Source organism: Eumetopias jubatus, unplaced genomic scaffold (genome assembly GCF_037043125.1).
Source record: "Eumetopias jubatus isolate StellerSeaLion01/CBP00866 unplaced genomic scaffold, mEumJub1_p1.0 scaffold_15, whole genome shotgun sequence".
Classification (NCBI taxonomy): domain Eukaryota; kingdom Metazoa; phylum Chordata; class Mammalia; order Carnivora; family Otariidae; genus Eumetopias; species Eumetopias jubatus.
This window is the reverse complement of record NW_028274821.1, coordinates 43,860,120-44,961,120: the sequence shown is the minus strand read 5'-3', so window position 1 is coordinate 44,961,120 and position 1,101,001 is coordinate 43,860,120. Positions and strand designations below refer to the sequence as shown.

Sequence of the window (1,101,001 nt, the reverse complement as noted above, 5' to 3'; positions counted from 1 at the left end):
TTGATCTTAAATTTGTTAAGACTTGTTTGTGATCTAACATGTGATCTATCCCAGAGAATATTCTCTGTGTGCTTGTGAAGAATGTGTATTCTTCTGCTGTTGGGTGAAAAGTTTTATATATGTCTATTATGTTCATAGTGTATATGTCTCTTTGGTATATAGTGTTGTTCAAGTCCACTGTTTATTGATTTTCTGTCTGGATGTTCTATTATTGCAAGTGGGGTATGAAGCCTACTATTATTGTATTGGTGTCAATCTCTCCTTTCAGGTCCATTAATATATATATTTTTTACATATTTAGGTGCTTTGATGTTGGATATGTATTTGTAATTGTTCCTTTTGAGTTGACCCTTTTAGCATTATGTAATGACCTTTGTCTCTAGAAACAGGTTTTTTCTTCTTTTTTTTAAGTGGGGGGGCAGAGGGAGAGAGAGAATTTCAAGCAGGCTCCACACACAGCATGGAGTCCGATGCAGGGCTCAATCTCATGACCCTGAGATCATGACCTGAGCTGAAACCAAGAGTCCCAGGCTTAACTGACTGAGCCACCCAGGTGCTCCTCTACAAACAGTTTTTAAATTTTTTAAAATTTTAAAAAATATTTTTATTTATTTATTTGAGAGAGAGAAAGAGCGAGTGAGAGAGCACAAGCAGGGGGAGTGGGAGAGGGAGAGAGAGAAGCAGACTCCTCGCTGAGCAGGGAGCCCGATGTGGGGCTGGATCCCAGGACCTGGACCATGACCAAATGAAAGGCAGACGCTTAAGTGACTGAGCCACCCAGGTACCCTACAAACAGATTTTGACTTAAAATATACTTTGTCTAAGTATAACCATTCCTACTTTCTTTTGATTACCATTTGCATAGAATAACTTTTTCTATCCCTTCACTTTCTTATTTGTGTTTTTGAATTTAAAGTGGGTTTCTTATAGATAGCATACCATTAGATATTGATTTTTTTAAAGATTTTTTAATCTCTTTTTTAACAGAGAGAGAGACAGCAAGAGAGGGAACACAAGCAGGGGGAGTAGGAGAGGGAGAAGCAGGCTTCCCGCCGAGCAGGGACCCCGATGCAGGGCTCGATTCCAGGACTGAAGATCATGACCTGAGCCAAAGGCAGACCTTAACTGACTGAGCCACCCAGGCGCCCCTATTTTTTTTTAACTTCAAAAAGCTTTATTGAGGTATAATTTACATATTATAAAATTCATCCATTGTATATAAGTATATAATTCCATCACCACAACTCAATTTTAGAATATTTGTCAGAAGACTGACAAAGTTCCATTGTGTCTGTTTGTAGTCAATTTCTGCTCCTACCCTGAGACCCAGGCAACTACTCTTTTGCCTTCTGTCTCTATAAATTTCCCTTCTCTAGGAATCTCATGTAAATGGAATCACGTAATACATAGTTTTGAAAATATCTGGTTTCTTTCTCCTAGCATAGTTTTTGAGGTTCATCCATATTGTAGCATGTATTAGTATATTTTTATTGGCGAATAATATCCATTGTATGAATATGCATGACTACATTTTGTTTGTTCATTCTCTAGGTGATGGAAATTGGGGTTTCCCGTTTTTATGTCACTGTTATGAAAAATGCTACATGAATGTTCATATCAAAGTTTTTGTGTAGATATGTATTTTCATTTCTTTTTTTTAAAGATTTTATTTATTTATTTATGAGAGAGAGAGAGAGAGAGAGAGAGAGCATGAGCATGGGGCAAGGGCAGAGGGAGAGGGAGAAGCTGACTCCCAACTGAGCAGGGAGCCCAACACAGGACTTGATCCCAGGACCCTGAGATCATGACCGAAGCCGAAGGCAAGTCACTTAACCAACTGAGCCACCCAGGCTCCTCTCATTTCTCTTGAGGAAATACTGTTAAAAAACAAAATTCAACCAAATAAATTTGAAGCTCTAACTGGTTTTATTAAACAACTCATGAATTATGCAGCATCCCATCTAGCAAGTTTATTGGAACTTGGAACTTTATATGGAACTAACTTGTTGCCCAGAATGGAAGGTTTTTATAGATGGAAGGCAGGGGCAAGAAAATTATTAGCAAAAGAAAAGGATCGTTCCAGATGATGCTGTTTGAGAGGGGCAGGGAGCTAGAGGTCTTATCTCGCAGATTACCTTATCTTTCTTTGGGGGTTGGAGAGGACCCAGGGGACAGACTTATGGGCACTGATGGAAAGAAAAAATTTCCTCACTGACCAGTTGAGGCCACATTTCTGGGGGAGGTTGAAACTGCAGTTAGATTGGGTAGTAAGCCCCGGTTTGGGACCTTGGTTTAAGTGACACCCTGTTGGGCTTGTAATTTTCTTTTTAAAACAATACTTAAAAGTGGAATTGCTGGATCATATGGTTAAGTATATGTTTAACATTTTAAGAAACAGCCAGACTTTTCTCATATCAAGCAGCCGTACTATTTAACAGTCCTGCCAGCAATATATGAGGGCTCCACTTTTTTCATATCCTCAGCAACAGTGTTGAACTATAGCCATTTTAATGGTTGGGAAGTGGAATCTCATTATGGCTCTAATTTGCATATTTCTCTTTTTTTTCTTTTTTTTTTTCCAAGCAAAAATTTGAGTGTATTTTCCTGGGAAAAGGGTCCTTCCCTTCTCACAGACCCAAGAGTAAGTTAAGATCTCGAGCTAAAGAAAAAGATTAAGCCAATCGCAGGCTACACTAAGGAAGCCACCAGATACACATCAGCGCCAGCCAAGTCTGAGAACTTGCAAAGCTGTCACTGAAGAGTGAGAACATGGACTCACAGCAGAGACAATTGAGCACTGTTTTTGTACTCTTCTTTGTAATTATATTTCAAGTTCCTTCCAAAACAAGGCCCCAGGAACCCCCAGGTTCAAGTACGTCCCTGAGCTTGGTCCACTGCTGTCTTGTATTCACGCTTGGGTATTCGTTCACCAACTTTAAATCCCAAGATAGACGATGTGACACAGCAGGACTCCCTCTTCTGTGGCAGGAGTCCCCCGCTGACTTCAGAGGTGGTAGGGGCAGCCAATGTGGAAAACACACTGGAACTTTCCCTTGGAACTGGGCTGTGATGGCAAGTGCTTGCCAGGAGCATCATCCTCTTTTCCTTGACCCTCTCTCTAGTTTCTGGGTTTAATTCAGCTGCCGAATGAGCTGATTGATGCGTTCACCTCGATAGCCAGGTAAGTCCACCTCCTTGAGGAAACCCACTCTATTCTTGGTAGCATGACGGGCCACTGAGAGATGGAAAGGACGTAAGAACGCAGAGATCTCCTGGAAATTCTTCCCCGGAAAGGCGATTTCATGAATGAGGTCTTCCAAGCAAATAACACCATACTTCCCCAGGTGCTCCTCAATCACTGTGTTGTCCGTCAAAGGGATGGTTTTATTCTTGACCTTGGCTTGTCCACGTTTCAAGATGAGTTCCCGGACAGACTTCAGATTTGGAAATCCCCAGGTCACATAAGGTTCCACTACACGCAGCGTTTTTATGGTCTTGGGGGTCACTCTGAAAAAGACACCACTGAAAATCTTCTTCAGGCGAAGCCGTGCAATGGTCCTCTGCACCAGTGAACTCACCCCATTAATCTTTTGGATGCGGACAACAAAGGCCAAGGAATGTTTATCTGGCACTTCCAGGCCACGAGGTTTCACTTCTAGTCGTCTGAGGCGCACCCTGTCACGTTGCTGCCGCCAGGAGTCATGTAGAAACCACTCCAGTCGCTTAAACTTGAGCTGTTTTCCTTTCTTCTGCTCCCTCTTGTCCAAAAGTGCCTGCTTTGCTTGAGTGTCTTTAAGGGCCTGATAAACCTTCCTCTTTTTCAGGAGATTTTCTGGAACCAATGGGATCTTTTTTCTTTGCTCTTCCTCCGCCATGTTGCTGAAGCTGCCTAATTTGCATATTTCTAATGATTGACATCATGCCTTGTGTTTGGGGTCCTTTTTTTAAATTTTATTTTATTTTTTTAAAGGTTTTATTTATTTGACAGAGAGACACAGCAAGAGAGGACACAAGCAGGAGGAGAGGGAGCTTTTTTTTTTTTAAGATTTTGTTTATTTGACAGAGAGAGGCACAGCAAGAGAGGGAACACAAGCAGGGGGAGGGGGAGAGGGAGAGGGAGGAGCAGGCTTCCCGCGGAGTGGGGAGCCCGATGCGGGGCTTGATCCCAGAACCCTGGGATCATGACCTGAGCTGAAGGCAGACGCTTAACGACTGAGCCACCCAGGCGCCCCGCAGAGCCTTTTTTTTTTTTTTTTAAAGATTTTATTTATTTATTCATGAGAGACAGAGGGAGAGAGAGAGAGAAGCAGAGGGAGAAGCAGGCTCCCAAGGAGCAGGGAGCCCGATGTGGGACTCGATCCCAGGACTCTGGGATCATGACCTGAGCCGAAGGCAGACGCTTAACCATCTGAGCCACCCAGGCGCCCGCCTTTTTTTTTTTTTTTTTTTTTAAAGATTGCATTTATTTGAGAGAGAGACAGTGCACAAGTGGGGGGGGCAGGGCAGGAGGAGAAGCAGACTCCACACTGAGCAGGGAGCTCATCACAGGGCTCGATCCCAGGACCCTAAGATCATGACCTGAGCTGAAGGCAGACACTTAATCACCCAGGTGCCCCTTGTGTTTGGGGTCTTGATGGCTACCTCCAGGTTCCATAATTTGCTAGAAGGACCCACAGAACTGAGCTTGAAGTCATACTCACGGTTATGATTTATTACAGTTAAAGGACTCACAGCAAAGTTAGCAAAGAGAAAAGGAGCAAGGGGTGCAATCTGGAGGAAGCTGGGTGTAGATTTCCAAAAGTCCTCTCTCAGTGAAGTCAGACAGTTGTACTTAATTCCCCCGTGAGTTGGGACAACAGATGTGAAATGTTGTCTACCAGGAAATCTCATTAGGGAGTCAAGGCCCAGGGTTTTTACTGGAGGGCTCACACTGTAGGAACCACCTACCTCACATGTACCAAAATTCCATGTTCCCAGAAGAGCAGGTGTTCCGCATAAACCACATTGTTCGCACACAGTGAGCCGTTATTATTAGGGAATGGTGGGAATGCTCCTGAATTCCAAGTTCTTAGCCAATCAATGGTAATCCTCACAACAAGGACTTTTCTAAGGATAGCAGTTCCAGGCTTTCTGTATTAACTCCTTGCGCACAAGCATCTTTTCATGTGCTTATTAGGCATTCATGTGTTTCTTTTGGTGAAATATCTCTTGCAATCCTTTTTTTTTTTTTGATTGGGCTGTGTTGGGCTGCCTGGGTGGCTCAGTAGGTTAAGCATCTGCCTTCGGCTCAGGTCATGATCCCAGGTTCCTGGGATCAAGCCCTGCATCGGGCTCCCTGCTTAGCATGGGAGCCTGCTTCTCCCTCTCCCACTCCCCCTGCTTGTGTGCTCACACACTCTCTCTCAAAAGAGAGAGAGAGAGAGAGAGAGGAGCAGAGAGGGACAAGCAGACTCCCTACTGAGTGCCGAGCCTGACATGGGGCTGAGCCAAACCAAGAGTCAGATGCTTAACCAACTGAGACACAAAGGCACCCCAAAAAATAAAATAAAAAAAAATTTGGGCTGTGTTATCATGAGTTGTGAGTTGTGTATTCTGGATGCATTTCTTTATTAGATAATCGAGATGCAAGTTTTTCTCCCAATCTGGTACTTGTCTTTTCATTTTCCTAACAGTGTCTTTGGAAGTGTAAATTCTAAGTGTGATGGCATTTGTAGCTTTTTTGTAAATACCCCCCCTTTTTTTTAAAGATTTTATTTATTTATTTGACAGAGAGACACAGTGAGAGAGGGAACACAAGCAGGGGGAGTGGGAGAGGGAGAAGCAGGTTCCCCTCTGAGCAGGGAGCCTGATGTGGGGCTCGATCCGATCCCAGGACCCCGGGATCATGACCTGAGCTGAAGGCAGACGCTTAACGACTGAGCCACCCAGGCGCCCCTTGTAAATACCCTTTATTAGGTTGAGGAAATTCCCTTCTCTTCCTGATTTGTTGAGGATTTTTGTCAAGAATGAGTATTAATTTTATAAAATGCTTTTTCTGAATTTATTGAGACGATCAGGTAGTTTTAGTCCTTTATTCAATCGAAGTGGTGCGGGACATTGATTTTTCCCCTGTTGAAACAGCTTTGTATTCCTGGGATAGATTGCTCTTGGACATGTTATATAAACCTTTTTAAAAAAATTTTCTTAAAAAGATTTTAGTTATTTGAGAGAGAGAGTGCGCATGTGCACTCCTGGGGTCGGGAGGGACAGAGGGAGAGGGAGAATCTTAAGCAGACTCCACGCTGAGCATGGAGCCCCACACGGGGCTGGATCCCAGGACCCTGAGATCATGACCTGAGCCAAAACCAAGAGTCAGATGCTCAATCGACTGTCCCACCCCGGCGCCCCTATAATCCTTTTTATATTTTGCCAATTTCGGTTTGCTAATGTAAAAGATTTTTACGTTTATATCCATGAGAGGGAATGGTCTGCAGCTCTGGAGTTTTGAGTGACAGTTTCGTCTGGCTCTAGAGTCAGAGTCATACTGGCCTCCCAGAATGATTCTGGAAGTGTTCCTCTCTCTCTCTCTTTCTCTCTCTCTTTTTTTTGTGTGTGTGTGTCCATCAACAGATGAATGGATAAAGAAGATGTGGTATATACATACAATGGAATATTATGCAGCCATCAAAAAAATGAAATCTTGCCACTTGCAATGACGTGGATGGAACTAGAGGGTATTAGGCTAAGTGAAATAAGTCAATCAGAGAAAGACATGTATCATATGATCTCCTCTGTTTTTTAAGAGTATGCCTAGAACTGGTATTATTTCTTCCTCAAATATTTGACAGAATTCACCAGGCCCTTCTATTTTTGCTTCTTCACCTTTCCATAGTTTATGGTGATACACTTGGGCAATATTTTGGTTGTCTGTTCCTCCGTCTAGATTAAGCACCATGAGAGTACTGCCCCTGTCTCCAGTATTCAACCCAGTGCCTGGCTTGATGACCCAGGGGACCAGCACATGTTTGTGATGTTTCCTGTCAATGGCAATGTGGAGTGATTCAGTTGTAGAGTGGTGAAAAGTGCTGAAAAGACAATGTTTTACTAAAGCGCTGGACTAACCATAGAATATTTTTTAGAGAGAGAGAGTGAGTGAGCATGGGGTTAGAGAGCAGAGGGAGAGGGAGAGAGAGAATCCCGAGCTGGAGCCCTGACTTGGGGTTCAATCTCACAACCCTGAGATCATGACCTGAGCTGAAATTAAGAGTTGGACCCTTAACTAATGGAACCACCCTGATGCCCCCTAACCATACATTTTTTTTTTAAAGATTTTATTTATTTGACAGAGAGCACAAGGAGGGGGAGCAGCATGAAGAATGAGAGGGAGAAGCAGGCTCCCCCACAGGGCAGGGAGCCCGACGTGGGGTTCGATCCCAGGACCCTGGGATCATGACCCAAACCGAAGGCAGTCGCTTAACCAGCTGAGTCACCCAGGCGCCCCAACCAGACATTTTTAAACAGTGTTCTACAAAGAGTAGATTGTCAGATGATACACAGCAATGAGTTTGGGGTTGGGTGAGTTAGTTATAAGGCTGCAGAATAAAAATTGTGTAGCTTCCCTGAGTGTCAATTTTACAAAAAGATTGTGGGGAAATAGTAAATAAAAATGGTCCTATTAAGAAGCAAATGTAAAATTTCAAGATAAAATATTGTCTGTAGTGGTCTTTAAGATCTCCAGGTTCCCCATTCCTTCTCTTACTTTGTCCTTTTCTCGGGTAGAAAAGTTTGAAAAGAAAGGCCTAGGTGAGTCTGAATCCCAGTTCCAGTACTTATCAGCTGTGTGATCTTGAGTTTACCCACTCGATTCAGTGTTTTGATTCATAATATGAGTATGATAGATTTTGTCAGTTTTGAGAGAGATGAGAGAACTTGTGGGAAGGTATGCAGAAGTGTTTAGTGGATAGCAAGTGGCAGTAAATTCTTCACAAGCAAGGGCATTTTGGAACAGGGCTAGGGAGGTGTTGAGATGGTGCGAGAACTAACACAACATGGGCAGTAAGTGTAGAATTCCCAGGTGGGGGTTGGCAATCCAGCTTTTATTAAACCAGGTGATTCTGATGCCTAAACTTGATCTCTAAAATTGAGAACCACTGTGTCACTACTAGCACCCGGAGAAGCGATTAAGCACCCACCTGAGCGCTAACGGCCTAGGCACCACGAAACTGCTTTGTTCTCAAGAGTGCAAGGTCGGTCCTGGGATCGAGTCCCGCATGGGGCTCCTTGGTCAGAGGGGAGCCTGCTTCTCCCTCTGCCTGCCACTCTCCCTGCTTGTGCTCTCTTTCTCTTTCGATCTCTCTCTGACAAATAAATAAAATCTTAAAAAAAGTGCAAGGTCTATGGGTGGGTGGAGCCAAAGGTATGGATTTCTACAAGCAAGATCTGGAAACGGTATTTAAGGTCGGCCATCGGGAAGTCAAAGGAAGCCTTTCTGTAGGAAGGGGGGCGTCATGGGTCCTAGAGCTAGAAAATGACACCCAATGGCATGACCGTGGTGGTTCGGCCCATTTGCCCAAGTGATAATGGCATTTGCTGATTTGCGCACCCGCAGGTTTTCCAAAGGCATCATGACCTTCACCCTTTGGTTCCTCTACGGTCCAAGGGGGGACCTTTGTCCTGGGCCCGCCAGGTGAGGCTCTGGGAGCTTCCTGCCCTCACAAGTGGCCCTTGTGACATCACCGCCACCTCGAGGTGCGGGTCCTGGCCCCGGCGACGTCACAGAGGCCCTGCGGATCCCCGGGCGGCTGGGCTCCCCGGGCGCAGGCAGCTGCTCCAGGCGCGTGGGTCGGGCGTGCGGAGGCCCGGGTGGCGCGTGCAGGGGGGAGGTCACTCCGGCTGGCTCGCAGTCCACGCTCACCGCTGCTCTGCTGCAACGCCAGCTCCAGGAGGGGGGCAGACGACCGGCCTTTGCAAAAGGGCCACTTCAGTTTGCTTTGGAGTAAATATTCGGAACAGTTGCCAAGGGCCTCGAGACTCGGCGCGCCCCCAGACAGGAGGCTGGGGCCCAGGAGGCGGCGGCAGCCGCAGGGGATGCTCTGCGCCGACATCCAGGCCTCGGGATGGCCCCGCTGAAGAGGAAATGCATCTGTGACCTGTGCACCTGCGGGTAAGGGGGCCGTGCCCTGGCCAAGGACCCAGGAGCCTGGCTTTTCAGACCCCGAAAGTTAGGCTGAGACCTCCGCCTGGGGTGCGTGAGTCGTCCTCTTGCCAAAACTTTCTCGGCTGCAATTTTGTCAGCTAGCGTTCGGTGCCGCCGCGTTAACTCAGTCTGGGTGAACGTGCCTATCCTCAGGCCTTTACATGTGTTCCTTCCCTCAAAGCTGCGCAGAGCTTGAAAACCGGCCCAACGCCCAGTCTGTGCTCCTCTCCCAGCGGCTCCGAAAGGGTCCAGGATAGAAAACCTTGGCCAGGTTGGGGTGCATCCTGCTGCGGTCATTGGACTTGTTTTGGAAGGGGTTGGGTTGGGCAACAGGAGGCCTTCTGTAACAGACTTGCTCTGAGTGAGAGTGTATTGCTCCTTTGTCAGAGAAGTGTAAGGTGTTTGTACAACCTGTTTAAACCACTGGTGCAGAGTGGAGCAAGAAGGAAAGGAAATTATTTTGCACACTTGTGTGGGTCGGTTTCTTTTAAGGACCAGTCCTAGGTGAATCTCCCCAAAGGCAGGTGGTCCCAGGGAGAAATTGTGGGCTTTCCTTTAAGTTCTGTGGCTGACTCCTTTCTCCTGTGCCTCACGAGGTCTGACCTGCTCCTTCCACTTCCCAGGACATTGGGGGAGCTGCTAGGCTTGGGGACCGCGGAAAGGCATCCGATGGAAGGGTGGGCCCTAGGGCTGGTTCTCCTGGGCCATGGCTAATGGTGGGATCTTGGGCAGGTAACTGAACTTCTCCAGGATTCTCTAGGATTACATGAGCTACTATGGGTGAGTCTCCTGCTACTGGATTGTGCTTGATCTAGCTTAACATCTTGAAATTGCAGAAAATGCTCGCCCACTGCAGTGCGCTACATGAATGTAGGCGATGGCACTGGTGGTGGGGAAAAGTAAAGGGAACTCCAAACACTGGGTTAGAAACCCTATGCATCTCTGTGATCAAGGGATGGTCCTCGATCTTGGCTGCTCATGAGCGTCACCTGGGGAGCTTTAAAACTCTATCAGCTGCCCAGGCTGTTAAGCCATCCTTGGTGAGGGTGGGCCCCACGGGCAGTCTGCAGGTGATTCTGATCATTTGCCCGGACTGGGAACCCCTGATCTAGATCACATCCCAGCAGGGGTCTTGCTTTGAAGCATCATTAGGTGGGACTAGAGCAGTAATTTAGCGTAGGGCTGCTACTTTTGCACAGGACTGGGGCAAAATCTCCATGGCTCCCCCTCCTCTGGGTCCCCTTCACAACCCCTCCTGCTGCCACCACCTCCAGAGGTACTAGGATCTTCAGGTAGGATTGTTATTAGGATTTAATCTGCACTGTTGGGGGCAATGGGATGGAAAGTGTATTTATCCATTAGTTAGGAAGGCAGAAATCCTCCCCTAAGAGGTGCGAAGTATATGCAGTGACCTGGCCCCCTTACCGTCCCTGTTGTAGAACTGCTTCTCCGGGTGTTCCTGATGACTCTGTGCCCCCTTCATCCTGCAAGGGGGCTGTTCGCCATCAGAGGCCAAGTCTGTCCCTGGTTCTCTTTGCTTCCTCCTCATCCTGTATCTGCCCCTCCACTCTATGGTTTCTGGCTGTGGTCTCTGGTTTGACTCCTACCTGTCAGCCCCTCCGCTCTTCTCTGTCTTATTTCACTTCTCAAAGTGCTTGTTGACCCACCTGGCTATCTCATTAACCTTAAGAGCCTCCGAACATTCTCCATTGCCCCTTTGTCCCAGTATCTGCCCCAGATACTGGGGTGTCCGTAATCTTCCATTTACCCTGGATTAAAACATTTGAGTCTTCTCTTATTCTCCCTCATCCCCAACATCTCATCATTTCCAAAGTGTGGTTTCCTTCTCCTTTAATGGGTCCCTTCCTTTTTCTTGCCATTGTTCCCTCCTTGGGTCTCTCATTTTTATATTTGGAAATTGGTTCTCTAACTTGGTCTCCCATGATTGTCTTATATAAAACCACTCCTCGAATTGGGTAGAGCTTCCTGGCATTTCCTGAATGGACTTCATGACCTCCAATCTCTGTTCCTTGCTCTAGCCTGTCCCTCCTCTAAATGCCTATGTCCCCGCCTCTCACTCTGTGGCCTTTTAAAGCCTTGTTTGGGTTGCAAGTCTCCCTTAACCCAGCCCTGTAGCTCCTGATCTTGGTTCTAGTTATGTGTCTGCATGCTTTATCCCCACCCATTTGATTTGTATATACCTGGAAAGCAGAGACCCTGTTTTCTATTTTTCTGTGCTATATAATATTAACTAGTCTCCATTTGATAATCAAAACATAGCTTTTTGAATAACAAGATTTTGTTTGTTAAGGTGATATGCTGGAATGGATTAGGAAGGTAAAATTTACAGCTCTGTTGTCCAGTAGGGGAGCCACCAGTCATGTGAATAACTTCATCAAAATTAAATAAAATGAAAACTTCAGCATCTCAAGGTGTTCAGTAACTACCTGTATGTCGTGGCTACTCGACATCTGCAGTGCAGATGGGGGTCCTTTTCATCCTTGCAGAAAGTTCTAGGACATCATTGATCTGGAGCCTCCTTATCTGGAAGTCTTCATCCTCCTCACTGCCAACTGAATCTGGAATGAAAGGAGAGGAATTTTCTAGGTGTCCTCTAAGCTCTAGATGTCAATAATTTTTGATCTCCCCCCCTCCCGAGGTTATGGGGAAAAAGTGATGAGCGATCAGGAGGAAAAGTATGTGTGAAGAAGAACTCCTCAGAGGAGAGAGCCCTTCAGTGGCAGAGGGGAGATGGGGTTTCTGCCTGAGTCCTTTGGTCTTTCTGGGCTTCTGTTCCTCCAATTCTTTAAACCAGGCTTACGGAGGTTCTTGTATGGCTGGGGAAGCCCACACCCCTCCTTCCTCTCTCCCACTTCATCTTCCTCCTAAGGCTAGGTTTATGCAAAGAAGTTATTTGTCCTCTCAACTGTAATTTCGGAAGACTTGGTTCTTGTTAGTGGGGAGGCTTGGGATGCACAAGGAACTGGAGAGGAAAGCTTCCTTCCTGCAGGAGCCTCTGTCAGGCTCTGGGCATGGGCAGCACTCTTGGAACAAGTTCTTATTCTTGGCCACAAGATGGCAGCCTCCTCCCAATCAACTCTGCCCGTTAAACCGGAGACCAGCCTAAAGGGGAAACAAAACCTTGGAGTTTTGGGTTTTCCTTTAACTTTTTTTTTAAATATAGATTTACCATATTGTTTTATGAAATGAGCAATTAGTCAGATTTTAGGGCCCAGCGGAGCTCAGGAAGTGGTATAACTTGAGAAGTAGGTCACCGAAGATACCCAAATGTAAGGATTCTAAGCACTCAACAAAACTTTTAGTGAGCCCTGATGGTTTTAACAAAGCAGACCTATTTTACTGTATCAAGCTCAAGGCCCTCCACAACAGTCCGCTTGACCATCAAAATCTGGCAATTGGAATTATTACCATGAAATGCTCTCTTTTCAATACAATCCGTCCCAAATAAGCCAAACTGTTCACGAGCTGAAGAAATACAATAAAGTGAGCAGTTAAACATTTTTTCACCATCCTACAGCTTATCTGGACAACAAAACTATTTTGGGGATTTGAGTGTCGTGACCCTATTTTGTATATGAGAGAATAGGATTTCCAATTATATCTGAAGATCACCAGCATTTCATGATATGGGAAAAAAAGCTATTCTTCAGTATACCACCTTACATTTATATAGTGTTAAAAAATTGTAAAAGCGCTTTCTCATAAATTATTATCTTTCTGGGGCTCCCTCTACATGGGAAGCATTGCTGAGTTTGAAAGTTTGACTCCTGATCTGTTCTCCCTGTGGCTGTTTTTGGTTTACTGAGCTATTCTTATCCCAAATTATTAAATTTGAAACGGGTTGGGGGAGGGCTGTGGATGAAATATAATGTCAGCTTTTTAAGGCTGAAAGGGATCTTAATAGTCACTAGCTCTTTTAGTCTACAGATAATGCAATTGAAGTATTGAAATTAATTTTAATGTACAAGGACATATTTTGTTAAGCTTTGGACACAATTTAGGTCAATTAAATTTTATTCATCTAAGTGTGTATCAGACACTGTACTAGATAATGCAGTTCACAGTCCATGGTCTGTTTTCAAGTCACACTGGGCTTTTTTTCTTTTTCTTTTTCTTCTTTTTTTTTTTTTAGATAGAGAGTGCGTGAGGGTAGGGGTGGGGAGGAGGGGCAGAGAGAGAGGGAGAGAGAGAATCTCAAGCAGGCTCCACACCCAGCGCAGAGCCTGACTCGGGGCTCGATCTCATGACCCTGAGATCATGACCCGAGTCGAAACCAAGAGCTGGACACCTAACCGAGTGAGCCACCCAGGCGCCCCTGATACTGGGCTATTTTTGATTAGAGATTGTAATATGAAGGCTCCAGTACAGTTGAGAAATGTTATCTGATAGTAAAAAAAGGTGTAATTCTTAAAGCCTTTTAGTCAAGTAATATAAATAGCAGATGTCTCTCCTGAGATTAAAATGTAATAGCACTACTTTTTCTGAAATTCATGTTAAAAAAAAGTTAATCAAGGGGTTGATATGGCTTGCTTTTATATCTGATTATTTTATGGTTTGCAGTGTGCTATTTTAAAGACTTTGTGCAATCTTGCAGAAAATTCCAGGACTGGGTAATGTATCAGGAAATATTTATGTAGCGTTGGTAGTATGTGCAGCATTTCATAAAAAAGGTAGTCCCATAGAGGACTTGTGAGTTGTTGAAAAGGATGTGGATTTGGCCCTTTCACAGAGCTTGGGGAGGAAGGTGATCTCAGGGGCAGTCATGTATCTGCAACTTAAATCAGTTATGTTAACCAGGGAGGAACTTGTTATTTTAATTTTGGAAAATATTTTCTTCACATTGATGGAAATTTCCTTAACCTTAGATTTTATTTTCTTAGAGTCTCTGTTACAGATTAAGAGGAAGGAAAAAAAATCAAGGAATTGGTTTGATATTACATGTTTCAAGAAGAATTCTTGTTTTTAATTTAAATAAAATTGACTTCATAAATTCTGATTAAGAAAAAAGGACAAAGAGCAGCTTTTAATAGATGCTTGCTGGTGACTTTTTATCTTTGGCAGAATCCAGATAGAGGAGCCAAGGGGGGGGGAAAACCCCTTTTACTCTAACATTGAATTATTTTTATTATAGAATTTATGCGCTTTTTATGTTATATGCTCTTTAAAAATTATGGCATCTTTGTGATACAAGAGTTAATGTTTAATTGTCCATATACACCTTTCATCATATAAAATGAGTATAGTTATACATAATGAGTCAAAATTTCAGATAGGAAATTAGAGCACAACTTCATAGTAATTCAAATTCCAGCAATGAAAATGATCTATTGTTTTACAATCTACAAATGGATCCGTTTAGAGTTTTGAGTACCCCTGCTCTAATTCCATTTGCTGTGGACAGTTTTAGACCCCCTTCCCTTTATCGATATTTTGGGCTGAACTTCTGATTTATAGTTTATTCAGGAAGAAGACCTGTCTCCTGTGGGGAAAAGTAGCAAACTTCCAATGAATAAGACCAATAAAATAAGTGATGTAGGATTTCGGAGGTGGGAGAGCTCCCTTTGAGACGGGGTAGCAGAGAAGGGTGTAGGAAGGAGAAACGACTTGCTTGGGACATTGGGAAAGAGTTGCTTCATTTCAAAACCTGGCTCTGCCTCTTAGAGCTTGTGCATGTGGTTGAATCTGTAGAATAGGGACGATGACGATGCCTTCTTAGGGTAGGCGTGAGGACTAGCAAGGAGGGGAGCACCTTCTAGCACTTAGTGATGAGCTCTGAAGGAAAACTTTGGGGGCAGGACTGTCTATACCAGCTGCAGGGGCGTGGTGGCATAGAGATGTGGATAGATCACATCCACGTCGAACACTTGAGCCTTTGAGAGGGAGGTCCTGCCAGAAGCTCCCTGGAGGTAATTGCACAGGGCTCTTAAATGTCAAAGAATGTGATCTTGGGCAGCAAAGACAGCCACTGATGGATTTGAGCAGGTGAATAACACAGATGATGCCATTTTCTCAAAAGAGCAACATCCCTCCTCTCTCTTCCCCCGCCCCCTTCCTGTTAAAATAAATGCCCAATATCTGAAAGTCTGCTGTTGGGTTAAAACTCCCAAATGGATTTATAGTTTGCTAATAGTTCCTTCAAGGTAGCTTCATTCCATTCTTGGCGTTTTTCTTTATTTGACAAGGTACTGCTGTTTTGCCATGAGCATCCGCCGAGTGCAGGAGTTAGAAGCACAGGTCCTGAGCCAGACCACCTGGGTTCAAATCCCAGACTTTGCACCCACAGTGGTGTCACGTGGGACCATTTTATAGCAGCGTCTTTACCTCTGCATCCTCCTCTGCAGATCATAGAGCCTCTCATAGGGTTGTTGTGAGGACTGAGTCAGTACTAAATATGCAAAGAGAACCATGCCTGGCATGAACAGTAAGGCATAGATAAGTGTTACTAAATCAATATCAAGATGCTAGTCTGTGTTCTGGGTAATGAGGTCCTGGGAGGAGGGGTATTCATTCTGTTTATTACCTAGCAGGTCATGAAAAATGCTCTGCAGAGAATTCAAACAAGGTGATGTGCTCAAGTGCTTGGGGAATTTGATTAAATTTGGAGGATAGAGATTTGGTCAGGACAGATTTAATCCATTCTTCATGCAAGTGGGAAGGCCCTCTGCCTTCCCAGGGATGTCTACGTTTCAGTCAAGCAATGATTATACTTCTCAAGTTCAGACCTTCACATTAAGGTAAAGTTCTAATTCCGTTTAGAGCTTCCAAGTCTTAAAAGTAGTGATTTAGGGATTAAAGACATCCTCACTGCCTAGCATATGCTACCATTCCATTATATCATCTTCCTTGCTGGCTCCTTCAAAATAACTTTGTGGGACGCCTGTGTGGCTCAGTTTGTTGTGCATCTGCCTTTGGCTCAGGTCATGATCCCAGGGTCTTAGGATCCAGTGCAGCATCGGGCTCCCTGCTCAGCTGGGAGCCTGCTTCTCCCTCTGCCTGCAGCTCCCTCTGCTTGTGCTCTCTCTCTGACAAATCTTAAAAAAAACAAAAACAAAAACAAAAAAACCCAAACAAAATAACTTTGAAACATCTGTGATGGTCCTTCCCTCTTAAAAGCTGTCAAGTTAGCCACTTACCAAATAGATCCATATATTTTGGATATGCAGAATATCCCAAAGCCCCTCATTCTAATGTTAACAAATTGAGTTTGTAATATAAGGAAAAAGTTAAATATCTGCCTGTGCCAGTCGGTTATTTTAGAAACACTGTCCTGTACATGATTGTTTTTATTTATTTTTTAAAAAAATTTTAAAGATTTTATTTATTTGACAGAGGGAGACACAGTGAGAGAGGAAACACAAGCAGGAGGAGTGGGAGAGGGAGAAGCAGGCTTCCCGCTGAGCAGGGAGCCTGATGCGGGGCTTGATTCCAGGACCCTGGGGTCGTGACCCGAGCCCAAGGCAGACACTTCACCGACTGAGCAACCCAGGCATCCCTGTACATGATTATTTTTAAAACATCAAAACATTTCCTCTTCACAATCCATTTTTTTTTCAAGCAGGATGTATTTCAACTCTGTTCTTCAAATACAGAAAATCTACAGAACGTCTGAATTCTTATTCAGACGTTCAGCTCAAAATGAAAAGCATAAGATTAATTGAACACCTTGTTCTTCTATCCTGCTTCAAATGAATAATGTCTGGGAAAGAACACGGGACAATGAGTTAGAATATTTGAAATCTAGTCCTGGTTTTGATTATTAGGTTTGTGATTTCATTCATGTTCTTTATTTTTTTATTTTTAAAGATTTTATTTATCGATTTGACAGAGGTCACAAGCAGGCAGGCAGAAGGGGAGGGAGAAGCAGGCTTCCCGCTGAGCAAGGAGCCTGATGCGGGGCTCAATCCCAGGACCCTGGGATCATGACCCGAGCCGAAGGCAGCCACTCAACTGATTGAACCACCCTGGCGCCCTCAGCTTCTTTATTTTTTAACTTTTTTAAGATTTTTATCCATTTATTTGACAGGGGGGTAGAGAGAGAACAAGCAGGGGGAGCGGGAGAGGGAGAAGCAGGTTCCCCACTGAGCAGAGAGCGCCACGTGGGGCTTGATTCCAGAACTCTGGGATCATGACCCAAGCTGAAGGCAGATGCCTACTGACCGAGCCACTCAGGCGCCCCTCATTCAGGTGCTTTAACCTCTCTGGACTTTTAGAAATTAGTAATCATCACTTGCCTTTTTTTTTTTTTTTTTTTGAATAGCTATCGTGACTGGTATAAGGTGGTATCTTGTGGTTTTAGCTGATGTTTCCCTGATGATTAGTGACATTGAGCATTTTTTCTTGTACCTATTGTCTAAGTTCTTAGCTCATTTTAAACTAGAATTTTTTTAAAGTGGATGGGGCAGTAAAGGGTTTGTTTTTTGTTTTTGTTTTTTTAAAGATTTTATTTATTTGTTTGAGAGAGCGAGAGAGAGAGAGAGAGAGAGAGAGCACATGAGAGGGGGAGGGTCAGAGGGAGAAGCAGACTCCCCGCTGAGCAGGGAGCCCGATGCGGGACTCGATCCCGGGACTCCAGGATCATGACCCGAGCCGAAGGCAGTCGCCCAACCAACTGAGCCACCCAGGCGCCCTTAAACTAGAATTTTTTGAGTTATAGGAATTCCTTATATTTTAGAGATTAACACCTTATCACATACATGGCTTGCAAATATTTTCTACCATTCTGTAAGTTGCCTTGGGAATTGGGAATGCAAAATGGTGCAGCCACTATGGAAAACCAAAAAATGGGGATTCCTCAAAAAAATGAAAATAGAGCTACCATATGATCAAGCAATTCTGGCTCTGGGTATTTATCGAAAAGAATTGATACCAGGATCCTAAAGAGATATTAACACTCCCTTTGTTTATTGCAGCACTACTCCCAATAGCCAAGACTAGGAAGAAAGTGAAATGTCCATTGATGGATGAATGGATAATGGATCTACATACAATGGAAAATTATTCAGTTTTTATTTATTTTTTATTATGTTCAGTTAGCCACCATATAGTACAGTTTTTAAAAAGAACGAAATTCTGCATTATGTGACCTCGTGGATAAACCTTAAGGACATTGTGCTAAAGAAAATAAGCCAGTCACAGAAAGACATATGCATGATTCTACTTACCTGAATTATCCAAAAAACTTATAAAATCAATGAATAGAATGGTAGCTGCCAGGTACTGAGGGGAGAGGCTAAATGGGGAATGACTAATGAATAGGCATAAAATTTCAGTTATGCAAGATGAGTAAGTTCTAGAGCTCTTCCGTATGACATTGTACCTATCATCAATGCTGTATTCCACACTGAATTTTAAGAGGGTAGATCTCATTTTAAGTGTTATTACCACAAGACCTAGAGAATGGAGTCAATGGTACTGTAATAGGTGTTGTGTGGTGAGCACAGCATAATGTATAGACTTCTTGAGTCACTGTTGTGTCCCTGACATTACTATAATGTTGTGTGCCAACTGTCCTTTAAAAAAAAATCCCACAGGCTCTAAATTTTGAAAAAGGACTCTGCTATTTTTAAGACCTACGTTACAGGGAGAAATAGAGGAATGGTTGTCGGCTAGGGTCCAGGCACTAGCCTATCAGCTTCCTAACAGATTAATTTACATGCAAGCCTTGTTATGTATCCAGGTATACCTAAGTCCTGCCCTTACACAACATTCCAGGAATTTCTTTGTGGTCCATAGGGGACAGAGGCCCAGCACTGGTGAAAAACAAATGCAAGAGAGAAAACTGATACCTTAAATTTGTAAACAGGTAATTACACGTTTGAAAACAAGGGGAGTCAAGGTGTTCCAAAGAAGGGAAGGGAGGAGGGTGTGGAAGATATGTAAAGTGGTCATGGTATGCTGGGTCAGAGGAATGAAATATTAAGGATCAAAAACAAGTTCTTACTACAATCAAATTAAAATTAAGAAAATTGATATTTGTCAGACAATGAGATAGCCCCTATTCTCTATAATGGTGTTTTCTGAGCTCAGTCAGTTCTCATCTCTGGGTTCTGAGGGGGTCTGAAGAGACCTTCTAGAGCCTCTGTTGGTGAGCCTAGAGAAGTGAGGGAAAAGTGGAGATATGTCACAGTGAGGAGGGACAGGTGTTCTCTTGACTTTTCCAAAATATATTTTTTAAAGATTTTATTTATTTGTTAGAGCGTGAGCGACAGAGAGCGGGCGAGAGAGAGTGAGCAAGGGTACAAGCAGGGGGAGCTGCAGGCAGAGGGAGAAGCAGGCTCCCTGCTGAGCAAGGAGCCTGATGCGGGACTCGATCCCAGAGCACTGGGATCATGACCTGAGCCGAAGGCAGATGCTTAACTGACTGAGCCACCCAGGTGTCCCTCCAAAATATTACTGAATGGCTAGTTAGAATGAGTGTCTTTCTCAGGCCTCATGGATTCTTGGGGACTGATCCAGTTTTCTCCTGGTACGCTGGATTCCTCTGCACATCAGCTGTGTGTGGCTATCCCAGTTTTAACTTTATGCCACTATTTCAGATAACCAAAGAGACCAGTGTACTATTTCCAAATTTTGAGAGGAAGAGGGGCGCTTTTGATGTGGTTCCTTTGGCATCTAAGGTCCTTCCTCTTGGTCCAGTCAGCTGAGCTCTGGGGCCATGGGGTTACGTAGTACAGACTGGGCATCTGGGGAGGGGGTTATTCTGATTAATAGGGGCATGGGTAGAAAAAGAATGATTAGAAAAAGAAAGGATTGGCCCCGTGAAGACACTTGCCAAGATATTCTTGTAGATAAAGTTCGTGTAAGATGGATGGGATGATAGTGTAATTAGGTAGATTCACAGCTCCTTGAACACGCTTGCCCATAGAGCCATCAGTTGATTGGCTTTTTGCCTACTTGGAACAACATCACCAGCACCACACCACCGTTAACTTTGTCTTGTTCAACATTTTTATCAAAACTTGGATGAAGTCCTAGGAGTCCTCCTTATCAAATATACTGAAGATATAAAATGGGAAGAATATAGCAAGTGTGATAAGTGACAGGATCAAGATTCAAAATTATCTTGACAGGCTGGAACGCTGGCCCCAAACCAAGCTGAAATTTAACAAGAGTAAACACGAGTTTCTACATTTGGGATGAAAAATCAATTATACATATTCATAAGGAGAGAGGTTTGTCTTGGCCACAGCTCATGAAAAGGTCTTTGGGTTTTACTTAACCACAAACTTGTTGTGATCTGATGGTAGGATGTGGCTGCTAAGAAGCATTAACTTGATTTCAGGCTGAATGGAAGTAGGGTGTCCAGGTTAGACAAAATAATTACTTCATTGGACTTTGGCTTGGTCACAATACAACTGAAGGATGCTTTTCCATTTGGACACTTCGTGTGTGTGTGTGTGTGTGTGTGTGTGTGTGTGTTTAAGATTTTATTTAGAGAGAGTGTGTAAGCTGGGGGAGGGGGAAAGGGAGAGGTGACAATCTCTAGCAGATTCTGCTGAGTGCAGAGCCCGATGCGGGGTTCAGTCTCATGACCCTGAGATCATGACCTGAGCCGAAATCAAAAGTTGGATGCTTAGCCAATCAAGCCACCCAGGCTCCCTGGACACTTCATTTTTAAAAGGATAACAAATGACCAGGAGGGCCAGGTTATGGGGAATGCATTCTGGAAGTGAGAAAACTTGAACTTGACAAGAGCAGGGGCTGGATAGACCATCAACTAGTAACTGAAAGGCTGAATTCTGCAGAGGAGGACCTGGACTTGTTCTGGGTGGGTAGAACTAAGATCATGGGTTGGTCACTTCATTAAAACTGGTGTGGGGTCCATACAAATTGAGAATTTTGTAGCAGGACCATGGAGACTTGAAGTGGACTGCCTCAGGTCCTTGAGCCATGCGTGTGCCTGGTGGGATGCTATGGAAAGCATTCCTGCATTGGACAGGAAGGTTTGACAAAATGATCTCCAGGGTCCCTTTCAACACAGAAAACCCAGATTTCTGGAAAGGGAGAAGAGCATTTATTTTAATATGATGATTGAACTTGAAAGACTATTGCAAAGCAAAGAACTATGGGTGCATGTGATATGAAGGATAAGCTGAGATCCATATGTGCCTGAAAAACCCAGGAAGTGCAGAGGATTCTTAAGACATTTATATGTAATGCATTAAGCACGTGTGCACGCTCCAGCCTCCTGTCCCCATCCACTGCTCCTACTGAACCTGTCTTTTCACTTGGTGCCCCTGCTGTTCTGAGAGCCCTTTACTTTTTTATATGTATATTTATTTTTAAAAGGATTTTATTTATTTGACAGAGCACAAGCAGGGAGAGCGGCAGGCAGAGGGAGAGGGAGAAGCCGGCTCCCTGCTGAGCAGGGAGCCCGATGCGGGGCCCTATCCCAGGACCCTGAGATCATGACCTGAGCTGAAGGCAGATGCTTAACCAACTGAGCCACCCAGGCGCCCCTCTGAGAGCTCTTTAATAGCCTTTGGGTAATGTATAAGAATGCTTCATCTGTTGCTTCCACGACTTTCCCCGATAATGTCTACATGTAGCAGTTCATGTTTAGGAGGCTTTTGTGGGCTAGCCTGGGATACTAGCCACCCTGTGAAGCAGTGGTTTTCTGGGACATGGATTTCAAGCTTCTAGCAACCAGTGTGTGGACTTTTGAAACATGTTCCACTCTAATATGGGGGTGACCCATGATTTGCTTTCTTTACGACATTCTACTTCACACCACCTTGGAGCCTTTCTAAACAGGGCTCTGGGCTCGGAAGCCCTCCTTGCTCCATGCTGCCAACATCATAGCTCCTGAAATTCTGATACTTCCATGAATCAAGCCTTCCTATTGCTCTTCCCTTGCTCTATCTACAAATGAATTTCAGTTTTTAAAAATATTTTATTTATTTGACAGAGAAAGAGAGCACAAGCAGGTGGAGGGGCAGAAGGAGAGGGAGAAGTAGGCTCCCCACCAAGCAGGGAGTCTGATGTGGGGCTTGGTCCCAGGACCCTGGGATCATGACCTGAGCCAAAGGCAGACGCTTAATGACTGAGCCACCCAGGCACCCCTAGAAATGACTTTTATTAAGGTGCTTTCTTCTCTAAAAGGAATTTGAAGAATCTTAACGATACAATAAGGAAGAAACACATGGGTGAATAGTTCCATGTTTTCTGTCCCAATGGTGCACTCGAGTGCCTGCCCTGAGTCCCCACCACGTGTGGATTGAGGGTTGCTGTTTTGCTCTCCCTAGCTTCTCAAGCTTCTAGTTTCCATATGAGAAGGTGCAGGAACCAGCTGTGGATATTTTTAGATGATGATGCTGGTCCTTAGCAAAGCTCCTAGAATGGGTCTACTATTCAAAATTCTTGGTTCAAGCAACTGAAATGGCCCCTAGCTGACTTGAGCAGGTTTAAACAAATGAAGAGCTACAGGACAGTTCACAGAATTAGTAGGAAGGCTGGAGGAAAAGCAAGAAAGGAGGATAGGGTAGAAGAGAGGCCATCGCCATAGCCCAGACCATTGTCTGGAGACCATCTGGGGTGAGGTTGCAGCTGATGGCCCCTTGGGACTGAGCAGGCTACCCCAGAGCTGCTCCCACTGGCCGTAGCCCTGCCATGCTCCCTGCCCCTGGAATGACTTCTTCCCCGTTGTCCTAGTTAGCTTATTTTTTGCATCATTTGTTCTACATTAAAATTTCTAGATGGGAGTTTCACATTTGCCAGGAGTTTGTCACATGCTGAGCCTCACCGTGGAACTGGAGGTTGGCAGGGGTGTCTTACTTTTTGGTTTCTCTAGTGGGAGATGGGCAGTGCCTCTCACAAGGATGACATGGTTGGGAATTTTCTGAACAAAGGAAGGGCTTGAGATGTTAAGCAGCTTAAAAAAAAAGGCTTAAAATGAGTATGTTTAAATTTCTGTATTCATTTATGAAAATAAAACACTGACCTCAGGTTAGAGCACTTTCTCAGTTGTGGCACAAATTGGTGTTTTTGCCTGAGGAGTCTGTCCTGTGCGGTGTAAGATGTTCAGCCGCATTCCTGGCCTCTGGTCACTAGATGTCCACGGCACCCATCCAGTTACCTGGAAACGTTTTGTATTGTCATATTGCCAAATGTCAAATTGTCATATTGCCAAATAGCCCGAGTTTGAGAATCGCTGGGGCTAGTGGCTTTCTCAAACCACGGATTATAATTTGATAGCCTTGCAAGAATGGCTTTATCACAGGAACGGATCTTATACTCTTGTCCTTGGAGAGAGACCATGCTTTCCCCGTGACTGTGCCCTTTCCCTTAATGCAAAGGTCTGAAATTCTAGTATGCTTAAGAATCACCTGGAGAGCTATTTCGAAGGTGAAAATTCCTGGGCCCTGCCCCCATATAGTTTGACTCTGGGGTTCTGAGGTCCAGGAGTCTGCAAGTGTTAACAATTAACCCTGGTGATTCCGATGCAGGTGGGCCATAGACCACACTTTGGAAAAACAGGAAGCTACTTCATTGAGTATCGACCCCAGAGACTAAAGGCGTGTGTTTCCTCAAGGAGAAGAGGTGCAATTTTAAGGCTTTCAAATCTTTCCAGTTGTTGATGAAAAAGAAGCCATATAAAGATGCAGTCTGTTTTGCAGGAATATTTTGGCCAGGGTTGTTGGGAACCAGCCTTGACATTGGATGGTGGCACTCACCACCCTCCAGAGCCGTCAGCGAGAAGTGTCTTCTGTTTTGAGCTCCGACTTGCCTCTCAGTCCCCCTTTGGGAAGGACTTTTCCCTTCACCCCCCCCCCCCCATAAGTATTAGTCAAACCTCTCAGGGAGGTTTTAATGCTTTCCAGGTCTATTTTGTGGTCCCGTTCATGGACTCTCTAACCCCCACAGGTGCAGAGAACACGGTTTCTCCTGCAGAGCCTCCGTGGGGGTAGGTCCCACATTCTAAATGTGCATGGGGCAGAGGAGGCATCTGGCAACATCTGCGGCCAAACCGTGGCCCTCCAGGTCTCTCCACCCCTCTCTCAGGAAGCCTGAAATCTAATCAAGAAGGTTCTGTCCACTGATGAAGCATCTTGGAGTTTTGGACCATGTTTGAGGGGTTCACTTGAGCCACTAGGTCCTGTTTTCATTTCTGCTCTAGCAGGGACTAGGCACAGTGCTATTTCTGACCGCAGTCATTCTAAAGAGCAGATCATGCAGCCTTAATTCAAAGCCTTTGGTAGTCATCTACTGATTGAAGAACAAACTACACTTATTCAAGCCCCACCCTACCCTAGATGTCAGGCTCCCCAAACTGTGCTGACACCATGTATGCTAATTCTACTTGGTATGCTAAGTATACTAATGCCCTGTATTCCAGACCCACCAGAAGATTCCATAGACAAATCTACAGTGCCCCATTCACAAACTGAGTGCCTGCCAACTGTTTTTTCTGAAAGCTGGAAATGCTTGCTCACATTCTGTGAACTCTCCTAATATTAAAAAGCCTGGACTTTATTTCTCTTGAAAAACGAAATGATGTGCCCCTCCTGTGCCCATGATCCTAAATGGTATGCTCTGTGCCTAGTGACCTTGGATAAAGGTTAAAGGGAAACACACCATGAAACTTTACCTTCCTGGTTCCCACAAGAGGGCAATATAATCTCTACAAAAGGAAATGGGACTGAAATAGCCAAAGCTGCTTGCTTGACTTTGTGGCCCAAGCAGCTAAGCTCTTACTCGGGAGCCTACCTGCGTGTTGTACGCCGAATGGGCATGGAGCTTGCCGTGAGCTACTGTTATGCACACTTTCACAAACACCTTTCCTTTGGCCTGGCTCCTCTCCAGCATCTGGATTCAGTTCACCTGGAAGCCAGTTGGAGCGAAATGTGCGCAAGTGAGCCTCTGGAGGCTAAGGAAATGTGGAGGCCCAGGAGGTGAGGTTGTTGCCAGGAAGATGCCTCATCCATGGAGACAGCCTTACAACCTGCCAGTCCTTGGTTGTGCGTCTCTTTGGCACAGGATTGTGCTTTTGGTCGGCACCCTTGGGTGTGCCATCCCACTAGCCAGGCCCCGGAGACTCGTGTGTTAATCCACATGCCTACTTAGTCATTGAGAAGGTGACCTATTTGCGGAGGGGGCCCAGAAACTTATTTGGGCTGGCTGGTGTGTACTTTTCTTTTAGAAAAATGAACAGTGGAAGCCAAAACAGAATCCCCCGGTTGCTTGTCTGAGTTTGGAGAAAAGGGAGTGTTAGGATTTGCACATTTGGATGTCCCGCTAGACCTTTTGGCGCCTCCTCACACGTGGAATTCTTTTTTCAGATCCTGTTGACGCAGCCACTATTTTGGTTTTAATAATTTAGGCCAGAGTATTTGGGGAGGGTTAGGGGTAAGTTACCTTAGCACTTATACTCCTCCCACCGGAAGAGCTCTCAGACATTTAAGAAAACACCCCCAGCTCTTAACCCCCATGTGGTAACTAAGTACAGATGAGTGAAAACAAAGTTGCCAAGTCTTCCTTTCTCTATTGGGTTTCTTCTCTTTGCTGGCCTTGGGTTAAGACAACAGAGGGACTCATCCTTGCCTTGCCTCTTCTCCCTAATTTTTTCTTTATCCCTCCGTAATGCTGCTAAGATTTGAAATGGTTCAGTAGGCATGTGGAAATATGGAAAATGAGGAAGAGAAAGAGCAGAAATGGTATAATTGGGTCTTGGAGTTTTTGAAAAGTTGGCTTTGGTTGTTACACATGTAAAATTTTTGTTTGGTATCAGTTTGCGTTGAATAACCTATCCATATTCCATTACGGAAGGCTGAAATATATATACACATATATTTATATATGTGTGTGTGTGTGTGTGTGTGTGTGTATATGTAGTTGATCCTTGAAGATGGGTCCACTGACAGATATTTTATTTCAATAAATACAGTACGTTACTATAAATGTATTTTCTCTGATTTTCTTTTTTTTTTTGAAGATTTTATTTATTTATTTGACAGAGCGAGAGAGGGAACACAAGCAGGGGGAGTGGCAGAGGGAGAAACAGGCTTCCTGCTGAGCAGGGAGCCCGATGCGGGACTCGATCCCAGGACACCGAGATCATGACCGGAGCCGAAGGCAGACGCTTAATGACTGAGCCACCCAGGCGCCCCTTTCTCTGATTTTCTTAACACTTTCTTTACTCTGGCTGACTTTATTGTAAGAATACAGTATACGATACATGTAACATACAAAATGTGTTATTTGACTTACATATAAGGCTTCTGGTCAACAGTAAGCTATTGAGTTTTTGGGTAGTCAAAGTTCCATGTGGATTTTTGATAGCATGAGTGTTGGCACCCCAACCCTTGTCTTGTTCAAGAGTCACTGTATACTTAAAAGAATCCTATTTTGGATAGGATTTAGGTTCCACTAGTTTGTTTACAGTAATGGATATTGACTCAGCCTTGGGTCTTAAAACCTGTCTTAACTCTGGGCACACGAGAAATTTAAGGCTTGTTAGGCAAAATTTTTGGTAACTTCTTTTTTTTTTTAAATCTACTCTGTGGGGGCACCTGGGTGGCTCAGATGGTTGAGTGTCTGCCTTCGGCTCAGGTCATGATCCCGGGGTCCTGGGATCGAGCCCCGCATCGGGCTCCCTGCTAGGCAGGGAGCCTGTTTCTCCCTCTGCCTCTGCCTCTCTCTCTAGCTCTCTGACTCTCATGAATAAATAAATAAAACATTAAAAAAAAAATCTACTCTGTGTATTCGAGCGGGCCTCTCTATGTGCTCCGAGGTGTGTCTCCTTCAGTTATACTTTGTTGCTAACATCACCCATGGCCCTGGGGTTCCTAGCTGAGGGAAGGAAGTGACCCTGGGGTTGAACCCGTTTCTGCCTCTCCCACCAGAGAGGGTGGCAATGGGCCCAAATGCCTCATTAGGTAGTTTTATAGGGTTTGGAGAAATAGGATAGTTAAAAAGACGTTATTTGGTACTGCTGTCTAGTCAGCATGTATTTCAATGGCTTTTTAATGCTCTGAACTTCACTTAGATTTCCTGGTGTTATTGTAAGTAGAAAACTTAATCCCTACTTTTAAGGAGTTTAAAATCCATGCAGTTGGAACATGGAATAACACAATTAGAAAGCAATGCAGGACACCATAATGTAGTGACTAGGTTAGAGATTCTGGGGTTAGACCTGATTTTTTTTTTTAACCTTTTGTGTCTTAGTTCCTTTATGTTAAAATGGGGATAGTATAAAGATTATATGAGATAAAGTAGGTAAAGTATTTAGCTTAGAGCCTTGGTATGTGGTTGAAAGTTCAGTAGTTGGTAGATAATCATAATTTTAAGTCTCCTTTATGTAGTTTTACTGAGAAAGGATTTCCCATCTCACTGCTCAGGTAAATCACTTTGAAAGAAAATTTCCTAAAAAGTTACTATATACCATCTTGATTTCTTTAATAAACTATTTTTTTCTGATAGCAGTAATACGGACCTCTCTTAAGTGTTTTTTTTTATTTTTTAATTTTATTTTTTTAGTATCTAACCTTATGTTTATTTTTATTTTTTATTAACATATAATGTGTTTTTTTTAAGATTTATTTATTTTAGAGAGCAAGAGAGAGGGAGAGAGAGGGAGAGGCTCTGTGCTTAGCTGGAGCCCTGACGCGGGGCTCCATCTCAGGACCCTGAGATCAGGACCTGAGCCGAAACCTAGAGTGGGACACTTAACCAACTGCACCACCCAGGTGTCCCTGAACTGTTTTTCCCACGGTCAGTGTGCCTGCCTGGAACTGCTTTTTTTTTTGACCCCTATTATTTATCAGCTGCTCTATTCTGGAGTGTCAGCTAACCAGATATACTTAAAGGAATAAAGAAAAGGGTCTGCACTAGGGCTAATAACAAGTAAGTGACAACTTCAGTGTTTTGGGTGCTCAAAATCAGTTTGCTCCCATCTTCCTGGCCACGTTCTCAAAGATTGGGGTGTCCAGGAGTTTTTGTAAAACCTGGCTAAAGGCAGTGTTTGTTTAGTAGAACCAGAGGTGTAAAAACAAAAACAAAAACCACAAACCAGTGAGTAGTGCCTGGATGATCTTTATTTCCATCAGAAGAGAGCTTGATGGAAAAACTGATTCACAGGTGGCGGGGAATGTGGGTTCCAGCCCTGATAGTGTCCAGCATCACTGAAGCCCTTTAGACCCTCCCGGGAAGAATAAGGTGCATAACGAGTACCCATGAACTTCAACTTCACCTAAGAATTTTTTTTTTTATGGTGAATAATGTTTATTTAAAACAAAAACAAAACCTTTAATGGACTTTGCCTCTTTGGAGAGTATTCTTTTTTGAGGTGATGGAAATTGCATGAGTAAAGGAAAATCTGACTGGCTTTGGTAATGAAAGAGTGTAAGCGTGTCGGGATTTCTCACAGCTGTTTTAGTAGGCAGAGAGCTTCCACTTGGGGAATAACACCACGAGAAATCTCCATTTTCCCTGATGTTTGTTCCATTTCATTCTGTGTACTCCTCTCCTCGCAGATTTAAATACCAAATTGCTTCTATTACTTCACAGTTTCCACCTGGGGTCTCAGGAGTTTGCACAGAGCCAAAACAGCATCTGCAGTCCCACCCCCCCACCTTTGCCACATCTTATAACTGGGGGCTGCTTTTTTAGACTGTTTAGGTCATCATTGCTGTATCTCTGGGTATTCCTAGTTGAGTTTTTAGTTTCAGCTGAAGCCGTAATCTCAGAAGTGGCATGTCTCCCCATGCTGAAAAACCAACGGCATCTTGGAGGGTTTTCTGCTGGGACGGTTTGGGGTGACTGAATTCTGAAAATCCTTTTGGACCTTACTCCTCTCTGCTGGGATGATTTTTTCTTTTAATTTTAAAATGTGGTAGAATTAAAAAATATCTTTAAAGATGATTGTTTTTTGCCCATAGATACGGAAAATAACTTCACGACCATCTTGTCAGCATCGGGCTATTATTCTGTAACATAGAAGGAAAGTTAGAGGCAATAGAAAGTCAATTCTGTCTGCCAGTGCCGGCGTGGTACTGATTAAAATGAGGCATCATCGTTCATTTGAAGGCAAAATATGGATTTTTGTTTGGAAATAACAGTTTGCTGCATGCATGAATGAATTTGGTCATTTTGACTAAATTGATCCATCAATTAGCTGGATGATGAATTGCTTTCAGTTTGGGGATTAATAAATTTTGGGTGCTGTGGTCGGCATTCACTTAACTGAGTTGCTAAGTTGCATGAATGCTTTAAAGTGCTCCCAGGGAATGTGCCTGTCCTTGAAAAAGTCCCCAGCAGTGGCTGGAGCAACCCCCCCCTTTTTTTCCACCATGTCTGGGAAAGTCCCCCCCCCCCCCAGTTTTATTGAAGTATAACTGACAAAACTGTAGGATATTTAAGAGTACATCACGATGGTTTGATAAACATTGTGAATGGATTCTTCCCCTTAGTTAATACATCCATCACCTCACATTTGTGTGTGTGTGTGTGTGTGTGTGTGTGTGTGTGGCATTTAAGTTCTACTCTGAGCAAATTTCAATTCTTCAATATAGTGTTATCAACTATTAGTCACCATGTTCTACATTAGATCCCAGACCTTATTCATCTTGTAGCTGAACGTTTGTGCCCTTTTACCAACCTGTCCCTCTTTTTCCCATCCTCAGTCCCTGGAAACCACTTTTCTAACTGTTTTTATGAGTTAGACTTTTAGACTTTTTTTCTTTGTTTCACATATAAGTGATACTGTGGAGTATTTGTCTTTGTCTGGCTTATTTCACTAAGCATAACACCTTCAAGTTTCATCCATGTTGAAAATGGTGTGGTTTCCTTTCTTGTGGCTGCATAATATTTCATTGTGTGTGTGTATGTATATACACACCATATATACACCATATTTTCTTTATTGATTCATCTGTTGACGGGCACTTAGGTAGTTTTTATATCTTGGTTATTATGAATAATGCTGTAGTGAACTTGGGTGTATAGATATATCTCTTTAAGATCCTGTTTTCGTTCCCTTTGGGTATGTACCTTGAAGTGGGGTTGCTGGGTCGTAGGGTAGTTCTATTTTTAATTTTTTGAGGAACCTCCATACTGTTTTCTATAGTGGTTGTCCCAGTTTTCTACCCCCCCTTCGTGATTTGTCCTGTTCTTCCCCCTGTGACGTCACAGATGGGCTGCGTGGGGCTGGAGTGACAGCCTGACAGGAGGTGAAAGGTCAGGTTGCTGGCATCTGAAGTTGGATGTGAGACTTGGGAACATTTCTCCCAGCTCCCTTTTGGTACTCGTGTCTCTTCCACTTCTTGGCTTTCTGCTTCTCCAGTTCTCAAGAGTTCAGCATCCTATAGCTGGTAAAAGACCACCGTCAAGACCACTGGCCCTGTGTCCCACACTTCATGATTGCTTCTCCTTTCTTCCCTGACTTCAATACTCCCTGTTTGCAGTTTGGATTTTAGTTGTTTGATTTTTGTATTCCAATCCATTAGGACAGTGGCACGTGGTAGGGTCTTAATAAATATTTGAATGAATAAATGAATAGTTTTTCTACTGATGGAAAACAATCTGTCTAGATTAATCCACATTAAAATACAAATGACTGTCCCAAACCTCTCATCAGCACTATTTCAAGCATTATGCGGAATTTAGGCTTGAGTTTGAAGCATTTGTACTATTACTTTATTATCTTTATTTCAGCAATAATTTTTAAAAAGTATTTAATTGAAAGAAAGCCCACGAGCTGGGGGAGGGGCAGAGACAGAGCAGATACCACGCCAAGCCCCATGTCGGGCCCCAGTGAGATCATGACCTGAGCTGAAACCATGAGTCAGATGCCTAACTTAGCTGCTCAGGTGCCTGCACCCCGACCCCCTTTTTTAAATGGAGGCTCCATGCCCAGTGTGGAGCCCATAGCAGAGCTTGAACTCACAAGCGACTCTGAGATCAGGACCTGAACTGAGATCAAGGGTTGTAAGCTTAACCAACTGAGCCACCCAGGCGCCCCAGGAAGAAACAACTTTTAAAGGAAATACAAGTTCATGGTTAAAAGGTTCAAATAGTCCCCCAGCTTACTTTACCAAAGGCAGCCACTGTTCTTGATTTCTTACGTATCTTCTCTGAGAGTTTTCATAAGTATGTAAGCATATGTTTACACATTGCAGCCCACTAACAATATGAGACATGCCTCTTTTTTTTTTTTTTTTTTTTACTTTTTGTTAATGTAAGGCCCTGACCAAATGGACCACCTGCCTCTCTCCTTTAGCTATTCCCAAATAGGCCATATATTTGTCTTAAAAAAAAAAAAATTCATTCCGAATTGTGTGTTTTATATTATTTTTTTACACCGCTTTGGTATTTAGGATACGGTTTGACTTCATGTGTCAGAAAACCTAAAATAACAGTGGCTTACACAGGATAAAAGTTTTTCTTTTACCTAAGACAAGTCCAGGGCTGATAGGGCAGCTCACAATGTCAGGGACTCTGGCTCTTTCTCTCTTGTTGAGTTGCCCTCTCTAGTGCCTTGCCTCATGATCCAAGATGTTGGATCCTCCAGTCATTATATCTGTATTCTAGGCAGCAGGAAAGAATGGTCTCTCCTAACCCCCAAATCACGTACACTTTTTTTTTTTTTCACGTACCTTCTTTGTGGAGAACTCACAGTAGTATCATACAAGACTTCCTACAAGGCCCAGCTAAAAATTGGGGATTCTGTTACCACTGGAGAAGGGGAATATAGATATTGGGGTAGGTAGCTAGCGTTTTCTGCCACTATCACTCACCTCTTCAAATATGACAACCTCCCCCTCCCCAGTTTCTTACCCCCATCAACTTTGAAATAACTTTCTGCTTCTCTGAGGAATCTTCAACGACCCCCAACTTGATTCATGAAAATAAAGGTCAGTCCAGTGTGAAAATGGCCATGTTATTCAGAACTTTAAAGAAGTGAGTGTTGTTTTTAGCTCAGAGGCAAGTTGGGTGTGGTTTGACACTCAAGTTTGGCCTTTTCTGAGCTGATCAGATTGGCAAAGCTTTTCTGGAAACGACCAGGGAGTAAATGTTTTAGACTTTGCAGGCCACAACTTCTGTGTTACAGTTACTATAGTCTGCTTTGTAGTGCGGGAGCGGCGGCCGACAACATTCGGACACCTGAGCGTGGCCATGTTCCAATGACATTTTATTATCACTCTGCAATTAAAATTACAGATGCTCTTATGTATCCTGAATTATTTATCTTAGTTTTTTCAACTATTTAAAAATGTAAACCCTATTCTTATGAGCTATACAGAAACATAGGGCCGTGGTTGGCTGACTCCTAGTTTAGATGATGATTGTAGCAATGATAAACTCTAAGAAAAGAAATGTACTGCTCAAAGTAGAAGTTGGTCAACTAGGCTGAGACTCTGGTTGGGCAGAGGGAAGGAGGATCGAAACCTGTTTTGAAGAGTTGACTATGTTTTGAGGTCACATACTCTAAAATGCTTAAGAATACATCACTAGAATAAGAAAATATGCATGCTTTTCTTTAGAGATACGTTTTTAGTTTTTTAATGTGATAGAAATTTTACCACTTGAACTAATCTTTAAATGTACAATTCAGTGCCATTAAGTTCATTCACAATATGTGCAGCCATTACCATGATCCAGTCTCTAAACTTTTCCATCCTCTCAAACAGAAGCTCTTCCTGTTAAACAGTAGCTCCCCACGACCCCTTCCCTGCTCAGGGTAACCTCTATTGTCTTTTCTGTGAATTTGCCTATTCTAGGTACCATGTACATGGAACCATACAGTATTTTTCCTTCTTGGTCTGACTTATTCACTTTGCATAATGTCTTCCAGGTTCATCCATGTTGTAGCATGTGTCAGAATTTCTTTCCTTTTTAAGGCTGAATAGTATTCTATTGTATACCCATTTTGTTTATCCATTCATTTGTTGGCAGACATCTGGGTTGTTTGCTCCTGTTGGCTATTGTGAATAATGCTGCTTGAGTCCTTGCTTTTAATTTCTTTGTGTGTATACGTGGAAGTAGAATTAGAGTGTATGGTAATTCTAACTTTTTATGGAAGCTCCATACTATTTTCTGCAGAGGCTGTACCATTTTACGTTCCCACAAGCAATGCCCAGAGGTTCCACTTTGAAGATGGAGTATTAGAGAATGTGGACTGAAAAATGTACCCAGTTCTTCTAAGCATTTTTAGATTCTCCTTCCCTTGTCCCTTTCCAGAGTTTCACTCTACTTCACCAATTTCTTCTTCTTTTTTAAAAGATTTTATTTATTTATTTAAGAGAGCACTCGTGTGCAGGGGGAGGGGCCGAGGGAGAGAGTCTCAAGCTGGCTCTGTGCTGAGTGTGGAGTCCATTGTGGGGCTCCATCTCAAGACCCCGAGATCATGACCTGAGCCAAAAGCAAGAGTCAGCTGCTCAACCAGTTGAATCACCCAGGTGCCCCACTACTTGACCAACTTCTATTTAGAACAGTAAATCGTTCCTTTCCTCACCAATACTTACTTAAAAAAAACTTTTTAAAATAATAACCATCCTAATGGGTATGAAGTGATATCTCACTGTGGTTTAGATTTTCACTTACCTAGTGATGTTGAACATCTTTTCGTATGTTTAGTGGCCATTTTTGTATCTCCTTTGTGGAAACATCTTTTCAAGTCCTTTGCCCATTTCTTAATTGGCCATTTTGTTGAGTTGTAGGAATTTTTTTTATATATTCTGGATATTAGTTCTGTATCAGAAGAAAATAATTTACAAATATTTTCTATTTTGTGGGTATTCTCGTTCTGTTGATAGTATATCTTGATGCACAAAAGTTTCTAAATTTAAGTCTAATTTACCTATTTGTGTTTTGTTGCTCTGTTTGTGGTGTTATAACCAAGAAATCATTGCCAAATCCCTTGTCACAAAGCTTTCTCCCTATGCTTTCTTCAAAGGGTTTTATGGTTTTTTTTTTTTAACATTTAAGTATTCCATTTTGAGTTACTTTTAATGCATGATGTAAGGCGAGGGTCCAACCTCATATTTTTGCATGTGGATATCCAGTCTTCCCAGCAATATTTTTCCCCTGTTTTTTGATTTTAAGTTTTTTTTTTAAAGTTTATTTATTTAAGTAATCTCTATACCTAAAGTGGGACTCGAACTCATGACCCCAAGACCAGGAGTCACATGCTCTCTCAACTGAGCCAGACAAGCACCCTGATTTTATTAAGTTTTTAAATTTTAATTCTGGTGTAGTTAACATACAGTGTTATATTTGTTTCAGGTGCAATATAGTGATTCAGTAATACTGTACATTACTCATCATGATAAGTGTCCTCTTTAATACCCATCACCCATTTCACCCCCCACTCCCACCTCCCCTCAGATAACCAACAGTTTGTTCTCTATAGGTAAGAATCTGTTTCTTGGTTTGTCTCTCTTTTTTTGAATTTGTTCACTTGTTTTGTTTCTTAAATTCCACCTAGGAGTGAAATCATATGGTATTTGTCTTTCTCTGACTGATTTCACTTAGCCATTATACTCTCTAACTCCAGCCATGTTATTGCAAATGGCAAGATTTCATTCTTTTTTATGGCTGAATAATCTGTTGTGTATATGTACATCATCTCCTCTTTATCCATTCATCTGTTGATGGACACTTGGGTTGCTTCCATATTTTGGCTATTGTAAATAATGCTGCAATAAACATAGGGGTGCATATATCCTTTCAAATTAGTGTTTTTGTATTTGGGTAAATACCCAGTAGTGGGCTTATTGGATTATAGGGTAGTTCTATTTATAACTTTTTGAGGAAATGCCATACAGTTTTCTAGTGGCTGCACTAGTTTGTGTCCACCAACCATGCGCAATGTTCCTTTTTCTCCACATCCTTCCCCAACATTTCTTGTTTCTTGTGTTTTTGATTTTAGTCATTCTGACAAGTGTGATGTGATATCTCCTTGTAGTCTTGATTTGCATTTTCCTGATGATGAGTGATGTTGAACATCTTTTCATGTGTCTGTTGGCCATCTGTATGTCTTCTTTGGAGAAATGTCTGCTCATGCCTTCTGCCCATTTTTTAATTGGATTATTTGTTTTTTATTGGTGTTGAGTTGTATCAGATCTTTATATATTTTGGATACTAACCCTGTATCGGAAATGTCATTTGCAAATACCTTCTCCCATTCAGTAGGTTGTCTTTTAGTTTTGTTGATGGTTTCCTTTTTTGTGCAGAAGCTTTTTCTTTTGATGTAGCCCTAATAGCTTATTTTTGCTTTTGTTTTCCTTGCCTCAGGAAACATATCTAGAAAAATGTTGCTATGGCCAATGTCAGAGAAATTACTGCCTGTATTGTCTTCTAGGATTTTTATGGTTTCAGAGCTCACATCTTTAATCTGTATTGAGTTTATTTTTGTGTATGGTGTAAGAAAGTGGTCCAGAGTCATTCTTTTGCATATTGCTGTCTAGTTTTCTCAGCACCATTTGTTGAAGAGACTTTTTCCCATTGCATATTCTTGCCTCTTTTGTTGAAGAATAATTGACCACATAATTGTGGGTTTGTTTCTGGGCTTAATTTCTGGATTATTTCTGGATTTTGTCTTCTGTCTATTGATCTATGTGTCAGTTTTTGTGTCAATATCATACTGTCTTGATCACTATAGCTTTGTAGTATAACTTGAGGACCAGAATTATGATGCCTCCAGCTTTGCTTTTCAAGATTGCTTTGACTATTTGGGGTCTTTTGTGGCTCCAAACAGGTTTGAGGATTGATTTTTTCTAGTTCTGTGAAAAATGCTGTTGGTATTTTGGTAGGCATTGCATTGAATGTGTAGAGTGGTTTGGGTAGTATAGACATTTTAACAATGTTTGCTCTGCCAATCCATGAGCATGGAATGTCTTCCGTTTCTTCATATCCTCTTCAATTTCTTTCATCAGTATTTTTGTAGTTTTCAGAGTACAAGTCTTTTACCTCTTTAGTTAGGTGTATTCCCAGATATCTTATTATTTTTGGTGCAATTGTAAATTGGATTGTTTTCTTAATTTCTCTTTCTTCTTCATTATTGGTGTATAAAAATGCAACAGATTCCTGTACATTGATTTTTGTATCCTGCAACTTTACTGAATTTGTTTATCAGTTCTAGCAGTTCTTGATGGAATCTTTTAGGTTTTCTACAGAGTAGCATGTCATCTACAAATAGTGAAAGTTTGATTTCTTCAGATGCCTTTTATCTCTTTCTGTTTGATTGCTGTGACTAGGACTTCCAGTACTATGTTGAATAAAAGTGGTGAAAGTGGACATCCTTGTCTTGTTCCTGACCTTTGGGAAAAGGCCCTCAGTTTTTCCCCATTGAGGATGATGTTAGCTGTGGGTTTTTCATAGATGGCCTTTATTATGTTGAGGTATGTTCCCTCTAAACCTACTTTGTTGAGGGTTTTTATCATAAATGATGTGCTTCAACATCAATGTCAAATGCTTTTTCTGTGTCTATTGAAATTGCTCATATGGTTCTTTTCTCTTACTGATGTGATGTATCATGTTGATTAATTTGTGAATATTAAACCACTATTAGAACCCAGGAATAAATCCCACTTGATTGCAGTGAATGATTTTTTTTAAATGTATTGTTGTATTTGGTTTGTTAGCATTTTGTTGAGGAATTTTGCATTTGTATGCATTGGAGATATTGACTATAGTTCTGTTTTTTTGTGGTGTCTTTATCTGGCTTTGGTGTCTGGGTAATGCTGGCTTCATAGAATGAATTTGGAAAGTTTCCTTCCTTTTCTATTTTTTGTAACAGTTTGAGAAGAATAGATATTAACTCTTCTTTAAATGTTTGGTAGAATTTACCTGTGAAGTCCTCTGGTCTTGGACTTTTGTTTATTGGGAGTTTGATTACTGATTCAACTTCATTGCTGGTAATTGGTCTATTCAAATTTTTGATTTTTTCTTGTTTCAGTTTTGGTAGTTTATGTTTCTAGGAATATATTCATTTCTTCTAGGTTGTCTACTTTGTTGGCAGATAGTTTTTCATAATATTCTCTTATAATTTTTTGTATTACAATTGTTTGTATTTTCTGTGGTGTTGGTTTTTATTTCTCCTCTCTCACTTGTGATTTTATTTATTTGGGTCCTTTCTCTTTTTTTCTTGATAGGTTTTGCTAGATGTTTATCGATTTTATTGATTTTTTTTGAAAGAACCAGCTCCTGGTTTCATTGATCTGTTCTATTTTTTTTTTTTTTTTGGTTTCTATATCATTTATTTCTGCTCTAATTTTTATTATTTCCTTGTTTCTGCTGGTTTTAGGTCTTGTTTGTTCTTTTTCTAGCTCCTTTACGTCTAAGGTTAGGTTGTTTATTTGAGATTGTTCTTGCTTCTTGAGGGGCCTGTATTGCTATAAACTTCCCTCTTAGAACCGCTTTTGCTGCATCCCAAAGGTTTTGAACTGTTGTGTTTTCATTTTCATTTGTTTCCATGTACTTTTAAATTTTATTTCCTGGTGACCCACCCATTGTTTAGTAGCATGTTATTTAACCTCTATGTATTTGTGCTCTTTCCAGATTTTTTCCTGTGGTTGACTTTTAGTTTCATAACTTTGTGGTCAGAAAAGATGCATGGTGTGACTTTGATCTTTATGAATTTGTTAAGGATTGTTTTGTGGCCTAATACATGATCTATTCTGGAGAATGTTCCATGTGTACTTGAAAAGAATGTGTGTTCTGCTGTTTTAGGATGGAATGTTCTGTTCCAGTGTATCATTCACAGCCAGTGTTTCCTTGCTGAATTTCTGTTTAGATGATCTGTCCGTTGATGTAAGTGGAGTGTTAAAGTCCCCACTATTATTGTATTATTATCGATGAATTCCTTTATTTTTGTCATTAACTATTTTACATATCTGGGTGCTCCTGTGTTGGGTGCATAAATATTTGCAATTGTTATATCTTCTTTTTTTTTTTATAATTGTTATATCTTCTTATTGGATTGTCCCCTTTAATGTTATTTAATGTTCTTTGTCTTTTGTTATAGTCTTTGTTTTAAAGTCTATTTTGTCCAGTGTAAGTATTGCTACCCCAGCTTTCTTTATACATCCATTTGCATGATAAATGCTTCTCCATTTCCTCACTTTCAATCTGTAGTTGTCTTTAGGTCTAAAATGAGTCTCTTGTAGGCAGCATAACAATGGTTCTTGTTTTTTTTTTTTTTTTTTTTTTATCCATTCTGTCACCATATGTCTTTTGACTGGAGTGTTTAGTCTATTAACATTCAAAGTAATTATTGATATGTATCTATTGCTATTTTATTACTTGTTTTGTGATTGTTTCTGAAGATTTTCTCTGATTCTTTGTTTTTCTCTCTTTCATGGTTTGCTGGTTTTCTTTAGTGATATATTTGGATTTCTTTTTCTTTATTCTTAGCATATTTATTAGTGGTTTTTGATTTGTGGTTAGGTTTGTATATAACATTTTCTGCATATAGCAGGCTATATTAAGTTGATGGTTGTTTAAGTAAGAACACATTTTTTTTTAAAGATTTTATTTATTTATTTGACATAGAGAGACAGTGAGAGAGGGAACATGAACAGAGGGAGTGGGAGAGGGAGAAGCAGGCTTTCTGCTGAACAGGGAGCATGATGTGGGGCTCGATCACAGGACCCTGGGATCGTGACCTGAGCTGAAGGCAGACGCTTAATGACTGAGCCACCCAGGCACCTCTAGAACCCATTCTTTACTCCTCTCCTCTCCATGTTTTAGGTGTATGATGTCATATTTTTATTTTTATTTTATTTTTAATCTTTATTTTATTGGAGAGAGAGAGGGCACGTGCAAAGGTGGGGGGAGGGGCAGAGGGAGAAGCCGACTCCCTGCTGAACAGGGAGCCCAATGTGGGGCTCAGTCTCGGGACCCTGAGATCATGACCTGAGCAGAAGGCAGACGCTTAACTGACTGGGCCACCCAGGTACCTCTATGGTGTCATATTTTATAGCCTTTTATTCTGTGAATTCTCTGATTTTTTTTTTTTTTCACAGAAATATTAATTTTTACTTCTTTTGTGTTTCTTACCTTTATACTGTCATTTTTGGTCTTTCCACTCAAAGAGTCCCCTTTAATATCTCTTGCAGGGCTGGTTTAGTGGTCATGAACTCCTTTAGGTTTGTTTGTCTGGGAAACTCTTTATGTCTCCTGTTCTGAATGATAGCCTGGCTGGATAGAGTATTCTTGGCTGTGGATCTTTCCCATTCAGCACGTTGAATATATCATGCCACTTCTTTCTGGTTTGGAAAGTTTCTGCTGAAAAAAATCACTGATAACTTTATAGGGTTTCCTTTGTATGTAACTGTCTTTTGTCTTGCTGCTTTTAATATTTTTTATCACTGTATTTTGCCACTTTAATTACAATATGTCTTGGTGTGGATCGGCTTTTGTCGATTTTGTTGGGGGTTTTCTTTGCCTCCTGGACCTGGATATCTGCTTGTTTCCCCAGGTTAGGGAAGTTTTCAGCTATTATTTCTTCAAATAAATTCTCTCCCTTCTTTTCACTCTCTTTTTTTCTGGGACTCCTATAATATGAATGTTATTACGTTTGATGGAGTCACTGAGTTCCCTAAGTCTATTCTCATGTTGCAGAATTGTTTCTCTTTTTTTGTGCATCTTGATTATTTTCCAGTACTCTGTCTTCTAGGTCATTAATACATTCCTCTGATTCTTCCAGGCTGCTGTTTGTTCCATCAAGTGTGTTTCTTACTTTGTTTATTGAGTCCTTTATCGTTGCCATGTTATTTTTTTATCTCTGTGTTATGGGTCTCACTGATCTTCCACTCTCTTCTCAAGTCCAGTGAGTAGCCTTATGATCATTGCTTTAAATTCTCCATCAGACATGTGACTTACATCTGTTTTACTTATATCTCTGGCCATGGCCTTGTCCTGTCTTTCATTTGGGACAAATTCCTCTGTCTTCTCATTTTGTCTAAGTCTCTGCCTGTTTCTCTGGGTTAGCGAAGTCAGATATGTCTCCTGTTCTGGAGGGCAATGACTTTATGAAGAAGAGGTCCTGTAGTGCCTTGCAGCATGGTGTCCCCTGGTCCCCAGGGCGTGCTACTTCCGGGAGTGTGTCCAGTGTGTGCAGCGTGCGCTCTGCTATTGTGTCCTGGCTGCTTTAGCCTTCGGGCCAGTCATCTGCAGGGGATCTCTTCACCTGTTGTGGGCAGTGTTTGGTCTCTGGCCTGGATATGGCACATTTTAACTAGGCGTGCGCTGGTCTCTCTGTGAATGAGACCTGTTGCCGTTGCCACCGGAGCTGAGGCCTTGGAAAACTCCTGGGTGGTTAGACGTCGTGTTGGCAGGGATTTGGGCCATTCTTCGGTGGGAGAGGGCCCACTGTGCTGGCACTGAGGCCAGCATGACTGGGAGGGTTGGTTCCACCAGAGCATGAGGGAGTGGGGCTTGGTGTGAGCAAGTTTGTGAGTGTCGGTTCTGCACAGGTTTCTGCAGGTGGTCCTCTGCTTCTGCTGAGGGGCAGGGCAGGGAAATCGTGTGGCCAGTTCCTTTGTTCCTGGAAGAAAATCTCTGGGAATGCTGCCTCTCTGGGATGCGCTCTGAGTGAGCAGTTAATCTCCCCACTGTGTGCCCCAGGTGCTCTACAGATTGCTGTTTCTATGCAGTATGTCTGTGGCTTGTTTGCCTGCCTTCTCTCCAAGAGCAGCCCCGATGCCTCGAGGCTCTCCCCAAGCCAAGCATGCTGACCTTTAAAACTCCAGGCTTTAAGCCCCACTGGTTGCAAGAACTCAGGAAGTTGGGGCCCTCTTGCTTTCCAAGCCAGTAGCTATGGGGATTCATTTATCCATGTGCTCCCTTGCGTGCTAGTCTTCTTTCTCCCGTGGTCTCTGTGATCACGACTGCCTCCCCACCATGGCGGCCACCATCTGTGTCTCTTCCAAACCACATCTCTGCACCTCCTATCTTCTTTGATGTGGCCTCTTCTCTACCTTCAGTTATGGAGTTTGTTCTGCTAGTCTTCAGGTCAATTTCTGGGGTATTTAGGATGATTTGATAGTTATCTGGTTGTATTTGTGGGACTAGGTTTCTACTTTGCCATCATCTTTCATCTTTATTCTTAATTTGAGAGTTTTGTTTTTGTTTTTAAATCAAGAAAGGAGGTTGAATTTTGTCAAGTGCTTCTTCTGTAGAGATGCATATTAAGAATATACAATGTGATTTCTGAGTTTTACTTTACTTCAGCAAAGAAAAAAGAGGTTTAACGAAGCAAGTATGGCAAGATCTAGGTGATTGTGGAGAACGGATAATGCTTTGGGGATTTATTAAACTGTTATCTCTACCTTTGGTATGTTTGGAAATTTGCATGATAAAACCTTCAAAGAAAAGCTGTCATTAAAGTATGAATTTTATTTTAAATTGTTCAAATGTTCTTATTTTAAAATATCTGATTTAAGTGATTATTATTTTGATTACTGTCACTTATTTTCTCTTTGTTTTAGGGAATATTGTGGTTATTTGCAACATCCAACTATATTATGCTTTTGCTTTTTCCTAAGATAGAAAAAGAATGTGTTTATGTTCTTTGTTTTTAATGGTCTCACTCTTGCCTCCAGTGCTCTTCTTGCCTCTAGAAGTTGGTAAAGTTGATTCTTTTGAATTTTTGAGTGTTTAGTATAAATGTGCAGTAATTTTTTGAAAAGATGTTATTTATTTGATAGAATGAGCAGGGGGAGCAGCAGAGGGAGAGGGAGAATGAGACTCCCCACTGAGCAAGGAGCCCAATGCGGGGCTTGATCTCAGGACTCTGGGATCATGACCTGAGCCACCCAGATGCCCCAAATGTGCATTACAGTAATTTCTAAACCTGATTTACTTAAAGGAGCTTTGAAAAAAGTACAGAAATGTAGACAGATTCACTAGGGCTAGGGTAGGACTTGCTCCCCAGTAGTGATTGGGATGCGGTTAGATTTGGGAATCACTAAGTAGAAGCAGTGCTTCCAGAGGGGCATGGAAGCCCCATCCCTTTGTGCACCCTCCTACCAGCCTGGAGAACATCCTGCCTTAGTGGGAGGAGAGCAGGACTTGGAATCAGGAGTTCCAGGCCAGTTAGTAGACTTAGAGGACCGTGGTTGAACAGGTGACTTCACTCTCACAAAAATGAGACTGAGCTGGGCTACCAGGGAGCTCCCTGAATGAGTTAATTATTCCATGATGAGATTTTGGCTGATGTCAGCATAGTCTGGGAGAGAGACGTTGACCACTAGAATGAGGGGATTAATGTGGAATCATCCTATGTACTGAAGGAGAAGATATTTATGTATCTGTATTAGGTTGATTACATTTTTAGACAAATCACCCAAGGAAAATAACCACAATATCCTGGAGAGAGAGAGAGAGAGAGAGAGAGAGAGACAGAGAGAGAGAGAGACAGAGAGAGAGAGGAGAGTGTATGTGTGTGTGTGTGTGTGTGTGTTGGGGAGGGGGTAGAGGGGAGATATTTGCTTTATTTTTCTGCTTATTTAAAATAGCCTAAGGCATATTATAGTTACTTTCTATATTTCTAAAAGAAAAACTCAATCTCTTCTTGGATGGTGTAGTGGAACAGCAACCTTGATGTATTTAATAAAATTAAGCGTTGTATAATGAGCTTTTCTTTGGAGGCCTTTAAGAGTGTTCAAATATGTCTCGTTAGCTTACTCAAGCCAAAATTGGAGGGTCGAAAAGATGTTGGCAGCCTGAGGTTCCAGGCACTGAGATTAGCCCCAGGTCACGTCCAGGGGTTAGTGGGCAACTGCTAACAGATCCCAGTCTTCTAAAAAAAAAAAAAAAAAAAAAAAATCCAGGATCCTGAAGGGATTTGAGAGACTTTTGGTGCTGTCTGCCCTTTTACAGATGACAGAACAGAGCCCAGTCGTGCTGAGCCCAGGCGTTTGCCATTTGCTCGGTCTCTCTAAGGATGGCAGCACCTTCAAAACAGAGAACATACTTCCCCGCCGGAAGCCACATCTTTCAGTGCTGACACCCAAAGGCAACCCCTGTGGTCTTTTGCTTGTTTTGGAGAGATGCGGCCTGACCGCTTCTGTTGTTACAGCGCTGGGTGGTCTGCCAGTAAGCACGTAGTATAAATAACAACTAATAAATAATTTTACAGCAGAGGTCCTAAATCTTTCCAGATAGAGCACTGGTGCGTGGCTGTCAAATGCCAGACAGATCCTAAGAAAACATAACTTTAACCCATCCATTTTTTACAGACGTGGCACATTGTTGTTATAAAATGTTCCTTAGGTTTTAATGGCGTAAGGGCCAAAATGAGCACGTAAAAACACATGTACACAAACAACCCACATGTGCATAGCCACCCTCCCTGGCTACACGATGACTTCTGTTTGTAGAAATTGCCAATTTTTATACATCGCCGAGTTGCTCTTCGAGTTTGGCTAGAGCACGTTATTTTAGACTGTGGTGAATTTGAGCAGACTTGATTTTTTTTGGAATCAGATCTCTGTGATTTTTGCAGGCTGGACCACACTCTTGGAATCGTGTTAGTGTCCAAAATGATGAGAAGATGAATTGGTTTCACTCCTTTTATAGTTTCCTACCTCTTGAGAGCCAGCTACCTGAGTCCTGTGCCGTCTAGAACATTTGGGGTTAGGATTCTGATAATCTTTTCAGCTTTATTTCCTTATCTATGGGATGATGTGGCCAATCATGGTTAGTTAGGTTAGTTGGGGGTTAGGATTTGGGGCTCATCCCTCCCCATGAAATTTCCCTGGCTTCTGCGTCTTCACCTGTGTATTGGGGATGATAATACCCGTGGGTGGGGCTGTTTTAAGGATTGAGTGTGGTGGCTTCCCTGAGAGCCCCGAGCATAGGCTTTTAGTAGGTGCTGGTTCACTTCATCTCTGTATTTATGTCTTACACCCTCTTCTGTTGAAATTCTGTCCACAGCAAAGCCTGTGATCCCATGAAGTCCTCTTGGAAGGAAAGTCATGCTGCTCTGTATTTCCATAGCGACTCTGAAAGCTCTCTCCTATGGTCTTCTGGTGTGATGTCTTTCACTGTGGTGATGACAGGAATCTGTGTGTGTGCCGCCTCACCCCCCACTTTGGCCAAGACACTGGGCAGAAGGCAGACAACAAAGGCTGAGGCTGACGGAGTGTGTGACATTTCCTGCGGGACGTTAGCAAACGCTGCACCCACAGCAGGTGTGGTCACAGAGAGGCTCTCCGCAGATGTGTGGGGCGGTTCTTAGAATAAATCTCTAGAATGGTACATGCTCCCGAGGTGCTTGTCTCCCTCTTCCTCCTGCTTCCAGCTGTCTGTGCCTCTCTCCAGCCCCCTCTTTGGAGACTCTGCTCTGTCACCGGAGCAGACTTGGCCTCCCTGGGAGGTCAGGTTTATCAAGTAGTGGTTAATTGGAGCTGGCCTGTCTATTTAAGAACTGTGTGTTATGGGTGCAATTGTGCCCCCCAAAAGACGTTGGAGTCCTAACCCAGTACCTCAGCATGTGACCGTATTTGGAAGTGTAGGATCTTTACAGAGGTGTTCAAGTTTGCATGAGGTCATTAGAGCGAGTCTTAATCTCATATGACTGGTGTCCTTATCAGAAGAGACAGACATACAGGCGGGAGACAATGTGGAGGTAGAGAGAGAGAGCAGTGTTTACAAGCCAGGGGACACTTGAGACTTCCCAAAACTAGGAGAGAAGCATGGAACAGATTCTGCCTTGTATCCCCTCAGAAGGAACCTTCCCTGCTGATGCCTTGATTTTGGACATCTAGCCTCTAAAACTTCAGACAATAGGTTATTTCCAGTATGTGCTGCTTTGTTACGCCAGCCCCAGGAAGCTAGTACGTTGGGTGAAGCAGGCAAGTCTGTTAGTCTTTTCAGCTTTATTTCCTTATCTACGGGATGATGTGACCAATCATAACTATCTGATAGGGTTCTTCCGAGGTTTAAATAGTGCCTGGCATTTTGGGAAGACTTTTATTAATGGCGTCCCTTTCTGCTTGTTCCATAGACTCCTGGCCTTCGTCAACCCTGAACCACTTTTAAATTTAGCAGTCCCTTGTGGTGTGTGTCCAGAAGCCGTTCAGCCATGTTCTGGCTTCTGTGAGCATGAGATCTAGAAGCCTTAGCCTAAAGCAAATCCTCTTTTCTGGCAGGAATCCAGGTCACTTAGAGCTTTCATTTCTTGGCGAAGCGCTGAGCCAGTCAAGTGACCTGCAAAACCGTCCCATCCTGTTAGTTAGTATGCGTTAACAGGCTGAGGCCTCGTGCCTTTCAGGTAACCGTTTTAACTGAGAGCCTTTGTTAAATATGATAAACTTTAAGTACCTATTGATTTTCTTACTTTTGTTTATTTCAGTTGAAGTATAGTTGACATCTGGTATTAGTTTCAGGTGTGCAACATAGCGATTAGACCCTTATATATATTACTACTCACCATGGTAAGTGCAGTGTCATCTGTCACCTTGCAAAGTTATTATAATACTACTGACATATTCCTGATACTGTAATTTACATCCCCTTGCCATATTCCTGGAATTTCATACCTCTTAATCCCCTTCACCCATTTTACCCATCTGCCAGCCCCTTCCCCTCTGGTAACCACCAGTTTGTTCTCTTCATTTCTGAGCCTGTTTTTGTTCTGTTCTTTAGATTTCACGTGTAAGTGAAATCATACCGTATTTGTCTTCCTCTGTCTGACTTATTTCACGTGGCACAGTCACATCTGGGTCAGTCCGTGTTGTTACTCACGGCGACATTTCATTACTTTTTATGGCCAAGTAATATTCCATGGTATATTTATACCACATCCTTATTCACTTATCTATTGAGGGACACTTACATTGCTTCCATCTCTTGGCCTTATAAGTAATGCTGAAGCGAACAGAGGGGTGTGTATATCTTTCCAAATTAGTGTTTTTTTGTTTTCTTGGGTAAATACTGAGAATTAGAATTGCTGGGTCATATGGTATTTTCTATTTTTAGTTTTTTGAGAAACCTCCAAACTGTTTTCCCTGGTGACTGCACCCGTTTGCATTCCCGCCATCTATGCACAAGGGCTCCCTTTTATCCACATCCTTGCCAGCACTTGTTATTTCTTGTCTTTTTTATTTTGGCCATTCTGATGGGCATGAGGTGATAGTTCATTGTGGTTTTGACGTGCATTGCCCTGAACATGAGTGATGTTGAGCATCTTTGCATGTGACTGTTGGCCATCTGCATGTCTTTGGAAAAGTGACTGTTCAGGTCTTCTGCCTATTTTTAAATGGAATTTGTGTGTGTGTGTGTGTGTGTGTGTGTGTGTGTGTGTGTGTGTGGGTGTGTTGAGTTGTATGAGGTTTTCAAAAATATATTTTGGATAGGCGTATGGGTGGCTCAGTCAGTTGGGCGGCTGCCTTCGGCTCAGGTCATGATCCCAGGGGCCCCGCATTGGGCTCCCTGCTCTGCGGGAGGCCTGCTTCTCCCTCTCCCACCCCCCCTGCTTGTGTTCCCTCTCTCGCTGTCTCTTTCTGTCAAATAAATAAATAAAATCTTTAAAATAAATAAATACATCTTTAAGAAAAGAGGTCACTGCTTATGTTTTCTTTCAGGATTTTTATGGTTTCAGGTCTTATATTTAGATCTTTACCCCATTTTAGGTTGCTGGTGTAAGAAAGTGATCCAGTTTCATTCTTTTGTATGTAGCACTCCAGTTTTTCCAGAACTATTTATTGAAGAGACTGTCTTTTACTCATTGTATATTCTTGCCTCTTTTGTCATTGATCAGTTAACCATATAATCGTGGATTTATTTCTGGACTCTTGTTTCTGTTCCCTTGATCTATGTGTCTATTTTTGTGCCAGTACCATACTGTTTCAATTACTATAGCTTTGTAGTGTATTTTGAAATCAGCTTTGTTCTTCTTAAGATTGCTTTGGCTATTCGGGGTCTTTTATGGTTCCCCATAATTTGTAGGTTTGTTTATTCTAGTTCTGTGAAAAATGCTATTGGTATTTTGATAGGGGTAGCATTGAGTTCCTAGATTGCTTTGGAGAGCACAGACATTTTAATAATATTAATTTTTCCCATCTCTAAACATAGAATATCTTCCCATTTATTTGTGTCCTCTCCAGTATCTTTGATCAATGTCTTACAGTTTTCAGAGTACACTCTCCTTGATTAAATTTCACCTCCTTGATTAAATTTATTCCTAGGTATTTTATTCTTCTTGATGCAGTTATAAATGGGATTATTGTTTAAATTTCTTTCGGCTAGTTTGTTATTAGTGGTTATTAGCTTTTTCTTTTAATTCCTGTTATTGAAGGCTATAGGAGGTTGGGCCTTGGTTATTGGGTGGTTGTTAGAAGAAAAATTAAAATCTTTGAATTTAAATCTATGAATCCTTGTTTGTGGATGACCCCCAGATTCAGCTGTGGGCCTCAGTCTGACACTGTACCTGTGTGGTCTCGGGCCAGTTCCTTAATCTTTCAGAGCCATCGGCTATCATCCCCTCTGTATAGCAAAGATGATACCTCCCCAAATGGCTTTTTAAGATTTAAATGACATAAATTTAGGTAAAGAAATGTCTTTTCTATGTGTTAATATACTAAAAAAAAAACAACGTTCCTTTCCTCCATTTTTCCATCCCCCAACTGTTGGCGGTCAGTGGTTTAAGTGTTGGCTACTTTAGGCATGATGTGGAGGTTGCTTTAGGACAGGTAAGAGCTTATTGTGCCCCTTACATTGTGCTCCATACAAAGCTGCACACCACCTGAATGCTGAGAACCTTTGAGGGACATAGTTCAGATTCATGACTTTTTCTCAGTGTGGCCCAAAGTGAATTTGATATTCTACTTAAGGTTCTTTTGGTGGTAGTGTAGCTTCTGAGTTGTTTAGTACTTTCAGACTTTTTTTTTTTTTAAATAAACATTTGAAGAATGAGATGGGTGTGTGTGTGCGCACATGGTGGCTAAAAAAGTAAATTTTCCTCTAGCTAGTGTTCTTTAATTATGAGTTGGTCATCTCTATAAGTTAAATGTATATTTTTGAAGGTCTTGAATATAAATCTGCATTAATAACTATGGCTATTTGAGCACTTAAGGTTCAGATAACATCAATAACCTAAAAATCTCTAAGCTTTTTATAAACATCAGTGTAGACTGTATTAATATATAGAGCAGGACTTCAGTTTGGGCTAAATTGAATTAGTCAGTTGGTATCAGATGAGGAGTTGGTTCTCTAGTTTCACTTGAAAAGAACAGGGTAGCAAAGGAAAGAGGCATAGAATGTTCTGTTTCTGTATCATTTTACTTGTTTTATTAATTTTCTTGTCTCAAAGCCATTCTCAGATGATTCCATTAAAAGGAGGACGGTGGGATATTTGCCATTTTCCATGAAAGTAATGATAGATGTTGGGAGAGATGATTCATGCCTTATTATAATCACTATAACTTCATTCTATAACTTCTTGGGCACTTAAAGTCAAACGATCTTACTCCCTTTTAAAAAGAAAAAACTTAGGAATTCCATGGGGGAAGAGTTCAAAATACCAAAGGTTTTTATACCTTCCTTTAATAATTATTTTCATAAACTATGCTCAGGTTGGACCCTAGTCGGAGGAGCTATATGATCTGGAAACCAGTGTAAAGTGAATCATCCTAAAGAAAATCCTATTTTCCCATAGGAGTCGAGTTTTAATTAGGGGTTTTATTCCTGACAAAGTGCTCACTATCATATAAATCATAAATATGGCCATGGATATGTTATAAAAGTAAAGATACAGTAATATACATCGTGTAATAATTGAAATAATATCATACTCCTAGTTATATATAATGAGCATGCATATAGTGTATACATTATTATCCAAAGCCCAAGTGCTTTATAAAATATACATTCAGCATATAAAAATGCATAGCTCTGCCATGGTTTAATGTAAATGGAAGAACTTAATAAAGTATAGATTGCTATACAGATGTAAGCTGAAATTTTATTAGTTTTGTGCATATAGCCTAACATAGTACATGTGCAATAAGACATTCCTACATGTCTAGTTAGGAATATTTTTGCTGTCCGTAGAATTTGGAAGGACATTTGGGGGTCTGGGTGAATCATGAGGGTAGGATATGTAGACAAGTTTGAATGGATGCTTTTCTTTTGTTAATCTTTCTTTGTGCTTCTATACTTTGTTTCAAAATGTTTTTACTGCATTTTGTAACCTCATAACCACCTTTTACACTTGATCTTAGCCAAAAGGCTGAGAAGCGATTCATAACCACCTTTTAAGAGAAGATACTATCATTCACATTTTGAGGAAAAGGACACTGATGAGCACAGGAGATAAATGACACTGTCTCTTTGTCACTAGGAAGTTGCAACATGAAACTAAAACCCATTCCTTCTGACTGCTCATTCTGTGTTCCTTCAAATACACCACAAGGACCTGACCGTGGTCTCTGTAGTAACCAGATGCTATCAGAATTTCAGGGCTCTTAGAGCAAATTACCTAGAACAAATTTAAATTTGAGGTCATTCTCAAATCAGGTCAGTTGGAGCATCTGCAGTGAGGAGAGGGAGAAACAAGCTCCCCGCTGAGCAGGGAGCCCAATATGGTGCTCGATCCCAGGACCCTGGGATCATGACCTGAGCCAAAGGCAGACGCTTAACTGACTGAGCCCCTGAGGAAGAGACAGTTGAATGCTTGTTCTTCCTTCATCCCCTACCGCACCCCCAGCATTACTGAATGCAGGCGGTCATGGCAGGTTGGGCAGGTGGGCGACCTGAGGAGAGTGCATGGAACAGGGTCGCGGGTCACTTGGCTTTGCCTTAGTGTATCTGTCAGATAATTCTAGTTGGTGCTACGGTGGCAAAACTTTGAAAGCTCACTAGTTTTTTAAAGATTTTATTTATTTATTTGACAGAAAGCGATAGAGGGAACACAAGCAGGGGGAGCGGGAGAGGGAGAGGGAGAAGCAGGCTCCCTGCTCAGCAGGGAGCCTGATGTGGGGCTTGATCCCAGGACCCTGGGATCATGACCTGAGCTGAAGGCAGACGCTTAACAACTGAACCACCCAGGTGCCCCGTAAAGTTCACTAGTTATAATGAAGGTTTATCAGTCATACCAAGTCAGGGGCTCTTGGTGCTGCTGCTGTCCTGCAACTTTGCCATCCTGAAGTTCATTTTTTTTCCTGGGGTGAGGAGGAGGGGGAGAGTGGTGTGTGGTCTCATGGTCCCGTTTCTTCTCCGTGCTGAGATTGTCAGCTTCTATAGTGATGGAATCATGACACTGTCTTCAGTAACATCCTGGTTAGTCACCTGAGCTGACCACCCCTAGCAATCATCTTGGTGACTTTTTGCTTATTGAGTAAACGTTTTTGGAGTGCTTGTGTGCAAAGCATTGGTTTGGAAATTTGATTCAAAGTAGTAATTCATCCCAAAGAATCACTTGAATTGTGTTTCACCCAGTAATCATAAGTTCCACATCACAGCCACTGTTAGCCCATACGAATCCTTTGTGCAAATTGGAAACAGGCACCCCTTCCTCAAAGTGTTTTACTTCCATCTGTCAGAAAACTGTCATGCTGAGCTTATTAGAACAATACCTTCACTACTGTCTCCTGAGAAATTGTCAAAATATACAAATTGACAATGTCTCTGAAATGAACCGTGCCCCCATAGATGTGTCAGCCTGTCATCCTTGTGCAGTACACAACTTGCACAACTGTATGTGGCAAATTTATTCCCCTTGCTTCCTGCTATCGAATTTTACTGAAATTTTGCAGGTATTCCCAGGTAAAATTTTTTCCAATCTTTATAAACAAGGTTGAGAATTCTTTTTTGAAGATGATATCAATTCTGTTAAGCCACAAGAAAAAAAAAGTCACTTCTTTTCATAAGGTCAGGTTTCTATGCCACTTTTTTTGTGAGGCAGATAACATCCATCTTTAGTCTGATTTGTTTTAAAATTTTATCTACCTTCTTTTGTTGCTTCTCTGTTCTTTGACCATTTGCTACATTTTGAAAATATGGAGTCACCCTGATAATAATAGTTCTTACTTAAAAATCTTTCACTCAAACAGGATCTTGATCGAATACCCTCAGAGTGGTAACTTCCTGCCCAGGGGCTAAAAATTATTGCCATTATTAGGCAAATAGATTTTCTGTTTGCCAGCATTTCAAATAGACCAAACCAACAGGCAATGCTATTATTTGTTAAATGAACAAATGAATGGGTACATTGTGAGGGACCTTTAGTCTTAACTGTAAACCAGTTGCCTTAAAAAAAAAAAAAAAGAACCCAAACCTGTTTTATGCACAGAAGGACCCAAACCTAGAAAAGCCTGTTACTATTTCTTTGAGTTAAGGACCCTTGCTAAAAGTGCAGGAGCAATCATGTGTGAAGAAAGGATAGTATGTTTAAAAAAAATTCCAGGACCGGTCTAATTACACTTTGATTACTCTCTTTGGGGAGTAATTCTTATTCCTTGGTAGGAAACCATGAGCAAGTCTGACCATTTGGTTTTGTGAAAATAAACTTAGTTTAATTTATCGACGCGTTATACATACCTGCCAAATTTTCTCATTCTTTTAAGCTGACATGTGTCTTGCCTGATGGAGTCACTGTAATGCAGTCTATGTGTTTTTGAAGAAATTATGTTTTGCTAAGGAATGTATCAAAATTGTTAAACCATGTTGCACCTTGTTCTCATTAGTCTTTGGAATGTAGCTGCCGGAACCTAAAGGGCAGGGGAGACTGAGACAGAGTGTGATGGCTGCTCACAGGAGGCCCTCTGGGCCGCATTTTTGAGCTGCGCGGTCTCAGCCTTTCCTTGGGCAGCTGTGTCAAGAGGTGCAGTCCGGGAGCCCTTGACCCAAGCCCACTGCAGCTCTGTTAGCCGACAAACCAACAGACAAAATGAATCTCACCTCTTATACGCGATCTAGCTGTAATCACTCCATTGTAGGTAATTAAATTTCCAACATCCGGGTTTCCATTGGAAATACTTGCTAAAGGGAGGCTTGCCTTGGTTCATTAACAGCAGTGAACACTGAAGGGTGTGCAAATGTTTCAAGTCTGGGCAGTTCTACCTGCAAACATCTCTCTCGTCAGTCCCTGTTTTCCACTCCTGACATCCCAGCCTGCTTTAGGATCCCATGAATCCTGATGGAACTGGTACAATACTAACAGGCACCCCCCACCCCCGGCCCCCACTTTCTCTTGTCTACCCTTCACATTGTGGCCAGAGCGATCTTTTTAAAGATGCTTGGTCTTCTCTTCCCCGCTGGGAGCTCATCTGGGGTTCCCTGTCACCTACAGCATCAAATGAAAACTCCTTTGTGTGTTGTTGAAGGCTTTTCCAGGCCTGGCCTCTGCCACCTCATCTAGCCTAATCTGCAACACTTCTCACCGGTCGGCGTTCCTATGCCCCAGGAATACAGGACTACTGTAATTTTGGAAGTATACCTTGATCCCTCATACTTCTGTACCTTTGCTCTTGTTGTTTTTTTCCTTGGATGTCTTCTCTGCTAATGGTCCCTCCCTGACTTCCACCTGATTTAAGTGCTCAGCTTTCTGCGCTCCCACTGAACTTCTATGTAAATACAGCCCTCAAAGCAGTTACCGAGGAGCATAAATACTTGTTGGTCTTGACTGGACTCTGAGTGCCTTGAGGTTGAGGATCATAGCTTTTAATTTGTATCTCCATAAACTATCACGGAGTTGGCATATAGAAATTCAATAAATGAATTAAGGAAAGATTGCTAAGGTACTGCTTAGTGAGTCTTCAAAGGCAGTTTTTGTTTTCATTATTTATTTATTTTTTTGAAAGGTAGACCTTTCTAAATCCAGCAGAATGGCATGGCTTTGGTGAAAAAAATTACCTCAGTAGAAAATCAGCCTTGTCCACCTCTGTGCTTATTGCTTTCTCTCCTATGTTGATGTTATATACTCTTAACCTTAAAAATAAAGCTGCCAGTTATTTTACCAGCAAAATGGGTTTATTTGGGTATAGCAGGGAATTGCAATTCAGGACACATGGGCTATGGTAAAACCATGGGTGAGTCCAGAGAACAAAGGAGAGGAAGGCTTGCTTTATTTACTTATTTACTTATGTATGTATTTATTATTTATTTGAGAGAGAGCACACATGAGTGGGGGGAGAGGGAGAGGAAAAGAGAGAATCTCAAGCAGACAACACGCTCAGCTCGGAGCCCTGATGCAGCACTCGATCCCAGGACCCTGAGACCACAACTTGAGCCAAAATCAAGAGTTGGCCATTTAACCAACTGAGCCACGCCCAAGCCGGAGGGAGCCTCTTTTACAGAGGAAAGGGGGACATTGGGTAGGCTGTTAGAAATGAAAAGTTCAATCAAGTAAACTGGGAGTTTGAAGTGTAGTGGCTTTTCATTGGCTGATTTGTGTTAGTCTCTCATTGGCTGGGCTGTTGCTGGGCAAGGAGAAAATCTCTGGCTGGGGTAGTAAAGATTAGGCTTCTCTCTGTTGGGAACGCAAGGGACCTCTCTTCCTGCTGGTTCTGCAAAGGGTTACAAGGAGTGGGGTGGCTCCAGAGCTCCCCCTTCTGATTTCTCAACTCTACATTATTTTAAGTAAGTAAGTAAGTAAACTCTACACCCACCGTGGGGCTCAAATTCATGGCCCTGAGATCAAGACCCGCATGCTCTACCGACTGAGCCAGCCAGGTGCCCCTCAACTCCATTTTAAATGAGGTTTCCTTTAATTCATTTTCTTGTCTTGGTCTATCACGTTACAAGGTTTGTATTTTCCCCAAATTTGGGGGCAGGTTGTATCTTTGTTGCTTGGACGTGTTCATTTTGTGGCCTGTGGCCAGTTTGGGCTGAGCTGAGTGGACAGGGCTCTGCATCTCCACTCTGCAGGCTGCCCTTGGGAACCAGAATCTTGAATTCTCGGAATGCAGCTCTACCTGCCTCAGTGAAGGTGCAGGGTGAGAAGCATGAGAGGGGTCTGCCATGTGTACTCATCCCCTGGTGGCTTCTCAGAACCCCCTGGAGCAGGGAGTCTGATGGGATAGGGTTTCCTTCTCCCCTGGTGAGGACAGTCCTGCTCACTCAGCCTTCAGGAGCCAATGGCCTCTCAACTTCGAGTGTAGCAAAATGTAGAGGAAAGGGTTTGAGAGTCGGGCAAGGCCATATGAGAGTCCCAACTCTGGCACTTAATATGGTAGCTGGGGCCAGCTGCTGGGTTCCTCTTTTTAAAACAATACTTATAAAATAGGGGCTATGCTCTTTGCTGCAAGGTTGCCGTGAGGATTAGCTGTGATGGCATTTTGGTAGAGCTCCTGATACGTACCAGGTGCTCAATTGTGAATATCAATTCTGACAATACATTTGAGAAATGTAGGGGGCAGGAAAGGGAGAGTGGATTTTGTTTTTGTTTGTCGAGTGAAATGGCTAAAATGACTGGCCTCACACTGACTCAGAGGGTTCCAGACTCTGTGTGAGGAGCTTGAGTCTGGCCCCTTCTTCGGAGGGTCCGCTCCCTTGGGAAAGGGAGGGGGCCAGGAGACCTGAGTTCCAGTCTTGGCTTTGCCAGCAATTCCCCGTATGACCTTAGATGTGTCATTTGTCTTGTATGTGCCTCAGTTTCCAGACTTGCTCAGAAATTGGGGTGCACTAGCCTTGCTTACCTGCTAAAAGTGGTTGTAGAAACACAATCATAATGTAGCTGTGGAAGTGTTGTTTGGAAAATGGTCCAGGGTATTTGATGGCTGCAAATGGGGGTGGGGAGGCTGGTGTCTTCTTTGCTCCTTCCCTTTTTTCCATTTGTGAGCTATTTAATTATCACAGTCATAAGGAACCAAAAGCATGGAGGAGAAGTGTTTCTGTTAAAGTGATTTCTGGTAGATGCCACCATATCCATTTCCCGAGGTTCTTAGGAAAGACTTTGAAGTTGGTTTTACACTTGACACCTGCTCGGCTGTCAGGTGTCGGCCTAGGGGCTGGTCAGATTTGAATTTCACAAGTCCGTAAGTCTACTTATTCCTTGGCTCTTAGATAATGCTCTACTGGGATAACCACATTTTAAAGGTGAAAATCTCTCAACTATGTTAAAAATGCAGGTGGCAAAATGTTAACTGGTGGATGTGTCCTAGAGTCCTGACTGATTTTTTTCCTCCCTCTTTATACTTCTGTACTTTCCAACCTTTCAAAAATGGGTTTGGCTTTTGGCATAAAAACTATATATACGCCTCCTCCCACAAATCAAATGTAGTGCTATTACTATTAGAAAAATATGGATTTTAAAAGTGAGTGACTTGCCAGTAAGCTGAGGAGCACTAGTGTATCTGGAAAATCTTAAAAGGCAAGCTTGGGCCAGCCAGAGTGGGAGCTTTCTTTGAGCCCTAGCACGGTGCACCCTCCCCTCTCCCTCTGTGGCTCGGAGCTGGGGAGCTGGGACCAGACTGGCCTTCGGGCCAGGCCTTCCTTGAGAGCTGGGTGTTTAGTGAGCCACACACACCAGTTTCAGTGGGTCTGGAGGATTAATGAGCTGCTAAAACTCGACTCCTTCATCTCCTGAAGCTTCCTTTCAAACTCCAGATTCCAAATGTGACCTACCACAGCCGTGTGCCGAGTTGCCCTGTACTCATAATCATTTGTGTGCTCGCACAAACTCCCAAGCAAAGCCTCAGTTCCTCCTGTTTATTCCAAGAATTTAAGCCAAAAGATGCCAGAACACAGCTTTCTGAAGGAGCTCAGCAACCTCAGAGCATGAAGAGGACCCTAGAAAAACCCAGGTTCAGGCCTCCCTGAAAATTCAACTTGATGATTATTCTACTTTGTTAATCCTAAAGTGTCAACACTTGGGCTGATCAGAATCCATCGGTTGAAAATACTGACATCCTTTCCTTTCTCAAACAAATTCTGAACCCTCGCCTCGCCCCAGCCCCCGCCTTTGCTGGTAAAGGATTTGCTTGCTTTTGTTCCTCTGAGCTAGTGTATCACTGAGTCTTGGGGGAAATGGCTCTTGAGTGAACCCTTGATAGTCCCCACACCTTGTGTGGGCCTTCAGCATTTCATAACCAGAGAACTGTAATTGCTCTCCCTACCTCTAGACTCTATTTTCTCCAGTCCATACACTATTGCCAGATTAATCTTTGTGGAAAATAGAGTGGGTCAGGTCATTCTTTCAATCCAAAGTCCTTCTCTGAGCTCCCCATTGCCTTCACTGAACTAAGCAGTTCGGTCAGCCCTTCCGAGCACAATCCCCAGGCTAAGCGCTTCAGCCTGTGGAGCAGGAGACCTTCCCATCAGGTGCCCTGTGCCCGTTCCTCCCTGAGCCTGTGCTTGGATTCCTCTGTTTGCTGTAGACACCCCTCTTCACTTTGCCCACTTACCCCTGACGTGCACAAGCCTCCCCGTTCTCCGCTCAGATTGTCTTCTTATGAAGTTGGAATTGGTCACATACCTTCCTATCCTCCCCTGCTTCATGAAAACAAGTGTGTTGTCTCCTTTCTTCGTGATCCATTGGTGTGCTAAGGCATTCTCCTTGTCTTGTTTTAGTAGTAGATTGAACGGTTTGTGTATTAACCTGCTCCATTGATTGGAGTATCGTGGGGGAAGGGTGAGGAACTACATCTTTTGGATCTCTCCATACTCTCTAGCTGAGGGCCTTGAATCTGTATTTTTGAATGTAATTGAAGAATAGACATCCAAAAAATGGCTTTTCATGAGGCATCCAGAATAGATTTAAGAAATATACTAATTTTCCCAACTTCATTTGGGACGGGTAAAAGGCAAAAATTCTGTGCTATCCCATTTTAGTAGAGTGCTATGAAGTGATGTTAAAGATGTCTTAAGAAGTCTTTCCTATTTTCCAACTCAAGGTGACTTTTAAAAAATGAGTAATTTTGGTTCCATGAGAAAGTAGAAGCGTGGAGAGAGGGACGTGTAAAGATTGATACTGTTGGCCCAACACGAGGTTAAATCTCAGCTCTTGAGCAAATTATTTAACCTGTAATAGGACCTCGGGCTCCCCATCTGCAAAATGTCGATCACATCTGCCTAAGCTATTGTGCAGGCTGTAGGATGATGGGTAGAAGCACCTAGAACAGTGACCGGCACCCAGCAGACGTGCCCAGAGTGGAATAATGATTATTTTCATAGCCCCTGCACATGGTGCTGTTGGAAAGTGGAGCATCTGTAAGTGCAGCTGCCTACAGAAAACCAGCCCATGTATTTCAAAAGCTCCCCTTGCCCAGTCGCTTTTATTACAATGTGAGGTTGTTTGTACAGTGGAGGGTTACTTGTCGGCTGACCCTGAAAATGGAGCTTGTGCTCAGGCAGGAAGGGTCAGGTGTGCTCTGCCAGATGGTGCATCTCCGTCCTCCTTGGCTGGCTGGCTCTTCAAGCCAGGACAAGCACATGTCTGGTTTTCTAGGATGAGAGGACAGGAGGGGGTCCCGTTTGCTCTTTCATCATGTGTGGCTGTGACATGCAACAGTGGGAAGGGCTGTGTGCCTTGAGAAAACCATGTGAATGGAGCTCTCGTATGTTTCTTGCTGATGAACAGAGCTTCAAAAACTTCATCACTCTCATTGCATCCCTACGGGAGGAAGTGACCAATGAAGGAGCAGAGAGAATTGGGCCACTTGGATAACTGGTAGTTGAGTACCTATCATGTGCTAGACATGGCTTTTTGGTGCCAGAGATAAGAATGCTAGCGGTGGTACAGAATCTAAAGATGAATCTGTTTGTTTTTTAAATAAGTCCTGAATGGGACATATTCTCAAGTCTCTTGAGAATACGGCAAAAGTTTTGGACTTTTCCCAAGGAAAATGTGTACATGCACACACCATATTCCATACAATTCCTGGGGGGGGGCTCAAGTATCCCCTAATGTTCATTTAAGGACCCTAACGTTAAGAACCCTTTAGTAATTATAATTGAGTGGAAAATGTTGACATGGACATTGGCTACAGAAACACCTGCTTCAAGTTTGCGTTCCATCCCTTACCAGCTATGTATCTCCTGAAATGAATGAATGACCTTGGATAGCTCACCCTCACGAAGCCTCAGACACCTCACGCAGATGATGAGGTGGGAGGAACAGCAGGGACATCTCAGGGGGCTGCAGAGAAGATGAAGTAAGTTCATAAGCAGAAACACTATTAGCGCTCTGCCTGGCATGTGGTAAATGATCAATAAATGATAACACATTTTTATTAGCCTGCTCTAAGGGAGCTGTGAAAGTACTGCAGGAGATTAATTCCTATTAGCAGCTGGGAAGAAAGTATGAACCACAGTTTCCAGTTGAGGTCTAAGAATTGTCAAAAACAATGCGGTGGCGTTTTCCATCTATACAGACAACAAATTTATGCTGTCTGTCTCGTGCCTGTTTATTTGTTTTAAGGATTTTATTTATTTGTCAGAGAGAGTGCATGAGCAGGAGGAGTGGCAGACAGAGGGAGAGCAGGTTCCCTGTTGAGCAAGGAGCAAGGAGCCCGATATGGGACTCCACCCTTGTTACCACATGCCTGGGAACATGACAGGAGCTGAAGGCAGACTCTTAAGACGCCACCCAGGTGTCTCCATCTCATGCCTGTTTTTAAAAAGAAGGCGACCACAATGGCATTCCGTAGCGGTGCTTCACTTACTCCGTTGGAGGGAATAAATCTCTATCACTGAGTGATAAATACCAGCAAGAGTTATAATTCATTAGCAATAATAAAAATTTGTTTTTTTTTTAAGATTTTATTTATTAGAGAGAACACAAGCAGGGAAAGTGGCAGGCAGAGGGAGAAGCAGGCTCCCCGCTGAGCAGGGAGCCCGACATGGGGCTCGATACCAAGACCCTGGGATCATGACCTGAGTCGAAGGCAGATGCTTAACCGACTGAGCCACCCAGGCACTCAAAAATTTGTTCCTTTAATAATAAAGAAAAAGAAGGATAAGATGATGGTGATAACAGTTAAACGATCTTGAGGAATTACTGTGTGCTGGGCTTTGTGCTAAGTGCTTCACATTAGCGTGGGTGTGTGGTATTCTTTCTGGTGAATCACGATCACTTAGAAGAGCAGAAGTCCAGAAGATCAAGGACTTTTGCTGCGTGTAGTTGGAGGTCAGCAGGCTGAGTGCGTGTGTGTGTGTGTATGCGTGTGCGTGTGTATGTGCGCATGCACATGCATGCACGTGGGCTAGCAGAAAGAGAGCTTCTTATCACCTTGTGCTCATTTGACCACTTTCTGAGCCATAAGCTTTAATGTTTTGGAATGTGTCTGTTGAAAAACGAAGGTTTATCATGCAGAGTGTAAGATTACAACCACAAGCTTCAGAAAAGGGTTTCTGAGCTTGGGGGAGAGTTAGAATTAACCTCATAAAGAGTGCAGATGAAAGTCTTTCCCACAGTTACAATCAAAGACACTTTAGGCCACTCTTTTCCCTGAGGAATAGTTGCTTTTTATGACACGTTTTAAAGTTTTATTTCAAAAACAGTCTGCATCTTAAAGCAGAATGTTGTCCACTCCCCAGGCCGCCACTTACAATGTGTTTTCAGTTTTCTCAATCATATTACCAAGTGTCTGGATACGATGTGAATTGCTACCCTCAGCAGATCCACTCCAGGAAGGATCTAGCTTCACTTTCTTGTGCTCATTGCAAGATCTCTGGCCCACATCTCCTGGTAATTTTCTTCTGGGGGGCAAGTTTGGAGTCCTCACTGCTTTGTTGGAAGGGATTGTCTTGTTCAGGCCTCTCATTTTCATCAAGAAAACAGGCCTGGCAAAGAGATGGAAACCCATTCTGTCCAGTGCTCCTTACTATGCCCAACGCTCAATGGCTCCTCAAACCAGATTCTTGCCCACGTCCTTGGTTGGAATGCTTCCTAATTGTGTCTTATGTTCCTGTGCACACATGGGTCTATCTGTGTGTGTGTGTGTTTTAATTTCTTAAATGTCACGTATCTTTTCCTAAGATGTGGAAACTTAGACTAATCACCCTTCAATAATCTTTCATTGAGCACCAAATGTTGCAGGGAATGACTAGTAGTTGGAGGGCATCTAGGTATTATGGTGCGGAGATCAGTTTGCAACTTCTCATGGAATTTCAAGCTGAATGAAATTCACATCTCTCTCCATTTTAGTATATGTACTGCTGAAGCAAGCACAGCTCCCATCTCTCTCCGTTTGCTTGCTTCACCCCTGTTCCAGACCTTTCTTCCAGGTCTCACTGGCCCCTCGGCCCAACTTTCAGTTGGGCCTGGCCCCTGGATTTTATTGTTTGAAGAATGCTTATTTATTTTTTAGAGCACAAGCAGGGGAGAGGGAGAAGCAGGCTCCACACCGAGCACGGAGCCCAAGGCTGGACTAGATCCCAGGACCCTGGGATCATGACCTGCGCCGAAGGCAGACGCTTAACCAACTGAGCCACCCAGGCGCCCCTGAAGAATACTTTAAATGCTCTCTCCACCATCCTATGCCTTCTGACAGTGACTAGACCAAAGCTTGGAGTTTGACCCAATTCTGACTTCATTGGGATGTGCGCCTCACATTTACACGTCGCTCAGGACTACTGCAGTGGTCTTAACTCTGTCACAGTGCCCGCAGGCTCTTTCTTGATCAGCACTCACTGCTCTCCTGGTTGAGCTTGGTTCAGCACACAGCCACTCTTAGCAGCCACCTGTTGCCAATCTTATGAGCTTCTCATTGCCTGGGGCAAGGAAGGCAAATGATTCTTTTTTAGGTGCCACTTCCAGGTGGTTGGCAGTGAATGTCTGAGGTGCATGCACTAAAGTGCTGTGATTAGTGATGTTGGACATGCGTGGGGAGAGGTGGGATGGGGTGGGGGAGATGTGCCGCATCATCCTTAGCCAAGAGGACAAGGTGTAAACTTCTAAACATGGCACACCAGACTCTTCATGATGTGGTTTCTGCCCAGAATCACTGACCACTCCCAGCCCACATCCGCCCTCCATGCATTGTTCCTGCAGCACCCCTGTCATCATGCCAACATGGGTTTGTATCTGCCCAACGCCCACCTGAAATCCCTTGCCCCTTGCTTCCCCATTGCCTCCTCACCCTTCAACACTGACCCAAGTATTCCTGCTTTGGAAGCCTCCTCACCTTTTTGCCCCCAAGCCAAACTGCCCCAAATCACCTCTTTCTCCAGGTTCTCATGGCATTCTGTATACACCAGATATTATTAACACGTTATAATTATTTAATCGTATGTCTGCTCTCTTGCTAGACTACTTGGTGGGAAAATCAACATTGATTGAGCTCCTTCCCAGTGTCCCAGGCCCACTGGGAAGCACGGCCCTTCCTGGGAGTCCAGTGCAGTAGAAAGAGGGTGGCGTTCTGAAGCCTTTCTTTCTGGTTTGACTTTCTGGTTTGAGCCCTGCTCTTCTGAGAGGAGTTGTCCTTTCTTCGAGGCTCAGGATACTTATATTGTAAATTGGGAATCATGATACTTATGCCAGGTTATTGAGTGGTTTAGAAGTAGTATTTCTTAAATGTTAGCACATAATAGTAAGTCCTCACTAAATGGTAACTATTATTATTGGTTATCTATAGACTGGTTCTGTGAGGTGCAAGGTGCCTGGGTGGCTCAGTCGGTTAAGCGTCAGCCTTTGGCTCAGGTCATGATCCCAGGATCCTGGGATCTAGTCCTGCATCGGGTTTCCTGCTCAGCAGGAAGTCTGCTTCTCCCTCTCCCTCTGCCCCTCCCCACTGCTTGTCCTTGCCCTCTCTTAAATAAATAAATAAAATCTTAAAAAAAAATTCTGTGAAGTGCAGTTGGAATTAACTTTTTTTTTTTTTAAATGCTGCAACTGAGACTCAAATTATTTCCTTAGGGTCAGAGATCAAATAAATTACTGAGTTAAAAGTTTTTTTTTAAGGTCTTATTTATTTATTTATTTGACAGAGAGAGGGAGAGAGCACAAGCAGGGAGAGCAGTAGGCAGGGGGAGAAGCAGACTCCCCACTGAATAGGGAGCCCGACTCAGGACTCAATCCCAGGACCCTGGGATCATGACCTGAGCCGAAGGCAGATGTCCAACCGACTGAGCCACCCGGGTGCCCCTGAGTTAAAAGTTTAAGCTCAGGTCAGTATGACTTCAGGGCCGGTGGCCTCTTAAATGCATTATTACAAAATATAGAAATGATGTGAAACCTACAAAAAAGTTGCCAAAACAGTGCAAAGAAATCTGTATCCCCTTCACCTCACCAAGGTTTTCCAGTTGTTAATATTTCACCTCAATGTCTGGATCCCCCCCTTTCCCTCTGTATAAGCAGGTGGACATCATACACCACATACCTTTGTCTGACATGATGACTTATCACCCCTAATACTGTCCCAAACGGGGGCCTCTCCTCCCACATTAAGGTGCAGCCATCTCAGTCAGGAGGTTGTGATTGATAAAATAAACACCCTGCAACCTACAGGCCCCATTCTGGTTCCTCAAGTGTTGGAACAATTCCTCTTCTTCCTTTCTGGCCCAGGATCCCATCTAGGAACACATACTGCGTTCAGTAACCACATCTCATTAGTATCCTTTAACCTGGAATCATTCCTCCTCTTTTCCCTGTGTCTCATCCCCTTGATGGGACTTTCATCCTGTAGGCTGTCCTTCTGCCTGAGTCTGTCCAATATTTTCCCATGAGTTGACTCTGGGCACTTCTGGGAGGAAACCACAGAAATGCTGCTGAGCTCGTCCTGATGCATCTCATCAAGAGACACATGACAACCTATCTTACCACCGCTGGGGATAACCTTGATCATCTGGGATCAGCTGGATATCTCCACTGAAGTCACCATTCTTCCTTTGTATGTGATGACTATGGGAAGATATTCTGGTATTATACCACTATCCTGTTCCCCATCGAAACATCACCCATCAGCTTCAGTATCCGTGGTTAACCCCCACCTGCATCCACCAGCACCATGGTTACCAACTAAGGATGATCCGTTTCCTTCATTTCTATTGTATATACTGTTTTCTACTGTAAAAAAGAGCACCCCCTTCCCCATTTATATGTATATTTCAGTATGGACCCATGGTTCTACTTAATCCAATGGATTCTATCATTAACTGTCATATTAATCCTCAAATTGTTCTCAAGTTGAGCTCCCTCAAGCTGGCCTTTATGTACTCTTGACATATGCCCATCATTTATTAAGCATTTCCTTCCTGACACAAGCTGTTCCAGGCTCATCTTGTATTTTTTTCTGCCCGAATCCTGAAATCAACATCGCTTCAAACAGCTCTGATTCCTTTTAGTGGAGAATGATCTTGAGAAATTGATTGCTGACTGTGCTCATTGCTTCTGTATACACACACACACGGGCCTACCTGTAAATACGTGTATCTATATTATACACATACACAGAAATAGAAAAAATAAGTATATCTATATCTATTAAAAACCTATCAGTTCATGCCAATACTACCAATTCCAATCTAACACCTCCCATGTTTCTATAGCTTTCTTTACAAATCCCTACTCAGAGTGAGAAAACCGGCTCTTTTTATTCTCATATATTTACTTACTGGTTCACTGTGACCAATCTTCCTAACTATTCTGGCTGCCTTTTCTATCTGCCACCTCCATACCTCCAACCCCTTACTACCTACTTTCTTGCCTATGGGTGCACACTGCCACCAGTGTCTTCATGAGGCATGACAGCCCCCTTTTCCTGTGCACTAATGTTAAGAAGTAGAGATAGGAAGTAATACATGTGTTCTGGGGCGCCTGGGTGGCTCAGTCGGTTAAGCATCTGCCTTCGGCTCAGGTCATGATCCCAGGGTCCTGGGATTGAGACCCTCATCGGGGTCTCCACTCAGCAGGGAGTCTGCTTCCCCTTCTGTGTGCTCTCTCTCAAATAAATAAAATCTTAAAAGGAAGTAATATATGTGTACTTCTATCAGAGAACGTGTACTTTTTATTTCTAACCTGAACAACAACACGGTACATGGCATGGAGCAGGAGGTTTGTGAAGGCTGTATGAATGAATCAGTATGTGGGCAAATGAGCAAACAAAGGAGTAAAGATACATACCGTTGTGCAGTGTTTAATTTGTGAATGGTAGGTCAGGATTATCAGAGGATCAAGATGGGATAGTAAGACCCAATGATCTACTCTATCCAGGGAGATTTCTGTCTTTTGCATCCTTGGAAGCAGTTTTGGAAGGCTGCACAGGAAAGGGACCAGCGTGGGGAATCCACTCAAGCAGCTGGAGGAACTGAATAAAACTCTGGTTTGAAGTTAGTTGGCAGGATGGGGCTTGTCTCTGTATCCAGCACACCAGGCACATGAGGACCCTTCAATCAGCAGGTGAAATGATGAGGACAAGTGCAAGGCACAGTCTGAGTCTGGCTGCTTCATTTTGTTTGCGATGTGCGTGTGCATGTGTGTGTGAGCTGATACAATGCAAGAATCCAGACTAATTAGTTCCCATGCACCTGTGTGTCTTCTGAAATTCCATTTGGCTTGCAGTTTTCCGTGACATCCTGTCCAACTCTACTGGAATGTGTGACTACATAGCATCTATGCTGATTGCTGGTCTAAAGGTGCCAGTGCTTTAGAATCAATGATTCCCCTCTAACAGTGTAACTGAACACGCATGATTTTAGTTTGGTGGATCCTTAAAACCTGTTGTTCCCCCCCATTGGAGTTTTCACTAACCCTTCACATGGTAACTACCTGTACTCTGCGGACAATACAGAAATCTACCTTATTTTGTTAGAATCATCTTGAGAACAGATTCTATTGGGTGGCCCTTTGGATTACTCTCCGAACCCCATCTCTCTCACCTGGTGCCCACTATGGTGACCAAGAAGCCAGATGCTTAACTTGGCAGCTCCCCTTGCGGTGGCCTTATGGCCTGGTTCCAGTCAGTGAGAAGGCTCTGGGCAGGAGTTTTCACCTTTCCCGTGGTTGCAGAGGGCAAAATTGCCAGTACCTGGGGGCTGCTGATACTGTGTCTCTCAGCGAACTTTGCCTCCTAGAGTGTTCTGGGTTGGAAACAGTCTCTGACTTAGATCCTGAAGGATTTGAGGGGAAGACAAAGGGGCTGGAGAATATGAGGAAGGATGGAATTTGATAGAAGCTGGGGGGAGGCCTAGCCTTGCCCCCCCCCCCCCGCTTTGGATGATTAGAGGGTCAGAGAGGGAGACCCAGGTCCTCTCCCTTGTGAATGCCCTGTGCGGCTCTTGTGGCTGGACTTTTGTGGCCTCTGGGGTCTTTGTGCAGCATGACTCACAACCTCAGGTCTGAAGTGTTTTCTATGCCTTTTGTCGTTGTGAAGATTAAGTGAGATACTACACATAAAGAGTTAAGATCTGTGCCCAACACATAATGTGTAATAAATGATAGCACTTTCTAAATGTTAACAACTCGCTACCTTTGAAAACTGTACAAGTCTAGTACACATTTTATACCTTTATGAATAAAAAGGCAAAGGCCCCATTTGTCAGCTGGTCTGATAGAACTGTATGGTGTTTGTTTCTTCTGTGATGGGAGATGAAAAAAATCATCGAGAGCCAAGAATTTTATTTTTGTGAATTTTCTTTTTCTGTAAAGAAAGGTTATCTTCTACCAGAGATCAAGAATGGACTTAACACCCATCATGTGTGTATATCTGCCTGGTCTCTCTTAACACCTCCTCATTCCCTAGACCTTTGCCAGCATCTGGGAGGTCCAGTAAGAAATGCTCTTTAAATCCTCTGCATTCTTCCAGAAGCCCAAGGGGTTTAATGAGTTCTGATTTTAGCTAAAACATATAAACCAAAAAAAAGTACAATTTCTGCAACTTGGTTTCTTTATGCCAGAAATCTTTGTGTGTCTGTCAAGTAACAAAGCATAACCTGAATTTTCTGTTATTGTTTATTGGGCAATCGATATAAAGCAGGATATTTCTTCAGAGGTAAGCAAGCGGGTTGCTGTTAACACATCTGATAACATCGTATTTTATTGAATGAGTATGTTTCACATGATCCATATAAAGTTCCTAGCAGTAAACTTTAATTGCTGGAGAGAAGAATATATTGAAAGAGTACAGTTGGAAAGAGGTGATTTAAAAATTTTCCCTTTAAGCTAAACATCTGAGAAATAGAGAAAAATCATTAAGGAATTCAGAGACGACTTTGACATATTGAATTATGAATACACAGCACAGTGAAATAATTTTGTTGGAGTGGCCCAGCTGTGGTAATAATTAAACTCAAAATTCAGCCTCCTGCTTCTTTGCGGGGGGGGAGGGGGTGTCTTGAAGTGACTTCAGTTTCTAAGAATCAAATGCTTGTTTAAAAATATTTATGGTACATAGAGGAATAAATTTAGTGCAATAAGGCAATTTTTCTACAGTCATTCCACTCATTGTTTAAATTACCTTTCTTTCACTTTAATGACATTAGAGGAGATTTGGCTCAAATTTTGAAAAGCTCCTTAGAGGTAGAGAGAAAAAAATGTAGATTAGCAATAGTAAATCTTTTTGATGGGGAGGATATAACAGCTGTTGAAATTTTGGTATCAGTTGAAATTCCAAAGGTTTCGAGAATTCAAGCAAGTAGCAGTGGGGCATGGCGAATGTTAATGATCAAGTTGGTAGCTAATCGAGTGGTGGAGAAAATCCTCACTGTCCGAATGAGGCATTGACTACTAGATTCAGATCTGTCTGCATGTCTTGCTTGGCCACTTGCTGCTTTGAAGGACAAAATGTTCCTTTCTGTGGCTACTCAGGTGGAAAATGGAATCGGGTGGGAAGTCTGGGGCAGGAGAGAATGGATGGAAGCCATTTCTCCATCATCCGTGGCATGAGACAGGTTCGTGTTTAGAGAAAGAAGAGCCCCCAGAGACTTTGACAGAGCCCTTGGCATTGAAAATCTGATGTGGAGCCTCAAGATACCTCAGCTCCAAGTTTTGGGGCTCAAGGCTGTGGGATGTCTATAAACCCTGTGAAGTACCTGGTAATTCACAGTAATTCATAGGGCACTTGACAGCTCCCAGGCCTTTTGGTAACTTCGTGTAGGACATAAAAACAGGATTGTACTCCAGAGATACGATGTCAGGATGCTGTTCTGAAGGAGATGGAAGGCAGCTGTGCCTGGAGTCCTGCTCTGTGGACCTTTGGCCCCACTCAAGCCATTGCCAGTTCACCTGCTGAAACTCAAAGCTGCAAGAGGGCTGGGGTGGATGCCCACATACGTAGGCTTAGGAAGAGAGTAGTGACAGTACACCTGAGCTGATGGCTAGTGTTTTATTTATAGACTCATGCAGAACTTCCAGTTCTTTCCCCACACTTGAAGCTGAGAGAGAAGCAGGAGTCTTTTAGGAACTACTGTAGTTTGGGGTAATCTGACCTCAAAGATGACAGCTCACGGTACTCCTCTCCAGTCCCTGATCATCTCCAAGAAAGGGGCTGTGAAGCCACAGCCCTTCATGGCTATTTATGCAAAATGAAGACAAGGGCATGTGTGGAGGGAGAGAGTATGAAACAAATTAATGCATGTGCAGTGGTTGATGTCAGCTGGCTGGTGGAAACTGACAGGGTGTATAGTAGTAGAACTGTTGTCTTTCTACCTTAATTAATTATATGAGACATTTAACATGTTGAAACATCAAGCCAAACATCTGGGGTTTTATGGGCGGTGGCCTTTATCCAACTTTAGACTCTCCCTGCTTTCTAAGTAAGATCCATGCTCATTGGGTACCGTTCACTCTTCAACATTGTAAATCAGAGGCTTACTGACTTACTGTGAATTACCAGGTACTTCACGGGGTTTATAGACATCCCACAGCCCCATCTCAACCCTTCCTCCTCTTACTGCTATGACCCCCTATCTTCCCCAAAGCCCCTCTTTTCTAGCCCTGCTCAAGCTCTGTGATTGTGGGAGGAAAAGGGTCTCAGATTCTGAGTGATTAATTTGAATTTTCCTCAGGAACTGGATGTGATGACAAGAGCAACTCTTGAGAAGTCAGCAAAACCGGCCCTCGTCCTGGTTTTTACCACTGATTGTGCTATGATGTTGACCAAGTCTTGAGCCCCCTGGCTTTGCTCCCGCATCTGGGATATGGGAAGGGGTTTAGTAATTTCTGTCCTACTTAGCTTGTAAGGTCGCAGGAAGAGTGAGACCACATGGAAAAGTTCTGTAAACTCTACATGTTCTACAAATTGGTCATCCAGTCATCCAAAAACATTTTCGTCAGCATGTAGGTGTTGCAGACCTTATACTTAGCTGGTTATAATAGTGAACAAGATACCCTTCTCATCACCCACCCCTTCCCCCCCAGAAAGGGGAGCCTAGTCTGGGCAGCAAATAAGCAATAAGCAGTTTTTAACGTTGTGGGACAAATGATAGGATAGGAGTGACCACAGAGTGCTATGCAAGCAAAGCCATCTTGGGTAAGGGTGAGGTGGTGGTGGATCGAGGTCAGTTATTGTTCTAAGATCGAGATTAAAGAGGCTTTGGTTGTTTTTGCAATACCTGAAAGCCTTGGGAAGATTTGTTTAGCACAGCTGTCGGGTTTCATCCAAAATTCACAGGGTACTTAATAGATTTCTTGAGAAGACAGTGAAACTCCAGTTAAGTATGTGAGCTTGCTGCTTTTTGGCTGGAGGACATGGAAAGGCCATGTGGGAACAAGCCCAGTGCAGCTGACACAAACTTGAGAGTGTGAGAAGGAAAGCTTCCTTTGCTTGTTGGCTCTGCACTTACCATCAGCTTAAATCAAAATCCTGTTTTGTCCCAGGTGGTTGGACTGAAGCCCTATTAGCCTCAAGGGAACTCTTGCTTAAGCAGTTACACATTCATTTCATGTAGGCCCTACCTCTTAGGGATTTGTTTTAATATTTCTTTAATTAGAAGAATTTAAATCTTTGGGGGAAGAAAAAAGAAATGTATACATTTCCCAGCATCAATAATTATCAAGATTTTGCCACACTTGGTTCATCCAGTTACAGATGTCATTTCTCCCCTATATACTTTATTACGCATCTCTAAAGATATGGATGTTTTCTTGTATAACCACAATATCATGATCGCATCTAAAGATGAGAGAATTTTAGGGACACCTGGATGGCTCAGTCCGTTGACCATCTGACTCTTGATTTTGGCTCAGGTTGGAATCTCAGGGTCATGAGATTGAGCCCCGAGATGGCTCTGTGCTCAGCCCGGAGTCTGCTTGACATTCTCTCCTTCTCTCTCTGCCCCTCCCCCTGCTCACACACACTCTCTCAAACAATTAAATAAAATCTTTAAAAAAAAAAAATCGGGGAATTTTGGAAACTTTTCTTGCTCTCTTTCTTCCCCAACATTTCATTATGAAAAAAATTCAAACATTCAACAAAGTATTTATTCATTCATTTATTTATTTTTAAAGATTTTATTTATTTGACAGATAGCGAGAGCAGGAACACAAGCAGGGGGAGTGGGAGAGGGAGAAGCAGGGCTGCCGAGCAGGGAGCGTGTTGCAGGGCTCCATCCCAGGACCCTGGGATCACGACCTGAGCCGAAGGCAGACGCTTAACGACTGAGCCACCCAGATGTCCCAAAGTTAAAAAGATTTTAAAGTGAATGGCTGTGTATCCACTGCCTGGATTCTATCATTAACATCAACATATCTTTCCATCTCTTCATCTTATTATCCATCCATCCATCCATCAATCCATCTTTTTAAAATGTATTTCAGAGTGAATTGCAGAAATCAGCAAAGTTCTCCCCTAAATAGTTCACCATTCATATCATTAACAGTAGCATTAACATTTTTGTCCCTTTTCTTCTGAGGTAAACTTACAATGGAATTCACAAATCTTGAGGTATTTGCTGAGTTTTGACAAATTCCAGTGTCTGTGTAACTCAAATCCATATCATATATGGAACATAAGCAGCACCTCAGAAAATTCTTGCATTCCCCTTCCCAGTCAGTCCCTTCTCTACCTCCCAGTGGTAACCAACAATCTGATTTTTTTTCCCCACTAAAGGTGAGTTCCTCCTGTTCTAGAATTTCACATAAATGGAATCGTAAAGCATGGACTCTTTTGATTTGTTCTTCTTTCACTGAAAATGTTGTTGAGATTCACCTTTGCTGTTGTGTGACTGCAAGTAGTTTGTTCCTTTTATTGCTGAATTCTATTCTGTCGAATGATTATACCACAGTTTACCTGTGCTCCCATTGATGGATGTCTGGCCTGTTTCTAGTTTTGGCTAAATTAGTATGCTTCTATAAACATTCTTGACTAACTCTTTTTTTGTGAATGAAAGGTTTTTATTTCTTGTGGATAAATGCCTAGGAATGGAATTGCTGGGCTAGGAGGTAGCCCAGGATGTAGAAACCATAAAAAAAAAAAAAAGACTTATCTATTTATTTGAGGGAGAGAGAGAGCATGAGTGAGCATGAGCTGGGGGAAGGGCAGAGGGAGAGGGGGAGGGAGAGAATCCCAAGCCAACTCCATGCTGAGCGTGGAGCCTGATACAGGGATTGATCTCATGACCCTGAAATCATGACCTGAGCAGAAACCAGGAGTTGGTGGCTCAACCAACTGAGCCACCCGGGTGCCCTGAAATGGCTATGCATTTTGCCAAATAGGCTTGGACTGTTTTGCATTCCTGCCAACAATGGATGACAATTCATGTTGTTCTACTTTACTAGCAGTGGCTTTTGTCAGTCTTTATAATTCTGGCAATTCTGGTATGTATGTAGTGGTATCTTATTGTGGTTTAAACTTGTGTTTGCCTGATGATGCATAATGTTAAGCATTTTTATGTATGTTTATTATCCATTTGCATATCTTTTTGGCATGTGTCTGTTCAAATCTTTGGTTGTTATTTTTTGTCTTATTGAGTTACAGTTAATCTTTATATATTGTGGATCCCAGTCTTTTGCTGGATATCTGTTTTGCAAATATTGTTTCCAAGTGTGTGGCTTGCTTATTTATTTTCTTAATGGTATCTTGGAGCAGGTTTTGACCTGGACAATGTCTAACTAATTCCTTCTTTTATAATTACTATTTTCTTTGCCTTCCCTTAAGTTACAAAGGTATTCTCTTGTGTGTTCCTCTGAAACCTTTATAATTCTAAATTTCACATCTGGGTTTGTAATTCAGCTCAAATTGCCTCTGTGTGTGTGTGTGTGTGTAAGTATGTGTGTGTGACTTGAGACAGGGTTCAAAGATTTGTTTTTTAAAAACGAATTTCTAGGCTTTGTTTACATGGGAAACACCATACAACAAGGGTAAACAAATATGGTTATAGCTTCTGGGTTTCCTTTTTAGCAGTTTGTAATTGTTCTCCTGTGCGAGGCCACAACGGACAGAACTTAGCCACATATGACACCTGCCCCTGTTCTTGTATGCTTACAGCAGTCATGTATTGAGTGCCCATCATGAGCCATGCACCAAGGTAATAGTACCCAAGACCCCCCTGGCAGGAAGTTAGACTTGAGCAGGAGACTACCAGCATGGGTGTGAATGTGGGGAAGAGCAGGGTGAACATGACCTGATCTGGGGGTCTGGGAAGTCCTCCCAGAAGGAGGGGTTTTTGAACTAAAACCTGAAGGAAGTGAAGCGGGATGGGTAGGAATAGAGTTCTGGGTTGAGTGTTGCCAGGGTGGTGCCTGCCTCCCCAGAACCCAGAGAGTTGATTCTTGAAGAGTTAGAAAGAGCCTTGGTGACTGGCATGTTTCTTTCTCCCCTTCCGTGTGTCTCTCCCCGAAGCTCTGTGGGGCCACTGCCAGAATCCCTGCCCTATATCTCCTAGGGTTGCCTTGACCAATTGCACTTTCTTGAAGTAGTTTCTCCAATTAATGTAAGTACTTCTTTGCAGAAGAAACTCGTCTTCCTTTTGACCAACAAGAGGAAGGGTAGCCCCACACATACTCTGTGTTGCTCTCTCCACGCCCTCATCCTCCCAAGGACCACTGGCTCTTGCTGACTTCCCTTCTGTCCACTCAGCCTGAGTGCTCATGGCCTGCCAGGACTCCTCTCCTGCTGTAGTCCCTCAGCTTCCTGTCTGCCAAGCCAGAATTCTCCCCAGAGATGCTGAGCACTGCTTCAGAGAGTCCTGATGCTGACCTGGGCCAGCTGGGCCTACTACTCCTGGAAGCAAGTCTGCCTTCTTCTCTAGTTGTCCCTCAGCGCACTCCCCCGCGTGCCCTGCACACACTTGGAACATCTCTTCTGGCTGCCGTCTCACCTCATCTGCTTTCCCTCTCCAGGTGCCCTTGTACTCTGGGTCGAGGCTGTTGGACGGGTGCTGCTGATCCCCTTCTCATCTTGTCTCTTGAACCTCGCCCACCTTCCTTCCTCAGTCACATTCGCTTTGCAGCCCAGGCTCTGGCTCCATCAATTATGTTTTCTCATCAGAGAATCCGTATCTGCTAATCAGTTTCCCTACCTGCAGAGATGATCGGACTTTTATCCACTGCCTTCTGATGACGATCACATAGTAAACAATCCTTAGGTACTTCCCGGGTAGTTTCTTGAGCTCCTGTTCAACTTTTCTTGCCACTTTTGCTACAGAATTTTCAGCATGGTGGCCTCTCTCCTTCCACTTCAGCAGCCTCAATTCATGGCTCCATCCCAGCCACTCTACTAAAGCCGCTTTCCGGTCAACAGAGGAGATGTCTTTTTTCTCTGCCCTCAGGCCTTTTGATTTTTCTGTGGCATTTAACTGTTGAACACTTGAATCTTTTCTTCATTTGACCTTTATGTCACTGAATTTTCTTTTTATTGTCAGTTTTTTTTCCCACCCTGCAGCTTCTTTGTCCTGTTTCGTAAACCTAGTGTTCTTCAAGATTTTGTCCTTGTTTTTATTACTTTGCCTTCTCGGGAACTTCATTTATACTTTTATGGCTTTGTTGTCATTCCAGATGTTTTCCAAATGTATCATTCCTGCTAGTCACCATTTTTAGTGGTGTATGGTTGTTTCCACCAGAATTCCCTTCCTCCCTTTCCTTCCCTTTTGTTGATTGATTGATTGATCCACTCATCCCCACTTCCCTAGTCTGGCATCCTTGACAGACATGGCTAATCAATCAAGATGATCTTTCTTCCTAAACTTGGTTGTGACCTCAGGATCTCTTCACTGTGGACCCCCAGCCACTGCTGGTTGGTTCATCATGTGCAGCTTTTGTTATATTTGTCATATTTGTACCGAATGGTCTTCAGGTTGCTTATTCTCCCTCATATATTTAAGGTTTTGGCCCTGCTTTCTGTCCCTCAGAATCTGATCTGCTGAAAGATGAGTTGCCACCAGAGTTCTAGTTTATAATCCCTGCTCACTTTCCTAGTACCGTGGGCAGAATATAAGCTGGAGTTACTCAGGTTTCTCATAGTGTTCTGATTCTTTTTTTTTTTTTTTAAAGATTTTATTTATTTCTTTTATTTCTTTTAGAGAGAGTGTGCTTGTGTGTGAGCAGGGGGAGGGCGAGAGGGAGAGAGAGAGAGCATCTCAAGCAGACTCGGCACTGAGCATGGAGCCTGACGCGGGGCTTGATCTCACGACCCTGAGATCATGACCTGAGCTGGAATCATGAGTCAGAGACTTAACTGACTGAGCCACCCAGGCGCCCCAGTTCTGAATCTTTTTTTTTTTTAAGATTTTATTTATTTATTTGACAGAGACACAGCGAGAGAGGGAACGCAAGCAGGGGTAGAGGGAGAAGCAGACTTCCTGCCGAGCAGGGAGCCCGATGTGGGGCTGGATCCCAGGACCCTGGGACCATGACCTGAGCCGAAGGCAGATGCCTAGCGACTGAGCCACCCAGGCGCCCCCCCAGGTCTGATCCTTCAAAGACCTATATAGAAGAGATAGGTAGGGAGTATGGTCCTTCTGTCTCAAGATTGGCATGAAATATATATCTATGTATGTTCAAAATGGTCCTATGTATCAGTGAATAAAAGCATTCTCACTTGTCCTTTGGCTCTCTGGGTATATTATAAATATGAAAGAAGAAATTTTAGTAAAAATTTTGAAAGTTTATAAACCACTGCAGGTAGATAACATGCATTTCAGGAAAAACACTGGCTTTACTCATCCACAGAGGCTACTTGGGTTGGCTTTGTGAACTGCTCATGTTCAGGGAGACCATTCTAGAGACATGGGTTTTCCTCTGAGAAGACCCTACGTCTGGGAACTTAAAGTTTTTGTTATTCTAGACACCCTGGATTCTTTCTGAACTATCAGCATGGAATCTGACTTTTATGACTGGAGGTTTGGTGATCCTTGGCAGCTTTTCCTCTTCTAGACCAAGAATGCATTTTCTGCTCTGATTTCTTCCCTCACACAGCAGCTGTGATAGGTCACGGGCTCCTAAGTACTGGGAAAAAGGAAAAATGGGCTGCAAATCCTTTAAGAGTGTGAACTTTGGGTTTTAAATTGGATTGTAACTGGAAGTCAATTATGTGGGAGGTGATGTGGTACCCGGGGTGAACGCTGCTGCTGACCAGCTGTGTGACCTTAGGCAGCAGCTCAGCGTCTCTTGGTCTCTGTCCACATCTGTGTGATGAAGCTGTAGGGCTGGCTGATCTCGTGGGTCCTTTTGGATCCAGTGCTACATGTTCGTTGTTTTCCTGGTTGTTACTGTTATTACTTTAATGATTTGCTCTTCTTGAGACAACATCAGAGTTCTGTGGAAAGGTCAGAGTTTCACACTTGATCTTAGCCAAAAGGCCGAGAAGCAATGGGAAGGTCAGAATTTTATTTATTTATTTTAAGATTTTATTTATTTACTTGACAGAGAGAGAGAGAGAGCATGCACAAGTAGGCAGGCAGGCAGAGGGAGAGGGAGAAGCAGGCTCCCCGCCGAGCAGGGAGCATGATGCGGGGCTCAATCCCGGGACCCTATCCCGGGACCCTGGGATCATGACCTCAGTTGGTTAAGCAGATGCTTAACTGACTGAGCCACCCATGCGCCCCGAGGTCAGAATTTTTTTTTATTATGTTATGTTAATCACCATACATTACATCATTAGTTTTTGATGTATTGTTCCATTACTCATTGTGTATAACACCCAGTGCTCCAGGCAGAACATGCCCTCCTTAATACCCATCATCAGGCTAATGCATCCCTCCACCCCCCTCCCCTCTAGAAACCTCAGTTTGTTTTTCAGAGTCCATAGTCTCTCATGGTTTGTCTCTCCCTCCAATTTCCCCCCCCCCGTCATTCTTCCCCTCCTGCTTTTTCCTTTTTTAAAAAAAATTTTTATTGTTATGTTAATCACCATACATTACATCATTAGTTTTTGATGTAGTGTTCCATGATTCATTGTTTGTGTATAACACCCAGTGCTCCATGCAGAACATGCCCTTTTTAATACCCATCACCAGGCTAACCCATCCCCCTACTCCCCTCCCCTCTAGAACCCTCAGTTTGTTTTTCAGAGTCCCTAAGTCTCTCATGCTTCATCTCCCCCTCCAATTTCCCCCCCTTCATTCTTCCCCTCCTGCTATCTTCTTCTTTTTTTTTTTATATTGTATTATTTGTTTCAGAGGTACAGAACTGTGATTCAACAGTCTTGCACAATTCACAGCACTCACCATAGCACATACCCTCCCCAATGTCTATCACCCAGCCACCCCATCCCTCCCACCCCTCACCACTCCAGCAACCCTCAGTTTGTTTCCTGAGATTAAGAATTCCTCATATCAGTGAGGTCATATGATACATGTCTTTCTCTGATTGACTTATTTCACTCAGCATAACGCCCTCCAGTTCCATCCATGTCGTTGCAAATGGCAAGATCTCATTCCTTTCGATGGCTGCATAATATTCCATTGTAGATATATACCACCTCTTTTTATCCATTCATCTGTCGATGGACATCTTGGCTCTTTCCACAGTTTGGCTATTGTGGACATTGCTGATGTAAACATCAGGGTGCACGTACCCCTTCGGATCCCTACATTTGTATCTTTGGGGTAAATACCCAGTAGTGCAATTGCTGGATCGTATGGTAGCTCTATTTTCAACTTTTTGAGGAACCCCCATACTGTTTTCCAGAGTGGTTGCACCAGCTTGCATTCCTGCCAACAGTGTAGGAGGGTTCCCCTATCTCCGCATCCCGCCAACATCTGTCATTTCCTGACTTGTTAATTTTACCCATTCTGACTGGTGTGAGGTGATATCTCATTGAGGTTTTGATTTGGATTTCCCTGATGCTGAGTGATGTTGAACACTTTTTCATGTGTCTGTTGGCCATTTGGATGTGTTCTTTGGAAAAATGTCTGTTCCTGTCTTCTGCCCATTTCCTGATTGGATCATTTGTTCTTTGGGTGTTGAGTTTGGTAAGTTCTTTATGGATTTTGGATACTAGGCCTTTATCTGATAGGTCATTTGCAAATATCTTCTCCCATTCTGTCGGTTGTCTTTTGGTTTTGTTGACTGTTTCTTTTGCTGTGCAAAAGCTATTTATCTTGATGAAGTCCCAATAGTTCATTTTTGCCCTTGCTTCCCTTGCCTTTGGCAATGTTTCTAGGAAGAAGTTGCTGCGGCTGAGGTCGAAGAGGTTGCTGCCTGTGTTCTCCTTTAGGATTTTGATGGACTCCTGTCTCACATTTAGGTCTTTCAACCATTTGAAGTCTCTTTTTGTGTGTGGTGTAAGGAAATGGCCAGTTTCATTCTTCTACATGTGGCTGTTCAATTTTCCCAACACCATTTGTTGAAGAGACTGTCTTTTTTCCACTGGACATTCTTTCCTGCTTTGTTGAAGATTAGTTGACCATAGAGTTGAGGGTCCATTTCTAGGCTCTCTATTCTGTTCCATGGATCTATGTGTCTGTTTTTGTGCCAGTACCATACTGTCTTGATGATGACAGATTTGTAATGGAGCTTTAAGTCCAGGATTGTGATGCTGCCAGCTTTGCTTTTCTTTTTCAACATTCCTCTGGCTATTCGGGGTCTTTTCTGGTTCCATACAAATTTTAGTATTATTTGTTCCATTTCTTTGAAAAACGTGGATGGTATTTTGATGGGGATTGCATTGAATGTGTAGATTGCTCTAGGTAGCATTGACATCTTCATAATATTTGTTCTTCCAATCCATGAGCATGGAATGTTTTCCATTTCTTTGTGTCTTCCTCAATTTCTTTCATGAGTATTTATAGTTTTCTGAGTACAGATTCTTTGCCTCTTTGGTTAGATTTATTCCTAGGTAGCTTATGGTTTTGGGTGCAATTGTAAGTGGGTTCGACTCCTTAATTTCTCTCTCTTCTGTCTTGTTGTTGGTGTATAGGAATGCCACTGATTTCTGTGCATTGATTTTATATCCTGCCACTTTACTGAATTCCTGTATGAGTTCTAGCAGTTTTGGGGTGGGGTCTTTTGGGTTTTCCACATAAAGTATCCTATCATCTGCAAAGAGTGAGAGTTTGACTTCTTCTTTGCCGATTTGGATGCCTTTTATTTCTTTTTGTTGTCTGATTGCTGTGGCTAGGACTTCTAATACTATGTTGAATAGCAGTGGTGAGAGTAGACATCCCTGCCATGTTCCTGACCTTAGGGGGAAAGCTCTCAGTTTTTCCCCAGTGAGAATGATATTCGCTGTGGGTTTTTCATAGATGGCTTTTATGATATTGAGGTATGTACCCTCTATCCCTATGCTCTGAAGGGTTTTGATCAAGAAAGGATGCTGTACTTTGTCAAATGCTTTTTCTGCATCTGTTGAGAGGATCCTATGGTTCTTGTGCTTTCTTTTATTAATGTATCGTATCACATTGACTGATTTGCGGATGTTGAACCAACCTTGCAGCCCAGGGATAAATCCCACTTGGTCGTGGTGAATAATCCTTTTAATGTACTGTTGGATCCTATTGGCTAGTTGTTTGGGGAGAATTTTTGCATCCATTTTCATCAAGGATATCGGTCTGTAATTTACCTTTTTGATGGGGTCTTTGTCTGGTTGGGGATCAAGGTAATGATGGCCTCATAAAACGAGTTTGGAAGTTTTCCTTCCATTTCTATTTTTTGGAACAGTTTCAGAAGAATAGGTATTAATTTTTCTTGAAATATTTGATAGAATTCCCCTGGGAAGCCATCTGGCCCTGGGCTTTTGTTCGGAGATTTTTGATGACTGCTTCAATTTCCTTAGTGGTTATCGGTCTGTTCAGGTTTTCTATTTCTTCCTGGTTCAGTTTTGGTGGTTGATACATCTCTAGGAATGCATCCATTTCTTCCAGATTATCTAATTTGCTGGCATAGAGTTGCTCATAATATGTTTGTATAATTGTTTGTATTTCTTTGGTGTTGGTTGTGATCTCTCCTCTTTCATTCATGATTTTGTTGATTTGGGTCATTTCTCTTTTCTTTTTGAGAAGTCTGGCCAGGGGTTTATCAGTCTTGTTAATTCTTTCAAAGAACCACCTCCTAGTTTTGTTGATCTGTTCTACTGTTCTTTTGGTTTCGATTTCATTGATTTCTGCTCTGATCTTTACTATGTCTCTTCTCTTGCTGGGTTTAGGCTTTATTTGCTATTCTTTCTCCAGCTCCTTTAGGTGTAGGGTTAGGTTGCGTATTTGAGACCTTTCTTGTTTCTTGAGAAAAGTCTTGTGTTGCTCTATACTTTCCTCTTAGGACTGCCTTTGCTGCATCCCCAAATTTTGAACAGTTGTGTTTTCATTTTCATTGGTTTCTATGAATTTTTTTAATTCTTCTTTAATATCCCGGTTGACCCATTCATTTTTTAGTAGGCTGCTCTTTAGCCTCCATGTATTTGAGTTCTTTCCAACTTTCCTCTTGTGATTGAGTTCTGGTTTCAAAGCACTGTGGTCTGAAAATATGCAGGGAATAATCCCAATCTTTTGGTACCTGTTGAGACCTGATTGGTGACCTTGGATGTGATCTATTCTGGAGAATGTTCCATGGGCACTCGAGAAGAATGTGTATTCCGTTGCTTTGGGATGGAATGTTCTGAATATATCTGTGAAGTCCTTTTGGTCCCGTGTGTCATTTAAAGTCTTTATTTCCTTATTGATCTTTTGCTTAGGTGATCTGTCGATTTCAGTGAGGGGGGTGTTAAAGTCCCCCACTATTATTGTATTGTTGTCAATGTGTTTCTTTGCTTTTGTTATTAATTGCCTTATATAACTGGCTGCTCCCATGTTAGGGGCATAGATATTTACAATTGTTAGATCTTCTTGTCCGATAGACCCTTTAAGTAGGATATAGTGTCCTTCCTCCTCTCTTATTACAGTCTTTGGTTTAAAATCTAATTTTTCTGATAGAAGGATTGCCACCCCAGCTTTCTTTTGGTGTCCATTAGCATGGTAAATGGTTTTCCACCCCCTCACTTTCAATCTGGGGGTGTCTTTGGGTCTAAAATGAGTCTCTTGCAGATAGCATATCGATGGGTCTTGTTTTTTAATCCAATGTGATAGCCTGTGTCTTTTGATTGGGGCATTTAGCCCATTTACATTCAGGGTAACTATTGAAAGATATGAATTTAGTGCCACTGTATTGCCTGTAAGGTGACTGTTACTCTATATTGTCTGTGTTCCTTTCTGGTCTATGTTGCTTTTAGGCTCTCTCTTTGCTTAGAGGACCCCTTTCAATATTTCTTATAGGACTGGCTTCGTGTTTGCAAATTCCTTTAGTTTTTGTGTGTCCTGGAAGCTTTTTATCTCTCCTCCTATTTTCAGTGACAGGCTAGCTGGATATAGTATTCTTGGCTGCATATTTTTCTTGTTTAGTGCTCTGAATATATCATGCTCATCCTTTCTGGCCTGCCAGGTCTCTGTGGATAGGTCTGTTGCCAATCTAATGTTTCTACCATTGTAGGTGACAGATCTCTTGTCCTGAACCACTTTCAGGATTTTCTCTTTGTCTCTGAGACTCGTAGTTTTACTATTAGGTGTCAGTGTGTTGACCTATTTTTATTGATTTTGAGAGGGTTTCTCTGTGCCTGCTGGATTTTGATGCCTGTTTCCTTCCTCAAATTAGGGAAGTTCTCTGCTATAATTTGCTCCAGTAAACCTTCGGCCCCCCCTCCCCCATTCTTCTTCTTCTGGGATCCCAATTATTCTAATGTTGTTTTGTCTTATGGTATCACTTATCTCTCGAATTCCGCCTTCATGATCCAATAGTTGTTTCTCTCTTTTTCTCAGCTTCTTTATTTTCCTTCTATATCACTAATTCTCTCTTCTGCCTCATTTATCCTAGCAGTTAGTGCCTCCATTTTTTATTGCCCCTCATTAATAGCCTTTTTGATTTTGACTTGGTTAGATTTAGTTCTTTCATTTCTCCAGGAAGGGTTTCTCTAATATCTTCCATGCTTTTTTTCAAGCCCAGCTGGTATCTTTAAAATCATCATTCTGAACTCTAGTTCTGACATCTTACTAATGTCCATATTGATTAGGTCCCTGGCAGTCAGTACTGCCTCTTGTTCTTTTTTGAGGGGATTTTTTTCCATCTTGTCATTTTGTCCAGAGGAGAACAGATGAATGAGGGAACAAAATGCTAACCGGGTAACAACGTCCCCAGAAAATATACACTAAACAAATCAGAAGAGACCTGAAACCAGGGGGAAAGATAGGGAAAGGGAAAAGAAAAAGAAAAAGAATAAGGTAAAAACAAACAAAAACAAAACAAAACAAAAAACAGAATATGATCAGATGTGATCAGGCTGGTGCATAGATCAATGACACACACTAGATTTTGTGCCTATTTTGGTCTGTTAGAAGAAAGTGCCTCCCAAAATTTTAAAGCGAGAACAACTTATATATATATATATACATATATATGTATGTGTATATATATATACACATATATATGTGTGTGTGTGTATACACATATATATACCAAAAATAAGGGTAACTTGTATGAAGGGATAGAATATGACTCAAAAATGAAAAAATAAAAAGGATTTTTAAAAAAAGGGATTGATAAGATGTTGGTTGAAAAGGGAAAAAGAAAAATTAAAAAAAAAAGAAAATTAAAAAAATTAGCTTTGAAAGACTAAAGAATCATGGGAAAAAAGCCCTGAATTCTACGTGCAGTATTCCCCTAGTGCTGGAGTTCTGCTGTTCTCATTGATCGGTAAACTTGGTCTTGGCTGGCTGTTCTTGCTGATCTTCTGGGGAAGGGGCCTGTTGCCGTGGTTCCCACATGTCTTTGCGGCAGGCAGAATTGCCCCGCCCTTGTGGGTACTGGCTAAGCAATCTGCTTGGGTTTGCTCTCGGGAGCTTTTGTTCCCTTCAAGCTCTCCGTACAGCTTTGTAGGACGAGAGTGAAAATGGTGGCCTCCCAATCTCCATCCGGAGGAGCCGAGATCTCGGGCCCCGCTCCTCAGTGCGCCCCCAGAGAAAAGCAGTCATTCCCGTCTCCCCGGTCTCCGGCCGCAGTCCGTGCTCACCCGGCCTGTGACCGAGCGTTTCTCTCTTTGGCTCATGACCCGGTGTGGAGTCTCCAAACCCAGCAGATCCCTGCGGTGCGCTCCCGCGCCGCTCCTCCCGGGGGAGGAAGGGGAGTCTCCACGGATCTGCTGCTTGTTGGGTCCCTGCTGGAGGAGCAGTGGCCCGACTGGGCCGCAGATCACGGTTTATGGCAACCCCTAGCTGAGAGCCCGTGCCTCGGCTCCGTCTCTGCAGCTGGCTTCTCTGCTGTGATACCTGGGAGCTCTGCCGCACTCGGGCACCCCCAGTCTTTCTGTGACCCCGAGGGTCCTGGGACCACAGTGTCCTGCGAGGGTTCCACCCCCCGCTTAGCCACTGGAGCGACGTCCCTCAGCGGAGCCGACTTCTAAAATTTCCGATTTTGTGCTCCGCGGCTCTATCACTTGCCAGAAGCGGCTGACGGAGGCCCCCTCCCCCGCCGTCTATCCTCCCGAATATCGCCTCGGATTCACTTCTCCGCACGTCCTACCTTCCAGAAAGTGGTCGCTTCTCTGTTCAGAGAGTTGTTGCTATTCTTTTCTTCGATCTCCTGTTGAGTTCGTAGGTGTTCAGAATGGTTTGATCCCTATCCAGCTGAATTCCTGAGACCAGACGAAATCCAGGTCTCCTACTCCTTCACCATCTTGCTCCCCAAGGTCAGAATTTTAAAGAGTATTTAGAATTGTTTGTATTTGTTGGTTTGTTTCAGAATAGTTTCAGGGCCCTTGGGAAAGAGGAGCGTATCCTGCTTTGGAAGATTCTGAGTGAAGTGAAGAGGAAGGGCAGGTCTAGGAACTGCCTAATACCTGCCTAGCAGCCAGGGAACAGGTATTTAGTACAGGTTAGCACCCCCTGAAACCACAAAGTATATGGCCATGATTAAGGGCACAGGCTTTGGAATCAGGCAGAAGATCTGGGGTTTTCGTCCTGATTTCACTGCAGTCTGGCTATGTGGCCTTGAGCAAAATAGCACCTCCTATGTCTCAGTTTCATGTTTATAAAATGGGGTTAATAGTGTCTTGCTTGTAGCATTGCTGTGAGGATTAGACGGAATAACATATAAAACTCTTAGCCCATGTGGTGGATAGTAATTGCTCAATAAACAGCCTATTAATTTCAGACTGCCTGCCTTGGACTGTCTAGGCATTTTATCTCTAGTATTTGATTTAATCCACACAATCCTACTAAGTAGAAGTTATCTACAGATCTGGAAGAAATTAAAGCTCAGAAGAGTTAAGTTAACTAAGGAAAAAAAACCCCTGAACATTACACAAGCAGTCAGTGACAGAGCTTAAATTGGAAACCAGATCTTCCTGCCTCCAGAGTCCCTTTCTGCCACGTGCACTGTCTTCCAGAGTGAAAGAGAGCCTTCTTCACTGTCCACACCAGGCTAAGCTTGGGGGTGGGGGGAGTCTGGAACACCATGATAGAGGCAAGAGAAGTCATTGATATCCACAGATGCTATATTGTTTAGAAGCAGGTTATTGTCTAAGAGAGGATTAGAAGTTTCTTGGCTTGAGAAGTCCTAAGTTAGAGTACACTGGCCATTATCCATGCTGCTTGTTGGTGGCAGAAAGAATTTCCATGCTTTTCATCAGCTTTTTGCCATGATGAACATCTGTGTTTGCAGCCATGAGAACTCTTGACCTGAAAGTTTATGAGTAGATGCCCGTGCAAGGCAGTACAGAAAGTGTCCCGAAAGAGGTAGGGACACAGAGCCATGCACCCATGCACACTCAGAGAAGAGAGTGAGTCAAAGCCTGTGACAGTGCAGTGGTATTTTTAGTAGCTTCTTGGGGGGGGGGTGGTGGTGGTGGTAGGGATGGCTTTCAAGATGGGCCTTGAAGAAGGAGGAGCATTTTAGGAATGTGGAAGTGGCAGGAAAGAGAGCAGCTCCAGAGAGCATCACAGGTGCGTGGAACTGAAGCTTGGCTCTGTGGAGTGAGAAGTAGGGAAAATTCAATTTTTTCATGTCTCTTAAGACCTCTGTTTATGTCCCATGAAGGCAGGTCAGAGAGTCTAAGGAGGAGATAAATACTATAATAGTCAAGAAAAATATTTCTAGGTATCTTTTTCTTTCTTCCACCCGCAGGGAAAACCAGCATCCAAGTGCCACCACTGCATGTGGCTACTGAGCCCTTGAAATGTGGTATTCCTTTTTTTTTTTTAAAGAGCTTATTTATTTATTTAGAGTGTGCGTGTGAGGGGTGGGAGGGGAGGAGGCGGAGGGAGAGGCAGAATCTCAAGCAGACTCTGCGCTGAGTGTGGAGCTTAATGTGGGGCTTGATCTCACGACCCTGAGATGGTGACCTGAACTGAAATGAGGAGCTGGACGCTTAACTGACTGAGTCACCCAGGTGCCCCGAAATGTGGTATTCCTAATTGAGATGTGCTGTCAATGTAAAACACCTATTGGATTTTGAAGATGTAGTATGAAAGTAAGATATCTTAATTTTTTTATATTGATTATATGTTGAAATGGAATATATTGGATTTTAAAATCCAATATTAAAAATAATTTTACCTATCTCTTTTTACAATTTTAATGTGGCTCCTAGAACATTTAAAATGATGTGTGTGGCTCTCCTACCTGGCTTGCTTTCTGTCTCTATCAGGTGGTGCTATGTTAGAGGTACTTGTCATATCTTTAAAGTTCTTTCATCCATTCTACAGTTCCTTGAGACCTAAATGTCAGGAAATGAATCTGGTCATTCAGATGCAAAAGAGAACTAGATGCTGTCCATCGCTGGGTCATGTATATTGTTCTCTGAGCTTCTGATTTTTTTTGTCAGCATTGTAAGGACATTGGATCAGATTTTCTTCAGGGCTCCTTTTAAAATTTAATTTTTAAAATTCCTTGGTTCTAGCTTGGAGTCAGTGCTCAGAGTCAACTATTATTAACCTTTTCTGTGTTCTGTTGAAAGGTTTCCACTATTCCCTTTACCAAATATCAGAAAAAGTCAGGATTATTTCCTTTTTCCTGTGGTTCTTTAGTAAATTCTGGAGTGGAAAGACTTTAGAGAGTTCTGGTAAGGAAGCCTCTCTCCCCTTTGCCTTCTCTGCCTAGTGGCCCCATCTAGGCTGGTTGGAGTATGCGCTCCCAACAGGGTGGCCACGGCAGCTCCTCAGAGGATGCAAGTATCAGAGAGTTTGAAGAAGTCTCCTTTCTTTGGCTCATGACTTTCAGGCTTACTTTATTTTTTATTTTTTAAAGATTTTATTTATTTATTTGACAGAGAGAGACACAGTGAGAGAGGGAACACAAGCAGGGGGAGTGGGGGAGGGAGAAGCAGGGTTCCCGCCGAGCAGGGAGCCGGATGCGGGGCTCGATCCCAGGACCCTGGGATCATGACCTGAGCCCAAGGCAGGCACTTAAAGATTAAGCCACCCAGGCGCCCCCAGGCTTACTTTAAAATACCCCAAACATGGTGATTCCACACGTGTTCTTCAATCACTGACTAGGTCCGCTAAAAATTAAGAACTGAAGTGATTTCCCTTTTAGGAAAGGGATGGGCAGACCGAGAAGGAGGAGATAGGGCGCTTGGTGACTTGAGAGGGATACTCAGGGTTTGGGGTTACAGGTAAGGCAAAGGAGGTGGCCCTAGGAGCAGACAGGTAGTGAAACGTTTACTTCCGAGTAAGAGTCTTTGATACTTCAAAGTGAGAGTTTAGTTAACTAGCAACGAGTCAAATAAAACCTGCCCTCCCCCCGCACAGAGATAGATAACATTCGTCTTAAAGGAACACTGGTGTCTGGGTGGAAGCTTGTTGCAATATTGAAATCCCCTCTCATGATACCAATCCCAATGTAGTATTTTGCCATGGAATTTATTTTTCTTTAGGAATAAGTCTTTATACTGTAAAGTCAAAAAAAGTAACATGGAAAGGGGGGCTATATAAAAACAAAGTTTTACTGGTTTGCTAAAGAAGGGCACTGGAGAGGGAAAACATTGCTATGCCTGGGGGTTGATTTTATTGCAAGTGCCTGAATCAGTTATTCTTAATAAAATCTTGACTTTTTTCTCAGAGAGTGGGTAAACAAAATAGATTGGTGGAGGTATTTTTGGTAGCCGGCAGTTGTTGGCTTTTGATTTGTGGTTTGTAGGAATCCTAAAATGATAGGTTGCTAATTGGTTCAGAGTGAAAACTCAGATAATTGGGTGGATTGTGAACACAGAAATGGTAATAATATCTAATGTTTACATAGCATGGGGTATGGTTATTTTGTTTACTGTGCAAACACAACAATTACCTCTTGAGTGGACAGAAGATTAAAGCACTCATCAACTTATGTACCTGTGATTAGGGCATAATATTATTAAATATATAAAATATTAAATACACAATCATCTTTGTCCATGAAATGCCAATAATGTACATTTTGAAAAAGGACAACTAAACTTTTATTAAATTACTTAACATTGAAACTCAATACCCTAAGGACAGCATATTTATGGACGATTTCCTTGTAAATAATTAGGAGAATCTAAAATATTTACCATGAATGAGTAGTACTTTAGTAATAACAAAAATAAAAAGTAGGGGTGCCTGGCTGCCTCAGTTGGTAGAGCCTACGACTCTTGATCCTGGGGGTTGTGAGTTCGAGCCCCACATTGGGTGTAGAGATTACTTAAAAATCTTTAAAAAAATGTGGCAAGTTTATGCCATCTTAAGGCTTTTCTGATACACAAACTTACAAATGAGAAAAAAATCATACAGGGATCTCTCTCTTTTTTTTAAAGATTTATTTAGAGAGTGAGTATGGGGAGCGGGGAGTGAGAGAGAGGGAGAGAGAGAGTCTCAAACAGACTCCCCACTAAGTGTGGATGCTTAACCGACTGAGCCACCCAGGTGCCCTGCAAATAGGGATCTCTTTAAAGGTACTTGTTAATATGCAGTGCTAGCCATATGAACCGTACAGGTGTTGATCATTTTCTCTAGGGCCTGGGAGGTTGAAGAGAAGTATGTAAGTAAGAACGGTGGTGGCAGCAACATTTATATAGAGGGTTGAACTTACAACAGGAATAGATAGCATGCTAATTGTTGCCTGGAAAATAGCTCTAGATGAACAGTGATGACTTCTCTCTCTGTTTCTCTCTTTCTCTCCCCCCATGTGGTGCCCCAGAATACTGTGTATTTTCATTTCTCTAATTAAAATCAGTGTAAAAAATGTTTAAAAATATGCCATTCTGTGCTGTTCCTTGATAGAAGGAAGTGGGAACTCACGAACATGCAGGTTTGTAGATGTGCTGGCGCCTGAAGACAAGGGGTGCCCCAGCTGGGTTAGAAGAATTGTATGCGGGCATATGAATAACTGACATACTGTTTAGGTTTTGAAAGCTCCAACAGCTCTGTTTTGTCCAGCAATAAGTAGAATCATAAGATTCATTTATTACCATGCGTGTAAAATGGGAAAACTCACCATAAATTATAACTTCAAATTCTTTTTTAAAAATTTTTTTCCTTTTTTCTTTTTCTTTCAAATTATTTTCTATCATCTATTTGTATAATGAGGCATCACATTTATTTAATAATTTATTAATGTATTTCATCATTTGTTCAGTAATTGTTATTGACAGCCTACTACGTACCTGACAGGATAAGGGGCTCCAGCAGTGAGCATGATAGAAAAGGTCCTGAGCTTGATAGATGAGATGGACCATGAAGAAACTCACCAGCAAACCTGCCAATGACAGCAGTAAGCAATGGGAAAGGCATGCACTGGGATGAGAGATCCTGTGTGCCAGGGCAGGGCTGATGGGTGTATCTTAGGCAGAAGATAACCAGTGGAAGTCTTTCTATGGAGGCAGTAGCTGAGGCGAGACCGGAAACATGAGCCAGACTTTCAATGTGAAACAGGTTCCCATAGTCAGTAGTGTGTAGCGTACTCAGAACTGATGTGGTTTTGCTCTGCGTGATGCCACTTGTATGGAAAGGTGACATTCTGAGTTGACCCAGGAACCAGCCAACTAGGAAAGGCTTAGTGCACAGCCCTGCAGCACACTGTCAGTTCAGGTGTTGAATCCTAACTGCTGAGTGATCTGGAGACCAGCTGGGAGCATCACTCGAAGGGCTCAGGACCCCAGCGATTTACCCACTATGGTACCGGAAGTATTTCGTATTTAAACAGGCAGTATGGCATCTGTAATGGTTGAATATTGGTCATGCTTGTGTGTAATTTTGTGATTTAAAGAATTTTGATGATTAGCCAATTGCAATTATACATCATTAAAAAAATCCTGTCCACGTCATAGTTTAGTAGAGAAAAGGAAAGTTAAGTTCCTGTTTTCAGTGCTGGCAGTCTTGATTTTAAAACCTGGGGTCTCATTTTGAGGAGGTGGCATTGTCAGACTGGATATGTTCTTTCCAAGAAGGTAACAGACCTAACTTCATGTCTTTTTTATAGGCGGCATCACTGTCCACATCTCCCTACCAAGATTTACGATAAAATAGAGAAACCATGTCTTCTCTCCGAATACACCGAGAACTACCCTGTCTATCACTCTTACTTGCCCAGAGAATCCTTTAAGCCCAAGCTGGAGTACCAGAAAGGGTCCATACCCATGGAAGGCCTGACCACATCAAGGTGAGTGCAAGAAGAATAAATATATGAATGCATACGAATAATGTCCAGGGCTAATGTACACAACATGAATATAATGTGCAGTCTTAGTGCATCAATGTACAGAGTCAATGTATAGTATCAAAGTCTTTAATGTTAATATACTGTATCTCGGAAAGGAAATCCTACATTTGTTAGCCTGCTCAGTTTTCCCCAACCTCTTCTTACAGAGAAAGAATTGTTGCAGCCGGTCTAGGGGTGAGGAAGGGTAGAATGATCTACATAGCAAAGGGTTGGAGGTTAAGGAACATATAAAGGGATGACACAGTTGCGGGGGAGGGGGGCTGCTGCTAGAAAGTGAGTTTTGGACTTTGGCACCTAAGCTCCAGGTCAGCTTGGGCCTCGTAGTGATGGTGATAGTGGTGAAAGGAAACTTATGATACAGAGGGAGCCGTCTGGGAATTATGCCGTGGACTTTGAATTGGGATCCCCTTGGATGTTCTTCAAGAATGAACAAAGACTACAGCTGACCCTTAAACAACATGGGTTTGAACTGCATGGGTCCATTTACGTGTGGATTTTGTTTTTTTCAATATATATAGTACTGTTAATATTTTCTCTTATTATTTTCTTCCTAACTTTTTTCTAGCTTATTTTATTGTAAGAATACAATATATATAATACATATCACATATAAAATATATTAAATGACTGTTACTGGTAAGACTTCTAGTTAACAGTAGGCTATTAGGAATTGTTTTGGGGGAGTCAAAAGTTATATGTGGATTTGTGACTGCATTGGAGGTCAGCATCCCTTACCTCTACATTGTTCAAAGGTCAATGGCATTTCCTTTTAAATTGCTCTTGACCTCCAAACACAGATTCTTTAGAGAATCGAGTTTTAGAGACTGAGCCGTTGGCTCAGTGTGGTAGGGTTGCAGAGGTATCTATATTGAGAGGGTGGGGAGACTGATCAATTTCAGGTCTGCTCTGCATGTTGCAAGAATCTGCCACTGACAACTTGGTTAGTGACCTCTGGGTGGTGACCTGTGATTGGTGACCCAGTGGAGTAGAAACATCTGTGAGTGCAGTTGAGCAGTGTCCCAGATTGTATACTTAGAACCCAGATGAGACCTGAGAGAGGGATGCCTTCTCTGCCTCCGACATTTCTCATCCCTATAGGGCGAGATTGCTGGGAGGAGGAGATCACAGAACATGTAAATTAATGCAGCACAGAGCTTGCTCATTACAGAACTCAAGACTTGGTAAATTTTCTTCCTATTGCTCCCCCTTTGCTCATAATTTTGTGCTTTCCTAGTAAAGGTCCCAGATGATTCAGGTGAAGCAGAATGGCTCTAACTCATTCTGCCTCCAGGTTTTCCCCACGATGGGCCTGGATATATCCTCTTTTGAGATTATGACTCGAATCAGATCATCTCTTTTTTTTTTTTTCCCCTTGGTGCCCCCCCGCGCCCCCACCCCGAATCAGATCATCTTTATGCTCGACAGATCTCTAAATGATTTGGTTTAAGCACAATGTTTCTGAGTACTAAAATATATATTTTATGCAACCTTTTTTTCAACCTATGGCTTATAAAACATTATGAGTTTAGGCTTCATTTTACCAAGAAAACAGCACTCTTAGATTCTAAGAGTCTGAAGACCACTAGAGATATGTACCGTTCTAGAGCATTGCTTTTCCTTGTAAGAAACTATGGTCAGTGCTGATGAAGAGTCCTAGGCGTATGTATCAGAGACATGTAATGGGTAGGGAAAGATGAGAGCAGCATTGAGGAATAGCTTGTAAATATCACACTCAGCCTCTAGGTGCTGGTCTTCTCTTCATACCCCACATGCCGGAAATTGAGACAGGACAACTTCAGATGTTGTTATATTAGGGGTAGGTTTTCTGTCCCAGGAAGGATGCTTTGAGGGTTGGATGTTGGAGGTTGCTCTTTATTTGTTGTCCACAAGCTTAGGGGGATGAGGACAAATCCTCTCTCTGCAGCAGGAGCCCTGCCGCATCACCTAGCTCTGAGGTCCCCAGATGGAGCCCCGCATGCCTTCCTTCCTCCTGATGGTGCTTTTCGAAAACAAAAACTTCCCCTCTGACCCATCCTCAGTTATCTTTGTCTCATGTCACTAAGAGCCATAAACCTATCACCCAGAAGTTCCCTCTGTCCCTGCCAGAGCCAGACTGACAATATCATTCATGTCAAAATGTGGCCAAAGTGGAGGGCTGCAGACACTAAAAGAATTTCCAAAACAAGTTGTTCGTGACCATAAGGGCCTTAAAAGAAAAGGTGGCGGGAGCAAGGTTACCCATGGGAAGGAAGAAGAGCAGAAATGCTTCTTTATGTCCTTCCCCAGAGACAGAACCCAGGGGGAAAATGAGCAGAGGGAATCTGTTCCCTCACCTGTACCTCAAGTTTATCATACCTCAGCCCTATGCCTGCCATGCTGGGCACTAGTTTTCATAGACTGAGAATAAAACTATGTCCCTCTCAGGATTAATTTTTTTAAGTGAGCTTTTATTGAGATAAATGAACAAAACCCAAGATTTTACCAACCATATTTCCTGAACTGTTTAAACTTAGCAGAGACTCTGATCAGTGTACTTGTATATATAGCAGACTATTCCGTCTGAAGAAATGTAGAGAAATCATCATCTGAGTGCTCCACCAGAGGCTTCTGGGGGAAGGGATGGGTCACCCCTGTGTCTGCAAACCCCTCTATCTGCATGGATTGTCACTTCTCTGCCCTTAGAATTCTTACTACCTGAACATCCCACCCACTTCTCTATGTAAAGGGACCCAACTTAGTTTCTGAGATTGGACATGGGGCTGCCACCTGCTGGATGAAAAGTCACGTGGCTCAGGGCTTGGCTGAGTTTGGTGATTAAGCCCAGACACAAAAAAACACCTGGTTTCTGGAAAGGTTATCATCCCAGCATGAGGCATGATTACAGCTGCACACAACTCTTACTGACTGTAAATCTTAGGGATTTACAGCAGGTGCCATGAGGGGAATGCTTGTGATTTTTAGCCCTTCTTACTATTATAAGCAGTTTCTTGCAGCCCATGGTGATTTTCTTCCATAGGATCTGCCTTTAGTTCAGATAGACGGGAGATCAGTTTATGAATAAGAGGTTTGCACTTCAAGCCTCATTTCCCCTTAGGCATGTCACCATGTAAAACACTTGGGCCCCATTCTGGGACATTATTTTGTTAGTTAAGGCAGATTTCTAAGGATGGTGGAATGGATAACCTGAGAGGAAAGAAGTAAGTCTTCAAGAGGGTGTTACATCTTTATCCTAAGGGGAGTGGGACCATGGGGAGAGTAAACTGAAGGCGTAGGAGGGAAGATGGAATAGGGTTCTGACTTGATGGGTTTGGCTCAAGGGCAGGGGGTTGCAAGTTGGTAGTGAAAAGAGCTAAAAGGCATTTGGAATCCTCTTCAAATGCTAGGAAAAAAGCAGGAAAATGGGTAGTGGGCCTAAGTCTTTCCCTACTCATTGAATTTCACCCATTTTCTGTTTAAATACATACTTCTCTACCCAGAGCTATACCCTTGGGGATATACCTACTCCCCTGCCCTGTAGATTGGTCCCAAGAATTAAGAAGAAATGCAGAAAGACGTCTCAGCATTAGACTTGCCTGGGCAATTTCGGAGCCTTTGATGTTGTGTGTCTTTGATTAAATTTGGGAAGATCTTGACCATTATTTCTTCAAGTACTTTTTCTGTCTCTGAGACTCTGTTCATTTCTTTCTGTCAGTCCTTTTTTTCTGTTTTTCAAATCGATAGTTTCTATTCATCTGTCCTCAAGTTCACAGAGTCTCTCTTCCAGCTCTATTTTGATATTAAGCCCATCTAGTGACTGTCTTATTTCAGATACTATATATTTCAGTTTTAGAAGTTACCTTTGATTATTTTTAGATGATTTCTATTTCTCTTATGAATATCCTACGTTTTAATTTATTATGACCTTATTTTGCTTTTTATAACTTAGCATAGTTAGAATAGCTGCTTTAAAAATCTTTGCTAATTGTAATATCTGGGTCTGCTTGAAGTTGATCTTCAGGATTATCTTTTTTTTTTCTTGAGAATGGGTCACGTTTTTCTGTATGTATGTCTGTGATTTTAGATTGATCCTGTACATTGTTAAAGTTACGTTGTAAAGACTCTGGATATTTTTTTACATTCCTCCGAAGAGTTTATTAATATTACTGTTTTTTAAGGCAGATAGGAGGTAATTTGATTTGATTCAAAACGTAAACTCTCTGTCTTGAGTGGCAGCTCCAATCTAGTTCAGGTTTTTGTTTTTGTTTTTGTTTTTGTTTTTTTTTTGAGAGAGAGCATGTGAGCAGGGAGGAACAGGAGGAGAATCTTCTTTTTTTAAAAATTTTATTATGTTATGTTAATCACCATACATTACATCATTAGTTTTTGATGTAGTGTTCCATGATTCATTGTTTGCGTATATCACCCAGTGCTCCACGCAGAACGTGCCCTCTTTAATACCCATCACCAGGCTAACCCATCCCCCCACCCCCTCCCCTCTAGAACCCTCAGTTTGTTTCTCAGAGTCCATAGTCTCTCATGGTTCCTCTCCCCCTCCGATTTCCCCCCCTTCATTTTTCCCTTCCTGTTATCTTTTTTTTTTTAACATATATTATTTGTTTCAGAGGTACAGGACTGTGATTCAACAGTCTTACACAATTCACAGCACTCACCATAGCACATACCCTCCCCAATGTCCATCACCCAGCCACCCCATCCCTCCCACACCCACCACTCCAGCAACCCTCAGTTTGTTTCTTGAGATTAAGAATTCCTCATATCAGTGAGATCATGATACATGTCTTTCTCTGATTGACTTATTTTGCTCAGCATAATACCCTCCAGTTCCATCCACGTCGTTGCATATGGCAAGATTTCATTCCTTTCGATGGCTGCATAATATTCCATTGTAGATATATACCACCTCTTTTTATCCATTCACCTGTCGATGGACATCTTGGCTCTTTCCACAGTTTGGCTATTGTGGACATTGCTGATGTAAACATCAGGGTGCACGTACCCCTTCGGATCCCTACATTTGTATCTTTGGGGTAAATACCCAGTGGTGCAATTGCTGGATCGTATGGTAGCTCTATTTTCAACTTATTGAGGAACCTCCATCCTGTTTTCTAGAGTGCCTGCACCAGCTTGCATTCCCACCAGCAGTGTAGGAGGGTTCCCCTTTCTCCGCATCCCTCCAACATCTGTCGTTTCCTGACTTGTTAATTTTACCCATTCTGACTGGTGTGAGGTGATATCTCATTGAGGTTTTGATTTGGATTTCCCTGATGCCGAGTGATGTTGAGCACTTTTTCATGTGTCTGTTGGCCATTTGGATGTCTTCTTTGGAAAAATTTCTATTCATGTCTTCTGCCCATTTCTTGATTGGATCATTTGTTCTTTGGGTGTTGAGTTTGATATGTTCTTCTTTATAGATTTTGGATACTAGGCCTTTATCTGATAGGTCATTTGCAAATATCTTCTCCCATTCTGTCGGTTGTCTTTTGGTTTTGTTGACTGTTTCCTTTGCTGTGCAAAAGCTTTTTATCTTGATGAGCTCCCAATAGTTGATTTTTGCCCTTGCTTCCCTTGCCTTTGGCGATGTTTCTAGGAAGAAGTTGCTGCGGCTGAGGTCGAAGAGGTTGCTGCCTGTGTTCTCCTTTAGGATTTTGATGGACTCCTGTCTCACATTTAGGTCTTTCAACCATTTGGAGTCTCTCTTTATGTGTGGTGTAAGGAAATGGTCCAGTTTCATTCTGCATGTGGCTGTCCAATTTTCCCAACACCATTTGTTGAAGAGACTGTCTTTTTTCCACTGGACATTCTTTCCTGCTTTGTTGAAGATTAGTTGACCATAGAGTTGAGGGTCCATTTCTAGGCTCTCTATTCTGTTCCATGGATCTATGTGTCTGTTTTTGTGCCAGTACCATACTGTCTTGATGATGACAGCTTTGTAATAGAGCTGGAAGTCTGGAATTGTGATGACGCCAGCTTTGCTTTTCTTTTCTTTTTTTTTTTTTTTTTTTTACGAACGAGGCAATTTATTGACCCAGCATTTGCTCTAATGCTTCTTGTTGGCAGCTGCAGCTTTGCTTTTCTTTTTCAACATTCCTCTGGCTATTCGGGGTCTTTTCTGGTTCCATACAAATTTTAGGATTATTTGTTCCATTTCTTTGAAAAAAATTGAAAAAAATGTGTAGATTGCTCTAGATAGCATTGATATCTTCACAATATTTTTTCTTCTAATCCATGAGCATGGAATGTTTTTCCATTTCTTTGTGTCTTCCTCAATTTCTTTCATGAGTATTTTATAGTTTTCTGAGTACAGATTCTTTGCCTCTTTGGTTAGATTTATTCCTAGGTTGCTTATGGTTTTGGGTGTAATTTAAATGGGTTCGACTCCTTAATTTCTCTCTCTTCTGTCTTGTTGGTGTTTAGGAATGCCACTGATTTCTGTGCATTGATTTTATATCCTGCCACTTTACTGAATTCCTGTCTGAGTTCTAGCAGTTTGGGAGTGGAGTCTTTTGGGTTTTCCACGTAAAGTATCCTATCATCTGCAAAGAGTGAGAGTTTGACTTCTTCTTTGCTGATTCAGATGCCTTTTATTTCTTTTTGTTGTCTGATTGCTGTGGCTAGGACTTCTAATACTATGTTGAATAGCATTTGTGAGAGTAGACATCCCTGCCATGTTCCTGACCTTAGGGGGAAAGCTCTCAGTTTTTCCCCAGTGAGAATGATATTTGCTGTGGGTTTTTCATAAGTGGCTTTTATGATATTGAGGTATGTATGCTCTATTCCTATACTCTGAAGGGTTTTGATCAAGAAAGGATGCTGTACTTTGTCAAATGCTTTTTCTGCATCTATTGATTGGATCATATGGTTGTTGTTCTTTCTTTTATTAATGTATTGTATCACATTGATTGCTTTGTGGATGTTGAACCAACCTTGCACCCCAGGGATAAATCCCACTTGGTCGTGATGAATAATCCTTTTAATGTACTGTTGGATCTTATTGGCTAGTATTTTGGTGAGAATTTTTGCATCCGTGTTCTTCAGGGATATTGGTTTGTAATTCTCCTTTTTGATGGGGTCTTTGTCTGGTTTGGGGAGCGAGGTAATGGTGGCCTCATAAAAGGAGTTTGGAAGTTTTCCTTCCATTTCCATTTTTGTAACAGTTTCAGAAGAATAGGTATTAATTCTTCTTGAAATGTTTGGTAGAATTCCCCTGGGAAGCCATCGGGCCCTGGGCTTTTGTTTGTTGGGAGATTTTTGATGACTGCTTCAATTTCCTTAGTGGTTATCGGTCTGTTCAGGTTTTCTATTTCTTCCTGGTTCAGTTTTGGTGGTTGATACATCTCTAGGAGTGCATCCATTTCTTCCAGATTATCTAATTTGCTGGCATAGAGATGCTCATAATATGTTTGTATAATTGTTTGTATTTCTTTGGTGTTGGTTGTGATCGCTCCTCTTTCATTCCTGATTTTGTTGATTTGGGTCATTTCTCTATTCTTTTTGAGAAGTCTGGCCAGGGTTTTATCAGTCTTGTTAATTCTTTCAAAGAACCAGCTCCTAGTTTTGTTGATCTGTTCTACTGTTCTTTTGGTTTCGATTTCATTGATTTCTGCTCTGATCTTTACTATGTCTCTTCTCTTGCTGGGTTTAGGCTTTATTTGCTATTCTTTCTCCAGCTCCTTTAGGTGTAGGGTTAGGTTGTATATTTGAGACCTTTCTTGTTTCTTGAGAAAGGCTTGTATTGCTCTGTACTTTCCTCTTAGGACTGCCTTTGCTGCATCCCAAAGGTTTTGAACAGTTGTGTTTCCATTTTTATTGGTTTCCAAGAATTTTTTAAATTCTTCTTTAATATCCTGGTTGACCCATTCATTCTTTAGTGGGCTGCTCTTTGGCCTCCATGTATTTGAGTTCTTTCTGACTTTCCTCTTGTGATTGAGTTCTGGTTTCAAAGCACTGTGGTCTGAAAATATGCAGGGAATAATCCCAATCTTTTGGTACCTGTTGAGACCTGATTGGTGACCTCGGATGTGATCTACTGGAGAATGTTCCATGGACACTCGAGAAGAATGTGTATTCCGTTGCTTTGGGATGGAATGTTCTGAATATGTCCGTGTAGTTCATTTGGTCCAGTGTGTCATTTAAAGTCTTTATTTCCTCTTTGATCTTTTGTTTAGATGATCTGTCGATTTCAGTGAGGGGGGTGTTAAAGTCCCCCACTATTATTGTATTGTTGTCAATGTGTTTCTTTGCTTTTGTTATTAATTGCCTTATATAATTGGCTGCTCCCACGTTAGGGGCATAGATATTTACAATTGTTGGATCTTCTTGTTGGCTAGACCCTTTAAATATGATAGTGTCCTTCCTCATCTCTTATTATAGTCTTTGTTTTAAAATCTAATTTGTCTGATATAAAGATTGCCACCCCAGCTTTCTTTTGGTGTCCATTAGCATGGTAAATGGTTTTCCACCCCCTCACTTTCAATCTGGAGTGTCTTTGGGTCTAAAATGAGTCTCTTGTAGACAGCATATCGATGGGTCTTGTTTTTTAATCCAATCTGATAGCCTGGGTCTTTTGATTGGGGCGTTTAGCCCATTTACATTCAGAGTAGCTATTGAAAGATATGAATTTAGTGCCATTGTATTGCCTGTAAGGTGACTGTTACTCTATATTGTCTGTGTTCCTCTCTGGTCTATGCTGTTTTTAGGCTCTCTCTTTGCTTAGAGAACCCCTTTCAATATTTCTTGTAGGGCTGGTTTCATGTTTGCGAATTCCTTTAGTTTTTGTGTGTCCTGGAAGCTTTTTATCTCTCCTTCTATTTTCAATGACAGCCTAGCTGGATATAGTATTCTTGGCTGCATATTTTTCTCATTTAGTGCTCTGCATATATCATGCCCATCCTTTCTGGCCTGCCAGGTCTCTGTGGATAGGTCTGTTGCCAATCTGATATTTCTACCATTGTAGGTTACAGATCTCTTGTCCTGAGCTGCTTTCAGGATTTTCTCTTTGTCTCTGAGCCTCGTAGTTTTACTATTAGATGTCGGGGTGTTGACCAATTTTTAATGATTTTGAGAGGGTTTCTCTGTGCCTGCTGGATTTTGATGCCTGTTTCCCTCCCCAAATTAGGGACGTTCTCTGCTATCTATAATTTGCTCCAATATACCTTCTGCCCCCCTCTTTCTTCTTCTTCTGGGATCCCAATTATTCTAATATTGTTTCATCTTATGGTATCACTTATCTCTCGAATTCTGCCCTCATGATCCAGTAGTTGTTTATCTCTCTTTTTCTCAGCGTCTTTATTTTCCATCATTTGGTCTTCTAAATCACTAATTCTCTCTTCTTCATCATTTGTTCTAGCAGTTAGAGCCTCCATTTTTTATTGCACCTCATTAATAGCCTTTTTGATTTTGACTTGGTTAGATTTTAGTTCTTTTATTTCTCCAGGAATGGTTTCTCTAATATCTTCCATGCTTTTTTCAAGCCCAGCTGGTATCTTTAAAATCATCGTTCTGAACTCTAATTTTGACATCTTACTAATGTCTGTATTGATTAGGTCCCTGGCAATCGGTACTCCTCTTGTTCTTTTTTCTGAGGTGATTCTTTCCATCTTGTCATTTTGTCCAGAGGAGAACAGATGAATGAGAGAAGAAAATGGTAACAGGGTAAAAATGACCCCAGAAAAATATACACTAAACAAATCAGAAGAGACCTGAAACTGGGGGAAAAGAAAGGGAAAGAAAGAAGAAAGAAAGAGAAAAAGATGAAAAGAAAAACCCAGAATATGATCAAATATGATCAGGCTGTTGCATAGATCAATGCCACACAGTAGATTTTGGGCATATTTTGGTCTGTTAGAAGAAAGTGCCTCCCAAAAATTAAAAGGAAGAAAAACATATATATGTTCAAAAATAAGGGTTAATATGATGAAGGGATGGAATATGATTGCAAAGATGAAAATTATAAAAGATTTTATAAAAGGTATTGATAAGATAAGAAGTTGGTTGAAAAAAAGAAGAGGATTTAAAAAAAAAAAAGAATGTGATCAGGCAGGCGACTAGAACAAAGCCATACACTAGAGATTTAGGGTATATTTTGATCTGTTAGAAGAAACTGTATCCCAAAATTTTAAAGAGAGAACAACTTATATATATATATATATAATATATATATACCAAAAATAAGGTTAACTACTATGAAGGGATAGAATATGACTCTAAAAATGAAAAAAAAGATTTTTTAAAAAAGGGATTGATAAGATGTTGGTTGAAAAAGGGAAAAAGAAAAATTCAAAAAAAAGAAAAAAGAAAAAAAAGAATTAAAGAATTAAAAAATTTAGCTTTGAAAGACTAAACAATCATGGTAAAAAAGCCATGAATTCTATGTGCAGTATTCCCCTAGCGCTGGAGTTCTCCCATTCTCACTGATCGGTAAACTTGGTCTTGGCCTGCTGGCTGTTCTTGCTGATCTTCTGGGGCAGGGGCCTGTTGCCATGGTTCCCAAATGTCTTTGCCGGAGGCGGAATTGCCCCGCCCTTGTCAGTCCGGGCTAAGTAATCTGCTCGGGTTTGCTCTCCGGAGCTTTTGTTCCCTTCAAGCTCTCGGTACAGCTTTGGAGGATGAGAGTGAAAATGGTGGCCTCCCAATCTCCACCCGGAGGAGCTGAGAACTCGGGGCCCACTCCTCAGTGCGCCCCCAGAGAAAAGCGGTCAATCACTTCCATCCCCTGGGTCTCTGGCCGCACTCCGTGCTCACCCGGCCTGTGACCGAGCATTTCTATCTCTGGCACCTGACCCCGTGTGGAGTCTCCAAACCCAGCAGATCCCTGCGGTGTGCTCCCGCGCCGCTCCTCCTGGGGGAGGAAGGGGAGTCTCCCCGCATCTGCCGCTTGTTGGATCCCTGCTGGAGGAGCAGTGGCCCAACTATGCCGAGTAGTGGGAGAGTCTTAAGCAGGCGGGGCTCGATCTCTTGATCCTGAGATCATGACCTGAGTTGAAATCAAGAGTCGGACACTTAACTGACTGAGCCACCCAGGTGCCCCATCAGTTCAGTTCTTTATCTTTAGTGTGGTTGCTTGTGAAGTCAGCGGGAGACCTGGGTCCAGCTTATGTACAGAAGCCAGAGCTTCCTGTCTTGGGTTTTCTCCTTTCCAGGATTTCTTCCTTACTTTCCAGCACCTTTGGTTGCCTCAGACTTGGTTCTCTGGTTCTTCAGTCAAATATGGGAGGGTTTCTGTTTACTTATGGCTTCTTGGCTTGGTGCAGACTGGAGCCTGCCTTCAGACTGGAAGCTTTGGGAAAAACAAAGATCTCACCACAAAATGGAAACTTACACAGAGACTCATGCAGTACCATTCCCTTCTTCTACATATTCGTTTTGCTCCAGAATATGCCTATCTTGGTTGCTCTTTAGTGCTCACAGCTAGTTCTTCATATTTTTGTGCAGAGCTTATGTGAAGTGGTGACAGATATTAGCTTCAGCTCTCGTGGGCATTGAGGAGATGAGAGAGTAGGGCAGGAGACAGATACTTTGTAGCTTGAATCCTGGAGGCAGGTCCTTAGAATCCTGTCTGTCATAGCAATAGACAAGGAGGGCTCAGTGTGTCCTTATCAGGATCAGGGGCATGAATCAAGCCCTGTGAATCTGCCTCAAGATCTATCTCAGTGTGCGGGGCTGGGCTCCCAGCCTGCCTGTGATGACATGATGGTTTTCTTAGAGGTTGCCTTTTAACCCTGGGAAATGTTAGAATTATGTGTGGAAGGCGTGAAATCAAATCAACTGACAAAGAGCCAAACCCTGTAGTGGATATTGAGAGAGAGGACATATCATGAGGAGGAGAATCACAGAAATCAAGGGGAGAGTGTTCAAAAGATGAGTCAGAGTATGGATGCTTACAGGTTGTTCAGGAGGATAACAGTCTGAAGAGCAACGACTGGATTTGGAAACCCAATGGGACTTGGGGGTCCTGGGTTAGAGTGAAGGGTTAGCAGAACCAGATTGGATGGGGGGAGTGTGAGTGGGAGGCAAGGGAGGCAAGTCTCTGTGTAGTCAATGCTTCCCGGAAGAGAGAGGGGAGGGGAGTGGACGCCAGTGAGGGTTGTGTCACTTTATTTTTTCCTTTAAAGTTGGGAAAAACGGAAGAATGTTTACTGAGAGAAAGGAGCCGGTAGGAGAAAAAGGTTAACGCACATACTAGTATATGGACTGGTTCCTGAGAAACCGGGGATTTACGATAAGGGTCACGAGATTGGCTTTGGGCAAGAGGAGCAACTCTTTTTTTTTTTTTTTTTTTTAAGATTTTATTTATTTATTTGAGAGAGAGAGAATGAGAGATAGAGAGCACGAGAGGGAAGAGGGTCAGAGGGAGAAGCAGACTCCCTGCTGAGCAGGGAGCCCGATGTGGGACTCGATCCAGGGACTCCAGGATCATGACCTGAGCCGTAGGCAGTCGCTTAACCAACTGAGCCACCCAGGCACCCGAGGAGCAACTCTTTTTAAAATGGGTTCCATGTATAATGAAGTACAGTATGGTGACTAATATAACATAATAAAAAAATGAAAAAAATGGGTTCCATTTAATTAATTGGACACACTAACAAGTACTGAAATTTTTTGGGAAAAACATCAATAGGTTAAAAAAAAAGTATTATGTGGTTTCTTTATCACAATGAAAATCTCCATTTCCCACTTCCAGGCTCAGGACCCTTGTTGGCCCTTAAGGTATTTCTTCCTTTGTCAGACTCTGGTCAAACATCTTTCTTTAGCTTTGCCTAACGATTGGAAGTCAAGTTGTTATGACTTTCCCAGCAGGGCCACTTTAACCTTTGCTTAACTTGGAGTTTAACTCTTGGCCTTCCATACTCTATAATTTTTTATGGCTATGCACCTAAAAAAGATTTAACATCTTTGACCAATTTTTTTCTTGGTTCATAGTCACAAGGGGCACAGGCACTTGGTAGGGAATGTAACACAGGAAGAAAGGTATGTGTTCTTAAAAAAAACCAAAAACTAAATTTGAGCAATTTCTGGGAAGAAGAAAATACTTTTCTCTTACATGACCTTAAAAGCTGTTAGATTATGTGAGATTGGGGACATGTAGTTATGTTGTGGTTAATGGTAAATTTCAGTGAATGTCCTCAGCATAAAAACATAATGAGGAAACACATATATTCTGACCTAATTCACTTTTTTTAATTTAAATTCAATTAGCCATCATATAGTAAATCATTAGTTTCAGATGTAGTGTTCAATTATTCATCAGTTGCATATAACCCCCAGTCTTGATCAAATTCACTCTTCAGCCACAGTAAATACTTTTGGGTGGGGTATAAGTGAATTACACTTTAAACTTAAAACTTTGCCACTTTTCAGAAGTAGATCACTCCCCCACCCCCAACTCCTGCAAAGATCCTTTGCTTAGTTATAGCTGATCAGTAAATACAACCCTAGGTGTACTTTCGCAAAGGAACTTGAATTTTGTACCAGAGAAGGAGATTCAGCTAACATTTTCATTCCCTAAATACAGTGAGCAAGGATTTTGCTGTATCAGTTTTTGTGTTTGAGTAACTGACTTCAGGATAGCTCATGAGCTGGTGAGTTTGCTTGGCATTTATCTGTTCTTTTCCTGTGGAAACAGCAGGAAATAAAGGCATTAAGCATGTTTTCATTGTCATTGAGCTTGGCAGCCCTTGAAGGAAGGTTCTGACAGCCTCTCTGAGGGAGGAGTTGGTTCCCTAACTAAAATAATGGCAGAAGAGGATGTCTCTGTGCGAAGGGTCCCAAAACATGGTGGGCCTGTGACTGGAAATCACTCCTGGCTGCTTTGGGGTTGGGAGTGCTCCATGGGGCAGCTTGGACATTCAGCTCTGTTCTTTGCTTGCCCTAGATATCTCTTGCCACTCCTTCTTGCAAGTGAAGAGGGCTGACCCCTTGGGTTGCCATCAACGAACTTGGGTTTATGTGGGGATGTGTGGTCTCAGGCTGTTACACCTCTTTTTGGAGTGAGGAGAGTTCACCTCCCCTTTGGAAGCACACTTTCTGACAAAGGCCATTTTGCAGCTCTGCAGCCTAGGGCTGCCACTTCTCATTCCCTGCTGCAGTTGGCTAAGTATTAAACAGACACCAGCATGAGGTACTTGTACACTAAAAAGAGTAGAAATATGGAACTGACCCTTGGCTTCTTGTTTAGCCTCTTCCCTCCATAAGCCCCATTTTATACAGAGTCAGCTTCCAGATGCATCAGGTCACTCTGCTTCCTCTTACTATTTGCCAACATGGGGCCCTTGGGAAGGGAGCCCAGGCTGAAGACTCTATAACTGCTGCTGAGAGATATTTTTAAATCTACACAGAGGGAGGTACTGGGAGTTCAACTGAAGCATCTCCCATTTCCCCCTTAGAGCCCTAGAGAGACCAATTCTCCTGCTTCCTACCTCCCTCCTCCCATCCCACCAAGCACTTTCAGGTCCTAGCTTGGGTTTATTCACAATCGTGTATAATTCATGCAAGACAGGTTACAGTGGAGCGTGTTACCTTTGTTATTCAAGCATGGCTCAGTAATGCTGCTCCAGATTTTGGCCGGGAAGTAGGTTTTATTGGTGTTTGGGCCTGATGTTTTCCTGTCCGGAAACCTCCCCCTTCCCTTGGCAAGGTTGTTTTGGCAAGCACCGTCAGGGAAAATCTCCCTTCCACTTGTCCAGTTGGATAAATGGGTTCCAAGCAAAAACAGGCTGTTGTGTAAATCAGAAACCCTTGGGGGGAAATGTTTGCTTAAAAGAGTTTGCATTGAGTAGTGGGGAGTCAAGACTGCCCTGGCAGACAGTGCGAGCCCAAGCTGAGCCCTGGTTTTGCCAGGATCATTCCTGGTGATGGTGCACTTAGCATCTTGGCATCTCTGGAGCTGTAGGATGTTCTGGGAAGGGAGTGCTTCCTATCTAGTTGAAGACCATCATGCTTTTTCTGACCTTTTGGTTTCATACTCCCTGAAATAATGGAAACCCTGATGCCAGAGAGCTGAGAAATGAAAGACTCTGCGACTCCATTTATTGTGCTTTTCTGCCCTCTAGGTTTTCTCTAGGGTCAAGTAGAGGAAGGAGCTCAGTATCTGCAGGAGAAGCTACTGAGAGCACGGAAGAGGAGGTGGTGGGTGGTACCTGAAAAATAAAAGTTAGCTCACCAGTCAAGTGACTGGAGGGAGAGAAGGTGGAAAGGGCAGGCACAGAAGCGAGACCTTCTGAGTGGTTCAGTGTGGTTGGAGTGGAGCGTGGGCCAGGGGTGGAGGTGGGATTTGAGGCTGGGGAGGAAGGCAGAGGCAGGTCCGGGAAAGCTTGTATGCCATGCTAGAAAGTCTGGTTTTATCTGGGAGAGTTTTCAGGTGGGGAGTGAAATGATCCCATTTTGTGACCTCATTTCAGAGAGTTTACTCTGGCCACACTATGGGGATTGACGTAGAAGTGGGAAATGCAGCAGGATGTCCAGGTGGTAAATTGTCCCATGAGCCAAGTGAGAAATGGTCCGGGTCTGAACCAAGGGGGAAAGACAAACCAATGAGATGGGGGCGGGGGCTGCCCTTGGTAAGTGATTATCTGAAGCCGTGATGGGGTGGGTCCACGCAGGCCTCTGGGGGTCTGACTTGGGTGAGAGAGAGGGGAATGGTGGTGCCTTTTGGAAAAATGGGCAACAGAGGTTGGAAGAGCAGTTGGGGGGGAGAGTAGAAGATGACTTCACAGCAAACATTTGTAGAATTGGGTTTAATGGAAACCCTTAGGAGACTTCTCCTGGGTCAATGGTGTATGCTTATTTTCCTCTCAGGAGAGATTTTGGGCCCCACAAAGTGTTACCAGTGAAGCTCTATCAGCCCGACCAGTTCGTCCCAAGTGAAGAGAACATGGATCTGCTCACAACGTATAAACAAGATTATAACCCCTACTCTGTCTGTCGAATGGACCCCATCAAGCCTCGGGACAGTAAATACCCATGTGGTGACAAGATGGAGTGTCTGCCTACTTACAAAGGTGGGAGAGTGCTTGAGGGGCAGGTTGGGGAAGGATAGGCTGAGCCTGTATGTCGGCCAAGAAATGGGTTTTGCATGTACACCCTCGGAGTGCAGGGGTCGGGGGTACTACATCCTGCGGGCCAAATCTGGTCTGCAGCCTATTATTGTAGGGCTGGAGAGCTAAGAATGGTTTTTAAATTTTCAAATGATTAAAAAAATCAGACTATTATTTTAGGAAATGTGAAAATTACTTGATGTTCAAACTTTGGCATTCATAAGTACATTTTGTTGGAGCATGGCCACACTCATTTGTTTGCACACTATCCAAACTACTTTGGCTGCTTCGGTGCTAGAGCAGTGAATCCAAGTGGTTGTGATGGAGACTCTATGGCCTGGAAGGCCCAAGACATTTAATATCTGGTCTTTTATAGAAAAGATGTGCCAACCCTTGCCTTAACTTGCTGTTAGAATTTTACATTGGGGAAGTGTTTCAGGTTTAAGTCAAGTTTAAGTTAGTTTCCATTGCTGATTGAGTAATTGATTCATTCATCCATTTAAAAAATTATGGAAACCTAATGTACATACAGAAAAACGTACAAATCTTAATTATACAGGCCAATGAATTTTGAGTGAACACATTCCTGTAAACAGTGCTCTGATCAAGAAATAGGACATTGATCCCATCTAGGATAGAACCATTATGCTGACTTTTAACACCATACATTAGTTTTACTAGTTTTGTACTTCATATAAAAGGGATTGATTCATTCTTTTTAAAAAAGATTTATTTATGTATTTATTTGAGAGAGGGGCATGGGGAGGGGCAGAGGGAGAGAATCTCAAGAGACTCCATGCTGTATGGGGAATCTGACATAGAGCTCCATCTCACAACCCACGAGATCATGGCCTGAGCCGAAACCAAGAATGAGATGCTTAACCAACTGAGCCACCCAGGCGCCCTGGTTCATTCTTTATTGAGCATCTGTTACATCCCAGGCATGGTACTAGGAGCTGTGAAGGAAGCATAATGATCTGCAGTGACTTAATAGTCCTGTGGGAGGGATGGGATATGGGGTGCTGGGACAGTGAAAGCAGCGTGGCGGTCAGTCTGTGGGGCACAAACCATGGGGTTGGAGGCCAGTTTGTAATCTCTAACTCTTCTGCTTCTGTTGCACATGGGCACATGGTTGCCCTAGGAATATATGTTCAACTGTTCGTGTCACATGTTTGTGGATCCCTAAATGTGCTAATAGTTGCTTTTATTTAGTCAGGCCAGACGTTTAGGCAAGTGGAGGTAGGGAGGCTTGCGGGAATGTAGGAATCCTCCCGAAGCCCTTCTAGGGGCTCTAAATCTATCATTCCAAAGACAACACACATGGCCGAGCTTCTCTGCTTCTTCTAAGACCCTGGACCCTTGTCATTTTGCCACCTCATCTTTAGTATCTTTCTCTTCCATAGTCACCTTCTGCCAGGCTGCATTTTGGACACTGTCATACCCTGAAATGGCTACTCCTTTATGCACCCCAATATCCAGTGCTCCCAGCTTGCTCTCTTAACTATTTCCACCAAGACAGTTTTTGGCCTCATTGGGATCCCTTGTCCACTGGGGCCTTAACCTTCCATCTCCACATCAATCCCTCCTGTGTCTGTGCCCCATGTAGCCTATTCTCTGGTATATCATGGCAGCCCATCTTTTATTCCCTCTCTCTTCTGTCCTTTTGTGCTACCTGCCAGCAAAACCCAAATCCTGCCTTCTCCATGTCTACACCTGAGTGTATACCTGAGCATGTCTCCAGTCTTGTCTGCTTTTATCCATTTTCCACAGAAAGGAACCAGGGAGATCTTTTAAAAATGGCAGTGTGATCTGACCCCTTCTCTGTTTAAACTCCTCAAATACTGTGGTTCTTAGGATAAAATCCCAAATCTTTACCATCTCCTCAGGTACCTTGCAGATTCTGGTGCCTCCTCCTGGTGCCCCTCTGCTCTGGCCACAAGACCTTTCAGTTCCTTTCCTGCATTTCTTTTCTGTCTCAGGGCATGTTGCACATGCTGCTGCTACTTTATAGAGCCCTCCACCCTTCCTTTGTCTAGCACTCCTCCTTCAATGAGCAGCAGAAATATCACACCCTTTGAAGCCTTTCTAGACCTTCCCCTATACCAGACTATATACATCCTATTAGATGCCCTAAGAGTGCCTTGTAATCCTGTTTTGTAATTCAATGGGTAATTTTTTTTTTTTTTTTTTTTTTTTTTTTTGCTTAACATTTGTCTCCTCGGCCAGGCTATAATCTCTAAGATGGCAGGGATCTGTCTTTTTCTTTGCCAGCCATAAGGCAGGCACTGTAGTAGATGCTTTACAAAGGAGTCATTACAACCAGGTGCATTCTGGCCTCTACAGGACTCCTTCATCTGCCTTTCCATCTAGTGTTTACAGAAGGCAAGAAAAGGGGTGCCATGGACCCTAAAAAGGTAGGAAGGAGGCACAAAAGTAGAGGGAGCCCTTATCGCTGATGGGAGAAGGAGCAGGGACTCTGGTAGGGTATGTCCAGCTACAAACTCTCCTTTCCTTCACATGCTCCTTATGGTCCCCTTGATTTATGAATCTTCGTGGAGTTAGAGGCTCTTCAGTACAACTGCCTGCTCAGCTCAATTCCCCCTTCCCACTTTGCCCTAGATACAGAGAGAGGTCTGGGAGTGAGAAATGGTTTATTTGTTGCATTACTTCCCTATGAGATAGTGGCTTACAAAAGTGGGCCTTGATAGCCCAACATATGTATTCCCATCATTTAGCACAGGGGATGGCACAACAAAGGTATGTTTAGAGAGGAAATAAATGAGTAGTCTGGACCATTGTTTACAAGGCTCCAGGTGACACAGTTTGACATTAGATTTATGCAAACCCCCACCCAGCCTATTATTCTGTGGGTCCTGGCTAAAAGCAGGAGTGAAGCTCAGGGAAGACCCAGGACATTTACTCTCCCCTTGGGTCGGTCCTGCAAAACCTCATGCATTGTGTGAGGGGACCACACCCTTGCCTTATCACTTGGTGTATCACCTTTCCATGACTTGTCTGTCTCTTGTGGACATTTGCTTCCTTAGGAAGGCCTTTCCATAGCAACCTTCATGGTTTTATGGACATACATTGATTCTCCTCCCAAAGGAGAAGAAAAACCAAAGTCCAAGGTCATTAAATGTGTGTATTTCAACAGGTGCCAGCTGTGTCTCTATGTTCCTCTTACTGTAGTTCTACAGGAAAAATATGCAAACTTTTTTCTTCTATTATGGTCAGCACCTTTAGTGGGGTCCAGAAAACCATTAAATATGCTCCAGCAGCATTTGGTTGTAATTTTGACATTTTTAAAACACTGTGCAATTGGAAAGATTGAAAGTGTAATTACTTGATGCTCAGCTTTAGGTTTAGCTAAGTTTTTTTTAAAGACATATTATTGAATGCAATCCCTTCTAAAGAGATTCTTGCCAATTACCCACATGACACCCTGGCCCTGAGGGGCTTTACTGACGGCTTTTCAGGCATGTACATAGTTTGTCATGTGGAATTCTGAGGTTTTTAGGGTCCAATGCAGGTTTTTTTTTAATACATGTTGGGTGAAGGAAGTTAGGAGGTTGGATAATAACATGGTTTTGACTGTATTGTTGGGTATCAGAAATCACATGAGGCAACTTTCAGCCTAGGAACCTGTTTTTTTTTTTTTTTTTTAAAGATTTTATTTATTTGACAGAGACATAGCAAGAGCAGGAACACAACAGGGGGAGTAGGAGACGGAGAAGCAGGCTTCCCGCAGAGCAGGGAGCCCGATGTGGGACTCGATCCCAGGACCCTGGGACCATGACCTGAGCCGAAGGCAGATGCTTAATGACTGAGCCACCCAGGCGCCCGGAACCTGTTTTCTTAACACTTGATCCATCACAGAAGAGGGCCAGAAGAGTCCTGTCCTCCCCCAGCCCCAGGCACCTTGAGGCAGTGTGTAGGCATCTACAGGTAGATGCCCCCATTGTAGTGAGGGCTGAAGTCTGAGAGGGAAACATGTGGTTTATATTCAGCTAGATGGTTCCCTCTAAGGCCCCGTAATGCTTTCAAGATGCTGATAGAGCCATTAATGGCTCTCAGAGAAAGATTAGATTTTCAATTAAAATGAGGCCAATTTAAAATAAATGGTTGGTAGTATTATTGGCCTAAAATAAACTTAAAAGTGTGCCCTGGGGGGTGGGGATGTCAGGACTTCTGGAGGGGTTGAGTGAGGAGCTCACTAAATCCTCTTCCTAAAAAGCAACAATAAAAGTGGACAAGACAATAAAAACCAACCATTTTAGGGCTCTGGAAATCAACTAAAGGCACACAACAAATTGAGAAGCATTTATTCAAGAAAAACTGCTAAGCCATCATTATAAAAAGTCAGAGTTTGTGGCGTTTTATCTTGGGACTCACTCCATCACCCCTCCTCCCAAGTTTGATCTGTGTGGTGGTTCTGCCTGGGTAGGCTGGGCTGTGAAAACCAGCAGCTCTGCTGCTAGTCTGAGCTAACTTGATTTGGAGTAGGGTACATACCCAGAGGTTTCAATAAAAGCAATAGTGATCCCAGTAGCAAAAATCACAGTGAGGACAACTGCAGAATTAGTTGGGGGTAGGCAGCAGACCAGCCAGAAATCCAACAAGCAGATCCAGAGAATAGGAAAGGCCTTGATAAACTCATACATGGTCCTTATGGCCTAGAAGACTGCATATGGGCAAGGTAGTATACAGGCTCAAGAGAGATAAGAGACAGGGCTAGTGATCTACTCATCATCCTGGTTGAAGATGATGCCTGGTCCAGGTACAGAGGAGACGTGAGAAATCCTGGAAGAAACTAAAAGCCAAGGCAGAGTTGTAAACGGTCTGATCTTTGACTCTGTTCCCTAACCCACACACACATTCATTAGCAAAGGGATGGAAGCCTTACTGGTTTTAGGTGTTTAAGCATAACTTTTGATAATCATTGGCTAAATGATGCTAACACAGGGTGACTTTCAGGAATCTTGGCTTAAAAACAATTAAAAGAAGAAACTAAACAAAACATCAATTGTCACACACTGCTGGGGAGAAAAGACTCCATAGAATTACTGCAGGCAAGTCACTAAACAGCAAAAACAGCTTGCAGTGGGGGTGGGAACTAGTATATTATCTGAAATGGTGAGTTCGTAGCAAAAACTTATAAGGTATAAAAAGAAACAGGGAAATGTAATCCATGAATAGGGAAACAAAGCAGTAAATAAAAACTACCTCCGAAGAGGCCCAGATATTAGACCTAGCAGACTATTTCTAAGTACTTATTATAAATATGCTCAAAGAAAAACAAAACAATGTTTATTTCTTATTTATTAATTTTTTTAGAGAGAGACCATGTGCACGAATGTGTGAGACTGAGGGGAGGGGTGGGGGGTAGGATTGGGGGGCAGAAGAGAGGGAAAGAGAATCTTAAGCAGACTCCACACACAGCACAGAGCCTAATGTGGGGCTTGATCTTATGACCCTGAGATCATGACCTGAGCTGAAATCAAGAGTTAGATGCTTAGGGGTGCCTGGGTGGCTCAGTCGGTTAAGCAAGCATCTGCCTTTGGCTCAGGTCATGATCCTGGAGTCCCGGGATCAAGCCTTGCATTTGGCTCCCTGCTCAGTGGGGAGTCTGCTTCTCCATCCTCCTTTGCTCCTCCCCCTGCTCATGCTTTCTCTGTCTCTCTCGCTCAAATAAATAAAATCTTAAAAAAAAAAAAAAGTTGGATGCTTAACCGACTGAGCCACCGAGGCACTCCAGGAAACCATGTTCAAAGAAATAAAAATATTACAACAGTTTCCTATCAGAGAATACCAATAAAAGGAAGCCATAAAAATTAAATGAAAACACTGTAATTGAAAGAACAATAACAAAATAGTTATAGGGACTTAACACTAGATTTGAACTGGCAGAAGAAAGAATCAGTGAAAATGGGGATAAATCAATAAATATTACCCAATCTGAAGAACAGGAAAAAATTAAGAAAGAAACTCAGACTTGTGGGATATCATCAACTGTACGACATACTCATGATGGGAACCCCAGAAGAAGAAAAAGGCAGAAGAAATATTAATCTATATATCCAAGAAGCGTTGTCCAAATAGAATAAACAGAGATCCATACTTAGTCACATAATAGTTAAACTGTTGGAAGCCAAAGCCAAAGATTTGGAAAGAAGCAAAAGAGAAAAAAATACTTGTACAGGGAAATGACAATAACAACTAAATTTTCGTCAGAAACAGTGGAGGACTGAAGGCAGCGAGATGGCCTAGTCAAAGTACAGAAAGGAACAAACTGTCAACCAAGGATTCTATAACTAGTAAAAGATTATGTTTCAAAAATTAAGAGAAAATAAGGACATTCCAAGATAGACTAGCTGACTTGCCTTACAGGAAATAAAAAGGAAGTCCTTTGGGCTGGATTAATACTAAATGGTAACACAAATCCACATAAGGAAATAAAGAGCACTGGTAAAGGTAGTTATGTAGGTAAATGTCTACTTTTTTCTATTTTAAAAAACAACCAATAATTATAAAACTGCAAGGATTGTATCAAGGTTGTTTTAACATCAGAAAATAAATTAATATACCACATTTATAAAGTAAAAGACAAAGCCACATGATTAGTAGACACAGAGAAAACATTTGACAATATCTGATAACCATAAAAGCTCTCAACAAGCTACCATTAGAAGGAAACTTCCTCAGCCTGCTAAAGGGTATCCACAGAAAACCCTATAGCTCATATCATACTTAATGCAGAAAGACTGAGCACTTTCCTCCCTAAGACTGGGAACCAGTCTAGCTGTCTGCTCCTTCCCCTTCCATTGAACATTGTATGGGAGGTTATAGCCAGTACACAGTGCAAGAAGAATAAAAAAAAGCATCTAAGTTAGGAAGACACAAAACTGTCTTTATTCTCAGACAACATAATCCTGTATGCAGATAATCCTAAGGAATTCACAGAGAACTACTAGAATGAATACATAAGTTCAGCCAAGTATGTATAATATATATTTCTATATATTAAAATTGACAATCTGAAAATGAAATTAAGAAAAAGTTCTCTTTAATAGCTTCAAAATTAATAAAATATTTGGGATAATTTTTGAAAAAGAAGTGTAAGACTTGTACACTGAACTTCGAAAACAGTGCAGAGAGAAATATCTAAATAGATGGTGAGACAATCCATGTACATGGGTTAGAAGATACAATACTATTAACATAACATAATAAAAAAATTAAAAAAAATAAGACCATGAAAAAAAAAACCCAATACTATTAAGATAGAGTCGCTCCCAAACTGATCTAAAGATTCAATGCTGTTTCTATCAAAGTCCCAAAAGACTGTTTTTTACCCCCAGAAATTGGAAAGCTGATCCCAAATTTTATATATTAAATTGAAATAAACCAGAATAGCTAAAATTTTGTCATTTTGTCAAATGATGCTGGAAAAATTGAAGATCCACATACAAAAAGATGAACTTAGATCTTTACCTCACATCATACTCAAAAATCAGAAAGGATCAGAGACCTAGATAGAAGAGCTAAAACTATAAACCTTTTAGACTAAGACATAGGAAAAAAAATTCATCTTAAAAAAAAATAAAACTGTGTGCTTCAAAAGACACCATTAAGAAAATGAGACTATAAGTAATAAATAGGAAAAAATACTTACAAATCACTTATCTGGTATAGGACTTTTATCCAGAATATGCAAATAACTCATAACTCAATAGTAAGATGACAATTAAAAAAAATGGGCAAATGACTTGAGAAGACATTTTACCAAAGAAGGACATATGAATGGCTAATAAGCACATGCAGAGATATTCAACATTGTTTGTTACTTTTAAAATTTTAAAAATGTCAGTTGAAATATATAGTTGGCATATAATAAATTGGTTTCAGGTGTATAACATAGTGATTCAACAATTACATACATTATAAAATGCTCATCATGGTAAGTATATTACACATTATAGACTCTCTTCCCTATGCTATACTTTTCATCCCTGTGACTCATAAGTGCAAGTTTGTATTTCTTAGTCTCCTTCACCCATTTTGCCCAGCCTCCATTACCCTTTTGGCAACCACCAGTTCTTTGTATTTAAGAGTCTGATTGTTGTTGTTGTTCGTTTTGTTTTTTAGATTCCACATACATGTGAAATCATATGGTATCGGTCTTTCTCTGTCTGACTTATTTCACTTAGTGTAATATCCTCTAGGTCGATGCATGTTGTTATGCATGGCAAGATTTCATTCTTTTTACGGGTAATATTCCATTGTGTACATATAACACATCTTTATTCATTCATCTATAAGTAAACACTTGGGTTGCTTCCATATCTTGGCTATTGTAAGTAATGCTGCAGTAAACAGAGGGATTCATATATCTTTTCAAATTAGTGTTTTTGTTTTTATTTTTTGAAAGATTTTATTTATTCATTTGACAGAGCACAAGCAGGGGGAGCAGGGAGGGAGAGGGAGAAGTAGGCTCCCCACTGAGCAGAGGGCCCGATGTGGGGCTTGATCCTAGGATCCTGGGATCACAACCCAAGCTGAAGGCAGATGCTTAACCAACTGAGCCGCCCAGGTGCCCCAATGTTTTTATTTTCTTTGGGTAAATACCTAGTAGTGGAATTATTGGATCATATGATATTTCTATTTAAAAAATTTTGAGGAACTTCCATACTGTCTTCCAGAGTGGCTGCACCAATTTATTTAACTTGGTTAAGTTCCCACCAACAGTGTATGAGGGCTCCCTTTTCTCTATATCCTCACCAACATTTGGTTTTTCTTGTATTTTTGATACTAGCCATTCTGACTGGTCTGAGGTAATACCTTATTATGGTTTTAATTTGCATTTCCCTAATGATTAGTGATGTTGAGCAACTTTTCATGTGTCTGCTGGCCATCTATATGTCTTGTTTGGAAAATGTCTATTAAGATCCTCTCCCCATTTTAAAATTGAGTTGTGTTTTTTAGCTATTGAGTTGTAGGAGTTCTTTATATATTTTGGATAGTAGTCCCTTATCAGATATATGATTTGCAAATATCTTCTCCCATTCAGTATGTCACCTTTTCCTCTTACTGATGGTTTCCTTTGCTGTACAAAAGCTTTTTAGTTTGATGTAGTCCCAATAGTTTTTTTGATTTTGTTTCCCTTGCAGAAGGAGACAGATCCAGAAAAATCATCCTAAATTTGTCCGAGAGGTTACTGCCTATATTTTAGAAGTTTTATGGTTTGAGATGTCACATTTTGGTTTTTAAACTATTTTGATTTATTTGTATATGGTTTAAGAAAGTGGTCTAGTTTCATTGTTTTGCATGTAGTTACCCAGGTTTTCCAGCACCATTTATTGAAGAGAATGTCTTTTTCCCATTGCATATTCTTCCTTTGTCATAGATTAATTGATCATATATGTATATGTCTATTTCTAGGCTCTGAATTCTGCCCATTGATCTGTGAGTCTATTTTTGTGCCAGTACCGTACTGTTTTGACTACTATAGATTTGTAGTATGTCTTGAAATCTGGGATTGTGATACCTCTATTCCTTCTCAATGTTGCTTTGGCTGTTTGGGTTTGTATTGTGGTTGCCTACAGATTGTAGGATTATTTGTTCTAGTTCTGTGAAAAATGCTATTGGTATTTTGATAGGGATTGCACTGAATCTGTAGATTGCTTTGGGTAATATAGAGATCTTAACAATATTAATTCTTCCAGTCCATGGAATATCTTTCCACTTGTGTCATTAATTTCTTTCATCAGTATTTTATGGTTTTCAGAGTACGGGTCTTTTGTCTCCTTAGTTAAGTTTATTTTTAGGTATTTTATTATTTTTGGCACACTTGTAAATAAAATTGTTTTAATTTTTCTTTTTGCTACTTTTTAAAAAAGATTTTATTTATTTGAGAGAGAGAGAGAATAAGTGGTGGGGAGGGGCAGAGGGAGAGAGAGAGAAGCAGCCTCCCAGCTGAGCAGAGAGCCTGATGCAGGGCTCGAGCCCAGGACCCTGGGATCATGACCTGAGCCAAAGGCAGACGCTTAACCTACTGAGTCACTCAGATGCCCCTTTTTGCTACTTTCTTACTACTGTACAGAAACACAACTGATTTCTGTGTATTAATTTTGTATTCTATAACTACTGAATTCATTTATTCTAGTAGTCTTTTGGTGGAATCTTTAGGGTTTTCTCTATAGTATTATGTCACCTGGAAATAGTGGCAACTTCTTCCTTGCTAATTTGATTTGGATGTCTGATTGCTGGGGCTAGGGCTTGCAGTACTATGTTGAATAAAAGTGGAAAGAATGGACATCCTTGTCTTGTTCCTGATCTTGGAGGTAAAGCTCTGAGTTTTTCATCCTTGAGGATGTTGTTAACCGTGGGTTTTTCATATATAGCCTTTATTATGTTGAAGAGTGTTCCCTCTAAACCCACTTTGTTGTTTTTTTAATCATGAATGGATATTGAATTTTGTCAAATGCTTTTTTTTTTTACATCTATTGAGATGATTATATGGTTTTTATTCTATTTGTTGATGTGCTTATGTTGACTGATTTATGAATATTGAATCTTCCTTGCATCCTTGGAATAAATCCCAGTTGATCATGGTGAATGATCCTTTTATGTATTTTTTTCCCAATGTTGAAAGCACCACTTTATGATTTTGTATTTTATTTTTAATTTTTTATTAACATATTATTATTTTTTAAAGATTTTATTTATTTATTAGAGAGAGAGAGAGAGAAACAGCATGAGAGGGGAGAAGGTCAGAGGGAGAAGCAGGCTCCCCGCTGAGCCGGGAGCCCGATGCGGGACTCGATCCCAGGACTCCAGGATCATGACCTGAGCCGAAGGCAGTCGCCTAACCAACTGAGCCACCCAGGCACCCCTAACAGATTATTATTTGTTTCAGGGGTACATGTCTGTGATTCATTAGTCTCCTTTTATGTATTTTTGAATGTGGTTTGCTAATATTTTGTTGAGGATATTTGTACTTATGTTCATCAGGGATATTGGCCTGTAGTTCTCTTTTTTCATAGTGTCTTCGTCTGGTTTTGGTATCAGGGTAATGCCTCATAGAATGTATTTGGAAGCTTTCCTTCCTCTTCTATTTTTTTGGAGTAGTTTGAGGAGAATAGGTATTAACTCTTCTTTAACTGTTTGGTGGAATTCACCTGTGAATCCGTGTGGTGGTCCTGGACTCTACTTAGTGCCATTTTGTTAATTATTTTCTGGTTGTTTTTTTAGTTTATCTCTGTTCCTTTCTTCTTTTCTTGTGGTTTGTTCTCTTCCCTTGTGGTTTGTTGGCTTTCTTTCTTTAATACTATGCTTGGATTCCTTTCTCTTTATTTTTTGTGTATTATAAGTTTTTGGTTTATGGTTACCATTGGGTTCATATACAACCTCCTATGTGTATGGCAGTCTATAGGTCTATTTTAAGTTGGTGATTGCTTAAGGTTAAATACATTCTAAAGGCACTAATTTTTCCTCCCCATCTACATTTTGTGTACCTGATGTCATATTTTACATCTTTTTGTGTGTCCCTTGACTAATTTTTGTAGATATAACTGGTCTTACTACTTTTGTGTTTTAACCTCCATACTGGCATCATAAGTGATTAATCTACTACCTTTACTATATGTTTCCTTTCACTTGTGAAATTTTTTCCTTTCACAATTTTCTTCTAGTTGTGGGACTTTCTTTCCACTTAAAGAAGTCACTTTAGGGGCGCCTGGGTGGCTCAGCCATTAAGCATCTACCTTCGGCTCAGGTAGTCCTGGGATCGAGCCCTGCATCGGGCTCCCTGCTCGGCGGGGAGCCTGCTGCTCCGTCTCCCACTCCCCCTGCTTGTGTTCCCTCTCTTGCTATGTCTCTCTCTGTCAAAGAAATAAGTTAAATCTTAAAAAAAAAAAAAGTCACTTTAACATTTCTTGTAAGTCTAGTTTAGCGGTGATGAATTCTTAACTTTTGTTTGTTTGGGAAATTCTTTCTCTCCTCCAATTCTGAATGATAGCCTTGCTGGGTAGAATGTTCTTGGTTGTAGGTTTTTCCTTTCAGCACCTTGAATATCATGCCAGTCTGGCCTGCAAAGTTTCTGCTGAAAAGTCAGCTCACAACCTTATGGGGATTCCCTTGTATGTAACTGTTTTCTCCGTCTGCTCTTAAGATTCTCTCTTTATCTTAACCTTTGCGACTTTAATTATTATATGTCTAGGTGTGGATCTCCTTGGTTCATCTTGTTAGGTGCTCTCTGTGCCTCCTGGATCTTGGCTGTCTGTTTCATTCCATACACTAGGAAAACTTTCAGCTATTATTTCTTCAAAGAGGTTTTCTGCCCCCCTTACGTCTCTTTCTTCTGGGGCCTCTATAGTGTGAATGTTATTATGCTTGATGATGTTGCAGATATCCCTTAACCTATTCTCATTTTTATTTATTTATTATTTATTTATTTATTTATTTATTTATTTAAAGATTATTTATTTATTTGAGAAAGCGAGAATGAGAGAGAGAGAGAGCACATGAGAGGGGGGAGGGTCAGAGGGAGAAGCAGACTCCCCGCCGAGCAGGGAGCCCGATGCGGGACTTGATCCCGGGACTCCAGGATCATGACCTGAGCTGAAGGCAGTTGCTCGACCAACTGAGCCACCCAGGCGCCCCAATCTTTTCTCATTTTTAAATATTCTTTTTTCTCTTTGCCTTGGTTGCTTTCATTATCCTGTCTTCCAGATTATTGACCCATTTTTCTGCATCCTTGAATCTGCTGTTGATTCCCTTGTGGTGTATTTTTAATTTCAGTTATGTATTCCGTTGTGACTGGTTCTTTTTTATATTTCCTGTCTCTTTTTTAAGTTCTCACTGAAAACTCTTCTCTCGGGTCCATTGAGTATCTAGCATATTGCTTATCTCTGTTTTGTTTAGCTCTTTTTTTGTGTGTGTGGCTTTGTCTAGTTCTTTCATTTGGGACATATTCCTGTGTCTGCTCCTTTTGTTTAACTCGATGTTTCTTTTTATTGCCATCATGAGTTATTGGGGAAATGTAAAGTAAACTGTAATGGGATGCCACTAAACACCTACTACAGTGTCTATAATTAAAAAAAAAGTGTTGGTGAAGGTATGGAGGAATTAGAACTTTCACAAATTGCTGGTGAGAATGTAAAATGGTACGTCTACTTTGGAAAGTTTGTACTATCTTAAAAAGTTAAACATATATTTGCCATATAACCTAGCCATTCTGCTCTTGGTATCTACCTAAAAGACATGAAATATATATCCATACAAAGACTTGACCACGAATGTTCATAGGAGAAATTTTCCTAATAGTCAACAAATAGAAACAACCCAAATATTCATCAGTCGATGAATGGGTAAGCAGAATTTGGTATATCCATATAATGTAATACTATTCAGCAATAAAAGGAGTGAACTGATACATGCTACAACAGGGATGAATCTCAATTATGTTCCATGAAAAAAAGCCAAATGCAAAACACTATATATTGTGTAATTCTATTTATATAAAATGTCCAGAAAAGAGAGCTATAGAGACCAAGAGCAGATAGAATGGTTGTCTGGTAATGGGAGTAAAGATTAATTGCAGATGGGCTTGATCAATATTTTTGGGGCAGAAATGTTCTATAACTGGATTTTGGTGATGGTTGCCCAGTTCTGTAAAAGTTATTGCATAATTAAAAAATGTAAGATGGTGCACCCATTTTGTGTTATACAGATTATATTTCAGTAAAAGTGTTTTTAAAAAGTGTTTTTAAAAAGTGTGCCTGTGGACTCCACTGGTATTGGCTATATATAACCAAGTCTCCTGAGAAGCTGCTTTTGTTCTTAACTCTTTGTAAAGCTGTAAGCAGGAGAATTCCCTGTGGATTCAGAGGGTTCACTAGGATTTCATATTGGTTACTTTAGATCTGGTAATTGACGGACACAGTGGGGGCAATGTAGGACTTGGGTGTGAGCCCAGTATTATGAAAAGAATGGAAGCATTATCAAGGTGTTTGAATGGTATGGTTTGCTATCCTATTCTTCTCACCTAGATTTTTTTTTTAAAAAGATTTCATTTATGTATTTATTTATTTGAGAGAGAGAGAGAATGAGAGAGAGAGAGCATGAGAAGGGGGAGAGTCAGAGGGAGAAGCAGACTCCCTGCTGAGCAGAGAGCCCGATGTGGGACTCGACCCCGGGACTCCAGGATCATGACCTGAGCCACAGGCAGTTGCTTAACCAACTGAGCCACCCAGGTGCTCCTCTCACCTAGATTTTTAGTTTCAAAGCTGCCCCTAGGATTTGTGTGGGGAAGTTACTTTAAAAGCATCCTATAGTGCAATTTGAGGACAAAACTTGCTCCTCAGGATGCATGGAGGCCATCTTTAGGGCAGATTTCCTTTGGGTGCAGGCCTCTTATTATCATGGCCCTGCCAGTCCCCAAGCAAAGGTTCCTCTTAAGACAGATATCCCCTACATATGGTTGGCCTATTCTTTTCATTCTTCAAGCATTCTGAAATTCTTCTTCGGCAAATATTCTCTGATTATATTTCATTAGTCTTTCCTTTAACCTTCATTCTCTCTAGATATATTGTGCTCCTAGCTGTAATAGAGGCTGTGGGAAGAGCATGACTTTGGAGTCAACTGTATGGTTTAGATTCCAACTCTTAATTCCCTAGCCATATGACTTTTAGAAAAGTTTCTTAGGCTCTCTGAGACCTGATCTTGGAAATTGGTAAAATAGAGATAATTACACCATACAAAGAATTATTGTAAGATGAAACAAGGTCATGTATGGAAATCCCTGAGGACAGTTAGCTGGTACATAGTCAGTGTTCCTTGATTGTCAGAACCAGGTAATGGATTAGGTCCAGTGCATGGATTCTGGACCTGGATTTGCAGCCATGCTTTTTCACTTCTAGCCAAGCGACCTTGGGCAAGTTCCCTAAGTTCTCTGTGCCTCTCTTTCTGCATCTATAAAATGGGCATATTGAAAGCACCCACCTGATTAGGCCTGTCTGAAGATTAAATAAGTTAATATAGAAAGTTTTAGAATATTGCCTATCACATGATAAACTCTATGCACGTGGCAGCTGCTATTCTCTCTCCACCCAATACAATGCCTTCATTCCCTTGGGGCAGCATATTTGATTTATGTGGATTAAATGTGTGGGTTATAGAGATATAATCATGGTCACCCCACGGATGAGAAGGGAGATCTGCTTGGTCTGGCTGGTGGCCCACCAGCAGTGGGTTGTGAATCGCCTGTCTCACCATGCTCATCTTCCCACTCTGTGCTGATTCAGAGAGGGCCCCTTCCCCATAGAGGAACAGAACTGTTCTTGGATCAAGGTACACCAGTGGTTGCACTCCTCAGCTGGAATCAAATTCCTAGATCCTTCCACAGCTGTGGACCCTCTAAAATCCCTGCATGTAGCATTGTGGGTTATGATGAGACTCCTGTAAATTTATCTGTTCTGCATAGTAACTTGCAAATACCATAAAGTTGAAATATTAAGCCCTTGGTTGAGGTAGTGGAAGAGATCTACTCTATTCTTCCTTTGTCTCAAGGATGACCTCATTGGAGACTGGTTTAAGGTTTTTGGGCCCCTTAGAATACATGTAGGTTAAGTGGACTTGATTTAAAGTAATTACCACTATCGTTTTATTTTCAGCTGATTACTTACCCTGGAACCAACCAAGACGAGAGCTCCTTCGTCCAGAACACCACTGCCAGCCAGCATTGACCAAGTTTGATAGTAGAACTACACACCAGGATGACTATTCTGTAAAGGGCCGAGTGAACACCATGAGCTATAAGCCTCTGGCCATGCCCAAGCTCTGTAACATACCCCTGGAGGATCTGACTAACTACAAGATGAGCTACGTGGCCCACCCTATGGAGAAGCGCTTTGTGTATGAAGCAGAGAAGTTCAGACCCTGTGAAATCCCCTTTGAAAGTCTTACTACCCACAAAGAATCCTACCGGGGCCTGATGGGAGAGCCAGCCAAGAGCTTGAAACCTGTAGCCAGGCCCTGTGGTTTAGACACACCTTTCTCTAACGCCACTGAATTTCGAGATAAGTACCAAGCTTGGCCAACACCCCAGATGTTCTCCAAAATTCCTGTCACTTATGTCCCTCCTGAAGAAAAGATGGACCTTCTGACAACAGTGCAGGCCCATTACACAAAGCCTAATGGTGCCCCAGCTCAGTCCTGCCGACCAGTGCTCTCAGTCAAGAAGGGTGGCCGCTTTGAAGGCTCCACTACCACCAAGGACGACTATAAACAGTGGCCTGGCATGCGCCTGGAACTAGTCAAGCCTGTTCCCCAGCTGAACATTCCCACCGAGCCCTTGGATTGTCTGACCACAACTCGGGCCCACTATGTGCCCCACCCACCCATCAATACCAAAAGTTGTAAGCGTCCCTGGGCCAGCTCCCAAGGAAATATCCCTGTGGAGGGCCAGACCACATACAATATCAGCTATACTCCCAAGGATATGGGCAGGTGCCTGGCTTCCTACGCTGAGCCCCCTGGCTACATCTTTGAGGAAACGGATGCTTTGGGGCACAGGATATACAGGCCAGTTTCCCAGACAGGTTCTCTGCAGGGCAGCCGTCTTTCTGTAGGTGATTCGGAAAACCCCAACCAGCAGGAGTTGGCGGTGTCAGCCTGATTTTGAAAAGTCGTTACTTAGAAATTGCACAATACTTTTAAAAGTGGATGATTGAGAGTTATTCATTGGCAAAAAAGAATTCCCCAAAATGGAAAAAAAAAAGTCTTCATCATCATTTCCAGGACACTTGAATAAAATGAGAATCGCTTGACTCAAGGAAAATGACATTTAATCACTGGCTAAGTATTCCCCTTAACCCTCCCTCTGCTGCCTCCACCACTTGGGTCCCTTACCTTGTGCTGATGGAATCAAAGCTGGTCTCAAGGGTTCTTCTTTGAACCAGAACTATTTTATTAATTTAATCATTGTATGAATTGACATTGTAATTAACCCTTGCCAAGTATGAAGTGCTAAAGAATAAACTTTATTTTGGGGGGAATGAATCTGTAGGTCTATGTGTTCACCCCCATGTGCTGTCTATGCAGAGAATGGATTGTGTTCCTTGGGACCTTTGGGGAGGTTTCAGACTACAGCCCCCATTGCACTCCAGTACTCATGGGAGTGCTTTGAACTCAGTCTGGAATTTTGTGTTCGCTCTGCCCAGGGCTGCTTTACGGGGCATCTTTCTACCTTTTCACACCATGACATACTGGCAAGAATAGTGCTGTCTGAATGGGGCTTGGGTCTTTTTAGGCACAGGAAGGGGAGAGGGGAGAAAGAGATCCTATGGCAGTCCCAGGGGAACATGGACTTGCCAGGTCTCTCTTACCCCCAAACCAGTGCTGGCTCTGATTCCAGGGCGAGGGGGAGGCAAAGGGACCCTTGGCAACCGGGTAGTTGGCAGGCTCCCCCTGGGCTGTGAGCAGAAACTGTGGGCTCTCTAAGTACTTGAAGCCTGAAAAAATTGCTGTATGCTGGGCTGGTTCTTAGAAGGCTAGATCTGCTTTTCCTGAAATAACAGCTGTTACCAGACTTGTGACAAAGCTTGACATAGTGATGATTTGGACCCTGCCCTGGAGAAAGGGCTGGAGGTTTCTCTTTTGGGTCAAAGGCTTGATTCTAAGGCTAAGTAATTCGGTGATTTAAAAAAAATTTTTAATTGGAAAGAATTGAGGAAAGATTTTGTCCAAGAGGACCTATGCCAGGTCAGATGGGTTCACGATGTGGGTGAACCTCACTCAGAGCGATGCGGGCTGACACCAGGGACACTCACCTCCCTTCTGAGTCCACAGAACCCCAAATCTACTCCATGGTCTTAAAAAACTTAGGAATGGTGTGTGAAGGAGGAAATTTCAGCTCAAGTTTGTAGAGCTGGGTTTAGGTTCAGTGCCTGGCTCATGGGTGAGAAACCCGTGTCTTTTATCTGGGGTCCTGTCTTTCCAAGGCTCTTCCTTACCTGGCCCAGACCTCTCAGGTCCCCGTGCCTTGCAGCCTCCCTATGAGGTTGGTTTGTATCACTGGGTTGGGATCAAAATCATTTAATACTCTTGTTGCTTATATGGGGTCTGGATACCTGCCTCTGTGGGGTAGAGAGGCTGAGGGAAGTTATGCAGGTTGTGCCCAAGGCCACACATCATGGAGAGCACCAAGGTCAAGATTGGAAGCCAGGCGTCAGATTCAAGATCCAGTGCTCTTCCCATGGGGCCAGGTACCTCCTATCTGCTGTGTCCCAGATCGCATGGCTCCACCAGCACATCAAACCACATTTTCTCTGTCTGAGCTCCTTCCTGGAGTGCGTTAAGCTAACGAAGACCACTAAGGAGGGTAGGTTTTATTACTTTTATTTCATAAGTTTTATAAATCAGAGAAATACTGGCAGTTGACTTGAAAAGCCACATAGTGCTAAATGCTTATAAGATTGCAACAATCTCTTAGGCTCCAGCACCTTGGCCTCCCCTGTTATGGCTTCCCCATAGAAGAATTTAAAATTATTTTTATCTGTTTCTGCTAATATTTTCCTTTATATTCCTAAGTCCTATGCATTTACTATTGTTGGTTAACTTATGGATTTTAGACATGGTCTGTTTTGGTAGATTGGGAATTTTAATTTGCTTATACTTCCTGCTTCTCTCTCCCCCTTCTCAGTGTAGTTATAGGGTGGTGCTCAGTATATCAAGACCGATAAGCTTTTCTAATGTTTCTGATGAGTACAAAGAAACTGAAGAAGGATGGATGGACCTGGCTGATTAAAGAGTGCTAGCCCTCTTGGGGTGAGGGATTTCCTTTGAGTCCTTCCTTTGTGCCATGTAGGGGTGGCCTCCAGGGTGACCCCAGGCCAGATGAGCCACTTAGGGCATCCCTACCTTGCCAACTTCTCCCAGAATTAAGGAATCTGCTCTCTCCTACTACCTGTCCTTTTTTGGTCTCAAAATATCCTTCTTATTATGAAAGTGGTTAATACAGTGAAAAATACAGGAAACACAAACTACATAAAGGGGATACAGGTAGCTATTACAGGGGCTAGTGGAACCCAGTGGTTAGCAACATATGTGTAAGGAGAAAGTCCAGCAGACCTGGGCTTGCTTTCTGGCCCTTGTCACCCATTGGCTAGGAGACCTTGGTCAACTTCTTTAAAATGTGAATAATAGCAGTAGTGGCCCCATGGCTTCATTGTTGGTGTCAACGATAGAATATATGTCAATCACTTAGCCCTGGCTAATGGTGAGCTCTCATTTAGGTATAGGTGAGGATGATGAGGATGATGAAGAGGGCTGCTGACTTCTGCCTTGCTGAATCTACTCATGATTTTATTGGCCACTGTTTACAAGTGTGAAGGTAAGCAGGACTGCTCATGTGTTCTATTTGGCCTAATTTACCAAGGAAAATACTCACTTTTTTTCCCCATATAGTTTTTAGTTTTTCTGAGTTGGGGTTGCTCCCTGTGCTCTCTGGAAATGGCATTTTCAGATGTAACTGGGGCCAGGAGGAGGGAAACAGGGGCTTCTTGTTAATCACTTCTGTGTATCCGGCTTCCATGTAAGAGTTTGTGGGAAACAGCTCTATTAAGTCACCTGCACACACGTGAGCGCACTGCTCTAGCACCTGATAGGATTGTGTTTGACAAACCCTGGCGATGCAGGACTTCAAACACGTGGTCTTCTCCAGAAAATATGGACAAATTTATAATTTATATTGTATAATTTTTCACTTGTGAGAATGAAGTGGGAGCTTCATCACCTACCACAGTCCAGCGTCTCAAAGCTTTATGCACATTAAGAAAGAAAAATTATTAGAGAGCAAAGAGAGAACACGTCTTATGGCCAAGCAGGGAACCTGCTCCAGGGGAGAACTCGGTATGCTCTGGGGATGAGGTTCTGGGGAAGAAAACAGGCATAGGACTTTTGAAGCCAAAGATGGCCAACTCTTTTTTTTTTTTTTTTTTAAAGATTTTATTTATTTGAGAGAGAGCACACAAGCAGGGGGGAAGGGGCAGAGGGAGAGGGAGAAGCAGACTCCCTGCTGAGCAAGGAGCCTGATGGGGGACTCGATCCCAGGACCCTGAGATCATGACTTGAGCCAAAGGCAGACCCTTAACCGACTGAGCCACCCAGGCACCTCCAAACTCTGTGTTATCAGAGGAAAGCAGAGTCTCCCAGTGTGGCCGATGGGCCAATGGGCTGCAGCTAGTGAGATTTGTTGGTGTGGAAGCCCTGCGCTGGTTGGACATGGTTTGCTGGTTTGAGGTATGGTGCCCAAACCATATGGTGCCATGGATATGGGATGAGATCCCACTCCCTGTCTGTGCCGTGCACAGGGCAGCCCCTATGTGGCCAGGGCAGGTCCTATCCCCTGGGGCGCTGGACAGTGGGCCACCTGCATGAGTCAAGGCCCTAGCACATCACTCTCATTTTTTGGTGATCAGGAACCTCCTCTCTACTTTGCCTCCCAGTTAGGGTATAAACACAGCACTAAGAACAGGTTAAAGGACCCTGCATTCTGTTACTTGTTGCATGTTCACAAGGGTCAATGTCTTGAAGGAAGAACCTCCCTTTCTTGGCTTGGCTCTAAGATCTTAGGCCTGGCCAGGGCTGGAGGGTGGAGCTGCCATCCCCATTGTTAGCCCCATTTGTCCCCCTGCTTTCTACGGTAGCTGGTGTTTCCAACCCCAAACCCCGGCCGGGCTCTGTCTTGCACACCTGCTCCCTATCAGCTCTAGCTCTCTCGGGACAGTTTTGTTTGAAGCTGCGGCTTCTCCTTCTGCACTTGTCAGTCTTCATTCTCCCATCTGTCTCTTGTCTCCTTCACCTTTCCTGAAACCCCTTGTCCACTGACGACCCTCCTCCCATCTTCTTCACCTACAGCATTTGATAATTTCATTATTGCTTTATTATAGCTTACTATGCTGTGTGTGAGCGGGGCAGGAAGGAGACCAGCGCAAACAGGTAGGCTGCCCCTTGTCCTCGCATAGGCGGAGCTAGGTGAAAGTGATAAAGCACACATGGGATTTGTTGGCGTTTTCTTAACTGGACAGCATACCTAGAGGGTGACTTTCCCCCCTGATTGGACAGAAGGGCAAGTGTGGGCAGTGTGGAATAAGTACCAGGCCAACTGGCGTGTACGGGTGATGGGGGCCCTGGTGTGGGCCATTCGCTTCTGGACCACAGGCTCTTTCTAAGCCTGTGCACACGGCATCAGACAGTGCTCCCCCACCAGCGTCTTTGGCCTCAACCATCCTCCCTCTGACCCTTCTTAGCTATCACCAACAGTTTCACACAGGGAGGGTCTGGGGGGCTCGGAGACAGCCCGCAACCGAGCAGAGACCCCGCAGCCTGGTTGCAACATGAGGGGGAGCAGCCCTGGCCTGGGCCAGGCTCCGCGCTGGGGGTGCAAGCACTCTGTTTCATGGTTTGCTTTCACGTTGTGCCCTCCGAACACCTTTCATTGCAGTCTCAATGCCATAAACGTATGGGAAATAACCTACATAGTTAGAATCACTGTCCTCCCCACCGCACTCCAAGCTTCTGCCTCTAAAGCAGGAGTGAAACCGACAACTCCAAAGCAATGCGACTGGCACGCCCATACCTTTCCACAGTGATGCACCTTTTTGGGATCTGGTCACTCAGGGCATAAAGATGAACTGAGGATTGTTTTCCTCTCAAAGTGCTTTTCAGTTGTGCGGTTGCCAAGAGGAAGTAGGCAGGCCAGGTGCGGGTGTGCACAGGTTCTAGCCGCAGATTAAATGGCGCCCTGGCTCCTCAGGCCTGCCCTGCCCTCCCAGCCCACATCTGGTCAGCAGCCGGGAAGCAGGAAGACAGAGGCCCTTCTGAGCATAAATACTGGGGGTGGCAGGCAGGCAGGGGTGTTTTCTTTGGCAGAGCAGGCTTGGAATTTCCACACGGCTGGCCTAGCAGGTGCTTGGCTCCTCCCCACTTTGGGGGTGCACCACGAGCCCTGGAACCTGTAAACCTTCCAGAACATAAGCTCTGGATTCTGGAAAAGGCATCAGGGTAATGCTAGGCTGGGGCTGTGCTTTACGTCCTCCTTCTGCATCACAGGTGCCCCTGGTCCTTGTTTCTGGATCTTTGGACACTGACATGAGAAGACCTGATGGCTTTTTCTTGTCAAGACCTGGCGTGTGGCAGCAAACCCAGGTTGATGTTAACCAAAAGGATTCAGGAACTTTCCATGCCTGTGATGGAATCTAACACTGATTTTCTTGGGATTTTGGTGTCCAGACCAGCCTGCCTGCCCACCTGCACCCTGCCCACCTCCCCAGGGCCAAGGCTATTCTTTCACTGGCAAGGGGGCAGTGGGGTTACTCCCTCACTGTCCCAATCTCCTTCCATTTCATGTCATAGGATCATAAAACGGGGGAGCCCACAAATACCCTTGAAGCAGGCAAGTAGTGACTTGAGAAACATAAGCAGATGGAATGCTTGAAAAATGACTAAAATTTGGCATCTCTGCCAATGAATGACTTATAAACTAAGAAATGGAATTTTGAGGATGATAGGCTCTCCCGGACTCAAAAAACCCCCCACAAACCTCACTTTTCGTTTTAAAGTTCCTAGGCAGAGTTCAGTGCTTACTATCAATTTGGAGCAGCTCTTTGTTTGGCTAGGTATTGTAACACCTCCCATAATCAAAGGCCAGTTATTTGGAAACTTCCATGTCCAAAACTGAGGCCAGAGCCTGGACACACGCTGCCTTTAAGTTGCCAAAATCCCTGGCATGCGTTTCATGTATGGAAACTCAGGTACTTTATGCAGTGTGCACCCCCAATCCTGGCGCTCACTCTGCTCATATTGGCTCCTCTCCCTCATTTTTCCTTTCTTTCCTTGCTTTTTTTTTTTAAATACAGTTCCAATGAATTTCTCTTATCTAGTTTACTGGCCCTCAGAAGAGCAGCAGGGGTTTCTGCTGGAGCCAAAGACCTAACCAGAAAAGACAGCTTGGCAGTGGGGTTTGAGACCAAAATATGGTTTAAAGTGTAGAACTCAACAGTATGGCCCCTCAGGAATTGTGACCCCAATGTAGCAATTAAAAAAGTGTATGTACACACACAGTTGCACATACATTTTATGAAGTCTGGAAAAATATACCATAGTTTATGCTTATGATCCCAATTTAATACAAATGATTAATTATACACCTACATTTTTAAAGTCTGGGCAAATGCATCAACAGTGCTGGACAAATGAGTTCCCATTTGTCTCATTTGTCCAGAATTATAAAGGAATGGAGCTTTGGAGTGTTTGAATATGAGGTTAACCTACAGGTAATTATCTATTAGCTTTTCTGAAGGTATTTTCTGTGGAAGAGAAACTGATATGATCTTCAAAAAAACTGCATTGGACACCTAAGTTTGGGAGAGGCTGCAAATTATATCACCCGGTTTGAGATTCATACTGCATGATAATATTTTGAAGGCTCTGTGAAACCCTATAGTAAAGGAACCTTGTTTCACTTTGTATCATCCAGTGCATGAGTCCGTATTCTTGCCGTTACAAGTGCTCAAGCAAAAAAGGGAATTTTTTGGTTCAGGTATTCGAACAGCCTAAGGCTTTGGGATTCAGGCACAGCTGAATCCAGGGGCTTGAAGGAGATGCGACTGGTGCTTGGGCTTCATCTTTTGACTCTATTTTCTTCTGTACTGCCTTCTTAGGCCCTTTCCATGGAGTGGTTTCTAGTGATCCTTTCAGCTAAAGGGCTTTTCCTTCCCAGTGATTCTAGTAAAAAGCCTGAAGTGAGTTTCTCTTGCCTGGCTCGAGTCTCATGCTGCTCCCTGAACTGATAGCTATGGCCGGGGAGGGAGAAAATCCTCCTTGTCCAGGACTGAATCAGGGTCCCCCCACCCCTGGACTGAGTCATGTGTATGGGTGGGGTCAACCCCGTGCAGACTACAGGAACCGTGGGAGGGCTTGGGAGCAGGGTGGGTCCCCAAAGGAAGCTGAGGGATAGTTTCCAGGCAAGGGGAGGGATGAATGCTGAGCAGGCAGAAACAACAGTTTCCAACTCTGACAATAGAGCCCTTTTATTGTGTAAAACCTGTTGGAACACACATGGAGAAACCCTGCCAAGTGCTCATCATACATTTTTTTCGAATATGTTTAGAATACAGAAAAATATGCCGGCATGCGTACATGTGGTCGAGAGTTTCTGTGATGATTTAGAAACCCCAGTGGATCCTGCTGTGCCTCAAGGTCAGCTCTTGAGTGTTGAAACATCCTGGTCACTGACCGTTGAAATTGTTTGGCTTCTTGAGAAATGGGAGGTTCTGGCCTCGCCGGAGTGCGGGGCATAGGGAGCCTGGGAAAGTTCATTTACCGGACAGCGGACATGGGTGTGTTCTCTCCGGTGTGGAGCTCGCTCGTGCTCTCTCTCTCTCTCTCGCTCTCGCTCTCGCTCTGACAGCAGCAGCACAGGACCTCTCACTGCATCCACACCTGCCTCCTGTTCTTGTTATCCCTCTGTTTGGGTGGGGACTGGAGTCTCAGGCAGGTTAAGTAACTTGGGGCAGTGGAGGAAATGATGTTTGTAGAACAAGTAGGGTGAACGGTGAAATGACGCTGTGGATTTGAAAGAAGGGGAAGGCTGGAGGGATGCAGGAGGCTGTTGATGTTGAGAGAAAAGGATGAATTGTCAAATGCCTTTCTGGGACCATGTGGTGTACAGGTGTCTGAGCTCGGGGAATGGGAACTCTGTGTGTGTGAGTGATTCTCTGCTGCACCTTGTGCTCGGCACTCAGACTTACTAATTGCTTCTGGATGCACACAAATAGCTACAAAATATTGATTAGGTTGCAACGGGACTTCTTTACACAATGCTAGGCTAATACATGGGAACAGATGATGATATCCAGGAGCTGAAGGTTATTCGAAGGGATCTTTAATTTTTTTTTTTTTTTTTTTTTACGAGAGCAAGATTGTAGGCCCGAGGGGTGGGGGGAAGGGCAGAGGGAGAGAGAATCTTAAGCAGTCTTCATACCCAGCATGAGCCTGACCTGGGGCTTGATCTCACAACCCTGAAATCGTGACCTGAGCCAAAATCAAGAGTCGGATGCTCAAATGACTGAGCCACCCGGAAGGGATCTTTAAATTTTTCAGTTCTTCCTTAGAAATAGTTACTCACATTAAGACTAGCTTCTCTTCATTGTAGAAAAAGATCCCTTGGGCTTTTTCAAGGGAAAAGGTATTTTCATCTCGTGATTTGGTAACGTGCAGTCACATCTGTTGTGTTTGTTTTACTATAATCTCTCAAATGGTGGTATTTAGGGAGACTTTGCCTCTCGGTTACCAAGCTCTTGAGGATTCCGCAGCATCTGACTCGAGGCTAGCATGGGGCCCTTTTCCAGACTCCTGGGCCTGCTGCCGTTCTCACTAAGGTCTTGCTCTGGGGGCACCTCCTGGGGACCTGCCCAGATGGCCCTCAGTTGCTTTCTAGCATCTCCCTGGCTTTTATTTTCCATTACTCCATCCAAGCAGATCCTCTCCTGAGCGGTAGGGACTTCAAAGCCCTGCCCTGTTCTTCCACACGTCCCGTCTTACATGTCTCCTCCTGTACCCCACACGCCCTTTGGACGACATCAGCAAACAGCGCACATACAAGTCTTGCCCTTGTGGGGCTTACAGTCCTAGTGGAGTAGACAAACACTCCTTGATAATAAACAATGAATAATGATACATAATAATGTATGATGTATACCAGAAGTGAGATAACCAACACGTAATAAGTGAAAAGCATAGTAAGTAACTTGTGTGGTAGGTGACAAGGTGACAGGCACCATGGGAAAAGGAGAACGGGTCGAGGTGGAGAGACCCAGGAGTTCCGGGAGGCCCAGGTGTATGTAATGGGATGGTCGGGGTGGGCCTCATGGAGAAGGTGAGATTTGAGAGTCTCGAAGGAGGAGATGACGGCAGGGAACACCCAGAGCGAAGGCCCTGAGGTGGCCATGTTTCTGTGAGGGCTGTAGAGACCATGGCCCGGAATTTGGCTTTTACTCTGGGGGGGGTTGCCTACATGAAGCTTGCAACTGAGAAGTGCCCAGATCTGGTATATGCTACGACCATCCCTGTGGTCACCCAGGCCGCTGTGAGGGGGCTGTGGGGGGCCTGGCAGGAGACTTACCGCCTAGAATGTGAGGCAGCTCACACTTGGCTGTAGAAGGGGGAGGATGGGAAAAGCGTCACATCCTGGGTGTGTCCTGAAGGCGGGCTGCAGGGAGTTGTTGACTGGAGGTGGGGTGAGAAGAAGTGGGAGTCGAGTGTGACTCCAGAAGCTTGGGTGGCAGAGACGAGGAGGACTGAGTTTGAGGCGGCCTGGGGGGACATCTGAAGGCTGGATGGCCAGCAGGCTGCTGCTGAGAGGCGGCGTGTAGCAGGGTCTCTGAGGAGACTCTGCACTGAGGCCGGCCTGGCCATCCCACGTACTGCCCTGTCCCCGAGTGGTCCCTGGGAAGGGGTGCCCAGAGCATCCTGGGATTTCTAGAAACTTTTCCTCTTTCTCTTTCCCCTTTCTGCGCTGGGACCCATAGGGAGAAAAGGGTCTTCTCTGAAGTACATGAAGATGGATTTCCTGAAGTCAGGGTTACCAGGCGCCAGGGTTAGATAAGTCACTGTCATTGTGCTGAGTGCCTTGAGGCAGGAGGAGGAGGAGGGCAGGGGTCCGCCTGGAGGGCAAGCATGGCTTCCTTGAGACTGACCTGCTTCTCCTTCCTTCCCTCCCTCCCCTGTCCGCTCTTCCCCAGTCTTTCCAGCCACAGTCATCCAGGTCTTGTCCCTCAGGATCTCTCTGTCGTTTTGTCACATCATGCAGTTTTTTTCCTGGTCACTTTCTTGTTTATTCCTATCCGCCATCATCATTTCAGCAGAACAAAAGATGAGTGGATATTGTATATATCTTTTCAAATAAGTGTTTTTGTTTTCTTTGGGTAAATGCCCAGTAGTGGAATTACTGAATCATATGGTAGTTATTTCTTTAATTTTTTGAGGAGCCTCCATACTGTTTCCACAGTGGTTGCACTAATTTGCAATGCATGAGGGTTCTCTTTTCTCCACATCCTCGCCAACACTTGTTATTTCTTGTCTTTTTTTTTTTTTTTTTTTTTGGAAAGATTTTATTTGAGAGGGAGAGTGCACAAGCAGGGAGGAGGGGCAGAGGGAGAGGGAGAAGCAGACTCCCCGCTGAGCAGGGAGCCTGACGTGGGGCTCAATCCCCAGACCCTGAGATCATGACCTGAGCCAGAGGTAGATGCTTAACCGACTAAGCCACCCAGGTGCCCCTATTTCTTGTCTTTTTAATACTGGCCAGTGTGACAGGTATGAGGTGATCTCTCATTGTGGTTTTTGATGTGCATTTCCCCAATGACTAGTAATGTTGAGCATCTTCTCATGTGTCTGTTGGCCATTGGGAGGTCTTCTTTGGAAAAATGTCTATTCAGGGCCTCTGCCCATTTTTTAATCAGATTTTTTTTGTGGGTGTTACAAATTTTTTTTTTATTTAGGAAGTTAACCTCTTATTGGATATAATTTGCAAATATCTTCTCTCATTCACTACATTGCCTTTTTGTTTTGTTGATGGGTTCCTTTTGCTGTGCAAAAGCTTTTTATTTTGGCCCCAAGAGTTTGATTTTGTTTTTGTTTCCTTTGCCTGAGGAGACATGTCCATAAATATGTTGCTAAACCCAAGAGATTACCGCTTATGTTTTCTTTTAGGAGTTTTATGGTTTCAGGTCTCAAATTTAGGTCTTTAATCCATTTTGATTTATTTGTGGGTGGTACAAGAAAGTGGCTCAGTTTCATTTTGCTTGTAGCTATTCAGTTGTTCCAGCACCATTTACTGAAAAGACCATCTTTTCTCCATTGTATATTCTTGCCTCCTTTGTCATACATTAATTGACCATATATGCACCCCTATGTTTATTGTAGCGTTATTTACAGTAATCAAGATATGGAAGCAACCCAAGTGTCCATTGATGAATGAATAAAGATGTGGTGTATATATGTGTGTGTGTACACACACACACACACACACACACACACACACACACTGGGTGAATATTATTCAGCCATAAAAAAGAATGAGATCTTGTCATTTGTGACAACATGGATGGACCTAGAAGATATTATGCTAAGAGAAATAAGTCAGAGAAAACCAAATACCATATGATTTCACTCATATGTGGAGTCTAAAAAACAAAATAACCCAACAGACAGACTCTTAAATGCAGAGAAAAACTGGTGGTTGCCAGAGGGGAGGTGGGTGGAGGGATGGGCAAAATAAAGGCAATTAAGAGGTACAAATTACAATGCTCACAGAGATGTGAACAGCCTATAGTCAGTGATATTGTGATAACATTGTACGGTGACAGATGGTGACTGCATGTATCATGGTGAGCGTTGAGTAATATATAGAATTGTTGAATCGCTATGTTGTACCTTTGAAACTAATAAAACATTACGTGTCAATTATACCTTAGTAATAAAAAAGCAGAGGGGATATTGTAAATAATTGTAATTTTATTCTATTTTTCCACCACAAGTCCAAACCTGGCCCTGCAATAAGTAGATATGTGTCATGAGGGAAGAAAAGAGGGCTAGAGGTGGGGAAGAGAGCTTTGTGAACCCAGGATTCCCTGCCTTTGACATTGACTTGGGTCTCAGGCTGTATCCATGTCTGTGGGCTGTCAAAGGGCTGAGAGGCCCAGCTGTCCAGCTTTGCTGCAGGGCAGCGGGGGAAAAAGTTGTAAAATGCAGCAATCTTGAGGACGCGTTATGGAACAAACATTTTATAGCCTCCATATTTGTCTGTTCTGGGTCCCAAGAAAGACCTCACAAGGGGAGAGTACATGGTGGTGGGTATGGTGCTTGGCATTCCATGGCTTCTGGGAAGGTAAGAAGGGGAAAGGGAACGGATCATGGAGCTTTCAAGGAACTGAGGCCAGTAGCCCAGAGACAGTGCCCAGAGATGAGGTCGCAGGGCACCTCAGGACATTTTAAGGAGTCCATTCCTTATCCTGACAACCGTGGGAAGGTGTGGAACGTTTTAAAACAGAGGACTGGTATAACCCAAACCATCTTTTGAGATCTCTTTGTGAATGGATTTAAGCCATTTTGGCTTATCACCGATTTCTGGGTCCTCTTGGTAATACGGGTAGCTCCATGGAGGGAGGCTGGAGCTCTGTGTCTCCACCTATGCAACCTTGCCCCCTAAGGTGGTGTGTTTCACTGAACATAATCCCAGCCCAAATTGTGGCACAGGCATAAATACTAGAAAACTGGCCCAACACAGTCCTATAACCTGCCCTTTGAACTCAAATAAGTCCTATTGTCCAATCCTAGGCACTGTGACAGTTACTCCAGGGGGAGTGCTCCTACAGTAAGATCAACCAAAAACGTCTCTAGTCAAATCAAGCAAACTAAGCAGGGTTGTGATGGGGGTGGGGGGGGCACAGAACCAAAGGCAACTCTAGACTTGGGGCTCCAGGCTGTTGGATTCGCTGGATTCTTAGACTGTTTGTACAGGGGCACTGGTGCTGGGTACCCTTTCCAGACCTTTAGAACTGCTCATTTCACTGGTATGTAATTAATGAACTTTGTTGTAATGAACAAACCCTCTGTTGCAGACTTAGATAACAGTATTTGAAGGCTTGCAATGGTCACTTTTGGAGGGTGGATTTATTTTTAAAAATATTTTTTATTGTTATGTTAATCACCATACATTACATCATTAGTTCTTGATGTAGTGTTCCATGATTCATTGTTTGTGCATAACACCCAGTGCTCCACGCAGAACGTGCCCTCTTTAACACCCATCACCAGGCTAACCCATCCCCCACCCCCCTCCCCTCTAGAACCCTCAGTTTGTTTCTCAGAGTCCATCATCTCTCATGGTTCGTCTCCCCCTCCGACTTACTCCCCTTCGTTCTTCCCCTCCTGCTATCTTCTTCTTCTTCTTTTTTTTCTTAACATATGTTGCATTATTTGTTTCAGAGGTACAGGTCTGTGATTCAACAGTCTTACACAATTCACAGCGCTCACCATAGCACATACCCTCCCCAGTGTCTATCACCCAGCCACCCCATCCCTCCCACCCCCCACCACTCCAGCAACCCTCAGTTTGTTTCCTGAGATTAAGAATTCCTCATATCAGTGAGGTCATGTGATACATGTCTTTCTCTGATTGACTTATTTCGCTCAGCATAACATACTTTTGGAGGGTGGACTTATGATTGGGTAATTAAATGTGAGCTAGCCCCCCTGAGGTAAGGGGGGCTAAATTAGATTTAGGCTAATTTTACACATCTGCATCAGTTTACACGATGTATTTGCAGGCAATATAACACTAGTTCTAGCTGCCGTGCGGGGAGTTGGATTGGAGGAGAGAGTAGGAGAGAGTAGATTTATTCAGTCAGGATACCTTTGCAAAGTCCCACTGAGAGAGGATGAGGAATAAAAGGAGTGATCCCTGGGTGTTGAGTGTGGAAAGAACCAAATGCGGAAGAAGACGGCGCTGGAGATGTCCCCCAGACTTGGGACTGCACCGAGTAGGGCATGTTGGCATTTGGGGTGAGATATGTCTGCTTTCCTGGCTGGACCCTGAGCTCCCTGAAAGCAGGGACTTGGCTTTCTCCCCCATGTCCCCAGGGCCCAGCCTGGGCCTGGCACAGAGTTGGTGCTTGGCAAGAGTTTGTCAGACTCTGAAGGAAGGAGAAGGTAAGTGATAGGAAGAGAAGTCAGGGAGGAGATGAGGTGAGAGTGGATAAAGCCTTATCTGGCCGTGGGGGGGTGGCGGTGAGGAGGGCGGGAGGTAGAGTGAGGTCCGCTAGGACCAGATGAGGACTTGCTTGTTTTCCATCTCAGCAAGACCTTGGTGCAGAGGCTAGACCTTCACACTGCAGACGGAGTGGAGGATTCACATCATGGGGGGGGCTTGCTCTCAAGTGGTTACCGTGAGTATCTCCATTCTAATAGGAAGGGCCTGTGCAGGTGAAGAAACTCAGCTCAGGAGTGACTGGCCCACCGATCCGGCGCCTGCTCCGGCCCTGGCCCTGTGACATGCTGAGCTCCAGCTCTAGGACAGAACTGCCTAGATGACTAACCAAACAACTTTGTCATCCTTCAGCGACCTCAGCTAAGTCATTTCCTGGCCCCTTCAGTGTTATTTAAAGAAATGATGGTGCGGACTGGGGAGCAGAAAATCAAGCCCATGACACATTTCATCACCATGCTCCTCGCCTTGACCATTAAATATTTCCTAGAGTTGCTCACCTGGTAACCAAGTTGTTCACAGCTTGTCTTCTTTCCTTTATGGGATTTGTAACAAGGTCAACCCTGGCCGCCATCCCAAAGACCCCGAGGAGGGCTGTTTATGTCATCTTGGAAAAGGAGGCAGGTTTCCCAGGCATGCTTTCTGGTCTGGATGCTGACCGTGCAATCTCTCAGGCCCTCCTAAGCATTCTGCTTAAACAAACATTATTTATGTTCAGCAGGAGAATCATTCCCCACTGTCTGCTTTCTCTTCACTCACATAAAACTGCACATTTAATTTCTGTTTACACATATATAAACCATATCTTTAGGAGCAGCCTGGGAAATCCTTGGTCGAAGATGGATTTTTGCCTTTGGAAAACACAGAGGTGAGTGACATCTGTGTATTGTGTTATCACAAGCGTGACACATGGGGTTGATTGGGACCAGGTGCTTCACAGAACCCATCTGAGTGAAGCTGTAAACCTCTAGTTGACAGGCAAGGTGACAGCCCAGTCTGGCGACCAAAAGCTTGAGTACCGTCTCTGCCTCCCTGGTTAGAGGTAGCAACCACGAGTGGAAAACCTTGGGGTGCTATGAATAAGAAGCTGAGGTTCAACCAAAGATAATAATCTCTGATCAGCTCATCCAAATTTGACTTCTAAAAGCATCTCCCAGTGGACAGCACGGGTGCGCAGGGACAGACGATAATTTGGTTTATCTTAGTCTTACAGAATGGGTAGATTCATTGGGCATTCAACTCTGTACTGATGAAAGCTTGTGTCCACACCAGTACTTTCCTCCTTGGCAGTATGTGACACGGGTAGATAACCTTCCCTTATTTAACTCACAGTCAAGTGTATTCTGAGTCTGAATCCTGAAATCTTTTAAGTCATGGCTGGCTCACTGAACAAAATGAGGGACAGAGAGACAAAACCAAGGGGATATCACCTTATTTTGTTTCCTAATTTATCCTTCCTTGGGGAATTCACCCAACAGGTCAGCTTTCGTTGGGTTATTTCCAAGAGCTTCACCCTTCTCTTCACCCCACAATTCCCTTACCCTTTGTGGATGAATTTACCTGTTTTGGGGAGGCCCACAAATAGATTATTGAGCTCTAACTTGTGTCACTTTACCTGAGAACCATTAATAAAATCGGATTGTTTTCTTTGGATTTATTGGCAGGAGGAGGTGAGGTGAGGAAGTCTGCCGCTCGGTAAGTGAGATATACTTACTTTTAGCTCCTACATTACATGTATGTTTGCTCTTGAATGAACATTTCTCTGTTATTTTTAGTAAATCAAAGGAAACGGCAGCTACTTGTACATCTGGGTATTTTGAATTGAAACCAGACTGTACCTTGCGAATACAGGACAACATCTGTTCTGGGAAGTGTTTCTGAAAGCGTGTGAATATTTTGATGAGTCTTTGAGTTGGTTACCTGGGCTGTTCTGTTATTTTCCAAAATATAGATTTCGGTTCACTAAGGCCACTCTTATGGATGCTATTGTGTAGTATTGAACTGTGCTGGAATGACTGATGTCCTTCCTAGTAAAAAATGGAAACATGGGGATAGTCTTTCAAAGCTGACGATGGGAATATGAAAGAGCACAAATGTCGTCAAGCTCTGCCCCTCATCCCCCTTCTTCAAGGTAGCTTGGATGGTAGGAATGGTTAACATCCATGGATACTTCAGTGATGTGCCAGGCAATCACAGATTTCCTTACTGTGAATTAACTAGTGTTCTTACAAAAACCCTATCCTGTGAGGTAGCCTCTTTTTAAAGGTGAGGAAACCGAGGCATAGATGAGCTTTGGTGATTATTGATCATTCTGGTCTGGATGAGCCCCAGATTTCCTGGGCTCACCTTGTCAAAGGCCTGGAAACTCCAGAGGCCAAGCAGGGGACTCTGGTATGAGGAGTTCCAATGCTGGGACTGGCCTATGGTTAAGAGTCCAAACTTTTACACTGTGGTTGGTGGCATCCTTCTAGGAATCTCTCTTTTCTCCCTGCTGAGCTCTGTGATTTTGGCTGGAAAATTTTCCATATGCCCTGTTTGAGCCCTTCCCACCATTTGAAACTTCCTGGGTTTTTGCTCTGGCATCTCTGACTCATTCTGGCCCCCGCCCCCTCATCCTCCCCTGGGGTCTCTGTAGGATATTATTTGGTTGCTGGTATGTGAGTATTTATAGTTCTAGCATTGGCTTTTTCTTTAAAGCAAAACCTAAAACTCCTTAGGAAATAATTGGAACTTCAGGAAGAGCTTTCTGGTTTATTTTTACACTGCTTAATAGACTGTGATGTGCTCACGAGTTGCTGGAAGACAGACTGGAGTTGGGCTTTGAGGCTGGGGGTCCTCTCAGGCGCCTCCTACCAAGGTCTTTGTGTGGACATCCTCTAGGGCTGGGGACCTGCCGCCCTTCCACTGGAGCCAGTTGATTAAACAAACAAACAAACAAACAAAAACTCCACAATACGCTTTTTTTCTGCACTTCTTACCGTAGCCTTATTTCTATTAAAATGCTTTAAAAAACCAGGAACTTGGGGCCCTGGAATGCCATCAGAATTGATTGCAGGGGATGAGAAAGTGACAACTCCAGTAAAATGTCCCATTGTCCTCAAGCAGTAGGGAAGAATGGTGCCCATGAAGGTGGCCAGGCGTGGTCCGCTCCTACTCATGGGAGCTGGAGCCAGCAGAGTGGGTGAAAAAAAGGCTCTGGCTAAAAAGCCGGGCTTCTAGGAGTTTGATCCCTGTTCCACAGGCTGGTTGACCCTGGGCTTCTCTGGGCCTCTGTCTACCCATATCCAAATGGCGATAATCCTAGGGCTCATGTGAGGATGACATGTAGTAATGATCTATAAATATGAGCTCCTACTAATGGTGTTCATCCAAAATTTCAGCTCACAGCTACTTTATATTGTGCATGCCCCTGTTGGCAGGGAGCCCGGCCTGGAGGGAGGGTACCTCTGCACCCAAGTCTGCATCTGCCCCCAGAGATGCTGAGTCTTCTTTCTGAAGGTCCTGTGGCTCCCATCTTCCCACCATGCAGGGCTGTAAATGAGATGATTGTCAAGGGCAGTCCTAAGCCTGAGTATGTGCACGTCCACAGACAGAGCTCCTTTGGGTCGATTTACAGAGCTGGCCCTTCAGGCACGGGTCCCCAGCTTCCCAGGCAGAGCAGAAAAGTGCAATTCTTCCATGTCAGCTGAGCACATGTGAGTGGCTGGGAACCACCCTCACCCCCTTGCGCAGAACAAGACGGGAAGGCTGGGCTTCACAGAGACTCGGACGACCAGTTTTAAAATAAATAAGCTGTATTATCTGTACAAAAAATATAAATACAGTTTTGTGTTTTAGAGGAGGAAGTGCCTCCTTCCACATTATTCAGCCGCTCTAATCATCTTGTGCTGCTGTTGAGTCACGATTCACAGAACAAACAGTAAATGTACATTCATTTCATGCAAGGAGCATGCTACCTCTTACCCCAAACCTAGGTCCTCCAGGCTCGCTCTGAAACCCACTCCAACTGCTGCAGCCTGACACGAGGCAGAGCGGGAGGACACCTGCTATTTAGGAAACATAAATATTGGCCACTGGTTTTCCATAGCTATTGAACTAGAAATAACCAACCACGTTAGTTCGTAGTACGGAATCGGTCTTCTTCATTCCATGCATAACTATTGCTTCTTACTGCCCTGTCATCCCATGTTAGCTTTACAACGTATTCTGTACACAGTGAATGGATCTGGAGTTAAACATCAGGTTCTATTAAAAATAGGAACAATACAATAATTACCACTGAGTAGTTACAGGAACACAACCGCAGGAAGTTAATCAAAAGTCCCCCAAATATTTTGTTTTCCGATGACAATGTACAATTATTAATATTGCACTTTTTTATTATACAAGAAATCCTAATAAATATTCACAAAAGATATACAGACATAGAAAACATTCTCTTTTATTTTAAATAAACATGACACTGATTTTTAGTAACGTGATTTCTTAGAGCCTATTGTGCTGAGGAAGAAAGAGACCCACCTTAATTGTTCATAGCTCCCCGGGGGAGACACAGCTTAATAGTGTCTTCCCCGCCCCCCGCCCCATCTCTGAGTTCCAGGTGCCCGGGTATCAGGGGTGGCCCTGGGGCTGAGTGGCATTTTGTGAGTCCGTGTGTGGGAGGTGGGGGGGGCGGGCAGTTGATCCAAGGGGTGAGTGACGGTGGCCAACAGGGGGGAGGTGGCCAAAACCACTCACCCAAAGCCCCTCTGTTGAAAGAGCAATTTGCCAGATAGTCCCAGAGTTTCAGGTTTGCCACTAGACAGGGCCCCGGCCATTTTACTGTAGCTGACGGGCACTTCTGGAAGGGCGTGTGCTGCCTTGCTCACCGAATTCCTAAAACGGGTGGTATTCATTCTCGTAAGGTTCGTAGTATTTCATTGTGTGGGGGGAACGGGTTGAAAAGCCTTTGAGGACCCTCCTGCAAGCTGTCGTTACGCTACAGCTTTGCCACTGCACCCCGCCACCCTGCCCTAAGTTGCTGTGCGAACAGGAGGGCAGCTCTTGTGCCCCTGGAATGGCCCGCACAAGCCGGTGTCGGGCCCCTTGTCCCTTTGTCTGGCCAGCTCCGGAAGTGGCTCCTGTGACCTGATGGATCCTCTCTGGCACACTGACCCCAATCCCTGGCCCTTAAGTGGAGCAGCATCGGCCATCGAGGCAGAAAGCCCACGCTATTCACGCTCCAAATGCCCCTGGTCCCCATCAGCAGTTAATCCTGGGTTGGGGTGGGGGTGGTGCAGAGCTCGTGACTTAGGGAGAGATGCCAGGGGTGGCCGATGTCTCACTAGCTTTGCTAGGGGTGTACAGGCAGAATGTTCACCGAGACGGCATGGGGAATGCAGACTCCCCCCACCCCCAACCCCAAGGGGAGGGTATGTCTTCTACCCCGCAGCATGGGCCCCCAGGGCCTGTGCCCTCTAGGAGGGCAGCAGAATTTGGAGTGTCCCTTCCCGGAGCCTCGGGCCTGCTCGCTCCTCTTCATCTACCTGCGCTTCCCTGCTGAGGGCTGTGCACAGGCTTCTTTTTGCTTCCGTACCCTTCCCCCCGACTTTGTAGAAGTTCTGCCTCAAGTGTGCTGTAGGCCCACCTGGATGGTCTCCTCCTGACTGCTTTGTATGGGTGCTTTGAGTTCTCACAGCTCTGCACCGGAAGCACAGAGTTGTGGCCTGGGTTCTGCTCACGATGGTGTCCTCCCCTCAGGCGGAGGTGGGGGGGGGGAGGGGGGAGGACACAAAGCAGCAGTACACTCCTGGGTCGACAGCGTGCTGCCAGGGAAGACACAGTTGGTTGTCCGAAGTCTGCATCAAGGCTTTCCAAACGCTGTCACCCTACCTGCCTGTCTCTCGTCCGCTCTTGGCCCTGACTCCCTGCTGTCCCCAGGAGCTGTGCTGGCCTCTTGCTTGGTCTGTCTGGGACCCGGGTTGGGGAAGGCATCTGCTCTGCAACCTCCTTTAGACCCCTTTCCTTGTCTTTCCCTGACATTCCTGTCCTCCAGCTAACTGAGAGAGGACATGCTGAGGTCCTCACGTCTGGGGTGGGGGGAGGAGGTCGGACGAGGGCGTGTGTGGTGGGGGGGCAGGGAGAGGGCAATAAATAAATAAACCAAGAAAGCTTAAGTTCTGTCCAAGGTGGGGGCGTGAGTCCTCTGTGTGGCCAGGGTGCAGTTCCTCCCTGGGCCCCGCCTTCACGCTTTGCCACAAGTCCCACAGCAGCGAGATTTGAACTGGCTGAGTTGGCAGAGTTTCAGCTGTTTCACCTTCTCGCAGTACCTGGTGGTATCTCTGCACTCCACTGGGAAAGGGGACAGAAGAAAGATGTGAAACAGAGCCCAAGGGCTGTGGCCACGGGGTGCTTGCTGGGGTCTGCCTTGGGCATTGGGCTCCGGGGCCGGAGGGGCCACTGCTGTCCACTCTGGTGGAACTGTGCCCCGTGCCTCCCAGGCTGCCCCTGGGGTTCCCGTGGCTGGCTGGATGACGGGACCCACTCTGTTTTCTTACCCTGTCCACCTCAGCCTCTCTCCTCCTTCCCCTGACCGGGCCTGACCTGAGCACTGTGGCATGCTAGCTCAGCACTGGCACAAACGAGACGGTCCTTAAATACTGGTGCTGATTTGGGTGGTGGACATCTGTGATTAACACTGTAAGTCTGAACTACTTTGATCGAATATTAGTACGGATGGTGGTGAGCTCTTGACACACAGATGGGCCGGCATCACCCACAGAACAAAGATCCCCTCTCCCCGGTGTATAAGCAAGGGGACAGTGTGCCCACAGGCATCTGTCTCAGCCTTAGCAATCCGATGCTTAGAGAGGCCCCGTTTGGGGGGAAACCGCATGGCAATGTTTTAACATTTCTTATCCTTTGCCTCAGACTTTGTCTTCGTCCCCCCTCCAATTTGTTTTGGGTCCAGAGGGAGAAAAAATACCCAACCGGGATACAATGCCAGTGTCAGGTGGAGGAGGATCTAGACTCGAGGGAGGGGAGAGTGAAGGAGGATCAGATCTCGAGGGCATGGGCTCCTGCACAATTTCGGTGGGCGCCCCTGGGGCGGCAGCTCCTTGTTCTGTGAGAGGCAGAGCCATGATGGGTGCAGGGCCAGCTGGGCAGGAGGCGCTCGGCATGCTCGTCTCGTGTGGGCAGTACTTTCTGTCTAGTGGCCTGGCCCCTGGGAGGCATTGTCTGGTTGTCCTCTCTGGGTCCCAGCCAAGCTACTGCAGGTGAGCTGGAGGCTGATTTCATTTAGCACTGGGCCAACAGCACCTGGCTTTGCTCAGTGCCTCAGGGCACACTCAGCCATCCTTGGGGGTCTGGACATGAGTATACACCTCCTTGCACACGTCTTGGCTTGCTTGCAGGTGCCCCTCTGAAAACACCCAACTCTGACCCGCGCTCACCATTCTTGGGAAACCTGATCCAGTGCCCTAGGCTCAGGTTTGGGCCCAGGGCCTGCCCTGGCCTGCCCCTGGTGGCCTATGGGGACCTGGCAGAAGGCTCTTTGGGGTTGGAACGTACTGTTTTCACATGGGGTGATGTTGCAGCGCTGCCAGTTGGCGGGCCGGGGCCCCCAGGAGCACAGGTGTTCGGGCACGGCCTTGTTGGTGCGGGCGTGCACACACTCCACGCGCCGGGCCTGGAAGCCGTAGTTGCCGCATGTTGCCGTGCACAGGCTCCACAGGCTGACCCTCCAGTGTACACCGCAGGCTTCTGACCAGCAGTTCTGGGTGCTCACGGGCCTGCAGGAGGAGGGGGACGGGGTTAGGGTCTGCCGCCACGGGGCTGGGATCAGGGATCAGATGTGAAAACCGCGTTGCAAGCCCAAGAAGGCTAGGCAACTCTTCAAGTCTCTTGTGCTACCAGAGGTGGGTTCTGATCTCTGTTCAGTTAGCGAGGGGCTGTAGGATCTCAGAAGGCTCTCACTGGGCCCCTGGGTGCTCAGCTCTACAAAGTCTGTATCACTGCATGAGCCAAGAATGCGGTCTCTGCAGGATGGGGGCTGGTAGAGGCAGGGCCTGGGGCGGATGGTAAGCTCTCACCCCAAGGAGACATCCACAGGCCAGTAGGACCAGGAATGGGGACTGGATAGGAATGATAGGTTTAGACCCAGGGATCAGCGCCCTTATTTTAGTGTAACTTCTATCGGAGGGCCAACAAAGGTGAGGGGCTACTGGAGTCCTTGAGGTCTGGTGGCCGCCGCGTGGACCTCACGTCCCGCCCACCTTGGTGCGAGTGCAGATCCCCTGCGGTATCAGGCCACCCTCAGAACAGCACCCTCTGTAATCTTTATCTCCAAAAGAGGAAAGCCCAGCCTGGCCCATGTAGTAAGTGCAAGGCCACCACGGGGCCATCTATGTCTGGGGAGAACGAGGTGAAAGGGAAGGGCATCTGACCACAAGGATTGTGGGATGTTGGAAGATAAACATCCGCTCAACACTCTCTTTCCGTGCTATTGACATAGAGCCTGGGGAAAGGAGGTCCACGGCTTTCTCTTACCTGGGAAGGGCGCTGCACTGCTCTGATGGTAAAGTGATGCCGTCCCGTGTTTGGCAGAACACTTGTCTGTGTTGCACGGCTAGGTGAGGCCCGATGCAGGGCCCGTTGCACTGGGAAGCAGATAAAAGTGACATGTATAATGTTAGCCAAGTTAAGGGGGTGGGGGCGCTGCAATGCTCAGGCTGCACGGGACACAGAATTCTTCTGAGCATTTTGTCTGATGCCTTCCGATCATTCATCTTGCCCCTCCTTGCATCCACTAAAGGACATTCACTGGCACATTTTCTTTTCTTTGTGCCATGGCGGAATGGTTAGCTTTCCTGTGGTCTATCAGCATTCTGTTAGCAAACGGCTAATGGTCGTGTAGAGCCAGTCAGAGAAATGTGCACTCCCTCCCCAGATGAACCGTATCAAAGGGTTCGTGGCAGAATGCACTAAGAATGTGGTGTGGTAAGCTTTAGAGCAGAAGACCTCTAAGTGCCCCTTCAGTCCACAGGGCAATTGGGTTTGTTGTTTTCTTGCTAAATTCATTCAAGTTAACAAGTCCATCATTTCTTTCCTTTCTTTGGCTTCAGTGTTTCCAGGTTAGACCCAGCGCGGCTGAACAGAAGTAGACTTAGGTATGTATAGTTAGTCTCTGCTCAGATTCTCCTGCTAGGTGCTCATAGAGATGGTTAAGCCTCTCCCTGAGTTGCCAGAGCCAGACTATCACAGCAAATACCTCATCCCAACAACAGTGTCCCTGAGCCAGCCAGCCCTTAGCCAGCATTTGCTACGTGAGTAGAGTAAGCGGACAGACATCCCTTAGAGGTCACTTTCGAAAAAAAGCTCTTGGGGATCTTTGGACTCCAAAGGTCCACAGGGGAGCTATTTTTTAAATTTATTTTTAAGATTTTTTATTAATATGTTAAAATACATTACATCATTAGTTTTTGATGTAGTGTTCCATGATTCATTGTTTGTGCATAACACCCAGTGCTCCACGCAGAATGTGCCCTCCTTTCTTTAATACCCATCACCAGGCTAACCCATCCCCCCACCCCCCTCCCCTCTAGAACCCTCAGTTTGTTTTTCAGAGTCCATCGTCTCTCATGGTTCATCTCCCCCTCCGACTTACTCCCCTTCCAGAATGTGTGCATATCTTGTTTATTATAAATAATACAATGAATATGGGGGTACATATGTCTTTTTGAGTTAGTGTTTTTGTTTTCTTTGGATAAATTCTACCCCAAAGTGGAATTGCTTGTTCATATTATGGTTCTATTTTCCATTTTTTGAGGAACATCCCTCCTGTTTTCCATAGTGGCTGGATCAATTCATATTTCCACCAATAGTGTACAAGGGTTCTCTTTTCTCCATATCCTTGCCAACAGTTGTTATTTGTCTTTTTGATAATCATTTTAACAGGTGTGAAGTAAAATCTCATTGTGGTTTTGATTTGCATTTCCCTGATAATTAGTAATTATGTACTAAGATACATTTTCATGTACCTGTTGGCCATCTATATCTTTTGGGAGGAAGGTCTATTCAGATCTTCTGTATGTTTTAAAAATTAGATTTTTTTTTGGTTACTGAGTTGCATGAGTTCTTTATATATATATATCTTAAAGATTTTATTTGAGAGAGAGCATGAGAGGGGAGAGGGTCAGAGGGAAAAGCAGACTCCCTGCTGAACTGGGAGCCTGATGCAGGACTGGATCCTGCAACTCCTGGATCATGACCTGAGCCGAAGGTAGTTGCTTAACCAACAGAGCCACCCAGGCTCCCCTCTTTATATATTTTGGAAAGTAGCCCCTTATGAGATTTATGGTTAGCAAATATTTTCTCCCATTTAGTAGCTTGTCTTTTCATGTTGTTGATGATTTCCTTTGCTGTATAGAAGCTTTTTAGTATGATGTTGTATTGCTTATTTTTGCTTTTGTAGCCTTTGCTTTTGGTGTCAGATTAAAAAAAAAACAACTGGCAATGCCTGTATCAAAGGACTTGCTACCTACTTTTTTTTTTTTTTGAGAGAGAAAGAGCATGAATGGGGGGAGGGGCAGCGGGAGAGAGAGAGTCTCAAGTAGGCGCCATGCTCAGTGTGGAGCCCAGCATAGGGTTTGATCTCATGATATTGAAGTCATGACCTGAGCCGAAATCAAGAGTCGGATGCTTAACCGACTGCGCCACCCAGGTGCACCTGCCTATGTTTTATAAGAGTTTTATGGTTTCAGATTTTTCAAGTCTTTAATGCATTTGAGTTCATTTTTGTGTATGGTGTAAGATCGTGGTTAATTTTCATTCTTTTGTATGTGGCTGTCTAGTATTCCCAACCTCATTTATTAAACAGACTGTCCTTTCCTCACCATATATTCTTGGCTTCTTTGTAGTAAACTAATTGACCATATATACATGAGTTTAATTCTGGGTTTCTATTTTCAATTGATCAATGTCTGTTTTTATGCCAATACCTTACTGTTTTGATTACTGTACCTTTCTATTCATTTATTTGAGAGAGAGAGAGAGAGAGTATAAGGGGGGGGGTCAGAAGGAGAAGCAGACTCCCCACTGAGCAGGGAGCCCAATGTGGGGCTTGATCCCGGGACTCTGGGATCATGACTTGAGCAGAAGTCAGCCAGGTGCTTAACCGACTGAGCCACCCAGGCTCCCCGTTGATTACTGTAGCTTTTTAATAGAGTTTGGAATTAGGGAGCATGAGGCCTCCCGCTTTGTTCTTCTTTCTCAAGATTGCTTTGGCTATTTGTTTTGTTTTGTAGTTCCATATAAATTTTAGGATTATTTGTTCTAGTTCTGTGAAAAATGCCATTTGAATTTTGATCGGGATTGCATTTAATCTGTATATTGCTTTGGGCAACATGGACCTTCTATCAATATTCATCCTTCCAATCCATAAGCACAGAATATCTTTCCATATATTTGTGTCATCTTCAGTTCTTTCATAAATATCTTCTGGTTTTCAATAATCACCTCCTTGGTTAAATTTATTCCTAGGTATATTTTTCATTTTGATGCAATTGTAAATGGGATTGTTTTCTTCATTTCTCTTTCTGATTGGTGATTTTTGTATATTGATGTTGTATCCTGCAACTTACTGAATTTGCTTATTATAGTTTTTTGATAGAGTCCTTAGGGCTTTCCATACATAATAGCATATCAATCATTTTTGTTTTTACCTTGTAAATTTGGATGCCTTTTATTTCTTATCTAATTGCTCTAGCTAGGACTTCTTATACTATGTAAAATAAAGATGGGGAGAGTGGGCATCCTTCTCTCATTTCTGATCTTAGAAGAAAGGCTTTCAGCTTTGTACCGCTGAGGATGATGTTAGCTGTGGACTTGTCATATATGGCCTTTATTATGCTGAGGTACAGCCCCCTTTATACCCACTTTGTTAAGAGTTTTTATCATGAATGGGTATTGAATTTTGTCAGATGCTTTTTCTGGATCTATTGAGATATGATTTTTAGCCTTCATTTTGTTGATGTGGTGTACCACATTGATTTGTGGATGTTGAACTATCCTTGCATCTGAGGTAAACTTCATTTGCTCATGGTGTATGATTCTTTTAATATATTTTTGAATTTGGCTAGTGAAAATTTTGTTGATCTTTGTATCTATGTTCAGCAGGGACACTGGCCTGTAATTTTCTTGTGCCTGACTTCTTTCAGTTAATGTTTTCAAGGTTCATTTATATTGTAGCATGTATAGAATTTCATTCCTTCTGAAGGCTGGATAATACTCTATTGTAAGTATATACTACATTCTGTTTATCCATCTGTTAATGGACATTTGGTTGTTTGCACCTTTAGGCCATTGTGATGCTACTGTGAACATTAGTGTACATATATTTGTTCAAATCCTTGCTTTCTGTTGTTTTGACTGTGCATCCAGAAGTGGAATTGCTGGATCATATGGTAATACTATGTTCAGTATTTTGAAAAACTGCTATACTGGTTTCCACAGTAGCTGTACCATTTTACGTCACCATCAACGGTGCACAATGGTTCCAGTTTTTCCACATTTCCACCGATGTTTAATTTTATTTTTAAAAATAATGAAGTGGTATCTCATAGTAGTTTTAATTTGCATTTCCTTAATTGCTAGTGATGTTGAACATCTTTTCATGTGTGTCTTGTCCATTTGTATGTCTTTGGAGAAATTTTTATTCTAGGCTTTGTGTTTTGTTGAGTTGTATTGATATTTTGGATATCAATCCTTTATCAGATTTATGATTTGCAAGTATTTCCTCACATTCTGTGGGTTGTCTCCTCACTTTGGTGTCCTTTGATGAAGAAAAGCTTTCAATTTTGATGACATCCAGTTTATTTAATTTTTCTTTAACTGTCCTTTTAGTGTCCTATCCAAAAAATCATTGCCAGTCCAGTATGATGAAGCTGCTTCCCTATGTTTCTTCTAAGAGCTTATACTTTTAACCCTTACATTTAAGTCTTTGATCCATTTTGAGTTAATTTTTGTATATAGTTAAAATAAGGATCCAGCTTCATTCTCTAGCATGTGGCTATCCACTTTTCCCAGCACCATTTGTTGAAAGGCTATTCTTTTCTCATTGAATGATCCCGGCACACTTTATATGATCCTATGTACAAAAGTTTATTTCTGGGCTCTCTATTCCATTCCCTTGGATTATATGCCAGAACTACACTGTTTTGGTTATTGTAGCTTTTATATATAAATATCTAATAAATAATAAATTTTGTTATTAAATAAACTACGACTCAACAACAGAACACAAAGCCTAGCATAAAAATTTCTCCAAAGAAGACATACAAATGGACAATACACACATGAAAAGATGTTCAACATCACTAGCAATTAAGGAAATACAGACTAAAACTGCTATGAGATATCACTTCATTATTTTTAAAAATTAAATAAGCATTGGTGGAAATGTGGAAAAATTGGAACCATTGTGCACTGTTGATGGTGATGTAAATGTGAGGAAATGTGAAGCCTCCAACTTTGTCCTTTTTCAAGGTTTTTTTGGATATTCAGGATCTCTTGATATTCCATCTGAATTTTAGGTTGGATTTTTCTTATTGCTGCAAAAAGTTCTTGGGATTTTGAATCTCTAGATCAATTTGAGCTGTACTGACATTTTTAAAAAAATTTTTTATTGTTATGTTAATCACCATACATTACATCATTAGTTCTTGATGTAGTGTTCCATGATTCATTGTTTGCATATAACACCCAGTGCTCCACGCAGAACGTGCCCTCCTTAATACCCATCACCAGGCTGACCCATCCCCCCACCCCCCTCCCCTCTAGAACCCTCAGTTTGTTTCTCAGCGTCCATCGTCTCTCATGGTTCGTCTCCCCCTCTGACTTACTCCCCTTTATTCTTCCCCTCCTGCTATCTTCTTTTTCTTTTTTCTTAACATGTTGCATTATTTGTTTCAGAAGGAGCTGTACTGACATCTTAATAAGTTTTCTAATCCATGAACACAGGATGTCTTGTCTTTTTTTTTGGTCTTCTTTAATTTCTCTTAGTAATGTTTTGTAGTTTTCAGTGTACAAGTCTTTCACCTCCTTGGTCCAGTTTATAAGTAGAATGATATTCTTTTTTGTTTCTGGCACTTTAGAGCCAAATTTATTTTTTAAAATTTAAATTCTACCTAGTTGACATACAGTTCAGTATTGGTTTCAGGAGTAGAGTTCAGTGGTTCATCACTGACATATAACCTCCCAGTGCTCATCCTAACAAGTGCCCTCCTTAATACCCATCACCCATCTATCCCTCTCCCCCACCCACCTCCCTCCATCAACCCTGTTTGTTTTCTATAGTTGAGTCTCTCATGATTTGTTTCCCTCTCTCTCTTTTGTTCCCCCTCTTGAATGTTCACCTGTTTTGTTTCTTAAATCCCATATACAAGTGAAATCGTATGGTATTTGTCTTTCTCTTATTATTTTGCTTAGCGTAATATGCTGTAGCTCCATCCACGTTGCTGTAAGTGGCAACATTTCATTCTTTTTGATGGGTGAATAGTATGATTTTTTTCCATGTAATTTTATTTTTATTATGTTAATCACCATACATCAGTAGTTTTTGATGTAGTGTTCCATGAGTCATTGTTTGCATATAACACCCAGTGCTCCGTGCAGTACGTGCCCTCTTTAATACCCATCACTAGGAATAGTATGATTTTCTTAATTTCCTTTTCAGATTGTTCATAATTCATATATAGATATGCAACTGATTTCTAATGATTTTTGTATCTTGCAACTTTGTTGAATTTATTAGCTCCAAGAGATTTATTCTGGTGTTGGTATTGGGATTTTTAAGTTTTTACATATGAGATTGTGTCATCTCTAACAGAGATAATTTTCACTTCTTTTCTAATTTGGGTGGCTTTTCTTTTTCTTGCCTAATTGCTCTGAACTTCCAAGTGTATGTTGAATGGAAGTGGTAAACATTGCATTCTTGTCGTCTTCCTCATCTTAGGGGAAAGTGTTCAGTCTTCACTACTGACTATGATAGCTATGGGGTTTTTTTAGCTGTGGATTTTTCATCAATGGTGTTTATTATTTTGAAGTAGTTTCTTTTTATTACTAGTTTGTTGAATTTTTATCACAAAAGGATTTTGAATTTCATCAAAGACTTTTTCTGCATCAGTTGAGATAATGTGTTTTTTTTCCTTTTATTCTGCTAATATGGTATATTATCATGGTTAATTATCATACGTTGAACCATCCTTATATTACAAGAATAAACCCTACCTGAATGTAATCCTTTTAATGTGCCACTATATTTCATTTGCTAGTATTTTGTTGAGGAGTCTGCAGTAATGGAGAGAATGAAGTGGGGAAGGAAGCCATAAGACATTCCAAAGTGGAAAAAAACTCCCCACTTAAAAGGCAGATATTAGCTTAAAGGCTTAGATTTTGATTTTTTTTTAACCTCTCCACAAGAGACATTGAAAGTAAAAGGATGGAAAAAGATATTCCATGCAAAATAGTAACCAAAAGAGAGCTGTGGTGGCTATCCTAATAAGAAAATATATTGATAAAAGGCCAAGATATAACAACTATTAACATATATGCATAAGCACCAAACCTCCAAAACGCATGAATCAAAAACTGACATCTGAAGACAGAAATAGACAGTTCTACAGTAATAATCGGACACTAAAATACCCCACTTTCAATAATGGATAGGACAAACAAAAGATCAATAAATAATATTATAGTCCAGTTGGACCTAAAGAGGCCTATACACAAAACTCTACCCAACCAGAGCAGAATACATTTTTTTTAATCCTAGGCCACAAATCTTAATAAATTAAAAAAAAAAATCATCTTTTTACCACATGAATTTCTGCATCAATAATTAAAAGGGATATTGGTCTTTAGTTTTCTTGTACTGTCTTCCTCTGGCTTTGGTATCAGAGTAATCCTGCCCTCGCAGAATGAGTTAGGGAGTGTTAGTATTCCCTCCTTTTCAATTTTTAGGAGGAATAAATTTAGGCATAAATTCTTCTTTAAATATTAGGTAGAATTCACCAGTGAGGACATTTGGGCCAGGGCTTTTCCTACTGATTGAAACTCCCTATTAGTTATAGGTCTATGCGTATTTTTACTTCCTTACAATCTGGTCTTGATGGGTTGTGTGTTTCTAGGAAATAGTCTATTACATCTCGGTTATTCAATTTGTTGTACGATTGTTCATGGTATTGATGTATTACCACTTTTATTTCAGATTTTAATAATTTGAGTTTTCTGTTTTTTTTTTCTTAGTGTAGCTAAAAGTTGGCCATTTTGTAGATCGCCTGGAAGAACCAACTTCTGGTTTCATTGATTTTTCTGTTTATTTATAGATATTATTGACTTTATTATTTCCTTTCTTTTACCAGCTTTAGTTTGCTCTTAACGCTGGAAGTTAGGTTGTTTTTTGAAGTCTTTGTTTTAATGTAAGCATTTATAGTTTTTTCCTCTGCGCACTGTGTTCTCTGCATCCCGTATTTTCCAATTTCCCAATATTTGTGAATTTTCCCTAAATAACAGTTGAAAAACACATCTCTCCCAGTTTTTGTATATACTCTCTGTGCCTGGGCACTCCTTCACTGATTAGCTGGGTGTGCTCTGAGCCTAGGCATCAGTCTGCAATGAAAGCTTAGGATATGCTCAGGTCTTTTCTGTGAGCATATGTCTTGCCTGGGCCTTGCATGTAGTTTTCTCAATTTCCCCGTACATATGTCTGCTTTCTAACGTCTTAATTTCCTAGGGCATCTCACCCCAAGTTCTCAGGGCCTTCGGGGGTCTATTTTATGTCTTTATCTGGAATCTCTTGCTCCAGGTGTCTGCCGGTCTGTAGCCCCCTCCCCCCCGCTTCAGCTTTCACAAGCAGTGGCTGCTTCCCCCATTTGAGATCTTAGTTGAGACAGAGACCATTCTTTTAGGTGATTTCCTGATAGGTTAGAACATTGCAGATAGGGTTTTCTGTGCTCCCTGTGGACTGAGGGAGGGAAATGGACTGCTGCTGCCTCTAGGCTGAGACTGTGCCATGCTGGGGAGAGGGTGGGGAAGGATGAATGAAAATGCCCCCAAATTTCCTACTTTCTTAAAGGGTGTTTGCTTCGTTGTTGTTGTAGGCTTTTACCTCTATAGGGTTAGTTCAGCCAATTTCTGGTTGTTTTTTGATGTTTCCATGGGGGAAAGGGAACTCAGGGCCACCTAGTTTGTCTGTCATTTTGCTGATGTTCTTTGACCACAACTGGAAATTACTCGCTGCTGATTTGACTTAATTGCCCACTGACATACTGAAACTGCCCTTCACAAGTTGCCAGTAACTGCCTGTCACTCAAGTTCCCCTGGGTACCAGATAATGTTTACCTTATCTTGGTTGTTGGTACCCCGATCCTTCCTTCCTTTCTGGAAACTCCTTTGTTACTCTCCGTGAATATACTTTCTTTTTCTACTCATTAGATTATCTTTTTTCCCCTCCTGTTTCTGCCAATTAGTGTTCCCGAAGGTTCTATCCTGTGCATCTCATGCTTTCCCTCCTCTTAGGTTACACTACCCTTTTACGTGCCAGATCTTCATCCAACTGCTGAATGAAAATATCTAATGGCATATTTCACAAATAATACTAAACATGTTTGAAACAATTTCTTACCCAATTCACCTTATGTCTGTTTTCCTACCTAGTTGTTCAGTCCATTTATAAATGTGTCCTCTTAGCTTCTTCCTCATCTGTGATATCCAAGCACTACTGAAGCCATGTGAATCAAATTTTCATAGAATCTATGAGGTCTCTCCATTGCCTTCATTTCTATCAGCACCATTTCTCCAGTAGATTGTTTCTCTTTGTCCACTCTTGTCACTTCAATACTATGCTGCTAAATATATACTCTTTTAAAAGTCAAACAAGGTGGCATTCATAATAAAATCCAAACTCCTCATAGAGCATACTAGATTACTCATGATCTGGCACCTGTTTTCCAGCCACATTTGTATTTCTAACATTCTGGGGCTGCTTTCAGTTTCATTCCTTCACACATGCTTGAATGGAACATGTTCCTCACCCAAGACAGGTGAAAAAGAAAGTTGAATTATTACTACATGAAGCCAGATTGTTAGAGCTGAGAAAGTGGTCTTAGTTCTGCTTAGACTAACATCAGCATGGTTTCCATAGACTTCAAAGAAGTAGGCACATGAAAGAACATATATTTGCATGACACTATTCCAAAAGGATTTTCTTGTCAGAAACCATTACCATTTTCATTCTCACAAGAGTGGAATGTGGAGGTTTGGAGTGCATCCATAACTTGAAGCACATCCCAACACTATCACCAATAGGAAAATACCAACAGGATTGTGAGATCAAGCAGTACCCTCTAACTTGTAATACTTCAAATCTTGCAACTCTTTAAAAAAGCTTTTAGAAATCTAGTATGGATGAATAAAGATAGATCAACACTATGAGAAACTTCAAAAAGAGATAGAAAATACCAAATAGAAGTGAAAGAGCTGAAGAACACAGTAACTAAAGCTGATAAATATAATAGAGGGGTTCTGAAGCAGAAGGACCAGTCATCTCAAAAATAGGCAGTGGAACTCATCCAATCATAGCAAAAAGAATGAAATAACTGCCCGAAGATGGTTTACAGGACAACAGCAAATGGACCAATATTTGCCTCAAAGAGGATGCAGAAGGAGCAGAGAGAAAAGGACCAATATTTGCCTCAAAGAGGATGCAGAAGGAGCAGAGAGAAAAAGGAGAAGAAAACTTATTTTAAGAAATCTAACCTGGGGAAGGAACCAGATGATCAGATCCAGAACCCCAAGAATTCCAAAGAAGATGAATCTATAAGAGACCCATTATAAATAACGTGTCAAAATTTAAAGATAAGGACACTATTAAAAGTAGTAAGAAAAAAAACCCCAACCTGTTACCTACAAGGGAACCCTGATAAGACTATCAGATTTTTTTTTTTTTAGCAAAAACATTGAATTTACTGTGTCATTGTCTCCTCACCTGCAACCTGCTGAAAGAAAAAAACTTCCAACTAAGAATACTCTACCTGGCAAAGTTATTATTTAGAATTGAGGGAGAGAGAAAGATTTTCAGACAGGCAAAGGCTAAAGGAGTTCACCATCAATTAACCAGCCTTAAAACAAATGTTAGAAGAGGATATCATACGTCAATTATATTTCAATTAAAAAAATAAAAACATCTTCAGTAGCAAAAGAAATCTCACAAGAAGATGTTCAATTTTAAAAACATTTACATAAGAATGCATAATATAAACAAAAAATGTCAAAGGGTCAGCTTCACACTAACACCAAAGGGCACTAATTAGTAACTAGAAAACATGAAAGTAAAAACTCGCTGGTACAGATAAATATATAGAAAAGGTAGTGGATTAATACTTATAAACCTAGTATGAAGTGTAAAAGACAAAAGTGGTAAAAATAACTCTAACTGCAATAATTAGTTAAGGGATCACAAGATAAAAAGATGTAAAATATCACATCAGAAACAAAATGGGGAGAGAGTAAAAAGGTAGAGCTTTAGAATGGAATCAGACAAGTTGATATCAACTTAGAATAGATTGTTATAGATATGTTGTTGTACGTACACCTCATGGTAACCACAAAGCAAAAGCCTATGGTGGATACACAAAAGATAAAGAAATCTAAGCATATCAATAACGTCATCAAACCACAAAGGAAGAAAGGAAGAGATAGGAACTATAAAAAAGCAGTAAGTACACACATACCAATTATGTTAAGTGTAAATCAATTATAAATGCTCTAATTAAAAGACGTAGGGTGACTTAATGGATAAAAAAACCAAGACCTATCTAAATGCTGCCCATAAGAGCCTCACTTCAGAAGTAAAGACACACACTGAAGGTGAAGGGATGTTTCGAAAAGATAATTCCTGTAAATGTAAACCAAAAGAAAGCAGGGGTAGCTATACTTAGAGCAGACAAAATACACTTTAGAACAAAGATTGGCATTACATAATGATAAAGAGGTCAATCCAGCAAGAGGATATATCATTTGTAAATATTTATATACCCAACATAGGAGTACCTAAATATATAAAGCAAATATTAACAGATCTAAAGGGAGAAACTGACAGTAATACAATAATAGTAGGGGACTTTAACACCCCACTTACATGAGTAATATGCCCTAAATGAAAGAACAAGTTGATTCTTTGAAAAAAAAAAAACGACAAAACCACAGATGAAAAGCTAAATGAGTTCAAAGTAATGGTGGTACAGATACTAGACTTGAGAAAAGAGATGAGCTCAGTGAGAATTTCAACAACAACAACAAAACAAAACAAAAACCCAAGCACTGAAATGAAAAATACACTAAAGAGAATCAACAGATTAGAAGATGCAGAAGAATGGTTCAGAGATCTGGAAGATGGGGTAATAGAAGCAACCAAGCTGAAGAGCAATTTTGAGTCAGGATCCCAGAAGGAGGAGGGGACAGAAAACTTCACAGACATCTAAGCCTAGGAAGCAGATCACCAAATAAGATGAATCTAAGGAGGTTCACACCAAGACATGCAATAGTTAAAATGGCAAAGATTAAAGATAAAGAATCTTAAAAAAATCAAGAGAAAAGTAAATTGTTATATACAAGGGAAATCTCATAAGGCTGTCACCGGTTTTTTTTTAGCAGAAACTTTGCAGGCCTAGAGCATGGCATGATATATTCAAAGTGCTGAAAGGAAAAAAAAATCCACAACAAAGACTACTTGGCAAGGTGGTTGTTGAGAATTGAAGGCGAGAAAGAGAGTTTTTCAGGCAAAATTTAAAAGCATTCATCACCACTAAATCAGCCTTACAAGAAACATTAAAGGGAATTTTTTAAGTGGGAAGAAGGGGCCATACTAGAAAAAAACTTCACTGGCAAAAATGAACATATAGTAAAGGTAGTAGATAATTACTTACAAAGCCAGCGTGGAGGTTAAAACATAAAAGTAGTAAAATCATAATTATCTACAAAAATTAGTCAAGGGATACACAAAATAAAAAGATGTAAAATATGATATAAAATGTGGAGGGGGAATAAAAATGTAGTGGCTTTAGGATGTGTTTGAATTTAAGCGACAGCAAATTAATATAGACTGCTATACACCTAGGATGTTATATATGAATTCAATGGTAACTACAAATTAAAAACCTATCATGTATACACAAAAAACAAAGAGGAAGGAATCCAAGCATAACACTGAAGAATGCCATCAAACTATAAGGAAAGACAGCAGGAGAAGATGAAAGGAACAGAAAAGAACTAGAAAACCAAAATGGCAATAAGTACATACCTATCAGTTATTAAGTGTAAGGGGACTAAATGTTCCAATAGAAAGACATAGTGTGATTGAATGGATTAAAAAAAACCTATCTATATGCTGCCTACATGAGACTCACTTCAGACCAAAAAACATGGGCTGAAAGTGAAGGAATGGAAAAAGATCAGACAAAATAGACTTTAAAACAAAAAGTATAGCAAGAGACAGAGAAGGGCATTATGTAATGATAAAAGGATCAATCCAACAAGATGTGACAATTGTAAATATGTATTCACCCAACATAGGTGCATAAAAGTATATAAAACAAATATTAAAAGACAAAGGGAGAAATCGACAGTAATACAATAATAGTAGGGGACTTTAATACTCCACTTACCTCAATGGATAGATCATCCAGACTGAAAATCAACAAGGAAACAATGGCTTTGAATGACACATTAGGCCAGGTGGCCTTAACAGATATACAGAACATTCCATTCAAAAACGGGGGGGGGGGAAGCGGAACAAGAATGGCAGGGGAGTAGGAGACCTGGATTTCATCTGGTCTCAGGAATTCAGCTGGATAGGGATCAAACCATTCTGAACACCTACGAACTCAACAGGAGATCAAAGAAAAGAATAGCAACAACTCTCTGAACAGAAAAGCGACCACTTTCTGGAAGGTAGGATGTGGGAAGAAGTGAATCCGAGGCAATATTCGGGAGGATAGATGGCGGGGGAGGGGGCCTCTGTCGGCCGCTTCCGGCAAGTCCTAGAGCCGCGGAGCACAACATCGGAACTTTCAGAAGTCGGCTCCGCTGAGGGACGTCGCTGCAGTGGCTAAGCGGGGGGTGGAACATTCCTGGGACAGTGTGGTCTCAGGACCCTCGGGGGTCACAGAAAGACCGGGGGTGCCTGAGTGCGGCAGAGCTCCCAGGGATCGGAGCGGGGAAGCTGGCTGCAGAGACGGAGCTGAGGCGCGGGCTCTCAGCTCGGGGTTGCCATAAACTGTGATCTGTGGCAGTCGGGCCACTGCTCCTCCAGCAGGGACCCAACAGGCGGCAGATCCGGGGAGACTCCCCTTCCTTCCCGGGGGGAGCGGCGCGGGAGCGCACCGCAGGGATCTGCTGGGTTTGGAGACTCCACACGGGGTCGGGTGCCAGACATAGAAATGCTCGGTTACAGGCCGGGTGAGCACGGAGTGCTGCCGGAGACCGGGGACATGGGAGTGACTGACTGCTTTTCTCTGGAGGCACACTGAGGAGCGGGGCCCCGAGTTCTCGCCTCCTCCAGGCAAGATTGGGAGGCCGCCATTTTCACTCTCATCCTCCAAAGCTGTACGGAAAGCTTGAAGGGAACAAAAGCTCCCAAGAGCAGATTACTTAGACCAGACCGGCAATGGCAGGGCAATTCCGCCTCCGGCAAAGACATTTGGGAACCACAGCAACAGGCCCCTCCCCCAGAAGATCAGCACGAACAGCCAGCAAGCCAAGACCAAGTTTACCAATCAATGAGAACAGCGGAACTCCAGGGCTAGGGGAATACTGCACATAGAATTCATGGCTTTTTTACCATGATTCATTAGTCTTTCAAAGTTAATTTTTTTTTACTTTTGAATTTTTCTTTTTCCCTTTTTCAACCAATATCAATCCCTTTTTTAAAAAAACATTTTTCATTTTTAGAATATTCTATCCCTTCATAGTAGTTGCCCTTATTTTTGGCATATATACATATATATATATATATATATATAGTTCTCTCTTTTAAAATTTTGAGATACAGTTTCTTCTAACAGATCAAAATATACCCTAAATCTCTAGTGTATGGCTTTGTTCTAGTCTCCTGCCTGATCACATTCTCTCCCCCCCTTTTTTTAAAATCCCCTTCTTTCTTTTTTCAAACAACTTATCAATTCCTTTTATAAAATTTTTTATAAATTTCATCTTTACAGTCATATTCCAATCCCTTCATCGTATCAACCCTTATTTTTGTATATATATAAGTTTTTCTTTCTTTAAAACTTTGGGAGGCACTTTCTTCTAACAGACCAAAATACTCCCAAAATCTAGTGTGTGGCACTGATCTATGTACCAGCCTGATCATATTTGATCATGTTCTGTTTTTGTTTGTTTTTATCTTTTTCTTTTTTTTTTCTCTTTCTTTTTTCCTTCTTTCCTTTATTTTCCCCTGGTTTCAGGTCTTTTCTGATTTGTTTAGAATATATTTTCTGGGGACGTTGTTACCCTGTTAGCATTTTGTTCTCTCATTCATCTATTCTCCTTTGGACAAAATGAAAAGATGGAAAAAATCACCTCAACAAAAAGAACAAGAGGTAGTACTGATTGCCATGGACCTACTCAATATAGACATTAGTACCATTTCAGACCTAGAGTTCAGAATCATGATTTTAAAGATACTAGCTGGGCTTGAAAAAAGCATGGAAGTTATTAGAGAAACGCTTTCTGGAGAAATAAAAGAACTAAAATCTAACCAAGTCAAAATAAAAAAGGCTATTCATGAGGTGCAGTAACAAATGGGGGCACTAACTGCTAGGATAAATGAGGCAGAAGAGAGAATCAGCGATATAGAAGACCAAAGGATGGAAAATGAAGCTGAGAAAAAGAGAGAGAAACAACTACTGGATCACGAGGGCAGAATTCGAGAGATAAGTGATACTATAAGATATAACAACATTAGAATAATTCGGATCCCAGAAGAAGAAGAAAGAGAGAGAGGGGCAGAAGGTATACTGGAGCAAATAATGACAGAGAACTTCCCTAATGTGGGGAAGGAAACAGGCATCAAAATCCAGCAGGCACAAAGAACCCCTCTCAAATCAATAATAGGTCAACACCCTGACATCTACTAATAAAACTTACAAGTCTCAGAGACAGAGAAAATCCTGAAAGCAGCTCGGGAGAAGAGATCTGTAACCTACAATGGTAGAAACATTAGATTGGCAACAGACCTATCCACAGAGACCTGGCAGGCTAGAAAGGACAGGCATGATATATTCACAGCACTAAATGAGAAAAATAGGCAGCCAAGAATACTATATCCAGCTAGGCTGTCACTGAAAATAGAAGGAGAGATAAAAAGCTTCCAGGACACACAAAAACTAAAGGAATTTGCAAACACAAAACCAGCCCTACAAGGAATATTGAAAGGGGTCCTCTAAGCAAAGAGAGAGCCTAAAAGCAACATAGACCAGAAAGGAACACAGACAATATAGAGTAACAGTCACCTTACAGGCAATACAATGACACTAAATTCATATCTTTCAATAGTTACCCTGAACGTAAATGGGCTAAATGCCCCAATCAAAAGACACAGGCTATCAGATTGGATTAAAAAACAAGACCCATCAATATGCTGTCTGCAAGAGATTCATTTTAGACCCAAAGACACCCCCAGATTGAAAGAGAGGGGGTGGAAAACCATTTACCATGCTAATGGACACCAAAAGAAAGCTGGGGTGGCAATCCTTATATCAGACAAATTAGATTTTAAACCAAAGACTGTAGTAAGAGATGAGGAACGACACTATATCCTGCTTAAAGGGTCTATCCAACAAGAAGATCTAACAATTGTAAATATCTATGCCCCTAACATGGGAGCAGCCAGTTATATAAGGCAATTAATAACAAAAGTAAAGAAACACATCAAGAAGAATACAATAATAGTGGGGGACTTTAACACCCCCCCTCACTGAAATGGACAGATCATCTAAGCAAAAGATCAACAAGGATATAAAGACTTTAAATGACACACTGGACCAAATGGACTTCACAGACATATTCAGAATATTCCATCCCAAAGCAACAGAATACACATTCTTCTCTAGTGCCCATGGAACATTCTCTAGAATAGATCACATCCTAGGTCACAAGTCAGGTCTCAACCAGTACCAAAAGATTGGGATCATTCCCTGCATATTTTCAGACCACAGTGCTTTGAAACTAGAACTCAGTCACAAGAGGAAAGTCGGAAAGAACTCAAATACATGGAGGCTAAAAAGCATCCTACTAAAGAATGAATGGGTCAACCAGGAAATTAAAGAAGAAATAAAAAAATTCATGGAAACCAATGAAAATGAAAACACAACTGTTCAAAATCTTTGGGATGCAGCAAAGGCTGTCCTGAGAGGAAAGTATAGAGCAATACAAGCCTTTATCAAGAAACAAGAAAGGTCTCAAATACAAAACCTAACCCTACACCTAAAGGAGCTAGAGAAAAAACAGCAAATAAAGCCTAAACCCAGCAGGAGAAGAGAAATAATAAAGATCAGAGCAGAAATCAATGAAATAGAAACCAAAAGAACAGTAGAACAGATCAATGAAACTAGGAGCTGGTTCTTTGAAAGAATTAACAAGATTGATAAACCCCTGGCCAGACTTATCAAAAAGAAAAGAGAAATGACTCAAATCAACAAAATCATGAATGAAAGAGGAGAGATCACAACCAACACAAAAGAAATACAATTAGAAGAACATATTATGAGCAACTCTATGCCAGCATATTAGATAATCTGGAAGAAATGGATGCATTCCTAGAGATGTATAAACTGCCAAAACTGAACCAGGAAGAAATAGAAAACCTGATCAGACCGATAACCACTAAGGCAATTGAAGCAGTCATCAAAAATCTCCCAACAAACAAAAGCCCAGGGCCAGATGGCTTCCCAGGGGAATTCTACCGAACATTTCAAGAAGAATTAATACCTATTCTTCTGAAACTGTTCCAGAAAATATTAGTATATGTGCTGCCGAAGAGAGCACACTGTTCCAGAAAATAGAAATGGAAGGAAAAGTTCCAAACTCGTTTTATGAGGCCACCATTACCTTGATCCCCAAACCAAAGACCCCATCAAAAAGGAGAATTACAGACCAATATCCTTGATGAACCTGGATGCAAAATTCTCACCAAAATACCAGCCAATAGGATCCAACAGTACATTAAAAGGATTATTCACCACGACCAAGTGGGATTTATCCCTGGGCTGCAAGGTTGGTTCAACATCCACAAATCAATCAATGTGATATAATATATTAACAAAAGAAAGAACAAGAATCATATGATCCTCTCCACAGACGCAGAAAAAGCATTTGACAAAGTACAGCATCCTTTCTTGACCAAAACTCTTCAGACTATAGGGAGAGAGGGTACATACCTCAATATCATAAAAGCCATCTATAAAAAAGCTACAGCTAATATCATTTTCAATGGGGAAAAGCTGAGAGCTTTCCCCACCAAGGTCAGGAACGCAGTAGGGATGTCCACTCTCACCACTGCTATTCAACATAGTATTAGAAGTTCTAGCCACAGCAATCAGACAACAAAAAGAAATCAAAGGCATCCAAATCGGGAAAGAAGAAGTCAAACTCTCACTCTCTGCAGATGATATGATACTTTATGTGGAAAACCCCAAAGACTCCACCCCAAAACTGCTAGAACTCATACAGGAATTCAGTAAAGTGGCAGGATATAAAGTCAATGCACAGAAATCAGTGGCATTCCTATACACCAACAACAAGACAGAAGAAAGAGAAATTAAGGAGTCGATCCCATTTACAATTGCAACCAAAACCATAAGATACCTAGGAATAAATCTAACCAAAGAGGCAAGGGATCTGTACTCAGAAAACTATAAAATACTCATGAAAGAAATTGAGGAAGACACAAAGAAATGGAAAAACGTTCCATGCTCATGGATTGGAAGAACAAATATTGTGAAGATGTCAATGCTACCTAGAGCAATCTACACATTCAGTGCAATCCCCATCAAAATACCATCCACTTTTTTCAACGAAATGGAACAAATAATCCTAAAATTTGTATGGAACCAGAAAAGACCCCGAATAGCCAGAGGAATGTTGAAAAAGAAAAGCAAAGCTGGCGGCATCACAATTCCGGACTTCCAGCTCTATTACAAAGCTGTCATCATCAAGACAGTATGGTACTGGCACAAAAACAGACACCTAGATCAACAGAACAGAATCGAGAGCCCAGAAATGGACCCTCAACTCTATGGTCAACTCATCTTCGACAAAGCAGGAAGGAATGTCCAATAGAAAAAAGACAGTCTCTTCAACAAATGGTGTTGGGAAAATTGGACAGCCACATGCAGAAGAATGAAACTGGACCATTTCCTTACACCACACACAAAAAGAGACTCCAAATGGTTGAAAGACCTAAATGAGAGACAGGAGTCCATCAACATCATAAAGGAGAACACAGGCAGCAACCTCTTCGACCTCAGCTGCAGCAACTTCTTCCTAGAAACATCGCCAAAGGCAAGGGAAGCCAGGGCAAAAATGAACTATTGGGATTTCATCAAGATAAAAAGCTTTTGCACAGCAAAAGAAACAGTCCACAAAACCAAAGGACAAGCGACAGAATGGGAGAAGATATTTGCAAATGACCTATCAGATAAAGGGCTAGTATCCAAAATCTATAAAGAACTTATCCAACTCAACACCCAAAGAACTAATAATCCAATCAAGAAATGGGCAGAAGACAGGAACAGACATTTTTCCAAAGAAGACATCCAAATGGCCAACAGACACATGAAAAAGTGGTCAACATCGCTCGGCATCAGGGAAATCCAAATCAAAACCTCAATGAGATACCACCTCACACCAGTCAGAATGGCTAAAATTAACAAGTCAGGAAAGGACAGATGTTGGTGGGGATGCGGAGAAATCCCTCCTACACTGCTGGTGGGAATGCAAGCTGGTACAACCACTCTGGAAAACAGTATGGAGGTTCCTCAAACAGTTGAAAATAAAGCTACCATACGATCCAGCAATTGCACTACTGGGTATTTACCTCAAAGATACAAATGTAGGGATCCGAAGGGGTATGTGCACCCCAATGTTTATAGCAGCAATGTCCACAATAGCCTAACTGTGGAAAGAGCCAAGATGTCCATCAACAGATGAATGGTTAAAGAAGAAGTGGTATATATACACAATGGAATATTATGCAGCCATCAAAAGGAATGAGATCTTGCCATTTGCAACGACGTGGATGGAACTGGAGGGTGTTATGCTGAGTGAAATAAGTCAATCAGAGAAAGACATGTATCATATGACCTCAAAGATATGAGGAATTCTTAATCTCAGGAAACAAACTGAGGGTTGCTGGAGTGGTGGGGGGTGGGAGGGATGGGGTGGCTGAGTGATAGAAATTGGGGAGGGTATGTGCCATGGTGAGGTCTGTGAATTGTGCAGGACTGTTGAATCACAGATCTGTACCTCTGAAACAATGCAATATATGTTAAGAAAAAAAAAAGAAGATAGCAGGAGGGTAAGAATGAAGGGGGGGAAATTGGAGGGTGAGATGAAGCATGAGAGACTTAGGGACTCTGAAAAACAAACTGAGGGTTCTAGAGGGGAGGAGGGTGGGGGGATGGGTTAGCCTGGTGATGGATAGTAAAGAGGGCACGTTCTGCATGGAGCACTGGGTGTTATGAATAAACAATGAATCATGGAACACTATATCAAAAACTGATGTAATATATGGTGATTAACATAACAATAAAAAATTTAAAGTAAAAAACAAAAACAGAAAAGAATACATTGTTTTCAAGTGCCCATGGAACATTCTCTAGGACAGATCATATGTTAGGGCACAAAACAAGTCTCTGTAGGTTTAATAAAATTCAAATCCTATCAAGCATCTTTTCCAATCACAATGGCATGAAATTAGAATTCAATTACAATAAAAAAATGGAAAAACAAAGACATGAAGGCTAAACAACATGCTACTAAACATCCACTAGGTCAATGAATAAAGAGGAAAATCAAACAAAAATAAAACAACAATCAAGGAGGTGAATGAAAATGGAAACACAATAGTCCAAAATCTCTGGGACACAGAATATGTAGTTCTAAGAGAAAGTTTATAGTAATATAGGCCTATCATAAGAAACAAGAAAAATCTCAATCTAACCTTATACCTAAGGAAACTGGGCTTTGTTCTTTTTCCAAAGTTAGTAGAAATAAGGATATAATAAGGATTAGAGTGGAAATAAGTGGAAATTTTTTAAAAAAAGAAGAAAAGATCAACAAAAGCAAGAGCTGGTTCTTTGAAAAGATAAATGATAAACTTTTACTCAGAGTCATCAAGAAATAAAAGGACTAAAAATTAGAAAAAATGGAGAAACTGACACTACAGAAATACAAAGAATTATAAAGAGAATACTATGAAAAATTAGATGCCAACAAACCTAGAAGAAATGGGTAAATTCCCAAAAATATAGTCTTCCAAAACCATATCAGGAAGAAATATAAAATCTTAACAGACCAATTACTAGTAATGAAATTGAATCTGGTAATCAAAAATTCTCAACAAAAAAAATTCTACCCAACTTCAAAGAATACCTAGTCTTTTCAAATTATTTAAAAACATACTAGAAGAAAAAGGAAAGCTTTCACACTTATTCTACAAGGCCAACATTACTCTGACACCAAAACCAGACAAAAGACAGTACAAAAAAAGAAAACTACAGGCCAACATTCCTGGGGAACATAGATGAAAAAAACGCTCAAAATATTAGGAAACCAAATTTAAAACTGTATTAAAAAAAAGATCATTCACCACAGTCGAGAGGGATTTATTCCAGAGAAGCAAGGGCCGTTCAATATTTGCAAATCACCAATGTGATACATCACAAAACCTTATGATAATCTCAATAGATGCAGGAAAAACATTTCACAAAATACAATATCCATGCATAATAAAAACTCTCAACAAAGTGGGTTTAGAAGGAACATACGGAATGTACTTCAACATAATAAAGGGCATGTATGGAAAACCCACAGTTAACGTCATCCTCGATGGTGAAAAACTGAAAGCTTTCCCTCTAAGATAAGGAACAAGACAAAGATGTCCACTCTCATCACTTTTATTCAACCTAGCACTGGAAGGCTTAGCTGCAGCAATCAGAGAAGAAAAAGAAATAAAAGGAATCTAAATTGGTAAAGAAGAAAGAAAACTCTTCACAGATGACATATAATACCATCTATAGAAAATCCTGAAGATGCTACCAAAAACTATTAGAATAAATTCATAAAGTTTCAGGATACAAAATTAATACACAGAAATTGGTTGCTTTTCTATACACTGATAAAGTAGCAGAAAGAAAAATTAAGAAAACAATACCATTTACAATTTCACCAAAAAAAAAAAAATCTAGGAATAAATTTAACCAATGAAGTTAAGACCTGTACTCTAAAAACTATGACTTTGATGAAAGAAACTGAAGATAACATAACAACTGGAAAGGTATACTATGCTCACAGATTGAGAGAATATTGTTGAAATATCCATAGTACCCAAAGCAATCTACCTATTAAATATAATCCCCATAAAAATATCAATAGCATTTTCCAAAAAAATAGAATATTCCTAAAATTTGTATGGAACCGAAAAAGACATTGGATATCCAAAGCAATCTTGAGAGAGAAGAACAAAGCTGGAGGTATCACAATTCCTGATTTTAAGATATGCTACAAAGCTATAATAATCAAAGCAGTATGGCACTGGCACAAAAGTAGACATAAAGATCAATGGAACAGATAGAAAGGCTAGGAATAAACCCACACCTATATGGTCAATTTTCAACAAAGGATACAACAATATACAATGGGGGAAAAGATGTTTTTTTCAATGAAGGCTGCTGGAAAAAGTGGACAGCTTTTCCACTTTTGGAATGAAATTGCAAAAGAATGAAACTGGGCCACTTTCTTATATCATACACAAAAATTAACTCAAAATGGATTAAAGGCCTACATTTGAGACTGGAAACTATAAAACTCCTTAAAGAAAACAGGCATAAATCTCTTGGACATCAACCTTAGGAAGATATTTATAAATATGTATCCTTAGTCAAGAGAAAGGAAAGCAAAAATAAATGATTGAGGTTACACCAAAATAAAAAGCTTTTGCACAGTCAAGGAAACCATCAACAAAAAGGCAACCTAGTGAATGGGAGAAGACATTTGCAAATAATATATCCAATAAGGGGTTAATATAAAAAATAACAGAGGATATTACGCTATGTGAAACAAGTGAGACAGAGAAAGACAGATAGCATATGATTTGACTTAAATGTGGAATCTGAAAAACAAACCAAACCAAACAAAAGCCAGACATTTAAATACAGAGAACTGTTGATAGCCAAAGGGGAGGTGAGTGGGGTGATGGGCAAAATAGATGAAAGGGATTAAGAAGTACAAACTTTCAGTTATAAAACACAAATCATGGAGATGAAAAGTACATCATAAAGGAATACAATCAATAATATTGTAATGTATGGTGACAACTGGTGACTGCACTTATTGTGGTGAACATTGAGTAGTGTATAGAATTGTGGGATCACTATGTTGTACACCTGAAACTAATATAACATTGTATGTCACTATACTTGAATAATAAAAAATAAAATAGCAAAAAAAGTAGGCATAGAGGGAATGTACCTCAACAAAATAATTCCTATGACAAGCCCATAGGTAACATATTCAAAGGTGAAAAGCTGAATGCCTTTCCTCCAAGATCAGAAACGAGACAAGGATGCCCACTTTTGTTACTTTTACTCAATATAGTATAGGCAGTCCTAGTCAGAGCAATTAGTCAAGAGAAAGAAATAAAAGGCATCCAAATTAGAAAGGAAGAAGTAAAACTGTCACTATACGTGCAGATGACATTTTATATAGAAAACCTTAAAGAGCCCCCAAAACCATTTAGAACAAACCAATCAGTGAAATTGTAGGATATGCAATCAATAAAAAAAGTCTATTGTATTTCTAGACTAATAACAAATTCAGAGAAATTAAAATAATCCCATTTATAATTGTATCAAAAAGAAATATCTGGAATAAATTTAGTCAAGGAGGTAAAAGACCTGTAAACTGAAAACTATGACATGAGTGAAAGAAACTGAAGAAGATGCAAGTAGACATTCTGTGTTCATGGACTGGATGAATCAATACTGTTAAAATGTTCATACTACTCAAAACAATCTACACATTAAATGCAATTCCTGTCAAAATTCCAATGACATTTTTCACAGAAATAGAAAAATTAATCTTAAAATGTTTATGTAACCACAAAAGACCCCGAATAGCCAAAGCAATCTTGAGAGAGAACACAAAAGCTGGAGGCATCATGCTCCCTGCTTACAAACTATTAAAAAGTTATAGTAATCAAAACAGTATGGTTTGGCATAAAACCAGACACACAGGTCAATGGAACAGAATAGAGAGCCCAGAATTAGACCCACACATATATAGTTAATTAATTTATGACAAAGGAGCCACGAATATACAAGGGAGGAAGGACAGTCTCTTCAATAAATGGTGCTGGGAAAACTAGATAGCCAGATACAAAACAATGAAATTGGACTGCTCTTACAGCATACGGAAAATTCCACTCAAAATGGATTAAAGACTTGAACATAATTTTTGAAATCAGAAATCCAAGAACACATAGGCAGTAAGCTCTTTGACATCATTCTTGGCAATTATATTTTGAATCTGACAGGAAAAGCAAAGGCATCATAAGCAAAAGTAAACAAGTGGGACTACACCGGCAAAGGAAACCATCAACAAAATGAGAAGGCAACCTACTGAATGGGAGAAGCTATTTGCAAATCATATAAGGGGTTAATATCCAAAATACATAAAGAACTTTTACAACTCAATAGCAGAAAACCAAACAATGCAATTTTAAAAAGGCAGAGGATCTGAAGAGACGTTTTCCCCAAGAAGACATACAGATGGTCAACAGGTGCATGAAAATGTGCTCAAGGTTACCAAGCATCGGTGAAATACAAATCAAAACCACAATGGGATATCACCTCATTCCTGTTAGAATAGCCACTACCAAAAAGACAAGAAATAAATGTTGGTGAGGATGTGGAGAAAAGGGAACCATTATGCACTGCTGGTGAGAATGTAAATTGGTGCAGCCACTATAAAAACCAGTATGTAGGTTCCTCAAAAATTTAAAATAGCACTACCATATCAACCAGCAATTCTATTTCTGGGTATTGATTAAAAAAAAATGAAAACACTAACTTGAAAGGATATATGACCCTCATGTTCATTGCAGCATTATTTACAACAGTCAAGATATGGAACAACCTAAGTATCCATCAGTGGATGAATGGATAAAGGAAATGTGGTGTGTACACACACACACAGGAATATTATTTAGCCATAAAAAAGAATGACATCTTTCCATTAGTGATGACATGTATAGACCTTGAGGGCACAAAAGTCAAATAAGGCAGACAGACAAATACTGTGTAATTTCATATATGAAATTTAAACAACAACAACAACCCCTCCCTGCAAACCATAATAAATGCAGAGAATAGACTTGGTTGCCAGAGGTGGGGGGTGGGGGTAGGTGAAATATGTGGAAAGGGTCAAAACGTGCAAACTTCCAGTTATGAAATAAACATGTCCTGGAGATGCAAGGTACAGCATGGTGACTATAGTCAATACTGTATTGTATATCTTAAAGTTGCTGAGAATCGATCTTAAAATCACAAGAAAAAGTTTTTTTCTAAGTATGTATGGTGATGGATGTTAGATTTATTGTGATCATTTTGCAATGTATACAAATATCAAATCATGTTATACCCCTGAAATTAATATAATGGGTATATGTCAATTATACCTCAATAAAAAAATTCATTACTAAGGCTCTGCTCCAGACCTGCCATATCAGAATTTGCATTTTTAACAAGATCCACAAGTGATTCACATTAAAGCTTGAGACATACTTGCCTAGAGGGTTTTAGAAGAAAGAAGGGGATGAGAGTGTTGTTTGAAGGCAAGAAAGGGGGGAAGGACCTTTTTTCTCTCTTTTAGAAAAAGTAATCACTGAGAATGATCAACGTGCACAATGTATGTCCCCTTTAGTGACCTCAATGATACAATGCAGAAACATCTCCCGTGTGAAGCTAGGTCTGTTCCTAATTGTAATTTCACAAACTGCCAGTAAGCCTTGAGGGCCTAGAAGCAGAGCTGCCTTGGGCAGAATGAAAGCTAGCAGAAGTGGGCTTTTCCAGGTAAGAGCAAGATGATATCCCCCAGGCATCAGAGCAAAAGGGAGCTCATGCCTCTTTGATTATGAAGCACATACATTAGGTCACTGGAAATGAGGGGGCTTGGTAAAGGTGCCAAAAAGGAGCCTCAGGCCGAGTGTGTTGATTGGCTGGTGTTGAGCATTATCCCTGGACTCACCTGGGACACAAATGGCTTATGGATTGCAAGTGAATTCTGTGGCCAGATTTCCTCCAAATAACATTTGATCTTCATTAGAGATGGCCACAGTATATTAACTTAATGGGAAATTCCAAGTGACTGTTTTTCAAAGAACACACCTCGGGGTGGGGACGGAGGAACATGAATGCAGTAATATGTAGACAGCCAGTTCCAACATGTTTCGAGTTGCCTGCTGCCCAAGACATTCCGTCATATTAGTTTGTACAGTTACAAAGAATTAAGAGCCTTGTGGTAGTTTTGGGCTGTCCCAGCAGGCCAAGCTTAATGGCATGTTTCAGAAACCAACCAATCACAAACTATGCCTGACCAATCAGAATGGTTAGCCTAGCAATTAGTGCCAGCCTCTGACAAACAACAGATGTCACCACACCGTTGGTGGGGTGGGTACTAGCTGATTATCAGCCCTGGCAGACAGCTCTTAGATGCTAAGTAGGTCCCCAGTAGGTTCTGAACACAGACTTTGAAGGGAACCGTGCATATGCCATTACATCACTTCCCCCAAGCACCACACTGGATTGTTTTTTTAGTGCCAACAACATTCTAAAACAGAGAAGGGGTCAGATGAGTAGGAAAACTCTCTCTCTCTCTAAACAGCCTATGTACCTGCAGTGGGGAAAGCCTAGGCCTCTAGTTACAATGCAAATTCCTGACTGGTGCTCAGTCCCACCGGCCCAGAAATAAAGTGAGATCAATGGTATGGTGACTATTGGCACCTCCCATCCTTCTGAGGCTGCTTCCGTCATGGCATAGTGTCCATCATTGCTCAGGTTTGTTCTTCCCATAGAGAATCTTCAGTCTGTGTAAATTTTTTTAAGTCATAAGTAACCATAAAATTTCCTTTTCAAATGGACAGAGTCCTGTGGTTCCTTCCTATATCCAAAAGAGGCCCCATCCCTACTGGGGTCCTATGTGCCCCCATTTCTGCTGTGTGTTGAGCGAACCTGGGACTTTTTTGGCCATCCTCTGGCTGAGAATTGAGAAAGGAGTTGGTGGTTTCAAAGTGATCCAGCTAGGCTTCAACTCTTCTTGGCTCCGAAGAGTGGTTCTCTACGCTGGCTGCATACCAGAATCTCCCGTGTAGTTTCGAAAATTGCCCATGCTCCGATCCCACCCCTGAGCAACTGACTTAGGATCTCAGGGAGATGCAGCCTGGACATTGGTCTTTTAAAGAAGTTTCTCCAATTTCTAGCCCATTTGAGAACCCCTGGCCCAAAACAACCCTGCACCCCACAGATGGATCTCATCAGAGCTTTAAATCATCAGCCATAGGATAGCCTGTGGAAAGAGGTGGCCTTACAGAAAATGAGTCTGAAGAAGGGGTTGCTGAAGATTCGCTAATAATCTCAGAAAGGGATGAGCTTGGTCGGGAGGGAAATCAATAGGGAAAGTGTAATGGCTGCGGGAATGTATGTTCGTGTTAGAGAAGAAGCATCAGAAACTCTAAGCTTTTGGAAGGACACTGGGCAGGTGAGTTGATTGACAGACAGGATGTGAAAGGTCTGACATCACAGAAGATGTGGCAGTGGTGGACTTTTACTTTCTACTGTAGCAGGGTCGGCACCTTTAGATTTATCTTTCAGATAAAATCCTCTCACCTGGCCCCAGCTGGAGAAGGCCCACTCCACGCAGAGCTGTTGGTTACAGGCCTGGGTGTCTACTGGCCGTTTGGCGAGCTGTGTACACAGATCATTGGACACAGGGGTGGAGATCCCAGAGGCTTTCAGCTTCTGGCAGGTCACCCGGCGGGTCTGGACGCCTCCCCCACAGCTCCGGGTACAGGCCGACCAGGAGGTCACCATCCACCTGGGGAGAGGAAGAGCAAAGGGTCAGGCTTGGGCAGAGGAATGATGTCATATATTCTCAGAAAAAGAGCCTGGACATCCCCTTATTCTCACCACACAGCTACTAATCTCAGGGCATGGTAGACATGGAGTGGAAGGCTGAAAATGGTCCCCCAAAAGATATCTACATCAGATCCCCAGAAGCTGGGAACGTTACCATATTTGGACAAAGGGGCTTTGCAGATATAATTAAGGACTTTGAGATGTGATTATCCTACATTATCTGCCTTCACAAATGTCCTTAGAAGAGAAAGAGAGATTATCAGGAGGAGACAGTGTTACCACCGAGGCAGAGGCTGGAGTGATGTGGCCACGAGCTGAGGGATGCCTGGAGCCAACAGAAGGTGGCAAGGCTTGAGAAAGTTGCAAGGGGTGCAGCCCTGCTGACATCTTGATTGTGGATTTCTGGCCTTCCAAACTGTGAGAAAATAAATGTCTATTCTTTTCAGCCACCATGTTTGTGGTAATTTGCAGCCACAGAAAACAAATACCCTTTGGAAACTGACTGCAAAGGTGCATCTTGAAAGAGTGGTCTGAACATCACTTGTCTCACTCGTGACACTGGCCCCCAAAGCCGCGAGCCTGCGGAGGGAACACTCTGGGAAGACAGTCCTTTAGCTAGTTATGCTGCACTGTGGTTCTGGGACTTCCTGAACCGTCCAAGTGCATGGCAGAAGGGGGACAGTCTCCTAGGGAAGTCAGATCCAAACTGTGTCTCTGGCTCTCCCTTGAGTCAGTGTTTTGTCTGCTAGTACTCATTCTCTCTTCTACCTTCCTTAACCCATGTCTCACTGGATTTTGTTGAATCCCTGAGAAATGGGATTCATTTAATGAATTCTGCCTTTGTGGAGTAGTTTCCCATGAGTCACAGCGCATAGGCCTTACACCTCCTCGAGGGCTGCATATGTGGAGAATGTCCTTTCTCAGAATGTTAGGTTCTGGCTACAATTTGGATCGTCAGAAGTGAGACTGAGCAGGACTGCACAAATGTCTTCTCTCATAAAGCCAAGCTGGAATTTGGGGAACACGCTGGAATCCTTGGTCCAGATACAAACCCATAGGGGCTCTGTGTGAATGTTTGCACTGTGGGCTAGTTCTCAAAGAGAAGGGGAAAGGGGGACAGTTTGGGGGAAACAGAAAAGCCTTGGGGTGTTCCAGCCATCTTATTCAATCTAGGGAAAAAGACCATTCTTGGGTTTTAATGCCTGAGACAAAGTTTATCTAAATGAAATGGCGGGAACGGTCACTTGGGTCAAAGGAGGACTCCCCAGCCCTGTTCAGAGACAACCAGGACGATCCTTGTTTGTGTTCAGAGAAGGCTGCTGAGGTGCCCGAGAAGCCTGGCAGGGAAACCAGTCAAAGGAGAGGCAAGTAGCAGAGACAGGGAGCAAATTCCTTTTGAATCTGGATCTGTGACTTATTTAGTTTGATGGAACCCCCCCTGATCCATTGGCCCTGGAGAGAGATGACTGTGTGCAGATCTCCAACCCCCAGGAGCAGAGCCACTTAGGAAGCAGGCACGAGGTGGTGTAAAGCTCCTGGGGGCACTGAAACCCAAGCCGACATGGCCATTATTTCATCTGCAGAAGTAAATGAGCCTGATTGACTCTGACCATCACCGCAGCAAATCAAAAAGTCCTTGGCACGTCCGAAACTTGGTCTTCATTTCAAATAGCTTGGTGAGGGCAGTCTTCCAGCCCCTTATATCCCCGGTGAATGTCAGGCCTGCATTTCAATCAACTTTTATTTCCAAATATACATTTCAGCAATTTTTCAGGAGCTGGGGTGGGGGGTTTGAGAAAGGCGAGGTATGGCTATGTTACAGTTCAGGAAGGGTATAAAAGGACATTAATCATTCCCATGGAAACCTTCCCGTCAGCAAGTCAAACTGCTGATATTAATGAGCATGTTTCATATTTCATTGAGTCTCTCCTGGTTTCAGCTGCTCCTTGTGACTCAGCTGGCAAAACACAAAGCGGGTGCCTGAGCAGTGCATGAAAGTCCCACAGACAGGTAGGAAGGGGGCATCGTGAGGCCCAGCCAAGTCCCCCCAGGCTCAGGATGCCATGCTGGTGCCACCTCTGAGCCCATCCATTATCCCTTTAGCGACTGCCTACAAACTGAGGGAAGGGTGCTCTGTGGGCTTCTCAAAGCTGTAAGGAGCAGAGACGGTGGGTGTCATTCTGGGGCCAGAGGCAGAGAACGTATATCCAACATGGAGGCAACTATAGAAAATGAAGATTTGTTTTGACTTCCTCAGGATGCAACCCCCTTCGAAGAAAAGAAGAGGGTAAGATTTCCTCACCTAAACTAGAGTACCCATTAGCATGGTTTCTGAAGTTAGAAGAAAGGGAGGAGCTGCGGTCGAGGCCAGTAACCCCTATCCCCTCAACACCTTAACTGCAAACACAGTTACCCTTTTACTAGCAAACTAGAGAGTTTCCTTCCTTCCTTCCTTCCTTCCTCTCTCTCTCTCTTCTTCCTTCCTTCCCTTTCCTTTCTTTTTTCTTTTTCTTAAAGATTTATTTATTTGACACAGAGAGAGAGAGAGAGAGCACAAGTAGGGAGAGCAGCAGGGAGAGGGAGAGGGAGAAGCAGGCTCCCCACTGAGCGGGGAGCCCGATGCAGGACTCGATCCCAGGATCCTGGGATCATGATTGAAGCTGAAGGCAGACACCCAATGACTGAGTCACCCAGGCACCCCTAGGGAGCAAATTTCTTATTGCAGGATGTCAGTGAGCTCTGGCTAGGGCCTGGGATGTTCCTGCTCCCTGAACAGACCTTCTCAGGCACTTGGGATGCCCCAGGCAGTCCCCAGCCCGCTGAGTGGTGAGGGAACAAACTGCCGAGGGAGGAGGCCCATTCTGAGGGATATTTTCTGCAGGGTGGAGAGGCCTGGCAAGTCGGGGCCTATAGAAAAGAACAGTGCCTTGGATGGCAGGCCCCCTTGCCCGCATTCCCTGTCTCTCCCTACGCAGTACTGGACAGAGGCTAGCCACCGACTTGACTAAAAGTCAGGGCCCAGCGTGGGGGTCGGGAGGCCTGAGCCAGTGCCTGCCACACTCACCGAGAAGGACAGTCTCTCCGGTTGCAGGCGACGGGCTGCACAGCAGGGCGCACCTTCCCTGCACAGTGAGTGGGGTTGACCTCTGTGCTGTTCAAGAGACACCTCAGGCGGGGCTGCTGAATGCCCCTGTTACCACAGGAGGCTGAGCAGGCTGCCAGTCTGTCCACAGACCACCAGTAATCTGTCACAGGAAGAGAATCAGAGGTGAAAAGAGGCTTGCATGCATTAGTGCCCATGCTCTGTGGGCACGAAGAGCTCTAGAGAATAACACTCTGTCCTTCAGTGGGCTCCCTTCCCAACTTAGGTAGCCAAGTGGCATGGTGTCTAGGAGCCTCAGTTGGCTTATCCATGAAGTGAGTACAAGACCCCTACCTTGCAAAGTTACTGTGAGGACTGGATATCATGAAAGCAAAGGGCAGAGCCTGGTGACTGGCACATACAGCGTACTTAACCAGTGGCTGTAGTCCTTATTTCTAAATGCACTTCCAAAGTACTTTTTCTTCCTAGTGGGTCACCAGAAAGTGACTTTCTTTTTCAACAAAGAGATACAAAAATATTGGAGATACTTAACAGTCACATTTGTACGTGCACATTTGAGCTGAACTTTGGAAATGTCACCGAAAAAACAGCCTACCCAGAGAGCACTCATTTACATGTGACAATGACGTCAGGAAGAAATTCAATTTCTGTGGATTTTCTGTTTGGGGGTCTGGGACTCACTGGGAGGAAAGCTGTTAAAAATAACTGTGGGCTGGTAAACTGTGAGTGCTCATTTGCAAGGTTGTATATTACAAATCTTGCAGATAGGCACTGGCTTCTGGTTTTCAGCAGAGAATGGCGGGTTGGCAAGAAAATGGAACATTTACTTTCCTGTCCAGAAAGCCAAATGGCAGGGGAGGATGTTTAAGGGGGAAAACCCATTTGCTCCCCCCTCGTGTGCTACAGTGGCACAAAATTCTCTCCCTTCCCGCAGAATCCCCCATTTTAGAATGCATGAAATAGAATTTTGTTTTCCCTAAAAATAGTCACCCATGGGCCACAGGTAGAAATAGCCTAAGGAAAACTTGAAAGCCTCACTCAGTTTCTATAACAAGGCCCAGTTTGGGTTTGTTTCCCACTGTTTTGGGTTCATTCACGATCTTTTCTTGGTGTAGCTAAAGCCAGGCCTCTCCCAAGGGCTTTCTGTCCTGCCTGTGTTCCCGGAAGGTTAATGCACAAACCACAGAGAATGCCGGCAAAACGCTTAGCACATGACTGCAGCTGAAGACTCTTTAGCACGATAAGTAGGTACTGGCACCAGCCTGACTCTCCAGGAGAGAAGGCAATTGCCAAGCAGTTCGGATCAAGAGGTATTTTTTTTTTTTTTTTTAACCAAACCAACAGAGAAAACTTGCATTAGTTTAACAGGCTACTTTGCACGCATGCATGCGTGTGCTTGCATGCATGTAGGTGTGTGTGTGTGTGTGTGTATGTGAATGTGTGATTCTTATTAGTTAAGCAAGCATAAATTCTTGGCTTTGCTATATCATCATGTTTCCTCGGTCCTTAGCGGCAGCAACATGATGAAGCAGAAGGGCCCACTGACTTTTCCAGATTCTGCTGGGATGGAGCCTGGCGGCTCTTCTGAAGGGCCTCATTGTATGGAGACATGGTTCCGCTTTGATTTTCATGCTCTATGAGCCACTGAGATCAGAAATCACTTTGTTTTACTAGAGAATTAGATTCTCAGGTGGACTTTCTTATTCAAGAACTAAGCCTGGCTCCAAAGCCTGAAGGGTTTCTTACCTTGGATCACTAAAGAGGCCTTCTGCACAAGCATTCCTGCCTCATTCTGAGCAAGGCAGCTGAATTCCCCTTGAGACCCGCCACTAAGATTTGCAACCTGAAGAATCTGTCCAGCTGCCAAGATATGATGTGTCAGTCCTGGGACAGTGGTGACTGGCTTATCACCATGGAACCAGGTGATATTGGGGGTAGGGTGACCTTTGATGGGACAGCCTAGAAGGAGAGGAAGAGAGAGAGAGAGAAGCCATTAATAAAGTGAAATGGGGATATATATCTGACGAGTTGTTTTAGTGTCTCTGTGGCTTAGAAGCCACACATACGGTGTAGTCTCCCTACCGATGGCATTTTTCTTATTCGTGCCATTTCCAGGCCAATAGATGTTTCTACTCAGGAATTCTGGGAAGGTGACCAATATTCATTCAATTAAGGAAAAATTCTTGGAGTACACAAAGTGCCTGTTTCTATGTCCTTGTACGAACTTTTAAAGAAATGAAGCAATTAATATTCACTCATTGAACATTTTCCAAGTTAATTAGTTCCTATACTTATTTTATACTAAAGAAATCACTTCAAATGCAGTGAGTTGGAAAAAAATGCTATATAGTAATAGTTAAGAATCAAATTTTAAGTGGTCAAAGTCTAATCTTTGCCACTGTTTTACTGTGTATGTGGTTTTCAAGCCAAAATTTTTCAACAGAATCTAGGAAAACAATGGTAAACACTGATTTCATTTTTCTGTCAGTCAAGAACCTTGGCCTTCTAACAACTCTTACCAAGCCTGCATTGGACATGTACCTATCTATGTAGTCACGGAACATACTTTGATACATTAAAATTCTAAAATATTAAACTTAGGTATTGTGTCTACCCAAGGTTTGTAGCAGAGAATTATTAAAGTAAACTGATTGCAGTTGTAAGAAAAAACTAATTTTCTTTAAATTCAGAGTACTTGCTGAATTTGCTGTTGTATCCTCAACAACTTAGCTTTCACAGATAATTTATTTGGAAGTTTACTTTTTATTTTTTACTTTTTTTTAATTTAAATTTTAGGTAGTTAACATACAGTGCAATATTGGTTTCAGGAGTAGAATTCAGTCATTCATCACTTACATACAACACTCGGTGCTCATCATCACAACTGCCCTCCTTAATGTCCATCACCCATCTAGCCCATGGACCACCCACCTCCCTCCATCAACCCTGTTTGTTCTCTATCATTAGGAATGCCTTTTAGCTTGTTTCCCTCTCTCCTTTTCTTTTCTCCCTTCCCATATGTTCATCTGTTTTCTTTATTAAATTCCACATCTGAGTGAGATCCTATAGTATCTTTCTCTGACTGATTTCACTTAGCATAATACACTCTAGCTCATCCATGTCGTTGTAAATGGCATGATTTCATTCTTTTTAATGGCTGAGTAATATTCCATTGTGTGTGTGTGTGTGTGTGTGTGTGTGTGTGTGTGTGTGTACCACCTCTTCTTTACCCATTCATCAGTGGATGGACATTTGGACTCTCTCCGTAGTTTGGCTATTGTTGATAATGCTGCTGTGAACACTGGGGTGCATGTATCCCTTCGAATCTGTATTTTTGTATCCTTTGGGTAAATACCTAGTAAGTAGTGCAATTGATGGATCATAGGGTAGTTCTATTTTTAACATTTTGAGGAAATTCTCTACAGTGGCTGCACCAGTTTGCATTCCCACCAACAGTGCAAGAGGGCTCCCCTTTCTCTGCATCCTTGTCAACATCTGTTGTTTCTTGTGTTGTAATTTTAGCCATCCTGACAGGTGTAAGATGATATCTCAGAGTGGTTTTGATTTGTATTTCCCTGATGATGAGTGTTGTATCTGGTAGCTATGTGGATGTCTTTTTGGAAAAGTGTCTATTCATGTCTTCTGCCCATTTCTTAACTGTGTTATTTATTTTTTGGGTGTTGAGTTTGAGAAGTTCTTTGTAGATTTTGGATACTAACCCTTTATCAGATATGTTGTTTGCAAATATTTTCTCCCATTCTGTAGGTTGTCTTTTAGTTTTGTTGTTTCCTTTGCTGTGCAGATGCTTATTATCTTGAGGAAGTCCCAATAGCTCATTTTGCTTTTGTTTCCCTTACCTGTGGTGACTTGTCTAGTAAGAAATTGCTATGGATAAGGTCAAAGAAGTTTCTGTCTTTGTTCTCCTTTAGGATTTTGATGGTTTCCTGTCTCACATTAAGGTCTTTCATCCATTTTGAATTTATTTTTGTGTATGGTATAAGAAAGTGGTCTAGCTTCATTCTTCTGCATGTTGCTGTCCAGTTTTCCCGACACCATTTGTTGAAGAGACTCTTTTTTTCTATTGGATATTCTTTCCTGCTTTGTAGAAGATTAGTTGAACATATAGTTGTGGGCCCATTTCTGGGTTCTCTATTCTGTTCCATTGATCTGTGTGTCTGTTTTTGTGTCAGTACCATGCTGTCTTGATGACTACAGCTTTGTAATATATTTGAAATCCAGAATCATGAGGCCTCCAGTTTTGTTTTCGTTTTTCAGAATTGCTTTGGCTATTTGGGATCTTTTGTGGTTCCATACAAATTTTAGGACTGTTTGTTCTAGCTCTGTGAAAAATGCTGGTGGTATTTTGATGGGGATTGCATTAAATGTGTAGATTGCTTTGGGTAGTATAGCCATTTTAACAATGTTCTTCTGATCCATGAGCATGGACTGCTTTCCCTTTCTTTGTGTCCTTTTCAATTTCTTTCCTATGTGTTCTATAGTTTTCAGTGTATAGATCTTTTACTTTTTTTTCTTAGAATGCATCTTTCTTTTTATTAGTTAAATTCAATTAGCCAACATATAGTACATCATTAGATCTTTTACTCCTTTAGTTAGATTACTCTTAGGTATATTATTATTTTTGGTGCAATTGCAAATGGGATCAATTCCTTGATTTCTTTTTCTGCTTTGTTATTGGTATATAAAAATGGAACAGATTTCTGCACACTGATTTTTTTTATTATGTTATGTTAATCACCATACATTACATCATTAGTTTTTGATGTACTGTTCCATGATTCATTGTTTGTGTATAACATCCAGTGCTTCATGCAGAATGTGCCATCTTTAATACCCATCACCGGGCTAACCCATTCCCCCACCCCCTCCCCTCTAGAACCCTCAGTTTGTTTCTCAGAGTCCATAGTCTCTCATGATTCATCTCCCCCTCCGATTTCCCCCCCTTATTTTATATCCTATGACTTTGCTGAATTTATGTATGAGCTCCAACAATTTTTTGGTGGAGTCTTTTGGGTTTTCTACATAGAGTGTCATGTCATCTTTAGACAGTGAAAGTTTGACTTCTTCTTTGCCAATTTGGATGATTTTTATTTCTTTTTGTTGTCTGATTGCTGAGGTTAAGTGTTCCCTTACTCTGTGAAATAGTAATGGTAGGAGTGGACATTCTTGTCTTGTTCCTGACCATAGGGGAAAGGCTCTCAGGAGGATGATACTAGCTGGGTCTTTCATATATGGTCTTTATGATGTTGAGGTATGTTCTATCTATCCCTACTTTGTTGAGGGTTTTTATCAGGAAAGGTTGCTGTATTCTATGAAGACAGCATTACCTTGATTACAAAACCAGACAAAGATTCCACTAAAAAGGAGAATTACAGGTCAATATCCTTGATGAACACGGATGCAAAAATTCTCAACAAAATACTAGCAGATTGAATTCAACAGTACATTAAAAGAATTATTCACCACGATCAAGTAGGATTTATTTCTGGGATGCAAGGGTGGTTCAATATTTGCTAATCAATCAATGTGATACACCATATTAGTAAAAGGAAGAATAAGAACCATATGATCCTGTCAATATATAGAAGTTTAAAACACATGATAAATCATTCAAAATTAAAGACAGTGGTGGCTTTCCCTCAATTCAGTTAAAAAATATTGACTTTGTGCCTACTGTTCTGGGCTAGATAAGATAGGACTATCTTCCCTCTCGCACGGAGATTCTAGCTGGTATTGGATAAAAAACAAAGCACACTAATAAAACTGAGATGTAAGGCAGAAAATGATGAGATCTGTGAGACAAAAGAATGGCTATCTGCATGGATGTGTGTGCCTATGGATCTGTAAGAGAAGGAATTTTCCAATGTTGGCTTGTTTTCTATTCTGGGGGAAACACTGTTAGAATTTGTATAGGATGCGGGGTTAACACAGATAAGGTCCTTAGAGATTGTCTAGCCTAATGCCAGAGGAGGAAACTGAGGCCCAGAGATGTTAAGATGCTTTCCTAAGATCAAGTGACAGGCCTTCTGATTCCTTGCCTTGTGTTCTTTCTTCCATACCTGCTACTTGTTCAGCTGGGCACCAGCAGTTTACCCAGGCATCTTGTTATCCCCTTCCTTTGCTCATTCCTTTTGTCCCCCCTCCCCCCCTTTTATTTAACATTTTCACAGTAATTGTTTGGTTGAAGTGCTTGGAGCAGACTATTTTGAAGGGCCCTGGAAAAATAATGCTAAAATTGACTGTAAGAAGTTCTTTATGGGATATCATTGGTACAGAACCCCGTTCTTCATTCCTCCCTGCATTGACTCATTTTGCCATGTAACTTTGCAGTGGCCTTTGATGATGGGTGGGCTCTAATTTCCTACCTCCTGATTTGGGGTTTGGCCATGTAACTACTTTGGCCAATGAAATGAGTCAGATGTTACACTAATAATCTGAAAGAGAAATTAAGAAAACAATTCCATTTATAACAGTATCAAAAAAATACTTAAGAATAAATTTAACCAAGGAGATGAAAAAACATGTACACTGGAAACTACAAAATGTTGCTAAAAAAATTAAAACATAAATGGAAAGCTATATCGGGGGACGGCAGAGCAAGATGGCGGAGGAGTAGGAGACCTGGATTTCGTTTGGTCTCAGGAATTCAGCTGAATAGGGATCAAACCATTCTGAACACCTACGAACTCAACAGGAGGTCAAAGAGAAGAATAGCAACAACTCTCTGAACAGAAAAGCGACCACTTACTGGAAGGTAGGACGTGCAGAGAAGTGAATCCGAGGTGATATTCGGGAGGATAGACGGCGGGGGAGGGGGCCCCCGTCGGCCGCTTCTGGCAAGTGATAGAGCCGCGGAGCACAAAATCGGAACTTTTAGAAGTTGGCTCCGCTGAGGGACGTCGCTGCAGTGGCTAAGCGGGGGGTGGAACCCTCACGGGACAGTGTGGTCTCAGGACCCTCGGGGTCACAGAAAGATCGGGAATGCCTGAGTGCAGCAGAGCTCCTGGGTATCAGAGCGGGGAAGCTGGCTGCAGAGACGGAGCCGAGGCCCAGGCTCTCAGCTCGGGGTTGACATAAACTGTGATCCGCGGCCCAGTTGGGCCACTGCTCCTCCCGCAGGGACCCAACAAGTGGCAGGTCTGGGGAGACTCCCCTTCCTTCCCTGGAGGAGGGGCGCGGGAGCACACCACAGGGATCTGCTAGGTTTGGAGACTCCACACGGGGTCGGGTGCCAGAGATAGAAATGCTCGGTCACAGGCCGGGTGAGCACGGAGTGCGACTGAAGACCGGGGACACGGGAGTGACTGACTGCTTTTCTCTGGGGGCACACTGAGGAGTGGGGCCCCGAGTTCTTGTCTCCTCCGCGGCGCAGATTGGGAGGCCACCATTTTCACTCTCATCCTCCAAAGCTGTACGGAAAGCTTGCAGGGAACAAAAGCTCCCGAGAGCAAACCTGAGCAGATTGCTTAGCCCGGACCTGGCCAAGGGCGGGGCAGTTCCTCCTCCAGCAAAGATATCTGGGAACTACGGCAACAGACCCTTCCTCCAGAAGATCAGCAAGAACAGCCAGCCAAGACCAAGTTTACCGATCAATGAGAATGGCGGAACGCCAGTGCTCGGGGAATACTGCATAAAGAATTCATGGCTTTTTTACCATGATTCATTAGTCTTTCAAAGTTAATTTTTTTAAACTTTTTTTTTGAATATTTCTTTTTCCCTTTTTCAGTCAACATCTTATCAATCCCTTTTTAAAAAATTTTTTTTATTCTTCATTTTTAGAGTCATATCCTATCCCTTCATAGTAGTTACCCTTATTTTTGGCAAATATATATAAGATGTTCTTTCTTTAAAATTTTGAGATACAGTTTCTTCTAACATATCAAAATATACCCTAAATCTCTAGTATATGGCTTTGTTCTAGTCTCCTGCCTGGTCAAATTCTCTCCCCATTTTTTTTCTTTCTTTTTTTTAATCCTCTTCTTTCTTTTTTCAAGCACATTACCAATTCCTCTTTTAAAATTTTTTATAATTTTCATCTTTACAGTCATATTCCATCCCTTCATTGTATCAACCCTTATTTTGTACATATATAAGTCTTTCTTTCTTTAAAATTTTAGGAGACACTTTCTTCTAACAGACCAAAATACACCCAAAATCTAGTGTGTGGCACTGATCTATGCACTAGTCTGATCATATTTGATCATATGCTGTTTTATTTGTTTTGTTCTGTTTTTGTTTGATCTTTTTCTTTTTTTTCTCTTTCTTTTTTCTTTCTTTCCCTCTCCTTTCACCTGGTTTCAGGTCTTTTCTGATTTGTTTAGAGTATATTTTCTGGGGACGTTGTTATCCTGTTAGCATTTTGTTCTCTCATTCATCTGTTCTCCTCTGGACAAAATGACAAGATGGAAAAATCACCTCAACAAAAAGAACAAGAGGTAGTACCATCTGCCAGGGACCTACTCAAAACGGACATTAGTAAAATGTCGGACCTAGAGTTCAGAATCATGATTTTAAAGATACTAGCTGGGCTTGAAAAAAGCATGGAATTATCAGAGAAACCCTTTCTGGAGAAATAAAAGAACTAAAATCCAACCAAGTCGAAATCAAAAAGGCTATTCATGAGGTGCAATAAAAAATGGGGGCACTAACTGCTAGGATAAATGGGCAGAAGAGAGAATTAGTGATATAGAAGACCAAATGATGGAAAATAAAGAAGCTGAGAAAAAGAGAAACAACTACTGGATCACGAGGGCAGAATTCGAGAGATAAGCGATACGATAAGATGAAACAACATTAGAATAATTCGGATCCCAAAGAAGAAGAAGAAAGAGAGAGAGGGGCAGAAGGTATATTGGAGCAAATTATAGCAGAGAACTTCCCTAATGTGGGGAAGGAAACAGGCATCAAAATCCAGAAGGCACAGAGAACCCCTCTCAAAATCAATAAGAATAGGTCAACACCCCGACATCTAATAGTAAAACTTACGAGCCTCAGAGACAAAGAGAAAATCCTGAAAGCAGCTCAGGACAAGAGATATGTAACCTATTATGGTAGAAACATTAGATTGGCAATAGAACTATCCACAGAGACCTGGCAGGCCAGAAAGGACTGGCATGATATCTTCAGAACACTAAACGAGAAAAATATGCAGCCAAGAATACTATATCCAACTAGGCTGTCACTGAAAATAGAAGGAGAGATAAAAAGCTTCCAGGACAAACAAACACTAAAGGAATTTGCAAACAGGAAACCAGCCCTACAAAAAATATTGAAAGGGTCCTCTAAGCAAAGAGAGAGCCTAAAAGCAACATAGACCAGAAAGGAACACAGACAATATACAGTAACAGTCACCTTACAGGTAATACAATGGCACTAAATTCATATCTTTTCAATAGTTACTCTGAATGTAAATGGGCTAAATGCCCCAATCAAAAGACACAGGCTACCAGATTGGATTAAAAAATAAGACCCATCGATATGCTGTCTGCAAGAGACTCATTTTAGACCCAAAGACACCCTCAGATTGAAAGTGAAGGGGTGGAAAACCATTTACCATGCTAATGGACACCAAAAGAAAGCTGTGGTGGCAATCCTTATATCAGACAAATTAGATTTTAAACCAAAGACTGTAATAAGAGATGAGGAACAACACTATATCCTATGTAAAGGGTCTATCCAACAAGAACATCTAACAATTGTAAATATCTATGCCCCTAACGTGGGAGCAGCCAATTATATAAGGCGATTAATAACAAAAGCAAAGAAACACATCAACAACCATACAGTAATAGTGGGGGACAGATCATCTAAGCAAAAGATGAACAAGGAAATAAAGACTTTAAATGACACACTGGACCAAATGGACTTCACGGACATATTCAGAACATTCCATCCCAAAGCAACGGAATACACATTCTTCTCAAGTGCCCATGGAACATTCTCCAGAATTGATCACATCCTAGGTCACAAGTCAGGTCTCAACCAGTACCAAAAGATTGGGATCATTCCCTGCATATTTTCAGAGCACAATGCTTTGAAACTAGAACTCAATCACAAGAGGAAAGTCGGAAAGAACTCAAATACATGGAGGCTAAAGAGCATCCTACTAAAGAATGAATGGGTTAACCAGGAAATTAAAGAAGAATTAAAAAAATTCTTGGAAACCAATGAAAATGAAAACACAACTGTTCAAAATCTTTGGGATGCAGCAAAGGCAGTCCTGAGAGGAAAGTATATAGCAATACAAGCCTTTCTCAAGAAACAAGAAAGGTCTCAAATACACAACCTAACCCTGCACCTAAAGGAGCTAGAGAAAAAGCAGCAAATAAAGCCTAAACTCAGCAGGAGAAGAGAAATAATAAAGATCAGAGCAGAAATCAATGAAAGAGAAACCAAAAGAAGAGTAGAACAGATCAACGAAACTAGGAGCTGGTTCTTTGAAAGAATTAACAAGATTGATAAACCCCTGGCCAGACTTATCAAAAAGAAAAGAGAAAGGACCCAAATCAACAAAATCATGAATGAAAGAGGAGAGATCACAACCAACACCAAAGAAATACAAACAACTGTAAGAACATATTATGAGCAACTCTATGCCAGTAAGTTAGATAACCTGGAAGAAATGGATGCATTCCTAGAGAGTATCAACTACCAAAATTGAACCAGGAAGAAAATAGAAAACATGACAGACCTATAACCACTAAGGAAATTGAAGCAGTCATCAAAAATCTCCCAACAAACAAAAGCCCAGGGCCAGATGGCTTCCCAGGGGAATTCTACCAAACATTTCAAGAAGAATTAATACCTATTCTCCTGAAACTGTTCCAAAAAATAGAAATGGAAGGAAAACTTCCAAACTCATTTTATGAGGCCACCATTACCTTGATCCCCAAACCAGACAAAGACCCCATCAAAAAGGAGAATTACAGACCAATATCCTTGATGAACCTGGATGCAAAAATTCTCACCAAAATACTAGCCAATAGGATCCAACAGTACATTAAAAGGATTATTCACCACAACCAAGTGGGATTTATCCCTGGGCTGCAAGGTTGGTTCAACATCCGCAAATCAATCAACGTGATACAATATATTAACAAAAGAAAGAACACGAATCATATGATCCTCTCCATAGACGCAGAAAAAGCATTTGACAAAGTACAGCATCCTTTCTTGACCAAAACTCTTCAGACTATAGGGAGAGAGGGTACATACCTCAATATCATAAAAGCCATCTATGAAAAACCTACAGCTAATATCATTCTCAATGGGGAAAAGCTGAGAGCTTTCCACCTAAGGTCAGGAACGTGGCAGGGATGTCCACTCTCACCACTGCTATTCAACATAGTATTAGAAGTCCTAGCCACAGCAATCAGACAACAAAAAGAAATCAAAGGCATCCAAATCGGCAAAGAAGAAGTCAAACTCTCACTCTCTGCAGATGATATGATACTTTATGTGGAAAACCCCAAAGACTCCACCCCAAAACTGCTAGAACTCATACAGGAATTCAGTAAAGTGCCAGGATATAAAATCAATGTGCAGAAATCAGTGGCATTCCTATACACCAACAAGACAGAAGAGAGAAATTAAGGAGTCGATCCCATTTACAATTGCACCCCAAACCACAAGATACCTAGGAATAAATCTAACGAAATAGGCAAAGGATCTGTACTCAGAAAACTATAAATTACTCATGGAAGAAATTGAGGAAGACACAAAGAAATGGAAAAACGTTCCATGCTCATGGATTGGAAGAACAAATATTGTGAAGATGTCAATGCTACCTAGAGCAATCTACACATTCAATGCAATCCTTATCAGAATACCTTCCACTTATTTCAAAGAAATGGAACAAATAATCCTAAAATTTGTATGGAACCAGAAAAGACCCCGAATAGCCAGAGGAATGTTGAAAAAGAAAAGCAAAGCTGGCGGCATCACAATTCCGGACTTCCAGCTCTATTACAAAGCTGTCATCATCAAGACAGTATGGTACTGGCACAAAAACAGACACCTAGATCAACAGAACAGAATCGAGAGCCCAGAAATGGACCCTCAACTCTATGGTCAACTCTCCTTTGACAAAGCAGGAAAGAATGTCCAAAGGAAAAAAGACAGTCTCTTCAACAAATGGTGTTGGGAAAATTGGACAGCCACGTGCAGAAGAATGAAACTGGACCATTTCCTTACACCACACACAAAAAGGGACTCCAAATGGTTGAAAGACCTAAATGTGAGACAGGATTGCATCAAAATCCTAAAGGAGAACACAGGCAGCAACTTCTTCGACCTCAGCCGCAGCAACTTCTTCCTAGAAACATTGCCAAAGGGAACGGAAGCAAGGGCAAAAATGAACTCTTGGGACCTCATCAAGATAAAAAGCTTTTGCACAGCAAAAGAAAGTCAACAAAACCAAAAGGCAACCGAAAGAATGGGAGAAAATATTTGCAAATGACATATCAGATAAAGGGCTAGTATCCAAATCTATAAAGAACTTATCAAACTCAACACCCAAAGAACTAATAATCCAATCAAGAAATGGGCAGAAGACAGGAACAGACATTTTTCCAAAGAAGACATCCAAATGGCCAACAGACACATGAAAAAGTGCTCAACATCGCTCGGCATCAGGGAAATCCAAATCAAAACCTCAATGAGATACCACCTCACACCAGTCAGAATGGCTAAAATTAACAAGTCAGGAAAGGACAGACGTTGGCGGGGATGCGGAGAAAGGGGAACCATCCTATACTGTTGGTGGGAATGCAAGCTGGTACAACCACTCTGGAAAACAGTACGGAGGTTCCTCAAACAGTTGAAAACAGAGCTACCATATGATCCAGCAATTGCACTACTGGGTATTTACCACAAAGATACAAAAGAAGGGATCTGAAGGGGTACGTGCATCCCGATGTTTATAGCAGCAATGTCCACAATAGCCAAACTGTGGAAAGAGCCAAGATGTCCATCAACAGATGAATGGTTAAAGAAGAAGTGGTATATATACACAATGGAATATTATGCAGCCATCAAAAGGAATGAGATCTTGCCATTTGCAACGATGTGGATGGAACTGGAGGGCGTTATGCTGAGTGAAATAAGTCAATCAGAGAAAGACATGTATCATATGACCACGCTGATATGAGGAATTCTTAATCTCAGGAAACAAACTGAAGGTTGCTGGAGTTGTGGCGGGGTGGGAGGGATGGGGTGGCTGGGTGATAGACAGTGGGGAGGGTATGCGCTATGGTGAGTGCTGTGAATTGTGCAAGACTGTTAAATCACAGATCTGTACCTCTGAAACAAATAATGCAATATATGTTAAGAAAAAAAAAAGAAGAAGAAGATAGCAGGAGGGGAAGAATGAAGGGAAGTAAATCAGAGGGGGAGACGAACGATGAGAGACGATGGACTTTGAAAAACAAACTGAGCGTTCTGGAGGGGAGGGTGGTGGGGGATGGGTTTGCCTAGTGATGGGTATTAAAGAGGGCACATTCTGCGTGGAGCACTGGGTGTTAATGCACAAACAATGAATCATGGAACACTACATCAAAAACTAATAATGTAATGTTTGGTGATTAATATAAGAATAAAAAAATTTAAAGAAAATGGAAAGCTATGTCATGTTCATGGATTAGAAAACTTAGTATTGTGAAGATGTTAATACCCCCAAGTGAACTATAGATTCATTACAATCCCTATTAAAATCTCAGTGACTTTTTCTTCTTTTATTTTTTTGTAGAAATAGAAAACTCCATCCCTAACCCTCAAGGATACTGAATAGCCAAAACAATTTTGAAAAAGAACAACAAACTTGGGCGTTTCACACTTCCTGATTTCAAAACTTAGTAGAAATCTATAGTAATTGAAACATTATAGTACTGGTATAAAGACAAATATATAGACCAATAGAATAAAATAGAGAGCCCCCAAATAAACGCTTGCTTATATGGTCAAATGATTTCCAACATGGATACCAGGACCATTTAATTTTGCTGGGAAAACAAGATAGCCACATGCAAGAAAATGAAGTTAATAGCTTTACCTTACACCATATACAAAAATTAATTCAAAGTGATCAAAAACTTAAACCTTAGAGTTAAATTTATAAAACTCTTAAAAGGAAACATAAGCAGAAGCTTCATGATATTGGATTTGGCGAGTTCTTGGATATGATCCTAAAAACACAGGGCAACAAAGAATAAACTGACATCATCAAAATTGAAAGCTTTTGTGCATCAAAGGACACCATCACCAGAGTGAAAAGGCAACCCACAGAATGGGAGAAAATATTTCCAAATCACAGATTTGATAATGGATTAATGTCCAGTATATATAAAGAATTCCTACAACTCAACAACAAATATAAACAGCCAAACTAAAAAATGGGCAAAAGACTTCAATAGACATTTCTCTGAAGGTATAAAAATGGCCAATAAGCAAATGAATAAATGCTTAACATCACTAATTGTTATAGAAACAAAATCAAAACCACAATGAGATACACATCACATCCGGTAGGATGGTTATTAAAAACAAACAAACAAACAAACAGAAGATAACCAGTGTTGGTGAAGATGTGGGGAAATTAGAATCCTTGTGCTTTGCTGGCGGGAATGTAAAATGGTGCAGCCAAGGTGGGAAATAGTATGGAGATTCCTCAAAAAATTAAATGTAGAATTACCATCATGATCCACTAATTCTATTTCTGTGTATATACCCAAAGGGTCAAAAGCAGGAACATGAATAGCTATTTGTCCACTAATGTTCACAGCAGCAGTATTCATAATAGCCAAAAGGTGAAAATGACCTGAATGTCCATCAATAGATGGGTAGATGAACAAATGTGATATATATATATATATATATATATATATATATATATGTATGATGGAATATTATTCAGCCTTAAAAAGGAATGAAATTCTGATAAGTATGACATATGAACCCTGAACACATTCAGTGAAAGAAGCCAGATGTAAAAGGATGAATACTGTATGATTCCACTTATAGGAAGCATCTAGTATAGTCCAATTCATAGAAACAGAAACCAGAATAGTGATTACCAGGGGCTGGAGGAAGGGGAGCACAGGCAGTTACTTTTTAATGGGTACAGAGTTTCAGTTTGAGATAAAAAGTTCTGGAGATGGAAAGCATGATGGTTGCACAATGATGTGAATGTAATTAATGCCACTAAACACTTAAAAATGTTTAAAATAGTACATTTTATGTTATAAGTATTTTAGCACAATAAAAGAAACGAGACAGATGTTCTGGTATACCAGTTCCAAACCTAAACCTCAAGAGACTGTGTGTTTTTGCTTGTGTTCATGTGCCTTTGCTATCACCAGCAGAACATGCTTGGACTGGCCTCATGATCCCAAAAGGAGGGTGAGAGAACTGTGGAGAATGGCCGAGTTCACCCTAGGCAAACTCGGTTTAGATCAGCTGAACTGAAGATCAGTAAGAATAAATGATTGTTATTTTAAGCCACTGAGTTTTATTATTTTTTAATGTGGTGATAGATAACTGATAACACTTAGGGAGAAGGGATTTCCACAATTCCCCTAGGCCTATGGATCCAAGGCTTGGGGTAGGGCAGAGTTTCTACCTGTGTGCTGATCACCTACATCTTCTTATTCAGATACATAGGAGGAAGCAGTTTCCCTGCATGCTCCTGGTGGCACCTAGGCATCTATATGGTATGAATTTCATGGTGGTATCATTATACTCCTGTCTGAAATGGGGCTAAGAATGGCCTTAGGGAGAAGTGTATAGAAATCAGTCAGCTGAGGATCTCCTGGGAAGAGCAGTATTTGACCCCCTCCAGTACCAAATGTAGTCCGGGGTCAGATGCTGACTTCATTTTCTAATAAGAGGCAGGAAAACTGTATATTGATTTAGGCAAATAGCATGATTTAAAAAGTAGAGCTTTTCAGACTTACTTAAACAGGCCAATATATGTCTCAATCACATCTGCTTTGGGGAAAAAAAAAAGGTGTCATAGACTGTTAAGATGTTGGTTCCAGGAATTATTCGGTTTGGTCAGTGGGGACAGAGCCCCGTGAGGCTGACTATATTCTAAATTGATAAATAACAATCTGGCTATTCCCAAGGAAACATGAGATATTTGGCAAGGAAATCGCTTATATTTAGCCCTAATCTTCAATTTTCCAACTCCATTAGGATTGGTTTTCTGAGAGAGTTTTTAAGCAGAAAAAGGAGCAGAAGCAGCCTCAGGCTGTTTTCTATGGCTGATGAAGTTACTTATCTGGGAGCCAGGAATCCTAGTCAGCTAAATAAGAGGTTCATTTGCATAATAATTTACATTTATAATCCTCCCTCCTTCTTGGAATCAGAGGCCATGGTGAGCAGCCAGGACATCTCTCTTGGTCTATCTGAGTCTTGGGTCTTGGACATGTTCCCAGGGTCTTCCAGTCTGGTGCCCCCAGTGTGAATGAGATGGGGCAGAGTTCCTTCCAAGGGCAGGCTTGAGGACTGACATGATGTGAAGTTCTCAAAACTCAACTTGAGAAAGACCCAGAAGGAGCAGGAACTCAGACGGACGTCTGAGCAGCAACCTTCCTAGTAATCATGCCCCTCATTCTGAAACCTATCAGGGTCAAGATCAGTTTTGTAGAAAGTTTGAAAAAGAAAAGCAATTTGGTTACTTTCAAATGCATTGACACAGATTCATGACTCTCCAAGAGGAACTCTAGATTTTCATAGGGTTCTCTGGTTTCAGTTTTCTAATCTGTAAGTGAGAGTATTGAGTTAGTCAATGGTTTTGTAATTGATAGTTCCCTGCGGCCCTAAGGGTCTATAGAGGTACTTGGGGAGGGGCCTTTGAGAGGAAATCTGCATAAGGTAGGGGCTTTGGGGCCTCTATTACCATTTTAATCACAAAAGAATCTGTTGGGCTTCTGGTAAGGGGATTCCACTATGGATAACCACTGAATTAGATGATTTTTAACATGCTTTTAAGATTCCTAGATTTCTCAACATCATCTCAAACTCATCATCCGCATCTCTCTTCTCCCTGCCCAGAGATAGCTAAATGCCAAGGGTAAAAGAGAATGATTCAATCTATACTGCTTAGATCAATGTGTAGTGAAACTGAACTATGCCAATGAAAAATTCATGGAAGAGATGTTAGGTTATTTAGGATTAAGGTAAGCTGAGACCAGGGATAGAGAGTAGGAAGGGGAAGACAGCCTAGAAGAAGCCGTGTGAGCAAAGATACAAAGATGAGAAAATTTGTGGTGTGGCTAGAAGGAAAGACTAGTTGACCTGGCTAGAACACAGAAAACATAATGAGGTTGGCATGGTGTGTGGGGAGTTGCAATGGGGAGGATCTTGACGGCTAGAATCTAGTCTCCTGTAGGTTTCTGAAGAAGGAAGTGATCTGATCTAGGTTGGATTTGGAAAGATTATTAAGGTAGTTCTTTGTAAGGTGCACTGGCTTGAAAGAAAGAATCTATGATATCAGTTCAGATGTGGTAAGAAATGAAATATATTTGCAAAGGTAGCTCTGACAGGATGTGAGGAGGAGAGGAATGGAGGCAATGAGGGAAAGCTAATAAGATTGGAACACTAGTGAGACTATTAACAGAAATAGGTAAGTCAGGAAGAGAAGCTATTGCTTATCTCCACCCCTGGAGACAGATTTTAGTTTTAAGCATACTGATGTTAAAGGTTGTGATGGAACCACAGTATAGAAAAATCCATCAAGATGGCAGAGATAAAAATGGAAGTTAAGTCAGAGATTTACTAGAAACAAATTTTGGGAACCAATTTCATAGATTTATATGGATGAAGTCTTCAACGAAAGGAGATCAAGTAAGTCTTAGGACACAACAGTGGGGGAACTCTAGTATTTAGTGATTGAAGGAGGAAGAAGAGATATTAAAGAAGTCTGAGAAGAAATGGTCTGAGAGATAGGAGGAAGACTGAGATTATGTGATATCACGGAAATCCAGAAAGGAGAGAGATTAAAGAAACTAGTTGTTAGGAAATAACTGATTAGTAAGAATTTGTGTAATGAATGAATAGCTTCATTTGTTTATGAAAATAACTGAATAAACAAACATTTCCCCCACAGTCCTCCCACTCCCTGCTCAGGCAATGGGTAAACTCATTCTAACTAATTAGTTCTAATTAATAGAATTAGAAATAAAGGTGTCTATATGATCGATACATCCCATTCAATGCTATGCACACCCATTTATGGGATTTAAGAGAAAATTTACCTCTGGGTGTTGAATCTTTGGAAGTGGACCAACATCCACAACCCAATAACCATGGGTTATTAAGAAGATAAAAAAAAAATCAGAGATGCATAGGAATGCTTCAAATGTTGCAAGACAGGAACAGAGTAGATCTTGACCAGGAAACTCATTAAAACAACTTGACTGGGGATTCTAGCTTCCAGTAATGGTGAATAACTTGGTTGGACTAACCTTCCTGCAAATAACAATCATAAAATCTAAACAACAACAACCCCCATTAAACAACTTTTTGAAAGCACTGAAGAGTGACCAAAAGTAGTGACAGAAATAGGAGGGGAGTATATCCTAGAAACTCAGCAACTGCAACAAGTGTGATTTGTCAGCTTGTAGCTTTCTACCTGGGGAAATTCCTCAAAGCCCATGTGGCTCAGGGAGGTGGCTTGAGATGTCAGAAGACAGAGCCTGGGGGCTGTCAGAACAGCTGAAAAGTTAAGGGGGAAACTCCTGGAAGAGTCACAGGGAGGGATAAACCTCAAAATCTGCATAAATCCTGCCCAAATTGTTAGAAGACAAAACCTAGGGGACCCTGTAAAAGAACAGCAGCTAGAAGCTGAAAGAAAAGGGTAGAAAATTCACTTAGTGCTCACTGCAGGGAAGACAGAGGTTGGACTTTGAGTCCAGCTAGGTTACCTGTCCACTAGAACAAGAATAAAACACTCTTTTAGGGAACATAACAATTCAGAGTCTCTACAATATCTCACGACCTCGAGATCATGACTTGAGCCAAAATCAAGAGTCAGACGCTTAACTGACTGAGCCACCCAGGCGCCTCTCTATGCTTTTCTATGAGGGTTTAACAAATTTAAAAAATTTGCTGTTCCAGCCTTTTACTTTCAGATATTTCCTCAAATGCTTTGTAACCTGCCCAACTTATAAATCCTTACTGGTAGGTTCACCTTCATTCATTTAGCCCTGTTGAAGTCAGAGATCACTTTCATTTGTATTTCTGTCACCCTTGATTCCAACAACTTTAAAGATTTTTTTTTTTTTTTTTAATTTGACAGAGAGAGAGAGACACAGCAAGAGAGGGAACACAAGCAGAGGGAGTGGGAGAGGGAGAAGCAGGCTTCCCACAGAGCAGGGAGCCTGATGCGGGGCTTGATTCCAGGATCCTGGGATCATGACCTGGGCTAAAGGCAGACACTTAACGACTGAACCACCCAGGCGCCCTGATTCCAACAACTTTAGTTCAGTTGCTCTGTATGACAGAAACTGCTAGTGATCCCATCATAATGGTCCTCTCCTTCTTGGAGTAAAAGAACCCCTGAATTTTAGTTAGGTATATAGCTGCCTGGAATAGAGACATTTCCCCTCACCCCTTGCAATAAGGTGTAGGACACATGATTGCATTCCATGAAACAAGAGGGAAAATGATGTGTATACTGTCTGGGACATGCTTTTAAAGGAAAGAACTTGCTCTTGTTCCCCCTTCCTCCATCCTGTTATTGAGGACATGTATGTAGAAAAAACCATCTTGGCCTAGGTGGATAAGGGCAACACTCCAGGATGTCAGAGTGATAGGAGTTTCAAAATTTTCTTGCCTGGGTCCCTAGACGACAGGGTAGGTTGTCAGACCATGCTTGGAATGCCTTCCTCTGGACTGCTATGTGAGACAGAAATATGATCTTATCCAGTTGACTGCGATTTTGGGTCTCTGTTGTAGGTTGTTGAATGTCTGTCCTAACTATGACACTCCTAAATATTCTTTCCTTGCTGAGACAGTGTCCTGCTATATAGGTTATTGCATTTTCCTTCCCATCTGTATAGCGACCAGAGAGAATGTACTTCTAGGAAGTGCTGACTACTCATTTTGAAAATGCTATTAGGCAAGTCTGCTTTCAAGAGTAAAATCAAAGTAAAGACCGGAATAAACTAATTATAACTAAAGCAAATGAACAAAATTACTGGCCATCTGCCTTTTCTATCACTAAACCGTCTTTCAATGCTTTTAACTGAATACATAGCTCATTCTCCTAAAAACCTTACTTTGTATCCAGTCATACCCTCCTCTGCACACATGTAGTGCAGCCCTCTGTGCTTTTATGTACATATTTATGTGCATGTCTTTATGTGTACACAGTGGTCTCTGAGGTTTGCCCACCGCAATAGTCAAAATAGGAACTTTAACATGAATTCCCACAGTGTATGTTCCCAGTGAATAATTATCCATGTTTCACTGCTAATGAGAAAACCTGGCTTGTAACAGGGGTTCCTTTCTGTCACGGACATTTCTCATTTGTTAAAGTAAAAGAAGTATCAATCATTTCTTGAAGGTGAGCAGTCTCTCTGTGTGCCATTTACAAGGACACCAAAACCATGGGCTAACATGTTCCACACCTCTGGAGAGACCAAATGATGAACCACTCCCCTGCTCCCTCTGCTTTAGTGAGGATGTTAACCATGTCTCATGCAGGGGCTAGCATCTCCTTTTCTGTTTCCCTTCCAGCTACATGAATGTTGGCCATTTCCATCCTCCCAACTTCAATGCCTACTCCAGGAAGCAGTCAATCAGCAGGGAATGACAGTGCTCTTTCCTCAGACCTCAGTTATGACAGGTCTTGAGTTGGTTAGGTGTCTGAGGAGGAGGCAGGGCTTGGGAAGGTTGCCCAGCTAATGAGAGTTCTGGCAGCAGAAAGCCTCTCTCTATCAATCCTTTGTAACCAGTGAAAGAAAATATTGCCTGTAGGCCTTCATTCCTAGGTCTACCGTGGCTCTAAATTGAGCCAAAGCCAGGTGTGATTCATACATGTGTGAGGGTTGTTTTTCTCCTAGTTTTACCACCTGTTTTTAAAATACATTAACTGGAGAGTGATAAAAGTTTAGAATGAGGGAGATGTGCACAACAAGAAAATCAAATTAAATATGAAATTGCATCCACTGGGACTTGGTTAGCCGGAACCTGCCACTAGTTGACATCCCCGATTAACTCAAATTGACCTCACTGACATTCTTCGTCTCTGTTTCACACTGGTTTCTGTAACGAGAGTAGCCTCACTCAGGAAAATAGGCTGATTCAACAGATGAGGGAACCATGGTGGGGGGCGGGGGCAGAAAACTGGGAGGCCTGGTGGTCCTGGCTTCCACTTCCTTGCACCCTTTGGAAGATGCTGGTGAGATAGGGCTGCCTTGAGGCACCTCTCTAGAAAGAAGCTCTGAACTAATGATGGTCATTCCTTAGTGGGTGTTTTTGTTGAACTGAAGGGCTGAAAATCAGCAGGGTCTCTGGTCTGTTGAACGAGAGGCAAGCAGCTTGATTTATGGGCTTCTTTGGAGGTTAGATAAAGCCAACTCAGGCATTCGTTAGCGGCCCATTGCCTGAGGGAGCCACACATCCAGAGGGGAATTCCATGAGCTCTTAGCTTTCATCAGAAGAAGACAAGAGTTCAGGGTGTATCTTCTCCCGTCTCTCCTCCCTTTCCAGCCAAATAGCTCAGGAAAAGGCACTTGAGCTTGATGACCCAATTGTACAGAGCAAAAAAACATAAATAGACTGAAAGAGATCCATAAGGAAGAATGGTTTGAAAATGGGGGTCCACAATCTAAAAGGGGGGGAGAAAAAAGTAGTGCTCTGGAGAGTTTCACTTATTTAACTGCTATCTCCAGGAAAGAAAGCAGTGGCAGATTAGGACGTGCTGTGTAAAAATGTTAAAGACGTGGCATTATTACTTCATGAGCTGGCGCCAGGCCTGTCAGCATTTCCATTATAATCCTGTATTTTTCACAGAGTTACTTACTATAAAAATGATGTGTGCTGGGATGAAACTTGGCACTTGGTGTAGTCAGTCTGGGAGTCCTTTCCTTAATTTAATTTTACAAAACTGGAAAACACTCAGCCATTTACATTTATGGAGGGACCTCCATGCTGTGGGCGGTATATATGGCGTGACTGGCCTCACTCTAAGGTCGTGGGGTGATGGACGAGAGCAGGGAGGCTGCCCCCACTGCAGTTTCTGGCTGCTTCCCCTTTCAGGTTTGGTGTCCCCTTGACTTTGAGAGATGGTCTCTAAAGCAGCACCGAATGGGTGGGCACTGGCACTAGGCAGCAGGCTGACAGACATGATTAATTCATATCGGAAAAAACTCAGTTCCTTACTCCCCATTTGTCAGCTGGACCCCAGAAGGCTGTGGGAGAAGACACACAACTTTAATTTTCACTCCGATTTTTGGGACCTCCCAATAAGCTGGTCAAATAACCAGGCCAAGACTATTCCCATGTACATTTGCCCAAAGAAAACTAACTTTAAAACATTCCTGGAAAAAAGGAACTATACAAGCCCATTTTCCATTCCCCAAATGTCTTTTTACCCCTAGGGCAAGCTTTGGGTTTCCACTGGCAGGGGGTATGCTAATGTCTCCGTGCTCCTGGGCATCTGGTAGAAGAACGTGATATATTTCTCAGCATGAAAAGTAGCTCCATCCAGATTTATGACTTGATTAAAGCCTTGCCTTCTCCAAAGTGGTCTGGTTATTGCTTGGCTACTGCTCTCATCCATAACCTTCAAATCTGATTATTCTTTTACAGGTAGGGAAGGTGAATGCCACTTAGGATGTCCATACATACAGAGTCTCGGCTATGAACACAGAGTTGCATTGTCTGACTTAGAATTTGGCAGAGGTGAACAACATGCTTATCCAGGGTCGACTCAGCTACCTGGGGCCCTGGGGGGGTGGTGGTGGGGGCTCTCAGACTGGTCCAATTTCTTTAAATTCACGTTAGTGTTGATGGGGATTGAAAGTATCTCAAGTGGATAATACACAGAGTTCCCATGTGTCTTTCTCTGCCAGCAGGCTCTTGGCATAAAACGCACCTTTAAAAACACATCAGCATTTTTTTGAAGTTTCAAATTTCTGGGTTTATAAGTCCCTGGTTGACTCTACCCTCAGGCTACTGGCAGGTGCAACCCGGCCTGCAGGAGGAGAGACTGGGGTGACCCCAGAGGAGGCCTGGCTGGAGGCTGTCTGGAGCAGAGGAAGGGAGTTTCAGTCCACTGATGAGATGGCCTTTTAATGAACCCCAGAATGTGGATCATGCTTGGGCCATACCATCCTCTAGAACAGGGGCCCAAGTCAGAACTCCCCTCTCTGTGTCTGTTTAAAGGTTACACCCACCAAGTCTAGATTCTGTAAGGAATGAGACTGATGTTGCACATTTGGCCCAAAAGGGGACAGTATTTCAGGGTTTTCAAGAAGCGCTCTGTAATAAGGTGCTACCTGCTGTGAGATAGAAAAGGTGGTTTCAGCCTCTCTGAATATTCTCTTCCCTTGAGGAATACAGCGGTCCTCACCCCCTCACTCCAGCCAGTGGAGAGGCCAGCTAGAAAACATCCAGATTGGGGAAAAAAACAAAAGCCAGCAGCAGCTCAGAGCCAACATGCCTTCATGAACTCAGCCTAGGTTTGGCTCGTCTATAGGCCCGAGCCTTTGCAAAATAAATAAAAACCCACACACGCACAAGAAAAAAGAAAGAGCCTTTGCTCACAGCCCCGTACGCACCCCATTTCGGTTCTCCTCTGCTGCACCAAAGCCACAGAACAGCAGTGGATGTGAAGAATGGCTAATATTCATAGCAGGTATCCTCAGAGGCCTGACTGGGGCACGCCACAGGGTTCACCGGCAAGTCACAGGAAGGAGCAACTGCTGATGAGGAATTCCAGGGTGACCACTAGGGGTGGAGCTGCTAGGGGAGCGTGAGGACCTTGCCTGAATTTATTATTCCCATATAAGCCTCCCGGGTCTTGAGACTCCAGAAACTCCTCAACAAAGCAAAGAAAATAATAAACAACGTGGGTGAGGTGAATAAGGGGAGGGTTAAGCAGGCGAGCTGAAGCGGAGCTGTGAGCCGAGGAGAGGGGGTCAGTGGTGAGCGTTTGCAAGGACACCGCTGGCTCACTCTGCTGGTGTCATAATACGTTCTGGCAGGTGAGCTCTGGCCTTTGGCAGCCAGGCTGGAAGAATGTGTAGTTTGTGAAGGGCCCATAAATAGAGATGTCCTATGCAGAGGCCGTCAGACACCTACAACCCTGACTGGAAAGGCCATCACGGCAATGGGACATGGATCTGGAGAGCAGAGAGGGGCTATCCAAATAGCCCTTCTTTGTCTTGCAACATACATTTCTGGTACTGATTTGTTTTGGATTCTAATCCTTATTGCATTTGGTTCTCAGATCTAGCTATATAATCCAGAGGCTCCCTTGGAACCCTTAGTGGGCTCCCTGATGGCTTAAGGGAGAGGTGACAGGTTCAGATCCTCGGGGCCAATTCTGACCTTGGAAAGAATCACCTGGACTTAGAGTCCCTAAAACCAATGCACTCTTAGGAAACTGGGGATTCCAGGCAAACTAGCCCTGGGTGAGGCAGAGTACATGGTGCTTTTCTGGAAACAGATAACTTCTTGATCAAATTGGTTCTTTATGGGCTTTCCCATTCTCCAAGCACTCACATCAGGTGAAGGTAGAGAGTCTAGAATGGAAGATGCATTTTGAGACAGGGCTGTTTACTTAATCTCTGTACAACTGATGGATGTGAGAACTAATGTTCCCACTGTGCTTCTCAAAGGCATTCCAAGGACAGCAGAGATATGAAAGGCTAAAGGTCCAGGCTTGGGCAGAGCAGAAACATGCAGTGTGGGGACAGGTTATGCCTGTTATTCAATAACATCATGGGGCACCTAACTCCACATTAAAATGTACAATTAGCATTCCGTTAGAGTTTTGTTCGTAGAGCTTTCTAAAAGACTAACGCTGGGAAGTTCCAGGAAATGGGGAAGGAATTAACTTTTCCTATAGTAATGAGACTTTTTTTTCCTCCTAAAATACATTTTTGGATTATGATTTTGCAGAGATGGGATGAAAGAAAAGTGTTTCCAATAAGGTGCTCCTATATTGCTATCTCTTTGTCAAAATAATTTCTTAAAAACTAAGCAAAGAAAAAGAAAAAGAAGAAGATAACAGGAGTTGAAGAAAAGGGGAGTATGTCAGAGGGGGAGACGAACCATGAGAGATGATGGACTCTGAAAAACAAACTGAGGGTTCTAGAGGGGAGGGGGGTAGGGGGATGGATTAGCCTGGTGATGGGTATTGAGGAGGGCACGTTCTGCATGGAGCACTGGGTGTTATGCACAAACAATGAATCATGGAACACTGCACCAAAAACTAATGATGTAATATATGGTGATTAACATAACAATAAAAAAATAAAAAGAAAACTAAGCAGTAGAAAGCTTTCTTGTCATTGTTGATAAGAAAGTCCAGAGTTGGCAAACTTTTTTTTTTTTTTTTTTTTGGTAAAAGGCCATGTAATAAATATTTTGGACTTTGTGGGTCATATGGTCTCTGTCACAACTACTCAAGTCTGCCATTATAACTTGAAAGCAGCCATAGACAATATATAAATGAAAAGGGAATGAAATGAGTGTGGCTGTGCCCAGCTAAAACCTTATTTACAAATAGGTGGTAGTCTAGACTTGGCCCAAGGGCCAACCCGGCTCTAGGGTATGAGATCATTAGAGTTTCTGAACACTAAGAACACACAATGTAGTAAAACCACTAAACAAATGCCCATGCAAGATGTATTTTTACCTTGAAAGACAATGACCATTTGCACAAGAGAAGACGGTGAATTCAATACCTTCTTTGCTAAGTAATAGGCTCAATTTGTTGTTTTAAAAAAAATCCAGTGATAATTCATGATAGATTAGAAATTCGGAAAAATGTAAGAATAAAACAATCCTAATCACTATGAACGTTGTTCCTTCTAATCATACATGTGCACATGTATCACTGGATAGGTTGATAAATCTTAGATAGTCTCACCATATACAGTCTCATCACCTATAGAATATATAGGTCTACATCATTCTTTTAAATTGGTGCTTAAGAATCTGTATGTGAAGTTCTGTAGCAGAACTTTTATTTAATCAAATTTCTATTTATAGGTAATTATGTTGTCTCTAATTTTTCACTAATATAAACTACATTATTGTAACTTTCTCAGTATATATAATCTTTGTATCCAAATATCTCCTTAGGTTACATTACCGAGGTGGCATTGCTGGATCAATAAGCATCATTTAAAAATATTGGTATGTATTGCCCAATTGCCCCCCCCCGAAATGTTATACTAATTTATGTTTTAGGCAACAATGCATGACAGTACATGTCAACTGATTCTTGGATATTGTGGTTGGTAGGCAGAATAATGGTCTCCCCAAAGACAAACACATACTAATCCCTGAGACCTACAAATATGTTACTTTGCATGGCAAAAGAGACTTTAGAGATGTGATTAAGAAAGGATCTTGAGATGCAAGATTATCCTGGATTATCCAGGTGGGCACAATGTAATCATACGAGTCCTTATAATGGGAAAGGCAGAGGGTCAAAGTCAGAGAGAGATATGATGAAGTTGCTAGATGTTGGCCTTGCAGATAGAAGAAAGGCTAAAAGATGTAGGTAGCTTCTAGGTGCTGGAATAGGCAAGGAAATGGATTTCCCCCCATAGAGACTCCAGAAGGAACAGTCTGGCTGAACTTGATTTTAGCCAATAAGACCCATTTCAGAGTTCAGACTTCTATAATCATAAGAGAATAAATTTGTGCTGTTTTAAGTCACTAAATTTGTGGAAATTTGTTATAGCAAATACAGATTTTGTAAATGTTTTTCATCTTTATCAGTCTCATCATATTCAATAAATATTATCTAATTCTTATTTGCATTCCTTTATTAGTAGGATCGAATCTGTTTTTGAGTTTTCAATGTATAGCAAATTGTTAAAGTCCTGGCTCATGGATCTCTTTGGGAATCTGAAGAAAATTGTGGGTTCTTGCACCTTGCACCCGAGAAATTTGCACATATGCTAGGGAGCTTACAGCTGCAAAGCTCAAGAGCCCTTGGTTAAGAGCTAGAAAGAAAGAAGAAAAAGAAAGAAAGAAAAAGAAAGAAAGAAAGAAAGAAAGAAAGAAAGAAAGAAAGAAAGAAAAGAAAGAAAGAAAAAGAAAGAAAGAAAGAAAGAAAGAAAGAAAGGAAAGAAAGAAAGAAAGAAAGAAAGAGAAAGAGAAAGAGAAAGCAAGCAAGCAAGCGAGCTCCTGTGTTAGACAGCAGGGCTGGAAAGGGTACCAATGATAGATAGCACTGTCTTATTCAAAGTCAGAAACATAAAACATGCTAGCACTCCCTGGCCACATAAGACTTGATGTAAAAAGTACCTGGCTTAGAGGGCAGTAATCAGTGATCTGGCCAAGCAGATCTTTCCTGCAACACAGAACACAAAGACCGGATACTGTCCAGAGCCCACTTTTGTTCTCTACCTGTTTCACCGTCTAGCTTCTAAACCTGGAAGCAATTTGGTTTCTGTTCAGAAATTCTTACACCAGCCATTTCTTTTCCTTTTCCCTTCTTTTCATAAACAATTCAGTCTAAAAGCCAACAGGTGAAGCCAAAGGCAGCAGCATTCATGGGGGCAGGGCGAGAAGGGGTTTGGGGAGGGTAGTCATGGTAGACCAGAGTGGGGCACTGGGCCTGAGCAGGGTGAAGAGGGTGGTGATAGCTTGCTGAGGGGTATCAGAACCTGAGTGGGGTAAGGACCACAACTGTGGCGGGGGGGGGGGGGTAAGACAGTAGTGATAAGAGCTTAGTTATATTGAAAGGGTTTGATTAAATAAGTAAATCTATTAAGGACAGTGGGAGCCAGGTTTGCAATAATTGCAAATACTGAAAGGGTAAACAATAGAATAAATCCTGTGGTGTTGAATAACTGGAGATGCACGGGAGGATTCATGGATCCCAATGTGTAGATATAGAAATACACGAAGTGTGTTGCCCGTGTGTGTATGTATATATGTATAGATAGATAGAAAGTCTTTATTTCTCTCCATTGAGAGGGATCGAGAGCAGTGATACTCCGATAGCAACAAACAGACCTGGTACAGAGATCTTGGTTTCTCAATACTATTCGTCAAGACAAAGTTCAAGGTGAGCCAGAGAGTAATGAAGTTATCAAAGATTCATATGGATATATCAAGCGGTACAGGAGCTACCTTAAAGGAGCTCTAATGGGGGGGGGCGGAGCAAGATGACGGAGGAGTAGGAGACGTGGATTTCGTCTGGTCCCAGGAATTCAGCTGAATAGGGATCAAACCATTCTGAACACCTACGAACTCAACAGGAGACCAAAGAAAAGAATAGCAACAACTCTCTGAACAGAGAAGCGACCACTTTCTGGAAGGTAGGACGTGTGGAGAAGTGAATCCAAGGTGATATTCGGGAGGACAGACGGGGGGCGGGGGGCTTCATCGGCTGCTTCTGGCAAGTGATAGAGCGGTGGAGCATAAAATCGGAACTTTTAGAAGTTGGCTCCACTGAGGGACGTCGCTCCAGTGGCTAAGCAGGGGGTGGAACCCTCGAGGGGACAGTGTGGTCTCAGGACCCTCGGGGTCACAGAAAGACCGGAGGTGCCCGAGTGCAGCAGAGCTCCCAGGTATCGGAGCGGGGAAGCCGGCTGCAGAGACGGAGCCCAGGCACGGGCTCTCGGCTCGGGGTGCCATAAACTGTGATCCGCGGCCCAGTCGGGCCAATGCTCCTCCAGCAGGGACCCAGCAAGCTGCAGATCCAGGGAGACTCCCCTTCCTCCCCCGGGGAGGAGCGGCGTGGGAGCGCACCACAGGGATCTGCTGGTTTGGAGACTCCACACGGAGTCGGGTGCCAGAGATAGAAACGCTCGGTCACAGGCCAGGTGAGCACAGAGTGCGGCCGGAGACCTGGGAGACGGGAGTGACCGACTGCTTTTCTCTGGGGGTGCACTGAGGAGCCAGGCCCCGAGTTCTCAGCTCCTCTGGGCGGAGATTGGGAGGCCACCATTTTCACTCTCCTCCTCCAAAGCTGTACCGAGAGCTTGCAGGGAACAAAAGCTCCGGAGAGCAAACCCAAGCAGGTTGCTTAGCCCGGACTGAAAAGGGTGGGGCAATTCAGCCTCCGGTAAAGACATTTGGGAACCATGGCAACAGGCCCCTCCCCCAGAAGATCAGCAAGAGCAGCCAGCCAAGACCAAGTTTACCGATCAATGAGAACGGCAAAACTCCAGCGCTATGGATATACAGCACATTGAAACCATGGCTTTTTTTTTTTTTACCATGATTCCTTAGTTTTCAAAGTTAATTTTTTTGTCTTTTTTTTGAATTTCTCTTTTTCCCTTTTTCAACCAACATCAATCCCTTTTTTTTAAAAAACATTTTTATTTTTCATTTTTAGAGTCATATTCTATCCCTTCATAGCAGTTACCCTTATTTTTGGCATATATATATATATATATATATACAAGTTGTTTTCTCTTTAAAATTTTGAGATACAGTTTCTTCTAACATATCAAAATATACCCTAAATCTCTAGTGTATGGCTTTGTTCTAGTCTCCTGCCTGATCACATTCTCTTCCTTTTTTTTTTTAATCCCCTTCTTTCTTTTTTCAACCAACTTCTTATATTATCAATTCCTTTTACAAAATCTTTTATAATTTTCATCTTTACAGTCATATTCCATCCCTTCATCATATTAACCCTTATTTTTGTACATATATAAGTTTTTCTTTCTTTAAAATTTTGGGAGGCACTTTCTTCTAGCAGAACAAAACACGCCCAAAATCTAGTGTGTGGCAGTGATCTATGCACCAGCCTGATCATATTTGATCATATTCTGTTTTGTTTTGTTTTTGTTTTTATCTTTTTCTTTCTTTCCCCTCGGTTTCAAGTCTTTTCTGATTTGTTTAGTGTATATTTTCTGGGGACATTGTTACCCTGTTAGCATTTTGTTCTCTCATTCATCTATTCTCCTCTGGACAAAATGACAAGATGGAAAAAAATCACCTCAACAAAAGAACAAGAGGCAGTACCGACTGCCAGGGACCTAATCAGTATGGACATTAGTATGATGTCAGAACTAGAGTTCAGAATGATGATTTTAAAGATACTAGCTGGGCTTGAAAAAAGCACAGAAGTTATTAGAGAAACGCTTTCTGGAGAAATTAAAGAACTAAATTCAAACCAAGTCGAAATCAAAAAGGCTACTAATGAGGTGCAATAAAAAATGGAGGCTCTAACTGCTAGGATAAATGAGGCAGAAGAGAGAATTAGTGATATAGAAGACCAAATGCTGGAAAATAAAGAAGCTAAGAAAAAGAGAGATAAACAACTACTGGATCATGAGGGCAGAATTTGAGAGATAAGCAATACTATAAGACAAAACAATATTAGAAATATTGGGATCCCAGAAGAGAAGAGAGAGGGGAGAGGGGCAGAAGGTATATTGGAGCAAATTATAGCAGAGAACTTCCCTAATGTGGGGAAGGAAATCCAAGAGGCACAGAGAAACCCTCTCAAAATCAATAAAAATAGGTCAACACCCCGACATCTAATAGTAAAACTTATGAGTCTCAGAGACAAAGAGAAAATCCTGAAAGCAGCTCGGGAGAAGAGATCTGTAACCTACAATGGTAGAAACATTAGATTGGCAACAGACCTATCCACAGAGACCTGGCAGGCCAGAAAGGACTGGCATGATATATGCAGGGCACTGAATGAGAAAAATATGCAGCCAAGAATACTATATCCAGCTAGGCTGTCACTGAAAATAGAAGGAGAGATAAAAAGCTTCCAGGACACACAAACACTAAAGGAATTTGCAAACACAAAACCAGCCCTCCAAGAAATATTGAAAGGGGTCCTCTAAGCAAAGAGAGAGCCTAAAAGCAACATAGACCAGAAAGGAACACAGACAATATACAGTAACAGTCACCTTACAGGCAATACAATGGCACTAAATTCATATCTTTCAATAGTTACCCTGAATATAAATGGGCTAAATGCCCCAATCAAAAGACACAGGCTATCACATTGGATTAAAAAACAAGACCCATCTATATGCTGTCTGCAAGAGACTCATTTTAGACCCAAAGACATGCCCAGATTGAAAGTGAAGAGGTGGAAAAAGATTCACCATGCTAATGGACACCAAAAGAAAGCTGGGGTGGCAATCCTTATATCAGAAAAATTAGATTTTAAACCAAAGACTGTAATAAGAGATGAGGAATGACACTATACCCACTTAAAGGGTCTATCCGACAAGAAGATCTAACAATTGTAAATATCTATGCCCCTAACATGGGAGCAGCCAATTATATAAGGCAGTTAATAACAAAAGCAAAGAAACACATTGACAACAATACAATAATAGTGGGGGACTTTAACACCCCCCTCACTGAAATAGATCATCTAAGCAAAAGATCAACAAGGAAATAAAGACTTTAAATGACACACTGGACCAACTGAACTTCACAGACATATTCAGAACATTCCATCCCAAAGCAATAGAATACACATTCTTCTCTAGTGCCCATGGAACATTCTCCAGAATAGATCACATCCTAGGTCACAAATCAGGTCTCAACTGGTACCAAAAGATTGGGATTATTCCCTGCATATTTTCAAACCACAATGCTTTGAAACTAGAACTCAATCACAAGAGGAAAGTCAGAAAGAACTCAAATACGTGGAGGCTAAAGAGCAGCCTACTAAAGAATGAATGGGTCAACCACAAATTAAAGAAGAATTAAAAAAATTCATGGAAACAATGAAAATGAAAACACAACTGTTCAAAATCTTTGGGATGCAGCAAAGGCAGTCCTAAGAGGAAAGTATAGAGCAATACAAGCCTTTCTCAAGAAACAAGAAAGGTCTCAAATACACAACCTAACCCTACACCTAAAGGAGCTGGAGAAAGAACAGCAAATAAAGCCTAAACCCAGCAGGAGAAGAGAAATAATAAAGATCAGAGCGGAAATCAATGAAATAGAAACCAAAAGAACAGTAGAACAGATTAATGAAACCAGGAGCTGGTTCTTTGAAAGAATTAACAAGATTGATAAACCCCTGGCCAGACTTATCAAAAAGAGAAATGACCCAAATCAACAAAATCATGACTGAAAGAGGAGAGATCACAACCAACACCAAAGAAATACAAATAATTATAAGAACATATTACGAGCAACTCTATGCCAGCAAATTAGATAATCTGGAGAAATGGATGCATTCCTAGAGATGTATCAACTACCATAACTGAACCAGGAAGAAACAGAGAACTGGGAAGAGACCTATAACCACTAAGGAAATTGAAGCAGTCATCAAAAATCTCCCAACAAACAAAAGCCCAAGGCTAGATGGCTTCCCAGCGGAATTCTACCAAACATTTAAAGAACAATTAATACCTATCCTTCTGAAACTGTCCCAAAAAATAGAAATGGAAGGAAAACCTTCAAACTCGTTTTATGAAACCACCATTACCTTGATCCCCAAACCAAAGACCCCATCAAAAAGGAGAATTACAGACCAATATCCTTGATGAACACGGATGCAAAAATTCTCCCCAAAATACTAGCCAATAGGATCCAACAGTACATTAAAAGGATCATTCACCACGACCAAGTGGAATTCATCCCTGGGCTGCAGGTTTGGTTCAACATGTGCAAATCAATCAATGTGATACAATACATTAATAAAAGAAAGAACAAGAACCATATGATCCTCTCCATAGATGCAGAAAAAGCATTTGACAAAGTACAGCATCCTTTCTTGATCAAAAGTTTTAAGAGTATAGGGATAGAGGGTACATATCTCAATATTATAAAAGCCGTGTATAAAAACCCACAGCGAATATCATTCTCACTGGGGAAAAGCTGAGAGCTTTCCCCCTAGGGTCAGGAACATGGCAGGGATGTCCACTCTCACCACTGCTATTCAACATAGTATTAGAAGTCCTAGCCACAGCAATCAGACAACAAAAAGAAATCAAAGGCATCCAAATCGGCAAAGAAGAAGTCAAACTCTCACTCTTTGCAGATGATAGGATACTTTATGTGGAAAACCCAAAAGACTCCACCCCAAAATTGCTAGAACTCATACAGAAATTCAGTAAAGTGTCAGGATATAAAATCAATGCACAGAGCCACTCTGGAAAACAGTATGGAGGTTCCTGAAAAAGTTGAAAATAGAGCTACCACATGATCCAGCAATTGCAGTACTGGGTATTTACCCCAAAGATACAAACGTAGGGATCTGAAGGGGTACATGCACGCCGATGTTTATAGCAGCAATGTCCACAACAGCCAAACTGTGGAAAGAGCCAAGATTTCCATCGATAGATGAATGGATAAAGTAGAGGTGTTATATATATACAATGGAATATTATGCAGCCATCAAAGGAATGAAATCTTGCCATTTGCAATGACGTGGATAGAAATGGAGAGTGTTATGCTGAGTGAAATAAGTCAATCAGAGAAAGACATGTATCATATGTCCTCACTGATATGAGGAATTCTTAATCTCAGGAATAAACTGAGGGTTGCTGGAGTGGTGGGGGTGGGAGGGATGGGGTGGCTGGGTGATAGACATTGGGGAGGGTATGTGCTATGGTGAGTGCTGTGAACTGTGCAGGACTGTTGAATCACAGATCTATACCTCTGAAACAAATAATACATTATATGTTAAAAAAAAAAAAAAGAAGATAGCAGAAGGGGAAGAATGAAGGGGGGGGAATCGGAGGTGGAGATGAACCATGACAGACAATGGCCTCTGAAAAACAAACTGAGATTTCTAGAGGGGAGGGGAATGGGGGTTGGGTTAGCCTGATGATTGGTATTAAAGAGGGCATGTTCGGCATGGAGCACCGGGTGTTACACGGAAACAATGAATCATGGAACACTACATCAAAAACTAATGATGTGATTTATGATGGTTAACGTAACATAATAATAAAAAAAAATCAATGCACAGAAATCAGTGGCATTCCTATACACCACCAACAAGACTGAAGAAAGAGAAATTAAGGAATCAATCCCATTTATAATTGCACCCAAAACCATAAGATACCTAGGAATAAATCTAACCAAAGAGGCAAAGAATCTGTACTCAGAAAACTATAAAATACTCATGAAAGAAACTGAAGAAGACACAAAGAAATGGAAAAACATTCCATGCTCATGGATTGGAAGAACAAATATTGTGAAGATGTCAATCGTACCCAGAGCAATCTACACATTCAAAGCAATCCCCATCAAAATACCATCCACTTTTTTCAAAGAAATGGAACAAATAATCCTAAAATTTGTATGGAACCAGAAAAGACCCCGAATAACCAGAGGAATGTTGAAAAAGAAAAGCAAAGCTGATGGCATCACAATTCCGGACTTCCAGCTCTATTACAAAGCTGTCATCATCAAGACAGTATGGTACTGGCACAAAAACAGACACCTAGATCAATGGAACAGAATAGAGAGCCCAGAAATGGACCCTCAACTCTATGGTCCACTCATCTTCGATAAAGCAGGAAAGAATGTCCAATGGAAAAAAGACAGTCTCTTCAACAAATGGTGTTGGGAAAATTGGACAGTCACATGCAGAAGAATGAAACCGGACCATTTCCTTATACCGCACACAAAAATAGACTCCAAATGGTTGAAAGACCTAAATGTGAGACAGGAGTCCATCAAATTCCTAAAGGAGAACACAGGCAGCTACCTCTTCGACCTCAGCCACAGCAACTTCTTCCTAGAAACATCGCCAAAGGCAAGGGAAGCAAGGGCAAAAATGAACTCTTGGGACCTCATCAAGATAAAAAGCTTTTGCACAGCAAAAGAAACAATCAACAAAACCAAAAGACAAGCGACAGAATGGGAGAAGATATTTGCAAATGACCTATCAGATAAAGGGCTAGTATCCAAAATCTATAAAGAACTTCTTAAACTCAACACCCAAAAACAAATGATCCAATCAAGAAATGGGCAGAAGACAGAAACAGACATTTTTCCAAAGAAGACATCCAAATGGCCAACAGACACATGAAAAAGTGTTCAACATCGCTTGGCATCAGGGAAATCCAAATCAAAACCTCAATGAGATACCACCTCACAGCCGTCAGAATGGCTAAAATTAACAAGTCAGGAAATGACAGATGTTGGCGGGGATGCGGAGAAAGGGGAACCCTCCTACACCGTTGGTGGGAATGCAAGCTGGTGCAACCACTCTGGAAAACAGTGTGGAGGTTATTCAAAAAGTTGAAAATAGAGCTACCATACGATCCAGCAATTGCACTACTGGGTATTTACCCCAAAGATACCAATGTAGGGATCTGAAGGGGTACGTGCACCCCGGTGTTTATAGCAGCAATGTCCACAATAGCCAAACTGTGGATAGAACCAAGATGTCCATTGACAGATGAATGCATAAAAAAGAGGTGGTATATATATATATATACAATGGAATATTATGCAGCCATCAAAAGGAATGAAATCTTGCCATTTGCAATGATGTGGATATAACTGGAGAGTGTTATGCTGAGCGAAATAAGTCAGTCAGAGAAAGACATGTATCATATGACCTCAATGATATGAGGAATTCTTAATCTCAGGAAACAAACTGAGGGTTGTTGGAGTGGTGGGGGGTGGGAGGGATGGGGTGACTGGGTGATAGACATTGGGGAGGGTATGTACTATAGTGAGCACTGTGAATTGTGTAAGACTGTTGAATCACAGATCTATACCTCTGAAACAAATAATACATTATATGTTCAAAAAAAAAAGAGAAGAGAAGATAGCAGGAGGGGAAGAATGAAAGGGGGGAAATCGGAGTGGGAGATGAACCATGAGAGATGATGGACTCTGAAAAGCAAACTGAGGGTTCTAGAGGGGAGGGGGGTGGGGGGATGGGTTAGCCTGGTGATGGGTATTAAAGAGGGCACGTTCTGCACGAGCACTGGGTGTTAGATGCAAATAATGAATCATGGAACACTACATCAAAAACTAATGATGTAATGTATATGATTAACATAATAAAAAAAGGAGCTCTAATGGATGAATTTGGGAAATTTCTTACATCAGAACAAAAGAGGATAGCAATGGATTATAGCCCATTGAACAAGATATGAATCTCTGAGTCCACGCAGATATATAAATAAGTCATTGAATAAATTCAAAGTTAAGTGAGGAGTGGAATATTTACCATAATCTCAAAGCGTCTCTTCTCAAAAGACATTCTACAAGGGCAAAAAAGGGAAACTTTAGAATGAAAAAGCCTGGCAGATAGAACTTTAATCAAGTGATTGGAATTAACATCAACTGTAATGGTATGATGGCAATCGTGATCACGTGATTGGGTATAACGAGAGGAGTCCAGCATCATTTCTGTGATGTTTTGGCCAGAGATGCATAACTTGAATCTAATCATGAGGAGGCCTGAGACAAATCCAAATTGAGGAACATATTTTAAAATAACAGGCCCATAATCTTCAAAACAGTTAAGGTCATGAAAGTCAAGGAAGCCGGAGGAGTGGTTCCAGATTGAAGAAGAGTGAACAGACATGAAAGCTAAATGCAGTGTGGGATTCAGGATGGATTCTTTTGCTATTAAGGACATTCTCGGGACAACTGGCACAACTTGAAGGGAATACACACTGGGTGATGGGCTATTGTGCTGTCAACTCATTCGGATCAGGTAGAAAAAGTTCTTTGTATTATACTTCCAACTTTTTTGTGAACTTGAGATTATGTCAAAATAACAGTATGGTAATGAAAAAAGCAATTCTTATACCAAATCAAGAAGTAAAACATGTGTGAGAGAAAACCCTTCTCCTTCTGCCAAGACCTCAGGATTTGGAGGATTGGGGGTTTGATAAACATGAACACCCAAAGCAGTAAAATTGCTGATGGCTCAGAACATGGGGTCGCTGGAGCTTCATTTCACGTATGTTTAATCATATTTTAAGTATTTTTAAACATCTGAGAAAAAAAAATCATCAGCAGCATTTGAATAAAACAAAGTTATGTTCCAGGCTTTGATTTGTCTACAGTGTTTAACAGGCAGAATAGACATTTTCAAAGGGGAATATGCGTGGAGAAGGGAGGGAAAATCCTTCAAAAGTCACAGGACCGGATGCGTTTTTTGGTTTATTAAATATTAAAAGCTTAATGAATCATGGAACACGACATCAAAAACTAATGATGGTGATTAACATTAACATAATAAAATCAAATAAAAGCTCTCTAAAGACTTCTTAACAAAAGTTTTGTTTTATTTTACCTCCAATTTAACTTTTTATAATATTTTTTCTTTTGTAACTACACCATCTCGCGAATGATTTCAGTGTGCCTCAAAGAAATATCTTTGCCCAAATCTTGAGGCCCTCTCTATGTCCCTGACATGCATTCAGAGCTAACTGTGATGAGTCACTCCCTGAATTACAGCTTTGAGCAAGGATCCGAGATGCCGCGAAAGTTCATTAAAGTCGAGAACAGCAGGATTACAAGGCAAAGAATTAAGAGGCAGTCTTTATTGTTCATAGAAGAACACTGTGGTCATTTTCTGCAGGGCCTAAATTCTTTTTCTGGGCTCAGGAAGCTGGCAGGACAACAGACAGGCATGTGCTAGCTTATCTCTCTTGATACCATTTCAAAGAGTCACACATTAGATACAACGGTCCCTGCCACGTTCCAGAAAGGGCCCTGAATGAGTTTTGGGGCTTATCTCCTGGCAACAAAAGTTACAGGGAGCTCATTATTTCTGAGCAGGCACTGCCAACAGAGAAATGGAGAATTCCATAATCATAATGGATTTTCACATAAAAAGGTTCTTGACAGAATGATTTTTGGAATGAAACTTGTCTTTCTACATACCTTTCAGAGATAAAGTATTAAAGGTGAATGATGAAAGAGAGTTTGAACTTTTAAATAGATACAGACATATTACTAGGTTATGTTTCTAGAACTATTATCATCATTTTTTCCCTTTGGAATACACTTTCTAAGATTTGCTTTGACAGGCTCTAGTGGCTAGGGAATAGCAGATGGTCAACAAAATCCTTTTTAAGCTGGATAGGTTTTCAGGGATGGTGCAAATCTTCTTCTGTTTTTAGGAATGTTACTTGCGACCTTAGCATGGGGATATCCTGGCAAAACATCCTTCCCAGAATGATCATGAAAATGCTGTAACAAAATCAAAACCCAACTTTACCAATGTGTACCTCACTGGGATTTTAAGGGTGCTGAAATGTGATTCCAGCTCCCTACCCTGCTCCCCTTTCTACCAGCAAATGGGAGGGTGTTTTCCCAAGTTGTTTGTCCTATGTATGCATAGAATGGGAGACCCAGACCATAAGCTGAGTCAAGATGTGTAATTCTTGGCAGATAGTAGAGTTGTAAGAAATATCTGTGGAATCAAGCTAGGTTTCCAGTCCAGATTTCATTCATTTATTCTTGAATAGTTAATATATACATGTGATTCAAAATTTAAAGTGTAACTAAATGGAATGCTGTGAAATTCTCCCTCTCTTCCCCCTCCCGCCTCTTCTCCAGCTACCTGGCTACTCTCCTCACAGGAAACGAGCATTCCCAGGTTCTTGTGTACTTGGAAAGTCTTTTTTTGACATAAAAAAGGATATTAAAACTGATGCCCTGAAGAAAACTGTACCTTCTTGTTTGTTTTCTTTTCAAGAGCAAAGGACAATTAAATGGACTGTCTTTTTTTTTTTTTTAAACTCTAAGAGCCTTAAGGTCTAAGGAAGCCCTCAAATTATAATGTCAAGGCCAATACCCGTGGGCAACAAGGAGAAGTTAAGGAGTGTAGGAGACACACACACAGAGAGACAGAGAGAGACAGAGAGAGAGAGAGAGAGAGAGAGTGTTGGGTTACTCTTTATCCAGGAGACAAAAAGGTATTATGAAGCAGAAGCTGGGTGGTAGTTCTGCCTCACAAAAGAGAGAAAAAACTGAAGCAAATTCTGGTAAGAGGTTAAACAAACTTGATTTCCATAATATTTGCCAAACTCAGCTTTTCCAAACTTTTCCCGAACACAGCAGGCATAACACATGAAAAGATACAAGACTGCAAACCTCTACGTGTGGCAATAGGTGACTGATTTGAGACAAGATCCTGACTGAGTTTTGATTCCATTCCATTTCATTTGGTTTGCACAAAAAAACAAAAAACAAAAAACAAAAAAACGAGTCCAGACATCTGGACTCCATGGGCCAAGGCTGGCTGTGGAACAGCACCTTGTCCTCTGCTCTTACGAGGGATGCCTAACTCACACCTGTGTTCCTTTCTTGGCCTGTCTAATCCCATATATCCTCCATGGTGCTGCTCAGGTCCCACTGCCCCATGAAGTCAACCCAGGCGCTGTGAGTCCTCTGTAGTTTATGAGCAACACTCTCCAGGACAGTCAGCATCCTCTCCCCAGGTCCCTTAAAAAAACAACAATGCAATCTACATTCCAGTATGCAGCGAAGAGGAACAATAAGGAAACTACTCTTGGGTGGAAGCAAGGGGCTTCACAAGTGGTCCAGAATCTCCCCAGAGACTTTGCCTTCTCCTTGGGATCGTAGAAATCCTACCTTTACTACCATCCTCACCTCTAGCCCCAGGATCAGGGCAACAACTAAGTTTTATAGAGTACTTTAGAGTTTACAAAATGTTTTTACATATTTAATTGCGTTTGACTCTCAAACCAGTCCTGAGAGATGGGTTAGCAACCCCTTTTACTCAGGAGAAAGGAAGACTCATAAAGGTTATATGACTTGACCATTGTTCAAGTCCTATTCCCAAGTTCATGCCCTTTTCATCTTTTTGGTTCAGTAGTGGGCAAAAACCTTTTCCTTTTTCTTGCTTAATTTATCTGAGAGAAGTTGAAATGGTCAAAGGGAACTTGACTAAAAAGAACTTTACAAAAATATATATGTAAATATATACTGGTATATATAAGTATATTGGTAAATATATAAAGGAAATATGGATAGCATAAAATGGGTAAGTTAGTGAAAAGGTAGGTTATCTCTGCCTTCAGGACCTGGCCTCCAAGGGGCATTCCCCCCTTTTCCAACTTTATTGAGATATAATTGACCTACCCATTGTGTAAGCTTAAGGTGTACAATGTATTGATTTGACACCCTTACAGCAAAATGATTACCACCATTGCTAACACTTCCATCTCCTCACATAATTACCATTTCTATTTTGTGGAAGACCTGTTAAGATTTATTCTCTTAGCACCTCGCAAGTATATAATATGGTATCCCCAGGGCATCCTTAAGTTTCCTGGTTCCTCCACTTTGAGAAGGGGAGGGCTCGGGCAAGAACATGTATTGCCAAGATAGTAATGACTAGCATTAGCTGAGCATTTACTGTGTGCCAAAGTGCCATTCTAAGCACTTTATATGTATTACCTCATTTACTCCTTCCAAAAGCCCTGGAGGTATATGTAGTTATTACCTCCATTTTACAGTCAAAGGCAAAGAGAACTTCCAGAACTTGTTCAGGGTAGTAAGGCTGTTACCACGCGGCTGAGCCAGGCTTTCTGACTCCAGAGGCTGCACTCCGAACCACTCTAATGTGCCTGGGAAGGGTCCCAACAGAGAGCATGGGCCTTAGATGGAGAAATGGGAACAGAACTTTCAGGAGAGAACTGAAACCTTGGTCTTTTATTATAAATGCACAGAGCTGCCATTCAGTACTGTTTATTCTTCCTCCTCAACTTACATTGCTTTCTTACTCTCCCTTCTGTGCTATGGTTTCTAACTAGATAAGTTCCTTGGTGTCAGGGGGCACATACATCATGCTTCTCAGTTCCTACCTAGCACCTGGCATAGAATGAACCCTTCAGTAAGGCACCTGTCTCCTGAATGATTTTTTAGCCGGTAACTTACACTCAAAATGGCAACAAGTTCTGGTCCTATAAGGAAGAACTTGTGCCAGACACCACAGTGAAGAAGAGAATAGACTTCTTGGTTCATAGATTCAACAGGGAAGTAAGGGATGGAGGCAGGAAATTAACATCTATTAGCAACCACTTTGTACCAAGCACTAAACTGGGCAGGTTGCTTATGACATCTCACTTAGTATAATTAATTCTGCAAGATGGGTATTATTGTTATGGTCTGAATGTTAGTGTCTCCCCCCCGCCCCCCCCCCCCCAGATTCATATGCTGAAATCCTAATGCTTGGTGTGATGGTATTAGGACATAGGACCCTTGGGAGGTGTATAGATCATAAGGTGGCACCTTCATGGCAAGGTTAGTGTTCTTATAAGAGAGACCCCATGAAGATCCTTAGCCCTTTCCACATTGTGAGGACACAGCAAGAAGGTGCTGGCTTTGAAACAGGAAGAGGGCCTTCATCAGAATATGACTGTGCAGGCACCACAAACCTGGCCTTCCAGTTCCATAACTATGAGAAATACATTTCTGTTGTTGATAAGTCACGCACTCCATAGTGTTTGTTATAGCAGCCCAAATGGGCTAAGATAAATTATTTATAATAGACGAAGCAGATACGGAGGATTTGGAAATAGGTCTTCTAGATGAGGTACCAGCACTGTCCCCTCCATTGTGCAACTGAGGCAGGGACCTTAGGTCATGATCCCGTCTTCCCTTCCACCATCTGCTTCCAGGCCCTGGGACTGCCGTAAAACTGCCTCTAGCACCACACAGACACAAGAAGGCACGGAACCAGAGTGGGTACTTTCAAAAGCCAGTGCAGGGCTGAGAAAGGATTTATTAGGTAAAGTGTAGAGTTCCTCACTTTCCCACTGATGGACTTTCAATACCTGTCATTTCTGGGACATCCGACTCATTCACGTCATTCCCGTTAAACATGGTGGTGAGGGCAGGCGGGCCTGGGAATTGTGTCCTTGTGCCAGGAAAGGGCAGGGGCAAGTGTAAGTTTCTCAAGGTCCCCATTTCCTGACTTCTTGGAGTCTTAAAATAAGCTTGTGCCTGGATGCTTGCTGTGGCTTGGGACGGTGGCTAGGCAGGGAGATTTACTGCCTTGCTTTCTGTGTCCAACTATTTTAAGTGTCACTTATGTTCTGGTGTCTTTTTAAATTTATGGATGTTCACTCGAATCTAAAGAACCACAGCCCTCCTTCCTGTGGCTTCCTCATAAATGCCTGCTGCAATCCTGATTTAGTTTTATAGTATATGTGCTATAGAGCTTCCTGCAGTCCCCATGGGGTCTCTCTTCTCTCCTTTGGATTTTATTAAAAAGAAAAGACAAATGTGCATAAGCAGATGCCATAAACAATGACCAAATGCTGACCTTTCTTCTTAATAGCAAAGCATATTCTTTTTGTGGGCAAAGCTATAGGAAATCAAAAGCATTTTCCTTGTGACATAAAACCTCAGGTTTTCAATATAAATGAGAAAACAGATGCCAACTCATGTCTCTTCAAAAAAGGTCAGGATAAATTTCTCTTCTTTCCCTCTCCCTCATCAAGTATGCTAGCCCTCTCCTTTTTTTTTTTTTTTGCCTTTTCTCCGCAGCACTTTTCTGGCCATGTCTGCAATTTCTGATGGGATGGGTCCCCATGGTGGATTAATTTTTATCTAACTGTTGGCCATCAGAACTTGCCGTTCCCACGTAATCTTTAGAGAGGAAGCAGTAATGATCTTAGTCTTCCGAACAATCATGAAAAAGTGGCTTCCCAACAGGTGTGGCTTCGTGTACTGACTGACCTTTACTGTGTGAATTGCCTCCTAATGGGGTGCAGGAAGTGCTCGATCCGATCTGTATCAGAATAATCAGGAAGTGTACAGGGTGGGGTGAGAGTGGAAGTATGTGGAACAGATGATAAAGTTTTAATTATAGGAGAAATGAGATGGAAATGACTCAAGAGACTTTCTAAGCCAAGGTCCTGCTACCTAATCCTGTTTTAAATCACCTGAGAGTATTTTTTTTAGAGAGAGACAGTACGTGTGAGGGGCAGGGAATCTTAAGCAGGCCCATGCTCAGTGCAGAGCCTGATGCGGGGCTCAGTCTCACCACCCTGAGATCATGACCTGAGCCGAAATCAAGAGTTGGATGCTTAACTGACTGAGCCACCCAGGTACCCCTCACCTGAGAATATTTATGCAGCCTCTTTTCTCCCCAGGACCTAGAATCTAATTGGGAGACATGACATAGATGGGAGATACCTTTAATAATACAAACGGTGGGGCGCCTGGGTGGCTCAGTCATTAAGCGTCTGCATTCAGCTCAGGTCATGATCCCAGGATCCTGGGATCGAGCCCCACATTGGGCTCCGCGGGAAGCCTGCTTCTCCCGCTCCCACTCCCCCTGCTTGTGTTCCCTCTCTCTCTCTGTCAAATAAATAAATAAATAAATAAATAAATAAATAAATAAATAAATAAAATCTTAAAAAAAAAATAATACAAACGGTGGTCTGCTTGGTGTCCTATCAGTGGTCTAGAGCATGAGTTGACTAGCGATGGCCTGAGCGCCAAACCTTGTTCCTGTAAATTAAGTGTTACTGGACCACAGCTCCATCCATTTGTTTCTTATTGTCCATGGCTGTTCCACTCGGCAACTGCAGAGTTGAGTCCTTGCAACAGGAACCTTGTGGCCCTCAACGTGTAAAGTGTTTCCTTCCTATCTGGTCCTTTATGGAAAAGGTTTGCCCATCCCTGGTCTGGAGTAGGTGCCTCAGGAGGTCAGCAAGGTGGGATCAGCTCAGGCTGAAGCACTACAAGAGGGCCTCATAGAATGGCTGAACTGTGTCTTGAAGGCTTCTAGGATTTAGCTAGAAAGGAAGGGACAGGAGGGTATTCCAGGCAAGAAAGGGTCAAAGCCATGGCAATTACTAGGGAACAGTTTGATTGGAATGGAGGAATCATTTGAGATAGGAATAAGATAGAAAGATCCATGTAGAGGCTATGTCTGAATAGCAAGGAGTCTTGAAAGCCAGGCTAAATTTTTTTTAAATGATAAAGCCTACCATTTCCCCAGCCCAGCCTCTATATGAATAGAAAGGGATGTGGAAGTGACTTTTTAAGTCCATTCAATCTCTGAGAATCAGTTTTTGAAAGTACGGATGCGTACCCCCACCCCCAGAGAGTCTGTCTTAATTGGTCTCAGGGGGGACTTTTCTTTTTTAAACTTCTCAGGGGACTCTAGTGCAATTGGGAACCTCTTCCTGGACGAAGGAAATGGCCAGGCACGTGCCTGCAGAAGCCCAGCTCAGGGCCAGGTAGAGGTAGCAGGTGCCCAACACATGTGAGTCAAATTAAGTCAGCAATATTGCTTGTACCAGAGCCAGCCTGATAAACCTCTCTTTTACTAGAGTCAGCTATATAATATTCAGTTGGCCACATGGTTTCCAATAAAAGAAATCACTTCTGCCTGCCCCTGCCTAATCCTGGAAAAGCCCATGATGCTCAATGCGATATTGAGTCTGTTTATAAATTTGGCCATTTATAGTTCTCTCACTGCTATTTTAACATGACCATTTACAAGGCCTTACACAATTTGCCCTCAGCCTTTTTACGTCTCTGATCTTCTCTCTCCCACACACAACCCCAATGACTCCATTCCTGCCCCACTACACTAGCTTCTTTGTTGTTCCTTGAATACACTAGGCATGTCCCTGCCTCAAGGACTCCACACTGGCTCTTCCACTGCCTCCCCTCCCCTCCCCTCCTCTTCTCTCATTTCCCTTCTTCTCTTCCTCCAGACACATGCAAGGCTCAACAGCTCAGGTCCAAGTCTTTGCTCAAAGATAACTTTCTCGATGAGCCCTGTCTTGCCAATCTAATTTAAAATTGCATCCTCGTTCCCATATAGGCACTATCCATCCTTTCTTCCCTGCTTTATTTTCCATAGCACTTATCTAATATACTATGCCTTCCATACCTTCTAATATACTATGTCATTTACTTCATTGTGTTTGCTTTCTATTTCCCATAGCACAATGAAAGCTGTATGAGAGAAGGGATTTTTATTTTGTTCTCTGTTGCATCCCCAGTGCCTTCAAGGGTGCCCAGAACATAGAAGTTGCTCAGTAATCAGTGTCTATGCCATCAGTACTTGGAATGCTTTTACTCATCATTTAAGACTGAGTTTGAACAGTTCCTCTCTGAAGCCCACTCTGATTTTCCCTTCGCCAAAGAAAGGGGTCCTTCCTTCCCTGTTCCCTTTGGCTTTTTCTGCGACTTTTTAGAGCTTTTTCTCACACGTGACTGACTTTTCTCTCTCTCCTACTGCTTCTGAGCTCCAATGCTGGGGGAGGGCACAGGACCCTGCATCTAAGGGAGACTGGACAGGTGTGTGTAAAGGAAATGAACCAGAATTTAATAAGAACAGCTTTGACTATCTTTTAACAACACTTTCTACAGTTGTATACCTAGACAGTTCTCCATTTTATTCCAATATGTTGACCTCAGTGGTCTGAAATGTGTCATGAGCACATAGCAGGTACATGAGCTTTCCAGAGAATCGTATGGATGACCATTGCCCCCTGACGTTAACCTATTTACCAAGCCCTGTCGGTGTTACATCTTACAAATCCCTGAATTTGTTCACTTCTTTCCGTTCTCTCCAGCTCTCTACTCTCACCCATGGTTATCTCTTACCTGAAATACTTCCTAAATGGTGGACTCTATCTAGTCTCTTCCCTGGGACCCATCCCCTGCCCAGTAGCCAGAACAGGCTTTTAATACACAAATCAGATGATGTCTCTCTCCTGCTTTTAAACCATTCAGAGACTTCCCATTGCAACTAGTGCAAAGTGTGAAAGTCTTACCAGGGCTCACAGAGTGCCAGCAACTTGCTCCTGCTTCTCTCTTTACCTTCATCTTAGGCCAATCTCCCCTTAGTTACTGCCATGATGCTTCCTTAAATGCTCTAGGCTTTCTTGCTTCAGAACCTCTGCTGGTTCCTCTGCCTTGGAATGCTCTGGATCTCCTCTGTCTGGGATGCTCGCTCTTCACTTGGATAGCTTCCAGCCTCTCTTCTAATCTCAGTTCAAATATCTCCTCAAGAAAACTTGCCTAAACCTCAGGCCAGGAGTGCTGTTTTGTCATACGCCCCCAGGGCTCCAATAGTTACTATTTTGATCACAGTCTTCTTACTTGAATAACTCTCCCCATCAGACTGGAAGTGTCTACCAGAGTTCAAGCCAAACAAGGGCAGGTATGTTAATCTGTTTGTGTGTTACTGTATCTTCATATCTAGGTCAGTGCCTAATGCCTAGTAAATGCTCAATAAATTTTTCTGGAATGAATGAATGAGACCTAGGTTTTTCTATCGTATTTACTGTGTATCCCCACCCCTAGCATAGTGTCTGGGACATATTAGGCACTCAACAAATATTTATTCAATGAGCAAACTGATCTATCTTTCAGATATTGCCTTCTTAGGCCCTTCACCAAGGCTTTCAATTTTGAACATTAATATTTATTCAACTGTTTTCTGAAATATCCTCTTACTTTGAGGGGTTTACATGAAAACAATGACTATAAACTGCACCCTAAACTCCAGATCTGGGTCTCATACATTCCAGCCATAGTTCCCTCATTGGTGTGGTATGATTTGTAGGAACTGCATCTAGGCCAACCATGCTCTGCAATTTTTAGCTCTTCAAATGAATAGAGAAGAAAATGTGCAGGCTGCTGGTCTCAGGTGGTCAGAAGGAAAACACTACCGCCTGGCTGTTGTGGGTGGGCCTTGGCCTCACTGCCTGGCTTCTCCAGGACTGGAAGGGCTCTGAGAAGTGGAACTGTTACCATGCAGGGCCCTGGGGAGCCTGCTGATGCTGCTGAGAGGCTGCTGCGTGTGCTGACTGTGACCCTTGAGCCCCCGGCTGGGGAGAGGGGCCAGGCACAATGGCTTCTTTCACGGGAAAACTTTACTCTGCAAACCCAGGTTTGAATGCCTGAATCTCTCTCCTCTTGATAAATCACAAGGGACGAGAAAAGGTTTGTGCTGTTTGGCTCTCTGTGAGACTAGCATGGCATGAGGTTCCAGCAGAGAAGTCAGGAGTCCCTCTGCCTGGGCATCCCAGCTTGCTTGCTCATGGAGAGTTTGGGACTAAATATAGGGGGGCGGACCAAACCCTATGGATATATTCTGTGAGACAGCCTAACAGGTTCTGGACCTAAATCAGATAGGCTGAGAAAAGAGATTGAACTGCTTTTCTTAAGCCACATATAATCATATGTTTTCTTATTGGAAGCACCCAAGGTTATCTAATTTTGACAGAAATCTAGGGCCTCTCTTTCCCGACCTTCTGAGAAAGACTTCTACTACTATAAGTCAGGTTTGTTGGCTTGCTTTTTCCTTTCAGGCTATTTTACTTCATGGAGAAAACTTAATCTAGTGACAGGATAAAAGAGTGGTACAGTGCAAAGACTGATCCTCCTCAGAAACAAGAGATGTGTGATCACCACCATAGACCTTGGTGTTCTTTCTACATAATGAGGTGGATGGACTAGATCAGCGATTGGCAAACATTTTCTGCAAAGGACTAGGAAGGAAATACTTTAGGCTTCTGGGCTGTATGGCTTCTGTCACAAGTAGTTGACTCTGCCATCATGGCATGAAAGAAGTCATAGACAATATATAGGTAAATAAATGGGCATGGCTGCATGCCAATAAAACTTTATTTACAAAAACAAGCAGTGACCTAGATTTGGCCCAGGGACTATAGTTTGCCAACCCTGTAAGACATTATCTCTTAAAAGTGTTTATGTAATAATTCTAGAATGTGATTGCCAAATTTGCGTATCAGCTGAGTCTAGGCAAATATTTAAAACATTCACATCATAAATATGTGTGTATGTGTATATATATATACATATATATACACACACACACACCTATTTGCACATATCTGTATGCCTATTTCTGATCAAAATGGAGTAAGAGACTGAATTTACCTTCCTGCCTAAAATAATAAACAATGAACAGAATGTAAGAGACAATGGTTTTCAAGACACTGGACATTAGGCAATGAAGGACACCAATCCATGAGAAATGGGAAACAAAACAATGTTGCCCCAGCTCAGCGCTTTGAAACAGGCTGCAATACAGGGAAACCCAGAGGGCACCTGGGTGGCTCAGTTGGTTAAGTGTCTGCCTTCAGCTCAGGTCATGATCCCAGGGTCCTGGGATCAAGACCCACATTGGGCTCCCTGCCCAGCGGGGAGCCTGCTTCTCCCTCTCACTCTGCCTGCAGCTCACCCTGCTTGAGCCCTCTCTCTCTGTCAAATAAATAAAATCTTAAAAAAAAAAAATACAGGGAAACCCAGGTGGAGCCCTGGGGACTCACGAGTTCAGGAGAGGGAGCTGAAAGCACAGGGAGATCAAGGTGGCTCAAGTTCACAGAATGGAGTATCAGAGAAGAGAGAACTGCGAGATGGGATGAATAAATGAATTTCTGAAATCTGAAGAAGATCCCCCTTGAGTATTCAGTAGGATGCACATTAGTGCATGCATGTAAAGAACTACCAGAGGCAGGGGAAAAAGGAAAGAATTAGAGGTAGCAGTTTCTGGTGTTCACACAGGGTACAGAATAGTACCTGTTCCTATCAGCCAGGCTGGAAAACCTCCTGATTCATAGGGTGTTCGGCAGAATGTGGTATTGGGGTAAAGAGACAAATGTATCACTGAAACAGAACGGTCTGGAAATATACCCAAACATATAATGACAACTGATTTTCCACAAAGGTGCCAAGGCAATTCAGTGGAGAAAGAATAAGCTTTTCAACAAATGGTAGTGGAACAAGTTGGGTAACCATATGCATAAGAATGAACTTCAATATATACCTCAGGCCTTAGGTAAAAACAAACTCAAAAGAAATGATAGACCTAACTGTAAAACTTAAATCCCTACAATATGGATATAAAGCTTCTGGAAGAAAATATGGGAGAAGATCTTTGGTACCTTGGAGTAGGCAAAATTTCCTAAATACAATAGCAAAAGAACCATCTCAAAAAGAAAAAAATGAATAGATTGAATTTCATCAAAATTAAAATATTCTGCTTTTTGAAAGACACTAAAAGAGTAAAAAGACTGTCATTGACTGGGACAAAATATTTGGAAATTTATGTATCTGATAAAAGACTTGCATTTGAAGTATATAGAGAACTCCCAAAACTCAGTAAGTAAACCAACAACCCAATTAAAAAACAAAAACAAAAACAGGGAAAAATTGAATAGACACTTCACCCAAGAAGAAATCAGGATGGCAAATAGCACACTAAAAGATGCTCAACATTAACAACTACCAGGAAATTGCAAATTAAAATCACAAGAAACGACTGCAGACCTAGAAGAATGTTTAAAATTAAAAGACTGACTACAGCAAGTGCTGGGGAGGACGTGGAGAAACCAGAACTGTCAGACACTGGTGGTAGGAATGTAGAGTAGTCCCGCTACTTTGGAAAAAAGTCTGGAATACTGGAAAACAGTCTGGCTGTTTCTTAACATGTTAAACAAACACCTACTATGTGATCCAGCCATTTCACTTTTAGGTGTTTAATCAAGAGAAATGAAAGTGTGTGTCCGTACAAAGAGGAGTAGACGAATACCTATAGCAACTTCATTTGTAACAACCAGAAACCGGAAATGACCATTCTGTCCCTCAGCAAGTGGGTGACAGAACAAACAACAGTCTAGCTGTACAATGGAACACTAGTTGACAAAAACATGCACTGTTGATGCATGTTACAATATGGATGAATGCCGAAATAATTAACCTGAGTGAAAGAAGACATTCCCCCCAAAGTATGAGTTCTTTTATAAAACATCCTAGAAATCTAATCTAATCTATCTATACTGGGAGTAGATCAGTTGTTGCTGGGGGTGGACATGGGGTGGGGCAAGGGTGTGAAGGCATGATTTTATAAAAGGGCATGAGGTAACTTTTGGGGGTGATGAATATGTTCATTATGTTGACTGTAGTGATGGTTTCACAGGTGTATCCATGTATCAGAACATCAAATTTTAGACTTTAAATATATATTATTTATTTATGCCACTGCCAATTATCTCTCAATTAAAGCTGTTAAAAAACTTTTATGTCAAACATATATAAATATCTAATGTATCTTACAAATCATTAAAATAAGATAAATACCTATCAATAAATGAACAAAGGACCTGACAGGCAACTCATAAATGAATGTAAATGACTAATAAATATTAAAAACCAGAATTCTTAAAGATCATAAAGAAATAAAAATTTAAAATGATATAGTTTTCAGACTGTATTTTGTGTATTCACCAATTAAAATGGTAAGTGTAAAAACTCTTGGTCATAGCTACTGTTGGTAATATTTTAGGGAAGTGAGAATTCTCAAATAGTGCTGTGCACATATAAATAAGTAGAACTTTTTTGGAGGACCATTTGAAAACGGCACAAATTAAAATATACAAAACTTTTGACGCAATAATTACACTTCTAGAAATTTATCCTAAGAGAGATGCACACAAAAACTTTAGGAATAAGAATATTCACCTTATCTATGTTTTTATACTAGCAAAAGATTGCAAAGAATCTAAAAGTTCAATATTAGAGAGTTGGTTGAATTTGATACCTCCTACCAATGCAGCCACCAGAATTAAAACTGTAGAAGAATATTTAGAGACATGGAAACATAATTGTTATATACCAGTTAGTGAAAAAAGTTGTAAGCAGTATATGGAATATGATTTTGTTTTAGACAAAATATTGCATATTAATGGCTAGGAAAAAGATATTTGCACTGGTTTTATCTGGGCTAGGCAATTATAATTTTCAGTTTTTTATTTTTGCTTCTATTTTTAATTGTTCTACAATGAAGTTGTATTGCTCTCATAATAAAAACCCCAATAAAAGTTATTTTTTTGCATACTGCCAGTGTTAATGCCCTATAAATGATACTGTGAGAAATATTAATTTTGAGTCTTAGTGACCGCCCCCAAATTGAACAGAAGCCTGCAAAAAGGTGTAGGTGTGTGGGGAGGCGTGAGATGCTGCTACTCTAAAATTGGAGCCTGGAGGGACCTGGACCCAGACCACTAAAGGGGGGTGGCATGGGCCTTGCCCTCTGTAGCAGTTGACACAGCTCAGGCCTCCCAGCAGAAAGGACAGCTGTTAAATAAGGACAAAGAAAATTAGTACCCGTCTTGCCTAGGACAATGGATCTGGTTAGGTTGGGTCCACTTTGCATGGCCAAGCCTCCACTGGCAATTTTCCATGTCTGTGTCATACAGCAAAGAGTAGGAGAGCAACAAGGGATTTATTGGTCCCAAGTCTTCACTTGCAGTCATGGAAAGTGAGGCCCATATGGGCCCATGCATGTGTTGCTCAATCAACATTCCTTCTTGGAAGTTCCGGCAGTGGCTTGAAGTAAAATCAATGCCAGAATGTCTGTCAACTAAAACAGTAATTTCTGGAATAGAATCACCTACTGAGAATCTCAAGGCTTGATTTCTAAGGGAGAAGAGTTAGCTCTGATATATGGCTTTAAAAAACCCCCAATCTCCCTTCTTTCCTTCTTCCCATGAAAACATGAGAATCAAGGTCCATGACTTATTATCTCTATGCCACAAAACCACAAAGTTCTCTGAATCTGGTGCAGCCAACTAATCTCATCGATGGGAGAAATACATACACAGGAATGTCACCATTTACTGGCCACAACAGGGTTGGCAAATGGCTTTCATCCTATATATCAACTGCCACTGTGCTTGGTGGAAATGTTAGAATGAATTCCAAGGCAGTGCCTGGGCTGAATGAAAAAGAATGAAGTGATTGATTGGAGATGTGTTGGTTGTGGAAGGGGCGATTAACAGTATCTTCGCCACATATTTCCATCTTGGTCTAGAACATCTGTTACCCTCAAAATAGGGTTTCTTCCTTAAATTGCTCTCGCTATTGATTACTCTTACAGGATACCAGATTCTTTCAAATATTACTTTTAGTACATCATTCTCCTATTTAAAAACCCTCTAAAGATCTGTCCCACATAGTAAATCTATTTCCTTGTCTAATAATCAAGGTCCTCTACATTTGACACTGTTTACCATTCTAAGTGCTTAGCAATCCTACACAGACTTAACTCCCTGACCTAATTTTCTACCCGGAGCAGGCGCTCTGGTCTAAAAGGGCCACCAACAGGAGCCAGGGATGGGAATCAAATAAGAGCAACTAGGCTAACAGATTAGGATGAGTCAATAGCTGGGGAGGCTCAAGATGGAGGAGGCATATTAGAATTCTTGGGGTAAGGGGTCAAAGCCAAAGCTGAGTGGACAAGCTCCGGCTGAGGCTTGTTCCTTTAAATGGTCTAGTTTCTATCCCAGTTAAGCTGCCCATCATCACTTTTAAAGTAGCGGTATTTTATAGCTGTTTCTTTACAGATACCTGATATATCTGCTACACATTATCATCACCAGGCTAATAGTATCTTCTTCACCCTCAATGTCTGTTTCCCTTCCTTGCTGCCTATTTGAATCCCACCCATCCTTCTGTGCTCAGCTCCAAAGCATCAGTTAGGCCCTGGTCTGTTTCAAATGACTTACTTCCCAGAGTCTTGAAACTTGACATCATTTCTTACTTCATCTCCACAATTCTGTGCAGATCCCTCCTTCTACAATGCTGGCGGGGCATCAACATTCACCGCCAGAGTCCATGTTGCCTAAGCAGTTACGTTCAGGGAACTTATGGTTACTGACTTGCTGTCCCATTCAAATGGAACAGTCTGGATCTGAACTAGGGTATTATGGTGTCTCTCAACTGTTAGATTTAAATACCAGTCTAAGGTAACAAAGCACTATAAACTAGCGATGGAACGCAGCAGCATAAAGCACAATAAATTCTTATTGCTTATGACTAGAATGAGACAAAATATTATTCCAGAATACGGAGAAAGAAAGTAAAACTATCACGGAAAAACATGAGCAGGTTAATTTTTCCAGCATGCTGAATGGCACCTGAGTGACCCAAGAGTTATTTGAACTTGAAAATAAACTATTCCTGCACACTCTGCTAGTGATTGGGCTATGATTAATAGTTATGACAATTTCTCATAGTGATGAGTCTAAAATAAAAAAAAAGCTTACAATGCTCACATTTAATTTGGAATACATTTACCATTTATAAGCCAAAAGAAAGCAGTTTGGAACTTCCATGAATTCTGATTAACATGATGTGGAAAAACTCAATGCCAAGCTTGTGTAAGTTATAGGAAACAGAATAGGGCTACTTGTCATTATATGTGTCTTATTTTTAGGATCAGATCAGAAACAGAGAAATTATAGGCTTTTTCCATATGCTCATACACTATGAGTATTCTTCGTTAATTTCAGATCATAATGAAACCTGAAGGCAATCTCTCTGTTTGTAATCCTATACCGGCCATGTTGATAAGTCTGACTTAGCAACATGGCCAGTATGACTAGGCACCCTTTGGCCTCCCGCTCTTTGCTAGGTGGTGGGGAGGAGAAAAGAGAAACTTGCAACTTTGAGCCAAAGGAATAATTTTGGTTACCATTAGCAACATTTGGGGCCACAAAGAGTTAGCATGGTGATTTCCCCCATTTTGTAGACCTGTTTTTTTTTTTTCCCCCCAGGCCTTTGAAGGCAGATAATTCTTCTCTTCCACCTTGACTTGACCCTCTCCAGAAGTCATGACAGGAGTACAGAGGTTCCTGTGGCATCTCCATGATTCTGGTGTGAAGGGTCCAGGGCATGGATGCCCTCATATACCTCTCTGCTACCAGAGGGCACCAGCCATGTGGGCAATAACCTGGTGAAGGTTCCCATTGACAGATGCCAGAGAAGCTGTACTGGTAAAGTTATAAACACTCTGTTTGAGGAGTCCATCTGGGTTGGTTTCAGGCCCTACCTATAGAAGGCTAGCCTAAATAGAATTACCTAGCTTTTTCTTCTTGAAAGCTGATGATAGCTCTAGTTTACTTATGAGGAGGTCATGGCGGCACACTGGGGTATGGTTGGCAAGGGGAGAGGAGATATAGGAGCTATTCTTACTACTCTGCTTTTTACTTACTTACTGTTCAGTGAGTCAATCTGATTGAGAGGATCTGGACTGTGGTATTAGCCCAAGAGGATTCAGAAAGGAGCCATGTTGGAATCTAGACAAGCTAGAGTCCAGACTAAGATCTGCACTCACCTCACATGGAAAGTCAGCCAAGTTTCCACTGGTGAGTCTGGATTCTGTAGGCAATTTAGTGATTTCCTGTTGGCCACCCCCTCCTGCTGCCTCCCTCCCACCTGCAAGCAGTCACCCATCCATAAATCCTGTCCAGCCCTGGATTTCAGCCCAATGTTCCAGAGATTTGGACTCACCAAGGAGAGCAGAATTCCCAGGATCCAGGACCAGCTGTGCTCCCAGAGGAGACGTCAGCACTGAAGGAAGGTTCGGTCCAGTGGCTGAAAGCAAGGCTCTGATGTCTTCCAACCGTGTGGGGACTTGGGGGGGATCTGTGGGAAGGCAGATGGGGAGTCAGGCAGGGTAAAGCATGAAGGCTGTAGTAAGGGGGGAAGGAAAGATGGGCATGCATTGAAGGCAGGCATTAGGGTTGCCTTTTAGCATCATTTTTTTCCCACAGAGAAAGTGTACCTATCAAGGTGAGTCAGAATTTCAAGCTTAGTATTTGGTGCCCAAAACAGTAAGGTCAGTAATAAGAATCAGGCATGTTGACTTTAGGAGTTCCTTACTGTATACCACTTTATACCACAGTACCACTGGGTCTCTATAAATGTGTAGGCAAATTAAACTATATTATAAAAATACTCTTAAAAAGCCAACACTTCTTCAGCATTTATTATATGCCAAGTCCTGTGTTAAATAGTTTTCATTCCTTTTTTCATTTAACTCTTACGGTATCCTTTAGAACACTCTGTTACTGTCCCCACAGATATGGATACATCACCACAGGAATTTTTTATCTTAGAGAGCGAGAGAGCGCACACACATGGCGGGGGGGAGTAGAGGGGGAGGGAGAGAGAGAATCTTAAGCAGGCTCCATGCCCAGCACCGAGCCTGACACGGGGCTCAGTCTCACGACCCTGAGATCATGACCTGAGCCGAAACTGCATCAGATGCTTAACTGACTGCACTATCCAGGGGACCCAGGAATTCCTTATATAAAAGAAGCCTACCAGTGACGTTTTCTATGAAGAAAAAGGTTTATTTATGAAGTTGATAAAGTGAATTTGCTTTGTGGTCTGGATTTTTACGCCCACGTAGGACCAGATAAGCAGAACAGGGATGATTTGTTCTTTAAAATCTTAGAAGGAGTTAGGGCTGAAGTCATCAGGGGTCTAGTTAACCAGAGCCCAAAGTGACACAAATGGGAAATAGAGTGGCTTATCATTTCCACTGGACAAATAAAGAGGAGAGCACCTATTGAAGCTGGTGGTGAGAGGACTCAAGATTCTCTGAGAAAAGAAGCAGAATCCTGTTTCCCCACTTCCTACATCTCCCAAGGGGGACTCCCATCTTTTTCTCTAGAGCACTTGTTGGAGTCTGAAGAGAAGCAGGAGTATTTCTTTTGTAACTGATGGTCATTTCATCAGTGTTCAGTGAGGGCCTATTATGTGCCTGTCACCTTGTCAGATACTTGTTAAGGGTGGCAAGTAAGTCATGATGGCTTCAGAGTCCGCTTCAGAAATATGCCTTCTGTCTACTCTGCCTTGACTGCAAAAAACCATTGCATACAGAGAACAATGATGAGCTTGAGATTTTTACATCTGTTTCTATATCTATACATAAATTATAAAGACATTATATATGTTATATATAATTTAAAAATATTCTTTGGGTATAGGTGAAAACATCATGTTTGGGTTCAGGAATGCTCTATTTGAGCTGTGGCTCTGTCACTCACTAACTTGGGCAAGTCACTTAATTCCTCTGAGCCTTAGTTTCCTTGTCTACAAAATGGTGAGGAAACTCATCATTTCCTAGATCTCTTTTTACTCTGAAATACCAGGATTTTAGGAACTGATGGTAGTAGTTTACTCCAACCTAGAGTCCCTTCCCATTTTTTTTTATTTTTTTAAACTTAAGTAATTATTTTTTAAAATTTAAATTCACGTTAGTTAACATATAGTGCCTCCCTGGTTTCAGGAGCAGAATCCAGTGATTTATCACCCACACACAAGACCCAGTGGTCATCCCAACATGTGCCTTCCTTAATGTCCATCACCCATTTTTTAATATTCCCTTGAGGATACTGAAATTGAATACTGAATATTCCCTCAAGAATATTAAACTCAAGGGATGCTTGGGTGCTGTAGTCAGTTAATAGTCAGCTCTTGGTCTTGGCTCAGGTCATGATCTTGGGGTTGTGGGATCCAGCCCTGTGTTGGGCTCCCTGCTCAGTGGGGAGTCTGCTTGAGTTTCTCTCCCTCCCTCTGCCCTTCCTGCTAGTGCTTTCTCTCTCTTAAATCAATCAATCAATCAATCTTAAAAAAAAAGAATATTAAACTCAAGAAACCTTTGCTTATTTCCTAAAAGTCAAAAAGGGAGGTTATGTCCCATCTTCAAAACCATCAGGTCTTCTTGGGCCAAATGTCAGCCCCTCCTAATGCCCTTAGAACTTTTATCATATTGTTCTTCTTTGGTGCATGTCCATTTGATCTTCCGAGGGAAACCGTAAATTCTCCAAAGACAGAGGTCACCTCTTAAATTGATCCCAACACTCAAGATGGAACTTAGAGGCAATACGTCATGAATATTCATTCAACAGCCACAGGAATAAATGAATGAAAGTCGCATTACACATCAAGTCTCCATGCTACAGGTTAAGTCACAGAGCTTGGCCTGAAAGCTCAGTTTTATACACAAAATCCCTTGTTTAAAAATTAAGCCTCATTTTTGGCTAATTAAAATAAAAAGAGAGACATTATTTCTATGTTCATAGCCACCTGTACAAATAAAAATACTTGGATTAATAAACCAAGGCGTCTGATCAAGAAAAGCCCACTGCTTAAGAGTCTAACCAGTGATTTTTTTTTTTCCCATCATGTCTGGTTAAATGGGAAGATGTCCTCCTCATCCAGCTCCATGTTCACGGTCACACTAGTCTTCAGTCGCAACGCTGCAAGAGCTGCCTGGCAGAACGCATGCCCTTCGTTGGTAAAGCTACTGTAGCAACCACGCATCCTAGGCTCTTGTCTCTGTCAGTGCAGGCGACAATCAAGGCTTATTTTGGGAGGAAAAGCCCACAGGAAGCCCCGTAACTCAGTGTGGGGCAACCGTGCCTGGGCCCCGGGCTCCAGACTCGTACGCAGCTCAGCCGGATGAAACCCAACACAGAACAAATGACATCTGTCACAGAGCTGCCTTCCTGTGGCTTTCTAAGATGACTGGAGGTTTATGCAGCCACTGGTGAGATGAAAACCCACCGGGGCCTCTCTGAAACCTGAGCGGGCAAGGGCTAGAGACCCTAGGCTTTGGTCTATGAGCAATTGCAGGTATGGAAATATGAGTATAAAGTTTAATTATTTTTCCCCAAGGAGGTCTCTAATATATGAATGTGTGTGTATGTATGTATGGTGTGTGATTCTTCATATTTCTCATAGATTCCTTTTTTTCTTAGAATGATAGCTTTCTCTTAGTGAGAAAACTAGCATGAGGGCTCTAATCATTGCTTTTTTTTTTAAACTTTCTTTTTTTTTATTATTATGTTATGTTAATCACCATACATTACATCATCAGTTTTTGATGTAGTGTTCCATGATTCATTGTTTGCGTATAACACCCAGTGCTCCACGCAGAATGTGTCCTCTTTAATACCCATCACCAGGCTAACCAAGTGGGATTTACCCCTGGGCTGCAAGGTTGGTTCAACATCCGCAAATCAATCAATGTGATACAATACATTAATAAAAGAAAGAACAAGAACCATATGATCCTCTCCATAGATGCAGAAAAAGCATTTGACAAAGTACAGCATCCTTTCTTGATCAAAACTCTTCAGAGTATAGGGATAGAGGGTACATACCTCAATATCATAAAAGCCATCTATGAAAAACCCACAGTGAATATCATTCTCAATGGGGAAAAGCTGAGAGCTTTCCACCTAAGGTCAGGAACGCGACAGGGATGTCCACTCTCACCACTGCTATTCAACATAGTATTAGAAGTCCTAGCCACAGCAATCAGACAACAAAAAGAAATCAAAGGCATCCAAATCGGCAAAGAAGAAGTCAAACTCTCACTCTTTGCAGATGATATGATACCTTATGTGGAAAACCCAAAGGACCCCACCCCAAAACTGCTAGAACTCATAGGGGAATTCAGTAAAGTGGCAGGATATAAAATCAATGCACAGAAATCAGTGGCATTCCTATACACCAACAACAAGACAGAAGAAAGAGAAATTAAGGAGTCGATCCCATTTACAATTGCACCCAAAACCATAAGCTACCTAGGAATAAATCTAACCAAAGAGGCAAAGAATCTGTACTCAGAAAACTATAAAATACTCATGAAAGAAATTGAGGAAGACACAAAGAAATGGAAAACGTTCCACGCTCATGGATTGGAAGAACAAATATTGTGAAGATGTCAATGTTACCTAGAGCAATCTACACATTCAATGCAATCCCTATCAAAATACCATCCACGTTTTTCAAAGAAATGGAACAAATAATCCTAAAATTTGTATGGAACCAGAAAAGACCCCGAATAGCCAGAGGAATGTTGAAAAAGAAAAGCAAAGCTGGCGGCATCACAATTCCGGACTTCCAGCTCTATTACAAAGCTGTCATCATCAAGACAGTATGGTACTGGCACAAAAACAGACACATAGATCAATGGAACAGAATAGAGAGTTTTTTTTCTTTTCTTTCTTTTTTTTTTTTTAAGGTAAGACAAAAACAAGCTTTTTTACTGCATCCCACCAAGTTCCAGACTCCCTGGGGAAGATAAGCCCAGGGTCCCTAGTCCAGGGGATAGAAGGGTTATTGTTCCCAACATGGCAGAGTCCAGCACTGGGCAACAGTGAATATTAGATGGTATCCCAGTGGTTGTTATTTCTAATATCTGTGTTATGCCAAGAACTGTGTTAGACTCTAGTCAGGGGTTCTTATATTTGGGGGTACTATAGTCTGAATGCCTGTGTCCCTTCAAATTCATAGGTGAAGTCCTAACCCCCCAAGGTGATGGTATTAGGTGACGGGGCCTTTGGGAGGTGAGGCAGAGCCCTCATGAGGGCCATTTGCGCCCTTATACATGAGACCCTGGAGAGCTGGCTTGTCCCTTCTGCCATGGGCAGAGACAGCAAGAAGCCAGTGGTCTGTAACCCAGAGAAGGGGCTTTAGCAGAACCTGACCATGTTGGCATCCTGATCCTGGACTTCTAGCCTCTAGAGGTGTGAGACATAAACTTCTGTTGTTATAAGCTGCCCAGTTTGTGTTTTGTTTTAGCAGCCTGAAAGGACTAAGACAGGGGGCTACCCGTGTGGACTTTAGGTAGGCTGGACTATGAACTTCTTGAAATTCTATGAAAAATTTTATAGGTACGAATTTTTCTGGAGGGGGTCATCAATAGTTTTCATTTGATGCTCAAAGAAGTCCTTAATGCAGAAGAAATTCACAATAACTTCTTTACTTCTTGAGCCCTTGCTGACAGCCGCCTCCCCCTACATGGACAATCCCCATCGTGCATTCACATCAAGACCAGCATCTAAGGCTTAGTAAGGTAACTGAGTTGCCCAAAGTCACACAAGGTCACACACTGAATAAACAGTAGAGCCAGCATTCAAAATGATTTCTGCCTGGCCCCCGAGTCTGTGTTCTTTCTACTGGAAGGCCCTAAGGTGGGAGGAAGAGAAGGCATATTGCTTTTATGTAATTAAATGGATCAGGGATAAAGGGAGGGGGAGGGTGGGCTAGACGGTCAGCCTCGAGGTGTTTACCTAGGATCAGCAGCTGCGTGTTCTCGGTCAGCTCTCCATGGACATTGGCTGCTCTGCAGGAGTACAGGCCCTGATCTGAGGGGGACACGTCTGTGAGCAGCAAGGAGCCCTCGTGCCCATGCGGAGGGGAGCCCAGTTTGCTTTTATTCCTGAACCAAGTGACTTCAGCTTCAGGCACACCTAGGAAGAAAAAAAATAAACACATCAGCAAAACACACTCAGGTGACCCTGGAGGCAGTTACCACCGCTTGGCGGACCCTCTCAGGGGTTACTCTGCAGGAAGCATCTGCGTGGGCGTCTTCTACCATCCTCTGGCCAAACTAAATAATACCTGTGACCTCTCCGTGGTCTCGAGAGCTTTAGCTTTTTAAAGCTCACACTGAAGAGGCAGGAAGAGAGAGTCCAGTTAACAGAACAGGAAGTGGGCAGCTGGTAAAAGGCACTTGTCAAGATGGAAGGAAAGTACCCAAACTCTGTGGGGAAAGTAGGGATGGACATAAGCCCCAAATCTATACAGCGGTGAAAAGGAATGATTGACAAGTACATGAAACAAACATTTAGTAAGAAAAGCTGGACGCAAAAGAGTACACCCTGGATGATCTCATTTCTGTAAGTGACAGACAAAACCTGATAACATCAGTCTGTGCTGTTAGTAGTCAGGGTGGTGGCTCCTGTGAGAGGGAGGGACAAACAGGGAGGCGTTGGGACTAAGTGGGGACAAAGGTTGGTCAAGGGTAATTCTCTGGTTCCTGACCCGAGGGCTGGTTTGGTGGGCTTGGTACCTTTATGATATGTCTCCTTTTCGGTACAGATACTACCCTTCAGTAAAAAGTTAAAAGCTATAAAATATTAGTATTTTGTCTAGTATGAACCAGACAAAAGAAAGCTGCTGGAACCTGACCAGAACTGACACTATACATGGAAAACACGCTTGTAATTTTTGGATCCTACGTATTTTCTTAGAACAAGAGAACACAGAGCTATGGCCATAACACCACAGAGAAAGAGACAAAAGAAAGAGACAAAAAGAAAGTACTCTGTTCTTTCTTCAGTCCAAGATTTGTGTTTGAGGGAGAGAGTGGGGAGGGTGTATGAGTTAGGATGGAGTACCTGCCTTTGGAAGTTGGGCTCTGTCCTTTAGGGTCGTCACTGATTGAATGTGTTCATTCACAATTCATACGTTGTTACGTTCTAACCACCTCCAATGTGATAGTATTTGGAGGTAATTAGGTTTAGGTGGGTGGGGTTGTCATGATGGGATTAGTGCCCCTATGAGAAGAGACCGGAGAGCGAGCCCTCTCTCTCTCTCCATCGTGTCAGGACGTGGTAAGATGGTGGTCTGCAATCCAGGAAAAGAGCTCTCCACAGACCTGCTGGGGCTGGCGCCTTGAGCTTGGACTTCTCAGCTTCCAGTACTATGAGAAATATATTTCAGACATTTAAGCCACCTCGTCTATGGATATTTTGTAATAGCAGCCTGAGTAGGCTAAGACAAGGGGGCAACCGTCGTTCTTTAGGAAGTTTCCCTGTGGTTGCCATGCTGGCAAGCAGGCCCCGGGCCAGGACAAGCCTTCTGAGATAGTCTGCACAGGAGGCCCCGCAGGAGGCTGAGCTCAGAGTAAGTTGGGAGACAGAAAATCTGTGGCATCAATTCACAGGTCTCTGGGGAGCAGAAAGCTCCATTCCCCACTGCTCAGCCTGCTGGCCCAGTTCAAAAAGTTTACTCAGAACTCTTGGGTGTATGTCCAGGGTACGTTAAAAATGTCAAATCCTGGTCAATGGGGGTCAAAGCCAGGAAGAGTCAAAAGACTTGATCTTTTGTCCTGTGCTTTTCTGAGTTGGGGCTACATGCTGCATTTGGGGCAAGGACAGTGTTGCCCTTAATGGGCAGCCTACTGGTGAGGACACAGACGTCTTCAAGGGATTGCCTATGTACCTGTTACTTGTCCTTGAATCTGCTGAACAGAACTTGCCAGCAGTCTACTCTGTAACACCCAGCTCAGTGGCTCCCCTAATTATGCCCCCCTCGGCACTTGCTGCTCCTGAGCTCCCAGAAGGAGGAAGTGGGATGGAGGCGGGAAGGTGGTCTCACACTCCCTCAACAATGATGAACTGCCTTGTGGGAATTCACCGGTATCCTGCCTGCTCGGCTGCCTCAGGTGGGCCTGGAGCGGTGGCCCAAGGTGGTGGTCAAAGTGTCTGGCCAATCTGTAGAGACTTCCTCCCTATTACAAGGACCAGAGGAGTGATTCTCTGGTTTTCTCTTTTCTTCCAATTACCAATAATTTAATGAAAACCACTAAGGATCACCGAACTGGCTGGAAGGAGGAGGCAGGGCTGCTGAAATGGGATAAAGACTCAGATACTGCAGGCTTGTCACATCGGGAGAGGCGTACCTCATGGTGCCTGATGCTCAAATGCAGGAGACGGACCAGGCTGGCCTGGCCTCCAAATATACCTGGACAGAAGAGGCAGGTAAGAGGCAGAAAAGCTGATTTTTCATTGCAGCACCACTAGGGAGAGCAAGAGCATCATGATGTCTAGCCATGCTAGCTTGGACTTTGGACCTTGAGCTTAGTTTTTACGTGTAAAAAAAAAAAAAAAAAAAAAATCCACAGCATTCAAAGGAAAGCCTCCGAAAGGTAAGCTGAAGAAAACATTCCCTGCCATTTCTGTCCTGAAAACACAAGGAGAATCTAGGTCCTACAAATCATTTCCTGTCAGTATTTCCCTTGTTATGAAGCGCTCACATGCAGCGGGTAGGTTGGCACGTTCTTTTGAAGAGTGCTGTGGGTAGCAAGCACACAATCCCCGCTAGGACCTAAGACTGTTCTAGAGCAAGGCAGGTACAGTAAAGGAGCTGGACTAAATGGGCCCTCGGTTCCACGAAGTGAATGGGGGAGCGAACACTCTCTCCACCACTGTGCTGATGGGAATGGTGTGTGTGTGTCTCCAGCGCCAACACTCCTGAGGATCTCTGCAACATGGACAATCCTGCAGTAAGTCTCCCTGCTACTCCCAGTGCATCCTTCTCTGGAAGGGCCCGTGCTCCTGCCGGACAGTCAGAGGCAGAGACACGGAGGAGAAGAGAGGAAATTGGGGGGTGGGGGTGGGGGTGAGAAACAAGAGGCGGAGGGAGAGAACCCAGGCTCTGAGAGAGACCTGGAGCCATTTCTCACTTCCCCAGGAAGTGGGTCCAAGCCTCTTCCATTCCCTTAATCACTCTGCCTCATGCCCCCCCGCCCCCATGAAATCAGAGTGTTTGCCAGCATAAGACAGGTGCTTATCAAAAGGACTGAATTCTTCAGGTAGGGTGGGGGGTGGGGGGCTCATGGGAGACATGCAAACATTCAGGATAGCAAGGGGTCGAAGGAATTTGCTGATGGAGGAGTTGTGTCTGGTGGCACATGTTGGGGGCTTCCTGCCTGGGACTGTGGGCCTCAGGCAGAGGGTGACACAAAAAAAGATACCTTAGAATCTCTTTAGTCTCTTTCACAACTGATTTTGACATCCTTCAAACATAGAAGAAAGGAAGAGGAAACATTAACAAGGCCTGAGAGAGCTTTTTTCTGTTTTTTTTTTTTCCTCAAGAGATCATAATGAGCCTTAAGAGAACATCACCAGCCATTGTTTAAACCAGAATCCCTTGAAAAGGTACCAGATACACATGCCCAAGACCGACGTTCAGAATAGCTGAACATAGGGAGTACATGAAGGTCAGGGACCGTGCAAAATATCCTGAACATGTGAGAGGAGAAACAACACTTGGTGAACATTTGCTATAAGCCAAACATTTTATAAAGATAATCACATTGTTCAAAGAGATGAAAAAATCTGCCTAAAGTGATGTTAGTTTGAATCCCTGACTGATTATGTGGGGACAGAGCCTCTGTCTCTCCCCACCCCTCACCCCGTGGTCAATCAGTGACCTACAAATGGCAGAGTGGAGATCCACACTCATCCATTTGATGCCACAGATTCCCACCTTACCCTGTGCGCACCATGCTGCCTGCCCCTGGACCCAACTGCCTCTTCAGAGAAGATCAGAAATGCTACGCTACTGTTTCTGAACCATCAAATTCTTATTTTCTACTCTAGAATGAACCTTTCTGCTGTAGCTGTAACACCAAGATTATTGTGAGGAGGGGTTTCTAGAACCCATGTGTGCTGGCTTTGTTAGCTCTCTTCTTGTTGAGAAGCTGGTCAGGTTGTGGGAGACTTCTTTTTTTCCTGGGCTGTTGTGATGTGACCACACATTTTACCAAAAGAAATGTCTAAAAAATGACAGAAAAGATACTCTACCACAGAACACAGTCCAATGCTATGTTGTTGACAAGTTACTTGGATAGGCTCCACACTCTGGCCTCCCTGCTATGATCTGTGTATAAAACAGAGGAGGAAAAAAACCCTGCTTTGCCTTTTTCCCTTTGGTGGCATATCTTATCAACAACACAATGCTCTCCCTGTTGCTTGAAAGAACCAATAAATGAGTCTGGTCATAATGGGTTGTAACTTGAGATGATTATAAGGATTAGTGCCTTTCATCTTCACAGGGCCACCAGGTAGGGTGATGCTGTAATATTCTTTTTTCAATTCCAGACAGGATAGTCTTGCTAAGCAGACCACTTGTTGTTATATTTGGAAGGCTGCTTGCACCACACAGCCTGTCAGCATCTCGAGCTGGGGTGTCCACTGAAAGGTGCACCTTGACACGATGCCCTTGAGCAGCTTCTTCCATGGCTTGGTGCAAGAAAAGGAAAGGATACAGTAACTAAAATGTCAGCCATGCCAATTATTCTAAAGAACCACGGAAGTCTGGAAAGGAGGTTTTCAGCCTTCCACATTTCTCTGTACTGACTGGGGCAGACATTCACAGTGGTTCACCAAACCGGTTTCCCTCTTTTGCCTGGGTGCCCATCTAGGCCATGTTGCTCAATATCCCTTGTGGTGGGGAGTGGCCAGGTGACAAGAGGGACTGTGAGAAGTGGTAATATGTGTTGCTTCCAGGTGTGGCCCTTCAAAACCTTCCCAACCACCCTCCATGCTTTTTCTTTTTCCCCCTCTTCTGGTTGACAGGTTAGAGATAACCCCTGGGAGACCTTGAAGGGCATGTGTTAGAGCCACAAGCATTCTGTGACCCTGACTGTGTGGGGCAGCCAGCTCTCTGGACTCTTCTGTAAATAATAATAAACTTCTATTGTGTTTGATCCATGATATATTTGGGGGTCTACTTATTAGCATAATCTAGCCTACCTTAATGAATATACTACCTGTCACTGATTCCTCAACTATTTATTTCTGCATCACCAGTCCTAACAATTTTATCTCATAAGTCCTTCAAAAACTTCCTTTGTTCTTAGAAGAAAATCCCAAATTGTACCATAATCTATGAGAGCATGTAAGATCTAGCCCCTGTCTGCTCTCCCCCACCCTTCAGCCACAGGTCATGCTACTTTCTTCTCTGTTGTCTGAACTACAGCCACCCCAGCCATATTCTACTGCTTTAGAGGCAGCCTGCTCTTTCTACCTCAGGCCCTTTGCACATTCTGGTCCCAATGACTGAAATGCTCCCTCCTCCCCCAACCCTTTATCTCCTACTAGGTCTCCTGAACTTTTCTCAAGTAGAGAAAAAGTATGGGAGTGATACACTGGATTGGATCACTTTTCAAAAAGAATGCTTGCTCATCATACTCATTGCTTAATATTTGTTATGTTTAAGGGTTGGGAAGAATTTGTGAGGCTGCATCTTACAAGGTGAAAGCATATATGTACAAAAAGTTATTTAATGAGAAACTGCTAACAACTCATACATAGAGGACATGAGTTACTCTACATAAATTATGTAATATTCTTAATATGGAGTATAAAATAGCCATTAAAATTACACCATAAGAGAGCCATAAAGCCACTTCTATTAGTAAAGTAAAAGTCATTCCTACCGCTATTGCGCATTACAACACTCAGTATTTTGACGGGAGACTCAGCTCAAGGACGATTTTTTTTCCAGCAAATTCACAGACTGACTGTGTCATCAAAAGCAGGCTCTTGCCCACCACTTTGAATAAATACCTTATTTAACAAAAGGTATAATGACAAAGATACACAGATTTATTTTAGTCAACCATGATTAACACAAATAGTTCTACACATAAAAATCAAAATAAAGACTGTCATGTGCAGGGCCAGGCAAAAAGTGGGCATGACAACCTGAGATCTCATGATGAGGTCACCAAGAGCGGGTCTCTGGATGAAGTCAGGGAGACAGGGCACCAAGTGGCCAGAAAGAATTGGCCAAAGCTGATTTTAGTGTCCCCGGTTCCCCATGGTAAATGCTTCCTCACCTGAATTCTGGTTCTCTCAATCTCCTTTAAGCGCCCACTTCCTTGTTGCATGCCCCCTTGCTCTCCATTGTCTTACTCCTACCTGTCTCATCTCTCAAGAAGAGATCTAGCATGGTCCATTGTATCTCCAGTTAGTGTTGTGTCTCTGAGGCACATGTTCACAGTGGTCCGGTGGGGGATGATGGTTCTGCACAGAAGGCCCCACATGCACCATCAGTCCCTGCATGAAGTCCAGCTCCTTCATGGGAAGCCCTCTTGGAGGGTTTGTCTGACTCCTTATCTGGGAGGGCCGGGCAGGAAGGGATATGACTGAGGAAGGTTTCACTGACGAGGCTGGACACACAGGCCAAGGGAAGTTTTTTTTTTTTTTTTAAAGATTTTATTTATTTATTTGAGAGAGAGAGAGAGAGAGAGCATGAGAGCGGGGGAGGGTCAGAGGGAGAAGCAAACTCCCCGTTGAGCAGGGAGCCCGACGTGGGACTCGATCCCGGGACTCCAGGATCATGACCTGAGCCGAAGGCAGTCGCTTAACCAACTGAGCCACCCAGGCGCCCCAGGCCAAGGGAAGTTTTACAAAGAGAAGCTAATGTATGATGACAGAGATAGATTTATAGTTCTGATTTCCTGGAGGTACCAGAATATTTCAGAGAAAACCAGACTGGGCGCCTGGGTGGCTCAGTTGGTTAAGCGACTGCCTTCAGCTCAGGTCATGATCCTGGAGTCCCGGGATCGAGTCCCACGTCGGGCTCCCTACTCAACGGGGAGTCTGCTTCTCCCTCTGACCCTCTTCCCTCTCGTGCTCTCTCTCATTCTTTCTCTCTCAAATAAATAAATTAAAAAAAAATCTTTAAAAAAAAAAAAGAGAAAACCAAACTGTTCTTTGGAAACAACATGCTTTAGATTAAGATCTTCCTCCTACTTATTCTAAACTGGGTTATGTGGCCTATAAATCACAGGCAGAGGTAAAACCTCTGATTTTGGGGTGGAGATTTAGGATCCAAGAAAGCCCCAGAGAAGGGGTGCCACTGTCTGTCCACTCTGTCCACTGAGTATGGCCAGGGAACCCGGCTTTGGATTTGCCACAGAAGGGGATATGTGATGAGGATGGCAATCAGGCGACTGGAGCTGGGCCCTAGAACAGCAGCTGTTCGTTTCTGGGTGCTGTGGGTGTGAAGACCCTTAGGGTAGATATCACCCACTAGTGGTCCAGAGGAAGGGAGAATCAGCAGCTGGGCTTTGTTTGGCGGCTCTGTGTTGGTGTTTTTGCCTTTTTAATGGAAGGTAAATACCTTTATAAAGAACATACTACTACCCCCTATTGTCTACTCCTTCTCTGCTTCTTTCTGACTTTCTGTTCCTTATAGGCCTCTGAGTTTGCAAGGCCAACTAGAGGGCAATTCCTATATATCACAGCTCCTAATAGCACTGTTTTCGTTCATGACTCCTACCCACTTCTGATGAGAGTAAGCTCCAGATTCCTGTTGGTCTTACCTCTGCAGCCTCTCTGATGTTCCTCCACCCTTTATCTTTCCATCACCACTGCCCTGAGTTTGGGCCCCCATTACCTCTTCTCTAAACTACCAAGACAGCTTTTTTTTTTTTTTTTTAATGATTTAAGTTTTAAGTCATCTCTACACCCAACATGGGGCTTGACCTCACAAACCTGAGATCAAGGGTCACATGCTCTGCCCCCTGAGCCAGCCAGGCACCCTGACTACTAAAACAGCTTCTTAACTGGCCTTTCTGTCCCAGTATTTCCTATCTTCAATCCATTTTATGAACTGCTGTTGGCTTACTCTTCTGGAAGTCTGGCTCCTTAATGCCACTCTCTGTCTGCCTTTTTCTGAACTCCTTGGCCAAGCATTTAAGGTCTTCCGTGGTGCAACTGCAACCCAGCATACTAAAGCCTAAGCCCCTCCACGCCATTTCTCTACTCTGGGCCCCAGCCAGACCAAAGCACACACTGTTTGCTTACAGTCTTGGGCTTTCCTACTTCCATGAATTTTTCACGCTCATTTGTTCACTTGGAAGACTCTTTGCTTCCATCTTGGCACATGCAGTGTGCAAGGCTGAAGTAAGAAACCACCTCCATCCCAGCCAGAATTCATCTTTCCTCCTCTAAACTTCTGTAGCATTGTCCATTTTCAGGGTGACTGAGGTTCTTGCCTTAGCTTTCCTACTAGCCCTAAGTCCCTGAGAGTAGAATCTGTATTTATCTTTGTATCCCTCAACCTAGCACAGGGTTCCATTAATATATGAACAGATGAATTAACACATGAATGCATTTCTCACCTGCAACTTGGCAGTTAATTGTTACATTCACTCCTTGTACTGTTTTGATGGTGCTTCCCACATCAACTGTGACGGCAGGCTCCTCAGTGTTGATCACAGTCCCTCGTGATGTCTTCACTAGTGGTTTTCCTGAAGGTGGGAAGGAATGTGAGATTTTACTAGATGGTGGCTGTGGGCTTGGGGTGTTCCCTTGAAACATGGGCTGACCCACAATGAACAACTGGTATACCCAGGCTTTTCCCACTAACCATGTTTTCCTTTGAAAAAAACTGTAACTGCATGATATAGAAACCATCCACCCACCCAACTCATCTACCATAGAACTGTCAGGAAAAGAACACAGATTGAAGAATCTGAGGATGGAGCATAGTATCTAACAAGCTGGGATGATTTGTGCATTTTGTCCTTAAATTTATAAATGATATTTCTCTTATTTTTAAAGGTTTTTTTTAAAAAATATTTTATTTTTCTTTTTAATTTTATTACGTTATGTTAGTCACAATACATTTCATCATTAGTTTTTGATGTAATGTTCCATGATTCACTGTTTGCATATAACACCCAGTGCTCCATTCAATACGTGCCCTCCTTAATACCCATCACCAGGCTAACCCATCCCCCCACCCCCCTCCCCTCTAAACCCCTCACTTTGTTTTTCAGAGGCCATAATTTCTCATGGTTCGTCTCCCCCTCCGATCCCCCCCCTTCATTTTTCCCTTTCTACTATCTTTTTTTTTTTTTTTTAACATGTAATGTATTATTTGTTTCAGAGGTACAGGTCTGTGATTCAACAGTCTTACACAATTCACAGCGCTCACCATAGCACATACCCTCCCCAATGTCTTTCACCCAGCCACCCCACCCCTCCCACCCTACTCCCACTCCAGCAACCCTCAGTTTGTTTCCTGAGATTAAGAATTCCTCATATCAGTGAGGTCATATGATACATGTCTTTCTCTGGTTGACTTATTTCACTCAGCATAACACCCTCCAGTTTCATCCATGTCATTGCAAATGGCAAGATCTCATTCCCTTTGATGGCTGCATAATATTCCATTGTATATATACACCACCTCTTCTTTATCCATTCATCTGTTGATGGACATCTTGGCTCTTTCCACAGTTTGGCTATTGTGGACATTGCTGCTATAGACACTGGGGTGCATGTACCTCTTCGGATCCCTACGTTTGTATTGTTGGGGTAAATGCCCAGTAGTGCAATTCCTGGGTCGTATGGTATGAAATCGTTTTTATATACCCTATGCTTAATTCTTTGTAAGCCAAATGGAGTTTTGTTTTAGTTTCGTTTAGTTTTAACCATTTTATAGGCAGGACACGCTACGATGGTATTCACTCTGCTGTGCCTTCATTAACTGTGAAGAAAACCATAATTCAATTCAACACTTTAACCTGTTTTTTATACTTTTTGTTTTCTCCCTCATCTATTTATCATTATTCCTGCTTGCCCTGTCACACAGCCTCCTGTGCCCCTCTTTCTTCTCTTCTTCCCTCTTCCCTTGTAACTGTGCTCTAGGTTATTAAGCTCATTAAAACTATGTTCAAAGGCAGAAACTTGAGTAAGATCTGAAGATGTACATAGGCTCTCCATATCTGTTGTGACTGTTTAGGGGTCTTTTCCCTTATTTCACCTATATTCCATATATTTGAGACTATGTATGAGCTGATGTGAAGATGAGTGACTTGGTACTACAGTTTCTAAGAATAATGCAGGGTGAGAATAGGGGAATGCAGCTGGAATGACCCTGAGTACACCTTGGCTTATCTACCTTGCCTCCCTACCCACAGGAAGCTCTCCAGCGTGAACTCTAATTATACCCTAAATCTAAGCCTCGGGCCCCCCTCTGTCACTATGATCTGACGCTGCCACCTTCTCTGGATGGACTGCTGCAGAGCCTAACTGGTCTCACTTCCACGTGTCTTTCACTACAGTCTCTTCTTATGTCAGCTTGAGTGATCTTTCTCAAACACGAATCAGATCATGTAACTCTTCGGATTAAATTATCCAGTGCTTTATCGGTGCGATTAGAACAAAATTTCAATCTCTTTTTTATGACCAGCCATGTCCCCTATGTGTTCCTCTCCTCCCTGACTGAGGCCACACTCCCCAGCTATCACTGCTCCCACACTGGCCTTCTTTCCCTTTCTCCGAAAGATCAGCTCATTTACCACAGCTCTTCCCTTTCCCTGCCATCCTCCAGTTACAGATTTCTGCATGGCTGTCTTCTTCAGTCGTTTCTCAGGGGCAAGTAGCACCTTCTAGTGGGACCTTTCCTAACCACTCCATCTAAAGCATGTACCCCTTTTATCCCTGGCCAGTCACTATGTATCTCACCACCACCTTTATTTTCTTCATAAGCAAAGAACCATCAGAATATATAATTTATTTGTGTATTCTCTGTCCCCCACCACTCACCACGTAGCCTCCATAAAAGCAGGGATCACATCTCTCTTGTTCTTTTTCATTCCTACCACTGAGTCCTGACAGATGGTAGGTCCTCAATAAACATCTAGTAAGTGAATATATGTGTGAATGCGGTGTGCTATGTGCGTTATCTGAATTTGTTTTTGCTTTCATAACAAGGCAGGTGAAGTATTTCTTTTATGTAATCAAGGAACATAGCTTCAGAGAGGCTCCATGGATTGTCCAAGGCCAGAGAACAGCAAGGAATAGGGCTAAACTTGACGCTAGATTTTGACCTGAAGTCCAGTGCTTCTTATAGGGGATCTCAAATCCTTGTCTATGGATTGGCTGCCTCAGAACTCCCCGGGTACCTATTAAAAACATAATCTGTCCTGCTATACTACAAGTCGCCTCACTGTGTAATAAAAAAATACTGTGCCAATGGAGAAAAGTAGGTTAGGGACCAGAGAGTTTCAGACTCACAACTACTAAGTTATTTTTCCTATAGGAATTTTAATAATAAAGGTGGTTTTTATAGCTGCAAGTGTATAGCTATAAAATTCAAATGTCACTGAATTAAATCCAGCCCTTAATTAATTATATTGAGCTTTTGCTCAAAAGTAATGGCCTTTTGTCCTGTCACCAGAGGGCTGTCATTAGCACAAGCTACTTGTATGTTTCTTATTACCTTCGTGATCCACTGTTAAGACAAATCACAAAGTAACCCAAGTATTTATGATCAGTGGAAATATACAATGAAAATAACGTTTCTTAAACCACTCAACCTCTTACATCTATTAGAAAAAGCTTGTATATATTACTGAGTCCCATTCTAGATCCACTACATTTGAATCTCAGGTGGTTTAAAACCAGCACACAGGGCCACGACTTTGACTTGGGACACGAAGGTTCTTCCTACCCCAAGAACAAGGCAACTATGAGATGGTTTCGGGTGCCTTCTGATTTACTCCATCATGGTTGCCAAGGAGACAGTTTCATCCAGTGTGTATAACCATCCCATTCCAGTATGCACAAGCAGAGGCTTCTCCAGGACAGAGCTCAGACTGCTGATAAAGTTGTCTGTTCTGGGACAGAAGCTGTAATCTCTATTTTCAACAAGTTCATAGGTAATTCTGATACACAGCCAAGTTCGAGAATCAACAGATTACACTCTTCTGGTTTTTCTGTAACTGATTTCTCTGATTTCCTGGTGAGTTGGGGAGATTTCTTTTGAGGAAAGAACTGCTAGTTCCCTGTTCGAAATTTTCAAGTTGGAGCTCTGATTTTCATGGTCAACTAACAACAATAACCAGCACAACAACAAAAAATACGAGTCTATTTTAGGTCACCTGGACGATCACCTGGTAAGTTAATACTGCTATATGACGCCATGCCTAGGTTTGTGTCTGCTTCTAGTCACATGAACGAGTCTGACTTTAATTACAGAGGTCAACTAAGAAGAAAAAAAACAGAGATGCAGAGAGAGTGAAATGAGAAATTATATGTTTGTTTGAAGACAGTGCTAAGAAACAAAAAGTCAGGGCATGCTGTACTAAAAAAGGCTTTCATAATTGGCAAAACAGGAAAGTGCCCTGAGCGTGGGCCGTAACCACTGGACCTGCGCAGTGTGAGCCGTGCCTGGGCTGGCAGGCCTGTGCGCATGCGCCGCCGGCGGCTACGCCCTCCTGCGAGTGCGCTCAGCCCGCAGATCCCATGTGTGCTGCTTCCTGGTGTGAACTGATAGGGCTTCTAGATGACACTTTAGTTTAACCTATGAATTTGTGTTACAGTCGAGTAAGAGCTATACAGAAGGAAATTATGCCTCGTTTTATATGCCCAAGAAAAACAAGGAAATGGGAACAGAGGCAAGTGTTTCCACTTATTGGGTCTAATGTGAGGAATCAAGCTTGTCCGAGAGAGTCGTACTCAGAGACAGAAGCATTGAGAGAATCGTCTTTGCTCAGTTCAGACCTCATACCCCTTAGCTTTTGGATTATGGTTCGGGTTAGAAGTAACGCGGAACAGGGGAAATAGAGCCTCACTCGTGGTCAGGGAGGGCAAACCCCTGTCCAAAGCGTGAACGCGAGGCGCGGCTACACCTTGTGTGTGGGTACCCATCCGTGTGCCTCCTCGTGATGCCTTTACAGCAGAGGGGCTCGGCCCCCCCAGGCACTGTTCTCATCCCGAAGCACGAGCATGGAGAGACAGGCATGGACAAATGAGCAGCCCCAGGAGCAAATGCTCAGAAATACATTCCTGTGTAGAGTCTGGGCTCTGGCTCGTGCCTCTTTCCTGCATGTGTGACTGGGTAAAATCAAAACCCAATGGGAAAAAATCTGAACATATGTGCCTGAAAAATATCTTTGGCCCAGTATAAAGGTGATTGAGAGAGGAGCCAGAGGAGATGGAAGGTTTGTTTTTTGAGCGCAGCCAAGAATAGAGAGCATTGTAAGTAACTTTTTCTCAGGGCCCAAGGCCAGGCCTCTGCTAATAGGAACTTTGTTTTTAACGGCAGGATGCCTTCCACTCTAGAAGCCACTGCTGACACGGATTTGCTACGAACCAAACTCTTTTCTTCTTTCTGGTCACACAGCTAGGTCACTTTCCAGACTCTGCAATTAGGTGTGAGTTCTAGCAGATGGAATGTGCGAAGAATGCCACTTCTTGACCCCAATCTACAAAAACCCTTTTGAGCAATAATTTTAGACTTTATGTGAACAGGAATAATCTATCATATTTTAGCCATCATATATTTATGGTTTTGTTTGTTACAGTAGTTAGCAAATGCTAATCCAGGCTTAGTGAATATTGGTTGACTCATTAAATGAATCAAATGGGTCTTCTTTTGATTCTAACATGAGTCACAAACATCATTTGATGGCTATTATTAGCCATCAAAAATGAATTGTACTTCAAAGGCTTGCAATTCTGCCTGTGGAGCTGGGGGTAATCTATGCTAGGAAGTGCGCATGTGCATGCATTTCCAGGCAGGGCGAGACATGTTGAGGATGGCTGGGATACGGGGCAGTGACAAGAGAAGGGACTGCAGGCGGCGGGTTTGAAGACTACTAAATGGCCAGGTTTGAGATTCTGAAGTGTAAACTAGCAACTGGCAGAGTGTTTCTAGAGTGCCACTCAGGTACGGATTCTGGGTTACACGCGTGAGGACTGAGCAAGTTATTCCTGCTTTGGTTTTCTACTTCTATAGCTGTAGGGCTGAGGAATAAGTACGTTAATGCATGTAAAGCTGTTAGAGCGATTCCATAGCACAGTGTGAGGTTGGAACAAATGTTTGTGATCATCGGCATCAGCTCTGCTAAACTGGAGAGGAAATGTTATGATGGGTGTCGATGAACTAAGAAAACAGACAGAAAGGGAAAGTTTAAAGAAAAGAAAAAGGAAAAGGACCGGAAAGAGGAGAAGAATCAAATCTGTGGCTGAGAAGGAGCTCAACTGCCTCCATTTTGAAGAGCTATGAAGGTTTCGGAATAATTAGAAGTAATTTAAATACAAGGGATTCTCCTGAAACTGCCATCAGCATCTGGACAGACACAGAGAGCTTAAACGTCACCCCAGAGAGCTTAAACATCGTTGGAGACCCCAGAAAATAGCTACTTGCAGAGAAGTTGTGAGACCTGTATGCCAGGCTGACTTGCGGGGGACCCCCGGGTCACTGTTCAGGAAACCAGCTGTGGTATCCACAGCGGCCCCAAATCTCAATCCAAGAGAAAGGTGAATAGGTCAGTGACACCCACTAATGAAAATATTAGAGTATACAGTGATGCACTGTTAAAATTTCACATACTTTCAACATCTGAAACTAAACAAATTGCATTAGATCCAGATTTCATCAGTGGATAATGCCTTGTAATAAGTGAGAATATTAAAACAATGCCATAAGAAATGCTTGCTTCTACAATTTATCACAGGCTTCTCACAAGGGCCACTGGAATTAAATCTGCAAAAACTCCGTGAAGTGAGAATTCCCAGTTGAAGAATTTGAGACTCATGTGTTAAATAAAGTTTAAGGGGCCACGATCAGTGTGATCCCATGAAAGCCCTTATAAAGACCAACATCATCTTATACATCTGAAATGAGTAATGACAGATACGGATACTGACTATTACTAGTTACCATCCCATGCTGGCCAGAAACTTCTCAGGATCTGGCTACCTGGCCATTTCAACAAGAGTCACTTTGTTACAGATAATAGTTATTATTGAGATGCATGATTTTTTTTTTCTTGGTCTGGTTCTCCTTCCATATGCCTTTCGCATTTTATAGCGCAGGGATTTTTTAACTCCTTCCTGTCCTGCTGTCTCTCATGAGGTCTCCTTCACTTAATTTTTACCTCCTGCCTTGAGAGTTGACATCTGACCTTTCAGTCCACTCTGCTTAACCTGGTACCCTTTCTCATCACCAGTCCTCTGGGAACCTTTCCTCTCACCTGTTACTTTTCCAAGACATCACTGGCAAAAGCTATACTTCTTTGCTATCTAGTCTTCTAGTCTCCCAAAGATAAAGGAAGTAAATTTGTAAATGTTAGAATTTCAGGTAAGGGGAGTTTATAGCTCGTAGTTGTGGTGGCGGAGGGACTGACTGTTGTTCTTGATTTGTATGTAAGAAATTCATAGAACTCTTAGGTCTTCAAGAGACCCAAGTGTGTATCTATTTAAAACCCCTCTGTTTATAATAAGGACACAGATTTATAGTTCTAAATCTGCTTCTAAATTTTGTAATGAGGCAAATACTTTCCTTAGACTCTTACTTATTCCATTATTACAATAAGCTTCCTTTCTTGTAATAGTAAAAAATAAATGTTTCTCTTTCATCCAAATCATTACATGGTTTTAGTTAGTATAATCTAATAAAATAAATTATTACCCTTTGCGTAATACTCTGACTACACAGGGAAATGTGGTGTAATATCTGATCAGAGAATACAGGATATGGAAGATTTGACTGGAGGGTACTGGTAACCTCCAGGCTATGTTCACAGCACAGACATGTTTAGCCTGAAAATAATTTTTTACAAGTTTGAATTAGTTGGGCTCAGTTAAAAATGGAGAGATTAAAAGTGTGTGTGTGTGTGTGTGTGTGTGTGTGTGTGTGTGTGTGTGTGTTTTGGTTTGGCTTATCTGGGAAAATTAGAAAGTCTATCTACATTAAATTTGCATTTTTCTATGGCAACCGTTTGATGAAAATGAGCTGTGCTCTTCAGAAAGGGTATGGTAGGCAGAATAATGTTCCCCCTCAACCCAAGGTGCCTACATTCAATCCTTGGAATCAGTGTCTATGTTATGCTATATGGCAAAAGGAAACTAAGGTTGCTAATCAGCTGACCTTAAATAGGGAGATTATTCTAGGTTATTTAGGTGGGCCCAGTCTGTCACACGAGCTCTTAAAATCAGAAGAGGGAGACACAGGAAGTTTGTCAGAGAGAAGTAACATGAGAAGGGCTCAGCCTGCCATTTCTAGCTTTGAAGATGGAGAAGAAGGCCAGATGCCAAGGAATGCAGTAGCTTCTAGAATCTGGGAATGGCACTCCGTTCAGTCAGTAACAAAATAGGGACCACAGTCCTCAGTCACAAGGAACTAAATATTGCCAACAATCCAAATGAGCAAAAAAAGCATTCTCCCCTAGAGCTTTCAGATAGGAATGCAGCCTGTTGACATCTTGATTTTATCCTGTGAGACTATACTAGAGTTTTGACCTACAGAACCTTAAGATTGTATATTTGTGTTGTTTTAACAAAGTTATCACTACAACAAAAAAGATATATAAATGACTAATAAGCACAAAAAAGAAACTTGACATCATTAATCATTAGAGAAATAGAAATTAAAATCACAGTGAAATATGACTTCTCATTCATGAGCATGGTTATAATAAAAAAAGGAGAAACTGGAACCCTCATGCACTGCTGGTGGAAATGTAAAATGGTGCAGCCACTTTGGAACACAGTTGGTAATTTCTTAAAAAGTTAAATCCAGTGCAGAATCCTTGACAAGGGACCGCATACCTAGTACAAACATGTGATGCTGCAGCCTCTCCTAGAAACGACTAACCCAGGATATGCTATATCCCACTATCTGTCTGACCACGCACCCTCTTCCCTCATTCCTTTGGATAGACGTGAAAATTGCCTTTTCAGAATTTGAGATGGGCTAGCTTGGATCATTGGTACTTCTTTCTTTCCTTTAGTCTACTGAGGAGCAGAGCAAGTTGGCCGGATTCTCCTGCTATGTTCTTATCCATTTTATCTAAGTTCTATAAAAGCTAGGGCTCTTTAGTGGGCATGCTCCACATATGTACATATTAAACAAAACTTAAGGATGTTGATTACTCAGTATTATATCAGATAATAAAATCCCTTGATGGCAACTTGGATTAGTCAATGGCCATTACACTGTTGTTCACAGCACCATCTGAAATATAGCCAAACATGTCCACCTTTGCCTCTCATCTAATGCCCAGGAGAAAACCTTCCTTTGTCCATCTTTGTCATTGGTGACAGGACCCTCTCTGAGTCTAACTGTCTGTGAAGCAAAGTTCTCCTTTGGTTAACAGAAATGCTGGATAAAAATTTCAGAAATGTCAATCTTAAATGACTTATGTTATAAAAGCCTTACAAAACTGCTTGTCTTTTATTGCAGCTACTACATCATGATGGGGAAGGGGTAGAGAAAGAAGAATTTCAAGGAAAATGGCCTTTTTAAATTTTCCTTTTATTTTATTTTCTGTGATCTCTTTATTAGACATAGTATGTGTCAGCTATTCAACTCATAAAAAAGCAGAAAAGCATGCCAGGAAAGGAGAAGTATTTTCTGTCTCTCTCTTCCTGTGAAAACTTCAGATGAGCTCATCTGTATTCTCCCCTTTCAATGAAAGATATGCTCAATCCCTCATCTTCTTCTCATTTTCCAGTGATGATGTCAGGCAGGCCTTACAATATCTCTTTTGTGATCTTATAATATCAGTGACAACCAAAAACGCTTCCCTTATGGCTATGACCTCATCCATGGTCTACACCTGGACAGGACTCATCTGCGTTGGTAAGTAGAGCTAAACTCCACTGATCCAGACTGAAGCAGTTTACCAGCAAACTACTGCTTTCCTTCAAAACTGTGCCTTTGCCATTCAGATTGGAAGGTTCCTGAGCAACCTGGCTGAGTGTTGAATCTGACTAGTCGAGATGGCTCTCCCATCTTTGCGCCCATATGTATACACACCAGAAACTCTCCTTTATCCAGAACTGTCTATACCTGATGTAAAGTAATCAGTACTTCAAAATGTGGGTATGTGACATTATGGGGACATTCTTATACTCCTCCCTACCTCCTATTATCCTCCCATCCATGGTATACCACTGTCATCTACATTCTGAGCGGTGAAATAGGTATCCAATTAAGTCAGTTTAGGACAGAAAGGAATTTTGTGGCCCTGTGTTGACCTGGCTGTGAGCTTCTGTTCTGAACCAGGGAGGGGGACAGGGAGATGCTGGTTATCTCCATGCTGACACGCACTTGCAAAGTTCCCTCAAATCTCTGAGACTTACAGATAAATCAACACATAATGGATGAGTTTGGAGAAAAGCAAAAAGGATACCAAAGACAATATTTTAGAGGCCCAAAGAAGGCAGACCAAGAAAGGGTTTGGCTGTAAGAGCATGTCTGAAGCTGAATGGTGTTTACATGTTTAAAGAAAAATTGTGTACAGAGTAGCAATGGACCTAAAATGAATCTGAGAGGCAGAATTGTCAACACAGCCAATCCAGAGGATGGGGTAACTCAGTGGAAGAGGTCTGGCTGTGGAGAGTTCATCAGGCCCATGTGAAATATTCCTTACCACAATCTATCTCCCTTGCTCTGAATCTAGGAAGTCCAGCCCTTTCCAGATGGCTAATCCAACTTCCGGGGCTGGCATGGAGACATTGAGGGTGAGGTGCCCTCCAAAGGCCTTGCGAGCGTTCTACTCTCTGAAAAGGAGTCTCCTCTACTGTAAAAATAACTTGGCTTTTGTTTTATGCATTATCCTCACAATAATAATAGCTAACAAATATTGAGTGCACAATTATAAGCATTTTATATGAATGTATTTAATCTTCACAGGAACCATCTGAATCGAGTATTATTTTTATCTATTTTTATCACCATTTACAAATGAAGAAGCCAAGGCAGAGAGAGCAAAGAAGTTGCTCGAGGTTATATAGCCAGGAAGTGACGGAACCAGGATTTCATTCCAGACTAGGAGGCTGCAGAGCCCTCAGGCTTAACTGTCATACTCTACCTGCTCTTGTGAATTACTGTGAACAAGTTTCCCTACCTCTGGTCAACTCGGGCACACTGGCAAGACCAAAGTTCATACCTTCCTTACAAAATCATGGGCACACCTGAGTATGTTGACCCTCAAAAAGATTTTTTTTTTCCCTTTTTGGTCTAACATCCATACAGAAGTCAAGACAAAAAGTCTGCAATGTTTTTGGAAGTACAGAAGCACAGAGATTTACCATGAAGATTAGACTGCACTTGAGCTGAATCAGTTCCTAAGGCCATACTTGAAAAATTTCAGTGTGAAGACTTATAATGAAAAATACATGGAAGCCAAGTTGGACTAATGTTTTACACATTTTAGAATTGCTTTCAGGATGTGTTTCATTTTAGAAAAGCTAGAGAAAGAAAACGAAACATTTACTGAGTGTGAACTATGTGCCTGGCATGGGGCTAAGCGCCATCTTATTTAACTCACAACGATCCTATAAGATATTATTGATTTCATTTTTATAGAAGAGAACGAAAACTCGGTGAGATTATAGACTTTGTTCAAGGTAAGCAGCATAATTGGTAAACAAATTTAGAAATGCTCGACACTCATTTTCCCCTTAAATGTAGTGTATATATTAGGGCGGTATTTTATATACCACTACACAGGATCCTGATGCATACATTTGAAGGAAATTGTAACTCTCTCTCCATTCTAGGTAGTATGTAAGCATTATGGAGCACAAAACTCAGGCCTTATTTATTGCTGAATGTCCCATGATACTTGGCGGAAGGTGTGCTTAGAATAGTAGCGGGTATGCCACAGGTGTAGATGATAATCCCAGGTAAAGACACAAATCCAATCTCAAGCCATCATATTAAAACACATTTTGAGCCTTAATGTTTAGTGGGACTATCAGACTCATCAGCAGATCTGAACAAACCCCAGTACTGAAGTATAACGACCCAGTCCCCTAGGTCCTAGGTGTGGTGTTTGTGACCTACTTCATCGGTTAGCCCCTTTCCTCCCATTCCTCAGTACCTCTTAGGCTGCTCTCTCTTTTATGGCTTTGAACACTTTGGCAGCCTCCACTAGCTTTCCTTCAAAGAGCTGAAGACAAGTCTGATGTTACAATTGCCTTACTTAATTCCAGACAGGTTTCCATTCATCGTATTAAATTCAGGTGAACAAAGGGTATTTAGTCTGTGATGGAGCTGAACCATATCTGGATAAATATAAACAAGAGACTTAATCCTGTAAGAGCCACCATTTGCCAGCAATTGGAAGGATGTCAGCAGTGCCCTTGCTAAAGGCAGGTTGGAGTATGGAAAGCAGAAGAGCTTTTACGAGATTGGTGCTGAGCATCTGGACTCTGTATAAAGAGGGGAATAACGATTGTAACTGGAATACATTAGGAGGAAAGCAAATGTTCTGCTCACTCAAAAAAAAATAGGCATTAATAATATCAGTCTTTAATCCACTCCAGGGCAATCTTCGCTTGCCTTATTCACTGCTGACTTTCATCTTCTCTGGAAAGCCTCCTGCTAAAGGTCCCTTTCCAGATCGGCCTCAGGTCATGGGCAGAAATGCTGTTGCTAAACAGATATGCAAGGGAGTAGCATGTGTGACTAGAGAATAGTGTGACAACATAATCCCAGCATGGACCGATGAGGTTAGTGTGGGGTGATGTTGGCTTTTCTAGCATCTACTGAATCATCTGACGGGAGCAGCAATTGAAAAAAATAAATACAAACACATGCCACATACCACCAAAAAGACTGCATGGCCCAGATCTGCGAAAAAGGACCCCACTTTGGTAGGATCACTGGGGAAATGGAAGGAACAATGAGCTGGGAGTCAGGAGGCCTCAGTTCCCTTCTTATCTCCACAACTAGTTGGGTGGTTACATGACCTCAGGTTACAGGACCCGGCCTCTAAGAAATGAGGGCACTGGTACAGTTGGTACCTAAGGTCTTTTTTAGTTTCAAAGGCAAGGATTTGTGTCCTATATTAAGAGAAGTTTTTATAAAGTCCATGACGACAAGACCACAACCTTGGGAGATGCTGTACTCTGCACTGCAGTTTTTCTTAAATCACCATGTGCAGAATGTTTTGCCTAACTTTATAGATAAAGGGAAAGTGTTGGCAGGTGCATTAGAGCAAGAGGTTGAAATAAAACAGAATTGGAGAGAACAACACTCCTGCTCCAAACCATGACTGTGGAATTCCAACTGCCCGTGAGTCTTCAAGTCTTCTTTGCAACAGGGGTAACAAGGAGAAATGACGGGATCCCAAGCGAGCATTCAAGGTCTCAGGTCACGACTCATGTTCCTGAACATGTTACTTACTTGTACACAGCTCCTTTGCTCATGTTGTTCTGTCTTCCTGGAATATTCCCCCCATCTCTGCTTATCGAAATCCACCCATTCTGACTCTACAAATCTCCCAGATGGAATGAATGTCCTGGCACACTCTTAGGTTATCATTTATACCACGTATTTCATTCTACCTCCTATTGTATCCTTCATCTCCATTTAATTGGAATTATACGTTATAATCTCTCTGAAGGCAGGGTTTGAATCTCATTTATCTACGTGTTCCCGGGCCTGCTCGCCACATCATAGGCACCCACTCAAAACAGGGTCATTCCGAATGGAACCACACAGGATTTTCACATTACCTGCTAACGTGACGGCAATGGAGACAGAGTCATATCCCAAGGCATTTGTGGCGTTACAAGTGTAGAAACCCACGTCAGCTTCCACTGGTGCCAGGATCTGTAAGGAATCATCTGGCTGCAGAAGAATCCTGGAGGAAAAAATGGAGACCGGATGAGGTCAGTTGACTCCTTTTTGGCATTCAATACTGGTAAGGCAGGAAGGAACCCTGTTTTATTTCTATTTCTATTTATTTCTTTAAGGTAGGCTCTATGCCCAGCATGGGGCTTCAACTCATGACCCTGAGATCAAGACCTGAGCTGAGATCAAGAGTTGGACGCTTAACCAACTGAGCCACCTCTGTGCCCCTGGAACCCTGTTTTAAAATAGAGACAAATCGGGCGCCTGGGTGGCTCAGTTGGTTAAGCGACTGCCTTCGGCTCGGGTCATGATCCTGGAGTCCCGGGATCGAGTCCCATATCGGGCTCCCTGCTCAGCGGGAAGTCTGCTTCTCCCTCTGACCCTCTTCCCTCTCGTGCTCTCTCTCTCTCATTCTCTCTCAAAGAAATAAATAAAATCTTAAAAAAATAAAATAAAATAAAACAGAGACAAACCAGCCACAGTGACATTCAGGAACCCAGGCTCTCTTGCCACTTTGATTGATGTGATTCTGAGAGCCACCCCAAATGAGATTTTTGATTGCCTATGCCGCTTGTTGATTACTTGTTGATTACTTGATCTAAAAATACCAGTTGGAGTAGACAGTGTATGTTTGCTGAATACATATTAACACCCACATCACGGATGAGAGGGGAGGCTGGAATGAATGGTGCAGATGGGTTTGGGAAAGGCCTATTAAGGAGAAGGAAAAATCATAAAGGAGGAATAGAGCTTTGTTGGATGGTGGAAAGAAGGCAGAGCTTCCAGACATGGAGAAAGGCATCTGGAGTAAAGGCTTGGAGGTGCATGAGAGGAAGCCAAGAATCCAATAGTGATGAGAGGATCCTGATGCATACATTTGAAGGAAATTGTATGTCTAACTACATCTCAATTCTAGGTAGTCATACTTAAATCTATTACCTTCATTAGTCTGTAAACATTATGAGGTATAAAACTCAGATCTTGTGGTTTCCCATAATACTTAATAAAGGACCCTTTGTAGAGAAGGTGCCCAGTAAAATGAAGGCAAAACCTGCCCTTCAGGACAATGGTAGAAATTCCAGAATAATCACCATCTAGTTCCAACACTTTGCTTTCCCTGAAAAGAATTACAAGCATCACATTGGGAGTGCCTAGCAAGAGCTTCAAGACCCACTCCAATCTTAGTCTACCCTTTGTTCTTTTTTGGATTTATGCCATTTCTAAGAACCACTTGCTACATCACGGCAGTTAAGTAGGTTAGTGACTAATGATGACTTGAAGTTTATGTCTCAGTGACTTGATGAGGCTGATGACAACTGGATTGTATAGGTGGAGGTGGGAATGTAGAGGGGGCAGGGAGGAGGAGAGGACTGGAAGCTCAGAGATCCAGTGCCTGGACCTGCCTGGGCCTTAGGTCAGCAAACCACAATGGCCCAGCAATGCCTTACAGGTGGCTTATGGGCTTCTAGAGTCAGTCATTTCCATCTTTGTGATAATTTCCACCTCCTTAGTTTCAAAAGGCCCAAAGATCTATTCACCTAATATCATGTTAACATCCACCCTCAGAACGTAAGCTAGAAACAGGGGTCATTTTTCAGGAAAGGTGGGGAGAGGGAAAGCATGAAAATGTCAGAAGAACTCATGAGACTTGGTGGTGAAATTAAGACTAGGAGTCCAACCTCCTGCCCCAGCAGTATGTTCTCCCCACTATAAAACTCTTTCCTTTCTTCACTATCTCTCTTGCTGGGTCCTCTCCAGACTCTATGTTATTGACACGTTGGCACTGCCTCTCATCAGCTTTTAGTTATTCTGCGGTGGGCAACCAATCTGGCAACGTCACGCTTCCTCAACTCCATTTTTGGCCTTGAGCCAATTGCATTGCTTACTCTTACCTCTTGGCAGAGGGAAGGCAGGAAAGAGGAAAAGCAAGGCTTACATGTATCAGTCTTCAATCTACTTATGCAGTTCTGATAAAAATGGGGAAGGAAACAGAAAACCTCAGCTGAAGGGAAGTTTCTGGATGGTCTGTGTTTGAGTCAGTGCCATTCCACACCATCACCACAATTGCTGAGGAGAGTCAAGTTTTTGGGGCACTGAAATGGAACTGAAGTTTTGTGAGGGGTGGGAGAGAAGCCATGAGAGATTGTGGTAGAACTCATCCACTCACTCATTCACACATCCATTAAATGCTAAGTGAGTTTTCTTTTTTAAGATTTTATTTATGTATTTGACAGTGAGAGACACAGCGAGAGAGGGAACACAAGCAGGGGGGTGGGGTGGGAGAGGGAGAAGCAGGCTTCCCGCTGTGCGGGGAGCCCGATGTGGGGCTCGATCCCAGGACCCTGGGATCATCACCTGAGCCGAAGGCAGACGCTTAACGGCTGAGCCACCCAGGCGCCCCCTAAGTGAATTTTCTCAAACAATTACATGTTAGTCTATTTCAAAGGAGCTAATAAGAGAAAGATGACGATACACACTTATCTTTGGTAAACTAAATATTATGTAATAATGTCACTATCTTAAAAAAGAATCATAACAGAAACAACTATATTATCATTGCTAAATCTCTTCAGGTATTCAGGCTGTTTGATATTAAAAAAATTAAAAATTGACTTTATGATTTAAGTCATGATGATGTCCCAGGAACATGTATGCGTCCATAATGACTTCCAAACGCAATAATAAAAGTAGGCTTAACCAAATTTCAGTAGAACTGACTACTCATCATGACTGCGTTTAGTCCATTGTTACTCAGTTTTATTGCACTCAAAAGGCAGGGATTAGAATTTGCTAAATTCCCAAGTCCATTGGGATGGCTGTCTCCCTAAAACTGGCACCGTCTCTCTCTTCCCTACAGAAAGCTTTCTTGAATTGAACATTCAGAGCAGGAGGCTAGAATACCGGTCTTCTGAACTTTATTTTGGTCCTGCTATTGTTTAAGTAGTCACCCCTGGCAAATCCCTTCACCTTCCTACATCTCAGCTTATCCACTTCTCAAACCCAGTTGAAGTAGGTTTTCCCTACTCAGCAGAGGAAGCTGTGAAAAAAGGTATATAAGGAATTTCCAGACCATTTTTTGGCATTTCCAGTGATCCTTTTTTTGGTAATGTTGGACGCTCTGAATGAAGAATTAAATGTGAGGAAGGATGGGAGTGGTAAAGATTGTCAGAAAGGAAGAGAGGGGCACAGGCTATTGGCTAATTCTCTGTAGCTCCCAATTTATTAGATCTCCATATTCAGGTCATTTCCCCCTCCCCCCCCCATAGAACTACTATATCAGACTGATCTCATGCAGGAGGTATAAAACCCACTCCCAACAGTGGGCCTGAGCCACCCATTTTTTAAGGTGGGGGGGTTAGCTTTTGTAGCTGCACCACTTATGGGCACGGGTGCTACTGAGTGAGCCATAATGCTTTCTGAGCAGGTCTGAAGCTTGGAAAATATTCTCACAGAGGTGATGAAGAGAAGGAGAACTTACGGGGCTGAACTAGGATGGGAATAGTGGGAGTGAAAAGGAACGAACCCAGACCTTGAGATTTACCACTTGCATGTTCTTTTATTCCATAAAATGTATATACAAAGACAGAAGATAAAGTATTCGCCTTCATTAAAACGTCTTAAATATTAACTTAGGACAAAACCTACAGGGGACAAAAGCTGAATTTGTCACTTATTGCATATGCTTACAAATTATTTAACTCATAAAACTGAACTTGTAGAGTCGGAATTTGAAATAGAGATTCTTGGTCTAGCACCCCTCTTTTTCAATTTATCATGTCTTTTAGTATGTCCTCAACTTTGGTAGATGGGGGTTTGGAGGCTGCCACCAGGGGGAGCAGTAGTTCTGAAGAGGGTTCCCATGCAGGGCTCTCTAGGAAACATGACAAAGCAAAGGGCTTTGCTGTGAAGCCTGAGGTCGGCTGTAGTCTCTCTATCTAGCCTGGCATCTAGGGAGAGAGATTCCTGGGGGAAAAAAGTTTTCTTTGTATTGCAGGCATCTACTCTATGAATTTAACTTAATTTGTTAGTAGCTGATTTCTTTTAGCTTGTATTTTGTTTTTGGATTTGACAGGCCTATTTTAGAATGCACAGACACAGAAAACACAGAAACATAGTGCTGCTTTCCGAGCAAAACCAGAAAGATTTCTCTGGGGTTGTTTTGGAATTTAAGGAATCAGAGAATGAGAGGACATGGAATGGAGCATAATTAAGGCCTACATAGAAAATGGTCCTGTGGTCACATTAGGGATATTAATACTAGCTGCTTTACTCCCATACCCACACCCCACTTCCCTTTTGGTTTACTGAGCTAAAACTTACTGCTTTATTTCCCTGGTCATACAGTTAGCCAGAAAAGAAAGGAGTTTTGCTTTTCTGATGGCCTTTACTTGTGATCTTCTTTGTGACAGCATGTCTTCTCAAGCATTCTAGCAAAGGAGTGGCCGAGAGTAAAAATAATTGTTTTAGTTATGTAAGTATGGCCCTTGTCCACCTTGTGAGTAGGATTTGGACAAAGTGCCCGTGGGCCAATCCTACCAAGTATATGCTCCTTGAGGTGAAGTTGTTGCCTCTGCATTTGTAATGTCCTATGAGAAAGTACTCTTAGTTGGAAAGGAGGCAGCTCTGGGTGTCTAAGAGAAAGTCTCTAGCAATTCTGTGAGTGGGGTGGCATCATGATGCCCTCTGAATCCTTGGCTCAACCATGACCACCACTGTCTTGTGTGGGCCCGTCTCTCAAAGTGATCTCCATGAGCAACCATGTCAAGCTGCTGCAGAGAGGAAGGCTTCTGACTTCAGTCAAGAGAGACGGAGGCATGTGGATGTCTTGGGTGAGTTTTTCAACTCTGGGCCTCTACGTTCTTTTGGCAAATGGAGGATAATACTGACCTCAGACAGCTCTTATGAGGACCAAATAAAGGAGTATATAGACCCATTCCTACTGTTTTCTAAGTAAAAAAAAAAAAAAAAAAAAAAAGAGCTTCCACATCAAATGCAGCTAACAAATTAGTATTTTTTAAAATGATGCAGGTGGTGGACACCTATGTTACCATCTTGGAACTCTTCAAGAGGAAATCTTCAAGCTCTGGACACAGAAATACCCATCTGCTACACGGGTCATGATGTTGCACCATCTCAGGCCTATCGACCTGACAAGCATGCATTCTTAAACCCACTTTAAGTCCCAACACAGGACTGGATGCTGGAAATCATAGGTACATCTTTTCTCTTTAGAACAGTATCTTCCTCTCCTATTTGCAAAATTACCTATCCCACATCCCAGCACTAACTTGTTTCTCTCATCAAGGTGGCCCCTTTGACTCTCCTTTTCATAAGCTTGGGGATGAAGTCATGCTCTTTCTCCTCCCATCTATCCTTCATGATCGCAGGGTTGTTAAGATCGAGCCCTGTGTTGGACCCCACGTTAGCCATTCCATTAAGAATGAGTCCCATTCTACCTCCCGTGTTACTATGGTCCACGAGAATTTCTCCCTTTCCTGATCTTCCAGAGTTGTTCTGAGCTGTACTACAAAACCCTTTCTACTCTACAATGTCTTACTTCTTTAGTTAGATTGGAAACTAATACTGCAAGGGCTGAGACTCTTGCTTCTTTCATAGTTCCCTCCTCAGTATTCAGCACAGGGCTGGCATGCTGAATAGATACTTGTTTAGTTACCTTCAGAGCAGTGGAGCTCAAAATGATCCTACTGACAATACAGCAGAGTGGTTAAGAGCCCAGATGCTGGAGACAAACTGCTTGGGTCCCAAACCCAGCTTTACCACTCAGTCACTTTGTAACCTTGGGCAAGTCATTTGCCTCTTAGTGTCACAGTTTCCTTATCTATAGAATGAGGAGAATTATAGTATCTATCTAGGATTTTTGTGAGTATTCTACCTGAGCTCAGGTATTTAAAGGATATAGATGATGGGTACCTGGGTGGCTCAGTCAGTTAAGCTTCTGACTCTTGGTTTCAGCTCAGGTCATGATCTCAGGGTCGTGAGATCGAGCCCTGTGTTGGACTCCACGTTGGGTATGGAGTCTACTTATGATTCTCTCTCTCATCTCCGCCCCCATCCCCACTAGCACGTGTGCTCTCTCTCTCTCCCTCAAAATAAATAAATAAAGAATGTAGACAGAGTGCCTGATGTGGTAAGACCTATGGAAGCACAGGTTGTTGCTGCTGAGATTGACATGACCATCGCCATCACCATTCACTCTTCATGTCCGAGCATATGTATTCTGGATGTTGGGATGAACGGTTCTGACAAGGGTAAAGGACTGAGAAATGTAGAGCTTTCAAGGAATAACACATCAATCAGGCACATGGGGAGGGACGGGGTCTGCTGTGTGAGTGAGCTGCAGAGCCTTTACTTTAGTGGTAGCGCTGGGGACAGAAGAGGCGCAGAGACAGACCGCATGGCACACAGGGTTGGCAAGCAGCTCAGTTCTACTCTTGACTCAGAAATCTCTGAGTAAGTACAAGTACATATTTTCCTAACTGCTTTAACACTATGAACCAGATACTGAAATCTTAGAACACTTAAAAAAAAAGCCAGAATCCTGCTATTGCAAAAAAAAAAAAGTATATAAATAGAGAATAAAGGAATGAAATTTGGAAAAAAAAGTGAGCTTACAAGCAAATACGTGAAGTGAAAGGCAGCTGTGCAAAGAACATCAGCTCCAAATTCCTAGGAGGAGATGCTGAGGACTTTTACTTACCCTGAAATGCAGATTTTGTTTTTTTTCCTGCCTAGGAATTTTTTAGATTAGGATCATCCAATCTACCACAAAGGGACAGTGGGGGCCGTTACTTATTAGACAAGTATATAAGTTTTCCATAATTTTATTCTCACTGTCATGTGATTAGACTGATATTTTTATCGCTTTTGAGAGAGGAAGCAAAAGCTCAGAGAAGTAACTTGCTCAGCTAGTGCGTGGTAGAATCAGGAATGGGGAGTGACTTTTGACCTTTAAAAAAACTGACCATGTGCAGGCACCCGCTGGGACCTAATAGTAAGGCATGTGGTTTGGCTTCATTTTTGGTGGGGGGTAATTTGTGCCAAGGTTTGTAGTTACTCAGGGAAATGGACAATCACTAACAAGAATATTCTGGATTTTAAATAACTGGAAGGCATGTGGTTTGGCCTCATTTTTGGTGGAGGGTAATTTATGCCAAAGTTTGTAGTTACTCAGGGAAATGGGTAATCACTAACAAGAATATTCTAGATTTTAAATAGCTTGAAGCTGGAGGGGGAAAAAAAAAAGAATGCTGTGAGAAGACCTCCTCTGTGAGCAAGAATTTTTTTTTCCAAAACCAAAAATTATCGTAGCCCAGAGACTTGCAAGAGAGAGTTTTGTTTTGCACAGATATTTTGGGGAAGAGATTTGAGGTTCATGAAGAGTTTCATATCACCATTTGGCTAGGGCAACTTTTTATAACCTTAGCTGTTTTTAATGTAATTGCCAACTCAAAGTTATTTGATGCTGGAAGCTTCACGATTGCTCCAGGTGGAAGTATAGAAAATATTCTTGGAATGGGAGAGGCCACCTGACCACACATTCTTAACCCTGTCCTAATACTTTCTGCCAAACGCTTCAACTTCTTTCTCTGCAGCAACTCATGAAACCTTGAATTTGCTAATACGTGTAGTTTTATTTGCTAGCTGGGTAATTCATTTCGAACTATCAACCTCTGTATGAAATGACTCTGACTTGATTTCCTATTTACCTGGGAGGGGGATCAAACTCTGGTCAGCCACCACCTGCTTTTGTCACTAGAGTTTTATTGGAGCACCACCATGCCCAGAGAAAGTAAATGCTTTCTATGATCGCCTTTGGGCTACAATGGTGGAAATGAATGGTGGACATGGCCTGCAATGCATAAAATATTTATTATTTGGCCCTTTAAAAGAAAAGTTTGCTGACCCGGACAAAGAACATGGAAGAATTTTCCCTTCTGGTTTGTTTTGGTGCCTCACTTATGTAACAATGTTAACCCCTTTTTTCAGAACTCTGCCTTTTCCTAGGATCACTTTTCTAAGAAGAATAAATGAACCACGGAGGGGATCTTTGGAGAACCCCTAAACTTTCAGGGAATAGTCAGTGCCTCACTTGTGCCACCTGCTTGTCACTGTCTTGTGTCCTCTGATGCTACTGTGACCTTTATATTGACCTTCAATACTTTTTTTCCCCTCGAGGCCTACACATTTACTGGGATGGCCCCTGTTCCTCCGACTTGCTGTTCTTCCAGTTTTCAACTGGGAAAAACACTGGTCATCTCCACTGCCATTAGTTCTACAAAGGAAATAAGCCAAACCAAACTGAAACCGGTTTCTTCTCTCCCTATCTGCCTTGCTTCCAGTTTTTATGCAAACTTGGAAACTGTATTTCATGTGCTTATGACTTTTACATATAGTGTTATTCACAGCTGTGGTTCTGATCTTGACCCTGGAGGCATTTCCCATTTGATTCTCTCTTCCATTCTGAGAAATTTCCATCTGTAAATACTCTGTGTTGCCCAGGCCAAAGCCTTCCAAGTACTCCTTAATTCATCTCCTATTCAACACCACTTTGGAAAGTTGTCCAAAACTGGGAAGTATAAGCATGGAGAGCATACAGAGTTCTCTCTTCTACCAGACCAGAAACAATAGCAACAGAGAAAATGTCAGAAGAATATAAGCATCCTCTCCTATTGCCTGGATTTAGGCTAATTCTCCATCACACTATGTTTTCTTACCTACCCTTCTATCTCAACTCTTTCAACAACTGCCTAGGTTGTTCCTAGGTTCCTCAAAATGAGAATAAAGCTCCTTATTTGGTGATGTCCTGGAAGGTGGCGTGACATAATGACCTCATATCTATATGCCAGTAATTATAGATACTGATGTACAAGTATCCATTGTGTGCCAGGCACTTTACAGATATTACCTGTTTTTCACACCGTTGCTCTTCTGCAGAGCAGGTGTAATTATTTTTAACTTAACTAATGAGCAAACCAAGGTTCAGAGGGATTAAAGTAGGCTCACTTCATAGGAAATGGCAGAACTAGAATTCCAGCCCAAGTTGCTCTGACTCTAGCCCTATTGTCCTTCTACCACCGTGGGCTGCCCTCTATGTTAACTGACGCACCATCGGATTGCTTTTCCTAACCAAGGGCGTAGTCAGACATGACCAGCACAAATCAGGCAGACCTAGAATAGAAGGAAAATAGGGACAGGCTTAGGGGCTAAAAGGCAGAAATTCCTTGGCATTAGCCCTTTCCCTAGGGCTCCACATAGATAGACTATTACCTGCCACTTTTCACCCCTAAGAAGGAATCAGTATTTTCTTCAAAGCATCTAGTTTCATATGATTCTTCATGTTCACCTGCATTCCTTTGAAAAATCCCTTAACCTTCAGGAAAGTCTTGTTTAAATGCTTTAAGCCTTTTATTAGCTGAGCTAATGCATATTATGTCGGCTGGCAGCCCAGTCTTGGGCCAAAGTGTTGAACAGCGAGCCGGGACTTCTCTGTCAGCGCGGGGCTATCAGCAGGATTTAAGTTTTCTCAGGGAAACGATCCCTCTTCAGCCAGCTTTTCTTCCCGATTTGGTAGTCTGACTTCCAGTGCCAATTTTAGAGAATCTGGATTTTCTTTTCTGTAAGAAAGTCAGCAGTGTCCTTACAGGTATTGTTTCTGGATTTGGGTTCAGACGTAGGAATACGGAATGTACATCTGTCCATATTACATGAGCCTCCTGATATTAGATGTGGGGAAGTGTTACTTGTGAGACTCTCTGGCCAGCGTTACACTGTAAACAAAGGTAAACTGGAGTTAGCTTCTGCCTGAATCTCAGCTCAGTGTGGTGAAGTATAGGAGGGCCCAGTAAGTGTTCAGTATTTATGAAGAGTAACTGAAAAGCAAGGAACAGTTTAGCTTCACCTTGCTTGTGGTCTAGGTCTCTAGATGCACACGTGGACAGGCCATCAACGCTGTAAACACACACAGAGATGCAAATATATATGTCACCATTACAGTATTTACTGAGTAGCTATTATGTGCCTAGTCCTATGCATGTTTATAGCTGGAAATGTCCATGTAAAGGTAGAGTGATAGGAAATAGAAGAAAGGCTTTCCCTAACACACATGAGCCAAATAAAAATGGAGGTCTCACAGATTGCAAGCCAGCTGGCTAGAAGATGGAATGTTAATTTATGCTAGATCTAAATGACCCCAGTGGCTTCTTTTTGAAACAATGGCCAGATCCATAGATTCAACTAAGGTTAAAATCAGCACAAAGAAATAGTTCCTGGAGCCAGACTTCCTTGGGTTCAAATCCCAGCTCCTCTACGTATTAAGTGTGAGACTTTGGGCAAGTTAATCTAACATCCCTGTGCCTCAATTTCAATGTCTGGAAAATTGGGACAGTAACCTCAAAACATTATTGTAAGAATAAACGAACACCTGTAAAACACTGAGAACAGCACCTAACTCAAAGCGATGGTCAGTACATGTTAACAATAATGATGATGATGATGATATCTTCAGTGGTCTGGATGTGATAGGAGGTAGGATGCTACAAGGTGTTTATTCTTGCTACTTATTCATTCTCCAGTAGGGTTTTTCAAACTGTAGTTGTGTGCCACAGGACCTCAGGGTTTCCTGACACTTCTGTAATGGAGAACATGTGGGCAGGGCAGAAATGTTTCATTGGGACCAGGTACCACTCTGGAACTCTGCCATAATTGCATATTAAATACTGTTCAGATTATGCACAACCATGTAAACTACAGTCTCCAGTAATTAGGAAACTTCCTTGCTAATCACTAGTGTTCATTCTTTTATTCATTCATCCATTAGTTTATCATCCATTGAGTGTCTATTGTATTCCTGGAATTGTGGAGAAATTGACATATATTCTTAAACATCTGCCCTTGAGGAAGATTAATATAATTTAGAAGGTAATGCAGAAAAACAAATAGCTAATTCTAACATGTAGTGGGAGGGTGGGCTGAGATAGAGTACAACGTATAGGGTACTATGTGGGTTGTGGAGGGGGTCATCTTGAGTTCAAATTCCAGCTCTACTATGCCAGCTCAACCGAGCCTTGGAGATACGCTTCTGGGAAGGAAGGATAGGATTAGGCAAATCTAACGCCCCAGGCAAACTGTGTACTGCTGAAAGGCATAGCTCAGGGGGGTGAGATGGGGGGGTATGGTAAGAGATCAAGCGAGGGAGAGAGACAAATGTCAGATGATAAAAGGTGTTGCAAATCATGCGAAGGCACTTGGAACTTATCCTCAAGTGACGGCAAGCCATTAAAAGAATTTTAAGCATGGGGGGGGCGGCGCCTGGGTGGCTCAGTTGGTTAAGCGTCTGCCTTCGGCTCAGGTCATGATCCTGGAGTCCCAGGATCGAGTCCCGCGTCGGGCTCCCTGCTCAGCGGGGAGTCTGCTTCTCCCTCGGACCTTCCTCCTTCTCATGCTCTCTCTCTACCATTCTCTCTCTCTCTCAATAAATAAATAAAAATCTTTAAAAAAAAGATGTTTTAAAAGAATTTTAAGCATGGGAATAGCACGACAGGTTTGCTAGAAACATACTCTGGCAGTAGCATGTCAAATGATCTAGAGCAGGAGTCAAAATTTTTTTTCTATAACAGGACATATAGTAAATATTTTAGTCTTTAGAGGGCCACCTAGAGTATCTGTTGTATATTCTATTTCTTGTTTTCAATAACCCTTTAAAAATGTAAAAGCCGTTCTTTTAATAACCCTTCAAATAACCTGGGTTCAAATCCCAGCTCTGCCACTTACCAAGTATGAGATCTTGAGCAAGTTGACTCAACAGTTCTCCCAATAACCAACCCTTTAAAAAATGTAAAAGCTACTGGGTGTAATTTGCCAACCCCTGGTCTAGAGAAGGCAAGTACAGAGTTACGGGGCTGTTGAAATCAGCTAGAGTAGACAAAGGTAAACCAAAGTAGAGGCAGTGAGAACAAAGAAAGGTGGAGGAATGAAAGCAGCTGAGGAGCAAGAACAGTCTAGAAATATTTTGGCTTGGGCAAGTGGATAGATGGAAGTACTCCTTCCTGAGTGGGGATTGAAGAGTTTAATTTTTGATATACAGTGTTGACCTCTTTGTGACGCATCTGGTAGGGATGTCCAGTAGGCAGCTGTGCATAGGAGTCAGAAGAGAGACTAGGGCTGGTGTTGGACACATGACAATCGTTAGCATCCAGGGGAAGTCTGGAACCTTGCGGGTCATTTGTGTATATAAAGTAAGACTCTCAAGAGGGTAGACAAGAGGTAGGTAGGGGAAGAGAAACGCACAAAGACTGAGAAAGAACACCAGACATGTAGGAAGCAAACCAAGTGTGTGTGGTTTCTAAAGAAGCCAGCATGTGTTTTTAGGAAGATGTGCTTAGCTTGTACAGAATCCTGCTCAGAGCTCAGATTAGATAAGAAATATTTTCAGAGACCACTTCCTTCTTTTTGAACAAACAACTTTTTGGGTGGGGGGAAGAAGTTCTTTCCGAGAAGTGTATGTTGCATGCAGCCTTATAATATGAGGTAGATAGGAAACCATCAAAATCCTAGAGGAGAACACAGGCAGTAACCTCTTTGACATGGGTTATAGCAACTTCTTACTAGATAGGTCTCCTGAGGCAAGAGAAACAAAAGCAAAAATAAACTATTGGGACTTCATCAAAATAAAAAGCTTTTGCACAGTGAAGGAAACAATCAATAGAACCAAAAGGCAACCTATGGAATGGGAGAAGATATTTGCAAGTGACATATCAAATAAAGGATTAATATTCAAAATACATAAAGAACTTATAAAACTCAATACCCAAAGGCTCAGTCAGTTAAGCGTCTGACTTCAGCTCGGGTCATGATCTCGGGGTCAGGATCTCAGCCCTGAGTGGGGCTCCGTGCTCAGTGCAGGGTCTGCTTGTCCCTCTGCCCCTTCCCCCACTCATGCTCTCTGTCTCTCTCAAATAAATAAATCTTAAAAAAAAAACACCCAAAAACCAAATAATCCAATTAAAAAACAGACAGAAGACATGAATAGACATTTTTCAAAGCGGACAAATGGATGGCTAATAGACACATGAAAAGATACTCAACATCACTCATCTTAGGGAAATACTAATCAAAACCAAAATGAGATATCATCTCATACCAGTCAGAATGGCTAAAATTAACAATACGGGAAACAACAAGTGTTGGCAAGGATGGAGAGAAAGGGGAACCTTCTTACATTGTTGATGGGAATGCTAATTGGTGCAGCCACTCTGGAGAACAGTATGGAGGTTCCTCAAGAAGATAAAAATAGAACTACCCTGAGATCCAGCAACTAGGTATTTACCCAAAGGATACCAAAATACTGATTTGAAGGGATACATACACCCTGATACAGCACTATCAATAATAGCCCAGTTATGGAAAGAGCCTAAACGTCCATCGACTGATGAATGGATAAAGAAGATGTGGTATGTATATATAATGGAATATTACTCAGCTGTAAAAAAGAATGAAATCTTGCCATTGTGGATGGAGCTAGGGAATATTATGCTAAATGAAATGAGTCAGAGAAAGACAATACCATATGATTTCTCTCATATGTAGACTATAAGAAACAAAACAAATGAACATGGGAAAAAAAGAGAGGCAAGCAAAAAATAGACTCAACTATAGAGAACAAACTTATGGTTGCTGTAAGGCAGGTGGGTTAGGTAGGTGATGGGGATTAAAGGAGGGCACTCGTGATGAGCACTGGGTGATGTATGTACGTGATGAATCAATCACTCATTTTACACCTGAAACTAATAATTACACTGTATGTTAACTAACTGGACTTTGAATAAAAATTTGGAGAAAAAAATAAAGAAGGCACCATATACTTAACTCTTTGAACTACAAAAAAAAAAGAAAAAGAAAAAGAATATGAGGTAGACAGACAGAAGCCAAATCCATAATAAACTGAGAGGGAATACTAGGTGGGACTTAAAAAAATTCATAATTAGCAACCCCGGAGGGCACCTAAAATAGCCTGCTATATGTGGAATATTTCCAGGATATAGGCTGGCTACTCTAGGGCTATCATATTAATGTTTTCACACCATTCAGGTACCACTAGTGCACGAGACCCATGAGATGAGACTTTAATACTTCTTTCCTGATGGACCTTGCAATATGGTGAAACCGGTCAATTACAGGTGCACAGAGCTAAGGGTTTAGCAGTGAAAGCAAAGAGAGAAGGAGGCAGAGTTCTCTTGTTTTCTAAATCAAGTGGCATCACAGCCTGTGAAAATCAGTTTCTAACCCACCCCCACGACTGTGCTGGAAAGTCCAGTTCTTTGTTCTCAGGCTGAACCAGGTGGTCATACTTGGTTATTTTAACCAGTGTGGTTAAACTAGCCAGTCCAGAATGTTCCCCGAATACTGACAGATTTGGAGTCTGTTAACTTCCACCGTGTCTGCTCCCTTCACACACAGGCACTTTGTGGTTGGCTTCAACTCCAAGGCCCGGTATAAACTCCATCTAACCCATGTGCAAGTGTGTGGGTTGATGGGAGACTGTGAGGGAAGGCGGGGGGGCAGGGAAGGTGCCTGGAATTCCTAAGTGTCACTTCAGTGCGGAGTTGTGTCTCCTGCCACCAGATCTTTAACAGAACTAATAGCAAGGGCATCATTCTACTCTGAGGTTCACCTTCCTCCCCTTTGCTCTCTCAACGTGTTTCTTAACGGAGATCCTCGAACCTCCAGCCTCAGAGTCACCTGTGGTGCTTGTAAAGTGTGAATTACGGGGCTCTGCTACACAGAGAGTTTCTGGGGTAGGAGAGGATGTGGGAATCTTCATTTCTAATAAGTTCCTGGTAATCATTGTGCACACTGAGCTTGGGAACTCCTCCTCGACTCACTTTTAAATGCTTAGAAGTTTTAAGAGAAGTATTCTTTCCCCTGGAGTTGAAAACAAACTCAGGGCCCAAGTTATTTTATTCCACGCCAGCCCTTCAGTGTTTCCTAGCTTCTGGAGAGCAGTGACTTTTATTTATCATCTCATGGTCTGGTGCCATGTATCTGGTGCCTCTGTATCTAAAGCCAAGCACATATTTGTGGAGTTGAAGGGATGACTGCGAAGGACACCTTACTAGATCACCTCCTCCCCTGCTTCCACTCATGTTCCTCTATGATCCACTGGCCACAAAGTAGCCAGTGTGAGTCCATAAAAATGGAAATCAGATCATTTTACTCTCCTAATATCCTCCAAAATCTCCCTGTGATACTCAGATTAAAAGCTAGATTCCTTCTCTTGTCTCTGATTAACCTCATGCCTCATGCCACATACCCTCTACCTTTTGCCAACCACAGTCCAACCAAATGAACTTCCTTTGGAGTTCGTTCAACACACCAAACTCATTTCACTTTGGGGGTTTTACACTGCTTTTCCCTTGTGCAGGGGTGCTCTTCCTCCTGATGTCAATTGCTGGACACTGGTCATCATTCACATCTTGGCTTATAGGTAACCTCCTCAGAATATCCATCTAGAGTGGTCATCAAATCACTCCCTATCACCCCTGTTTCAGTGTTTTGTTCAACACTTATCACCACCTGATACTTGTGCACTTTTCTGTGTTTATTGTCTCCATTCATTCATTCATTCATTCATTTGTATCTGTTTGGTGCCAGACACTATTTCAGCACTGGGGATATAGCAGTAAATAAAGTCTCTGCCCTTATGGACAGGCAATCAAAAAATATCTATCAGATGGTGGTAAAATTCTGTGAATAAAATAGCAGAGTTAAAGGGATAAAGAGGACTGCTCTTGGGGCGCCTGGGGGGCTCAGTCGTTAAGCGTCTGCCTTCAGCTCAGGTCATGATCCTGGGATCCTGGGATTAAGCCCCACATCGGGCTCCCTGCTCAGCGGGAAGCCTGCTTCTCCCTCTCCCACTCCCCCTGCCTGTGTTCCCTCTCTCGCTGTGTCTCTGTCAAATAAATAAATAAAATCTTTAAAAAAAAAAAAAAAAGGACTGCTCTTTTAGATAGTGACCAAGGAAAGCCTTTCTGATGCAGAAATTTGAGCAGAAATCTAAATGTATCTAAACTGCAAGGAAACGCAGACTTCTTTTTCATTTACAATATTCCCAGTGACTAGTGGTGTGTGTGTGTGTGTGGGGGGCATATAATAGATAGGCTAATAAATTCTTACGGGATGAATAAATATCCATACTGATCTTTTAGCACTTCTACACTGCATTTACTTCTCTGGCTTCCAAACGAGACTTTGGGTTTCACTGACAGGGAATGAACCTTCCTTTCCTCCCCCACCTCCGTATCTAACGCAGGATCTGGCTCCGAGGATGCATGGGAATGTTTGTGAAATAAAGGAGAAGCAGCGATTATGATGAACCAGTCTGTCCTAGTACATTAAAGAAACGTCCCGTAAACTATTGCTTGAGAAGTTGGCATGTGCTTCTAAGAATCATGTGAATTCAACTAGTAAATTATGTGTATGAGGAGATACAGTAGTAACTGACTTGATAGTGATTCTTTCATATAAACAATTTCTTTCAGATAAAACTTTGGCATATTTAAAAGCCAAAGAAGTAGTAGACCTTTCCTTAGTTACTTTCTTCCTCTCTTGACCTATCTTTCTGGCACAGGCTACAAAGGGTATACTTGAATACACTGCAACGTCCTACAGACCAATAGCCAGCTGAATCTTGCAGATCCTTTCAGAAAGATGGATTTGGTACTAAGCAAAAACAGACTAACTGAACTATAACACTGGGCATTTCAGCACGTCTCTGTGTGAAAATAAATGAGCATTTCTGAACTGCTACCGGACACAGGAATGATGACAAGCAATGAAACCCAACACAGAGAGGTCACCAACAGCCCATAGCAAAGCAGTCCCAATGGCAGCTCTGTGAAGATATATTCACTTTCTTTTCTCAAACAGGACTTGGAAAACCCTATTGAAAATGAAGCTCCAGTCATATTTCTTTTTGGCCAGCTACGTTAAATGGAGAAATTATGCTGTCGGAGATCAGTACCCAAAAGCTCTTACTTTTCCTGACTGTGTGCCATTGACTTGCATCGGAAAGCTGTGTCAAGGCTAGATCTAGAAAAATCTCGAGAGTGGCAAAAACTGTAAAGCTGTTTGCCCGTGCTCTTCATGTGCTCTTTCCCTCTTAATGCTACTCCTCACCCACACTCCCACCAATGTCCTGGTGACTGAAGAGCCAGGATTGGCCCTCTGCTGTCCTAGTCTAGCACCTTTAGTATCTTTATCACCTGGCTGCCATGTGTCTTTTTCTAGCAAGATTCCATGGAACCCTCTTTATCTTAAAGACATTAGGGCTAGACTCTCAGTACCCAAGGAGGTAAAAATTAAAAGGTGAAAGTAGTATTTCCTAAGTGGTATTTCAAGAACTCTTGGTATCCCTGAGATGACAAAGGCAAAAAATTGTTCATTGATCAAAGAACTACTTGGAAAACAACGCATCCTATGTTGTTCACTTGGAAAGCCACAACACATGTTGGAATGCTTAAAGGAGTTTAAAAAAATGGAAAAACCAAAATAATTTTCAATTGGGGGATAGTTAAATGTGCTTAGGAACAGTAATCAGCCATTAAAAATGGCGATGCAGATCTCTACATATTATAATGAAATGTCTCCTGGACATGTTGTTGAGTAGAAACCACGTGAAATTTCTAAACGTGAGTAATATACCATTAAAAAACCAAATCATATGTGTGCATATGTTTTATATATAATACAATAAAATATATAAAAATTCCAAAGGGATGTACACCAAATTATTAAGAGAGACAGACTCTGGGGAATAGATGTGGGAGGATGAGGGAGACTTGCATTTGTACTTTATAGATTTAGGTATTATTTGCATTGTTTTATAGTCCCTTTATTGCTTTTATAATAAAAATGAGACAAAATATCAAGCACTATATTAAAGAAAGTAGAAGTAAAATCCAGCAGTAAATACATATGTTCAGCTTTAAGTGAACATGTCCCAAACTCATGCGCTCAGTGAACCCCGTTTTGTGGAGCACTCAGAAACAGCTCATGCAACAGGGTTTGACGTGGCTGGGCTCAAGGCTCTCCCCACTCCCCACCAGCATACGGGTTTTTATCTTCTGAGGCCTTTTGTAAAGGAATGAAGGAGGTAGACGGGACCTCCGAGATGAACTGGTACAACTTCCCCTACCCCCTCTGCTTTTATGATGAAGGGACTAAGGCCATACAGAGTGAAGGGCCCTGACAAGATCAGCCTGAAGCCCTCAGTCCTCATCTGACTCCTTCTGCATCCTGTCTTTAGTCATCAGGTGACCCAGATGGGCTGTGACCCTTGGACTTCATACAAAATATCTCCAGCACTCAAGGAAATGGTCAGGACCTCTGAGTAAGCCATGGGCTCAAATGTTCTCCCTGAAGTTCCAGGCACAGCAGAGTCCTGGTGACCCCTTTCCCCCTTCCCAACAACCTGCCTTAGCAAGGGTCTTGAGGCAAGTTGGCATCCCTAGTGAAGTACAGATGCATGGAAGCATGAACTTAACTCATTCACCCAAAACAGCATGGGTTTGAGTTGGGCAGAACTGGGCTCGAATCTGCCCACTTGATTCTGCCTTTTGCTAGCTAGCTAACATCATCAAGCTCCTAAACTACTTTGGGCCACGGTTTTCTCATCTCTGAAATAGGGCTAACAGCTCCCATGTTGCACCCTGTTGTGGTCATTAACCAAGATGATGGCTACGAAAAAGTTGCTAGCATGGAGCACTAGGTCTATAGTTAGTCAAGAAATGTTAATTCCCATCTTTTCCTGTGCATAGCCAACTGTTACTCCCTCAATCCCAGTACTGCAATCCCGGGCACGAGGCAAAGGAAATATGAGTAAATGGTCCCTACACTTGAGACGCTGACTGACTGGTGGGGAAGATGACATGATTTGGTCACAGTAGGTATGAAAGGTGCACTAATAGAGTTCCAGTGCACACCCCACCCAAGCACAAGGGCACCACTCTTAGCCTGCACCCAACATTCTGGGGGGCCCTCTGGGGCTACCTCTCATTGACTCAGTGACCTCAATGGGATTCAGTCCAACTTTAGCTTAACCCCAAAATGTGTTGTAAAGATTTCTAGAAAGACCTGCAGGAATCATAGCAATTATGCTGATCAAGGAAAGTACGAGCTGGGGAGGACCAAGGAGCACACAAGAGGAGAGGTTCTCAAGGCGTGCACTCAAAATGCCTGGCACATGAATCCTGCATTCAAAACTTGTCTCCAGTGCTTCTGTGTGGGTCCCACATCTGTGTCTCAGCCTTCTCATCGTTGATGTGGTAACAGTCATAGTATTTACCCCCTAAGGTTATTTTTGAAGATTAAATAAGATAATGCCTTTAAAGCAGTGATCACAGTGTCTGGCATATAGTAAGAGGACACAGGAAAAACACTTAGTATTGTTGTTATTAAAGTTATTTGGTCTATAAGTATTAAGGCTGAGTGGCAATATTATTGATATTTCAAAAGGCACAAAAGATGTGGGCAGGCTGGACAAAGTCACATTTGTTCACCAAGTCTCAGGAGAGTCGACAGAACTGTGTTCTCTTTGGGCTCAAATAAACTTGATATTGAATCCTTGGTCTGGCTCTTACTAAAGTGTGATCTTCTTGGGTGAGCTGCTAAACCTTGATTTTCTATGTGAACCTGGAGGATAAGGTCAATCTTGGGGACTGACTGTTAGAATAACAAGTGCAGTTACATATAAATAAACCTGGCAAACTGCCTGGCACAATACACCCTGGGCTGCTTTCTTTCCTTACCCAGAACTAGCAAGCTAGGGACGAGGATTGCCGAATAATAGTATTTAGGATTCTATTCAATGAAAAGAGCACTCTACGTGGATTCCGAGCAGATAAAAATTTAAAACGAGGACCCTGGACTGGAGGACCTTAAAGAGCCCTCTGTCATCCAGAGTATAGGATTCTTCCATTGACTGCCCATCCTATTTCTGTCACCTACCTTGGCTCTGCGACCTAGTGAATAAGATCTTTAGCAAGTTCTTAGGCTTTGTTTCCTCTTCCGTAAAGTGTGGATAAAAACTGTACCCACCTCTCAGGGCTACTGTTAGAATTTGGTGAAATAAACCCAGAAAGACCATATTTGCCTGGCAGATGGTCACTCCTCGATCAAGGCTAGCTATCATTGTTGTTGTCAGGGCCACCATACTGATGGATGGTGAGAAAGAGAGTGGATGGCAGGAATTATGGCACAGTTCTTGGCACACAGTGTTCAAAAATATTATCATTATAACTTCTACCACCGCTATTGATTTTACATTACGAATGGCTGTGGCCCAAGGAAGCAAGTAATACATGCTGTCATCCTGGTAACGACACATCAAAACAGAGACACCAGGAGATATTAGGATAATTAATCACAGGTCTGCCTGGGAATAAAAGCTTTCTGGAACAGCATTTTTGGGCCCAGAGGATGGGCTCACCCACAGGGAGCAGCAGGTGCTGCCTGTCCTCTCTCCCCAGCCCTGGGGGACCACACACATGCGGACAATATCCTGATGTATAAGCTTTTCAGTGGTCCAGCTCACAGAGTGGTAATGTGATAATGCCTTGGTCTGGAATGATCGCTTTCTGCCAAAAGTTCAAAGCTATCTGGAGAGTATCTCATTAATCTTTGGGACCCTATGGGGATTGGGGTGGATAGGCATTGTTGCTATTACCTTATAAAGAGGACAGCATACGTTTAGAGAAATTAAATACCTTGTCTCTACTCCAGCAGTCCTATTGGTACCAAAAGGGGACTTGAAACCCAGGATGCCTTCCCGGAGGCCCAGGGCTCTAAGCCCTACCCTTGGAACCACCTTGAAGGAAGAGGGAATCAAGCGCCCCGGGCCAGATGTGGCCCCTTGCCCCCCCCCCCCCCCTTCCCAGACCCGGGAGCAGCAAGGCTCACCTGTCACTGAACTGCACCTCTTCTCCGTTCCTGGCCCAGCTGATGGTCGGCCTTGGGTTGCCTATGGCCTCACAGTGCAGAAGCACACTCAGCGTCCCACTGGCCAGGGCCACAGTCTGCCCGAGGTGGGTGACCACCTCGGAGGCGGAGAGCTGCTGGGCAGCTGAGATCTTCCGCAAGATGGTGGGCTTGCGGTGGGGCCGGCGAGAGCCACCCCCCGCCTCCCCGGCGGCCGAGGTCCGGAGCGAGCTGCTGAAGCCAGACACGTGCTTATGAGAGGGGATGGCCACGGGGGGTCCCCGCCGCTCAGACGGCTTGAGCAGCATGTCCTGGTGCTCCAGGTGGCTGCGGAAGATCTCCTGGGCCAGCTGGGCCACCAGGTGCTTGCTGTAGACGTCTCGAAGCTCCTCGGGCTGCTGGGAGAGGTTCCGGAGGATGTCGTCCAGGCGCCTCTGCTCGGTCACCATGGTGAAAGGCAGGTGCCAGAGGGCCTGCTCGGCGTTCTGCTCCTCCTCGGAGGACGTGTTCCTCTCCGTGGAGTCCTGCACCTCCCACGAGGCGAGGAGCTCCCCGGGCCAGCCCCCCTGCTCCAGCAGCCGGGAGACAAGGTCATCGTAGCGGCTGCCCGGGTCAGCGGCGGGGCCCCGCTTCTCAGCCTTGCTGCCGTTAGAGAAGATGCCGTTCTGGTGTTTGTGCGGCTGCAGGGCCTCCTTCGGGCTGGCCTTCCGCACCGTGAGGGCCTCCTCCTCGCTCCTCAGGCTCAGGGGCCGGGCCACCAGCTTCCGGTTGCCTCCAATGAGCTTAATGACAAACTGCTCCCGGGCGGGTCCCGCGGAGCAGGTGTAGATGCCCGCGTCGGAGGGCTTGAGGCGGTGGATCTTCAGGTAGCCAAAAGGGGCCACGGTGACGTGCGCCGAGCTGATGAGGTGTTGGCCGTCCTTCTCCCAGGTGATCAGGGGCTTGCGGAAGCGCCGCGTGGGGCAGCGCAGCACCACTGCCGTCTTGGGGAGCAGGTAGGCGAACCCCCCCACGACGAAGTGCAGCTTCCTCTGCCGCCGGGTCTGGATGTAGATCTTCCTGGCGGCCTCGATGTGAGGGCTGTGCTTGGTGGATGGCCGCCCGGGCCCTGGAAGGAAGGGAATGCAAGGGAAGCCAGACAGATGGAGAAAGAGAAGGGACGGCAGAGGAAAAGGAGAGTGAACACAGGGACAAGAGAGAGGGAACGGAGAGGACGAAGAGAGAGAGGAGGGACATGAAAGGGAAGAGGGAATGCAAACGGCTTGAGTTTATTTCGGCCAAAGCTTTCATTTACCCTCTCAGGCTTTCCCGGGAGGAAGTGGCTACCAGCTGTGGACCATCAAGCCGCTGCAAAGCAAGGCTCCAACTAATGCCCTGCACTGGGGTAGCTTGCTATCGCCCTGCTGGGGCTTTCTACCCCTAGAAGCTGAGGTGCAGGTTCTAGATTGGGGCGGCAGGATGCCAGGGGAAAGGCAGTTCCTCTCATTAGAAGGATTAAAAAAAAGAAAAAGAAAAAGAAAGCAAGCATCATAAAAAGAGGCAGAGGACAAAGGGAAGGAGAATCTCTCCCTTTCCACCTTTCCCCTTTGGGTTCTGCAGAGCACCAGGGCCCAAGTGTACTGGGGGAGGAGAGCCCAGAGCTGTTATACCTCTAGGGATTAATATTAAACAGAACAAATCTGTTTGGAGCATTTTAAAACCCCAGACTGGACAACATTAGACTTCATTAGTAATATGCTGACTCCAGCTTCCAGATCTCTCTATGCCAGAGAGTGAACTTTGCTCTACCCCCTGCAAACTGTTTTTCCAGCAGAGAAGAGAATTCCGCTTGGCCACGTGTAATTAAGATTCCTTTGCCATCTCCAGCTGAGCTCACCAGCCCGCTGCCCTCCTCGGGCTTTCCTGCCTGACGATCTCCCACCGGTCTTGGGTTTAGGGAAGGCTACTGCGTGGCCGCAGCTGCTTCTGGGTGGGTCCGGTCTCCCCATCCCCAGAGCTCCGACATACTCACGTGCACAGGTTGCCAGCATGCAGGGCCTGATGGATGAAGAGAAGGGCAGGGGAGGGCACAGGGAGGAATTGACGATAGCCGAGACCCCGGTTTTCAGCACCTTCCGGCAAATGGCACTTCGAGTCTGTGTGCCTTCTCCACAGCTTGTGGAACACTGGTGAGGAGAAAAGGCCCACGTGCATGTAAATGCAGGGAACTAGAGGCTACTGGGTTTTTTTTGTATGGACTCTCAAACTCACCAGAATGTGAGAAAAGTTGCTTGGAAAAGCAACGGTCACTAACAGAGAGAGAGAGAAAAAACTATTCGTTATGTAACACGGTGGGAAGACACGTCCATATTGTAACCACATTCTAAGATTTTTCTACTCGAAAGTTTCCTGTAGACAGTCTACCTGTTTTTTACTTATATGGCCTGGGCTTTAGAGTTACAGAGTCATAGAGTCCATTCCAATCCCAGCTTAGTATTTTACCAGTTGGCAACTCAGAGTCTATTTCCACTGCTTACACTTAGTTTGCAAGGTTGGGAATTAAGTGAGATAATATATTTGAAACTTCACACACAGCAATGACACTTGGTGTGAATTTTTCCCTCCTTCCTTCACAAATATAATACTTTAATGTCAAGCATCAGATAATTATCATACATCTACTTTATCTGAGGCAGGGTGCTAGATACTATGGAAAAATATTTGTGCAAGGTGGTTTGTAACCTCAAGGAGCTGTCATCTCATAATGAGTGGGGGAAATCCAAATGCATTGTTAAAAGGAAATACCATATGAGGGAGACAGAAATCAAAACCACAATGAGATACCACTTTTTATCCCTTGGAATATGGCCATAATAAAAAAAGACAGCAACAAATGTTATTATAAATGTAGATGTGAAAAATTAGAACCTTCCTATATCGCTGGGGGCAACATAAAATGGCATAGCCCTCTTGGTGACAGCTTGATGGTTTCTTACAAAGATAAACATAAATTTGCCTTATAACCCAGCAATTTCACTTGTAGGTATCTACCTGAGAGAAGTGCAAACATCCATCCACACAAAGACTTATATGCAAATGTTCAACAGAGACAAAAAAGTGGAAACAACTCAAATGTCCACTGACTGGATGGATAAACAAAAATATGGTCTATATACAACAGAATATTATTCTACCATAAAAGTAATGTTGTTCTTTTTGGATAGGTGGTAAACAGATAAACTTCGAAAACATAATGCAAAGTTGAGTTTTATAGTATGTAAATTATACCTCAATAAAGCTGTTCAAAGAATTAGATAGTAATATAAGAATTTAGTAGAAATATAAAACTACAAGGCAAGTGAAGTATTATAAGATTAATGCTAATGATGGTTGAATGCTGATGGTACGCTAGTGATTTCCTGGCCTAGGTTTTGAAGATGGGTAGAGTCTGAATGGGTGGAGAAACCGGGGATAAGCATGGGAGGCAGGGGAATATCCAGAAGGAAGGTCAAAGAGTTCAGTGCAAAAATCTAAGTCAGGCCTGGGGGGCAGAGCTAAATCAGTTTGACTGAACAGCGGGAACAAGTCGAGAGTGTCAGGAGCTCAAGAGGTAGTTTGGGGCCAGACGTTGGAGACTTTTAATTTTCAGACAGGAGGCTTGGAATTGGTCCACAAAGCAATGAGGAGCCATTGGAGGGAGGAGTGAAATGATGAAAGAGGTGTTTTGAGAGGGTTAATCTGGCAACAGTGTCCGGGAGGGAAGGGAGTAGGGAGACGTATGGCAGGCGGGGATGTCAGTTAAGGAGGCTGCCACAGTAGTCCAGGCTCGAGATGATAAAGACCTGAACTGAGGTCATGGCAGTGTGCCACGTTAACTTGAAAAATGACACTAAGACCAAAAAATATTATCTTATATTTTCAAGTTTTATATGCTAACCCACTGAAATGAACTATTCTATGCAAGCTCTGATATACGCCACCCTAAAAGACATTTTGGATGCAAAAAATGGAGGTAAGTAACCCATTGCTTTTGTTTCCTGATAATCATGGATTCCAGATCCCCACCCATCCCTTGTTTTATTGTAAATGACAGCACCAAGTCCCGGGATCAGGTGGGATGGAGGCAAAGAGCCTGGAAAATTTAAAAGCATGGTCCGTTTAGGGCTGCCAAGCAGAAAAATAGACTGTGTGTCCGAAGATTGGTTTATGGTTTTGGTCAAGTCTAGTTCTTTCTGGAGGCTTAATTTCCATATCTCTAAAATAACACTAAGCAGGAGTAGGGATTTTTAAACCCTGTTCGATGTTGAGAAAGTGATTCAGGGGCTTTTCAGGTGATCTGGAGATCCAGCCTATGGAGATCTGGGACCCTAACCCATTCTTCAACCAAAACAGCTCTGATTTTATCTATTTCAGATTCTTGGCTTCATGTAACATTTCATTTGAAAAAAAGGGTTCTGTGGCTTTAATTTTTAAAAGAACAACCAGGCTATAGGATCTTCTAAGTTCCTTCTAGCTTTAAAACTGACTACTCTGACCTTCATTTCTTTTATATTTTTTAGGGGAAATGACTTTCATAAAAATATTATTTAAAAATACATAATAGCCAACTCTTTCAAAAGATGCAAGGAGTTCTTTTAAAGAAGTAAGAACTTTTAAGGGGTCTTATTCTCAGAATAGAATCTGAAAGTAATTTTATTTGAAGTGTCTAAAATTTTGGCTTAATTCTGTCTCTGAGGGATTCTGTGCAGTAACCGTAAGATTGAGCCCAGATAGTTGAGGATGAAAAACACCCATAGATCATTCAGGTCTTCCTTTCTCCAAGGGGAGTCTTGGGGGTGGGGGATGTGGAATGTGTGTTTCATCTCAGTCAGAGGGCCAAGGAAAGGGCTGTTGGGATGACAGGGCCGACTAGAGCCTCCACGAACACCCTCCAGAGCTCATTTGTATGGCACCAGCTTGAGTTGAATCCTAGTGAAAAGGTGATTACTTCCTACCATTCCCAGGCTCTCCCCAATGTTTGGAATTTCCATTCATTAACCGAGATAACCCAGAACCTAAGAACATTCCATGGATAAGGGCTAAGTTGTCCTATTTCCCAAAGTGTAATTTCCTCTTCCTGGGAAGACTGGTAAAGCCTGCGGGAAGCCTAGGCCATGACCCTGAGTCCAGCCAGTCAAGGTAAGCACTTTCTTTTATTTCCTCTCCTCCTGACAATGAGCAGGGGTGGAGGAGCATCATAACAATAAGAGGGCTAACTTTTACTAGGCACAAAGTAGTTTATATGCATCGTTTAACTGAAGCCTCCCAAGAACCACATGAGTGGACATTATTATCTCCAGTATTCAGATACAAAAACTGAGGCCTAGAAAGTTTAAGTAATGAGCCCAAGGTTATAGAGCCAGTGGGTGGCAGAGTCAGGATTAGAACCTAAGTTTGCCTATCTGTGAGTCTAACTACTTTTGTAATTGTTTTTTTTTTTTTTTTAGAGAGAGAGCGTGTGTGCAAGCAATGGGGGAGGGGCAGAGGGAGAAAGAGAATCTTAAGCAAATTCCATGCCCAGTGCAGAGCTCAATGCGGGGCTCCATCTCACAACCCTGAGGTCATGATCTGAGTCAAAATCAAAATCAGATGCTTAACCAACTGAGCCACCCAGGCGCCCCTGTGAGTCTAACTCCTAAGCACACATGACACTGTTCTAAAGGTCTGTGATACTTAATGGGCCCCAGAGGACCTCAGTTCAGCAGTCTCCTTTTCTTAGTGCCTAATCACAAGGGTCCCTGCTTCAAATCTACAGGCCTAAAAGGATTTTTTCTGATTTCTCTGTGTCCCATGTGCTCAGAGGCCACAAACCCCAGGAACATGGGAGGACCATTATAATACACAAGCCCCTTCCTCAGCATCTCACTCATGGCAACCATCACTGATAGACTTAGTGGAAGGACACCTTTTACAATATGGCCCTAGGAGGAAGTCTTCATCCAGAGCCACTCACTTGGCAACTACATTAGTGCACTCTCCTGCACTGTTAGTTTTGTTATGATTTTTCCCATATAATACCATACCCCAAATCAACATTCCATGGAAAAACTGGCACTAACATGTTCATGTGCGCACGTGCGCATGCGCGTGCACACACACACTGATTTTACATGCTTTAATCTTTTATCCTGCTGAAAGAAAATTGTTTCCAAAATTTGAGAAAAATAATCATACCTACTTCTGTTCTGAGACACTTGGGGTGAGACACCACCAGAAGGCAATTTTCTTGCCAAATTATCAAACCTATGATGATGTAGGTTAACTCACCCCTGCAATGCCTTAGTAGACACCATGTGAGGGAACTCTACATGAGTTGATAAGGGGCAAGAATTCTAAGAACTGAGGTTGAAAGAGGTGGCATCTTAATTTGCAGGGGCAGCTTTTCCCTCTGTGGAAGCAAGTGTCCCTGGGCTGGGTTTCAACCCATAGCAGCCTCATCCTGTTGTGTATATACAACATACACATATACTCACAACCATACCAAGAAGGCAATGGGTTTGGCAAGGTCCGTTCTAATGGTTCAGTGCAAGAGAGGGCAGGGTCTTGAATCTGTTTCTGACACAAAGATTTTTACTCCAAGCCTGGCGATTCTGTTCTTGGCTAAATCTGCTTAGGAGGCAATACTTTTGGGGGGGACTTCTTTATGGGAGACACACATGCCTATGAAGCTGGGGGAGTTGTAGGCAATTCACAGCAGGAGTATAGGGGCTGAAAACCAGTGAAAGCTGGGTGTAAATGACTTAATTTATGCTAGTGCTCGAGTAGGATTATTTAGAAAAGTAGGTTAGTTGGGGGTATATCCCTAACTTATGAGGCAAGTCAGGAATGGTGGATGCTGATGTAATCATCCCCCCAAATGCAAGCAACAGGGGAAATCAAGTTCTCTTGCTGGGAAGTTGTTAACGTCTTGGAGCCAGGAAACTGACAGTAAAGAGGCAGGATTTCCCTGGCCTTCTTTTCTTAATAAATCATGTTCCTTACTGTCCAGTAACTTGGAAGGGAATAACCAGAGAGGCTTTGCCCTTCCTGAGTAGAGACTAAAAACATCTGGGAGGAGGAGGTGCCGGGAGGTTGGGAAGGTGGCTGTGGGGATAAAGGTAGAACAACAGGGTCTTCTGAGAAGAATTCGGGGCCAGACAAAGCCTGATTTTGTTTCATGAGGAGCCCTGTTTACAATTCCATGCTTCTGATTGTTGAGTAAGGGCTGGCTGCTTACCTCAGGTCCCTGCAGCCTAGTTAACAGCAAGTCACGCATTGTGGTATAACTGGTTACAAAAATACTGTTCCATAACACTAGGAGGATTATTTCGTTCTGTTCTCATCTTCTGTTTGTGTAAGTTTGGGGTGCCTTCTTTTCTTCCTTAGGTCTCTTTCAGGATCTCCTTCTGAGGAACATACATACCTCTGTCCAGTCAGAGAGGAGCCACTCACTGGGACAGTCATCCTTCTTGCAGGCTTGCTGGGAGGCCAGTTTCGAGGCTGAACAGAAGGTCTCAGGAAGCTCCAGGAAGCTGCCGTCAGCCATGCGCTGTTTGCAAAGAACTTCACGCTTCTGGATGCCCCCTCCGCAGGTCCTGGAACACTGGCGAAAGAAGAGAAAGTCATTTTAACCTAGGACAGTGGTATGTTTGCCTGTCAATCCTTATCTTAGTCTTCGCTGAGTAAAGAGTGGAAAAAACAGAAGGAGAAGAAAAACCAAGAACCGGCCCCAAGGATTTTGCTCCCTTTCCCTGAAATGAATTTTGCAGCAAGATTTACACCCTCCAATCTTAATTTCAAGCATTTAACTAGAGCATCCAGGAATTTCAAGGGCCTTTAAATCATAGAAAGTTATTCCTCAACTATGATTTGCAGCCCCCCAAGACAAGTGGTTTAAAAGGTTAGTATAATAGGGTGTTAAACATATTTACGACCCAGTGAAAGTAATCTGTGCAGCTTCCAGAAGGAACAGGAGAGGGCTCCTGCCATCAGTGTAAATCTGCAAGAATTAATCTGCATAGAAGGCAGGCCTTTCTCTCTAAGTGTAAACATCCATTCTACCCTATTGGAGGGACATTAGATGGAAGGCCTGGTTTCCTGGAAGAACTCCCCTGGAACACTTTTCTTGTAGGACTGGTGATTTCTCAGGGCAGTGGGAGGGAACTAGAGCCATTGGAATTTGGGATATAGGAAAATAGTCTTATGTCCGTGGTTTTCAGTGGGAACCCAGTCAAGCACATTGTTGACATGTAACTTAATAGTTACAGCCCCGTCGCACGAGGGGGAAGGGGGGGATGCTCTCAGGCCCAGACTGTTGGCTGTTGTCCCATAGCCCCCTCCCTTGCAATAGCAAAGGAACCCTCAATTTCTAGTTGGGCACACGACTTCCCAGCATACAGACTATATTTGTCGATCTTTCCTGAAGGTGCACCTGGCCCTGTGACTCAGTGCTGGCCAATGAGATATACATGGCAGGGTGGTGTGTAATTTCAGGGAGATGACCCTAAAATGAGGGTGACATTCTCCCCTTCCCTTTCTCCTTGCTGGCTTGAATGTGAACACGAGGCCTAAAATTTAACAGCCCATTCCCCGCACCCCCCCCCCCCGCCCCCGCCGTCTTGGACAGTGATAGGCAAAGAGAAGGAAGCAGCCTATCTTCCTGACTGTGAAGCCATCACACGGACCCTGGACGGTCTGGGCTTATATAAGCGAGAAATACTTTTTTCTCTTATTTAAGCCATTGTGGCTTTGGGTTTTCTGTCATCTTTAGTCGGATCTAACCTTCCGTCATTTTTAGATCAGCAACAGATGACTACTCTGTGCTGGGAATACTTTACTGGCAACATTCTAGGGAGTGCTCTGCTTTCTTCCAGAATAGTCCTTTCGCTTCCACCTGCTGCCCTTGGGCTCGCTGGAGGTTAAGCCTGGGTGTACAAACCTGAGTTTTTGCTGAAGGAGCGGCACCTGCTGCAGTAGCAGCCTCTCAGAACTTGTGTATGTGTGTTTGGGGGCCGGGGGGAGGTCTGTGCTTAGTGGGCTGTACTTGGAACTGCAAGGGGGATTTGTGCTCACGGTCAAGGTTAGGATGGTGATACACTGATTATAGTCAGAATGCTGCTGTGGCCCGACACTCTCTTAGTGGTCCCAACCCTGGATGCACTTTAAAATCATTTGGGAGCTTTTCAAAAGTACTGAAGCCTAGATGGATCCCATCTCAGATCCATTAAATCAGAAACTCTGGGAGGGGGTCGCCTGGGTGGCTCAGTCAGTTAAACGTCTGCCTTCGGCTCAGGTCATGATCTTGGGGTCCTGGGATCGAGTCTGCATTGGGCTCCTTGCTCAGTGGGGAGCCTGCTTCTCCCTCTGCCTCTGCTCCTTCTCCCTTCTCGTGCCCTCAATCTCTCTCTCAAATGGATAAATAAAATCTTAAAAAAAAAAAAAAAGAAACTCTGGAAGGTGGGTCCCAGGCGTCAGATTTTTAAATTAAAAAATAATAACAAATCTCCCAAGTAATTCTGTGCAACCAGGATTGAGAACCATCTCTCCAAATGACCCATCTCTCTACCCCTCCACCATTTCCAATGGGAATAAAATAAACATGGAGGGGCACGTACAACCCAGGGAAGCCTTTGTTAGAACCAGTGATTCTTCGGATCCTGCCCATGCAAACCTACCCTTTGTTTGTAGTTGTGAGTGGCTGGAGGTCACAGAACTACTGGATAATGAAGTTAAAAAAGCTATGAACTTTGTCTAGTTAGGGCTTTTAACCCTAGAGCCTTCTGACCAAACCAGTGGCGAGCAACCTTTATTTGGACTGAAAATTTTAAAAGTTTGGTTTGAAAATAACCTTACTGAATCCCAAAGGAAAAAAAAAATGTCTTATGACTAGGTTCAACTACCTAATCACTGAATGAAAAGAAGGCTAATGGTAAAGGCGAAACCATCCAATGAGGTAGATCTTATCCCCACTTTACAGATAAAGAAGCTGAGGCTGGAGAGGAGAAGTGACTCAATGAAGGCCACACAGGGTTTGGAACTGGTTTACTTCCATTCTGTGCAACATTCACCCAGCTCCTACTGAGCACCTGCTCCGGGCTGGCAGTGGCCGACCCAGCTGGAGAACGAGCCCAAGCTCAGCTGCTTTTCCCTGTGGCTGTAGGAGCTGCTCTCCATTTGCCACGGGAGGGTATTCTGGGGCTGCTTTCTGCTGAGGGTCCCAGGCCTCCTAAGCACCAAGCCAGCCAGAGCCTGGTCTCACCCTCCCCTCCCCACCCCCAGGCTGGAGGGGCGGTGCTTTGCAATTAAATCCTCTGCCTCCACTCCCTGACTATCCCTGATGGGCAGGAGCGGGTTGATGATCCAGGTTGGGGACCAGCGTTCTCAAAAGTTCATCTACACTGGGGTGGCCCTGGAAATGTGTTCTCCCTAGACCCTTTGATCTCAGAGCCAAAAGGCTACATTTGAACCCGGCTTCTAGGCTGTGCCACCAAGCTGAGTGTGGAGGTAGACCGTAGGAGGTAGTCTGCGGCCAGTTGTTACCCATTACAGATCTAAACAGTTCCTTCCAAGGGCTTGTCTAGCATGTTGTTGAGCCTTAATTGAGGAAAAATCTAGAGCCTCAGAGCTAATGATTCAAGCTGTGAGTGTGCCAGGCCTTTGGCTTCTCTGGCTCATTTCAATGGCTCCCTGGCCTTTTCATTGATTGCAGAAGCAAACCTTATAAAATTAAGGTTCTCGTTTAGTAGCAGTTCAATAAAGTCTCAAAGGATTTTACTTCTGCAATGCATTTTGTACCCATACTGCCTAGCACAGTGCCTTTTGCGAATGTAAATCCTCAATAAATATTTGTGGAATTGAAGTTGGTGGTTGGGGGAGATTTAAATTAGTGGCGAAGAGTTCCATTTACTTTAAATATGCCTTCTTGTTATACAGACAGCTAAGGTTTTAAATTTGGTTTTATAGTCTTTTGTATGACTTCTTAGGTTCAGCCTTCCCTTATTTTTGTTGAATCCTCCCTTCCAACCACCCAGTTATTCTATCATCAGATCAGTTTTAACCTTTACCATTCAGCCCTTCTTTGGGACTCCTTTATAAATTACACAACTAACCATGTGGATTGCTGATTCCTAAAATTTGCCAAACTTGGGGACTGTGTTCTCCACAATTCTTTTCATTCTATGAATTATTAAAAATTTTCCATGAACTTAATGTGATTTTGTTCAAATTGTAACTGTCTGGAAAAAACAACGCTTATGCCGGTGAGTCAAAAATTTCAATCTTAAGCTCTGACCTCTCCCCTCTGCTTATTCAACACGACCACTTAAACGCAAACAGGCATCTTGACCTAAATATGTCCAAAATGGAACTTTTGATCTTGCCTTTCTATCCTTGCCCCAAATCTGCTCTCCTCTTAGTCTTCCCCATCTATTTGATGGTGCCATATCCAAGCCAGAAACATAGGAAATGTCTTGAGAGTTTCCTTTTTCCCACCACCTCTTCCCTGACACTCAATCCATGAGCAAATACTTTCAGATGTCCCTCCAAAATAAATAAGCTTTACCTCTGCAACAAATAAGAAATTAGGATATCAACATCTCTTGCTCAGACTACTACAGAGCTTCCTAACCAGTCTCTAGTTTTCTTAGTTCGGTCCTAGCAGGATATAGATGGGGTACTCAATTTGAAGACAGCCTCTCTCCTGATAGCCTGCTGAAAATTCAACTGGCTGAACACAGCTAGAAGCCAGAGGGTAGAGTCTATATAGGTCAGCCTCCTGAGACACAGGTGGAGAAGGTAGAGCAAATCTACAAGAGCAATGGAAGATATTCAGCATATCTATAGTATATTCTCCACACAGTAGCAAGAATGATGTTTTCAAAGCATACATTGGATCATATAATTCCCATGCTTAACAGCCTTCAGTGACTTTCCCTGGTGATTAGAATAAAATCCAAACTCCCAGAACCCTGGCGTGCAAAGCCCTCCATGTTCCGGTCCCTGCCCTGAAGGAACTTTTGAGACTGTCTGACTCAAATTTTAACTTCATTCATTCATTCAACAAATTTATTCAATACCAAGCATGGTTCTAGGTTCTTGGTTCTAGCAGTGAACAAGCAGAACCTGATACACCTCTGTAATCTTATACAATTCTCCCCTTGCCCTGCTTATTTCAGCCACATTGGTTGTGTGTGTGTGTGTGTGTGTGTGTGTGTGTGTTTCTCCCACATGCCCAGCTTGTTTCTCCCACAGGATCTTTGCACTTGCTCTTCTCTCCACCTGGCCCACTCTCCTCGTACATCTTCTCATGGCTGAGTGTTTCTAATTACTCAGGTTTAATTCCATTCTTACCGCTTGGAGAACCCATCCTTAAACTCCTAGGCTAGGGTAGCCAAAGTAGTCTCTATTCTATTACCCTCCTTTTGTTTATTTATTATTTTTTATCTTTAAATAGCTCTTTTAAATAGCTCTCGTCCCTTTGGAAATTATCATCCATTATCCTGTTAACTCTATGAAGAAAGGGATTTTGGTTCTTTCATTGCTCATATTAGTGTTTGAGAATTGCATTCAAAACTTTCCCCCAGTGTGACAGTGTTACATCTCAAATGAGAGACCTTAGGATTGGATGTCTCCATCTCTAGTTTTCTTCCACACCTTCTCTAATTTTTTTCTTTTAAAATTAATGATTTTTTTTCCCTAGTGAAAACGTGATCAGGGTATGAACTAAATAAACAGTAGCTCATTTTATAATTGATGCTGGAGGAATATGACATTTAGGTATGGTGTATAGTACATCTACACTGTAGTGGAAGTGCAGTGTATTTTTCTTTGAGGGAAATACTAGCTGATTCATAAAATCATTATCCCCCTAAACCTCAAAATTACATCAAACCACTTTTTTTCTAATCCTTTGATTATAACTCACAATCAAATTCCCCATGGATCCTGTTGAGTCTGTGAGGCATAAAGAACATGCTCTTAAAGTTTCTGTTACCCGGTGACTGACGTTTTAGGCACTTCACTAGTGATGTTGGATTTGTAGGACTACAGATCTCTTCAATGCTTGATGGCCAAAGTTTTCTTTTTCTAAATATCTAAGAAGGCACATGGGCTTCCATTCAATTTGAGTAAATGCTCCCCAAACAAACAAGGAGATGCATAAGAAGAGCTCTCTAATCTACGCTGCCCAGGTAGCACTTCTTAGTGAATGTGGCAATAAGGAAAAATGCAGATTAATTTTTATTAATAAAAATTTTAATTATATAAATAAATTAACATTAATTAATAAAAATGCAAATTAATCCTCTCTCTTTCAAACTGAGGAAACAGATGAAGAAAATCATCGGTTTTTTTAAAGGGTGGCAATGTAATAAAATTGTGCTATAGAGGGTGACCATTCATGAAACATAACCTGGTCAGGTTATCCCTTGGCAGATAGAACCTGATTTAAGGGACAGACCCTCAGGGGATTCCCCTCAGTGCCGTGCGCAAGTCTGTGACCTTATGGTGACAAAGCAGCTACAACAGAATGTAAAGAAAATCAGCTTATTGTTTGGGAATTTGATCTACAGAGAAAACTTGTGGGAAATTCTTAGCACCCAGGGGGTAAGGTTCAGACTCGTGAGAATGCCCTGGAGAGTGCTCACACTGGAACCCATGCTGAGCTGCCAAGCCACTGTCTTGCTGGCTTGCCATGGGGACAATGTGCCCTTCTCTAGGCACACAGATGCCTTCTCTGCTCAGAACTTTGATCATCTTGTTCACTCTGTGAGCAGTGCCCTTCGCCTCTTTGCCTATCCAGAAACCTTTAAGATGACTTTGAAGGCCCCATTCAAAGGCTCAAAGAATGAGTCACCACCCACCCTGCCTTAACCTGGAAGGGTACTGCGTGTTTCCTATAAGAGCTAGTTGTTTATGTGCCTGCAAACCAACACCCCCCCACCCCCCCGCCGCCCTGCATGCACACAGGATTATGCATCTTTTGACGAAAGGGAATGCACTCCTCTTTCTATTCCCCAGTGTCTAGTGTAGCATCTGGCAAAGAGCATGCACTTCATAAATGTTTGTTGAATTGATGATTGGATGAACAAAAGATCCCCAAACCCAGATGTTTAAAAGACGTGACACAAACAACCAGCTGATGGGCTGAACGTCCGCCTTTTATCGAGCTGTTTTACCATTAACCAGAAGCGGCTTCTACGGAAGTCAGCAATGGGTTTTAGCCAGACACTGCATGTGCTCTGTTGGGTGCTGTGACCCTCCAGGCATGGTAGACAACCCTCTAGCTAAGCTAATACTGTCAGGGAGTTGGCTCTTAAACACTTGTCTCAGCTTTGCTCAAAAAGTTTCCTTGGTGTGTTTACATTGCTGAAACGGTGTTTTCAGAAATTTTTAAAAACCATAGATAAACTTTCAAATTAATAAAGCTTCCAAAGTCTGTGACCACTTTGTGAACATGTTGAGATTACCTGATGAGGCTGATAGTTCTGAAGTGAGAAGCAGCATGCAAAGAAGAAAATTTTAAGAGAACAGCAAGAGAAATTTAATAAAACTAAATGAAAAACGTTTGCCTTTATGAACCATTTAAAATGATATTGTGGTATGAAGAGGCAGATCTCTAGTAAGGGGTATTATTTTTAAATATGTGCCATAAATAGAATAAATCACAAAAATATTATTTATGTTGCTTATCTTCACTGCCATACATGTTTCATGATATAAGGTCATAGATTCATTAGTTTTATAAGAAAGTAAAACATATACAATAAGGGGAGCACCTAAAAGTTATGTTTCTTTTTTTATGATTCATTTATCTTGAGGGGAGAGGGGCAAAGGGAGAGGGAATCCCAAGCAGATTCCGTGCTGAGTGTGGGGCCCCACTCGGGGGCTTGATCTCATGACCCTGAGATCATGACCTGAGCCGAACCATGAGTTGGATGCTTAACCAAATGAGCCACCTAGGTGCCCCTAAAAATTATGTTTCTATACAAAATACGGTGGCCTAAGTGTCTTGTATTTTTAAAGATTTTCCCATGATCAGCATACTAATAAATTCTGCCTGTATCGACACCTTTGGTTTCATCTTGGTAGCTTCATTTACTGAGGGCTGAGTGCATATCTTTCGTCCCTCAAGTCACATTATTGAGCCCAATACAAAGTGATGTTTATGTACTTTCCAAGGTCAACTTTCTAGTTTCAACATAAGATGCTCTGCTTGCAGTTTCTAACTCATTACATTCCTTTCTTCTTTCACGCATTCATTCTTTCATCAAAGACTTACTGAGTACTTGCTGAGTGTCAGGCACCCTATGAGGTGCTGGGAGTTTAAGATGACTAAAAACTGGTTACTAATCCTCAGGTAATTGCAGTCCAGTGAGGGGTTAAAATTATTATCAAACGTGATCAGCTTTACAAAAAAAGGAATACAGAGGAAAGGCAACTAAGTCTTTATGGAAAATCAGGGAAGACTCTACGGAGGAGGGTTGGCCAGGGAGATGAGGAGTGCTGGCGGAGTCATAATATGTGTGCACAGGGTGTGAAGGAACATGGCATCTCCTAGGAGACCTGAGAAGGTAGAGCACAGAGTTCATGGGGAAGTTGCATTCTGAAAATGAGATTAAGAAGCAGGGTGAGGGGCAAACTGAAGGTCCTTGGGCATATCTGGACAAAATCTCAAGACCATATGGTGTCATTAAGGATTTTTAAAGTAGGGGGTAACATGATCCAGTTTGCAGAAAATGATTCAGGCAACGAAGGCTGATGGGTTCTACTACCCTGTGAGATATTAATAGGTATACCATGGAGAAAAGGTTTCCTGGTCCAGTGAGTCTAAATAACACTCCATACCATCTATTTGGGGGCCCTCAGCACACGTTAATATTTTAAAGGCTCAACAGAGGCATGTAGTAAATAACCAGTGATCCCAAGCTGGGGCACAATGGATGAGAAATATGACAACGCAGGGAAACCAAGTAAAAGGCTGTTTGTAATGGTTTAGCTCATTGTGAGGACTGGAACCAAGGCAATGGGCTAGAGAATACGCTAGAAGGTGGTGTGACCCAGGAGGGAAGACTGGGTCTGCTGGCAAAGGTGGTGGGTAGCTGTGTTTTTGAGCTTGGTGTTAGGCCTTTGGAATTCAAGGTGACTTGGTGATATGCAAGACTAGGAGGATCAAAAGATAATTCGAGAGACGGTGGCTGGTCTACAACAGAGGTCAAACTGAGCCACAGTGAATTAGGGCTCAGAGAAATAAAGAAAATGAGGACTGGAATCTTGCTCAAAATGATTAAATGAGGACAAAATTTCTACCCCAACCATTTTGTGGATTAGCATTGCCTGGAAATACAGTGTATCTTCTGGGTTTAATATTCCTGTTACCATATGAAGCATGGGACTGCACACCCACTAAAATCCAGGGCAATTATTACAAAGAACGTTCTACTGATAAATAAATAAAAGTGAAAACACTGCGCATGTGAAATTTTACTTCTAATCTCTGTTTTGCTTACATTGATTGTTAGTTCTAAAGGATCAAATGTCCATTTTCTTTAAAAAACAACTACTAAAAATGAGATAAAAACATCCTAACAGGCTTTTTTTTTTTTTCCTCCCTGGATACAACATGTTAAATAAGCATGGTTTCTAAATTATGAGGATTTATATTTTAGTCACTGGACTATAACAAAACTGATGACTCAATTGATTCTTTCTGCCAGTCTTCAGCCCTCAAATCCGGACCAAATCATTCTTTTCTGTGTGTTTTAATCTAAAAAATGAAAAAAATGAATTCTCATGCATTTGTAGTTGTCATTAAAATTCCTCTTTTTTCTTCCTATCACCGGCAGGGACTCTTCTTGCATATACCTTTTTATACAGCTACACTATAGACATTTTGTATTGTAACCCTGATTTAAAAAAATTTTTTATACGGAAATGGCCACATAATCACAGTTTTAAGCAAGGGAGAAAACAGGGGCCATGGTGATTGTTTCAGTCTCTGCACAGATGTGTGCAATATGTGTGTACAGTTGGGTGGACACAATCCTAATCATAAAACATGTGTAATACAGAGAAATATAAATGGCGCTTCAGAGTGGCCTCCCTAATTCATTTCAGTTAACCCTTTGAGCATCTATCTCTTTTCCTCTCATTTCTCTTTTCAATTTATTTTTTAGAATAAAAATTAATAAAGGTTGACTGCATACGAAGCTCACAGAGAGTGGTGAGCAGAGTGATAGTAGAAGGCAGATTTTAATCTCAAGGATCTCGCGCCAATAGAGATTAATGCTTAGTCAGCCCATAATCTAAGTACAGACTATAGTAGGCTGAGCAGTGATATCTGTGTCCTAATCTCTGGAACCTGTGAAAATGTTATTTTACATGGTAAAAGCGACTTAGCAGATGTGATTAAGCATCTTGAGATGGGGAGATTGCCTGGATTATCCAGGTGGGCTCAGTGTCATCATAATGACAGAAGGAGGAAGAAGGAGGGCAGAGTCAGAGAGAAAGGACAGAATCAGAGGTTGGAGTGAAGCGCTTTGGAGTTGGAAGAAGGGGCCATGAGCCAAGGAAGCAAGCAGCCTCTAGCAGCTGGAAGGTAATGGATTCTCCCCTAGAGCCTCCCGAAGGAACGTGGGCCTGCCAACCCCTTGATTTTAGCCAAGTAAAACTGATTTCAGACTTCTGACCTCCAGAGCTATAAGATAGTAAATTCACATTGTTGTAAGCCACCAAATGTGTGGTAATTTGTTATAGCAGCAACAGGAAACATGCAGAGATTAACTGCCCTGGATAAGGCAACAAATAGTGACTTTTATGTAAACTGCTGACTTTTGGGCTGGTGTCAGATTTCCTCACAATTTCATACTTTGGAGTAAATGGTAAAGAGGTCTTGGGAAAGCCGAATTGCAGAGTGGAAAAGAGAATGGGTTTTGAAGCCTCCAAGCCCCCTTTGCTTTGATTGGCTATGTGAGCCGGGACAAGGACAACCTCTCTGAGCCTCCTTTCCTTGCAGGGTTGCTGTGGGGATTAGAAGAGAAAATGTGAGAACAGTAGAAAGAGTTCTGCTACATGAAGTTGGAATTCATGCTAACTTCACAGTGCTCTACGTCCCTCATCCGTGGAATGGGGAGGACAGTAGTAATGGTCATATAGGATAGTGAGGATTGAATGAGTTAAATCTGTAAAGTGCCTAGAACTGTGCTTGAAACATAGTAAGTGCTGCTCTTATTAAAAAGAAGGTCCTGAAATGGGGCAAGTGCTCAACAAATAGACTGGCAGATTTGCCATGCAACTTTCCAGCACTAAGCCCTATGCTTTACATACCTGCTCTGAGGGTTATGGTGTCTCACTGAGACTTGGTCTCTGTCTCATTGACCTTATGGTTTAACTCAGAAGTTACAGGAACGTGCCCATCCAGGTAAGGTAGTATGTGACTGGTCAATGAGCAGCACTGACCATGAACATCATGTGGCTTCAGTGCAGGAGGATAGTGGAGGAGTCCTGGTAGAGGAGATGGGACTCCCGCCCAATTGGACAAGCAGAGGGGAGGCGAACTGCCTGTGGGCAGGGACAAGCATGGGCAGGCAGGAATGTACATGCAGGGGTGGGAGAAGCATGGCGGGAGATGGGTAAGAGCTGATGGGCAGAGGGATGAAGGCCTGACTAAGCCATCTGGCTTTACTATATGGCAATGGAATGTCCCTGAAAAATTTCCTAGCAGAATACCATCATGATCAAAGTGTCTTCGATGGACTTATGACATATATCACAGTGGTTCTCAGTCATGGTACTGTACCACACCAGTGGGATATGATCCCTAGTGAGATGTATATAAAGTAACACAAGCCAGCACCAAAGATGATGATGATGATCATGTTTAATAAATTAGAGAAGATTCAGGATACCCATGCACTAAATATGTGTTTCAAAAGCCAACTAAACACAAACCAACAAGGTATTTAAGCTACACCGATAAAGATAAATGAGTCATTCACACAAGACCAGAGATAAAAACCAAGGGATGCAGTATTAAGTTGTTGAACTGAAATAAAGAAGGCCCCCTAAGCCAAAGCTAGAATTTGATTTTTGTTTCATTTTTACTGGTTTCTAAAATAAAATTTTAACATATGTACCTGGACTGCATGCTAGTCCTCTCCAGACCTGCAGAATGGGTAACTGTTGGCTACTTGCCAGTTGTCAGGCAAATGCTCTATAAAAGACAAGGGAGGTTGCATTTCTACCCGGCAAATGACAATTCATGTGGTTATGCTTTTTTTTCTTCCAGGAAAAACGTGTAACCATGAAGTCAGTGGTAGCCCAGTGTTCAAAGGGCAAGGAGAAGGAGTCAGTCCCCTCAAAAGCCAAAGTTCATCACGTTACTATGTCGTCTTTGAATGAAGCATTTGCCACCGCATCTGCTTTTCTTTCATCTGAAGAAAGACTTAAGGTGGGTGTTGAAGGATTAGAGACCTCAGCACTATCCTCTAGTAGATCCAGATAGAAAAGAGCATATGAGTGCACAGCAGGTTCCCTTCTTCTAAGAAGGACTACCAAGGAACCAGGGGGCTAATCGGGCAAATGGACAGTCAATAGCTGGTGTCTTTTACTAAGGGGGGTCCTAAGACAAGAGCCAATTAGCTTGGAGCCCCCCAAGTTACTCCTGATTTATTTCACCATATGGCATAAACAATGACTTCCTTTCCTTTAACAAGTGTTTGATATTAGCTGATTTTATCGAACAAAGCTTAACTAAAAATGTATTATAGGAAATCATGTAAGAAGAATAGTCTGTTGTTTCCTCTAGGTTTAGAGAGATTCTTAAAAATGACCAAGGATTCTTAAAACAGACCCTACACACCACATGCCTAATGGGTTTTCTCTAGAGGATAGAATCACTTTCTATGTTCTTTATTTTTTGTTATGTTTGAATACATTTCACAATTACTATGTATTACATATAAAGAAGACACTTTAAAAAAAAAGATCTTAATAAGGTGTAGTTAGTAGCTCATTGGATGAACTTCAAAGGGCTGTTTACTATTAGTTTCCTGATCTGAAAAATGAACTTAAATCTGACTCAACCTCAAAGGCCTCTCCTTAATGGAAGGAAGGAGAAAAAGTTTTCAAAATAAATTTGTGTCTTAACATGCCTAGGAGATGGAAAATGGAAGAATAACTGACTTTCTGGAAATCTGTATTAAATGGGGACAATGGGCATCGGGGTGGGGGTGGGGGTGGTGGTGGTGGTGGTGGTGGTGGTGTGGTGGCAAAAGACCAAAAAAGGTCATGTATATGGATGTGCTCTAAAAAGTGAGGAAAAAAAGTCATAGGTCACTGCCATTATTCAGCAACATAAGTGGCTATTAAAAAGAGGCTGGGGGCGGGGCGCCCTGGGTGGCTCAGTTGGTTGAGCATCCCACTCTTGGTTTCAGCTCAGGTCATGATCTTGAGATTGTGAGATCGAGCCCTGCAACTGTCTCTGTGCTCAGCAGAGAGTCTGCTTCAGATTCTCTCTCGCTGTCCCTCCTCCTCTGCCCCCTCCCCGCTCTCGCATGCTCTCTCTCTCTCTCTCTCAAATGAATGAATGAATGAAAGAAATCTTAAAAAAAAAAGGTTGGTGTTTCATTGAGTTTCACTGCTAGGTCAATATGAGAACCCATAACCATAAGACATTATATAATATATAAAGTCAGAATTTTCAGGGCATGTGGGGCAGTATTCTTGATCTAGTCATTCATTTTGTCATTCAATAAACATTTTATCCAGAACTTACTATGTACCTAATAGAGTCATGCATTAATAATCTGATGACTTAATACAGCAATGGAGGTTGATTTGGGTTGATTCCCGGTCTTGTCTTAGGGTTGGCATTAGTTAGTGGTGCAGTTTGAGGTAATGGATTCATTTTAGTTAAAGCTAACAGTATAAATATACTAGAACCAGGAGACCTGGGGTCTCAACCAGGCTTTATGATCTTGGCAAGGCCATATCTAGGCGATAGTTACATCATGTGTAAAACAAGGGGACTCATATATAATCCCTGATGGCTCTTTTGGCCATAGTAGTCTGCAACAATGAGGTATAGGGGAAAGGATCACATAAAACTGGGTTGATGGCCAACCCTAAATTTGCTACCTGTATGAGCCTCAGGTCTCTTAAACCTAAAATGAAGATAATACAACTGACTTTTCACTGATTGTTGTGAGGATTAACTTCAGTTAGGTGTGTAATAATATTTCTTTTTTTTTTTTTTAACAGAATGCTGGTACATAGGCATTCAAAATATATAATATCCTCTTGACTTCCACAAACCATCACATAGGAGCATGGTATTTATGAGCTTAGCCACATATATATTTAAGCTCTAAAAGGAAATAGTCAATATCTTTTTCCAGATGCTTTATATTTTAGAGTTTTGCTCACTGATTACTCTTTGATTCATTGAGTGCTTTACTAAATCCTAGTCCCAAGATGAGCAGAGAGAAGGAAGGGGCTCTGCCAAGTGATAGTGGAAAAGCATCCTTTGGTGCATGGCAGTCTAGAAATGGCAGCCCCCCCCGGCACTAAGGCAAGGGTGTGTAAGCTGCTATGCCCGCTCAATTGGATAACCATATAATTTATCATTTTAGTTGGGACACTGAAAATTTTTTTAAGATTTATTTATTTTTAGAGAAAGAGAGAGCAAGGGTGAGTGGGGGCAGGGGCAGAGGGAGAGAATATTTAAGCAAACTCTCCAATGAGTGTGGAGCCTGACGTGGGGCTTGACAGGGGGCTCAATCCCATGACCCATGAGATCATGACCTGAGCTGAAACCAAGAGTTGGACACCTAAATGACTGAGCTACCCAGGTGCCCCAACTGGGGTAATTTTGAGAGTGAAAAACTGTTTTAGTAAAACTGGGATAAACTGGGGTGCATGTCCCTCTCACCTTTCAGGCTTACTTTTTGTGACCATTGTTGTCACTTTATAGGTACCTCTGATAGCCTCATGGAGAAGAAATGAAAAATAAGGTTCTATCCAAATAATCTAAAATTTCTCTGTTTTTTGAAGGCATGGAAAAAATTACTTAACTGAAGTTTGATAAATACATATTAATTTTAGATAGAATATTATGATAAAATAGTTGTGTTTGTATTATTACTATGTATGCTCTTGAGGGGGGTCAGTGAAGTTTCTCTGTAAAAGGACAGAGTAAATATCTTAGGTATTGTAGGCTAAATGGTTTATGTCATAACCATGTAGTTCTGCCCCTCCAGGGCAAAAGCAGCCATGGACAATACATAAAAGAATGGGCATGGCTGTGTTCAAATAAAATTTCATTTATAATAACTGCTTGTGAGAGGGATCTGGCTTTGGGCTGCAGTTTGTCAACCCCTGCTTTAAAACAATAGTTCCTAGATTTTGGAATTCACAGGACCAGGAAAATTTTTAAAATGCTGGAATTGATTTGACTTCTAATCTGTTATTTTGGTAAGTAATTATATTTAAAAGAAAAAAAAGAAAAGTCATTGCCTATCACCTTGGCCTCTTAGGATTTTAAAACAGCAAAAAACTTTTAGAAAGGGCACAAATTCAGAGCAAATTTAGCTTTGTGGAAAACCAACCACATTGTCCTTATTTTTAAAAAATGTTTTCTTAGTTTGGTAAAAACTTTGTTGTGAATATACTTGGTTTAACAGATGGGTCTTGAATTGCTTTGGGAAGACACTGGTGTGGAACCATAGACAGAGCACAGTATTTATAATGAAAATATCTGGATTTGAATAAGGTTGAGAGAGTACTAAGAAGGGAGGGAGGAACAGACCTTGGACGTTCCTTTCACGGGACAAAACTCCTTGAAGAGAGCGTCCCTTGCCCTGAATCAGAGTTGTGTACACAAACTCTAGTATTGAGTAACTTCAGAACTCACCGGTTGCCACTGTGCAGGGTACCAGGCAGGGGGGCAGTTGAAGCGGTTACAAGCTTGCACCGTGCTGGGCTTGGGCTGACGGCACAGTTCATCGGCCAGGATTACGGTTTCATTCATCTCTCTGGAAAGGAGGTGGGAGCAGAAGACATCTCTGGTCTGCAGGCCAACCCCACAGGTGAGACTGCAGGGACTCCACTTGCCAATTTCCCACCTGGGAAGAAATCAGAGAGGCCGAGGACATCCTTAGTACCTGTGCAGAGAACATCATGACATCAAGTGTTGCCAAGAGAGTAAAAACACGTACCTGGGAATGTGGGAATTTCCAGCACAAGACTGGCTAGGAATTCTACCCCAAGCCTAGAACGCATCCTCTCCTACATGCTCTAGAATGCATTTTGAATAAACAAAGAGGGTGATAAAATGGAATGTCCATTTTTACCCACAAAATCACCAAGAACGGTTGCAACCATGTCTATTTGGATGAAATATACAAACTTCATCAAAATAAGGCTACCGGTATGCTAGATATAACACAGGTTTGAGTGCAGAAAGGCTTTGGGCACTAGGTATTGAACAGCCTTTCTGCTAATCTGTCTAGTCCCCATTCTTAGCAAGACTGAAGAATCTGTGCTTGTTTTTCTTTGGCTTCAAAGTGAAAGGTAATTGGCTCCAACTTCCTTCAAACTTCCAACATAGCATAGAAATGTCTCTGTCTTATGTATAAATATCATCACTGCCTGGGACTGGAGAATGTAACAAAAGTAAAGGTTGCTAAATAGATCAGTCTTCTTGAGGGGAAATAAGTGGAGAGAATGGCTCATTATCTGGAAGTAGAAGTCAAATACACACAGAGGAGTTGAGTACATAATTGGCCATTCCAAATGGCCAAGTCTTGAGAAGTACATTTACAGTGAGCTGAGGGCCTATAAAAACAATCCCACTCCATTTCCCTGTTGATGCAGCCATCAGAATGGGAACGATAAGGAAAAAGCTCAGTTGCCTGGGCTTGGAGTAAGAAGTGTTATTTAATCATCAGTTTTGGAAAGTTCTATTTACAATATGAGGCACAGAAATTCTACAAACAGAAGTTAGCCAAGGAAAGCATGGCAAGTAGATCCTTCAGTAGCTAGGCCCTCCTAGCTTTTGTAGCTAGCCTTGAAAATTGGCTTAAAAATCTTTGGCCTTCACATTTTTTATCAGACTGCAAAACAGAGTACATACTCTCTCATTTTCTTTCTGTTACTCTGATATGTAACTACCTTACTAACCCCTATTGCCACTGCCTCCTTTCATCTATCCTGTGTTTAAGTCATATGTGTAGCAGACAATTTCATTATTCTCAACTCACGCCCCCTGGTTCTCCAGCTCTGTCTTTACTCAAGCTCTTACTCTGAATTTGGAATACGTTTTGTCATTTCCTTGCCCATCCTTCAAAATGTCTTTATTTCTGGGTATCCCAATTTGGTCCATGTTCAAAGGATGTGTGCCTGCTTCTAGATGGTTAATGTACATGGTTAATAATTTCTTGATAAATGAGCAAATGGAAGGGACCTACCAGCAGAGTGGGTGCTTTACACCCATTTAATTACCTCCAGAACAACATGAGATAGACTCTACTGATTTCCCTCATTTTATAATTGAGGAAATCTGAAAATCTAAGAGGTTGACTTGCCCCAAACCCATAATTTGTAAGTTGTGAATTCAGGATTCAGACTTGGGTGTGTTTGGCTCCAAAGCCTTAGTCTATTCTATTGTACCACGCTGTCTCCAGGAAAGCTGTCCTATAAACATTCACAAAATTTTAAATCAATAGAAGAGGAGAGGCTGAATTGAATATATATTTCTTTTAGATCGATCTTTGTGCGAATTTCTATAAACTTATTTTTAGATCCCTAGTTTGGGTAAATTCCTAGCTTTTAAAATGTTGTGTTTTAAAATATATCCACACATTCTTTGCCACCTCTTCCTTCTAAAGATGAAGCCTTGAGTCTGGGCTGAACTTAGTGGCTCACTTGTAATGAATAGGATGAGGCAGAAGTGAGGGTATGTGACCTCTAAGGCTAAATCATAAAAAGGATATATTTCCATTTGGCTCTTTGCTCACTCTGGGGGAAGCCAGCTGTCATGTCATGAGCACACTCACTCAGTCTTCAGGAAAGTCCACATGCAAAGGAACTGAAGCTGTTCACCAAGAGTTGGCACCAACTCGCCAGTCATGTGACTGAGCTACCTTGCAAGCCGATCCGCTGGACCCAGTCTAGCCTTCAGATGATTGCACCCTCATGAGAGACTTTGAGGCAGAATTGCCTTTCCAAGGCGTTCCCAGATTCCTCACTCATTAAATGGTGAGAGGTAAAAAACATTTATTTCTGTTGTAAGCTACTAGGATTTGGGAAAATTTGTTGTGCAATAATAGACAACTAATACAGCATAACCCCCACTCAAAACATGCATATGTTCATCAAAAGACATATATAAGAATATTAAAAGCAGCACTACTGATAATAGCCCAGATGGGGAACAATCCAATGTCCATCAATAGTTGAGTGGATAAAAAATTATGATATAGTCATACAAGAACACTGAACAGTGAGAATAAACTATAACAACAAGCAACACAGATGACTCTCACAAACATAGAATTGAGGAAAGAAAGCTACAAGAGCAAAAATCATACTGTGCTCCCATTTATATAAAGTCAAAACTCAAAACTAATCTATGATGTTAGAAATCAGGTTGGGGGTTACCCTTGGTGGGCAGTAACTAGAAAAGGGGGACTGGGGGAGGAATTCTGGGATGTTATCTTGATCTGGATCCACTTTGTGAAAAATCATCAAGACATACAATGTAGGATTTGTGCACTTTTCTCTATGTTTGTTATGCTTCAAAAAGGGGTGTTCCCCCCCACACTTTTAAGTGAAATGTTAAAATGTTGTGGCTGTGAAACAAAATCCAACAACCATGCTCAATGCCAGTGACCACAACGTGTGTGTCTCATAAAGGAGCTGCCTATACAGTGAACGTTGTCCAAGGTTGAAACCTGTCATAGCACAGGCTCTCCACTTCCACTGCCCCCGTTCCTGCCTCCACCTCTGGCAGAAATTCAGTCACTGGGACTTTGAAGCAGAGGCATTTTGGCAGCCATGAGGTCACTTCAACACTGTTCGTCAAACTCACAAAATAGACATATCTGCTTACCCATGATAAAACCACATTGCATTCCCAAGGGAGGAGGTCAGCAGAAGCTATCTGTATATTAAGTACTTTGCTGATTGAAAGTATCTGAATCAACTTAGGCCAAACAAAAAAAAAAAAAAAAAAAGGGAAAGCAGACTCCCCTCTTCCCCCCCACCCCCTATTTCTCTGCAGAGGGGCTACATTTGTGAGCCTTGGGTCTGGCTGGCTGCTGATAGAACCTTCCTGCATTCTGTGTATTTGGCTGTTTCTTGAGGGAGTGCAACAGGCCAGGAGGGAGGAGAAAGCCTGGAGGCAGGATTGGCTGGCTTGCAGCCTGTGAGGCACTTACAGGCCTTCCCTGAGATTCTGGGGCCTGGCTTTCCCACAAGCCTGGTGATGGGAGGGGACAGGAGCTCAGAGGATGAGGGCATTAGTGCTTTTCCCTCTACTTTGCCTGGTTCACTTTTACTCATCTTTATGTCTTCATTGACAGTGGTACTTCCTCAGGGATGAAGTCCTCAACTTGGTAAAATTTGCCTGTTATATAGTCTCACTAATACCTCCCCCTTTGGAAATTTTCAACACGTAATAAAATTACTGTGGTAAGCCCACAACATAAGATACCCTCTTAACAAAATTTTAAGTGTACAATATAGTATTGTTGACTATAGGTACAAAGAGCTCTAGAACTTACTCATCTTGCTTAACTGGAACTTTGTGCCTATTGATGAGTAACTCCTCATTTCCCCCTCCCTCTAGCCCCTGGCAACCACCATCTATTCTTTGATTCTATGAATTTGATTGTTTTAGATATCTCATATAAGTGGAATCATGCAGTATTTGTTCTTGTGTAACTGGCTTAATTCTCTTAGCATAATGTTCCTGAGGTTCATCCATATTGTCACACATTGCAGACTTCTTTTTTAAGGCTCGATAGTATTTTACTCTATGTATACACATTTTCTTTATCCATTCATCTGCTGGAGGACATTTAGCTTATTTCCACATACTGGCTATTGTGAATAGTGCTGAGTGAACATGGGAGTGCTAATATCTCTTTGAGATCCTGACTTCAGTTCTTTTAGATAAATGCCCAGAAGTGAGATTACTGGATTATATGGCAGTTCTATTTTTAATTTTTTGAGGAACCTCCATGCTGCTTTCTACAGTGGCTGCACTAGTTTGCCTTCCCACCAACAGCGCACAAGGGTTCCAGTTTCTCCACATCCTTGCCAACACTGTGGTCTTTTGCTTTATTGGTGATAGCCATCCAGACCAGTGTGAGGGGATTATCTCACTGTGGTTTTGATTTGCATTTTCTTTTATTATTTTTTCTTTTTAAATTTTATTTATTTATTTATTTAGAGAGAAAGAGAGAGAGAGCAGGTGGGGAGGGGCAGAGGGAGAAAATCTCAAGCAGGCTTTGCCCAGCACGGAGTCTGACGTGGGGCTCAATCTCATGACCCTAAGATCATGACCTGAGCCAAAATCAAGAGGCGGATGCCTCAATCAACTAAGCCACCCAGACACCCCTGATTTGCATTTTCTGATGATTAGTGATGTGGAGAATTTTCTATATACAGCTGGTCATTGGTAGTCTTTTTTGGAGAAATGTCTTGCAAGTCTTTAGCCCATTTTTAAATTGGGTTATTAGACTTTTTGTTGTTGTTGTTATTGAGTTGTAGAAGTTCCTCCTATGTTATGCAGATAAGGTCTTTATCAGAAATATGGTTTGCAATTTTTTTCTACCTGTTACTCTGTTGAGTGTTTTCTTTGCTGTGCTCAGTGAACCTGTAATCTGACCACCCTGCTCCACTGCTACCTTGATGAAGGCATGGGTCAATGTTTATTTTGGTTTAGCACTTGTTATGGGTTCAAGTGTATCCCCCTGAAAGGTATGTTGGAGTCCTAACCCCCAATAACTCAGAATGTGACTTTATTTGGAATGGGGTTATTACAGATATAATCACTTAAGGTGAAATCATACTAGAGTAGGGTGGGCTTTTAATCCAGTACGAATGGTGTTCTCATAAGAAAGGAGAGAAACACTCAGGGAGAATGTCATGTAATGACAGGGACAGAGATTGCAGTGATGCATCTACAAGCCAAGGGATGTCAAGGATTGCCGGCAGACACCAGAAGCTAGAAGAGGCAAGGAAGGATTTGCCCTCATAGGTTTCAGAAGGAGCATGGCCCTGCTGACATCTTCATGTCTGCCTCCAGAACTGTGAGAGAATGCATTTCTATTGTTCTGTGTCACCCTGTTTGTGGTACTGTGTTATGGCACCCCTGGGAAACCAGTACATCACTGTAACCTCCATATCTAGAGTGGTGCCTAGGACATAGATGCTTGGTAAGTACGAGGTAATGCAAACTGAGTAGAACTCCAGTGAACTGGGTGTGCACCTTTGGTTTAGACACTTGGCTGGTCAACCATTTCAGCTATGATCACTGAGCAACCGCCAGCAGCAATTTCAAAGTCCCCCAAAGCCCTGAACACCACAGAGTTTCCTTTAGTGTGGTGCAAACTATTTGGTGACAGCACTGGACCTGAATTGACATAATGTTTTTATAGGTTGCATCCCACTTAGTGTAAATATTTACACATTTTACTGCAGCAATGTTAGACTGTTGGATTATGGCATTTTCTCCTAGAATTTATTAGGGGTAATACATAATTTATGTTACAGTAATCCTAACATACTTCTAAAGTACAAAAAATTCTGAATTCCAAAACACATCTGCCCTGATGGTTTTGGCTAAAGGATTCTGGCTCTATATAAGGATGGCAAACATGATCACTATGTTTTCTTTCAGCTTCGAGGCTTCAGGTGTTTAGCTTCATGGTTAGGCCCTTGGCCAAAATGTTATGGAGACTGGTTCCTCCAGCATTCCCTTGCTATATTGCTTTTTTTTCCTCTCTGACCTTCTTCTCCATATTCCTGTCCTTTTTGTCAAAACCTGCTTGCAGGGAAAGCTCTGGGAGCTGACAGATCACAGCTGATGCCCTGTGGCGTCAGGCTGGACCCTGTCCAACTCCTGAGCAACTGACTCCTGACCAAGGGTAGACAGGAGACAGAGGGTTACCTCCCACCCCTCAAGGCTGGGATTAGTCTTCCTGTCCTCTGTCCAACATCAGATGTACTTGGGTAGGCCTGTGTTTATAATTGGATTTTAAATTTTAGCCTTGGTTTCCGAATTCCACTTTGTTTCACTGATGGTGCTGGAGTTCTGCTCAACGTTTAGCCTACTGCACACTGAGCCTGTAACTCTGCCTGCATCTGGTGAACCCCTTGCCTTGGCCTGGGCAGAGACCCCTGGCCACAAGCCATAAGCCATGATGTGACAGCAGTCTAGCTGACATCACACATTACTGCTAATAACAATAGTAATTCTAACATTTATACAGCACTTACAACGAGTCAGGTACTGTGCTAGTTGTAAATGCGTTCTCTCTTACAATCCTCTCCCCAGCCTGTGAGGTAGGTACTATTATTTTCTTCATTTTAATAACAAGATGCTGAAACTGGAAGTTACATGATTAATTAGTCGTGGCCTAGAATGCATGGTCTTACACAGATGTCAATGCCGCATGCATTACTTAGTGTCCATGACTTGGACACATGGGTGCTGAGAATGGGGTTGCTCCCTATCACAGAGGCCGGCACATGCATTTTTAAGCCCCAGCTCTGCATCATCTCAGCTTCTTTCGCAGAGGTCCTAGCAAGGCTCAGGGATAAGCTCATCCAAGATGTGGGATACATATATGAACTCACTTCTTACTTGCATCAACCCTATGAATAAGGTACTATAAATTTCCCCATTTTACAGGGTGACATAACAGAGGCTTTGAAAGGTCAAGTAACTTGTCCAAAGTCACACAGCTAGTAAACAGGAAAATCGGGATTCAAACCCAAGTAGCTTGGCTCCTGCATGCCTAAATATTACATTATACTGCCTTTTTGGGTGAGGATGATGAATAGAACAGTACAGGGTAGATCCGAGATGCAAATTCTAGGATCCTTGGTGCTTATAACTTCAGAAATGACAAATGGCAAAATGACAGATCTATTCTTAAATAACAGAAGCCAACACAATGATGCCAGCCAAGGTTACAAATACACTCGGAGTTGTTATTTCAGTAAAGTGGCAATGATACTTGGCAGCAAATGGGCAAAGGCTGAGTGTGGTCCCCTCAAGGATATGTTTACTTTTTGTAAAGGTGGCCATCAGAGATAATGTGGGCAATCAAGGACCCATGGTGGTTGGCACTTCTTAACAGCTTGTGTTTGTATTAGCTATATAAAAGGAGGAATTTTGGCCTTCTTTTGGACAAGGGCTCATTATGTGAGTTGCCAAGGTTTTTCTCCTCTACCCTTTCAGAGAAGGCATTGTCCGTTGCCTCCAGCAACTCATTGTTGGTTGCTGGTATAAATGCACATAATTTCTAATGGTAGACTCTCCCCATCCCAACCTATGCCCTAAGAACCTTCTCTTACCCTGGTTTTTGCAGCAAAGAAGACTTGTTTCTTTATTCAAAATTTAAAGATGCAGTTATTGAGAGGTGAAACACCGCGTAAATTTCAATTATTTGTTAGAGGCATTCTTTAAACTTGTGCGTAATCCTTCAACTTGACGTTTCTACCTAACATTGCTATCCCGTGATTTTTTAAAGTCCCCCAAAGATATCTGTTTCCTTTAGACTGTCTCTGAGGTCAGGAGGTAGAAAGCAATCAAGCAATAATAAATCAGATACCATGGAGCATGGCCAGCTCTAGAAAGCCTAAGGTAGGACAAAGAAAACTCTCTTTCCAACTGGGACACTGTTTAGGACCAGGTGTCCCTTTAAGGTTTTATACTATTACTGGTGGCTCCCAATTTATCGCTGTATCTTCCAGTTTCCAATTTATCCACAGCCCAATGCTTCCAAAAATGTGAATCTGGTCACTTACTTCCTCCAATTAAAGACCTCCATTGAAGTCTGAGCTGAGCTTTCAGTGGGGTGGAGACCAGTATATCCAGTGCTCAGCTTTGGTCCAGATCACTCACTGGGGGCGAGGGGACACTATGGTGGCTGGACCTGAACTTTCTAACTGGCTCCCTACCCCAACTTCTTTTTTTCTTCCTCTTCATAGGAACTCAATTTTAGCCTGAGGCTTAGTGTGGAGTGGTTCACTGGCATGTGACAGGGTTTAGCACTGGGCCAGGGTACCTGGAGATCAAACATACAGGGAAGATTGAACAAATACATAAACACACGAAGGAGAATGGGAGGCAGATTTCCTCCTGCTGGAGAAAGGAGTTGCAAATATGGAAAGGGGTAAGACTAGAATAAACCTTGTGGAACTGGACTGCTATGGGAAACAGTGTGAACTCATGGTTTCTAACAGATGGACAGGTATCTAGATAGATATAGTCATATCAATGGATATAAATGAATGTATGTAAATATGCATATATGCATCCAATATTTCCTAGATCTCTCTGCTGAAAGGCCTAAAAGCAATGATATTTCAGGAAAAGCAAGTACATTAAGGGCCCACATTTTGTATTCTAAATAGCATTCTCTACTAAGGAATCAGTTCCCGTAGAGATGGCTTCAGGGCAGGGGAATTGAAAATAAAAAAAAAAAAAAATGAGCCTGGAACATCTTGTGCCAGAAAACTGGGAAGTGCTCAAAGAATAATGGGGTACATGTCAAAAGGACACAGAAGCCAGTTTTAAGGGACTTCCACGGCCATGTCTGGGATGATTTGATAGTAATGGATTTTAACCCTTTGAGTAAAGTAGAAATTTATAAATAAATAAACAAGATGAGAAAGCTCTAACTTGAAGAATGCCTATTAATAATCTAGAAGATAATTAATAATAAAATTAATAAAATTAGATTAATAATCTAGAAGAGAATTTAGAAAGTTGCCATTTATCAACCCTAATAATAACTGATTCAGGCAAGAGCCATCAATGAATATTAACACTGGTCAGTAAAAGGTTGATAAGGAATAGAGTATTTACTTGGTTTCAGATTATCTCCCCATAAAGATACTTTTTTGTTACTTACTAATAATAAGTGCAATGTCCTTATTATTTTTACAGTGAAAACCTGGCTGAGATCATCTTAACCAAATAATGAATTAATATCATCAGAAATGAATGGGACATAACATCATGCATTGTCTCTTGATACCGTGCACTAAGAAGAATGCAGCATACTTCTGTCAAAAATTAAAAAATCATGAAGAAACATCAAGGAAACTCAAAATGAGTGACATTTTACAAAGTAATTGCCCTATAGTCTTCAAAAATATCTAGAATATGAAAGACAAGGAAAGACTGTCCCAGATATAAGGAGTCTAAAAAGAAATGCCAACCAAATGTAACATGTAACCCTGGATTGGATCTTGGACCTATAAAGGACATTGTTGGGACAATTGGTGGATGGTGATACTGAATTAATGCCATTTCTTAGTTTTGATAGTTACACTGTGGTTATTTAGGAGAGCATCCTTGTACTTAGGTAGTACCACTGAAGGATTAAAATGCAATGGTATGTCACCTGAACTTACTCTTAAATGGTCCCAAAATGTTAATGACCATGGAAGCAAGAGAATTGGTAAAAAGAGAGCTCTGTCTACTATTTTTGTAATTTTTTTAAACTAAAATTATTTCAAAATAAAAGTTATAAAAAACATCCATTGGCTCCTGGTTACCCACAAGCCAGGGTTCAATTCCTTGGCTGGCCTGTAGTGTGCTTCACAAAGGAGTCTGAATATACCTTTCTGATTTAATCTCAGGTCCCCCCTGCACTCAGCCTTGCTGAGTACCCAGCAGACAAGTACCCATCTTCTCTGGCCAGCAAACTCTTCTGACTCTCAGGTTAGATTCTAAACATCACCCTCCTCCCAGTACTTTTCTGATATCCTTCCCATGAGGCAGAGCCAGACCTTTCCCCTCTGCAGCCTGCTACTGTCATGTATATAAGGCATTCATTCTTCCCTCAGATTCACCTTCATTATACTGTAGGTATTTGTCTACATGTCTGTCTCTCACTAGACTCTGCACTCCACAAAGGCAGCAATGGCTGTGACCTATTCATCTTCATATTTCCAGCACCTTCTGCAGTGCCGAATTCATCGTAGATGCTCAAGGTGGCATTGTGGAATAATGTAGACGATTTTGGGCTCTGGAATTGTATTATCCATGAATGAACTGTACTCTGCCACTCTCTAATTGCACAGCCATGGGTGAGTTACTTGACAATGTACTCATATTTAAAATGAGAATAATAGCAATACCGACTTCAAAGGGTTTTTATGAGGTTTAAATGAGAACATCTATGAAAAGGGCTTAAGCACAGTGATACAGATTAAGGGCTCTCTAAATATTAGTCAATATGAACTGTTATTACTGTGTGCTCAGTAAATATTTGCTAAATGCATGGGTGATTATTGTGAGGATAGAGATTAAGTAGAGTGAGACTTCTTCCTGGAGTGAATCAGGTAAAGTAGCCATATGTTATTGAGACTGAGGGAAAGGATGTTTGTGACCTGCCCGCATTAACTTATCATTTAAACCTTCACTGCTCAGCACTACGACAGATCCAGGAGTGGGAAATGTGCTCATGACCTTCAAGATGCTTTCAGCAAAGATGGAGAGAACTAACAAATGGAGACAGAGCAAACACTGTTGGGTGATAGCAATGAGCTAATTGCTAAGCCATTTGGCTGAACTACCGAATTTCAGAAGACAGGCAGCACGGAGCTCATAACCACTTACGTTTATATTGTTTATTGCAATCCACAAGGTCTGTTCATCTATGTGATCTTGCTTGATCCTCCTACCTCAGAAGTACCCAAAGCAGGCATTACTATCTCCATTTCATAGATAAGCAAGCTGAGGCTCAAAGAGACAAGTGATCTCCCCAAAGTTGGGAAGGGAACTCAGCTTAATCCTACCCTGATAAGGACAAGAAGAGGGAATTGTGAAGGTCACAGACAGGAAGATAGGCAGGATTAGAAAGAATTACATGATGTAACAGATGGATTTACTACCTTCACATACAACCTCTGAATTTTAGAAAACTCCTTAAAATGGCCTAGGAAAAGAGAAATGAAAAGATCAAAGGAGGAATTAGATAATAGAGAGTAAAAATATGTTTGAAGACCAAAAATCAACCAAAAACATATATGAAAAATAGCACTGTGAGAATCAGGGCTCTTTGTGAAAGAGTAGCTTGCACAGCTCAGGAAACAGGAGATACAGCCATTCTTCTCTTGGAAGTCAGCTGGTTTAGCATGAGGTTTTGGCTCCATAAAAGTATTTATAGTCAGGATTACCAAACACCTGAGATGACAAAGCACTAATTTCCACTGGAAAATAGTGTGGTCAAAGTGACTATTTTAACCAGGACAGTTTGCCTTACCTTCCAAATCATTTCTTTAAAAAAAAAAAAAAAAAAAAAGTTATCAACATTGCAAGTAACTCTTGACAAATCTTCGTTTTTGTTTTTTTTTTAAATTAATGAATAGTTAAAAAGTGGCATTTGCAGCAACATATAGATTTACTATCTCATTACTAGCATGCCATTTGCTTTAAAACTACCCCCTTCATGGAGCATATCAAATGGCAAATGGCACCCAAATTAGGCCCGGTTGTACAGAGTATCTTCAGCCTATCCTCCCGTACCCCCAACACCTCTATTAGGTGCCACTGTCCAAGAAATGCCCATGTGCCTATTTACCTAAAGGCATCTTGATTTAGTTAACATCTAAATTCTGCTTCCCATTTTTTTTTTAAGGACTTTATTTATTTGAGAGGGAGAATGAGAGAGAGAGATTGAGAGAATGAGTGGGAGGAGGGGTAGAGGGAGAAGCAGACTCCCTGTGGAGCAGGGAGCCCCACACGGGTCTCGATGCCAGTACTCTTGGATCATGACCTGAGCTGAAGGCAGACAGAGGCTTAACCGATTGAGCCACTCAGGCGCCCTACTTCCCATTTTCTGATCACCCTGTCTTCTAGGTGATTGTACATTACAATGAGATAGTATTTCTGCAGGCTGTTAGAGCTCAGATATGAGTTTCCTGAGAAACAAGTTGGAAGGGTAGATGATCCACAAAATCACTTCCACCCTTGGGAGTTCGAGGTTTTAGTTGGCTTGCGTAGAATTCTAGGTGGAAATTTCCTACTAAAAATAATTGCAAGGTTGTTCTCCTTGTGATCACATCAGAGGAGGATTTACTTAGATCATAAACACAAATGTCATTGTGTTGGTTTTCTTTTTCTTCCTCTAACCATCTTTTGGTTTTTAGTCCTATTTTTCTCTACTTTATCTTAATTGATTAGCATCCTTACCCTGAAGGTCTTCCACTAAATGAACTCCCTTCCTTTTCCATAGTACTTCCTTCAAATAGATTGAGCTTCTGCCAAGCTTAACCATGTATTGGCTTCCCAACACACCATTTTCCCTTTTTATATCTGTGAATTTGCTTCCAACTTCTGCCGAGAATGCTGTTCATGTTCCTATCTCAAGGTCTGATTCAAGTCCTTCTTCAGGGAAAGTTTCTGTCACCATTCCAAACCTATATTGACTGTACCCTGTTTGCAACTCTATCGAATTTACTGTCATTTGGTGCTTGTTTATATTTTACAACACTGACTACATAGTGTTGTAAGAACACTAAGGAGGTGGAGCATTTTATTTGATGGAATTCTATTGGTTTAACTGTTTTTCTCTAGTTATCATCCCAAGTAGAATATAAGACTTTTAAGAATTGGGATCAGTATTTTGGAGTTAAGGGAATTGTTTGGCATCCATCAAATCAGGCCATAAAGATCTCATCTATTCGTTGATTTGAAGGTGGTATTCCTCACTAAAACTCCTCAGTTATGGATTTTCTCCCTATTATGGGTCAGTAATGTCCTCCCAAAAAGGTATGTTGAAATCCTAACTCCCAGTACCTCAGAATGTGACTTTATTTAGAAATAGAGTATTTACAGAGGTAATCAAGTTAAAATGAGGTCATTAGGGTGGGTGCTAATCCAATATGACTGGTGTCATAAAAAGGGGTAATCTGATCACAGAGAAAGGGAAAATGATGGTATGAAGACAGAGTTAGAGATGCATCTACTAGCCAATGAACACCAAAGGCTGCTGACAAAGCACCCAAAGCTAGAAAGAGGCAAGGAAGGATCCTTCCCCTACAGGATTCAGAGAGACAGAGAGGGAGCTTGGCCCTGCCAACACCTTGATTTCAGACTTCTAGCCTCCAGAACTGTGAGAAAATAAATTTCTGCTCTTCTAAGACATCCAGCTTGTGGTACATTGTTAGCCCAGCAAACCAACACACTCCCTCTAGTCAGTTCTTTTGAGCAGTTTTAATCCATTTATTTATGATGTCAACAGAAACCTTTCTGGACATTTATATTCATGGGATTTATCAGCAAGTGAAATGCTTGGGAAGGTCAGTCCTTTACATCAGGACAGACCTGATTCTGTTATCTCCAGCAAGATTCTGCCTGTTCTTTCCTTTCATTATACTTGTTTTGTCAGTTTTGTACACTGAATTTTTTTCTTCCACCCATGTATTCTGCTATTCATATATGTATGTGTGCCTACAGCCATGTACCCATTTGTTGAAAATGTACCGTGTACTAAATATTATGCTGAATGATGGGGACACAGAGTTAAACAAATTTCTTGATCTTAATGGCTTTCTGAGACAACTACAAGACACTGTAATATGTGCTATTCATTTATTTATTCATTCTACTAGTGTTTATTAAGCACTTTTTGTGGCCAGGTTCTATGTGAAGGAGTAGAGCAATAAATGAGATAGACACAGCCTGTATTTCTGTGGGGTCCATGGGAATGAAACAGATAAACATGAGGTATTAGGGAAGTATAATAATATAGACTGGGAGTCAAGAGGGAAGAGATAGAGTCATGGAAGCTTCCTGAAGGCGGTGATAATCTGAGCTGAGGCTTGAAGAGTAAAAGGTGGCCAGGCCAAGGCAGAAGTAAAAAGAAGGTATACCAGGCAGAATGAGGTGTGGGAAAGCACGATGCAAACTTGGGGAACTCTAATTTATCTATTTCCATGCTTGGGACTGGAAAGAATATAGAGTAGAAAGTCCAGGAAGTCCTTGGAAAACTCTGGTTCTCACTCTTGTTTTCCTTGATATAAGTATGGGGTGCATAACAGAGCCTGGGAAACAGAGGCACTGTGGGCAGCCAAAGCCCCAGTGACAAAGGTGACTTAAGCTCATAACGGTTCAAACTCACAGCTCCTAGGACCTGCTGAATGGCATGTGCCTTTTTGTGAGGACACCAGGATGCTCCCTTCCCATCCATCCTAAGGGTTGCCAGGCTTTGGAGAATTCCAATAGGCCTCTGGCACAGGGTGACACAGACAGTGCTTCAAGCAGGCTCTCCACTGTGTTTAATCAGATCACAAATTCAATTCAAACCTAGCTTGGCAGAAGAGAACAAAAGATAGAGCCATTTTCCCCGGAGAGATCTCTCTGTCTCAGTCTCCAGAGTTTGATATGTGAGGAATCAGGAGAGGAAGCAGCTAGCTATTGATGCAGGGTGTGATTCATTCCATCAGTGCTGGGACCGGGACACAAACACACATCCACTCACACACACACATACACACACACCCAGACACACACAGATGTTCCATCGATAGGACACAGAGAACAACAGCTCATGCACTTTCCAGCCCTGAAGGCTGTTTACTTGAGGAGTAAGAGTGAGGTCTTTCACAAATGTTTTCATGAGAGACCACACAAAAATGACCTGAAATTATTTTTTAAGTTAGGTTCAAAGATCTCTTCAAGTAGAATGTATGTTTCATTCTTTGATGTTTTGTTATCTCAGGGTGAGTTAAGGGATTATTATCAGGCTAAAGTCTGAATAAATTTAAATCCGCATATTAGGATTTATATTGGCTTATTAAACCCCTCATTTGTTTTTGATTATCCACAATGCTCATTTATTCCTGGCACTTTCATCCCTGGAACACTATTTTTAAACATACTTGGATCCAAATAGTAGTGACGAATTGTCCTAAATCCCCGAGTTACGTTCATCAAGTAGGAGGCACATGAGCACGATGCCAAAGAATCAGACTGATCCAGACTTTGGATTCTAGCAGACTAGGGTTGGAATATATTTCTACCTGTGTTTTATAACCTTTTGTGAGTTACCAATTTTGAATGCCAACTTCTTCGTCTGTAAAATGGGACAGCAATGACAACAATAGCTTCCAATAGTTCTGCGATGCTTGTTATGCACTAGGTACTGTTATAAGAACTTCGTATGCTCTAATTCATTTAATCCTCATGGCAACCTAAGACACAGGTACTATTAGTACACATATATATACGCCAGGATTCAATTCTAAGTGTTCTGCCTCTAGGATTCTTAACTGTATTCTTACCTGTTAGTCTGTAGTTTGTACAGGTGGTGGGAGCAAAATACCACCTAGCAGCTGCCATCAATATTATTGTTGTCATTATTGTTATGGTATTATTCCTCATACCCAACAGAGGCCAACAGAAAGAATGGGCCTTGTGGTTCCTTGGAATTACTGCTATTCCTGTATCCAAATTAGAGGAACTATTTTGCCATTTGGTTGTGCTTGCTTTATCCCACACTTAGAATAATTAAGGGTTTAGCTTCATGCAGCCCAACATTTCCCAGGCCACAGAGAACTTTCTAGCTGCCCTGAGATCCTCAGAGCCTGCCACCCTATTTTCCAAGTTGGGAAAAGAGAAATAGTGGGGCAACCCAGTAACTAAATTCTGAGTAGGAACACTGGAATCCATGACTTCCAAAAGACCATGCCACATGGAGGTCAACTGAATTCCTAATTCTTATTATTTACTCATACTAAATTACTAGAAAAATCCTTGTGCTCTGTAAATGCAGCTATGTTTTTCCTTCCCCATTCATATCCCTCCTGACCCCTTAACCTCTGCTTTTTACTCTCAAAGAGGAAGGAATGGCCTTCTTATTGATTGATAAGTCTATCTTTGGAAAGGATAAAAGATTTTTACCTGAGGTAACTAGTATCTTCTTAGCCATATATAAGATACTCAATTCACTTCTATAGTGTTAGTGAGATATAGAGAAAAAAAATTCTTTCTTAGTCTAGTTAAGAGTATATTATGTCCATCTGGGTCCCCTATTCTCTCACCTGATTCCATCTCATAGTGTATCTTTAGCACTGGAAAACTCTTATACAGTTGAATCTACGCTTCAATAACGAGGCACTCACATAAGTGCCTCAAATATATTAACCCATCAAGGCTGCACAGAATCCCTGAGGTAGGTATTATTTCATCCTCATCTTACAGATAAGGAAATGAGGATAGAGAGGGGGGTAAAGTGACTTGCTCAAGGACACAGTTAAGTAGCAGAGCCAGGATTTGAACTCAGGAAGTCTGGCTCTAGATCTAAATTCTGGACTCCACCTGTTTATGATAAACACTGAGTTCTAAGTTGGGGAACATTATTATTCAGGCTTTTAGTTTGAGCTCTGCTAGGCATGGCTACTTGGGCAAGTCACTTAATACCTTTGGCCTCACTTTCTTCACAGGTAAAATAATGGGAATTGGGCCAGGTTACATTCTGGGATTCTGTAACCCCAGTTACTGAGGGAGACTCATTTATCAAATTCTTAGATTCTAGACAAGTCTGTCAGCCCAACTCCCTGCCACTCTGGGCTTTTTAGAGTGTAAAGAATAAAGCCCTATGGCCTTTTGGTACAAACAGTGCTAACAGAACAGACTGGGAAGTGATGAGAATTTGATGTCCATCAAGTTCCTCATGTGACCGTGATCTTTCAGTCACCAAAAGTGAAAGAACCCAGCTTCCAATAACTGGTTGGCAAAATTTTTGGCCACAACTAACATGGATTCCCAATGCTACTTGAGGACTTTGGACTCATGGTGAAGTCTCTTGACCCATCAGTATTATCTGCCATGGGCATGGTGATTTGGAGTGGAAACCCAATCCATGCTTCATCTTTTCAACTGATTTTTCAGGTAGAGAGAGTTCTTTGTGAACAAATGGATACATTTGATGCTCAGAAGACCCACCCATTTCAGACACTGGTTTGTCTATTTGGAGGTCTGAGGCTCTCAAATGTGATAGGTGGCAAACAATTAAACAATTATGGAACTGGCTGTTGGGATAGGCTTACATTTAGTGTTTACTTATGTTCAGAGAGACAATGGAAAGGCAATTTTACACACTTAAGTATGAAAAGATGCAGCAATATATCATATATCATAGCCAAGTATATAAGATTTTGACACACTACCTTTCTATATGTCAGGAGAAAGGAATACAATCCATGGGCCTACTTTTTAGACCTAGATGGATATACAGCAGCAGCAAGACCATGTGTGGTGAAAAGTAGTCTACCTCTTGCCAACGTTGTTCTGCAGAACTACCCTCTTGGAGGAGTTAAGTATGCAAGGGTGAGCTGGAAAACAGCACTTTTCTTTTCTAGATCAAGGGAGGGTTAATCCAGCCCACATGTGGTTTTACTTCATTCTACCATGGGTCAGTTATATTGTCAACCTCCATTAAATTAGGGATAAAGTACATGATAGTGCCCATTTTCACGTAAGGTGTTTCTAGGTATGCCTGGGATGTGCCTTCAGAAGGCCCATGGACGTGCCTAATTGGTAACCTAGGATAAAGAGGAGAGAAATGGAAGGTTTCCTAGCCCCCCAACTGTCATCTTCCTGTCTCCCCCCAGTTGCAAACAAATTGCCTACCATTGGTGCAAAAAAAATACCACAAAACTGAGCTTGACAGTGGGGTGCATCTTGTGAGGAAGATCTGGCTCCACTGTCAGCTTCTCCCCCACATTATAATTCTGGCATCATTTTCCTCACAAAAAGAGCATTGATAAATGGTCTCTGTCTAGTTGTGGTGAATTTTACATCAATAAATACCTTGCTTATAACAGTTTCCGTCTGTGATTTTTCCACGGCTTAAAAAAGCTTAAAATTGTACACGCTGTGGGCATTGCAACCTTTGATTTTGCTGGGTTGCTAGTCTGAGGAAGGAGGTGAGGTAGGAAAAGTATGGTGGGGTGGGGGGGTGGGGGGGCAAGAGACCACCCACAGAGATTTTTTTTTTTGATTCCAGGAACTTTCCCCAGTAAATGCATCAGTGATGCGTAAGGTTCGTTTTCTATCATTAAGAACTGTAATTCAGCTTCTCAAAGAGCACCTGGGCATATTCAGCAATGGTCTACAGAGTCCTCCCACGTGCACTTTTGACTCTAATAAAGGAGAAACCCATGTTTGGCATGTGAGCTTTCACCAAGTCCAGAGTATAAATTTCCGTTGTGTTTACTCCTTAAATTGCAAAACAATTTGAGGGTCAGTTCCCAAACTGACGTCTCTCCGTCATGCTCTTGTCTCTGTGTGCTAAGCAAATATTCTGATGGCATCTACACAATAAGCAAGTGTTTGGAGGACCGATTGGATAGCGGGGCCCTGAAAACCAACCCTCAGAAATATCTCACATGGCAAGAGATGAAGCGGTGGCTTAAAAGAGGAACTAACAGAGAGTAATAATTCAGTATCTTGTATTTACACAACACCAAGTTGCGCAGAACTCAGAGAACTTTGCAAAACTGTCTAACCCAAGAGTTTTTAACCCTGAATTTACAACTTAGGGAAATGGTAGGGACTGTATGAGCCAAGTGGTCCTTCTGTTTTCCATAGTTCTCCACCACTGCCTGAGGATCCAACACAAATACAATGCCTTATGCCCTAGGTCCTCTCTCAAAAATCCTGAGCCATTGGGGCTGTCTGAGGGGAGCATGGTACCTTCGAGAGGACATGGAACTTACGGATAAATAATCAGGCTTCACGTTCCAGTATTACCCCCAGGACAGAGATTCACTGAAGCTGGTAGGAAGTTAATCTGGCCTATTTTAAACAGTTGGCATCATTGCCATTGTGTTATGTGGTTATGGGACATGAATGTATCAGCTCCCTGGTAATTGAGAGCAACCAGAGATACTCTTATAATACAGAGGAATCAAGCACTTTTAGGCTTATCTGGAAGACTGAAAGGGGACAGAAAGGCAGGACACAAAACTGCCCCAAAAGCCTTTGAAATACCTGCACTGGGACCTTAGAAGGAATACCCAAGTAGTATATCAATTGCACGTTTAATTGGAATTTTAGGGAAAAATACTTGAACATTTACAAGAACAAGAGACTCAGCTCAGTGGTCACCTTTTCTGGGTCCTTTCCCTGATCTGAATTAAGTAGCTCCTATCAGTGTTCCCAGACAATAGCCATTCAGTCTCTACCATGGCCATTATGCCTGCATTGTGATGATCTGTTTGGGTACTAGCCACCAACCAATGTCAGTGCGTAGCCCCAGGGTCCACGTCTTAGATGTGTTTGTTTTTTCAGACCAGACAACACAGCAAGAATTTAATAGATATCTGCTGAACTGAGTTGGCTTTTCCCCTAACCAGCAGAAAGTGCCCACTCCCCAGGGGCTGGAGCTTATAGAATAAGATATAATCAGGTATTCGTGGCTTACACTAGGCAGCTTGTCTCCGCTTCCTTCAGGAAAAAAAAAGGTGAGAGCCCTAGTTCCCTAAAGTGCACACACATCACCGGCATCCTCCAACCCAAGCACAACTTCTTGCAGAGGAAAAAAAAACCCACAAAAAACACACCTAATACCTGTCACTAATTACTGAGTACCTAGGATGTGCTGAGTACTATGCTAAGCACTTAATATACACATCCTCACAACAATTACCTAAGAGTTAAAGATAAAGAAAAGGAAGTTCTGAAAAGTTAAACCATCTGCCAAGGCCAAGGAGCGAGTAAATTGTATGAACTGATATCTCAGATTTTACACTCCCATGCCCATGCTTTTAAGGCTGGGATGAATGACTGGGATCAGCCACTTACACTTTAGGGTGAATTAGCTTAGGTAGCTTTGCTTTCCTAATTCTCAGTTGAGTTGAACTGAATAAATGGGAGGTGGGTGGGAGAAAAAGGGTTAAAAGACTTGGGGCCCTGCACAAGTGGTAGAGAAGGGTCATCTGGAATTTGGGTAGATAATTAGAATTAAGTCTGGTGGGAAAGAAAAGAGGTACTAGGAAAGAGAGGGGACAGTGCCATAGAAAAGGGCTGCACTGGGGAAAGAGACACGCATATAAGAGACATATGTATAAGAGAGGAATGGTGTTGGTCGTTTACAACATGAACAGGCCATGAGCTAAGTAGAAACTAAGCTAGTGGTTGTTGGTAGTGGCAGAAGAAAGATGCAAGGCTCCAAGATAGCCACTTGGCTTCCAGATTCATAAGCCCAGGCTGCATCTCTCTGGACGACTTAGTATTTCTTTATATATATATATATAATTTTTTTTTTTTTTTTTTTTTTAAGGAACTGAGTGCTTTGCCTAATGACACAGTCTGGATTTTAAGATATTCACTTTAGGTCTACTCTTTTAGCATGTTCCATTTCCTGTATATTAGCTTTGCCCTGAGAAGTGTGTGCTGTAATAAATTTTTCACTGTCCCTTAAGCACTAGCCAGTCTACTTCTATCCTTGGCAGCTGAGAGTGTGAGATGTAGGTTCTCTGCTGGAGATAAAGAAGAGGCTGTTAACTTGTTTGTGATCTTCACTTGGTTATAACCTCCTATGGAACTAGAGGACTGGTTCTTTTCACTGTGGTAATTCCATGCCTAGAATAGGATAGGGGATGGATGGAGGGAGGGAGGCATGGTTAAAGGGATGGAGGGAGGCATGGAAGGTCAGAATGGATGATGTATAGACATCATTAATAGAGGCAAGGACTGAACCACAAACTCTTTAGCAATGACTTTGGGAATAAGCATAGCTTGTTCCAAATCTGAACTTGCCACCAGCTAGTTACATGATCTCTCTAAAGACTCAGTTTCCTCAGGTGTAAAGTTAGGATAGGAATAGTAAGTCCTCATAAAACCATGGGGAAAATTAAACAAAATAATGTACGTAAAGTGATGAACACAGTGCCTGGTATATCGTAAGCTCACCCACATGGAAGCTGTTAGGGAAAGCCTACCTTTCTCAAAGATGGCCTGTGAAAGTTAGCAAGGATGTGGGGACAAGATGCCCTGTACCTTATCTGTACCCTGAGTTGGAATTTACTTCTTTCCTTCATTTTTTAAAAATTTTCTACCTTCTTCTCTTTCCTTCCTCTCCCACAAGTATTTGAGGAGACAACTGGTTAGGAATAACATTATTTATACAAGCTTCCTGACTCAAAGTCTTTTCTGACCATAAGGACACAGCTGCTCATTTCCAAGACTCACACCTCCCTTGCCCATGGGCTTGACTTTCTTTAATCATATCATATAGGATATTAACTTTTTAGGAATATTTGGACCCTATTTTTCCTGCTCCCACTTCATCATCCCATTACCGTTCTTAGAAAAAACACACCTTATCGGATTGGAATGTTCCAACATCTGCTACCTTTGGTAGGTGTGGTGGAATCCACGAGAACCAGCTTCTCTGCTTCTTGTTCCAGAGCCACCTAAGAAACCCGGCTTGAAGCTAGGTTCTACCTATACCCTCCCCTTTGCTCTGCTCCTACGCAAGCTGGTTAAGTTTAGGAATAAACTGTAACGACTATAAAATAGGAAAGCTTCTTATATTGTATGGTTTCTTGCACAGGGATCTAAGAGGGATGGAAGACTCCTATTTTTTTTTTTTTTTTTTTTTTTGAGTGTCTATTACATGAGGTAGGACCTGGCTGAGTGTTTTAAACATGTGATCATCTTTACAACCCCTGTTTGTGGTTTGGACAATGATCTTGGCTTTACAGTTAAGGACAAGCCATACTTAGAGAGGTTAAAGTAGCCAGCCTAATGCCACAAAGCAAATGAGGAGGCCAACATCTGCCTGATCTCAAAACCTATGATTTCTCCCTTATTCCAGGCAGTCTTCCTCTTCCTGGTGGGGAATACTGAGTTTTGGCATCACCAAGTTTCCTTTTGGTTCTTATCCAGAAGTCAAGTTCCCTTGTTACCAAGACTCCTATTAGGAAAAATGTGGTGTCTGATTTAAAAAAAATCATGCTAAGAAGATCATGAGCTACCTCTTCCAGAGGTATGTATGCCACCAAAGCAAACCATGGCTTTGGTGTGTAATACCATTACTGATAGTTGGATAAGTGTCAGATTTGATGCAACCAGGGTAGAAGGCCCTTTTTGGCTCTTCGAATCACCTGAGGATCTATCTCTGGCCAGCCCGGAAGGCAGTTATGTCCACCCACTCAGGACCCAGGGTCAACAGCAAGGAGTTACAGAGAATACACCACATTCAGCTGTTCTAGAATGGAGCCTGTGGCCTGTGTCCATGTCTGTCTAGGCCTCAAGGATAGTCACTCTACCAGTGAAATAAAAAGCTCCATGAGAAAGCAATGAGCATCTGGTGGGTCTGGGAGCTCTGTTAATCCAATGACAATCATTCTAAGCTTCAATGTGTCACTAACACAAATACAGAAATTCCTTGAAACCCCAGTAAAGACAATTAGACAAAATGATGAAGAAAAAGACAGGTTTGAGGGAAGAACAATTATTCACCACAGGAAAGTTGGCTGGGCTCTGCTCTGTGACAGATTTTTCTGTGACCATGGCAGATAACCTAACTGACTGACCTTGGGCTGGTGCCATGACAAGAATAATGTTTTCAGAAGGATGAACTGTTTCTCAACTGTATCCCCCAAGTTATTGGGCACAATTTAGGGCATTCTCTTTTTCAGTCCTTCATTTTTATGTTGCTTAAATATCTCTTTTTCTCTATCTCTTTCTTAAGTCTTATTCCCACTTCTTTTTTTCCAAGTTTAAGGAACCTAGTAACATAGCAGATTTCTAACACTAAAGTCACAGAAAGGCTCTCCATCTCAAATTGCACATGAGGTCTTTGTTCAGTTTCCAAAGAAGGCATCGGGTACACTTAGGTAGCAATAATTCTCATTTCAAGTGTTGGCCAAACTATTGCTTGCCCTTAAATTATTACTTCAGACTTTAGAAACACTGGTTTATAAGAAAAGGCAAAAAAAAAAAAAAAAAAGTGAAAAAGATTTACTTTGGGAGTTTCCACTCTACTGCTGTTGGTTGATTTGTAAGCTGGAAGGGTTGTGAACTGTAAAACTCCAAAGTTTCATCACCATATCTACGACAAGGAGCTATCAGGTGGTGATATTTCCATCCTCATGGACTAACATGCAGAGGGATTGATGACTGGTTCAGATACATCGGCTCTTGGAGCAGAGAAGAATGTGGGAGGATGTTTAGTTTAATGACTATCTTTAGAAGGGCAACACTTAAAAGTAGCCATGATAAGAAATATGCAATGGCTTCTTCAGGACCATTCCCCAAACTCTGCTTCAGGGAACAAAGTGGGTGTTTTCGTCACTGTATCCTCAGCACAATGCCCAGTGCAAAATAGGCATTCAATAAATTTGTTTAATGGAGGTTGAATGAAGAGAAATTCTAGTTATCTTAAAGGGCACTATAAAATTCTAAACCGAAGGATGCAGAATATTTTCTTTTCTTTTACACATGGACAAGCACCACTGAAATATTTTTAAAATGTTCCTCATTTCAGTGTTCCACCATCCTTGCTGCCTGAGTGTGCTTGCCTACATTTTTCTTACAGAAATCTAAGTCTTGTTCCCTATAGACTTTTCATGGCTCCTTAATTTATAGTTAAGGCCAGTTCCTTTTTTTTTTGACTAACAGAGATGCTTTATTTTCAAACTTAAATTTGACTCAAGGTATTTTCCTAATAGAATTAACTTTTTGTTCTTGGGAAGCTTCAGTTCTGTGGATAATTATCATTACCTTCAAAGGATCACACAATGGGAGAGCTGAAAGGACCTTCCCCTCATTTCCTTCTTCATGATACCCTTGCCTGGGGCTCTATCCTCCTGCCAGGTGGACAGGCTGAGTCCACACCACACTGGGCTGATTGTGGGAGCACAGAAAATGCTAACATACCCCAGGCAAGAGGACATTATTACTCTCAGGGAAAATGTGACGGTGTGGATCACATAGAGCACACTATTTGTGACTCTATAGGAGACAAAGGGCAGGTGCCGATCATAAAATACAAGCTAGCCACCGTTAGCACTTCCGTTCTGTTGGGTGAGCAGCCAGTGATCTTTCTCCAAGCACATCGGACTATTCTGCTCTCCCTGTGTAACTCCCTTCAATGGCTCTCCTCTACCTCTAGGACATAAAGTCCAAACAATTTAACCTAGCCTATCGGGCTATCCTGGATCTGGCCCCTGTCTACCCTCCAATACCAGCTTCCACTCTTGCCTCTCCTTCCTGTTCACGCCTTCCTTCAGCCTGCAACATCTCTCTTCTCTCTTCTTCATCTTAGGCAACTCCTACTTATACCTCACCATTCAACACAGGCATCACCTCCTCCAGGAAGCCTTCCCTTGGCCTCATCCTCCCACAGAATCCTGTGCTTGCCTCATTCACAGCCGTTACTGTTTTGCAATCTTCCTCCTCCACTAACCGGTCACAGATTTTGTCTTCTAGTCATCTCTGAGGGCCAAATACAAGCAGAATGTTGGACCTGGAGATGCCTAGTGCACTTGCATTTTTTACTAAATTGAGATAAAAACATTTTCTGTCCCCCCCCCCTTTTTTTGGTGAAGTTTAACTTCAATCAATGGTCTGTATAAGGACTTTCCCAGAGTCCAGGCAGAACTATGTGGTCTGAGGGGCCGACCAATTAGAGAGATGTTAAGAAACCAGGAAAGCTTCCTTTTCAGGACTTAATTGAAAGGATTTTCCTAAAGCTGATGTTTCTATCTTTTTAGAATGAGTCATTTGTGCTTTCAGGTGACATGACGGGATGGTAGATGCGATCCCAGATTCATGCAATGACTAAATCTATGCACGCAAAACAATTTCTAATACCATCAAACTCATTTCACGGAAGTTGGAGGTTGATATAACAGGTGATGTGTAACCATGGAAAGGGCTCTCTTCATAAATGGAGACTGAAGCCCTGAGGCGAATATCCATGTGACGTTTATCCTTGTTGATGTCAAAATGCTGCTGGGAATGATTCTGATCAGTGGGCCAACACATTCCTGGGAAGAGAAATAACCGAGGCTGCCATTGGGCCAATCGGGTCCAATAGTTAAGAAACAGGTCTTGGCAGGTTCCTCTGCTGTAACTTGTCCATCAGTGGAAGAAAAGAGAGAGACGGTGTAATTATGCATCTGGAGTTATCAAGGAGGATGACGACAGTAATAGCATTAACTCTCCAAAGGCGCCTGAATATGGCCTCCAAATCTGGACTCAATTTCTATGGACGCCAGTGAGCTTTGGTGTGCTTTTGCTTTAAGTGCTTACAAGTTGGTATGGACAGAGCCAAAAGGCAGCATATGGAAACTTTGGGAACACAGCAGAAGATAAACCAATATTTGGAGAGCATGTTGAAACAGTAACCCTTAAAACAAGCTGTCAAAGGGGAAGGTGCCTGCAAAACTTTGAAAGCTCCATCAAATAAATTAAAGCATGGTTGTGTAAAAAGGCAACACCTTCTGCTCTAGCCATTTTTGGCCAATATAAAAGAAAATTAGAAATTGGAAATCATTTGCTGCTAGTACGCATGGATTTTGTTAGTGTATAATAAAATAGGCATTCTGAAGTTTGCTTTTAAAGAGGAGACTCTGTGACCTTTAAGACGTTTTTCTTAACTCTCTCGTCTCAAACAGGGATTCTCAAACTTCTTTTACAGTTCTTGTTGGTTTGAGGAGCCATGCTAGGTCTGAGAAGAGAGACTGGGGTTGGGGCGAGGGGCAAAACCCAAGTCCTGTTCCTGGAATTATGGCCTTTCTTCCCCCTCCCCTTAACTGTTTATCTATTCTGCACCACTCAGCTGTTCTCTGTTGCACAGAAATAAAAGTTTAGTTTAAAAAGTATGTTAGAACAAAGCTGCAGAAATTGCCTGGAATTTCCTTCATTTTCAGCCATCTGGCTTTCATTGCTTACTTCTTTCCCCTCCTCCACATACGTTTACCAAATCTTTTCAACACACACTGGCCAAGCTATCAAATGCTTATAATTAATAACAGTCATGCTCTTTTTTTTTTTTTAAAGGTAGTGCTTTTTGGCTTTCCTTGGGCTGTTCGTGTCATTGCTAATATAAACCAGGGAGATGGTCAGTAAAACTTAATTATTAAGACTTAGTTGAATAAGTGAGAAAATCTAATCAAATTTAAGTCCTGAATACAAAAAATGATGTTTTATTTCAAACTAAAAGTATTTCTTGCCAAGAAACGAAAGAGAAGAAAAAGAATTTTTCTGAGTTCCCACTATGATCCTATCTTAGAGATGAAGAATCTGAGGATCCAAAAAGGTACATAAGCTCTTAAAGGTCATGTAGCTAAACCTAACACAGCAGTATCTGAATACAGGTTGGAATCTATCCGCTGGGTTTTATTTTGGTGGTCTCAGGGATGGGAAAGATTTTTAGGACATATTATTAAGTGAAAAATCAAATTGCCAAGTCATATGTATATTTATAATATGATCTGAAGGGAAGAAAATCGCATGTATTTGTTCATGTTCATATATGTATATATATTCATAGAAAAGGGTCTGGAAAGGTATGTACCAAATCACTAACATGGTTATCTCTGGGAAGAAGAAGGTTCTGGAACTGTAGAGCATGGTGGTGAAAAGGCAACATATGTCTTTCTTCCTTGATTACTTCTGCTATGCTTGACTTTTAAAGAATGAGAATATTCATGTATAACAACTTGCATCATTATAATACTCAGAAAGCTTTCTTATTGGGAAAGGGAGGCCAACCTGTCTCCTAATGACTGATTTTAGTTCCTTTTTGGACATTTTCCCCTTAAACTGGTCTAACCCACCCAGGAAGGTGAGCAGGGTAGAGGGGCTTCTAGACACAAATTACGCAGACGGTGGTAAAGGTAACTAAAATAATTTTTCTTCCCTGTAATTATAGCCTCTTGCTATCAACGTTGATGCAATATTCTCATTGTCGGCTCACGAATAAAAATGGTCCTAATTTCTTCTCACCAACTTTAGGCAAGATTGTTAAGGGAGATATACTACTTTCCATCTCTCCCGACAAACTCCTCCCTGGGTAGTGCTAACAAGTCACTCAACCTCCATTACAGCTTGCCCTCTTACTCTTATTTTGGGGAGACTTTGCTATCCGTGGCTGCTAACATAAAGGATTACTTTTCCTAAGTCTATTTATGTTTTGAATTGGTATTTAAAGCCTCACAGTTACAGAAGGGACTCTAATAACGGCTCTTTCAGCATCGTCAGGTGGGTGGAAGAGAGGGGACAGATGGATGGACAGCAGAGAGCACTGGCATCGTCCCAGCTATCATTAATACTCGGATCTAAATATTACGCCTTATAAGTTTGGTCCTGTCCGTTATGCCCATGTATTCAATAAACACTTAATAAGCCCCTGCCTTGTGTCAAACATTATGCCAGGTGCTAGCTCTACAGAGAGGAGGATTTGGACATAGAGCTGATAGTGAGGACTTTAAAAGATAGTCCTCAGCAATAGGTAACTACTATTTTTTGCAAAACGCCCTAGAAATGGAGGCAGACCATGCTCATGCGCGCACGCGCACGCGCACACACATTGAAACAATCAGAATACCTCCAGCTTGAAAATACCCTTGTTGCTGTGGATAGCTGGGTGGGAGACTGTACCTGTCTAAACCCGGAGAAAGTTGGACACGTGCTTCTCATACCAGCCCTGCCATCCACACAGAGTAAATCAGGAGAAGGTACATTTAATCTCAGAAAGACAGCCCAGATGGGACATGCCCTCTGGGCCTATAGCATTCTTCGTGTGATCGGACAACCCTGACCACACATGAGAGAAAACATGGCTCCCTGACAACTGCCTGGGAAAGCTACTGCTCTTAACCAGCGGCCACCTCTCAGAGACGTATACCCAGTTACCAAGACTAGAAACATCATTTCTGTTTGTTCCGAGAAAATGCTCTGGTGTTTCGAACACGTGGACATCAGCACAGACCAAAAGCCCATCAGAGGACTCCCTAAAATGTGCAGGGAACAGTCATCCATGCACAATAAGAATTGTGAATTTGAGGCACCTGGGTGGCGCAGTCAAGTGTCTGCCTTCGGCTCAGGACATGATCTCAGGGTCCTGGGATCGAGCCCCGCATCGGGCTCCCTGCTCGGCGGGAAGCCTGCTTCTCCCTCTCCCACCCCACCCCCCTGCTTGTGTTCCCTCTCTCGCTCTCTCTCTCTCTCTCTCTGTCAAATAAATAAATAAAATCTTAAAAAAAAAAGAATTGTGAATTAAAGATTTAAATTACTCGCCACCTTCTAGAAGGTGCTTGGGAAAACCACCGTCTCTTATGTCCCTACCAAACCCATTTTCTCTTCCGTGTACATCTTACACCTACTTTCCGAATGAGTGATGGTTGTCCCCCGACATCATACTGAAATATCTCACAGGAGATGCACCTCCATATGTCTCTCGCTTTTAAGAAGAAAATGTGACTTTGGCTCTTTAACACCAGATGAAGAGAATGAGTCATCCCAGGCCACTGTATGTTGGCCCTCTCTGTTGTTTTAATTAGCATCCGTCTACCAGCACTCAGCTGTGGATGGTTGGCTCAAGAAACCCCGGCTGTGCCCTGTAAGAGAGGTCTTGCCTGTCAGTCTGGCGCTTGGCTGGTGGGAGATCAAAGCACCGAGTTTATCTGGAGCAAATGCAGTAAGTTAAGCCTAACAAGAGTCCTTGTCTGGGAGTCAATATAAAGGTGGTAGAGTAAATTAAGCTCATCTAATTTAACTGCGCTGAGTACTTTGAGGATGGGAAGTAACACCTTGTGTCCTATTCCTTCTGCTGCCCGGGAAGGATTGGATTTAGTGGCTGCAAATCCGACAAGATCTTCAGCTGGTCCCGGGTGCTGACTCCTCAGCCCATCACAGCATTTGGATGTCATTACAACCCCGGGATGTGGTTAGACACTTAGGCTTGGTTTTAAAATCACGGTAAACAAGCGGAACAGAAATGACATCAATTATCAGCCCACAGCAGTAGCTGTCCAGTGCATCTGCCTATAGACTAACAAAGAGTCATGAGATATTTGAGCAGGATGTGGTGACCTCAGATACGGCCTGGTCGTTTTGCAGATGTGGAAACAGAAAGGGCAGCCATCTTGCCCAATGCCACACAACTGGTGGGTAACAAAGCTCGGAGGAGAACCGCTGGACCTCCTAGCCAAGGCCCTTACAGGCTGTCCGTGCCAAAACTACTCCGCTTTTTCTGATTCGGGGAGAAAGAATGTAGTCAAACCGAAGGGGTTAGTATCCCTTGCCTGGGCAGTTAGGGTTGCCCAACTGGAGAACGGTGAGGTTAGGTTGGAGATGTGGGACCAGGTCAAACAGGGATAGGAAAGAGGCTTCTTGGGATTCTATGCACTGGATCTAGTTTTTTCTGGGTCTAGCCCTTGACTCTATTCTACTGGCCGCTGTTCTCCGGGTGGAGTGCTTCTCCAAGCAGTGGCTGGCTGCTTTTCTGGATGTTATGGAGATGGCCCCAGTGGTTCTCCTCCCTTCTGCATCAGAAAGGGGATGCCAGGCCCACCATTCAGATCAATCTATGGGACATCTCTGTGACCAGCAGAAATGCCCTGATCTGGCCCATAGTCTGTACCCTTTAAGTTCCAAAAAAAAGGGTATTTTGCTGACTGAGAAATAAGACACGCCGCATCTGCAAATTATTGTCAGTTCCAGAGGCAACACATTGCTTCTTCCATGTTACTTTGCAGAAAGAGAAGAACTATCGTTCAAAAACAGCATTCCTTTTCGTATCTAGGATATGACCTTATCTTATAACAGTCTTCATCCCATCCGCAGACTTGAAAGTCTGGCTCTGGTTCTTGAAGCATCTCCCTTTGAAACCAGAATCATCGATAAGATGGTTTAGCTTCCATAGAGATTTGTTCCAAAGAAGTCTCTGCAGGCAAGTCTCTCAAGACACCATAAAATCGTGTGGACTAAAGCAGTGATTGGACTGATTACCTAAGACTCAAGGTTGGGTAAAAATGAGACCTAGGCAGGACTGAACAATGAAATGCTCTAATTGATTTTATGCATGTGGAATGACACATACACTGCAGAGCATGCTATAATGAATCTGCATGCTGTGTGCATACAGATTTCACACTGGATCCATTATACCACCCAGTCACTCCAGTTTCTTATGCCCTGCAACCCATGAGCCAATCCATTACTATGGTGTGAGGGCTTGGGACCCTGGCTAAAAGTGGCAGAGACCCTGAAGCCTGTGGTTACTTCCCTTCAGGAGGCAGCAGCAGTGAGGCACGTGCACATTCCGGTCATGCCACGGGGCTCATTTCAGTGCACAGAGCCTTCTGGACCCTGAGCATGACCATTGGGCTGGAATTCCAAAGCCCTGGTTTCAATTAAATTTAAGTGGATTTGACTAAAAGTTTGAACTGATGCTAATTGGTTTTCAAAACACTGGGTTTTGAACAATAAGCATTCTGGTCTTGCCCACAGACAGAGGCACCCCACTCTGAACATACTCCTGGGTAGAAGGGCAGGCACGGCGCCCCTTACCTGGCCGGGCAGGGATCCAAACTGCAGGACTTGAGGAGCCGTGGCGGCCGGCGGCTGGTCACACACAGGTTCTCATCAGCAGGCTCCCGTGTCTGTTTGTTCAGGCAGCTCACCACAGCCTCCTGGACACCTGCGTACAAATCACACTGTCAGGCCAGAGTGGGCGTGTGTGGGGTGATGAAGTGTAGACAAGGCAGCTGGTGGGAGGCCTCTGTGATTGGTAGGGCTCTTGCTGCATGTCAGAGATTGCAGCGTGAAGCCCGGGGCTGCCCATCTTGTCAGGCATCGCTCCATCAGGGAGAAAGTACTCGTGAGCTAGTGCCTCTGTAAAGGTGCCCCTGGAGAAGGGCAACTTCCCTCATGGGAGAGCTTGCACCAGTACTGATGAAACGCTTTAAGAAAATGCCACCAAAGTTACAGAGCTGCCAAAGCTGAGATGTGATAATTTAATGCAGGAGGAGAGCAGGGTGACCAAAAAAAAAAAAAAAAAAAAGAAGAAAAATGTCCCCGAGATCTTTACATGTTATGTTTTAATCAACAGGTGATTGTTGTATTTGGAAGGGAGGCCAAGAGCTATGTTTTAATACCCAATATCTTGTAAACTGCTGTTCTATTGGGGCCTCGCAATGGGGACGCCAATCTTTGTTGGTTTCCTTTTGATTCTAGTTCATTTCTTTAGTGACCTGGGCAGCTTTGGAAGTCGGAACAAAGGAAGAGAACAAGGTGTACAATGACTGTATCCATGAAACATAATGGTTTCTACATCCATGGGAAACAATTCTCCCCCTGACACTTGGCATGTCTCCGATACAGAGCTAGGAAAACAGGAGTTTGAGCAGTGACAGGATTACTGGCAAGTCTTTCCGGGTGGTGTGCAGGACCCCTTATGGAAACTTTAATGGAGCAAGGAAACATTTAGCTGGGTATAGTAATGACCGGACATTTCATTCTGGTGCCCACAGTCATAGGGAGAGTCAAAATCCATGGGTACGTTATGAGCCAGGCGCCAATGCTGAGAGCATGACACGCACCATGCAATTCTCTCAACAGCTCCATGAGGTAAGCACTATTTTTATACCATTTTACAGAGAAGGAAACTGAGGCTTAGAAAGGTGGAGGTCATGTAGTTGATACATGGTGAGGCAGTGCCTCAGCACTGAAGCTTTTAATGGCGGCACTCACATTTAAAAATACTAAGAGGCTGCTTATATTTGCTGGAGATCTTTGGGAATAACCTAGAAATTTGTCTGGGATCATTTCAGCAAAGTCAGTATAAGGAAGAGGCGAGACAGGACATTCTTGATATTCTGCTTTCAGTCACACATAGCTGTGTATATAAAGATATGTGCATCTAAATATATCTATCTGGAACTAAATATTTGTATGTGGTTTTGGCAAAGTATGTGACAACACACATAATTAGTTCAAAAATAAATATACATTCTCTTGTTCTTATTTCTGTCTTGGTTTAACAATTAGTACCTAATATAGTACAACTGCCCCACTCTGAGCCCTGCTGCTTCCCTACTCCCATCTACTCCATGTTTGTCCAAGGAGTTATCACTTTGTAAAGTGATGTGACACTGACTGAGGTCACTAAGCAAGACCACCATTTCAAAAGTGACATTTTAAAGATTTATTCATGAGAGACAGAGAGAGAGGCAGAGGCAGAGAGAGAAGCAGGCTCCCTGTGGAGCAGGGAGCCCAAGTGGGGACTCGATCCCAGGACCCTAAGATCATGACCTCAGCCGAAGGCAGACGCTTCACCGACTGAGCCACCCAGGCAACCTAAAAAGTGACATTTTAAAGCCAGGATCTCAATCACCTTTATTTCTTCCCAGAAGTCTGATGAATCAAACATTTAAAAAAAAAAATCAGTCACAGTATTTACCTTGAGGCCATGGATGTAAATTTTCTTTTTTCTAACCTTTTTATGAGCTTCGAAATTTAAATATATCATGGCCAGTTCAAGGTGGAACATTTGCGATTTATACTAGACATTCAAGCTACCCCGCTGTATTCTGTAATGCTGGCGACAGGGTGTTTCTCTCTTGGTTGCAGCTGGGATGAGCCATTTGAAATTTATGGTATGATGATATAGGAAAACATTTCACAAGAAATTGTTGAAATCATCATTGACACTTCCCTCTGGAATAGTCTGGCATTATTAAGGTAATGACGACAAAGTGCTGGATGAAGCGAACTCTTCCATACAGAATCTAGAGCTGTGGTTATATTAGAAATTAAGTTTTCGATTCATTTGCCTACCTGGTAATATTCAAGAGATTGTAAATGTCGCTCTAAAATAAAGTATATATCTATATTTTTTTTTTCAGCTACTGAACACTTTATGAAATTGAGTTGACGACGTCAGCAGGAAGTGATCATAGGTCTTGTTACCTGCCCTACTTGAAAGTGCTTCAGGTGTGGGCATGTGTGAAGGAGGTGCTCTGTTTCTACTTTGTGAATCCCTTGTTCATAGAACTTAGGTCCTTCTAAGACTGCAAGGAACAAGTGTTGCAAGGGCTAAAGTTTCTAGAAGGATGTCAGTATAGTCCTCTCTTAGATACGTGGGACACAAATTTATATTACCCCAAACCAATAAATCCTAGCTCAAGAGAAAAATCACCTCCGAGGTGGTTAAGTGCCAAGATTAAGCAGCATTCCAGAGTTACTAAATTCGACTCTAAGATATTAATACTAGGCCTCTGACATCGTGTTAAATGGCCATTGCCATAGGGGCCAGTTGCCTAGGCATTCTTAGGTGGGGTCTGGGATGCTGAGGAAAACTCAGGACAGAGCTCTGTCATAATTAAGGAGTATCTGGGACCAGCCCTGTGGTCAACACACAATACATTTTTGGGGCATGATGAACAAAATGCCTCAAGGGCAGGGCATTCTAAGCATAGTGCTGTTTAGGCCAGGGGAGGTGGAAGAGGGATGCCTGGGGGAAGGCGCGTGGAGGGAGGGAGCTGGGGAGTGTGGGAGTATGGGAAGTTGCAGGAATTTCACAGGCATGTGAGGCCCTCACCTGTGAGGTCACAGCATACTTGGCCCAGCAGAGTGGGGCCAGGATGTGAGAAGTTAGCTCATCCAGTGTGTGCCCTTTCCAAGAAGGCTAGTATATGCACTGAGAAGGACATTTTAAAACAACACAGAACACGTTTAAGTACAGTACTTCACAATTTTGAGTTTTCCTTTCTTTTTTTTAATGATTTTTTTTAATTTATTTATTTGACAGAGCACAAGCAGGGGGAGCAGCAGAAGGAGAGGGAGAAGCAAGCTCTCCACTGAGCAGGGAGCCCGGTGTGGGGCTCGATCCCAGGACCCTGGGATCATGATCTGAGCTGAAGGCAGATGCTTAACCGAATGAGCCACCCAGGTGCCCCAAGTTTTCCTTTCTTGACAGAAGCAAAGGAGAGAGGACTCATAAGGAAGGGGAGTGGCAGGTAAAGACTTCCCCTTTCATTCTTGCCAAAGTAAATTTCAAGTTTTCCCTCAGGTCTATTTTAATGTTGATTTTACCATCTAGGAGTTCAACATAACAAAGCTGTTCAGGTTCAAAGCCACTCTCCTTGACCACACCTATTTGCTCACATACGGGAAATTCAAATATAACAAGGAGATGATAGTGGGATGTGGGACACATATCTGAGCAGGTTAGGCTCAATCTTCGAGAAAATGGGATTTTCAGTGTTTATATCTGCCAGAATAGCATAATTGTTACATGATATTTGATGACAGCTTGGGGAAACATAGCCACCAACTGTAGCCTAAATTACTAACTAGTTCCTTCTGGTTGCTACCTCTGCTAGGTGAAAGGTTACTTCTGTGTCTATCCAGTTTCTGCTCTTGAGATAGGGAAGACAATGAAATTAGCCCGACCAGCCTTACGACCCAAAATTGATTTAAAATCTGTTAATCCTACATGTTTTTGGTTGATTTCAGCAAGAATGATTAAAAATATATATAACAGTGTGGGTTATATTTTGGTGAAAAGATCAAAGTTGATAATACAATGTTACTGCCAAACACTGACTTCAAACGTACATGTCCCATAGAGCAAAATGATTTTTTTAGTGCATATGGGCATCATATGGACCATATAACCCAAGCATATTTTCACCACTTTGGAATTTTCAACTCTAACATTTTAGGTGTAAATATATTACCTTGGCACAGTTACCTAAGTGTAGGTAAGTGTGCACAGTTGTTGACAGTTAAAGACATAAGACATTTCAATAACTTTACCCTGCCTTGGATGTAAAGGATGTACAATTTATGTTATACAAAGACAGTCAGTTCCTACAGGCAGAGATCAATTGTATATCAAACATCCAAATCTTATTTCCCAATCAGTTATCTTCTAAAAACATTTGAAATTAAAAACATTCCACAGGCTCTCTACACTTTGAGTTTTATACCCCTGGTTGATCAGCAGAATGGTTAGACTCTTTAAAGATAAAGGTATCTGGTTATTGATTATTCCATGACTGTGTCCAGTTTTTCCATCTGCTCAGTTCCAGGCTTGACTTGTAACTGAGAATCATAAGTGAGAGACCACAAGCTTCCCCCCCACCCCCGCAAAGCACATGCATTTTAGACTAGAGATAATGATCATTCCATTCAGGTGATCATGGAAATTGGGGATAAACCCACACCACCTGAACTCTTGAGTCACTCGTTATATTGGAAAAGAGGCCACTGTCGCAATTGGCTGTGGTCTTTCCACTGGATTTCTCAGCTCCTGCCTAGGCTCAGAGATCACCGAAGCTTATTTAACACTTCTTCCCTCGTCAGTATGGAAGAAAAGATCTCCTCAGTGTGTGTGGAGCACCCCTTTAGAACAGAGATTAGCCGAGTTCCAGGAAACTCTTCCAGAATCAGACGGAAAATTTTCAGTTTTAAAAAAAATAACAGGGCTCTCCATTAAAACACTTAAGAATGTCACGGTTTGAAACTGGAAGATGCAGAAACAAACAAGAACCTCAAGGTCAAAACTATTAAATGCTCGCTAAAAGATCTGATGGAGAAAATGGATTCTTTGCTCCTATGTACTTGTTCCCCTTTTCATTCCTTTTCCCAGCTGCATGTGAACATTTTGGGCACATGTACTCGTACATTCTCAATAATGACCAAAGACGCCTTTTTAATAGAGTTTCCAAAATGTCATGGTTTAGAAAAGAGTTTTGGAAAATAATTTTAATACTGGCTGAGAAACTTTGCTGGCAATGCAGAACCTTAATGTGCCAAAAGGGGTTTACTGATAGCCAGGGAGAGGGGGCTGGCAGGAAATTAGCCAGCATTTCCTCACCTATCAGAATCTCTCTTGGGAGCAGACGTGGGAGGCTGTGGCATTATGAATCGATGTATTTTCTATAGTGTGAGAGAGATCGTAATCTTGAAGAATTCATTGTTGACTCAAATGCCTTCCTCTCCCCCCCCTCCACAATCCCATTATAACACCTGAAGTAATGGCTGAATCTGTTGTTATCACTGTGGAATATCCCTAAAGAACCAGGTTAATACACATGGACACATTTAACATTAAGTAATATCCGTAAGGGGGGCAGGCGTCAGGAATTCTCTAATGCTTAGAGAAGTGTGATGTGCTGGAAAGACTCTAGATAGAGAAATAGATCAATAGCAAGCCTAATCCCAGCTGTCACGCACTAGCTGTGTGATTTCAAGTCACTCAGCTTCTCTGCATCTTCGTTTTCTCATCTGTAAAATGGCGGTGGGGTCAGACTTTAAAGTCCTTTCCGGTTCCAGGTAACCACGGTGTTAATTGCCCTTTCTATAGCCTTTGCCCTTTATGAAGAGCTATTGCTTCAGGAAATCAGCTGAGTAAATCAGGGGGACTCTAACCTATTCTGGGGAGGAGCAGAATGTTTTGTCCTCTTGGGCCTTGGTCCATACCACACGCGCCGAAGCAAGGACAGAGATCAACAAAACTGAATGTTGAGAGCCTTGCCAGGTCAGCGTCAACCGTGTTTCTCAGTCAGATACACTAGGATATATTGCAAAACATCAGGATGACAACTGAAAGTCCAAGTGTGAGCTGTGTTGGCCACTTGCAGCTGACAGTCTGAACGCTCCTCAAGCCCAGGGAGGGATACATCTGTGTTTCATTCAGTATGCTTTACATTTAGAAGGGCTTCCTCCTGCCCTCCCCCTGCTTATCATTCCTGGACTAGAAGGCTGTCACGTGACATAGTCTCCTGCAGGGAGAGAGGATAAAGCAAAAGGACAAGAAGATGGTGGGGCTCTGGGCCAGAGTCCCCCTTCTTACCTCCTCCACATGACTCGGAGCACTTGGTGAAGCCCTCATATTCCCAGTCATACAGCTCGTCAAAATCCTGCAGGCCACCGAAGAGGCCATCTGTCTCTTCTGGGTTCAACGCAGGTACTTCCCCGTGGCATGGTCCTGCATAACAGGCACGCTGGGATGCTGGCTTGGGCCCTTCACACTCGTCGACAGGCAGGTCAGCCACGGACTGAGAGAAAGACAGGAGCACCTGGCACCTCACCATTCGCACCTGGGTCCCCACACCGCAGGTAACCGTGCAGGCCGACCAGGCTTCGGGGATGAACCTGCAGTCGGCAAGCAAACAAGAGGACAAGATGAGGAGCCCCAGGCACGAGACCGTGGGGGCTGCGGAGGGCAGCATCCCACCTGTTGCCACGGCCCCGCGCTGTCCCGGGATGTGCTCCGGGCTCTGCCACCCTGTCCTGCGATGGGTGCTTCAGTTTAGTTCATGAGCTCATTTGCCGTGGTTTCTGGGTTGGTTTTTGGTGTCATATGAACTCCCAGCTGGAAGCCACATTCCAGCTACAGACCACCTGCTTTCTCCCTGCCTTGCACCCACAGTGCTAGCTCTTCAGAGCAGGGAATCAGTGGTTTCTTCTTTCTCTCTCTCTCTCTCTCTCTCAATCCCAGCACTTGTGCCTTCTGCAAGACGCTGGTTATTCTTATAGCAGACTAATACTGATACTAAAAACTATCACAAAATAAGCCCTTGGAGATATTTAAGGAGGGTTTCTTTTTGGGGGGGGTCTGGCTCTCATATTCTGTAACTTTCTTTTGCTTTTCGGCTCAATGTGCTTCCCAAGATTTATTTATATGTAGAAAGGGGTTCTTTTTTGTAAGGTTCCAAGAATGGAGTGAAGTCTTGTTCCTCACACATTCTTTGAATTAGTCTGGACTACAATTCTTTTTATATCATAGAGAAAAGCCATGCTACAAATTTAAATCCACAGACGTGTCATAGGAAACGAGAGATTCTGCATTCGTACAAATTTGTTCGACAGCCCCCTCTCCCCCACCCCCTGAGACAGGCCGCACTAGTGAGAATTTGGTTTTTCTCTGAGTTTCTCTAGAATGTAGGACAATATCCAAATTCCAAAAAAAGACTTTCCCGCCCACTAATCAACAACGGCCTTGACTGCAATGACCTTGAGAGGGACCTAGGGAAAAAAGCCCAGAGGGAACCACTAACATTTTCAAAAAGTTAGTATAATAATCTGGAAAAAGAACTTTGGAATAAGAAGTTTTTATTTTTCCATGATCCTACGGCTTTCTCATTTCTCAGAGAGAAGTGCTGTGGAGGCATGCAAACCTGGTCCCCTAACCTTGACTTTGGCAGAAAACGAAAGAACTGATAAGAAGATTATAGCATTAAATCCTAGCAAGTGCAAATGGTTCAGATCTAGTTTAGGGAAATAGAAATCCTAGCAGGAAACCAATCCAAGTTTTCAAATCGGAAGGATCATAACAAAGATGTTTCCTGGGCCTGAGCTGGGGCTGTGCATGGAGCTGGCCAGGAGAGCCAGACTCCCCAGACCCCCAACAGCTCATGCTGTCTGAGGCATGAAGAGCCATCCCCTAGGAGAGAATGAAGGTCACATACAACCCTGTCAGGAAGGTGGATAAGGGAGGAAGAGCCATCCAGAATTATTCCCAAGAAATTCTCATCACAATGTTACTTCCCTCTCTTGTCTTTAATGCTTGACCTATCTTCCAGCACCCAGAGAACATGCGGGGAGAACAGTACCCTAAAAAATTAAAACGTCTCCTTCTCATTAAATAATGCTACCTGTAGGAGCTTTTTATAAATATAAAACCCAACTCTGCAATCAAACTAATTGTAACCTTATTTACACATTCACACAGATATATCTGTCTGGCTCCTGGAACAAGAATTTTGACAAATACACAAACACCAAGTGTTACAACCCAGGTGTAGACATTAAGGAAAATGCAAACTAAACAAATTTGTATGTAAGAAAAACCCAAAAGCAAATGAAAGGTCCGCCAACCTTGACAATAGTGTGTGAATAACGTTTCTTATTTAATAATGTGGTGAATTTTATTTTCAAATAAAAAAATGACAAGATCTCAAAAAGCACCGCACCCTATTAGCTTTTCCTATGCTGGAAGAATTATTGTTCTGTCACTTCTAACAGCCATCTTCAGAGACCATTACAAGACAACAAGGATCAGCTAGCTTTTTCTGTAAAGGGCCAGGTAGAAAATATTTTAGAGTTTGTGGGCCCTGTTTGTGGGTCTTTGTTGTTGCAACAATTCAACTCTGCCAACATGCTGTGAACACAGTCATAGACAATATGTAAGCAAATGGGTGTGGCTGTGTGCCAATAAACTTTATTTATAAAAACTAGAGGGAGGGTGGTAGTAGAAAGGTCTGAATTTGGCCTGTCGGCTGTAGTTTCCCAACTCCTGCTATAGGACCTTGAGTGGAGATACCAAACACACCAAGATTCATAAATGATCTTCAAACTCATTTCAAGCCTTAGTTCCCATCTTTTCCATATATATGTTTCTAAGAGTGGCAAGCAGTTAAATTGATGTATGTTTTATCTTCCAAAGTGAGGCCCAGATGAAATCTAGAATATAAATGATCCACAAACCAAACCCTCAGCTCTCCTTGCCTAGCATGTCAATCACTTTGCATTTGGTCTCATTCCAGGACCAGGAAGATATATCAAAAGCACCCAAAGTAGAAAGGGCACATTACTGGAGCCTCATGAACTCATTGCAGTGCTTGATCCTTGTTTATTTTGAAGCAGCATTTCAATGAAAAGAAATGTGTGTGTGTGGGCACACACGCGTGCATTTGTCTATTTTTTATTATCTGGACCTTTAGGGTTAATAGCAAAAACAATAAACATCAATTTTAGGTCTCCCAAGTGAGAGTCTTATCAAATGTCAAATAGCCTTTCTGGCTTATCTCCCAATCCACTATCCTTAGGTCTTCATCAAGTTCACACCAATTAAAAATGATTTGGCTTTTAAGTGGTGCTGTCTTTTGGCAGTCATCTTAATTTCTCTAGTGCATACACTGTATGATATAATATATTCTCTCTTGTTGAAGGCAGGAGATCATATTTCAAAAGAAAAATATCTATTAGAGCAAATGGCCAAGTGAATAATAACTGTTTTTCATACAAAACTTTCCCCCACATCCCTAGATCTCCCAACTCTGTGTTTACTATCTTGAGCTTTCTGGCCACAAGTGGGAAGAAGCAAGGTCAGTTAGAGGGCAGGCAACTGAGCTAGGACGTCTCAGTGTAAGGCTTAGGAGTCTCGGTTTGACTAGTACTTGCTGAGCTAGAATCCTTAAAGTGGGACCTTTAAAATGGAGTCAGTAGGGTGTTTTTTTTTTTTTTTTTTTAGTCATTTTGATGTACAAATGTTTCAGTGAAAAGCTCTTACTATTGAAGTTTAATTTGGGTACTTTTAAAGTTCTTTTTGTTAGCAGCATTGTTGGGGGATGAATGCAGAATGACTGGATAAGTGAGTTCTTTCAGAGAAGGGCTCAAACTTCAGAGAAGACCGATAGCATTTCTGCATGTAGTCTTCCCATCCCCAGGAAATTAAAAAAGAAACCTGGCAAATAGATGACTTATGCTTCTGTCTGGTCTTCAATTTGCAAGCTTAATTGTTCATTTCATGAACAAAAAGCTTATCCTTTCATTGGAGTTATTACCATAGTCCCTTTTATGAAACAGAAAACAGTGATAATCAAATTCACTTGTAAAATCCCAACGTGGTTTAGTTTATATGTGGCTATTATGAAGTCAGAAGCACGGACCAAAATAATAAGAAGAATCGCTTTATTAATATAGTGCTAAACAGAAACCATTCACCCTTGGTTAATTAATCTCGTGTCACTGCAGATCTTAGCCAGAGTTTGGCTCCAGTTTTATGCACACATGGTCTATAACTAAGTTGTTTTTTGTTTTCTTTTAAGCAGGCTCCATGCCCAATGTGGGGCTTGAACTCACAACCCCGAGATCAAGAGTCACGTGCTCTCCCAACTGAGCCAGCCAGCCTCCCCTAAGATTTTTAGCTTTATCTTTTCTCCTCTTATTTTCCTCTCCTTTCTCATATACATGTTTGTTCATTTAAAAAATCATTGGGATTATTCAAAATAAGAATAACTTTATAGGGGTCTTATTGTAATGCTCTTACCAGCCTCACCTCAGTCTCTAGTTTTAAAACACAAACTAAAACTTGCAGGTAATCACATGACAAATACTTAGGGGCACCTGGGTGGCTCAGTCAGTTAAGCGTCAGCCTTCGGCTCAGGTCACGATCCCAGAATCCCAGAATCCCAGGATGGAGCTCCATATTGGGCTCTCCACTCAGTGGGGAGTCTCCTTCTCCCTCTGAACCTCCTCCCTCTTGTGCTCGCTCTCTCTCTCAAATAAATAAATAAAATCTTTAAAAAAATTTTATTTTATTTTGTTATGTTAGTCACCATACATCAGTTTTTGATGTAGTGATCCACGATTCATTGTTTTCGTATAACACCCAGTGCTCCAAATTCTTAATTTTGATTTAGTTTTCGACCTTAATAAATTTCAGCTAGATGTCAGATAGGTTTTGTGGATTTCTTTACGCTCTTTGTTTTGGTGTATGCTTGGGTATGAGAGTGGTGGCAGGATCTCAGGGTGAGGAGAGAGGAGGGAATGAACTGAATAGTGGAGGGGAAATGATAAAAGGCTTTTAACACGCACCTAGGAGGTTAGTGGGTGCCCTGTCAAGTGCCTCCTTCCTAGTTACTGCAATCTCGCATTGACTGTGAGCTATTTTACCACTCTACAAATTACAGAAAATGGATAATGCACGTGATTCTTGCCCACAGAAATGCAGATTAATTATCTAGTGGAATGCAATTGCTGTCCTGTGGACAGACCCATTTTGCATCTACTTGTAAATCCATTCCAACATCTTATTTGCCTAAATATGTATGGTTCTTTGAAATTTCCTTTGAATTGGTCGGAACATCTTCCTGATACCCTCATTAATTAATGAGGTAGACAAAATCTTGGACAGATGTTCATTTTATAGATGCAGGAGAATCATGGCTTTTCCCCTTCTAAAATTTTATCATTTAACTAGTGGCCACAGAAGGATCTGGAAAATAGTGTATTAGAAAAATAAAATACTATATAAGTAATTCTACCCCACATTAACCAGAGAGTCTTTTACATAAATATATCATTTGGGGGCAAAAAAAAAAAGTCACCATACTTTATTGGTAATGATGCTGTTTTCTACATTGCCTCATTTATTTTGAATGCAATCTTCTTTTCTCTATTCTTTTTCTTTTGAAAAGTTGGTTCTCCTCCTGGTTCTGAGCAACCCTTGAAACATTAATGGAGTAAAATCTTTAGGAGAGGGTGGCTTCCTAAACCAAAGCTAGGCATTTTGGCATCTGAACTGAAGAGGCATTTAGAAACCTGAGCAAAAGAAATTGCTGTTGGGTGGGACAGAAACTTGGAAAATGGAACAGGAGACACTTTCTTTCATCTGTCTCAATTTTACACGCGATCAAAGACCTCATGTAAACTTCTTTAGTTATTTAGTGTCTCACAATAAAGTAAAAGATTTTTTCAAAACCCTCCAAAATAAGTCAACAAACAAAAACCTTTGGAAAGCTACAAAGGAAAGGCGACTCTTTAATTGAATCACTAGGGATTTTAGAATTAATTGTAAAACCCTTAACACCAAGACAACCTTTAAATGATTCTTTAAAAATACAGCTAGGGCACTAAAGTTTTGGGAGAACACTTACCCAAAACGGGCCTCTCCATTCACTTAGAACCACACCTAAATCATTCCAAATAAATAACAATCTAACTTATTGTGAAAGATCTTTAGTCAAGGATACTTGACCTGAATATGGAATTATGAAAATATTTCTCAACCGCTGTTGTTCGCTTACAACTCTCTGGAACTGCAAGTAATTCATGCTATGCAACTCATATTAAAGTCTCCAAGCACAATTTTTCAAAGGTGTCCGGGACATCACCCCACAAAACATCTGATAGCACCACTCTTTTTTTTCATAGGTTCCTCCAATCCTTAAGTATCACACGTGGGTTGTGAGAGTCTTTCATCAATGTAAAGTGATTCAGTAGTATAACCGATTCATAGCATAGACCGATTCCAGAAATTAAAATAACAGAACGCAATGAGGATTTTGAATCAACCACCAATATATCTATTTGAGAAAAAAATTCAGTCACCGCCCTGTCTGATGCTGACCAGTAACAAAGAAAGAAAGAAAGAAATACGAAGGAAGGACACAGTTCCAAACAGACTAAGGCAGTACTGGGAGAGCTATATATAGTGGCCTTTTCCAAGAAGCAGACTTCATTTTCTCATGATAATGATGCCCTTTTGAGTTCTTTGAGAAGCAGCTGGCCTCTGCAAAAATGCCTCTATGACTTTCTTGCAGAAACGCTCAGTGCTAGAAGGGGGAGAAGAAAGTCTGGCCGCATTAAAGGGCACATTCTCCTTTCAAAGAGACTTTATACTAGAAGGAAATGCTGTGGGGTATCAGAGTTCTTTGAGTTCCAATGAATCAGAGATTAAGGGGCTCTGTCAAGGCCCACAGCCTCATACTTGAGGACTCTGTTACACTCATCTTGCAGTGCTGACCTATCTTTCTCGATATGGTTCCCAACAAGGCATGAGAAAGAGTCTTACTAAAAGGAAGGATCTTGTGGACTGTCCAGGAGTTTGTTCTTCTTTAATCATAAGAGAAAAGCCAGCAGGAAGACAGGTAATCATCAGATTCTGAGGATCCTGGCCCCTATAGTCTCTGCTCTTCCCAACAAATAACACCCTCAACTATTTTGTTCCCAGCGGCATCCAACACAGCTGACCATGCCTTTTTTCTTGAATTATTTTATCCTTTTGACTTACACAACAATAAACTCTTGGCTTTCTTTTCCTTTCTGGTCAATTCCTTCTCCGTCTCCTTTTCTAGGTCTTTCTTCTTTCCTTGAACTCTAAATGTTGCAGCGCCTTGGAGCTCTGTTTGGTGCTATCTCTGATGTGTTCAGTGATTCTTGGTTTCATACACCACAAAGGTGTGGGCAACTTCGAAGTATGTAATCTCTAGTCTGGATGTTTTTGTCCCCTGAGCTTTATACCCAAACTTTTTTCTTTTTTTTGTAAGTTTTGGGCTTGGGAGGCATTTTACTCTTTGAAAGGAGTAAACACTAATTTAACATAATTATTTTATTTATCAAAAACTTATCCAGTGCTTCTTATGTGCCAGGCACTACTCTAAGTGCTTTATAAATAAAAGCTGTTAAATCCTAACGACAACCAGATAAGAACTATTATTACCCCCATTTAATAATTACTGTTCGGATGAGGAAATTGAAGTCATTCACACAGCTAGTAGGTTTCATGCTCTTAACCACCGTACATCGCTCTCTCTCCTGACTGACCACTTTTACTTTGATATTTCAAAGACATCTCTAGGGGCGCCTGGGTGGCTCAGTCGGTTAAGCGTCTGCCTTCGGCTCAGGTCATGATCCCAGGGTCCTGGGATCGAGTCCCGTATTGGGCTCCTTGCGCAGCGGGGAGCCTGCTTCTCCCTCTGCCCGCCACTCCCCCTGCTTGTGCTTTCTCTTTCTCTCTCTAATAAATAAATAAATACAATCTTTAAAAAAACAAAAAACAAAACAAAAAAACCCCCAAAAAACAAAGGCATCTTCACCAAAAATGCCCAAAATGGAACTCTTGATTTCCCTCCTCAGTGTCTCATTCCTCTTCCAGTCTTCTCCATCACAACAAATGATTCCACTGGCCATCCAATTGCTCGAGTACATATTTAGGAGTTATTCTTGACCCCTCATTTTTCCCAACTCCTTGCTTCCAAATGGTTCCCCAATTCTATCAATTCTCCCTCAAAAATGTATCTGAAATTTATTTACTTTTCTCCATCTCCACTACCACCACCTTGATATAACAACAACAACAATAGCTAATGTTTACTGATGTGCCTTAAGCCCTTTCTACGTATTAACTCATTACATAACTCCTAACATTGTTAGGAGATGGATGCTGTCAGAAATGTTGTGAAATGTGTAAAAGAGATCCTTTCAATGGAATGCTGACATTGCCTAGTAGACTTTTGGGGTGGGAGGTTGCCTAATTCTACGGCGGTGTGAGTCTTTGTTTGTATTTGGCTAGACAGAAGTTTTCTTGTAGAGGGCTGTGATGACACAAATGTTTCCAGTCCATAGTGATGGAAAATTTTTTTCTGTTCATGTCAATGCAAAGGATTTTGTCTGGTAGAAAATACATACTTTTCTAAATCCAATTCTGATTTGAACAAGTTTTAACATCTCACTGGTTCCCTTAATGATTTAGGAGTTAAATAAAAATGTTGACATGTGCTCATTTTATATTTACATGGATCACAATTTTACCTTTTTGAAAATTATGTTTTAACAGTACTATTTTCATCCCAATTTTTAGATGATAAAATTGGGGCACAGAGATTTCTAATGCCATACTGTTAAAAAAAAAAAAAAAAAGGCAGAATCAGGATTCAAACCATGGCAGTGAACTCCAGAATCCATGCTCTTTACCACGTCACCATACTGGCTGTCAGGCAGCCACAGAAGCCACAATCACTGAAGCTACTACCTCTCTGCACGACCACCCCAACAGCCATTGGTCTGTTTTCTTTCTCTCTTAGACCTTACCAAGCCATTCTTCTTGCTGTAGCCAGGGGGATCTTAAAATGTAAAGCTTTTAACTGTTTCTCAGTATACCCAGAAGCAAAGCCAAACTACTTACAAAGGTTACATTATACCCTTCTCCTTCTTCATTTCCTGCTCTTCTCCCCCTGGTCACTAGCCTCCAGGCACACTAGTCTTCCTCCTCTTACTTAAATGTGTGTAATTCTTTCCTGCCTCAAGAGTTTGGCAGGTGGGCCACTCCCTGGATGACTCTCCTTCTTTCTCTCAGCTTGGAATAACTCCCACTCATCTTCCAGGCCTCAGTTGACAAGTTTCTTCTCAGAGCAGACTTCCTGAAACCCCCCAGGCTTGCTGGGGCTCCTGTTAAGACTCTCTTAGAGCCCCTCTTCATTTACTCAGAGCAGTTGTCAGCCTCTAAAAATCAAGTGTGAATCTTTATGTAATAACTATCTCCCTTACTATACCAAACCTCTATGAAGGCAGAACTTCACATAATAGATAATAAATATACACTTTTTAAATGAGTAGATACATAGAAGGGTAAAAGTTGGTACTGGGTTTGTTCTTGGGTCCAAAGACTGAAAGCAAGCTAAAGAGGCAATAGTCTTGAAACTCAAAGAAATTAAATCATACCTCTCTGTTCTAGGTATTGGCCTGAGCAAACAAAAAATTTTCCTCTTGTAGAAGTTTCTTTTGGTCTTTTAATAAAAGTTATTGTGCCCCCAAATTCAGTAGTGGGCTTCTCCATTTTATTTTTCTTATAGCTGTTCTCAGGTAGTATGTGCTGGTCTCATTTTGTCTTGATGGGATATTAGGTTATCATGTAGCTTGAGGCAAGTGTAAATTCTGTGTCTATCACACTTCAATTTAATCTCAATAAAAATGATCTTTTCTAGAAGAAAAGGACTTGGGGCAGCTGTGAGCCGGAGGCTGCCTTCAGTGATTTATACATAACGCTGATCTCACATTGTCTTATCATATAAGCAGCTACCCCAGTGAAGGCTCTGCGGCATTTTGGAGTTGTTCCTATGTTAGGGGAACCCACGGAGAGCTCCTCTTTTTCGTCTACTATTTAAAACTCAAGAAAAGATAGGCCACTAACTGTATGTAGCAGATACAAATGGAGCCAAATTAACTCTCTTCGCAAATAAAAAATGAGTCCATGAGTTGTTTTAGACCGTCTTCCTCTCCGACTGCTTTTCAGACCTATGCACACAGAGCATAATTTAAAAGTTGGATTTTTCCTTGAGGATAGGCTGATTATTTAAAAAGCCACATCCCAGGGACTCACATGCCATTATAGCTTACAATGCTATTAGTGCATCTGTAGTTCTCAACTTAATACCAGAATGGAGTTTTTAATGTATATCATTTCCCTGATTTTGATAAAAATCTAAAATATTGTAAACTCAGAATACTTTCCATGAACCGTTTTTTTTTTTTCTTTCCATGGAGTGAAATTGATTTATTTTGCAATTTTGTAAAGGTTTCTTTCCTTTAATTCAACAAGTTTGGCAAAGCTTTCCAATGAAAAGTTCAGTTCATTAAAAATGACCTTAATGGACTTAACATATATTGGTGGTGACAGGGTCCATACTTTATTTTGGCACACACGGATCCCATTAATTTGTCTTTGTCACTCTCTGGGGCTCAGCTGAGCAATAGTTCAGATTTAGCTTTCTCAAAGTAGCTACAGAATGAGCAATAAGTGGAGACGTTGGGAGGGGCTGACAAATTTAGAATTTCTTGGTTTGCAATAAAGGCTTTTCTAATGACTACATAAAAATGGCTCCATCTGCTCTGTTGAGTTTGTTACTGATTTTTCTGTCTCGGTGCGCGTTGGGAGCAATCTATGGGGATCAACTCTATTTAACCCAGAGTTGAGAGCGGATGCTTTTCCACCCAAGCATTTTCTAAACTTTCCTTATTAATTTTTGCAATTCCCTAGAGGTCCCTTTTTATTCACATAAAGGTAACTAAGCTTTGTCCTTTAGAATAAACTCCATTCAAAGTGTGATGCTTACAAGTGAATCTGGAAAAAGGCTCTGAAGTACAGCAGAGAGGCAAGATGGTGGTGTTAGTTCGGGCACCACTGGCTGAATTTTGGGTTGAATTGTACTTTTCTCTCACATACCAGTAGATACAACATCTGCCTCAATTTCTCCATATGTAAATAAGCGAGTATTATACATTTTTATTCCCTTAAAGTTTCTCTAGGAAGATGCATGATGCTGGAAAAGGTCCAATCATCACCCCAGTTAACATGTATAGAGAGCTTCCTGCATACCAGGTACTTTATAGGTACTAACTTATATCTTTGTAATAACCCTATGTTTTAGGTACTGTTATTATGCTCCTTTAGCAAATGAGGAAACTGCAGCCAAAAGGTTAAGTGACTTGCCCAGGGTCTCCTGTTGCTAGTGGTGGATCCAAGATGAACACCGGGCTAATCTCTCACTAGAGCCCACACTTCACCACAGCTGGTGCAAGTTGCTGCCCTGCGTGGAGGTCTGATCAATAATTAAACTGCTTTTTACTTTGATCCCAGCAGGGCTGTGTCCTTGTTTGAGCACACAAACACACAGACTTACCCCTCACCAGCTCACATAGTTGGCAGCATGGTGTATCGAAAAAAATTTATATTTTAGGAAATTACCTATGGTTTCTGCAGCCTGTTCTCAACGTATAGGTAAGGATCGATGAAGTACATATACCGATACAAAAGACCTGGTCATTGGCTATGTGAAACATCCAATAATCCTTCCTCAAGTCCTGGTTTTGGAGTGAAAGATTCAAATAAGTTCTATCACAATCTGCCGAACATCAGTTCGTATCAACATCCCCCAAATTCTTTCCATGCAAATTGCATTCTTCTCTCATTTATGCTCAAATTTGTGAATTACCACGTCCTAGCTTAACTATGCTAATATTTTAATTCAGAGGAATGTATGGTGGTGGAGAGGATTTGGGAATTCAGTAAATAATTCTCCTACACTTCTTTTTAAATCCATAACACTATCACGCTGTGCATACCGAAACACCAAATTGTACTTTTAAAATACAGCTAGCTCCTTTGTTCAATCTATGGATAAATGACCAATATTCAGCACTTTGGACACAATTCTATCATTCCCGTGATAATGCACTCAAGGTTCCTTGAAGGCAAGGACTACTGGGTTTATTTTTATGGTATTTGCAACTGGCACAAAGCTTGGCACAGAGCAGGTGACTTATGAGCAAATTTAGCTTCTTTCATTAGGAAATGTGAACACTTTAGCAGATCTATGGACTTTCCACAGTCATCTAACATACATAATCAGTCAGAGAACTTTTATTAAGCGTGCTGTTGCAGAGGATATGATGGAAGAGAATGATTTGGGTAGATGGGAAGGAAGACAGAAAGGAAGGAGTTGAAAGGGAGCGAGGTCATGACTATTGTGGGGGAAGGGCTGACTCAGTCTGGCCAGTATAGGGCTTTAGCTCTGCGATGTGCCAATTCTCAAAACTGAATGCTTTTGTGTTTTTTTCATCCTGTAATTCTAACGCTCAACCCTATTCTGCTTGAACATTCCTTATGTCGGTTTAATGATCTATAGATAGTATTTAAACTGCTTGATCTTAGATGAGATGAGTTTTGATTCTTAAGAAATAGATGTATATATGAGATATTCCTTTTATTTTCTGTGGCCTGAGATTCACGAAGAGAAAATAATTCAGGCACCTTGCATTGAGGATATAAACAGCAAAAGTATCTGGATCCATTACTAATGTTTGATTCCTTGAATATTCTTTGGGGGAAAATATAAAAACACGTGTCACACAATTAACATTTCGAGCCACTTTTTAAAAAAAAAATATGAATTCACATTCTTAACCACGGAGTTAAGCCATCCACATTCTCAGACAACTTTACTGGATATAAATATGGACTAATGTAAACATGTGCTTAAATATTATATATTTAAATACTATTTCCAACAAGGTAAACAAGGCATTTAATGACTCCAGGATCACCATGGCTACTCTTATTGCCTCTTCTTTCTGTATCTAATTCCTTGTGGGTTCTGTTCACCCAGATGCATGACAGGAATTTCCCTTTGCTTCTCATTGAATCGGCCCCATCACTAAGCTGATGCCATCTGGCATCCAGATATTACCGCTGCCTTTGGCCTCCTTGTGTTCCTTTTGCTTCTTCCTTTTTTTTTAAAAAAATGGTTTACACCGAGGTCATTTATGGCAATACACTTAAGGCCTGACTATTGCGTTGAAGCACAAAAATGTTTTCTTAACCATGCAATAAAGTTGTTAACTGAAAATCTGATGAGATACCCCAAGATGTTTTAAGGGCAAGATCAAGGCATACAGGACCACCCAATCCTGCTTTTGAGAGGATGGCAGCATGAAGGCTCTGCACCCGGTACGTGCCAATGTCTGCAGGAGGGTTGGCTGGTTGAAATGGTGGTGTTGGTTACCTAGTGTCCAAAGTAATCACCTGCTTCCTGTTGCTTCCTCGGAGCCATCCAAGCAGAACTCCTGGCAGCTGAAATAAATCCGGGAGGAAATTGGCTTCCTTAGGTACCCAAGTAGTCCTCCCTCCCTCTTTCTGGAATGACTTGATTCAGAGGGCAGAAAGTAAAGGCAGAGCATCTGGAGCATCTAGGCCATAGCTTTTGCTTATGCCTCCCTTAACAGATGACGCCTTCCAGAGCACTGAGTGGCCTGTTAGTGGCCTGAAGGAGTTAAGGAAGTGAACAATTTCCTTCCTATTCCAAGTTGGATCAGGCTCATTAAGAAGGGCAGCTGATTAACGTCCTGTACAGCAACAGTAGACGCGCTGCCTTCACATGTCCTAGAGGACACCAGAGTTATCATTTTTGTTCAAGAAATGAAGCTGTCAAAGCAGTCGCTGTGTGTACTTGGCCTGAGATGGTTGTCATGTTTTTGCATATAACTCCACAAAGTAAGTTAAATATAGGAGATGGGAAATCAAGTCAGTAATGTATTTAGCTTCTACCTGATTAATGAAGACAATTATACTACCACACTGTAGTTCTGATCCCTCAGCAAGTAAGAGTGAGATTCTGAGGGCTTAATCTATTAAGATTAAGAAATCTATTCCCCATATATTTGTCAGTGGAAGCAACCAGCTGGACTCAATCTGACATTTAAATCCTAGAAAAATCAAGAAACAGACTCTTAATTATAGAGAACAAACTGATGGTTACCAGGGGGGAGGTGGGTGGGAGGAATGGGTGAAATAGGTGATGTGGATGAAGGAGGGCACCTGCCGTGATGAGCACTGGGTGATGCATGGAAGTGCTGAATCGTTATACTGTACACCTGAAACTAACATTAACACTGTAAAAAATAAAATGATAGAAGAAAAATAATAACTTATGAAATCTAAAAAAAAATAAAATAAATGATGAATCCTAAATGATACTTTCATAGCTGGAGGCAAATTTAAAAAGACATACTTCACATAACAGCAAAAGAGAATTCCATCATTCCAACTGCCCCTTTCTAGTGCTGGAATGGCACGGCTCTTAGCCTCACAAGAATGCAACTCAGACCAGAATCTTATTATTTTTAGAAGTCCGTCTCTAACCATAATTCATTCTGTGTTAATTGAGTAGCATGGATTTCTATGGACTCCTTAGGAAGCATCTTCAGAGGCAAGTTCACCTTACTGTATTTATTTATAAGATTGTCTGTGCTTGATCAGCTTTCCTGGCTAAAGCCCCACATGACTTAGTCTCCGTTCAGGGCTGGATCTTGTTCACACTGTCCTGTCCAATGAGGAGAGACAAAAATACCTGGCTTAAATATTCTTGCTGCATGTTGTCAGACAAATCTGATAAAAACACGATCTCACTGATATGAGGAATTCTTAACCTCAGGAAACAAACTGAGAGTTGCTGGAGTGGTGGGGGGTGGGAGGGATGGGGTGGCTGGGTGATAGAAATTGGGGAGGGTATGTGCCATGGTGAGCGCTGTGAATTGTGTAAGACTGTTGAATCACAGACCTGTACCTCTGAAACAAATAATACATTATATGTTAAAAAAAAAAAGAAGATAGCAGCAAGGGAATAATGAAGGAGGGGAATCGGAGGGGGAGACGAACCATGAGAGACGATGGACTCTGAGAAACAAACTGAGTGTTCTAGAGGGGATGCGAGTGTGTGGGTGGGTTAGCCTGGTGAGGGGTATTAAAGAGGGCACGTTCTGCACGGAGCACTGGGTGTTATGCACAAACAATGAATCATGGAACACTACATCAAAAACTAATGATGTAATGTATGGTGATTAACATAACATAATAAAAAAAAAAGTTAAAAAAAAAAAAAACCAAAAAAAAACCCAAACATGTGCCTGGGTCAAGACAAACCACGGCCACTAGTGAAAAATCAATTTGGAGGGTATGACTCTCCCAAGTAGGTTAGGAAATACTTTTTTAATATCATGAAAAGATATTCACCACGATATTCCTACCTTTGCACCGTATGAATCAAATACATCATAAATAAACCCATCTGTTGCTAGAAAAAAAAAAAACCAGTCAACGTCTGAAAGTATTTCTGAACAAAGCTGCAGCTTTATACAATGAATTCAACATATTAAGGGCATTACCATAACGTGACCTAATCGCGACACTTATTTCAGGTATTCTTTCTAATAGGTTTTATTTATATGTATTTATGTGTATATATGTATTTATTTTGATTTTTAAAAAGATTTTATTAAAGATATTATTTATTAGAGAGAGAGTGAGAGAGAGAGAGAGAGAGGGAGCGCACGAGCGGGGGGAGGGGCAGAGGGAGAAGCAGACTCCCCAGTGAGCAGGGAGCTCAATGCGGGACTCGATCCCAGGACTCTGGGATCATGACCTGAGCCGAAGTCAGCAGCTTAACCAAGCCACTCATGCACCCTATTTCAGGTATTCTATGTGGCTGATATCTGCATGTGTATCTTCTGCATGGCATTTGGCTCAGTGGAACAACCATACTTGTACACGCTTCTGTTCTATAAAGTTTTAGTTATTTCTTGGAAGTTCAGTGTTTACTTTGTAATCAGAGTTTTTTTTCTAAACATACCTTAGAGTGGTTACTTTCCAACATATCTTTGGCCAGAGTGCTAATCAATTATTATTTTTTTTTTTCATTTTGGGGTTATCACAAGCATCTAATATTCAATAACAGTATCTCCATATGCTAAAGATTTTAAGCTACTGGTTTTCCTATATTGTTTAATGAGACAGGCTGGTGATAGTATTTTTATTTTACATCAGGAGAAATAAACGATATTTACCGTTTTTACTGCAGAACTCTATTAGCTGGAGCCAAAGTGAGAGATAATAGTTCTAGACCATGATTTGTGCTTCTCTGAGCAGCTCAGAAGTGCCGGCCACAGCTTCTAAACATTACTATTTAATTTAAGCAATGTGAGTCTCTTTGGTCGGGGGGGGAAGGAAGAACTTGCTGACAGTATATCATTTTGTCATTATACTATGGAGAGTAATTATAGGTTGCTGCATACATTTAGAAACTAGTCTATGTGGTTTAAAAAAGAAAGAATTAAGACCATGCAAAATTATATTTTTTAAATTCAAAATCAATAAAAAAATAATGTGACATGTAGGACCTTTCCTAGGGTTCAGTGCGCTAAACATGTAAAGTGCATTAAGATGTGGAAACCATATACCTTTCATTACATTATTCTACAGCTGTCACTTATTTCATTTTGGTATAAAAGTAATTATTGTTCTGAGCATATTAGTATACATTTCCTTAACCCGGCACCAGTGCTCCAATTACAATCTACTTCAATTCAGATTAATCATGCCAAGATGGCAACTCCATTATACCAAGAGTAAAATTTAATAATCTAATATATGGCTATAGTTGCAATGGTGAAAACTATGTGGTTAACTACTTTAGGGATTTTATTAAGATTAAAGGTAAACATAATGCATCTTAATCAGACCTTTAGTGGAAAACGCTCATTACAAAACATGGTTGACAAGGGTCTATGTAATCTTTCTGCAGGGGCATTAAACTCCACTTAATACTTTCACTTGAGAGGTGTCTAATAATGGGAAAGACGTTAAGTTATTGATGTAAGATGTTTTGATTTAATTTCAACTTTATTATATTATTTAGCATCGGTTATAATGCGATACCGTAGATAGGATTATGCTTTAGACCAAACAACAAAATATTGTGTACAGGAGAGCAGAGTTTATTTAAGTAGAATAATACATGTCTGGTTTTAAATGTATCTAACCTAAGAATACGTATAAGGAACAACTAGTTCCAATTACACGGCATCTTTCTGTGTCTTAAATGGGACCTTAGTGGATAAAGAACTAATCCCCCTCCAAAATAAACTGCTTACTTCCTCTCTAGCCGCAAGGAGGCCTGTCCAGCCAGGTACTAGCAGGAGAGAAACAAAAAGCTTCAAGCCTTCATATATTCATGTAAAGGTTGCACTGTGATCTTTGAACACTGACTTTCCTCCAAAGTTCTGCAGTGGTTAGTGGCTTTTTTTTTTTAAGTCATTTTTTCAAAAAGTAGAAAAAGGTGCTGTGGTAACCTCATAGTACAAAAATAATGTAGGTTTTGCTTATTGTCCTTTTAAGTCAGAAATGCATTGCCTAATGTGAAACCAAGTGACTGAAAAACACATTGTATTTCTTTACAAATGAACTTTGGTTGTACCAATCTGGATTTTGAAATTCTTTTCCAATCTTTTGCTGTTGAAGGTGTGATTCGGGGACACAATTTGTGGTCTGGCACACCATATCAGATTTAGATCCAAACAGGATGGATCTGAGAAAATTCTAAATCGCTTTTGAATATATAGATTACACTGTTAATTTATATCTCTGGTGAAATGTAAACTACGGGTTGAATTTGGAAACCATTTCATATCTTACATGCTGTACCCTGAGCTCCTGGAGGGTGAGTAACATGTCTTATGCACCAATGCAGAGCACAGAGCCTAGGGCTTCTATTAAATAAATTAATCCAGAAAATCATCACTCTGAGAAACTGCGTTGATCATAAATGAAACAGATCATTAAAGTGCTTTCCCTTATTTTTAAAAAATGATGCAGCAGATATACGTATCTAGTACAATTGATATATAGTTACTAATCAAGCAAGCAATCAATCAATCAATCGTTTGTCTTTCTTCCTTGCTTCCTCTTTTGGAGCATCTGAAAAAATCCATGCCTGGTAGTCTTGCAAATTTCATGGCCTTGATAAAACTGAGCAGGTAAGGGACTGTGATCAAGTGGGGCAAAGATCGGTATCCATTTGATCTCAACCGCAGCAGGAAAGGGAGAAGAAAAGCTAATATACTTCCTCTGCCTGCAGACATATTTTATCTACGCTTTACATTTTGTGAGTGGCTATATTGCAAAGCTGGGATATAAGGAATGTGAAAAGCTGCCCAGACTTTCACATCAAATCTATGTTACATCATCAGAGGGAGCCTGGGCCTTCTCACCTTTCGCCTCTTAGAAAAGAGGTCAGATTTTGGAGAAGAGGGGGAGACACTCCCCCTTCATTTTCTTACTTCAAAACTGAAAAGTATTTAGAGAGCAAACATGCGATCACGTGTTCTGAGAAACACTTGGGAACTGATAAATCTCCAATGTGAGAGCCCCAAAGGCTCATTTTGACCCTTGGCAAGAGGATTACACCTGGTTCAAAACCCAGGGAAGCCACATTCAGTGAGATACTACATTCTTAAAACCGGTCAGTTTCGAAAGCAAAACATCTTGTGGTTTTAAAACTTACGAGGGCTCTTCTGACACAGCGGCTCCTTCTTCTAGCTCTTGAGCTTGTTTGTACCATGGAAGCTTGGCCTCTACTGGAAGCTTCTCTGAGAATTAAGTGCATGCATATAAAAGAGAAGAGGTTAGAACCAATTTGGAATTTTAGGGAAATTCTTTTCATCTCCTCACCAGTTCCTGATTTTGCACTACCTAGAAACCATGTTGATAACCACAAATGATGTTTTTAGGTAAATTTCTGTGTCTGATGATGGTTATATCAAGAAAAAAGAATATTTTAAAATGTTTTTATGTTTCCCTTTTATTACATGGAAGAGCAAAGGAGAGTTTTTTTATTATGAGAGTCATAACTCTAGGAACACTGGCTTGACATGAATATGAAGAATCATCAAAGTATCTCTTCACTATTTCCTGTTAAAAAGATAGAACAATATCTTTTAAGACAAACATGAAGTGCAATAAATTATACTGTAATCCTTTAATAAATTCTGACTTGTTTTTCTTTTTTCCTTTTGGTGAAGTGTGATCTATTCCTTATTGTCACAAACAAACAAAACTGCCACTCTGAAATTCACAAAACACTGCTTTAGATCTCTGACTCATTCTGCACCACCCCAGGGCTCACGGACAGTCGGAATATGAGCAATCGAGGGTCCATAACCCATAATTTGACTGCGTCACCTATTTATCTAGCTTTTGGCCACACAATTCAGGACAAGCTTCCTAACTGCTTCCTGGGGGAAAAAAAAAAAAACAAAAAACCATGAAGGAGAAAAAGACAGAGGTTCTAACTGCTCCTACAGAAGTAAGTGCCAAGAGTCCCATTTTGACACATTTATTAGGATCATTTATAGGCATATTTGCCTTTATAGTATGAGCCAGTGAAGCTCTATCACTATTTTATGACATATAATTGTAAAGATGAAAGAAATATGTCTCTATATGCATACACCATAGAATTATACGGCATTTTAATGATGTTTAGAGAGCCAGACTCACTACTTAGTTGTGAAAATCCAGATTTTATTCTTGATAGTTAACCACAAGCTGCTTTTCTTTCTCTGAAGTGGCTTGGTAAAGACAGAGCTAATAAATAATTGACTATTTTAAGTTAGGGGCATCACTTCTTTTCTTCTAGTCAGAAAACAAAGTGAGTGAGAAACGTAATACTGCTAAGGCCAGAAGGATTTGCTAACACTTAAACAAAGTGACACAGTACCCATGCAAACATCATTTTACAGCTAGCCCACGTCTCCCAACTAAGTGACTCAGTCAACCACGCCATATCTGACAGGGTGAGCTATTTCTGTTTCAGTGAGGAAGCATTCAGCTGGTACTATTAGGCATGTGATACTTTATTGTCTATTTGAAGCAGATCCTGTCAGAGGTACTGGTGGCCTCTTCCTCCCGCATCTGAGGATGCCGATGATAGTCAGGAGTTGAAGATCACATGTGTGGAGAACTGACTATATTCCAGGCAGTGAGCTGAGCACCCTGTCTGCACTGTTTCTCATGTAATACTCACATGATCTCTGAGGTAGTTACTATTATTAGCCCCATTTTACAGATGAGGACACTGAGTCTCAGAGAGAGAGAGAGAGAGAGAGAGAGAGAGAGAGACGCATTTATTACAATGAATCAGGGTTTTGGGTATTTTTGCTTTTATTTCCATTATATCATTTAGATTTCATGACACCATTCACTCCCACCAAGGGCATCCTATAGTAAATAAAGAGCTACACTGTGGCTGATTTTCCAAGAAATGTAATGGTTAGAGAAATAAATTAAGAAGCAAAGGAAAGGGAGGAAATCCAAAGGGGGAGAAATCAGAGAGGGAGATGAACCATGAGAGACTATGGACCCGGAGAAACAATCTGGGGGTTTCGGGGGGGAGGGGAGGGGGTAACAGGGTGATGGGTATTGAAGAGGGCACGTGCTGTGATGAGCACTGGGTGTTATACTTAACTAATGGATCATTGAACACTGCATCAGGGACTAACAATGTACTATACAGTGGCTAACTGAACAAAATTTTAAAAAGAAGCAAAAGGGAATCATATTTAATATTAATAATAGGATAGCTTATAATAAGGAGTTCTCTACTTCTGATTGGTTTGTGACTTTGGCATTTTCTATTTCCTTGACACGGATGATAGCAATATCAGCAAAGAAGTCCAGTTAGCATGCATGCCAGTCTGAGAGACCCTGGGTAATTATAATAAATCTTGCTCACTCAGCAGAAATTTTCTAAAATTCACTTTTTATAAATTATTTGCAGTATCTCTTAAATTCTGATTTATTCCAGATTTCCATTTCAAATTATGATTCTGGAATCTAGTCTCGTATTAATGTTTTAATTTTCAATATAGGAAGCAACGCCTTTCTGTTTCAGCAATTTGAAGTATGAAGCCTCCTAACGTACTTGATGCTTCCCAAAGTAGATACTCTTGGATTCACTGTATTTTTTTTTAATTTTATTTATTCATGAGAGAGAGAGAGAGAGAGACAGAGACAGAGACAGAGACAGAGAGCACGAGCATGAGCAGGGAGAGGGGCAGAGGGAGAAGCAGGCTCCCCGCTGAGCCAGGAGCCCGACTGTGCAACTTGATCCCAGGACCCGGGGATCATGACCTGAGCTGAAGGCAGACACTTAACCATCTGAGCCAGCCAGGTGCCCTCACTGCATTACTTTTAACAGCAAGAAATGTGACTAGTAAATCACACATGTATTTCTCCAACATCCCTATAATACCTCCTTTTAAGCAGATGTAGCTGATAGTTTTCAGCCACAGTCATCAAACAGCTTTAGGATCCAGGGGAGAATTATGTAAATATGTAGTACTTAAGAATAATTTGCAAGCAAAACAAGTGGAAAGGTTTTTAGAAAGAGTTAAGTCCGCTTAGTAGAGTCTAAGCTACAGGAAAGAGTTACTAAGAACACTCGGGATATTTAAAAAAATATCCCAAGGAGTTTCAAACAGTCCCCGAAGACACATAACAATGAAAAGACTGATAACAGAGCACCTGTTGAGTTACCTTTGGGTTTATAGCAGGGAGTAGGTATGACACATTCCTCTTTTATGTGGGGCTTTGTTTTGGGGCTACAACCGCCTGTGTGCATTCCACGATGGTCGATGCAGAGGACCACCCGATACCTGAGGCCCTGGCCACATGTCACGGTGCACTGGAAGGAGAATGCAAGAGAGAGGAGACTCATAGCAAAGCCTTTTGTTTACTTTGCCTCGTTTCTCACCTGAGACTCTTTAAAGGGCTGCTTTTAGGTAAGGACTCCCGGTGGATTTGTACCATTTCTTACCATTCATGGAGTCTTTGTTCTATTTGGCTATTTAGGGTGAAGCTGGCTGAAAATTAAATCACTTTCAATTTTTCAGATTTAGATTAGTTAGGCAACATTCCTTAAGCACCCACTGCGTGCCAAGTCCCAAACCAAGCAGCAAAAAGAAGGAGAAAAGAAACTGTAGAGTGTGTTCACTTTTGATCACTAACACTGCATCTTAACTGTATTTAGTCACTTTGCTAGCTCCCACATAGACATTAACACTTTGCAAACTGCCATCATAGTAAATTTGTATTGCAGCATGGCTGATGCGATTGATTATACTGACATGGTCAAAAATGTTTCAGGGAGTTGATTCAACGGCCAGATGTAGACGGCACCTCCAGTGCTTCTAGACGCCAGGGAGCAAGTCTAGATAGAGAGAAACGTCACAGCTCTGATCCTGCTGCCCCAAAGCCACATAGTGAAGTGAGAAGTCTTTTGCCGTCTCTGTGGCTCGGGGCACAGTGGTTTACCTCCTCATCTTTCTATCTCTTTTGCCATTTCAAACCTTTTGCAGTAGCAGCCAGGAAACCCCAAGTAACATATTATTTAAGCTGCTGCAACAGTTTCCCTAACGTTCTAGAATGTTCTGCTTTTAATTATCCTACTTCATCCTCATTCTAATTATTTTGCCATTTCCAGTTCATTTTTTTTTTTCCAATGAATAATACAGATAGTTTTAATTGGAATCTACTCAAACCCTTTTTGGATATAGACAAAGTATAAGAAATAAAAAAATAAAACCAAACCATGGTCTACTGAGCTCTATCATCAGAGCAGCTTCTGGACATTCAGGATCAGTCATTTGGCCTCAGTGACTCTTGACAGACACTTGCCTCTCTTTGCCACTTGAGGGAATGTTATGAGCGAGAGAGGCTTCTCAAAGTGACTTGAAGTTAGGCATATTTACTCATTTACTTTTGGCTATGCTGGATTTGGGGCGTGCCTACATCAGGAGCTAACCCGGTACACCTCAAGAGAAGTGGGGAGCTGCACAGGGTAGCCGGTGGGGTCATGACGATGAGAGGGAAGAGTGGACTTACTCTCCTAATGAACAAAGAAAGAGGGCACAGTTACCGGAGACCACTCCTGTGCCAGCCATTTAGGACAGTCAAAAATGTTGCAGGGCTGCACGATGGGCATCTTAGGGGTGTACATGCATTTCCACTCTTCCACTGAGGTGACATGCCCCTGGATGTCCTCCTCCACACAGGAAACTGCCCGGCTCTGGATGCCCCCCCCACACGAGGAGGAGCACGCGGTCCACGGGGTGGCCTCCCACCTACAGAAGCAAGGGGAGTCATCAGGGCGGACATGCACATTGCCAAACCTCCTCAGTGACCTTTCCGACCAACCCCGTTCCCAGTGCCTATTGGGGCAATCGGGTTCTGAGAGGCTACAGTCAAGAGATCTGAAAGCCGTCTAGTGCCTAAGATCTGCTGAGTGAGAGTGAAAGATTCAATGTTGGCACAAGTGCTCTGAAAACCTTGAAGCTCTAAGCGAATATAAGAAATTACTGTTTGGAGAGCTGTCCACAGGGCTACCCGTGCTGTCTGTAACCTACTCCAAAGAGGGCTATTCAGTCCCTCTCCCTATAGTTTGAATATATATTCTGGGTATAATATTTATCTTATTTCGTACTTTGTAAATATATATCCTGTATCTATGTTATATATATATTCACTAAATCCCATTAAATATCTTTGTCAAGATTAAAACTGATTACTCACTTAAAGTTAATAGTTTGCACCTGGGCCGATACTTTCTCTTTTCAATGCAATACGTTGTCACTTCGCTTCTGGATACTTTTACATGAGAAGCTCATGAATGATCCAGGCAAACCAAACATTCATTCCCTGTCCCCTGTTTCTACAATCATCAGCTTTGGGACTACATGGGTGCAGCACAATTCTGATGTTCAAACTAGGCCATCATTACACTAAGGAGCAAAAGTAATAATGTGAGGCATTATCTTCTCATTCCCTAACTGATAAGGGATACTGGCAGTTAGCATTCCCCTGATAAAGAATTGTTGGAATTGTGAAGAAAGTTTGGTTTGGCTTGGAAGGCCGATGGCATCGGAATCTAAAGATACAGTTACGTAAGGGAGAAAATTGTAATATTATCAGTAACATTTAAGAGAATTCCATTGGGTTTTTTAGATCTCTACACAGCTCCGAAGCATTTGGGACCAGATGCAGAGAGAGATCTTTGCCTGATTCTTTTCTCTCCTCCTGCAGATTTAGAGAAGGTAGAATTTTTAAAAATAGAAGTATTGGGACGGAGCTTGTCTTTCTTGCATATATTCTGCTTGTGGATGAGGAATGCAAAGGAACTTTAAGATTTCTCTTAGAATTAGGAGAGAGATAATTTTAATGAGAGATAAACTAAATGTCACCAAGTTGATCTACTTGAAAAGTTAAATGTAAATATATTGCATGGGCATATCATGGAGACATCAATTATTCTGTAAGTAGGATTTCATGTATAGTGGGAACCTGACTTCTCTTCTGCACGAGCCTGGATATTGTGTGTTTCCCAGTTAACAGAGGATTTTCCTCCACATTTTCTCTGCACTGTTTGAGTCTAGGCAACAACTGTTCTCTCTACTACCAACAGCTTAAACACGCTGCCAAGTACAATATTTTCCTATGCATATTTCCCCGGGAGAGACAAAAGAAAATGCTATTATGGGGAAACTGAGGCCCTCTGTTTAGCCCTTAGGAGACTTGCTGAGCCCTTTCAAGAGAACGAAGAGCTCTGTAGAAGGCCTCTCTTCCAAAAGGTAAGACCGATTCTCATTTATCTCCATGTAAATACCTGGAGAGCTTCCCTCTGGATATGGATAACGGGTCTGATTCCCACTGAAATTGGGCTGAATATATAAGTACACATTCATGTTAGATTTGATCTGACAGTGAAGTGGGACTATGTTTTTGAATGTACATTTAGTCTCTTAGAACATTAAGATGCCGTAAAAAGAGCACACTTTCTAATTGGTACTCTAACGTACCTAAACTTGACCCTTCTAAAGAGAGAGTGATTAATTTCTGTCTCAACATTTGGACCTGACCCATAGCGTAATTTCACAAACAGTAATAAGTATCCTTTTCAGTGTCAGTGATCACGGAAAGACAAATGATGCTAATAGTATTCTAAGAATTTTTAGTATGGGTCCATCTTACCACTATAGTTCTATATGTGAAAAATTATTGTGTGAATCCTGACATAATAATAGGGTTATGTGGAATTTCAAGGCAAAACATGTCTGAGTGCTTCAAAGAAAGTATAATAAAAGCTGAGAGAAGGCATCAGTTAGAATATCTTAAAACAAGGACCAGGTAAGTGCTTGGCGGGGGGGAAAAAAGCACATATCCAAGATTCCTGTCCTGGAAGAATAAAAAATGAGTTCATATATCACATATTTTAACTCCAATGGCTTTTAATTTTTTAAACATGTAGTGTGTTTAGTTTAAGAAATTCTCAAAACTAAGAGTGATGTGGAAAATTTGTATATTTTAATTATGAATTAATGAGACTCCATTCTTCTATTATGTTCACATATGTGTTCCAGTCAAAGACTGAAAGCAAGAAAAAAAATCTAAAAATTCATTAACTGGGCTTTGTCAAACCTATTTAAATAATCAATATGTAAAGCCTTCTGCCTTGATCAGAAGGTAGCTGCCATTTGAGAATCATTTTTGAGCCTCAGTTCTTAACTTTGGGTCATTTTTGAGACTCAAGTCTTCTTGGAAAAACATATTTGCAGAAATTCTTCCATTTACTAAGATTTTATCAATTAAGCAGAATATCTAACTTTAGAATTAGCTCAGTGACAGAAGTGCAAGGAGTATGAAATACAGTCTGTTTATTTGCGATTGCCCCTTTCCATTGTGATGCACAGACAGGCCAATGTGTACACAGGATAACATTAAGGAGGCTCATTTCAATCTGTCATTGAGAATACTGGGCTTTTGGCATCTGGGGGAAATCAGACATATAAGAAATGAAGTTTAACCTAAGACGGGCATTAGTCATACCAGAGAAATATAAATAAGAGAGATCATAGATATGAAAGAAACTTAGGAGTGCTATTACAAGAAAAACATAAACTTGACATTGCTCACCCCTGACACCCAACTTTGCTTTTATTGTAAAATATTCTGGGGCTTTCCCACAAACAGATATGTGTGTCCTGTGGATACTTATTCTACAGATACAGAAACTGAAATGAAATGAAATCTTGGTTCAGTTAACTTAGTCTTGTTATATTTTCATTCCATTTCTTTTTGTCAAGAAGCATTTACTATAGAAGTTTGGTTCTGGATCAAGCCAGCAAAATGATCTATCAGTAGCATCCTAAAGTCATGTATCATCTTTATCAATATAGTCATAGAAAAGGGGGAGGGAGCTGATTAATGAGGTAAACCCTTAGTGGAAGAACTTAAAAAATACCCCCAAACAGCTCTATGGAGTATAAATCCAATGCCCCTCTCTACATGCTACCATTAGGATGGTGAAAAGTGAGTTCTCTACCAGTCACTGGAAGTAGTTAAGTAGAGGCTGGATGACAGCTTGTGCTGGTGTACATGTATTAATCTAAATATCTGTCTGTGTGTACACCGCTGTGGGACTACATATGCACTAAATGCACATATCTGTATATTAGTGTAAACACATACATGTATACATGTAGGGTGTAAGGGTGTGATTGCTTGGAAGGAGTACGACAGGGAAGCACTTCTGTGGAGCTGAACTCAACGACTTCAAGGGCCCCTGTTTGGATTCCATTTCATGAAGCTTTTGTAGATTTTCAATCAAACTTTGTTTTATTTTGCAGTTCAGAATAAAATTATTTTCTAGGCTTCGTTCGGTTTGAGATTCAGAAAACTACCATGGCTTATTTGCACCATTTGCGATCTGATGGAAACTCTGGGCTCTAAATAGCAGCTGATGCCCTAGAGTCCAAGGGAGCGAAGAGGACTCCTGTCCTAGAGTCCAAGGGAGCAAAGGCGTCTCCTAGCACAGGGGTTCTGTCAAGCCCGCTTCTAATTTCTGCTGCCTGGGGAGCTGTTTCCAATGTGGGAGACCATATACTCAGGAGCTAGCATATTTTTGAGCCTCTCCAGTTTTCGTATGAATATATCAATAAAGAGAACAAGTTCCCTTAAAAGTTCCTCACTTTCATGTTTTTGTCTAGTTAAAAAAAAAAAAAAAGACTGTACTTTAAAAAGCAACACAGTGCATGGAATTGGATGTTTTGGAAAAAAAAAAATGTCCCCCAAATGTTCTGAACAATAAGGATGGGAAAACATTGCCTTTTGATCCACAATTATAATTTCTTTGGAACACAAAGAAGATCTTTAAAGCCCCTCTGCAGAGTGGTATCACATCTGGAATCCCACATTTGCGGTACTGTGATAATACTTCAGGCTGTGTTTCCCTAACAGTTAGCAACAGGGCTTTAATGTCTAGGGTCCTACTGCAGAGAAACAGAAGAGGACAAAGGGAGTGAAACAAAGACACAACATAACCCGTACACTGTATCTAATCAGAGTCAATGACTGTGTCCGCTTCAGTGTCATAGGATCCTATCTTAAAATGGTTCTTGAATGACAAGCTTAGAGTCTGAGCAGCCCAGTACTATCCAGAAGCAGAGCTCAGGATGGGTTGCAAAATATACTATCTACCATCTTACTTTTACAGAAAAACACACAATCTACGTCTACATAGATATATAAAAGAAGCAGAAGGCTGGTTTACTAATTCTAGCATCAGGATGGTTGATTTACGTACCGAGGAAGGGGATGGTAGAGGTCATAAGGCATGATCTGCTTGTATCCGTCACTGTTAGGAACAATAATGCCAACCCTCTGAGTAGAAGGTACACACAATAAAATAAACACTAAATGATTACATTATACAAATTTTGTTAGACAAATGCAAAACAACATTAATATATTGTCTCTGAAAACAACACTACAACAGTTCAGTATCTTTATACTAGCATATGCATGAGGATGGGGCAAGTTCTTTGAAAGGGCACCGTTTACTATAATTAGTTCTCTGATCCAAGCAGGAAATACCACTGGGAAGGGTGGTGGCAAGAAAACTTGGCACCTCATCATTAACTATGACACAATAAGCTTGTAAATGTTCTTTAATCCCCCAAATTATACATCCTATGAGGTCATTATTATCATCATTATTAATGTTACTTCCAGATGCTCAGCAAGCAATTACAGTTACTGTCTCACTCCTGATGAAAGAGAGAGCTCTGTATAAGAGTCTGTACCTGGGGATCGACAAAACTCTGGCATGTGCATTAGCAAATAGGTTTCTTCTCTTGGCATATCTAAAGATTTTAGTAAATATCTAGAAAGCAGTCACTGGGTTATTGCTATAAAGGGAGGGAGAACTAGCGAATGTAGTAGGCAACTAGCAACAAAAGCAAGTTTCCTACCAAAATAAAGGCAGGGCAGTTAAAATAGATAAAAAGAAATGAAAAATCGTTTTTGTGGTCTATAGTAATGTGATATTATGTTAACTGCTATTTCAGCGGTGGTTGTGATGGTTGTGACTGTTGTTAGTGTATCTAGTGCCCTGGGAAACATGTGAGATTCAGAGATAGAGCCTAAATGAGCCATAAGAATGACTTTATAGGGTGTATGGCTAATGGATTCACAAGAAATGATACTATAGGCTGTGCGGAAGTCCCCAGAGGCCTTATGTACTCTAATAAACTACACTGAACTACCTCACTGATTTCAACTAAAGCTTCCAACTGGCAAGATTTTCTTGCAGCGTCCCCTGGCTTGTGGAATATTTATGACAAATTGGTCTCAGATAAAAGGGCTCTTATAAAAGACCCTCCATCAAGAGTGGGAGACAGAGAGAGCTCAATACACAGCTGTCACGCTGGGACAGAACATGGTAGGGCAGGAGCAGAAGATACTTATTTTGCAACTGACAAATGATAGGAAGTCTCTCTTTTGAATACGGAAGGAATTCATGTATTCTCTATGTATTCCTGGGAGAAATGGATGGGTGCATATTTTTATATATCCACATTTGATGTAAATGTTGATATTTGTATTTAAATAAATAAAGGCTTCAGTTTTAATCTCATTCTCTGATATAGCATGGCATAATATATTCTTTTTAGATGGCTAGCAAATCTAAGCTTTTGGGTAAAATGGGTGAGCTCGGTGTACTATGGATCAGACAGATAAAAACAGCACTGACTGGAGATCATCATAAATAAGAGGGGGTGATAAAGAGGGTAGTTTCTGAAGAAATGACTGAAAGGTACCAGGATACATGAGAAAAATTAAATTTAAAAGACAATGGGAAACAAAGCTACGAAAGATTTCTATTCCCAGAGAGAAAACCGTTGGCATACTAATTTACTTGTTTATCTTACATGACTAAATTTTCTATATTTATCTGTATGATTAAAGTTTTTGTACTCATTTGCATGGCTAGATTTTCATTGTGTATGGATGGGCATTCCCATAAAATAACAATATTCATGAAACTGGATGCTGCCTTTTGAGGAAAGTCAAAATCCCACGGCTCTCACAGAAAAATGGAATGAGTGCTAACATTAACGTTTTCTCCTTGTTTTTCCAAGTTAGAGAAACGTCCCTTCTTTTCTGCCTTCTTCTGACAGACAAACTGAATGTGAAAGGCTGATCCTATCTTTTATTATAATCATGTGATCTCTTTCCAATAATTCTTGTGTCTAGTAATTAAGGGCATTTTCTTTTTCAAAGAGCTATATTTTTAAAGAATTCCAACCTTCCAAAGTTCTTCTAATAACTTTGGATATACACCTAATAGCAGTTAATTAAGAAATCACTGAAATTGACTTTGCAGTTATATTTGAGCTAGCCCTAGTATTTTTACTCATGCCTACACCACCTTCTAAATGAAAAACAGTTTGTTGTCGTCTGTTCTGAAAAATTTTATAGCTATGATTTGTTATCCTCAATATTTGAATGAACTGTTACAGAGCTCTGCCAATTGATTTATCAACTGATGATATTTAAAATGGAGGCAATGATATTGAAGAAAACAGGCTAGAAGAAGGGAAATAAAAGGGAGTGTATATAGAATTCAAGATGTTGGGCTTTGCTTTGGACTGATTTAGAAATTGTGTTTTTGTTTGCACAAGGAGCTTTAAACCTGGATTCAGCAAAACTATAGCTATATTTGTCTTTCTATGGCATGGGTCATGGTGAAGACTCATAAAATCATTCTATGGCACCTGTGAAAACAGAAAGATATCAAAACAATGGTGCTCTGTCCAGTCTTGTTAATGCATGCTCATGTGCATGGGCTCTGCTCTCTCTAGGGGTTCATGCCATGGCCCTGGCCTTTCACCACACTGTCACAGAAGGGTAGGCGCTGTGGCCTAAATGTAACTTCCTATTGCTTACCTTTAAGACACTTGATCTTTTTCTTAGGCAAAGTGTACATATTGAAGAATGATGAAAAGGATGCCATTCAGGGACTTTAAGAAGCTCTTCCCATGTTTAGGTCGTGTGTGTGTGTGTGTGTGTGTGTGTGTGTGTGTGTGCGCGCACGCGTGCGCATGCGCTTGCATTCAGACATGATAGGTGGGAAGTGGTGAAGGAGGCAAAAATAATTTTAAAAAAATGATCACAAGAGGGGGGTGGGGGGATGGGTTAGCCTGGTGATGGGTATTGAGAAGGGCACGTTCTGCATGGAGCACTGGGTGTTGTGAACAAACAGTGAATCATGGAACACTGCATCAAAAACTAATGATGTAATGTATGGTGATTAACATAACAATAAAAAAAATGATCACAAGAGACGATGTAAAAAACAGTTGGTTTGGGGTAAAACCATGCATTCTTCATTGCCTTAACTATTCTGATCCCTCATGCCCTTCTTACACTGGGCAACGACTGGACACCGCTGGACTCCCCACCATCAGGGATTGTGGTGAGAAAATGCGAAGATGATGATGAGGTCATTCTAGACTCACGTGGTGTAAGCAGAAAAGACCTGGTACCTCATCCTCTCAAAGTACACCCCTTGATGAACTACCCAATGGTGGGAGAATGCTTCCATGTTAAGACAGGCTCATGTAATGAAATATTATGCAGTCATAAACATGAAGCCTTTGAGCCATTTTTAATGACATAGAAAATATTCAAATATAATGTCAACTGAAGAAAATTCAATGCAAAGTAGAACATACCATGTGAACCACGATACTAAGAAAATTCACGTGTTCATAAATCTATATAATCATTTTTGTACCCATGTGTCTATATATGTGTAAATACATATAAATAAGTATGTAATTATACATAAGTATAATTATGTCACAGAAATATATTAGGAAAAGACCAAAAACAGTTGTTAGTTCCTGGTGTTTGCCTTTGTATTTTTACGTTTTTCTGTTTTCTGAGTTTTCTATAATGTATAGTCACAGGAATTAGAATATTCAGGCAAGACAAAATACAAGTCTGAGAAAGTGTAAGGCAGGAACACTTTAAAATATGGTATAAATGGATGAAATGAGGCCATCACCTCAAATCCCAAGTGTCACTTAAAGATTATCAAGTCTGTTTTGAAATCATCTCAGAAGCTATCTTAGAATAGCATCCCTGACTTTAAATGGCTTTAAAAATCAATCCATATTCAGGCTCACACTATTTAGTAAATCCCTCTCTCCAAGAAAAAGCCTAATGGAACTATCTCTAGGAGAGCCTATTTCGTGGGGTTCTGAGTTCTTTTTATAAAGGAAATGAACCATAACAAGTCCTTTTCATGGTGCTAAATGTCCCTTTCTGTGAATCTCTAATGGCCTCTTGCTTCTTCTCCTGAGCTGCAGAGCCTCACTGCTGACTTCCTGACAGCTGGATATGCTCTAGCTTTGTCCGGCTCAATGTGTCCAGATAGTTCATTATCTTCCCCCGTGGTCACTGCTGCTGTTCAGAGCGCTACCACCCTCCCATCCACCCAGGCTAGACACTACGGGACATCTTCGGTCGCTTCTCGTCCCTGTGCTCCTTACCAACACTCCGCTCTGCCGGTTGTCAAGTCTGGCCAAGCACATCTCCTTGTGACACAAGTCTGGGCCCTCTTGCAGTGGTCAGCTAACAGCTCTCTGCCTGCAGGCACTGCCTTCTCCACACCAGCCTGCTCACTGCTGTCGCGGTAGCCAATATTTTACTTCCCAACTCAAAAGTCTTCAGTGGCCCCGTGTCGCCCAGTGAAATTTCTCAGTCAAGGGCTACCTTTTCTAAAGCCTGTCCTTAACTTCCCTCTCAACATCTGGCCAGAATTTCGCTCTTCCTCTTCCAAACACCCATTGCACTAACTCCACTCATCACTTTTAAGGTACTTTTAAGTATCTACTAAGTTCTAATTATGTATAAGTTTTCTTTAGTTTAATACCATGGGACAGAGTCCATATCAGTTCTCGACTGGATCTCTTAACACCATGCCCTGGGCAGAGGCAATTAGTGCATATTCACTCAATGAAGTCATGCTGTTGGTATGCAGACATAAAGGCAAGCAGTACCATCCAGAATTGAAGCAAACAAACAAAACCAGGTCAAAGAAACTCCCCAACAGACTGTCACTCACTGGGGACATTTTTAGTCCCACTCCCTGCCTTCCTCTAGTTCTGCCATCTGTTCGAGGGGGCAGATGGGTTTTTTTGACGGGGGGTGGTTGGCAGTTAAGGAAGGCTGCTCTGGTAGCAGAGGTGATTGGGGGATTTGGCGCGGAGAGAGGACAGCTTGAGGACACCTGTGCTTCTAGCCTGCTTGGTTTACCTCTGCATCTCCTCCATTTGGTGTCTCCCAGAAATAGCATGACAGCTTGAAAAGATCTCTTTCCTGTCTCCTGTGCCTTTCAGATATCCTGATGCTTTGTCACTATACAACTCACTCTGGGCAGTGGTGCAGGCCCAGACCCTAGCTGATTTTTCTTTGCCTTTGCCATGGCACCAAGCACCAAACCTGTACCAGTTAGGCTCTCAGTTAAAAAAATGAATGAAATTGTGGGTCGTGGAGGGAGCTCCGGCAGAGAAGAGTGTATCTCATCTTCTCTTGACAACTTGGGGGCAGCAGAAACCAATCTCTTCCTAAGTTTAGGATGGGGCAGGAGAGAAGTGACCAAAAGTTGGAAAAGACACAAGCGTTCACTTTTTCTTGGGTCGTAGAGCACACAGGATCATGGTGTAATGAGGAAAAGGACCCCCTGAGGAGCTGGGAGGTGGACAGTCAGTTCTCCTGTCACTTCTTTCTGATCTCGAGTGCCTTACATTTGGACTTCTGCCACATATAAGTACTGGATGAAGTCAGGAGTTTTAAGATGAAGTAGCACTGGGGGCTTGGAAACCCATCTCATGGAGCTCTATCTTACCTCTTCTCTTCCTAGTGGCTGCTGAAGGCAGAACTTGCAGCTCTGTAGACCACAAATTGAAAACTACTGAACTAGGTGATCATCTCAAAATCTTTCCTACTCTAATGTTTGGTGACTTCTTAAAGCACCATGGGCTTCCCTGTGCAAGATGGGATCTGGCGAATGAGCAAATATTCTGTCAATAGGTCACAATCTTTTATTAAACCATTGTACCTACTAGGGCAATATTCATCTATCTTTTTGGACCCAGACCAAAAGAACCTTGTTTCATCATCCAGGTTTTGAAAAAAATTTTAAGGCACACATTCATTTTTCTGCTATAAAACCACTGGAGAGTTTTTGATCATTTGACCCCATATGTTAATATTTCTTCACATTGCTATTTCTGTGGTTCCATATTCTTGATATTAATGAATGCAATTTCTGAACTGCTTTTAAGTAAGTGGGACTAATATTTCCTTGGGCTTTGTTTATCTCTCACTCTACTTTCCCAAGTGATTGGTCACTATTTGGATTGAGTAAATATCAGTATTTATGCTTATATAAAAGAGGCTTGTCTAACCTAGGTGTGTGGTCATTTCAAAGACCCAGGGGACCAAACTTCGCATAGACATGTAAAGTTGCCAGTACTGTACTGGTTGTGGGGGTCTATGTTGGGCTTAAACCAGATATTACAGGGTGCTAAAGGCATCATGAAGAATAAGGTATCTGTGGCATGAATCGGGTCACCTGAGTTTACGTAGTAGAGGAGGTAGGTCTGGAACTGGAAGCACTTAGACTTACAACCTAGCTTTCTTTTGCACAATCTAACCTGGGGCAGATCACTCAGCCTCTTTAGCCTTCAGTTTGTTTATCTGGAAATAACAGATAATAATCTCTGTCCGGCTAACCTCCCAGGGATTGTAAAACTGAACTGAGATAATGGATGTAAAAGCACTTTATCAACTTCATAAAGAAGTAACATTAGGCAAGTCATTTTACAGGTTTGGCTCTCAATTTGATAATGATAGCTGACTTCTGCTGAGTGCTTGGCACCTTGCTAAGAGCTTTATATGTATTATCTCATTTAATCCTCGTAGCTACTCTCTTACAGGAATATTATACTCATTTTACAAATGGCAAAACTCGGGTCTAGAGAAGTAAAGAAGTTACTAGCTAGTAAAGCCAAAGTGATAGATAGAGGTTAAAATGGAGGATGATGATAATACCTGTTCCATTAGCCCACAAGTTAATTAAGAGAATTGCATAAATAATTACACTTTTCAAAAGTGTAAGATGTAACAAGTGATTATTGGTAGTAATGAGCTAGTTTGGTAGAAGGACTGAATCGCCCTAGTAATGGAGTTATAGCTGATTGTCTGATGATATGTGTATATGTGTGTGTGTGTGTGTGTGTGGTATGACTATGAACTTGGAAGGATATGACCATGCATCCTAAAAAGAACCAGAACTCTGCTTTTTTACCTCATTATAGATAATGAATGAAAGTGGACGTGGGATTTTACAGTGATCTTTCTTATTGCTTACTCATTCGCTTCTCAGAGCAATATATTCAAATGAGGTTGATTGAAAGGAAGTTGTTACTTTTCTAAATCATTTACCTCTTGTAACAAAACAAAAAGACTTCCAAGATTAGGAAAACATTTCATTATACTTTAATTGCTAACGAGGCGCCCATTTTCTAGTCCCTACATTGAGTTCTCCTTTTTTGGAGACATGGCATGAATCCCATCTGAATAAAATGGCAATGTCTCACAGCTGGTTAAGTGGGGATTATTAGGCAGTTGCACATTGCAATTTATGGAGATGCTAATTATCTTAATTGCTCATGGTTGTTGTACTTTAAAAATCTGATACATGTGATTTACTCTGACGAAGATATTTTTTAGGAATTTGTGTCTCTGGCTGTTAAAACAAGAGAGAACTCCATTTCTAGACCCATAGAGAATTCCGGGGCATCTTTTCCCTTCATGGAGGAGAAAGCTGATTTCTGGAAAGTTTAGCAGTTTCTCTCTGAGGTAACATCAACATTATCATAATCATGATCTTCGTCATAATAGCTGTAGCAACTAACATTTTTGAGTGCTTATCATGTGTCAGACATTCTACTAAGCTCTTTAAATATCTTAGGGCACTTATTCCTCATGATGACTCTGTGGGGTAAGTACTGTTATTTTCCTCACTTCACAGGATAAAAGATGGAGATTTACTGAGAACAAGTAACTGGCCAAAGGCTACTCAACCAGTAAAACAGCAGAGCCAGGATCCCAAGCCAGCCTCTTTGCTCCAAAGCTCCCCTCCTAACCACCAGGCTGTACAGCATTGGACTAGTCACCAAGTTAGCGTGACCAGGTTTTTACATGCCCACTATACATAATGGCTTTCGCGATGCAGATTATTTCTTTAGAGTCGCATTAAGATTCAATCTGAGATTTTTGTTCACAATTTGGATCACGGCCAGGGATGATTTATGCAATTTGCTGTCAAATTAAATGGGGCTGGACAAAAAAGTCCACTGGAACTCACCAAGAACTGCCGCTCGGGGCATACAAGTTTGGGCATTTGCTCAGGACTGTTGCTCGGAATTCCTTGAGGGAAGGGGGAATCTGGATGCATTTTCGGCTAGAAACAGATTTGTTTGCTAATGATCGTGACCATGATAGTGTGATGAGTGAGAGCTTTTTTCACTTTTCCAACCCTTGCCAATTGAAGCCCCCTTCATTACTGCCTTGGAGGGAACACTGGAGGCCCGTGCCAGAATGAATCTGCAAAGGTGCTTCTCTGATCTTCTCACAAACAATGTCTTGCACAATTTCCCCCAGACAGCAGTAACAGTCATTCCGGTCTCATGGACTGAGCTAGAGGAGGCCAAATGTAGCATAGTTTACATTGAAAGCCACTCTGAGAACACAAGGTGCTTATTAGCTGAACTAAAACGATGCCTTTTTAGTTGTTGCTGGACCATAGGCATACATTTTAGGGCTTTCTCGCCACATGATGGATTTTAGCCTTCACCTGAGAGGCAAAGATGAGACAAAGTACTGCACAAACAAACAACAACAGAAAAAGGCATTAAAAAAAAATTTCCCCGTGGTGTAAGACAGAAGCTGTAATTATGACATGGCAGGCACAAGAGAGGATTTTACATTTGATTAGATTCTAAACGTCTTAGCTACAGGGGAAAGGGTCCATACTATGGGGTGAAATGAATGCAGTGGAAAACAAAACATGCAGTAGATCCCTGACTTATAGGAGGAGCATGCCTCTGGACTTCTGGGAGTACCCAAGCTGGGACCACCACCAGAACACTGGAGAGAGCCTATGATGGGATTAGTGATGTCATTGCTCTGAGTCACCAATGAGAAACAGTCTTAATTTCTGCTAAAAGCCATTAAAATTTTAACTTCACTCTCTTTTCCTTCCATTAGAAGTGTTAAGTTTTGGCTTCCTTTTTGAGACCACTTTTGGCGAGGAAACAAGGTATTTTACCACTTCATAAAAATGACTGCATAAAAGACACCAGCAGAGAGCAACAAAAGCTCTCTTGGGATGGAACTTCTGGTCGTCAGGTAGGCTCAAATGTTGGTCTAGTAGGATAAGAGACTCATATTCCTGCCTCAGTAAAATGTCAAGTTACTATATATCATGGATATTCAGGCTTGGTTTAGAACAGTGGAAACCAAGAAGGCTAAATCACTGAATTCCAAGTGTCCACTGTACACAGTATGAACTCATCTGTGTTCCAGTCTTTCCAAGACTGGAAAGAAATATAGCAAAAGCATTAACACTGGTGATTTGTGGGCACTGGAGATGGTTAGTGAGGTTTATTGTTTTCATTATAGGCTTTTAACTCATCGACATTTCTTAGTTAGCATTAAGCATCAGAAAAAAAAGCCATAAAAGCATAAAAATTATTTTGAAACCAGGGGCTAGATGTCAATAATCTCTTTAGCTTTGAGAACCATTAGATGAGCCAATCCACAAACCATGTGAACCAGTGCATATTGTCAGTGAGTGAAATGAGTAAGGGATGTCATTTAGTTCACTAGTTCAACTGTAAACGTTTAGTTATTAGGAAGTAAATTAACGCCAACAATGAAGCTATTTTGGTAGATGAAAAAAATTGGATATCAAGGATTATGGCGAATGGTCATCATAACCAGTCTATTTCTGGTTTGTTTTGGTTTCAGATGTGTAGCAATGAGGGAATTCTTATTATCACAGAGAAGCAGATGGTAATGGTAACAGTTTTTTTACAGCTCACCCTGCAATCTCAGGATACTTATTTTTCAGCCAAATAGACATAATGCAGAACTTAAGGATGAGGGCAAAAAGCAGTTACTTTGGTGGTGTAACATTTTTACAACTGTTACAACAATTCTTACAATTTAGCTGAGCTTGAACAAGTTAAAATTAGTTTAACGTGTTTGAATATATGAACTTCTTGTGAGTTCTTGTTTAAAAACACTTCAAAATATATCAAATCAAATTCACTGAAGAAACTCTGTGGAATAACAGGTTCTGTAGGCAAAGACTGAAAACCACTGACTTAATGCAACAAACAACCCTCTCACCCCCATTTCGTGGGTGAGAAAACTGAGGTCCAGAAGGGTAAAATAATAAACCAAGGGCTCCAGACTAATAATAATTTAGTGCACCTTTTGCTGTCCATGGTACTTCCTAGGCTTGACAGGCAATAAACTTGGTATGCGAACGGGATTTTGCTTTCAAATAATATATAATAGGCCCCAAATCCTAGGCTCATACAAGTAAAGTGAACAAATATCTCAAGGGCTAGATGAAAGAAATTTCCTTTGGAATTCAAAAATATCTGACTGTCGGTACTAAGGACGTCTACATTTTCCCTCTTGGGGGTTTCTAATTTTAGATACAAAGGCGATAGTTTACTGTCATTGTGTCACTCCTGATTTGACTATGAGGCAGTTATACCTGTAGTTAGAAAGCAGTTTCTTGAGGGTTTGACTCTGCTGTGTCTAAAGGGAGGGCAGACCTTTGTTAGACAGTATCTTCTCTCAGACCATCACTTCCTGTTTTCTCTTGGAATTTAGAAAAGTTGCTTTGATCCCAGGGATGCAAATAAGTGCAATGAATTTCCCAGCGATCCTGAAGTATCTTCACCTTGGAGCAGCAAATCTACATTTCCTAAAGCAGTTTCCTCTTAAATCTCTCCTACTGCTAAGTCTTAATTTTTACAGCTTTGTTTAATTACCTCTGCAGTAAAAAAGCAGCTTCCTGACATTTGCCTCTAACTTACTTTTTCTTTCTCTTTTCTCAGGTTTTTTTCCTTAATAGCCACCTTAATAGCAACATTTATACATGTGCTATATTAGATGTTTTAAAATAACATAGGATGCAGACAAAGCATAAATTTCGCAGGCAAACCTCTTTCATCATAACATGGCTCTTTGCTTTTGGATAATAAGAAATAGGGCCACAAGTATTACTCCGACAGAGAAGATAGATAAAAATCAGAAGCCAGAAAAAAATTGAGTAAATTATAAACATTTTCTTAAAATTGTTAACAAAATGCTTTTATCTCACAACTGTCTTCCATGGCCATCTCTTTATGGAAGTTTTTTCCCCAGTTGTGGGAGTGAATCCCTTATTTCTCCTAGAAATTTACACATAAATTCTCACGAAAATGTGTAAAGCCTTTCAAAGTCTTCCTCTGGCTGAGCCCACCTGTCTGAATTAGGATAACTATGCTTTTCACACACTGGTCTTCTGGTATAGATGTAAAGATGTATAATAAGTAGAATAATTTAAAATTAGGGTTGAATTGCATTAGTTATAATTATCTTGGCTAAAAATGCTTCATACCCTTAATATTTCCAAAATAAAAAAAGTCCAAGTAAAATTTTAACACCTCATTCAGTTTTTAAACCATATCCAATTTTTAATACATAATTACCTGGTGTAACATGAACCTAAGTTAACTTAAATTCACCCAAATTATATAATTACAAAATGTTGATTCTTTCTGTGTCTTTAATGAAAACCTGTTACTCTGGGTTCAGTTTTATGAGCTAAGTATATGAGATAGGCAATTGTGCATCACGTGTAGAATTTAGAATCCATGAATATGAGACAGACAGAGTACAAGAAAATAAACTTTAGAAAGTTAACAGCAGAAAACAAAAACTTCAAAGATAGAGCGATTTTCATGCATGTTGCTCATGTACTATTTCAACTATTTAAAGTTTTATTTTTATGTACATTAATTACTAAACTATGATTTAAAAATAATATTGAGGTGCTTCTCAGAAATCCAAGGGGCTTGGGGAAGGATTTTTTATCTTTTGGTGTTCACAATTAGTTTCGTAGGAGGAGAATTTTTTTTTTTATATCTTCTCTCTTATGCTGAGGATAAGGAGGCTAATAAAGAGATTTACCAGGAAGTGTTGCAACTACAAAGGCAAATGTCACACCACGACAAGACTGCTGACCTGTACTTTTATGACTCCTCATCATCTGAGATGTTTCATTTGTCAGTCTGATTCTTAAACCTAAGTGAGGGCCAATCATAGTTTCCAAAAAGCCCAAAAGTCCAAAAAGTAACAATAATGCATGATTAGGAATGGACACTGGGCAGTGACGCTTATTTTTCATTAAACAATTTAAGAAGCTTAGTTGGAACTTGATTTATGTTTAGGACAAATAAACTGGTAAATTTGACTGACCTGGCTGGGCAAGGATCCAAGTTGCACTCTTGAAGTTTGGGTTTGGGTTTGATGTTCTCCGGGTAATACTGACAGTATTGATCAGCAACCACACGGTTGCTCCGAAGGTCGTAACACTCTGCCGATGTCAGCTGGTAACCTGTAGCATCAAACCATCCAGGCAAGTTTAAAACACACAAACCACGGTAAAATATAACGCAATATATTTCTTTATGCTTTTTGGCCATCTCCCATTAATGGAAATTCTTTCCCAATGCTTCGGGTAATTTCCAGGACACAAGACAGATAAATGGAAGGCTCATTAATTTTTGCAGTCCTCAAATACTATTTTTCCACTCAAATTTTAATCATTAAATTATACTATAAGGTTTGAATCAAGAAGGGCAGAGCTAAGTGAAAAGACTCCGCTGTAAGTCCTAGTCTTGTTAATTTGCTTTGTGTCTTCTAAAAAGTGTAACAAAAGATGATCAATATTTACTTGCCAACCATTAAATTTTGCAAGGATGCAAAATTGCCTCCTTTGTATCTGGGGCACCAGGAAGAATAAACTCCCAAACTGATCAATGAAATAAACTCTAACAGTGCTCCCGTTGGGGGAATGGGGAACAGCACAAGACCAGGTCCTGCCAGTGGCCTTGGGAACATTATCTTTGTCTAAATTCAACCTGAGTAGGTTAGGCTGAGTAAATGGAGGATGAAGATCCTAACAGGAGCCACTAGGAATCCCTCCAGAACAATGACAATAATAGTACTCCCCTAATGTTCAATTTCCTCTTGACCTAAAATCCTTGGCCATTGCTCCTTAAATCTCTGAGAGCTGATATTTTTTAGTTTCCGTGCACACATTTCCACTGTTGAGAGAATTCTTTTAAAAATAGCATTGCTGTGTACTACTTAGTTGCATTCGTTGGAGCTTTCCCACCTGCTTCTCTCTCTGTGTTTCTGGTGAGGTGTTGATGAAGACTGAGATTCTTAGGGTGAAAAAGAAATGTACATAGATAATTTTTTTTTAACTTAGGCTTTTGTATTTTCTAACCCTAACCAACCTCCAAAATATATTCTCTCTGGCAGGTGGTTAAATATTATCGCTAGATACGTGTTAGCAAGTCAGAGTTAGAGTAATTAAAGACTTGCAAAAGATTTTAGGAGATCAGAAGGAGGCTTATAAACCAGATTTCCTGGCTTGGGGCTGTGTTCTCAGACCACCCGCAAAAATTAATTGTTCATTAAAGACCCAAAAAAAGACCTTTTAACAATGTTACTGTAAAGATGAAAAGCATGGAAAGTAATAGGTCAGAGCACATGTTCCATTAAGCTTTTTATTTTATAAGAAAATCAAAGAGAAAAATGACATTGTAAATAAGTATACTTTTATTTTTCAATTACATTATACTCTAAAGCAGATAATATTATGACAAACTAATCATTTTATAATAAAAATTATAATTTGTAATTTTATAAGCAAATCATTTTATACCTTTTATACTTTTATATTTTCCATATGGTAATTTCTACTCAAGGACAGAATTTATCATGTAGTAAAATGTGGGCATAATCAATAAGTAAATTGTGTAAGATTATGATTTTTAAAAATCATAATCTGTCATCTTACAAATGTTGTTGTCAGGCTATCCAAGAGTGTGTGAAATGAAGGTTTAGAACAAAAATGAAATAAATGACAAGATAATTGTGTTTTCAAACATTTCACAAGGTAATTGGAGTAGTGATTGTTTGTTTACACTTAGCAAAACGTTGAATGTGGAACCAGAAATATAAACGGGAACTCGGAGATCATTTCTTCAGTAATTTTCAAACTGTGGTCGGTACAGTGGGAAGAAGGCTGGTTTCCACATTGCTCCTATCTTCATTCTGAGCAATACTCCTTTTATCTGGGCTTCCTAGTGATCTTTCTTTTGAAGCAAGGGTTTGATCACTCAAAACATTTGAAGACCACTAATGCTTCTACTTCTTCACTTAGATGTGAGGAACATAAGACTGAGAGGGGTTGGATTATATGAATTTAACATTAGTTGCCATTATATAGCAAGGCATCATCAAGGTTACTGAAATTAACCTCCAACAGCAGCTCTGTGTGAACCTGGCATAGTGGGCATATTACTGAATTGTTACTTCTCACAAAGCACGGTTTGCATTTAAAAAGAAAAGAAGAGGGGCAGCTGAGTGCCTCAGTCGGTTGGGCGTCTGCCTTCGGCTCGGGTCACGATCCCAGAGTCCTGGGATCGAGCCCTGCATGGGGCTCCTCGCTCAGCAAGGGAGCCTACTTTTCCCTCTCCCTCTGCCCTTGCTTGTGTGTGCTCTCTCTCTCACTCACTCTCTCTCTCTCTCAAATAAATAAAAATCTTAAAAATAAAAAGAAGAAAAATAATTATTTGCTTGGATTTCTTTCTTCAAAACTATTTCCTATGCTAGTCATTAATAGGTGTATCAAAATTACATATTCCCAAGAAACATCAAAGTAATTGGCATCTTATTTTTAAACAAAGTAATTTTCTCTTCAGGACAGATAGAGCAGATGGAAATACTATTTTGTTGAAATGCTTAGAATGTTGAATGAATAGTTATTTAACAACCAAGTAAAAAGCACTTGAAGGTATTTTTGACTAACAGCTTTTAAGCTAAAACCTAACATTATTCTATAGAACCTCATTTTTGGTGGTGTGTTCACATTATGCAGCTGAAGATGAATTATTTCATATGTTTTTACTGTTTAAAAAAAACGAATAGGTAATAATTTTTCTCTATTTTGAAGTACCATCCTTCTTTTCTCTTGTCAAAATAATCTAGTGATTCCCATGTGGATTAACTACTTAACACTGTCCAATTAACAGGCTTCTATGAAGGTGGAGCCAGAATTTATTTGATGTGCTAGTTTTTAAAGGAATATACATATAATTTTATGCTCATTAAATCAGCAAAATTAAACAATTCTTATAATCCACAAATACTGGCTCAGTTGGCAATGAAACTCAAATATTCATACGCTGCTTATTACCATTCTGGAAAGAATTTTGGTAATATATGCCAATAGCCACAAAAATTCTGAAACTCATTCTTGAGAATTTATTCCAAGGAAATAATTTGAAAGAAGAAAAATACTTAGGTATTAAGTTATTCATTACATTATAATAGAAAAGTTTCAATGAACTAAATCTTCTATAGGGATATGGCTAAATAAATTATAAAATGATTTGAAGCAATTATTATGTAACCATTATAATTATCAAGGGCAGAAAATGGGGAGGGGATATCTTTTCCAGTAACACAAAATGCTGTCCATGTTGCAGATGTGACAGAGTAGAGATAGGAATTCATTTGGTGACTTTTCAGGAGAGATGTGTTTCAATGAATAAATAAGGCAAGGGGCATTCCATTTATGGTGCAGATGATGGGGTAGGGTTTAACAAAAACTGAGTCTAAGTCTGTAGTGCAGGGACTTTTTTTTTCTTCTGGTAATAAACTATTTCCTTTAATTAAATCAACCTCTGATTCTTTTTGGATACATCATGCTAGGTAGTAGGCCTGACAAACATTCTCCATTTGTCTCCTGAATAACTAAGTTCTCTTCAACCAGATGAGTAGTTTATTCTCAAAGGAACAGAATAGAGTCAAGACCGTTTCCACTAATGGAACTTTGCTGACAGAAAATGTTCATGCAGCATCTAGAGGGAGGTATCCGCCTTACAGGAGGGCTTCAGGATTTGGCCCCATTCAGAATAAAGAATCAGACCCATCACAGCACTCAATTTCTTCCACGTTGAAATGACTATTTTCATGACAGCCAAGTCTTCCCTCACAGAAGCCAAGAGTTCCAAGGGTAAGTGAACACCATTACCTCCTCCACAGGTTGCTGAGCAAGGAAAGAAATCTGTCTCCCTCCATCGGTGGATGATCGGCTGATAGAAGATGAACTGGACTGTGCTGTCTGCGGGCCCCGAGTTGTGGATCTGCAGGAGATAAAAGCAAAGAGAGAAACTGGTATGACAGGGAGGGGCTTTTTTTGTCCCTTGCAACCTGTACAAGAATGCACAGTGGCACCGACGGCCTTAGGCTGCATGAAGAACCACTCTAGGAGAGAAGTGGCCATAGCGTGGATTTTTATATGTAAAATATGTATGTATGTGTATTTTTATTTTATTTATTTATTTAAAAGATTTTATTTATTTATTTGACAGAGAGAGACACAGTGAGAGAGGGAACACAAGCAGGGGGAGTGGGAGAGGGAGAAGCAGGCTTCCAGCCGAGCAGGGAGCCCGATGCGGGGCTCGATCCCAGGACCCTGGGATCATGACCTGAGCCGAAGGCAGATGCTTAACTGACTGAGCCACCCAGGTGTCTTGTGTATGTGAATTTTTAAATGCAGGTTCCAAAGTAGACAATTTGTTCTGAGGAAATTATAAATGCCATATACTGCAGAAAATGAAAGATCCTGTCTTTAGTCAAGAAAAAAGAATTAAAGAATTAAATGGCTCTGCCCACTCAGAGATGTTTCCTGGCACTTCAGTGATTCATACATTTTAATGTGCAGAGTTGCCAGTTGGAAGCTTGCTAAAATGCAAATTCCTGGGCTCTTGCAATGCAAGAGCAATGGAAACATTGATAGTCCAAGTACCAAACTTTGAAAAACACCAACTTACAATATAAAAGCAATGTGTACTTTGAATACTCATGTCCTTATGGAAATTACAACCCCATTGTTTTTATTTATTTTTTATTTTTGTTTTTTTTAAAGATTTTATTTATTTGAGAGAGAGAGAGAGAGAGCGCATGAGGGGGGTTGGGTCAGAGGGAGAAGCAGATTCCCTGCTGAGCAGGGAGCCCGATGTGGGACTCGATCCCGGGACTCCAGGATCATGACCTGAGCCGAAGGCAGTCGCTTAACCAACTGAGCCACCCAGGCGCCCCCCATTTTGTTTCTAAAAAGGGGAAGTGAGGCAATAATTCTTTAATAGTTCTTAAAAGTATAAGGTTGAGAAAATATACTCAATCTAAAAGAGAAGGAAAAAGTACCCAATAGGAGCAGCGCCTTGATTTCACAAAGACATAATGACATGCCGTATAACATGGAGACAGTTGGGCAAGGCTTGGACTATTTATTATACTAAAGGAAGTTCCATGGACAACCAAGAGGGCCACCTCTTACTTCAAGACAGTTAGAGGCATATCAGCGCATCATGTGGTCTACGTCTTTATGTTTTCAAGCCTTACCGTGGTCCCACTGCCCTTTGCCTAGGATAAGCTGATGGATTTGGCCTTCAGATTTTTAAAAAAGACAGCCTATTTTCCACTACTGAGTTGAACAACTGGATTAACAACTGGATTAAACATCTAGGAACACTGGAATGCAGGGAGGTATTAAATCCTAGACCAATTTTTGGACTTTGGATGAAAATATTGGAAATGTTCCTCAGATAATCTGCAAGAGCTGGAAAAGGAGAAAGAAGAAAGAGAGAGAGAACTATAGAATATCTTATATTATGCTGGCATTCTGACCCATGAAACATCGAGGTCTTTCCTAATTAGAATAAACAGTGATACAATCCCTTACTTTAAAGCCAAAACAGCTGAAGCAATATGGTGTCTTTCACAAAAGGGGCACAGAGCCTACAGATTAATATTTTTCAATCCTATGTGTCAGATACAGGATACCTAATTGCTTGCTCAGGGATGTAGTATTAATCACATTCTTTGGAAAGTTTTTTTTTTTTTTTTTGATTTTTTTTTTTTTTTTTTTTTTTTAAGCTCACAAAAGCCTATAGCTCTCTTGGGACGTGTGGTTTCCATGCTGGAAAGGTATTAGAAGAGGACTCTCATTTAAACATCAGCTCCGTGAAAAAATAAAAAGACCAGAAGATTTATTTAGGCTTAGAGAGATGGATTTTTTTTTGCAGAGGTCTCTTTTGGGATGCTTGAAATTAAACTAAGTCCTAGGAAAGTGGAGGAAAAAACAAAAATGAGGAGGCTATAACATCAAAATCCTTGGAGAAACCTTGTTCTAGAATATCTGTACGGTGTCTGGGCTCAGTTTTTGATCTGGTTAAAGAGGAAAAGATGGAACACATCAAATTTTCAGCTTCCTAGAAGTTACCAGTAAAAGCACATTATGCCTTGAGAGTAAGGAATGCATGTCAAGACGTTTTGGTGTTAAGAGGAAGTGTTAGTAAATACTATGTTGAAGGAAAGAAAATAAGGACCTTAGAGAGGATATTGTTCCTAACTGTCCAATGAAATTGATGTACAATGACCGTGAATGCTGAGACTGTATGCCTAAATTTGAAAAGAGATTGGAAATGAACAGGGGTATTGTTATTTCAAATAGATAAAAACAGTTGTGATGTATCCAAATCTCTGACCATACAAATCTTACCTGATTCGACACTGATAATATTCCTGGTTCTCTCTTCTCTATAAGCACCTTCTTTTAATAATAACCAACAACTGCCACAGCAACCGGCACTTACTACATGCCTACCGTATGCAGGGTACATTTTATTTATATTAAATCAAATCTTAGAACTACTCTGTATTATCTTTCTACATTTACATTATGAGGAGAGATAGGAGTCTCAGAGAGGCTGAGTGACTTGCTCAAGGCTACACAGCTAGGGAAGAGCAGAGCTGGGATTTGAATTCAGGTCTGCCTTGGTTTGAAAGCTGCCATTCTTTTCATAGTACCAAACAATTCTGTTAGTGTTAGTGTTGTGGAGATACAGGTATTTATCTTCAGTGGTGGCCTTGTACTGTTCTTCTCAGTATCTTAATTTTTCATTTGCAAGTAGGAAAATAAAGAGGCTAACCCAATGTCTAACTCTGATGGCCTAATTGTTGCTCACAGAGATGAGCTTCCATGTTCCTTGTTTCTGGTCTTACTAATTCTGGGTGGCTGGGACTTTTGTTATCATTAGCTCTGGAGCTTTATACACCCTAAATCCTCAGACATCAGGTTCTTATTCTCCAGGATATGCTGAAAGCTTCAGTTTGACACATTAGAATTTAGTTTTAGGGAGCTAAACACATCTGGCATATGTAATTTGGGCCTCCTTAAGTTAATAAGGAAAAAGAATGTTCTGAAACAAGCTTTTCTTCCTATAATTACAATGATTCAGTGTTTCTAATTTAATATAAGACTTCTCACACTGAAAGGAAAAGAGAAGACAAAAACTGGTCAATTTCCATAGCAACTGATCTCACTGTCATAGAGTGCCCAGGACAGGACAAGTGTGTGAGTGGGTAATAGATGAACATTAGGTCCATGTAAAATCAAAGGAATCAGGAAGACATTTCAAATGCATGAAAGACATCCTCAAGTACACAAAGGATCTCCCAGTTCATGCACTATGAAATGCCACACTTTTTTCTTCTCAGTTGGGAAAAGGGGTAATTTGTGAGCCTCAGCTGTTCCCCTACCATGTTCTTTTCTCTCCCTGGTGTTGTAGAAACTTTTGCCCCAGACAAGGCCAACAAAGGGTTGGGAGTCAGGAGTCCCCCTATGCTCCTTGGCTGCTGAGTGATGCACAGGGTGATGCTCCATGCTGTTCAGAAAGACATATGAATGCATTATCTGTGTCTAATGCTCTAATTGATGCAAATGCAAGACACAATTTTTCTACTACTTTGGTGTCTTAGGTACTCATCAGTCACTTTTCTCTATGACGTTCTTCTGAAATTTCTAGAATGGGCACAAGCTGAACAGGTACCTTAGCTGCTTTCACAAGGAGAACTAAGTTGGAAGTTTTAGGGAAGGATGGACCATCACTGAAAAAAACCTTCTACTGGCTGAGAAAGTCAAGTTCATTCATTGGGGCTGCAGGTTCAGAAGGATGCCCATGGCATGTGGCAAGGAGGAACAAGGAAGAATGGTCTTGAGATGGTATGGAGGTAGAACGGACAAAGTTTAAGGTCTAACCGGGGGCATATAGAAGAAGGGGAAATCAGTGTGAATCGAAGGTTTCTGATGTGGCTGGGTAAACAGCATATTATTCCACAAGATAGGAGATAAAGAAGATTAAGTAGGTTTCTGGGGCTAGACAAGTCCAGTTTCGGACACGTTGCGCTGGTTGCACCTATGGAATATCCAAGTGGTGATGTGCAGAAGGCAGCTAGATGTATGAAATGCCTCAGCAATACTGTCAACTACTGACACGTGAACAATATTACTTGAATCCAGTTCACTATTTTCAGTATGTGTATTAACTCTTGCAAGGCTACTAGGGAAAGGAATACAAATGGTTTGTTCAGCAGTGCTCTAAGGGTTGCAAAAAAATAAAGACAGCTCTCACTATTGTGCTGTATTTGCATATTGAAATGAAATAACTACCCAGAGCATCATTTTTCTGGTGAGCTATCTTTGCTGGTTTGTAGCTTCTTGTTCACACAAATGTGGCTGGCATCTGGACCAGATTAAAAAGAGCTACCATGCAGATGGAGACAGAGAACAGTGCTCTGGAACCCGTCTTCCATCCAACCTCACGGTCTATCCCATTTTCCTATGTGCATTCTTACTTCCAGCTGCCATGGGGTCATCGAGTCTTAGCTTAAATCAAGTGTCCTCTGGCTCCAGGTCCCATGATGAAAAATTTATGGAGTCCTGGACACATTACAAGTTTTAGAGCTTTACAGCTGACATCCTTCAGGTCCTTCTGACCTACTGAAGGAAAAAATGTTTTATTTTATTGTGATTTTCAAACATTCTTCTAGTGTATACATTTCTCCTACAGAATGGATATGTTGCTTCCAGCAATGTGTTTTATATTACCTTGAAGAGTAGGGAAGCTCTGATAGAAGGAAACAAGTTAGTCTTGTTGCCAGTACAAGAGAAAACAGAACTTGTAATGAGACATATGACCAAGTCTATGGATCATTATTTTGTCTTTCTCATCGACTGAGAACACCTTATGTGAGTCAATGACTGTATCCTAACTTGTTTCAAAAACAGTTTATATCCTCCAACTAATGATGTGTTGGTCTTTGAGTCTTTTTATTAAATCATATACATATATATACACACATAAGGATTTTCTTAGGATCTTAAAAATATTATATGTTCCTGAAAAGTCCAGGATGTACCTTGACACCCCTGAATTAAACATTTCCTGGAGAATAGGATTTCCAAATCTACACCCAAACCCCAAATCTCTCTCTCTCTCTCTCTTCGAGAGATTATAAGTAACAGTTTGGATATGGCTTGAGAACAAGGTACCTAGAGGCCCTTACCTTGACAATGAAATCTGCCATGAGTGGTCCAGTCATTCTCAGTATCTCTTTGTCTGGAAATTTCTGGAAGTCCACACTAGAATTGTCCACAAGAAAGGTGCCTGTCGAGCTGAGACTGTTTTCACCTTTAGCCCCCTGCAGGGTTTTGGTTTCCAGATCTACATGGTCAAACACATGTAAAGGAGAGAAAGATGTTCCCAGGGCTACCACAGACCACATGCCAGCAAATTTCATGAAACAGTCTACAGCTATGGAAGGGAGAAATACCCTCTTTATATGGCTGACACAGCTGAAATTGGGATAGAAACAAAATTTATGGGCACCTCCGGATCACAGAGGAGTTTCCGTTGCAAACGATATTATTTTAAAACTCATTAGCCAAGCATTCAGGGCTCCCAGTCAAAAAAATCTTTGACTCCCCAATGACCTCCTTAGGGTACCCCACTTTACCACCATCCTATTCCTTCAACTAAACCATCTCCCATACATGTCTTACTGATTTCAGTCTCTACGGCTGTCTAGAATACCCTCCAGTTTTCTTTTTGATCCGTGAGATCCAGGGTGCCTCGCAGAGTTCCCCTCAGCACCCGTGCGACTTTATACCCATGCATTACCTTGTATTTATTTGTACTACTATCTGCTTTCTTACCGTGTGTGTGTTGCGGCTTGCCATGAAGAAACAATAGTAATGAGGACAAGGAAATCACCATTCTTTTCAGTTCTCTCTCTTTTAAAAATCCTGCTGGGTACCTAATGTAGTATTATGTACATATATGATATTAGTGCTTAAGAGAGAAGAACTTCTTGATTCTTGGAGCATTCCAATCAGAATTTGGCCAATGACAAAGACGATGAAACATCTTTTGTTGTAGGAAATGTGAGCAAGCTGGGGATGATGGTAATTATGCCATGTATTTCAGAGCAGATTAAATTCTCATGTGATTGAGAAATGATTTAGAATAACTACCCACTGTATGAAGAGGGACAGACTGTCTAATGATTTCTAAAACTTGCATAAGAACTCTTAGCTTTAGCAGTGGTTCTTCAGCGGAAGGACAGAGTGCTAGGTGAGGCTCTGGGTCTCTACCCAGCATTCAACCAGAATGACTCCCTTCTTCCATGTCTTACAGATTGGGGTTCCGGGATAATTTTAGGACCTCTGGAGGTACTAAAGTACCCATACTAACTTATTCTACGTATTGTCTACTTTAAACTGGAATACCAACAAGTGAAGAGTGTTGGTGTCCCGTGAAATGCCCACAACGCTCAGATGAAGTCTGTGTAGCCCTTTTTCTGGAGTAGGTCAGACTCCATCCCCCTGCCCTAGAGGACAGAGGTCTTCACAGGAGAACATGAGCTACATCAAGGGAGAACTGGAGGGGAAACCACAACACAAGATCTCCTTCTGTGAGCCTTCATTTCTCAAGCTGCCTTACGTGTGGGTAGGTGTACTAATTTGTGGATATAGCTCCAAGACATAAATCAACTTAGTTTTGGAAAAATCCTGGGGGTCTAAGTCTGATTTGAGCATCTGATTCAGTCTTATCAGCAGGCCTCCCAGCTGTCCTTCCCAAGGTACTTCTGATGGAAGATAAGCGGGGGCTGGACCAGACTGCCTAGTGTTGTTCTGGTTTGGCCCTAAATATTTCAGATTAGTCCCATATTAGACCAGCTTCTGGGAGTTAAGTGCAAAGGGGTGCAAGTGAAACAGGGTGTCATTTATTCACATATTCATCTTATATATTATATTATGTTATATTATTATTCCAGATACACAAAACAAAAAGTTCTTAAGCTACATGTATGTTGTCAACATACATGTATGTTGTCAACATACATGTATGTCTGTTGGGGGGAAAAAAAGAAATTCCATTTTGCTTTCCATCATTTATAAATATCATCTGCCGCTTCACCTATTGAATTCTTGGGACAATTAAAGCAAAATTAAAGGCTCATCCTTTAGCTTATTAGTGATCACACAGTTAGGAAAACTGGGAGGCTCATACATTTATAAAAATGAATTTCCTCTTCAATCTATTCCTTTGGGGTCTTTCTTCTGCACTGAGGAGTCAGTCCCCCACTTGGTGATGATCTCTGCCTGGATGTTTTATTCTGAGCAGGCCTGTCACTGCTAGAAAAATACTGTTTTTGAGTGGGGTTGTTACACGAGCAGTTACCTCTGTCCAATCCTCCGGAGGGAAAGCAAATCATTTGAATGGTGATAGTGTACACACATATATCATCCCTCGACATGTGAACATTATATTTTGGGGGGTTGTTCAGGGTTAGAAAAGAACTTGGATCCATATAAGGTGACTTATCAGCATCTTCTGGCTTTGCCTGAACTGTACCTTACTTATTCCTTCCCTTCACATGACCCCTCAAATCCCGCCTCTCCCATGAAATGTATTTATTTTTATTTTTAGAAAGACTATAGTAGGCTATCTGAACTTTCACAGGCTCCAATTTATCTTCCTCTTGTTTGTCTTTCTGGAATGATTTCATTTATAATCCAATTGCCAAAAGATAATGCTCGCTACCTAAATTGGTTTCCTAGGCATGTGTGTGGGAGGGGAGAAAGAACAGAAGATGATAGATGGTTCTTTAGGAATCCAGGAACAGTCACAGTGGAGGAGATCAGAAATGCTCAAGGGACCAGCTGAAGCGAAGTCTTTCAGTGGAACTGAATTTTGTAGAAAATACAATGTATCCTCTTATACCCCTTCCCTGGGTTATAGCCTGTAATTGTCTGCTGGTAATTTACAGGTCTATGTCTAAACAACAGTAAATGCTAATAATAAAAAAGAGACAATGTGGCTGTGTACTACTGCGTGGCAGGACTGAAGATACCAATTCTTTCTAAATTCTAGCGGGGCCATGCTACCATTTGATCTTTAGGGTTGTGATTATCCATCAATCCTCAATCCCAATAGCTATCTTCAGTATAGGAGGGCTTTGTAGTGTCTTTAATACATGGGATGTTTGATCATACCACCATGGTTTTCTTTAAAAGTTAAGGTTGTTTGGTGCTTCTACGTTCCCCTGAATCGATAAAGTAATGGAACACGGGAATAGGAAGAAAGAAAGAGTGAAGGTGAGGAAGGCTGGAAAGAAGAAGGGGTGGGAAAAGGGATGCAAGGCAAGAAAAAAGACAGATTGATTGGAGAGGAAGAAGAGAGAGAATGAGAAATAATATTCACAAAAGCATAAACATGTGCTTGACTCATGAACAACCTATTGGGAGCATCTATTTTGTATTTTTCAGGAGGAGTGTGGTTAGAGATAATTACCCTGAGGTTTCTGCTATCTCATCAGGCAGCCAAAAGATAAACAGAAGCATTCAAAATATCATATTATGATAGAGTAGAAAGATTTGCACTTCTGTATTTTAATCTCTTCTGGGAACAAAAAATAATAGTGACTAAAATTCCCAATACCCAAAGGAAAACAACTGAGTTTACTTACACAAGTGATCAGGTCCCTTTAAGACGAGGCGAATATGTCTACTTCCATAGGGAATAGCAACCACGGTATCATCCACTAGAGAGAAACAAAGCGATATCTTAAAGGCACATAATTTGACACAAAATTATCGATTAGCTCCTATGTAAAGCACTGACTTCTATACTCCCCCAAGTGACAATCATCTTTTAAGTTTGAAAGAGGAACACCGACATTTGGGAATCAAAATTTCCATTTTCCTCAGAAAAAAACATGCCAATGAAGCTGGTCACTAGTTAACTTATGGGGCACCCGGCCTTTTAAAAAAATATATAAATTTTGATAGTTTGAGAAATGAATTTGCAAGTTTCCATTTCTGATTTTAAAACCTGGTTTTTACATTGCCAAATTTCTCCGGATTACGAAAATGAAAATAAATTCTAACGCTCAAAGGATGACTGTATTATATCAAGATCTGAATTTCTTTCTAGCAAAGTAACTATCTTAGATTATCAGGAAAAATAAGACTAGAAGATTTATTTGTTTGTATTTGTTAAATCTCTTAAGGGCAGAAATCATGCCTCCCAGTTCTTTAATATCCTTCACCCTATCTACATCTAATATTATATATAGTTAAGTGTCTCAGGAATGGTTATGAACCTTTCCCCCCCATATCCTCTCTGCTTGAAAATTAAAAAAGAAAAAAAAAATTTTTTTTTTTTTTTGGCTGAATCACAGCCAGATTTAGAAATGGATTACTTTCACCCTACTTGCAAATTGCGACTGAATTCACTGGAAGCAGAACCTACTTTTTTTTTTTTTAATTAGAGGTATATTCTATGCACCCCAAACATATCACAGGCATTCTTGCTTGTGACGTGTGTGACAACGACACCTCTTATTTACATGCTACTGAAGAGTTTCACTTTCCAAATTATATCATTTACTCCTTCACCCAAAGCTTGTGACATAGGCAAAGAGGATGCTACCATCTCCATTTCATGATGATGAAATGAAGCCTCTGAGAAGTATAGGGAGTAGCCCATGGTCAAAAAAAGAGGAGGGCATTCCAGAAGACAAGGGAAAAAGCAGGTATTTTAAATTCACCAGCATATTCAGAAGCTCCGTGGGGATCCTTTGTTTCACACATATTTTTTTCTGATATTATACATTATCATACTCTCACTGGAAAAATTTAGATTCAATAAGAGTAATCCTAAAAGGTACCCAATGTTCTGAAACTTAGCATCATCCCGTCTTTAGGAGAATCTGATTTCCATAAATGAATCTCAGAAGTTCCCTAACTTCTCTGATCCTTAGTTTCCTCATCTGTAAGACAGGGAAAAGCACACTTACCTCACAGTATTGTTGTAAAAAGATATAGATATTGATATCAATATAGAGATGTGTAGCCTGGAACACAGGAGGCATTTTGTAAATATTACTTTCCTCCCTCTCTTCCAAATCTCCTTAAGGACAGGAACTGAAAGACTTTATTTTTGCTATGTTTTTAAACCCTCCAAGGCCCCAGCACATAGCCAGTTGAATGAGAAAGAAGAATCATATGCTCTCAGTTCTCTCCCTAAAGAGGTTACATTTATCAAGTTCTCTCCAATGTTGAATATTCTACTCACACTACAACCTTCTAGCGGTTTTTAATGTCGTACATTGTTGAAGAAAAGGCTGAATTTCAGAGAGCCAAGACTTTGTGGCTATAAGCACAAAACATGTAAGGAGAATATAGAAAAGGAACAAAAAATGTTCAGACTGGGCCCACAGAGCTTTAAATGTCTTGCATAAAGACATGGATTTTTAAGTTTACAAAAGAAACTCAAAGCAGTTAAAACAATGGGATTTCTGGAAATAGAAAGTCTTTGTTTATCCACAGGTCAAATAAAGTGCAAGTAAAAGGGGAAGCTTTCTGTTTGGCTCCGCAATGCTCAGTGGCAGACTTCTGACCCACACACGACTCAGGCGGCCTCCCTCTTGTTCTGTTGAGAAGCCGCTCGCATTCCACATACTGGGGCATTGACCCTAGCTTCTGGCTGATGCGTTAACCCTTGTATGCTCCCCAAGGAAGATGGGGAGAAACCCATAAGGGTGTTGGGGGAAAAGGCTAGTCAAAGAGAAATAGGGAGCCTCTCAAGCTGGTGCAAATTTGAAGAAGCAGCAGCACAGGGCACAGGAAGTAGGAAGAGTCATGGTCTGTTCTTCTATGGTTCTGTCAAGGGCTGATGGACAACTGGCCCCTCATCAGGCAATCAGCAAGTTCATTACTTTAGTCCACAAGTATTTTTTGAGTGTCTCCTAGTGTTAGGCCCCCTCCTAGGTACCAGAGGTTCAGCGACAAAAAAGACCAGCAAAGCAACAGCCCCACAAAATGGTCCAAGGAGAAGGGCCCCAGATAAAATATGTGGGAAAATACCACAAGCTATACCCTGCTCGTGGAAATTCATTAAGCACATTGGTTTCTTAGAAGCCCTGAACCAAAGAGGCTCATTTCATTCTATTTAATCCAGTGCATCCCCAAAATGTTTACCCAGAGAATTTACACACACACACACACACACACACACACACACACACACACACAAAATCTGTTAACACCAGCTGATACACCTCAAAATATAATTTAAGAAACAGTGATCTTAATTTGACAAAAAGATAGGGAAAAATTGATTTCATATTCTGCATGTTGATTAAAAGCCCCTCTTTGAGTTGGATATGTATTAATAATTGTCTTATTTGGGGATAAATTCTCAATAATTGGGGATGGGCTGGGGGATTCTTCCATTTGGCATCTATTACAGTAGTGAGCACAGAGTGGTGTTAAGACATTTGAGAATGTGTGAGCAGTCTGGCTTTATCACCCACCTCCTTGGTGATTAATTCAATAGGTTTGACCGGTGGGACAGATGGGTACACCCTCTCTCACTGGACCTCACATTCCTGTGGGTGCCCTTTTCCACAAAGGCACACTGCTCTATGACCAAGTGCATCTGGCCTAATTTATTCTGGCTTTGTCGACAGAACCATGATGCCAATAGTCAAGACATATTTCTAGGTTATTAATCAACAATTCTGGAAGACCTGCTTCAGAGATCAGATAACCTCTTTCTCAATTAAATTGATAAGCTTTCCATGGGAATCATAAATGCTATCATTTCATAAATATGGGTTGCAAATGTCCTTTCTCAAGAAAATTATTCTAAAGATTGTACCTAAAATATTTCCTCAAAAAGTCTACAGCTGTATGTGTATTTCGCAGCTTTCTTTGAGTACTTTAAACTTGTTTTACGATCTCATCATACGTGGACTTTTCTGTGTCATTCACTGCTGTATGAGAGAAAGGTCATAATGATAATTTTTGAAGAGACAGGATTTCCTATTCTGATATCTGAGCTTGCCTTATTTTTAGGCCTGTTGAGGTTTATGTTTTTAAGAAGTCTTCCCTCTAAGTCTATGGGAATGGGAATTTATTTTTATTTCTTTTTTTCATTTTTTTTAATGATAACTTTTTTTTTAACAAAAGAGTCATCATTAATGCAACTGGCTACACGTAAAAATAGCAGTACGTACAGTCTGCCAACCTTGAGGAGGTTTTAGGAGTATATTTTTTATCTTCATGCCAACTTCATTACTCTTACAATATATCCAATGAAATAAGGTGAAGCCAAGCATTTGAGCCCTTCAACATCTCCCCCTGAGGTTATCAGTCATTACACGATGGAGGACGTATACCTAACAGGCGAAATAAGATGGATCTTCCTCAACTGTTGGGAACTTCATCTTTACAGTTGTCCAGGCCAAAAGCTTTGGAGCTATTCTTGACTTCATATATATATATATATATACACACACACACACACACATATACATATATATATATATATTCAGCTAGAAAATCCTATCGCCACAACAGTCAAAATACCATATTTCATGGATTCTAAGAGGAACCTTCTCTCACGTTTTAACATATGTGAATCAGAATGCGTCCCACAATTCACGGTGCATTATATCCTTTCTCACCGAGGCAGTAATCCTGCCATAGTTATCTTTGCCTGCACAGTTGCTAACACCAAAACAACCAGTATCAAACTTGCAAAATGGGAGTCAGCAGCTTGGAAGAAGATTCTAAGATAAGAGTGGCACACCCTTATTTAGCCTCTCGGAACTACATAGGTGTGGGGGTTGTAAGGAGATGAGGAATCAGAAGTGCTTAATAACATTGCCAAAGTGGGAGTCAAAAGCTGGCTCGTTGTACACAATTGCAAACATGAGTTAAAAGTCCAGCATCAAGACTTCTGGTTCCTGACAAGATGGAATAACAGTGCCCAGACTTAGTTTTCTGCCTGGAAACAACCAAAAAGTCAGAAAATTATATAAAACCCTGGCTTTCAAGACACTGGATATCAGGCAAAGAAGGGCAGCAATCGCTGAGAGTCAGGAAACAAGGTAGGTGAGCCTTAACACTGCCTGGGATTCCTGCTTTGAAAGACTTTCCCGGCTCAGCTCAGGAGGTGGGAACCCCGAGCCTGGAGGACTCCCTGAGTTGAGGAGACAAAGCTGAGAATCCAAGAAGATCAAGGTGGCTAGAGTCGTGAATGACAGATTACCAGAGAGAAGAGATCTACAGAGAGAGACAATTCCAGAGATTTAAGAGCATTCTCCGATCACGTTGTACAACCTCAAACATATACAGTGATGTATGTCAATCATTTCTCAACGAAACTGGGAAAAATATTTACATGACATAGAAAAAATACTTATGTGACGTGCTAATGATATATGCTATTATATAATTTTTTAAAAATTATTCTCTTTGGGTATCCAGCAGCATACCCATGCTAATCAGGATGTGCATATAAAGAAACTAGCTGAGGCTGGGGAAATAACCACACAACAGAATTATAGAAATGACTAGGGCTGGGAATAGTATCTTATCCTACTAGCCACGCTAGAAAACTCTATAAGTCATGGGACATTGAGCAGAAGGCTCTTGCCTCAGTAGCAGGGGACAATTAGCACCAGCCAAACATGGCTTTGGTCTTGCCAACCAAATTTTAAGACCCCAAAGGATCAAATTGATTCCAGGTAAGTTCATTGCTTCCAGAACAAAACTGAAAAAATACTTACAGGAATACAAAAACATCTAGTATCCAACCAGATAAAATTGTAATATCTGATATCAGGTCAGAAATTACCAGGCATGCAAAGAAGCCAAAAAAATTACAGCCCATCCTGAAGAGAAAAATCAATCAATCGAAATGCAGGAGACATTAAAATATTAACTATATCTTAAGTACATACACACAAAAATTTTCAGGCCCAGAGAATTTAAATGGTGGATGCTACCAAACATTTAAAGAAGAAATAACATCAATTTTATACTATCTTTTCCAAAAAACAGAGGAGAAATCACTTCCCAACTCATTGTATGAGGTCAGCATTACACTGCTACCAAAACTAGACAAAGGTGGTGCAAGAAAAGGATCCTACAGACAACTATCTCTCATGAACATAGATTAAAAAAAAAAAAAACAACCCTGAAACAAAACACTGGCAATTCAAATCCAGTAACCTACATAAAGAATAATACACTATGGCCAAGCAGAGTTTATCCTAGGAAAGCAAGGCTGATTCTTTGTTTGAAAATCAATTAATGTTATCCATCACAATAAAAGTCTAAGGAAGAAAAGCCATATGATCACATCATTTGAGGCAGAAAAATCTTGACAAAATTCAACATTCATTCATTATAACTCTCAGCACATTAGGAATAAGAAAGAACTTCCTCAATGTGATAAAAAGGATCTACAAAACCTACAGCTAACTTCATACTCAATGGTGAGAAATTGAATGCTTTCCCTCTTAATACTGGAAATGAGATAAGGATATACATTCTTGCTTCTTCTATTCAACATCATATTAGGCGTCCTTGCTAGTGCAATAAGGCCATAAAAATAAATACGTGACTTACAGTTTGAAAAGGAAGAAGTAAAACCATCCTTATTTGTAAAACAAGATGATAGTTTATGTAGAAAATCCAAAAACTCTCAGAATAAGTGTGTTAGAAGATTGCAAAATACACAGCAAACACATAAAAATAAACTAGCAATATACAATTGGAAATTGAAATAAAAAAATAAAATGCCAATGCAATAGGGCAAGAAAATAAAAGAGGTACAAATTTAACTAAGGTACAGGATATGTACGCTGAAAACCAATAAAGGCCTATGAAAGGAATGAGAGAAGACCTAAAGAAATGGATGGCCATGAAGTGCTCATAGGTTAAATGACTTAACATAGTAAAGATGTCAATTCCCCACCTATCAATCTATATGAACTAACAGAATTATAAATCAAAATTTTAGCAAGATTTTTTATAGATATGGACAAGCAGATTGAAAAATTTATATGGAAAGGCAAATAAATTAATAGAGAAGAGCCAAATGAGTTTGAGAAGAAGGGTACAGTTGGAGGGATCAAACTATTTTATTGAAAGACTTCCCTTAAAGCTATAGTGACCAAGACAATGTGGTATTGGTGAAGGATTGACCCATAGATCAGAATAGACAGCCCAAGAAAAGACCCATGCAGAAATGGCCAGTGGACTTTTGACAAAGTTTTAAAGGCAATTTAAGAGAGAAAAGGACAACTTTTCAACAAATGGGGCTGGAAGAGTTGGATATATCTTTAATACTGAGATATACTTTACACAAAATTAACTGAAAATAGGTTATTGATATAAAAGCTAAATATATAATATTGATAATAGGTTATTGATACAAAAGCTAAAATATAAAACTGTAACACTTTTAGAAGAAAATACAGGAGAAAATTTGTGACCTGGGATTAGGCAAGGAGTTCTTATGTACAATGTTAAAGGTACAGTCCTAGTAAGAAAAAACTGATGATTGGTCTTCATCAAAATTACAAGTTTTTGCTCTATGAAAGCTAGTGTTAAGCCAGTTTTTTGGGGAAAACAAGGTACCTATGGAGAAAAAATATTTTCAAATCACACATCCGACAACGGACTTGTACCCAGAATGCATAAAGAATTCTCAAAATTGAATGGTAGGAAATCAAACTCATTTAAAAACTGGGCAAAGGACTTGACCCAACACCACATCAAAGAAGAAATAAGCACTTCTGTAGTAGGCAGTATAATTTTACCCCCTTGCTCCGCCAAAGATGACCAAGTCCTAATCCCCAGAACTTATGAATATGTTATGTTAAGGGGGACATAATATTGCTGATAAAATTAAGACTGGCTAATCAGCTGACTTTAAAATAAAGAGATTATCTTGGATTATCTGGGTGGCCCCAGTGTAATCACAAGCGTTCTTTAAACTGGGAGAGAGAGATAGAAGAGGAGATTGGAGGCAGAAGGAGATCTAAAGATTTTACACTGCAGGCTCAAAGATGCCAAGGAACATAGATAACCTAACAGAAGCTGGAAAGGCAAAATCAAAGAAAATCAATTAGCCCCTAGAACTTCCAGAGGGAACACAGCTCTGTTTAACATTGTGAATTCATCTTAGCAAGACCCATTTTAGAGTTCTGACCCTCCAGAACCATAAAATAATAAATGTGTTGCTTTGAGACACTACGTTTGTGGCAATTTGATACAGCAGCAATTGGAGACTAATACACTATGAAAAGATATTCAACATCCTTAGTCATTAGGAAAATGCAAATTAAAACAATGATGAGATACTACTATGTACCAATTAGAATGGTTAAAATAAAAAATACTGACAGTACCAAGTGATGGAAAGAATGTGGAGCAAGTGAAACTCTTACACATGGCTGGTAGAAATGCAAAATAAGTAAATTACTCTGGAAAAAAAGTCTAGCAGTTTCTTAAAATGTCAAATATATATCTACCATATGATCTAGCCATTCAACTCCCAGGAATTTACCTAAGAGATATGAAAGCATATGTCCATACAAAAATGTGTACATGAAGGTTCATAGCAGCTTTATTTATAAGACCTCCCAAATGAAAACAACCCAAATGCCTGTCAACAGGTGAATGAATAAGCAAACTGTGGTATGTCCATACAGTGGAATTACTATACAGCAATAAAATAAACTAAACTGCTGATGATAAACTAACTATATTAATGAATCTCAAAATAATTGTGGTGAATGAAAGAAGCCATTTGGACAATAGTATGTATCGGAGAATTCCATTTATATAAAATTCTAGAAAAAGTAATGAAACCTATAGTGACAAAAAGATCAATGGTTGCCAGGGGACAGGGCCAGGAGAGCACGAGGGAAGGATTATAAGGGGCACAAGAAAACTTTTGGGATGAGGGTTATGTTTGGTTTCACAGGGGTATGCATATGTAAAAATTCACAAAGTTGAATACTACGTCATTTATACAATACAGCTGTTTAAGAGAAAAGAGTCCAGTACCAATGGATTTTATTTCTTTTGTGAGTTCTTTTAAAAATGCTGTATTACAGGTAGCCCCATGACATGTGGAAATTGAGTCCAAAATGATAAAAAGAAACTGAAGTTTGGGGAAAAGTTTTATTTCAGTTTAATTTACCAATTTATTAATTTATTTCAGGTTTTTTGTATGTATGAGTAATACATGGCTTAAAAAAAATCCAAATCTAAAGTAGATCTCTTAAGAACTATCAAGTAAAAACTCTAAGTGCTCAGGAGGCATTGTGTCATAGTTTCTTAATCTCAGTGGTAGCTTTTCTTTCTTCCATAGCGGTGTTAAAATAATGGCCCATCTTTCAATCAGTGAGGTCTTACATTCACAGAAATGCAGTATAGAATCACTCTTTATCACCTCCACCACTGCTGCCATGGTCCAGGCCATCATCATTCCAGGCTTACTGTAACTGGCTTACTGTAACAGCCTCCTGACTGCTTTTCTTACTTCCATAGTTGGACCAACTATAGTCTATTCTCAACACAGTCGATAGAGTAATCCTTTTGAAAATAAATCAAGTCATTCCTCTGCTTAAAATGCTCCTGTGACTTATTTCATTCTGACTAAAAGCCAAAATCCTTACAAAATCATTCTTCACCCCACCTCGCAACCCTCCTGCCTTCATCATTCCCAGTAGGCTTCTTTAAACTGACTTCAAGTCACATTAGCTTCTTTGCACTTCAAGAAATATGTCGAGATTGTGTTTACCTCAGGGCCTTTGCACTTGCCTTTCTCTATGACTGGAATTCTCTTTCCCTTGACTTTTGTAAGGTAACCTTGGATCCTAGTTCAGATGCTATCTTATTAGTGAATCCTTTCCTTACCAATCTATTTAGTATTGCAACTCCCTGTAACACCCTTGGCTGGCAGGCCAGCCCTATCTCCTATTCTTTTTTCCTGCTTTACTTTTTCCCAAGATTCCTACCACCCTATGGCAATACGTTTTATTTAGTTTTTTGTTTTATCTGTTTTTTTGCCTGTCTGTCCCTCAGGAGTTTTGGGATATCCAGGTGATTTCAAAACACACAAATTCATATGAGAGGTTTGCAAAGCTGGAGACATTAAATTGATAGCAAATAGACTGGCTGTAGTTCTAAGTATATTGCATATACTTGGAAAATATGTAATAGAGTACAAGCCAATCTGCAAGAAGGCAAGCCTTTAATTTCAAGAATCAAAAGTTAATGTTAGTTAAATTTATTCTTTTCTTGTTGTTGTTGGGCTGGGGAAGTTGAAAAGAAGTGACCAGGAAAAATGGAAAGATTGAATGCTATCAGGGGACAGCCTTTTCCTTTAAAAAGGGGGAAAATGTGCCTTGATCTAGCTCTCTTTCTTGTCTGTATTTGTATTAGGCAATTACACTGTTTTCTGATACAAAGATGGTTTCTTTTTTGTTTGCCAGCAAATGGCAGCCATTGGATAAATTTCTCCAACTTCTCTTTTTCCTTCTGGCACTTCCCGCCATGGTCTTTCTCCACTCTTCTATTTTCTCTTTGTTCCCCCAAGGCTTGATAACATTAAAAAAAAAAAATCTTGGATATCAGTTCAGAAGAAAATGAGTTCAATGTGGGGAATCCGAGCACTAGGAGTTCGCAAAGAGCATGTGGCTGGCTTACAGTGCCTTTTGGCAGAGCAGAGAGGAGCGAGCTGGCCCAGGTCCACCAGGCCTTCACGGGTGGAGCGCTGCTCACCTGGCCAGCACCATAGGCCCCGTAGAGTGGTCTAATCTTCCCTGCCTGTGAGTCATTGTGCAGTCTGTAAATATAGGGTGGAAGGTTCTTCTGGGGTGGAGAAAACACAAACGAGGCAGTTTGTTCAGCATCTGCTATAGATTGTGGTGAGGTGCATGCATATGTTGGGTTGGGCTTTATTGATATAAATCATTTTGTCACGAGGCATCATCAGTGCTAAGGTAAATGAATCAATTGCATTTTGTCATTATGGATAATCATCAGGTTGTGTATTATATAACTTACCTACTCTCTGTCTTGAATAGAGCACTTTTCATTGAAATATCTATTTGCAGATCTGGGGATGACTTATGGCTCTTAATTCGCTTCAGTTTGTTCTTTCAGAGCTTCTCATTATTCCAGTGATTGAGGCCCCAGAGGTCCCTGATGATCCCCTCATACTGATCCAGGCAGATTGTTCAGGGAGAGGGCCTGAGTGGGAATGGAGGAAGGATCCCCTACCCCTAAGCCTGCTATATAGCAGTTACTGCACAAAAGCAAGCCATCTCCTTTTTCTGTGCCTAGCAGAAATTCCTAGATTCCTAGATAATGAGCATTGATTCAATTACATGACATAGATAATTAGAAAGAGCTGAGCTCTTCCAAGATTTCTTAAAGTGTTCTATAAAAGTGACTTTTTAAATGTAACTTCCCCCCTCCCAAATATCCCACCATGACCTCAGAGATTTACAAAAGAATTATGCCTCTATCCTCTGGTTTTCATCTTCCAAATTCTTTAATTTGTCATCGTATAGCAGAAGCTACCAACACATGAAAGAAAAAAAAGTCTCACCTGAATGTACTATATCAATGTCTAACTTTCCTCATCCTTCATTCTCTCTGCCAGAGTCTTTTTCCCCCACAGATTCACATTTTTCACTGCCAGCAGGGGTGTTAGCATGTAGAGTTCCCTAAGCTGGTACCTCCAATGTTTCTTGTGTTTAAAAGTCCCTAGTCTTTCTTGCTACCACCTCTTCTTCCCTAGAGCCTAGTCCTTTGGGCAAACTGCCTTTTTCTGACTTCTGGGAATAGTTCTTTAATGTCCACTGTTTTTTTCTTGACCTACAAGTCCATTTAAAATCACAGACCCTGACAAAGTCAATTGTTTTTTCCCAGCTAGTCAACAAATAGAACAAAACCACATTCAGTAAAAGAATTCGTTCTTAGTTCCCAAGCCAGGGGAGACATGTGCAAAGATACTCAATCAAAGATCTATTGCACGATTCTGGATAATGGCAAAATTTGGAGACAGTCTACTGAGCAAGGTCAAATTATTCTAAAAGGGTATGTCTTTGAGTACAAGAATTGCCTTATTTCTATCTTTTTCTGATGCAGCACCTATAGCAGTGATTGTCATAGAGGACAGTGTTTTGTAAAATGATCTGGGTCATTGTGTGACTGCATGGTTGTCTTAGGCATCACTAGACAGCATCTAGTGCCATCTACCCTAGCAAGACCCAGTCAGGCAGAAATCTGAGGTACCTTGTCTTGATCCATCTAATTGCTTTAAATGTCCCACCATGGAAATAATCCGCAGGGTTGTGGGACAGTCCAGAGGAATGAGTAAGTGCTTAGGCAATGAAATTGGACTCTGGGCTTGAATCTTGGCTCTCCTATTTTAGAGCTGTGTGACTCTGAGCAAGTCACATGATCTGTCTCAGCTTCAGTTATCTTATTCATAACATAAGGATAAACAATGCCTTGCTATGAGGTTGTTATCAGGATAAAATGAGATGATCATGCAAAGTTCCCAGCACATAACTGCATAGTAAGCATATATTTATTGTGCTAGTATAGAGAGATTAAGACATAAGTCAATAAATGGCTTCATATAATCACTGTCTGATATTAATTCTGAAAGAAGCTGTGATCCGCACCAATCAAAGGTCATTTTGTAAATGAAGATAGCATGATTTCATGGTGGTAGGAGTGAACTTGTTTAGATTTACACATTCGCCCTGCTATATCCCATCAGGCGCATCACATTACGTGTCAGGCAGAGGCTTGGGTGCAGTCTGTCCTCATGTTGGGCAGCATGTCTAGGTTTGTAAATGGAGTCTATTTTGATCCAAGTGTACTTCACTCCTGCTGCACCACAAAAGAAAGGTTTCCTTCTCGGGGTTGCAATGGGTTACCTGACTTGTTCTAACTAAACTAATACACAAAGCAGGAACATGAAGCTTTCTACAATACGTTCAGATTCATCTTCATTTTGGTGGTGGCCTTATTCCTAGCTGCTGAGGGGAGCCAGCACAAAACCAGAAGAGATTAATTAGCCCACAAACCCCCAAAGTGCCCCATCTCTGTAGTGTCTTACATTTGGTTGCGGAGAGCTGGGATTTATACTGCCCTCGGACCAGCCGGCAGGTGGAACCATCCCCGTTGCAGACTCCACAGTTATCCTCCTTGATGGTGCTTCCCAGCTGGTGATCACAGCCGACAATCTAATAGGAAAGAGAGGTGTGTAATTCAACAACAAGGTGCCTATTGCAGGGATCCGTTGTGAGGCCCATCACCACTCAATGACCCTCCCTTCATTTTTGAGGAAGCATAAAACATGCTTCCCATAGAGGGTAATGAATTCAGCTGGAATTTCAATCAAGCTAAGGAAGAAACAAAAACAGCATAGACAAAGATGTTTTTACAGTTCAAATATATAAACAGAAAGCAGATTGGGGGAGAGAGGGAGAAAGAGAGAGAGAGGATGGAGGCAGGCAAAGGAGAAGGTAAGGGAGAGAGGAAGAACCTGACCTATTGATATTATAGAGACTTAATTGAAAAATTATTCCCAGTGTCAATAATTATGATTCACTGCAATTATAAAAATACAATCATGAAAGGAAAATTTTCATGGAAAAATCCATGAAAGTGGATTATTTTCATGTTCCATATTGTTCCTTTGATATAAGCTGTGTAGGGTAAAGAGTTTGGTATGTTAGGTCCATTGATGTATTCCGAGCAACTAGTATTGTGCTTGGCAAACTGTAAGCGCTCAACAGAAATTTGCTCAATGCTAATGGCAGGCGAGAATTCTACCACTGAACCACCAGGGCTGCTGAATGATAATGAAAATGGTTCCTTTTCTAGCTAGCACTTGAACTAAGAAAAGAGAAACAATCACAGAATGAGCTGACAAAAGCAAGATTATTGTATGTATGCATGGTGGGGGGTGGACGGATGATGGGGAGGGCAGCAGAGATAACTAATACTGGGGCTCTCTTAGCCTGCCTATGTCCTACCAGGTGCAATAGAGATAGCTCATTAATTCTGAGAACGATCATGTAAGATATCTCCATTTTATAGCTGAGGCCATGAATCTGGCCAACGTCACTTTGCTAATAAGTAGCTGAGTTGTAAGCACATCTAACAAAACACTTATGCTTGGTCCAAATCAGGCTTAACAAAATCACAAGCACTTATCACGTATGTGGGCAAACTCATTTGTACTTTTACTCTTTCTTTTTCTTGCTTACTTTTAACTTTTTCAAGTTAAAAAAAAATTCAAATCCAAACTGGATCAGGTTGTACTTCTATAGTTCCTAGTTAGATCTAGTATCAACAGACCTATTCTACTTCCAAATGACTTCCACTACTGTCTTTGATAAAAATAAAATGAGAATTGTAGTGATATTTGAAGGGGCTTCTTTCCAGAAAGTCCCCACAATTGTCTTTCAAAAATCCAGTTAATATGACCTTTCTTTGAGGCTTGATTTACCTTTTTGTACTTTTAATTAATAATTGCAAACACGTGTTTAGGCAAAGGTTTGAAAAATACAATTATTTAGCATTGCAGTATATATTTGCCGTATTTTTAAATGTGGTAATATGTATTTTTTTTTATACACAGGCATACAGGCATCTTTTAAAATAAATGACAAAGCAGTAATTCCTTCAACGATTGTACATTTTTTTGAAATACAAAGATGTCAAGAAAACATAGTGCCCAGCTCTTAAATGGGGAGCAAGTTGGGCTGGTTCTGTCCTTAGGGGTTCATTGTGGTCAAGCTGCAATTCACCCCAATATGTTCACAGGCTGCAGTGAAGCCAATTTGGAATTCACCCAAGCTTCATCCTTGCAGAGCCAACACATACTGGCTTAAGACTTCATTGATGCACTTCTATGGAGCTGGAGTAAGATTATTTTCAAAATTTTTATCTGTAGATGAATCCACATAGGAGCTGAGTAATTCCATATTCACTCGTATTCTGAACACAGTGTGAAATGGGCGTGCAGAAGTAACTTATTTGCCACCATCACCAAAAAAATCATTTAATCATTTAGCCAACAATGATCAAGATCTGCTATGGGCCAGGCACTGTGCTAGGAGCAGAATTCAAAGGTGAGTTTAAGTACATAAGGGCCTACCCTCATGGGACTTAGAGTCTAGTAGTGGAGGCACATATTATTCAAATCATCACACACAATAAATGTAAAATGGTGATCATGATACAAACTATAAAACACAGATACATGATACTCTGAGAACAGAAAATATGGAGAATTTGATCTGGTTAGTGAGGCCAGAGAAGACTTTCCTGAAGAAGAGTCTTTTGAGTTATGAATGAGGTTCCAGAGTTAACTAGACAAAGGGAGATGTTGCTGTGAGTTGTACTACACATTTTAGTCTTGTGCAGATACCAGCGACTTAGAAAGTAACCCAAAACCAAAGTTGGCAAAAAACAAAAATGAAAACAATGTCAGAAGACTAAATCATATGATTGCCTTAGTACGGTCAAATCCATTGGAAAAAAAAAAAAAACACAACATGGCAGTCCTAATTTCGGCAGTATTCAAAGAATCACTGACTCAGCTGTTGTTCTTTGGGGTTGGAAAGAGATGACCTTAATCTTACAAGATACTCAGCACTATGGAAGGGTGATAGGCAGGGGGCATGGAAATTTACACTCACAGGTGTCTCAAATATAACTATGGTTTATTCCTTAAATTAAAGAAATTTCAGATTTCTCAAAGGATTTAACTTTCTCTGGAAAATTCTTAATGGTCTCTGATGTCTCTAAAGAAGCCAAATAGGAGATTACCCTGAAAAAATCTCTCTAATCCTAAAGATTTCTTACGGCTCCAAAGCCATTTTACGAAAAGAACAATCCAACTTCACAGATCCAAAGTAACAATCTATTAGGAACAGCTAAATAGAAAGTGACATACTTTAAGTCTAACTTGACCAGACCACCAACTTAGTGCCCTTGATGTAAGTTTAGGGATCTCAGGATATGAACCAAGTGAGTTCTAACTGGGCTTTGTTTAACTTCAGAATTGAAAAGACAAATATCTCCCTGACACACTTTTCCCCCCTTTGTATCAATTCCTTTTTAAGGTGCCAAAATATTCCAACTCAATTATTTTTAAAACATGGGAATACTTTATCATCAGATAAAATGTTCTTATTTTGGTCCAAGCAGAAAACTGTTTGCAGTTATATCAAGAAAATTGTTATTGACATATCTCAGTCTGTCTCGATCTGTTGATGTGGAATAATAGATTAATTAAAAATTAGTTCAGGGTGCCTGGGTGGCTCAGTCGTTAAGCGTCTGCCTTCGGCTCGGGTCGTGATCCCAGGGTCCTGGGATCGAGTCCCACATCGGGCTCCCTGCTCAGCGGGAGGCCTGCTTCTCCCTCTCCCATTCCCCCTGTTTGTGTTCCTGCTCTCACTGTCTCTCTCTGTCAAATAAATAAATAAAATCTTTAAAAAAAATTTAAAAATTAGTTCAACTGTTGAGAGCCATTATTAATAACAAAGAAAAAACAGAAATACAGAAATGGGTTTATTTGGCAGTAGTAATGACAGAGCTCTCTGTGCCTTTGCATATACTACTATTTCTGCCTAAAGTGCCCTTCCCCAATTCTTTACTTAGCAAACTCCTATTCATCCTTCAAATCCAAATTGTCTCCTCCTCAAGCCTTTTCTAGATTCCAGAGTTAATGGCTTTATTACTCTATGTTTCCTCAGCCATTTGTTCATAACTCCATGTGGCAGAGATTACTGGTTGCCACCCAACTTCCATCTTCCCTATTTTTCTCAATAACAGAACTCCAATTTTATTTGGGGTGGCAGTATGGCCTATTAAATGAATACAATTTTTCATTGGCTTTGTGACCAACTTGTAATTAGTGGAATAAAAATGGAAGGGTTGTGTGGGACTTCTAGGAAGACTACTTAAAAGAAGCTGATTTAGATGACCCCAGCTGCCCTCTACTCTCTTTCCTTTCTGTTGGCTCCAGGTGCTATTTTGAAAAGTGAGACAATCCTGAGAATGAAACCCTTGCAGTAGGAGGGCAGAACAGAAAGAAAGAGCCTGGTTCTTTTCACCTCACTTAGACCAATCACACCTTGACTTTTTTTTTTTTTTTTTTTTGTGAGAGAGTAAATCCTTTATGTGCTTAAGCCATTATTACTTTGGGGTTTCTTTTATATACACCCAATTTAAATAGTTGTATAACTTATAATGAGTTTAATCTATTGATATGTCTGTTGCTATACCAGATCTTGGGCTAGAGAGCCCATGTTTCATTAACCTTTGTATTTCTGCTGTTTGGCACAGTGTTTGACATCTGACATGCACAGTGAATGCTGGTGAATCAATGAAACATGCAGCGAACATAATGGTTTGTTAGTGAGGTCATTGTAGGTGACAGGTAAGCAGCCTTAGACTGCAGTCATTGATGACACACATGTAGACAAAAATGTGCATATATGTGCATATGTGTGCTTATTTATTTCTGTGTACACAGAGGAACAGACATATAAATGACAACTACAGGTCAAACCCAAACCTCTGTCCTGATGCACAAACAAGAATTACAGTAAAGGGCTAGTATTTTTAAGAGACTATTTCCCAAGTGCACCTATGCTCATTATTAGTGAAATGTCATGGAAGGCAATGTTCAGGTCACTGAGTTCCCAGACCCACCCCATTCTGGACAAAAACATTAACGTGAGATAATGACCACTCATAACTTTGGCAACTACATGGAATTTTTTTGTAAAGGTTGGAAAACTAGCTCAGTATTTTGACCTAATGTATTTTATTCGTATTCTGCTATTAGGTGTCAACTTGATACAGTGGTCTAACCTCCTCTGTATCCACAGTGTTGCTTTTTTTTTTTAATAGAACTTTTATCTCAGGTGACATAAAAAGTGAAAAGCTCCAAGATGTTTTTGTTGTTTAAACACCATTAGTGGGTCGCCAACTTTTGCTTTGCTATCTTGATTGTAGGCTTTCTGCATATATATATATATATATATATGTATAACCACAGACATTCAGTCCTTCATCCTATTTTTGAGTAGAACATACAGATTTAACACTGCTGCTTTTTCTTTATTCTCCTTCAGGATTTACTAAAGGGAAGGAGGGGGGAACCCTCCCTATACAAAAACTAGGATTATAATATCCACTTATCATTGACTTACAGACTTCAAGCATGTCATGTGGATTTTAGGCATCAGGGCTATTCTGTGTGCTGATAGGAGTCTCTCCCTTAGTTTTACAGAGCTGATAGCAAGTGACGGCAGACCACGAGACTGAAATTCTCTAGACACTGAAATATGTATAATAAAATGTCTTCACTAGGAGCCACAGGAAAAAGAAAGATTATCATCTGAATAATTTGGAGAATGTAAATAAACACAACCCATAAGCCGATACCATGCCCCAAACTGATGTGCTTAGATGGGTTCACACTGGCCACATTTCAAATGGTTTCCCATAAGGACCTCAACTTCTAGCATCAAATACTGAGCCAGTGATGTCAAGCTTTTCTTGATCCAACACCATGAGGTAAGAAACTTTTAAATCCCTTTATTCTCAGCAAGGGGAAAGACAAATATGGAAAACCAAACGCTGCAAATCTGATCACAGCTGCTCTTATTTGTAATTATTTAATTCAGATAGAACTTTATGGGGAAGCATGTGCTCCTACATACATTATAACTCATTTACTATTTATGTTAATAGGGAAGATAGTGTATCCTTAACCTTATCTTCAAAAGATTTAGATATTGATTGATTTATGTTTTACCTTTTTGCAAAAATATTTATAGCATATACATATAATATAAGACAATAAAATAAAAACAAGCACATATGGGAATATGGGGCAAAGAGGAAAATAAGTAAAAAAGAGGAGTTAAAGCCAGAACGGGGAGAATTATGCAGAATACATACTGTGAAGTCCTACACATTTGCTAAATGGGGGTTACATATCTAGATATGAGCTTCCTAGAAGAGAGGAAAACATGAGCAATTACAAGAGTTACAGCATTCACTGGATCTTTTAGAAAGTGTATAGGATAATGTGTTCCTTGTAGGAGACACTCAATAAATATTTATGTAATGAATGAATACCAAACTGGCTCAGGAGAATCATAATTACTCAAAGTACTGAAATCCTAGATATACACCTGCTGTGAGTTTTCTGAAAGACAATGCCATGTAACAGTGTCCCAGTAACAGTAACAACTCAGCAAATAAATAAAAGACGTTTCAAAGAACTGGCTCTTCAATAATCTTTGATGAACCCTAATAGGGAACATTTGGTAAAAGCAAATTTTAAGGAGCCAAAACAAATTTTCCAGGTACAGAGCATTGTGATGGTCAGACTTAATCTACGAACAGACTTTATAACACTTAGGGCACATTTGGCAAAAATGTGCACATCTGCATCTATTTGTCCTGCCAGGACCCATGACAGACATTACTAATCAACTGGAGCATTCTTTGCCACTGAGATTTTATGTGGTTCCACATCTTCTATGACATTGTACTCTAGAAGCCAAATTCAATAGACTATGGGTGTCTTTGGAGGAGACTACACCAATTTACTATTCCAGAGTCAGAGAAATGCGCTGGCTGACCATCTTTTGGATGATTCACTACAAATCTCTCTCTTAAAAATAGCATCCTTGAGCAGTGTGAAGAAGAAGAGGTGAGAATGACCCCTGGGTTGACAAAAGCCCGCATGCGACTGCATCTCCACATCCAGAGCCTATATCCTGCTGCCATGGCCACCATGCCCAAGAGAAAGGCTGAAGGGGATGGATGCTAAAGGAGATCAAGCCAAGGTGAAGGATGAGCCACGGAGAAGATCTGCAAGCTTATCTGCTAAACCTGCTCCTCCAAAGCCAGAGCCCAAGCCTAAAAAGGCCCCTGCAAAGAAGGAAGAGAAGGTACCCAAAGGGAAAAGGGGGAAAGCTGATGCTGGCAAGGATGGGAAACTGCGGAAAATGGAGATGCCAAGTGAAGTGTGTACATTTTGGATAACTGGGTACTCCTGGTGACTATACAGTTTGAAATATAATTTTTTATCATACCTTTTATTTTATTTTTATTTTTTAAAGATTTTATTTATTTGACACAGAGAGAGAGATAGTGAGAGAGAGCACAAGCAGGGGGAGTGGCAGGCAGGCAGAGAGAGGGAGGGAGAGGGAGAAACAGGCTCTCTGCTGAGCAAGGAACCCAACGTAGGACTCGATCCCAGGACTCTGGGATCATGACCTGAGCCAAAGGCAGCCGCTTAACTGACTGAGCCACCCAGGTGCCCCTATCATACCTTTTAAATACCTTTCCCTTCTAGTTTTGAGAAACTTCCTCTTGGTTCCCAGGAGGAGGAGGGATTCCTTGATGTTGACACACTTAGTCACCTTGGCACAGATGCCTTGTGGTGTGGAAAAACTAAAATTCTTTTTTTTTCTTTTTTTGTCTTCTTCTCCCTCTCTGCCTTTACCATAGCCTTGACCCCCTTAAACCCAGAGACCTGTTGGAAACTGATGCCAAGAAATGGTTCCCAGTATGTCAGGCGATCTGGACTTTACAGTGTCACCATGGAGATAGCATCCCCCAAAGAATTTCTTTTTTAGCTTAATAATTCAGGTTGATAATTCTGCCATTTTCATTTCATTTCAGGGTCAGCTTATGAGAAGTTGTTAAACAATATGCTACATGTGAAATGTCAACCCTTACTCTAAACTTTCCCTGTTCAGAGCTTCCAATGAAGACTTCATTGGGTTTTACAGTGGCTTTCTGACTTTGGTAGTCCTTTGACGAAGGGAGTGTGAAAGTTGTTGTATGCTGTTAACGACTGTCTGCCCATGTCCTGCCTGAAATACCATGATTATTTATGAAAAGTATCTTTAGTAAAGCTGGATACTGTTTGGCTTGGAAAAAAATTAACATTTTCTTAAGATTTGAATGATTTCAAGTACAAATTATAACACTGAAATTCAAAGAAAATAAACAACACCCCCCAAGGTAACACAGATGGAAACTAACAAAATCAAAGCTCCAATTTGGGATTTCAGACTACAGGTTATGGTAGGATGTCTGTGAACGATAAGACACACTATATAATATTTATTATGGCACTGGTGAATGGTGATAACAAGGTTGATTATTCTCATCAAGATCACAGCTACCAGAGCAGGACTTATGCACGGGGATGAATAGGTAGCTTCATCTGTCCTATGTGACTTGGGAACACATATAGGAAGTAAGTGGGAAGGTACAACCCCCATCTATACTTGTGCTTCACACCTCTCCAATATGAGAAAACAAAATCCCTGGCCATTCACAAAGGTGCTAATAGTAAGTAGTCCATGAGCTATGTTTAGTATTTTCAAAGCCTAATGGAAATATATTTACCTCCATAAAACCATATAAGGTACCCCAAACCCCAACCATCTCATTATACAAATAAGCTGAATCCTGATTTTTATTGCATTTATTTTTTACTTATACTCAGGTCTTCAAGTCATAAAATGGGGTAACAAATTATTACTTAATACATGCAGTGTTTTGAGTAGATGGAAACTTCCAAAACAAGGCCCATAGGAAAAAAATAATAAAGAACACCTTTGTGTTACAAAGTTGGGAACCACTGGTTTAGTCCTTTGTTGTTCAAATACCCTTGGGAGGAGTAACACATGAAGTTGTTGATTATACTTCAATTAAACCAAACCAACTAAGCATAAGGCATTATGCTGGTTCTTATGGTGCTGTAGGGAATATACATAAGTAGTAGGCAGGGTCCCAATCTAGGGTGAATGGGTTTAATCAGATAATTTCCTCAAAATAGGTGAGAACAAAAAAGGAGTAAGATCTCTAATCCCTCATAGGGATATGGAGGTAGAGAAAGAAGGGAAAGCCAACTGGAGAAGAGACAGTAAATTAGAGTTTGCTGAACACTTGCTATATATGTCTTCTCACTTAATTCTTTTTTTTTAATTGAGATATAATTGATGTATAACATTAGTTTCAGGTACAAAATGTAACGATTCAATATTTACATATATTGCAAAATGCTCACCACAATAAATCTAGTTATCATTTGATTCTCCTAATATCCCTGATACTATCCTCATAATATCCCTGATTAACTATTTTACAAAATAGACAATTTTTTTTTTACAAAAATAAAACGGAGACTCAGAAAGTTTCAACAACTTGTCCGAGATCACATTTTTGGGAATTGGTGTTGCCAGAGTTGAAATCCAAGCTGAGTAGCACTATGTCATCAAGGGGTGATTCCTCTACTCCGTGATATATTGTGTTCCTCTTGGGGGTTAGAAGGGCAATGAAGAGACGGGAAGAATGAGAATGAACATGTTTCTGTCAGCCACAGCTTGTTGCCAAAAGCAACATCAGCCTGCAGATCTAAGTACTAAGATCAAGCATCAAGAAAAAAGTGGGATCTTTGCATTCAGTAGCTTTGAAAATATATTTTCAATGGGCATGACTTCTTTTTCTGAGGGAGCAATTGAATTGGTTTAAAAAAAAAATTAGTTGCTTTTTTTCAACAGCCACACACATGCCACAGGGAAATACTGGTAAATACCCACAGGTTATTAGGCCAAATGGATGTGGTTTAGCTCTCCAATGCTCTAAAACGCCACAATGTGAAAAAAAAAATATGTGAAGGTATTAATTCCCTTTCTTCCAGGCAAAGAGCTTCCAAAGGGATCATCCCAATACATGGCAGTTTCTCCTCTGGGTTTACCAATCACTGGTAGGATGACCCAATTTCCTCTTGGATTCACCAGAGTCCTTACAATGGTCCACAAGCTCCTTTATCATCTGTGACTTCCTCGCCCTCTGGCTCACTCTCCTTGTGGTTCTGCAAACATAGCAAGCACTTTCTTGTCTTAGGACAGCACTGGTTATTGCCTCTGACTGGAACATTCTTCTGTAGACACCTCTCAAGCCTCCTTTAACCTTTGCTGGAAACGTTCGTCTTTTCAAGAAGCCCTACTTTGACCAGACCATGTAAAGCGGCATCCCAGACCCAAGTTCTATGCTATTCTACTTTTTTTTATTCTATGGCACTCTTTTTATAATATAATTTATTATTAAGCTTATTGTTTGTTTTCTATTTTCTACTAGAATATAACACAGGTCCTAGTGTCCAATAATATAACTAATAAAAATTTGTTGAATGAATGAATGAATGAATGAATGAATTCTGTATATATACAAGGCCACAGGGGAGAGGGATATATTATGGTTTCAAAAAATTTTCCTCCTTAATCCACCCTAGAACATAACAACAGCTTCTACCACTTAAACTCTCTGCTACTAGTTGCAAAGACCAAAAAAGAGTTCTCTGTAAAAAGGAAAACAAAAACAAAAAAACCTCTATGGATATATCAATTTATAGCACTATAATCTCCACTTTAAATTTCTACTTGTCACTTTGCCTGCTATGTCTCTAGTCCTTTATCCACTACTTCAAAATTGCCTTGGGATATAAGTGTTTGTTATTTTCGAATGAGTCTCCCTCTTACCTCTTTTCCACTAGGCACAGTGCTCTAGCTCCACATCCTAGCTGTGACACCAACTATAACCTGGAAGCTCACTTTGTACTTGATCTTCTGAGCACCTGAATTTTTTTGGCTCTTCCTAAGAGACTTTGCCTTGGACGGTCCGAGGCCTGACTCTTCCCATTACTCTTCGTGAGCTCTAGCCCTTTGGCTGGTCATTTGGCTGGATCAGAACCACAGGCCTTCTCCACCTCCAACCTACTCATCTCCACCCTCATCAAAGAGTAGGGAGTTCAACCACCTCTGGGGTTAAAATCTAGAGGAGGACCCATTGCAATGAGATGTAACCAGGTGCTGTTTTTTAAGAGTCCTGTTTCTATTTTCTTTACTATTTGAGCTAGAGCTATTCTCCTGTGCTCTTATTAGCTTGCTTTCCTGCAGTTCTAGAGATGTTGGGCAATTGCCACTGGTTCTGTGGTGTTTATCTCTTCATATTATTAAGTAACTGGAAGAAAAAGGTATGTCCACGTTAGGGGTTCGAGACAGCTAATAGAAAGAGTGGTGAATTTATTAGATTGCACATATTTTTAAGAGTTTTCCAGCACTGCCTTTCTTGAGATCAAGAATTTAATCTATTCAATGGCTGGATAAACACACGCTGAAAGGGAAAAAGAGAATGGCGAAATCTTATTTCCAACATTTATTAAATTTCTTAGGTGCTCCTGATCTTATTTATTTTGCTCCTTTCTTATTTATTTCAGGGTCTGGGCCAAATGCTTGTGTAAATTTTTTCCTAAAAACATCTGGATTTTTTTTCTTTGCATACCATTTTTAGTTAAATTTATTTGTCTAGTAGTCTTCAGCAGAAATTCTAAGAATTATCCTAGTATAGACATTTGCACGTACAGACACTAGAATTCATTCTCGGCACATGGTCAGTGGAGTTTTCCTTAACCGGCTGTCTTCTTCCCTCCCCTGCTTCCAAAATTAGGGTGTCTGGAGAATGTGAAACAAAATTATACAAAGGCATGACCTCCGGCCTTGCTTCTGTCTCTTAGACTGTGAAGTACCCAAGAGGGAAAGTGTTGAATTTGGCCTCACTTCACATGGCATTAACTGTAATTCTTTGTGAATTGTGGTGACATCATGGTATACTTTGACATCACTGCTCAGACTCCCTTCTGCTGCTGGGCATACAATACATAGTTTTTGTTCAAACACAAGAGTCCTTTGTCGAGCAGAAAAGATAGCAGCTGGTCTTCTGCCCTGGTACAAATGTGGATCTTACTGGAACGTGTCTGTTCAGTAAGTCACCACAAAGTAACCATTCTGCTAGATGGTTAGAACTCATTCATACACATATCTCTGGGAAATTCTGTGAAATTTTACATCTAAAGAGTTCAAAATTTCAGATGTGGCCATAATTCAACAAAATTCTGCATACAATAAAGCTCTCATTTACATGTTTGGATATGTTATCTGAAGTTAATATTCCCAAAGCAGTAGTATGCTGTTTGTATGTGTGTGTTAAGAATAGAGGTGAAGAGAAGGGAAAGGTAAAGAGAGACTTATTTTTCTCCCCAAATATTTTCTCCTCCATTGTAACTTTCCAAGCATCTCAGATCCCCAGCCAGAAGGGCCTCCACCATTCCTTGGTTCTCAAATCAATTCCTGGTTACTTCCCCAAATATATTACATTATACTAATTTGAAGCTTCTGGATGGTGCTGTTAGTATTCTGATTCAAAGTCAGTCAAAAATGTCCTCAATTGATATATTTATTTCCTTTCCTTTTCCTGGGTTCTTCATTGCCGTTTCTGTCCTAGAGGAAAGCCTGATAAAATTGATCAAAACAGAGTTTATACAAAAACATCATCTGTTAACTACCTATAAACTTCTGTCCCACATGGCTGTAATACTTGCACAAGGCAGAAAATTTTCAGATCAGCTTGAGAAACTAAAGGTTGTGAATCCTAAGATTATTCCCAGAGGAACGAGTCATATCACAAAGTATTTGGATGGGATAGTAAACTTCTTTTACTGAAGGGAAAAAAAAATGAATGTTTTACTCTCCCAGTGGAACAAAGAGAGCTATGACATGATCCTCAGTTCTGCCACGAAGCTTACAGTTGTTTTCCCCTCTAGAATTTTACACTGAAGACCAACAGGAACCGTAGTGCCCCATCTCAGCCTTTTATCTCTGGCCATTTCTTACCCTGGAACATCCTTACTTCTACATGTTGTGTAGCCCTAAGCCATGAGAGAGGCAGCATGATATCATAGGGGGATTGAACGACTCAACCTGGACGTGACGATTTATTACCTTTGCTTGAGTATATCACACACCTTCAGGATGAGATTCAGTTCTCTCATGACTTATAAGAGAATAATCAGATCTACTTTATATACTTGTTGTAAAGATTTCACATGATGGCTCACATAGAAAGATCTACTACAGGGCCTACCACGTTAACTACCCTGGAATTTCTGGGACAGTTCTATTCTCAGATCTTCTATTTTATAGTCCCCATAGTTATTGGGCCACGTGTGCTGATTTCCTTGGGGGGACATGTGGTCATTGTGCAAATGGGAGGTATTTGCTCCCATATGTAAAAATGTGTCCGAAGTTGGAAAGGGTGACTTTGTGAGCTGAGCACGTGTAGCCTGGTTGTCTCTCAGCTCTCTCCAGGTACAGAGTCAAGTGTGTAAAAGCTCTGGTCCATTTTAGTTCCTCTGGATTTGACAACAGCAAATATAAAGTAAGATCATGACCCCAATCCTGTGGAAGAAATAGACTCTCCTTTAGAAGGCAGACCAGATGGAGCTTCACTGAATTTTATTTCTTTCTTTTCTAACTTCCTTCTACCTTGTGAAAGTAGTCAATGGAATAGCAGTGAGCTTGGGGAATGAGAACTGGGACTTCTTAAGGATTCTGTTAGAAATGTAAAAAGCCCCTCTGGAATTGTTATGGAGTAGCAAGTCATGTCCTCTGCAGCCCACTCAAATGAGAGGAGAATGCTTAGGATTCTTAAAATATCCTTCCTTAGCTCTCCACTTCTAGACCACTAATCTGGTTAATTCAGGACCACTTTCAAATATGGATAAGGGAGGTACAATCACTAAATGTATTTGTCAACACAAAAGAGATTTCTCAAGTTCAGTCTTCTAAAACCTGAAGTCTGGGGAAAAATATATTTTCAGGGGCTAGAGAAAGAATTTGGGGTCCTGTTTGCTCCATGGGAGCCTGCACCCATATGAATGTGTTAATATGACAGCTGAATATAATGAAAGAAAGTGAGTACTCAGCAAATTCAATCGGTATAAGAAATATTCAAAATCTATTTATTTTTAATGGGGAACAAACCTTGAATAGGAATGTGCAAGCCAAAACAAATCAGTTAACTTTTTTTTAAAGGAAAAGTAGTCTGCTTGAAAGTGGGAATTTAAAGTGTTTCTTAATCAGAATTAGCAATAAACCAATAAAATAGCAGTCATAAAGTCCTAAGAGAAGCATGGACTTGCTGATTTTTAATGGGCCCCAGATTTCCTGAGTCTAATGGAAGGTTAGCTGCTGGATGTGGTGACTGGATTGGGAGGGAAGAAGACTGATGGTTATGTGCTTGGCTACCCTTTCAAACTCTATCAAGGCTTGTGAGTTCATGAAAACCAGTTGCATTTTGCTGAGTCATTACAGTATTGACTGTGGCAAAAATAAACTGCCCCTTCTTTCATTTTAGACAAAAACAAATTCACTCAAAGGCTCCGAGATAAAAAGAAATGACTGCATACATTTTTCCCATTGAGAAAGATTAAGAAAATTCCACTAGCCACCCACTGGCATTCCCAAAAATGAACTCTTATTCTTTCCTATAATAGTCTTAGTTTAAAATCAGCTGAAACTATAAATTTCAAATCTGACAGAATTCAACACTCAGCATATGTCTAATTCAAGAAACTTAAATTCACATTTTAGAAATCTTTTAAAATCCAAGTTTTTGTGAAAGTTATAATTGGTTTTTAGTCAGTTTTCTAAAATTGCCTTAAAAAAGAGCATAGAAAGCTTATCTATGTACTATCTTCTAACTTCTGTAAAGATACCCAATTACCTGTTCAGTACCCTCACCTTATTACTTCCTGGTCCCCTGCGGGTAAAGAAGAACAGAACTTTTCCTGGCTCATGCAACAATCATAATTTGGCTATACTACACCAAGGAACATTTCTTCTGTATGTACTATGTATGAGTCATATACATTTTGGACAATTGGTTTATATTTTTAAAATACGCAGTGTGGGGCGCCTGGGTGGCTCGGTTGGTGAAGTGACTGCCTTCGGCTCAGGTCATGATCCTGGAGTCCCGGGATTGAGTCCCGCATCGGGCTCCGAGTCTGCTTCTCCCTGTGACCCTCCCCCCTCTCATGTGCGCTGTCTCTCTCTCTTTCAAATAAATAAATAAATAAATAAATCTTTAAAAAAAAAAGTTTTAAAATATGCAGTGTGTCCTTATCAATACATTCATGTGAATCTAAAATGGAAAAGTCCCCAAATTCTGCAAGGCTGGATCTACCAAATACCACATTTGCTAGAAAAGCACGATTTAACCACTGGTTTTAAGGTTTTCAAGTGCTGTCATGTCAAATGGATTCTTTGCATGGTTTTGACCTCATGCCATTTTCTATATTAAAATTCCACTTTTATTAAACTATTTTTCTGTAGGTGCAGGCATGTAGCAAGGAATCACTTACTAGGATATTTATCAAAGAGTAGATGAACACATTTGTTAGTATCAGCATGATAATTTTTATGAGCATGGTGCTGCCGAGAACATGCGGGCATTGAATTCTCAGGTGATTTGTAACCTCGATTTTTTAAATTCCTTCTAATGAAGGTGTCAAGACCAAGGACACATGGATTTCCTTTGCTGCTTGCCTCATCAAGGTGTGGTCTTCCCAGCTGAGGTCCGTGAAGCCTCCTGTTTTTGTGGCTAGTGAATGGCAGTGGCATCAGAGCTGACAGGAAGGTAGAAAATAAATACTTTCAGTCACAATTACTCTTGAAGAGTGGGAAATTATAATAAGAAATTGTAGACTGTGCCAAAGGACACTTCTCACTTAAATCTGAGGTCAAGAGGAGACAACAATAAATAACCAGTGAAGGGGGAAAGAATCACGATTCTCGGGAAGTGCCTACTGTGGAGATACCGTCAGGTGTTTTGCTGAATTCATGAAACCTCACACAAACTAACTGCACAGATGACAAGCCTGGGCAACTTCTTTTGTCCTTCCTTTCCTTTTCCTGTCTAGAAAATGGCAGACTTGGCGTTCCAACCTCTTTCCAAAACATCATTCCTCTTACACTGGGTCACCTGATTCACCAGAGGACTTTTAAGTCAACAGTGTGTATATTCAGAGTATAGGGAAGCACCACACATCTGTAGCAGCTGCTTCTATGAGGGCACACTGTTTTAAGACACAGTTGTTCAGTGAATGTTTGCACCACTCTGCTTCAAAACCTAGCCTACCAGGCATCAATGTTCACTCAGTTTGTTTCTTAGCCCCAGCTTAGGGTATTCAAAAGGGGAAGATGCTTCTGAAGGGCAGTCTCTAGGGAGACAAAAACGTCCAAAAAAGATTCCAAGACTTTTTCCACTAGTATGAAAATAAACCCCCTGCAAATTTATTTTCAATGCTTGCCCGTAGCTTGGCTTTGGCACTAAGTCGGCTATCACCTTAAACGGGGGGGAAAAACATCTCCAGTAGCAGTTGGCAAGACAAAGGGGAAGGGAGGAGGGGGGAGGGAGGGGGAAGAGAATGGAAAGAAACCGAACTCAGCCCAAACACGGCTCACATCTGGGCGGCCTAACCCAGCAGAGACCTCCCAAGCCCTGCCAGTGGCCAGTCAGCATGACCTCCACGTGAACTTTGGAATTGTACCACGCAGTGTCAGGGAGAAGAAAACTGGAATGACACACTGCCAATTCTGTAGCACACCGGCTTGGACACCCGGTTCACACAAATGGTACCTGCCTCTGCTTCCCCCACTGGGCCCGGGGTCAGAGGCCAACGCGTGAGGCAAGAAGGGTGCGTTCCAGTATCAAAGCACCTTTGCACTCAGCCCTGATCGTCTCTGTTTAAGGCAAAATAAAAACATTTGGAAAACATGGGAACAGAGTGTTTTCATATTAGTTTTTATTTGAGAACCTCACAGAATTCCAAAAAGTGGGAGCACTGGCAGCTTTAGCTCCAGAAATGTTCAAGATTCCTGTCACAGGGTAACTGCAAGGACAAAATGAGGACCATGGGAAGCGTTAGTTAGGTGGGAAGCTGGCATTCTGCTTGTGCTTCTGAAAGAGCAGTTCTGTTTCTGGGCCTGAACCAAAAGCTATCTATCCCATTTCTGTAAGAATTTCCTAAAGTAAGGGTAGAATATAACCATGCACTGCTTTAAAGTGTGTATACAGTCAAGGTTACATTCCGGGACCAAGAGCTTACCTGATAGTTCCACAAGTCCCACTTCTTTTGCAATGGGATTAGAACTTTCTTTTAGACATCACTGCTTTCTCAACTACAGTGCTAGCCATTGGGTCTCATTAGATCTTAAGAAAAAGGCTCCATTTTGTAAGTAGTCATTTAAATTGCAGACGTGGATTCAGCCTGCCAAACGTGTACATGCTATCATAAATCAACACCCACATACATAGCAGGCTGCAGCTCTCTGAAATACCTCATTGGTATGCAAAGAGGCACAGCTATATTTTTCTTTCTTTCCTGCAGACAGCATCTCACTATTTTCATGGTTATTCTCAGAGCTTGTAAGCAGCAGAGGGAGAAAAGGTAGGGAAGAATACAGGCTCCAGGAATTCCATGCCCAAACTTTTGTAAATTGCCTCCGAGAAGCTGAAGAAGTTTCAGGGCCATGGTCTCCATCACAATGAGCAAGTCCTTTACTCAGCACCCTTTATGGGTATTGTCCTAGCTGTTGGAGGGTAAACAGCTGAAAAGTCACAGCCATGCTTTAGAAAGCTTTATAAGCTAGAAGTATGAGTGGAAGAGGAGTAGGCAGAGCTGGTGAGAATGAACAATGGTACAGCTGCTATGGAAAGCAGTATGGAGATTCCCCAATAAATGGAACATAGAATTACCACGTGATCCAGCACTTCCAGGTCTGGATATACATCTAAAAGACCTGAAAGCTAGGACTTGAACAGATATTTGTAGGTCCATGTTTGTAGCACCATCATGCCCATCCAAGTGCCTATCAGCAGATGAGTGGATAAGCAAAATGTGGTATATACTGTTAAATTAATTAAACAAGGAGGCCATTAGACTGAGGTGGCTCTAAATCCATGGCAGCCTACATAAGCAAACCCAAATCTAAGCCTATACATGCCTCAAGGTTACAAAATCAACACTAACAGGAAACGAGGCTTTAAGTTATAGCCAATCAAATAATTTCCTTTCTTTGTTTCTGCACATTCTTTAAATAAGTCTCTCCCCTGGCTCCTGTGGGTGAGTGTTCCCAATCATGTCCGATGTGATGCTGCCTGATTCTAATTGATAAATGCCCAAATAAACTCAATATTTTTAATATGCCTCAGTTTATCTTTTTAAACAGTTCATACCATGGGATATTATTCTAGCTATAAAAAGGAAGGAAAATCTGATACATGATACAACAGGGATGAACCCTGAAGACTTTCTGCTAAGTGAAATAAAAGACCAATATTACAAATATTGTATAATTCCTGTTATATGAGGTACCCAGAATAGTCAAATTCATAGAGACTGAAAGTGGAAAGATAGTTACCGGGGGCTGAGAGGAGGGGGAATGGGGAGTCACTATTTAATGGGTATAGAGTTTCAGCTGGAGAAGATAAAAGCATTTGGGGGATGAATGGTGGCAACCACTATAGAGCAATGTGTATGTACTTAATACCTGTGAACTTGAACTGTAAACCTAAGAATGGTTAAAGCACTCAATTTTATAATATGTATATTTTACCACACACACACACACACACACGAGGTAGAAAAGCGACAGGCACAGATAATTAATACAGAGATGGAACTGGGTAAAGAAATACATGCATCTAAGTAAATATGTGCTATGATGTTTGCTTGTAGTTGCTGAGAACACAACTTTGTAGTGATGTCATTACTGTAATACCAGCTGGTCCTGTTGGCCTTCTTCTATGTGGACATGGACAAAACCCCATGTGTTTTCACTCTCCGTTCTTCCATCGAGCAAATTTTCTATGGACCCTACCATACCATATCATTCAGTATAGAACAGTATAGGATAGTATAATATAGTGTAGTTAGTGTAGTATAGTGAGGTGTAATGTAATGTAGTATAGTGCAATGTAGTATATAAAATAGGGTAGTATAGTGTAGTATAGGGTAGTAATAGTATAGCATATATAGTATAGTATAATGTAACATGGTATAGTGTTGTATAGGATAGGCTATGCTAGTGTGGTGTAGTATAGAGTAGTATAATATAGTGCAGTGTAGTGTAGGGTGGTATAGTATAGGGTAGTATAGTGGAGTGTGGTATATAGTGTAGAGTAGTATAGGATGGTATAGTGTAATAGTGTTGGAGCCAGATGGATCTGAATTTGAATGCAAGCTCTTACTTATTAGCTGCATGACCTTGTCCATGTTCTCACATCTCTCAGTGTCTTGGTTTCTTTTGTAACACGGTTCCAATCACACTTATAAAAGCTGTTATGAGAATTCCTTATAAGAATGTAAAGCTCTTAAAGTTTACCCAAGGGAGAAACTCTTCTACCATTAATTATAATGACAAATATGGCTGTGGAAGCTGAAGAAATGAAAAAGGCAAGAAAGTAGATGCTAATGTGTGTTTTTAAGAATTATTCTCTGAGGTGCCTGGGTGGCTCAGTTGTTAAGTGTCTGCCTTCGGCTCGGGTCATGATCCCAGGGTCCTGGGATTGAGCCCCATGCCAGGCTCCTTGCTCAGCAGGGAGCCTGCTTCTCCCTCTCCCTCTGCCCCTCTCCCCTGCTCATGCTCTCTATCACACACTCTCTAATAAATAAATTCTTTAAAAAAAATTATTCTCTGCTATTCTTTGAAAGTCAAAAATGGAGCTCTCATTTTACATAAAAATATTATTATTCATTATTCAAGTGACTTAATTTGCCCCCTCAGAAGTTGCCCATTGGTCTAAGATAAAGAAGGAAGATGGGATTATTCAGAGAGTAGGTATCAAAAACTCAGAGGGAATTCACCACCATGAACACACTGGTTGTGCCCTTAGTTGGCCGCCTAGTCTTGCTGCTCCTCAATGTCTGACTTACTTATCTCCATGTGTCAAACACCTCTCTATGAGGAAGAAGTTTCAACAGACTAGATATAATAACAGATTCCCTACAGGAACATACTCCTTTATCAATAGGGACAGCTAGGAATTGTCTGTCTCTGTTTGAATGGGAGAATAAAAGGTCTTATGTACTAGCTTTGGGGTACAGATGGGACTGGTTTCTCATCAGCCTGGGAAGGGTTGATGGAGGAGGTGAGATGTGAGCTGTGAACTAAGGAATGGCAGGAGTCCTTTGGAACAATAAAGGCAAGCTGCCAAGTCCCCCCCAAATCAGAAGCAGACTAGAAGGCTGGCCTGGGGCTTGAAGCCAGGTGGGTCCTGATTCTAGTGCTGGTACTGTGCTAGACACATTCCTCCAGGCTGCACACCAGAAACTTCTTCCTTAAAGCCCCACAGAAGTCGTGCTGGAATCCATTAAAACATTGTTTGAACCCTGGTGAACTTTTGGCTGAAGAAGAGAGGAGGCTCATGTTTGCAGAAGGTTCATCTTGTCCTAGTACAAAAAGAGTTTAGGATGAACCAAGACAGAGGTTTTCCATGGCTTGTCTATCAATATTAACTTCTGAGCATTTCCAGCCCATCAGATTCACCCACTAAAGGATGAAAGATGTACCTCACTGTCCAGGGAACAGAACAACTCAGGGGGTACCTACTCTCTCATAGACAGCAGGCAGTAGCAAAATCATATCCATTTATTAACCAGGAAGAACATTCTTTAATGCACGAGCCCACACGGTAGTACCCTGTTAGAATTGCTAATCATCATGGAATACAGTAGAACTTTAATGCAACTTTCAGAACTATTGCCTTAAGAAATTATTTCCTTTTAGGGGAAAAGATCTGGGATATTTCTCAGACTGAATCTCTAAACAACTAAAGTTCTAGACTTTTGAGAGTTCTAAGAGTCTTTGTCAGTACTTTTACTGTATCTCACAGAAGCTTCACACACTCAATAAAATTTACTTTTATGTAGATGGAATCCCTGATTTAGAAATATACAAAGAAAAATTTATAAAACTGTCACCATATCCACGGTCATATATAGCATCCCTAAGAAATCCCTAGTGGCCATGACTGAATTAGTTGTTCCATCCCCTAGCCATGGCTAATCTGTTCAATAGTAGAAACACCTAGACTAGACCTGATTGTCTTTTCTGGGATTTAAAAAGTGACTGGAACAGAGAAAAACAGCAGTCTTCCTCCACATTTATGCACACCTGTAGCTGAGGGCCTCAAAGCGGCCTTAGTTCCTATGCTTCTTAAAGTCTGGCTCTTTGGCTTGCCCTTTGATTCTAATCCCTTAGTAACTGTTTTTCTGAATAAAGAGTTGATATTCCTATCACTGATCCTATACTTTCAATAATCCCCCCTTTTGAATTTTGATTGAGCAGAATACATTTCTACTGCTTGTAACCAGAAGAACTTTAACAGAGAGATACATATTTTGCTAGGAGGGGGCATTTATTTTCCTACCCCGAAACTAAGTGTATAGAAGGAAACTCTGTTAGATGTCTATTCCTAGCATTTTTAAAAGGGGAGAGAAAAAAAAAAAATCAAAGGAGTTAAAGGTTTTGAGAAATCCCATAGAAAAGAAATGGAAGTGAAGGAAAATAATGTCAAAGGAAACCAATAGTAAATCTACAACATTCTGGATTTAAAAAGCAGTAGGCTTTAAAGACAATACAAGGCTGGAATCAAGGGGAAGAAAGATAAGATATAGAATTTCAAGAATGGGAAATTTCATTTTTACCTTATTTAAAATAACCTTTGGCACAAATTAAGTATGTATTTTCTTATCTTAAGGTTTTAAAAAACTTGAGTAGGTGCTCCTTACCTGATATTCAAATGTTCTTTTTTAAAGCCTTTAATGGGACCTCAAACCAACTTAGAATAAATTTTCACAAGTGTTTCTTTTATGCAAGAGGATGGCCATATGCATTAGCACCTGAGCTATTCCTTAGCTGAGGGATAATATCAGAGTAGAAGAAGCCTCACCAGTGATAATCAAGCTTCTCCCTTTGCCTCTTTCCAGAAGCTGGAAAACTGGTGGTCCATAGGGCCCCAAATTTTTGGCATCTGGTTGTATATTCTTATAGGCCTAAAATTCAGGAAGGGTTACTTGGGAGGGAGGTAATATTCTGCAAGATGGTATGATAAAATGAAAAGTACAAGTTTTAAAGTCTGACACATCAGTGTTCAAATCCTAACTCAGCCACTCACAAGCTATATGACCTTAGGCAAGCAAATTAACCCTTTGTGTTATAGATGGCATTCCTGTGAGGTTTAAATGATAGGTCAGGTACTTGGCACAGTGTCTGGCATGGTTCATGCTCATATATGAGGTAGATTATTTTATTATTCTTACAATTACCATGATGATGATGTTAATTCCTTCCCCTTGCACTTAGAAACATCTAGCCTATGTATCCTTTGGGGAAGGGTCAGAGATTCAGAGAACTGCAGAATCCAGGCTGCTCAGGTAGCGAAGGAGGCTTGGAAGTGTCCACACCATTTCAAGGCTGCACCAACTATTCAGCTTTATCAGATGGATGCCATGTTGCAGTGCAGACCAAATGTTGCAGATCTGATTTTTAAAAGGATATGTTGTGAATCTGAAGTTTTATTGGGACTATATTTGCATACTGGCAACTAATTCAAATTTTTACCGAACCATAATACATGCACTGAATAAAAGTTGTTAGTGGGGAGTGTATTTGGCTGGAGGATTGCTAGCTCGCAACCTCTGCTTTAGAGTTAGGAAAATCACCTGGGGAGAAAACTAAAACTATACTCCAAATTATAGAGAGAAACCTGGAGACTACTTGGGGAAATACCAGGCTAGATTTACATAGCCCCGATGAAACCATTCTCCATACACACTACCTAAGAAAGCGTGTTTTAAATGAGCATAAAAATGTTTCTCTGGATTAAAAAAAAAAAAAAAGCCTGTGCATGAAGAGACTCAGTGTTCCTCTGACCTGGCAGGATCCTACTCTCGTCCAAACACTCAGCTCTTCAGCCTCAGCTTCACAAGCCTGTCTCTGGGCACATGTGGGGGCAGGAAAGGGCAGGTGCCTGAAGAGTTGTGCCCATGTCACCATTGAGTATGTCTTTGCCTTAACAAGCCAAATTGTATCCTTTTCCCAAGCAAAGCATGTCCTTGCAGTCACTACTCATAAAAAGAAGGAGAAGAAAAAAATCCATCCCTAGCTAGGTCACATAAAAATCTAGAGTGGAAATGGTTGCACAGACATTATATCATATTACTCAATAAAAAACTGTTGCCTGAATGGGAGAATCAATGGGGAGAATCAAATTAACAAGTCTTTCTGTCGACCAACAGGAATGTTGAAGTTTCTGCCTTAGAAGCTGAGAGTTACTCGGTGAGAAGAACGTCTCCCTACCAGGAGAACCCTAGGGGGCAGAGAGGAGGAAGCAGTCAAGCACGCAGTAGGTGAGAGCTTGGGAAAATGATACACTGGCTACGTTCTTTCATTTTAATGTGACTTTGGCCACTTCTTTCCAAGGCTCCCTCACCCCCTACCACTCTTTCCCTAAAATATTTGTTTGTTTCTTTAAATCACCTGTAATTCTGCTGGCCAAGAAACTAAAGTCATATTCTAATTTGGTCATAAACCTAAGTGCACATGGGACTAGCCAGTCTCCAAGTCCTGGCCACTATGTGATCACTCCAGCCTGCAGGTGCAATAGGCTTGCACTTGGCATTTCTGCAGGAATGGAAGCCCTGTGTGTGTGAAGTTTTTTAGGATGTTTATTGTTGGCAAGGTTTTCCACTTGTATTTTCTTTTATAGTACAACTATTTTTAAGTGAATGGAATGTTCTGTGATAATTTGGCCACAAGGGAGGGAAACTTAGCTCAGGGACTGAAACGCACTCAGTAATGGTAAAAGAGACTAACAAAATGAATCCTCCAAATCAAAAGAATCCTTTAAACTCTAAAGATTCTTAAAATCACATGTACAAAAAGCACTTGCACTTAGTACAGAGTAAAGAGCGCTGGACTTGGAGTCAGAACACCTCCAAGTTTGAATCTGGGCTCCAGCACTTGCTTGTTCGGAGACCTTGGGTAAGTCACCTGCCTGCTCTGAGGCTCAGTGTCTTCAGAAAGAGAATGAGGAGATTCAGCTGGTGATCTCCAAGGTTCTTTCAAAGCCACTGTTGTGTGATTAGCTTTGTGTAGAGGTTCAAAATACTTTCCAAGGCCTCGGAATTTGTCTTGGCCTTTGTGTTCTACTAACCACACTGATCATTTCTTGCCTTTCTGTCTAGATTTCTCAGATTCTTAAGTGTTCCCTTGGATCACAAATAGGCATCCCAGAGCAAAAACACTTTGTACATTCTTGAGCTGAGCTCCTCAAGGCAGTCTAACAAAAAAAGCAATAGAAAGGACAGGTGGGGTATATTACACTAATTTTAGGTGCCTGGGTGGATTTTCCTGATGCTGGCAAGGAGCCCTTCTTCCTAGGAGTGTTCCAGGAGGGTCTTTGGCAACCATGAGTATGTTAAAACTTGGATAAAATTATGTTCATGGCTCAAAATCTGGAAGCTATCTGATGCTTTAAATTGTTTTTATTGAGGATTTTGACAATTAAAAGTAGCTACAACATTTAAAAAATTATACCTTTTCTTGATATTTCCTTGGAAATATTGCCAATCAGCCAGTGTATAACTACTTACTAATAATTACCTTTCATATTTGGATTTGATTTTTAACATTTTTAAACAATTATAGGAAGTGTCTTCAGATACCCAGTTTCAAAAAGGCTTCCTGAATTTTACTTTACTATTCTAATTTAACTTTTTTTTTTTTAAAACCTAAGGCAAAGTTTCAAATCTTTCTAATTTCTCATATACTTCAACCTTGCATTTCAAGTTTCTGGGAAAACCAACATTTTATGACCCAAAACTTACCTATATTAATTATGGAAAGAATTGAACTAATTAAAACTATGTCTGAAGATCATCTAGCTTAACCATGGAACATCCTGTAGGAGAAAACAATCTCCAGATCAGTTTTCTAATATACACTTGGGAAGGAAACTACATCACAGTGGAATCCTGATCGATATTTATGGCCTTTGGAAACCTTGCATTTTGTGAGTTTAATCCCAGGAAAGATCTAAGGGCTTCAGCAATGGGAGTTCATCCAGAGAATCTGGGTGATGTACTAAGCAAACCAACAGTTAGGGTTGATGGCAAAGGCTCTGGGTAGACTTGGGCCATCTCCTAAGCCATGGTAAATAAAGAATGGATGGCAGGAGACCCCAAATTCTAAAGTATTTCTAGCCTAATATCATAAAAAAAATTAAACTTACATAAATGGACTTTGTTTCACAGCCTAAAGGAAATGAGAATAAGGCCCAAATAAAAGATAAAAAAAAAAAAAGCATTTGGAATGAATAATTTTTGTGATTTAGAGAGGGCTCGGTCATCAGGAGACGAAAATAGTCAACAGAGAGATTTATTGAGTTGTTGATCTGTCCATGCAACTGTCTTATACTGAGCAAATCAATCGAAAAACACAAAGGATGAGTTGGATGCGGTGTCTGCCAGTAAGGGGGTCTTAATTTAACTGGCTAGATGGCCATGAAGATTAATATAAAGACAAAGGAAACAAGAGAGTAACAGGTGTGAGAGATGGGAATGAATATTAATTCCCCTGGGAAGTTTCCCTGAAGGACAGTGAGTGCCAGGGAAGGGGGTAAAATAGCCAGGGACATCAAAGCCTTCCAACCTCCTCAAAACTGAGTTCCACGGCTCCTCCTACCTGCTCCTTCTAGTATACTCCTAGTTTCTAGCAAGATGCCTAACATTAGATGCTTAATAAATTGAATGAATGAATCCACAATACTTAATCTCTCTAAGTCTCATTTCCCTCCCCTATAAAAATGGTAGCAACCCCCCCCCCGCCCTGCCCCATGGGTTCACGTGAGGATTCAAGGAGATAACATAAAGTGTTTGCACAGCAAGTGCCTGGCATGTAAACTGCTCAATAAAGATCTGTTCTTATTATTAATATTAGGCATGATTACCTCTGTATAGGTGAGAAAAATGAGGATTAAAGCACCTAATATATTATTCCATACTCACACAGATAGTAAATTTAGAAGTCAGACTTCAGACTTGTATTTGGCTGAGTCCAAAACTCAAGTTCTTTCTCCCTTCACATGATGCTGCTGATTATAGTTATTCGTGTTTGAGCCTCATCCCCTTAAGACTGTAAACCTCTTGAAGACAGGGATCGCGACTGTCTTCATATCCCCATGGAGTCTAGTTCAGTATCACATAGCAGCCCTATCTAAAAATCTGATGGAACTTCTCTGGATACCAAACATCTCAGGTGTAAAACATGAGGATCAAACTGCAAGATTTTTAATTCCCTTTTTAGTTTTAAACTGTCTTCTGTGAAATCACACAGTGAATTAAAGAGCAGAGTTAATATCTGCTTACAGCTAACCAAATAATGCTTTGTTGAGAATTTATTATACTAGGAAAAGACCTTCTCAAGTCCAAACTTATTTCTCTTAAAAAAAAAAAAAGGAAAAGATGTAAAACTTCCAGCTTGATGTCACTACCCATTCATTCAGCATATATTCATGAAAGACCTGTTGTGTGCCAGTTTCCAAATCAGCTTTAATACCTACAAATACTTAGGGTCAGAAACCACTTCTTGGAACAATAATGAATGAAGGGGACACCCATACAGACTAAGGGATTAGTCATAACAGCTCTGTCCAAGAGTGAGATCAGGTTACTCTCATTAGATAACAGTCTTTAGATTTGGTCCATAGATTTTTGAATCTTTGTACTACATCTAAAAAGCATCTTTCTTGAGGTATAACTCACATACCATAAAATTCACCCATTTAAAGTACACAGTTTAATGGTTTTAATACATTCATAAAATTGTGAAACCTTCACCAAAGTCTGTTTAGAACATTCTCTTTACCCCCAAAAGAAAGCTCACACTCATTAGCAGTCACTCCCTGTTACTCTAACCCCAGCCTTAGGCAACTACTAGTTTACTTTTTGTCTCAATAGAATTGCCTATTCTGGACATTTTATATAAACGGAATAATAGAGTACATGGCCTTCTGTGACTGGCTTCTTTCACTTAGCATATTGTTTTGAAAGTTCATTCATGTACTTCATTCCTTTTTATTGGAGAATAATAGTCCACATAAATGGACCACATTTTATTTATCATCAGGTGATGGACATTTGGGTTGTTTCTGCTTTTTGGCTATTATGAATAATGCTGCTATAAATAACTGAGTACAATTTTGTGTTTTTGGACATATGCTTTTATTTCTCTTGGGTATCTACCTAAGAGTGGGATTGCTTGTTCATATGGTAACTCTGTTTAACATTTTGAGGACCTGCCAGACTGTTTTCCAAGCAGCTGCACTATTCTGCACATTTCAAGACACACACACACACACACACACGAATAATTATTTGGTGTAAATGTTGCAGTAATTCTCATGGAATCCTTGCATAGGTAATAAGATGATTCTCCAAAGTAAGAAACAATAAATAAGGGGAAGCAGGGAATGTTTTTTTCTTTAGCTATGATTGCTGCAGAAAGCAGAGACTCTGGCTCCTGGAGAGGTGGGCTTGAGTCCTGGTCATAGCTATATGCCCCAAGGGATAGCCTAGTAACTAATAGTGAGCATTAAATATTTTTTGAACAAATTAATAGCTCTAAAAAAAATCACTGCACAGTAAAGGATAAACTTTGCCCAAAGAGAGGTGTGCTCTTACCCCTAGCTCGTGGGAGGTAATCTCTAAACCCTTGTCATTTCCAGACCAATAAGGATGGTTTTGTTTGTCTGAGGGCTGTGGGCCATGCTAGATAGTCTATGCTAACAATGTGATTTATGGTGAGGGCTTTGGGCTACATGGTATCAACTCAACCTCTGGAGAAGCTGGAGACTAAGGTGAGCCATGCAGGTGGTCAACCATGTCTATGTGATTAAACCTCAATAAGAATTCTGGACACCAAGACTTGGGTGTGTCCCTGCTTGACAATACTCCATGCATATTGTCACGTATTGTTGCTAGGAGAAGCAAGCGCAGTCTACACAACTCTACTGGGTGAGGAAAACTGGCAGGTCTATATGTGAACTCTTCTGAACCCTGCTCTATGCCCTTCTTCCCTTGGCTGATTTTGATCAGTATCCTTCTGCTGTAACAAACTGTAACTGTGAGTACAACAGCTTTCAGCGAGTTCTGTGGGTCCTTCTAGTGAATTATCAAACCTGAGGGTAGTCTTGGAGATCCCAAACTTGAAGCTGGTGTGAAAAGTGAGAGTAGTCTTCGGGAATCTCAAACTTTGTAGTCACTAACAATACTGAAACAGTCTTAAAGATAACTAGGTAAAATTGAGCACATTCAGTATTTTTGCAAAGAAGTGGCCCAAAGAATCATCTGTGAAACAAAGCATCATGGGATGAATCAAGAAAGCTGCCAGATCCTGGTAGGGCTTTCATTTAATGGAACACAGAATGCCCGGGTCATGGAGTTCCTTACCTGAGCTCCCTATAGTCATACCCCTATTAACAAAGAGGTGTGCTTACTGATACTATGCTTCATTGTTAAAAAATATCTTTTCCCAGAAGACAGATGACATATAATAGAGATAACGGGATTTGAATTATAGCTTTGCCTTTTTCTAGTTGTATGAACTTCTATGAGCCTCAACCCCCTCAGTTATCAAATGGAAATGATAAAGATATCCCAAAGAATTGGCACAAGAAGCACACGGGGACATGCACAGTGTACTCTGCAAACTATATAGCACCAAAAAGGATAAAATCTGAAATTTGTTTTTACGTTAGATTCACTCTCTCTTCAACTACTTCACCAAATCTCTTCGGAAAAACAAAATCAATCCTGTCTTTCCTGACCCATGCTTCAGTTCAATGAAAAAATTAAACGAATGTAACTTTCCAAAAAAGTTTTCCTATGAAAGCTATAGGAAGAAAGGTTTCCCACCTCACAAACTGAATATCAAGATGGCAAACATATTCCCATTTAACAAAAATGCTTTCTGTGAGCAGGCATAATACATCAATTTAAAAAAAAGGACCTAATTGGGATGGCAAGAAGGAAACATCATGAGATGAATGAGGACCTATGGAATGTCACTTTTTATATCTCTTGGCTTGTCAAAGTGAGAAGATACCTCAAGGAACCTCAGAATGCTACACACTAGGATGCCTGGGTGGCTTGGTCAGTGGGCGTCTGCCTTCAGCTCAGGTCATGATCCCAGGGTTCTGGGATCAAGTCCTACATTGGGCTCCTTGCCCAGCAAGGAGCCTGCTTCTCCCTCTGCCCATTCCCCTGCTTGTGCTCTTTCTCTCTCTGACAAACAAACAAACAAACAAGCAATAAATCAAATTGTTTTTTAAAAAAGAATGCTACACACTAGTTTGACTTCAGTTTTTCCTGAAAGAGACAAACATTTAGGTTGACTTGCCATCCAACTGGTACATGGTCATAGAAAAGGTTAACCTGGCCAATTTTTAGTCATGCATAAATAGGCCTGTGACTATACAAACTTAATGGAAACACACCTTTCATTTAAGAAGACAGAGTTACGAGGGAGGGAGGAAGGATGCGAAGTTACTGAGTGAATAGCAGATAGCAGACAGTGCACTGTCCGTGTATCATCTTCTCATGCTCATCACTGCCCCAAACCAACGCCTGACTCTTGTCCTCTATTTTGTGTCAATGAATGGCAGCACCACACATTGCTCGAACTAGAAAGCCAGGCACCACCTTCAGCTCTCAATTTTTCTCTCCTGCTGCATTTAACCAATTACCAAGTCCATGAATTCAATCTCTAATTTGTATTCAAATCTCTCCTTCTCATCCCACTACCAATTTTTGCCCTCTCCCACTCTATTGCTCTTGCTGAAGATAGAGTGCTCTTTCCGAAACACACACCTTCCCTTATCTTCCATCTGCTTGAATTATTTCAAAGGCACTCTTTTGCCCTCAATATTACAAGTCCACAATCTTCTTACTAAACATTACACATCTCCTCATGACATAGGCTCTTTATCCCTTCACTCTCCTTCAGCTTTAGGCACTGGTTAGAGCATTTTCAGTTTTCTTCCTCTGAGTATTCCTTGATCCCATGTCTTGGTGAAATCTCCTGCCTATTTACACAGCTTAAATTTCCCCCATTGTGGTTCCTACACACTATTAAAAATATTTGTATATACATGCATGTAAGTGTGTATATAAGTATATATGTATATGTTTGCACTACATATAAATAAATAGGGATGCATGCTATTGTGGTTTGAATTGTGTCTTTCAAAAAGATATGTTGAAATTCCTTCACTGCTCCCTCCCCCCATTACCCGTGAATGTGATCTTATTTGAAAAGAGCCTCTTCGTAGAAATAACCAAGTTAAGATGAGGTCCTACTCAAGTAGAACGGGCCCTGATCCAATGTCACTGGTGTTCTTAGAAGAAGAGAAACCAGAGACATCAGGAGAAGGCCATGGAAAGACAGAGATATACGCAGGGAGGGAAGATATCTCCTTGAAGATGAAGGCAGAGACTGGCTGCCACTACTGGAAGCTAGGACAAGGCAACAAGATTCTACCCTGAGCCTCAGAGGAAGCCTGGCTATGAGGACACATTAATTTTGGACTTCTAGCTTCCAGAACTGTGACAGAATACATTTCTGTTGTTTTAAGTGACCCAGTAAAGAAACCCATTGTATAAGAAATTTGGGCTTTCTTTACCCTGATGCAAAAGAGTGCAACTGAAATGATTTGAGCAGATAAGAAATGAAACCAAATCTGTATTTTACAAAGAGCACCCTGTTTACAGTGAGGAGAATATAGTCTAGTGACCTGAGTGTACTTGCTTGTATTCAGTGAGGGGCATGTAGTAGAGTGATGGTGTAATTTTCTATGTATTTGTCATCTCTCTCCTCAGAGTGTAAATTCAGAGAGGTTTTTTTTCCTCTCCATCTTATCTTCAGTATCAAGCACACACACTGCTAATTCTTAATATTTGTTAAATGAATAATTTTTTAAATAACTGAATTTTTCACAGTAACCCTACAAACGTATGACTCCTGAGCGAAGAGATCTTACTTAATTTGTATCCTCACTACCTCACGTGTAGCAGTTTTTTTGAGAGAAGAAATAAACAATGTTCAGAAACTAAGTAACTTGCCAAAATTTAACTAGTGAGGTAGTAAATGAGCTCACTTCATTTTTACCGTATCCTGCAAAGGGGGGAGAAAGAAAGAATATGCATTACAGGGGCACCTGGGTGGCTCAGTCGGTTAAGCATCTGCCTTCGGCTCAGGTCACGGTCCCAGGGTCCTGGGATCGAGCCCCGCATCGGGCTCCCTGCTCACTGGGAAGCCTGCTTCTCCTTCTCTCGCTGCCCCTCCCTGCTTGTGTTCCCTCTCTCGCTGTCTCTCTCTCTCTGTCAAATAAATAAGTAAAAACCTTAAAAAAAAAACACAAGAATATGCCTTACATCGTTTAAGCTACACCATGCTTCCACATAGAAATGGATTACAAAACGCAGAAGGAAAAGGGCTAACTCCTTGTTCCTGACATCACCACCTTTAGAATAACTGGTAGACATTTGATACTAGTGACTTAGGTCACAGACAGAGATGGAGAAATAATCATTCCATTTAATTTATTTCTAACTACTCACCACAGGAGTTGTTAAAACTGGAAAGAACTTCTTTGTTAGAAGCACAGTTCATTGTAACGTTGCCATAATATAAATGTCAAAACTCCATGATCCAATTTACAGCTTGTTCTTTAATTGTATTATTCATGTTAAAACAATATTCTATAAGGCGTTACTTAAAGTCTTCTCTTCCTTTTTGAAATGGTTTATTTTCTAAAATAGCCATAAGCAGTATTATAAATATGTAGATTCATTACAAAAGAGCTGGTTTATAGTGACACTTTGTCTTTCTGGTATACAATATATTAGGTATCAAATGATGAATTTCATTAATTATAGATATAAAGCACAGTTTTCTGAATTTGACTTCAAAATAACCTCAAAATTATTTTTAACGGCAGCACATGCTCTATCTGTAAGTTTATGCTACTCGCTTTTATACATTTAAAACAGAAACCAGCTTTGTGCTTTATAGCAAATATAAATGGGGTAATTTGGATAATGAAAATAAATGAATAACAGCAGTACTAATAGAGCTGATCCTATTTGTGATGGCTCATTAACTCTGGACAGGATGCAATTCACTACCCTGGATCAGGAGTTGATAATGGTACAATGTGGAGCTATTAGTAAAAGAAGGTTGCAATAGGAAATTAACAGAAGGTCTGTTCATTCATTGGGATGTCAGTATCCCCTTTTGTATGTATAACTGCATTAAACCATGCACTCAAATAGAGAAAAAGTCAATGGCAAGAAGTAATTTGGGTACTACTACTAGTACAGGCTAGTATTTATCAAGCTTATAGTAAGCACTTTAAACATTCGATTACTTAATCCTCCTAGCAATCCTATCAGGTAGTTACAAATCTTAGCATCATTTTGCAGATGAGGAAGCTGAGGCTAGGAACTTGCTCCAAGTCCCATACCAATGAGTGGTAGAGCCTAAATTGGAAACAGGCAGTCTGACTATTCGCAGGATGATGAATGCTGCCTTCCCTCCACTCCACCCCACTCCCGCCCCAGCTCTGCCTTATCTCCAACTTCATCTGATCTTGAATGACAACAAGCAAATAAAAAATCCCAGTATTTCTCAGTTTGAGATGCAAGCTGGGGGAGAGACACCAACACAGTGACCTGCCAGGAACAATGATCAGATTCTAGGGTGGGATGCAAAGGGAGGAGTGTGGTTTGAAAAGATATATCCACTAAACCTGTTGTTTTATGTATAAATGATAGCGTTAAAGCTGAACAAAATCTTGGCCCATGGGATACGCTGATGAAATTACACAGGGAGCATAGTAAAAAATGTTGCTAAACATTGACATCCTCTGACCTCCAGCCTGCCATTTAACGAGCTGTAAGATCCTGGGAAAATCATACCTAGTAGCAATATTTCTCTGGGCTGGACTAGAACTTAAAAACAGTGTTTTGAATGCTGGTCTGTGAAGCACTGTAACAATTTCTGCACTCTGGATGCAAAAAAAAAAAAAAACAAAAAACTAAGTACAGGGTAGTAACTTTCTCATACGGCAAAGTATATTTGAATTAAAAGTATTGTCCTTGATTCTGAAATCAGGTTCTTACTATGTCCTTGTTATTAACGTTTCAGTTATGAAATGATGGTGAAGTACATGATGAAAGTTCTCCTTTTCTTTTTTAATGTTCTTAGCAGAATAAGCAGTTTCTTACTTTATCTCCTTCTAGAAACTTTTTTGAATTGTTACCAGGTTATGACATCTCACACAGGGAACCACAACTTTTATGTATTTTGGAAGTTAAAATGTTCAGGGTTCTCTGCATTTCCATAGCACTTGACAGTTACGCATTTTCACATGAATTTTCTCACTTGGTGTTCGATAGTCTATGAGACAATCTTATTTCCCACAGATTAAAAAACAGAATTCAGGAAGGCTGATCAAGATTAGGAAAGAAGAGCCAATTCTAAGCCATGTCCTTTGACTTCAAATCCTGTCTGCTTTTCAACCTGTAAGTGGTCCATAAATGTGGTCAAACAACAGGATCATAAGGAGGGCGTTCTATAGAGGACTAATAAATCTGAGTTTCTTGGGGATGGGGACTAAGAGTTGTATCTTTTAAGAGCTCTCCAAGTGATTCTGGTTATGCAGTCTAGTTTGGGAGCCATTCCTGAACATCAGATGGTTCCTGTCTCTATCCACTCAGCCTCACCAGAGGAGTTGGAGCTTTAAGTCAGACAGAACTTGGTGTCTCTGGGCTGGTGCTATAACTGAGCCTCAGTTCTTCATCTGTGAAATGAAGATAATGCTGCCTAATATGGAGAGTTGTAAATACAGTTGACCCTGGAACAATCTGAGGTTTAGAGGTGCCCACCCCCTGAGCAGTTGAAAATCCACGTAGGACTTTTGACTCTCCAAAACCTTAACTACTTATAGCCTACCGTTGACTGGAAGCCTTACCAATAACATAAACAGTTGATTAATAAATATTTCGTGTGTTATATGTATTATGGACTATATTCTTATAATAAAGTAAGTTAGAGAAAAGAAAATGTTAAGGAAATCATAAGGAAAACACATTTTCAGTACTGTACTGCATTTATCAATACAGTAAGTTTATGTCACCCGTTTACAAGATGAAACGTCTCCATCAATATGACCTTACTGATACAAAACACTGTAGGTGATGTAGGTATTACCAACATTCAACAGCAAAAATGCAGAGATATTGTACAATCTGTGTTTGTGTGTGTTTTGATAAGTTTTAACTTTTTATAATAGATTTGTGTCTTAGTAAATAAAATAGACTGCATCTACATATATTTCATGCATTCATGACATAACTTTTTCTTAATTTTTTTTGGTATTTCTAGGCTACCTAGTTCATTTGTGAGTTTTTTCAAATTGTTGCAAATCTCCAATGTTTTCTAATGTATTTATTGAAAAAAAAATCCATGTATTAATGGACCCACAAAGTTTGAACCCATGCTGTTGAAGGGTCAATTGCATTAGAAAAAATAAACATAAAATGCCTAGATATGGTAGTCACTCAAAAATGGAATCTACTTTATGATTAATATTACTACTACTACTAGAGTGAGTATACTGCCTAATAGGATGCTCTAATATTACTAAGAATCAGGCATTATTATAAATGGTAATGATTCTAGAATTTTCCCGAAGCAAACCCACAGCAAATACAGACGACCCACTCAAGGTCATGACCTTGGGACAGTTTCCAGTCTCCGTTTCCTTCTCTATGGATTGCTAAGGTATCTCCTGACTTGAAAGAGTTAAGACTCCACAGTTGTATTTAATAGTTTAATAGTTGTATTTAATAGTTTAATAGTTAAAGGCCCAGTGTGAGGAATTGGTTCTTACTTGAGCATTAAACAGGTATAACTGAAACAATTAGTACTTATAAATGACAAGTCTCTGTAGTTATGCTGTCATTTTCTATCGAAGCAAGGCTATGCCCAAAGCTAGATATTTGCTTCTCTATACTTATAATTTATATCTTTCAAGCATCAAAAATATTTGAAACTGCTTGCCAAGAAAGTTATAATAAGGCAGAAAGAAAGCCAGAGAAAGGGCTAAGAATCCCCAACAAATGTGGTAGAAATGAGGGAAAATAGAGCAGAGAAGATGATTTTTTTTTCTCCAGGAAACTAGGAGAAGCTGTTCAAGTGAAAAATTACACATTTAAGTTAGCATTGAGCCTTTTGACAGTTTTAAAAATTATGAAAACATGGCTTTTTCTTCATGTTTCTTACCAAAGACTGAAAATATGAATACATAGATACAAGCTAAATAAAGGAATTTTTTCTAAGTAGAATAGAATTTATGTATTTAAACTCTTGGAGGTAGTAGTGAGTGCTTTTCTTATAGTGACTGACTTTACTCTTGTCCTTCTAAAAATGTATACACTGCATTTAAATATTCCATCTTTATTCCTCTATCATCTTGCTACTGTCTCTCCCTTCCCTCTTTTTTTTTTTTTATAAAACTGAAGTAGGCTTTAATCATGAAAATGCAGGCTATTATGGTAATGGTAGCAAGGATCCAAAATTATATTCATTACAAATTCATGTTAAGTTGTAGTTTTTGATCCCCTGAGCATGATTAATTTGATTTATTGCTTTCTACCCTCTATACTAGTTTTAATCAAAATGAAAACTCCTTCCTGGTTTTAAGCTTAGTTTTCTTACTATTTCCTTGCTGTCACTGCCCTGACCCAGGCTCATACTTCGCCTCACCCTGGCTGCTCTAAGAGCCCCCTTTCAGCTGGATTTCTTGGTTTTAGGGCCTTGCACTTCAAAGTCCGACAACTGCAGCTATATTAATCTTTCTAAGGCAGAACTATGATTATGCCTTTTCTCCACCAAAACACTGTCTTGGCCACCCACTGTTCACAGGGTCCTGTCCATCTGCCATGCACGTATCCATGATTTTTTTCCCAAACTACCTCTCTGTCTTCTTACTATAGAGCTGAGGGGTGCCCTGCTCTCCAGCCAAACTGCGTATGAGTGCCTAAAGGCAATCTGAGTTATTTCATCTCCTTTGCTATGTTATTGTCCCTTTCAGATATTCTTTTCAGATACTCTATAATTTACATTTGCCACCCCCCCAAATCTAGAAAGTCAAACTAACAGGAATTGAACCGGAGGAGGCATGTTTATACTTGTAACCAAACGTCCAGCACTATTACTCCATATTTACTATATATAAAATTCATACTTTCACTGCTGAGATAGGATTCCCTTTCAGTTGCCAACATATATGAAGCCAGCTGGCAGGATTAGTTTAGAAAAGAAAGAGGCCACGTTGAACTCCCATGCCACAGAAATAAATGAAACCTAATTTGCTGACCTGTCTTGTTTGTTTTGGTCCATTTGTCAGTGTAATACAGTACAAACAGCTTTGGACTAGATATCAGGAGACTGGGAATTTAGTCCCATTTCACGATCAATCATATAACTTTCAGAAAATCATGTCATTATTCTGTTGTTGGGTTTTTTTTTTTTTTTTTCATTTGCAAAGTGGAAATCTCTCTGGCTTTACTACCATAGGAAACGCACATAAGGAATTATTACTATTTTATTTGCCATTCCCTACATCATAGCCTCTTTTCTATATGCATTCACTTTACAATTCTCTATTATTCCCAAAGCTACAGATTTCATAATTCCATTTCAACACCGGTGAAAATCGCAGAGAAGGAAGCAAGCACCAAATATCACAAGCAATATTCAAATCTACGGCTTTTTAGGATATTGAGTAGATAATCTTAGGCTTTTCCTATCTCTAAAATTGTAGGATTCTATATGCAAATTTGTATCTGAAATTCACATATCTCTTGTATATAAAGTAATCTGCAGACGCGTATGTATCATCTCCATCCTCCTACCCGAGAAATGCTTGCACATGCCACAATTTCCCTGTCTCATGATTTTAAATTTTATGAAGGCTTAGCATGTCTGTCTCCCTTCTCATATACAGAAAATCATGCAGGACCCCTCACATTTCTTCAGTAATTCACACTATAGTTACTTCTTTTATATCTAAACATAGGTTTAGGTTTTAAACCAAACTGTGAATTTGAAATGACAAATCACTGAGACATACTTCATGCTTATTCTTACTTTGCCAGCTGAGATATTAGAGATCCTGAAGAGAGAAAAATTTCAACCAATATTGTCTTTGGAGAAGCAAAGAGTCTCAAAATGTTTACTTAGTAAAATATAAAAGTATACGGTCAAGTATAGCACACAGGAAATTATAGCAACTGCATGCTCCAAAAACTAGGCTGGTCATCCTAGTCCAGAGTTGATTTTCATATAAAGATGGCAAATACATTGCAAACATATTAACTACTAACTTTCTCTCTTCTTACTAACTCTCCACCCAATTGATAAATTGACACCAGAAATCAAACCTCTTTATTATCCCTGTTTTAAAGACTTGCCTGGATGAAATCCAGGCTGAGCTCGCACTGCCATGCCTTTCAGGAGTTTGCCTGGACTTTCAACAAAATTACAGCTATAATAATGAAGAAAGAAATTTGCCCAGAGTTTACTTGAAAACTTTAGAGTTAATCTTACCCAGGTAATTCCGAAGCTCTAAGCAAATGAAAATCGATGCCTCCAAATACATACACATACATACACACACACACACACACACACACACACACACACACACACACACACCCCACATATGCACATACAAATACTTTTCAGGGACAACCAAGGTAGAGGCAATTTTGGATCTAATACAAAAGGGAAGCACATATTCAAGAACTTTCAGCCTTTCAAATTCAGCTGAGACTCAAAGAGAGTAAAAATATTCCAGTCCTCTTTTCCTTAACACAAACTACAACATTTATAGTTTCAACTGAAATTAAACCTCAGCTTTCAAATCTGTCATCCTTTATAAACTCTAGAAAAAGTAACACTGAATGATTGAGAGGGCAGGACTACACAAAAGCTATTTACACAAAGACACTAAAAAAAAGAAGCCAGCACTTACTTGGCACAAACCACTGATGCACATATCCAAAGATTCTGTGTAGCAACGGGTCCCATCTAAGACTTTAGGTGCTAGTTCCACAACCAGGGTTGTTCCTTTGGCCTGGCATTTGAGTGAACATGGGTTGTCGGGGTCATTAGACACAGGCAGCCATTCATAAAACTGGCCATGGTGCTTGACATCATTGTGAGCAGAGCATTGCTGAGCCCGGAAGTCGCCTGCTTCTGGTGGGCAGTCCTGGAGAAGAGAGGTGGGAGGGACACCCAGGTGAAAGGGCAGCCCAAACAGAAAACAGCGTGTGCAGCATGTGGTCTGTCAAAGTCTTAGAAAACGACACATATGAACTGGCTGTTACACATGGACACTCCCATATCATCTGAGAGGTCCTATGATTCTTTGGCCTCGAAAAACATAAAGCTTTGAGAAAGTAAATCACCTGGAAATATATTTTTGGATTAAAGCTAAATGGAAAAGTAATCAACTTGAGATCGACCTGATTGATATTCGTTGGGAAAGTTGTCACCCTGAAATGTATTTTCTGAAAGATGTTGATTGGTCCATGGATTCCTCCCCCCCCTCGCCCCCACAATGAGATACCATTTTGATTCCCTGGTAACTTCAGCAGAACTTACTGAAGTCAGAGGGTTAGTCAAAAAACATGTCTGTTGCTTTCAGTTCTAATAATGAAAGCTATGACAATACTGTGGCAGTTCGCAGCACAAAGTTGTGATAATTTCATTCAAACCTTTTTTGTGGAGTTGTTTGTAAGTTTTTCTAAAACTCAGGCTGCAGAGTATCTAGAATTAATTATGGGGAACAAAAGAAGAGAAAAGAGCATTTATATCTGAATTTCCTTAGCTTAAGGCAACACAGCAGAGTGGAAAGGTTTGGACTTCTCAGATGGGAGCAAGGTTACGGCACAGCGGGTCTCTCTCAGACTAGGTTTCCTTTTGTTTAAACAGAAGCAGTAATACTAAGCCCTCAAGGTCACTGTGAGAATTTCAGGGGCTTATGTCAGACAAATACTGGCACAAGGAAGACAGTACATGGTAGCTATTACTATGATTATTCAATGAAGCCACTGAAGAGAAAAAGCTGGAGAATTATGAGATCCTCTGAATTTGAATTTTAAATCACATTGGCAGAGACCAGTGGAAAATAAGAATGTTTTAAAAAAATGTATATCTTATAGAGGGCATTTTAAAATTAAGACTATAACTCAGATGGCTGTTATCTAAAACACGATATATTTTAGCGAACGCAAATGATATTCAACTTTAAAAAGGCAAGAATCACCTATCCCTCGGAAAGGCTTATGGATATATTTATTTCATTCTCCATGTGTTCAGATTAGGATTTAGTATGGAAGATTATAGAATATCCATTTGTTGGGGGCACCTGGATCGATCAATTAAGCATCTGCCTTCAGCTCAGGTGGAGTCCCTCTTTGGGCTTCCTGCTCAGCGGGTCTGCTTCTCCCTCCCTCCTCTGTCCCTCCCCCCATGCTGGTGCTTTCTCTCTTTCTCTCTCTCAGATAAATAAATAAAATCTTAAAAAAAAAAAAAAGGAATATCCATTTGTTGAAAGGCTTTTACTATAATTTTTAAAAATCTCAAATAGGGGTTTGCATGTGGCCTTTAGCAGGTCTTGGTTACCACATCATCATTTTTGAGGGTTCTTCATATACAAGGTTTCTTTCTCTGAAAAATCTCTTTACATTTAAAGAAGCATTGTGAGAATAGCATTACTCTATTTCATAAAATGGAATTCCTGACTCTTTTTTCAAACTTTAGGGGTACTATTAAGTAGCATATAAGGTTTTAATATTTGGAGCAGCATAAATTCTTTCCAGGCAAGATGGTTGGTAAACACGTAAACACTTATTTGAGATGAACACAAAATAGCTTAAAATGCAATATGAAATCTCAAAGGTATTTTACTGATAGTATTATATATGTTCTTGGAGTGAATAAAACATAGTATTAAAGGAAAAATAATTTATATAATATAGGTATAGACACATAGGTACCCAATGAAGCTTAAGTGATTTCAAATATTGTCTGAGAAAACTATAAAATTCATTACTTATTAATTTTGTAAATGATAGGCTACAATTTAAAAAATTAAGTTCTATCAATTAATCAATAAGCATGTTATACTTTGTCTCTTGTGTCTTTGTCCCTTGTGAGAAATAAAACAAAAACCACACCCTACAAAACTATGCTATGAAACACAAAGCAGGTAAGTTGTACGACTGTAACACAAATTGTCTGAACTTAAATGTTTTCATGCTAGCTCCTTTCAGACGATGTGTTCCAAAAATAAAAGCAAAAACAGATTTTAACAGTCACTCTTCATGGGCTCACGTTAAAAACAAGACCACAACTTGTTTACAAATCCTATCAGTCTTTGCTTAGACCTCACTCACTAGCTTCTGTCCTGAGAGAACCCTATGACTGAACATTGCCCCCCAGTCTACACATCCTCTTCCTAAACTTACCCCATTTGAGATACAACAGAGACTGTTAATAAAACCTGCTCTCTATGATCAACAAGTTTCCCTGGTGGCCACTGCATGTGAGCTCCCATAGCAGAACTGATAGTTTAGTTAATAATGTTTATTTTATTTTTATTTATTTTTTGAGAGAGAGAGAGAGAGAGAGAGAGCGAGCACGAGTGGGGGAGGGACAGAGGGAGAGAGAATCTCAAGCAGACTCCCTGCTGAGTGCAGAACCCAACAGGGGACTTGATCTCATGACCCTGAGATCATGACCTGAGCTGAATTCAAGAGTCGAACGCTTGACCGAGCCACCCGGGTGTCCCTTATTAATTATGTTTAAATTAAGTGTTTTCAGTTGCATAATATTTGCCATCCCAAGAATCACTTGATTTCTCAGCAGTACAAAAGAAATACTGAGGTGGGCTCAAGAAAGCACAATTTCCCCCTTGGGGAAATTGTTTAGAATGGTCGCAAGCACATCTCATAATTAACCTTTACCTCCTTTTTCTAGAAATGAAAGTGAATTAGCTGTAAGGGAATTACAGGGTCAGGCTGAATCACCTCTGCATTAAAGTAATGAGGGTAATATATAATTAAGAGACCCCTTAGTATGAACCAGAGATAATTTTCTGCATTTATCCGATTCCGAGAAGAGTGTCAGTTATGTTTTTAAATTGACGTTACCTCATCTGCAGAGTCTCTTAGGGTCCCTTCTAGTCAACCAAATGTGTTGAGTCTTCCCATCTTTACTAAATAAATAAGACTCAAAGGCATTCAAAGGTAAAATAAGTAAAAAGTTAAAATATTAACACTTTTAGGTTTTCTTTTCTGTGCTGAAAACAGTAAACAGAGAATCAAGGAGCAGCTGTTCTCAACTCACCTGTATCTAATTGCTGCAAGTGTATCTGTTGCAGGTTTTGTGAACCTTCACAACTGGAGAAATGTCTCTAAGAATAATAATGCTTGGGAATACCTTTACTCACTTTTATCATTACTGTCTTTTCTTCCACCCATATTTTTGTAGGGGTGGGAAAATACATTTTGCTAAATTGAGAATGTACTTAAAACCTGGAGTTAAGAGTTGGAAACTGGAACTTGAACCTTTTTAACGTTTTAGTTTATTTGTACTTGGCAAAATGCAACTTCCTGTTTTAAGAAAAAGGACTTAAGAGGACTCATAAAACAGGTTCAGAAAGATTCTTGGACATCAAATAGCCCTTACAAAATAACATTTTGATGATTTAAGTGTAAATGAATCAGAAACATATGAATCAAATTTCCCTTGAAATACACATGTTTAAAAATTAAGGGAAGAAGGATTTGGCAAAAGCTTCTTTGTTGAACCCAAAACATCTCAAGCATAGTTCAAGACCCTCATTGAACCCCTGATACATCTGGGATCACCCAGCTTGCAGGAGTGAACACTCAAGCAAAGTCATCATAGCTTCTTGTCCCACCAGGATGATCATAATAATTGCAGCAGAACAGCTCTCATTTTCATAGTTTTTAATTATACAAAGTTTTTAATTATAATTTGGTTCATGAGACCACTATCCTTCATGTACAAAGTTTTTAATTATAATTTGGTTCATGAGACCACTATCCTTCCTAGTCCTCCTAGAAATCAGATTTAGAAACTGATGCCCTAATTGCTTTGAAAAATATTTAATGACTTATCCTGGGCATCACCTTTGAAATATTAGCTTCTGGAGACATGCCTTATGATACCGTATGTCATCAGTTCTGCCCACGAGACGTGGTTTTCCTTAGGTTATACTGTATAATGTAGAATGTACTGGATATATACAATGTGATTTTGGTTCTCATAAAATCTTAGTAGTAGGAATCATGAGTTTTCAGTGGGGATAATTAAAACAAAGAAGAAAACAAATGAATTATTTATGTATTTATGCACTGAATTATTAATATATTTATGCACTGAACCTCCCTCATAGGTAGTAATGATGAAAACGATTAAGATTATTGAAAAGTCTAGTGGCTATTTGAACTAAACACATCCCTCACCAAGAACCTGGCAAAAAACATGGTGTAGGAAGGATGCACTGGATTAAAGGTCTCCAACTTCCAGCCTCTCTTATGTCTCTAGAAACACCATCAAGTAGAAATGGAGCAAGAAAGAGCAATCTAACACTTTCCCTGGCCTTCTATTTTCAACTAACTGTAATATGCCTGTGGATTGACAACTCTGTGTCAGGTTACTGACTTAGGACTTCCTCACTCTGAAAAAAAAATGTATCTTATTTAAAATAGTCAGATGATCCCATGAATTACCGTATTTAGCCACTAATACAATATAATAGTTTTTCTCTCCAATTTTTAAGCACTCGATCCGAACGGCAACAGAATTTTCTTCTTTAAAAGCACAGAAATAAAATCTGACTTTTTATCTGCTCCCATTGTAATTCATAAAGTCCGTGGAGTTCTGCCATATATGAATCCAATTCAAAACACTTTCTGGTTAATCAACTAGCCAGTGGGAAAGATAAGATGGATCCCAGATGTCCCCTGATGCTGAGCGGTGGATCAGATTACATTGTGGGATAAAAGAGAGTTAGGCTTTCCAGAGTTTACTCACTGGGTGAAATGTAAAAGATGATATCTCAGCAGCTAAGGTGGGAGCATCTGAAAGGCCTTTAAAATGGTTTTGAAAAAATATACAGAAAATAGATTCGGGGTCAGGAGAAGCATGCTTTTTTCTTTATTTTCTCTCTTTTTAAAGAAGACATTTTCTTTCCAGAGGGACATCTCTCTGCTTTACCTCCGTCTTTCAGTGGCTGGCCTTTTCTGCTAATTTTTGCTGTTTCACTTAAGATATTACATGAGTGCCATATTCTGATTCTATGGTTTTATTTCCAGAGTCAGTATTAATGCCTGATACTATCAAGAAAACACCAGAAAGTGTATTTAGGTGTCCACATGAACTGTAGTAACGGAAGAAATCTATGCTTCCCGCTTTACTTCCCTATCTTGCAACTGTTCTGAATTTTTTTTATCTCCCCTTCGTCCTGCCCTAACCACTCATTCTTCATAAATGTTACCATACAAGAAAACAGAGTTGCTTAGTAAGGCATTCGTTCTATTTGCTGGCAATTTGGCATTGCTACTTCATGATAAAAACATCTATAGAAATTTATCAACTACTTGATGACTTTAGAAAACCTTACTAGTTCTAAGTTTTATCCTCAGAATATTAGGAATCCTCAATGTACTGATGGTAAAAAAGGAAAAGGTTACAAGTTTCCTTCACAATAAATGGATAGAGGCTCTGGATGTCTGAGACATCACAACTCATCATGTCCAAACCTGAACCCCCGATCCTTTCCCTCTCCCTGGATCTGTTCCCTCCCCAGTCCTTCCCAGTCACAGTCAACTCCATCCTTTTCAAGCAGCGGTTCTCAAACCTGAGGATGTATCGGAGTCACCTGGAAGGCTTGTGAAAAATACAAGATTGCTGAGGCCCCACCCTCCAGAGTTTCTGATTCAGTAGATCTGGGGTGAGGTCCAAGAATATGCATTTCTGACAAGTTCCCTGATGATTCTAACGCTGCTAGTTTGGTGGCCACACTTTATGAACCGCTGCCTTAGAGTCATCCTTGACTCCCACATCTAATCCATTGGGAAAGATTGGTTTTATAGGCAAAGTATGCAGAATCTGACCACAACCTCCTCTGAGCCACCATTAGGTCACTTGCATTATTGCCATAGTCTTCTAACCAATCACTGGTTTTCTGCCCTTGCTCTCCGAGAGACTTTTGTCACTGCAGCAGCCAGAATGAGCTTATGAAAGCATAAAGCAAATTGTGTAAACTTTCTGCTACCACTTTGCAATGGCTCTCCACTTCACTCAGATGAAGGCCAAAATCTTGATCTCAGATGGAGGTAAAAATCTGGCCCCATCACCTCCTATTATCTCCATTATTCACACTGGATTCCCAGCTCTCTCTTGAACACTACAGAAATGCTCTTACCTTAGGACACGAGCTTCATCTATTCTCTCTGCCTGGAATTCTCTTTGCTCAGATTCCAAGTAGCTAATTACTTCACCTCCATCAAGATTTTGCTCAAGGGTCACCTTCTCAAAAAGACCTCCCCTGCGTACTCTCTGTAAAATTGCAATATCCACTCCTACTACTGATTCCTCTTGATCCTCTAAACTTTTCCTTTTTCCCCATCACACTTAATCACCTTCAAGTGCACCATACAATTTACTCCTTTATCATGCTCATTTTTACTTGTCTGTCTCCTTCCACTAAAGCCTAAGTTCCAGGAGGACAGGAATCTTTGACTGGCTTCCTCTTATATACTAGTCCTCAAGTATTTGTTAAAAGAATGGTGACTAACACATTAAATAAATGAAACAGAGGTGCTATTTTTCATTGTAGAAAATTCCAATTCTATTTTCTCAAATTTTGCAGGAAATCTATATCTTGATAGCTTTCGCATTGATGGGACATCTAAATTTCCTTTCTTTAAAATACAGATATACAAGAATACTTGTACATTTTGGACAACTAGGAAAAGTGAGTAGGGATTCTTGCCGGCTTTCTGAATAGGCAGATTGATATTTCCTCCTCCACATAAACAAATTTAACAGGGTAATATTAAGAAACATAAAATGTGCTGAAATTTATTATTCAATAAATAGCCAGACATTTGTAAATTTTATATAGCACTCCGTGTTATATGCATGCACTATAAAGTGCTAATGTTAAGGTATCAAGCTTTATCCCCAAAATTTTGGCCACCTGCTTATAGTAACATCAACATCATCATCAAAAGCATTTATTTGTAAAAGACTGTTAGCTGCTACATAAAATGAAATTAAACAGACATCCCGGCCCTGTCTAGACAGTCTGTATGGAGACAATTCTATTATATTTCAAGAACATAGTATTTAAATCTCTAACACATCATTGTGAGTGCCAAGAACAGAAAATGGGGTCCATTCTGCAAGGTGGTGCTATAGTAGGTAGAGGCCATTCTTGGCTCATTCTTCCTCCTTTTTGAAAATGCCAACAGGCTTTCTTGGGACACTACATTTTCATATACAAGATATATTTAAAGGTCCTTGTTTTGTTCTCTTTTTTTCCTGGTGTAAAATATTTGCAGATTTTCTTTATTCTCCTTCCAAACTGTCAACACGTTTGGAAAATAACATCTTTAAGGGAAATAAGTCCCCACAAAAATTAATCATTAACCATTTTAATGCCTTACTCTGGATCAGGTTTATGCTCAGTAAAAGAACATCTTTACAGATTTGTGACCCTGTAAAATAATATGGAACTCTCTAGTTTATTCAAGCTTTGGGTGTGCCCTACTCTGTGCCTACTAAGTGAACACTGGTTACAGGTATATTAAACAGCTCTAAACCATTCCAGTGTGTTATTCAGGTCCAGACATAAGAGATTAAAAATGTATGACATAATAAATCATTAACCACACCCTACTTACTCGATTAGAGCTTGTTATCTGAAAACAAATGCTTTGCCCAGCTAGTTTTTAATGACTCCAGGCATCTGAGAGCTGATCTAAGTAAAAACATTTAAAACATTTCGTTTTAAAAGTTCATTTTTTTCTTCCCTTTGGGTAGCTATTATTTCAGTGCTTTTATTTTTTTTCTCCTTTGAACAATGCAGACTCTTGGAATCCAATTCCCCAGAGGTATTTGTAGGACTGGTTGTAGTTTGTCATGTTAGACTCTTAAATTCTCTCAATTTTGAAAATGTTCATTCCTTGAGGCCTTTTATTATTTTTAGTCCCTTTCTTTGAATTAGCTCCAATTTTGCAGTATCTTTTCTTAAATCAGCATTTCTCCCTTTTTACTATTTTTTATAGTTTAAAATACATGTTTTCCCCTCCCCTTCCAAATTAGCATATTTGAAGTGGTCATTTGTAATCTTTTTTTGGGACATGGCATACAATTTCATTTTATAAGCACACAATTATATAGTTTTTTTTGGTGGTTGTTGTTTTCAGACTGCATTTACCAAAATATTTGTGGCGGAGAGTCAGATTAGAGGAAAGACTAGCACAAGGGGAACATTTTAGCAGGTGAATACTTAAGCTGTTACTACTGCATGATAATTTCACTGTGTTTCTATTTATTGGGAAAGGGTACTAAAGCTTGACACATTACAAAGGAGCAAATATGAAGACTGAAATTGTCTTCTGGAACATGCGGTGCTTATGTCACTCACTTGAAAGAAAAATGGAAAAGGACACTGTGTAGAGCAATTCCAAGATAAATACCACGTTAGATAATGGGGAGGAGGCCCCAGCACTCTTGCTTCACCTGCTCTCCATCACAGTCTGTCACAGGCCACCTGATGTGGTCTGAAAGTTTACTTCATTTCGGCTGCCACTGAATCCTGATAGCTGTCTGTTTTCCTGACACTGTATCTAATCAATGCTCCTTTTGGGAGGCAGGTGATATAGTCCTGTGAATGACCTGAAATAATCCCTTGGCATTATTGGGGTAAGGACCTAGAAGTTGTTTGCTACCTTTTCCCAGTTCCCTTTCTAAATTTCCTTCCTTTTTCCCTTTCTTTAGTTCCCAGGGGCCTAGGACCTACGTGCGTCACTAATCATATCTCTGCCTTTTCTCTCATCCGAGACTCCTTTTTGTCCTGCCCAGGAGGACAGGTCCCTCACTGCTCCTTTAACGCTTCTCTAGCCAGCTTCCAGTTAACAGCTGTCGATTGGACCTTTGGGTGCCATTTTCAGAACGAGTGAAAGGAGTCAGCTCCTCAACAAAAGGGAAAGGTCTATCCCTGCCTAGGGTCTCAAGATTTACCCTGGTCGAAAGGTAGCTGGTACTGTCCTATGGTAGCTTTGTGGGCAAATGGAACATAAATGGGTTAGTATAAGTTTGAATCCATATGGGCATGTGGCAAGCGCTCAACAAATGTGTGGTATTGCTATTATTCCAATGCCACGGAGGGAGGAGTGATTTCATGAGCTACACAGCTTCGGGGGACATCAGAGGGACCTCAGACTGGGCTTTTTTCATCCAGGTTTGCCTTCTCCATTGCCTCGCTGCCTCTAGAACTACTTTATTTAGTTGTTTAAACATTATTTTAATTAAAGTGACTTATCTCAATGCCTTAACATATGAATCTAATCAAACAATATAATGTGCCAAATGTACTGGGTCATAAGTTTAATGGATGACAACACTCAACTTTGTTCCTATGTGCTCATAGTTCTTAGTTTGTTGATCTTGGACCATGGACATATTTTAAGAAACCAAAAAGGAATTAGAGAAATATATTTTCTGACCCCTAAAACCCAGTGTTTTCAGGTTTCCTTTGAAACTTAAAGCATGGCCTCTGAGCTCCAGCCTTATCCTGAAGACCATGTTGCTCCAAAGTTGATTTTCCTGTCCTGTGCCTGTAAACCTTCTATTTCCTTCAGTGGGCAGCAGGAGGCAAAAGTAAAGAGGGATGCAAAAGGATTCAACTTATCTAGAGTCAGCTTTGGATGAATAGTAATGCTTTCTACTTACTCCCAATAACTGTTAATTACATATGTTCAAAAAGCAGAGACACTTGCCAAATACCAGCTATGGGGACAAGTCAGATACACTCCCTGTCTTTGTGATGCTTACCATTTAAAGGAGGAGCACAGGTATTGAGGCCATATATCAAGGTATAGGATTACAGGGCAAGTGGCAGATAATTCGAAATTAGAAGATAACTTTTGGACAGAGACGACCTCTCTTCCTATTTTGTTTCCCTTTAAGCCTGAATCTGGACAAGGTGGTGAAGGAAAGAGCCATGAGGCACGCCGTCAGTATTACTAAGAGCTGTTTCAACCTGTTTTTCCTTTTCAGGGTGGTGTGGCAATGTGACAAATACCTCAGCAGGTTTCTGCAGGAGCTGACCATGCTTCACTGTTCTAGAGGCTCAGTTCTCCAGACTTCTCTCCAACCTCCCCACACTTTGCATTAAAATATTTGCCATTTCCTGAATGCTGAGTTTCTCTGGCTGATTTTATCCAATATGGCTTCCATGTTCACCAGGCTGACTCCTTAAAGCTTAGGTATCACTTCCTGGTCATCTTCTCTGACAACTCCCTATCCTCAGCCTGTGCAAGGCAACTCCCTCCGAGATGCCACAGCACCCTATACTTACTTTCATCCGTGGACTTACCACCCTGTATTCTATTCTTGGTTTACTAAGGGCCTACAGTAAGCCTGGCACAAACTTTATGCCAAGTAAGTATCTGTTACTTAATCCAATCAAGGATTGGGTGAAGGGACTTCTAGATACAACAACATGTAGGACTAGATACTTTGAGGAGGCTTCCTACTACAGAACACCTAAAAACACTACAATTCATAAAAATGAAATAAAATAAATGGACAGCTGAGTTGGCAAGGCGTTTTCCTCAGAGACAAGAGGAATGAGAAAGCAGGAATCCAGAGAGGAAATTGATGGATATCCTAAAGGGATCTGCTGGTTTCTTGGTGGTTTAGAGCTTTCCATTTTCATAGCCTCTGAGAGCAAGTTACGAGGGATAACATCTATGGATGGCAAGTTGTGGAAGAGGATCAAGATCCCCCTCCTAATGCCAAGACCCTAAGACAAAACCCTCAGAGAAGACTAGGAAAAGGGGGGGGGAACCCACTCAGTTTCTACAAAAGGCCAAGCTATGGAGATAGTAAGGAGATTAGTGGTTTCTTGGTTATGAAGAAGGGAGTGATGGATAGTGCATGAGGTTTTTCCTGCACTGTAACTTCTCTGTATGATACTACAGTGGTGGACATATGAAATTGTCCATCTGTCCAAATGCACAGAATATACAACACCAAGATTGAGCCATAACGTAAGCTATGGACTTTGGGTGATTATATGTCAATGTAGGTCAATTGATTTAATAAGTGCTAAATAAATAAATAGTAATAAATGCATCCCCACTCCAGTGGGGGATGTTGATGGTCGGGAAGGCTGTGCTTGTGGTGGGGATAGGCACATGGGAAGTCTCTGTAGTTTCTGCTTAATTTTACTGTGAACCTAAAACTCTGCGAAGAAGAGTTTATTTAAAAAAATAAAATGGGATGACATCAGCAAAATAAAAGCACTCAGCTTCACAGAGAAAAACTATAAGGAAACTTGCCAGTGAGCAATGGGGCAAAAATCTCCTTGGAATTCCTAATAACAGGACTCAGGAGAACTGGGGACACAATTCACACAAAGTGGACAGTGAAGAACTTTGTTTAAAGTGGTCTTGATTCGTGCTGATCACCACCCCATCCCAACATCATCTCCCCCAAAAGCAAATGTAAGTTCTCTCAGAAAGTACACACACTAACTCAGGCTACAAGGAAAGCAATCTTAAATTCCAATAATTGTGAAAGCACATAGAAATATCACAAAACATATGAGGAAACAAGGTGGCATGGAAAGGAGACAGTAGAAATAAGGAAACACAAAGAATTCACATAGGAAAATTATCAGACACATAGTACAAAATAAAATTAAAATGCTTAGGAAAATTCTTAAAAAGAATGTTAAAAAGGAACGTAGGCAAATGAAATATACAGAAAGGCTTTAGAAACCTAATGGATGGGGAGACATACCATGAGAGACTCTTGACTCTGGGAAACAAACAGGGTTGAGAAAGGTGAGGTGGGTGGGGGATGGGGTAACCGGGTGATGGGCATTAAGGAGGGCATTAGGCAGTAAGGGAGACACGTTGTTAAATGGAAGAAAGAGTTGAAGAAATTACAGAAGACACAATACAGAGAAGCAAAATATAGAAAACACGAGAATATTATTCTCCAAGAGTTTTCTTGGAAAAATAATTAAAAATACAAGTCCCACACCAGAAAGTCCAATGAAAATCAAACAGGATAAATAAGCGATCTGTTCCTACACAGATCATAGCTAACTGCAGAATGCCAGTAATAAAGATAAAATCATAAAAGAAGTAACAGAAAAGACAAAGGAAAAACAATTAGAATGACAGTTGGTTTCTCAACAGCAACAGTGGGAATTAGAAGTCAATGCACACCTCTTCAAAGTGTTGAGAAGATAATTATTCTCACAGTAAAAGTAATAATTAACAGAACTAAATATAGACATTTTACACAAACAAGAAAACTAAGCACTTCTTTCTATTGAACCCTCACTGAAAGAACTTCTAAAGGATGTACTCCAGACAGAAAAAAATGAGCCTTGAATATCTAGGATTTAAGAAAGAATAGGGATCAAAGAAAATGGAATATTTCAAGTATAGCTAAATAAACATTTACTATATAAAGTTTCTAATCTGTGGGGTTAATAAAGATGAGCTGACTATATAAAGCATTGACTATATAAAACATCTAATCTGTGGGGTTAATAAAAATAGAGCCCAAACGCTTGACAACAAAGGCATAGAAGTTTGCAGGAGGGTAATTAGAGTTAAAATGTTTTAAAAGACTTGAATTGTTTGATGGGCTGGTATAGATACTACTTTAGCCTTTCAGTATGCATATTGAGATTTAGAGTAACCACTGAAAGAATAGCAACGGATTTATAACTTTAAAGCCAGTGGAAGGAAAAGTGTAGCAGAAAAGTCTCCATAGTTCAAAGGAGGCAAAAAAGGAAAAAAAGAAATATTGAAGTAGGAACTAGAGATCCCAAAATCAGTTGGTAGAAATAATTCCAATTTTATCAGTAATCATAGTAAATGCAAACAGAGTGAAGAAAGCAAAGATGACCAGATTGCTATTAAAAAAAAGTTTACATGAGATACTCATAAATTTAGAGATACATTGAAAGTAAAAGAATAGAAAATGATATAGGAGATAAATCTAACATAATGAAAGGTAGACTAGCTATAATAATATCAGACAAAACAGATTTTGAGGCAAAAAACATTACTACTGATAAATATGGTCACTACATTATGAATAAAGGTTAAATTCCACAGGAAGATAAAACCTTTTTAAAATGCATATCCATGTAATAGGACATGTTTGAAAGAGTCCAAACAGATCACAAGGTGAGACTGGCAAATTAACCAACAAAGTAGAATATTTCAAAAATCCTTCTCTCCAGCAGGCTAAAGAAATCATTGAAGTAAGAGATTTGAAAAGCACATTTAAAATGCTTGATATACTCATATATAGAAGCTTACACCTCTGGATCAGGGACTGCATGTTCTCTCCAACAACACATGGATATTAGGTCATAAAGCAAATCTTAACAAACTTCAAAGAAATTGAGTAAAAAAAAAATCACTTTTAACAAAATTACAATATAATTGTTAGAGACCAATAAAGATGATTTGAAACCTGCCATATATTTGGGAGTTAGGAGACTTGTAAATAACTTTCAAATTTCCATTATTTTTGCTTCAAGTTATAAATACCTAGAACTGAATAATGACATTCCCTTTATGGCACTGTGGGAAGCAACCAAAGCTGTATTTGGTTGAACATTTATATGGGAAAACGAGAGAGTCTGCAACTTAATACACTGAACATCAGACCTAAGGAATTAGGGAAAGTAGAATAAAATAAATCCAAAGAAAGCAGATGAAATATAAATGATACAAATGCAAATCATACAAAGATCAATGAAAGAGAAAACACAGAAACCATAGACTCAGCAAAGCCGAAGATTGGTCACTTGAAAAGACTAATAAAATAGATGAACTTCTGAAAATGTTATTAAATGGTAAGATGAAGAAAACAGAAATCCCAAATAAGAACTATTAATTGATGCAAAAGGAACACAGAACTAGAGTTAAAAAGATAGTAACAGAGAAGCAAGACCAGCTTCAGGCCAATACATTCGAAAATTTAGTCTAGGCAAAAACTATTCAAGAGGAAAAAAATATTCAAGAAGAAACAGAAATAACAACAATAAAAATAAATGTTTATGTAGTATTTACTATGAGCCGAGCGCGGCCCTACATGTGTTACGTATATCAACTCATTTGGTCATGACACAAATGTGTGTCCCATTTTAAGCTGGGACAACTGGCTCACCATGAGGTTAAATGACTTTTACACAGTTAATAACTCAGCGTTGAGACTGAACATGGAGAGTGCGGCCCCAGATTTCATTCTTTTTACTACCATGCTCTACTTCACATAGCTGTTAAAGAAATTCAATCAGTAATTAAAAATCTTCCCACAAAGAAAAAAATCTTGCTCATGACTTTACAAGCAAAGTCCACTACACATGAAAGGATCAATCACAATCTAAAATAAACTCTTCAAAAGACTAGAAAGAGAATGCTTCCTAATGCATTTTATCAAAACCAGATAAAGATCGTATATGAAAAAAAATTACTCATAAACATACATGCAAAAGACCCGAACAAAACATTAGCAAACCCAAACCAGACATATGCAAAAAGTATAATATATGTGACCAAGTTGGGTATATTCCAGGAACACATTCACAAGATTAGACAAAAGTTAGTCATATAATATCAAGCACTGGCAAGGATATGGAACCAAGAGAATATATATAATTTTTGTGGGGCTGAGAATAGAAACAATTACTATGGAAAACTGGAATTGCTTTGTTAAGTCTGAACAACCACTATCTTGTTTTGTATTTTGTTTACTCTGGCTTTTCCTTACCACCTTTTTCCTTCTTCCTGAATGTCTATTAAGTTGGCAAGTTTCTCTTTGTTTCCTAGTATTTCTTCTGCTAGTTTGGAAATTATAGGTTGCATTTCCATTCTTTTAATGAATACTTTAAAATTTTTAATAACCAACTTGAATTTTGTAAAAATTTCACTGTATTTGGTGTTTCTAGCCTCTTCTCACATACAACAAAGATCCTTATACTAAACACTGCAATGCTGTTAATATACAAACATTAAATGAAAACAGTTGGTTTACTGACTATTCAATTTTTTTTTTTTTGAGATTTTACTTATTTGAGAGAGAGAGAGAGAGAGAGAGCACGAGCAAGCGGGTGGGAGGGGCAGAGGGAGAGGGAGAAGCAGACTCCCCACTAAACAGGGAGCCCTACATCAGGGCTCGATCCCAGGACCCCAGGATCATGACCCGAGCCACCCAGGCGCCCCATGACTGTATTCAGTTTCTATTGCTACCTTAACCATTACCATAAATGTAGGTGTTTAAAACACAAACTGATTATCTCACAATTCTGGAAGACAGAAGTCCAGGTAGAACGTGGCTGACGGGGTCCCTGGAGTTTCTTTCTTGAGGCCAAAAGCAAGGTGTTGGAAAGGCTGTTACTTTCTAGAGCCAGGAGATGAATCCACTTCTAACTTCATTCAGGTTTTTGGCCAAATTCAGTTCTTTGGGGTTGTAGGACAGAAGTCCCTCATTCCTTGCCAGTTGTCAGTTAGAGGCCAACATGCTCCTAGAGGTCTCTCTCTGGTCCTTGACCGTGGCCCGCTCCGTTTCAGAGCCAGTCACAGGGCATGAAAGCCTTCCTGTGCGGCAGTCTCTCTGATTCTTTGGTCCTATCTTTTCTGCCTCTAGCTGGTGAAAGTTCTTTGCTTTTCAGGCGTCACATGATTAGATTAGGCCCACCTGGATAATTCGGGCTACTCTTCCTGTCTTAAGGTCTACAACCTTAATTACTTTGGTAAATTCCTTTTGCCCTGCAACTAATATATATTGAGAAGTTACAGGAATTACGGCATGGGTATATTTGGGAGGACCCTTCTGCCTACCACCACCTTAGTTACAGCTGTCAGCATAGGTTAGGTGATTCTCTCTTTCTTTTTTTAAAAATTTTATTTATTTGAGAGAGAGCACGAATGAGCATGAGTGCGGTGGGGTGGGGGAGGGGCAGGGGAGAAAGGGAATCTCAAGCAGGCTCCCCGATGAGCAGGGAGTTTGACTCAGGGCTTGATCCCAGGACCCTGAGATCATGACCTGAGCCAAAGGCAGACGCTTAACTAACTGAACCACCCAGGCGCTCCAGGTTAGGTGATTCTGAAAATGCAGACTATCCCCAAAATCTATTTGGCTTAATTCAGCAAAGATTTATTTCATACTCATAGAATCTCTGACTCTCTACAGCAGCTGTTATCTGTGGAGTAACTCAGCGACCCAAAATAAGAGAGGATGTATTATCTGACTGAAGTGCTTCTCAAACTTTAATGTACAGATGAGTCATCTGAGGATCTCGTTACAATGACGATTCTGATTCTACAGACCTGGAATGGAACCCGAGGCTCTTCCAGTTCTCACATGAGCCCAGCTGATGCTGATGCTACTGATCCCCAAACCACCTTTGAGAAGCACGGTTTTGGAACACATGGTCTCCTTGGTCACTACTACAAGGGAAAAGAGCATGGACACTATGAAACTGACCCTTTATTTCTTCCTCCTGAAAATAATATACATCATTTCAAATCACATTTCAGTGGCCAAAGCCACTCATATATATGGTCCTGCCTAACTTGGTTAGAAAAGTTCAATACTCCCATATGCTCATTAGGAATGGAGAACCAGGAATATTAGCAATGAAACATACATACATATACAGACACACTCTCACATCCCTTTAGGCTCATCATTGTTTTCTTGTATGCTTCTGTGGTTTCTTAGAGTCCACCTTTTCTTTCTGAAATTCATCCTGTAATAATTAGTTTAGTGAAAATCTGTGGGTAGTTAACTCGCTTGTCTTTGTGTATCAGAACACATTTTGGTTTTTGCCTATACTCTCAATTGATAGCTGAGGGTACCAAATTCTACACTGACACTTCTATTTCATTAGCACTTTGAAGATATTAACTCATTATCTTCTGGACTCTATGTGATGAAGAAGTTTCTGTCATTAGTCTAATTTTTATTCCTTTATGGGTGATCTGTTGTTTCTCTGATAGCTTTTAATATTTTCCCCTTTTTTTTCATGTCAGACTATTTTCTGACATTGGAGACTATGACATGTATTTTATTTTTTAACAAAAAATAAACATGTATTTTATTTTTTCTCTTCAACACTTACATCACAATTCTAGTCTGAGGACTCTTATCCTCAGAATTTCCCTTCTGGAATATTCGAAATGTCACATCCCCCATTTTCTTCTTTGGAAGCTCCTCTTCCACATAGAAAGTGAACATTTTATTTGCTCTCTATCTCTTAAAGGCTCTGTCATATCAGGTATCTGGAATTTTGACCTGTATTCTGGGTAAATTTCTATATGTTATCTTCAAATCCACTAGTTCTTTCTTTGTGTCCAGTAGGGAACTTATCTCATTTAATGAGATGTCTGTTTCAATTACAATATTCTTTTATTGTAAAATTTCTAATAGTTTATTTTCTTTGTTCATCAATCTATTACTTCATTTTTGCCTGGTTTCCCCTCTCATTTACTGTTTATTTTCAATAGTTACTTTTTACCCCAGTGTGTTTCTTTTAAACACATAGTCAATTCTCATTATTTATGGTGGTTATTTTCTATCAAGTCATCATAAACACTGAATTAGAAAATGCTATCATTGCTCACAGTTCCAATGAGTCTCATACTTTGGCCAACCAACCAGTACATAATCTTGTTTTATGTGTGTTTCTGTTTGAAGACACCTTATTTAATATCTATTGATTCATTAGCATTGAACTCATAGCCAAGAGCATTATAATTCATGCCTGAAAAGCTTATGTAACAAACATTTTCTCCATAAGGCACATCACAGACTTCTTGTGCTTAGAAATACCAGACAGCACTTCAGCACTATGCTTGGGGGGTCATTTAAAAAATCACCATTAAAAAGCACGAAAATGTAAAAAATTTTCATTACGTAGATTGTGAAAAGGATACTTGTTTATACTATGAGAGCTGAAACAAGAAGGCACCACCTCAGCTGGGAATGTGCTGGCTGGACAACTGAAATTTTTTGCCACTCTGCATATGTCTGCAAATGGCCAGGGATACATTTCTAGAGAAATGGTGAATTCATGATAATTGGAAACCACAAATAATAAGGACCAACTGTATCAATTTTAAAGTCTTTGTCAAACTGCTATATTTGTCTAATTTTATTTGGGGTGAATATTAATTTTTTTAAAAATTTTATTTTATTACGTTATGTTAATTACCATACATTACATCATTAGTTTTTGATGTACTGTTCCATGATTCATTGTTTGCATATAACACCCAGTGCTCAATTCAATGCGTGCCCTCTTTAATACCCATCACCAGGCTAACCCATCACCCCACCCCCTCTCCCATCCAGAACCCTCAGTTTGTTTCTCAGAGTCTATAGTCTCTCTTGGTTCGTCTCTCCCTCTGATTTCACCCTCTTCATTTTTCCCTTCCTACTATCTGATTTTTTTTTTAACATATAAGTATTATTTGTTTCAGAGGTACAGGTCTGTGATTCATCATTCTTACCCAATTCACAGCACTCACCGTAGCACATACCTTCCCAATGCCCATCACACAGCTACCCCATCCCTCCCACCCCCATCACTCCAGCAACCCTCTGCTTTCTGAGATTAAGAATTCCTCATATCAGTGAGATCATATGATACATGTCCTTCTCTGATTGACTTATGTCGCTTAGCATAATACCCTCTAGTTCCATCCATGTCGTTGCAAATGGCAAGATTTCGGGTTTTTTTTGATGGCTGCATAATATTCCATGGTTTATATATACAACATCTTCTTTATCCATTCATCTGTCGATGGACATCTTGGCTTTTTCCATAGTTTGGCTATTGTGGACATGGTTGCTATAAACATTGGGGTGAACATACCCCTTCGGATCCCTACATTTGTATCTTTGGGGTAAATACCCAATAGTGCTATTCCTGGGTTGTACAGTAGCTCTATTTTCAACTTTTTGAGGAACCTCCATACTGGTTTCCAGAGTGGTTGCACCAGCTTGCATTCCCACCAACAGTGTAGGAGGGTTCCCCTTTCTCTGCATCCTCCCCAACATCAGTCATTTTCTGACTTGTTAATTTTAGCCATTCTGACTGCTGTGAGGTGATATCTCATTGAGGTTTTGAAGTGGATTTCCCTGATGCCGAGAGATGTAGAGCACTTTTTCATGTGTCTGTTGGCCATTTGGATGTCTTCTTTGGAAAAATGTCTGTTCATGTCTTCTGCCCATTTCTTGATTGGATCATTTGTTCTTTGGGTATTAAGTTTAAGAAGTTCTTTATAGATTTTGGATACTAGCCCTTTATCTGATATGTCATTTGCAAATATCTTCTCCCATTCTGTCGGTTGTCTTTTGGTTTTGTTGACTGTTTGTCAAACAAACAGTCAACAAAAACTTTTTTGTTTTTGGAACAAAACAGTCAACAAAAACTTTTGCTGTGCAAAAGCTTTTTATCTTGATGAGGTCCCAATAGTTCATTTTTGCCCTTGCTTCCCTTGCCTTTGGCGATGTTCCTAGGAAGAAGTTGCTGCAGCTGAGGTTGAAGAGGTTGCTGCCTGTGTTCTCCTTTAGGATGTTGATGGACTCCTGTCTCACATTGAGGTCTTTCAATGATTTGGAGTCTATTTTGTGTGTGGTTTAAGGAAATGGTCCAGTTTCATTCTTCTGCATGTGGCTGTCCAATGTTCCCAACACCATTTGTTGAAGAGACTGTCTTTTTTCCATTGGACATTCTTTCCTACTTTGTCAAAGATTAGTTGACCATGGAGTAGAGGGTCCATTTCTGGGCTCTCTATTCTGTTCCAATGATGTATGTGTCTGTTTTGTGCCAGTACCATACTGTCTTGATGATGACAGCTTTGTAATAGAACTTGAAGTCCAGAATTGTGATGCCACCAGCTTTGCTTTTCTTTTTCAACATTCCTCTGGCTATTCGGGGTCCTTTCTGGTTCCACACAAATTTTAGGATTATTTGTTCCATTTCTTTGAAAAAAGTGGATGGTATTTTGATAGGGGTTGCATTGAATGTGTAGATTGCTCTAGGTAGCATTGACATCTTCACAATATTTGTTCTTCCAATCCATGAACATGGAACATTTTTCCATTTCTTTGTGTCTTCCTCCATTTCTTCCATGAGTATTTTATAGTTTTCTGAGTACAGATCCTTGCCTCTTTGGTTAGATTTATTCCTAGGTATCTTATAGTTTTGGGTGCAATTGTAAATGGGATCGACTCCCTAATTTCTCTTTTTTCTGTCTTGTTGTTGGTGTATAGGAATGCCACTGATTTCTAGGCATTGATTTTATATCCTGCCACTTTACTGAATTCCTGTATGAGTTCTAGTAGTTTTGGGGTGGAGTCTTTTGGGTGTTCCACATAAAGTATCCTATCATCTGCAAACAGTGAGAGTTTGACTTCTTCTTTGCTGATCTGGATGCCTTTTATTTTTTTGTTGTTGTTATCTGATTGCTGCGGCTAGGACTTCTAATACTATGTTGAATAGCAGTGGTGATAATGGACATCCCTGCCGTGTTCCTGACCTTAGGGGGAAAGTTCTCAGTTTTTCCCCCATTGAGAATGATATTTGCTGTAGGTTTTTAAAAAATGGCTTTTATGATATTGAGGTATGTACCCTCTATCCCTAGACTCTGAGGGTTTTGATCAAGAAAGGATGCTGTACTTTGTCAAATGCTTTTTCTGCATCTATTGAGAGGATCCTATGGTTCTTGTTCTTTCTTTTATTAATGTATTGTATCACATTGATTGATTTGTGGATGTTGCATCCCAGGGATAAATCCCACTTGGTCGTGGTGAATAATCCTTTTAATGTACTGTTGGATCCTATTGGCTAGTATTTTGGTGAGAATTTTTGCATCCATGTTCATCAAGGACATTGGTCTGTAATTCTCCTTTTTGATGGGGGTCTTTGTCTGGTTTGGAGATCAAGGTAATGCTGGCCTCATAGATTGACTTTGGAAGTTTTCCTTCCATTTCTATTTTTTGGAACAGTTCCAGAAGAATAGGTATTAATTCTTCTTTAAATGTTTGGTAGAATTCTCCTGGGAAGCCATCTGGCCCTGGGCTCTTGTTTGTTGGGAGATTTTTGATGACTGCTTCAATTTCCTTAGTGGTTATAGGTCTGTTCAGGTTTTCTATTTCTTCCTGGTTCAGTTTTGGCAGTTTATACATCTCTAGGAATGCATCCATTTCTTCCAGATTATCTAATTAGCTGGCATAGGGTTGCTCATAATATGTTCGTATAATTGTTTGTATTTCTTTGGTGTTGGTTGTGATCTCTCCTCTTTCATTCATGATTTTGTTGATTTGGGTCATTTCTCTTTTCTTTTTGGTAAGTCTGGACAGGGGTTTATCAATCTTGTTAACTCTTTCAAAGAACCAGCTCCTAGTTTCATTGATTTGTTCTACTGTTCTTTCGGTTGCTATTTCATTGATTTCTGCTCTGATCTTTATTATTTCTCTTCTCCTGCTGGGTTTAGGCTTTATTTGCTATTCTTCCTCCAGCTCCTTTAGGTGTGGGGTTAGGTTGTGTATTTGAGACCTTTCTTGTTTCTTGAGGAAAGGTTTCTATTGCTCTATACTTTCCTCTTAGGACTGCCTTTGCTGCATCCCAAAGATTTTGAACAGTTGTGTTTTGATTTTCATTGGTATCCATGAATTCTTTAAATTCTCCTTTAATTTCCTAGTTGACCCATTCATTCTTTAGTAGGATGCTCTTTAGCCTCCATGTAATTGAGTTCTTTCCGACTTCCTCTTGTGATTGAGTTCTAATTTCAAAGCATTGTGGTCTAAAAATATGTAGGGAATGATCCCAATCTTTTGGTACCAGTTGAGACCTGATTTGTGACCCAGGATGTGATGTATTCTGGAGAATGTTCCATGGGCACTAGAGAAGAATGTGTATTCTGTTGCTTTGGGATGGAATGTTCTGAATAGGTCTGTGAAGTCCATTTGGTCCAGTGTGTCATTTAAAGTCTTTATTTCCTTGTTGATCTTTTGCTTAGATGATCTGTCCAGTTCAGTGAGGGGGGGGGGTGTTAAAATCCCCTAGTATTATTGTATTGTTGTCAATGTGTTTCTTTGCTTTTGTTATCAATTGGCTGATAGAATTGGCTGCTCCCATGTTAGGGGCATAGATATTTACAATTGTTAGATCTTCTTGTTGGATAGACCCTTTAAGCAGGATATAGTGTCCTTCCTCATCTCTTATTACAGTCTTTGGTTTAAAATCTAATTTTTCTGATATAAGGATTGCCACCCCAGCTTTCTTTTGGTGTCCATGAGCATGGTAAATTGTTGTCCACCCCCTCACTTTCAATCTGGAGGTGTCTTTGGGTCTAAAATGAGTTGCTTGAAGACAGCATATCATTGGGTCTTGCTTTTTTATCCAATCTGATAGCCTGTGTCTTTTGATTGGGGCATTTAGCCCATTTACATTCAGGGTAACTATTGAAAGATATGAATTTAGTGCCATCGTATTGCCTGTAAGGTGACTGTTACTATATATTGTCTCTATCCCTTTCTGGTCTATGTTGCTTTTAGGCTCTCTCTTTGCTTACAGGACCCCTTTCAATATTTTTCTCAGGGCTGGTTTCGTGTTTGCAAAGTCCTTTAGTTTTTGTGTGTCCTGGAAGCTTTTTATCTCTCCTTCTATTTTCAGTGACAGCCTCGTTGGATATAGTATTCTTGGCTGCATATTTTTCTCATTTAGTGCTCTGCATATGTCATGCCAGTCCTTTCTGGCCTGCCAGGTCTCTGTGGATAGGTCTGTTGCCAATCTAATGTTTCTACCATTGTAGGTTACAGACCTCTTGTCTCGAGCTGCTTTCAAGATTTTCTCTTTGTCTCTGAGACTTGTAGGTTTTACTATTAGATGTCAGGGTGTTGACCTAGTTTTATTGATTTTGAGAGGGGTTTTCTGTGCCTCCTGGATTTTGATGCCTGTTTCCTTCCCCAAATTAGGGAAATTCTCTGCTATAATTTGCTCCTATATACCTTCTGCCCCCCTCTCTCTCTCTTCTTCTCCTGGGATCCCAATTATTCTAATGTTGTTCCATCTTATGGTATCACTTATCTCTCGAATTCTGCCCTCATGATCCAGTAGTTGTTTATCTCTCTTTTTCTCAGCGTCTTTATTCTCCATTTTTTGGTCTTCTATATCACTAATTCTCTCTTCTGCCTCATTTATCCTAGCAGTTAGAGCCTCCATTTTTTATTCACCTCATTAATAGCCTTTTTGATTTCCACTTGGTTAGATTTTGGCTCTTTAATTCTCTAAAAGGGTTTCTCTAGTATCTTCCGTGCTTTTTTCAAGCCCATCTAGTATCTTCATAATCGTCATTCTGAACTCTAGTTCTGACATCTTACTAATGTCCATATTAATTAGGTCCCTGGCAGTCAGTACTGCCTCTTGTTCTTTTTTTTGAGGTGAGTTTTTCCATCTTGTCATTTTGTCCAGAGGAGAAAAGAGAATAAGAGGACAAAGTGATAACAGGGTAACAACAGCCCCAGAAAAATATACACTAAAGAAATCAGAAGAGACCTGAAACCAGGGGAAAAGAAAGGGAAAGAAAGAAAAAAGAAGAAGAAGAAAAACAAGAATATGATCAAATATGATCAGGATTGTGAACAGATCAGTGCCACACAGTAGATTTTGGGCATAATTTGGTCTGTTAGAAGAAACTGCCTCCCAAAATTTTAAAGAAAGAAAAACTTATATATGTACAAAAATAAGGGTTAATACGATGAAGGGATGGAATATGACTGTAAAGATGAAAATTATAAAAGATTTTATAAAAGGGATTGATAAGATAAGAAGTTCATTGAAAAAAGAAAGAAGAGAAATATAAGAAAAAAAAAAGGGAGAGAATGTGATCAGGCAGGAGACTAGAACAAAGCCACACACCATAGATTTAGGGTATATTTTGGTCTGTTAGAAGAAACTGTATCCCAAAATTTTAAAGAGAGAACAACTTATATATATATACCAAAAATAAGGTTAACTACAATGAAGGGATAGAATATGACTCTAGAAATGAAAAATAAAAAAGATTTTTTAAAAAGGCATTGATAATATGTTGGTTGAAAAAGGGGAAAAGAATAGAAAAAGAAATAAAAGAAAATAAAAAAAAATTAACTTTGAAAGACTAAAGAATCATGGGGGAAAAAAAAGCAATGAATTCTATGTGCAGTGTTCCCCTAGCGCTGGAGTTCTGCTGTTCTCATTGATCGGTGAACTTGGTCTTGCCTGGCTGTTCTTGCTGATCTTCTGGGGGAGGGGCCTGTTGCCGTGGTTCCCAAATGTCTTTGCTGGAGGCGGAATTGCCCCACCCTTGTCGGTCCGGGCTAAGCAATCTGCTCGGGTTTGCTCTCGGGAGCTTTTGTTCCCTGCAAGCTTTCCATACAGCTTTGGAGGACGAGAGTGAAAATGGTGGCCTCCCAATCGTCACCCCAGAGGAGCCAAGAACTCGGGGCCCCACTCCTCAGTGAGCCCCCTGAGAAAAGCAGTCAATCACTCCTGTCTCCCCGGTCTCCGGCCACACTCCGTGCTCACCCGGCCTGTGATGGAGCGTTTCTATCTCTGGTGTGGAGTCTCCAAACCCAGCAGATCCCTGCAGTGCACTCTCGTGCTGCTCCTCCCGGGGGAGGGAGGGGAGTCTCCCTGGATCTGCCGCTTGTTGGGTCCCTGCTGGAGGAGCAGTGGCCCGACTGTGCTGCGGATCACAGTTTATGGCCACCCCGAGCTGAGAGCCCACTCCTTGGCTCCATCACTGCAGCTGGCTTCCCTGCTCCGATCCCTGGGAGCTCTGCCGCACTCAGGCACCCCCGGTCTTTCTGTGACCCCGAGGGTCCTGAGACCCCCCTGTCCTGCGAGGGTTCCAGCCCCCGCTTAGCCACTGGAGCGACGTCCCTCAGCGGAGCTGACTTCTAAAAGGTCCGATGTTGTGCTCCGCGGCTCTAGCACTTGCCAGAAGTGGCCGACGGAGGCCCCCTCCCCCGCCGTCTATCCTCCTGAATATCGCCTCAGATTCACTTCTCCGCACGTCCTACCTTCCAGAAAGTGGTCGCTTTTCTGTTCAGAGAGTTGCTACTATTCTTTTCCTCGATCTCCTGTTGAGTTCGTAGGTGTTCAGAATGGTTTGATCCCTATCCAGTTGAATTCCTGGGAGCAGATGAAATTTCGGTCTCCTACTCCTCCGCCATCTTGCTCCTCCTCCGTGAATATTAATTTTGTTGACTTTGTTGATATAGTTATTTACTGTGTTTGGAAATTTTTTGAAATTTTTGAAATTTGAAATATTTGTAGACTTATTTTCAATGGAAACAGTTTGCTTGTCCTTTATTTCTCTTTGTCCCTGTCTGCTCTAAAAGTTTTGTGATTATCTTTATGTGGTTCATACAGCTCCCAGTTCAGAATTAAATTGCTATGCTGGAATTTTGGGTTTTATTTATTTTATTTTAGTTTTTTAAAGATTTTTTTAAATTTATTCATTTAAGAGAGAGAGAAAGACAGAGAGAGCAGAAGGAGGGGGAGAGGCAGAGGGAGAGGAAGAAGCAGACTCCCCGCTGAGCTGGGAGCCCAACACTGGGCTCGATCCCAGGACCCAGAGATCATGACCTGAGCCAAAGGCAGGCACTTAACCATCTGAGCCACCTGGGTGCCCCTGGAATTTAGGGTTTTAATCCATATCGAGGAAGCTGCAAATCCAGCCACAGAGCCAAAGTGTCCTTTGGTAGTTTCAGTCCATCATGTCTCCCATCCTCTCTAGACCCACCGTTTCAGATAAAGCTCTCATTCCAGGCAAAACGTCATTATTTAAAACCAAACCAAACCAAACTTCAGCTACTGTCTACACAAAGAGCCCATCCAGGCTTCTGACATGAAGTCTTCTATCTGGCTTAGGGGCTCCTTCTCCTGTGCAAGTAAATTTAGCCCTGGTAATCCCTTGGGAGTTGAGCTGGGGCTAATCTTTGCTTACTTCTAGTCATGGAGTCCAAAAGCCTGTGACCATCAGCACTGCTCACCATCTTGTATGTATGCTTCATTTTTGGTCTACGGACATTTTAATCTTGCTTTTGTACTTGGCTGTGTCATTGGTTTTATCGTTTTATAATTTACCTGACATTGCTCCTTGTCTGGAAACAGAGGGAATACCAGATTGATCTGAAATTCTCTTAGCTATTTCCTTACACTTTTCTTTCACATCTTATTCTGCACAGGATTGTAAATATCTGTATCTTTGGCTTCCTTGTCTTCTGGCCTCCAATTTCAAAATATTTGAGAGTAGACTCTCTTGAACAAATCTTTTTGTTGTCATTTGCTCCTAGCATAATGCCATGTACAAAGTCAATAACTAAAGTTGAATGAAAGTCATAGGAATGTACACATCAGCTTATAAGAAATGCTCTCTTGCAATTAGCCTTGTACACAAATATATATAAGGTGGATACATTTCTTCCCTAGAAATAATCAGACAGAAACTAGAAGACATTTTAGGAGGGATATTACAAAGCAGGGGTTTTTATACTCTTATTTTGTTGCAGAGATACTTCCACCCTCCACCCAAAGAATCTTAGGCAGGATGCTAATCAATAAAGCAGGTAAGAGCAGAGCCCTTCTGGATGCAATAGGGGTGATGTTCATAGAAACCTGGCTGCTTAGCCTTCACCACCCAGCAATGAGGTCAAGGTGGCTCCACAGAAAGTTGTCTGAAAACTGATTTCCAAACTCCAGTTCTAGAAGTATCAAGAGTTTTGTCCAAGTTGCATTTCAGGATCTATAAGCATTCAAAGTAAATAATTCCCAGCAGTATTTTGAAGGAAGAAAAAGAAAAATTAAAAAGTCATAAATTCCACTTTGTGAAATGTAGTGATATATCATTTAAAATCTTCTGTTTCAGGAGGGCAGGAGTTTTCATAATGAATATATTGTTTGGGAAAAGGAGAATGGTCCATTATAGGTTAAATGTGCTCTGACACACATTTGCTTGGCAAAGATTTGAAGGTAAAGACACCTAAATAATGCTTCCCTTCCCCATCCTTCTGTGATGACCATATTTCACTCAGGACTCCAAAGAGAATTTGAAGCCTCAACTAAATACATCCTCAGAGCCATGGGTAGGTTTGCTCATCACAAGATTGTAAAGAAAAAAATACAGCCAAACCTCCAAGATAGCCTCTTTATTTATTTTTTATTATGTTATGTTAATCACCATACATTACATCATTAGTTTTTGATGTAGTGTCCCATGATTCATTGTTTGCATATAACACCCTGTGCTCCATTCAATACATGCCCTCCTTAATACCCATCACCAGGCTAACCCATCCCCCCACCTCCCTCCCTTCTAGAACCCTCAGTTTGTTTTTCAGAGTCTATAGTCTCTCATGGTTCGTCTTCCCCCTCCAACTTCCCCCTCTTCATTTTCCCCCTTCTGCTATCTTCTTTTTTTTTTTTAAACATATAATGTATTATTTGCTTCAGAGGTACAGATCTGTGATTCAACAGTCTTGCACACTTCACAGCACTCACCATAGCACATACCCTCCCCACTGTCTATCACCCAGCCACCCCATCCCTCCCACCCCCCAGCGCTCCAGCAACCCTCAGTTTGTTTCCTGAGATTAAGAATTCTTCATATCAGTGAGGTCATATGATACATGTCTTCTCTGATTGACTTATTTCACTCAGCATAATACCCTCCAGTTCCATCCAGGTCATTCTAAATGGCAAGATCTCATTCCTTTTGATGGCTGCATAATATTCCATTGTATATATATATATACGACCTCTTCTTTATCCATTTATCTGTCGATGGACATCTTGGCTCTTTCCACAGTTTGGCTATTGTGGACATTGCTGCTATAAACATCGGGATGCACATACCCCTTCGGATCCCTACATTTGTATCTTTGGGGTAAATACCCAGTAGTGCAATTGCTGGCTCGTATGGTAGCTCTATTTTCAACTTTTTGAGGAACCTCCATACTGGTTTCCAGAGTGGCTGCACCAGCTTGCATTCCCACCAACAGTGTAGGAGGGTTCTCCTTTCTCTGCATCCCCGCCAACATCTGTCATTTCCTGACTTGTTAATTTTAGCCATTCTGACTGGTGTGAGGTGATATCTCACTGAGGTTTTGATTTGGATTTCCCTGATGCCGAGCGATGTTGAGCACTTTTTCATGTGTCTGTTGGCCATTTGGATGTCTTCTTTGGAAAAATGTCTGTTCATGTCTTCTGCCCATTTCTTGATTGGATCATTTGTTCTTTGGGTATTAAGTTTAAGAAGTTCTTTATAGATTTTGGATACTAGCCCTTTATCTGATATGTCATTTGCAAATATCTTCTCCCATTCTGTCGGTTGTCTTTTGGTTTTGTGGACTGTTTCTTTTGCTGTGCAAAAGCTTTTTATCTTGATGAGGTCCCAATAGTTCATTTTTGCCCTTGCTTCCCTTGCCTTTGGCGATGTTTCTAAGAAGAAGCTGCTGCAGCTGAGGTCGAAGAGGTTGCTGCCTGTGTTCTCCTTTAGGATGTTGATGGACTCCTGTCTCACGTTTAGGTCTTTCAACCATTTTGAGTCTATTTTTGTGTGTGGTGTAGGGAAATGGTCCAGTTTCATTCTTCTGCATGTGGCTGTCCAATTCAAGATAGCCTCTTTAAATTTCACAATTTCCTCTGAAAAGGAGGAGGATGTTGAAAATGCAGAGAAAAACATATGAAGAAAAGATTTCTAGAAGTACAATACAGTACAAAAGTGGGCTAATTAAATAATGGCCTTAGCTCAAAAGGCTCAGCACAGAGGTCTGGGAGTGATCTCTTAGAGGAAAAAACAGAGGAATTGATGTTGCCTGAGTTTCAACACATCTTGGTGTTAATTGGAAGATTTGATGCTGCTTATCATTTCGAGTCTCATGGAGAGCAGGCTGAGCACAAACAAGTATTTGCACGTTAGCAACCTATGCATGGCAGCTTGTTTAGTTTCATTCCACAAGGCACTCTGCCAAGGGAAGAACTGCAGTAGTAATTTCTTTCAAAGTCACTATCAAATCCCCGCTTTGAGCTTCTATCTGGGTCACTGGAGGCCAGCACGCATTTTGTGTAATTCAGAAACTAGGACTTGAGAGAGTAGGTTTTGAGAAGTATTGACTCAGTAAATTTATATCCTCTTGACAGGAGGAGAAGCTCAAAGGAGAGGGAATTTGGGATGTTTTCAGCAAGGATGCTTAGATTTGCCTTTTCTGCTGCATTTGAGTTGCACATTTAAATTCCTCAGCAGTTCATACACTTTTAGCCTTGAAGGATTATAATTGCTATAGTAAACTTATTTGAATATCTCTTTTCCTTAAAAAAAAAGTGTCTGTTGTAAAAACGCTTGAGCCTTAACCTTTTTGTATTTTAGTTTTTTTTATTTGCTAAATGAGTCAGTCTAGATCACTGATACACCCTCTTGCATCATGCTGAGATGAACATGGGGTTTTGGCCTTATACAAACCTAGCAGCACCACTAGAACCACTAGGTAAAGTATTTTATCTCTTTAAATGTCCAGATTTCTTTATCTGTGAAATCAGGGTAAAACCTCTCAAGGTGGTGTGAGAATTAAATGAATTAGTCACTAGCCCTCAGCCTGGCACCGGACAGATAACCAAAACAAATGAATTCCTTTCTAATTCGGATCTTCTGTAGATCTATGACTTTGCCAGGATCCCTTTGAGGTGTACAATCCGTGTTCCAGTCATTTTCCACAGAGATGCCAGTACAGAGAGGAGAAAGGCGCTTGCCTGTGCTCATGGAGCTAGCTGGGAGAGAGACTCACACCAGCTTTTCTAGTCCGATAAATCCCAATACTCTAAGGAAATGATAGACAATCCTTCAATCCCCTGCATCAGGTGAATCAACGAAGGGTTTTTCTTCCCTTCAAAAATCTATCAAACCTGGACTGGACCATTAACAACAGGACACACACCTGCAAAAGGTCTAGCTGACCTTTTTCCTCCGAGAGTTTCAATAATGGCAAATGATCATGATGGTACCGAAGGAAACAAATTCTGAGTGGACCATGCAGGCATTCCTGTTCGTACTAACAGCCTTAAGAAAGCAGTTGCTTGACAGTTAGCTATCATTCCACAGGAAAAGAACGTGGCTGCTATGTGAGGCACTCTGAGTTCTTATCATTTAGCATTACATGCGTGAACTAGAACATGTGACTGCAGGGAGGCCAGAAGGCCAGCTCGTATCACTCAAAGGCTATTTACAAGTATTGTCAACGCTCCCTCTGACAGTCTCCAGGGGATGTCACTGGCTTAGAATAAGCTGTGACCAACTTGGGGGGGGGGTAACTCCCCTATAGCCTTTAAATATACCAGAAGGATGCCACTCAGCAGAAATTAGTCATAACAATATATTTCCTTTTGTATTTTCCCCAACAATTTGGAGTTCTTCATATTATCTTGAGTTAGGGATGAGGGCAAAATCATCCTCAGCGGGGGAATTTAGCTCTTTTGGAAGACCATCCCTTACCCGTCTTTGCCAATCTAAGGTGGCAGAAGGAATGAAAATTCATTGCAGGTCTCCCATGTAGTTACGTCATTGCACGGATTTTTGTAGAGGAGTACTGTGAGGTGAACATGTCCCTCATTTCCACTCATGATTGAGAAAACTGAGGCTGTGGGCAGTCCGAAGAGCTTGCCCAACCACAGAGGGAGCAACGGCAGAGTGGCCCAGCCTGGGTTCTCTCCATGGTCATGTTCACGTCACACCCCTCCCAGAGAGTAAAAAGCTGAGGCAGAGGATAAGAAACACATCAAGAGACCACATGAAGGCGAAAGGAAAAGTAGAGAGACTTCAGAGGGGTCCAATAAAGACATGTCAGAAGAAGCATTAAAAAGAAAAGAAATGTGTGCTGCAGTCAAAAGAAGGCCTAGGGGAGAAAAAAAAGCAGAAGGGCCCAACCCGCTGGGGAGGAAAATTCCCCAAAACTTGGCTGGCTGCCTAGCAATAAGCACTGAAGAGAGATCTATATCCACCAGATCCACCAAATGAAGGAATCTGTGAATCATTAAAAAAATGTTTATTTCTTTATGCCACAAATGATAAAACAGTCATAAAATATGAGGGCTTTTTGTTTTTTTTCCCGGAGTAATTGCTGCAGATATTTTCAACCATTTATTCTAAAGGCTCGGTGTTTTAACTATTGAAAGAGAAATGATGTATTTTGAACCAAAATCAACCTCCAGTTATCCACATGGCATGCTGTATACTTGCACTTAGAGATTAATTCATTTGCAGGATGGTCCAAGCTTGCTTAGCACTGGTGCTAAGAGAGGTTCGGACAGGGAATCTGTCCACAGGGAAACAATACAAGTCACTTAGCACTTCTTGCCCCCTAAATATTATTTTCCTTTGTTACTAATTTCAGCATAAATAGAAAGAATTATGGTCCAAGTCGGGAAAATCAAGATGTTCCTGAAAATGTGTTCCCTAAAGAACATCCTTTTGTTTCAGCAATAGTGATTCTCAATGTTAAAAGGGAAAAACACACACACACAGAAAGCACAAAGCCCTACAAGTAGTTAAGTCACCATTCTACATTCATTCTAGCTTTGTAGGAAGTGAGGCTTGTTAGTGGGGGGGAATATTGATTGGTCCCCCGGGGTATGTTCCTGAGAATATACAACAATTCCAACCAAGCATTCGTCTGGCCAAAGAAAGCCAAGCCATAAGGCTGCCAGAGACCTAACTGTTCAGCCTATGGAGTATAGTATAGAAAGTCTGTTTTCCGGGGCGCCTGGGTGGTTCCGTCAGTTAAGCATCAGACTCTTGATTTTGGCTCAGGTCATGATCTCAGAGTCCTGAGATGGAGCCCTGTGTGGGGCTCCCTGCTCAGCAGGGAGTCTGCCGGAGATTCTCTCTCACCCTCTGCCCCTCCCCCTGTGTTCTCTTTCTCAAATAAATAAATAAATAAATAAATCTTAAAAAAGAGTCTGTTTTCCTATACTTCATCCAAAGGAAGGGGCATTATAAACCTGCATTTCTGCCAGAGATGAGGACAAATATTCTTGTTCCAGAATACCTGGAACTGTTTATCTGATAAAATAATCAAGAAAAGTTCTCCATGATGTCACACAATAAGGCTGACCTTCAGGAATTTAAAGTGATCTAATTTTCACTTTTGTAAACAGCGTATTCTCCTGGAAAGAGTACTTCACCACAGAAAGGCGGAGTACAAGAAAGGGACTGAGGGAGGGCAGAGCCAACATTACTGAGCATGCTCACAGCTTTTTCGATGTTTCCCCATGTAATCCTCAGAAAAACTGTGAATTTTTTCCCTCAAACTTTCAAAAATAAATATATATATTTAATGACTTTCAAACTATTTTGCCCCCTCATTTTCTTTTTTATATTTTTAAATTTATACCTGTAATAGAAGAATATGTATGTTCACTGTAAAAAATCAAAAGTACTACAAAAGTATACAGAATAAGAAAAGGAAAGTCCTTTTTCATTTACTCAAAATCTCTCTCTGCACAACATCATCACTGTGATCAATTGGATATGTGTCCTTCAAGACTGTGTGGTATGCCACACACCCAGACAGACCTCAGTTTGGGGATTTTTTAAAAACTGACTGAGATCATATTAAAGACATTACTCCACAACCTGCTTCTTGCACACTAAATATGTCTTGGAAAAACTCTACAGGCTTGTACATACAGCTCCGACTTACTCTTTTTAATGACTGTATAGTCTCCATGGTATGGACATACCACAGTTTATTTAACCAGCCCCTTTCCATTTGTTTCCAATTTTTCAACTACCATAAACACTGTATTAACATTCTTTGGATATATATAAGAAGGGTATTTTTACAGGTAAGAAAACAGAGATTAAAGAATTTTGTTTCAAAAGCACGTAACTACTAAGTGGCAGCCCACTTAGAGATTACGGTTTTTCTAGTCCTTCACGTCCATGGGGTTGAAAAATGAAGTGTGTCCTTTAGATCACTCTCAGCTCCTTGCCACACATCTTGATGGCTCCTCAGAGATGGCCATTACAAGGCTAAATGCACAAGGGTAAAGACAGGAGAGGCTGGCCCCAATTTTGTTATATTAACTTACAATTCAAGTCCTAATAAAGTTATTTAGGAGAGACATGTGCTGTCAGAGTTTAAAATGAGAGTGCTCTCTTTCTCAAGGAAGATTACAGTATAAGGAAAATTCCTGCTCTTCAGCTGGATGGGTCATTAATGAGGGAATCATGAATGGATCCAGCAGGAAGAACAGTTCTTAGGTCCAGTGCTCCTGAGTCTAGTCAGCCTTGTGGAGGACCACTCTGGATGCCCAGGGCGCCCTCTGGAAGCCCCGTGGAGTAGGGGGAGGGTTTTGAACATTATTAGGAAGAAACCAACATTCTTTCCCTCAGAATTTCTTTCTCAGGTAAGAAACATGTTACTTGAGGTTAAGAAAAACTTCCACTGCCTTTCATATATTTCAGTCTGAGACTGACCGGCTCTGGGCCTAGAAGAGAAATGCACAGAAAGGGGTGATTAGAGCAATTGCCTTGCTGTCAGCCTTCTAGTCCTCTTGCAAATAATGCCCATTGCCCTTAGTCAGAGGCTATGAATGCCCCTTGCAGAATGACACTTGGGGGTATATTCAGACTCCTCAGCACGGATAAAATACCATACCTCATAAAATGACCTCGAGAAGCTGGGTTAGTTCATGCCTCTCCCTTCGCATGTACTAATGGGGCCCCAAGGTCATGTCAGAGAGAATTTTCTGACCACCCCATACACAGTAGCTTCCCCCGTGTCACTCTTTATGCCTGCTTGATTTCCCTCAGAATCGTTCACTCCAAAATTGTCACACTCCTCTTTCTTTATTTGTTTATAATCTGCTTTCTCTCACTAGAGAGTAAGTTTCATGAGAGCAGGGCCTTACCTTTCTCTGTAGCTATGATACCCCATTGCCTAGAGAAAGTGCCTGGGACACAGTATGTCACAGCAGAAATTGTTCAATGAATTCCATTTCCATTTTTTATAACACTCTCTCTCTCATCGTAGCCTGGAAAAATTCCTATCATTTTGAAAGGCTCCACTCAAATGTTACCTTATTTAGGATTTCATTCATTCATTCATTCATTCATTCATTCGTCATATGTGTTGAAAGCCTACCACGTGATAGAGGTTGCTAAACTTCATCTGTTCATAGCCCCTGTCATATCTCAGTAATTTTTTATAGCACCCCTAGGCCAAAAGGAATACCTAACAGTTCCATTGATTAAGTCGTTAGGTCCAAACAACTCAATAGGTATTTGCATTTTAATGACTTAGTAGCTATTTGAAAAAATATATAGTAGCTTTTATTTCATTCATAATAACCAGGTTTATCTACTCATGGTAAGTTTGCACTTGTTGAGTACTGCAAAACTTCTTAATGTATGAAATCAGATTGGGAAATTGCCACCCTCATCTCCGGTCCCACGTTGATTTTTTCACAGTACTTGCTTTTTTTTTTTAAGATTTTATTTATTTATTTTGACAAAGAGAGAGAGGGAGTGAGCACAAGCACGGGAAGCAGCAGGCAGAGGGAGAGGGAGAAGCAGATTCCCCAAGGAGCAGGGAGCCCAATGTGGGGCTCGATCACAGGACCCTGGGATCATGACCTGAGCTGGAGGTAGATGCTTAATGGACTGAGCCACCCAGGTGCCCCTCACGGTACTTGTTTTTAATCAAAGCTTCAGGAGAACTGGGTTTGAGGCTTATTCACCAACTTTGCAAAGATGTCACAGAAAGGAATATAGCATGATATAGTAGTTTGCATAGTGCCCAACACATGTCAAGCATCGCTGTTGCTCCTTTGAATATTTAAAATATCCCAGGGCAGACCTGTCAGGTGGCTGTGTTCCCTGACACAGTTTCAGAAGCTGTTGTTAGACAATTAGTGCTAGACACTGGACGTACACTGGTGAGAAAATCAGATATGGACCTTCTGTGATCCCCCCTAGCACAGAATTCCCTGCCTACTCAACTCTGGAAGAGTTCTAGAAGAGATACAGAAATGTGGCTTCCAAACTCTTGTGAAGATTAAGGATGGTGACAAAGAAACAGTTTATAAGTAACACAATATTAGTCTAAACACTTTGAAAGTCAATTTAAAATGCCTACTTAAGATCAAGGGGCCCAGATTTGAGGTCTAATTTGAATAAGCATGAAGATGTGACCTAAGGTAACCTTTTTGAGGAGTCCCAGGGAAGATCTGAGACCTAAATGACCCACTTGAGTGGTTTGTTAGTTGACACCTATTGTTTTTCCCAATAGTATCCTTAGCCTTTCCTTACAGAGAGAGAGGGGCCTGCCACTTTCGTACACGGGAGCAGGGACTCTGAAATGGGTAAGGTTGAATGCGCTATGTCCTTAGAAATGAAAATAGTCTACTTGGACCAGCTAGAAATAGTAGAAGAAGGTAGCATGGGGGCGACTGGGTGGCTCAGTCGGTTAAGCATCTGCCTTTGGCTCAGGTCATGATTTCAGGGTCCTGGGATCAAGCCCCGCATTGGGCTCCCTGCTCAGTTGGGAGCTTGTTTCTCCCTCTCCGTCTGCCCCTCCCCCTGCTCATGCTCTCTCTCAAATAAATAAATAAAATCTTAAAAAAAAAGAAGGTAGCATGACTATGAGAACTAGGCAAACATCATGGGAACTTCCTTTATTGATACCCCCCCCCCCGTGTGTAGAGTGATTGACAAGAAAACCATAAAAGCATGTGAGCTGATTTTTCAGGCAATGCAGAAAAATTAGAAAAGCGAGGAGATACTTTCTCTTCCTCAGCCTCGACGAATAAGAACCTAAAGAAATGTCATATGCGGCACCTATGAAGAATAGAAAAAGAGGGTGAATCTGGGGAGAAGAGGTTCAGAAGAACCTCAGGAAGCTGTCAGGGATTAAGGACTGACCCTGGAGGCTTAGCTAACAAGAGACACTTGAGTTTTTCCAAAACAAGTATTTAAAAGGGGAATATTTAACTGAATTGCCCTGAACTTCTTAGTTTGAGAAACTGGAATGTGATTATGAAAAGATTCTTTCTTATGAGATTTTTCGTTTGTGTTTTTGGCAATGTTGCTTCTGTCGTGGCCAAAAGCCAGAAAAAAAAAAAAAGCTTCAAATGATTTGAAGACTTTAGATTCTCATAAAAAACTCAGGGTCAGTTTGAATCTGCAAGCTGTAAAGAATTGGCTCAGGTAACATTGTGGGTTTTAAATAAAATTAGGTCTGAGTCTTAGCCTACATCTGTCCACGAAAGTGCTCATAATGATAGCAAGGAAATTGTGGGCTATTTCTGAAGAGCTTTAAGGAAAGGGTAGGCAGACATCTGCTCATGATGCTTTAGGCATTCATCTACTTAGGAGAGTTTGGACCCTTTCCACTATTTTAAAAGCTATAAAGAACCAGAATGGACATTATGGAGACTCTTATATAACATCATGGTAGTTAAAAAAAAAAAAATAACCCTGATATACAAGATATCACTACTTTAAAAGGGATAGTAAAGAAAACCAATGAGTTAAAGTATATTTCCATTAAACATTTTTTATACTGTTTCTAAAACAAACTCTGTCAATACCATTTTTTCAAAATTCAAGAACTACAGATTTGATTCTTCTAACCAATCGGCAGTTAAACCTATGTGGCACCTAGTGTTCTCAGTGGAAATAAGGAAATGAACTAGGCAAAATTTTCCACTGAACAATAACTCTGATTCCTAAAGATCATGTCTTCTAGTTGCATGCACTCTCCCCATTCGGGGGTTAAAAATATACATACTTTTCATTCATCTTGGTCTCTCAGCTCAGCTCATCTGTACTCTGGCCGCAGGTCACCTCTAATGCCAGTTTTCTCTATTCCTGCCCCAGTGCACCACTGGACTAAGTCCTAACACCCTTCTCCCCTTGTTCTCTGTCAGATCAAGCTTTTTGGCCTCAGCTGAACCCCCTCTTTTGCTTTTGCTGGCTTCCACTTGATTCCCCCAGTGGCTGTTGTAGGTCTTTGTGCTCACTTCTTCAAGTTCAACTCACCTCTTCATTTTCAGCAGGTGACAGAGAAAACTCTACAGGGAAGCTTGAACCTGTGTATCCTGAGCAGCCTCAACTTTTCTTCCAAGTCTTTCTAGTTCCTCATCCTTCCTTTCTCAGTTTGCTTCTGTTTTCTGAGTGAAGCATATGGCCTTTTCCTTTACCAGGATTCCTTTTCTTGTCACCCACTGTCTCCTTTGGGACCTGGGGCATCAAGTATGCCCTCACCTCATATCATCAGTCTCTCCTTTTAGATCAACTTATTTCTCAAGGTTTACTCATTGCAAACAGACTAACTACCCACCTACCTTTATGTGACTCCACAGATGATGAAATACCTCTGTTCATATTTAATAAGAATAGCTTATACCCATCGACTCCATTTTCTCATTGATACTCATTTTTACCCCCGTTATCTTGATTTTTTGTTCCTAGTACCCCATATAAACCATTGCCCCAGCAGGCTTTTTTTTCAGTGTGTAACCTATTGGCAACATTTATCCTACTGAACACCTTTAGTAATTCTTATTTCTTCTGCTACTTCTCTCATGGTGCCTTTTGTGGTTTACCTGGCACTCTTGTTCTTTCTATCTGAATACAGACATTCACCAAAGTTCTGAGCTTTTCTCCTCTTATGATTCTACATGTTCTACCTAAGGAACTGCTTCCCAATCTTCAAATTTTATACATCTTATTTGTGTTCCTATGGTTCGTGCCTTGATCCCTTTCCCGAGATCAAATCCCCATTGCACAGTTGAATATACCACCTACAAGTCCAGCCTCCATGTCAAACTCCATAGTGTCTTTAAATCAAATTTCTCATTTCTCTCTCCCCATATGCCTAGTTTTGATGATGGTATCCACCATTCTTTCAGAAGCCTGAGTATTCATTTAAATTCAGCAAATTTCCATCGTGTGCTTAATGTGTGTGAGTCAACAGTTCCAGGCATGGGGGGAGAAAGGGGAGAACATGATACATGAGGTTCCTATCCTCATGGAGTTTACATTCGAGAGCGGGAAAACAGAAAACAAACAAGTAATCAAAGAATATAAATTTTGGTAGAGATTAGTTCAATGAAGAAAGTCAAAGTACTATAAAGGAAGCAAGATTGCTGTGAGAGTTGGGATCGGGCAGTGGGACAAGCACATCAGATAAAGTGATCAAGGAAACCTCTCTGAGGAAGTGGCCTTTGAGATGACTGGAATAAGGAAAATGCCAATCATGTAGATAGTGAGGAAAGAGCTACTCTAACAGACGATGGGCCAGTGCAAGAGCTCTAAATATGTACACACCTCTCTGTTTCCTTAATTCTCACTTCAATTCATCATTCTAAATTAAATTGCTTGGTAGCTCTTGCAAAGGGACCTTAATTTTTATCTCTCTTGCATCTATTTCCTTCTGGTTTAAGCCCTGATTCAGTCTTGCTCCCCATTGATTTCCTGTTCCAGAGCATCCCTCCTATCATGACAGAATTAATCTTCCTAAAGTGAAAGAAACTATAATATCATCCCCTTGCTCCAAAGCCTCTAGTGGTCCCCCATCATTCACTGAACTAATATAAGCTTGGAAGACTAACATTCAAATCTGTTCAAGGCGTAACCTCAAAATATTTTTCAATTCTTTTCTTCCATACTGCTAGGCACAATCCTATACAAATTCATATGCAGAGCACACCTTAAACATTTCTGCATTGAAAGTTGCCCATCGTGTCCCCTTTACTTGGACTGACTGTCACTCCCTCATACTCATTGTGGATCAGTCACAGCTTTCCTGGTCCTCAAGCTCCATCTAAAACACTTTTTCCTTGACGACCCTTCAGATGTCTCTCCATTTTTAACCCACAAACAATTTTATCCCTTTCTTCGAGCATTTGTCATACTTTGTGCTAGAATGTGGTTATGTGCACATCTATCTTCTCTCTCTGCATCGCTTACTTTATCACAGATGTTTCCAGACAGTGACCACATGTTATTTTTCCTTGTACTAGCGCAGTGCCTCACACATAGTTGGCATGGAACAGTATTTGTTGAATGAATGAATGAATCTGTCAAATCTGAGTTTGATTAACTAATATTTATTTCACAAGACCCCAGTGGTTTCCCTTTTATCATTCCTCTTATTGGTTCTCAAGGGACTTAGATGTGAAAAGTCAGAAAGCAGAGAAGTACAGAACAGAGTCCCTATTTTGAAATAGTCTAGTTAGTTTCAATCTGGCCATCTGATTAAAAGTTTATATTGAGGAACATTAAAATATCTATTTTTTTACAGTTGCATCGTCACTATAGGGTGAGATGAATAACTCTTACTGAAACACTAACTGATTTCTTGTTCAGGATCCATAAAACTGCTTAGCATTATTCAGTTCTTAAAAAAATACATTATCACAATCACAGAAGCTCAATACTTACCACATTACTGCATGTTCTATATCGGATATTTCTTCCCTCACAGCTCCTAGGTGATAAAAAGAAAAACAAACTCATTACTACCTGTGAAAGGCTCAAAACTGAAACTATTTGCTTATAAAAACAAGTTTCTCTTAATACTAATAAGAGTCTTTCTTTTCTTCTGAGTATCAATGTTCTCAGAGAAGTTCCTATCAAATACTAAACAGTGTTATCTTAAGAAGTCATGCATGGAAACGGATTTCTCTATGAGGGAGGAAACTAAGCATTCATTTTGCTTCCAAAAATTTTCAAAGTAAGTATTTACAGTTGGTGCTTATTTAGCCAAATAAATATTAATGCAAGGTTTTCTGTAAGTGAATCCTGTCTTCCTAATTATTTCTGGCGTAAGACCGAAGAGATATTTCACTGAGAAAATGTAGATCTAGCATAAGGTAAAAATGGGACTTACTATTCAACATGTCTTAAAATTACACATCTAAGGGCATGAAAACTCAGTACTTAAAGAATTATTTTTACTTCTAAAATACATGCTCATTGTAGAGGTTTTGGGAAAGGAAGACTACAAAAACAAAATCTCCCAGAGTTGACTCATCTAAGGATAATCACTATTATTTTGATTTTATTGATTTCCTCTCGGTGTGGAGGAAATCACATCACCTATACTATTTTTTTTTAGCACAAATTTATTTACTAACCAAAGGGATAATCCTAATTAAATCAACACTTTGAAATAGATGCATGTAAAATGTTTGTAATAAAGATAATTGAACACAGTAATGAAAAAAAAAGCAGTATGGAGATTTGCTCATTGAACCGAGCTTGTTCATCCTCACAGCTAATTCCTGTCCACAATGATGATGGAATTTTTACTCTACTTTTTCATAGACCCGAGTACAGGTGACATTATTCATGATGCATTCCACCACTAATTTCCCATTTTCCAATTTTCTCGTGATTGTGCTTTCCTTCCCATCCCATTCCTGATGTTGAACCAACACGCCGTCTGTGAAGTTGCAGACAGTCTCGGTTTTTCTGCCATCAGCTGTAGTTTCTTCAAACTTCTCTCCCAGGTTACATGAAAACTGTGTTGTTTTCAAAGTGCTCTCAGTTTTTATGGTGAGGTTTTTGCCGTCAGAAGAGATGACACAATCTGGTTTGGCCATTGCACCCACTTTTCGCAGAGCCATTCCCACTCCTACCTCCTTCATGTATTCGTCAAAGCCTTTGCTTTCCACTAAGCGCCATCTTCCTACCAGCTGCTGAATGGTGGCCATAGTGGGCGCGGGCGGGCGGGCGGGCCTAGCGAGCAGAGCAGAGTGGGGCGTCGGGAGCGTGGCTTCCCTCACCTATACTATTTTGTAGTTTGGTTTTTTTTTTTTCCACTTAAAAATTTTTGGAAGCATTTTCCCCCATTGTTAAATAACTTGGAAGACATAGCTTTGAGAGCTACATAATATTCCGTTAAATGAGATAACAATATTGGTAATCATTCTTCCATGACTTGTCATTTAAGTAATTTCCAATTAGGGGTTTGATAAATGATAGTGTGATAAACTATGTCCATGTGTATGTTTTGTTTAAGTTTCTGACTGGCTGTAGGATAGATAAATTTCTAGAAGGGAAATTACTGGACTAAAGGGAATGAACTTTTATAAGGCTTTTGATAAATATTGCCAAATCGCATTCCATAAAATTGTACCATTCTGTACTCCCATCAGCACTACATGGGAGTTTCCATTTTACTGAATTTCTGTGAACAAAAACAATTTTTGATTAAATATTCAATGATGACACTTAAAACAAGGACAGCAGTACTCTGCTCTTTGCAAAATGAGTCATACTTTTTACAAAACAAGTAAAAATATAATATAAAATGCTGAGAGAATGATTATACTAATAACTAATAGTTACAAAATCCCAGGTACATTTCTAAGTTTGTTATATGTATTAATTTATTTAATCTTTTCAAGAACCCTAGGAGATAGGGTACTATTATTATACCCATTTTACAGATGAGAAAACTGAAGCTCAGGGACATTAAGTAATTTGTCCAAATCCCACAAGTGTTAAGGAGTAGAGCTGAGATTTGAAGTAAGGCCATCCAGCTTCAGAGCTTATACTCATAATCACGATGATTTACCACCACCTAATTTACTTGTTTGTTCAGCAAATGTCCATTGAGCCCCTATTATGTGCTGGGCAATGCATTTACTTCTGGGAATACAAAGAAGAATGAATATGATTTTGTCTTTGGTATTAAGAAAATGTCGTTATAATGCAGTCTAGGAAAAGCTAGATAGTATTTGTATTAGGTCTTGAGGATGTTATCAAAAAGAGAATAGCATCTGAAAATATAATTACACAAAAGCTGTCTTAAAAATGGAAAGGTACCAGGCCAGAAGACCTGACTGTGACCAGTTTGACGACATTAACATGCATTAACAATAGAATGTGGGAAAGGAAATGAGGGGCTGGCCAGGTGTTACAATCACAGAAAAGAAGAGAATGACGGATATATATGGTTGTCAGTGGCCAGCCCAGCAATGTCCCAGGCAAAAGGCCAATGAACTTCATATCCTCTAGGTCCCATTGGCAAGGCTGTTGCTATCATGATATAGATGCCTCATGCTAATTTAGTGGATGCCAACGAATGTTCTGTTCATCCCAGGAATACCCCTCGTTACTATGCCATGTTGACCAAACAACTTGCCAAGAGTGATCTGGTTTCTCAGGACTGCTGAGAGGCAGACTGTGCTTGTCATGCTGATGTGGGTATTTTGGTCCACATGGTAGTCCTATTTTTCACTGTAAGTTAATAAATAAACTAGCATTCTAGTTTGAAACATTAATCTCATGGACCAAGTCATTGTGAGTCTACTCCAAGAAAAGGATCTGTTCTTTGTATGATTGCTGAAAAATACCAGATTTCTGAGTCTAAAAAGATGATGACTAGGCTCCAGTTGATGGTAAATTTGCAAGGTAATGAATTCTACAACCCAGAGGGCCTCAGGTGGCATGCCATTTAGACATTGGTCTTGACTGAATGTGATAAGTTTTTCAGTTTTAAAATTCTGAGTACATAGGTGACATGGTGTAATGGTTCAGAGTACCCACTTTGAAACCAAAATCCTCTTACTGGAATCTTGACCTCTTCTGCAGTTTTAATATCTCCGTTTTATCATCTGTAAAATGGGATAATATTCCTTATCTCCTGGGATTATCATGAAGATTAACTGAGTTAATATTTGTGAAACACTTCCAAAAGTACCTAGCACACAGTAAGCATTAGGTAGACATTTGATAAATTAATTGCAGAGTAGCTATAAAAAGATAATAGATATTGAAAGAGGGTTAAGAATATGTAGAGAATAAACCACAGGCAAAGGCACAGAGGTATAAAAAGATATGGCTTGGTTTTGTTGGAGTTTGGGATTTATATGGGGAACTTTAGATGAGAGAAATACCTTCTAATTTTGAACTTGGCAATAGACAAAGGGGAACCACCAAATGTTTTAAAATCGAAGAGATATAATGACTTCTTGCTTTAAAAAAGTGAATTCTGGTGTTAATCATTAAGATCTTAACGCTCTATGCTTTTCACCTCCTTTTATTTTCCTTTCCTAGCCTTATCCCCCTGAAAGGAATAACGAAAACAATTCTAAATTAGGTGTTTGAAGATGTAGTTCATAGACTTTGCTCTTCTCCTTGCATAAGCCTCTTGCCCTCTCGGGGTCTTACCCTTCTCATCAGTCCAATGTATGTTGGGACGGTGGGTCACCAAGTTGTGATCACTAACTGAGATAATTTACAAAAGCTCTGTTCAAATGCCAAGGGGTTATTATCAAGATATCATTTACTAAAAATGAAACCAAAACAAGCAGAAAGAAACCTGCCTCATTAACTTAAATGAGCCTGTCCCCATATATTTCCAACCACAAACGCACGTTTTAAAAGCATCCTTGAAAAATAGGAGATTAAGGCACATAATATAAAAGACTGATTTCTATTTCTTACTTAGCAAAAAAACCAAACAAACACAAAACAAGGAGAAACACTTGCTGCAATTTCCAAAGAATATCTGATAATTGTCTAACACCTCATATTGATTTACAAATAATTTAATTTTTCCCCTGAATTAAGCCTTCCCTTTACTAGATAGTATTACTTTGTTTAGTGAGAGCTTATTTCATTTAATTGACTGAAATATGATATTAAAATGGTAATGCTGGATTTTGGAAAGGTCCTCGTTACTGAAAGACATTATAAAATTGTGGATAACAATAGTAATTCTAGCCTCTATTGAGTGCCTTCTATAGGTATCCAGCCCAAGGTTACATATTCTGTGTACATTATCAATAAGCTTCTGACAATTTTGCAAGGTTTTATTATTCCCATTTGATAGATGAGAGAATTGAGAAAAGAGAGAACCAGGGACTGGACCTCAGATTTATCTAACTCCGGAGCATGTAAAACAATAAAAAAAGGAACAAGATGTGCGTAAGGTGTGTAAAATATTGGGGTGCCTGGGTGGCTCAGTCATTAAGCGTCTGCCTTCAGCTCAGGTCATGATCCAGGGGCCCTGGGATCAAGTCCAGCATTGGGCTCCCTGCTCCGCAGGAAGCCTGCTTTTCCCTCTCCCACTCTCCCTGCTTGTGTTCCCTCTCTCTCTCTCTCTCTGACAAATAACTAAATAAAATCTTAAAAAAAAAAAAGATGCGTAAAATATTAATACTAGATGAAATCTGGGAAACCAAGCAGAGTTGGCCTGGGGTTTAACTGCACCTTATTGTTACCGTATCAGTTTATCAGCTGCTCGTCAGTTCTGGTAAATTCACTTTTAGTAAGTAAAAGATACCTAGACACACATTGTACATCGGGAACATCTCCAAGAGAACCACACTCCTCTATAAAATGTAACATGAAAGAACTTCAGTGCAGAGAAGCTTTTACTTTTTAAAAGTTCAAATTTATTAAGCCTGAATATAAATTTTATTTAAGTTAATGAAGTGACTAATCCACCACAAGGATTTAATTCGTGCCAAGTGTGAATTTCTTCCTCCAAGGCATTTATCTGGGCACAAAAGCCTCATTTGAGGGTCAAGCAGTAAAAAATATTTTCTTCCTTTCTTTAACAGTTCATTAACATAAAACAGCCAAGTGGTTTCCTTCCCATTTAAGCAAAATAAAATTCACCTCTGGGAATGAAATAAAACAGAAATTTCAATCCAAAATGGTCTCCAAAGCAAGTTATAGTCCACTGATAACAGAGATTTTAAGTAAATGCCTCCTTTTGACGTAAACTATAGAACAGTTTCAGACTGCGTTTAGTGAACTAAGGACTGTACCAATTAAGGGCCTGGAACTGGTTGAATATGAAAGAACAAAATAGAAATATTCAAATATATTCCAAACCAGATTTGTAATGGAAAGTTCCTTATTCATTTATTTATTTATTTATTTATTTTAGCACTTTACTCGTAGCCGGTCATTTCTTAATTTTGACTTAATTCCTTCTCTCAAAAATGGAAATCATCTCAATCACAAGCTATTATTTCTGAATTAGTCAGACTTTAATTCACTTATAATGAGATTAGTGCAAGCTTGAGGCACACTTTATTGGTCTCTCATTAACACACAAAAAGCCATCCAAACTCTTCCAGTTCTTAAAATCCTGATATCTTAGTTTCAATTACCATAATTTGACAACCATAGAAGAGATGAATTACCATGGAAAATTAAAGCTCTCTTTCCAGGCTTTAGCAACTTGTTGGTCTCCTACTTCCCCACCCTCCCTCTTATATAATTTTAGTCTTTAAGAGAGGGAGGCATATTCAACTTATCTCTCACTAAGAATAAAAAAAAATGGGTAAAACACATCAATTTTTATCTCAAAATTCTTTGCATTTCTTCCCTAAGCAAACATTCTTCTGGGGACATAACCAGACTCATCCTTGGTGTCAGTAAAGAGTTTCAGGAAAGTATGGTAACTGTGTGTTTAAGACTCTAGGATTTTTTCTTTTAAGATTTTATTTATTTGACAGAGAGAGACACAGCGAGAGAGGGAACACAAGCAGGGGGAGTGGGAGAGGGAGAAGCAGACTCCCCGCAGAGCAGGGAGCCCGATGTGGGGCTCAATCCCAGGACCCTGGGACCATGACCTGAGCCGAAGGCAGACACTTAGTGACTGAGCCACACAGGCGCCCCTAGGACTTTTTTTTTTTTAAAGATTTTATTTATTTATTTGAGACAGAGAGAGAGAGAGAGAGAGAGAGAGAGAGAGAGTGCATGAGAGGGGTGAAGGCCAGAGGGAGAAGCAGACACCCCCTGAGTGGGGAGCCCAATTTGGGGCTCTATCCTAGGACTCCGGGATCCTGACCTGAGCTGAAGGCAGCTACTTAACCGACTGAGACACCCAGGCACCCTAAGACTCGAGGATTCTTAAATACTGCTCATGAAGCTTTGCCTTTGATTTCCAAAAAGCAAAGGGTGCTACTCAGTCAGAGCAGGTATTTCTTGGAATACCTGCTGGCTTTCAAATATGGGCTCATGGGCAAAGAACTGTAAAATATGACTGTTCATCTGCTTATCTCTCTCTGTTTAGTTATCTGGATGGAAACCATGAGCTCTTCACAAGAGAACAGGTATAAAACCATATCAGCTGTTCAAGCTGATGGAAGGACTCTGGGTCCTTTAGACTGTGGAGCCTAAAATGAGCATAGATTAGACAAGATAAGCAGACTTACAGCTGGAACCAGGATTTTGTGTAGTGTTGGTGCAGGTTTTCCTCCCTTACTTCAATTTGAACATTGCAGTATTCACTGGAACTATCTTGCAGGAAGATGTCCCCAAGGAGCCAGTTAAAGCACTTCTACATTTCTGGGATTTTTTTTTTTTTTTTACAAAGACCTCAAGAGGAATAACAAATTCTGAGAACACTTAAGAGGACCAAGTGCAAATGCACCATTGGGCTGCTTTTCATTTTCCACAGACACATTACTGTAAGAGGTTCTTTCAGGAAACAACACTTGATACCAATCAACTTAGTCATTAAGAAGGAAGTTACATGAACCTCTGGACTCTGTGTATAAAGCTATCCTCAGATGCTCACTGTCCTCATCCACAGGTCAAACCTGATGATGAAAACCTAGGGTTCAGAAGAACTGGAGTCTGTGCATCACAGATGGGTAGTGGTGATCTTGCCTTGCACGGGAGAGAGAAAGGAGTTAGAGGGCATGTTATTGGTGGGTGTCCTAAATCCTGTGCTCTCTTCCCTCCCTTATCTCTGTTTCACTCTTTTGCTTAAGAAGAGTAAGTCTTTAATGTTCTGCATTTTAGTCCATGTTTAAATAATTACCATTTAATTCTAATTTAGAACGTCTTTCATGAGAATCAAAATGAGCCTGGTTCATTTGGAAACTTTATGTGTGTGGGGCTTGGTCCCAGCAAGAGGAGCAAGTTCAGCACCACCCCTTCTTCAAAAAGGATCTACCTAAGAACAGAATAGAATGGTAGTTATCAGGGACTAGGTGTGTGTGTGTGTGTGTGTGTGTGTGTGTATGTGTGTGTGTGTATGTGTGTGTGTGTAGGAATTGGGGAGATGTAGTTTAAGAGTACAAACTTGCAACTAGTAGATAAATAAGTCCTGGAAGTCTAATGCACAGCATAGTGATTATAGATAAAAACATTGTATCATAAACTTCAAAGTTTCTAAGAGAGATCTTAACTGTTCCCACCACAGAAAAGAAATGATAACTATGTGATGTTAGATGTGTTAGCTAATACAAAAGTGGCAATCATATTGCAATATGTAGGTGCATCAAATCAGTATGTTGTATGCCTTAAAATTTTTACTATATATCTGATAAGGGGTTAATATCCAAAATATATGAAGAAATTATACAACTCAACACCAAAAAGAAGATAAAAAGAAAAAAAAAAACCATTCTGACTAAAACATGGGCAGAGAACCTGAATAGACGTTTTTCCAAAGAAGACATCCAGATGGCCAACAGACACACGAAAAGATGCTCAACATCACTAATCATCAGAAAACTGCAAATCAAAGCCACAATGAGATATCAGCTCACAACCATCAGAATGGCTAAAACAAAAAAGACAAGAAATAACAAGTATTGGTGAGGGTGTGGAGAAAAAAGAACCCTTGTGCACTGCTGGTGGGAATGTAATTGGTGCAGCCACTGTGGATAATAGTAGGAAGTTTCCTCAAAAAATGAAAATAGAAATACCATATGATCCAATAATTCCACTACTGGGTATTTACTCAAAGAAAATGAAAACACTAATTTGAAAAGATATAGGCATTCCTATGTTTTTTGCAGCATTATTTACAATAGCCAAGATACAGAAGCATCCTAAGTGTCCACTGACTGGTGAGTGGATAAAGAAGATGTGAGATATATATATAAATATATATATGTATGTGTATATATATGTGTGTGTGTGTGTATATATATATATACACACACATATATATGCAATGGAATATTATGCAGTCATAACAAAGGATGAAATCTTGCTATTTGGAACAACATGGATGGACCTAGAAGGTATTATGTTAAGAAAAATAAGTCAGACTGAGAAAAGCAAATACCATATGATTTCACTCATATGTGGAATCTAAAAAACAAAACAAATGAATAAACAAACAAATAATAGAAGCCGACCTACAAATACAGAGAATGAGCTGATGACTGTAAAGAGAAGGGGGGGTAGGGAATGAGAAAAATGGGAAAAAAAACCCACCAAATCAACACACTGTATATCCTGAACCTGTACAATGTTATATGTCAATTATATCTCAATAAAAAAAGTATCTACAGATAACCATGTTTATATTATATATTCATTAAATACTATATCTCTGAATAATTGGAGATGTCCTAGTATGCATCCCCAGTGAGTGCTTTATTAACATTAATAGATTTGAAATATTTTTTTTTGAGAGAGAAAGAAAGAGCAAGAGTGAGTGAGGGGCAGAGGATAGGGAGAGAGAGACTCTCAAGCCCTGATTCACGACCCTGACATCATGACTTGAGTCAAAATCAAGAGTCAGACACTTAACTTACTGAGCCACCCAGGCACCCCTAGATTTGAAATATTTTTAACAAACATTTAATGAGTACATGTTTACTCCAGACAAAGACTTTGAATCTCTCTCTACCCACCTCCAACAGCCATGAGCTCCCAGACAACCACCTATCTCTCCCTCTTTTTTTAAAGATTTTCTTTATTTATTTGACAGAGAGAGAGACACAGTGAGAGAGGGAACACAAGCAGGGGGAGTGGGAGAGGGAGAAGCAGGCTCCCTGCCGAGCAGGGAGCCCGATGCGGGGCTCGATCCCAGGACCTTGGGATCATGACCCGAGCCGAAGGCAGACGATTAATGACTGAGCCACCCAGGCACTCCAACCACCTATCTCAAGTAATAAGAAACTTGCTTACAAGATTCTCCATAAGAAGTAATGTTTAGGGCACCTGGATGGCTCAGTTGATTAAGTATCTGCTTTTGGCTCAGATCATAATCATAATCTCAGGGTCCTGGGATTGAGCCCCACATCAGGCTCCCTGCTCAGCAGGGCATCTGCTTCTCCCTCTCCCTCTGTTCCCTACCCACATGCTTGTGCTCAGTCTCTCTCTCAAATAAATAAATATAATCTTAAAAAACAAACAAATAATGCTTAATCTGGTGACACTTGCCAATGAAAAACCGATCTTAAACATTAAACGGTGTCTTTGACCTTCTTTGTGGCAAACTTCAATGTTTTTCCTCCTTGAGGTTAAACCTCCTTCCTTCAACAAAGTCACCAAAATTCTAGAAATAATGCATCTGCAACACATACAACCCGCAACAGAAAAGTACCCTTGAAGCAAGGGAAAGACAGTTCTTTGGTGCTATGGGACTTTCAAATGCATGCATAAAAAATATCTCTTCTTTTAGGCATTTATTTGAAAAGTCCCCACATTCACGCAGAATGCCCTATTCATTTTGGATGGCCTCTTCTTCATGTGATGCATCACGTGCCTCGAACAGATTAGCGCGAAGGGAGAGATTTATTTTTTTTTCTGAGTAGATAGATATACAAGCCAAACTATTATGACAACTTGATAAATGTAGCTTTTGAAATGCTTTCTGTCGTAATAATACAACAAACAACAAGGAGGCATGCTGCCAGGCATCATCCATCAGTAGGTGAGCTGGCTGGGAACAGACACAGCCTTAATGTCACACTAGCTCTTCTCAATCTGCCAGAGGTTCCAACATGGCCAAAGAAGCCAAAAGAACAGTTGGCCTAAAAGCTGCATTTTCAAAGCAATTTTAAACAGGACGGGGGGTAGCAGAGGCCCAAATTTTAAAACAGTGCCATGAATCAAGGCCTTGACTTAAAAGTGTTTCTTTGGCATAGGTAACATATTTTTGTAACCTTAGTTTTATAATTCAACACTTCTGCTCTATACTAATCTCTCATTATAAAAACATTCTGAATTTTGTACCAGCTTGGAGACCCTGGTTCATGTATACAGAGAGGGTTACTAAAACTTCATGGAGAGAACAAATTCAATATGAATGGAAATGATGTAGGTTTGGAGAAGACATTCTGAGAAGACATTCCTTCTGCTCATTTGATCTTTTCTCTACCATAGGAAACAAAGGAAATTTCTCTAACTTTTACAGATTCTCTAGCAGCAGCTAAGAGGCTGCAGAGCTGTTAAATTAAAATTTAGACTCACGTGAGGATACTGTAGACTGAATTTTGGAGTTTGTCCTCTGAGTTTCAAATTGGTTTATTTGCTATTATGAATGTTTGGTATGTTCTAAATTACAACTAGAAAAATCCCTGCCAAGTTTTTTTTCCAAACAAGTATGATTTTACATATCTCTGCCTGTTCTTCAAAGACAGACATGCTACAACAAGGCATTGCATTCTCACAAATATGGGCTGAGGTTATGAACATGAGGAATATCCTCATGCAATCAAAAAAGCAAAAAGCGAGAACAATGACAATGTAAACCATAATGATCATGCCCAACTTCTAATGAAGCCAGACACAGCTCCAAGCATACTTCTCAGAAAATCTAATGAGAAAATGTACAGTAAGCAGTCTGACAGTGAAAACGAGGCCTCATTGCGTTGCAGAGCTTCTGGCTAACAAGCTTTTGTATAATTCTTTAAGATTTATAGTCACTTAGCACATCTGTTGAGCTTCCAGTCTGAACTAGTACTATGCAAGGCACTGGGAAAGATAGGAAAATGATGATCTTTCTGACTCTTTCGAAGTTATAATATCATTGGGAAAAATCCACACCAGTCCACATAAAACACACAACAGTCTACTTCATAGTCAACAACTAGTGGGTATGGTCTGGATACTAAATACAAAAGGAGTTGGAGAGAGAAGTATTTAAGAAAATAGTATCTTAGGTGCGATGTCCCATATGGGCCCCATGTATCCTAAGAGTGTGATGGGAGAAAGGGTTACTCAGAAACAGCCCTACAGCACCACGTTCCTGGCCCTAATATTCTATTCAGTAAATTCATCCAACATTGAACCGGGCAGGTACCTACTCTGTGCAAGATATAAAGACAAGCAAGATAAAACCTGTGCCCATAAGCTGCTCATATGTATAGTGGGAGACAGTGCCATACACGTAACTATAACATGGGCCAGTTTATAGAAAGAGAACTCAAAGTGGTGTGAACAAAAATGACTTTTAATTACAGCAAAGTGAGACTAAGGGACATTGTGGAGGATGCAACTTAAAATAACATTAAGAATTTTGCTAGCTGGGCATGGGCGTGGAGGGACGGTACATAAGAGGTTCACTAGAAGAGGCCAAGAGATGACAAACAATGTGATCAGCATTTTAAAGGACCAGGACAGTCCTCTAGCTGCCTGGGACTGTTTTCACTTAAAAAAACCCCCATATTTTTGGTTTCTTTTATTTGCTTTTCTCACCCTGCCGTCTATGTTTTGATCTCTGAGCCCCAGTACCCAGCAAAGTGCCTGGTGTCTAGTCAGCACTCCACAAGCATTTCTTGAGAAAAGAAAAGAAGGAAGGAGGGGGGGAGGAATGAAGAAAGGGCAAATGGGTCAAAGGAAGAGAGATGACGTAGAACAGAAGGAAATGCTATCAGGAGGTCATGGAGAACCTTTGGTTTAATATTTGCTCTAAGGTTTGAACCCTGAAACCTGATTGGAATCTTTCTATAATAAAATGAAGATGAGAATGTAACATGAAACAAAATAGCTACCAGAGGAAAGAAACTCTGGCTTTTTTTCTTTTTTAACAGACTCTGTTTATTTTCACCTATTTACTCTAAATTGTATTTGTCACTGCGATGCATTTGTTCTCTCTGAAAGATGGTGGGGTGTGGGGTAGGGGGATTGCTGCCTTTGGCTTGAGATCCACTAGCAGGAAGGACATGCACTTTATTATACATACACACATGCCATAAGGTTTGCAAATGATCTTATATGTGCTCAGTAGCCAAAAGAGGCAAAGAATGAGAATAAAAACAAATGTGTTTTAGCAACATCAAGTCCAACTTTTCCATTTTCCCCATGAGGAAAATGTATATTATGAAACTCTAGGACTCTCACAACCTCACCCGATACAACCCTGGAGCTGGGAATTTATGAATTATTTTGGCTAGAGACAAAAGTTCTTCAATCCGCCCATATCACCCAGATGTCCATTGCAAGATGGGGGCCTGGAGAATAACAACATTTTTCTTTAAAACCATTCATATTAAGAGCAGCTTTTGTTCCTCTTCCTATCTGGCAGCAAAATGGGTTTTGACTGCATATGTGGAGAAGAAAAGCTCTCTGTCTCAGGGTCGCACATTCAATTTTAGAGTTGAAGGACACCTTAGACATTCGTTGGATATAAATATTTATTGAACACCTATTCTGTCCGAGGCACTGCCAACTTGACACCATAGATAAGCAAACGAAATCCCAGAAAATCTAGAAACCCAACCCGGTGTCACATAGCTAGAAAATAGTGAGGCCAAGATTTAAAAATAGTAGCTTGATAAAAAAAAAAAATAAAGGGGATAGTCTACAAAATAGGTGAAAGATTCTCACAGAGACAGTGAAAAACACTATTAAGAGAGCCAGGTTTCCAAAGTGGTGACTCTCTCCCACTAGGAAAAGATCCAGTCTTGACCACTGAGTCCTACCCCAAAGCCCAGAGGTAGGGATTGGCTGCAAAGCTACTTAAGGTTGGCATATGTAGATATGGGTTTCAGCTGCTGATCGCACATGAATATGATGTTACTTAGTATTCTATATTTATTCTTTTTGCCTCCAGGTAAAGCATCTTTTCCCCCAGTGTATACAATTCAGATATCCCTTATCTTTAGCTCATAATATCTGGTGTCCCTTTAATTCCTATCAATCTCTCTCTCTTTCCATTTATCCTTCCCCCCCCCGCCCCCACCCTTCTTGCCAACCCCCTCTCCACCAGTGGTTGAAACTAAGCAAAGCAGTTAGGGTTAGATAAACTCCTCTTTTCTATTGCACAAATTGGGCCCCAACAGGGATAACAGAATTTGAGTACTATTAGGAAGCCTATTAAGGGTAACGATAGATGCTGAATTGAAGGTAAATAGTTAAACTCCATTCTATGGACAAGAAATTTAATGAATTGAAGGGATGTGGATCCCAGCAAATTTGCATAAAATACCCCAGTCACTGGTCATTAACTTAGTCATTCACTAACAATCTGGAGGCATAAAGGGTCATACTTGTAAGCTTAATAATGGAATGGAAGAAAACTTGAGAAATTGCTTAGTCCCTTTGCCAATCTGGGCAAGGTTGACCTTGACTAATACTAGACAACTGTATAATTACTCAGAAAAGTTATTCCCTTGGCTTGCAGAAGTGCAGGAACAATCACTACTTCCATGTCCTGATATGCTGGTGCCCAGGACTTTCCTCCCATGTTACAGATTGGATCACTTCATAGAAACTTGAGTGAGGAATGTGAACATATACAAATTTACTTATCAGAAAATCTCTTCTTTTCTTTATTATCCCAATCTCTAAATTCCCAGAAGGCTGAATCATTTTACTATCATCCCCTTCAAAAGAGCAGCACTTTTAACACTGGATATACATTAAAATTATTTGGAGAGCTTTTTATTTATTTTTTATTTTTTAAAAGATTTATTTATTTATTTGACAGCGAAAGACACAGCGAGAGAGGGAACACAAGCAGGGGGAGTGGGAGAGGAAGAAGCAGGCTTCCTACCAAGCAGGGAGCCCAATGCGGGGCTCGATCCCAGGACCCTGGGATCATGACCTGAGCTGAAGGCAGAGGCTTAACAACTGAGCCACCCAGGCACCCCTGGAGAGCTTTTTAAAAATATATTGAGATTAGGGCTCCACCCATGGAGATTTGAATTTAATTGGTTTTCAGCGGGGCCCATATATATATATATTTTTAAGATTACCAGGTGATTATTTTATTTTATTTTTATGTATTTTTTATTATGTTATGTTAGTCACCATACATTACATCATTAGTTTTTGATGTATTGTTCCATGATTCGTTGTTTGCGTATAACACCCAGTGCTCCATGAAGAACGTGCCCTCTTTAATACCCAACACCAGGCTAACCCATCCCCCCACCCCCCTCCCCTCTAGAACCCTCAGTTTGTTTCTCATAGTCCATAGTCTCTCATGGTTCGTCTCCCCCTCTGATTTCCCCCCTTCATTCTTCCCTTCCTGCAGGTGATTCTAACGTACAGCTAGGGTTAAGACCATTGCTACATATGTATTACCTGTTTATAGAACTGGGTGAAATTCTCTTCTTAAAATATTTTGCAACTACAATCAGTAGAAACTCAAGTAGGAACTTAATAATTTGGTAAATCCCCCAAAGGAGATGCTTGACCATTGGGCCTTTTATCCTTAGTTATACCTAGCAACTTGCCTATACATGATAGATGTTCATAAAGATTTATTAACTGAATGAATGAAAATTGAGGAGATTCACTCTTAGAAGGTAATATGTTTCAAGGAATTTACCCATTTCTTCTAGGTTATCCAATTTGTTGGTATGTAATTGTTCATAATAGTCCCTTATGGTCTTTTTAATTTCTGAGGCATCTATTGTAATGCCTTCTCTTTCATTTCTGATTTTATTTGCATCTTCTCTCTTTTTCCCTTAGTCCAGCCAAAAGTTTGTTGATTTTGTTTATCTTTCAAAAAACCCCAACTCTTAGTTTAGCTGAATTTTTTCTATTGTTTTTCTCAGCTCTATTTGATTCATTTCTGATCTCATATTTATTATTTCCTTCATTTCTGGTAACTGCGGACTATAAGTTTGTCCTTTTTCTAGCTCGGACCAGTAACAAATAAGAAGATTGAATCAATAATCAAATACCTCCCAACAAAGAAAAGCCAGGACCTAATGGTTTCACTGATGAATTCTACTAAACATTAAAAAATAATAATACCAATTCTTCTTAAGCTCTTCCAAAAAGTAGAAGAGGGAACACTTCCAAACTAATCTTATGAGACTAGTATCACTTTGATACCAAAGCCAGACAAATACACTGCAAGTAAAGAAAACTATAGGTCAATATCCCTAATAAACATGGTTGCAAAAATCATCAATATAATTCTAGCCAACTGAATTCAACAGCACATTACAAGGATTATACACCATGACCAAGCAGGACTTATCTGTGGGATGCAAGGGTGGTATAACATATGCGAATCAATCAAAGTCATACACCACATTAACAGAATGAAAGATAGAAACCACATGGTTATCTCAGCACATGCAGGAAAAAGAGTTGACAAAATTCAATATCTGTTCATGATAAAAACAACAACAACAACAACAAACCTTTAAAAATAGATATAAAAGGAACTTAACCCAAAACAATGAAGGTCGTATTTGAACAACCCACAGCTAACATAATCAATGGGGAGAAACTGAAAGCCTTTCCTCTAAGATCCAATATAAGCAAGAATGTCCATTCTATTTAACATAATATCAAAAGTTCTAGTTGAAGCAATTAGACATGAAATAAGAGGAATCCAAATTGGAAAAGAAGAAACAAAATGATCTTTGCAGATGGCATGATCATATATGTAGAAACATTTAAAGATTCAACAACAACAAAAACTATTATAATTAAAAAAACTCAATAAAGTTTCAGGATACAAGTCAACATAAAAATTAGTGGCATTTCTACACATTAATAACAAACTACCTGAAGAGGAAATTTAGAAAATCCCATTTACAACTGCATCAAAAAGAATAAAATGCTTAGGAATAAACTTAATCAGTTAGGTTAAAGACTTATACCCTGAAAACTATAAAACAATGATGAAAGAAATTAAAGACATATATACATGGAAAGATAACCCATGCTCACAGACTAGAAGAATATCCATATTGCTAAAATGTCCTTAATACCTGGGATGCCTGGGTGGCTCAGTTGTTAAGCATCTGCCTTTGGCTCAGGTCATGACCCCAGAGTCCTGGGATCGAGTTCCACATCGGGCTCCTTGCTCAGTGAGGAGCCTGCTTCTCCCTCTCCCTCTGCTGCTCCCCCTGCTGTGCTTTCTCTCTCTCTCTGACAAATAAATAAAAATCTTTAAAAAAAAATGTCCTTAATACCTAAAGTGGTCTATAGATTCAATGCACTCCCTCTCAAAATCCCAATGGCATTCTTTACAGAAATAGAGAAACAAACCTACAATTCATGTGGCACTTCAAAAGATCCCAAATAGCCAAAGAAATCCTGAGAAAGAAGAACAAAGCCAGAGGCACCATAGTTCCTCATTTCAAACTATACTGCAAAGTTACAGTAAACAAAGCAGTCTGGCACTGCATGAAAACAGACATCTAGACCAATGGAACAAAACAAAGAGCTCCAAAGTATGCTCACACATATAGCGTCACCTTTGACAAGGGTACCAAGAACTCACAATGGGGAAAAGATAGTTTCTTCATTAAATGATATTAGGAAAACTGGATATGCACATGCACAAGAATGAAACTGGACCCTTATTCTCCCAGTGAATACAAAAACCAACTCAAAATAGATGACAGACTTAAATGTAAGACCTGAAACTGTAAAATTGCTGGAAGAAAATAGGGAAAAAGCTTCTTGACATTGGTGTTAGCAATGATTTTTTTCATGACATCAAAACCACATGCAGCAAAAACAAAAATATCTAAGTGGGACTAGATGAAACTAAAAAGCTTCTCTACAGCAAAAGGAAGCAATCAACAAAGTTAAAAGGCAGTCTACACAATAGGAGAAGATATTTGCAAACCACATATCTGATAAGGGATTAATATCCAAAATACATTAGAAACTCCCACCATCAATTGTAAAAGACCACATAATCCAACTAAAAAATGGGCAAAGAACCTGAATAGACATTTCTCAAAAGAAGATATACAAATGGCCATCAGGCACATGAAAAGGTGCTCAACACCACTAATCCCCTGGGAAATGCAAATCAAAACCACAATGAGACATCAGCTTCTACCTGTTAGAATGGCTATTATCAAAAAGACAAAAGTAACAAGTTTGGTGAGATGTAAAGAAAAGGGAAACTTTGTACACTGTGGGTAGGAAGCAAATTGGTAAATTGGTAAAACTACTATGGAAGAGTATGGAGGTTCCTCAAAAAATTAAAAATACAACTACTGTATGGTCCAGCAATTGTACTCCTAAGTATATATATATATCCAAAAGAAATGAAATCTGGATCTTGAAAAGATATCTGCACCCATTTTCACTGCAACATTAGTCATAATAGCCAAAACATGGGAACAATCTAAATGTCCATTAACAGAGGAATGGGTGAAGAAAATGTGGTATATACATGCAATGGAATATTATTTAGTTTTAACAAAGAAGGAAGTCCTGCCATTTCTAACAACATGGAAGAATCTGGGGGATATTCTGCTAAGTGAAATAAGCCAGACACAGAAAAAGAAACAGTGCATGATCTCACTTATAAGTGGAATCTAAAATAGTGAAAACTAAGTATAGTTTTATTTTTTTTAAAGATTTTATTTATTTATTTGATAGAGAAAGACACAGCGAGAGAGGGAACACTAGCAGAAGGAGTGGGAGAGGGAGAAGCAGGCTTCCTGCAGAGCAGGGAGCCCGATGTGGGACTCAATTCCAGGACTCTGGGATCATGACCTGAGCCGAAGGCAGACGCTTAACAACTGAGCCACCCAGGCGCCCCTAAGTATAGTTTTACCAGGAGCAGAGGAGAGGGGGAAATGAGGGGATGTCGGTCAAAGGGTACAAAGTTTCTGTTATGCAAGATGAATGAGTTTGGGAGATTTAATGTACAGCATGGTGGTAACAGTTAACAATACTGTATTATATACTTGAAAGTTGAAAGAGGATACCTCTTAAATCTTCTCAGCATGTACGTACACATACAGTAACTATGTAGGTGTGATGGATAAAGTATTTAGCTTCGTTGTAGTGATCTTTTCACAATGTATAAATATACTGAAACATTAAGTTGTACACCTTAAATATATGTTCTTTTTACATGTCAAAGATATCTCAATAAAGTAGTTAAAAAAAAAGAAAATTGAGGAGAAATAAAAACTTCACATGGGCTACTGAACTAACCAAATAAAGAATTTTTAAATAAACAGAAAAAGACAGCCAAGAGTTACAAATTCCCAATATGGCTAGTAGGGGTTATGGACACCAAACACATTTCCAACCATTTTTTATTCCAACGAACAGGTTTATGGATTAAAATAGGCCATAAATTGGTTCCAAACATTCAGTATTCTCCTCCTGAAAGGAGATCAGATCTTAGAGGGGGGACAAAAACATCCCTCTAAGATATATGATCTGGACTGTTAGAGGACTATTAGAAGTCCTGGTAACACATTTAGATTAGGCTTTAACCAGAAAGTAAAAGGAAGGCAACCACAAACTCTTAAACATCCTAAAATGTGAAATCTTCCCTAACACAATGAAAAGACCATCTCATATAAATGACAGAGTAGTCAGACCCATTCTGAACTTGTATATCTTTCTTTTAAACAAAAACTCAAGCATTTCCAATGAAAACAAGGCTGATAACATACAACACTAGATGAAGAATAACAGATAAATCTTGCTTTGGGGCTCATTTTAGCTGAAAGTTCTAAAACCTCTTAAAACAAGTCCTGTGACCCTTAATTGGATGTTATGATAGAGATGAGATGACTTAAAAAGAAAAAAATATTTGTTTAAGAACCCAAATCTTAATGTTAAAATTTTGCTTTTGGTATTTATTATTATATGGTGTAGAAATTACTTGCTAACTAAAGCTTATATTACTGTAAGTATCAATATTTTTATGGGAGAAAAATTATGTTTGCAATTAAAAAATCAGAGGAGTTAGCTTACTCTCCCTTAGCACAATTATTATGAAATGACAAGTTTGAATGATCTTCCCCATTACTGTGAGATAAGACTCCTTGAGGATGTTTATTTTAATTTTTCTGTATTTATATTGACAACATTCTGGCAGCCACATCCCTTTGGAATAATATCATAATCTTCTTTTTTTAGGCACCTCCACATTGTGATGATTTTATTTCTTGCTCATCTAATAATTTTATTCAGCTCCAAAAAATTCTATTCAACTCAAAAATTCAATACAAAATTTATTAACTTTAAAAAATGCTTTCATCCTTTATAAGCAAGCCATTTTTTGCTATTTGGGTATATATAAATTTGACAAGCCCTTCATTTAATTAGTTGGAATTTAACAAAATATTCTTACTCTTAATGTATTAATCTATTATTCTATACTATTTATTAGTCTGGAGATTAATTTGGCATGTCAGAAAGTAAAAAATGTCATAAAAGACTTTTAAGTCTTCTTCAGGCACCAATATAAAGGTTGACACCACACTTAAAAGCATCCAGCTATCTGACTCATTGCCATTTCAGATGAACTGCCGTTTACCCCTTTGACCTTGGTTTTGGCAGAGACCTAATACAGTGGTACATATGACATTACGCACAGTATTCTTAAGAGCCTTATGCATCTGGAACTCCTTATGGGAAAACTTAAATTAACTGGCTGAAGACAAAGCTAGAGCTCTCAGAGACAGATCCTTAGTATCAAATTTAAAACTATATGCTTAAGTAATTTAGGTTGAAGAAAGATAGTTTCCACTAAACAAGACACACTACTAGATCAGTCAGAAAAATGCATTTGTTAAAAATATTATTTCAGAGTATTTGGTGGGGGAAAGTGAAGAATCCGAGAGAAGCAGCAGCTTCTCAAGGTAGTTGGCACACTGTTTAATTCACTTAAAATAAAGAATCATCATAAAGTACAAGTAGGTATAGCTTGTTTTCTAATTAGAAAAAAAACAAAAACAAAAGCAGACATCATGATGCAAAAATGAAAGCTGCCTTAGTGAGGCAAAATTAGCAACAGTCGTGTTATCAGCTGGGTGTTGTATGTGAGTGATGAATCACAAAATTCTACTCCCGAAACCAATATTATACTACATGTTAACTAACTAGAATTTAAATAAAAATTTGGAGAGAAAAAAGTAGCTGCATTATCAGAGTTACTCAATGAAATATAACATAATCATATAGAAATTAGTAAAGGTTGTAGAAAAAAGTTTATATGGTACCTTCCCTTATTGCTCAAACCAGGGTTGCAAGTAAAGGCAATTATCAATACTCCAATATCAGAAATTGGGAAAATTAAGCACTGCTTACTTTCTGTGAGCCTAGAAAAAAAAAGGATGGGGGAGAAACCAAAGCTAAGATTCTGCTCAGTATCTCCCTGGGTCTGGGCTTTTTCTCCAGGGTCAAGCACTGGTGGTGAGAATGAAGGATTTTATATTTAATACTTGTCCATATTGTCCCTCTGCTTTCCCTTCACTGATTTTTATTTTCCTGGACTCTTCAAAAGATCACTCAGAGAAAGATGTTCTCAAACTCAGAAAGTTAACCAAGCCTCTTCACAAGCTCCCCATCCATCACAGAACATAATTAACTCCAGAAGTTGAGTAGTTGTCCTTTATTCCATAAAAGCTGAGTATTTTAACTGCTTTTACAGTTCTCTCGTATTTGGAATAGAATAATTATTAGCTGATAGACTTAAAAATATCAGAGCTAAAAGTGATCTGTGAGAACATATCACCAGGCCTGGAAAATCGGTCAGGCAAATTAATTCAACAGGTGGATAGGATTTATTTGGGCTGAATTTGTATGCTTACCAGTGGACTACAATACATATTCTACTGAGCCTCTAAGGACATACACATTCATGACCTCTGATCTTTCTCAAGAGTGTAAGGTGATCAAATTAAATTCGGATGTCTAAATGTGGAGTGGAGATGAGAGAAAATCCATTAAGTTGATTAGCTATTCAAAATGAATAAAAAGACCACAGATGACCATCCATGGTAGGTTCGTGGTCTGCCCTTTCCCCCATTGTTTTAGCTTCCTATCCAGACCAGTATGAGTTTACTTAATGTATTTTTTTTTCAATATTTGAAAGCCAAATAGGGACATACAGCCTATGTGTTTATATTTTTAGAATTTACATTTTACTTTTCCAATTCACTGTGAGTAGATGACAACTGATATCCTCTTTAGTATCTTCATAAAATGCTAACAATTGGAGCCTAAATTTACTAGGTGACAAAAGTGGTAATTGTGAATCTCACATAATATCAATAATTGATGCTTTGCCAAATGATAAAGTTCTACCTGTGATTGTAAATTATCCCTTAAGTTGCTCATCAGTCTCTTACTCAAGACAAGTACAAGATTCTCACACTGTAGCATTCACGTCAGTGAGCCAGTATGAAAGTTCCCATACACTCCTTACCAGCCTTGTGAGACACATGTTTTGGCTCACCCCCTATAGAATATTCAGGCATAGTAATCTGAGAAAACTGCATAATAGGAACATTTAAAATTTGCACATTTTGGCCTTACTCATGTATGTTTGTTATCAGTTATATCTCATGGTGCTATCACCATGTAGCATCATGCAGTGCAGATGTAGGAAGTTTTTGATATTTAAGACTAAGAAAAGAGGTGAATCATAAAAATGAAAGGTCTGTTTTTCCTAATCTGTTCAGGGATCTGTTTTGATATGAAGCTGGCCTCCAAAGATGACAAACAAACATGCTAGTGGATGCAATCCAATAGCTCCATCTTCAGAGAAGACCCAAACACCAGTGTGGCTAAATACCAGAACTGATCTAGTTTCTTGCAGGATATGCCCTTTGGCCAGGTTCCCCAGGGTACATCATTTCTACTGGGATCTGCCTAGAACCAAAATGGCCTCCAGTTATTAGTGGATTCAGTGAGGAACACCTATCTATCAGACCATGTGCAAGCCTGGGGGACACAGAAAGGCGTAAGACTTGGATTTTGATTTCAAGAAAGTCTTACTCATTAGAGTAAGTTGAAATTTTTCTGAACCTACATCTTACTACTTTCTGCTGTTTATGAAAAGTCTACAAGAATCAGGAGATATATATATATATTTCATTCTTCTGCTTCATGTTTTATAATATATAGTAATTTCAATCAAACCTCTTACTTGTCACATGTAACACTTCTCACTGTCAAATAAAAATCTCTCATTAAAATATGTTACTATTGTACTTTGGATTTTATAGTTTGGAGAAAAATCTAATCATAGACCACACAGCTCAAGATACAGTTCAGAATTATTATTATTCCAAGTAGACTTTCACTGTAATGCCTCAGGCCTTACTTTCAGCTTAGAACCCATTAGCCACTCTCCACCTTCTCCACTGCTCTCACCCCATGCCCAATTCCCACAGCAATTTCTGTTCTCCCAAATCTCCTTATATGCAAACTTCATCATTCATTGAACTGAATAACCTTAGGGAACTTCCAGCCATCATGACATCTAAAACACCAAACCAACACATCATTCATTTGCAAAGTGCTTGATGGCACTGGAATCTAACATAAACTAAATATGCTGTTAATGTTACTATTGTTGCTAGTCTTGCCACTATAATTAAGCTGATTCAAAAAGGAAATTATGGAGCTTAATATACTAGACCCATTTCTAATCATAAATTCTTCTTCCAGTTCTAACAGGAGAACAGACAAAATTTGCTTGGTAAATGAGATAATATTGCTTATCATATAAAAGTATATAAATAACCTAGCTGTAGATGCACAGATTTAATTCTTGGTACCTTCCTTCCATCTGGATTTGTGTGCAACCAAATGCTCTGCATACCCCCAACCACAAAAGTATGCTTTGAACCTGCTACCGCTGGGCCTTACAAACTCCCACCCCTCTGGGGTGTAGGACTTACTTGCTGCTGAGGCAGCGTCTCAGAGAGTAGGAGGCCCCTCCACCACAGGTGCGTGAGCACTCACTCCATGGGCCCCAAGCATCCCACAGGCCATCCCGGTCCTCCTCAGACCGTGCTGTTCTGGAGCTCTGTGTGAAAAAAAAGGATGGTCAGTATCATGTCCCCACTGAACCCTAAAACATATGTCCTGAACTGTGGGTGTTCTGTATGTCTGTCTATGGTAGTCTTGCTGCAAATGAAAACATGAATCAGATTCTTTCCAATTTAAACATGTGTATATGTCTGGGGAGAGGGGTATTTGAGTTTAGGGATCTGGGCCATGACTGAAAGGGACAAGAGACTGTGCAATGGAGCAACTAGAAAAGGGGGCAAGAAATAGGAATCTGGAGGATGGGAAGATAAACTGAAGTTACATTTTGCACTGAAGTCACGATTTTGCCCTGGGCTCATAAGTCTCCTCGTCTACTACCTCTCTGTGAAAACAGAGAAACTGCTCTCAGAGATGTTTCTGCTCTGAGAAGCTTCAAATGTGCTTATCAGCACGACCTTCCAGAATTTAACATTTCATACAATTGACTTTTTTTTTTTAATGGCAGAACATCATTTCCAGATTTCAGACTTGTTAATTAGAATAACTGCATGAAGTAACCTTGGTAATGCAAGATGGCCTCTTGACAGACAGATTTGCTTATCATTGACAGGCTTCTAGTGAAATCTGCACCTACTATATAGAAAATTGTTAGGCGCTGATCTCCATGTTGAGCCTTACTTTTCTCCTAAGTCAAAGATAAAATTTGTGGAGGGCAGAGCAAGATGACGGAGGAGTAGGAGACCTGGATTTCATCTGGTCTCAGGAATTCAGCTGGATAGGGATCAAACCATTCTAAACACCTACAAACTCAACAGGAGATCGAAGAAAAGAATAGCAACAACTCTGAACAGAAAAGTGAACACTTTCTGGAAGGTAGGACGTGCGGAGAAGTGAATCCGAGGCGATATTCGGGAGGATAGATGGCGGGGGAGGGGGCCTCCGTCGGCCGCTTCTGGCAAGTGATAGAGCCGCGGAGCACAAAATCGGAACTTTTAGAAGTCGGCTCCGCTGAGGGACGTCGCTCCAGTGGCTAAGGGGGGGGTGGAACCCTTGTGGGACAGTGTGGTCTCAGGACCCTTGGGGTCACAGAAAGACCGGGGGTACCTGAGTGCAGCAGAGCTCCCAGGTATCAGAGCAGGGAAGCCGGCTGCAGAGACGGAGCTGAGGCGCGGGCTCGCAGCTCGGAGTTGCCATAAACTGTGATCTGCGGCCCAGTCGGGCCACTGCTCCTCCAGCAGGGACCCAACAAGCAGCAGAGCCGGGGAGACTCCCCTTCCTCCCCCGGGAGGAGCGGCGCGGGAGCGCACCGCAGGGATCTGCTGGGTTTGGAGACTCCACATGGCGTCGGGTGCCAGAGATAGAAACGCTCGGTCACAGGCCGGGTAAGCACGGAGTGCAGCTGAAGACCGGGGACACGGGAGTGACCGACTGCTTTTCTCTGGGGGCACACTGAGGAGTGGGGCCCCGAGTTCTTGTCTCCTCCGGGGCGCAAATTGGGAGGCCGCCATTTTCACTCTCATCCTCCAAAGCTGTACGGAAAGCTTGCAGGGAACAAAAGCTCCTGAGAGCAAACCCAAGCTTATTACTTAACCCGGACCAGGCAAGGGTGGGACAATTCCACCTCCAGCAAAGACATTTGGGAACCATGGCAACAGGCCCCTCCCCCAGAAGATCAGCAAGAACAGCCACCCAAGACCAAGTTTACTGATCAATGAGAACAGCAGAATGCCAGCACGAGGGGAATACTGCACATAGAATTCATGGCTTTTGTACCATGATTCTTTAGTCTTTCAAAGTTAATTTTTTTAACTGTCTTTTTTTAAAAATTTTTCTTTTTCCCTTTTACAACCAACATCTTATCAATTCTTTTTTAAAAAACATTTCTATTTTTCATTTTTAGAGTCATATTCTATCCCTTCATAGTAGTTACCCTTATTTTGGCATATATATATATATATATATATATAAGTTGTTCTCTCTTTAAAATTTTGAGATATAGTTTCTTCTAACAGATCAAAATATACCCTAAATCTCTAGTGTATGGCTTTGTTCTAGTCTCCTGCCTGATCACATTCTCTCCCCTTTATTTTCTTTTTTTTTAAATCTTCTTTCTTTTTTCAAACAACTTATCAATTACTTTTATAAAATTTTTTATAATTTTCATCGTTACAGTCATATTCCATCCCTTCATCGTATCAACCCTTATTTTTGTACATATATAACTTTTTCTTCCTTTAAAATTTTGGGAGGCACTTTCTTCTAACAGACGAAAATACACCCAAATCTAGTGTGTGGCACTGATCTATGCACCAGCCTGATCATATTTGATCATATTGTTTTTTTGTTTTGTTCTGTTTTTGTTTGTTTTTATCTTTTTCTTTTTTCTTTCTTTCCCTTTCTTTTCCCCTGGTTTTAGGTCTTTTCTGATTTGTTTAGAGTATATTTTCTGGGGATATTGTTACCTGTTAGCATTTTGTTCTCTCATTCATCTATTCTCCTCTGGACAAAATGACAAGATGGAAAAAATCACCTCATCAAAAAGAACAAGAGGTAGTACGAACTGCCAGGGACCTACTCAATACGGACATTAGTATGATGTCGGACCTAGAGTTCAGAATCATGATTTTAAAGATACTAGCTGGGCTTGAAAAAAGCATGGAAGTTATTAGAGAAACCCTTCCTGGAGAAATAAAAGAACTAAAATCCAACCAGGTCGAAATCAAAAAGGCTATTGATGAGGTGCAATAAAAAATGGGGGCACTAACTGCTAGGATAAATGAGGCAGAAAATAGAATCAGTGATATAGAAGACCAAATGATGGAAAATTAAGAAGCTGAGAAAAAGAGAGATAAACAACTACTGGATCACGAGGGCAGAATTTGAGAGATAAGCGATACCGCAAGATGAAACAACATTAGAATAATTGGGATCCCAGGAGAAGAAGAAAGAGGGGAGGGCAGAAGGTATATTGGAGCAAATTATAGCAGAGAATTTCCCTAATTTGGGGAAGGAAACAGGCATCAAAATCCTGGAGGCACAGAGAACCCCTCTCAAAATCAATAAAAATAGGTCAACACCCCGACATCTAATAGTAAAACTTACAAGTCTCAGAGACAAAGAGAAAATCCTGATAGCAGCTCGGGACAAGAGGTCTGTAACCTACAATGGTAGAAACATTAGATTGGCAACAGACCTATTCACAGAGACCTGGCAGGCCAAATGGACTGGCATGATACATCAGAGCACTAAACGAGAAAAATATGCAGCCATGAATACTATATCCAGCTAAGCTGTCATTGAAAATAGAAGGAGAGATAAAAACTTTCCAGGACACACAAAAACTAAAGGAATTTGCAAACACGAAACCAGCCTTACAAGAAATATTGAAAGGGGTCCTGTAAGCAAAGAGAGAGCCTAAAAGCAACACAGACCAGAAAGGAAGAGACACAATCACAGTAACAGTCACCTTACAGGCAATACAATGGCACTAAATTCATATCTTTCAATAGTTACCGTGAATGTAAATAGGCTAAATGTCCCAATCAAAAGACACAGGCTATCAGATTGGATAAAAAAACAAGAGCCATCAATATGCTGTCTGCAAGAGACTCGTTTTAGACCCAAAGACACCTCCAGATTGAAAGTGAGGGGGTGGACAACAATTTACCATGCTCATGGACACCAAAAGAAAGCTGGGGTGGCAATCCTTATATCAGACAAACTAGATTTTAAAACAAAGACTGTAATAAGAGATGAGGAAGGACACTATATCCTGCTTAAAGGGTCTATCCAACAAGAAGATCTAACAATTGTAAATATCTATGCCCCTAACATGGGAGCAGCCAATTCTATAAGCCAATTGATAACAAAAGCAAAGAAACACATTGACAACAATACAATAATACTAGGGGACTTTAACACCCCCCGTCACTGAACTGGACAGATCATCTAAGCAAAAGATCAACAAGGAAATAAAGACTTTAAATGACACACTGGACCAAATGGACTTCACAGACCTATTCAGAACATTCCATCCCAAAGCAACGGAATACACATTCTTCTCTAGTGCCCATGGAACATTCTCCAGAATTGATCACATCCTAGGTCACAAATCAGTTCTCAACCAGTACCAAAAGATTGGGATCATTCCCTGCATATTTTCAGACCACAATGCTTTGAAACTAGGACTCAATCACAAGAAGAAGTCAGAAACTACTCAAATACATGGAGGCTAAAGAGCATCCTACTAAAGAATGAATGGGTCAACCAGGAAATTAAAGAAGTATTAAAAAAATTCATGGAAACCAATGAAAATCAAAACACAACTGTTCAAAATCTTTGGGATGCAGCAAAGGCAGTCCTAAGAGGAAAGTATAGAGCAACAGAAGCCTTTCCTCAAGAAACAAGAAAGGTCTCAAATACACAATCTAACCCTACACCTAAAGGAGCTGGAGAAAGAACAGCAAATAAAGCCTAAACCCAGCAGGAGAAGAGAAATAATAAAGATCAGAGCAGAAATCAATGAAATAGAAACTGAAAGAACAGTAGAACAGATCAACAAAACTAGGAGCTGGTTCTTTGAAATAATTAAGAACATTGATAAACCCCTGGCCAGACTTACTAAAAAGAAAAGAGAAATGACCCAAATCAACAAAATCATGAATGAAAGAGGAGAGATCACAACCAACACCAAAGAAATACAAACAATTATACAAACATATTATGAGCAACTCTATGCTAGCATATTAGATAATCTGGAAGAAATGGATGCATTCCTAGAGATATATCAACTACCAAAACTGAACCAGGAAGAAATAGAAAACCTGAACAGACCTTTACCACTAAGGAAATTGAAGCAGTCATCAAAAATCTCCCAACAAACAAGAGCCCAGGGTCAGATGGCTTCCCAGAATTCTACCAAACATTTAAAGAAGAATTAATACCTATTCTTCTGGAACTGTTCCAAAAAATAGAAATGGAAGGGAAACTTCCAAACTCGTTCTATGAGGCCACCATTACCTTGATCCCCAAACCAGACAAAGACCCCATCAAAAAGGAGAATTACAGACCAATGTCCTTGATGAACATGGATGCAAAAATTCTCACCAAAATACTAGGCAATAGGATCCAACAGTACATTAAAAGGATTATTCACCATGACCAAGTGGGATTTATCCCTGGGATGCAAGGTTGGTTCAACATCCACAAATCAATCAATGTGATACAATGCATTAATAAAAGAAAGAACAAGAACCATAGGATCCTCTCCATAGATGCAGAAAAAGCATTTGACAAAGTATAGCATCCTTTCTTCATCAAAACTCTTCAGAGTCTAGGGATAGAGGGTACATACCTCAATATCATAAAAGCCATCTATGAAAAACCCACGGCGAATATCATTCTCAATGGGGAAAAACTGAGAACTTTCCCCCTAAGGTCAGGAACACGGCAGGGATGTCCACTCTCACCACTGCTATTCAACATAGTATTAGAAGTCCTAGCCGCAGCAATCAGATAACAACAACAAAAAAATAAAAGGCATCCAGATCAGCAAAGAAGAGGTCAAACTCTCACTGTTTGCAGATGATAGGATACTTTATGTGGAACACCCAAAAGACTCCACCCCAAAACTGCTAGAATTCATACAGGAATTCAGTAAAGTGGCAGGATATAAAATCAATGCACAGAAATCAGTGGCATTCCTATACACCAACAACAAGACAGAAGAGAGAGAAATTAAGGAGTTGATCCCATTTACAACTGCACCCAAAACCATAAGATACCTAGGAATAAATCTAACCAAAGAGGCAAAAGATCTGTACTCAGAAAAGTATAAAATACTCATGAACGAAATTGAGGAAGACACAAAGAAATGGAAAAATGTACCATGCTCATGGATTGGAAGAACAAATACTGTGATGATGTCAATGCTACCTAGAGCAATCTACACATTCAATGCAATTCTCATCAAAATACCATCCACTTTTTTTCAAAGAAATGGAACAAATAATCCTAAAATTTGTATGGAACCAGAAGAGACCCCGAATAGCCAGAGGAATGTTGAAAAAGAAAAGCAAAGCTGGCGGCATCACAATTCCGGACTTCCAGCTCTATTACAAAGCTGTCATCATTAAGACAGTATGGTACTGGCACAAAAACAGACGCATAGATCAATGGAACAGAATCGAGAGCCCAGAAATGGACCCTCAACTCTATGGTCAACTCATCTTCAACAAAGCAGGAAAGAATGTCCAATGGAGAAAAGACAGTCTCTTCAACAAATGGTGTTGGGAACATTGGACAGCCACATGCAGAAGAATGAAACTGGACCATTTCCTTACACCACACACAAAAATAGACTCCAAAGGGTTGAAAGACCTAAATGTGAGACAGGAGTCCATCAACATCCTAAAGGAGAACACAGGCAGCAACCTCTTTGACCTCAGCTGCAGCAACTTCTTCCTAGAAACATCGCCAAAGGCATGGGAAGCAAGGGCAAAAATGAACTATTGGGATTTCATCAAGATAAAAAGCTTTTGCACAGCAAAAGAAACAATCAACAAAACCAAAAGACAACCGACAGAATGGGAGAAGATATTTGCCAATAACATATCAGATAAAGGGCTAGTATCCAAAATCTATTAAGAACTTATCAAACTCAACATGCAAAGAACAAATAATCCAATCAACAAATGGGCAGAAGACATGAACAGACATTTTTCTAAAGAAGACATCCAAATGGCCAACGGACACATGAAAAAGTGCTCAGCATCGCTTGGCATCAGGGAAATCCAAATCAAAATCTCAATGAGATACCACCTCACACCAGTCAGAATGGCTAAAATTAACAAGTCAGGGAACGACAGATGTTGGTGGGGATGCGGAGAAAGGGGACCCTCCTACACTGTTGGTGGGAACGCAAGCTGGTGCAACCACTCTGGAAAACAGTATGGAGGTTCCTCAAAAAGTTGAAAATAGAGGTGTCATACGATCCAGCAATTGCACTACCGGGTATTTACCTCAAAGATACAAGTGTAGGGATCCGAAGGGGTGTGTGCACCCCGATGTTTATAGCAGCAATGTCCACAATAGCCAAACTGTGGAAAGAGCCAAGATGTCCATCAACAGATGAATGGATAAAGAAGAGGTGGTGTATGTGTGTGTATATATATATATATATGTGTATATATATATATATATATATATAAAATGGAATATTTTGCAGCAATCAAAAGTAATGAGATCTTGCCATTTGCAATGACGTGGATGGAACTGGAGGCTGTTATGCTGAGTGAAATAAGTCAATCAGAGAAAGACATGTATCATATGACCTCACTGATATGAGGAATTCTCAATCTCAGGAAACAAACTGAGGGTTGCTGGAGTGGTGGTGCATTGGGAAGGATGGGGTGGCTGGCTGATAGACACTGGGGAGGGTATGTGCTATGGTGAGCACTGTGAATTGTGCAAGACTGTTGAATCACAGATCTGTCCCTCTGAAACAAATAATGCAATATATGTTAGGAAAAAAAAAAGAAGATAGCAGGAGCGGAAGAATGAAGGGGGAGAAACTGGAGGGGGAGACAAACCATGAGAGACGATGGACTCTGAAAAACAAACTGAGGGTTCTAGAGGGGAGGGGGGTGGGGGGATGGGTTAGCCTGGTGATGGGTATTAAAGAGGGCATGTTCTGCGTGGAGCAATGGGTGTTATGCACAAACAATGAATCATGGAACACTACAACAAAAACTAATGATGTAATGTATGGTGATTAAGGTAACAATAAAAAAATTTAAAGAAAAAAAAAGATAAAATTTGTGCCACAGTTAATAGAATAGGCTCTGGAGTTAGAAACTGCCTGGGTTGGATATGGATTCTCTTTTTACTAAGTGTCCTTGAACAATTAAATTGCCATCTGCCTACGGTACAATTTCCCTTTCTATAAAATGGAGATAATATTATAACCATACTACTACGTGCACGCACATGCACAGACACACTATATAAGTAGATTAGCTAAATGAACTTAGCCTAGGACTAGTTTCAGAGTAAAGCACTAATAAATATTGCCCATAATTATGTTATTATAAATCGGGAATGTCATATACCTGCCACACAGTTGTATCAGTCAGCTTAAGCTGTCATTGCCAAATACTAGACTGGGTGGCTTAGGCAATAAAAACGTATTTTCTCATAGTTCTGGAAGCTGACAGTCAGAACAGGGTGCCAGCATGGGTGGCTCCTGGTGAGGGCTTTCACCTTGGGTTGCAGAAGGCAACCTTCTCCCTGTGTGCTCTCATGACCTCTGCTTTGTATGAGCATGGCGAAAGAGAGAGAGAGACACACAGACAGAGGCAGAGAAGACAGAGCAAGCTCTCTGGTGTCTCTTCTTCCAAGGACACTAATCCCATTATGACGGCCCCACCTTCATGACCTCATCTAAACTAATCACCTTCCAAAGGCCGCGTCTCCATATACCATCACATGGGGGGTTAGGACTTCAACATACGACTTGGGGCAGGGCACGATTCAGTCCATGGCAACGGTTCTACAGATAAGCAATGTAAACAGAGGCCAAATTACTTTGAGTAAATTAAAGATGATATCCTAACATTAAAGATGGTGTCTTCTCATATCAATCAAGAACATACTTATGAAAAATATAACAATTTCAAAACTATTTAAATTTGGGAAAAAGCAAACCCTAAGGAAAACATACATGTCCGACAAAAATGATGATTTCATCTTCGGTTTTCCCTCTGAGGAGAGAGCACAGGCAGTGTGCAATACTGTTATAGGATGGGGCATGCAGGAGACAGGAGTGTTACCTCCTACGAAGCATTGTGGGAACCTGAGGTAACGCAAGTAAAGTGACTGGTGCATAGTAGGTCTACAAGTGGTAACTCATATTGTTATTGATGTTGTTGTTATTTTTATTTTTAATCCCTTTCTCATGGCCTACCTAGTTCTATTCAAGGTGTTATCATCCACACAGGAGGGGCTCCTGAAAAAGAAAAGAACATCCTCTAGCCCCTCAGAAACCTGTCTATTTTGCAGTAATGGGCTTCTTTACAGATCAGTTGCTATGGGGCTCTGTTGTCAAACTGACGACTCCTTGGACGTTTTAAAACCTGGACGGGTGATGTCAGAAACCTCACCTTAGAGTGTTGTATCAAGGCTTGTCTAATGCAAGCTTTATTTAGATTCATAAATCATTTGCAAAGGGCTAGCCCAGGCTAGCATATTGCATATTGGTTAGGAGCAGGGACTGCAGGACCTACTCAGCCTGGAGTAGAACCTTGTCTCCAGAGCTGCTTAGCTGTGACCTCTTGATGCTTCAGTTTCTGATCAGAAAATAAGGATAATAAAGACTAGGATTGTGAGAATTAAAACAGTTAATATATAAAAATCACATAAGGTTGAAAACAACCTGAATGCCCATCAGTGGATGAGGGGATAACTCAGAGGTGATATATACCCACGACAAGAATATTATTCTGCCATAAAAGGGAGGAAATTCTGACACATGCTCCAACATGGATGAACCCCAAAGACATCGTGCTAAGAGAAATAAGCCAGGCATGAAAGGATAAAAAGATAAAAATTGTATGAGGCACCCCGAGGAGTCAGATCCACAGAGACAGAAAGAATAGTGGTCGCCAGGGGCAGGGGCATGGGAGGAATGGGCAGTTATCTTTTAATGAGTCCACAGTTCCAGTTTGGGAAAATGAAGAGAATTCTGGAGATGGATGGTGCTGATGGTCGTACAGGAGTGTGAACGTACTTAATCGCTGAATAGTATATCTAAACATGATTAAAATGGTAAATGTTATACATTTTATCACAATAAACTATATATACATACATATATTTTTTAGAAGTTAATAGGGCTTAAATTAACATGATATAAGCATTTGCCACTTTTATTAACATTATTTATTGCTACCATCATTTATAAACACATATGTACTCTGAAAGATTGGAGGAGGTGCTCTGGGAAGGTACTAGTGTTTTTTCCTGCTGGGTTTAGCTGAGACATCCTGCTCCTAAGGCATCATCTCTCTGAAAACACTGATGTTCCCACAGCAGAACCTCCCAGCCACCTGCCACATTGCATTTACCTGGTGACATGATCTGTCAGTAGTTTGAGGATCCTATAAAATGTGGGATAGAATGGGCAACAGAAACACACTGGTTACCCCAAAGTCTGTTCTTTCTAAAGGAAGTATTTAACTGAGCTCCAAAGCCTGGTTTTTAGGATTAATAAAATCAATTTCTAATCAAGGCAATATGGGACACTCTGTTTCCAGAGCTTAATTATATACTGAGGGAGAAAAGACTCTTTGGCAATGAACTATACATTGTCCATATACTCAATAAATTCATTCTTCAGATTTTTAACGAGTTTATTGTGCATCTTATGGCTCCCTTTTAGTTTGCTCTGCGGGACTGGAAGAAGTTCTGTCGAGAGTTGTGGTATTTGCTGGATGCAGTAACTACTTGTGTGACAAACATACATTTGTACAATGCGATGTCCCTCATTTTATTCAAATTAAATAAGTCTGAGATGAAAACCAACATCACAAATGCTAGGATTCATGAAATCATTAAAATGAGTAAGATGAGTGATTACAAATTACGATACTCTCCAATTATTACAACTGCAAATAAATAAATATTCACATGCAACATTCACATGTGAATCCCATTTCCATGTGAGATAAGAACACCAGAATGCCAAATCTTTGGGAGGTTTCCCTCTGGCTGCTCTCTGGGTAAGATATTTTGCAAATAATGTATAGTTGAGATTTTGTTTTTCTAGAGAAACAAATTGTTTCAAACTCTGTGCTGAAGCTGCTTTTTTTTTTTTTTTTCATGTACCTTCTCTAAAGCGGCCCCCAAAGGGCTCTCAGGTGACATTGTACTGACTAAATCTCTTACCTCATTACAGGTTACAAGTTTTGGCACAACTAGACATGTGAAGTGCCCACGTTGCTCTGAAAGAGATCACACAGGAACCCAGAAGTAAGTCGTGGGCCTGTTTCTCAAACTGGAACAATCTCCAGGTTGTCTTTTAGCAAGTGGAATAAACATAATTCACGTCAACTGAATCTGTGTTTAATGTTAGAGAAGGTAAAGTGATTTTCCTGCTCCTTACCTGCCAGATTTTTACATCTACAACCAGAAACGCCAATGCAGCGATGCCTTGCAGGTCATTTAAGACCCACCAGCATGTGCTTATTACAGTTTTTAAGAGGGCCTTCAGTATAAACAACTTTTGTGCCTGGTCCAGATGGGACTGGAGCTTTCTCTGTCTCTGTCTTGTCTGTTTGGGATGTGCCTTGCTCTTCACCACAGTAGCATTGTTTTTTTAAGTGTTAACGTTGAATTGCATCTAGCAAGAGAAACTGAGGCAGAAAAATATAAGGACTAGATGATGAGTTGCCTAAAAGCAATGATGATTGCCTCTGAAACCAAAAGTCTAAGCTTTTAAAATATACCCCGGCCAATGCTTTCCAATTTGATTTCTGTCATATAAATGTAATATTGTAATCTCGGTATCTCAGAAACAAGGTCATGGATGCTGTAAAGCACAGTGACCAAGAGATCACCCCTGACCCCACTGCAGGGCATTTCAGCAACAGTGTCAGGTGAGTTGGTGAGCGTTTACTATGAAATAACCAAGAACTAAATGGCAACCACTAATTTCTGTACATAAGACCAATGTTTCACTAGTTGATTTATCCAAAAATGTCAAAACTGCATCTGATATTAAACTTGAGGGACAAGTCCATTACAAATACTAGCCTTATTACAGCACTTATTTTACTTTGTAGTCATTGGATGGGTTAAAATAAACAATGGGCACCTTTTTTGAGCCAACATTTCAGAAATCCAGTGAACATTGAGAGAAGAAAAGCCTGAATCTTGGTTCTAAAATATTTGAAAATTGAGTATTTGTCTTGAGTTATTCAATTCAGAAAAAGTCTAGCTATTTTTAGATCTGTGTTGCCACATGGTGACCTTTGAAGGTAGCACTAATGATGACTACTAAATCAACTCCTTTCTTGTACGAAAACTCAGCAATGGACTCCCCGGGTCCATCCATCCATCGCTCTGGCCAGTTAAGAGGTGCTAAGCCTCAGTCAATGATGGCTGCATGGAACGTAGGCTGTGGCCACAGATCATCATGTACGTCCTAGGAATATTAGAAGAAGATTGATCGGAATAGCCTCCCTAAATCCCTCAACCTCAGGATGGTGTCATTTCCTCACCATCGCTGGTTTACCTAAACAATACTTTTACAGTGGGTCTCAGAGCCAATTGCTCTAAAATCAATAACCAAGTCTCAGGGGAGCAGCTTTAAGCCTGACAGCTACAAGCAGTTAAGCACTTGAAGTAATCACATGAAGCAAGAGTTCCCTGCACCCCGCTGCCCAATAGACACTGAATCTTAGCATCACCTCCTATGGACCACTTTATCCAGAAGCCTCTTTCTCGGGACAGGTTATGCCAGACTTATGAAAAACTTTGTAGGGTGAAGCACAAATGAGCAATAAAAAGACTCTGGAGCTCTATTCATTATGGATGCAGAGGCCTTGGAAAATATTTTTTCCAAACATTGGAACAAGAGGTCGAGCTGTATGGAACTCAATATAAACGGAAGAAGGTGCTGAGGGAATGGGTGATAGGCTTTTGTAAAATGGAAGTCACAGAACCAATGAAGTTACATTCTGAGCAAACTGTTTTTCAAACACCAACAGATCTTCAAATGTAGCGGGAGGAGGCAGAGAGCCATTCTTACTATTTCGAGATCAGCAAACATGCACTTGAGTCTCTGGTTTTCCTCTCCTCCAAGACAGCATTTCTCTTAAGCCATCTGGAGCCATGCACAGACGGATGTCAAGGTCCCTCTAAATTAGAAAGACGGGCAACCCCCCGGTGATGAGAGGACCATTTTTCTGTGGCGAGCCCATGCCGAGCAGAGAAATCCACCCACACATACCGCCTGTCCCTGTACCAAGCTTTGAACATGAATCCGCAGGTTCCATTTGTAACTCTCCTACACCTCTCAGGTCTCTATAAACCTTATCTAATCTTTGGCTTCATTAACAATTTGGAATCCTGGTTCTGCCACCAACATCACGTGGGAGGGGCTGAGAGTCCCTGATCTGAGAGCTTACAGACCTTAAGCTGTAACTGGGCTCTTGTAAAAGTCCATTAGCTTTTTGATGTCCTTTTGTAAAGAGCAGAGCGTGTGGATACCAAGGCATGGCGCTTTCCCAGATATTTGCTGCTGGCTTTGCTTAGGAAATTCAGGTCATCTGGTTCTTATCACAGCTGCACTGCTGGGGGAGATGATGAACTGCCAGAGACACAGTGCACAGGCTTTCAGAGGCCACTGCATGAAGTCTGTCCCTTGCTACCGAGGAGAAAAGTCAGTTTGGTAACCCAGTGTCAAAGCTACGCAGGCCTCAGAAAGCCTTTTGGGTACCTGTCTTCCTTTTCTTCTGCTGTACCTGTTGACGCTCACAGCCTAGCATACACCTGTCCCATTCCCATCAGGGCGCCTAAGGACACCTAAGCCTGGACGGTTGCTGGTAAAGCAAAAATGCTGGGGTTTCCTAAGTACCCATGAGCCAGGAAGTATGCCAGGATCTACCCAAATTATCGTATTTAATCTTCACAATGAGCCATGTCAGGTTCGATTTTGCCCCCCCCCCCTTATTTTACTAACAAGAACATTGAGGCTCAGAGAGGTTGAACAACCTACATCATCGTGTAGGAGAAAGCGCTCAGCTATGGGTCTCAGACTGACTTTACTAGTCACATACTAGTCAACTTGCCTTCGGCATGTTGTCACATCTCTTTGAGCCGAGTTTCTTCATCTGTAAAAGGGGAACATTGATACTTGCCTTGCTAGGGTGAAGGTCAACCATGGAACATACGTAAATTACTGGATGTCCTTTCTGGCATGTTAGTGAATTATTTCATCTCTGCCACGAATATACACATCCCTCTCCAGACAAGTCACATCGTTAGTACCTGGTTGAGCCAGGTTTTATACCTGTTACCTGACAAACTTTTGTTCTGCCTAGCTTCAAATTTTGACCTTCCTTTCCATTTTAACAGCATTTCTCAGTATATATATTTATTTATAGAACGACAAGAACTAATGCTGCTTTTCTTTAAAAAAATTATTTTGGGGCACCTGGGTGGCGCAGTCGGTTAACCAACCGACTCTAGGTTTCAGCTTAGGTTGTGATCTCTGGGTCATGGGTTGGAGCCCCACATTGGGCTGAGCTCAGCATAGACTCTGCTTAAGCCTCTCTCTGGGGCTCCTGGGTGGCTCAGTCAGTTAAGTGGCTGCCTTTGGCTCAGGTCATGATCTAAGGATCCTGGGATTGAGCCCCGCATCGGGCTCCCTGCTCAGCAGGGAGTCTGCTCCTTCTGCTCCTTCCCCTGCTTGTGTTCTCTGTTTCTCTCTTTCAAATAAATAAATAAAAAATCTTAAAAAAAAAAGACTCTCTCTCTCTCTCCCTTTTGCCCCCTCCCCCGCTCTCTTTCTCTCTCAAATAAATAAATCTTTTAAAAAATTATTTTGTACTCAGAATTCTTTCTCAAACTGGGAATAACAACTTGGAGATGGAATTAAGACAGCTTCATTACTTTTTAGGAAACAAAAACCTGACTCTGCTCGATGTCAAATGCTTCAGTAAGATTTTCATTTCAGTGCTATGGTAACTTGATTTTTTTGTATTCTTTCCAAGGACAAGGCTGGATTACAGCTCATCTAAAAAACTGCTGAGAAACCTCTGGGCATTTTGGAGAGCTCCACCAGAACACAATTTCACAGCCAGCTGAATTAAAATCAGTAATTGCTGATGTGAGCAAAGATCAGTGTTCAGGAAATTTGGAACTGGTCATTAAGTATTTTGAGTCAGCTTATCTCGAGGAAAAGCATAGTAAAATATTCTATCACTGTCAGTTTCTATTATTTTAAATGCATAAACTTAGCAAACAGAAATACTCTATTTTAATACTGATAGAATATTAATATAAATATTATTATGCATTCTTTCTGATGAAGACTGCAAACTCTAAGTTTGGATGAAAACCTATGTATGTGTATATGTAGTGTATACATAAACAGGTATGTACACACACGTGTATGTATATTCATATACATGTCTTCTAGACTATAATCTTCCAGACCAAACGTGCATAAAGAGATTTTCTACTAGAAAGACCCTGTCAGTCTAGTTTTCTTTTTCCACTATAATAATTTGCTTTAATTTAATAGTTTGCTCCTGAACCTGAGGTCTGCGCAATTAGGAGCTGAAGGCTGAAACCAGAAACTCCATTCCTTTCACAAAGGAAAATTGGACAATAGGAGAATTGTATCCTGTACAAACTGTAGCAGTTTTAAAAAAATCATTTATTTCTGGGGCGCCTGGGTGGCTCAGTCAGTTAAGCGTCTGACTCTTGATTTCGGCTCAGGTCATGATCTTGGTGTTGTGAGATTTAGACCCATGTCAGGCTCTGCGCTCAGTGCAGAACCTGCTTGTCCCTCTTCCTCTGCTCCTCCCCCGCCCCCCACCGCTCTCTCTCTCAAATAAATAAATAATTTAAAAAAAAAATATTTATTTCCATATTTGTGCCAACAGTCATCATGTTCTTGGCCCTTTGCACTTGCAGGGATATTTCGGAGCCCTTATAGTATGTCACAAGTGTGAAAAAAGCCATTTTACCTGGAGTTCTGAAAATGAAGCTGCTCATCTCGGTTGCTGTTTTTTCTATACTTAGAAAATAAAAATCCCCAGTGGAAAATAATATGCAGGCTAAGCACCAAGGAAAACAGTGAGGAATCATCCCCGGGGGCTTCCACACCCTTCCACTCCCCCAAACAGGCATGTCTGAAACACCCCCTGAAATGAAATTCCTTCTCCTCTCTTCTTGTGAATTCCTGACTTCCTGGTGAGCCAGTTAGAAGTTTTGGTTTCCGGTTCCATCTCATCTAACGCGAGCCCTGTCCAAACTGTGACTCCAATCAGCCATAGATTCTCTCTGCAGCCCTGGCAAATTTTGCTGGAATGCATTTACAAAACATCTGTAGAACTAACGAAACATCTGAGGCTCTGGAAAGCACATGTTGGGGTTTGGAATCACAGAGAAAGAATTCCTGACAGAGAAAAGGCTCACTTTGTGACTCGTTGAGGAAACTGGAAAGTTTAGAATATGGCTTGGAGTCTGATGGACAAAAACTCAAACTGTAGTTGATAATAGAGAAGTTGCAAAAAAAAAAAAGTCACAAGTGAACTTCCTGCCACTATCAACACTCTTATTTTAGAACTTTCCCAACTCTTCCTGGTGTTGACCATGGTGTCATCTGGGCCAAGAAAAAAAACAAAAAACAAAAAAACGTGCTGCCTTGATTCTGAACGAAGCTTCATAGGACTTGGGGTGTAACTGAGGTTCTGTTCCTATGCTTGTGATCGGGGGCTTTCTCTCTCAAGTGCCATCTGGACGTTGCGGGATGAATGTTTGGAATTGAAATCTAAAACATTCTCCTTGACTCAATATTATATATATTTTTTCTTTTCTACATTCTTGATTCTACTTTTGCTTGCATTCAATTCCCTATACCCAGAAAAAGTAAAAGAATAAAAAGCTCTCCACTCTTTCAGTATCCTGCTTCATCTGAAGTTAGTTGATATTCCATCCAGGCATTTTCAATTGGCAAGAATTAGTATAGAATGAGCTAATGGACTCTGAAAAACAAACTGAGGGTTCTAGAGGGGAGGGGTGTGGGGGGATGGGTTAGCCTGGTGATGGGTATTAAAGAGGGCACGTTCTGCGTAGAGCACTGGGTGTTATGCACATTTAAAACAAGACATTGTAGCTCTTCAGGATTATCATTTTACACACCAGTTATCTTCCCAATTAGATTGCAAATTCTTTGAGGGCAGGGATTATGCTTGCTTTTTTGAGCTACCTCAATGATCAGTGAAATAATTATTATGCATGTCATTTAGAAGAAAATATAAAAGGTGAAAGATTTATGCAGTCTGAAGAGAAACCAGAGTAAGACATTTGGACAAATGTTTAATAGACAGTGAAAGGCTTTGGAAGTATGTTCTGTTTCAAATCCTAGATTACTTGTTTACTTGTCATTTGTTTCTCAGAAACATACATTGGACATGGCATAAGCATGAGGTGGGGTTGGGGGGGATAAGAGAAGGGGAACAGAGATGGGGGCAGAGAATCTAGTTACTTGAAATTTCCAAGGGGTGTCAAATTCTGGGACTTCTTTTCTCCAGTTCAAATATGTGCCACCAACCCCCCTCTTCCACACAAGGAAATGAATTTTGTCAAAAGCACTACACCTGTAATGCAGATACATGTTTTAAAAAGCAATAGTTATCTCAGCTACCATATCTCAGCATCTTCAATAGATAATATTCCCCTCTGGTCCTAACCTGCAGCTAGAGGTAGGCAGCTTGAATAACTGGAATAGTTTCACAAGTTTTGCCATTTGAAAGTAAATTAAATTGAGGGGCTACTTATGGTCCTGATAATATTTTTCCATAGCCAATGTAAAGCAAATCAACCAAGCGTGCCAGGAATCCAGAAGCACTGTAATTGCTTAATATAGACTCATTCTGATAGTCAACAGATTTCTTCTGTGTTTATACCCCACTAGATGCTCTGGGGCCAGGAACTCTTGTAAGTAAGGCAAAGATGACAACCAGCAAGTTGACTTGTTGCTCTGATATGATTGTTTGCTATCCAGATGAACAATTTCAACAGGTCTTTATTCGGTTCTCAGTGTCTACTAGCAACCGTCCATCAGCCCCAGCGCATACGACCCCATAGACCATAGACCCTCTGCCTCTTGGTTGGTGGAGGGACTTGTTTTTCCCATGAATATTAAGTTTTAATCCTAAATGCTTATGTCTCTGCTTCTGCTCACTCCCAGGTCCAGCCTGGTGCAGCAACAACTTTCAGAAGATTTATAATTTAGTGGGGAAGAGAAACACAAACAATAACAAAATATTTGATGCTCAACAACCTCTACCTTTAATCAGACACCGGGCCTTATCAATTCCAATTCTGAAATGCCTTTCCCTTCCATTCCTACCCTCCCCATCCTTTCTTGCACTGTCTTCATTCTGGTTCTAGGGCCTCATGCCTGGCATGTTGCCATAGGCTTCTCATCTGATTTAACCGCCCACCAGTCTGTCCTCCCCACTGCTGCCAGTTGTCTTTCTAGAAGACAGAGTTAGACTGTTCACTCCCTGCTAAGAGACTTTCTAGGGTTCTATATCTATAGCTGGTGGCATCCAGTAATGGATTCCAGATGTGCTATGAGGACTCAGAAACCATATTTTGGGTGTACGTGTGTCATTATCATATTTCTGGAAAGAGGATCCATAGCTTTTGTTGGATTCTCCAAAAAGGGTTAAGAACCACTGGGTATAGGATAAAGGCCAAATTATTAGTGTGGCACACAACACGTTTCCTAACCTGACCCTAAGTCAACGTGCCAGACTCATGTCAGCTGCTCCTGATCACCTGTGTCCTCTGCACTCCGGGGACTGAGCATTGCTGCTCTATCAGACGAGCTGCTTGGGATCACTGATACTCTATTCGTGGTCCAGCTATGGCCTCGACCATCTTCCTCACATCTTCTTGCTTTCTCCAACATGTGCATGCCTGTTCCAGCTTTAAGATGCAGCTCTGGTGCCCTCTTCCAGTGAAACGTTCTCTGATCTCCATAGAATCAATGGCGGCCTTCTCCTGTGTTAACTGCAGCATGTTGCTAGGACTTTATATACGTGGCTGTTTTAGCATTTATCAGCCACTGCGATGTAGTGACTTGTTTACACATCCATCCCCAGGAAGGGACTGTGTGTTTCTTAAGGGCCCTGACAGAGATGAATATGCCTTTGTACTCCCAGTACACCGGATATGTAATCGGTCTCAGTGCATATTCGTTGAATGAATAATTAACACAAGACAGGCTAGGACAAGTTGTAGTTGAGTGTCTAATTCAGAACGGCTGTCAGCTTTTGCTCTCATTCATATACATTCAGATTCTTTAAAGACAGAAGGGGAAATATATGTATGTGTGTGTGTGTGTGTGTGTGTGTGTGTGTGTACAAAAGCTGCAGATAGGCAAGGAAATGGAAGAGGAAAAAAATGAATGTGACCCATGGGAAGAAAAAAAAGACAGTCACATTTCTGCTGACTCATATGTCTTTTGAGGCCAACTTTAAATTTATCCAAAATGTGTAAAGCTGAAAGATGATTAACCTGTCACCTCTTGCCTTAGTCTGGCCTAACCCAAGTCCTAGGTGCCTATCTGCCCAAGCACCCTCATCACTGAGTACACATTATTTTAGGGCCCTCCTGCAGGACCTGGGGAAGCAGTGCTTTGTGGAGGAGTGTGCCCGGAGGAGGAGGGAAGGGGGGGCTGGGGGGTGAGGGGGTCCTGACTTAAAGGCATAGGCTTTTACCTATGGAAAAGTAAAGACTGTTTATTAAGTCATATTTTAATGAAGGTAAAACTTAGCACACTACAGATAACCATAGATCCCAGAAAAATGTAATGTTGACCAGCATTAATCAGGAAAAATGATTTGACAGAAGCAGGTTTTGGTACAAGTTTTAAAGTAAGGGTTCCGGATGGGGGAGAACATATTTCCATTAGATTCCGTATCAAAATCAATCTAAACATTGAAATCATAGAGCTCTGATGTTTAAAAGAAATTAACAGAGGCAAAATACAGAAATGAACTCTTGAAGGTAGGGAGTGTATGATATTCAGCCTAGTGCCCCCCTAATGTCTAACACAGGGCTTGACGAAGATGTCCACATTCAGTGGGTGTTCAGTGTTTAACTGATTTTTTTGGTGAGTGCTAAAATAGTTCAGAGGATGGACGCGAACAATACTGATGGCTTATGCTGAGTGAAATAAGTCAATCAGAGAAAGACATGTATCACATGACCTCACTGATATGAGGAATTCTTAATCTCAGGAAACAAACTGAGGGTTGCTGGAGTGGTGGGGGGTGGGAGGGATGGGGTGGCTGGGTGATGGACATTGGGGAGGGTATGTGCTATGGTGAGCGCTGTGAATTGTGCAGGACTGTTGAATCACAGATCTGTACTTCTGAAACAAATAATGCAATATATGTTAAGAAAAAAAAAAGAAGGAGAAGATAGCAGGAGGGGAAGAATGAAGGGGAGTAAATCGGAGGGGGAGACGAACCATGAGAGACGATGGACTCTGGAAAACAAACTGAGGGTTCTAGAGGGGAGGGGGGTGGGGGGATGGGTTAGCCTGGTGATGGGTATTAAAGAGGGCACATTCTGCGTGGAGTACTGGGTGTTATGCACAAACAATGAATCATGGAACACTACATCAAAAACTAATGATGTAATGTATGGTGATTAACATAACAATGACAAAATTTAAAGGAAAAAAAAAGAGAGCTACAGGCTGGGATTCAGGACTTGGCCATTGTGCTACTTTGGACATGCTTTGATTTTGCCATTGTGGTATTTTAGGCAACTTAGCTCTCTGTGCCACTTACACGAGAAGAAATTTTGGCCACTTTCTAAGACATGCCTCACCTGAAAAATGTCTGTGATTCGCAAAATTAGACTATCTCATTTAAGTAGATTTACAAATCAATTTTCTAACCCGTAAAATGAGACATGAACATTTGCTCAATTTAACTCATAGAGGTGCTGTCAAAATTATTCTTAAAACAAACGTGCTAAAGTCTGAAAGTGTTGACCAGTACAATTGCTAAAGGAAATTCAAGTAGAGATGATCCTATTGCTTCAGCTGTAAGAATTGTTTTATAACAAAGTAACTAATTCTTGAAACAGAATCTCTATTTGGGACTCCCTTTCTTTTCTAATACCTTTATTAGCACCCGGAACCTATGCTAAATCCTTAAATGACTTCTCAATAATAAAAGAAATGTTAACTTATACTGTGTACTTTTTATTAATAAATGTATACTAGTTTTTAAAAAATCAATAAATACACGTAAGTGAAAGTTTCCCAAATGATGAGATAAAAGTTTATAGTTTTGCAGTTTCTGTATTGACTTATTCCTCATCCAAATACTAGGGAATAATGTTTTCTTCTTATAATGTTTCTAGGATAATGGCTATTTTTCATGACATAGTTTGTATTAGAATAAAAACTCTCTTATTGTGGTTCTCTACTGGTATAACTCAGAGTGGTTATTTTTTTTAAGCATTTAGATTTACAGATATATTTTCAACACACTAGGTTCTTTATCAAGGCAACAGGGAGTCAGTTGCTACAGCCTTGGTATAGTTTTTGTTGTAACTACAGTAATCAGGAGGAGCATTCTCTAGTTAAATAATCATTCATTTTATAAACATAATAGCCTGTGATTTTTCTTTCATATTGTGCATAGTAAATTGATTGCAGAAGTTCCTTATTTTAAGTCACTGTAAGAAAGACTTTTGTTTTCTAAAAGGATTTGTCTTTGTCAATTTTAATTTGTCCTTATTATCTGTAAATGGTATAGATCTACTTGTATTGAGATGGAAAATAATATTGGTGATTAGAGACATTTATGCCAGTTGTCTCTTCCTATCTCTCAGTCAAGTTGGTGAAAGGTATTTATAGTTTGGAGCCGGCTAAATTCCCTGTCCTGTTAGCATTTTAAAATCATAATTGAAAACTATCATTCAGTATTATACATATGGGAAATAATACAATCTTCCATTCATTTGTAAATTAAATGACAGTGTCAAGGAGTCCTTAGCAAAGCCACTTATTTAAGGTTTATTAGCATATGAGACACAATACATTATTTTGTGATTCTTGTGAGCCCCTCTCTGACCCTCAAGGCTTAATAAAGCAAGAGCAAATACTGTTTCTCTGAGAATCTGTTAAACTTATTTTTTTGCTTTCAATGCACAAGCATTCTGAGTCTGTCATCTTTTGGTTTGCGGCAAGAATAATTCTTTCTCCTTCAGCACCATTCAATATTACTTACTGATAGAAATACCATGTCTATGCATTGCATTAACCATGTTTAGCAATGTGAAAAGTTAATAGATGGCTGTCTAAAGTAATGTTCTAATAGCTAAAATGCCTCAGGAATATATTAAAATGGATCTTGGCCACAGACAATATCAAGATTGCTGAGACGCACCACAGGCATCTTTTTTAAAGCCTGTTTTGTAATAAGCACAGAAAGTGAAGGTGCTAAATCATGGTTTACTACCCCATTTGCCGCACAGCCTCCCTGTCTCTGCTGCTGGGCCTCAGAAATCAATTTCACACACGGCTGCTATCAGCATTCTTTGAGCCATCAGACTAAAGCACTTTCTCCTTTTTTTTATTAAAACCGAACTCACTTTTATCTCACGGCTCCCGCTTTTTGTTTTCTGCCTTTCCTTTCCACTGTGTCAGTGGTGAGAGTTCAACTGTCTCCTGCCTCCTTCCCTTTCACTTCGAAACTTCTTGAAAGGCTAATCCACGTCCACTGCACCCACTTCCTCAATACCCCCAAATTCCTTAATGCTTTGCGATCTGGCGTCTGCCCCACCACTTGAGTGACGTTGCTCCTCTGAAATTCATCAGGATCCAGTAATTCACCACATCCCCTGGCCTTCTCTCAGACGTTGCTGGGGGATATGCTCCCCTGGCTTCTTTGGCAGTGACTATTGGGCTGTTCCTCCCCTGCCTTTTCTTACTCATCCTGACTAGTAAATGCTGACATCCTCGAGGTTCTTTTCTCTCTCCTCTCCTATTGATCTCACCCACTTTCCCTCCCTTGAACCGTCTTCTCTTTGTAGAGGATACGCAAAAACCCCTCTACCCTCGTCTCCAGGACTCTATTTTCCCTTAGCCTGGATGCCTTGTCAACATGTCCAAGATCAAACTCAGTATCTCAGTCCTCCATCCTTTCTCTTAATAAACTTATAAACACTTCTTTTTTGGGCGGAAGGGGACATCCTAGTACCAATTATTTCTGTTTTTATTATTAAGGATGATTTCTTTCTTTATTTTAATTACCATTTTTTTTACTATGTTCAGTTAAAGATTTTATTTATCAGAGAGAAAGAGAGAGAGAAGGCACGAGTCGGGGGGAGGAGCAGAGAGAGAAGCGGGCTCCCCGCTGAACAAGGAGCCCAATATGGGGCTCCATCCCAGGACCCTGGGATCATGACCTGAGCCGAAGGCAGATGCTCAACTGACTGAGCCACCCAGGCGTCCCTATAAACATTTCTATACAACATTTCCCCTCCCTCCAGCCTCTCCAGGCTTCCCCTCATCCCACCCCATCCATGCACACACACACACACACACACACACACACACACACACACACACAATTGCTTGTACTATATATTTTACTTCGGCCATGTATCTCCTTTCTGTTCCCTCTTTCCCATTCCATCGGCTGGTACCCTAAATCGAATGTGTCTTACCATCATCTATATGATACATAACCGGTGTCTCAGTCTGGTTCCAGCTCAGTTCCTCTGTAGCATTGCTGTCAGTGAGTCAAAACAGCTGTAGGTAAGGTTGGAGTGATGGTCTGGGATGGGGCCTTGAGTTCCAGGTGAGGGACTGGTCCTTGAGGAGGCTGACAGCTAAGCCAGTGAAGGCTTTCAAGCAGGGCCCGCTATGATTGGAGTTTTACAGGTTCCAAGTCGGTACACATATTCATTTGATCGTCATAATACTCTGATGAGGCACAGAAGGTTTGTGGGCATCTTAGAAAAAAAGGAACGACTAGGGTTGGTGGATGGAGGGTTGCTGTCAAAAGGACTCGAAAGAAATCCACCTTACATCCACTTTCCCAATGTTTAAGAGGAATTTAGAATCTTCATGTCTAATTAAGTGGGATAAGGGTAAGTCATCCAGACAGGAGTTAAACTCAGCTGTTAGGAGAGCAATGGAAATAAGACCAAATACTTGATCTAACACAATGGCCATCCAGAAAAAGGAAAATAAAGAAAATAAAAAATTAGGTGACTAGTATATGCAGAATACGAACTATCCTCGGAGTATCTGTTTTATTTTGCTTCTTTAAATCGGACTCAGAAAGGTTCTAATTTCTGTCTTGTATAAAATGTTTATGGTTCCTATTTTTGAATAGTTTACACATTCAAATGGCTGGTAAGTGATCCTTCGGATTACACTACATCCTTTTACCCAGGAGAGTTCTAGATCCCTCTTCAAAATCTAGGTAACATAACAGGATAATCATCTTCACACGCATCATAATTCTCTCTCCCTCTCGCTCTCCCACACACATATTTACAATTTACAGGGGGCATTCACAGCAACTATATGAGTTCTTTGAAGGTATAGCATCCCTATTTTAGGGAAAAGGGGCTGCTAAGTTTTGTTTTGGGTAGGGAGGTTTCCATAAAGCATCTTCTTTTTCTTTTTAAATATTTTATTTATTTATTTGAGAGCGATCGAGAGAGCAGGGGGAGGGGCAGAGAAAGAAGCAGACTCCCCGCTGAGCAGGGAGCCCAATGCAGGACTCCATCCCAGGATCCCGGGATCATAAACTGAGCCGAAGGCAGACGCTTAACCGACTGAGCCACCCAGGCGCCCACAAAGCATCTTCAAAGATCAGAGACAAATCCCCCCAACAGGTGTGAAGTGTTTAGAACCTTTAAAATATTCAATTAGATCAGAGGTTATCAACTCTGGCTACATGTTTAAATTACTTGGGAACTCAAGAAAAAATTGCCAGTGTCTCAGCCCCTTTCCAGACCAACTGAATCTGAGTCTCTTGGGGGAGAGAGGCTGGTGGCCGCCCAGCCATTTTTAGTTCCAAGTTCCTATGGTGACTTTAAGGCAGCGGAGGGTTGGAATCCTGAATTAGACAAGCATTTATGAGTGAATTCACAGGGTGACTTTCTGGAATCAACCTTTACCTTTCTTCTGTTTTAGATTCCCTGGCTTCAGTGGGCTTCAGACCACTCACTCTCACCCCCCAACTAAGAGGGAGCCCAGTTTTTTCCTCAGCCTCTTTCTTTGAGGTTGCACGGGAGACTAGTTACCAGGCAAAGCTGTCGGTTGCCTTGAATCCAGGAAAAGATGAGAATAGTTTCTAGGAGGGAGATAGAGGAATTTCAGCCGGGAGGAAGAAAGTAGTCATCACTACTGACGTTTACTGGGCGCTTGCTATATGTTTGAGGTCTGGTGCTAAGTATGGCGCACGAAATGTTTTCTTAAATGTCACGATAATCCTTTGAGGTAGATGCTACTGTTGATGGCTGTTTTGAGGACAAGGAAATTGAGACAATGAAACAAAACAAAACAAAACAGAAGGGTCATGCTGGTGGAACCCGGATTTGAAACCAAGCAGTCTGGCTCAAGAGTTCTTGCTGTTCACAATGACACCAGTTGTCTGAAACTGGTGTATATCAGAATCACCTGGAGAGCTAATAAAGCACACGGGAGCCCGGGCTCACTGAAGGAGGAGGAGTCTGGGCCTTCATAACTTTTAACAAGTGCTCAGCTGCTTCTGATACTGACCAAACATTGGGAACTGTTATTGCCTTGAGCGGACTGCTTACAGAGAAGACCGAGGCTGATGCACATCAAGAAGGAAGGAAGACCTAGCCAGGAGGTGGCTGTTCTGGGTATGGAATAGAATAGAAGTGAGCTAGCTCAATATACAAACTCTCACATCTTTAGGCTGGCAAGCAAAGACAGGAATTCTCTGTCTTTGGTGAATGGATGGTGAAGGGGAGGAAGGAGGGGAGGGAGGGGCCCGTAATCCTATTTCTGCCTCTGAATCTCCAGCCTAGCTTTGCTCCCCTCAGTTAAATACTGGAAATACCCTGACAGAGTATTCCATCGGATCCAACATACAATCTATCGCTTGAAGTCACAGGATTATTTATGTACCATTTAGAATAAAAAAAAAGCCACTCATGAAACTGTTGTTATCAATTATGAGATGCAACTAAGTTTCTAAAATCAGAAAAGAATGGTGTATCTTAGGATCGATGAAATACAGTACAGGCAATGAACTCTAATGAACTTGGTTCTGAAGCTGGAAATCACTCAGCACGTTGGGGAGGCTCCTGCTGACAGAGTCCAAATGACAGAGTTCCAACAACATGGAAAATAGTCTGAACTGCAGATTTTAATAGGATTGGTTTGCTATAAGAATTGAATACACATACACCAAAAGCCGAGGAATTCAAACCACTCTTTAGGGTTTCGTACTCACATTTCTTATCTGTGAAATGGGTTGTGGTGAGGCTTATCTGAGGTAAGATGTGTCAACAAAATCGCACAGTACTTGGCACCTAGGAGGAGACTGAAAAATCCCATTTTTTCCCCCTTTGCTAGGTCTAAAGAGATTTTTTATGTTGTTTGCAGTCAGTTTTGAGGGAAGGAAGGAAAGCAAAAATGGTAGATGTCCAAAATTAGAATGAAAGTCAGAAGGGCCGTATGATTTAAAACAAATACCTGTTTGATGCTGTTTCAAAGCAAATCTACTTTATGAGGTGAGGCCAAGCTATAATCAATTTTGTACTAATACTTAGTAAAGAGCTGTGTGTACACAGAAGACTCTTCATAATTAGGAGAAGTTATAGTCCCACAGGATTCCAATGCCTGATTAAAAATCCGATGCCTTAGCAATTGGATTCATAAAGAAAAAAGATCAAGAATTTATGTGACATTTAACTCAGTCTTTAATAAAACTTGTGGGTTATTTTTTTCTTCAGTCACATTGTGTTTTTGGTATGAAAGGATGAGTTTATGAATTTCAGATATGGCTTGATTATTTTCTGAAGACCACAGTTAATATTTAATCAGAGTAGATAACTTAAATGCAGATCCTTAATGCTGCACCTTTTACTGAAGGTTCACCTGCATCCAAAGGGAACTCCCCATGTGGGGCCCGTATTCGATAATGTGGGGAGCTACAAGAATGAGGGCAAAGGTATTTGCTGGCTTCCCACAGAGATTCATAATTGTGACATGAATCTGAAGAGTGGAATGGGGTACTGTTTGGTGAGAAAACAGGTAAATACCCACCCCCAGGGAAATACAGCAGTCTCTCACCACAATAATCACCCAAGGCACACAAGTGACACCACGTTATGGACTTTGTGCTGTGTGAGGGCCACAAAGCTTTCAAAAAGCCATGAGGGCCCCCTTATTTGGAAAGCTACACTGAGAGCATATAAAGGGTTAAGTCACCACTGTGGAGCAATCTCTGCGGAAAGGCTGGTCCTACATTTCACTCTTTCCTGAGAGAGTGATGGAACGTTCTTAAGGTTTTGGGATACTGATACATTTGTTGCTCTGGAAGGCCTTCCATAATCTGGGGGAAAAGCATCTCTGACTGTAGGGCAGAATTTTGAAAGCAGGGAGGCCTTGAATAAAATGGTTCACTCTTCCCCACATTCATTCAGTACACATTGAAGCACCTACTCAGTGCCAGGCTACGGGCTGTCTGCTGAGCCGTGGGACCTCAAGAGCCCTAGCATGCAGCTGGGGTCTTAAGGGCCTCTGAGGCCTCAAGACGTAAGGTGAAGGGAGGTCACGGTTTCATCCCCCTCTTTTCTACCCCTGCTGCTGCTTTCACGGGCCTCTCTCCAGGAGAGAAGCAACAGTCTTCTGCAGGCCTTTGGGCCGCGCCTCGCCACTCCTTGTGGCGGCCACTGCTGTCTTCCTAAAACACAAATTTGAGTCAGTGCTCCTGGCCCTGGCCTGCAAGGCCCAGAACGAGCTGGGGATGCTCCAGCCACGGGAATTCACTCACGAACCCTCTACCTCACCTCCTTCTTCCTTCCCCTGTGCTTCTGCCCAGCCAGGTCCCTCTGCCTGAAATGCCCCCTTTCCTTCTTGTGACTGCCTGATGAACTTCCACTGATCCCTTAAGACTCACTTTAGATGTCTCTCCTATTTTTTAAAGATTTTATTTATTTATTTATTTATTTATTTATTTATTTAGAGAGCAGGAGCAGGGGGAGGGGCAGAGGGAGAGAGAGAATCCCAAGCAGACTCCCCACTGAGCGTGGATCCAATGCGGGGCTCGATCTCAGGACTCTGAGATCAGGATCTGAGTCGAAATCAAGAGTCGGATGCTTAATCGGCTGAGCCACCCAGGCGCCCCTCAATGTCCTTCTTTCATGTCCCCCTCACTGACCCTCAAAGCTGAGTTCCCATCTGCCTCGCACAGAGCCTGGGAACTACAGACGATAAATGTCAGCTTCCTTGCCCGGTTTCCTTCTTTGTGCTACTGCAGCCCCTTATATCCTCTGCTCAGCCTCTGTCTTATCATTTTAGAATTTTGTCTAGAATCTGTGAGTTTTCCGGGGGGTGGGGAGGGGAGGTGATATGACTGTGTCTTGTTTATCTTTGTGTCCCAAGGAAAGTGTCTGGCACCCAGCAGGCCAGGCCATTAGAAAGTTTTCACTGGTACAAAGAATTCGAAAAGATAAATCAGGACGCTGGTTAGCTTTCCATAAAGCTAAACATGTTTAGTTAGATTTTCTTCTGGAAGTTTGTACTTGGCACTTCTGGCTTATTCCAAGAACCTTTAATTTCTTGCACCGCTGAGACAGCATGGCGGAGTTGGTACAGGAATGCACTCTGCCTGAGTTCGAATCCGCACTCCGCCGCTACTCACAGTGACAACCTCTCTGTGCCCTGTTGCCTCACCTGGAAAATGGGGACAATAATCGTAACCAGTCCATAAGATTGTTATGAGTGTTAGAAAATTAGATATGTATAAAGTGTTTCTCACCCTGAAGCAAGCACTCTCCTCATTTATGAAGCTGAGGTAAGAGAGCTTTATTTTGTTGATGTCTTTACTTAACAAAATAAAAAAAAAATTAGAAATGTTGTGTTTGTTTCCTATACTTCCTACCTACCTGCAAACACACCTGTATTTACTTTTGAAATTTTAGTCGTCTGTGACATCCCAAAGTCTGGGAACCATTGTTTTCAGTGATCTAGAACTTGAAAACGACACAAAGCCCTGGGTGGGTTTCTTAAAATCAAGATCCTGGAGTCTAGAGGCAAAAGAGTCCCAGTGATGTGAGTCCCAGCTCCACCAAACTGAACTTAGCCAGGGGGAACTGTCAGGGGTAAGAAGGGCTGCCTTGGATTCAGGCAGGTTGGGCTGCTAACAGGGACACGACAGATGCATCAGGAAATCAGAACCCCTCCTCGCAGAGAGCTGAGAACACGCAGACTGGTCACCAGCGTGATGCCTCAAGATTCATAAGGTTCCTGCACACAAATGGTTTCCTCAGAGCAAGCCAAACCTTTTGCAGAAAAAATCTACTGTCATTAGTACTCTCTATGGCATTGATTGGCTTTTTATTCACCTTAATGAGAGCCTACTTTAAACATAGTTCTAACGTGGAGAAGACAGGTGTTTATGTATCAATAAACACAGAGATAAAGTATACCTGTATTAGGCTTATTTCAGTATGACTAAAAAAGAGGATTCCAGAAAATAAAAAAAGCAGAACTCAAAGAAGTGACCTTAAATATAAATCTTTAGAGTTTTAGTTTTTCCTACACATTCTTTCTTGAATCACAATAAATAATGAATTAATGTGTCTGTTTCTTTAGGCAGAGACCCCCTTACATCAGCAATAGTTAAATACACAGTTTAAAGAAAATTATATCATGACAGCAACATAAAACCAGTGGAAAATACTGGCCAATTAATTCCTGCCCTCCCTGCTCCCCATCTCAATCCTTTCTGACATTATATTGGGAAAGACCCATCTTTAGAACCATGTCTGTTTTGTTCAACACGGTATATACCCAGTACATAGCACAGTGTCTGACATACAGCAGGCGCTCAGTGAATGTGCTAATTTGCACCGAGGGAAGGGAAGGGACTAACATTTCTCGGTGACTTACTATGAGCAAGGTCCCACATGAAGTTATTTTCACATAGACATCACCAAATTTTTCACATTTTTCGTTGATACGGAAAGCAAGAGAAATGGAATCTACTGATATGACATGGGTTTAGGGCAAGCGACAAGTTTTACAGACCCCAGTCCCCATCTTTATTGCCAGGTTATCTCGATGTTTAATAACCAACGATGATCCTTAAGTTTTCACTCAAGATGATTTTCTGGCAGCTTCATTGATTCCTCGGTTTCTTCTGCATATGACATTTCAACATTTCAACCCCTCTCTACCAAGGCCAGCTTGGCTGGCTCTTATTTAAAGGTCCCCGAAGACATAAAAGAAAGAGAATGAAGTCTTTTTTAAAGCAGTACAGACTCGGGGCCCCTGGGTGGCTCAACTGGTTAAGCAATTGACTCTTGATTTTTGGCTCAGGTCATGATTTTAGGGTCATGAGATCAAGGCCGGCGAGGAGCCCTGCGTTGGGCTCTGAGCTGAGCTCGGATTCCCTCTCTCCCTCTCTTCTGCCCCTCCTCCCCCACAACCCCACCTTGTGCTCTCTCTCAAAAAACAGAACAAAAACGAAGGTGCACAGACTCAAAGAAAAGAGATCCAGATTCCAGGATCTGGATCCCACCTACTAGGTTTTCCCAGCAAATATGTCTCAAATCTCTTTGCAAACATTTATATTTTACACTCAATTATCGGCAAAATGAAAGGGCTGGGATAGGTGCTTAATTCATTTATTCAAACAACAAACTTACATCAAACACTCTGTTATATATCAAACTCTTTGCCTGGTGTGTGGGGGGGTATAAATATATCCAAGACAAAATTAAACCAAACTCCTGCCTTCAAAGAGATCCCAGTCAATTAAGGTCACATTTTATGCCATCTTAAAGATTTCTTTTAGTTCTAAAATGCTGTGTATTTATGTCCTGGGGATCCAAATATCAGTGAAACTCCCTCTATAATGGTAATATCAAAGCATGTCTGTTACCTCAGACTGGCTACAAGCCGCAAACTCAGAATAAAAGTGTGTGGCACGTCAGGGAAATTATATTTGGTTTCAACGACAAATAGTTGTAACAACTATAATGAAAAAACAGACTATTTAAAAAAAAAAAAAACAAAAAACACCTTTCCCTGAAATCTCACTCCAGCACCTGAACAGAAGGGGTTCTTATTGTTTCCATTGTACTTTCTCATTTCTGGGTCTGCGGATGAAGTACAATATTTGCACAATGCTCAGGCACACTTCATATGGTGAATGAGACGCAGCGGGCAGCGTAGGCTGAGAAACTGGACACCCTGCCATACCTTGCGATGGGAACCAAGTGAGGTATATTTATTTTATTGGACAGTTTGAATTTATTATAGGTTGCTCATAATTTCCTGTCTCATTTCTTTAGTGCTCTTGGAATTTATGTCAGGATGTCTTAGGTTATCATACTCTTTCCCTCTTTTGTCCCAACATTTATGCCAACAGACTGAATTGACTTAGAGAAAGTCCCCGGACAAAAATTGAAGGGAAAATACCCAAAGCTTTAGTTGGAGAATGGCAGAAGCTTTGGAAAAAAATCTGAAAAAGCAATGAAGATGAAAATGGAAACTCTGTGAAAATTAATGTAGTGTAGAATTGGCGAACATACCACTTATTTCTTTAAACAAATAGAAGAAAGAACCCGCTTATGAGGTGCACCCAAATAATTCACAGGTGGTGAAACTATTAGAGTCCTGCAATTTCTTGCCTCAGAAGTGGAATAAATCTCCTATATTATAAATGGTGTATGCTCCCACATGTGATTTTTCTGCTATTCCCTTTATTTCAACTGTCCCCCTTTCCATGCACCAGGCCTTTTTGGTTTTATTATAATTAATTTGTTTTAGTAAGAATTGTAGAGAAAAATCTAGTGAAGCAGGAAGATGCAACCTATTAAAGCAAGAGCACTTACAGAAATATGATTCCAAATGGATTATGCTTGTTTTTTACATGGATTTTTTTTGGCTATTATAAGGTAAGCACAACATAGTAGAAACTACATCAGATCGAAGTCTGCCAACATGATGCCCCAATCATAGTGGGGCAGATGAAAATACCGTAGCTGCTGGTCACCCCTAATTAATGGTAATTCTCGCAATGATAAGAATTTGTTTTGAGGCAAGTTTTTCCCTAAGGAATTTATCTTAACTAAAAAACTCTTCTAGTGTGTTCTGTGACACAAATTGATATTCTGAACTATAGAAATTGGAAACAAATTTTAATATCTGAAGTTAAATACTGTCTGATAATATCCATAGAGATAATATATATCAATAATCTGTGGGAAGCCATAATTTACATTTATACACAGATAGGATTAAACAGAAAGTGTCTATGCAGGTACAGGGGAGTTCCTTACAACATAAGCCAGCGTGTGGGGCAACTGAAAATAGTAATGCCCTTCACAGAACCATTCGCTACAGAGATTGTTCTGAAAAATTTTTAAAAATAATCCTCCAACAAAATGTCCAGTGAACTACCAAGCTCCTCATTGCAAGGACTGTGTCTTTATCTTCCATGGGTCCGGACTCTGTGTTGGGTATACAGTTGGTGACAGATAAATGCCATGAATGAAAGTAATCACTTGAAGTTTTATAATACTCTGGAGTTTCCACAACACTTCAACATTTAATGCCGCCTTTGTCTCTCATGACATCCTTGACAGTTAGGTGGGACAGGCAGTCACAGCACCTGAATGAGGAGACAGAGCTGAAGCGAGTTCTGTGACTATAGAGCAAGATCACAGAGGTGGAATCCTTGCTATGGCCCAGAGGGTTATACTCTAAAACCAGGGCTCTTTCATGACACCTGAGCCACCTGCAAGAAAAATATATCAGAGATAGTTGCGACTAGGTATCCTCAAGATATGTGTTTCACTTTGTGTGTTGCTGTGTGAAACATTTGGGAGTTTTGCCTTTATGAGTCTGTCCCCCTTCCTGTCACTTGTTCACTCCTTCATCTACTAACATTCTATCTGGAGAGCAGCATTGGTGGTGTGCCTCGGTTTCTGCTTCTCCGTATCTCTTTCTGTTTCCTTGGCCTTCCCTTTGGGTCTGCATGGTTCTATGTCCTTGGCTGGGTTGGTTGGTCCTGCTCTGCTCCGGGAGAGTCCAACTGTTTACCACAGCCCTTCCTCTCTTGATTCTTTTTCCCGTTTCTTACTGTGCCACTAATTCCTGGATTCTATTTGAAAAAAGAGCATGGCCCCATTTTTCCTATTTTTCCTACAGTCTTTGTAGTGTGCTACTTATTGCATACCTAGAGTATGTTAAGTACCCAGGGGTATGCAGTGAGTTGCACACCACAAAGATTAAACCATCACGAGGATGATATGGCATCTTCCCATTTCAATTTTTTCATATAATAAATGGAAAAGTAGAATTAATACTAACTTATAAGTGACTACTAGCATGCATGACATCTAAATTTCCAGCATATCTTAATTTAAGAGATTTCCAGTATAACTTGCAACATCTTTCCTCAAAGGTAAACAAAAGTTTACAAAGGTTTATTTCTTGGTAATGGGTAAATGAGTGTTCAGAAATGGAATTCTGTGAGAGTGGCAGTGTGGAGTTCTGCTCCAGGAAGTCATTCGGGGACCCAGGCCTTCTACTTGGTGGCTCTGTCATTCCCTGAGGTCTTGAAGTTCCCTACTAGAGTCTCTGCTTCCAGCAGGAAGGTAAAGAGAGACAGAGTGCTGAGTGCTGGGAGGATTATATGGCAGATGTGAGTCCTAGAAGTGCCACCTGTCACTTCTAACTCTATTCCACAGACTAAAACTGAAACACATTGCACCATCCAATCGCAGAGAAGGTTGAGAAATACAGTTTATCTTTGCATCCAGTCGTAAAAACAAATGACTTGGTGAATCCACAGTGTTATCTCTGCCAACCTGAGACTTTATAGCTACCTTCCAGTTTTATAAGACTGTGCCAAATATAAGTATCATTTTCTTCCTGAGGGCAAATTTCATAAAAGGAAAAATATTTGGGATCCAAATGGGTTAAACAAGACACGAAACATGCAAAATTCATTCTATTTATCAACAGCAAAAGGGATTGTTACTCACTTGTTGTCCATTGTATGAATGTACATGTTTAAGAAAGAAAAAAGAGAGAGAAACAAAATATTTATCTTCTCTTTAGAATTTATTAGGTTGTTGACTTGGTCTTACCCAAGCCAGAATTAGTGAGAGACTTCACAGGTAAAATGGATGGTCACATTTTCCCTTCCTGTTTGTACTTTACCATCTTCTCAACTTTTCTTGCCAAGTCATTCTTACCCATCCTTTTATTCATCCATTCAACAACATTCACTGAGATCTAATTACCAGGCATCCTGACAGAGGTGGGAAGGATGAGTCACTCCTGCTGTCACCCACAATTTCGTGGAGTGGACCGGAAGTACAGTAGGAGAAGTACAATGACAGAGATAAATGCAAAGGAGCCCAAGAACTAGAAGAAATGACATCTTAACATATAGTAGATTATAATTTTTTGTGCCTCAGACCAACAATTACTAAATGTTATCCATACATCGGGAGGATTTGGGTGGGGGTGTCAAACAGACATTATGGTATTTCTTCTAGAGAAGGTTGCAGTAGTTCATGAGATAAGATATATGTCCATGACTGAGATAGAGACCATTAGTAAATGTAGGAAAATATCCACGCTAATTTATAAACACCGAGCCTCTGGAAAACCAACAAATAGCAAGCCAGAGGTCACTGGTGGCTACAGACCACTACCATCAGGACAGCTTCTTGACTGACATGGCCGGGAAATTCCTAACTGCTCTCCACATGCTGGGTGCTCCAGTTTGCAAAAATCCCTGGGAGGGGAAACCACAACAGTTAAGCTTTATTCAATGTAGGTTTTAATCTTGAAGTTCAGGAATTGGGGAGAATTAGTCATTTATTTTCGAGCTCATGGAAAGAAGGGGTTGATAGCAACAGCTTACCCCAGTTAGCAGGCAGGCTCCCCACACAGCTGTGCTGGCCTATTTCAATTAGGATCCTTTAGGACTGACATCACCTCTGGTATGCCAGTCCTAAGCCGCTCATGAGCCAGTACTGCCAATCAAGCCAAAATTTAACCACATGGTATGGTTTTTATGATGGAGACAGAAAATGACATGAACTTGTCTCATTCTGGTGAAAACACAAAGTTGGAAGCCAGCTCTCTAGAAGAAGAAAATTAGTAAAAACAGCAAGCCTGAAAAACTTGATTTAGACACATTTTCCTGTGATTATCTCAATGCACTTAACTAGTAGGTTATTCATGATGATACAAGGAATGCTCTCTCTCAAGAAAAGACGAGGGTGCTCATGCTAGGCAAGGTCACTTCTGGGTCACTCTACTCATGAGACCACAAGAAACGGGAGAATATGCAAAATGAGGGAAGGGTACAACGAAACCACGAGATGTGAGAAACTTAAATAATTAGACCTGGAACCTGAATTAGACATATTAAAAGCAGAGTTGTCACTTGACCAGAGAAACTGGACTATACACATGAAGGAAACGCCACGTGTGTGGAGAATTAGCGAGCCCGGTAGTAGCTTCTGTGAGTCCTTTCCTCCCTGAAGTTAGTTCACAAATAGCCCTGATGTCTGTGTATAAAAAGCACTCTGTTAGGTGCTGCACAAAATGCAGACATTCAGAGGACACTACATTTTTCCCGAAAGAGTCTAAAATTATATTTTGATCAAACTATAATAAAGGGGAGAACCAAATGACCAGACCGTGTCTCCTCCAAACAATCCCTGTGCAAAATGCAACACCACAAATGGTTTTTTTGTTTGTTCGTTTGTTTTGTTTTAAATGAGTAACAGGTACAGTGGTTAACCACACTTTACTGATTAAAACTATACAAACGCTGACCTTAATTTTGTCATTATTTGAACTTTGTGTGGCATCTGAGTTTGAGGACTAGCTTATGCCTTGGTGTTCTAGAGGAACGCTTTCCATCTTATTCATACACATTGGTAAAGCAGAATCAATATGTATTAGCACTCCTATAAATGCACAAACAAATATGTTCACAAGTTCATTTTCTCTCTTTTTCTCCAAAGTTTTTAATATCCATGTGGTCTTTCAAGGAAAACTTCCCTGGTGTAACAGAATTATTTTGTAGTTCACTAGTGACCACTATAGGACATACTTCCCTCCATTTATATGAAGGGATAGCACTGGTTCATATAAAAATAGGAAGGGGGCCAGAAAGTGGTCCTGAACAGACTGAAACACTACAAACAGGAGTTCGGGGAAGTTAAACTGTAGCTGACCATGTCTAGACAAGAATTCACAAAAACATGAAGAAAATAATGTATAAATAAATGCCTCACTATGTTCTGTAGATTCGGGTGAAAAATCCTTCAGCTTGATTTAAAGACAATCTAGGCAGGAGAATAAGAAATAGATGTAAAGGGAACAGTTATAGAAAGGTACACGCATGCACACACACCACACTCATTGGAGCAGCCCACAATCTGCTGTAAATAAGGGATTTAACATTCATTCCACAAGCTAATGGTGCTTTTTGCCATCCAAGATAGAATCACTTAGATAATAGTGGAGGACAGTGCCAGAGCGACCGAAGGGAATGGGCTATTGTGTTTGACTAGTTTCCATGTATAAATTAGTGCAGAAGAGAAAAAGAAATTCAACAGAAAAACACATGTACTTTATTATAATTCCGAGTGTTACTCTTGCAACTCCCACAATAGCAGGCGAAAAAGCTTAAAACCACTTAAAAGAAACAAAAAGCAAATGCAAATTTGATTAAATGCCTTTCTGACAAGAAGTGATTTGACTTCAAGTTTGGATGGACACATATGTCAATGGCCGGTCATGGTTTTTGCCACATTCCTTTTGAGCTACACAATTGGGACAAAGGAGGGAGAATGAAAGAGGGGAACAGGGTGGGAAGAGTGGGGAAGGTGGGTGATGTGACTTCATCTGACCCGAATATCAGGATGAAATCTCTTGATCGGTATACTATCCCGTTGTGTGTCGAGAATACAAAAGAAGTCTATGATGTATGAGCTTTGCAGGAAAATATGATACAAAAGACATGGGGACCTCATTCTTTCAGGAAGCATGCTCCAAGGGGAAAGGATTTTCACAAAACTGAGGGTGAACAATATTGGATATTTGCACACCCTCAAGAACCAAGCCATGATACAGATGACGCGGCTGTCGGTGATAATGAACACTGTTTTGGAGTAGAAACCGGACTCACCACTAAACAAACAGGGTATTTTCCAATTAAGTTAAAGGGATCTTCAAAAGTTACATAAATTAATTCTAAGAGTAGATAGACTCTTCTAATGTTTAAAATGGTTATGGGAAAAAAAGACCCCTAGTTCAATTTCTCCATCCAGACCGAAGGTCGAGCTGACACTGTCACACTTCTAGGTCTAAGTCAACTGCTGATGAGGCTCCAGGGCACTTTCTCTTAGGCCCATCATTTAATTTTGGTTACGGAGCCGAAGGGGGCAGTGCATGAGCCAATGTAACAAAGTGCCCATAACATTGTACCTCACTTTAGTGGTCAAGATGAGGCAAAAACCCTAAATGTCTCCAACAAAGACTGGGGACCAACTTGCATCATTGCTTCCATCACTGCTAAACATTTTACAACCATAGTACAAAGCAACCAAGTTATTTTCTCTCCATTATTTGACCTTTGCTTTCAAATATAAGCTTGTTTCCCTCTCTGCAAAATAGGTTTAAAAATGCCTGTTTGCAAGATGATTGTGCAGATTCCTTGTAATGCTTTTCAAACAACTGGCCTGGTGTTTGGCACATTCAGACCCACAATCCGTGGAAGGTATTACCAATGCTGTTATTACTCCGCACAGGCGTTCACCAGTTAGTTCTTATGATTCTCAGAATCCCAATTCGTCTAAATACAGACCTAAACCAAACCTGGGTTTGATTTCATTTTATCCTCAGAATACAATTATTGTGATTTAAACAAGTATGTTTTGTGTTTTAAATCTGATATATACAAACGCTTCTTTTTTTTCCACATAAGTCTAATTATATGCTCAAATACAGATACGAACATTCAAGATATCAAAGAGGGATATAATGCAGTTACCAAATGGGTAGCAAAACAGTCTATCCATGAACGGGACAGTTTTGCCAAAATATAATGAGATCATATTTCTATATGAAGATACCAAAAAAGCAATGTGTACTGGTAATTGACTTTATGATGCAATTAAATGGGGGAAATAACACACACTTTTTAAAAAAATCACAAAGAAGGAAAGATGAGGCAAACTAATGGTGTGTATATAAGTAACACGTCCCATATGGAAAAAATGAGACACCTTTCATAAATTGCTTGCTCCCCTGGTCATAAAGCACACCTAAACATTCTGCTTTTCATATTCCTCCCAATAGCTAAAACTTAGTCTATTCCTGCTAAAAATTCAGTTTGCCTTTAAGTGTCTTTGAAAATCTGAAAATATACTTCTATATTTATAGCATTTGCAGTGCAGCATTATGATTTCTTGGCTACAATGAAGCAAATAAGAAGTGGGAATGTATAAAATATTTAAACACTGTCTGATTACTCTATCTGATGAATCTTTGTGGAGTTCTTCAATTTGTACCAAATGGCTTGCTTCCTTTCTTCAAAATTATAGTGCAGATCAAATTTGTCAGAGTCTAATCAGAACAAAACATCCCTTTAGCATCAACGAATCAGTGCAACCTATACATTCGTTATGTTTTTACCTTGCTCCTTCTTGCCTTATTACCTTCTGAGGAAGGGTTGGCATACCATAAGTGTGACAAGGAGAGCTACAATCACGTTTGTTTGGAATTGGTGTGTGCAAATTTTGGAATTGAACCTTCAGATGAGGTTTATGAAGCTGCCTGCCCAGAACACTCTGGTTTAAAAAAATGTGCATTGCTATTAATATTTTGAGTGTAGATTTTTTTTGGACAGTCCATGTTCATTTTCTGCCCATAAAACCAAGTATGAGTCACAACGGAACATTTACTTTGAGTCAGAAATGCAGTGTGTGCTGATGTTCTAGAGCAGAGCATCTTATCACTGTGACCATGGAAAGCAGCCACACAAAAAAGGCAGGCTTTTCTTCTTCTTTCAAAGCAGATCTGAGATCAAAGACCCTAATCCTCGATTCATAAATACTAGCATTAACTTGTATCCATAGAGGACTTACAGTAATTACGAGTTATAATCTGGGTTGGCTGCAAACAGGCTCTCATTCCCTCTTTTACCTGGTCCCTGAGCACGTGTGCAGAGAGGGAGAGGATTCATAAAAGGCAGTGGGGGAAAACCCCTTATAGCCCATCCTTCAAAAATTCCAGGAACACCCCACTGAGTGAGTTTGATTTCAGGACGTCTGTTACCCAAATTCCAAGCATACACATCACCATTTACCCGGTCCGCAGCTCACGGAACTCTCTATGCAGTATACCCTAAAGCTCGAGTCTCAGTATTATTCTATACCTCTCACTCTCCCACAAAGTCGATCGGACTTTATTTTGCTTGGGAAGCTGGGGTTAAAGTTCTGAAAGAAGTTTTTCCTTTTTTTCTTTTCTAAATTATGTAAATTATATTACCTGGTGTTTGAAGATCAAGATACACACACACACACACACACACACACACGGACACACAGACACACTACCACAACAGCACCCAGACTAAGTGGCAAGAGCAACGTATTGAAATGAAAAGGCATTTACCAGGAGCAGGAAAGCCAGAAAGAGGAGCGGTGTGCCAGGAGTTGCCCGACGACGGCAGCATTCCATGCTTGGATCCTTGCCGGAATCCGAATCGGACACTGAATAAGCGGCTAAGTGCCCTTCTGCCTGCTGTCACATCCAGTACTGGTGCTAACGCTCCAGCCCTGCCTATCAGCTTCCATCAGCCCCGCTCACATTTCCTGACCGAGGGTGGGTGGGTGGGTGGATGGGTGGGGGGTAAGCTGAATGGAATCTCTCTCAGAGCAGGCAGCCAGCCAATCAGGCTCCTGCTAATCAGACATGCTGAATAACAAAGCCGGGGGACAGAGAAAGTGTAACAGTGTGAGCAAAAGAGGGGGAACGGGACGAAAAAGAAAGGAGAGCGGAGCGCGCCGGCTGCAGCGAGAAGAGAAATGCAAAAGATGCCGAATTGCCAAAGATGAAGCCAAGCCCTCTCCTTTTAACTAACCTGGTTGGTTCTTTGTGGGATACCTTCCGGATTTGCCCTTTGCTTGTGCGGGTGCCTGTTGCTTTGTAAAGTACAGTAGCTCCCTGTGACTCTGTATTGTTTCATTCAAGAGAGAAACTTAATCCCTGTCAATATATAACATATGCCATAAAGGGAAAGCACCATAGACAAAAACCGACTTAATGTGCCGTTTAAACGTGTTCTGTACAACCACTTTATTCCTTTTCCGTCAAGTTCCTCTATTTTCTCCCTTGACTTGGAAAAGGGAGGCTCTATAAGTTTTTGGAAGTTCCTTACTAAACCTAAATGGTGACATAAGTTAACTTTGGGTATTAATGACTTGATTTATGGGGGGGGCGGCGCGTGGGGAGCGAGTTGCTTCTTTGTAAAGTGACAATTTAAAATATCTAAGGTTTACTACAGTAAAGGTACAGTTAGAAATATAGATACCCCTGTTTTGTTTTGTTTTGTTTTTTTAAAGCCCTTTAACAAAGACTGGGATGAGCGGGGCTGAAATTTGGGGTTGAGGAAACGCCTGGTTTTGACACACTGCCAACTCTCAACTCTCTGCTTTGGCAGTGGGAGGGAAAGAAAGGATGAATTAAATCCTCAGTTAATCCCCAAACCTTTTAACCAACCATCTCAGCCTCCTCCTTATCCAAGTCCTTTATCAAAGCAGCTACAACGCAGCAGCAGAAAGGGCTGAAGTGAGTCTACCTCCTCCTCCCTTCTACTGTTGCAAGAGGCTTGGACGGGAGAGGCTCAGGAGGAAGTAAGTGCTAATGAGCAATGAAATGAGGACGAGGCCAGGAACAGCAAAGAGAAGGTCAGGAAGCTTCTATGTCTGGCTAATCCACCAGCAATCAAGATGTGACTCTACCAGAGGAGGATTTTGTTACAGTTTTAGGAAAGTGTCAAGTGTCAAATAGGGACGTCTTTCCCCTTATCTGCTAAAAAAATCATTGAGTGTTTGAAAGAATGAAATAGCAAACTTGACCTTCCATTTCCATAGCTGTGTCACCAGGAAGTTTTTCCTTTGTAGATTTCCCGATAGCCCAGAAGTACACATGGTGGGGGTAGAAGACGTTCCTCTCATTAATAAGAAATACTGACAAGAGTCGGGAAAACACACACAACTATGGAAAACCTGATCAAGCCATAATGGGCATGTGAACACAGGCAGGTCCGCCCATATACATACCTGCAGCACTGCTTCTCAGAAAGGTGAAGAAAAGCAGCTTGTTCAACATCAGGTTACTTATTTCACATGGTCTATCAATTAAAGACAGAAGAGCTTTAAAATTTCCATTTTCAACCTGTTAGAAAAGTCAGAGCATAGGAGGATCCACCTTGCCCCTCACTTAGGAAAATGGATAGTAAAAATCCGTAACAAAGCGGTCCTATTTTGAAGTATGTTGTTCCCTTTCAGAGAGATTAGCTTTACAAATCTGTAAAAAACCAGCTAATGCTCACAAGCTAAAGAGAACTCATGAGTAGATGTAAAAATGCTTGACTGGTGTTATCTGGAATCATTCTATTAAAGAAATGGATTGATGGAAATAAGATTTCATTCATAAAGCCGTGTTCTGTGTCTCTCCTTTACACCTTGGAGTTTTCTGCTAGAGGGTTTTTTTCTCCTATCAGAGTCATTAGCTAAAGAGTTCCAACTAGTTCTATAGAATGGGATATTTTGGTGAACACCACTTGCTCCCTCTTCACATGTAACCATCACTCAATATGCCTATCCAAAGGGACAGACAGGTGATGGGAAAAGGAATAGTAGTGACAGCAATGATATGATATCATTTGCAGAAGAATAGGGGAAAAATTGGCATTCTCAGAGAATAACTGGTAGCTCCTAGTATGCTTGTCTAGACTCCTTCCTACTTTGGAAGTAAATACCACCTTGATGTTTTGAGTCTGAGATTTCTGCCTTGGAGTTTTGATGGACATGTTGACGTCTAGCACAATGGTCCCCTTCGCCTCATCACAGTCTCTGGATATTGTGATATTTTTAAGTCAAGCCCTCAACCTTCTGTTCAATGCCCGGAGGACACCCACCACAATGTCTCCTGCTTCTGGTCCCAGTGCTCTCAGCATCTCCTTTCCTGCTGGGGATGCCCAGGGAAACTAGGAAAAGCAATTGTATGGCCAAACAGTACACAGGGCAGGGCACACTCCAAGCTCACTGTGATTTTAGAAATGGGAGAACAAAATCAAGTTGGGGGAGGGTGATTAGGGTAAGTTTTGGGGATGAGCTAATTTTGATAATTACTGAAGTTTATGTCATCTCTTTGACAGCTGCAAATGGTTTTACACCCACAATCTCATTTGACCTTTATGACTATCCTTGTGAAGTCAGTTAAGTACTCACCCAATTTTATATATGTGAAAGCTGAAGCTCAGAGGGCTTAACTGACTTGCCTTGGGCCCCACTGGCTAGAACTGGCCTTTGAATAGGGCCTTCTGACCCTGAATCACTCTTCTCTCGTATACGCATAGCTACGTATGTGTATGCATAGACCTGCATGTATCTCTGTGTGTGTGTGCATACACCTACACACTCACACGCACACTTTCAGATGCTGGTGGTGCTGTCATACAGGTGGGATGGTGATGTCTACAGTGAAGGTAAAGGGGCAGAAGGTAGGCTACCCAGGTTTTACTCTGGGTCTATGTTACCTGACAATGGAACGTATCTTATTTTAATCTACAGTTTCTCTGTCTCCCCCTTTGTCGTTTCTAAGACCTTTTCCAGTGCCAAGGAAAAATAACATAAAACCCGAGGTCATCTAGATCTTTACCCATGGCGGCCCTGGGGAATGCCCCTTATGGCATGGGAGCAGGGCGTTGGCTGAGCTCCTTTTCCCTCTTCAGGTATCTACATTAAAGCCACCCGCCAGGGTCTGAGTAGCGGGAATCACCACAGATGCCATAATACTGGTTACTGGCTCCCTGTGCAATAGATTAGGTGACATGAAAGCAGAAGCAAGAGACAGAGGGTCAGGGCTGTCTGAAGCATCATTCCAAATGGTATGGATTTAACAATACTTAATTTAAAAAACACCAGCTTGGACAGGAGCAAGCTGTTAACATTCAGTGTGCTTTATGGCAGGAAAGAGTGAGCTAAACTCTCAGAATTTCTCTCCCTGGGGAGAATGCATTACAGCATTCACGCCAGAGCCACCTGTCTCTTCCTGAGGTTGGGCCTCCTCGCTTGGCCCTCCAGTGGCGGTCCCTGGAATGGAGAGGGCAGAGAGCCTTCTGGAAAGAACGCAGGGGTGGGGGGCCTTGACGAGCTGAGCAGGACCTTATCTCCCCTCTTGCAGGAGGTAGTAATGACAGTGCCTGAGCCTTACTATCCTCATAGGCATGTGTGGAAGTTGTTTAATTTCCCTGGCTAATTCTGAAAATTAAGAGGAGGAAAACATGGCATGGGGGATGCATAAGGTAAAACTACAGGAAGCCCATTGCTACTCTCAGGGGCAGAGCTGGAATTGGACCTCTCCAATTCACCTAATATCCATTTAACACAAAAGCGATTGGAACGTTCATTACAGCTCCCAAATCATCTTTCACACAGGACATCATGTGATGTGAGCAGAAATTCTGTAAGGTAGCGAGTGGTTATTATCCTCAATTTATAGTTAGCAAAACTGGTGCTCTTATATGGTAAATGGATTCATCAACATTACTTGTCAGCAGGTGGGAATTTGGAGCTATATCTAAGGTCTTCCACCTGGACAACTCCCCCAGAGACATTGACTGATGAAGATAGCTGCATTTACTGAGAGTCTCCCATGTGCCAGGCACAGTACTAAGTACTTTATTATTTCATATAATCCTCACAACAACCCGATGGGGGAGGTACTTCTATTATCTTCAAATGGATATGATTTATGGTCGATTAGCAGTCAACATTTGTCCCAGCTAGTGCCTTCCTGAAACGCAGAAGCCAGAAACCTAGAAACTACATTTCCCAGACTCCCTTGCAGCTAGGGTACCAGATGTATTTTAGATTTGGCTGCCCAGGAGCCTGCCCATAAGATTTAAAAGAAGAAATGAGGCAGAGAACACGCTTTGCTTTCTCTGCTTGTTAAAATGGCCTAGAGCAATGCAGTTTACCTACAACCATTCCAACTTGTCCCTACCTTTGCGGGTGACCAGAGGAAAGTTTCCATGCAGTATATCAGCTGGATCAGAGAGGATAGGCAGCCATGTTGCAGACCTTGAATTTCCAGTCAGCTGGTGATTTACTGGTTATTGAAGAGGCAGAGCTCCTGTGGTGATCTATTACTGCAGAGTAGCATGGGAGACTTCAGAAAGTTCCAACTATACTCTTTTTTTTGTTGTTGTCAATTCCAACTTCTTGTGAGTTAGTTAATTCCGTTATAATATAGCACTTTCTACTTCAATAAGCAGGAGGAAATTCAAGTCTCTGAAACAGAATCCTTGGCTGATATATCCCCTTTACCAGAGGGGAAAACTGAGGCATGGAGAAGTCAATAATTTTCCAAGATCACATATAAATGAGGGGGAAGGGCCAGGATCTCAGGGGCCATTGGTGTTCTGAATCACTAAGCTACACTACCTCTTTGTAGAGCAGAGGTCTGTGGGAGTTCAGAGAAGGGAGAGGGAGAGATCAGTGCTAGTTTGAGGACTCAGTAAGGAGGACCGGAATGGAAGAAGCAGAAATTGAAAAACACCTTGAGATATACAGAGACTTTTAAGAGATGCTAAGGAAGGGGGAAAAGCTTTGCAGGTGAGGAGGACAGGGTAAGCAGAGAGAAAGCAGGAACATGTAAGGCCAAGGCTTTTTACTCACCCTGACCCACTATTTTAGGCTGCTTAAAAAGGAAGAAATAAGTTTTTTAATTCTTTGTCTCACAATCTTAAATCATATCCTCAGCGATCTATCTCTCCCTATAAAGTGTCTAGGCCTGCATGTTACATTGGGAAGGAACTCAGCAGATTTTAAAATTTGATTTGATTCATCTTGAGTTGCCTAAAGCCCTAAGAGCCTCAGCTTACATTTCTTTCTATTGCCTACAGTGCTTAATTCAGGGCTTCTCGCACTGTAGATACTCAGTTAGAACCTGTGACCCTGACCAGTAGTAGAGAGGGATTCTGGAGGCTACTTAGTACAGTGGAAAGAACCCAGATTTTGGAGCCAGAGAGTTCAAATTCTAGCCATTCCCCTTATTACCAGGAGGGCTTTAAGGAAATAAATTGCTGAAAGTCACTGAGTCCAGTTTTTTGTCTGTTTTGGTTTTAAGCAGTTATATGACAAGAATAATGGTCAGCACCACAGAGCAGTTGCGGGCAGTGGGGCAAAGGGTTTGCAGAGTACATAACTCAGTACAAGGTAAGGGATTAATTAACATTACCGTGCTAGTTGGTGGGCATATGAGTATTCATTGTACATGTCTTTCAAACTTTCTGGGTGTTTGAAAATTCTAATCAAATCCTGGGGAAAAAAAGCATGATTTAGATTCTAATTCTAGGACTCTCTTCCCCTGCCCCAAGCAAGCAAACAAACATACAAACTCATAACAGAGCACTGAACCACATGGGAGGGGATAGAATTATTCACCGTTCCAAACTGGTGGTCCTTCTTCCTCCCTTTTCTACATTCCTGGAGCTGTGTCATGGATCACAGAGGTTTGTTACTGAATTAGAGTCAACAAACACTCATTGAGCCCCTACTGTGTGCAATGCTTGATAAATATTGTGGAAGCAGATAAACTATCTCTCGTAGCCTTTTTTGACCCAGAGAGACACCAGTATAATTGCTGAGGTTTGAATTATGGTTGTAATATCCATATGTTAAACCCAAGTATAATATATAAATCCGAGACCCTTGATTCTTAGTTCAGTACTATTTCCGTGACATCATTCTTCACAGATAAAATAATTATCCCAGAGCCAGACAATAAGGTGAAAGAATGTTAACAGATTTATAGACAATACAGACAAAGGAGTGGGAGTACAAGGCAAAAGCCAAATTCCTCAGCTTGGCATTCAAGGACCTCCCTGATCAGCTTCTGGTCCCAGGATAATAGGAAGTCATGCTCCAGCCCAGTTGAAATACCTGATATTACCCCAACGCCCCAAGTACTCCCACTTCTTTGTATTTGTTCATCCTGTCCCTTCTGCCTGGAAGGTCCTCCCTGCCATCCCTGTCTTGCTCAAATCCTTGTTAACGTTTAAGGTACAGCTCAGAGAGCTCCTCTACAAAGCCTCGTACAAAGTTGGCCTTAGATAAATACTTGTCAAATTGACATGTGAGTTGATGAACATATGCTATGTGTACCAGATATGGTGTCAAGAAAAAAAGAAAAGAGGAAAGAAAAGCAAGCAGGAGAATTGCAAAAGAACACCTGGTCTCCGAAAGCTAAGGGAAAATGTAGACTAAAGGTAAAATAAAAGTTTAATTCCAGAAGAGCAGTTAAACCACGGAAAATCAGAGTCCTCTTCCTCTAAAAGAAAACAGATCATCATGTAGTCTTCAATTTTATTCCCATTGTATGCTGGTTATATTTGCTAATACCAGCTAGATGAATGGCCTCTCTATTAAGTCAGAAAGATTCTCTCATATCACAATTATAAACATAGTCAAAGAAGTATCAAAAACTACCAAATAAAGGAATGCTGAAAAAGAACCTATAATTAAAAATAATTTATAGTATAGTTTATTTTTCAGTTTCTAAAAAGGAGATGGAGTTTGTGGGTAAAGTTGGATGTTTTATCTTTCCTACTTCAAAATGTGGTGAGCCTTTCTTTGTTTTATTTAAAATCAATTAACATATAGTGTATTACTAGTTTTAGAGGTCGAGTTTAGTGATTCATCAGTTGCTTATAACACCCAGTGCTCATCACATCATGTGCCTTCCTTAATGCCCATCCCCCAGTTACCCCATCCCCCCACCGACCTCCCCTCCAGCAACCCTCAGTTTGTTTTCTATAGTTAAGGGTCTCTTATGGTTTGTCTCCCTCTCTGATTTCATCTTATTTTATTTTTGCCTCCCTTCCCCTACGTTCATCTGTTTTGTTTCTCAAATTCCACATATGAGTGAAATTATATATTTGTCTTCCTCTGATTGGCTTATTTCGCTTAGCTATTAATAACCCTCTAGTTCCACCCACATCATTGCAAATGGCAAGATTTCACTTTTTGGATGGCTGAGTAGTATTCCATTGTGTGTGTGTGTGTGTGTGTGTGTGTGTGTGTGTGTGTGTGTACACCACCCCTTCTTTATCCATTTATCTGTTGATGGACTTCTGGGCTCTTTCCATAGTTTGGTTATTGTGGACATTGCTGCTATAAACATTGGGATGCAGGTGCCCCTTTGAATCACTATATTTGTATCCTGTGGTTGGCCTTTCTTTTGAAAATACTTCATGAAGGAATTTGGATCTTGGTAAATATGGCAAAAAGAGAAAGCATTATATTGGGTAACAACATAGAGAATTGAATACAAGCCAACAACAACAAAAAGTTACCCATCAGCAGGTGCCCTGTGGGGGAAATATGGAGTGCAATTGGAACAAACAGGTAAAAGAATCCAGAGATTTATCTTTTTTACACATGCATTTCCTAGAAGTTAAAATCCCATATTGGTTTCCCAGCACAGAAACTAGTAGTTACAGACAGTGTAGGATTCCAAGGATAAAGGAGAGAACCCCCATTCCTTAGATATGATTTGTAGGGTGGGAGCTAATCACAAAAGCCTTTGGGAGCAGCTGGAGGGGAAATGAGTCCTAGCTTTGAGGTTTCTTGCATTGAAGGCTAGCAAGATACATTTGCTGCATGTCACTTGATCATAACTCTAGGAGGACTGTAGGTGGGGGCGTGATTGGGGTGCGCAAAATAGACAGTAAGGTCCAAGGCTCACTACTTTGCGGCTTTGGGCAAGGTCTCTTTTAGAGAGGCACATTCTTGTCTGAATGGTCATACAGGCCTAGCTTTTGATTTGTGGGTTTGGTTACATATTTTCCCTTGGCCACTACCCCCGCCCCACCTCACCCTCTATGTCCCCATTCTTTCCTAGCACTCAGACTCTGATAAAAAATGCTCTTGTCAGCCTCAGATGGCCTTGTAAGTAGAATGTTTACTGTAACCATATGCATCTACTTTTTCTCTCAATACATTGGTTTTTAAGGTCACGCCTACAGGTTACGGGACAGAAACTTTAAATAGCATACCTGTGGCAGAAATATTAGCTATCTCTTGATATGTGTTACTCTTTCGCTGCCTTGCTAACAAAGATACATGCCCAACCAGAATAGAGACATTTCCTGGCCTTCCTTGCAGTTATATGTGACCATGTGACAAGATTCTCACTAAGGAAATATAGTGGAGGTAGTGGATGTAATTCCAAGTAACGTCCTTAAAAAGAGGGGCATACCCTGCTTTACCCTTTCCTCCTTTGTCTGATGGGAATGATGATGTGAAGACTGGAAGCCATCTTGGACCATGAGGTAATCTGGAGGTGATATTATGCACCAGAAAAAGGGCCCCTGGCTGCCTGAAACTCTGGAGTATCATCGTGCTCTTAGACTGCCTACTTTCATACTTTCATGAGAGAAAGAAATGTGTTTAATACATGTATGTTCTGACATAATATCCTGGTGGCAGGATTATGCAAAACTACTAAATAAATAGGTCAAGCTATATAGTCTTCTGTCAGCTTTGGATCTATAAACAAACATCATTTCTCTGGGTTTGACTAATGGCCAATATAGAAATGTGTATATGTAACACTCCCGAGATCTAAAATTATCTAGGACAATTTTGCTTATGTAGTTCAGTTATATAAGAATCCCCCTGGTAAATCCTTAGAATATAATGGTCAAATACAAAAAGCATGTCTTTGATAGGTGGATATGTTTCACTTTTTAGATATTGAGAGCTATATAGCTCCCTGAGTTTCTATCTTTGTTTTGGCTACTAGGAAGCTCAGAACAAAAGTTTGTGCTCAATGGTTAGCCCTTTCCTCAGCCTATGGTTTTAAAATAATTCATCACTCTTCCTTGATTTTTATATTCTGTTATTCCATGTAAGTGGTTTGGTATTTTTTGCATTGCACTTTTACTTTAAACAACATTTTGATTTGTTTGGAAGAAGGTGGGGTATAAGGATTTAAAATAAAACATTGTGATTGTAAAAAGGAAGCCATCTATGGAGCACTTTGAAAGAGATGATGGAATAAGACAGTGATTTCATGCTGATGAAAACAGTGTTTTTCTTTATCCTTAAACTCATTTTTGTCACCTCTATGATTTATCAAACTTTCCAAGGCTATCCCACCCTTTCTAAGGTTCACATTTTGTTAACTTTAGTTATTTGGAAAAACTTCAAAATTATTTAAGAAAATTTATTCACACTGGATTATTATTTCTTATATGTCACTTCCACTGGTAGATGCCATTCAAATGGAAAAATTTGTTCCCCCATAGTCAAATTTAATACCTTAGTAGAATTCATAAAATACTACTACATTTCATTTGTACAGGTTCCATTAATCTAGTTTCTGATTTAGCTGAAAGGGTTTTCTCTTGAAGCTACTATTACAGATGATATATATGGGGGAGGGGTTGGCAATGTCCTGAGTCACCTGACATATGGGACAATGTACTATTTCCATCTGGTTCTAGTTGTCTAAGTTACTCAAAGCCTCAAGTTAGTGAAGCCTGGGGTCATGAGGGCACTTTTGCCATATACTGTACAAATATATTACTGGTCTTAAGAAGCCTGGGAAGGAGAGTTAATGCATCAACTGCAAATCATTACCACCATCAAAAGAACAACAGCAAACTACTCAAATGTTAGACTGTCAGCCTTGAAGGCAATTTTTGTGTCTTGTCTGTTCATTCCCAACTTTTGGCATTGCTACCTGGCATACAGGAGGAACCTACTAAGTATTTGTTGAATGTACAAATTATAAAAGCACAAGCTTGATTCCTCAAAAAAATTAAACAGAATTATCATAGGATCCAGCAATGCAACTTCCGAATATATACCCCAAAGAAATGAAAACAGAGACTCAACCAGATATCTGTATACCCATGTTCACAGCAGCATTATTCACAATAGCCAAGAGGTGTAAGCAATGCAGGTTTCTACTGACAGATGAATAGATAAGTACATAGCGTATATGCACACAATGGAATATGATTCAGCCTTAAAAAAACAAAAAAGGAAATTCTGGCTCATGCTATAACATGGAGGGAACTTGAAGATACGTGTGCTTCCACTTATACGAGGCACACAGAGCAGTTAAATTCATGGAGACAAAGTAGAATAGTCGTGTGGGGGGGTATAGGGAATTCATGTTTAATGGGTATAGAGTTTCAGGTGGGAAAGATGAAAAAGTCTGAAGATGGGTGATAGACACGAATGCACAATAACTTGAATGTACCTAATGACACAGAACTGTATTATTACAAATATTTAAAATGGTAAATTTTTTGTGACATATATCTACTATTATAAAACACTTTTGAAGAAGAGAAAAAATAATATAAAATATTTATTGAAATCTGGACATTTATGTATTATGTTTCTTAACGATAAGATTTATTTTGCTTCTTTTTTACGTAACTTTCTTGTATTCACAGTATTCCCTTTGGAGACGAGGTGTGGGAAAATAATCAGGACTTGCTTTAAAAGTTACACTTATTAAAAATTAAATCGGACACATGTATTTAATTTTCCATGCCAAATGACAATGTTTTGATATCTTTAAATGGCCAATGTTACTGCTCACATGCCAATATAAGGGTTTTATGAAGAGTCAGCAAAAGTAATCTGTGGTGCCATTTGCTTTAGGATTCTGTAAGTATTTCCCCTTCTTTTGGAGGGGTGATTTCTACTGAAATGTGAGTTTGCACATTATAGACAGGGATGTCATCCACCGTGCGTGTTACAAGAGAATAGGTCCACTGTGTGGACTTCAGAAGTGTTATCCTGGAGACTTCTTGTGGATGACCCAACAGAGTATTTTCACAGGTCTGTTCAAGGAAGAACTTACTTTTGCAAAGAATGAGAGCCATGAAAAGAAGCTGGGGGTAGCGACAGTACCCTGGTGTAAAACCTGCATGTACACCTAGTAAAATTTGGAAATTGAATTCACTCTGCTTCAGATTTCATTTTCCCCCCTATTAAATCAGAGTACGACAAAGGCATCACAAAATCTGCCATAAATAATTCTTCACAACCGTCTGCTTCACTTTGAGTGCCCTGGACTCTCTCCAGCCATAAAACCTGGATCTACTTCTACCACTAAAGAGGATAGTGCCCCCCTTGGTTGGTTGGGGCTGAAGACGCTGAGATTGAAAAGAAGCTTGCTGTTGAAGCAGTTACTCTGCAAGCTACATCTTACACAGCAAACAAACGGGTTTTGCCATGGAGCTAGGCAAGTCCTTGAAAATCTTGACAAGCTTTATAAATAAGATGTGTTGTTTATTTATTATTTTAAAAAAACTTTCCATTGTGTCCTTCTTGGTAATGTAACATGATACATATTCTTGCCAAGAATAGGGTGTGGTTGCTCCGAGGCTTAGCCGATCATGAAATGTCATGCTTAAGACTTGAGTCAGAACATCAAAACAATGCAATTCTGGAAAAAGAGTGCCAACAGTTTCCCCACTTCTGCTAGATTCAACTCTATTTGAGTTGTGAGCATTAGTAGGTTTTCTTGTGACTGTGCGTAGTCATGACTCTGAAAATATTATTGGCAAATCTTGAATTTTATACTTGCTTGCTTCATTCTGAGGCAGCCTGACCTCCTCTCACATTCCTTCTATCCCTATCATTCCTTCTCATTTCTTTGTCAACTGTTGTTGGTTAATAATAATGTACTTGCCGGGATTAAAATCGAATGGAAGAATCTTACTTAGGGATTGTACTTCAAAACACCCAGCAATGCGAGCTAATGAGCTCACAACTTTTTAAATAACCTAATGAATCCAACTTCGTAAACATTTGTCTCCTTAGTGCTACTGATGCTTTGGAAATCAATTTTTGTAATATTTGACATAATTCAATACTTTCCTAAAGAGTCTGGTTAATTAAGCCAGACTGGGGGTTTCTCTGCTCATGATGGGCCCTTTTGGTATGTTAAGTTCTCTGAGTGCAGAGACTTGATCTTTCCTGTACATGTCTGTACCTCCAGTGTCTAGAATAGTCCTTGATACATCTAAGGTATTCAACAAATACTTATTAATGAATAAAATAACTAGTGAGATAGGGTCCTGAGTACAACAGAGGACTTGAAATCAAAAGATCTAGGTCCATACCGAGAAATTAGGATCCAGAGTGGTAGATCAAATATGTCCAATAAAGTACCAGCAAAGTCTGACCAGTGAAATACACATTGTTTACAATGTACTGTTTCCTGGGTAACATCATTTGTAGTATAAAAACCAAGCATTATATTTTACTATAAGATGCCTGACAGCAGATACTAGGTTCTCAAGTACTATCTGCTGAATGTCTAAATAATGGCAAAATTCATGCCCATAGGACAACTATTTCAGACAGATGTGTGGATCATAAAGCTTCTACAATTCAGTTATTATGGTGACTTCTAAAATATAGAGCTAAGACGTTAACCTCCACCTCCTTTTCAATACTAGAAATAATACTTCCAATGTTTCTATAATATTGAAAAACTTTAGTCCTGTGTTATTTCTGAAAACACAAGAGTTCTGTTTGTTCAAAATATATCTGCTCATGGCAGCAAATGCTGTTTTTTAAAAATATTGTTGATAAGGGAACAAGACCCAGGCTCTGAACTTCTCAGAACGTGCATGGGAATATTTTTGTCATAAAATCAAAGGGCTGGACTAGATTTACTAAAGTCTCTTTGAGCTCTAAAGTTTTATAACTCTGACTTTAAAAACAAATTACCCATAGGGAAATAATGTCTTTGTAACACACTCAGAATTTTCATTGTCATTGGACAGAGACTCCTCACTGATTCAGCATATTCTGGCTCCAGTCTTGTTTATAGTGTATTAGCCTTGATCAAGTCTTTTTCTTTTAAGGATGCTCTGAAAATCTTGTCGAAGCCACAGAGAGCCTATCATGATCCATAACTGAGTTTGGAGATTGATACTCCAATGAGAAAAGACACTAAATGTCACGGAAGGTTAGGACAAAACCCGGTAAAGAGCCCAGATCTCATATTTGCCGTTCTGTGGAATGGCTAAAGCATTATTGTTCAATTGTGGGTAGTGATCCACCAGTAGGTCATGAAATCAATATAGTGTGTAACAACCAGCATTAAAAATAAAAGGAGAAAAAAAGAATAGTTCAGAGGAGAATAGAAAATATTTAATGTAGCTCATATAGTTAGGGTAAATATTGTTTGATGAACATTATTTCAGGAGTGTGTGTGTGTTTCAGTGGTACGGAAACTGGGTCACGATGTACAACGTATTTCTTCCTGTGGGGCACATTAAAAAAGTTTGAAAACTATTGGTTTAAATGAAAACAGCCGTTCAAAGACCTTTCAAATTCTGTAATTACTTCTATGAAATCCTGAAGATGTCATGAGCATTCTAAGCAATTGTAGCAAAGAGGTAGGGTGTAAATGGAAAGGTTTCTTTCCTCAAAGAAAAGCAGCACGAAACTCACTCTGATTCTGAGCACCAGAAGCCGAGATCACTGAACCTGACCTCTTCTGTCTAATGGATTTGATTGGAGACAGAGGCAGATCCCTGTTCTGTCCCTGGTGGAGGGTGGATGTCAGCTACGCCTCACTGTGATTACATGCGAGCTCAGACAGAATATAGGCCAGCCAAGGGATTCTTCAAAAAACCCTTCTATTGACACGTATTCTGCACACAGAAAAGTGTAACTGGGAATTCTCTTTTCATCCTGAGGGGAAAAGAAAGGCATTGTAGCTTTCTTCAGCTCTTCCTTCTCCTTTGGCATGCTGTATTTCTGTCTACGATTTCTCAGAGCCCATCGTGGCTCCTGGAGGACGGGGAGGGATATTTTAGAAGTGAAAACACCTCATGCAGAAATTCCTCTCTTCATCTTGGTGTATATCTACAAAACTTTCCTATAATTTGATTTTACTTTAACTGATGAGTCAGTATTTCCATCTCCTTTTATTTATCAAAACATTTTTTTGGTGTTTTTAAAAGTAAAACCTCAAAGTTAGCTCAATAACTGGACAGTCCACAGCACTTTAACATAATAGGGAATTAATGTACATAAAGTACCTGGAAAAGTAGAAGTTTTTCATAAGGACATGGAGTTTAATGATTGTGAAGTGTGATACATGTGGGTGAGACAGTTTCTTTTAAGACACACACACACAATATATACATTTACTGTGGGGGCTGACATACGTCAGGGACTGTTCTTCATGCTACAGGAATGAATGAGACAACCAGGTGAGACTCCTGATTTTGTGGTGCTTACTCTAGTCAGGGGAAAAGGTACGAAAAAAAATTAAACAGATAAACGAACAGGGTAATTTCAGATAGTGGTAAGTGCTATGACAAAGAGAAAACAGGAGCAACTTCATAGTGGATTTGGGGTACAAACTGAATTTGGAGGGGTCACTAAGGGGATGACCTTTGAACTCAGCTACCTCCCACTGAATAGGGAGGTAGCTGGGGTTTCCAGGGAGATTAAAGCAAGTAGGTGTGAGTACTGGTATTCAGTTAGCAGTATTAGAAAATCTCCCTAACTTGAAAAGAAAATGAAATAGAGACGTGTTAACTGAAGAAAAGAAATCAGGTAGTAAAAGTTTCTCATAGGTTATTTTAAATGGATCATGGATCCATTAGGGCCTCCCTTCGCCTTGTTCGGGCTGTAAATAATGCCCCTAGAGTTCTGGAAATGGCCCGCCTGAATAGTGTAGCTCACAGCCTTGGCGGCCATGTTAAGAGATATCCTGTTTCCCAAAAGGAAAATCTCGTAGATCAAGCAATCAAGAGTACCACTGACGAAATTTGCAACAATTTGTTAGCTTAGAATTTCCAACATGGCAAGAAAAGGGTGCATCCATCACACACAGGATAGTGGGTTACGCAAGGCTTGTTAAGTACCAAGGCCATTTACATAGACCTTCGCTACAGTCTGAGGAATAATTATAGGCTCAGCAATCTCAGAGGAGTATGGAAAACTTGAAGACTATTCAGAGGAAGTCAACAAAGATGATTAAGAATTGAATAATGGGGCCTCTGAGAAAAGGTATAGCCAAACTGGAATTATTTAGCTGGGATTATTTATCTTGGTAAAGGACATATCCAAGGTGTGGCTTAATATGGCTTTAAGAATATGAAAGGTAATGGTGACTAGCTGTTTTTTATGATCTCTATGAAAAGAACAAGTTGAAAAGGGAGGGCTTTTAGTTAAAGATAAGAATTTTTAGAGTATAAAGTATCCAAAACAGAGCAAGTTACCTAGCAAGCATTTGGGGTCTCTTTCTTTAAACTTTAAAATAGAAGCTATTAAAGATCTTTGAACCCCTTCCACACGGATGGATTTGGCGATCTTTGCCAAGTTCAATGCAACATTTTGTGGGTATATGTACACTCATGTACATTTTTTTTTTCTGGGAAGAGGATCGACAACTCTTATTAGATTGGGTTCATGCCTAAAAATGCTTAAAAATCACTGCTTTTGGAAAACTGATTATATTCTCTTTTGTTTGGATCAGCTGAAGAACACTTTGGTCTGAAAAAGGAGAGTTGACTAGATGTCCTTTCAAATTTGCCTAGCATCTTAAAAGCTGCTTACGAGACATGGATGGCTGCTCTAAAGATTAACCCTTTAAAAAAAGAAATTAGGAGACTAATGTTAGGTTTTAAAAAATTACATTTAAGTGAAAAATGCATTTATGAATATATATAGGGATACTTGCCATAAAACTGGAGGGTAAGCGGTACTCCTTGGGAATAGTACCAGCTTAAAAAACGTTTGCAACATACGAACAAATGGGAGAAAGGTATTCCATAGAATATTTAAAACATATGGTTTTTGTTTGTATTTCTTCCAAATGTTTGAGAAACATGAACAACTTGTACCTGTATACAGTCGTGACTATGAATGCGCTATTCTGTTTTAACAAAAAATGTATTTATAAGCAAGCAGTAAAACATTGAAAGAAATTATAATGTTAATAAGTAGGAGGCTATCAGGTTCCATATTAAATTTCTCATACCTAGAGCTTACGTTGCAATGAACAGTAATTTGAACTGGATGGATTAAACAGTTTTCAATATAGTATAAATTTCAGAGATCCACAGGAAGTGATGTAATAAAAATCCTAATCAGTTGGGCATATAGATAGCGTGACACACAACCACTTCCTATGAGCTGTGCAAAGGGGCAAAATTGTAGCATTAGTGAAATAGGTTAAACACAAAATTCTATTTTGTTCTTACCACCACGTTTGAAGCATGAATAAAAGAAAGTTTAGGAGGCCTAAAAAGCTTATGTATATCTTTGAATACACAATTGGGTAAATATGTTTGATTTTACATTAAGTTTGACATCATTTTCCTTATTTGTTCATCAGTAATCAATTTTCATCAAATTTCCATTTTTTTGTGTGTGTAATTATTTTATAAAATACAATGAAATCTTAAATTTTCATGAGCTCTGGCTCTATTATTTGGAAAGGAAGGGAAATGGTACAAGGTTGTCAAAAAACCAAAAACCAGAGATAATGAGAGATAAAATAGGATTAGAACATTTTTATCTCGATTCCTGGCCTGGTAGCACAAACTGTAAGCTAGAGTGGTCACTGAGAGGGCTAGGTGTATAGCCCTGGGATGTGTTTGGGACACTGACACCAAATCACTGGTCTCCCATTTTTACAGACTTGCTTGAAAAATTGCATGCAATGAAACAACAAGTCCAGATATAGTAAATTAATAACACATGGAGCTGAAATTTGTCAGGTTTCTTTTCTGGGGTAGCTAGATAAACAAATATATTTACATAAGAGCTGTTTGAGTCATACAAATTTTTAGCTGGTACTTATGTAAGTGGCAATAGCTTTACTGAAACTTACTCAAATCATGGTTTTAGTAATGTAACTCCTGTTTTCTACCCGTTCATATCAAGAACCTCATTTAGACAGGTAAATCTGCATTTCATTTTCCAGGTGTAAAAATCAAAGGGAAAGTACAGACCTAAAATCATCTCTGAACTGATGATAAGCTCGGTTAAATATATATATTTACACAGCATATAATGACAGCAGGTTATTATATGTGGTTCTCCTACCATAAAAGTCGATGTATGAGTTTGATCTTCATATTAAGTATGCATGAAGGTACCCAAAGCTTTTCCAGGGATTATGTAAACATGATTGTTTTAAGAGGAAGAATTTCCATATTCTCAACTTCCACATATACTTTTTCCTAAAACTGAACTGCAGGAAAATGCACATACAGTTATGGTGTCCTAATAGCCTCCTATCCCAGTTCCCCATTTGAAAGCACATTTCTTTGACTTCTCAAAAGTACCTGAAACTTACATTGGTGTGTTACCCCAGGGTATAAAACTAGGAGCACCAAACAAAAGAATGATTCAAAATATTGGTCAGTGAAACCTCCTTTAATGAAAGTACCATAAACCCACACTTAGAGTTCATGTCTTTCCCTGTTTTGTGCAATTTTCTGCAAAGACAAAGTACAACTTTAAAAACAGGAGATTTTGGTCTATGTAAAGCTATTGTGAATCCAGATGTATTGCATAGCGGGCAATGGGAATCATGACAATTTTCATTTAATCATATTGTCTCTTCCATTCTCCAACTATTGTCAAAGAATGAATCACTTCAGTGGGCATCAAGTGAGAGCAAAGCAAAAAGAGTTTGGTAAGGTAGATCATACAGGCATTAACTTTATCCAGGTCATAGGAAATTCTCCACGGTATGTTTGTATGTATGCAAGCACGTATGGGTGTATGTATGAATGAATGAATATATGTAATAATCTGTCCTCTTAGAATTAAAAAGTGTTATGTACCTAAGTATTAACACATCCATTTCCATTAAAAAATGAAGTCAGACTTTCTCTGACTGACTTCGCTGATTAAGTCATATGGCAAGTATTTTTACATTAATTGAGTTAAATCTGCAGCTACAAAATGGTGTAGTTTTTTGGTTCTTTTTACAAATAAGGTTTATAGAGGTGTAATTTGTACATGGTAAAACCTACCCATTTTAGGTATACAATTGTTATTTTTGACATATATAAGTTGTAAAACCACCATGACAATCAAGACATGGGATTATTTCCATCACCTTAGAATGTTCCCTTGTGTCCCTTTGTAGTTCATATTCTCCCCTTTTATCACTGAATATACATCCATTGTATAGTTGGAACATGATTTGTTTATCCATTCACTGCTTGGTGGACATATGGGTTATTTCCGGCTTTGGGTGATTGTAAATAAAGCTGCTACAAACATTCCTATATGTATAATTGCCTGGAGATATAGTTTCATTTCTTGTAAATACCTAGCAATGGGGTTGGTGGGTTTTATGATGTGTTTATTTTAATTTCATATAAACAACTGCCAAACTGTTTTTCAAAGCGCCCATCCCATTTTGCATTCCCACAATAAGGTAAGAGAGTTTCAGTTTCTCTGCATTCTTGCCAGCACTTGGTATTGTCAGTTTTTAGAATGTTAGCCATTTTACTGGGCATGAAGTAGTATATCAGTATGGTTTTACTTATGCTGTTGAACATCTTTTCATGTGCAGATTTGGTATTTATTCTCTGGTAAAATGTCTGTTTAGATCTTTTGTCCAATTTTTATTGGGTCGTTTTTTTTTTTTTTCTTGTTACTGCGTTCTCGTATACACAGGTCCTTTATCAGATATGTATTTTGCAATTATAAGGTTTTGATAATAATATATTTAAGACATGGGATGTGATATTACCATTTTATCAAAATATATTATATTAGCAAAGTTATATTAAATTAACTATCTTTCAATTTTCCTAATTCTTCCTGAATTTATTAATTTAAACAAGGTGCCTCTAAGAAAAAGCACAACAGGTATAATGAGTAATCATTGGGTAAGTCTTGGTAAAGCAGAAACTGAGAAGGTAATTGGCTCTAGTGTTACAAATTATTTTGCCAGTCAAGCCATTTATAATTCTTTGCTTTTAAATGATATAATTGAGTTGTTATCTGATAAAATATTAAATATAAGTTTTGATGGCTAATTACGAAGTGATTTTTGGCATCTAACTCAGAAGGAGTTCAAAGAATTGAGTCATGTTATTTACAAAATTCCTTCGACTTTCAAATTCATACCTTTTGGGTAATCAATGTTCTTTAGCACTGATGTGAATAAATGAATATTAGAAATAGGATTTATGAGTAACCCCATCTCATTCTAGCAGTAAATGATGGCTATCCTCTTATAGATGAATTATTTGGGAAAAGAAAAAGTCCCATATATCCCGCTTAGAGAACTGTTTTCAATGAAGCATATTACTTACAAAATTTGTATTATTTGCACTATTGTTGGAGTACTGCTAATAATGGAAATAATGTCATCACCCAGAAAAAACTTTCAAACCTTAGAGACTTGGAAACGTAGAAAACTAAAAAAAAAAAACAAAAAACCTTCTGTTTTGTATACATATTTCTGTTTTTGGAGAAAATATGATTATTGGTGATCACACTTTAGTTCTTTTTCTTTTTGTAGTAAGGGGAAAACTTTCAATCATCAAATCTATTATGTTAGGATAATATGAGCTGAGAGAGGAAAGGGAATGAAATACATGGCCAGCATATATTTTTAATGGATAATTATGAGTCTAATTGGTATAGTATGAAGAGTCTGGTGGAAACATCTAGAGTTGTTCATATTTATAATGCTCCAGATATTATGACTTTTGCAACTCTTTTAGCTGACAATGACAAATTTTAAATATTAACTTAAAAATGTGCCCGTGGTAGGTAATTTTTCTAAATTCTTTTAGGTAGTTGAAAGTAAAAATTTTGAAAGATGGGTCATGACCTTTATAATTCTTTCCTTTTTCTCCCTGGCAGTTCTGACATTTGGCCCTGGTCTCATTGTTCTAGTTTTCAAGCTTCCCAGTTTGTGATTACAATAGCAATAATTTTCCCCGGACACTGAGTAGATGACTAGCTCATTCAGGGCCCTGTGTCCTTCCCACGTTGGTTGGCAGCAGAGCCTTAACTGTCCACGCCAAACTTCTCTCTCCAAGGCTCAGTCTTGACATTCTTCCCGAGCAGCTCAACAAAAGCATCATAAAAGAACAAAACACCCGGAGTGATTCTTAACTGGGTATTCAGAAATTTATAAAAGGATTTATTATTGAGGCTTCAGGTTTTGTTTATTAATTGATGTTGGTTCTCTCTTGTTTTCTGGTCAAACAAATACTTTGTGTACATGGGAGGGAGGGAAGGAGAGAGAGAGGGGAGGAGGAACAGAGAGAGAGAGAGAGAGAGAAAGAGAGAATGCAAAACCTCTTGTTTTTGCTGGAGTCTCAAAAAGTGTTTTCCAAAGTTTTCAAAGCTTTTGATGGAAAGCTATAAACCGAACTGACATACTCACATCCCACAAGTGCACAATCGTGTGTACCTGACACCTGCCATTTTTTTTTATACATCAAAGTTTGGGCTCTTCTGCATTGAAAGGGCTCCTGTCATCAGGCCCCTGAGGGGCATGCATGTAGAGAAAGGAAGCCAACTCATTTGGCAGAGAGGTGTGTCAGACTCTGAGAAGGAAGGTACTCTCTTTCAAGAAAGAATGGACAGAAAGACTTTCAGAGAGCCCCATGAGGACACATCCACTCTGTGTCCTGCTAGGCTTCTAAACAAACACTTAAAATTGTGGGACATTTTGTTTCACATCAGGTGAAACAAACAGCCCGATTCCCCCGTTAATGGTCCTTGGGACAATGCCCTTGCTTTGCTTTCTGTTAAATACTGAAGCGAGGTCTGTGTGGCGTCTCCCCACCACCATTCCTCCCCATAGGTTTGGCACTCATTTCCCCCATTATTTCAATGAGTAATGACACCAAGGGCATGAAGCCAATCCTACTGGCGCTTTACACTTTCCCCTTCCTACAAAATAAAGGAGAACCAAACCAAACAGGCTATAGCATTCGGCTTTGGGGGATTGTGACTAATTTCTCAGCTCTCTTTGCTCTGTTGTAAAATGCTGGCTGTCATTCGACATTTGGCTTTTTTTTTTCACCGAGCCCTTGAGCAAACTTTATTTACAGTGCACGCTGACTTTTATTACTACATAATACAGAAAATATTTGCTTCATTATGAAGCCAACTGAATATTTATTTTGATTTCTGTTACTTGTGGTAAACAGAGTTCAAAACACTCTCTATTACCATTGTTCCAAACTGGGCAAAAACTATGTAAACAATCAGCACAGTGATTGTGTGGCCCAGACCCTGTGATTACTTCACCTCCCCTTGCAGCAAAAGGAAAGTTTTGTTTAAAAAAAAAAAAAAAAAAGCTCATGTAAATTTTAAATTTTAAAGCAACTTTCACTCTTCAGGATTATCTTTATAGTCCATCCTGTTGGTTGCCTTTTGTGGGAAGTCACCTCACGACGAAGTCTTTTCAGGGTAGTTTTAACTAAACCTTCTCTTTGGATAAAGTCCAAGGTAGGCCTGATTCTAAGACAAACATTGCCCCAAACATCAAGAGCACTATATTTTGAGATGACATAGGTTAGAACCTGAGTTGTTGGAAATATATGTCTGTACCCAGATGCATTTTGTCTATATTTAGATATGTGATACTGGCTTGGCTGATTCCATTCACTTCTAGAACCAACCTGCCTGGTGTAATTCAATGGACTTTGAATGATTGTCAGACTTGAAATGGACCCATTTGGCCTTCTGTATGGTCTGGTGTCTTCATATTCACATTATGATAAACATATCAGTCCATACTGTCTGCATCTGCATTCTTGCTCATGGACTTTTTGTGATTCAGTAGACTTTTGAATGATTTAAAGTCCCACTTTTAACCCCCATACCAGTTTATTGTTTTGCATTTTAAAGAAAGAAGAATAAATCCAGAGTAGCAGAACATTTTTAGTTCATATCTGTAAGTGCTGAGAAAATCATATGTGCTAGCACGAATCCAGACTAATATTTACGTCAACATTTTTCCAACCCTGGATATACCTTCCCACTGAGAATTTGGGAGTGAGATTTCGTTTCTGTCTCTTACACTTAAGCCCACACCTAGCGTTTCTGAGCTTCAATCCTAACAGATCACTTTGGAGTTGCTTTTTCCTTTCTGTACTTTATAGGACATTTATAAAACTTCTGCCTTCTTGCTGGAGGTGCTCACACAATTGGGCCAGTGGGAATGTTGTACCAGAAAAGAAAAAACTCGTGCTCTGGGATCAGATCTGGAATCAAGCGTTGGCTCTATTTCCTCCTGGATGTATGATCTTGAGCAAGTTACTAATCTCCCCAAACCACAGTTTCTTCTTTAAAATAAGGGAAATAATATCTACATCATAAGATTACTCTTAAGGTTAAACATCATAATGCCTGAAAAGCATTTGACACAGTGTTATGTGTATAGTAAACATTGGCTCATTATTTGTAGAAAATTATTCTGATTTTTCTGATAAGAGTAACTTTTTAAAATGTAGGTTTTGAAAAGTACTGGACTTTCTACACACATACAAATTAAGTCAATCAAGGATGATTTATAAAACTTTAGCTGATGTGAAAACTTTCCAGGATATCTCCAAGTAGGGCATCAAATACTTTCAGTATTTTGTATATGAGTCTCAACTAGTATTTTCTTGTTATCATTTGGTAAACTGTGTTTATAGCAAATCTTTTAAATCTTCAGTTTTCCCATCAATAAAGTGGAATAACAAAACTTGGAAACCTTAAAATAAAGGGAATACCAGAGATTACTATTAAATGCCTATTTTGTAAATAACAGGATGTTGAAGAACTGTTTGGTATATACTGTGATTAAAAGATGCACCACAAGGTTACCATTTTTATATTTAGGAATGTAGATGAACAATGAAGATTTCATCTTATCAAGTCCAACATTCAATTTATTTTTGCATGCTTGAGAAGCATGGTCAAAGCCATTATTATTGATGATCTTAATTCACTTTTCCTGAAGATAAAACATATCTTTGATGCATAAGGATAGTTACAGATTGGTGAGCTTTGGAACCAAAATTTATATTTTTAGGGGCCACCAACCTGAGCCAGTGAAGAGAGAATCTGGTTATCACCATCAGAATAATCCCCTAAGAATTTCAGTCTTGAGAAGGAAGCATCCCTACCATGGAAAAATAAGTCCATACATTTAGCTTATTGAAGAACATCATAGGGTTTAAGAACCTGAACTTTAGAATCTGACTGAGTATGAATCCTGGATCCAGAACATTCTATTTAACCTTAGGCAAGTTACCTAAACTCTCTGCATTTCAGTTTCCTCACCTGTAAAAGGAGGTTAATCATAGTACCTACCCTGATGAATTATTTTGAGGAAATTAAATAAGACTACTAAAGGCTGTAGAGAAGTACCCGGCATAAAGTGCTTGATAACACTAGTGGTTGCTGGTGTTATTAGTATCTTGGTAAATTTGCAGACTTTTTTTTTTTTTAATTGGTAAGAGGCAGGGCATTAAATATGGCATTTTTGCATTTGGGTAAAAATTTTAAGGATGTTTGTCTACCCTCACACCTGAGTACACAATTTGGCCCCCATCACAATACTATTATCACCTGCATCTGTTATCCTTTCTCCAGTTATTTAAGGTAAAGCAAAAGACCTACCTTGTCCTCAAGAAGTGAATATTCTCTCAGTAGAGAAAAGGAATGCACAGCTGAAATACTGGGAATCTGTTTGAAAGCTAATCCTAGAGCTTGCTTTTCTGTCTTTTAAGGCCGAAATTCAAAATAGTGAAGACTGGTAGAATTCTACATACACATAATATGCATTTTCCCCCTTTTGTTTGCATTCAAGTCAACATTGGAGGAGCATGGATTTTGGAATCTGAAAGACCTAAGTTCACAAACCACCTGCACCATTCAGTAGCTGCATGAACTTGGGCAAGTTCATTAGTCACTCTGAGCTCTATGAATGAGCTCATGAAAATGAAAATAATACCTGTTAGCTCAAAAAATCAGTGCGAGGATGAAAAGGAATGGCATTTGCGAAGCACCCAGCATAGTGCCTGACTCTTAGTTGGTTCATAATTTTCCTTCTCTCATTAACTGCAATAAAAGGGACATTCTAAAACTTCTCTAAAGCCATATAGCTGTTCTCATGTTTTCTTGATTCCATGGCAAACCCCTGTAAGCTTTCTTTAGTCCATTTTTACTTCTACATGAAACGGCTTCCAGGTACATGCCCCCCAGAACAATATCGGATCTATAGCAGAGGCCACACAATTCTTCTTTAAGTTTGAAAATAAACTACGTCTTTGTCATTAGAACACAAAATGACCTCCCGTTCACAACCATTTATTTCTACTCCACAATTAATTAATGAATAGAAGGGTTTGCTATTTTATACTTTAGATCCCTTTCCATTAGAGATAATCTCTTCAGATAAATTCTGGTAGTATTTAAAAATCCATACACAGCTTTTTTCCTCAAAGATAGGAGTTTCTCCACTCTGATGATATGGAGCTGTAAGCCATGCACATTGAATCCACGGGTTAGGCCACAAGTATACAGCAGCTCTTTCCATACCTTAGCAAGAAATGAAAAATCAGTACACACCTAGGCTGAAAAAGAACTTCAAATTAACCAGCCCTTGAATTCACCCCAAACTGATGTATGAAGTCATTTGCTCTCCCATAATCTCCAGCCTTCATCGGTTTACCTACCCTCCCTCCAGTCCACCTGGCAACTTCCACCTCCCTATAACCTCCACGGCTGATTATGGAGCCAAAGATAAAACCCTGGAAAGAATACCTCGCTGGCTTTGCCTTTCAATCTATTTCTAAGAAGATTCAGTTTTCTTTCGCAGATAATTCTATATTTCTATAAGCACTGGTATTCATTATACACTGAAGGAGAAAGACAAAAGTAATGTACGTTCAGCTAGATCATAAAAGGTTGTCAGCTCATCAGTGACTTCCTATGATGTCATCAGCAACAGTTGAGCTACCCAAATACTGAAGATGAAATTACAATTTCAGTATTGACTCAGTTATGCGGCCTAGTGTGTACAGCAGAGCTGACTTTAATATATGTTTCCTTATCCCTATAAAATACATCAAAGGCCAGATTTTCAAAGCCCTGCATGGCCGGCCATTTGGAAAGAGGTATATCCAGGCCCCCAGAGCCTTCATTCTAAGCAGATGGCAGGGGCAGTGGCGAGGATAGAAATTGCAAGCACAGGCATGTCAAGACACTGTTTAACACCAGCCCTGGCAAAGGAGGGGCTGACATGCAGGGAGCTTGGAACCACCACTCAGTTCTATAAAACCAGGTATTGTGCTGACTGTGGCAGGTAGTAGAAGACCTAGTAGAAACTCAGTTCCTATTTGCTTTTCCCTGGACCTGGCGCACTCTCCTGGTGGATACCACCAACCAAACAACTGGCATGCCACTAGGTGGCGCTATCTTGTACTACCGGGTTTATATGTGATGGCAAAGCCACCTGTCAGAAGCTCCATATTATTAAAAGGTTTAAAGCAAAAAGAATAAAGTATCAGGTTCTCCTCTTTATCACAGCAGCTGGAGGTAAGTTATTAAACCCATTTTGGAATCCTGTAGTTAGGCTCTTCCTCTGAGAATGTAAAAACAAATACCTAGCACATTTGAAAGATTTAATATATATTAAAAGAAAATGATACCAAAATTGAGAATTTTTCTTCTTTTCCAGAGTGCACAAGACATACATTCAGCTGAGCTGCTAATGTCTGGAGTCATTTGAAAAGGCAGCATCTCCCAACTTTGAATTTTAGTGACTCCTTTTGAAAATCTCTGTAGAAGATATGACTTAAGCCTTTAATAATTGCTTGGCACAATTTCAGAGAATGGCAAGTTATATTTGTTTTCTCTCTCTCATGTTTTCCTCAAACTTTGGAAATCTTACTACAGGAAGAGTGAGGCTTGGAGTCTGCTATGTAGATAAAAATACACATTGATTACACATCTTAACAGGTATAATGTTCTCTGTAAAACCTAAACCAAGCTCTTTTACAATAAGACTCTAGCTTATGTCTTCAGAAGATATTTTGAGTCCTATGTGTGAAGGGTGTTAAGAAAGGGGACACTTTTAATTCCCAAGGCCACAGTGTAAAGCCAGCCCCTCTTTTCCTATAGCCAAAACTTTATTCACAGTTGGTGTGTATATCATCATAATATCCAGTATTGCTCAGCCACTCCAAAGTAGCCATTTGCTCTATTCAGTTTTTTTATTTGGCATCAAAATTTATTATCCTATTTTATTTTTTACCTTTTAAATATTTGCATACTTGTGTAGCACCAAAAACTTGGCTGAAAATTGAACTGAGGATCTTTCGTTCCAGGTACCGTAGCTCAAAACTTTATGTCCAACCATTTGGAGAAACTGTATTTCAAAATGTTATCCCTCCCAGGCTGAGATCATTACGTTCTAAGCCTCGAGGGACACACATATCTCAAGTTTTTTTGTCTCCCTCGCATTTCCTATTATAGAAAAAAAAAAAAAAAAAGAAGGATTCCTTTCACAAACTCAGCAGGCCTTTGAAGAGGCATCATGCCATTCTTCATCTTCTGGCATGACACAGGAGGCTTTCGCTTTGTTTGTATTTTCTGTGGTGAATTCTTTTCCTTCTCATGCCAGTCCATGGTGAAGTTCCCAGATCTTCCTTTTTATCCCCAACAGAAGGAAAACACTGGATCTGAAATCCTGTCTTATTTAAAAACTGATTAGAAGTAAGACATGTATAGTAGCCTTGTGAGTGAGAACCAGTATTTGCCAGCTCACATGAATCTCTCATTGATCTGAATTTCTCTGCAGAAGTTCAGCTATTGGAAGAATGAAGGGAGTCAGCATTTTCCTTTTTTTTTTTTTTTTGCTTAAATAGAGATATAATACACATCCCATAAGATCCACTCGCTTAAAGTGTACAATTCAGTAGTTTTGCCTACGTTCACAAAGCTGTGCAATCATCGCCACCATCAAATTCCAGAACATTTCCATCACCCCAGAAAGAAGCCTCACATGCATAAACTCCCCATTCCTTCCTCCTTCCAGCTCCTTACATCCACTGATCCACTCTTTGTCTCTATGGACTTGCATTTTGTGGACAGGAAATATAAATGGGATCACATAATGTGTTGCCTTTTATGCCTGGTTTCTTTAGCATGTTATCAGGGTTCACCTGTTTTGTAGCATAATCAGTGCTGCATTCCTTTTTAGTGCTAAATAATATTCCAACATATTCATTTCTAATTGGCCATGATAAATAATTGCTCACCTTGGATGAGTAGCTAATTTGGGTCTTTGGTCATAAAGCTAAAATATTTACAAATAAATATTTATAAAGCTAAAATATTATAGTATAGTCAAATAGATTTTGAAGTCAAGAAATTCCTGGTATTCTGGTAAATAAAAATAAAACAAAAGTCCTTTTGATTTTCCCCTCGTCTGTTTTCACTTCTCAATAGTGACTACTGGAAAAATCTCTAAAATATGATCATCTCTTCAAGGTGGTAGGCATAATACTCAGTTTGGGACAATATTAAGGAAAGCCTACATATAAGATAAGAAAGAAACATTTGGCTTTGAAATCAGGAGACATATATTTGAAACAGTCTATTGTTTACTAGTAGGAAATGTCACTTTTATTTACCCCCAAATTTAACCTAGAATCATTTTTGTGAAGTAAGCTGGTTAGACTGATAACTGTATCCTAGTTCTCAGTGTGGTGCCTGGCCCATAGTAGGTGCCTGTTGAATAAATGGACAGATGGATGGCCAGTAATGATTCAAAAACCAATCGGTATCGTTTTCTAGCATTGAGTAATATTAAGTACTAATACGATATACATTCCATCATGACTTACAGGTTTATTGTAATTAACACTATACATAAAATCTGAAGCTAAAGGATATATATGAAAAATACACCACTGCTAACTCTTCTATACCTTCTGAAGCAAGAACCCAAATATTTACCAGAGGCAGTTATATAAATTATAATGGTAACATCTGTATATACATGTATATGTGTGTGTCCTTTGATGAGAGAGGGAAATGCAAACTGATATGATTTGGAAAGGTGGTAAGGGCCAGGCACTCCAAATAAGGAAAGGGTTAAGCACTGGGATAGTGAAAGAGTAAGACAGGTTCTTTGCTTCTCTAATTCTTCAGTCTCTTTCTGGAGGAAGAGTTCTGCCCTACCACGTGTTCATGTACTGCAAAGGGGTGCATATGTGATGGGCAGAGGAATGATGTCAGAACCAGAAGGAGGTTGGCTGGCTGATGCGTGATTTCCCCAGCCCTTGCTCGATGCAAGGTGTGCTAACACAGCTGTACTGGGCCTGTGGTGGAGGACTGCCCTTGCGTGCCCTCCCACTATTCTGCTCATTTCCTCCCTCTCGGCTACCGGGCCATGGGCTCTGCTCCGAAGTGCTTGTTGCTCCTTCTCCCTCCTTGGGGCATTGTCTTCTTCTCTATTACTCAGCAGGCTCCACCCTTCCTTAGCTCCCCTTCCATTAAGCTACTTTTACTTTGTGTTTTAAAGGTAAAGTCCTATAGTTTTAGTAGTATATGTTAGGAATCTAACACACCTTTTAAACGGGGCTAATGTTTTTACAGGTTTGTTATTGTTTTGGGGGGTGTTCTGCTCACAAAGTTCCATGGGTGTTGACTGGCCAGCCCTGATCTATTTTTCTACAAATCCTGTTAGTTTTAGTGTGTGTTCTCCAGGATGCAAGGTTTTCAGAAATGCCTATTGCACTATGGTAGAATTGCCTATATATGTAAACAAAACAAAACAAAAACAACAACAAAAAACAAAACAAAACAAACATAATAACAAGTATAATGGATGGCAGGCTACTTGAAAATGTTATAAGCAAAAGAATTCTAAGCCTGATCTGTAGTGGCTAGCTAGCCAATGCTACAGTGATGGTATCTCAGGGTTTGAGGGAAGATTTAAAATTGAATACAAATAGCAAGTTACTGGGTGGTATGAAGCAACACAGAGTAATGATGAAGAGGCGAGGCTCAAGCCACACTGGGGGTCAAAGGGTCAACCACTTTCTTATTATAGGACCCTGGGCACACAAATTATCCTCTCTACATCTCCATTTCATTATTAACAAAATGATAGAACTGTAAGGGTCTGAAATGTGATAATAATGTAAAGTGCTTAGCATGTTGCCTGGCATTGATTCAGTGAGTACTGATTAAGCGTCTGGGAGCCAGGCACTACTTGAGGGTCTGAGGATATAGCTGCAAACCACGTACAACGTAAATATTCCATTTTTTTCAAAGTTAGCTATTATGGTGTTTCTCATTTACTTATATTTGCCATATATTTCTAAAAAACTGAGTCTCTTCAGTAAGGAATAACAATGAGCAAAATCAGTCGTTAGGAAGTTATGTATTCTCCACCGCCTTGCTGGAACCTATCTCTAAGGGAAGATGAAGACGAAGGCACCAGGAGTGACCATGTTGCCAGAAGGACATGGGATTTACCGATGCTGGACTTCCAAGTCCCTGGCAGAGTGGTTGGTCATGACCTAGTGAAGAAGGCACGGGGCTTTCAGCATGTGATGTTCAGGGAGCTTCTAAATGGAACTTTGCAGAAAACCAATACGGATCCATTTAAAAAGGACAAAGCAGAAAGAAGGAAATTCAGACCTGCCAACCCCTCAGCACGTGCAGCAGGGGAGTGAGACTAGATGGGGTAGGAGGGCACAAGGGCTCAGGAAAGGAGCTATGGCAGCTTCACCATACACTTGGTGAAATGTACACATGGGATTGAAAATGCAGAAGTGGGGGTGGGAGGGGTGTGCTGCCCTGCGTGTACAGTCTCTCTCGGCGCTGGCTTGTCTGTTTGCGTAAGCCGAGAGCAGGGTCCTCCCTGGCTGCCAAGGAGCTGGCGCCGGGCAGGGGACTTGCAGCCAACAACAGCAAATGGTGGCGGCGAGGAGGAAGCCTGCGGTGCTGCAGCCCCCTCTAGGGTAACATTCAGGAGCTCAAGAAGAAAGCAAATGCAAGAGGGCAGCTCGGAAGGGACAGGCTTGCTTGAAACCTGAGCGAGGGGATGGGACTGGTGGGGGAGAGGAGGAGGAAGCCAGCCTCAGTTCCAAAATATTGCCGTCAGGTCCTGCTGACACTAAAGCAAAAACATCCCTCACCACCCCAGGCGCTCAGAGGGCGGGTTCAGCTGTCCGTGATGGGGGTGGGGGGGGGGCTGCCCTGGCAGTGTTGGGCTCCTAGCAAAAGATCAAAAGGGGAGCTTGCTACTCTTAAAGCAGAACTTGGTGCACACCTTTCAGAGAGGGGCTCTGGTTTCATTAGAAGTTATTTTTCAAAAATAACAAGCTTGGGGTGATAGTCTCTCCCTCCCTCCATTTCTCCTATCATTCACATTCTCTCCCTCCTCCTCCTTCTGTCTCTGCCCAAGATTAAGACCAGAAATGTGCAATGAATGCTTTCCTGTCACATAAGACCAATGAAGAGAATTTACATTCTGCCTGATGTTATCTGGCCTGCTGTGGAGAATCCACAAAACACAGCACCCCACCACCACCAGACACACAGTGGCAAGAGTGCCCACTGCCCTCACTGTCTTGAGGGTGACCTTGCTCCTCTCCTTTCCATGCCAGCATGCAGCCAGGATTAGCAAGCAGGGTTGCGTAAGTGCCCAGGGAATGGGGCCTGGTCTTGGCATCGAGAATGTATCAGTGTTAACAGCTGGGTGCATAAGTCATGCTCAATAAGGATTTAGTGGCAACATTTGGTCTCAGATTAGCCCAGCTAGTGGGCAGGGGCTGTCTTCTTGCCAAGCCTGGCCAGCTCAAAGGGTCACGTGACCCCCAGGGATTAATACTGGCATTTAATGAAATGCCTTGCTTATCACTGCTCTGGGCCAAGGGCTTTGTTTCTGACTGAGAAGAAATTACTTCCAAAATAGAACATGATCTGTCTAGTGTTGTGGGTTGCCTTCCTAAACTCACAAGAATTGTCTCTATAAGTCAGACTCTGGAGAGCCAGTTAGCTAAGAACAAGTATTGGGTGACATCCTAAGGAGCTCGGACTTGACCCTGGAGCGGTCAGAAGGCAGTTAAAAAAATTTAAGCTTTGACCACAACAGAGTAATAGGACTGTAGGCTGCTCTGGCTGGAAAAAGAGGACCTAGTGGGAGAGGTGGGAGGGAGAGAGAAGGGTTGGACCAAAGCAGCAGCAGCGGAAATGGAGAGAAGGGGATGATGCAAAAGACGTTAATGAGGTAAAACTTACAGGACACGGAGGCTATCTGGAATTGTGACCTGAAGAGGAGACTGTCTCTGGCCCTAGTAAACCACCTGCAAGGAGGTTGCTGCCACTAACAAAGGTGGGGAATTAAGAAGTAAGTTTGCAAGGGGATTGGAGTGGAGGTAGTGAGCTCAGTTTTGATGTGCTGAGAGTGAGGTGCCCATAACAGCCAACATCCCACTTTGGGAATCCCTGTCAACCGTAGGGAACTGCCTTACTCATGATCACAACCTTCCCAGATGGTGGCCCCCATCCGATGACGGGCTGATGGCCAGACACAAAGGCCCAGCCACAGGGCTGCAATGTGGGACAAGGCTGAAGAGTTAGTCCAGCTCCAGAGCTCCCTCAGGCTTGGCTATAGCCTCACTGTGGGTCAGCTTTTTTCTTCGCCCACTCCCACCTTCCTTTCTTTCTTACAGATGTACCTCCCAAGGATTCTCCCTAACAAACCTTCTTCAGGCAGCTCTCTACCCCACAGTCTGCTTCCAGAGAATACTGTGTAAGAGAGTGTGGTTAGAGGAAAGGGACTCCATGAGGATGGCTGAGAAAATAGAAAAGGTGGGGTTCTGAAAACTAACAGGAGGAAGTTTCTGGGAGCAGGGAGGAGTCAATAGTCAAGATGTATAGTAACATAAGGGCTGAAAATCTCATCCTGGTGTGCTGAACTACCAAGAGGTAAACCCTGGGTAACCTCGGTAAGAACTGTTCAAAGAAGTAGTAGTGTAGAAGACAGTTAGCAGTGGGTTGATGCCTTCAAGAGCAACATGGGGAAGTGCAGTCAGTGTAGACAACTGCTTGAAGAAGCTTGTCTGTGGAGATGAAGAGAGAGACAAGGTGGTAGAAGTTCAGGAAGTGTCTCCTGAGCAGAAAAGACCCACGCTGCAGTGCAAGAGCCAAAGGCAGGAAAGAAAGAGGATGATGGGGGCGCCTGGGTGGCTCAGTTGATTAAGCATACAGCTCTTGATTCTGGCTCAGGTCATGATCCCAGGGTCCTGGGATCGAGCCCTGTGCTGGGCTCCACACTCAGCAGGGAGTCTGCTTGGAATTCTCTCTCCCTCTACCGGCCCACCTCTCGTGTACACACTCTCTCTCAAGTAAATAAATAACAAATAAATAAATCTTAAAAAAAGAGGATGATGATACAGGGTAAAGAGCAGAACAGTAAGGGGATGAAGTACTTGGGGAACTGGGGTGGGGTGACTGGGGCCATGTCCTTCTCTGACACTGGCTGCAGGGAGGTATGGAAGTGATAGAAGAGGCTACGATCTCTACATCTCTACCATCTCCTACATCAATCCCTCTCTTGGCACTCAGGGTCCTGCCCAATCTTCTTCAATCTCTTTTTGCCCTTATTTGTCACTAATCTCCTTCAGACTTTTAATCCCCAAACCAATCCAGACCACTGCAAGCCCTCCAAGTTTCCCTAAATTCTATTAAAAACTCTATTTTCTAGTACTAAATTCTATTACCTTTTATTGCCATTTTGTTGGCCTGTCCTTCTGGATTTAACCAGGGTTCTCAATTTTAAATTTTCTACCTATTCTTTAAAGTAGGAGGTCAAATATTGTTGAAGACATTCCTCTTTGCTTTCTGTTCTGGCCTCACAGAGTTCCTCTCGGGTTGAAGTTCACTTCCATGTCTGCCTAGGATAACTCTCCACCAGCACCCTTCCTTAGACTTCAATTCTCCTTGCTAACCAAACAGATCAGATCCCCCAGTCCCAACCCCTATTACATGTTCTCATAGCAGTGTGTTTCTTCCATAATACATACCACTCTAGCAGTTATATATCTGAACATTTGACTAAGTCTGCTTTCCCTAATAGACCATAACTTTGTAAAGTCAGGGACTCACTGTGGAGTGGTGCTGGGCACATTTATTTGGTTGGATAAATAAATGAATACTTGCTAGAGTCTACTTTTATCTCATTTATGAAAAGACTAAAGGAGATATAAATTCCATAAGGACAGAGGCCATGCATTTTTATCTTTTTATTTCCTAAAACATCTAGTACAGGTCTCTGTGTATAGTAGGTACTCAATCTACCTTACTGGAGTGAGCAGTCACAGCTTTTTCTTTTAACCATGAAAAGAATCATTTGATTGCCCAACCATGGAACTGGCCAGTATCAAGAACTACTGTGTCACAGTATCTGAAATCCCTTGCTCTACTCTCTCAATGTATTCATGCATTCCAAACATGTATTTAGTAGCTACCATGTAGCAGAAGTTGTGTCAGGTGATGGGGTGGGGAGTAAAACCATGTATGGCTCTTGTCTTCATGGAGTTCCCAGTCTAGTAATGGACTCAGACTCCAATCAAAGAGTCATGTAAATAGATAAAAGAGTTCGATCTATCTTCGGGGAGGAGAATGGATTAGCAATGAGACCCCTCTCACAGAGTCTCCTGACTATTCCCCTCAATCTGCAGGAACTTCTTGGGCACTCCATCGTATCACCCTGGTTTATCTTCATCAAAACCTTTATCACTGGTGAACATTTTCTTTTCTTCCAATTTTCTGTTCTCATCTATCCCACACTACTTCTCCAATGGAACACAGACTCCATGGAGGCCAAGAATCTTGTCTTTTTATTCTTTACTATGGAATAGTTCTTGATACATAGTTTAAGTGTCCATAAAAAATTTGCCAAAATTGACTTTAAATTTTGATTGTTGGGAAGTGGGACAGAAGGAATGTGTGCTTGGGCTTCCAGGAATAGTATCATTTCTTCTTTACCAACTTAGCATGGCCTCCATGAAAATGATTTTATAGGACCTTGCCCAAGGTTTGTATGACACCAAACTCTTTTAAACAAGGGGACTTTGAAAACCTCCTAATAGCTCTCTGTCTTGATGGAACAAAAACAAGGGCTAAATATAAAAGTGTACCCCTCCCTATGATTGCTCTTTTCTAAGCTGCTGAAGCTAGGATCTACCAGCTACCTTTCCTGAATTTGGAAGGCTACATAAAGGTTCAGCATTTCCTTGCCAGACAACTTGTCATCATAACCAACCTGTGTGAAACACTAAAATTTATAGTTTCTAACAGTTCTTTGGATTGGGGAAAGATATGAGAATTGCAATTAACATTCCCCTAAACAGCAAAAGCATTATGTGGACACATTTGTGTTGAATCCAGTGGAAATTCCATGTTCTATAAGTCAGGACATACACAAATTATGGACCAGGTCTGTTAGAGTTTTACGAGTTACTCTGTTGAAACTTGTGGAACTATTTGAAAGTTCTTCTAGTCTATTGTTAAGTGTGTAGTTTAGATTCTAGCCAGTACTTAGGCTTAATTAGCTTTGTGTGAAAAAACTGAGTTTTCTGTCCAGATCTCTGGGATTCATATAAAACTGGTTATAAAATCATGGCTTCCTTTTCAAATTGTACCTTTAATTTGACCTGTATGAGTGGTTGCCCAGTTTTTTCCAAGGTGTATTGCCATCTTTTCATACATCCAGATCAAGTCTATTAAAAGTGATTTGGCTTCCCTAATTTCAGGGCCATCAGGGAAGTAAAAAAAAAATTTTTTTAAATGGCAGGATTAAATGAAATCAATTCATTGCAGGCCCCGAGAAATTCCAATAATTTATATTATAGTCCATGTGTAAAACTCTCCAGTCCAGGCTGGAGAGAATAACAAATATTTCTGTTATGTTTCATTTCATAAATGTATTTGTCCTTTCAGGGGAAAGAAATACAAACACTGATACCATTTTGATTATGATGGACCCTCAACAGAGTCTATATGAAGAATCAGTTTGTGGTCATTAAAATTGTTCATAAACTTTAAGTGGCGAAGCATACAAATGAAGTTTTTTGGTTTTGTTTTCCAGTTGTAGCTAGCATAGTAAGGGCCTATAAGGGCCTACTCAGTTATTCTCCTTTTGCATGATTTGTGCTTTCTTCTTTTTTAAAATAAAATTACCAGAAGGTGTGTTGCTTAAAAAGAACCTAGCCAAAATTATTTTAAAGATTTCAGATAGTGTATGTGTCCGCAGTAGATGAGATGGAAATGTTTTTTTCGAATCCTCCTGCCTTCTAAATAGTGTTGTGTGTTTTGAGGAGACACACAAAAACCCTCAATTTTCCAGTAATAGTGCAGGTACCTAAAGCTTCGTCAAAGTTGGAAACAAAGAAGGCAGGGACTTCCGGTGGTTTCTGAAGACACCAAAGCCCCAAATTGAAGATGTTGGCATTAGTGAGAGGTCACAGAAGAACCATGGGTTGAAAATGCTGCAGATGATGAGCAGCACCAGCAGAGACAAGAAATAAGATGCTCTTCCTAGTATCCCTCCTGAAATTTTGGACACGCGTTAATTGTCAGCCTCACCACCTGCTTTTTTTTTAAAGAAAGTAATGAAATCGATGGAGGACTCATGAGAAGAAAAGCTTTAGAATTAGAATGAGAGTTGTGGACTAAAGGCCAGCTAGCTCCAGACCCAGAATGATTGCCTCTGAGACTCCTTTATGAGCATGTAGAAAAATAAAGTGCTGATCATTAGCACCCACTATGCTTCATTAAGGACAAGTGATGTTAAACTAATCATACTTTTTTTTTTAACCCAAGCAATATCAGACTGACTAGTAAGTAGATGAGAGGAATGACGTAACATAATTATGAGCCCTAATATTTGTGCAGCTAGGACATGGAAATTTATAGGTTATCTTCACATATTTTATTACATTTGCTCTTTCTAATAGTTGTATGGGTATCCGGGCAGATAATAGTAATTCCTACGTAGAAACAGAGACTAGGCCCACAGCAAACAAGTACTAGAATGTGGGTCTACTTATTCGTTCTAGTACTTATTTCTAATATATGACTGTTGGATTTTAGTGAAGTCTTTGATAATCTTTGGTGATGTGTAATGGGCAAGATAGAACAATATGAGCCACATGAGATTCTAGTTGAAGCAGACACAGATGGCTGAAAACCTGTACAGTCAATTCAACAAGTATTTATTGAGCAATTGTTATATTCCGGGCTCTCTGCCAGGTCTAGTGAAACTAGTAAATCAATGCCAGTATAAAGAGAGATGTGAAAGACTCGGTCATCTTTGGCATTTTCATTAATGATTTGATTAAAGATAGGGAAGATTTTTTTTAACGTAATCTGTGGCTAGCACCTAGTTAAGATGAGCAGCGAAAAAAAAAAAAAAAATCTAGAACAGACCAAAGCTAATGAGCTGGCCTCCTTCAAGGGATATAAGTTAGATTCTAAATTTAGATTAAAAGGAAAAATCTATTATCCAATATTGAATAAGGAAGACCAGTGTTTTGCCATTCATTGTTTATGTGGAAGCATATGGATTTTTGTTTGTTTGTTTTCTGTGAGCTCAGTAAAAGCAGGATCATATGGCTGGTGGCAAAAAATTGGCAATTTTATGCCACATGAATAAAAATAAAACTCCAGCTTACCAAGATATCAGCACTGGATTTGATCACTTTACTATATTCAGTTCTGGGGATCATGGTTTTTGGGTGCTGATAATCTGCTCATTTGGATGGGTAAGTGTTGGGTCACGAGAATACAAGGAGTAAGAAATGCTGCAACTGGTGCGAGAAGGAGAACTCAGGCTGTTAAATTGAAGCAGAGATTCAATAATTTGGGGCAGCTGAGAGGTTTTCTTCATCAAGGTGGAAGAAAGTGAAGATTTGTCCTTTATGGGTCCACAGAGCAGAAATTGGACCATAGGGTAGAAACTGAGGAAGGGCAAGTTTGGGCTCTGTATTTGTGAGAATGTTTTAACACTTGGAGTTATCATTAGGGGCTGCGTTGTCTCGAAAAGAGGTATGTTTCCCATCCCTGGAAATGTTCAGGCAGAGGCCGGATGACCATCTGCCAAGGAATGCGGCAGAGAGAATTCAAGCTTTTAGTGGGAGTTTGGACTAATGACCTCTGACATTGCTTCCAATTCTAAGATTTGGAGTTTCTAGTATAGTGTCCCATACACAAATTCTTACACCCAGTGAAATTTGTTCCAGATCTTAGGAATCTGGGGCTTTAAACATCTCAGAGGATGCTTATAATTGTCTCTGAATGAACACACAAGCTTAGTCCAAAAGAGACTTGTAAATAACGGGCCACATCAGCACACTTTTAGCTTCTTCCACAAATGGGATATTTTATGGGATTTGTCTCTGACAGTGCTGGATTCTCGCAAGTTTTGTAACCAGTGCTCCTTTGCGTTTTGTATTCTGGACTTATAAACTCAACATCTCAATGAATAAAAACACCTCCAGGGCATTTCTGAACCTGAGCTTGTCCCCTAAGATTGTCTTCATTGAAATCTATTTTCTTGATATCAGCCGGCAGGTGACTAGTGGCTGGTGGCCCAGGTGTGGGGCAGGTGTATACCTGGTGGCGTACAGGTTATAATCATTCTGCATGGCTGGCCCACACAGTCTGTTGGCCATTCAATAATTAGTAGTGCACCCACCTTGACAGTTGGCACCATTTCCCACCATCTCTGTGGGAACCTAGAATATGCAAATGTGACATGACCCATTCAGCCTAGTAGTTGATGTCTGTATAGATGATTTATGTCTAAACCATACAGGGCTATTTGAAACCCCCCCGCCCCACCACCACCCAGCCCGAACTAATAGTCCTTACATATATTGGTTAGTGGTACAAGTCACATCACCTTCTTGTTCCTCTTATTCAAGCACATTCAACAAAACTTTCCCCCTTTGAGATGCACAATTTTCCTTCCACCTGGAGGGGTCTGCACCTGGTGGAAGGGGGTTTTGGGGGAACTATGACAGCCATTGTCCTGGTATTGGCCTTGTCTCAGTATCTCTGGGAGAAAGGAGTTCACAGAGCTGCTTTCAGTTTTATGATGCTTGGAGGTCAGTGAAATAGTAGAGGTCAGTTTGGGGTGAGACTGCAGGGTTCACATTAAACTCACTTAAACGTATGTATCTTAAAGCATGTTTTAGTCTTCTGCACATAGCTACAGCATATTCAAAGTCTGTACAACACTCATGGGGAGAATGGTTAGAACCCGATCAGTTCCGATTCCCTAAAAGTTTTCCTGGGGGCATTCCTCAGGTTTGGCAACCTCTACGTAAGCAACTTGGAGTAAGAAATGCTGCAACTGGTGCGAGAAGGAGAACTCAGGCAAATATACCATAGGAAGCCAGTGTGGTTCACAGAAAAACAATGCTATTGATGAATGCTTGCAGTAATATATGCTTATAAGATTTTAAAACCTTGGTGTATAAAGCATCATCCTGCAGCAGAGATGCATCACCTGACGATTGTTAAAAATGTACAATCTCAGGCTTCACTCCAGAATCAGTATGCATGGTTCAGCGACATCCCCAGGGGATTCCTATGGATATAAAATTTTAAGAAGCCCTGCTTTAAAACGTATTACCATTGGATCAATAGAGAGTTAAAATGAAATTTCACTTAATGAAGGGAAAAAAAGCAAAAAAACCTTTGCAATTTGAAAACAGAAAAAAAACTTTTCGATCCCCTCCCCCTAAAGGGGAATGATGAATTTGTAAGAGAATTACTTATGCCTAATGAATAAAATTAATGATGCTCTGCACTTTATATTAATGTTAATCTTTTTTCCAGGGTAGAGGGACCCCTGAAAGCATTGTTCTGGGTGATTCAGCTGTAATTTCATTAGTGACTGGAGAAGCAATAGAGTCAAAATTTCAGTTTAATTTAAAAATGCTCCTTTATGTAACCTCCTAGGTTATCCACTCACACACTAGCACACAAAACACGTCAGCCACATCATGATCCCAACACCAAAGAGAAACCCCAAAGCATTTGTAGGGTATGTCGTGAGAAGTCACTTTTTTTTTCTCTTAACCACACAGAGCTCTTTTGCAATCACAGTAAGGTTTTGCAAAAGCGTGGGGTGAAAGCTATAAAAGTTATGAAGTCATATTTAGATTGACTAAGGGGTTATGATTTCCAAGTAAAGAGAGTAATGTTTCCAAAAATAGTGCAGCTGATCTAGTGGCAAAGAATATGCCATTATGAAATGTAGAATTTATAGATGCAAATACACATGTGCGTGCATGTATATTTATGTATATCTAAAAACGTTATGAACTAATGAAAATAGCAATCAGTGGTGGGGTTTGCTAAAATGCTATAATTCAGACACACACCATTAAAAAACTCATTGATAAATCATTGGAACTTATAGCTGACTTCTGATTTATTTTTACGCCGACTGCAGTTGTGACCCGAGGGAGATGTTTATACACCGACAATTTCAGTGAGGAGCAGCAATAGCTAATCTGCTCAGTTTTTGCGCTCTGAGAGTTATGCTTTGAATTAAAGAAGATTTATGGAGGGAGCAATGGCCTTTTATGGATTACACGCTAAAGATCAGAATGAGTAAGAAAGAAGGCATTCAAAAGCACTGAGGCTTTTTACTCATGCACATTAGAGAAAAATACAGTTGAAACGGTCGAAGTCATGTCTGTTGTCTCATTTTTATATATAGCATAATTTACCTTCTCCTATTTACATGCTACTGTTTCATTGTGTTCTGACTAAGGATGGCTTGCAATTGTTGTATAGGGATGACTTTGGTTTTCTTGAAAATAAGAGAGATCCTTACTATCTTCAGTAACTATCTTACCTATCATTTGTCTTCTCTTCAGTGCCAAGTACAACACCAGGTAAATAACAGATTTCTTAAAAGGCAGTTGAATTTTGTGCAAAAATTATATAGTGGTCTAAAATTGCTTTACCATGCTTGGGAGACTATAAGATGCTGAAAACAAAAGGTAACCCTCAAGAAATAATGTACTGGGGTGGGGGGCAGAGTAGGAGGGGTAGGATGGTGGCAAACTGCCTGACGGTTCCAGCGCTGCAGAACTTTGCAACAGGAGACATCAAAGACCTGGACTAGGCACAGAAAAAAGGATGGGGGTTCTACTTTCTGCCCCATACGGAGCGCAGACCACACCCACCTGAACACAGTCATGGAAAGTGAGAGGAGACTGAGTGCATTTCATCAGCTGTGAACTCATTTTGAATGGCATGGTAGGCCCTGTCCCTGCCTGAGAAAGAGAACCAACACTTAGCCACAAGCTTAAGGAAACTTTTTAGCTCATTGAAAGGTTTTGGGAAATGTAACCTGGAAGGCTTCGTGCTTACCTCTGAAGCTTCAAGCCTCTAGGCAGGTCCTGGGCTCCTGCCTGAGCATGAACATCTGAGATTTTAAGAAAGCAAGAGAAGAAGGCGAGCAAAGCCAGGTAGTTACTCTGGTTTATAATCCAACAGGCACACAACTGTGGAGGTTTTTAAAAACCATATTTCTTTTTGCTGTATACTGTTGTAGAAATGTCTCTGGGCCTCAGTTTCCTCACAGGATGAGTATAAGAGTCCTGGGCTCAGAGCTGTATATTAATTATCACCACGACCCTTGGTGGGTTACCTAAACTCTCATCATTTAAGAGGTTATTACCTCAGAAGGAGAAAGTGTGCTTACATGCTTAGAAAAACTCCTAACCATAGTAAGAAATAATAGTAGCTGTTACTAGTAGTTTCACAATTACAGTTGCCACTAAGAAGTCAAGAAGCTGAATTCCAAAATGCAAAACAAATTTTGAGTTTTGCATACCCCTTTGACAGGGTGTTTTCTAATACTTAGGAAATTATTTGCCCATCTAACTTAAGTTGAACATGTGGGTACTCTGTGAGGGAGGGCAAAGAACTTGGATGCAAGATGAAAAGTTGCTATCTGACACGTCATCTTCTACCCAGGCTCTTCACTGTCGTGGGTCATGGAGATTGCCTGGATACGACATCACCAGCCTGTGGCCTGACCCCCTTGGCAAAGATTCTCCCTCTCATCCCTGCGCTTTGGTTCTTACCCAAGTAGTGCCATGAATAAGGTCATCTCATCTGGTCTGTTTATGATTCTGAGAACCTTCGGGGTCAATGCCCCTCCACCAAAGAGTTCTAATTAGGAATTCGGTAGCCACACCTTCGGTGGAATAAGTGGAGTATATTAAGGGAAGGATACATGCGCTATACACGTGATGCTGAATTTCAATCTGTCTCAGGTGGGTAAGCATTTTCCTGGGAAATTTTTCATTGAAGGTCTCCTGTTTCAGTACTCACACCTTTCCCCTTTTTCATTTGACTCTGTAAAGTTCTCTTTTTTCACCCACTCAGAAATATTGCTGTGAAACTAAGAACTATACTCAACTAGTGACAGGGCCATAGTGAAGTAAGAAGCTGTCATGCATGCATATATGTATGTATTTTTGCCAAATTCTCTCAAGATTTGGAAGTTCTCTTGGCTATTTTAGCAATGGTTGGGGATTAGTAAACTTCTGATGCTTGTTCAAGAGTATATTTTTGGGAGGCGTGTTGGCAGAGCAAAAACTCTTAGAGAGGTTAGCAAATTTGGTTAAGAAGTGGCAGTGATAAGGTTGAACGTGTGCATTTTATGCACATCCTCCCATGTTGCTCCACTCTAGAATGGGAACTCCCATGACTCCAGTCATGTTACAATTCTTCTTCAGGTGAGGAGAGGTACAGAGGGAAGGAGGAGGAAGGAAAGGAGCACACGTGTCAACCCCTCTAGCCAAGTTGTAAAGCGGGTGTAATCAATTCCTGATTTCAGCCCCCATAACTCCTCTTAGCACTTTCAGTAGTGTTTTTAAAGGTTGCAATTCTTCTTTTTAGGAATTTAGAATTGTTTTAAGGCAGTTGCCAACTAATATCCAAACCATAGCAGTCAACCAAATACTTTCTGAGGGATATTTGGATAAGGGGTCAACTGAAGACCAAGGAATAAACTTTGAATGGTGGAGAACGATGGAGTTTCAACTACGATGACAGTGTTAAAGTATGATAGGTCAGGAAGGGGTGTTTCCGAAGACCTCTTAAAATCTCAAGATTCCACTTGAAAATAAGCCTCGCCACAACTATACATGAGCCTCCATAGGTACATCCAAATGGCTCAACAAAAACCACCACCAGAAGGAGGATCTAAAGCTTCTCTTTCTAGGCTGGGAGTGAATCATCTTAGTTCTTTGTAATAAGCAGAACAATGTGGGTAGGGTTTTCTTCTCATCATATATGAATGGTGTTTTGATTCTCCTATTTTTTCCAACTTTAAGGTTCATTATTCAATATCAAATGCCATCATTTCTATGCAAGTTTTCCCAGGGAACTGCCTACTCCACAGTAATTGTGTCACTTTTCTTACGAGCTTAAGTTAGGTCTTGATTTATGGTAATGGATGCCCATTCCTGCCCCACTAAGCTACGTATGCTCTCCCAGGGACGGCACAAGATTCGTCTTTCCAGTCCCTTAGCTTAGCACAGCGCTTAGCCAAGAGTATGCACTGACTGTCGCTGGGCGCTGCATGACTTTTCTCACAGCATGAGTTCAACAGGGCGACTGTTTTCCAGACTCACTTGCTTGTGCTTTCATTGGCTGGGAGGGTCATCAGAGAGTCTTGAAATGGAGGGTCATTAATAGCTTAGCTCTTGTTCACTCCTTCACCATTAAGCAAGGCCATATCTAAAATATCCCAGACTGAAGGAAATTGATCTTATTTTAGAAGACATGCAGAGATACCAATGAAGTAATAATTTCTTTGAGGTTAAATTTAGCATATCTGAATAAGTAGCCCAAATGTTCTCATGTTGAGCTACATTTTTGCCCTTTTCTCAGCAGTATTATCAACATAGCAAAACTGTACCTCATTAATAGCCTGTGGGATCAAGACGTGGAGGACAAATTTATTAAAGGATATATTTATCTTACCCTTATACTGGAAAACTGAAGATGTGAAATTTGTACATTTTAAATCTTTAAGTTCTTTTAAAAAGCCATGGAAACCATCCTATTTTGTCCCAGCACTGCAAATAAGACAGAGATTTTTTACTCATTTTTAAGAAGATTTTGTTTCAACATCCAATTTTTTACCATGCAGCTCAGGCAAATGTGCCTTTCCCTAGCTTTGACCTCCAAAAGCACGTCCCTGTACTTCTCATAGGCATAGCACATTTTAAATCTTGTTTTAGAAATGTTTCTTATTTTGCCGACTGTGACTCTATTGTCCCTCAAGGAACGGCATCCCTCTAAGTGCCTAGTACAGTGCTTACCTCTAACAGGTTTTCAATTAATATTTGGTGAATGAATAAAAAATGCATTCGTGGCAGCTACTTCTCCCTCAAGATATGTCAAAGAAAGAGGGAAAGTGAGTGCATGTATTTACATGTTTAATTATTAATGGGGATGGGAGTGAGGATCTAAGGGGGTATCAACGGGCCCAGAGACTACAGGGTAATCAAGTCTTTGCTGGCATATCTTAAAATGCCCATTTCCTACACAAGCGACCTATGCCATACAACAAGTGTAAAGTCTTCTTTCCTAGGTTCTGGTTAATTTATGATTTTTTCCATTATCATCTCAAACATACACAGAAAGAAAATCCAGTTTAAATTGTCCAGAAAGTAATTTCTCTCCCTGAAGCAATAAACCATTTTTAGGCTCAAAGCCAGGTTAGTTCCTACACAAGTAATCCCTTGGGACCTTTAGGTCACTAGCAAAAGAACTTGGAAAATTTAATTAAAGAGATTTCCAGGAAGGGGAAAGAAATTAAAGAAATTGGCCACCACAACATGAAGGAGTTTTTATATCCTATACAAAGGTCTTAGACACAGGACACACCAAAGTCTGGAAGTCACAAGTCGGATCATCCAGAAGGTTCTACAATCAATACTATTTAATAACTCAGTGCTCTTGTTAACCTTGAGAGAAAACTTTAGAGGGCAAGGAATTTCACTTGTTCACTCACTAGCATTTAAATATTGTCTGTTCTGTGTAAGATGCTGACATAGGTGTTAGGAATACAAAAAAGAAACAAGAGGAAGTCTTTATCCACAGGGGAGTAGGGAAGGGAAGATAGACAAGAAAGCAATCCGTTACCCAACAATATAAGGGCAATGAGAGAGGCCGTGGCAGACACTGTGGGAACAGAGACGAGGAATGAGTGAATCCTTTGATGAACACCCAGGAAGACTTTCCAGGGGATGCCTCAATTGTCTTTCACGTAGACAAGGAAAGATATTCTTTGTAGCAGAGCAAGATGGGAAATGGCACAAAGGAAAAAGGGGGTGCCCTGCATGTGAGGTGCAAGTAGCTGCAGCAGCAGGAGCACAGCAGACATGTGGATGAGAAATAAGCTTCAGGAAAGCAGGAGCAAGAGTATGGCTTCTTTTGCTAAAAAGAGGGATGATACAGAAACAAAAGAAATAACACAGAAAGGATGGGTCTGAATGTCATAGAAACATGGCTTAGCATTATTCAGAGAGAAGTTGATGTATATTTTCCCATCTATTTGAAGGGGATTCAGTGATATGTATGAAAAACTCACAGGACACAGGAAATGCTACATGATTAGATCAGAGAAACAGTGTTCTGATGTGACTGAAAATTTTAGGGACCTCACCAAAACCCAGAAATTGGCAAATATTCTAAACGTATTTCTGAATGGTTAAGGTTGCTTGCATGTGTATAACATTTCATGCAATAGCCAGAATATATGGCACTTCTACTTAAAGAAAACCACCAGGGAGAGTTTATAGGAAACGAGGGAGGAATGAAATGGAGATGAGCCGGATGCAGCTACAAGTTGTCAGTTTTATGACATTGTTTAACAGATATAGACAGTATAACACTTAAATGGCTACCATCATTCTACCAGATGAGAAGAGCCAAGGTGGGGAGGAGCAAGATGGCGGAAGAGTAGGAGACTGAAATTTCATCTGGTCCCAGGAATTCAGCTGGATAGGGATCAAACCATTCTGAACACCTACGAACTCAACAGGAGATCATAGAAAAGAATAGCAACAGCTCTCTGAAAAGAAAAGCGACCACATTCTGGAAGGTAGGATGTGCGGAGAAGTGAATCCGAGGCGATATTCGGGAGGATAGACGGCGGGGGAGGGGGCCTCCGTCGGCCGCTTCTGGCAAGTGCTAGAGCCGCGGAGCACAAAATCGGACCTTTTAGAAGTTGGCTCCGCTGAGGGACGTCGCTGCAGTGGCTAAGCGGGGGGTGGAACCCTCGTGGGACAGTGTGGTCTCAGGACCCTTGGGGTCACAGAAAGACTGGGGGTGCCTGAGTGCGGCAGAGCTCCCAGGTATCGGAGCGGGGAAGCCGGCTGCAGAGATGGAGCCGAGGCGCGGGCTCTTGGCTCAGGGTTGCCATAAACTGTGATCCGCGGCCCAGTCGGGCCACTGCTCCTCCAGCAGGGACCCAACAAGCGGCAGATCCGGGGAGACTCCCCTCCCTCCCTCCCCCGGGAGGAGCGGTGCGGCAGCACACCGCAGGGATCTGCTGGGTTTGGAGACTCCACACGGGGTCGGGTGCCAGAGATAGAAACGCTCGGTCACAGGCCGGGTGAGCACGGAGAGCGGCCGGAGACCGGGGACACGGGAGTGACTGCTTTTCTCTGCGGGCGCACTGAGGAGGGGGGCCTCGAGTTCTCGGCTCCTCCGGGCGGAGATTGGGAGGCCGCCATTTTCCCTCTCGTCCTCCAAGGCTGTACCAAGAGCTTGCAGGGAACAAAAGCTCCTGAGAGCAAACCCAAGCAGCCTGCTTAGCCCGGACCGACAAGGGCGGGGCATTTCCGCCTCCGGCAAAGACATTTGGGAACCACGGCAACAGGCCCCTCCCCCAGAAGATCAGCACGAACAGCCAGCAAGCCAAGAACAAGTTTACTATCACTAAGGGGAAAACAGCATATAGAATTCATGGCTTTTTTCCCCATGATTCTTTAGTCTTTGAAAGTTAATTTTTAAAATTTTCCTTTTTTTTCTTTTTTTGAATTTTTCTTTTTCCCTTTTTCAACCAACATCTTATCAATCCCTTTTTTAAAAATCTTTTTTATTTTTCATTTTTAGAGTCATATTCTATGCCTTCATTGTAGTTAACCTTATTTTAGTTATGTAGTTAACCATATATATATATATGTTGTTCTCTCTTTAAAATTTGGGATACAGTTTCTTCTAACAGACCAAAATATACCCTAAATCTCTAATGGCTTTGTTCTAGTCTCCTGCCTGATCACATTCCCTCCCCCCCTTTTTTAAATCTCTTCTTTCTTTTTTCATCCAACTTCTTATCAATTCCTTTATAATTTTCATCTTTACAGTCATATTCTGTCCGTTCATTGTATTTACCCTTATTTTTGTACATATATAAGTTTTTCTTTCTTTAAAATTTTGGGAGGCAGTTTCTTCTAACAGACCAAAATATGCCCAAAATCTACTGTGTGGCACTGATCTATTCACTAGCATAATCATATTTGATCATATTCTTTTTTTTATTTTTCTTTTCTTTTTTCTTTCTTTCCCTTTCTTTTCCCTTGGTTTCAGGCCTCTTCTGATTTGTTTAGTGTATATTTTTCTGGGGCCGTTGTTACCCTGTTAGCATTTTGTTCTCTCATTCATCTGTTCTCTGGACAAAATGACAAGATGGAAAAACTCACCTCAAAAAAAAGAACAAGAGGCAGTACCGACTGCCAGGGACCTAATCAATACGGACATTAGTAAAAGGCCAGAACTAGAGTTCAGAATGACGATTATAAAGATACTAGCTGGGCTTGAAAAAAGCATGGAAGATACTAGAGAAACCCTTTCTGGAAAAATAAAAGAGCTAAAATCTAACCAAGTGGAAATCAAAAAGGCTATTCATGAGGTGCAATAAAAAATGGAGGCTCTAACTGCTAGGATAATGAGGCAGAAGAAAGAACTAGTGATAAAGAAGACCAAATGATGGAGAATAAAGAAGTTGAGAAAAAGAGAGATAAACAACCACTGGATCATGAGGACAGAATTCGACATATAAGTGAAACCATAAGACAAAACAATATTAGAATAATTGGGATCCCAGAAGAAGAAGAGACAGAGGGGCAGAAGGTATATTGGAGCAAATTATAGCAGAGAACTTCCCTAATTTGGGGAAGGAAACAGGCATCAAAATCCAGGAGACAGAGAGAACCCCCCTCAAAATCAATAAAAATAGGTCAACACCTTGACATCTAAGAGTAAAACCTACAAGTCTCAGAGACAAAGAGAAAATCCTGAAAGCAGCTCGGGACAAGAGGTCTGTAACCTACAATGGTGGAAACATTGGCAACAGACCTGTCCACAGAGACCTGACAGGCCAGAAAGGACTGGCATGATATATTCAGAGCACTAAACGAGAAAAATATGCAGCCAGGAATACTATATCCAGCTAGGCTGTCATTGAAAATAGAAGGAGAGATAAAAAGCTTCCAGGACACACAAAACCTAAAAGAATTTGCAAACACAAAATCAGCCCTACAAGAAATATTGAAAGGGGTCCTCTAAGCAAAGAGAGAGCCTAAAAGTAACATAGACCAGAAAGGAACACAGACAATGTACAGTAACAGTCACCTTACAGGCAATACGATGGCACTAAATTCATATCTTTCAATAGTTACCCTGAATGTAAATGGTCTAAGTGCCCCAATCAAAACACACACGATAGCAGTTTGGATAAAAAAAACTAGACCCATTGATATGCTGTCTGTAAGAGACTCATTTTAGACCCAAAGACACCTCCAGGTTGAAAGTGAGGGGGTGGAAAACCATTTACCATGTTAATGTACATCAAAAGAAAGCTGGGGTGACAATCCTTACATCAGACAAATTAGATTTTAAACCAAAGACTATAATAAGAGATGAGGAAGGGCACTATATCCTACTTAAAGGGTCTAGCCAACAAGAAGATCTAACAATTGTAAATATCTATGCCCCTAACATGGGAGCAGCCAATTCTATAAGCCAATTGATAACAAAAGCAAAGAAACACATTGACAACAATACAATAATAGTAGAGGACTTTAACACCCCCCTCAATGAAATGGACAGATCACCTAAGCAAAACATCAACAAGGAAATAAAGACTTTAAATGACACACTGGACCAAATGGACTTCACAGACCTATTCAGAACATTCCATCCTAAAGCAACGGAATACACATTCTTCTCTAGTGCCCATGGAACATTCTCCAGAATAGATCATATCCTAGGTCACAAATCACGTCTCAACCAGTACCAAAAGATTGGGATCATTCCCTGCATATTTTCAGAGCACAATGCTTTGAAACTAGAACTCAATCACAAGAGGAAAGTCGGAAAGAACTCAAATACATGGAGGCTAAAGACCATCTTACTAAAGAATGAATGGGTCAACCAGGAAATTAAAGAAGAAATAAAAAAATTCATGAAAACAAATGAAAATCAAAACACAACTGTTTAAAATCTTTGGGATGCAGCAAAAGTGGTCCTAAGAGGAAAGTATAAAGCAATACAAGCCTTTCTCAAGAAACAAGAAAGGTCTCAAATACACAATCTAATCCTACACCTAAAGGAGCTGGAGAAAGAACAGCAAATAAAGCCTAAACCCAGCAGGAGAAGAGAAATAATAAAGATCAGAGCAGAAATCAATGAAATAGAAACCAAAAGAACAGTAGAACAGATCAACGAAACTAGGAGCTGGTTCTTTGAAAGAATTAATAAGACTGATAAACCCCTGGCCAGACTTACCAAAAAGAAAAGAGAAATGACCCAAATCAACAAAATCATGACTGAAAGAGGAGAGATCACAACCAACACCAAAGAAATACAAACAATTATAAGAACATATTATGAGCAACTCTATGCCAGCTAATTAGATAATCTGGAAGAAATGGATGCATTCCTAGAGATGTATCAACTACCAAAACTGAACCAGGAAGAAATAGAAAACCTGAATAGACCTATAACCACTAAGGAAATTGAAGCAGTCATCAAAAATCTCCCAAGAAACAAGAGTCCAGGGCCAGATGGCTTCCCAGGGGAATTCTACCAAACATTTAAAGAAGAATTAATATCTATTCTTCTGGAACTGTTCCAAAAAATAGAAATGGAAGGAAAACTTCCAAACTCATTCTATGAGGCCACCATTACCTGGATCCCCTAACCAGATAAAGACCCCATCAAAAAAGAAGAATTACAGACCAATATCCCTGATGAACATGGATGCGAAAATTCTCACCAAAATACTAGCCAATAGGATCCAACAGTACATTAAAAGGATTATTCACCATGACCAAGTGGGATTTATCCCTGGGCTGCAAGGTTGATTCAACATCTGCAAATTAATCAATGTGATACAATACATTAATAAAAGAAAGAACAAGAACCATATGATCCTCTCAGTAGATGCAAAAAAAAAGCATTTGACAAAGCACAACATCCTTTCTTGATTAAAACTCTTCAGAGTCTAGGGACAGAGGGTACATACCTCAATATCATAAAAGCCATCTATGAAAACCCACAGAGAATAACATTCTCAATGGGGAAAAACTGAGAGTTTTCCCCCTAAGGTCAGGAACACGGCAGGGATGTTCACTATCACCACTGTTGTTCAACATAGTATTAGAAGTCCTAGCCCCAGCAATCAGACAACAAAAAGAAATAAAAGGCATACGAATCGGCAAAGAAGAAGCCAAACTCACTCTTTGCAGATGATATGATACTTTATGTGGAAAACCCAAAAGACTCCACCCCAAAACTCCTAGAACTCATACAGGAATTCAGTAAAGTGCCAGGATATAAAATCAATACACAGAAATCAGTTGCAATTATATACACCAACAACAAGACAGAAGAGAGAGAAATTAAGGAGTCGATCCCATTTACAATTGTACCCAAAACCATAAGATACCTAGGAATAAATCTAACCAAAGAGGCAAAGACTCTGTACTCAGAAAATTATAAAATACTCATGAAAGAAATTGAGGAAGACACAAAGAAATGGAAAAATGTTCCATCCTCCTGGATTGGAAGAACAAATATTGTGAAGATGTCAGTGCTACCTAGAGCCATCTACACATTTAATGCAATCCCCATCAAAATACCATCCACTTTTTCAAAGAAATGGAACAAATAATCCTAAAATTTGTATGGAACCAGAAGAGACCCCGAATAGCCAGAGGAATGTTGAAAAAGAAAAGCAAAGCTGGTGGCATCACAATTCCGGACTTCAAGCTCTATTACAAAGCTGTCATCACCAAGACAGTATGGTACTGGCACAAAAACAGACACATGGATCAATGGAACAGAATCGAGAGCCCAGAAATGGACCCTCAACTCTATGGTCAACTCATCTTCGACAAAGCAGGAAAGAATGTCCAGTGGAAAAAAGACAGTCTCTTCAACAAATGGTGTTGGGAAAATTGGACAACCACATGCAGAAGAATGAAACTGGACCATTTCCTTACACCATACGCAAAAATAGACTCAAAATGGATGAAAGACCTAAATGTGAGACAGGAATCCAGCAACATCCTAAAGGAGAACACAGGCAGCAACCTCTTCAACCTCAGCCGCAGCAACTTCTTCCTAGAAACATCATCATAGGCAAGGGAAGCAAGGGCAAAAATGAACTATTGGGACTTCATCAAGATAAAAAGCTTTGGCACAGCAAAGTAAACAGTCAACAAAACCAAAAGACAACCGACAGAATGGGAGAAAATATTTGCAAATGACATATCAGATAAAGGGCTAGTATCCAAAATCTACAAAGAACTTCTTAAATTCAGCACCCAAAGAACAAATGATCCAATCAAGAAATGGGCAGAAGACATGAACAGACATTTTTCCAAAGAAGACATCCAAATGGCCAATAGACACATGAAAAAGTGCTCAACAACGTTTGGCATCAGGGAAATCCAAATCAAAACGTCAATGAGATACCACCTCACACCAGTCAGAATGGCTAAAATTAATAAGTCAGCAAACGACAGATGTTAGAGAGGATGCAGAGAAAGGGGAACCCTCCTACACTGTTGGTGGGAATGCAAGCTGGTGCAGGCACTCTAGAAAACAGGATGGAGGTTCCTCAAAAAGTTGAAAATAGAGCTACCATATGATCCAGCAATTGCACTACTGGGTATTTACTCCAAAGATACAAATGTAGTGATCCAAAGGGGTACGTGAACCCCAATGTCTATAGCAGCAATGTCCACAATAGCCAAACTATGGAAAGAACCAAGATGTCAATAGACAGATGAATGGATAAAAAAGATGTGGTATATATATATACAAGGGACTATTATGCAGCCATCAGAAAACCCGAAATGTTGCCATTTGCAATGACGTCGATGGAACTAGAGGGTATTATGCTAAGCGAAATAAGTCAATCAGCGAAAGACATGTATCATATGTTCTCACTGATATGAGGAATTCTTAATCTCAGGAAATAAACTGAGGGTTGCTGGAGTGGTGGGGGGTGGGAGGGATGGGGGTGGCTGGGTGATAGATATTGGGAGGGTATGTGCTATGGTGAGTGCTGTGAATTGTGTAAGACTGTACCTCTGAAACAAATAATACATTATATTAAAAAAAAAAAAGATAGTAGGACGGGAAAAATGAAGGGGGGGGGGAATCGGAGGGGGAGACAAACCATGAGAGACTATGGATTCTGAGAAACAAACTGAGGGTTCTGGGGTGGGGTGGGGGGATGGGTTGGCCTGGTGATGGGTATTAAAGAGGGCATGTACTGAATGGAGCACTGGGTGTTATACCCAAACAATGAATCATGGAACACTACATCAAAAATTAATGATGTAATATATGGTGATTAATATACCATAATAAAATTAAAAAAAAAAAGAGAAGAGCCGCCCTGGAAGTTGTCCAATATCACACAGCTAGTAAGTAATAGTGCCAGGATTCAAACCCAGTACTGCAAAATTCATATACTTTCTCTGTTATCAATGGCAATCTGTACTCACAATATTAAATGTGTCCACATAAAGGAAATAAAATAGTGACAGCCATGCTTCCCATCCAGCCCAGTGGAAAGGTGGCTGGGAATTAAGAGAGGGAGCCAGGGAAGGAGTTCCGTAATGTGTGACCTCTCTCTCTCTCCACATTTCCTCTCCCGGGTGCTCATCCTTCTGGGAACTTCCAGCTTTCACCTCTGCTGGTAAAGTCCCAGTTCCCATCTGACCTCTTCCCCACCTTGGCTTACCCTCCTTGTTTCTTTAAGGATGTGAAATAAATGGGATCATACAGTGTGTAACTTTTTGAAACTGACTCCTTTAACTCAGTATAACGCTTTTGATATCCATCAGAGTTGTTACATGAATCAGTAGTTTGTCTCTTTTCGCTTCTGATTAATATTCCATGGTACTGGAATATTCCAGGTGTACTGGTCTGTTTATCTATTCCTCTGTTGAAGGTATCCTGGGCAATTTGGGGTAATTATGAACAGAGCTGCTATAAATATTCTCGTACAGGTTTTTGTGCAAACATAAGTTTCTATTTCTTTAAATACTCAGCAGTTCTATTGGGACTATGAGAGCAACACATTTTAATTTTAATTAAGTCCAATTTATTAATCTTTATTTTTAATAGATTGTGCTTTTGGTATCATGTCTAAGCACTCTTTGCCTAATCGTAGGTTACAGGATTTTCTCCTGTTTTCTTTTGAAAGTTTCATAGTTTTACATTTTACATTGAGATAGATAATCCATTTTTGAGTTGATTTTTATATAAGGCATAAGGTTTAGGTTAAGGTTTTTTTTTAATATAAGTGTCCAGTTTTTTTCAACAGAATATGTTGAAAAGATTATTCTTTCTTCACTGAATTGCTTTGCAATTTTGTAAAAAAATCAATTGGCCCTATTTGTATAGGTCTAATTTTAGACTTTGCATTCTGTTCCATTGATGTATGTGTCTCTCTCTTTGCCAATACCACACTGTCTTGATTACTGCAGCTTTATAGTTAAAGTATTAAAACCAGGTAATGTAATTTTTTCAACTTCTTTTTCAAGCTATTTTAGCTGTTATAATTCCTTTGCCTTTTCACATACATTTTAAAGTCATCTCTGTCCATATAGTCAAGAAATCCTCCTTGCATTATGACTGAAATTGCATAGAACCTGTGGATCAATTTGGGAAGAATTAACATCTTTACTATGTTAAATATTCCCTTCCATGAACAAGCTATACCTCTCCATCTGTTTAGGTCTCACTTGATTTCTTTCATTGAAATTTTTTAGTTTTTAGCAAAAAGATGCTGTACATATTTTGTTAGACTTAGCCTCGTTTCATTTTTCCCCATCAAAAAAATATTATTAGTTTTCAATTTCAATTTCCAATTTACACGGCTGGTATATGGAGTCACTATTAATTTTTGTGTGCTTCTCTTGTGTCCTGCGATCTTGCTAAGCTCACTTAAACTTCTAGGAGTTTTTTGGTAATTTTGGGGGCGATTTTCCATACAGATGATTATAATTGTGTATTCTGCAAATAGTTAGTTTTGTTGCTTCCTTTCTACTCTGTATGCTTTTTAAAAATTTCTTTTCCTTGCTTTATCACACCAGCTAGGACTGCCCATGTAATACTGAATAAGAGTGGTGAGAATGGACATTCTTGCCTTGTTCCCAGTGTTAAGGAGAAAGCATTCAACCTTTCACATTAAGTATATATTTCTGTTTTGTTGATGCCCTTTATCAGGTAGATGTTCTTTTTTATTCCTAGTTTGCTGAGAGATCTATCATGAATGGATGTTGAATTTTGTTAAATGTTTTTTTCTGCACCAATTGACATTCTTTCTTCTTTAAACTATTAAGGCCAATTTAAAAAAAAATGATGAATCAGCTCTGCATTCCAGGATAAGCTGTAGTTGGTTGTATTATTCTTTTTCTGTATTGCTGAGTTTGATTTGGTAATAGTTTGATGAAGATTTTTGTGTTCTTTAGTGTTCTTTTTTTATTTTACTATCTTTACCTGGTTTTGGTATCAGGTTCATTTTGGCTTTATAAAATGAATTGGGAAGTTTTCTCTCCTTTTTATCTGCTGGAAGAGATTGTGTAGAATTGGTGTGTTTTTTGTTTTTGTTTTTGTTTCTGTTTTTTTCCTTTAAATGTTTGGTAGAAATTTCCAGGTAAGCCATCTGGGCCTGGAGATTCCCTTTTGACAGTATTTTAACTAAAAATTCCATTTCTTTAATAGTTTAATAGTTACAGGACTACTCAGGTTATCTATTTCATGTTGGATGAGTTTAGGTTGTTTGGGATTTTCTAGGAATTGTCCATTTTAGCTCTGTTGTTGCATTTAAAGGAGCAAAGTTTTTTATAGTATTCCCTTATCCTTTTAATTTTTGTGCAGTATGATATGGTAATTTAACACTTCTCTCTTTCTCTTGTCAATATTGTCAGACATTTGTCCGTGTTATTTTTGTATCCTTTTTATTGATTTTCTCTATTATTCTTGCCTTTAATTTAAATTAATTTCTGCTCTGATCTTATTTCCTTTCCTCTGCTTCTTTTAGGTCTCATCTAGTGTTAAGTTTGTTTCTAGCTTAAAGTGAAAGCTGAGGTCATTGACTTAAGACCTTTCCTCTTTTCCAACAGAAGCATGCTGTGTTATAAATTTCTCTTCCCAATTAATGTTTTAGCATCATTCCACAAATCTTATTATGTTGTGTTTTTGCTTTCATTCAGTTCAAAAAACTTTGTAATTTCCCTTGATTTCTTCTTTGACCAATGGCTTACTTAGCAATGGTTATTTCATTTTCAAACATTTGAGATTTATGCAGAGATCTTTCTGTTATTCATTTCTAATTTAATCACATGCTAATTAGAAAACACACCTTGTGGACTTGAATCTTTTTCACATTTATTAAGACTTGTCTTATGGCCCAGAATATGGTCTATCTTGGTAATTGTTTCATCTACACCCGAAAAGAATGTGTATTCTGATGGAGTATTCTATAAATGGCAATTAGTCAAGTTAATTGATTATGTTGTTCCAATCTTCTATATCTTGATGATTTTCTGTCTGCTGGTTCTATCAATTATTGAGGGAGGAGGTATTTAAATCTCTGACTATAATTTTGGATTCGTCTATTTCTCCTGCAGTTTTATCCCATTTTTGTTTCATGCATTTTGAAGATCTTTTTTAATTAGGTGCATTATTAGGATTGTTATGTCCTCCTAATAAATTTATTCATTCATCATTAAGAAATGACATTAATTATTCCTGGTAATACTTCTTATTGTGAAATCTCTTTTGTCTGATATTAATATATCCACTCTAGCTTCCTTTTGATTAGTGTTGGCATAGTGTATCTTTTTCTATTTTACTTTATACCTATTTGTGTCTTTATATTTAGAGTGTACTTCTCATTTTTTTAAATTTAAATTCAAGTTAGTTAACATAGAGTGTAGTATTTGTTTCAGGAGCAGAATTTAGTGATTCATCCCATATAACACCCAATGCTCATCCCAACAAGTGCCCTCCTTAATGCCCATCCCCCATTTAGCCCATCCCGCCACCCAACTGCCTTCCAAGCAACCCTCAGTTTGTTCTCTATATTTAAGAGTACTATACAGTGGCTAACTGAACATTAAAAAAAAAAAAAAAGGCATCTCTTATGGTTTGCAAAAAAAAAAAGTGTACTTCTTGTAAACAGGATATGGGTGGGTTATACTTTTTCATCCAATTTGTCAATCCCTGCCTTTCAATTGGTGTGCTTAGGAGTGTATATTTAATACGATTATAGTTAGCTTTTTTTTTTTTAAAGATTTTATTTATTTATTTGACAGAGAGAGGCACAGCGAGAGAGGGAACACAAGCAGGGGGAGTGGGAGAGGGAGAAGCAGGCTTCCCGCTGAGCAGGGAGCCCGATGCGGGGCCTGATCCCCGGACCCTGGGATCATGACCTGAGCCAAAGGCAGACGCCCAATGACTGAGCCACCCAGGCACCCCTGATTATGGTTAGTTTTAATTCTATACTCTTGGTGTTTATTTTATGTTTCCCATATTAGTTCTTTGTTCTTTTTCATTTTTTCTGCCTCCTTTCTATTTTTCATAATTCTATTTCATCTCCTTTGTTGGCTAATAATATAATTCCTTGTTTATTTTAGCAGCTGTTTTAGGGTTTGCAATGTACATCTTTAGCTTCTCATAGTTAATCTTCAAGTGATATCACATTATACTCATATACTATAGGATTCTTATGATAATATACCTTCATTTCTCTCTTCCTGACTGTTGTGCTATTGTTGACGTGTATTTTGCTTTTACCTACATAACCCCCATATTACACTGTTTTTGTTTAGTCGATTATCCTCTATAAACACTTAAAATTAGAGAAAGTATTTCATATTTAACTCATGTGGTTACCATTTCTACTACCTTTTATTCCTCTGTGCAGCTCCCTATTTCCACCTGGTATAATTTTTATTCTTCTTCATTTCCTTTAACATTTCCTGTAGAGTGGGTTTTCAGATGATGAATTCTTTCAGGTTTTGTATCTGAAAAGACTTTTTCTTTACATACATTTGTGAAAAATATTGTACTGGGTATGAAGATCAAGATTGACACATTTTTATGTCAGTACTTAAAAAATATTTGTCCACTGTCTTCTGATGAGAAAATCTGCTGTGATATTTACCTTTGTTCTTCTATCTAAACATATCGCTTTCTTCTGGCTGTATTTAAGATTTTCTGTTTAACTCTGATTTTTAATAATTTGATTATTATGTGCCTTGGTGTAGCTTCCTTCATGTTGTTTATGTTCAGGGCTTGTTGAGATTCTTCGATATATGGTTTTCATTTGTTTGTTTTTACTCAAATTTGGATAACTTCTAGTTATTGGTTCTTCAAATAGTATTTCCTCTCCACCCCATCCCATCATCAAGAATTCAAATTACATGTATATTAGTCCATTTAAAGTTGTTTCACACCAACTGATGTTTTGTCTTTTTATTTTTAAAATTCTGTATTTCTCTGTATTTGATTTTGGATCTTTCCATTGATATATTTTAAGTTGACTAATCTTTTCTTCTGCAATATCTAATCTGTTACTAATCCCATCCAGGGGACCTTTTATCTTGGATATTACAGTTTTTATCTTTAGAAATCTGATTTGGTTCTTTTTATCTTCCATATCTCTACTTCATTTTTTGAACACATGAAATATAATTATAAAAAATTTTAATATTATTGTCTACTAATTCTAACATCTGTGTTGATTCTGAGTTGGTTTTGATTGATTTTGTTCCTTTTTTTAATGGGTTGTGTTTTCCTCCTTCTTTCCATAGCTGCTCATTTTTGACTGGATACCAGACATTGTGACTTTCACCTTGTTGGGCACTGGAAATTTCTGTATTTATGTAAACATTCTTAAGCTTTGTTCTAGGTTGCAGTTAAGTTACTTGGAATCTGTTTGACCCTTCTTGCTTTCAAGGGTCAAGGGTCTTGCTTTCAAGATTTGTTAGTCAGGACCAGAGCTGTGCTTAGACTAGGGCTAATTATTCCCTGTTACTGAGGTAAGACTTTTCTAGCACTCTACCCAAGGCCAACAAGTTCTGAAGTTTTCCAGTCTGGCTTGTGGAAATAGGCACAATTTCCCACTCTGCGGGAGTGCCAGGTGTTCAGGTTTTCTTCTCTCTAATCCTTTCAGGGAGTTCTTTTCCTGCCAATGATTAGTTTTCTCACATGCAGGCAACGATCATTACTTTGCTGGATACTCAAAGTGGACCCTCTGCAGGTCTCTGGAGTTCTTTCTCTGTGCAGATTTCTCTTCCCTGGTACTCTGTCCTGTGAACTAAGTCTTGGTCTTCCCAATTCAAAGATCATCTTATCAATTCAGGGAACTTGCCAGGTTTTGCCCAGGTTCCTACTCCTTGCACCACAGGCTAGAAACTCTCACAAGGAGGTAAACTGGAGCACTGACAGAACTTACTTGGTTTACCATCACTGAGAGGTCACTGCTTTTCATTATCTGATATCCAGTGTCTTGAAAACTGCTGTTTCATATATTTTGTTTATTTGGGGTTGTTTTAGGTATGAAAGTAACTTGGCCTCTGTTACCCCATCTTTGCAGAAGTGGAAGACTTTATTTCTTTTAAAAAATGATTAGTAGAAGCTATTTATGTTGCAAAAAACAATCTATTATCTGAATATAATGAACACATTCTCATTTTATTGAAAGGCTATGTTTCTAGCATAGTAACTTTTTAGAATCAATCAATAGGGAGAACATTCTATGTATGCCAGATGTTGATAAATGCATTAATCAGGATATTTTATGTGACATCTCGAGTTAGTTTCTTTGGGGCATAAACCTCTTTTGAAGAATTAGAATTTAAAATTGATGAAGTGACAGAATTTTATGATACGAATGTTAGAAACTTTACTGCACTTGTATTTGAATAGTCAGCTGCTGAGAAAATATCTTTTGTAGAACCAGTTAAAAATACCAACTGTACCAAACATCTCACTGCCCTTACTCAACTGGCAACTCCTTTTGCTTTTTTTGCTACTTGCTATAATGCACCAACAGTTCAGATTCTGTAATTTTATAAAAGATTTAGTAAGTTAAGACAGAATTGTGCCATTTTTTAAATCGGTGTCTGAGAAACAAACAAACAAAAAAATTAGCCAGGATATCATACTGTGGCCAATCTTCTATTTTAAAGCTCTGTTGGAAATCCCATAAACATGTCTTAAATAATTCTGCCATGATGGAAACTAAGAAAAATGGGACGGGAAGTTGTGTGAGGAAATACACTTTACAACTGATACTTTGAAGCCACAACAATTCAACAATAAAAGGGAATGAAGAGTTAGGCTCTGGGGTAATTGAAATTTTTTCTTCCATCTATACCTCACTTAAAAAAAAAAATCATGAGTCAAAATATCGTACCAGATGTGCTGAGATAACTCTCCCAGTAGAAAACATCTAAAAATGTTATATATTAAAAATTACTTTTTAAATTTAAATAGCAGTTCAGATGGTGGCAAACTATTTTAAAAAAAAAATAGAATCAGTAAATAAACATGTTTTCATGAAGAAATCACCATCCTGAGAAGGTTTATAAGGTAAATACACAAAACACTTAAATAATGGGTAGCCCCACTCTTACACAAATTCTTTCAGAGTATAGAAGAAAAGAGAAATCACTCCTTAAATTTTCTGTGAGGCTTCTACATCACAACAAAACAGGACAAGGCAATGCATGTTTATGTGTTTGTGTATGTGCTTGTGTTTGTAAAAGATCACTTTTACTCTTGAACATAGATGCAAAAATTACATACATAATATTAACACATCTTACCTCATAAGAGGAACCAAAGCTTCTTAGAAAAATGGCTAATTTCATGTCTTGTGAAGGAAATAAATAAGCTTAGCCTGGGAAATCCTGTCATGTCAGTAAAAAGGCTTTTAAAGATTAACGGAATCATGTCAAAGGGCAGAGGATAAAATTTGAAGGGGCTCCTGCTGGCATAATATGGAATGATTTGAGAACAAAAACAATAACTATAGGAGGCAGAGCAAGATGGCAGAGGAGTAGGAGACCTGGATTTCGTCTGGTCTCAGGAATTCAGCTGCATAGTGATCAAACCATTGTGAACACCTATGAGCTCAACAGGAGATTGAAGAAAAGAATAGCAACAACTCTCTGAACAAAAAAGTGACCACTTACTGGAAGGTAGGACATGTGGAGAAGTGAATTCGAAGCGATATTCGGGAGGATAGACAGCGGGGGAGGGGGCCTCCGTCGGCCGCTTCTGGCAAGTGATAGAGCCGCAGAGCACAAAATTGGAACTTTTAGAAGTCGGCTCCGCTGAGGGACGTCGCTCCAGTGGCTAAGCGGGGGTGGAACCCTCGCGGGACAGTGGGGTCTCAGGACCCTTGGGGTCACAGAAAGACCGGGGGTGCCTGAGTGCGGCAGAGCTCCCAGGTATCAGAGCAGGGAAGCCGGCTGCAGAGATGGAGCCGAGGCACGGGCTCTCAGCTCAGGGTTGCCATAAACTGTGATCCGCGGCCCAGTCGGGCCACTGCTCCTCCAGCAGGGACCCAACAAACGGCAGAGCCGGGGAGACTCCCCTTCCTCCCTGGGGAGGAGCGGCGTGGGAGCTCACTGCAGGGATCTGCTGGGTTTGGAGACTCCACACCGAGGTGGGTGCCAGAGATAGAAACGCTAGGTCACAGGCCGGGTGAGCACAGAGGGCGGCCGGAGACCGGGGAGACAGGAGTGACTGACTGCTTTTCTTTGGGGGCGCACTGAGGAGTGGGGCCCCGAGTTCTCGGCTCCTCCGGGTGGAGATTGGGAGGCCACCATTTTCAATCTCGTCCTCCAAGGCTGTACGGAGAGCTTGCAGGGAACAAAAGCTCCTGAGAGCAAACCCGAGCAGCTTGCTTAGCCCGGACCGACAAGGGCGGGGCAATTCCGCCTCCGGCAAAGACATCTGGGAACCACGGCAACAGGCCCCTCGCCCAGAAGATCAGCAAGAACAGCCAGCAAGCCAAGACCAAGTTTACCGATCAAGGAGAACGGGAGAACTCCAGCGCTACGGGAATACTGCACATAGAATTCATGGCTTTTTTACCATGATTCATTAGTCTTTCAAAGATAATTTTTTTAACTTTTTTGAATTTTTCTTTTTCCCTTTTTCAACCAACATCTTATCAATCCCTTTTTTAAAAAAACATTTTTAGGGCACCTGGGTGGCTCAGTCGTTAAGCGTCTGCTTTCAGCTCAGGTCATGATCCCAGGGTCCTGGGATCGAGCCCCAGGCTCCCTGCTCAGCCAGGAGCCTGCTTCTCTCTCTCCCACTCCCCCTGCTTGTGTTGTCTCTCTCACTGTATCTCTTTCTGTCAAATAAATAAATAAAATTTCGAAAAAAAATTTTTATTTTCATTTTTAGAGTCATAGTCTATCCCTTCATAGTAGTTACATTTATTTTTGGCATATATACGCAAGTTGTTCTCTCTTTAAAATTTTGAGATATAGTTTCTTCTAACAGATCAAAATATACCCTAAATCACTAGTGTATGGCTTTGTTCTAGTCTCCTGCCTGATCACATCTCTCCCTTTTTTTTCTTTTTTTTTAATCTTCCTCTTTCTTTTTTCAAACTTCTTATCAATTCCTTCTAGAAAATCTTTTATAATTTTCATCTTTACAGTCATATTCCATCCCTTCATTGTATCAACCCTTATTTTGTACATATATGTCTTTCTTTAAAATTTTAGGAGGCACTTTCTTCTAACAGACCAAAACACACCCAAATTCTAGTGTGTGGCACTGATCTATGCACTAGCCTGATCATATTTGATCATACTCTGTTTTTTTTTTTCTCTTTTTGTTTGTTTTTATCTTTATCTTTTTCTTTTTTTTCTCTCTTTCCCTTTCTTTTCCCCTGGTTTCAGGTCTTTCCTGATTCGTTTAGAGTATATTTTCTGGGGACATTGTTAACCTGTTAGCATTTTGTTCTCCCATTCATCTGTTTTCCTCTGGACAAAAGGACCAGATGAAAAAAATCACCTCAGCAAAAAGAACAAGAGGTAGTACCGTCTGCCAGGGACCTACTCAATACGGACATTAGTATGATGTCGGACCTAGAGTTCAGAATCATGATTTTAAAGATACTAGCTGGGCTTGAAAAAAGCATGAAAGTTATCAGAGAGAACCTTCTTGGAGAAATAAAAGAACTAAAATCTAACCAACTGGAAATCAAAAAGGCTATTCATGAGGTGCAATCAAAAATGGGGGCACTAACTGCTAGGATAAATGAGGCAGAAGAGAGAATTAGCGATATAGAAGACCAAATGATAGAAAATAAAGAAGCTGAGAAAAAGAGAGAGAAACAACTACTGGATCACGAGGGCAGAATTCGAGAGATAAGCAATACGATAAGACAAAACAACATTAGAATAATTGGGATCCCAGAAGAAGAAGAAAGAGAGAGAGGAGCAGAAGGTATACTGGAGCAAATTATAGCAGAGAACTTCCCTAATGTGGGGAAAGAAACAGGCATCAAAATCCAGGAGGCACAGAGAACCCCTCTCAAAATCAATAAAAATAGGTCAACACCCCAACATCTAAGAGTAAAAATTACGAGTCTCAGAGCCAAAGAGAAAATCTTGAAAGCAGCTCGGGACAAGAGGTCTGTAACCTACAATGGTGGAAACATTAGATTGGCAACAGACCTATCCACAGAGACCTGGCAGACCAGAAAGGACTGGCATGATATATTCAGAGCACTAAACGAGAAAAATATGCAGCCAAGAATACTATATCCAGCTAGGCTGTCACTGAAAATAGAAGGAGGGATAAAAAGCTTCCAGGACACACAAAAACTAAAGAACTTTGCAAACATGAAACCAGCCCTACAAGAAATATTGAAAGGGGTCCTCTAAGCAAAGAGAGAGCCTAAAAGCAACATAGACCAGAAAGGAACACAGACAATAAACAGTAACAGTCACCTTACAGGCAATACAATGGCACTAAATTCATATCTTTCAATAGTTACCCTGAATGTAAATGGGCTAACTGCCCCAATCAAAAGACACAGGCTATCAGATTGGATTAAAAAATAAGACACATCAATATGCTGTCTGCAAGAGACTCGTTTTAGACCCAAAGACACGCCCAGATTGAAAGTGAAGAGGTGGAAAAAGATTCACCATGCTAATGGACACCAAAAGAAAGCTGGGGTGGCAATCCTTATATCAGAAAAATTAGATTTTAAAACAAAGACTGTAATAAGAGATGAGGAAGGACACTATATCCTACTTAAAGGGTCTATCCAACAAGAAGATCTAACAATTGTAAATATCTATGCCCCTAACACGGGAGCAGCCAATTATATAAGGCAATTAATAACAAAAGCAAAGAAACACATTGACAACAATACAATAATAGTGGGGGACTTTAACCCCCTCAGTGAAATGGACAGATCATCTAAGCAAAAGATCAACAAGGAAATAAGGACATTAAATGACACAGTGGACCAATTGGACTTCATGGACATATTCAGAACATTCCATCCCAAAGCAATAGAATACACATTCTTCTCTAGTGCCCATGGAACATTCTTCAGAATAGATCACATCCTAGGTCACAAATCAGGTCTCAACTGGTACCAAAAGATTAGGATTATTCCCTGCATATTTTCAAACCACAGTGCTTTGAAACTAGAACTCAATCACAAGAGGAAAGTCGGAAAGAACTCAAATACATGGAGGCTAAAGAGCAGCCTACTAAAGAATGAATGGGTCAACCACAAATTAAAGAAGAATTAAAAAAATTCATGGAAACAATGAAAATGAAAACACAACTGTTCAAAATCTTTGGGATGCAGCAAAGGCAGTCCTAAGAGGAAAGTACAAAGCAATACAAGCCTTTCTCAAGAAACAAGAAAGGTCTCAAATACGCAACCTAACCCTACACCTAAAGGAGCTGGAGAAAAACAGCAAATAAAGCCTAAACCCAGCAGGAGAAGAGAAATAATAAAGATCAGAGCAGAAATCAATGAAATAGAAACCAAAAGAACAGTAGAACAGATCAACGAAACTAGGAGCTGGTTCTTTGAAAGAATTAACAAGATTGATAAACCCCTGGCCAGACTGATCAAAAAGAGAAATGACCCAAATCAACAAAATCATGACTGAAAGAGGAGAGATCACAACCAACATCAAAGAAATACGAACAATTATAAGAACATATTATGAGCAACTCTATGCCAGCAAATTAGATAACCTGGAAGAAATGGATGCATTCCTAGAAAGGTATCAACTCCCAAAATTGAACCAGGAAGAAATAGAAAACCCGAACAGACCTATAACCACTAAGGAAATTGAAGCAGTCATCAAAAATCTCCCAACAAACAAAAGCCCAGGGCCAGATGGCTTCCCAGGGGAATTCTACCAAACATCTAAGGAAGAATTAATACCTATGCTCCTGAAACTGTTCCAAAAAATAGAAATGGAAGGAAAACTTCCAAACTCATTTTATGAGGCCAGCATTACCTTGATCCCAAAACCAAAGACCCCATCAAAAAGAATTACAGACCAATATCCTTGATGAACATGGATGCCAAAATTCTCACCAAAATACTAGCCAATAGGATCCAACAGTACATTAAAAGGATTATTCACCATGACCAAGTGGGATTTATCCCTGGCCTGCAAGGTTGGTTCAACATCCGCAAATCAATCAACGTGATACAATATATTAACAAAAGAAAGAACAAGAATCATATGATCCTCTCAATAGATGCAGAAAAAGCATTTGGGAAAGTACAGCATTCTTTCTTGATCAAAACTCTTCAGAGTCTAGGGATAGAGGGTACATACCTCAATATCATAAAAGCCATCTATGAAAAACCTACAACGAATATCATTCTCAATGGGGAAAAGCTGAGAGCTTTCCCCCTAAGGTCAGGAACGTGGCAGGGATGTCCACTGTCACCACTGCTATTCAACATAGTATTAGAAGTCCTAGCCACAGCAATCAGACAACAAAAAGAAATCAAAGGCATCCAAATCGGCAAAGAGGAAGTCAAACTCTCACTGTTTGCAGATGATGATACTTTATGTGGAAAACCCAAAAGACTCCACCCCAAAACTGCTAGAACTCATACAGGAATTCAGTAAAGTGGCAGGATAGAAAATCAATGCACAGAAATCAGTGGCATTCCTATACCCCAACAAAAAGACAGAAGAGAGACAAATTAAGGACTCGATCCCATTTACAATTGCACCCAAAACCATAAGATACCTAGGAATAAATTTAACCAAAGAGGCAAAGGATCTGTACTCAGAAAACTATAAAATATTCATGAAAGAAATTGAGGAAGACACAAAGAAATGGAAAAGCGTTCCATGCTCCTGGATTGGAAGAACAAACATTATGAAGATGTCAATGTTACCTAGAGCAATCTACACATTCAATGCAATCCTCATCAAAATACCATGCACTGTTTTCAAAGAAATGGAACAAATAATCCTAAAATTTGTATGGAACCAGAAGAGACCCCGAATAGCCAGAGGAATGTTGAAAAAGAAAAGCAAAGCTGGCGGCATCACAATTCTGGACTTCCAGCTCTACTACAAAGCTGTCATCGTCAAGACAGTATCGTACTGGCCCAAAAACAGACACATAGATCAATGGAACAGAATCGAGAGCCCAGAAATGGACCCTCAACTCTATAGTCCACTCATCTTTGACAAAACAGGAAAGAATGTCCAGTGGAAAAAAGACAGTCTCTTCAACAAATGGTGTTGGGAAAATTGAACAGCCACATGTAGAAGAATGAAACTGGACCATTTCCTTACACCATGCACAAAAATACACTCCAAATGGTTGAAAGACCTAAATGTGAGACAGGAGTCCATCAAAATCCTAAAGGAGAACACAGGCAGCAACCTCTTTGACCTCAGCCGCAGCAACTTCTTCCTAGAAACATCGTCATAGGCAAGGGAAGCAAGGGCAAAAATAAACTATTGGGACCTCATCAAGATAAAAAGCTTCTGCACATGAAAAGAAACAGTCAACAAAACCAAAAGACAACCAACAGAATGGGAGAAGATATTTGCAAATGACATGTCAGATAAAGGACTAGTATCCAAAATCTATAAAGAACTTATCAAAGTCAACACCCAAAGAACAAATAATCCAATCAACAAATGGGCAGAAGACATGAACAGACATTTTTCTAAAGAAGACATCCAAATGGCCAACGGACACATGAAAAAGTGGTCAGCATCGCTTGGCATCAGGGAAATCCAAATCATAACCTCAATGAGATACCACCTCAGACCAGTCAGAATGGTTAAAATTAACAAGTCAGGAAACAACAGATGTTGGTGGGGATGCGGAGAAAGGGGAACCCTCCTACACTGTTGGTGGGAATACAAGCTGGTGCAGCCACTCTGGAAAACAGGATGGAGGTTCCTCAAAAAGTTGAAAATAGAGCTACCGTATGATCCAGCAATTGCACTACTGGGTATTTACCACAAAGATACAACTGTGGGGATCTGAAGGGGTACGTGCACCCCAATATTTATAGCAGCAATGTCCACAATAGCCAAACTGTGGAAAGAGCCAAGATGTCCATCGATAGATGAATGGATAAAGAAGAAGTGGTATATATACACAATGGAATATTATGCAGCCACCAAAAGGAATGAGATCTTGCCATTTGCAATGACGTGGATGGAACTGGAGGGCATTATGCTGAGTGAAATAAGTCAATCAGAGAAAGACATGTATCATATGATCTCACTGATATGAGGAATTCTTAATCTCAGGAAACAAACTGAGGGTTGCTGGAGTGTTGGGGGGGTGGGAGGGATGGGGTGGCTGGGTGATAGACATTCGGGAGGGTATGGGTTATGGTGAGCGCTGTGAATTGTGCAAGACTGTTGAATCACAGATCTGTACCTCTGAAACAAATAATGCAATATATGTTAAGAAAAATAAAGAAGAAGGTAGCAGGAGGGGAAGAATGAATGGGAGTAAATTGTAGGGGGAGACAAACCATGATAGACGATGGACTCTGAAAAACAAACTGAGGGTTCTAGAGGGGAGGGTGGTGGGGGGATGGGTTAGCCTGGTGATGGGTATTAAAGAGGGTACGTTCTGCATGGAGCACTGGGTATTATGCCCAAACAATGAATCATGGAACAGTACATCAAAAACTAATGATGTGGGCGCCTGGGTGGCTCAGTTGGTTAAGCGACTGCCTTCGGCTCAGGTCATGATCCTGGAGTCCCGGGATCGAGTCCCACATCGGGCTCCCTGCTCGGCAGGGAGTCTGCTTCTCCCTCTGACCCTCTTCCTTCTCGTGCTCTCTATCTCTCATTCTCTCTCTCTCAAATAAATAAATAAAATCTTAAAAAAAAAAAACTAATGATGTAATGTATGCTGATTAACATAACAGTAAAAAAATTTAAAGGAAAACAAAAACAAAAAAACAAAAACAAAAACAATAACTATATTTGGCTAAAGCACCTCAAAACTGTAAAATCCAGAAGACCATAGTAACCCTAAAAACAAAACCAAAGCAAAAATACCTCATTGGCCCTCAAAAGTGGTTGCAAAGACAAAAATTCATAGTTTGAAAATCAATAAAGGGAAGAAATGAATATTTAGTCTGACATTCGTATGTGAATTGTATTTCATTGTACCTTAAAGGTTGATGAAAGTCCTATGAAAAATAATTTATTTAACAAATACAAAATGAAGGACATATTAGATCATTATTTTGAAACTCGATATGAAATCATACATGTGGACAATAATCATGAATATATGAGAAAACCACTAGGTAAAGGATGATGGAGAACTTGACAACAGAGGAATTGGGCTGACTCCACCTGAGTCCACGGATCAATCTTAACACCATTAAGTTTGAGACAATAGGATATTTTATACCTCACAATCAGATGCAATAGGAAGGAGAAAGCACCACCTCTGAAGTACTCCTGACTAAAATATTGAACCTAAGTTCAATAGTGCTTCTAAATCTCAATTTCAGCTAACGGGAAAACTGGGGGCTAGAAGAGTACGTGAAATGACACCATGAAGAAGCAATGAGCCAAATTCAGACTGCAGAACATTCTAGGACAAATAACCCAAATTTCCTAACACATCCACAACCTGAAAGAGAGAGAGAGAGAGAGAGAGAGAGAGAATGTGTGTGTGTGGAACTGTTATAGAACAGAGAAGACTTATAAGACATAATCATGATATACAATTTGTAATGTATGGGTCTTATTTAAATAATAATTTGGAAGGGAACACAATAATGTAAAAAGATACTTTTGAGAATCTGCTGGCAGTATGAATATAAAATAGCTGCTAGCTTATAAAAGAATTCCCATTAATTCTGTTGGATGCCCCTTTTAGAGGGGAGGGGGTGGGAGGTTGGGTTAGCCTGGTGATGGGTATTAAAGAGGGCACGTTCTGCATGGAGCACTGGGTGTTATACGCAAACAATGAATCATGGAACACTACATCAAAAACTAATGATGTAATGTATGGTGATTAACATAACATAATAAAAAACCCCAAAAAACTAATGATGTAATGTATGGTGATTAACATAACATAATAATAAAAAAATAGAAATAGATCAAGGTAATAAAAAAATTCTGTTGGATGCAATAATGGAATAGTTGTTATATGTTTTAACAATACCTTATCATTAATGATGCACACTGAAATATTTAGGGGTGAAATGACATGATGGCTGATATTTGCCTTTAAGAATCCACTCTAAGAAAACAAATTGGTGTTGAGAGGGGATAAACAAAGCAACAATAGCAAAATGTTCATAATTGTTGAAGCTAAGCGGTAATAACATTGGGATATATTTTACTATTCTCTCATTTTAGTGATATTTGAACCTTCTTGTAATAAGTCCAGAAATTTTCAAAGGTAGTATAATCAAGTTGAACCGACTAAAAAATTATAAGATTTGACCAACTTTGGAAAATCTACCAATGTAATTTAGTACATGAATAGATGAAAAGATTCAAATATCTCATTAGATCCAGGTATAATCATTAAAAAAATTCAATAGCTATTCATAATAAAATACCTCAACTACAGATAGAAGGAAAATTGTCTAATGTAATAAAGGGCAGCTATAAAAAGGTACATTAGCCATCAAACTCATTATTGAAATATTAAAAGTATTGCATTTAAACTCAAGAGAGGATAGCATAAGTACTTTTATTATAATATATGTTCTAGCCAGTAAAATTTGAAAAGAATAAAAGCTACATACAGGAATTGGAAAGAAACAAATCCTCATTGTTTATATGTATACGTTATCTCTCTCTACTTAGAAAACCTTAAAATTGGCTACCTCAGGTACTGAGAGTACAGGAAAAAAACATGTTTAAACTGGCATGTTGCAGAAAATTGGTAATAAATTTTAAAGCCTGTATTATAAATATCTTCCTGTTTCATTAAACATTAATCTATAGATTAATGGCTGTAAAACATGCAAATGGAAGTATTTGATTAGACTTGCAATTTTAAAAATTAGGTTTGTGGAATCTTAGGCAAGTTTCTTGTTTCTCTGACTCTTAAGTCTCCCTATCTATAAAATAAATTTATGTATTACCTGATCATTAGGATCTTTATAGTTCTAACTTCATGTGATCCTAATTAATTAAAAGAATTAAAAATGTATGTTTTGCGTTATCACAGCAAACCCATAGTACTCCTACAAAAAGTGCTTTATCACTCATTTAAAGTTATTATATGTGATCCTTTATTATATTTTACTCTTGAAAGGTTTAAGTTCAGTTTGCACAATTAGGTATAAAGCTGCATCATGGTAGAAATGTATGTCTGCCAAATTCTTGTTTCTTCTTATGCCTAGCCAATTACCTGACAACATTCGATGCCTAGTACATGGCTGTTGGAATAAAATTAAAAAGCGTTATGGGTAGTAATGAAGATGGTTGTGATATTTGAAAGCTGAAAGGTGGAAACATGAGGTTGCGTATCTAGGAAAGAACTGAACACAACTATGTTTCAATAATTTTTAAATAATTTTTTCTTTCGTATCTTTCTCTTCCATTGCACTGTAAGTTTGAGCATGGCAGGGACCATGGTTACCTCGCCCACACTGTATTAACAGGACCTAGTATGATGACTGGTACACAGTAGATACTTAGTATACTTCTTAAATGAAAGGATGTATTCCCCCGTGTTTCTAGAATTTATTTTCCAGCCATAACCTGTGAAAAGTACACTCACATTTTAATTGATAAAACCACCAAGATGTACGTTGTAGAAATTCAGCATATATCCTATATACGTGTAAAACATAAAAACAGGTTCCAGTCTTTTTCATCTGAACTGAGAAGTTCCCTACAATAGTTTTGTCTTCCCCAGTTACAGTTGGCTCTTTTCATAGCCTAGTTGCTGGAAATAGTCAACATTCCCTAATACCCTTGATATGATACCTTGATTATTCTTCTCTGGCATCCTCTTCTGTTCTCCTCTTCTCAGCCACAGGGGAGCAAATACTACTTTCACTCCCTGACTTCCTATTCACACCCCAAAACTTTATAATAATGTTTCTACTTCTCTTCACTGATCCTCACTAAAGTTATTAAGGATCTCTGGGTTTTTAATTCAGTGGATACATTTCAGTCTTTTTCTTACTTGATCTCTTAGCTGTATTTGACACTGTTGCCACTCCTTCTTCCTGAAATTCTTTCCTCCATTAATTTCTAAAACATTAATTTCCTCTGGTTTTCCACCTACTTCTCAGCTGCTACTTCTCATTCTCCTTCTCCTTCATGAGTTTTTCATCCGTAATTTCTCTGAAATCACCCTTAGTTCTCATCTTCTCTCACCGTATTCTGCATTCAATTGTTTCCTTTATAATAAAAAGGGCTGTATCTATCCTTCCAGCTCAGCTCTTTTCCTTCAGTTCTAGATTATAAATGGGCCACTCTCTCTCATACTTTTGTGTCTGCACACATTCTCTTTCTTCTGCCTGGATCAATTCCCTCTGTTTGTTCATGTGGCAAATTTTTATTCATCCTTCAAGTAAGTCAAAGGCTTATCTCCTCTGTGAAGCTCTTCTCCACTTTCTTAGGCAGGTTTGAATTTCTTCCTCTGCCCTTCCTGTACTTTGTATACACTTTAATTAAAGCAATTATCTTCTTGTTTAACTGTTTTGATATGGCCTCTCCTGGGTGGCAAAGTGCCATTGAGATGGGTTTCAATTTCCATCTTTGTAGTCGCAGTACTTCAGGCAAAGCTTGATACCTAGTAGGAACTCAATAACTATGTTTGTTGGGTGAATAAAGAAATCTTTTGTTGTTTTAAACCTGTTTTTCACATTCATTCTCAAATTCAATCCTCACAGCCTTCTGAAGGCTGTTATGACTCCTATTTTACAAATGATGAAAAACAAAATGTTTTCACGAGCACACCGTTATTAAATGGCAGACTAAGGACATGAACCCAAACCTTCCCTCTATGTTTAGGGGTATAGGCACTGTACTGGGGCAAAATGCAATTAAATAGTTTGAATAGAATACATCTGATACTAATGTTAACAATACTGATTATTTAATCAGTTAAAAACTATTAATTAATGGTAACAGGTGAATAGTTTTCCATCAAAGTGGAAAATATTCCTAATAACAATGAGGCCCACCATTTTACTTTTACTTTGGTGAGCAAGTTCTTTGAACAGGGTATTCTTCACCCAAAGCTACAAGATTTCTCTTTTTGTCATACTTTTGGAAATGGAAAACGGGATTGTGCTGAAGACCTGAACCTTCATGAGTTGGCAAAGAAGAGATGTATTTGTGGGGCAGTATCTAAAACACGGTTGGATTGTTTTCAATCTGCATGTCTTGCCAATTTGATAATGGACATATAATTTGTTCAAAATTTAACATCGCAAACAAGAGCTAAATAATCTGGTTTAAAGATATTTATGATAAATTAGTTGGGTAACTTCTCTGTAAGTTTCTCGGCTTATAATCCCTTAAAGAAAGCAGAAACATTTTCCAAAAGTTGTTGTTTTTCAAAAAGAATTAGAGCCAAAGCAAGCTATTCAGGGCCATGAAACTGTCAGGTGAGGAGGAGTACCCACAAGATTATGTTAATTGATGAGTGTTATTTTGCCTTTCTGTCACTCCCTTTAAAGTTCCCTTTATCTGAAATTTTAGTCACTGCTAGAAATGATCTTTAAAGTAGCTAATACCATTATGCTACTTTTTCATAAAATTGAGCCATATGTAACTCTTTTCCCATTTTTAAAATTTTTCCAAGTTTTCTCCTTTCTCCCTCCCAGAAGGAATACTTGCAGGAACACAAGGGTGGCATGACCCTTTCACTTCATCTGAGAAGGATCTTCTCTTCTCATCCCAGTTTTTGCTTGGTCTGACTAGAATTTGCAATGCCAGCATACAGGGTGGCCCAAAGCCAAATCTGTAGTTAATTCTGGAATTTAAACTGTAGGCGTTCACAGAGGTTTGGAAGATGCCCCTACCATCTGCTGCCTGATTTTCCCTTGTCATCATTATCATCTCCCATTTTCATCCTCTCCTGAACCTCAGGGTTTGAAGACAACTGAGTTGCCACCTATCTAAGCAAATGGAGAAAACACAGAAGTGCGTGGAAGGTGAGGAAGATGCTGAAGCATAGGGAATAGAAGGAATTTGCTATGGGTAATGTGATTGGAAAGTCAAGTGATTCTTTGCCTTCAGAAAAAAAGACTTGTTTTCTGTTGCTGTTTGAATATAGTTGGAACTGTATTATATCATAAGAAAAAAAAATGGAATCATGAAAATTGAGCCTTAAAAACCTAACTTCATGAGGCTGGAGAGAGACAAATATTAGAGGTACGTAGGGGCCAGGGGGGAAGTTGGGCTCTGGAAATAAAGGAAGAGGGAAAATCCAGGAAAGTCTCGTTAAGAAAGTTGCTGGCCAGACGTGATGGAAGACTAAATCCAGGGACCAAAGGAGTGGAGGAGAGAGATGAATAAAAGGAAATGGGAAGTGGGGTATGTGGAGCGATGAGAAACAATGTGGAAAAGGGGGAATGGAATAAAGAGCGAGTAATGGTTTTCCAATCAAGGGAGTCAGGAATGCTGAAAACACCTAGTTTGTTTAGCTTCTGTAATGGGAGACTTTGCAACTCTCAATGGTGGCACCTAGAAATCTAATGGAAATCCCACTGATGAGCTTACATGAAAATTTACTGTCTTTTCCTCCACTAGGCACAATGCCAGGGTCCTGACAGGAGAGGTGACCAGAGGAGAAAAAGTGATTAAGATACTCAGACTATTTGATGAAAGACACTAAGGTGGGTTGAGAGAAATGTAGCTGAAAAGGAAAGTCTGGGGGAATTCATCATCTGGGCATTCTGAAAGGGATCAAGATTAACAAGGTATCTCCTCAGAGGGTGATAGAAACCTGGTAAACAAAACTGTGATATGATTTAGACCTGCGTTCCTGTGGGTTCAAAGCAGCTAGAAAACATTAAATCTGCATTCTTTGAGCTATGGGAGAATGGTGCTCCTTAGATTCAAATATTCATAAAATCCTTCACAACTATTAGTTGCCATGATTATACATCATTGTTTAATGAAAAAAAGAGAAAGTCTCTGAAGTATTCAAGAGTTAATTATACCAATTAATAAATGAAGGATGAAGCAAAAAGATAAAAAGTTTCTATAAAGTGATGCCTTAAAAGGGCATAAATTCATCTCAGATACTCAAAATAAAAGTTAGTTGATTTAGATTTAGAGAAACTAGGCTGTGTTGGAGCAGAATAGTATCCTTGAAAGACGTTCCTATGAGAAAAGACAGAATAAATAACTTCACCTCTGTGAAAATTATACAGCATCATTTTATTGTAGCCCATAAAATGATGGAACAGGAGGCCATAACCTCATCTTTATTTCTTTCTATTGATCTTTTCATGTAGAGCTACATTTGAGAAATTCCTTGAAAATTTATTTTTACATGAAAGGCTCATATATTACAACCACCCTCTACCTAAAGAAAAACACTCAATGTTAATACATGTAAAAAAGCATAATAAAAATATTAATTAAAATTTTTTGAGTAACATAATAAATGTTCTTAAACTGTCAAGAAAGTAAAATGTCTGAAGCAACTCAAGGGCAAGATTGTGCTAGCTGATGAAGAAACAGACATCTGAGATGGAGGGGACAAGTGTGGTAAGAAGAGACAAAATGCACCTACTATAGGTCTCTACATCCATAAATCAATATTATTAAAATAGAATGCTAAGTCATTATTTCATTAATTTATTTTTCACCACTCAGTTTCACCACTAAACACATTTTTAGTAGTAGCTTTCAATGTGTTAGGCACTGCTGAGACAGAGAAATTAGGCACACTCTCTTCTCTTGAGGACCCAGATCAAAGTAAGAAGTTTGCAAGTTGCCATTCCATCCTAACAAGGAAAAAGGCTGAACAAAGTGAAAAAAAAAACAACTCTTTTCAGATCTGTAAGAGAAATTCAGTCATAGGGCAAACTGCTGTCTGCCAAATTGAAGAGACAGACAGGTGGATACAGAGAATCACAACTCACCAGGACAGAAATCCATGAACAGAAACATCCATGGAAACCAGTGACAGGGTGGGGAGACCTAAACTGTAACTGACAAATTGCTAGAGGCTTCATATGAACAACTCGGACAGTCAAAAACTCCAAGAGGACCTAGTGACAGGGTGATCCCCACACTTTTGTGAGTTTTACCTTTAGGAGCTTAATTGGGTACTTACAGTGAATAGCAGAAATACCTCCTCATGCTTTTGGCAGGGGGAAGGAAAAAGAAACCATTTTGAAATACACTAGAGTATTCTGTTCTTCTTAACAAGGTCTGCCTTCGGGAGAAACTATTTAACCAGAGCCAAACCTGCTGGGGTTTTATCAGAGCCTAGCTGACCTGGAGGAGGGCAATACCCAACTCAGCCCACTGTAGCATCCTGTCTCATGAAGTGGGGGAGAACTAAGAAGCACTTGTGAAATTCACAGTTCAGAGGCACAGACTCACTGAAAGACTTAGACCTCATCCTAAGACTACTGAATGCCTTCTCCCCCTTACATCTTCCAACATTAACTAAATACCTATTTACTGTAGTCCCTTTTACCCAGTACATCATATCTACCTTCCAACAAAAAATTACAAGGCATACTAAGAGGCAAAAAACACAGTTTGGAGAGACAAAGCAAGTATCGGGACCAGACTGGATATGGAAAGGATACTGGAATGGTCAGATCATGAATTTAAAATAACTATGATTAATATGCTAAAAACGCTAATAGATAAAGTAGACAGCATGCAAGAATCGATGAGCAATGAAAGCAAAGAGATGGAAATTCTATGAAAGAATAAAAAAGAAATGCTGGAGATCAAAAACATTACAACAGAAATAGAGAATGCCTTGGATGGGCTTATCACTGGATTGGACACTGCTGAGAAAAGAATCTTTGAGCTTGAAGGTATAGTAGTAACTTCCAAAACTGAAAAGTATAGAGAAAAAAAAACCCCTGAAAACAAACAAAGGGCACTAACAAATTTATCCTTCAAAAGTGAGGAGAAATGAAGACTTTCTCAAACAAATATTGAAAGAATTTGTAAAGAATTTCTCCAGAGAAAAGAAAATATAGGTCAGAAGCTCAGTGTGGTATAGGTATAGACCAATGAAAGCACAGAGAATTTAGAAATGGATCCACATAAACATGGTCAACTGATCTTTGTCCAAGGAGCAAAGGCAATACAATGGAGCAAAGATTGTTCATTTAACAAATGGTGCTGGAAAAACTGGACATCCACGTGCAAAAAAATGAATCCAGAACAGACCTTACACCCTTTGCAAAAATTAACTCAAAGTGAATTGCAGGCCTGCATGTAAAAACACAAAACTATTAAATTCCTAGAAGATAACATAGGAGAAAATCTAGATGGCCTTGGGTTTAGTGATGATTTTTTAGCTATGACACCAAAGAAAGAAAGAACAGATAAGCTGGACTTCATTAAAATTAAAAAGTTCTGCTCTGTGAAAGATAATGTCAAGAGAATGAGAAGAAAAGCCATGTACTGGGAGAAAATATTTGCAAAAGTCATATCTGATAAAGGATTGTTATACAAAATACATAAAGAACACTTAAAACTCAACAATAAGAAAACAAACAACTAAAAATAGTCCAAAGACCTTAGCAGACACCTCACTAAAGGAGATATATGGATAGCAATTAAGCATATGAAAAGATGCTTCAAGTCATATGTCATTAGGGAAATACGAATTAAAACAACAATGAGGTACCCTTACACATCTATTGAAATGGCCATGTGGAGTAACACAAACTATTATTTATTGCTGGTGGCAATGCAAAATGGTACAGCCGCTTTGAAAAACAGCTTGGCAGCTTCTTATAAAACTGAACATATTCTTACCATATGATCCAGCAATGATGCCCTTGGTATTTACTCAAAGGAACTGAAAACTTACAAGCACGCAAAAGCCTGCACACAGATTTTTACAGGAGCTTTATCCATAATTGTCAAAATTTGGAAGCATCCAAGATGTCCTTCAGTAGGTAAATGGATGTACTGTGATACATCAAAACAATGAAATATTATTTATTACTAAAAAGAAATGAGCTATCAAGCCTTGAAAAGATGTGGTGAAATGTAAATACATGTGACTAAGGAAAGAAACTGATCTTAAAAGGCTATCTACCATATGGTTACAACTATAGGACATTCTGGAAAAAGTAAAGCTATGGAGACAGTAAAAAGATTAGTGTTTGCCAGGATTAAAGAGTGGAAGGAATGAGTAGGCAGAGCATAGAGGATTTTTAGGGCAGTAAAACTATTCTGTATGATAATATGATGGTGAATACATGTCATTAGACATTTCTCCAAACCCACAGGATGTACAAAATCAAGAGTGAACCCTAAAGTACACTATGGAATTTGGGTGACAATGATGTGTCAGTGTAGGTTTATCAGTTGTAACAAATGTACCACTCTGAGGGAAAATGTTGATAATGGGGGAGTTATGCATGTGTGGGGGCAGAGGGTATATAGGAAATCTCTGTACTTTCCCCTCAATTTTGCTATGAATTTAAAACTTCTCTAAAAAAATAAACTGCTCTGCTATAAAAACTTTTAAGATGATTACAAGAAAGTGTGATAAGTGGGCAGCAGTTAGGCTGAACTTAACAGCATTAGCTTTGGAATCCACTAGATCGACCCAGGCTAAAATCACAGTTCTGCCACATACTGCTTACTAGTAGTGTCATGTTGGTCAAGTTCATTAATCTCACAAAGCCCCAGCTTCCTCCCCTATAAATTATAAATTAATGACGTCAATCTTATAACATTTTGTGAGGATTAAGGATGAATGTATATCAAGTACAGACACTAGCATCCAGTAAATGTCTACTTATTACTGACAATAGTAACAGCAATTCTGCTAGTGATTATAGCCTAATGGCAGTCATGGTACAGGTGAGCATAGGGTAGGTTGGGAATCTCTAATTTAGACTACTGGGTGGGGCCTGATGTCAGGGTAGGCCTTCTGGAAGGGATAGCACCTGAGCGGAGGAATGGAGGACAAGAAGGTGTTTCAGGAGGGGATGTCCAAAAAATGCAAAGACCTAGGAACAAGAAAGAGCATAGCCTATTTAATGGACTGAGAGGTATTAAGAATGGGTGGAGAATGTTGGTAAGTAAGGGATTAAAATTATCCTGGTAATAACTAAAATGTTTGAACATCAACCTGAGAAATTCTTTTTTTGTTTTTATTTATTTATTTATTTTCATTCCTTTATTTTTGTTATTATTTTGTTATGTTCAGTTAGCCTGAGAAATTCTAAGCAGAGGAAGGATAAGAAGAGATCTGTGATACAGAGAGATGATTTAGGTAGTGATTTAAAAAGGTTTAGACCAGAAATGAGGGAGGTAAAAAGGGTGGTAGAGAGCTGATGCCTTATTTAGAGAGCTGATGCCTTATTTTATCAGGAAACAATGAAGGCCATGTTAGTGACAGTGGCAGTGAGATGGAGAAAAGTGGATGGGTTTGGGAGATAATCAAGTGTAGAACTGATACATTTTATTGACCAATTAAATGAGAAGGACAATGTACAAGTCAAGTTTAAAGGGCTTCTTCTTTCTCTTGGGCAGTGGGCATGGAAGAAAAGTGGTGGTTTTCACTGTGAGAATAAATAACGGAGCAAAGGCAGATTTGGAGTAGGCATGGTTTTAGATGAATGAGTCTTCTGGATAATTGCATGGAAAGCCAGAGGAGGAAGATCTGGGTGCCAGCAAGGATTTGGGAGGTGATCTACACGGGAATGAGAGGAGTGAGAAGAAAATAAACTTACATATCACCAGACAGCTTGCGATAATACTGTTTTCACTTAGATGTAACCAACTCTGAAAAATGAGGAATCCTATATTCCATATGCACAAGTATTTAAATATTTACTTGTACTAGAAATGCAAGTCATGGATCCTATGTGCCCCCATGCCCCTCTATGTGAGAATGATCTTTCCATACCTTTCATTAAAGGGAAGCCCTCAGAAGCACAGCTGAGGTCAGAGAAGCAGTTTCCTCTCCCTGAACACATTTCCCCAAAGTGTTGTATTTATAAGCATTTCAAATGTAGTCTATCACTATTGTGATGAAAAAGATTCATTGTGATGGAAAGACTGTGGGAAACATAGTCATCAAGAGGTGGTATTCCTTTAAATGCTCTCTCTCAGGCGCCTGGGTGGCTCAGATGGTTAAGCGTCTGCCTTCGGCTCAGCTCATGATCCCAGGGTCCTGGGATCGAGTCCCGCATCAGGCTCCCTGCTCCTTGGGAGCCTGCTTCTTCCTCTGCTTCTCTCCCTCTCTCTCTCCCTCTGTCCCTCATGAATAAATAAATAAAATATTTAAAAAAAAATTAAAAAAAAATAAATGCTCTCTCTCCACCACTAACCCAGAGTGGCAGATATTACCACCTAGCCAGCCTAGTTCATGGACTCACTGTCCTTCTGTACCAATGTTAGAACCTGGTGATGCCTTGGGGCGGTCCTATTCAGAGCCCATGACACTGTCTTCCACTCTCCCCTAGCCCTGTCATAGGCAACCGTTCCAGACATGGGTACTTAAACCAAAAGCAACCACCTCTGGAGGGAAAAGAAGTGAACAGTGAGACATAAATGCTGACAGGCTACAGTAAAAGAAGTTTGAAGGTAGGATTGGACTCCATGGAAGTCAACCGAAACTGAGCAAGAGGAAAACAAGCAATAGAAAATGGTATAGCGTGGATAGAAAAAGCCTAAGTCAGTTGAAAACAAGAGAAAAATGAAACTCAGAGGTAGAAAGCTAATGAAACTCAAGCTTCAGATTTGTCAACTACAAGAAGCCCTTCTAAGACCCTGGACCCATATGTGTTCATAAGAGCATAAGTTTTACAAAACATTGCAAGAGTAAAATATTTAAACCACAGTTGGTTATGCCTGCCGTCTCTCTCCACTTCAAATTCTTTTTCATTATACTTTCTCTCTGGTTGAGTTTCACCAGAGTGATCAAGAGCATTTATGAGATCCAGCTAAGAGGGAGTTGAAATTGAAGTAGATTTAGTTTGTACTTAATGAGGTGTATTTATGTTGTTTACTCTTCACTTTCTGCTAGCTGTCCTGGTATATGAATGGCTTCCAGGCATCCTCAAACTACGCACTCTATTGACTTACTCAGTGTCATGACAAGAAGTGCAGGGCCAGAGGTCCTCTGAGATTTACTCTGATGTAAGGGACACTTAGCACCAGAAATGTGTGGATAATGAGTAGAAACAAGTTTTGGAATGTACGGAACCAGAAGCTAGCCTGTGGAAAATCCTTCCATTCATTAGACACATAAAAATTTTAAGCTGAGGATTTGGTTTTCATTGACACCAAGTCAAGATGGAAATTCACTCCTGTTAGAAATATATTCTATATACAATGATGAATGCATCATACATTTTTATGGGAAGTACAAAACAGAATCTATGAATTCCAATGTCTGGAGACCACAAACCTATAGCAGTACTACAAACAGCAAGTATTCTGTAAGAGCACATTATGAAAGAAACTTGATAACGTTTTTCCAAATTTGACAGCAATCCTAAAAGCCTCCATGACATTACCAATACTGAGAACTGAAGTTAAAAGAATACCAGTAAAAACTGTTTCTATTAATCATACTGAAGGAAAGACTGAATTATGTTTCTATGTTTGCTATAAAAATGATATTACCAATTTGTTGAAATATAATAGAGTGATCAAAGAATATACAGCCCCACACATTTAGGAAAAAGTCTTATAGAAGTATGTCAATAATTAGTAAAGATGTTATTTCTGTCATAGAAAAACCATATTATAACTCAAAGACTTTGAAAAGAGGGAGTTGCTAGGGTTAGATTTAAGTACAAGAACATAGTGGAAGACACCATCTTGAGTCCCAGTAGCTAAAAAACACATTCCCAAGTAAAGCATTCTTCTTTTAACTTCAGATGTGCTTTTTTTTTTTTTAAAGCATTCTCATTGATGACCACTAACTTATAGTGTTACAGTGCATCTAATTAGATTATTTGGGTTGTTGTTATTTCTGATTATTGCAGGAACAGGGATTCTTCCCTAAGTTAACTCCTAGAATAAGGTAGTTTATTGTAAGAACCTATGTGCACTGGAACCCAAACTAGGAATCTGTCAGGAACCAAGGCAACCCCAGGAAATCTTGGTCTCTGTCACTCAGCAGGCCAACTCCATGGCCATAGCTTATTTAAATTTTCCTTTTATGCTTTTTAAATAATCTTTTGTAATAAAATACATTATTTTCTAAAGCTATAGCATAATATATTCTAAAATATGAACTTAAAAATAGTATATCGATTGCTAGAGAAATTTATAGTCTCCTTCAATCCTTAAGTTTATTAATTCTCTCAGGGCAAAGAAGAGACTGTTCTGCTTTCTTCAGTTCTTGATCTACACATGTTTCTGACACTTGGCACCAAATGATGTGGTTTTACTCATGAGCTTAGAGGCTCCCCAGCAGCCTGGAATGTAGTAGATCCATCTTTGTAACTCCAGGAGAGAACAGCTATGTAGCACCGAAATGGTACTACAGTGGATGTCTGTTGAATTGAATTTCCCTACTGTGACATTTGTCCAACATATTGTCTTAAGCTTCTGACTCTGGGGATGATCATCATCTTATCAGTTTATGTTTTACCATCTACTCTACCAATCAAGTTTCACTCTTCAGCATCTAACACAATGCCTGATATATAAGAGATACTCATTAAATATTTGTTGAAAGAATGAGTAAATGAGGCATATTGATTAGATAACTCCCTTATAGAAAACCCTTCAGTGGCTTTCCATTAAAACAGCCCATAACGTCCCACCTAATTTGCCTCCTATCTGTCTCTAATCATTGTTAATAGGGTCAAAATGAATGACGGTAATCTAGATCAGCATCTTAAACTGTGTAAGGCAAAGTGAGAATAGGTTTTATGTGAAAGACATGGTTTCATGGTAAAATGACTGTAAAAAGTTGACTAGTTTTCCTTACTGTAGGGCTTCTCAGAGCATGTAATACTGAATTGTGTATTGTGATTTTTTAAGCAGGGAACAAAGTGGGTAGAATTTTCCAAATTTAATTAACACTAATCACTAGACTAATGCTTTAGAGTAGAAAAACCTGACCTAGGCAAAAGTAGAGAAAAATCTGCACACATCTAGTATCTGATGGATACAAAAGTTTCCAGGTCATTCTTAGTATAAAGAGGAACATTTTTAAGTTATTTTAATTCAATATGATCTCATACTTCTATTTCATCATAATGACATTATTTTTTTCTGATACCATGGGAGGACATATGGGTCAGTAATAAAGTAATTCAACCGCACATATGTCACATGAAGCATCAGGGTATTTCTTGAGAGTCAACCATTCAATGTGAATGAGGAGTCTGATCCCACTTAATTTGAGAAAATTAGTAAGATGATAGTCTATTGTGTATCTGATGGAAGGAGAGTGTTGAAAATCAATACCATAAAGCCAGCTGTTGGACTGAATATATTTTCAGTGTCATCTTACATCTGACAATTGCATCTTGATGTACACTGCCCTGAGCAAGACAATATTGCATTGCTCCAGGGGTCTTTCAAATATACACACCTCATTATGGACATTAGCCTCTAAAATGTTCCATCTTTATGGAAGCTGGGAGAAAACATCAAGTTGAACCCAGAGAAGTTTATTCAGTGATAAATGACCTTAAGACATCTGGAAATCCATTTTGGAGTAGAACAATGAGGTAAAGATGCTTACCCAAATCTTTTAGAAGTTAAGAAAATATAGGCAAATCTATAAACAACACCAACCTCTAGACAATTTAAATTCATTCCTTTTATTAATTCTAAAACAAATTTTTTAAAACACATTTCAACATCTCTGAAATTGAGATAGGGCTTATAAATTCAATAATGAGTTACAATTACTTTTGTGAATTAAGACTGCAAACCTATGTTTGTATTGGGTTTTAGTTCAAATAATCGGGGAAGACTTCTTTTTCTTCCTCTGCTCAGTGCTAATATTGAACAACATAAGTTTTCTGACTGGCTGTCCTTTCCTACATGGTGGTTCTGTTGATTTGCTTATCTTTTTGTTTACTCATAGAGTAAGGATGTAGCTCTCATTTGCAATAAGCTCTCTTATGTTATTAGGTTCTCCTAGCTTATTAGACTACATTATTATTAAAGTCCTTGTCTTGAGCCTTCTTCTTTTCAGGATGCATGTAAAATAATGGTGTATCTTTCATCAAGGCGTCATGGACTCATGAAATATGATACTTATTAAGCTCAGAGAATTTGTCACTTTCTCCTGGAAAAGGTGATACCGAAAGGCAGGATTTCCTTTTGGAATGATAATATCATACTGGAAAGGAAGCAAGGCAATCTCAACTCAGGCTAAGTTCATAACTTAACTTCATAGACCACTGGGAAATCATTCAGGAACACCATTTGTGGATAAGAGTAAAAGAGTGGGGAGAGAGGGGAAATAAATACTGGATAAGAAATCTAAATAAACTTGAACCTAGTGATAATGTTTAATTTATGCATATGGGTTGAAAACTAGGAGATCCCAGGCTCACAGTGAATGGCATGGCATGGAGAATAAACATTATCAACAGGGATTCTGTTAGAAACTACAAAAGCTAGATCAATATCAATATACAAATAGTTCATATAGAACCAATACATGCATTTCTTAGGGCCCCTCTTTAGGAATGTGCTGAGTTCTGATGCCTACAGTTTAAAAATGACAAAGTGAACTAAAAGAGGGTTTGAAAAATGTGAGAGAGTGATTAAACCTTGCCAATTAAGATCATCCCAGCACAAACAAAGGTCTATTTTTGTGTAGGAAGCACAATTTCTAAGTAAAGGCTTGTATTCTATTTGCACTGAACAATGTTAAAACAAACAACTGCAGCATAAGGGACTTGGGTTCAAGGAGTAATAACAAACTTCAAGGAGTAATAACAAAGTCAGAATCTAATTTTGTGTTGGGTTAGTCCAGGGACTAACTCTAACATTCCAGGATTCATTCAACCTTTTGACCACTTCCATGTGGAGTTAAATTTTCTCAGCCGTAAGTACCAACTGTGGTAGCATCACCTGGGACTGTGCAAGGGTAGAAGCACCTGAGACACAGGACAGCAGCTTAAGGAGAAGGACAGGAGTGCTTTCAGCATAAAGGACAACACTGCCTGCCTCAAGGCTTCTAGCAAATGACCTATAAAAAGGCCTTCTCAGAGGCAAGATCTGGCCTCAGGAATTGTCAGCCTCAAAGCTCTGATTCAAACGCTGATTAGCATCAAAAGTTTCCTTCTCGAGAAAGGCCAGTATAAAAGGGAGTCATTTCAGAGACCTCTGGAGAAGAGAAGACAGTTTTTTGGGATCTGGCATTTCCTTTTTCAGGGATACATGATCTCTCCAGAGAAATGGAGCATTTGTAAATTTTAGTGTAGCTTCTAGCACACTATTCATTCAACAGGCAACAACTAAAAACACCTAAAGTGTGGCCCACTTACACCAGGCTGAATCAAGACTAGTTAAATTACACTTCCCTCCCTTGTTCTAGTCTAGATACACAGGCTCAGAGCCCTTGGCTCTCTGGCAGTTGAGACGTACAGATCTGGGCAAATCCAATTCTGGATTTGTAATTTGCTCTAGAGCTGCTCCAGAAACTCCAGAAATGATTCTGCATTGCCTCTCCAACTATCCATTTATTTATCTTTGCAAACAAAAGTCCTGTCAGAAAATGGGTCCATTTCCATTCTGTCACTTTAAGTGCAAATTCCAAAGTCTTTTTTTTTTTGTAGAGGCAGAGATATAATCCACAAGTCCTGTTACTAAATAATCTTATTGCTCAGTGGATAGGATTTCTGAATAAAGCATGGGAATTTAATTCTATCCTGAATGCTACACACCTCAGGTCAAGATCTGGCCTTGCAACAAGCTATACTCATGTTTTCCATTTCTTCACCTCTGGTGGAAAGGTAGGATTTAAAGCCGCCACTGGTCAAACATATACTTCATGTTTTTAAACCTAAGTAAATTTGCTCTGACTTCCTGAAAGTACTATTTTGAAATACAGTTTACAAATCTTATTGTTGCTTTTCCATGACATAATTCAGGCAAGCTGAAATAATCTCACACACCTGGAAATGGCTTACAGATAATGTGGGAGTGAAGAGAAAGGAAGAGGGAATTACCTGATGGACCCCCCTGAAAAACAAACTCTTTATCAAGTTCCTATAGCAAACCTTAGACTAAGCGATAAACAGAACTACTTATGACCAACTTTTCAAAAGTCTGTGAGTTACTCTTTCTGACCAATGCTGACTCAGTACCACTTTATGAAACGACCATCGTCAACAGACACAGGTCCACATCCTTTCGGTTTGCAGATATTTTTCCCACAGCCCTCTTTATAACTTAACAAAATGGGAAGTTCTCCTTTGGCAAAAAAGCTGATTAAGTGTTCCATTTAATAGTGAAATGTAAAGAATGCTTTCTTTTGCTTCAGACCTGCTGTTCTCATATTGTCTCATGCTGTCCAAAATGGAGATTTGCAAAGCATTTTCTAGGTTGTTTTGCCTTTGTGATGAATGTAATCTGGAGAGAGAGAATGACTAATTAAAGTCATGTTGAATTTCCAATCAACTTTCTTATATCTACATTCAAGGCCATTATTTTAGCCTATTGTCTTGAGAAGAGAAAACGGACTTTCCATATAAGTTTAAAGCAGAATAGTTTATAACAAATTTCTCTCTTTCTCTCACCTGCTCTCATATCTCGAGAGTATACTTTTGCCTTAATAAATCTTCCCACTTTTGTTACTCATCTGCTGAACTGTGTGTTTATCCTTGAAATCCTTCTCATAATAAGAACAAGAACCTTTGGTGACTCCTTTGGGTCCTGCTTGGTCAAGGCCTCTGGGCTGTGGTCTCTCCTGTTCACCTGGCAACATTTCTACAAGAATACTATAAGCACTCTAAGAGGGAATATATGTGCCTCTTGCATATAGCATTACGCCTGGAATGTGACAAGTGCTGAGTAAATATTGCCCTGAATTGAGGAGCCAAATGCAGATAAAGATTAACCATCTTCTTAATGAAACTGGACCATTTCCTCACACCACACAAAAAATAGACTCAAAATAGTTGAAAGACCTAAATGTGAGACAGGAGTCTATCCAAATCCTAAAGGAGAACACAGGCAGCAACCTCTTCGACCTCAGCCACAGCAACTTCTTCCTAGAAACATCGCCATAGGCAAGGGAAGCAAGGGCAAAAATAAACTATTGGGACCTCATCAAGATAAAAAGCTTTTGCACAGCAAAAGAAACAGTCAACAAAACCAAAAGACAACCAACAGAATGGGAGAAGATATTTGCAAATGACATATCAGATAAAGGGCTAGTATCCAAAATCTATAAAGAATTATCAAACTCAACATCCAAAGAAAAATCCAATCAAGAAATGGGCAGAAGACATGAACAGACATTTTTCCAAAGAAGACATCCAAATGACCAACGGACACATGAAAAAGTGCTCAACATCGCTTGGCATCAGGGAAATCCAAATCAAAACCTCAATGAGATACCACCTCACACCAGTCAGAATGGCTAAGATTAACAAGTCAGGAAACGACAGATGTTGGCGGGGATGCGGAGAAAGGGGAACCCTCCTACACTGTTGGTGGGAATGCAAGCTGGGGCAGCCACTCTGGAAAACAGTATGGAGGTTCCTCAAACAGTTGAAAATAGAGCTACCATACGATCCAGCAATTGCACTAATGGGCATTTACCCCAAAGATACAAATGTAGGGATCCGAAGGGGTATGTGCACCCCAATGTTTATATCAGCAATGTCCACAATAGCCAAACTGTGGAAAGAGCCAAGATGTCCATCAACAGATGAATGCATAAAGAAGAGGTGGTATATATATATATATATACAATGGAATATTATGCAGCCATCAAAAGGAATGAGATCTTGCCATTTGCAACAACGTGGATGGAATTGGAGGGTGTTATGCTGAGCGAAATAAGTCAATCAGCGAAAGACATGTATCGTATGACTTCACTGATATGAGGAATTCTTAATCTCAGGAAACAAACTGAGGGTTGCTGGAGTGGGGTGTGTGTGGGAGGGATGGGTCGCTGGGCAATAGACATTGGGGAGGGTATGTGCTATGGTGAGCACTGTGAATTGTGCAAGACTGTTGAATCACAGATCTGTACCTCTGAAACAAATAATGCAATATATGTTAAGAAAAAAAAAAGAAGAAGAAGATAGCAGGAGGGGAAGAATGAAGGGGGCGGAAATCAGAGGGGGAGACGAACCATGAGAGACGATGGACTCTGAAAAACAAACTGAGGGTTCTAGAGGGGAGGGGGGTGGGGGGATGGGTTAGTCTGGTGATGGGTATTAAAGAGGGCACGTTCTGTATGGAGCACTGGGTGTTATGCACAAACAATGAATCACGGAACACTACATCAAAAACTAATGATGTAATGTATGCTCATTAACATAACAATAAAAAAGTTAACCATCTTCTTACCTTGAGTAGCATGTGAACCAGCCCAGATGTAGCCCAAGACTGGCAGAGACAAAATTTTTCTTTCTATTGGAAAAACTATTGGAAGTGGTTTGCTATTGGAGAAAGGAAGGAGTCAGGCATCAAAGCGCAGATAGGTAAAAAAAAAAAAAAAAAGGAAAGAAGGCTATTTCTCATTTTGACCCATAATTAAGAAGATTAATTTATTTCTTGTATACAGTATCCTTTAAAGTAAAAAATGTGGAAATAAATTGTTTTGCATCACTTTACAAGTTATATGATGGTTGAATTCAATTAGCCTACTATTTTTTTTTCCTTATGTTGTAACTTTGACATGTCAACGCTAGTGGGATGAAGGAGAAGCTCAGCATGCAGGGGCCAAGGATAGAAGTTTCAAAACCAGTGAAGAGCAGGGATGAAGATAAAGTCTATCAGCGTGGATAACTGTTGTCAGCATATCAAGCAAAATCAAGAAAAGTGAAATGAGTAGTTTTTGCAGGGCATATCTGACCACACCAAAGTGTAGGGTTAAGCAAAGTGATGCTGGTTTGAGAGCAGGTGCTAGGATGCCATTGTTTGCATGCTAAGTTGCAGACCTTCTCTAGGAGAAGGTTTTCTTAAACAGTCCCTATATGGCTTTTTTTTCCCTTGGTACCAGAAAGCTGGGCTACTTACTGAGTGCCCCCTTACAAACTACATGCTACTCATAGCAACATGTTGACAGCACTGTATAGCTTAAATGTTTTCACACCCATCACATCACTTTGGTCCTTATAATAACACTGCAAGGTACTGGGACCAGTGTTAATAGATTTTTAACGGATAAAGAAACTGAGATTCAGAGCTTAGGGGACTTGTCCCCTAAGCTAGAAAGTAGCTGATCCAGGACTTACACCCAAATCATCTGAGTCTTCTTCAGTCACTGTCTTTTTTGCTGAACCGTACTCTCTTTCCAATTAGAGGTTCTTTGTAAAAACTAAAGAAAATTGGTTTTTAAAACACAAATGTACTTCTAAACATTGATTTTGGAAGAGGCATGAAGTATTAAGCATGTAATTCCTGTGCCAATGAATATCATGGCCAGAGAAGCCCATATTTCACCTATATCTTTTTAATATGGTTGTCTTGCCAGAAAGTTCCACACATTCTCATTCAAGCCATCCAAGGATGACTTTTCTATTTGGAAATTTGAGTAAAATCTTGTTAGTTTTGAAGTTTGGGAAGGAAATGAAATATTTCCAAGAAAACAGTTCTACTTTTGCTAAAGAAAAAGAGAGCTGGAATTTTAAGCTTCTTTCTCAAAGAGCGTGTGCACTTCTCTAAAGGGCCATCAAGTCAAAACTTCTAGTAAAACTGGTATGCTGAAAGTTTTCAGTGGCCAGTTCGAGTATATACACAATGAAGTGCTTTCTATTTGTCTTGTGAAGGTAACTCAATTAAAGTTTCATTATAATCATAATAGTAATATGTGAAAGAAATATCTTGTTAGTAATGCCGAATATACCAAATGTAAATTAAATATTAACATTGAATCATGTAAAAATGATGAGCAAGAATAATTTCTCATAGGGAGTTAAAAGAAAACCACACTCAGGCTCTCTGCCGGGAAAAAAAAAAAAGACTAACTATACCCTGTAACATCTTGCTCAATACTAATAATTTTAACAACAGAATTCTAGAGTAAATAAATATAATTAACAAAATTTAGCAAACTGGTAAAAAGGATGTTATTCCCAATTAAAAAAAATCTCTGCTGATTTTGATAACAATTACACTGAAAAGGTTTTTAAAATCTGAAAGGGCAAAGAAAGCAGAATTTAAATATTAAAGTTCTGACAGGAAAAGTATTCAGAAAAATGAGTCTCATGTCAAAAGTGCCCACCATATTTCAGAACCAATAAGATAAATGAGATCCTAATCTGCAGAGCATGGTTTTGCTGTTATTAATTAGAAATGGTGTGGATCCGCAAGAGACCCAGCTCACTCATGACTGCCAGGAAGAAGGGTTCATGTAGATTACTCATTTTACAGCCAAAGCAATCATTTTCACTAGATGACCCCAACATCTAGCCTATAGTTAACAACTATAAACAAATTAACACCTCCAGTTATCTCAGCATACATTACGCAACCCTGTTTATCTTGGAGAGCTCCTTAAGACAGGTTTACTTACATTAGTAAAGGTTAAAGTTCTGGGGGTGCCTCACGGTGAATTTTTTGAGGTTTTTATATATTTATCTGTGTGCAAAAGTAAGCTCCAACTTGCATCCTGGGAAAGCATTGGTCCTGAACACAGGTATCTTGGTTTTCCTCAATGGGGGAGTGAGGAAGACTTCTCCTTAGGCACTCTTGCTGGGAGTTTGTCAACACTTCCGAGAAGATGTTGGCCAGACCCAGTGCAGCTGATTGTTACAGCGTGTGGTTCTGCACTATCACTAACAGGGAGGACTAGCTGCGCTCCAGATGCTTACCATGGGGTAAAGAATCTCATGCTTACTGCTGTGCAGTACGTAAGCAAAGGCTGACTGAGAGAAATATTTAGGTTGCCTGAAGGATATTCCAACAAATTCGGATCACTTTAGAACTCAATACTGCAGACTGCCTTTGTTGATTTATGACGCCACTTGTCTACACTGAAAACCCCTGTGCATCTCATCACAGAATTTACTGTGCTAGTTGTTGAGATTATTGTGCCCTACATTTCAGTGCTTCATGATTGCCCAGAGGGAAAATTACTTTCTAGTCTCCGTGCCAGAAATGTTATGTTTATCCTGAGCAATTTAAAAAAAATCTCATAGACACTATGAATCATACGATGATCCCCTCACTCTCCATCTGCATTAGCTGCTCGGAAGTCTAGAGACACATTTGTATCCCATCTCCAAAAAAATTAATACACAGGGCATCATGGCAAATATTTTGCTAAATTCTGACTTATATTAAATATTCTAATTTTTAACTTACCCAAGCTTCATTACCTGCTTATTTATTATTTCTTTTATCTCACTGCACATATTCCTTTATATTCTTTTTTAAAAGCCCTTTCTGGAACAAGGCAAACTATACCTGAATGGAATATCAGAGCTATTGCTATAAAGAAGCTATTTGTGCCTCTCTGTGGAAGTCTTCAGCTATATTTGTCTCTAAATATATGCTTTTACAAACTATTTAAGATGATAATTTCAATTATTTTTTATGGCATTTACTTTTTATCCTAATCATACTATGGTGCTCATCTAGATCTGTATTTGCAAAGTGCTCACTGAAAATTAACTCCTGTGTTCAGAAGTTAATATATTGATGAGAATGTATAAAGTGGAATATTTTTTATATGAATGGGCTTGTCAAAGTTTTCTCCCTACATATTGCATATGCACCACCCAGACTTAGGGTCTAGGACACGGGTGGAACCATAAGAATTGTGGATCTTAAATTCCTAATAAGAACTATAATTCAAGTGGCTGAGCTAAGTCAGGGTGAAATTACTTCAGTAATTAGAATGTAGGATAGCTATTTTGATAAGATAGAAGAGAAAACCAGGTCAGGGCTTCCTTATATACCTCGGTACACTTGGTTTAGTTCTGGAAATATACGTGATGCTCAATCCAAATTTTTAATTTGGTGACTGGATTGAAATCAGTTTATATACGTTAACCAGTTTACATCTTCTAGAAGATACATACAAAGCAATTCTTGGAATAATTTATTGATGATAATGGCCAATATATAGCCTGGAAGAGGCCTTCAGGAATTAAGCAAGGAATCTGAAACTCTGTTCAATTTCTTCCAAAATAAAACAAAACAAAAGGAAGTAGAGGTAGAAGTGACTGGGGTAAAAATTCTAAATTATTTGTGTTGCTTGGTTAAAGTGTAGAAATATTAATTGTAAACTGATTGAAATCAAATATAAGTATGCTAACATTTAATGTTATGCAACAAAAAACTGAGACAGAATATTTAACTTCGAAACTAGTGGGGGGTGGTGTGGGGAGGAGAATAATGAAAATATAAAGGAAGAAAAAAAAGAACAGTAAAGTCTGTTCAATATAAAACTATAAAGCTCAAATTAAGAATGTACAAATAGATACAAGTCATTAACAAAAATAAATGTAAAGACTAATTTATTAAATAGATGAAAATTATTAAATTAGGTAAATACAGTAAAATATCAATATCTGTTCATAAGAAACATATGTGAAACTCAGGAGAGTAAAAAGGTTGAAAGTACAGAGATGAAAAACTAACTGGCAAACACTGTCCAAAATAAAACAGGCCTGCTTATGTTAAATATTAGACAAATTAAACTTAAAACAAAGAGGATTAGTGGGCATGAAGAAAATCATTGCATATGAAAAAAGTACAAGTGCTTCAGAAAAATACAGCAATTCTGAATGTTTAGTATGTAATAATAGAGATTCAAAATCCATAAAGCCAAAAATTTCCAGAATTATAAGAAAAAATTTTTAAAAACTAGGGGAAAATTAAAAAAAAACATGTCATTAGTAGGTAGATCAAATAAAAATATTAGAAGAGAGAAAATGTGAAAAAACAATTCATACCCCTGAACCCACCTGCTAGACTTTGAATAGATATTTTCAAATCTACATTAAACAGTCACAAAAATGACCATGGAATAAGACTCAAAAAAAAAAAAAAGCTAAAGTATCATTATCATATAATGTCCTTTGACCATAATGCAATCAAATCCAAAATCAATTATAAAAAGACAATATAAAACACATATGAAGTATAACCAACAATATACTGAAAATAAGTCAAATGCTTATCAAGGGGAGAATTGATATATCATTAATGTATATTTATACATTAGAATATTATATTGCAATGAAAATACATGGACTAGAATTATCTGTGTCAACATGGATAGATCTCAAAAATATGATTTAAAGAGAAAAAAAGCAAGTTGTGAATGTTATGTACTAAGTAAAACAATTTAAATAAAATTTAAGTTGCATAATACTACATATGATCTATATATACCTATATGTTGGGTGATAATTTAGAAACAATGCATGAGAATATTCAACACATGATAGCCCCCAGGTGAAAAAGGAAGGGGAACAAGGTAGAAGAAGTCTGTACAGGCAGTTTCAGTGATATCATTGCTATATATCTTTATTTATTTATTTTTATTTTTTAAAGATTTTATTTATTTATTTGACAGAGACACAGCGAGGGAAAGAACACAAGCAGCAGGGGTGTAAGAGGGAGAAGCAGGCTTCCCACTGGGCAAGGAGTCTGATGCGGGGCTCGATCCCAGGACCCTGGGATCATGACCTGAGCCAAAGGCAGACGCTTAACGACTGAGCCACCCAGGCGCCCCTCATTGCTATATATCTTTTAAAATGTGTGTCCAATAAATATAGTCAAACAGTAAATCTGAAGAAACTTGAAAGTGGGCACAAAGGTGTGTAACCATTATATTATTCATTTATTTATATTGTTTTATCTATACATTTTATATGTTTAAAATATTTCACAATATAATTATTTTTTATGCTGAGATCTATCCTTACAGCATTTTCTTTCTATATGTTACATTCAAAATATAAAATATGTAATGTGCTCTATGCAAATACATAAAAATGGTACCTTGCTGTAAATGTTAAATCAGAAAATTATTTCTTCATCTACAATATTTCCTGAACATCCTTTCCACATCAATAAATATATGTCTTCTACATCATTTCTAAGTTCTTGGATGTATGCTGACAAAATTGCTCTTTTGGACACCTTGATTTTTGCCCATGGAAGCATAGAAAATTTGAGTAACTATGCAATGGAAGGAATTTGGGGCTTAAAAGCAAAGAAAATGAATAGTAAAAACATTATCTTAAAGAAACTTGGCTCAATAGGATCCAACAGTACATTAAGAGGATTATTCATCACGACCAAGTGGGATTTATTCCTGGGCTGCAAGGTTGGTTCAACATCTGCAAATTAATCAATGTGATACAATACATTAATAAAAGAAAGAACAAGAACCATAGGATCCTCTCAATAGATGCAGAAAGAGCATTAGACAAAGTACAGCATCCTTTCTTGATTAAAACTCTTCAGAGTCTAGGGATAGAGGGTACATACCTCAATATCATAAAAGCCATCTATGAAAACCCACAGAGAATATCATTCTCAATGGGGAAAAACCGAGAGCTTTCCCCCTAAGGTCAGGAACATGGCAGGGATGTCCACTATCACCACTGCTATTCAACATAGTATTAGAAGTCCTAGCCCCAGCAATCAGACAACAAAAAGAAATCAAAGGCATACGAATCGGCAAAGAAGTCAAACTCACTCTTTGCAGGTGATATGATACTTTATGTGGAAAACACAAAAGACTCCACCCCCAAACTCTTAGAACTCATACAGGAATTCAGCAAAGTGCCAGGATATAAAATCAATGCACAGAAATCAGTGGCATTCCTATACACCAACAACAAGACAGAAGAAATAGAAGTTAAGGAGTCGATCCCATTTACAACTGCACTCAAAACCATAAGATACCTAGGAATAAATCTCACCAAAGAGGCGAAAACTCTGTACTCAGAAAACTATAAAATACTCATGAAAGAAATTGAGGAAGACACAAAGAAATGGAAAACGTTCCATGCTCATGGATTGGAAGAACAAATATTGTGAAGATGTCAGTGCTACCTAGAGCAATCTACACATTCAGTGCAACCCCCATCAAAATACCATCCACTTTTTTCGAAGAAATGGAACAAATAATCCTAAAATTTGTATGGAACCAGAAAAGACCCCGAATAGCCAGAGGAATGTTGAAAAAGAAAAGCAAAGCTGATGGCATCACAATTCCGGACTTCAAGCTCTATACAAAGCTGTCATCATCAAGACAGTATGGTACTGGCACAAAAACAGATGCATACATAGATCAATGGAACAGAATAGAGCCCAGAAATGGACCCTCAACTCTATGGTGAACTAATTTTCGACAAAGCAGGAAAGAATGTCCAAGGGAAAAAAGTCTCTTCAACAAATGGTGTTGGGAAAATTGGACAGCCACGTGCAGAAGAATGAAACTGAACCATTTCCTTATACCACACACAAAAATAGACTCAAAATAGTTGAAAGACCTAAATGTGAGACAGGAGTCTATCCAAATCCTAAAGGAGAACACAGGCAGCAACCTCTTCGACCTCAGCCGCAGCAACTACTTCTGAGAAACATCGCCAAAGGCAAGGGAAGCAAGGGCAAAAATGAACTATTGGGACTTCATCAAGATAAAAAGTTTTGCACAGCCAAAGAAACAGTCAACAAAACCAAAACACAACCGACAGAATGGGAGAAAATATTTGCAAATGACATATCAGATAAAGAGCTAGTATCCATAATCTATAAAGAACTTCTTAAACTCAGCACCCAAAGAACAAATGATCCAATCAAGAAATGGGCAGAAGACATGAACAGACATTTTTCCAAAGAAGACATCCAAATGGCCAACGGACACATGAAAAAGTGCTCAGCATTGCTCGGCATCAGGGAAATCCAAATCAAAACCTCCATGAGATACCACCTCACACCAGTCAGAATGGCTAAAATTAACAAGTCAGGAAACGACAGATGTTGGTGGGGATGAGGAGAAAGGGGAACCCTCCTACACTGTTGGTGGGACTGCAAGCTGGTGCAACCACTCTGGAAAACAGGATGGAGGTTCCTCAAAAAGTTGAAAATAGAGCTACCATATGACCTAGCAATTGCACTACTGGGTATTTACCCCAAAGATACAAATGTAGGGATCCGAAGGGGTATGTGCACCCTGATGTTTATATCAGCAATGTCCACAATAGCCAAACTGTGGAAAGAGCCAAGATGTCTATCGACAGACGAATAGATAAAGAAGAGGTGGTACACACACACACACACACACACACACACACACACACACTGGAATATTATGCAGCTATCAAAAGGAATGAAATCTTGCCATTTGCAACGATGTGGATGGAACTGGAGGGTATTATGCTGAGCGAAATAAGTCAATCAGAGAAAGATATGTATCATATGATCTCACCGATATGAGGAATTCTTTTTTTTTTTTTCATTTTTTATTGTTATGTTAATCACCATACATTACATCATTAGTTTTTGATGTAGTGTTCCAGGATTCATTGTTTGTGCATAACACCCAGTGCTCCATGGAGAATGTGCCCTCTTTAATACCCATCACCAGGCTAACCCATCCCCCTACCCTCTCCCCTCTAGAACCCTCAGTTTGTTTTTCAGAGTCCATCGTCTCTTATGGTTTGTCTCCCCCTCCGACTTACTCCCCTTCATTCTTCCCCTCCTTCTATCTTCTTCTTCTTTTTTTTTCTTAACATATATTGCATTATTTGTTTCAGAAGTACAGATCTGTGATTCAACAGTCTTGCACAATTCACAGCGCTCACCATAGCACATACCCTCCCCAAAGTCTGATATGAGGAATTCTTAATCTCAGGAAACAAACTGAGGGTGGCTGGAGTGGTGGGGGTGGGAGGGATGGGGTGGCCTGGGTGATAGACATTGGGGAGGGTATGTGCTATGGTGAGCGCTCTCCATTGTGTAGGACTATTAAATCACAGACCTGTACCTCTGAAACAAATAATACAGTATATGTTAAAAAAAAAAAAGAAGAAGATATTAGGAAGGGAAAAATGAAGGGGGGGAATCGGAGGCAGAGATGAACCATGAGAGACTATGGACTCTGAGAAACAAACTGAGGGTTCTAGAGGGGAGGGGGGTGGGGGGATGTGTTAGCCTGGTGATGGGTATTAAAGAGGGCACATTCTGCGTGGAGCACTGGGTGTTATACGCAAACAATGAAGCATGGAACACTACATCAAAAACTAATGATGTAATGTATGGTGATTAACATAACAATAAAAAATGAAAAAATAAACTTGGCTCATTATAGTCAAGAATAAGTGTAAAAGATTGGTGAGAAGAAATATGAAATAGTAAAGAAATCCTGTGAAGTCAGTTTAAAGAGGCCTAAAATGTTGAAAGAAAATATAAAAGGAGATAGAATGCATGTAGAGCACACTATAATTCAAAGTAAAATACCAAAAACTTAGGACGAAATGTTGAATTGGATCCGATTATGGGCTAAGCCTATAGGAAATAAGGCAATTTTAGATAAGGTTGGGAAAGGAAAGGAAAGGAAAGGAAAGGAAAGGAAAGGAAAGGAAAGGAAAGGAAAGGAAAGGAAAGGAAAAAGGGAAGGGAAGGGAAGGGAAGGGAAGGGGAGGAAGGGAGGGAGGGAAGGAAGGAAGGAAGGAAAGAAGGGAGGAGAGAGGAGGGAGAAAGAATGGAAGGAAGGATGGAAAGGAAGGAAGGGAGGGAGGGAGAAAGAGAGGAGAGAGAAAGGAAGGAAGGGAGGGAGGAAGGAAGGGAAGAGGGAGGAAGGAAGGAAGATGAAGTCCCCGTTAAATCAGGAAAATGTCAAGATTCACTGAAAGGAGAGAGAGATTTTTAAATTTTGCATAAGGAAGTCTGATAGCAAACTTGTGGGGGGAACAGGGAAATAATCTAAACCCCAGTATCCCAGGGTCTTTAATGTGATATAGTCCCTAATTATGCCTGGCTCCAGTAATTACCTCACCACTAACCATCATGGTTGAGAAATCATGGAGGGCTAAAAGGCTGAACCATATCAAATCGAAGGTTCAATACTCAGCAATTTGTAATTTTGCTGCCATTATTTTGCAATGGTAGAACTAGTGATCATTTTCCATAAACCAACAGTATATTTTCAACTTTGTTTAAAATAATATTTTTCAGCACTCTTTATCAAACAACTATTTTAGACAACGAATCTTGAAAGAAGACTATTCCTACAACGAAAAAGAAAGCAGTTTGAACCAAACTAATAATTTTTCACTGATTTAAAAAAAAACGTAGTTAAGCACAGATATTATGAATTAATGGCTTTCGGATACTTGTTTTATTATACAGTTTTTGACTTCACTGGCATTTATGTGCTGCCATAAAATTATTATTATCATTCTAGCTTGGAATAGAGAGGATGCAGGTGGGGGAAAGCTACTTGAGAAACAAGAATGAGTAACCGACATTCTCACATCATTTAAAACAAATCCTGCCACCAATTGCCTATAACTCCCTTCCTGCACCATGTGTTGCTAGTTTGGGACTATAAATGTGACAAGCATACAGTGAAACGTCAGCCAAACAGTACTGGAGTAGGGAAAACCACAATTCATCATGTAGCGAGAATGTAAAAATTAATTTTGTGCTTTTCAAAAAGATGACTAAAATTTTAAAGGTGGATAATTATTCTTTTCAAAGTTGAAATTAAAACTTAGCATTCATTCTACAGTTAACATCACTAAAAGCTTTTGGGACTCTTATATGTAAAAGGTTTTGTAAAAGGAAGGGCTAGAAAGGAGTTTATTTTTATTATTGCATATTGTTCAAATTAAAGGTAAATCAACACACAACACATTTTTTATAAAAGCATTATAACTAATTTATAATTCAAACTAAATTGAAGGAGTAACATAAAAGTAAAGCAAAATCTTTTAAACTCCTAAGAAGCAAATTTCTCATTACTTACAGAGGAGACACTTGATTCATTTCACCATGGAATGAGTCATACCATCTTTACCCTCAACTGATATCTGGCAACACTATATCTTGGAGGCAAATGTGGGAATCTGGATAGATGATAAAGCCAGAGGCCCAGGGAATTTTGTCCAAGAAATGCAGGCAAGAGGTCAATTCTGAGGAAGGATTTAGGTGGAAAATTTGTTGGGTCATATTTCCTACAGTGGGTAAAAGAGAAAAATAACTCAGTGTCTCCACAATAGCATCACTTAAATGCCTTACGCCTCCAAATTTTGCCTGCAGCCCGTCTCCTTTGACTATGTGCTCCTAGAGGGCAAGATTTATGTCTGTATTCTCAGTAAGTTTGGCACAGTAGGAATTTAATAAATGACTACCACTGAGTAGACAAAAAATTGGGAGATAATGGCCCAAAGCATAGATTTAGAAGATGTAGGTAGAGGTGGTTCTCTGCAAATGGTTTCAAGGAGTGTAGGAAGGGATTAGGAGGTGGTAGAGAAGATGAAGAGAATAAAGTGCATAGCCAGGCGATCTGTAAGCAGCACCAGGAGAACTCCGTAAGCAGAACAATGGATAGAGAATGTTTCCAGAGTAAAGAAGTGGCTGATGGTAACAAATGGAGCAGAAATATTAAGAAGAGGGAAAACTGGAAAAAATTATACAATTGGGTTTGACCAGAAGGACAACAGAGATCCAAGCAGATCAGAGGATGGCTGATGTGGTCATGAGATGTCAGGGGGTGAAGCAGGAACATGTCCCAGTGATGGAGGAAACTCATACCTGATGGATTTGAGGACATTTGGATAGTCAAATCTCTTCCTGTTAAGACTTCCTGGCAAACAATGAATCAGATGAAGTTACAGCAGGAGGAAGGAAGCCAACATCAGTTAAGTATCTACCATGATCAGGTATCAAGCATTTGGTAATGTAAAGCCTTACTACTCAAAGCGTGGGCCACCGAGCAGCAGCACCCACATTTCCTGGCTATGTGTTAGAAATGCAAAGTCTGGAGCATGACCTGGAGATCTAGACCTACTGAATCATCATCTGCATTTAGTCAGATGATTCGTACCCACACTAAAGTTTGAGGAGCACCGTTTTAAATTTGCACTGAAAGATATTCAACTGTATGGGAATGCAGTTTTCTTTATTGCTCCATACCTGAACTCAGGCTCATAATAAGCCTTTGTGTTCCCTCGAGTGGGAACAATGACTACTTTACATGGGTAACTTCCAGTGGGGACAACATCATTCTCTTGAAAACCATCTTTCTGGGACAAGTATTTCATTAACTCAAAATTCAACCTTAGTCCAATGAAATAATCAGGGCAGTTCCACTGTCCCTGATGTCTCCTATCTGTTATTTATTGCTCAGTGTCAAATGATCCTGATGCTCAGTGACTTAAAAATAGCTATCACTTTCTATAGTTTTCTGATAATTTTCTGGGTCAGCCGGGCAGTTCTGGCTGAAGCTGGCTTGACCAATCTCTGTGGCCAGCTGGTGGCTGCAAGTTCAAAGAAATATTTCTCTCTCCTAGGCCTAGCTCTTGCAAAGGAAAGTCAGAATTTCAATAGGTAGTCAAACATGTAGTCAACGTAGAAAAAGTCTTTGTTCTGGCATGGTTATGCCCTCTGATCCATGGTTATGCCCTCTGATCCATGGTTATGCCCTCTGATCCATGGTTATGCCCTCTGATCCATGGTTATGCCCTCTGATCCATGGTTATGTCCTCTCATTAGCCCTCCCCAGAACTCTTTAGCCAAGACCAGTTGGTACAGAAGTTCCCTGATGAGTGAGTGAGAGAAAATGGACAGAAGAAAGTATGGAAGAATAGCAACATTTAAAATATTTAAATGTATCCATTGCATTTGTAACTTAACATAAGTTATTTAAGGCTCACACACACGGAAAAACTCCACAACCCTGTAATATAGGTATTAACAGGTGAAGAAAACTCATCTTTGTATTTAAGTAACTTCCCACAGGGATAGTATGTACATGGTGGGCCCAGAAATGGAATCTTCTCTGGCTGTCCCTTCCTACCTCATTTATGGAGATGTGTAGTATTATTACTCCATATTCACCCTCAGCTATGCTCTATTCCTTGATATGCTATTTCCAGTATAGACCTAATTGTAGTTTTCACATCTCCCTCTGTGTATTTGCCATCATTTTATTTGGCATCAGATTGTCCTTTGGAAAGCCATCCTACAATGACAGTCAGCCTAGCAGAGCTATGCTATGATGAGCAGTGTTCATCATCACTTGGAACTTGGTTAGGGGGGATCTCTTCCCACTAGATGTTCAGCAGGGTTGGGAGCTAATTTCAAGGAAACCACAAGAAGTGTGCTGTGATGTTGTTCATAATCCAATCTCGCACATATTTAGGATATATCCTGAAGCACTGGTCTCCTTCCTGCCATTAACGTATCCCTAAACAGGGTCTGGGTTTTATGGCTCCTTTGTTTCTTTGGAGATACTGATATTTCTTTTCTTTCTGTACTGTAAGATTCCATGTGCCTGTAGAGGTTCTCCAAAACAAACATTCCTCCTACTCTTCCCCATCTAAAGCAGTTCTTGCTATCAAAAAAGGAAAAAAGTCATCTCACCACAGTTGAAAGGGAAAGTAGCTAAATTTAGACAGTGAGCTTTGGAGTTATCTCTCCCGCCAGGATTCTGGCAAAGTTAAATTTTCCAAGCAATTGTGAATTAGAAAGTCACGTGTGAGAAGACCAAGATATGTGGCAGGATGTTTAGCAACTGGTAAGGTGAGCATCACTGGAGTTCACGGCAGGAAGATATCTTCTTCACAAGCTTTTTAAAGACAACCAGATCCCTGTATCTGAGCTACTCTTGCCAGCCTTGAAAACACATGCGTAATCATAGAAAGGTCTTCGTTTTAATAGCCAGTTATTTTCCAAGCCACTTTGCAAGGAAGAGCAAAAACTACCTGCCACCTGTCCAGTTTCTCTAGTGGCAGGCTGGAAATCTATGCAATCATTGCATGAATCTGGTTTATCACCTTTGTATGCCAGCAGTCACTGAAAAAGCAGAAGTCCTCAGGAAGGAGCCAAGATATAGTACAGGAAAAGTATTTCATTGAGCTGTCTAGAAACTATTTTACAGGCTATGGAAGGGAAAAAGGAAACAACTAAAACCACTACATTTTAAATAAAAGGTGCAAACATTTGTGTTTTTTTTTTTTTTTTTTTTCATCCTTTGGCTGTCTTTAAAATGATCCTTGCTGATTATGGTAAAATACTTCACCAGGAGAATGGGAAGAGAGTCAAAATCCAATTCTCTCCTCCCCTACTCCAAATAAGCTCTCAGTGATCTACAGTTTTTAAAATGGGCTCAGTTATTTTCCCTTCTTCCTTACAGAGCCAATGACACCATGGCCTCTCATCAGGTAAAAATTCCAGATTTCTGCATGCATTTCATTAAAGGAAACTTCTCATTCTCTGTGGAAGTGAAGAATATTCTTTTTTTGGCCTGGTCCTCCCACTGTTATCAGACAGCATTAAGTGGAAGAATCAGAATGTCCTGGGTTCAAAAATGGCTTCACTCCAAATAGGCATGTGACCTTGGGCGAGAACCTGAACTTGTCCAAGTTCCAGCTTCTTAATTTCTAAAATAGGGCTAATAGAACTGAACATAAAATATCCAAAACAGGACCTGGCACAAAGTAAGTGCTAAGTAATTGGTAGCTGTTATTAATACTACTATTGTACCTTAAAAAACAGATACACAGACCTATTAATTTTTCACAACAGGAACAAAATAAATCTTTAAACTTGAGGGAAAAGAAAAATGGACAAACCAAAATAATAATTTATTAGTTAGCCTAAATGCCATCTCCATCCTTTTTATCTATTAAAACCACTTATGTGAAGGAGGTCTAATTTGTCTTGGGTCAGCTGCTGGCCTGCAGGCCAAGCCCGAGAGAGAGTCTAACCATGTTAAACTCAGTGTAAGCTTTCATTATTTGAGTCAAACATACGAACATTATCATTTCACTCAAATTATTTCCACCCGTTCAAATGCATTCCAGTTGCATGATTTCAGTCAGGAGAACTGAGTGGTCTAGAGAAAACAAGAGAAAACCAAACAAATACTTAAATATGCTAACACACCTTGTGGGACAAAGGAGCTGGACTAGTAGGAACCACATGCTGTCCACATGAGTTTCCCATCAAGTCCGATGGGGATATTTCTAGCTGTTTCAGAACAAAGGGTTCTCCTTGGTGGAAATGGGCAACCCCTCTCACTCCATTTTGTAACGGCTCATGCTGCATTTGTTTGTGGTATGTATTCACCTGAAGCACTGTATTAAGTGAGGAAAATAGGATGGATAGAAATGGAGGTGAATTCAGCCTTAATGAGAAAAACATGAGAATTCTTTTTTAAAAAAATGAAACACTAATATATAAAATGTGAACTTTCCAGATTGACTGAGTCATTTGGAATTTTATTCATGAAAATGTGCGCTTTCTTCCTTCCCCAAGTTTTTCATTAAACTGCTCTTTGCCTAATGTAAAAAGTAGCAACTTTTTATGCTCTTTTCCCAGAAGGGATGACCAGAAGAGTAAAGTCAACAGGCAAAAAATTATTTATAACTCAAAAAAAACTCTTAGGGCTATTGGTGGGGGATGGAGGGAAGGCACACAAAACCTAAATTTGCTTTATATTATCTATTTAAACTAAACATATTCCTTAATTTTCTCATTCTCTTATTTCCTCAATATTTTTATTTCTACATTTATTTCATTTCTTCTATTCATTCTGCTTCTCTCCCAATTATTATGTACCCTCTGTTTTATAAATTGTGTATTCACTCTAAAACTTTCAATTTCTCAGTCTGTTTCTTTTCGGTCTTTTGTAATCCTTCTTCCCCCATATTCTTCTTTCTGAATTCCTATACTAACAAATTCAAGTAAAAAGAGAAGCTCAGGGAATGAATAAATGGAGGAAAGGCTGTTACAGAAATAAATAGTGAGAAATCTTAAAACAGATTCAATGGATAAAGAAAAACATACAAGGGAAAGGAGACAGCAAAGATTAAAATAAAGAATGAGAAAAATGAGAAAGTAAAGCAATGGTCAGTATTTCTTAACAGCCCCTGGGTACCCCCAAACTTAGCTCTCCCATTGAGTATGAATAGAAAAAGATTTCTTTTTCCCCATGGCATGGAAAAACAGGAAGGGGGACTTTAATGGAAGCATGTAATCCCCAGTGGGATGATGGAGTAAAGGAAATGGCCCAGGAACACAAATATGGGCAATGCTGCTCATTTCCTAACTTGCTCATTCACATTTACACTACCTTGTAGTAATCATGCCTTGTCTTTGTTGTTCCATGACATAGTTTATTTCTTTTTTTGCCTTTATCCCATATCCATCATTTTTTAGATGTTTTTATCTTCTCATCCCTCATAAAATCAATTTTTCCCTTTTCCTACTCTTGAACTTTTGAGGCAGCCCATGGATTCCTCAGCAGCCCCGTCAGCTTCCTCTCCCATGCTACCCGTGGTTGTCCTGTTACTTCATCTCGTTCCCATCCAGCCCCTCACCCCCATGACCACCATCCTTACTCCCAGAAGATGGCCCTCTCTCTTTCTTCACAGAAAAAACTGAGGGCATTGGTCAGGACCTCCCTCAAGGTCTTGACCTTCTCATTACCATCTGCCACGCCACTTACTTTCTGCTTCTTTCTAGTCTTAGAGGAATCAAGCGTTCTGTGAGCCAAAGCTTGTTCCTTCACCTGGACTCTCAATCCCACCCTTCTCAAGGACCATGCTACATAGTTATTTTTACCTCTACCCTTGTCTTGATCCTACGAGGCTTTGGGATGAAAAAAATAATAATTACGAATACGCGAATGGTTAGAGGATGACATGACTGGAGAGGAAGAAGAAGGACTTAATGAATAAGAGATGAAGGTAATGTACATAATAAAGAACTAGGGTGAGGTAAAGGGGAGAGAAGAAAGAGGGAGGAAAAGTCTTGAGGGAAGGTAAAGTAGGAGAGGCGTTTGTTCTGAAGAGGCTGGGGATTAAGAAATGAGATGGTGCTAGGGGGTTGATTTAATGTGTTTTTGCATCGGAAAAGATGTCACTAAAGATACATTTTTCTGTTTGCGTGTGTTTCTTTTATTGTCACACAAAATAAGAAAATTGTCAGTTGTGAGATGTGACTTCAATCAAGTTAGATCTTCCCAGCTTTAAAATAAAAGCAAAAACCAACAAGTAAAATTTTAAAAGCCCCCTCAATCCTACATCCCCCTCTGGCTCTATTGCCAAGATTCTTGAAAGATTTCTTTATTCAAGGTCTCTACTTGCTCACTCTCATTATACTTTTGAAAAAAACCAGCTCAAAATAGTTACCATTTATTGAGTGTTTACTACGTGCCAGACACCTGAGCTTCATATACAGTATTTCCTTCAGTCCTCAAATAACAGTCCTTGCATTTTAATTTGGTTAAAGACTTCTTCTCTAGGCCAAAGGCAGAACTGAAAGCAGCTCCCTTCACCTTTAATTTCTGGCCTTACACAGATATTGCCAGCAGAAATGAGTAAACAAAAGCAATCTTTACTGCCTGCTCTGACCTCTCTTAGAAAGAGGGAAGAAAGAAGGTGCTTTCTCTCAGGGAAGAGTCATGCTCTAGCAAGTCAGGAGGCTCATTGCAGATTGAGCGCCAAAATGCCCGCAGCAGGACCCCTTGCAGCCTCCAGGATGCTAAGAAATATCTTGTCTACCTCATTTCATGAGCTCAGGGATGGAATTCATGGCTAGGGTGTCCTTGCATGCCTTGGTATGGCATGGAGTTGGGAGGAGTGCTGGATTTAGACCTCCAAACTCACCCTTGATTCTATAAGCTTTCCTGTTGGCAATGCTGAGGTGACTAACTAATGGAAGATTATTATAGAGGACAATGGGAGCCCAAGAATCAGCTTGCAGATTTCTGACTTTTCTGCTTGCCTCCCAAAGGCAGAGCTAAACCACCCTGAATGTAGGTATTATTTTGAGAAGAAAAGGAGAGAAGACCTGAAAGGACTGTTGTAAGCTAAAAGGAGATGGTTGGGATATTATAAGGCAAGTACAAATTTTTCCATTATCTGTCCAGTAGTGAGGGACTTTATTATCAAGGTGAAATAATTTCCTATAATAATACTACATATCCGTTGCATGTATATACTAGCTTGAATTCCAGAACCCACAAAAACGGAAAGCTCTTTGGCTGGTGTCTGGCCTAGAGTAAATTCTCAATAAATGGCAGCTGAGACAATTAATTCAGAAGTCTTCTTGTGACATAATTATTAATGATCATAATTCTGGGGACTGGGAGGCTCAACTCAGAGTAATGGGATCCTTGAGTTGGATGGGAAGGGATTCTAGAAATAATCCACTGTAAAAAAAAAAAGAAAGAAATAATCCACTGTAATCCTATAATTTTAGAAGTCACAGCAGCAAGTTCCAGAAGACAAAGGATCCCCTGAGGATCACAGGGATAGCCTTCTTCAGGCCTTTCCTGACTGCCAGGTCCACTGTCTCCTGAGGAGCCCCAGCATGCCCAGGGTAGGATCCTGCTTATGATGTGCCCCCAGCTTGAGTGCATGAATAAGTAAGTGAGATGGGTCCATTGTTTGTTGCTTTGTCCCATTTTGTTATTTTTTTTATGGTTATGATTTTATTGTGATTTGTCCGATATTTCAATCTGGAATCAGGAAGTGGCTGTGTGTACAGAAAGCATGTATTTTGGAGAGCCCGACATGTAACCAAACGCTTCAATACTGTATTATATCTATAATAGATGGGAGCAAGCCTTCAATTAAGACCCAAACTGAAAGACCTTGATGATAGAGCTTAGAATGTTTTTTTATAGTGTTGGTGAACATGCATTAAATATAGGAAAATGAGACTTATGAAATCTGGAATTTGGATGTGTGGTAGGGAAAAGGTCCTGAACTTGGGGTCTGAAGACCTCCATTCAAGTCTACTACTAAGACCTTGAGCCAGCTGGTCTTCCCTCTTTCTATATCAGCTTTTTCTCAGCAATAAAATATAGATTATTCCTGTTCTATTTCTCATAAGGCAATCATGGCACTCACATGAGATACTTGAAGGGGTTTTGTAAGCTGCCATAGCCATTCACATGTGCAATGTTATTAGTCCAAAAGAGCATGAGCCACGACATCTACTTATCCTAATTATCCATCAGTATCCTTCCCTGTGTCTCTTCTCTCTTCCTCACTTTCGTGATTACATGTAATGATTTCCTTGCTGGCATTACTTAGTCCTGGGAGCTGCCATCTCTAAGTCAGTTTCCAGATTATTTTATTGTTTTAGATGCTGCATTGAAAACAAATCTTATTTTGTGACTTCCACAAACCCAGCTTTAGCTCTCTAAGTCAGTCCCTGGGGAAATACAGTTAAAGGATTCCTTATTGACCTTTAAGTTGCTTTCCTGTCCAGGCCTATTCTTGCATTGATACAAATTCCCATTGTCTATAGTGTATAAACAATTTGCTTATGTTACAATTACCTAGAAACTCATCCCCACTATGGTGCCTAATGGTGAGAATGGATCATGTACATTCAGAGATCTACTATCACAGCTGTGCCCAGAACCCTTGTAGGGAAGGAACTTAGCTTTATTTATACAACATACCTACTCTTCAAGCTCTGGGTTTTATCAAAACTGCATTTGGCTCCAGAGAGAAATTTTAAACTAGAGTAAGATTTGTTCCTCACCTTCTAATGCCCACATTTATTTGTGATTGTGAAATATATTTTCTAAAATTCAGAACCTCATATAAAAAATGTTGATAAATTTTATAGTGTCACATATTTCATGATTCTAAAACCTTGTTTAATATAATTTTACTCTCCTTTCATGCATAACAATATATGTTCAAAGAACTACAAAAACCTATCACAGCAATAAAACTATTACGCTTTAGCATACATGTATTTATAAAGCAAATAAAAATACCCAGTAAACCTAAGAGTAACAACTCAGATAACATCAGATTCCATTAAAAGGAAAAACCTCCCTCTTGTGCCTAATGTGTTTTTAAGGTTTGGCAATATATGCTGTTTGCAATGTGATATAAGTTTCAGATGCACTCCACCCTTATTAAAATACCAACTGACAGAGAAAGACATTTGGTGTATAATCATAAAGTATTATTCTAATGATGGAATGCATGATAGTTATGCTGAGTTTTATATCAAAAAGCAAACCTAAATCGAGATCTTTGAACAAGGTCAGAATGGATAATACATATACACATAAGGCATAAGAACACGAATCAAAATTCTATGAGAACTGCAAAGTCAAGGACCTTATTCTGAGACATGTATTGCTTAAAGCAAAGAATTATTTCTTAATTCTGATAGGTTCTTACCCAAGTATAGCAAATAAAAAAAGAATCATACAAAAAAATCAATCAAAAATTCCTATAAAAAGCATTTAGTGTCTTAAGCAATGTCTGTGGTATTTTGTACCAAATAGAACATACGCCAACACCTATTAAAATGGCTCTATCTAGAATATTTACATTCTAAAAATCTCCCTCAACTCATATGCTAATTTTCTGACTTGACATAATCACTTGAGATTACTATACCCCAATTTCTCCGCCATAAAAAAAAAAAGGCAAGAGCAATATCCAAAAAGATGAGAGCAATATCCTTTGCCTCCATCTACATCCAATTAGTTAGGAAATTGTGCCTGGCTCATACTGGCATTGCTGAATTCAATGTGAAAGTGCTCTACTTTCCTTAAAATAAAGATGTTACACACAACTAATGAATTGTTGAACACTAAAAAAACATAATTAAAAAATAAAAATGTTCTATAAACACGTTTATATAGACAATACACATACACAAAAAACCCAATAGAGGGAAATATTTTAGATACACAGGAATGCTAAATAAAATGAAGACTACAGCAATTTCTATTATTACTGTGAATATGAACTGCTATTATTTATTGAGATCTCAGCATGTATGAGGTACCATGCTAAGTGCTTTATATGGGCTATACCATTTAATACAACCCTATGACAAACATACTATTACTATATTCATTTTACAGATGAGAAAATTAAGTTTGATTACTTTGCTCAAGATCTCATGAACAGTAAGTGATAAAGTTGAGAGTTCAACCATGGCAGTCTGATTCAAGAGCCCAAGCTAATTACCTAGTGAATAGAATATGAACTTTTCCTAAAATGTGAACTCTCCCTTAAAAAAATACTAAATTTAGCAAATTCCTTTTTCTATATAGACACTACAGTTAATCAGTTTCTAAATTATTCTATAACATTACAGTTGCAAATCCTCTCATTGTCATACTTAGATAATTTTTCCAACTGAAGAACAAAAACTCTAGAATGAGACTTTTTGGGGGGTATAAACAAAGTTAATCAAGAGCAAAGCACAAGGAAGACATAATAGTTTGAACCATTAGTGAAATATTCCTTTGTGCTTTCTCTGCAAAACCTTGGACCAAATAGTAATACCCTAAGGTCTCAGTAGTAGTTATTTTTTCATCCTGTTCAGAGTCTACAATTTTATTATATCTTTACTAAATTTTATTATATCTGTTGCTGAAATGATCACAGCATGGGCTTATACACTGATCTCTAATTAAATCAAATACATTTATCATCCAGAATTTCTCACCGTATCCACAGGCCTGACCCACCACAGAAGGCAGCACGTACGTAGGTGGGCACAGAGTACAAACAAACTTTGGAGGTAACCAGTTCTGTACTCCAACAAATCCTGCCTCTGCCACCTTAAGAGTTGTGAGACACTGGACAAATCTCTTAGCCTTTCTGGGTCTCAATTTCCTCTTGCATAAAATGGTGACGATAAAATCTACCTAAATAAAATATGGAGAAAAATGGTTCCACTGCCAGATATGTTGTGCTTATACAACAGATATGAGTTCCATGGACCTTTCCCCTTGTCATGGACTGCAGTTGTCTCCATAAGGACATACCCCATACCACAGCAGACAGCATGGGACCAGGAGACCCTTCCCATTTTACTACCCCTGAGAGCATCACTATGATCCAACATTGTGTAAGTAGCATGCTCATGGTGATAGTCCTGTCAATGAAAGATTAACTGATGTTTCATATCTATGAGGCAGAAATGCATATGATGCAAATCTATGCCCACTTTTCTGCCCATCCATCCATCCATCTATCCACCCATCCATCCATCCATCGCCTGATTTCAAAATATGGCTTTGACACTAAATGTGCAACTCTGTGTCTAGGAAAGTTATGTACTCTCTTTGTGCCTCAATTTCTGTCTCTGTTCAAGCTAGGGGTAATAACAGAACTCTTAGGGTCATTTTGAGGATTAAGAATTAATATATGTAAAGTGCCCAGAACAACAGTGGCTGCTACCTTGCAGCTGTTCATTAAATTGTTAATATTTTAAAGTTAATGTTTTAAAATAAAATTTATTATTAGAGATTTAGAAACAGACTCAGATATTACAACTTTCCCAGAGTTTCACAGCTAGTAAATGACAACCCTACAGCTTCAACCAGGTAGGTTTTTTCATGCCAAATTCCATTTCTTTCTATTATGTAATGTCATTTCTCTGAAAAAAAGTCTCATCTACTATTATCTGAAAGAGTCACTTTTCCAAAAATACTTTCATTCCAATAACTAAATCATTATGGTTCATTATAAATGAATAAGCTTGAACTTCATGCATTCCTGGAGACTATATATTAGATCTGTCTTTTTAAAACAAAATCCTATATTCATATGTTTATAACCCAAGGATTATATCCCCCCCCTCCTTTTTTTTGGCTGTTACCTTTGTCAGTTTGGACATTGGTAGAAGCCTTGAAATAAGCACATTACATCAGTAGGGGAAAAGATAAAGATTTTCCAAGTAGAATAAATAGAGGGTTAAAGAGGAAAATGTCAAAAAACAAGGACTGCTTACATGAGGAAATGGTACCATTTTAATACTCAGTGAACACTAGGGAAGGGGACATGTATTTGTCTGCACTTGAATCAGACAAAGGGAAAAGAGTTAATTATTGATTTTTTAAAATTTTTTCCACTCTAAATGGTTGTCACTTTAAGAAACATCATCAATTTAAAAACACATTTTCTGGAGTATTTTCTTTTTTTTTTTTTTAGAGGAGAGAGTAGTATACTACAACTAAAATGTGTGTTAAGTATGCAATGCCACCAACTGAAGTTATAATATGAAAAACCTGTGTGTCTCAGAAATGAGGAAATAATACGTGCTAATACTCAGGATGTACCTAAAAATGAGATTTTAGTGCATAGGAATAATGAGGAAAGATAATAGAAATGGATTTAAAAAAAAGGACATGATGAAGTGGGGGAGCATAGTGATGATCACTTCAGTCTTGTAACTCATGGAGGTTCGATTTTTTCCTACCATGAAATACCTATTCAAAGACAATAAAGGAAGGGTATAATCCATATAGTTTTGAACTGTCTTATTTCTTGATTGGTTGCACTCAAGGAAACTTTACTCTGGCATCCAAAATTAAATAAAAAGTAGATTACATTATTATTATTATCTCTCAAGAAAATGCCAAAGAGAAATTACATTCCAAATGCATAGCAATACTCTAAATCAACCTGGATTCTCTCTCTCTCATTCATTTCCCACTTTAAGACTCTCAAATTCTTCCTCTAACTCAGCCTAAATCTTGTTTCTCTTGCCTCTTTCTTCTAAATGCTATTTGCATTTGCTTATTATTGTGAAATTACCATGCATCCAAAGAATGTATACAATGTGCATATATGATTTGAATACAGTTTAAATACTGAACATCTCTATGCCTCCACTCAGGCTTATAGGAGTCTCCAAGATTTTCTTCCACTACACTGAATTTTGTGTTGATCCATTGTTTTTTTTTTTTAAATAAATGTATGAATGCATTCTTAAATAATGTTCTGCTTTTTAAATTTATATTAATAAAAACACACTTGATACAGTTTTCTATGACTTGCCTTTTTGCCTCAATGTTTTTGATATATAATCTTGTTGATAAGCATAACTATAATTCATTAATTTTTAGGAGCTCTGACTGTAAGTATTTCACTGAATAAATATATCACACTTCACTTTTTTAGTCTATTGTTGATGGAAAAGTTAGGTTGATTCCAGTTTGGTGATAGTAAGAAAATTGCTGCTGTTAATATCCTTTTACATATATCCTTGGGGGTACATGCCAGTGCCAATCTGGAGTATATCTGGGTCATAGAATACGGGCATGTTATTCCATATAATTCCAATCTCTGTAGGCTTTGAGGGTCTGTTTACATAGTTCATTGTTTTTGCTTATTATACTTCATGAAGGCATATCTGGGTTTAGTGAGCTTTGGTTGTAAACTCTAACTCCTTGGAATTTTCTCTCTGGGAATTCTTTAAGGTCAGAGATTAAACTTTATTGTTTGAGAGAGTTTAGGCTTGTTTCCATTCCTGAGGCATTATCAGTATGGACCCACCTTAACCCAAATTGTTACCTGAGCCTTATTTGGGGGCCCATGCTTGTGTTTATGAGTAGACATCTCTCTCTCCCTCTCTCTCTCTCTCTCTCTCTCTCTCTCACACACACACACACACACACACAGTAGAAATAATTCCTTTTCCCCATGCTATTCAGAGTCAAGGTAAAGACAAGAAGAATTCAAGTATCACTCTGCCAAGTGATTTTTCCTACTGAAGGTACTGCCATTTAGGTGGGTGGGGGGTTTCCTGGATTTGTGTCAGAGTCTCTACACCCACCCCCTGCTCTTCTCTGGCTCTTGGGCTTCGTCTGTCTCTTGTCCCAGTAAATATATAACCATTAGGACTTGGCAGATGGCTCCAGTCCATGATTTCCTCTCTGGTTTCACACTTTCTCTTCAGTTTTAGCCTGTAAGAATGTCTTTACATTCCAGCTCAGATATGCTTTAAAAAACCTGATTTTAATATTTTAGTATCTTCAAGAGTTCTGCGTCTAGGATGTCTAGACCACAGTGCTGCTAGAAACTATGATTCTTCTTCTATTTTCAGTGGTTTTAACTTTGTTTCTCCAGAGGACATCTCTGTACTCCCTCTATTTTGTATTTTGCATTTCTTCACTTATTCCTTCTTTAATTTTGCTTTCTCATTAGCCCTTGAACCAATGGGGCTAGGCATTACCTGGAGGTGTAACGTGTTAGAAAGGAGAAGCTGTCAGCTCTGATTTCCTCCTTCCTCAAGCATTAATCAGAATGACTTTGTTACGATTTGCCTTACGTACCACACAGATTTGCCACAAGTACCATAGCAAGATTCTAAAGATCATCTGTAGTAATTGCAGCTATGTGCCAAAGTTCTATGTTAAGTGGTTCAGAAGCATTCCTTACTAAAAACATGAGGAACTGTCTATTATTATTTTACAAATGAATAAACTAAACCACAAAAGCTTAGGTAATTTAAAATCACACAGCTTGAAAGAGGCAAATCAAAACTGAATGTCAGTCTGATTTCTAAGACTAGGTACTTTATACGAGGTCTCCCAAAGAATTAATTAATTCCTATATATGTTCGTCGGCTTATAATAGGCTAATAAGAAATTGGATTGCCTGCACAACTGAGTTTTATGATCGTTTACTTAGGAGAGACCTCAGAAGAATCATAGTAGCTATTGCCAACAATTTGTGGCAGGATGCCTGACAAGTGAGTTGGGGGAGTGGTGTCAGTCCCTCAGTCAACACCTCATTGAGACAGGAAGGGTGCTGACTTTCCTGGGAAAGATGGCTAGAGCTCCTACTCAATCAACGGCTTTGGGATATTCTTGATGGGATAGTCCCATCATTATTTGCTTTGTGTCCAATAACACTTTCAGGTGTGAGGCTGGAGAGGAAGTTCTGTTATCAACCTATGCACCCCTGGTTAGCTTGAGTCCTTTTGTTCTTAAAGAAAGACAATGTGTTTAATACCCATGGTAGAGTAAGAGCTGAAATGTCAGCATCATGCTTATTTGGGTTATTTTCCTCTGGCTACCTGGCTGGATTTCTTTGCTCGTATTAATCAATAGTTTGTTGGGTTTCATTATTTAAGTTCTAATTACTGATAATGCCGTAAATGGGGGCTATTTAAGGTTATGTCCAACTACCAACAAACTCTAGGTCCAGTATTTTGGTTAATCTAGCCACTGATGCAGGACTCTGATTCGGAGAAGGAAATATCAATTTATCAATAGCACAACTCCCAGGCTAGCTTTTCCTTGCCACCCAGACCTAACTAATGATGGACCCTCACAGCCCAATCTCTAATTACAGATTACAATTATTTGTTCAGGAATCTAATTATTTAGTCTTACACATAGTGAACTTGCCAGTAAAAGGCCAACTCCTTAAGAACAGGAACACAAAGCAAGGAATATTTTGCTGTTCAGCATACTTCTCTCCAAATAATTACAACAAACCCAAGTTGGATATGTGGAATATGTAAGAGAAGTGGACCTCTTTTTTCTATGGAAAGAAAAGTTAATTGCTTGAATTTTCATTTCCTGAGCTGGCCTATGTTCAATCAAACAATTATTGTGCGTTACTGCAATACTAAAAATATTTGAGATTTTTAGAGATTCATAATATATCTGTTCCAACTTATTAGGCACCTCATCAAATCTGTGAATTTTTCCCCCAACTACCTTCTAAACTGATTTTGCATCCTTCCCTGTATTCATTCCTATGTTAGGCGAGTAGAAAAATTTCATGAATCTTAACTCACCTGTGCCAATTATAGCTTGGAGAGAATCAGTGCCCATCAGTGTTGGAATTATCAAAATTTTCTGTTTGAATAAAAGACATTTAGAGTGAGGAATTTCAAAAGGTAAACACGGTTGACCTCTAATCCCCACTTATTCCTAGATTCTTTGTGCTTGACAATACTTCTACCCCATCTCTTTCTATATGTAGCATAACCTTGACCCAAGAGAATTGCTCCCTCTAGGTACAAGTATTTTTTTTTTTTTCTCCCCTTCAGTCACAAACAGAGGGCCTCTCCTCAGCAGGAATAGGAAACTGTGCCAAATTGCACATAATTGTGCATAATGAATTTGTAATGCAGGCTAAAACTTGCTGGAAATGCAGCTGAGACCACCAAAATCATCTAGTTGGGTTTGGTTGGAGGCCAGGGCTTTATTCGCTAAGCTACAAAGTCTCTGGAGCTTTTATTTGCTCACAAAAATATCTAAATCCAGCACTAGAATCTTTCGCTGCACGAAAACTACAGTTTGATGTTGCTTTTCAGAGTTACACTCCTTGAAGTACTCTAGGGGATTAAAAGTTGGAAAAAAGAAGTAGCTTTGGAGTGAAACACAAACAACTCTAGATGTTGAAGAATTAAATTTCCCTTATTATTTGCTTCAAGGAGCAACACATCATTAAGTTCAAAGTCATTTAAATGGAAGAATCCACAATATCCCCACCTCCCAAAGCCTACAGCCACAGACATTTATAAAAAAAAATAACTTCAAATTTCAAAAGGAATCATATAAATATTAGATTTAATGTTCAGTGAAAAACATTCTTTGTCAAAAACTGAGACTATATCAAGTAAGAAAACACTAAAAGGAAATACACCAACATTTTAATAGTGGTTATTTGGGGAGTGGAATGATTATAGATGATTTTTCTGTTCTTTTCTCTATTTTCCAAGTTTTCTATAATGTGACTCTAATATTCTTTATAACAGAAAAATACATATTGGAAAATAAGCCTAGATACATTACAGATGATTTTGTTTCTTCTCATGCCATTCACACACTGCTGTAAAATGTAAACCTCTCAACAGTGTGATGTGGGTAGGCATCCAAATTCAGGGGAAAAAACAACACCATCTTGCATTTTATGAAACTCCAAATACATTTAAAGAGCCTCATTTCATAACTCCAATTAGTATTTTTTCTGAGTTATGTTTCTTAGCAACTATTTACTCCTGAGATTTACTGAGATTAAGATTTATTCATTTATCTGGTGGCAGAGAAAGCAGAATATGGGAAATTAAAAAACAGTATTTTCTTGCCCATTTTTCCATGGGGAAAATGGAAAGTTCAGGATTATGCCCAAGATTTGATAGTCACAGAACATAGGGAGGGAAATCTGTCTCCTGCCACTCAAATCCACTTATTTATCAGGGGGCATTCGTGTGACTTTTTCATGTTAGATGTTAGATATTTCAAAACTTATTTATAAGGTGCAGTGTTCCTCAACAACAATGCTATTGGCATTTTGGATAAGACAGTTCTCTGCTGGATGGGGCTGTCTCACATTGTAGAGTGTTGAGGGTCCCTGTTGCTACACCTTAAATTAGCCAGTAGTGCCCCTACCCCCATCACCAGAATAATCAAAATCTTTCCATTAATTTTATAGTTGTCTCCCTTTGCTCATCATTGATATAGAACGTGTCACCTATTTATTCCCAAACATGAAGTAGTTAGTGCCAAAGCCTTCTAGAAGTGGAAACTGAAGAGGACCAGTGAGTTTGAGAACCCTGCTCAGACTCTTCTACCCAGAACTGGCAGAACCAGACTGAAGCCCATGTGCCTGACCTCCTACAGCCCAGTACATAGAAACCATGACAGGACTTTTGAAATTGGTTCCTTATTCCCTCAACATGTTTTTGTGTAGCTCCTAGATCCTATGCCTTCAAGTTACCATTGTTTCAACTTTGCTCTATTTTTTTTAAGATTTATTTATTTATTTATTTGACAGAGAGAGAGAGAGAGAGAGAAAGAGAGAGCACACCAGCAGGGGGATTGGCAAGCAGAGGGAGAAGCAGGCTCCCTGTTGAGCAAGGAACCTGATGTGGGATTCGATCCCAGGACCCTGGGATCATGACCTGAGCTGAAGACAGACGGTCGACTGAGCCACCAAGGCATCCCTCAACTTTGCTTTAAATTCAACTCAATTCAGTCTGGAGTTAAAAGCTGTAGAGCAAAATAAGCAGACAAATGCAGCAGCTTGGGAATGGGGAGGGCAGAGCATATCCTACGAAAGCTGCAGCAGACATCTGAGCCATCCATGGATAGGTAGGGCCTAGGAAACCACATTCTGGCTTTCCCTCACTGAAAATCACAGTAATAATGAAAGTTACTATTTATTGAGCACTAATCAAGTACGAGATACTTTGCTAGATGCTTGAATCTCTAACCTTCATAATAATTCTGGAGGATTTGTATTATTATGATAATGGCTTTAGAGCTGAGGAAACAGGTTCAGAGCCGTGAATTAACTTTTTCAAGGTTACGCAACAAGGCTTGGGCCCAGGTGTCAATGCAGGATGTGTGTGTGTGTGTGTGTGTGTGTGTGTGTGTGTGTGTGTGTGTGTGTGTGTGTGGTGGGGGGAATATTAATCTTGCTAGGTGGGAACTTTTGGTATAATGCCAACACTTTAATGAGGATCACCCTTAGAAAGTTTAAAAATAGTATGAATTGTGCTTAATCTGTATCATACATGATCAAAATAGCTAAATGTACAGAAAAGATGGAAAAAGACCTAAAAACACAATTTTGGTGCATAAGAAAGCAAAGGATATAGTCACCTCATTGAAGAAGAGCTGTGAACAGTAAGCAAGGACCCTGATCCAAGTACCTCCCTGGTGAGTAAAATGCCATCATTAGTAACCATTTCTGTGTTGGGCATTATCCTTATTCTTTGTTTTACCCTAGCACATGTTGAACCATAGATTACCAATGAATGATTTAATCACAAAACTTCATCAAAGATACGGAGGTCAAACATTCTTAGGGCAGCATCTGACTGTGGGTGTAGAGGTATGGAAAAGATGCGGGATGAAGGAATCAGAAAGGCCCAGCTGGAAGAGAAGGGGTTATCAACACACTCCTTAACATTTCACCCCAGGACCAGCCTTATTTAGAACTAGAAAAGTCACTAGAGTTCAGTGCGCACAGTATATGTGTTTGTATGTGTGATATATAATTGTATATAGTTATTTCAAAAATGGAACGATTGAGCTGAAATCAACAAAAGTTCATTGATTAATTGCATGACCATATATCTGCTTGTGATAATACTCTAAAACAGGAGAAGGGACCAAACTTTCTTATTCTCAGGACTTTAATATATCCTTGTGACTCTGAATGTCTTCTTTAGACAATGACAACAATCTCTACTACCCAGCTTGTGATAGGGAAGCAAATTCTTAAAGGTTCCAATTTAAAACATGTTCCACACAACACTTGTGCATGAATGCTCATAGTAGCATTATTCATAATAGTTAAGACATGGAACAACTCAAATGTCCACCAAATGATGACTAGAAAAATGTAGTATATGTGTACAATGGAATATTATTCAGGCATCAAAAAGAATGGAGTACTGATACATGCTCTCATGATGATCCTTGAAATCATAATGCTAAATGAAAAAAGCCAGATACAAATGGCCACATATTGTCTGATGCTATTTATAAGATGTCTAAAATAGGCAAATCCACAGACACAGAAAGTGGATTAGTGGTTACCAGGGAATTGGGGGAGGGGAGGAATTGCTTAGTGGTTATGGGTTTCTTTTTGGGGTGATGAAAATGCTCTGGAATTAGTTAGTGGTGAGATTATGCAACACTGTGAAGATACTAAAAACCACTGCATTTTACACTTTAAGATGGTGAGTTTTAGGTTTTGTGAATTTAATCTCTATAAAAATTGCAAAAAAAAAAATTCTTAAGGGCCCTAATTATCCCATGGAGGGAAAAAAGTACAGAAAAACCAATTGAAGGCAACCATCATTTCTTCCATATTCTATTAGTTCTGAGGTTAATTAGCATTCATTTACTGTTTCTTATGGCAGTCATTATAATGTACTTAATATATTCTCACATCTTTCTCATAACAACCTTAATTGTGTTCTTGGTTTTCTCACTGTACAGATGAGAAAACCGATTAACTGATTCGCCCAAGGTCATATGTTTAGTAAATGGAAGAGCCAGCATTTGAATTGTTTAGGTCTATTTAATCCAAAGTCTAATGCTCTCATTCACTGTTCAATATAGCTCCCTTGGAAAACAGGATGAGAGGGAGCTTTAAACTGAGCAACAATGAAGTAAAACATATTCTCCTTTGGCATCTAATCTTTTGTGAGGGGAAAGGGGTGGGCCATGGGGAGGGTTTAGGGTCTAAATGATAGCAGTATCATTTTACTAGAATATTAACTTTAGAGATGAAGTTTGCAAGATTGTAATGATAAATCTTCATTTTCATGTTTTCCTATTCTAGGTTATGGAAAAACAAATAAAATACATATCCTATCTTGTAGCTGGTGATACTTAGACTATTAAATTTTTGGCATCATATCTGACTGTACTGAGGAACAAATATATAACTAAGGAGTAAAATTCAGATGAAGAAAGAGGAATTAGATTGAGATTCTGAAATGTTATCCTTATGGAAAGTTGAAATAGTGAGAAACTCCTGTAATGTCACAGGAACATTTAAAGCTAATCTCTAGTTACAAAATACCCCCCAAAGAACTCTAAGAAGCATTTGAAGCATTCTCTGGTTAATAAAACCCTGATCTAGAACTCCTTGCCCTCTGGGAATCCATGGGCCATGGGAACTCAGTCTTTATCCTTTTTCAATTTTCTGTTGAAGTAAAATGGAATGTTAATAATGCTTCTACCAAAGGGATTACCAATTGTTGGTAATATCAGCATATTTTTAATTAAAGCTCTTAATCAAAACTTTCATTTTTTCAACAGGGTTCTTCTGAATTAATGGAAAAAAACAACTCTGGGTGGCCCTATTCACATATTCAATCAAGAGCCTCCAAAGGAGGTTTCTGGTAAGGGCATATATTCTCCTGCCCTTTCTATTAAAAAAAGCATTCCTTTACATGTTTCACCCAGTAATTTTCTGTAAATTAAGACAGAAAATGTCCTGGTACGGCTGACATGTAGGCTTGAGAGATGGAGTCAAGGACAAATTTAAGGTCTCTCAGCCTTGATAATTTTGTTTAATACGTATTCAAAGAGCTCCATGCAAACATTACTAAGCAATTGATACAGGAATCACCAGGGCGATTTGTGCTGGGAGTGATAGATTTTTAAACTCAGAGTAGATCTCAGCACAGATGTCTGCAACATGCATAGTATGTGAAAATTTTATGCTTTCTGGAACATGAATTAATGGACCACAGATCTTTCTTTCTCTGGGAAGCCAATTAGTAGCTTTGTACTAAATTCTTCATTCACTTAGATACCCTCTTGCTACCTTATCCTTCTGACGATGGAGCTTATTCTCTACAGCCTAATCCTGAAATGTGTCAACTTTATTGATTCACTTTAACACCTTTTGGAAAGTAGTGCAAAGTGAAATACAGAAGATTTTTTGTAAGGGAAAATATGAATTGAGTAGATGCATGATATTTTTAGGGTAGAGATAATAGAATGTTTTAGTAGGAATCATTACTTAGTATAGTTAGGGAAATCTAAAAAAAAAAAATTAAGCTTGATCCAAACAACCCTTTTAAAGTCTGGTGCTACAAGATGAACTGACAGTGGAAACTTGAAGATTTATTGAATAAGCTTAGGAATGCATCCCTTTTTGTGGGAATATTCATAGACTGGTCTAAAGTAAAATGGAGTTTGGGATACTATATGCATTTATCAGTGTCTTTCCCTAAGTACAAAAATATATCAAAATAGCTTTAGAAACACACTCTCATTTCTATTTGAAAAGGGGTTTTACGATTTCAGTGATCTTTCCTTTTATGGAATGACAAACAAGATGGATGCAAACACCACCTCTAGTTTTTTTTTAATTTTATTTTATTATATTAGTCACCATATAATACATCATTAGTTTTTGATGTAGTGATCCATGATTCATTGTTTTCATATAATACTGCTCCATGCAGTACGTGCCCTCCTTAATACCCATCACTGGACCACCTCTAATTTTTGAGCCAGCTTAATGTTCTACTGGTACTCTTAGAATATACATATTAAGACAGAGTAAGTCATTTGATTAAATTATTTTAGGCTTTTAAAGTTTATATATATATGCACACACACACACACTTTACATTATACCTTTCTACCATTAAAACACTGCTGCTAGAAGTTCAGGTTTCTTCAAACAATGTGTTTGGTTCATTTTTTCATGGCACCACCTGAGAAAGTTGGCAAAGTGCTACCATATTACAAAGAGGAAAGCAGTGTCAAAGAAGTGAAATAAGCAGGATTGAGGGACCTCATTCATCAGTGAGGGTCTCTGAAGCCTGCCCTCTAAACAAGGCATTCCCAAACCTGGTCTTCCTGGAGCTCTGCCGAATCCAGCATGGAGACAGGGGCAATATCAAGGTGTTTTGTCTCTTTTCCTACTCTAAATATCCCATCTAAATATCTGTTTATAACCCATAATCAACTAGACACACACCACTTCCACCTTCTAGATCTGTGTTGCCTCCTCTTTGCTCTAATATCTCTTCAAAAATGGAGGAAAATTGAAATCTTGAATATGACAATACATCAATGATCTCATTGTGTCAGCAGGAATGGATTCTCATTTAAAATAAAAAGAAGTGACCATTTATCATAGCAGCAAAATTCCTGAACTATCTCTCCATATGAAGATATAAATTTGCTCACAGAATATGTGGTTGTTAGTTGTTGAAGAATCTAACAACTAACCAGAGATACAGATAAAAATGTATGTATACTAATATTTATTTATATTATCAAAACCCTTATGTTTAAAACTGTATCAGTAGATAACTAGTTAAATTATGGTATATCCATACGAGGGAACATGATACAATCATTTTAAAAGGTAATGTAAATACTTATTTACAACAGGAACAGATATACATGATGTATTGTGGAAGGAAAAGTATGAAGAATGTGATCTCATTTTAGCAAAAGAAGTAAAACAATATTTATATGGTATATACATTTATAGAAAAAAAGTCTGGAAGGATATACACCAAACTGTTAACAATGATTTCCATTCTTGGGAGGTTAGATTATGACGGTTTTTCAGTATTTCTTTACAAGAAATCTAAGTTTTCCTGCAATAGGCATATATTACTTTTATAATAAGAAAAAATAAGGCTATTCTCATTTTGGAAGAAAAGGACACTGAATCTCTCTCTCTCTCTCTCTCTCTCTCACACACACACACAAAGATGGTAACCACTGAGTTTATGCCTATAACATATGAAAACTGAAACTATGACTATGACCTTCCATTGCCCCCTGGTGGAACAATGTAGAATTTTATGGGCGTCCTTACCGGCTAAATTTAACCCTTGAAATATTTGAATCCAAAGTCAGCTAAATTCCAGCTTTTTTTTTTAAGATTTTATTTACTTATTTGACAGAGAGAGAGGGAACACAAGCAGAGAAGTGGGAGAGGGAGAAGCAGGCTTCCCGTAGAGCAGGGAGCCCAGTGAGGGGCTTGATCCCAGGACTCTGGGATCATGACCTGAGCCAAAGGCAGATGCTTAACGACTGAGCCACCCAGGCGCCCCTAAATTCTAGCTTTAAGATGGAGGGTACGTTTGCTCATTTTCATCCTAAGCTAATTTGATGGAATGAGCCAAGGAACATCGCTTTATCCTCAATAAATAACTATGGATGTCCATGAACTTAAAACTTATGTAAAGCTATCAATCCCGTTTACTTGGGGGTAAATTCCTCATAGCAAGTTATGTTAGGCCTTCAGGTCTGCTTCAGGTTTGGTCACTAAAGAGAAGGAACACTTGAGTCCAGGTTTAAGTTTGATTTTTACTTTAGCTTAAATGTCTTAAAAAGTAAGTACTTGGAATCATGTTTGGTACCTAGTGAGTGCTATGTAAGCACTAACCATTTTACTACTACTACTATGTTTACCTCTGTGCTAAAGAAGCACTACAAAGGGTATACATGAGATAAGAATATAAAGGAGTTGAGTTCCTCAGTGCCTCCTTGTTCCCCTATATAGGCATGTGGGATCTTCTGTGGTTAGGGGTGGCCACATAAAGTGAGATATCACTACATCAGAGGAATCCAGAATGGAGGATGTGCTTTTCTGGGAATGCCTGGTAGACGCATCATGCTAATACTCAAGAGTCTGTGCTACTACCATAGAAGGAATTTTCTGCTTGGTGTATTTTTATTTCTCACAGCATTAAGGGCCTATGGTGGACTTGGTCATAGCCTACCAAATACACGTATTTGTTTATGTGCATATAAAATATCTCTGAGAGATATTCATAAGAAATAAGATATTCAGCACAGGTTGCATCTTGCTAGGGAGGTTAGGTGACTAGAGGATGAGGGGATATTTTTTCCTATGTATTCTTTTATAACTTGTACTTTTTGTACCCTGTGTATTTATTACCAATCAAAAATAAAATAACTTTTGATGGTTTCCTATAGGGAATAAAAAATCGAAACTGCTTAATATGGAATGGTACGTTTTATTATTATTATTATTTTTTTTTAGAGAGAGAGAGAGAGAGGGACAGTGGGAGAGGGAGAGAGAGAATCTTAAGCAGGGTCCACACCCAGCATGGAGCCTGATGCAGGGCTCGATCTCATAACCTGGAGATGATGACCTGAGCCAAAATCAAGAGTCAGATGCTTAACCAACTGAGCCACCCAGGCACCCCCTGAAATAGTACATTCTTAGATATGGTTGGCAAATAGAATAATGTATTACCAAAGTACAAAGACAAAGGGACATGAACACGTGCACATAAAATTATCTTGAGTACTGGGCTATAAAGAAAATTTAAACATAATCCCTAACCTAAAAAAATGATCAGTCCAGAGAGAAGGCAGACACTGTTAGAATAATATACCACATGACAAGGCCAAGAGCAGAATGGCACAAGCTGTACAGATGAGCAAGGCCCTCACTTAGCACATGTTCTCTGGACATGGATCTGTGATTTAAGACAGAAGGAAGAAACAGAACAACATCCTTATAAGTAGAGCATTTATAAATCATTTCAAAATCTTTATCTATCTACCTTTTGAGCCATTTCTCCCACATGATCAGTCAAATCTATAATCTCGTAAAGCTCACTGTGCATTTCCTCTTCCACTTTTTTACAATACTGAGATCGCTGTTAGCATCAGTCTCTATACTATGCTATTTGTTTCTCTATGCAAATGCACTGAAGATAAAATCACTGGAGATACAACTGTATTTTAAAATCAGAATAGAGGATAAATCCATTTTATATATTTTGAACTTGAGATTAAAGAAAAAGTTTGTTGGGTCTTCCCCCCCCCATTCAGCCTCTCTCTGTCTTTTGATGGGGAGTCTAATCCACTTACATTAAAAATAATTATTGATAAGGTTAGTGGTTCTGGGAAAACTGGACAGCTACATGCAAAAGAATGAAATCTGATCCCTTGCTTACAGCATATACAAAAATCAACTCAAAATGGATTAAACCCCTAAATAGAAGACCTGAAACTGTAAAACTCCTAGAAGAAAGTACAGGGGGAAAGCTTCATGACATTGGTCTTGGCAATGATTTCATAGATATGTCACCAAAGGCACAAACAATGAAGACAATTGGGACTACATCAAAATAAAAAGTTTCTGCCCGTATGGGAAACAATCAACAGGGTATAAAGGCAACTTCCAGAATGGAGGAAATATTTGTAAAACATATATCTGATAAGGCTTTTAATCTTCAATATATATTTTATTTACAATATTTTATAAAATATATTTTAATCTCCAAAATACATTACGAACTCCTACACCTCAATAGCAAAAAACTGATAACCCGATTTAAAAATGGGCTGGAATAGACTTTTCTCCAAAAAAGACATACAAATGGGCAACAAGTACATGAAAAGATGCTCAGTGTCACTAATCACCAGAAATGTAAATTGACACCACAATGAGTCATTAAATCACATCACACCTCTCAGGGTGACTATTACCAAAAAAAAAGCAAGTGTTGGTGAGGATGTGGGGCAACTGGAACCCTTGTACATTACTGGTGGGAATGGAAAATGGTGCAACTACTATGGAAAACAAAAAAAATGTTCCTCAAAAAATTAAAAATAAACTGCCATATGATCTAGCAATCACACTTCTGCATATTTATCCAAAAGAACTGAAACCAAGATCTTAAAATGATGTTAGCATTTCCCATATTCATTGCAGTAGTATTCACAATAGCCAAGATGTATAAACAACCCAAATGTCCAGTGATGAAGGAATGGATGAAGAAAATGTAGTATATCCTTAAACTGGAATACTTACTCTTCAGTCTTAAAAAAAAAAAAAAAAAGGAAATTCTGCAATATACAACAACATGGATGAGCTTGAGGACAATGAGCCTTGAGGATATGATGCCATGTGAAATTAGCCAGTGACAGAAGACAAGTATTGTGTGATTCCACTTACATGCGGTCCCTAAAATAGCTGAGTTCATAGAATCCAAGAGTAGCATAGTGGTTTCCAGGGGCTGGGAGAAGGGGAAATGAGGACCAATGGGCATAAAGTTTCAGGTAAGGAACATGTATATGTTCCAGAGCTCCGCTGTACAACGTTGTACCTGTAGTCAACAAGACTGTATTGTACACTACAAAATTTTTTATGAGGGTAGATCTCATGTTAAGTGTTCTTATCATCATCATAATCAAAAAAAGTTGTTAAATCCTACCAACTATATAGGTGCTAGGACAAGAAATCCCATCCATTATTTCTCACAGCTCTCAAAGAAGCTGCAAATTCAGAGTGATTATAATTGAACGAACAACTAAGTGATCCTTGACATTTGAAACTATTGCCTATGGTCCCTAACTACCAAGAGAAATACAAAAAAAATTATTTATAGAAATTTTCTTCTTTAAAGAGTCTTTCTTGTGACAAAATTACCCTTATACTACATTGGCTGCTTCAAAGAATGTGGTTCTGGAAGATCAGTGCACGTATTTTTAAAGGACAATAAATATAGCAAAGAATTCTCTTTAGAAGATTTGACTGAGGCACAGGTTAAGTAAGTCTTGTCCAGTAGACCCATTGCAAGTCCAGAACTAGAAGAAGCACACAAGGAAGAAGATCAAATTTAAGCTATCTGGGAGGTCCGACCTGTTTTAGCCAGACTTTCCCCCACCTTTTGGTCTAAACTCACTAAGTATTTATAATTTTATTTTAAAAGTATAATATGCTGTTACAAGCCAACACCCCCTTGCCCTTGCTTGAGGACAGGCATTATTAAGTGCACCCTCTCTCATCACATTTCCCAATACTATTAGAATCAAACACCAATAATAAAGAAAAGTTCTTATTTATGTGTTCCTCATATGGTCAAAGATATGATGAATCATGCCTTGCAAGTCAGTCATTAAAACTTTAAGAAAACTATCACCATACAGTTTAAACACCTTTGGCAAATTGTTAAAAAAAAGAAGGGTTTGGACCACACACAGGTCTTTCATCTTGAAAGTTATTTTTCTCTTCTCCCAAGGAGCCTGACCTGCTTTAAATCTTCTTTTGCCAGATGATGTAGTGTCTTGCGTCACCTTATTAATCTAGATGCAAGGGCATTTATTTCAAGCCAGAAAATCTGTGTTTAGGCAGACCACTTCATATTTAATGTTTTTTGTTTTGTTTTGTTTTTACAATTTTAGTTATTTCAAGGCAATGAGTTTACAGATGGATTAACAAGTCCCATCTCATGGATGTGAGATACAATTTGTTTCTCCATTGCTAAAAGTTGCATATAAGAAACTTAATTTTACATATTACATATATGCCCTATATGTATGGAATTATTTATATCTATGTATATATGTGTGTGTGTATATATATATATATATACACATATATATCTTTATAAAATATGGTGCTCTGCCAATTCTTCTCAGACAAAATTCTATGAAGTTCTCGCCACCTTTCTCCTTATAGAAAAAATTGAGAATATCACAGACTGCATTTGGCCTTGAGACTAGTAAACTTTTCCTGCCAATTCCATAAAAGAATGAGGTAGAAAACTGTTCTTTCCAATTCACTCGTGTCTCTAATAATGTGAGGTCTCTGTCTGGCCAAAGTAACATATATACCCTCTTCAGGTGAAGGAAAAGTAGAAATTCCAGAATTTACCATCTTGTTATGATGGCTTCCAGTGTGAGATAATTAATGCCAAAACAAACTCTCCAGAGCTTTCTTTATTCCTCCAAATCCAGATGTGGAAGATGGAATCCCAACTTTCCGTTCTGGCAACTGTCTTGTATTTCTAGACATAAATTCTTGAGTTTTCGAAGACAGAAGTTTTCTCCCTGTTCCTCTCCTTTCTCAAGATGCAGCCAATTCACCTGGACATTTATTTCAGGCTTGGGGTGCAGGTTGGAGGGACAAGAGGGAAGGAAGGACTGGCTTCACATTTTCCCAGGGGGATTTCTTCCTACTTTCTGTTTTTTTTTTTTTCACTGGAACCAAACTCCTTGAAATACACCATTTCTTTCTTTTCTTTTCTTCCTTTCTTCCTTCCTTTCTTTCTCTCTCTCTCTCTTTTCTTTCCCTTCCTTCCTTCCTTCTTTCCTTCCTTTCTCTCTCTCTCTCTCTCTTTCTTTCTTTCCTTGCCTCTTGCAACAGAGCTCCTTCTGCACTCAGACCTCTCCTTGGGCACCTGAAAGAATAAAGCCATTGTTCGAGGTGCACAGCCCGGCTTCCCCTGCACGAGTCTGGTCCACAGAAGCAGCATGGACGGCATGTTGTGGTTCTGACACACCTGGGGACCAGGTGGGGATGTATCAAAACAAACTAGGAGAGGAGAGCACGTGACGGACCATTTGCCACACTAGTTAAAACTCCTTTCAAATGTTCTCCCTTTCTTCCAACTCTTTGGGGGTATTTTCCATTTCTGGTTGTGCTGGGGCCCAGATGACTGCAGGCTAACACCCACGTTGTGCTTTTTTGCCTTCAGAAGTCTAGGCTCCAAGAAAGGTAGAAAGCTTCTCTCAGACTGAATTTGGGCCCAGCGTTCCTCTGAAAGCTGAATGTAGCAAGGAGGTTGTGGGCAGCAATTCTACTTGTTATGTCAGCCAGTGAGTGGCTCAGGGCCTGCAGTTCTGTGAATAGGGCCTATGTCCCAGGGCTGATGGAGGAAAAACTGAATTTTACTATGAATATATTCCGACCTGAAAGAAATGGGTAAATATGTGCGAGGTGTAATTTTCTAAAGCTGCTAGGGAAAACTAGAAAAGTGTATCAAATTGTTACTATCTGTACTTTCCACTAAGGCAGAGGCCTTCTTGGGGGACCTCTGACACACCCAGTAATTGCATTTATGCCATATTAAATTCAGGCAATAATACCTTGAGAGTTATCATTATTTTATCTTGTTAAAGATTTATTTACTTGAGAGAGAGAGAGAGATTGCATGGGGGGATGGGGTGGAGAAAGGCAGCGGGAGAGGGAGAGAGAAAGACAGAAGCAGACTCCATGCTGGGCACAGAGCCCCATGCAGGGCTCCATCTCAGGACTGTGAGATCACGACCTGAGGCAAAACCAAGAGTCGGAGGCTTAACTAACTGTGCCACCCAGGAGCCCTGAGAGTCATCATTCTTCTTCTTTTTTTTAGATTTTATTTATTTGAAAGAGAGAGAGAGAGAGAGCACGCACGAGGTGGGGGGAGGGGCAAAGGGAAAGGGAGAAGCAGACTCCCCCCTGAGCAAGGAGCCCAATGTGGGGCTCCATCCCAGGACCCTGAGATCATGACCTGAGCTGAAGACAGCTGCTTAACTGACTGAGCCACTCAGGTGCCCAGGAATCATCATTCTTATCTCACAAAATAAGTAAGAGGGGCTCAGCAAGGGTAAAGACACAAGGTTAGCCTTCTAGAAAGACATAGAGGTGAGATTTGAATACAGAGCTTCTGACATCTGAATTCATGATTTTCCTTATGAGCTATAGCTACCTGTATTACTCTGGGCAGACATTTAAATAAATCCATCCATTGTGATGAACAGGATGTGGCTGTCCAAGTTTACTGTTCTTGGCAATGTGGTCTCATTTTATTTCAAGTCACCTATGGAGACAAGGGTGATAACTATCCACTTGTGTCTCATTTACTCAGGACAGTTATTGAGGTGTGGTCCGCATGGTGGTGAAGAGAGCTGACTGCTGCATTCTGACTCTGTTTCTGCCACTGGGAAATGTAGGACTTTGGCAAATTATTTAAACTCCCTGTGCTTAGCTTTCCTCAACTGTGAAAGACAGGTGTCATAGTAGTACTTACCATGCAAGGTCATCATGAGGATTAAATGAGATAATATATGTAAGGATTTAGTAGAATGAGTGGCAAACAGTAGATACTTCAAAAGACAGTTATTATTTTATAGAGCTGTTATATACACAGCAATAATATTGTATATTTTATATAGCTATAAAATGATTATTTTGTAGTAAATTTAAAATAGCCTTATCTATTTATACAGAGTGGCTTCACTGATGAGAAGACAAAGACCTGGGTTCTTACCTCGGCTCTGCAACTTACAGGCCCTATGATACTGGGAGAGGCATCCTACCTTAGCTCAGTCTTTTCATGTGTAAAGTGAAGTAAGCAGTTGGACTTGATACCACTTCCAGACCTTTCTAAAGACATGCAACTTAGTGTGTTAATGACTTATAGAATTTATTTACTATATTGCAAGCATTATACTTTATATCCATTTGCCTTTTTATATGTCATAAAAACATTCCCATCTGATAGATGACGATGGTGAGGTTTAGGTGGGGGTATATTACAGCTGAAGTTCCCAAGTGGCTAGGAGTGCTACGAGTTGTGTTCGGATCTGACCGACTTCGTGTGCTGGCCCCAGTCATTGTGTTCCACTCCCAGTCTGCTCGGCTAGGGACCCATTAATAAAATAATAACCGTGGTCTCTGTTTTAACCATCCAAGTAAGTAAAAGTCCATTATGAACAGAAAATACTAAATCAGTTCCCTATTAGCAACAATGGCCATTTTCACTCCTAAAAAGATTAATATGTGTGAGAAGCTCAATTTAAATCTACAATTGGCCAGAGATTAAACTAACACGGGTCTGTTTTGGAAGGAAGCTTTTAAAAGGCCAGAACTCAACTTTTCAAGTTAACGGGATTCAAGCTTTCAATGCTTTCCTTTCTCCTTCCCTTTAACTAAATTCAACTTTGTATTTTTCCTGTTTTTGGAGTCTTTCCAGGTCACCTCTGTTAAGAAACACAAGGCCCTTGGCACTGAACTTTTGGGAACGTGCCCACATCTGCCTCTGAATGTCTGCTTGCTTACCTCTGATGTTGCATTCAACACCTAGTTTAAAACAAAGCAGGGTTTGAAACAAAAAGCTACTCAGAGTATGATGGGTCTGCTTCACCAATCAGTGGCCCCAGTGATAGATATCATGAGCAAAAGGGCCTGAAAACCCCCCCAATAGTTCAATATTTCAAGGCAGGGCCATCCAATTTTCATTCAGGGGAGGAAAAAGAGCAGTGCTACATTAGAGAGGAAGAAAGGAATAAATGATGGTGACAGCTATGCTGATTCATTGTTTTTTTTTTAAAATAATTCTGAAACATTCTAACTATGTTGATGTCCTGTAGATCCTTCCCAGAGCTAAAGAGGCATATATATATGTATGTATATACATATATATATATATATGCTTTTATTTATAATAAGGTTTTCATTTTGACATGATACTCCAATTTAAAATGTGAAATTCTTCTTCACTTTAGTTCCTTAGAATCAAATATGTCATTCATCATCTTGGTGGTCCCAGTAAAACGCCCTGAAATTCTCATCCCAGTTTTCAATAGTTATACATTCATCCATATGGTAACAATATCACCACGGCCAAAATGTCTGCTACCAGACACATCACATAGTCCAACTTCAGCCCCACACCCAGGAATATTTTCTTGTATTGAAGAAGTAATTTTCAATCTCTCTATTATCAGGAGAGAACAAATGTGATATAAGCTAACATAATATGTTCTATCAAATGTACCCTATTGCCCTAGAAGAGAGGAGTAACCACTTGCACACACAAGACAAAAAGAGACTGGGGTGTGTTTCTGTTTTAAATGAGATGACCTTCTACAAAGCTTGGAAGAATTGAGTCAAGAAACCACTGCAGCTGTAAGCAGGCTGCTGCAGAGGGGCTTTGTGTGTTTACCTCTGAACAATAGCTTTCTTATTCTAGAAACCTGAAGGGAGAGATCTGAGATGAGGAGCTGCTTCTACTGGAAAATGAATAGAAGTAGAAGAATGTCTCTGTTCTGACAGATGATCTCCAGTGTTGGGCTTTGTCAGGGTCAAACTGAGCCCCTCCAGCACACTGGCAATAGCAGAGGGTGGTACAGTGTGTGAAGACTCAGGGAGGAATCAGGTAGCCTCAGTTCTGGAACCCTGTTCTCTTGTTAATTGCTAGACAACTTTGAGAAAATCTAAAGCTTTCCTGGTACACTTTCCTTATTCAAAAAAAAACCCAAACAATTAAAAAAAGAGAGAGAGAGAGAGGAAAGGAAGGGAAGGGAAGGGAAAGGGAGGGGAGGAAGGGAGGGGAAGGGAAGGGAGGGGAAGGGAAGGGAAGGGAGAGGAAGGGGAAGGGAGGGGAGGAGGGGAGGGGAAGGGAAGGGAGGGGAAGGGAAGGGAAGGGAGGAGGGGAAGGGAAGGGAGGGGAAGGGGAAGGGAGGGGAGAGGAGGGAAGGGAAGGGAAGGGAGGGGAAGGGAAGAGAAGGGAAGGGAAGGGAAGGGAAGGGAAAGGAAAGGAAAGAGAAGAAAAGAATAAATTAGCCAAAACCTCAGGTCACTTTCACTTCTCAAGTTTCTCCTAGGTGCAATTTAACAAAACAGAAGGACTTCTACACTTTTAAGGGAATCAGAAAGAATAATAGTAGCTATCATTTCCTAGATGCTATCTGTTCCAGCACCTGCTAGACTTTTCCCTATGTGGTTTCTAAATCCCCTCCATAACCCTCCAAGACAGATGTGATTCCTGTTTTACAGATGAGAAAACTCTAACATGCCTGGAGTCCCTCAGCTACTAAGTGGCAGACCTGGAATGAACACCCAAGCTACTCAGCTCTAAGAGCTCATGTTCTGCTGCTGCTACACAATGATCACTGTCTACCCTGCTCGGAGGAAGCCACTGACAGGGTACTGATAATGCTGACTCTGGCCACACCATGTCCCCCGTGAGCTGCCACATGCTGGGTCTGGGAACATGAAGACCCATAAGTAAGGACAAACTCATTTAGAAAGTGGGGTAGCAATAGGGTTACCTCTTAAGTGTAGAAGTTAATATTTGTAATGTAGTTAGACTGGGATGGCACATGATAGTAAGTACAAATGTGTTTGTTCAATTAGATCAAGTAAATAAGAACCCCATGAAGTAGAAAGCTAATGATGTGCAGTCTTCAAGAGCTAAAGGCAAGGTCCATATTGGAGGGGATTGGAAGGTGGGTGGGTCCAGGAATGGGGCAGGAATAGGAGCTACGATAGGAGCAGAGTGAGAGGGCCAGGCCAACTGTCATCAAGTGGTCGGAAGTCCCTGAGTTGTGTTGTGTTGTGTTGTATTGTGTTGTGTTGTAGTGTACTGTAGTATAGGGTCTTACATTGTATTTTTTGGTGTACGTGTACTATTTGGATGGTATTCTTGCTTCTTTCCTCATCACCGATTTGGGGTCTCACTTGCTCTGGGGTTTCTGGTAAGGGGCCAATTCTGCTGCTCATGGTTCTGTGTAGTGACAATGGCATCTGCAATGTGGAGCCCAATGGTATTTGCTACAGAAGCAGATCATCTCACTTCTGAAACGCATGTTCACTAACTTGTGTGTCCTCCTTATTTAGGTGGTCAGTACACTGTCTGACCTGTGAATATGCATGACAGGGACCTGGTCCACATAGGGAACTAGGTCCGAGTGAAGCTGTACGTGAGGAATGAGCAGACTAACCTCCAGGGACAGGAGAGGAAGGTCTGAGTTGCCTGGCCACTCTCATCATATCTGTCAAGGAGCCAAGAGCTTAGTAGAGGTATGTCCACCAGGACCTCAAAAGAGGCCCACCAGGAAAAAAATTCTGCCTAAAGGATGACAAGAGAGCTTCCAAACTCCCCTGCTGAGCTTCTTCCTGAACCACTAGGCTCTGAAGTCAGATCAACTATCAGACGTTGGTTTTCAAGTGTGTGGTGTGCTTAGACTTAGCGCCTGGTGCTACTGATTTAGTTCCCACCTCTACCTCAATGTGGCTCATTTACCTATGCCCTCCCTAGGGTTTTACCTTGCTACCACTGTATCAGTGTTATTGGCCAAAGGGAAGTCTGGAGCTCAACAACTCCCTATTCCTTGTCATCCCAAATACTCAGGACTGGTCCCCTCCATGTGAAATGCCAAAGTGTATTCTATCATTATCATCAACAAAACCCTATTTGTAAGTCTCACATGCTCATCATCTCCATAACAGGTTCCAAATTTAAAAGACACGTACAGACATGATCCAGGAGATGTCACAGAAATAATTAAAATGGTACAAAACAGCAGAAGTCAAGAAAAGTTAGATATACTCCTTTAAGGATCTAAAGTATTATTATGAGAAGGATGCAGGGAACAAATGAAAAATAAATCATTAGAGCCTAAGATATTTTAGACGAACAAAAAAAAATTCAGTGTGTAGGGGGAAAATCCTGAGTTAATACATTTTCCACTCTCATGACAAGGAGGGTGGGTTCTAGATTTCATAGACATGCTTTAAGACAACTGTTCAATGTTTCCTTGAAATAGATGAAGTAATTTTGGGGAGAATGTGATAATTTGGTACTCTGTACCAAAGGTGAAAAAATAAAGTTGGACACCAGCAAGAAGCCTTCTGTCGGACCTCAGCAGAGAATTCCATACAGAGAATAATGAACCTTGATTCCCAAGAAAGCCAACATGCCTGTCACGTTCTTCAGAGGGAAAGCTGCTTTTGTGATAGATTGAACTTGGAGTACCTGCATTAGAATCAAGGACTCAGTAAATGGAAATTATTTTCAAACTTAAATGCACAGGGATCCTGGGCTAGATCAAATGCATCACAGTTCATGACATCTTCTAAGACAAATTCTAAGAAGCTTACGGACCTCAGATGGTGTTACCTATTCACTACTGTAACAAAGCTTTGAAATAAGCTTTCATCTCCTCATTCTTTACCCAAACTGTTTACCTGCAGCATAGACATGTGAGAAGGTAAAATCCAAGGGAGGATTTAGAATGAAGAACTTTTTACTTCAATTGCACTGACTACCCATGACACAAATATGTTCCCTGGGAGTAATCAATCAGGATTATGTATTCTCTTGGTTTACCGATGAAGGTTGATTTTAAGCCAAACTGGCTCCCGCTGGATGAATGCTTGTAATTGATACTCACTTCATTGATCACTGCTGGGGTTCAGATGCAGGAGCAGGAAACCTCAGTTTTCGATACTAACACGCAAAGGAAAGAGGGAGAAAAAGGGCGAAGGAAAGCAAAGAAGTAAGATGTAGGACCAGGTTTGAGAAATGAAAGGGAGGGAAACTTCTTTGGACTCTAGACAGAGGAAGCTTTCCTAAAAGAGAACTAAAAAGACCTACAAAACCACCCCCCCCCAACTGATGTACATAATAAAGCAGAAGCACCATTTGAAAAGAATGAGAAATGTTTAGAATAGTGAGAATTATGCTCTCATTTCCATTAAGCTCCAAGTATAGCTTATTATCTGTGCTCCAGTGGCCATATTATAGGAGGTATTGGTATGCTAGGGCTTGTTGGTAGGGAGAAGTCCAGAGATCAGAAGCTTAGTATAAAATGTTCGTGAGGTCCAATTCCTTTCAGAAACTCAGGACAGGGAGAGATGTGACCCTCAGTAGATATTGGATACAGTGCTAGGGACAGAAAATGCTGAAACGGAATAGCCCCTTCTCTCAAGCTCTGCCTTTCTCAGTTCTGGAACATCTGAATGTCAAAGGATTGAGAAAATCTTAAGTATTTTAACTTCAAACAAATGACGGATCAGGAAAAAAAATGTACACACATTTTCAAAGTTCTCAACTTCTCCAAACATGAAAAACCACTTAGGAGAAGGATGGTTGGGCAGGACTGGCCACGTTTGCCATCTCCTCCCTCTACAAAATAGCTTACTAAACCATAAGCAGCTTTGTTAAAGTTTAAAAGATAAAAGGGCAAAGGCTGAAAGCTTAAAGTACATGCATATAATTTACTAAGTAAAAAGTGGTGGTGTTTTCTCATATAAAAATCTAAGTCAGAGAGATGCAACTAAACTGAGATGCGTTCCAAAACTAATAGACCCTCCCACCTTGGTCCCTTTTGTCATACTATTCTGGTTCTTCCTTACCATTTCTGTAGTCCTAATGGATACCACCATTTGATATGATGTTTGTGAACAGTGTCTGAAACCTACTAAACCAAGTCATAAGATAAAGAGAAGGAATGATCTACACTCTTCCTGAACAGTTCTGAAACTTGCTTAAAAGAAGATCAAGAAAAAGAATCCTGATCTTCCCAAGTTATAATTAGCTTGTCATTTCAGTGTGCCTGTGGCTTCTCTTTTCTTGGCCTTGGGGACTTGCCTTCGTCATAGATACTCGAGTAAGAAGACTTACATAGGATGGGAGGGAATGTGAGTAAAATTGGGCTTGGGCAGCAAGGGGAAAAGCATGGCAGCATGGAATTTTAGTTAATTCATTATTTTGTCATACAGTATGTATTTCACACTAAAGAGTTCAGCACCAAGAGAACGCAACATCATATGGTCTTACGCTCAATAAATATTAACTGAACCAAAATGAACATCAACAAAGTGTATACTTTACCAAAATAATTCCCTCATATCCATAGGTATTTTTTTTCGTTTAACATAATACTTTGCTTTTATGCACACTTAGTTCATCTCTTTCTCCCTCTCTGTCTTTGGTATATTTTGTTCTATATCTCCATAAGCAGTAGGGAAACAATTATTCATTAAGGTCCACTGAACTACAAAGTGAAGTTATGCAAAACTGCAATGGATTTAGGATTTTTAGGTGGTGGATGACAGGTTTAACTGACTTGATTTCTAAAATAATCAGAGAAAATATAAGATATTATTATTTTACCCTAGTATGTATGTATGTATGTATGTATGTATTTATACTTATAAATCATTCAAGCCTGATGAAACAGTGTGATAAGTGCTATTATTTGAGAATTCAAAAGGGTTATGAAAGGCCATTTATTCTGGATGTGGAGGCCAGAAAATGCTCTCTAACGGAAGTCATTTAGAATCTGGACCCTGGAGGATGAATGAGAGGAAGACAGAGTATGGGGGAGAGCATTGCAGAGGCAAAGGGAAGATTAGAAGTAGTAGTTCAGATAAGAGAAACAGAATGCAACTTTCAAAGACAGAAAGATTTTAAGTATGGCTGGGGACCACTGAACCTGAGAGAGGAGTACTGACAATGAGAAGTGGGGAGATGATCAGGAATTTGCTCATGAAGAGCCTTGCAAATCAGGGAAGGAATCCGGGTTTAATCTAGAGGACAATTTGGAGCTGCTATAATGTTTGAAATGGGAACTGGAATGACTATTTCTGTATTTCAGACAGATCATCCTGGTGGAAGAACTGGAACAGATTCTAAGCACAGCAGACTGGTCAGGAGACTGTAGTGGTCAGATATTTGAGAGATGGTTGGAGTCTGGTGTGGATTAGCAGAGGCAGTGGGTATGAAGACAAAGTCAACACATTTGAGTGACAGATAAGTAAACTTGATATCTTTTGGTGAATACCTGGGGAATAGGAAACGCAGGAAGGGGAAAAGGTTTTAAAAAAGTAAGAGAAGATTATGAGTACAGTTTGGGATGTGCAAGTTTGAAGTACCTAGAACTGTGAGATAGTTGCACATATGCTTAGATTTGTAATTCAGATCAATATCTGAATCAAAGACATAGATGCAAAAATGATAAGCCCATAGATAAAAATGAAAGCCTTGATAAAAGTGACATGAAGAAAATGTGCACAGTGAGAAGAGCGGGTACCCTAGGACAGAAATCTGAGCAACTCTGGTATTCCAGAAATGGGCAAAGAAAAATGTCTCTGCCAAAAAGATGAGAGAAAAAGCAACCAGAAAGCCAGAATACAATCAGGCCATCGGTGGTGTTGGGGAAGGCTAAAACTTCATGCCGTTGACTCTATTCTCCCAGGTGACTAATTTCAGGAAGGAAGTGATCAACAACATGAAGGGAAGATGAGTAACATCAGCACTGAAGTGCTCATGGGGTTTATCACCTGGGAGGGCACTGTAGACCTAGCTTAGAGGATTTCTGTAATGTGGGAGGGAGAAAATCCAGACTGGAAGGTGTTGCTGAAAGACGGCAAGTGGGGAAGCAGAGATAGTAGGTAGGACAACTCTCTGAAGATGTTTGATTATAGAGGAGAAACATGGGGCAGGAGATGGGGAAGGATGTGACGTGAAAGGAGAGATGGCTTCTTAAATGATAGAGTCTTAAACATTATTACATGCTGGTGGGAAGGAGCCAGAGGAGGATAGAGATGGAAGACAGAACAAGGAGATAATCTGTTACATGAGATGTCTGGGAAGGCAGGAAGGAGGAGCATCCTGAATGGAAGGAGAAAGCCAGGTGCTGATAGGAGGAGGCCCACCGAGGCAGGAAAGGAGCCATGGTAGACGTTTATGCAGGAAATGCATGGCTTGGTGGTGAGAGGCCAAGGGATTTTCTGGATGATGGCTACTTTCTCTGTGCAGAAAGAGAGGTGGACAAGTTGGCATCAGTGGTTTGAAGAGATCAGAAAAAGAACAAAGTATTCACTGTGGAATGCCAGGGAGAGAAAGACAACTATGAAAAACGGAAGAGTGACTAAATAGCATTGAGGGCCCTGTTGAGGTAGTCAACTAGGCATTTATAGTAAAAATGACTGCACAATTGTATGGTTTTCACCACTGGGCCTCAGTATCCTGGAGAATCTTTCCTCTTGTGCCCTCATCTTTGCCCCACTCTCAAACCCATCCTAGGCTTGTCCACCCCTATACCTATCCGAGCTTCTAGAACCCAGCTCCAGTGGAGTACACCTTCCCATTTCGCTGGGAAGGAGTTTGGCCACTTTCCAAGGTTCAAAAATATATTCAGCACTTCTACCAGTCTTCGTGATTATGTCTTCAGATGCCTCTCTAAGATACAGTCACAGCAGATCATCCAGAGGGAAGGTATTCTATGAACTGCAGCACCAGTGATTAGTACCATACTAAAACCTATTTGTTAAATATATTCATCCTATAAAGCAAAGAGTCTAAACTTTGGCTCATAGGTGGTAGTTAAGCATGCAGTGGACTCTAGAGTTTGCTTGACTGATTCTAAGTCCTTTTTTTTTTTTTTTTTTTAACCACTTTCTAGCAGTGGGATCTTGGGTTAACTATATAATCTCACTGTGCCTCAATTTCCAGAACTATAAAATGAAGACAGATAATAGGGACACTAACTCCTGCATTAACTCGTACTTCATAAAAATAAAGGGCTTGGAATAGTGCCTGGCACATGGTGACATTTATGTAAGTGGTGGTGTTATCATTATTAGGGCTTCTGCGGCTCCTACATATTCCTGACAAAATGGACATCTCTACAAATACAGTCATATTTATTTGTGAATAGACAAAAACAGAAATCTAATTTCTAGTCCAATACTTACATTAACTTGCAAGTCTGGTCAAATCACTTCACCTATCTGTAAAACTAGATCTCAGGCTACATTAAAAATTAGAAGGTCTACCATGTAAAAGACTATAGCATCTGCAGAATTTGATATAAACCACATGGTTCTGCTTTTAAATATTTAACCCTGCAGATCATTTCTTAAATATGGTACTGTTTTTCTCTGACACTTCTACAGCAATTTTATTACACTTAAAAAAAAAGAAATACCTAAGTATCTTTCTTGAGTAACTTCAAATATTCACACCATTGTTCCCCCATTTCCGCTTAGATTTATTCATGTGCACAAGGCTGATAGTTCTTTAGGCAGAAAAACTGTTGCCTGTGGTTAAAAAAAAAAGTGAAATTATTACTTCCTTCTAAAAGCAAAATGTTTCAAGATCATGATAATCCTTGCAAGCTGCTTACAATTTGTTACAGCCTGTTGTACAGACAAAGCAAAACAATACCTCTCCAAAGGCAACTCTGAGTTCTTTCTTAGGTCCAGCTATCTAGAGCACAAATTCTTTAGGAATATCACCAGAATTTATTTAAACTCTATGGCATAAATTTTGAGACAAGGTTTAGGTAAATTGTTCAATTCCACTTAATCATGCTGTGCATGATGCAAAACCACCTGAACTTCTCTACTCATCTGAGACTGAGCTTTGGAGACTTGCTTCAGTTCCCCTCCACTAATGCTAGGTTCATTAGTCCCCCCATAGACCAAGATCTGCAGTTAATTTAGTCATTTCTACAGATACTAACATCAGGGATCGAGAATTTTCTTTTCTCTTTGTGGAAAAATTTCTCTAACTTCCCAAATTCAATTGGGCAAACCTTCAAATCTTCAACTAGCTTGTTACTCTATGAAAGCCTGAAGGCACTGAAAATTTTTTTTTAAAAATATGGCAGATGTCCAAATACTTTGAAAATCTAGCAGCATTAACATATTTTTAATACTGCTTCACATAGGTATGGTACACATAGTTCAGATTTTCATTTTTGAAGGTTTGTTTTCGGAATAGTTGGTTCTAAAGTGAGAAAGCATGAGGATATTTAATAGTGACAGTGAATAATAGTAAGATTGTCTCGCATTGGGCTTTACAACGTGTGAAGTGCCTAGGAGGGGTCCAGAATCTGTTCTCTTTATTATAGGGTCATCTATCCTCATAAAATTTGGATACATTAACCAAACCCACATAATGGCTCTACATCGATTACAGTGTGGGGCAACTCCATTATGCGGATTGGAATATGCTGCCTTCCCAGTTTCAGTGGCCAGTAGGTTGTCAGTAAACGAAGAGCCAGAGCAAAATGAGTTGAATATCTGCTTAGAATATTTTCACTATGCTGTAGTTGTCTGTCTTAACAACTTTAGGGATATGTTCAAAGAAAAAAACCCAAGTATGCTCCTTTCCCATTAGAACCAGAGTCCCATGAATGAGAAGAATATTTTTTTCCACAGGTCTGTTAAGGTGACCCCCCCCTTTGATTGTCATCATACTGAGATGCTGACATATTTTCACAATGTCTCATACAATCTCCAAGCTATTAAGGGATATGAATCATCAAAAGCTTTTATTATATATAATATATAAATAATTACTTAAAGAACTATAGATGGTTATATGCATGAAGATTTGTCTTGGCTAATGGAACAATAGAAAATATTCTATTCTATATAAACAATCAGAGAAGAAAACACTTAGTGGTAGTAGTTTTAATAAAAATAAAATAAATAAGAATAAATAAAAAAATAGAGAAGTCATATAATTCTATTGAATTTCTACCAAGCCTCAGTCTTGTGACCTAAATTGATAACAGACTTTATTTGTTAAAGATTATTCTGTCTGCCATGTGAATTTGGAAGAAATGCAGAATAGAGCTGGATGAACTGATTTATTTAGAAAATGATTTGTAAGGATGTTAACTGTTGAACAAACAACATATTGATTGGATGACACCACTATTAGGACTGAGAACTTCGAATTTACAAACTAACCAATGAAGTAGGATATAATTTCAGAATTAAAGTGGAAACAGCAACACTTTAAACAGGCATGGTAGGAATCATTTTTTTTTTATGATTATGAAGTAATATACCAGGACTAATCCTGTGTGTGTGTAGGGGGGGAGCACATATGTATGTATGTGTGTGCATGCATTTGCACAAGCATCTGTTAAGGAGGTGGTAGATCACAAGCATCTCTCCTGAGGGATCTCTGACAGAAGAATGCATGGAGCCTGAATCAGGGGTTTATAACACATTGGTATTGTGCTTAGAAGTTAAATGCCAGGGCCCTTCCGGGACCAGAGGCAGACCATTTAGGCATTATCCCCTCCCTTTAGGAAACATATTATTCCATTAAATGCTTACTAACACTCCAAGAAGTAAAGTGTTCGTTATTTCCTTTTTTATTTTTTTTTAGTTCTTTCACTTTTTATAATGATTTGAGAGCTTAAGCAAACTTGCCCAAGGCTTCAGGGGATAGGAGGTAGCAGAGCTGGGTCTGAGCCTGGGTTGGTTTCACTTCAAAGCCTGAGAAATCTCCACTCAACCACGGTGTCTTCCCTAGCTGGTGAGGAAGCGAGTTGATCTTAGAGTTAAGGCCTCCAATCTGGGATCTGCACAGACCCTGCATACATCCTGCTGCCTTGGCCAGGCCTAACTATACTACTTGGGGTCTCAGGAGCATGATTTAAGAAAATCACCTATCATATTAAAATCAATAGTGCCTCTAAATAGTCCCAGTAAAATTACCCAAATAAGAACATTTTTTGAATACCAGGCAAAACTGTCTCCTAGTATAAATTGTCATCTTTCCATTTTTCTTGTAATGGAAGCTACATGTAATAGAAATTTCCAAGGATTTCCCTGGCCAATGTTATACTCAGTTACAGCAACTGGGTTAGAATATTTGATCCCTGTCTCCTTATCTTTTTCTATTATCGTTTTATCAAGCTTAGTGCATTTATCTTATTTGAAAAGCTGTCCCGTATAATTTTTGCAAAAGTGGCATGGTATAAATAGATGGCAACATTAAAAAAAAAAAAAAAAAAGAAGCACACTAGAAGCCATTTAAAAATCTTAGTAACCAGATCCTCTGTTAGATAATTTTTGACGTAGGTTTCCTGGCATTTTGTTCGCTCCATGCACAGAAAATTATATTCTAAGGTGGCAAAGAGAAAAGAAGAAAGGGGGAAAGAACATAATCTTGAGTTCCTGCTAGCTGCCATTAATAGGGGCTTCACGAACATAACCTCATTTTATTCATCCCATCCTCACAGATGTGAGAGATTTAGATATTCACCAAGCTCATGCAGCATCTAAGTGCCAGAGTCGGGCTCTTAAATTCAAGTGTGTCTGGTTCCCAAGCTTGTGTTCTTTTCACTCTGCCAGCAGCCTCCTTAGAGTTGCCCTGAAAGGTGTTCCAATGGGCCAGGCCATACAATGCCTTCTAGCTTCATCTATGGGACTAGCTGCATAGGCTCTCATTTAAAATGACTTTACTTACAAATGTGTAGTCCCCAGCAAATTCCGCTCATGCTGTATGCTTACATGGCAGCGAATATTTTTTGACAAAGAAGAACTAGACTGATACTTATAAAAAAATGACAGCCAGAGCAAAATTATGTGATATCAGGGGACACACAGTTTTTACTGACACTTGGTTTTGGAGAATTTCAGCGTCCCTGTAAGTAACGCACTCATCCTTACATAAAAAACCATGAAAACTTTATAGGGATCCCACCCCTCTCCCCAAATATTGTTTGAAGTGTATGTTGACACCTATATAGGATACATGGGCTGGATGAGATCCAGGCAAGAGCATAAAAGTACAGTGAGGAGTGTGTCTTTTGTAGTTATATAATATATTGGCTTTGGGCTTGTGTTAGAAGAATTGTTCCTTGCCTCCAGCTCCTGAATTTACTATAACTGCCAAACACTTCCAAAACCTCTCAGTCTCAATCCCAGGCCTGGAGAAATTCCACAGCACTAGGAGATCAAGTTTCGCATCAATATTTTTGTGGGCTCCTTGCCAATGCCTTATCAAGGAAAAATATAATTATAGGCGAGACTGCAGCAAGCTGATTCTATAATATTCTCCCCTCCTGTCTCAGCTGCTAAAATATAATGTAATAAAAGTGATATAAGATACTGCATCTGCCCTTTCCATAATTTTATTTTCATTTTCGTTCCATTGCTAGATTGAGGAAGATTCCGAGCCATGCCAGAGCTACTGATGGTTAGCTTCTAAAACTCTAGTGTCTGATTTAGGAAAGTTATAGTTCAAAATAGAACTCATGGTAGAAAAAATGGCAGTGGGAAAGCAAATGTGGGGTTTTTGTGGCAAGTGTGGCTTTCTTGGGTTTCTTCCTAGAACTGCTTTAATGGACAGTTCAATTTCTACATCATAGATAAAATTAGTATAGGGACTGTGATCATTCATTCATACTGTTTACAGTTCCTTGGGAGGGCATTCTTTATCACCATGTGTAGTACATTATAACCCCAAGCCATGTTTCAGGACTAAGTTCCATCATTCATTTGGACTGGGTTATACCAAGGTTTGACCTATGACAGGTCCAGGAGAAAGGCATGATTGTTCTGTGGTATCTTAGAGAGCATAAGCCAACACAATGGGGTTAAATGACACACAGAGTCATTGTTTCATTTTTATCTTTTCTAGCCTTAATGAGATATAACTGACATATAACGTTGTATCAGTTTAAGGAGTACAGCATGATGGTTAGATATCTGTATATATTGTGAAATGATTACCACAATGAGGTTAGTTAACATATCCACCACCCGAGTGATTATTTTAGAACAAAGACTTTTTAGGGCTGCCCGTTGGTTATAGGCTCACTTCCAGATGCTTTAGTATGGCGTCAAAGAACTTCTACCATCTTGACTCACCCCAACTCTCTTAGGCTCATCTCTCGTTTCTCTCCACGAATATTTTGTTCTAACTAGCCACATTCCTTCTTGCGGTCTTATCAAATAACTCCTATAGTCTCACACTTTTGTTAGCTTGTCATGCTGCTCACTTTATTTTTTATGGACCTCTCCTCACTCTGCCTATAAGCATGCTCCACCAAACCTCCATGGAAAATAGGCCCTGACTATGCCATCCTTTATCCAGACTTAACTAACAATTTCTTGTGTTCATGATCACCTGTCTATTCTCTCTACGTCTTCTTCCTCGTTTACATGAGCGCCTTTGGGCAAGATCATGCTTTCTTCATCTGTGTATGGTGAGCATCAAGAATAGTCACTGGCATGCAACTGGTGCTTGATAAATATTGGTTAATCACTGATTTTACGAATTTGCTTCTAGGAAAACCACACATTTCTTACGACACAGTCCCTAACAATTTGCTTGCTTAGTGCTACACCTAAGGGCTGTATTTCTTTATGACTGAAATTTACGTTGTCTGTAGGGAGTCACTAGATACTGGATTCAGTAGAAAGAGGTCAGCTCCTTGTTTCACTACTTTCTACTGTGTGATATGGGGATAATATTCCACCTGTCTCTAAAATGGGGGGTGGAAAGTATTTGCCTTGCAGGACTATTGTCAGGATAAAATACCTAGCACACACTTGGTACTCTGCAAATGAATCAATAGAGTTCATTCCTGGGATGATACATTAGGCCTCCAGCATCCACACAGAAAGCAGGACCCCAAGGGGATGGTATGAGAGACATGGGTTTTCACTGGTGAAAACAAGGCTACCATGGACTCTGGGATGCTACCTGGGAAGGCATATCAAAACTATGGGCTGCAGGTGGTGACTGTAAGGCCAGGAGGTGGCTAACTAGATGCAGGGAGTAGCAGAATCACAGAGCAGAGAGGGAGGTAGAAGGGGGATATCTAGGAAAGCTAAAAGTCCTGAAACCTGATTCTGGAAGAGCTCAGGATCCTGAAAATATCAGCCAGCATTTATTCAAGACTGAGCTGAGTCAGCTGGTTTACAAACTCTCTTGGATCCACAAAAATACTCTGCAAGGCAGGCACGAGATGTTTTTTCTTAGAGATGGAAAAATTGAGGCCCAAGGAGGTTATGTAAGTTGCCCAAGGAGATTTGGCTAGTATGTGGTGATGTCCGAAATGAAATTTGGATGTCAGTCTTTGAAAGCCAGGCTCTTTGCACCATCCCAGACTGCCTCCTAAAAGCCAGGGAACAGTCAACTGCTCCAGTTGCCATCATGATGTTTCTGTTAATTGACCAAATGACAGCATTCTGATTAAGTTTTTACACTTGGAAAGAGGACTTCTTGTACATTAAGCCTCGTTTCATCATGTAAGAAAGGCCAGGCCAGTATTTAACCCTGTTTACAGATGAGGAAACAGGACTTAGCAATCAAGTACACTAAGACATATGGTTATATGCTGACACCACTAAGCTGTAAACTGCGGTAGGTCATGGTCTGAGCCTTTGGGCTCACCACTGTGTACCCCCTTCTCTGTGCCAGTCCTGGCAAACAGGAAGCAAAAGACAGTAAGGTTCCTAAATGAATGCATGAATATATACATAAACAAGAAAATGAACAAATGAATGAATGAACAACATATTCAAAGGAAAGGCACAAAGCTTTGGTTTGTATTTATATCTAGATTATAAGATATTGGGGTGAGTATTGCTGATAAAGATGGGCCACTGGGGCGCCTGGGTGGCTCAGTCGTTAAGCGTCTGCCTTCAGCTCAGGTCATAGTCCCAGGGTTCTGGGATCAAGGCCCGCATCGGGCTCCCTGCTCCGCGGGAAGCCTGCTTCTCCCTCTCCCACTCCCCCTGCTTGTGTTCCCTCTCTCGCTGTGTCTCTCTCTCTGTCAAATAAATAACTAAAATCTTAAAAGAAAAAAAAAAAAAGATGGGCCACTGACTATTTTAGTGAGCGGTTTCAAGCACTGCCTTCATTCTGAGTACTGTTTAACTTCCTATGAGAGAAAAATAAAGAAATCTGTAAATGACAGTTACTTTATACAACTTAAAAGTGTAAGTTCTATAGACTTGTAGCAGATGCATTTTAGGGGATTGCTTCGCCACATCCCACACCCTGGGAATGTGTCTCTTTTCTACTCCTAGGACATTTTCTTTCCTTTGTACCCATGAGACTTCTCTTAATATACTTAATACTTGAGAGAGTTTGAGGGATTTCTGTTTATTGCAAAGAGCTTTGACTAGACAATCATCCATGCTAAAATGTAGGCTGTAGCTATAGGAGGGAACAGAGGAGGGACTAAAAGCCCAAGACATCCATGGATTGGGGACACACTGCCATTTCTTGGGGGACATCCCTGTGTTGTGTATCCTTCAGGCTCAAATGACTCTTTCTGGAGTTACTCCATTAATATTTACATTATTGCTGATATACCTTGCCAGAAAATTTACAATTACACAAATTAACACATCATCCATGTGCTCATCTAGCCAGTGATACTATATCAACCATATTTTAGGCACCAATGATACTAGGCAAGATATGGTACAATGTAGGGATTAACACAGGAGCTTTAGAGCCAGACTGCCTGTTGTCATATCCCAGGTCTGCTGCAAATACCTTCTGGGTATATTTCTCAAGTTCTCCAACCTCAGTCCCCTCATCTGTAAACATGGGGATAATACCTATGTTATCAGGTTATTAGGAGGACTAGCTGAATTAATATAAAGTTCCTGAGATTTAAAATGATACCTGGCATATAGTAAGCTTAATAAGTGTTGGTTATTAGTGTCCTCAGGGTCACAGAGTAGAGAAAGAGAGACAAGTAGGAAAATAACTGATTACAATCCAACTGTGATCAGTTACAATAGGTAGTTCTGTCGGTTAAACATACACATTCTCACTAAGAATCATACCTCATTATAAACTGAGAGCATACATGTGTTCTCCACGAAAGTGAAAACCAGCACATGGGTGCTATTCACTGGCTCAACCGACACCCAGTCAAGCACTTGCTAAAAACAAGATTCAATTTTTCTTACTATTCAATTTTCTTCTCAAATTTTGCAAGAGCATCTTAAGGATGATCTTTTGCAAATTTATTGAGTTGTAACACCTCTTTTACAGATGTGTTCTGTTATTTGAGCCTTAGACTATTATTTAATTCAAGTTTTCCAGTGTATGTATCTTGTACTTATATCTAGATTATAAATTACTTTAAAATGGGAAAATAATCTCAAATATCTTTAAACTCCCACAATCTAAAGCCATGCTAAAAATCTTTGTTGAACGAATGAATGAGAAGCTGACACGGCTAGCTTGGTAAGCAAGTTATATTTCTTCCTAACATGCATTTACCTAGTTGGATTGCTTTTGAGTTATTTGAACTCAAAGTGTATCTCTTTCCCCTTATCTTTTAATCACAAGGTCAGAGCTTTTTATAATGGTTTTTTAACATTAGCCCAAAGGCACTCATATCAACAGATTGAAATCTATTTCCCTAGAAAAATTAACATTAAAAACCCAAGCAAGTATGGTCTTAGAACCCCCTCCCTGCTGGTTTGCTCCTTAGGATGTTCATCAATAAATGAGAAGACAATCCCTGACATATTGTTACCAACCCTAGACAGGGCAGGGTGGGGGGCGGGAATGCTTGCATGCTCTGATTGAGTTTTAGGTCTGCGGAGGAAAGAACCCTTGAAAGAACCCCTGCTTTGAGTTGGAGGGTCAGTTTCTAAATCCCCAAAAGAAAAAGAGAAAGTATGCCCACGGGGGCTGACTCTACATGGGGTCATTAATGGGTCTCTTCAGTTCATTCACTGGAACAGGTCATTTTAAGTCAAGAAAACACAACCACACGATGACATCATGCCAAACACCCATAAGTCTAATTCTGTTTATGCTTCAGTTGATTTTGTAAAATGCAATTCCAGAAGAGCAAAGGTTTTTGCCCAGTCAGTTATTACAGAAACAGGAGTGTCACTGCTGTTTAGAGAGAAGTTGCATGTAATTAAAAATGACCTACTGTGAAACTCAATAAAAGTAAGGATCAGTAATTTGAAGTGTTTCTCAGCTTTTACTGTTTTCTCTCAACTCTAAACCAAATAACCATTCTTTGTTTGCTAAACAGATCTTAAATATATAATTTTGTTGGCTCTTTTTTTTCCTTGGTATAGGCAAAAATAAGGCTTTGGGAAAAAAAAATATTTAACTGCTCTCGATTTTTTGCTCATGGTTAACTTTGCATTGAAATCTGACTGCAAGCAACAGGTCATATTTCACTTAAATAATGGCAGGTAGCCCTATATTAGAGACATTCTAACATAAAAGTTTCACATTAGGAAAAATGCATTCTGGGAAATAATCAACTACCATAATGGGGTCAAGTACATGGAAAGTGGAGCTGTGATCTGCAAACCAGACCCAAGAGCCTTCATTTACTAAGGCAGAAGGGATGAGTGGAACCATGCAGGGCAAATGTGTGAATATGTGTTACTCAGAAGGAATGTGTTAACACTTGAATGTTTCTAAATCAATTTTTGATTAATATATAAGATGCCTTATTTATATTAAATATCCTATAATAATAAAATGTATTTTATTAGTGTCCATAAAATTCAGAGCACATTATGACCTTTTAAAAAATAATCTAGTGACCAGTCTCAAATTGTTGCTTCCCCTCTTTTTGATGTAAAAAATTTCACATAGAAAAAATGGATGCATATTTAGTATACAATGAATTTTGATAAAAAAAAGATGAGTTTCGATAAAAAATATACCCATATAACCATCACCAAAATTGAAACATTTCCGTCACCCCAGAAGATTCTTCAGTGCCTCCTTCTAGTTAAGCACTCCTCTCAGAGTTTACCCCTGTTCTGATTTCTATTACTATAGATAAGATTTGTTTATTCTTGCAAGCATAGTAGATAGTATTTTGTGTCTGACTTCTTTCACTCAACATAATGCTTGAGATTTGTCCATATTGTTGTATGTACTATTAGTTCTTTTTAAAATTGCCAAGTATAGTTGCAAAGTATGAATAGATCAGAATTTCGTTATCAACTTTACTATTGATGGACGTTTGGGGTGATTAGATATTAGGTGAGCTTGAATAAAATTGGTATGAACATTCTTGCACATGTCTTTTTGTGGATATTATGTTTTCATTTCTCTTGGGTCAATACACAGAAGTAGAATTGCTGGGTCATACTGTAGGTGTATGTTTGATTTCATAAGAAAACCGTCACCTTTTCCAAAGTGGTTGTACTGATTCACACAGTCATCATCAAAAGATGATGATTCGGGTTGCTCCACATTCTTGCCAACTCGTCAAAGTCTTTCATTTTATTCTCTCTACTGAGGGTGTAGTATATTTTATTATGATTGTAATTCACATCTTCCTCAAAACTAATGATGTTGAGAACTTTGTATGCTTATTGGCCATTTGTATATCATCCTCTGTAAAGTGTCTGTTCAAGTCTAGTTGCCATTTCAAAAAAATTGAGTTGCCTCTTTATTATTGACTTGTGGGAATTCTCTAGATGTTTTAGATATAAGGCTTTTGACAGATATGTTTTGCAAATATTTCCTCCTGGTACGTGGCTTGCTTTGACATTTTCTTAACGTATGTCTTTTGATGAGGATAAATTATACATTTTGATAAACTATAGGTTATTATCTTTTTAAATATTTCATACTGTTTGTGTTAGAGGGTCTAAGAAATCTTTGCCTTCTCCAGGCAATAAAGACATTCAAGATTTTCTCTCATGTTGTTACTAGAAGCTTTATGCTTTTAGCTTTTAAGGTTAGCTCTATTACTCACTTTGAATTAATTTTTGTGTGTATTGTGAGGTAAAGATTGAGGTTTATTTCTTCTGTATTTATCTAGGTATTCCAGCACACCTGTTAAAAAGACTTTCCTTACCCCATTTCATTGCCTTGGCAATGTTATCAGAAGTCAGTGTATGTGTGGGTCTATTTCTGGTCCCAATTCTGTTTCATTCATCTATTCGTCTATCTTCAAGGCCATACTATACTTTGTTATTGTGGCCTTAATGTAAGTCTTGAAATCAGGTACTTTGAGTCCTATTTAATTTTTCTCAGCTCTTTCAAAATTATTTGGGCCCTTTAGGGGTCTTCGCATTTTTATGTAAATTTCAGAATGACCTTGTCACTATCTACAAAGAAGCATGCTGCAATTTTAAATGGCATTGCATTGAATGTATAAATCAGTTTGGAGAAAGTTGGCATCTTTAACAATATTGAATCTTCCAATCCATGCACATGGCATTTCTTTTCACTTTTTTAGGGCTTATTTGATTTCTCTGAGCAATGTGTGTGGTTTTCAGTGCATAGGTTTTGCACATATTTTGTTAAAAATATCCTTTATGCACTTCATATGTTTAATGCTATATAAAAAAGTATTTTTCAAATTTCAATTTCCACCTGTTTGTTACTGGTATATAGCAATAAACTCAATTTTTGTATATTGAATTTGTATCCTGTGACATTGCTAAATTCACTTATGAGTTATTCTGTAGTGTTTCATAGATTCTTCAGGATAAAACATCTATGTTGCCTGTGAATAAAAAGAATTTTACTTCTTCCTTTCCAATTTTTATGTCTTTTTTTCCCTTGTTATATTGTACTGAATAGATTATATAGTAAAACACTATATATACAGGTGTAGAGATCCTTGATTTGTTCCTGATCCAAGGAGGAAAAAAAATTAATATTTCATGATTAACAATGCTGTTAATTTTCAGTTTCTTATAGATGCCGTTTATCAGATTAAGGAAGTATCCTTTCTTTCCAATTTGCTGAAAGTTTTTATCATGAATGGATGTTATATGTTGTCAAATGCTCTTTAGGAAACTATTGAGCTGATAATATGGTTTTTCTCTCTTATTCTGTTATTGTGGTGTATTACATGGAATGATTTTAAATGTCTAAACCAACCTGGCATTCCTAGGATAAATTTTCCTCCTAATATCACATTAATCTTTTTATGTTACTGGATTTGCTAGGCTAATAAATTGTCAGAGAATTTTACATCACTATTTATGAGACGTATTTATTTGTAATTTCCTTTTCTTATAATTTTTTTTTCAGGTTTTGGTATCAGGGTTATGCTGGTCTTGAAATAAACTGGGACAAGGAGTGATGTCATCAAGGTGGCAACCTATGTCATTCCTGATTTTGATCCCCTTCACAAGAAGAACAACAAATAACTGTTCAAGAATAAGACATCACTTAGAGAATCCTAAAACATAGGGGGTGAGGCTGAAGCACCACCCTGAAGCTCAGAGACAGACCAAGACAGACTGCATTATAAGGGTAAGAGGAGTGGTTATAGGTTGACCACCTTGCCCCTCCCCCAGGGTAGCACAGCACCACTCAGAGAGGTCTCCCTTGAGCCACGGTTTCCTCCAGTGGGAACAGAGAGCCCAGGGGAGATAACCAGCATCCCCCCAAAATGGGGTCATTTTGTAGGAGACTCTACTCTGATCTGACACCACAAGGATTACAGGGGAACACGTGGGGCTGAACCACGGGGAATCTGGGTGTGATGGAGAAGGTATGGGGGAGCTTTTAACAACCATCACATGGATCTTGGCAGCTAGAGTTCATACCTACGGTGCCCAAGGAGTAACCCGAACCTGTAGCTGTACACAACTACAGAGCCAAGTCAAGGGTGCATTCTGACCAGGGACTTCAGTGGGAGGCACATCTGCCTGATTTGGAGTTTTGGAGGAGTTTTACTGGCTCTAGAGCAGGATTTGCCCACACCCAAGCAAGGTGCTGCATCCCAGCCCCTACCCACTGTGGAGAGTGTCTTCATGCCCCATCTGACCAGGAGAGCTGGTGACAACTAGAAGCTGTGCAGCCCAGCGGGACTTGAGCTGAAAGAAGGGTGGGCAGAGCTGATAGGTTGTCTGGCCAGGGAACCGGGGATGCAAATCAGCTTGAGTTAAAACAATAAACAGAACACAGCATAAAAATAGCTAACGCTGACTGAATCACTTGCTACATGCTTTTCATTGTGAGATGTGCTTTATATCAATCTCATCAAAACTTCACAATTACCCCACGAGATACCCATTTGACAGAGAAACAGAGGCTCAGTTCAGGCTAAATAACGTGTCCAATGTCCACGGCTGGTAAGTGGCAGAGCCAAGGCTGCCCTCTGCTCTGCTGTAGTAGGAATCACAGAAAACAAAACAGTTTTACTCATTCTTGAGAAACTGACTGAATCTTCTTGTCGAGGCACTGGGATTCCGAGAAAATTCAGACCTGGTGTCTGTCCTCAAGAGGTTTACCTTCTCACAGTAGAAAGTGCTAAGAACCCAATGATTGCAAGTGTTGTGCCAGTTTTTTGATAGGATTATCAATTCTGCAGAGAAGCGCTTCACCCCTCCTGGGGGTGGAGGTGCACAGGAGGGCTTCCTCAGGAGGGGATTTGGGCTGGGTGCTAGAGAAACTAGTTGGGTAAAGAAGGGGCTAAAGGCCCTCTAAACAGGCTTTCAGCCAAACCCTGGATACACATGGAAAATACCTGGGGGACTTTTTTTTTTAGAAAGAGTGTGAGTAGAGTGGGGGCAGTAGAGGTGGGGAGAGAGAGAGAGAGAATCATAAGCAGGCTCCACGCCCAGCACAGAGCCCAACATGGGACTTGATCTCCCAACCCTGAGATCATGACCTGAGCCAAAATCAAGAGTCGGACACTTTAACTGACTGAGCCACCCAGGGGCCCCCTGGGGGGCTTTTAAAAACACAGATAGCTGGGCTTAATTTGACCAGTTGCATCAGAATCTCTGGGAGTATGACCCAGGGATCAGCCCTTTAAAAAGCTCACCAAGTGATTCTAATATGCATCCAAAGTTGAGAACCATTGCTCTAAATGATTGCTAAAATAAATTGTTAGACATAATGATCATGTAACTCAACTGGGGTGAGTTGTTAACAGGCTTGCCTAAATTTCCCTGATGACTGGAATCACCTAGGCACTTGGGGGGCAGGGGTCAAAGAATCAACGTCTGAGGGCCTCTCCCTTGAAGAATTTGTTTCAGTAGGTCAGGTAAATTTGGGATATAAGATGAATGGTTTGCAAAGTGTTGTCCAGGGGATGCAGCAGCAATGCCTGAGAGCTTGCTAAAAATGCAAATTCTCGGGCCCTGTGCCAGACCCACTGGATCAGAAGTTCTGGGAGTGTAGCGCAGCAATCTGCATTTTAAAGAGTTCATAGGATTCCGATAGATACCAAAAATTTGAGAACTACTGGAGAGTGAGCTGGGTGGGGTCAAAGTCAGGGGGTGAATCTGTATAAAACAAGTTCCTTTACCATGCCTGCTGCTACAGATTATACATTTAATCCAGACCAATGTTCAAAGGCAGTGGAATGAATCAGTGCCCTTTATTAGTACTCTAAAGAACCCAAGGGCATGCTTTGGTGGGTGGTGGCCAGAAGCAGCATCTCGTTCATTTAAATATCATTAAAAACTCTGTTTCTGCTGGAGACTAAGCTATTAGAGTGACTGCCATTTAAAAAAAAAAAATCAATCGTCCTTGCAGAAAGTTGTACGGGGGGACATGGGGCACCTTCCAGAAACTTCAAGACAGTGGGCGGGGGTTAGGCAAGAGTCAACAGACTTGATTCCTCCTTTCAAACTAAGGGTGAAAAATGTGTTCCCAAATTACACATTTTCAGGCTGTGCACAGAAGCCTTGTTTTGCTCCAGGAAAGTTTAAAGTACCCAGTGGGAACATCTTGGCATAGCGTTTACTGTTATCCATCTGGCTACCTCAGGTGAAGCCATGTGAGTGCTTCAAGCCACTGGCAGGCAGCAGGAATTCAGGTTCAAGTCCAAGGCCAGTGCACAGGGCCACAACTTTGAAGACTTCTCCTGTGACTCCTGCTCTCCCTTCAATTTTTCTCCTCTTGAAATCCTCTTACAAGCAATAGTATAGCATTTTCATACATACCCAACAGAGGACATGGAATCAGCTCATGCACTTGGGCTCAAGCAAATGCCAGGATGAACACTGTCGTACTTTTAGACGCAACATGTGGTTTTAATTTTGTCCATAGGAAGTCATAATCCATCCTGCCCTCCAGAGGCAAAACTGGTTGACAACCCATGGAACCACCTTACAGGTTGAAGTTCAAATTCCTAAATTCGTCCTTCAAGTCCCTTGTGTTGGAAACCGGTAACCCCAGCCTCATCTTCACCACTTCCCCTCATGGACACGAAACCGTAGACCATTACCCGGACGCTGCACATTCTCTCATTATGCTAGGATGTGAGTTTCATGGGATCTGGGCCTGGGTTTTAATTGCCGTTTTATCCTTAGTGCCCAGGACAGCATGTAATGGGTATTTAAACAATATGTAACTTTCTGTGTCTCTCCACACTCTGTTCTGTCCCTGGGATGTTCTGTGTTCACTCATACACTTGGCAAATGTCTCCCTGGCTGGTAGGTCACAGTTACAGCCCAACGTAGGCAGAGAAAGTTCTTTATTGCAGCCCTCGTAATGCTGTATTGTAAGTATTCACCTTTCAACCTCCCCTACTATACGGGGAGGAGCCTGAGGGCAGGGACCAACTCCTTATTAATATGTTGTCTTCAGTGAATAATTCCAACATGGGATCCCATTAGGATTTCATGACCTTTCCAGGACTTCAGGCCAATTCTTAACTGGCTCTGACATTCAGCAATGCGGGTCTGGGGAAACAGGGAGGGAATGGGTCAATACTAGATAAACACGGTGAAGCTGGGTCGGGTCTGAAGTGAAGGGAAGGCCAAGAGCTACTACTGGCTCTAACATGTTACTAGATGTTAGCAAATGTCTACTGTTTTCAGGCATTGTGACAGCAACCATACTAGTCACTTCCTGCAGTCGAATACTCTGGGTTAGTAAACATACAAACAGGATTCCACTAGTTCTGAAAGGAAAAGAGAATAATAAAACCATATCACTCTGAGAGATTATACTTTTTAAGTACGTAATTTATGAGGCATGAAAGAGAAACAATTTTCTCTATCTTTGTGTATAAATGTAATTTGCAGTAAAACTTCACTAATTTAGACTCACAAGAGAGTCATTTTGAATTAATGCAACAATAAATTACAGAACATACCTAAAATCCATATGACTAACACAGATGGGACATTTTTTGAATCATACTATTTGCTAGAAAGAAAAAAACAAAGATTCATAATTAGCATCCTAAAGAGTCCCCCTCCCTGAAACACACAAAAGGTGTGTTACCAAGCTTGTCCAGATTAGCAGCACCAACTGTGTTTACAAGTAGTTTCTTCTCTCACGTAGGTGGGTTTTTGAGGAAATCCTTTGCTTCACTAATAGTACAAGGTAAACTGGAGCCTGAACCCTTGGGAAGGATTAGTGATTCCGAATTTCGATTGAGGTTTTACCGTATTAATATCACGTGACAAGCAGCCCTGGGCATAGCACAGGGGAAATAAATAGACCCTTGCAACATTCAGGAGTCACAAGGTTTTCTTTTCTAAAAAAGTAGCTTTTACAAAACTCTGCTCCTGGAGGACCCTCAGGCCTGCGGGAGGTAGGGGTGGGAGAGGGAGAAGTGGGCCAATACCTACAGGCCTTCTTCCTACCATCACTCCGAAGATTGCCCAGGTTCACGCTGCTTTACAGACACACTGGGTTCCACATGAGAACAAGTCTGAATGAAGTATTCTATAAGACAGGAAAAAATTTGAAAGCCACTGTTTTACAACAATGACAAGACACGTAGAGGACAGCTAGACAGGGAAATAAAAATATTACGCTGATACATAAATAGACCCTGCAAGATTTACATCTCCCACACGCCAAGGTTAAATGCATTTTATTGGTGTGGAGCAATGTAACTGTCTAAATGGGTAGAGGGCCGTGGGGACACAGCTGTCGGCCCGGCCTGTGGGTCTCCCCTAGAAGGACTTGCAGGGGAAGGAGAACTGAAAGTCTGTGGGATGAAAGGAAAGCCGCTTGGCAGGGGGTAAGCGGAGGAGAGCAGGCTATTCCAAGCCCAGGTCAAAACTGCAAATGGACTCCACGATTATGAAAAAGTGAAATCTTGCTGCTAAATCCATTAATGGTCATAAAAACGTCAACATTCTCCTCATTAGACAGGGCTGTTCTTTATTCTCTTTGGTTTGAGCAATGTCAGCTATTTCACACCCACCGAACTGCCTCTCTTGCGCTCTCTCTTCCTCTCCCGACATTCCTTCTGCTCTTCACTCCTCTTTCCCCTAGGGCTCCCTTGCGCCCTCAGCTGGCTGTGTCAGGAAGTGCAAAGCATTGGGACCAAATGCTTAAGGGCGAGACCTACTCAGGGGTGACTCTGTTGACCTTCACGGTAGCTGAGGAAGCCTGCCCAGGGCCTCGGGGCTGAGCTGAATAGCTTGGACCATGGCCGTATGTGTGGCAAAAAGGAACAGCCAATGTTCCTAGTTCCCAGTGGAGCATCCCAAACTGAGGAGGCCATGGGGAGGCTTGTGAGGGAAAGAAGGCCTATATCATCCCTAGCAGAGGCTGCAAGGCCAGACAAGCTCTGCTTCCCGAGAGGAGTGAAAGTCCTAGAGAAAGGTCCTTAAGGTAAGCAATTCAAGTTGAGGTCAGAAGCGTCTCCCAAAAGAAGAAATCAGCACATTTTTTAATCTTCAGTTTTTTACTTTGTACATGAATGTTCTTTGATTGTTTCTTGATTACTTTAAATGTCAGACCTCTTGCTGGGCACCCTTGTTAAGTGAATTTTTAAGATTTTATTTATTTGAGAGAGAGAAAGAGCATGCGCGGGGGGTAGGGGCAGAGAGAGGGGCAGAGGGAGAGGGAGAAGTTGATTCCCTGCTAAGCAGGGAGCCCAACCTGGAGGACTCGATCCCAGGACCCTGAGATCATGACCTGAGCTGAAGGCAGACGCTTAACAGACTGAGCCACTCAGGTGCCCTAACTTTCTTTTATGGGAATGGTATTCAGATAACTTCAAGCCCAAGACATCCCATTAATGTGGCTCTATCTCCTTAATATATACAACATACCCTCAACTACGAAAGTGAGAACAAAATAGAAACATTTGGTAAGATTTTAATGTTAAAAATTAAATTGCCTTGTTTCAAAGAACATTCTCTCATTATAAACCTTCCAAGCACCGGATTTTAAAAACACCTATAAATCTATGCCAACTTTAATTATTAGTAAGAAACTTATACAAAGGCATTAAAAGACAAAATGAATAAATAATTATTAGACTGTTAGGTGTGTAGTTAACATACCTCAGCCTTAAGCAAAGAAAAGGGTTTAAATCATATGAAAATCTACCAGCAAATAATTATATAGTGTACCTGCTATCTGCATGCCTAGCACTCTGTTTAGCACCAGAACATTAGGAGTCTGGGCTCACAAATACTTTGTTTTGCTGCAGAGGAAAGAACCAATCATGGAAAAAGAAAAAAAATAGTTTCCTATTCATATAGCTAAATAGGAAACCCATATAATGATGGGAGAAGTAATACTACTTGAATGACAGAAATATTGAATGACAGTCAATATTTTTCTTCCACAACATACTAAGGGAATATGAAATTCTTCCATCGGTAACCGTGGCAATGGCTGAGGACATTGATGGGATGGGGTAAGTAGAATGGGATGTGGTGGGTTAGGGGGAGCTTTTCCTCTTGGCAAAGTATTGATATCTCATTAAGTCAGTGTTAGGTGAAGTTGCTCCGCAGGTGACCAGATGGTCTCTACCAGCAGGGTGTGCTTCCTCTCCCTTTGCCCAAACTCTGCTATCCCAGGTCCTGGAGAGTCCATGGAATGGCTGAAGAAGTACAATAGGAACTCAGGAAAGGGGGAGCTCATAGAAATCAGAACATTTGACAAACTTTAATGAAATGGGACTTCCACCGAACCTTTAAAGATGGTACAGCCTTAATTCTTGGAAATAAATACAATCTTTCACACTGTTCCTTTAGAATACAATCCGAGGCCTCTATAATCATGTATCTAAAGTTTAGAGGACTTGCCAGTAGCACAGAGGAAGACTTTTTTTTTTCATGTATGTGGAGTATGAAACAGTTAAAATTTAAATAATTTTAATTTTTATCAAAATAATGTATGCTAACCATTTAAAAAGACAAAAAATACTCAAGGACTTATAACCAAGACCAGCAGACTCTATCAGACAGTTTCCCTCCATCCTCTATTCCACCGAAATAAAGCAACCACTTTTTTTTTTTAGCAATTTCTTCCAATATTTGCTCTTCTTTAAATGATATGTGGGTTTTCAGTCTCTTGATTTATCAAATTAAAATAATATATATTGGCTTCTCATCATGTCAGATTAGGAATTTAGTTCTTTTATGCTGCTAGCTCAGTATTCTAATAAACCGTATTTCATCAATTCTAAGTTCTACCATTTTATGCATTTTAGTATCTCTGAAATTGATATGCACTTTACAATGAATGTGTGTCATATTTTTTTCTTTCTTACTGGCATATAAGATAATGGTGCATCTTACAGTTAAAGGTGCCTTGGGTTAATTTTGTATGAAAACCATGTTCCATACTTGATTATTATGACTACTATGGAGTTAACTCCATAGTGACTGATTACATTTTCTTTCATCTAGAATTTTTCACCTCCATTGAAATAACTGTCTGTTTTTTTTTAATTAAAAATGTTTTCACCTATAGCTAATTCATCCCCGACATCTGTAAAATGCCTCTCAATATCATTTCTTCCACAGCCCCAAACTGTCAGGTAATCATTAGTTTAAATTTTTGTAAACTTCTTGCTTGCACACTTCTGCTCTGCTGGGCCGAGGGCTGTAGGCTTTCTGTTTGGCTGCCAGCCTGGGATTCCTTCCTCTTTGACTCATCTTAAAAATCTCCTTTGCTTTTCTCCTATATTGGTCACCTGCTCATGGGATCTCATGCTGTTTTTATGGTGTATATCCACAAAGAGCTTCCATAGAAATCATTTTCACTTAGAATTTTGGAAGCACTGTTCCACTGCCTTCTAGCTTCTAATGTTGCTAATGAGAAGACCGATCCAATTCTGATTCCAAGTTCTCTGCAATCCCTGAGGACTGTCCCAATTTCCCTGGCATTCTGAAGTTTCACCAGACACTGTGCTTTGGTGTGGATCTTTTTTCATTTCATGGGTTTCAGATTTTTGTTCCTCTCTGGCCATTATTGGCCTCGCTCTGGGTCCATGGACCTGTTTTTGCAGCTTCCAGACATCTGTGACCCCCGCAGATTCTCACACCTGGGCTCTGTTCTATCACTCAGGCTGCCAATTTTGATGCAAGCTAAGAGTTCCCAGATTTGAAAAGAGTAGTACATACCATGGTCCCATGACTGCCTTGCCCAGAAGGAACACAGCAGTACTCAGAATCAAGTCAGTTTCTTACGCTCTGTTCCTGAGATCCCTCTTCCATCCTGGAGTTCAGTTCTATGCGATAACTTAATTAATAACAAGACCATTAATACCTTTATCTACACAGCAATAGTAGCTGCCATTCCAATTGGTAATAGGAGTTGTTTTATGGCACCTATTTAAAACCTCACTAATTTTAGACGTAACAGATGTTTTTTACTAAGTCATTTTCCCTACCAATGGAGAAGGTACAGACAGACAGACGTTGAGGGGGAAGAAGCTCAAATGTATACAGTAAAAACTACACAGGGAGGCAGAAGTGTGGCAGCTCCGAGGCCTAGCACTGCAGTGAGACCTCTTGGGTTTGAATCCTGGTGTTCACCCTTGCTAGCTGCAGGATCTTGTGAAACTTACCTAACTCTGCCAAGCCTCCGTTTCCCCATCCGTAAAATGGTGATAATAATAGTGCTAATGTCACACAGTGTGAGGATTTAAACAAGGTGAGTATACAGGTTGCCTAGCAGAACTGGCAGCTATGACTCTTGTCCTTGGCTGTCCTTGATACTAAGTGACCCCTATGACACCCCTATTCTTAATACTCAGACAATGAGAATCCTTCAAGTGCTTGCTTCACAGGGTGACTTCAAAGAACAAATGTTTAAAGGATCATAAAACACCTGCTGAGGTCCTGCACCCAGTAAGCACTTAATAAAAGTTAGTTAGCTATACACACACGCCACAGGCATCACACTGTAGTCAGGTATTTTGAGCTGATTGACCCTGGTCTTCTGGGTTAAAATTCAGTGCCTCGTGCCCCACGTTTACTGCTACTGGATTCAGAGAAGCTCCCTACTCCTTTTATTTTAGACATTTCCTTTTTGTCATTTGATTCTGTTTTCTGGTATCACTTTCCATTAAGAAAGAAGACTCTCTTGACGACTCAGGGACCATATTTTTTATTTTTACACCACACTGGTCTTGGGCAATTTTAGTGTTTGGTCTCTGGTTCCCTGCGTGTCATTGCTGAATTCCATGCCCTTCCCTTAATTCTAGCCTTGCAAGAGTTTACGTTTTAGTCTAATTATCACCCTCATCCCACATGTTAAGTCCCCTCCCATTGCTGCCGTGGGAGTGCATCCTGGCACAGAGAACCTGGGCCCCCTTGGAGCATGCTCCGATTGAGAAACAATGGCTTAGCCGAGTGGAGGCTAAGTCAAACCTGCAGGTCTGTTTTTATGATGCTACTTTATCATACCCTGTTAAAGAAAAAGGTAAAATAGGAAGTGGGACTGAATGATAAATGCTACCAATAAAACAATAGCATCAAGTCCCTTGCTCCAAAAGGATAGCAAATGACCCCCGAAAGACTTTTACTGAGGTTCAAAGAGTTCCCATTTCTGAAACACTAGGTATGGTATTTTTTTTAACAGAGTAAATAGAGCCCAAGAGATAGTAAGTCATTTAAACACTTCTCTCCCTTTCCCTTCAGTTAAGAGGAGCCAACTTAATATATTTTTCTTCCAATTGAGCTCAGGGGACCCTCTTCACTACTGGGGGGGCGCGGCTATAAAAGGCATTTAGAAGGCTAACCAACAGCAAAAAGACAGATGGCAGTTTCCGCAGCAATCACAGGTTCATCTGAGGGAGGCTTATTAAGCCCGTGCCATTTTCCAGAGCCTTTTGACACACATCCCTTTTGAATTTGACCCCTTTAATTTTCGTGTGGCAACTTGCAGCTCATGATACCTTGGGGCTAGTTATAATAAATTCATGTCTGGGATTACACATCTGATATTTATAAAAACACAAATACTCCAGAACTTTCTCTAGGCAGGAAATGACAAATCTTTGGTAAGCTATTTTTGGGACTTAAAAAAAAAAAAGAAAAAGAAAAAAGCTGGTGATGAACTAACCATTGAGAGTAAAATGATGTTGCCTTTCTGCATATTGAAACCAGTCCCTTCTAACAAAAATGCCAAAAGCCATTATCTGTACAATTTAATACTGTGCAGTAAGTCCTTGGCAATCCCCAGTAATCTGCAGCATTACATAGTACTGCACCGGATGGGACATGAGATAATACGGGCTGACTTAATTAGACTTGGGGATGCCGGCAAATCATGACTCTGTTAAGTCCAACTTTGTTAGTTCTCAATGAATTCCAGTTGGAAAATATGATCTCAGGTGATAACATTTCCTTAACTTTTTTGTATCTCCTTCTATTACATCAGAGAAGCCTGGTGGTGGTGGTAGAGATGGTGGCCAGTGGCAGTTCTGGTATGTTTTCTCTTAAAAAGTATTCAACTTCAGTATTGCCAGAAAGCATTACTTAAGCCTCAGAGATACAAAGTCTCCCAAAGCAATGCTGCTTTTTTAGTTAAAGGTACAGATGCTTAATCACATTTACCTCTAGTATGAATGAGAGAAACAAAGAGCTTCACTATGATTTCTTGGTCAATGGTGACCTGTTATAAAATGCTCAGTGTTGGCCCTGTAAATTATTCAGAACCAGGAAGCCCCGCAAAAAATTTGAAGTTGATAAAATGCATGACTAAAAACACAACTTTTTATGCCATAGTTAAAAAAGAGTTTGCCTTTAATTCATTTTTTCTATTTTTATTTTGAGGATTTCAAACATACAGAAAAATTGAAAGAATGATACCGTGCAACATTAAGTTTCTGTCATACGTACTTTGTATTTATATACATCCATATATACATATGTATAAAATATGTATTATAAAATATATACTATATACTTATATATTAAATGCCATTATCACCCCTGAGAAAAATAATTCCTCAATATCATCTAACATCTAGCTCATATTAAATATTTGTTAATTGTTATCTGAAACCCTTTTTTATAGCTTGTTTATTTGAACCATAATATGGTCAAGATTCGCATTCCACATTTGATTGCTATGTTCATATAATTTCTTTTAATCTAGAATAGTCTTCCCAGCTGTTTTGTTTTTGTTTTTGTTTTAAAGGTCTTGACCATCTCAGAAGACCAAACTAGTTGCTTTTTGTAATGTTTCACATTTTGAATTTGTCTTATTGTTTCCTTAAAATAAGTATCATTTAACTTGTTTGTTTTTTTAATTTCCTGAATTTTCTGTCAATTAGAAGTTAGGCCCAAAGACTTGTTTATTTATTTTTTATTTTTTTTAAAGATTTTATTTATTTATTTGAGAGAGAGAGAGAATGAGAGATAGAAAGCATGAGAGGGAAGAGGGTCAGAGGGAGAAGCAGACTCCCTGCTGAGCAGGAAGCCCAATGTGGTACTCGATCCCGGGACTCCAGGATCATGACCTGAGCCGAAGGCAGTCGCTTAACCAACTGAGCCACCCAGGCGCCCCCAAAGACTTGTTTAGATGTAGGTCAAGATAGTTCACCAACAATGAATTTAACTTTATATTGCATCAATATTAGGAGAGGCATAATGCCAGGTTGGCCCACTCTTGGTAATGCTAAGTTTAATCACTTAATTAAGGTGATTAGGGACAGATCGCTTCATGGTAAAATGTATTTTCTCCTTTTTATTACTACATTAAAAAAATCTATAGCAATTTTGATGTTACTTAATATGTTGTGTTTAAATCATTATAGATTCATCTCATTCAAGAATTAACCTCAGATCCATGAGTGAGTTTGGAGTATACATGAACTCTTTAAAATTGCTTGCATAATGTTATGTATATGCATATTCAGAGAGAAGATGAAATCAATGAAGTTTTCAAAAGAGATGAAGCACAAAAGTGACTAAGAAGAATGGTTGCAGGTTAAAATGTTCATTCTTGAATTCTATTTTAAAGATTTTATTTTATCTTTTTAAAGATTTATTTTAGAGAGGGTGCAAGCAGAGCGGGGGCAGAGGGAGAGAGAGAATCCTCATGCAGACTCCCTACTGAGTGGGAAACCCAATGCGGGGCTCAATCCCGGGACCCTGATGAGATCATGACCTGGGCTGAAATGAAGAGTCAGACGTTCAACCAACTCAGCTACCCAGGTGCCCCTAAAGATTTTATTTTTAAGTAACCTCTACATCCAATGTGGGGCTCAAACTCACAACGCTGAGATTAAGAGTTGCGTGCTCTAATGACTAAGCCAGTCAGGTGCCCTCCTGAATTCTATTTTAATGCCATCCATTTTGCTCTCTCCTTACTCTGGCAATTTGGGGCTCCCCATCCTGGGGCCCCTCAATAAAGCTAAGGATTTACAGACATGTGGCCTCATTGCCACGATCAATGAACTCATCACCTTTGAATGGTAAAGCTGTATGCATGACCCATTCTTATTGTGACTACAACAACATTTAAAAAGCACTGGGTGTTATGCGCAAACAATGAATCATGGCACACTACATCAAAAGCTAATGATGTAATGTATGGTGATTAACATAACATTAAAAAATGTGGAGAAAAAAAGCATTATTGAAACAGGAGCATGGCATACACATGTAGCAAAGGGAACAAATGCATGAGAGGAGGTGTGGCAGGGAGAGAGTCACCCACACCTGTGATCTAAGCAGATCTTGGTGCCAATAAGAGGGAGGGAGAAGAAGAGAAGGTAGAAGAAGGGGAAAGGGGGAGGAGGGAGGAGAAAAGAAGGACATAGAAATCTAATATCAACAAATGAGAAGCAGCATGGCAAGCCTTCTTCCTTCTCTTACAACCCATGGGAATTCACCTAAAACACTTGCTTAGCCAGCCTCCTCCTATTATTAGTATTCTATTGGGTCTTATTTATCACATGGCTTCATTCTGCAAATTTCTACTCTTGGGATAGGGGAGAGGGTGGTACAGAGCTCAGCTCAGACTGCCCTCGGCACCCTGCTGACTCTTGGGAGATTTCTCTAGAAAGGTCCCAAATACTGCCACAGTGTTCTCCCTTACCAACAAGTCCGAGAATGGGCCCAGCCTTCCATTGCTGCCACTAGGCAGCGCCACCACTAGACTACGTGGCCCCTTTTGTGCAAATGCGAGAAAGGCAACCTGTCTGGGCAGGTGAATAAGACAAAGTACCCACCCTGGTCAGACACTCCCAGCTTGGCCACCAGAGCCTGGCAGGATCTTGGCGCTCCTCAACCACATGGATGGGCACTATTACTCTTATCTTTAGTACATTAAACAAAAGACCACAATAAGTAGATTCGGGGAAAACAATTTAAGGAAGAACTTCCCTTTGCTTCTGTTTCCAATATTAGAGAAAACCTGAAGAATCCAAGTTTATAAACATACTCCTGCTAAGTAACCCACTCCACTAATAAAGTGGATTCTTTTTCAACTTTAAGAAAAACCAGTGCACATCAACCTGGGATTCAGATGATTTTTGGCGTGAAATTTCATGTTGGCAATTACAGGTATTTCATTCATATTGGTTCATTTATCCCCAATAATGCCTCTGTGTTTTATAATGAAAACCTCAGTGCAGGAACTCTCCCTGTAAGCCCATGCAGCTGGATGACAACCTAGATTCATGGTTCTGAGTCTGGTAACTGATTTTTCCTATTAGCTTTAAGGAAATATTTTCCCTGTTATTTCAAGTTTAGTACAGTTTAATATGGCTATTACAATATATCACCTCCTCCTCCACTCTACCCCCAACCCACTTTTGGCCGATTAGAAGCACCATATTCCTTATTTAGTACTTGCAAATCCTTCAGTTGTATAGTCCATGTAAGTAACTCATGCAGTGTCTAGAACTAAGGCCACTCTCTGGGCAGAAGGTAATGCATCCTGACAATAACTAGTTAAGCAGAAGTTTATTTTTCTTCCTCTATGGGCCAGAGCCCATATTACAATCCTGCAGAGGAGAAAAAAAGACCAACTATCAAATGAGGTTCTCAGTATCTGATTTTCCCCATGATTCTTCCTTTGCTCACTCTGGCACAGCCTGAGAATGACTGTGAGGTCAGCAGAGTTCATCCTCATAACCACAGAGCCCTTTATGTGTGCGTCTCAGTGTTTTCCTCTGAACCAGGCACCTGGGGTTCCCTTGTTACCAGGAGCCCCACTCCACTGGCCTGGCCCAGGAAACCTTGTTTTTAAGATGATGGCTGCCTGCCTAGTCAATTAACATGATTTTACAAATTAACAAATCTCAAGTTATTATTTTTATTTTTTTTAAAGATTTTATTTATTTATTTGAGAGAGAGAATGAGAGAGAGCACGAGAGGGAAGAGGGTCAGAGGGAGAAGTAGATTCCCTGCTGAGCAGGGAGCCCGATGTGGGACTTGATCCCAGGACTCCAGGATCATGACCTGAGCCGAAGGCAGTCGCTTAACCAACTGAGCCACCCAGGCGCCCAAATCTCAAGTTATTAAATACATCTGCCTCCTCTGTGGTAGACACTATGTATTTTCTAGACAAGGAGATTGTAAACTATAACCTGTGGACCAAATCCAAATTGCAGCTCTTTCTTTTTGAATAAAGTTTTATTAGAACACCCATTTATCTGTAAACTGTCTATGGCTGCTTTCACATTACAAAGGCATGGGTGAGGAGTTGTGTCAGATGCTGTATCATATGGCCTGTAAGGCCTAGAATATCTACTTTCTGGCCATTAACAAAAAAGAAATTGCCAACCCCGATCTAAACAATAACCATCTCCCTCTTCCTTTTTGGTGTACAGACTCCTAGCCATCTGGCATTTTGTTACTGGTATATCTTCCCTATTAACATATCTGAGCACCACTGGCCATATCCCAATACAAAGGAGTGATTCCAAGGGTAGAAAGCGTAGTCATCCTTTAAGGCTTCCCTGATAACATGACTATAATAATCTGCCTGCTTTCTGGCCATACAGTCCTGTGAACTTATCCAAAGTGAGTATGATCCAGTCCGGATGCCCTTTGCATCCACATAGAATCCATGGGATAGTTATTTCCTGTTTTCATCTTTTTGCAGAATGAAGAAGTGGGGAAAACTGGTTCTTCAGAAAGACCTGAATTCTCTTCCAGGCTCTATAATTTCTAGCTCTCTGTGACTTTTGGCTCATCCCTAAAGAAAGTGCTTGGCACACAGTTGTGCCATGTTTGAGGAAGAATGTGCAGACAGAAGATCTCACCTTCTTTAAGGAGTTGCTGAGAGATAAGGTGAAGTAAGTCAGGAGGGAACATTCAGCACTTAGTAGCACTTACTACTCTCTCAGTAAATATGTTTTTTCTTCTCTTCCCAGCTGGTTCTACTCTAGTCCTGAAACTTCCAATTCCTCAATAACCATGACTGGCCTTGAATCCCTAGGCTGAGAATATGCCTGCTACCCTAGTTTCCTATTAACAGCTTTGCTTACCATTTGATCACACTGCTATATACCCTACTTCTTTCAGGGAACTCTACCCCTAAGATGGCACACTAGACCAGACTTCTGCTGATTACTTGCTGTTCACGTGCTCTAGCCCTGTCCAGGATCTGAACTTGGTCTAAATATTTCAGTTAATGGTTCTTGGGAGATACCTGAACCTTTATTTAGGGATTTGGGTTAATATCCCATTTATCAAATAATCAGTTTCTGACTTAAATGATGCTTCAGCCAGCTGAAACTGGCCTGACCCAGGCTGGTTCCTCTATGGCCAACCAAGCTCTGCTTCTAGTCTCAGCCCTATTGTTCTCTTCCATTTGTTCCTGTTTCCCTGGTCCCACAAACTCTAAAAAGCAAGACAGTGGTGGAACTATATTGCTGTATTGCTTTGTGCCCTGCTTTGCTCATACAGTAATAAACACACATCTACTACTCTATACCATTTACTTATACTGGCAGCATGGCATTTCATTTTATAGATATGCTAAAACCTTATTGTTGGGCATTTGGTTTCCTTCCCATTTTCCACTGTTATAAATACTACTTCGACGAGTATGTCTGTACTTGTAACTTTGGTCACGTTTCTAATTATTCTTTAGGATAATTCCTGGAAGTAGAATAGTAGAATAGCTAGGTCAAAGGGTATTTACAATTTAAAGTTTGTCAAAGTCATGTACAATGGTAACTGTTTACCCAAGTTCTCATCCACAGTAGGTATGTGTCTAATGATTATCTAAGAATATCAAGGAAAGGATAAGCTTACTTTAATTTACTTCATGTTATAAAATAGATATAGGTCCAGACTCTGGGAATGGACACTGCAAAGAATTTGAGCAACTTCTCTCAATGGAAAATAAGTATAAAACTATATGAAATTATGCAAAACAGCCAATTTAGGGACTGGGAATAGCCTGAGCTGACAACAGTTTGATAAATTTTTATTCATGAAAAACTGCTACTGTATTTGAATAAGAACTGTGATTTTATAGCCTTTTTATGTGAGTGTGTTCCCATCCCCTGCAAGCTTGAGTGGCAAAAACCCACAGCTTTATCAGTTGAAGATGATGGATTTTACTAGGGGCAAGTGGCAGAACAGCTAGAAATATAAGGGAGAGAGGATTTTAGAAGTCAGAGAGTTACAGAAGTGCTGTGATAATAAATTCTCCATATATGCCTGGCTGACTGTTAACCCAAATGTGCCTGACAAAAAGTAAAAGCCTAAGGACACGTAAGAATATATGGTGCCATTGAATGTGTTCTGAACCCACACACAGAATAATAACAAGAATGGGAACTTTACTGATTTGACTGTGGGAGCATACCCTATGCCCTAGTTTTGTCTGGCTGGCCACTAAGTTACACAGATGCAAGGAAGTTGCTTACAAAGGCATACCAAAAAAAAATAATAATAATAATAATAACAATAAAAGGAGGAAAAAAATTGAACAGAGAGCAGCAGCTGCATATTATGAGGGAAACAGATTTCATTTCAGACACATTTCAATACAGGAAATTTACTTACTTCCCTACAAAGCAAAGGAAAACTGCCAACACCACTAGCCTCCTAAATAAAATAGAATTCAGAATTGCTGCAGCATATTATCTACAATGTCCACATTTCAACCAAAAATTACTAGATACTAAAAGAAAACATAAAGATCATACTCACTGAAAAAAATATATTCAATAGAAATGGACTTCAAGCTGGCCCATATGTTGCATTTAGCAAAAACTTTAAAGCAGCTATTATAAATATGTTCAAAGATGTAAAGAAAAATATGCTCAAATACTTAAAGAAAAAATATACTACAAAGGAGTAGAAATTATAAAAATAATCTAACAGAAACCATAAACTTGAACCTAAAAGGGCTCAACAACAGACTTAAGAAGAAATAAGAACCAGGATTCTTGAAGATAGAGCAATATCTAAGTATTCAACTTGAAGAACACAAAGAAAAAATATTTAAGAAAAATGAACATAGGCCTGAGGCATTTCAACATGCATGTCATTGGAATCTCAAAAGAAGAGATATGAAATGGGGCAGAACAATAATTGAAGAAATAATGTCTAAAACTTACCAAATTTATTATAAAATATTAACCAATTTAACTAATTTAAAATTAACCAATTAAATTAGCCAATTAACTGGCTAGGTTAATTAATATTACCTAAGATGCTCAACAGACCCCAAGGAGGACATATCAAAGAAAAACACAGTTTGATATCTCAGTTAAAATGCTGAAAGCAAAAATTATGTAATGGTTCTTGAAAGCATCAAGGGAAGAACAACATATCATATACAAGAAACAAGGACTTAACTAACAGCTCACTCTTCATCAGACACAAGAAGCCAAAGACACCGGTATTATGCACTCCAAGTGCTTAAAAATAAAACAACTATCAACCAGGAATTCTATATTCTCTGAATCTATTCTAGAAAGTGGAAGGTGAAGTATAGACATTTTGAGATAAGAGAATTTATAACTAGCAGAGCTATGCCACAAGAAATGTTGAAGAGATTTCTCAAAATGGAAGGAAATGACAACAGATTGTAACTTAGATTCACCAGTAAGAACAAAGAGCACCAGAAATGGTGTGTTTGTGTATGTGTGTGTGTGTGAATGTGAATGTAGCTATGTATTATGTATGTGTGTGTGTGTGTGTGTGTGTGTGTGTGTATTTATATAACATCTGCTTCTTTCAATTACTTTAAAAGATATGTTTCTGTTTAAACTAATAGTTGTAACACTGTATTGGGGTTTATTATTACATATACATATATGTATTTATTACATCTGTTATTATAGATGTAAAGAATGACAAAATAACACAAAGTGAGGTAAAGAGCTATACTGATAAATAGTTCCTATGTTTTAATAGAAATCAGTTAACCTCAAGCAGATTATGATAAGTGAAGGATGTTAACTTTAATTCCCAGAGCAACCATACAAACTAAATCAAAGAAATACAGCCAATGTCATTCTTAACTCTAATCATACCAATAACACTAAAATGGGAATTGACTAAACACTCCAACCAAAAAGTAGATATTATTAGGTTAGATTTTTAAAAAGCAAGATCTAAAAAAACAACAACAAAAACAAACCTCCAAGATCTAAGTATATATGGGGTCTACAACAGATGTAGTATAAATATTTAAAAAGATATATTTTAAGTAATAAGACGGAAAATATACCACATAAATGTTAAGCACAAGATAGCTGGAGAAGCTATATTCATATCATACAAAACAGGCATTAATACAAAAATACTGCTAGAGAAAAGAGGAATATTTTGTAAAGATAAAAGAATCAACCAGAGATATACTAATTATAAATGTATATGCACCTATGTGCCTAACAACAGAACGCCAAAGCAACTAAAGCCAAAATCAGAATTTGAAAACAACAATAGACAAGTCAATAATTATAGATGAAGATTTAAATTCTCTATAAGTAATTAGTAGGACAAGAAGATAGAAAATTGGGAAAACTACAGAAATCTTTAAAACTCATTAAGCACCTGACCCAACTGCCACCTATAGAGAACTCCAGGTAATAAGAAAAGAGATGTTCTTGTCAAGAGCATATGGCGCATTCACCAGCACAGACCATACACTAGGTCATAAAATAAGCCTGAATATATTTAAAAGAGTTGAGAATAACTGTAACAACAACAGAATTTAATTAGAAATCAATGACAGAAATAAATTTAAGAAATGTCCACGTAGTCTCACAATTAAAAATAACCCAGGGGTGAAAGAATAAATAATATATTAAATTGACAGAAAATAGGACATCAAATCAAAATTTGTGGGTCATGAGACTCCTCCTATGTATTTATACAAGAGAAATGAAAACACGCTGGCCTAAAGACCTGTATACGAACAGGCACAGCAGTTTTATTAGTAACAGTCCCAAACTGGAAACAGCTTTGAATGCCTGTGATTTATACATGGATTAACAAATTCTGGTACACTCATACAAGGGAATAGTACTCCGCAGTTAAAAGGAATGGACTACTGATACACACAAGAACACAGATGGCCTCCAAAAACATCATGCTACATGAAAGAAGTCAGACAGAGACACAAGAAATCATATATCATCTGGTTCTACTTCCTTAAAATTCTATAAAAGACAAATCTGTAGTGACAGAAAGAAGAGCAGTAGTTGCTTAGGGCCGGGGTAGGACCGGGGTGTAAGAAACATTTTGCAAATGGACTGAGAGCAGTTTTTATGGTGAGGAAATTGTTCTGAAACTTGACTGTAGCCGGGGGTAGTTGGAAGACTACATACCTTTACCAAAATTCATAGGATATACTTAAGATGGGTCAATTTTATTTGTGTGTAAATTATACATCGATAAAACCTGTAAAATAGATGGGTATGAAATTAAGCCAGAGTGCCATGAAGAACCGTCTTTATAAATAGCTATAAGGTAATGTGCACACTGGGAGTAAGTGAATAAGCTCTCTCTCTCACTCTCATTTCACCACTTTTAACTTCATTGTTAGAGGCAATGACTAAGAGGTCTTTTGAAATTAGTTTTTACTCTTTCTCTAAATACCCCCAACTGAATAGTATTGGTTCCCTCATATAAAATACCAAATACAAATTCTGCCCAGATGGACAAAAGATGTATTGTCTTCAAACCACTGGGTTGGCGCTCTTATACTTAACTTTTACTTCAGATATCCAAGTTTAAAAGCAACCAGATGAAGTTTTATGGAATTTTGTAAAGGGAGGGGGGAAAAAGAAGACGGCGATGAAGAAGAAATAATGAAAACAACTTTTGCTCATGGGAGGAAACTTTCTGTGCCAACTTTTAGTCCAGAATGATCTTTTGTTGGCCAAATTCCAAATTCCTCTAAGTACAGGCTTATAATGGAAGTGCTGACACAATCTCAAATGTAGCACTGCAAACAGGATGATATAATAAATGACAGGTAAATCTACTTACTATCTTTTATGATAGTCTCCTTCCTTTGCAACAATTCAACTCCTTTTCATTTTTGTTGTTATTGCAGCATTATACTAGAAAAGTGGCTGAAAAGCACATCTTTTCCAAAATCTTTTTTATGCACTCATTATCTAATAAAAATTAACCTTGGTGCTGAAATTTTTCAGACTTTTTTTTTCTGCCAACATTGCTATAATAGTTGGGGTTTTTTTTGCATCAAGTACAAGCTTGCTTTTTCATTTCACCTATTTCTGTTGTCTTATTAAAGAATTCAAACATTGCAGAATTCTTGGTAAACTACTAGTTCCTTCTATGAAGATATCATCAATTTCTGTAATTGAAAAGAATCTAGATGAATAACTGTTACTTATTTCGAGGAAAGAAATATTAACGGAGTTTGCACATGTGTGCTTTTGTATTCTATATTTCATGCTATATGAAGAATTGGCCATCCAAACAATGCTGCATTATTACCATATGTTAATCTGAAGCTTAATGTGTAAGAGGAAAGAACACTAGATATCATGTACTATTTTTTAAAATGTCTCAAATAAATCATGTCTAGAGATTTGGTTAATGATTCAAGCTTTTCCATAACCACTTGGAATAACTGGACTAAACAGCTTGCAAGAGAATTCATAGTTTTTACTTTTGCAATGGGAGTGTGAGATACCTAAAACTCTCCATTCAGAGTTTCTCTTCCGTGGCTTCATCTCGAACTCACCCTCCAAATTATTTAAGCCTTAATGTTAAACAGCTCTTTCAAATTATGATCTGTGTGCACACGAGGGGCATGACTTACATTGTTAAGAGAAACATACCTGAGAATTTCCTGAATTTAGTGCATATAAAAATCTCTAAGGGTCTTTGTGCACAGTTGACAATGATTAAGATGTAGACATTCGATACTCAACTGTGGAGGACTGATCACTCAGAATTGGGTAACAGGCTGTGGAGCCTTCACATTACATTTTGTCCATTGAAATCTAGGTCCCATCCAAGGAACTGGATGGAGTTTACCACATGGCTGGCACCATGGGTGGAATGAATCTGGTTTCAACTTTCAGGTGGGCTCAGCATGTAAAACCTGAAATCCTAATGGTGCTGCCATTGACTTACTGGTAGAATAAAAATGATGCCAAGGACTAAATCAGATAAAAATACATTCTTAAATTTGGAAGACGACTATGACCAGAAGGCCTGCATAGCCAAAATTAGTAAAGATGCCAGCATTACTCTTGACCAATTTTCCACTTCTTTGCTTATTAATAAATGTCTTAATTTTTGTGGGAAAGTAAAAGGCCCAGTGGCTGCGATATCCCTTCTGGTATATAATATTAACAAGTGTTCCACTGTAGAGGTCAATACCACAGTTAGGCATATGTCTTGGAACCTTTTGTCCCTCCCTGTAATCATCTTAGTGCAGACAAAAGGGTAAGTGTGTTTATTTCCAGTATCCTAATTCCATTTCCTTAAAAAAATTTCTCTGTCCCTCCATTACTTTACAGTTCAGACAAATGACGCCTTTACTCATTAAAAACAATCATGTGAGTGCTCTCATTGGGCAGCATATGAGGTACTACAAAAATTTGTACAACTTTTAAATGCTTTGAGCTCAAAAAAAGAATGAGCCCTTTAGTGATAAGCTTCATGGAGGAGATGGAACTGGGTGGTAAAATGGGTAGGAGAGGGACGGGTAGATTAAAGAGACATGAGCATTGAGGATGGCCTTCATGACGACCAGGAAAACCATTTTCTGGGAGGAGGTAGATAGGGATGGGTCAGCATTCAGGGAGTGCATGTGCCTTCTACATCTATAAATCCTGCAGTTTTAATATGACTCTCAGAAGATGCTTTCACTTACATAAATTCTAAACATTTAGCATCAAGAGAGAAAAGGAACGAATCTGCCATTTTACAATGACCTCTGTTTGGTACATTTTTATTTACATCCTATATTTGTTAAAGTGATGCTAGGTGCTGGAACAGATAAGCTCCCCCAAATTCCATGAACACAATAAACATTTATGTCTTGTTCATAATATGGACTACTATAGATGTTCCCAGTTGGGGGGCCTTTCACTTCCCTACCACAGAGTCATTCTAAAACTTGGGATCCTTCAGTGTTGTGGTTACCCCCCTCTCTAGGGTCTTGGAGATCTCCTCACTCAGAAGAACAGGGAAAGAGACCATAGGGAAGATACAGCTGCCTCTTCAGGACTTCCCAGAAGGACATGCACCACTTCCCCTTATATTTCCTTTCACTAACCAGTCAGTGTCCTAATTAGATACAAGGAGGCTGGAGAATCTGGTCCCTCGCTAGACAGTTACTTCCCCACGATGACTCAACATTTTGGAAGGGAAACGTGAAATTCTGTTGGTCCTACCTGTCCCTACCACACCTTGAAACAGTATATATGTTTTAGGTCATTATGTCTAAATAATCTTGTATTTTTTAATAAAAGGCCCAATAAGGCAGTATGTCAACTGGATTATGATAGAAATATTAATAAGGCTTACCTAGGAGTCAGTCATCCTTAGATTAATACTCATATTTCTCAGCTGGCTTTCATTCCATTCAATTATCACCCTATAAGGACTTTATCAGGGAGTCAGCTCCCCAACAAAGACTTCCTGGCTCTAGGAAAGGATAATAAGATAATTTCGTCTTTGTGGAAGTTAATTTTCCAGCTTAATCGTCCTGTTGGAAGTCCTTTTGGCTTCTTATGGGAAGGAATCTAGTACAGACGGCACCAGGATATAAACCTCCCAAAAGCTGCTGTTCCAAAATCCTGGTCCCTGAGATTCACTGTGCAGAGCCAAGAAGCATATCCATGAGAAGGTAGGATACATCTAAATAAGCAGCTGGGACACACAAATAAAAAAAATAAAAGATGAAGCGGAAACAATCTCTCCTCCGAGTTTCCCCACTTTGGTTTGTGGTAGCACTTCCTATTTGTTTCAAGTTCTGGGAAAGGTTTAGGGTTTGGCCTTGAACAGCACCCAAACAAAACTGCAAGGGGCTTGTCTACACTATTTTCCAAGGAAATGGCCCTCTATGCTTCACCACATTTTTCAAGTAGGTCAGTTATAAAATGAAAAGAGACATTTTTGCAAAACCAATTAGTGACCAAGATGATCATGCTCTAATTATTTCTATGTTTTAAAGGAAAATTATTGCCAAGTTTATCAATAATGAGAGCACATTATCTGTTCTTAGAAAACCATTACATATTCTGCCCCCCCCCCTTTTTTTTTACTTGTGTTTAATTGTCAGGTATTTTTATTTGATGTTTTATGTACTTTCACAGGAGTCCAAGTTTCAAGTTTATTTGAAGAACCAATAGAGAAGGTCTCAAGAAATCCATGCAGAAGTATCCTACTATATTATTTCTTTGTTTGGTATGTGTTTATTGAGCACTTATGACATAGAGACCCTATGCTAAGTTCTTTGAAGTATACAATAGCGAATTGATCACTTTTCTCAAGGAATTTATAATATAGCTAGAGAGATGATATTTATATAAATAACTGTAAAACAAGAGTCCAAAAACTGTATTTGGAATGATATCACATCACATTACCTCATTCTATAGAATACTTTCCATAGCATGAGAAGGGATTATTTATCATTGTTGTACAAATGTTGACCAAAAACATTTTTTTAATTTTTTTTAAGATTTTATTTATTTATTTGACAGAGAGAGACACAGCGAGAGAGGGAACACAAGCAGGGGGAGCGGGAGAGGGAGAAGCAGGCTTCCCGCTGAGCAGGGAGCCCAATGTGGGGCTCGATCCCAGGACCCTGGGATCATGACCTGAGCCGAAGGCAGCCGCTTAATGGACTGAGCCACGCAGGCGCTCCAAGACCAAAAACATTTTAATACATATCTAGTTTTCTCTCTCTTTTGTAGCTATGTGATAATATAGACAGACTAGGATATATACAACGCCTTATACAGAATCTCAGAACTATAAGAAACACCATTTTGTAGGTGGGATATCTTCTCGCTATAGGGTCCTTTGAAATTTTAAATACTCTGAAAGTTTAGCTTATTGAAGGATATAGGTTCATTTTTGAAAGACCTCAATACTCAATTTTATATACCACAGCAGAAAAAGGATGTGAGAAAACATCCAATGAACTATCACCCAATTGCCTTGCTTTCCAACATCAAGAATAGACAAAAGATCTTACTAGGAAAGGAATCACCATGTGCTATTTAGAAAGACTCTATTTCAGCTTTCCTCCTTTTAAAATACACACTGACAATGAGTTGGTCTGTCAGCTGAAAAGGTACGTGGTGATTTACCGAGGACTCTACTGTCTTTCTCTCTTCCTCTTTCTCTCTGGCCAATCCACGCTGCTAGAAGAAAGGAAGAACATATTCCCCAGGGCCTAGTGAAATGAATGGAGGCATTGTCAGCCCAGAGAGGGCAGGAATGCTTCACCCATGTGTCATAGTGTTCTTGCAAATGTCCCCTCCTCTTTCTTCCCCTAAATATTTTTAAACGACTAATATCTTTTCAAATGACATAAAAGAGCAATTCTGAAATCTCATCACATGTGTTTCTGTGGAGATACTATAATTTTGTGAGTCAAAATTGATAATTAAATCAAGAAACTAGAAAAGGGAAAAAAAAAATCAGTGATCTTGGGACTAATACACACCAAAAGGAGGTTATTTTGTTCACAAGTGATGTGGTTGCAATCGATACAGGTACCAGTGACTCCAGCCGCAAACTCCCAAATATCGATGACAGGAAATCAGAGATATTGAAATAAACAACAGTGACCGAAACACCAAGCAAACTGCATTCCACATATTTAGCATAGTATTTAGCTTCCAAAGCTTATGCTAAGAGACTCATAATCTAATGTGGCTAGTTATAGCAACAGAAGGTTCATATCTTTTTGGGTTTTTTTTTGAAAATTTAATAAAAATATCTTTTCTGTTTAAATAAATTTTAGTTCTCAGCACAACACTTAAATGTTTTAAATCTACACATTTATTTTGTAAAATGCAACTTAGAAATTGATAGATCTAAATGTTTAAAAATAAAGTTGATTCCAGAATTTACGCTGACAGAGATGAATGAAATGATGAGAAATTAGATCTCAGAGTAGGCAGACATCTAAGGAATCTTTCATTCAAAGAGGAATGCATGTATCAAAGGCATCACAAGAAAATATCTTGGCTTCTGGATGCAGTATCTTACTTTTCTAAGATTAAGGCTTTTTATTTTTTAAAGATTTTATTTATCCGTTCATGAGAGACAGAGAGAGAGATGCAGAGGCAGAGGGAGAAGCAGGCTCCCTGTGGAGCAGGGATCCTGATGCAGGACTCGATCCCAGGACCCTGGGATCATGACCTGAGCTGAAGGCAGACGCTTAACTGACTGAGCCACCCAGGCATCCCAAGACTTTTTTTTTTTTTTTTTTAAACAGGGTAAATAGCCTCTGAGTAATCTGAGAAAGGCAAAAGTGCTTATTAGTCATAACTTGATTTCCTACTACTTCTCTAAACTTAAGATAAAAAAAAACATACTCAGAAAGATGGTTTAAGAATTGAGTTCTTTATATCTAGAACATTTATAGATTGAATTTTGTCTGTTCTTTTCTTTAGCTTTCATAGAGTGCTTGCCTCTTAACTAAGAACTCCTGTGGACCTGAATACAATGACAGGTTCATTTCTGTAAGCCATGCGCTGAAGCATGGTAATGCACAAATTTTACATTTCCTGCCATTTGTCCTCTCTTCTGGTGGCAAGAAAAATGTGTTTCTGATAAATTTCTGAGTACGAACTAATCTGAATTCAATTTGGCCACTTGCAAGACTCAGGTCTTCTGTCTACCAGCTCTCTCACCTGTAAGAACTATAAAAGATAAAAGCTCAAAATGCTACCTTTTAAATACCATCTGGAACTGAGCTTGGCTGATACCCATACTATGAGGTAAGAAATCACAGCATGACTGACTATACTGCTTCTGAAAATAGTCCCCAAATGACACTGCACCTAACTTGGCCCTGGGAACCCAGACATGATTCAAAATAGCTTCAAAGCACTTGGGAGAAGAGTAGTATAAAGTGATGTCACAAGGTCCTGCATTGTAGGCCAGCTAGATGCCATTGCAATTCTTTAAAGCACATAGAAGTCAGGTCAAATCAAGTAGTGGCAAGATACTGTGGCCTGCAATACACCGTCTACCCAAGCACATGCATTCCTGCTGTGCAGCGTCTGCAGGTTAGGAACTGAAAAGTTTAGAGGCAATCCAATTCTATTGGTGAGGACCCAGAAATAGTCATCTCAAGGAGCTTGGGCCTGGAATGTGATTGCAATTTGGCAAACTCAAGCCCAACCAACTGTATTTCACTTGTCCAGAGAAAGGCTTAAAAGGAAAAAAAAAAATGAACCACTGATGTGAAGCATAGAAATAGAAGAAGTCCAAAGAGCAAGACGTTGGTCATGTTTACTCAATGGCCACTAAGGTTAATCACTATGGTCTCTGAAGTGAGATCATCACCATAGTGAAGATGATGGTCACCTTCAGGGAAGGTGACACCTGGATTAGAGACACCTGGATTCTTCTGTTCTGGCTTTATTTATGTGAAAACTCAACAAACAAAACTTCTGATTTCTAGTTTTAACATTCCCTGAGCTCACCCATAGGGAGGAGAGAGTGCCTGACACTTCATTGACCATTTATATGGCACCAGGAACTCATGAAGTATCATTCTTTATTATGAGTGAATATCCATATTCATATCTACTTAAATCCGTTTGGCTGGTAAGTCTCATTCAGTCAATCAATTGTCAGTCTCTCAGATAATCGATTCTGGATATAAAACCATAGTTGCTTTTGGATGGATGACCAGACCCTGGTCCAGGGTGACTCCACCAAGGTGATGGCCCCCTAGACCAGACCCATCCCCTTGCTATAATAACCTGCCCGCCAAACCACAATTTGCCTAGGTGGAAAAGTTGTGTTACCAAAGAAATAAAAATGAGAAAACAATCAGTGTTTTCTAGGCAGAAGACGAGACCATTAGAAGTGCACAATTAGAGGAGTGGCTTTCACTGTCCTTGTAAATTGTATGTTCAGGATATCAATGCCTAATAAGAATAATGTTACAAGCCAGGCTGTTCTTTTTTAAATTTGAATGTTTTCTTAATGATGAAATTCGTATATTATTTTTGCTTTCAGTTTTAATTGTTTTTTTATTTTAAATTATTTCACTTTAATGTCTAAAATATTGCTCTAAAAACATAGTGAGTTCCCCAGTGTCCTTGCTGGCAACCGTCGGGTCTATCTTTCACAGCATGGGTTTTCCTTCTGGGTGATGGTTATGGTTCAGGTAACACAGTTGGTTCTGTGCCATATCTGAAAACTTACAATAATAACTGGTAGCTTAACACGGTTTTCCCATAATTTCATTTTTTAAATATTTAAGTGTCCTCCTTCCTTTTAGAATTGTACACCATAGATGCAAAACCATTCTATTTTAGGTTATCTTAATAAGGCATTTTTGCAAAAATTTGTCAATGCTCTTATAAATACAATAGCTAGTATATTCTTTCTATTTTTTAAATAGCCAACACTTTTATCTTAGCAGATTGTTAAATGAACATACCATGTTCATAGATTACACAGCATTATGTTGAGTATTTTATGATAGCTTGTTGATTCAGTCATTCAATAAATATTTACTGAAAATCTATTAGTGCTAGGGAACAAAATAGACAAAACGCTCTGGTTTCAGGTCGTGGAAGAAAGAGACAAAGAATGAGTAACTGAAATAAACAGTGTGCTATTAATAAGCATTAAAAAGAAGGCATGAATCATCAAGAGGGATACAAAGCTTTGGTGCTGGGTGGGGTGTTACTGAAATCCAGATGAGATGGTCAGGGCAGGACTCACTGGGAAAGTGAGTCTTGAGTAAAGACCTGGACGAAGAAAGAGCACAAGATGCAGACATCTGACAGCAGAGAGTCTAGGAGGAAGGAACAACAAGAGGAAAGGCCCTGAGGTAGGACATGCCTGGCATATTCAAGGAGCAAGGGGAAGCCAGCATGTCTAGAGCTGTAGAATTCTAAAGTGCTTTTCGTTAACACCTTACCAAAAAATTCCTTAGAAAATACTACTATTGTGGCTACAGCTAATATCATCATAAGCATTTACTGAGTACTTACTATCAGCCAGGCACTATGCTAAGCACTTTATCTTACTTAGCCCTTATAACAACTTTGTAAAGCAAGTCACAAACTATTATCTAACCATTTAACAGAAAAGCAAAGGTTTGGCAAAACAGTCACTTGCCTGAGGTCACATGGTAGGTCGTGGAGCCAGAATTTAAATCCAGTCTGAATCTAACTCCAGAGCCTCCAATATGAATCAATATCTTATACTTCAGTGTGTGTATTTGTGTGTGTATTTGTGTGTGTGTGTGTGTGTGTGTGTGTGAGAGAGAGAGAGAGAGAGAGAGAGAGAGAGAGAGAGATTCTTCAAAATTTGCCTACTTCCACCATTTGTATGCCAAGGCCAATTTTGGTATGGATGTTCGCTAATCATGAGGGAAAAAACTATGATAAACATTAAGTCAAATGTCCATCAGTGGATGAATGGATAAAGACAATGTGGTAATACATATAATGGAATACTGTTCATCCTTAAAAAAGAAGAAAATTCTGCAATATGCAACAGCATGGATGAACTATGAGAACATTATGCTAACTGAAATAAGCAAGTCACAGAAAGACAAATACTGCATGATTGCACTTACAAGAGCTATCTAAAATAGTCACATTCAGAGAATCAAAGGATGGAACAGTGGTTTCCAGGGGCTGGGGGAAGGGAAAATGAGGAGTTGCTAATAAAAAGGGAAGAATTTCAGTTAAGCAAGATGAGTAAGCTGTAGAGCTCCGCTCCACAACATTGTACCTATAGTCAACAATACGTATTGTACACTTCAATATTTGTCAAGAGGGTAGATCTCATGTTAAGTTTCTTACCATTATAAAATACACTTTAAAAAAAAAAGATGTTTGACAGGAATTTTACTACTTGAAATTTAAAAAAAAATTACTAACGTTAAAAAACTGTCATTAAATTAGAAGTGGAAATTCCCCATGCCACTCAAATGCCATACTTTCTAATGTCCTTCACCTCACACCCAGTGGCTAACAACTGGGGAATGTCCAGCTTCCTCAGGGTGCTTGGTAAGGGAACTTCTCAGACAGTGCTCCTGGCTTTTGACTTCCTCCATATCCTTTTCTGGACATCAGTTCCCACCCCTGCAGATTCTTCTGGATGGCCTGCCTCTTCAGCTGAGATTTTCCTATGCTGCATCAAGGAATTTAGACTTGTGTAGAAATGCAAGTATTTGAATGAGGACTGGCATATGATCAGAGGTTTCAGGATGGTAACTCTGAAGCAAGGTACAAGATGAACTTAAGTCTAGAGGGAATGGCACTTGGAGGTCAATTTAGAGAAATCTCAGGCAAAAATTGATGAGATCCTGAAATATAGATGGGGGAATCTCCAGGTGGCATAGCAAAATATCACAGCCTGGGTGGCTTCAACAATAGACATTTATTTTCTCATAGTTCCTGAGTCTAGCAGTCCATGATCAAGGTGCTAGCAAATTTGGTTTCTGGTGAGAGTTCTCTTTCTGACTTGTAGGCAGCCACCATCTCACTATGTTCTCACATGGCCTTTCCTCCAGGTGTGTACAGAGAGAGAGACAGAGACAGAGACTCTGGATTCTCTTCTTAGACTGACACTAATCTTATCAAATCAGGGACTCACCTTTATGACCTCATTTAACCTTAATTACTTCCTTCGAGGTTCCATCTCCAAATACAGCCACATTGATGTTAGGACTTCAAAATATGAATTGGGCAGGGGGGTGGACACACCCATTCAGTCCATAACAGTAACTGGAAATTTTATTTTGGAATTGAGTTCAGGCTGGAAAGTGGGGATGTCAACACATAAATGAGAGCTGAGCCAGTGTTGATGAGATTACTGAAGAACACTGTAGAAAGAACTCTACCACCTCAGGTAGCACCAACATTGAAGAAGCATGCAAAGGAAGCAGCAGAAGCCGGTAATTTACATTAAGCGGGGGAGGGTGGGGAATCCCAGAAAGGGAAAGGTAAGGTCACGAAAGAGGGACACTAAGAGATTCAAGGAGGGGATAATTGGAGATGGAATAATGTTAAAACTCCTCCTCTGAGTAGTATGTGCCCTGAGAAGTAGTCATTAAATTTGGTTCCAGGTGGGTCATTCCTCACCTGTGTCCCCTTTAGCATATCACGTGTTATCATGTGGTTATGATTTCCAACATACTGAGCAGCCATTTATTCACTGAACTTTTTGTGTGCCAACCACCGTGCAAGGGGTAGTGATGTAAAAGATAAATAACACATGCCTTCAAAGATCTTAAGAGCAAAACAATACTGCACCAATGTCCAAAAGCTCTGAGTTCCAAGTCCTGTGCATACTGGTGCCCAGTCTCTTTCATTTAACTCTCCTGGCACAGCCTAACTCATTAATCAGATGTGTAACAGACTGTTACTTATATCTCACTTGTTACTCGCCAGTTCCAACTTTTGCTCTTAACCTGCTCAAATATGGCGTTCTTTCAGTGTGGATCCCAGGTGTGCGCAAGTTGAAAATACTCTCTGTAGTCACCTGAATATTCCATGTGGTCTCTCGCTCTCCTTACCTGTCCAACCCAACCAAGACCACATACCCTGATTAACTCTCCTGGGTTTCCTTTTGGTCTCTTTTCCTCTCCTATTAGAAATCCTTTTGTTAGACTTGTTATCTGTGAGTCAATGTCCTGCTCTGGTCGGTGTCATGTGCGAATCTCTGGCTTGTACCAAATCACACCACATCTTCCCTGGTTCTCAGATTCTCTGCTAACTCCCCCTAAAAGCTCCTGTGTTTCATCGCATAAATCGTCACCTTTAAGAGTTAAAGAAAATTTCAGGCAGTCTATTCGTTGAATGTGTCTTATAGAATATGCTTTCTTTGGCTAACACAGTGTTGTAAATTTTTAAAAATTCCTTTCTAAGATTTTAATATTGGGATATTTACCTAAAAATCAGGATTTCCATGTTCTCTTAAAAAAAAAAATCAGACCATCTGACCACACCATGCCTTAATTCTGCCTGAGGAGCACTGGTTAGAGCTGCAGGCAGTGCACCATTTATAAGGATTATAGGTACTTTAGTTTCGCACAGTTCTCACCCTTCCCCTCACACATGGCTCATGGCTCCTTCCTACCCCACCAGCCACTGCTCTCATTTTGTTTCTTATCAGGCTCTTGAACTAGTTCGGATTTTGACTCTTCCTCTAGAAAGATCCATCTAGAATGAAGTTGTAGGGTTTGCTCTACGGCATCTATCATATGACTCATTAGTCAAATTCTCAGTTTTTATAAATTCTGGCATGTCTAAAACTACCACATTTATTATAACTGCATCTTTTGAGCCAGATGGGAAACTCACATTTTTCAGAGGATGAGTTTCATAGATGTTATGTTAGAGACTCATTAATCCATGTTTCTTTCATGGAGCACTACCCATCATGGGCAAGCTGTTTTATTATCACGCTTTGAAAGGTATTTTTCCTGTGCTTTGAGTTCCTTTCTTGATTCAGGGCTCCTCCAGAAAACACATCTTCAAGGACTGCCAACCCTCAGGGCTCCCTTTTGGCTTTTGGTAAAAATGTGTTCTGCAGGGACTGCGGCATAGGCCCCCTGGAGAAGCAGGACAGATGCTATTCAACCACAGCTATGTATTGATAGACGGCAGACTTTGGTTGAAAGCACTGTTAAGCCAGCACCTTTCACTGATGAAGGTTAGGAGATTGTTCCACCCTAAATCTCCCCAGAATCGAATATTTACTTGAAAAACATATGTGCATGGGGCGCCTGGCTGGCTCAGTCGTTGGGCATCTGCCTTCGGCTCGGGTCATGATCCCGGGGTCCTGGGATCGAGCCCCGCGTCGGGCTCCCTGCTCGGCGGGAAGCCTGCTTCTCCCTCTCACTCCCCCTGCTTGTGTTCCCTCTCTCGCTGTGTCTCTATCTGTCAAATAAATAAAATCTTTAAAAAAAAATCTATGAAGACACACATTCAAAAAAAAAAAAGAAAGAAAAACATATGTGCAGAATTGTAGAGTAAATAGAGACTGGGCGATTATGGCCAGGGGTGCAAGGTCCGAGACGAGAATTCATGTGTTGTGTTCCTAGATGTGTCTTTAGCTTCCTGAGGGATGTCAGGAAAATCACTTAACTCCCCTAATTCAGCTGCAGAAATAGCACTGTTGTTATTTATCTGCCTTACACTATATGTCTCTGCAAAGCCGTAGACATGGCAAGATGCAAAAGAGAGCCCCATGACTTTCTGAGGATCTTCAAATATGCCAAGCAAAACGGAGCACAAAGGGCCTCTCTCAAGCAACCAGAGGTCTGTTTTCCCAAAGAAATGTAAGATCAGGAGGACATCTGTCCTGTGGCCATGTAAGTGGGCTTCTCCCTACCCCCATGTTAGCAGACAGGCTGCCACTGTTCCCCTTACTTTCTGTTCTAGTCAAACATCAGGTCTCTCTATCTTCACCCCCGCCCTCCTCCCCCATTTAATAAGAAACACATTGTCTTTCCTTAGGACTCACACACACACACACACACACACACACACACACACACACACACACACAGAAAAATAAAGAGATTTAAGTAGAACAGCAGAATCTCTACCTACACACAACTTGCTAAATATATAGAGCTGAAAATAGCCAGAGCTGAGAGAAAGGGAAAAAAAAGAAGAGTGTTTTAACAGTAAAGTAAAACCACAACTAATGACTTCAGGAGACAGGAGCTAGGTGGACAAGCAAAGCATTACAGTTTTAAATATATGGGATTTGGCCTCACCTCCCCAGTAAGTGGCCTGGCACCAATTCAAATAGGCTGGTCTGGTACGCTAGTGCCTCTGAAAGGGACCACACTGGCGGATGGAAACAACCACAAAAGCCACAGAGAAAGTGCAGGCTTCCAAAGGCAACAAGGAGGCAACCAGACTGGCAGCAAAAGCAATGCCAAGGTCCCAGCATCAGCAGGGAGGGGCCCGCCTCACCAAGGGGGATTTGCTCTCTCTTTACACCGGGATCGCCAGCAGTTGGCCCAGTCGGTGGCAGGATGGGCAGAGAGCAAGCAGGCACCACGGAGGGTTCTGGAGCCAGGTAGCCCAACGTGGGGACAGAGTAGAGAATGCCACCCTGGAGGAGGAAAGGACCTTTTCCCTTCTGGGTGCCCTACTACAGAAAGCCGAGAGTCATGCTCGCAGAACATTTCCGTGTACCAAAGAGAAGGTGATAATCTTTATGGGCTTCGAGTTCTGGAAAATATTTTGCTATACAAACAGTTGTTTTTCATGCCATCAAAGACTGCCAAATGATTTGGTCCTTGAAGCATTCTTGCTTTGCCCTGCATGAAAGAGTAAGGAATCTAATTCGCTGGGTGGAAGACTCAGCAGGGGGCTTTAATTGGCCAGTCACCATTTTTAGCAACCATGGTGGTGTCTACACAATACCAGCATTGCTGGCTGGGAAGCTGAGATGGAATTAAAGCTCTACCCGAGGCTAAACAATATATAATAGTGGGACTTTTGGCCCGGAATTGGCTGATTCCTTTGATAACTGCCAGCCTCAGTTTTCTCAATTGTAAAACATGGATCAAAAACTGATTTCCAAGATTTCCAGAGGGGGTAGGATGAACAAATGAGTTGCAGCTCCTTAAAGAGTTAAAAATGCTAAGTAGTCACCGAAGATATCTTGTTCTTTCAGTAACTACAAAACAGCTATACTTACGGAGTTGATATCATCGCTCTGCTTTCTTTTCTTGACCCAAGGAGACCAGTGTGAATAATAATGAAGTGATGATAATAACAACTGCAATATTTCCCACTTTTCTAAGCATTTCACATTTTGTTGCATCCTATAAAACTATATGGGTTAGGTGCTGGTAGGCTCCATTTACTGAGAAAACTAGAGTTTGGTGCATTTGGGATTCAGAAAGGACATGGTAGCAGAAACCCAGTGAGGCAAAAGGTTGGGCAGAAAGGGTAGGGCTGTGCTCACTGAGTCTTGTAAGCTGCATTCCAGGAGCACCCTGAGTTTGGGATGCTGGCTGAGGAATTTAAGTAGAGATGGGTAGGGATGCCTGGGTGGCTCAGTCAGTTACTTGTCTGCCTTTGGCTCAGGTCAGGATCCCAGGGTCCTGGGATCGAGTCCTGCATTGGTCTCCTTGCTCAGTGGGGAGTCTTTTTCTCCCTCTGCCCCCCACTCTCCCTGCTTGTGTGCTCACTTGTTCTCTCTTGCACACGCGCACTCTCTCTGACAAATAAATAAAATCTTAAAAAAAATAAATAGAGTAGTAGTAGGCAGTTTTCCTGATGGGTCTCATATTCTTAAGCAACATTTGGGCTGGGATTATGACTTTGGTAGGCATATAGATGGTATTTTAAGCCATGAGGGGATGAATTACCTACAAGATGAATGTAGAGAGAAGACGACATAATACTGAGCCAGGAGAAAGGCGCAGAAAACCGAAGCCAGCAACAAGACAGAGGGAAGGGCAGCTTTACTGGAAGCTAAGGACAGAGAGTCTTTCAAGAAGGGAGTCATCAATCGTGTTGGCTGTTCTTGGCAATTCCGATAAGGATTCAGAAGCGTTCACTGGGCTTAGTGAGAGGAAGGTCATTGCTGACCTGGGCAATAGTAGGAATTCCACTGAATAACCAGGAGAGAAAACAGTTTAGAAGAACTTAAGTGCTGCAAGAAAAATTAAGGAAGTGTAGACGGCAAGTGAAGATGTGTGGTGACGAAGGGGAGGAGAGAGAGGGGAGAGACAACCAGGGGCGCAGAGGACCAGGAAGGATTTGCCGGCTTTGTTCATTGGTTGCTTTGAAAGAACAGTCTGAGCACACTTCAATGCTGTTGGAAGAACACAGGAACCAGGGAGAGAGTGATGACGTGGAGAGGATCACTGGGGGTCCAAGGTCCTAAGGAAGGTGTGTGGACATCCAGGGCATACGTGACACACTTTTGTCTTTGCCAGGGGGGGCCTCTGCGTTAGATGGCAAGAGGCAAGGGTGGGCAGATGAAGGGAAGAGCAAAGAACACCAGGAAAGCTGCAGATGAAAAGCTTACTTGGCAAATCTCTGCTTGCATTTCCCAACCCCATTCTTTTGCTTGGATATTTGGCACAGGACCCACCTCCTCCACAGTGTTCTTTTGTTGTCTCCAGCTTATTTTCTTTCTCTTCTTCCAGATAATTACTAATTTGCCCCATTTTGCATAATAGCATACTGCCTTGTCTTTTCATTTAATTTTTTCTTAGGTATGCATTGTGTTTGGGAAACAACGCTTGCCTTTTAAAAAAAATTGTGTTAAAATATAGATAATGTGAAATTTACAATTGTAACCACTTTTAAGTATACAATTCGGTGACAGTGAGTACATTCATTCACAGTATTGTACAACCATCACCACTGCATATTTTCAGAAATTGCCATCACTGCAAATGGAAACTCTGTGCCAAATGAACAATAATCCTTCTCCCCCCAAACCCAGCCCTAATAACCTTAATTCTACTTTCTATCTCTCTGAATTTGGCTAATCTAGATACTTCGTATAAGTGGACTCACATTTGTCCTTTTGTATCTGGCTTATTTTACTTAGCATATTTTAAAAATTCATCCATATTATATGCATCAAAAATTCATTTCTTTTTATGGCCAAATAATATTTCATTGTATGCATATACCACATTTTGATTTTCCATCTGTTGATGGACACACAGGGTGTTTTCACCTTTCAACTACTGTGAATATTGCTGCTGTAAACGTGGATGTACATCTGTTAGAATCCCTGCTTTCAGTTCTTTTTTGTATGTACCTAGGAGGGGAACAGCTGGATCCTATGGTAACTCTATGCTTACCTTTCTGAGAAACTGCTAAACTAATCTTCATAGTAGCTCACCACTTTACGTTCCCAGCAGCAGTGCACGAGGGTTCCAGTTTCTCTGCATTCTCACCAAACCTGTTATATTATTATTATATTATTAATACTTGTTTTGGATAATACCCATCATAATGATTGTGAAATGGTTTCTCACTGTGGTTTTGATTTGCATTTCTCTAATGACTAATGGTGTTGAGCATCTTTTCATGTGCTTATTGGCCAGTTGCATATCTTCTTTGAAGAAATGTCTATTCAAGTCCATTGCCCATTTTTGAACTCAGTTGTTTGGTTTTTATTTATTTATTTATTTATTTTTTGTGGAATTCCTTGACTTTTGCATTATCTTTTTAGATCCCCTTTAGTCCACGGCAAGGTGCTCTTGATAAATGTAAGAATTAAGAAATGAGGGTGCCTGGGTGGCTCAGTCAGTTAAGCGTCTGCCTTCAGCTCAGGTCATGATCCCAGGGTCCTGGGATCGAGTCCCACATTGGGCTCCCTGTTCAAGAAGGAGAGGGCTCCTCCCTCTCCTTCTCCCCCTCCCCCAGCCTGCGCTCTCTCTCACTCACTCTCTCTCTCAAGTAAATAAATAAAATCTTAAAAAAAAGAATTAAGAAATGATTGTTGTTTTTCAAACATGTGATTATGAAAAATTTCGAATATTCAATAAAGTTGAAGGAATTACATTGTGAACATCACTAAACCTAAAACCAAGTTTCCATACTTAATAATGTATTATATTTGACTTATCTCATACCTATCCATCATCTAGCCAACCTTCTCCCTATCAGTCATGTTAATTCTATGGGTGTATTTCAAAATAAGCTGCAGATATGAAGAAATGATTTTTTTAATGAATAAAAAATGCAGTCTCATAAAATGTATAAGTAAGGTTGGGGTGGAGGTATGGCTATGTCTGGGACTTCTCTGGCAGAGAAAGTGTAAGAGCAGAAGAGGCCTAAAAGTCAGGAGGGGGTTAGCTTCCTTACTTTGAACATGCCTTAATGAAATTTCTTGGGAAATCGAATCAAAGGAAAAGTTCCCAGGGAACAGGCGGTGCTGACAGGGGGATGTCACCATCACAGCGCCCAGGCTGTATATTACTATGCTGGGCAACACTGCTGTCTCATCTGGTACATGTGTAAGCAATGAATCCTGGGGCTAGAAGTAAAACTGCCTGAGGCTAGTAGCTTCCAGAATTAGCTCAACCTTCTCTGTCCCTCTCCTTCTACTGCATCAACTTTCTGGTCTTCCTCTATTCATTTCATTACCCACCATTTTTTTCCCATTATACTACCCTCCTCTAGAGTAGTGTTTTAGACAGAGCACATCTAAAAAGTGAACTTTTGGAAACCTCCTCAAACACCTCTCTACTCCAACCCTAGGGACCATTAGACCTTGCCCTTGGCTTTCTTTCCTGTGTTCACCTCTGAAGAACTCCACGCAACCCTGTCAAGACCCCAAGGGTCCACGTGGCTCCTCCTTATTACAACCAATCCATTGCCTGCCTAGCATCTTCCAGCTTTATCAAACTCCTCATGCTTAGCTAAAACTCCTGGCCTACACGCTGCCCTTTGACCTCATCCCAGCACAACAAAAACCATCTCGAGGCCCCTCATGAGGTATCATGGAAGTTGGGGAAGGTTGAAAGGGGATGGGACCTTCAGCACAAAGGTGCAGAAATGTAGACTATGCTCAGAGAAGTATAGTGTCAGCAAGGAAGTATTAAGAAATGAAATCTCATGATAAAAGCAAGAGAAATCATACTTTGGCTGGAAGCATAGTTTAGGATAGTGAACAAGGAAAACAGCCAAATACAATGTTACAGTCATGCAGACATGAAAAATAAAAAAAAATAGGGCCCTTTGATGAAGTAAAAGACAGTGGCTTCTGAGACACAAGACCACGAGCGCATTTGGAAACAGATTATATATAATCTCTCCTGCTCAGTTTCATTGTAAAAGAGACTCCGTGGGTCTTCTGGCAAATAGGGTAGAGGCTAAGACTTACCAAGGGTCTGCTGGAAATCAGGAAAGATGCAAGGAGGTGGGAGAATGGGCAGGGAAACGGTGGGATTTTTGACAGAACGATGAATTGCATCCAAATAAATAAGATTTAATAACAGTATGAAAAGACAAAGTCCTCATTTTCACCTGTCTCTGGATTTGCAAACATAGATATTTCCTTTAGAGAGGAAACCACAGTATTTATGATTGGTTCATATTTCACACCTTTATTCATACATATCCTGTGATGTAAAAGGCCTATTTCTTATTACATAGGAAATGCTAAATGCACTGGGGATTCACAGAAAAGCTCAAAGCTTTTCTAGGAGAAGTTAACGTAAGTAGTTAGTCACAGGAGTACAACCTAAAAAACAAAGCCTTCTTTCTGACTTTGCAGAAATTAAGTACTGACACGTGAAACCTGCTGAGAGTTTCATCTGTTTTTACTCTGAAAGCCTCATTCTTTTTGTCTAAGTATGTGCATACACACATCATGCTTTAAGCTGAAAGATGCTAGCCAACTCCGTCTGACACGCCTGGCGCAGGGTAAAGCGTGTAGCAGCGCCCCCTAGTGCTCATTCACTCCAGTTACGGTCCACAAAGGTGCAAGTGAATGGGACCCTTTAGTTTTTGTCCAGAGATGGCCAGGACACAAAAATACCAAAAGCCTGGATTTGTTGATGTTATAATTCCCAATCAAGCTTCCAACAGTGTGAAGTTCTATTAGAAGGAAAAATTAACACAAGCCAGAAATACGGACTTTCAGCCAAGAATTTAAAAACAACTTTTACTATTGCAATGAAGATCAATGCAATGGTACTTGCAAGTACAGCAAGGTTACACTTGGAATGCAAAACCATATATACCTATTCCAAGGTAATATTAATACTCAATGTCCGTCCTTCCACTACCTTCTCCATACCCATACATATATGCATACTCACATATCAGGGGAAGGTAAGTTGGCTTTTGAAAATTGGCTCCCTGGTTCCAGAATAAGGGGAGCTGACTAATTTAATTCTTGGTCTGCATAATGTGATAAATTTAGCTCCTTTATATTGGATTTAAATGTATTAAAGGCAGATCAAGCTTTCCCCTTCTTGTCGCAGAGCTGAAACAGTCTATCTTCCAAGTGGCTTGTTTTTATTTTTAAAGTGAGGCACGCTGATAGATTATAAAATGCTGCTCTTGTTCCTCTTCCTGTTCTTTCTTCTTATTGCAAGACCATTAATCAGACTGTCAAGCCTAGGTCCACAGATATGGCTGTTTAAGGTACTAGTAAAAGAAAAGCTAACTACTTCTCAATGAATGTAGCCCTCAGATGATGAGGATGATGATGATGATGACGACGACAACATATCATCCATCAAGAGTTCTATAGAGATTATCTCATGACAGACCAGTGATACAGGCATTATTATCTATCCCATTTTACAGTGCAGGAAACTGAGTCTAAGGCCACACAGCTCCTGGGGGTAGCTGCGGTAAGATTCAGACCTAGCGAGTCAGACTCTGGAGCTCAAGCTCTGAATCATTCCGGGGTATGCTTCCACCCCGATGCAATAATGTCACAGAGGGTCTCCAGGACAAAGGTATACAGTTGGGTGAGCACAAGGATGGGTGTGTGACTGTGTTGCCAAGGACCCACGATGGGAATAGTAATGTGTTTGAAAGGTTGTATATGAATACTGACCTAGAAAAGGGGGTGCCGTTATGCATCCTAATGCTTTGCTGCATGCTGTCACCTAGGAACCAGAGCTGTGATTCTTCCCCTAACACTCTGCTTGAAGGAGAGATTCTAGTGGACTGGTTACTGAAGGGAAGATCTCTGTGTAAATTTGGGGGCTGCTCCCCTCAGCTGGCATTTTTTCAAAGCATATAGTTGGGTTAAAATGAAAATCCTGAACAGTCCGACTAGCAATAAGACAGCTGGAGCCATGTCGAGAAGACCGGAGCTCTAACTACAGAAAGGCTTGACAGCCTCTGGAAACAAGCATTTTCTCTGGATTAACCACAGAGCAGCCAGAGACAATGGCCCAGATCATTGAGAATATACTTTTTTTTTTTTTTTTTGGTAAGCCACTTCTGTTCTTGGGATTTAGAAAGAAATCAGGGACAGTTCCCTTAGTAATGGAGAGAGTGAGAGCCTTAGCTTTAGTTTCAGAAAATACAGGTCTAGCTTTAATTTTTATAAAATTGTTTTATTAGTTTTATTTATTTTCTTTAATTTCTTAATTTTGTTATTATTCAACTCATACATGGTCATCGTTATCAGTAAAATCATCAAAAGATGTATAAAGTCAGTCATCTCCATCCACCCAGAGTCCCTTTTATTCCAAGGTAATATTAACAGTGTCCATCCTTCCACTACCTTCTCCATACCCATACAGACATGCATACTCACATACAGCCATGTGCAAAAATCTCATTTTTTGAAAATGAAATGTACTGTACATTCCATCCCTGCAACTTGGTTTTCTTGCTAATAACTGCCTCATGGACACCTCTCCAAGTTGGCAGACAGCAATAAAATACTTTCTTAAATAGCTGCACAGTTTTCCCTAATATGGATGTGACATAATTAATCTCTCCCTGATGGCCAAAGCTGACTTGGTTTCCAGTTTAGAGCATTGGAAGACACTGAGGCAAATGAGCTGAAACATGTGTCTTTACCTCCCGATGCTCGCTTTCCAGAGATTCTCCAAAGTTGGACGGCTAAGTCACAGCAAATGTATATTTTAAATTTTATTTGCTATTGCAAGATGATTTCCAATAATCGTGGCAACCGGATATCCAGCCAGCAATGTGTAAGACTGCCCATTTCCTGACATTCTTACTAGTAATGGATACTTTTATTCTTTAAGTTTTGTCAGTGTGATGGATTTTAAAATATCTCATTTTTAATTTAATTTGTATTTTTTCTAATGACTAGTAAATGAAGTTGAGCATGTGCATGTCTAGAGGAAATTTGGATTCCACTTCTATATCCTTTGCCCATTTTTCTATTGAGTTATATGTTCTTTTTTAAAATTCAAGAAATTCTTTTAGTATTAGGAGTATTATCCTCTTGTCTTTCATTTGCATTGCAGCTTTTGCCCCAGTCTCTCATTTTTTTTTCTTTTTATAGTATCTTTTAACATCAAATTTAAAAAGTTACAGTTTAATGTGGTTTTTTTTTTTTTTTTCTTTTGGCTTCATGGTTTCCTGTCTTGCTTGGAGATTTTTTCCTAATATTTTTATTATTTCATATTTATACCATTAATTGATCTGGAATTCATTTGGTAATATGGACTGACATTTAGCTTTGTTTTCTCCTATGTTGGATAGTCAATTATGTCAGCAATGCCATCCGATTTTGTCTAGCTGAACCAAACTTTTCCCACTGAACTGCAATTCCATCTTTGTCAAAAGTAATTTCTCACATATGTTTGCATCTATTTCTGGACATTTACTACGTTGCACTAACGTCTCTGTCTGTGCCAGTTCTATTCTTTGGGTTTTCAGTAGCTTTGTAGAAACATTTAATGTCCAGTAAGGTAACTTTCCTCACACAGTTCTTCTTTCATCATTTTCTTGGCTCTTTGCACACCCTTTTTCCTTTATGTGAGCTTTGAAATCCTGTTATCCAGTCCCTTCCTACAAACAAAACCAAACCCCAGTTGATATTCTACTACAAAATGCATTCAATTTAAGCAATAATTTTAAAAGGATAAGTGCGTATAAAAATCTCCCACCATAAAGGAACACATCTCTTGTTAGTAACCTGCGATTTCTGTTTGGACAATTTTAAGAATTTGTTCACCCCCCCTTGGAGTTTAGAAAGTTATTAGGAAGCGTCAAAATGTATGTCTTCTCTCATGACTCCATCAACCTCTAGTCTGGAGACAAAATGTTCAAAATGCTGAAGCTCAGGAAAAATTTTTTTTTCTATGATAACTTCTCCTCCTTCTATACTCCTGTCCCCATTTTTTTTTTTTTTTTATGTCTCCTAAATATGTCCTCCAGTCTGCTGTTTTCTCCCAACTTTAGTTTCCTTCACTCCCTATTGGGATATTTCTGCCTCTTGGTCTCCGGCATCACAAATTCAGCTCCCTGCAATAACCATTCTCCTGATCAGGTTATTTGTTTTTGATGATAAACTCTGCTTTAGTTTAGTTTAGGATGTCCTAATTACATCTTCCTGATGGTTCTCTGGCGCTTCTTGGTGAGATCCTCTCCTATTTCTGCCACCAGTTCTACTTCACTGAGACCTGCTGTTCTGAGATGTGCATATGGGTTCCGTCTCAAGATTACCTTTCTCTGTAGTGACTCATCATTATTCTCTCCTGATGAGGGTTTTCTAACCCTTCAGCACTTACACAACTAGGTTTTTAAAGTCTCTTGAGCAATGACAAAGCAGGCAAGGGTGGTAGACCAGTAGCTTCTTCTATTATCTGCCAGTGAATTGGTTTGTGGACTGATAGTCTCTGAGAAGTATGCAGAACAGCCATGCAACTTTCCAGCCTCCCTGGGACAGGAAGCCACGTTTTCCATTAGCAACGCCTGGGGCCATGTCTGCCTTCCCTCCGGAGTCATGGAGTAGGTCACATGGAGCAACGGGGTAGCAGAGGATCCTCCTTGGTGAGGGGGGATCCCTAGGCTTCCTAAGGTCACAGGGTAGTTTCTAAGGCTGGGTCTGCGTTTTTTCGTAGAAAAGGAAAATCTTTTCTGCTCAGGCTCTTCCAGGGCACCAGGAACAACCATGCCCCTACTTGCTTAGTCCCTGGAGATTCCAAGAGAACTGTACCCTCATAGGTGTCCTCCAGCCCCTCCTGAAGCCCCAGGCATTCAGTTATTTCCCCACACATCCCATTATTAGATTTGAAGGAGCACAGAGCACACATTTGTGCTTATTTGTCTGAAACTTATAGAGAGGATCTGAATGATAATTTATGTAGGCTGAGCTGTTAACATTTTTCTACTTTGTGATTATTGTGCACTTCTATACAATGGGATAGAAGATTGGATAGTAAGTACTTAATGTAAATAAATATAAGTATGTCATTTTATTTGCAACAATATAGGTATGTCATTTTATTTACAACAAGAATATATTTTTGAAAAGCTTCCCACTCAATGATTCCGTCAGGAAATAGATCAGGGATTCCAAATAGCTCAGCAACTGCCCCTGAGAGAATCCCATCCCTGATCGTGAATCACATCCTCGTCAACCACTGAGTCCAGGCCAACCTTTCTGCCCTGAGCTAGTCCTTCCAAAGAATATTTCAGCCTAATAGTTTCTGAAGCATGCGTTTTGGTTTTGGCTTTTGGTTAAGGGTAACATGAGGAGCCTTGAGAGCTATGCATCCTTAGGGTTTTCAAGAAATATCATGTTTGATTACTCTTGATTCATAGTGCTTTAGCAATACCACATAAGAATTTCCACTAAATATAAAATCTAACTAGGCAGGAAACATTAGCAGTAGGCCAAACTAGCCTAATTTTTTTTTCTTAAAATCTTGACCTATTAGAAAAAGAACACCTAAAGTAAATATGCTAAAATGCTGAGATTTGTTAAATTTAGGGATGGACACATTGATTTTTGTAATGTCCCTTTATATCATTCCATACATTTGAAGTATTTTGTGTTAAACTCAAAAGACTCTTGATAACAGAAGTTATGCCTTTCTGTAGACTCTGGTAAAAATCTGAGGATCAGACAGTTTAAAAAAAAATGCATTTATAAGCCATTAATTTCCACTCGGCAAGTCTAGAATGTGCATTTGTGATTTGCGCAAATGGGGATATTTTTAGTATCCTCACTCTACTCAATCATTTCCATTTTTTTTGTTTATAACTTACTCTTTTTACCTCAGGATTAATGAAATGATCACTTGGTTGGCCTCCTTGTTTCACGTCTGAGGTGAAGAGGGTAAAGTAAGACTCTCTCCCACAACAGGCCTCTCCAGTTCCCTGGGGAGGGGACTTTTTCCTTAAAATATCCAAGGTTCCTTATGATAGTCCATTATTTCTCAATCCACACTGAACTATCCAGAAACCAATGATATAAGTGTTCAGACTGTGCACATAAAGGTGACACATTCTTGATTTTTCCTTCCTGTGTCACATGGTACTCTGTTTTCTTTGTCCAGATGTTGAGAATTATGCAACCATGTAGGAAAGATACATACACATAACATATTCTTAACTAATCCATTTTTCAGTGAGAAAGAGGGAGATAAAGAGAAAGACAGAAACTGAAGGGGAGAGAGAGACTATGTCACTCTTTATATAGAGACAAGGCACGCAGGCCAAAGCAGGGTTATGAGGCCCCCTAATGGACGATGTTTTTACCGCATCTCAGGAACTTTCGTTGAAAGAGTCCAAGTCTTGTAGTGGCTCTGAAATTTTCTGCTTGTGATATTTAAATCCTACTGCTCTACGTTGTTTGCTCTCCTTTTCTTTTATTGAAGAGTTTAATTGCCACCAAGTCCTTTTTATACTAAAGGTCAACGTTGTCATTACTTAATATTCAGACTTAGCATTTTCAATATAAGAGAGAATAGTGTTTTGGAAACTGCCCGGATGCTTCTGGAAGGGTTGGATACACCTTGGCCTCCTAGTCCCACTGCAGTAGCCTGAGGTAGCAGATGTGAGTAACTGAGCTTTTTATAGACTTATGTAATCCAGGCCCAGGGTCTCTGACTACCTGATGCTGCTTTCGGAAAGAAGAGGTGGGGTACAGTGCCAGCCCCCCCTCCTCCCTGCTGTTACCACGAGAGCTTTTGTGTTGCACTGCCTTCATAGAGAGTAGCGTTAAGTGCTCAGATTTGCTACTTTTGAAAGTATTGAAATTATGGCATCTAGAGATGTTTAAAGTTGCATCCCTCAAAGTTTATACTCAATTAAATTAAAATTAAATTAAAATAAAGCTTAAATAAAGGAGATTCTTACTTGTGGCCAAAATGCACTCAGCCGCTGTACAAAGGAGAAAACTTTGTAATGATCCACTTATCATATCAAAGCAAATCAACTTCGGAATATCTTCCCCAGTCCATGGAAAAGGAAAATAATTATCTAGTCTGACAGATCAAGTCACTCTTCTGCGCAAGACACTCCATCCCCTTCCAGACCTTCCCAAACCACCACCTCAAAACCATCACTCTTGTCCCATTTTCATTAAGAGCAGTTCCCACCAAATATGTATTAGGTGTTTATTTCCCTTCTTTGTCTCTTCTCTCAAGGTCAACTCCACAAGAGAAGGGAACTCAGAGCATTGCTGTGTCCAGCACACCCAGAACGTTAGTGCTTGATATATTTATTTGTGCAACAAATGAAATAAATACTGTTGGAAAAAATGTATGAATAAATGACATTTTGTTCCCCTTTCTTCAAAACTTAAGTCAATATGATCATTAATATATCCTGCTTCTCATTAGGGTATCTTAATGCATTTTATAAATGTCATAAATGGATAACCACTTTAGCTATAGTTGCTCTTATGGGTTACTATTAACATTAGAACATGGGATGATAGATGTATTTTGTTGTTCATGAAGAAAATACAGGGCATCTCAGGATCCCAACACTCTCTGGTCTTTATGCTTATCAATATAGCTGTTCTTTTTTATCATTATTATGTTATGTTAATCACCATACATTACATCATTAGTTTTTGATGTAGCGTTCCATGATTCATTGTTTGCGTCTAACACCCAGTGCTCCATGCAAAATATAGCTGTTCTTAACTTGGGTTTTCATGTATCTCTTTGAGATCATGATTAACTTTGATTAAATCTATGGGATCCCATACCCAGAAAAATACATACATGCCTAAATTCTCTAGAAAATCTGTGCATCTGTGAACGCTTCTAAGCTTAGCCCCATCCTAGGTAAGAAGTTTCTATTATTGAGCTTTAGAAAGAGCTATGTACATATTGTCTTGCAGCATTATCAGTTAGAAAGTCTCCATCCACAACCAAACATTTGTAACACGGGACCTACTGAATCACTCATTCCTTTACTGCGAGGTATTTACTTTAATTTTGATGCGGTTGGTGGTGGTGGTGGTGGTGGTGGTGGTGGTGGTGGTGGTGGTGTGTGTGTGTGTGTGTGTGTGTGTGTGTGTGTGTGTGTGTGTGTGTGTGTGTGTGTGTGTGTGTTCCTACTAGGACTCATGTAGTAAAACATATAAAAAGTAATGGGAGACCTTGGTTGCCATGTCAATTATGTCATCTTGCAGCTGTCAAAATGCAGGCAAGTCATTTAATTTCTCTCTGATTCATTGTCCTTACCTTTAAAAAGAGGAAAGTAACATACATATAATTTAGAGGACTGTCACAAAAATTAAATAAGAAGACACAGGTAAAATCTCTTTGGTGCAGCGAACCTGGCATAGGTAAGCTCCCAAGAAACGGTAACTATCAGTATTTTGTTTGGATGCCAATTTTCTTTTAGCTGATGGTCTCCTCTCCCTCTATTTGGGTACCCTAAGACCAGTCTACCAGATGAACATATTTGAAAAATCATTTTGAGTTTCCATATGGTAATACACATTGGCCTCTAAGTGTACTTTTTTTGTGACTGTTTTTCTAAAAATGGAACTAATTCAGAATTTATTGTGGTTCACACAGAATGAAAGATTAAATCACTGTTGGATTACATACAGAAATTAACCCAATTAGTTTTCAAAATGGCAGCACATTTGCTGTATAACATCAGTATCATCAAGCAAGAATAGAAATTACATTACTCTAAATATACACCAGATGGCTCTAGGGTGACATGGTTATTAAAAAAATAAAAGTCCTGATTGTTTACAGTTTCCCCAAGGGCAAAATCTGTGTCTCATCTGTGTCTGTAACTTATCCACAGCAGCCAATTGAGGGACACAGGACTGAACTATATTTTAATTTATGGTAAAGGCAACAACGTGCATTCTTTTTAAGAACAAAATTCTCTGCTAATTATCTAAAAAGATTTGAAGATTTCAATGGAAACAAAATGAATGGTGACATTGGCATTTCTAAGGTGGGAACTAAACGATGTCAAAGGATAAGAAAGAAATGAAATCTTGCCTGCAGGTGCTCAGTTTAAAGTTTAAAAACTCAGAGGGGCAAATCATGCTGCTACTCCAAAAATGGTCTGACTAAGAACTCCAGACCATATTCTTTGCTTTCTCTCTCTCTCTCTCTCTTTTCTTAAGATTCTATTTAGTTATTTGACAGAGAGAGAGAGAGGGAGGGAGGGAGAGAGAGAGAGAGAGCGTGCACAAGCAGGGAGAGCGGCAGGCAGAGGGAGAAGCAGGCTCCCCACTGAGCAGAGAGCCCACGAGGGACTTGATCCCTGGACCCTGGGATCAGGACCTGAGCTGAAGGCAGATGCTTAACTGAGACACCCAGGCGCCCCATATTCTTTGCTCTTTAATCTCATTTCTTCAATAAAAAAATTAAAAATAAATAATAATTTTTTAAAGGAAGATTGTGCTCTGATTTGTGCCTGACACTGTTCTAGCTCCTGGGGACTCAATGAAGAACAAAACAGACATGGTCTGCCCTCATGGAGGTTACGCTGTCTGTTCCCCTGCAGAGGAGGAGGTAGAAGGCAGAGAGGGATATTTGTGAGCAAATATGAAGGATTTGTTTTCCAATTCCCTTAATGAGATTTTACTCTTATAGTCATGTATAAACATGTATCTGCAACAAAATAAGTGACTTAAGCACAAATATAAATCCCTTTTTTTTGTTTAAGAAGCGCTACACCCAACATGGGGCTTAGACTCACAACCCCGAGATCAAGAGTCACATGTTCTACTGACTGAGCCAGCCAGGCAACCATAAATCCTTCTTTTAAAATTCAACCAACCTGGGATGCCTGGGTGGCTCTGTTGGTTAAGCGTCTACCTTCGACTTGTGTCAGGATCCCAGGGTCCCGGGATCGATCCCACCTCAGGCTCCTTGCTCAGCAGGGAGCCTGCTTCTCCCTCTTTCTGCCATTCCCCCTGCTTGCGTACTCTCTGACAAATAAAATCTTTTAAAAAATAAAATAAATAAAATGAAATAAAATAAAATAAAATAAAATTCAACTGCTCAGCCAAACATTTGACCAAGTGTCCTTGTAAAGATCCTTTGTTCTAAGTTCCCACAAATCCTTTAAATGATCAGCTACTGAATTTAACCTTCTACTAAAAGGTAGGTGCTGCCATACTCATGAGCCTGAGACTTTGGAATCAGTGCTTGGGGTTGGTTTTGTTTCTTGGTTCTCAAAATTTGACTGGGCTGCTTATGTGGTCACCATACCAATTCTGGAACAAACTGTTTAGCAGATACTAAGCCTGAGCCTGGGAGGTCCCACTCACTTCTCCCACTCTGACTTCCCAACTGGGGTGCCAGTTATATCCTGATCCATTTTGTTTTCATCTCCATAATTCTTGGATTCAGAGTTCTGAACTCCAGCTTCTGTATGAACCTAGAGTGCCTTTGGTTGGGTGATATCCTAGACCAGCAATGCCCAATAATATAGGCATAAGCCACATGGGGCTATGGAGCACTTGACATATGACTAGTCCAAGAGAAGATGTGCTGTGAGTATAAAATCCACACTAGATTTCTAAGATTTACTATGACAAAAAGAATATAAAACATCTCATAATACTTCTGTATAATGATTAAATGTCAAAGCGATATTTTTAATATACTAGGTTAAGTAGAGTCTATTAAAATTAATTTCACCTCTTTCTTTTTACTTTTTAAAACCAAGCCAACTAGAAAATTTTAAATTACATATATGGCTTGCACTGTATTTCCATTGCACAGTACTGTGCTAGACTCCCTTAATGATGTTGTGGATTTCAGCTTTCCATATAGTTTAAGGCCATTTGCTTCCCTGTTAGGAACCCCTTAATTCAACTCCTGCCATGCAGGAGTTCACCTGACCTCAGCTTTTTGTCCCTACCTTGATGGTCAGGCCTTTTGCCAGATAGAAGCTCAATTTCAGAACTTCTAAATGAGATGCAAATAAAAAGCAATGGATAGCACTATTTTATAACAGTTATGACAGCTCAATCCGATCCCATTATGCAGTAAACTGTGCAAGAAAATGCATAGACTGCAAGGAAGCAAGCGAGGTACAGGCGCAACACGCTACTGACAATGAGCTGACAGTCCAGTGTGAGGGGCAAGTGAGTGGAGCCATGAGAGGGAAGGGGGGGCATGACTCAGGAGGAAGGAGCAGACGAGTCCCCTGGGTGCCTCGGTTCTCACATGGCACCCCAATTCATCATCACTGCTTGTCTATATCAGAAAGTTATAATGCACCACGGGGATTTAGAAATGAGAGAAAAAATCCAGATAGGTGGAGAAATCAGCAAAAGTCTCAAGAAAAAAAATGATAAATGAATTCATGTTTGAAGACTGAGGCGGAAGAATGAAGGATCCTATATTTTGAGTAAAGTGAAGGAGGCAGGGAGGGGAAGGATGAGTAATTGAGTTTGGCTGCAGCAAAGGGGCCAAAAGCCTGGAGGGATAGATGCAAGTTTGGGGCACAGAATGTGAGAACACTGGATTCTGGGCCAGGGAGTTTTTACTTAATGTGGTAGACAATGGTGAACCGTCACAGCTATGCTTTAGGAAGAATAAGCATAATGGTGTATAGTTGCAATGAAATGAAAGAGATGCTAGAAGTGAAAAGACCAGTTAGAAAACTCTTGGAATGGTCTATGCCAGAGACACTGTCATCCTCCCTTCTACACTCCTGGTAAATATCGCCAGCTGATCATGGCATTCTTTCCCAAATGCAATCTTGAATTCTTAACACTGTGTTTGCAGGAAGCTATACATTGGCACATGGAAGAAAATTTATTTTCTATTTTTTATTTAGCCAAAGTGTTAGGACCCTTAATCAGGATGGCATCAACACTGGCAGAGGGAAAAAATACCAAATCATCTCAGAGGTTGAATACTTACATCTGGCGTGTCATTGGAGAGGGAATATGATTGCACTAGGCATCCATGCTCGCTTGACTAGGATAGTACTGGTGCTACTGAGAAGCTCAGCAAGACTATGGTCTTCCTTTGGAAGATGATGAGTTTCACTGCAGGCATGCTGCTTATGAACCCCTGGTGGAGAATTTGGGGAGAAAAGCCCAGGAAGGCTTGGAATGTGCAGGCCTGGGGTTATGGATAGAGGATGGGTCAGGAGGTCTTTTAAGGGAAAATCTTCCACCCAGAAGTCATAGTTGAAGACATGGGCTTAAGTTTAGAGGATGGTGTGGAAAGGTGTGAGGAGAGAATTTTAGAGCATGCTTATATTTGTGTGGCGAGATGAAGGAGAGAGCCTAGTGCACATATGGCCACAGAAGCCCAATAAAAGCAAAGCTAATGCAGTGCCATAGACACTGAAGGAGGGGAGAATTTTAAGAAGACCTGTCTTTTGCATCAGAGTGGTTAAAGCTGATAAAAAAAAGATCATCAAATTTGTTAATTGGGGATCACGAGTTATCTTCAAGAGGGTCCTCAAAGTTAGAGATGGTGCAGATGGAAGCAAGTCTGCAATGAAGTGAGCTGATCATCAACAACACAGAAGCACTGTGCATAGGCAAGAACAGCAGAAGAAGGAATACAATTTCTAATGAATTGCAAGAGAGAAGGGATGCATTTTGATTTATGCAAGCTAGAGAAAACGCAAAATGGAGACATTAATAGGTGAAAAGAAAAGTTTGCCACAAAAAGAGCAAAATTACTATAACCTGGAAAAGATACCACTCATGAAACAAAACAGGAAGCTTAAGAAAATGTGGTCAAGGGCACAGGTGGGGTGGAATTAGGAGGGGCCAGAAGATGGGACTTGTGAGCCAGGAGTGAAGAAAGAGAGGGTGAATAAAAACATAGGAATATTTATCAACTCAGGGAAGCTAAGTAACTTACCACCAGTCACTGCATCAGTTAGGGAGCCAAGAGTCTAGCTCAGGCCTGCCTGGCTTCAGAGCCCAGGGTTATGGCCATTACCCTCAATCCTTAGGGGTTTAAAGTGCATCCTCTGTCACAGAGCCTGACAAACAGAAAGGGTTGAATGTTTGCTGGATATGTAAATGAGTGAGTGACCAAATCACTGTATCAGTTACCACCATGCAATACTTTAGATGTAGAAGCTCTAAGAAAATGTGCAACATGTTTATTGGTCACTCGAAATACCATTCTCTAATAGTTTCTCACTCTAGCACCCCAAAATGCCAGCCTTTCAGTCTGGCTCAAGGCTCCAGTCCAATTCAGGCTATCATGTGGGAACACACATCCAGTGGTCAGCCAGCACCCCAGAACACAGCCGGGTTGAAGAGACTTTCTGGCAAGCACAAGCATGTGTGACATAGGCTTTCAAGGGTGCAGGGGGGAAGGGGGAGGGGAAAGACATACTAGTATACTGAGTTAAAGAATGCCTGTGATATTGAAGTATGCTCTATAACATGAAATAGTAACTTAGAAAAAAAGACTCAATATTCATATCTGTGCTCTGTCCTTCACTACTGTATTTACTTTGCCAGCTTATTTTAATATCAGTAACTACCCAAGTTTTCATGCCAACACCACTGTTATATAGTAGTTCACAAAATGAAAATTTATGACTTAAAAAGTCTTTTCAAACTGCTTAATTAAAACAATAGAATAAAGCCTTCTCTACAATTCTCCCATTTTCTATTTACAAAAAGTATTGGGATAAAACATCTTCTCTTAGTAAAAACAACAAAATTCACTGGTGATAAAGACATTACTTAGTATGTACCTTGTCAAGTCTAAGGAAGAGAAATTATTTGCAACATTTTTACAGGTAAAAACAGACAATTTACATGGAGCCGATTCTGTTTCTCTACAACCCATTCTGAATTTGGTATCTTGATGTCTTTATCTCTTTTGATCTATTTCTCTTCTTTTTTTTAAAGATGTATTTATTTATTTATTTGAGAGAGAGAGAGCACGCATGCAAGGGGGGAGGGGCAGACGGAGAGAGAGAGAGAGAATCTCAAGCAGACACCCCACTGAGCACGGAGCTGGGTGAGGGGCTAGATCCCAGAACCCTGAGATTATGACCTGAGCTGAAATCAAGAGACGGTGCCCCTATTTCTCTTCTCTTTGTACAAGAAAGTGAGTTGGAAAAAAAACCCTTACCAACAGTAACATCTAAATTAGTTTAATAATGCCCACTAGTATGGTTTCATTTTTAATGTATGCTAAAAAGAGACAATTCTGGGCATGATTCTCTAATATAAATAACTCTTACACCTAAAGTGGGGAGATAATAGAGAAAAGAGGTCATATCCAGTCCTCTTAAAATCTATAAGGATCGCTAAATAAAATAAAGTAAAATAAAATAAAATAAAATCTACAGGGATCACCACTTACTCCATTAGGGCTCAAGGCAGTCTTAACCAACTTTATTGTAACTGCTTGGCTCCTCTAGAGAACAGAGAACATACTTGTCTATTTTCTTAAGATTTTATTTATTTATTTATTTGAGAGAGAGAGAGAGAGAGAGAGAGAGAGAGAGCATGAAAGGGGTGGGGGAGGAGGCAGAGGGAGAAGCAGACTCCCCACTGAGCAGGGAGCCCGATGCGGGGCTCGATCCCAGGACCCGGGGATCATGACCTGAGCCAAAGGCAAACGCTTAACCGACTGAGCCACCCAGGCGCCCCGAGAACATATTCGTCTATTAAAAAACACTAACATTAGGGGCGCCTGGGTGGCTCAGTTGGTAAAGCGACTGCCTTCGGCTCAGGTCATGATCCTGGAGTCCTGGGATCGAGTCCCACATCGGGCTCCCTGCTCAGCAGGGTGTCTGCTTCTCCCTCTGACCCTCTTCCCTCTCGTGCTCTCTATCTTTCATTCTCTCTCTCTCTCGAATAAATAAAAATAATAAAAAAAATAAAAAAAATAAAAAACACTAACATTATTACCAAGTTATTACCAATGTTCTAAATGTTTCCCTAAATGCAAGAAGAATATTCCTCTATACTTCCTTTATGTTAGACTATTAAGGTTTATTCTATCTGAAGTTATCTCTATTAAGAATTAAAGTGAATTGTGTTAAAGTTTTGGTCAATTAAGAACCCCCCCCAATATTCCTTAATTACTATTTGAGTAGGTCAGAAACTCAAGCAAGTCATTAGGAACCACTATTGATATGCTTGTTGCCAAGTACTGGCTTCTTGCTGGAAACTTTTAGGCCTTGTAATCTCAAGAAAAAAATTTTACGGTTTCTCCTCAATAGGGAGCTTTATCATTGTTTTTCTTTTACTCTTCCCTTCTTTGTATAATATGAGAGAAGGGATGAATTATCCATTTTCTGGTACCTGTTACAAGTCAGGCACTGTGCTAATACCATCTAACATTCCTGGTAATCCCACTCCATCCCCATTTTACAGGTGAAGAAACACACTTGGAGAGATTGAGTAACAGCTAGAGAGCAGAGGCAAGATGTGTGCCCAAGGATGGCCCCAAAGCCCAGCTCCCCCCGCTGTCCTGGGCTGCCGGCACAAAGGAGTTTGGTTCAAACTAAGCATGTCCTCCTCCCTGAGTTATAAATGAGTCACTCACTCACTGAAAACCATAGAAATGGAATCAGTGTAAGTGCACTAGTTCTTTTTTCCTCTATTAAAATTTACCCCATTTTAAAATTTTATGTGAGAATCTTGACCATCTCAGAGAACTGCCACACAATCATAAAAATAACTCATTTAAGATCTCTTAAAGAGGAGCGCCTGGGTGGCTCAGTCATTCAGTGTCTGCCTTCGGCTCAGGTCACGGTCCCAGGATCAGCCCCGCGTTGGGCTCCCTGCTCCGCGGGAAGCCTGCTTCTCCCTCTCCCACTCCCCCTGCTTGTGTTCCCTCTCTCGCTGTGTCTCTCTCTGTCAAATAAATAAATAAAATCTTTAAAAAAAATCTCTTAAAGAAAGCTGTGTGGCAATTATTCCCATGGAGGGCTATAGTCAACGTCTCCTAGAGCTGTGAATCAAAATCAGAATTGTAGAATTAACGTGGCTTTTTTCAGAGAAATAGTTCTTCAGAGAAGGTGATTGAAGCTCCTTCTTTTGGTCTCTAGAGGGCGATAAAGTGTGAGCAATGACTGAATCCCGGCGTTCTGCCTACTTCCCAGGCATGTTCTAGTGTGCCTGGCTCATGGCCTAGTACATGAAAGGTTCAAGGAATGAATGAAAAAAACAATCATAACTTTTAGTAGAACAATTAAATTTAATCTTGCTTTGTCTTAACCAAAAGATGCATCAAATACAAAGTTTAAAATAAAAATTTGACAAAGGAAGAACCATTTAGTATTTAGTATAGTACTGTACAGTATTTAGTAATGTATCATTAAGTATTCATGCTCTATGTAAAATAGAACAATCTATCAGGGTTACAAAATCTTTTCAAATGCAGCAGAGTACAACAAAAAAAGATTCAGTTGATTACTTAAATTTCTCTACATACCCACATTTCATTTATATGACATAGAAATAAATCAAATATATGTATCTCAGAGGCAGTCTATATTAGGTTTCTGTACAAAAGGATATTTTAGTTTTATAAGATTTAGATAGTGATTTTCCTCTGAAGAGCTCAAAGTGCTTTTTCCGTAACATATATATAAAAAGTACCAAACACTTCCCAAAATGCCAAAAGCAACTCAGGTAAACAGTAGAACATGGAATATGAGAATAGTGGGAAAATAAGAACAGAAATGTTGATGTAAATGGATCTAAAAGTGCCAGTGTAGAGTAAATCAATCCTTTCCGCACACAGTATCTTTAAATGCCACTGTCATGTTGTCACTCCTGAGCTCGTAAACAGATATGCCAAGTCAGATCACTCCAGTTGGGTACATGGTGACACAGGGCAAAGGGTGCTAATTCCAGGGATGGAATTCCTGGGTGGCCCATCTCCCACACTGAAGGGATCATGGTCTGCTGTGGAGGACATACCTTCTGACACATGACATCTTTTTTAGAAATATGAGGGATATAAAATTAAAGATGGACCATCTCAGAGAATTGCCACACAATCATAAGAATTACTCATTTAAGATCTCTTAAAGAAAGCAGTGTGGCAGTTATCCCCATGGAGGGCTATAGTCAACGTCAGTCAATGTCTAGTCAAAGTGATATTTGTTTATTATCTGGGTCTGCTTTCACTTGGAGACATAAAAATGTGACTAAATATTTAGTAGGCCATTTGAAAATTTGCAGGACAAGAGTCAGCCCCTGGAAGAAAGATGATCTATGTAAAGATTCTGCTTCTCACACTGGAGTAGATATGAAAATTTTAACAACGTGCCATTGATTCTGTAATTGGAGATGCACATAAATAGGAAATTTTCATAACCATATCCTTTATGATTCTTTAAGATAAAAGATGTATTACACATTATGGGAAACTGAATAGCCCTGGAATGTCAAGAATATCAATGGCTTCTATTGCATTTTGCATTTTCCAAAAGAATATACATGAATGATATGTATATTTTTCTTCATAGTCTCCCAAAAATATATCAAAGCTTTAATTTAATTTCTGTACTTCTGAAATAAATTAACTTGATAGATCTAATCTTGGCTGTATGAATACATACTGAATTTAGGACACAGACTTGTAGCTTCTTATCTCTTTTAGCAACCTAAAAATAGCAATTGGATGGAATTTCTCCCCAACTTTGATGAAAAGTGCAAACACACATTTTCCATCATTATCACAGGAAGGGGAAGTAGGTCTGAGTACTGCTATGGATGAAATAGCATTTGATGTGAACAGTATGAGCCTTTTCATTGAGAGATATTCAACCTGGCCCTGGAATCTGACATGTATGGACGTAGCTACACACAACAGTGTGTCAGTGGCACAAATAACACACTGCTGAATAATGTGGGGTGAGGGTGCTGATTACTTGGAGTATAAGCAGAAAAACAGCAATCACTATGAGGCTTCAAAAAATCATTTCCATTAGAATCTGAAGAGATCAAAGTTAAAGACTCTGGACTTCTTTTCCAAGAGTTGAAACCTGGCAAAAGTACCATCTTACCCACAAATATACTTCTTCCTTAGTTGTTGTCATCATCAACAACAAATGCTAAAAGCAAGGGGAACAGAGAACTAAATGCCAAAGACAGGGAGAAATTCCCAGAAGGCGGATGACAAAGTCCTCAGGGCCCTCAGCTTGGCCTTTCGGCTCTGTCATGAGCTCTGCAGAGATCAAGCAGGAGGCAGAGCATAGGGTCAGCTCCACCCTTGAAAGATGGGCATAGAATCACGCTGCCTGGAGGAGATAGCTGTGCAACTGGAGGCAAGTTATATAATGTCTCAGCTTGAGTAGGTTTTTTTTCCCTCACATATAAAATGGAGATATTATGGCACATGGGGTTGTTTCAAGGTAATTGGCAAGTATACTCAATATGCTATTCATTGTCAAAATGAATACCTGTGTAGGTACAATATGTCAGCTCCAGAAGCACATGAAGGAAATCCCTGACATTTAAAATATGCCCCATGAGATGGAGGTAGTAATTTTACAGTGAAGGAAACTGGCAAGCACTACCTCAGCCTAGTGATCAAAGTCAACATCACAAGTAATGTCTTATCAATAGCAGGTACCTTTGACATGAGGTTAAGGGGAGGGCACACCCCTCTGTGGTGCTCCTCCCATGAACCCTAACACCAGGCTAGCCATGATCAAATCACCAGACAAACTCAAATTGCAGAAATTCCACAAAATACCTGACTAATACTCTTCAACACTGTCAAGGTCGTGAAAAACAAGGAAAATCTGAGAATCTCTCTGAGCTAAAGGGATCCTAAGGATACATGATGCCTAAATATAATGTAGTATCTTGGATGGGCTTCTGGACCAATAAAAGGTATTAGGGGAAATCTTGTGAATCAGAATCATGTTTAGAATTTAATGAGTAATAATGGACTAATGTTGGTTCCTTATTTCTGACAAATGTACCATAGTCATATAAGATGTTAGCCACAGGGGAATCTAGGTGTGGGGTATATATGGGAACTCTGTACTAACTTTACAAAGTTTTCATGAATCTAAAACTATGTAAAAATAAAACGTTTATTTAAAAATATGCTCCATGGAAAATTTGGTGCTTGAGCTGTTGTGGCAACATACGTTGACACATTTCTTAGAAGACTGGGAAGTGAGGTGACGGGACTGTCTGAGGACAAAGCTAGTTCTCAATCATGCACAGGCAGACATTTTATAATTTGCTGTATTAAGATCTTATTTATCTATTTGACAGAGAGAGAGAGAGAGAGAGAGAGCACAAGCAGGGGGAGCAGGAGAAAGAGAAGCAGGCTTCCCGCCGAGCAGGGAGCCCGATGCGGAACTCGATCCCAGGACCCTGAGAGCATGACCTGAACCAAAGGCAGATGCTTAACCAACTGAGCCACTCAGGTGCCCCTAATTTGCTGTATAAAATGAGGAAGTGTACTGCTATATTCTTAAATACTCCTAAAGCATGGTTAATTGATTGTCCATCTAGCCACGTCTAGCTCAGTTAAATGTTAATCAAATGGGAACAACTGTCAGTCTTGGTGGGTGGAAACTGGATTTTGGAGCCCGGCAAAGGAGGATTCAAGTCTTGGCCTTGTAGTCCCACTAGTAACATTTAGGGTCACTCTGATTTTTGGTTTCCCTATTAAACGGGCTTACTTATGCCTGGGGAGTATTAAACCACATACACGCAGTATCTAAGTCTTACAGATGCTCAAGAAATGTCAGTTTCCTCCCTTTCTACTTCTATTTTCAACTGCTACCACCGAACTACCTCTCCAACCTCTCTGCCTGGATGTCTTCCAAATATCTCAAATTTAACAGGTTTCAAACCAAACTCCTGATTCATCTTACACCCCCTTCTCATGCTCCTTCTCCTGCCAACACGTTTTTCTCCCAGACTTCCCCAGTTCAGTAAATGGCATCGCCAGCCCACCAGACACCCAGTTGCGCATGCCAGAAATGTAGGAGTCATCCTTGTTTCCTTCCTTTCTCTCACTCTCGCCCTCCCCATGCATGCCTTCAGCAAGTCTTGTCCCCTCCACCTGTGAGATAGTTGTCAGGTCTGTCCACCTCTCTCCATCGGCCTTGCCACCAGCCTATTCCAAACCATTAGTGCCGTGAACGGGTCTTCTCACTTCTGCCCATCACAATCAAGTACAGTTTTAAAAGCATTCACTGGGGCATGTCATTTCCATTCTTAACAGATTTCAAGGACTTCTCACAGTTTTTAGAATAAAGTCAAATCCCTACAGCATGGCACACCACTCTCTTTTTTTAATGATTTTCTTTATTTATTGGAGAGAGAGAGAGAGAGAGATGGAGATAGGAAGAGAGAGCAGGAGCAGGGAGAGAAGCAGGCTTCCCACTGAGCAGGGAGCCCGATGCAGTGCTCAATCCCAGGACCGTGAGATCATGACCTGAGTCGAAGGCAGACGCTTAACCAACTGAGCCCCCCAGATGCCCCATGACACACCACTCTTCCTCTCACTGGCCATCCAGGGCCATCCAGACTTTTCTCAATCTCTTGTGCAGTTCCCTCTTTTGGGAATGCTATTTCCCTAGCATGTCCCATAACTGGCTACTTCCCAACTTTTAGGGATTGATGGCTTCTCTCTCTCATCATCCTTTCTCATAATATTTTCAAGGGCTGTTTTTCCTCTGTCATCATTCCTTATTCATTTTCTTCATAGCAGCTCACATTTCGCCATGCTTTCTCTCTTTGTTTGCTGTCTGTCTCACCTCACAATTTTGTTAGATTTCAGAGGGAAGAGAATAAGTCTATTTATTCATGAAACAAACCCAGTGTCTAGAAAACTCCCTGGCATATAGCGGGTACCCAATTTATTGAATGAATGAATCAGTAAATAAGGTATCTTTCAACTCTCTGGAAAAGCCCCAATTCTCTGGGAAAATGTAGACTCCTGGCATGATCCTAATTTTATTTAAGTAAATCATATGATAAATACGTAGGAATAAGACAAATTTCACCAAAATGTTTATGGCTATTACCTTTTACTGATGGAGGTAGAGGTTACTTTAATTTTTCATATTTCTGTACTTTCCAATTTCTCTACCCTGAATATTACCTTGATGCTACAGAAGAAATTTTATTTTATGCTAAAATACAGAACAGTGAATTCATGACAAAAAGAATAAGGTGCTCTCTAGGTAAGTAAACCTTTTGTGTGTGTATGCTGCCATCTAAGGAGGTTCTTGTTATTTTATTCTGTTAAAAATACATGGTTTCTATGGGCCGAAGTCATTGTTTTAATTTTAGCACTGACCAGCTCTGTGTTCGACAAACAGAAACCTCACAGAGTTTCCCTGGATGGGACACAGAGATGGCAATCATAATGCCTGCCCTACCTTTGTCTTTGGGGAACTATAAAATACCATAAAAATTTAGTTGTCATGATCCTCCTCAAGTCCCATCTGTATGCTACCAGAACCTTCCAGAAGAGATGCACATATTCTGTTTATAAAATATATTAATATATGGAAACATGAAAGCCGGTTTTCTCTGTAACCAGAGTGGCTGTTCTAACAGGTCCTACTGTACACTTGAGCAAGATGCTGTTTCTCTAAATAAAGATGACAAAAAATATTGGGATAATAGTGGCACTTCTGTCATATAAATTCAGAAAGAAAAAGAGGTCTGGTGACTCAAACATTGTATTTGACAGGATGATTCAGAAGGAAGGTGAGTGAGTCAAACCCCAGAGGTCTGACTATAAATATGTGTTCTGTCCAATTCACTCATTCAACCAACAAATATTTAGTGAGCTTCAGCTATGCACTAGACACTTTCCTGGACCCTACATATATAGCAGTGGGGAAAAAAAAAAGGACAAACATAATACCTTTATGGAATAAACAAGATAACTGAATAAATGATATAGAAGTGATAAATGGGGACATATAAAACAAGCAAAGGAGATGGAGAGTTGCAACCCAGAATAGGAAGTTGTGATTTAAATAGAGCCGTCAGAGAGGGCCAAAAAGTCAAAAAGGCAACTTACCAAAGAGCATTTGAATTGGGCAAGGGGGCAATCTATGTGGATATCTGGGGAAAAGTAGTCCAAGCAGAAAGAACAGCAAGTTCAAAGGACCAGGCAGGCATATTTGGGGAATATTCAAGAAACCAGTGTGGCTAGAGCAGAGCGAGCTGGGGAAGAAGAGAAGAGAAAAAAGGGAGGAAACAGGAGACTGGCTTCCATAGGGCCCTATAGCCACTGTTCCAACTCTGGCTTTTACTTTGAATGAAACGGAGAGCCAAGGGGTGACATGATCTGACTTGTGTCTTGACAATATCACTCTATTACACTCTGACTACTGTCTTGAGAACAAGCTCTAGGGGCAAAGGTGAGGATGGTGGCATGGAAAACCATTAGGAGACTATTGCCTCCTGGCCAGAGGTGCTATTGGCTTAGACCAGAGTGGTCATAGTATGGGTAAAGAGGGCAAGATTTAGGATACATGTTGAAGGTAGAACCAAAAGAATTTGCTGTAGGCCTGGCCAAGATGAATCAAATATGACTTGAAGGTTTTTGGCTTGAGTAACTGGAAGGATAGAGTGGCCACAAACTGGCATGGGGAGAGGGTCAGGAGAGCCCTCACAGATATCCAAGTAGAGCTATCAGGTAAGCAGGTGGATACCCCAGTTGGGAATTTAGGGGAGAGATTCAGAGCAGAAGGAAATTTTGTGAGTCTCACTGCATTAATCATATTTCAAGCCACAAGACTGGCTGAGATCCCAAAGGCATGCAAGTAAATAAAGAAACAATCCAAGTTTTGAGCTCTGGATGTGAGAAGGAACAAGAAAAAAAAAAAAAAAAGTTAGAACAGCCAGAGAAGTAGAAGGAAAGCCAAGAGAACGGTTATTCTGGAAGCTAAGTGCAAAAAGCATCTAGGAGAGATTATTGGTCAATAGGTCAAATGCTACTACCAGGTCACAGAATGGGCAACTGGCCATAGGGCTTAACAATATGGAAACCACTGGTAAGCGACCTTGACAAGGATAGTTTTAGTGGAATGGTGAGGGTGAAAGCCTATCTAAAATGAGATTAAGAGAGAAAGAGATGAGTGAAAATGGAAATAGTGATAGAGAACATGTTTGGAAGATTTGGTATCAGAGAGTACAGAGAAGTAGACAGTAGGAAGAGTGGACAATGGTTATCTCTAAGTAGTTCTCCTGAAAGAAAAGCAGAAAAATGGCCTGGGATTACAAAAAAGACATCAAGGAAGATAGAGCTGGTGCTGACAAGTCCAGTGTGAGAAAGCTTTGTCCAGTCTGGTGAGGAGGTACAAGAAAGGATGTGGTACACTAACACAGAGTTAAACAAAATTGATAAATGGTGTCTGGTTGGAGAATAGGAAAATGCCCCAGAGGAAGAGAGTATTAGACATGAGTGTGTATTCCAGATTAGTGACTTTCATCAACATACAAAAATCAATTGATGTGATATACCACATTAACAGAAGGATAAAAACCACACAATTATCACAACAGATGCAGAAAAAGCACTTGACAAAATTCAACACCTCTTCATCATAAAGACTCTCAACAAACTAGGTATAGGAGGAAATTAGATTAGTAAATTTCAGCCTTTTAATTTGAATTTAATACAAACTATATTCCCAGCCACTTGCATGAGAATACATGTAATTTTAACATCTATTCCCTACAATTTATGACAAAAGGCTACATGAGTTCAGTAATCCTTTTATTTGAATTTGTGTTTTATGAACTAATCATAATACTGCTTGACAAACAAGTATGCATATATGTTTGAAACATTCTGTATTATCTTTCCAGTCCGCAGATGACATCTGATATGCATATGGCTCTACTGATCCCCTCTTACAATAACTCCTCTCTAGATTTTAGGGAAGATGGATTTGATGATACATCTCTCTTCAGTCTCATTCATATGTTCATATATTCATATTTACTGAGCACCTATATGTGCGAGGACACTATTCATCTCTGTTTTCCCCTTTGGATTCTATGTTCCTGTCAGGTGAGGGCACTTCCTCAAGTATGCCATGATCTCTCTGGCTTCCAGCTCTTTCCTCACATTGTTCTTTGCCCCAGGGGACCCTTTCTCCACATTTCTCCCAGTCAGCTTCCAACTGTCATTCTGAACTCCATGGAGATATCACTATCTCTAGAAAGTTTCATTTAGGATGACAGTATTTGCCCCTGGCATGAAGAAAAATGCAGGTGTAAACCAACAAGAGGCTCTGGTCTCCATCAGCTACTCCTTCCCAAAGCCCTGGAGTTAGTTCTGGTCCTTCTATTTGTATGTGCCCATTACCAACTTTTCTAGAGTTTGAGATCCAGACCATAATAAGTGTTAAGATCTGGAAGACGTTACAAAGGCGGATGACAATGTGGAATACTGTAAGTGCTTTAGATGAATGTAAAGCAGATGGGAGGTCAAAAGGTACAGATTCCCAGTTACAAAATAAATAAGTCCTAGAGATATAATGTACAGCCTGGTGACTAGAATTAATAATACTGTACTGTATATTTGAAAGTTGCTAAGAGAATCTTAGAAGTTCTCATCACAAGAAAAAAAATTGTAAAAAAAAAAGAAAAAAAATTGTAACTGTGTGGTGATGGATAACCAGACTTATTGTGGTGATCATTTCACAATATATACAAATAATGAATCATGTTATACACCTGGAACTAAAATAATGTTATATGTCAATTATATATCAAGAAAAATAAATAGATACATACATACATACATAAAGCAGATAAGGGATTAGAGAAGGCTTGGGGGGAAACTGAGATTTGTCCTGGAAGCTGACAATTTTTTGTGCGTTGATGTGAAATTAAATGAGATGATACATTTGAAACACTTTGCAAAGCAGTGGCAACTAGTATGGATGTCATGAATGGCAGCTTTCTGATGATGATGCCAACCAGGACATACTGGCATGAGAGGCAGTGGTGAATTTAAATTCCAAAAGGTCCTTTAGAAAGATAGAAGGAGGGATTGATAATCAAGGATGAATATAAAAAATAGACAGGATCTGTAAGCACAGAAGGATTGTTAAGATTTGCACACAAACGTGCTAAGAATACTAAGCGTAGTTTGTTAGGCTGAGACCAAGGAAGTAGCCCAGTAAGGAGGCAAACACTTGCTGTTTAAAGCCAATGATTGAATCTTAAGGGAAACAGAGAAATAAACAATGGAACTATTCAATCCCAACTCTACATCTATTTCCTGAGAGAGATATGAGAATAGAAAGAGTAGAATTTGCCTTTACATGAGAACACAGATTCAGACAGGCTAAGAGGACTTGGCCTTTGCCTTGGTCAGGAGTGGTAGTGAGGGTTGGGGATAGGATTTTTTTTTTTTTTTTGGTAAATAAATGAGTCTCTAGTTGCACTATTTCCTCCAAGGTTCTATTTTTCTGGTCCTTTTACATCCATATGCCTATAGCCAACCTTTTTAGAGTTTGGAATCCAAGCCATACAGGTACCATCATCAGATCTTAAGGTCTGGAAGACTTTTCTCCCACTTCCACCAGCCAGCCAAAGTCAAAGCCAATATCCTCTCTCCAAGAAAGAAGGATTTGTTGTATGCTTCACTCGTATTTTGAATAACTTCTGCATAGAAACATTATTACCCAACCCATGGCTTTTAGGTGGAACAGGTCTATTGAATTTTATTTCATTTGTGCTATTGGTTAGTCATTTGCAAGCTGGACTAGAAGAGTTAACTCCTTGTACAGTGTTTCTATGGTAAAATGGAAAAATATGTTCTGAGTTCCAAAAAACTGACTTCATTATTCTTTCAGTGACTTAATAAACATGCCTTGAAACCCTTCTATAGGCCAGGCTCTGTGATTCAAAAATGAAGGAAGACACAGTATCCTCAAGGAATTACCAACCATACCTTTTACTGCCTCATTCTGAAACAATTATAATATATTATATGATATAATACATGCCATCTAAACACCCTATGGGAATGGAGGAGATAGAGTGATCATTGTTGCCTGGGGTGTTAGGGAAGGTTTCAAAAGACACTTTCAAGCTAAGTTCTTAATAGGCAGCAGAGAACCTAAAGAGCATTTTAGGCATACCATTGAGATAAGAACCCACTGAGAATTGGGTGTTTTATTCCTCTTAGACTCCTCCTGTATAAAGCCTGATACATAGCAGGTGTTCAGTAAATCATTGCTGAGTTAAAAAATGGATGACAATGTAAAATATGTGATTTAGGATAGATATAAAATAGACGGAGGGTAGGGAAGATGAGGGGAAAATAGCTATTTGTGCTTTTAAGTATGCGCACAGTTTTCTTAGAAAAAACTGGATGGGTTAAGTCTATGACTTCTAGGTACAGAGAATAACAGTGATGAAAACAAGAAAGCATGAATGGTGTGTGAGGAACAATGAGAAATCTAATGGGGCCAGAATTTAATGTATGCAAACAGGGATGCATTATTGCTTTCATGGCCTTAGGCACTTTTGCATTTCTGGACCCATTCCTCCATTAGAAACCATATTAAAAATTATATTTTACAGCTGTGTTGGTATAAAGCTACATATATTCAGTCTGAATTCATGATTATTATTACCATTATATTCATTTTTTCTTCTAATTTTATAATTCATTAAAATTATAATATTGTCATGAACCCCAAAGAGCATTTTGGGCCCTAGGTACTGTGCTATCATACCTGGTAGATAAGTTGGCCCTATGGATAAACCAAGCAGGAGGAGATAGGTCTGGAAAGGCAGCTGAAGGCTGAATGAGGAGAGCCTCAGAGGCTATGCTAAGGCAGGTGAAGATTAACGAGTAGGGGAAAGACATGGTTAGAATCCTTAGAAGAAATAATAGAAATAAAAATGTTCAGAAAGAGTTGGGAGGCTCTTAAAACCAAAGACTAACCAGGATATGATTGCAACCATCTAGGAAAGATGGAGAAGACCCTTAGCTGGTAGAAAGCATGAGGATGATGAACTGAAGCAGCTATAAGAACTGAAGCCAGACTGAATCGGGGGGGGGGGGTGCGTGGCAGAAAAGAGCTGTCATTTCCAACCTGGGTGACCAGAAGAACAGCAAGTCCAGGAGAAGAAGGGCAGGAGGGGAAGTGGATTTGATAGAGATGGGCTACCCGGGTGAAAGGTATGAATATATTTTCATGATCAGAAACACTATTAAACATAAAGTTACCTCAAAAATTACAATCTCTGGACTAGAGGGTGCTAAGTGAAATAACCCACATAGAGAAAGATAAATACCATATAATTTCATTTATTTGTGGAATCTAAAAAATATGAACAAACAAAACAGAAAGAGATTCATAAACACAGACAACAAATTGGTTGTTGCCACAGGGTAGTGGGGTGGGAGAATGGGCGAATAGGGGAAGGGGATTCAAAGGTACAAACTTCTAGTTATAAAATAAATGAGTCATGGGAATGCAACGTGAAGCACAGGGAATAGAGACAATAATATTGTAACAACGTTGTATGGAGACAGATGGTAGTTAGATTTATAGTGGTGATCACTTCCCAATGTATATGTGTCAAATCACTATGTTGTACCCCTGAAATTAATATAATTTTGCATGTCAACTACAAAAAAAGAAAAGATGCTCTCTAACTCTCTGCTGCTACTTTGACCTCCCTACCACTCTCTTTATAAAAGGCAGGTACAACTAAAGAAACATTAGCTGTGTGCCTACCAAACACAAACCTTTATTCTCAAAACATAAATTTTACTATGAAATCAATACCCACCTATCTGGTGTAGCAAATAATTATAGAGAGAAAAAGAAGATCAATCAGACATAAACATAAGTTTATATGCCTTCAGTTCACAAATAGATATTTTAATATATACCTTAGGCAAGAATAAAGCAAGCTAAGTATCTAGGGATTTTAGCTAAACTGTGCAAAATAGTAATTATTTCATAAATGATCATATTTAATTTTAACTGGCCAGGAGCCAAATTCATTTTTTTTCTTTCCTGCATTAATTATCCTTAGCATTATTAAAAATGTTTCTGAGCAAAGCAACATTTTTACTGAGTAAATACTATAGAAACTCAGTAATTAGAATAACTGAGGATCATCTGAAGAGGTCATAGTTTAGCATTTTTTAATATTTTAGAAAAATGTGATTTTATTGCTTTCAAATACAAAGAATAATTCACACTGTGCTAACAAGGAATTGCCTAGTAGAAGGTTTTTATCAAAGATACATCTAATGGATAAATATATACTTTTTGTAAACACTAAGCTTTAAAAAGGCTTACATTATTTATTTCCATTTTGGAGATGCCTATTAGGACAAAGTAAGTTTTTGCCTAGCATAATGATATATCAATAATGCCTCAATGGGATCTTTACGAATGAGGTTTTACTTTATGCCTATGTCTCTTCCAAACCATATTAACAATTTGAGCTATGAAATGTCTTTTGCTTTTCACACAGGTCTATAGCAATTTGGTGCCTCATTTTGGGGGAAGGCATTTATTAAACCACACTCAACAGTGGACCAGTGTGGAAGTAGGGTTGAGGGCTGAGGAGTAGGGATGGAGGAGATGGGACACAATAGGCTTTTCTGACATCAAAATTTCACGAAGTCCTGATGGGCAGGATGAATATATAAAATCTATAAAGAACTTATCAAACTCAACACCCAGAAAACAAAAAATCAGCCAAGAAATGGGCAGAAGACATGAACAGAAGACATACAAATGGCCAACAGACACATGAAAAAATGCTCAACACCACTCATCATCAGGGAAATACAAATCAAAATTACAATGAGATACTACTTCACACTGGTCAGAATGGCTAAAATGAACAACTCAGAAAACAACAGATGTCAGCGAGGATGCAGAGAAAGGGGAACACTCTTTTTTTCAATTTTTTATTGTTATGTTAATCACCATACATTACATCATTAGTTTTTGATGTAGTGTTCCATGATTCATTGTTTGTGCATAACACCCAGTGCTCCATACAGAATGTGCCCTCTTTAATACCCATCACCAGGCTAACCCATCCCCCCCACCCCCTCCCCTCTAGAACCCTCCGTTTGTTTTTCAGAGTCCATCGTCTCTCATGGTTCGTCTCCCCCTCCGACTTACTCCCCTGAAAGGGAACACTCTTAAACTGTTGGTAGGAATGCAGATTGGTGCAGCCACTCTGGAAAACAATATGGAGGTTCCTTAAAAAGTTAAAAACAAAAGTAAAAAACAGAGGTTCCTTAAAAAGTTAAAAACAGAACTACCCTGTGACCCAGCAATTGCACTACTATGGATTTATCCAAAGGATACAAAAATAGTGATTCAAAGGCACCCATGCACCCCAATGTTTATAGAAGCAATGTCCACCATAGCCAAAATATGGAAAGAGCCCAGATGTCCATCAACAGATGAATGGAGAAAGAAAATGTGGGGTGTATACACACACACACACACACAAATCACACAATGGAATATTACTCAGCAATCAAAAAGAATGAAATCTTGCCATTGCAATGACACGGATGGAACTAGAGGGTATTATGCTAAGCAAAATTAAGTCAGTCAGAGAAAAACAAATACCATATGATTTCATTATATGTGGAATTTAAGAAACAAAACATGAACACAGAGGAAGGGAAGGAAAATAAAGTAAGATAAAAACAGAGAGGGAGGCAAACCATAGGAGACTCTTAACTACAGAAAACAAACTGAGTGTTGCTGGAGGGGAAGTGGGTCGGGGGATGGAGTAATTGGGTGATGGGCATTAAGGAGGGCACTTGATGTAATGAGCACTGGGTGTTATATGCAACTGATGAATCACCAAATCCTACCCCTGAAACTAAATTTAATTTAAATTAAAAAAGCTAAGGGGAAAGCAAAAAAAAAAAAAAAAAAAAGTCACAAAGTCCATGCATTTAATCTTTCTTCAGAGCCTATTGACTTTTAACTTAGGTTTACTTCTAACAAGCTTATTTATCAAATTTCTTATCCCAGGGCAGTTTAGAAGCAGCAAATGAGTAGTTTATAGGAACAGATTTATGTACTTTAAAAAGATCGGGAATGTAGAAAAAGCTTTATGCATAAAGATGTTCATAATGAGGTATCTGCAACAGTAAAATATTGGGAAAAATTCAACAGAAAAATACTGGAAAATAAATCACAGAACAGCAATATGACAGAATGCTGTACGTTTATTAAAATAATTATATGGTAATAGTCTTATGTTCCATGTTATTAAATGAAAAAGTAGGATATAAGATTGTCAGTATAGTAAACTCTCAACTGTATCTAGGGTCCAACTGTATCCAGGATCCAACAGTAGAAATGTGATGATACATCCACTTTATACCCATCTATGGTCATAGTATTAAAATGAGAAAATCTATAAGCCAATGAAATAATTAGAGGGATGGCCCCTTATGTCCTATATAGCCTACTGTATGGGAAGATCTGAGAAGTTTATGTACACTACAAAGAAAGATGTAATGAAGCTCAAGAACTTGAATTAAATATAAAACATACTTTAAAGTCTGACAGCATGAGTCTGCTCCTGACTTAATTTTATTTATTTTTTGTCACTGATTGATAAATTCTATGACAATAATAAACAATGCAGTTGTTTAACTGAGTCATTCTTTCATCAGCATTGCTTTCTGGGAAGAACCATAGTTTCAGAAAGGGAGAACCTCCATCTGCTCCATGCCCTTTGTCAGCTGACAGGAGCTCTGAGGAATCTCTTCAGCCTGCTGGGTAAAGTGATCTCTCTTCCCTTTTACTGGCACATGAGGGCAATCTCAGGTAGATGGGACACACACAGACAAAAAGGCGAGAGGGAACTGTTAGAGTTTGAAGAGTGATTATATCTGGGAGATGGGATTTCAAGTGCTACCTATTTTCTTCTTTTCAAAATATGTTACTTTTACAAGTAGAATAGAAGGCGATTTTAAACACATTCTAGGGGAAAAGTTGGTAAATGTTAGAATCAGGAAGTGAGGTGTTCCTTTACGTAGGCACAAGAAAGGAAGCTTGATGATTGAGAGGGAGACCAAAAATAATATGAGCACCAAAAATCATAGAAATATGGGACAATGTAATATAGGGAAAGTAGCTTTATGTAAATAAATCAACCTTGAGACTATCATTTATTCAATTGTCATTTACTGTGCACCTACTAAGTGTTGGGTGCCTCACTGTATTTGATTCAATACAATAACAGATATATATATATTGGTAATCATGAGTCCATGTGCACAAAAAATCAAGTGGTGTTTAGCAATTCTATTTATGAGAGTAGAGGTTTCCCTTCCCAATAATTTGGTGGACATGATGCTCAGAGAAATCGTCCTACTACAGCAAACCTGAAAATACTAGACAAATACAAGTGAAAAAAAATTTTTTTCATTGTTTGGCTGACTGGCCTAGATAAAAGAGAATTTCCCAGAAACCAAATACTTCAGAAAGCACAATTAAGAGGAATAAGTGAGGGCTAGACTTGAGAGCTCCGCTGAAGAGCCAGAGGTTGGGCCGCAGTTACCTCCATGTCTGCTCCTGGTCCCTGGCCCCTCAGCGGCATGGTGTGCAGGGTAACGTTGAAGCAGCCCGTGGATTTCGAGGCAGCGCTGCTGAGCCCTGGTTCCCAGAAGCGGCGGTGCTGTGCCCCTCTGCCCTGCCCCACTCTGGGCCTCAGGTCCCTGGGACTCCAAGCCTCCACCACTTCTCCAGTCGCAGAACTCACCGCCCACTCTGCAGCAGCCCACCCCACCTGGCAGCAAGCAGCGCCTCCCAACACTGGAACAAATTTTTCAGAACATAAAACAAGAATATAGTCGTCATCAAAGGTGGAGACATTTAGAAGTTGTTCTTAATCAGAATGAAGCTTGTACTTCGGAAAGTCAGCCTCATTCCTCAGCACTCACAGCACCTACTTCTCCAGGTTCCTCCTGGATGAAGAAGGACCAGCCCACATTTACCCTCCGAGAAGATGGAATAATATGTGAGCGTCTCTTAAAAGACTATGCAGATAAAATTCAGGAAGAGTATGAGCAAATCCTCAGTACCAAACTAGCAGAATATGAATCTTTTGTGAAATTCACACATGATCAGATTATGCGACGATATGGGACAAGGCCAACAAGCTATGTGTCCTGAAGCTTTCTTGCATATTTGGTACCAGGTTTGACCTCAAGAGATGGCTGCTGTACACTTTTTGCAACTGGTTTGATATCACGTTTCAGCTCCAACTTTGCATCCTGAGAACACTTAAATGTTTCTGCAGGTCCATTTTATACAACTTGAAAGACCTTAAAACTTTCTGGTTGCCAAAAGCATATTTTTCTTTTCTGCTCATCCAATAAACAGCTGTGCCCTCCTGTGATAGATTTTCCAAACAAAAATACCTGGAGCAGCAGTTTAGCAAAATATGCCCTCAGTGGCACTCAACAAATGGAGTTTCCCCAAGCACAGTTCTGTAAGAAAAGAAATGGAATAATCCTAAAATTTGTATGGAACCAGAAAAGACCCCAAATAGCCAGAGCAATGTTGAAAAAGAAAAGCAAAGCTGGTGGCATCACAATTCCAGACTTCAAGCTCTATTACAAAGCTGTAATCATCAAGACAGTATGGTACTGTCACAAAAATAGACACATACATCAATGGAACGGAATAGAGAGCCCAGCAATGGACCCTCAACTCTATGGTTAACTAATCTTCAACAGAGCAGGAGAGAATATCCAAAGGAAGAAAGACAATCCGTTCAACAGATGGTGTTGGGAAAATTGGACAGCCACATGCAGAAGAATGAAACTGGACCATTTCCTTACAACCACACACAAAAATAGACTCCAAATGGTTGAAAGATCTAAATGTGAGACAGGAGTCCATCCAGATCCTAAAGGAGAACACAGGCAGCAACCTCTTTGACCTCAGCCACAGCAACTTCTTCCTAGAAACATCGCCAAAGGCAAGGAACCAAGGGCAAAAATGAACTATTGGGACTTCATCAAGATAAAAAGCTTTTGCACAGCAAAAGAAACAGTCCACAAAACCAAAAGACAACCGACAGAATGGGAGAAGATATTTGCAAATGACATATCAGATAAAGGGCTAGTATCCAAAATCTATAAAGAACTTATCAAACTCAACACCCAAAGAACAAATGATCCAATCAAGAAATGGGCAGAAGACATGAACAGACATTTTTCCAAAGAAGACATCCAAATGGTCAACAGACACATGAAAAAGTGCTCAACATCACTCGGTATCAGGGAAATCCAAGTCAAAACCTCCATGAGATACCACCTCACACCAGTCAGAATGGCTAAAATTACCAAGTCAGGAAACAACAGATGTTGGCGGGGATGTGGAGAAAGGGGAACCCTCCTACACTGTTGGTGGGAATGCAAGCTGGTGCAGCCAATCTGGAAAACAGTATGGAGGTTCCTCAAAAAGTTGAAAATAGAGCTACCATACGATCCAGCAATTGCACTACTGGGTATTTACCCCAAAGATACAAATGTAGTGATCTAAGGGGTACATGCACCCCGATGTTTATAGCAACAATGTCCACAATAGCCAAACTATGGAAAGAGCCAAGATGCCCATCAACAGATGAATGGATAAAAAAGAGGTGGTATACACACACACACACACACACACACACACACACACACACACACACACACACTGGAATATTATGCAGCCATCAAAAGGAATGAAATCTCACCATTTGCAATGATGTGGATGGAACTGGAGGGTATTATGCTGAGTGAAATAAGTCAATCAGAGAACGACATGTATCATATGACCTCACTGATAATGAGGAATTCTTAATCTCAGGAAACAAACTGAGGGTTGCTGGTGTGGTGGGGGTGGGAAGGATGAGGTGACTGGGTGATAGACATTGGGGAGGGTATGTGCTATGGTGAGCGCTGTGAATTGTGCAAGACTGTTGAATCACAGATCTGTACTTCTGAAACAAATAATGCAACATATGTTAAGAAAAAAGAAAAAGAAGAAGATAGCAGGAGGGGAAGAATGAAGGGGAGCAAGTCGGAGGGGGAGATGAACCATGAGACACTATGGACTCTGAGAAACAAACTGAGGGTTCTAGAGGGGAGGGGGGTGGGGGATGGGTTAGCCTGGTGATGGGTATTAAAGAGGGTACATACTGCATGGAGCACTGGGTGTTATACACAAACAAGTGAATCATGGACACTACCTCAAAAACTCATGATGTAATGTATGGTGATTAACATAACATAATAAAAAAGGGGGGAGAAAGAGGAATAAGTGAGTTTTGAAGCTGGTATTTACTATGTAGGTATCTGCTAGTAGCCTGAGATTCTGTGTGTATGTGTTGTTGTTGTTGTTGTTGTTGTTGTTGTTTACTTGAGCTATTCATTCTGGTAACAGAAGGCCAAACTGCAGGCCCAAGGAAAATAAACTGGAGAACTGGAGAATCTCACATAAGTCCAGGGTCCCCAAATGGCTACTTGCTCAACAAATGAACCAGGAAAAAACTCTGACTTCTAAGGAGGGTGTGGGATATGTTCAAAACTCAGCCCTGGCTCTGGAAGAGTGGGAAAAAGAAAAAGGAGGCCATAGTTTTTACTCATATTGGTTTGGAAGCTGGATTAATAAGAATCTATGTGGTTAAAAAATTAACCCCAAAAAATCCTGGGTTAGTAATGCTCATAACATAAAACCACTGTGGAGGAACACACTTTAAACCTAGGCTTCAAAATTTTACCATAGAAAATTTTAAAAGAAAATTAACTCAAAATGGGAAAAAAAAATCACTGAACCCATGAGGAAATAAGCTACCATGGATGAGAGTCAGCAGAAGCCACATATATAGAATCAGAGCTAGATGCGCTGCATATATTAGAATTTTCAGGTACAAAATATAATAGGCATGTTTAACATATTCAAAAGAATAAACTAAAATTCTTGGAGGTATTAAGTAACAAGACATTTTCAGAATTGAACAAGCATATTCGAAAAATAACCAAATAGAACTTCTAGAGATAAAATGAATAACTATTTAAAGTTACAACTCCGACTATAGATTAAAGAGCAGAATTAATGAACTGAAATAGAGATAAATGTATATTAAATCAAATGCTGCAAAAAGAAAGAAAAACATGGTAAAGAAACATGGAGAATAAAGTGAAAAGTTCTGACCTATATACTCACAGTTCTTAAAGGACATCACAGAGATACTGGGGAAGAGGTAAGTTTTGAAGATATATTGGCTGGAAATTTTCCAGAACTGATGAAAGACAATGATCCTCAAATACAGAAAGTACAAAAAAAACTTCACAAAGAATGAATAAAAATGAAATCTATACCTAGATACATCACAGAGGGACTACAAAGCAACAATGACAAAGAGAAAACAAAAGTGGAAAGAAAAGAGGTCAATTAAAATGGCAGCTGTATTCTCAATAGCCACAATGGGAGATTATACATTGTAGTATATTTTGGAGAGTACAAGGAGAAAATAATAGTTAACCCACAACTCTCTATCAAGGAAAACTACTTTTTAAGAATTGGGGTGTATCATAAAACTTTGCAGGCAAACTCATATGGAAAGTATTTATTTCCTGTACCTACTCAATACATGAAATTCTAAACTAGTTCATGGAAAATGAAAATGATTCCAGAATTAAGGTGTGAGATGAAGGAAGAAAGAGGGAGAAAAAACGGTACATGCATGCTGAAACAAACACTGACTGCAGTATACAATGCCAATAATAATTAATTCATGGAGTAAAAATAAAATCAAGATAGACTAGGACTGAGATTCTAGACAAAAACAGAAAACAAATTCTAAGAGGGTGCTTGGGGGTAATTCATTTCCAATGGCCTTGTTTGTGAGGTGATTAAAGATATTTAGTAACTCTCAACACTGGGAACTGAAATATGCATGTTACAATTTTCAAGATAACTACAAAATGAAGAGAAACTTTAAGTTCCAAACTGTTGAAGGAAGCTACAGTTTGGGGCACCTGGCTGGCTCAGTTGGTGGAGAGTGCAACTCTTCATCTCAGGATTGTGAGTTTGAGGCCCGTGTTGGGTGTAAAGATTAGTTAAAAATAAAAAATCTTGAAGGAAGACACAGAATGAAGCAAATAAGAAGATAAAGCATGAGAAAAAGATAATATAAATAGGAAAAGAGAAATTATAAATGAATGAAAATGACAATAATAATAACATTAATATAGACTAATAGCTAAAAAAGTTGATCAGACTAGATAAAATAAAAAAGCAAAACCAAAATTAAACATACACTATATATGTGTATATCCTATAACACATAAGGAAACAAAATGTTGAAAGTTAAAGGATGTAAAAGTTTAACAGGAAAATACTACTTAAAAGAAATCATAGATAGCTATTTTAATGGGAAATAAAGTAGACTTCAAGGTAAAATTATTACTAGTGGTAAAGAGGGTAGAGAATACTTAGACAAGTCTTAAGATACAATTTTAAACTTGTATGCATTTAATAATATGGCCCAAAATATAAAAAGAAAACACTGAACAAAATTTGAAAAAGGAAATTAAAATTTTTCATCATAGTAGGAGATTCTACCCTGAATGAACAAATTGATAGACAAAACAAGGGTATAAATATAGAAACAATACCAATTATAAAATAATATTAATGTAAAGGACATATATAGAACACTGCACCAACAACTAGATAACAGACATAACTGACCTTGTACTAGAACACTAATGAAAAGATAAATATATTTGGAAATTTATAAACTTCTAAATAAGAAGTAATGAAAACTAGGGAATACTTAGACTCAAATGATAATTAAAAAAATCACATATCGGGGCACCTGGGTGGCTCAGTCCATTAAGCATCTGCCTTCGGCTCAGATCATGATCTCAGGGTCCTGGGGTCAAGCCACATGTTAGGTTCCCTGCCCAGAGGGGAGTCTGCTTTTCTCTCTCCCTCTGCCACCCACCCCCACTTGGGCATGCTCTCTCTCAAATAAATAAATACAATTTTTTAAAAAATCGCATATCAAAACATGTAGGATGTAACAAAAATTATTAAAGAGAAATCTATAGACAGCTCTGATATTAAAAAAGATAAACCTAGGGGCACCTGGGTGGCTCAGTTGTTAAGTGTCTGCCTTCGGCTCAGGTCATGATCCCAGGGTCGTGGGATTGAGCCCCGCATCGGGCTCCCTGCTTGGCGGGAAGCCTGCTTCTCCCTCTCCCACTCACCCTACTTATGTTCCCTCTCTTGCTGTCTCTCTCTCTGTCAAATAAATAAATAAAATCTTTAAAAAAAAAAAAAAGATGAACCCAAAAGCAAATGCACAAAGCATTCAGCTTACTGTAGTATAGTGAAATAAAAATAAGGAAAATATGCAAATTAGGTTAAAATATGTGAAAGATAAATAAGACATATGAACACACATCTAGTAGGAACCCTAGAATAAGAGAATAGAATGAAGAAGACAATATTTGAACACATAATGGCTGAGATTTCCCCAGAATTGAAAAAATTATAGAATCCTCATATTGAAGAAACACACAAGTCTTCAACAGATTAAATTTACAGCTGTTCACATCGTTGTGTACAGCAACAGCAATAGTTGTGTCCAATTTGGGAAGTTTAAAAACAAAGTACAACTAAAAAAACTAAACAGTGATGAGGCTAAAACTAAGGCACTCTAAGGCTTTTTTAAGAAGAGGGCATGGTATTTATTAAATTAGATTTTCTTTGAAGAGGTATACATGCCTAAAATGAAAGAGAAACTACTGAAAGCCTGAAGTAGAACATACTGCTGAAAAACAATTAGCAGGCAAAGATGGGTAAGGAAAAGTTGATCAACACAATAACAGATAAGAAAGAAAATGCATAAAAAATAGGAAGTACAAAATAAGATGGAAAAAATAAATCAAAATGTTAGTATTCACAAATGTAACCTAACTAATTTCACCGCTTAAAATAGAAGATTCTCCTATTCGATTTAAAAACAACAGTAAAATAATCCAATATGGTGTCTAGAAATGAGACACATAGGGCCACTAAATGGTGAAAGTAGAGTATTGAAAATTATATCTTATTAACTGAAAAGTGAAAAGCTGGTGTAGCTATATAAATATCAAACAGTATAGAGTTTAAGGAAAACAACTATCAGGATAATGAGAGTCACTACTTAGTAGTAAAAAGAACAGTCTATCATGAAGATAAAAAATTCTGAACCTCTGAACATCATGAAGATAAAAAATTCTGAATTTACACCTAAAAACAAACAAAAAAACCACAAAGCAAATTCTGAATATAGAGGAAAAGAGTCTTAGAAAAAGAAATCAATAAATCCATCATCATAAGGGAAAATATTATCAGACCTTAACCAAAAACTGATTGATTAAGCAGATGAAATATTAGTAAAGTTATAGAAGATTTCATCTTGACAAATAGTGATATGAAACATTTTAACCTAATAAATGCTCAGAAAACAACTACTTAATGGGAAAATGTTAAAAGCATTCCCATTAAAGTAATAAAGGAGGCCAATATGGCTAGTGGCCCTAACCAATGAAATGAAAATGAACTACAAAATGAAAGACTGAAAAGGAAGATACAAAACTGTCCTTATTTTCAGTCATCATGCTTATCCTTATAGAAAATCTAAGCAATATATAGAAACAAAAAACTAACAGAGTTTAACAGGATTGCTAAATATAAAGTCGGTATAGCCATAAAATCAATTGTGATCCTATTTACCAGCAAACAATAAAATTTTAAAAACATTTTTATAATAATATTACAAGTTACAAAGAACCTTGGCATAAAACTAACAAGGTATTCAAAATCATTATGGGAAAAATTAAGAAACTTTAATAAAAGATATAACATTATTTTAACTAGCAGGATATATATGCTAAGTTAATAGATAGGAGGATAAAATATCATGAAGATATAAATTATCCATATCTTCATCTATAAAGCCCATGCCATACTAATTTCAGCAGGGTTTTTTAAAAAGCCAAATCTAATCCATATTGAACAGTGAAGAGATGAGACAAGTTTGAGAAATGACAAGATAACAGGATTCAATAAACCTATAGCAAATTAGAGAAATGTAATATTGACACAAATAGAAACCAACAGAATAATGAAACTAAATGGAGAATATATATGGGACTGGTTTTTGACAGATACAGCATTATAAATCAATATGGCCAAGAAGATAGAAAAATTGGTAATCCATATTAGAAAAAGAGAAAATTAGATCTTTATATCAAATTATTCATTAAATAAATTCCAGATTAATCAAACATCTAATGTAAAACCACTACTTTAAAGTGTTAGAAGAAAATTTTTGGACTATCTGTTTATGAACTAAAGAAAGAAAGAAAGAAAAGGATTTTTTTAAGTAAGACATAAAAGCACAAATCAGAATAGAAAAGACTGACAAATTGAATGCTTCAAAATTAAAAATATTTATATAACCAAGTGCTACAAATAGTACTCCCATTTTATTTTATTTTATTTTAAAGATTTTATTTATTTGTTAGAGAGAGAGAGAGATCACAAGTAGGGGGAGTGGCAGGCAGAGGGAGAGGGAGAAGAAGGCTCCCAGCTGAGCAAGGAGCCCGACATGGGACTTGAACCGAGGACCCTGGGATCATGACCTGAGCCAAAGGCAGACGCTTAACCGACTGAGCCACCCAGGTGTCCCAGTACTCCCATTTTAGAGATGAGAAAGTGGAGTCCAAGAAAAATTTAGGCCACCAACCCAGCTAATAGGGGATAAAGCCAAGTATGAACAAAGCCATCGTGGTCCCAGCATCCTTGCTCTTAACTCCCATGCCACACTACATAATCTAAAATTTCAATGATAAAAAAATGAAATTAACAAAGACAAAAATGTTAATATCTGGATTCATCATTCACCAAGAGGGAGGGGTAGAAGAGAGTGATAAAAGACTAAAGGAGAAAGCAAGAGAATTATGAAATGTTTGTCTTCTTAGAAAAATAAATAAAAGGAGGGCAGGAAGGATTACCACCTGAGGGCATAAGTAATGTGTTACTGCCACATGCCCAAATCAGTCTGGGGAAGTACTGGCTTGTTCCGCCTTCACTCTCTTGACTTAGGGGCTTACCTGTCAGAGTGAGCTTGATGTTGCCGCCAACCTCCTAACGGTGTAGTGTTTGCTCCCTTCATACCTCATGCCTAAATTCTTCTCTTGTTAATACTCTTACATGTGTTTCTTTTGGAGGCATCCAATGCAAGTGTAAAAGAATTAGTCTTGATGAAAGCCATCCAATCAACAGCTATAACCTGGCAGAATTTCTACTTCCAGTCATACCTGCAAATTGCTTAAAATGAAATACTACGACTACACCTCATGTTCTGCTTCAACCTCAGATTAAAGTCAAATCAGGACACACCTGAGGGTGTGTAAGGAGTCCTGAAAAGGAACGACAAAAGTTGGATCTCATTTTTTCACTTAGCACCAGTGGAGTACATACATACATTTTTTTTGATGCAGTTGTATTGAGGATCCTTTTATTAAAAAGAGACATACCTTGGTTCAAGTAATCAATGAAATGCGTGGAAAAAATTTACTTAAAAATAAATTAGGATGTCTTTCCAGAAGTAGTCTTATTACAAGAGGAGCTATCACAGGACTTTACCACAGAATCTTACCCAGTATCTATGAAGGTTTGAGATCCTAACTCTGTTCTCATGAATGACTCTCTCAGGAATAAGAGGATTCACAACCCTGAACATCCAGTGAATTGACAAAACTGACCTGCATCTCACTCTTGCAGCAGCTGACCTGACTGATTCGGACAAATCCGAATTCTCGGTAGGGACAGCAGGTGCTGGTGCCCCTGCCTTGGGGTCCTGCCCAGAAGCTCCCTCTGCAGGTCAGCCCTAGCACCTTGCAAGAGCAGGAGCAAGGGAAACACATGGGGACTTCTCATACGACGAATCTACTTAAAAGGTTATAAATCAAGCTAATAACCATTAAATAAAATGTTCTACCCTCCCACCTTGATGAATAAACCTCCATGACAGTAAAATTGAAAAAGGGTAAAGCTATGGGTTTTTCATGAATGATAGTGAGACATCAAAGATGGTTAATGTTAATTATTACTGTGTATGTCTCAGGGTTCTGTTGATAGAATAGCAATGTTTAGATGAGTCATAAAATAAACACATATTTCATAGATATTATGTCTATTCCATAACATTTAATTTTCCTCGCCTTCATTTTGTAAAATAATGGTTATTATAGTTGAGATTTTCACATAGATTTTCTTATATTGACAACAATGCTGAATTAGAGATCTCTTATAGTTCTTATAATTTGTCATTAATTTTAATTTAGATAAACTTCTTTTTGTTGAGGTAATAACCACTCAAACTGTCAATAAAATTCTTAAAGAAAAACAAATTTAAAAATGGCTCCTTAGTTTTATATATTACTTTAATGTTCAAATGCTTGATGTTTAATTACTTTAACAGTGTCGTATAATTTTTTATCTCTATAGAAAACAGAACAGTATTTTGAGCTCATTATTCAAGCCACCATCTCATATTTAACTTTCACTATCCCTTGAAGCAATATCTCTACCTATAAAGCATTTAGGTTTTCTTCTTCCAAATTTTTCAATGCAGAGTTATTATATAGAAAACCAAAACCAGGAGTATGTTGTTCAATTTGTTAAAATCTTTCAGTCCAGACTACTCCTTGATCCATGGTAGCCAGGAAATAATGTCTCTAGAAATTACTTTCAGGGTTAGATATATATAAATCTTCCTCTTTACAATGTTCACGACATTTTTCATGGAACATCACTTTTCTTGTGTTGCTTCTAAGTTTCTTCTTATTTAGTAAAACTGTTTTCTCTGAAATGTTTTAAAATAATTTTAAGTCCTTTCAAATAAAATAAACAAACTTTGATATTTCTGGGGTTTTTTTATGAAAGAAAAGTTTTGTGAACATCATTAATAGCCAGCAACAGTTCACACCAAATGGCCATGGATAGCACAAATTCAAAATACATTTCTGCCAAAGACCATGACTCACTTCATTTATGGATCTTTTGTGATGTCACATAACTGTTCTAATGTATTTTTTAATTAATCTAAATATTTTAATAACACTGAGTTGGCATTTCCAGCCATCAGGTGTCCAAAATTGGCTATGAGGTGAACTCTGGTATCACCAAAATTCTGTTCCATCAAGATGTTCCACATTTGAACAGATCCAAAAAACATAATGTTTGAATTGTTCAAAAGGATGTTATTGCTATGAGCACATTAGAAGCTACATCCCCTAATAACAAATACCTTAAGTGATTTCCAATAAGATACCTGAAAATAAATCACACTTGATTTTTGAATATCTTTTATGAAAACATGTAGTATAACTACACATAATGTGATTTTTCGTTTAAAAAAAGGAGAAATTTAAATCTATTTCATCAGTATGATTCTCGGTTGATAGATGAACACAGTAGAGAAATATAGTTGTTAGAGAAAAAGGAAAATATGGGGTGATGATTTGACAATGAGAATTTAGCCTATAGATCACTAAGAGCTAACTATGTGTTTTAAAACATTATCTCAATATATTAAATAAATGAAATTTTTAAAATTACAATTAAATTTCTTTGGACCCAGAGTCTGTCTTTTACCTCTTTTGGGTACAACCTCCTCTAACCTTGGTGTTGTCATAAGTGCTGTCTTAAGAATCTCTAAGTTCCAGCAGAGAGAGTGAAGACTGTGTTTTGCTTGTTAGAATCCCCAAAAAAGTGGACACTGAATACCCTCATTTTCTAGTTACGGATATGGAGTAGCAGAACATAAAAAGACACCCATATGTTTTATTATCAAATCGTCGGACCCAAGAGTTCCATCCTGTCTCCTTTTCTGCAAGCATCTTAGAGCAGAAGCTCCAGTGCGGGCTGAGTGCCCGGGGAAAGTAACACTAGAGGGCGCTAGCAGTTTGCGACTTAAAGACTTCCCAGCCAGCAACACCCAGTGTTCTGACAGACATCCACTCGAATTCAGTCCCTGAAAATGTCCCTTACCATCATGGCTCCAGCGAAACAAGATCATGAATCTGTAAATGTGTTTTGTCTGAAGTCAGAAGGAGAGAGAAGAAACCTGGCTGGCGCAGGCAGTCTCATAGTTGATCATCTAACCAGGTGGAAAAGATATTAAGTAGATTCCAATGATAGCTTTGGGGCAAGAACCAAGCTTGTAGTTAACAGTTTCTTTTGTTCAATTCATGCAAATTAACGAATTTTTGGTGTGGTGAGTGTGTGTGTGTGAGAGTTTCTGCCAAAATATCAAACAGTCACCTATAAAAACATTTGCAAATGGTCACATACTGCATTATTTAAAGTCAGGCCGAGTTGATGTTTTGAGCTACCGTTAGCATAAATATACAAGATTCCATTATAATAATATCTCTAAGGTCAGGGAATGTGCATTTAGGACTATCAGCTACAAATTTTATAAAAAAGGCAATATTAAAGTATGACTTTCAGATGTCATTCTGTCCTAAATCATTTTAGCTTTATGACTAATGTGAAAAAAAAATTTTGGGGGGGTGGTAGGGGGAATGTCTTGAAGCATGTCTCACTTGGTCTCAGCATTCATTGCCTGGCTGAGGGGCATCATCTATATGACAAAGCTGAAACTCGCTCCACAGCCAGAGGTTGTCTTGCCTTCAGATGGGAGACAATTCAAACTCTAACTACCTATTATAGAAACTGTATAATTTAGTAGCCTCTGGGACTTTTGATCTATACATATTTTTTAAAAAGACTAACATCAATTTGCATATGTATTTTCTCTTGTATATGAAATTACAAAGACTGTACTAAGCGATTAGAGTAACAACTTTTTTTTTTAAATTTTATTTTTTTATTTATTTTTTATTGTTATGTTAATCACCATATATTACATCATTAGTTTTTGGTGCAGTGTTCCATGATTCATTGTTTGTTCATAACACCCAGTGCTCCATGCAGAACGTGCCCTCCTCAATACCCATCACCAGGAGTAACAACTTTTTTAAATTACACTTCAGCCTGATCAATCCATTCTTCGTCAAGACGAGCAGGATGAATCTGTTATTTGACAAAACCGATGAGTAAAATATTACTTATATGAAGGTTTTTTTTTTTTTGGTTGGTTAACATGAGCTAGTCATAAATACAATTGCCAAACATGATCTATGCTCATTTTAAAATCATAGGCACAGTTGGAAGTTAGCCATGTCATACAAGAAACCTTGGTCCAGGAGGTTGAATCATGGCCTCAACACATAGAAATGCCAACACAGAAGGGTGAAAATTATTATTGGCAATTTTTAAATTCTTGCCCCAAGCCCTACTTTTCCTGCCCAATATCAGACTGATGTGATCTATGTATCATTCTGATGTGACCTATGTATCATTCATTCATTTGCTCAACAATATCCACGGTTACCCCATTAAGAGGTGAATAGTGGTACAGCCCACTTCTATTTTTAAGCTCCCACATCTATTTTCAAAAATGAAGAAACAAGAAAAGAATAATGCCAAAACTGTGGTACATTTTAAGTCTTTACATTTTAGAAATGAAAAGTGTGAAAACAATACAATACGACTGTGCTATTTGTAGATAATGATGGAATATATGAAAAAAGTTAATTTATAGCACACTATAGGCCATATGACCTAGTAAAAAAACAAAGATCTACAGATACAAACGAGCATCTTTTAGTTCTCTTAGTGTATTTCTGAGGCTGTATATAGACCTTCCTAGTTGAGGATGGTATCTTTTGAAGCTGTTTGATCATGTGAGGGTTGGACCAAGAGGCCTTCATCCCACCCCACTCTCCCATGATAGCAGGAGATAGATTTGATTCTTGCTCTCAGGAATCTTAAATTCTGAGCAGGGAGACAACTTGTCCACAGACATTTAGGTACAAAATTAAGGTGGTCTTGAGGGCCAAAGCTATTATAATAGGGCAGAACAAGCAGCAGAAAGGGACCCCCAAGTCTTGCTGGGAGAGTCTTCTGGGCTGGAACTCGAAGGATGGAGTAGAAGTTGTCCAGAGGAATAACAACAGGTAGAGAGGGTACGGGAGACTGGGAAGGCATGTCCAAATGCACAAGCATTTGAATAAACATGGAATACTTGGGAACTAAAGCTAAGTTTAGATATTAGGTCTCAGGGCATAGAACTGTGACGTGTATTTGAATGTTTGGTTTGGAAATCCAGGCTGGACCTTCACAGAAAAAGGATCAAGAGATTCTCAATCCCTGAACCAGAGGACAGAGTTCAGGATAGGATTCTGAAGGCGTTTCTGTTTCATTTCTTGCTTTTTAATAAGACATTGTACAACTTACTAAAACTAAGTAAATAAAACTTCTGGTTTTAGAGCAGTACTTTCCAAATTTTAGATGGCTGCCCAGTTGGCTTATGAAATCAATCAAGCAGGTCATGAGACTGGCATCTTTAGAATGAAATAAAACAGGAAAGAAAAACAAAACAGAAAATAGCTGAAGAATATCCCTCGTATTAAGGGTGTTACTTTGTGAAATAACAATTTTAGTTTCTGCCTATGGAGGGCAGAAGGAGCAATGTGTTTCTTACCATGTGGGTGGTCATGATCACAAATTTTTTGAATAAACGTTGACCCAGAAGTTAACAACAACAACAAAAAAGCTACACAATTAGAAAGTTGAAGACATTTTAAGAATAAAGAAATATTGGTGACATCAACAATTCACTGCTTGGGAGAAAAGGAGATAAAAGATGAATTGAAGAGGATTTAAAAATGGGGGACCATCAAATAGTATTGATTTAAGTAGTCTGTGAAGCTGGGATGTTGCCCTCTCTGTCTCTGCACAGCCAGCTCTGGGTAATCCTAAACATGGCTCCAATATCCTTCCTCAGACCTCCCTTGTTGCTCCTCTTGTTATAATTTTTCATGTTGCCTTGCACCTTTCCTTTATAGCACTTGCCACAGTGTGTAATTAGATATTTATTTGTGTCGCTCTGTTTCTCTGTTTCAAAATGGTTTTAAACTCTATGGTGGCAGGTTTTTCTTCTGTAGTTAATTGTGACATAATGCCTGGCCAGGCACTTGATTCATATTTAAGGAACAGAGTATCAGGAGAAATTGGGAAAGAATTTACGAAGGGCATGAAGACTCCCGAGTGTCCTGTCTAGGGTACGATTCTGGGTTCTCTGAGCAGTTCATGGAGTTATTTTCAATTCTGCAAATTGTAGAAAACGGACAGTAATGCAAATTATTTTTATCCACAGAAATGCAAATGGTTTTGGTGAATATGCAATTGATTATTACCCAATGGATACTGACTAGTTCTGCATCTATTAATAAATTCATCTCGGCATTCCTGGTTGCCTCTTTGTGTATATTCTTTGGGTTCTCTTTTTTTTTTTTAAAGATTTTATTTATTTGAGATAGAGAGAGAGAGCATGAGTGGGGGTGGGGGTGGTAAGGGCAGAGGAAGAGGGAGAAGCAGACTCCCCGCTGAGCAGAGAGCCCAATTCGGGGCTCGATCCCAGGACCCTGAGATCATGACCTGAGCCGAAGGCAGACACTTAACCAGCTGAGACACTCAGCCACCCCAAAACAGAATTTGTTTTGAAGAGAGACATAAACATAAATATAACATGTGGAAACCAGTATGTGTTCCTTCCATATATTCTGTACTGGAAGGGCATTTCCTTATTTAGGAGCCACAGCCTAGAGAAGCTGACACAGGTTCAGAGAGATGATTAGGAGCAGTTATAATTTTTCCACCATCTACATGCAAGTTGGCAGATATACTATGTAGCTTTCCTCAAAACTACCAACTAACAAAAATAAGTAATTATCCATTATGCTCTGTCACTCAAATAGAGCAAAGGGGGAGGTAAGAGAGAGAAAAGTCAGTATTATCTGGCAAAAAGCAACCGGAAGTGTGTTTAAATGAACAAGGGTATCTTTCAATAAGAACCGTTACCAAAAAAAAAAAAAAAAAAGAACAGTTATATCAGCAAAGCTAAAACTCACTTAAAGATCACCAACCTATTAATTAGAATGGGTTAAGATAATTAAATTGAATTCAGGTGCTTTATTTAGATGCAAGAATTAAGTTAATTGGGGCTTCCCTATATCTTTATAAAATTAAGTTCTATTTACTAAATCTGGACACAGAGTTTGAGCAGAGTTTGGTTTTGGTTCCATGGTCTAAATATTTATAAAAGTCTCAAATGAACGCTTGCATAACTCTGATAATAGGTACTGATTCTATAACAAAAAGGCATGACACTACACATTCCAGCAGTAACATAAAATGCATAAATGTGCCATATTCAGCAGAACAATAAAGAAGTTTCTAATGACGATGTACGTAATGCATAATAATAAACCCAAGTGGTTTCTTTCAGTCATCACAATCAAGTCTGTCCGGTATGAATTTTATATGACTTTCCATCACAAGGATTTTTTCCAACTGTAAGCAAACAACAAACATTTCAAAAAGAAAAAAAGGAACTTGTACAATGTTGCTACAAGTTTGTACAATGCAGATTTGAATCTGCAGCACACACACACACACACACGTGCGCAAACATCTTGGAAAAATATAAGCCTAAATTATAAGCAGTAAGTAACTCTTCCCTTTGTACAGCATGTCACAATTCACAAAACATCTTTGAATACATTATCTTCCTAACATCTTTGTAAGGTTATTCATTTTTTTTTCAGAGATTTTATTTATTCATGTGTCAGAGAGAGAGAGAGAGATCACAAGCAGAGACAGAGAGAGAGAGATCACAGGCAGGGGGAGTGGCAGGCAGAGGGAGAAGCAGGCTCCCCGCTGAGCAGGGAGCCCGATGCGGGACTCCATCCCAGGATCCTGAGATCATGATCTGAGCCGAAGGCAGCCGATTAACTGACTGAGTCACCCAGGCATCCCAGGTCATTCATTTTTATCATCCCCATTTAATAGATGAGGAAATCAAGGTCCGTTTGTGGCCAAAGACACAAAGTTAAACATCAGTCAAGTTCTTCTGTTTCTAATTTTCGTGTTTCATCCTCTGAACATAACTTATCCAGGTGACATAAAAATTATTATGATATGTTATTCATTTATTGTAATGAAAACAGTTCCTACTGCCTGGTTTCAAGTCCCAACTCCACCATTTACTGATCTTAGTCAAGTTACTCAACCTCTCTGTGCCTGTTTCAACGGCTATAAATTTGGGCTAATAATATCACCTCTCTCCCAGCGCTGTCATAAGGATTAAGATATTTCTGAAGCCCTTAAAACAGTGTCTGGCACGCAGTAAATTAAATTCTTCAAATTTCAGCTTTGCAAAGTAACACATTGGCCCTGAGGGCTGACTGCCTGGACACTTGGTAATGGCCCACGTACCTGACGATCCATGGGCTGCAGATGCACAGGCGCCCCCCGCCCCCCATTTCAGTGAGATGAGCTTCCAGCATTGATGTCTACCAGTCCTGCTGCCAAGGGGCTGGGAACTCCCTTCTCTATATTCTGTTAAGCAATTTCCCTGCCACTTGGAACTCATAGCCTCTTTCTAACCGGAGTAAATAATCATATCTTGTATTTAAAGAAGTTTTATATTTTATATTTCCACTTATTGTAAATAATGGCAACTGTCACTTACTGAGCATCTCTTAGATGTATAACACTATGCTAAGTGCTTTCCGTTTTTGTACTCCTTACCAAGTTCATAAGTGGGATGCTGGGGAGTTAATTTATCCAAAGACACACAGCAAGTTGCAAAACCAGCCTTTAGCTGGTTCACAGGTGCCGTCTGATTCAGAAACCTATGCCCATGACATCATACAGTGCTTCCTCCTGGGGCCAAATCATGCGACATTTATTTGTTCTACCTCATATTATCCTGAAACAGAACCAAATTTATCCTATTTTGTTTTATACTTGGTATGGTTTCAGAATGGCCTGAGACTCCTTATGCAAGTATTTAAACTGAATAGAAATTTTCAAAGAGGATGAAAACAGAAAAGAGAACACAGAGCTGAGGCCAGATAAAAAAATTCGTGTATGAAACCCATGCTATCAGGGTATGAATGCAACTTCTCATCAGGCTATGAATGCAACTTCTCATCAGCATTAAGGAGGCTAAATTCTTATCCTCCACTGTGGGAGAATCATGCAATATTCAGATTATGCAGGGCATATGTAGGCACACACTAGTTACTCTTGAATAGAGTGGTATTGAACTATCCAATCACAATTTGGCCACTAGCTGGGTCATTTTAGGCCAGTTACTGAATGTGAGGCTTAGTTTTTACATCTGTAAAATAGTACTTATGTCACACACAGTGATGGAGAACACTGAATGAGCTACTGTCCTGTATATTATGTGACAAATAACCTAGCAAGAACCCAATAATTGATAGCTCTTGTGATTATGACAATATTCTTGCAATCTTTTTATTTCTTTTATTCCTCTCCTCTCCTTCTTTTTCCTCTCTCCCCCTTCCCACCATCTTCCTTTTTCCTTTTGCTTCCTGGCTAATTACCTCCAGGATTAATTTCCATTCCATCCAGGTCAAGAGATTTCTAGATACTTCAGGGATAAACTCCAAATTACTATCTAAGATATCCAAGTACCAGCTAAGGAAAAGATAGGGTACAAAATAAGTAAATATGACTTCTGTTTTTAAGGAATTCATATTCTTAACGAAGAATAGACAAATATATTTTTAATGTCTACAAGCTGGGGATATGAGAATGGATAAAGCAGGTTAAAGGGAAGCACTGGTAAGGAGATCATCCTGACACTATACGGTGAGGGCAGGACTAGAAGTGTACGCATTGTTTTAGGAGCATGGAGATGAAAGGGACAACATGAAATAATTAGCAAATACAATATTTGAACTTGATGAAACCAAAGAGAGCAAAGAAGAGGGTTTTTTACTGAGAGCTTCACTAAAGGGAAGCAGCTTGAGAAAGGAGGAGAAAGGAAATTGAGATAGGAAAAAAAGAGGGTAATACAGGACTCAGCCAGCAAACACACTCCAGGACACCCAGCAGACTTGGCTCTGTGTCAATCACCTGCACAGCTCTGAGAAAGTAAATTGAATAGTATACCCGGCAAATGACTCAAATCAAAGAAGGCAGGGGTCAAGGACAAAAAGTATATCAGCCTCTAATGGACACCTTCCTGGCCTGAGGTTCCAACTTTTGGCTTCTGCAATGAAAGATGATCCTTAGTGAGCAGTAAGATATCACAAACCTAATGCTGGGATGTTTCCATGTAAAAATCTGAGAACTTGGCTTTTGTGAAGAAGGCTCCTGATCCCAAATCTCACGAGACTTACAATTTCAGAAGAAGACGCTAGTATGTACTTGCTCCAGAAAATGTGAATGAATTCACAGGACAGAAGAATATGGAGAATGGGGAGAGAGCAGACTTTGGAACCAGAGCGATCTTTATCTGTTTTTCCCCGTGGGACCTTCACCAGGTTTCCTGACCTCTCTCTGCCCCAGATCCCTCAAAGATGACATAAGAATTAAGCCCCTAAATTTAACCAAGGAGGTGAAAGACCTGTACTCTAAAAACTTTAAGACTTTCGATGAAAGAAATTGAAGATGACACAAATAAAAGGAGAGAGATTACTGTGCTCATGAATTGGAAGAGTATTGTTGAATATTGCTGAATAGTGTCCATACCACCCCAAACAATCTATAGATTCAATGCAATTGCCAACAAAATACCTATGGTATTTTTCATACAACCAGAACAAAGAGTTCTAAAATTTGTATGGAACCACAAAAGACCCCAAAGAGCCAAAGAAATTGTGAGAAAGAAGAACAAAGCTGGTGGTATCACACTTCCTGATTTCAAACTATACTACAAAGCTATAGTGATCAAAACAGTATAGTACTCACGTGAAAACAGACACATAGATCAGTGGAACAGCATTGGGAGCCCAGAAATACATCCACATATGTACGGTCAATTAATCTATGACAAAGGAGGCAAGAATGGGGATCTATTTTTTAGAATTTTTAATAAATGGTGATGGGAAAATGGGATACCTACATGCAAAAGACTTTTGCTACATGGGCCACTTTCTTATACTTTGCATTTTGAGAAGGAATGTAAATTGGTACATTCAATTACAAAAAAAAAAATAAAAATAGAACTACCATACAATCCAGAAATTCTACTTCTGGGTATTTATCCAAAGCAAACAAAAACACCAATGCAAAGAGATATATGCATACCTATGTTCACTGAAGCATTATTTATCATAGTCTACATATGGAAGCAACCTAAGTATCCATGAATGGATGCACTGATAAAGAAGATGTGGTATACGTACACAATGGAACATTACTCAGCCATAAAAAAAGAATGACATCTTGCCATTTGTGACAACATGGATGGATCTGGAGGTTATTATGCTAAGTGAAATAAGCCTGAAAAGACAAATACCATATGATTTCACTTATATGTGGAATCTAAAAAACAAAACAAATAAGCAAAACAGAAACAGACTCACAGATGTAAGAAACAAACCGTTAGTTACCAGAGGCAGGTCAGGGTGCAGAGGGGGGCAGGCAAACTAAGGGATTAAGAGGTACAAACTTCCACTTACAAAATAAATTAAGTCGCGGGGATGTAATGTACAGCGTAAGGAACACAGTCAATAATATTATAATAACCTTAATAATAATTTTGAAAATAATTAAGCCCAGTAACTGTAAAACATGTAATAGAGATGAAATATAAGTGACACTGGAACATTTTTTTGAGGCTAACTCAAAACAGAATGAGAGGACATAAATCCATTATTGGATTTATTTAAAAGTAATAACAATGAAAGATAAGTTTGTTTTGGAAACACAAATTCTGAAAACCGTAAAATCATATCCTAAGAAATTACTGTGTATTTTCATTCTCACCTTTCTTAGTTCTGAGATCAATTCAACTGGTAAATCGTATTTCTAAGAGTACTACAGTGTATATAATTATAACTGATGCTTAAAGTCTTTTGATGACTTTTTAATTGTTTTAAAAGAGTAAAATCAGTGTTTATATACCACCCTAGGCAATAATTCTGTCAGATCTCATTAACAAAACAAGGCTGAGCTTGATCTCTTTTTGGAAGAGAGCCCTGTGACGAGATGCAAGGTGTGTCCACAACTCACGCTGGTGGTTCCACTGTGGATTTGGCTCCACTCTCCTCCCTATCTGTGGGAACCTGATGAAATGATTTTGGTATAACGATGCTTGTCACATTCTGTCTGTTGTAATGCCCAATTCCAGCATCAACCCAATCACACTCATTACCCCCGTGCTACAATATATAGTGGATAAAAATGAGCAGAGATCTTCTCACCAGCTTATTCTAGAACAAACAAACAAGTCTGAACAGATGGTGGCTCTCAAGTCCTGTGTTAGAGTTATCGTCTGGGACAGTCAGATTGCTGGCTCTGGAGACCACTTGCTTTACCATAGCCAATAGATTCTCCTCCCTTGTAAATTTCTGGTTAAATCCAAACACATCATGCTCTGCAATAGAAGACTTCTGGCAAATCAATCTTTAGATGTTCAGACTGGTCTATCTGGAAGCAGTATGATACGATCGTAAGCAAGGAGGCTTGGGAGTTTTACAAATCTATGTACATCTGCTTGCTAGGCATAGAAGTCACTGGACTTCTCAATTTTCTCAAGTGCACATTTTATCCACTACAGAGCATTAAGGAATACATGACAAAATTCCGAACAGCAGTTAGCCTGCAGGAGACACTAAATAGCATTATTAATATTGTTATGTGTTCTTATTAAAAGGTTCAGAGATGACATTTAGCATCCAGCTCAAGATGATAGGACATCAGATTCTCCTGTTTACATCTATAGAATAATTCAGTAAGTTCAGTTTTTTCCTCTCTTTCCTCCCTCCCCCACAAAATCACTTCTCAGTGTTTCTTTTGGTTATGTGGAAGCCATGGAGGACACAGAGGCCTTCTTTTCTTCTCAGTGCTATTTCTAACATATAAGTGTAGGGCAAAGACTCTTTTTTGACCAGATTATTTCACTGAGAATGCTTGTGAAGCTTGGGCCAAATCTGAGACACACTTGCATTAACCACCTCTGATCTTGTGGCCTACTTCATTCTCATTTCCCCTAGACTAACCTTTCAGGAAATCTTTACTTTCCCTGCCCTTGATTTTCTCTTATATTTTTCTATCTTCTTATAGGTGAACTTGTGAGTTGCCTCATATCTTTTTTTAAATATATATGTGCATAAAGATATAATCAGGTGTGTTTTATTCTCTTGAGGGCTTAGCTCTAGGACCTTATGTTTTATGAATTCCAGTGCTGAAATTTCTATTCTAATCTCGTGTTTATTCTGAGCCTAGGCTTTTTGGTATGGTTACCTGTCTGCATTTACAAACTCTTCAATTACACAGACCCTACATTCTTTAATTATCATTTAATAGACTTAATGCTTTTGTCAAATCAGCTTTCTGTCCAGAAAGGAACTTGGAGAAAGCACCAACAGCATCACTTGATACAGCCTGGAACTCGTGTTCAGGAAGAAGTGTTGGCAGGTGAATGCAGTCACTCCCCCATTCTCTCAGCATCCCCCGAGAGGCACCCTGGGGATGAGGTGCAGCTGGATGCACTAGGAGTGCTAGATTTTAACAGTAAGCCTCCAGCAAAGTTCACTGTCCTCTCTTTATAGAGCAAGAGTGGGCATGGCCTTGTGGGATTCATGGACAGCTTGGAAACAAAGTCTGAACTTAGGTAGAACCTGGTCAGGGGCGAGCTAGGAAAGGATGCTACCTGCCACCTGGAGATCTTGGCAGTTGAGAGTTTGGTATCCCATGAAAATTGAGTTTGTGTATAACCACTGCTAATGGGAGGCAGCATTCCCTGTTCCATTTAGCTAATTTTTAGGTACTCTAGCAAGAGCTTTTGGGGTCATTTATCCAACAATATGCTTATTTCTCTTATCCATCCATCTATCCATCCATCCATCCACCCACCCCCCCACTCAACCCACTCAACCCACTCAACAAAAAATTGAATGTTTACTCTGTGCCAAGAACTGGTAACAAAACAGATGAACAAACAGACAAAACAAAACTAGACAAGATGTGATCCTGGCCTCCAAGGAGTGCATTTAGCCTTAAAGAGAGAAGCATATACACAAATGAATAAGGGGACAAAAGTGTTACAAGTGCTAACTTGCAATGTATTCAAGTTATGGTGGAGACAAGGTGGTATGGAAGAGGACTCATCCATTCCAATGGCAGTCAGGAAAGCTTTTGTCTGGCTCCTGACAAAGGAGAGAGTATCTCACATTGGGCATGAAGACAGGTTTGGGAGACAGAATAACATTCTGGTGGGCAGATGGGCTTAAAGCAATAAATGAAGTCCAATGATGAGACCAATGTGAAAGATAAGTAAAATATTTCAAGGATCATCATTTGTAGGACTGTGTACTAGTTCCACTGAAGACTGAGTGGATATATTGAAAGGATATTGACATTAACTGAGTTCTGTAGGAAGTCCCAGACACTAGTTTAAGTATTTAACATACATTGCCTTCAAAACAGTTCTTTCACCTTTATATAGCTTTATCTTTTATGTCCAATTAAATTAAAGAAACCAAGAAAAGAGTTCAATTAAATTTCTCTTGGTCAAACAGGTTTAATATCTTAGAAGTAAAATCTTAAGCCAGTTCTAGCTGAATCAACACTAACATTTTTCCTCTATAACGTCAGGTTGGTCCGGAAAGTGCATGAATTTCATCTATTTATTTATAACCTACTTATTTCATCTATCATAACAATCACTATCACAACCCTGAGTAATATGGTCACAGCAAGTCATACTGAATGATTTTCTTATAAAATAGCCTATTTAGGAAGTGTATCAATTTTATACGCGAGATTTGAAAAGAAAACATCCACTTTTGATTAATTAATACATGTCAGATATTACTAAGTGCTTCATCTATATTTTCCACAGGAAATTCTTGAAACAAAACAATGATATGGATATTATTACTCTTACTTCACAGATGGAGAAACTAAAGGTAAGTACATTTTATAATATAACCAGAAACACAAAGACAATACGTTGCAGAGCCAGGATTCATATGGAGATCTTCAAGATCCCAAGCCCCATGTGCTTACATATTATATATAAGAACAAGACTAAAGTAGGGTAAAATTGTATTCTTCCCATTACTTAAAGTTTTCATACATACAAAATTATACTTACTTAAAGTTTTCATACATAAAGCCCTGGCTAGTCCCCTGAATTCTTGTTCTCACCTCAATAAAACAAGATGAAAGGATTTTGAGTCCATTTTTCCTTCTAAGGACATAATGTTGTATAGTCTTTAGTAGGGAAAGAAGGGGCAGAGAAAAAGTGAAAGAGGAATGTTCTTAGGAACCTTCCAAAAATGTTTGGCAAAATCCAAGTTGACTCTTATTATTAATGTGAGAATATCAGGAGAATACATTAAAGCAGCTAAAAAATGAATAATGATGAAAGCAACTTAGCATAACGATGCATGTTCCCCTTAATCAGAGATAACTCAACATTATCCAACACAGTAGACACACTGGAAGGTACATGCCTAAATCATCAAATTTATTGCTTAAGGAGATTCCCAAACGGATATAGCCAAGCATTTCCTTTAAAAAGCCAATGTGCTGAATTCATTCCTGGACCAAATTTGACTCTCTGTGGGAAATCAATTTCTTTTCTCAAACTCCAAAACACCGTTTGATAAACTGTCTATGCTTTCAGTTAAAAAAAAAAACTGACATCTTAAGCTCAAATATACCAAGCAACACAGATGAATTTTCAGAGGGACATAATCAGGATTTTCTCCAGATTGAATATTTCAGAGCCTTGATAAGCTTCTCAGTGTTGAAAAAGGTCAGCAGAGGTGAGGACTAGAAGTCCAGCATCAGATAGTATAAATTTGTCTCTAGTTCATGCAAATTATGTAGTTCTGAGGGCCATGATGTTTATTTCTGGAAAATAAGAAAAGCACAGTGAAAGAGGACATCATGACTATTCCTCCTTAATTAGTTTTTCTCCTTATTTACCTTCTGTTTCTATTGCTAGGATCACATGAAGAAGAGGAAAAAGAGGTGATTATTGAACCGATTACTTTTCAGCTTAAACATAACTCATTTGGAAACTGTGCCCTGAGGCAGTACTCTATTAATTTGTTGCATTGTTTCCCTGATGAGTAAAAGCATGAGAGGTCTAATATGTTACCTGAATAAACAATTACTAAAGCATACCATTCAAAGTCAAATGATGTGTACAATAATCCATGTTTGGTACTTCTAAGTGACAATACAGACCAACAAAAGACTTGTTTTCCTTGGTATAACTGTTAGAGGTTTTGGATCATTATCTCTTAGGGTAGATGCCTTCCCAGCATAAAATTACCATGTATTATAATATATGAATACTAACCAATATTTCAATGATACTCTGTAGACTTTTTAAAGGGAGCAATTAAAGAGATGTTGACCATTGAAGAAATTGAAGATAAACATACACTTACGTTTTGTAATAAGATTTAGCGAAAGCATCTCTAAATCACTCATGCAGCAGGTATTTTCCATAATCTCAGATTTCTGCATCCCTGCCCTACCTGGTTGTTTTCTTTAAAATTTTACCAAGGAATCTCTAAGGTGGCCCATCTACTCTCGTAGGCCTCAGTGGCTGGGTTTCTACAATTGAGCTTGAATACATCTATTCCATTAATATCTCTGAGCTTTCCCAGAAATCTAATTTCAGGAACTCGTCTTTTATAATGAGGCAAAGAATAAAACATACATGTGCACATGCACACACCTCAAAATACAAATAAGCTCACATTATTTCTTAAGCTACTCAAATCAGTAGCTCATCTACTTCCCAGCCAAATGGATTTGTCTTGGGAGGGGGTATGTGAAAGGAAGAGTGCAAATCTGGAGAACTCTAACTTGACACAAGATGTAACAGAACTAAAACTCTATGCTGTAGGTGAATGGCAAAGTCCCTGGGATTTCAGTTTTGTTACAAAAGTTGGACCCAGAGCAGGTTACATTTAATGTCCTATAATACACAAATGTATTTGACTGGTCCTAAATAGAAAATGGAAAGTGATACAGGAATTGCTTTTTTCTCCTAAAGTTCAAAAATGTGGTTTCACTTTTCATGGGACAATAGGAATCAGCTCAAATAGTTTCCAAGAATAAAAAGAGAAATGTAGGGAGGAAATCACCCTAGATGGACATCTAACTCACAGTTTGTTAAACATCTTACCAAATGAACACATGGCTTCCATTTTAACAGAGAAAATAGAAATAGCCTTAAAGGGCATGGAGATAAACAAGTTTTCAAGTGTGAAGCTAATGTCTTATGCCCATTACAAATAAGACTTATGGCTCATAAATTGTTTTACAGTGACGGATTTAACGATCAAATAAAGACAACAATTATTAGCTGTTTTGAAATTATAAGGCCAAAGAAAACACCCCTGGAAGACACATCTCTGTGCAAAGGCATCATTACTTCTTCAGAACCAATTTTTCAACTTTCAACCACATCCCTAGTCGTAGTGAGACTTGGACTCAGACAAGTTGTGTTTGTTCCCAATCCTGCTACTTACTAGCCTGTCACTTAGCCCTTCGACCCTAGTTGCTCATCCCTAAAATGAGGTGGTGGTGACCTGTTTTTCAGGTTGTCGGGAGGATGAAATGAAATCAGGCTGGCATACGGAGGGTACTCCCAGAGGCAGTCTTGATCCTTAACCACCGAAGGCAAGGCTCTACGGAGGAATAACCCTGGAGACCTCACCACTTGGCACTTGAATGCTGTCTGTTCCACAGAAAGAAGGAGACACAAGCTCCTGAAGGGTAGAGCCACTCCACTGGTGAAGCACTGGTGAACTCGAGTATGTGGACTATATATTTTATTCTTTGATGGACATTGGTGGCTAAAACCCCATCTCTCCAAAAATCAACAACATAAAAAATACAAGTAATAACAGCTAACTTTTATTGAGTGCTTACTATATGCCAGGCATCATATTAAGTGTTTGTATGTATTAATTAATTTAATCCTCACAATTTATAGGTACTTTTATTTTAAAAGGATTAACAGGTTATAAGTATTCCACGAATTCTTAAGTTGGGACATTATGAAGAGGTAGCGATGTCAGTAACTCCTGAAAAGATTAGGTTTATGTGTCGCCCACTTCTTAGCGTCAAGTATTTGAATCAGATGACTCCCTCATTGAGGGAATCATAGAAAATGCGGACTTGGCACGGAGTAAACAGAATACAAACTGGAGAACCCAGATATAAGGCAAGTCCGAGTGAGCAGCATGGAATGGGGGGGGGGGGTGTGGAGGAAGGAAGAGTGAAGAAGCGGCTTAGAGAAGCATTGTTTTTCCTTTGCCATTTGGCTCAGGTGCTGGGGCTACAGCAACATTACTTGTGCACAGTCCCTGACACCTGGGACATGAAGTATGTACACTGTCAGGACTGACTGAAAAACATGGAGAAGAAAGAGGATGGGGATGGTGACCTCTGTGGCAGGGAAAGCAAGACTATTGTTCTTCAGAACTCTGAGATCCTCTTGAACTCCATGCTGCTTAGACGTTCATCAGGCCCCATCCACTTGGGGTTGGGGTAGGGGAAGGGGACAGTTGGGGTTGGGTGGGAAAGCAAGACATGCCAACCTTATTTCCAGCCCCAGTAGGGGGATCCGTAGAGGGGACCATGAGGTAGGTGGGGTCAGAGGGAGAGAATAGTGCCTTAGAGGGTGCACTTGTTGATTTTGCTAAATTTCTATTCTGTTCACCTCCTTCTATGATAACTATTTGCTCCCCTGCCGACATTTTGAATGTCTCCTCTGGGACGCCTTCTGCCTTATAATATGTTGAAATGTCTTATTGGAAAAATCATCTGACTCTGCCACTCCTTTTCTGTGACAGGGTTTATTTCGCTTTTTTCCTTGGCCTAAGGAGGAGCCTAAGGTCATCATTTCAGTACCTAAGTTCAAATGAATAGTCGTCTTTTTTCTTCCTAAACACCTCACTTCTTAGCACCTTTTTTTTTTCCAATTACAATTTAATTACTTCACCCATTATCCTCTTCACTGGGTTTATCAATCACGTTTTTTTCTAGCCAAATCCAATAGCTCTTCTCTGCTGTGATTGCGGCTATTGTTATGATCCATAGCAATAAGCAGCTAACTGTAGAATACTATTCAATGCAGTGTATTGAGTAAAGGGGACAAGTAGGGAATTATGAAGCATACTCTCCATCCTCACAGAAAAAAGATGGTAAAAGCTAAGTGAGTGCAAACAATTTTAATAGAGCGATTGAAACAGTAAGGGGTTGGTAGAAAAAGAAGAGGGATATTTAGTCCTCTTCACAAAACCCCAGGGTTATGGCACAGAGAGAACTGCTTTTCAAATCCCATACTGGGAGTCTCAGTCAATGGTAAAAAAAAAAAAAAAAAAAAAAAAAAAAAAAATTGCGTTAGTTGTTACAGAAGAGGCTGTCCAAACAGACCTGCTCCTTCTTTTGATGTGTGGGGCAAAGTGTAATTCTGAGTTTTCCTTTCATTTATCTTTTTACTCTTCTATTTTTTTTTTGACCCTCTTCCTTTTAGTTCCTCCCAACATTTGGACATCTGAAATCTAGTAGGAAAATAAAAAGAACAGGATTGGAGTGGAGGAGTGGAGGAGGACCTTCATCCGAGGCCAAGAAATTTCTCCCAGCAGCTCCATTACTGGCGAAGGCACATCACCCCTCCAGGGGCTCAGCAAACTGGAACTGCTCATCACTAGTCCTTATATCCTTCACAGTCTAGGTCCCCACGTCCCTTGCTTTGTCTGCCATGACACTGATTCTGTGAGTCTTCTGCAACATCCCCACCCACTTAAGGCAGGTCATCGTGAATTCCTAGTTATCTGTCTTCATCTCACAACTCACAAGATCACCTTCTAAAAATCATTTTCGACAACTGAAAACCAAACTCACGTTATAATGAATGGATAAATCTACACTGACTCTTGAGGTCTGAATACAGTCCTGAGAATAGCTTGAATCTGCTGGGAATGTGCTCTGAGAAACATACAAAACCCCAAGTACAGCAGCTTTATTTGTTTTGCCCCACAAGAAACCCTGGAAAAGGCAGTCCAGGTCTGGCACAATGACTCCATAGCCACTGATCTTATTCTTCCTTAATTTCTGCGACACATGTGGTCTAAATATTCATTACATCTTTCCTTTCCATGGCTAGGTAATTCCTGTGCATATTAAATCTAAAATTAAAATAGGAATTATAGCTGGAATTTAGTGTTTATGTTTAGTACAGTGCTTGAGGTAAACGCTACTTAAGAAATTCATGCTGAATAAACGAAACCTCTTAGGAACAGGGGTACATAAATGGTTTAAGTTGGCCAAGCTTTTTCTACACTTCTTTAAAACCATGCATTGAGTACTTTTCTTTGTTTTCATATTTTCTTCTGTATCAATTCTTCTTCAACACAGTCCTCTAAATGCGTTTTTAGTCTAGTAAACACGTAGCGCTGAACATTTGTTAAGTGATCCATAAATTATACAAGTGAAAGGCTTTTAAAAATGTCTTCTCCAAGGACCATAGGTCACTATCATTTACCATAGAAGAGCTTTGGAGAATACTATAGCTTCCAAAATCTTACGTCTTTTCTCCAAAAAAAAAAAAAAAAAAAGTTATAAAAATCAAGTCACGAAGGATCAGAAAGCTCCATACTCTCCACATTAGACACACGTGATAGGATGAATTTCTAGGCACCGCCCCATCATATGTTTGAGTTGTATAACATTTGACCTGTTAATAATCATAACTCAGGCAGTCAACTTGATATCATTTTAGTGTGCTCAAGGAAACTGAAATATAAACAGTTCTTGCTCACATCAGAGAACAACTCAATTTAGAATCTAGTCTTCCAAGTAGTGGACTTTTTCTTTTCTTTGCTTTTCTTTCTTTTTTTACGCTTTTACTTATTTATTTGAGAGAGAGAGAACATGCACAAGTATGAGTGGGGCGGGAAGGAGCAACGGGAGAGGGACAAGCAGACTCCGCGCTGAGCACGGAACCCCACTTGGGGCTTGATCTCACAACTCTGAGATCATGATCTGAGCCTAAATCAAGAGTTGGACCGTTCAATGACTGAGCCACCCAGGTACCCCCAAGTGGTGGCCTTTTCAAAAACACAGTATGAGGAAACAGGTCTTATAGAAACACTGTTATAGATTTATTAAAATACAGAAGGATGAAATAGAATAAGTCACTGTAAGAGTAGAAAGGGCAGCAACCAAGAACCCAAGTATTCCTATTAGAAATGTTAAACAGACTTAATTAAACACAAAGACAGCAAGATGAGAAAACAAAATGACCATGAAAAGTGCACCATTTTCAGTAAAGACAAGCTGTCAACATTAAACATCATGACTCTAATATCCAGTTTCTCTCATCACAAGTGGATCTTAACTGCATTTATCATGGGGTCAGTTGTGCATTTATGACTCAAATAACAATAAAGTTTCCATTGCAAGATCCTAAGTATCTGTTTTGTAACTGTCTTCTTTCAAAGCCTCCTTTCAAATGTGGTATTATAACTTCAAGAAATGGAGAGAGAATATGGGTATAATAAAATATTTCAAGAAAGACAAGTCTCTGGAATAATAATCTTCACAAAGCCCTCTAAGAATGGATGCCAGTTACCACAATTATTTGCAGTCTTAAGTGACATCTTAATAAGCAGGCCTGGAAATTCATGGGAGCTGGTTCTCTGTGTTGGCAATTGCATTTGAAGCTGGTAATTAGATTCAACAAAGAGTTCTTCCTGCCAAGGCCGGAGTCTTTAAAAACTTTTCTGAACTCTGGGTTGTGAGGTACAGCTAAGAGGCCCTGTCCTGTCGCAGGTAACGGGCCACTTTCTCCAGGCTGTGAGCTGAACCTGCCAGCCCCCCTTACTGAGGTTTGTATCTACAGGAATTAAGGAAAAGAGTGGGCCAGGCTGGGGTGCTCTCGGTTGGCAGAGAGGACACTGGTCTTCAAGCCATGTTGTCTGGGCTTCCGAGGAAAAGCAGGCCTGTCCTCCTCAGCCTGGATGGAAGGAGAGGGCCTGAGAACAGCAGGGACTCTGGACCTCTGAGGCCCATCCACAGAAGCTCCTACTAGCAATTTTCTGAGGGTCATGGGAGGGAGGGACAAGCATAGAAGCTGATTTCTTTTTCCCCTCATCCCCATCTGTCAGGCCAGATGAGCGCCTGGCGGGCAGCCACCCAGGCAAAATATGGAGGTCTATCCTATTCATATGCACTGCTCACTGAACCCAGTCCTCAACTGCCACCTTCCAGCAGAAATATATGATCTAAATATTTCTTTTGGAGCCCTCTCCTGTTCCCTTTACCACTGTAAAAACTATTATAAGAGGATAATTTTCATCCGCTTATTTGTAACATCAGCCCAGATTTCATGTGGAAATCTGGATTATTTTGACACCTGCAGGCAGGTTAACAAAACGCATGGGCTCATTTGCCTTAGGGGTAAGTGAGAGCACAACCCACTACCCTGGAATGACAAAGTCACAGCGCCACCTTGTGGTAGACGGTCAGAACCAGTCTTCCCAGTCTTCGCGGTCTTCCACTTAGGAACACTAAGGAGAAGAAAGAGCAGTTTGCTAAAACCGGAGAGACGGGTCGGGGAAAACAAAATAAAATAAATTCATTTAAAAAATTAATATGAAATAAAAATTCTTTGGGTCAAATTTCAAATAACGACTGTAATTCTTCAGTAGTATCCTATTTATTTATTTATTTATATTATTATTATGTTATGTAATCAGCATACATTACATCATTAGTTTTTGATGTAGTGTTCCATGGGCTCAAATCTAGGGAATGCTGTCCCAGACTCAGGGCCAGCAATCAATTCTTATCTTGTAAATAGCTGAATTCTCTCCCTGTTTGGGAACAATCAATAAAAGCCTGGCTTGAAATCTGGCTGAAATAGTCACTCTAATGAACAAAATAAAGGACAAAATTCAGACAGGAATAATAACATCACTCTGTGTGAAATGCAAGAGTGTGCGGTCGCAATGACAGCTCCTAATCTCCCTGGTGAAGAGTGACTTCCATGGAATAAAGTCAGCTTAGATGGATTTTCCATTTAAATGGTCAAGGATTAAAAGGAGTCAGTGGGACAAGCGTAACTCATTCATATAACATTCCACTTAAAATACACACACACATCACGATATCCTTATGAAAATAAGCTGTCTTCTTATTCACTGGAATTTAAAAGCAAAAGCTGACACTAAACCATTTTGATTAATATATGACAGAGTTGGAAGACTATGCTGCACTTAATTTTCCTGAATTTCTGAGCTTCTGTGACCATTGTATCACGTTAGGCAATTTGCAGCGCTGGATCCCCTCAGAGGTTACTTATACAAAAACAGACATTTCATTTGAAACCGGATAGGGCTCATTCCTATTCTAGCTAAATTCATTATGACAACCTTTAATTGGGCACACTGCCAAAATGCAGCCAGTTTAATAGGCTTGTTTAAATATAACACATAGACTAATATGCTTATTTGACATAGTCGTTGAGAATGATTTATTGAATAATACTTGAGAGAGAAAGGGTACAAAACCTTTCAAAGGGCGGTTCTCGGAAAGCTTAAAAGTCCACTAAATAGCCTGCTTAAAAAAAGAAACTTGAGAAGTTAAGAAAATTCATATCTTGCCAAACAGTTCTGTAATAGAGTAGAAGCCATGTATAATTCTGAGGATTTAAAGAGTTACATCCTAACAGAAATTAGTTGATATCAGGCTTTTACTCTGTACAGTCATAGGGAGCGGTGTACGTGGGGAACGAGAAAGATAAATCTATATATATCATATCTATAACTTGTTTTATTGATTTAAAAGAATAAAATTAGAAGAAAAAAGACATCCTCTCCTGCCCTTTGATGTTACATAAAAAAGCCTTCTTTGGTTTGCGGGACTTGGTTCGATAGAAAGACTTGTATTTGGTTGACAGTTTTCTTAAGAAAAATATTATCTAGACATCACCTCACCTACTATAGAGCAAGCTGAAGTCAATGGGGAAGTTTGATGCTTTGTAAATTATAATAGCAAAATTTACCTAATAATTACGCTTTGTAAGTTAATGAAATATTAAATCAATCTTCAATATGGCCATTCACAGCCATTTCAAGAGCAATTTCCCCCAGGATCTCGATCAGAACAATGTTCCTGTGCCACTCACCCACTGCCTCTGTTGGAGGCAATACACAGCCCAGCCTGGCCACTGTGGAGTGGAACTAATTCCTTCCTCTTAACGCCTGTCTCCAATTAGCTGGTAGGAAATAGAAATGATTTACTTAAGAGACAGCTTTTCCTACTTATTCAAACCTATTACCATTCTCATCCAAGCATCACTCAGCTGCTAATTGTCTTGGGAAGCTGTACTGTGCAGGGGTAAAGGGCACAAAGTTGCTAACATAGTGACGTAAACAAGTTACTTAACCTTCTTATGCCTCAGTTTCCTTACTTGTCAAATAGAGTTCCTTTCTGCTTTATACTCTTCTTGCAAAGAATAAGTGCAAAAAGCATGTTAACAGCACATAGGGCTGCCTGGCTCATAGCAGTATCCAATGAATTAATCATCATTGTGTGATAGGCAAATAAACAGATAAATATTATAAAACAATGTCATAAAGCAACCATAAAGGGTAGGAAGAAGATACAGTGAAAGCACCAAGGAGCATTAACCCATGAATCGCCTCTATAATATCCCTGACAATTTGTCACCAGAGTCCATTAGGACAGCTTTGGCAAAAAAAAGAACACACACCTCATGGGGCAGACCTAATTACTGCAATATTTTCCCTTGAAAATGAGTCTTCAAATTTTCTAAAACTTGCCTGCCACTGACTTTCACCCATTCATCCCCTTTCTCCTCCAAGGTTAAGTTCATCTTCATGTTTTCATGGCCAGTGAGAAATGAACAGAAAGACCCCATAGGCTTCAAGTTCCCCAGAAGTGTAATTCTACTACAGACACAACGCCCATGCCAACCAGTCCCCAGTGACTGTTCATGCCTAGGGTTGAGAGAGAACCTGCAGGATGTTCTCTCAGTAGCCAAGAATAACACAATTAGAGACTGTTACAAGAGGGCTGGGGGAGTGAGGGATGGCAGAGGTGATAGGAGTGCCAGCTATTGACCATCCCCGGTAAACAAGTTATGAGCTCTCCTAGGTCTTTTTAATTTTTTGTTGGGATCATATTGTGTTCACCCTGTGCCCCCTTGCACCTGGCTGTAAGAACTTATAATTGAATGGCTTTATCCTACATTATACACACTCTACAGTATCCATCAAAATCTCGTGTTCTTTCATGTCAGTAAAAAGCAATAGATATCTCAGAAATGTATAAATGGCATTTAAACAAATTTATTGAAATACAGGATGAACACACTGCTTGATTATGTACAATATATTCTTATGTCTTTCATAATGACAAACAAGATAAATTATTTCTATGAGCTAAGCAAATGAGCTCCATGTCAGCTGTAGGATGATGGCTCATTTCCCATCCTTCCACCCTTTTTTATTTCCTTTCATCCATATTTCTTATTTTATATTTATTGGATAATTTTAAATCACAGAGTTACTATTTGATCCTCGTTACAAGTGAAAAAAAACTCCAGATATATAAAAAAGGAAGTCAGAAAGTTCCAACTTTTCTCATGTACTAGCCTCTACTTTCATGTTTCTCTCTGTTTATATAAATGTACACAGATATTTAAATTTATTTTTATTTTTGGTCCAACACAGGGGTCATATTATAAACATTTCTGTGTAAACTTATTATTTTGTTTATTATATTTAGATATTTAAACCCTTCAGATCTTTAAAGAATTTTAAAAATGAATAACCCCCAACGTGAACATATGGACAGGTCATGCTTAAATTTTGTTCTTTGTTTAGAATCTAATAGTTTTTCAGAGAGTAACCATATTTTACATGTGAGTTAATTAGCTTCGGGGCCCCAGAGACAAGGATAAAGATCATGTTTGTAGCATCTTCTATGAGGAATGGACTCCGCTCACAGGAGTTACTAGAAAGAGGATGATGACAAGGGTTGCCTTGCTTACCTACAACTCTGCATGGGCAGAGAGCAGTTCGCTAGGTCTGCGAGGGAGTGGAATCATCACTCCAGATGTGAGTCCCCAAGTAGGAACATGACACAGCTGCTGATGAAAAGGCAGTGTGGTGACTCAGAAGCAGCTTTCCTCTCGGGAGAGGACTACTTCTGCTTCTAAGTAAGTGATATCCTTCCATCAAGGTACTCCAGAGTTAGAATGGGATTTAGTCAAAAGTCTGGTCCACAATAGCCAAACTGTGGAAAGAGCCAAGATGTCCATCGAGAGATGAATGGATAAAGAAGATGTGGTGTATACACACACACACACACATACACACACACACACACACACACACACACACACACACACTGGAATATTATGCAGCCATCAAAAGGAATGAAATCTTTCCGTTTGCAGCGACGTGGATGGAACTGGAGGGTGTTATGCTGAGCGAAATAAGTCAATCAGAGAAAGACATGTATCATATGATCTCACTGACATGAGGAATTCTTAATCTCAGGAAACAAACTGAGGGTTGCTGGAGTGGTGGGGGGTGGGAGGGATGGGGTGGCTGGGTGATAGACATTGGGGAGGGTATGTGCTATGGTGAGCGCTGTGAATTGTGTAAGACTGTTGAATCACAGACCTGTACCTCTGAAACAAATAATATACTATATGTTTAAAAAAAGGGGGGGGTGGCACCTGGGTGGCTCAGTTGTTAAGCGTCTGCCTTCGGCTCAGGTCATGATCCCAGAGTCCTGGGATCGAGTCCCGTGTCCAGCTCCCTGCTCGGCAGGAGGCCTGTTTCTCCCTCTCCCGCTCCCCCTGCTTGTGTTCCCTCTCTCGCTGTGTCTCTCTCTGTCAAATAAATAAATAAAAAATCTTTAAAAAATAAATAAATAAAATAAAAAAGAAGAAGAAGAAGATAGCAGGAAGGGAAGAATGAAGAGGGGGAAATCGGAGGGGGAGACGAACCATGAGAGATGATGGGCTCTGAGAAACAAACTGAGGGTTCTAGAGGGGAGGGGGTGGGGGGATGGGTTAGCCTGGTGATGGGTATTAAAGAGGGCACATACTGAATGGAGCACTGGGTGTTATACGCAAACAATGAATCATGGAACACTACATCAAAAACTAATGATGTAATGTATGGTGATTAACATAACATAATAAAAAAAAAGTCTGGTCTCAGTCCCAGTTCCACCATTCACCAGTTATGGGACAGTGGGCAACATTGTCGTTCAATAATCCATGTTGGGGCGGGGCATGCACATGCGCACACTACAAAACAATAAGAATTACTATGGACATGACATGTTGATAATACTTACCTCCCAGGATAACTAAGAATATCAAATGATCATCTGCCATGAAAAGTGCTTTTATAAAGTGAAATGTAATCCCACATCCAAATTATATAGATTCCTCTTAAAATGTTTCATCTTATGGGCTTCATAAAACTTTTAGACAGGTTTTTCTTCTTTCTTTTTTTTTTTTTTTAATTGACACCATTTACAAAATTACTGCAACAAAATTTTCCTACAAAGAGTCTGTCAAAGGGGTGGATGGTATATAATCTACTTTTATGCAGAGATTATTATCCCCATTTTACAGTTGGTTACACTAAATCCCAGACAGATGACATGACTGTTACGTGTTTGAGCTGGAACTAGCTTACAGGGCCTCCGATTTCTGCACAATCCAGGGCATTTCCAACATTTACTCACACCACCTCTTCCTACTTCAAACCACATGAGATGTAGAGAAGACCATGAAAAATAAACCTCAAGTGGATTTATGGCATGGTTATATAAATATGCCTCAAGTTAGGGCCTTATAAGTAAGTATTAGATAGTAGTTTTTTCCCCTACTATCTCCTTCCATAGACAAAGGAACCCTCCCTCTCATTCCTATATGCCAAAGGGAAGACCAACCTGTGGTCCACCACCATAATCTTTATTGTTTCTAATTCCAGCTTGGAAACAGGCCATGCTGCCCACAGGCAACATGGAAATAAGTGATACTTGAATTTTAAGCTCAAGTATTTATTTGTAACTTAAAATGCTCACTTCATATTCTATGAGCATTCTGGCATATCATATTGTGAGAAAGGCACATGTAACTCTTTGTAAGTATTTTGTTATTTTCTAATCTCTTTGCATTAATCCTAGGATAAATATCAAATTCTCAAATAATTCCAGGATCCGTGGTCAAACACATCCAATGCTATGTCAATGATTATGAAATTTGTTTCACCACTGTTTTACATAGATCTCTACCTTCTTGAACAGAATGTATTTTACAGTATACACTACTGCTTGTAGACTCACAGTCATCACTATGAATGCCATTTATTCTTCAATTGTGCTTTCAGAGATGATACTGGTGTATGGGGCTACTAGTTTCTATGCTATACTGGTTCAGACAGCAATGTGATTTTGGAGGCTCATATCTTTTGTTCTTATATTTTGTAAGTTTTGTGTTCTCGTATCTTTTGTCTCCTTGCTTGTCAGTTGTCTCTTCTCTTGTTGCCTATCAATATCTCAGTCAAGTAGTAATATCTTTCTTTTATAGTTTAAGTACCAAAACTCTTTTATAATTTTGCTGCATAACAAACTACCACAAAATTAAAGGCTACACACAACACAAATTTATTATCTCATGGTTCCTATGCATCAGGGGTCTGAGCATAGCTTAGCTGGGTCTCCTACAAGGCTACAAAGTGCCAACCAGGGCTGGGTTCTCAGCTGGAGGCTCACTTGGGAAAGGGTTCACTTCAGAGCTTTTTAAGTTGTTAGAAGAATTCACTTCCTGTGTCTGTAAGACTCACAGTAGCTTGTCTCTTCAAAGCCAACAGGAAGGACAGCAAACCTCTCAAGTAAGTAAGCAAGATAGAGTCGTATGTAACATAATCACAGGAACGACATCCTATCACCTTTGCCATATTCTGTTGGTCAGAAGCAAGTCACTGGTCCTGCCCAAACTCAAGGGAAAGGAATTATATGAGGTCATAAACACCCAGGAGGTGTGGATCATGGGGGCTACCCTAGAACCTGTCAGCCATAGCAATACCAGTTAATCCACTAGGAATCAAATGCAAAGTTAAAGTAACACAGCCATAATGAGAGGCCAGAAGGGCCTTTGTGAGTTAACTGTAACAACTTTTATGACTTCCATTTTAATTACTTTCTGAATCTTGAGCATGTTCTGGACACCCCGGTTACTGAATATGTGATTTTTACATATACGGAGGAGTTCTCAAGCCGGAAATGGTGACTTTCGAGACACACCACTGCTACCTCCTATATTCTTTCTTCTCAAGATAGGTTGTAAAAATGCTGGCCAGTTCACTGTCATTATTACATGAAAACAGTTTGTTACCAAGTAGGCTGAGTCTGTTCCTGTCTGACTCCTGCTCAGTTACTAAAGACTGCCTAACCCTCACAGTAGGTCAGGGCCAGGCATTTGCTATGGTAAAAGTCCCATAACAGGAGGCAAAGTGAAAGTGAATGTCTTTCTTCTCCTGTGACTCCTGGAAAACAGGAAGCTTAGCCTCTGAAGTCTTGTGCTGTTCGACTGCCTACAGAATATTTTGTTATTGGTAATTTAAAAAAATCCATGTGAAAGTTCTCTGTAGAAAATACTTGAACAATCTTAGATTAACTTGAACAAAATTGCTACCTCTTCCACTATACCCAGCAGTCTGGAACTTGTTTAAATTAGCTTTTTCCTCCGGGTTAAAAGGTCAGATCTCTGCGCCTTCTTTGGTACCATGAAGTAGAGATCATTGGCATCATTTTTAGTGTGCATAACAATTTTTTTAGAGGGGGAAAAGGGGGAGAGAGAAGAGGGGCAGAGGGAGAGGGAGAGAGAGAATCTTAAGCAGGCTCTACACCTAACACAGAGCCTGACATGGGGCTCAATCTCATGACCCTGAGATCATGACCTGAGCCAAAATCAAGAGTCAGACGCTCAACTGACTGAGCCACTCAGGCATCCTTTGCATAACTATTTTAAACCAAAGTTGTTATTAGACTTTAAATTTTTTTGAGCAGTTATTCAGAGAATAAGAAATGTAGGTAGCAAGTAGAATGACCTTTAGAATTCGTTCAAAGAAAATCAAATGCCTGCCACTTCTGCCAGCATCCATTACATTGAGGAATTATTCATTGGATGATGAATAATCTCTCCCTGTTGTAGACACCACTGGGAACACAAGGCAACCGGGCAAGTTTTTGACTAAATCCTATCTGAAAAACAGTATCTCTTAATTTAAATCACAATTAAATTGTTTTTTTTTTTCCCACCTAGTCAAGGTATTTAATTAGCTTGTGCTGGTTACAACTATGTAAAATGTAATTCTATAGTGCAAATTCAAAATAATAGAAAGTTTCATAGTACACGAGTCTTTAAAACTGTACCGAGAGTAATGAAATTATATACAAAATCAACCAATCTGTAAATAAGGCAGGTTTATTCATTTTTGTATAGTTTACTGAGTGTTCCACGTAAGTTATTGTGGTAGAATAATTATTTGAAATATTAATTGATTTTTCTTCATTTTCTCCACAAGATACAGGGTCACCATTAATCCTAAGTGAGAGATTATCAGACCAGGCTGGAGAACAAAGGCGTGGAATTACTGAGTTCTAAATTCAAATGCCGATGCTCAGGTTAAAAGTCAAATATTTGATAGTAGATATGATTTAGCTTATTATTTTTTCCCCATGCACACTTCCTCCAACTAACTCCACAGCATGAGAACCTTCTATAGAGGCTAAGAAGGTGAGTATGGTGAGAATTCAAGATAGACGTGTCTGGAAATTGGCTGCCCTTCTTGATCACCAAAGTCTTGTTTGGGAAAGAGGGTAGCATGTACTCCCACTTTAATTTTTAAGTTTGGGGATCTTAGAGAGAAAAGACATTGCCCACTTTGTCTCAGTGGAAAGGGCATATCAGACTTCAGAGAAAAGTCCTCATGACACCCTGTGGCCAGAGTAGAAATGGTGGCATGATATATGGATCTAGGAATGAAAGAGACTCCAAACTCTCATGTCCACACCCTCAATTCTGGTGTCCCTTAGATCTAGAGTAGCATCTAAAATACCCTATGGATTCCAGAGAGTCTCAGGATTTGTCAGAGAAAGAGGACATGATGGCCAAAATGTTCATCACTGATAATGCTTGGTGAGATGGACAGGGCTGGGCAGTTCTCACAGTGAATTTGACAGATGAGGCTCCTTCTTGGAGGGTAGTTAGTAGCAAGGATCCAGAGCTCGATCAGCAATGGCAGGAGATCTAAGCTGCCTTTCCCTTCACCTCAAGTCTTCTTTTCAGTGGCCACAAACCTCATCTATGCCAAGAACCAGTAGGATGAGTAAGACCCTGAGGAAGGAGCCAGATTACAACCACACTCGTTTCCCCTCTTTTCTGCAGTGGCCTGTGTATATGCTTCCCAGAGAATGGGGGTGAGGTGATGGGCAGATACAACAGAGGCAATCCTGGACCCAAATCACTAACTTGTACTAAATTTACCTTCTACATCAGGACCAATGGAGCAGAGGGCGACATAAAACACAAAATAAAATGAAATTTGATTACAAAAAGCAACCAAAGTCACTCTTTTGCAAACCTGAGTGTGTGACTGTCCCATTTATACCCACCACATGCATATTTGAGTAGGCAAAATTATAAATTCTGAAATACACATGTTCAAAAATAGTTTTCAAAATGTACAATAGTGGTTCTATTTCTTTGGAGATAATGGGTATTCACTAAGCTTTAAGAAACCAGGTAGGATTCTTACTGTCTTCCCATTAAAACTATCCTTTCACTATATTTCTATTGAGATCACATGTCCCTACGTGTGATTTTGATTTTGCAATTAAGAGATTTAGACAGGGATGATTGGGTGGCTCAGTTGGTTAAGGGTCTGCCTTTGGCTCAGGTCATGATCCCAGGGTCCTGGGATAGGGTCCCGTATTAGTGGGGAGCCTGCTTCTCCCTCTGCCTGATGCTCCCCTTGCTTGTGCGCTCTCTCTCTCTCTCTCTCTGACAAATACATAAATAACATCTTTTTAAAAAAGAGATCTGGACAATTTCTGTCCTAATGTTTGCCCTAACATAAAGTAAAATGGTGATATAGAATCAGATATTCTATAAGTACACAAAAACATCCAATATCATAGGTATAAGGCAGCACCCATCTAAAGAGGAAACTCCGTCAAATTTAGACTTCTATAAATGTGTAAATTTCTCCAAGTTTGAGTATGTATTGCACGTATCATGTACCCTGATTACATACAGAAGAGCTCCATGTACATACATTTTGAAGGAGAGTATTTCTGTTCCAAGGTAGGGACTGCCCAAGCTTTGAACTGCCTCAAAATAAACTCTTCAGGTTTTCATACATTGTTTAATTGTAGAAATAAGAGTACAATAAACATCCAGACCTCAAATGGTCAGAAAACTGAAAACAACTTCGATTTTTTATAAAGACGCTTTGCCTTTCAAAAGCAAGCCATACACTTACAAGGACCATATGGGATCATATGTAAGAAAAAAAAATTAAAGAAATTTCTTATTGCATCACATTAGGTTTGACAAAGGAAATGTGTGCTTTAAATATCTAATTAAAAACAAGCCTGGTCTAGTAGGGCACCTTCTTCAGCTGTGTGTGTGTGTGTGTGTCTTGATAATTGAATTCATGTTCCTAATTAGTTCAGGAGAGCACTGAGTATGAAAACGCATGAAGCAGTCCTGAGACAGAAGACATCCTGTGCTAATTCATAAAATACCTTGGACAACTATAATCAAATTTAATTTTGAATATATATTATAAAAATCACAAAATCCATAAAAGAAGGGGACTTCTCCCTTAAAATAGGAGGGATCACTTTTGATAGGAGGAGAAAGCCTTGAAGGGTTTTGTAGCAGTTAGGAGCATGAACCATGGAGCCAGACTATTGGATTTGAAACCAGATTCTACTACGTACCACGGGTGTGACCTTGACAAGTTACTTAACCAAGATGTGCCTCAGTTTTCCCATAAGGATTATCCTGATATTATCTGGAGTTTTCACCATTTTAATTATTGCATTATATGACACATTTAGGCCACTATCTGATAGATAAATGTTTGCTATTGCCATACTCATCACTGTCACCATCACCACTAGCTGCTCCAAAGTTCAACCAGTTCTGCATGTCCCTTACACTCCAGCATCAGGTAGAGGGTACCAGTGTGGGGGCATCTCCCCTTCTATCAAAGAGAACCACTGAGCCATATTAGCATAGCCTTTGCTCTTTCTTTGGAGCTACCCTCCTTACACTCTGGGAAATGAAGATTTTTGTATCTGTATCCATTCCTCTTAGATTGAAACTTTACAGGCCACAGAGTTGTTTTTTTTTTTTTTTAATTGAGATGTGATTCATATACCATGAAATCCACCCTTTTGAAGTATACACTTCAGTGGCTCTTAGGATACTATACAACCATCACCACTAGCTAATTCCAGAACAATTTCATTACCCCCCTCCCCAAATCTTGAAGCCACTGCAAAATTAATAAATTAGGGATTTAGTTCCATTACCATCCCACCTAGTGTACTGCTGTGAGAAAGACCACTGGCTTCTCACTCCAAAATTTATTTTCCCTTCCCCCTTAAACTAGGTATATAGCCGCCCAGTATGAAGACTGCATGATCCTGAATCCCCTGCCCCTAGGCAGGGCTATGTAGATAAAAGTTCATGCCAGTGAGCTATTCAGAGGAAATAGGAAATAGCAGCTTCTGGAACAGCCTTTGGGAGCCAGATGGTATATACCTTTTTCTCCATTAGCACCTTATTGTCTGTTCCTTTCTCCATCTTATTGCCTGCAATATGAGTGGCTGGAGCTCTGGGAGCCATTTTTGGATCACAAGGTATCCTCAAGAATAGAAGGCAGAAGCTAAGATGATTTAGGAGAAAATGGAATGAGTCTGGGTCCCTAGCACCTTTGTTCACACTGGCCCTGAAATTTCTATCCTTGGAAAATTTCTTTCACATAGAAGAGAAACAAGTATCTATGCTTATACCACCATTTGGGGATATTCCAGTCACATGCAGTGGGTCATATATTAAATGACACGATCTTTTAGCCAAATTCCCATCAGTGGCATAAATTTTGAGTTGCCAAGAAGGTAAGGCACTTGAAAAGCTAAGACCATTTTTTCTGCCCTTAAGATTTATATCAAGTTGGAGTTCAGCACAGAACACCATCATTTCCAGCAATTTATTTAACACAGCTTGGAAGGTATATTCTCCACACACTCACTCATTCATACGGTGAGGCTAATATGTAATACATGAAGATCGATTGTCTCTGTAGAAATCTGGAACACTAACCAGCAATGGTAACAGGTCATACTTTCAAACCAATCTACTTAAATTGTACTTTCAAACTGGAGGCAAGCAGCCATCTGAACATACATCCACTCAAAGCCATTAAAGAGCAATGGAGTGTGCAAAGCAATAACTCTACAAGGGAATCCAATTCAAACTAAAATAAAGTCCACCTGAAATTTAGTGTGTTCAGCAGCTCCTTTGGACCTGTTTCATATATAATCAAGTCCAACCCTTTAAAAAAAAAAAGCAAAATAAATCAAGTGCTATTTCTGAAGACTTTCCTATTAAAAGGATGAGGTATTCTAAAATGATACTCATAACTACTCTGCCATTACCCTGATGACCCCCCAAAACAAAAACATTTCAACAGTTAGAATTAAAGTGTTGATAGGGTCAACTCCTAGACAGTAAGGACTGCTTAACCCACCTTTATGTTCCCTGGTAGCACCTAGATTAGTATGTTAAATAGAGCAGGTGCTCAGTAAATAGTTGTTGAGATGAATCCATATTCTTTAAATGTGTATTACTTTCATCATTAAAGTGACAAATCAGTTTTGTGACCTTGAGAAAGTTACTTTTCTTTTTCATTTCTTCACCTGTTAGGAGGGGATAGCACTCTCTTCTGAAGATTACTGAGGTACGTATGCAAAATGCTTTAGGTGGCACCTGGTAGAGAAGGTGTAGACAATAAATGATGGTATTCTCGGTATCATTATTTTTATTATCATTATGTCATTATTATTATTACTCTGCCTTAGATTCTATTCTGTGTGCTGGGTAAACCAAGTATTGTAAAACATAGTCCTTGCTTAAAAGATTTGCAGGGCAGATGGTCTATACATATGAAAAAAATAAATGGAGACGCAAAGTTGGGGGGATGCTACAACCAATGGACAATATTCTTGGAATGGGATCCCAGGATTGACTCCTAGTCTGAATTTTCCGACTGCTTTGTGCCCTGCTGTACCTCTAGCCAAACTTCCACTTGCCTTTCCCCTTCCCGCTGTCCCTCCACCGTACTTTACCCACTGAGATTTCACGATTTCCTGCTTCTTTTCCTAGACTTGCACTAATATTCCCCTCTGGGCAGATCATCCCTGCAGATTGAGATCCTGACAATGGACTGTCCTGAGGCCTGAGCCAAGGACTCTCCACATCTGTGTAGGGTCCCCTGGTCAGCCTGAGAAGGCAGGGCCCTGGCTTGTTCCATAAGCAAAGATCGTGAATGCTGTAGGTATTTGGAGAGACAAGCCCATCCTGAGAGTCAGTTTCCTGGAGCAAGTGAGACTTGAGTTGGGTTACTAAAGAAAGGTCTAGAGAAGAGGGAAAAAGGACATACCAGGCAGAAAAGGCTCTATGAGCAAAGCACTGAGCTGCTAATTGCATATGGGAATGAAGTGTGGTCTCAGCAAGCTGCAGTGAAGAAAATCTTAAATGGATGTTGTCAGAAACAAGGTTAAAGTTAAGTAGGGAACACACTAAGAGGTTTTGTCATTAAACTGTGTTTGAGGAACTCAACTTTCCTGAAACATATAATTGGCTTTGACATACAAGTACTCATTATGTGAAGGGCAAGGTGGAGCTTTTGAAATATTATGTTGGTAAAGGTACATGTAGAATGCACAGGCAGAACTTGGGTATTTGTGGACAACTGGGAAGGAAGATGAATCTATTATAGGTAGGAAGACCTGACTCTAGAAACACAAAACTGGTTCTGACATAAAAGATAATTGGAGTGGTAATCAAAAAAATCACCAAAAAACAACTGTAAGGAATTTGAAAATATCACCAAAAAGCAACTGTAAGGAATTTGAAGTTTCCATTAAATATCTAATTTGAAACACAGTATTCTAGAGCAGCAAAACTATCCAGAGTATATTTTATCTTAAAGGTCAGGAAAACGAGGTTCAGGAAGATATATGACTTGCCTCAAGTCTCAGAGCCGATTGGAAATAAAGCCTCAACCCAACAACACAAACCTTTCTCAGGTTTTAGGCTCTGTAAGTGACACTTTTACATCAAAGCTCACATTTTTAGTTTTGGTAAAACAATTTAATTGCAGATAAAGATCTTTTCACTTAGCAGAAGTTACATGGGTATATTTAAGTAATATAAATAACAGATCTTTATTTTTTTAGCATTCCTTTTGCTTTTTGTCAATATCAAGTTGAAATCAAACTTAATAAAGTAACACAAAGGAAAACTAAAATGTGCTCCTTATTGAGCAATAATGCTGTTATTTTTTTAAGCCAAACAAAAACATGACCATGACCTTCTTCTTACTTAAAATTTACTACTAACAAAGGTAAAATGGTATACAGAATTTTAAAATCAACATTTAGACATTATATCTATTCAATAATATCATGCAGTAAATAATGCCCTTTTAATGTTTTGCTTCAATTGGTCAACCCAATTATAATCTCAGTGTAAAGGCCCAAACTTCTACCTACTCTGCAATAGCACCTACTTAAAAAAAATCATGTCTATCCAATTAGAAGATTATATAAACTCTGAGAGGATGTGCGGCATCAAAGGGTCATTTTGCCCCTGCCCACAACCCACAGTATTCTGTCATATTTTCTTAAATTCAAGTGACAGAATTTGGACTCTCAGTTACAAGATTCCATTAGGCTGTCCTCTGACCTCTCTGATTCTACTCAGCACCTCCCTACGTAGATGTCTGGTGCCAAGTGACCTTGTCCAGCTGCTGGCAGAGTCGGCCACTACCCCCCTCCAGCTGCCTTCAACTACTAATGGACAGCACATCCACACACGAGTAGGTCATCCATGGTTTGTTAGAGACAGGCATCGAAACTCATCATACAGCCTGACAGTTTCAGCACTACCTTAGAAGCTGCTAAGGAACTCCTTTGAAAGTTGTCTTTTCATGAGATGAATTAGCTCTTTATATTAAGGAAGCAATAAATTATTCTTTGGTGCCCCAAGTGATTTTCTGAGGAGCAATTTAAATCACAGTCCTTAGTTAGTTTATGCTTATTAGCGAAGTTCCAAACTAAAGCAGCAAGGAGTCAGCCCCTCACATTTATAACCTTTACTTAAGGTATTCGATATTCATTTCAAAGTATTCTGGCTTACTTTAGGATACCTGGAAGTGGAGACTATCTCAGGAATTTGAATACTCTTTTAAAGGAACAACATTGGAGTGAATAAGGAAGAATTTATTTAATACTGACAAGTTTCTTTGGGAAGGATCTCACAGTGTGAAACCTGAAAATGTACTCGAACAGAGTCCTCAAATTCACACTTGTTACTTATATATTTCTAACTAAAGTTAAAATTTTTTAACAGAATTATATGTTTTATTTGAGAGGTTCTTTGGTCCTAAAACTCTGCTTGCATGAGAGTTGGGATTTATAATGCTTCACATTTTATTACTTCCAGTGTCTTATAGATAATTGATCTTGATATCTATTTGTTGTTTGGAGTAAATGACAGAATCCTAGCAAATGGTGGTTATCTCATAAACAACAGATAGGAACTGTATAAGCTGTAAGGAAATTAGAAATTGAAAAAGAAAAAAAAAATCTTTCCCCCCAAGGATAATGGTTTTTTTCAGTTAATTCCAAAGGTCAAGTGTAAAGAAGTAGTCCCTCTTCTTAAATACTGAGATTCATCATCCTGACATTATTTACTAGAGTTGCAGTTCATGAACTGATAGGAGGCCCCATGATCTTGTATTCTGTTGTCATACATTTGACTACTCCTTAATTATACTGTGAGGCAAAAATGTGAATGGTGTATATATTAAATCTTGGGCACTGAGCTTTGTCACATTATGTTTCAATGACTTGCCAGTTCAACCACTGCTAATAAAAACAGGATTCATTTTGTGTTGATTTTTGCCAGACATTATCCTGAAGGTTTTATTATGCATGTATTTAAAAATATTCCAATCATAAAAAGTGCAGGAATAATAAACTTTTTTGCAACCACTAGCCATTTAAACATACACTAACATCTTACCATGTTCTTTTTTGAAAAATAAAATATTATAGATATGGTTAAAGTGTACCACGTACATGCTCCCAACCTGATCCCCTTCTTTTCTCCCTATGCAGAGAGTAACCAACATTACAAAGTTGGAGCAAATTTTTCCCACCCTTGTTTTTATACATAATCATTTTCTCTGAACATTATCTAATAAATATTTATGTGATACTAAAATTAGTATAAATTGTATATTATAAAGTAGTATCATTTCCCCTCAACATTATATTTTTGAGATTGACCCAATGCACATAGATCTCATTATTTATTTTAACTGCTTCTATAGTGTTTTATTTTATGAATAAACCACAAGTAGTTCATCCATTTACCTTCTAATGAATATTTAAGGTTTTCTTTCAATTTTAGGCTATAACATTCAATACTTCCTTGAACATCTGTGTAAGTGTTTCTCTAGGGTAGACTCCTAAAGTGAAATTGGTGGGATTTAGAATATGCATATACTCAAGTTGCTCTTTAAAGTGGCTCTATGGATTTGTACTCCAACAGCAATATAGAAGTGTTTCTTACTACTTTCTTCCTTGCTGATAATGCCTTTGTCAGTTCTTTTCGTTTTTTGCCAATACGATGGGCATCAAATGCTGTATTTTTGTTGTTTTAATTTGTAAATCCCTATGACGAGTAACATTGAAAATAGATCTTTAATGAGTATTTGCATGCCATTAATAAACTGTTCATCTTTGAGTTATTCACTGATATTCCATTCAGGTTTTTATCTTTTTCAGACTTTTGTTCTTATAGTTTTTTTTTTTTTTAAGATTTTATTTATTTATTAGAGAAAGACAGAGAGCACAAGCAGGGGGAGCAGGCAGAGGGAGAGGGAGAAGCAGGCTTCCCACTGAGCAGGGAGCCCGATGTGGAACTCGATCCCAGGACTCTGGGATCATGACCTGAGCCTAAGGCAGACGCTTAACCAACTGAGCCACACAGGCGCCCCTGTTCTTATAGTTTTATTACAATTATGAGTAGTATCTTTCAAAAATTACATTTACCATTGGTCATTACTACTGCTAAATGGAGCTATTATTGCCTATCTCAAGTTGTTCTGAGAAATTTGTAGAAACTCCCTAAAGTGCTTGATGCATATGTGGCCTTCCCCAAGCTTCCTCTGCCTACACAGAAATATAGAAATGATATAGAGTACTAGTTTAGAATACCAAACAATAGCCAGAAAATGTGAAGTTATATAAAATATTCATATGCTGAAGTTAAAGTATTTTTTTTTCAATAGTTCATGACCGAGAGAGTCAGGATGCATTAGATAAGTCTTGCAAACGCAGGCAAATAAAATATTTAAAACCCTCACAAGGTGACATATTATATATACTTTGTCAGGTGTTCTGATTTTTTCTCAGTGATCTCATCTTATATAACTTGAAGTAGCAAATGTACTAGAAACCAAATCTAGTCTTCCTATCTCAGTATATTTTCCCCCAGGATAGCCAATTCAAGTTACACCTATTAGCATGCTGCAAAAATCACAGATTGAATTGGAACGCACTTCCACTTTTAAAATACCTGGCTCCTTCAATATCACGGCACATTTCTTCCCTGCATAAAATCAGGTAAGAAAAAATGCACTGGTCACTAATCAATAAGGCTTTATGAAGCTGTGTGCCACTTTGAGTGTGTGTGTTTGCAATTAAAAGTTAATTCCTGCTTCTCCTTATTCCACACACACGGGGGCAGGGGGTGGCGGGGACAGATAGATCCAACTGCAGTTTTGGGAAAAGACAACTCTGTCTAGAGGCTGTGGAATCAGTGCAGGTAGGAAGATGCTAGTGAGAGGTCAACAAAGTGAGTCATTGCTCACCTTCAGTAACTTAAATGCTCTTGACACATGGCTATTTCCTTGTGTTTTAAGTCCACTAAATACTCAAAAAATAGTAGCCGGACATGGCTGCTATAAACATCGGGGTGCATGTACCCCTATGACCTCACTGATACGAGGAATTCTTAATCTCAGGAAACAAACTGAGGGTTGCTGGAGTGGTGGGGGGTGGGAGGGATGGGGTGGCTGGGTGATAGACATTGGGGAGGGTATGTGCTATGGTGAGCGCTGTGACTTGTGCAAGACTGTTGAATCACAGACCTGTACCTCTGAAACAAATAATACAATATATGTTAAAAAAAGAAGAAGAAGAAGAAGAAGATAGCAGGAGGGGAAGAAAGAAGGGGGGAAATCGGAAGGGGAGACAAACCATGAGAGACGATGGACTCAGAAACAAACAGGGTTCTAGAGGGGAGGGGTGGGGGATGGGTTAGCCTGGTGATGGGTATTAAGGAGGGCACGTACTGCATGGAGCACTGGGTGTTATACACAAACAATGAATCATGGAACACTCCATCAAAAACTAATGATGTATTGTATGGTGATTAACATAACAATAAAAAATTAAAAAAATAGTAGCCAGCTTAGAAGTACAATTAAGCAAATTAAGTTATTATCTTCAGATGTTAGCAGTTAAATCCCACTGTTTCCTCTCCCTTGGCAGGTTGGGGAGGAGGTTGGTGAACACCTTGAGAACATATGGAAATGGTTATATTCCATTTTATGTGTTTATGTGTTGGTTGAACTCATTTTTCAGTTCATAGAAATAATACTTGTCCCTACCAGTTCCCCTACTCCAACTGAGGAAGAAAAAAATAATTTACTTTAAAGCAGAACCATTTTTAATCAATTGCATTTTTTATTTCACTTGAGCTTCAGAGAATTACTGACTTGACCTTAAAAACAAACTCCCTTTTCACACTTGATTATTAAAAAATAGGCCTTTTTGAGGATCCCCTCCTGAAAGCTCTCCTCTATTTTCCCAGGCATTAAAGGAACACTCTACCCTCGAATGAAATAACTTATGATTTATTTTATAATAAATTATTATTAAATAAGAAATTACTTAATGACTTTCATTTTCAATGATGGTACAAGAGTAGCTTAAATAAACTGCATTGTGAACCACAAAGCTACAAGCACATGAGGTTTGCACTAAATTACACACTGAAGGAAATCTCATTTTGTAGTGAATTTCATGTTAATTATCATCCTAATTTTGTATCCAGCTGACAACCAAAGCAAACATGACCTGTTTCTCGACTATTCCAATAATGAATAACAGATTTTGACAAACATCCTATTTCTGCAAACAATGCAAATCACCTACATGCAGAGTTTCAGACAAGGATTAGAAGTTTAGGGCCCTGCTGTAGATTGTAGACAAATGGCTCATTTACACTGCTTTTCGAAGTGTGGGCAGTGGAATTAGCCCTCGGAGAGAAAGCTAACTAGAAAGTTTTCATAATGCAATGTAAAAGGCAATTTGTGCCAAAAGGCCTTAGTTAAGGAAGTGTCACTTTAAGGTCAAAAATGACCAAAATAAGCTTTTAGGCGAAAAGAGTTCCACAAATCAGTTAAGTCAGGCTGTTCTGGTTTTCAAAAATTCTTTGAAAGAATAAAGAAAGGGCATGGGAGAAGAAAAATTAAAGACTTAAAATGAGGATAGCAATAATTTTACCCAACAGTGTGACAAGGTGTTTCTTATACTTAATGCCACTTCTGTCCAAAATGTTAAACATACTGGGAATAAATTTGTTACTTCCACAACTATAAATTTTCAATCCCCCCTGCATTCATATTCTTTATTACAAACCTATATACTGGCTTGAAAGAGCATCGTGGAAGATAATCCCAAATGTTCTTTCATCACCTCATTAAAAACCGAAGTCATTCGTGCCATTTTAACAAGAATACTTTGCATTTAGAAGGATTTTCATATTTATTTTTTTAAGATTTTATTTTGTACTTATTTTAGAGATAACGAGAGAGAGAGAGAGCAGGGGGAGGGGACAGATTCCACACTGAGCACAGAGCCTGACACAGGGCTCGATCCCAGGACCCTGAGATCATGACCTGAGTTGAAATCAAGAGTTGGACAATTAACCAACTGAGCCACCCAGGTGCCCTGGATTTTCACATTTATAAGGCCCTTTTCATGCACAGCCTGTAATGGAAGTCTCACCATGTTTTCAATATAAAAATGTTAACAACAGGGCAATAGAGAATAGTCATGGTGGGTTTTCTCCATCAACACTTAACACAACTGGGCATTCATCATATGCAAGTGCAGGGGTGGGTTCTAGGGAGGTGAGAGTGAGCGCGGATCCTGATCTCAAGGAGCAGAGCTGCTAATCCGGTAGGAGCAGTGAAATATGAGCATGACTGTCACTGGGCTACTAAGGAAGACTTACTTGTAAGCAGATAGAATTGGACAAACAGATTATGGCTCAACCATTTTTCCTCTCACCTACTTGCCTTTGTGAAGTGGTTTTTGTGACCTATACCAGGAAGTCTTCTCATTGATGATTCTCCCATTCTGCCTTAGAGCCTCCACATGATGTAGTAGAAACTCATACATGGGGGCCACAAAAGGAGTTTCAGTGTTCTGGCTATTGATACAAGTAACAATTCATGTATGAACTCTTCCCCTTAGACAAACACAGAGAGTGTGGTTGATTCATCTTTTAATGCCTACTTAGAACATAAAGTTACACTTTAAAAGTTTTATATCCTGTGAGCCAAAAGAAGTCCTCAGAGAGACATATCTTCCAAAGAAACTGTTAGAATTTCACAAATTTATTAGGAAACTAGATTAGCTTCTGGTATTCGGGAAGCTTTGATCTTTTCTCTTTCCTCCCATTTTCTTGTATAACCCCAGTTCTGACTTTTTGTGCTGGTAGGTAATTCTTCTTTCAGGTTAAATCTTCTACCTTCTCAATTACTTATGACCTCAGTGGGTTTGAGAAAACTCCGCAGCATAAACAGCTTTCATTAGGATGTAAATCAATGTAACAGTATGTAACAATAATGTTTGTGACACCTCTCAGAGCCTACCAAGTGACAAAAATTGTTTTTAGTGGCACCACTATGACAATTCCATTATGTTCATAATTAGTTCATATTATTCGATTTCCTTTATGGTGTAAATTATGTAATAATTAGACTTGCTTATAAGGTTTGCGTATGATATCCATGTAGCAGTACTTACCAGGGCTTTTCATAAACCAAATCCAAAGTGAGCTAACATATTTCAGATTTTGCATAACATCAAGCGGGACAAAATTAAAATATAATTACAAGATAATGTTCTGAGAGAGAAGTAATAAAACTTAGGTGGCAATGTGTGTACCCTAGTAGATCATACAAAAAAGCCTTGGGCAAACAATAAAAGTTTAAAAGGCAGGCTCTGCATTTTCTGAGTTTACTGAGAAATATATATATATATATATGTATGTATGTGTGTGTGTGTGTGTGTGTGTGTGTGTGTATAAACCTTATGAAAATTAATTTTAGTATCCCCGAGAAACTTTACCACAGTTCTTGCCCATTCTAGGGCATAAGCTTTGAGAAGAATGTGAACGTCTGTCACAGAGAAGATGGAAATGACAGAAACAGTAAGCGGTGGCTGAGAGTGGCCACCAAGAAAACTGATTTATTCAGTATCTAGAAGAGTTTATGAGATAAATGTGCCCAAAACACCCTCTTGAGAGAGGCTGTAGGAGGTAGGGTAGAGGAGGTAGAAAGAAAGCCACTTGTGTGTTTGCTTTGGACATGTTCTAAGTCATTCCTTTTTTTTTTTTTTTTTTTAAGATTTATTTATTTATTTATTTATTTGTCAGAGAGAGAGAGAGAGAGAGAGAGCGCACAAGCAGGGGGAGCGGCAGGCAGAGGGAGAAGCAGGCTCCCTGCAAGCAAGGACCCCGATGTGGGATTCGATCCCAGGACCCTGGGATCATGACCTGAGCCAAAGGCAGATGCTCAACCAACTGAGCCACCCAGGTGCCCCTCTAAGTCATTATTTTCTGAGTGCACAAGAAATCCGCTGGGCTCATCTAATTCCAGTGTGAGCACTTCCAAGCACAAGGTCACCACCATGAAGAGCCACGCTTAAAACTTTCAGAAGTTATCTGCCCAATTCTCACCATAAAGTACAGATGACAAATTACGGCTTGATTTGCAAGTAGAGAGGACCCTGACTCTTGACATCGCCAGTCAACTACGCTACTTGTTTTCATTTAAGAGCTCATTTTGGAGACTTCCAATTTTTTGTTGTTTTCAAAACCACCACCAGAGAAACAAACTTTCATAAAATAAATATGACTAACACTTTGAAGTAAAAATATCCACAAAGGAACCAGTATGGGAAGATGGCGGAATTTCCATTGACTCATAAAACAGTTTACATACAAATCTCCCTTTTTTCTTCTTCACTCATTTAAATTATTACCATTTCTTGTTCAGACTCGCTGGCAAAACATCAGTGATTTTCATGTGAGTCTTTCACATGCTGCCCCAAACAAACTTTAATGCTTGAGTAAAAGGTTTGCAGCTGGCCAGACCCAGGAGAGGGTAGAAAGGTGCCCCACACACTCTGTCCACTGCACTATCACTTTGCTTCCCTCTTGTCTCGGATATGAGAAAATACCATTCAAACCTCTTCACATTTGCTACAACCAACCACCACCACAAGTCAGAATTGGCAAATGAACTTCAGTGTTTCCAAGAATAAATAAAAGAGACACTCTACCGGGTCTTCAGTTTTGTGACTATTCAAGAGGTCAGACAGGAAATCTTCATGAAAGCTCTCTCTCCGAATTAGCGTAAATTCCCTCAGGAAAACAGCCCCTTGGCTTTGGTCTCCGCATACCTAGGGAGATAAGATAGCCAATTAAGCCTTCAGACAGAGCCTGGAGGGAGGGGACACTGAGGAATTAATGTCTCTGAGTTGAAGAAACTTCTTGGATGCATTTCAAGACCGATTAGAGCAATCAAAAACAACGCAGGCAAATACACATTAATGCGAGAGCCACTAGAATATTCTGGCATGTGGCTCCTTGGATAGATGCCAGGAAAGTCCACTACTAAGTTGGCAGCTCTTAATTGACTGATGTACGATGCTGAATTCGGACATTGTAAGTTATCTTTGTGGCCAGGTCAAGCATAGATTTATTCTACTGGGCTATCCCTATGTATGCGCCACCCAGGTATCTTGGACCTACAGGGATCAATCCCTATTTCCATGGGTCTGAGCATCTAGGTGGATTCTGATGTCCTGTTAAATATCTACCAGATAAGGAGAAGCTGGCCTGAACCCATAACTGACTTCCCGAGTTATTCAAGTACTTTAGAACCAGATGCACTTTAGCTACTCTGAAGGGAGGTATTGGAGAACTTTTATCTAGAGCTTATCACATACCAGGTTCTTTACACATGTTATCTTGCACCAGCCCCAGGAGGTGTCTGTTATTAGCCACACTTTACAAATTAGGAACTGGAGGCAACAGGGTTTCAGGAATTTGGCAAGTTAGTAAAGTGTTGAAATGAGGACTCAAATACAGGTCTGACTCTAAAACCCCTTTCTTTTCATTATCACATTGTGCTACTGAGCTACTCAAACCTCTGGCAGAGGACTCATTGTTGAGTGACTCCTATAAATGCAAGGGGCAGTGAATTCACTCAGGCTTCCTACTACCTCTCTGAACCTCATTTTATACATGGTAAGACAGGAATGGTATCAGCCTGATTGGGCTGCTGAGAAGACAGGAGCTAATACATGTAAAGTACTTAGTACAGCGACTGACCTAGAGGAAGCATTCAGCAAAGAACAGCCATAGTTATCATCGAAAGCACATTCTGCTCAAGGAACAATTAAAATTTAAGCTTTTAGCATACATGAAATTCTTTGACCATATTTATAATGTCTGTGATGGGTAGAGTATTGGGTTGGGTATTGTATTATCTTCATATTAATTTAACATTTAATTTTTTTAAGATTTTATTTATTTATTTGAGAGAGAGAGAGAGAGAGAGCACAAGAAGGTGGGAGGGTCAGAGGGAGAAGCAGACTGCCCCCTGAGCCGGGAGCCCGACGCGGGACTCGATCCCGGGACTCCAGGATCATGACTTGAGGCAAAGGCAGTCACTTAACCAACTGAGCCACCCAGGTGCCCAACATTTAATTTTTATACATTTTCAATTGTATACCTTTTTATGGTATCGGTAATATGAATACGAGGGGGTTCATATTATTAATTTATGCCTTCTTCAATGTCTGTAGTAGTTCATAATAAATTCAAATAATTTTAATCCCTAAACCCTTTGGGAAGGAAGAGAATTTCCTGTAATTTATATGTAAATGGCTTCTGTCACATAGCATAGTCAGTATCGTTGGGGTAGACAGAATTTTGGGCCCCTTTACTCCCTAGTATCCTATCTGTGATTATATTGCTTAACATGGCAAAGGGACTTTGCAGATGTAATTATGTTTACTTTCTAGCTGACTTCAAAATTGGGTTAGTATCCTAGATTATCCAAATGGGCCCAATGTAATCATAGGAGGCCTTAAAAACAGAATGTTCTCTGGGCTGAGGGCAAGAGAGAATGTCAAAAAGATTCAAAGTGTTAACAACGACTTGACCTGCCATTTTTGGCTTGAAGATCAAGGGGGGGGGGGGCACATGGGAAGCATGAGAGGAAAATATATTCTTCCAACAATGGAGAGCTTGGAAAAGGACCTTTGCCCTAGAGGAGAACTACATCTTTGGCCAATACTTTGATTTTAGCCCAGTGAGACTCTGACTGGAGAATCCAGCCATGCCTGCCAGACTTCTGACATACAGAAATTGTGAGATAATACTTATGTATTGTTTTCAGCCATTAAATCTGTGGTAATTTGTTATGGCAGCAATCGAAAATTGATATAATCATCAAGAGGCAGGGTCGATGAGAGGTTATCTTGTTTCTTTGCCTACACCGTTTCGTAAGAATTAGCCAGTACTGAATAAGCAGAGGTAGAATTGCAGACTAATTCTTGGAAATGTATCCTTCTGGGTAACCTAACTTATTCCTGTTACGCTTAAAATTAAATTTCTCATTTCTTTTCTCATCAGGGTCAATCATTCCTTGAGTCTGTAGTTACATACACTTCAAAACCTGTCTTGATTCTGTGTCTTCCCTGATCAGAAGCTTTCAGGGATTCTCCACTTCTTGTTGGGCGCATTCCAAATTCATGGGCCCTGTGTTCAGGACTGCTCACAGCTCTTCAAGTTCCAGACAAAGAATAGCCACACTTGGGCAGCTTTTTCTCAAAAAGATCAGAACCTGAGTTTAAAGTGACCTAGAATTGATGTGTTTTCATGTCACTATTTGCAAAAGGACTAAAGATGCTGACCACTACTAAAGCTCACATTTCATTAATCATTTCTCCAACAATCCGAGGCTATTTTGAATTCTAACTCCATTATTCAAAATGGTGGCCACCTTGTCATGCAATGTCACAGTCTTTAAAAGCTAAAATCTGAAGAGACTAATCAACTTATGTGCATTTTCTTTGGGAGAAGTTTTGTGCCTATGAAAAACATGTTTCTTTTGTTAAACTGATAAAGAGACAAAAATGAGTCAAATATTCTCCAAAATAGAAATCAAGATGTCAAATATAAAGCCTGAAAATGCAACGCTACAAAAAGGAAGGATGATCAGCAAACACTTAGTCCACTTGGTTTATGCTTTCTCAATCATAGCTGTGTATTTGTTTGAGAAAGCATTTCTGCCTGTATTTCCCAAGGATATTGACATTTATAAAACTCACAATTCTTACCAAGATGTTCAATTTCCCCAATACTTTTATGTGATACTAAGGCAGAAGGTCTTAATTAAACTAAAATTCAATTTAAAATATTTTTTTCATGTTTTATTTACTTATTCATGAGAGTCAGAGAGAGAGAGAGAGGCAGAGGCAGAGGGAGAAGCAGGTTCCCCACCTAGCAGGGAGCCCAATGCGGGACTCAATCTCAGGACCCTGGGATCATGACCTGAGCCGAAGGCAGACGCTTAAACATCTGAGCCACCCAGGAGGCCAAATTCAATTTAATATTGAGATTAGATAAGAACATACAAGTTAGATGAATGTAATTATGACCACTTTCTCCCTATAGATATCATGTGCATATCTGTTTGTAATTTAATACCTATTCATGAACACTATTACTAATTAGGCAATTTAAAGTACTCGAATTAATTTGATCATTATTAAGTTAGTTTTGAATATCTATATCTATCAAACCATGGATAATAATTATTATATTCTGTGTGTTTCAGAAATACTGTTACAGTGAAGGAGATATGCAAATATATAAAGATACATAAATATGTAAATCTTAGACTTCTATTTCAAACTGATTTTCAAAATGATTATTTAAATCCAAAGTAGTATTTTTTGCTCATTTTTTTTCATTCATTCATATGTACACGTATTTACTCAAGTACTATCAAGTCCCAGGAGCTTTATTAAAGGACATATTTCTTCCTTTCAGGGCTCTATCCTTCTAATGAGTACATGGATATGACAGAGTCTACTAGATGCTCACCCAAAGCCACCATCTTTTCATCATCACTGATACACCTAAAGCACATTTCCTAGCCTCCTTTGCAGTGAAGGTGGCCAAGACTGAGTTTTAGCTGGTAGAAGTGATTGGTGATATACAAGGCCTGGTCATAAAAATCTCCCACATTCCTTCCTCCATGCTCTGTTGCCCTCAGCTCTGTCTGGAATGGAGACAGCCTCAGGGAAATCTTGATGTCAATTGTTAAAGGTGTCAGAGGTTCCCTGGCTCCCTGAATGACTGTATGCAGGAAGACCTTCCCAGGACCTGCTCACTTACTTCATACTGTAACATGATCAAGAAGTAAGGCTCTATTGGGCTGGGAGGTGCCCACGTTAGAGACTATTTGTTACTACGGCTAACCCGCTCTAATTAATACAATGAAAAAATTCTAGGTAAGCACAGGATGCCAGGAGAATACAGAGCAAGGGTGATTACCTCTCCCAAGAAGGATTATGAAAGACTTTAAAGCGGGGCTAAAGGAAGATTGGGGATTTACTAGCCTGACAAGGGGAATGGGAGTGGGGAAGGGGCGATTCTTGTTCCAGAAAGAGGGAAGAGACTGGGGAAAGGCATTAAGGCTTGAGATACCTTGTTTGTGTTTTATGTTAATCTAGCACGGCAAGAGTATGGGGGTACACGAGAGCATGGGATGGGGACAGAATTTGTATATTGTGCAGGGGCCAGATTATGAATCATGCTCACTGAAAGTCGGAAGCAGCCAGTCTTGCTTGAGCTTATGAGTTTGGAAGTGCATTCTGGTAGTCTTGAGAAGGTAAGACTGGAGATGAAGTGATTAGTTTCCCATCACTGCAATTACTCTGATGAGAACTCATGAAGACATGAGGGGCTGGGAGGAAAGAAAAGGGCCAGAAAATTTGGTGACCAGCTGAATGCAAGTGCTAAGTCTCAGGTTATATCTATATTTTCTGCCTGGATTTGAGCATAAGAGCAGAGTGGATAGTAGCTCTTACAACAAAGAGGAAGTACATCAGGAGGAGCAATTATGTGAGTTAGATGTGAAGTTTCATTCCAGAGAAGTGGAGCCTGAGGGGCCTTTGGCCAAGGAAGCTGAGCTTTGTGCACTGGAAGGAGACTGGTCCGGAGATGATACATAAGCGTTGGCATCATGTGGGGAGTAGATGATACTTTGGCATGAATGAGCTTGCCAAGGGAAAGTATGCTGAATTCAAAGGTGTGAGGGCTGAGATAAGAACCATCTGGGGGAAACTGATACCTAACATGCAACATGGATCTATCTCTAATGGCCTGGCTATGCCGACAGAGATTATTAACAAGGACAATCCAAACGTACTGCACTTCATCATTTTTAGGCATTCTTCTATTGGTTTTCCATGAAAGTACATTCATGACAACATTACATTCAACTTATTAGAATTAGTTTCTTAAGAACAGCCTATGGTTCTTTGGGCTATCAATTCCCAGCTCCTGAATTCAACTAAATGTTGATGGAAACTTGAAAATCTCCAGAATAACTCACTTTTTAAAAATTCTATTTCCCATGGTTAGACCAGATCTCCTGAGTTTTGGTTTGGAAAATACAGTTACTTGCCATCTGATATGTCAAAACTCCCCTTGCAGTTATCAGGTAGTTAGCATATTATAAAAAATGCATCAAAACTGGCACCCCATTATGTTTTAGATTCAGTGCTGTTAGTTTTGCAGCTAGAAAACAGAAATATGAGAAGTGGAGGAATTTTACACATGGCCAGTGGTCATGTTAGGATTAGGAATCAGAGACAGTGTCTCTAAAAAACTCAAGTCTCTGCTTGAGTCAAATCTGGCTATTCACCTGTAGGAATAGGGCAAGAAACAAGTAATCATGACTGAGTCACCTGTCTGTTTCTGCAGGATTTCTAGACTCCTGAGGACTGCTCCTCAGGAAGCACAAAGACTGACATGTGCTAGAATTTGTACCCTGTGATGAAGATTGCTTCTCCAATTACAGTCGCATTTCCTGCTTTAAACATTGACTCCTCTTTCTGATCATTGGCACACCAGAGTACTCCTTAGAGAACCCAGGAATGTAGAAATACCAGCTCCCAGAATAGAGTCTCATTAGATCCAGGAAGGAATGGAAGCAATTTATTGTTGTGGTTTACATTCTCTCAAACGGGGCTGAGCGATCAAACATAAAGAGATTTTAGGGTGGGATGCAGGTAAATACAGGAAACAAGGGAGGCTTTCAAGTAACTCTCTATTCTCTACCCCTTGAGAGGGAAAAGGAGGTAAAGATAGTTTAAAACAAAAAACCAAAGTCACTGAATAATAACAAAAGGTTTTGCATTTGGCTTTAGGATACAGTCAGAAACTCAAACTATGTCTACTTTTGTCTTCTACTTCACGCTCACTCCTATCATAACCTGGCACCAAGCATTCCCTTGCTTGACCTGACTCTCGGTGGCTCCAGAGAATACTGGTTAGTATTCGGACTCACAGCTGTCAACTGTCCGCTCACAATGAACGTGATTGATGGAAGAAAAGATAATAATCTCCCCCCCAGAATGTCCTACTTCTTACAAGTTTGCTCTCTGGGTTGTGACTAGAATTTGGAATGTTAAAACACAGAGCAACTGGTTCACATTTTGGAATCTCTGCCATCATTAAGGAAGAGTCGAAATTTCTATAGAAATTGCAATGTTGATGATAGGAGTGGACTATGGCCAGAGCTTTGAAGCAGCTATAATGTTCTTACAACTCTGGGGGAGGCGTCCATTGACTTCCAGGCTGGGAAAAAGGGATGTGGAAATAAAAGAAGTTTAAACATATAAAGATGCCCTCAAATTATCAGGTTACCATTCTTCTTTCTTCATTTAGTTTTTCTGTGAAAACTGAAATGTAGCCAAGTTCATGTCCTATGGGTCGGATTTAGGTTTCAATACTACTTACGAAGTATAGCACCGAAAACCACACTGTTAGGTTTTTTTTTCTACCAAAAGGATTTTGTGACATCTATTTTTGCCCATATTTTGGTTCATAGTTTACTAAGAATTAAGATAGTGAAGCTGAAAATTCTCATTAGATTAGAATAATCATCTAAACAACTTAGGGAGCTAGCTCCTGTGTTGTCTGAATACATACCTATATTTAAATGCCAATGGACAGTGAAATGATTGGTGCCAGGTTTATGAGTTTTTGGCACAAGGGGGACACTTAAATGCTTATTGAATTAATAACTGAATAGGAAGTTTTCTTGGATGCCCCCAAATCTCTAGCTCCAGTTCTGAGAATCCCTACCAAGTAATAGGAAGAAATAAGAATTCATATGGACTCAAAGAACTGCTCAAAGGTAGTTCTGCCACCCAATATCGTACCGTCTGATCCTCAAAATCAAAGTGACTCAGAGACCAAGGGAAGGAAGAGAAAAATCTGTTCCCAGTATAAAAGTATGATTAAGGGGCACCTGGGTGGCTCAGTCATTAAGCTCAGGTCATGATCCCAGGGTCCTGGGATCGAGCCCCGCATCAGGCTTCCTGCTGAGCAGGAAGCCTGCTTCTCCCTCTCCCACTCCCCCTGCTTGTGTTCCCTCTCTCGCTGTCTCTCTAATAAATAAATTAAATCTTTTTTTAAAAAAAAAGTATGATTAACTTCTGGTTTGAAGGAAATCAAGCCAAAGGATGAACATCCTATCACTAGCCCTTAAAATATTGATATACTAAGTCAAAAACGAGAATAGTCCCAAATGAAATTTGGGAACTAAATATACTAAGAAGTAGATTCTAAATAAAAATAAATATAGATGTTTCTAACTTTATTAAAGGTCCTGACATTTGGTAAGAAATTGAGTTTGCCTGACATTAGTAAATTCCACTTGGGAATAAACAAGGATCCCTGATTTGGGAAAGTAAATTAATCATTTTACAGCCTATTCCTGTTAGGACTATTCTAATGGACCCAAATACAATGAAAAAAATCCAGTCTAATTTCCATGGCTCCCCTTCCATTAATCCCTATAACTTCATTCCTGGTAGGAATATTCTGATATAGTAAATGGGGGAATGAGTAAACAGTAATTTGAATGTAAAAAAGAAAAAATTATGGGCATATAATCTTACTAAAGAAATTTCCTCATTATAATGCAGAAAGAGTATTTCAGAGACTTAATGAGAATATGTCCCAAAATAATGGTATTTATAAATGTCTCCAAATTCACAGTCACCAGTCAGAAGAGGCTCAATCAGCTTATGCTGAGATCAGCAACTGTGTGTTCACATGTTCACAAATGTGTCTAGAGAGTGGGGAGACAGTGTCACTGAATAAACTGCTTTCCTTGTTGTAAGAGCCCACTTAGAAAATCATCTGCTTATCTCTGAAAGTATTATTGGTTGTTTTGTTGGGGGGGGTGACTCAATCTCCTTAGACAGACACTTTGGGATGCCAACATACCTATCCACACCTACTGCCACAGCAGGCTTGTCTGTGAAAATAAAAAGGTTCTTGAAGTGGCTTCAGGTGTCCCCAGCTAATGGCTGCCAACTATGTGAGCTGATTAGCAGTGTTATACTCCCTCAAGGAAAGGCTAAATATGATCCCCAAGAAGATCGGTGGGGGTAGTTAATAAAAACATTCTTATAACCATATTTAAGCCACTGACATTTATATACCTGGTGTTTGGAGCTTAAAAACATTTCAGTATTCTGTTTGTTCTTTTACCAACTTTAATTACCATTTCTAAGGATTGTAAAGATAATTGCTAAACAGTTAAAGCAGGAAGAAGTGAGATGGAACATACTGGTCCAAATTGTTCAGCTGGGCCTCATAATTCCTGGTACAGATGTTCATGCTTAGTTCAGGTCTGATTTAGAGTAACAGTTATAATATGGTGAGGCAAGGTGACCAGATGTAGCTGAATTTAAAGATCTGTCCCAGAATGTCAATGAAAAGAAACTCCATTACCCTAGCAAAATAACCTTTACACTGTGGGGTAGGAGGGAGTAATGCTTAAAAAGATCCACTTTATCTTTAAGGTAGATGGATAGCTCCCTTGACAAGGCAAGGAGTCATTAAAACAACAACAACAAAATAAGAAATGAACAAAAACATATGGAGAAATTTACCCTCGCAGAAGAATGGGTAAAAAAAAAAAGTAGCAGCAGAAGGAATTCCATCAAAGGGTATACATACACTATGTATAACATGGGCTTGATCTACAGGTAGGCTGTGGCATTTCCATAACTGATTATAAGCATGAGTGCTGAAAGGAAAGTGCTAGAAAGAATTTTTGGAGACCCTCTTCACCAGCCTCTTATCTTTTCAGATGAGGGGAACAATCCATTGCCTTCTTAGGCATTAGGTAGAGAAAACATGTGGGTTTTGAGACATAGCCCGTGCCACACTTAAGATGGCAAAACAGCCAAATTACTCAAAGAAGGCAGCAACTTTACCAAGATATGGAGTGAATTCTCTTCTTCCTTATCTTCCTCAAACGTTTTAAGACACATTATACCCCATTCCTACCAAGAGGGGAACAGAGTACAATTTCCAAAATTAGGATACTCAACTTGAGAAAGCTGGTAAGAGTTGCGATTCAGATCTACACTTAGACAATGAAAGAACATACAAAACAGAAAAGGCGGAATTCCCTGTGTTCTACTCCTAAGTAGAAGGGCACATTATTGTCACATCTTCTAAGGACAAGGAGAGATAGATATGGTCTTTAAAATTGCTCCTGTGTGCTTAGGTGTATGCTTTAAATCTTACATGTAAAATGAAACACTCATTAATGCAAGAATTAAGAAAGTTGAGCAGTTAGAGGAGAATTTTAAGATAAAAAAAAGGAAGAACATAAAGGTGTCTACATACACAGTATAGTGGTAGAAATCAATCTTTTTTAGTTGTATATTTGGCAATGTTTCTTTAGATCAACATTATTATCCAGGTTTCTCTAAAGTTGCTTAGCTGAAAGGAGTGGAAAGTCATGGTATATCTCATATTCTGAATCAAAATGAAGATTAATTAGGGCAGAAATTCTTTCTTTGCCCTTGCTTAGTTTACATTAACTCCTTTGGAGGCCATAAAGATGTGCCACTCAGATCTCCTGCTGCAGAGAGCTTAATCGAAAGATGGCCCAAATGTACTCTGAATCCACCTCCTTGTGGCCCACGGGCTGCTCTCAGCCCTGGGCTGAGCACAGCAGATACCAAAGCAGCTCTATGCCCAAGAGATGTGGAGGTCCTCTGACAGATGACTTCTGCTCTAGGACTTCCTACTGGCTGGTCAAACCCTCCTCAGCACTGCACTGTGGTCTGAGACTCTTCCTATCCAACCTTTCTGTTTTCTCTCTTTCCTCCACTGGGGACAGCTAAGTTGCAGTCATTGCTGGCTCTTCTGACCTCCTCTGTCTCCCTCATCTTTTCCCCCATTAATCCTCTTGCGTTCTTAATCCTGTCTTGGCACCTGTTTCTGGATTTCAACTAACACAGCTTTTCCTCTGACCCAAGTGCTATTGGACTGGAACTAATGTTTCCAATTCACCATCCCTATCTACAGCAAAAGGGCCACCTGGTCTCCATGATGCCAAAGAAATGGTGAGAACACTGTTAGGGTTTCTTTTCACTCTCTCTGCATTGAAGTTTTAGTTTCTCTACAGTACTGGGAAACAATGATCAGAATTGGTGGATAAGAGACAGCTCTGATTCTGCCTCCTGGATCCTCACCCAGACTGCCTATACCCAGCTCCAAGTTCACCCCTATTCTAGCACATCGCTTTGTCCCACTACTGAAATGTAAGAGTACATCCAATACTCGTTGTATTCAGTTGGCCCAATGGCTTTAATTACACACAAAAGTGTCAAGGTGATAAGTTAAAGCATTTCCTGGGCAAATCAGCTTTTATTGTTTCATGAACTCTAGAAGCTTCTCTCTCCCTGGCTAGAAGTCTTATCAACATATGCCAATATTTTAGAGAAAAAAAATAGGATAGTATAGACCCATGTAGATTTATTCCCCTTTTAAAGAAATATTCAAGCAGAGTTCTACGGATAATGCTTTAATAGTAGTAATAGTGTAACTCAGATATATGTGAGTTCACCACACCCTCTCCACCCTGCACACACATACCCCATGGCCCAGTCTCTAAGAAATGTAAACACAAAAAGTTGGGAGAAATGTATATCAGTATTTAAATTGTATATGTAACTTAAAGAATTTCAAATATTTACTCAGTATCTCAAGAAAATGACCAAGAAATGGGGAGGTTTACACTTAATGCATAGCAAGCGTTCTTTAAATGTCCAGTCTTCCCTCCTCACCCTTATCTGTCATTCTCAATGTACTTCACACAGATGGCCGCTGGTTCTTCAAAACTCTTGTCTGTCAACTCCCAAGTTATTTCTGAAATTCAGGCCATGTATTTCTTGGGAAAAGAGAAGTGGAATGCTGAATATGTTTGTCATACAAATGTATTATTACTTTGTCATATATTAGTAATAGTTTGTTCCTACTAAAGAAGCATAATCTTTGTAAGGAAATGAAAGCATGTAATAGGCATATATGCATGTGATATTTATGTATGAATGTGTATATGTGCATGTGTGTTGCAAAAATCTCAATGTGATCCAAAAATAGGAGACCCAGGCACCTGATAGATGATGGGTCTATTTGAATGGGGAATGGAGGAGCCTCTTGGAAGAGAATTCATTTCAGCTTGCTCTGGACTCAGAGCCTTGGATATTAAAGAAAAAAAGAACAATTCTACACACAACATAGTGATTATTATTACTCAGATTTCTTCGGTGCAGGGAGCCTTTAAGTAAAAAACTTGGCACTAAAAACCAAGCATGAAAGCTAACAGACCATGGAAGCCTGCTTTCCCATTTGACAGGTAGGAGCTCTGGCCCCTCCAGAGTTAGAGCATGAGTGACATGGACCAGCAAGAGAGCCCAGCAAGGACAGGGACTATACCAGGGGAGACCACAGCACCCGCAGAAGGGACAGGGATACCCAGGTGAAAGGGGTGGGTTGTGGCAGGAAGTGGATCAGCTGTGACCACTGCAGACAGTTACATGGTGCTTCCACTCAGCTTCTCAGGCATGGAAGTCTTGACAGTGGATATCACCATAAAGGCTGGAATGGGAAAAGAAAGAAAATGGTGGCCTTTCCATGGTAGTAAACAGTGCTTGTTCATAGGTATCGCTCATGGAAGCAGCCCAAAAAGACAAGGGCTTGCAAGGATCTCAAAGGTCTATAGTGAAAGGTAGGGCAAAATTGTCATATTCATCATTTAAGCTAATGATAATGTGAATCTTGTATAAATCGTTCACTGGAATAGCCTTGGCATCACCAATTATATGCCCCCCCATACACACACACACACACACACACACACACACACACACACACACACACTACCTTTCTTCTCGACCATGAAATTATTATTATATGTGTTGCCAAAGCAAGCACTTGACTACAAAATTATTAAAAATAATTTTTACTGCCAATTTTCACAATCCACATTTGGGTTTATACTAAAAGAAAAATCAATAGAAAGCCAGCAATCAAATAATTTTTCTTGTTTTCTATTCTATGAAAAATGAGCTCAGTGGAGCCAGGTCATGTTCAACTGGGTCCAGTTCTTGATGTTGGTGTCCATTTTCTTTTTTTCTTAAAGATTTTATTTATTTATTTGAAAGAGAGAGAATGAGAGAGAGAGAGAGAGAGAGCACATGAGAGGGGGGAGGGTCAGAGGGAGAAGCAGACTCCCCGCTGAGCAGGGAGCCCGAAGCGGGACTCGATCCCAGGACTCCAGGATCATGACCTGAGCCGAAGGCAGTTGCTTAACCAACTGAGCCACTCAGGCGCCCCAGTGTCCATTTTCAATACTTCTCAGTGGGAACTATTTTCCAAAATGATCCCAACTGAACCATGCCTCCTAGAATTAATGAATATGCATAGTGTACATATACCTCCTCCCCCCCCCCACATACACACTAAATCTGGGTTGGCTCTGTGACTTGCTTTAACCAATAGAATAAGGTAGAAGTGGCGTCATGACAGTTTAGGGCCTAAGAGTGTTGAGGACTAGCAGCTTTCACTTTTGTATTTTGGGGAGTTCTGGGTCACCAAATATGAAGTCCAGGCACCCAGCTAAGGAGGCTATGTGACGTGACCAAATGGAGAGGGCTGCATGGAATAGGAAACATCTTAAGACTATGTGGAGAGCCACAGATATTCCAGTGTCCTAGTTGAGCCCAGCCTTCTATTTGTCCCCACTAAGGTACAAGATATGTGACTAAGCCATCCTGGACATTCTAGTCTAATTAAGCTTCTGGGTGAGTGCAATCCCAGCTGATGTCACATGGAGTAGAAGAAACATCCAGTATAGCCCCTTTAAATCCATGAAATTATGGGAGGTAATGATGACATAGTTATTGATTTAAACCACTAAGTTTGGGGTTAATTTATTACATAGCAATAGGTAACTGAAATACCATAGTAGCATACATTGAAGGGGGAAAGGAGAAATTTATCTTCATAGCCCATGTTTGCTTCCAGAAGCACACAAAGTGGGGAGGGGCAGTTTTCCTTCTAGATTGTCCATATCTGTTGAAAATTGGAATCTTAAGACTGTCATAGGAATTGACCTACAGTTGACATTCCGGGAAAAAATAAATGATCTTTCAGTAGGCCCCTCTGATTTTGTGACCCATCCTACAAATTTCAAGATTACCTGATGCTAGAAATTTCTTGTATCCTTCATCAATTTTATGTTTAGGGTAGATAACATCAAAGCAAGCTAATGATATTGCCATATCATGGATGGTGTTGTTATCAACATCATCTTCTTCAATATAAGTGGCTGTAGTTCCTGTAAAGACCAGGTCCTTGGAAAAAGTTTCAGTGTAATACACTTCTAGTCTGCTGTTCACTGTGTTATTCCACAGATAATTTTGATAACTGTGAAATGACATAAAATGATTACTTCTTGGTATAATGCTAAATGTAGGGACTCTATTCTTCATAAGGATTTTATTTATTTATTTGAGAGAGAGAGCGAGCAGAGGGAGAGGGACAAGCAGACTCCGTGCTGAGTGTGGAGCAGGGCTCTATTGGAGGACACTGAGATCATGAGCTGAGCCGAAGTCAGATGCTTAATGGACTGAGCCGCACCTCAGTTCTTCATTTTGTATTTTGAAAGTCTTCAAGGCCACTGCCCTTCCAGACACCTTTTGGCAGGTAATGATTTGAAAGAATTATCTGGGTCTTTGCTCTTCATCCATTCTTCCCTGCATTTTACCAAGTACTTTTCTGCCTCAAAATGTTGCCATGAGTCTGTAAGCCCCAGGGATCAGAACTACTCTCTCTATAGATATGTTGAGTTCTATAAATATCTGAGTAGTAAATCAATGAAGGCATTTTGTTTATCAATTGCTAATTTTAGAATTTTTAGAGGTAGAAAGAGGCTTAAAAATCATCCAATCTAGCTCTCTCTGGAGCCCAGAGAGAAGATAATTGACCTTCCCAAGAGCATATTTTTGATGTGTGAAAGTCCAGGCTACAATGTAGATTTCTGGATGCCAGTCCCATGCTCTCTCCACCCCAGGGCTCCAATGTCCATCCCCCCTGTTTGGGCTCTCTCTCCAAATAGTTGGCAAGTACAGGATGTGGATGACATGGAATCAACGGACTGCAAGCCCAATGAATCAACAGTGAAATGTGGCTAATTGAAATGTGGGCTGCTTTTAAAAGCACAGTGTAAGAAACAAAACATATAATAGCTTTCTTCTACTCTATGCTCAACTGACCATGAACATGGGGTGCAGAGTTAATTTCTAGATGCCAAACTTTAAGGACAACTGACAAACCAGCAATTTCTAAATAAGAAAATACAAAGGTGACTATCTGGAAAGCATATGATAATCAGTGGAATTAATTAATGGCATTTTGCCTGATAAAGGGAAGAAGATTTGAGAGCTGTCTTCAAATACTTGAAGGGCCACTTCTGAGAGAGAGGGTCCTCCATAGCCCCTTCCTGATCTTCACTCCCTTCCCATATACTTGTTCCTTACATTTGGACATCTGTTGTCACTCCTCTGCCCTCTCCAAGTTCACCAAGGCTGGTCTTTCAGCCACTTGTCCTGTCATCATCCTTAATGATCATATGCTCTCTCTTGAAATTCTCTCCCCCATGGTTTATATAACAACTGGGAATGATCATAACTCTTTGGTCATTTCTTTGGTGGTTCCTCCTGTACTTCCAACCCACTAACCATAGGTGATCTCTGGGCTCCATCCATGAGCATCTTTCCCCCATTTTTTTCTTGCCCTAAGATTTTTATTAGCTCTCGGAGAGTCAGCCATCTCTTCTGAACAGATGATTCTCAAACCCATATGTGGAACCCTGGCTCTTACATGATCATATCCTGCACTTCTTATATCCACAATTTGAATTTTGCCATCCTCTCCACCTAGAAAGGCTTCCCTCTATTTCCTCCAACTTAAATTGCATCAATCCTTAAAGACTTTATATGTTCTCCCCATACCCTCTAAGCACCCATAATTTCTCCTCCACTGAATCCAGAGGTCTTGTTCTTCTAGTTGAGATCTGGAGTCATGCGACATGGATAGCATAGCTCACCTCTTCCCTGTTGGGTGATTTGGGTAAATTAGTTAAACTGAGTCTTAGGTCCTTCATGTGTAAATGGGGGAGAATATTGCTATTTGCCCTACAGAGTTGTTGTGATGATTACATGGATTAATATATGAAAAGTGATTTGTAAACTATAAAGTGCTATATAAACAGAGTTTGGTAGTAACGTTACTACCAGTGAGGTTTTTTTCTTTTTCTTTTTTTTTCCAACAGTATGAGCTAGCAGAGTATGTTCAGTCAAATGAATTAGCATTTCCATCTTGACTGACTCACTTGGCTGGAAAAACATGTGGACATTCCAATGTAAACAGGATTGGGGAGGAGGTGTAGGAGACACATGTCATAATTTATTGAGATATGAGTCCTGGCACCTCATTTTTAAACAAAAAAGCACAACACATTATTACTTCGCTAATGGCATGTATTTTCATCTCTCCTGTGGTTATTTGGGAACTTGTCTATCTCCCCTACTGGTCTATAAAGATACCAAAGTCAGAGACCCTGACCTATTGATCATCCTGGAAGTCCAAGAATAATACCTTAAACTTAGTACATGTACAATATTTGCTGAATGAAAATAAATTTGGCACATCTAGTTTAAGGGAAGTGGAATTCAGCCATAACCTATCCCGATAAAATAGTTCTCAAACAATTAAATATGGTGTCTTGAGATGAAGTCGGCTAATTAGTAGGTAATGAAGACTCTGGCACTATAAGCATTTGCACAGGGACCTGAAGGAAGCATTTATATAAATTCTGAGAGTCTTTCTAACTCCAAATCTGTCGATTAATTAGCTAAATTTATTGCTATTATTTCCACTGTCATTCCCCACTTCCTCTATAAATAGTAGACAAAAAATAGATGTTCAGCAATTGGTGCCAACATTTATTTCCTTGACACCGTAGTCATGCAACGGTCTTTTTGTTTGCTTGTTTTGGGGCATCTTTGGAGCACTTTCTAGTTCTTAGGCATCTGAATAATGGCCTCTTCGATCATGCATTAGAATCACAGATGATAGATTATTCACACACATTTCAATCTGCTTATTCATCAAATAGATGGACTAGATAAAGCAGAAACTACCAAAACACATTTTCTAGACTCAAACAATCTAAGTTGAGTAATTTTAAATATAGCCCCTTAAGACCCCCCAACCCCACCCCCAATTGCGTTCCCAGTCAGCTTCTCCTCTCATTGTCTCTTGGCACTCCCATTTCTACTAGCAGCTTTCCCTTCTATGTGAATATCATTGTCTCCTATTTCACAGAAAAAATTAAGTCCCTTAAATGTGATTATTCTAAAATGACCGCCTTTCCAAAATTACATGCCCCGTCCCCATGCTTCCCCTAGCCTCACACATTAACAAGTCTTTTCTCCGGCCTAAGGGCAAACATCCTCCACCTGTACTCTGAATTCGATTCACTAATGTTACTGTAGTAATCTCGTTCCATTAGTTATTACTCTCTCCTCCCTACCTACCCACATATTGTCATTACTTACCCACGGTTGACTATTTTCTATGTTTACCTCTTCATATTTAAGAGAAAAAGAGAGAGGGGGACCTGGGTGGCTCAGTCAGCTAAGCATCCGATTCTTGATTTCAGCTCAGGTCATGATCTCAGGGTTGTGAGATCTAGCCCAGCGTTGGGCTTCCAGCTCAGGGGGGAACCTGTTTGTCCCTCTCCTTCTGCCCCTCCCCCGATCTCTCTTTAATCTCTCTCTCAAATAAACAAATAAATAAAATATTAAAAAATCAAAAAAAAAAAGGAAAGAAAAAGAGAAAGACGAGGGAGAGGAATGAGAAAGAGAGAGAGAGAAAGAGAGAGAGAGAGAAAATATAACTTTTTTTTTTACTCTATGCTTCGGTATCCAACATTTTTCCTTCCTCTCAGCCACTTTTCTAGAAATAAGTCTTCACTACACTTAATGGCACCACAAGCTTGACCAGTAACTACCACGCATTTTGATATCATCATCCAACAAAAATTTCTCTGGCTATGGTCATCAACGACTTCCTAGCTACCTTGTCCAGTTTTCATCTAACATCCTCAAATCATGACTTAGTTAAGCTACTATCTTTTGCTTGAAATTATCTTCCGTTTGCCTTTCCATGATGCCACTCCCTTTGAGTTTTTCTCAATCTCTCTCATGGTTTCATATTCATCTGTCCATCCCTTAAAGGCTGGTGTTCTTTGTGCTCCATCCTTACACAATTTATGTCTTAATCTACAATTTATTCCTGGAAATTTTTTCCCGGACCATGGATTTAGACAGCATTGATAAGATTACAACTTGTGAAAATATGTATCTCTAGCCCAAACTCCAGATACATGCACCCAGTTACCTATTAAGCATCCACAACTAAATGTTCCATAGGTACCTCCAAATGAATACTTCAATATTTCATCATGTCCACCCTTTACAAATATGCCCCTCCTCCTACAGACTTTATCTATATTGGCAACACATCTTTCCCTGTGTCCCAAGGTAGAAATCTTTTAGTCTGCCTAGAGACATCTATCTTTCCCCTTCACAAATTGCCAAATTTTGACACGGCTGTCTTCTAAATGTCTTTCCTACTTTACATCTCCAGATGTGGTCAGTTTTCCCTTAGACTACCACAGCACTGGTCTTAGCAGTCTCTCTGTTTTTTACCTTATCCCTTCTTTGGTCCAACACCTGCATTGCTGCTGGAGTGAGCTTTCAAAAAAAAAAAAAAAATTCCAGTTATGTCTCTCTCTAGCATGACGTGCTTTAACAATTCTTTTCATTTTCAGGCAGTCCCTCGCATCTTAATGTACATCAACGTCAACTGGGTCTCATTATAATGCAGATTCTGATTTAGGAGGTCTGGGTTTGGGCCTGAGATTCTGCATTTCTAACACATTTCCTGATGATGCTGATGCTGTGGTCCAGCAACCATGCTCTTAGGCTCTACGGATTATAACCCAACCTCCTTTTAAAGGCCCCCAAAACCAGGGCACCTGGGTGGCTCAGTCAGTTAAGCGTCCAACTCTTGATTTCAGCTCAGGCAATGACCTCAGGGTCCTGGGATCGAGCCCTGTATCAGGCTCTGCACTCAGTATGGAGTATCTTTGAGGTTCTATCCCTCTGCCTCTGCCCCTCCCTGTGCTTGTGCACACTCACTCTCTCTCAAAACAAATCAGTAAAATCATTAAAGGCCCCCAAACCTTTTTTGTTGGGCCTCCACTTAATCACTGCATCCTCTTCTCCAACTCTTTCCTCCTTTGCTCTTAATGCTCCAGCATCACTGAATAGCTTGTGGATGTCCAAACACATAGTGATCATCGGCTTCTCTATGCCTATACACTTTCAGTTCCATCTGCCTTGCATGCCCACCTACAGAAGTCTATTGGTTAACTCCTACTCAGCTCAACTCTATCTTGGGAGGTCTGTCTCCCCACCCCACTCCACCCCCGCCCCCCGTCCCCAGACCATTAGCTCCTTTAAGGAAGAGTCTGGTTCATCTCCAAGGTCCTAACCAAGTAGAGTACCCTGGCCCAGAGGAGCTAGTCTCCAAAGTTTGGTGAACTGGTAGTTGATCTATTTGTCTACAGCATAAGTCCCTTAAAAAACATTCCCGTTGCTCCTTAAACACTTCCTGGTGGAGAACATGGTGGCTGATAATCATAAAACAAAAAGTCCAGTGAAATAAATATAGATGATTTTTCCTTTTCGAGATAAAACACATACTAAATTGGGAGTAGATGAGGAAAAGATATATAATGTAAGCACATATTACATATAGAGTTGTACCTTTTATTTAATCAACTGGAATTTAGGCAAATTTATCACTAATAAAAAATGTTTTCATGTTTTTCAAATTGCTTCACCAAACTCTTTCATTTAAATGTGTCCCCTGAGTGCATTACTAAATGTGTTAAATGTGTCACCAATTACAAAATGTGTCACCAATCACAATTAGCTAATAATGAGGATTAGCTAATGAATCATTAATTTTTATAGCCTCACTGCCTGGAATCTAATCATCAAGTGTTATCAATACCCTGGGGAAAGTGAAACAATTAAGTAAGATAAATATTTATTTACTTATTAAAGGTAAGACTTCTTAAACTTTTTAATTTTCCCTTCTTGTCTTTCCTAGACAGGATACTTCCAACATTCTGCTCATTCTTCATGAATGTTGCAGATTTTAATTATATTTTTGCAGATTCCTATTTGGCTCAACTTTAGCATCTAAACTTGACTTTAAAAGACATTTCTATTTTATAGCTACCAAATAAACTCCTATAGTCTGTTAATATTTTTTTTCTGTCAGTGAAGTATAGGTAACTGAATGTTAAAAAACTTTTTTTTTCAAATCCAAGCTGAAAATAGGATGTACAATTTGTTTATACTATGTAAACACTAAAAAATGTGAGTTTTCTTTTATTAAAAAAAAATCCCACTCCCTCCACTTCCAAAACTATATTTTTTAACTCTAAAAGTTTGTCAGGTTTTCTGTTATAAAAAAAATTACTAAATTTCTAAGGTTTTTAAGCTTTTGGCCTTTTATTACCTTATTTTATTTCAACAAATATTTATTTAGTTTCTACTATATTGAAAGAGCTGTGCTGGAGGGAGTGGGCACAAAAGTAAATATGGCCCCTGGACTTCATGATCTTCTAGTAGAAGAAAGAGAATGGTAGATAACCATAATAGGTAGCTGTCTGGTGGCACTTTACTGGTTTTAATTTGCATCTCCTTATGGTATAGTAGTAACAAATTGTCAAAATGTAGTATCTGCTATACGGAGATACAAGCAGCATGCCTTGGATCCATAAAAAGGAGTGGAATAGAGAGGTTGCTCCAAGAATAATGACATGTGCTCTAAGAACTGCAAACCACTCATGTTCATTTTCAAGCCTGCCAATGTGTATGCCTGAAACCCCTGGCTAACAATTTCCTTGGTTGCCTTGGTCTTTTGGACCAATCTCAGGAATGGATCAATCAACAATTAGCACCTGAGTCTCCGCTGTGTGCAAGACTATATGGAAAGTCGTATTCCACTTGCTGGGTGGAAGTCAAGCACATCCACTTCTTGGGTATTTTCACCAGTGTTAACAGCAACTACAAAGAGGGAATTCCCAGCAATTATACCCGTTCTATAATAATGCAGATAGACTGGCTGCAACTCGCTTTCAGACAATGAGTGGGCTGATGGAAAGTAAGACTATGCCAAACAGGTGCTGAATGATGAGTCATGCCACCTCCTCTCCTTACCATCTACCATCTTTCTTTCCTATTCTGGTTACTGAGCCCCCCCTTTTTTTCCTGAGTAAATCAAATAGTTTGGCACCTCTTTTTATCAATCAGTAGCTATTACTTTCTTCAAGACCATTTATTGATTCCTAACGTGTATCGGGAATTGGTTTGAGGGCTTTACAGTAGAATATTTTCAAATGCTCACCAATTAGCAAGACAAATTCAGTAATATTTTCATCTCATAGTTGATGAAACTACATTTCAGAGAGATTACATATCTTGCCCAATAGTAGAGCTGGAATTTGAATTCAGGACTATGTTTTCTTAGAAATTAAAACATTCACTTAAATAAATATTATTGGGCACCTTCCTTCACGAGCAACACTGTAAACAGAAGCTATAAACAACTCAAAGATAAGATCTCTGCCCTCAAAGAATGAGAATCTAAAAGGAGAGAGGGAAATGGAGGGGTGTTAACCACTTAGAAATATAGACCAGAATAAAGCACCATAAAAAGCTACACAAGAAATTTTATGTTTTATATATGTATATAATACACAAATACATTCTTATAAATTGTTTTCATTAATATAGAAGCAGATAGCATGTATAATGAAAGTCTCCTAACCCCTTGAATTCTAAATCTTTATAGGAGCACACTACCACGCTCACTGAAGACCTAAATGTGCAATTAAGTATATTTTGAGCACATGCTTTGCAGATAGTATGTGCTTAAAAAATATTTGTTCTTAGTGTAATGTATACCCCATTACAGGATCACATAAAAACCACAACCCTAAGTTATCATCTGTGCTTCACTTAATTTCACCCTTTTGCCTCCTCCTGGCAACCACTGATATGTCTATGGTCTTCAGAGTTTTGCCTTTTAGAGAATTTCATAAAATTGGAATCATACAGTAAGTAATCTTTTCAGAATAACTTTTTTTACTTAGCAATATACATTTAAAATTCGTCAGTGTTTTTGCATGGCTTGATAGCTCTCTCTTTTTTTAATTGCTGAATATTTTGCATTCCCACTTGCAATGAAGAGTTCCTGATGCCTTGCTTTCTCCTCAGCAACTCATATTGTCAGAGTTTTAGATTTTAGTCCTTTTTAGAGGACTCTCTCCATCTTTTTAGTTCTTTCATTGTATCTTTTTGTTTTTTGCTTTTGTTTCTATGCCCTTTTTTATTTGTATCTTTTTCTTATTCATTTTTTCACTGTTTCTCTCTTTTCCCTTTTATTTTTTCCTCATTTTCTCCCTGTAGCCTACCATTTTTTCTTTCTCCCTTAGCTGGTCATAATGTACAACTGAATAATTGTTTTTATGTAGTTGATACACAACGTTACATTAGTTTCAGTTGTATGTCACAGTGACTCTACCTTATACATGATGCTGTGCTCACAAGTGTAGCTCCCATCTGTCACCATGCCACCCCATTTCAATACCATTCACTGTATTCCCTGTGCTGTACATTTTATTCCAATGGCTTATTCATTTCATAACTGGAAGCCTGTATCTCCTACTCCCCTTCGCCCATTTTGCCCATCCCCCTCACCCCCCTACATAGTCATTCCAATAGGTGCGTAGTGGTAACTCATTTGCTTTCATTTGTGTCTCCCCAGTGATAAATAATGTCGAACATCTTCTCATATGCTTATTTGCCATTTGTATATCTTTCTTGGTGAGGTATCTGTTCGGAGCTTTTGCCCATTTATTGGTTTTCGTATTGTCGAGTTTTAGGTGCTTGTTGCATGTTTTAGATATAAGTCCTTTTTTATCAGATATGTCTTTTGCAAATATTTTCTCTCTGTGGCTTTTTTTTTTCATTCTTTTAACAGTATCTTTTGAGAGTTGAAGATTTTCATTTTAATAAAATCCAGTTTATCAATTTTTTCTTTCATGGGTTATGCTCTTAGTGCTATATCTAAAAACTCATCACCAAACACAAGATTCCACAGATTTTTTGGTATGTTTTCGTTTAAAACTTTAATAGTTTTACATGTTATTTAGGTCTATGACCCATTTTTTTACTTAATTTTTGCAAAAGATGTAAGGTCTGTATCTGGGTTTGTTATTTTGCTTGTGGCGAGTTGTTCCAGCACCATAATCATGCAATTTATTATCACTAGAATGAGCGGACTGTTGTAAGTTATATGCAGTTATTAATGGATTAATACATAAAATTAACATGATGATTAAAATGCCTTTGGCCTCACACCTGTTAGAATGGCTGCCCTCAAAAAGACAAGAGATAACAAATGCTGGCGTGGGTGTGCAAAAAAAGGGAACTTGGTGGAATTGTCAAGTGGCACAACCGCTATGAAAAACAGTACAGAAAATCCTCACGAAATTAAAAATAGAACCACCATATGACCCAGCAGTTCTAATTCTGGGACTACATCCAAAGGAAACAAAAACACTTACTCAAAAATATATCTGTATCCCCCATGTTCACAGTAGCATTATTTATAATAGCCCAAGACATGGAAACAACCTAAGTGTCCATTGATGGCTAAATGGATAAAGAAATACACACACACACACACACACACAAGAATATTTTTGAGCCATAAAAAACAGAAATCTTACCATTTATGATAACATGGATAGATCTTGAAGGCATTATGCTAAGTGAAATAAATCAGAGAAAGATAAATTCATTCCCATAGGTATATGATCTCACTTATATGTAGAATCAAAGAGAAACGAAAAACTAGGGGGCTGGAGAGAAGTGGAATTGGAGGAAGGTGGTCAAAAGGTACAAACCTTCAGTGATAAGATCAGTAAGTACTAAGTATGTAATGTACAACAGAATGATTATAGTAACACTGCTGTATAATATATAGGAAATTTGTGAAAAGATTAAATCCTAAGAGTGCTCATCACAAGGAAATTTTTTTTCTTTTCTGTTTCTTTTTATTTTGTCTATACAAGAAGATGGAGATCAGCTGAATTTATTGTGGTAATAATTTCACAGTAGATATAAATTAGACCATCATGCTGTTCACCTGAAACTAATACAGTGATGTATGCCAATTATTTCTCTAAAAAATGCTTCTCACTTTGTAAAGTGTTAATAGTCATTAACATGAGCCATTTAGAAGAAACTAAGTCTCAGCAGATGTGGTCATGTGCTAAAGGCAATCACTGAAAATAAATGATGGTAGTAATTACGCACAATATACACTACCCACAGAGTATTGTTCAAGAAGGCTCAACTCTTGTTACGACTACACCTTTATGACTTTTCTTTCCTTTTTGGCTTCTGGAGTCTTTTCTGTCTTCAACAGCCTGCTTTTAACATACACATACCACTGAGAGTGGTTTCACCTCTTCAGTTGTTAGCATTATCAGGTTCCACCTAAACAACACAGCACCGCAGACCCTTAGCTAGAATGATGCTCACCTCCTCCCTTCCTGGAACAGCTGCTCTTACAGCCTCTGTTAGGACTCCCCAGCTATCCATGGGTTTGCATCTCCCTGAGGCAGGCTGCTGACCTCCTGACAGCTCTAAACACTAAGGGAGAAATGTCTCCATCATCATACTGAGTCAGAGTTTGTTTCCCTGTCATGCCACAAAAGTCCCGTCATTTTGAACATAGAGAATGTCCTCCATCTGGTGTCTTGGAAGGAACCCTGACCACAACAAAAGATACTGAGGTACCAGTCTGAGCTGGGTGATTCTGGACCAGACATTTCATTCCCATAGGTATTAATTCTCTCATTTCAGTAAAGTTTGCAAATTCTCTGCTACTAAAAAAAGCTAATAAATTTGCAAGAATTAGTTTTAATTCAACTAAAAATGAAAATAAGTCATGGGAAAGTACCTGGGGAACCATAGGAAGGATGAAAGGGGTGTTGAACTAGGGAAAAGAGGGTGTCGATAGCCAACTTTGTGTAGGTTCAGCCACAGAGAGTTGTTCAGTATTATGAAGATGTTAAGTAGCTTTCACAGAAATGCCATTCTCAAAATGTGTCTCTGTAGTAAGCTCTCTAAACAGGAGGAATGCTACTCTTCATCTGCTCTGAAGATAATAAGAAACTGCCCCAGAAACACAGATCCAAATCGCACTGTCTTTCCCCAGGGAATGTTTTACTCAGTTGTTAAATGTTCCCACCAGAAATCTTTCGAAAGTCTTAAAACATATTTCATCCCCCCTCCCCATTTTCCTACAGAAACAAAATTAATTGTTCCCTCAATGGCAGTTCCCTCACTTCTTTTAAAACTTTGTGAAGGAAATGTGGCTTTGTGCAGATTATTTTCATTCCTCTAACATCTATAATGAAAGAGTCTGTTTAATGTGTTCACTGAAAGAATTATTTAAGCTCCAGTTCAGCCCTTCATTATTGCCAAGGATAAAAGAAACAAAAGGTGATTTGCACTTGAGAATTTGCAGCATGAAGTGTCTGTTAAACAAAACCAGCCACAACCATCCTCTTGAGCAGGCACCAGGCAGGAACGGGGACCCTTCTATAAAGCACACACACGCCTACACTTGACCCATGGGGTTCTGACAAGGGAGAACGCCAATATGATTCCATCGGACAGAGTGACAAAAACCCTGCCTTGAAGAAACACAAAAGCACATGGCAGCTCTTAGATTCGCTGCTAAGCAACACTGTCCCGCTTCTCCAGCTCCTACCCCCCGGCCGCCATAAAACATAAAGCAAAGTGGAAGTTGCTGGCTGTGGGAAAGGAGGATGTACTCAGGCTGGAGAAGCTGCAGACCCACTCTTTAAAGTCCTTCAGTTAGAGCCAGTTGACCTGAGCTCATCAGTAATTGCTAGGTGAAGGAGAAGGGAACTTGTTCCAGAAGCCCCCTGGGGTTCCTCTGAGCATGCCCCTTACTGGGCACAGGCCAGTATTGGTATTAAAATGATGGTGGTGTCCTTGTGCCTCTGGTTCCATTCACCTAGATGGCAGCGGAGAGTAGGTGGTTGTTAAACCCTCTGATTACAAATTTGACTAACTTCACTCAGTCCTACTTTATCCAGGCTCAATGCTTCCCAGTCAGGGGTGGAGTCAAGCCGCCACTTGCAGACCATCATCGTCCTCATCACAGCTAACACCTACTTAGCTCCTCCTAGATGGCAGAACCGACTAGTGCTTCACGTACCGTATCTCCTTTAAGCCTCAAAATCATACCAGAAGGAAGCATGACTCGCCTAATTTTATGGATGAGAAAACAGCTCAGAAAGATTAGGGTAAAAAGTAACAGGGGCTGGATTTGAACTCACACCTGTCTCATTCCAAAGTCTGCAGTTTTTTACACTCTCATACACTCTAGCGCATACACATGGCTTTGGTCACTTGTTAGGGAGGTGACTTGGGGATGTGACCCTGTTACGGTTTCCCGTTGAAGGGCCATTCTTCCTTTTAGAGATGCACTACAGTGTCATGGACAAGCACATAGACTCCAGACCTCCTTGTTGCAAATCCTAGCTCTGTCTCTTACTAGCTGAGGAACTCCGGCAAACTCCTGACCTTCTCTTTGCCTCACTTTGCTCAGCTGCGCCTCCTTCATAAGTTGTACATGAGGCTGGACTGGATTGCCAGATGTGAAGCTAGGGGAGGGTTAGTTGGCATGAAGAAGGCACACGAGAAGTGTTTATTATTATGTTTACCTTAGATAGGAGTTTGATGAGGAAGGGACATGTCATAGCAAAGCATAGAAAATCACTCCTGACATTCACGGTTGTTTGAGAGAGAAGCATAATGTACTACAAATAAGCACAGATTTTATAGAGAAAGTTGGAAAATGCCAGCATCAGCTCTTGGTCCTGTCATGTCATTGCTCTTAAGGTCTGATGGTTCTGAGCTGTGCTTGTGGACAGAGCCAATCAATTTGGAGTCAGTCAACTGTCCTGCCAATTTTTTTTTTATGTTGTTGTTAAAACATCTGTTAGTCAAAAATTATTATACAAGAGGTGAAGAAGCGTTCCTGAGAACAAGAGGTTAAGTAACTTGCTCAGAGGTTAAATCAATAGTTAGACTAAACACAACCCATAATTCCCAATTCTCAGTCCACTCCTCTGCTCTTGAGTCATGCTTTTCTTTTTGACTGCATTCCCAGCTATGTTTAAGAAGTCATTCACTCTTCAAACCATGGGGTGAATAAAAGACAACTTTCACATAGAAATATATCTGTTGAGTCAGGATGAACCAAAAGCATGTCACGTCAGTTTGTTATTTTTTTTATATATATATCATAACCAGGATAAATGTGCATCTATCCTCACAAGCATTACCAGTTTGGCTTTCTAACTTAGTCCTTGTTTCCCCCAAACCTCCTCACCAAACAACAACTGTGATTACTCAGAACCATGCTTAAGGATCCAGCCTGCTCCTCAAGGTTGAATAAAGAACCATCGCAGGGGAAATCAGCTAGGACTGTGCCATTTGTTAACACCCCTGATCATGGAGAGCTGGTTGTGTGGTCAGCAAGTGGGGAAACAACTCTCCAGGCTGTCGGGATGAGGGCCAAACTGTATCATAAGAGAATGCCCTAGTTCTAGCTTCAGGGTAGAAGAGAGGAATGTGCCAACAATGGCAAGGGCAGCAAGAGATGCCTCCAGAAAAAAGGCGGCCACCACCTGGAAATGGAGGGCTCCCTGAAGGGGGTGCTGGCCATATTTTTGTGGTTGGGCTTCCAGGCACCACTGGGCTGCCTCTTGCTGGCTTGTTGGACTGGACTGAGAGGATTCCCCAGTTTTTCCAACAATGGGACCGGTGTTGGTTTCAACTGCTTTAACCGCAGGACTCATGACTCTGTGTCCTAGAAAGACTGGTCTGGCATTCCAGGACACAACATAGCATGTTGATGGAGTCAACCGTTTTGATCCAGAGCTGTTTTGTCAGAGCCCTCGTTTCCAGCCCGGTGTTCCCTGGGCTATAAAAGGCACTGCTTCTCTGGGGGACCACATTCCCCCATTACTGATGAGAAATCCAACCTTCCCCATCTGAGCTTCCCCTTCTCCCTGAGCACAGCTGATGTTAAGGAAGTGGACTGTGCCATCTCGTGAGCTCAGTGAGGTCAGGAACCTGCTCTGACTGGGTAATGCTAGGCGTGTTTGGCACAAAACGTTCAGCGAAAAATTGGGAATGTCTAAATGAAATCTCATTCTGACTTTAGGGTCCTGACTCATATGACAGATGTAAATGAATAAGTGGTCTTCACTCCTTCATTTAGAGCTCACCATATACTCTAGAGAGACACAAAAAATGAAAAGATGAATGATATGATTACATGGAACCCTACCTCCTTTTGAATGTGTGCCAAGTAGCCCAATTTGGGCCAGCTCTAGTCTACTAATGGTAAGTTAATTACTCTGGGACCTTTTTTCCATTATTACTTTTTTGGATAATTTTTTGATGGTGTACAAAAAATAATCTACCAGCCCAAACGCTCCTATCCTTTGAAAAGCCTGCTTACAATGTTCGTCCTCCACTGGCATCAGGGAACTTGGATTTGGGGAAGAATTCCCACCATTCCTAGAACTGATAAAGAAGAGCTCACTATGCCTCAAATGTTTATACAAACAATAGAACTTATACTGAACACCTGCTTTCCTTCTGGGAGTCTGGAATTCTGGAACATGCTAGGAAGAGGGTCTCTATATGACCAGCACCCCCACCAAATCCTTTGGTGCTGAGTATCAGCTGGGCTTCCCTGGAAGACAGCATTTCATACATGTTTCCATAACTTGTTGCTGGAGGAATTCAGTTCCTCTTGTTTGACTGTACTGGGAGAGAGGACTCTTAGAAGCTTGCTCCTGGTGTTCTCTGGACTTTGCCACATACACTTTTTCCCTTTGATTTTACTTTGTCTCACAGCCATGAGTATGACTACATGCTGAGTTCTGTGAGTTCCGGCAAATCATTAAACATGAGGGTGGTCTTGGGGACCCCCAATACATAGGGTAAAGGAAAAAAGACAGCTTTTATAAAATCTTAGAAATCTTTCCTGCTTCAGCTCTATTCCTCTTATAGCCTCAGCTCTTTTTACTTTGTATTTTGGTCCTTTTTGCTCAAACCTAACTTCCCTATTGGGCTGTTAATTCTTTAAGAATAGTCCACAACTTAATTCAGCTCTGTGTCATACAGTGCAGTGCCTTATACCAAGAATGTACCTAGTAAGTAGTTGGTATATGAATGGATGAATGTCACTTAGATATTTCTCTCAACTACAATGCCTGGTTCAAAATATTGTATACTTTTATTTGGCCTCTTTGAATGTGAGATCATTAGCATCTCCTAAACTTCCAAAACCTAAAAATTCCATATGTCTGTAGAGATAGAGGCAAATACAATCTCTTGGGATTGATTGAAGATCAGAAGAAACAGAAAAGGAGGGCTCACACTCCCATTTGGAGGAAGGAGTGCAGGATATATTTTTTTAAATTTTCTAAGGTAGAATTTTAAACTTCAGTAGCTCAGTATCAGTGGGCAAAATTGTGATTTCATATGTATAGCTTGTGTCAACTTGTAAAGTTTATAAGATTAAAGTATAACCCACACCGCAATCACATAGGATGGCTATGTGTATCATTTTGTGCAAAGGTCATGTAACATGGCATATATTCGGGATCTATTAATTCGTGATTTTCTGGCCAACTGAAAGTTGGATGGAACTTGTTTTCTTGGAAGGATTCTAATCTGCATTTAGAATAAAAATACCATAAATTCCAAGGCTTTCTGAATTAATCAGTGAGTCAGTTGGTTACAAGACCATAAAATGTTAGAGCCTCTTATCCTGCCCTCTATCTTTCATGTGGGAGAAATGAGATTCAGGAAGGCGAGATGATTTCCCTCAAGTTCTCTGAGTTCCTTAGTGACAGATAGAGTAAGATCCATGTCTCCTGATTTCCAGTCTTCCTACTGCACGTACTTTCATGCATATATACATAAACATGCATTCTCAGCTGTACACGTACCATACTCATGGGGACATATGAGGCTCTTGGCTATGGTGCAATTCATGGGACGCAGAGCATTAGATCTAGCTCTTGACATTTCGACTGCCCAAGACGGAATATATTTTAAACTTCCTAAATAATCTCAGCAGAATCCTAGACTCCATCAGAAGTTAACGAAGATGCTACGAAAAGCACCATCTTGTCCTCCTTTTTTATTTGGGATTCCTAGAACTGGCTCACTGTGTCTCTGTAGCGCATCCATTTTCACCAGGGTATTTTAAGAACACTCCTAATATGAGAAGACTTGTTTTCATAATTGATTTTCCACAGGTAGAACACCACAGCAGAAACTAGGGTTCATCTTAGTAGCCAGACAGCATGGTAACATACCAGCTTCTATATATACTACAGCACTGGAAGTTATTAATTGTGTTAACAATTGCAAATAGCTCATTTTGAAAATGCAAACCATGTAAACCTAGAGCCTCCTTACATTCATTATTCCCTAAACTTAGCATACCTGCCTTAAAACTGTTAGCTGTTGGCCACACAGGTGAAGAAGAAATAATTAGGGAAATACCTATCTAGAAAAAACTTGGAAGATAAAATAAAGCCAAGTTGTGTTTATGTATGTAACAAAGTCCTAAAACTGTAGTAATTACAATTATGTAAGTCTTTCTAAGTTACAAGGCAATCTGAACACATATTTATTAGTTTTGACAATATTCCCATTAGGTGAGTTTTATCATCCCTATCTTACAGAGAAGGAAAATGAGATTCAGAAAATCTAAGTCAGGTGCCTAGGAAAATGCAGCCAACAGGGCGCACAACAGGGACCAAACCAGGTTCTACGGGATTACAAGACAGAGCCAAAGGTTTTGCAAGTCAGGACCTGATTGTTGGTTCAGCTCTCCAGTAGGTTATCCCTACCTCAAGAAATCCTCCAGCCAGGAAGAACAATCCTCCCTGTCTGTACTTACTTGATGGAGTCTTAGGCCCAGGACACCTCCTTTGAATGCTTCTCTCCCCACATTTGGAAAAAGTTACTGCTTTCTGCCAATGGAATTCGTAGCACCCTAGAATGAAGTGCTTCAAAATGGAAATTCTGGTTGCTAAAGGGGCCCTTTAATTATTAAATAGATAGTGAAAGAAAATACAGAACTCTACAACTAGACTAGGCATTCCATCATTTCAGGTGGGAATTCTTTATAATTTTTTTTCTTCCACTGGGTTTTATTTTATACATTGTTTTAGCTTTCTCCAAAGTCATTATATAAACCCCAGTGGAAAAATTCATCTATTGCAGAGCCGTAAAATGTTTTCTTAAAAATTCCATCACCCATTTTATTACTGGAAAGCAACTACAGAAAGACTTACATGTTAAGAGATTTAAGTTTGACCAGTGGGACTAATGGAGCTGGTGCTTTCAACATTAGTCTATCAGAAAACATTTAAAAAGGTGTTTTTTTTTTTTTAAAGATCCCCATGTGTTTTTCAAAGATGAATATGGATGGCCCAAGGCTTCCACCAATCCCAATTTAGCATGAATAAAATAATAAAAACCATACTTCTCTTTCTATAAATATAGTTATTTCAAGAATAAAATTATTTTTTCACCTGCCTTCAAACTGACATTAATTTATTTTCTATTTAAAATGATGGACTGTGCCAGAAAAATAGAAAGAAAACCTAGGATTAGACTGAGCACCTCTAGGAACCACAGATGTTCCCCCAGAAAGCTGGGCTACCATCACGGTCTGTAGGGATCTAGAAATTGCAGTCTCTTCCCTGACTCCTTGCCTCTGCCCATCCAGTTTGTTCTCCCAGATGTGTGGCATCAACTCCTTCCCTTTTCTCTACACTCATTTACACTGCCCTATCGCTTAACCTCTCCATGGTATCCCTCTCTCTCCCTCCAACCAGCCCCACGCTTCAGCCATAGGCATCTTTTTCAGAGGCAGCCCTTCACTGCCTTATTTCAATATGCCAGTGGTCACCGATCACTACGCAAGTTCTCACTTCTTGCCCCAGTGCATGAGACCAGCCACAGCAACACCTCTAAGCTGCTGCCCAAATACCTGCTTTCCTTGTTTCACAGCATTTGATCTCACAATCTCCTGCTTGAGATGCCATCCTTCCTTTCTTTTTTTTCCTTTGTAGAGACAATGCAAAGTTCCACTTACATGTTATATCCCCTCTGCAAAGCCTTTGCTGGCTTCCACAAATAGATGTTGTCCTCTCTTTCCTGTGCCATATTGGCGTGATGGTCTAGTCTACCTCTAAGAAAGCACTTTACCTGTGCTCTCTGGCTTACCAATCTGTCTCCCCTAACATACCATCATGTCAGGGCTGTTTTCAGTATTCATGCTATATCCCTAATACCTATCTTTCTTAGAAAATGCAGCCTCTTCTCACCTAAATGCGCTGTGCTGACATGTATTACCTAATTGAGTGGTTTCTGAATGCGGTGTTGACCATCCACATCAGAATCACCTGGGAACAACGACGAAAACGATTTCCAAGGTGTACCCTTGACTTCATTTTTTAAAAAAATTTGAGTGTAGTTGACACACAATGTTACATTAGTTTCAGGTGTACAACATAGTGATTCAACATCCCTATCCCTTACGCTGTGCTCACCACAAGTGTAGCGACCTTCGGTCACCATAAACGCTATCACAATACCATTGACTATATTCCCTATGCTGTGCCTTTTATTCCCATGACTTATCCAGTCCACAACTGGAAGCCTGTCTCTCCCACTCCCCTTCACCATTTTGCCCATCCCCCCAACCCCCTCCCTCTGGCAACCATCAGTTTGTTCTGTGTATTTATGTTTCATTCTGCTTTTTGTTTGTTCATTTGTTTTGTTTTTTAGATTCCGCATATGAGTAAAATCGTATTTTTCTCTGTCTGACTTATTTCAGTTAGCATAAGCTCAGCTGGTAGAGCAGAGGACCCTAGGCGCTATGTGGTGGCCAAATGTTGACCTGCTTAATCAGCCTCTCAAAGGGTATTCCTTGAAAATCTTTATTTTTTAATAAGCTTCCCATGTAATTCTGATGTGCAGCCAGATTCGGGGACCCGTGTACAACTTACTTGACTTACTGTCTTATTACTACCTTCTTCCCCAATAGCAGTATATGACTGAGAGGGAGGGCATGGTTGTGAAGTGAGACAGTTTGAAGCTTGTTGCTACATCCTAGCGACATGATCATGTGGGTAAATAAATGAACTAAATGAACTAAGCTTTGTCTTAGGTTTCTTATTTTAAGTGAGAGAAATGCTATGTTTCTTAGGGGACTGTTTCTTTTTTTTTTTTTAAGATTTTATTATTTATTTAACAGAGAGAGAGAGAGAGAGAGAGAGAGAGAGAGAACAAGCAGGAGGAGTGGCAGGCAGAGGGAGAGGGAGAAGCAGACTCCCTACTGAGCAGGGAGCCCGATGTAGGACTTGATCCCAGGACCCTGGGATCATGACCTGAACCAAAAGCAGACGTTCAACCGACTGAGCCACCCAGGCACCCCTAGGGCGCTGCTTCTGAGGGGTATTCTGTATAAAGCACCCCATGAATGGAGGACACTGCTTGAATAGGAGCTGAGATGATGAAATTGGCCCCTCCTGAAGAAGACGGCACCACATGTCCAAAGTTAGGGAAAGAGTGGAAGTCATAGCAAAACAATATACCCTTAACATTTTAATGGAGACAAATATGGTAACCCTTTTCAAATGTATTAGATCATCACAGTTTGCAGATAACCTTTTAGAAATGTGCTATTGAATTCATTTCCCTGTATTCTACAATGACTTTGGTAAATCTCAGGCTGTTTGTTTACTTTAAGGAAAAAAGCACCACACCCACTGGCAAATTTTGAGCACATTACATAGAACAGTACTTCTTCAGTGTCAAATGTGTTCTTAAGTTAAATGTCTGGGGCTATGGGAAGAATCTGTAAATGTCAAACATTAGGATAATTACCACTTAACTCATCTCAACAAATTATATAACTGTACTTTTTACAGGGTCCTTAGAGACATTATCCTCTGAGGGCCTCTTTCTTACAGCAAAGTCCATCTCGGCTCCCATCCCACCATTTGTCAATAACCAGAATTGAATGTGAAGCCAAAATAGGATAATGGCTATGCTCCCAAGCCATCAGCTTAATGATATTAATAATCAAATGGTACCCATGACTTGCAGCAACAACAGACTGGCCTCTGCAGAAGTTCAAACAAGTAGCAGCACACTGGACGTCCTTGTGAGTTCTCACATTCAGATCACTCACAAATCTTTACACTAAAACCCTTCAGGCCATAGTCCCTATTTCCTTCCACTATGGATACTTACTTCCATATGTGGTGTTCCTATTGAATGATCAGAATTGTACTGTGCCAAATTAGGCTTGCAAAAGATATGGTTTAATGGGAGTTTATTTCAATAATTGCTTGCAAATGTAGGTTACTCAAAGAATCACATGCCCCATTTTCATTCCTTAATATTCAATAATACAGTGTTGTTACTGTTCCATATTCTCCCAACACTTTTCAACATGCCGCTCTGCCCACAAATGCCTTTTTATCAATGGATGATGAAATCATGCACTTGTTGAATCAGATCTAAAGAGATGTAATATTGCAGCATGGCTAAGGCCATGTTTTCAATTTGGGGTTATTTCCATTGATTTCTTTTTTAAAAAGATTTATTTGTTTATTTTTGAGAGAGTGTGCCAGTGTGAGTGGGGGGAGGGGCAGAGGGAAAGAATCTTCAAGCAGCCTCCCCGCTGAGCGTGGAGCCTGACAATGAACTCGATCCCATGACCCATGAGATCATGACCTGAGTTAAACCAAGAGTCAGACGCTTAACCAACTGAGCCATCCTGGTGCCCCTATTTCTTTTTAAAAATATTAGAGTTACTTCTTACCCTACCCCCCCATCAAAATTTCCCTATAACGCAATTTTTACAGATTCATAGGTGACTCTGATCCACAACTAGGGTTAAGAACTCTGAGTTAAGAGCTTGGGTTCTGAAGTCCCAGGGGCTTGGGCTTGAATGCAAGTTTCACCATTTACTGGCTGTATGACCTTGAATAAGTAACACTGCTTCTGGGTCTCATCCCAGACAAACAGAATCAAAAGCCTAAGGGCTAAAGCCTGAACACTGGTATTCCTTAATAGCACCCTAGGTGATTCTAATGTGCAGTCAGGATTGAAAATCACTAGTTTAATACTTAGTTGTTGGATTTGTAAAATACAGATAAATATGAGAAGTCAATGAAATACAGTATGTAAAGTTTAGCTTAGGCCCTGGCCCACACAAGTCAATAATGCTGGTAGTTACTGTTGCTAAGGCAGAAGATAGAGAAGGAGCAGTGACCAGAGTTGGACTGGCCACCTGGAGCTAGAGCAAAGCTAATGGAGATGGCCCCTCACTACTGATCTTAGTCACTACCTCACTGCATCAGATGGGCCCTATGGGAGTGAATCTGAATCCTAGCTCTATAATCCTGGGCTATTTCCTGAACCTGTCTGAATCTCCAAGGGACAAAAAATAAACATAATCACCAAAACGTGTGTGTGTGTGTGTGTGTGTGTGTGTGTGTGTAGCAGAAGCAAGTGGGTCACCAACCTGACATAGTAGAAAATATGCAACAAAAAGGATGGGAAATTGATATTTGAGTGACCTATGACTGTGAACCTTCTGGTTTCTGAGCAGGAGGTGGAAGGAAAAAAATAAAAGATTCAGTCCGAAGTAATATATATGATAGATGGGAAACTGGAGTTGTCAGAGCCAAAGAAGCAAGGTAGGAGAGTGGTAATATAATACAGAACTACTAGGATGAAGGTGAGTACATGGTGTAACCCATCTGACCTGTCAAATAAAGGGTTGTTGTAGATGATCTTGAAGTACTTAGCTCTGATATTCAAAGATACTCTATCATGCCATTTAAGGGTAGGCATGAAGATATTGTTTAATGAAGACAGAGTTTCAGTTTGGGATGATGGAAAAGTTCTGGAGCTGGAGGTGGTGATGGCCACAGACAATGTGGATGAATGTAATGCCAATGAACCATATCTTTAAAAAGGGTGAAAATAGTAAATTCTGTGCTGTGTATATTTTACCACACACACACACACACAGAGCAGACAGGAAGAAATAAACACAAACACATGAGATGCTTTAAGAGAAAATATGGCAGACTAAATGACTGATAGCTGTAGACAGTAAAGAATGGATCCAAAGAGACAATAATTTAGGCCTGGGTCCCCAGGGAGAGCGCTTTTGGAAAACAGGGACTGAAGCAGATCTTGTTTGGTGGGAAGATTACAATTGCAAGGGTGGGTATTTTGCATTTGGGGGCTGGAAGTACCCATAAGGAAAAATGACTGATCTTTAGTGGATAGAAATGTAGACCAAACTTGAGTGACAATCAGAAGTGATTCTGTAAATTGAGAAATTATCACTGATGTTACAAAATGGAAGCCTAGAGTTGAGGTGCTTTACTTTCCTTCTGAAGACTCACAATTATGATCACCTGATCTCACCAGCTCTTTTTACTGATGGAGAAGCCAAGCCCTAGGGAAGTGAGGTGGCTCCTACAAGGTCACCCAGAGAGTGAGCTAGGCTTTCTGAAATGCACCCCAATGGTCATTCCATTTCATTTTACTTATCTAGGAGTGATCATCTTAGATTGGGTAAGAACATAAATCCCTTGGGAAAGATGATTAAAAGAAAGGATGAGAGAGATGATGGTTACTCTACAGAATGGCCACAGTCAATAGGGCCCAGTGGAGGATAAGAAGAAATAAGAAGCCCTGGAGAGCCTACGAGTAGGAACTAGGAGAGAGAAATTCAAGCAGAGAGTGAACTTGGAAGCTCAAAGTGAAAGCTCAGAAAAGAACCTCTGGACTCATTTTTACTGACCCTCTGAGTCACTTCATGCTTGCATCCCACAAGATTGACCTTCTCCAAAAAGCCTTCACAAATAGTAACTACACCTCTGCCTAAGGATCCCACAACACTCACAGAACGTTTACTCCAATAATGTTGTGCTCATGTTCTTGGAGATGTCAACTTTATTTAAAACAATATTATACAGAGACAAATTTCCCAAAGACATATTGGTATAACTTTGGGGTTTATTCCCAGAGAATCCCCAAATGACCTACTATACCTTAAGATGTGGAGAGAAAAGTTAAAATATCAAAACTTTCATAAATGACTTAGTGAAAAGAAATAAGACCCAAAGATAGCCAGTGACACCAAAACTTATGCCTTAGGTAGAGTGGTATTGTGGGAAGAACACAGGCTTTGGAGCCAAAGGAGGGCTTTTCTCAAGGTCAGCAGGGTGCTAGGCCAAACTCCCTTCCTAAGACATTTCTACTTCTAGGATTGGTTACACCTTAGGGACACTGGTTTCTCTGGCTTCTTAACATGCTCTTGAGGCTTCCAGGCCACCCAGACTTTAGTTTCTGATGGAATTGAGTAAAACCACGAGCCAGGAATGACAGCTACTTTTCAAGAAAATCCAGAAAAGTTGATGATGGAGACATAAGCTGCCAAACCATAGGGGGACTGCCCTCACTTCTGCTGTCTCTGCTCATGTTCTGAGGTTGTGGCAGAGAAACTGATTATTCATTGTACCCTAAGGGATTTGGAGGAGACCACTGTCTGTTGGAAGAAAAATACTCCTACATGTCTGGTGGTAATGTTGGGTTTTAGATCTTACTCAGTAGTCTGTATTCCTAATTTGCTCTAAATATTTTAATAATGTATTTTCCCATCCATCTAAAATACTAAGTCAGTGTTTTTTAAAAACTTACTAGCTTTTCTCTGTGGAAATAAATCGTGATATAGGAGAAGTCATGCAATCAGACCTATTAAAGTCTTGACCCTCATTTGACAATGGAACAAATGGCTCTATTCCAGTATCTGCCAGTTTGATTTTACCCAGGAAGGCATGACAAATGTTCATATCCAGTTGGTCAGGCTTTCACAAGACACATCAGGATGACAACTGGTTGAAAAGATCAAGGAACTAAAAGTTGCAAAATAAGAGAATGCAGGGGCAGCACTTGTTAAATATTAAATATTAATTTGTTTGTTTGCCGTGAAATACTTCCTTTCCCCACTTCAAGAAGATGGCTTGGTGGCCATGGTACTTCCTGCTCTCCAGAAAAGGTGAAGTGAAGTAAAAATACACCTGCAGCAGAGGGAGGCCAATGGAACAAAAAGAGAAAGCAGCAGCAGAGGTTACCGTCATGGCGAGAAGTTGGCAGGAGGTGAGAAGTTCCACAGGAGCCGGTGCCCTGTGGTAGGATGTGGGTGCCTGCACCCTCAGTTCAAGAACACACTGTCTTGCCAAAGACCATAGTGTGTGAGACCCGAAGAGGCCAATGTGGGCTGGCAACAGGCAACTCAGAGGAAGGAGTGTGGGAAAAGAACCAGTGACTAGAATCCTCTCCCTAGATAAACATTCCCTTCCTTTCCCCGTTTCCCTGGGGGAAAGAAACAATTTTTTGCCCTCAAACTACTTCCTGTTTTCTACGAAGCGCATAAAGGCTGCCATTCCATACTCTCGCCATTTTGCAGTTCTGAGTCAGAATTACAGAATCTCAGGGCTGGCGAGAAGAAGTTCAATCATCATCCACCCTCTATTGTAAAAAGCTGGCATTACATGAAGGACAAATACTCTTCTGTTTATGATGTACTTAATGTTTTGTTATTTTATTGTATGATTAACTTTACAAAAATATAAGTTTAAAAAAACATATCCATCCTTACATCTTATTGTTCATAGGCCCACACCTCATCTATGAACTGATACAAAGATAGACACCCACAGAAAGGGATGAGATTGAAAAGACAATGAGAGAAACAAGGTGAAGAGAGAAGGTCTTGTTGGGGGGGTGTGCCCTTCATTGCTTTCAGGAAATTGGTGTCCGGTCCCCACTTCGGCCCCCAACAAACCATGCCCTAGGACAAACCCTTGTTTCCCTCTGGACTGTAATGTTCTCATTTTTCAAAGAGACGTAGTGCAAAAATGCTTCAAATCCTGCCCCAGCTCTATAAGTCTCTGATTCTGACTCTCACTCCTGTGATAATAGGAACTTCCAGGAAGCACATTTGCTTTCAAGAGGTTTTAAGGCTTTTACATTTCAACATCACTAAGAATTGTGTTCAGAGGGAAAGATATATTTAGCAGGTGGGCTTTCTGTCTCCTTTAATCATTGTATTGTGTTAGGCTGACCATAGTTTATTCTCCCCAGACATAGATACAAAACAGATTATATCGCTGCTAAAAGAATGCATTATTAAAATCAGAAATTTCTGCACATTTGGAAAAAGCAATAGGGAGATATATTTATAATTTATGATCTTTGTACAAAAGACTTAATAGAAGCAAGTGAGAAATTTGTTCAGTGGCAAAGGAAATAAACTGTGCATAACACTGAAAAAAAAAGACTTAATAGACTATGGGTTTGTTTTTTGTTTTGTTTGTTTGTTTGTTTGTTTTTTGTAATGCATATAACACATAGCTTCTTCCTTTTTAAAAGGTAATAATTTGGGGCCTTGGTATTCTTTCAGTAAGGCCCACGAAACCCTTATCTGGTTGCCTTCCTTCTGCTGTGGTTTGTTAGGGTTATCTGTGTGGTAGGGTTATCCTCTAGCCTAAATACCTACTTTCTTAGGTATTTGCTGGGGCTCAAATAAGAAAGGGAGGATGGGAACTGGAGGTGGGAAGAAATCGTTAATTTTTGCTCATTTGAATTGATAAGTTTATAAAATCCTGGTGATTCCCTATTTCATTAAAGGTGGTTATTCACGTATCCTGTTCAATATTTTAGTTCAAACTGTACAACCAACACAGAAGATGTCACAAAAGACTGTCACTGGTGCTTTGTTTATAAATGCAAACCTCACTATCCTGGAAGCCCATTAAGAGCTTAAGGGGAAATACAAGGCAATTTTCTGATTTTCCACAATCACATCCCTCTAAAATCAGTCTCAGAGAATTCTCCCCAAATTTAAACTGTATTTGAGACTCCATATGCTTAGATGTCTTTCTACCTAACTAAAACTCTCCCATGACACAAACCATTTGACAACTTTATATAGCGAGTCATCCGAGAGACTAAAATTGTACTAAAACTCAGCAACCATAAGGCAATTTGCCACTTCTTAATAAAAAACATCTAAAACTGACCATCTCCTTAAGCTGTAATGTATTTGCAGACGCCTCTTCCAAACAAAGGTAAAGGTCCAATCTTCATATACTGCATCACCACATTATTGCCATAGAAACATGAGGGAAACATATGTTACGATTCCTGCCACGTGGGGAAACAAAAGAAAATGAAATGGTAACGTGCTTGTAGTCTTTGCTTGAAACAGCACTCCTGCGGCCATGGTGAGTTTCCTGGTGACCATTTCCTACTCTTTGTATACAGCCAAACTGACAGGCCCCTCTCCTTTTTCCCCACCCACTCCCGGGGTCACTAACCTGCTCAGCGCTGACAGCAAAGACTCTTTAAAACCAGGATGACAAAACGTGAAAACTTTCCATGTGTAGCATGCCAAGCGTCTAAACGAGATGTATTACTTTTCAAGCCCACCAAGCTAGAGGAACATTTTGGCTCTGGCGAAAATGTTTGTGTTCCCCTTCCACTAAAATGTGCATGCACCTGCACAGGCACCCCACACATGTCCGCACACTCCATTTGTTAAAAATTCCCTTTAATTTTTTCTTCAATCCACTCCCACTCCATTCAGATACACCCACACCCATTTTACATTGCTATGACATCAGAAAATACTATCTCAGGGATGCAGGACAGCAAAATCCTCTGGCAGCCGAGACAGTGAATCACAAAGTGATTTCCCCATGCTGTGAAGGAAAATGGCTTTATCACCTGTTTTCCTCCTACTAGCAGTACAGGCTTCTCTTCAGGTCTAAATGGTCTGGTTCCACCACACGCTTTCCCACTAGTTCACCCTGCCTGGCACCAAACCCTCGCAGCTGTGCCATGTGTCACACGTTATTAACAAGGAGTCCTGGTTACACACTGAATTGCCGTCTTTACAACTTCTAGATGCTTCCCTTATGGTTGCGCTGCACTTGGGGGATACACGGTTTAAAAGATCTCCCTTGTCACTTCTCCTTCCCCACCCAGGTTGGCAAAAGACACTGGTTGCGATCATGCGTGCTGCTGACGATAAACTGAAATAGCTCGTGTAGGAAACTCCCTCTGTCGTCTCACACGGCAACTATGTGTTGCAATCTGGGTTTTCAGCACACTGTTTTTGCACCCAGAGGCATGACCACGGACACAGTTTTGAAAGATTCAGCGATAACTAATTAAAACCCACATGGAGTTTGTTTGGATGACTGCTTAATACTACATTTGCCCAAATCATGAGTTCACCCAGCCTTCTTCCATTTTTGTGTTATTCTTCCAGACTGCCGTTACTTTAGGTTTTCTAAAATATTATAATAGCTTGAAATGAAATAGTTTTTGTTTCCACGGGCTCAAAATGACATCAGGTGATTTAATTCCCCAAGTGTTTATTGAATGTCTACTCTAAGTGGTAGGGATGCTGCTCTGTGTGGTGGACTCACCAATTAGTAGAGGAGACAATTTCAAGAGATGAGTACAATACAGTGTGGTAGAGACTGTGTCAAAGGATCTTTGGAAGCAAATAGCAAGATACTGTGCTCAAGAGGGACTTCCAGGGAGAAGATTGTGCTGGAACCAAATCTTTAAAGGTCCTGGCTACATATAGGGAAGAGTGATAGAAGCAGTGATAAGAAGGGGTTTGTGGGGGAGATTCTGGGGTGCTTGATCTGGGTGGTGGTTAACGAGTGTGTTCACGTGGATATAGTTCATCACACTTATTGTTATAACTTGTGCATCTTTCTGGAAGTATTTTTTATGTTTAAGAAAAAAATTGTAAAGATCACTGGAGTGTCTTATACAATTTAACATTAATCAGAACCTTATGAAATAGTAAAAGTAATCTCCATTTTGTGATAAGGAAATTGCGGTTCATTCACCATTGAATATTTTCTGAACGTGGCAATGTATCGGGCTCTGCGATGGTGCTGGGCTTCTGGTAGTGATCAAGTCAGGCAAGGTCCCTAATTGTGTGAGGTACACACTCTAGTTGTGACTGAGTAATTTGTTCCAGGTCACACTTTGATTAAAAGGCAGAGCAAGATTCAAAACCGTGTGTATTCCACAGCTCCTGCCCTTCCTACCACATTGCACATGGCCAGATTTGATCTTTTTCTTATAACCCAGGGAAGCCATTGAAGATATTTCAATATCAGGAAAACATGATCAAATCTACAGTTTGCACCAGTTATTGCATGGAAGTGTAGAATCACTATATTGTACACCTGAAACTAGTATTACATTGTACGGTAACTAACTGGAATTTAAATAAAAACTTAAAAAAAAACTACAGTTTAGCATGACCACTGACAAGAGCATAGACAAAAGATTCAGTAGAGAAAAGCTGCTTACATAAATGGACAATTGATTTTCAACAAAGGCATCAAGACAATTAAATGGGGGTGAGAATAGTCTTTTCAACAAATGTCATTGGGACAACTGGATATCCACATGCAAAAGAATGAATTTGTACCCTTATACTATCATATAGAAAATTTAACTCAAAAATGATCAAAGATCTAAACTATAAAACTCTTAGAAGAAAACAGAGGTATAAATCTTCATGACCTTAAATTAAGCAATGATTTATTAGATAGAACACCTAAGCACAAGCAACCAAAGAAATAATCAGTTGCACTTCTATTAATATTTTTAAACAAAAGATGGAACCTACTCTAAGAATGTGAAACATTTTCCTCTCCAAGAAATGCAAAACTACGTGGATGAGTCCTTCCAACAGATTCATAAGAAAGGAGGAGGTTCTACTTCTTATCTTTGTTCAACAGTGTTTCTGGCATTGGATACTAGGAATTTCAAATATATTCAATTCAAAGGACTAAATATGTATACACATATATATACACACACATATATACATTCAACATATTCAACATAGAGATTCAATGTATTCAAAGGAGAAAATATTGAGGCCGAGAAGTGAAGACCAAAAAACTATCTTTTGAAAGCATCAGGAAATGTCTGAACCTACGAAATTGCCTTTTGCATTGCAAAAGAGTCAATAAGTCTTGTTTAAAATGGCTTTCCATCTTTTTTCTCTGAAATAACACATCTAGAGCACTCAGAAATTCTATTTAAATAATTACTTTGAAAGGCCTGTTTGAGTATGAACTTCATTTTATGTACATGTATGGTTGTCATCCATATGCTATTTCACATATGTCAGGCATATCAGTTGAAATTCCTCAAAACTGCACTTCATCAAAATCTACAGCTTAGATATGTTTGTGAAAAGGACATTATCAACAAAGTGAAAAGACAGCCCACAGAATAGAATAAAATATGTGCAAATCACTTAACTGATAAGGGGCTAGTATTTAGAATGTATGGAGAACTATTACAATTCCACAATAAAAAGGCAGATAAAATTGGCCAAAAGGTTTGAATAGACATTTTCCCAATGAAAATATACACATGGCCAATAAACACATGAAAAAAGTGCTCAACATCATTAGTCATTAGAAAAATGCAAATGCAAATCAAAACCATAATGAGACACCACTTCACACTCAGCAGAATAGCTAAAATGAGAAAGACAATAACAAGTCTTGGCAAGAATGTGGAGAAAGAGAACCTCCACACAGTACTGTTAGGTATGCAGAGCTGTGCAGTCACTTTGGAAAACAGTTTGGCAGTTTCTTAGAAAGTTAAAACATGGAGAGGCGCCTGGCTGGCTCAGTCAGTAGAGCATGAGACTCTTGATCTCGGGGTTGTAAGTTCGAGCCCCACATTGGATGTAGAGATTACCTAAAATTAAAATAAAATCTTTAAAAGTTACATATGGAGTTTAACATGGAGTCTATATAAACATAGTTTAATTATGACGCTTAATTAGTTACACTTCTAGGTATATACACAAAAGAATTAAAACATACGTCCATACCAAAACTTGTGCATGAATGTTCATAGCATTATTATTTATAATACCCCAAAAAGTGGAAACAATCCATATGTCCATGAACTCATAAATGGATACACAAAATGTGGTATAGCCATACAATGGTATACTATTCAGCCATAAAGAGGAATGAAGTATTGATTCATGATACAATGTGGATGAACCTTGAAGACATTATGCTAAGGGAAAGGAACCTAACACAAAAGACAATATATCATGTGATTCCATCAACATGAAATGTCCAGAATAGGCAGATCCACAGAGACAGAAAGTAGGTTAGTGGTTACTTGGAGCTGGCGGGGTGGGGGGTATGGTGGATGACTGCTAATTGGTATGGGGTTTCTTTTGGAGGTGGCAAAAATATTCTAAAAAGCTCTAACACTGATATGGTTGCAAACACTGTGTGTAAAGTCAGTTTGGCATCCAGATGGCAGGAAATGGTCACCAGTTTCAGAAGTTCTGTTTATATTGTAAAAATATACTATTGTTTTCTTTTTCTTTTTCCTCATAGCAGGAATCTTACGCATTTCCCTCTCGTATGATACGTGTATGTCATCCGTATGGTATACATATATATGAGGTATACATAGAAAAAGACTGTAAGGAATAGCTCAAAATATTAATTGAAGCTCTGTCTTTTTAAAGTAGTTATCTTTCAGTGGAATTTCAAATAACTTTTCTTTTCCTTATAGTTTTTTTTTTTTTATTTTTGGTATTTCTCAGATGTTCTCCAATGAATTTGTATTACTCTTTTAATTAGAGAAAAATACATTCTAATGGTTGGTTTAATAAGCTGCATGCAGCATAACTGCTTTTACCACAAGGCTTTCCCCCTCAGGACTGACCCTGTAATGAAAATAGTGAGGGGGTATGAATCCCAATGCCAACAAGACCAACACAAATTCATTAATACCACAAAAACAAATTAGTTTAAGTTTTTGTCTGCACAACTGTCATGGCACTTCAAGCTGTCTTGTAAGAATGGAATCATTTCAAACACATGGCTGAATTTTATACATAGGCTTTCTCTTTATGTAGAATTGTCTGTATTCATTTTAGGCGAGGGGAAAAGAAAGTCCCTGATGACATTTTGCAAATACCAGTTGATGATTTTCAAAACTATTTCTTTTTCCTAGAGCCAACTGTATCCTTTGGAAGTCTATTCCCATCTGCCATCAATAAAAACAATCCTTATCTCAAAACATGGTTTTTTTGAAATGTCATTGCAGTACTCCACCTATTTTCTTGTGAGGCAAAAAAGAAAAAGCTTTGGTTGATTTCCACATTCTGGAGGGCCAGACGGTATTTCTGTGTCGAGTGTGTGTAGGAGAGGAACTGGGGTTGGGGGGTGGGGCAGAGAGAATAGAGAGCTTCAGTAAGAAACATTAATTGAATAGTTAATTTTGTTAGCGCCATTCCATTATTCATTTTCAGGATATATCAGGTTTTATGATCGAAAAAGTTTAAAATATATCCTATACTAGTGTTGCTCAATGTGCATATTAACTATCTGAGGGTTTGGTCAAACAGTAGATTCTGACCTGTAAGTCTGGGCAGGGCTAATATTCTGCATTTCTAATGTATGTGTGTATGTATATACTGTACCTCTGATACAGTAATGTTATAGATAGATAAAATTACAATGTTTAATGAAGAATACATGCTTTTAGATATAATTTTTGTCCTTTTATTTTTTGTAAGTAAATTCTACACCCTATGTAGGGCTTGAACTTAAGATCTTGAGATCAAGAATCGCATCCTCTACCTACTGAGCCAGCCAGGTGTCCTTTGTCATTTTATTTTTAACTCAGACTATTTTACGGCTATAGCTTTATTCATAAAAAGAAGATGTAAATTCCCCTTAAAAAGCTCAATATGGATGTGGTAGCCAGTCTCCAAGATAGTGCCCCAGTGATCCCTGCCTCTGGTACTTACATGTCCAGCAATCCGCTCCCATATTATACCAGAGTTGGTATGTGATCGATAGAATTGAACAAAACTGATGCTATGTTACTTCTGATATTAAGTAATAAAAGAGTCACTTCCACCTTGGGCTCGCTTGCGTGCTCTCTGGATCACGCACTCTGGAGACAGCCAACTGCCATAATGTGAGCAACCCTATGGAGAGGTCCACATGGTAAGGAACTGAGTGAGATCTACTTCCAAAAGCCATGTGACTAAACTTGGAAGGGGGTCCTTCAGGCCAGTCAAGTTTTCAGATGACTACAGCCTCAGCCTACATCTTGGCTATGACCTTAGAGTAGCTAAGCTACTCCACGATTGTCGACCCTCAGAAACTGTGAGTTCATAAAAGTTTATTGTTTTAAGCTGCCAACTTCGGGAGTACATACATAACCATAGATAGCAAATACATGGGCAAAAATGATATATATATAAAAGTGAATCCATGGAAAAGTGGTCTGTTTCTAGAACTCATGAAATTTTTCTAATAGGATTTGTTATCTCTCACAGCTAAAAGAACACACTGTATAATGGTTTAGAATGCCTTATCACGCTCTGTGAGAGCAATGTTAAAAGCAGGTGGGAGTGCAGCTGGTCCCTCCTCATGCACACAAGGCCCTGAACTCCACACCTGGCAACAGCATCACTGCAGTTCCCAGTTCAGTTCAGCAGCCTGGCCTGGACCCCTCTGGAAACCAGTGATGTAAAGTAGCAGGAAGTAGCACCCATCCTCATCTGTTTTCCTTCCTTGCTGTGATATGTCACAATCTTTTCTCTTTTTTAATTATGTTCCGTTAGCCACCACAGTACGTGCCCTGCTTAATACTCATCCCTCTGTTACCCCCTCTCCCCACCCTCCTCCCCTCTGAAGCCCCCAGATTGTTTCTCGGGGTCCACAGTCTCTCATGGTTCATTTCCCTCTCTGATTTCTCCCCCTTTGAATTCCCCTCCCTTCCCCTATGGTCCTCCATGCTATTGCTTATGTTCCACATATGAGCAAAACCATATGATAATTGTTTTTCTCTGCTTGACTTAATTCACTTAACATAATCGCCTCCAGTTCCAACCATGTTGATGCAAATGGTGGGTATTCAGCATTTTTGATGGCTGCATAATATTCCATTGTGCATATATACCATATCTTCTTTATCCATTCATCTGTTGAAGGGGATCTCGGCTCCTTCCACAGTTTGACTATTGTGGATGTTGCTTCTATGAACATTGGGGTGCACGTGCCCCTTCTTTTCACTACGTCTGTATCTTTGGGGTAAGTACCTAGTAGTGCAATTGCTGGGTCATAGGGTAGCTCTATTCTTAACATCTTGAGGAACATCCATACTGTTTTCCAGAGTGGCTGTACCAACTTCATTCCCACCAACAGTGTAAGAGGGTTCCCCTTTCTCCACATCCTCGTCAACATTTGTTTCCTGTTTTGTTAATTTTTGCCATTCTAACTGGTGTAAGGTGGTATCTCATTGTGGTTTTGATTTGTATTTCTCTGATGGCTAGTGATGTTGAGCATTTTTTCATGTGTCTGTTAGCCATTTGTATGTCTTTTTTGGAGAAGTGTTGGTTCATGTCTTCTGCCCATTTTTTGACTGGGTTATTAGTTTTTGAGTGTTGAGTTTGAGAAGTTCTTTATAGATCTTGGATATCAGCCCTTTATCTATAATGTCATTTGCAATTATCTTCTCCCATTCCGTGGGCTGCCTCTTAGTTTTGTTGACTGTTTCCTTCACTGTGCAGAAGTTTTTATCTTGATGAAGTCCCAAAAGTTCATTTTTGCTTTTGTTTCACTTGCCTCTGGAGACGTGTCTTGAAAGAAGTTACTGTGGCTGATGTCGAAGAGGTAACTGCCTATGTTCTCCTCTAGGATTTTGATGGATTCCTGTCTCACACTGAGGTCTTTCATCCATTTTGAGTTTATCTTTGTTTATGGTGTAAGGGAATGGTCCAGTGTCATTCTTCTATATGTCACTGTTACAATCTTATGTTAAGGATATTCAGAAAGGCAAGAACTAGTTCTTAGGTACAAATAATAATGTCTAGCCTACATCAAAATTTTTTTTAAAGATTTTATTTATTTATTTGAGAGAGAGAGAATGAGAGATAGAGAGCACGAGAGGGAAGAGGGTCAGAGGGAGAAGCAGACTCCCCGCTGAGCAGGGAGCCCGATGCGGGACTCGATCCCGGGACTCCGGGATCATGACCTGAGCCGAAGGCAGTCGCCCAACCAACTGAGCCACCCAGGCGCCCTAGCCTACATCAAAATTAACAGCATTGTGATGACAATAGTTGTTCATTGGAATAAAAGCAAATGCTTATATAATGTTTATTATTACTGTGCTGTCCTCTTTTTATATATTAACTCATGTCATTCTCATGAATTCATGAAGTAGGCATAGCGATTACTCCCATTTTACAGATGAAAAAAGTATAAGTAACTTGCTCAGAGTCAAACAGCCAGTTTTGTGATGGGACCAGACTGGCTCCAGAGTCCATGCTCTCAACCCCTTGATACTTGTCCTCATAAATAACAAATATGTTTACTATATTAAAGTACTGTTAATTTAAAAATCGAGGAACTGGCAAGGTGGAAGTAACATACTTTATACTATTTACTCTCATAGTTATGAAATAGGGAGATTCTAGACAACTTGGGAACAGTGCTACCTTCAATTCAACTACAGTTTTGAATAAAGGCTTATGAGTGTAGGGGGCTTTGGGAGCGATGGTCTCCACTCTGTCAGACCGACAGGAGAGATGACACTGCATCCTTCAGGGTCCCATCTAATCCTAATTGCTGATTATAGAAAGATAAAAATGTCCCATCTGCATTTTGTGATTTTAACACTTGGCCATGCTGTTTCTATGTTTATCTTTGTTTTCTGCCTCTTAGTTCCAAAGCTTTCTCCTTCTCCCCCATTAAAGGCGATCTCAGCCTGAAAGCTGGCTGGCCTACTTCTCTAAGCATACCAATCGGATCATGAGTAATGACCGGGCACTTTCATTTAGGGACGTTCCTAACAACAGGATTGAGTCCAGCTGCCATGTGTTGCCTAAACTGAACATTCAAACAAGGTGGAAAACACTAGATCTGTGTCCTTGGATACTGGTAGCTTCAAGGACTGTTTATTGCTTAGCATCTTAAATCAAAATAGAAGGAGATTTCACACCAGGTCCTCTGATTCCAGTGCACATCTCCTCAGGCAAGGTTGGAATCCTTTTGTAGCAAATCTGTTTTGTAGTAAGAATCAGAGTTAACCAAAATTGTTGTTCATCTTCTGCATTTTCAAATAACATCAATAATTTCTTCTTTTTCTTTTTTTTCATCAAGAGGCAAGTGATCACATTTTGACTCTCAGAATAGAAAGGTAATTTATGAAACTCATGAAATGTTAGCAAATCTAGCCCTAGTTGCCAGGTGTCTCTCTGGTTTATTTTTGTGTTTTAGATAATGATACATTCATGATGGATTTAATTAAAATGCTGGATGCGATTTTTAGGACTGTGTTGTAAGGAGGTATATTAAATGAAAGTTTAAAGAATATGAAGTTTTAAATAGTCAAGTATTAAAGCAAAACATACAGTTAGTACAAATTTGTAACACTTGTGGCTAACTATGAGGAAATGAAAAAGCAAGATAGCCAAGGATGGTTTCATTGGAGAGGTCCCATGTAACACACATTTTTAGGTTAATTCTTTTGTGTGTTCAGCAAATATTTATTGAGTATCTACTCTGTGTAAGATGCTATTCTAGACACTTGGGATGTTTCATTGAACGAAGCAAACAAAGATCCCTGGCCCTGAGGAATATACTTGCTAAATAAGGGAGATAGACACTAAAAGATAAATGTCATAAGTAAACTCTACCATTTGCTAAGTGAGAAGTGCCACAGGAAAACAAAAGGGGGGAGAGGACTGGGAGAAATGGTAGTCCTATTGTAAATAAGATGGCCAAGGTGAACCTCTTTAGAAAGTGACATTTCAGGTAAGATTCAAAAGAAGCTGAGGGAATTCATCATGGGTATATCTGTGAGAAGAGCCTCCCAGTTAGTGGAAGCGGCCAAAGTAAAGGCTCCAAGGTTGAAGCGTGCCTGACATCTGAGAAGCAGCAGTGAGCCAAATGGCTGGAGCAGAGAAGCAAGGGTGAAAGCAGTTAGAGACGAGGTAACAAAGGCCATTTAAAGGACTTCAAGGGAGCGCCTGGGTGGCTCAGTCAGTTAAGCATCTGCCTTCAGCTCAGGTCATGATCCTGGGATCTTGGGATCGAGTTCCGCATCAGGATCCCTGTTCAGTAGGGAGTCTGCTTCTCCCTCTCCTTCTGCCCCTCCCCCCACTCATGCTCTCTCACTCTCAAATAAATAAATAAGATTTTTAAAAAAGAATAAAGGACTTCAAGTACCACTCTGAAGGAGGACCTACTACAGGGTTTTTTTGTTTTTGTTTTTGTTTTATACTACAGGGTTTTTAGCAGAATGGTGACATTTGTCAACATATTTTTATCGGATCACTTTGGGTGCTGTAGAGGGACAAGAGCTCTCCTCTTGTCCAGAGACCATTAAACAGACCACTTCAGCAATCCAAGTAGGAAAAGATGGTGGTTCAAACAGGTAGTAACCTGAGGTAGAAAAGAACTGATTGGATGTTGGACATATTCCAAAGATAGAATCAGGATTTGTTACTGGGTTGGATGGCGGGTGTAAGAAAAAGAGAGATGTCAAGATGCCTCTAAACTTTAACTTGAAGAATAGAATTCCCTTCAACTAAGATGGAGAAGGCTGCAGGTAAGAGAATGGTCATTTTAGACTTCTTAAATTTGAGGTATCAATCAGAAGCCTGAGTGGAGATGATGAATAGACAGTTGGATACCAGAGTCTGAGGAGAGAAGTTTAGACTAATATATTTTTAATAAGAATGCCCTATTCTTTTGACTATTAAATAAGACACCTACTATGTAAAATGCAAGCCCCCTCCATAATGAACCACATGACTCTTGGGAGAAATATGACTGGCTGAAAAGAACTGATAGGGAGACTTCATGATAACACATGAAGAACCTCATTTCCAAGCAATGTGTCAATCAAATGGACAGAATTTGTACAAAACAAAAACCTAGTAACCAAGAATCTTCAGGTCAGAAACACAATCTTTTCTCCCCCAATTTTACTGAGAAATAATTGACATACATCCCTGTATAAGTCTAAGGCATCCAGCATGATGGTTTGATCTACATATATTGTAAAATGATTACCACAATAGGTTTAGCTGATATCCATGTTCTCCCATATAGATACACTAAAAATAAAAGAAAGAATAAGAAAATAATTTTCTTCTTGTGATGAGAACTCTTAGGATTTACTCTCCTAATTTCTCTTAATTTCCCCTTTTATACAGCATGTAGCTGTAGTCATCATGTTGTACATTACAGCCTTAGTGCTTACTGGTCTCAGTAAGTTTGTACCTTTTGACCACTTCCTTCCAATTCCCCCTCCCCCCACCTCCTGCCTCTGGTAATCGTCAATCTGATCTCTTTTCCCATAGCTTTTTTTTTTTTTAAGATTCCACATATAAGTGAGATCATATAGTATTTGTCTTTCTCTGAGTTATTTCACTTAGCATAATGCCTTCAAGGTCCATCCATGTTACTGCAAATGGTAGCATTTCCTCATTTTTTATGGCTAAATAACATTCCTCTGTATGTGCGCACGTGCGTGTGTGTGTGTGTGTGTGTGTGTGTGTGTGACAACTGCTTTATTCATTCACCCGTCTATGGACACATGGGCTGTTGCCATGACTTGCCTATTGTAAATAGTGCCGCCACGAACATGAGGGTGCAGATATCTTAAGTGGGGGAGAGATGTGGTGATTTTGTTCTAAAAAATGTAGGTCTCGAGAGAAGAATCTTTTACAGAAGCTATTTACACATTTTCCCTTCTCAGCTTTGCTTCTCACAATTTCTTGAAGCTAATAATTCTCTGAAGACAATCCCTCAGAACTATGTAGTCTATAAATTTTCCATCAAGTCTGTGTTCACAGTTTATGCAGTGGAAATTATTCCTATTTATAATCTTTCAACATGTGCTAGAGTGGAGATCTCAACTGCACTGAGAAGGAAACCAGCATGACCCACTCTTTAAGAGCACCAGTGTTGTGCCCTCTGCTTCCTCTAACAATGCTGGTATGGCCTAAGAGATGGCTAGCTCAGCAATACTGAAAAAAGTTTGATAAGGCGCAATGTTGTATAACTAGAATTAGGGAGAAGCCACCATGTGGGAAAGTCATTCTGAGTATTAGAGATAACAGGTTGTTTCTTTTGCTTTCCTCTGGAGCCAGACTTCCTGAGTCTAAATCCCAGCTCAGTACCCAGCTCGGACCACGAGGAAGCTACGTATCCTCTCTGTGTCATATCACTGCCCCTCCAAAATGAGGATGATCACAGTACCCACCTGCTAAGGGTTATCAAGAATATTATACGTGTTAATACAGATACGGTCACTAGAAAAGTACCTGGAACATAGTAAAACCTATGGAAGTGTTTGGTAAGTGAATAAAATGCTGATTTTTCTGTTTTAGAGTGTACCTCCTTCTGCTTACTTCTGCCATCGGTGCATGGTTTTCATATTTTTTATAACTTTTCAGAAACTGCTGTCAGCAGTTAAATATTTTTGAGTTTTATTCTTATAATTGTAGATTCGTTCTTGTCTAAAGCTCATCTCTGAGGTAGTTTCTGAGGCATGCCGGGTCCCCCTGCCTGCCTTCCAGAAATTGCCTACAGCATGCCTGGTGGGGTTCCAAGTTCTCCACAGTCAGCCAAGTTAGGTTTAGTGTTATTTTTCATCACCTTGACGTCAATGAGAAATATCACTAAATTAATGCAAAAAAGATGTTCAATAGGATTTCATGAATAACTCAAAGCCCACTGCAAATACAGGATTGTCCATGATGTTTTGAACTGATGAAAATCTATCTAGGGATTTCCAGCAATTCATAAACCAATTTCAGCTGACCGATTTAAAGCTTTGTTTTTTAAAACCTGGCAAGTCAGAATGAAAGGAGAGTCTCTCCCAGGCAAACACCCTGAACTGATTCAATTATCATTGACAACTAATGAATTCACTGCAGGTATCAGCAACAGTCCCTTACAGAGAGCGTTGACCACAGCAGCTTATGTCCAAACTCTCCTGACTTACCTTAAAACATGACCGAGGAAAGAATTGTCTCCACCTCATTAGGCCTGCCTACACTGATTTCTAACTCCCACATTCAGCCTTCACCACTGTCTTTGGACATGCTTTTTCCTGCATGTGCAAAAGTCATTCCACTTGTACTCTGAGCTTGAGAACTTTCTCCCACATGTTTCTTGTAGGCTGCCAATATCCATCAGCAAGGGATTTACATGAATCCTCTTTTTATTCTTGATATTTTGAGCTCCAAAGTCTGATTTAACACTTTTATTTCTTCATGTATGAACGATATCAAAAGCAAATAATTTGGGTCTCAAAAAATAATAATTTTGAGAACATCCTTATGGTTTATGAAATCAATTTTCGTATTTTACTGTGTTTCTGGATTCAGGTTTTCCCTTCTTTCCTCCTTCCTTCCTTTTTTGGCATTATTGCTGCCTAAAGCTTGCCCGTTTGGGTATCAGGGTAGGTAGCTGCAGCCTCCAGAAAATCTAACTCACCTTAAATTTCCTCAGATAATATTTGCTGTGTGAACGTGTCAGTTCAAACTCATTCTCTGAATGGATTCCTTTAGCTTGGTTAAGCTGTTTGGTCTTTATAGCTTTGCCTGTAGCTTTTTCCCAACCTCAGAGATTATTTGAGTTGGATGATAAATTGGCATCATTTCATTAAAACTGCTGTCATTAGTGACTTTTCCCCATGTGAAATCCAATGAATATCTTCTAGGCTTCTTGTTGCTTGCTCTCTGTGACATGTGACCCAAGTAAAATCTTCTCTTTTCCAATCTCCTAAATTTCCACCTTTTCTTAAAATTCCTCTTTCCTCCCGTAAGGGGTCTTAATCGATCTTGAGCTCCAATTCCATTCCTTGCAGTTGTGACACTTGTCTTTTCTTTCTCTGTTCACACAACTGAGTGGTTCCAGCTCTAGCAGTCACTAGCTGTATGAGTGTGAGAAAGTTATTTAGCTCTTTTGTGTCTAAGTTTCCTCCTCTACAAAGTGGAATAACAGTATCTATCTCATAAGGTTGTTGAGTCAGATGTTGAGTTAATATTTACTATCTTTAACAGTTAAGAATGGTTATCAAGAGTAAGTAGAGTTATTTAATATCAGTATTCTTAATATTAGGTATACTGAATAGTTAAATAGAGTTAATATTGATAAGTACTCGGAACAGGGATTGGCATATAGTAAGCATGATTTAAATGTTTAATTTTTTTTTCATTAACCCTCATGGCTTCAAATTATCACCCACATGCAGATCTACATCTCCAGACCTATACTTCCAACAAAGGTTTCTCTCTAGAACCCAGATATCCCCACCTGGATGGTGTACCTTGAGATATATCAGCTCTCATAATACTAGGTTCTTACCTGCTCCATCTCATCAGCCAGGTGCCCATGCCAAGACATGGACCTTAACTCTTTCTTCCAGCCCAGCCTACACATCTCACTATCAATCTTGTTAATTAACTTTCCTAAACATATTTGGAATCCATTCTGCTATCTCCAGTTTTGCCCAATCCCATCTATTCTCCTCACTGCAGAGGAGAAAACTTAGAGGTTTTTTTCTAAGATGTAATCAAATATTGCCACCAATGAAAACTCTTCCATAAAACTATTGCCCTACCACCACCACCACCACCATCATTAGTCAGTGGGAGCCCAAATGCCTTAGCATGGCCTACTATTGTCTTCCTGCTTGACCATGACCTATTTATTACCCTTCATCTCTGTTTTTCCAGCCAATGTTCATGTGTTACAATCCAATCATATTTAAAAGGCTTGTTTCCCCAAGTATACTATAATTGCTCAGAATTCAGCCTAATACATACTACCCCACTTCCTAATCCCTATAACATTCCAGCCAACTCTTTATCCTTTTAGAGTATGTTGGGGAAACCCCTGAACTAGACATTAGAACATGTGTGATTGAGTATCATTACTGACTGACTGACTTTACAAGTTATGTACCCTTCTAAACCTCAGATTTTACTCTGGCAAGGAAGGATTGTCCATTCAACAAATATGTGTTAAGATCTTCTATGCCAGACCTGTGCTAGGCTCTAAGGATACAGCAGCAAATAGATGGTACCCTTGCCCTCATAAGGTTTACACTGTAAGGGGTGGGGGATGTTGAATCTCTACCAAAAGAAATAACTGGTCAGTGTTCTACTACTGCCTCCTCCTACTAGGCATACTTCTGTTACATTTCATATCATTATATTGCAACTTCTCATATTTTTTTTTTTTTTTGCAACTCCGGATATTCTTTGCTCATAAGCTTAGGTTCCTCCCAAAATGAAATAATAAGACAAGAACTCCCATGCACGTGGTTTATTTTCTGGATGATCTCAAAATCGCAGACGAGGAAAAGTGAGACAAGAAAAACAAACCCAATAAGGGATGTGTTAAAGAGTAGATGGTGGCTATGGGCAACTGGGTCTCAATCCCTCTCAAATGACTGGAAAACTGTGTGGAATGTATCTAAGAATCATCATGTCAGATGGTATTGGAGCTGAAGTACCCCATCTGTTGATGGAGTAGCCCCTGGGGGACATTAACTCCACTGAACATCCAGGTTGCACTTACCTGAGGATCAATTCAGATGGGCCAAGGCAAGAATGGACAAGTCCTCAATAACATCTACTACACTGTCCAATTGCCCTACCAGCCTGAGCATCACCATAAGAATGCATTACCCATCTTCCTGTTCATGGTCCTTAACAGAGCGCCTGAGGTAGAGTGCCCACTCAATAAGCATGCTAAATAAATGGACAACTCCCCACAATATCAACAAGATGAAAGAAATACTTTTTTTTCTTTTATTATGTTATGTTAGTCACCATACAACACATCATTAGTTTTTTGATGTAGTGTTCCACGATTCATTGTTTTCGTATAACACCCAGGGCTCCATGCACTACGTGCCCTCCTTAATACCCCACTTTCAAGAGGATCCTGTTGGTTTGAAATACTGAAGGCTAAATGGGAACAGGTGAGGAGGGAAACTCACAAAACTATTGGGGAAATAATCTCCTTGGTGAAGTACCAAATTTGAAACTCAGTGATTAGGTGCCTAAAAGGATTTCTTTCTCTCTTCCTAATCATTGACCACTATCATGGACGGAATGGTTTTGTCCCGCACATCTCCTAATTGATATGTTGAAGCCTCAACCTCAATGTGACTATATCTAGAGAGAGGGCCTTTATGGAGGTAATGAAGTTTAAACAAGGTTATAAGGTCAGGGGGGCGGGGGGAGGCTCTGATCCAATAGGATTAATAGCCTTTTATGAAGAGACATCAGAGCACTCACTCTTACCTGCGTATGCATTCACTCTCATCCTCTCTCTCTCCCTCTCATTCCACACCATGTGAGGATACAGTGAGAAAGCACCTGTCTGAAAACCAGGAAAAGTCCTCACCAGAAACCAATCCTTCCATACCTTGGTCTTAGACTTGCCAGCCTCCCGAACTGTGAGGAATAAACTTGTGTTGTTTAAGCCACCCTATGGTATTTGGTAGGGCAGCCCAAGCAAGCTAAGACAACCACATTTAAAGAGATGCACAGTACTGGTGAGGTGGGTTCACCAATGCAAGGATTGCATGGAAATATCCAGTGTTTGACTTTCCTTGGGCTCAATACTTGACATATATCCTTATGAAGACCCTGACTCCAAATTCCTTGTATATACAAGGCTGTATTTAACTATAAAGGCCCCTGAACACACAAGACAGTTTGAAGAGAACAGATACAGGTATTAAATGGATTGGCCTGGAGCTATTCAGAAATTCCTTGTCGAGATTTTTAAATCAATCTTGAAATTTTAGGGATAAATATTTATTGACAGTGATGGTGACAGGCCTTGCGTAGTTTACTTTTTTTTTGGCATAAAATAGCTTCCCATTTCATAGGCATATAAAATAAGCACATAAAATGGTTAAAAAGGCTTCTTGGACATCAAATAACTCATACTCAACATACTGATGAGTTAAGTGTAAATAAATGAGAAACACATGGATAAAATTTTCCTTAAATACATAAAGCTTTAGCCATTAAGTGAAAAGGAGACTGACAAAACACATCTGGGGTTTTGCCCACTGCAAAAATTATTTTTAGTTTAGGATATTAAAACAAATTACAATTCAATGTGTCTAACTTGAGTATAAGCTCTTGACTTATAAAACAACTCTTGTCACATAATGATTGGGAAGATAGTACAGATAGTTATGAGAACTTGGCCCTGACCAAGGATGCAGAAAATTCTTCAATCTCATTTAAAGGCAAAATGGTCAATTTTCTTGCTGTTTTATTTTTTTTTAAGCAAGGAAAGCTTGAAGAAACAATTTCTGCACTTCACTCTGAAGAATGAACACATGGAAACAGCATCATTTTAAAGAATAAAATTGTTGCTACTTTTTTCACATCAACTAATTTCAGGTTATGATTTAGAGGTAGATGAGAGGAGTATTTGCTTTACTTCAGTTTATTAAACAAAGCTGATCAAAAACTAAATTTTTATTCCCCCTCTTTCAACTCAACTGATCATGGGAGGAATGGGTTGGATTAACTTATACTGTTCAAGCGTGGCCAGATTCAGGTTGCTCCTTAATTATCACCTACAAGTGGGCAGAGGAAAGTAAGAACCTAAGTGTTTTTTTGCATAAACTGGTAGCTTTTCCTAGTAAGCAAAAAGGGTCAATTTCCATTGAGCCTAGAGTCCTCATGCCTGAGCTCAAGCTCTGTAGTCACCATGAAAAACATGGCCAATCCCACAATTTCATTCTACTAGTATTTCTCCTGCAAGAGACAGACAGTGAATTACTGGCTCAAATCTGGACCCCTAAAAGCTTCTGGCTCAGGATATTCCAGTTGGGATTTGTGGCTCTTTCAAAAGATGGCATAAAGGAAGGAGGTCCCAGGAAATCATCTATCTTCGGGCTTCATCCCTTGAACTGAGTATCTTGATTTTAATCCTGGACTCTGGTGGCTGGCATGCTCAGAGATTCTCTAAATCTCTCCAGTCCTCTACCTCCCCTACCCACAGGATTCCCTGGGCCACAGTTCTCAGAGCCAGTGCCTTCTGGTGGATCCCCTGATCTACCTGGAATCAACATGAATTGAATGCCCCTTGATCATCAGTAAGTCTTGAACAGTCATAAGATGCCGGATAGCTGAGAACTAGAAAGTCCATAGCCAACTGCCCTCAGATCCGGGTCAGGCATGAACAACAGTTGCCTCTGGAAAATATTCAGTGAAATGAAGCCCCCTCCCCCCACCACTGGGGAGGAACACAATTCAAGGAAAACTGAGTGACTGAATGTAGTCTTTAGGGAAAGAGTAAAGCAAAATATTACTGAATAAAGAAAGGGCGTCCCAGGGCTTAATGTCTGCTTCAAGTGGCTGGGTGTGGGGAGTTCAACCTCCTTCCCTGCCCATGTTCCTCCTTTCTTCCTTCTAGATCTCTCTACTCCTTTCACAAAACAATTTGTACACAACAGTGAAAAGCGATACTGTTAATGACAGAAAATAAGGTATCTGTTTGTCACTCTCTCTCTGCTCTTCGGTTTTATGGGCAGGGGCAAGTGGCAGCAGGAGTGTAACTATAAATCACTCCCACACAGAAGCAGAGGACCACGGGCAAACAGCTCAGAGCTCTCTGGGAGGGGCGCCTGGGTGGCTCAGTGGGTTAAGCGTCTGCCTTCGGCTCAAGTCATGATCTCAGGGTCCTGGGATCGCATCTCACATCGGGCTCCCTGCTCTGTGGGGAGCCTGCCTCTCCCTCTGCCTCTCCCCCAGCTCATATTCTCTCTCTCTAATACATAAATAAAATCTTTAAAAAAATAATCATCCCTTTCATTCATACCTGTTTATTCCTATGTCTTATACCCTCTTTTGTGTTTTCTCTTTTCCTTTCTCATTGTAAAGAGATTGGGGATTCTGCAGACATGCAGTGATGAGAGAGAGGCTCTGGTGCTCTAGAAAGCACTGCTGGGAATCACTCAGAACTATTCTGTTATTTTCTCCTATACCAGGCCATCCAGGAAGAGTATGGACCCTGTGCACATTAGCCCGGGGCACAGTTGACTGCAGTGCTTCTTTGGCCAGTTTAGGGACATTTTGAAGAATGCAGGCTCCCCAGGCAATGAATCACCCTCCTGCCTTCTATCATCCAACTTCAGCTTAGGACTGACATATTTCCTAGGACCCTGGGATCATGACCTGAGCTGAAGGCAGACACTTAACCAACTGAGCCTCCCAGGTGCCCCAGAAGGGATGATTATAATGAGACTTTATTTTTTCCAACAAAATGCAAATTATGTAAGGGATAGAAATTTGTGCAAAGAAATTTTGTATTCAATGTACCAAACTTCTGGTATCTGCATATGCAGCTGAATAAAGTCTTTCATGATACCTTCCCTAAGTCATTTTCTGAACGCCATGGTGGGCCATGAAAAAGCTGCAGTATTGGCTAATGCCTATCAATTCATTATGGCCCCACATTTTTACCAATTCTATATCACTGTCAGAGAAAACAATAAAATGTGCCCCCTTTCTCCTTGTACCCACCATTGCTCTCATGGGGAAATGCTGGTGAATTTAAAACTGCAAATTAATTCTTATAATTTTTATTTTAATACTGAAAAGAGTTTCACTTCAAGAGATAAATAGATATACAATGAAAAAGAAAAAACAAAATCTAGATAATCCTCTCCTCCAAAGTCCATGACAGAGGACATTAAATGGTTTATCCCACTGTCTTACTTATTAATCTCCAAGTAGATCCTAAGGATAAAATTAAAAACAGTTCTAAATACCGAATTTTATATTGAAGATATAATTTTTTTTTAAGTAAATGCAAGAAGCTGGAATAGAACTAACTCTGGGGGCTCTGCCACCTCCTACTTACCAAACGTGAACCAGTATTTTTTATTTTAACATATTCCAACTTTTGCCTTTAATAGTTAATGTGAATACATTTGCCACTTCTCTCGAATTTAAGATTCTTGGGCCTTGGAAGAATGTAAACACCACACATTCTTTCTTCAAAAGAGGCTTTAGCTCTGGAAATCCTTTGCTCTAGTCTAATAAAAACCTATTTTCTAAAACCACTAAGTATAAAGCCACTCCCTCTATGTTTAAAGACAGGGTTCTTTCAGGCACTGTTTTATTCTATTTGCCCACCAGGAATCAGCAGTGGTTTGGTGGCAGGAAACTGCACTTAGAGGCTTGGCGTTGTGGGCGTGAAGAGCTGGGCTAGTCCAGACTCTCCCTTTGGTCAGCATTTAACACCTGGTGGTGGAACTTTCTAATCTAGACCTGCCTTCCAGTTAATGTCTTAAGGCATGCAGTTGACATCAGATTCACAATGATGATTTAATGTTTGGGAAAAGGGCAGCACATGAAACAGTCTGGACCTCATGAATCTTTCTGGTCTGAAGCTCAAGGAAATGGATATTTGTTTTTCTTTCTCTCTCTCTCTCTTTCTTTTTGCCTAAATTGTTTTCAAGTCTCCAAAATGTTCGTCCGTCCGTCCGTCCTTCCTTCCTTTCCTTCCTTCCTTCCTTCCTTCCTTCCTTCCTTCCTTCCTTCCTTCCTTTCTTTCTGGGAAGGGGGTGGGGAGGCCTATATTTTTCTCAAACCCCAAAGTTTGACTATAAAAATCATGTTATTTCCATGTTCATCCAGAACTTCAGTGGCTTATTGCCCAAAGTACTGTCATGTTCAGCACTACAACTAAATATTCACATTTAATGGTGTCCCTCACAGTGGATTTCTACTCAGGAAGTTTTGTTTCAGCTTTATGCATTTGAGGAAATTCTTCTTTCTCTTTTTTTAAGTCCATTTATTTTTTAATATTTTATTTATTTGTCAGAGAGAGAGAGTGAGAGAGAGAGCGAGAGAGGCAGGCAGAGGGAGATGCAGGCTCCCCGCTGAGAAAGGAGCCCCACTCAGAACTCGATCCCAGGACTCTAGGATCATGACCTGAGTTGAAGGCAGATGCTTAGCCAACTGAATCAACCAGTCATCTCATTTTTTTCAAGATTTTATTTATTTGGGAGAGAGAGAGCATTAGCAGTGGGGTAGCAGCAGAGCGAGAGGGAGAAGCAGACTCCCCGCTGAGCAGGGAGCCTGACACGGGGTTGGATCCCATGACCCTGAGATCATGACCTGAGCCGAAGGCAGACACTTAACCGACTGAGCCACCCAGGCGCCCCTGAGGAAATGCTTCTAATGCAGAAGTTAGAGGTAAATTCTGGTACTAATATAATTAAAATCTGCATTAATGTCCTAGAAATTACAAAATTTATATACATGAAATCAATGTAAAACTGCTGGATTAGAAGCCATCCAGCCCACAGATCATGAAGGGAGATGAAAACTAACATAGCCTTATACGTGGATCAATTCTATCTCCAAATCACAAGAACAACTTACAAATATTGTATCCAGCCTCTTCATGCCCCTAGGACAGGTGTGGTGCCACAGGTATGCAAGAAAGATTAGGTATGGAGTTAATAAAAGAAGGGGAGGAGAAGAGAAGATTGGAGAATGCAGAAGTTTAATGAACAAAAATGAAATTTTATTCACAAATGGCTGGAAGAAGTTGCATTTAAAAAAAATCCCAAATCTACGTAGTCTACAATCTATTTTTGTTAGTCTATCAAGGAAGTTTTCATGTGGGGATTGCCGGATCTTTGTGAAATTTCCTCCTTTTAAAAATGACCATGGCAATATTCAGTCTGTGTGATTATATTCGAATTGGACATCCAGGCCTATTCTTATTATCTAGACTTAGACCACTTTTCCTATTGGCTAGAGCCTCATCCCAAAACTCAAAAGTACAATTGTTGCTACTTGTAGGCTGCTCTGTTGCAAATAATGAAACAAGAGAAGGTGAGGGTGGCATTTTCAATGTCAAAAAGAGATTATGTGGATTCCATTTTAATTTGCCTACACTCTGTCTTTTGATCACAGGTAATTGTGAATTGGCTCTAGTTCAAAGACAGACAGCGATTTTAAACTCATGCAGTCTTTACAACATTCACAATAGTATGCCCTGCTTATTGGGGCCTTTTCTCCTTAGCACAATAAATGTGTGCTAGGCAGAGTTGAAACTTGTCCTGAAAAACTCATGGCCTCGGGGGTTCCATTGAGAAATGCTGTGTGGGCAAACAAAGCTCTCTCTTTGCAGCTTTACAAATGATAGGTTTTCACTTTATAAGATGTTTTCACTGCATTCTTAAAGCATCTGCTGATGCAAAACAGCATGAGCCAGCAATCCCAGTTTAGCATTGTATGTGAAAACAAACGTCTATTCATGTGAGATTCACTCTCTCTCCTGGTTAGCTGCCTTCATTGAGAAGCTGGAAGACCAGGACGCAGAATAAGGGGGGCAAAAGGGAGATGCTAGCCTTAAGCAGTGTGCCCCCACCTTCCTCGAAGCACCCCCCCCCCATTACTGGCCCGACTAGGGATAGATAGGAGAGCTTCCACCAAACACTGCACAAAGCTTCCAGGGAAGAGAGGAGGTGATGAGAGTCACCCTGGGAGTTCAAAGATAAGAAATATCTGTACGGAGGATAAACAAGGAACCTCCTGACTATTTTTGCAGAGTTGAGCATGAGTCTGGTTACAGAACTGAGCATCCAGCTGCTATCCCTAAACCTGTCCCCCAGCCAATTCGTTTGGTGAGCTTCCCTAATTTTTAGAACCCTGACATGGTCCAGAGGGGCCTATGTTTTTTGTTCTACTCTCCAGGGAGGATTACTTGACTAATTATTCAGGATGGTTTTCCTAAAGGGAGAAATGGCTATGCTGTATAAAATGTCACAAACTTAAATAGAATTATGTCTATGTATACATTCTAATGGGTTGTATCTTTCTACAACATCTTCCCCATGGAAACAGCCCATGTCCTTTATTGCATTTGGCATTACGGGTGAGGTCTGCAAAGAACTCTTTGGGAGGCCAGTTTACTTTCTGCTTTCTTGTTGCTATGTGATTCCTCTACTAGAGTAATACTCTTTCAAGTACCATTTTTTTTTCCTCTAGGCTAGACGTCCCCAAAAATTAAGAATACTGTGCCTTATAAAATGAAAGGCTTAAAAACAGGTAGCAACCTCTTCGACCTCAGCCGCAGCAACTTCTTCCTAGAAACATCACCAAAGGCAAGGGAAGCAAGGGCAAAAATGAACTCTTGGGATTTCATCAAGATAAAAAGCTTTTGCACAGCAAAAGAAACAGTCCACAAAACCAAAAGACAACTGACAGAATGGGAGAAAATATTTGCAAATGACATATCAGATAAAGGGCTAGTATCCAAAATCTATAAAGAACTTATCAAACTCAACACCCAAAGAACAAATAATCCAATCAAGAAATGGGCAGAAGACATGAACAGACATTTTTCCAAAGAAGACATCCAAATGGCCAACAGACACATGAAAAAGTGCTCAACATCGCTCAGCATCAGGGAAATCCAAATCAAAACCTCAGTGAGATACCACCTCACACCTGTCAGAATGGCTAAAATTAACAAGTAAGGAAACGACAGATGTTGGCGGGGATGTGGAGAAAGGGGAACCCTCCTACACTGTTGGTGGGAATGCAAGCTGGTGCAACCACTCTGGAAAACAGGATGGAGGTTCCTCAAACAGTTGAAAATAGAGCTACCATATGATCCAGCAATTGCACTACTGGGTATTTACCCCAAAGATACAAATGTGGGGATCCGAAAGGGTACGTGCACCCCGATGTTTATAGCAGCAATGTCCACAATAGCCAAACTATGGAAAGAGCCAAGATGTCCATCGACAGATGAATGGATAAAGAAGAGGTGGTATATATACACAATGGAATATTATGCAGCCATCAAAAGGAATGAGAGCTTGCCATTTGCAACGATGTGGATGGAACTGGAGGGTGTGATGCTGAGTGAAATAAGTCAATCAGAGAAAGACATGTATCATATGACCTCGCTGATATGAGGAATTTTTAACCTCAGGAAACAAACTGAGGGTTGCTGGAGTGGTGGGGGGTGGGAGGGATGGGGTGGCTGGGTGATAGACATTGGAGAGGGTATGTGCTATGGTGAGCGCTGTGAATTGTGCAAGACTGTTGAATCACAGATCGGTACTTCTGAAACAAATAATGCAATATATGTTAAGAAAAAAAAAAAAGAAGATAGCAGGAGGGGAAGAATGAAGGGGAGTAAGTCGGAGAGGGAGACGAACCACGAGAGACGATGGACTCTGAAAAACAAACTGAGGTTTCTAGAGGGGAGGGGGGTGGGGGGATGGGTTAGCCTGGTGATGGGTATTAAAGAGGGCATGTTCTGTGTGGAACACTGGGTGTTATGCACAAACAATGAATCATGGAACACTACATCAAAAACTAGTGATGTGATGTATGGTGATTAACATAACAATAAAAAAATTAAAAAAGAGAGAGAATAACATTGTATGCCAAAAAAAAAATACACTCTTGCAAACAATAAGGTGATTTTTATTTTGCAATATTAAGTGAAATAAAGTGCGTAGCTTGGAAGGTGGTAAAAACATGAACAAAGATTCTGCCTTTCCTTCTCTTTCCAAGCCATTCCATCAAGATGCTGTCAGTCTGAACAACTGTAGCCAAATCTTGATTATCCTTAGCAATCAAGGTCATGGACAATTAATACTCACAGATCATAGACTCATATAAAGTTAGAGCTAGAAAAGAAGTCAGAGAACACTTAGTCCAATTCATTTGTTTTACAGGTGAGGTAATCACGTCAGAGAAGTTAAGTGTCTTGAACAAATCCACACACCTAATAAGGGGTAGAGCCTAGAACTGAGTTTCTGACTATCAGTTCCCTTCTCTCTTTGTACTCTTTCCCATGGATTATCTCTACAGGCTTTATTCTTTTTATTTATCTATTTTAACATAAAACCTTGACCTCTTTTCCCAAAATAAAAGTTCTTAGGGACATAAGTGCTGAGTAAACCCTAACTCACCCTTTTAAGGTGAAATCACCCTTCCCTACTTTGCTCCTGTTTACCCTCATTTTGGAGCATCATCAGGAAAGTGATAAAATGACAAACAGGTCCCAGAGTATAAAGAAAGCATGGGGTGCTGGTGATTCACAAATGGAATACGCAAAACGTAAATAATCCCATTTCAGCAAGTACAGGAGCTATCCAATACCTCGACTGGGCAGCAGCATGCAGGACTCAGGAAGCACAGGTGGAATCAAAATGGAGATGATAGGAGACTCCAGTCCCTTTAGTGCTAAGCACTGTAGAACCTTCGTAATTAGGATAGTTACTTGTCCCTGGCTTCACCTTTCTATTTCCATGAAAAGTTTTATCAGTAGAGGAAAAGTGAATAGTAACTAGGGGAAAAAAAAAATGGATAATTACAACAATGCTAATGGTATATCACATGTGGATCAAGGAGATCATTGAAAAGAGAAGTGGGATTATGGGAATCGGGAAATATGGTCCATAGCTCTGTGAAGAGCCATGTGAACTAGAGAGTGAATAAAACTCCATCAGTCTCAGTTTCCCATAAAATGAAGAGACTGATCAATTACTTTCCTAAAGCATCTTCTAAATAACATGAGTTCCACAGGGTGTTAATTTATTGAATGTGCACACACATGATATGCATACACACACGATCAAATAAGTTTGAGAAACTTTGGGTTAGAAAAATTCAAACCAACTTCATCATTAGGAAAATCCAGAGCCTTCAATATGCTAATAAGCATGTGCATCTCCAAAGCAAGGGGGATGGCATACAGCCCTAAAAATTCTCATTTACAGATTACCTGTGGGACTAGTGATTCACAGGGCACATATTCAGAACACTGGCCTAAGAGATAGCTTATGCTCCCTCTAGCTCTTACATTTTTCAACATGATTCTGTGGAATATAGGTTAAAGGATCTAAATTTCACTTCAAAAAAGTTGCCCAGTTCACATTCATTGCTCTTTCTATAGCAGGCACTCAAATGTTACTATAAACCTATAATGACAGATACTTTATAGCTGGTAAGCCTAAAATATGCATTCTCACACTATAAAATTATTGATCAAGCAGGGAGTGTAATCCTATAATGCTTACTTGCCATAGGGACTTGAGATGATTTTGTATCTATTTTTCAGAAATTCATAGTGCTGGCCTGAGGGGAGAGAGAAAAAAAGTTGAGCTCTATTCTCTTGCTTAGATTATTTCTTAAGATACGTTCATGTCCTTGACAACATAAAAATCCTCAGAAAAGATTGTCATCTCTTGAGAGAACATAGTTATAGGTATCCAACTCTGATTTTAAAAATATATATAGCATGTAATGAGCTTAGAAAGTCATATGTTTTACGGCAAACTGTCCCTAAAATTATCAGCTAGGTTAGTCCTAAGCATTTAAAATATTTATAATGAAAAACCCAGATGTCTTTAATTTTCAAAGAAAAAAAAAGTGTTTTCCTGACCTTCTACAATCTAATTTGTTACATATCATTAAAGATCTCTTTACCCTGGAAATTTTTGGCATCTCTGCTTGTTATGAAATAGCCCAGGAATACAGAGAAATCATCTCTCACTACACAGTCTACTTTTCAGACAACAGACACAAAAGTGACATGTGTACACATACACAGGGAGAAGAGAACACTAATAGTCAAGGCATCAGTTCAAATTGAAACAAAACCAATCAGTTTTGTCATAATCAAGTTCAAAAGTGTCATAACTGAGGGCTCCCTACCTCTGTACTCTATCCTCTTTGACCCACCTTGCACACAGAGTTATCTTCTAGCTCTGATCACATAAATCTATTATTTGAAAACTTCTGAAAGATCTCTTTAATCTACAAAATTAAGTACAGATTTCCTCTACCTGCCATTCGCCCACTGATAATATGTAAAAGCTTTCTAGACTAATTCTCACAACTTCTTTACACACGTCACATATTCTAGCCAAACTGGTCATTTGATATTGCCTAAGCAAGGTACATTTGGTACCTTGGTTCAAGCCAGTCCCTCCTGCTGGAAGGTCTGCTCTGTTCTTTCTTCATTCCCCACTAACATATCCTGCTGGTCAAAATCATATTAATCATCTAAGACATTGCTCACTTCTAACTCTTCCCTTAATCATTCTGTTTCCTTCATGCAGATGTGACCACCAACTAACTGAACCAATACCTCCTCCCTACTTTAAACACTTTTATGAAGCATTTATGATCTGCCATGTTTGTATATGATGTATAGGAAAAAGACCATGATGTATCATGGCTTTATCTGAGGCACTTGGTAAATAATATTCTCAGAAATAAATGAATTTCAAGACTTATGTATCAAATAAAGGACATACATAAACACTTTAAGAAATCTGAATACATAAAAAAATCAACTTAAGTTAGAAGGCAGCAAATTGGATTCATAAGGATTTAGAATGGCATCCTTTTAAAGAGTTCATTCAGTATATTTTTTAAAATGATATATTTTTTAAAAAATACTAAGTAACGCCTTTCCTAAAAGGCACTCAATGAGCAGGAAGAGAAACATAAAAATGCACTTCCACATATTTTGAGGTTAAATGAAAATTTCTATCCCTACCCTAAATACAGTAAGTTTTGCTGATGTGCCCCTGACCTCTATCACTACCATCTAATCCATACATAGAACCAACCTTTTTACCAGGAAGAACACTAATATGAGACAAGGAGCCCCACCCTCTGATCTAGAATCAGGATGTATAGCTTTTCATACCATCACACGAGCTAAGGGCCAGCTAGTCCTTCCTTTCTTTTTCTGATCAGGTAGATTCTCAAGTATGCCTTCTTACTTGAACATAGCACATTTGTTTACCTCAACCTAAAATAACTGTCTTCCTTACCTTATCTCTGAATCTCTTAAACCTCTACTCCCTGCCCTTACATCCAAGTTCAGGGTGATTCTCCTTCCCAGGACCTATGTTGGACTAGAACAAGAGCCCTGAGAAGAGGCTCAACTAGCAGATATTTTGATAAGATTGTGCCATCTAGGGCAAGTGTTTTTCAAACTTTTCAAGGAACATTGTTTACATTTCTCTGTATTTGATTTCCCTTAGAATCCATTTTCATATATTTTTTAAGGTTTTTTTTTTTTTATTTATTTGACAGAGAGGGAGAGAGAGAGCGAGTACAAGCAGGGGCAGCCACAGACAGAGGGAGAGGGAGAAGCAGGCTCCCTGCTCAGCAGGGAGCCTGAAGTGGGGCTCGATCCCAGGACACTGGGATCATGACCGGAGCCAAAGGCAGATGTTTAACAGTCTGAGCCACCCAGGTGCCCCTAGAATCCATTTTTAAATAACTGTACTATATAGGAACTCTAGAAAGAGTAAAGAAACCATGGTGTTCTTAAAAAGCCAATACATCTAGATGGAAGAAAAGAAGGGAAGGAGAGAGGGAGGAAGGAAGGAGAAAAGAAATCACATAGACAACATATATATCAAAAGTAGGTAACAAGGTATCCCCATGATTTCCCAACTATGGTCAGATAACAATAAGCCAACAAGAGTAAACAGAAACAAAACAAAACAAAATCTGGCATGGTATCAATGTTTGTGCAGGAGACAGCACAAAAGAAAAATGGGATATTTGAAATGCCACAGAAGAGAAGAAACCCAAAATACCCAACAGGTATTTAAAAGCTGAAACTGAGAAGGGTTTGGCCAATCCAATAACACGTGAGTACAAGCGGCTCATGATAAGGTCTTGGGGAGTAGAGCAGACTGGCCCCTGTGGACATTCAAAACTAAGCAGCCAGGACTCCATCCCAGGACAGTGCCTCACACTGAAAAGAAACTACTGTGAGTGGAATCAAAATTGAGCAGGAAAAGGGAAACAAAAGTGAAAGAGAAGGTCATAAAAGAAAAAAGAAGGAGGAGGGCAATATATAGAATCAAGAAATTTCAGAAAGCAGATTGCTATCTTTATTTTTTAAATTAGGCATCTTTCAATATATGTTTATTGGCCTTAACTGCAAGTCTATTCTTTACTTATTTTTTTCTTCTTTTCCTCATACCTCAGAGGATGAAAAATCCCTTCATTTCCTGTTTCCTTTGTTTCTCACTTATCTTCTCTCTTTAGCATCTTCAATTTTCCTCTTTTCACAGATTTTTTTTTTCCTCTTGGCTTTCAAACATAATCAGATTGCAACAATCTTGGGAAAAAATATTTTATTCAACTCCCCCATTCACACTGAATCCTCCTTCATTCTCTCTACCCCTACACTTGTCAGATAAGGGTTTCATACCTGCTACTATCACTTCCTCTAATCAACCATATCAGTGATTTTACTGAGCCCTAATTTCACTAACTTGCTTTATATCATTTTAAATCCTGTTGTTATCCTTTTTTAGTCACAATTTTCTCTTAACTCCCAAGGCACCATCCCATTTCTCCTCCTAAATCTAGGACTAACTTCTTTCTCAAGCTTTCCTTTTTTTTTTTTTTTTTTCCCCATCTTTAGCCAGAAAGTATGGATTTTCAGCAATTTCTGGTTTTGGACATTTGTTCTTTTTCTTCACTTGTTCCTTTGGAAAGCTCATCCAACCCAAATATTTCAGCTATTGCCTCCATGTAAATAACTCCCAAATCAATTTCACTAATAAAGATGTCTCATTTAAAAACCAGTCTTTCACTTATACTTTTGCCATATTCTTTAATAGCACATAAAAACCAACAGAAAATGGAACTCTGTAAAGTCAGAAAAACTACCTTGATGCTCCTTCTAATAGTTCAGGGAAACAAATTTGACATAAAAATGAGTAACATAAAAATATTGAGGTCAACTCCCATGCAGTTATTGAAAAAAGAAAAGAGAAAGAAAGTGAATGACTCTACTATAGAGAAGGAAAATATACCTAAAAGACATATCCACAGAAAAGTTTAAAACTGTAACATTCTCTTTAACTAACTAGGCTATCTATTTAACTAGGCTAAAGCATATTAAGAAAATAGTACAACACACAAAGGAAAACATAAATGAGAATTAGGAAAACTCAGAAATGAAATAATTACATCAGAAGGGAATTAGAAGAAAAATTATATCAGAAATAAAACTAAATTAGAAGGAATACAAACTTATGATGGCAAGAGATAAGATCTTAATATAAAGGCAAGGTAAAAGGAGACAACATTTAAAATGAAAAAGGAAGGAGGAAAGAAAGAAAAGGGATTCAAGAGAAAGTGACAAATATTGAAGACAGGCAAAGAAAATCCAAAATGTGGATGAGTCTCTGAAGAAAACCACAAGAGAATGAAAAAAAAATACTAAAACAATGTATTTTTTAAAAGTTCCTGAAATTAAAGGGAACTATGGAAGCTTCCTATTAAAAGAACATAACCCATATTAGACATTATTAATCTTCAGAATGAACAAGACATATTCTAGTAAGATTACTGGATTTTACATTTAAAAACAACCCACTTAGCATTGAATAAAAAAGTCAGTAACTTATATGGGAAAGAAAACTAAATTATCATCAGAGTTCTTCAAGAGAAGCATATTTAAATACTCAAGGACAGAAAATGTGAGCTGAGGATTTCATATCCAGCAAAACTGACTTTCAAACATAAAGGGCACACATACACAAAATTGTCATCAACTTGCAAAAACTCATGGAATGCACTTCAACTTCCAGGCATGATGAAATAAATGAATTAGTCCTTCTAGTTTAAATGATAAAACCGAACAAAGTATACACGGCAACTAAACTATTTTCAGATATTAATCAACAAACAGCATACGACTGTGATCCCTGAAGTAAGGGAAGCTCACAAAGTGAGCCCCAGAACTGACCTGATCCTTACATAGAGGCATTTCTTAATTCCCTAATACAGTTCAGCGAGTTGGAGTCCAGCAGAGCACTGTGGTCCTGCAGAGATTAGGAGGCATGGGTCACAGTTCAAAGTAGGCAAATTGTCTGGAATCTGCAGGGCAGAACACCAGAGAAAAGAGAGGCACAAAGAAGGTATCCAGAATTCTGTGAGAATGTGTGTGTGTGTGTGTGTGTGTGTGTGTGTGTGTGTGTGTGTGTAGGAGGGGTGCAGGGGATGGGTCCCTGTTGAGTTCTTGGCAAAGGGCTAGACTGTGCAGGAGCAGAGAGAGACTATAGGAGCTTTGCCCAGGAAAGTATACCAGAATAGACCATATGCTGAGTCCTAAAATGAGTCTTAATACACTCTCTGATCACACACAAAAAAATTAAATTAGAAATCAATAAAAATAAGGTATTTAGAAAATGTTCAAATGTCTGGAAATTAAATAACACGCTTTCTACCATGGGTCAAAGCAGAATTCACAAGAGACATTTGAAATTATTTCAAACTTAATGAAAATGGAAAATATCAAGATTTATGAGACAAAGCTAACACAGTGTATAGGAAAAATTACTGTTTTAAATACTTATATTAGAAAAGAAAGTTTAAAATCAATGATCTCCATGTCCACTTTTAAAATTTCTAGCTTAGAAAGACAGAGAGTAAATTTAAAGATCAAAATATGACCAAAATAAGAATGAAATAATAAAGAGATCTCAATGAAAAGGAAAACAATGGAGAAATTTAGCAAAACCCAAAGTGGGGGGTTACTTGAAAATATTAATAAAATTAATGATCCTTAGCAAGATTAACCAAGAAAGAAAGAGAGAAAACACAAAATACCTTTAAAAGTATCAAGAACCCTGTCTACTCAAGAAATCAAATTCACAATCAAAGAGTTCCCTCCAAAAAATCCAGGTCCAGATTACTCCACTGGTGAATTTGATAAAATATTTTTTATGTAAACTCTTTTAGAGAATAGAGAAGGAGGGGGATACATCCTAACTCATTTTATGAAGGTAGGAAAACCCCCATACCAAAACCCGAAAAGGATTACTATAAAAAAGGGAAATGTACAGAACAATATTTCTCATGAACATCAGTGCAAAAATATCCTGAAAAATTAGTAAACTGAATTCAGCTATATATAAACAGGACAATCTATCATGACCAAATGAGATCTGTCTCAGGAATTCCCTTAAAGTAATTAAAAATTAAGATAATTTGTCATATTACCAAAGTACAAAATAACGTCCTTCACAGTTACAGAGGAAAAAATGTAACCAAACTCAATGCCTATTTATGAAAAATATTTCAGCAAACTAGGAATAGATGGAAACTTCCTATATCCTTATAAGTCTACAAAGAAACCAACAACTTATGCCATACTTGATGAAATACTGCATTCACCTAAAATAAAGAACAAAGCAAGAATATCTACTTTCCCTGCAATCATGCTACATTGTACTCTGAAGGTTCTAACTATGGCAATAGGGTGAGATACATAAATAAAAGGCTCACAGATTTTTTTTTAAAAATTTTTAAACACTGTTTGCTGATAACATCGTCAACATAAATAACACTAAGGAATCTACCAAAATAAGTTATTAGATTTAATAACTTAATTTAGCAAGACTGCATGATATAAGGTCAATATATACAAATAATGACATGTCTCCAGCATGTAAATCTGAAAAATTCAACTTAAAACAAAATACCACTTAAAATAATATTTAAAAAGACAAATAATCAAGAACGAGTTTATCAAAATATACTTACTTGTCTACACTGAAAACTACAAAATAATGCTGTGAAAAAAATTAAAAGAATATCTAAATTAAAGGACAGATATATCATGTTCATGAATTGAAAGACCCAGAAGTGTTAAGATTTCCTTTCCCTCTAAATTGATCAATAAATTCAACACAGTTCAAATTATAATCTTATCAAGACTTTTGCATAAATTGATAAATTGATTCTAAACCTCATAGAAAATGCAAAGAACTTAGAATAGTTAAAATAATCTTGTGAAGGGAAGAACAAAGTTGAAGGACTTACACTACCTCATTTCAAGACTTACTATAAGTAACAGTGATCAAGTCAGTGTGGTATTAGAATAAAGGTAAACAAAACAAATTCCAGAAATGACCCACACAATTAATTTCTGACAAAGGTACTAACATAATTCAGTGAGAGACTGAATCATCTTCAGTCTCTAACATTAATTAATGTTGCTATAAAAATTGGCTATCAATCTGGAGAAAAAATAACCTCAACCTCTCTTTACATCACATACAAAAATTAATTGAAAATGGATCACAGACCTAAACCTAAAAGGTAAAACTAAAACTTCTGGAAAAAGCATAAGAGAAATTCTTCACCACCTTGGGAGTATGCAGAGATTTCTCAGTATACAAAAAAATGCAGTAACCTTAAAAAATAATAAACTATAAAAATATATTTGATGAATGATCATATACAGAATATATAAAGAACTCTTACAACTTAATAATAGGAAGGCAAAAACTAAATTTACAAAGTCTGTAAAAGACTCACAAAAAAGACATATAAATGGCAATACTCACGTGAAAAGATGCTCAACATCATTAGTCTGGAAAATGCCAACTAAAACCACAATGATATACCACAACATGCACGTTAGATTGGCCAAAATTTGAAAAAAAAAAAAAATACAGAGTGTTAGTAAGGATGTGGGGCAACTAAACTTTTATGCATTTCTGATAGAAGTATAAAATGACAATCACTTTGAAAAACAGTCTGGAAGTTTCTTATAAAGTGAAATATACAGTCATCATCAGACAACACCAACTGAATTTCTAAGTATTTACCCAAAAGAAATGAAAATATATAACTACCAAAATATTGTACACTGAAGTTTATTATCATTGTTACTCAGACAAAAACTAGAAATAACACAAATATCTATGAACAGGTGAATGGATCAACAAATCATAATATATGCCTACACTGGAAGGCTACATAGCAATACTGATACACATAACATTCAAAAAAGTTATGCTGTATCAAAGAAGCCAGGCCCAAATGAGTATGTATCATGCTACTGCATTTATATCAAACTCTAGAAAAGACAACTCTAACATAGAGCAACACAGCATATCAGGGTTTGCTTAGAGTAGGGATTGGTTACTGACTAAGAAGGTAGACAAGGGAGTATTTTTTGATAATGGAAATGTTGTATATCTTGATAGTATACCTGATACACAGGTGTATTCATTAAAACTCATCAAAATGTATAGTTAAAATGGGTGTTTTATTATATGTACAGTAAACCTCAACAAAGTTTATTAAAAAACATGCTGAGTAAAAGAAACTGACATAAAAGGAATATATACCATATTATTCCATTTACATGAAGCTCTAGAACTGGCAAAACTAACTGATAGAGATAGAAATCAGATCAGTGGTTATTTGGAGCAGGGGTAAGAAGGAATTAATTGGCAAGGAGCAACTTGGGAAGTTTCTAGAGTGAAAAAAATATTCTAACCTTTGATCTGGGTGGTGATTATATAATATATACGTTTGTCAAAACCCATTAAATTTTTTGTTTATTTTATATGAATTATACTTCACATAAAGATGATTTCTTTAAAAAATCTTAGCAACTACTGTTCCTGTGAGCAATAGTGAAGACTCAAATAAATAAAACCAGAAATGAAAGAGAAGACATTACAACTGACATCACAGAAATACAAAGGATCATGAACAATTATATGTCAACAAATTAGATCCTATTTATTTGTGTCTTTTTGAATTTCTTCCATCAATGTCCTATAGTTTTCAGTGTATAAGTCTATCACCTCCTTAGGTAAGAAATAGATTCCTAGAAGAAATAAATTCTTGGAAACCTACAACTGGCAGAGTTGAATCATGAAGAAATAGAAAATCTGAACAGACCACTAACTAGTAAGGAGATTGAATAAGTAACCAAAAACCTCCCAACAAAGAAAAACCCAGGACAAGATGTTTTTACTGGTGAATTCTGTTTTTCTTTTTAAGGTTTTTTTTTTTTATTTGAGAGAGAGAGAGAGAGAGAGAGAGAGAGAAAGCATGACCCAGGGAGAGGCAGAGAGAGAGAGAAGGAGAAGCAGACTCCCCACTGAGCAGGGAGCCCAACACAGGGCTTGATCCCAGGACCCTGAGATCATGACCTGAACCGAAGGCAGATGCTTAACTGACTGAGCCACCCACGCACCCCTTTACTGGTGAATTCTATCAAACACATAAAGAGAAATTAATGCCAATCCTTTTCAAACTCATCCAAAAAATTTAAGAGCACAAGTACTCCCAAACTCATTTTGCAAGGCTAGCATTATTGTGATACCAAAGCCAGATAAGAAAGGAAACTACAGACCAATATTCCTGGTGACTATAAATGCAAAAGCTCTCAACAAAATGCTAGCAAACCCAATTTAACATCACATTAAAAGAATCATACAGCATAATCAAGTGGCCTTTATCCCTGGCATGCAAGAATGACTCAACATACATAAATCAGTAAATGTGATACACCACATTAATCAAATGAAGGATGAAAATTATATGATCATCTCAATAGATGAAGAAAAAGCATTTGACAAGATTTACTATGATTAAAAACTCTCAATAAATTGGGTACAGAAGGAATATACCTCAACATAGTAAAGGTTATGTATGACAACCCACAGCTAACATCATACTCAATGGTGTACTAAGTTGTACACCTGAAACTAATGTAACATTGTGTGTCAACTATATTACAAAAATTTTTTTAAAGAAAACAATCCCATTAACAATAGCACAAAAACAATAAACTATCTAGGAATGAAGATAACCAAGGAGGTGAAAGACCTGTACACTGAAAACTAGAACACTCATGAAACAAATTGAAAAAGACACAAATAAATGGAAAGATAACCCATGTCCATGGATCAGAAGAATTAATATTATTAAAATACACATACTACCCAAAGCCACGTATAGACTCATTACAATTCCTATCAAAATTCCATTGGCATTTTTTTTTACAGAAATAGAAAAAAAAAATTCTAAAATTTGTATAAAACTAAAGACCCCCAATAGTCAAAGTCATCCTGAGATAGAAGTACAAAGCTGGAGGCATCATATTTCCTGATTTCAAACTATATACAAGACTATAGTAATCAAAACAATTTGGCTCTGCCATAAAGATAGACCTATAGACCAGTGGAAAAGAATCAAGAATCCAGAAATAATCCCCCACACAGTCACAAACAATATTTATAAAGGAGCCAAAAATATTCACTCGGGAAAAGATAGTCTCTTCAATAAATGTAAACACTGGATGTTCACACACACACACACACACACACACACACACACACACTCACACACACATACACACACACACACAATATGAAACTGGACCCCTACCTTACACCCCTCACAAAAATTAACTCAAAATGGATTAAAGACTTAAATGCAAACGGGAGACCATAAAACTCCTCAAAAAAACAGGGGAAAAGCTTTTGACATTGGTCTTTCCAACAGTTTTTTTTTTTTTTTGATATAACACCAAAAGAACAAGCAACACAAGCAAAAACCAAAACAAAAAACAAACAAGCAAAAAAAGTAGAACTACACCAAACTAAAACGCTTCTGCATGGCAATAATCAACAAAATGTAAAGGCAGCTTATGGAATGGAAGAAAGTGTTTACAAACCACCTATCTGATGAAGGGGTAATATCCAAAATATATAAGAAATCCATACAACTCAATTGCAAATAAATGTAAATAAATAAATAAATACAAACAAAAGCTGAAAAATAGGCAAAGGAATTGAATAGACATTTTTCCAAAGAAGTCATACAAATGGCCAACAGAGATATGAAAATGTGCTCAGAGTTACTAATCATCAGCAAATGTAATCTAAAACCACAATAAGATGTCACCTCACACCCATTAGAATACCTATTTTCAAAATGCCAAGAGATAAAAGGTTGTAAATATTTATACACCCAACATGGGAACACCCAAATATATAAAACAGTAACAAATAGAAAGGAACTAATTGATAATAATACAATAGTAGTAGGGGACTTTAATGCCCCACTTATATCAATGGACAGATTATAAATAAACAAGGAAACAATGGCTTTTAATAACATACTGGACCACATGGACTTAACAGATATATTCAGAACATTACATCATAAAACAGCAGAATACACATTCTTTTCAAGTCCACATGGGATAGTCTCCAGAACAGATCACATGTTAGGTCACAAATCAGGCTTCAACAAACACAAAAAGATTGAAATCATACCATGCATCTTTTCTGACCACAATGCTATGAAACTAGCAGTCAACTCAAGGAATAATTTGGAAAGACCACAAATAGATGAAAGTTAAACAACATGCTACTAAACAATGAATGGGTCAACCAGGAAATCAAAGAAGAAATTTAAAAATACATGGAAACAAACGAAAATGAAAACACAATGGTCCAAAACATTTGAGATGCAGCAAAAGTAGTCCTAAGAGGGAAGTATATAGCAATCCAGGTGTACCTCAAGCAGAGAAAAACAAACAAACAAAACAAAAACAAACCCAACTAACCTCAGCTGAAGAAGCTAGAAAAAGAACAACAAAGCCTGAAGCCAGCAGAAGGAAGGAAATAATAAAGATTAGAGCAGAAATAAATGATATAGAAACTAAAAAAAAAATTAAAAAGAAGTGTTGGCAAGGATGTGGAGAAAAAGGCAACCTTTGTACACAGTTGGTGGGATTGTAAATTGGTACAACCAGTATGAAAAACAGCATGGAAGTTCCTCAAATAATTAAAAATAGAACTACCAAATGATCCAGCAATTCCACTTCTGAGTATATATCTGAAGGAAATTAATTCACTTTCCTGAAGAGATATCTGCATTCTCGTGTTTACTGCAGCATTATTTAAAATAGCCAAGACATGAAACAACCTAAATGTCCATCAAGGATGAATGGTTAAAAAACATGTGGTAGACAGACAGAGAGAGAGAGAGAGAGAGAGAGAGAGATAGATGGTGGAATACTATTTAGCCATAAAAAGAAAATGTTCTGCCATTTGTGACAACATGGGTGGACCTAGATGGCCTTATGCTGAGTGAAATAAGTCAGACAGAGAAAAACAAATGCTGTATGATCTCCCTTACATGTGAAACCTAAAAAGCTGAGCTCATAGAAACAGAGAGTAGAATGGTGGTTGCCAGAGGCTGGGGAGTAGAGTAAATGGGGAGATACTGATCAAAGGGTACAAACTTACAGTTATAAGATCAATAAATTCTGGGAATATAATGGACAGCAGGGTGACTATAGTTAACAGTACTGTATTATATACTTGAAATTTGCTAAGACAGTGGATCTTAAGTGTTCTCACCACACACACACACACACAAAAGGTAATAATTATGTGAGGTGATGGGAGTATTAACCAACCTTATCATGGCAACCACTTCATAATATATAAGTGTATTAAATTACTGCATAATACACTTTAAACTTACACAATGTTATTTATCAATATATCTCAGTAAAACTGGAAAAAAATCAGGCGGACAATAAATGCATAGGTGAAGGGTGTATGGGGGAAGAAAGAAGTAGAGAACCATATTACCAAGCACATAACTAAGAAGTTCATATATTGGTAGGATATTTGGTGGTCAGGGGAATGGTGATGAAATCAGATAAACCTGGCTAGTCTCAGTCTGTCACCTACCAACTGAGTGACCGTAGACCTTAGTTTTGTTCATCCGTAAAATCTAGATAAATTCTTTAAAGGATTTTAAAATGGCTTCCAAATTTTGATTCACAGTGAGTGATATTTACTAGGTAATCAAAAATGGTAGCTATTACTCGTAGGTTTCCTGGCCTCAGTTTCTAACTTCTGAAATCTACTCCAGCTATGTTATCAAATGAAAACTACCCTCTTAATGTTTTCCAAATGTCTGACAATTTAAAATACATCAACTTCCAAACCTGGATTCCATCTGGGACCTCCTTACCTTTCCATCTACCCTATACAATTTATAATTACATACCTTTTTTTCTTTCCTCCTGGAGTTGTCCCATTCCACAATTACCTTCCCATATTTCTCCCCCTAGTGAGCCCCATCATCACCCAATCCCAAGCTCCCAAACACCACCTTCTCCAAGAAGCCTTCTGTGATCTCTTCCTCACTGAAAAGTAATTTCTTTCTCTTCCAAGACCAAAGCTCAAATACCATACTCTGCAAAGTCTTATGATACCATTTCCAGGAATGGTTAAAAACTTGACAGCATCTAAGGAATTTGATTAGATTTTTAGGTATATTTGTCACTAGGGAATTTTGAGTGACAATATTTATACCTTTTTTATATCCTTTTAGCCTACTGATGTTAGGAGCAGAAGCTTAGAAACATGAGAAAAGAATAAAAATTTCATAAACCTAAAAGAATAGTTGAAACTGATTAATTTTTAGAATTATTTCGAATGCTGCCTTGTATCATCTGAACATACCTTGTTAATCTTCAATTACTGGTTTGAACACAGAGTATATTCTATTCAAAACTGCATCGCTACTATAAATTTAAATTAGATTAGATATCTATAAATTATCTATTTAAATTAGGTATCTATAAATATAATTAGATATCTGTCAGTTCAACCAGCAAAAGAGCTAACTGAAGAATACAGTTAAGATAAAGAAAATTAAGAACCGAGAATACAAAGAAAGTTTTCTTATTTTTAATTCTCTCCTTTGAAAAATGCTATAGAATTTCATCTTTACTATCTTTCTTCTAAATAGCATAACTCCCCCATTGGCATTTACCAAGAAAAATCAGTTACAGGAATGAATTTTTCTGTACTTGTGAGCTACTACCTATGTAGTTCCATTATGAATGGTCATTAGCTGCCAATCTCAGCATTATTACCATAAGGCCTCTAGAAACACCGTCCCATTGGTCAGTCTTAAAAAATGGCACAGCTGCAAAACAATGTCAGTTATGATTCAGCCCTAATTTTCCCTGTCAACAGCCTTGTTCAACTTCCCAGATATTCCTACTTGTTGCCAAGTCCATTTTGTAAACGAAATCTGCTTTTTGAAAATCACCATATGAATATGTCAACAGGTCATGAAATATTTTCATTACAAATCTTAAAGAAAAACTTAGCTCTAAAGAAACAGTTTGGAAAATGTCTATTTCATTAAGTTCAAGTGTGAAATCTTGATGGAAAACATTTATTTTGGCAACTTGCGATTCTGTTGGTGGCCCTAAAGTATCCTGACCAGACCATCTTTGTGGGAGGTGGAAATGGGGGATTCTAGAGCAAATGAAAAATTCCTTATGAGGAGCCCCTTGGACCATGAGCATTGGGGAAAGCCTGGAAAAATCTAAACTGCGGGTGCCAGGCATAAAAGCTTATTCTAAAAGCTCCTATGTCATTAGAGTTGTTTCTCAGTCATCCACAGTAAGAATAAAGAAGTAGTGGTATAGACCAAGGACAGCAGATAATCCCCAAATTATTCATGTTGGACTCTGGAACAAATGTACACAGGTGTGCATGTGCACGTATGCATACACACACATTTCTTTCTCAACTGTACTGATCCTGCCACTGTCATCTGTCTGACAAAGTCCACTCATCCTTTATGACCCAAAACAAATGGCACTTCCTCTGTGAAGCCTCCCCTGCCCTCCCCTGGGAGATATTCTCTGTCTTCTGTGCTTTCACATATATTATGGCATGTGTTATGTTGAACTGGAATTGTCTCTTTATGTGTTTGTCTCTCCCAAATGTCTCGGAAGATTCATGGGGTAAAGCCAATGTCTTATTCATTTCGTAGTCCCTACATCTAAGCCCCAAGCACAGACAATGCCCAGAAAACATTTTCAATTGCTTGAAATCCCAAACTAATTGAGGAAGAGGTATTCAAGAAACATCTATAGATGAACAAAAATATCAGGTGAAATAGCAAATTGGGACTGGAAACTGACATAGACCATTCCCAAAGAACTCAATCAGGAGAGGATTTCATGAGATACTTTTCTTGGACATTAATGTTTTTTTTTTTTTTTTTCACCTCTCCAGCACTCACTATTCACACTACTCACAGTACTCTGTGACTTCTGCTTTATCCTTTATTATTTAAGGCACAAGAATTGTCTCTGTACTAGGTGGATGGGCCCCATGCATGGGGCAGAAGGAGAGGGAGAGAATCTCAAGCAGACTCCCTGCTGAGTGCAGAGCCCACTGGGACATGATCTCATGACCCTGAGATCATGACCAGAACCAAAATCACCAGTTGGGTGCTCAACTGACTGAGCCACCCAGGCATCCTTATAATGTTCTTTTAATCATTAATATCACATTGTGTTTGCAAATTACTATTAGTCAGTTCTATAAGCTCCTTGTGGCTGCTACCTTCATTTGCAAATGTAAAAACTAAGAATCAAGAAAAGTGCTTTGTATGAAGTTACACAGCTAACAAATGACACTAGGATCGTGACTGAAATATCTGTGATTCTCTGATAACTTCAATAGTGTCCTAAACACTGTCAGACGATGCTATAGCTTATCCTTATAGTATAAGGAAGATTCTGATTTGCAGAGAGAAAATCTCAGGACGAGATAAGTTAAATGGTGCATTCAAAGATCTTCGGGAAGCACAGCCAGAGGCAGGGCACAGGAGCAAGGCTCCGTGTAGGTTTATTAATTCAAAGACTCACATCCTTGATGATCCTTTTTTTAAAAAAAACAAAAATATGAATGATAATTTACTATCACAACACTTTGGTATGACCCTTTACAAAACATAGATAATGCTAACCACAAGAATATAGGGAAGACACCATTTATACGTTACAGAAGCAACCGGTTCTAAAGCAAAGAATTATGTCTGATATCAAATAAATGGTTTTAAAAAAACAGTATATTGGGGAGGATGGTCGTTGATCAATTATGTTCACCCAGCTGACTGTTTTTATGTTAGGTATACACACAGAGCGTGCTACCTACTGAAGAGAATCTTTCCAGCTGGTTTCCAGCTGGAGAGAAAAGCTTAATGGAGAAGATGTCATTGGGCAGAACCTGGAAAGGTAGATGGGAAGGTGAAGGGACATGAAGGGCATTCCAGGTATACCAAAGCAGGAGAAGAGTGAGGCGGTTATGAAGAACAGCAGGAAAACATCTTCACATCCCAGGGACATGAAGAAGATAGTTGAAAAGAATGTTAAATGTCAAGTGGAGTAGAGTGGAGTAGGTTTTATTTTACAGGTAACTGTTTTTTATTGTGGTTAAATATACATGACATAAAATTTACCGTTTTAATCATTTTTAAGTGCAAAGTTTTGTGGCATTAAGTACATTCACATTGTTGGGCAACCATCACCACCATCCATCTTCAGAACTCTTTTCATCTTCTCCAACTAAATGCTGTGCCTATTGAACACTAACTCCCCAAGTCCCTTTCTCCCCAGCCCCTGACAACCACCAATCCACCATTCTACTGTGTCTATGAATTTGACCATTCTGGGCACCTCATCTTAGTAGAGTCAAACAGTATTTGTCATTTTTATCTGGCTTGTTTCACCTAGCATAATGTCTTCAAGTTTCATCCATGTTGTAAAGTGAACAAGAATTTCCTTTCTTTTTAAGGCTGAATAATATCCCATTGTATGTATATACTGTATTTTTTTTATCCATTCATCCATCAACAGATACTGGGTTGACTGCACATTCTGGCTACTGTAATTAATGCTGCTGTGAACATGGGTGTGTGTACAAATATCTGAGTCCCTGCTTTCAGTTTTTTGGGGTATGTACCCAGAAGTAGAATTGTTAGATCATACGGTAATTCTATGTTTAATTTTTTGATGACTCACCATACCATTTTTCAAAGCAGCTATACCATTTTACATTCCCACCAACAATTCATGGGGTTCCAGTTTTTCCACATTCCTGCCAACATTTTTTTTCTTTATAATAGCAATCCTAATGGGTGCTAACAAGTAATTTTTAATAACCAAGCATTCAAACTGAAGATTAAAGTACTAATGTTAAAAACACTATAAAAATTTCCTAACTATATTTCATCCTTAATTTCTATAGGCTACTTATTTTATGTAAATAACAGGGCCCAAAGAGATCAGGAATAGATGGACAATCATCTTCCATTCCATCCTTAAAGGACAGACCATAGCTGACACTATGCATTTTCTACAACTTCTCATCACAAAAGACCAAGAACATTAGGAAATGAGATACGATACTGATACAAATTGCCTTGTTTCTTTCACTTGAAAGTGAAATTTGTGTTTTTCCCTCCACTATTTACAGAAAACCTAGAATATATTGTCAAGAAAATTACGTAAACATCCATTATCTCACCTCTCCCAAAACGATCTCTGTTAAATTGCTATATCTTTCCATATCCTAAACTCAAACATGTCTACTAATAGAAAACTCTAAATTTCTTATCATAAAATGAAAGTCCAAAATGACATGGCAACAAGGCTCTAGATCAATAAGAAAGTATGTTTTATGGAGAGATATGTAAAAAAATTAATTTATGAGTATATGGGCTGATTTGTAGAACTCACCACTTTCACATTATTTGACTTTAAATGACCCAGATGGGCATCTGGATGGCTCAGTTGGTTGACTCTTGGTTTTGGCTCAGGTCATGATCTCAGGGTTGTGGGATCGAGTCCCACTTCGGGCTCTGTGCACTGTGCGGAGTCTGCTTGAGATTCTCTCCTTCTGCCTTTGCCCCTCTCCCTGCTCTATTATATACTAAATAAATAAATAAATAAATAAATAAATAAATAAATAACCAACCAACCAACCAACCAAGCAATCAACCCAGAATTCCTCATTAAAATCTAGCTAAGCCTATGGATATTATTTCCAATTTATAGTCGATCAATTCAAGTATTATCTATGCACAAAACTTACTTGCTTTAAAAATGGACAGTTTACTTCCTCTGTAAAATGTACCCATTGCTAATATATTTTGCTAAAACTTTCAAGAAGATAGTGCTTTGATATGAAATTAAGATGAAAAATTTCTGGCCAAAAGCTTCCACCCCCCTTTTTTTTTTAAGTATTCAGGAAGGGGACAAAAAGAGGGTTATGCCTGAAATTAACTCTAGTATGTGCTAAATGAGAAAAACAAAAGCAAAAAAAAAAACAAAGTTTATACAATGAAGTGGTTATCTAACCCAAGTCAAGCAAAGCAAGAATGAAATGTCTAATAAGACAATTAACTCAACCCCATGAGATTTTTGATTGGGAGATACCTTTACAGAAAGGACTGACTGTGGAGTTAGATAATAAGTCAGTGTTTGAGTCTTCTTGAAATTGCAAGCAATCAGCAATCATAAGTCATCAAAATCAGAACTCCTGAATATGGAAAGCATAAAATATAAGAAATACACACTCTTCTCAAAGTACCTGAAATAAAAACGACAAAGCTAACACATGTAAAATTAAAATATAACAGTGGCCTTAATCAAGGACCAATGCCCAGCTTTATGCCAAAATTATCATGAGCAGAATTTTAATCAACTATAGCCATCCTTGTCATATAAAATTTGAAAGCTTTCTAAAGTACACTTAAATCAATTAAACAAAGCAACACAGTCACCAGTCACTTAAGATTGTATTTAATATGCTGTATCAGAGTGTACAATCCAAGTTCTTATCTTACTGCTTAATAATATCTGTTTTATTTTTATGACAATAAATCAGAAGGTAGAAGAATGTTGTTATCATAGTCATGGAATTCAGAGAGGCAGCACTGGGGAGATTCCCATCTAACTTTTAAGAAGATTTAGGATTTTGTGATGGCTCTTAAACTGATTTGGGCTGCTTATTTTGCTTTTTTTTTTTATTATTCATTATAAATTCCTTTGAATGAAGCTCAGGCAAGAGATTTCAAGTCACTGGTCATTCAGTTTTATTTCAAGTTAGGTTCTATTCCTTCAAACTGTAATTTTAACTGCCAAAAGCCTGCAAGCTTCCCCCCTCTATTTGAGATATCACTTTCTCTGGAGAGGTCTGCTTTCCCTATAGTCTGGACTCTCTCTAATGCCTGCTTTGCTCTAGAACAAAGACAATATCTGCCTAGCCAACACTGCTCAGATGACCAAGGGGCATGTCAAATTTAATAGGCCTAAAAACAGAATTTCTGATTTTCAAAAAAAAAAATTTCTTCACACATATTCTTCCTCTGTTTTGTTAAATGACAATGTGCTGAGGGCAAAATCCTGGGGGTCCTCCTTGCCTCTCCTCTTCTTCTCACACGTCACACCTGGTCAGACAGCCGATCTTGTTGATTCTACTTTCCACATAGATCTATAATCGACATTTCTCACCACCTCCACCACTCTGCCCTGGTCTGATCCACTATTACATCTTGCCTGCATTACACAGATAGTCCCCACAGTGCTATTGCTGCTCCCATCCCTGAGCCTGCTAGGGTCATTTCACCAAAACAGCAGAATGAGCCTTCCAATGGCCAACCAGCCAGTTAACACATAGAAAGTTTCTTAGCCACCAGCCACTGTACGAAGCGCTTTACTTACAGTAAGTCACTTTATCATCACAACCTTATGAAGGTCCAATTATCATCCCTATTTACAGAGGAGGTAACTGAGGCCCAGAAAGGTTAAGTATTGTGCTCAAGGTTACACAGCAGGTAGGTGGCAAAGGTGGGATTCAAATCCAGACAGTCTGGCCATTAGTTCCTCTGTTGTTTCGAGAGGGCTCCATCTTCTTCAGAGTAAAATCAAAGTCTACAAGGCCCTATATAATCTGGCCCTCTCCTATCATGTCTGCTATTGTTTCCTTTCTCCTTCTGCTCCAGTCTCACACCTCCTTGCTCTCTCTAAAACACATCAGCATTCTCATGGTTCAGCATATGGACACCTGCTGTTTCCCCAGTTTTGCATACTCTTCCTCCAGATACCCACATGGTTTGCTCAAATGTCAGATTGTTAGCAGAGTCTTACCTAACGATCCCATTTAAGATTGCAGTCCTTGTCCCCCTTCATTCATCTGCCCTGCCTCTTTATGTTTATCCCCAACACACAGCATCCTCTGACAAGACATATATTTTAATTGTGTATATTTCTGCCTTACCCCACTCTAATACACATTACATGATGGTAAGGATTTTTTTTTTTTTTAAGATTTTATTTATTTATTTGACAGAGAGAGACACAGCGAGAGAGGAAACACTAGCAGGCTTCCCGCACAGCAGGGAGCCCAATGCGGGGCTGGATCCCAGGACCCTGGGAACATGACCTGAGCTGAAGGCAGACGCTTAACGACTGAGCCACCCAGGCGCCCGATGGTAAGGATTTTTGTCTGTTTTTTTTTTTGTGTCTTCAACACAAAAGGGAGGGAGGGCGAGAGGGAGTCAGCTTGAATCGTATATTGTCATTGACTGGTTTACCTCACAGCTTCAGATATAACTATGAACTGAGCACTAATGAGAAGCTAGGAGAATTCCATCACCATATCCTAATCTGACTGCAAAGAGCAGACCACACTTACCTAATTGATGGGAAACAGTATCCCAAGATAAGAGTCTTGAGTTTCACTATGGCAAGGAATTGGAGCTCACTCTGTGAAGTGGCTTGGGAAGTAGGAAAGTTTGTTTACGGTGGGAAACAGGAAGATCGAAGTCTTCTTTTTAAGAATCAAAACAAATATTCTTTTCCATTTTGAATATTTTAATTGGCCTCCCTTAATTTTCAGGACGCTTTATTTCATCTTTACTGACTCCTATCTAGAATTCTCTGAGTACACAGAAAGCAGGACTATGGCTTTGGTCGAGGTCTTATAGAAATGAGAATTGGGGCAAAGGGTTTTCTAGGGTAGTAATCCTAAGGGGGGAGAAAAAAGAATAATAACCCAATTTTTAGGGCTAGAGCAAGAATGTCATGTTGAAAGTGGGGGAAATAAGCTAACATTAATGTCAGGAATTATATTTACAAGTTATACAGAATATCCAGAACCATTGTTTAAAATTAATGTCTTATGGACAAGGTTATTCACACAATTCCGAATAGCAGGCACAAAAGAGCAAATTGTTCCTCATAAAGAGCCCTGGTTGCACCAGGTTTAGAATTAGAATTCCAGATGACTGCAGGTCTGTCTTTCATATAACTCTTAAGTGCTCTGAGATTTTTCAGAGCTTTACACAAGTGAGGGTTTAAGCCTGAAATTACCTACAGCATTTGAACCTAGCCAAAGGCTAAATATCAACATTAAAACCAGACATAGATTTTTCTTGGGTGATGTATGCCATAGTCAAGCTTATGGGCATTTTTATCCAGAAAAGCCTAGTCTCATTGGCATTGAAAGATTTCCTAACACAATAACTTTCTTCTTCAATGACTTTAGCCAATGTTAGATAAATATCTTGAGCTATCATTTCAGCGTTACAGAGTTCTAACCTTCAGACTTGAAGTTATATAAGAAAAATCTGCTTTCAAAGTGCCTGAACCTACACTTAACCACTGATTTTCCAATTCCCCTAGATTTCTCAGACTACCACTGCTCCAGTGGCCCTAAAGACCTCACAAATTGACTTAAATAGTAGTCAAACCTAAAGACACAAAATATAATGTTTGGCCCCAAATCCTCAAAAAAAAAAAAAAAAAGCTTTTTAATTGGTCTCAAATCTTACGTTTCATATGTTGGTCTATAACGCTATTGCAATAGACATGCTTTTAATTTCTCCATTTATTTAATCCTTATCTAACAACATTTTGCTTAGTAATTGATTACATCAGAGTTCCTAGCAACGTAAGTTGTGGCATATTGTTTTCACTTGCAATTGGTCACATTGGTGTTCACTTTTAATTATGGGCTTTTCTACCTTTCTTATCAATTTTCTCATGTCCTTTGTCAGGTAACAATTTTTAGACAATAAGGCCAGACACTCTTTCTTAGTCACTTAAACTCTTTTACTTTTTCCTTCTTTACCTCTTCCTCTTGTCAGCTCCTCCTTCTTCTGCAAGGTCCTTCGCAGTAGCTAAGCAGAGGGATGTTGGAGAACAAGGCCAAAATCTGTCTGAGATTCTACCAGTAGATCATCTAGAGACAGGCCAGAGGTGCAGGGATTCATGGACAGCTCTGGGGGTGCTATCTGGTTTGGGGAGGCTTTACAAGTGGGCATGTGAAGGGTGGTATGTGCCTCAGGCATCCTTTGGGGGCTAAACATGGGGGCATTGGTCTAGGTAAAAAGCAATCAAATTGCAAATCCCCACCATAGTTTACCTTTTCTACTCCTTCAAAACTTAATATGGACACATATTTAATATGACCCTCTTTATGCTGTATATGTTATTTGACCAAATAAAAGTACTGGTATGTCTTTAAAGAAGTCTGCTGCCCTAAAAAGTGTGAACTCAATGTTCAACATTAAAGATAACTGTAGTTGCAAACATGCTTAATCAGGTTTTGTTTTTATTTTAAAAAAATTACTCCAACAGATGCATTCCAAAAAAATGATTTATATCATAAGAAATTAAAAGCACTTTAACACATATTAAGCTACCATTTAATAACCTTTATCATGTAATATCCTTCAATAATCTTAACATAGTACTTATGCCCTAAGTGCATCTAAAGAGTTTATTCAGTTTATCTATGACAAGCATATTCTTGTTTCTTCACAGATATACAGATTTTTCTTCAATGTCTTAAGACAATTGGTTAAAATAATGCCAACACCATTTACATATTCTTGTATCAAAATTTTTAAAAAGCTAAATCTTAAAATTACATAAAAAATGCAAATAAACAAAAATTGGGGATTCTACTTTTGTTTTTCAGTTTGGTATGAATGAACTGAGAAAATCACTTTCTCAGTCTTAAAATTCTATGCCTGGTCTTAGTTTCTTCAAGAAGATGAGATTGACCTAACAACAAAATCACTGGATTTATGAAAATATATAAAAATATATCATTCAGAGAGATTATTTTTAAAGAGTTTTGCCCTGATCCATGTGCATACAATTTTCATCAAGTCTTGTTAAATGTTTAATAGGACTACTGTGTACCCTCATGTGCAAGGTCAGTTGTGGGATGGTTAACTATTCTTAAAGATTGGGAATGTTTTATAAAGTGAGAGTAATACAAGGCAGAAAAAACAAATGGAAAAGAGTTATCTGTGCTACAAGCTTGAAAAAAAAAAGATATTCTTTCACAGTAGAGCATGACTAAATGTGAAAAAAATAGTAATAAGTACATTGGGGACACGCAGCTTAGGCACTAGATTGGCTGGCATCTCAGTGGTCTTCATTCTCTGTCTACTAAATCTGATAGACTGGACTTCCGAAAGTCCTTCACAACACAAAGCTGCAAGCAGCAGAAATATTAGCAAACTGTACAAGTTTTCCTATTTCCAGGAGAATGATCGGTTCAAGATATCAAGTAATCTTCCTCTGGGATGCACAACTAGAAATATTTTTTGGTTTAAATATATGTATGATATTGCCAGATAAATCATTAATATAAAAAGATTGACTCACAAATACATAAAATATTAATAGTTTTCAATTTCAGTTAAAAGTATTTTCAAGGGTGACATAATAGGTTTTTTTTTTTCAAATTAAAATACAAATTTTATTGATCTAAATGGGCATTGTTGTGTCTAGAGTGAAAAGAGACAGGATGACTATAGAGTAGAAATGAATGGCACATGACTTGGATTGGATTAGATACACTCAAGTCCAACCCTGCTGTTTGGGCAAATCACTTAATGCTTCTGGGCCTCAGTTTCCTAACTGCAGAAAGGGTAAGATAAAGTGCATCACATAGTGTAGTTATCCCTATAAAATGAGAACTTGATTACAAAAGTGCTTTTTAGCTGCTGTTTCAATGCAGGGTTTTGGCATTGAAGGTGAGGTGATCCCACACATCCCACAGCCAGTTATTTGTAGAAACAGCATAACTTGTAGTAATCTAGTTTCCTGGCTGCTGACTGTGCCCTTTCTAATACAGTGTACCCTTCTCTCTTGTGTTGTATACCTATTCTCAGAAAAAGGGATATGATCATAACATGTAATACAGAAGGCATCTTAAAATTTGGATTCAGAGGCATCTTGTGTCTTTCCGGCTTGCCCCTTTCACCTCTGCATCATGCCTCCGCTTCAGTCTTACAAAAACCACTGCTCCTTTAAGCCTCACACCATCTAAGTTCTCTACCCTCCAACCCCTATCTCTTTGGCATTTCTACCTACTTTGTTGTCACTATGCCTCGTTCACTCAGGACTTTCACTTCTGGTCTGTCTTCCCACCTATTACCAATCCAGGCAGCAGTCACAGACTAGACCATCCTGAAGATGCGCCATCCATCACGCTGTCTTCTCATTATTTGACCAACAATGACCTTGTCCTCCATTCTATCTCTTCCTTGCTTTCCTATGGCCGTCCTTTGACCCTTGCCATCATCAGTAAATAGTCTATTCTAACCACCATTTCCTCCCTGTCCAGCTCATCTGGTCAGGTACCTCCACCAACATTCTTCAACCTCATTGTGACCTTCAATCCAACCACTTCCTCACTATCCATCAGTCTTTTTCTGTCTTCAGTTATTCTTATGGTCCCGCTGTAACTCTAAGGTCCTTCAATAAAACCATGTCTTTGGGATCACATCCAACATTCATGTGTCTATACTACTTGCCTTAAAAAACTAAATCTAGATGTCCTCCATAATGGTGCTCTTCAGATATGTATCAAGGTTCGCTTAAATATACAAATGGGTTAAAGGATATCAAATTGGAACTTTGACTTGAGGTATCAGAAAATGATAAACTTAAAATTCCAATGTCAAGTATTAACCAGAATGCGAAGTTTCAAAGAAAAAGAGTAAAAGTGATTCCATGACATTTACAAATTCCTCATCTCTGAGGATGGCAGTAAAAGGCTCAGGATGAATTTTGAGAAGAGGAGGCTTTGTTTAGTGGGAACTGCTAAAATGCTGAATCTAGTACCTACCACCAAAAGAAGGAGTATCTAGGGATAACCACTCCCTAAAGTCAACACTAGCCAGGGATGTTTCTAAGGGACAAATCAGAGCTCAGTGCACCACACTTGTGGATGAGGGATCAGGGGACAACAATTATGACCCCTGTCTCGGAAATCTTGAGGCCAAGAGAGATGGGCTGGTAAACTGCTCTGATGTGGGAGCCAAGGAGAGGTGACTACATGGAGTCCACAACCCTGCAATTTACTAAAGGAAGCACTGTTGTTTCCTGAGGCCAGAGATGGCCCATGAAGGAGAGTACCAGTCTAAAGCCCATTTGGCTTGTAGGTATGAGGACTAACTGAGAGGCTAATAGGATTACCACCCAAATATATTCGTGGACTGGACTTCCGGAAAACTAGGAGCTGAGAGAGAGGTAGTCATGGGAATGGATATCCTATATCACAGGAGCTGCACTTGGAGGGGCTTAGAAGGGGATTCTAGGAAAACCCATAAAAGTCAGAAAATGATACAGACTTAAATATATGCCAAGCCCAAAAATATCTATCCCTTTACAAGGGCATCGGTCAAGCAGAACAGAAACCATCTGTGCTTCCTTTCCTCCTGAGCACCAACTCAGGATGAGCTTGAAAGTCAGAGTCAACAAGGCCTTGGCTGGGAGTGGGAACAAAGGAGGTGTGGAAAGAAAAGAAACCTTACCTTTGAATAAAGATTGAAGGCTGAAATGCTGACAAATATGTAGAACTCGACATTCTAATTTCTGAATCTAGAGTGTTTTTCAACTTATTATACCTGTAGGACCTTCTATTCCTTAGGAGACATATGGATTGTCTAGCTTTTTATTTGAGGCAGAGAGAAAACTTCTCCCACTGCACAACTATAAAAGGGACAATGGGAGAGAAAAATAAAAAATAAAAAATTTTTTTAAAAATCATCCTTATTCTCTCTCATGAGTCATGCTTGTACATACTGGTTTTACTTTAACTTCATATTCACAAGCCCTACATGAGCTCTCAGCACAGCCTAGCAATGCTACTGTTTTTACTTCTCTAGTAGGCTTGCCTTCCCCTTATTCTCCTATATAACCGTTTGATATCATCTCTCTCAGTTCAAATCTTCTACCTCTATCCCTTCTCACCACTTTATCTTTGGATGAATACATCCTATATTTCATTGGGAGCCAGAAATTCCAAGAAGGTGATGCCCAAACTTCTCACCCATGAGATTGACTAAATTCTCCATATCTTCTCTGGCTACATCCCAAGAAGACTCTTTTCAAAGAAACTAATCCCTCTCCATCCCTTCTCAGCTCCTGGGATTATTCCCTTCTCCCCTCAGCAACCCCTCCCTCCTACTATCAGCATACACATATTTTTAAGGCTTTTTTAGGAGCTGTTTTAGGTTTACAATAAAATTGAGGGAAAGGTACAGAGTTTTCCATATACCTCCTGCCACAGCACATGCATAGCCCTTCACCAAAATGGTACATTTTTACCAAGGATAAACCTACACTGATACATCATAATCATCCAAAATCCATGATTTACCTTAGGGTTCACTCTTGGTGTTGTACATCCTATGAGTTTGGACAAATGCACCACGACATATAGTGATCATTAAGATAAAATATTTATTTTCACTGCCTAAACATCCCTTGTGCTCCACCTAGTCATCTCTTTTTGCCAGCCCCAACCTTCCCACCCACTGATCTTTTTGCTGTCTTTAGAGTTTTGTCTTTTCTAGAATGTCATATAGTTGGAACCAGACAGTATGTATCTTCCTCAGCTTGGCTTCTTTCACCCAGTAATAAACATTTAAAGTTCCTCCAAGTCATTTCAGGTCTCGATGGTTCGTTTCTTTTGATGGCTGAAAAATATTCCATTGTCTGGATGTCCCATAGTTTATTTATTCATCCACCTACTGAAGGCAAGCACACATTTAAAAAATCTTCCTTGGGTCCCATAGTACTTCTCAGCTATTCTTCCATTTCTTGGCTTTTCTTCACAGTTCTTTCTCATTTATGTAGCATTTACTTGATGCCTACACGTCTCAACCTGCCCTTTACTCCTCAGCTACTCCACTGTGGCTTGTGACCACCATTCCCTTCTTTGAATGACTCAACAAAGTCCCTAGTGACTTACCATTGTTAACTCTGGGGGACTCTTTTTCAGGCATGGAACTCATTATCTCATTACCTCACTGACTACCATACCATCACTCACTTCTCCTTTCTCCCACTCTCTGGCAGCGGCTTCTGTCTCCTCCTCTTCTATCTGACCTCTTAATAGGCTTCTGCGCCTTCATATCTTTGTCCTTTGGCCTCTTTTTCTCTCCGTGGCTCACAGATGTGGCTAACTACCACATTTATATTTCCAGCCAAAGTTTCTCCTGGAAAGTTCAGATTTTTATATCCAACTCCTCATTTCCATTTGAACATTTCACAAGCATGTGGGATTCTACTTGTCCAAAATAGACCACTCAACCTCCACCCTCCTCCTCCTCCCAGACTGTTTTACTTTCACACTTCCCATCTCAGTAAATGTCAACATCATGGGATGTCATTCTGTATCCCTCCATATGCCTTTTCTCCCACAGCCAATCTACTAAATGGTAATCCCAAGTATATATTGAACCACCCATCTCCATCACTACTGCCATCAAAGGGCTCACCTAGACTAGGGCAAAAACCTACTCACTAGCCCATATTTCTCCTACTCTCTGCCAACCTACATTCCACATATTATGAAAAATGATACTCCAACAATGTACATATCATCCCCAACTCCTCTTCACACACATAAAGACTCTCAAATCACTCCACAAAATTCTGTCCCTCAACTACTAACTCCAAATCCTGGTAGTTAGGCACATGAGGCAGTAACACTGGCCAACCTTAGCTGCCTGTATAAGCCTCTAAGAGGTCTTGAAATGCTTTGTTCTTTCTGACTGGAATACTCTTCAAAGCACTTCTATCCAAACACAGAGTGCTTCTAGTTCTTTCTCAAGACTTAGTTTAATGCTCAGCTCCTCAGACAGTTCTTTCCTGATCACCTCAGCAAGGCATTATTTTTATCACTGTGTCCTCATCATTTCTGCCATAGCACTTCTAACCACTTATAACCATGCTTGTGTTTGCTTATGTACCTTTTTCTGCAAGTATTAAGTTCTTTAAAGATATGAACCATGTCAGTGTCGTTTACTTGTGTCCACCCAAGAAGGAAGACAATATCTGGCCTACAGAAGGATCTCAATAATATTTGCAGAATAATATATTAATCTGGTAGCATGTCAACATGGCCATGGCCTAAATTTCATAAAATATTCCAGGTATTTCCTGTATTGAGCAATGGTTTTTATTGGGGCTCAGCTATCCACACAGAAAAAGTAAACAAAATAAAAGGCCAAAGCACAGGAACAGACCTTTGTTTCAAAGGATTTGAGGAAGTTACAATTATTAAATGCCACATTGTGTAGGACAACCAAACAAGAACCTAATAAAAGAGAAAAACTAATACCACCCCCCCCTTCTTGAATTGGGCATTCAATGTGAGGAGATGTTTAAATTGTGCAACATTTTTAGTTGCTCATGACTTTGGTGAGTTTATTTATATAAACACTATACTACTTCCTTTGGAATTGAGATGGATTGAATGCCAGTTTGGGGTTCTTGGGATTTAATTAATAGCTTATCAACAAATATTCAGTCAACACCCTTTACATGCACAAACTGCCTTCAGCAGGAACTTCCCAAGATTAGCTCAGTTCTCGGTGAAGAAATGGCCCAAAGGCTGGGCCAGCTCTAAGGAAATGAGGCCTCCTGCTGGGGTCACACAGCCTTCCCAGGGTGGGCTCAGGCCAGGATATTACTCTCTCTCCCTAATTCATTTTCTGATACTGGCTATGATTTTGTTGCCCTTTCTTCCTTTAGAAATGAAACCATTTTCCTTCTTGGATAGATCAATGCAGTCAGTCCAGGTATACGCCAAAACTAAATGATTTTGGTGTGCTATAAAGCACTGTAGTTGACATTTACAAGACCTTTATACTGAAACTGACTTCATCAAAATATATATATTAAACTCATTTTATTCACATAGTAATCAAAGTACTGCCTCAGAAGAGTGCAGTAGGGTGGAATGAGTCCTGAGAATCCTTAGTGGCTCCCATACAGGTTAAACTACCATGGCCTCTTTGCTTCAGATAAAACTTTTAGACAGTGACTGTGACCTCAGATTAGGTGCTTAGTTTTTAAAAATGCATGTAAGTATACCTTACATACTTCACGTTATTGGAGGTTTAATAACCTGTGTAACTGCTATTGCAGTATTTTCATTAGAATAAGAAATGATACAAATGTCAATTACCATTATAACATTATAGTAAAGAAATCTGTATCAGGGCTCAGAGGCAAGTAATTTATGTTCCCCCTCATAGAACTTGGATAAAAGAAGAAAGGAAGGGAGAACAGAGGGAGAGAAACGAGGAGAGGGATGGGAAGAGGAAGAAAGAAAAAGAAGAAAAGAGGGAGGGAGGGAAGGAATATACATTCGTTCTGCATGGCTGAACAGCATCCCTTTCTGAATATGAAGAACTCAAAGTTGAGAAATAAATTTGCCAAAGAAAGAATGGCCAAAGTGAGAGGCAAAAGAAGTCTTACAGAAGAAGGAAGCTACCGCCATCCTTGAATATTTCTTGTGCAAACACAGCAGACCCATAGAGACCCTTGGGGATTTCTAAGCTTTATGCAATGCAAGCAGCAGAGCGGGAAACTCCAGAGCTCGCCTCCCTGAACCATTCCAGGGATGAACTACAGAGCATACAAGGTCAAGGGCAGTGCATGAGACAAGGCCTCTGAAAAGCCAACAGCCCCCTTCTCCCCATTTCTACAACTGCTGCTGAGCCCTCTCCTCTGTGGCCACTGAGAACATACAACACCCTCTTTTATCTCTGCTATGTCACATCTATTTGCAGGCATCTCCATCCCAAGCATCACATTCTTTGGCAGTGCCTGGACATCCTGGATGGAGTTTCCTGCATTGTGTTTACAGTTTTATAAAAGGAAATGACCCTAGAAGCTCTAAAATATGTTTGTTAAGCCAAAGGGAAGCCTGAGTTGCCTGTCATTAGAGCAGATGTGGCATGGGTCAGTTGGTGAGCACGTTGGGCCAGTACCACAGCAGAGGGATATGATTTTTAATCTCTGACAGGAGATTAAACTTTAGGCTCAAACTTTAGGGAATTCTGAGGTGCTCCAAAAAATGAGAAATGAATCTAACATCTTCTACCATTCACCAAAAAATAAACTTGCTTCCTTTTGCACCTTCACCCCCTTTAATGTGAGAAATTCAGAGTTTTATGAGCCAAGCATAAAACAGGCCAGGGATCTTCTGCACAAAGTCATCTCTTAGAGCATTAACCTAAAATAGGGCTTGAGGATGCTGACGTAGAATTCCTATTCCCCAAGTACATTCTGAAGTTATACCTAGTACCACCTTATTTAGCAAATGATGGTACACTTTCCCCAGATGCTAGGTGATTTTTCTCAAGGTCACTCACTTAGTGGGAATCAGAACCCATTATTTTTAATTCCTTGGCAGGGCTCCTTCAAGTTGTCTCTCATCTCCATACAGTTCCACGGGTATCAAAAATGCATGCATGTTTTTAAAATGTAACAGCATGATTTAGTTATGGGTGAAAGAGGCCATTCTGTGCTCCTTCTAGATATGCATGATGGCCCTAACAACGGGCCTTCACCAATGCCCAGTTGCAACTACCACTTTGGCATGTAATCTCCCCTACAAATGTGTAAATACAAATGAAAACCAGACATAACCCCATTAGATCCTAATGGTTCTATAAATATCACCTACATTGATTTATAGAGCAGCTCTTTACAAGAGTTCAAGTGACCAAGTAGAAGGCATCAAAACCAGTTGAGATGTGATGCTCATCAGGCTGGGCGCCCATCTGGACTCAATTACTCATCTCCGTGCAGACTTCTCCTCCCAGTGCACACAATTCAAGTTCTGAATTGCCATGTATCATGGACTTTGGGGGGTTACCTTGAAGAGTTGACAGGGGGTATATTTGATCCATGAATTCCAAGGAATCCTGGAATTTGGAAGTAAGGAAAACATGTGGTGATGGGCATGGTGTACCTATTCTGTGCCTCATGTAATGTCCTGATTCATTGATGAAGATAACAATGACCATGATAACAATTCTATTAATCTATGCAAAGGGAAACTATCTACATATCACCTTCATTATCTCAATTTCTAACAGGGAACCAACCTTGAACCGAACACCACACAAATTAACCATACTACTGCCCCTAAGCTGCAAATGCATAACAGATAAAATCCCTACTGGCAAGGAACCATATCATTTTATCTTTGGGAAAGAGAAGAGATGTTGTCTAAGCCAGCAGGTGGTTTTATATGTCAGTTCCTGGTGGAGTGAACTGGGGAATTGAGCCATCCACCACCCTTCTCAGTGCTCAGTAGGTGCAGAAAATTGTCAGCCTAATAGCTACTAACTCTTTGAAGAGAAATGGACCTTACATAAACATGTTGATAAAAATTACAAGTAGTCTATGTTGTGGTTTTTTTTCCTGTCTGAGCAATGACAACTCTGAGCTATCTGCTGATGACCAATCTTTGCAAATACCAATGTTTAAGGCACATTATTTGTAAGGTAGAAAAATAACATTCTCTACTTTAAAAACAAAACACACTAAGGGCGCCTGAGTGGCTCAGTTGTTAAAGCGTCTGCCTTTGGCTCAGGTCATGATCCCAGAGTCCTGGGATCGAGCCCCACATCAGGCTTCCTGCTTGGCGGGGGAGACTGCTTCTCCCTCTCCCGCTCCCCCTGCTTGTGTTCCCTCTCTCGATGTCTCTGTCAAATAAATAAAATCTTTAAAAAAATAATAAAAATAAAAAAAAAAAACAACAACACTATAGCTGAGTTCCTATACACAGTTCAAATGGTGTACTAGCAAAACATGTTTGTTCTGAAGGCTGGGTCAAGATCTGTAGGACTTAACTTCCCAAATCTTTACAAGCTGTGGACACTCTCTAGCCGTGGGTTGTTCTATCCTGACTCACATTTGAGGGTCACATTTACTTTCTTCCTATTGTTGAACATCCAGCAACATGACCATCACATAAAATCATGCTTTGCAAAACAGTAGTAAGAAACATAAAAGCCAACATTTGCCCCTGAAAGTAACGAAAAATACTCAGAGAGGCCTTCAATCTGTCCATTTTGTGCTTTTGCAACTATCATTTCCCTGAAAACCAGAAAAAAAATGACAAATACCATCCAAAAATAGGATCCCCAAGGCCCTTGGCTTTTGGACCACTCGGAAAACACAAGCTTGGCCACATAGAGGGCAATGTTCTTGTTCTAACAGTTGCCAGAATAGCTAAGAGCCTTAGAAAGTTTCTGGCACAGTCAAGGGCTTGGAACTGTTAGGCTTTTTCTATATTAAAATAGAACTCAGAGTCCTTTTTCTCAAATGGGGATGGAGTCAAGGATCATGTTCTAGCAAGGGGCACACAGAAAGTGAGGCTGATGAATCTCATTATTCAGCACCCTTCACTGGATCTCTCTAGCCCTGACATCCAAGCTCCCCAAATTGAGTCATTCTGGAACACACAGTATATCAGATAACACACTGGCTGCACTCTGAGGTATTGGCACATGCCTACAACAGTTATCTCCTTTTTTAAGAAAACACCCTGACACAGGAAACTGGTCAATCGGACATATTCATGTGTTCGCTTGTGCTCTGCTAGGTGTATGCATAAAAGTGGAACGCCATTGACAAATACCATCTCATTTGTGCCTGAAGTCAGCTTTAACATTACTGTCCTCTGGATTATATTAGCATTCCTTACATTTTTATCATATCCTAATAATTTACAGAGCATTTGTCACAATTGAGAATTTGTAAAAATAATATAACCAATTACTAATCTTTTAACTGAATCCTGAGCTACACTAAACTATTCTGCACCATGGAGATCCTTTTGTATAAGGCAGGCATCCCCAACATTCCAAGTATCTGGACAGACTGGGGAACACACAAATGCATACACAAATTTCTCCTTGTTATCCAAATAAATTCTAAAGTGCTTACATGGATATTCTCCTGAATGACCAAATTTTTAAATATTTTACCTGAAAACATCCAATAACAAACAAACAAAAAATAGTTTCATAACTTGAATTACACTTCCCTATCCTGCTCACTTGTTTTCATGGGATTATGATCATCTGGAGTATATGCCATTCTGCACAAAGCCTCTATCTCAGAAAACTTGATCTTAAAACCTTAAGCCCTGACCACAGTCTCCTTTCCCTTCTCTCTCCTTCCTCTTCTATTCCAAATCCACTTGATCTTTGACCTCATTAAGTTTCTTACTCCTTTGACCCCTCCTCTCTTCTTGCTTTGCTTTTCTGCTTGCCCTATTTAGCTCAGGTTCTAAAGCTCTGGCATAATTCTGATCCCGGATCTACCCACCATCTTTCTCCCTCGCACCCTGGACCCAGGCTGATGAGTGCTGCTGCTGAAGGGCGTACCCTGTGTATCCAGCGCCACCGGCTTGCGCAGAGTGTCTAATCTCCCGGGGGCTAGGGGTGGGGGAGGGGTCCTTCTATTCTGCTCAGCAACTCATCACACGTCCCCACAACCCTCATTCTCCCCATTTAGTCCTATCCCTTCACTCTTCATTCCACGGCTTCTGGTTCAGCTGTAAGATCTCTTTATCTCCTGGGCGCCTGGGTGGCTCAGTTGGTTAAGCGACTGCCTTCAGCTCAGGTCATGATTCTGGAGTCCGGGGATCGAGTCCCGCATCGGGCTCCCTGCTCAGTGGGGAGTCTGCTTCTCTCTCTGACCCTCTTCCCTTCGTGCTCTCTATCTCTCATTCTCTCTCTCTCTCAAATAAATAAATAAAATCTTAAAAGAAAAAAAGATCTCTTTATCTCCTGAGGGAATTTTTTTTTCCCATGAAACTCTCTCATGATTTTGTCTTCAAATTCTCTCTCCCCATTGGCTCATTTAGCTTAGCTTATAAGGATACTCAAATCTTTTCCTTCTTAAAATTTAAAAAACCAAAAAAAAAATCCAATGGCCAAAACATTTGCTCAAGGTTGTGCCCTCCGTTTTCTGCTCTTCATTCATCTATTCATGCATTCTTATTCCAAGACCTCTTTTTCACCTTTCCTTAATCTCACATTCCCTCCCCAGGAAAATTCTTGAAACACTGTATACAGTGTACCATCTCTGTTCTTTTTCAGACAGTTTTTCACCCAACTGCAGTATCCTAAGCCTCTGTGGAACCATCTTTTGTGAACAGCTTCCTAGACCACATCAGACCAGCTTTTCCCAGCATTTGACTCTCTGTAGAATGACTAGCTGTCCACTCCTCCTTGACATTCTACCCTTCCCTGGCTTCACTAGATCATGTTCTCCTACCCTGTCCTTTTTTGTGGCTCATCCGGCTTTTCACATGTTTGTATTTCTCAGAACTCAGTCCTCTTCTCTACTCTCTTTTCATTCCACACACTGTCCTTGGGTTCTCCCATTTATACCTGCAGTCTCACATCTAAGCTAAACACTGATGACTTTGCCCAACGGCTCATTCTACATATCATGCAGACATCTTCAGTCAATATGTCTAGACCAGAACGCCTTACCTTCCCCAAACTGGCTGTGTGTATTCCTTATCACTGCAAATGGCACCGCCTCCATCTTGTCACTCAAACCAGAAACAAAAGTCTATAGACTCTTACACTCTCCCCTCTCACATCTGATTGCCCACCAAATCCTAGTCATGTACCTTCTAACTAGCTTTTCTCTTCATTTTCACTTTTCACTGATTCTCTTCTCTTTACTGCTAATGCCATGGCTATAGTGCAGAGCCTCCTGATCTTTCTCATTGATCACGTACGATTTCAACTCCTTGTCTGCATTCTGGTTATTTCCTCACTTCCACCCAATCCACCTTAAACATGTGAATAGAGTCTAAAGATAAATCCAGTAGTATTCACAGTACTGAAAGAAAAACACTTCAGCAACTAAAGGACAAAGCCCAGATTGGTTGATAAGACTGTATTTTAGCATTTTAAAACCCATTTTAAAATGGGTTAAGTTATGACCCATTAGTTGATTAGTGGATCTTGGAATCAATTTAATGGGTTTCAACCAGCAATGAAAGAATATGAAATAGACTAGAATAGAGCAAGCATGTGAATAAACTTGTAAACTTTTTGTTTCCATTTCTATTATGTGTATGTTTATGTATGCTTATATGTATGTGTGTGTGTGTATATACATATGTATTTATGTATGTAATAAGTTGCATATATTATATACTTTATACTGTGAATTGCAGATAAAATTTCTAAATCTCCTGCTCTGTGGTAATCTAATCTATGAATACTTCATCTTCACCCCCCCACACTTTGCCTCACTTCTGGCAGAACTTTCTATTCTAGACCAGAGCATTCCAGCAGAAACGTAATGTAAACTACCAATGTGAGCCATATATGTAGCATAAATCTTTCTAGTAACCACATTAAAAAAAAAAAAGTAATACGAAATAGGTGAAATTAGCTTTAATGACATATTTTAAACTCAGTATGTCTATAATATCATTTCAACATGTAATACATAAAAAATTATAGTGAAATACATTTTTTTGTGCTCAGTCTTTGAAATCTTTGTCTGTTTATTACACTCAAAGCATATTTTAATTCAGATACCACATTTCAAGTATGTCTTACTAGCCACATGTGGTTAATGACTACTGTACTGGTAGAGCAGTTCTAGACATATAGTTAATTACATAAATAATCCATTATACCTTCCTTATACCTTCATGTCTTTGCACATGCTGTTCCCTATGCCTGGAATCTCCTTCAGTTTTATTCTCTTGTTTTGAAATTCATCTGGTAAATCCCATTCATCATTTTAGATTTATATCAAGGGCCATATCCATTGGAAATTTCCTTGACCCAGCAAGACCAAGTTAGGCACGGTCCTCTAGGGTCTCAGAGCAAAATGCTCCTAAGGCAACATTATACTGCACTGTAATTCTTGTTTTACATCCTGCCTTACCTAGCTAGAGTGTGAGCTTCTCAAAGGCAAAGAATATGTCTTTCTTATTTTTATATCCTTAGAACTTAGCACAGTTACTACCACACAGTGTGTTCAGTGAAAACTTGTTAAATATATTGACATCGCAGAAAACTTACAGAAGGATCCAGGCAGACACGCAGTCAGAGCTCAAGCTGACAGCCTTTGTCCCCAAGACTGAAATGTTTGTGTTTCTACGTAATAAACCTAGATTGCAGTCCTTCCTGGTAGGCTCTCCTATTGGGGGCTACTTACATTTGCGCTGATGGGAAGAGTTGTTATCTTAATAATGTAGCTACTTCTGAGAGTGGGGCGGGCCAGTCCTTTACTGATTTGTAGAAGGTACCTTCTACAGCAAAACACCCCACTCCTATGCCTCAAGGCAGGACCAGATCAAACCACTTCAAATGATTATTACTAAAACCTCTAGAAAAAGCTAGGGGCATTAAAAAAATGTCCCTGTTGAAAAGCTTTTCTTACCTACCCTAAATCCTTTGTGCTGCACTGTCAGCCCACCTCCTCCTGTTTGGATCTCGGGAGAACTACAGAAGAGCTTTCCATGAGACTCTAAAAAAGAACGCTCTTATGCTTCAATAACAACACTAAATCACCCTTAAGTCTTCTCTTCTCCAGGGTAAACAATCCAAATTTCTTTAGCCTTCCTCCATAGATCTTATTTTACAAGCTTTTAATCACTGTGGTGGCACACCTCCAAACTAGATTCTCCAAGTTCCTAAGTCCTACTGCTGTTGTAAAGCTTAGCACCGCCAACAGCTCTATGTGCTGAGTATTATGCCAGCCTTCCTATGAATCATATCCCCTTCCTATTGTGTAATGGCCTCAAGAAGACTTGAAGTAACATGACAGTAATTCTCAAACTCAGGACCTTTTTATGTTTCACCTAAGTTGTCCACTACTTCTACTCAACTACAATATAAAATGGAATGAGACAATGATTATGGTTTCAAGGTAGTTGGGTGGCATTTGATGCTTTTGTATTTATCTAGTATTAGGGCCAAAGGTCATCTAGGGTCATCAGTAGGGGTAGGAATGTCAGCTAATGTTTTTGAATCTTTACTGCATGTGAGGTATTGTTCTACACATTATACACCTATATTAACCTTTTAAGTAAAACAAATGAGGTAGACACTCTTATTATTGTCAGGTTAGCAGCGAAAAACCAGGCACAAAAAGATGAAGTAACTTGACCAAAGTTACATGGATAGTAAACTGTAGAGCTGGGATTACAGTCCAAAGAGTCTGCCATACTCTTAACCACTTTGGTTTCTAATCTTTTTTTATTTTTTAAAGATTTTATTTATTTATTTGACAGAGAGAGACAGTGAGAGAGGAAACACAAGCAGAGGGAGAGGGAGAAGCAGACTTCCTGCGGAGCAGGGAGCCCAATGTGGGGCTCGATCCCAGGACCCTGGGATCCTGACCTGAGCCGAAGGCAGACGCTTAACAATTGAGCCACCCAGGTGCCCCCACTTTGGTTTCTAATCTAACAGCTTGTTTCCTGAACTCACTGTTACTATCTTTATCAGAATTCCACAGCTATAATTTTTTAAATTGCTGATAGAGTTAAAAGAATAAACACCAACAAAATATTTCAAGAACGATAGTAGTCATTCATTACCTAAAAATATAGGAACAGCCTTTCAGTAAAGAGTCTCATCATAATCATAGGCATTCCGTACATCTGGGTACATATTAAAGGGACCATATACTATTTTCAAGAGGGCTGGAGTACAGACACATAAAAAAATAAGAATAAAAGCATTATTGGGGCAGAGCAAAATGGCGAAGGAGTAGGAGACCTGGATTTCGTCTGGTCTCAGGAATTCAGCTGAATAAGGATCAAACCATTCTGAACACCTACGAACTCAACAGGAGATCGAAGAGGAGAGTAGCAACAACTCTCTGAACAGAGAAGCGACCACTTACTGGAAGGTAGGACGTGCGGAGAAGTGAATCAAGGCGATATTCGGGAGGATAGACGGCGGGGGAGGGGGCCTCCGTCGGCCGCTTCTGGCAAGTCCTAGAGCCGCGGAGCACAAAATCGGACCTTTTAGAAGTCAGCTCCGCAGAGGGACGTCGCTGCAGTGGCTAAGCGGGGGGTGGAATCCTCGCGGGACAGTGTGGTCTCAGGACCCTCAGGGTCACAGAAAGACCAAGGGTGCCTGAGTGTGGCAGAGCTCCCAGGTATCGGAGTGGGGAAGCCGGCTGCAGAGACGGAGCCGAGGCGCGGGCTCTCGGCTCGGGGTTGCCATAAACTGTGATCCGTGGCAGTCGGGCCACTGCTCCTCCAGCAGGGACCCAACAAGCGGCAGATCCGGGGAGACTCCCCTTCCTCCCCTGGGAGGAGTGGCACGGGAGCGCACTGCAGGGATCTGCTGGGTTTGGAGACTCCATATGGGGTCGGGTGCCAGAGATAGAAACGCTAGGTCACAGGCCGGGTGAGCACGGAGTGCGGCTGCAGACCGGGCACACGGGAGTGACTGGCTACTTTTCACTGGGGGCGCACTGAGGAGCGGAGCCCCGAGTTCTTGCCTCCTCTGGGGCAGAGATTGGGAGGCCGCCATTTTTACTGTCGTCCTCCAAAGCTGTACGGAAAGCTTGCAGGGAACAAAAGCTCCTGAGAGCAAACCCAAGCAGCTTGCTTAGCCCGGACCGACAAGGGCGGGGCAATTCCGCCTCCGGCAAAGACATTTGGGAACCACGGCAACAGGCCCCTCGCCCAGAAGATCAGCACGAACAAGCCAGCAAGCCAAGAACAAGTTTACCCATTAAGGAGAGGGGGAGAACTCCAGCGCTAGGGGAATACTGCACATAGAATTCCATGGGTTTTTTTACCATGATTCATTATTTTTTCAAAGTTAATTTTTTAACTGTTTTTTTAATTTCTCTTTCTCCCTTTTTCAACCATCTTATCAATCCCTTTTTTTAAAAAAAAACATTTTTTATTTTCATTTTTAGAGTCATATTTTATCCCTTCATAGTAGTTACCATTATTTTTGGCATATATATATAAGTTGTTCTCTCTTTAAAAGTTTGAGATACAGTTTCTTCTAACAGATCAAAATATACCCTAAATCACTAGTGTGTGGCTCTGTTCTAGTCTCCTGCCTGATAACATTCTCTCCCTTTTTTTTTTAATCTTCTTTCTTTTTTCAAACAACTTCTTATCGTATCAATTCCTTTTATAAAATCTTTTATAATTTTCATCTTTATAGTCATCTCCCATCCCTTCATTGTATCAACCGTTATTTTGTACGTATATAAGTCTTTCTTCCTTTAAAATTTTAGGAGGCACTTTTTTCTAACAGAACAAAATACGCCCAAAATTAGTGTGTGGCACTGATCTATGCACTAGCCTGATCATACTTGATCATATTCGTGTTTTTTTTGTATTGTTCTGTTTTTGTTTTTAATCTTTTTCTTTTTTTTTTCTTTCTTTCTTTCCTCTTTCTTTTTTCTTTCTTTCCCTTTCTTCTCCCCTGGTTTCAGGTCTTTTCTGATTTGTATAGAGTATATTTGCTGGGGACGTTGTTCACCTGTTAGCATTTTGTTCTCTCCTTCATCTATTCTCCTCTGGACAAAATGACAAGATGGAAAAAATCACCTCAGCAAAAAGAAAAAGAGATAGTACCGTCAGCCAGGGACCTACACAATACGGACATTAGTACGATGTTGGACCTAGCGTTCAGAATCATGACTTTAAAGATACTAGCTGGGCTTGAAAAAAGCATGGAAGTTATTAGAGAAACGCTTTCTGGAGAAATAAAAGAACTAAAATCTAACCAAGTCGAAATCAAAAAGGCTATTCATGAGGTGCAATCAAAAATGGGGGCACTAACTGCTAGGATAAATGAGGCAGAAGAGAGAATCAGCGATATAGAAGACCAAATGATGGAAAATAGAGGCTGAGAAAAAGAGAGAGAAACAACTACAGGATCACGAGGGCAGAATTCGAGAGATAAGCAATATGATAAGACGAAACAACATTAGAATAATTGGGATCCCAGAAGGGGAAGAAAGAGAGGGGCAGAAGGTATACTGGAGCAAATAATAGCAGAGAACTTCCCTAATGTGAGGAAGGAAACAGGCATCAAAATCCAGAAGGCACAGAGAACCCCTCTCAAAATCAATAAAAATAGGTCAACACCCCGACACCTAATAGTAAAACTTACGAGTCTCAAAAACAAAGAGAAAATCCTGAAAGCAGCTCGGGACAAGAGATATGTAACCTACAATGGTAGAAATATTAGATTGGCAACAGACCTATCTACAGAGACCTGGCAGGCCAGAAAGGATGGGCATGAGATCTTCAGAGCACTAAACGAGAAAAATATGCAGCCAAGAATACTATATCCAGCAAGGCTGTCATTGAAAATAGAAGAAGTAAAAAGCTTCCAGGACAAACAAAAACTAAAGGAATTTGCAAACACGAAACCAGCCCTGAAAGAAATATTGAAAGGGGTCCTCTAAGCAAAGAGAGAGACTAAAAGCAGCACAGATCAGAAAGGAACACAGACAATATACACTCACAGTCACCTTAAAGGCAATACAATGGCACTAAATTCATACCTTTCAATAGTTACCCTGAATGTAAATGGGCTAAATGCCCCAATCAAAAGACACAGGCTATCAGATTGGATTAAAAAACAAGACCCATCGATATGTTGTCTGCAAGAGACTCATTTTAGACCCAAAGACACCCCCAGATTGAAAGTGAGGGGGTGGAAAACCATTTACCATGTTAATGGACACCAAAAGAAAGCTGGGGTGGCAATCCTTATATCAGACAAATTAGATTTTAAACCAAAGACTGTAATAGGAGATGAAGAAGGACACTATATCCTACTTAAAGGGTCTATCCAACAAGAAGATCTAACAATTGTAAATATCTATGCCCCGAACATAGGAGCAGCCAATTATATAAGGCAATTAATAACAAAAGCGAAGAAACACATTGACAACAATACAATAATAGTGGGGGACTTTAACACCCCCCTGACTGAAATGGACAGATCATCTAAGCAAAAGATCAACAAGGAAATAAAGACTTTAAATGACACACTGGACCAAATGGACTTCACAGACATATTCAGAACATTCCATCCCAAAGCAACGGAATACACATTCTTCTCTAGTGCCCATGGAACATTCTCCAGAATTGATCACATCCTAGGTCACAAATCAGGTCTCAACCAGTACCACTAGATTGGGATTATTCCCTGCATATTTTCAGACCACAGCGCTTTGAAACTAGAACTCAATCACAAGAGAAAGTCAGAAAGAACTCAAATACATGGAGGCTAAAGAGCATCCTACTAAAGAATGAATGGGTCAACCAGGAAATTAAAGAAGAATTAAAAAAATTCATGGAAACCAATGAAAATGAAAACACAACTGTTCAAAATCTTTCGGATACAGCAAAGGCAGTCCTGAGAGGAAAGTATATAGCAATACAAGCCTTTCTCAAGAAACAAGAAAGGTCTCAAATACACAACCTAACCCTACAACCAAAGGAGCTAGAGAAAGAACAGCAAATAAAGCCTAAACCCAGCAGGAGAAGAGAAATAATAAAGATCAGAAGAGAAATCAATGAAATAGCAACCAAAAGAACAGTAGAACAGATCAACGAAACTAGGAGCTGGTTCTTTGAAAGAATTAACAAGATTGATAAACCCCTGGCCAGACTTATCAAAAAGAAAAGAGAAAGGACCTAAATCAACAAAATCATGAATGAAAGAGGGGAGATCACAACCAACACCAAAGAAATACAAACAATTATAAGAACATATTATGAGCAACTCTATGCCAGCAAATTAGATAACCTGGAAGAAATGGGTGCATTCCTAGAGATGTATCAACTACCAAAACTGAACCAGGAAGAAATAGAAAACCTGAACAGACCTATAACCACTAAGGAAATTGAAGGAGTCATCAAAAATCTCCCAACAAACAAAAGCCGAGGGCCAGATGGCTTCCCAGGGGAATTCTATCAGACATTTAAAAAAGAATTAATACCTATTCTCCTGAAACTGTTCCAAAAAATAGAAATGGAAGGAAAACTTCCAAACTCATTTTATGAGGCCAGCATTACCTTGATCCCAAAACCAGACAAAGACCCCATCAAAAAGGAGAACTACAGACCAATATCCTTGATGAACATGGATGCAAAAATTCTCACCAAAATACTAGCCAATAGGATCCAACAGTACATTAAAAGGATTATTCACCATGACCAAGTGGGATTTATCCCTGGGCTGCAAGGTTGGTTCAACATCCGCAAATCAATCATCGTGATACAATGCATTAACAAAAGAAAGAACAAGAGTCATATGATCCTCTCAATAGATGCAGAAAATGCATTTGAGAAAGTACAGCATCCTTTCTTGATCAAAACTCTTCTGAGTATAGGGATAGAGGGTACATACCTCAATATCATAAAAGCCATCCATGAAAAACCTACAGCCAATATCATTCTCAATGGGGAAAAACTGAGAGCTTTTCCCCTAAGGTCAGGAACACGGCAGGGATGTCCACTCTCACCACTGCTATTCAACATAGTATTAGAAGTCCTAACCACAGCAATCAGACAACAAAAAGAAATCAAAGGCATCCAAATCGGCAAAGAAGAAGTCAAACTCTCACTCTTTGCAGATGATAGAATACTGTATGTGGAAAACCCCAAAGACTCCACCCCAAAACTGCTAGAACTCATACAGGAATTCAGTAAAGTAGCAGGATATAAAATCAATGCAGAGAAATCAGTGGCATTCCTATACACCAACAACAAGACAGAAGAGAGACAAATTAAGGACTCGATCCCATTTACAATTGCACCCAAAACCATAAGATACCTAGGAATAAATTTAACCAAAGAGGCAAAGGATCTGTACTCAGAAAACTATAAAATACTCATGAAAGAAACTGAAGAAGACACAAAGAAATGGAAAAACGTTCCATGCTCCTGGATTGGAAGAACAAACATTGTGAAGATGTCAATGCTACCTAGAGCAATCTACACATTCAATGCAATCCCCATCAAAATACCATCCACTTTTTTCAAAGAAATGGAACAAATAATCCTAAAATTTGTATGGAACCAGAAGAGACCCCGAATAGCCAGAGGAATATTGAAAAAGAAAAGCAAAGCTGGCGACATCACAATTCCAGACTTCCAGCTCTATTATAAAGCTGTCATCATCAAGACAGTATGGTACTGGCACAAAAACAGAGACATCGATCAATGGAACAGAATCGAGAGCCCAGAAATGGACCCTCAACTCTATGGTCAACTCATCTTCGACAAAGCAGGAAAGAATGTCCAATGGAAAAAGACAGTCTCTTCAACAAATGGTGTTGGGAAAATTGGACAGCCACATGCAGAAGAATGAAACTGGACCATTTCCTTACACCACACACAAAAATTGACTCCAAATGGTTGAAAGACCTAAACATGAGACAGGAGTCCATCAAAATCCTAAAGGAGAACACAGGTAACAACCTTTTTGACCTCAGCCGCAGCAACTTCTTCCCAGAAGCATCGCCAAAGGCAAGGGAAGCAAGGGCAAAAATGAACTCTTGGGATTTCATCAAGATAAAAAGCTTTTGCACAGCAAAAGAAACAGTCCACAAAACCAAAAGACAAGCGACAGAATGGGAGGAAATATTTGCAAATGACATATCAGATAAAGGGCTAGTATCCAAAATTTATAAAGAACTTATCAAACTCAACACCCAAAGAACAAATAATCCAATCAAGAAATGGGCAGAAGACATGAACAGACATTTTTCCAAAGAAGACATCCAAATGGCAACAGACACGTGGAAAAGTGCTCAACATCGCTCGGCATCAGGGAAATCCAAATCAAAACCTCCATGAGATACCACCTCACACCCGTCAGAATGGCTAAAATTAACAAGTCAGGAAACGACAGATGCTGGCGGGGATGTGGAGAAAGGGGAACCCTCCTACACTGTTGGTGGGAATGCAAGCTGGTGCAGCCACTCTGGAAAACAGGATGGAGGTTCCTCAAACAGTTGAAAATAGAGCTACCATATGATCCAGCTATTGCACTACTGGGTATTTACCACAAAGATTCAAATGTAGGGATCTGAAGGGGTACGTGCATCCCAATGTTTATAGCAGCAATGTCCACAATAGCCAAACTGTGGAAAGAGCCAAGATGTCCATCGACAGATGAATGGATAAAGAAGAGGTGGTAATATACACAATGGAATATTATGCAGCCATCAAAAGGAATGAGATCTTGCCATTTGCAACGACGTGGATGGAACTGGAGGGTGTTATGCTGAGTGAAATAAGTCAATCAGAGAAAGACATGTATCATATGACCTCACTGATATGAGGAATTCTTAATCTCAGGAAACAAACTGAGTGTTGCTGAGTGGTGGGTGGCGGGACGGATGGGGTGGCTGAGTGATAGACATTGGGGAGGGTATGTGCTATGGTGAGCGCTGTGAATTGTGCAAGACTGTTGGATCACAGATCGGTACTTCTGAAACAAATAATGCAAGATATGTTAAGAAAAAAGAAAAAGAAGAAGATAGGAGGGGAAGAATGAAGGGGAGTAAGTCAGAGGGAGAGACGAAACATGAGAGACGATGGACTCTGAAAAACAAACTGAGGGTTCTAGAGGGGAGGGGGATGGGGGGATTGGTTAGCCTGGTGATGGGTATTAAGGAGGGCACGTTCTGCGTGGAGCACTGGGTGTTATGCACAAACAATGAATCATGGAACACTACATCAAGAACTAATGATGTAATGTATGGTGATTAACATAACAATAAAAAATTAGAAAAAAATAAAAATATAAAAAAAAGTTCCTCAAAAAAAAAAGAATAAAAGCATTATTTTAGGTGTTTTCAAGCTACCTTCAAGTTAACCAGGCTTAGGGGAGGGGAGTAGGGGGATGGGTTAGCCTGGTGATGGGTATTGAGGAGGGCACGTTCTGCATGGAGCACTGGGTGTTATGAACAAACAATGAATCATGGAACACTGCACCAAAAACTAACGATGTAATATATGGTGATTAACATAACAATAAAAAATTAAAAAAAAAATAAAAAAAATAAAAAAAAAAAGTTAACCAGGCTTAAATAAACTGACCTTCTGAATCTTAAGTTTATGAACATTTATAAGTCCCTTTCCTTGTGTAACTCAAACTCGTTACCTAACTGATGAGACTAGCATCCCAGTAATATGAGAAATATGCACTCAGTGACTTTGTTATTGCTGCTTCAGTTTCTGTACTGAAAGCCTTACTTTATTATATGGTAGTGTTTCCTGAGATGTGGGATGCCTCACTACTGAGGGTACCCAGGAGTTTAGGTACATTGAAATTGTTTTCCAGAATATGCAAGATGATCTAAAAGAACATAGTTATACTGTATCAAATAACATCATAAGGTCAACAAGCTTATTTCCTTTTGCATCTCTTTCAGTCATTCTGATTAAGTGAAGGAGAATGGATCATTGTGGTGGTCCTATTCTTTAACCTCTTTCGAGGACTTGATAATCTCCCATTTAACAAGGAGTGAACAAACCTCAAGCACAGACACTTAGCAGTGTATAGAATATAACGACACTGTTTTGTTTTCTTTGTGTGTATGTTTAGTTACCTTTGGCCCATGGCCCATGTCATTGACTACATTTATGGTTGTGATATCAAATTTACTTTTAAGTTAATTGAAGTTCAAAGTGAGCCAATTTAATGAAATACATGAAGATGACAATGGTACATGAAAATGGCACTAATTATAAAGCGGACATACAAATGAGTGAACTTGGTGAAAGGAACGATGAGCCACCATGGGTCAACCCACTGTAATTAAAGATGAAAACCTAAATCCTTAAAGACATGCAGGCTCCTTACTCTATGATTAGAAATTGCCAGCAAAGGCAATGCGGTTCCATCTCTGTGTACAGGAAATCCATGTAGTCACATCTCAACAGAGTTGGGAATCTGTCCCTCTGGGTAAGACATGAGTCAGTACAGTGTATAAAGCCAGCCTTCATACTTTGGAGTTAACCATGAAAAAGGTTTTATAGGAATTTCCTTTCCCAGCTGCAGAGAAGCTCTTGGGAGTTTGAAATTGTTTTTCCCCATGGTACAGAATGCTTCAAAGATATTTACTAGAAATTCATTATCTTTATCAACCCTCTCCTTATTGCCAGATTTATTCTGAGCCCACCAAAAAAAAATCTACAGCAAATAACACTTCATGAATCTACATTTGAATACCAGCATAATTCTGTTGGGGATGAGCAACAATTCTGTTTGTTATTTCTTTCCAACTTCATGACTCAAAGATATCTCCAGAAAATATGAGCCTACCTGATGTCTACAAAGTTTTCAAGAATACATATGAAATTTGAAATTTAGCATTTACAAACCCCCAAAATGAATATACACCTATAAATTAAAAGCAAAGAAACTGTCTAGTCATTGATCATTAATTTTAAACTATGTGCAATAATCCTTTCCTTGACACATCTATCCATTCATAAATGTCCACAGTACTAGTTTTTTTTATTATGTTATGTTAATCACCATACATTACTAGTTTTATGCCATAGGACATGTAAAAACAGAAGAGTCCCTACTCTCAAAGATCTTATATCTGTATTAATAAACTAGATTCTGAAACATGAATACAGAAATTATGGATCAAGGAGATGATCATAGAACTTTGACTTTATGTTCCTACAGATAGCCTTTTGGAATTAGTTCTGATGAAATGGGACTCCTAAATTGTGAATGGCAAAAGAAACAGCCAGAAAGTTCATCTAATCCTGACTTCTCAAATTCCAAGTGTCTCTAGGATGCTACTGTCAACTTAAAACTCAATAGGCTGAGAATCATCTGGGATGGTAGAGATGAACATTTTGCAGATTTTTCCCTGTGTCCCTACAGACTACATTGATCATTCCACTGCATGCACCCCACCAACACACATATCCTTCTTCTTTGCTCTTTTGAATTAAGAATCCCATCCAGCTGCACATTCCCAGGGGGAAAAGCTCGAGACAGACAGTTCAGTGCACTTCTTAGATCTACAACTCGCTTATTTAGAGAGTAGGTTTCCATATACTCCATATGAGTATGGAGCAACTGTGTTTACCTATTTCTTTCTATTAACTTTGAAAGTGGGAAGGGATTCATAAAAATATGCCATGATTATATATATATATATATGATGCCATAATGAAGGGAGAGAAAGGAGGCAATGGAAGGGATAAAATGAGAGTCCTGTGATGGCTGATTCTGAACCAGGATGGAAATCGGAGTCCTGGCTTTCGTATAGAACACTAGCTCATAAAGGAGGTGGGGAGCCAGATGTCCCTGCAGCAGCAAGAGGCAGAAGCTGTGAGAAAAGAGGGTGTTTTGGGACAACGAAACCACTCAGCCCAAAAATGTTATGCATGGGCAGATACCCAAAAGACAGAGTCTGGTTTACTTGTTCCAATTATTTTTCCAAATTTTTATTTTTTCCAATTATTTTATGAAATAAATGAAATCAAAGCATGCCATCCATGAGCTCTTTCCTGTGGCATGACTGAGGACACCTGTTCTGTCCTGCGTGATGCCCCCACCATTCTGATGTGTCCCACTCAACTCAACCCTTTCCCTGAATTGGCTTCACTAACCAAAAAAGAGCCCTGGGATTACCCGTTTTATTTTTTTTTAAAGATTATTTATTTGTTTATTCATGAGAGACAGAGAGAGAGAGAGAGAGAGAGAGGCAGAGGGAGAAGCAGGCTCCCAAGGAGCAGGGAGCCCGATGCGGGACTCGATCCCAGGACTCTGGGATCATGACCTGAGCCGAAGGCAGACGCTTAACCATCTGAGCCACCCAGGCGCCCCTACCCCTGTTTTAAACACGTTGTATCCCTGTGGTCTCAGGCAGGACTGAAAGTGAATGCTTCGCAAACACAAAAGATAAAAGAGAACATGTATTTAAGTTATTCATTTCCTAACAATATTTTCCTCCTGGTTAACAGAGTTTGCCCTTGGTTAACTCTTCCAAGGTAAAAAGGTGGACACCAACTTTGTTTTTAAAATGTGAAGTCTTGTGTAATAGCAATACGGTATGTTACTTGAATTTACTTAACAAAGTGATTTCTTTTCTTGGCATAATATGCTATGCAAAATAGTTTCTTTGCAAGAGCCTAAGGAACAAAATGATGTGAAATTTAAGAAAATTTAAGGAGGAAGTAATGTTAGCAAGTATCTTTTAACAGGAGGTTTCATCCAAGTATCTGGTCACAAATCACAGGAAAAATAGAAAACTAATTTTTAACTTGAATTTTGAAAAGCATTAGAATTGTTTTTCAATACCATCACTAAACCCCACAGATTGAATGGATAAAATACAATTATTAAATTGGGCATTATACATTTTAGAATCTCGTTTAAGTCCTCAATTCCAAATATTTATGCTGTGACTCTTATCCTTATAGGGCTGCTCAAAATGATATCCTATTCCTCATAAATTTCTGATTTTCTTCCTTAGCTCATTTACAGTTAAGGATAGATGGTTTAAGACACATTAGTTAGCTTATAGATGGTAACGTGTAATAAGTATTTACTGAAGAAAAGCATAATTGATTATTGCACAACTTCCCTTATTATAAATTATATTATTTACAAATGATGTTATTTGATCAATAACATCAACAGCATTCAAATATATTCTGTGATATTTTGCAAGCTAGTTTAAATTTCACTACCTTGATACAGTACCTTGATAATTCAATGTTAAATTCTGATTTGAATTTATCTGAAAAGACTAGCATAAAATGAACATATTCCCTAACATTCATACACAAGTCTATCATGACATTTTTCATTCAGAAAAAAAAAATAGTATAAACCTGAAGTGTTCCAGAAATGGAGTCACTGACTGAAATATTCAGAAAATAAAGATGAAATATTTTATGTTATCCTAAATTACTAGCTTTTCTCTAGGCCCATCTCAGCCATGTCTCTTGAGGGAACCTAGGTGCTTCACAAAATGCCCATTCTTTTTTTTATTAATCCGCCACTACGCATGAAGATGCCCCTACAGCAGTGATTTTGATTGCTGTGTGTTGCCTGTGCCTGGCCCCAACTCACTGGACAGTAACTTGTACTTCTCAGTCCTGTCTCATGGGAAATGAGGAGGCAAATATTGTGCAGCCTTTTCCTAGCCTTCAGATTCTGTGCACAAATAATCGGTCATTTTTCCATTGAAAATGAAAGAATTACCGGTGGGTAATTCAAAGCATTTCTATTACCCGAGACTCTGAAACCACCAATGCATTTTGTCCATTGCACAGACTCAACTAGACTGACCACAAACTAATATTCCTTGAAATGCCAAAAAAAAAAAAAAAAGAGAGAATAACTTATAAGAGACTATAAACTGGAATTGGTTTTCAAATGATTGATAGGACACCAACTTCTGACAAGTTCCTTTTATTTTATTTTTTTAGATTTTATTTATTTATTTGTCAGAGAGAGAGAGAGAAAGCACAGGCAGGGGGAGAAGCAGGCTCCCCGTGGAGCAGGGAGCCGGATGCGGGACTCGATTCCAGGGACCTGGGATCATGACGTGAGCCAAAGGCAGACGTTTAACGTACCGAGCCACCCGTGTGTCCCTCGGACAAGTTCATTTCCAAGGGGAGTGGATGCAGTCAGTACCCAGCGCGTATAGCGCAGTTCCATCCAGCTGCTCGGGAGCTGCCTGATCTGATGCTCATGGAGGAAACAGGAGTGAGTCATGTGAAGCAATCAGAGCACAGATCCAGACCACACGTAAGGAAACAGTATACTAATTATTTTATATCTGCAGATACTTTGTAGTATCTCAGGTATAGTACCCTTGTTTGATCTCCACAGCAGTGCTATGGGAGAGTCAGAGAAAGGATGAGGAGCACAGCTTGACGGCGTTACACAGGAGCCAAAACTGAGGCTCCCATGATTTGTGGTGCCAATAAATTTAACAAGACATCAGAAAAACGAGAAATCAATGGGAAGTGAATGAAGACTACATGGAAGTAAACATGCCCTCTCTTGCTCAGAGTGGTTGATGATGCCATCATCAAAGATGCTGAGTGGCTTGTCTCATGTCAGAGAACTATTTAAGTGCAACTATTTGGATTGGAACAAGACTTTTCTTACTCCCACACTCCCTGCCTTAGAAGTACAGAATTTGGATTGTCTGAACTGAAAAAGAAAAAAAGAAAGAAAGAAAGGCAGGCCAAAGTCCACTCTTAGAATACATGATACTAACCATCTCATTGCAAAGGAGTTTGAGCCACAGAATTATTATCACCATTCACAGGCAGAATTCTGCTCTAACCCAGTTTAAGTCCTTAGGTGACACAGCTCCTTTTTAACTTCTGAGGTAAAGAAATGACAAAGAGGCAAGGAAAATATGTTTTCTCATCACTGACATTTTGTGGTCCAAAAAGGACAAACCAAAAAGTTAATAGGTAATGTGCGCATATACTAAAGTTATTAGGTAACGTGCGCATATACTAAAGTTATTAGGTAACGTGCGCATATACTAAAGTTAATAGGTAACGTGCGCATATACTAAAGTTAATAGGTAACGTGCGCATATACTAAAGTTATTAGGTAACGTGCGCATATACTAAAGTTATTAGGTAACGTGCGCATATACTAAAGTTATTAGGTAACGTGCGCATATACTAAAGTTATTAGGTAACGTGCGCATATACTAAAGTTATTAGGTAACGTGCGTATATACTAAAGTTATTAGGTAACGTGCGTATATACTCTGTGTGGGAGGACAGCACTGGGACTCTAAGCAAGTAAACACAGGACCTGAGAATTTCTAAAAGTTGGGGTGGGGGTGGTGAGAAGAATTAGTGACTGAAATCAGTAGGGTAGACATGTCAGAGCAAAAATAAAAGATATTTTTTAAGGAGGTAGAATTTAATAAATAAATGATAGGCATTTCTTGTTTCTTTGCCAAATTTCTATAGGCAGCTTACTAAAGTAGTTTTGTGTTTCATCTTGCCCAACATGTCAGAAACTGAAGCTGGCAATAAGGATAATCACAGAGACTGTGACCCTCAATGGACAGAAGCCAGAGTCTTATCCATTTTTGAAATAAAGAAAGCAAAATATTGCAGGTGGCTCAGTCCATAGGGTCATTTTACAGATTATCTGAATTACAGACAACAGTAACTGAACAGACTTGCAACAGATATTCACAAGAACCCACAAATGGAAAGTCACTGTAATACAAATATTTGACCCAGGTTAAAGAAAGGATCGAACATATACTCTAAAGTGAAAACAGGTGCAAAGTAAGGTATACGGTATGCTACCACTTGCATTTAAACACACACACACACAAAGCACACATATGTATATGTAAGCATATATAAGTATAAACCAACTCTGGAAAGATACATAAGTCACAGTCAATAGTGATTAATTCCAAAGAGCTAAACTGGGTGGCTGGGGGTCAGAAGAAAAGAGACTTATTTTAGAATATTTTGTGCCATGTGACTGTATTATTTATTCAATAAATAAAATTGAACTTTTTAAAAGAAAGATTTGTTAACGACTTTTGAGTTAGGAGAAAAAACACACATAAAGAGAACTTAAAATGGTACCAAAGTAAGATTTATAATACAGGCTGAAAAATCAAGCCAAATTCTGTATTTTTATTTAATTCCAAACTATAATATTTCAAAATTTAATGAGGTGAGGTAGAAACCCACTTTTATAGCTTAGAAAGTATAAAAATGGGATACACAAACATCCCTCAGTAAGATTTTACAAGGTCAAGAGCAATCATTCAAGAGTAGACCTTGTATTTGCTTTTATACAGAGTGCCTGAACCTAATGTCATGTTCATGTGTGTCCGTGCATAAAACTATCCACTTCTTTATCAGTGTCTATGAGAAAAAAATTCTATGTCTCACTAAAGCCTATTCAAGTCATACCATACATCAGATTGTAATACAGGCCACATACATCACAGTGTTACTAAGGCTGAATATACTTGATTCCATAGCACCACCCCACCATATTAAGAGGTGGCAGTTTTATACACATTTCAAAACGTTTACGAAATAGGGGATGTAAAATCAGTCCCATTAATAATAACAACAAAAGATACTCAGTTTAGCTTAATTCTACAAACAGTAACTAAGCATCCTCAAGACACCAGTCGCTATACAGCGCTGAGAGGCACAAAGGTCACGTGCGTCCTCTCTGCTCAAGGAGCTAACTGTCCCGCAGGAGAATTAACCTATTCAGGGGACACTGTGTGATGAGTGTGACTTTTGACACCGAGAGTTTGTGTTTGTGATACCCGCCAAGCCAATGAGGCGCCGGATTTAATGGAAAACTGAGGACCTCTGTGAAGAAATGAAGCACAGGAGGGCAAGACAGTAGACAGGGACAAAGTAGCAGAGGTTCGTCTTCAGTAAACATTAAACACCGCGATTCCTTAGGCTTAAATAAGAACATGATTTTATCATTGGCAAAGTTCATCCCAAAGCTAAAATGCAGGAATCTCAATAAAATTTCCAAGTATTGCAAGCTTTCAACTTGGAAGCTCACGTGGGCCTGGCAGAGTAATTTGTTAGAAATTTAAAACTGGCAGTTACATCTGCGGTTTCTTTTGCTGGAATTGTTCTTGTAAAAGATTTATGAGAGGCAAACGTCCCTCCTTGGCTTATTCATAAAATAAAATGGTGTAGAAATACAATAGATGTACAGACAAAAAAGTTTTAGTATAGCTTCTCTGTGTACGCACAGCATAAGGACAAAGCAAGTTCTCTGCTTTGGAAAGAATCAATGACATCCACTGCATGGGTCAAAGGTGTGGGATTTCACATAGTTTTCCTTAAGTAAGCGATGCCAGTATTTATATGGTACCAGTAAAAGTCCATTCATCTCAAAATCCTCATTTATAGTTATATTAATTGAAAGAGGAGCATGTTCACAATATTCACAATACTGGAGCATTACTTTTGGAAATACAACAAATGGCATACATACCAATGAGAGGGAGTATTTTCTCTTCAATGGTTAGTCTTATGATCGGACAATGACTAAAGTTAATAGGCCTGTTAGATATTAAACAAAGACTCCCCCCCCCGCAAAAAGACTCCCAGGAAGGCAATGCCCATTTGGTCTCTTCTTTTTGTAGAAAGGCTTTTTTCAGCCTCCCAGATGATAGATGATCCATCTCCTGATTTTTAATTAAGGTGACTGAAGTCAGACTACTAATTAGGTAGAAACAAAGAAAATATTCTAGGTCACTATTTTAAGCACCCTTGCGTTCTTTCAACCATTCTTCCATTTATCTATTCTTCCAACCATCCATTCTTCCACCTATCCATTTTTCTACCCATCCATTGCAGCAAAAAGGTACTTAGATACGTCTAGGTACCATACTCTGTGCTGAGTGCTGAAGACACAGTAATGAATATGGATGAAGAGGAGGCTTCCTTGCGCTTATAACTTATAGTCTAGCCAAGCCATGGAGACAATGAAAAACAACCATCCAGAGGGCCATGTATTCATAGTTGAGATAAATGCTCTAAAAAAGAAATACTGTAGGGGGCGCCTGGGTGGCTCAGTCATTAAGCGTCTGCCTTTGGCTCAGGTCATGATCCGGGGGTCCTGGGATGAGCCCGCGTTGGGCTCCCTGCTCCACGGGAAGCCTGCTTCTCCCTCTTCCACTCCCCCTGCTTGTGTTCCCTCTCTCATTGTGTCTCTGTCAAATAAATAAAAAATCTTTAAAAAAAATACTGTAGGCAATTAATATGGATAATGGGAGGGAGGTAAACAAAACTAGGGGTTCAAAGAAGATGGCCAGCTGGAAAAAAAAAAAAAATGACTAAAACTCAGTACTCAGGAGTGAGGAAAAGTTCAGTAGATCCAGAGTGGCTGAGAAGATCTTCAGGGCCAGGGGGAGCAGCATGGGTAAAGGATCTGAGGTATAGAGGAACTTAGTGTGTTCAGCAGGTAGGACTGGAGGCCAGAGAACATGGTGGTGGTGGCAAGGCATGATTACAGACCGGGTCTGGGTGACCCAGGATCTGTAGACCATTTTAAAAAGATCACCTTCACTGCTCTGTCCAGAAACTAGGTACTGAATTCGCTGATATGATTTCTCCCTCATTTTTTACACTTGAGTCACAAATACCTATCAGCTGAGGTAAGGAAATTTATGAATGCACCTGTAGCCAACTCTCCCTGGGTCTTCAGAGACATTTTAGAAACATGCTTCTAGCCATCATCTTGGGTGAACAGAATGATCTTTGCACTTTAAAAAAAAATTATTTCTTCATCCATGATGTCTGTGAAACCATTCCTTAGACTAGCACCACATAACCAATCCCAAAAATGACTTTGACAGGGAAATAGTTAAGTCTCCTATTCTGGTATTTCTAAAAGATTTTCCATGATGGGGGGAAAAATTATCTGATCCAATACTGTGCATCAGTTCCACACACAGGAAAAGTAAGTGCAGAGTCATTCTTTACGTGGAGAATGCAAAGTCTGTGGTCTCTGCAGCTCTCAGAAAGACAGCCTTCTAGAGGCCGCTACCTGCCTACTGGGGGGTGAAGGGTAGGGGCGGGGGGGTCTCTCCTTTCATGGATGTGAAAGCTCTCCTCCACGAGATCAATGTGAGGCCTAGCTAGATATTTCCAGATGCCCCTTAAGCTGTTATGAGAGATTCCTGGATGATGAAAGGGGGAATCGTGCACATCAAAAAGAAATGTTATATTTAGGTTAGCCTCCAGTCTTCCAAGAAGCACGTACAGGGAGACAAATGAAAAGAGGAGAAGAGACCCTGGAGAAAGAGCCAGGAATGACAGCATGGGCAGAAAGGCCAAGAAGAAACCCAGAAGGTTCCTCTGTGAGGTCTAGAGAACGTGCTCGGTGAAATGCAGCAGGACATTTCCCCCACTGAAGATCCACCTGGAGGGTCTCGGAGATTAGACGTGTGTTTGTGCACTTAAGATTCCTCCTCTTGGCCAGCTACCATGCTCTGAACTGCTTGCCATGTTGAGATTTGTAGTTTTCAGCTATCTAAGTCTCTTTTTATTGCCTCTGCTTTGGCTCCCTACCTCCCACAGAAATATACCTTGCCAACAAATACCCCGCTGCGTGTGCATTGTTTATACTGAGAATGTGTGAGGAAGTGTCACCCTCCGAAGGTGGGATTACTCATCTGCTCTCCACGGCAGGGCTGGGGCTGATGTTAACCTCTAGGCTGCTGCAGGAGGGCAAACTCTGCGGGAGCCAAAGCCAGAGTCAAAGTCGGAAATCAGCCCTTGACCAGGTAATTACGCACTCACCGGACCCAAGCCTGCCTCCATATTCATGATGGCAGACATTCAGAGTTCCTCTCGAAAAATCCTCCTTCCGTATCAACACTTCATAACTTAAAACAAAACAAAACAACTTTTTAAGTGTAAGAGACGGTTTTATGACGTTGGCATTTTAGAAGAAGGGCAAAGGATGAGAAAGGGTTTTGCTTTTGCTGACAGGAAAATAATGTCACCACTCTAAATATCCGCCAGTTCCTCAGGCCCCTTCCCCCTTACAGGGAAAAAGGTACAGCAGAGGCCCACGACATGTATAGCCGACACTGGGAAAGTGCTTTTGCCATCATGATCTGGTTAAGAGCTCAGACAGTGAAATTTTCAAAAACTGGATGTTGCAATAGTAGCAATTCAAATTAACAAGTGTATTTTTAAACTCCTTAAGAACGAAACATGAAAGCATCATTGATATCTGATTACCCTCAGAAGGACTCCTATCTTGAGTCTTAAACCTTGTCAGGATGGCCAAAGAATGCTTGGACTTGTAAAATCTAGGAAATTTAAAACCAAAGCCAGAGCTCCAGCCTAATTTACCTTGTTATTGTTCTTGGTCATAAATATTCTGAACTGCCTGAGGCACGTGTAGTTTCCGTGATTTTAGGCACAGCAGGCTCTAAGACACAACGCCACAACGATTAGGTGACATCCAGATGAAGCATGCATCTAGAATTCCTTGTGGTTGTAACTTTGAAAGACTTTGTGGAATTTCAGGAGGAAACCCTAGAAAAGCAAAAATCACTTTGGTCTCTGCACCTACATTAAGCATTTAATGGATAATCATTCAAGTAGGTCTTAGGGGCTTATTTTATAGTTTATGGAAGGGTTTTTAGATGAGCCTTTATAGTTTCCATGAGAAAACTTTAATCCACAAAAGCACAATGAGATTGACCCTACTTTTCCACACTTCCTTTGGCTGGGGTGTGGTAGCACTCACCACATGGGGGAAGGTAATACAAGAAGGATGGTTACAAGCAAGTGCTTTGAAAACAGAACCAATGAAGCTGGCCTGTGACTGTGAGGCCCAAAGGCTTCTGTTTTACAACTCAAGTTGGTAAGAAGACCTACACAACTGTTTTGAGTAAACTGACGATGCATAGGTGCCAAAATGGACACTGTTCCTACTGTAGCATCTTGTTGAGATACCAAGTCCTGTCATTTTACCCGGCTTTTTAGGAAAACTACCCAGTGGAGACAGTGTGTGTGCTGCAATCTATTCAAAGGATGCGTGATACAGAGTCTGAGGCCTCAGAGAGGGAGCGACAGGCTGCCCCACTGGGGTGCAGCGCCTCGCGTGCCAGAAATTCACTCCCTTCTCTCCAGCAGGGCCAGGTGGGACAGGGCACATGCCCTAGTGTCAGAACAAATGTCCTTCGGAACTTCATCAGAAGTTCCAAGTAAACAGTTGGCCCAGTTCACTTATATTACAGAAGGATTTTTTTTAATGCTTTTTGAAATAAAAGGAAGCAAAGAAAAAGCTTCACATCTTACAAAGCAGACCCCCACTACCACCCTTGGCCCCCAACCAGGACAATGGCAATTTTTTTTTGAGAGAGAGAGAACACACACATGCCCATGCATGGGGGGTGGGCAGAGAGAGAGGCAGAGGATCTTCAGCAGGCTGCATGCTCCATCTCATGACTCCTGAGATCATGACTTTGAGACCATGACCTGAGCCAAAATCAAGAGTTGGACGCTTAACTGACTGGGCTGCCCAGGTGCCCCAACAATGTCAATTTCTAAATATAGCTCATCCTGCCAAGTATCTAGATACATAAGGATCTATCTGGATAACACAGTCAGCTCTGATAGAAAGGGTTTTATAAAACATTCTTTGTGGGGCACCTGGGTGGCTCAGTCTTTAAGCGTCTGCCTTCGGCTCAGGTCATGATCCCAGGGTGCTGGGATCGAGCCCCGCATCGGGCTCCCGGCTCCACGGGAAGCCTGCTTCTCCCTCTCCCACTCCCCCTGCTTGTGATCCCTCTCTCTCTCTGTGTCTCTGTCAAAAAATTAAATAAAATCTTTAAAAATAAATAAATAAAAGAAAATATTCTTTGTGTGTATGCAACCCCACCTCGTAAGAGCTGAGAGATCATGGGTAAGTCAGAGCCTCCTTATCTGTAAATTGGACATAACACTGTTTCCCCACCTTCAAGGGCAGTTATAATTCAATGAGAAAACGGTTATACCTAGCATAATAGCCCCTAGAATATAAGACTCAAAAAATATTACTTCCACTCTCCAACACCCATATACCACATATATGTAGAATAAAACATGTAAGACCATAATCCAAAATATTAACAGAGGTTATCTGTTGGATGTAGGCTTGCAGGTAATTTTATTCCTTGGGCTTTTCCATAGTTTCTCAATTTCCTACAACGGGTATGTATATACATGTACACAATATATACACACATACATTTATAGATAAGATGTATCTTGCATAATCAGAAAAATGCACTGTGTAAAAGATGTGGACAAATAGTTTCCATTATAAATAAATATCTCTGTCCTTTTATGTCTGGAGGCATGCAGGCCACTGAAACACTGTGATAAAAGAAAGTGGTAGGCCCTCATTCCACACTTTTAACACCATCAGAACGTTGACCAGCCTGTCACAGTGAAGCTGAACACCAACAGTTAAAGAAAAAATAAAAGACACCTGCATTTCAAAAAAACCCTGTCTGATAACTGTTATGGCTTGCAAGACACAGACCAGAGTAACCAGAGTCTTGCCCAGGTTTTATCCGTGAAGCTTGCTTGAGCCTGGTACGTGGTAAGTGCTCGGTAAATATTTGTTCAAAGAACTAAGAAATGAATATAGCATGGGAGTGATGGATAATCATAATGGCTTTCATGGTTTCTATTTTGGTTTGTTCTTTCTTGGTAACAAAAAGACTTGGACAAGCAATGTTCAAAGAAATATATTCAGAATGAGACAAGAATCATTGACAATTAAGAAGGTGGAGCGCATTGTACAATTATTACATACACAACTTCTCATGAAACCAGAAAATACCCCCATGCTCTTAAAAATTAAGATAGTGTCACACATGAATCATGCTGAACCAATATTCTTATACTTTCTGGAAACACATTCATGTCTTCACTAAAAGAGCATGAAAAATTCTAATTCCCAAGAGGACTTCTGAGAAAAAAAAAGGGCAATATGAAGAGCAATGAAATAGATGTCTCCTCTCTCTGCTGCCCTCTTCACCTCACTGTAAGTTCTAGGATAAAACTCAGAGCAGACGCTGTGTTTCCAGGGTCCCCTGTCCCACCCGCAGGCCCTTCTCCACGAAGGTTAGCCTGCACACCCAGGCAACGCATCCTTGTGCTCTGAGATGCCATTTCCACACAGAAGTGTAAGAACAACACTGCATACTTGGTGTTTCCTTAGCTTTATGGGTTTTGGTTTTGAGTGAGTACTACCAAGGCAAGAATCAATGAAATAAAAAGATTCCCTAAAATTTACTTGAAAGATTGAAGAAACAGAGGGGATAGAACTTGAGGAAAGATAACCCCATCTCTCAGTTCAATTCCCACATTCAAACCTGTAAGTCCTGAAAAGATGGGAGCATGACAGGGTGGTGAAGATGATCTGACTTTGGTTTGGGCTAATGGTTTTCTAAATGTACAGAGGATTTCCAGTTCTGACTTCCAAAAGGTGACCCCCTAAACCCTTTAGTAGAAAACACTACTGGATTCACTACAAAACAACATAAAAAGACTGCTCAAAAGGTAAACTAATAAAACTAATGACAACAAGGGTGATGCTAATAGAGCTTCTACTGAGAACTGCTTTTTGTGGTCATCTTTAATCTCCAGGACAACCCTGCAAGGAGGTATTGTTGGCCCCTCACATTTCAGCTGAAGCAACTGAGACCCAGAGAAAGCAGATAACCCAATGGATGTCCCAGAGCTGCTGAACACAGACCCAGAACCCAAAGTCTAGCCCAAGCTCCTCTGACCCAGAATCTCTTAAAACCACTAAATTTGTCTCCCTTAGGCACTTTGCACACCCTGGGTCCTCTGGGTGGAACATTCTCCCCCCACCCCCCCGCCACCATCTCTCCATAACCCTTACTCATCCTTTTATGTCCAGCTTAAATGTCATTGCCTCAGAAAAACCTTACCTGTCCATTCAACCCAGAGTAGGTACCTGCTAGTGTCTTGCTTGGCATCTTGCCCTTTCCCTTTAGGGCATTTACATCAGGGTGACATATGTATTCGCTTGTGTGCTTATGTATTTAGTGCCTGCTTTCAGATCCAGACTGTAAGCAACAGACCGGCAAGGGCCATGTCTGCAAATGTAATTATTAAATATTAAATAAATATTTGTTGGCTGATTCACTGGCTGAAATGACCAAGTATGACAATGATTTTCAAAAGATGGTGATGAAGGCATTTGCACTCTGCCTGTTCTAAACACAGGAGCTTTATGTTCATCTGTTTATATCATCCATTTATATCTTCAACTACCTCATAAGGTATTTAGACAAAGGGTTGTTAAAAGAAAAAATTGGAAATGACAGTACTCTTCCATGATGCTTCCCTCTATCAACAGAGACAACCAAAGAGGTTTGAGAAAATCTGCTGAGTCCACCCAGCATCTGGTGAAGCAAAGTATCTTTTCTCATCTAGTCTATTTATGTCATTTGTACCATACTATATAGATATTGACTGATAGGGATATACCATTTAAATAGAAATATAAAATGAATAGCCTAACTGTAACTGAAGAATGACAACTTAATCCAGTTCCCTATGGATAAAAGACACTCCAAAAGTTGTCTGTATCCTTCCATCTTTCTCACTGTCCAGAGAGAACCCAATTTTGGGGCAGAAGCCATGTACCCCAAGATGACATATGCCACTGAAATGGTTAGTTGGGTTCTACCACTGGCCAGATGTTCCAAAGGATTACTACCTTTCCCTTCACTGATGACTCCCTCCCATGAGATCCATCAGCTTCCAACCTAGAGTAAATGTTCACCAGTCTTATAGTCCAGATATTTAAGGGATTCAGTAAAGTGATTTCACTGATTAGAATGATTTTTTTAAATATTTTCTTTATGAAGCAGACTCCGCACTGAGCAGAGCCTGACGCAGGGCTTGATCCCATGACCTAGAGAACATGACCTGAGCCGAAACCAAGAGTCAGAAGCTTAACCGACTGAGCCACCCAGGCACCTCTAGAATGATTTTTAAAAGCAGTAATATTTAAAATTTCAATGTGTAGAAAGTAATGACATATCATATCAGCAATGATCATATAAAACAATTTCCTTGTTTTACTAAAACAAACTCTTTGACATGGAAACATGGTACCCCAAGCATTTTGCTATGGTAACACAGCCCTCACCCCTCACTTTCCCCTTTATACGGAGGTGAGTTGGGCTCCTGACCTATGTCACTTGCGACAATGTCCCTTTAGATCTTCCTCTGGGCCTTAATAGGAGTGACACATCACAAAAAATTTCACACCAACAAAATCAGTAACAAAATCAAATCAGTAAATAATATCAGTAAAATCAGTAATAGAAAATCAGCCTGAACATCAAAATAAATAGGTAAAATGGGCCTGAAAATTAAACTTAGATATATGAAAATCTAGACTTCCCAGAGGATTTTTGCAACAATTTGACTTAAAACACATTTTAAGATCCAATATTACTTCACAGAGGCCTTATTTTGATGAAATAAGAAGATCCTCTAGTGTGGAAGTAACTATATCCACTTAAGATTTGTCACCTGAATTAATGCTAGAATTTTTAGGTAATAAAATTTTTTTAATTCTCCTTGTATGGGAGTTCTTATTAGAAAGTCACTTTTCAAAGGTGGCAGATTATTGACTCCCAACCCAAGTATTCAAAAATTTGATACAGACACATGAAACTCAAGTAAAGTAGTTTACTAATCTCTATACTTGCTTTTAGAAAGGATTACCCACTTGTCAGAAAATTGAAAAGTAAATTTAAAGTATTTGTTGTATCAACATCTACTAGGTAATGCCTAAGAGACCATATTTTACTTTAATTTGAATAATTTAAGGATATTTTATATCTTCTATATAATGAGATTTTAACTCCTTACAATTTAATTTTTATTCAGTGTCATACTAGGCTGTGAGAAAACTTGAGCACAATCTAAAATTTTCCACTGGATGACAGACCATTATATTTTCTTTTTTTATTGTTATGTTAATCACCATACATCATTAGTTTTTGATGTAGTGTTCCATGATTCATTGTTTGTGCATAACACCCAGTGCTCCACGCAGAACGTGCCCTCTTTAATACCCATCACCAGGTTAACCCATCCCGCCAACCCCCTCCCCTCTAGAAACCTCATTTGTTTTTCAGAGTCCATCGTCTCTCATGGTTCGTCTCTCCCTCTGACTTACTCCCCTTCATTCTTCCCCTCCTATCTTCTTCTTTTTCTTTTTTCTTAACATATCTTGCATTATTTGTTTCAGAAGTACCGATCTGTGATCCAACAGTCTTGCACAATTCACAGCGCTCACCATAGCACATACCCTCCCCAATGTCTATCACTCAGCCACCCCATCCGTCCCGCCACCCACCACTCAGCAACACTCAGTTTGTTTCCTGAGATTAAGAATTCCTCATATCAGTGAGGTCGTATGATACATGTCTTTCTCTGATTGACTTATTTCACTCAGCATAACACCCTCCAGTTCCATCCACATCGTTGCAAATGGCAAGATCTCATTCCTTTTGATGGCTGCATAATATTCCATTGTGTGTGTGTGTGTGTGTGTGTGTGTGTGTGTGTGTGTGTGTGTGTGTGTGTGTATGTATATACCACATCTTCTTTATCCATTCAACTGTCAGTGGACATCTTGGCTCTTTCCACAGTTTGGCTATTGTGGATATTGCTGCTATAAACATTGGGATGCACGTACCCCTTCGGATCCCTACATTTGTATCTTTGTGGTAAATACCCAGTAGTGCAATTGCTGGATCGTACGGGAGCTCTATTTTCAACTGTTTGAGGAACCTCCATCCTGTTTTCCAGAGTGGCTGCTCCAGCTTGCATTCCCACCAACAGTGTAGGAGGGTACCCCTTTCTCCACATCCCTGCCAACATCTGTCATTTCCTGACTTGTTAATTTTAGCCATTCTGACTTATGAGAGGTGGTATCTCATTGAGGTTTTGATTTGGATTTCCCTGATGCCGAGCGATGTTGAGCACTTTTCCACGTGTCTGTTGGCCATTTGGATGTCTTCTTTGGAAAAATGTCTGTTCATGTCTTCTGCCCATTTCTTGATTGGATTATTTGTTCTTTGGGTGTTGAGTTTGATAAGTTCTTTATAGATTTTGGATACTAGCCCTTTATCTGATATGTCATTTGCAAATATTTCCTCCCATTCTGTTGCTTGTCTTTTGGTTTTGTGGACTGTTTCTTTTGCTGTGCAAAAGCTTTTTATCTTGATGAAATCCCAATAGTTCATTTTTGCCCTTGCTTCCCTTGCCTTTGGCGATGTTTCTAGGAAGAAGTTGCTGCGGCTGAGGTCGAAGAGGTTGCTACCTGTGTTCTCCTTTAGGATTTTGATGGACTCCTGTCTCATGTTTAGGTCTTTCAACGATTTGGAGTCAATTTTTGTGTGTGGTGTAAGGAAATGGTCCAGTTTCATTCTTCTGCATGTGGCTGTCCAATTTTCCCAACACCATTTGTTGAAGGGACTGTCTTTTTTCCATTGGACATTCTTTCCTGCTTTGTCGAAGATGAGTTGACCATAGAGTTGAGGGTCCATTTCTGGGCTCTCGATTCTGTTCCATTGATCGATGTCTCTGTTTCTGTGCCAGTACCATACTGTCTTGATGATGACAGCTTCATAATAGAGCTGGAAGTCTGGAATTGTGATGCCGCCAGCTTTGCTTTTCTTTTTCAATATTCCTCTGGCTATTCGGGGTCTTTTCTGGTTCCATACAAATTTTAGGATTATTTGTTCCATTTCTTTGAAAAAAGTGGATGGTATTTTGATGGGGATTGCATTGAATGTGTAGATTGCTCTAGGTAGCATTGACATCTTCACAATGTTTGTTCTTCCAATCCAGGAGCATGGAATGTTTTTCCATTTCTTTGTGTCTTCTTCAATTTCTTTCATGAGTATTTTTATAGTTTTCTGAGTACAGATCCTTTGCCTCTTTGGTTAAATTTATTCCTAGGTATCTTATGGTTTTGGGTGCAATTGTAAATGGGATCGAGTCCTTAATTTGTCTCTCTTCTGTCTTGTTGTTGGTGTATAGGAATGCCACTGGTTTCTGTGCATTGATTTTCTATCCTGCCACTTTACTGAATTCCTGTATGAGTTCTAGCAGTTTTGGGGTGGAGTCTTTTGGGTTTTCCACATACAGTATCCTATCATCTGCAAAGAGTGAGAGTTTGACTTCTTCTTTGCCGATTTGGATGCCTTTGATTTCTTTTTGTTGTCTGATTGCTGTGGCTAGGACTTCTAATACCATGTTGAATAGCAGTGGTGATAGTGGACATCCCTGCCGTGTTCCTGACCTTAGGGGAAAAGCTCTCAGTTTTTCCCCATTGAGAATGATATTGGCTGTGGGTTTTTCATAGATGGCTTTTATGATATTGAGGTATGTACCCTCTATCCCTATACTCAGAAGAGTTTTGATCAAGAAAGGATGCTGTACTTTCTCAAATGCATTTTCTGCATCTATTGAGAGGATCATATGACTCTTGTTCTTTCTTTTGTTAATGCATTGTATCACGATGATTGATTTGCGGATGTTGAACCAACCTTGCAGCCCAGGGATAAATCCCACTTGGTCATGGTGAATAATCCTTTTAATGTACTGTTGGATCCTATTGGCTAGTATTTTGGTGAGAATTTTTGCATCCATGTTCATCAAGGATATTGGTCTGTAGTTCTCCTTTTTGATGGGGTCTTTGTCTGGTTTTGGGATCAAGGTAATGCTGGCCTCATAAAATGAGTTTGGAAGTTTTCCTTCCATTTCTATTTTTTGGAACAGTTTCAGGAGAATAGGTATTAATTCTTCTTTAAATGTCTGACAGAATTCCCCTGGGAAGCCATCTGGCCCTCGGCTTTTGTTTGTTGGGAGATTTTTGATGACTCCTTCAATTTCCTTAGTGGTTATAGGTCTATTCAGGTTTTGTATTTCTTCCTGGTTCAGTTTTGGTAGTTGATACATCTCTAGGAATGCACCCATTTCTTCCAGGTTATCTAATTTGCTGGCATAGAGTTGCTCATAATATGTTCTTATAATTGTTTGTATTTCTTTGGTGTTGGTTGTGATCTCCCCTCTTTCATTCATGATTTTGTTTACTTGGGTCATTTCTCTTTTCTTTTTGATAGGTCTGGCCAGGGGTTTATCAATCTTGTTAATTCTTTCAAAGAACCAGCTCCTAGTTTCGTTGATCTGTTCTACTGTTCTTTTGGTTGCTATTTCATTGATTTCTGCTCTGATCTTTATTATTTCTCTTCTCCTGCTGGGTTTAGGCTTTATTTGCTGTTCTTTCTCCAGCTCCTTTAGGTGTAGGGTTAGGTTGTGTATTTGAGACCTTTCTTGTTTCTTGAGAAAGGCTTGTATTGCTATATACTTTCCTCTCAGGACTGCCTTTGCTGTATCCGAAAGATTTTGAACAGTTGTGTTTTCATTTTCATTGGTTTCCATGAATTTTTTTAATTCTTCTTTAATTTCCTGGTTGACCCATTCATTCTTTAGTAGGATGCTCTTTAGCCTCCATGTATTTGAGTTCTTTCCGACTTTTTCTTGTGATTGAGTTCTAGTTTCAAAGCACTGTGGTCTGAAAATATGCAGGGAATAATCCCAATCTCTTGGTACTGGTTGAGACCTGATTTGTGACCTAGGATGTGATCAGTTCTGGAGAATGTTCCATGGGCACTACAGAAGAATGTGTATTCCGTTGCTTTGGGATGGAATGTTCTGAATATGTCTGTGAAGTCCATTTGGTCCAGTGTGTCATTTAAAGTCTTTATTTCCTTGTTGATCTTTTGCTTAGATGATCTGTCCATTTCAGTCAGGGGGGTGTTAAAGTCCCCCACTATTATTGTATTGTTGTCAATGTGTTTCTTCGCTTTTGTTATTAATTGCTTTATAAAAGTGGCTGCTCCCATGTTCGGGGCATAGATATTTACAATTGTTAGATCTTCTTGTTGGATAGACCCTTTAAGTAAGATATAGTGTCCTTCTTCATCTCCTATTACAGTCTTTGGTTTAAAATCTAATTTGTCTGATATAAGAATTGCCACCCCAGCTTTCTTTTGGTGTCCATTAGCATGGTAAATAGTTTTCCACCCCCTCACTTTCAATCTGGGGGTGTCTTTGGGTCTAAAATGAGTCTCTTGTCGACAGCATATCGATGGGTCTTGTTTTTTAATCCAATCTGATAGCCTGTGTCTTTTGATTGGGGCATTTAGCCCATTCACATTCAGGGTAACTATTGAAAGATAGGAATTAATGCCTTTGTATTGCCTGTAAGGTGACTGTGACTGTATATTGTCTGTGTTCCTTTCTGATCTATGCTGCTTTTAGGCTCTCTCTTTGCTCTGAGGACCCCTTTCAATATTTCTTTCTGGTTTCGTGTTTGCAAATTCCTTTAGTTTTTGTTTGTCCTGGAAGCTTTTTACCTCTCCTTCTATTTTCAATGACAGCCTTGATGGATATAGTATTCTTGGCTGCATATTTTTCTCGTTTAGTGCTCTAAAGATATCATGCCAGTCCTTTCTGGCCTGCCAGGTCTCTGTGGATAGGTCTGTTGCCAGTCTAATGTTTCTACCATTGTAGGTTACATATCTCTTCTCCCGAGCTGCTTTCAGGATTTTCTCTTTGTCTCTGAGACTCGTAAGTTTTACTATTAGATGTTGGGGTGTTGACGTATTTTTATTGATTTTGAGAGGGGTTCTCTGTGCCTCCTGGATTTTAATGCCTGTTTCCTTCCCCACATTAGGGAAGTTCTCTGCTATAATTTGCTCCAATATACCTTCTACCCCTCTCTCTCTTTCTTCTTCTTCTGGGATCCCAATTATTCTAATGTTGTTTCGTCTTATCGTATTGCTTATCTCTCGAATTCTGCCCTCGTGATCCAGTAGTTGTTTCTCTCTTTCTCAGCCTCTTTATTTTCCATCATTTTGTCTTCTATATCACTGATTCTCTCTTCTGCCTCATTTATCCTAGCAGTTAGTGCCCCCATTTTTTATTGCACCTCATGAATAGCCTTTTTGATTTCGACTTGGTTAGATTTTAGTTCTTTTATTTCTCCAGAAAGGGTTTCTTTAATAACTTCCATGCTTTTTTCAAGCCCAGCTAGTATCTTTAATGTCATGATTCTGAACTCTATGTCCGACATCGTACTAATGTCAGTATTGAGTAGGTCCCTGGCAGACAGTACTACCTCTTGTTCTTTTTGCTGAGGTGATTTTTTTCGTCTTGTCATTTTGTCCAGAGGAGAACAGATAAATGAGAGAACAAAATGCTAACAGGTGAACAACGTCCCCAGCAAATATACTCTATACAAATCAGAAAAGACCTGAAACCAGGGGAAAAGAAAGAAAAAAGAAAGAAAAAAAAAAGAAAAAGAAAAAGATAAAAACAAACAAAAAGAGAACAAAACAAAACAAAAAAACCCAGAATATGATCAAATATGATCAGGCTAGTGCATAGATCAGTGCCACACACTAGATTTTGGGTGTATTTTGGTCTGTTAGAAGAAAGTGCCTCCTAAAATTTTAAGGGAAGAAAGACTTATATATGTACAAAATAAGGGTTGATACAATGAAGGGATGGAAGATGACTGTAAAGATGAAACTTATAAAAGCTTTTATAAACGGAATTGATAAGAAGTTGTTTGAAAGAAGAAAGAAGAAGATTTAAAAAAAAGAAAAAAGAAAAGAAAAAAAATGGGAGAGACTGTGATCAGGCAGGAGACTAGAACAAAGCCATACACTAGTGATTTAGGGTATATTTTGATCTGTTAGAAGAAACTGTATCTCAAAATTTTAAAGAGAGAAGAACATATATATATGCCAAAAATAAGGGTAACTACTATGAAGGGATAAAATATGACTCTAAAAATAAAAAATAAAAAATGTTTTTTTTTAAAAAAAGGGATTGATAAGATGTTGGTTGAAAAAAGGAAAAAGAAAAATTCAAAAAAAAATCAAACAAAAAACAGTTAAAAAAATTAACTTTGAAAAACTAATGAATCATAGTAAAAAAAGCCATGAATTCTATGTGCAGTATTCCCCTAGCGCTGGAGTTCTCCCATTCTCCTTGATTGGTAAACTTGGTCTTGGCTTGCTGGCTGTTCGTGCTGATCTTCTAGGGGAGGGGCCTGTTGCCGTGGTTCCCAAACGTCCTTGCTGGAGGCGGAATTGCCCCGCCCTTGTCGGTCTGGGCTAAGTAAGCTGCTTGGGTTTGCTCTCCGGAGCTTTTCTTCCCTGCAAGCTCTGGTACAGCTCTGGAGGACCAGGGTGAAAATGGTGGCCTCCCAATCTCCGCCCGGAGGAGCTGAGAACTCGGGGCCCTGCTCCTCAGTGCGCCCCCAGAGAAAAGCAGTCAGTCACTCCCGTCTCCCCGGTCTCCGGCCGCACTCCGTGCTCACCCGGCCTGTGACCGAGCGTTTCTATCTCTGGCACCCGACACCGTCTGGAGTCTCCACACCCAGCAGATCCCTGTGGTGCGCTCCCACGCCGCTCCTCCCGGGGGAGGAAGGGGAGTCTCCGTGGATCTGCCGCCTGTTGGGTCCCTGCTGGAGGAGCAGTGGCCCAACTGCCGTGGATCACAGTTTATGGCCACCCCGAGCTGAGAGCCGGCGCCTGGCTCCGTCTCTGCAGCCGGCTTCCCTGTTCCGATACCTGGGAGCTCTGCCACACTCAGGCACCCCTGGTCTTTCTGTGACACCGAGGGTCCTGAGACCACACTGTCCCGGGAGGATTCCACCCCCCGCTTAGCAACTGCAGCGACGTCCCTCCGCGGAGCCGGCTTCTAAAAGTTCCGATTTTGTGCTCCGCGACTCTATCACTTGCCAGAAGCGGCGGACGGAGGCCCCTCCCCCGCCGTCTATCCTCCCAAATATCGCCTCAGATTCACTTCTCCGCACGTCCTACCTTCCAGAAAGTGGTCGCTTTTCTGTTCAGAGAGTTGTTGCTACTCTCCTCTTCGATCTCCTGTTGAGTTCGTAGGTGTTCAGAATGGTTTGATCCCTATTCAGCTGAATTCCTGAGACCAGACAAAATCCAGGTCTCCTACTCCTCCGCCATCTTGCTCCGCCCCCTCCATTATATTTTCTTTTGAGAAATATGTAAATATAGATAATGTATCTCTTGCACTTCCCTTGCCTTCAAATGGCAGAGGCTCTCAAGTCAAATGCCTTATAAAATAAAGACATTTTTGGGGTGCCTGGGTGGCTCAGTCTATCATGATCTCAGTGTCTTGAGATGAAGCCCTCTGTCAGCTCCACACCCAGCACGAAGTCAGATAGAGATTCTCTCTTTCTGTCCCTCTCCCTGCTCACTCACTTTAAATAAATACAATTTTTTTAAAAAAATTAAAAATAAAGACATTTTTGCTCCAGAAAATAAGAAGTCTGAAAATAGGAGGCTTCAGGTGTACATAGGTTCCTGAGGCTTTGTTTCTTTCTCTTGGCTCTGCCTTTCTCTATGCACTGGCTTTATCATTAGTAAAATCCCCACATACACATAAAATAACTGTGTAGTTCAAGTCATTATATCTAGACACACTGATGTCCTCCTACTGCCTGCTGCATGATTCCACGTGGAGGTCAACAATCTAAAACCTGAACTCATTTTTTTTTTAAAGATTTTTTTTTTATTTATTGAGAGAGAGAGAGAATGGTAGAGAGCATGAGAGGGAAGAAGGTCAGAGAGAGAAGCAGACCCCCTGCCGAGCAGGGAGCCCAACGCGGGACTCGATCCCGGGACTCCAGGATCATGACCTGAGCTGAAGGCAGTCACTCAACCAACTGCGCCAAAAATAAATAAATAAATAAATAAATAAATACTGAACTCATCTTTTTTCCCAAATCAAGTGGCTAGGGAAATACTTCTTTCAGTATGAGTAAGATTGAACATTAGAGCACAAAGCCATTTTTCATCCCTCTTTTCCTGCACCCCACATCTGATTATATACCAGTATGCCTATTTTATCTCTGCTCAGCTGGATCCAGTTTGCAGTTTCTCAAGCAGTTAACCTCATCCTCCCCCCACAACCCTGTGCCTTTAGGCCACGAGCACCAACTCACCTGGGGTCCCTCCTCAGAGGTCTATGTCAGCACCACAAGGCCCTTTCTCCTAAATTTCAATAATGCCAGTCACTTCCCTTTATTTCTGAAGCCATAGGGATGGGGTGGTACCTGCTTCCTGTGGTCATTACCACTCCATACCTCAAAGCAGGGTTTCTCGATCTCAGCAATACTGACATTTCAGGTTAGATTCTTCTTTGTTATTGAGGTTTGTTCTGTACATTTTAAGATGTGTAGCAGCATTTCTGACCTCTACATTCTAAAAGCCAATGACCTCCCCACAAGTTCCCCACCATCAAGAACATCTCCAGACACTGCCAAACATCTTGGGGGATGGGCAAAATCACCCTGGGTTGAGGACCACTATCTTAGACTTTGCTTTTTACCCTTTTTCTACCTAGTTAGTAGTTTCATACCTAGTTAACACTTCTCATGGGAAATTCTGTCATTCAGGTAGGCAGTGTAGTTTCTGTCTTCTGCCTGGACCCTACAGTGTTGTCTAATAACATCTCCTGCATGAGTCCTGCATTTCTGTTTTCACCCTTGTCAGTTTGATCTAAGGGCCCATGATCCTACATAGTCAGCTGCTAAGCCATTCCCCTGCCTTCCATCCCTCAACTTTGCCATCCATCTTGACCTCCAAACACATTTCTCATCTAATTTTCATCAAGTTTTCTTCAATTGCTGTACATCCTACAGAAGAAAATCCAACCTCTTTATCTTGGCCTTCTGAGATCTCCAGAAATCAGAGAATTTTCCCATAATTCCAAAGATGTTGTTCTAGCTATGCATTTTGGGGCACATTATTTTTTTCTGAGCCTCAGTTTTCTTCTAAGATAGCTGCTTAACTTGTAGAGTTGTTGGAAGATGAGATATAATGTAAGTAATGGAGCCGTGCGGTTCAGTAAATGGTAGATTTTATTTCTATTATTATTGTTTCTATCATTATTTATGTAAATAGCTAAGTGCACAAAACAGGGCTTTGAATAAACTTTATCTCCTGTGACAGAGACTGTAGTTATTCTTTTCTAGCATACTAACAACTTTTAGCTGTGCACATGGCCACCAAGCTGAAGACTACATTTCCTAGCCTCTCTTCCAGCAAGATGTGAGCATGTCACTAGGTTCCAGCCAACTGGATGAGAATAGAAGTACTAGTGCAACTTATGGGTCGTGTGCTTAACAAGAAAGAGCTTGCCTACCTCTTTCTTTTTCTACTTCCTGCTGACTGATGTGTGTATGTGACATCTTGAGCAGGAACATCCATCTTGAACTGCTACATGAAAGCCATGCATGATGGCAAATCAATAAGATTAAAAAAAAGAAAGAAAAAAAAAGCTTATGTCCCTCAAGATTGCAGCACCACCACAGAAGTCTGGGACCATCTAGCCAGACTCATACGGAAGACTTAAATAAAATTGATATCTTGAGGCGCTTGGGTGGCTCAGTCATTAAGCGCCTGCCTTCAGCTCAGGTCATGTTGGGTCGAGCCCCACATCAGGCTCCTTGCTCAGAGGGGAAGCCTGCTTCTCCCTCTCCCACCCTCCTTGTGTTCCCTCTATCTCTGTTTCTCTGTCAAAGAAATAAAAATCTTTAAAAAATTTAAAAATTGATATCTTATATAATTCACTATTGTTTTAGAGTCTCTTCATCACAGCAGCCAAACCCTTATCGTAACAAGTACATTTCCTTTATGATATACACCTCGCATAATTTAGCCTCAGCTTGCCATTTCCTTAAAAATCCTTTGTGGTTTTGTTTTGATGGATTTGAACACTGGGAAAAAATTATCCAGGACCCCTCATCCAGGAACAAGATGATTCTCTCCACAGTGGATATGACAGATATTTTCCCCCTGAGGTTGTAGTACTCTATAATATAAATTACAAATGGCTTCTCTGATATCTATCTCTTTTTTTCTTGTTCTCTTCTCTTTCGAATAGGGACTTTTTGGCTCCAAAACTGTTGTGTGAGATGAGAATGTTAACAAACTTGAACTTACTTATGTCAATATCACACAGAAAATCAAGATGCCAGTGAGTGTCTAAAAAATAAAGGTGCCAGAAACGTGTTAGAACCTAGAGTAGGAAAGACCTAGGCAACCTGAAGAAAATAATCCAAGGCTTAAAAACCAACAACAGATAGCCTGATCCATGAAAAATGAGTACTACAATGCATGAGGATAATGTAGAGTTAAAATTCACTGCAGAAAGCTGCGACCTATCACTATATGTGAGAATTTCTATGGAAGGGCAATGCTTTTGTATTTGGGCAATGAAATTCCCTCTGGGACCTCCTCATTCATCTAATTTAATAAGCATTCATTAATCATGAATGGGTATCTTTGTGGACAGAGTTAAAGCAAAATGCCAAGTTTTAGTCAAAACCATCTCTGCAGATTTTCTCTTTCTTGCTGAATTTGCCCAGAGTCAGCAAAAGAAGGCAAAATCACTTTCTTTGTGCTAAGACTCCAGAGCTACAGTCATTGGTGCCCATTCACTAATGCCAACTCCAACTGCTGATTTAAGAAACACTTGACAAGTAGAATAACCCACCACATCAGTGTACATTTAGCGAGAGAATAAATCTTGCAATTCAAACTATAGTCAGTCACGACACAACCCAACTTTCTGGCAAGTGACACTTCCAACATGAAAAGAAAAATGAAATTCAGAGCAAATAAAGACAGCACTTTACTGCCCTTCTAATAGAATCTTCTTTCTTTGCAGATGAGAACCCGGGGCCCACAAAGGTCTCAGAACTTGGGTCAGGAGGCAGAAGGCAGAAGAGCCTGCCATGGAACCAAGAGTTTTGCTCACAGCTCGGCCCCCACCTCTGTTCTCCACTGCTTTACATTCAAGACCAAGAATGAAGTCTAAGGAGTAAAAATGAGTTGGAATCTTTCAAATTAGTTTGGCAGTTGAAAAAAGGAACATAACTTCCTCATATCGCAGGGCTGAGGAAAGGCACACTTTTCAGAGAAAAGAGCTTTGAAATGAGAGCCAGTCGATCCCTGTTCCAGGCATGACTTTGCTAATAACTTTTGGAGATGACTTAGATGAATTCAGATAATGAAAAATGAGGGGATTGATTAATATTCTTAAAGGCTCCTTCCGTGCTCTGCTTCTAGGATCCTAGGACTAGGAGAAAGATCACTGAACATCCTGACTTGCCTTGGCATTTTGAAATCAAATTTATCCATCTTCCCTGTCTTCTAATCTTTTCACAACTTGGTAATAAGATGTGAAGGAAGTACTGGAGAAATAAAAAGCCAATACAAGCAGCTACATAAATTATTAATATTGTCTTCCACCTTAAACTCCCTGAACCAAAACAGAGGTCAAAACTATAAAGCCTACTCCTAATATTCTAGCTCAGAAGAGCTAAAGAGAAACAATAAAGCCACCCTACCACCTGGTCTATTCATTTTTTCATAGAGAACCATCAATGTCCCCGCTTTGTCTTTGCTGAATACCCTCTTCATTTCTAACAACTAAAGTCTTGGTATTTCCTTCAAGACCCAACTTGAGCCCCAGCTACTCCATGTAGCATCTGCCTACTCCTTTGCAATGACTTTTTTTCTGACCATCTGTTTGATCCTTGGCCACTTGGCACTTGGTCTCAGTGAATGCCCTGTCACAAAACTAGATCAAAGTCCTCTCTCTACAGGAAATGACTTGGACCTATTTTTACACCTCATGCACTAGCCTACACATAGCAGGTGCCTAACAAATATTTGTAGTTGGTCATGATGACAGCCATGGTTCCCAAGGGTGACAAAAGTAGGAAGTGGTAGAAAGTAAGTTACTGGGTGGGGGTGGGGGGTGGGGCATGCATTACATGAGAACAGGCATAATACAGTTGTAAAAATTCACTAGAAGTGGGATGAAGGAGGATGAAGGAAGGGGATAACCTGGTGGTTATCAGTACTGCTGCCAGTAGAATTGTTCACCATCAATAAATGATATTCTACCATCCTAATGTGTACTTTAGGAGAATTCACTACAATCTGGAATTATTCTTATTTATCCAAATTATCTTCACTTGCTCTAGCACAATAGGTAAAAATAGCTTGAATTGCCTAGTTAGTCCAGAAGGTTTCTCTGGTTGCAGTTATCTCAAAAATCTACACACAATTTTTTTTAAAGGAACTCAACCACTTCCTCGGGGTAATTTTTTCCCAGCTAACCAAAGTGCAGCAGCTTCCTGTTGCTTGAGAGTATTCTGGCCCTAGTAGCTCCTAATCCTGGTTGATCAAAGAATCACCTTGGAAGCTCTTAATAATATGCATGGATCCCACTGCCAGAAATTCAGATACACTCCTTCTCCGTGGGGGCATATGAACATGTATTATTTTAAGAGTCCCAGGTAATTCTGATACATGACATATTTTTAAAAGATTGGCTCATATCACACTGTTTCAGCCAATCAGGTTTTCTACGTTGCGTATGTTCTTATCCATGGCTTTCTTTCCCCCTAATTTTTGCCTTGCAGAAAAAAAAATCCTCATTTAATTACCCAGCTATAAATGTTGGCTTTACCACAAAACACTTCCACTGGTTCCTTGTGGGTTTTTTCCTGTGGAAGTCTTGATCACCACAAACTTGGAAGGATATCACCTCACAATGTCTCCCTTCTGTATTACATATTAGACATGACTTAAACTGAGCTGCAATACTTTTAAGGATATCTTACTAATTACTCCTTTAACAACTGAGTAGAAATAACTCCAGGCTTTCACGAGTCTAATATTCCCAAAATATAACTTTCCATTTCAATTGGCTTGCAGAAAGAAACATAAACTAAATAAAAGCTGTAACGATGAACCACTGGGGTTGTAAGATCTCTCTTTGATGTGATCCCCAATACACAGAGTAGAAAGTAGTAGTGAAGGGTGGTGCTTTCTTATCAAGCATATCTGGTTTCAGACCCCACAAATGAGTGATGATCTTGAATAAGTTACTTGACTGCTCTACCCCGTATGTCTTTAACCAGAAAAGAGATCATTTTAATCCATCTCATAGAGTTGTCATGAGGATTTAATGAGATTGTCCATGAAAAGTCGCTGCCATATAAAGAACACTCAGTGATGTTCTTTTTTTAGTTTCCTCCAGTAGAAATTTATTGATTTTGCGAAATTCAGGCAGAATTAGTATCCTAATGTTTGTAGTATTTTCTATATTAAGCAATTTTCCCTAAATCAAGCTCAGCAGACTTCTGCATATGAACTGTAACTATTTCTGTGATCTATAATTTGCACATCATTTAAGATTTCATGGTTTAATTTGTTCAGTACCTTCCATATTTATGGAGAAATAAATTTCAATGCCTTACTGTTTGCAAGCTTTCCCCCCAATAGTTGCAATTCACTAGAAGCTTTGGAGGTAAAAAATTTAGCACTTTATTTCTTAAATAATTTGGTCAAAGACTTTACCCAACTAATTTTAAACAACATGTAACCAAAATTTAGAAGAGTCCATTACAGAAAAATTTCAATGTCATTATAGGACACTAAGGGTGATATGCAGAGATTCTTCAAAGTTTTAAACATTCCTAAAATCCGATTTGTGGAAAGCTAAGAGAAAGAGCATGTACTACCACACTGAAGTGTTTTGTTCTGTTCTTATATTCAACATCATTTGACTTTGTATATCAATCATCTTAAATGTGTACATACAAAATATTTATAAATTTTGAAAGTTATAACTTCTGTCAATTGGGCAAATATCACAATTGGTAGAATATCAGCTTGTTTGGACATAATCATGACTTGTATACCCACCCAACTAATTTCAAGTAAGTTTTGCTCTATAGGCTTAATTTAACAAGGCCATTCTGAAGATGAATCGGTACTCCACCAACATGTATAATTGTAGTTATGGCAAAAAATAAAAAAAAACTCACAGTATGCTTCAATTTTTAACAGAATCTACCTAGCACTTATAATATTGTGAAGTGTTTCATCTTCAACAAAATTAACTTTCAAACATTTACCATTATTCCATTAACTGAATGGAAATAATCAAGCCATTATTGGAATTAGCTTAATTGATTTTTCTATTTGAAGCAGCTGATGACATTGATATAAAATTTACACCATTTAATATTTGCAAAACTCTTCTCCTAGCAAAATCAATACATTAACAACTCTTCTTGCTTCATTTTTTGCACAAGATAATTTGAAATGAAGGGGCTAAACTAACTCAGGAAAACAGCCATTTATTCTAAATGAAGGGGCAGAGTGGTGATAAAAGCACTTTCTGCAGCTCTATGTGCTAAATAATCTTTTTCACATACAATCTCTTCAACGTAATCAGTAGTTTCTGAAATAGCTCCTGACCCCCCTTCAGATTTGTATCTTTGGTTTTCATGCAGTTACCAATATCACTTCCGCACCCCTAGTGGTGTATACTTAAAACTCATTAGGGTCAAATGGGTTTCCTGAAATTTTTTTAATAAAAGTGTTACAAAACAATAGCACAAATGGTAACTTGAACCAAACCTCAAACTTCTGGGATATCTTATTGGGCACTAAAGAGAAATGACATCTCCAGACTTACATAAATCTAATCTCCCCCAAATTAATTCTCTATTTCACCTGGCTTCCAGAAAGAAACCAGTAAGAGTTGAAACAGTGAACGACTTGGCTTGCAAGAGCTCGCCCTGATGACTTTGCCATAATTCTCACTACTGGGTAAAACAAACACATAGGTATGGATTTGTACCAGACAGTACATGATGAAATCACTACAGCAGAAGTACTTAGATTTGTCTCTATATGCATCGTGATAGGACTGCTCGACCTCTATTTCCCCACACATATTTCATGTGCTCCTAATGTATAATTTACTGTTTCCCACTAGTCCTGCATACTAGCAGCCTGAAAGGTTTGTACCCTTTGTGGCCAGGACCACAGCTCAACTAGCTGGAAAACCAAGTGGCCAGCAGGAACAGCAGTATCAAGAACTTCTTTCATCACAACTTAAGACGATAAGTAGTTAACTCTCCCTCTCTACTGATGTCCAGGAGGGCTTATTTTTACCAGAGAGCATGCAGCCTTTGAAAGGGAGCTATTACTTACCTTGCTTCTGGAAAGGATTGGGGAAAAGAAGCAGGTCATCACCAGTTGGCTTTCAGATTTAATCACAGTTTAAAGGGAGAACTCTGTTCACTGCAAATGCATCTCATGCACAACTGAATGAGACCGTGGTAGAACAACGTGGTTTATTTTTAATATGACATCAATGATATCACTTAGTTAAAAAATAAAATACTAGATACATGCTAAACCAGACAGAACGTCAAGACATAAGACATAAATCATGTCTGCCCTGGGGAGACAAGGCTATATGGTAACCCTACCCTTTACATGTATATTTTGTCATAGTGATATATAGTAGCATATGCCTAAAAAGGAAAATTGCCTATTTCCACATGCCAAGGAGGGAGATGAATCAGATTCAAACATCTGATTAGCTAGTCTAATATATAAACATCCACAGAATCAACCTGCCTTCCTTCCTTAATCTTTACCTGTCTCAGGAACAAAGTTAATTTTTTTTTTTAAATGGGCATCATAAAATCCTAATTCTAACAACACCATTTGATCTACGGTAGTCATTAAGAGAAACAGGATGAAACAATCAAGTTTCGGGGAGAGGTGTTTATGTATGCATGTCTCTATAGGGTTAACTTGACAGCTTTCCCAGTCGAAATTTTTTAAATTCCCACCAGTAAAAACCTTGGAAACTAACTCACTTAGTTCACTCAAGGCATTGTGAGTATAAAAGCTCCTTGTGTGAAATATTTGTTCTACAGAAAGAAACTCCATCCCATAACAAGAAAAGTTCATAAAATAATAATATACTCCTGTTAATTCTTGAGCCCACCAAAATCACTAGAAGACTCTTGACTTATTTGATTCTTTGACGAAGGAACTATTTTTTTTTTAAATAACCTATAGGAAGACATTTTTCGTCATTAAGAATAAACTATACTAATATCCCATTAATCTGTCAATGTGATGTTCCACATGGTGATTTTTCTAGATAAATAAAGATAACTATATATGTCTCCAAGTCTTAATCACTTCATGGTATTATATTATAAAAGATATATGCCGAACATAATTCAGTCTTCTCTTAATGGCACAAGATAGCCATTCTGTTGAGTTTAGCAACACAGTTTTTTCCTAAAATAATGACCCAGACAGCTTAGTTGCATATTTTTTTTCTGTGAAGTTCAGCCTTAGCTGGTGCTAGCTTTTTCTTGTTGCTGGGATCCCTGAGGTCTTAGGATTCCATTTTCTTTTCATAAATAGCTGGTTAGGTTCTAGGGTTAGTGCTTTTCTATTCCTCTGAAGAGAACTATATGACTTTTATAACAGAGGACCCATCCATTTTTTTTAACTTACTTATGTTATGAATTCACAGCTGTGTCAGTTTGTTAACTGCTGTCAAATCTGACCTTTAGCTATGAGGGAAGTTATGGTATCAGTAAATTTTAGCCAATGGTCTCTCCTTAATGTTGTTATTCCTTTGTAAAAGTGAAACAAACATGTATTCTGAACCTAATTAGGTGTTTTATGTTCATTATCCAAATCAAAATCCATATGCAAATTAGTGGTCACTTTTTTAAAGTCACACAGGTAGGAACGAGTGGAGCTGGGATTCAAACCCATGTCAAGCAGACTCCAAGCTAGTTCTGTCCTCTAGGTCATGCTACTTCATCTAGCTGATTTCTCTACTCTCTGTCTTTTCTCTATCCCTCTTTGAAATCCTGTAGGCAAGATATCAAAGTTACAGGTTGAGATAAAACATTAAATTTCCATTAGTTGAAAGCTATTATGATTACCAATGTATTTAATACTTCTGAAATCGGACTTATTTTAAGTGAAAAAAGTCTTTCTTTCCACATTGATCTTTCAAGGAGATTAGGGCCTTCTTGATTTCGTAATTAATTGAAATGCTGGCAGGAAAAGTCTTGGTTTTGATTTTGGTTTTGGCTTTGGAGTATGGGGAGAATAAACTATTCTAAGATCCCCAGAGGCCCAGGAGGGCAACAGACAAAAATGTCACTTTGAAACATCCCCAAGATGCTGTCCCATTAATAGCCACCCTGGAATGAACAACCATGGCTCACACGGGCAAGTAGCATGAGCAGATGGTCTACCTGATGACAGAGGTGCGCCTGACACTTCCAGTGATGGATGGGCATAATTAATGGTCATGGTGGCAGCAGCCCAGCAGTGGAGTCAGGCCAGGTCACTGACACCCACGGATACTGCCTCTTGTTGGGCCAGGCACTCTCCTGAGTGCCCTTTGATTTCACATATCATGATCACTAAAATAAAAGATTGCATCACCCTAAAATACTTTAGATTCTTGGTATGTATGCCAGGCCAGACAAATCCAAAAGTAGAGTCAGCGTTTTGAGGCCTGCTAGAGACATTTTTCCTGGAGAACATGCCTATTTTAATTGTGCACCATTTGTTTTCTTTCTGTAATAAATCTTCAGATGCTATTTCTGTACATGCTATTAGGAGAAGATATATTTCTCTTCTATGGAACAATTTTACTTCAGTCAAGTAAGAAGTTATAACCGTGAGTTCTAGTTAAACAAATAAAAATATAAGCCTTTAAAATTTTATGCATCAGTATTTGAGTTGCAATAAGCTGGAATTCTTCATTTGAACAGCCACCCTAAATCACATACAAATAAAATCTTTGGAACTCTAAAAGGAAGCCTTTAAATACCATCTCCTATTTGTGTACACTTTGTAGTTCTGAAATACTTTGATAATCATTTAATACTTATCTGATATGTTGTGGAAAGAAGTACATTTTAGAAAAGGAGGAAAAATAAACAAACCTCCTAGAAGCTAGGCAACATATCAGTTTCCGTGACTATCAGTAACCAGAGATCCTCTACCTGTAATACTAATGTGTTTGCTCTACACTACTAAGGAGCTTCACCCCAAATAGGGCAGTCTGTCACAAACAGGAGACAGTAAAGCTCTTGTGAAGCTTTGTCATCAAGACAGATTCCATTGGAAAGGAGTTCCATTGGAAAGGATAAAATGGGAGTTTTATCATCCAGATAGATTCCATTGGAAACTGACAGGCTTTAGAAATAGACCAAGTATCAGACATGTAAGGATTGAATTCAAGGGACTACATGTCCCACTGTGTATTCTTATTTTTTCTTTAGAAATAAGATTTCTCCCACTCAGCTGCACTGAAGCTTGTTTCATGAGTACAAACTGATTTAATGCCTCCTTCATCATTTATAATGCAAATACTTCCAAGAGATCTAATAGTCATGAAAGTAGCAGAATGAATTAGCATTATTAGAGATTAGTTAGCAAATCACCTAGGAAAACCCATAAGGAATAGGAGAGAGACGGGGTAAGTTGTGAGGTTGTTGGTGGTAAAGAGCAGAGACTGGTTAGGTGAACAACCAATAATGCCACATAATAACAGGGGTAGAGTGTCCCTCTAGGTAACCAGAAAGTTGCGGGACATTAATGTGTCCATAGGGAACTCTAAAAGAAGAGACAGAGAGGAACTAAAGGGAGAGAATTAAGAGAAAGTTTAAAACAAACCTCTGCCCATGTTAATAACATGGTCTGGGCTTTGGCCTATATACTGAAAGCAGGATTTTAACACATCTTAATTAAAGGAGACCTATATCACAATGGGTTTTACTAAGAAAGATATCGAATACCTCCTAAAACTATTTTCTTTCCTTTCCCAATTTGTGTCACTAATCTGATTACTCTGGAGAATAACATTAAACTGTGCCATGCTGTTTTAAGCAAAATGTGAATATTACTTAAACAACAAGCTGTTGGCTAACGCCAAACCAAACATTCCATGGTCAGAATTGTGACTGCTCTCTAGCCATAAATACTAAAAATAACAAAATGATATTATACCTATTACACTCTGTCCAAATGCATGCTTCTTTACAAAGTATTCTTCCAATCCATTGAGCAGCAAAGTCAACTGGAAGACATTCACACTCTGAAATGCACTCTATTCCACAAGTTAATGGAGTGCGTACAGAGAGACCACTGGCCTTTGGGAAAAGTGCAAACTCCTTAGGAGGACCTAAAAAGACCTCTCTGACCTCTTACCTGCTTATCTTTCCAATACCAGCTTTCCACTTTCTACAGGCTAGCCATTTGACTTCTTGCAATTCCTTGAACTAGTAATGTTTAAGTATGATGGAAGAAACCTCTTCCTTCTCATTCTTTATTTGGTCAACTCATAATCATCCTCAGTTCTCAGCTTGGTCATCATTTGTTCAGGGAAGCTTTAATGACATCCTGCAAATGGTCCCTTGTGTAACTCAGTGTTCTCAGAGCAAAACACTCATCCATTTCATTGTAATGTTGGCATAGGTTTTCTTGACAAGACTATTAGGTAGACGAGGGCAAGGACCAACTCTGTTTTATTTTCCACTGTAGGTTCCCATAATCAGCATAGTTCTTAGCATGACAAAAATTATTTGTTGAATAATTTAATTTCTTCCTCAATTCAACACATATTTACTGAGCACCTACTATGTGTCAGACATCATTCAAAGAGCATTACAATAATAAAATGGTCAATGACACCTGTCCTCATATAGCTTAAAGACTAGCAGGGATAGCAGACAATGAACTAATAAACAACTATAAGAAATGTTAGAAAGTGGGGAGCTCTATGGGGTAAAAACAAAAAAAGCGGGGGGTAAAGGGGGAAAAAGAGTACTCAAGGGAAAAAGGATATAATTTCAAATAAGATGACCAAGATGGGCCTCATTGAGAAGGTGGCCATTTAAAGAGACTTGACAACATGGTGAGGGAGTAAATTATACAAATAACTGGACATTTCAGACAAAATAAATGGACTGCTTTCCCTGGGACAACTTATGCTACTACACTTCCTCCCTCCCTATACCTCCTCCCCACTACTGCAATCCCTACAGTACAGGGACACAATATGGCCTTTTTGCTACTCCCCTTGACTGCCAAAAGGAAAAGAGAGGCCCGGCTCAACTGAAGCATACCATTTTTTCCTCCCCCTGTCTAAGCTGAGAACCTTGGAACAATAAGAATAGCTTTGGGAATTTTAAAGTTCTCTTCTTTCACAGTCCTTTATTTATTAACATGTTAATTTTTAAAGATTTTATTTCTTTATTTATTTGAGAGAGAGAGAGAGATAGCAACAGAGATAGTGAGAGAGAGCACAACCAGGGAGAAGAGGGAGAAGCAGGCTCCTCATTGAGCAGGGAGCCTGATGCTGGCCCAATTCCCAGGACCCTGGGATCATGACCTGAGCCAAAGGCAGACACTTAACTGGCTGAGCCACCCAGCCGCCCCTATTAACATGCTAATTTAAACATAATTTTTCTTTGATAAAATGTTAATGTTTTTAATTATTAAAGTAATTTTAATCACTGTAAATCCCTAAAAGAAACATCCTATATAGTCTAGGAAAACCAACAGGTGTCTGGGATCAAACCTGAAACAATAACAGGGTACATGGTTAGAACATAGAATATGGACTAGATATCACAGGACAGGCAAGTTATGACTAGAACATTCTAGTTACCAGACCAACAAGTTTAAAATTTACTTGCTATGGGGTGCCTGGGTGACTCTGTCAGTTAAGCATCTGCCTTTGGGTCAGGTCATGATCCTGGAGTCCTGGGATTGAGCCCCACATCAGGCTCCCTGCTCATTGGAGACTCCGCTTCTCCCTCTGCCCCTCACCCCACTCATGTTCGTGGGGAGAGAGATAGAATATCTCTCTCAAATAAATAAACAAAAATCTTTACAAAAAATAAAAAATAAAATAAAATTTACTTGTTTGGACATGAGGAAAGACTGACATGTTCAGAGCAGCAAAGAATACCACTTTTGTGTTGTTTTATTAAAATAAGACTAGAAGTCTTCAGGATGGCTCAAATGGGTAGAAAATGGAGAAAAACAAAAACAAAATGACCTGTGCAATCTTGGTAGCAATAGTTCAAGCATGAGTTAGGGAAGGACTGAGCCAGGCTGGAGAGAGTACAAGTGAAAATGAAGACATGACTGACAGAAGAACTATCAGGACTTGAAGATTTGGATGAGTAAGAGGGAATTATCAAAGATGATACTTTAAGTTTCAAGCTAAAGTCAAGGAAAGATGGTTTTCTTCACAGTTGTATAGAAATCAAAGGAAAAACTGGTTTGAGAGAAGGCAAAGAAACTGATGAGTTTATATTTAAATACGCTTAAGTTAAAATCCAGGTGAGGGGTGCCTGGGTGGCTCAGTCAGTTAGAGGTCTAACTCTTGGTTTCAGCTCAGGTCATGATCTCAGGGTCATGAGATGGCTCCACACTGGGTGTGGAGCCTGGTTAAGATCCTCTCCCTCCCTCTCCCTCTGCCCATCCTCCCTCTCTCCCTCCCTCTCTCTCTTTCCCTCTCTAAAAAAAAATAATAAAAAATAAAAAGAAGTAAAATAAAATAAAATCCAGGTGAGAAATGCAAATATACATTTCTAGGGGCCAGATAGAAACATGGATCAGGAGCTTGGTAGAAAATTGTGGGACTGAGATAAAGATGTTGGTGTTACTTGTATGAAAGTGAAAGTTGAATCATGTGAGCAGATGAAATGAATAGGAGAAAGAAAGTGGAAAACAAATAGCAGAAGTGGATAGGACAAGAAGCTTGGAGCATATCCACATCTAAATAACAGAAAGAAGAGGTGACAATGACTCAAAGATGGAATGGTCTGTAGAGATAGGATAATTCAAAACAGGAATACACATGGCTCTGTGCCAGGGAAGACAATAGAGTGTGAAGAAAAACAGAAGATGGGGGGCGCCTGGGTGGCTCAGTCATTAAGCATCTGCCTTCGGCTCAGGTCATGATCCCAGGATCCTGGGATCGGGCCCCGCATCAGGCTCCCTACTCTGCGGGAAGCCTGCTTCTCCCTCTCCCACTCCCCCTGCTTGTGTTCCCTTTCTTGCTGTGTTTCTCTCTGTCAAATAAATAAATAAAATCTTTAAAAAAACAAAAAACAGAAGATGGCTTAAGAGAGTATAATTTGGGAATTAGTAAGTCAAGAGTAATGTTCACAAAGAGGAGTTTCAGTGGAGCTATGTGGCAGATGCTGAGGTGAAAGATGGTCAAGAAGTGAATGGAAGGTGCTAAGAGAGGGGCATCTGTCTTCTCCAGAAGGTCGATAGCGAAAGGGATAAAAATAAGAGTGCTCACTCAAAGGGTTAGCGATTCAAAGAAAAGTTTCTGTGGTTGTTTCAAGATGGGAGAGAGAGAAGTTTATGGGGGGAAAAAGGGCAATAAGGAAGCAACTGAAGAAGCAGGAAAGATAATAAAGTACTAGAAACAGACTCTTCAAGTAAGAGCTACTAGCTTTGATTTCTATCCTATAACTCAGAGAGGAAGGGAAGGAAGAAAAATGCAAGGAGTGAGAACATAGATAAAACATGAGTTAGAGAGGAAGAGTTTTTGATTATCTGTGTTGAAGTAAAAAGATGAAACCAACCAACAAAATCATATTGAATTCTTATTTTGTTGTGTTACATGGAGAATACAGTCATATGTTAAAGACAGTCTTTCTCTTTAATGGAACTTGGGCTAATGGGTATGTTCAAGAGATAGAAATGGTAAATGCTTATTCCAACACAAAGGGCAAAGTTGGAACTAAGGTCAATGGATGGTGAGAATAAGAGCTAACTGGGGACCATATATGAAACCCGGTTGTCTCAAAGTTCAAAATGGAGACACCACCTGAGAGATTTTTTTACATTTCTATTTCAGTAGATGGCTACCATTAGAGTCATACTTATAGCATTGTGTCTAGGAAACAAGCAAGAAAGGGGGGCCTTTCTTAAAACCTCTTTTTTTCATAGATTAGTATCTCTATTTGAAGTAGACTTTGAACAACTAAAAAAGCTTTGAAAGGAAGTATAAATTTCGTGCCAAAATTACATTTACAGAATTTAGTAAACTTCAGCAAGTCATTTCTTTTTTATTTTTAAGATATATGTGTTTATTTGAGAGAGAGAGCATGCAGGGAGGACAGGCAAAGGGAGGAGGAGAGAAAGTCTTAGGCAGACTCCACGGTGAATGTGGAGCCTGATGCAGGGCTTGATCTCAAGAACCTGACATCACAACCTGAGCCAGATGCTTAACCAACTGCACCACGCAGGTGCCCCTAGCAAGTCATTTCTTACCTTTAATGTGGTCCATAAGAATAAATCTGTTTTGCTACCAAACCATCGCCAAGCTCAAGAAAAGAGTATACTAACTCAATATGGAATATTATTCACTAATTTTGTAAAGTAATTAGGGATTGTCCTTGGTGGAGGGGTCAGATGGAGAATGGAGAGATTTATTTCTTATAGTCTATTAGGGTCAGGGATGAGGAAACGATAATGTTCATACAAATTTAAAATGCTATTTTTCCTTTAATTTTAACAAAATCATTTTGTTTTAATGACCATAGAAACAATAAAATATTTATCATTATCAAAACAAAGATTATTATCAATTCGTTTATGCCAATAAAAATTAAGCATTAAGCTATATTAAAGAAGGTGATTAAGATGTAACCAGAAGCAAAATGATAATTCAAAACAGAAAAGGGAATAAGTATTAAATAAATACTGACAAAGGAAAAAGTATTTTAATTGAATATCTCAGCATTTTTTAAAGTAAATATTTTCATTTTTCTTCCTGAACATGACCGTTGAATAAGTTGAGATACCTTTAACAATTAAATTTTACCAAACTACTTTCTCCTGAAGTGTCTACATTACTACATATTTGAACACCCAGATCATTTAGCAAATTTCCTGTTTGCTTTCATTGCCAAAGATTAAAATAGTTTTTGAAGAGGCATACGAATAGTTATTTGGAATTTTCACACAAAGAAACAGAAAAAGTACACAAGATCCTAAACTGGAATATTATGCACAGATGGCCACAATCTCCCCAGCAGAATTCTGAAGAGAAGATATACTGTAATACTACTCCATTCCCACCCAGTGAAAATCAAATCCCTTAGCCAATAGCCACCCTGGCTCCATCAACAGGAATGTACATTTAAGTGTTAATGAGCCAGATACAGGGCATTTCCTGGAGATTAAGGGCAGTCTGGAGAGAGTGGAAGATCTTCAGGTTCTTTAACCCCATCTGGTCTTTCATCCCCAGAAAATATCCTACCACGGGTTTTTCTTCCTTAATTATTCCACCAAGAGGGACACATGAAAAAATGGTCCCTAAAACAACGTCCTAAGTCAGCAGTTAGCAAAGTGTGGTTCCAGGACTAGCAGCCTCAGTATCAGCTGGAGCATTATTCGAGAGCCAAATTCTGGAGCCCTTCTCTAGACCTACTAGTCAGGTACTCTGGGAGTGGGACCCAGCAATCTGTGGCTTAACACACCCTCCGGGTGCTTCCAATGCATTCCACAACTTGAAATCCACTGTGCTAGGTAAATTACTATCTTATATACACATAGTAAATTGTCCTGACATAGAGATCTAGAAACCCACGAATGTAAGAAGTATTTTCAGGAAGCAGACATTTTAGAATGACTTTCAAACTGGTCATACCGTTGAGTGACTCGGTTACATGGAAAACGTTAAGAACACAGAGAGAGGGAGAAGAAGGGAAGAGGACCAGAGAAGGGGAACAGAAAAAGGGAGAGGAGGCTGGGGAGGGAGACGATGAGCTGGTGACCTTGATCAAGGTCTACTTACCAACAGGAGCAGGCGTGAAATTGGGCAAGGTAGTGCTAGGATCAAGATGGTCAAATAGCAGGAGCTCAAAAAAATATTTTCAGAGTACATATGACTAGAGGAGACAATTCTGGTTCATGTTCACAATGGAAAATAATTTAGCATATGTATAAATCATGTTTCTATGTATATTATGGTTACAAAGTTTGTTGGCTTTTCTAAAATTGCTTTTGCTTTATGGTACCCCTTAGTAAATAAGGGTCTGTTTCTATGCAATGTACTTGAAATTCACCTTATAGGACACATAAAAATCAGGTTCAGCTCATATGCAGCCTTAATCTCACACAAACACTCTTCTTCAACTAAAAAAATAATGTTATATTCATGCTACAACCAGGAGGAAGAGGTGAGAGAAGTAAGAATTATTGCAGGATTTATGCTCCCTTACCCACCTTAGTCAGTTAGAAGGGGGGATGTGTGGCAGCGGCAGACAAAGATGGTGTGTGGTGCCTGCCTCTGTCAAAGAACAAAGCATCACTTATCAGTCACAGGACTGCTAAAGGAAGGGAGACACAGGGGCGCCTGGGTGGCTCAATTGGTTGAGCGACTGCCTTCGGCTCAGGTCATGATCCTGAAGTCCCGGGATCGAGTCCCGCATCGGGCTCCCTGCTCGGCAGGGAGTCTGCTTCTCCCTCTGACCCTCCCCCCTCTCATGTGCTCTCTCTCTCTCTCTCATTCTCTCTCTCAAATAAATAAATAAATCTTAAAAAAAAAAAAAAAGGAAGGGAGACACAGGACAAAACCTCTTGCCTCCTACGGGGGCCTTGCTGCCACATCCCTCCCAGCCAGCTGCTCCAATATCTTCCCCAACCTCACTCTAAGGCAGAGGTTGGTACCCAAATCCAAATTTGACACCATATTCTTTCCTCCTAGTGTGTGGTGGGATGAATGGTTTAGGCACATCCCTAGACTCTCTGAAATACTAGGAGAGCAAAACAAGGGAAGAGTGAGTACTGTGACTCATGGAGGCCATGGAGAACCCTCCTCTCTTGAATCTCCTTCATCCCTCCCCCCACCCCATGCCTTTTATCACCACTTTTATGGAGCTGTAGGTCTATGCCAATGAGCACTCGTTATGAACATTCTTCAGAACCGTCCCTGATGACCACCTCTGACCTGTTCATTAACTACCAAGCCAGTTCCTGATTACAGTTTGTCAGAAATGTTTATTATCTTCTTGTTCTGAAGAGACAGGAGAGATTAAGAATGTTCCAGCCTTGACATGAGGCTCTACATCTGCAATAAGCTTAAAATAGTATATAAATGGCAGAATAATTTCCTGGCACAGTTCAACTGACAATTAATGAGAAGACCCCCAGATAGATTAAGAGATATCCATCTTCCTTTAAACAGCGTCATCTGAGAAGTTATATAACTAAGTAACTTTTTATCTCTAATAAATGGTTATTAGAGCTTGTTAATAATTGTTTTCTAACGACACTGAAAGTTTATGTTTGTCCCATGGAACCATGACAACAATCACTTGTTTTGTAAAGAAAGGATTTAAGGGTAGACATTTCAGTTCTAACACAAATTTAAATTCTGAAGCTGCTACAATCAGTCAAGTTAGCAGCATTTTTTAAATGAAAAGAAAAATTAATCTCTAGACCGCCGAAATTTACAGGAGGGACCATAGAGAAAAGGAGTTATAGGAGCATCCACTTGTTCCATTAAGGCTTTTTCCCCATTTTAAAAGATTTCTTACAAACTGCATTTCAAATATCACTGCTACACAGAAGAAAACTAAGGCGTTAAGAAAAAAATTGTACTGTAAACAAAATAAGTCTCACCAGAAGAGCTGAAAATACTATACAGGTACCCCCTGCTTTCCCAAGGTTCCTGTTACATCACTTTGCTTTTAGGAAAGACCTATATTGGTATCTGTTTTTGCCAACCCAAAGAAATCCCAAAGACGATTTTTGCTTTTATGAAAAAAGCCATTACCATACTAATATAGGCCTTTCGTAAAAGTAAAGGGGTAATACAAACTTTCAGAAAGCAGTGGATACTCTTCACTTTAGTTTATGAAAGGTTTCATAGGAAAGCTCTACTTTTGGATAGTAGGGGAAACCTGTATTTCAGATTTCAGAAAACTGTGACAGTGTTAATCATACCTATAGTTCAGTCTTAACAAATTTTCTTCTCAAACTTTGGTGTATAAAAATTGACAAAGCACAGCTTGCTGGGGCTGGCCCCCGAGATCCTGACTAATTACAGCTGGATGGTGCATGAGAATGTATAGCTTTAACAAGGTCACAGGTGAAATGGACACTACCAGTGGACAGACCCCCTTTCGAGTGGCACTGGAACCATCCCCTGATCACTAGCCATTTTGAGAAGAAAAGCTGGGTTGAAATCATACTGCAGGAGCATCTGTCTCTTTCTCTTGGACATAATCATGGCTTTAGAAAAGTGACAGCACCAGTAAGTTCAAAGTCATTGATGCTTTGCTCACACTTTCACTAGTAGTTGATCACCAGGCAAAAAATGACATCTCAGGAGCAACAATGAAGTGGACACACATTTCAAGATGTCTGTTCTACGGCAGTCAACACTTCCTCTAAGGAACCCAAGAAAACAAGCTGACAACTGACAGATGTTTTTAACAGAACACAGAAGTCTGACAGGAACAGCCTTCCATCGCTGGAAGCCATATACCCCCTTACTCCGTGTCCCCAAATCCTGCCACTCGGACCTCAACCCCTTGAGAAAAAAAGAAGTAAAGCTGTCACTACTTACCGAGCTGTGTCTCCAAAACCTTGGTCTCCTGGTGGCATTTTTCAACACAGAATGTGCAAATAAAAATAGTGAGGTTTGTTAAATTCTTCAAACTGAAGTTATCACCTAGCAATTTATTGCAGCTCTGGAACCAAAGAGAATAGATGCGTCCCCAGCATATTAATACTTGATGAACTGACTGAATTGCTTCTATGTGTCGGCACCATTGGAGATTTTTCAGTGAGAACTTGGTGATTTGACTTTTAAAAGGTATTAGTTGGAGGTTATGCATGTGTGGTGGGGGAGGGGTCAGGGAATATAAAGGAAATCTCTGTACCTCCATTTTTGCCATGAATCTAAAATTGCTTTAAAAAACAAAGTCTCGGGGCGCCTCGGTGGCACAGTCAGTTAGGCATCTGCCTCTTGATTTTGGCTCCGGTCATGAACTCAGGGTCCTGGGATCGAGCCCCACATCAGTCTCTGGACTCAGTGTGAAGTCGGCTTCAGGATTCTTTCTCTCTCTCTCCCTCTGCCCCTCCCCCCATTCCCCACTCCCACTCACTTGTGCGTCTCTCTCTCTCTCTAAAATAAATCTTTAAAAATAAATTAAATAAAGTCTATTAATAAGATATTTTAAAGGTATTAAACATAAAAGTGAATAATGCCATGCCTTCTTTTTCTAAGCAGGTCATGCAACATCACAACAACCATCCTTTGCTTGTACCAAAGTTACTTAAATAAGTAGTTTGAAACCCACTTCTTACTCATAATGTGTACAATGTTATAAACATTAATGGAAGGGGAAACTCGGCTGTAGGACTTCCTTCATTGCTAAATTCTCCCTAAATTTTGAGTACTTGAGACCAAAGACTGTTTCAGAAATTCCCAGATTGCTGCAGAATGCTAGTCTGGACTTTCAGTAAATATTACTTGACAGAAAAGAACTATTTTAAAAATATATGCTTGTACCCAGCACCACCTGGCAATAAAATTCCCAGAAGGCACCATCCCTGCTTTCCAAGAATGTTAATGGTGAATATATCTGTGCATACATGTGCTTATAAACCCATATACCCCCACCAGCAAAGGGATTCTAAATGCTTACAAACCCTATTCACTCATTTAAGAAATATACATTCTCATCTATTTTACTTCGGTCTCTTTACGATCTTTGTGATTCAAAGTGCAGAATCTGGATCCAGATTGCCTGAGTTCAAATCTGAGCTCGACCCCTCATTAGCAGTATGGCACTAAATACCATTCTATATCTCAATTTCTTTCATAAAATGTAGGTAATATGTTAATTACCATACATCACTAGTTTTTGATGTAGTGTTCCATGATTCATAATAATCAAAAATAAATAAATAAATAAAATGCTCTCAGGCAACAAAAAAAAATGTAGGTAATAGCTGTACCTACCCGGATTAGTTATTTATTGGTATGTAACAAATTATCCAAAAATTTAGCAGTTAAAAACAACAAATATTTATTATCTCACAATTTCGTTTTGTCAGAAATCCAGTTGTGGTCAGCTTAGACTCTAGCTCATGGTTTCTCATCAGTCAAACTGCTGGCCTGGGATATGGTCTTATCTGAAGGCTCACCTGAGGGAGCGGAAGATCTGATTCTAGACTCACCCACATGGTTGTTGGCAGACCTCAGTCCCTCTCACACCTTCCTCACGCTATCTGGCTTTCCCCAGAGCAACCAATGCAAAAGAGAGTAACAGGAGAGCACCCAGGATAGCAGCCACGATCATTTTTGTAATTTATGATTGGAAGTCACATTCTATCACTTCTGCAACAATACATTTGTTAAAAATGAGTCACTGAATCTTCTTTGCACTCAAGAACATGAACACCAGTAGATGGGGACTCTCTTAGACACTGCGTATCACAGTCTTCTATTTGACAACCCCCCCCCCCCGCAGTGACTCACATCCCTTCTACATGGAAAATAGATTCACCCCCTCCCAAGGTTCCTAAAAGATTCATCCAATGACAGCATCAACTCAAGTCCAGAATCTTGTTATGTAAGTCAGGTCCAGTTGCAGATGACTTTCCTCACATGTAGTTCCTGAGTATAGCTCTTCAGATGAAGATTCTAGACTTGTGAAACCAAAAATTTCCCTTTCCTACACACACCTAAAATACAGTAGTGGGACAGCATAGGATAACCACTACCCACATTCCCATTCACGTGGGGGTAAAGGGAGGCACAAGGGAGTCACGGTCCATAGGAATTCTAAAATCTAGCCAGGAAAATGTTGAAACCTCCCTGGTTAGGTCTCAAGGCCTGAGAATAATTCTCCATGGCTCTCAACTATGTCTGCTGGGCTTTTGGCTCTGTTTTCTGAGTCATCTTTCATTTCACTAATGAAAAGTACCATGTATTTGCAGCCGAACAGCTCTCCCAGCCTGCTTCCTGACAGAATCCTGAGTGTACAAAGACCTATCTTCCTTCTGCCCTGTCCTGGTTCCCCTCCCTTCAAGCTTTCATGTTTCTACATATGTAAAAGTTCTAAGACCTTAGTGGGTCTTCTATGAATCTCCTTGAGTTCACGCCATTAAACAAAAGTCACATCTACAAATCTCTTCCAAATGGTCCTTCTCTACCTCGGGCTCCTGCTGACATGTCTGAGAATCAACAGCCTTAAACTTCCCAGAGGTCCTGCTGTGTCATAGGGAGGACATATGAGGTACACCCTCAGTTTCTTTAAAGGGCCTTTTGAATAGCCAACTAGCATACTGAGGCACTACATTTTCTCTTTCTGAGTCCGTAAGAGCAGGTTTACAGTCACACCTTCAGCTTCATCTTTAGATTATGTTTTCCTGACAGTACCTTCTGTTTGATCTTTGCCTAGAAGCTATTTTTTATTTTAGCCTCATTTGTCATTCATAGAGAATAATTTTCAAAACCACCAAGTCCAGGCTCCTTTTTGTTTCTCTCTCAATATCTCTCTCTCCTCTCTCAGTTTACTGTTACCAGGAAGAAGAAATGAGGCAGCATCCGCAACACTTTGCTTGTAAATCAGTCAGTTCATTCGCCCCATTTTCTATTTTCCACATAACTACAGGCCAAATTGTTGCTAATCTTTCTGCCACTAAGAAAGATTCCCCTTCTCTCATATTCTTCACTTTCCTGCAGTATGTCACCCTCAGTGTCCTTAAACCCCCTAGTTCTCTTAATGTGTTCAAGGTACTCTAGGCTTTCATTAATGTCCTCCTAAAAATCTGACATCCTCTCTAGCTTTTCTCACTACCCAGTTTTAAAGCCACTCCACATTTTATGTATTTGGCATGGCGATATCTCCACTTCCAGGTGCCAGCATCTGTATTTACCTGTTAAAAACCCAACAGCTTACCCAAAAACTCAGGACTTTAAGCAATATCTATAATCTCAGTTTCTATGGGTCAGGAATCTGTATATGTGGCAATATATGTGGCTGTCTCTGGTTCAACATCTCTTACAAGGTCTCTCGGGCAAGTTGTTGGCTGGGGATGTGGTCTCATCTGAAGTCTCAATTGTGGTGGGAGGGGGGTGTGCTCCCTAGTTCATACATGGGTTTAATTAGCAGGCTTTGGTCACTTACTACATGGGCATCTCTACATGGCATCTGATTTCTCCCATGGCAACCATCAGATGGAGAAGAAGAAGGAGAGGCAGGGAAGGGGAGAGGAAGTGGGATGAAAGGGAGGGTGTGAGAGCCCAAGAGAAGATCCAAGAAAGAAGCTACAGTCTATTATAATCTAATCTCAGTAATATCTCATAATCATATTCTATATCCCATGCCATATTCTGTTAGAAGGAAATAACTATTCATTAGAAAGGAGTCTCTAAATACAGCCCATACATAAGGGGAAGGGGTCACACAAGAGTGTGAATGCCAGAGTGGGGATTATCGGTTAAAGTCTTAAAGTTTTCCTACCACACTATCTCACAGAGTCTCTATGAAGATTAACTGTGTTAAAACATGAAGAATGCTTAAAACATTATGTAGTAAGCACTATCTAGGTGGGCTTTTATTCATACTATCACTATTATTATGATCATCGTAAGCAGGACTCAGCAAACTTATTCTGTAAAAGGCAAGTTACAAAACACTGTAGACTTCACAGGCCACGTACAGTCTGTGTCGCATATTCTTGTTCATGTATGGAGCTTTGGGTTTTGTTGTTGTAGTTGTTGTACAATGTTTTAAAAATGTTGAACCCATTTTTAGCTCAAGAGCTGTACAAAAAGAGGTTACAGACTGTTTATAGTCCATGAATCCCTGTGTGCTGATTCTTGATAAGTAAGGCACAATTCTGAGGGCAACAAAGATTGGTATTTCTTAAATTATAAAGCATTCAGTAACTTGTGTGCTGATCTAACAAGCATGATGCCAATTAGCAAAGGGACATTATTTCACATGCGAGGAAAAGGCAGCCTGCTCCTATAAGGAATACCACAATCTTTCCTTTAATGGGGGCAAGTAAAGAAAGAGAACCGTTAAACTAAGTTGGAATTTGGGAGGTTGGGTATAATTACTTAAGTTGAAACCCTATCCAGTACCCAGGGAGATCACATGACCTACTAGACTCAAGAGAAAATTGGATCATGATTTCATGTTCAATTATAAAGATAGGACTTCCAACAAAAATGCTTGCAGCCCATGTGGCTTTGGTGCCAAATGGAAGAGAAGAGCAAGAGGTACCACAGATTGGACTCCATCAGTTGTGGAGAAATTGAACTCTAATTCCCTTGATGGTCAAACCTGTAAGGCCTAATGTGACTTTTCCCAATAGGCTCCTCCAATCTGGGGGGATTATAAAATAAACTGTCAGCACTGAAACTAAGCAGGTGTTAAAAGCAGGGTCTAGGAAAGCAGGATACTCCCCCTGCTGGATTTAGGAACACAGAAGCGTGTTCATAAAACAAAACAAAACAAAACAAAAACAAAAACAAAAAGCAAAACAGGTTGCAGTATTTATCTATCATTCAAAAGGAACATGAGGAGTTCTGCCATTTTTATATAATCACCTCTACCTTATAAACTACAGGACTTTTAACTTTGCAAACAGCAACATCAACAAGGTAACAAGCATGAATATTATTTGTAAACTATAATTTGCTATAAAAGGTTTTATCTTTCATGCCAAATCTGATCTATTGGTAATCGCTGCATAGGTTACAGTGTCAATAATGTTTCTGAGTACATGACTGTGCCTAAGCAGAGAAAGAGGAGATAAAGTATCATGATCAATCAGGAATGTCCTGCAGAGACATGGGAGCATACTAAAGACCTGCCATCCAACAAGTATGCAAATATGCACATTATCTCTTCCAAGGTATTCATGTTTTAAAAAATATTTTTACAATTTCAGTCACAAATTCTACTATAGGGCCAGCTTCCACAGTTTGAGTATACTGATTTTAAACTTGACACAGGACACTGACAACTTAAACTCAGAACACATTCTGCTAGCCATCTACCCATTTGAAGTTAAATTTAACATCACAATTACCAACACCAATCATTAGAAACTTTTTTTGTTTAACATGATACCTTTTGGGGACTTGAAAGAATCATCTCAGGAAATCTTTTTAAACATAGCTGAGTCTCTTACTTCTGAACCAGTTTTATCCCCCAATTTTTTAAATCATTTACTATGTGTCTAGAATTGAGAAGGGGGTCAGGGTGGGAAGGAAGAAATAGAAGAAATACTGTAACCACAGAGTCTCTTTAGTCATGGGCCTTGCAAATGTTGCTGGGGGAAATTATCTACCCATAGGATCCTTCATTCTATTATTCTATGAGTCTCAAGTAAAACAGAGTCCATGCCATGCCATGCCGACCACCATTTTGCAGAAGGAAGACTGATACTGGGAACTACAACAAGAATTAGCTGTGCTTATTCCACCAAGAGTACGGGCCCACTGATGCAAGAGTCCAGGACGGTGACAAGAGTTTTTCTTCTCAGTCTGCCAAAGGCTCTTGTAAGACTTCCTGGGGACCGGGTACTCTGATATTCATAGGGACCGAAGTCCTGAACACAATGGCTACTAATTCTACTTCTGTATCTACTAGAAAAATGAAGCAGCTATCAGGATGGATAGACATTTGCTATACCTCTTCTGACTCTCCTTATGTTCACCCCATACCAGGAAAATTCCTGCCTACTCAAATCCTTACAAATTTAACAGATAATATCAGCTATCAGATACTATTTACCTGGCATATAAGGCTATGCAGCAGAGATTAGATCTGTCATAGTAACTAAAAAAATAAATAAATAAAAACCTCTAATCATTCATTGTGCTGTTTAAAGAGATTATTATATTCCATAAACTAGCTTAATCAGTGGCTGTATATGATGATGGTTCTCAATCTTGAACACTTATTAGAATCCTTTGAGGAGCTTTTGGAAAATACTGAGGCCCAGGTCCTCCTTCATCATGAGATTCTTTTTGATTGGTCTGGGGAGGGACCCAGACGTTTTTATTTTTTGAAGTACTAGCTGTTTCTAATGAGTAGCCTGGGATGAGAAACACAGGTCATGTCCTGTGGGAAGATTGTCAGAGTAAAGCAGCCTTCAGTTCTTATGCCATTTCAGCACCTAATGGATGTAGGATATTGGGAGTATTACTTAAACCTTCTGAAACTTTATTTTTGTATCAACAGCAAAACGGGAATACTACCCACGTTGCAGTGTCCTGGTGAGGCTCACAGCAATAAAACTTGCCAAGGGAGTGTCATAGTCTTTGGGCCACCAGCAGTTTGGAATGAACGGCACTAAATAAAACATGCACTAGTATCGAAAAACCTCTGCCCCAATGGTTAATATCCAAGCTTTGGGAGACCCCAAGCCAGTGGCAGGAATAGGAGTTAAAGAGGGCTATTAATTGCTAGAAGCTAAAATTTAATTTTCATCATCATATGAAATGAGATCATCATGGATCTCATTTCTCAACTTCCTCCATGTTGCTTACCAGCCTTTGGTTAGACTGCCCCCGGCAAGAAAGAGAGTGAGAGAACATGAGCTGACTGTTGAGCTGTCCAACCCTGACTGTTGAGCTCATTGGCATATGTCCTGGAGCAACCTGCTTCTCTTCTCCCAGGATCACTTCCTTAATTCTATAAAATCAGAATATTAATACCTACTTCCATATGGATGTTATGAGAAATGAATGACATCTCAACATACATTCTTCAGTGAAGTAAACATTCAATGTATGCTACTTATGTTACTGTTGATATTATTTCCATTACCAGCTACAGACTGTTCCTGATGTCTACACTTTAGATTAATTTTATCACAGTTTTTCTTCATGTTCATTCTACTCAGGTTTTAGCCATTAACAATATAACAGAGAAGGGAAGGCCCTACTGAGTGGTTAATTTTCCACAAGCTCCATACACTCCTAGAAATGATTCTGAAACTGAGTAAATGGTTCTGGTATATTTGGGTGCATCAGCTGATACCATCCTGGATGATTCAGACCCAAGCCATCATCAGCCTCCACTGTCTTGGCCTCTCTGCTAGTCCTCTGCAAGCAATTCCCACTGATCCAACAGGGTCCTTCAGCATTCACAACTTTGCTTTAAAACCTACAGTTTAAAAGACTTTACATGCAGAGATGGTTGCATTAAAATTTCAACCTGCAATTTTCTGGGCCTTTCACAAATACCTGGCTTGCATTAAAATTGCTGAGCTTTGAATGCATCAGGTGTAAGCTCTCAGTGAATTCATTTCTAGTTGGCTATTTTAATATTTTAAATGATGGAATAATTCTAGGTTCTGCGTTCTCTCACCAGAGGATTTAAATGGATGCCCTTTAGGAAATTCAGGGAGTGAACAAGAGCTTACATTTACATTAACATTTCCTACAGAAGCAGGGCTTCCATTCCCAAATTATGCTTTGATAGGACTGTGAATCCATCCTATGAGGTTACTGAAACAGCACTGAATTTCCACATAGCATTGGATTTCAGGTTCTGTGCGTGATTTGTTAGCACCACATCTCACCAGCAGAGCAAAAGTCCTGCTGAGAAATGACATCCTTTAAGTGACTTTTTTTTTAAGATTTTATTTATTTATTCATGAGAGACAGAGAGAGAGAGAGGGAGAGAGAGAGAGAGAGAGAGAGAGAGAGAGAGGCAGAGGGAGAAGCAGGCTCCCAAGGAGCAGGGAGCCCGATGCGGGACTTGATCCCAGGACTCCGGGATCATGACCTGAGCAGAAGGCAGACGCTTAACCATCTGAGCCACCCAGGCGCCCTTTGAAGTGATTCTTAAGTGGCCCTGCAGGCACAGGTCCTGGGTGGAGGAGGGGTGGTAGCATAAATAGGATGTGAAGAAGTGGATTTAATAAACCTCTTATTTTTAGAATACAAATCTTCCATGCAGTTTTACCAAACATACTTGACCACGTCCTTGACTGATGGTCATCTGTGGAAGAGGACCTGAGCAAACTCTCTAGGGGCATCAATCTCAAACACTTGGGGAACGTGTCTCCCAGTTTCTTGATTTTCCCATAGGCAAGGGCTAATGAAAAGTGACATTTCAAACCTTGGCTTCTAATTCTTAACTGTTTCGTATATGGAGAACTTTATCTCTTAAATCCTAATTAACAGCATCTCAGTAACTCTGTGCTCAAGTGGCAAGATAAGAGAAGGTCCCCCACTAGAAATGAGTACTATTCTTTGAACAGCTATAATTAAATGCTCACCTTCCAATTCTTTTAATTACTATTATGGAAGCATGGAATTCTGTCATGGGAAGTGTTATGGACTGAATGTTTGTGTCCTCCCAAAATGTATATGTTGAAATCCTACCCCCCTAAAATGATGGTATTACGAGGTACATCCTTAGCCTCGAGGAAGTGATTAGGTCAGGAGGGTTGGAGCCCTCACGTATGGGATTAGTGTCCTTGTAATAGAGACCCCATAGAGCTCTTTTGCCCCTTCCACCAAGTGATAACACAGTGAGAAGATGAAAATCTGTGAACCATAGTCCTCACCAGACACCAAATCGGCTAGCACCTTGATCTTGGACTTCCTAGCCTCTATAATTATGAGAAATCATTTTTGTTGTTTAAGCCACCCAGTGTACAGTATTTTTGTTATAGCAGCATGCACAGACTAAGACAGGAATTGACAGATGCACCATTTGGTTCAATCCCATCATTTTTCAGATGGGGAAAATCAGAGTTAAGTGGTTTAAATAAAGATAAACTGCTTGTGGCACCAAAAGCAGGGATCAAAAAACTAATTTCAAGAATTCCCTCATTTAAGGCTTTAGAGTCCCTTTGATTTGTTTGGTTTGGCTTAGTTTTGAATTAGTCTTTACCATTATAGAGCTTCTTCATTTAAAAATTCACAAAAGTTTGCTGTTGCCCTGAAATTTTGCATAATTAAACACTGAAGGCAAGACTGCACATACCTCCATTTCTCATGATGTATACATACAAAACTAGCAACTTTGGTCAGTCAATTCTCTGATCTGATTGAACACATTGTTTTAGAAATCTAGATATCCTCTTAACCCTTAAGAAAGCATCTGGTTTGGAGTCAGAAGACCTGGGCTGGAATCAAATTTCCATCAGTTATTAGTTGAGAGCCTAAGGGCAAGTGCTTCCAATGAGGTTCGATTTTCTCAAAGGGAACCACCCATCTCCACAGGTTTAGGTAAATTTTGAAATGATACAATATATGTGAGAGTGCTTTGCAAGCCACATACAGAATGCTCCACATGTACAACTGTGATTATAATTATAATCATCCCTGGCAATTATTGCCATATTAATATCATTGCTTCTGGTCTTTCCATAAGTACAATTCCAAGGGCTGAATGGATCATGGAATAAAACCCTTGAGGTACTTAGAATCTAAGAGTAACAGAAACAAGAAAATGGAAAATTACAAGGTAATATGCCCTAAGATGATACCTGTGTGAGTAGATGATGATGGTGGTAGAGCAGAAAGAAAGAGAACTCTCTTGGAATTCCAAGTCCTGACTGGAAAGATCCATTTCTGCAAATACCATTTCAGGGGCAAACTTGTATTATGCACAGTAAGTTTCTGTCATCCTTTTTTCCTTTCTTCCTGGGCACAGAAAATACATGCAACAACAAGAAAAACAAAGCCCTCACACTTCATGGCATTTCTTCAATCAACTGTGGAAGATGCTATGAAGGATCAAACTATCTCAGAGATCTCTCAGTCTCTTGGACGAAGCCCATACCCCCACACCTTTCCTCTTAATACCCACCACAGCTCAAGGATCGGGTCTTCTGCACCTGCTTCAGCATCCCCTGTGAATCTATGACTATTCTTTCCTCGTGCTTTTAAATTCCTTAGTTGGAAAGCAATGTTCACATATGAGACTTGGGCTCCAGTACAAGCCCAACCCAGGGACACAGGAGGAGGGAAGGAGACTCCACTGACATGGGCTCACCCAAGCACTGCTTCCAGACCCTCAGCTCATGCTTCATGAAAGAGAGATTTCAGTGACTCAGTTTGCTGATCGTTTGCCTAGAGGCCATGACCTAAGTGTATTTCTGGTTCCAAGTTCTCCAGATGTTCTTGATCCTGTTTGGAATGCACATACCAGAAACCCTGGAAAGCGGCAGCCTTTTCATAAAAGTGATTCTGACTTGGTGGTCAGATGGGAGCCATCTGTTAGAAGGTACCACCCTTCCCAAAGCCACCCTTCTTACTAGCCAAAGAGGCCTGCAGGCCACTCTTCCATAGGGGGGCAGTTCCCTCTGACAAACCAAAGCAAGCTTTTCTGAATGTGGTCCCACAAAAAGCCCCTGCAGTCTTTAGACCCTTACCTGGCAAACTTGGTTTTTCTCTCCTTTTCTTTTTTCCCCCCTCTAGAAAAGAACCTTCTTACCCTGACAGCTGAGGATCCCAATGGGTATTTTATATTTCTACATGTTAACACTGGGGACATTTTCTCTAGAATAACCCCTTTGTCTTAAAGGGAGCATTTTGCCAAAGCTGCATACCTAAATCTCCCTTCAATTGCCGCCCCACCCTTGTAATTCTAGGCTCCTTTCTCCAGATGACTCATGTGTTGTGTTGTATCATGGAAAATACACTGGGCTAGAAGTCAAGAGTCTGGCTTTTGTGTTACTTGTTGTGTGAGCTTGGGCAAGTCACAGAACCCCTTTTGGCCTCAGATTTCCCATCTGTAAAATGAAAGAGTTAGGCTCAGTGACCTTTACTGCTCCTGGGAGCTCTGAACACTGATTTTTAGAGGCCTTATCATGCACTTCATCTAGACCTGCCTTTTCTAGCTCTGAGAACCTAAGTTCCAATAGTGGGGGCAGCTGCCTGCCCTCCCACTCTTTCCCAAGGACACAAGAGTGACCTTCACACCTTGCAGGGAGTAAATACACCATTCTGACCACTGGGCATAACAGTCACCCCTCCCACTCCCTGGCTCAATAAGAATTTATTTAAGTTGTTTTGTTAAACATTTAAGTTGTTTTGTTAAACATTTTTCTGTTAAAATCCTTAGATAATATTTGACTGAGATGATGATTATATTGTGACAATAACTCAAACAAAATTAGCTATTATTTTTCATAAATAATTAGCTCCAAAATTACCTTCAACTTAACTTCACCATTGGGAAAGATCTTTTCTGACTTCTATCTCTTTTGTCCCAAAATCAAACATTAGTTCTAGGCTATCTATAAAGTCTTGAGAACTTTTCAGCACTTTTGTGTCATTTTTGGAAGTTTTTTCCTTATTATTCTCATACATTTACCATTCCTAAAATACCTGACACTAGATTATAAAAAAATTATAGTTTTCATTCCACACATGTTCCATGTCTTCAAGAAACTGATTACCTACAGAAATTATCAAATAATCTAAACAAATGTGGTACACAAAAGTAAATATATATCAAGATACAATGATCACATAAAATTCACGAGCAAAATTAATTTGTGCGTTATATGTATAACATAAAAAGTTGGAAGTATTTGGGTATCTTGCAAAATGGTGTTTGGATTTGGTAATTATGTAAAGAACCCCCTTAGGTCTTGGGTTACACTGACCAAATGGAACAAATCTCAGTCTGGGAGTCCTCTGTGGCTAAGCTAGCTCTCCCACTCTGTTGAGGCTGCGTGCATTTCCTGGGCTGAGAAAGCAGAGAAGCAGCACTGAAGATACCCGGGGGTTTTCTCTTCCCCAGCGTCCCATGGAATTGACACCTATCCTTCACCAGATGTTAAGTTTGGGCCTCACAATTTATTCACTGTGGTTCACTATTCATCTCTCCTAGTTCTGGTTCTGAAGAAAACCAATACAGGTCCTCATAATCTGAGTCAAGTATTTTATAGAATTAGACTGTTTATTTTTGAATCCTTTCTTTGGATATATTCTTTTTCCATGAAATGATTTTCCCTGGTGTTTAATGTTCTAGTAACAATTTCCTCAGGCTTTAAAGTATATGATATATATGTAAATAATTTGCGTGTGTGTGTGTAGTACAAAAACTTTCTTTCTGCTTATATGCTATTATCTCCTTGGTTTTCTGACAATTTTTCTACATAAAACTCAGAGCTAATCCCTAATGCTTAAACTTTAAGAATATGCCTTAACAATTGTGTTAATTCTTAGAGTTGCTTGAGCTTCGTCTGAGAAACTTGGCAAATTGTGGGGCAGAATTTGATTAGGCCAATGTACAGGGACTGGTGTTCTCAACTGTCCCCCTGGGTTACTTCACCACACACTATCAATTATGTAATGAGAAATAAAATTATTCTTACTTTAAGTTTAAATTTCCCATAGGACTGATGCAGAGGTTGAAACTTTCTTTTGAAGATTGTGAAGTGAAAAGCAAGAAAAATCTGTACTGTCTCTTCCTCTATTTTCTAAGTTTTCAGAGAAGGAAAACAATGTATTTAAAGAAAGTTGACATGTTTGTGTTGAGGAGCTGTATTTGCAAGGCTGGATTCTAAGAACAAGCAGAATTGTTTTGTGACTTTATGTTCTTAAGGGTCTAGTAAGCTAGAATATTTTACTTTGAACTTAAACTCCATCTTACATGCTGCCGTTCATCCTCATTTATGACACCACTAGCTTCAGTGGCTAGTTATATTCTCAGCCACTTGAAAATCTAAAATTCATTTTCTGAATTGTCCTCACCAAATAAACCAACAGACCCATAGTTGGCTCATTTTTTTAACTAAATCCAACATTCTGAAAACTAGAGTATAAGGAATTTCTCATATCCGTAAGGATGCTAAGTTCTTCACTATAAAGAATCTCTTGTAACTAATTCACTTAAACAGCAAATATTAATTGCTTATTCACTGACTCTCTGCCAGGCACTATGCAAGGTACTTGGAGTACAACAGTAAATTAGAAATGCTTATTTACCCATCTCCACGACAGAACTAGATAAAAAAGCATGTACAATGCAGTGTGCTACGGTTTATGTTAGAGACCAGAGAAAGGACTGGTAAGCCAGCTTTGTGGGGTGCAGAGAGAAGCCTCCTTAACAAGGCAATGGAAAAACTGAGTTATAAAGGAAGAGGGAAGAGGAAGGGAAGAAGAGGAAGAATATTCTGAGCCTCAGTGCAAAGTGGAGGAGGAGGAAGGAGGAGAGAGGAATGAATGAAAGAATTGCGTGGGTGAATTGGCAGGGTGAACAGATCTAGTGACGAGATGAAGGGCATGAACAGCTCAATGGATGATGTTTTAATGACATCTGGAGTGTAGATCCGTAGAGGAGAGTCAACAGCAAGATACCTGAAGCTTGTGGCCATCACTAGTAACCCCCTCTCTGCTTCTGGACACATAGCAGGCTCTCTTGTGATCAGATGAGACCCTACAACTAGTTATGGCTATGAGTTGTGAGCACAAGTGTCACTTCAAGGTCAGAGTACCTAGTTGCTGAGGTGGGACTTTCCAGAGCTCTTTTTTCCTCTAGTAGGACAACCAGCAGCATTCAAGGTGGAGATGCCCAGGTAGCCCGAGTTCCCGAGTTCCCGAGTGGATTACAATGAGCAAATCCTTGCCGCTGACCTGAGCTGTTCTTGGTCCCTGACGAATCTGTGCTGTTCTAAAACCCTGAGTTGTGTGATACCATGGAATAACCAAAAACCAAAGTAAAGTGCATCCCAACTTATTCAAGAGGAGAGTGGCAGACAAGAGTCATAGCACATCAGGTCTCCCAGGTGAGGAGTTTGTATCTGACGCTCAGAGCACTGGGATGTTTTAAGGGATTTAAGGAAAGTTTTAATCAGATTTGCATACTAATATTGATCACTCTGACCACAAAGTACAGAATAGATTGGGGGGGCAACATGAAAATCCCAAATTCTTGAAAACAGCCAAGACTTATTTAACCATTCCCCGCCCCCAACCTACCATTAAACATCTGTTCGAGACCTATTTCCTAAGGGTTGAGAGATCCGTAATGCCTCAGAAAAGTTGAAAAGTTTTATGGAGACATTTGCACATATTCTAAAAATATGTTAAAATCTCATGTCTAACATAACCTGCGTGTCTTATAATATAGTGAAAGTGCCAACCCAGTTTTAAATGTCTTCTTAATCTTTCTGATAAGAGCAAAACATACTTCTTTGAATTTTATGCTAAAGAATGAAGGGCTAATTTCTTTGAAATCTGATTACCTTAGAGTCTGCGTAAGATGGTCTGAGGCCAAATTATTATGGAAAGAGCAAGTAAATTGAGCCGGAATACTTCATAATTTTCCTTCATTAGCAAGTTTTGCAGGCTTCACTGAATTTAATGAAAGAAGTCCCATGTAAATCAAGTCTATTCTCCCAGGGGAAAGTTTGTTTTAAGTTCTCTTGGACCTAAGTGTGGTTGAGTGTGTCAACATTCAAACCTCAGAACATTTAGATTAATTAAACTCCTCTCTGGTCCCCCCCCCCCCCGCCCGCCTTACTTCTCTGAATGTATGTAAGGTTCTAGTACCATAATCCTCCCCATTGCCAGGGGTCCCTGTGACATGGCTAACTATAAATCTTGCATGCTGGGGTGTATCTAATCCACCTGCCTCATGGTAAATCAGGTGGCAAGTTATACTGGATAAAGTCAGGAAATCTGAAAGAGGAAAAGGTCTTAGTCTTTCTACATTTACTTTGAGATTAGTCTAATATACCATCTGTTTTACTTTTTACTACAGATCAGGTTCATGGATTTTGTAGTATAACACCTAGAAAGGTAGAATTCTAAATTAATCATTGAACACATGAAACCTTGAAATTATAAATTATTCAGCACATATAAACAAGTAATAAAACCATTTACTTCTGGTCCAATTCATGGCTAGTTATCACAGAAGCATCAAGAGCAGCATTTTCCAAACTGGGTTTCATGGAAGACCAGTGTCCCATGAGGTATTACTGTGTTTTATAGGGAAAAGAGTTTCTAGGATCAGATGAGTTTCAGAAAAATGACTTAAACTATGTTAAAGGTGTTATCTTTAGTGTTTACTAAAAGTAAATGCTTGGCAAAATTAATCTTAAGCTCATAGCTCCGAAGAGTTAGCATTTAAGCTTTATTAAACATCTGAAACCGAGGACCTTCTGGTTTTCTTCTTCCTATCACTTAAACAGAGTTTCCCATTAAATCCAAACGTGTATGAGCAAAAGACGATGCCCTGCTAAAGCAAATCCAGACAAACGTTCTAATGATTCAGTAGTAAACAGAAGTAAATTAAGTAGTCTTCATCTCTATTCAAGACAAAGTAAGTTCTGAACTTCCTTTTCACTCAGTGCTTACGTCCTAAATGAGGTAGTTCTAACGTCATCACAATGCAAACACACAGGTAAGAAAACATTTGGCAGAAGCACCGAATTCACTTCTGGTCATGAGAACATGTAGAATGTGAGAGCTGTAGGGAGCCTAAGGTCAGCCAAAATCGTGCAAGCCCCTTGCTTCCAGATGAAGGAACTAAAACCAAGAGAGGCTATGGGATCGATCCAAGGTCTCTTTCATATTACAACAGCAACTTGGTTTTCCATTTACATGTATTCTTTATTAATTATTATTATTATTCATTTATTGATGATCCAAACACATTCTGAGTTCCAGGCCATATACTGAGCACTGCAAACACAATGACGGGCACAAAGAGGTTCCTGGCTTAGACGCTCATCATTCAGTGGTGTGTGCGGGAGCCAGCTGCCACCAGCTCAGAAGGGCCAACTGTTAAATTCCTAGGAATTCTGTGAGCCAGTTGTTAAACACACACATTATTAAAAATTGAGTGATATAAACTTGCAATTAAAAAAATTATATTGACCTTAAAGGCGGCAAGCGCTCAAAACACAGCACTTGCTAATTATCTCCCTACACTGCGGTGCGGCTGAGGCTCTTGACATCTAGTGTACGTGAGCACGGGAAAACCAGACAACGCAACCCTCTGACACAGCTCCTCGAAGTCCTCACGCAGTAACATCACACTGCTAGCTTGAAACCAGGGGAGCATTTTCCCTACGGAAATTGGCAAATGCTCCAGATTAGCAATTTCTTTCCCCTGAGAACTGGTTGTTCATTTACCACCTCACCCCTGTGCTCAACTGATATATATGGAGTGCTCTTTACTGTAGCATGTAGTTTACAGCAGGACTAGGAATTGACATATACATGATCTCACACACTCTACCAAGCAAGTCTGTGAGACAGATTTTTACAGCCTGTAGAAGACACGGACCGGTACAAAACTAACTATAATCAAAGAAAGTCCTATAGCCCCAAGGTGAAGGGAGCAGGAAGCAATGAATTCTGCATTCACTACGAGTACAAGAAAAGGCAATGTGACCTGGATTTCGTAAACGCACCTCAACATTAAGTGATACACGGAAGCTCCAAGGAAAGTAAGACCTTGGCTTCCAGTACATTTCTGTCCTTTTGCTTCTTATCCCATACACTCCATATACTGATCACTCATGGGGTGAGTGACTACGTACCAGACGTGAAACCTTTCCACAATAAAGACTCGGTATTATTTAAAGGTTAAGACCTATTTGGTTTGTGGTTTAAATAGCCATCTTTGGGAAATAGGTTATTTTTCTCTAAGTCCGTGGGAAGCGCAAAGGCTAAGGGACAGCCATGATGGAGGCGGGGTTCTAGATAGGGTTGGCACTAAGCTGTGTGCGCTTGGCCAAGTGACTTATTTGCCCTGCAATCCTTTCTTCATCCGTGAAATGAAGGCAACACCTGTCACATTGAAGTTTAAATCTGATAAGTTATGTAAAGCACATGGCTCATAGTGGGTACTTGAATCCTTCGGCTGGCTTCCTTCGGCAGCAGTGTCTACCTCTTCTGCCAACTTCCCTTGTGAGCTGTGCAGGCCTTTAGGCATCCTCCAGGTCTCAGTCAGTCTTCCAGGCATGCTTGTGTTTGCCTGGCTATCTTTTCTCCTTCGGTTATCAGTGAAGTGTCATGTCTCCCAAGAAGCCATCCATGATGCACTCTAAGCTCAGTCAGGGGCTCTTGCTCTTTGTCTCATTATAGTGTGATCTTCCATCAGAACGCAGATAAACTTCACTGCCAACACCTGTCTATTCGTCTGAACCCTCCACAAGGTCAGCAACTATCTTCCTCGCCATGGTACGTGAAGAGCCCAGCACCCATGCTTAGCACATATTAGGTGCTTTGAAAATATTTGCTAAGTAGATGAATGGTTCTACAAAATCTTTTCAGACAGTGGGTTACATTTTTACATCTCTTCCCTTCTTTGGCACCCAAGTCTCTATTTAATTGTCTTTCTTCAGTCCACACATTTGTAAACCCTGTTGTCTCAATATTTCTTCTTCTAACAAATGATACTCATTCCCCATGTTGTCCAAGAAAATATAAGTACCAAGTTCTTATCTTTAATTATACCACAGAATCCACCAGAAGGACCGTTCCACAGCCCCTCTGAGATGGATGAACATCAAAATTCCCACTGGTGATAGAGGGGATGTTGAAGACTCCTAGGGCTCCAGGTTAGTAAATTTGGCTCAAAATGGACATTTGTCCTATGGTTTTGAGATGATTGAGTGTAAGATAAACTGTCTGTGTGGCACCCATATGGTTTACCTCTGAGCATCTTTCTGCTCTCTTCTTGGCCTGAAGCGGGTCCCCTGCTCTGCTCCCCCATCATTTTGTGCCTTCACTTGCTCTGTGTTTTGTGAGGTTCACACTCATGTGTCCATGGCCCTGGCTATCTGTAAGGGTCACTTTATCACTTACGGAGGCAGCCAAGGATCTAAAACGAAGCCCCTCCAGAGAGCACCCTCTTCCCCACTCTCCTCTCCTTCTTGTCCTTCCTGCACATCCCTGTTTAACACTTCTGATGCTTAGGGTTTTCTTTTTCGCTTCCCTCCAAATCCTTCCCATACTGTAAAACCATTTCATTTGTATATAAAACCCTTTTATTCCTAGCTGAAATAAAACATTTCCTCAGCAGTTGAACTAAAGCTGCCCTTCCTTAAAACATTAGTGAATTCACTGGTCTCTATGAACCCTTTCTTTGGTATATTAATGATTACATTAACACTCATTAAAAGAAATATTTTCTTTTTAGGTGTCCAAATATTGACATTCTGCAGCTTAATTGTTTTAAAATACTATTGGAATTCTCCTTTCAATCTCTAATGTTTGACTCGTTAAGTCCATGAAGTGGAAATACATTTTGAAAGTAAAACCTAAGTGTATTTAATTTAAATAAAACCTGACCCCAAAGAACCTCATTTCTAAATATGGAGAATCTGCTTTTTACATACGTTTTCTTTTATATGGTAAAGCCGGATTGCACAGAAGGCCCGTTCTGTCTCCTAAACCTGTTACGAAGAACAAGGGTAGTCTGAAATACTTTGGATTTGATGTTTAAATACATCTGTCTGCCACACCAAGACACATCAAAGAGAGGTCGCCATGTTATAGAACGTTTGGAACTGCCATTCCCATCAGACTTGCTACAAGAGCAGAGACAGGGTCAGACTTTTATCATCAAGCATCCGTACTACAATCCAAATGGCAAGTCTTTGGGTGTTTCCAATGTGCTGACTCGAACTGCAGTAAAACCACCAGCCATGCTGATGAGAAAGAAATGCAGCCATGCGTAGGTAGAACGTGCACACATGAGCAGCATCTCTGGAATTGGCCAGATTTCTTTCACTACATTCACAGACACAAATGTGACATTTAGTAGGCTTTACGGGATCCCTTCTCTCTCTTAAGCATTTGTGACCTCCATCGTGCACTCACTCGTAGGACAGCTCTTGGGTGAATCAAATTTATATTTACCCTTGGGCTTTTTCACCTACATACAGACTGCCCATAGTAGCTGGAGCTTCAGCAGCAGGTCACAAAGGCAGAACAAAAAGTTGGTTGGCTAGACCCAAGGACGAGCCTGGGAGCTAATGGTCAAGAAGAACTGACGGAGTACGTGATGATGAACAATCAAGAGCATGGGTGAGCAGGTACTAAAGGTCAAAGCTAGGCAGTGGGTCAAAAGTCATAGTTCATGCCTGGTGGATAGAATGTAGAGAGCCAGGGAATCTGGGTCTTAGGCCCACTCTGCCATTTGTTAGATATCTAGCTCTGGGTAAGCCATTTAACTCTTCTGCACTTTTGAGGCCCTCCCTTACAAAATACAGACGACAATATATACTGAAGGGCACTGTTTGGGAACTTAAATAAAAACCAGAATACCAATTATAGGACCCTCACTGAGTGTTTTAGATGAATTAATGTATTTAAGCTTTACAAAAACCCTATGAGGTAAGTACTATTATCATCCCCAAGGTCACACAGCAGATAAGTGGCAGAGCTGGGGCTCGCGGGCTCCAGACTCTACTCTTAAACAGGGGATCAGTATATTATAAAGTAACTCATTAATACTATGTTTGTACATATTGACACAACTAGTAATAGATACCATTATTAAGTCCTTACGAGGTGTCAGTGACAATACTCAGTGTTTTTATTTTGAGGTAGGTTCTTCAACGCCTCCATTCTATAAATGGAAAAACTGAGGCTTAGAGTGATTAAGCAGCTTTCCAGAGGTCACCGGGCTTTTATATTGTGGAACCAAATTTTGACCCTAGGTTTTCTTTTAATTCCCAAGCATGCCTCGCGTCCTCTTGTGGCTATCCACGAAAGCCTCCCTCAATGTCCTCATCCTCCCAGCCACAGACTTCCAGAGATTGACACCTGTTCCTATGTCCTGATGCCCAGGATCAGAGGATAAGTCATCTCTTCCACATAAGGCCAACATTCTTTCCTGTTACTCTGAGCTATACATGCTCCTCTCCCTGTGCACCCTCAGCCTCTTCCCCTCTACCGTCCTCAACCTCGCAGCATGGAAGAGCACAGACGTGGCTGCTCAGTCCCCATCAGCTGTGAGTCGGTCTTTGTTCCTTTCTCTCCATCTCTCTCCACAGTAGCCTCCTTCCCTCCTTTCCCATGAAACTCCAGTTCCCTCCTCGGCACCACATCCGGGTTCTGCCTGCCCCGTTCTACTCACTGCCCTCTCCCACCTCATCACCGGCTTCCTACCTACCAAACCAGCAAGCATTTTGCCACTCCTCATGCTACTGGCCCTCTCTAATATGTTCCTCAATGGCTCCAACTGTGCCTTATAGACCTGCCTCCGACTCTGCTCCCTCAAATTCCTTCTCCACACAGTCGCCACATACGTCTTACGCTCATGCTGTTTCTGTCCTCCAGCTAGTCTCTCTTCCTAGAATGCCCTTTTCACCACTGCACCATTCTGTCTACCACAGAATCAGCCCACCCTATGATTAGCTGTACCTTCTCTATGTCCCCATAGCAATAGCTTTCTGTACTGTCTCAAAATTCCTTCTTCCTACATCAGACCCCCCACTGACCAGATGCTTTTGAGCACAGGTATTTGTCCATCTTGGGCTGGCTCCAGCCTCTTTTCTTCTCACTGGGACAAGATAGTGTGATCAGCCATAATTCATGTTTCCACGGTTATAGTTCTTCATCTTTGAAGAGGGACTATTTCTCTTCATGTATCTCACGGTATATGTACTTACATCTGTTCATCTTTGGACTCATTTTCACAAATTGACATTCAATTCTACCACTTTTATCCTAATTTTCCTTTTAGTAAATGTTAGTTTTACTTTATTCATCTAGTCTCAAGGCTGGCATGGTGGCTGCCAGATACACTGTAGGTGATAATGACTAGCTATTATGTTGATCTGATACCTGTTCTCATTCTCCTGGCAATGGCATCTTAAAACTACTCCTCCCGTACTGAATGCAGTCCCAGTGAGACTGTCAGTCTGGATTTACTACCCTTCTCAGGGCTACAGATGGGAGTGTGTCCCAAACCAATCAGACAGTCACTCCTTGGAATTTCAATTTGAGGAAGAGTGACATAGAGGCTGAGAGTGGTTAAAGGTGATTCATCCAAGAAGAGATTTTTTCTGTAGTCTTTGCCACCTGGATTCTCCTGAATTGCTCTGGCCTATGTCATCTCCAAGGCCTGATCCTTCAACTTTTCCATCCATTTTATGGTTACCTCATAGCCTTCCAATACATTCCTTCTTTGTTCGAGGTAACCAGATGTTTCAGTTGCTTGCAAATACCCAACACTAAGTGATACATAGGCATTCAACTGAAAGATGACGAATTTGAATCAAAGGAATGTTTTTCCCAACTTAAAAGGGACCTATAAATTCTGAGAAGCATGGAGTTTGGGGAGGAAGTAAATTCTCCACAAAGATGATGAACATAGGAAAGACCCCTGGGGCAGGAAGAAAGGATCTCAGTAGTGGGTGACAAAGGGACTTGACCTAGGCAAGAGACACCATGGTGTCTCTTTGGTTCTGAGTTCACAGAAGCGATAGATGAACCTAAAGAGTAGATGAGGGTGGCCAGGCTAGATGACTTTGATTTTTATTAGAGAAGGAGATAATTCTGTGCAGGGAGGAACACAAGGGGTTTTTAGGAGACAGGCAAAGTATCTGAAATGGCTAGGGAGGACACTAAGAAATCAAAGATGATGAAGATGCTGGGCAGCTTGAAGACAAGTATCAATACATCATAATCATAATATTAAAACATCAGTGGTAAATCTTTACCCCTGCAAGTATAACAAGGACACTACAAGGACTAGCAAAAGTCTAGCAATAATAGTGAAAGTATTCTTTGAGAAAAGCAAAGCTATTCTCTTGTTGTATTTCTTAGGGAGGTCTCACAATTCGCAACTAATCTATTTAAATCCTAGAGAGAGAAACCTTCATGGTGGCCTCTGCCACAATAGACTGAACCAGTTCTAGACTCTGACCCCAACACAATGACAACACAGTAAGACTTAGCCATAGCTCATATTTTAGACAGTTGTAAGACACTTTCAAAGGACAGCTTCTCCTAGCTTAATATTATCTATACAGCATGTGTATGATTTTTGTGCTCATTATTATAATCACATATTCAAATCTACTTCTTTTATCTTTTTTTTTTCTTTTTAGGGCTCTTCAGTCAATGTTGCTTTTCTTTATTCATCATACATAATAAAGATGCTATGCAAGGAACAAAAAAGCAGAATGTTTTCCCCAAAGAGTGGGCTTTTCAGATGTGCTCTGTAATTTGTCATCCAGAGGAAAGAGCGTATCATCACCACTTTAAAAAAATAAATGAATTACATCTACTTGATGCACAGCAGGCTCACAGATTTCATGGGGCCTTTGTATTGCACATATGCTTGCTCTCTGTTGTCTCCTCTCAGATTATTCTAGGCATCCAGGAGATAAAACAGGCAGGAAAGCAGTGGACGTCACAGCAAATAGCCCGATAGGTCACCTCACCCCTAAGATACAAAGTCAGAAACCTACCTCCCAGACAGGAAATTAAATACTTAGAAAGAACCCACCAACCCATTCCACAGTCTGACTTTCTAAGACTTTTTCCCTTATTATCACTACCTTTTCCAAAGCATTTCCTTCCCCAGATGACCTGGTAATATCCGATTATTAAAAGAAAAATATATAGGTAAACAACTCCGATGCTATGGAGATCCTCCCAACATACAGAAGTGAGGAACCCTCACTTCCCTCTTTCTTTCAAGAAAGGCCTCTTCATCAATTTAGCTTTATCTGTGAGCCTATTACCATTCCTACATGTTCTTGATATCACAGACCTGCAGCCTGGAGTTACTTTCATGAGGAGCTACATACTGTTTCTTCAGCCTTTCCTCTGTGTACCTAGCTATGCCTCCCAGCCCCCCGACTCCCTTATCATTTCTTTACATATGTACACTAACCATATTCTTTCCAACTTTTCTCATCTTTACTACTTTCTGTTTTAGGACTATGCTTTGCCTTCTCTGGAGGCATTGGTTTCCATCAACAAATGACAGGGTGCTTGAATTTCCACGAGCATACATATGTGTGGACATATGTGGACATATATTCATAAGCATATGTGCATGTGTTAAATATGTATTCTTTTAACACGTATCTATTTCTACTTATTGGGTTCAATTGTCTTTTTTTTTTTTTAAACTTGTTAAGAATGGAAAGGTTAAGATTAGATGAGATACCTGAAAGGTCCAATTTTTATTAATGGAAAATGGCCCAATTTTTTTTAATGATTTTTTTTTTTTTAGATTTGAGAGAGAGACAGAGATAGCGACAGAGATGGTGAGAGAGAGCAGGAATAGGGAGGAGAGGGGGAAGCAGGCTCCCCGCCGAGCAGGGAGCTGGGCGTGGGGCTCGATTCCGGGACCCCAGGACCATGATCTGAGCTGAAGGCAGACGCTTAACCGACTGAGCCACCCAGGCGCCCCCCCTCCCCCTTTTTTTTTAAAGGAGTCAGGAGTTTATTGAATACACCGCAAGGGAGGCAGCAGCAGGACAGTATAGGAGAGGCTGTCTGAAAATGGCCCAGTTTTTCTTACTGATGAATATTATTTTCATTTTTATTAATGGAGGGTCCAGTGGTGCCAGTCATTCCAGGTAACATTAAGACAGGGCTGTTAGTGTGGCATTTCAGTAGGGAGATAGCTGGAGGTGGCAGCTAATGTGGAGTATCAGGAGCTTAAAGACAAGAGATCCAGCATGAAGGATGCGATTTTTCCACACGTCTCCATTTTTACAGAAAAACATGTTTTCTTAAAATACTCGGCACCATTTGTGAAATGCTAGCATATACCTCCTATTGCATGTATGATCTTCAAAAAGAACCCTTCAGGTTAGGCATTAGCACTATTGTCTTCATCTGTGCAGAACAGTCACATGTTAATTCAAGAGCCAGCACTTATTCATAAAGCTCAGTGAGACACAGGCATCACTGAGCTGAGAACTCTGCTGAGAAATACTTTTCTTTCCAAACAGATACTTGTCTTTACTAAAAGTAGAGCCATTTATATAGAAGGAACAAGTAATAAACATTACCAACATATGTGTAAATAAGATTTCCAACGAATTAATTTCCTGGCTAGAATATTTAGGAGGGACAAGTGTTCTGATTTATAATAGGATACATATGTATTCCTTCACCCATATATATGACATAATACTTCTTCATCACAACCAATGTCAGTCCATTCTTTGTTCCACAAGATAACTAGGCTCTATAAACTTGTAACCAACACCCTAATTTGCTAGTGTTCATATCAAAATGCAAGAAGGGTCCTTAACCAAAAACTTCATATTCTATTTGGGGAATCTATTTTTAGACCAACTGGCTTAATTTTTTTTTTATTTGATACTTGGTACAAGTTTCAGCTAGACTCTAACTGACTGGGATGCATCCAGATTGGTATGCTACTTTTCACCACACACACGAAAGGCTAAGGTGCTGTGGAATGCACAATTGCCCCGAGACTCACTACCACAGGGTCAATTTTTAGGCAAAATGCCTGCTCAGCTGAAAGCTTGGGTAGGTTCTTTATCTGAAGTAGCAAGGAGGTTACATCAGAAAGCAGCCTAAGCTATCTCCAATTAAATGGAATTATGAGTATATTGTTTGTAAATAAGGGGATGCTCACCATATTTCTCTGGCTTAAGTTACCAAAAAGATATGCAGACACAAATGTGCATTACCCATGTGGGCTTACACTGCACAATTATTTTATTTACCATAAAAAATGCAACAGGGAGTGGTGACCAGAGGGAAGTAGGGAATGAGATGTGGAGCACAAAGACCTAGAAGGGGAAAGTAGAGGAGATGGGTGGGGGAGTGAGGAAGGGAAAGGAATACAAAATGTAGAAAATGGCGGGGGGGGGGGGTGTTGGCAGCTAGAAGCCGCTGAAAGCACTTTCGGATTCAATACGGAAAACAAAACCCACTACACTAAGAATATTAAATAGCACCGTTGATGACCTTTCAAAACTGTGGTGCAGTGTTGTAAAGTTCTCCAGGAATGCATTCTGCCTTGCCCAAGGATCCCCGAGTTCTTACCTTCCCCTCTGTGCACATTGTGAACATGTAACAAAAGAGGCAGTTACTTTACCTGAAATTAACATTGGGATGCAATCAGTTTCATCTTCACCTTTGACTAAAAGGGTCTCTTCTATCCCCAAACCCATCTTGTCTAACATCTTGGTTTGTGTGCCAGGGAAGTAAAAGCCATCCAGTGAAAAACAGGTCAAGGTCTGTACTCATCATTATTAAGCCAGTGCTGGGTCCCTTAATGAAGGCTGGGGGAGGGGGGAGGGGTGAGGGGGGCGCCAGTGGGTGGGGAGTTGGGACAGAACACAATGGGAAGCTTGCAAAGAATTTTGCTTAAAAATAAAAACAAAAACACCCCGAAACACACTCTGGACACTGGAAATTTAAATTGTGATCACTTAATATAGATGAGCTAGAAGTTTACCCAGGAGAAAGGAAGAGATAAAAATATTAGCAATATAAAAGGAATGATGCTAACTCAGTAGTTACAAGTGACATGGCTAGAGCACCAGCTGTGGGTTGGCCAAGATTCTGAGGCATTTACATTACTTTAGTCCTCACCCCATCCTTGTGCCATTGCTACACATACTGTATCAATTTAGGGGTGAGGAAAAGAGACAGAGATAGGCGGAGTCAGTGTTTCAAGTCCACTGGCGGGGGGTGGGGGGGTGGGGGTGGGGAGAGAACCAGGCTTTAAACTGGGATTATCTGATTCCAGAACCAGCACCTCCATCCACATGCCATACCTAATATGGTATGTTTAAGTTTCTAGCATTCTAACTCCTATCATATACACATAGTACTAATTTTAAATGTATCTCTTCTATTAAATCATCTTGCCAAGCCTTTTCTTGCATCCTTTCTCTGATGAAACAATGTGACAAGGAATTAGCAGAATAAAAGGTTAGAATTAAAACAAATTACTATGATCTTTAAAAGAATAAAGGTGACGTTACTTAAAATTTTATCTTCAGTCTTTTCATTCCTGCAGGCCAAACTACTCCAAATTAATCAAAAACGAAAGGGTTTTCTAACACTACTAGAACATGTAAGCACTTAACTTCCGTTTGGGCAAAAATGTAAGTTCCTCCTTAGAGAAGCTTTAGGTTCATTTTAACTTGTCACTTCAACCTACCTGCCTTGCATTTCTCTAGCTGCCTTTCTTTCTCCAGCAGAGAAGAATGCAGCGTTTTTTTCTTAGCATCTCTCTGGTCAAAGCAAATACTCAAAGTTATTCTGAGAGTGTCTTTCTATTTCCCATTAGAAATATGATTTCCTGGGGCGCCTGGGTGGTTCAGTTGGTTAAGCGTCTGACTCTTGGTTTTGACCCAGGTCATGATCTCAGGGTCTTGAGATCGAGCCATGCAACCTCAACTGGCTCCACACTCTGTGGGGAGTCTGCTTGAGGATTTTCTCACTCTCCCCTCCCTCTCCCTCTCTTAAATTTAATTTAATTAATAAATAAAATTTTACACACACACACACACACACACACACACACACACACACACACACACACACACACAATTTCCCATGCCTTGGCTGGTCCTAACAGAGAATGATTATGATCACAGTGTTTCTCACCTTCCCTTTCTTTGCTCTTCAGAAAGAAGGTTTAGAAAGAAGCTGAGTCCTGCAGCTTAATGAAGAAAAGGGAGGTATATACCTTAATATGAAATGTAGCTAAAAGAAAAGAAATGGCTGGCCCCTAACTTCTGCCTCCCTTTCTCTGTTATGTAAGGAAGAAACTGGACGGAGAAAGCTCGCGACCCCTTAGGCAGTGCTAAGCAACACATTCTGACTATGAGAAAGGGTCTCTGGTATAAGAAAGGAATAAACACACAGATTACGTGCCTCTTTAAAAAGAGCAAAATCTTTCTCTAAGCCTGCTTTCAGCTAAAGGGAATTTTGGTCCTGCAAACAGGGTGAGGTCTCATCTATTTCCTTTTTAATTGTGTAATCTCTCAAGGATCTCAGGTGCATACAGAAAATACTGACATATCTACTTTAATAAATCACTTTAAAATATTTAAATAAACATTCCTGTCTACCTGGAAGAGCCCATGCCTGGACTTCAGAGGAACCTGAAAAATCAGGATTATAAATGAAATGTTTCTTTTGAATCTTTATCCTGGGTTTACCACTGACCTGACAGCACTTAGATTTAATCTCCCTGCTTTGTTAACTTTATCTTAAATACAGCAGAGTTAACTCTCCTACATCATGTACAAGCGCTGGGAATTAATATTTGCCAAGTATGTTGCATTTGCTGGAGATGAAACAAGGGTAGAACTGGATTCACAAAAATCTCTGAATTGCATTGAAGCATCTAATGATTACAGGTCCACATGAAAAGGACATGGAAGCGATTTTCTTTTTAAAATCTTTTTAAGATTTTATTTATTTATTTGACAGAGAGAGAATGAGAGAGAGAGAGAGCACGAGAGGGAAGAGGGTCAGAGGGAGAAGCAGACTCCCTGCCGAGCAGGGAGCCCGATGCGGGACTCGATCCCGGGACTCCAGGATCATGACCTGAGCCGAAGGCAGTCGCTTAACCAACTGAGCCACCCAGGCGCCCCACGTGGAAGCGATTTTCTAATTGCTCTTTCATCAGGGTCATTTTCAACGATGATCGCAATGGTCTCTCTGTCAACATTTCCATGATCTATGATACGGACTGTGTGGTTAGTAGAAAGCAAAAAGACAAAAAAGTTATTCAAGACAGATGCTCGACAAATACCCCCGACCAGCAATCACTCAACCAGAGCGTATGGACCCAGCCACCCTGGCCGTTTCTAGCAGTTCAGATTGAACTGAGCTGCTGTTCAGATTGGCCAGAGCCTTTGGTGAAACAGTGGCTAAATATTCTGAGTATCCCTTATACCAACTATATACAATGACAATTTTTTTAGAGGGCTATTCCTGCCAAGGTGGAAAATAACCTGTAACGAGCAGAAGCATAAAAAGTAGGACTGGGGTCTTAAAAAAACAAAACAAAACAAAACTCCTCAAACATTGATTAGTTTCTGAAGACCTCGGATATCTCAAGAAATACACAAAGTAAGACAAGGAAGTATGATTCCTATCAATGTGGAGATCCAGATCTTAAGGATTATCTTAGATTTAACCGTTCTTCAACAGAGGGATACCCAAATTCCACAAGATGGGGGTGCACAATTTCAGTCATGAAGTTCAAGACAATTGCAAATTTGAAAATGCTAAAGAAAACAAGAATTTGCAGAATGTAATAGTCAATTTCATTAATAAAAGTGGGATCCAAATAGCATTCTGATTTAGAAAAACTTCAGGGATTAACCACGCTCCAACTTAAAACCATTAGTAAGCATAACCATGAAATTTCCCCAAGAAAAGTAACTAAGAGCAAGGATAATGGTGACCATGTTGAGATCACCGACAATGACAAAATCTTACCAATTTTCATTAGATTAGAACAGGTTACCCAAAAATGGAAATTTATGACCAATAGACATGAATGTAAACACTTTCCCAATAACCAAAGAATTTCTCTTTGAATTCTGTGAGCTGTGACAGACTCCTATTATATTATTTATGGACAATCTGAAAGGCATGACCTTCAGCCATTACTTCCATAATAAATATCCATTTATTCTAGAAAACATACCATGAGAAAAATCTTAAAAATGAAAGAAAAAGTCATGACAAAATATGTAATTTCACATGTTGAATAGAAGTGAATGTCACACTTTCCCCAACTTCATAAAAGGCCAGATGTGTGCTACACCCTTCTGCATGATTTCATAATTCTTACAACCCCACCCGACGAGATAACCTACCAGTGTTTTTATGATCGTTCTCTTCCATGAAGAGCCGCCATGTAAATCTCTAGAGAAATAGATCCCATGCTGGTAAGAATGTATTATTTGCCTCTGTCATCTTTTGAATACAGTATCGGGATAGATTACTTATAACCCGTAAATTGGCTATTCACTTTAGTAAACTTCACATCATATATGAATTCATGTAAATGAATATTCCTCTCCCCACATTTACCCTTTTCCATTCAGTTTGATTTTCAAATTCAGTAAAGGGTCATTGATAATGTGGAAAGCAGCATGGATTAATGTACCATGTATTCTTTTAGAAATTACACAAACCTGGTTTTTAATCTCATCTTTACTCCCTACTTCTGTGACCTCTCGATCCTCTACATCATGAGAGATAGTATACTAACATGTATTTCTCACAGGTTAAAGAGACCAAGTACAAGTATTTTTCTGGAAAGAAACAAAATTAACAAAACCATCATTGGTGAAATTTTCTAAATCATTTAGAACAAATGGGATAGCTGAGATTAAACAATATGAATGGCATTAAATATATTTTACAAGCAACAACATACTAGAAGGCACCCACTTCTAAAACATGAGAATTACAGACAACATAGTAAGTAGGAATAAACTGTCACAGGATGCTGACCTCCAGAAAGGTGCCCACTACAGTTATGAACTCTGCTCCCCGCCCCAACCTCTCCGTGGGGGTCTGATACATAACCAGGGAAGGTTGAATGTGTGTAGGAAGTGTGTCTTCCTTGCTACTTGCTATGCCCACCCTGTATGCCCATGAGCAAGTGGGGTCTCATACCACAGAAGGGGTAATAATAAGCATCAGTTAAGTGGGATGGGAAGCTGGGCAGGGAAAAGCAACGCATGTCCTTGATCTCTTGTGGAGAGAGAGATCAAGCATGGAGCCCTTGGTGGTTGAGGGTCTCCATTCAAAGGAGATAAGTGGCAAGGAGAGGGGAGCAAAGAGATGGTGCAGGGGATTGCAGATACAGAGACCTGCCTGTGCTCCCAGAGAAGCACCTCCAAAGAGGATGCAAGAAATGTCCATGAGTTAGTCAAATCATTCATTAGACTACATTTCACTTAGTAAAGGAAGTGGGATGAAGGGCAGACATGCATATCCAACAGTCTAACCAGGAAATCTGAGGAGTACCCAAATATGAAAGCACCTGGCAGAGGAAGACTTGCTGAACTTGGAGTGTTCTTCCCTTCCATCACAGGCCAGGTTCAGACTCTGACATGATGCAAAGCTAACTAGCAGAAATCACACAGGTACGCATGGGTCAGGGGTGGGCAGAGGAGGGGAAGACAAACACAAAACTCAGAAGGAGCTGATGAAGGCTTTCCCAGCTTTCGTACAAGAGTGAAATCATATTCCCAGAAATCAAAGCATTCTGGGTTGCTATTCGAGTCCTCCTGTAAAGGTCTCGGGCACTGCAGTGGGAAAATTGGAGTTACTGAAACAGGGGCCACCTGGAGAGGGATCTGGGTGACAGGAGCTTTACCATGACCATTCACCCCTGAGAAGACTGGCTGTTTCAACGTCTGAGAAAAGGTTAAGGTACTCGGGACTGGGTTATCCATAGCAGTTCACCGGCTCCTGTGGTGCTCACTCTACTGTCCCTGAATCGGTGAGAGACTTAGAACCCTTTCTCCAGGCACTTCTCAGACCCACCTGCTGACATATGGAACTATGTAGTGTTTATCATTGCTCTTCTAAGAAAACCATGTTTCTGTATGTTTACATATACGGTCCTGGAAAGGGCAAAGGACTGTGGTAACATCAACACTGCTTCCAGACCAGTCACAAGCTCATGGGGGAGCTTTGGTTCCCTCACATTTTAAATAGGGGTTATAATATTGTTGTGAAGATAGAATGTACTCAACCAACTCCCAGAACAGCATTTGTCCACATGTGATTTCCATACAACCTTTGCCTATATCCTGTATTATATTTTAGTATCAAGTATTGGCAAAAGTATGTGGGATTTTCTGTCCAAAGTTAACGTGTCTTTGTTTTTAATGTATTATCATCTACTTTATTACTGAGCTTTTTGATAAAAGAATCCAAGCCATAAAGGGCCTGTATCTTTCTACCTACAACCTGCTTACAAGCTAAAGTTGATGTAGCAGTTAATAACTTGTATGCCAAAGAGTGAAGAACTGATGTCATGGTTTTGGACAAAAGTACTACAATCATCAGTCCTTTGATAACATGTCACTTCAAACAAACAAACAAACAGCCTTATCCAGTAACATAGTAAGCAATGATTTGAGGTCATTTCTCAATATTTTATTTTGAAAAATCATCTGACTTTCTGAGTTCTTTTTGTTGTTGAAAACAGACAAGAAATATGTGGAGAAAAGGGAACCCTCACATGCACTATTGGTAGAAATGGAAATTGGTAAATCACCATGGAAAACAGCAGTTTCCTCAGAAAATTAAACATAGAAGTAACATACTATCCAGGAATTTCATCTCTGGGTATTTATCTGAAGAAAACAAAACACTAATTTAGAGTGATACATGCACCCCTATGTTTATTACAGCATTATTTACAATAGCCAAGATATGCGAGGAACCTAAGTGTCCATCGATAGATGAATAAAGATGTGGTATATATATACGATAGAATACTACCCATAAAAAGAGAATGAAATCTTGCTATTCATGACAATATGGATGGCTATGTAAAATAAGCCAAAGATGAGTACATATGATTTCATATATATGTAGAATCTAAAAACAAAAAATAAACAACAATCCTAGATCTTGAAGTTCCTCTTGTGAAGTAATAGTTGATAGCCACTAAGAGTCTTAGGATAAATTAGTTACTGAGTTGATCTAATTCATTGAATCAACAAAGAGAACAAAAACAAAATGAAAGAAGTCCAAGCATCCCAATGATGAAGTATGTGAACTTGCAAAAATCAATGATGTGGATTAAATTTCATAAATGGTCATCTACAAAAGCACTGAAACAGAACTATTTCTCTAATTCTTCAAAAGGTCAAGCCTGTCACATACGAAGTAAGCTTACAGATACATGACTCTCTGTACCATGTTAACAAATTACAAGATGTCTTCTCCTTTGAGAAAGATTACGTATTTTAATAAACCCTAAATCTGTAAGTCATTCCTGCTTGATCCCCCTAATCTTCTCCTGTCCCAAAAAAGGCTCTGTTTAAATACTACACCTTTTCATTTAACAAGTCTATGTCTTAAATACAAGTATTTGTTTTGCCCTAACATAAACTTATATTCAGGAACTGCTTTTCTTTTTATATTGACCTTGTACAAAGCTGAAGAGAAAATCAGATGCTAATTTTTTTAAATTAGAAAAAGGCTAACAAAATACAAATAGGCAGTAAATACATGAAAATACAAACCACCCTTCTAGAAATAAAGGGAAACCTACTAAAACAGCGGTTGTGCCCATCAAAATGGGAAATACTTTAAAAAGTGATAACATCTTCATTGTTTAAATTGTAAGAAAATGAGCAATCTCAATTACTGCTGGTAGGAATGGAAACTGGTGCAAGATTCTTGCAAAAAGGCTTTGTTATGTACACGGGTTTTCATTCTCCTCCTGAAAATGTTAAGCGATTAATGTGCAAAAAGTTTTAGTTAGAAAAAAAGTGCAGTGACTTTTTAAATGATTTTCAATCATGCAATGATTTTTTAAAACAACCAAAATGTCAGGGCGCCTGGGTGGCTCAGTCGTTAAGCGTCTGCCTTCGGCTCGGGTCATGATCCCAGGATCCCATGATCCCATGTTCGAGCCCCACATCGGGCTCCCTGCTCGGCAGGAGGCCTGTTTCTCCCTCTCCCACCCCCTCTGCTTGTGTTCCCTCTCTCGCTGTGTCTCTCTCTGTCAAATAAGTAAAAATAAAAAAATCTTTAAAAAAAAAAAACAACCAAAATGTCAAATAATATGGTGTTGGTTAAGTAAATTATGACAAATTGATGCAACAGGAAGTCAGTAAAAATGATGTAGTAAGAGTATTTTTGGTCTAAAAAAGGTATTTACAGAATACTATTAAACGAGTAAAGCAAGTTACAAAACATTATATATGGTATAGTTTTTTTGTCTAAGATACTAAACACACAACATATTAAGATAAGGATTTGCAAGTAGGTACATCAAAGTTATCAATGACTATCTGGTTGGATGGGTTCATGTAAATTTTTGCATTTTGATTTTTCTTACTGAGCATAAATTATTTTAAAATGAATAAGAAAATTTTAAAAATTACTTTATTATACCTAAGTTCATGTCAAATAAACCATGCATTTTCAATGCGGGCCTCACTACCAAGAGGGTGAAAACTCAGTCTTGGGACTGTGTAAAACACCCTACCCAATAAAATCTTCTTATTCTTAGTATTTAATTTCAGGTGGGGTAAAGGAGAGCAATTAGAGAAAATAATGTCTAAAAATAAGCTCCTTAGAGGGCAACAGAAAAAAAAATTAAGTAACAATGAAGATTACCAAAATAAAATTTTTACCGTGATTCATAGAAAGTATAGTCATAATTTATCATGAAAACCAAAATCATTTTTCTAACATATATTATCTATGTATATCTCTTCCTCTGTCAAGAGGCAGAGATCTCATCGATAATTAAAAGCAGTAACACACTCACACTGACCTCAGCAGGAGAAAGTTAAATCATTAACAGACCTAATGTCAAATTGGCTACTCTTGGCAGGTGAAGTCAGATATTTTCCTTGAAAATGATGGTACTTGTGGCCACCACCTCCAATAAATTGATTTTTTAAAAGACCAATAAGGGATTTTATAAAAGAATTATGTAACTAAAAACACATGGAATGGTGTGAACGCTTGTGATTTTTCACATCAGCGTAATAATCCCTAGGGACACTTAAAATCTATTCATTTAAGAACCATCTGATCTCTAATTCTGCATTAACTGGTTACTGTTCATTGTGGGAAAGCATGATTATGAAGGTTAATATTTGAAACCCCATGTTATATTTGTGACGTAGAGTATAGCATATGAACTCAGAATCAGGTCACACGGTTAACAGGCTTGAACGTGTCGGGCCTCCCAATTTAGTATTTATTTCACCTTCTGCAAGGAATCTCGAAGAATAGAACATTGCCAATGAAGATTCACTTTACTCTTTTCTTGTAGCTGACGACTCCTGGTTACCACCACACCTGGTTTCCAAGGTGAAACGCCGCATAAATGCCAGAAGACTGATAGCGGCAATCAACAACAGGCAACACAAAATGCAAAGTCACACATTGAAAGAAGAATGATTTTTGCAATTACTATTTTCGTAGACCGAAACGTATTTGTCATAACCCATGTAATTGAAAGAAAGAGGCAGAAATGGGCTGGGATCCTGGGGAGGGGGTCTCAGCAAAGACAAGCGTGCATATCCTGGGTTGTCACAGAAAGATTAACAAGAATCCAAGGACTCTTTCAAGAGCCACTGCCTCCAGCTCCTGATGACTGAGCCCACACTTGACTCCAACAAGTCAAGCAACACACTTAGGGAACTCGATTCTGCTGCCCTTTGAAAGAGAGACAGGAAAAGTTTTCAACAGCTCCAAAGCAAAGCCAGGACATTTGGGACCATCACAACATGTTGCTGGCAGACTTCCACAAGGATTTCAGGGCTAACCAATTCTTTCATCACTAGATGTTTCTAGAGGCACACTTCAGGTCATTTCATTGGCCAAGACAGGCTCCCCCTTCCCAGCCCTTTAAAAAAGGCTGCTTAGTAACCTATTACAAACATGCTAATTCTACACGTCCAAAAGAATCCAAATAGTCCCTCATCCAATATTTCTTTTAAACCCTCTTTGCTTTAACGGTACAGATCAGATCTACATGTCATTTTTCAACCCATGTCCTATGACACTGAGGTCAGATTGCTATGGCATTTCATTCCCCTTCGCCACATTCTGTTGCTGATCATCACTGAATGGCATCTATTGTTCTCTGTGTTCTGTTTCCTGGGTGAAAACCATCCCATAGTACCGACTGCCCTCTCTGCTCTGCCTCCTCGGTCCTCCAAAACAAGTACGATATGGCGCTTCCCATCTGGGGACCTACCATCAGGATGGGGAAACATGACATGAACACAGTGACAAAAACCCCAGTCTCTGTCACCTGCCCTGGTGCCCTCACTACCGCCATTGCTTTAGATCTTTCCATGCAAAAAGACAGTCAACCCTTGCCTGTCATTAAAATTTACAGAGACTGGGAAAGCTCTCAAAGAGACATGACATTAAAGAAGGGCTGTTCTCCCGAAGTCCACGAAAGAGACCGCGAGGATCAAATATTCGAGGGATTAGTGGGAACTGTTCCCCTAACAAGCTGTAAATCTGTACCTAATTTCAGGATTTCTATTATCTGACTCATAAAACCCTGAAATGGTTATAACAAGAAAACCCAATTTGCTAAAGAAATAGCGCACGTTTACATTTTAGCACATTTTTATTTACCTTTATAATCTCCCCCCACAAACTGTGCTAGTGTCAAATGGAGTATGAGGTAATGTTTGCACCTAGTCAACAGTCTTCCATTCCAGACATCTGTAATAAATTTTTTTAAGGCCAAATACCAGTCCTGCAGACACACCTGGAGTTTGAAGTACGTTATTGTGCTGTGAGGCGGACTCTCAGTTTGGGTTTGCAGTGCGGGGCAGGGAGAGGGCTCATCTGACACCTCACACCGTCCTCGAGGACAGCGAGTTAAAGGGATCCCCTGATCTAGTCTCTTTCAATTCAACACAGTCTTCCCGCAGGCGTGCATCTTAACATCTAACAAGGGCAGGGGACAGAGAAAGGAGGAGACCTAAAAACATGGATTGACACAATCATAGGCTTTCTGATCATTGTTCACATTGAATTTGCCGCTCCTGTCCATGCTTTTTACTCACGTATATACTCAGAACTATTTCTTTTGGTTTGCTCCTTCTAAAGTTTCTGGACTTGCGCCATGCAGACAGGTGCGTGAACGGGTCCGCCTTTACAAAGACAACTAGAGAACTGAGTCCCTAGGGACAGTGGTCACTGTGTCTGGGCAGTGAAAACAATGTGTGTCTTCTAATGGCCAATTTATCTTGGGTAGAAATACTTGGGAACATGGGACTGGCATCCTAAAATTCCTTAAACTACACCCCTGAAAACCTTTCTGCACTCATGAACTCAGAGCCTCCGAGAAATAACCAAGGATCAACAAAACTGTCTGCAAACAACGGATTGCTATTTGTTGACCAATCACTTTCCCACTTGAATTGATTTTGAATTTTCCTTCACATATTGAAAAGTTTCAGGCTGATAAATAAAACCATTTATTATTCCTGCCTCTTCAGCATGTGTGTTGATCAGTGTTACGGGATTCCCCCGGCCTGGATCCTGGTCTATCACTGCCAATTCATTTCAGATTCTTCAGCTATCAGTCGCCTCTTGCAGAATATGAACACGTTTTTTCTGCAATTCATTCAAACAAAAACTCCAGGAGCTTCTTTTTAAAGAAATCAAATATACATTAGGGCCTTCCTGAATCTCATTTTGCTCATTTGTAAAATGAAGGAATTGAACTATATGCTAAGTTTGTTTCCTAAGTGATACTTAGGGATTGAAGGATCCCATATACAAATTATGCAACTGATGCAGTGTTGCTCATTCAGAGGAAAAATTCTTTTCACTAAGTTGCATCTACTCAAACTCAATAAGGCAAATGTTTTTGCATTCATTTTCTCCTAGTTTTATATACTGAAAACTAATTCTCATCTTTGTGTCTCGGCCCAAATACCTCTTTGTATAATACTCAGAACTACGCAGTGTTTATGGAGACTTTATTTTCCCTGTGATTAAATCTGTCCACTTAAATTTTATGATATGGATAGGAAGAGAGACACTGTTGTAGCTATTTTAAATGGACTTGCTAGTTATCTCTTCAAAGGAAGTTTTAATGTTGTGACAATATATTTCAGTCATGAAAAACACATAAGAAGCTTCTGTACTAAACAGGATGATTACATCATTCTATTGAAAATTTTAGTAAATATCAGCCACTCGGAAAGAGATGTCAGAGTGAAGTCTCAAGCAAGAGCTGAAAAATTAAATTGTGCCCCATCTCTTATGCAATTCAAAGAGTGAAGGTCGGTCCTAGGAGGGACCAACTGAATTTCAACTTTTTTTATGTCCAGGTAGAGAGAAAATAAATACATCCTGAGCTCTTCCTGTGTGTTAGGCTCCAATCTACTATGTTCACACAATTATTCTCTCTCAGAATTGCTTTAAGGTAAATATTATCTTCACTTATGAAATGAGAAAATTGAGAATTTAAGTGACAATTAAAATACCAAAGGTAGATAGGGTGGGTTAAGGCTAGGATTTTGATCCAGCCATCCAAACTCTTCCCACTACTATTAACCTAAATCAGAACTAGAGTAAAACCACTAACTCGTTTAAAAAGAAGGAAAAGGCATAAATTATCTCTAAATGCCCAACTGCCCTCAGAAGAACTGGTTTATTTCTCTGAATCTTGCAGGCCTGGGAATCTTCTGGAGGCCAACTGGTAGTACATCCCAAAATCCATAACCCAGAGCAACTTGTACTTCTAGAAATGATTCTTCTGGAAATAGTCACACAATTGCCTGAAGGTAAAAACTCAGGTATGTTCTTCACAGTATTGTTTATAATGGAAAATTTGGAAAATGACTTAATAAGTGGTAAAATGCTCATATAAACTATGGTAAATCCCTATAATGAATACAAGGCAATCCTTATAGTTAAAAGTTATATAAGGACAAATGGTCAAAAGAGACTATCAAAAAGGTTATAAAGGAGCACATGTAATATCATTCCATTTAGTCAAATATTAATAGATAGATGACAGAAAAAGAAAGACACATAGATCACTTAAACCTATCAATCAGCCAGCCAGTTGTTAAAAGGATATCGCAAACTGCTAACCACTGCAATCAGGTGCTACGAATGTGTTCCCCTTCGTTCCTTGCACCTTACTGCACTCTGAACTGTGTGTCACCTTTATAAATAGGAAAAAAAATCTATTTTTATTTTGGGAAGGAAAAAGAAAAATCACAATTGTCAAAGAAAGTTTTTGGTACTCTTGAGAATTGTTCTTGAACATGGAAAAAAAAAAGACCACTGTGACTACTTTGAAAATATCCAATTAACAAAATTATAAATAACAATTCTAGTATTCCTCAAGCAATTACATTGAACTTATGCATTTCATTATCTATTTGTAAAACCAAAGAACATATTTAAAATCACCTTCAAGAGAAAATTTGATTAATATTTGGTCTCATTTACAAATTTAGATTATTAAGCCCCATAAACATTTCAAACTGCATTTTAAAATTTAATATGTGGGATTTTCTTTTCAAAAACCTTCAAAAGTCTGAATAATAAACAAAACATTCCGTGGTTATTAATCCTAATAAATCTAGTCAGTTAGATGTAAAAATGGTCTCTCTCAAGCTCTTTTAATAGTCCAATTAGGTCTATAAAGTTAGCCAAATTGCCTTATTACATTTCAAGATCCCAAATCCTAAAACTAATTACACATCTTAGAATGGAATCATAAAGCTAGTCAATTAACATCAGATTCTCCTGAACATTAACAAAAACCTTCAATACTAACCATATACTGAGCTTATTGTCAAATGCAATGCAATATTTTAATACAATGTATTTTTTATCTTTATATTCTATATTAAATTTTTAAGGGTTAAAGGACATGCATATCACTAAGGAAGAGGTCCTCAATCCTGGCTATGCATTGAAACCACCAAGGATTCTTTAAAGGAAAAAATAAAATGATTAAAGCCTAACTTCAATCTAACCCACTTAGAATCTCTGGGGATGAGTCCCCCTCCACCCCCGGCAAAGTTGTTCAGGTGATGGAAATATGCAGCCTGAATTGAGAACCTCTGTTGTAAGGAAATAATTATACCAAGCAAGACCTGGCTTTACTATCTCAATGGCAAATGGCAATCTCTTGACACTGCTTATTCTGATGGAGTTTTAGGGGCCATGAGCTTGAATGCCCCTGAAATTTACACAGATGAATCCCTTTAAATATTTTATTCCCTACAAATGGAATGGTTTGATCAGCAGGCTACACGTTAACTGATTCTGCCATTTGAATTGAGTCTGAAATTCTATACACAGCTTGATTCTATTCGTACCTCTGTTCATAGTCTTCATGTCTGGTAGGGCCACAACTCTTATTAGATATTTAAATTATTTGCTGCATGATTTTCATGGCTTTGTGACAAAACTAATGTCAGGTCATGCCATGTCAACAGTGAATATGTATTCACCAAGAGTATTGGTGACTAGTATTGAAATTGTAGAATCGTAGGTATAGGAAATACATAAGCAAGTAGTTGGCCTTTTCTCTTTCTTAGGAGCATCTGGCCACTTCCATCCCCAAGGCTTATACTAATACTTCACCCTACAGCCTTTGTTTCTTGACCTGTAGAAGCCAAGGCCCACCCATTGTGGAAGTCTTACACACTAAGCAAGTGCTCTCGTGGCTACATCCTCTGGTAAAAATGACCTAGAACAACCTCCGCTCCACCCGCCTCTGCCTCCAGGGACTAGAGAGATGCCCCGGTGCCAAGCAGAACAAAAGAAAAAGGACAAAAAGAGCCTGCATCTAGGCACGTGTGGTCACAGACTGGACATCGAGTAGATCTGCACCTGGAGTGCCAGCCGCCTAAGTGGACCAAAAAACTCAACCATAAATATACAGGTGCTTTGTCGAGATAGCGCCCTCAGGTGGCTGGCAGAAGAAAATTCAAAGCACCTCTGAAGGAGGACACATTCATCCCAGACCAAAAAGTTAGCTAACACAAAGAATTTCCAAGGTTGATGGCAAGCAAGCAGTGAAAATTAATGAGGAGCACAGGAAACAAGGCAACATGAGTAAAAATGAGCACAAAAAACAACCAGAAAGAGCCCTGTAGAGACTTTAGATATTAAAATTACCAAAGTCACTGTGAGTGCCATGTTTAATGAAATAAATGACAAGCTTGAAAATATCTCCAGGGAACAGGGAAGCATAAAAAGTGACATAGATGATTTGAAAAAAAAAAAAAGAAAAAGTCAAGTGAAAGTAGTAGAAATGAAAGATTTGACTACCAAAATTAAAATCCAATGGCCATGTTTGGTAACAGAATTAATGTACCGAAAGGTAAAAAAGGAAAAAAAAATACTCTCCAGAATGTGACATAGAGAAATGGAAAGATGGAAAATATAGACTAGAGGTACTGAGGGTTTAGGGAAAAGGTCTAACCTAAATCTGATTAAAATCCCAGAAGGATAATGCACCAATGGTGTGCTTTCAATTAGTTTTCTTTCCCCATAAAATAAACAACAAAAAGAATGACTTTCTCCTGATCGACAATCACATTTAAGCAGTTAAAATTATTGTCTGGATAGGCATATTCAAGTGTGCAGGCAGAAAAATCACTAAAACATAAGTAAATTTTAGAAAATAAAATCAAATAAAAGCCCCCATTGAAATTTGTAGAACTACTTAAATTTGGCCACACTTTAAAAACAGCTGTTGACATGGAAAAAATTACTCTAATAAATAGTCATGTACTGAACATACATGTTTACCTTTCCACTTACAGCATAGCTATTTTATGGATTAAGGATTTTTTTTTAATTTCATACTCATTGGTTAATTTAATGATAGACCGATTCTAAGACTCCTAAGACCTCTAATTAGCTAGGACCATGTGTATCTTAGATTTAAAAGCCCATTTAAAATCAGAGTTAAATGAGCATTGATAATAATCGGGCATTTGGAGGTTAGCAAGCCAAAACAAATTTAAGGCACATAACTATTCACTAGTTTGGAGATCCTAAGGAATTTGCTCTTGTCAGATGAGAAGACAAGGAATTATTCTTCAAAGCCACAAGCTGGCTCCAGAAAAGAAGATTGTTTTAATGTTCAAATGATACTTGGCAGTTTGTTTGACTACATTTTTTTGTATCTGTACCCCATCCCCCCAAAACTCAATTGAAGAAAATAGCATTCTGATGGTACATTTCATTTTCTTATAACTGATTGCCTTTCACAAAACAAACAGCATTAAGGCCATATTTCAAAAATCAAAGTCTTGGTATACAAACAGAATTAGTTATTTATAGGTATATGCGCATGTGTGCAAAAAGATATACAGGTACCAATAACCAAACTTACTAACCAGCAAATAGAGGCACCTGGGTGGCTCAACTGGCTAAGCCTCCAACTCTTGATTTTGGTTCAGGTCATGATCTCAGGGTTGTGAGAGCAAGCACTAGCTCTCTCAAAAAAATAATAAAAAATATAAATAAAAATAAACAAATGGCAAATATATATAAATGTTTAAGGAAACATCTATTAATCAAAGCTTGGCATACTTATAATTGTATATATAATTCAAATCATCATTTTCTATGCTCCAGGAACTGTACAAAACACTAGACTTGATTTCAACCCTCGAAAAGCATGGAGTTTCATGGGGAAGACACATGGCAGATAATTTTTGATAAATGCAATGCCAGAGGTATACCCAGGTGATCGCAAAGACAGGAGTAAGCACATGGTGTCAGTGGAGTACAGAAGCACCCAATCTGAGTGGTAGAAGGGATTAGAACCAGAGGCAACATCCTGTAGAGGAGGAGACAGGAGCTGAGACTTAAAGGGTGAGAAGGAGCATGTCGGGTAGAGAGGGAGACTGTCATTCTGTTCATTGGAAACAGCACTGGCACAGAAGGGAGGTCAATATGGTAGCCTCAACATCCACACAGCTCAGAATCACAAAGCATAATGTTAAAGCATAAGCGAAAGGAAATGAGTTGTACAGAGGCTCGGGAAAGGTCACCACGAGGTCTGCGCTCCATGGCTACCCTGAGGACAGTGGTCACTGAAGAGCTGTAAATAGGAAAATGGCCTAGGTGTGAATAATTTGGCCAGGTGAAGAGGATATCGTCCTGTTCAGAAAAACAGCTAACAAGGCAGTCAGGGTAGAATGGAGGAGATGGTTCTGAGATCTTGTTGGTAAGATATAATGTGTTCACATAGGAAGAGGCTAAGATGGCTCCCATGATGTTTGTTGAGGTTAAGTGGATAGATGGTAGAATATAAACTGGAGTAGGAAATACTAATGATCTAAGACTGGAGCTGGGCAAAGACCATGAGGTCACATTAAATAAGAAAAATCAGTCCTGAAACCCAAGGGAAAATGCCCAGCAGGCATCTGAATATCCTATTTGAAGAATAGCCAAGAAATGAAGGCTGAGGAATGAGGTCAGCCCAAAATTGCAGGGTTAGGTTACTCTGGTGACCTATGATCGTCCCAGTTTTTTCACTAGGTAGGCAGGTAGGTAGGTAAAAAGGAAGAACTTAAATTTCTACTTTAAAAGAATAAGCCACCAGTACCAGACACAGGGACATTCGATACTGAAACCAAGTTAAACCTCAGTGGGCCTTAGAACCTATTGACGTAAATTAGCAACTAAAACACAGCCTGGCCTGATTGATCGTGAGAAATACTGTCGCTACATCATCAACCCTACATGTAAACCACTTTCAGAACATATGAGAGAAATGTGTGAAAAATGTTTTTACATTGCCCTCCTTGTAGCCAAGAAAAAAAATTTTCAAGAGGACTTAACATCTACTGTATTAGTACAATGTCAAAGAGGATAATGCCAAGTCACTCAATTTGTTTATATGAAGCTACATATACATATAGACACATATTCTTACATACAGTCTACATGAAAATCCCGGTTATGTGTCCTTTGTTTTTACATGCTTCCCTGAGCCTTCAATTCATTACACGCAAGAGAGCTACGTGTTTTTATTATGTATACTCATTCTGTGGACACTCTAGGTAAGTCCTTGAATTTAGATAACATTTCTAAACAGAGGGCATCAAAGAGGACATCTGTGAAAAGAGAAAACCAACAATTTTCTATTTTAAGTAAATGTATGTCTATTCCAAGTACTTTATAATAGTGTAAAACAGCATAATATGATACTATTCTATCATTTTATATTTTTAAGAGTGCACACACAAAAGTTTATATGATTGTGCCTTATTTCAAAAAACAAAACTGGCGTCCTGACTGAATTCTATCCGAAATTATGTAAATTGTCCATGAGGTGAAGCATGTATATTATTTAATATACTGATACACAGCATCATATCTTCTCATGTTAGTGTTGTGCTGTATGAATTATTTTCATGCTTTTACTTTTACCAAAAATTGTATTACAGACTTTTTAATATAGCAAGTAATATAGACTCGTAACATCAACAAAAGTTTGCACATGGCTAAAACAACTTCTTCCTTTAGAAAATAACTTTCTACTTAACTACTGTTAAGTTACAAATATTAAACTTCAAAAATTATCTACAACCAGCTTATTAAAAACTCTATGAATAACTTCATGTGTAGATAAGACATATGTTTTTTAATCTACAACTAGGTTTTCTACCTCAAATATTTCTTGTGATCTCCTTTTTAGACAATAAACAAGGATTTAATATGACAGAATTTCATGTATATTTCCTTAGCTCTGGATAAAAAGGTAAGATGTGGAAAGGAAAAGATTATTACTGCATAAGACCTTAAGTCCTTCCAAAGGGTGTTGATTTACTGACTATGATTCCTTGTTTATTAGAATATGGCTGAATGATGTGTCTGAAACCAGATACCTCATGAAGGCAAAGTTGGCCTCCTCTATCTCAGGTTTTCCTTGCTCATAACTCGTTCTCATTTACTATTCCAGAAAACGTTTTCTTCCTTGCTGAGGAAAGATAAAAATTTCCCCCAAAGTATCATTGTCTAATATCACACGTCCTTCCTATTTCCTATAAAACTTACTTCTCCCACTCTAAAGGAGAAATTTGATTTTACCTGGAAATGTAATTAAACACTCCATTTCTGTTCTATTTCTTCTTTGATGTTTATGCAGAGTTGATATCTATGCAAATTATCAAAATTAGACTCACTATATACAGGGAAAGAAAAAAAATTTAGGCAGTGAGTATAATTTAATTGTGAAGCTATTGGAAGAGGAACAGACTTTTATCATACAGAATTCCTTAAGCAGAATTCAGAAAGAGGTTTCAAAAGAAACAACTGGTGAATTACATCAAAAATATCTTAAGGGTCAGTGCAATTAAAAGCCAGTACTGAGAGTATGTAGAATAGGAAAAAATCCTGTATAAAACGTCACTAAGTTATTCATCACTCTGCATTTAAAGAAATTATGTTTGAAACCTCAGTGAAGGACTGTCAACATGATAGAAGTCTTCCAAAAATAACTGCTAATCAAAATTCATTTGTGGATGTTAGTTTGAAAATGGCATGGTGCTACCTAGTGTATAACAGCACACACACGCATGGGCACGCACTCACACGCACACACACAGGAGAAAGGAACCACTAGCGACACACATGTTCTGGAAGGTGTGGAATCAAGATGTACAGTACCATGAGATGGTGGAGGACACAGATATGATGAACCCAGTACACACTAAGCTGTGTAGTCTTTGATGTAATTAATCAGTTTCAGCGAAATGGAAAGAGAGTAAGAGAAGATTCCTCCTCAAACAACTGAAGCTACGTTAGACAAATGTTCAACAACTATTACAGCAAGAGCAGTACATAGAACTTGCCCTCCAGCTGTGTAACAGAAAATGAGATCTGACAGTTCACAAGTGGTCAGTGAGCAAGGCCAAGAGCAAGCTACACACTCAGTCTGTTGGCAAATACCAAGTCTGCATAGATTTTTTTTTTATCGTCCCAGGGTGAATAAGTAGGAAAAAAAAAAAAAACCTTGGGTAAAATAGGAAATGTTAGACGGTATTTGGAGAAAATGTAGAAAAGTATACATTTAAAAATTATTTATTACAGGAACTAAAAGAATATTTCAGAAAAAGTTGACAGCCTCAATAGGATACAAAAAGACCTTTGTAAAGAAAAAAAAGCAGAGATTTTTAAAAAAAGGTAAACTAAATCAGGTGAAGTATGACAAGAAACCTAAAAATTAAAATATTAAAAATTAAAAACTAAAAATTCAATTATAGATTTACTGGAAGTACCTAACTTCTCTACATCTCATTTCATCATTTAGAAAGTCAGTATGTGCCTACCTAATTGGGTTGCTTTGAGGACTGAGTGTAAAGTGCTATGTAGAGTGTCTGATTCACAATAGTTGATCAAGAAATGTTAGTTGTTACTGTTATTACTATTATTGCCCATCTTTAAAAACAACTACAAATATACTAAGCAAGTTAGAGAAAAATCTAAATTAAGAACATAGAACAGCAAATCATGGCAAATTGGATTGGCAAAAAGAGTGAAACTAGATCTAAATAATGTGGCAGTAGAAATAAAGGTTAGTGTAAGTTATCTGGAAAGAATATGGTGTATACACACACACACACACACACACACACACACACACACACACACACACACATCAAGAACTGTAAAGGGGAATATACCAGGAATTCCCAGAAATTCCTATAGGAATGTGCTGGTTTTTTTCTTACAGGTACTGTACCACTACATGATCAAATAGGACAAGGGGAAATATCTCTTTAAAATGCAATCCAACTAATAAATGAAAAAGAAATGTTACAATTAGAACAACAACATTTCAACCCTCCATGGATAAAGAGATATAAGCATTAAGTATCAACATTTGCTAAAATCACAAAAAAGACAAGACATTGTGTGCTACAAGTGATAAAGTCTTGCCAAAAAAGATCAAACCAGAGTCTTATCCAGGCTCTGGGTCTAATGGACAGTTTGCAAAAATACCAAGGACAGAGGACCATGTTAAACTGTACTATGAGTGGGCAATCAATAAAACTTAGACATAGGTAACTCTACTAGTCAAATAGCCCTCATTCTATAATGGAAAAAAAAAAGCAAAAGAAAGAGATAGGGTGGGGGATGGGTGGATTTATAGATTAAAGAAGAAAACTAAAAGGCATATCATATCTTACAAAGGGCAGACTAAACCATGTTACCTATGGAGGCACATTTTGCACAATCACATTCTGGTAGTAAAACACAAGGAATAAAAAATTACTATAAAAGGCAGAATCAAGGTTATTTATTACCAAAGGGAAGGGTTTGTGACTTATGTGGCACATGGAAACACAGTTCTATTTCTTGACTTGGGTGCTTTCCACCTGTAATTCAATTAACCTACATATTTTATTTCTGTGATTTTTTTGTATCTGTGTTTTATTTTCTAGTGAAATGTTAAAACAAAAAATTAGCAAATCAGTAAATAAACATACCTATTCCATCATAGCACTCCAACATGGCAATGATAATTATTCATTCCTTCTCTGTCTTCCCTACAGACTTGTTTCCTAAAGCAGAAACTGTGCCTTGAGGTGTTCATTTCATATATTCAGAAGGTCTCCTGGGCCCATCTTTATCTGGATCTATCCTATAAACTCTTGATGGGCCTCTGCATTCCTAAAAGTTGTAGATTTTAAACTAGAATTGCAACAATGTTAACAAACAGCTTTTGTTCCACTAAATTGATACTCAGTAATAGGAAATTAATTTGCTTCTTCTCACTTGTTCAAATTTTGGCACAATGATGGGACAGGCAGCAGTCCCTGGCTAGTAGATGTGCAGTCATAAGCAAAAAAAAAAAAAAAAAAAAAAAAAGAAAGAAAAAGAAAAGAAAAGAAAAAGAAGAAGAAGAAGAAAATGCTGCTGGCTTTACTTCTGGGGTGTAGAACTGGCTCCTCCAGAGGACTGGGATATCTGAGAGTTCTGAGCAAACCAAAGCTCTGTAGCATTCCCATAGCCTGGAGAAGCAGTCAACCACATGTACTTGGATGGGTACTTGCATTCCCTTAGGGCCTCCACCTCTTACAGAACCAATTTTTCAAGCCCCACTGAACTGAAATTCTAAAAATAATTTCCTTTTAGTTGTAGAAATTGTCAAAACCCTGAATACTTCAATTAATTATATCTAATGGAATTTTCTTTAAGGATACCATAGCAATCTTTACCAGGATTCAGTTGGTTTGCTTTGTCCTCAATGATTAGATAAATTATAAGTAAGAAGGTGTGATTGCCTCAATTTAAAAAGAAAAAAAATCAGTCTATATCCAGCACATCAGTTAGTTATTAACATTGATGGAATATTTTTTATTCCATGATACCAAATATTCAGCATTTAATCAATGAGAAATCAATATGCATGCCTTTATGGTCTATAATAATTCATTGCTCTTTAATATAAGCATATTCTCTACAGACACAAAGTACAAAATATGCTATATTTCAGTTGTATCATATTTCTTCTTTCTAAAAAATCATTCACTTCCATTCTGGTATAAAATTATTTTCTTCTGTGAAATGTTCGTAAGAAAGAAATTGAGACCATCCTACTGAAATATCCATCAGAAAATAGATATAAAATAAAAACTGCCATGAGATTTTTAAAAATTAAGTTTTACATTATTGTGATTTCATTTCCAAGTTGTCTGATATATATCATTGTAATTGTAAAAATGCTAGATGGAAAAAAAGCTAGATGAAATGAATGTGTGAATTCTGTTTTTAAACAGAATTATTTCTCCCAAAAGAAAGTCCTTGAATAAAATTTCTTAAACTTATTTTTAGATCATTATAGATTCACATGCAGTTATATGAAATAATACAGATATCCCATATACCCTTCACTCAGTTTATCTTAATGGGAACATATCAATGTAACAGTAGTACCATATCCTAATCAGGATATTAATATTGATACAATCCACCTATTTTATTCAGATCTCCACAGGTGTCCTTATACTTACTTATGTGTATGGATGTGTTTAGCTCCATGCAATTTTGTCCTGTGTGTATGTTCATGTATCTACCACTGTAGATACATGTATCAAGACACAGAAGAGTTTAATCACCACACAGGATCAGTTGTGTTACCCTTTTTATAACCATACCCACCTCCCACCTCTTTCCCTCTTCCTAGCTTCTTGAAAGCATTTATCCACTCTCCATGTCTATGATCTTATCAAGAATGTTATATAAATGGAATCATGCAATTGGAATATTCTTTTTAGATTTTGAAGAATGTATGGTTCCAGGAAATAGTTTTAAAGGCAACAAATCTAAGGGAGGAAAGCATAGTGATGACATTTTTTAAAATTTTATTTAGTTTTGAGAGAGAGAGAGAGAGAAAGAGCATGCATTTGTGAGCAGGGGAATGGGTAGAGGGAGAGGGAGAGAGAATCCCAAGCAGACTCCCAGGGGGAGCATGGAGTCAGACATGGGACTCCATCCCACGACCCTGAGATCATGTGATGTGAGCCGAAATCAAGAGTCAGACATTCAACCCAATGACCCACCCAGGTGCCCCACAGTGATGACATTTTCTGAAAAACACAGCTGCCATTTTTAACTAAAGCCACCCAGAGCATATAGTGTTACACCAAGAGACCAACTACCTTAGAAAGAGCTATTTTTCCATGCATAATGTGTTACTAATAATTAACCTTGTAAACTTTTTAATCAATTCTCAAAGACCAGGGTGGTTGAGGGGACATGCTTTTCTCACTTTTCAATTTTTTTTCATGCTTTGTAAAAGTTTGACTAATTTTTATGCTATATGTTTGACTAAACTAAAAAAAAATAATTTCTGGGACATAAACCTATTTGATGTCACTCAGGGGAATTGAAAAGTGGGAGCCAGCATGACTACTCAGGTTATCACTGAGGATTTTTTTTTTTTTTAATTTGGCTCTTAAGTAGGAAAATGAGGAGACGGGGTATAGAATTCTGTTATTCCTGGGAATCTTTCAACAATAAAATTGAAGGGCTCTTCTAACAAAGATTTCTGTTAGGCCAGAGGAATAAAAGGCCATAGGAGTTTTAGTGTCCTTCAGTTTGGATCTCAGTCTGGACTACTTGATGTTAGATAATGAAGTGACTCATTAAAAAGCAGGAAGTCACTAGAATTTCACTTCCTGAATTGAATGTCCATCCCTTTGTAGTCAAAAACATGCAGGCATCAGAATACACTGATGTCAACAAAACCGTTGCCACATTACTTGAACAATAATTATCTTTAAGACACTCTTTCTGTAATAAACTATCTCCTTGAAGAACTCATAGCCGTGCTCTAATTTTCCCCTAAAATGTCCAAGCATCTATGGTCTACAGTTGGCCTTTTTTGGTATCTGCTGATGCTTAAAAATTCCATCCATGTAAAGGGATGGATGAATAAATGTGACAAAGCAAACACAGCAAAATGCAGAGGTGTATGGATTGTCATAGTATACTCTCGTATGTTTGACTTTTCTATCTTTGAAATTTTTCATAATAAAAAGGGAAAAAGAACTTCACCCTCAGAAAGGGAGCTGGATAGAATTGGAAAAATCATAACTAATAAATTAAAAAGTACATTCATGGAATTGTTCAAACAGACCTTTTAATCTCATGTACTTATCTCAAGGGCATTTTGCCAAAAGGTAGCTAATTGCACATTTCTGGGCCCTGAAGGTCAAAGGGAATCCTATCTTCTGGACCCCTGCCCTGACACAGGGTGACATCATGAGAAATAGTTTCAATTGATGTGGGTTCTTAAATACCAACCGACAATTACTTCACCAGGAAACTTGGCAACAAGGCTGTGTACTTTGAGTATGACGTCACTGTTGAGCCAATTAAATAACTACATGCTCTGCATGGTTGTCTTCAAAGGGAGGAAAAAAACATTTCTTAAGAAAAATAGATGAAAACATACAAGTATGTTTTGAAATTTGAATTTTGAAAAATATACAACTCTATCAGGAATCATTTTTTTAATATTTAAAAATATCATATGGAGAAAATTATGTAAGTGGTCCAAGGAAACTCCATAAAGAAGATCATAAGCAGATCTAGAACTTGAAATTTCTGAACATTAAGCATTGCTTTTGCCAGGATCTCATATTTTCCTGCTGTGTCACAATTATAGCCATTAATGATTCAGATAACATGCTATATAGGAGGTTTTCTCTGCACACATTCAGCTGGTCCTGGATTTGGGCTCTAACGTTGGATGTGTAAGGGAAAGCACAGTACCGAGATGGGAGATGTCAGAAAACTCACTCTAACCAGGGCTCATTTCTACAAAGATCATAACACTTGATACAGGGGCAAAAGACCAGGATGAAAAATGTAAAAAGACTGACAGGAAAGTATTCAGAAGATATCCTGTGATACACACAGTGAAGTAAATTCATAGTGAAGAGTACATTTCTAGGTCAAGCTTTCCTTTCCCTCCCAGTCCTAGAGTGCGGTCTCCTGATAGGCCTTCCGGTGTCCCCTGAGGCTGGTAAGATCTTGCCAGGATTGTGGCTCCCACTCTCATTTGCCAGGAGAAGATCAAGACACACCTAATAAAAAAAGGAACTGGGAATGAGGACACCTGGATCCAATCCCCAGCTCTGCCCTTTAGTTGTTTTGTGACCTCTGGCTAGCTCAGCTTCTACAAAACTCAAGTGTTGTCATCTGTGTGGTAAAGATAACCAGTCTCCCTGCTGCAAGGGGCCATGTTCTTGCACAATAAAGGTCTGTGTAAAAATGAGTTACTGTGTGTCTAGGATTGGCATGGGAACTCTACTTCTGATTAACCTTCTGTGCCCAGAGTCCTGGAAAGGAAACCCAGATTCATGGGGTTCTCAGGATGGGCTAGAGCCAGGCAACCACCCTCATGCTGCTCCATGCTACAACTGCCTGACACTGGCCAGAAATGGGCCAGCCCCCAGACTAAAGGGTCACAGGCAGATAGAGTAAGTTCCCATGGCATGCTCCTTTCTACCACTGGTGCTTCACACAAAGGTAAAGGATGCTTGAGACCAAAATGCATGTGAGGCTGAAATCAAATAAGCCAATTTAATGCAATCATTTAAGAACTGCCGGGACAAAAACAAAAAAGTGACAAGTGTAGCACCACCATCCTTCACTATCTCCTTATAAGTAGTTGCAAAATTCATGAAGAGTTATTATTATACCTATCAGAAAGATGAAAAAAACAGGCTTGGAGAAATTGAAAATTTGTCCAAGTTCACATGCTGAAAATTAGCAGAGCCTAAGTACATACTTAGAACCAAATAATGCACAAATGGCTAACAGACACATGAAACAATGCTCAACATCGCTCGGCATCAGGGAAATCCAAATCAAAACCACAGTGAGATACCACCTCACACCAGTCAGAATGGCTAAAATTAACAGGGCAGGAAATGACAGATGTTGGCGGGGATGCGGAGAAAGGGGAACACTCCTACGCTGTTGGTGGGAATGCAAGCTGGTGCAACCACTCTGGAAAACAGTGTGGAGGTTCCTGAAACAGTTGAAAATAGAACTAACCTATGACCCAGCAATTGTACTACTAGGTATTTATCCCAAGGACACAAAAATAGTGACCCAAAGGGGCACCTGCCACCCGATGTTTATGGTAGCAACGTCCACAATAGCCACAATAGCTGGAAAGAGCCCAGATGTCCATCAACAGATGAATGGATAAAGAAGATGTGGTGTACACAAACAGAGAGGTGGGGGGAATATTACTCAGCCATCAAAAAGAATGAACTCTTGCCATTTGCAGCAACAGTGGATGGAACTAGAGGGCATTATGCCGAAATAGTCAGAGAAAGACAAATACCATATGACTTCATTCATATGTGGAATTTAAGAAACAAAACAGATGAACAGAGGTGAAGGGAAGGAAAAATGAAATAAGATAAAAACAGAGGGAGGCAATCCATAAAAGACTCTTAACCACAGGGAACAAACTGAGGGTTGCTGGAGGGGTGGTGGCAGGAGGGATGGGGTAACTGGGTGATGGGCATTAAGGAGGGCACTTGATAAAATGAAAACTGGGTTTTATACGCAACTGATGAATCACTAAATTCTACCCCTGAAACTAATAATGCACTATATGTTAACTAAATTGAATTGAAATAAAAAACAAAAATAAAAGTTATGTTAACTAACTTGAATTGAAATAAAATCTAAAAAATAAAATAAAAATTAAAATAATAAAGAGCCAAATGATGCCAAAGTCCTTTTGACGCATTATGCTAAGTTGCCTGAAAACTAAATTTCCAAGGTACTCACATACATGGGAAAAGGAAAGTTAAATTTTTTATTTAAAAAATAAAGTGAAATGATTTAAGGTATACTTTCAAACCATTTTCTAGCCTGACTGAACTATTCATTTCCAGAATGATATTAACTTAGCCAAGACTTCTACAAGTGAGCCATAATTATGTTAACATAGGATCAGGAGAGGAAAAGGGTGAACAGTCCAGAAGCCTGACATGGCTCCTGTTCGTTGAGCATTTACTGCATGCCAGGCACTGTGCAAGGTGCTGATGTGGAACAGAAAGGGCTCTGTGAAAATGCAAAGGAGTCTATAAGGTACAGGTAAAGATGGCAGTGCATCGCCAGGGAAGATGTTAAAAAGTCTGAGAGGAACACAGAAAAGGAGGGAAAAGAACATCTCTCTCATCTATTAGATTCTTAGTCCTTGACGAAAATGACAATGTTACGTGCTTTCCTATCCACTCCATACTGAGTACGGTGCTATGACAAAGCAGAGATCAATTAATGTTTACAAAATAAATGAAGATTAGAAACTGAGATGCAGAGTGGGTGTCTTAGAGAAGGTCCCACAGTCAGTGGCAAAGTTGGAGACCTTGCCTAAAGCTTCTTGACTTTTCTTTCTGTAACAGTGACCAAGACTGCTGGTTATTCCTTTTATTCTTTCTCCCCTTATTTCTCAGTAATAGAACCCCAAGTACCTCACGGGGCAGATATCAATAGCTGGGCAAACAGCTACCTGGAATAAAGACCTTATTTCCATATCTTCCTCAGTTAGGTGTATCCCTGTGACAAGGTTTGGGCCAATAAGAGGCAAGCAGATTGATACATACAGCTTCCAATGAGTGTCCGTCATGGGAGGGGCAACACCCTCCTTTATCCCTGTGTCCCTTCTCTCGGGATGGAATGTAGCCATGTTAGGGGAGTAGGAGTAGCCATCTTGGACCTGAACCAAAAACTGTGTTGAAGACAATACAATGAAGACTCAAGAAAAAGAGCCAAGGATCCTAAAGCCAGAAACCAGCCTGGACCATCAATGCTTGATGAGGAAGAGAAATGTATTTGTACATTTTTTTCAAGGCACTGTCATACTTTGGTTGCTCTATTACAGCTGAACTTCACCCTCACAAATATGCTACACTTCCTCTCAGTGACTCCTGAGATAGACCTGAAAGATAAGCAGGACCCAAACCACTGCGAGCATTTTAAGGGTAAGTCAGATCAGACTTGGAAAATCAAACTGAAAACATTACACTCTTGAACAGGATGCAGAGGTCAGGGTAGAAGAAAGAGGAAAATATAGGAAAGGAAAACAGGTCGGGGTAAAAATTTAACCAGGACTGTGATGTATTTCAAATACTCAGTGAAGTTGTAGGTGAGGAGAGAAAGGTTACCACTATCACCTATTTCTACAGCGTTAATTAAATAATCATACAGAAAAGCCTAGAGTAGCAGACCTTGAAGGCAGTAGATGAGGGAAAATGTATGACGTTAGGTCCTATACTAAAGGAAAAATGGCATTAATCACATAACCAAAAGTTTAAAACTCTGTTTGGCAAAATCCTAGGCACAAAATCAACTTTCCTTTCCCTTCTTTGAGAACTTAAACACATTCAAGATGTTTAGAAGTCCTTTCAAGTTTTTCACCTTTTAAACCACATACAGAATTTTTGTCGGCGTTTGAAATTATAATGTATTAAAGGAGTAATTATTTTTTAAAAAGATTTATTTATTTATTTTAAAGAGAGAGGGGAGAGGGGCAGAAGGAGAAGGAGAGAATCCCAAGAAGACTCCCTGCTCAACGTGGAGCCGGATATGGGGCTCAATCTAACGACCCTAAGATCATGACCTAAGCCGAAATCAAGAGTCTGTTGCTTGACCGACAGAGCCACCCAGGCACCCCCCACAGGAGGAATTATTTTGAGTGAGTTAATATTCCTATGACAGAGTGGGCACCTGGTGGCTCAGTCTGTTAAGCGACTGCCTTCAGCTCAGGTCATGATCCCAGGGTCCTGGGTTGGAGCCCTGCGTTGGGCTTCCTGCTCAGTTCTACTGAGTTTCTCTCCCCTTGCTGCTCCCCTCCCGGCTCGTGCTCTCTCTCTCTCTCATTCTGTGTGTCAAATAAATAAAATCTTAAAAAAAAAAAAAAGTATTCCTATGACAGAAAACTTTAAAATAATTTAAGAAAGGCTATTGATTCAGAAAAATATTTGTAAGGTACTCAACTCAATACTTTTAATGTTCTGGTAAAATTAAAAAAAAACTGTAATTCTGCCTAGTCAGAATTTGGTTTAGCTCTGATTTTAAGTATGACAGTATTAATACCAAGCTGATACGGGCTTTCTCAACTTCTGCCCAGAATTATGACGAGTCCAAGTTCCTCATGGAATTTAACAGGGCTATCTTTCTAGAATAGGACATACTGTTTATTTCAGCCAAGATCTCACATGTTCTCAAATGTAATTTTTAAGGCTTACTTTCCTTTCCATTGGCATGGGAGAAATGTGGGTTTGGGTTTGGTTTTGGGTTTTGGGTTTTGATACACAAATCCAATTTTTAAATCACCTTATTTGAACTGCCCTGGAATGTGTTATGCACAAAACATACAATGCCACAGAAATTGCAGCTAATTAATGTAATTAAGGACAAATAAAGGAAAAGAACATTTTGTCCAATGCCCAGTTAATGAGCCATTCTTCATCTAAGGATAAGCAAATTATTTTGGCTCAGGATCCAGCCTAAGACATTGTTAGCACTCCATGAATTTTACTTGGAAGAAAAAACGTCCGCTAAAATAATCTTCCTGTAACAAAAATTAATGTGATAAACTTGCTCACAAAACTTGAGCCTTTAATAAACAAGACTGCATTTCCCAAGATAGAGGGAATGTTTCTACAAGTTGCTTCTTTTCCCCATTATCTCATCTGAGTGTCTAATGGAAAAACAGATCTTAACACTATTTATCATAGCTGTATTGTCTACGGGGCTGTTCATAGGAATGAGGAAGGGGGTTTGGTGTGAAATGATGGCTTGTTTGCAGTCTACAGCTAAAACTTACCCATCCCTTCTGAAATAGTGGAGTAAACCAGAAAGAGGTCAAAGGACTCGAGACACAAAAAGGAAAAACAAAGGAAGAGACATTTAGAAGGAAGACTAAAGAGAAAAGCAGCTAGAGAAAAGGGAGATAAAGGGTAAGATCAGTATGTTTTGGTAGGTGGGTGTATTCATTTTCCAAGGCTGCCATAATTACCATAAAAACTGGGAGGCTTACAACAACAGAGATTTATTTCTGTCACAGTTTTAGTGGCTAGAAGCTCCAAAATCAAGGTGTCACCAGGGCGATGCTCCCGCTTAAGGATCTGGGGGTGGGGGGAGATCCTTCCTTGCCTCTTCCTAGCTTCTGGTGGTTCTCAGCAGCTGGGGTTCCTTGGCTCATAGCTGCATCCCTCCCATCTCTGCCCCCTTCTTCACATGGCCTTTCCCTCTTTTTATAGACCCCAGTCAGTGGATTTAGGAAACCCCCCCCCCATTCAGTATGGTCTCATCTTAATGATATTGCCAAATATGGTCCCATTCTGAGGTTCTAGGTGGACATGAATTTGATGGGATGCTAATCAACCTACTACAGTGGGGAACAAAGGCCAAATCGGAGTTCTGGCTTCCCCTACCTTTGGAGGTCGACCTATGGAGAGACAAAAATTAGGCTGCCAAGAGAGCAGTAGAGATGAAGAGACAGCTCGAAGACGGAGGTGTCAGAAGCCCAAAAGGCTATAAGGCCAATAATGGCAGCCTTGAAGTCTTGCTGGGCTGGCCGTATCTGTCAGAGTCCATCCGTGTCAAAAACAGGCCGATCAGCAATAATAACCAGGGGGGATTAAAGAGAAGAAGCACCAGCAGTATCTGGAAGGTAGAAAGGGATAGAGGAGAGAATTCTAAGGAGATGACAGTGGGCTCCTCTAGGCTCTAATTCTCCAGCAGTGTTTCTTGAACTGAGGGTTCTTGGGTCTGTGAGTTCCTGTGGAACATTTATTTTTATATGTTTAAAATACAGACCTCTATATAAATGTATCTTAAACACATATATTTTTAACATGCATGTTTGTCTGCATAGACATAGATTTGATTCATGTTTGAATTCTGATCAGGCTTTCTAACAGTAGTTTTTTTGAGAACACTGCAGCATGTTTTAATTCTGTTTTTGTTTTCATGAAAATCTAAAAAAATACAAGATATGGTCCAGAGGATCCGATAGCCCTGCCATTTTAGCATGCATGTTAGTGGTAACTAGGAAAGAGGCACCTGAGCAGGATGATTTTAACTGTTACAAGCTATGAGAAAAGAAAAGCAGTGACCTCCATACCTAACTTTCCAGTTCAAGCCAAGAAAAGGAACATGGAATCACCCTATAGATGTGCAGGCCCGCCAGCACCTAAACCCACTGAAAACTGTTACAGTGAACTGTTTCTCAAGCAGAAGTTGCTTGACTCTGAAACTTTATTTTCAAATCTTTTTTTTTTTTTTTTTTGCTTAACTCACATAAAACTTCACCAGGGTTTCCGATTGTTTTGTCAAAAGAAGAGCACACTGCCAACAATACTGCCAATTCTACAATACTACCGATAATTTGTATTACCATCAAGACTATCAATAGTCTCTTACTAGCAAGACTATTTGTATCAAGCAACATAGCCCAACAAACAAATGAGGTCAGAATTCTGTGTTCAAACTATTTTTTATATGTAGGGTAATTGATTTGAAGACTTAGATCATCTCTCTGAGAAACACTGGATGGCATGTGTCTCCAAGGAAAGTATTATAATCTCTCCAAAAAGTGCTAAAAGGTAAAATGGGTTCATGAAAAATGCAACTTTCTGTCCAATAAAATATTTGATTTGCATAATTTTAGTCTCATGGATAACTGTGCCTATTTGGATTAAAAAATGAAATATTCAGATTTTTCCATGGTATTTGGTTGTCATTTATAAGAACTTCGGCCAATATTTTAAAAAATTCTTTTCTCCTTTGAAAGCTTTCAAATTAAAAAATATGTTTCCTAAAATAAAAAATAGAATAAAGAAACATAAAATTGGAAGCCCAAAAGACATTAAAACCACAATCCTAAATTTGGAATTTTTTAAGAGTCATGCTTCAGCAAACCAAGCAAATTTAAAAAGCAAAAGTCTTCCTTTCCTTTTGCTGACGGTATAGCCAGACGAGTCTCTTATTCCAGGTCCCAGGAGAGGAGGAGACATTTCGGTCACTCAACAGCCTGACAGGTTGCCAGGCACTAGAGGGTCCCACTCACATGGGAGGTGGGCTCTCCTGCATGATTAAGAGAAATTCATGGCATATAGGTGCAAGGTGGCAGAGGAAGTCTTTCTCGCACCGTGCATTACCTTTGTCTTCATGATTTTGAACTGAGCTCACACCCATTTGCACCTAACCCCTGTCTTGCCAGCTGGATGCTAGTTCTACTTCCTAAGGGGCCTCAGGAGTTCAAGAGCAACCCAGGACCTTTTCACCTTTGGCTTGACAGACTCCAGGTCCAGCCCCCATCAAACGGCTAAACTGGAAGGAGCGGGAATTCAGGAAGTTTAGGGGAAACATGAACCTTTCCTGTACAGAGTGATTTCCACCTTACGCGAAAACCCTAAACAGACCTGTGTTTAATTTTTTTTTCCCTTCTAGAACTTAAGATTGTTAACTTAGACTAAAGCCCTGGCCCTCTACTTCCCCTATTCTCAGAATCTAACTCTTTCATTTGTGCAAGAGAGCAAATGCTTTGTGGGCACACGGGGATGATTCAAAAAGTTGAGCACAGCACCATTCTATACCTCCTGAGCTTGCGATGAACAACTATGTTTGGGGGCTGATTTTTAATTAAAAATGTCATACAGATAGAATCGTTTTTTCAAATTAAACTATTCTGAAAAAAATAAAAGTCTCCCTAATATCCCATACCTCTGAGTCCCTCTCCAAAGTCAATCACTATTAACAAACATATAACTGAGTCTAGCTATATAAACTAAGGTAAAGACTATCTTTAACCTACCTTAAAAATAGATTTAAGATTGGGCACCTGGGTGGCTCAGTCCGTTAAGCATCTGCCTTCAGCTCAGGTCATGATCCCTGGGTCCTGGGATCGAGCCCCACATTGAGCCCAGCATTGGGCAACCTGCTCCTCAGGGAGCCTGCTTCTCCCTCTCCCTCTGCCCCTCGCCACCCCCCAGCTCATTTCTCTCTCTCTCTCTCTCTCAAATAAATAAATAAAATCTTTAAAAAGAAATCAATTTATGGGGCGCCTGAGTGGCTCAGTTTTTAAGCATCTGCCTTTGGCTCGGGTCATGGTCCCAGGGTCCTGGGATCAAACCCCACATCGGGCTCCCTGCTCAGCGGGAAGTCTGCTTCTCCCTCTCCTGCTCCACCTGCTTGTGTTCCCTCTCTCGCTATGTCTCTCCCTGTCAAATAAATAAATAAAATCTTTAAAAAATCAATTTATGATCACTTAATAAAAGGTGAAAATTCTGTGCTCTTCCCCCATCAAGAGGTGGCATCCCATTTTTAGAATTTGGGCTGGTTTCAATGACTTGCATAAGGTACAGAATGTGACAGAAGTAATGCTCTGGAACCTCAAAGGCCAGGTTATAAGAAGCCTTGCAGCTTCCACCGGGGCCTTTCAGAATGCTCACTGTGGGAGGAGCCAGCTGCCTTATTAGAAGTCTTCCTACTCCGAGATTGCCAGGCTGTGACGAAGCCCATGCTTCCTACAGGGAGATGCCCCTTGGGGAAAGGTGGGAGGGGACAGAGAGAGACCCCTCTGGCTAGCCCTTGATCTTCCAACTACCCCAGCCTAGGCACCAGACTTGTGAGTGAAGAAGCCATATTAAATATGGATGTAGTATGGAAATGAACCAAGAAACCCAACCAACAGCCAGACAGATGGCCCCTTCAAGCCATCCAGCAAACTCCAGGCATTCACTCTACCTCAGCAGAGACCCCAGTTATCTGGAGAAGCTGGAAGCCTTCCCAGGTTTATCTTGCCCAGATTTTTCATGCACAAAGTCAGGAGCATAAAATCTTGGGTTGTTTTGAACCACTAAGCTTTGGAGGGGTTTGTTTCACAACAATAGATAACTAAAACTATATCTTTCCAGAATTTTTCTATGCACACATGTGTTATTCTGAGATTTGAAGGGTTTGTTTTCAAATTTAATGTTCTATCTTTCTAAATCAGTGCATACAGACTTACTTTTGTTAAAATTTGCAGACTATCACAGTAGTCCCATATGGATATTTTTTTCCTTTGAGACATCTTTGTAGGGTTTATTTCATAAAAATTAAAAAAGAATTAAATGCCAGGCAAACTTCTGTTTTTATACTTAAATGAAAAGTTGTAAAATTTGTACTTCATTTTTTTTTAAAGATTTTAAAGTAATCTCTACACCCAAGGTGGGGCTCAAACTTACAACCCCGAGATCAAGAATTGCCTGCTCTATATGAGTCAGCCAGGCACCTCTTTAGTTTGATTTGTTTCTTTCTTTTTTTAAATTTAATTTAATTTTATTTAAATTCAATTAACTAATATTTGGTGTATTATAAGTTTCAGAGGTAGAGTTCAGTGATTCATCAGTGGTATATAACACCCAGTGCTCATTACATCACATGCCACCATAATGGACACTTCAACAGTTTTCATTATTTTGATTTTACAAACAATATTGAATGAAGTAAATTGTGTACCTCTGTAGGACAAATTACTATAAATGAAATTTCTAGATCAAAAACACTTTGCTGTTGTAAAGACAGTTTTTCATTCTCTTCTTGGGAACTTTATCTATCCTTTAATAAACAAGGCCAAGCTCAATTGTTGCCTTCTCTGTGAACTCTCCCAAGATTCTCCCAGGTGGGATGAATTACTCTTCTTCCCTGCTCTCCCTGAACACAATGCATTTAACTATTTCCACTAAGACTATGAACTGCCCAAGAGTAGGGTGTCTACCACAGTTACCATACAACCTATCCCACCCCAAAGAGTCCCTCAAGCATGCTCTTGTTCACTCAAAGGTTGTAGGATGAATAAATGAAGGAATGGACAAAGGTGCTTGTGTACATTGTGACAAATATACTGCTAAGCAGCAATAGCAGCAGTAAGAACAACCAGAACTTCCAGCAATGTTGTCATTTATGTGACAAAGCTTTCTCCTAAGGGCAGCTGTGGTTTGTTGGCCAAATCGCCATGCGGCTCGGAGTTATAAAGGGTACAATCAAAGCAGATGCTGAAGCCCCAATATACAATTAAGGAAAACACTAAAGTTCACCAGGGATGTCTTTCCGGTATGCTGAGGGAAAGCAGCTCAGTCATGGGGAGGAGAGGGCTTGAGTACCCAAGAAGGTTCAAAGGCTTCAGAGGAGATGTTGGAGTAACCTGTGTCCACTTAGGTGTTCTGTCAGCCAGTTATGGGCACTCACACCAGAGTCCTGGGGAGAAGGGGCACAATAAAAGGTCCATCTCTTTTAATACTGTTGTGATTTGTAGACTGTCAGAGTTCTAATACTCTGTCTTTAATTTTTCTAATGGAGAGTTCAGCAAAGTTACTGGATTCATTTATTCACTCATTCAACAAGTATTTATTAAGAGCCTATCATGTGTCAACACTGTTCTAGGTACTGAAGAAACAACGGTAAGTCAAATAAAGTACCCATTGTTGTAGAGCTAACTTATAGTGTGGGGAGGCAGGAAGAGAACCAAGAAATAACAAAATGCCAGTTAGTAATAAGACCTAAGAAGAAAAACAAAGTATAGTAAAGGAGAAAATGATGAGGCAGAGGTGTTATATTATACAGATTCATAAAGGGAGCAGGGGAACTAAGGGTAGGAGATAAACCCAAAAAGGGGTCATGAGACCAGATCACAGCGGGGCTGTACGAGTCACCATAATGACTTTGGATATTACACTAACTCAGATGGAAAGTCTGTGGAAGACTCTGAGCAAAGAATAACATAATCTGATATAAAAGTAATAAATGAAATATATAACATTTCTCCATAGTAATTGCATAACATTCCTTCACACTGATAACAACCAATTAGAAAATATAATGGGAGAAAAAGATCTCATTCTAATAACCAGGAAGTAACAATGAGGCAATTAGGAAGAAATCCAACCAAAGACGTACAAGACCTTTTTGAGAAAATTATAAAACTTGATCAAAGGACATAGAAGACCTTAAGTGGAGAGATATACCAAATTCAAGAATGGAAGGATTTAATATCTTAAAGATTTTATTTCAACCCAAATTAATGTAGGCAATCAGTGTAATTCCAATCAAAAATTTTATGAAAATTGACAAGTTGATAATAAAATTCATGTGAAAGAGTCAAGGTTTGAATGCAGCTAAGACATTCTGAAAAAGAAAGGAGGAAGAGGCAGCAGAGTGGGGAGAAAGGGAATTGCCTTCCAGGTAATAGAACTTACCACATTATAGCATATTAAATTGTAGTAATTAAAGATTGTTTTAATTTATTTTTTTGAGAGAGTGGGAGAGAGAGAGTGGGCGAGAGGGGCAGAGAGAGAGGCAGACCCCCCCTGAGCAGGGAGCCTGGATGTGGGGCTGGATCCCAGGACCCTGAGATCATGACCTGGGCTGAAGGCAGACGCTTAACCCACTGAGGTGCCCCTAAATCGTAGTAATTAAAACATGGTTGTATCTATGCAGGAATACTCAAAAAGAATAATGCAGAATAGAAAAGCCCAGACACAATCCTATACTTGTAAGAGAAACGGTATGAGAGAGAAGGCATCATAAATAGGAGGAAAATATTCAGTAAATTGTGTTGGAGTAGTTGAATTTTCCAAGCAAAAAGAGTAAGTTAGATGTCTATCTCACAGTAAACAAAAAGAAATTCCAAATGGATTAAAGACCTACAAGAAAAAGTAAAACTTTAATGAAAATAAAAGAATATTTTTTATGATCTCAGGGTCAGAAAGTTGTTCATAAAGAGAACGTAAATATATTTAACACAGAAAAAAATAACTTCATAGAAACGCAAAATATTAGAAGATTATAAACAAAATTAAAGGATAAGCCACATATTAGGAGATATTTGCAACATACATAAGAAGTGAAGGATTAGGATCCAGATTACATAAAATAATTCTTACAGATCAATAAGGGCTAACAACTCAATAGAAAAATGGGCAATAGCTATGAATAGTAAAACAGAAAAAGAAAGTAGAATATCTAATAAAAACAGGCAAAGGTAATCAACCCACACAGAGAATCAACAAAAGGTATGTTAAAAATCCATGCTGTAATACCATTTCAAACTCACCATTTTGACAAAGATAGAACGTCAAGTGCCAATGAGGACATGGGAAAAGGAATTTGTGAAATTCGTGGTGAAAATACAATTACTTGGGGGGTGGGGGGGATATGCATAAAGTGAAAAATCTGCAATTCTTGTTTTTTTAAGATTTTACTTATTTGACAGAGAGAGACACAGCGAGAGAAGGAACACAAGCAGGGGGAGGGGGAGAGGGAGAAGCAGACTTCCTGCCGAGCAGGAGTCCGATGCGATGCGGGGCTCGATCCCAGGACCCTGGGATCGCGGCCTGAGGCAGACACTTAATGACTGAGCCACCCAGGCGCCCCCAAAGTCTGCAATTCTTAAGACTAAGCAACTCCAGGGCCACCTGGGTGGTTCAGTGGGTTAAGTGTCTGCCTTCAGCTCAGGTTGTGATCCCAGGCTCCTGGGATTGAGCCCCATGTTGGGCTCCCTGCTCAGCAAGGAGTCTGCTTCTTCCTCTTCCTCTGTCTCCCCCCACACATACCACTTGTGCTCTCTCTCTAGTTCTGCTCTCTCTCAAATAAATAAATAAAATCTTTAAAAAAAAAAAAAAGGCTAATCAACTCCATTGCTATACGTCCACCCTGGAGAAACTCTAGAAAGGTGACTATGGATTCAGGACAAAGATGGCCCCTGAAGTACTGTGTGCGGTAGCAAACTATACGGAACAGTGGTGTGCTGCCTAGCTCCTCTTTACCCTCCCACAGCCAGAATCCACCCTTCTCCACAATGCCATGCCCAGGGAAGCTAATCTTCAAGGACTACAGCAATGACTCCATTGGCCTTTTCTCTTCCAGTTGAGAGCATCCAATGGGGAATCCCAGGAAGTCAGAGGAAGAAAAGAGAAGGCAGTCAAGGTGTCCACTCTCTTTCAGAGGGATCACAAGGAAACATGTGGCTGCATCTCTGTGAAGGATACAGCTCATGCCAGACCTCTGTGGAAAGTTTTCTTTCTCTCTGGGAACAAGAGCCTTGTGTCCGGCATGGGGTGGTCATGGGTATACTGTTGCTTCTACAGGATACTGTACTCTTCCCTTGTTGTCTTCCAAAACATTGCTCACATAGTTGTAAACAAATCCTTTATTAAATTGTCCTCAATGACCCATTATTAAATGGCCCTCAAACCCAGATGAGTGTGCCATCTCTTTTCTGTTGTGACCCCGATGGATATAAACCTGTATGTTTATCAACAGAAAGGCATAAACTCTGATATATTCATAGAATGGAAATATTTAACAGCGATTAAAATTATGACTAGACCACAAAAGCATAGTGTGGCATAAAATAGATTGTTTCATGAAGTAGAATGTATATAATTTATATAAATATTTAGAATTTCAAAATCCATCCATCCATATGTGGTTAAAAGTATAATAAGAGGGGTGAGGGAACTGAGGAAATTCATGGTAGCAGATGGCTCTAGGAAGAATGGAGCTAGGATTAGGAAAAAAGATTCCAAGGAGACTTTACTGCTATCTCTAACACTTGATTCTTTCATAAAGTGAGAAGAAATGTGACAAAATACAATGCACATTCATTTTAGGTGGTAGGTACATGAGTATGTTTTACAGCATCATTGTTTTCCTGTCTGTTTTTTAAAGTGTCTCAAAAAAAAAATCCAACACAAACACTATGGTGGTAACATGTAACAAAATTTGGGGTGGTCATTGGTTTTCCATTTTTTGTTCTCAAAACAAGGAGTGGTGACATGTCAGAAGCATTTCAGGGAATCAGGTCAGAAATCAGCACCCCATGTGACCATCTCTGCACAGAGACTGATGCCACATGCTGGCTGGGAATGCTAGTGTAGAGAGTGCCCAAGACATATCTGGACACTGAGCAGATCAGTCCTGGAGAAGAGAGATGAGCCAGGCCCTCAGGTTTCCACTAGCCTGCCCAAGAGGAGTAAGACAGAAACATTCCATCTGTCCATGCACTTCATTGAGAGCTAGGCTATGATAGTTTAGAGTAGCGGGGATTCCAAACAAATGAATAAGGGTCTTAAAGAGTTACGGCATTTGATTAATGAAAAGGAAACACAGAAACACCAATCAGCCAGCCTTCTTCTTAGGGCCCTGGGATGTTTTCCCCCTTGAACTATAAATATAAGACTTTCACTCTCGCTCAAAGCCCTGCTTAATGATCAAAATCACCTATTTTTCCTTGACCAATTGACCTGCCTTTCAATTCCTGCTGACAAAACCATTATGGTGAGCACTCTCTATCCCCTCACTGAGCTCTTTACACTGGGGCTTGGCTCCCTGGTAGAACACGTTCCTCACTTGTACCACCGGCTCTCAGCACCCTGAAGTCTTCTCTGGAAAAGTGGTCATAATTTAACCTCTCATGCAACCTTCTTGTACTCAGTATTAAGGTTCCATAAGTATGTGTATTTTTAATGTTTAATACAAGTATATTCTTTACCATCATACCCCTTCATTGTATAGTTAAGGTCACCAGATACTAAAATGGCAGCAATTTCTAGTGGGATAAGAATTCAGAATCATACAGATGTGACTAACTAGCTATATGATCCTGGATAAGATGCTGCAACTGCCTGAGCCTCCGTTTCTTCCCGTGTTAAATGGGGGTAATAGTACCAACCTTGTAGAGGATTACATTACAGTCATGGTCTACATCTATTGTCCTGGCATACCATCCAGCTTAGCATTTGTCCTACTGTTGTTGCTAATTTTGTTTTAAAATATTTTTATTAATGTTTGCATTAAATTAAACCAAAATTGGGGTGCCTGGGTGGCTCAGTTGGCTAAGCATCTGACTCTCGATTTTGGCTCAGGGCTTGATCTCATAACCCTGACCTACATTGGGCTCCATGCTCAGTGAGGAGTCTGCCTAAGATTCTCTCTCCCTTCTTCCCTCTGCCCTTCCCCCCACACACACTCACGAGCTCTCTCTCTCTCTCTCTCCCTCTTTCTCTAAAATAAATAAATCTTAAAATAAATTAATTAAACCAAAAGCTTTTAACTAGTTTCTAGTCTCTTCTAATATTACAGTAGACCACATTGTATTTCAAGTTTCTGCCTTGGTCTTACCCTACTAATATGTGAGACCCTTGTGCAGTCAAGAATTCTCACTGTTTTGGGGCACCTGGGTGGCTCAGTTAAGCGTCTACCTTCAGCTCAGGGCATAATCCCAGGGTTCTGGGATCGGGCCCCACATCGGGCCCCCTGCTCAGCAGGGAGCCTGCTCTCCCTCTCCTACTCCCCCTGCTTGTGCCCTCTCTCTGTGTCAAATAAATAAATTAAATCTTAAAAAAAAAGGAATTCTCACTGTTTTACTTGTAATAACCAAAAACCGGAAACAACCCTGATGCCCATTAACAGGTGAAAAGTTAAGCCCATTGTGATATATCCATATGACAGAATATTCCTAAGCAATAAAAAGGAATGAAGTCATGATACACCTAACAAGGGTGAATCTTAAAATAATTATACTGAATGAAAAACAAAAGGCATACTGTAGGATTCCATTTTTATGAAACCCTAGAAAATGCAAACAGATCTATGGTTACAGAAAGCAGATCAATGTGGTTGCCTCAGGCAGAGTGGGGGAAGGTGGGAGGGTCAACAGAGAGAGTTACCGAGGGGTACAAGGAAACTTCTAGGGGGTGATGAGTATGTTCATGATCTTGATTGTGGTGATAATGTCACATGTGCACATTTGTCAAAATATATCAATTTTTATCTGCACATTCTTGAAACATGTGCAGTTCATTATTTGTCAATTATACCTCAGTAAAGCTGTTTTTTTTTTTTCTAAAGAGTTCTCAGTATAACATGGGGTTAAATCTAGAGTCACCCAGTGTTCAACTTACGCTGTTTTCTAGATAATTTCCTGTCTTGACAGAAATTATACTTCACTTACAAGGACAGTATCCATGGCACTCCCTAGTACTGTTGGTTTGGGACAGCTACTCCTGGTCTCAAACAGTGGTGGGAATATTCTACACTGCTATTCCAGCCAACCACTTGATATGCTAATCAGCTGGGTTATAGTCCATGCCTTAGCCTGTGAAAGGAACAGAGCTGCTAGCTCACCAGTCAGCTGGGGTGATGGGAAAAGGGGGGAAGTACAAATTAGTTATTTATGGAATGTGTATAGGATATAAAGGCTGAGTGGTCCTCCTGGAGAGCACACTGGGTGTAGTCTGAATACTCTGGTTATAGTGGTTTCATCAGTTATTGTAGTGGAAAGCTTCAACTATTTAATTTTTTTGGTAATACTTTGTAATATTGCTATGAACCCTTTTGACAGCAGTGAGCTCAAAAAAATTAAAAATACATAGTAAGAAACAAAGTACAGAAGTTCCATTTCAAAAGAAAATTGAGGATGAATAAGTAAATGGAACAGAATGCTTTTCAACACTCACCACCATGATGAGTCTTTGACCATGTGAACACCAGAGACCTCAATGTGCCCCAACAGCATCGACATCTATTTCAAAAATGGATTATTTCCTGAAGATCATACCTGAAGATGATGGTGCAGCATGTGCAGCTACATATTTACACATTGCTCTGTGATATAACTTTGAAGCAAAATAGTTGTTCCTCTACTCACTTATTTCAATTCCAAGTTTTCTTGTCCAAGTAAGAAAAACAAAGCAATACATGCTCCACTGATTGGCATTGATTTGCAAACAGTTAAGTGATCACTGTCAAAGATGCTTCAAAGGGAACTCAGTTCAGTGAATACCAATAATCATTTGACTCCTCATATACTTCCTGGGAAAGAAGCTTTGGGAAGTTTACTCTGTCTTAAGTGAAATAGCTGAGAATAGTTTGTGTGATTGCTATGTATGGCAAATTCAGTTAAAAGGTCATTGTTGAAGATAAAAGTATTTATTTTCATGATGTAAATATAAACACCAATTTAGCAGAACATAGCATACTGGCAAAAACAATGTTCTCACAAAATTAAAAAATATAGAGCATCAGTATACTTGAAATAATTTAGAATTGTGCCCTGGGGCACCTGGGTGGTTCTATCAGTTAAGCACCTGACTCTTGATTAGGGCTCAGGTCAGGATCTCAGGGTCGTGAGATGGAGCCCTGCCACTGGGCTCTGTGCTAAGCATGGAGCCTGCTTAAGATTCTCTCTCTTCCTCTCCTTCTGTCCCTTCCCCCCAGCTCATGCGCATGCTCTCTCTCAAAAAATCAATAAAACCAAATAAAATAAAATGCCCAAACTGTTTTGTTCAACCAATCAAAAGAGCTGTAATTTACAAAATTACCAAATGTAGTGTATGAATATAAATGTGTGTTATAAGGACGCCTTACAATTTTTAGTTAACTAGTTTATATGTATGCACACACATGTAGGTGTGTATATATACATACACATATCTGTATATAGTTATAAAGTATACATATATATGTATATAGTTACATGCACAGTTACCTGTATAAAGTTACATATGTAAAAAAATATATACAAAAAAATTTATATGTAACTATTTAATATATATGTGTATAGTTTTATAGTTAAGTAACTATAAACAATGTAATGATATAGTTTATATATATGTGTACACACAGGCGAAGCAACTAGAAGCAAAATTTTCATGGCAGAGCTGATGTTGTTTACACACACTTCTGGACAGCAGTATATCTTTTCTCCTTGCTCTCAGTCATTAGTCAGATTTTAGAAAACTCGCAGAGCTATTTCATAAGTCAAACCCTAAGTGTCCTACAATGGTATTGACCTATTTTTGGAAACATATCCCCTGAATTTTATTGCATTCCGCTAAAAATCTATGAGAGATCTTTAATGAAGTAATTAAAGTGTTAATGAAATGCCAAAAGAGTTAGATTTTTGAAGCTTTTAACAAAGTGCTATTCTAAAAGCAAAGCTTTTAAACAAGAAGACATTAAAACTAATTCCTACAAAAGAAAGGAAGCAACTGAAATAAACAACAGCTCCTCAGATAATGTGCAAGATTGAATTTGAAATTCTCTAATTGCACTTTGTATTAGCTTCACTGGTAGGAAGAATCTTTTGAAGGAATTCCAGAGTTGCTATTTACAAAATTACTAATGAAAATTTACATTAGATAGAAAAAAAGTTTAGAAGGCCTCAAATTTCACAGCATCTAAATTTAGCAAAATATTTATAAAAAGATATAGTGGCAAAGTATTTGGTGAATTTAACTTTTAAACATATTTGTGAAAGAAAAGCTTCTAAATGGAGACTCAAAGAGGATAAGCTCATTTAGGCTGAAATAATTATAAATTATTAAAAAATATAAAATTGAGAATATATTCTATTTATCAGAATGTTCTCTGACTGACCAGGTACCTGAGTACAAACTGACAAACTATTTTTTTTTTCAAAATATTTTTTCTATCAAAAACATTAAGGTCTACAGAGAGGAGACATTTGAAGGAGACCATCATTTGAAATTTATCAAGAATGCAAATTCTAAGAAGTTTGGAGGCAACTATTTATATATAAAAACCATACTTTAAAAATAGAATCATCAGAAGAATATGGAAGATATTTTATTAGAGAAAGAAATGCCAATGTAATTGATTAAGTTGTGCATATATATTACTTGGACAGTCATTCTACTATTCAAGAATCAACATAAAGATATTTAAAATTTTTAAGTTAATATGAAATAATGTGAGTTTTGTTTCTTAGATTTTTGGAATATTTTTAAATACCATATTTTATATATAATAAAGCTGATCTGTTGATTAATGTTTTTCAGAGAAGTCTATCATTTTACTATTTACTGCCCACTTTCACTCACATAAGTTCATCTACTTGAACATTACATTTTAGAACCACCCTTGCAAGAATTTATGTAAAAAGCCTAACATAATACCTGGCTCAATAAATGGTAACTATTATCAACTGGGCCATGTTGATTTGGCTGTCACAGTTGATTTGAACAAGTAGTTAATAAATTAGTGACGCTACTTCATTCCATTCTCCTTGTTCACATATACACTGAGCTCATCTTTCAGTACAAAGAATTATAAACACACGTAAAAGTTATCTGTGGTAGAAGCAGATTTTCTAAAGGACGCCAATGAAGTTTAATGCAAAATAGCACAAATGAGAATCTATATTTATAAACCATGATGAAGGTCTCTAGGGAATGACGTGAGGTGCTTTTACACCATTTTCATATTTCTGAAATGGTTCAAAGAAAGAAGAGGCAAAATAAGTGCATCTATGTCCAAATAAAACAAGGAAATAATTTAAACAGCAATCCTGCCACTACCCTCCCATGAGGTTCAGGGAACGATTACTTGGGGGAAAAAAAAAATCTCTGCATTAAACCGATAGCAATACCTTTGAACTACCCAAAACCCAAGACTTCAACATGCCATCTAGGTCAAATCTGGGCATAATATGTCAAGCTCCAAGAAGTAAACCATCATAATCTACTCAGTGAACACTATTCTTATAAACTCTCTTATATAAAGCACCTTGTAGTAAATAACCAAAGTTGACATTCCGAGGGAATGGACTGGTGGTAAACATGGTGAAATACTTCCATACCAGTTGGTAAAAAGAAATCCTTCACTGGGACTACAAGCTACCTAACAATGTCAGCCAGAGAGCAGGAAATGGGCCCCAGAATGGTGCCAGAATGGGTCACTCCGGCGGCTGCCGAAATGTCCTAGGAGATGGTGGCATAAGGACATGCGTGCCTCAGTGTGTGTGAGGGGTTACCATGGGTGGGTTGGTAGCAACATTCTCCATGGAGGTCAAAGTACAGATTGTTTCCAGGCCATGTGGGAAAGACTGGCTTCCAGGCTCACGTCAGCCAGTCATCTCGGTTATAACAAAGCATCGGTGCCAGGCACCTATTTGACCATTGATTTAATGGGGAACTTGGAAGAGTTTGATGCGGTGTCCTGTGTCACATCAGAGCTCAAACTAAGACATCATTTACCAAAGAGAAGACCACACTGATAATTTCCAAGCATCAACACATAACTTGGATATTATACCAATTTGATGAATAAGTTGAGCTACGTTCAGTAGGCATTTTTATGATGTGTATTTATATTTATCTGGAGAATGCAAGACATTTTTTTTTACTGAAGTATAATTAACATACATTACTAGTTGTAGGTGTACAACATATTGATTCAACAATTCTACACGTAGTGCTCACCGTGGTAAATGCAGTCACCATCTGTCGCCATACAACATTATTACAATATTATTGACTATATTCTCTATGCTATACTTTTCATCTCCGTGACTTATTTATTTTATAACTGAAAGTTTGTACCTCTTAATTCCCTTTATCTATTTCACCTATTCCGCCCACTCACCCCCTCCTCTGGTAACCACTAGTTCTCTGTATTTGTCATTTTTTTATTTCTTTGATTGTTTTTTCCTTTAGATCCCACATCTAAGTAAAGTCATATGGTATTTGTCTTTGTCTGACATATTTCACTTAGCATAATACCCTCTACGTCCATCCATGTTAAGTTGTGGGGTGTGTGTGCGTGTGTGCATGCGTGTGTGTGTGTGTGTGTGTGTGTAAAATGAAATATTACTCAGCCATAAAAAAGAATGAGATCTTGCCACTGTGACAAGGCAATATTTTTAAGAGCACAAATAAGTATATTCACCATGTTGTACAGCCATCATCACTTTCCATTTCCAGAACTTTTCCAACATCCCAAACAGAAACTCATTACCCATTAAACAGTAACTCTCCATTCCTTTAGCCCCTTAGTAACTTACATTTTTCCATCTTTATGAATTTGTCTGTCATATACCTCATATAGGTGGGTGGAATCATTCAATATCTGTAGGCAGTATATTTTAAATAAACATAAACATTTATATATTACTATATATACTAGTTATTGATATTATTCCTGACTCTATCTTGCATAATCTCAGGATCTTTGAAAAATGAAGTCTGATATGTTTGATATTCTCCCTATTGATGGGATAAATGTTGGAGATTGCAGCAACTAGGAAAATCTATTGATTCTATATGAAATTGCATATGAAGTTGTTTCTTCAATTAGGGAAAAAATTAAAAGTATTCAAAAACTAGATCAATGCTTGAAGCCTTTTTAAGTAACGCTTTCTAACTACCACCCTGGTTGTTTTGGTTGGAAATCAAAACATAAATTTCTATTACTACAAATTGAAAATCACAGACTTTGAGAGTTTCCAGTTTGCCCAATGAGATAAGGAGAAGAATGGGAAGATTTCCAAGAGACAACAGCTGTGAAATCACCTGCCTATAATGTCTAAGCCAAAAGAAATATGCTTGGCTTCTTCCTTTTACGATACAAAGACATGGTTGGCCAAAGAACTGCAATTTGAAAATGGAATAAAAAGATACAATTGTTATCACTCCAAAAGGTCTGAAGTTAAAGCCAAAAATAATAACATATTTTAAAAAAATGAACCAACATCAAAACCTAGAGCCACAGAGGAGAAAATAATGGAACAATTTGTCAAGAAAATGTGAAAATGGCTAAGAGAAAAGAGTCATGTGAGCATTAGTAGTGCTGTCCTAGAGAACTTTAAGCATCCAGGTGAGCCTTGAACAACATGAGGTTGAGGGGCTGTGGGTCCACTTACACAGACTTTTTTTATAAATACAGTGAAGTGCTGTAAATGTATCTTCTCTTGTGATTTTCTCACTTTTGCCAGCTTATTTTAAGAATACAGTAGAGAACACATATAGCATACAAAATATGTGCTAATCAACTATTTTTGGTAAGGCTTCCAGTCAACAGTAGGCTCTTAGTAATGAAGTTTTGGAGGAGTCAAAAGTTTTATGTGGATTTTTTGACTATGGGGGAAGGGAGCCAGTGCCCCTAACCCCCATGTGGTTCAAGGGTCGAATGTATATGTAAAGTACTACTGTGCAGGCCATGGAAATCTAAGGACATGACAGGTTGCTATTTCTAATGCCCCCTCCCTCTTTTGCACACCCACCTTGCATCTCCAAATGCCTACCAGGCAGCTTTACTTGGATGTCTTCCAACCAATTCCAACTCAACAATCTAACACTTTTATCTACCCGCCCCAAATAGGAATACAGAAAGAAGAGCTGGTCTCACTACACTGCACTGTCATCCACACAAGTGGTGCAGCTCAAGGTCATCAGCTGCTTCTCCCACTCTACCTGGCCCTGAATTCAGTCTGCTACCAAACTCTATCCAAGGACTTTGTCCTTCTTTCCATCCTACTGCCACAGCCTCTGCCCAAGCCATCGTTTTCTCTCAACCCAAATCCTTGGAATACTTAAGCCAACTCATTGTCCCAGTTGATCTTTTCTCTTCCTAAATCCTTCCTCCACAATGGTCTAAGGGTTAAATCTTAAGAACAAATTAGATCATTTCATTATACTGAAACACATACACACACACACACACACACACACACACACACACACAAGCATGAAACAACCTCCAATAACTCTGGGTTAACATCAAACTCCCTATCAATGTGCAAAGATTTTTCACAAATCTGGTCTAACCTGCCAGCTCGCCTTATGTCCTGTTATTGGTCCTACCACAGTCTACATTTTAACTATTGCTTACTGCTTTATTCTTGCCCCCACCCCCACATCACACTTCTTTTTCATGCTTTTGCAATATTCTTCTCTATCAATACCCTATTCCCCCCATTCTTCCACTCAGCCAAGAAGACTCAAGTCTGATGTCCCTTAATCCGTCACACCATCACTTTCTTGAACTGATTTTATGACTCCCTCCTCCATGTGCCTACAGGACTCAGTTAAAACAATCATCAAAGTATATACAGTCTACTATACTGTAACTTATACATGCCTGTCTTCTTCCGATTATGTGCTTTCCAAGTAACATGTTATTCATATTTGTTATCTCCAGTGCCTAATGAGAATATGGTGTATGTTCAATATATGGGCTTTAAGTAGTAAATGAATGAATGATGCAGAACATGAAACACCAGCTGAAAAAATAGAAATCCCAGCTAGATTCATTATGGTCATTATGACCATTCTTTCATTAAGTGAACCACAGCTTCCCTTGAGGTGGAATTTTATATATCAGTATAGTCATTCATCATTGTTATCAGCCAAGTATACATTTTTAAAGAGAACTTGAAGATTTTTGAATGAGATGAAGAACTGATGGGGTGAAAAGGTATTTTAGACATTGAAGATGGCATAGAACATAATTCACAAGTAAGAAAAGACATGAATGGGGACCCAAGAAGAGACTAGTTTGGAAAAGAACCAAAGAAACTAACTGGAAACTAGATGGTGACTATAAGAATTAAAAAAAAAAAAAATCTAGTGAAGAAAGGCTTTGCAAGATTAAGAAACACCACACTTATGCTGAAAGAAATAGTTTGCCAGAAAAAGGGAATATACCAGGTAAGAAACAAAAATGATTTGGAATTGTAGAATTTTCTAGATATTGAAGGAAAATAAGGCAGTCTTTGTGAAACCAGATGACTAAAAGATATACAGAAGTACCAGGCTATAAAAATGGAGAGTAAAAGTGGGAACTGATGGCTTTTGTGAGAAAGAAAAGGAAAGATGTGATAGGAGTTCAGTGTGGAGCAAGCATAAGTGTAAGGAGGAATGTTTTCCCTCCTAACAGGAACAGAGGCATTAAGCAGAAAAGCTGTTTAATGATTTGCCAAAAAAAATGGGTCTTCTCCATGTCTAACTTAAGATGGGGGCAATATACCCAGCCAGAAATATTAGGAGAAGGCAGTGCATCTCTTTGGGATAAATAGCTTCATCACTTGGAAAAGCGTGCTCTCAAAAGTCACCATTACCACAGTTCCTCAAAGATCCCACAACAAAGTACTCCAGTCAACGAAGGACCTGATCAAAGGAAGATGACTGGGTGATCTCTTCTAGAACTCAGCTCTTGCTGGTCAGGGGGATTTCCTGATATCCAGCCAACACCTTTCAGAAGTTTGCCAGCTTAGGGTAAAGTCAAAGTTAAGTCCACATCCATAGGAACACCTGCAGCTAGAACAAATAATAGGGAATACTGGCTTCAATCAAACCTGAAACAATGACCAAAGAAAGTAAAGGAGAATCAGTTGAGCACAAGGTCATGGAGATGACACTCCACCCTTGGCAGGAGGATGGAGAGTAAAGATGCCCAGCACAGCACCTGGAGATATCCCTTTGAAACTGTTTCCACTTTCACACACAAAGATTGAGGTAAACCTTATGAAATTTTCAAGAATCAAATTACATGAAATTCATGTTACTCAATACCCAAGAAGCCATGTGAAACGAGTTTGCACATAAGGCCCTTGTGCCTTATGTCATTTTACAGGACTCTTACGCCTCCCCGACAGCAGCTCCACAGAATAGTTTAAATGCTCGACTTATGCACACACCCCATCTCAATTAGAGATGAGTGCACACAACTACTTGCTGGAACCTATGAAAATCTTAAATTATATTTCAAACATTTGAGCTTTAACAAAGAACATTTTTTTCCAAGCATATTTTCCCTTGGTTTTTAAACCCTTGTGTATTTTAAGGGGAAAAAATCCATCTGTTTCTGATTCATTTATGCTTAACTCATCAGGATATCACTGGAGAAGAGTTATCGGGTGTCCACGTCACTTTCCTCCCTCCTTAAACTTCTATTACTTCTCCTCTTAAAAGCAAGCAGGTGTACCTTGTCACAATTAAACAGATAGGAATTGTAAAACACTATCACTGTTATTCAAATCTCAACATCCATGTGTTTTAAAAGAAAGCATTAGAGTCTCCCCCTTCTCCTAATTTCTAGTTCTATGATTTTGTTGGTAGGGGTGATTTTTTTTTTTATTTTAAGCAGGAAAGAGATGAGGAAACATAATACGGCCAACAATTTTAGTAGGCCAATTGTCAACTGACCTCGATTATCTTCATCTTTTATTAGAAGAGGTGCTTGAGTAATGATCAAACAATGGAACTCAAATCAATAGGTAAACAATTCCCCCAAACCACAAAGGGTTAATATTACCAAAGTTTCTAAGTTTGTTTAAAAATAAGAATTCTTTTTCCCCCCCATAAAATAACTGATATACAATAAAAGATCTGGAGAGCTGGTCAACCCATCCAAATCTAATTAACTATAAGGGATCTAAGTCTAGCACTGATTACATTTAAGAGGCAGAGTAGAGTAGTACAGAGAACATGCACTGTGAAGTCACAAAGGTCTGAGTTCCAATTTAGCTCAACCTTTTAGTGCTTGCTAATTAACACCTAGGTCACTTTCATCATTCCTAACACGGATCTAAAGCCACTCCTGGAAGGGCGATTATGAGTATTAAAGGTAAGGCCAACCCAGAACCTGGCTCACAGCAATGTGCTTGTTTGGTTACCTTTCATCACTACCTACAACATTTTAGGGAAAATGCTTCCCAAGGCTTGATTCAGGTTATCTAAGCTGAGTAGTCCAAGCCCTCCCTTAGCAGCAGCCATGTGTGACACACAAATAATGGCTAGCAATGGTTACAGCTGCAGAGACAGAAGTCAGCACATCCCAAGGTGAGCAGAGGGCCAGAGGAACAAGGAGCTCTCCTACCAGTTTCCTGCACGGCCAGCAGGTGTAAACCATGATCATGGGAAAACCATCAATACAGCCCAACCAAACACACTGCCCTCACACCAAAAGTCACATGGAAAACATCAAAATATAATTATAAAACTCACTGCCAGTACCACTGGCAGCTCCTCATTCTTCAAGAGAGTACTTTCAAGTTTATTTGTAGAAGGGGACTAAAGCGAGCCAATTGCTAGCGAAAGCCCATGGGGGCAGGCAGTGGTTGGGGTGGGGAGATATTTGGCAGTCAGCAGGGGTGGTACCTGCCTGGAAGTCCTTTGCCTCTGGTGTTCCTGTTTGGTGGAAAATTTTAACATGAATGCCGGCAAAGAGCAGGTAGGAGAGGGGAGAGGCAGCAGGTATTTATGACCCGAGTGGTACTCCTGCCCACATTCACAGATTGTTAGGGCTGAACAAGGTCCCAGAGATCAATCCCTCTGATTCAACCCCTTTCTCTTTACAGATGGGAAACAAAGACGCACAGAGGTTATGGGGTTTGTCTGAGGTCACACCACCAGTTGTGTGGTTGAGCCAGCACCCAGCCTGTGTTCTTTCCCTCACAGGCTCTGGATCAGAGAAGACTTGGTCATTAACATGTCGCCTGTCATCTGTGAACTTCTACTTATGGGGGTGCCTCTGTCTATGGTGCCAATGAGTATTGAATATACCCCCAAAAGTTAAAGATAAAAGAATCATAATTAAGAAGTGAGCCACAGTGATTTTCAAAAGTGCATAAGACAATGAGCATTTCAACTATTTTGTTGCAAAGGGGAGAGAGAAGTCTAAGAATGACACAAAACACAGGAGTCTCAGATGTAAATTCATCTGACATAGAAATAGTTTATTTAGCAAATAGCAAGGAAATTATGCTTAGAAAAACCACATCCACACTCATATTTGTTCCCAAATCCGGGAAGTAAAACTGAGCATAAAGACATTGTTTTTATGTTGTTTTTCTAAACAGGTAAATATGAAATGCAAAGACTTGAGGTAGTGCACACCTGGCATGTCGAGGAACAGCCTGAAGATCAATGTGGCTGGAGCACAGTAAGGAAGTGGGAGACTGGTGTGAGGGAAGAAGATCAGAGAGGTGACCAGATTTAGAGGGCACTGTAACGCATTTTAAATCTTTAGCACTTGCTCTCAGGGAGATGAGAGGGCACTGGAAGGTGTTAAGTAGAGGAGTACATGACCTGGCCTAACAGGCTCACTGGGTGCTGCACTGACAAGTGACTAAGGCAGGTAACAGCAGAAGCTGAGACCTGGTGGACAGCACTTTCCCAATAATCCAAGCAAACAGTTCATGGTGATGTCAAAGCTTTAAGAAGTGGCTTTCTTCTGCACTTATAGAAGGAGGAGCTCAGAACATTGCTAATGAGTGTGCAGTGTTACAGAAATAGAAGAGTCAAGAACAACTCCAAGGTTTTTAACCTGAGAAAATGACAGAATTGTGTTAGCTTCCAATAAGATGGGGATGTCTATGGGAGAAGCAGCATGTTTTGCTTTATTATGGGATTTTTTTTGGGGGGTGGGCAGATCAGAAGCTCAGTTTTACATGTTATGTTTGAGATGCCTATTAAGTATCCATGTAGGAATGCTAAGTAGGTTGTGAATATAGGAGGATGAAGTTTAGGAAAGTTAAAGACTACAGGTACAAAGCTGGATATCAGAATCTAATTAGTAATTAAAGCCATGGTACTGAGTAAGATTACCAAGAAGTGAATGTGGGGAAAAAAGAGTCCAAGAACTAATCCTTGAGAAGCGGGGAGACAGAAGAGGAGCAAACCCATAGGAAGAAGAAAAGGAGAATGTGTTGTTCTGGAGGCCAGTTGATAAAAGTCTTCACGGGAAGAGGGAGTGATCATTGGTGTTAAGTGTTAAGGTGGTAAGTCAAATGTAAAATGAGGACTAAGAAATGTCCACTGGATTTGGAATGAAGTCTATTGATGCCTTTATAAAAAACAGTTTCAGGGGCGCCTGGGTGGCTCAGTCTTTAAGCGTCTGCCTTCGGCTCAGGTCATGATCCCGGGGTCCTGGGATCGAGCCCCGCATCGGGTTCCCTGCTCCGTGGGAAGCCTGCTTCTCCCTCTCCTTCTGCTTGTGTTCCCTCTCTCGCTGTGTCTCTGTCAAATAAATAAATAAAATCTTTAAAAAAAAAAGTTTCCGAGAAGTAATGGCATGAAATCTTGACCACAATGTAGCCAAGAGATATTACGGCAAATACAGACAACTCTTTCAAAGTTTTAATGTACAAGAAAGTGGAGAAAAGGAGTGGTAAATGAAGGTGCAAGTAGTATCAAGAGAAAGCTTTAAAAAATGGCAGAAGTAACAGGATGTTTGTGGGCTGGTGGGAAAAGTCTAGCAAATAAGTAAAAAAAAAAAAAAGAAAAACAAGAAGAACAAAAGAAATAGAATGCAGAAAAGAGGAAAATTAGAGCACTAACTTTGAATAGGCAAATGGGGGTAAGATCTGGGACACCAAGTGGAAAGACTAGGCCTTTATTAGGAAAATGGATGGTTTACCCATTATAACTGAAGAGAAGGCAGAGTATGTGAACTAGATGCAGGTAGGTGGGGAAATGTGGAAATTTTCTTCTGATGGTTTTTGTTTTCCCAATTAAAGAAGCTATGAGTGAGGATAAGGAAGATCTTGTGAGAGGTCTGATCAGAGAAAAGAACAAAAAGTTCATCTGAGGGAGTGGGACAAGGGGAATACAGTGTAACTGCTGGTCACTTGAAGCAATCCCACCCAGCTGCGTAGGTATAATGAACTTGGATGAAGGTTTCGTCAAGTGAGTGCATCAAAGAGAGGAGAAAGAAATTGAGGGAGTGGTTATGATGATTGGCCAAGGTATTTAAGCTGGCCCAGGAGGGAAGTAAGGCAAGTGAGGTACAGTGAAAAGGTGGTAGGAGTAAGGGCTTGCAGGTCCCAGTAAAGTTGAAGAATTATGGGGTTGGGCATTCTAGAGGAAGCAAGTTCAAGAGATAGGAGTAAAGCTTAGAAAGTAAGATGCTTGACACTGAGATTATGGAGAAATTAAATTTATTGTTAAAGCAAAACTTTGATGCCATCTCACCAACAAATGCACAATAACCCTGCTCAGGATACCACACTCAGCTTTTCATTAGTTTTAATGGTGAGAGCTGCAATGTCTTGCCCTCAGTCCCAAACAGCATGTAAGACTCTATTAATGGCACAGATGGTCAAGACCAAAGCCATTCCTACTGCAGGGAAAGCAATTTTCACTGCAAATAATCTTAAAGACAAAAGAATAAAGAACAAGATGATATGAAAACAGAAATGATTTGAGGCAAACAGTTCATCAAAAATAACAAAGAAGCAAATATCTTTGAGGGTAAGTGCTTTAGATGAAGATCCAACAACTGGCCGGCCACCAGATTCTGCAGAAACCATCCAAGGGTGTGGCAGCCTGACAATGGCTCCCAAAGATAGGTCATGCCCAGTGAGTGGGGAAAGGGTCTTTGCAGATACGTGGTTAAGTTAAAGATTTTGAGATGAGAAGACCATGCCCTCACAAGAGAGAGGCAGAGAGCAAGTTCGACACGTGCAAAAGAGAAGATGATATAAAGACAAAGGCAGGTACTGAAGCAATGCAGCCGCAAGCCAAGGAATACCACGGAAGGCCAGCAACCAGCAGAAGTTAGAAAAGGCAAGGAACAGATTCACCCCCCAGTGTCTCTGGAGGGAACATGGCCTGCTGACACCCTGATTTGGTGTTTCTTGCCTCCAAAACTGTGAGAGAATAAATTTCTCTTATTTTTTTAAGCATCTTAGTGTGTGGTCATTTATCACAGCAGCCAAAAAAAGCACGGACAACTTAATCCACCGAGTGTCTACAAGGCTTGATGCTAGGTTGGGCACTCTGGGAAGATCCAAGATGCATAGGACTTAGTTCTTTTCTTGAAGGTTTTAACAATCTAGTTTGATCTGGAAAAAAAAAAAGTCAATCAAATCCAGAAAATAAGAAGTCAAGCCACTTGAAGAAATGTGTCTTGAAATGTGGGAAGAAGATCCTATGTTAGGTCACAATACAAGAAGAGTTATCCAGATTATGGATTCGTGAATAAATTCCAAAAAGATTTGCACTTTAGATTTGTTTCCAAAAAAATACAACATGGAGAGTAGTCTGTTATAATAACCTGATTACTTAGATCACTGTATTCAAAATGCAAACATTTTCTGGAAAAGCCTGTACAAAAGGGAACCCACCAAACACAGAACAGACTTACAACATGAATGAAATAATTTAGCGTCATCTGTCCCCAAGTCTCAGCTTCAGAAATCACCCAAGAAACTAATGACTCTACATAGGAGGCACCTTTAAAATTCAGAGTGATGAGGGTTCTAGAGGGGAGGGGGTGGGGGGATGGGTTAACCCGGTGATGGGTATTAAGGAGGGCACGTTCTGCATGGAGCACTGGGTGTTATACGCAAATAATGAATCATGGAACACTACATCAAAAACTAATGATGTAATGTATGGTGATTAACATAATAAAAAAATAAAAATAAAAATAAATAAAATGAAAACATAAAAAAATAAAATTCAGAGCAAGAACTCTTCCACACCTTCGACTAAAAGCAAGCTTACCCCTAAGAAAACCCTCTAGCCTAAACAAGAGCAACCAGGACACCAAAAAAATTTGAGAGGTATACACTGTAACTGGCAAATCACTCAATGTCAATTTCAATCATTTTCTCTTTACCCCTCAAAAACAGCTTCAAAGAACCACATGCCCAGTATTCAGGGTTATCTGTTCCGCACGCAGGACCCTCTTTGCAGCAACTGATGGGAAAGTGCCCGCCCGGCTCCCGGCAGATGCTGCTTCGGCCTCATTAACAGTGGCGGCTAAAGACATAATCGAGTCCAGCTGCAGACAGAACTGCTTGAGCTCATGGTTGGCTGACAGGCTCCCGAATTCCCACTCAATAAGCAGTCATCTTCTACTCGTGGGATGACCTAGAACAAAATCCAGCAGCGAATGGCCTGTTCCCAAACACCGGGACACGTCACGCTTGTCACAGGCAGATTCAAATAAGATGTAACTCCAATACTCCTGCTATTGCAGGGATCCCACAGAGCCGTTTCCGCCCAGCTTCTACATGGCTGTCTTGCTCTAAATGAGACCATTTGGGGTAATACCCTGGAGGAGATGAGTATCCACCAACTTGCTGCATGTCGGCATTGCGGTGAAGTTGTACCAAGCTGGGAATCCTTGGTTTGAGAGGTCCCCTGTCCAGCTCTGGTCCTGGCTGGAACTTCAGCACAAACCTCTTTATTAATCCTACTGAGGCACGAGGAATGATGCCCGTGTGACCTCACCAGCCTGCTTCGGCCCCAACTTTCTGATAATGCCAATAAAACACTTTCCAGCTTCATCAGGAGCATAGAAAGCAGGACAACAAGGGCGCCTGGGTGGCTCAGTCGGTTAAGTGTCTGACTTTTGATTTTGGCTCAGGTTATGATCTCGGGGTTGTGGGATCAAGCACTGCCTCGGGCTCTCCCTGGGCATGAAGGCTGCCTGGGATTCTCTCTCTCCCTCTCCCTCTGCCCCTCCCCCTGCTCTCTCACGCATGAGCGCACTCTCTCATGCTCGCTCACTCTCTCACGCTCTCTCGAAAGAAAGAAAGAAAAGAAAGAAAAGAAAGAAAAGAAAGAAAAAAGGAAGGAAGGAAGGAAAGAGAAAGAAAGAGAAAGAAAGAGAAAGAAAGAGAGAGAAAGAGAAAGAGAGAGAGAGAGAAAGAGAGAAAGAGAGAGAGAAAGAGAGAAAGAGAGAAAGAGAGAAAGAGAGAAAGAGAGAAAGAGAGAAAGAGAGAAAGAAAGAAAGAAAGAAAGAAAGAAAGAAAGAAAGAAAGAAAAAAAGAAAGAAAGAAAGAAAGAACGAACGAACGAACAAGCAGGTCAACCCTGATCTGAACCTGCACCAGATGCAGGCTGGAGAAAAGGAAAAACAAAAAATCTAAAAGAAGCAAGAGGTGGAAAATGTTTACACTTGTTAAAAAACATCCAATTTGCCAAATAACTTGTTTGAAATCTTAGAATTTAAAATGTAAACGTTCTTCTATTTGGAGGTCAGAGTTGGCCTCCAAATGCTGCTTCTCCTCCCAACTTTTCTACAGGAAGAGCTAGGTTATGGAGTTAGATGGGTGACAAAGGGAAGGATAAGAGCAAGCCTCAAAAGCTCCACAATACAGCCAAACAAGGACTAGGGCAGCCCACCTAACCAACCACGCTCTGAATCCATTCATTCTTTTCCTTCCTCCCTCCCTCCTTTCGCTTTCTTCCTTCCTTCCTTTCTTTCTTTCTGCCAAGGACAGGAGTTGGGAGAGGCTCACAATCTGTGCGTAAAAGAAATGCCCAGGCTCGTGTTTCTGCTCCCATTGCATGGCATGGGGAAGAACTGGAAACCTGAAGGATGGCCCAGTAACCTGTGGCCCAGATTAAAGTACAGTATCACGATTTCATAGATCAATTACAAATGCCTTGTAGTCTCAACTAGACATGCAATATGCCTTTTTTTTTCTTTAAACAAACAGCACTATTTGATTAACAGCCTCCATGGAATGGGGAACTCATTTTTATTTGTAGTTCATCAAAAGAATAGGACTTATCAGGTGATTGAGGAACTGAAAACAGTCTACTGGTAAAAAGGCTCCCTTTTATTAAGGACAATGCAGCCAGCAGCCAGCTAGAACCCCACCTGGGCTGACATTCAACTGACAAGATGCTAATCTGCACTATCAGGAACACAGCTGTGCAAGAGAGCCTGGGAAGGTTAGTTGTTGTATGGTAATAAATTTCATTCTGTTGAATTTCTATAGTGCCTTTTTTTTTAAGATTTTATTTATTTATTTGACAGAGAGAGAGACATCAAGAGAGGGAACACAAGTAGGGGTAGCAAGAGTGGGAGGAGCAGGGAGCCTGATGCGGGGCTCGATCCCAGGACCCTGGGATTACGACCTGAGCCAAAGGCGGACGCTTAACGACTGAGCCACCCAGGTGCCCCTATAGTACCTTTTTTAAAATTTTTTATTGTTATGTTAGTCACCATACATTACATCATTAGTTTTTGATGTAGCGTTCCATGATTCATTGTTTGTGCATAACACCCAGTGCTCCACGCAGAATGTGCCCTCTTTAATACCCATCACCAGGCTAACCCATCCCCCCACCCCCCTCCCCTCTAGAACCCTCAGTTTGTTTTTCAGAGTCCATCGTCTCTCATGGTCCATCTCCCCCCCCGACTTACTCCATTTTATTCTTCCCCTCCTATCTTCTTCTTTTTCTTTTTTCTTAACATATGTTGCATTATTTGTTTCAGAAGTACAGATCTATGATTCAACAGTCTTCAACAATTCACAGCGCTCACCATAGCACATACCCTCCCCACTGTCTATCACCCAGCCACCCCATCCCTCCCACCCCCACTACTCCAGCAACACTCAGTTTGTTTCCTGAGATTAAGAATTCCTCATATCAGTGAGGTCATATGATACATGTCTTTCTCTGATTGACTTATTTCACTCAGCATAACACCCTCCAGTTCCATCCACGTCGTTGCAAATGGCAAGATCTCATTCCTTTTGATGGCTGCATAATATTCCATTGTGTATATATACCACTTCTTCTTTATCCATTCATCTGTTGATGGACATCTTGGCTCTTTCCACAGTTTGGCTATTGTGGACATTGCTGCTATAAACATTGGGGTGCACGTACCCCTTCGGATCCCTAAATTTGGATCTTTGTGGTAAATACCCAGTAGTGCAATTGCTGGATCGTATGGTAGCTCTATTTTCAACTTTTTGAGGAACCTCCATACTGTTTTCCAGAGTGGCTGCTCCAGCTTGCATTCCCACCAACAGTGTAGGGGGGTTCCCCTTTCTCCACATCCCCGCCAACGTCCGTCGTTTCCTGACTTGTTAATTTTAGCCATTCTGACGGGTGTGAGGTGGCATCTCATTGAGGTTTTGATTTGGATTTCCCTGATGCCGAGCGATGTTGAGCACCTTTTCATGTGTCTGTTGGCCATTTGGATGTCTTCTTTGGAAAAATGTCTGTTCCTCTCTTCTGCCCATTTCTTGATTGGATCATTTGTTCTTTGGGTGTTGAGTTTGATAAGTTCTTTATAGATTTTGGATACTAGCCCTTTATCTGATATGTTATTGGCAAATATTTTCTCCCATTCTGTCGGTTGTCTTTTGGTTTTGTGGACTGTTTCTTTTGCTGTGCAAAAGCTTTTTATCTTGATGAAATCCCAAGAGTTCATTTTTGCCCTTGCTTCCCTTGCCTTTGGCGATGTTTCTAGGAAGAAGTTGCTGCGGCTGAGGTCGAAGAGGTTGCTGCCTGTGTTCTCCTTTAGGATTTGGATGGACTCCTGTCTCACGTTTAGGTCTTTCAACCATTTGGACTCTATTTTTGTGTGTGCTGTAAGGAAATGGTCCAGTTTCATTCTTCTGCATGTGGCTGTCCAATTTTCCCAACACCATTTGTTGAAGAGACTGTCTTTTTGCCATTGGACATTCTTCCCTGCTTTGTCAAAGATGAGTTGACCATAGAGTTGAGGGTCCATTTCTGGGCTCTCAATTCTGTTCCATTGATCGATGTCTCTGTTTTTGTGCCAGTATCATACTGTCTTGATGATGACAGCTTTGTAATAGAGCTGGAAGTCCGGGATTGTGATGCTGCCAGCTTTGCTTTTCTTTTTCAACATTCCTCTGGCTATTCGGGGTCTCTTCTGGTTCCATACAAATTTTAGGATTATTTGTTCCATTTCTTTGAAAAAAGTGGATGGTATTTTGATAGGGATTGCATTGAATGTGTACATTACTCTAGGTAGCATTGACATCTTCACGATGTTTGTTCTTCCAATCCATGAGCATGGAACGTTTTTCCATTTCTTTGTGTCTTCCTCAGTTTCTTTCATGAGTATTTTATAGTTTTCTGAGTACAGATCCTTTGCCTCTTTGGTTAAATTTATTCCTAGGTATCTTATGGTTTTGGGTGCAATTGTAAATGGGATCGACTCCTTGATTTGTCTCTCTTCTGTCTTGTTGTTGGTGTATAGGAATGCCACTGATTTCTGTGCATTGATTTTATATCCTCCTACTTTACCGAATTCCTGTATGAGTTCTAGCAGTTTTGGGGTGGAGTCTTTGGGGTTTTCCACATACAGTATCATATCATCTGCAAAGAGTGAGAGTTTGACTTCCTCTTTGCCGGTTTGGATGCCTTTGATTTCTTTTTGTTGTCTGATTGCTCTGGCTAGGACTTCTAATACTCTGTTCAACAGCAGTGGTGATAGTGGACATCCCTGCCGCGTTCCTGACCTTAGGGGAAAAGCTCTCAGCTTTTCCTCATTGCAAATGATATTCGCTGTAGGTTTTTCATAGATGGCTTTTATGATATTGAGGTATGTACTCTCTATCCCTATACTCTGAAGAGTTTTGATCAAGAAAGGATGCTGTACTTTCCCAAATGCTTTTTCTGCATCTATTGAGAGGATCATATGACTCTTGTTCTTTCTTTTGTCAATGTATTGTATCACGTTGATTGATTTGCGGATGTTGAACCAACCTTGCAGCCCAGGGATAAATCCCACTTGGTCGTGGTGAATAATCCTTTTAATGTACTGTTGGATCCTATTGGCTAGTATTTTGGTGAGAATTTTGGCATCCATGTTCATCAAGGATATTGGTCTGTAATTCTCCTTTTTGATGGGGTCTTTGTCTGGTTTGGGGATCAAGGTAATGGTGGCCTCATAAAATGAGTTTGGAAGTTTTCCTTCCATTTCTATTTTTTGGGACAGTTTCAGGAGAATAGGTATTAAATCTTCTTTAAATGTCTGATAGAATTCCCCTGGGAAGCCATCGGGCCCTGGGCTTTTGTTTGTTGGGAGATTTTTGATGACTGCTTCAATTTCCTTAGTGGTTATAGGTCTGTTCAGGTTTTCTATTTCTTCCTGGTTCAGTTTTGGTAGTTGATACATCTCTAGGAATGCACCCATTTCTTCCAGGTTATCTAATTTGCTGGCATAGAGTTGCTCATGGTATGTTCTTATAATTGTTTGTATTTCTTTGGTGTTGGTTGTGATCTCTCCTCTTTCATTCATGATTTTGTTGATTTGGGTCATTTCTCTTTTCTTTTTGATAAGTCTGGCCAGGGGTTTATCAATCTTGTTAATTCTTTCAAAGAACCAGCTCCTAGTTTCGTTGATCTGTTCTACTGTTCTTTTGGTTTCTATTTCATTGATTTCTGCTCTGATCTTTATTATTTCTCTTCTCCTGCTGGGTTTAGGCTTTATTTGCTGTTCTTTCTCCAGCTCCTTTAGGTGTAGGGTTAGGTTGTGTATTTGAGACCTTTCTTGTTTCTTCAGAAAGGCTTGTATTGCTATATACTTTCCTCTCAGGACTGCCTTTGCTGTATCCCAAAGATTTTGAACAGTTGTGTTTTCATTTACATTGGTTTCCATGAATTTTTTTAATTCTTCTTTAATTTCCTGGTTGACCCATTCATTCCTTAGTCAGATGCTCTTTAGCCTCCATGTATTTGAGTTCTTTCCGACTTTCCTCTTGTGATTGAATTCTAGTTTCAAAGCATTGTGGTCTGAAAATATGCAGGGGATAATCCCAATCTTTTGGTACCGGTTGAGACCTGATTTGTGACCTAGGATGTGATCAATTCTGGAGAATGTTCCATGGGCACTAGAGAAGAATGTGTATTCCGTTGCTTTGGGATGGAATGTTCTGAATATGTCTGTGAAGTCCATTTGGTCCAGTGTGTCATTTAAAGTCTTTATTTCCTTGTTGATCTTTTGCTTAGAGGATCTGTCCATTTCAGTCAGGGGGGTGTTAAAGTCCCCCACTATTATTGTATTGTTGTCAATGTGTTTCTTCGCTTTGGTTATTAATTGCCTTATAAAATTGGCTGCTCCCATGTTAGGGGCATAGACACTTACAATTATTAGATCTTCTTGTCGGATAGACCCTTTAAGTAGGTTATAGTGTCCTTCATCTCTTATTACACTCTTTGTTTTAAAATCTAATTTGTCCGATATAAGGATTGCCACCCCAGCTTTCTTTTGGTGTCCATTAGCATGGTAAATAGTTTTCCACCCCCTCACTTTCAATCTGGGGGTGTCTTTGGGTCTAAAAACGAGTCTCTTGCAGACAGCGTATCAATGGGTCTTGTTTTTTTATCCAATCTGATAGCCTGTGTCTTTTGATTGGGGCATTTAGCCCATTTACATTCAGGGTAACTATTGAAAGGTATGAATTTAGTGCCATTGTATTACCTGTAGGTGACTGTTACTGTATATTGTCTGTGTTCCTTTCTGATCTATGCTGCTTTTAGGCTCTCTCTTTGCTTAGAGGACCCCTTTCAATATTTCTTGTAGGCCTGTTTTGGGTTTGCAAATTCTTCTAGTTTTTGTTTGTCCTGGAAGTGTTTTATCTCTCCTTCAATTTTCAATGACAGCCTAGCTGGATATAGTATTCTCGGCTGCATATTTTTCTCGTTTAGTGCTCTGAAGATCTCATGCCAGTCCTTTCTGGTCTGCCACGTTTCTGTGGATAGGTCTGTTGCCAATCTAATATTTCTAACATTGTAGGTTACATATCTCTTCTCCCGAGCTGCTCTCAGGATTTTCTCTTTGTCTCTGAGACTCGTAAGTTTTACTATTAGATGTCGGGGTGTTGACCTATTTTTATTGATTTTGAGAGGGGTTCTCTGTGCCTCCTGGATTTTGATGCCTGTTTCCTTCCTCACATTAGGGAAGTTCTCTGCTATTATTTGCTCCAATATACCTTCTACCCCTCTCTCTCTTTCTTCTTCTTCTGGGATCCCAATTATTCTAATGTTGTTTCGTCTTATTGTATTGCTTATCTCTCAAATTCTGCCCTCGTGATCCTGTAGTTGTTTCTCTCTCTTTTTCTCAGCTTCTTTATTTTCCATCATTTGGTCTTCTGTATCGCTGATTCGCTCTTCTGCCTCATTTATCCTAGCAGTTCGCGCCCCCATTTTTGATTGCACCTCATGAATAGCCTTTTTGATTTCGACTTGGTTAGATTTTAGTTCTTTTATTTCTCCAGAAAGGGTTTCTCTAATAACCTCCACGCTTTTTTCAAGCCCAGCTAGTATCTTAAAAGTCATGATTCTGAACTCTAGGTCTGACATCATAATAATGTCCATATTGAGTAGGTCCCTTGCTGACGGTACTACCTCTTTTTCTTTTTGCTGAGGTGATTTTTTTCATCTTGTCATTTTGTCCAGAGGAGAAAAATGAAAGAGTACAAAATGCTAACAGATTAACAACGTCCCCAGCAAATATACTCTATACAAATCAGAGAAGACTTGAAACCAGGGGAAAAGAAAGGGAAAGAAAGAAAAAAGAAAGAGAAAAAAAAAACACAAAAAGAAAAAGATAAAAACAAAAACAGAACAATACAAAAAAAACAGAATATGATCAAATATGATCAGGCTAGTGCATAGATCAGTGCCACACACTAGATTTTGGGTGTATTTTGTTCTGTTAGAAAAAAGTGTCTCCTAAAATTTTAAAGGAAGAAAGACATATGTGTACAAAATAAGGGTTGATACAATGGAGGGATGGAAGATGACTGTAAAGATAAAAATTATAAAAGATTTTATAAAAGGAATTGATAAGAAGTTGTTTGAAAAAAGAAAGAAGATTAAAAAAAAAAAAGGGAGAGAATGTGATCAGGCAGGAGACTGGAACCAAGCCATACACTAGTGATTTAGGGTATATTTTGATCTGTTAGAAGAAACTGTATCTCAAAATTTTAAAGAGAGAACAACTTATGTATATATATGCCAAAAATAAGGGTAACTACTATGAAGGGATAAAATACGACTCTAAAAAGAAAAATAAAAAATGTTTTTTTAAAAAAGGGATTGATAAGATGTTGGTTGAAAAAGGGAAAAAGAAAAATAAAAAAAAAAAACAGTTAAAAAAATTAACTTTGAAAAACTAATGAATCATAGTAAAAAAAGCCATGAATTCTATGTGCAGTATTCCCCTAGCACTGGAGTTCTCCCATTCTCCTTGATCGGTAAACTTGGTCTTGGCTTGCTGGCTGTTCGCGCTGATCTTCTGGGGTAGGGGCCTGTTGCTGTGGTTTCCAAATGTCTTTGCCGGAGGCGGAATTGCCCTGCCCTTGTCGGTCCGGGCTAAGCAAGCTGCTCAGGTTTGCTCTCAGGAGCTTTTGTTCCCTGCAAGGTCTCGGTACAGTTTTGGAGGACCAGGGTGAAAACAGTGGCCTCCCAATCTCCACCCGGAGGAGCTGAGAACTCGGGGCCCTGCTCCTCAGTGCGCCCCCAGAGAAAAGCAGTCAATGACTCCCATGTCCCCGGTCTCCGGCCGCACTCCGTGCTCACCCGGCCTGTGACCGAGCGTTTCTATCTCTGGCACCCGACCCCGTGTGGAGTCTCCAAACCCAGCAGATCCCTGTGGTGCGCTCCCGCACCGCTCCTCCCGGGGGAGGAAGGGGAGTCTCCCCGGATCTGCCACCTGTTAGGTCCCTGCTGGAGGAGCAGTGGCCCGACTGGGCCGCGGATCACAGTTTATGGCAACCCCAAGCTGAGAGCCCGCGCGTCGGCTCCGTCTCTACAGCCGGCTTCCCCGCTCCGATACCCGGGAGCTCTGCCGCACTCAGGCACCCCCGGTCTTTCTGTGACCCCGAGGGTCCTGAGACCACACTGTCCCACGAGGGTTCCACCCCCCGCTTAGCCACTGGAGCGACGTCCCTCAGCGGAGCCGACTTCTAAAAGGTCCGATTTTGTGCTCCACGGCTCTATCACTTGCCGGAAGTGGCCGACGGAGGCCCCCTCCCCGCCGTCTATCCTCCCGAATATCGCCTCAGATTCACTTCTCCGCACGTCCTACCTTCCAGAAAGTGGCCGCTTCTCTGTTCAGAGAGTTGCTGCTATTCTTCTCTTTGATCTCCTGTTGAGTTCGTAGGTGTTCAGAATGGTTTGATCCCTATTCAGCTGAATTCCTGAGACCAGAGGAAATCCAGGTCTCCTACTCCTCCGCCATCTTGCTCCGCCCCCCCCATAGTGCCTTTCTAACCCATAGCCGATTTCCCCCTTCCACACCCCCATTCTCTGGGTCTTGGACGCCAAGGCCCCTAAGTTACTGACAATGATTGGTAAGTCCAAAGACATCTAGATGTCAACTACACACTTGCCCATATGTGTGTGGCTTTCTGAGGGCATTGTGGCAAAGGCCAGCTTGCGTTACCCCCCCCCCCCCGAGGTCCCAGCTGTCCCTCCAGCCTCCCTGGCTACGGAGTGTAGCCATGTGACTGACTGGATTCTTTGGTAGGATCATAGGGATTGGGACCCTACTGGAGATTTGAGTCTCCAGGAACACAAAAAATGGACGTGGGCAGAAGTGATACATTCCACTCCTAAGATTACCCCAAGAAAACCTCCCATGCGGTTCTCAGCATTGTCTTCCCCCTTGGTCACCCAGACACAGGCACCAGAGTGACCTTGGAAGCCATGCCTTAAAGACAGCACAGCCTACAACAGACCAGTCCCTGAATGAACGTGAGCAGCAGACCCCCCAACCCACTTTCAACCCCGCCAGTTGGACTTTATGTGAACAACAACAACAAAGCACTATTTTGTCAAAACACAGAGATTTCAGGGCGCCTGGGTGGCTCAGTTGGTTAAGTGACTGCCTTCGGCTCAGGTCATGATCCTGGAGTCCCGGGATCGAGTCCCACATCGGGCTCCCCACTCGGCAGGGAGTCTGCTTCTCCCTCTGACCCTCTTCCCTCTCGTGCTCTCTATCTCTCATTCTCTCTAATAAATAAATAAAAATAAAATCTTTAAAAAAAACACGGAGATTTCAGGATTTTCCTATTACAGTCGCTAAGGCTTCTTTCTTTAACTAATACACATACATAGGTGCTACTGTGATTCACAATAGTATACATTCAATTTCTTTTTCATTTTGATAAGGGCACTTAACAGGAGTGTATGCATTCATTTAAAATGAAATACCCAGTTCAGAGGTGTTTTTTTTCCTCACTGTATATTTGCTTGAAAAACACTTCATTAATGTTTTCAACAGTTCCAGGCACTGAGCTCGATGTGATGTGACATATATGGAGGGAAATAAGTCAGTCTATGGCCTCAAGCTTACAGTATATCGGGATAGCAGACATATCCTAAAAATACGAAGAAGTGCATCATTACATGTTACAAGTGCTTGAAGCAAACGGCATCGTGAGAGAGTGACCGAAGAGACCGAAGAGACTAGGGCAGGGGGAGTGGAGGGACAGCTCTTTCTGGGGAAGAGACATTTAAGCTGGAGAACAGATGGATGAGTGTAAACTAATTAATTAAAAATAAAGAAAGAGGGGCGCCTGGGTGGCTCAGTCGTTAAGCATCTGCCTTTGGCTCTGGTCATGATCCCAGTGTCCTGGGATCGAGCCCCATACCGGGCTCCTTGCTCAGCGGGGAACATTTTTCTCCCTCTCCTCCCTGCTTCTCTCTCTCTCTCTTTCTCCCGACAGCCCCTCCCCACTGCTTGTTCTCAATCTCTCTCAAATAAATAAATAAATTCTTAAAAAAAATAAAGCATATATTTCAATAGGGATGATAATACCCCCAAGCAGATGAAAAATTGGGTTCTTGAATGGGGGAGAAGAGGATACCTCCCAATAGCAATGGTTTGAAGATCCATTCAAAGGGCCACAGTACATGCAAATAGATTATTTATTTATGGCATTAAAATTTCATGGGGATAGTAGGGGGATTAAGAGGAAGTATCTTAAAATATCTAAAAAGGGAGGTGATAATAAAAAAAAAACTCTCAGAAACACAGGTCTAAAGCCAAAAGGAATCCACTGAAGGTGTTAGCAAGGGAGCGCCATGACCTGATGTGCGTTTCTAAAAACCCCATCAGTTATTAATATTTTTGTGCTCAAAAAATCATATTAGAAAAGTTTAGAGGGCGCCTGGGTGGCTCAGTTGGTTAAGCGACTGCCTTCGGCTGAGGTCATGATCCTGGAGTCCCTGGATCGAGTCCCGCATCGGGCTCCCTGCTAAGCAGGGAGTCTGCTTCTCCCTCTGACCCTCCTCCCTCTCATGTGCTCTCTCTCTCATTCTCGCTCTCTCAAATAAATAAATAAAATCTTTAAAAAAAAGAAAAGTTTAGAAACCTTTGTTCATTTTAGAAGTGATTAAGTGGTATTAACCCACTAAATCCATATAATCCAAACTCTTCATTGTAGAGATTCAAAAGGAAAATGAAACTCAGAAAGGCTCTGTACCTAGTGTGTTGAAAATCATGCAATTGGCAAGCAGCAAGCAAAGTTTGAATCCTGTTCTACTTCCTTCAGCACTGTTCCCAAATTCTACACGGCCCCGCACACATCTATGCTGCCCATGCAATTATTTGCATGGCTACATTTTACATATTGATTCATATTTGACCACCCTTTACACAATATTTGAGTCAGATGTACAGAAAGGAAGAAAAGGTAATTTTTTGCCATGCTCCTAGATTTTTAGAGGAAAAATAATGTCCGAGCCTCATGCTGTCACCTATCTTGATTGTCAAGATTTGCAGGTTACTAAACACAAGAATCCATTAGCTCTGTTGATTCAGTCAAACATGTAGGGAATAGTCACTGGCAGAAGATTCTCAAAGTGAGCATTTATTCTAAATTTAAATAGCTGTTCCCTGGGTCTGAATAGTAAACTGGAGGTCTGAAGAAGAAGACGTTGCTTCTCTTTTATAGAGAAAAAGAAGCACACTTGAAACAAAATGGAACATGAGTGTTCACAGTGGCACCATTCACAAGGGCCAAATGTGGAAGCAACCCAAGTGTCCATTGGTAGATGAATGGATAAACAAAATGTGCTACCTTCATGAAGTGGCTTAGTATTCAGCCTTAAAAAGGACATTCTGACACCTGCTACAGCATGGATGAGTCTTGAGGACATCACACTAAGAGAAATAGCCAATGACAAAAAGAGAGAAGTGAAGTCACTTAGGGTGAAGTCACTATGATCTGGGGGTGGTTTGTTAACCACAGCATAATCTAGCCCATCCGGACTAATACGGAGTTTTCTAAGGAGCAACAGAATATGAGAATTTGAATTTCAGATCATATCAACAAATATTCTTTAATTGTAAAAAAAAAAAAAACCGAAAGAAAATACACAATTAGCACTCTTCCTAAAATGTACAAGACATTTGACAATGACTATTAGCAGTACGGGAAACTTCCTTCTTTCCACACATAGTACTGCATCATAGACTATGCACAATTCAGTGGAGAGCCTGTGTATATTTTGTTTGGCTGGTTTGTGATAGAGATGGGGAGAACATCCTAAATAATAGGCACATGAAACATTTCCTTCCTCTCTTCCAAGAACGTAGCAACAGTTGCTACATCACACTTGGGTAGAGAAGGTGTTCAGCAGCACGTAGTCTCCCTTTCATCGAGTGTCAAGTTCCTGGAGGCTGCAGACGGTTTTCTAAATAAGTATCTGTTAATCTTCCAGGGGCATGATGACTCGAGGAGAAAATACACAGAAGCCACTCTCCAGCAGGTTATGTGAGGGGGTGAAGACAGAAGGTTCCCCCCAGACCCCTTCTTCCCCATCATTCCTCACTGCAGGCAGAGTGACTGTGACCTGAAGCTATTCTCAAACATCTGAAAACCATTTATAAAAAACTGAGGTTACTACAAATAAAGACACTTTAAGCTGGTGGTTCATATCTTTAGTTCATGATGTAACTAGACACTAAAATAATAGTGTATGCTCTGGTGGGAAAAATCGCCAGAGTTAGGAGACGTGTGGTCCACTCCACCTCTCCCACTAACAAACTGGGACATGTTGCTCAAATTCCGAGGACCTTATTTCTCTCATCTGTAAATAGGAGAGAACGAATCAGTGTTTCCCAAAATATGGTCTTTGGTCCAACTATGTGCGAATCCTCTGTGGGTATGTGCATGAGGGGGACAGGGTACCTCACAACTACAGACTCCTAGGACCTACCCTTTTCCCACTGAATGAGAATCTGAGAGTGAGGCCCAGGAATCTGCATTTTAAAGCTTCCAGGCTTTTAGTTGCATGGCTCTAGTCTTTGGTGACCTTTTGAATTGCACGATACAGCCAAACTGACTAATGCACGATGAAGTGTGTGACCCATACATAATACTGAAGAATCCCTAAGTCTTCTTCTGGCTATACAATCCCATAGTCACGAGCAGAGCTGAAAACAAGTATGTAGCTCCAGCCCCACCCATCCCATCCCCGCCCCCAGAAAAATGCATAATGCTCTAGAGTTCATCCCAGTGTAAACCAAATATTACAACTGATAGGGTATTACTCACTACTGAAGACGATTTCCCTATTTGTTTCACTTCATCGCCGTACTCTACCCCAAGAGAGTCCTAGTCCAGGCACACCCTAGAGAACACATGTCAAGACCACATGGGGTATTTTAGGGCCAGATCTTTACACCATGTTAACTCCATGTTTTCTCATAAAATGGTCTCCAAACATCAAAATTTGTAAAACAATAAAATATTTCTGTGCTGCACCTGTAGGCAAATAGGTGCAACTATATATACTTAAGCAGAGAAGGAACAGTAAATACTTGTTGAAAGATTAAAAACTAAAACATAAACATGGGAATGGAGAGAGTACCTGCGATTGTTTGGCAACTGGCAGGCAGTGAGCAGTAATGTCCTTCCCTGAAGAAGTCGGACTCCTAGTTACACAGACACTTGGTAAATTCAGAACTAGCACCTGCATCTCTAGACCTCAGGTCCACTATCTTTTTTGTAACACTGACCAAAATTTTACGCACACTGGGAAAATGTAGGAGTCTCTAAAAAGTGTGCACAATAACCAGAATGAGCTCTAATGGGGTTTAGAGGTGGATCGGGACAGGAAAATAGAAATAACGAAAGAGGAAAAATGGTGCTTTCAGTTAAACATGGTAGATTGAACACTGTATTTTCTCTCTTCCCTCCCAAATGTCCGCTAAAATAACAAAAAATAAATAAAGATGACAAGAGAACTGGAAAAGAGACGACAGCAGACAAAAGATGCCAATAAATTTTTGGAATATGGAAAATGGATGGAAGAATTGTTACTGACTTAACAGTATTGTGCTCGCAAAGGGATACAGTGATGAGAAGCAAAACCATTTGGGCTGTAAAACTCCAGAAAGGCTTCAGACTTGGAGGCATCCGGTGCTGCAAAAAAGTCAGGGGTGTAGCTTTGGCTATAACTATGAATACCAGTTGAAAGCTTACCTAAAAACAACTCTGTTGAAAAATAAAATTGAGAAAATCTTTTGAAAGTGTAAAAAAGGAGGGTGCCTGGGTGGCACAGCTGGTTAAGCGTCTGCCTTCGGCTCAGGTCATGATCCCAGGGTCCTGGGATGGAGCCCCACATCAGGCTCCCTGCTCAGAGTAAAGCCTGCTTTTTCCTTTCCCTCTGCCTCTCCCCCTGCTCGTGCATGGACTCTCTAATAAATAAATAAAATCTTAAAAAAAAGAAAGTATTAGAAAAGGTAACAATAAAGACAAGAGAAAAGATTTTAAGAGGTAGATGGTTGATCCAGAAGATTTAATAATTAACAGGAGTTTCACAAAAAGCAAATACATAAGGTGCCGGCAAAGAAATTATCAAAGAAATATGAAAATACATATTCCCCAAAGTGAAGAGCATTGATCTATTCAAGGTCTGTGGAAAACCTGGCACACTGAATTTAAATAGCCCACACCAAATCACAGTATCGTGAAACTTTGGCTCGGTAACTGGCAAACTATGGTCCATGGTCCAAATATGGCCCACTGTCTGGGTAAATAGTTTACTAGAACACAAACAGGTTCATTCATTTATATATTGTCTATTGCTGCTTTCATGCTTTGGTAGCAGAGTTGAGTAGTTGTGACAGAGACGGTGTGCCTACAAAGTCTGAAATACTTTCCTAAGAGAAATGAAAACATGTCCACACAAAAACTTGCACATGTCTGCTCATTAGCAGCATTACTCATCACAGCCAAAAGGTAGAAATAACCCAAATCTATAGCCACAGACAAATCGATAAACAAAATATGGTATTTCTATACAATAGAATATTTTTCAGCTATAAAGGAATGAAGTACTGATATATGCTACCACTTGTATAAACAGTAAAAACATGCTAAGTGAAAGAAGCCAATACCAAAAGCTTATATATTATGTGATTTCATTCATATGAAAATCCAGAGTAACAATATCTACAGAGAAAGAATATAGATTATTGGTTGCTTGGGGAGGAAGGGGGTGGGTGGAAAGTAGGGGTGTGATAGTTAAAGGGTACAAAGTTTCTTTTGAGTTGACAAGAATTTCTAAAATTGACAGGTAGGGCACGTGGGTGGCTCAGGTCATGATCCCAGGGTCTGAGGATCAAGCCCCGCATTGGGCTCCTTGCTCCACCAGAAGCCTGCTTTTCCCTCTCCCACTCCCCCTGCTTGTGTTCCCTCTCTTGCTGTGTCTCTCTCTGTCAAATAAATAAATAAAATCTTTAAAAAAAAAATTGACTCAGGTGATGGTTGCACATCTAACAATTTAAAAATCCACTGAACTGTGCACTTTAAATGGGTGAGTTGTGCGATATGTGAATTATATCTCAATAAAACTGGTTTTTAAAAAAGGAAATGTACTAGAAAAAATAGAATAATAAGATACTACTTGGCCCCCTATACCCATTCTAATATATTAATACTGACCAGTAGTACTGACCATTAATACTGATCATTCCCGTTTATTAATACTGACAATACTGACTCACTGTCATATTAATAAAATGTAAAATGTGATAAAAGATCATGAAAGAATGATGAACATAGAATATGAAAGAATTTAGAAATCATACCATAATGGGATTCTAATGGAATATGAAAAAATCACATTAAAGGTATAAGAACTATGGAGGTGACTATCATATGAAAAATCTCAAAGAATTAAAAATAGTTATCTCATATAGGGGCGCCTGAGTGGCTCAGTTGGTCAAGCAACTGCCTTCAGCTCAGGTCATGATCCCGGAGTCCCAGGATCGAGTCCCACATCGGGCTCCCTGCTCAGTGGGGAGTCTGCTTCTCCCTCTAACCCTCCCCCCTCTCGTGCTCTTGTGCTCTCTTTCTCTCTCTCTCTCAAATAAATAAATAAAATCTTAAAAAATAAAAAAAATAGTTATCTAATAATATAGCCAAAAGCAAAGTGGATTTTAGAGCACTGTCTATTACTAGGGTTAGCGAGGTCATTTATTAATGAAAAAGCGGTCAATTCACCAAAAAGACATAATAATTCTAAAAAATCATAATAATTCTAAATAAATAATTCTAATTCTAAATTCTAAATTCTAGCACCCAATTATAGAGCTTCAAAATAAATAACTGATAGAACCACAAAAAGAAATAGACAAATCCACAATAGCAGATGGAAACTGTAATATCCCTCTCTAAATAATTGCTATACTACATATATAAAAAAATCAGTAAAGATACAGAATATACTCCCAACCAACTTGATCTAATTGACATTTATAGAGCAGTCCACCCAACAACACCTAGACCGATTAGGGAAACTTAGAGGACACAAATTTGTAGAAAGATTAATTCTTTATGAATACACATAGAACATTTACCAAGACAGACCATATTCTGGGCCATAAAACAACTGTCAATAAACCTAAAAGGATCCAAGTTATATCAAGTGTGTTTTCCTACCACATTGAAATGAGAAATCATTAACAATGATATCTGGAAAATCTCCAAATATTTAGAAACAAAACAACTCATTTAAAAATACGTTTAAGTCAAAGAAGAAATCAAAGAGAAATTAGAAAATATTTTGAATTAAAGAAAAATGAAAACACATTTATGGTATGCCAGTAAACCACCACTGAGGAAAAATGGTGTTTTATTGGCATAAGGTCACTAAACACTAAATGGTGTTTTATTGGCATAAGGTCACTAAACACCTATATTTGAAAACATAAAAAGTCTATCAATGGCCCTAGAACAAAACTAGAAAAATAGGACCAAAAAAATACAAAATAGAAGAATATAATAAAGATGAGAGAAGAAAGGAGTAAAACAGAAAATAGAGAAAACCTGTGAAACCAAGGCTTGTTCTTTAAGAACATCTGTAAAATAAATAAGCCACTAAGCAGATTGATCAGGAAAAAAGAATAAATAAATAACCATTATCGGGAATAACAGAGGATATACCTCCCATGTTCTAATCATAGTTTTAAAATAGTAAGGGAGCATTATGAACTACTTTATGCCAATAAATTCAACAACTTAGATGAAATAGACAAATTTATGAAAAACCACAAACTACCAAAGCTAAATCGAGATCAAATAGATTACCTGGAGAGCCCTCTATCTATTCAAGAATTTAAATTTGTAGTTAATCTTTACACTAAGCCAACTCCAAATCCAGGTGGCTTCACTGTTGAATTCTACAAAATATTTAATGAAGAAATCAGACACAAACTCTTCCAAAAAAATTGAAAAAGGAATATTTTCCAACTTATTCTGAGGCCAGTGTTACACTGATACTAAAAACAAAGACATCACAAGAAAACTACAGACCAGCATCTTTCATGGACATAGATGCAAAAATTTGAATCAAAATTTAGTAAACTGTATCTAACATTTTTTTTTCTTTTCAGAGAGAGAGAGATTGAGCAGGACAGGGAGGGGAAGAGGGAGAGAGAGACTCTTAAGCAGACTCCACTGCTCAGCATGGAGCCCAACTCAGGGCTCACTGTCACTAGCCTGAAATCATGGCCTGAGCCAAAATCACAAGTCTGATGCTTAACTGACTGGGCCACCCAGGCACCTGTTTATTTTGATAATTTTTTTTTCTTAGAGAGGGGAAGAGAAAGAAGTATGAGGGAGGGTCAGGGGGAGAGGAAGAGAGAATCCCAAGCAGACTCCTGCTGAACGTGGAGCCAGACGTGGGGCTTGATCTCACAACCCTGAGATCATGACCTGAGCTGAAATCAAGAGTTGGAAACAACCAACTGAGCCACCCAGGCACCCCTAGCAATAGTTTTAAAAAGGATAATATATTAATCACTAAACCAAGTTTCCCAGGAATGCAAGGTGGTTAACATCTGAAAAATCAATGTAATTCACCATATTAATAAATAACAAAGGAAAATCCATATGCTAATTAGACACAGAAAAAGCATCTGACAAAAATCCAACATTCATTTCTAATAAAAACTCTCAGCAAATGGAAGAATAAAAAGAACTTCCTCCAACCTGATAAAGGGCATCTACAAAAAACTTATACCTAACATCAGAATTAATGGTAAAACATCAAATTATTTTTCCTAAAATCAGGAAAAGGCCATCAGTGTTCTAATCAGCATTATTAAACAAGAAATTTAGAACATCCAGATTGGTAAGGAAGAATGGTCTTTATTTTCATCACATGATCACATGTGCAGAAAGTCTGACGGGATATAACAAAAAGCTACTGTAACTAATAAGCAGGTTTGGTAATTTTGCAGACTATGCAATAATCAATTGTTTTTATATACTAACAAGGAATAATCAGACACAATTTTTTAAAAACAGTGCCATTTAAAAGAGTACCAAAAATGTGAAATACTTAGTATAATTTGACAAAAATATGTAAGATCTGTACACAGAAAACTACCAGATATTGCTTAGAGAAATTAAAGACTGAAATAGAGAGGGATCATAAAATTTAATATTGTTAGGAGGTTAATTCTCTAATAGAATAGCTTAGGAAACCCCAAATCAAATCCCTGCATGCATTTTTTAATTGGCAAGTTGATTCTAAAATTCATATGGGGTCAACATTCTTGAGAATGAAGGACAAAGCTAGAAAAATCATGCTTTCTCAGTTCAAGACTTGCTTTGCAGTAAATACTGTACCATGCCAGTACTAAAGATAGTGTGGTATCGGCATGGCAAGAAACATAGAGTTCCCCAAAATAGAATAGAGAATCCAAAAGACAGACCTACTCACGTACGGACAACTGATTTTCCAGATAATTGCAAAGGCATTTCAGTGGAGAAAGGAAAGTCTTTGAAAAAAATCATGCTAGAGGGACACCTCAGTGGCTCAGTCGGTTTAGCACTCTTGATTTCCACTCAGGTCATGATCTCAGGGTGGGGAGATGGAGCCCTCTCTCGGTTCTGTATTCAGCAGGAGTCTGCTTGAGATTCTCTCCTGCCCCCCCCACCCCACAATCTGTGCACACTCACTCACTCTCTAAAATAAATAAATGAGTTTTAAAAAAAAATCACGCTAGAAAAATTGAATATCCATAGGCAAAAAAAAAAAAAAAATGAACTTGGGTCCTCATCTTGTACACATACAAAAATTAACTCAAAATGGAACGCAGACCTAATGTAAAACATAAAACCACAGACTTCTGGGGGAAAACCTCTATGATCTTGGGTTAGGCAAATATTTCTTTAAAACAAGAGAAAACAAACAATCTACCAAGAAACAATGCAATAACTTCAGCTTCATCAAAATTAAAATGTCTGCCCATCAAAAAACACTGACAAGAAAACGAAGACAAGCCATAGACTGGGAGAGAATAACTGCAAATAATGCACTGATAAAAGACTGATAGCCACAAAATATAAACAATCCTCAAAATTCAGTATGAAAACAACACAGTAAGAAGTGGGCAAAATGTTTGAATAGAAATTTTGCTGGAAAAGATATATGGATTTTAAATAAGCCCATGAGAAAATGTTCATCATCATTTATCATTAGGGAACTGCAAATTCAAACCCAAACTCCTACTATACCTACTTGCATGGCTAAAATACAAGACTGACCTCGCCAGGTGTTGGCAAGGATGGAGAGAAACTGGAACTTGCGCATAGTGCTAGTAAGAATGGAAAATGGTACAACCTTCTGCAAAACTGACATTTTCCTAAAAGCTTAAACATACACCTACCAATGATTCAGCCATTCCATTCCTAAGTATTTACCTAAGACAGATGAAACCACGGTCCAAAGACTTGCATACAAATCTTCATAGCAACTTTGTGACAGCCAAAAATTGGAAACATATTTCCAACTGTAGGTGAAAGCTGATTGGCAACAAACTATGGTATATAGAAGCAACCTACTACTATTCAGGAACACATTATTGATGCACACTACAGCATGGACAATCTCCAAATAATTAGGCTGAATGAAAAAAAGCCAGATCAAAAAAAGTGGGGGAGAGAGGTGCCACTATATGATTACATTGGCATAAAATTCTAGAAAATGCAAACTAATCTATATTAACACAAAGCACATCACGGTTTGCCTGGTGATATTGGGTGTGAGGAAGAGTGGCATGGAGGGATTGCAAAAGGTAATGAGGACACTTTGGGGTGATGGTGTCATGGGTGTATATACATATGTCAAAACTTAAAATTGCATACTTTAAATACGTGCAGTTTATTGTATGTCAATGATAACTCAAAATAATACAAAACTAACAAAAAAAGTTGCTTTGGGGCCATGAGATCTGAGGTGAAGAGAAAGAGTAGAACAAGAATTTGCTGTGTTTTCTTATAAGCCCGTAATTGTTGTGTTTTTTCTTAAGCATGCAGAATCATCATGGTAAAAATGCAAATAAAAATAAAACAAGAGCAATAACTACAAGAGGATAACAAAAGAGACAAGAAAGACTTAAGGGCTTGAGTTGAAAATCAGGTACTCATAAAGGCACAAATTCTTTCCAGCCACCCTGGAACTATTACTTGATTACTGAATTCCTAACAAGGATGCACTTTCGACTATCACAGTAAATGAAAATATTCCATTTTAACGTTTGAATGAGTTATCACCAATATGCCACCAAAAGAACATGAACTGCTACTAAGTGACATTTTTAAGCCATAGTAATGGATTTGTGCTGATCTAGCCACAACCCTCTCCAACAACCTTGTTTATTTTTACAGTGGCTTGCTACACATGGGTTGTAGAAATCATTAAGTAGTTGATAACCCCTACTGGTTTAAACCATTAATTATCTACTTCCTTACCTGGGAGCAATTGGAGCAATGGGTTGAATTTGGGTTCAGCTAATGAAATTGATATCAGTAAAATAATCAGTTTCAGAAGAGCCTAGAGTGAGCTACCTTCCAATTACACAGGGAAAGAAAAGAATCTTGCAAGTTAGGAGAGTAATTCAGTTAGAACAGAAGCAAAGGAAAATAACCCCTGAAAGCAGAAATTCAGTGAGGGGGAAAAAATGGAGAAGTTCTGGTGTTTCAAATAATTTTATTCACATTACAATTGTTCTTTGGACTTGGGGGAAATATGGCTCAGGTGTAATTCAGGTTAGGGAGCCAGAAGCTCTTGAACACAGACCCTCCTTCTGCTAGGGCTACAATTTATACTAAGACCTCTGATAACTCTGATAGTCATGCTTTCGTGTATTGAGGGCTTTGATTTAAAAACAGCTTAAAGAATGTATACATTCCAAACAATGTTCAAATCATTTGGCACTGGCTATGGTTTATAGAATGATTTCTTCTTGATATTAAATAACCTCAAGTTTCTGGTCTGCTTAATTCACTGATTAGAAATAATGCCCATATGGTGAAGTGAGGACATTAAGCCATGTTGCAAGATGAGCTGCTTCTGCCTGTCACCTAGGTTCGCTCTATAGCGGATTGCATTCCACCAGGATCCAGAACCCAGCTACCACTTTAAACTCTTTTCTATCCCTTCTCTGACAAATTTAGTCAGGCTTCTCACATGTGGAGAGCAGCCCTGCCTAATGCAACAAGAAAAACTCACTAGAAATTAAACAACAAACCACTTCCAATACACACAAAAGGCTCAAGTCCGCTTTTATCATCTTTATCCAGAAGAAAGTTGGTTGAGAAGTGGAGAAAGGAAGAACAGGTATGTAATGCTAGGAAAAATCAGTTTGCCCTGAACATCAGGAAGCACTGAATGAATGATTTGGAAGAAGGAGAAAAAGGTATACTCACAAATCCTACAGTACACATCTTAGCATGTTCTTTAGCATCTTTGCTGGGTTCAAATATTACCAGATATATTACCCGAATCTCAAGGATAAGGTAGAATTACCACCCCTGTGATGACTTAGAAATAAGATGGAAGGCTTTCTGTCTTGGTTTGGCTTAGGTGCCAACCTGCCTGGTCTTGTTGAGGCTGGTGGTACCTTGGAGAACACAGACCAACACCCTCATTTTTCAGATGAGGAAATAGAAGGTTAAGGGCCTTAACCAAAATGACACAGAGACGCAGCCAGGACTGGATGCTAGGCATTAAGACCCTCTCCTTAGCCACTCTTAGGCCCTTTACTGGACTCCTTTGACTTTCCTTTTGGGGTCATGATTCTGTCAGAACAGGTCACTGTAAGGCAAGTCATTTTTACACAGCGGTTTTCAATCCAGCTGCACAACGGAATCACCTGGAAGCCACATATATTCTGAGGCTGGGGCTTCAACCCTCCGCCAAGGATTCTGATGTAATCCAGCTGGGGTGTGGCCCGAGCAGGGGGAGTTTCAAGAGCTCCCTTGGGCAATGCTAATGTGCAGCCACCTCTGAGAAACCTCCCCATGGAGCAAAGCTTTTTGGAAATGAAACGTGCTAATGATTAAGATGAGCTTTTGCAATGGGTTTTCATACTCCAAATTAGGCAGGTGTTCCTTGCTGAAAATTTCTATCGCTTATTAGGGTCTTCCCTGCTCCTCAGGTTCTAGCCCACTCTGTGCCCTTCTTAACCATCATTGTTGGGTCCCCTCGGCCTCTAAAAGCTCACCACTGCCATCAAAATGACCATTAAAAGAGAGACCTGAAAACAAGTTTCAAAACGTTCAGTAAAAGCGAGGGAAGGAAATCCCTCGATTTGGACAAGTCTCCATAAGCAAAACAGAGGAAAGGGAGGCTATCTGGCCATAATTCCGGCCAAGAGTGTTTGGGCATTTTCCCAGAATTACCCAAGTAATCCCGTGAAAAGCGAATCTACGTAGGCTACATTATGTACAAACTGCCTAACTCGTGAGTTTTAATCAAAAGTTACCTGACTCCGGAAAGCGTTAATGCCAAAGACACCACATGCATCATAGGTTTGACTGGCCCCTGACCCCTTCCCTAAGCATCTGCCTCTGCGGTCTTGCAGTAATAAACCAGAACCAAGCAGACTGTGCATTAAACACTCTGCTCTGCGTTGGGACCTGAGCCACCCACTCCGGAGAACGCCCCAATTCCTACACCCTTCTAGCTCGAGAAAAACCCTAGGAGTATTCGAGGGGACGTGGTGAGGACGAGTCCCAGAGCGCCTATCCAGAACCTCCTTTTCACCACCGCAGAGGCTCCGGGAGCCCCCCTGTCCTGCGTCTGCACACCTTACAATGCTCCACCCCCGACACTCGGACGCAGGTGGCCCTAGGACTAGGGTGTCAGAAGTTCACTGGGTCTCAGGAAGGACGGAAGTGAGGAGGAATGTCCCGGAGGCCGAGCCTCCCCCGCGCCGCCCGAGCCTCCACCCCGCAAGAACGGTCTACGCGAAGGACTGTCCAGAAGAGGTGCGGGGTCACGGACTCCCTGGAAGAGGGCCGCATCCTGGCTCAGGCGCCGCCTCCTCCCCCCGACTCTGTCCGGCTGGAGACTGGACCCCGGCGCGAGCCGGACGCCGGGACCGGCCCCAGGAGGCTGGGCTGAGGCTCAGCACAGGATTTGACCCCGGCAGCCCGGAGCTCGCCACGAGGGGCCGCCTTAGCCCCAGCCCGTGCCACCTGTCCTGGCCGGGGTGGCAGCGCAGCCCCAGGACAGGCCCCCGGCTACTAGCCAACTCTCCCCGCTCTAGCCAACTACAAGAAAAGTCCTGGGGGGGAGGGGAACGCCAGGCGCGGAGACCGCCTCACCTGTCCGGCGACGTAGAGCAGGCACCAGGTGCCGCCGAGGATGCGAGCCAGGAGCCTCGAGTGCCAGGGCGCAGCCAGCCGTGCCATGGTCCCCCAGCAGGGAGGGAGGGGAGTCCGGGCGAGACCCCTCCTTGGAAGCGGCAGCCGCCTCCCGCGCGGGCTGCAGGGCTCGGCCGCGGCCGCAGCAGCCGGCGGGCGGACTGGGGCGTGCGCCTGCGGGGCAGGGCTGCGCTGGGCTCGCCCGCGCGTCCTCTGAGCCGCCCTGCGGCCGCCGAGCCCGGCTGCTTTGAATGGGAGCGCGTGCGCTGGGGGTGGGGGCGTTATTTGTGAATGTGCTGCTTGTCTTGGCTCGGGATGGTTCGCGCTCCAACCCCCCCCCCCCAGCACCCCCTCCGGCTCCTGCTCCTCCCCTCCTGTGTCAGCCCAGCAAAGGCGGGGAGCGCAGACACCCAGCCGCCCGGGCAGCAACTGCGTGCGCCTTTCGGGAAACCGGAGCGGGGCTAAGCGCTGGCTTCTATTTATTTATTCTTTTTAAAGGGAGGGTCTCGCACTGCACACCTTGGACGCGTTTGGAATCCGACCCTGCCTGCCCTGGGAAAACACGGGATGAGGAGGAGAGGCTCCTTTCCCCGGAACGAGTCCCCAGGGCCAATTCCCCGCGCGCTATCCCTAGAGCTTGGCGCGCAGCAGCCGCGCTGGGAACCACGCAAAGCCCTCCAGGGACCGGGGAAGAGGGGTCGATGATTAAGAAACTCTACCGCACACAATGCGCAGAACTGAACGTAATGATGTGTTGTCCGTGGAGACCCATCCTCTGGGTAGGCACAGAGATTCTCCCGTGGGGTTACCGTTTTGCAACCAGGGTCTGGGGAAAGAGGACTTCGCTCGAGAGCCCCGGGGACCCACGACAGCCGGGTTGGGACGCAGTGAACCAAGAGCCAGCGTCACCCATAAGTGACCCAAAGTGAGGCTGACTTTGCTTGTCTTCTTGTGCCAGTGGTTTTCTGGGGAAAGCCAGAGCACTCCCCTGTCCAGTGCGGGCCGTGTTCTTATTAATTAGACTTGAGGTTCTGTAACAGAAAGAAAACTTCGTGCCCTTTGGAGCTCTTTGCCATGGGGACCCAGGTTCATTTCTCCCTGAAAACCTGGCGCTCCAGAGCCAGTCTCCCAAAGCATATTTATGAGAAAGTAAATCCCCCATCCTTCTCCCAACCGTCTTGCAGGCCACTCCACCCCTCTCGAACCTTGGCAGTGAAGCTAACAGAGGCGGGGAGCTGGCCCCACTTCAGTAAACTCTACGATAAGAGGATTCAGCGCAGCGCTCGTGAAACAACTTTTGTGAAGTTCCCACGTGCGCGCACTGGGATGAGCCCAGCATAAAATGAAGACGCCGCCATACTCCCTAGCAACCATTCATTCAAGCCATGTATTCTTAAAGCCAAGCGCTGTACTTAAGCGCTGTAGCCCATCAGTGACCTAGACAGATTTGGATCTTGCCCACTTTAATTACATAAACAGACTGGACGCAAACTGTCTGCTGACCACAAGAGGCATAGTTAGGGCAGAAACGCCTATAGGAAGTGAATGTTTAAAATGTGCCGGCATGAGGGTTTGTGTCCAGAATACGGTGATTTTTTTTTCTAGTATAGAGTCAAGGAGCTGCTTCTCAGAATTCATCTATTTACTCTTATGAGTGTATTTGAGTTCTCAAGAAAATCAGAGGTGGAAAAGAAAAATAAAATCCCTCTTTGAACTTAGAATCCCAGAAACTCAAAGCTTGAAGTTCAAAACCTTGACATTTGTCTTAGGGTTGTAGGCCTGTTTTTCAAATTCAAATGGTAAAGAGGAAAGGGTAAGTTGTTTAAAGACAAGATACCAAACACAAAAAGGAACAGAGACCACAGAGGCTGGAAACAGGAAAGTGTTCTGTGGAGGACTGCAAACGGCTTATCTTGCTAGGATGTTTGAGTCACAGGTTGAGCAGAAAAAGGCTAGGTGCTTTGCTTGGTGCGGTGGTGGTCCTGACATGATGGGGTCGGAGAAGGTAAAGCACCAGGCTGGAAGATAAAAAGGAACCCACACTGGTGTACCAGGCAACATTAACTGAATTAAATCTTTAAACAGCCTTCCAGATAGGTGCATTTATAACAACTGGACATACGAGAATCCTATAACTCAATGGCTATACTGTTGGGATTGGAGCCAGACCTGGAGGGGTTATACAGTAACAGAATCTTCAACATTGGAAGGGAACTCTAGTCCAACTACATAGCCAAATCCCAAAGAGCTTGGCCATCTAGCTCAATTGGCACATTTTTATTTAGTTAAAGAAACTAAGGCCCAGAAAAGTAAAGTGACTTCTCCATGTCTCATTTAAGAGGCATATGAATTTATTCCCACCTCAATGTGGTAAAAAAAAAGGGGGGGGAGCTTCTATTCCTTGAACAATGAGGTAACAGGAGGAAACAGAAATTTAAATTAATAGGGCAATTAGGTGTAAGGTAAAAAAAGGGTAGTTAGCCCAAAAGGAGGGAGACCAGCTAAGAGGATGCTGCTGGAACCACCCACAAGGTGATGAAGGCTTCCATTAGTAGAGATGCACCCCAGCTACCAGAGAACAAAGTTGGTGTTTGGAAAGCCACACAAGAGAAGGAAAGCATTCTTAGTTCTCTATGTGAAGATGGCACTTCCATACCCCAGGGGTTCAACTCCAGATCCCTGACACCAGACTCAAATGTTAACAAATGGTCTGATTTTGTTGACTGTCCATCATTTGCTTAAAAATCTATAGATTCTTAAACTACTTTCCAACCAATATCACTGATAGTATAAGAAATAACTGAGGGAATCATTATCCACTGAAGATCAAGTTTCCTTGATACTGCATAAAACATAGGGAGGATGTTTTAAAACAGATGTCTTTGCTTAATATCTTAATGACCTCACTGTAACAAGAACTGAGAACTGTCACATTCCTCAGGTATTGGAATCCACAGGGACTATCCAAAGACCCCCTGCCACCACCGACGGCTCTTCATCTCACCCTGGACCCAGGCTTGCCAGAGCCTCTGCTCTGGGCCACGAGCCTTTTCATCTGGGACTTGCAGCAGGAGATGTCTTTTGGCATCACTGGTCAGACCTCTCAAAGAATCATTCCATTGGAACACTAGAATACACGATTCTGAGACAGACTGTAGTCTACCTGTTGATCTCCAGGGCACTTCTACTCCACTGTCTGCTCATTGTGTCCCATTTCCTTCTGCAGCCCTCTCTTTTCTTCCTGTCCCTTTTTATCCAGCATACTTTTTTCCCCCAGAGCTCATTTCCAATACCCCCAACTCCCTGCCTCTTGGTCTTTTCTTCACATCCCAATTCAAAACAAACTCGGTTACCTGCTTTCTCAGTGCCTGCCCTACAGAAGTCAAACCCTACAGGTGAGAGCCACAGAATAGGACAGATGAGTGGCACCATAGCATCATCTCACCAAGCTCAATGGGCTCAACACTGCCCATCGACCCTCCTGGACCATTCACTCTAGTACCATCCGGCCCCTTACAATGACTATTTCAAACCTTCTCCTTTCTCCAAACCTGCAGCCAGTTCCTCTTTCACCTCTCTCCCTTTCAAGATATGCAGAGCTCCAGGTTTTCAGAGAGAACCAAATCAGTCAAATGGGAACAACTTCTACCTTTACCCTTTTCCACCAAATCTACTTATATCCATAACCATCTTATTTAACTCTGTTTTCTTTCTGAGGCCAATCCTCCCATAGTGCTCTTGGTCTCATTCCCCCCTTGCCTTCAACTAGTAAGGAAACTTACTATAAATTTCCCCTTCTCTCTGTGGTATATTCAACAATGCCCTAAAAACTGTATCCTATCTTTTTTTCTTAAGATTTTATTTACTTATTTGACAGAGAGAAAGTGACAAGGAGAGAAGGAACACAAGCAGGGCAAGTGGGAGAGGGAGAAGCAGGCTTCCCGCTGAGCAGGGAGCCCAATGTGGGGCTCGATCCCAGGACCCTGAGATCATGACCTGAGCCAAAGGGAGACGCTTAGCGACTGAGCCACCCAAGCGCCCCTGTATCCTATCTTTAAATATGGTGCAGCCTCTGCCATGTATAACAAAAAATATATTCATTCTCCACCCACCCCATACCTTTTCTTCGTGACCTTACTTAGTGAAGGTTTTATTTACACTGTTTATTGCCTTCTTCCCTTTCTATTTAATCCTCAAACCTTTCCAGTCAAAATTCAGCCACCATCACTGTAGATACAGAACCTGCTCCAGTCACCAGTTACAGCCATGACGTCCAATCCAATGAATGTTTTCTGCTCCTCTTCCTACTTCCTACCTACAAAACCATATGGCATGTCCCATCATTCTTTTCTTCTGGGGTATTCCTCAGATATTAGCATAGTACTTCTAAGAATATATTTTTTTGTCAGGGCATCCCTTTCCCTCCCAATCCCTTTATCTAGTTACCTCATTACTAAGTCCGTCCCACATCTGGGTTGGATTCCTTATTTATATGTACTGTATATATCTGTATTACTTTCCTTCATAGAATTTATTCTAATTTGTAATTATACTTTTAGTGGTGTGATCAATTGACCAAAATGTGTCCCTTCCCTTCCCACGAGGTTATAAATTCTATAGGAGCAATTTACCATGCGGTTACAATGCCTACCAGTCCAACTTCCTAGCAAGTCATGTTTGACAAAAATAAAAATTAAATTAACAAATAAATTAACAAACTTCCCACCTTTCAGTGACCTGACCCAGAAACGTAACCATCAAGTAAAGCACAAACAGCAAGCTCCTTGAGGACAGACATTATATGCTATTGACCTTTATTCCAGTACCTATAAAAGTCCTAGGAACATAATAGATAAGAAAGAGAGACAGACAGACAGAGAGACAGAGACAAAGAGAAAGACAGAAAGAAAAAAGCTTGGCTGAGTGAATGGACAGACTCCACTAACAGAATGGGAAACTGCCTAGGCAAACTCCAAATAAAAATCCATAGGCCATATAATTCTTGAGTAGATAAAACTTTCCAACTACACTTCATTCTTCTAAAAAATAAAATAAAGTTTGATACTGAGCCAATTATGTTTCTTATCATCACCTTGAAGTTTCCCCAATAGGGAGAAAACAAAAAGTAAATAATTTAAATAATAGATACAGAATATCCACCAGAACACAAATTACATTTCTTACTAAATACTTCAAAGCAGTAGGAAGGGGGAGGTGCACATTCTATCACCCAGAGTTAAGATTTATCTAAATTATTTCTAGTTAGTATATCGTGTACATTATAAAATGTTCAGCAAGAAAAGAATTTTCTGATAACTGGCTCAAATCCTGCTTCATTCCCCTCTTGTTCTTTAACTAGCTGGAAATGCCCTTCTTGTCAGCCTTTATTTGCCTCAGTAGACAAGCAAAACACAGAGCAAAGCTGTTCAGTCCAGCAAAATGTTCATTTTTGACAAGTTGAACGTCACACACTTAGTTCAAAGAAAATATACATACCTGAATTATACAGTTAAGTCTCCTCACTTGAGTGAAGCTGTTTCAACAATATTCCAGTCCATAGAGACATGTGGCTTCAACTATTACAAACTGTTAAATTATGTGCATAATAAAAAAAATGATAGGAAACATAAAGTAGTATGTTTATATCTCACAGAAATGACTCAAAACCATCTTTCAAGAAAGTAAACACTGGAAACTAGCAGTTTTACTTATTCTCTGCCCTAATTTAATCTCTGGTCTAATTTTGTCTTTTAGAGGAACATACAGATTTTTCTTTCTTTTTAAGCTACCGTGTTTGTGGATTTTTAAATTAAAAGCATAAAGATTAGCTGAAACCAGATAAACATAGTTATGTGAATTAACATCCAGATCAAAATATTTTAAATTATCTCTGCTTCCTTCTGAGAGGAAAACGCAGTGTCCCGGGAGGGTTATGACTTAGTGGCAGACTTATCTTTCCGTTCTGTAGCACTGACTGACTGAGGAATGCCTGAGGTCGCAGGCGGTCCTGGCATCCATTTACCCTGCCGCCATGACAGGACAGTGTGTAAGGCGCGTACTTAATCTCTCCATGTTGGCTTGCGGGAGTCTCAAATATAAAATGTGACAGCATTTGTTTTTCTTACCACATAAAAAATGACATCACAAACTGTTAAGAGGTTTAAACCATATATCACAGCTTCATTCCAGAGTCACTGTTTGCGTCATATGACGGCCCAACAGGGGCCGAATCTAACACACTTAACATTCCTAAGGCTAGGAACATATATAAGCTCTGCTGGGTGAGGCCCATTGGGTGTGGTTCTATCACGCAGAAAATCTTATATAATAACAGTCTTTGCAAAAAATTGTCATTCTTTTTCCATGTGTTGAAGGATTTGTCCAAATAACACAGCAAAGGACAGCAGAGATTATAAAGGAATCAAAAAATTACATTTAGAAACAGACATTAATTCCTTTCATCGACTCTGGAGACCTCAGAAACTGTTTACCTGAACTTGGCAACAATTTTTCCATAATTCAGTCAATCTGTCAACAACAATATTCAGTTTCCGTTTTGTACTAGCCATTATGAAACTATGTAAAAGTAGTAAAAAATATCAGCCCTGTTCTTTCAGAAGTCACAATTAAGTTTCACAAAATACATTTATGAGAGAAATGTGTATCTCCAAAATACTTGTTCTTCATTATTTCAGAAGCCCTTTGCAAGCATGGTATCCTGTTGCAGTCCGTTTTGTATCAACAACGACCACACCACAGACCCTCAAATGTTTGATAAACTGCACTGAATACTTATTTTAGTGCAAACCACATCAATGAGTACTGTGAGGAGCAAACAAGAATTCTGTATTTTGGACTAGCTTCATAAAGCCCCATCAGAGTATATCAGTGATCAGAAACCTTATTTCTCTCAAATGCTGATATGGTGAGCTCCAACATAGAATTTAAACTATTATACAGAAAGTACTAGTGGTTTAGTAGATAGTTCTGTCAGCCAGTTCAACATTTTATTATAAGGGTTTGTTCTTGTATAAAAGAATACCATTTTCAAATCTGAGTATTTTGTATGTTTTGGTATGTTTTGCTTCATTACGACATCATCCAGCACCGTAGCTGTTCATGCTCTCTCTGGTCCCAGGCACACCAGGCATACCAGAAAGCTGGTGGATGAAGTATAGTACTGATTCCAAACTCGGCATCTGAAATTTCTTGACTGTGTCACAAGACTTCCAAAATAAGCCCCAGGAGCTGGGTTTCTCTGTCACAAGATTGCTTTACCCAATGTAAGGAAAGCAAAATACTGTCTTCTATATACCTGAGGAACATTCCACTTTTCAGTTGTTGCCTATGACTGGATATCAAGGGTTTCTGCTTATTATAACTACCTTTTCTTCTTTATTTGAAAGCAGTGTTCAAGCAAAAGGAAAATGGACCCCTTTCTTTTGAACTAAGATCTATCCTCAGTTTCTCTAGTGGTATCAATAAAAGGCAACAGCATAAGTACCACCCCTGTTCGGTTTATTCTGAAAGAAATATCAGTATAGGAACACCTGGGTGGCTCAGTCAGTTTAAGTATCTGCCTTCAGCTCTGGTCATGATCCCAGGGTCTTGGGATCGAGTCCCGCATGGGCTCCCTGCTCAGCAGGGAGCCTGCTTCTCCCTCTGCCTGCCACTTCCCCTGCTTGTGTTCCCTCTCTCTCTCTTTTTCTCTCTCTGGCAAATAAATAAATAAAAATCTTTAGAAAAAAGAAAAGAAATATCAGTGTATACATGGACACAATCCCCTTCAGTTTTGCTAGAAAGAGAAATCAGAAAATCAACAGTCTCTGGATAGTTCCAGAAAAATCACACAATACATGGGAACACCTGATACTGTTTGCTTTTCATTAACAACTTAGTAAAAATAATTCCTCATAGAATCATAAGTAAAACAAATTGGAATATGAAATAGAATTTGAAAGCAATTGTTACTTTTGACCCCCAATTAATCACTGATATATTTTTAACAGTTCTACTGTTCTATGTATTCTTATGTTGTCCTTCCTATTCTCAGATGCAAGTACCGATGATGTCACTACCCACTGGGAAGAATGGGAACATAAAGTCTGAAGCATGACATAGTTTTTTCTGAATTGGATACACTGGCCAAGAAAAAAAAAATGCACTGGCAAGAAAATGAAATTCAGCCAAATCAATGAGATTTTTGGCAATGATAAACATGTTTTAGAAGATACAACTGATCTTTGCTTATAAGATTAAATGAACTAAAGCTTGTGAAAGTGCTCTCTGTAGATTGTAAAGCACTATTACCAGCACCTTTATTCATTATTTAGAGGTGTTAAAAACCAAATTCAACTAAGTTTGAACATCTAACTGGCTTTATTTAATGATTCATGAATCATGCAGCATCCCACCTTAACAGAAAGAAAGGAGCTCCAAGGAGCTGTACAAAAGGGAAGGCTTTTATAGGCAGGTGGAGGTGGGGCAAGGAAGTCCTAGCAAAGAGTTGATTGTTTGAGGCAAAGTCATCTACATTTAAAAAAAGGTGAGGGTCTGTCAGGCAGATTATCTCACTGGTGCTGACCAGGGAATTCTAGATTGACTAGTAAAAGGTTACATTCCTGTGAGAGGTCAAAACTGTAATTAGGTTAGATACTATGTCTTGGTTTGCTGACTTGGGACTTAGCACAAGTGACTCTATTTAAGATCTGTTGTTTCTTTTTAACAGTGGTACACTGCCGTGCTCCAGAAGAATTAAAGACACCTTATAAAGATATTTGTTAAAACAAAATGTCAAGCTATCTGATTAAAGGTAGGTGAGAACATTGACATTCTCAGGGGATAAGGGTCAGGGTGGGATCCTTGGGATATTTCGGGTTCTACTTTGCTTTTCAAAATTGGTTGAACATTGTTACTTGGAGCATGAATTGACTTCATAATGGAACAATAAAGATATTTCCATTTGGAAAAAAAATTAGATGGGAAACAACAACAACAAAAAAGAATATGGCCTTCAAGCAGAGCCAGAGATGAAGATAATATAAATTCAGATTCCATAAAAAGCCATAGCCACAGAGTTGGCTCTCAACTTTCAAGCAGTCATGAAATCTAATAAATTACAGTGCCCATACTGAGGGGGAATCCGGCTATTGCATAGACTACTCCAGGCCTTGACAAAATTCAGAAAAGTTCCATAATTGTTTTTTATCCTGCCTCATCTAATTTTACCACACATGCCCTTAGGTTTATGAGCCCATAGTTCTTAGCAGAAAATGATACAGTAATATAATTGATAAAGGAAGCTATAATTGCGATTTATAGTGTCTACCTCTCATAGCAGAATTTCTTGAACATGTATTTTCCTCTTTAAATTGTACATTTAAGTTTTTCAAAGGTAACTCAAGACATAAAAAGGGACACTGGAGAAAATTCAGGATTGAAGTCTGGAGAAAGTAAGTAAATAAGTAACACAAATTCTTACTTTGATCAAAGAGCAGGTAATTGAGAGGAGGGAGAAGCAAGGCTCTTAGACCTCATCGGGGATTTCCAGAGGGTTCAGCCTCAGAGGCTGAATATGAATCGAGGGGTGGGTAACAGTACCTGCTGTGATAGATAAAGCCCTAAATCTCAATGGTTTAACACAATAGCTGTTTGAGATAAATAAGTAAAGTTTGGCCAATAGTTTAGTGGCTGGATTATGTGAGAAATCTTATCAGAAGGTCAGGGGAACTTTCAGAAATCTATCATTATAAAGTGCAAGGAATGATGATGCCATTTGGAGTTAAAAGACTGATTCCCTGGCCTCTGGAGACGTGTCTAGCAAGAAGTTGCTGTGGCCGATGTCAAAGAGGTGTTCAATCTGTGTTCTGCTCTAGGATTTCGATGGTTTCCTGTTTCACATTTAGGTCCTTCATCTATTTTGAATTTATTTTTGTGTATGGTGTAAGAAAGTGGTCCAGTTTTATTCTTCATGTTCCTTTCCAGTTTTCCCAATACCATTTGTTGAAGAAACTGTTTTTTTTCCATTGGATATTCTTTCCTGCTTTGTCAAAGATTAGTTGACCGTATAGTTGTGCGTAAAAACTTGAAGCAAACCAAACCAAACCAAAACAAGACTGAAATGGTCCGAAATTAACAACCACCTAACGGAGATTCTCCAGGAAACCTTCTTTGACCTCTCTTCCCCTCCCACTCAACTCATACTTCCCCTTCTATGCTTTGTGCCCATCACAGGCCATATTGCAACTGTTTAGTTATTTTACCCTCACTAGGCCGTAAACCCCCAGAGGAACAAAAGTTGTATCTTCTCACCCTGCATCCCAGGTGCTCAGAGAGTGTCTGGCACATAGTAGGTGATTAATCACATTCATTGAAGGAATGGATGGAGGCAAAGAGAAAAGGAGAAACGGAGAGGAGAAGCACAAGAACTCAGAAAGTTGTAAAACCCTACAAGATAAAGACTAGCTGTAATCTTCTAGTTGCATAAGAAAGTAAATTGATTAGAAAGTAACTCACAGAAATGTAATCAATTTAAATTTGTAAGCACATTTAGGCTGGGGGAAAAAATAGAACAGACTCGATTTCATTTTTGCTTTTAAGCTTTTCTATTATGGGCCATTAGGTGAAAATAATTTTTTTAAAGATTTTATTTATTTATTTGAGAAAGAGAGAATGAGAGAGAGAGAAAGCACATGAGATGGGGGGAGGGTCAGAGGGAGAAGCAGACTCCCGAGCAGGGAGCCCGATGCGGGACTCGATCCCGGGACTCCAGGATCATGACCTGAGCTGAATGCAGTCGCTTAACCAACTGAGCCACCCAGGTGCCCTGAAAATAATTTTAAAATCTAGGGAAGAAACATTAGGATTAAATGGCTAGTCTTAATTTATTTAACTGTAACATGTAAAGACTTTACTTTGGGAGAAAATCCTATTTGTGCCTCATTCCATCCTTTTTAAAAAGTAAAAAATACATAAATAAATAAATTTGTGGACAAAGATACAGAGCAAACAGCATCTCATGAAACCCTTGTGTCTTGGATACTGCTACTTAAGAGTACATGAATGTGTTCCCCAAGCTACATGTGCCAGTTATAGTGTTGGCTGTGCAAACAAAGGCACATTACGTTAGTCACTGATGGAGCCATAGATGAGATCTTTACAAAGTCTGTGCCAGCCTTATCAGAGATTATAAAGCTCCCTACTAACAGTCACCTTAAGTGGATTCGAGACTTATTTGAGAAAATAAAGTCTGAGGCTTACAGGGATACTTATAAAAGGGTAAAAGTTGTAAATTATCACAGGAACTTGTTCATTTATGCAACATTTGCACTTTTCTAAATATTTCCATATACTTTTAACATTTTCCTCTTGAACTTGATCCTTAAGATATGAAACAAAATTAATACACAAACTGTAGAGCAAAATCTACAAAGAAATGCCTACTATTTATAATTCACCATATTAATATCATGTATATTTAAAACTCCAGACTTTAGTGACCTTGATAAGGACAATTTTTACACTATCTTAATTTATGTATCTTTAGGATATCGTTTTATTTAGCATGACTGATACAAGTTTCACAGAAGTATAAATGCATGATCTTGAAATACTCTGCCTAATTTGCCAACTCTATATTTACATTTCTGTAAGTGATTTTTACATAATCCACTATATCCCTTAAATTTCATTAGAGGTAATATATTTCTTTTTTTTTTTTTTTGTAACAAATAAGCTCACATTCCCAATTACTTTCCTGTGTTCTTTTTCTATTGATAAAACCCTGAATTAAGTCATGTTTCAATAAACTGATTTTTCCTTTTTGAATTTTTGTGCCCTTGAAACATTAACACTCAAAGAACTTTACATTAATCTCAGTAGTGAACTTGGATTGATTATCCAGTTGATGAACGGAAGGTCCATTTGCTTCTCTTCCTTGTTCAAGTGAAGAAATTCTTTCTGTCAGGGTATGGAGATTTGGGAAGTTGTTGGAATCGATGGCTAAAAGGAGAGTTCTGAATTATTGGCAGATTTATATTACCTGGGGCCCTTGTAATCAAGAATAATTGCAGGTTCACAGTGGAAAGTTTGCAGATACATTTCAGGTGAATAGAGTCTTAGTGCTTCTCAAGGTGTGGTCTGGGGACCATCTGCAACAGAATCACCTGACATGCGTGTTAAAAATGCATATTCCCATGTCTCAGAGTCTCCCTTCTGTGTTTTAATATTTTTGAGACAAAAGAGTAACAATTTGAATAAAAATGGATTATCTGGTCAACATAGATCATAGATAATTCTACACCTCTCCAATTAGTTCAGTCTAAGAATAATTCTCCCAAATGAGACCAGCAGGGTTCACTGTTTGAGATTCCACTGAAGGATCGGAAGGTCTCTGTCTACCCTAATGTCATCTGCATTCTGCCCCCCTCCTGCCCCCTGAGGCTTATTAGAAAGGAATCTGAAATGGGCTTTCTGGGAAGAGTGTGTGGAATCTGAAATCTTGTTTCTTTCCAAGATCAGGGTGGCTGCCCAGAGGAAATCCCTCACTTTCTGGGATTACATTCCAGTTTCTAAATGTTTGGAAAACATCAGAGTTGACTAGCAAGATGGAGAGTTAGAGAGAAAATGAAGAGGATCTGAACCATGAAGGATTCAGCTAGTTGATTTGGGCCCCGTGCCTGGCTTAAAAGGCAATTGCTTTATTACTTGGCAAAATTCCCATCGCATGTCACTCCTTATAGCTTGCATTTCCTAGTCCTTCATATACATCAATTTTGTTAGGCCTCACATTCCTTTCTCCCATTCAAGGACTAAAGACAGACTTTACAGGTCTACAAAAGAAGTTCCCTCCCTGTATGTAGGAATGAATGGGAAATTCTAGGATTTCTTAAGGGTTCCTTGTATGAACTTATTATTGTTTCCTACTGACTTCTAAGTTGGAAATGTTAGAAATCTGATAGCAGCCTAATACCTGTCCAGGTGATTGTTGTTGTTTTTTTTTTCAGTTATGCTTATAAAACCAGAATGGCAAACACTGATAGCTTCAATGGCCAGAAAAGGAATTTGAGTGAACAAGCCATTTTAAGATAGTAGGAAGTGGTAAAACCTATGGCAAAGTGGAGAATTGATGTCCAGCCTGAAGGAATTTTTAAAAATTGTACAAGCCAAATAAAACAGTGGGTTTTAAATACTCCTGGCATGTATCCCTGAAAATGCTTTCCTAAACTTCTCCCTAAAATACCTACAATGATTCAGAATGAAGAAAAAAAAGCCAAAAACCAACAACTATGGTGAAAAACAGTACTATCACTCAAGCTATTTGAAAAGAACCTCCACTTACAAGATAGATGGAGCTAGATGGCAGAATAATGTGCTATGCCTACCTGAGGCTCTGTAAGAGAATTCTTTTTCACTGTCAGTCCACTCTAAAGCCTATTCCAAGCACGACATTGAGGAACCATCCTTGTTCCAAGTGGTAATTTTTTTGTGGGAAGAATAGTCTGTTTGATTCCCCTAAGTACATCTCTACCAACCAAAGACTATACCGCCTAGAAAGCTCATAGGCAGGAAGTAGAAAGGAGCATTGTGAAAAGCTCTCCCAAGCCAGGAAGAGGTTGGTGCATCATCAGACACTCCATGCATTGCACCTGGTGGAGAACCATACAGTAATGGTGGAAGAAGATTCTGTCTCACTCCTAGAGAGACTGGAAAGAGGTTAGGAGCATTCCACTTCAAATTGCCTAATATTCCAACCGGTGAATGTACCATAATTATTTAAACTATTTTCCATTCTATGAGCATTGCATATATATTTTTTAAATCCATTTCTATGATAAATAAGCCTGTGATGAACAGCCTTACAGCTAAATCTTTTTCCAAATCCTTTTCCCTTCCATATTAAAAACTTCTTTCAATATAATAATCTACTTCTTTTATTTTTTCTTCTTTATATAGACACAGTCCTCTCGTTATACCTCCAATTTCATCTGTTTCGTTCTTAAATAATTGTTTAGTCTCCCTTTACTAAATGTGAGTTCCTCTGGGGATGAAAGATGATGGTTTGGATAACAAGGCTAAAATAGTGCCTCAGATACATGGACAGCCAATGAATATTCATTGAATGAATGAATGAATGAATGAGAGCAAAGTGTAGAAAAGGAGAGTTAGTGGAGAGTCTTGATGGCCAATTTTGTTAGTTAGGAGATGGCATTTTGTAATCAAGCATCAGCAAAAGTTCTTGAGCTCAGAAACAATTTAAGAGGAATTGCTTGAGGAGTGGCGAGGGGCTCTGTGTGCCGAGGTCAGCGGGACTGGCGTGATGCTGAGGGCCTGGCTGACCACAAGTGCATATAGTGCCGCTCTAACAATCTAAATTGTCTTCTAAGGTGCCCAACTGTGCACATTTAAATCCTATAAATGAACATTTTACATAATTAAACAGCAAATTCCATAATGAAGGCTTTTCAAGTCCCCTGTGAAAAACAGAAAAAAAAAAGTTTCTTCTCATAAAAGAAGCCAACAGAAGCCCAGGGTACCTGTTCTATTTCTATTCAGGGAAAGGTATTTATTTTTAATGTGAAGTTCAATGGATTGTGCCATTGTGGATCTAGTAACAGAGAGTCTTTAAATCTGGATTCTGTTGCCATTTTCCTACCTGGACTTTTTGTGTGTGATATTCGGCTCTCTCCTTTCATCAGGGTCTTTATTTGTCACATGGATATCATAGCTTCCACCACCGCTCCCCACAGGAGTAGTAGGAAAATTAATGAGAAAATAATAGGGAAGGACTGAGGTGCTGAGTCATTTAATCCAACGACTCCATTTAAACACCGTGGATTACTATTGCTGTAGCACATCATATCATGCATTTTAATGTGGTCATTTAACCTGTGACCTAAATAAGACATATGTTCTTACACATAGTGAGAGAGAATGAAGAATAGCTCTTTATTCATCCATGAACTGAGTGGGAAGGTGGGTGACGAAGGAAGAGTCGCTGCTAATGTTCTGTTGGTCTATCTGTCAACATTTCATCCCACCCTGTTAGCTCCTGGAAGTCTCTCTCCCTTTCACCTCCCCCAGGACAACTGCTATTGTGTGATGTGAGTACAATTTAGAAAGTTCTCAGACATCCCTAGTCTCTTAACCACTTGCTTAACTGAAGCTTTGATTATTTGAACTGTTCTGGTCAACATGGATTTTTTTTTTAATCTCCTGTCTCTGTATCTAAAAAAAATTTACGATTTTTTTTTAGGTCATGGGCACAACACTGACATTCCCTGAAAAGAAATAATTCTTTTATAATGTTCATTCAAATAGAACTAAACTTACCTTCATAAGAAACAGACCATAATTTCTATCCATGTGCACAATGGAAAAAGCCAGAATCCAGTCAAAGTGAAGACATGCAATATAACAGTCATACAGTTATGATATTATAAAAGGGATAAAAATCATACTTATTAAGTAATTCCATCAGGATTAGCATTAACAGTAATCTGGGCAGGAGTTTTTAATACCCAAATAGTTGGCTCTCTGAAGTTGTCAAACACGAGAGAACTTTGTATTGCAGGCAGATTTACAGCCATCTCCTGGGCATTAGGACCAAAATTCCTGCTAAAATATTTATGTGTCAATTTATCAAATCAAATTTTTAATTTGCAGCATACTTCCATACTTGACTAGAGTTCAAAAAGGGCCTTTTTTAGTAAATGATAAATATTCTCATATCTATTTTAAAGCTTTAAGAAATTATTGCATTTATTTCTTTTCTTTTGAGGATAATTTAGAAGGAAGTTGAATTTGATTCGCTTGATTACACCATTCTAAATTACTATAAACTTTATAAATTAAGAGATATTTACATTGTTTAAAAAGTCTCAACTTGGCAAGGAGATGACATGCTAGGGAAAAAGAAACAAGTGCATTATTTTAGCAGATATAATAGTTTTGAAAGAGTAGAAACCTAAGATACCAGATAGAAAAGAGAACACCAAATTGTACTGGCTTTCTTCGTAATCAGTCTGCCATATTCTACATTGCAGAAAAGCTAACTCATTATTAGCCTGGTGGAGACTATTTACCAATAAGCTTTAAAATAAGCTCCATTGTGAGAGGGAAGAAAGGTGATGATGATATCTCTATGTAGGAACTGATCATAGCAAACCTGGAAATTTGGCCTTAAACACTGATACATCTTGGATCACTGAAGTCCTTTTGATACTGGGAAAAACCTTCCAACATCTCAAGCTTCATCATAATGGCATCTATTTGTTGTGCTGAAACTGTGAACTCATGATCTGTCCAGATATCTAAAATATGAGATGAGCTCTGAATAACTCCATTTTCCATGTCACAAATATTTTGGATATTTTCTAGCTCTGTTTGCCATTGATTAGTAAGGTGGTTTGTATTTGACCTAGGACATGGTCTCATCAGAGCCCCATTTTCATGTCTGTCTTGATCAGGGTTAGAATTTTGATTTCAGCGTTTGGATTACCAAAATCAGTTCTCCCTTGCCAAACAGAAAAAAAAAAAAAAAGAGAGAGAGAGAGGACATAATGAGAACGTTATCTCTTAAAGTTCAACCCCCATAACCTTGCATCAGCAAAAATAGCATCAGCAATATTGTTTCAATAGCATTAAACTTCTCTAAAATACTATCTAATTTGGTAGCACAAATATTTTTGAATTTAATAAGAATGTTTTCTCAACGCCTGTTTTTAACAGGTGTCATGATCAGGATTTTCTTAGAAGTTTCAATTCTGCTTTTAAGGTAAACTTAACCAAATATCTCTCTATGTTGTTCACTCATTTTTAAGTGCTTATGTTATGTATGCCAGACACTGTTATAAGGCCTGAGGATTGAGTGGTGATCAAGTCACAGTCCTTGCTCCAATGAAACTTATATTCTAACACTGAGATAGGCAATAAACAAATAAGCTAACAAATAGAGAACACACTACATGTAACAATGCCACACGTGATAAGTGGAATGAAGACAAATAGGCAGTGATAGGAGGGGGAGGGGTTGGCTATTTAGATAGAACAATCAGGGAAGGCTGCCAGAGGAGGTAACATTTGGGCAGAAACCTAATGAAATGAGGGAAGGAGTCATGGAAGATATAGGGCAGAATGTTCCAGGCAAAGGGAAAAGCAATTATAAAGGTCCTGGAATGCAACCTTACTTGGCATCATAATGGAAAAGGAAAAAGGCCAATGTAGCTGGAGCACAATGAGGAAAGAGGATATTGGTGGGAAATGAGATCAGAGAGGTAGCCAGGTACAAAGTCATGTAGGGCCTTGAGCTCATGGTGAGAAATCTGGATTTTATTCAGTGTCATGACAAATCCTGGGTGCATCCCACACAGAGTGACATGGCCTGATTTACATTAAAACACTCACTGTGGCTACAGTGATAGAGTTAACTTCGTGGAATGAGGAGAGCAGCTAGGCACTATTGCAGAGATCCAGGCAAAAGATGGAGGTGGCTTGGACCAAGATGACTGCAGGGGAGGCGGTGAGAAGTGGGCGATGCAGATTATATTTTAATGGCAGAACCTATAGGATTTGCTGCTGTACTGTATGTGCAGTCTGAGGGAAGGAGAGGTATCAAGGATCATTCTAGTTTTTAGGCATGAGCATCTTATTGAGAGGAGGAAAGGCAAATGTAGAATTGTGGAAAGAAGTCAAAAGTTCTTTTTGGTTATGCGAAGTGTGAGATTCTTCCTCCCCATTGACGTAGAGAAGTAAACTTGGCAGTTGGTGTATGTGTTTTCTATTGCTGTGTAGCAAATTACTGCAAATTTAGCAGCTGAAAACAACATCCACTTATTATCTCTCAGTTTCTGTAAATCAGAATTCCAATTATGGGTTAGCGGGGCCATTTGCTTAGGGTCTAAACCAGGATGAAATAAAGGTGTCGGCCAGGGCTGTGATTCTCATCTGAGGCTTGGGATCCTCTTCCAAGCTCACTGGTTGCTGGCAGAATTCATTTCCTTGCAGCTGTATTACTGAGGTCCCCATTCTCTTGCTGGCTGTCGGACAGGGATTGCTCTTAGCAACTGGTGGATGCTCTCAGCTCCTTGCTGTGTAGCTCCCATGGGCAGTTCACACCATCACTGTTTGCTGTCTTCCAGGCCAGCAGGAGTGCACCTCTCTGATGCCTCACCTTCTTTTAAAGGCTCACCTGATTAGGTGTGACCCAGTCAAGATAATCTCCCTTTTGATTGTCTCAAGGTCAACTGATTAGTATCCTAATAACAGGAGGGCTATCATATCATATTCACAGGATCCACCCACATGTGGGGGGCAGGGGAGGCAGTTTATACAGCATGTATATACCAAGGGACAGGAACCTTAGCGTCCGTCTTAGAATCCTGCCTACACAGTTGAATCTATGATGGTTGTATGAGTTTGGGGCTGAGAGGCAGTTCAGGGCTGTTAAAGCCGTGGGATTGGATAAAATCACCTACAGAGAGATTGTGGATGAGAAAAAAAGGAAATTACTACAAAAATAACTATATCTAATATTTGCCAAGTGCATTCTATGTGCCAGGCACTGTTCTAAGTGCTTGACACATATTACTCATTTAACTCTCACAGCAAAGCTTTGAGGTATCTACAATCCTCATTTCACAAACAAGGATACTGAGGCATGGCACTGAGAGGTTAATTTACCTCTCCAAACTCATGCTGCTATTTAAGTAGTGGAGCTAGTTCAAGAATCTACTCACCTAATCACTATTCAATATTGCATTTCTGTGGGAAGAGATGGGGAACTGAACTGAGACCCGAAGCTCCAACCTTCACATCCAGAAGTAAGAGGGGTTAGTAAAGGAGATGGTGATGGTGCAGCCCTTAAGGTAAAAGGTTAATTCAAAAGCACGTGGCCTCCCAAAAGCCAAATGTAGAAAGCATCATGAGAAGAAAAGAATAATCAGCTGGGTCAAGCATTAATATTTGGGGAAAAAATAACACAGGTTCTCATTCATAAAAGTGTACCAAAATGATTTCATCATCAATTCATTCACTCAGTAAATATGTATTTGTTGACTCTGTGCCTACGAGGACAACAGAGACCAAGACAGACAAGTCTTCCCCTTGTGGAGTTTATATTGTAAAAGGGAGAAGGGGATGGCCAAAAACATGTAAACAAATGCTTAATTTATGTCATTTCATGAGTATTGGGACAAAAATAAAACTGAGTTCAGCACTAGAGATAATTAGGATTGACCCCATGCAACATTTGCTTCATTCTTTGTCTTAGTCAGTGAGGGCCGTCACAAGATATCACAGACTGGTTGGCTTCAACAATAGGGATTTACCCTCTCTCAGCTCTGGAGCTGGAGGTCCATGATCAAGATGCCCTCAGGGTTGGTTTCTTATGAGACTGCTCTTCCTGGCTGTAGATGATTATCTTCTTGCTGTGTCCTCACAGTCTCTCTTCTGTGTGTGCATGGGGAAAGAAAGAGAACTGTGGTGTCTCTTCCTCTTCCAACAAGGATACCAGTCTATCAGATTAGGTCCCCACCCTTACGACTTCATTTAACCTTAATGCCTCCCTAAAGACCTTATCTCCAAATACAGTCATATTGTGTGTGACTGTATGAACCTACCCAACACAGGAATTTGGGGATGGAGGACACAATTCAGCCTATAACAGTCTTTGACCTCTAAAAGAACTTCATGACATGGTGTGGGGGAGGGAGAAAAAATAAGTCCTTCTATAGGAACAGTAGAGAAAATAGCAAAAACACAGAGACCCAGTTCTCCTGTAATATTAAAGAATATGGTTGGTTATCATCAAAAACTAATGATGTAATATATGGTGATTAACATAACAATAAAAAATTTTAAAAAAGAATATGGTTGGTTAAAATAAGTTCTTAAAAATATAAAAATCTTACTAATTGGTATTCATTGGAGAATCTGTGAAATGTTTGAATCTGAATAAACAAGTTACTGGGTTTTTTTTTCAATTATTATTTTAAAAGAATGGAACATATCTACATTTATTTATATATACTTACCCAGAAGTTACATGTATTTGTTTTCCATTCCATAGTAGGCAATTTTTAGATTTAAAAAATCATAGGGCTTTCCATGTTCCCAGGTTCTCCTAAATGGCGAAGCCTCTTCCCTGGACTTTAGATGGCTAACTGTAAGCCACATGAGTCTAAGACCCAGCCATTACAGGGTAAGGTAGCAAGCCAAAGACAAACAATTTGAAAGCCTGTCAGACACACATGAGGTCATCTGGGGTGAAAGGCTGAGCTGGTCCAACCTGATTCCCTCTTGCAGGAAATGGAAATGAGCCATGGGAACTGAAGTTCAAAGACAGCATAGGGACTATGAAGCAGAATCAAGGGGGACAGTTGTTATGCCAAGTTGTTTTGATAAATTAATAACCATAAGTATGCAGAATCTCTGAGAGAAATTGTATTGATAAGATAAGGAGGCAAAGTCAGAAGCAAGAAGAAACTGAAACAGTTTAGGGAGAAACATACATGTAAGTCACAAGGAAAGTACAAAATTCCCCCATGTGTCTTAATATAATCAGGCATGGTGCCCCTTAACTCAGAGATAAGGAGGGCAGGAAGAACAGTCAGGGAAAAAAAAAAAAAAGCCTGACTAATTGGTTAGCTAATAACTCTCTTTGCATGCCCCACTGATGGAAGCGTCCAACCTGGTTAAAGAGGGAAGGTACATTACCTCTCACCCTGCTTGCCCCTTTCCATGACTTTGTATGCATGAGAAAACAGGTCAGGTCAGGCAGACACATCCAAACCCTCCAAATCTAGACCAGTGATTCCTTACTTCAGCATCAAATGATAAAATTGAACCTATACAGAGTTGGGAAGGTAGGGAGAAGTCAGATCTGATGCTCCTATTCTTTCTACAACTGGGGATCCTAGTTCCAGAGCTTACGTTACCCCACACGGCCACTCCTTAAGCAGGGTAGAGAACTTCTCCCTTGGGCCCTCTTCATAACCCTTGCTCTTTTTTAGCACTTAGCCTTCCCATGAAGCATATACCTTCTAAGCTGTAAGTCCTGCTTACCCTGTGTGCTCCATTTCTATTGCTAGAATGGGAATGCTTTTATTCCTGAGGATGGAGAGAAAAGGACAGACATTAAGACACTCTCTCTCAGAATGAGATATCTAAAGAAAAACAGGACATTCCACCAAGAGAAGCTAATCTCCTTCCTACATTGTACTAAAAGTTCTTCCTTCTTTCCCAAACTTGAACTAAGTAACAAAGAGCCCTCTTAAGAATATGGCCACCAGACTTGGATTATGATAGCTTTGCAGATTCATGCGAGCAAACTCCTTTTCTTTTCTTTTAGGTTAATGGTAAACATTTCTGTTCTCTGCAATTCAAAGAGCCCAACTAAACCAAGGTTTTCAATAATTGTTTAAATAAAAAAATATAAATATTATAGATAACATATGAGTGAATGGATGCTGTTAATAGATTTTCAGTAGAATTTCCTAAGTATATGAATATTCTGTTTATTAATAATTTTCTTGATAAAGCCTTTCTTTATAACTAACACAAAAAGTCAATATCCAAATTATCATTAGTTTTGAGTGTAGCATAGTCTGAGTTATTGAGATTCTATTATGTTCTCAAATACCACTCAACTTCTGCTGACACTACATGTTAAAAGCATACTTGGACAACTGAATATCCACATGCAAAAGAATGAAGTTAGACCCCTATCTCATGCCACATACAAAAATTAACTCAAAGTGGATTAAAACCTAAACTTAAGAGATGAGACTATACAAATCTTAGAAGAAAACATATGTGACCATTTTGACTTTGAATTAGATACCAGTTTCTTAAAATATGACAATAAAGCATAGGCAGCCAAAGGAAAATACAGATACATTGGACTTCATCAAAATTAGGAACTGATGTGCTTCAAAGTTCACCATCAAAAGAGTGAAAAGAAAACCCAACTATTGGGAGAAAATATTTTAAAATTATTTATCTCATAAAGAACTTGTATCCAGAATAAAGAACTCTTAAAACTAAACAATAAAAGGAAAAATAACCCAATTTAAAAATGGGCAAAAGGTTTGAATACACATTTCTCCAAAGAAGATATACAAATAGCCAATAAGTAGATAAAAAGATACTCAACATCATTAGTCACCAGGGAAATGCAAATCAAAACCACAATGAGATACCATTTCATATACAGTAGGGTGGCTAAAATCAAAAAGACAGATAATACCAAGTATCGGTGAGGATGGGGAAAAATTTAAATCTTCATACACTGTGGGATTGTAAAATGGTGCAGTCACTTTGTAAAGCAGCTTGGCACTTCCTCCAAAAGTTAAAGAGAGAAAGAGCTACCATTTGACCCAGTAATTACCAGAATTACTGGGTATATACCCAAGAGAACTGAAAATATATGTTCACACAAAAACTTGTACATGAATGTTTATAGCAGCATTATTCATAACGGCCACAAAGTAGAAACAACCAAAATGTCCATGAACTGATGAATGGATGTGTCCAAACAATGATCTATTATTCAGCCATAAAAAGGTATGAAATATTGATTCATGGTACAGCATGGATAAACCTTGAAAACATTATGCTGACTGGAAGGAACACGACACAAAAAACCCACATATCATATGATTCTAATTATATAAAATATCCAGAAGAGCAAATCCACAGAGACAGAAAGTAAACTAGTGATTTACTAGTGGTTGCTAGGGCCTAAAGGGAGGTGGGTTTGGAAAAACCAAACACTAACGGGTACAGAACTTCTTTTTGAAATGATGAAAATGCTCTAAATTTAGAGAGTACTGATAATTACACAACATTTGTAAATATACTCAAAACCACTGAATCGTATTTTTATAAGGTAAATTTTATCATATGTGAATTATATCTCAATAAAGCTGTTTTTAAAGTTATTTAGACATTGGGTGCCTGGGTGGCTCAGTCATTAAGCATCTGCCTTCAGCTCAGTTCATGATCCCAGGGTCCTGGGATGGAGCCCCACATCAGGCTCCCTGCTCAGCCGGAAGCCTG

The 1,101,001-nt window shown here is 40.1% G+C and overlaps 2 protein-coding genes and 3 pseudogenes across 2 annotated transcripts; 2 read left to right on the top strand and 3 right to left on the bottom strand.

Annotated features, from left to right (window-relative positions):
- Positions 1-2,692: 2,692 nt before the first annotated feature.
- Positions 2,693-3,883, bottom strand: LOC114212412 (large ribosomal subunit protein uL30 pseudogene; annotated as a pseudogene).
- An 84,107-nt stretch (positions 3,884-87,990) lies between these two features.
- On the top strand, positions 87,991-120,794 carry SAXO1 (stabilizer of axonemal microtubules 1). Its single transcript, XM_028107301.2, has 3 exons — positions 87,991-88,028; positions 103,881-104,083; positions 119,791-120,794. The coding sequence occupies exons 1-3, from the start codon at positions 88,006-88,008 to the stop codon at positions 120,792-120,794; spliced, it is 1,230 nt and encodes a 409-aa protein (XP_027963102.2). The 5' UTR covers positions 87,991-88,005.
- Positions 120,795-141,165: 20,371 nt separating this feature from the next.
- ADAMTSL1 (ADAMTS like 1) lies at positions 141,166-1,077,994 on the bottom strand. Its single transcript, XM_088018750.1, has 30 exons — positions 1,077,908-1,077,994; positions 817,564-817,683; positions 504,066-504,193; positions 480,700-480,745; positions 440,868-441,104; positions 402,868-402,994; positions 390,386-390,460; positions 386,921-387,078; positions 381,543-381,654; positions 377,690-377,828; positions 365,376-365,426; positions 360,657-360,861; positions 359,276-359,423; positions 356,244-356,328; positions 337,700-338,001; positions 331,408-331,537; positions 300,538-300,748; positions 285,055-285,234; positions 279,646-279,799; positions 277,617-278,742; positions 256,526-256,653; positions 243,160-243,288; positions 234,527-234,706; positions 228,945-229,079; positions 176,238-176,450; positions 174,453-174,633; positions 171,140-171,347; positions 143,472-143,581; positions 142,494-142,714; positions 141,166-141,272 (listed from the first exon to the last, which is right to left on the bottom strand). Exons 1-30 carry the CDS (start codon positions 1,077,992-1,077,994, stop codon positions 141,166-141,168), a joined length of 5,433 nt encoding a protein of 1,810 aa, XP_087874876.1.
- LOC114212409 (fatty acid-binding protein 5 pseudogene) lies at positions 481,365-481,988 on the bottom strand (annotated as a pseudogene).
- On the top strand, positions 763,887-764,610 carry LOC114212377 (akirin-1 pseudogene; annotated as a pseudogene).
- Positions 1,077,995-1,101,001: the final 23,007 nt, after the last annotated feature.

Bases quoted from the DNA above. Each gene is read 5' to 3' on its own strand.
- SAXO1 (XM_028107301.2), top strand. From the start codon at position 88,006: ATGGAAGGCCTGACCACATCAAG. The intron at 88,029-103,880 runs GTGAGTGCAAGA...TTTTCCTCTCAG, and splicing joins GAAGGCCTGACCACATCAAG to GAGAGATTTTGGGCCCCACA. The intron at 104,084-119,790 runs GTGGGAGAGTGC...TTTTATTTTCAG, and splicing joins GTGTCTGCCTACTTACAAAG to CTGATTACTTACCCTGGAAC.
- ADAMTSL1 (XM_088018750.1), bottom strand. From the start codon at position 1,077,994: ATGGCACGGCTGGCTGCGCCCTGGCACTCGAGGCTCCTGGCTCGCATC. The intron at 338,002-356,243 runs GTAAGTTTTAAA...TGCCGACTGCAG, and splicing joins GCTGTGTCAGAAGAGCCCTC to GTTCATCCCCGAAGCCTGGT. The intron at 174,634-176,237 runs GTAAGAAACCCT...TTCCTGTGACAG, and splicing joins GGCCTCTTTAGTGATCCAAG to ATTACTGGTGGTCTGTGGAC.